Raw genomic sequence first — 1,153,433 nt, forward strand, 5'->3', positions numbered from 1 at the left:
GCAAGGCCTTCGTGTCAGGGAATGGCATAACAGACCAAATGTCACTAATAAAAGAATTGAAATATTTAATCTTAGATGCAACAAGCAGATCTCAGAATAGATAGTGTGGCTATAGGAATTACATCCATGAGCCAAGACACAGAAAACATCTGAAACTGGCATATAAATGCAGAATATAAAATATCTGTCCTGGAGGATGCAACTCCCACGCATACAGGCCAAATAAGTGAACTACACCTTGTTGGGACAAGGAAATAAACTTGGAGACCTAAAGGATAGGACACAAAGAAACAATGTAAGACTTCTGGGACTACTAGAGGGCATGGTATCAGACCTGTAGGAGACATTCTTGGAAACTTTCCTGCTAAAAATCTTTGTGGACTGGGTCGACATTCAAGTGAATGGCGCGCACAGGACCCCTACACAAAGGCCACCACAAAGAAGTTGCAGAGTATGATAATGATCTGCTTGCTGAGCTATAGAGATAAAATGAAGATATTGTCACACTAGCAAAAAGATATTTCCTACAATGGCAACAACTGGTGGCCATGATATTGCTTTCCAAATCTCCCTGTTGTTAAAGGTAGGTACAAGTTCAGAAATGTGAAAAATACATATTTATTTACTATTATATAAAATTGTGCTTCGTTATTTTCTTCCCTCTTTCCCTTAAATGAAAAGGGATGGGATGGACCACACAAAATTGTTGTGACCAATTTGGAGCTTGGGTTACAAAGACCCGTATAGGACAGGAATCGCAGAATGTTTGAGTAAGACAACAATACCACTCTATATCATCAAAATATATTCCTATAGGGCAACAGGTCAGAGGATGAAATTAAAGAGGATGCTTAAGTACATGTTTTATAGTTTTATAGAATGCACTTATATTGCAACTTGAAAGGATTAAAAGGGATCGACAAGAGATGCAGGATCTGCTGTTACATACGTGGAAAAACATGACACACAGGAAACATGTTAAGCTTGGCACCATTGGGGAGGTCAGTGCTGGCACTCCTCATTCGACCATATGATTTGTTCCCTAACTGAGAAGAGATGGCCCAAAGAGAACACACAGTATTCAATAATGCAGTATAGGGATTTATAGAGGTAGCAGGGTCACTATATGGGAAGAGGATACTATTTATGAACAGTAATGCTCTTGATAGTGACAATAAACACTTTCTCAGATTATCTGGACAGACAAATCGAACTGCATTCTCAACAGGACGCAGGATAGTTCTGTGGTAGTTGGTAGAATGCTGGAACAAGCAGGGCCTCCCTTCTAGAAATCATGGCTGAAACAAGTCTAACCGTATTGGGGCACACAGCTGATGGTACTATTAGGGGATACTTGTTCTTGCTCTCCCCACCTCAAAATGATTCTAATTCATGCATAGATAGATTTAAAATAATTTAGACAGATGCATGTCAGAGCACACTCTGTTGGGGATGACTTTGGCTCCTGAGCAAGAGATCGCCATTGGGTCCACTGTGGAGATTGCAGGATAAAGCACTATAGGAAATCCACCTTTTCCGCGTGGTCAATTGGATTTTTCACACTTTGCTGCACCCTATATGTTTGCTTGCTTTAGAACCCTGTGCGCTTTACCTCTGTTATTCCGTAAAAGTGCTCCCCCTTTTAATATGGTTGAACTGGTATTTGTAACTTGCCTATAAGTCTCTGGTATATGACACAAAATGTACCCAGGGTCTGAAAGTTAAATGCTACTAGAGGATTGTAGCACCTATTGCGTTTGCCATCCACTATTATAACAGCCTAAAATGATAGGCCTGAAGCCATACTTGCACTGACTGTAACAGTGCAAAACATGCACTGCAACCTGTCCAAATAAAACCCTTACAACAAGTAAAAGCCTTCCTCTTAAATATTAGTAAGTCCCCTCTAGGTAGACCATATAGCCCACAAGGCAGGGTGCATGGTATTTAAAAGTATGGCTTGTAGAATATTAAAGTTGGCATGTCCTCACTGTAGAAAGGCTACTTGGCCCATTGAGAAGCACTGGGATACAGTATTAAATAATAATAATAATGTATCTCAGGAAAAAGGAAAATAAACTAAAACCTTTTTTATTATTGTCATTTAAGATCGATTTCAATTTAGAAGTCAAATGTTTAATTAATAGAAGCAAAAGTTACTTTTAGAAATTTCCCATTTACCTGCCTGACCTGTCAAAAAGCGAATTAGCATAATCCGCTGCCAGCTCCCAGCCAGTGAATAGCCTTCAATAGGTGTGAAATGCCTCCTAGGAGTAGACAATAGGCTGACTTGAACGGACAGAGAGAACAACTCTGAGTTCCGCAGAATATGCAGGGTGGGGGTTGTGGCCCTCCCTTTTGACAACACAGTGTTAAATTCTGCTTGACAGGTCTGTTGATCCACATGTAACATTTGAGGCACACTTGAAATAGAACAGGATGCAAAGACAATTCTAGTGTATCCAGTGTCTGGGTGTTGCAGGACCCTCCTTTTGTCCTACCAGACTTCTGTCTATGCGTTTGTTGAGGGTTAGAGTTAGATGAGGTTAAACTCCAGGATTACCATATAACATTCTCCCAGTGTGGCTGAAGGTTTTCGCAATCTTGAAAATGCCCTGAAACTTCACTTTGGACGTTTGTACTTAGGTATGTCAACTCCCGGGAATGTTTACCCATTGGTAAAGGAGGGGCCAGGAGTCCACCCCCCTCCACTCTCCTCACCCCACTATCTTATTCTTGGAACCCACTTCAGAATACTTTCTGGACCTGTGGAAGATCAGAAGAAGACTGGACCTGGTGTCTGTGTCATGCGAGTTAGTTGACTGACCTCCTGGGTGGTGGCTACAGGGAGACAAGCTGCAGAAGCCTTTTCCTAGTTGTACCCAGCTAACCAGTAGCAACTGGACCCTGCTGTTGGCCTCTGCCTGAAACTCTGAATCTGTTTCTCCCCATTTGTCCTGAGAGGCTTTAGAAATGTACTTCTTTGCTGGACTGGGACTTAAAAGACTAAGGGGCTGATTATGAGTTTGGACCACCAAACCCACTGTGGCAGTGCGGCTACCACCACACCAGAGGTTCATACAAGGTGGGTGGTCGGACCGCCATGGGACCGCTGCTACTGCCAGGGATCCGAGATCCCAGGCAGTCTTGCAGCAGTCCGAGGCCCGCAATATGCTGGCAGTGCCGCTGCGGCACCACCAAGTATATTCTGAGTTTCCTCACTGCCACAGTTATCATGGTGATGAGCCCGCCATGAAAACTGTGGCAGTGAGGAAACACAGGGTGCCCTATAGGGCCACCGACTGCCTCAGGCCCATGGGGTGCATACAGGGGAGCACGTGTTGTGCGCCCCCCCATGTTCATGCACCCCAGTTCCTGCACGGCATGGACTGCACTAGTACATGCGGTGCAGGAACAGGCGTTGGCATTCCCATTGCGGTGCCTTTCTAAGGCTCACCGCCTGGGACCCCCAAAGCACTGCCCGCCAGAACACGAATGTACTCCTAATCTGGCGGACGAGCTCGGCAGTGTCTGAGTGAGGCGCTGGCGGGGCAGCGTGCTCCCACACCGCCAAGCTCTTAATCAGGCTCCAAGTCAGAAGGTAACATGTTTTTCCTGGATGAACCTGGTCGATGTATCTGACCCGCGCTCCATCGCCGTCATCCTCAAAGTGCACGCTGTGTGCTCTTTGATGCTATTTCTTTTTAAAACTATAAAGATTCATTTCTCCCATTCTCCTTATTGGATTTTTGTTATTTTGTTTAATAAATTCTACTCTATGTTTTAATTTGGTTTGGGATTGTTTAAAGTTTTGCATTTTGAATTAGTTTAGACTAATAATGATTCTGTAGACTGGGGAACTTTAAGGCGGCCATTAGAGGTAAATCTAACAGCATCACACATGGTGTGAGGAGAGATCTAGCCTCTTAAGACATAAGAAAAGGAGACAATAATAATGTGGAAAGGGGCTGAATGTGGAGGATGTGCGGGTCCACAAAATGGACCCAACATTTAAGGCCAAATACGTAGGATGAATGAAGGCATCCGGTTGTCTGGAGAAACTTGACTGTAAAGTGTACACAGCCATCCAGTATGAAGGGGTAGATGGAACGGAGGATGCATGCATGGGGAGTTCATAGAGAACGAGATCGACGCGGATGCTGAAATTATAACAGGTCAGCAGTTGATGAATGACAGGTTCACAGCGTAATATCAGGAACCATATAAAAGACACAAGGGCAGTGACTTAATCCAAATGATGCCTCTGCTGGATGTGGTGGACCTACGGATGATAGATCATATTCAATATGAGATGTTGTACTGACCTATTACAGTGGAAGATCTTCGATGTGTTTGGTCTGATCACTTTTTTATTCATTTTACAATCACTGTCGATACGAGCATGAAACAGTTATCTCAGACTGGTGGGAAAACTAGGAAATGGACGGGTATTGACACACCGGCTTTTCTTGACACCTTGGCCACCACCCTGCCCTCACTGACCAAAGATATTGATGTCATGGAGGAGACCTTTTCTCACTGGATCCAATTGGCAGCGGATATTCATGCACCTTGCGTGAACTTCTCTCGCTCACACCCCAATGATGCACATAAATGGTTCACTTCACAACTGAAGACTCTAAAACTCGAAGTCCGCCAAAAAGAAAGGAAGTGGAGGACTAGGTATCTACCACATGACAAAGCAATCTATTGCTTGGCCCGGAAGAGCTATCAAAAAAACATTTTAAAACATAAAGTTAATTACTTCTCAGAAAAATATTTAAATTCACAGAACAAATACAAAGATGTCTTCAATATAGTGAATGATCTTTGTAACAGTGACAGAACAAACCCATCGGTCACTCCTTCACAAGAGGTTTGTGATTCTTTAAATCTCTTCTTTACAGACAAAATTACTACTATAAAAAAGAGTATACTTAATCTTCCCGTCCCTGCTCCTTTGGATGACAGCTACCACAACACTACTATATTAGATACATTTCCTCTGATTGACACAAAATATTGTCCAATCTATTAGTACGTGTTAAATCCGGATCACCCGATGACATCTGTCCCCCACACATATTTAGAGAGGTAGGACTAGCCATTCCCCAAGTTGTACTCTCATTGTTGAATGAATCACTTGTACAAGGCAAGGTCCCTAGTAGTTTTAAGAACGCCCTGCTCATCCCACTGATAAAAAAACGGGAGCAGACCCACTTGATCCGATAAATTATAGGCCTATATCCCTTTTACCTTACGCATCTAAAATTCTGGAAGCCTGTGTCTCCTCCTGCCTGTCCAAGTTTATCGAAAAATGTGAATACTTGGAACCAAACCAGGCTGGTTTCCGTCCCTGTCATTCGACGGAGGCCGCGATTCTGGCTGTCCAAAATACTTTAATATCCAATGCTGATAGAGGCATACATCAGGCCCTTGTACTCCTTGACCTGTCGGCCGCATTCGACATGGTTGATTATACCATTCTTGTCAACTGTGTCGAACAGGCCGGCCTGAGGGGACCTGCCTTAAATTGGATCACCTCCTTTATAACAGGACGCTCGCAATCAGTGAGACTTGGCACTTTCACAGCTCCCAAAATTCCAGCCACATGTGGGGTCCCTCAAGGATCCTCTCTATCACCTTTATTATTTAATCTTTACCTCCGCCCATTACTTTACTCTTTAAGGAACTCCAAAGTTACCATCTATAACTATGCGGATGATCTCCAACTTGTCTTCCCTCTTAATACTGCTGACTCCGTGAACGAATTCCAGAACACTATGACACATATACAGAGGTGGATGAACCTTAACCATCTAAAACTTAACCCAGGCAAGACAGAGTTGATCTTGCCTGGGAAAAGTGAACTGAGCTGGGGCCCATGTTTTTGGCCAGCTGACATGGGAGCCCCACCCACAAAATCCCTCTCTGTTAAAAGCCTGGGGGTGACACTGAGTTCAGATCTCTCTCTGAAAGGACAAGTTGGAACAGTAGTCTCGGCTAGCTTTTTCCAACTTAAAAAAATAAAAAAAATAGCCCAGTTCCTGACACAATCTGCTCTTATTCAGGTAGTCATTGTCCTTATTCTTTCCCGACTGGATTTTTCCAACAGTCTCTATCTGGGACTCCCAGTAGGCCAGTTGAAAAGACTTCAGCTTGTTCAAAATCAAGCAGCCAGGCTGATTTGCAGACAATCTAAATGGCAGCCCATCAGACTTAATCAAGATTACATTGGCTACCTGTAAAACAAAGGGTTGAGTTCAAGACTGGATGTATTATTTTTAAAGCCTTGCAGGACACAGGCCCAAAATTCATCAGGAAACTTGTCTCTAGGTACAACCCTTCATTAAACCTTAGCTCTGCGCACAAAAGTTTTTTGGTTGTCCCTTCCTTTAAGAAAAAACGTCTGGGGGGCAACTGTTTCGATCATCTTGCAGCCACCTTTTGGAATTCTCTTCCCCTGCCTATAAGACAGAGCCCTGATTTTCTTACTTTTAGACACTTTCTCAAGACTTGGCTTTTTAAACAGGCTTACTGTTAGAGTATTAATTTGTGTTATGTTTCTCTCCGATAGCGCCATGAAGCCTACGGGCATACGTGCGCTTAATAAATGAATTTTAACATAACATAACACAGTTGAAATCAGTCAAGGCCTCAGTAGAATTCTTTAAAATATATGGTGAGCATCCGCTCAGGCTGCTGCTTGACATGTACACTTACACATAACATTCAATAAGCGTCACATACTATGATGGAAGCTGCTATAGAAATACTACCTAAACCAGGAAGAGACCACCCACCAACCCCCCGTGTGTGACTATGATTCCCTGTCGTAGAAAAATGTTGACAAAATTCTAGGAAAGATTTTTGTGTGGAGAAAATCATGCATACTCTAGTGGGAGAAGAAAAGGCTTTGTGGAAACAAAACATACGACTTGGAATGTTAGAAATACATACGCAAGATACACAGACTATGTGGTGTAGTTACCCCAGAAGTCTATAAGGCATTTGAGTGGGTGGAATGGTTGGTTCGAAGCATGTGTGCTGTAGATACACATGCTTTGCATACTCCTGCCATCTAGTTTTGGGTCTAGATGTGTGCAAGTTGTTTCCAACAGTGGCAATCTTGTGATTCCCAGAATCCGATTGGCAAAAATGGGAGGCCGCTCATTTGCATATCTAGGACCCAAGATGTGGAATGCTCTCCCGTTGGCGCTTAAAACAGAAACGAGTCTTCTGGCTTTCCGCAAAAAACTGAAGACTCTTCTGTTTTAAATGTTTCCGGTCTAGTGTCTCCCTTTCTGCAGTTGCTTGTTTTCTTCTCCAGTCTGTCCCTGGCGCCGGGAAACCCACTGCGGGTAGCTGTGCGCAATATAAGTTCAATAAAATAAAAAAATAAATTTTCTTTGAAGAAGTCTTTCCAGTCACGAGGTAAGGTGACTCCTCCTTTCGGTAATAGTACGCATGGGCATCGACTCCAACGGACGTGTATTGCTGCGCTCCGGTTCAAAAACAGTTCTCCGGGTTCCCTTCCGTGCGCAATCCACTCTACCCTCAAAGATATCGTTTCCATACACGTTTCCCTGTTCTCTAAGTATCGAATCACTGAACAAACTCTCCATTTTTGATTGAAAACCTAGTTGGCGGTTCTCTGGCCTAGCCACGTTGGTCCAGCCTTCTGCCGATGGAACTGACTCCATTCCATTTCTGCCCGGGGTGCCACGCCAAGTACACTCACAACAATCTACAACAAGTTTGTAACTTGTGTCTCTCTCCGGAGCACAAAGAGGAAGACTGCTACGCATGTAAGTCGTTTCCGTCCAAGAAGACTCTATGCGATCATCAGGCTCGATGACAAGAGATGCAGCAACAGAGCATCTAACACACTCCAGATATCTTTGCGGAAGAGGACCTCTCCATTTCAGAGTCCATTTCCGAGCTCGAGATTGATCTGGAGTCCGAAGATGTGCCTCCAGGACAGGGTGCCGTGAGTACTAAAGACCCCTAGCCCCCTAAATCCTCTTCCTAAACTTAGAAGGCTACTGGCAAAGGTCGGCACCGAGACAATGTTTTTGACGCCCGCCTCTCAGCTCGGCACCAAAACAAACCATCAAGCCTTCTGCCTCGGGATAAAGTCGGCTAAAATTACCTTCCGATCGGAAATCATCGGGCTTCAAGGACCAATCTGGTTCGGAGCCAAAACCATTCGCATTGAAACACAAACATTCTTCGGAGCCAATACCTTCAGCTCCGAAACGCAAATACGCTTCAGAGCCGAAACAGTCCACTACCAAATTCAAGTGGATTTCAATGCTGAAATCTAAGGACAGTGTTCCTGAGCCTCCAGAACCACTTTTAGATGTCTTTAGGGCCAAATTGGATCCCAAACAGAAAAAAACTTTATATTAATACTGATACTGGACATATTTTTGCTAAAACTCCAGCAACACACAAGTTTCCTACAGAGGATACTGCTGATAAAATTCCCTTTAAAAGGAAGAAGGACATGTCTACCAGCCCTGTCCCACAACCCTCTTCTCCACAGTTAATTGAAGACCCCTTCCATATAACATCTCGGGATCTCCACATACAGATCCAGATGTGGATCATGGTGATGATGATACTCTGCCTGCAGACCCATGGAATGATTACACCATTGACCTCCAGTTGACAATGAGCCAGACCTTTACGCTGGTTTGTATCCAGCCATCCGTCACGTCGGCCCTCGTCGCGATGTTCCCCTGACACCGAGAGTCATAGCCGGAAATGATTTTCCATTTAACGAACTATAACAAGATATCTAACCTTCGAACCATGACTCTCGGTGCATTGACAAGCGTTAAGCGCAGATCTGTATTCAAGGAATTATTCTCTTAACGGTTTCTGAAACAAAATTTCAGTATAACGCGAAGCTGTTTGGAATCAAATGAAATACGTTTCGAGCCTTTTCCAGCTGAGACGTTTTCAGAATCTCAGTATAGTTGCTGGGAAGGCTATCAGTGAAAGCTACTTCGGTCGTGTCTTCACGGCATTCAAAGAAACGAGAGCAGTATAAACAGTAAAACAGTAAAACATCGTGGCTTCATTAGTACCACGTTACGCATCAATTAATTTTATCGTCAAGAATCACGCAGTCATATTTAACAACCCCTTTCTATTCTGTGCTCACATGGTTTGGCTAACTTTGGTCCCAGCAATACACGGCCACCTGAGGAATGCTATATTGGCCGAAACGGGCGTTGTGAATTATCTTGCCGTATTGCCTACACCAACTGTCCGTTTTTCACTTAATGTTTGTCTGTAATCAATTTTAAAATCTTATGTTTATGAACGGTTAATCAGTCATATAATAAATGAATATATAAAATGCGAAAATATATATATATATACATATAACAAAAATGCTATAAAAAGATAAAATATTTATAACAATTCCAGAATAAACAAAAGAAACAATTTAATTCCATTGTCCTTTCGGGTGACTAATTTACTTATTACTGGATGCTACTATAAGGATTTATAGTGATTGTTACATATAGTTTTTATGGTTCTGTATATTTACTTGACTATAGACCGTTCTCAACCTGCTTTACCCAGCAAAGCCATCACCACCAGATGATAATATGGCTCATCAACAGCTCATTGCTAGAGCAGCAGAGTATCAAAGGGTGCAAATACATAAAGAAACATTAGAAGAGGACTTTTTATTTGAAACACGAGTCCACACACAGGTCAAGTCAAACACCTATGCTTAAAGGCATGATGAGGCATGCAGAGTATATCTTTAAAGACCCTGTCAGAGCACATATTGTAACTCCGAGGCAAGATATGAAATATCAACCCTCACCATAAGATCCTGTGTTTTTTAAGGGACCATTACCTTTTGACTCCCTATTAGTGTCCAATGCTCACAAAAGAGCTAACTCGCAAACATCTTTAGATGCACCTCCCCCAGACAAAGAATCCAAACTTATAGATGCCTCTGGAAAATGAGTGGCTGTTCAAGCCTCTAACCACGTGTGCATCACAAACATACAGGGCCTACTAGCTAGGTATGACAGGGCCCACTGGGATGAGATGGAGCAACTGCTCCAATATCTCCCAGACAAACACTTAAATTAGGCACAGCAGTTGGGTGCAGAGGGAAAACTCATCTCAAACTCCTCACTAAGATGTGCTTTAGATGCGGCTGACACTGCAGGTAGGGTAATCAATACCACCATTCTTTTAGAAGGCATGCATGGCTTAGGATCTCTGGGTTTAAGCCTGAGGTTCCACAGTCCATTTTAAACCCCCCTTAGATAAGGAACACCTGTTTAGTCCTGTAGTTGACTAATCCTTAGAAATAATTTGAACGAACACTGAAGTTGTAAAATCTATAGGAGGGCTCCAGTCCCCATTAAGTAGAGGCTCCTTCCGCTGCTCATTTCATAGAGCAGGGTCCAACATATCCTCCTCAGACCCAAATGCTTCCTCTTACAAAGGCAACAATCAATCCTTTCCCTCTAGAGGTTTCTGAAGAGGATATAGAAGAAACAATCCAAAGGCAGGGTAAAGGCGTCACACCACGTAACACCCCTTCCCCAGTATACCGTCACTTGCCCACACTCCCCCCCCACCCCCCTCCCCAATCACTCAACACCTGTCGGGGGAAGACTTCAACAGTTTTCCCCCAATTAGCAATCTATGACAACCAACAAATGGGTGCTAGACCTTACCCAACAGTGTTATTGCATGGACCTCACTTCCAATCCACCAAACATTCCACCACGTATCCACAAATTGTCGTCAGACCATATACAGTTACTCAAACAAGAGGTGGAATCTCTCTTACAAAGGGGAGCCATAGATCCAGTTCCGTTTCAGTACCGAGGTTCAGGAATTTACCCTCTTTATTTTCTGATTCCCAAAAACAACGGTTCCTTAAGATTAATGTTGAATCTCAGAGAGTTAAACCACTACATACTGTCAGAACAGTTCCATAATGTAACACTTCAACAGGTTCTTCCTCTTCTACAGCAAGGCAATTTTTTCTCCCACACTGGATTTAAGACGCATATTTTCACATTCTCATTCATCCAGCTCATCACAAATATTTCAGATTTGTGACAGCAGGCAAACCCCAACAGTTCAAAGTACTTCAATTCGGAGTAATTACTGCTCCCAGCGTGTAGGAAAGTAGTATCTGCTTCTTATGGTTACCCCCACTTTTTACTTGATGTTACACTGTTTTGACTAGTCTAACTGGGATGCTGCTAATCAGGACCCCAGTCTGTCTGCTTTCTCCCTAAACTGTTATGTACATTCCAGATTGGATACTGGGGTACGGTCCCGGGGTGAGTGGGGGCCTCGGGACTTGGCTAACCTCTTCTGCGATAGACTCGACCTGGGGACTATCCTCAATGGAAAGAGACCCAGAGTGCTTAAAGTAACTTTTTAAGGAAGGCTTTATTTTGGTATAAGTTTTTCTCCTCCTGATGGTTATTCTCTCTCTGGCAAACGCCGTTGGATCAAATGGTGTGGTACGGGTAGGATCCAGCTTTCCTCGGTGTCCCAGTCAGGTCGTCCTTGGGGTCAGGTGTCACCGTATGCAAGAAAAGAAACACAGGACGTATTAGGACTGGGTTTTGGTTTACCACGTTGCAGGGCCGGGGGTGAGGGAAACAGGTGCTCAGTGTATTTACAGGGTTGTAGACGTGGGGGGAAGTGCTCGTGAATTACGGGTCTCTAGGGATGACTTTTAGCGGTCTATACAAATTTACAAGGCTTTGCTAGGCGGAACTCTGGGTCCCAACCACTCTGCCCCGTACCTGTTGGAGCCACGCTCCTCTCGCAGGAACGTGGCAGGGCGGCTCGTAGTTTCGTTGGCCTCCTGGCTTCGCTGTATCTTCTCCGGTCTTCGGGTTGGCTTCCTTCTCCGCGCTTTCCACGCTCAGTCCGTCTTCTCTCCTTGCCTCCTGGGAAACGCCGTCCGCTGCTTCCTGGATCCGGGCTTCTTTTGACGCTGGCTCGTCCGTCCACAGGGGCGGGGCAACCACTGCAGGAACTGAACTTTTAAAGAGACAGGAGCCTTTTTCATCCGCGGTCGGCCACCAGTACGCGTGGTCTCCAGTCGGCCAGTCCTCGTCTCCGTCAAGGTCAGGCTGCTGCAGGGAGGGAACGGAGGTACGTGAAATATTGGGGTCGGACCACCAGTCCACAATCCGATCCCCCTTGAGGGGCCCCACCCCGTCACACACCTCCCCCTCTGGACTCTCCCGATCGGGTAGAGGGAATACCCGGGAAAGGAAGTCCGCATTCCCATTTTCCTTCCCTTTTTTGTGCATGACAGAAAAGGAGTACGGTTGTAGGGATAGAAACCACCGGAGAACACGGGGATTGGTGCTGCTTTGTTGATGCATCCAGCGCAATGGGGCATGGTCAGTATGGAGGATGAATGGCCGACCCTCCAAGTAATAATGTAACTTCTCTACCGCCCACTTAATGGCTAGACATTCACGCTCTATGGTGGAGTACCTGAGTAGTATAGGAATGATACCTTTCATCACCATTCATTCTTTGACAGGTGGGAACGCCCCCCGGAAGTGACGTAGGAGCCGGAAGTCCCGCCCCGGAAGTCCCTCCCCGGAAGTCCCTGGCCGGAACTCCAGGGCCGGAAGTCCCGGGTCTGAGGGCGCCCCCCAGAGGGGCAGTGGTGGAAGTGGGGCAGGTGTAGGGTGCGAGTGCCCTTCACACAGGAATTAATGGATGCGTGTCATGGGTGTAGAGTGATGGTGTGGGGTGCCTAGGGCTAGCGGCAAGGCAGCCAGTAGGGCCTACAGGGGTGTTTTAGGGTTGTGGGATGGATGACCAGAGACTTACCTGTGTGCGCCATGCAGGGACATGTCTGGGCATGTCCATTGGCTAGTAGACAAGTGGTTCTGTTGGGTATTGACAATAATCTCTTTAGGGTAGGCTGAAAACAGCTCCAAAACACACAACAAGCAAAACTCTCTGATAGGCAAAGTTTTTATAAATATTAAAAACAAGAGAAAAAGACAATATATTGGAATTACTTCATTCCACTACATTACTGACGAGTACCTATCAAATTCGTGAGCAGTGACTGTGGTGATTCAAGTGACAAGTGCAATGCATAAAGTGACACTTATATACAACAACATTTATTTACAATAAAATCACAGAGAAAGGGACCGGGGGAAGTAAGAACGATGTATTTTCTATCGTTTTGTGGCCAGTATTATACGAGTAAATGTTCTGAGGAAGACAAGTGGTTAGTGTCTATATTCCTGGAGTTAACTTGGCCAAATGTAGGAGCGTCGACGTTTCGACCCTGGTTGCGCCCCAGTTGGTGGTCGCGGCGGGTCTTTATCAAGACGGGGGGGAAGGGGATCGGTCAAGAGGTGATTTATTCCAGAGGGTAGCCCGTTGGTCAACCCTTGATGCAGTAACATCAGCGATGAAACTCCGCGATGTAGCAAAAAGTGATCTGGATATGAACGCCAAGCGAGCTGTCCGTGAGAAACGCTCGTGATACATCAGCACACTTACATTTTAGTTTTGCCGCTCTTATGAGTCTCTTGTTCGTCCCTCTCTTTCTGTGTTGCACCAGCATTTTTCCATCATGTTACATCTCCAGGATGGGTTTGCCGCCTTTTGTGGAATTTGCACCATCGAGCTCCTTCTGGGCTGCAGCAGCCTATTTTACCCTTTCAAAAATATGCCTATACATGTTGATGAACCCTGTGCATGTTTTACAAGAATGCCATGTTTATCAGTCATGCCCGGCACCCTCACATGTAAAGCAAAGCCTGTTGCATAACACGTCTTTACTTAGTGTCATTTACATCAGAGACTTTCAAATCGGCTGTACATAATGTTGCAACAGGGACTTACAGTCTAGGTTTGTGACAACACATTACAATGTTAAAGGACCCAACAGGGGTTTGTTAAACAGCCCCCAGCTGACCCCCATACTGTCCCATGTTTACCAGCCCTAACACATTACTCTCACTTAGAAAGAAGCCACAAATGCACACTTGTCTTTCTGTATGTGTTTATTTTATTTTCCTTTTCGTAACAGGCATCATTTTACATCAGAGCCTTTAAAATATTAATTTACCTTTCTTTCATAATTAATGGCACTTACATCAGAGACTTTCAACTTTGGCTGTCCATGATGTTGCACCAGCAATGTTACAGTCTAGGTCTGTGACAATACATTACCCTGTTAAAGAACAACGCACTGGTCTGTTACACAGCCCACAGTTGCATTATATCCTAGCCACCTGTTTATTGTCCCTAACACATTACGCGCTCATAGAGAGAAATGACAATTGAGCAACACTTGTCTTTATTTTTTATTCCATTTAATTTCCTTTTCATAACTGTCATCATTTTTATCAGAGACCTTAAAATATTTATTTATTTTTCTTTTCATAATTAGTGTCATTTTTACACCAGACACTTTAAAAGTTAGGCTGTGCAAAATATTGCACTGGCAACCTAGCAGTCTGGGGCTGATGCAGGCCCGTCCTCCATGTTACAGAACACTGCCTGGACATGTTGCCAGCCCCATGCTGCTGATTTACAAGATGGCCCTGTTTATCACTCCCATTACAGCACCCTCATGTAAAAAAAGAAACCGCTATTGTATAACACCTGTTTTCATTTATTTTTATTTTATTTTTTTCATAACTCTCCTTTTCCATCAGAGACTTTTTAAAATTAGGCGGCAAAATTACTGCTGCAGCAAACCAATGGTCTAGCTTCCCGCCTCTTTTAGGGCCAATGGCTTTCCTTCCCGCTGCTGACTGTGGCACGCCCCCCAGCCTCAGGCCACCACTCAGGAACTCCAACGGCAACAGGCACGCCTCCTGGGGGGTGGCCTATCGCCCAAAAAAAACCCTGCAACACTCTAGGGCTCCCATTCCACAGATGGACCTCGACGCTGCTCAAGCAACGTCAGCCTGCAGCCTCTACTAGCCAATAGACATGCCCAGACATGTCCCTGCATGCCCAGACACGGCCCTGCTGGCACAACATGGCGCACACAGGTAAGTCTCCGCTCATCCATCTCACAACCCTAAAACAACCCTGTAGGCCCTACTGGCTGCCTTGCCGCTAGCCCTAGGCACCCCACACCATCACTCTACACCCATGACACACATCCATTAATTCCTGTGTGAAGGGCACTCGCACCCTACACCTGCCCCACTTCCACCACTGCCCCTCTGGGGGGCGTCCTCAGACCCGGGACTTTCGGCCCTGGAGTTCCGGCCAGGGACTTCCGGGGAGGGACTTCAGGGGCGGGACTTCCGGGGCGGGACTTCCGGGGTGGGACTTCCGGCTCCTACGTCACTTCCAGGGGGCGTTACCACCTGTCAAAAAATGAATGGTGATGAAAGGTATCATTCCTATACTACTTACCTGGTCTCCCTGGGGAATAACTAATATACATTATCGGGTGCTCAAGTCCATCAGTACCTATCTGGGACAAGACAGCCCCCACCCCTACATTGGAAGCATCGGTGGCCAAGACAAAGGGTTTATTGAAGTGTGGCGAGATCAAAATGGGGGCAGAGGTCATGGAGTGTTTTAGACGTGAGAAGGCTGCCACCTCGTCTGGGGAGGGATGTTGTAGTTCGCGGGGTCTCACTTCCTTGAGCAACAGATCAGTAAGGGGGGAGGCTACTTCTGCGAAGTTGGGGATAAAACGCCTATAATAGCCTATGAGGCCTAGAAAAGCTCTCAACTCCCTTTTGGTGGACGGAAAGGTGACTTTGCTTATGGCCTTCACTTTCTCGGTCTGTGGGGCTATGTGGCCCTCCCCCAGAACGTACCCCAGGTATTTTACTTTGGAAAAAGCAGCTCGGGACTTTTTAGCATTGATATGAAGACCTGCCTGACGTAGGGCGGACATTATGGTTTGTATGTGCTGTAAGTGTTCCTCCCAACTTCGGCTGAAGATGACTATGTCATCCAGATACGCTGAACTGAAGGACAAATAGGGTTGCAGTACCTGATTCATGAGGCGCTGGAATGTAGCTGGCGCCCCATGGAGGCCGAAGGGTGGTACCGTGAACTCGTAGAGGCCCTCATCCGTGACAAACGCCGTTTTCTTGCGATCTTCCTCACGAAGGGGCACCTGCCAGTATCCCTTCGTGAGGTCTAGGGTGGTTATGTATACGGCGTCACCGATCATTTCTATTAACTCATCCACCCTGGGTATAGGGTATGTGTCAAATGTGGAGATCGCATTCAGAGCCCGAAAGTCCATACAGAATCGTTTGGACCCGTCGGTTTTTGGGATCATCATGATCGGGGAGGACCAGTTGCTACTCGAGGATCTGATTACACCTAAGTCCAACATCTCCCTGACCTCCTTTTTTACAGCTTCTCTTCGTGCGGCTGGGATCCTGTAGGGCTTTTGTTTTACGACCTTCCCGCCTGAGGTGTTTATTCGATGTTCCACTAGGTCGGTCTTTCCTGGAAGATCCGAGAAGATGGACGAGAAGGGGAGTAGGGCTCTCTGAAGAGCTTCCTCTTTCTGTGGGGACAATTCAGGGTTTACAACTAATTTCTCCAGTGTGGAGGGAGACATGGGGGAAGGGCTTGCCACGTGTACCTCTTTAGGAACTGGTCCTAACCACTCTTTTAAAAGGTTGATGTGATAGCACTGAGTTTTCCTAGCCGGCAGGCGCAACCTGTAGGTGGTGTCCCCTATTGTTTCTACGACCTGGTAGGGCCCCTGCCATTCATTCTTATTTTTCCCGCGTATGGATGGTAGCAATACTAGGGCCCATTTCCCACGGAAAGACGCCGCAACTTCTTCCCCTTGTCATAAGTCCTCTTTTGAAGTTCTTGTTTCTGTTCTAGACTGGAGGAAGCGAGACTCCTCAATTTACCGAGTTTTGTCTTCAAGTGCATTGTATATTCGAGGACAGACTTCTGTTCTTGTATCTCCTCTGACTCCCACAAATCTTTTGTTATTTCTAATAGGGACCGAGGGAGACGCCCATATAACAGCTCAAAGGAAGAACACCCTAGACTACTTTGTTTTTGGGCTCGAAGGACGTACAGGGCCAAAGGCAATAGCCGATCCCAGTCGGGTCCTTCGGACGTCAGCATCTTCTTGAGGATTGACTTCAGTGACTGGTTATACCTTTCTACCAGCCCGTCGGTCTGAGGGTGGTAGACAGAGGTTTTTAGATGTTGTATGTTTAGTGTCTTACATATTTCTTTCATCAGCTTGGATGTAAACGGCGTCCATTGATCGGTTAATACTTCTTTGGGAAACCCCACTCTAGAGAACAACTCCACGAACCGATCAGCAATGGCTGCTGTAGTGGGGGCCTTTAAGGGAAACGCCTCAACAAATCTAGTGGCGTAATCCACAAGCACCAAAGCATACACATGCCCTTTTGAGGACTTAGGCAGGGGACCTATCAAATCCATGCCCACCCGTTCAAACGGGACTCCAATGATGGGCAGTGGTTGTAACGGGGCAGCACTAGGGCGATGCGTATTCCGTCTCTCAAGTCAAGTCAAGTCAAGTCAGAATTTATATAGCGCACTACATACCGAGGGGGTCTCAAGGCGCTTGAGGAAGGGGGGGAGGTTTACTTATCGAATATCCAGGTTTTAAGCTGTTTTCTGAAGGCTAGGTGGTTCTGAGTAAGGCAGAGGTGGATGGGAAGGGAATTCCAGGTTTTGGCCGCTAAGTAGGAGAAGGATCTTCCCCCCATGGTGGCTTTGTGGATGCGCGGGACAGCGGCGAGGGCTTGGTTGGACGAACGCAGCTGGCGGGTGGGGGTGTAAAAGGAAAGGCGCGTGTTGAGACAGTCAGGTCCAAGTTCGTATAGGGCTTTGTGTGCGTGGGTGAGGAGGCGGAACGTTATCCTCTTGTTGACGGGGAGCCAGTGAAGGTCTTTCAGGTGAACGGAGATGTGGTCTGTGCGGGGGATGTCTAGTATGAGTCTGGCTGAAGCATTTTGGATGCGTTGGAGTTTTTTCTGCAGTTTTGCGGTGGTACCGGCGTAAAGGGTGTTTCCGTAGTTCAGACGGCTTGTAACCAGTGCGTGGGTGACCGTTTTTCTTGTTTCGGTGGGGATCCAGCGAAATGTTTTTTTTGAGCATGCGTAGGATGTTGAAGCATGATGATGAGACGGCGTTGACTTGTCTGGTCATCGAGAGTGAGGAGTCCAGGATGATGTCCAGGTTCCGTGCGTGGTCCGTCGGTATGGGAGCTTTTCCTAGGGCCGTTGGCCACCAAGAGTCGTCCCAGGCGGAAGGGGATGCACCTAAGATGAGGACTTCCGTTTTGTCAGAGTTCAGTTTCAGACGGCTGTGCTTCATCCACTTGGCTACTTCTTTCATCCCTTCATGTAGGTTGGTTTGGCGGTGATTGGGTCTTTGGTGAGTGAGAGGATCATCTGAGTGTCATCAGCGAAGGAGATGATGTTGAGGTTGTGTTGACGTGCGATGGCTGCGAGGGGGCTCATGTAGATGTTGAAGAGGGTGGGGCTGAGTGATGATCCTTGCGGGACGCCGCAGATGACTTCGGTGGCCTCTGACTTAAAAGGGGGGAGGCGGACTCTCTGAGTTCTTCCTGCGAGGAACGAGATGATCCATTCCAATGTTTTTCCTTGAATTCCGATGTTTCTGAGGCGTTGTATAAGGGTACTGTGACAGAATGTGTCGAAGGCTGCAGAGAGGTCAAGGAGGATGAGGGCGACTGTGTCTCCGTTGTCTAGAAGTGTTCGAATGTCGTCTGTTGCTGCGATGAGGGCGGTTTCGGTGCTGTGATTGGCTCGGAAGCCGGACTGTGAGCAGTCGAGGGATTTGTTGGTTTCGAGGAAGGCGGCGAGCTGATTGTTGACGGCTTTCTCAATGACTTTGGCCGGGAATGGGAGGAGCGAGATGGGGCGGTAGTTTTTGAGTTCGGTGGGGTCAGCTGTGGGTTTTTTCAGAAGGGCGCTGAGTTCGGCGTGTTTCCAGCTTTCTGGGAATGTGGCGGAGTTGAGGGAGCAGTTGATGAAGTCTCAAAGATGGGGTGCGATAATGGAGTCTGCTTTGTTGAAGATGAGATGGGGGCATGGGTCTGTAGGGGATCCTGAGTGGATGGAGTTCATCAGGCGAATGGTGTCTTCTGTGGAGATTGGGTTCCAGTCGAGAAGGTTATTCGGAGGAGGTGCAGGTTCGGAGGTGAGTGGGGTGGACTGGTTTACGGGTTGGTTGTCAAAGCTGTTATGAATGTCGGCGATTTTGTCATGGAAGAATGAGGCGAGGGAGTCGCAGAGGACTTGAGAGGGGGTGATGTCGTTGGAGCTGGCGGTGGGGTTGGTGAATTCTTTGATGATGTGAAAAGTTCCTTGCTGTTGTGGGCGTTGTTGTCTAGTCGGTCTTTGAGTGCTGATTTCTTGGCTGTTCAGATTAGTTGGTGGTGTTTGCGGTGGCGTTTTTGAAGGCGGCTTGGGTGATAGTGTTTGGGTCTTTTTTCCAAGTTTTCTCAAGGGAACGACAGAGCTTCTTGGATTTCTTAAGGTCATCGTTGAACCAGGGGGCGTTCTTGCTTCCTTGCTTGATTTGATGTTTTTTCAAGGGTGCTAGTTTGTCGGCGGTTTGGGTTAACCATTGTGTGAGGTTTGTGGCGGCTTGGTTAGGGTTCGATGAATAGGCAGGAGGTTTTTGAAGAAGCGATGTGGAGGTCTGGTCGATGGTGATTTTGTTCGAATTTCTTCGCAGAGATGGTTGAGGATCGTGGTCTTATTGTAAATGAAGTGGATGCAACTGTGGTCCATCCAGTGGAGGGGTGTGGTGTGAGTGAAGGAGATATGCTTGCTGGAGGTGAAGATAGGGTCGAGTGTGTGTCCTGCGTAGTGTGTGGGGGTGTTAACAAGTTGTTTGAGTCCGAGATTGGCGAGATTGTCCAGAAGGGTGGTAGTGTTACTGTCGTTGCTCTTTTCCAGATGGAAATTGAGGTCTCCCAGTAGAATGTATTCTTTCGAGGGGAGGGCGTGAGGGGTGATGAAGTCAGTGATGTCTTCGCTGAATTTTGTACGGGGTCCTGGTGGCCTGTAGAGGAGGGTGCCTCTGAGTGTGGTCTTGGGGTCAGTGTGGATCTGGAAGTGAAGGTGTTCGGCGATAGCGAGGTTGTGTTCTGAGCTGGTTGAGACGCGGATGGTGTTCTTGTGAACGATGGCGATGCCTCCTCCTGTTTGGTTGGTGCGGTCCTTACGGATGATCTTGTAGCCGTCCGGGATGGCTATGGTGATGTCTGGAGCTGATGAGGCATTCATCCAGGTTTCTGTTAGGAAGGCGATGTCCGGAGAAATGGTGTTGAGTAGATTCCAAAGGTCGATGGCGTGTTTGTGAACCGAGCGGGTGTTGAGAAGGATGCATTTCAGGTGGTTGATGTCGGATCTCTGTTTGGTGTTTGTGGATTTGGTGTGGGTCTTGATGCAGGTGAATTTGCAGGAGTGGCAGGTGAAGGGTCCATGGGTGTGTCCTGGTGCTGCTTGGGCGCAGTTAGGGAGTCGGCCGGGGTTAAGTGCTGAGAGGGTGGAGGCGTCGTAAGTGATGCGGGAGGCGATGGGTTTGCGAGGGCCAGGGGGTCTGGCGCTGGGCGCGGTCCAGGCGTGGACGGGCGTAGACGGGCTTACCTTTGGCGCACCTTCGGCGCGCATGGGGCGCGACCGCTGCGCGTGGGAGCATCTGTCATATATGGATGGTGGAGGGGGAGGGGCAGCTGGGAGGCGGTAGCGGGGGGGTGGGACGTGCTGGAGGCAACACAAAATGGCAGCAATCAAAACAACGCTACGAGATTGGGGGCACGAAGTAAAAAATGCTATGGGTACAATCAAGGTACAATAATAATACCAGGGGGCACAGGCGCAGATAGAATGCAGAGCGATGCGAGCAGAGGCAAAGGGAAGCACTGTGAGGTGAGCAGGCACACGTCACAACGAAGCGCTACAAAATCGGACCAAGCGCTAGTTAAATGTAGCACAAAGCAAATGCACAACGAAGCGCTACAAAAACGGATCAAGGCGCTAGTAGAATGAATCAAGTACAAAGCAAAGCACACAGTATTAGCAGCAGTGGGGAGTACGATACCAGGAGCCAAGGGGGGAGCGACCGCTTCAGCTGGAGCAAGGCTGGTCACAGTAAGAGGCCAGACGGGACGTTCCTGATATCAGTGGGAGGGAGGGGCAGCTGGGAGGCGGTAGCGGGGGGGGGGGAGGGACGTGCTGGAGGCAACACAAAATGGCAGCAATCAAAACAATGCTACGAGATTGGGGGCACGAAGTAAAAAATGCTATGGGCACAATCAAGGCACAATAATAATACCAGGGGGCACAGGCGCAGATAGAATACAGAGCGATGCGAGCAGAGGCAAAGAGAAGCGCTGTGAGGTGAGCAGGCACACGTCACAACGAAGCGCTACAAAATCGGACCAAGCGCTAGTTAAATGTAGCACAAAGCAAATGCACAACGAAGCGCTACAAAAACGGATCAAGGCGCTAGTAGAATGAATCAAGTACAAAGCAAAGCACACAGTATTAGCAGCAGTGGGGAGTACGATACCAGGAGCCAAGGGGGGAGCGACCGCTTCAGCTGGAGCAAGGCTGGTCCCCATTTGGCACAGTACTCTTGTACTTCCTTATAAATACCTGGCCAAAAGAAAAACCTCAAGATGTTATCAGTGTTTTTTTCTTTACCGGCGTGCCCCGCAGTGAGATGTGTATGAGCTTCCCTCCTGAGTTTGCTTGTACAGTAAACCGTTCTGGATGAGGAATCTAGGGTATATGGGGGTCTGTGTTCCCTGCTGGGCATGAGCACTCTCCCAGGTGTTAAACAGGGTTCGGTCTGCAGCTTGGGCATAGCGGAAGCTATGATCGGTTGACTATGGTTCAGGGGTGAGGTAGTTAGGTAGGGGAACACCGTCTTTTGGCTGGACGTGCTTGAGAGTGTTTTTAAACAGGGAAAGGAAGTCGGGATTGTCTACCCCTAAAATGACATCCTCAGGCAAAGAATCCACCACCCCTACCCTCACAGTACAGGGACTCTTGTCCTTGGGTGTTAGAGTGATGGAGGCCAGGGGGTAGGGCTTAACGTCCCCATGAACGCACCTGATAAGTACTACGGCCTTTGGTACATACTGGTTGGGTAGGACAAATCGCTCTTATACCACAGACTGTCAGCAACCAGAGTCTAAAAGGGCCCTCACGCTACAGCCATTCATCCTCATACTTACATAGAAAGGAGCCCCCATTTCAGCAGAGTATAAGACAGTCTTGGGTAGATACCCAACCTCCATTGGTTCCTCGGGAGGACCTTTTCGGGGACACATCCTTGCAATGTGGCCCCATTCCCCACACTCGAAACATTGGGGACCTCTTAACATTGGAGAGATCATTCCTGGGGGTCTGGGGCGCACTGGCTCCACGTTGTGCTTGCTTTTCTTATCAGTCTTTGGAGGTAACGGATGTTTGGAAGTTTTCTCATTCTCCCATGAGGGGTTCTTGGGTTGAGCTCGGGCGTAGTTCGCTGCCATTTCGATGGCCTGTTCGATTCCTAGTCCGGAATGTTGACGCAGCCATCTCTGGGAGGCATAAGGAAGGGCGTCCATAAACTGCTCCAAATAGACTTTGTTTAGGATTTCTTCCTTGGTACAGGTTTCAGGAGTTAACCATTTGTCTGCGGCCATTTTGAGGCGAAAGAAGAGGGTCTTGGGATTCTCTCCGGGAATGCCTCTCTCCTTCCTAAACCTAATGCGGTATGCTTCTTGGTCTAGCCCTAAGTGATCCAGGATCACTCCTTTGATTACAGTGTATGGCATGTTCCCTAAAGGATTTGCAGCCTGGTAGGCGGACTGTGCCTCTCCCGTGAGTAAAGGGGCAAGAAAGAAGGGCCATTTTTCTTCGGGCCATCCTAAGGCCCTTGCAGTCCTCTCAAAGTTCATTAGGAAGGCGTCTGGATCTTCCCCTGCGAGGTATTTTTGGAGCGCTATACCTGAGGGGTTCGGCGTGTGTACCGGCACTTCGCCCAGAGGGGTTATATGTGGAGGCGACACATTCTTCATGCTCTCGAGGTGAGCAGTAATGGTGGACTTAAACAACTCTCGGTCGGCCTGGGACGCTGACATCTGTCGCTCTACTGCCCACTGTAGGATTAGGGCGTCCATCTCGTTGTTACAGATGGTCTGGTCATGTGATCCCACTTCTGACACCAATTGTCCCGGGGTGAGTTGGGGCTTCGGGACTTGGCTAACCTCTTCTGCGATAGACTCGACCTGGGGACTATCCTCAATGGAAAGAGAGCCAGACTGCTTAAAGTAACTTTTTAAGGAAGGATTTATTTTGGTATAAGTTTTTCTCCTCCTGCTGTTTATTCGCTCTCTGGCAAACGCCGCTGGATCAAATGGTGTGGTACGGGTAGGATCCAGCTTGCCTCGGTGTCCCAGTCAGGTCGTCCTTGGGGTCAGATGTCACCGTATGCAAGAAAAGAAACACAGGACATATTAGGACTGGGTTTTGGTTTACCACGTTGCAGGGCCGGGGGTGAGGGAAACCGGTGCTCAGTGTATTTACAGGGTTGTAGACGTGGGGGGAAGTGCTCGTGAATTACGGGTCTCTAGGGATGACTTTTAGCGGTCTATACCAATTTACAAGGCTTTGCTAGGCGAAACTCGGGGTCCCAACCAACCCGCCACTCTGCCCCGTACCTGTTGGAGCCACGCTCCTCCCGCGGGAACGTGGCAGGGCGGCTCGTAGTTCCGTTGGCCTCCTGGCTTCGCTGTATCTTCTCCGGTCTTCGGGTTGGCTTCCTTCTGCGCGCTTTCCACGCTCAGTCGGTCTCCGTCTTCTCTCCTTGCCTCCTGGGAAACGCCGTCCGCTGCTTCTTTTGACGCTGGTGCGTCTGTCCACAGGGGAGGGACAACCATTGCAGGATCTAAACTTTTAAAGAGACAGGAGCCTTTTTCATCCGCGGTCGGCCACCAGTACGCAGGGTCTCCAGTCGGCCAGTCCTCGTCTCCGTCAAGGTCAGGCTGCTGCAGGGAGGGAACGAAGGTACGTGAAATATTGGGGTCGGACCACCAGTCCACAATCCGATCCCCCTTGAGGGGCCCCACCCCGTCACAGGTACCCTTGCCAGTCCCTACTACATGGTACACATGTACCCAGGGCATAGGTAACCCAGAGGCCTCCCATGGGCTGAAGCATGTCTTATGCCACCTATGAGAGGGCATGCAAAATGGTACTACAGGCCTGCCATTGCAGCCTCTGCATGATGGTGCAGGCACCACTTACTTTACATAAAGGTTTACTATATCTATAGGTCACTACACTCAAAACCTATAAGTCATCCCTCTAGCAGACCTTAACGATCCTGAAGGCAGGGTGCTGGGTTTTACGTGAGATGGTGCCCCTACATGAGCAGAGCACCCTTTCTGCCTTTGGAGACCATTCTCCCGGGTTGTTGGTGATGCAGCCAGACATAGAGGTTGAGGTCCATTATATGCTCGTGTAAAATGCTATCTTGAAAACGGCTGCAACAAACCATGTCATGTTTGGTATCAAACACCTTGGAATCATACCTCCACACTGGTAACTGGTATGGGAGGTATGATTCCATCCTTCAGAAGCAAGCTTTGTGGGGTCCCTGGTCTTCCCGGTACCAGCCTTCTCGACCCGGACAGCACACAATGGTTGCTGCCGACCAAAGACACATTTCTACCCTCCTGCTGCTGAGCCAAGCGCGATCAGGGGAAGGAGGCACAATAGGCATCCTGTCACAGGGAGGTGTGACCATCTCCCAGACAGGATTTAGTGTATTGGGGCTGGGTGGGTGCACTTCCAAAGTGCCTGGAAGTCTGCACAAGGGACACATTTGGTGTCCCTGTGCATAGTCCAGTTCAAGCCAGTCCTAGGAGCCATTGGCTCCTGCTCTGGGGCGAAACTGGACAAAGGACAGGGGAGTATCCTCCCCACTGTCCTGACCCTCCCCTGGGAAGGTCCCTGAACATGTCCAATCTTTTCCCGAGGGTACAAAAGGACTTACCTGGCTGTAAGACCCTAGATTCGACATGGGCAAGATTCTCAACAAGAAACCACTGACCATCGACCGTCTGGACACTATGGACTTGGCTGGACTTTGACTGGGCCCAACTTTGTCTCCCTCTCCGTCTAAAGCATTGTCTGTGCCTAAGCACCATACAGATTCCGTGCAGAACCCGTGGAGCATCAAGGACAACTGAAGTATCTACCTTTGGGTGAAGGAGTCACTCCCCTACATTTGCAGGCACCGTAATGCAACTGACCGGTCTGCTGATCCTGATCTCCTGCAGACTCCGAAGGCTCCAGCTACCCAGGGGGTGGGTTTCTACGTTCCTTGAGATCGAGCTGCCCTCTCACCAAGTTTGTTATGTTATGTTATGTTAAATGGCACTTTTTGAGCGCACTGACACCCAGAGGTTTCCTGGCGCTTGCTGACAGAGCATGTGTAGAGTGACAAGGAGAGATTACCCAGAGAGAGTGAACATAAAAGTTTTGAGAAGTTTCCTGAACTGAAAAAGGGAACCACTGGATTTGATGGCCTGGGGAAGGGGGTTCCAGAATTTAGGGGCAAGGAGAGAAAAACGACGGCCCCCAAATTTATTGATTTTGAATTTGGGAGTGACAAGTAGGTGATGGTGAACTGAACGGAGGGAACGTGCAGGCCGATACAGAGTGATCAGGGAGTTAAGAAAAGCGGGGCAGGGGCAGTGAAGAGATTTGAAAACCATGCAGCCCGTCTTAAAGGCTGCCCTCTCCTCAACTGGAAGCCAAGTTTGAGGCCAGTATTCCTCTTGGGGACCGCATAACCCGAACCCCTCTGCACTGTGTATTTTTGCAAGTGCATATACTTGTTGGTGTTCCCAAACTAAGTAAAGCTAGCTAGAGCCTCAACCTCTGCGCACATTTCGTACAAAGGATTTCTGCCTCCTCTCACTCTGTGTCCTGCAAGCTGTACTTTGTGAAACTGCTAGAGGTTCCCTTGCGACTCCTGTGCCTTCGGCCTGTGGGTCCATTTGAGGGGCAACACTGCTTTTCTTGGGCTCCCCTGGTTGCTCCAGAGTTGCCCTGACTTCCCTTGCTGTGGCGAGTCCCCTGGTCCTTGTTGGGCCAGACTGTAACCTTCTTTGACCTTCTTCTTGGGTTCCCGCTGCCAAGGCTAGTTGGTGCTCCTCCGGATATCGACCCCTCAGCACATGACATCCTTCGTGAGACAGCTCGTACCCGGATCCTGTTCACCCTTGAAGTCTCCTGGTCCCTGCAGCTGTAGAGTCAAGGTCTTCATCTTCACACCTGAAGCACCCAACATTGGTGGGCATTCATCTACCGAGCTCCTGGTCACTCCTGAGTGACCAAGACTCTGTCCCCTCTGCTTTCAGGTTCCTTCCATCATGAATCCACTTGTGGGTTCCACCTGGCACTTTTCTTCTTTCCAGCAGTGGCATTTCTTTTAAGACACCAATTGAGAACGACTGTGGTTTCCGATACCACTTCGACCCTATGCATCTGGCTTCCCTGGGATAGGTAACTCTGGTACTTTGGTATCCATGGGTGGGGTTGTTCTGCAACCTACTATGTCCTAAGGGTTTCTTCGTAATCCACTGGGACGGGTCCTTAAACTTTAAAACTGCAACCACAACTCTCCCATTGAATGTTACGTAGCACGCGGTTGTGTTCTCACACTGCACCGTCCTCCGTAAGGTCCCTACTTACTCACCTTGGATGGTTCCTTTGGGGCCCAGCGGTTCTACAACCTCTAGACACTGTCTTGACTCGAGTTGTGGTTCTTATACCACTATTTTAGTATATGGTTTGGTCTCCCACTGGAGCCCACTGTTTATTGGTGCTACTTACATTTGTTTCTGTGCTACAGTATTGTGTGCTTTGTGTTTATCTGTGTGTAGCAAATACTGTGAGGTATTTAATGTGTGTTATAATAATAAATAGATATTTTTATAACTACTGTGTGGTTCTCCTTTCATTTAACCAATACATTAAGGTTGCATTCTGGTAAAACAAGCTGATTAACATTCCTTCAAGACTAAGCCTGAAGGCTGCTCTCCACAGCTACTACTTGGATAGCTTTCTAAGGTTATCTTTGACCTAAATCATGAGAAGGGTTGTTTGGACTGGTGCAAGGTGCCCACTTTAATTAGTAGACATCATATACCAGGCTAACTTCTCATACAGGGTATTTACAACATGTCTAGCAGTGGTAGCAGCTCATCTCAGCAGACAACAAACTCATGTCTTCTCTTACGTAGACGGCTGGCTTATCAAAGCCAGATCACACCAAACGTGTCTACAAGACACTCAGACCAAGTTATACCTACTTCACCAACTGGGTTTCACGGTCAACAATCAAAAGTCTCACCTACAGTCTTCACAATCTTCTCTGGGAGCCACTCTCAACACTTACACAGCTCTAGCCTTCCCCAATGCAGCAGAATTTCCAGTATCCAAACTCTACTCCTGCAGTTCCAAACCAACCACACCTTGCCAGCCAGGACTTTGATGCACCTACAGCAAATGATAGTGTCATGCATTGCTATAGTACCTCAATCAAGACTACCCATTACAACAATGGTTAGCGCGGCAGTGGAATCAGTCACAAAATGAATTAACGGATCTAGTGTTGGTAGAAAGCTGCACCCATCGCTCTCTCCGGTGGTGGAACCCACAAAATGTATCATAATTGGAAGCCTTTCATCTACCCTGTTCCACAAATCTTGCTAGCAGCAGACGCATCTCTCACAGGTGGGGGGGCTCATCTCCGCCATTACACAATTCAGGGTATCTGGGATGAGAAACACAAGCATCTCCACATCAACTATCTAGATCTTCCAGCAGTATTTCTAGCGCTGAAACCTTTTCAGTCTCATCTCACAGGCAACGTTGTTCTATTCCACACAGACAACATGACAGCAATTTACTATATACAAAAACAAGGAGGGACACACTCTCTCCAAACTCTCACGACTGTCTCACACAATTTGGAAATGGGCAATCCATCACAAGATTCACCTTCTGGCAGAAGACCTCCCAGGAGTGAACAAACAAATTGCTGACCTGCTCAGCAGACTAAATTATATGAAATTGGTACCTTGGTTCTCGGTATATGTTCTGAATTGAAATAAGGAATAAAGAAAAAGTATTCCCTATTTAGTATTTATATTACTATGGTCACACTTTATCTATTTTTACCTTGTACAATCTCCTGTCTCGTCATGAACCACAACTACGCCTTGGAATATTACTAAATGATTTTTTATTTATTTTATCAAATAAAAAGTTTTTTGAATATTTTTTGTTTTCAATTTAAACACATTTGTATATACAAGTAGTTTTTACATATATACAATAACAGCCCTTCATTTCCAAACTAGGATGTCACAATGAAAAAATAAACCGGACATTCCTATTGAGATCAAACAGACTAATGTGAGGAAAACAAATAGGTACAAATTATTTAAACCAAATGTTTTTTCAATCCCTCAACAAATTATTTAAATTAATCAAAAATGTTTTTTATATATCTGTTGTCTCTTTACAGTCGACGCGTTTCAGCCAATCATTTCTGGCCTCTTCAGGACTAGGGCTATTCAAAATCCATCGGGTTGTAGAGTCATCTGGGGTTGGAAGTCATTTCCGAATTTTATCAGGAGCTCTCCTTTTCCCTGAGCTCGATATATGTCCAGTAAATGGAAATAGTTCGTGCACTGCCGGTGCTTGGATGAAAAATATGTCTCCCTTTTACTTTTTTAGCATTTCACTGACACGCAGAGCGGCTCTTCGTTTTACTCGCTCGCGATTGTATATCAAAAGCTGGTCAGGTTAGATGCTCTCTTCCCGGGGTGATTTCTATGCGTCTCTTCTTTTATAGTTGTTCGTCGCTCTGTTGGCTATGTTGGAGGCTCCCCGCCTCTATATTCAGGCAACATAAACTCAGCAGAAGGAGACCGCAAATACACAAGTTCTCCTTCCATATTTGCAACAATGGGGATATCCACAAATAGATCTGTTCGCCACAGTAGACAGCGCACAATGCCCAAACTTCGCCTCCAGGTTCCCCCACCCTCCAAAGGCAATTCCCCTATGTATGAACTTGTCGGGGATATTTGCATATGTTTTCCGACTCTCCCACTCCTTCTGTTTCTTGTTTGGAAACTCAGGCAAACATCACTCACGCTGATTTTGATAGCTTCCACATGGGCCCGTCAACCGTGGCACACCACCCTGTTCGAGCTCTCAGTAATTCCACATCAAAAGCTTCATCTCACCTCCGGTCTCCTCCCTCTAACCATGGAGAAATTAAACATCCAAATCTCAACAAGCACAACTTAGCGATTTAGCTCTGGAAGTCAGAGAGTTTCGATATTTAAATTCACCACCAGACTGTATGGCTATTATAAGAGAAGCAAAGCATTTTGCTTTGCAGTAAAATGGAAACGATGTTTTGTTTACTGTGATAACAACAAAATTCTACCTCTAGCCCCTTCCCTGCAGGGGTAATTCCCCCACAGTGCGAAGGGCGGGGGGAGGGGTGTGTTATGGCCGACTTTTCCGACCCTTTTTAGAAGGAGGATGATGGAAGATGACTCCAGCCTATTACCCTTGTAGTATAGGGATTAGGACTATAAGTAGGACCTAACCATGAGCCACAGTAGTGCATTTTCGTACCCTTTTCTTTAGATCAGGGCTTATAAACTTAAGCTAGGGGATAGATATATAAGTGTTAGTGATGATCCATCCTTTTGCAAGGGTGTTAGTATATCTTCCATGGAGTTATGCATATTTTGGGCCTTGCAGGCCTTAAACGGGACAGACTCCATCTTGCCCTCTGCCTGGTAGCTTGAGAGGCTTTCTAGGTCAAGTGTAATATTTTAGTTTTGAGGTGTTGTTCGCTTGGAGAGAACCGGTTCAGGCTGGCCCTTATCGAAAGACTGTATTTTTCTCCACTCCGAAGACAAAACTCCAGGCCGGCCGGCTGAGAACGTGTCCTTGGTACGGGGAGGTACAAGAATTTGGTGGGCGGCAGGTTACTGGCCGTAACTTTCCATGAAGGGACAGGTTTTGATATTAGCGAAAATGTTAGGCAATGAGTCAGTCAGTCTGTAGGCGGCAGCTAGCCGTTAGCATCTATGCCATTAATTATTTTCAAGGCAGACAATCGCCATTTTGAAGTCCGAGAAAGATTTTGAAACCGATACTCTCTGAGAAAGACTGAAGGAGAAGTAGCGCGGAGCGCACAGAGACAGAGAGAGAGAGAGAGACGGTAGCTAATAGCGAGCAAGGTTCCAGTGACTTGGAGGGAAGCAGAGGAGATCGAGCATAGCGGTGCAGACGTGTACCCGTGACTGCTGAGGTGTGATTCCGAGACGAGCCAAGACACAGAGACGAGAAGGGAACCTAGATGACTGCCGAACCCCGACTTCATATTAACCAGGTGATCTCTGCCCTTTCCTTGTTAAGCGCGCGTTCTAACCTTTACTTTTCTTTGCAGAATATACATTGTGTAGTATTGTGTTTATTTTTATTGTAATAAAACACCCCAGTTCTTAGTGAACCGACATGTGCCTTGTTTTCTTGTTCAATCGGGGTAACCTTGTCTTCTAGTCAAACATTATTTGCATGAACGGATGCGAATCCCGATCAGGTAAGAGATGATTGAGAAATGAGGGAGAAAGGGGACATTTGATGTCAGGAGCAGAAGGTACATATTGCAATTTGGAAAGCCATACCAATTTCTATTATCGTAGTTTTATCCCGAGTAGATAATAAAAGACTTCATCCCTAAGTGTTCATAGGAAAGTGATTGTCGTTGGTACACGGCGTTAATGAGAGCACCTAAGATAGATGGTGTGTAGGTCTGCCGGATTGCGGACCGTGTGTAAATGAGAGCACCGGAAGGATACGGTGTGTAGGTCTGCCGGATTGCAGACCGGGTGTAAATGAGAGCACTGGGACTGCAGGCCCATGTGTGTAGACACGCCGGATTGCGTGTCGAGTGAGCACTGAGGGAGATCAGTGTGTAAGAGTATATAATCAGACCTGCCCCAGGGTAGATTAGTTTGGGCCTAAGTGGCCGCGAGACTAGTTGGTGTGAATAGGATATTGTAGAAAACCTATGCATGTTTATTGCTATTTTCCCCATCCTTAGGTACGAGATGTACATACATATATCTATACCCAGTGTAAATACGTTCTAAGGAGGGAGGTGGTTACGTTCCGGCTGGGTTAGAGGGGCTCCTAGGAGCTGATCCCATCTGGTCCGAAAATCTGGTTGGTACATCTGGCGTCACGAACTGTTTACGAAGCCTGTGTGCGCTGTATTGTTTTCATCTTGTTGGTTTGCGCTCGGCTCGTACGTATTTTCTTTGTTTATAATTGTGTATATATATTTTTTTTGTGTGTGTCAAAATGTTTTCGCGTAAGTCAAAATCTACTTTTAAATTGCCTATTGATATTCCCGGCTGGGAATCAACGCCTTATGAGGCTTTGGCCCGTGAGTGGGCCGATTCTACTGGTTTGAGTGAGAATTGGACTTCTTGTTTGGAGCAGGCGGAGCCCGCTGATGTGGTTTCTTGCTTGCAAAAAGCGCCAGTAGTGAAGGGTGATGAGCTTCCTATTCTAGGACGCAGAGGTTGGATTGTGCTTACTGCATATAGAATTCTTCATGAAAAGTTTGTTAAGTTGCAAAAACGATTTGTAGATATGGAGGAGAAGTTTGTTGAAGTGCAGAATGCGCATACTCTTTTGCGATGTCAAAATAAATTGCTTGCCGACAAACTTGAAACTTATCAAACTATAGCCGAAAGGGCTGCAGTTCGCATTGCTAAATATAAATACAGACACCGTTGTGGTTGTGTGTCTTCGCGGAAGGTACGTCTGGTCGTGGCGAAAGCCGGACTGGATTGGAACCCCGATGAGTGGGATGGTAACATCTGGGATTCAAATGATTCTGGCTCCTCGGCTGAGGAGGGTGACAAGCGCGAGTCTTCTCGCTCCGGTCGTGATTGTAAATCTGCTTCTTGTGACAAAGACGACATTTCTGGCGGCCGTGGTCGCTCTACCCATTCTGATGACGTATTACGTTATGTTATGTTATGTTATGTTATTTATACTTTTGTATAGCGCAACGGTTACTCAAGAAGAGTGTCCCGGCGCTTTGGGTAAGGAGAACTAATTCACAATAACATAACACATTAAAAACAACAGAAAGCACATAAGACAGAAGAGGGGACTGCTAACAGGACTATTGAGAGAACAACCAGGTCTTAAGACCTCTCCTGAACTCAAGCAGACTTGAAGCCCCCCTAAGAGGGAGCGGGAGCGAATTCCACATCTGTGGGGCCAGCAGGCTGAAGGAGCGGCCTCCCAGGCGCGCTCTCTTAACACGAGGAACAGCCGCCAAGAGCAAGGATTCGGATCTCAGAGAACGAGCAGGATGATAAAAAGCCAGTCTCTTTTGAAGATACCTTGCTCCCACCGCATGGAGAGCCTTGTATGCCAGAGTCAAAGCCTTGAAGGCGATCCGTTTGCGGATGGGTAGCCAATGCAGGGTCGATAACAGGCCCGAGGCACTGGCACGTCTGTTAAGACCGAAAATGGCCCTGGCAGCTGCGTTCTGCGCAACTTGAAGACGCTGCAACAGGTACTCTGGTAGGCCCAGGTAAAGAATGTTGGCATAATCCAACCTGGAACCTATCAGGGCCTGTACAGTCAGCTGCCTGTGCTCCACCGACAGAAAAGGCAGAAACCTCCGCAACATCTTCAATAGGCCGAAGCAGGTGACGGTCACTCCAAGGATCTGGGCTTTCATCGTCAGCCCCTTGTCCATCTTAACCCCCAAGTTTTTAACCATAGGGGAAGAACGGGACGGAGGGAACATATCGATGGGCCACCAGGCCTGCCAGCTCGGCTCCGTATCGCATCCGAAAAAGAGTACCTCAGATTTATCGGAATTGCACTTGAGGCTGTTCAGGTGGAACCATGTGAACACCGCCCCAAGGCAATTCCGGATACTCTCCCCGTCAAAGTCAGCCCCTCTCTCACAGGAAAAGAGGAGCTGGGTGTCGTCGGCATACGACACGATCCGGGCGCCAAACGACTCCACCACCGCCGCCAAGGGGGTCATAAAGATGTTAAAAAGGGTAGGGCTCAATACAGAGCCCTGAGGGACCCCAACTCCCAAAGGCGGCATGGCGGCGGTGTCGGGCGGCGTCCAGATCGTTTGCCGGCGGCCGGCTAGGAAGGACGAAAACCAGCTGAGCACCGTCCCCCTAAGGCCAATCTCATAGAGTCTAGCGAGAAGGCCATCATGGGGGACGGTGTCGAAAGCCGCCGACAAGTCCAACAACACCAGCATGACTTTGCCCCCGGTATCCAACACCCCCTTGATAGTTTCAGAAACCTCAAGGAGCGCGGTCTCGGTGCTGCGATTTGAACGGAAGCCCGACTGGGAGTCATGCAAGATCTCATGGGTCTCCAAAAAATTGGAGAGCACCGACTGAACATGTTTCTCCAAGATCTTAACGAGGGCCGGCAACAAGGAGATCGGCCTATAGTTGGCAGGAACCTTCGGGTCGAGACCCGGTTTCTTAAGCAGCGGGATGACCATTGCCTGCTTCCAGACAGGCGGGACTACCCCCTGCCTCAACGAGCGATTCAGAAGAGGGTTCGCCAGTGGATTTATCACTTCCGCCAGCTTACCCAGAAGCTTGGCTGGGCAGGGGTCAAGTGGAGACCCAGATTTCAAGTTGCCCATAAGCGCTAGGGAAGCTGCGGCTGGTAAAGATGGAAACTCAGCTAATGTGACGCCCTGTGCGGCCGGATGGAACAAACTGGCCTCAGGTATCTCCGGCGAAACAGGTACCCCAGATGGAAAAGAGTCCTGTATGAGTTTTATCTTGCTGGTGAAAAAACTCGCAATGTCTGCCGCCCAAGAGTCTGAAGGCACCTCTTCCGATGACGTGGTCCGAGGAGATAAAAAATTCTCTGACTATGGTAAAAATCTCCCTGCTGGAATTTGAGGCTGCTTCAATTCTCCCCGCCAGATAGGCTTTTTTTTCAAGACGGATATCCCGGTGGTAGGCCTTAACCACAGCCTTGTAGGCCACCCTGTCCATGTTATCATAGTGTGCCCGCCAGGCCCTTTCGGCCACCTTGCACTGCTGCCGCTTAGCCCACAGTGCAGAGGAGAACCAAGGGGCGGAAACCCGCTTCGATGTCAGACGGGGGGGCAACACCGGGGCCAGGTCGTTGAGCCTATCAGAAAGCCATGCTTGCAGGGACTCCAAATCTACCTCCAGGTCACCAGAGAGGAGGCAGGGATGATCCAAAGCAGCCTGCGCCAGCATCTCAGGGGTCACTCTGTTGAATGCTCTGAACGCGCAACCCAGCTGCTGCGGGGCAGACGAGGCCGGTCTGGTGGTGCCAGTGATAACAAATTTGGCAAGCCAATGATCCGACCACAGAACCGGTAGGGTCTCTTTCACCACCAAAGGCGACGAAGAGAAGACCTGGTCAAGAGTATGTCCCTTGACGTGAGTCGGCCCCTGCAGATAAGGGATGAGACCCAGCGGGATCATGGCCTCAGAAAGCTTCATAGCAGCGGGGTCAGACGGATCATCCATCCGAACGTTGAAATCACCCGCGACTATACAGTGTTCTGCTCTCAGGGCCAGTCCCAGCAGCACTGATTGTTCTTCTAAATCTAAGGATCGGGCTTCCTCGGAGGCTCTTCCGGAGGTTTCTGCTCACCCTGTGTTTCGACGCAAATTACAACAGGCTCCTGGTATGCCGAATGGTATTCATTTGGATAGTATTGAAGATTTTACCCAACAGGAGGTTAGTGACATTTTACAACGATTTCGACAACGGCCCGGTGAAACTTTGCTTACCTGGATGGTACGCCTTTATGAACTAGGTGCTGCCGGTATCATGCTTGATGCTGGTGATTGTTTACGTTTTTGCTCTTTGAGTTCCGATTCTACTGTACAAGATCATTTTCGGAATTATAATGGTGCTGGCCAAATTAGTTTGCTCCAGCTTGCGAATGATGGCTGTAACCATAAATACCCTACTGAATCTGATTGGCCTGTCTATGACAAGCCTTGGTACACTTTGCGCGATGCGTCGCAACGTTTGAAAGAGGAAGTGATGAAAACTGCGATTTTTCTCAGTACTTCTGACCGATTGTTGGATGGTCTTTTAACATCTTCTGTGCGTAATCGCATTATCCGATCTTCGCCTGTTGCTTATAAGCAGGTTATAATGACTTTGTTGATCAATCAAACTGGCAATCCTTTGTCTATGGTGCTTGAATCTGTTCGTCAGCTTGGTGAGTTGGGTGAATGGTTTAAACCTGAGAGGCAATCTCGACCTGAGGGTCGTACCGCTGGGGATTATAAATTCTCTAGACGTGATATGTTTCTTGCACTTTTGGCTGATGGTATGAAAAGGGAGGACATTGACGGTGAACCTAATAATCGCTTATGGGAGTTGTTTCGTAAGCGTGGTTTAGATCGGAAGGAGGGTGCCCGTCGTGTACGAAAGAATGATTGTGATCGTGGGTCCGATGGCAGTGGTGATGAGAGGCGTCGTGTGGATACTGATCGCCGTGATGACCGGAGCTATGAACGTGATGTTTCTCCCCGCCGTGAAAGCATAAGGGTGAGAGAGGGAGAGAGAGACAGGGATAGAGATGATCGTGTCTCTAATAGACACAGAGATGAGAGAGGTTATTCCCCTGACTTCAGAAGAAGGGAGGATCGTCACAAGCTTTCTGATCGCAATTCTCAATTCTTTGAACATGACAATAATCCATTTCGTAATAGGGATGGATATGAGCAAGACATTTTGATCCCGAAGAAAGTTGAAAACATTTATCCTGACTTGTCTTGGTTGACTGACCACGGTAAAAATGATTAGGAAATAGGTCAAGCTCCGGTACGCAGGTGGGCTCACAAAGACAATAGACCCTATGTAGATATTGAAATTTTTTGGAAACATCGTAATATCCAAAGGGCCCGAGCATTGGTAGATACTCGGGCGGAGGCCACTTTAATTCATGGTAAATAGAAGAAATTTAAAGGACAGTTTTTTACAATTACTGGTTTAGGCGGTAAAGAAACCCCCGCAGTGCAAACTACACTCGAGATGAAAATTGGCAGGATTCTACGTAAAGAATATTCTGTGTTGGTTGTACCGCTTTTGGAATATATCATTGGCATTGATATTTTGAAAGGAATGACTTTGCATTTGGATGATGGTTGTTATCAATTTGGAACAAAGCATTACATTTCGTCCAGACCCGTACGGGTTGGTCGTTTGCGTATGCCCCCCATTAAAATTCCCCAAGCTACGAAAGTTGTTTCTCAGAAACAATACCGTATTCCAGGTGGTCATGAAGAAATTAGTGCCACAATTCAGGATTTGGTTGACTCAGGGGTTATAACTCCAATCACTTCTGCTTGGAATAATCCCGTGTGGCCTGTGCGCAAGAGTGATAATTCTTGTCGCATGACTGTTGATTATCGAGAATTGAACAAACACACACCACGTTTAGCTGTTGCAGTGCCAGACATGGTTACTTTGATTCAGAGAATTCAGAAGCATCCAGGTACATGGTATGCATCCATTGATATTGCTAATGCTTTCTTTTCGATTCCAATTGCCCCCGAGTGTCAGGAACAATTCAGTTTTAACCTGGCATGGACGTCAAATGACGTTTAGGAGTCTTCCTCAAGGTTATGTACATAGTCCTACGATCTGTCACCGGCTGGTGGCGGAACATTTATCTGAAGTGCCCGTACATCCCCAGATTCAGGTGTGTCACTATATTGATGACATTTTGATTCAAGGTGAGACGCAAGACCAGGTCCAATCCCATTTAGATCAGATTCTTGACTGTTTACGTGCTAAAGGTTGGGAAATTAATGCCGATAAATTGCAAGGCCCTTCCCAGAATGTAAAATTTTTGGGAATTAACTGGCATGAAGGTCACAGAGAAGTGATCCCGCAGGTGAGGCGAAAAAGTTTGGATTTTGCAGTTCCGAAGAACAGAAAAGAGGCTCAAAGTTTCATTGGCCTGTTTGGTTTTTGGCGTCAGCATATTCCCCATTTGAGTCAGATTTTGGCTCCATTGTATCGAGTCACTCGTAAAAAGAATGCGTTTGAATGGGGTGAACCACAACAAAATGCATTTAATTTGGCGAAAGAAGCAATTCAGTATGCTTTGGATTTATGGCCTGTGGGCGAGGGTGATGTGGATTTGAATGTTTCTGTGGATGGTCTGTATGCCAATTGGAGTTTATGGCAAAAGCAAGGCAGACAAAAAGTGCCATTAGGTTTTTGGACCAAAAAGTTACCTGAGGCTGGTGAGCGTTATACACCTTTTGAAAAACAACTACCTGCATGTTATTGGGCTCTGGTGGATACCGAGCAATTGACGTTGGGTCATACTGTGATTTTGAGACCTGAAATTCCTATCATGCAGTGGGTTTTGAGTTCGCCGAAATCCCATCGGATTGGACATGCTCAGGAGGCGAGTGTGATTAAATGGAAATGGTACATTCAGGACAGAGCGCGTGTGGGTCCGAAAGGTGTGGCTGTGTTGCATGAACGAGTGGCGCAGGCGCCATCGAATGAGACTGGAAATGATTGTTCTGTGCCTGTAGTCCAGGAATCTCCTGTCAGGTGGGGTAAGCCATTTGATGATTTGTCCGCGGAGGACAGAAAACATGTGTGGTTTACCGATGGTTCGGCGAAATTCATTGGTGAGAAACGGCATTGGAAAGCTGTGTCCTATAACCCAATCACGCAAAAATTATTGAGTACAACTGGTGATGGAAAAAGTAGTCAATATGCTGAATTATATGCAGTTTACCAAGTTTTGAAACAGGAATTACCTGGCACATGTCATATTTTCACTGATTCCTGGTCCACTGCTAATGGACTGGTGGTATGGTTACCAACTTGGCATTCTCATAATTGGGAATTGCATTCAAAAGAACTGTGGGGAAAGGAATTATGGCAAGAAATCTGGGAATTACTCCCACAGAGTACTGTTACAATCTTTCATGTGGATGCTCATACCCCGATTGACTCCCTTGACAAATTTTTTCATAACATTGCAGATGAAAAGTCTAAAATTTCTGAGGCAGTGGTGGACATGCAGGATTCTGATTTGGCGTGTTTGGCGAAATGGGCCCACCAAAAAGCGGGACATTTTGGAGAAAGAGCCACTAGCAGGTGGGCTTCCGATCGAGGAATCCATATTCCTTTGAATTTGATTAAAGATGTCATTCTGCATTGTCCTATCTGTCAGCATGCTAGAAAGAGAACAGTGTCTCATATTGTTAAAGGCCATATACATCGAGGAAAAATGCCCGCCCAAATTTGGCAGATTGATTATATTGGCCCGCTCCCTATGAGCAAAAATTGCCAGTATGTTTGCACAGCTGTTGATACCTATAGTGGCCTATTGGTCGCTTTCCCTTGCAAACAAGCTACCCAAGTAAATACCATTAAGACTCTGGAATTGCTTACTTTGTATTATGGTGTTCCATTCCAAATTCAATCTGATAATGCATCCCATTTTCGTGGAAGATTGGTGCAGGAATTCTGTGTGGAAAATAATTTGAATGGGTGTTTCACATTCCATATTATCCGCAGGCCTCGGGCCTCATTGAGAGGATGAATGGTTTGCTAAAAGAACAATTACGTAAGTTGACTGATGAACATTACAAAAACTGGAGAGATTTTTTGCTCCAGGCATTATTAATATTGAATAATCGCCCCTTGCTGCATGCTGAATCTCCTTTAATGCGTTTGTTTCCTCCAACTGTTGATGCAAAGCCCAACTCCATGTCCAATACTGTTATGTACTGGGAAATTACCCCCGGAGCTTTGGCTCCATGCAGAGCAACCCCAGGTTCCGCAGGCTTGGACTTGCATGCACTGAATGACACACTTCTGAAAGGTAGAGACCGAATCATTGTTGAAACTGGCATTGGTGTTTGTATACCGGCCGGTAGCTTTGGACTGATTGACCCTAGATCGGGCCTTGCCTTAAAAGGTATTCAAGTTCTCGGAGGAGTGATTGACAGTGATTATCAGGGAGAGATTAAGGTTCTCCTGCTTAATAGCAGTGAGATTGATTTATCAATTAAAAAATCTGACCGTGTTGCTCAGTTGCTAATTATGCCTGTTTTCAGTGGTTTGAGTTTGAGTTTAAAAATTCTTATATAGCGCTCTTACACCAGCGGTTTCATGGCGCTGTAACTGGCAAATCTCCACAATAGACAAGGAAGGGAGGTCGGGTAACAGAGGATTAAATGAAAATTTTGCTGAAGAAGTAGGCTTTAAGTTTCTTTCGAAACTGGGAATATGGGGTTAGGGATCTGAGATCAAGGGGTAATGAGTTCCAAAGGGTTGGGGCAAGGGTCGCAAATTTTGAGCCCCCCCACTTTTTCCGGCGAAACCGGGGAACTATCAGGAGGAATTGGGAAGAAGATCGGAGCTCCCTAGTTGGCAAGTAGGGGATAATCTCTGAAGAAATGAATGCAGGGGCCGTACCCAATCGAGCCTGGTAAGTGATAGATGCAAGCTTGAATTGGATACGTTCCCGAACCGGAAGCCAATGTAAAAGTTTCAGAAGGGGTGTGACATGTGAGGATTTAGGAAGGTTAAAGACCAGCCGAGCCGCCTGGTTTTGGATCATCTGCAACCGCCTGAGACTATATGCAGGTATACCTGCATATAGGGCGTTGCCATAATCCAGGCGGGAGATGACCATCGCAAGGACGATCAACTTCAAGGCCTCAAAGGTGAAAAATCGAGAGACCCTGCGGATGGTGCGAAGAGACAGAAAAGAGGAAGAAACCACAGAACTAACCTGGGAGTGAAGGGTGAGGTGAGAGTTGAGTTTAATACCAAGGGTTTTGACCGAAGTAGAGGGGACCGGAGCGGGACCAAGGGAAGGAGGCCAAAAAAGAGAAGACCAGGGACTGGAACAACCACCCGTCAACACCAACTCGGTCTTATCAGGGTTGAGTTTCAGGTGGTTGAAATCCATCCAGTCCCTGATGAAAATCATAGTGGACTGGAAATTAGAGATAGAGGCAGAAGAAGAGGACAGATTGAAGACAAGTTGGAGGTCATCCGCATAGTTGTATACGGAGACCTCCATTTGTTGTAAAGAAAAAATGAGGGGAGAAATGTAAAGATTAAACAGAAGAGGTGAAAGGGAGGAGCCTTGGGGGACCCCGCACAGAACCTTCCGAAAGTCCGCAGTGAAGTCACCCAGGCGAACTGCCTGGGTGCGGTCCCTCAGGAAGGAGGACAACCAAACCAGGGCCGTACCCCCGATCCCCGCCGCCGCGACACGGGAAAGTAAGATGGTATGATCCACCGTGTCGAAGGCGGCAGAGAGATCGAGGAGGACCAGTGCCTGGAATTGATTGGTGTCCCTCCCCTCCCTGAGGTTGTCAAGGACCGAAAGGACTACGGACTCCGTAGAGTGTGCGGGGCGAAAACCAGCCTGGCGGGAAGCCAGAACCCCATTTTCTTCCACAAAGGTGCTCAGAGACCTGGTGACATGGCGCTCGAGCACCTTAGCCAAAAATGGTAGGAGAGAAATGGGGCGAAAGTTGGCTGGGATCGAGGGGTCTGCGCCAGGTTTTTTTAAAATGAGTAAAATGATAGCTGATTTCAAGGGGTTGGGGACAACCCCCTGAGAGAGTGAACTGTTTAGTAAGTGAAGGGGAGGATCAGGGCAAGAAATGTAAATGTGACGAAGTATTTGAGCGGGACAGGTGTCAAGGGGAGAGCCAGATTTTACAAGGGGGATTAAGGATGTGAAGGATTCCTTGGTCAGAAGGGGGAGAGAGTTTAATTGTCCTTGGGAAGGAGGGCACTGAGGATCAACAAAAGACGGGGAAGGTGCAGGGATATTAGCTTTAATGGCAGCAATTTTATCAATGAAAAAGCTATTCAGAGAGTGACAAAGGGCAAGGGAAGGAGAGGGCTTAAGAGAGGTACGAACAATCGAGAAAATTTCCCTAGATTGGTTCTCGGCTGTGAGGATCTTGGAGGAGAAATAGGCCGTTTTAGCGGCCAAGATGGCATTCTTATATTGAGCTAATAGAGTGGTAAAATCAGCTCTTAAGATGGAACAATAGTTTCTCCTCCAGGCCCTCTCAGCACGGCGTACCGATAATTTGATGGTTTTCAGGTCATCGGTAAACCACAGGTTGGCATCTTTCTCCCGCTTGGAGGTCAGACGTTTCAAGGGGGCAATGGACTCACTGGCTGAGGAGAGCCATTGTTCAATGCTGTTAACCTGAGCCGAGGTGGAAAGCCCGTGTAAGACGGGATAGGAAGCACTTAAAAGAGCTGATAAGTTCGCCGGGTCAACTCTACTCCACGAGCGGACCCAGACATTTTTGGGAAGGGGGGCCCTAACTGGAGAACTGATAGGAAGAACAAAAGAAATCAAGTGATGATCAGACCAAGTGCAAGGAGAAATAAGAAGGGAGTCGACAGGGCAGTTCAAGGACCAAATCTGGTCCAAGATATGCCCCTTGACGTGAGTTGGGGAAGATACGTGAGAATCAAAAAATTAAGAGATGAAAGTGTGTCTGAAAACTCTCTAGAAGATGAACACTCTGCTGGGTCGGAGGGCCAAAAATTAAAATCACCCAGTAATAACACTGAAGAGTTATTGACCGAGAGGGTGGCTAACACCTCCTGGAAATCAGGGAGAAATCATAGAGGCGACTGGGGAGGTCGATAAATGAGAAGACAGGTGAGAGGGGGGGATGTGGACGTGGTTCGAATAGCAAGATACTCTGTGGTGGCAATATCGGGGAGAGAGAGCAGTTGAAATGGAAGATCAGAACGGGCAATGACCGCGACGCCACCCCCCGTTCTTCCGGATGAACGATCGGCCCGAAGTGCATAGTAGGGGGCGGGCAATGTAGCTAGCAAGGTGGGTAGGGAGTCATCACAGAACCATGTCTCGGTTAAAAGGAGAAGATCTGGTGCATGATGATCTAACAACACTGATAGTTCATGTGAATGAGCCACCGCCGATCTGGTATTCAGATAATACGCCTTAAGGGTCTTAACTGGGGCAGTATTGACGGCTACTGTGGAAGGGGGGACCGGAATAGGAGAAGTGAATGAACAGGAACAGTGAGAAGGAGGGGATAAATCTAGCTGGGATATCCGTGAGTGTGTAGAGGCAGATAGAACCCACGGACCCTGTAGCCTGTGAAGCTGGGAAGAAGTGTAAGAAATGATTTGGGCAGGATATTGTGCCCCTAGCCCCGGTCGGCCACGGACGGGCGCAGACGGGCTTAACTTAGGCGCAACTTCGGCGCGCCTTCGTCGCGCCCGCTGCGCCCGCCCGCTGCGCCGTCGGTGAGGGGTAGTGATTATATAGGGACACATGTGGGGGGAGTTTTGAGTGGGGCGTGGCAGGGGGTGGAGGAGCCAGAGTAGTGCACGCCCAGCCCAGACCCGCCCAAGGTGTACTGGCCTCCCGTCCCACTCCCCACGCGAGGCAAGGAGGGGGCGATCAGCGGAGGCGGTCTGGCTGTCTGGGTCGTGAAAGCAGGCGAAGGGGCAGCCAAGAATTTGCTGGCGCTGGTTCCTGAGCGCTGAGCGAAATGCGCAGGTAGGCACAAGTCAATTAAAACAAGACGTCAGGGAAGTAAAAGAAACACCGTTGCTCCCGGCGAAGCCTCGGGAGATCTGCAATCACTGCAGGTAGCCCACTGTCAGCCTTTTGAGCCGTTAGCCAGGGGGGGAGGAGCCAGAGTAGTGCACGCCCAGCCCAGACCCGCCCAAGGTGTACTGGCCGCCCGTCCCACTCCCCACGCGAGGCAAGGAGGGGGCGATCAGCGGAGGCGGTCTGGCTGTCTGGGTCGTGAAAGCAGGCGAAGGGGCAGCCAAGAAGTTGCTGGCGCTGGTTCCTGAGCGCTGAGCGAAATGCGCAGGTAGGCACAAGTCAATTAAAACAAGACGTCAGGGAAGTAAAAGAAACACCGTTGCTCCCGGCGAAGCCTCGGGAGATCTGCAGTCACTGCAGGTAGCCCACTGTCAGCCTTTTGAGCCGTTAGCCAGGGGGGGAGGAGCCAGAGTAGTGCACGCCCAGCCCAGACCCGCCCAAGGTGTACTGGCCGCCCGTCCCACTCCCCACGCGAGGCAAGGAGGGGGCGATCAGCGGAGGCGGTCTGGCTGTCTGGGTCGTGAAAGCAGGCGAAGGGGCAGCCAAGAAGTTGCTGGCGCTGGTTCCTGAGCGCTGAGCGAAATGCGCAGGTAGGCACAAGTCAATTAAAACAAGACGTCAGGGAAGTAAAAGAAACACCGTTGCTCCCGGCGAAGCCTCGGGAGATCTGCAATCACTGCAGGTAGCCCACTGTCAGCCTTTTGAGCCGTTAGCCAGGGGGGGAGGAGCCAGAGTAGTGCACGCCCAGCCCAGACCCGCCCAAGGTGTACTGGCCGCCCGTCCCACTCCCCACGCGAGGCAAGGAGGGGGCGATCAGCGGAGGCGTTCTGGCTGTCTGGGTCGTGAAAGCAGGCGAAGGGGCAGCCAAGAAGTTGCTGGCGCTGGTTCCTGAGCGCTGAGCGAAATGCGCAGGTAGGCACAAGTCAATTAAAACAAGACGTCAGGGAAGTAAAAGAAACACCGTTGCTCCCGGCGAAGCCTCGGGAGATCTGCAATCACTGCAGGTAGCCCACTGTCAGCCTTTTGAGCCGTTAGCCAGGGGGGGAGGAGCCAGAGTAGTGCACGCCCAGCCCAGACCCGCCCAAGGTGTACTGGCCGCCCGTCCCACTCCCCACGCGAGGCAAGGAGGGGGCGATCAGCGGAGGCGGTCTGGCTGTCTGGGTCGTGAAAGCAGGCGAAGGGGCAGCCAAGAAGTTGCTGGCGCTGGTTCCTGAGCGAAATGCGCAGGTAGGCACAAGTCAATTAAAACAAGACGTCAGGGAAGTAAAAGAAACACCGTTGCTCCCGGCGAAGCCTCGGGAGATCTGCAAGTGGTGAGATTAAGAAAGGCACTGCCCCGACTTTGCTAACAATACGAGGCCAAAAAGGCTTCGGATCCACTGACAACCCTGGTGCGAAAATATGGGTGCAATCGCCTGAACATCCCCCTTAACAGGCTGAAGTTATTGCGACCGGTCATGACAACACCATTTTGGTGATGAGACCAGGGAAAGAAAGCTGGGAAGCTGTCCCGGCTGACAAATGTTATTTACGAGAATGATTAAGGCCTGTGTTTGTATTCTTTCAGATCATTCTCTGGACTGCTGCTGCAGGATATGCCGGCGTTGGACTCCTTTTGGTCTGCTACGCCGGGAGAGGAGAGAACCCGCCGACTTCGGTTGATTGGAGAACCCGAGTTCCGCGTTCCTTCGCTGCGTGGGATTTCTCATCGAACTTTTGGATCACCCTTGCTAAACGGGTTACTAACTCTCCGCATTTCTGCCTCACTCCCATGAGGTCTGTGACTGATATCCTAGCGACCTGCTTGGTTGCTGTCCCTGCCTCCACTGAAACGTTGCGGCACATTTTCAATATTTCGAGTGCCCGACCCAATATTATTCTGGGCGATTTTGCGGCCCATGAATTTTGCCCTTTGTGTACTATCCTTTCTGACTCCATTCCACCGATTCATTCCCAAATTACTACTTACAATATCACGCAGGGTGATTTATGCTTCATTTTGACATGTGATCCCAAGGCCATTTCAGAATGTATAAAATTAAAGTTGCAGGCTGCCTCTTCTTTTTCAGCTCATCAACGATTGTTGTGTTTACAAAGACTTCCAAGTTCATGTATTTCCGTTAAGAACAATATGACATGTAAACGTATATTGGTTGCTCCTAGTTATTACCATGCAATGTTGCTGCCATCTGGATGGCGGTTCTCCTGTGGGAATTCCTCCTGGCCCTATATTCCCGCAAATATTTCTGGAGGTCCATGCGCTATCACTAGATTAAGCTTGTTAATGTTTTCCTCGCACCCTGGTTCCCATTCCCGTGTAGTACGCAACTCTATGACATTACATGAAGACTGTGATTCTTCCATTCATCTTTATTCTACATCTGAATATATCAGTTTAGCTGTTTCTATCATTGGTGTCCCGGCGTTAGCCGTTTACAATGCTAAAACAATTGGCAAGATGGCCTGCTGGATGGTTAAATCCATTAATCAGAATTCTACCGTATTATCTGACCTGTTATTAGATGCCCAGGGTGAACGCAGGGCAATTTTGCAAAATCGTGCAGCGATTGACTATCTCCTGTTAAAACATGGACATGATTGTTCTGACTTTGAGGGTCTTTGTTGTTTTAACCTCTCTGACCATTCTAAATCGATTCAGGCCCCTATTGACAAGCTTCACGACTTGACTGCAGAAGTTGGAAAACATATCGATCAGGGCTGGTTCGACTGGCTCTTTAATTGGTTGCCTGACTTACATTCTTTACGACAGATTTTAGGGGGTGCTATTATTTCTATTTGTATTTTAGTGGCCATTTGCTGCTTTATTCAGTGCATTCCCTCTCTACTCCAATTTTGTAGATTTGGTAAGAAGAGTAGATCAGTTAATTTTGTTTCTTATTACTCTTCCACTGATGTTAGTTCTATATAGGATATGGCTAATAGACTGGAGTCAAGGGTGAAGTGTTATGGCCGACTTTTCCGACCCTTTTTAGAAGGAGGATGATGGAAGATGACTCCAGCCTATTGTCCTTATAGTATAGGGATTAGGACTATGAGTAGGACCTATCCATGAGGCACAGTAGTGCATTTTCGTACCCTTTTCTTTAGATCAGGGCTTATGAACTTAAGCTAGGGGATAGATATATAAGTATTAGTGATGATCCATCCTTTTGCAAGAGTGTTAGTATATCTTCTGTGGAGTTATGCGTATTTTGGGCCTTGCAGGCCTTAAACGGGACAGACTCCATCTTGCCCTCTGCCTGGTAGCTTGAGAGGCTTTCTAGGTCAAGTGTAATGTTTTAGTTTTGAGGTGTTGTTCGCTTGGAGAGAACCGGTTGAGGCTGGCCCTTATCGAAAGACTGTATTTTTCTCCACTCCGAAGACACAACTCCAGGCCGGCCGGCTGGGAACGTGCCCTTGGTACGGGGAGGTACAAGAATTTGGTGGGCGGCAGGTTACTGGCCGTAACTTTCCATGAAGGGACAGGTTTTGATATTAGCGAAAGTGTTAGGCAATGAGTCAGTCAGTCTGTAGGCGGCAGCTAGCCGTTAGCATCTATGCCATTAATTATTTTCAAGGCAGACAATCGCCATTTTGAAGTCCGAGAAAGATTTTGAAACTGATACTCTCTGAGAAAGACTGAAGGAGAAGTAGCGCGGAGCGCACAGAGACAGAGAGAGAGAGAGGGACGGTAGCTAATAGCGAGCAAGGTTCCAGTGACTTGGAGGGAAGCAGAGGAGATCGAGCATAGCGGTGCAGACGTGTACCCGTGACTGCTGAGGTGTGATTCCGAGACGAGCCAAGACACAGAGACGAGAAGGGAACCTAGATGACTGCCGAACCCCGACTTCATATTAACCAGGTGATCTCTGCCCTTTCCTTGTTAAGCGCGTGTTCTAACCTTTACTTTTCTTTGCAGAATATACATTGTGTAGTATTGTGTTTATTTTTATTGTAATAAAACACCCCAGTTCATAGTGAACCGACATGTGCCTTGTATTCTTGTTCAATCGGGGTAACCTTGTCTTCTAGTCAAACATTATTTGCATGAACGGATGCGAATCCCGATCAGGTAAGAGATGATTGAGAAATGAGGGAGAAAGGGGACATTTGATGTCAGGAGCAGAAGGTACATATTGCAATTTGGAAAGCCATACCAATTTTAATTATCGTAGTTTTATCCCGAGTAGATAATAAAAGATTTCATCCCTAAGTGTTCATAGGAAAGTGATCGTCGTTGGTACACGGCGTTAATGAGAGCACCTAAGATAGATGGTGTGTAGGTCTGCCGGATTGCGACCGTGTGTGAATGAGAACACCGGAAGTATACGGTGTGGAGGTCTGCCGGATTGCGGACCGTGTGTAAATGAGAGCACCGGAAGGATACGGTGTGTAGGTCTGCCGGATTGCAGACCGGGTGTAAATGAGAGCACTGGGACTGCAGGCCCATGTGTGTAGACACGCCGGATTGCGTGTCGAGTGAGCACTGAGGGAGATCAGTGTGTAAGAGTATATAATCAGACCTGCCCCAGGGTAGATTAGTCTGGGCCTAAGTGGCCGCGAGACTAGTTGGTGTGAATAGGATATTGTAGAAAACCTATGCATGTTTATTGCTATTTTCCCTATCCTTAGGTACGAGATGTACATACATATATCTATACCCAGTGTAAATACGTTCTAAGGAGGGAGGTGGTTACGTTCCGGCTGGGTTAGAGGGGCTCCTAGGAGCTGATCCCATCTGGTCCGAAAATCTGGTCGGTACAGGGGGTGAGCGCGGCGCCACGGTTCGTGACGAGACCAGCTCATCATGAGTCACCGTGGAGCTGTGCTTATGACGAGCTGGTCTCGTCACGACCCCCCCCCACTGATTAATTCCCCTGCGTAGGCGGGGAATTGATCGCGCGTGGGCGAAGGGCAGCCGTTGTGGCGAGACCAGCTCGCCATGAGCACAGCTCCACCGTGACTCATGACGAACTGGTCTCGTCACGAGCACCGAAGATGCTAGGTGCTTCTGTTCAGAACATTGTTTGTTACCTTTTACAATTACAGCAATATAGTCTAGCTTACACATCTATTTATTTTATTTATTTATTTTGAAGGTTTTATAGAGCACAAACAAGTTCCTTGCGGATATCAGAGGGCTTTACACACACATGGGATAAACAGATAAAGAATTAAACAAATGTATAATGCAAAGATAAGGAAACAAGTTAAGCAAATGAAAACAAGGTGAGGTAGCAGCGGTGTATAGGTGGTCAACTGTACACAGATAAAGGAATAAAAATTAAACAAATCATGCAAAGATGAGCAAACAAGTTAAATAAATGTAAACAAGGTGAGATAGCAGCGGTGTATAGTTTTTGGAGGAGACATAATGGAACGAGAGTACATTAGTCTAAATTCATGTGAATTTAGCTAAGAGGAGAGATTTTACTTCTTTTTTGAAGGATGCCGTGGATGAGATAAGTCTGATTTCTGGAGGAACGGCATTCCAGATCCTGGGCACCATCCATGAGAAGGAGCGTTTATATGTCTTTTTCTTCTGGAATCTTTGGGGTTTCAAAAGAAGGTTTTCTGCGCTTCTTGAAGCTCTTGAGCCGCCCGAAATTGTCAGTTTCTGAGCGAGGTAGCTGGGTGAGGTGTGGTGTATAGCCTTGTGTGTCATGCATGCGATTTTCAGGTGTATTCTAGCTTTGTATGGAAGGCAGTTCAGGGATCTTAAGTCGGGAGAGATGTGTGACCATTTTTTTGAGCCTGTGATAAGTCTGGCTGCAGTATTTTATTTTTTAGGTTTTTTTATTTTTCCATCAACATCAGAATTACATATTCATAATACATTGCCAGAGAAACAGAAACAACAAAAAAAAGAAAAATATATATATATATATATTCTTGCAATTCGGAAAGCATTAACGTCAATTTTAAAACTAATTAAGCATTTTTTTCCAAATACACAAAGAGCTTTAAACACAATGGAAGACCATCATTAAGAGATATCACATATTCTTAATTGCGTCTGACTTTCCACCTATTTCATCTTAAGTCTCTCCCAGCCTTCTTTTCCATTCAATTATTGGGGCCCATATCCTCCGTCCAGCCTCTTTTTTTTCCCTACCTTTTTTTTCATATAGGGCCATTTCTAATATATATATGGCCAGTACACGAGAGATCCATTGTTGTAATGTTGGGGGGTTTGGGTCTTTCCAGAGTGTTGCTATACATAGTCTGCTGAGAGTCATAGCTAAGTACAGAAACTCATGGTGAAGAACGTCTACACCCGCCCTCACTACACCCAAAATCATGACTTCATCTGTCAGAGTTAAATGTATCCCCAGAGAGTCGGAGAAGAATTGTTCCAAAGATTTTTTATATATATCCAGAGAGGGGCATGATGCAAACATATGGATTGTATCTGCTTGTGTGGATTGGCATCTCGGACAGATGCCCCCGTTATTTTTCCCCCACTGCGCTATTTTTTGAGGGGTATAATAAAGTTCAAACATAGTCTTATATTGTTGAGATTGTAAATTTGCTACTCTTAAGACCGAATTTGACAGTTTTAATGACTTCTCTGCCTCATTTCCTGTTAGACCTAGTTTGACTCTCCACTTCACATACATTCTATCACAATCATCCTTTTTATATTTACAGATTTCCTCGTATAATTGCGAGATGGAGGATCCCCCTTCTTCCCTTACACATTCCAGTAGTTCGACCCTCTGGAAATTCATGTCTCCTCCCTGTTTCTTTACCAGAACTGACCTCACTTGTAAGTACTTAAAAAAATCTCTGCGTCCTAAGTTATATAAGCGTTGTGCTTGCTCAAACGAGATCAGACCGGTTGCCCCTATAAGGTCCCCGATGGTTTTAACCCCTAATGCATCCCATCCCCTCATAACTGAGTCGTGAAATACCCCCGGCAGTGATGGGTTCCCATACAGAGGGGTATAGTAATTCATTCTCCCTAGTTTTAATTTTCTCCTTATCCCAGACCAGACTGATCTTGCGGCCACCAAGGTCTTAAACCTTACTTTTTTGTGATAGCTCCTCTCCTCATAAGTGAGTAACCATTGACTAGAGTTTTTCACTATGAGTTCGTATACGTCTGGGATCCCATCTCTGCCTCTCCATCTGTCTATAACACTCCCCCCCAGCATGCCTCTGGTATATTGCAAGACCGTTGCCCAATAATATGCCTTAAAGTCTGGTAGCGCCAGCCCACCTCTCTCTCTTGGGAGTGACAGAAATTTTTGGCTGCGACGTGTTTTTCCCTTGGCCCAAATAAATCTGTTGTTACCTTTTCTAGCTCCCTGAACCAACTATTATTAAAAATTAATGGTATGGTCCTAAATAAATAAAGCACTTTTGGCATAAACACCATTTTGATAACATTGCAGCGACCAATTGTTGTTAGATGTAGGTTATTCAGTTTGTCAAAATCAATTTTGGCCTTATCTATAATGGGGCTTAAATTCTTCGATACCACTTTCGAGAGGTCTGAGGTTATGCGAACCCCCAAATATACTGCTGTCTCTACCACTCTAGGATCGACCCACTACTTGGGTCTTATTTACATTTAATTTATACCCAGACAGTCTTCCAAATGTAGCCGCTTCCTGTTCTATTTCTGTTAGGGCTGCCATTGGTTCGCTTGATGTTATGGCCAAGTCATCCGCATATCCTAGTAGTTTAGTTTCATACCCGTTCAATGCTATGGGCAAGATGTTTCTGTTCTGCTCTATTCTCCTAGTGAATGTATCTATGTATAGTGCGAAGAGTAGCGGGGAGCAGGGGCACCCTTGCCTAGTTCCTCGTCCAATAACTATTGTACCACTCAGCTCCCCCATGGTTCTAACTCTTATTCTTGGATTGTGGTATAAGGCTTTCAGAGCTCCCACATAGCCCTCCCCCAGATTCAGCTTCTCCAACGCAGCCCAGAGGAATCCCCACAAGACCCTATCAAAAGCCTTCTCAGCATCTAAAAGGATCAATGCCATAGGGTCTCATGAGGATGCCGTACCATCGAATAACGTGAGCACTCTTCTGACATGTTCCGCTGTTCCTCTCCCAGGGATAAATCCGTGCTGCCATGGGGAAACAATCTTGCCAATTACTGCACCTAGCCTATTTGCCAGCATCTTGGAGTAAATTTTAACATCGCTGTTCATTAGGCTTATCGGCCTATACGACCCAGGATTGGTTGCAGGTTTATCTTTTTTCAGAAAGACAATCATAGTTGCCTCTCCCCATGACTCCGGAGGTATCGCACCCTCTTGTATATTTACAGCCAACTCATATAGTTCTTCTTCTATCTCTGGCAAAAATGTTTTGTAAAACTCCAAGGGTATAGAGTCCGGGCCTACTGCTTTGCCAGATGGTAAGTCATGAATTGCCCTCTGTATTTCTACTTTATTAAATGCCGTCTCCAATGTCCCTCTGTCCTCGGTCATTAGTTTCTCTAATCTGACACTCCCAAGATAATTATATATATCTTCGCTAGATGCCATATAGTCAGCTTCATATAGCTTCTGATAGTAGTCTCGAAAGCTAGCACATATACTCTCGGGTGTTGTTGCGACACTGCCATTCTCAGATCTGATCTCAGATATATCCCCCTTTGTAGCAGCCTGCCTTGTTCGAACAGCTAGCGTTCGACCTATCTGCTCACTATACTCATATTGATCTTTCCTCCAAGCCAAATATTTCCCTGCTGCTTTAGACGCAAATAGTTCCCCAACCGCTGCCTTAGCCATAGCAAGCTCGTATGTTATTCTAACAATATCCTGATTCGCCCTAATTGCGCTACTGAGTTCATGTTCTAGTCTGGCAACTGTCCTTATTCTCGTTTCTACTTCCTCCCTCTCTACCTTATTCCGCCTAATCGAGTATCTGATTGTCTCCCCCCTTATACCTGCTTTTAGGGTGTCCCATACTACTGCAGGGGGGGGGCAGAGCCTTTGTTTAGTACCAAAAAGTTTCTTATCCATTCTCTCAAAAGTCCAATTTGTCATCTTGTTTTGTTGGACAGCGGTTGTTATATCTGAGATAAGCGGGTTATGGTCGGACATTACCCGGGGTAGTATGCTAATCTTTGCTGTGGATGCTACTGCTGGTGATACCAGAAAATAGTCTAGCCTTGCTAAGACCTTGTGAGGGGCAGAGTAATATGTACTACCGGTCCCTAAATTATTTTGCAGTTCCCATATATCTACTAAACCATTGTCACACATTAATTGAATCAATGCTCTGTGACTTCTCTTCTTCCGACCAGAGAATTTCCCCGGATCATTCTTCCACAGGCCATTCAATCCATTCACATTCAAGTCTCCACAGACTATTAATGGCAGAGGCCAGTTGGCTATTTCTAGGTTAACAGAGTCCATAGCTTCAGGGTCGTCTACGGTGGGAGCATACAATGAACATAGTGTGAAATTAAAGCTTTGTACCTGGCACTCCACCAAGACCCATCTACCATAGCGATCTGATTTTTGCCTATTTACTACCACACATCCATGCCTTGCTAAGATCGCTACCCCTCTTGTTCTTGTTCCTTGTGTCGTATATGATACTAATTGGTATCCCAGCTGTTCTAAGAGCCCCTTTTGAGAGGCCTCTATGTGTGTTTCTTGTAGACAGATCAGCTCAGCATGCAATGTTCTTAAATATTCCTTCATTGCTCTTCGTTTTTTTCCATCATTTAGTCCGCAGACATTCAACGAAACTATCCGCATAGGCATTTCTTTTTCATTTTCACTCTTCCCCAATCAGTGGCTGCAGTATTAGTAGAGGCTTTTAATGGTGCAGTAGTCGATAATGGGAGGCCACCGAGCGCAACACTTCCATAATCCACTCGAGGGATTACTAGGGCTTGGACTGCAGTTCTGAAGTCATTTGCAGGGAGGAAAGGTTTCAGCTTCCTCAATGTGTTGATTTGGAAATTAGCTCCTTTAGTAGCATTGCTGATATGGTGATGCATGTAGGAAGGTACCTCCTGACTATGGTTGCCCCCAACTTTTTGCCCTGTGTTTTAGCTGGTTTTTGACATAGTCGACCTGGGGCCCTGCCAATCAGGACCCCAGGCCTACTGCTCTCTCTTTAAAATGGATTCCATGTACCCTAGGTACATTTCCAATTGGTACTGGGCCACCCTATCAGACCCTGTAACTCAGGGCATGGGTGTACCCAGGGCTGCCAGGGGCTGCAGCATGTATTATGCCACCCCTGGCTGGCCTCCTAAATTTGACACAACTGGCTGCATGACAGCTGGGGCAAAGTCGTGTAATCACCCTTTGCTGTAGGTGTAGTATACCTATACCTAACCCTAAAATGGACACACAGATTCCTATCAGTCACTCCTATGGCAGGCCTTGACAATCCTGAAGGCAGAGTGCTTGGAATCGTGTGAGATGGTGCTCTGGCATGAGCTGAGCCTGTCTGCAGCTTGCGGAACCAAGTCCTAATAGCTGTTCCATGATATCGCATACCATATACTCTTAAGTGCATTATAATCCTCGCGGTTAAATGCTAACTTTGGTATTGCTTTATCAAAACATGTCGAGTAAGGTGTCATACGAATTGGAATACTAACCCCTCGCCAATTCTGGCGACGGGGTTAGCATTCCACCCTTCTAGAGGGACACAACGTGTATGTAACTGTGAACCCCGGTTAAAGTTAACTGAAGCCTCAGCTCCACAAAATGGATGCTGCCACCACAGACACGAGTCTGACCTCCTGCTGCTGGGAGTCCTTCCAGCGAGGAGCGCTTGGACAAAGGGTTTCCTGTCGAGGGCGGTGTTCGCACCGTCCCAGACAGGGTTTGTGTATTCTGGGTAGGTAGGGCTTTTGCGAGAAGGTGACTGCGGAGTGGCACCCCGGTGCTCACTACGCATCTGCCGGTCAGAACCAGTTCCAGGGGCGCCAGCCCTGGCCTGGGGAAAGTCCGGCAGGGGAGAGGGGTGTAACTACCCCCCTTCCTGGTCCCACCCTTAGGGCAGGACCTAGTCATGTACCCACCCCTTTCTTTAGGATAAAGACCGGAGCGGGGACCCTTCCAAATTAGATCATCTTTGAATCAAGAACTACTTTCTACGAAAGGACATTCAAGACTCTTCTCAAGATTTCTCCCTTGTGACTAAGGAGTAGTCACCCTGCATCAGCGGGCACCATCTAAGAACTCTGCGGTTTGCTGCAAGTCCTTCCTCAAGGATCCGACGGACCAGCTCGACGAGAACCGGCTTCCCTGGCACCTCTGACCTCTACCCACGTCATCAGCTCAGCTGTGATCGGTGGGTGCGACGAGACCTCGAGGGACCGGCCATCATCAAAACCTGCACGCTTTCTTAACCAGCACGACCATCGAAGTCATTCTCTGGTGAGTGCTCTGGGGTCCGAGAAGCCCCGGCCCTGAGCCTCTCCAGCACCGAAGTGCAGTCTCCCAGCATCTCCACGATCTGCGTGGGGCCCTTCTGCTCGCTGCTCAGCACGTTGTCTGGTCACTAGCCGCTGGCTTGTGCCCTTCTTTTGACGACAACCGACAAACAACGCTGCTGGTCTGGTTGCTCCAGACCGGCCCTTGCTCCCTTTTCCGAGAGGAGCACCCCGGACCCTCCTGGTCCACTCAAGACGCCATCTTAGGCCTACCACGTGGCCCTGAGATCTGCCAAGGCTTGTTGCCCCAATCCTGGGCCCAGCGACGCCGACCGCATCATCCTTCGTGGGACAGCTCGCACCTCCATCCTGGTCGCCGACAACGCCTCCGGGTCCGTGAGACTGCAGAGCCTAGCGTCGCCCACTCACCTGGTCGAGGTGACGGCCAACCGGTGCCCTCCTGGTACCCTCTGACTACTGGCTAGTAGTACGAACTTGGTCCCCTCTGCTTTCAGGTGTCATCGATCTCTGATCCAGGCTTGGATCTCTACGAACTATTCATCACTGGTCGCCGGCCAGCAACTCCTTTCTTCCGGCTCCTGGCTCGTCAGCGAAGACCCCGACGCCTGTAAGACTTGTGCAGCCGCAGCCCTCGTGGCTAGGTAACTCGGCATTTCGGTGCCTGCATAGCCTCTTTACTCTAGGGTCCCGAGTCCCTCGCTTCCGACTTGCCTTATCGGGTCCGCCCGAGACCTCTAAACTTTCCGTGTCCTCGGACACTTGTTTTAATTGTGCACTTGAAGTATTTTCCTAAGAGATTTGGTTTGTGCTTAGTACCCTGTCCTCATAAAGAGTACAGGGCTGTTGTGAATCTTGATTAATATCCTGTTTATTTTCATAACACTTGTGTGGTGTCCTTTCACTGGGTATTCAAGGGGTACATGTGTGGTAAACAGCTGGCTTAACACGCCCTCTCGAGTCTTTAGCCTTAGACTGCTCGTATCCACGCTACTAGGATAGCTGGTCTTTAGGTTGACTTACAACCAATCATCATAAGGGTCGTTTGGAACGATACATAGCGGTCGCTAGAATAGCGAACGCTGCACATCGGGCCAACTTCTCACATTGGTGAGCAGCGGTTGGGATTTGAGCTTGCTGTTGTTTTACCACACGTATCCTAAGAATATCTTGTTGAAAGATCACATAAGTACTGTTAGGGACATATAACTAAAGCTTAGAATACTCTGAGTTCTACTGAACCAGCTGTTGTAGCTCCTCAAGGCTTAGCACACCTTGGCTGCAACTCTTAGCAAGGGATCAGTAGGTAAACACATAGTGTAGGTAGGTGCATCACTTACACCACACTAGAATCAGCATGTCAGACAAAGGAGGAAACTCTGAGTATCCCCTTGTGTCAGTGGACCCTCCACAGGTCCTTACTTCAAAATATGCTGCTCTTAGCTTCCATGAGATGAGACAAGTGTGTACTCTCAGGAAACTAAAACAGGGGTCTAACCCCACCACTTCCTTTCTGATTGGTCTCTTAGAGGCTTATGATGCCAGTAGGGCTGGTAACCCAGACCCTTCTAATCCAGAAGGAAGTTTGCCCTCCTTACAGGGACCCTTTGATAGCCAGGACCATCCCCTCCAGGAAGCAGATGATGCTGAGGATGAGGATGAGGACCTGTTGTCAGGGGATGAGGCAGATAAGGGACAGGTAGAAGTCAATAGACTAACCAGGTCCAACTTAAGCAGACATGAGATTGGTACTGGGGGACCCCTGGGGCCACTCTCAGGTCAGCTTAACATTGGGAATGGACGAGTTAGGTCTCTATCAAGAGGCTCTAACAGATCCTTTCGAACCAATGGCTCTCTCAACTCTTCTCACAGAGGGATGTCTTCCCCTAAGAAGAGAGTGTATGAAGCTGAAGAAAGGGCAATCAAACTGAGGATTGAAAGGGAAGAACTTGCCCTGGCCAAAGAGAGACTTGCCCTTGCTAGAGAGCAAGAATTATGTGGGCTACAGCCCACTGGTGGCAGCAATATACCTAGCAATAGGGAAAGGAGTTTTGATACAAAGCACCTGAATAAGATAGTGCCCCCCTTTAAAGAAGGGGATGACATCCACAAATGGATTACTGCTTTGGAGAGAGCCTGCACTGTGCAGGGTGTTCCCCAAAGTCAGTGGGCAGCTATCTTGTGGCTCTCCTTTGATGGTAAAGGTAGAGATAAGCTCCTCACCACAAGGGTGGAGGATGCTAACAATTACAAAATCTTGAAGAATACACTGGTTGATGGGTTTGGTTTAACCACTGAACAATACAGGATGCTGTTCAGAGACACCCAGAAAACTCAGTCTCAAGATTGGACTGACTTTGTTGATTGTGCCACTAAGGCTTTTGAAGGCTGGCTACTGGGTAGTAAGGTTACTGATTTTAAAGGATTGTACAATCTAATTATGAGGGAGCAAATCTTAAATAATTGTCAGAACCAGTTATTACACCAGCACCTGGTAGACTCTGATCTGACCTCTCCACAGGAATTGGGTAAGAGGGCAGACAAATGGGTCAGAACCAGGGTTAGGCCTAAAAACCAGGGTAGTGACCAGAAAAAGGAATCAACCAAGCCTCAAGAGAAGGGTGGGGATAAATCCACAGAGAAGACTTCCCAAGGGCCCCAAAACTCCAACAAGGGTGGTGGGTCCCAGAACACTCCTTCAGAACAGAAGAAACCTTATTGCCATACCTGTAAACAGTTGGGCCATTACAAAAGTGATGCCAAGTGCCCTAAAAATAGCAATAAGGAAAACATACCCCCAAGTAACACTCCCAGACCTCCTGTTACCACTAGTGGTAATCCCCCAGGTGGTGGGAGTGCCCCCAAGAATGTGGTGGGCATTACTTTGGGCAATCAGGAGGACTATGGCCTAGCCAGGTTCCCTGACCACACTCTTGTCTGTGAGACTGGCATGGGGTTTGCCAACTTCACTACTGGACCCCACATTTTGGGAAAGTATAGACAAGAAGTTTTAGTGAATGGTCAGAAAGTTGAGGCATTCAGAGACACAGGGGCCAGCCTCACCATGGTGAGTGACCATCTGGTCCCCTCTGCTCAACTGACCCCTGGTTTTACTTATCAGGTGACAGACATTCATGGAGTGAAGAGAAGGCATCCCATGGCAGTAGTCAAGCTCAGCTGGGGTAATGTCACAGGGCCCATGAGAGTGGCAGTGACAGATAACCTACCTGTAGATTGCTTACTGGGGAATGACCTGGAACTCTCAGCATGGGCTGAGGTGGAGCAAGAAACTCACTCCAGAATGATAGGCCTATCCAGACAGGTTAGTGGGGCAGTAATAGCTACAGCCCCAGTCCAAGCACCAGTCCTCCCTGAAAAGGTTGGAAGGGCAGTGGTAGCCACTGCCCAGGCTCAGACAGACTTTCCAGAACAGGATAGGAGGGCTGTGACAGTCACAGCCCAAACACAGACTGAGTGCCCTCCTAAAAAGGTTGGCAAGGTTGAAATGGTCTCAGCCTCTACTCAAACCGATAGTGAGGTTGTGAAGCCTGAAACAATGGATCACTCCACTCAAACAGAGAGCATTGAGGAGGAAGAAGAGTCTTCCCCCTCCCAGACACTAGGTGAGAGCCAGCCTCCTCAGGGAACTGACTCTACCCCTGTTGAAGGAACTGCCCCAGAGGTAGTCAGGCCTAGCCTGGCAGTGCCCCTGATGGCAGGGGACCCTTCCCAGGTGGGACCCAGTCTGGAGCAGGTAACCTGCACCTCTCTACCCTGCCTCAGTCAGCCCAGGGCTGTGGAGGTCAGGGAGGCCAGTGGTGGACCCCAAAGGGCCCCCTGTCCAAAAGAACCACTTAATCAGCAGATTAGGGTCACTGAAGCTGGTAAACCTAGCCAAGTGAAAATAAGTCAGACTCCTGAGGGATCCCCCTTAAAAGTAGTTAGGGACCTCCCACAGCTGGACACTGTTGGGCACAGCCAAACATGGGGCCTAAAAACCCCAGACCTGACCTGTCCCTCCAGTAAGCCAAACAGAGGGACTCAGCCTCCAGCTTTAGGTAGCCAGAGGCTGACCCTGAGAGCTCAGTGCATCTCAGCTAAAGAAAGAAAGGCACACATGATGAATGGTGATTGGAGGAAGTTGAGCCCAAAGGTAGAGGAGCCTCACTTCAGTACTCCATCCCAGCATCAGCCTTCTTCTTTCCCAAGACACACCAAAGGCAGAGATTCCCTATGGTGGAGACCCTCAGATACCCTTAGGGTGAGGGGTTGCCTAGTGGACCATGACACAGGGGGAAACCAAGCCAGAGCTGGTCCTTCCTTATATGGCCACTTAGGTAATAGAGGCTTACCTGGACAAGGATAGCCTTATCTCCTTTCGTTTGGGGGGGGGGGGTTGTGTAGGAAGGTACCTCCTGACTATGGTTGCCCCCAACTTTTTGCCCTGTGTTTTAGCTGGTTTTTGACATAGTCGACCTTGGGCCCTGCCAATCAGGACCCCAGGCCTACTGCTCTCTCTTTAAAATGGATTCCATGTACCCTAGGTACATTTCCAATTGGTACTGGGCCACCCTATCAGACCCTGTAACTCAGGGCATGGGTGTACCCAGGGCTGCCAGGGGCTGCAGCATGTATTATGCCACCCCTGGCTGGCCTCCTAAATTTGACACAACTGGCTGCATGACAGCTGGGGCAAAGTCGTGTAATCACCCTTTGCTGTAGGTGTAGTATACCTATACCTAACCCTAAAATGGACACACAGATTCCTATCAGTCACTCCTATGGCAGGCCTTGACAATCCTGAAGGCAGAGTGCTTGGAATCGTGTGAGATGGTGCTCTGGCATGAGCTGAGCCTGTCTGCAGCTTGCGGAACCAAGTCCTAATAGCTGTTCCATGATATCGCATACCATATACTCTTAAGTGCATTATAATCCTCGCGGTTAAATGCTAACTTTGGTATTGCTTTATCAAAACATGTCGAGTAAGGTGTCATACGAATTGGAATACTAACCCCTCGCCAATTCTGGCGACGGGGTTAGCATTCCACCCTTCTAGAGGGACACGACATGTATGTAACTGTGAACCCCGGTTAAAGTTAACTGAAGCCTCAGCTCCACAAAATGGATGCTGCCACCACAGACACGAGTCTGACCTCCTGCTGCTGGGAGTCCTTCCAGCGAGGAGCGCTTGGACAAAGGGTTTCCTGTCGAGGGCGGTGTTCGCACCGTCCCAGACAGGGTTTGTGTATTCTGGGTAGGTAGGGCTTTTGCGAGAAGGTGACTGCGGAGTGGCACCCCGGTGCTCACTACGCATCTGCCGGTCAGAACCAGTTCCAGGGGCGCCAGCCCTGGCCTGGGGAAAGTCCGGCAGGGGAGAGGGGTGTAACTACCCCCCTTCCTGGTCCCACCCTTAGGGCAGGACCTAGTCATGTACCCACCCCTTTCTTTAGGATAAAGACCGGAGCGGGGACCCTTCCAAACTAGATCATCTTTGAATCAAGAACTACTTTCTACGAAAGGACATTCAAGACTCTTCTCAAGATTTCTCCCTTGTGACTAAGGAGTAGTCACCCTGCATCAGCGGGCACCATCTAAGAACTCTGCGGTTTGCTACAAGTCCTTCCTCAAGGATCCGACGGACCAGCTCGACGAGAACCGGCTTCCCTGGCACCTCTGACCTCTACCCACGTCATCAGCTCAGCTGTGATCGGTGGGTGCGACGAGACCTCGAGGGACCGGCCATCATCAAAACCTGCACGCTTCCTTAACCAGCACGACCATCGAAGTCATTCTCTGGTGAGTGCTCTGGGGTCCGAGAAGCCCCGACCCTGAGCCACTCCAGCACCGAAGTGCAGTCTCCCAACATCTCCACGATCTGCGTGGGGCCCTTCTGCTCGCTGCTCAGCACGTTGTCTGGTCACTAGCCGCTGGCTTGTGCCCTTCTTTTGACGACAACCGACAAACAACGCTGCTGGTCTGGTTGCTCCAGACCGGCCCTTACTCCCTTTTCCGAGAGGAGCACCCCGGACCCTCCTGGTCCACTCAAGACGCCATCTTAGGCCTACCACGTGGCCCTGAGATCTGCCAAGGCTTGTTGCCCCAATCCTGGGCCCAGTGACGCCGACAGCATCATCCTTCGTGGGACAGCTCGCACCTCCATCCTGGTCGCCGACAACGCCTCCGGGTCCGTGAGACTGCAGAGCCTAGCGTCGCCCACTCACCTGGTCGAGGTGACGGCCAACCGGTGCCCTCCTGGTACCCTCTGACTACTGGCTAGTAGTACGAACTTGGTCCCCTCTGCTTTCAGGTGTCATCGATCTCTGATCCAGGCTTGGATCTCTACGAACTATTCATCACTGGTCGCCGGCCAGCAACTCCTTTCTTCCGGCTCCTGGCTCGTCAGCGAAGACCCCGACGCCTGTAAGACTTGTGCAGCCGCAGCCCTCGTGGCTAGGTAACTCGGCATTTCGGTGCCTGCATAGCCTCTTTACTCTAGGGTCCCGAGTCCCTCGCTTCCGACTTGCCTTATCCGGTCCGCCCGAGACCTCTAAACTTTCCGTGTCCTCGGACACTTGTTTTAATTGTGCACTTGAAGTATTTTCCTAAGAGATTTGGTTTGTGCTTAGTACCCTGTCCTCATAAAGAGTACAGGGCTGTTGTGAATCTTAATAAATATCCTGTTTATTTTCATAACACTTGTGTGGTGTCCTTTCACTGGGTATTCAAGGGGTACATGTGTGGTAAACAGCTGGCTTAACACGCCCTCTCGAGTCTTTAGCCTTAGACTGCTCGTATCCACGCTACTAGGATAGCTGGTCTTTAGGTTGACTTACAACCAATCATCATAAGGGTCGTTTGGAACGATACATAGCGGTCGCTAGAATAGCGAACGCTGCATATCGGGCCAACTTCTCACAATGCATATTGAGATTGCAGTTGAGGGTTATGCCTAAAGATTTCGCTGAATCCACGATAGTAGGCTGAACGTTAAGTGCAGTGAGATGATTAAGCCAGGACTGAGTGATGGGGACTTTGGAAGGAGGAGCTATTAGGAGGAATTCCGCTTTTAGGGCATTAAGTTTGAGATGATTCTCTGCTAGCCAAGTCTGTGTATTCCTAAGCGTTGTGTTGAGAAGTTTGATGTCTTCAAGGGTGTGTATTTTAAAGTAGAGCTGGGTATCGTCTGCGTACATGTGAAATTGTACATTAGATGCTTGAAGCAGTGTGGTGAGTGGTTCCATGACTAGATTGAACAAAGTAGGGGATAGGGAGGATCCTTGTGGGACACCTAGTCTTACAGGAACTGGTGTAGACATAGTATTGTTAATCTTGAATTTCTGGGTCCGGTTATGCAGAAAGGAGGTGAACCATTTGAGTACTGTCCCTGATATACCCATTCTGAGATTCAGCATATCGAGTTAGTTCTCGTGTTTGACCGTATAAAAGGCTGATGAGAGGTCGAGAAGGATGAGGAGGCAAGTACCGTTCTGATCAAGAATTTGAAGTGTGTCATCAATTATGTGTGTCATAGCTGATTCCGTGCTGTGGCCTGCTCGGAAGCCTGATTGGTGTGAATTGAGGAGGTGAAAGTGCTCGATGCGTTTTGTCAGTTGGAGGTGTACACATTTTTCTAAGAGTTTGGCCAAAGTAGGGATATTGGTGATAGGACGATAGTTGATCAACTCGGTGGGGTCCGCTGTAGGTTTCTTTAGTATGGGCGATACCTGTCCTACTTTGAGGAAGTCAGGGATGCATCCTTGTTGCAGAGAGCTATTAATGAGCGGGAGAAGCAATGGGATAAAGTCCTTTACAGCATTAGCGGGTAGAGGATCAGTCAGGTGATTGGAGGGCTTCAGTGTACTTAGAATCTTGCCAATAGTGTCTTCTGAGTACGTTTCGAAAGATGCCCACGATGCATTGTTTTTTAGATCAAGGGGCGTTTTACTGTGGGGGTTAGAATAAAGTCTTAGATCAGAGAGGAGATCTTTCCTGATCGTGTCTGTCTTTAGATTAAAGAAAGAAGAGAATTCTTCACAGGACGGTAGTGTACTAGAGGTGTTTTGTAGTCTTTGAGGTCCATCCCTGGATTGAGTTTTGATTAACTCGAACAGCTTTTTAGGTTGGTTTCTTGCCTGGTCAAGTTGGTGGCTGAAGAAGAATGTCTTTGAACGTTTGATTTTTCTGAAGTATGCGTTTCTTTTTTTCTTTAGTGTTTTGGGGTGCATAGCTGAGGGGACTGATCTCCAGTTGCGTTCCGTCAGTCTCATGGCTCGTCTATCTTCATTATGCAGCCCATTGTACCATGGTTTAGAATTCTTAGAGGAAACTCTCTTTAACTGAAGAGGGGCAACTTCGTTGATAATAGAGGACATAAAGTTGAGGTAGTGGTCGGTGAGAACCTGTACGTCGGTAGCGCCAGTAGGGGGTAGGAGAAGATTGTAGCCGGGGGAGGGTAGTGAGTTAAATTGAGTTTCTTCAAGTCTCTCTTCCAGACCTTAGATCTGGTGGATTGAACCGGGTTAGATTTCACTTTTTCATGGATGACGAATGTGATAATGTGGTGGTCAGACCAGTCACAGGGTTGGATTGACTCGAGTTGGATGGAGTCGCCTTTGGAAATGATTAAATCCAGGATAGAGCCTTTATTGAGTGTAGGGCTGTTGCAAATTTGGGTGAGGTCAAGGGCGCTGAGGACATTTTTGAGACTGATGACCACAGAGTCATTGTGATTGTGAGAAGTTGGCCTGGTATATAATGCTTACTAATTCTTAGTGATCACTTTGTACCATGCCAAGCAACCCTTATGATGATGGTTGTAATTCAACCTTGTAGACCAGTTATCCTAGTGGTAACGTGGACAAAGCAGTCTTAGGCTAAACTCTGAAAGGCATGTGAAGCCAGCTGTTATACCATACACAACCCCCTTGAATACCAAATGAAAGGGACACCACACAGATATATATTGAAAATATATATTGATTTATTAACTATAAAATCCCCTGGACTCTTTATGAGCACAGAAGCACAAGCGTTAAATCACAAGACAGTTTAAAATACACAAAAGTTGCACAATATGGATGAGCCCTAGGGGCCACCTAAACCATATACTAAGAAAGTGGTATAAGAGATACCAGGAGGAAAGTGAAGAGGCCTAGGGCCTTGGGAATCGCTGGAGCTATTCGAGACTGGAGTTAACTAAGTCGGGAAAGGCCCACGGGACTCGGGTGCAGTGTTCAAAGTGCACACACTTCTCAATACAAAGTCTATGGTGCGTAAAAAGCACAAAGTTAGAAAGTTAGGAACCTTCCGAGTGACCTACGGAGCTGAAACTTAAAACACAGGCCCTTGGGATGTGTACCAGTGCAGGAGCACCGGCGGAGCTGAGTTACCTCACCCACAGGAAGCGGGTGCACAGGGTCGAAGTTGTGTCGGGTTTCGTCACGCTGGTCGATGGTGCTTGGAGCTGAAGATGCTGCAGGCGGCTCGATGAGAAGAGTTCCGGTGGATCCAAGGGTGGATCTGAAGATGTGAAGACCTGAAAGCAGAGGGGACAGTGTTCAAAGTCACTAGCCAGTGACTACCGTGGAACCAGATTGGAACCAGGCGATGTCGGGTGCAAACAGGCGTTGTCAGGTAGCTTCTTTCTGCAGCCACGTGGATACCCGGGGTCGAGGACGTCCAGGAGTCGGTCACGAGCTGTCCCACGTAGGCTTCTCGCTGTTGGCGGTGTCGGCGACCTGATCGGAGCAAACAGGCCTTGGCAAATGCAAGCCACGCAGAAGTTGAAAGATGCTGTTCACTCGGACCAGCAAGGTCAGAGCGGGTGCTCCTTTTCACAGGAGCTTGGGTAGGTCTGGAGCAACCAGACCTGCTGTTTAAATCTTCGGGTTCGTCGCCAAGATGGCCGCTGACCACGTGGCTAGTGGCCGGGATGGCGCGTCGAGTGGCACAATGCAAAAGGGCCCCACGCAGATCGTGGAGATGCTGGAGGGCTGATCTTCGGTGCAAGGGCTGCTCGGTGGTGGGGGTTCTCAATCCCCAAAGCACAACGTCGAGGATGCCTCAGAAGCTGCGCAGTCAGCTTTTCGAGTGTCTTTCAAGAGGTCCGGTCCCACGTCACTCGGTGCCTCCACGGGTCCCTTCTTCGCAGGGACTGTGGATCGGGCTCTGAGAGGTCTGGGAGTCTGGTTCTTGTCGGGCTCTGGGCTCGGTCTCCGGCGGGAGGCGGCGGCAAAGCAGACGTCGAGTTGCTGGTTGGTACCTGTGTTCACAGGGTGGCCACTCCTAGGCCACAAGGGAGATTCTCTTCAGTCTTCTGTGCAGCAGAATGTCGAAGTCCAGTCTTCTTCTTGTTTAAAGTTGATTTCGGGATGATCTGCTGTGCAATGGCACTGCTCCCTCCCTTATTCCAATCTGAGGGGTGGATCTCATGCTAGGTCCCTCCCCTATGGGTGTGACCAGGAAGGGGGGTGGTTACACCCCCTCTCCTTTGTCCAGCTCCTCGCCAGGACTGGGGCTGGAAAGCCCCAGAACCGGTTTGGGCTGGCTTATGCACAGGGACACCTTGTGTGCCCCAGGCATGTCTCAATCTATTCAGCCCTGTCCTACCCAATACACAAAACCCTGTCTGGGGTGGTGCTCGCACCTCCCCAGGCAGGAAACCCTTTGTCCAGGCCCTCCTCGCTGGAAGGACTCCCAGCAGCTGGAGGTCAGACATGTGTCTGTGGTGGCAGCATCCATTTTGTGATGCTGAGGCTCTGTTTAACTTTAACCGGGGTTAAGGCTACACACATGTCGTGTCCCTCTAGAAGGGTGGAATGCTATCCCCGTCGCCAGAACTGGCGAGGGGATAGTATTCCAATTCGTATGACACCTTACTCGACATGTTTTGATAAAGCCAAACCAAAGATAGCATTTAACCGCGAGGATTATAATGCACTTAAGAGTATATGGTATGGCAATATCCCGGAACAGCTTAGGGAGTGGTTCCCGACAGCTGCAGACAGGCTCAGCTCATGCTAGAGCACCATCTCACATATTTCCAAGCACTCTGCCTCCAGGATTGATGAGGCCTTCCATAGGAGTGGCTGATAGGAACATATGTGTCCAGTTTAGGGTTAGGCACAGGCATACTGTATCTAAGTAAGAGGTGATTACACCAACTTACCCCAGCTGAGTGATCAGCCAGTTGTGTCAAATATGGAGGCCAGGCCAGGGGTGGCACAATACATGCTGCAGCCCCTGGTAGGCCTTGGCTACACCTATGCCCTGGGTACCTATGGTACACTGTTACAGGGGCCTATAAGGTGAACCAATTCCAATTGTGTTATGCACCTAAGGTACATGGAGTCCATTTTAAGGAGAGAACAATCAGCCTGGGGCCCTGAATAGCAGGATCCCAGGCCAACTAAGTCAAAAACCAGCTAAACACCAGGCAAAAAGTTTGGGGGTAACCATAGTCAGATATCCACCTTCCTACAGTGATCATTCCAATGGAGGTTGAAGTCACCAAGGAATGTTTGTGTGTGTTCTCGTCCAGAGTTCGTTGTGACCAAGTCCATGAGGTGTTCGGTAAAGGTGAGGTTGTCTCTTGGAGGGTGGTAGATAATGTGTAGGGAGCATACAGGATTGCCTTCGCTGTTAATGTCAAGGCAAAAGTGTTCACAGGAGGAGAAAATAGGGGATATGGCGCTCATTACTGAGAGTTTGCTCGGGTAAATACATTCGATTCCACCCCCTATCTTGCCAATCCTATCGAATCTGATGACATGGTAGTTAGGGGGAACTAGAATGTCAAAGAGTGGCGAGGAAGATTCTGTTAACCAGGTTTCGGTGAGTACGGTAAAGTCTAGGTAATGTGCGATAATGAGGTCGGCAATGTCTGATGCGTGTCTAGGGGCTGATCTACAGTTCAAAAGTGAGCATTTAAGTCGGGGAGTGATAAGGCAGGAGGAGAGGTCAGGAGTGAGTGTGACTTTTTAAAGATTATTGGTAACGATAGCTCTATCATTCTGTGTGGAGGACCTATGGGGGTTGGGGAGGATAGTGGGGATGGGAAGGTGTTTGGGGACTATGTGGGCCGAGAGTGTGAGATCATAGGAGTGAAGAAGGGAGCGTATGTCGTACGCTGAAAGTGGGTTGAGGCTACGCAGAGGACGGGTGGGAGAGTTACGGGAGGGAATGGAGGTCCAGTAAGGAGGATTATGTTTGTATGAGAGTGGAGGGTGGGTGCTGGGCTTCTTGGATGAGAGGGTTCTGGGGGGTGTGGGGTGCCAGGGTTGTTTCGAGATAAACTCTTTGAGAGTATGAAGTTCATCTTTCATTTGAAGAAGGGTGGACATAATCTTGTCCAAAGTGTTGTTTGGGAGGGTAGTGGAAGTAGACAGGGGAATGAGTTGGGGAGGTTTGGCTCGGTTAGGTGTGAGGTCGGAAGTGGGCAAGGGGTGGAAGGGGGGGGATGAGTAGAGTGTTGGGCACTTCGTTGACATGGATGCTGGGGAAGTGGGAATGGATACTGGTGGGAGAAGAGGTGTGGTAGGAGTGTAGTAGTTTCTGGGATAGTAAATGGTGGACACGCAAGAGAGGGTGTAGCGTGTGCCGTTAGAGTGGTAGAAATTGCAACTAAAGGGGTGGAGGGTGCCATAGGTCGGAGAAGGCGGGGGTAGTGAAATGTAGTAAAGGCGAGTTAGAGGGGGTGGAACGATCAATGAGTGATCGATGGAGGAGGAGGCACTAAAGGTGGGGGGGCTGTGGGTGTTGCAGGGAATCTTAAAGATTGTTGAAGAGGTGAGTTAGTTGTTAAGGTCGGGCAAGTTGGAAGTATGTTTGGGTTAGATGAAGACGGGAGAAGTGTGCTGGCGGGTGTGGTAGAACGATTGTAGGAGGTGTGGGGCTCAGAGCTCCTTAATGGGAAGGGGATAGGGGGGTGGGTGGCAAAAAGGGTAGGAGTTGCGGTATCTGGGGTGCTAGGTGTGATGGTCATAAAGGGGGAAGTAGGTGGATTAGATACATGCTCTTTAATAATAGGGAAGAGGTTGTCAAATAGGTTAAGACTGCGGTCCGTGGAATGAATGAGAATAGTTCCGTTGTTGTAGATTGTAATGGTGGCTGTCGTTTGTGATGATCACCAGTTGTGATGGTGCAGTGTAGATCATTAGCCCACGTGCGGATTTCCTCGTGGAGGAAATCGCGAGTAAGGCTAAGAAGGCTTTCCTCCATTGAGCTCTACGTTTAGTGAAGAAAATGATGTCAGTGGTCATGATCCCATTATGTAGTGAGAAATATGGGTCAGCAAAGGGTGTTTCAGGGTGACATTTTCAAAAGTTGTGCTTAAAGCGTTTGGCAGATTTTTTAGTGAGTTTGGGAGGGTAAATGATTTTGAAGGTGTGATTGCACCTTGCAGCAGTAGCTGCATATTTGCAAAACAGGCGGCATTTGTCTTTGTTACTGTCATCAAAGCATTTATGGAGGGCTTAAGAAGAGTTATACCCCCAAGAATCCCACCAGCACCTGTGTGGAATCCTAATGTTGTACTTACAAGACTCATGGGTCCACCTTTTGAACCACTACACAAGTGTCCTTTACAATTTCTCTCTTGGAATGTTGCATTCCTTATTGCAATCACTTCATTAAGGAGAGTTGGTGAGCAACAAGCATTAACTTTAGAAAAAACATTCTTTCATCTCCATAAGGATAGGGTAGTTCTTTGCACAAATCCAAGCCAATGTAAGACAGGCAGTGCTAAAAACATTTTCCCAGACGACTGCAACACCTACTGGTTAGCCACCGCTTTGGGAGAATACTGCTGTATAGTCTATGCAAAGCGATACCAAAGGGGATGAGGGACGGAGCATTTGAGCAAATCAAACACTCACCCCCAGTCAACTGATCTGGGTTTTATCCATCACCATTTTTTAGCTCACTTCACCACCCCAGTTCAGACATGGCCATATTTAGTTGTTGTTGTAATACTTTATTTCAATAAAAATAAAATTTATCATAAAAGTACATACAGTTCATTATTAAAAGGAATGTAAAAAACTTTAACAGCAAATGGAGACAATATACAGTTAAAAGATAGATAAAATAAAGCCTCAAAACAGAGAACCAGTGATATTCTAGTGCGTTATAATACACAGTTTCCTACCCCGTTTTTGTTTTTTCAGTCTTGAACGTATCTGCCTGGCCTTTCCCAGAAACTTGGCAACTCCGCAAAGAACCATCATAGATGTTGTGTCCGTTACCAATATGCGGAGTGCCATCGCATGGTGCCTGACTCCCAGTTCTCTGCATACGGGCTTTAGCCACCTTCTCCTGCGTCCACTGTATGCTCTACAGGCAAATAAGAAGTGTGCTAGGGACTCAGTAGGGTTTACACACCCAGGGTAGCTACAATGGTTGGACAGAGAGGACTTCCAACGCCTGGTAAAAGTGTTCAATGGAAGTGTTCCATATTTAAATTTTAAAAACATGGTTCTGTCTCTAGGTGCTTTAATAACATCGAGAAAGGGTTCCAACTTCAAGACGGCTCAAGACCTGGCTGTTCGAGCAGTAACTTACCCCTCCCCCTGCGCCTTGAGACCCTCCTGGGTGAGTAGAGCGCTTTACAAATGCTGTGATTGATTGATTGATTGACTTCCTCACCAGCTTGTGCTCTAAGAACTGATCAGTTAAACCCCCCCAATTTGATTTTTCGAGCTCCCTGGCTTGGACCCATTCCCAGTATATTTTCTTAAAGGATTCTTTCGGGGGTGGTGATTGGGACAACCATGTTTCACTTAGCCCCAAGTTGGTGATCAAGTCCCTCAAGTTGTCCAACCATACAATCTTAGTCTTCCTGTTCAGGGTAATAAGTTCGTCCAGAACTGCAGCATAGTGTACCAACTCCGGTGTCCTTCTCAGTCGCACCCAATATAGTAGTGGTTGGAGGGTGACGATGTCTTTAATTGCACGACGGCCCACATGCAAGCCATATCTTCCCTGGACTGGAAACAAGAATCCTGGGACTGGTTTCGGATTCATAATCCTCATCAGCCAGGCTATCTTGAATCCAGTGGAGAGTGAGCAAGGGACTCACGTCTGAGCATACCCTGCCAACTCGGGGCGAACAAAGCGATACCAAAGGGGATGATGGACGGAGTGCTTCCCCAGTCAACTGATCAGGGTTTAATCCATCATCATTCTTTAGCTCACTCCACCACCTCAGTTCAGACATGGCCATATGCAAATCAGTCTGACCCTGTGCCTCCTAGGAAAAGTTCAGCCCGAACTGCCAAGCCATGTCTTCCCTGGACCGGAAACAAGCATCCTAGGACCGGTTTCGGATTCATAATCCTCATCAGCCAGGCTATCTTGAATCCAGTGGTAGAGTGAGCAAGGGACCCATGTCTGGGCATACCCTGCCAACTCGGGGCGAACAAAGCAATACCATTCCGTCCATCATCTTGTGTGTTTTGCTGTTCACCCTATGTGGGAAGGGTATGCCCAGACGTGGGCCCTGTGCTCACAACGCCACTGGAGTCAAGCTATCCTGGCTGAAGATGGCTGATAGCCAGAAACCGGTCCTAGGATGCTTGATTCTGGTCCAGGGAAGACATGGCTTGGCAGTTCGGTCTGGACTGTTCCCATGAGGCACAGGGTCAAGACTGATTTGCATATGGCCATGTCTGAACTAGGGTGGCATAGTGAGCAAAATAACGATGGATTAAACCCAGATCTGTGACTGGGGGTGAATATGTTGCAAATGTGCAACATTCCGTCCACCATCTTGTGTGTTTTGCTGTATAGTCTATGCAAAGCATGTGTATCTACAGCACACATGCCTCAAACGGATTATGTTACCCTGTAAGCATCTGTTCATTCGCATGTAGAGCTGTAGAATCACATGCTTTGCATACTCCTACCATCTAGTGTTCGGTCCAGATGTTTGGAAGTTGTTTTTCTTTGAAGAAGTCTTTCCAGTCACGAGGTAGGTGACTCCTTTCGGTGATAGTGCGCATGGACATGAACTCAGTTTACAGGTTTTAGACTTGGCGAGATGTTCATAAGATGGATCCTGCTGCCCTACAGTGGAGCTATAGCTATCCTGAGGATGATTCACACAACGTCAGACACCTAGCCTGTGCAACAGGGGACAGGAAAGGTTTGTCCGCTATCACCACTGATTGTTATCCTTACTCTGGACCCAGTACGAAGGATAGTTCACCTCTAACATGTGCAAATGGGGTTATAAGTAGGGTAAACAAGGTATGCGATTTCAGTGTATGCTGAATACGTATTGCTGTTTTGTAAAGATTCATGTAGTGTAGTTAGTACGTTCGTAGATGATATGGTTCACAACTTAAAGTTGTGGTTCCTCATGTATCGAAATTGGAGAGCTGAAAAGAATTAATGCACTCTACACCTGTAACAAGATCACAATTTTAACTCTACATGTATCTACAATTAGGCGAGTGTAGACCAAAGTCAGGCAAGCTGAGGGGCACTACAACATGTATATGTTTTAGATGAAACACAATGGTTTCATCCAGGCTTAAAGGGCTGATTTACTAAGATTTCATGCTAATCTACTTTCAGTGTGAAAGGGAGAGAGCAGAAATAACACCATCTTTACTAAGATATGGTGCAGTTCTGCTCTCTCTCTCTTAGTGCGGGCGCACTGTGTGCTGCCGAGCGACAACGCAAGTACCCCGGCACCATGCTGCAAGCGCCTTCTTGCACGAAACAATTCCTGAGGCGATTTCCTCAACTCCCTAGCTGTGGGATCACTGACGTGAGATCTCTAGCTGTGTGACCCATTGAAAGGAGATCCCTAGCTGTGTGAACCATTGACTGGAGATCCCTAGCTGTGTGATCCATTGACTGGAGATCCCTAGCTGTGTGACCCATTGAAATCAATCAATCAATCAAGCATTTATATAGCGCACTACTCACCCGGAGGGTCTCAAGGCGCTTGGGGAAGGGGGGTCTGCTACTGCTCAAACAGCCAGGTCTTGAGCTGCTTCCTGAAGGCTTGGTGGTCTTGGGTCAGGCGGAGGTAGGAGAAGGACCTTCCTCCTGTGGTGGCTCTTCGGATGCGGGGGACGGCGGCGAGGGCGTGGTTGGTCGATCGAAGCTGGCGTGTGGGAGTGTAGAAGTTGAGGCGGCTGTTGAGGTATCTTGGGCCTTGGTTGTGTAGGGCTTTGTGTGCGTGGGTGAGGAGACGGAAGGTGATTCTCTTGTTGACCGGGAGCCAGTGCAGGTCTCTCAGGTGTCCGGAGATGTGGTCGCGGCGGGGGATGTCCAGGATGAGACGTGCTGAGGCGTTCTGGATCCGCTGGAGTCTCCTCTGGAGTTTGGCGGTGGTTCCGGCATAGAGGGAGTGGCCGTAGTCCAGTCGGCTGGTGACGAGGGCCTGGGTGACCGTCTTCCTGGTCTCGGTGGGGATCCACCGGAAGATCTTCCGTAGCATGCGCAGGATGTTGAAGCACGACGAGGAGACGGCGTTGACTTGTCTGGTCATGGAGAGGGAGGAGTCCAGGATGAAGCCCAGGTTGCGTGCGTGGTCCGTGGGTTTGGGTGCGCTGCCCAAGGCGGTGGGCCACCAGGAGTCGGCCCAGGCGGAGGGTGAAGAGCCCAGGATGAGGACTTCCGTCTTGTCTGAGTTCAGTTTCAGGGGGCTGTTCATCATCCACTCGGCTACGTCTGTCATCCCTTCGTGTAGGTTGGCTCTGGCGGTGGCGGGGTCGTTGGTGAGGGAGAGGATCAGCTGGGTGTCGTCGGCGTAAGAGATGAGGCTGTGTTGGCGTGCGATGGCCGCGAGGGGGCTCATGTAGACGTTGAAGAGGGTGGGGCTGAGCGAGGAGCCTTGAGGAACGCCGCAGATGACTTCGGTGGCTTCTGATCTGAACGGGGGGAGACGGACTCTCTGTGTCCTTCCGGCGAGGAAGGAGATGATCCATTCAAGTGCCTTCTCTTGGATTCCAACGTTGCTGAGGCGCTGCACTAGGGTGCGGTGGCAGACAGTGTCGAATGCCACGGAGAGGTCCAGGAGGATGAGGGCCGCAGTTTCCCCGTTGTCAAGCAGGGCTCGGATGTCATCGGTGGCTGCGATGAGGGCGGTCTCGGTGCTGTGGTTGGCCCGGAAGCCGGACTGCGAGAGGTCGAGGGATCCGTTCGTCTCGAGGAAGGCCGCCAGCTGCTTGTTGACGGTTTTCTCGATGACTTTGGCCGGGAACGGGAGGAGCGAGATGGGGCGGTAGTTTTTGAGTTCAGTGGGGTCCGCTGAAGGTTTCTTCAGTAGAGCGCTGAGTTTGGCGTGCTTCCAGCTCTCTGGGAAGGTAGCGGTGTCGAAGGAGGTGTTGATGATGTCCCGCAGGTGGGGTGCGATGACAGCGTCGGCCTTGTTGAAGACGTGGTGAGGGCAGGGGTCGTTGGGGATCCGGAGTGGATGGAGTTCATCGTGCGGATGGTGTCTTCGGTGGTGATCGGGGTCCAGGCGCGAAATGAGATCCCTAGCTGTGTGACCCATTGAAAGGAGATCTCTAGCTGTGTGACCCATTGACTGGAGATCCCTAGCTGTGTGATCCATTGACTGGAGATCCCTAGCTGTGTGAACCATTGACCGGAGATCCCTAGCTGTGTGACCCATTGAAAGGAGATCTCTAGCTGTGTGACCCATTGACTGGAGATCCCTAGCTGTGTGATCCATTGAAATGAGATCCCTAGCTGTGTGACCCATTGAAAGGAGATCCCTAGCTGTGTGAACCATTGACTGGAGATCCCTAGCTGTGTGACCCATTGAAAGGAGATCCCTAGCTGTGTGAACCATTGACTGGAGATCCCTAGCTGTGTGATCCATTGACTGGAGATCCCTAGCTGTGTGATCCATTGACTGGAGATCCCTAGCTGTGTGACCCATTGAAAGGAGATCCCTAGCTGTGTGAACCATTGACTGGAGATCCCTAGCTGTGTGATCCATTGACTGGAGATCCCTAGCTGTGTGACCCATTGAAATGAGATCCCTAGCTGTGCGATCCATTGACTGGAGATCCCTAGCTGTGTGAACCATTGGAAGGAGATCCCTAGCTGTGTGATCCATTGACTGGAGATCCCTATCTGTGTGATCCATTGACTGGAGATCCCTAGCTGTGTGACCCATTGAAAGGAGATCCCTAGCTGTGTGATCACTGACATGAGATCTCTAGCTGTGTGACCCATTGACTGGAGATCCCTAGCTGTGTGGTCCATTGACTGGAGATCCCTAGCTGTGTGATCCATTGACTGGAAGTCCCTAGCTGTGTGATCCATTGACTGGAGATCCCTAGCTGTGTGACCCATTGAAAGGAGATCCCTAGCTGTGTGACCCATTGAAATGAGATCCCTAGCTGTGTGATCCATTGACTGGAGATCCCTAGCTGTGTGATCCATTGACTGGAGATCCCTAGCTGTGTGAACCATTGAAAGGAGATCCCTAGCTGTGTGAACCATTGATTGGAGATCCCTAGCTGTGTGATCCATTGACTGGAGATCCCTAGCTGTGTGATCCATTGACTAGAGATCCCAAGCTGTGTGACCCATTGAAATGAGATCCCTAGCTGTGTGATCCATTGACTGAAGATCCCTAGCTGTGTGTTCCATTGACTGGAGATCCCTAGCTGTGTGACCCATTGAAAGGAGATCCCTAGCTGTGTGATCCATTGACTGGAGATCCCTAGCTGTGTGAACCATTGAAAGGAGATCCCTAGCTGTGTGATCCATTGACTGGAGATCCCTAGCTGTGTGGTCCATTGACTGGAGATCCCTAGCTGTGTGACCCTTTTGAAAGGAGATCCCTAGCTGTGTTATCCATTGACTGGAGATCCCTAGCTGTGTGAACCATTGACATGAGATCCTTAGCTGTGTGACCCATTGAAAGGAGATCCCTAGCTGTGTGAACCATTGACTGGAGATCCCTAGCTGTGTGATCCATTGACTGGAGATCCCTAGCTGTGTGATCCATTGACTGGAGATCCCTAGCTGTGTGAACCATTGAAAGGAGATCCCTAGCTGTGTGACCCATTGATGTGAGATCCCTAGCTGTGATCCATTGAAAGGAGATCCCTAGCTGTGTGACCCATTGAAAGGAGATCCCTAGCTGTGTGAACCATTGACTGGAGATCCCTAGCTGTGTGATCCATTGACTGGAGATCCCTAGCTGTGTGACCCATTGAAATGAGATCCCTAGCTGTGTGACCCATTGAAATGAGATCCCTAGCTGTGCGATCCATTGACTGGAGATCCCTAGCTGTGTGAACCATTGGAAGGAGATCCCTAGCTGTGTGATCCATTGACTGGAGATCCCTATCTGTGTGATCCATTGACTGGAGATCCCTAGCTGTGTGACCCATTGAAAGGAGATCCCTAGCTGTGTGATCACTGACATGAGATCTCTAGCTGTGTGACCCATTGACTGGAGATCCCTAGCTGTGTGGTCCATTGACTGGAGATCCCTAGCTGTGTGATCCATTGACTGGAGATCCCTAGCTGTGTGATCCATTGACTGGAGATCCCTAGCTGTGTGACCCATTGAAAGGAGATCCCTAGCTGTGTGACCCATTGAAATGAGATCCCTAGCTGTGTGATCCATTGACTGGAGATCCCTAGCTGTGTGATCCATTGACTGGAGATCCCTAGCTGTGTGAACCATTGAAAGGAGATCCCTAGCTGTGTGAACCATTGATTGGAGATCCCTAGCTGTGTGATCCATTGACTGGAGATCCCTAGCTGTGTGATCCATTGACTAGAGATCCCAAGCTGTGTGACCCATTGAAATGAGATCCCTAGCTGTGTGATCCATTGACTGAAGATCCCTAGCTGTGTGTTCCATTGACTGGAGATCCCTAGCTGTGTGACCCATTGAAAGGAGATCCCTAGCTGTGTGATCCATTGACTGGAGATCCCTAGCTGTGTGAACCATTGAAAGGAGATCCCTAGCTGTGTGATCCATTGACTGGAGATCCCTAGCTGTGTGGTCCATTGACTGGAGATCCCTAGCTGTGTGACCCTTTTGAAAGGAGATCCCTAGCTGTGTTATCCATTGACTGGAGATCCCTAGCTGTGTGAACCATTGACATGAGATCCTTAGCTGTGTGACCCATTGAAAGGAGATCCCTAGCTGTGTGAACCATTGACTGGAGATCCCTAGCTGTGTGATCCATTGACTGGAGATCCCTAGCTGTGTGATCCATTGACTGGAGATCCCTAGCTGTGTGAACCATTGAAAGGAGATCCCTAGCTGTGTGACCCATTGATGTGAGATCCCTAGCTGTGATCCATTGAAAGGAGATCCCTAGCTGTGTGACCCATTGAAAGGAGATCCCTAGCTGTGTGATCCATTGGAAGGAGATCCCTAGCTGTGTGACCCATTGAAAGGAGATCTCTAGCTGTGTGACCCATTGACTGGAGATCCCTAGCTGTGTGACCCATTGAAAGGAGATCCCTAGCTGTGTGACCCATTGAAATGAGATCCCTAGCTGTGTGATCCATTGAAAGGGGATCCCTAGCTGTGTAACCCATTGAAAGGAGATCCCTAGCTGTGAGACCCATTGAAATGAGATCCCTAGCTGTGTGAACCATTGAAAGGAGATCCCTAGCTGTGTGACCCATTGATGTGAGATCCCTAGCTGTGATCCATTGAAAGGAGATCCCTAGCTGTGTGACCCATTGAAAGGAGATCCCTAGCTGTGTGATCCATTGGAAGGAGATCCCTAGCTGTGTGACCCATTGAAAGGAGATCTCTAGCTGTGTGACCCATTGAAAGGAGATCTCTAGCTGTGTGACCCATTGACTGGAGATCCCTAGCTGTGTGACCCATTGAAAGGAGATCCCTAGCTGTGTGACCCATTGAAATGAGATCCCTAGCTGTGTGATCCATTGAAAGGAGATCCCTAGCTGTGTAACCCATTGAAAGGAGATCCCTAGCTGTGAGACCCATTGAAATGAGATCCCTAGCTGTGTGACCCATTGAAATGAGATCCCTAGCTGTGTGGTCCATTGACTGGAGATCCCTAGCTGTGTGACCCATTGAAAGGAGATCCCTAGCTGTGTGACCCATTGAAATGAGATCCCTAGCTGTGCGATCCATTGAATGGAGATCCCTAGCTGTGTGATCCATTGACTGGAGATCCCTAGCTGTGTGAACCATTGAAAGCAGATCCCTAGCTGTGTGATCCATTGAAAGGAGATCCCTAGCTGTGTGAACCATTGAAAGGAGATCCCTAGCTGTGTGAACCATTGAAAGGAGATCCCTAGCTGTGATCCATTGAAAGGAGATCCCTAGCTGTGTGACCCATTGAAAGGAGATCCCTAGCTGTGTGGTCCATTGACTGGAGATCCCTAGGTGTGTGATCTATTGAAAGGGATCCCTAGCTGTGTGAGAAATTGACCAGAGATCCCTAGCTGTGTGATCCATTGACGTGAGATCATCAGCACACAGCACGCCTGGTCATTGCTAATGCAGGCACCGTGGGTTTGACTAAATTACGTTAGGAAATTAGAAAAAAATACGAGTGAAAATGTTAAACCGGTATGGGGCTGGATTACACACTTGCCTTACTTCAGAGTAGGCGCGGAGCTGTAATGTAATATGTGCCGGCATGGGGCCCGATTACACACTTGCCTTACACCAGAGTCGGCACGGAGCTGTGATGTAATATGTCACGGTATGGGGCCGGATTACACACTTGCCTTACTTCAGAGTAGGCACGGAGCTGTAATGTAGTTTGTACCGATATGGGGCCGGATTACACACTTGCCTTACCCTAGAGTAGGCACGGAGCTGTAATGTAATATGTACCGGTATGGGGTCGGATTACACACTTGCCTTACTTCAGAGTAGGCGTGGAGCTGTGATGTAATATGTACCGGCATGGGGCCGGATTACACACTTGCCTTACTTCAGAGTACGCACAGAGCTGTAATGTAATATGTACTGGTATGGGGCCGGATTACACACTTGCCTTACTTCAGAGTAGGCGCAGAGCTGTAATGTAATATGTACCGGCATGGGGCCGGATTACACACTTGCCTTACCCTAGAGTAGGCAGGTAGCTGTAATGTAATATGTACCAGCATGGGGCTGGATTGCACACTTGCCTTACCCCAGAGTCGGCGCGGAGCTGTGATGTAATATGTACCGGCATGGGGCCTGATTACACACTTGCCTTACCACAGAGTCAGCTTGGAGCTGTGATGAAATATGTACAGGTATAGGCCGGATTACACACTTGCCTTACCCCAGAGTAGGCACGAAGATGTGTTGTAATATGTACCGGAATGGGGCCCGATTACACACTTGCCTTGCACGTGAGTCGGCACGGAGCTGTGATCTAATATGTACCGGTATGGGGCCGGATTACACACTTGCCTTACCCTAGAGTAGGCACGGAGCTGTAATGTAATATGTACCGGCATGGGGCCGGATTACACACTTGCTTTACCCTAGAGTGGGCACAGAGCTGTAATGTAATATGTACCGGCATGGGGCCGGATTACACACTTACCTTACCCTAGAGTAGGCACGGAGCTGTAATGTAATATGTACTAGTATGGGGCCGGATTACACACTTACCTTACCCTAGAGTAGGCGTGGATCTGTGATGTATTATGTACCAGCTTGGGGCCGGATTGCACACTTGCCTTACCCCAGAGTCGGCGCGGAGTTGTGATATAATATGTACCGGCATGGGGCCTGATTACACACTTACCTTACCCTAGAGTAGGCACGGAGCTGTAATGTAATATGTACTGGCATGGGGCCGGATTACACACTTGCCTTACCCTAGAGTAGGCACGGAGCTGTAATGTAATATGTACCGGTATGGGGCCGGATTACACACTTGCTTTACCCTAGAGTAGGCACGGAGCTGTAATGTAATATGTACCGGCATTGGGCCGGATTACACACTTGCCTTACCCTAGAGTAGGCGCAGAGCTGTAATGTAATATGTACCGGTATGGGGCCGGATTACACACTTGCTTTACCCTAGAGTAGGCACGGAGCTGTAATGTAATATGTACCGGCATTGGGCCGGATTACACACTTGCCTTACCCCAGAGTAGGCATGAAGATGTGATGTAATATGTACCGGCATTGGGCCGGATTGCACACTTGCCTTACCCCAGAGTAGGCGTGGAGCTGTGATGTAATATGTACCGGCATGGGGCCGGATTACACACTTGCCTTACTTCAGAGTACGCACAGAGCTGTAATGTAATATGTACTGGTATGGGGCCGGATTACACACTTGCCTTACTTCAGAGTAGGCGCAGAGCTGTAATGTAATATGTACCGGCATGGGGCCGGATTACACACTTGCCTTACCCTAGAGTAGGCAGGTAGCTGTAATGTAATATGTACCAGCATGGGGCTGGATTGCACACTTGCCTTACCCCAGAGTCGGCGCGGAGCTGTGATGTAATATGTACCGGCATGGGGCCTGATTACACACTTGCCTTACCACAGAGTCAGCTTGGAGCTGTGATGAAATATGTACAGGTATAGGCCGGATTACACACTTGCCTTACCCCAGAGTAGGCACGAAGATGTGTTGTAATATGTACCGGAATGGGGCCCGATTACACACTTGCCTTGCACGTGAGTCGGCACGGAGCTGTAATGTAATATGTACTAGTATGGGGCCGGATTACACACTTACCTTACCCTAGAGTAGGCGTGGATCTGTGATGTATTATGTACCGGCATGGGGCCGGATTACACACTTACCTTACCCTAGAGTAGGCACGGAGCTGTAATGTAATATGTACTGGCATGGGGCCGGATTACACACTTGCCTTACCCTAGAGTAGGCACGGAGCTGTAATGTAATATGTACCGGTATGGGGCCGGATTACACACTTGCTTTACCCTAGAGTAGGCACGGAGCTGTAATGTAATATGTACCGGCATTGGGCCGGATTACACACTTGCCTTACCCTAGAGTAGGCGCAGAGCTGTAATGTAATATGTACCGGTATGGGGACGGATTACACACTTGCTTTACCCTAGAGTAGGCACGGAGCTGTAATGTAATATGTACCGGTATGGGGCCGGATTACACACTTGCTTTACCCTAGAGTAGGCACGGAGCTGTAATGTAATATGTACCGGTATGGGGCCGGATTACACACTTGCTTTACCCTAGAGTAGGCACGGAGCTGTAATGTAATATGTACCGGCATTGGGCCGGATTACACACTTGCCTTACCCCAGAGTAGGCATGAAGATGTGATGTAATATGTACCGGAATGGGGCCCGATTACACACTTGCCTTACACCAGAGTCGTCGCGGAGCTGTGATGTAATATGTACCGGTATGGGGCCGGATTATTATTATTATTATTATTATTATTTGCTGTTTTATAACGCGCTCCGTTACTACCAGAGTGTCCTGGCGCGATAAAGAAAAAAAACAAGCAAGTGGCCAGCTAAAGGAAAAAGAACACTAATAGGCTGTTCTAAAAAGATGGGTTTTTAGTGCTTTCTTAAAAGAAACAAAATTCTCAGTTGCTCTCAGGGAGAGGGGAAGGGCGTTCCACGTCTTAGCTGCGACCACAGCAAGCGAGTAGCCTCCTAGTCGTACTCGCTGAAAGCGTGGCACACTCAAGAGATAACAGCCGGCTGAACGTAGCGGCCATGTGGGGACATAGCGACTGAATCTTTTCCTTAGATAAGATGGTCCCATATCATGGACTGCCTTAAATGCTAAGGTGAGGATTTTAAAAGTTATCCTTTGAGCAATCGGCAGCCAATGAAGTTCTTTTAAGTGTGCTCGCATGCTTTCTCTGCTTGGAATGTTATACAGCAGCCGTGCTGTCGCATTTTGAATAATCTGCAGTCGGGCCACTAAGAAAGCTGGAGTGCCGCTAAAAAGAGAGTTGGCATAGTCGAGCCTAGATAAAATTAAAGCTCTAGCAACCGACTCTCTGGAAGATGATGGCAGATACGGGAAGAACTTTCTCATGGCTTTTAGGGAGCCGAAGCACACAGCAGTAAGTTTTTTTATGTGTGCCTCGAATCTCAGATCCTCTCCAAACCAGACTCCCAAATTCTTGGCAGCGATAGTAACTGAGCCTGGCTGGGGAAAATCCGACGGCCACAAGAGTTCTCTAAAGTTGGATGGGAATTGGCCATACAGCAAGATTTCTGTCTTATCTTCGTTGCACTTCAGCTGTGCAGCTGCTAACCAGTTAAACACAGCGGAAAGGCACGAACGGACAACCTCTGTGTTAGTTTCTGCATCCTTCCAGGTAAATAAAAGCTGCGTATCATCAGCATACGCTATGATTTTTGCTCCCATTTGTTCGGCCAGCACAATGAGGGGGGTAAGATAAACATTAAAAAGCAGGGGACTCAATGTGGATCCTTGGGGAACCCCGGTAGTGAGGGGCCTAACCGAGGATGAAAAAGGTGGGATCCAAACCTGCTGGGATCTGTCTGATAAAAAAGATTCTACCCATTTCAGTGCTGAGCCCACCACTCCAATCTCCGCTAGGCGAGTTAGAAGGAGTGAATGAGGGACAGTATCGAACGCGGCAGAGAGGTCTAATAAAATCAGAGCCGCTCTGCCGCCACTGTCCAAACACTCCCTAATGGCTTCAGCAATTTCCACCAGCGCCGACTCAGTGCTATAAGCTGCACGGAAGCCAGACTGGGCAGGGTGAAGGACCTCCGAGGTTTCTACAAAGGCATTAAGCTGGGCGAAAGCAAGTTTCTCCCCAATTTTTGCCATAGCTGGTAGTAAAGATATTGGTCTGTAATTACTAGGCACAGTAGTCAAGTCAAGTCAAGTCAATAAATTTATATAGCGCGCTACATACCCAGAGGGTCTCAAGGCGCTTGAAGAAGGGTGGGGAATTACTTGTCAAATATCCACGTTTTAAGTTGCTTTCTGAATGCTAGGTGGTTCTGAGTAAGGCGAAGGTGAGTGGGAAGTGAGTTCCAGGTTTTAGCTGCCAGGTAGGAGAAGGATCTACCTCCCATGGTGGTTTTGTTGATGCGAGGTACAGTGGCAAGGGCTTGGTTGGAGGATCGTAGCTGGCGGGAGGGGGTGTAGAAGGACAGTCGTGTGTTGAGGCATTCGGGTCCGATTTCGTAGAGTGCTTTGTGTGCGTGGGTTAGGAGCCGGAAAGTAATTCTCTTATTGACGGGGAGCCAGTGGAGGTTTTTCAGGTGACCAGAGATATGTTCTTTACGCGGGATGTCTAATATGAGCCTGGCTGAAGCGTTCTGGATGCGTTGGAGTTTTTTCTGGAGTTTTGCGGTGGTACCGGCGTAGAGGGTGTTTCCGTAGTCCAGTCGACTAGTGACCAGAGCGTGGGTGACCGTTTTTCTAGATTCGGTGGGGATCCAACGAAATGTTTTTTTGAGCATGCAAAGAATGTTCAAGCAAGATGAAGAAACGGCGTTGACTTGTCTGTTCATCGAGAGTGAGGAATCCAGGATGACGCCTAGGTTCCGTGCGTGGTCCGTCGGGATGGGTGCTTTTCCAAGGGCCTCTGGCCACCAAGAGTCATCCCAGGCGGAGGGGGAAGTGCCTAGGATGAGGACTTCTGTTTTGTTTGAGTTCAGTTTCAGACGGCTGTGCTTCATCCAGTCAGCTACTTCTTTCATTCCTTCATGCAGGTTGGTTTTGGCAGTGTTAGGGTCTCTGGTGAGAGATAGGATCAGTTGAGTGTCATCGGCGTAGGAGATGATGTTGAGGTTGTGTTGGCGTGCGATGACCGCGAGGGGGCTCATGTATACGTTGAAGAGGGTGGGGCTGAGTGAAGAACCTTGTGGTACGCCGCAGATGACTTCAGTGGCCTCAGACTTGAATGGTGGGAGGCGGACTCTCTGAGTTCTTCCGGTGAGGAACGAGGTGATCCATTCCAGTGCTTTTCCTTGGATTCCGACGTTTCTGATGCATTGTAAAAGGGTGCTATGACAGACCGTGTCGAAGGCTGCGGAGAGGTCGAGGAGGATGAGGGCGACTGTGTCTCCATTGTCCAGTAGAGTTCGAATGTCGTCTGTTGCTGCTATGAGGGCGGTTTCAGTGCTGTGCTTGGCTTGGAAGCCGGATTGTGAGGAGTCAAGGGATTTGTTGGTTTCGAGGAATGCGGCGAGCTGGTTGTTGACCGCTTTCTCTATGACTTTGGCCGGGAATGGAAGGAGTGAGATAGGGCGGTAGTTTTTGAGTTCGGTGGGGTCAGCTGTGGGTTTCTTCAGGAGGGCGCTGAGTTCTGCATGTTTCCAGCTTTCCGGGAAGGTTGCGGAGTTGAGGGAGCAGTTGATGACGTCTCGGAGGTGCGGTGCTATAATGGAGTCTGCTTTGTTGAAGATGTGGTGGGGGCATGGGTCTGTGGGGGATCCTGAGTGGATAGAGTTCATCAGACGGATGGTGTCCTCAGTGGAGATTGGCTTCCAGTCATTGAGGATGTTCAGGGGGGGTGGGGGTCCTGCAGGGGGTTGGGTGGGTTGGTCTTCGGGTCGGTTGTCGAAGCTGTTGTGGATGTCTGCAATTTTGTTGTGGAAGAATGAGGCTAGGGAGTCGCAGAGGGCTTGAGAGGGGGTGATGTCGTTGGAGTTGGCTGAGGGGTTGGTAAATTCCTTGACGATGTTGAATAGTTCCTTGCTGTTGTGGGCGTTGTTATCTAGTCGGTTCTTGAAAGCGGCTTTCTTGGCATTCCGGATCAGTTGGTGGTGTATGCGGGTGGCGTTTTTGAAGGCGTCCTTGGTGCTGGTGGTTGGGTCTTTTTTCCAGGCCTTCTCAAGAGAGCAACAGAGTTTCTTGGATTTCTTAAGATCATCGTTGAACCAGGAGGCCTTCTTGCTGCCTAGTTTGAATTGTCGTTTTTTCAGTGGTGCTAGGATGTCGGCGCTGTTGGATAACCGTTGGGTGAGGTTGGTGGCTGCTTGGTCGGGGTTTGAGGAGCGGGCTGGGGGGTTTAGAAGAAGCGATGAGGAGATCTGGTCGATGGTGATTTTGTTCCAGTTTCTTTGCAGAGTGGGTTGGGGGTGGTTGTTGGATGTGGGCTTGTTGTAGGTAAAGTGAACGCAGCTGTGGTCAGTCCAAAGGAGAGCTGTGGTGTGGCTGAAGGAGACATGTTTGCTGGAGGTGAAGATAGGGTCGAGTGTGTGACCTGCGATGTGGGTGGGGTAGTGACAAGTTGTTTAAGTCCTAGGTTGGCGAGGTTGTCTAGAAGGGTGGTGGTGTTGCGGTCGTTTTTCTTTTCAAGGTGAAAGTTGAGGTCTCCCAGAAGGATGTAATCCTTGGAGGGGAGCGCGTGTGGAGTGATGAAGTCCGTGATGTCTTCACTAAATTGTGCGCGGGGTCCTGGTGGCCTGTAAAGGAGGGTGCCTCTGAGTGTGGTCTTGGGGTCGATGTGGATCTGGAAGTGAAGATGTTCAGAGTTGGCGAGATTGACGTCTGAGCTGGTTGAGATACGGAGGGATTTTTTATGGACGATAGCGATGCCTCCTCCTGTGTGGCCTGTACGGTCGTTGCGAATGATCTTATAGTCTTCCGGAATTGCAATGGTGATGTCTGGGGCTGATGCGGCGTTCATCCATGTTTCTGTTAGGAAGGCGACGTCCGGAGAGATGGTGTCTAGTAGATTCCAGAGGTCAATTGCGTGCCTGTGGACCGAGCGGGTGTTGAGCAGGATGCATTGTAGGTGGTTGGGGTCGGATATCTGTTGTGTGTTCGTAGATGAGGAGTTGTTCTTGGTGCCGTCGAACTTGCAGGAGTTGCAGGAAAAGGGTCCATGGGTGTGTCCAGGAGTGGCTTGGATGCAGTTGGGGGAACGGCCGGGGTTAAGGGCTAGGAGGGTGGTGACATCGTAAGTAATGCGGGAGGGGATGGCATTACGAGGACCAGGGGGAATGGCGCTGGGCGCGGTCCAGGCGCGGACGGGCGTAGACGGGCTTACCTTTGGCGCACCTTCGGCGCGGCCGCAGCGCGTGGACGCTGCGCGTTGGAGCATCTGGCATTTAAAGGATAGTGGAGGGGGCGGAGCGTGGGAGGGGGAGCAGGGAGGCGTTGGCGTAGGGGGAGGGACGGGCTGCAGGCACAACAAAATGGTGTCCAAACAACAACAAGAAGGACAGCACTACGCTATGGGCGCAATCAGGCAATCAAGGGGCAGTGCGGGAAGAGCGGACTAGCGGTGGAATACAGGAAAAATAATAATACTTTAAATCACCACACAAAGTGATGCGGAGCACTACGCCACCGATCGGGAGAGGAGAGGAGCAGCGCTACGCACACAGCCACAATCTAGATGAAATATGCAAAGCAAGCAGGGCGGAGCGCTACGTTACAGCTCGAATGCTAAAGCAATTCAAATGAAAAATAATGCAATGAGAAGCAGCGTTACGATACCACAGCAGCGCTATGATGTCAGGATCTGCACCCACCTTTTTTAACAAAGGAAGCAGCTTAGCCTGTTTCCATTCGTTAGGAACCCTGGCTGAAGTAAAGGATAGACCCATTATTTGAGAAACCTCAGGAGCCACTGCTTCTGCCGCTTCAGCCAACACCCTGGCCGGGCAGGTATCTCCAGGGGCACCAGATTTTAACGATTTTATGGCCATTAAGGTGTCCTCCACCGAAGGTGGAACAAAGCTCTCCATGGTGTGTGTGGGTACAACATTAGATCCAACCCTGTCCTTAGTCAGGCTCCCCCCACCAATAGCTCTAAGACTTTGCTGAATTTTGGCAATTTTAGTCAAGAAAAAGGAGGAAAGGCTTTCGCACCATTCGGTAGAGGGCTTGATAGAAATTTGTTCTGCACATGGAGAAAGGAAACTTTTTACTATATTACTTTTTACTATATTACACACTTGCCTTACTTCAGAGTAGGCGTGGAGCTGTGCATGGGGCCGGATTACACACTTGTCTTACTTCAGAGTAGAAACGGAGCTGTGATGTAATACGTACCGGCATGGGGCCGGATTACACACTTACCTTACCCTAGAGTAGGCACGGAGCTGTAATGTAATATGTACTAGTATGGGCCAGATTACACGCTTGCCTTACCCTAGAGTAGGCACGGAGCTGTGATGTAATATGTACCGGTATGGGGCCGGATTACACACTTGCTTTACCCTAGAGTAGGCACGGAGCTGTAATGTAATATGTACCGGTATGGGGTCGGATTACACACTTGCCTTACCCTAGAATAGGCACGGAGCTGTAATGTAATATGTACGGCATGGGGCCAGATTACACACTTGCCTTACCCTAGAGTAGGCACAGAGCTGTAATGTAATATGTACCGGTATGGGGCCGGATTACACACTTGCTTTACCCTAGAGTAGGCACGGAGCTGTAATGTAATATGGTATGGGGCCGGATTACACACTTACCTTACCCTAGAGTAGGCACGGAGCTGTGATGTAATATGGTATGGGGCCGGATTACACACTTACTTTACCCTAGAGTAGGCACGGAGCTGTGATGTAATATGGTATGGGGCCGGATTACACACTTACTTTACCCTAGAGTAGGCACGGAGCTGTGATGTAATATGGTATGGGGCCGGATTACACACTTACCTTACCCTAGAGTAGGCACGGAGCTGTAATGTAATATGGTATGGGGCCGGATTACACACTTACTTTACCCTAGAGTAGGCACGGAGCTGTAATGTAATATGGTATGGGGCCGGATTACACACTTGCCTTACTCCAGAGTCGGCACGGAGCTGTGATGTCATATGTACCGGTATGGGGCCAGATTACATACTTGCCTTACCCCAGAGTAGGCGTGGAGCTGTGATCTAGTATGTACCGGTATGGGGCCGGATTACACACTTGCCGTACTCCAGAGCAGGCACGGAGCTGTGATGTAATATGTATGATATGGGTCCAGATTACACACTTGCCTTACTACCGAGTCGGCGTGGAGCTGTGATCTAGTATGTACCGGTATGGGGCCAGATTAGATTACACACTTGCCTTACTCCAGAGTAGGCGCGGAGCTGTGATGTAATATGTACAAAATGGGGCCAGATTACACACTTACTGGCAGATGCATCAAAGTAAATACCGGGAGCAAATGGGCAGATTCTCAGAATCTGCCCCTTTGCTCCCGGTATTTTTGCATTTGGGATGCATCATCCCAAATGCAAAAATTGCAATTTAAGGAATCTCTAAATTGAGATTCCTTAAATAGCGATTGCATTTAAGGAATCCCCAAATTGAGATTCCTTAAATGCAATGAATGAAAGTCAAAAAAATAGCAAATTCGCTAATAGGGGGAGCAAATTACCATGAAGTTGGACTTCATGGTAATTTGCTAAAACTTTGAAAAAAGCACTTTTGTGCATTTTTCAAAGTTGCATGTTGCTCACACACATGCCCTTAGGGCATGTGTGTGAAACATATGTGCATAGATCAATTTCAGGGGTGCAACAGGGTGCCATTTTGACACCGTTGCACCGTTGAAATTGCATGAGCAATTTGCGAGTACCTACTGGTGCTCGCAAATTGCTCATGCAATCTCCAATACATTCCTATGGGCCTGTGGGCCCATAGGAATGAATGGGACAGCATTCCTTAATTGCGAGTAGCAATTAAGGAATGTTAAGGAATCGCTATTTTAATAGCGATTCCTACATGCATAGGCTTTTGCTTTTCCTAAATAGCGATTCCTTAAAAATCGCTATTTAGGAATAGCAAAAGGCTACGTTGATGCATCTGCCAGTTATTTATTTAATTTTTTTATTTTAAAGGTTTTATATAGCGCTGGCTAGACCCGGAGGTATCAGAGCGCTTTACATGAGCATCAGATCGTAGTTACAGGTTACACAGTTATTAGAGCAGGCCTTACTCCAGAGTAGGCACGGAGCTGTGATGTAATATGTACTGGTATGGGGCAGATTACACCCTTACCTTACCCCAGAGTAGGTGCGTTGTTGTGATGTAATATATAGCGATATGTGGCCAGATTACACACTTGTCTTATTCCAATGTAATTCGTTTAATTTATTTATATTTTTACCTACCTCCGTTCGGCCATAGGCCGGAGTTTGCTACCCCCTACCCTGCCCCTCCCCCGCCTCGCAGTACTCCCTCGAGGAGCCGCTACTGCTTCACAGTACAAACTAGAGGCAACTGGAAGGAGTCAAGACCCCTGCTTTATGGTACGGTTAGGGGCACAGGGACTTAGTCAGATCCTTGCTTCCCAGTACAAAATACAGGCACCTGGGATTAGTCATACCTCCGCTTCAAGGTACAAATTACAGGCACCGGGCATTGGTCAGACCCATGCTTCATGGTATAAACTAGAGGCACCTAGGATTAGTCAGACCTCTGTTATACGGTACAACTTTGAAGTATTTAGGATTAGTCAGACCTCTGCTTCTTAGTGGAAAGTAGAGGCACCTGGGATTAGTCAGACCTCTGCTTCTTAGTGGAAAGTAGAGGCACCTGGGATTAGTCAGACCTCTGCTTCTTAGTGGAAAGTAGAGGCACCTGGGATTAGTCAGACCTCTGCTTCACAGTAGAAACTAGAGGCACCTGGGATTAGTCACACCTCTGCTTCTTAGTACAAAGTAGTGGGAGCTGGGATTAGTCAGCACTCTGCTTCACTGTACTAACTAGAGGCACCTGGGATTATTCAGACCTCTGTTTACGGTGCAAACGAGAGGCACCTGGTATTAGTCAGACCTCTGCTTCACGGTACAAACTAAAGGCAGTTTGATATACCTCTGAGCACACAACTACATATTAAATCCAGTATACTGAAAAAATATTCAATTGCTTCAAATTACTCAGCAGTCCACAAGATACAGTAATTTGCAAATGAAATTAAACAAAGTAAATGTCTCTTGATCCTCTTCAAAGGTTTATTCAAAGTTCCTTGTACATTCCAAATTTCAGATTGTCAGTCTTCAATACATCAGTTTCAGTGAGGATAATATTGTTGCCAACACGTGTTTCGTCGTGTGTAAATATCACACCCAGACTTCCTCAGGGCTGGAAAATAGTAATCCTCTCCTGTACGTTCCACCTCCTCTCTATGTTATCTTGGCAAATGTCTAAATAGAACATAAGTATGAATATATCTTCATTCCTGGTATACCTCTCTCTAAATCAGAAACGTCCCACAACATCCATATATCTCATTGATAAGGGGCGCCATATCTCATGTCAATATTTCAGTGTCCCCTTATGTTCTGTTCCGACTACTAAACTCCTTTATTTCGAGCTGTAGTCGATATAATATCTGAATACCTTCGGGTTGCTTGAATTCAAATAAGTCCAACCACGTGATATTCCTCCCGTATAACAGCGGCAAGTGTCCTCGCTGTCAATCGGCGTTATGTTCAGATATAGTACAGAGCATACATTATCCCTGATATATAGAGAGGAACGACCTGAGATTGTTAGTATCCAACTTTTTAAAACAAACTAAAGGCACCTCGGACTAATCAGACCTCTTCTTAGTGCAAACTAGAGGCACCTGGGATTAGTCAGACCTCTGCTTCACGGTACAAACGAAAGTCACCTGGGATTAGTCAGAACTAGGCTTCTTAGTACAAACTAGAGGTACCTGGGATTAGTCAGACTTCTGCTTTATGCTACAGTTAGGGGCACATGGGTTTAGTCAGATCTCTGCTTCCCGGTACAAACTACAGGCATCTGGGATTAGTCAGACCTCTGCTTCATGGTACTAAATTGAGGTAGCTGGGATTAGTCAGACCTCTGTTTACGGTTCAAACTAGAGGCACCTGGGATTAGTCAGACCTCTGCTTCACAGTACAAACTAGAACCACGTGGATTAGTCAGACCTCTTTTTTACAGTACAAACTAGAGGTGTGTGGAATCAGTCAGGCGTCTACTGTACAGTACAAACTAGAAGCACCCAGGATTAGTCAGACCTCTGCTTCACAGTAGAAACTGGAGGCACCTGGGATTAGTCAGACCTCTGCTTCTCAATACAAAAAAGAGGGAGCTGGGATTACTCAGAGCTCTGTTTACGGTACAAACTAGAGGCACCTGGAATTAGTCAGAGCCCTGCTTCATGGTACAAACTAGAGGTTAGTCAGACCTCTGCTTCACCGTACAAACAAAAGGCACCTGGGATTAGTCAGACCTCTGCTTCTCAATACAAAAAAGAGGGAGCTGGGATTACTCAGAGCTCTGTTTACGGTACAAACTAGAGGCACCTGGAATTAGTCAGAGCCCTGCTTCATGGTACAAACTAGAGGTTAGTCAGACCTCTGCTTCACGGTACAAACAAAAGGCACCTGGGATTAGTCAGACCTCTGCTTCACGGTACAAACTAGAGGCACCTGGGATTAGTCAGACCTCTGCTTTATAATACTAACTAAATTTACCTGGGATTATTCAGACCTCTGCTTCACTGTACAACCTAGAGGCACGTGGACTAGTCAGACCCCTGCTGTACAGTACCAACTAGAGGCACTTGAGATTAGTCAGACCTCAGCTTTACGGTACAAACCAGAGGAACCTCGGATTACTCAGACCTCAGCTTTACGGTACAAACTAGAGGTACGTGGAATCAGTGATACGCCTACTTTACAATACAAACTGGAAGCACCAGGGATTAGTCAGACCTCTACTTCACAGTAGAAGCTAGAGGCACCTGGGATTAGTCACACCTCTGCTTCTTAGTACAAAGTAGTGGGAGCTGGGATTATTCAGACCTCTATTTATGGCACAAACTAGAGGCACCTCGGATTAGTCAGACCTCTGTTTACGGTACAAACTAGAGGCACCTGGAATTAGCCAGACCTCTGTTTCATGGTAGAATCTAGAGGAACACTGGATTAGTCAGACCTCTGCTTTACAGTACAAACTAGAGCCATCTAGGATTAGTCAGACCTCTGCTTCATGGCACAAACTAGAGGGACCTGGGATTAGTCAGATCTTTTAAAATGTATCCAGCTGCTGCATAAAGAGAACTGACCAGTTTGAAAAAGGCAAATGTTGGTAAAAATGGCATGAGACAATGTTCACCTTTGTCGCTCCTCTTATTCTACTTAAGCCCGCCTCACTGGCAGCCATGAGGAGATTTTCTTCTAAAGCTGGAGCTCTATGGGTAAGGACACTGCTTTATGTGGGTGACGCACTCTGAGTCCCACCCTCTGATCCACCCTGTGTCCCACCCTCTGACCCCTCCACGAGGCGCTGTGGTTCAGCTGAAGAGCCAGGACTTGAGGTCCCTCCTGAATTGAGGCAGTGACAGCGATTGCCTGAGGTGCAGAGGCAGGGTGTTCCAGGTCTTTGCTGCGAGGTAGGAGGAGGATCTTCCTCCAGCTGTGGTCATGCAGATACGTGGGACAGTAGCCAGGGCTAGTTGGGCAGGGCGGAGGTCTCCTGTGGGCATATGGAATGCGAGGCGGCAGTTGAGGTACACAGGTCCCACATCATTTAGGACTTTGTAGGCGTGTGTGAGGAGCTTGAAGGTGATTCTTTTGCTGGCCGGGAACCAGTGGAGGTCTCTTGGGTGGCTAGTGATGTGGCTGCAGCGGAGGATGTTGAGGATGAGTCTGGCGGCTGCGTCCTGAATGTTCTGCAGTTTGAGAAGTTTCTGAGTGATGCCAACGTAGAGTGCGTTGCCGTAGTCGATTCTGCTGTTGACGAGTGTATGGGTGGTCTTCTTTCTGGATTCGGTGGGGATCCAGTTGAAGATATTTTGGAGCCGGCATAGCATGTGGAAGTAGAATGATGAGATGGAGTTGTTGTTCTAGCAGCTCATGGTGAGCGAGGAGTTCAGGATGATGCAGATGTTCTGTGCGTGGGTGTGGGCGAAGTTCCAAGTGCTGCGGGCCACCAGGAGTCGTCGCAGACAGAGGGGAAGGAGCCGATGAAGAGGATTTCGGTCTTCTCTGAGATGACCTTGAGGTAGCTGTATTTCATCCAGGCGGCAACAGCCTTCATCCCATCGTGAAAGTTATTCTTGGCGACTGCTTGTTCATTGGTGAGTGAGAGAATCAGCTGGGGCACTCCACAGCTGATCTCTGTGGGTTCCGAGAGGAACAGGGGTAGTTAGACTCTCTGTTTTCGGCCGGTGAGGAAGGACTGGATCCATTCCAGGGCTTTGTCACGGATGCTGGCAACGTGGAGTCTTATGCATAGGGTGGTGTAAGAGTCGGTATCGAAGGCGGCCGGGATGTGCAGGAGGATGAGGGCTGCAGTTTTGCCTCTGTCGAGGAGGGTGTGGACGTCGTCTGTGGTGGCAAGGAGGGGGATCTTGGTGCTGTGGTTGCTTCGGAAGTCGGATTGGGAGAGGTCTAGGATGTGGTTTGCGGTAATGAACTCGGAGACTTGGGCATTGATAGCCTGCTCGATGACCTTGGCCAGGATGCGGAGAAGCAAGATGGGTCTGAAGTTCTTGAGGTCCGTCGCGTGGACAGAGTGTTTTATCAGCATATTATCATGTTTCCAGTCTTCCGGGAAGGTGGCGGAGTTGATGGAGCAGGGAATCTGAATCATCAATGTATCAATGTAGAAAAAACAAAACATTTGAGTCAGTTATGTTCAGCTGGCTGAAGGGTAATGTCCAAATGGATCTGTGCATTAATACAAACATTTAAGGGTAATTTTCAGCTGCTCGCTTACATGGAAGCAGCAGTATATTGGCATGTACCACATGTCCACTGAAGTGTCTGGGCTCCCAAGTTTTATTGGCTATTTTCAGAAGCAGACATTTAGGTAAAATAGTTACTGTAGTTTCATAAGGTTGTGTTAGCGGCGCACGGTATGAAAGTGAAGAGAAACAAGGCTCCTGGAATGAGAGGGGGTCTGAGAGGCATCGTAGGCCAGAGCGAGGAAGAGGGTTGTGGCAGGGTTCAGGCCCCAGGAGACAAGTGTCCTTGAGTAGGAACCATTGGAAAACATCAAACCCTAGAGGCAGAAAGGACTGTGGCAGTGATGTCAGACTTGGCAAGTACCAGCCCTGGCAGAGTGTCTGGAATGTGACAAATCAGAACTGTAATTTCATAAGTTAAAAGATTATTTAGGGTATGGTACATGAGTTAATTCACTTACAAAATTACAACGATAGAAATTAGATTATTCACTTAAATCTTTATTGAAAAGTTCAGAAATCAGACTCCACAACAATGTTGTATAAAAAGCATAACCTGCACAAAAGCTAAATGAAATTGATTGGGCTTTTAATCAACGTCCCCTCTAATGGTGCAAGTTACAATACTAATATGCTGGCAGTACTCAAGAAGAGGAGGTACCTAAGGCACATTGGTCAGTCTAAGATGGCCCTGGGTATCCAGGGTGCTTCACATTAATATTGGTCAACCAACCACCTTCTGTTTCGAAGCAGACCTTCTCGCGATATACTAACTTTCAAATAGTCGGAGAAGGTCAATGTAGTGGCCATGTGAGTACAGCCCTTCCAGAAGCCAGAATTCAAGAGGGCAGAGCTGGCGACAAAATGTAATGAAGTGTGGAGGACGTGCCACAAAAACATGGCTACAATCGCCCGGTGGTCTGTGTCCACCCACCTGAAAGTGACTTCAGTGGGTCTACACCTCTGCTTGAGGTTGATGACTAAAGACAGGAGTGGAGCTAGTATTATAGAAGTTTAAGTCATAAAAAAAATGACTTCAAACTGTCCCAAGTAACATCAACACGTCCAGAATCAGAAATGAAAGTGCATCACTCATGCTATGCTTCAGGGGAGGACCTGGCCTTGTCCTCCATGCATCCGTCGATTCCAGTAGACCCACCAGTGATCAGATCCACCAGTGATCCTTTCCACCAGCACCTTTTTGGTCTCCTACTCAATCACACACGCTTGGTGGCTCCTTTCCAGCCACAGATGCCGGGCACTTCCTGTCCTGCTCCTGGGCACAGTAGGGGGATCCTCATGTGACGTCATCCCTCACTTATCCCAAGGTCCTTCGTTTGTGGTCCCCAGGACTTAGCCCTCTTGGAATACCATGGGCTGACATGGGCACATGATAGGTTCAGCACCAAGGTCATCACAGAGGACTAGTAGTGCCTGTGTTTGATAGCAAAGCATCTGTGTGTGATCTGGTTTGGGTTACTAGTGCATAGAAGGCCAGGCGTGCATGTACCGTCCAGCTCTCAGTGCCATGCTCAGGTTCTATTCCTTTGTGGTCAGACCGGTTGTGTGTTTTAAAAGGCATTCTAGTGTCTCTTGGCACCATCAACGTCCTGTGACTGTCGTTCGAGGCAGGGCATAGAGGGCTTGTTGTGAAGGTACTTTTTCTGATGTGGACGTGCCATCTCCTCTCAGTTGATCCCTATGACCACTTCATACTTGGTCCAAGTTCCATTGAGAATGGGGCGGTCGATGAAGAGAGCCCACGGGGTGGCTGGAGCACCCATCAGCTCCAGGAGGGTGATGTTATTGGGGCGACTGGCTGCCAAGAGGGTAGCGGGCACAAAGAGGGTCTGCTGGGGACCTTTGGCTGGCCAGTAACGCCCAAGGTTAAATCCGTTAATCCACACCTGGCCCTGTTAGAAAGAGAACCATGGGGAACAGATTAGGATACAGAGGTCAGAGGTCTTCAAAGCACAGCAATCAATACGAAGGGACACAACAACACCATCTTCAGAATAAACATAACTGAATTAAGTCAGAGGGCCTGCAAGAAGATATCCAATCAGTGAAACACACTGCATGACTAACAACCGAATGAAACCAGTGGGGACACGGGAAGGCAGCTGAACACTGACACACACTGTATGACTAACAACTGAATGAATATGCGGTTCGCCCAGGTACGAGTAGCTGTCATTGATGGAGGTGTACTGAGGCACAATTTACTTACCTTCGGTAATGATATATCTGTAAGAAAAGTAGTTAGTATTAGATTCCTTACCTTAGACTATCCCCAGGCTGGACCCCGAAAATTTTGCGTAGCTGTACCCCTGCTCGTCGGTAGGCGTCGTCTGCGGCTCCGCGTTAGTCATCGGCGGCGCCGGGATGATGTCGTCGGAGTACTTAGACGCCGCCCTCGCGCGCTGAAGTCAGTTCTTATACACAGCTTTTCCACGTCAGAAACGCAGAGCCATGATAAAAACCAACACTGGTGCCATAAAAACTAGGGCTCTGAAAGGGGATGACCTTAACCTTAGATATCGGTTCGCAGAAAGGGGAGGATGGGTGGGGCGGTAAGGAATCTAATACTAACTACTGTTTCTTACAGATATATCGTTACAGAAGGTAAGTAACTTGTGCATCTGAAAGAACAACAACAACAAAGGGGTTTATAAAGCGCTTGGTGACGCCATCACGGCGTGTCCCCGCGCTGTGGAAAAGAAGTCAGGTGCATAGAAGGGAGTTACAGGGAAAACAGGTGAGTTTTTAATCTTTTCCTAAAGGCAGTCTCCGAATCCGCTATTCTGATCTCCATAGGGAGAGCAACGAAACAGGTTAGTATTAGATTCCTTACCTTAGAATAGATACCCCAGCAATACCAACCCGGTGGTGGGTCTGCGAACCAATGATCACACCAGAAAGTCCTGGAGAACGGAACGGCCGAAAAAGCCATCTCTCCGAACTTGGCTGTCCAGGCAGTAGTGTTTTGCGAACGTGTGCCGCGAGGCCCACATAGCTGCCTGACAGATGTCCTGCAAGGGGACTCCCCGACCCAGGGCAGTAGTAGCCGCCGTGGCCCGAGTGGAATGGGCATGTAGCCCCACAGGAGGCTCCTTCTTAGCCAGAGAGTAACAAGCCTTGATGCACAAGACGACCCATTGAGAAATGGTCCATTTGTGCACGGCCCGTTCCTTCTTAGCGCCCACGTAACCAACAAAGAGTTGGTCATCCACCCGGAACTGGCGTGTGCGATCCAGATAATATGAGAGCACACGTTTTGGGTCCAGACGGTGGAGCCTCTCTTCCTCTTTCGAGGGATGCGGAGGCGGAAAGAAGGTGGGCAAGGTGATGGACTGCCCGATGTGGAAGGCTGTGACTACCTTGGGCAGGAAAGAGGGTCGCGTCCGCAACACAACTTTGTCCGGATGGACAGAAAGGAAGGGAGGTTGAGAAGAAAGAGCCTGGAATTCACTCACTCGCCTAGCAGAGGTGATGGCAATCAGGAATGCAGTCTTAAGAGTAAGGAGATGAAGAGGACAGTTATGAAGTGGCTCGAAGGGGAGTACATCAGATAAGTCAGAACAAGGTTCAAGTCCCACTGAAGCATCGTGAAAGGAACAGGAGGAAACAAAGTGATGCCCTTCAAAAACCTATTTAAAACCGGGGACTTGAAAGGAGAGGGCTGATCATGGAGCCTTAAAAAGGCGGAAATGGCAGAGAGGTACCCCTTTAGAGTGCCCAGAGCAGAGCCCTGCTGGGCAAGAGAAAGAAGAAAGAGGAGAACCTCTGAAAAGAGGGGCAGAAATGGGATTCACAGCTGTGCACCATGCCACACATTTTTTCAACCTGCAGGCGTATACCGATTTTGTGGAGGGACGCCTGGCTGCCAGAATCACATTACAGACTTCAGGAGGCAAGTCAAATGGCCTCAACTGCCGCCGCTGAATCTCCACGCATGTAAGTGGAGACTGGACAGGTTTGGGTGGAGGACCGTCTCCTGCTGCTGCGACAGAAGGTCCTCCTGAAGAGGCAGACGAATCGGGGGATCGACTGACATGCTGAGTAGCTCGGGATACCAGTATCTTCGTTCCCAGTTCGGAGCCACAAGCATGACTTGGGCCCGGTCGCGCCTGATCTTCTTCAGCACTCTGGACATAAGTGGTATAGGCGGAAAGGCGTACAACAGACCGCAACTCCACTCGCGACGAAAAGCGTCTCCGAGCGAGTGCCGCCTTGGATATTCCAACGCACAGAACTGATGACATTACGCGTTCTCTTATGTGGCGAATAGATCTAACCAAGGCTCTCCCCACTGCTGAAAGAGGCCTTGCGCCACGTCCGAGTTCAGACGCCATTCGTAATCCATCATGCAACGAAGGCCGAGTTTGTCCGCCCTGGCGTTCAGGGAACCTGCAAGGTGTTGAACCACCAGGGTCATGCCCTAATGTTCCAGCCACTGCCAGAGGTGCAGAGCCTCCTGGCAAAGGGTCCACGACCCCAACCCGCCCTGTTTGTTGCAGTACCACATGGTGGTGGTGTTGTCCGTGAACACCTGCACTACACTCCCCCAGACAGAGGGGAGGAATGCCTTCAGTGCAAGCCGGATCGCCCGCAGCTCCAGAAGGTTAATGTGGAGCCGGGACTCCCCTGGAGACCAGAGGCCTCTGATCTCCGTCTCTCCCATGTGGCCCCCCCAGCCCTGGAGGGATGCATCCATCACAACTACGTGCTCCGGTTGGGGTAGGGAGAGGGATCTGCCGCTGACCCAATCGTGGTCCGTGAGCCACCACTGCAACTGTCTTGCAGTGCCCTCCGAGATCAAGACATGGTCGGACAAGTTGCCCTGATGCTGGGCCCACTGAAACTTCAGGTCCCACTGCAGAGCCCGCATCCCCCACCTGGCGTGATGCACCAGAAGGATGCAAGAGGCCTTCAGCCTCAGAAGCCACAGCGTCAACCTGACCGAGACTCAGGATAAAGGCTGAAAGATCAGAATCAGAGCCTGAATATCTCAAACCCGCTGTTCGGGAGGATAAACCCGAAACTGCGCCAAGTTTAGAACCGCTCCGATGAAGAGGAGCTTCTGAGAGGGATACAGGTGCGACTTCGGCACATTGATGGAGAACCCCAGCAGGTGCAGGAGGTCGGCCGTAGTCTGGAGGTGGCTGGCGACTGTCTGGGGCAAGCCCGCCTTCAACAACCAGTCGTCGAGGTAGGGGAAGACTGAAACCCCTAACCTGCGGAGATAAGCTGCGACCACCGCCATCACTTTCGTGAACACCCGTGGGGCGCTGGTAAGGCCGAAGGGGAGCACGGTAAACTGAAAGTGCTTGTGGCCTACTGTGAACCGCAGATAACGCCGGTAGGCCGGCAGGACGGCCATGTGGAAATAGGCATCCTGCAAGTCCAACGCTACCATCCAGTATCCTGGGTCTAGGGCAGCTAAGACCTGAGCCAAAGTCAGCATCTTGAACTTCTCCTTCCGGAGGAAGCCGTTGATGTTCCGGAGGTCCAAGATGGGGCATAGGCCCCCTTTGCCCTTCTTGGGAACCAGAAAGTTGTGGGAGTAACAACCACACCCTACTTCTGGCCCAGGAACGCGCTCGATGGCCCCCTTGGCCAAGAGGGCCATAACTTCCTCTTGCAGAAGTTGCAAGTGATCCCCCGACACGCGGTGGTACTGCGGTGGCATGGCTGGAGGGGTCGCCTCGAAGGGGAGGGATTAGCCCCTTCGGACGATTTGCAGCACCCACCTGTCCGATGTGATGGAGTGCCAGTGGAGGAGGTGATGGCAAACCTTACCCCCCACTGGCGTCAAATGGGCCTGAAAGCTCGGACTAGGAAGGTTTTGAGGCGGATGCTGCGGGGATGGATGTGGACTGGTCGCTCCGTTGTCCCCTGTTACGGCGGCAATGGTAACCATGTCCGCCACCGCGCTGAATGTTAGTCTGCGGCCCGTGGCTGGCAGGACATGTGGGTGGACCCCTTCCGTGGCCACGAAAGGAGCGCTGGGCAGAAGATTGCTCAGCACGGGCCGACAGGCCCAAGGACTTGGCCGTAGCCCTGGAGTCCTTAAAGCGTTCCAGCGTATGATCTGCCTTGCCACCGAAGAGGTAGCTGCCATCGAACGGCATGTCCATAAGGGTGTTTTGGACATCGGCCGAAAAGTTGGCGCACCTCAGCCAGGTGTGGCGGCGAACCGCCACAGACGTGGAAATTGCTCTTCTTAGCGAGTACCGCACTGCATCTCTTCCCTCCGCAAGGGCTTGAGCGCGTTTCGCCTGGGCTCCCTCCGGGCACTCAGGCAGCACGGCCGCAACCGTATCCCACAGAGAGTGGGTGTAAAGGCCCAAGAGGCACGCAGTGTTGACTGACCGCAACCCCAAACTAAGGGAGGAGAACATCTTCTTTCCGAACTGTTCATACCTCTTGGATTCCCGATCTGGTGGTGCCGTCGGGAATGCGGATTGGGAGGTAGAGGCCAGGATAACCAGACTCTCGGGGGTGGGGTGGGTGGACAAGAAACTAGGGTCACCCGGAGCTGGGCGGTGGCGCCTAGCGACGTTCCTATCTACAGGAGGGCCTGTAGTGGGCCTGGACCAAGTGTCCCAACAGGAAGTCTGTGAGAGCCTCATTAAATGGCAGGAGCTTATCTGCGGTTTAAGGACCTCTGTGAGGATGTTGGACCTCACTGTTGCGACGGGGACCTCAAGAGCCAAGGCCTTGGCTGCCCTCATCAGCACCACAGTATAAGTTGCCTCCCCTCTGTAGCCACGGTAGGAGGAGAGACAAAACCAGTGTCTGGGAAGGTATCCAGGTCACTGGCTTCCCCTAGTTCCTGGGTCCAGTCTTCATATGACTGGCACTCACGTGCCAGGGGGTCCTCAAACGCCCCCCCAGTCTCCCACGTCGTCCATGTCCTCATATTCAGGAATAAAGGATGGACCCAGATCCTCGAAGAATTGCTCCTCGGCGGGCGTCGAATGCGGCGTCGAGCGACGCCGCTCTGACGCCAGATCTGGATCGACGTTTGGACCAGGGACGTGGTCGTCCGAGGACGGCGCCGGGGGTGACATCCTAGGGGTCGACGCCGGCAGGGTCGTAAGGTCGACCAGCGGCGACCCGAATCCGGAACCGGATCCAGTGGGGCCTTGTGGCGTCGGGACCGAAGTCGCCGACGGCGCTGGGGCCGAAGCACCCGACGGCCCCGGGGCTGAAGCACCCGGCCCACTTGGGCTCCCAGTCGGGTCCGCTGGGCCCGAAGGCACTTTGGAACCCGACAGAGGAGAGAGCGACCTCATGGCCATGAGGAAGGAGTCTATCTCCTCCAGCGACGCGTTCTGCCCAGGGACCGTTCCCACCTAGCCTTCGACGTCAAACCCCGGCAGTCGGGGCACGACTTGTCATCGTGGTCGGGCCCCAGGCAATGTAGGCACCGGCGGTGGGGGTCGGTAAACGACATCAGTTGCAGTCGGCACAGGGCTTGAACCTGGGCATCCCTACCGGCACCGATGGAGTCGTAGACTCGAAACAGATCCAAAAAGGATCGAAAAAGCTTAGTCAAAAAGTGACTGAAGGGTACCACTTTCTCCGGACCTGCGCTTGCTGGCGCGGAAAAAAGAAGAACTGACTTCAGCGTGCGAGGGCGGCGTCTAAGTACTTCGAATAAATCATCCCTCTGCCAACGACGCCGATGACGGACGTGGAGCCGCAGACGACGCCTACCGACGCGCAGGGGTACTGCTACGCAAAATTTTCCGGATCCAGTCTGACGCCTGGGGATATTCTAAGGTAAGGAATCGAATACTAACCTGTTTCTTTCAGATCCAAGGTTACTACAAGCCCCTCCACCCTGGCAGTCCATGAGGCATAGTGTTGCCAAAACGGAAATACTACGAGTCTGATTTCAACCGTATGCATTTAATTTTGGTGCTCACACATTAGGTGTGCGTCTGTTCTTTATTATATTATTTCTTTAGTATAGGATTGTTTTTCTCACTAAGTGGTATGCATGGGGCTGGTCCCCATGTGATCCTGAAGAAGAGGTTTAGGGGACACCTCGAAACATGACAACCACATACTAGGGATAGTATACACATAACAGTTACAATTCTAACCTACTATTAACCCCTTTTTATCCATACCAACTAGGAGCAGAAATAAATTAATCGCTCACCAGCTAGGCATTTTTAGCATCACCATCACCGCTCCCCCCAACAGTGTAATACACATTTTTTCACAAAGAATGCTCCTACGTAGTTCCGCATGTTGCAGCACGCCCCAGACACTAGCTGTCTGGGATGGCCCCAATGATGAAGCATGTCACCAAGGGGCAACCCTTGGTGAGTGAGGGGACTCAAGAAGAGAATGTTCTCTTCTTTGATTTGGCGCGTTTTGCACATTTAGCGGAAGCCCTTCCCTTTGGTTAGGTTCTCTGATCTGTCATTTACAGATTCGTAAATAGCAACTGAATGAAACCAGGAGGCCACAGGAAGGCACCTGAACAATGAAACACACTGTATAACTAACAACCAAATGAAACCAGAGAGCCAGGGGAAGACACATGAACACTGACTGACTTAACAACAGACTGAAACCAGGGGGACATAGGAAGGCACCTGAACAATGAAACACACTGCACGACTAACAACAATATGAAACCTGGGGGACACAGGAAGGCATATGAACACTGACACACACTGTATGACTAACAACCGGATTAAACCAGGGGGACACAGGAAGGCACCTGAACAAGGAAACACACTGGATAAATAACAACCACATGAAACCAGAGGGCCAGGGGAAGACACATGAACACTGACTGACTTAACAACAGACTAAAACCAGGGGGACATAGGAAGGCACCTGAACAATGAAACACACTGCATGACTAACAACAGTATGAAGCCAGGGGGACACAGGAAGGTGCACCAGTGAATATTAGAACATCATTCACAGCACAAACTATATTATTCACAGAAAGAATCCTACCACATCTGAACACCCACAGGCATTTAAACTAAACATGACAGCACTGATTATATCATCACCAAACATGTTAATTACAAGATGGCACCAACAGCCCAGAATGCACTCATCCTCCACATCACAGGCTAAAAAAACCTACAGCAAAATGAACCAAGAATTAAAAATAAATATAGGCAATACCAGTAGGTCTGGCTGATACCGGATACTGCAGACACTCTTGACTCATATATGCATTGTTTCACTCATCCTTGCACTCCTGCATCCATTCCTCCACCGACTGACTCGCTCTTGCATTCAACCATCCTGTTCACAATAAAACACACTCACTCACTCACACATCACACACTCTCCAGGATCATACAAGCTAAATTAAAAGAATAAAAGTATAAACTATGAAAAATGCTGCAGCTTAAATCTGAGGGGCAAATGCCTGCAATACAAAATTAGGACAAAATTAACATCGCAGCAGACGGTCATCTGTAAATGATATTTTTCATAGTGTTTCATTGCTGTACTGAACCAAGATTATTGCTATTACTTCTCATCTTAGTGGCCATCTTGGAATGATAAAACAGTGATACACTGAGGACAATACCATTCAAAGATGGCCACCTGATCTAGAAGCAGTGCCTGTGTGGGGGATGTGGTGCACTGCAGATGAATTGGCTAAAAGTGGGCTCCCAGGTAGCATTGCCTGGTGTGTAGACAGAAGTATAAAAAAAAGTAAATGAAAACAGAAGGATGTGCCTGAGATGAAGAGCACTCCATTTCAGGTGAGGCACATAGGTCATAAGGCGAAATTCTGTCACTCACAAAGCACAGAGTCAATCGCTGAAGTACACCCCTGAACAAGTGTCTAAACCCAGGGTTTATTTAGGGGCGGTAGGAGGGACCGACCCCACAACTTTTGCGAGGTATGGTGCTCTATGAGCATCCATGTAACAAAGTACCTGTACGCCGGCTTTAACGGTGTAAAAGCAATTCACCATGGAAAGCCAGTTGGTTTTAACATATGCTCTTCACGATAAAAAAGTAAGGCCTCTGCCTTTGTTGTAACTTTTAATAATAATCAACAAAGGCTTATGCCAAGTGAACAAACTTTACCCAAAGAACCAATCACGCCTATACTCCTGACAATCCTTTCTATAGGCTTGTCACTGTTCCCTACTCAGGCTTAGTGTTGCCAGTAAACATTCCCACAAGGCAGCCACAAGCTGCACAGCCATAAAACTATAAATATACACAAAAATATATTTGGCAAAAAATGTACCATCTCTCTCGAGAGGTGTTAACACAATTTATCACAGTACAAATCTATTCTGAGAGCTTGTCAGAGGGTAATCAGATAATCAGTGACATTCCCTTTCATGATAAAACCTCTTTAAAGGCATGAGCACTGTGATACCAATCCACTCTTGAAGGCCTATTGGCTTTATCATCTGCTCCTTAGAATCAATATTTCAGTTCTATTGCCATGTTTAGTTACTTTTCTTAACAGAGCAGATAATGTCATCTGACTTTACATTTCCTAATGAGCCAATCAGGCCTTGATCAATGGCCTGTCACCAACTCCGGGCAACTGTCCTGAGGATAAGCTTTCCCGAAGGGCAAACCAGGCCTTTTCAGAGGAAGCACACACCTTCCAGTTCAGCCAATCAAAATATTGTAAAGAGGTGAATCAACACGTGGGTGGAGCCAAAGCCCACCAGAGCTGGTTCCTAAAGCTCTTTTTCTGGTGATCACATACCGTCAGGTGACAGGTGTGCTGTTAAGCCAGACCTAACACCCTCTGCAGTTCATACCCAGCTCAGTCACATGCCCAGCTGAAGGAGTCTTGTGTGGTGTTTGGGGTTCAACACTCTTTGAAGCATAGAAATCAATGCAGTATTGCAACAGAAAGAGAACCCTACAAAGATCTGCACCAGCACAGAAGAAGGCCCTAACAACCTCTGAATCTGCCCCCCCCCCCCCAAAGCAGGGCAGGAGGAGGCCACATCACCCGGGCACCACAAACATGGCTGCATCCCAGACCTGGACCAGTAATATGCAAGAGACACAAAGTGACCCCAACATGCTTGCGATGCCCCAAAAGACATACGAACCAAAAACAAGCTCAGCTCAATGAAGCTACAAGACTGCCAGGCAATAAGTGACCCTGGTACCAAAGAGACACCGTGACAATCTCTGCACCCCCAATGCTGCCCTCTGGACCCCTGACACTATCGAAGGGCGAACAGCACTGAAGGCAAGTCCTAGTAATCTTTGTATTTGCTTTGCTCACCCTAAGTTGGCAGGGGATGCCCAGACTTGGTTCTCTTGCTCACTTTGCCACTGGATTAAAGCTAGCCTGGCTGATGAGGGGTGTTACCCTGAAACCGGTCCCAGGATGCTTGTTTCCAGTCCAGGGAAGACATGGCTTGGCAGTTCAGGCTGGACTGTTCCCATTGGGCACAAGGCCAAGACTGATCTGAACTGAAGTGGCGAAGTGAGCGAAAGAATGATGATGGATTCAACCCAGATCTGTGACTTGGGGTGAGTGTCTGAAAAGTCAGCACCCCGTCCATCATCTCCTTGTGTTTTCGTTCTTGCCCCATAGGCATGACTGGTGTACCCTCATGCTGCCTGCTTGTGGTATGATTGTTGCTGCCTTTGGTATGAGGAGGTGGGGTCTGGGAATGTGGACTTGGAGCCTGCTCTATACTGTTGTCTCTGAAAGGAGCCCCGAGGGAATGGGATCAAGAGGGGACCCGTGGCTTTTGCAGTGTTGGTGTGTGTGATTTTGTTTTTAACATAAGATTTTATTGAGGAGAAAAGCAGAGTCAAAAAATCAGTCACCAGTGTTACAGTATTTGTAGGACAAAACAGGGAGCAAGCAAAGCATAAATCAGCCCAAAATTTGACTTATGGGACCAGCACGGGACATAGCCAGTTCAGACGTAGGAGAATAACAGAGTTCGCCACGGTATCTATTCCAATGTCCCCACTTCGTGTCCCACTTCCTAGGGCAGCCTCTAGTTTTGTTTACAGTTTTCTCAGCAATCATGCAGCGGTCCATCTCAGCCACCCAGCCCACCACCAACGGCCCGCCCGGGGAGCCCCACTTCATTGCAATGGAACGTTTAGCCAACAGAAAACCCAGCGCCGCCCACTGAAGTTCTAGGTCTGTTCAAGTCAGTAGCCCCCCATATGCTGAGGACACATTCCCTAGGTGATGCTAGGAGAGGCTTACCCAGGGACCTACTCATCTTTCGGACTGCACCACTCCAGAACTGTTGCACCACCGGACAGTCCCATAGGATGTGATAGAAGGTGCCAGGCAGGCCACATCCCCGCAGGCACAGTGTATCAGGGTGTCTTCCAATTTTGGCCAAGGTAATAGCGGACATATAAGCCCTGTGTAAAACCTTCAATTGGATCAGTATGAACCTATGACAGATAGCCGATTCTCTAGGGGACATTAGGGCTGAGCGCCACTCCTCCTCCTCTAAGGGACCCAGGTCTACCTCCCACTTGGTCCGCAATGACTGAAATGGATCTTTCGATAGGTGTAGGAGATGGCTTTCTCAGGGAGGGGTTCGGATAGTAACCTATCTTCAAGGGGGGAGGTCGCAGGTATGGAAGTGAGGTCCGGGACGGTGGCCATAATGGCGTGTTTGATTTGCATATAACGGAAAGATTCTGTGAGTGCAAGGGAGTATTTGGCCTGGAGGTCACTAAATGTCAATAGTTTACCCTTATGAAGAAGGTCCACCACTTCCGAAATCCCTATAGTATCCCACTTGTCGAACCCCTGGAGGAAGCAAAGGGATCCCAGGCGCTGTGACGACCACAAGGGTGTTACCTTAGTGATCCTATCCGTCCATCCCAGACATTTGTTGGCCCTGTGCCATATTGCGACCGTGTGCGCTATGGGTCCGAGATACCTATTCTTATTCGGTTTGCTGTACAGGGCCCCCAGATACCCTTTCCGTCCAGTTTGACATTTATCGAGGAGGAAGGCCGGATTCAGGGGCGAACCATGAATCCAGCGGTTAACAGCCACCAATTGCGACGCCCAATAATAGAGGCGGAGGTTGGGTAAGGCTATGCCTCCATCATACCAACATTTTTTTTTTTTTTTTTTGAAGTTTTCAAGACAAGTTACAACCAATTCGAACAAACCTTCCAACCCCCCCACCCACCTCCCGCCAGTGGACTGTCAGTTTAGCGTGGTATCAAACACCCATCTGCGTTTTTTCCCAAGAGTTACACAGCCATTTAGCCAACAACCCTGTCAATAGGGCAGGCGGCGTTGTAAGACCACAGTTACATTTACCCGTTCTAATCTGAAATCGCAAGGAGGCTAACTTTTCCTGTTCCATGACCAGGCCCAAGACTCTGGAAAAAACACTTGACATCCCGCATGAATCAGGTATTACGCACTCTCCCCCTGGGACTCCTGTGGCTCTGTATCCATGTCTTTGTCTGCGTTAGCCGTCAAATAGGTTTGGTAAAGCCCCCAAAAGTTCTTAGGTCTGCTGGAGGGGGGTAAGAGTTCGCTATAGATCTCGGATTGTGTGCTGCAGTACATCATATCATGTGCCCATCTTTTAGGGGTTGGCTTCGGTCCCCTCATCCAACAGCATGCCACTACTCTGCTCGCGATCAGGAGCCCCATGTCAACTAGTCTGCGGACTGCTTTCGGCAACTTCTTGGTATACCCTATCAGGGCCATTGCCGGGTCAGGGGAAATTACAATCTTAGTGATATTACTCAGTTCTGCAAAGATTTTGACCCAAAAATCACTTATTCCTGGGCAAGTCCATGCCAGGTGTAGGAAATCAGCGTTAGGCGAATGACACCTCACACTCCGCAGTGGGTCTAAGGCCATATCTAAAGAGTCTGGCCGGAGTATAATATATCTAGTTGAGAAATTTGAAGTGGACCAGCCTGTGTCGTCCGTTTAGGGAGATTCTTCGGGTGTTAGAGCAGCAGTATGTCCAAGTGTCATCGTCCAGTGTCATTTGTAAATCTACTTGCCAGGCTAGTCTCGCCTTAGTGTATGTGTTTTCCCTATGTGATTGTGATAGAGTGTAAAGGTGAGTCAGTAATTTCTGTGAGGTTGTGGCCTTAATGACATACGTGAGTTCCTTTACCTTTGGCGGCTCTGCCAAGTCTCCCTCCAGTAGTTCTAAACTGGCATGACGTACTCTGAAATAGTGGAATCTCGTCAGCAGAGAAGGGTCTTCCCGGTCAGCTCGTGCCTGCTCCCAAGTTTTTACCACCCCGTCCTCAAACAGGTCTCCTGTGGTCTCGATACCAAGTGTCCGCATAGCTTCTAGCGTGCCCTTCTCGCGCAGTGGGGGGAGCCAACTCTCTGCAGGAGGTTACTCCACGCACGGTTCATAGCTGCAAGTGTATCTAGGACTCCCGTGCAGCAGTAATATCGGTGGTTTCAAATATCGTGAGTGGGAGGGCAAGCGGACCAGCGAACAAGGTCTCCATCTTTACATGTGGTATGTCTTTGTGTCCGTGCACCCAAGTATGGAGGTGCGCCGCCTGTGCCACCCTATAGTATAGTTCTAGGTCTGGACCTCCTAGGCCTCCCATGCTGTATGGTAGTGTAAGGAGCGACCATTTCGCCCTTGGTTGTCCGCCCGCCCATGCTAGCCTAGTCAGCTCTTGTTGTAGTCTTTGGAAGAATGTTTTGGGGAGCACCATCGGGATGGACGTGAATAGGAACAGGAATCTGGGGGGCACGACCATCTTCATAATGGCTATCCGCCCAATAAGGGAAAGCGGGAGTTTGCACCATGCAGTCACGTCGTCCTCCAGCTTGCCTCCATCATACCAACCCTGAAAAAGTCTACAAAGGGCAATACGGGCAGCCCCACCGTCCCACAACAAGAGACGTAGCTCACTCTCCACAGTGCGGAAGTAGGAGTCTGTTACTAGGAAGGGGCAGTTCTGCAAAACATATAGGAAGCGCAGGAGCACTAGCATTTTGAACAATGCCGCTCTGCCTGGGAGGGAGAGCGGGAGGGACCGCCAGTGGGAAACGTCACTGTTGAGTCTATGTAAAGGACCCAACAGGTTGCGATCATAGAATACTTTAGGGTCGGGCGTGATATGGACACCGAGGTATTGAAAGCCCTCAGTGGCCACTGCAATGGAAAACCCCCGGGGTTGGCGGGGCGGGGCCATGGAGCATGTATAGCGTGGATTTGGTCCAATTAATCGAATACCCCGAGTATTTCCCAAAATTGGTTAGAACATGGAATAAGCTGTTTACAGAGGATCAGGAGGTAGACACATATATCAGGATGCCGTCAGCATATAGAGAAATTTTGTCCGTTATGTCTTCAGTCCAGGAGAGGCCTCTGATGGAGATGTCAGTATGGACCCAGTGGGCTAGAGATTCAAGGGTGAGGGCGAACAACAGCAGAGACAAGGGGCATCCCTGTCTGGTTCCCCTGTGGAGGGGAAACCGCCGAGACGTGTGGTTGTTGACCCGCACTTGGCCCCAGAGGTCTGTATAGAGGAGTCGCACCCAACCAATGAAATGGGGTCCGAAACCAAAACGGATCAGGACCTCTAAGAGATAGGGCCATTCAATCGAGTTGAATGCCATTGTGGCATCGAGGGACAAGATGGCCGCGTCCTGTTGTATAATTGATTGACGACTCATTTTTTTTTTTTTTTTAAATATATTTTTATTGCAGGAATTAGTAAATCGTTACAATATCGACCAGCATTGTATCACGAGCAATATCAACATAGTATAACCCTCTGGCCCCCCACCGTAAGTTTCGTACACAGCCATCCGGCCCACAGCCCTGGGGTCGGGCGGCGAGATGCAATGGGGGCTCAGCAGGATGCTTGAGCTGGTCCGGATGATCCGCTGTCCGTCATCTGCTTTTCCAAACAAGCCTAGAAACCCAAAAGAAAACCCCCACCCTCAAAATACTACTAACCAAAAGAAACCCCACCCACCCCCGCCACCAGCGCCTGGGAGCTACCGCCACAGGATCTGCCATGGGACCCACGGGGAAAGCAATAGGACTAACAGTGCAAACGTTTACCGGGACTCAGGGCGAGTCGCTTCTTCATCTTCAGAGTCGCTGGGGGCACAATAATCCCTGAGGGCCTGCACTAACATTTCCCACTCCAACGCGGCCTCCTGCGCCTTCTCATTACGCTGCCTCCAAGCTAGTTGATATCTCAGCGCGCTCTCCCCCGCCGCCCACTTCAAAAGCTCACTGTGCCATCTGCTGCCTGTCGGACCAACTCGTGCCTTCCAGTTCCTGGTCACCTCTCGTTTAGCAAGGAGGAGCCCTAGGTCGATAAATTTACTAGAAATTTTATTCCTGGGGGTATGGGGGAACCAGTGCAGGAGCCCCACCGCCGCATCAAATGATAAGGATCTCCCCGTTACCTCCTCCAGGGTCTTCTCTACTTCCTGCCAGTAAGATGACAATCCCGGACAGGCCCATAGCATATGTAGGAGATCCGCCTCCTGAGCTGGGCACCTAGGGCATTCCGCCGAATTCGTGGCAAAATACCGCCTAATTTTCACTGGGGTCAGGTACGCTCTGTGGAGAACGTAATAGTGGACCAGCTGGAAACGGGCGTTACGTGTGCCCTTCCAGGCTCGTCTCACCAACTGGGCCCAGGTCGTCTCCGGGATCTCCCTGCCAATGTCCTCCTCCCAGCGGTTTCTCAGAGTGGTAAGGGGAGCCAACCCTTCGTTAATCAACCTGCCGTAAAGGCAAGTGACCGCCTTCACCGTGCCCGCAGCCATCATCACGTACTGGCACACCTGAGATAAGGGGGGTTCCTCCTGTCCGCTCTTCCAGTGTGCCTGGATTGCTCGGACAATGGCCGAGTGCAGCAGAAAATCACCACGGGGGATCTCGAATCGGTCGATAAGATCCTGGAAGGACAAGAGTGCTCCGTCCTCGTACAGATCCCCAACCAGCTGTAAGCCGGCATCCTCCCAGGCCGCCAAACGTGACCAATCCCCTCCATGGGGGAGGGCCGTCAGCATCCCCAACGGTATTTCAGGTGCATATGGTGTTCTCAGTTGGCCTCGGGCGTGAGCCCGATTCCAACACAGGCGGATAGTCCGCTCCTCCATCGACAAATCCCGCAGGGCCAAACGTTGTCGCAGCACTATAAAGGAGAGAACATGCCTGGCCATGCCCGTTCCCCTCCTGTCTTCCGGGCCCCGGAATTCCCTGGCGATCTCCTGGGTGAAGGTCTGGAGCTGCGCAGCCAGATAATACTTTTCAAAGTCCGGCACCGCGAGCCCCCCCTCGTCTTTCGGCCTCATCAGGGTTTTGAGGGCTACCCGCCGGCGGCCCGACCCCCAGAGGAATCCGACCACCATAGAGCGTAACAGTCGAAACGTGGCCGGTGGAACCCAGATCGGTAGAGTCCGAAAGTAATATAATAGCCGGGGAAGCGCCACCATTTTAAGCAGGGCGATCCGTCCCGCCACCGAAAGCGGCAGCGTGGCCCAAAAGTCCATGCAGCCTCGAAGTGCTCGAGTGCTGCGGGCAATGTTCCCATCCAGGAGGTCGGGTTGATCGTGATAGACGAACACCCCAAGGTACTTAAAGCAGTCAGGTTCCCATCGAATCTCCCTAGTTAGGGTAGGGGCGGGAGTACCTTTGCGTACCGGAAAGAGACAGGTCTTGGACCAGTTCACTCGGAGGCCCGAAACCTCCCCAAACTCTGTGAGCGCCACCGCCGCTCCACGTAAAGCGTCGAGCGGGTCCTCTAGGAAGAGCAACAGGTCGTCCGCATACAGCGAAACATAATGCGGGCCCGCAGGCGTCCACAAGCCCGTATAGTGGGCTCCCGACCGAAGGTGCAGCGCGAGTGGCTCCACCGCTAGCGCAAAGAGAAGTGGGGACAGTGAACACCCTTGCCGCGTGCCTCGTTCTACCGGATACTGTGAGGAAATCAGTGGGCCCGCCCGGACCCTGGCTGATGCAGAGGCATAGAGAACCGCGGTCCACCTGACAAAGCCCTCCCCGAGGCCGAATCTCCGCAGCACCGTACAGAGGTAGTCCCACTCCAGGCTATCAAAAGCCTTCTCTAGGTCTACCGACAAGACGACCGGGGACGGGGCATCCACAAATGGTTCCCCCAGCAAACGGAACAGCCTGCGAATATTCATAGTCGTGTTTCGCCGTGGGATGAAACCAGCTTGGTCTTCATGCACTAGGGAACTCATGTGTCCCAGCAGCCTCGAGGCCAAGATGCTGCTCAGTATTTTATAGTCCACCGTCAACATTGATAGGGGGCGGTAAGACCCCGGGTCGGACGAGTCTCGACCCGGTTTGAGGAGAGGAACCACCAGCGCCTCACACATCGAGCTCGGGAGTCGCCCCAGCCTCTTCGCCTCCCTGTAGACCACCAACAATCGAGGGGCTAGGAGATCAGCGTAAGCTGCATAAAACTCCACGGGTAGGCCGCCCAGGCCCGGGGTCTTGTTTCTCGCCATCCGTTTAATGGCCCCGCGGATCTCCCCCAATTCAATGTCGGACCCCAGGGCCTTCGCCACTTCTTGCTCCACTACGCGGAGCTCCAGTGGACGTAGATAATTATCGAGCCGGGCAGGGTCTCGTGCGGAGCGACTGCGGTACAAACGTTCATAATAATGCCGGAAGCAACTAAGAATCTCCGGTTGGGTGTGTACCTCGGTGCCGTCTGTCTCACGCATACTTGTCGTCAATTGGGACTGGCGCGTAGGGTTGGCCAACCATGCCAGCAGCGCGCTCGATCTGTCCCCCTCTGCGATGGATCGGACCGTATATGCTTTATAATCAAAACAGCGAAGCCGTTCGACCTCCGCCGCTACCTTTTCCCTCGCCTCCGACGTTCGTACCTGCAATTCCGGGTGTCCAGGGCGGCGAATTTCAAGCTCGCGGAGTTGCTGGTCCGCTGCATCTAAGTCAGCCAGGATAACACGCCTCATACCCACTTTCTTAGAAATACAGTAACCCCTCACCACTACCTTAAAAGCGTCCCATTCTAACGCTCGTGTACTCGCGGTGCCGCCGTTGGACACAAAATATTCCAATACCTTGTCTCCCAGGTCCGCTCTGAAAACACTGTCCTCAAGAATCTCGGGTCGCAGCTTCCAAGTGGGCACCGCCGGCGCCCCGGGGAACCAACGAAGGTCCAGCAGGAGTGGGTTATGATCCGAAATGGTTCTGGACAAGTACTCAGATCGGACCGCTGCCGAAACCAGTTCGGGCGACCCAAGAAGGGCATCCAGTCGGACATGCAACTCATGCAGGCCCGAGAAGTATGAATAATCCCTAGATGCGGGGTGATGCGCCCTCCAGATGTCCGTCAAACCCCATCGGGTCTGCCAATCCTGACGACCCTTAGCCGTGCGACGAACCGGAGAATCGGGAAGTGGTGGATGGGAGCGGTCAATATCCACGTCCACTACGGAGTTGAAGTCTCCCCCAAGCAGAAGGGGCCCGGATAAAAAGTGGGCCAACGAGCCCGATAACCTGGAGAGGAAGGCAGTCTGGTCCACATTAGGAGCGTACACACAATAAAAACATTCAAGTCCCTCCCTCCTAGAGTGCCCGAGATGGCCACGTAACGTCCCTCTGGATCTATCACTGTTCTCGTGACTTGGAAGGGGACCCCCGCTCTGATCCATATTAGCGCCCCTCTGGCATACGCGGAGTACGACGTGGAAAAGACCTGCCCCCTCCATCTACGCTGTAGCGCCACCCCTTCCGCCCTGGTCAGATGAGTTTCCTGCAACAGCGCCATTTGCACTCCCCTACGCACTAAATAAGCGTGGACTTTGTGGCGCCTGGACATAGTATGAAGCCCCCTTACGTTCCAAGTAACACATTTCAAGTTAGCAACATCAGCCATTGTCCCATATTGTTCTCGCACAGTTTCCCCGTCCGGGCTCCCGCAGAGAAAAGATATCATCCATCCCAGCACTGATGGCGGCCATTTTCCCCAACCAAAACCAAACAACCCAAGAACAAACCGAACTCTCATCCACCCACCCCAGAACAGGACCCAAACTGCACCATCCAGATCCCATCCAAACCTCGCCTTCCCTCAACCCAATAACCCCTACTACTCCTACGGTCGCCACCGTAGGAAGGCCTTAAGGGCCAGGTGCGGGCCGGGCGGAGGCAGTGGGCCCTCGACGCTCAGGCCACCAGGACTAACACAAGCCCTAAACAGTATCAAAAACCCCCTCGGGGCAGCAACAGGGGCACCCCACCCCTCCCACCCTCTTTGTCAGCAGCACTGGACGGCAACCGCCTCCCCCCTGCCGGGCCCCCACCCAAAATAAGGCAGCACACCCCGTTACCCTTGACCATCCAAAAGGTCCTCCACCGATTTCGGTGTGATCACCGGTGTATGGGCACTGTCAGTCACTGAGTCCTCCGATTCCGATGGTGCCTCCTCATCACCCGGGTTGTCTTCCTCCTCAATGGCTTTGTCCCGTGCACCAGACAACTCCGACAATACTTCCAACACTCCCCTCCGCTCCGACGAAGTCTCTGCAGTTGAGGGCCCACCCGTGCGGCCGCGGCGATTCCTGATCCTCCTGGACCGCCGTCTCTGTTCCGGCTCATCCGCCTGTTGGGACGAGGAGCCGAAGCCATCTTTCCCTGCCCTGTAAAGCTCGAGCCAGGCACAGACATCCTCCGGGGTGTCGAAGAACTGAGTTTTGTCATCGACAATGATGCGGAGCCTTGCAGGATAGAGGAGCGAGTACTGGATGCCCTCGCTCCTGGGCTCGCGCTTGACCGCCAGGAAGGAGAACCGCTTGCGTTGAGTCTCGTAGGTGTAATCCGGGAAGATGTTCACCTGACTGTTCGCCACCTTGAATGGACCATTATGCCTGGCGGCATTAAGGATTAAGTCCCTGTCCCGAAAGTGCAATAACCGCGCCACCACCGGTCTCGGGGCGCGTCCTTGTTGCGGTGGCCGCGCCGGGACTCTGTGGGCACGCTCCAGAGTGTAGAAGGAGGATAGCCCCTCCGGGGCCACCGTGTCACGGAGCCAGGTCTCCAAGTATGTCACCATGTCGCCATCCTCGATCTTTTCCGGGAGGCCCACTACACGGATGTTGTTACTTCTGTTGCGGCCTTCCGCATCCTCCGCCCTCTGCTCCAGGGTCGCAATTCGGGATAAGGCATCCTTCATCGTTGCAGCCAAGGTTCGCTGCGCCGGCTCCAAGGTTTTCACCGAGCTCTCCACTTCCTTGACCCGGTCTGACAATTTACCGTGGTCCGCTCTGAGGAGGCCTAGGCTCGTCGCCACCTGGGCAATGTCCTGTTGGAGGGCCGATCTCGTGGTCGCTATCGCCTCCAGGACGCGGTCGAACTGTTGTTGCATCGGTGCGCCATCAGAACTCTTTGGGTCCCCATGTTCCTCTTTGTCCTGGGCTTCCGAGTCCGAGGCAGTCGGGGTAGTCCCCTTGGTTCCTCTAGGTTTCCCCATGTCACCAGGGGCACTCCGTGAAGGTCCCGGAGTAGGCGTCTCCGGGTGCCGATGCCGACCACGACCCTCCCGGTTACTGGTCTTCAAATCAAGTACGGGAGACCTCCTTCTCCAGGGCCTGTGGAGACTTCTCCGCTTCGGCTCACGCCACCGCCACGGCGTCCGAGGGCACCGATGAGGGGGCGGAGACAACCGCCGCCGAGTCGGGCAGGCCCGCTCAGCCGCTAGAGACCCGGGGTGAGGGTCACCCACTCCACCGGACGACTTGTGGCGCCAAAGTGTCGCGCCTCCCATGGAAGTGGACTGGCCAGGAAAACGTAGCTAGGTGCGGTGCCGTGAGTTGGGCCACCGCCTGGATCACAGGGCGTCCGCTCCCGGGGTCCCCTATACCGTGGGCATCTGCCCAGTCACCCAGCCGAGTGCATACTCGTTGTAAAAAGTCCGATCCAATTGATATCTAGTGCACAGAGCAGCCGGGGATGGCAAAGCCGGGCGCAAGTCGCTGCTCGCGACGCTCCTCCGAGTCAATGGGTCCGACCAGGGGGACAAAGAAGTCCGGGCGCCATGTTGGGTCGCACTCCGCAACTCCGCAAACTTCGGTTTCACTCCGGATCAACTCTCGTCCGAGCCCCACCAGGGGCCCCGGCAGGTCTCCGTCGGTCCGCTCAGCAGAATGCGGGGTTTGGGGTGCCCCGCAGCCTCCGATTTACAGGATAATTCCGGGCTCAATCCCGGAGCCGAGCTCTCAGGCGACCATCGCCATCGGCGCCCAAGCCACGCCCCGCGCTGATTGACGACTCATGACATTATGAACTCTTCGTAGGTTCAACGCAGTGTTGCGACCCGGGAGAAAACTGGACTGGTCGTCATGTATTAGAGAGGGAAGCACCAACCGAAGGCGATTCGCCAATAGTTTAGCCAGGACTTTTGCCTCTGCGCTAATAAGGGAGATCGGCCTGTACGAGCTGCAGTCGGCGGGTGGCTTATTAGGCTTGAGAATGACCGCGATGGAGGCTAGTCTTTGATAAAGTGGGAGAATACCATTGTCAGGACTTTCCGTAAACATGCTCTGAAGATGGGGAACGATTACCGGGACCAAGCCCTTCAGAAATTCGATGGGGACCCCATCGGAGCCCATTGCCTTGCCGGAGTTAACAGCAAAGAGAGCCGCCGTGAGCTCATCTGCTGTGATGTCAGTGTCCAAGGCCTCTCTATCAACGTCCGAGACAACCGGAAGGCGCATCTCATCCAAAAGTTGTCTGGATTCCTCCGGCGTATAAACTGTGCCAGCAGTATAAACGCACTCCAGATGGTCCGCGAAAGCCTCCGCGATGTCTCGTGGATCTATAACCGAGGACCCATCTGGCCTAGTTATGGACGACACCCATCGGGACCCCTGTTCACGTCATTCCAGCCGCGCAAGCATTTTGCCCGTGCTTTCTCCAAACTCATACACCCGATGACGCGCCTGTGCCTTTTCCTGCGCTAGCGCTTTGTAGGCCAATTGTTGGGTATGAAGCCGGCGAGCAGTGTCGTCCGAGGGGGCTGCGTTATGGGTCGCCTCGAGGCGGATGAGGTTGGATTCAGCCTGAAGAATCTGCTCATCACGTTTCCGCAGGTATCCCATCTTAGGTGCTAGAGCTTCACCCTTCACCACCGCCAGGTACGCCTTCCAGAGCGTGACCGCTGATTTGACAGAGCCGACACTTTCAGCGAAATAAAATGCAGTACGTTCAATCAGGGCGTCCTTGATATATGAAATCTGCATAAGCCAGGGGTTAATGACTATGGGACCACGCATATATTGGCGATGCTAGGTTAAGTCCACACTAAGGGGTAAATGGTTGGATATGCCCCGCGGAAGACCTTTCGGACGGATGAAACATCCAATATCCGTGACAGGTCAAAATAAATAATCAATGCGGGACATACTGTTAAGTGCGTTTGAGTAGTGCGTGAAATACGGCGTGTCCGGATAGTGATGGCGCCAGATGTCCGCCAGTCCCATAGCGTGTGCAAAGTCAGATAAGTCCAAGCTCAGCCGGTGGGAACTGCGCCTGGGTTTACGGTCCAGGTCGTCACACATAGTGGCATTTAAGTCCCCTCCGATCAGGAGTGTCCCCGTGGGGAGGCCCAACAAAAGAGCGCCCAATTCTTTAAGAGAGTCCCGGACTAACGTCGGTGGAAGGTAAGCAGAAATTATGTTCAGGGGACGCCCTTCCCATGCTGCTTCCACCAAGGCAAATCTACCCAGAGGGTCAGCCCAGAGCTGTGAGTGAGTAAGTGCGAGGCTTTTCCTAACCAAAATTCCAGTGCCGCGAGACCCAGAGGTGAACCCCGCATGGACCAATAGTTTGTAACCCCCTCTCTGGAGAGCTTGACAGGTGTTACCCCCTGAGTGCATCTCCTGCAACAGAACTATGTAGGGGGAGTGGCGCCTTAGGAATTGAAGGACTATGCCTCTCTTGATCCTGTGCCCTAAGACATTAACATTCCATGACAGGACCGTGAGAGTTCTAGTGAGGGACTGTGTCATGGTGGTGGAAACAGGTGGAATATGAGGACGGAGAAGTGGGAGAAAGGCCGCCTGGGCCTCCGGGTCGTCGGGACCGCACAAGGCATAGGAGCAAGAGGTCTGTGGACAGCTAGGGGACCAAATAGCACCCAAGGTGGCCAACCCCCCATTAATGGACCCTGAATACGTAGGTAAGCGTGACTGGAAAGGACTCTGCAAAAAAGACAAAGAAACAATAAAACATCAACAAAACAAACCCAACCCTCCCCACCCCCCAATCCTTCCCCCCTCCCTGCTTCCCTGCCAGCGGATTCGAAACTATCCACACCCCAACTAGGCAGAGTGCCTGTCGCCCACCCAACCATGTTCAGGGGCACCTGGTGAGACGTTGGTACCACTCGCCCAATACTATAGGGGTTGTAACAACTGTGCAATTGTATACCTAAAACAAATCTCAGTGCAACATTCACATATTAGAAAAGTACTTGTCAGTCAGCCAGAGTGGTCCGGTTGGGGCCAGAAGGAGTGCCTCACAGGAGCGGAGACATATACAGGGCAGAAGTCCACCGCCCACAGCGGCAACAGCAACAGGAAGAAAAGCCAGCGAGACACTATCTAAACTCTGATTCTCAGCAATCCCCAAGTGTGAAAAGGACATCATTCTCCGACGCCGTTAAGTCCGGTGAACAGTTCCTGGCTGCCTGGCAGGTGGTCCTCCCGTGGGTGGTCGTCCGTGACATCTCGATTTCTTGGAGACCCTCCTACTCGACGCCAACCCTCCAGCCAGTCCCATACCTTGTCTGATGACAGGAAGAACCAGGCTTTCCCGTCCATTTCCACCCACAATTTCGCAGGAAAGAGCATTGAGTACTTGATGTGCTTCTCGCGCAGGGCTTTCTTGACCTCCAAGAAACTGCGCCGTCTAGCCTGGACCTTCATCGTAAAGTCCGGGAACATTGTGATATGGATGTTTCCAGGAGGAGGGGCGGCCCCGCACGAGCTGCCTGGAGGATAGCATTGCGGTCTCGAAAATTAAAGACCCTAGCAATGATAGCGCGGGGAGGGGCCCCCGGCTTTGGTCTCCCTCCTGGGACTCAATGCGCCCATTCCATTGAGAAGAAACTTGAGGTGTTTTGGCTAGAGGTGTTCTGTTACTAGGCTCTCAACAAATAAGTCCACCGCTGGCTCTTCCATCCGCTCCAGAACACCTAGAATACGAATGTTGTTCCGTCTTGCCCTCCCTTCGTAGTCGTCCAGGAGGTCGCTCATCTGCTTCTGTTTTGTTTGAAGTTGGGCGACCTGTTGCTGCAGGGTAGAGGTGTCATCTATGAGGGCCGCAGTTTTAAGCTCCACATCCTTGACCTTTGTGTCCATTTTGCGTAGGTCCGCCCGTAGGAGGATCACCTCTATGTTAACAGAGTCAATCCGAGTCTCTAGGGAGGACCGGACCCCAGCGATTGCCTGCATGACGTCCTCGAGGGTGAGAGATTTCGCTCTCGGCGAGGAGGACATGGGTTTCGGGTCTTCGGATGATCCAAGGGAGACCTTGCCGTCTCCCTTGGATCCCCAGGAGAGCTTATTAATTTGTCTCTGAGTTGAGGACTTGGGCCCTTTGTTGGACGCCATTTGGGGTTAGAGTACCAGCGCACCGGGACAAGAGACATGTTACGGGGCAGATTGTGCCAGGGAGGGCAGCCCCTGCGTACGGTGTACAACTTTGGCGGTAGTGCGAGTGATCCAGTCGCCGAGTCACCACTTGAGATCCCCGAGGAGGACCCACTGAATCCTAGGGTCCACCGTGCAGTTTCACCCACATCCAGGCCACCTGTCAACTCGGCGCCAAGCAGAGCTCTTGAAGTAGGCGCCTGCACCAGTGTGGGAAGCTGCCTTTAGTCAGGGGGAGTCCAGGGGCGCCAAATACCACTCAAGTAGTCCCAGTCCAGGGGACCGGCCGGTAGAGCATGAGCAAAACACCTGCTTCACAGAGAGAGGCAGACTAGTCTGGCCGATGGCAGGCTGGACCGGGAAGCGTAGCGTGGCGTGAGCGGGGTGCAGCTGGCCCACCACCACGAAGCCCTGAGTGCAGTCGTCAATGAGGAGCAGGTAATGGCACCAGTGAGCCCCCCCGTGTGTTGGAGGGCTGCCGGGGAGTTGGAGCGAAAGGGTCACAGCCAATGCCCGTAGCGGAGGAGTCCAAATCCGCGGCTCCCGAAAAAGTCCAGGCCCAGAAGCCGGGGCATTGCGTGGATGCCTCCCGGGACCACGGGCAGCAGCAGGCCGCCTCAAAGCGCGTCTCACCTGGGTCCTCCAACGAAACAGCGGGCCCCAGGCAGGCACGGAGGGTGTTGGAGTTGCTCCTATCGGTGACAGAGAGGCAGACAGTGTCTCTAGAGGACTAATCATCTCCCATGCCTCAGTGGGCAGAGTCCTCTAAAGCCGGAGCTCCGCAACGGGCGCCATCTTGTGCGCGATGGGGGTCGTCCTTCAGTCGATTCGCCTCCCCGCACGGCTTCTTCCGACTGAACAACAGCCAGTCCCTGGAGTGCACCACAGGGTCTACATGAGGACCTCTCGATTGTTGATGAGTCCTCAGCCGGATAACGGAGTTTTGAGCCGGATAGTCAGGCGAGGGCCTGGAGCCGCGTTAGCAAGCGACCATTCCCTCCGGCTGCTAGCCACACCACCGTTTGTGTGATTTTTGATTTTTTCTAACATCTGATCAATCTGCAAGACAAGTAGAAGTTCTCCATTGAAGGGCACGTTGCGCAGATGATGCTGGACCCTCGGCTTGAATCCTGGGATGCAGATCCACGCCTTTCGTGTGATAAGGACGCTGGTGTTGATCCCCCAGGATGCATCATATGGGCTAGCAAGGGCGCAGCGAAGGGGGAGGTTGGAGATAGTTTTCCCAGCTACAAACTATCTCCTCCTCCCACATTGTAAACGTGTATGGGAGATGGGTGACTAGCTCCTGCATCTCGTCTCACTGAGGCCTGTCGTGGTGGGAGTGGAGGCCGATCACAATGGCTATCCTCCAGGAGGGAGTAGCTTTACTGCTGCTTTTACCGTCAGCATCTAGCTTTTTGCTCTCCTTGTTGGGTGGGGAGTGTCACCCGTGGCCTGAGCAGCTCTGCGAGGACCATAAGGGAGTTTGGTGGGACATGACCTGTGATGCAGGCTGTATAATTGAGGGAAGGTTTCTACTTTTTTCTACCCCTGGTTTTACCACCCTCACCCGGGTAGGCTCCTTAAAAGTATTGGGAGCTGATTTTAGCACGCCCTTTAACATAGAGAACTCTACGCTGCCTCCCATTGACTGGGATAATGTCTGCACCAAGGAATAGTCTTCCTAACGGAGGACATGCATCTCCACTTTGAAGGCCGTCGTTGGCCCAGGGGAGAAGCCCTTACAGGATAAGGATCCGGATCTGGACCGCCTGGGGATCAACGTTGCAGTCATCCTATGGCTCGTCTGTGGGCACGCGGTCAGATTGCGCCTCATGAGGATAGGCGGAGTTGAAGGGGCAGTCTGCAGAGGAGGAGTGTGAGGATCCCTCTGGGGAGTGAGGGCAAAGGAGATGGAGAGGAGGAGGTGGGACATAGGGGAGAGGACTGATGCCTTTGTCTTTATGTTTTTTAGGCCTGGGAATTGGAAGTGGCTCTGAAGCTGTTCCTTTTAATGTTAGTTTCCTCTTCATAGCTAATGTCTCCAAAGGTTTTGCTGGAGGGAGCTTTGTTGAAATTTTTCCAGCTCGGGAGGGATGAAAATCTTTCTTGCCTTGTAGCCAACTTCTCCTGCGGTCTCTGTAAGAAGCATTGTTCTGAGTCCTCGGACCAGTCACCGATGGTCTTTGGTGTCAATGGTAGCTTAGGTACAGATGGGCACTTCAGAGTCGACGGCGGTTTCAGAGTCCAGGTTGGCCTTGGCAAAGGCATGGAAGGGACGTGCAGCTTCAGAGGACCTTGAGTATCTTAGGGTTCGACAGCTGAGGAAAATCGATGTCCAGCTCAGTAGCCTTTGATTGGTGCTGACCCAAGTCTGACAGTGGCGGATCCTCTAAAGGCCATGTATTGGTCGGAGGGCTTAATTCCTGATCCCCTCGGGGGAAGAGCTCTGCCTTTGCTTGAGACCTCCTGGGAGGCTCGGTGTGTGCATCAGTAGTGATCATACTCACAATTCCTGCATTGAATTCCTAGGTTAGTGGGTTTCAGGTCACTGCAGGTAAGAACCTTGACACCAGGGACCGTAATACAGAATGTGCTTCAGAGGCACAACAGGCGTTGGCACTGGCTTACACGCTCCTGCGCACGCTGGTATTATAGAAGGGGCCGCAGACACTTGTAACACTAGCACTTTCTTATATATATTTTTTTAACTTTATTTTTCAATTTTGCAAAATACAAAAGAAGGATCCCCCTAGGCATCGTTAAAACACATTTGTATACAGATCGACAGACTCATTATGGCACATCACGGATTAGGACAACATCTGAAAATACGGAAGTTCATGTGGTACAATAGCATAAAACAGTATATTACTGACATTGTGAGGGAAGACAGGCCAGGCCCCGCACCGCACACCTTGCAAGTAACCCCTCAGTGATCTTCAACCCTCTCCCCCTCAGACTCCGAATTGTGTGCTAGAAATAATTCGCCACTAGTCCCCTCTGAATCGCTGTGTGACGATTACCAGCACTTTCTTAAGCCCTATGGAGGAGGAAAAGGGGGTCCGATGGACCCCCTAGACATCCTCTAGCAGGCGGGTGCAGTCCCTCACTGCACCCGCTTGGAAAGGGGACTATCACCCCTCTTAAAAGTGCAGGCGGGTTGCCCCCTGCACTGTGAAACATGGAGCGGCTTCTTCAAAGCCAGTCCCTAGTTCACGTGAATGCGTTGCTCCTCGCGCAGCATGACTTTGCGGCTGCCAATGGGGCAGCGTATTCAATATAATACGGCACACAATCCTTGTTAGTGCTGAGCGCACCTTTTAAAGGTGCGCTAACAAGGAGGGTGCACTGTATTCTATAATACGGCCCCAGGAAAAAAGGTGGGGGCACCCAATATCCATTGCACGTCAGTAATGACCTCAGAATGTGAAGGACAATCTAAGAACCCCCCCCCCCCATACATATCAGAACTGTCTCCATACATTCCAACAGACCCTATTCAGACCGGAGACTCCAGATTTTTGCAGGAGCCTCCGTTACCTTTGTCCACTGAGGGACACCTTGCTGTTACCTTCGCCTACAGTGAGTCTCGCCTTTGTCCACTGTGGGAGCCCCTGCGTTACCTTTGTTCACTGAGGGAGCCCCTGTTGTTACCTTAATCCACTGCGGGAGCCCCTGTCGTTACCGTTGTCCACTTTGGAAGCTCCTTCCGTTACCTTTTTCCACTGCGGGAGCCCCAGCGTTACCTTTGTTTACCGTGGGAGCCCCAGTCGTTACCTATGTCCACTGTGGGAGCCCCTGTCGTTAACCTTGTCCACTGTGGGAGCCCCTGTTACCTTTGTTTACGGCGGGAGCCCCGGTCATTACCTTTGTCCACTGTGGGAGCCCCTGTCGTTACCCTTCTCCACTGCAGGAGCCCCTGTTGTTACCTTTGTTTACGGTGGGAGCCCCTGTCGTTACCTTTGTCCACTGTGGGAGCCCCTGTTGTTACCTTTGTTTACGGTGGGAGCCCCTGTTGTTACCTTTGTCCACTGTGGGAGCCCCTGTTGTTACCTTTGTTTACGGTGGGAGCCCCTGTCGTTACCTTTGTCCACTGTGGGAGCCCCTGTCGTTACTTTTGTTTACGGTGGGAGCCCCTGCCGTTACCTTTGTTCACTGCGGGTGCCCTTGTTGTTACCTTTGTCCACTGCGGGAGCCCCTGTTGTTACCTTTGTTTACGGTGGGAACCCCTGTTGTTACCTTTGTCCACTGCGGGAGCCCCTGTTGTTACCTTTGTTTACGGTGGGAGCCCCTGTTGTTACCTTTGTTTACGTGGGAGCCCCTGTCGTTACCTTTGTCCACTGCGGGAGCCCCTGCGTTACCTTTGTTTATGGTGGGAGCCTCTGTGGTTACCTTTGTCCAAGGTGGGAAACTCTGTTACCTTTGTCGACTGCGGGAGCCCTTGTTGTTACCTTTGTTTACGGTGGGAGCCCCTGTTGTTACCTTTGTTTATGGTGGGAGCCCCTGTCGTTACCTTTGTCCACTGCGGGAGCCCCTGTTGTTAACTTTGTTTACGGTGGGAGCCTCTGTGGTTACCTTTGTCCAAGGTGGGAAACTCTGTTACCTTTTTCCACTGCGGGAGCCCTTGCCATTAACTTAGCCCACAGTGAGTCTTACCTTTGTCCAGTGCGGGAGCTTCAGGAAAGTGTCATGGTTGGGCCCCGGAAGCTGGAAGCACGCAGAGTAAAATGCGGGCCCTGTGGTCTGCGGGACGCTGCGCTGCTTCGGCTCAGGACTAGAGCTGGACCAGTTCTCGATCAGGCCCATTCTGACGGCGTCATCGATACTCAGGGGGTACATTTCCCAGTCCTTCAGAATGGAGTTACCGAGGGAAATGTTCTGCACCAATCCCTGAAAGAGACACAAGGATACTTCAGACCCCAGAACACAAGCAGAGGTAGAGAGGTGAGTGTGTGAGTGAGGGTTGTTTATGTAAGACACCCATGAGGGTTACAACTGGCCTTACGATTCCAAGATTCCAAATGCACCTTAAGGAGCATTGGGTATTTAACAGTCATTCATAACCCAACGTTGTCCCTTAGCTCGAATCCAGCCACCTCAGTTTAGAAGTTTACGTTTTTTGATAATTCATATAATGTGGGACACAGTTAGTAGTTATTAAAGCAAACTCATTTCAGACTGATATGATATATTTAGCATTATTAATAATCAAATGTTGCTGTCCTCCACTTAATTCCTCATGCTGTGTGCTTATTACAGAAAATGAACCGTAAACAGTCAACACGTGTTTCGCCCATCAGTGGCGTGCAGGCCTGTGGCTTTTTCAAGGCTTAGTCAAAGGGCATGTTAAAGTCGGTCTTAAACATGATCTTCTGGTGACATTAATAGACCTGCTTTAGTATCGCTCAGTCTCAGAAAACCATTGGTGTGAGAGGAATCAGGGGAGAGAGTCTCCTGCTCTCTGGTTATAGCTGCGGGTCCTGCAGTAGTCCTTATTGAAGTTTACCACCAAACCCGCCCATCCTCATTCTACTACGACATGTTTCAGAACCCACCCATGCTCATTCCTCTAGGACCTGCTACCGAACCCACCCACATCCATTCTACTGGGCCCTGCTTCAAAACCCACCCACGCCCATTCTACTGGGACCTGCTCTCGAATCCACCCACGCCCATTCTACTGGGCCCTGCTCTCTAACCCACCCACTCACATTCTACTGGGGCCTGCTCTCTAACCCACCCACGCCCATTGTACTGGGACATGCTTCTGAACCCACCCACTCTCATTCTGCTGTGACCTGCTCTCGAACCCACCCACATTCTACTGGGACCTGCTCTCTAACCCACCCACTCACATTCTACTGGGGCCTGCTCTCTAACCCACCCACGCCCATTGTACTGGGACATGCTTCTGAACCCACCCACGCTCATTCTGCTGTGACCTGCTCTCTAACCCACCCACATTCTACTGGGACCTGCTCTCTAACCCACCCACGCCCATTGTACTGGGACATGCTTCTGAACCCACCCACGCTCATTCTGCTGTGACCTGCTCTCTAACCCACCCACATTCTACCGGGACCTGCTCTCTAACCCACCCACGCCCATTCTACTGGGACCTGCTCTCTAACCCACCCACGCCCATTCTACTGGGACCTGCTCTCTAACCCACCCACGCTTATTCCAATGGGACCTGCTTCTGAACCCACCCACGCCCATTCTACTGGGACCTGCTCTCTAACCCACCCACAGCCATTCTACTGGGACCTACTTCTGAACCCACCCACGCTTATTCCACTGGGACCTGCTCTCTAACCCACCCACTCTCATTCTACTGGGCCCTGCTCTCTAACCCACCCACGGTCATTCTACTGAGTGACCTGCTTTCAAACCCACCGAAGGCCATTCTACTGAGACCTGCTTCCGAACCCACCCACTCTCATTCTACTGGGCCCTGCTCTCTAACCCACCCACGCCCATTCTACTGGGACCTGCTCTCTAACCCACCCACGCCCATCCAACTGGGACATGCTTCCGAACCCACCCACTCTCATTCTACTGGGCCCTGCTCTCTAACCCACCCACGCCCATTCTACTGGGACATGCTTCCGAACCCACCCACTCTCATTCTACTGGGCCCTACTCTCTAACTCATCCACGCTCCTACTCTGGGACCTGCATCGGGACCCACCCACGGTTATTCTACTGAGACCTGCTTCCAAACCCACCCACAGTCATTCTATTGAGACCTGCTCTCTAACCCACCCACTCACATTCTACTGGGACCTGCTCTCTAACCCACCCACGCCCATTCTACTGGGACCTGCTCTCTAATCCACCCACAGCCATTCTACTGGGACCTGCTTCTGAACCCACCCACGCTTATTCCACTGGGACCTGCTCTCTAACCCACCCACTCTCATTCCACTGGGACCTGCTCTCTAACCCACCCAGGCCCATTCTACTGGGACCTGCTCTCTAATCCACCAACAGCCATTCTACTGGGACCTGCTTCTGAACCCACCCACGCTCATTTCACTGGGACCTGCTCTCTAACCCACCCACGCCCATTCTACTAGGACATGCTTCTGAACCTACCCACGCTCATTCCACTGGGACCTGCTCTCTAACCCACCCACGCCCATTCTACTGGGACCTGCTCTTTAACCCGCCAACGCCCATTCCACTGGGCCCTGCTTCCGAACCCATCCACGGTCATTCTACTGGGCCCTGCTCTCTAACCCACTCACGCCCATTCTACTGGGACCTGCTCTCTAACCCACCCACGCCTATTCTACTGGGCCATGCTCTCTAACCCACCCATGCCCATTCTACTGGGACCTGCTCTCTAACCCACCCACGCCCATTCTACTGGGACCTGCTTCCAAACCTACCCCCACCCATTCTACTGGGACCTACTCTATAACCCACCCACGCCCATTCTACTGGGACCTGCTCTCTAACCCACCCACGCCCATTCTACTCGGACCTGCTTCTGAATCCACCCACGGTCATTCTACTGAGACCTGCGTCCAAACCCACCCATACCTATTCTACTGGGATCTGCTCTCTAACCCACCCACGCCCATTCTACTGGGACCTGCTTCAGAACCCATCCACGCTCATTCCAATGGGACCAACTTCTGAACCCACCCACGCCCATTATACTGGGTCCTGCTTCTGAGCCCACCCATGTCCATTCTACTGGGACCTGCTCTCTAGCCCACCCACGCCCATTCTACTGGCCCCTGCTTCCGAACCCACCCAAGCCCATTCTACTGGGACATGCTTCTGATCCCACCCACGCCCATTGTACTGGGACCTGCTTCCGAACCCACCCATGCCCATTCTACTGGGACCTGCTTCCGAACGGACGAAACCTCATTCTATAGGGATCTGCTGCAGAACTCACTCATGCTCCTTCTACCGGGACATGCTTCGGGACCCACCCACGCTCATTCTACTTAGACCTGCTTACAAACCCATCAACACTCATTCTACTGGGCCCTGCTTCCAAACCCACCCACACCTATTCTACTGGGACCTGCTCTCTAACTCACCAACGCCCATTCTACTGCTTACAAACCGACCCACGGTCATTCTACTGTGAACCTGCTTCCAAACCCACCCACACCTATTCTACTGGGACCTGCTCTCTAACCCACCCATGCCCATTCTACTGGGACCTGCTCTCTAACCCATCTTCGCCCATTCTACTGGGACATGCTTCTGAACCCACCCACTCTCATTCTACTGGGCCCTGTTCTCTAACCCACACATGCCCATTTTACTGGGCCCTGGTCTCTAACCCACCCACAACCATTCTACTAGGACCTGCTTCCGAACCCACCCACTCTCATTCTACTGGGCCCTGCTCTTTAACCCACCCATGCCCATTCTACTGAGACCTGCTCTCTAACCCACTCACGCCCATTCTACTGGGACCAGCTTCCAAACCCACCCAAGGCCATTCTACTGAAACCTGCTTCTAAACCCACCCACTCTCATTCTACTGGGCCCTGCTCTCTAACCCACCCACGCTCCTTTTCCCGGGACCTGTTTTGGGACCCACACACGGTCATTCTACTGAGACCTGCTTCCAAACCCACCCACAGTCATTCTACTGGGACCTGCTCTCTAACCCACCCGCGCCCATGCTACTGGGACCTGCTCTCTAACCCACCCACTCTCATTCTACTGGGACCTGCTTCTGAACCCACCCACGCTCATTCCGCTGTGACCTGCTCTCTAACCCACCCACTCTCATTCTACTGGGACCTGCTCTCTAACCCACCCACGCCCATTCTACTGGGCTCTGCTCTCCAACCCACCCTCGCCCATTCTACTGGGCTCTGCTCTCCAACCCACCCTCGCCCATTCTACTGGGCTCTGCTCTCCAACCCACTAACGTCCATGCTACTGGGACCTGCTCTCTAACCCACCCACTCTCATTCTACTGGGACCTGCTCTCTAACCTACCCACGCCCATTCTACTGGGACCAGCTCTCTAACCCACCCACGCCCATTGTACTGGGCCCTGCTCTCTAACCCACCCACGTCCATTCTACTGGACCTGCTTCCAAACCCACCCACGCCCATTCTACTGGGACATGCTCTCTAATCCACCCACGTCCATTCTACTGGGACCTGCTCTCTAACCCACCCACGCCCATTCTACTGGGACCTGCTTCCAAACCCACCCACGCCCATTCTACTGGAAACTGCTTTCTGGACCCACCTACGGTCATTCTACTGAGACATGCTTCCATACCCACCCACTCTCATTCTACGGGGCCCTGCTTCCAAACTCACCAAGTTCAAGTTCAGGAATTTGTATAGCGCACTACTCACCCAGAGGGTCTCAAGGCGCTTGAGGGAGGGTGAGTGCATTACTTATGGAATAGCCAGGTTTTTAGCTGCTTTCTGAAGGAGAGGTGGTTCTGTGTAAGGCGGAGGTGAGTGGGGAGAGAATTCCAGGTTTTGGCCGCTAAGTGGGAGAAGGATCTTCCTCCCATGGTGGATCTGTGGATGCGCGGAATTGCGGCGAGGGCTTGATTGGATGGTCGTAATTGGCGGATGGGTGTGTAGAAGGTTAGACGTTTGTTGAGGCATTCGGGTCCTAGGTCGTAGAGGGCCTTGTGTGCGTGGGTGAGGAGACGGAATGTTATTCTCTTGTTGACGGGCAGCCAGTGGAGTTCCTTCAGGTGACCGGAAATGTGAGCTTGACGGGGGATGTCCAGTATGAGTCTGGCTGAAGCGTTTTGGATGCGTTGGAGATTTTTATGTAGTTTGGCTGTGGTTCCGGCGTAAAGGGTATTTCCATAATCCAGTCGGCTGGTGACCAGTGCGTGGGTGACTGTCTTTCTTGTTTCTGTGGGGATCCAACGGAAGATTTTTTTGAGCATGCGTAGGATGTTGAAGCATGACGATGAGACGGCATTGACTTGTCTGGTCATCGAGAGGGAGGAGTCTAGGATGAAGCCCAAGTTGCGTGCGTGATCTGTAGGTGTGGGTGCTGTACCCAGGGCCGGTGGCCACCATGAGTCGTCCCAGGCAGAGGGGGATGATCCTAAGATGAGGACTTCCGTTTTGTCCGAGTTTAGTTTTAAACGGCTGTTCTTCATCCATTCGGCTACTTCTTTCATTCCTTCGTGAAGATTGGTTTTGGCGGTGTTTGGGTCATTGGTGAGGGAGAGGATCAGCTGGGTGTAGTCTGCGTAGGAGATGATGTTGAGGTTGTGATGTCGCGCGATGGATGCGAGGGGACTCATGTAAACGTTGAAGAGGGTGGGACTAAGTGAAGATCCTTGAGGTACACCGCAGATGACTTAGGTGGCCTCTGATTTGAATGGGGGGAGGCGGACTCTCAGGGTTCTTCCGGCGAGGAACAAGATGATCCAGTCCAAAGCTTTTCCTTGTATTCCGACGTTGCTGAGGCATTGTATGAGGGTGCTGTGCCAGACTGTGTCGAAGGCGGCGGAGAGGTCAAGTAGGATGAGGGCAACTGTTTCTCCGTTGTCCAGTAGCGTTCGGATGTCGTCTGTGGCTGCGATGAGGGCGGTTTCGGTGCTGTGTTTGGCTCAGAAGCCGGACTGTGAGGGGTCGAGGGAATTGTTGGATTCGAGGAAGGCAGCGAGCTGATTATTGACGGCTTTCTCAATGACTTTGGCAGGGAATGCTCTTTCTACTGGGACCTGCTTATGAACCCACCCATGCTCTTTCTACTGGGATCCGCTCCAGCAGCTCTAACCAACTGTAATAATTGCTACTGCAGACTCACATGAGAGCGACTCTACAGCTCCATAGTCCACGCTATGGTCAATCTTTGTTCTTCGTCTTTATCTGGGTAGCACATTGTTTTGGTTCCTGTGGTACTGAAAATTCTGGACCCGTGTCATAAACATCGTTGTATCATGACGATTTTGGTATCAGCAGACCGGTAATGAATTGAATACTATGTACAGGCATTTCTGTCATGTTCGAGTAACGAAAACACCCTGAAATCGGAGTTTTCGTCTTAAACCCTCGGGTTCCATTTTGTGAACGGCAGCCATTTTGTGATTGCCCTCACATAGCCAAATGACTAAAGCCAAAACCGAGTCCGAAGGACACGTACACCTTTGCTGCCGCCTCTGTGACCTGGGCAAGCTGACTCCACTGCCCGAAGCCAAACCTGTCCGGCCAGTTCCTTTCCCAGTGGTCGAGCGAGATTAGCATCAAGGCACAACATATCATACACCTTTCATCGCACACAAACCATGCCTAATCTTACACGCACCTGTCCCTGTTTCTTGCTTTATGACTTGCTTTACGAGGAGGAGGTGCCCGATTTTATTGGGGGTCCGTCGATATCTGATGAAAATACTGGGCCTTGCCGGGTAATCAATTACGGGCTGGACGAACTGAAATGTGGACTTGTCATCATGACTCTGCTTTTTCTTTGTAGTGAAAATATGTGTATGGTCAACTGTAAAAATAAGGAATGTTTGCCTGAAGCATATTATTTTGTATAAAAGGAGAAGTCTGGCTTTGTAAGTTTGAGCAGTCTCCTGAGAACATACATGCTGTTGTACTTCTAGGATACCTGTTACTGACTGCAGCCAATAAATACGATCTTTGACTTCACCTAGAAGATTCTGTGTTTCTGTAGTCTGAAACAGGAAGGACTCAGAGTTTTCAGGTGTGTTCCCTGGCACCGCCGGGTTCTAAAATACCCGGTACTCCGGCAGCACAAACCAACCAGGCACGGTCTATGAAGATTCAACAGTCATGTCTGCCTTGTACAAATCTTTCAGATGTTCAAGGGTCATCTACTCTCCTCTTAGAGCATCCACCTCATTGTCTCTTATACTGGTCTTAGAACAAAAGAGTTGTAATGGATCCAGGGTTTATCCAAGACTGAGGGAGGATATAAACCATGAAAGAGTGTGTCCTGGGCAGTCACATGTCCACCTCTGATATGAAAGGTTTACTCAAAGCTCCGGTGATGCACCAATGTTCCCTTTAATTTTTTTTACCTGTGTGCGGCAGTGAATGGTCTCTGTGCACTGCATTCAAGGCCATGTAAGTCAAAGACATGTGACAATACACTAACCAAGCGAGTGCCCGACCAGAGTTGGTGATATTTGTCAGAGGTGAGATCATTCATTCCCTTTCACCCTGCGTAGCTTTTCATGGCCTTATAAATAAGGCCCCCTTTCACGCATTACTCTGTGTAAAAGGGGTGTTCTATGGGTGTTGTTGTGGGGGTTCCCACACAACATCCATGGAACCGGACAAGGGTTTGTAAACCGGAGAATGCTTCAAATTCCTCCGCCTCCCCAGAGGAGGCACAAGGAAGGCGCAACAAGGAGAAATACCTTCATTTCTCCTCGCATTTCCTTTTTTCTATGTGTGCTGCATTCTGCAGCACACATAGAAAGAGGAAAACTCCTCTTGTGATTGTTTGTGTGCAGGAAGGTGTCCCTTCCTGCACACAAACAATCAACACTACAACGCAGACACCCTTGCACCATGGCGCAAAGGAGAGCGCATTGGCGCATGGCAGCCCATTGTGCGCCATCGCAGGGGAAAAGGACAGTGCCGTGCCTTGTAGATGCGGCGCATTCCTGCCCTTTTCCTTTGACGCCGTGCAGTGCATCGGGAAGGCCTGCCTGCTGCGTTGCCGTGTGTACAAATATTGCAAATGAGTCCCATCGTTTTTAAACATGAACCTCAAGTGGACTAATAGGCAAGACAGTTGCAATGTAATCCCTGTAGGTGGCCCAGATGGTTATAAAGAAACATTATAGCCTATTAAATCACACACAATAGGTTTTTGTACAACTGGTATTCTGAAGTCACACATTTGAAAGGGATTTCATATGCAACAATGAAGAACAAGGAGTTTTGGTACAAATAAAGTATTTGTCTAAGATTGCACAAGTTTAGCAGTGAAGCTATGATTTTAGCAGGTTCAACTTTGTACAAATTAACCACTAAAAATGTGTCTATTTGTCTTTACTCTTTAATGCTAATGCTTTGATTTTACCCCATTGTGCATTTTTCTGCTGCTTTTAATTAGGGCAAGGCATTGTAACATTTTACATGAGCACCTGTTACATCGGTTTTGTAACCTGGGCAGATAAAGTGAGTTGCCCAGAATCACAGGATGTTGAGCGCGGCCAAGATTCGAACTTGGCACATCAACTCCAAAGTTAGCAGCAGCTCTGGCCATAGGGCCGCAGAAGCCACATGTAAACTTATTAACAAGAATTTTCAGTGCATTAGGTCTCGCATTTGCGCAAGTGTAAGCTATTGGCATTATAAATGACAATGCCTTTTGTTTATGCTTTAAAAACCAAAACATAAATAAAAGGCATTGTCATTTACAATGCCAATAGCGCAAGCTCGCGTAAATGCAAGACTTATTTCATTGCAAATGCTTTCACTCGCTAAGATTGCCCCTAAGCCCCGAGGGAGGGAGGGTCCCAATAGAGGGCCCCTAAGCCCCACCCCCTCATGTGAGGGAGGGAGGCTGCCATTAGAGGAGGCAAGTGTGGACAGGTTGAGGGGAGTGGGCAGCGAAGCATGTTGATAGCAGCTTGTTCAGCGTGGTGTCCCTGAAGTGGGACCGCGCTTATTATGATAGATTTTTAAAAAAAGAGAGCTCGGTGTCCCTGAAGCATACGGTGCGCTCAGTATTAAAGTTTAAAAACAAATTTAACAAAGCGATTTGTCCCTGAGGGGGGCGCCGCGCTGAGTATTAAAGTAAAAAAAAAAATAAACAGAGCGCAGTGTCCCTAAAGCGGGCGCTGCGTTCTGCATGCAATCACAAAAAAAGTAGCGGCCATTGTCCCCAGTGACAATAAACAGAATAGTGCTCACCCACTTATAACGCAGACCGTGTAACAAGCCAAGTAAAAGGTCCAGTCGTTATGGGCGGTAACAAATGCAGACAAGGCGGTACCAAGGAGGAACTAACAAGACTTCTTACAAATCAGAAGCCAACATTTAGGAAGGACAATGACACAAGCCAATGACAAATATGGGCGGATAGTGGGTGGGGCTTCCACTGCATACTCTATTACAGCATGCCTCGCAGAGCGAGCAGTGCATGTGCGCTGCCGCTAGGCTTGACCTAAAAATGACATTCACAACAATAACGGGCAAGCCAGGACAGAGGAAATACACTGTGCTGTGGAAAGGGGCCGCTCTGGTTAGGATGGACCAGCATAATGTGAGGGGGAGGGGTTGGAGCAGCAAAGGAAAGAAATGCACAGCTGAAATCAGGTAACTTAAGAAGGCAGATGCGGCCTTACTACAGTGATGCCCCACTCGTGCTTCCCACAGGCAGACAGGAAAGGAAAACCAATACATCTTGTCTATGTAACAATCCATGCCAAAGGGAAACAGCTTTTACAACGCTGTAAACACAACGCGGTTGTTACAATGACTGCGTTGCTACCACGCGTGCCATTACATCGCAAGTTGTAACGACTTGCTGTAGGGGGCGTGCAACACCAGGGAATGTGTTGGATTTTAAATCCAACACCTTCTCTGCTGTTGAACAAACTGGAGTAGGAATAGTAATTAATACTGTTCTTAAGTCCAGCGCACCCCAACAGCAAGTCGTTGTTGAGACTTGCAATGTAATGGCACGCGTGCTAACAACGTGGTTGTTGTAATGAACGCTTTGTAAACTACTACGTTATGAATACACGCATTGTAACGTGCTATATTCATACAAAATCCCTTTACTTCTAGTGTTCCAACTATAGATCTTTTTTTCTCCGACTTCTTTACTGTGTGCGCAGACCTTTTATTTTTTTATAACTGTTTGTTTTTGTTGCATGCAAAGCATGAATGGTTGTTGTTACAATAAGCGTGAGGTGCACAGTTTAACGACACTCAATGTGCCAACCTGGGAAGGATGAAAGTGGGTGGACTCAATGTGCTAACCTGATAAGGCTAAAAGGGGAAGCCACACGTCAACAATCCGCCATTTCACTGCCAAGTTTCCCGCCCATCTATCTCTGCAATGGGCGCTCAGTTCGAGGAGCAGTCTTACCATGGTAATATGGAAGCGGTGCTTCAGATGGAAACATTACACGTTTAGACAGGCGGTCACTATTCTGGCCGCACACCTGCCTTCAAGTTTGGTGGAGAACTTAGAGGAGCTGCACGTGAGTGGCTTAAAATAAGCGTCAACATAGTACAACGTGGGGTCATAGTTGACAAGCGGACATGGCTGAGTGAACAGGGACGATCACAAACAGGGGGCTGAAGGACCAGTCAATATTTCCTTCTTGTTTGAGTGGACATGTTTGAATAGACATCTTAACACATAGCTTACTAGCCAGCCTTTTATTAATGGTAGTAGTCCCAAGCCTGCAATTCCAAATACAGCTCTGAAACAACTTTGTCAATATCGGGCATCTCATCAAATATTTGTTAAATCAACCTATTAGTTAAGCCGTATTTACAAGTAATCTGGCTTCATTGTGTATTTCTGTTTGTTGAATTGTGCTTGGATCGCCGCGCAAAGCAAGCCACACAGACGAAAGCTTTAAAATGAATTCAACAAGAAAATAACAGCATTCAGTCCTCCAAACCTGGAGATGTTGAGCACTTTTATGGAGTAAACCTATATCTGGAATTCATTTATTTTGGACATTTATTTATCAGACTAGCATTCCCTTTGGAGCTTAGAAAACATATTTGTAAACTAATAATGCACTTTTATTCAAACTCCCGTCTCTTAAACTGCACGAGGACTCGGAGCCCCAGCCTTTGGATGTACTCAGGCAGGAGAAACACAGGTTCCTGCTTGGACGTAATAAAAAGAGGGCGGGCCAGGGGCGTGTTCAGAGTCTGATTTAATCTGCATGTTCAATATGAAGTTTGTTGTAGCGTGTAAACATCCAGTGCAGTCGCCTCGAGAACTGAGGGGAACTCGAGATGTTTCTACAGAAAGCTCGCACGCCTGGACAAAATGCTGGAAGCAATCAGAGCTGCTTCGTTGTAACTCATTTCTCTGTGGCGTGCCTTCCACCGAAGAGGATGTTTGTGGGATGTGTCAAATTTGATAGGACACCCCCAATTGCTAATATTAACCCAGGGCTCTGGCAACCTCCTTCAACACAAGTCTTTTCAATGCAATAGGTCTCGCTTTTGCGAGCCTTTAAGCGATTGGCATTGTAAATGACAATGCCTTTTATTTATGTGTTTTAAACCCAACACATATATAAAAGGCATTGTTATTTTTAATGCCCATAGCTCAAACTCTCACAAATGCAAGAGCACTTTAATGTTGGCCGGGCCCATTTACTTAGACCTTGCTCATGGTATCCAGGTTACAGTGAGCAGCGTCTAAACAAAGGGGTGCAGACCAGGCCCCTGCAGGCCCCGCGGTGCTGGGGGCCACAAGCTCCAGGAGGCCCCCCTCAGCATAGCACTCTGACTGCAGGGCGCCTGATTGAGCCCAGAGGGGGGACCCCAGGTGTCTTGCAGGGAGGCCCCCTCATAGTTTGTTACGCCAGTGGTGCGGACAATATTAAATTGAAAGCGAATATGGTGAGCTTTCACACAAAGTAAAAATAAAATAATTAAGAAACGTTCCGCGAAAGCGCTAAAGTGAAAGTGGCCCGCACTAGTAATTGATAAAATAAATAAGCATGGCCGATAATGTGAAAGTGGCCGCCTGTAAAATAAATAATTAAATAAGCGCAGCCGCTGAACTGAAAGCGGAACGCGCCGTATATTAAATAAGTGAATATGTGTGGCTGCAATAGTTATAGCAGACCACATAGTAATTTAAATAACAATAGTAGTAAGCGTGCGGAGTACTGTGATGTCGTGGGTGGAATAGGGGAAGAGCATTAAGGAAAATAGTGCTCACCAACGTATAAAGCAGAGCATGTAACAACACCAGTAAAAAGGTCCAGTCCTTATGGGCGGTAACAAAAGGAGACAAGGCGGTACCAAGGAGAGACTGACAAGCCTCATAATGAATCGGAAGCCAGCGTTTACAAAGCACAATGGCACAAGCCAATTAGAAATATGGGTGGAGAGTGGGCGGGGCGTCCAGTGCATACCCTAATACAGCATGCCTTGCAGAGCATGCAGCGCATGCGCGCTGCTGCTTAGGCTCGACCTAAAAAGGAATCCGCTTTGAAAGGGTGGTTCCCAAACCCACCTGTTCTACTGGACCCTGCTCCCGAACCCACCAACACCCATTCTTCTGTACCCTGGTCCTGAACCCACCCATGCCCATCCTACTGGACCCTGCTCCTGAGCACACACACACCGATTATAAGGTGACCTGTTCCTGAACCCACCCATTCCTGTTCTACTGCAACTTGTTCACAAATCCAGCCATTCTACTGGGACCTGCACCAGAACCCACCCGCGTCCATTCTACTGGACACCTGAACACATGCAGGATTCCAAGGTCTCTTTAGGGATCTGAATCTAGATTTAAATAATTATTATTATTTTTTATCCTGGAGAGGAAAGTAAAGATCCTTATGGACACGATGAGAACGAAGAAGACACTATTTCAAATGCACAAACCTGTCTCCACGCCTCCTTACCTTGTAGTCATTGAAGCTGGCTCCAAAATTGAGGCGCCCCATGTTCTCCACAAGAATGTCCAGCTGGTCCCCCATCCTGCCCATCACATTGATGACGGGGGATTCCTCTCTCTCAAACACCCCAACATACTCCTGGGCAGTGGAGGAAAAGGACAATGTGAAAGCAGGCTCTGCGGCACCCCACAGGTATCCGGTGGGAGGATATCCCAAAATATGCACCCAAGCATGGAGAAAAACAGGTGTGGTTAGTACAGACGCTCCATATAACAAACACACACGTACACCTGCACCCTAAACACACACACACAACAGTAAATGTGAGCTCTAAATACACATACACAGTAGTAAATCTAAAGTCTAAATCAATACCAGGTGAGTCAATATGCATAGAGAGAGCAAAACACACCGTACACCAGACAGTGCTGAATTAGAGTGAAGGCGGACATTTGGCACTGGTGGCACAGACCCTGGAAGAGCTGGGCAGGAGAGAAAACTGACAACTGAGTGCACAATTCCCACATGCCTCATGAGGACCAAAAATTGGCACTGGGAGTACCCAGTATCTTTAACATATAGAAAAAAAGTCCTGACAGTTTGGACTGGACTGTTCCCACTGGAGCAGGGTCAAGGCTGATTTGCATATAGATGGGTCCAATGTGAGGTGGCATGGTGGGCAAAATGACAGTGGACTGGGAGGAGGACCATATACTTACCAGTGGGTGAGATTAATGCAAGCATTCCAGCCATCACTTTTCTTGTGAGCTCTAGGTGTCTCTAGACAGTGCCTGTGTGTGCACTCCCAATCAATATATCACAGGAACGAGAGAGAGGAAGGGAGCGCAAAAGAGAAAGAGAGCACAAGAGAGCGCACAAGAGATAAAGTGCAAGATACTAAAATGCAGCGAGAGTGGGAAAAGTGAGATCCTTCATGGACTGTGCAGAGGTGTTGGGAAGACGTGGCGCCAGAACATACAAAGGAAAACAACAAATGGGGAAGGAGAGAGACAGAGACCACAGAAAGGAGGAAGGCTTGGAGACTCAAAAGATATCTGGTGGCACCAGGAGAAGTGAACCAACAGCATTTTCATTCTGCTAATAAATAGATCATTTTGAAGAGTCTGTGCCTGTACGACTTCGCCCATACCTAGACTCTGCGCTCCGCAATCAGCCCTCGGCTTGCCTACCGTAGTCCCCGTTTTCTCCGTACATGCACCATCTCACGGGTCTCGAGTTCCTCTTATTCCAGTTCACTGAGGACCTGGACCCGCAGTTTTGGCTGGGCTCTTCCCATTGGATTAGGGTGAACACTGATTTGAATATGGCTGGGTCCAAACTATGGCAGTACCTCCCTCACCAGTGCGGAAAGTAAAGAACCTGGGGATTCTCTTCAATAATAACCTGATCTTCAAACCTCAGTTTAACGCTTTAGCCTCATCCGTATTCTTCAACTTAAGAATAATTAGAAAGATCTGTCTTTTCATTCCCTCGAGCCTTCAAACGTTGGTGGTTACCACCCTAGTCTTAGCTAAACTGGAGTATTTATGGGCATCCGGAAAATAGCCCACTTTAAATTCCAGATGTTACAGAATGCCTCAGCTCGCTTCTCTAAGGAATACCCAAATATCAGTCACTTTCGAAGGCATTGATTAAATCGCACTGGTTTCCGGTGGCAAAAAGATAGAATTTGAAGCGCTTTGTTCAGCTTTCAAGGCGCTGCACGACATGGGTCCACAATCTTCTTGAGAGACTAGTCTGGTATATTCTGTCTAGGAAACGTACGTCCTCAGACTGCAGTCAAACGAGCATCATGGGGGGGTAGGAGTTTCGTTTTGAGGACCGCTAAACTATGGAACTCTTTTCCCACAAACTTAAGAAACTGCCCAGACCTTTTGTCCTTCTGAAAGTCCTTGAAGTCTTGGCTCTTCAGCCACTAGAGCAGTTTCTGTTTTTTATATTTACCTCTCTCGTTTATGCGAAAGCAGCAGCACCAAGACACCCCAGGGCATTCAAGCGCTATACAAAATTATAAATCAAAACAAAATCAAACTGAGGTGGCATGGTGGGTGAAAAATGATGGATTGGGATGCAGCTAGAGCGACCGCCAGTGGCTGAGATGAATTGAAGCGTTCCACCCATCACTTTGTTTTTTTGGGGCCCTGGGAGTTTGCAATTTGGCATCTCATGGTGACTGCTGTGACTATGTTGCTTGACATAGCTTGAAAAGTTTCATTTTCATTTTGTCCAGATTAAACAAGCATGCGGCGTGCCTCCAAATGACATTTAATATATAGAATATTATGACATATCACTGAAAATGGAAGTGATTCAAAAACACCTTCTGCAGCTAGGTATCCTGGTGCCAAAAAAGCCTTCAACAAAGTTCAAGTCCCTTTCAGCATTCAATTTCAGCCAAATAACTCATTAGCATATATCTGTACTTTAGTCCCTCTTCATACCACCCATGGCATGTGCCATGTGAAGGAGGTAACACCTTGGAATATTTTAGGTTGGTTTAGGACACGAGACAAGGCTGTCAATATTCCGGATCGCATGGAACCGCTCCCATGTGGATTGGGAAAAATGCATTCAAGATCCTATAATGGACTACAAGGGTGCTTCGGTACAAAGTAGATTTGAGTTGGGCGGCTTCTCAATACACATGAAGTGCGTATGTTCCAGAAGACTTGGGCTACTCCACTTTGTCTTGATGGGTACACCAATAACAGTATTGACACTTTGGTCCGAAGAAAAGGTCACCCTTCGCGCAGTCTTATTGATTAGGTCAAGAAATCATTAGATTATCATATTGTTACTACCGACTGTATGGCTTACAAAGGTAAATGTGTAAGTTACAAATGAAGTACAAAATGCCCTGTTTACATACATATAACTTGTTCTTGAACATTTCCAAGGAAACCCTTCTGCTCCCTCATGTCTTGGTTGGCTCCTCGGCCAGCACCAGGCCTGTGTGTCGACTCCGACAGTCACTGGAGATTACAAAGTTACTTTTGGAGCACAGGGACAGATATAGTGGCATACGGTTTGCAAAACGCAGTCATGATATGTGCACTAACGTTTTGAGAAACCCATGTACTAATAGGTTGGGCCGCAAAATAGTGAATTGCAGTGGGTCGCAATTCAGCCTACTTCATAAATATTAATGAGGCGGGTCGCAAGTTGCAGAGCCACTGCTTTTTGCTGTCATCACAGCGGACCACCGTGTCTGAGCTTGTTTTTAAATAAAGCATTTAGAAAAAAATGCAGCTTATTTTACTTAAAGGAAACCAATGACTTTAAATAAAAAGATTTTTTTTTAATCTATTACTTTTTTAGGACTCGCATGGACTACTGTGTACTCCCCCCAATGTTTTTGTTGACCATTCATAAAGGGCAGGGGGTCACTAGGGGTCCCCTTCTTATTCAGGAACAGAGTACCACTACCTTTCAGTAGTTGGTAAGATATTAATGTTTTGCGACCGGATTTCGGTTGTTAAAACATGAATACATACTATTAGAAGTCGCTATTTAGAAGAAACACCCTAAACATGCCCCTCCCTAACAGCGATTGCTAATGAATTCTTAAAACCCATTTAGCGATCTGGTAACACATTACTGAGTCAGTAAATGGGTTTAGTACATTTGAAAAACAATTTTTTTTGTCGCAAACCATTGAATTTACCGAATAACAGGACTAGCTACCAGAAAATACTTTTATACATTTGGCCCTGGTTCCCATTATTAATGCAATAGAAGAGGAAGGTAAAACGTGTGGTAATCCTGAACGGGTCTCAACCTTGCCCAAGAGACTACATACTACATACTCTCTTCTGAACTGCATGGCTTACTGTAGGGGACGGTCTCTGAACTTTAATGGTTGTGCCCCTCAGACAGCCCGTCTCGCTCCACATTTTAAGAATGGAAGTGGTTTAGTCATAGTAACTATAATCGGTTTCACCTAGTTGGCCTGATGCCAGAGGTTTGTGGTTATAGATAGGCCCAAAATGAACCCTTGCTCCTTAGCCGGACACTTAATTCCCTGCTCATGCGCACGCACAGCGGACGCGATCAGTACCCGGTGGCAGAGGGCTGACGCTAGTTGTTCGTGCGGATTCTCATGACTGTTTTTATGATTCTGAGTGTAAGGAATTGATATTTAAAAACCTTTCTCTTTGATTTGCACTCACCTGCTCTACCCCCTAGCCCCGGTCCGACACTGCTGTGTGCTGACTGTTCGGAGGGCTTCCGGGGAGTTCAGACTCACTTCCTGGTAGGTTGGCGCTCTAGCCTATGCGCATCCTGACCTACTTAATTCCCTGCTCATGTGCACGCGCAGCAGGCGCTTCGGCAGCCCGTCTGCGCCCGTCCACGGCCAGCCAGGGCTAGCGGCCAGGCACTATGCTTATTTTTTTATGTATGCTCCCCAAGAACTAGTCGCACTTCGGGGCAACTGGGCTCTCCCACACTATACTCTTTCACGCATCAAAGACATGGGTATTCTAAACCACAGCCCCACGACATCCCTTCCATTTCCCTTAGGCCAGCTGATTCACTCCCCGCCTTATGTTATGGCATCTGTGCCCTCCCAGCCTCCCCTTGCTCAGCCCCCTCCCACGACAGTGTCAGCCTACCTCCTCAACACTCGTTCGGTAGTTAAAGATCAGCTTGAACTTTTTACATTTTTGGATACTGTTAAACCGGACATGTTGTTTCTCACTGAAACATGGCTCTCATTTGATTCCTCTCGAGACATATTAGCGGCAATCCCTGACCCTTATTGTATTTTACGCTCTGACCGTCCGGATGGGAAGGCCGGAGGTGGCGTTGCAATAATTATTCACTTGAATTTTCAGTTTTTGCCTTTGCTTTTCCCTACTATTGCAGCGGTTGATTTTCTCGTCATTCGCTCCACCTCTACCACGGCTCCTTTAACTTGTGTCCTATTTTATCGCCCGCCGCAGTCAATGCCCCTTTTTCTTCAGGCAGTCGAAGAACTGTTGGCTACGCTAGTGGTAAATAACTCTTGTGTCCTGGTGTTGGGCGACTTCAATTTGCCCTCCGACTCTCGGGAGGACCCTCATTCTAAAGAATTCACTGACTTGCTTTGTAATCTGAATCTTTCCCAGCACCTACTCTCCCGACTCATATTCATGGTCACTGTTAGACCTGACATCATTGGCTTGAGTCTCTCCTCCATTTTTTTTCTGTTTGCCTCCTCTGTTTACGATGTTTTTGCTGGTATATGCTTTGGGCACTGTGCCACTGCTGATCAGTGCCACAGTGCAAGTGCTCCCTATGTTAAATTACTGTATTGATTGAATTCCATGTTTGGCTTATTTGGTTTACTGTCAGTCCCTAGTCTAGTGCACCAGGAGTGCCGGGGCTTGTAAATACAAATGCTGCTCGTGGGCTTGCAGCACATGTTGTGCCACCCACAAGAGCGGCCTAGTAAAAGTATGTCTAAAGGTCTGCCATTGCTAGACCTACGTGCAGTCTGGTACTGTCACGCTGACTGCGCAAGTACACCTACGTGCCAGTCCCTAAACCTTCCCTTAACTTCATGTTAGTCACCCCTATGGTAGGCCCGCGGGCAGGGTGCATTGTAAGTATAAGGTAGGACAAGCCTGACCAAGTTGGCATGTCCTAATAGTGAATTACAGCCATATTCGTTTTTCACTATTGCGAGGTAACCTGCTCTCCATTAGTTAGAATGGGCTGCCACGATTATTAATGCTATAATCCTAGCTGGCTCGGGGAGCATGGTGCAATGTCGAGTTTGGTATCCCTGAACTCGGGGTTTAATTACGCATCCGTTTGTGTGGATGGTTTTTGGACTCTGGGTTTGAAAATAGCACTTTTAGAAAGTGGATATTTTCTTGTCTAACTATTTCTGGTTTCTGCTGGTTTGGTGTGTGTGTGACAGGAGCTGGGTGGCTCCAGAGATCTGATGAGTCAGTGTGGGATGAGTGGGACATTTGCGTTGAGAGTAGAGGGAGAGTAGCTTCTGATAGCCTGCCCTGCCTGATACAATACTGGCTCCACCTCCTGCCAGGCGACTGATGGCTCTGTGCCTGCCATGGACGATCCTGGCCCCACCTCCTACCAGGAGGCCGATAGCTCTGCTCCTGCCAATGACAATGCTGGCTCCACCTCCTGCTGGGCGTCTGAGGACCCAGCCCTGCTCAGTGAATAGGCCAGGTGCCTCTGCCTGGCTACACCCACAACAGACCCAGGATGTTGGGAAATTCCCCTGCATGGACAAAGGGATCAAAGCCAGAAAGGGGTATAAGAGAAGGACCCCTGAACCAAGAATTTAGATCACTTCTGACAAGGAACCCTGAAACCAAGGACAAGAAGCCTGCTGATCCAAGGACTTGCCTACCCCTTCTGCCAGTGTGCTGTTTGCTGGGGGGAATCCTGCAGTGCTTCTTTATTTTTACCAAGGAACCAGGAGAGAGGAACTGTGTGTGTACTCTCAAACTTTGCTAAGAAAATCTCCAAGGGCTGGAAGAGTGCCAGTCTCCTGTTGAAGTCACAGGGCTAAAAGACTTCATCTGCTTAAAGTGGTAACTGCTGGAACTTGAGAATCCAGCACCTCTGAAAGAAACCAGCAATCTCGACACCGATGGACGTCGCCGAATCCAGCTCGACATCGTGAGTAACGGCTCCAGCGTCCCGCTTCCTCGACGCCGGACGCCGGGCCCGATCGACGCTAGCAGCAACGCCAGTGAGTAGGGAGTTCGGCTCCAGCTCCAAGTGACCTCGTGTCTGCACCGCTGCTGATCGCATCGACTTCGAGCCCTCTCGACGCCGTGAGCGCTGCTCACTCTTGCAACTTCATCATCGACATCGACGACAACGCCGTATCCTGCTTCACCTGGTGAGCGCTGCTCCTGCCTGACATCTGTCGACGCCGCTGCAGGTCGCCCAGACTCCGAGGCCGGATCGACGCCGGAGACACGACGCCGGACATCTCGACGGCGCTGATCATCGTGTGCTTCGCTTTTCCAATGTACTGTGTTGTGGGGGTCTGCTCGACTCCGGGCTCGACGTAGCGCTCCTCGCGGTCGACGCCGAACCTTTGGATTAACTTTGCCTCGACGTTGTGTGACTCCCGTGTGGGTTACATTGTTGCCAAGAACTGTGTTTTAAAGAAGAAGAGTTGCTTTTGATACTAAAGACTTTGTGCTAAGAAGAAACTACGCTTGAACTATTATTTTTCCTTCCAAGAGTATTTATTAAGACTGTGGTATATTTTTGTCGTTATTTGGTCTTGTGCTAAGCCTTATATAAAGATCCTTATTTTTATAATACTACTGTGTCGTGTCCATTTGTAGTGTATTCACTTTATTACTGTATGTGGTCATAAATGCTTAACGCACTGCCTCTGGGATAAGCCTGTCTGCTCTGCCAAGCTACCAAGGGGGTGAGCAGGGGTTATCAAAGGGTGTGATCCCCATGCCCTGACTAGAAAAGGTGTGTCCCTATTTGTCAGAAGTGCATACCTCTGCCAACTAGAGACAGCCGGTTCTAACAGTCACATCCTGGACCAGGTTCGGTCAATTAACTTGCACATTCCTACTCCCACCATCAGCCCATGTCCTTGGTCCGACCACTTCTTTATTTAATTTTCCTTCGACCTTGTGGAGGCTAGTAAACCTCTGCTTCCATCCAACACCTGGGCTCGAAATTAGGGACGAGTGGACATACCCCTCCTCTACTCTGCCCTCTCATCCTCACGCCCTAACCTACTTGACATTTCCCCTCACTCCTAGGCTATCGCAATTAACAGCTGGCTTTCTTCAGCCTGCGATCAGTTGGCCCCTCTAAAACACCTCAGGACTTGCCGCCTTCATGATTCCAATAGATGGTTCACCTCCGAGCTAAAATCTAAAAAGTTGGCTCTTAAGCAGGCTGAGCGACATTGCAGATTGAGGTACTACCCTACTTTAAAATCACTGTACCTCACTTTGCTACATGATTATAAGAAATCCATTCTTCAGGCTAAATTGGATTACTTCACTTCAAAAATCCTTCTTTCAGCTAATAAGCCTAAAGAAATTTTTTCTATTGTCCACGATCTGTCCACCTCTGTAAGAGTCACCCTCAAGCCCTCCTTTCTCGCAAGCCCTCTGTAATTCTCTTAACGAGTATTTCATTGACAAAATTACCACAATCAAAGCTAACATCCCTACTTCCTCACCTAACTTCTCTGAGCCTTCCTCTGATCGCCACCGTCTGGAACAGTTCCCCCAGATATCTGGGGAAACGTTTTCCACCTTACTCACCAAAGTCAAATCTGGGTCCTCTTCCCACAGTTGTCCTGTCCATTTACTAAAAGAGATCTTCTCTGTCTGTCCGGATCCCCCGCTATTACTTCTTAACAATTCCCTCTCACGGGGGGCGGTCCCTGACCTCTTCAAATGTGCTAAAATTATTCCCATCTTGAAGAAGGCAGGGGCCGATCTGTCCTCTCCTTGTAACTTTCCCCCTATTTCTCTGCTTCCTTTTTTGGGGAAAATCCTGGAGAGTCATGTTACAACTTGTCTCAGCTCCTTCATCGAGAATACGCATTTTTTAGACCCCCATCAGACAGGCTTTCGTGCTGCGCACTCCACATAGTCTGTCATCCTCTCTGTGTTGGATGAGCTTAGATGCAGAGCCTTGGTTCTCCTGGACCTGTCAGCTGCCTTTGACACGGTCGATCACACCATCTTGATCAATCGTGTCAAAGGCGCAGGTATTTGGGGATCCTCTTTGGCTTGGAACACCTCGTTCTTGGAGAATCGCCAGCAGGCCGTTCAGCTGGCCGGCTTCTCTGCTGCTCCTCGCCTTATTACCTGTGATGTCGCCCAAGGTTCGTCCCTTTCTCCTCTTCTTTTCAATCTCTATATCTTTCCTCTCATCTCTGCTCTTCAAAAATTGGATGTCTCTGTGTTTAATTACACCGATGACCTGCAACTTATCTTTAATATCTCTTCACTCTCTTCTTCTGTGCCCAACTTTCAATCAGTTACGACTTTTATCAGCGACTGGATGAATTCCAACCACCTTAAGCTCAACTCTGATAACTCTTTCTGGCCCTCTTCTCTTGGTCCCTCTCCCTCTCCCTCTATTTCTGTTAAAAGTCTTGGTATTAGAGTTAGCAGTGATCTCTCCATGCACTCTCAAATCAGTGCGGTGGTTTCATCTTGCTTTCTTAATTTACATATTATACGTAAAATCTCTCATTTATTTCCTACTGCGGCACTGAAACGAATCTCGCTAGCCATGGTCATATCCCGTCTGGATTACGGAAATGCTCTGTATGTCGGTATTCCTGCATACGAGCTCCGCCGTCTCCAATTAATCCAGAACCAGGCTGCCAGGTTAGTCTACAAATTCCCCAAACACTACCATGTTACCCCACTGTTGAAAACATTACATTGGTTACTGCTCTTTGAACGCTCCTTTTTCAAACTTGGATGTCTGATCTTTAAGCCCTTGCCCGCACAGTGCCTGCCTTCACAACTGCCAAACTTAAGGCTTACGTTCCCACCCGTGACCTTCGGTCTTCCTCTAAGCACCTTCTGTGCATTCCTCGTTACAGAAGGAAGAAACACAGTGACATGAGCTTCTCTTTCTTGGTCCCCTCCTTTTGGAACACTCTACCCCTTAGCATTAGGACTACTGCCTCTTACATGGACTTCCGTAGGGCTCTGAAAACCCAGCTCTTCTTGCAAACTTTTGCTGAATAGGCTGTACCCCCGCCCCCCACGTACTTCCGTCCTCAGCGCCAAGAAACCGTTTGGTCTACGAGCGCTTTATAAAACTTTTAACTTTAACTTTATGCACTGCGTCTTGGACCTGTGACACTGCGGCCTGCGAGGTGAACCACTGGGAAAGCCAACGTGGGAAGCGTGGATTAACTAGAGGACCCCAGAATGTCACGTCCAACTTTCCTTGATAGGTCATGAGATACTGCTGTGGGACACGTAGCACTGGGAGGCTTTGGAGGAGCCCGAAGAGGAGAGAAATATAGCAGGCCCAGACGATCGTGCTGGTGCGGAGTGATGATGGAGGGTGCGGGGTGTGGATTGTCGCTTTTTGTGGTTTGCACCACTACCTATCTTTACATCATGGGCAAACAAGACGCTAAGCAACCAAAACTTACTTTCGACAACAAATGGACAACGCGACATGCTGAGTCAAATCCAGATGCGCAATCGGACGGACAGCAGGAACTGCAAGTGGAAGATCAGGGCAAAGACCTGCACACCCTCATGTTGGAGATGCGTTCCAGTTCGAGAAATATAGATTTGTAGCTGGATACTCTAACTACGCAGTTGGACTCGGTTAAGACCCAGGTGGCAGTGCACGAGACCCGACTAGATTCCCTTGAAAATTGTCACACTGAATTCCATGAGTTCCAGGAGGAAACTAAGGAACAGCTGTTACATATGGACAAGCTCCTAGGCATTATCCATGCTAAGAACAACGATTTGGAGGCGAGGTTGCGTAGAAACAACCTAAGCATTACTGGTATCCCGGTAACTACTGCCATAACCAAGATGGCGACATTTGTAATGGACCTTCTTCATGAACTTTTTGATCCTCATTTGTCCCCTGTCTTTGTCGTGGAAAGAACACACATAACCTTAGGTCCGAAGCCCACAGTTGGTGCAATGCCTCGGCCAATCCTGACAAAACTGTTAAATTACCAAGACAGGGATCTTATTCTGCGGTTAGCTAGAGACAAAGGCCAAATAAAACATTAGGGGACTAATCAGTTTTACCCGGATTTCACCCCTGCCGTACAGGCGACACAACAAGAATTTCTACCAGCCAAACATATCCTCCTACAGGCTCAGACCCCGTACTCCTTGCTCTAGCTTGCCAAGCTGAAAGTTTCATATGATGGTATGGCCCACTTCTTCACAGATGCGAAGTCCGCTTTGAAGTTTTCCAAACATGTTGGTGGGAAGCGCAACACGGACTCCGGAGGCGCTGGGATGTCTGCAGATGGCTGACTCAGTGATAATGGCTGCTGTGTGTATTATATAGCTTACCGGCCTAGGTGATTGCAGTGATATGGTGTAGACCTGCGGGAGGTGCTCTATTGCTGAAGGTTTTGTATTATGTAATGATCAGTTGTTCTGTTTGCTTGGGGTATGTTGGTGTGGGCTTGTAACACTCTCCGCAGTATCCCGGCCACCCCGCGTGAACAGGGTAGGTTGTCGGTGCCGCTACGCCCCTATGGGAAGGTTCCCTGTGCCACTGCCGCCGCAACACTAAATTTACTTACGTGAAATGTAAGAGGTCTGAATGATAGCAGAAAAGCTAGACTCGTGCATGCTTATTTATCCAGACATAATATAGAAATACCTTTACTGCATTAGACACATTTAAGTGTCACACCGTCACAGAAACTGATGCATAATAGGTGGGGGAATGTGTACTCGTCTATTTATTCTAACTACGCCTGTGGAGTGGCTGTACTGAACAGAAAGGGGGTGGATTGGCGGGAAGGGGAGGTACATAATGACCCGGATGTGAGGTTTATCATCATACATAGAGTGTTGAGTGGGGTTTCCTTCGTCGTTGTGGCAGGCTACGGCCCAAATGTCGACTCCCTTAACTTTTATAAGGATCTGTGGACTAGAGTCAGAGCAGCTGGTTGTAGTACAATATTGTGAGGAGGGGATTTTAATGCTATCTTGGAGGATGACATGGACAGGAAAGGTGTGGCTCGTCCACTACACCCTGCTGCCAGCGCCGCTTTAAAAGCTATAATCTCAGATGGCGATTTATATGACATATGGCGCAGTAGACACCCTCTAGTAGACGAAGGCACATGTATTTCTGACCCCCACAGCGCTTGGTTCCGCCTGGACTATTGGTTGGTCTACCGGGATATTGCTACCTGTACCACTGACATTATGCACTTATCGCGCTCCTTATCAGACCATGCCCCATGCTTATTGAAGCTGTCACTCCCGGATGTGGTTCCCCGCACTTTCTCATTGCGTCTCCTGCCGCATGCTTTACTGGATGAAGCCTTTAAAGAGGAAATACGGAAGGGCATTACAGATTACTTTGCCTTGAACACGGGCTCAGTTGACACCGAAGCTTCACTTTGGGAGGCGTTTAATGTAGTAGTTAGGGGCCAGTGTATTGCTAGAAAAGCTGGCGTCTTAAAGGCTATCCGCGGCACACTTTCATCTTTGGAGACCCAGATAAAGGAGCTTGAGAAACAATTCTACTCTACAAATGAACCCCACCTCATGGCACTACTGAAATCTAAACTGTTAGACTTCGCCGAGGAGGTCCAACGCGAAGTAACGTTTTTGGGGAAATATGCTGAGTTGCGAAGATATGGGAAGGGTGATAGACTGGGTCGCACATTAGCTAGTATGATTAGACCCTCCCAATCGACTGCCTTCATCCACGAAATACGGTCCCCACAGGGTGTCACGGTAAGGGGTCAGGTGGGAATTTTAGAGTTTTCTGCATTTTATTCTCACTTGTACACTTCTACCCAGGCGACATGCCCTGAAGGGCTATAAAGTTTCCTCGATTCAATAGCATTAGTCTGGTTCAACAATAACCATAGAGAATATTTGGATCTACCGTTCACAGGGGAGGATGTGGCCCAGGTTCTGAAAGGTATACCGCTGGACAAAGCCCCCGTCCTTTTAAAAAACCTATGTAGAGGAACTAACACCTAGGCTGTTGGCAGTATATGAGGAGGCGCTGGAGGGTGGTGTGCTGCCACAGTCTATGAGGGAAGCTATCATCATCACGCTCCTGAAACCTGGGAAGCCGGAAAAGGAGTTAGATTCTTATTGTCCCCTATCAATGATAAATGTTGATGTTAAAACCCTAGCCAAATTGATTGCTAATAGGTTACAGCCCCTGCTTCCCATCATTGCACTTCCTGACCAATCGGGGTTCCTTCCCGGGAGGTCGACCTCACACAATTTGAGGAAAATATTCTCACCGTTGCACTATTTTCAATCAGACGTGCGAGCGCGGTTGTGTTTTTAGACACCACCAAAGCGTTGATATGCTCGAATGGCCTTACCTATTCACAATTTTAGGTTGAATGGGGTTTAGCCCGCTTTTTATTAATCGTATTTGGCTGTTGTACACTTTATCCGGGTGAATGGCCTACTTTCCGACCCATTTCTTATTTCGCGGGGTACCAGACAGGGGTGCCCATTATCATCTTTGCTTTTCGCTATTGTGATGAAAACTTTGGCTTCCTGCATCCGACAACACCACACAGCACAGGGAATAGGGTTCAGCTCCTGGAGCCTACTTATTTCTCTATACGCAGATGACGTGACCATCTACATTCTCAACCCGGAAGAGAACCTAGATCCAGTCTTGAAGGAGTTTATGCGTTTTGGCAGGCTAGCAGGCATCTTCATTAACTGGGCCAAGTCGTCGATGTTCCAGCTATCTGATGGCACTCCCCCAATGACGTTGGATTTCCACTTGAGGTGGGAGGCTGAGGCGGTTAAATATTTGGGGGTTTGGAGATTAAATTACAGCCGGGCTGTCACGTGGTTGGAGGAGAAGGTGAAGGTATGGTCCAGGATCCCACTGTCTCTAGCCGGGAAGATAGCGCTGGCTATAATGGTAATTTTACCAAAATTCTTATATCTGTTTGTTAATATACCAATTCCACTTACAAGGCACTTTTTTAACACCTTGAAGTCGCAGATGGTTTCATTGGCATGGGCAGGTGGACAGGCCAGAACTTAATGGGACTTGCTGACCCTCCCGTTGAAGCAGGGTGGCTAGGGGCCCCAGATATGCATCTATATGCATTATGTGCCCAAGCACAGTTTTTACATTATTGGGCCCATCCGACGCCCTTTCAGCCCCATGAGGCAGTCAAAACTGATGCGATGGCTCCTACCCCGCTTAAAGTGGCACTCTACCAGAGAGCGCACCGCCCACGCGGAGATGTGGACTCCTCTGGGACGCTGTGCTGGGCATGGGATGAGTTACGTAAAAGAGCGGACGTTCCGTTGTTATACGCCCCTTCTGTACCTCTGGCGCAGAATGCAATGCTGCCTTGCATCCAGGATAGTGTCAGTAAGACACTTGCACAAAAAGGAAAATGCTACTTACCAGTATGCATCTGTTCTTGGCAGGTAGTAAGCGCTATATAAATGCAATTACAATACAATACAATGTAGAGCTGCAGATTTCTACACTTTGCATTAGATCGCCACCTGGTGTTGGGCTCGGATGATTGCATGTTGTTGTCGTCTTGGAAGAAGTCTTTTGTAGTCACGAGATAGGCGACTCCTCCCTTGGACGATAGTGCGCATGGGCATCGGCTCCATCCTTAGATTGTTTTTCACCGTGATGGGAAATGATGGAGTTAGTAGAAATAAAGAAGGGATGTCCATGTGTATATCTAATTAAGATGAAACTGGAACAGATACAGTTCCCGGGAAGGCGGGAGGGCGTGTAGTAATCTGCAGCTCTACATGCAAAGAACAGATGCATACTGGTAAGTAGCATTTTCTGTTCGAGGCATATGACCTGCAGATTCTACACTTTGCATGGATTGTGCAGCAGTGTCTCCCCTAGTGGTGGTCACCTGTATCCGTTGCAGTAGTTTGAAAGAGAGTTTTGAGGACAGCCTGGCCTGCTGCAGCTTGCTGCTTGGCTTGCACATCAACACAGCAGTGTTTAGTGAAGGTGTGTGTTGTAGACCATGTTGCTGCCTTGCAGATGTCTTCTAAGGGAATGTTCCCTAAGAATGCCATGGAGGCTCCTAGTTTGCGTGTGGAGTGCACTCTAGGAGGAACTGGTAATGTACGTTTTGCTTATTGATAGCATATTTGTATACATTTTACAATCCACCTTCAATTCCAGCTTTAGAGATGGGGTTGCCCTTATGTGGTGTAGAGAAAACTACAAACAGTTGCTTTGTTTTGCGAAAGGATTTGGTCCTATCTATATAATAGAGAAGAGCTCTTTTAACGTCTAGGGTGTGTAGAGCTCTTTCTGCTACAGAGTCTGGGTTTTGGAAAAACACCGGTAACTCTGCAGATTGGTTTAAATGAAATGGAGTAATGACTTTTGGAAGGAATTTAGGATTTGTTCTGAGAACCACTTTATTACGGTGTAATTGTAAAAATGGTTCTTGTACAGTGAAAACTTGAATCTCACTAACTCTCCTAAGAGAGGAAATAGCTACTAGAAAAGCTGTTTTCCATGTGAGGAATTGCAGTTCACATGTGTGTAGAGGCTCAAAAGGGGGTCCCATGTGCCTTGTAAGAACAATGTTTAGGTTCCACACTGGAGAGGGTGGTAACCTGGGGGGAATGATTCTTTTTAATCCTCCATAAATGCTTTAATAGCAGGTACTCTAAAAAGAGACAGATGTTGTCTATTTTGTAAATATGCTGCAATTGCTGCCAGATGTAGGCTTATAGATGAATATACCAAGTTACATCTTTGTAAATGTAGAAGGTAGCAAATGATATTTTGGATAGACGCATCCAGGGGATCAATTTGGTTATTGTCGCATTAAATGGCAAACCTCTTCCATTTAGCAGCATAGCAAGCTCTAGTAGTAGGTCTCCTGGCCTCTTTAATGATGTTCATACAGTCTGGTGGTAGGTTAAGGTAACCAAACTCTAAGACCTCAGGAGCCAGATTGCCAGATTCAGTTGCCTTTGGTCTGGATGTCTGATGTCTCCGTGGTTCTGCGATAGCAGGGATGGTGTCAGATGTAGTTTTTGGTGTGGAACTAGAGAGAGTTCTTAGCAGTGTTGTATACCACGGTTGGTGTGCCCATGTGGGAGCTACTAAAATCAATTTGAGCGACTGTCGTCATCGACTTAACATATCTGCTATCGGATTGTGAACTCCTGGAAGGTGTTCTGCAAGCAGGTATATGTTTTGTGGAATGGCCCATCTCCAAATGTTCTGTGCAAGCTGGGACAGCTTTAGAGAGTGTGCCCCCCCCTTTTTTTGTATATAGTACATGGCTGTCATGTTGTCCGTCTAGATTAAGACAGCTTTGTTTTGTACTTGTACTACGAAAGTTTTGAGCGCTAAGAATATTGCTAGCAGCTCTAGGTGGTTGATATGGAACGATCTTTGTTGATTGGTCCATTGCGCTTTAGTTGTATGCGGCAGGAACTCTAAGTGAGATACACTGTTAAACAGCCTATTTCACTGTATGGCTGAAACGACAGTAACCACTATTCACACACTCCGAGATAGGAACGGCGCGAGGGATCGCGCATTACTTTGTAGTTCCATCCACACACACGGTGTAGAGTAGCTATTAATGGCAATCGCCCGATGTTTGGATTTACCTCGCTCTACTAAATGAGGAGTGCAGTACATACTAAGCGAGACTCCTGGGCTCTATCGCTATATTTTCAACATTTAACAAGTGTTTGACACGCAAGTTAACCAGGAGCGTATCTATTTGAGTAGTAAAAATGGGTTCTGTGCAAGATGACGAGTGTCGCTGACATTCAACAATGACAAATTTTGGGAGTAAACACTGCCCTTAATGTATTCTTACAAATATTAATTCTATCTGCTCAGATTTTGAGCTTCAATTCATCCAATACACCAGGGGTGTTTTGATTGGGCAGTGACTACAATATTATAAATAAGAAATGAAGGTTTTATCTAAACATTATTAGCCTAGTTAAGGCGATAAGTTTTGTTTTGCAGCAGCGAGGTGCTTCCTCTGATTTTTTTCATTTGTTTGGCTTGAATAGAGCGGTGCTTCGTGTTACCTGAGCTGTGGCCAGGTGAGGGGGGGCAACATTCTCCTGCAAATTGGGTGAGTGTGAGCTTATATGTTGACAATGTGCATATGATTATTAGATACGCTGTTGGTCTAGCTCTCATGTTACACCTATACAAGGTGACATGATGTTTTGCAATACGCTTATCTGACTGGACATAATTATTCAGCAGTTGTTTTTTGAAATGACATTTTCACTAACGATATGTACATTTCTTTCTCATCTATGTGTGTGTGTGTCTGTTCATTTGGTGTACTCCAACAATTTGAACACAGGAGATTCTCAGGTGATATTTACTTTGTTTGTCACACTGCTTTTGATTTTGTTTCACATCACCACACATAGCAGTAGCAAAATAGGTCCTGATGAAGCAGCAGCAAGGTGACCCATGGGCCCGTTAAAAGTCTGCAGAAACATGTCGACCATTTTTTCATCTGTGTAGTTATTTGTTAAGGCTACCATTTGCACTGTTTTTAATATTGAGAAAAAGGAGGTGTTCATTAAAAATATTTTCCTCCTTTCACTCAATTTTAGATATAGCACTTTATACACTTTTGGTTTACACAATTTAGCACTGCTTTTCAGCAACCTCCTGATACCTAATATAGATTACATCATAGACTGTTTGAGATTGATGTGATAGATTTGGTTGAGTCTGGCCAAATCGCGCACTGGGTACTCGATTCCCCATGTGCACTTTTAAGGTTCCCAAATGATGTAGGGCGGTACAGGGTGGAAGTCTGATGGGATCTCTTTGAGCACTTTGAGAGACCCAGCGATAGATTTCGCTATTCATTGATCATAGCACATATCATCCCTGGATAAGAAACACACCCACTCTTCTGACCCCTTGCTACTCTTAGGTTGGTATTCAAGTAATTGTTAGGGCTGTAGCATTGGTTGGTCGTAAAATATTCCCTCGGACCCTCTCTCTTTGTTATAAATATAACTTCAGTCCTCTATATGGTAATATATAATGTATTGTTATCTTATTGTTGCTATTTGTTGATCCGTACGATTATTGAAGAATATGATGAATATGCATTCTTGTACTGGTGAAGAGCTAACGGAGCGTGAAGTACTACTTCCAGGCTATTGTGAACTGTATGGACTATTCTTATTTCAACTTTTGTACTGATTTGATACAATGCTGACCTGTTGTACTGTACCACAATTTGGTTGTTTGAAAAATGTCAATAAATAAAATAAAAAATAAAAAAGGTAGTGTATAGTGTGTAGTAATAAATATAAAGTATTTTTCTACTCAACTGGTGTGGTTCTTTCTTGCGTGAAAAGCTTACTGACTGACTAAGGTGGTACATGCAATTGCTTAACACCCTCTGGATAAGCCTAAGCTGCTCTCCACCGCTACCCCTTGAGAGCTTCGGCTATCAGGGACCTGAACACTATTGCTAAGGGCTGCCTGGGCTGCGTGCACAGTACCTCACCATAGGCGGACACTATAGACGGAACCAGCCTCCTATAATAATATAATAATCCACATTTGTAAAGCGCACAATCACCCGTAAGGGTCTCTAGGCGTTGGGGGGCGTCGGGAAGATTAAGCAAGCTATTGCCCAGAGTCACATGGTGCTGGGATGACCTGCTGCCGGCGCTGGGGATCGAACCATGATCCCCAGATTCTAGAGTCAGTCGCCCTAGCCGCGGCGCCACACCTCTGAACTCTGGAAGCGGGCTACGTTTGCGCTGCTAATGATCTAGGTCTAGTGACCAAGGTTATTTACACTGTCTCTTTTTCTCTTGATGGTGTATTTAAAGCCATCTTCTCCCAGAAACTGGGCAAAGCACCAAGTCAGTGTAACATTCCAGTGGAACTCTTTAAAGCAGAGTGTAAGATGTTGGGCCGCTCTGTCCAGACAGTGTCATTGCAATAGTTTAAGAAGCAGCTTTCTTTGACACATGAGTGTGACCAAAAAGTACTACAATTCACGAAAAGAGTGGTCTCCCCGATCCTAGGAATTATAGACTTGTAAGACTTATAGAGAGTATGCAAAAGACATTATCAAAAATGATTTTGGCCATATTAAAAGACTGGATTAATGAAGCTCACATGCTCTCACATGTTGTCGAGCGGATTCCAGAGAGAAAGTGAACACCATCTATCAGGCCTTTAGATTCCTACTACTGCTCTGGCAAAAAGGGCCCTTAAAAAGTCTACCTGTGCGTGTAGCATTTGTGGACGTAATAGCGTAATTTCACACTGTTACACAACACGTTATGGAAACCGCTCACTGACCTGGGAATCCAGATAAATCTCCTAAGCGTGTCTATCTTCATCATAACTTTGCTAAGGTAGGACGTGGTTTTAGGTTTAAAGTATTTTATTCAGGTATAAAAAACATGGGGAAGGGAATAGGAGGTCAAGCGAACATACAGTACAAAAAGCGAGATGTTGCAGCGGTTCAGAAGGAAAGTAGGGAGACAGGAAGCCCCAGAGGGTAACAAGGCATAAGTCTTAAGGCAATAAGGCATCGCGAATGACCCCCCAGTAGACCCCCATTCCCTTAGCAAGGCCGAGCTGGAATAGCGTCCCGCAACACAGCAAAAAAACACACACCATCCCTCCAGCCCCCCAACCCCGGAAAATTAGGAGAAAGAGAAGCAAAGGAAGAAAGGAAGAAAACAATACCCCAACATCCCCGTCCGAAGGTCAGCATTAGAAGCATATAACCCCGCCCCCCACCCCCAGTCCCAAACCCCTGATCCCGCACATTCACTCCGCTGGAGCCGCCAGCGGCGTCAGCCTAAGAAGTCGCAGGTACCGTGGGCATGTGAGCTCGCGAAATTCCGTGGACAAGAGTGCCAAAAAGGGGTGCCAGAGTTCTTCAAACTGGTCAACATTCCCAGCTACCGTCAGCGAAATCTTCTCCATGCCCAGTACCTGCCAGAGCCTGTGTAACCAACCAGTGATAGAGGGGGCAGTGGGGGTACGCCAGAGTACAAGGATGTTTTGAACCGCGGAGCCCAGCGCAATCGCAATCTGCCTACCCCTGCGGGACTTCAGCGGGTACATCAGGTCGTTGGGGAGGCCTAGCAAGACATACGCAGGGAAGCGCGGGAGCTCAATCTCAAAATGCCTGTCCACCTCATCCAAGACCTCTGTCCAATAGGCCGACAGCACCGGGCACTCCCAGAGAATGTGCGTAAGGGTACCCTCCTGTCCGCAGCCGCGCCAGCAACCTTTATCGCCGACTTTGCGCATCTCGTAGAGCCGCTCCGGGGTGTAATACCAATAGGTGGACACCTTAGTAAAGGTCTCCGTCAGCCCAGTGTGGTACGCAGAGTGCCTCGCCCGATACGCAATCCTGTCCCACTCCTTGTGGCTCAGGGTTCTGCCCAATTCCCTGTGCCAGCGCTCCCTCCCTGGGTTATGGTAATGAAACGGCGGGGGTTGGAGAAACTTGTACAAGTCGGTGATAAGCTTGGCATCCGAGGTCCGGGATACCAGCCATCGCTCATAGGGCGTAATCGAACGGGCAGCGACGTCGCGCACTGGGGGTTGTAGAGCCCAGTGGCGGACTTGCATATAACGCAGTCTGTCCCCTTCCGTCAGGCCAAACTCCTGTCGGAGCTGCTGGAAGGGGAGTACGCCCTCCGGTCCGTAGATCTGGAAAAGCGCCCTGCAACCCGCGCTCACCCAGTGGGAGAAGGCTCCCGGTTCCAGGCCAGGAGTGAAGTCTGGATTGCCAGCAATGGGAGTGAACGGCGATGGAAAGGTGGTGAGCTCGCGAAGCTCGCACACCGCGTCCCACACTCTCAGCGGAACCCGGGTGATAAAAGAGGCGTAGAGATTAGGCGGGCGGTGAGTGCGCCGCAGGAACGGGACTTCCTGGAGTGTACGGCCCGCAACTGCCTGGTCTTGAAAGAGCCAGTGCTTGTCCGATTCCCACCGGCTCCACTCCACCAGGTACCGAAGTTGTGCCGCCTGGAAGTACTTCCGGAGGTCCGGGACCCCGAGACCCCCCGCCTCCGGGGCAAGCATGGAGAGGACCCGCTTCATCCGAGGCTTACGGCCCTGCCACACAAAGCGGGAGATGTCTGCCTGCGCCTGTTGTATCCAACCTACAGGGGGCTGGAGAGGTAAAGCGCGAAAAAGATACAGGATCTGAGGCAGTATCGTCATCTTCACCGCTGCGATACGGCCCAGCCACGAGAGCAGGCCCTTATTCCATCGTCCGAGTTCCTCCTTGATCTTTTTGCCCAGAGAGGAATAGTTAGCAGCGACCATTGCAGGCAGGGAAGGCGCAAGCAAAATCCCCAGGTAAGGCACCGTGGAGGAGGACCACTGCAGAGGAAAAAGACGCTGGAGGTCCCGCCTGGTGTCAACAGAGAGGGACACGTCCAGGGCGGCCGACTTAGACATATTCATTTTGAAGCCCGCCACGCGGGCAAAGGAATTCAGTTCCTGGATGCAGGCAGGGAGCGACCGCCTAGGGTCATCCAGGGTCAGCAAGACATCGTCCGCATACAGGCTGACAGTATGCGTGTACTGCCCCATCTTCACCCCGATAGCGTCCGGGTTATCACGAATCCTCTGGGCAAACGGCTCCATATAGAGGGCAAACAGGAGCGGTGAGAGGGGGCAACCCTGTCTCGTGCCACGCTCAATGGCAAAGCTGCCGGAGCTGTGTCCATTGACACACACCGATGCTGACGGTCTCTTATAGCAATTAAAGATCATAGTGCGGAACTTCTCGCCGATCCCCAGTTTCCCAAGAACCAGCTCGAGGTACGGCCAATGAACCCTATCAAAGGCCTTCTCCGTGTCTACCGATAGCAGCATCCGCTCCCCCGGGACGCGTGAGGCCTTTTCTAGCACGTGCGTCACCCTCTTGGTGTTGTCGACCGTCTGCCTGCCGGGTACAAAGCCGGCCTGGTCCGCCTCCACCAAACCTGGTAGATGTAGACCCAGTCTGGCCGCCAAGATCCCCGTGTAAAGCTTGAGGTCCACATTTAGAAGCGAGATGGGCCGATACGAGCCGCATAGAGTCCGGTCCTTTCCCGGTTTCGGGATAACCGACACGGTCGCCGAAAGAAGGTCCGGCGGGATGGCACCCGGTTCGGAGAAGGAGTTGAATAAGCGAGCCAGGAGAGGCGCGACAGTGGGACAGAAGGTCTTGTAAAACAAGGCCGTATAGCCATTCGGGCCCGGGGCCTTGCCGTGTTTCAGCCGTGCAATAGCGGAGATGACTTCCTCCATGTGAATATCCCTCTCCAGGTGGTCCGCCTGGGCGGGGTCCAAGGCCGGGAGGGTCACCGATTCCAGGTAGGCCTCGGCCTCTCCCGGTGGGGAGGGCTCTGCAGCGTACAGCGCCTCGTAAAAGGCACAGAAGGAATCCGCCACCTCCGCGTCACCGGAAACCACAGCGTACAGCGCCTCGTAAAAGGCACGGAAGGAATCCGCCACCTCCGGGTCACCGGAAACCGGGACTCCATCTGCTCCCACTAGCTCCTTCACGACGTTGGTTGCTGCGCAGCCCTGAGCCGGTGGGCCAGGAGCTTACCGCATCTATCTCCGCCGGTGTAAAAGGCATGTTTCAGGCGCAACGCCGCATACTCCGCCCTGTCCAGGTCCAACGCAGAGAGTAGTTTCCGCGCCGCCTTCAGCTGCCTCCAAACACGAGGCGCCCCCGTCCGGCGGTGAACCTGCTCGAGTTCCCTGACCTGCGCCGTTAGTTCCTCCCTCTTGCGTTGACGCTCCTTGTTCTCCGCCGAGGAGATGGAGATAAACTCCCCTCTGACGACCGCTTTCAAAGCCGCCCACTGCGTTGCCAGGGACGTATCGGGGTTGCTATTGTGGGTCAGGTACTCCTGGATGACCTCCTCCACTCGCTTCACCACCGATTTCTTATGGAGAAGCGTGTCCCGAAGCCGCCACATCCCTCTGGAGGGGGGGGCCGCCGGCCAAGCAAAAACTCCGGAAACCGGCGCATGGTCGGACAGGGACAGAACCCCGATGTCTGCCGCCGTGGCGGCTAAGCGGAGCGGTCCGCTCACCAAGAGGTAATCCAACCGCGAGTAAGTGCGGTGTGCGTGGGAGAAATATGAGTAGTCCCTATCGGCGGGGTGCATGGTACGCCAGAGGTCGTGCAGATCCATCTCTGCGATCTGGTCCTGTACCGTTCTAGAAAGCTCCCCCGTCTGCGGAAAGCGCTGGGCTGACCTATCCAAGGTGGAATCGAAGACCATATTCAGGTCTCCCCCCAAGATGACGTGGCGGTCGGGCGAGGCAGTAACGTCTACCAACACAGATTCCAGGAAGCGATCCTGGTGGTCATTTGGGCTGTATACGGAACCAACCGTAAAGGCAACACCCCCCAGACGCATGCGATACACTAGGAGCCTCCCCTTCTGCTCGGCATGTTTATACAGCACCTCACCTCGGAAGGAGCTGGCTAGAAGGATGGCTACCCCTGCAGTCTTAGTCGCAGCCGAGGAGAAAAGTTGCGTGGGGAACTTGGCAGAGCGCAGCCTATGGCAATCTTTAGAGAGTAAATGGGTTTCCTGCAGGAGGCAGATATCCGCCTGCGACCCTTCTAGCAGGGAAAGGATCGCCCTACGCTTCACAGGGTTGTTCAGACCCTTAACATTAAGGGTCACTACTTTAAGGGGCGGCATCACTCCCAGGGAAGCAAAGCGCTGTGCAGCAAGCGCGGGATCAGTGGAAGGGGCGCGCGGGGCAGGGGCGCGCGGGGCAGGGGCGCAGGGAAGGCCAGAATCGGCACCGCATGTGTTCGGACAGTATCGGACGGGACCCCCCCAACACCAAACCAACTTTGAAACCCCCCCAAAACCAACCCATGGCAACCAGCCAAAACCAAAAACAAGAAAAAACACCCCATAGTCTCAGTCTAGCCCAAGTGGGCGAGTCTGCAGAAAACCGTCAAGTGGACGTTCAGCCACACACCTCCAACTTCCCCCCCCCAACCCCCAGCCCCAACCCAGCATCGAAGAAGCTATGAGTCTCTCCCCCCGGAGTAAAGTTAGGCCGTCTGGGCCACGCCATTGGAGTCAGGCAAGTTCCTGGCCGCAGTCCTCAGGGCCTCCGCCATATCCGCCCTGATGGTAGGGGAGTCAGGGCGACTCGCCGTCGCTGACGATTGGCGCCTCCTCGATCTCCGTCGGCCCCGCCGCTCGGGGCGCCTCCATGCGGGTGTGGCCCCTTCTTCCTCCGTAGCTGTGAGTCCCAGCACCCCACAGACATCTTGTAAGGAGCGCAGCTGATGTAACACCCCATTCCATCGAAAAATAAGACGGAAGGGGTGACCCCAGGAATAGGCCGTCTCATGCTCTCGCAGGAAGTCCGTGGCGATGCGGAAAGACCTGCGCTTCTGCAGTGTGATGGCGGACAGGTCCTGATAGAGCGCCACGGGCCGTTCTCGAAAGGACAGCGGCTGTTTCCTGCGGGCCTCAGTCATAATGCGCTCCTTTAGGGGGAAATCCGGCAGGAATGCCAGGATATCAGGCGGGGGTGCCGATGATTGTCGTTGGCGGCCCACCCTGTGTGCTCTGTCTATGCGGATCGGGAAGTCCGCTCGTTCTCCCAAGATGTCGCAGGTCCTGCAGATAGGCCACTAGGTCCGCACCCTCATCCGCGGACGGAACGCCCCGCACCCGGATGTTATTCCGCCTGGATCTGTTCTCGAGGTCCTCCGAGTGGGCCTGGAGCTCGACACACTGCTCCCGTAGGCGGAGGACGTCCTGCTGGAGATGAACTATCTCCTCGTCGCGACGCTGGGCCGCCGTTTCCACGCACTTCGATTTCTCTACGCACTTCGCGGACCTCTCCCGCCACCTCGGTCTTGAGAGTCTGAAATTCCTCCTTGAGGGAGCTGAATAGGTCTTCCATGAAGGACCTCGTGACAGGCGGTTCGCCTACGGTGGCGTCCGTTGAGGCCCGGGAGGACCCCGGGGACGGCTGCGCCCTGTCGCGTAGTTGCTGGGCCCTGCCGAGCATGTCCAGCAAAGTGCGATCTCCCCGTGCAGCGCCTCGTCTTCCGGCCATCCTGGCCTCCGCGGTGGGTGAAGCTTAGAGCCGGCCGTTGTAGACGCGCCCAGCCGCCCGTGGGCACCAGATGTGAAGTCCTCGCCGAGGACAAGGGTAGTGCGTCACAGGCGACAAAATGGCGGCCCGGGTCAGGGCGAGACGACCATCGGGCCAAGCAAGGCGGTCAGCAATGTCCAAGTCGGAGGCTTTCAGCCGTGTGCCCCCAGGGAGGACAGCAGATGTGTAGGCACCAGGAGAAACCAAGGCGCCCGCATGACCAGGGCGCGGGCGAGGGTCACCAGTATTAGTTCCACAAAGACAAGATGGCGGGAGGGCGGAACCCAGGATGCCAGCCCAGGCCAGCCAGTCTATGGGCGACCCCCGAATGGCAACGGGTCGGGGAAATGCGAACCCAATGTCTTCCAGTACCATCGACCAATACGCCCGTCCCGGGCTCCGCTCAGACTCCACCGTTCCACTCTTCCAGGCTCGGGGTCCGCAAGGCGTCACACTCCGATACCCATGGCAGGGGGTAGATCGCCGTCGCAGGGTTAGGATCCGTCTCCCAGCGATGGTCCTGGCCACCAGGGCGCCGAACAGGAGGCCACCACACTCCGCGGAGTCCGTCTAGTCCATCCCCCGGGATCTCCAGCGTTCAGCACTCGACTCAGCCGAGGCGCGCGGACAGCGCCGCAATATGCTCCGCCTCCAGGCCCTTCTCCTCGGGGCGATCCAGGCTCCCCTCTTCGGGTCGATCGGTAAACAAACTTTTCGGGGATTTCCCCCGGGGCAACAGAAGTCAAAGTGGCATCAAAACGTGCCCCATGAACTCCGGCACAGTTCTCTCGCCCGCAGTGCAACCGCGGGGGAGAGAAGCGCAGGAATAGGGGCTCGAGCTGAGCCGGGCCGGAGGAGCTACGGGAGGAAGCGTCCGCTCACCCCGCCATCTTGGCCACGCCCATAGGACGTGGTTTTAGTTGCGAGACATCTGCACCCATTAATAGTAATAGGGAAGTCCACCTAGGGTGTGTATTGGCGCCCCCTGTGGTCACAGTTTTTACCAACAATGTGATTTACTCTTCTTATGAGCCATATTCCTAAGGCCCACTGATTTAGCTGTGGAAACAAATATGTTCACTGTTCTCTGTGGACAATACTCTGTTAATTAGAGTTTGCAGGCCATCTTCTTCACCTCCCCTCCTGCTCTGCGTTGGCGTTGCTTGCCTGTTGCCCTGTTTCCTGCCCTCTTATTGCTGCCCCATCTCCCGCCCTCATGCTGCGTTACTAGCACCGCCCCGCTCTGTGTTCTTGCTTTCCCCCAGCCCCACCCCCTCCCGAGTTCTTGCTTGTTCTACCCCCTCCCGCTGTGTTGCTTGCGCCTTCACCTCCCACCAGGAAAAGAAAGTGTTGACAAAGCCAATAGGCCTGCACTATGCAAGATCTGTTTTAGGCAGGTTGTGCATGCTGCGCAGTGGATGAGCTGCAGTACAACCTGGCAAAAAAACATTGATAAAGCTAAACAGAAAAGCTATTTGGCTTTTCAATTTTTTTTGTAACTTTGTGCAGCAGCGCGGCTGCTGTGCAGCATTGTTGAACGTAAAAAACCACACAAAAAGAAAATGCACAATGACGCGTCCAGACCTTTTTTCCTAAATTTCATCTGCGCTGCTGTGCAGCCGGGCTGAAAAAAGCATTGACAAAACCAATAGAACTCCCACAGGTGAGTCATATTGCCTTTGCCAATGCTTGTTAACTTTCAAACAAGTTGTATCTTTTTTTTTTTTAAAACAGATAATTCGACTACCTCGAGATTACTCAAGTATAATAGGAAATCTGGAATACCTTTGAACAAACAAACGGAGCAAATCACTTAATTTATTTCTTTTGTCGCCTTTTTGTTACTTCACAAAGTTGAAGATGGAAACAAAAAGAGAGTAAGAACAAAAGAGGAGATTAGAATCAAAATGGAGAGTGTGGGGAACTCATTTTTGATATTCTTCAATCAAACCTCCAACAATGAACTGAGTTCAACTGAAAGCATTTGGAAAGCCAGTCAGTCTTGCTTTGCCAGTGCTTCTTTGCTGTCACGATTGGCTCTTGTCATTGGTTAAAAAACTGCAGTAAAAGCATTGGTAAAGCCAATAGGATTGGACAGCCATCTGTGACTGTTATTCTGTATACTTGCAAGATGGCAGAACACTGCATGTAGACGAAACATGGTGGGAATCCCGAAACTACGGGTAAAAACTTCCAGGATTGCCAAAGGCGATCTTCTATGCTTCCAAGATGGCCATCAAGTTGCGCCTTGACCCAATTAGACACTTTACCATTCCTGATCCATTCGCAAAGGTTAATCAGATCACTGTGTTTGACCACATTTGCACTTCCGTACTCTGATGACCTTGCTATCACTCGTTCACAGTCCTTTTCCTCAGGTAGTGTAGTAGGTCCCTTTCACCGCGCCTTACCCCGGCTTACCGTGTTCCATACGCATTCACAGTACCTTCCAAAACGCACCCTGTCTTGTCCCCTTCATAATGCCACATCCCATTCAACATGACTAATGGTCATCACACCTTAGCTACTGAAGCATACTTTACCCCTTTCAACATGACGTAGCCAAAGTCGTGCACCGCGTCATGCGGAGCCATCAGCGGGGTGGGTTCAAGGACATCTACAGGCAACCTGGTTCTGTACAGGACGAACCCGAAATACTGTAAGAGAAAGGGAGGTGTGAGTCAGATAGAAGAGTCTGGCCATAGAGCACCTGCTAGAACTGCCCTGAAGCCACACAGATTAATTCAGAACCAACCCCACAACATCCGCTCGCAGCCGCACACGAGGTAGAGGGTCTGCATTGAGACTTGGCTAGCATCGGGGGCCACATGTGGTTCAAATTCTATGTCCCTGCCAGAATGCTCTCATAAGATCATAGCATCAGTCTGAAGTGTGTACTCACAGGTCACTCTTTCAGTGCTGTGATCTCAAGTGCCTCCTTCAATACAACGATGACTACATTGCAACAGCTGGATGAGCGTCTCTAGTGTCAAAGCAATGGCACAAGCTGCAAGAAAAAACCAACAGTCCTCCCCATACCACAAACACACACACACAATCAGGCCTTTCCCTTCAGACTTGCACATACAGCCTTCCCCTACACAATACAGCCTTTGCCTTCCTTCAAAATGCATCTCCTTCATGAATAATTCCTACACAATACATCCTTTGCCTACACAACACAACCCCTCCCTACAGAACACAGCCTTTAACTACTCAATAGAGCCCCTCTCCACAGAAAACTGTCTTTCTCTCACAATGCAGCCCCCCTACACATTACAGGCAGTCTCTGAAAGGTAAAGTCCCCCACAAATAATACAGACTTTCACTACATAAAGGAAGCATCACTACACAACACAGTGCCCTCCTGAGTAATACAACCTATCTCTGTACGGTCCAACCCATTCCTACAAATACAGCCCTTCCCTACCCAGTACAGTCCTCCCCTACACAACACATCGCCTCGCTAGACAATACAGCCTTGTCCTACACAGCACGCACACTCGCTAGACAAAGCAACCTATCCCTGCACAATACTACACATTCTTACAAGTACAGCCCTTCCCTACCCAATACAGTCCTCCCCTACACAACACATCGCCTCGCTAGACAATACAGCCCTGTCCTACACAACACGCCACCTCGCTACACAATGCAGCTTACAAATACAGCCCATGCCCTACACAATACAGCCCTATGCTACAAAACACATCCCTCGCTAGACAATACAGCCTTGTCCTACATAACACGCGGCCTCGCTACACAATGCAGCCCATCACTTACATCATATTAGCCCCTGGCGTACCTGGTTCACCTGCTCAAAGGTGAGGGGGAAGGTGGCCTGGACAGGCGGATACACTGAGATGACCTCCATCAGCTGGAGGAGGTCCCCGTTCTGTGGAGGAAACACATGATCAGTCTCAGACCCAGGAGGGAGGGTTAGTAATAAGATAGGATCTTTACTCCCTGTCGGCAGGACATGGAAAAAGATTTTAAAATGTTGACCTTAAGTCCCTGTTCTCTCATAAAAAGTGTAAACTTTGAGACAGCCCATTGTAGGCCCAGACTGGTATGGGACATAATCGCGGCATCATCCGCATATAAAAGGATGGGGACGGGGCGGCCCTGGATCAAGGGGTAATCATAATGAAAGCTACTGAGATGGTCGCCAATCGCATTTATGTAGAGGGAGAAGAGCAGGGGGGCTAAAATGCACCCCTGTCTCACTCCCCTCTTAACAGAAAAGCTTGGTGAGCACTCTCCTCTTTGGCCGAAGCGCACCCTCGCTCCTGCATTCTTATATATTTCCTTAATAAAATTAAGGATTGGGGGGTCCAGACCAAGAATCTTTAACGTGGCCCACAACTGATTGTCATCAACACAATCGAAGGCTGAACTCAAGTCAATAAAAGTAATAAAAAGGTTCCCTTTTTTGGCTTTGGTGTATTTTGAAATTAAAAAATATAAATTTAGGCTCTGCTCAACCGTCCCCATACCATGTCGAAAACCATATTGAAAGATCGAAAGGATATTAGCTTCCTTGATCCATTTTTGGACACGTTTTAAAATAATACGTCCAGCTACCTTCATTAAGGCGTCAATAAGAGAAATTGGTCGATAGCAGGATGGATCGTGCCTGTCCCCCTTTTTAAAGATGGGGACCACTATCGCTTCTGACCATGTTTGTATTAATCCGTGGGTATTGGCACAGTTCATCACTATAGTTAAAAGGGGGGCCCACAGATCGATTTTAGCTTTAAAGACATCTCCTCGTGCAAAGGGTGCGTTTACGGCCTTCCAAAAGGCAGTTGCATCTTTGTTTTTTGAGGAAGAAATTAGAGCTTCCCAGGCCTCTCGTTTCAGAGTTTTCTCCCTATTCTTAATTGCATCGCGATATTGGTGTCTGGCCTGTCTAATCGCCTTTGAGGATCTAGGGATGGCATGCAAAGCCTTTTTTAGGGATTTTAATGCAGAAGTGCAACTTTTATCAAACCAACCTCTGGCTTTATTAGGTCCTATTTTGAACTGACGGGACAATAGAAGTTTAAATGTCTCTTGTATCTTTGAAAAAGAATCCAACATTTTTAAAGGATCTTCTGAGCGAGATAGACAGGTGTTAATCTCTGGCTTTCTTTTAGAGAGTAAAGTTTCAAGAAACATCTCGGGAACCACCTTATCCCATTTAAGAGTGAAGCCGTTGGTACATCCTACGGAGATAGGTTGTTGGTAGATAATATTTTTTTCCCTAGTTGACTGCCTCTCTATATGCTTATTTATATTAAATACTATAGCATAGTGATCGCCATAGATATCATCCAAGGTTTTCCATGATGAGAGCAAGAAAGCATGTGATTTAGGGAACAGAGTGAAATCAATCACAGTGTTTGAACCTCTTCCATGGAAGGTTGGATGGAAAGGCACGACGGTGAGCATAAATCATTTACATAATCCAAATTAAAATAAAAAAAACTATTTAAAATATCCCCTGTTTTGGAATGAATAAAGTGGTTCAAGGTATCATCCATAGAAAAATCAAAACCACAAATTTCCCTTGGGCCATACTGGCAAATATTACAATTGAAGTCACCCAGCCAGGCGAGCATACACTCCCTGCCTGTAGATTCTTTTAATGTAACAGTTGTATGACTTAATTCGTTTAGAGTTTGTTTCAGAGCTTCTGGGGCGAGGTTGTTATAGAAGTTTACTAAAATAAGGTTAAGGGAACTTCCCCACCCAATCACAACTATCTGATAGAATTCTTTAGGTATGTGTTTCAGCACAGTTATTCCGCTAGCAATATTAATATATATGGATGATCCACCCTTATTTCTTCCCTGGATGCTCGCCGACGCCGCGACATGGAAGGTCTGATACCCTAATAAGTGCACTGGACTTAATGCCCAGGTTTCCTGGAAACATAAGATGGAGTAACTGTTCACTAACTCCAGCCATGATTGTGAAACGATTTTTGTTGCAAGACCAGCCACATTCCAATTGAGTATCAAATTTGGGGAATAGACGGGTATAGATGTAGAAAATTTGGGCACGACCCATTTTTCCCCCTGATGCTTAGAAGCACATTTTACAGGCAAAGATACCATATCATGACTATCATGGGTCCCAACATTTCCTCCCAAGTTAGCTTCCAGCTGTTTTACAGGAGGACTTACAGCATTTCCGGTGTCAAGATTAAAGGAGATAGACGACATAGAAATACTATTGTGTGACAAAATCCCCCCCCCCCGCAAAACAATAATTTTTTGCCTCTATGGGAGGTAAAGGAATCACCATGTCTAGCAGTTTCATTGGACTAAGGATAGCATTGCAGGTCACATTCAAGTCTATTTTTGCTACACAGTGCCCCCCCCCCCGTTTCTTGTAATGGATCAGGGAATTTACTCGTCGATATAGGAGTGACCGCAAAAAATTCATTTGATGTATTACAATCACTCATGCCTTCTCGAGTGGTTCCTACGTAAAAGTTTGGAAAATGTAGTCATTCCTTTGCGTCTAGGCCTGAGAGGGGTTCGAATAGATTGTGTAGCGGGATGTTGCAATACTCGTTTGGATTTATAGGCTGGTGGTTATTATTGAATGGAGGGAAATATCTATGTGGGCGTTGGGGTTGAAAAAAGGGGGGAAGGTTGTTAGTGTACTGTGTGGGAACAGTAAAATGTGGGATACGATGGGCCAAATTTGGGGTATTAACGTTGCGGCAGGTTGGTAAGTGATTGGGGGCATCATCAGAGCTTCAGGGTAAAAATAGCTCAGATTGCGAGATGATACACCACCCTCACTTCTCCCTGGAAACCAATCACTAATGTCTTTGGGTCGAGGACACACCCACTTGCACCGTCTTACAGATATTATGTCTCCATTTAGATGTAAAAGGAGGGGTCTGTTATTTCGCAGCCAATAAATAACTTTATTTTTAAGACTTGTGTTAGGTTCAATGTTTCCAACTGGCACGACCGGGACGCCAGTTAAAATGATAACATAATTAGATGATTCTGGGGGTAGGTCTACAACATTACTGAAGTTAGAGTTTACTCTGTAAATTAACTTTTAAGGGACCTGGTTTAGCCTTTTCTTTGTGTGTGTCTTGAGCAACCATCGGTTTGGCAGGATTAGTGTGAACTGGGATGTTTTTAGATGCAAGATTGTCATTTTCTGACCTAGATGGTTTCTGTATTTGATGTTTATTTATTGGACGGATTTCCTTAGGTTTAGCTGGTTTAGGGTTTTCGCTTAGATTGGAGGCTGCCAAGATGCAATCCATTTTTTCCCCAGCCTTTTGACTCTCTCTATAAGTGGGAGTAGGAGAGATTTTAGAAGATGTTCAATTGTCTCCATTGTCTCTTTAATCGGCAAGGCTTCTGAACCTAAAGTTATTTTTATTGGGGACCCTATTAATACATCATTCTCTGATTGGTTAGATGGCTTATTTGTTGGGTCTACTGGGGGAGGGAGAATACATGGAGTTTTTTCCCCTTTTCTAACCCCTCCCTTTCTCCTTCTTTTTTTTGGTGGTGAACGATGTGCTCCCCGGTGTTTCTTAGTGTGTGAGTTATCTTTAATTACACTGACTGCAGTCAGCAGTTGTCTCTCCGTAGGAGCTACCGCCTCAACTGGCGCATTAGAAACTGGAGAAGAAGCATTTATATTATGCTGAGAGGCAAGATCTAAGACTGTAGGGGAATTTAAATCTATTAAAGAGTTAGAAATAGCAGGCAACCCATTTGGAGTAAGATCATTGATTATTTCAATGACAGGTACTGGTGGTGTCTGATCTTGGAAGATTAGTGGGATGTTATCAGTGCTAAGCAGCTCTACATCTGAATCTGCTGGCCTATTATGTAGTTGTGTAAAGAGTGCTACCTTCTGGGGGGAGATTAGTGGTTTATTTTTAAAAAGTTCGATGGTGAAACGGCGCTCCGCGCGTTTTTTCCGCCAGCATAATCTCCTTATCAATTTCTTTGGTAGCCTTAGCAAAATATTTATCTATAGGCCCAAGTATAGAAACCCCAACAGTAGAGGGTAAGGAGTTCGATACACCTGTAGACATCCTAAGTCCTCAAACTGATAACAGTGTAGATGGTATTCACATATGGTCCGGACCAATGAATGCAGGTACAGAAAACGCCTAATGGCTATGAAATTAGCAGCGTATCAGTAAATAGAAACAAACATAAACACAGCTAAGTACCATGTACTTCCAACTGAAGGGTAGAGTCCAAAGCAAAACATTAGAGGAAGGGCCCGGCCCAGCCTCCTGCAGCCCCTGATAGCCACAGACGGCCCGCCCTTGTCCCGGGCTTCTCCCGGCGCACTCCCGCGCGCGTCCCGCAGGACGAGGTTCCGGTCAGCCCTTTAAGCGCCTCCAGGCACGACGCAATAATGGAGGCGGCGTCCTTGCCGCAGATGGGGCAGCTGGGATTAGAAGTTCGGTGGAAGGGGCTCGGCGGAGCCAAGCCAGGCCGAAAGGGAAGGCGGAGCGATGCCCGGCCCTCAGGTGCTGTAACAATGAAGGGGCTCGGCGGAGCCAAGCCCGTCCAAAAGGTGAGAGCGGAGCAAAGCCCGGCCCAGAAGATGCAAAGTCTGCCCAAACAAATGATTTGGATAGGATCAGTCTCAGACCTAGGCGCGAGGGTTAGTAATACGATAGGATCAGTCTCAGACCCAGGAGCGAGGGTTAGTAATAAGATAGGATCAGTCTCAGACCCAGGAGTGAGGGGCATTGGGGGGAGGGGAAGCCATTACATTTCCATTTGTCTTGTTGCTGGTTTTCCCTGCAAGAATGAAATCCACTCTTCCCCCTTTTCTGAGTTGTGGCCATGTCTCCTGGCTACAGCCCTCCAGATGGAGGGGCATATATAACACCTGGACCAGTACAAACTGGTATCAGTGTGGCAACCAAAGCTGGAAGCCTGCACATCTGGCCAGCAGCAGTGGGATAATGCCCCCCCAGGAGTGGAGGATCCTTGGGACAAGCCTCCCTGACAGGCTCTAGAAATGCACCTCTTGCCATTGGAGGAGGGAGGATAGGTATCATCTCGCTCAGCAAGTACTGGGGTCAGATCTGTTGACCCGGACACCAAGAAGGCCTGTCCACCTGTGCACGGAAGGAAGACAAGGACCCCTGGTGTAAACACAGGTAAAATAGGATACACTGATCCAGACAAAACCACAGCAGGTGCGGCATACGCGTGTTACTGTAACACTGAATTTCTCTAAATCAAGTCCAGTTTTTGCCAGTGATTTTCCTAAGGTGCATAAAATGTACCATTGCCACGAAGGAATTCACTCTACCATTGTCAAAAATGCTATATTCTTGGACTTCATTCTTACTCCAAAAGTTTACCCTAGATCTACAAATTAGAGGCACAGCTAGAAGAGTACACCTTCCGCTGCGTATCCCCAAAGATCTGAAATGCCTCAAAGACAAGAAATGCCTCAAAGACCTGAAATGCCTCAAAGACATGAAATGCCTCAAAGACAAGAAATGCCTCAAAGACCTGAAATGCCTCAAAGACATGAAATGCCTCAAAGACCTCGAATGCCTCAAAGACATGAAATGCCTCAAAGACATGAAATGCCTCAAAGACATGAAATGCCTCAAAGATCTGAAATGCCTCAAAGACCTCGAATGCCTCAAAGACATGAAATGCCTCAAAGACATGAAATGCCTCAAAGACATGAAATGCATCAAAGACAAGAAATGCCTCAAAGACCTCGAATGCCTCAAAGACATGAAATGCCTCAAAGACCTGAAATGCCTCAAAGACATGAAATGCCTCAAAGACATGAAATGCCTCAAAGACATGAAATGCCTCAAAGACCTCGAATGCCTCAAAGACATGAAATGCCTCAAAGACATGAAATGCCTCAAAGACAAGAAATGCCTCAAAGACCTGAAATGCCTCAAAGACATGAAATGCCTCAAAGACCTCGAATGCCTCAAAGACATGAAATGCCCCAAAGATCTGAAATGCCTCAAAGACAAGAAATGCCTCAAAGACCTGAAATGCCTCAAAGACATGAAATGCCTCAAAGACCTCGAATGCCTCAAAGACATGAAATGCCTCAAAGACATGAAATGCCTCAAAGACATGAAATGCCTCAAAGATCTGAAATGCCTCAAAGACAAGAAATGCCTCAAAGACCTCGAATGCCTCAAAGACATGAAATGCCTCAAAGACCTGAAATGCCTCAAAGACATGAAATGCCTCAAAGACATGAAATGCCTCAACGACATGAAATGCCTCAAAGATCTGAAATGCCTCAAAGACATGAAATGCCTCAAAGACCTGAAATGCCTCAAAGACATGAAATGCCTCAAAGACATGAAATGCCTCAAAGATCTGAAATGCCTCAAAGACATGAAATGCCTCAAAGACCTGAAATGCCTCAGACATGAAATGCCTCAAAGACATGAAATGCCTCAAAGACATGAAATGCCTCAAAGATCTGAAATGCCTCAAAGACAAGAAATGCCTCAAATACCTCGAATGCCTCAAAGACCTGAAATGCCTCAAAGACCTGAAATGCCTCAAAGACATGAAATGCCTCAAAGATCTGAAATGCCTCAAAGACATGAAATGCCTCAAAGACCTCGAATGCCTCAAAGACATGAAATGCCTCAAAGATCTGAAATGCCTCAAAGACATGAAATGCCTCAAAGACCTCGAATGCCTCAAAGACATGAAATGCCTCAAAGACCTGAAATGCCTCAAAGACATGAAATGCCTCAAAGACCTCGAATGCCTCAAAGACATGAAATGCCTCAAAGATCTGATATGCCTCAAAGACATGAAATGCCTCAAAGACCTCGAATGCCTCAAAGACATGAAATGCCTCAAAGACCTGAAATGCCTCAAAGACATGACATGCCTCCTTCAGTCCAGGATTTCAAAATGATCATCCAAGCACTGGTTTAATGCAAGTTCTTGGTATTTTTGTGCTCCCCGTTCTGCACCTTTTCAGTCTCACATACTTAAAGGGTGTCGCAAATGTTCTTGCAAGGTTACTTCAAGGCTGCTATTTGCAAAAACAACTGCAAGAGTAGCGTGGCCACTGGCCCGAAGCATAACAAGGCGTGGACTACACTTTGTCTGAAGAATTCCAATGAGAATGAAAAGTACATACAGAGGCTATTAAGACATTTCTGAGCAGTGCTTAGAGTGCAAAATTTAAAAATGTAGGATGGGTCAATGCTGGAGTGGCAAAGAGACCCCTCCTTCCAAGAACAGAACTGGACAGTGGAATGGTGATAGTCAGACTGCAGAGACCAGGAGGCCTAGAGAGTCCCACAGGAGCGGCTAGTGAAGGACAAGAGCTGGCGTGCGGACGCAATGTGCTGCCATAAACAAGTTGTGTTCTGCAAGACTCCGGTGGTCACTGATATGGCCACTTTCAGCCACTTTTACAATCTCTAAGCTCGATCCATGTTAAAAGCAGGTGTGTGTACAAAGCCACCTGCATAGTCTACAGGGGAGTCTCTCAACAGCCCCAAGAACGCTGCAGATATAATTAAAATCTAAGGCAGTTATGTTAAAAAATTTATATATCACACAAATATCCAACAGTTTCTTGGCGCTTGACTAGTGTGTGTGAACCTAATTTGAATGGGACCAAATAGGCATGAAAAGCTTGTTGAGAAAGCCACGTTTGAGGGAGCATCTACCGGGCTTCAAGAGACATGCTCCTGCGAAGCGCAGAGAAGAGAATTCCAGAGCACAGCGCCACAAAGAGAAAAGCTTCAGCCCCCTGTTCTGGATCTTAAGAATGTAGGTACAGCAGGCAGGTAGGCTGAGAAGAAATGGAGTACGGGCGAGTTGTACCTTACAACTCACTACGAGAAAAATGATGAGCTCATCCCTAGATCTCTTTAAAGGGTGATTCACAGTGCCCTGAACTGAATCCCTTGTTTGATGGGAAACCAGTGCAAAATCTTAACGAGATGCCCCGGGTGTAGCGTCTTCCTCAGTGCCAGAGCATGAAAATAGATTACGTCGCATGGGGGCTACGGTTAAGCATTACTTTATTCTCCATCATTCACTTGCACACTGCGCATTACATCATACCTCCCATAACCACATCTTTTTTTTTTTTTTTTTTTTTAATTGAGATGGTTCCGGGTATCAAAGTACATAAAACGACAGGATAAGATCAGAGATTGAAATTGATACATACATCTTACATTTGCAACAATAAAAGACCAGGTTAAAAAGACACAGAGGCAAGACCAGGTTAAAAAGACACAGAGGCCACACAATGCTGAATATAAACAGTTAGATCAATTAAAACCAATAGATCTTTCATGTCAATCTTACTTATCTAACTTCTCTCCACTTTTTGAGGGGAGCCCAGATCTTTTTGCCGAATTCCCTCGACCTCTTTCCTTTAAAATCATACAGACATTCCTCTATATTATGAGTTCCCGGGAGCCTCGTTATCCACATCTGAAACGTGGGGGCCACAGAGTCTTTCCATCCAGCCGATATTAAAATCCGAAAAACGGCCATGGACAGAAAAATAAAAGCTTCGACATCTCGTTCTCTCTTCAAGTTACCATCCCTGCCGATCAGAACAGTCGTTGGGGATAGAGTAATCTGTTGCTCTAGCAGCCCCGCTAAAAACCGTTCAATTTCTTTGAGGACTGGTGTAAGACTCTGGCAGTGGTAAAACATATGCAATAAGTCTGCAGGGCCTTGATCACACCTAGGACACCTGTCATTTTCTCTCTTACCCCACATGAACAACATGGCAGGAGTAAAGTACAAATTAAAAATAGTCTTGTAATGCTGGGCCTTCAGATTTGACGCTCTCAATATTTTCTTATTCAACACCAACGCATAATCGATGTCTACATCTGGATCCCCAATTCTTTGAGCCCAAGAAGATTCTGTTTTTTCAATGTCGTCTCCCAGACCCTGCTGAAGATAGCTATACCCAATTCTAATCTTCTTACCACCTTTCCTTACATAATCCACAATTGGGTTAATCTCCTGAATTGCAATCCTGGGTCTGATTGACTTGACTGTTTGTTCCAATTGTCTATATAATAGCCATTGGCAGGCTGGTATACCATAATTCTGCTGTAGTGTATCAAACCCCATTAACTCATCGCCAATCATAACGTCCCCCAGACATCTAACACCCAGCCCCTTCCATATCCTACGATTGCTATTCTGGCCCAGATGAACGAAAGGATCTGACCGCCACAGATCTAATGTGCTATTGATTTTCGGTATCTTCAAGAATCTCATTATTGACTTCCAAGTCCCCCAGGCACTAAGCATCACTTTGCTTCTAATCCTTTTGTAATATCTATAGCTGACTTCTCGAGTAAAGAGCCCCAGTGCTCTTTCACCTACTAACAACTCATATATGGTGGGGGTTCTGTACATACCAACCAACAAACCTATTTCTTCATATTTAAATAGGACATTCATCTGCATCATTAAACAAACCCAATGATACAGCCTCAAATTTGGTGCAGACAGTCCCCCTCCCTCCAGAGGTGCAGATAATCGGGCCAGTAACCTACGTATTTTACCATATTGCCACACGAATTGGGAGAAAACAGCTTCCATTTTCTTCAACAAGCCCTCATCAACGAATAAAGGGATAGCGCGGAATAAATACAGTAATTTAGGGAACATTGACATTTTCAGTACATTCACCCTACCGATCACGGATAAATGTAATACATCTATTCTTTTTAGTTCTTTTTCAATTGCCGCAATCAAGGGTACATAGTTCTCCTGTATATTTTTATCGACATTCGCATTAATCCTCACCCCAAGATATACTGCAGACTCCACAAACCTCTGATCAGCCTTATAGATATTGTTTGTACTGATTATTAATGTTTTTTCTTCATTCAACTTATACCCAGAACGGGTTCCATATGCTTTAGCCAGTTGACTCAATTCCACCATTGCTGTCTGCGGATTAGTGGTAACAATTGCCAGGTCATCTGCATTTGCCAATAATTTAGTAGTATGACCATTTACTATTACTGGGGAGATTTTGTCTGAGGCTAAAATGTCCCTAATCAGGGGATCTTTATAAAGTGAGAAGAGTATTGGGGAACAAGGGCATCCCTGACGGGTACCTCTCCAAATTACCACCTCCTCCGAACGCATACCCATAGCTGTAATCCTAGCAACCGGATCTAAGTACATTGCCTTGATTGCTTTCAGACACTTTTCCCCAAAGCCTCTTCTGACGAGGACATCCCATAAAAATTCCCATACCACGCGGTCGAAGGCTTTCTCCGCATCGAGGAGGATCATGGCCATTTCTCCCCCCGTGGCGGCCATAGCATCAAATAGCGAGATCGCACGCGAGGTGTGATCGGTGGTACCTCTACCTGGAACGAATCCATGCTGCCACGGGGAGATGCGCTGGCCAATGATCCCCCCCAATCTCTTTGCCCACACCTTAGAGTATAATTTTGTGTCAGCATTTATCAGCGATATTGGCCGATAGGAACCCGGGTTCTTCTCTGGTTTCCCCTTTTTATGAAATACCACTATGTTGGTCTCTTTCCAGGAATCAGGAATCTCCCCGGAGCAGATTATGCCATTAAATAAGTCAAGCAGTAGTGGAGCAATTTCCTCTTCTAAACTCTTCTAAACTTCCAGCAGGATCCCATCTGGGCCCGCCGCTTTCCCTGCTGCTAGATCCTGTATGTAATGTAAATTGATACTTGTATAGCGCACTACTCACCCGCAAGGGTCTCAAGGCGCTTGTACGAATACCGCTGTGGATCCCATCCTAGCTTTTCCTGTGAGGCGTCCACTCCTGGGAACCCCAAGGTGGAGGCCAGGCATCCTTAGCGTTGTGGGGGGGCCGTTGTGGAGATTAAGCAAGCTATTGCCCAGAGTTGCAGAGTGGGACTCCATGATTGGAATAGGCACCGAGGCGAGAATTATCAGGTCCGTGGAATTTTGAGCCCAAGACCCGCCGAGGCGGGGAATTGAACCCTGGTCCCGGGGACAGACCTCTGCATCAGGGTCTGCCGCTCTAACCATTGAGCCACACTTCTCCATTGTATTGCATTCCTTATCTCATCAATGGTTATATCCTTGTCCAGCTCCTCCCTACTTCTATCATCTAGAACCGGGCATGCAGGCCCAAGCCCCTGACATGAAGCTGATCCCCCCCGCCTCCTGGTCATATAATTTTTGATAAAATTTCTGGAACACTCCTACTATCTCTTTCGGGTCTGAATACTCTATCCCATTATCCTCTATTCTGGGGATGTTATTTTTATTATTTTCTTGCCTAATCCGCAGTGCTAGCGCTCTTCCAGCTTGTTCCCCTGTCTCGTAGCGCCTTGCCCTTGACGCCTGATACTCTCGGGTTTCCTTTTGTGTAACCACCCTCTGAATATGTCCCTTGATCACAGCCATAGTTCTCGCCATTACCCTACCATCCTGGCCTAACCCTATTTCCTCAACATGCCGTTTCTCTGACATCGCCAACTCCAAAATGAGCTTCTCTACTATATTTCTATCCTCCTTCCTTAACCTGGCAGAACAGCTTATCCTTTCCCCCCTTAAGGAGGCCTTGAAGGCTTCCAACACCCCATTACGGGATGAGCTATATCTGTTGGCGTCAAAGAACTCTTTCGCCCACTGTTTGAGGTGTCTTACAAACCTATCATCATTTAACAGTTTCCTTTCGAATGTCCACCTTGTTGCTTTCCTCGAGATATTGTCCACATGGTATAGTAATATCAGAGGATTGTGGTCAGATACTGTTCTGGGAAGCTTGGCAATTTTAACATTACATAGCTCCCCTACCGAGACGAAAAAGTAATCCAACTTAGAATATTTCTGGCAAGGGTGCGAGAAATAAGTAAAACCTGGATCAGCGGGCTTTTTTTCCCCCCCCAGACATCCGCTAGCCCATGCGACTTCAGTAAGGAACCTACTGCCCGAAATACCTTGGGTTTACGTCCCGTATATTTAACTCCCTGCCTCCAATCGACCGAGATATTTATATCTCCACAAAAAACAATGGGGGTTCCCCAATCTGCCAACTCCTCCTCCAGAACATCAAATACAGTTGGATCATCCTCATTCGAGCCATAAACCACACATAATGTAATACCTACATTCAGTTCTACTAGAACCCATCTGCCAGTCCCATCAGACTTGGTGCGTCTCACACCCCCCACATTCCATTTTCCCATGATGGCAACCCCCCTTGTCATTGACGATTGCGACGAACAACCTAATAGGGCATAACCATTCATGTTCAGCTTCATCTTGAATGTTGCAGATGTTGGGCTTCATCATGAATGCTGCAGATGTGGAGCTTCATCATAAATGCTGCAGATGTGGAACTTTAGAACACTGAAAAATGTAATGTGTTTTGTGTGGCAGGAAAAACATGAGAGAATCTAGCAGAATGTACTCATGGTATTTAAGGAAAGGGAACATCTGGGATCAACAGACATCAGATCTTACAAAGAATCCGAAGTGACTGGTCAACCATCGCTGGGTACGTATGGAGAGAGGGGCGGCGGGCTGATCAACAGGAATTAGGCTGCAGGTGTTGTACTTCAGCCAAATATCCAGTGCTACGCTACACACCTGGGACTCCATAGCACAGGCTAAGGGCTTCCAGTCCTTCACTCCCTGTGGACATCGATCCATAACCATATAGACATCACAGCTGCTTATGTGCTAACAAACTAGAAATACTGGCAAGACGGCAACTGTAGAGCACTAGCAGATCAATAGGAAGGGAGACAACTTTGATCCTTCGAGAATTGGAATAAGGTTTTCAAAGTGACCGACCAAGAAAGACTTCAATACTATTAACTTACATGGGGCGTCAAACCCAGTAATTAGAAATTCAGGGCTCAGTACACCTACATTCACCTTTAGAACAATTGGTGAAGTCTTGTCAAATGGACACTCTCAAAGGTAAATAAGATATTGTCCAATCACAATACCAAGAGGAGATTGGGTTATATATGCTGATGCAAAATGATACTGGGTGAAGCTGTCGCCAATATGGTGGAAAATACTATGGAGGAAAACACAGAGGAAAAATCTGTGTTCCTTTTACAATTCTCCATTACAATTTTGATGGGTTGGTACCCGGCCCAAGACAGATTCAGTAAAATGTTCCTCGGCACTACCAACCAGGGACTGGGGAAGAAAGGCTGCACAATCCATTTATAACAGGGGTGACTGAAAATATCCTTTATTTTTCAAGAAAGTTCTGGCAGCCATTAAAAGAAATAATGAGGTTCTCAATTCATGAGGATTTGAAATTATTGATGCAAGGATTTAAACCAGAAACGTGAGAGTCAATGCAGAATATTATGTGGTCTCTTATCTTCCAACTCTTACAAAAACTAAGCTGGCTCGGAACTGGAAACAGCAGTGAGGTGCCATAGGAAAATCTGGGAATGGTGCAAAGAACAAATCTTGTGAAGACAGAGGCATAGTTAATTTTGGTGAATGGATAATACGGTAGGATACTGCATTTTTGAAAGATTAAATGTCTTTAATTCTCCAATTATTAAGTCATCACTAGATGTCTTAAATTGACAATAAAAAGTGCATTCTAAAGAAATGCTTTTACTAAAAATAAGTGTATGCTCCAGAATTTGTAAAAGAGTCTCCCAGACACCAGCCCCCAGTGTATTTGTCTCCCCCAAAAATGATGAAGAATCCAGAACGAGCAGGGGGACAGGATGTGCCATCTGCAAACCCCCTGCGCAAGGTCGGTATGCTCAAAAAGTGTCTTGGAAATATGCAAGAGCCCTTGTAAAGTCAGTTTTACCCGAGTATCATTCTGATAAAATCAACAGGTTTCAGCTTTAAGACAACAAGAACAGACTGACCTTCTTCAGGGGAACGTATCCATAGCCTTGTTTGATGGTGGGCGGAGGCATCGGGCCCTGTGGGATTTCCATGAACTGAGGATACAAAAAGAAGGTTATCAGGAAAGGAGAGGCAGTGACTGTCACAAGAAAGAGAAGACCAGCCTACACAGAGGCTAAAAGCGAGAGACCGAGAGAACATCAGGGACATAGCCCAGCAGAGGCCACTGGAGCACTTGGGCAAATACAACCTACTCCAAACGGCAGCAGGACAGTTTTGAGACACAAGCGAGGGTGCAATGTATAGGTATAAAGAATGTCTAGAGTATAGGGGTGAAATATGAGGGAGGGGTAGATTACACGTGAGGAATGAGAAAGTGTGCAGTACACAAATGTGAGGCATATTGGAGGGTGCAAAGCACAGGAGTGCCTTTGATGGAACCTGCAGAGTACTTGTGTGAGGTGGGAGTGTCGGTGTGAGGCCTGAGGGAGGGTGCAGACTACATTTGTGAGGTGAGGGTAAGGTGCAGAGTGCATGTGTGAGGCCTGAGGGATGGTGCAGAGTACATGTGTAAGGTGGGGGCAAGGTGCAGGTGTGAGGCCTGAGGGAGGGTGCAGAGTACATGTGTAAGGTGGGGGCAAGGTGCAGGTGTGAGGCCTGAGGGACGGTGCAGAGTACAGGTGTGAGGTGGTGGCAAAGTGTAGAGTACAGGTGTGAGGTGGGGGTAGGGTATAGAGTACAGGTGTGAGGTGGGGGTAGGGTGTAGAGCAGGGGTCTCCAAACCGGTCCTCGAGGGCCGGATCCATGCCAGATTTTTTGGATATCCCCATTGAGATACATGTAGTAATTTTAAAAATCTGGCATGGATCCAGCCCTCCAGGACCGGTTTGGAGACCCCTGGTGTAGAGTACAGGTGGGAGGTGTGAGTAGAGTGTAGAGTACAGGTGTGAGCTGGGGGGTAGGGTATAGCGTACAGGTGTGAAATTGGGGTAGGGTGAAGAGTACAGGTGTGAGCTGGGGGAGGGTATAGGGTACAGGTGTGATATTGGGATACGGTGGGGGTAGGGTGTAGAGTACAGGCGTGAGGTGGTGGTAAGGTGGTGGTAAGGTGTAGAGTACAGGTGTGATATGGGGGTAGGAAATAGAGTACAGGTGTGATATGGGGGTAGGGTGAAGAGTACAGGTATGAGGTGGGGGTAGAGTGTAGAGTACAGGTGTGAGGTGGTGGTAAGTTGTAGAGTACCGGTGTGATATGGGGTAGGGTGAAGAGTACAGGTGTGAGCTGGGGGGAGGGTATAGGGTACAGGTGTGACATTGGGATACGGTGAAGAGTACATGTATGAGGTGGGGGTAGGGTGTAGAGTACAGGCGTGAGGTGGTGGTAAGGTGTAGAGTACAGGTGTGATATGGGGGTAGTGTGAAGAGTACAGGTGTGAGCTGGGGGTAGGGTATAGAGTACAGGTGTGAGGTGGGGGTAGGGTGTAGAGTACAGGCGTGAGGTGGTGGTAAGGTGTAGAGTACAGGTGTGATATGGGGGTAGTGTGAAGAGTACAGGTGTGAGCTGGGGGTAGGAAATAGAGTACAGGTGTGATATGGGGGTAGGGTGAAGAGTACAGGTATGAGGTGGGGGTAGAGTGTAGAGTACAGGTGTGAAGTGGTGGTAAGTTGTAGAGTACAGGTGTGAGGTGGGGGTAGGGTGTAGAGTACAGGTGTGAGGTGGTGATAAGGTGTAGAGTGCAGGTGTGAGGTGGTGGTAAGTTGTATAGTACAGGTGTGAGGTGGTGATAAGGTGTAGAGTATAGGTGTGAGGTAGTGGTAAGGTGTAGAGTGCAGGTGTGAGGTGGGGGTAGGGTGTAGAGTATAGGTGCGAGGTGGTGATAAGGTGTAGAGTGCAGGTGTGAGGTGGTGGTAAGTTGTATAGTACAGGTGTGAGGTGGTGATAAGGTGTAGAGTATAGGTGTGAGGTAGTGGAAAGGTGTAGAGTGTAGGTGTGAGGTCGGGGTAGGGTGTAGAGTACAGGTATGAGGTGGTGGTAAAGTGTAGAGTACAGGTGTGAGGTGGCGGTAGGGTGTATAGTACATGTGTGAGGTGGGGGAATGTTGCAGAGTGCAGGTGTGAGGGCTGAGGGAGAGTGAAGAGTACAGGTGTGAGGTGGGGGTAGGGTGAAGAGTACAGGTGTGAGGTCAGCCTGGCATCCCTCAAACAGAAGTGGGAGGTAGATCTGGGGCACCAATTGCGGGACAAAGAATGGGACCGAATACTGCCGACTCTAATATGCATACCCAGGAACATGAGGTTTCGACAAATACAATTATTCATTGTACACAGGGCATACCTCACGCCCAACCTAATTAATAGATACTTCCATCGGGAGGACGTAAGCTGCCCTAGATGTGTCGAGCAGGGGGTGGGGCTAGTACACATGCTCTGGGACTGCTGTAGACTCCACGCCTACTGGCATGACGTCGGCGTGCAGCTACGTAATTGTACAGGCCGTGACATACCATTCGACTGGGCCACATATATTTTACACCATTTCCACAGAACCCCAGTCACGAAGGTGACGTCTAGATTCCTGGACCTGGGGATAGTGGTGGCCAAGCGACTCCTCACTAAGCACTGGAAAGCTCGGGACCCACCACATGCGCAGGCGTGGAGGCGATCGCTCCTTGCATGGGCCAAAGCGGAGGGAATTACCATTCAACGGGAGGAAACACTAGGCCTGCGGAAAGAGCCCATAGCAGCCCACTGGGAGGGACTACTCCTAACCCTACAACAATTAGAGGGTGGTATTCTGATTGGACAGCGCGCATGTGAGGCAAGTACACCTGAAGAAACCAGTGCGAACCAGGAGGGGGAGGCCCGGGATGTTCCATATACACAAGCCATTAGAAACTGACATGGCCGTCAGGCGCGTAAGCTTGCGGGGGGGGGGGGGGGGGGGTTCAACAGAGTTGGGTAGGTGTTTTGTTATGGGGGAGGAACGGCACCCCCATTACGCAGGAACTGATATATCATCACCGGTCAAACGTTACTGTTAGGGGGGGATTTTCCCCCTTTTTTGGTTTGGTTGAACCTAAAGTTTAATACCTGTGTAAACGTGCAGATGACAGTCCAGAAAGGAACTCTACCCACGTGACTGCGGACAAGGGATAATTACAGCACTGGAGTCATGCTATTCTGCGAATGGTACATTCATGTAGGAGATACATACTGTAAATGAGTGTATATTGTCCAATTGTCTTGTGTAACTTGGCTTCAGAAAATGTTGGAAAATGAATAAACAGATTTAAACAAAAAAAAGAGTTGGGTTGGGTGTAGAGTACAGGAGTGAGGCCTAAGGGAGGGTGCAGTGCAGAGGGTATTGTGTGTCAGTGTGAGACATTAAGGAGCACGTGTGAGACGTGATGGAAGGAGAAGAAGAAAGGACTGGGTAATGGTGCAGTGCACTGGTGTGATACGCGGAGGAGGTGCAGTGTGCCAGTGTGAGACATAAGTGAAAGTTCAGTATAATCGTTTAGGACTTAAAGGCGGGTGAATATTTAGACATGTGTCATGTGTCACGAGGGAGGGCACAAATTACAGGTGTGTGATATGAGGGGTTTGCAGTGCATCTACCTTGCTGATGACACTCCTTATCGCATACAGTTTCTCTGTGGGGTCGCCCGCCTCCGACAAGGGGGCATCATAGTCGTAGCTGGTTGTGACTGGCTTAAACATCTTCTTATAGTCCGCACCTACATAGGAGAGAACGGGGAGAGAGTCACGGAGATACTGTGTTAACATCACGCGGAATTAAGTGTTTGGGCTGAACACAGCAAAGAGACAATTTGGTTCTTATTCTAAGCAGCACACTCTACTCCTAAATGCAGAACTATTTGCTGTTGAATGTCTTTGGGTGACTATTGTGCAGCTCAAGTGGGGTTTTCCTTTGTGCTCTCTTACGGCTAGAACTGTCTGCTCGTATGCTGGAGCCTGTCTCATCTGACCAGTGTTCTGGCCGTCCACTGCTGGGTACGGACATCTGAACATACTTAACGTCTGGCCTGAAAGGGCGTCTAGGCTGTGCTGAGTGTCTGAGCCGAGAAGAGGCAGGAAGGCCTCTCGGCAGCTTGCGTTTTATAAGACACCCAGAACAGAACAGAGTAGAATAGAACATGTGGGCTGTCAAGTCTTAATAACTACATTAATCATGAACCAGTATAAACATACATACTGTAAAACTATAATGATCAAACATCTTTAACATTAACATTTGTATCTATATGAAGTTGTCCGTTTGTGTCTGTCATGAGTCCAAATCGTGTATCTGGCTACGTGCAATCAGGTATATGTATTCATGATAATATGTCTGGTGGCGCTAAGAGGGCCCCTTTTTCCATCACTCTGCAAACACGTCTCCTGGTGCATGAGTCCTCTTGGACGCTGTGGACCTTGGGGTCCAAGAAAACACACAGCATTATTCCTGAGAGCTGGTTGGAGGCCCGCCACCTTTTGCTACCACTCTGCAAATGCGACTACTATGTAAAAAAAAATAGAAATTCACTGAAAAAAATAAAGGTTACAAGGACGTTATAGTTAGGAGTTATCATATAAAAAACCTAAGAAATTCAGGTAAAAAACAAAGGTTACAGGGAAGTTCTAGTCAAGTTTCACTCTACAAAATCAGTAAAAATCAGCTGTTATAGTTAGTGAGCTAACTATCTCGTGCTCCTTCAATACACTGCTTATGACCTCACATATTACATCACTCATGACAGTCAGTGACACCACTGATGACATCACTGATAACATCTCAAATTACATCACTGATGATATCATCCACAGAATCTCTGACGCACCCACTCACACCCCATATAACCTTTCATACACCCACTCCAACTTCCACACTACTTTTCTCAAACCCATTACACACCCATACCAGTACTTACACAGCCACTCAATGATTCATAGATCAACAAACACATCCGCTCACTCATCCATACAGCCACTGACATATCTACTCATACACCCATACGGCTCCTCACACACTGACTCAGTAACCCATAGAGCTACTCACACACCTCACTCACTCATACAGCCAATTACACAGCCACTTACCCATATAGTTATACACACCCACTCACTTACTCATATATATATTCTAACACATACTCACTCACCTATACAGTCACTGACACAAGCACACCCTCACCCATACAGCCACTCTCACATTCACACACTCACCCATAGTTACTCACATACCCCATTGCTCACCTATACTGCTTTCCACTTACCCAGTTACTCACCCATATACAACTGACACATGCACTCACTCACCTGCACAGCCATATACACACTCACTCACCCATACAGCTCCTCACATACATACTCACTAACCCATACAGCCACTGACTCACCCACTCACTCATCCATACAGGCAGTCACCCACCCACACAGACACTCATAGAGGTACTCAGACAACCAATCACTCATCCATACAGAAACTCACGTACCCACTCACACACCCAGACAGTCATTTAGACACCAACTGACAGACTGATACAGACATTCACACAACCAGTCACTCACCCACTGAATCATCCAAACAGGCACTCATACATCCACTGATTCACCAATACACCGTGCTATATATATTGAACACTCAAACCTTTTTAAAACACTCAGTCACTGGATGAAGTCATCGGTGATGTCATTTGAGATATCATGAGTGATGTCACTGACCATGTCATGAGTGATGTAATATGTGGGGTCATAAGCTGTGCATTGCAAGTTATAGTTAGCTCACTAACTATAAAAGCTGAATTTCATTGGTTTTGTACAAGTGAAAACGGTGCCTAATTATAACTTCCCTGTAACCTTTGTATTTTTACTGTGAATATATAATACATTGGCACTCGCCAATAGTTAGGTCGGAGTTTCGATAGGAAATGCCTTTTTTGCTTTACTAATAACTTTGCCACCATTTGACGAATCTTTACAAAACTTTCAAAAAAGTGCTATTTTTTGCATAATTTAGTGCATGGAAAGTATCGGTGTGATCCATCAAGCAGGGGCCAAGAAAAAGGTGGGGGGTCTCAAAACACAAAATAACCAAGCATTACCATAGATATTTTTAAGAAATATTTCAAAAACTGAACGGAATTACACCAGATTTGTCAGGAAGCTAGATATTGGTCCGTAGATTGTGCTTTTTGTGATCTGGTGTAAATCCATTTAGTAGTTTTTGAGAAATTAAGGTTCAAAATGTATAGATATCTAGACAGTTGTTGTCCAGATATGCTCTGATTGGAAAATTTAAAGGGGACAACCTCATCCTGAATGGTTGTTTTCGACCAGAACAATATGCTTTGGCGGCCATTACAAGACTCAGTGCCTTGGGGCCAGACTTGTAAATTAATTAATACAAATATGTTAGGGCGAAGAGTGAACACATGTTGCCTGGGTCGCAATATGACCCTCCCTTTATTGGCTGACCACAACATGGACAATATGCTGTAGCCGCCGTTACAGGACTCGGGGACATGGTCCCCACTGATATGCATTGTAGTGAATGGCTGGTTTTGACAAAAAGGGCGACAAAAAGAGAACGTATAAAGGGTGATAACAGTTTTTAGTTACAATATAAATCATTTGTTGATGGTACCATACTAATTTTAGAAATTGCGGTGTGCTCTACGATGATTATACCCTGTGAAAAAGGCGGACTTTCTGCTGGGATTTCATGAATCATGTTAGAAAGAAAACGGTTTTCTCGTGATTTTCTCACAGTGGTTATGAAAGGTGCTCCAAGAGCTAAAATGAGAGCGTATTTTCTATAAATTCACACTATCCTTTTCCGCCATGTAAGATTAAAGTCCAACATTCTCAGCATGTATGAAGCCATCCCCAATCAATCAAACTGGTAAAACTTAAAACATTTTATTTAGAAAGGAACAGAATGAGAGGGTTCAATTTGTCATAGAAATTATGGTTAGTGCTGTAGAAAGCACAATTAGGACACATTTTAAATGAGTTCTCAGCTATCTCCCTCATCTATTTCATTAAAAGACTGACATGCAGGCTGAAATATGCACTTTCAACACCAGCAGCAGATTCTAAGTCAGGACCCGAGGTTCCGATTATGCTTCTCTAGCTCTATTGCATTTGACAGCAGCCATTTATAAACAAGAAAAGTCCAAAACTACATTTCCCATGAACAGACACTTACCAACAGTCACATGCTCCAATCATAATGCAGCTAGCTCTACATTAACTGCAATTCGCCATCTTAGGCCCATTTTCTTTGCTGCTGCTCAGTCAGTTAAGTATTTTTTATTCCCTATCTGTTATTGATGATATTATTACAGATTGCTTATTGGGAAATAATTACTATTCTGTTTGTTACAAGGGCTGAAGTGTATGATATTCTTAATTTCTGTCAGCGCTCATGTTTATCACTTAATCTCATCTTTTTGCCTTTTACAGAGGGAGTGCTCTTTGCCTCCCAACTCAGCGGCTGTGCTATCTTATATTGTGGTGTGGAGGCAGGAAGCAGGACACGCTGGTCTCTCTGACCAGCATAGTCCCTTTTCTATGTCTACAGGCAATTGCAAGTACACATGCCAGTGAGTTTGCCGCCTCTTGCAAGCAAGGCTTGAATTGTATGCATTGACGGCGTGTTGCTCTCTCCGCCTGTAGCTCTTTGCTCCATGAGTGACCCAGTAACGCCCTGTACTGCACTTTCACCCAGAGTTCTAAATCATAATCAAGCTTCAGGATAAGAGTGTTTTCAGGCAGCTCATTACCACTCTTTATTTGTTGATGGTGCCGGACGAATATGCTACTTACCAGTATGCATCTGTTCTTGGCATGTAGGGCTGCTGACATTCATATCTGTGCATAGATCGCCGCCTAGTGTTGGGTCCGGATGATTGCACATTGTTGTCCTGGAAGAGTCTTCGAAGTATCACGAGATAGGTGGCTCCTTCCCTGGACTACAGTGCGCATGGGCATCCTCTCCATCCTCAGGTTGTTTTTCGCCATTGTGGCAGAGATGGAGTGTAATACAGTAAGTGATGACCATGCCTGAGAAGGATTCTGAGTGCTACAGCTGCGACAGGCACCGGGGAGGAGGGCGGGCGATATGAATGTCAGCAGCCCTACATGCCAAGAACAGATGCATACTGGTAAGTAGCATATTCCGTTCGAGGCATGTGGGCTGCTGAATTCATATCTGTGCGTAGAATACATAGCAGTCCCTCCATTAACGGCGGTCGCCCGTGCCAGCTGCAGCAGTTTGAAAAAGTGTTTTTAGAACAGCCTGCCCTACAGCTGCCTGCTGTTTGGAGTGCACATCTACGCAGTAGTGTTTTGTAAATGTGTGTGTGGTAGACCATGTGGCTGCTCTACATATGTCTTCTAAAGGAATATTTCCAAGGAAAGCCATGGAGGCCTCCAACTTTCGCGTGAAGTGGGCCCTTGGGGGAACCGTTAATGTGCGCTTGGCTTTTTGATAGCAAATCTGAATGCACTTAACGATCCACCTGGCTATACCTGCCTTGGAAATGGGGTTGCCCTTGTGTTGTGGCAAAAAGGCAACAAACAGTTGTTTCATTTTCCTAAAATCTTGTGTCCTATCTATGTAGTACATTAGAGCTCTTTTGACGTCTAGTGTGTGGAGCTTTCTCTCCGTCACTGACTCAGGATTTTAGAAGAACACAGGCAGGTCTATAGTCTGATTGATATGGAACTGTGAAACCACTTTAGGCAGAAACTTAGGGTTAGTGCGGAGTACCACCCTATTGGAGTGAATCTGTATGAATGGCTCCTGGATAGTTAGTGCTTGAAGTTCACTAACTTGTCGCAGTGATGTTGCTATTAGGAAAGCCACTTTCCATGTCAAGAATTGTATCTCGCATGAGTGTAGAGGCTCAAAAGGTGGACCCATCAGTCTGGTGAGGACCACATTTAGGCTCCATACAGGTGCTGGTGGATGTCGTGGAGGAATAACTCGTTTGAGTCCCTCTAGAAAAAGCTTTGATGGCTTTGTCGATAAGGCCTCTGGCGTCGATCGGGCCTTCAGTGCCAAGAGCCACGAGGCTCCTCTGGATGTCTGGCTCGGGAACTGAACTGGAACAGAACGGGGCACCGATCGCAAGACAATACCGACGATATACTAAAGGCCTTTTGGCCAAAAAGAAAGCTTTCTATCGATTCCGAACTTGAGTTAACAAATATGCATCCGAACCAAATGGCGGAAAAAAACAATCTGAGGATGGAGTCGATGCCCATGTCCACTGTAGTCCAGGGGAGGAGCCACCTATCTCGTGATACTTCGAAGACTCTTAGAGGACAACAATGTGCAATCATCCGGACCCAACACTAGGCGGCGATCTATGCACAGATATGAATTCAGCAGCCCACATGCCTCGAACATGGGGTTTTTACATTTCCCCTGTATTAATATGGGGTGCAGTGAATTTCTAATTCCTTTGGTAGAGTTGCATCTTGTAGTCAGAGTAATTGTCAAAATGGCCTTTTACGATCCCTTTGAAGTGGATTTGGAGCACTATCAGGAAGAACGCTTTCAACAAGACCTAGTGGAAGCTTTGACCTTCAGTGTTCAACATACCATGAATAAAGCCCATGCTAGGGGTTTGGGACCCATTAATCGGCACCGGAGTGGTTACGCCCACCAACAGAGATGGACCCCGAGCCTCCCTCTAATAGAAGGCAACGTCTTGCCTACGTGTAGACAGGGTGAAACTAAATCCAAATCCGTGAGGGGCCCTCACACAGCGGCCTTTGAAAAGCTGCCCGACACTCTTTTAGGGGATCATGGCTATAGTGCTCCTCCGCTGGACTTTTCCCCATCATCTGGATACCAATCCAAGATAAGAGTATTTGGGGACTCAGATAGCTCGGATTCCAGTGAGATCGACCAAAAGCATGATCCAGACCCCAGTCGAAGAAACGCACGAATCCCCTCAATGATTCATTTGTCTTTCGCTTCCCAACCTTTGAAGGATCTGGACTTCAGTTCCAGTGACATCATCCACCCCAGTTCAACAACCTGGTCTCCCCCCCTTCTCTACCCCCCCTCAAGAGGTGGCAGACTATGTACAAACCCACATCAGTTTTGACAAGGAGGTGAGAGCCCGGCTGAGATCTGAATGTCTCAGGCCGGACCTTCCCGGCAAGGTGACCGAGACCCAGAAGTAGATCTCACTATGGTTGAGTTTGGGAAAAAATTCTCTAAGGGCCACAAGAAGGGTCTGAATAGGGCTTGGCACAACTGCCAAGAAAAATTGTCAGATGTCGCCAGCCCTCTTACAAATTCTGGAGCTGGTCTTTAAGGCCAAGGTTTAAACGACCTCCATTGATCCCAGTGTACTGGTAGGCTGGGCCCACCAGACCGAGTGTCAGCTAGGAAATGTAACTTTGCAATTTCTGCAGCGCACAGATGAGGAATCCTTATGAGGATTGATCCAAAGCTAAACAAATTAGCGTCTCCTGAAGCTGGCCCTACAGACCAGGGTATTTTCTTTGGTAGTCCTTTCGTCAAACTTCTGACCAAATTTGTTTTGACATATAGCACCCTAGATAAGGCTCTTCTCTTCCTTAGAAAAGTTATTTGACAATCCCTTTTTGGCAAAGCCAGCTGATTCAGAGGGCAATTGTCTGGCAGTGGTTTCTAACAAGGCCCACAATGTGACTACCTGCACGAGAGGATAGCAAGTCTCCAATTACGGCCCCCCCCCTTCTATCCCTCAAAATCCCGCAGCAGGAGGCGGCTTCTAGCGGAATTTGCCCAAGGCTTTTGTCACTCCTGCCTACAACACCGAATTTTGGTCGAGGCGGAATGCCTCCCAGGCCAACACAATACAATTGCGGTTTGGCACTCTCGGGAACCTCAGAGATTATAGCAATTGGAGACTTCACCCGAGGTTCTTCAACGCTGTCAATCGCCTTTGTATTCGAAGTCTCAAGCAACAGATGCTTTTTTCCAAGACTGGTCTCCTTTCTTGAGTTATGTGTTTCCCCATTCATGATGATCCCGAGGGTTCTTTCCTAGATCAGACGTCAGAAAGCAGAGATAGTTCTGTTGACTCCGTTTTGGAACACGCAACCCTGGTTCCTTGTATTGCTCAAGTTGAGCTGTGCTCTTCCGATTCCTCCTCCGTTCCACTTAGAATCTGTTGCTGGGCCCAGTGGGACAGCGTTATCTATTAATTCTCTCGGGACACCTCTTGCTGTTGGCATGGAGGGTTTTCCGGGAGAGATGGAGTTTGTCAGGCATGTTGGAGAAAGCTGCAGCCTACATCAAACAAACATGGTCCGGCAGTACCCATAAGGGCAGTGGTTCCCAAACTTTTTTGACCCGTGGCTCCCTTGACCTAATTGGCAGTTGGCCGTGGTTCCCCACCATTTTTTTACCGGCGCACCGTGGCGCACACTTTGGGAACCACTGGTCTACATGGAGAATCAAGCTTAGACGTGATGAAGGATTCAGAGTAGCCATCACCATTTAAAACTTTATTTGCAATCACAAAGATCTTATTAAGTACATCGCAATGCATACAACACCATCATAGAGTAGCTGAGGGGCTGGCAGGTAGCTGTGCGCCAACCAGGGCAGACGGGACTGATTTAGGGAATTAATGAATTGGGAGAGTATAATACACTACATCAGCGCACCCTCGGTGCCCGCTGTGAGTTATGTGACTGTGTGTGCCTCAGCTGAGGCTTGCCCAATTAATGTCCAGTGCCTGTCAGTGTTCGCGAGTCAGCTGACTTTATTGATTTAGTATTACCTTTCCTATTTAACTGCATGTCTGCAAATGTGCACAGGACTATAATAAAATACTTCCTCGAAAAGACTTGTTTAATATCATGAGTGCACATTTATATCACAGTACGATCTTACAAGGGCATTAGTTTAGTGCGCCTCCATTTCTGGTTCTTCAGAGCAGTTTAAAGATCATCTTGTAGTTTCTTATTGCTCAGACGGCTGTAATTTCTGATATTTATATGTTTGCCTAGTTTTCTTCATGGTTTGATTTTGATTGGGTGAAAGTGTCACTCATAGTCGTTCAAATTCACTCAATAATTACAATGAAATCATGAAAATGTCACACATAACAATCTGAAACCTTGGCAGCTATGTAAAATGCACACCTGACATTAGCTGTTATCACAGAGCCCCCGTCCTGGCTGGCCTTATCTGCACAGTCAATGGAGTCCAGTAATTAGCAGCTCGTTAATGAGGCGGCAGAAGCAGGCAAGGCGCTGGGGCTGATGAGCACAGCCCTGGAGCCATTCATATGCAGAGGGCGAGGGCTGGGATCAATTGACCTGGCAGCACAAAGGAGGGGGAGGACTTGTGGCTGCAGTTTTCACGACCCACATCCTGCACGGCGTCACGGCGAACCAGGGCACCGCGGCGCACACTTTGGGAACCACGGTATAAGGGCAATGCCTCTGCCTGGTGGCGTTGGTGTGGTGAATGTGGTGCAGATCCAATTGGGGCAGATTGTTGTTTAGTTATCATTTTTATCCTCATTGGAGTATTCCAGTATGGCTTACAGATCAGTTTATTTCAGATATGCAATTTCGGCAGGTCATCTGCCTGTGGATGATAAACTGGTAGGTGAAGACCCTGTGGTATCTAAGCTTATGAGGGATATCAGGATGCCCAATCCCCCATCCTAGATATTCCTTGTTTTGAGACGTGAATATTGTTCTTAAATTCCTAGAGGATTGGCCTGATAATAAGTATTTGTTCTGCAAACAGCTATCAGCTAAGCTGACAAAGTTATGTTTGATTTCTTGTAAAAGAGTCGTACGAGCCCTTGATTTCTCAGGTAGAGGGTTCTATCCAGAAGGGATTGCAAACCGGAGGTTCCCCATTACAAACAACAGGGCACCAGCCGTCGACACAGCACCCTGCCCCCGCCATCCTAGTGCCGCTGAAGGTGCACCTTTGGTGCTACTTTGTTTCCCCATTTGTCCTGATCTAAAGTCCAGGAGTTTTGTCCCCACAACCAAGTGGCCTGCTCGTCATCAGCCACCAACCGGAGCCCCCCTATCCCCGATTGGATAACATTGGGCCTCAGCACTCTGCACCCGGCCGCCCTAGTGCAGCGGAGGTCGTAACTAGAGTGCATCACTGACCTTGGGGGACCCCCGAGTCTACTCCAGAACCTCAACTCCCACTACCAAATACTTACCCCTAAACTGTTAACACTATTTTCCTCCATAGGATGACATTGACTGTTTTTCTTGGAAAAGTTTCTTAGTTTGGAGTTTGAAAACCTAAAGAAATTCTTTCAAATTGTACTATTTTTCCAAAACGATTTTATTTCCCTGTTTACAGGAACTGTCCCAGAGTAGTATCCAGGTATACTACTCGGAGTAAGAAAAGTAATCTAAAAAGTAACTTACTTGATATTTTACTGAAAAGCCCATTCAAGTCTATGTACTGTATTTACAAAGTATTACATTTCTCTGCAACTATACTGTAAGTAAAATAAAACTGCCTATACAATTACAATTCAAACTGATTACAAACTGCATTACAACTGTAAAGTATTTATTGCTTACCTGTGCCAGGCTAGCTTGGTTCTAGCAAATAAAATAACTAAAAGAATAATTTTATACAAAAACAATTGGTCTGAAGTTCAGTCTTTGAATGTGTGAATTCATTTGCTGTAAAACAAATGCTTAACACTGTCCTCTGATACTGCCTTACTGCTCGACCACACTACCACAAATAAAGAGTGAGGTGCGGTCTACTTTACCTCTGCCTACCTTTGGGGTTCCACTAGACTCTTTGCACAATATACCTCACTTTGGTATAGTATATACAGAGCCAGCCTCCTACATTCGGATGCACTGTGGCTGTTTGCTGTTCATTTGTGAATCAACCTGCCCCTCCCTGCTCACCAGATGATCAAGCTGCCTGCCTGCAAATAAAATGCATCCTAAACTAAAGACTGCATCCCCATAACAACGTGATTTAGATGTCGGCCGGAGGCAACTTATTGCTGTTGGCAGGCAGGGTCAGCGCTGAGACCAGCATTTCATTCATTAAGTGGCAAAGGGCCATGCTCGGCTGCAGCTTTTGAAGTGCGTCATGGTGCTTACATTGTTTTTGGGGTGCTCGGTATGCGTGACTGATGCATTATGGTACAGTGATTCGGACACCAGCACTGAATGTATTAGTCTAACTTTTAACGCCTTGCGTGCTTCTGTCCGCCAACGGCCGTCGTGCTCACTACATTTGTAGTGCTGTGCACGTCCGATGGCCGACGCGGCCCTGCCCACTGCGCTAAAACGCCGCACCACGGTGGAATTGCTGCCGCGGTTAATGTGTGGAACTTGGCAGGGCTGTTTATATAGCGCGGATATGAATCAAAGGTATTATATGCTTTCCATGAGTATCAGTTACATTACAATATGACACATTTATTTTAGTTTTAGGCACAGGGGGAGTAAGTGATTTGCCCAGGATCACAGGATGATGAGCCATGGCTGAAACTCGAGCCTGGTTCCCCACTTCCACAGTCGGGAGCTCTGGCGAAAATGCCACAGTCTTTCTTTTAAGTGCAACAAATAATTAAGTGATCAACTGGATAATAGAAACATAAATCTAGCAGATAACTCAAAAATGCTTGGACGCTATTTGAGAACTCAAAAAATGGTGTCTTCATTTTTCTTTTAGAGCACTAACCATAACTTCCATAGGAATAAGACCCCCTCATTTTTAACATTTCTAAAGGAAATGCTTTAGATATTACAGTTTTGATTACATCAAGATGACTTCAGGCGAGCCACACTTTTGTAATAAATATAGAATGTTAGCAATCTAGTAGTTCATTAGAACACCGTGGGATGCAGAGGTCAAAGGCACAGACTAGGACAATTAAGGGCAGGGAGGAGGGAAGAGGGAGGAAGCTGACCATGCTAGGCAGGTGGGAGGGGCAGTGACAGCACAACAGACCATGGAGGGCAGAGGAGACAAACCAACCATGCAGGACAGGCTAGAGAGGCTATGACAATACAACAGAGCATTGAGCACAGAAGCAAGAGGCAGAGGGAGTACAACCATTGATGCCATCGGATCGGATTTAGGCAGGAGACTCCTGATTTTTTTAAGCTTAAAGGGGATTTAATTAAGCTGCTTCCCACCTAAGCTCTCCTCTTTTTCAATGGAAGTCAATGGGAAAAATCAATTCCCCAGATTTTTCCCCCCAAAATATTACTCTTACCAAGTTCACAATGCTGGCATGTATGGCGCATGGATCATGGGAGGACAGGAGGAATGGGGTAGAGAGCTAGACAGTAAAGGGCAGGAGAAGCTGGCAGGGGCACCAAACTCACCTTACAGGGCAGACACCAGGGGCTGTGGCAGCTCAACACACAGCACCGGGAAAGTGGGAGGGCAGTACAGAACAAAGGACCATGGAAAGCAATAGGGAGGGGATAAGGCCATGTACACAGACAGCAGAGAGCAGGGAGAACGAGGCAAGGTCAGCAAGCCGACCATGCAGGTCAGGCAGCAGGGGCCATTACAACACAACGGACCATGAAGGGCAGGAGAGAGGGGAAAGGGGCTCGCACATGGACATCAGGGAGCAGGGGCAAAGGGGCAGGGGCAGCAAATTAACTTGTCAGGATGGGCCCTGGAAGATCAACACACCATGAAGAGCAACAGGGAGGCTATAAGGGCATACACATGGACAACGGAGGGAAGACACACGGACATTGGAGGGAAGGTAGGAGGGGGTCAGGGGCAGCAGGTTGACCATACAGGGCTGGTGAGAAGGAGGTGGCAGCAAAAAAGACCATACATGGCACACAGGAGGGTTAGTGACAGCACAATGGCCATGGTGGGCAGCAGGTAGGGGCTTGACAGAGACAACAGAAGGCATAGGACGGGGACAGGGGCTTCACAACAGACCAGGGAGGGCAAACAGGTGTAGCAACTGATGCACAACAGAGCATGGAGGGCAGAAGAGAGTTGCAGCAATATGGACCATGGAGGGCAGGAGGGAGGGTAAAGGGGCATGAAACTCGGACAACGGAAGACGGGGTAGAGGGGGCAGGGGCATGTGGATCTGACCAGGATGCTGAGCAGGTGGGAGGGACAGTAGCAGCTCAACAGAAGACTCAGAGTGGACAGGAGGGGCAGTGGCAGCTACATGGAACATGGTGGGCAAAAGGGAGACAGCAGAGGCATGCCCGCAGACATCAGAGGGCATGGGGAAGCAGGATAGGGGAAGCAAACTAAGCACAGAGACTAAGCAGGAGAGTAGTGACAGGGGCCTAAGCTCGGGGAATGGAGGGCAGGAGGAGTGGGCACATACGAGAAGCTAACTGGAGGGCAGTGGCAGGACATTGAACCATGCAGGGTTGGAAGGAGGGAGGGGGCAGGTGCATGGACTTGGACAGCAGAGGGCAAGGAGGAGGTGGGTGGGCAGCAAGCTAACCGTACAGGGGAGGCAGGAAGGGCAGAGGCAGAATGTTAGACCTGTCAGCCCTAGGGTGGTCTTTCCCTGTTTTTTTTCGCCCTTGCCTTATTTTTTCCACCCTCTTTTTGTTGACTTTAGGTGTTTGAGCACCTTCCCATTGCTAATCAATGCTAAGGTGCAGGTGCTCTCTTCCCCCAACATGGCTGCCACTGACCCCTGCTACCGCAGTGTGGTCTTGTTAGACGCACTCTAGTAGCCAGGAGCTGGCTGGAACCCCTAAACATTGTAGCAATGCCAGCATGCCTGCCTGCCCATAGCTAGAGTGAGGGAGCTCCTGGAACCTTCCAGAATAGGGGAGTGGTCACCAACTGCCAACTGCCACTATAAAAGAAAAGGGAGGGAAACTTTCTAGTCAGTTGGGGCATCACTGACCTGGGGGACATTACGCAGGAGACTTAGGCGGTAGGGCCTAGTCAGGAACCTATACCACTGGGAGTGACAGGGTTTAGGTGCTGCCCACCAAGCTGAGTAAGGAACACTGATCTAGCCCACTGATCTGGCCCGGCAGGAGGGGAACCCAGGGACCACCTGAAGTGACCTGCTGAGGAAAGCCTTCAACTCAACCCCTCCTCAAGAAACCAAGGGACTGTAACCTATCAAGGGCACAGAAACCACCAAGCGCCAAGAACAAATCCAACTGCCAGGACTACTGGGGATCAAACAAGTACTGCACTGTGTCCCTTCTGAGCCCCTCATCTGGGCCTGCACTGACCTGCCTAACCCCTTTTACTGTCTTACATCATCTCCCATGTGGTGCTGCTTGCCCTGCCTACCCAGCGCCCCGCCACTGTGCCCCTTTGAAAGCGCTGTGATCTGCCTCCAAGTGCTAGGGTGTTCAAGAACGGCTGTGCCAGAAAAGCGCTGGGCTGCGTTGGACTTGCCTGCTTCCCCCCGAGCGCTGTGATCCTTGAAGCGCTACTGTCCCTCAAGCGCTGTGCTGCCCTGTGCCCCGGTGCCGTGCCTCCTCAGCGTTGTGACTCTGTCGCACGGCATCCCCGGACTAACCGCTGCAGCCCGGGCTCCCCTGAGGGTCCTTCGAAGAGCCGCCTTTTTTTTTCCCCGAGCGCTGTGCTGGAGCGCTTGCAGCCTGATTGTGAAGGGATCACGCGGCGGCCTCCGGAGCTTGAGGAAGGCCGCCGCGTATTTCAGTCAGGCCTCGCTAGGCCTGAAGCTTCTGTCAACCTGCCTCACGTGACGGGGGAGTCGGAAGAGACTCCGCCCCTGCGAGCTTCTATTGGATGCTGACGACGCGCCCCTGCAGGCCGCACTGCTATTGGTGGCTGCGGGCGCACCTCCTCCCTGCCGCAGCCTGATTGGTCCTGGGCCCAAGGAAGCCTCTGGAGGCCCGTGACCGGGAGAGGAGCCGTCACGAACACTCCGGAGGAGCCCGAGAGCTCCCACCTGCCAGTTCAGGCCCCCGGAGGGCCTGGAATCCACCGGAAGGCCCACCGGAGGGCAGGAGGGCCCTCCCTTCCTGCCAGATTCAACGCAAGGGCTCCTGTGGGAGCCGAAGAGACCAGGTAACCCCTGGGGAGGCAGGCGTAAGGCCAAAGGAAGCCCAGAGTTCGCCCCTCCCCTGGGGCACATTGTTGTTGGGCCCCGTTGGCCCTTGTTAGCCCAAAGAGGGCCCCTGAACTGGGCCAAGACTCTGGTAGGCCCCTGAATCCGGGGCTAGTTAAGTTAACCCCTGCCTGGGGTAAAGTTGAACACCGGACCGTGTGGCTTTATGAGTGGTCTATTCTGGAGATCTGATCGGCTCCTTTTAGGCCGGATACGTGGTTTACTCATGCCTGATGTGATGGTTATTCCTGCCTAATGCATGGCCTGCGCACCTACTGAAATGGTTATTCTGGCCTACTACAATGTTTCATGAATGCCCACAGTTATCTCCTAGGCTGCTCCTGTGATGAAATGATTATGTTATGTTATGTTATGTTATAATGCGTTTATATAGCGCACGGCTACTCAAAAAGAGTGTCCCGGCGCTTTCCACATGCAGCTCAAAGTAGAATAACACAACAGGGCATAAACAAACACCAGAAAAGAAGAGGAAAACAGAAAAGGCCTAAAGATTAAAAAGCCAGGTCTTCAGGCTCTTCCTGAAGTGAAGCAGATTGGCGGTGCTGCGTAGCGTCAGCGGAAGCGAATTCCACAGCTGGGGAGCCTTACAGCTGAAAGAGCGCCCCCCCGCGCGGGCCTTCCTCACACGCGGAACCACAGCAATAAAGAGGGATTCAGACCGCAGGGAGCGGGCTGGACGGTAGAAGGCCAATCTCCGCTGCAGATATCCGGCACCTGAGCCAAACAATGCTTTGTGCATCAGCGTCAGGGATTTGAACATGATCCGCTTCCGGATAAGCAGCCAATGGAGCGTCTGTAGCAACCCGGAAGCTCGAGCTCACCTGTGCAGGCCGAAAATTGCCCGGGCGGCAGAGTTCTGCGCCACCTGCAGGCGCTGGACCAGATAATCAGGAAGGCCAAGGAAGAGGGAATTGGCGTAATCCAGCCTTGATCCAATGAGAGCCTGCACAGTAATCCGCCTATGCTCCACAGACAGCAGTGGTAGGAACTTGCGGAGCATTTTCAAAATTCCATAGCAGGTGCCAGCCAGACCGAGAACATGCGTTCTCAACGAAAGCTGATTGTCGAGCTTGACTCCCAGGTTTTTGACAACCAATGATGACTGTACAGGAGGACACATATCAGACGGCCACCATTCCCGCCACTCAGGATCGGTGGCACAGCCGAAGAATAAGACCTCCGACTTACTCGAATTGGCCTTCAAACTGTTCCGCTGGAACCAGTCGAAGACCATTCCCAGGCAGCCCCGAATACTCTCTCCATCAAACACCTGGTCTTTACCGCATGTGAAGAGTAGTTGCGTATCGTCGGCGTAGGACACGATCTGGGCCCCATGAGCCTCCACCGCGGCCGCCAAAGGGGACATGAAGATGTTAAACAGCGTGGGGCTCAGCACAGAGCCCTGTGGAACCCCGACTCCCAGTGGCGGCATCTCGGCAGAGCTCTGGGAAACCCAGATCGTCTGGCAGCGGCCCTCAAGAAACGATGTGAACCATTTGAGCACCGTCCCCCTAAGGCCGATGTTATAAAGCCTGGCAAGAAGCTCCTCGTGGGGGACGGTGTCGAAAGCCGCCGACAGGTCTAACATGACCAACATGGCCTTGCCGCCAACATCCAAGGTCTCCCTGATGATCTCAGAGACCTCCAACAAAGCCGTTTCCGTACTTAGGTTAGGACGGAATCCGGATTGGAATGGATGGAGCATATTGTTAGCTTCCAAAAAGCTCGACAGGACACCATGGACATGTTTTTCTGTGATCTTGGCTAGAGCCGGGAGGAGTGAAATTGGCCTATAATTGGCCAGAACCTCGGCGTCAAGACCCGGCTTTTTCAGGAGGGGGATCACCATCGCCCTTTTCCAGGTGCGAGGGACACTCCCCTCCCTCAGGAAGGCATTGAAGATGGGGTTGACCAAGGGGTTCACCACTGCCTCCATCCCGGCCAAGAATTTGGCAGGGCAGGGGTCTAGTGGCGAGCCTGATTTAAGGTTGGCCAGCAGCACCCTGGACGCATCGCTGGAGACAGCTGGAAAGTCTGACAGCACAGCAACAGGCGTGCACGGTGGACCGCGTCCCGCCCCGGGGCCGCGGCATCCCTCCTCCGACCTCTCCACGAAGGAGGCCTGAATCGCCTTGATCTTGTCGGTAAAAAAGCTAGCGAGATCCCATGCCCACGCATCAGATGATACTAGCGGGGGCGAGTGGGAGCTGGGGGTCGTGAACTCCTTCACAATGGTGAAGATCTCCTTGCAGGAGTTCGCAGACGCCTCAATCCTCCTAGCCAGATAATCCTTCTTAGCTCCCAAGATGTCCCGTTGATAGGCCTTCACAGCCGCCCTATAGGCAAGTTTGGCCTCCCCGTCGTACTTAAGGCGCCAGGCCCGCTCGGCCACCTTACATTGGCTGCGAGCCACACGCAGCGCCTCCGTGAACCACGGCGCAGATTGCCGTGGACCGGGGGGCTGCCCTTGGGGCAAGATCGTCGAAACCTTTCGGTCAGCCACAGCTGCAGAGCCTCAGTGTCTCTTTCCAGATCACCCGAAAAGTGGCATGGATGGTCCACAAGCGCCTGCTCCAACATGTCGGGCGTCACTCTATGCAACGCTCTCGAGGCTGGTCTCGGCAGCATGGGGGCGCTATTGTCCAACCGCCCGCTCTCCAGCACGGAAAATCTAATCAGCCTATGATCCGTCCAGAGCACCGGCAAGGTTTCGACATCCGCAATCGGGACTGACGAGAACACCTGATCCAGGGTATGCCCTTTCTCATGTGTTGGACCTGACACAAACGGTGCGAGGCCCAGCGGGGATATAATGTCCAACAGTTTAATAGCGTCCGGGTCGTCCGTCACGTCGAGGTGAAAATTAAAGTCACCTGCCACCACGCAATGCTGTGTAGACAGCGCCAACTCAGAAATAACTATCTGCAGGTCCTCCAAGAAGGAACCCACAGGGCCTGGTGGCCTGTATACCAGCAGCCCCTTCAGAGCTTGGCGCGGGGACAGTCTAAGCGTGAAAGCAAGAGACTCTGAGCTCCCGATGGAGTTCAGGGGAAGCACTGAGCAGGAAACGCTCTTCTTCACCACTACCGCAACTCCTCCGCCCCTACCCTTCGCTCTATCCTGTCGAAAAATGTTATACGCCGGTGGGATGGCTGAGAAAATGTCCGGGTTAGACGCCTCTCCCAACCAAGTTTCAGTCAATAGAAGACAAAGGGGATTTTCCCTGACAAGGAGATCGTATATATGCAGGGCATGGCTGCCTACAGACCTCGTGATGAGCAACAGGCACAGATGTTTCACGCAAGCCATAACTGGCCGCAGGACGTTGACAGGTGTCCAAGTAGGCGACCAGCCGCAACCCGGGCAGTGCCGTTTACCCTTGAAACGCCCCGGGAAAACAGAGCGGCAAGAGCAGGAATGGCTCTGCATAGCTCGCAGCATCGCCGAGGTGTAGCAGATCATCCTGGCCAGAATCTGACAGGACCGCCGTCCCCCGCCGCCCCGACGCTGACGGGCACAGACGGGCAGGACTCCGGCAAGACTCAGGCTAAGCGAAGGCGTCCACCTGCGCGTCCCGCTGCGCGCGAGGGAGCGACTTTAAATAGGCGCTCCAGTCAGCCCTTAGCACGCGAGTCCGCTCCAGTAAAAAAACGTTCTTTGAATGTCTCTATAAGGAATTCTCTATAAGGAATTCCCTGCAGGTGCTGACTGGGAGCAAGGCTATTTAATATTTATCTATTTATGTATTTATGGCTGAGCAATGCAAAATATGCGCTTTTAAGAAAAGGTAATGAGGTATCACTACTGTGGTTTTTGATTGCCCTGATCTTGCTCTTAGATAAAACTTATTTATTTGAATCAAACATACTGGTGTGGTCTCAGTCTTTGTGTGCATTTGTTGTCTCAGTGGATGCGTGTGCTGGGCAGTCACTTAACACCTAAGCTTCGGGTGCCCACCCGCTCGAACCAGGCTACCCTCGTAGAGCTGGTGAACCCAGTTCCTACACAGAACAATGGCCACACAGGGCTGGAATGAGGGTACAGGGGTATGGACTTGGACTATAGATGGCAAGGAGAAGAGGGGCGCAGGAGCAAGGTTGAGTGGCAGCAGCCCCTTGGACAATGCTGGGCCAGACCCTGGGTTTAACCACTCCCCCACCAAGCATTGTGATGGACATCTTTCATTACAATAAAAAAAACTAGAAATTTATCTAAAAATCAGAGGTTAAAGTGACGCTATAGCTAGGATTTGTAAGAATATTGAACTTTACCTTAAAAAAAGTAGATATTCACTGCAAAAAAGGTTAAAGGGATGTTATATTTAGGTGAAAATGCTGTGTGTAACATACCATTTGAAACTAACAAAACCACTGAAATTCACTACTTATAGTTATATCAAAGAACTAGAACCTGTGTCTTAAAATAATTGTTGTTTGCACTCTCATTTACCCTTGCATATCAAGTCACTCATGGCATTCATTGACCACATTGATATCATTTCAAATCACATCAGAAATGCCATCATTGTTGACAATACTGTGCATGGTGAGGGTGAGAGCTATGGTTGCTTTAGGGTATGAGTCATATTTACCTGAGATAACTATAACTGGTCACTTTCAATTGGTTTTGAATTTTCCAATGGTATATTTTACAAGACATGTTCACCTAACTAGAGCATCCCTCAACCTTTGTTTTTTCAGTGCACTTCCAGGGTTTTCTTCAGGTAAAGTAAGCGATTTTTACAATTCCTAACTATAACATCGCTTAAAGCTTTGTTTTTTCAGTGAAAAAATAAATAAAATATATACACACACACATATATATAAACACACACACACATATCTATATATACCGTACTGTGCGCGTACCTTTTTGAGAAAGCTGCATGCTCATTGGCTGTTAACACTCCAAACCAGGAAGTGTTGGCAGCCATCTTGTGCTCAGTAGACCGAGGCACAAGAAAGCAGAAAAACAAACGTGTAGAACACAAAAAGGGGGCAGGGTAGAAACACCCTGACCCCCCTAGGCCTGCCCAGGCGGTCCAACAAGGACCCCCCAAGGCCCAATTTTATTTTTTAAAACCTGGTATGTTTTTTTTCAAATTACCCCCCGGGGGGACCAAATCGCGGGGGCATAGTGATAAAGAAGTGTGGGGGGTGCCCAATCCCCCCCCACACTGCCACGGGGACCACCGACCCCAGGGCAAAGTAACGCAGACTCCTGGCGCATACTGGAGGCTCCTGGTGGGCTAGTTGGCCCCCAGTGACCCACAGTATGCAAGGGGAATTAGTTCCCCCTCTGCAAACATGCCAGGGGGCTGTGCTGCAGAGAGGTGTAAAAAGAGGCATAGCCTCATTACACCTCTCTGCAATGCAGCCCCCTGGTGCATACTGGAGGTTCCAGGTAGGCTTGTTGGCCCCCAGGGACCCCCAGTATGCAAGGGGAATTAGTTCCCCCTCTGCAAACATGCCCGGGGCTGCGTTGCAGAGAGGTGTAAAAAAGGGTGTGGCCTCATTACACCTCCCTGCAATGCAGCCCCCGGGCTCATACTGGAGGTTCCAGGTGGGTTAGTTAGGCCCCAGGGACCGAGGCTATGGATGGCAGAGGACACAGAACAGGACTTGGGTAGGCCTAGGAGTGTTCTGACTGCTGCATTTTGTGTCCTTTGCAGCCTCTGAACGTCTGCTTATTTAGACCCTAAGTAGAGGGAACAGGCATAGTCAAGTCTGGACAAAACCATCACTTGGATGATGATCTGACGTGTAGAGGCATCAAAGAAGCCCATCAGTTGTCTGAGCCCCCGTAAAAGTCCAAAGCAGATCCCTTTTGTTTTTTTGGTTTGGGCTCAATAGTTTAGAGATGAGTCCAACCAAACCCCTAAGTTCTTTACCGCTTGTTTGGGGGAAGGGGGCATGCCCAGACTGGCTGGCCACCAGAGATCACTCCACAGACCATGGTCTCTGCCTACCAACAGTACCTCCGACTTGTTGGTATTCAGTTGGAGGCAGTTAGTAGTCATCCACTTGGCCACTGCCGCAAGGTTGCCCTGAAACTTGAGGGCGCCTTGCTCGGTGTTATTAGAGAGTGCCACCACTAACTGAGTGTCGTCCGCATATGAGACTATGGTCAGGCCCCTGCTCCTGGCTACAGCAGGCAAAGGTTGGACATAGATATTGAAAAGTAGAGAACTAAGGGAGGAGCCCTGTGGCACACCTTGTTTGATACAATTTTCACTGGACACAAACGGGGTGGCGGGCAGATACCGAGAATGACCTCTCGTGAAGAAATGAGGCAAGCCACTCAAATGCCAGGCCCGTGATTCTTACCACCGCCAGGTGTCTCACCAGAATGTCATGCGACACCGTGTCAAACGCGGCGCTCAAATTCAACAGGATCAGCGCCAATGTTTGCCCCTCATCAATGGGTGACCAGAGATGTTCTGTCACAGCCAGGAGGGCTGACTCCGTGCTGTGATCTGGCCTAAAGCCATTTTGGGAGGTATCCAGTATGTTATTAAGAGTGAGAAAATCCAAAAGGAGGGAGTTCACATATGCCTCTGTGATCTCAGCTGCCCAAGGAAGCAAAGAAATAGGGCGATAACTTTCTGCTATTGTTGGATCAAGAGCAGGCTTTTTAAGCAACAGAATTACTTTAGCCTGTTACCAGGCCCTAGGCACCGTAGCAGTACTAAGAGATTTATTGTTCACCTGAGTCAGAGAGGGTAAGATGGTCGGCAATACCTTCTTAATTTGGTCAGGTTTGAGAGAGTCGGCAGGAGAACCCGACTTGATCCTTCTACACAGTACTCGCAGCTGATCTGCCGAGATCGGGGAAAAAGAATGAAAGATATTTAGCCGTTGACAACAGGGTGCCGCTGGCAGATTACTGTGTACAGTCGGGAAGGAGCTATAGATATTGTCCACCTTTTTAACGAAAAAGGTGGCCAGCTCCTCGCACTGCTTATTGGACTTGATGGTAGACCCGACGCCAGTTTGCTGGGATTGCAAACTGGCAAGTATAGAAAACATGCTCTTAGCGGGATTGGCACTTAATTGATTAGAAAGAAAAGCCGCTCGTGCCTGGTAAATGGCTTTATGGTATTTTTCAATTGCTGCCCAATAGATGTCCTTGGCTACCATGCAGAAATCCCTTCTCCATATCCGTTTCAGTTTCTTGGATCCCTTGCGCATGTCAGCGAGTTCAGTCTTATACCAGGGCCTTGTTTTGGTTTCACGACTACCTGACCATTTCATGGGGATTACGCTGTCTAGTTGAGGCCTAATCCATTCTGAGAACAGCCTATGTGCCTCATTGATGTTCTCTGGCAAATCAGGCCAAGTGGCCAGGAGACCAGCGTCATATTGATCGCAATCCAATTTGTGCCAGGGTCGTTTCAGCGACGTCAACCGGCCCTTGGACTGGGCGGGAATGACTCCTTGAAGGAACATTGAGACCAAAAATAGTCCGTCCAACCCATCCTGACAGGTGCACACATTGGGATATAGGGTATATTGGTAAAGACAGGATCTAATAAATGGCCCGCACTATGCGTAGAGCCTACGACCAACTACAGCAGTTGACACGCTGCAAGGTCAGATACAAAACTCGCTATATCAGTGTACTCGGTGTTGTCCAGATGGAGATTCAAGTCCCCCAACACCGTGAAATTGGCGGTATTGACTGCCAGTGTGTTAACCGTATCTACAAGGGCCTCCCTAAAACCTGGGGAAGGTCACAGAGGTCAGTACACAAGGAGCCCAGACATAGTATAGTTTGGGCTCAAGGTAACCTTAAAATGGGCACTCTCATAGCCAATAATCGACTGTTTCATGAAGGAGCAAGGATAGCAAGATTTAAAAATTATCGCTATGCCCCCCCCCAGATGCTCTATTCAATGAAAGAATACTATAGCCCTCAGGGAGCGCCAGGCCGGGTTCAGCTGTCGTGGCATTAGAGAGCCATGTCTCAGTGAGAAAGAGAGTATCTGGGGAAGCCTCCTCCAAGAGGTCAAGAATATCTGCATGATGTTTGACTAATGAGCGGCAGTTAAGGCTAAGAATGCTCGCATGCATCCTAGGCTTAGACGGACGGTGACACAATACTAAAGAACAGAAAGGGCCCTCAACAGTGAACCCACAAGCCTGCTTACACCCACTTACAGAGGTCCTCAGCTCTAACAGGTCCTCCCGCGTATAGGTGGCAATATCCCTTCTGGAAGAAGCAGCATGTCTGGCGTCGTACTAGTGCGGACGGGTGCAGACGGGCTTGCCTGTGGCGCGCCGCCGGGCGTCTGAATTGCATGTCCACTGCGCGGCAGCGCCATGGCTCTCTTTCTATAGAATGCAGCAGAGAGAGAGAAAAAGACTGGACCCCCCTCCAAGATGGCCAACAAACTCGTGCCACCGGAAGTGAGGGGAACGGGCAGCTAGGTCGCCGAAGGCTCCCCCCACACAAACAGCACGGGCTGCGGTGGACCGGGGAGAAGACCGACACCAAAACAATTAAAAATATGGTGAGAGAATTTATTTAAGCAGATAAAATAACACGACACTGTGAGCCCAATAGCCCCAGGCCCCGTGAAGCTAAAATACAACAGGTGCAGTACACAGCCCCACTCATGCGCTGCTGGCACTTAGCAAGTGACAGCTTTCTTCGTGGCAGCGCCATGGCTCTCTTTTTATAGAATGCAGCTGAGAGAGAGACAAAGACTGGACCGCCCCTCCAAAATGGCCGACAAACTCGTGCCACCGGAAGTGAGGGGAACGGGCAGCTAGATCCGATTTGGGTGGTTCAATGTCCATGCTTGGATCCAATTGCGGTACAGGCAGCTGTGTAATTTTCGGCACCAAAGCTTTCAGTGCTGAGCTGGAATGTGCTTTCGATGCCGAAGATTTCGGCTCAGAGGAATGTTTCCTTGGTTTTAGTGTTGGAGTATTAGATTTGGGGTCTCTAGTTGGCACAGGTAGGTACTTGTGACAAATAGGGATCCTCTCCTCTAGTCAGGGAAAGGGAATTACACACCTAAAATAACACCTGCTCACCCTCTAGGTTGCGTGGCACGAGCAGTCAAGGCTTATTTCAGAGGCGTTGTCAGTTAAGCAGTTGTGACCACATACAGTAACCCAGTGACAACACTACAAATGGACACCACACAGGTTTTATATAAAAAAATAAGTAGACTTTATATAGAGTAACCACAATACTATAAACGACAAAAATACAAACTATGATTACTTTAAGATGGTAGTTTAAGCTTAGTTCAGTTCAGTTCTTAGATGCAACACTCTGCGTCAATGGATCTTAAGTTGCGTTGCGCTTCCACGACAAGCAATGTCGCAGCGATGGGAAATGCGGCAAAGTCAGGTTCAAAGAAATAAAGACGTGAAGATCTTCCAGATGCGGCACGCTTCTCGGGGATGCGAGAAGTTCTCGGTATGATGCGTGGACTACAGCGGCGACATCCAAGATGCGACGGCAGCAGCTCCAGCGGCGACGCTCTTCTCCCATGATGCGTGAAGCTTCCGCTCGATGCGACAACTACAGCGGCGACATCCAAGATGCGACGGCAGCAGCTCCGACGGCGGCGCGCTTCTCGGGGATGCGACGTGCTCTTGATCGATGCGGTGCAGTGCAGTTCCAGCGGTGAGACCCTCCTTCTCCGGAGTTGCGACGGCAGGCACAGCGACGGCGATACACTCCGACCTTGTTGCGAGATTCTTCTGATGCGGTGCAGTGCGACAGCTCCAGCGGCGACACCCTCCTTCTTTGGAGTTGCAATGGCAGCAGCAGCGACCGTGACAACCTTCCTCTTCGTTGCGGCATGCTTCTCTCCGATGCGGTGCAGTGAGACAGCTCTAGCGGCGACATCCTCCTTCTTCGGAGTTGCGATGGCAGCGGCAGCAACTGCGACACGCTTCTTCTCGTTGAGTTGCGCTTCCAGCTCCTTGCGACACGCAGTTCCTCAGATGGCCCAAGACAGCAGTAGGCACTTCCAAAAGAACTCTGGGGAGCTGGGGGCGCTAAGTCTGTTGTCCCTGGAGGCGCTAGGGGGCGCACAGCGTAATGGCTGCCTGAGCTGCAGCTCCGCCGGGCGATCGGCAAGTATGTGATCTCTTGCCGTTACCGCCCCCGATACCCGCTCTCCAGGCACATCGGCAGGTGTGGGAAGATGAGCGGCAACGTTTGAGAGGTACAGCACGCTCCAACAATCGAATTTTGCGGAGTTCTCTCTTCGAACAGTGATCGGGCGCGTTGCCTGCCTGACAAGATGGCCGCCGCCGGAGGACAAACGAGAGATACGTGAGGGGCCGCCAGCACAAAACCACCTTCCTGCACCAGCGGTACCACCTCGAGGGTAGGGACCTGTTCCCTATCCCTTCTACTGTCTGCATCTCGCCTCTTTTGACCGCAGAGGGCCAGGTGCTGCTGAAACTACGCCGGACTGGTTGCCTGACAAGATGGCGGCGGCGGTTACCGGAGTGGGGGACAATCGCCTTCTCACCAGTGGACGATCAACCGTCCCAAGATTGCGGTACTATCAACATAGCCACTACACTGTTGGGGTCCTGTAGCGCTGCCGACCTAGCAGCGATCGGAGTACCTGCGGCTCGGATCGTGCTGTGGCGACCGATCGGCACGAGGAGGTGAGGACACGCGCCGAATGCCCATGACCTCTGGGGCAGTGAGGCCTGGACCTTATCCGGCTCACCAGCACTCTGCAGCATATCGCCACAATTGCTGATGCGCACTACAGGGTCTCCTACCTCACAGCCCTGCGCAGCCGCATGTAAGAACTGCAGGCGATCTCCCCAATACCCACGTGGATAGGTGGCTGGAAGGGGGGCCCCCTTCTCATCCTAGAGGGAGTACCGAGTGCGACTTCAGTGCGCTCTGTCCGATACACCACCGCGACCACAACCAGAGTCACAAGGGCATCTGGGCCCGCAAACAAGAAGACAGCATCTCCAATCGGCACCATGGGCAAGCCAGACAAGCAACAGCCGAAAATCTCCTTTGAGAACAGAAAACTGGCGAAACCCACGGAAGAGGTGGTGGAAGATAGCGACAATGCCGGACCTGCGACCAACAACAACATAGAGAAGATCCTGCTAGCGATACAGTCCAACTTGCAGGATATCAATGGCAAACTGGACAATCTAACTTGCAGAATGGACGGCATGGCGGCGCGGCAGGAGAAACACGGCGAGCGTCTGGATGAGGCCGAAACCAGAATATCTGCGGTTGAGGACGAAGCACGAGCCTCTACCTCCAAGCGCGCAGGTATGGAACGTCTCCTGGAGGTGATCAAAGCGAAGGAGGAGGACTTGGAAGCGCGCTCGAGGCGCAATAACATACGCATTACGGGCCTGCCGGAGACTACCAACACGGGGCGAATGGAGAACTACGTTGAAAACCTGTGCAAAGATCTATTTGGTGCGGAGGCCTTATCGCCACTTTTCATCGTGGAGCGGGCACATAGATCACTGGCCCCGAAACCACCGCCAGGCGCCACTCCGAGACCAATTGTGGCGCGGATTCTTAATTACCGCGACAGAGACACGATCCTTCGACTTGCGAGGGAAAAAGGAAAATCCAACACCAAGGTAACTCCCTGGAGTTCTATCCCGACCACACGGTTGCGGTCCAACAGGCCCGGAAAGAATACACTACAGTGAAGGCCAAACTACGAGACCTGAACATTGTGTACTCAATGCTGTATCCAGCACGACTCCGAGTGGTGTGGCAGGAGTAAGCGATTGTATTTGCGACACCGAAGGCGGCACAAGATTTTATTAAAAAGGTGCAGCGAGAGATGAAAGACAGATCGCAAAATGAACAACGCCCAGACTCGGACTGAAGCCACTGGATTGTTTCCGTGCCGACCAGTGGTGAGTTGGGTTGTGCTGATCGATTATGACAGTTAGTATTGGGCCGCTAGTGCCAGCACTGGTTGGCAAACATGGCGCCGACCTCATGCGTACAATGTTGTGGAGAGAGAACTGCGCAGACTGGATGACTGGGTGGTAGGCATGTGATGAGGCGGCCGAGACTGAGGCTTATCAGTTTGGTGTTAATATGGACTATGGCTTGTGGCTGCCCCACACTCTCATGCCCCCCCACCTCGCACTAAGCTGGTTGATGGTGACGGGTCATTCTGGCGCCAACCTCCCTGGCGCGTAACGAGCAGACCGGTTCCCATCCTCCACATTTGACTGCTGTTGCTTACTCTTGTAAGTGTTGAAATGGGGTGGCCGTGTGGCCTCGATGCACTAGGGGTTGCTGGTACTGGTGGGGAGTGTGATGAAGACTATGCACCAGCTCAGGCACACCTCAAAACCTACTACGACTGCGGTTTGCCTGTTTGCTGTATGAGGCGCTCGAAATACTGGGCATGATTGTATTGATTGCTAGCATGCGTTATAGCATGGCCGCAGTTGCTGCGCTGGTGGAACTAACATGGCACTGATTGCCTGGAATAAGAACCGTGATACCGGTGCAGCAGTGACTCCCTGTTTGGTTGGAGGTGACCTGCTGGGGCAATATGACTGCTTTCGGCTATGCAGGGTTCACCTTGCTTATGTATTGTGACCGCCCCGTACTGTCATCCCCTCCTTCCTGCACTGCTAACTAATAGTGGCGGACAGCACTGTCGCCTGTTGACGGTTTGTTCTGTTAGGGCGAGCTCACTTTGGGTGCGCTGATGAACCATGTGAGATATTAGCTGCCTAATGTGCACCCGCTTCTACACGCCTCATCCAAACGACACCCTTAATGTTTCGGATATGCTGTGGGAGGCGGACAGCACTCTGGGAGGGCAGGGGGATATGCTATTTGCTGTTTGAATAATGGAGTTCCGGGGAGATAGTACTGCACTAGGCATGTTATGATTTTTTAAAACGCTGTTGATGTGTTATTGGGGGGCGGTGGGGGTGGCGGTGGATGATCACTTAAATTGCGTATCATACAGTTTGTCTAGCATCGCCTGCACCCATCTACCGGGTGGAGAGTTGTGCTCCTGGCGGACCTCCGTGAGGGTATAACCCACTAAGAGTTCGATTTGGGCACTGTAGTTATGGTTCTGTGTTCGAGGGAATGGTGCACTGACGGGGTAAGGCTTCGGCAGGTTGGGGTTGCTGGAGTGGGTGGGATAAGGGGTGGGGGGTTACTTGAGTGTATGCATAGACCGAAAGAGTACGATATACCTCTCCTTTTTTGTTCCCCGTTGGTTCTGACTGCTGATGTGCCGGCTGGGCTTCCTGCTGGGGAGCAGCTGGCAATGCCTGCACTGTTGCCATGGGTGACTTTTTCATGCTTTGTATTAACCGATTTGGATGGGTTCGAGGGATGCGGGTAGGAGAAGCTTGAACATACTCACCTGGAACATTAGAGGGTTCTCACAACCTCGTAAGATCAGGCAGGTATTCGCTAGCCTGGCGAGATGGAATGTGGACATAGCGTTCCTGCAGGAATCACACCTAGCACCACACACACACGCTCACTTGGGGTCGAGGTGGGCGGAGGCAGTCTACAGGGCCTCATATTCTTCCTACTCTAGAGGGGTGGTCATATTGGTAAAGCGGGGGGTGCGATTTGAGCCCCAACATGTTACACAGGACCCATCTGGCAGGTTTGTGTTGGTTTCGGGCACACTGAGGGGCCAACGAGTGACATTGCTGAATGTATACGGTCCCAACACGGACGCCCCGGAATTCTTTCGAGAAGTCTGGGACCACTTGCAAAAACATAATGGCACACACATATTATGTGGAGGTGACTGGAACATGACCCTGCGTGACGGCTTGGACCGCTCATCTAATTCCCTGGAACAGCACAGGCAGTCGCGCCTAATGGTGGGTCACATGATGAAAGACCTGGGGTTGGCGGACCTTTGGAGGCTGAAACACACTGACACACCTGGGGCCACACACATAACAGCTTCACACAACAGCTGGTCCAGACTGGACTACTGGTTAGGCACTAAGGACCTGGCGCTGTGGGCTCGTCACCTACAGGTGCTGCCCTGCACACTTTCAGATCACAACCCCGTCCTACTGCAGTTGGAAATCCCACGATACACACACCCTCCTTTTCAATGGCGCTTTAATTCGCGTGCCCTCACTGACACGGTGTATGCAGACACCATTAAAAAAGCGATAAAGAACTATTTTGAAATCAATGCTCCAACGACAGAAGACCCATGCCTCTTATGGGAGGCATTCAAAGCCACGATCAGGGGGGTCTGCATTAGCACAACCATAGGGGTCCTTAAGGATATCAGAGGCCAAATACACAGATGCGAACGGCAGATGAGGGACCTAGAGTCCATGTACGAAGCCACTCAAGATGTCTCCCTTCTGTCTAAACTGCGCGAAGTACACACTGAACACGCGGACTTTCTTGAAGCAGAAATGAAGTACCTGAATCGCACACATGTGGCTAGAGCCTTTGGAGAGGGAGGTAGACCTGGGGCTGTATTGGCTCGGAAAATCTGTGAGGGCCGTGGCCCGACAGCAATACTCAGGGTGAAGTCCAAGGAGGGTGTGCCACAAACACATGCCGCGGACATATTGAAATGCTTTGTGGATTCCTTTGGGTCACTCTATCAGTCAAAACCCACTGCCCCAGCGGCCGACACATATGACTATTTACACGATGTGGCAATTGGCTGGCTGTCAGATGCGCACAGGGAATACCTGGCCAGACCAATCACGGCGGAAGAGGTGACTGAGGTGATCAGTTCATTGCCGAATGGTAAGGCGCCTGGCCCTGATGGGTATACCTCGGAATTTTACAAACAATATGCAGACATTGTCACACCGCACTTGGTGGACATGTACGGCGCCTCATTTGAAAAGGCGTTGCTCCCCCCCACGTTGCGCGAAGCCATGATCATCGCACTCCTCAAACCGTCTAAGGATCCAGAGGAGTGTGACTCGTACAGACCTCTGTCACTAATAAACGTGGACTCAAAAATCCTTGCGAAACTTATAGCGAAGCGGCTGTCTCCTCTGATGACCAGTCTGGTCCTACCGGACCAATCCGGCTTCGTGCCCTCTAGATCAACCACGCATAATACTAGATCCCTGTTTGCGCTCTCACACTACCTGCAACCCTCGGTCAAAGCGGTGGCGGTCATGCTCGACGCGGCAAAAGCGTTTGACTCCATTGAGTGGCGTTATATGATCACCGTCCTGAATAGAATGGGGTTTCCCAAGCGGTTTGTGCAGTGGGTCACCTTGCTTTATACGAAACCGCGCGCCAGGGTTAGAATCAATGGCTACGTTTCAGAACACTTTGCTATTGAGCGAGGGACGAGGCAGGGCTGCCCGCTCTCACCTCTATTATTCGCACCAGCGCTGGAGCCTCTGGCCTGTCTGGTACGGCAGAACTACAAGGACTCGGCGTTAAACTTTATAGCAAGGCCGCTTCACATATCGTTATATGCGGACGACATGTTACTCTATGTCCGTGACCCCGAGACTCATCTAAACTCACTGCTCAGGGAGTACATCAGATTCGGAGGACACTCAGGGCTGGCTATAAATTGGGCCAAATCCTCTATAATACCCCTCACTGACACCACCTCCCCCTTTGCTGTGGATTTCCCGCTGGAGTGGCAGCAAGACCCGATCAGATATTTGGGGGTTATGTACCATAGAGATCCAGAGGAGGTGTTACGAGCGAACTACGGTGTGGTACTCTCGAAGCTGGAGGACAGCATCCAGCGCTGGATACATTTGCCCGTGTGGTTAGCCGACAGGATAGCTATTGTTAAAATGAACGTACTGCCCAAATTACTATACCTGTTTAACAACATCCCAATCACACCGCCACAGGCTATATTCCGTCGCATTAACTCCCTGGTGAGGACCTTGATATGGGCTGGCAAGCAGGCCCGTGTGGAATTACAGACTCTTACACTCCCGTTCGCATAGGGTGGTTTCAGTGTGCCTGATTTCCTCCTATACTACCTCTGCGCGCAGCCGCAATTCGTGGCGTACTGGTACCATGCGGTCCCATACCTCACACATGCTGCTATAGAGGAGAGTGATGCGCATCCTGTTCCCCTCTCGGCAATAATTTCACATACGCGACCCCCACTACATGCTAGGGATATTAATACGGTGGATACAACGGTAAAAGCTTGGCATAGGCTGGGGCAGTTAGCTCATAAAACCCCGCTGTATGCACCGGCCATGTCCTTACATCATCATCAGGAGCTGTCAGTCACCAGGGAGAATGTCGGGATGTCCCTACTGAGTAGAGCTGGTATTGACAAGATGGGGGATGTGTTTCAAGGAAGCACGTTCATAGGCATAGACCAGTTGAGCTACATCCAGAACCAGACTCCCATGTTTCACTTTACATATTACAGACTCACCAGAGCTTTGAGAGAGCACTACCCGACGTTCCCATCGGAACCGGAATGCCTTGCTCCGCTACAATTATTGATCACAACTAACGATTTATCCCACCTAGTGTCCAGACTTTATTCAGCTGCACAATCAGAATTAGCGGGACGCGCGTTGAAGGCCAAGGGGAGGTGGGATACACTATTAGACACACCATTGACAGACGAAGAATGGACTAGCACCTGTGCCCTGACACAAATACTGACACCCAACGGCAATTTGAGAATTATTCATTTTAAATTCCTTCACCAAATTTATTACACGCCGACAAAACTGCTTAGATTCGGGTTGCAGGAGGAAGACAGGTGCAAAAGGTGTAATGGGGAGGGAGCAGGCTTTGCACACCTGGCATGGGACTGTGCCAAGATAGCAAGTTACTGGGAGGAGGTCACAGCCACCTTGTCTGTCATTTTGGAGGAAGAGGTGCAATGTACGCCCAAAGTCTGCCTGCTGGGTATAGTGCCACAATTCAGTGCGGTGAAACGCAAGTTCTGTGCCATAGCCTTATTGTTGGCAAAGAGACAAGTGGCGCAATGTTGGCACAGTCGAAAGGTGCCGAAGGTGAAAACATGGTTGCATGACATGTCCACATGCCGTGACAGACTACAAACTTATGAGGAGCAGTTGCCGGCGAAATCCAGGCCCAAAAATATCTGGGGTTATTTAGAGGAATACCTCGCTTCTATACAGGATGATGTAGAGAACCTACCCTTGGATTGAATCGATAGTAAACATGTGCAGGTAACCACACAAGCATGAGCCAGGCGACGGCAGGACCTTGAAGGGAACCGGAACTATCATAACAGCTGAAGAGTAACAAATAAGATTGCACTGTACGGTCTAAGTTGGGGGAATGTTGTTCTATTGTTCTTCGTTATAAAATGTGAAAATGTAAGACTCAGTTCGAATGCCAGCTAAGTAACCATGCGTGAGGCATGCGGACAGACTCCGCCTCACAATGCAGAGATGTATCTGTGTAATGACCGTGTCTAATGATGGTTACTGATATAAACGTAGCGAGCCGGCCCCAGGGTTGTAGGCTCATGCTGTGTCAAATGCTTTGTGTTAATAAAGGTCTTACGCAAAAAAAAAAACAAAAAAAAAAAGTCTGTTGTCCCTGAGACTTCAGCATCAGGCAAGCTCTTTTCCAAGCCCTTGGAGATCCTTCACATGTTGAAAGCAAAGTTACAAAGTTCCTTTCTTCCTCCTTTGGCAGTAAGGCAACCACTGCAGGCCAATCCCCCAAGCAGCACTTCAGCTTGGGAATAGTCTTTTGTCAGTTTCTTCAGGTTCCTCTCCTCAGTAAAGGTTTCTTCTTGTAGTCCAAAAGTGATCTAATTTCATGGGATCAGGGTCCCAATATTTATACCCAGAAATCCTTTGTTCTCTGAGGGGAGAGGGGCCTTTGCCCAGTCCAAACCAGTTCTGAAGCACTCTGTTTACCAGACTTCTCCTTTCCTTTCACAGTGCAGGGCAGGCACATCAGAAACCCCACAGGAGGTGGAGCCAGCATTGTGGAAGGCAAGTCAAGAAAGTGCTCCAGGACTCCTTCTCTTCTTTCAGTGTGCAGGGCAGAGACATCAGCCGTTCCCCCGGGGGTGGAGCCAGCATTGTGGAAGGCAGGCACAGCCCTATTCAGAGTTCAGGTGCACTCCTCCCTCCCATCACGATGCAGATCTCTCTATTTACCACTGGGTGACTCAGCATGTCTCCTGGAATTCCCCAGCCCTGTCACTCACAGAAACCAGACATAGGAATACACAAACTAGCAGAGGCAGGTTTGAATGGTTAGACAAGCAAATACCTACTTTCTAAAAGTGGTATTTGCTTACACAGAATATTAAAATAAACTTTACTAAAAGATGAATTTCTACCATGTTCGCTGGGCCCGATAGGATTATAAAATGTAACAATTCTAACAGCCCATTCTGGCCTATGTAGAACAGGTAGCTTTGCAATAATGAAAAACTAAAATGGCTGTAATTCACTATTAGGACATGACACACACATCAGGGCTTGTCCTACCTTATACTTACAATGCACCCTGCCCTTGGGCCTACCATAGGGGTCACTAATATGAAGAAAAGGGAAGGTTTAGGGACTGGCAAGTGGGTGCACTTGCCCAGTCAGCACGACAGTACCAGACTGCACGCAGGCTTTGCAATGGCAGACCTTAGACACATTTTACAAAGGCTGCTTCTGTGGGTGGCACAACCAGTGCTGCAGGCCCACCATCAGCCTTTGGATTACACGCCCTGGCACAATCAGTGCACTAGACTAGGGTCTGACAAGTAAACCAAAGCAGCCACACGTGGAATCACTAATCCATACATCAATTTACAATAGGGAGCACCTGCACTGTGGCACTGGATAGCAGTGGCACAGTGCCCAAAGCATCTAACACCAGCAAAAACACATGAGGCAACAGCAAAAATGGAAGGGAGACCCATGCCAATGGTGCCAGGTCTAACATGGAGGTTTCGGCTCTGAGCCTATTTTATGTTTAGAGTCCAATGGTTTTGGCTTGGAAGTGGGTTTTGGCCGACTGGGTCCTGAGCCGGAAGACTTCTCAGAGTGTTTTGGTGCCTAGCCGGAAGGCGGAGGGTTAGAAACCTCTTGTCAGTGCTGACCTTGGCCCGAAGGCAGAGGTGATGCCAAAGCCTTAGATTTTCTAGGGATGGTGGCAGGTGGGGAGGGGGGGGGGCTTCCTTACTTACGCCCCCTTGTCACTAGGGCACATTGTCATCTTCGAAGACAATCTGCAACTCTGCTTCAGAGTCCGATGCCGCTGAAGCATGTCCTTCTTCAGCCGCTGAGACTTCCTCTTGTTCAGAATCTTCACCAAAGAGATCCGGTGTGTCGTCCAACTGCTGCCGCTCATCTCTTGACATCAAGCCCAACGATCACGAAGAGTATTCTTCAATCTGAAGGATCGACAGGCGTCACAGTCTTGTTCTTTGCGCTTGGGAGACATACACAAGTTACACACCTCATGTAGGTCCGTATGTGGATACTACGCATTGCACAGGGGGCAGAATTTGAACGGAGTCCATTCCATAGACCAGGTGCCAGACCGACGCAGACAAGCCGCAAGGCCGTCTGCGAAAACCGCAATCGAAATTGGAGATTTCTTAATGTCGAGTTGAACCACGGAGAAAAGGGAACCCGTTCGAAAACATTACTGTCGAGGGTAGAGTGGATTGCGCACCGATGGGAATCTGAGGACCGATTCTGAAACGGAGAGCAGCAATACACATCCAAACTCAATGGCGAAAATAAAAATCTAACAATGGAGTCAATGCCCATGCGCACTATCAGCCAAAGGAGGAGACCCCTTACCTCGTGACTGGAAAGACTTCTTCGGAGAAAAACAACTTGCAAACATGCAGACCCAACACTAGATGGCAGGAGTATGCAAAGCATGTGATCTACAGCTCACATGCCTCAAACAAACCTTTACTTTAACACAAATGTAAATAAATTCCATAGTATAAAACATATATCCAGATGAACAGAGTGCAATATGTTATTTCTTAGTGTTGTTGAGGAAGGGGTGGGTTGAGGCTTTGTCATTTGTGAATTATGGCCCCACCCCAACCTCAACAATGGTAATAAATAGCATATAACACTCTATCTGCCTGCAGATATAATAATATATTACATATTTGGGTGCTTTTTTTTGCACAAAACGCAGTGGTATAGAAACTTAAATTTCACAGGCAACCCTGAAACATGGAAACTACTGTGTGCAGCATCTAGATGAAACAATATGGAGATCAAGCTGAGAACTCACCGCTCCAATAGCCAAAGTTGGTGCCACCTTCAAACATGTACCTGAAAGAAAGAAGATTCATCAGCTTAGTCACAGAAATGCCAAAGACCTAAAGGTTCACAGGAGTGTAAGCATGGCTATAGTAGGCACGACTTCATCACCACAGGGGCAGTGGTGTGACCACAGAGGCCCGGCAAATGATCATGTCTAGTTCACGTCTAGGTGTCAACAGAAGGAGGAGGGAGATCTTAGTGTAAGGGTTGAAATGCCAGAATATCTGAGGTATTGATCCTTGAAGAGGTAAGATTGCAGTTCCTTCCTGAATTGTAGCACACAATCGTAACTCCCTGTCAGGCTCAAGGAAATAATCACAAGTATTAGCAGGCACATTCAGGAGTTCAGGGGCAATGTGATGTTTCCAGAGACCCAGGAAAGCTAGGTTTCTAAGAAACGTTTACCCTCAAATTCAGTGGTTCCTAGGGCAATGCATGATCTACACAGGAAGGTGCCTAGGGCAACTAATTTCACATAATTTTAAAATGATTTGAACTTGACTAGCCGATAGACCAAACTACAAGGATTGAACTAATTTATGACTGGTACCAACCCTACTTACTCCAAAGCTCCAGTAAATCCATTTATATTGGTATTTTGTTATAAACCTTTGAATGACAGAAGATTCACAGAATACCAATTGTGTTTAAAAACACAGAAACTGGATGTATATGTGCAACAACCCAATGCAAACTGTGATTTTGTGGTAAAGCACCACCTTTCACTAATATCAATTAGACATATTTACGTAAATAACATTGCATATTAAACTAATAGCACTCTCAGATAAGGAGAGGGCAATTATGTTATGATGTTTGACTACCGTTTCAACCCCCTCGCTCTTTTAGGAGGTCTTCTTCAGCTCAACAATTTACAAATGCACTATTGCAATTGGCTTTACTATAAATCCACCAGCATTCAGAGAGTAATCAATAGATTCTAAAAGGTAGAAGAATCAACAGCCAGCTCAAATGCTTGGTGGGTGAGGAAGTGTGCTCACAGCATTATTGCAGCGTGTGTTGAAGACAGTCATTAATTAATTACTGCGTGCACTGATTGTGGCGTGTAAGTGGATTCGCTTTGTATGAATGGACTGGTGGGCGCTGGAGTCGACTGGAGGGCAGAAGAAGGGGACAGGCAGCAGTTAGTGGGGCTTTGTATTCTGCTAGACACACCAGTCTGTGGGTATTCTCCTGATCACCTTCCTTTAAAATTCAAATAAGCTTCCTGGGTTTAGGAGGTGGCCAGCTGAATCCCTTAGATGTGTCAGAATGTGCCCTGCCAAAGTGAAAGCGACTCATCCTACTTTCTTGCCCTTGAATGTCATCCCCTCAAGAACTGGCCATCCAGTCTGGAGCCATTTAACATATGCCTGGGCTAGTTTAAGCTGGTCCCAAAAGTGACAAGAGGGCAACAGGTCCATGCCACTGGGAACAAGCACCTCCAGAATCAGAGGGGGCCCCACACATTCAAAAGGTGCTCTCCCCGATTTACCAAGCTGTGTGCTCCGAGTGGTATTGCTGTTGTGCATCCGCCCTGCACTGCTGACTATTCCTAGATTTGCAGAATCCTTCTTCTCCACTCTGCGCAGTACAGAGCAGCCTAAAGCATCAATACTTGCTGAGCTTACACGGTCTAGCTGTCTTACCTTTGGCGTTCCTGATCCTGCCATGCCAGTACAGTCCAGCGTGTGAGCATGTACGTGCATATGTAGTTAGGTACACACGCATGTACGTAAACACACATGCATTCACGCCATTATTCTACCGCACCAGTGCCGCATTATCTCCCTGCCCCTGTCCAAGGATGCATGCCACAGGCCCTTGAGTCACCCAACCGTAGGCTGGCTGCAGATACTCACATGTTGACGCTGGCTCCGATCTCCAGCATGGCCTCCAGGGTTGCCGTCACCTTCGTGGCTTCACTAGTAGAATGGTTTCCTCCCCAGTAATCCAGCCAGCCTGTGTAATACTCTGAATTAACCTGTGCAACGAGAGTAAGGAAGAGTGCCGGGGCAGGATAAACAGAGGGATGATATAAAGGGAGAGGAAGAGACGCGATAAAAGCAGAGGTGACATACAGAATAAAGAATGGGGCGAGATACAAGATAACGACAAGGGTAAGATGTTATGTTATGATAAAAATTGCTTATAGAGCACATGTACACCCAGAGGTTTCATGGCGCTAAGTCTAGAGAATGCCAAGATGCCAAGGCCAGTATAGTTTAAGAGTGGGCCTGAGTGAAAAGCCATGTTTTGAGCAATCTTCTAAAGCTTAGGGGATTGTTGCAGGACCGGATTTCCAGTGGGAGGGAGTTCCAAAGTTTGGGGGCCAGATTCGTGAACCTGCGTCCTCCCTGGCGTTGAAGCTTGAAGGCGGGGATGGCCAAGAGATGGAGGATGGCGGAGCGAAGATTGCGAGAGGGAGTGTACCTAGGCAGAAGATGACTAATACATTTAGGGCTGCTGTCATGGAGGGATTTGAAGATCATACAGGCCGTCTTGAAGGCAATACGTTGGGGGATTGGAAGCCAGTGGAGTCTTTTTAGCAAAGATCTGGCAGATTGCCAGCGCTGTTGCTGATGGATCAGTCTGGCCGCCTAGTTTTGGAATAGTTGAAGACGTTTGCTAAGGAAGAGTGGGAGGCTGTGACGATTCAGACTCTGTGGATGCCCCCTCGGGGCACTTTTCCCCTCATTGCTCTCCCATTCTGTGTTTTCAGAACGTCAACGACAATGATGACTGCGGCCCCTTTAAATCCTATGCCTGGGCCACTCCGATGGGGGAGTCACGTGGTTTCAGCGCTCTAAATAAGGAAGACGCCGAGGAAGAAGGTCGTCGTACATCGGGACCACGGATCGGACGCCAGGAGGAAACACCGGTGAGGACCTTCTTTGTTTCACCGTCGGAGAACGGAAGGACGGAGCCTGAGACCGGGAAGAGGACAACAATAGCCGAAGCTGCCTGCGCCGCCGAGGAGCCGAGCGCCGGAACAGAAGGGCAGCCAGACCCTACCTGGCAACGCGAGTACGCCAGCCACGGCCACCGGGGGTCGTGGCTGCACAAGGTACGAGACAAACTTCAACTCTCTTGGGGTCGGGGACTGGAGGACGGGAAAGGAGGGGGGAAACCGGGTGGAACCGAATAACTGGTGTTAACACTGTGCATAGAGGACGGGGCACAAAAACGTCCGTTTAAAGAACTGCGCGCACACTGGTGAAGGTTCTGGTGAAGAGCTTCCCCCCACTTCCCTTGCTTCCTGCGTAGCTTTAACGCATGAAACCCCACATCTGACAGGAGTTCTTGTTCTTTTTGTTTTGTTTCACGGTATCCGAGGAGGTCTGTCAAGCCTGAAGACCGGGGAACTCCGTTTGGGTGAAAACCTGAAGAGGAGAACAGAGTGTGACCAAGTTGTATTCCTACCTCCATCTTTTGCTTTGGACCCGAACTACATCTCCCAGAACTCCTCTCTTTAGCCTGGATTTGAACTAGTTCTCCCTGACTTACCTTGATTATTTGGAAAACATATATGCCTTTGACTCTTAATAAATCCTGACATTATAAGGCATTTAATTTGTCTTGGTCTGCTTCTACACTGCTCTACACGTGGTGTCAGAAGTGGGATCCTGTCGCCTTATCATGGAAAACCTTATACAACAGTTAATACGAGGGCAGGAGAAGCTAGAATGGGCAGTAGAAAAGCAGATGACTTCTGCTCAAGCAGACCGAGAACTCATGAGAGATAGTCTGGCCAACCATGCAGACCAAATGCAAAAAGTAGCAGACGATAGAAGGGAGTTAACAACACAACTTCAGATAAGGGCAGGAAATGGACCAAATGTGTCTCTCCAGAAATATGCCACCGGAGAGGACCCCGATGCCTTCCTTCTTAACTTCGAAAGGGCGGCAAGGGCATCTGGGTGGCCTGAAGCTAAGTGGCCTTTCTTCCTAGCCCCACTTCTTACCGGAGAGGCCCAAGCTGCTTACCAAGTAGCTAACCCGAATGGTAATACGTCCTATACAGAAATAAAAACTTTGATACTGGATCATATGGGCCTAGATGCAGAGGCGTATAGGGTACGGTTCAGGAAAGAACGCGGCACCCCAGCTGATAATCCCAAAACCCTATATTTTAAGCTAAAGGCAGCAGCAGACAAATGGCTAAGACCGCAGTCCCAAACAAAAGATGAAATCATGGACATGATTTATTTAGAACAATTCTTAGAGGCCTTGCCATACCCCATTCAAAGATGGTTGAAACAACACAAACATCTGAGTCCTGAACAGGCGGTAGAAATGGCCACCACGTTTTATAGGGCGCAACCTAGGGCGTTACCTTGGGATTCTGAAAGGCCCTCAAAACCAGGGAGTGGTCCTGTACGACCCGAAAAGAAACCACTAAAACCCCCACTAGAAACGGTAAAACCAAGAACACCCCGATTAGAGCCACCTCCCCTACGCAACCCCCAGTGTTTTGAATGTGGAGAGTGGGGGCACATAGCACGTAACTGTCCCAGGAAGAAACCTCCTGAAGAACCGATGGACATCGGATGTATACCCCGTGCCATCCTATATTCTGCAGAACTCGGACCCAGTTTTCACGTAAGTATCCAGGTTAAGGGTGTGCAGGTGAAGGCATTACTAGATTCGGGGTGCAAACAGTCAGTCATCCTACAGTCCGTTGTATTACCACTCTCTGAAGAGGTGGAAGATTCTGTACCGATTAGGTGTGTTCATGGGGATGTAAAGGTTTATCCTGTTATCACTGTCCCTGTAGTCCTTCCCCAAGGTCAGACCCTAAAGGTTAGGCTCGGGGTTGTTCCTAGTCTACCGGAGGAAATGATAATAGGGCAAGACAATCTCTCATTTCTTAACATGCTACGAAACGAGTTACAGAACGTCTCTCCCAACCCCAGAACACAACCTACTCTTCTAACCCAAGCTCCGTGGGTCACCGACCGGAGTTTCAGGTATGCTCAGAAACATGACCCAACCTTGCAAGCAGCAGGGTCTCAAGTGCAACAAACACCCGATAGCTTTCCCTCTTTTCACGTAAAAAACGAATTGTTATATCGCATAGGGAAACAAGGGGACACCCCTCAGTTGTTAGTGCCTCAAGCATTTCGGGAACAAGTTCTTTTTTTTGCTCATTCACATCTGCTCGCAGGACACAGAGGAGCCCAAAAGACGATGCAGATGTTGTTACAACATTTTTATTGGCCTGGTATATTTTCCCAAGTCACTAAATTCTGCCAAGAGTGCGAGGTCTGCCAAAAAAAGAATCCTTACAAACCACCAGCTGTCCCGTTACAACCGTTACCAATTGTGGGTAATCCATTTGAAAGAATTGGAATGGATCTCATTGGTCCATTACCCCGAACCAAGAAGGGACACCTCTACGCTTTGGTTGTGGTTGACTATGCCACAAGATACCCCGAAGCCTTTCCTTTGCGTACTCCCACAACCCGAAATATCTCTGAAAAACTCCTGGAGCTCTTCTCAAGAGTTGGTTTCCCTCGGGAGATATTAACTGACCAGGGCACTCCCTTTGTTTCTAAGTTGATGGGACAAATTTGTAAATCGTTAGACATTTCTCACATCAAAACATCAGTATATCACCCACAGACTGATGGACTCTGTGAGCGTTACAACGCCACTTTGAAATTGACATTGAAGAAGCTCTTAACTGTTGAGGGCAAAGAATGGGACCAGCTACTTCCACTAGCTTTATATGTCATCCGAAGCCAGGTACAAGCTAGTCTGGGGTGCTCCCCATTTCAGCTCCTCTATGGAAGAGAGCCAAGGAGTCTTTTAGAGATTACAAAGGAAGTATGGGAACAAGAGAAAGAGGAAGATACTAAAACTTTTCTTGAGTATACCCAGAGTCTCCACTCCAGACTCCACAAGTTAAGGGAATTTGCTTATTCCAACCTAGAGAAAGCACAGAGACAACAACAAACCCTCTATGATAAGGGAAAGAAGTGGCGCCACCTCAACGTAGGAGACTGGGTATTGGTCTTGTTACCATCCAACCTAGGGAAACCACGATCTGGGTGGCAGGGCCCGTATAAAATCACAGAGAAAGTAGGTTTAACTTCCTATAAAGTACAGATCAAGCCCAGAAAGACTCAACTATATCACATTAATCTCCTAAAAAAATGGTTGGGTCCCCCCCCTCGAAATGTACAACATATAGGAACCCTGTCACAAGGTGAAAGTACCCTGAAGGAGTTAGTGGTCAATCCTGATTTAACGGCAGAACAAGACAGAACCCTTCAGGAGACCCTACAACCCTTTTCTCATCTTTTTTCTAACCTGCCTGGAAAAACTAGGTTAGCTGAACACACCATAAACACACAGGTTGGGAAAATAGTAAAACAAAAACCCTATCGCATTCCAGCTGCCAGGAGACCGGCCATTGAGGAAGAGGTTAAGAGCATGCTAGACCTAGGAGTCATAAAGCCCTCCAAAAGTGATTGGTCCTCTCCTATAGTTCTAGTGCCAAAGCCGGATGGGTCAGTGCGTTTTTGTATTGATTTCCGCGCGGTCAACTCTATTTCCAAGTGTGACTCATATCCAATCCCTAGAGTCGACGAGTTGATTGAACGATTAGGGGAAGCTCAGTACATTACAACCCTTGACCTCACAAAAGGCTATTGGCAGGTTCCCCTCAAGCTAGAAGATCAGGAAAAGACTGCCTTTGTTACACCAACAGGCCTGTATGAGTTTACTGTCTTACCCTTTGGGTTGCACGGGGCACCTGCAACATTCCAACGCCTTATGAACAAGGTGTTACAACAACATCAGGAGTATTCCTCTGCCTACCTTGATGACATTGTCATTTTTAGCCCTGACTGGGACTCACATCTGGAGCATTGTACTCAGGTTCTAAAGTCCCTACATGCAGCAGGATTACACATAAACGCAAAAAAATCCCGAGCAGGCTTTAGGAAAGGGAAATACCTTGGGTTCCTTCTGGGAAACGGTGTTATCGAACCACAGTCTGAAAAAGTGAAGGCAATAACTGAGGCCCCTTTTCCTTCGACCAAGAATGAGGTTAGGGCTTTTCTGGGGCTCTTGGGTTATTATAGGCGTTTCATTCCACAATATTCTGAACTGGCTACTCCCCTGACTGACCTACTACAGAAAAACATTAAAACCAAAGACTTCCAAAACCCCAGTGAAGACACCATAGCTGCATTTGTGAATCTGAAAAAGGCCATATCCTCTGCCCCCATTTTGAGGTCTCCTAATTTCTCAAAACCTTTCCTGTTACATACTGACGCTTCTGAACATGGATTAGGTGCAGTATTGTCCCAAATGTCGTCTGATGGTACTGAGCATCCCGTTCTTTTCATCAGCAGAAAACTCTTTCCTCGGGAGCAGAAATATCCAATCATAGAGAAAGAGTGCCTGGCCATTAAGTGGGCAATTGAGAAATTGCGTTACTATCTGGAGGGGGCCCATTTCGTCCTTTACACCGATCATGCCCCCTTGCAGTGGATGAGCCGCAACAAAGGTAACAATCCGCGAATCCTGAGGTGGTTCCTCTCCCTCCAACCTTATTCTTTTGAGGTAGTGCACCGGAAGGGAGTTGACAATGGAAACGCTGACTTTCTTTCACGCCTTCCTTTGTTCCCCGAACGTGAACAAACTGGGGTAGGGGTGTGTGACGATTCAGACTCTGTGGATGCCCCCTCGGGGCACTTTTCCCCTCATTGCTCTCCCATTCTGTGTTTTCAGAACGTCAACGACAATGATGACTGCGGCCCCTTTAAATCCTATGCCTGGGCCACTCCGATGGGGGAGTCACATGGTTTCAGCGCTCTAAATAAGGAAGACGCCGAGGAAGAAGGTCGTCGTACATCGGGACCACGGATCGGACGCCAGGAGGAAACACCGGTGAGGACCTTCTTTGTTTCACCGTCGGAGAACGGAAGGACGGAGCCTGAGACCGGGAAGAGGACAACAATAGCCGAAGCTGCCTGCGCCGCCGAGGAGCCGAGCGCCGGAACAGAAGGGCAGCCAGACCCTACCTGGCAACGCGAGTACGCCAGCCACCGGGGGTCGTGGCTGCACAAGGTACGAGACAAACTTCAACTCTCTTGGGGTCGGGGACTGGAGGACGGGAAAGGAGGGGGGAAACCGGGTGGAACCGAATAACTGGTGTTAACACTGTGCATAGAGGACGGGGCACAAAAACGTCCGTTTAAAGAACTGCGCGCACACTGGTGAAGGTTCTGGTGAAGAGCTTCCCCCCACTTCCCTTGCTTCCTGCGTAGCTTTAACGCGTGAAACCCCACATCTGACAGGAGTTCTTGTTCTTTTTGTTTTGTTTCACGGTATCCGAGGAGGTCTGTCAAGCCTGAAGACCGGGGAACTCCGTTTGGGTGAAAACCTGAAGAGGAGAACAGAGTGTGACCAAGTTGTATTCCTACCTCCATCTTTTGCTTTGGACCCGAACTACATCTCCCAGAACTCCTCTCTTTAGCCTGGATTTGAACTAGTTCTCCCTGACTTACCTTGATTATTTGGAAAACATATATGCCTTTGACTCTTAATAAATCCTGACATTATAAGGCATCTAATTTGTCTTGGTCTGCTTCTACACTGCTCTACAGAGGCCTAAATAGATGAAATTGGCGTAGTCCAAGTGTGATAATGCCAAGGCAATCACAACCTGGATCAGGGCCTATTGGGTAAGCATCCGCTGATCTTCCGGATCTTACTAAGCTGGAAGAAGCAGGAGGACACAAGCGTGCCTATTTGGGTTTTTAGGGAGAGATCCTTATCAGTGGTCACCCCTAGGCTTTTTACCGAGGGGAATGGGATGGGTGGAGGACCAAGTTCTGGGGACCAAAAATGTGGGCCCCATAGGGTTTGACTGTTACCGTTCAAAACTAGCTCGGTTTTCCCAGGGTTTAGCTTCAGATGGTTAAGATTCTTCCATTGGCGAATATGAAGCATAGTACCCTGGAACTCCCGGATAGAATCAGGGGAGTTATCAATTGTGAAAATCAATTGAAGAGCGTCGGCATAGTTGAAGATACAGGATAAAGAAATGAATGAGATTTGAGGTAAAAAGAGGTGAAAAAAATGGGAAGGAGGTCAAGGCAGTGTAATAATAGGATGAAGAGTAGGGGTAAGATACAGAATAATAGCATGGACCAGATGTTCAATAAAGAGGCGAGTTATAAAGAAGGGTGTGAGAATCAGAGGGATATGAGTGTGAGTGATAGGAGTGAATGAGACACAGGATAGTAAGAGGGGTGAGATAGAATAAGATGGGTGGATGAGACAGGATAGTAAGAGGGATGAGCTATAGGATACTATGAGTGCATGTGATACACAATAATATGAGGGGTTTTTTGTATTGTTTTATATAGTGCGAACTAGGCCCGAAAGTATCAGAGAGCTTTACATGAGCACCAGTTGCGTTACAGATGGACACATTCATTTTTTTGTTGGTAGGCAAAGGGAAATACGTTTTTTGCCCAAAATCACAGGATGTTGAGCATCCCTGCCGAGACTCAAACCCAGTTCCCCATCTTCAAGGTCGACCGCTCTGGTCGTTAGGCTGTTAACCGTTTGCCCCCTCCTCTCCTCTGAGTGAATGAGACACACAATAATATGAGTGAAAGAGGCACAGCATAGTAAGAGGGGCGAGTCACACAATAATATGAGTGAAAGAGGCACAGGATAGTAAGGGGCGAGTCACACAATAATATGAGTGAAAGAGGCACAGCATAGTAAGAGGGGCGAGTCACACAATAATATGAGTGAAAGAGGCACAGCATAGTAAGAGGGGCGAGTCACACAATAATATGAGTGAAAGAGGCACAGCATAGTAAGAGGGGCGAGTCATACGATAATATGAATGGATGTGATACACAATAATATGAGTGAAAGAGGCACAGCATAGTAAGAGGGGCGAGTCACACAATAATATGAGTGAAAGAGGCACAGCATAGTAAGAGGGGCGAGTCACACAATAATATGAGTGAAAGAGGCACAGGATAGTAAGAGGGGCGAGTCACACAATAATATGAGTGAAAGAGGCACAGCATAGTAAGAGGGGCGAGTCACACAATAATATGAGTGAAAGAGGCACAGCATAGTAAGAGGGGCGAGTCACACAATAATATGAGTGAAAGAGGCACAGGATAGTAAGAGGGGCGAGTAATACGATAATATGAATGGATGTGATACACAATAATATGAGTGAAAGAGGCACAGCATAGTAAGAGGGGCGAGTCACACAATAATATGAGTGAAAGAGGCACAGGATAGTAAGAGGGGCGAGTCACACAATAATATGAGTGAAAGAGGCACAGCATAGTAAGAGGGGCGAGTCACACAATAATATGAGTGAAAGAGGCACAGCATAGTAAGAGGGGCGAGTCACACAATAATATGAGTGAAAGAGGCACAGGATAGTAAGGGGCGAGTCACACAATAATATGAGTGAAAGAGGCACAGCATAGTAAGAGGGGCGAGTCACACAATAATATGAGTGAAAGAGGCACAGCATAGTAAGAGGGGCGAGTCACACAATAATATGAGTGAAAGAGGCACAGCATAGTAAGAGGGGCGAGTCACACAATAATATGAGTGAAAGAGGCACAGCATAGTAAGAGGGGCGAGTCATACGATAATATGAATGGATGTGATACACAATAATATGAGTGAAAGAGGCACAGCATAGTAAGAGGGGCGAGTCACACAATAATATGAGTGAAAGAGGCACAGGATAGTAAGAGGGGCGAGTCACACAATAATATGAGTGAAAGAGGCACAGCATAGTAAGAGGGGCGAGTCACACAATAATATGAGTGAAAGAGGCACAGGATAGTAAGAGGGGCGAGTAATACGATAATATGAATGGATGTGATACACAATAATATGAGTGAAAGAGGCACAGCATAGTAAGAGGAGCGAGTCATACGATAATTTGAGTGAAAGAGGCACAGCATAGTAAGAGGGGCGAGTCACACAATAATATGAGTGAAAGAGGCACAGCATAGTAAGAGGAGCGAGTCATACGATAATATGAGTGAAAGAGGCACAGCATAGTAAGAGGGGCGAGTAATACGATAATATGAATGGATGTGATACACAATAATATGAGTGAAAGAGGCACAGCATAGTAAGAGGAGCGAGTCATACGATAATATGAGTGAAAGAGGCACAGCATAGTAAGAGGGGCGAGTCACACAATAATATGAGTGAAAGAGGCACAGCATAGTAAGAGGAGCGAGTCATACGATAATATGAGTGAAAGAGGCACAGCATAGTAAGAGGGGCGAGTCACACAATAATATGAGTGAAAGAGGCACAGCATAGTAAGAGGGGCGAGTCACACAATAATATGAGTGAAAGAGGCACAGGATAGTAAGAGGGGCGAGTAATACGATAATATGAATGGATGTGATACACAATAATATGAGTGAAAGAGGCACAGCATAGTAAGAGGGGCGAGTCACACAATAATATGAGTGAAAGAGGCACAGGATAGTAAGAGGGGCGAGTAATACGATAATATGAATGGATGTGATACACAATAATATGAGTGAAAGAGGCACAGGATAGTAAGGGGCGAGTCACACAATAATATGAGTGAAAGAGGCACAGCATAGTAAGAGGGGCGAGTCACACAATAATATGAGTGAAAGAGGCACAGCATAGTAAGAGGGGCGAGTCACACAATAATATGAGTGAAAGAGGCACAGCATAGTAAGAGGGGCGAGTCATACGATAATATGAATGGATGTGATACACAATAATATGAGTGAAAGAGGCACCGCATAGTAAGAGGGGCGAGTCACACAATAATATGAGTGAAAGAGGCACAGCATAGTAAGAGGGGCGAGTCACACAATAATATGAGTGAAAGAGGCACAAGATAGTAAGAGGGGCGAGTCATACGATAATATGAATGGATGTGATACACAATAATATGAGTGAAAGAGGCACCGCATAGTAAGAGGGGCGAGTCACACAATAATATGAGTGAAAGAGGCACATCATAGTAAGAGGGGCGAGTCATACGATAATATGAATGGATGTGATACACAATAATATGAGTGAAAGAGGCACAGGATTGTAGGAGGAGTGAGGTACAGGATAACATGAGTGGATGAGACGAAGGACTGTAAGAAAGGTGACACAGAGGACAGAAGAGAGACCACATAATAAGGCGGGATACAATAAATACTAAGAAACTGCATGATAAGAAGGGGCAATATCAAGAACAATATTAGAGGATGATAGAGTAGTATGAGAGAGAGGTGGGTGTACAGGATCCTAAAGGGCAGTGTTATACAGGATAATATGACTGAACGGGATACCGGATGATACAAGAGGATGGTATACAGGATAAGAAGTGAAGACAATGTACAGGATAAGAACAGTGAGTAAGATACAAGGGAATAAGAGTGGTGAGGTACAGGACAGTAAGGGGGGTAAGAGACAGGACAGGAAAGAGAGAGCAAAATAAGATGAGATGAAATACATAATAAGAATGTAAGAAACTGGATAATATGAAGGAGGGACATCAAGGACAATATTCATAGGATCACAAAAAGGAGTGAGATACAGGATGACGCTGTCCCAGAAGCCTCACCAGGGGTCCTCTCGGTTCAACATGACGCTGTGCTTGAAAATCTTTGGTGATGTTGGGACCTGCAATCAGTAACAAAAAGTTATCAGCCTAGTGTGGTGTACTGGTGCTCATTCAGCAGGCCTGTTCTACACTCGCCTGTCCTTCAGCAGGTGGTGAAGTGTAGCCCTCCACCACTAATTCGGGTGTACCCTCCGTTCTATCCCTTGGCTCAGTCATACCTCGCATGGTTAGCTGGATGTGGTTGGGGGGGGGGGCAACTAACACATGGCATATCCCAGACTGCACTGGACATGCTAATGTACCTGCTGCCACGTCTCCTGAAACTGTGCATTCACAAAGTACCCTGAACTCTTATTTCCTCACAGACAAACTTAGGTATATTTAAAGCAGTTAAAACCTTTTGTGCTTAGCCCCCATCTTTGAGAGATAAAAAGTCTTCCATAATAACACACTTTCTTAAACACAAATGTGAGAAAGTGCCCTCTTTCTTGCATGGTATGCCCCCACTTTTTGCTGATGTTCTTTGACTGAGTGTCCCCTGGGCCTGTGTTCATTCCCTAAAACTGCATTGAAGCCTAAACCCAATGGGCATCTCTGGCCACATGTCAGCCCCTGGTAAAAGGTACCACAGGTACCCAAGGCACTGTGTGAAGCTATCAACGAAATGAATCTTGGAATCCAATAAAAGATAAAAGTCATGCTTAGCCACACCTCCAGCACCGTATCTCCCTGGAGATTGCAAACAAATCACGGGCGATATTAAGTATAGGGAGGAGCAGGCCGTTGACCATTCCGAGGGGGGCACACCCACTGAGCATATAAAAGACGAAGATGGTACCACCAACACATGCCTAGCTGGTCATACCAACAAGAATAAAGCCCCTCTTGAGGTGCTCAACGCAACCTGCTCACTGGTACCAGAGGTTTTGTCCTTTTCTAACTACAGCCAGTCCAAGATAAGCAGGCGTCCATTGTCTTTCAATTATACCGAGGAGCGGGGGCACCGAGTACACTCTCGATACTTTCTTGGAATGTGGCCGGGTTGGCTAATAAATTGGATTCCGCAGAGTGGGTGGAATTCATTGAGGAATATGATATTTGTCTGTTCCAGGAAACGTGGGCTGGAGAACAACACTCCCGTACAGGGTACGCAACCTTTGAGACAATGGCAAAATGGGGTGGGAAGGGACGACCGTCTGGTGGTCTGTCGATCTGGGTAGGTTCCCCTCTTGGATGCAGGGCAAGAAACCTCGAAACCAACTCACCGGATTTGCAGTGTGTTGTCCTAGAGTGGGCATCCGGTGTGAAAGTAGCATTAATAAATGTATACTCCAGACCAGTTGGCATTACGGGCACTTCGGGAACTATCGAGGACTTCTCTGCGTTTATCGATTGCACTACCCTCTGCCCATCACTCGTAATTGGGGGGGACTTTAACATTCAGTATGAGCCCCTCCCGGATCATATGGGAGGGGTAACTAATGAAGAGGATGATCTCTGGGAGATACCCACTTTGTTGGGCCCACCTGTAAAATCATGGTCACCTTTAGTCACTCAAATACTATCTTTTACCTTATCCCACTCGTTGAGGGCTTGCAATGGGCGGGTTAAGGGAGACATCCCACCCCAGCCCACCTTCAATAGACCAGGGCACGAATCGCGGATAGATTATATCCTGGTGTCGATAAAGGATTGGGCTAAAGTGAGGGACTTTACAATACTCAGTAGGACCGACAGTGACCGACAGTGACCATAATGCATTGTCAATGAGATTTGTTGTCCAGGGTGTTCCAATAGCAAACACAGATAAAAATTCAGCATTCCCTGAGGGTCTAGTTGCAACCAGCAACAGACGCAGAATCAGGTGGCCAACATTAGTGCAGAACCCACAAAACATCCAGAGGCTCTATGAGGCAGTGGTCCCTGCCCTTGAAAAGGTTAGGGATCTCTTTCCTCAGTCACCCACTCCCGATAGGTTCAGTGCGCTTGGGGATATTCATTCCGAGCTCTGTACCAATCTAGCAGAAGTATTGAACCCGGAGGCCAGAACGAAAAAGGTCAAGAGGAGAAGAGCCTCGTGGTTCAATGCTGCTTGCAGAAGAGCAAAGGCTGCCCTCTTGGAGTCTCTTAAAATACGGGAAACTCCTAGTAAGATCAGGGTTAAACAGATGGCCTATAATTCCATCATTTGCAATGCCAAAATAGAATGGGACCAGGACAACTGGTCGGAAATGACGGCTGCCCTAGCAGTCCATGATGCCCTAAATTCTGGCAGATCGTCAAGCACGGTTCAGCTGAACCAATAGTGGCAGTAAATGCAAATATTTCTGCCACTGTGTGGGAGGACCACTTTAAATCCTTGTATAGTGCGCCCGACCAGAGCCAATTAGGGAATCCACCTGAACCTGTAATGGATCGAACCCCTGAAAGCCTACCCCAGATGGATGAGTTTACCCTGGGAGAGCTTAATACGGCTATTTTGGGTCTCACGGCCTGGACAAGCTCCCAGGTGATCTTTATAGGCACGAAGTTAAGATCTGGGCCCCGTACCTGAGGGTGCTGTTCAACAATCTTGAACGGCATGATGATCCCCCCAACTTGGCTGGGGGCAGAGATAGTGCCTATATTTAAGAAGGGGGTCGCCTCTGCTCCCAGCCAACTATAGGCCAATAAGCCTGATAGATGTTTCTCAGAAACTCTTCACCAGGCTACTTCTGGATCGTCTGTCGGAATGGATGATGGATCACGATATTCTGAGCCCACTCCAGGCGGGATTCAGAAGGAAGATCTCCACCACAGACCAGGTCTTTCCGGCTCACCCTCATTTTTTGGAAAAAGGTACAGCTGGAGGGTGGCAGCCTCTACACTGTATTCGTGGACCTGAGGGCGGCCTTCGACCTGGTCCCCCGCAGAAAACTCTGGGAGGTGCTGGCCAATCTGGGGGTCCCGAGGGGCTTGTTGGAGATGATTATTCGTCTCCATACTGCCAACTTTGCTCAGGTGAGGTGCGGTAAGGATGGGGCGTTGTCAAATCGATTCCCCGTTGACAGGGGGGTAAGGCAGGGTTGTGTGCTTGCACCGACCCTGTTCTGCCTCTACGTCAACGGGGTAATCGCCCACCTCAATGGGGTTGCCAACTCAGACGCTCCTAAGCTGGCAGGCAGCAGGGTGCCAGCGATCATGTTCGCCGATGACACCCTGCTGCTCTCGAAGTCCCCAATGGGGATACAGCGTGTCCTAAATGAGTTTGCGGATTGTTGTGGGGAACACCGCTTAGAAATCAATACCTTAAAGACAAAATTTATGGTCTTTAATTCCCCACCTAAATTACGTTTTACACCTACCATTGGCCAGAGCAGACTTGAAAGGGTACACACCTTTGAGTATCTTGGGGTCGTGTTAAATGAGAAAATGACTTGGTGCACACACCAACAGAAAGCACTACTTAAATTGACCCAGTACTCGGGAGGGGTTTTGAGGCTAATAGGAAATAACAGGTCATCTATCAAACCCGTCGGCCCGCCACTCCAGATTTACAAGGCACAGGCAAGGGGGGCCGCAATGTATGGTTGTGAGTTATGGGGTCACGTAGCTTCCCCAGACCTGGTGAAAGAGGAGAACAAGTTCATTAGGCAGGTGGCCCGACTTCCGCCCAGTACGCCCCTTGTCCCACTAAGGTTAGATCTAGGGCTGCGACCTCTAAGCGAAGAACTGGCACTGCGTCCCTTGGTTTATTGGCGGAGGCTGTCGGCAGTCCCGGAACTGATCAGCTACAGGCAGGGTCTACAAGAGGTCCTAGCCATGCCTAACGCTGGGAAAATTAAATGGCTAAAATTCATCAAAACTGAGCTAGAGGGCCTAGGCCTATCTACACTCTGGTCTGATCCCTCGACTGCATGTCCATTAATTTCCAGAAAAAGGCTGGCAAAGGTCTATCGCTTCAGCAAACTAGCGGCACTTTGTCGCCAGGCAACTCTGGGGACACTTACGGATTCATTTTTATGTATTAAGGATTATTACAGTTTTGAACCAGCCCTGGAAAAAATGTATCCCGTTTTACTCAGAAAACTCTACTTGCAATGGAGGCATGGGACCCTTCCACTACGAGCTCTAACTAGTAAGTGGAGTGATCCAACAATCAGTTTATGCTCGGCTTGTAGAGTGGCCAATGAATCAGAACTCCACATGATCTTTTTCTGCCCGGCCTATAAAGCTCCCCGCAAGAAATGGATTGTCCCTATATGTAGGAGCCTGGGGTTTGCGGAGTGCTTGGCCTCGTTCAGAGTACCTAAAACAGACATGACTGATCACATTGTCTTTGCTGTAGCCAAATATTTAGGCGCAATGTGGTCCCTGAGGATACAGTGCCTTAAGGCTGGTCACTGACTGTAACATAAAAGCTGAAACTTTGTATATGTAAAATTTCTATGCATCCGGATGAATTGTGTTGTTTTTAAATGTTTTATCGTTTTTACAATTATGAATTGTATCTTGTGCATCTTTTATGGTGATAAAATTACAGAAATAAAGATTTATGAAATGAAATGAAAAAGTCTGGTTTAATATATGGGGCACAGTACTGCTGTTGCCAAGACCAAGGTAAGAATGTCCAAGCAACAGTTACCTGTGCTGCAATCACAACTGCATGGTATGAGCCATAATCAAAAGTACACAATGTCATTAAAAGGGTAATGTACAATTAAATGGGAAATACCAAAAGGAAAATACAGAGAATGTAACACATCTCCTTCCTTAGAAACATTAAGAATGAATCATAGAACATTTAGAAACACGTCTCACATTCCAGACTTGTCCATCTTGAGTGACCACACTATTATGATTCACTCTGACAATTTTCATGGGTCTGCGAAACTTAGTATCATTTTTAAGAAGAGTTCCATGTTTTCGTATTCTAACAAATTCACCAACTGCAAATTTAGGTATCTTAACCTTCATGCAAATATCATAAGCATTCTTACTCTTGTGTTGCTTTACCTCAACTCTACGAGCAATGTCTTCTTCATCTAGCTCAGAAGACTGAACTTTGACAATTTTTTTAAACCACCAAGGGCACAACTTAGAAACTGGATCTCTACCCTTGAGCAAACGGAAAGGTGACACTTCAGTTGTTTAATGGGGAGGTATGCGGTATACCATAATTTCCCCCTTAATTTGTCTTTCCAATCGGCACCAAAATTCCGTGCCCAAAGTATGTTTTGCTTGAGAACCCTATTGAACCTCTCAACATGGCCGTTCCCTTGAGGTTCATAAAGTGGTGTAGTGATATGTTGAATATTATGTAATTTTAAAAACTCCATCATCTCAACAGATTTCAACTGTACACCATTGTCTGAAATAATCACTGCAGGTGTGCCCTCCCTGGCAAAAACTTCATTCAAAAATTGAACAACACTACTGGTGGTAACACGTGGAACTAACTTTACCTCAGGCCACCTAGAGTGATAATCCACCATCACAGTAGCAAACCTGCAATCTTGTGGTAGAAAGTTAAAAGGGCCAGCAATGTCTAAACCAACCTTCTCAAAAATATCAAAAAAGGGAGTGAAGAGGTGGTGCAACAAGGCACCGCGGTGGGCTAATCCTCCTCTTATGAACGCTTAAATAATCAACAGAGACCACCTGACACAAATATACAATACATATTCCGGTGTTGTTGGAATACACTCAGTGTGTTAAAATACCCCTCACACACCAAAAGGGCCCTTGGTGTCATGCTTCATCATCGGGGTCTTCCCGCCCCCGCTGCGGGACGGGGCAGTGCTGCGACAAGCGGCTACGCCGGAGCACCTTTTAATTGTGAGTACTATGTGAGTGATGATGGAGTGAGTGTCAGTGAGGTCAGGAGTGATAGACAGTGAAATTAAAAGATACCTGGCCTGGTGTTTAGAAAAAATTATTTAATAGGCACTGGCTGGTATCGTTAAAAGGGTGAGGCGGAGGGCAAGATCGGGTTACTAGTCTTGCTCTCCTGTGTGGGTCAACATGTTTCGGGGCGGCATGCCCCTTCGTCAGGACCGGGTAGTATAGATCCCCCTGTCACTCACTAATGCGCTCCCACAGATAGAGAGTGTTGTGTTTGATCAATGTGTATAAATAATTTAAATACACGTGAAAAAAGCTCGATCAGTAATACTGATGATGTAAGCCTGCAAGGATAAGAACACAGGATTTTAGAAAGAGCGCGGATCCCAATGCGCTTTACTAGTGAATACCTGTAAGGGATGAAAATACACATAGGGGAAGGAAACACACTTTAGGCTGTTACATGTCACGCCAAAGATTTTTTGGGAGGACCAGGTTTGCCGAATATGGAAAGACAAAATATATAGAACTGTGGAGAAAAGCATTCATGGGCTTATTGCCTGGCAGGCCAAGGATTTCCTGGAAGGGCCAGGTGACTACACAGGGTGAAAATGGGAAGGGATACACACACATAAAAATATATATACACACACACAACAATATAAAGCATCAAAAACTAGCAGTGAGATGCTTGTTCAATTTTGATACATACTTATTGAATGAGGAGACAATGCCCCATGAGCCAAGCTGGGCGAAGGGTATAGAGGGTCCAACTGTGGGGAGAAATGGAGAAATAATGCCAGGACCTAGATTAGCTATTTACACTGAATGGATTAGGGTAGTGTATTCCAGGTCAGGACTGTCGGCTATGCCGTACTTACTCAACCCCCACACCTCAGTGCTTCCTCCTTCGTCAGTGGCTTCCGTGGTAATGGTAAGCCAGGGCGGGGCGGGTCTTATATAGCATGGCAGAGGCTTGTTAACATAGCCTTAATTGATTAACTCGAAACCGATGTGCGCGTTCGGTCGAGTAGTTGGGACGTGTGACCAGAGCAGCCATTGTTAAATGTCCGAGGTCGGCTGGGCTGGGGTAGATTTTAGCAAGGATCTGTTGCATTTCTCTTACGGTAGGTAGTAGTAGATGAAGGGTGTTGATAAAATGGTAGGGTACACCCTAAGTCCGCTCTGATGCTTGTATCGGCGTGTGCGTCGCCAAACGCGCCTGAGCGGTGAAGTGTATTCACTCCGCGCATGCGCAGTGGTGCTGCTTTGTGAGTATCTTGCCGCGCATGCGCGGGAGAGAGGTGTTCCTCCGTGCTGCTCGTATGGAGCCAGGGGAGATGCTTGGTATTGAACACACGGAGGGACGCATAAGAAGCCAGGCATGAATTATTGTTAGAGTGGAACATGTGTAATTATCATCTGTCTATGCAGGCAAGTCAAAACACATGTTCTCAAATCGTGTTCCTCTTATTAATAGGTGGGAAAATGAAGGGGCTCTTATTAGGTTGCAGCTGTTCAGAGGGAATAACTCTTATTTTTTGCACACAGTTTAAGAAAAAATAAAATAAAAATTAGAGATTATCATACATATTTACACGTCATGTCGGCCAGCACCACCTTGCAGGTTACTGTGATTGCTGGTCGGACACGATGGTGTTAGGTTTTACATTGTTACTGTATTCAAGTCCCGAACTGTGAACAGGCATTGGTTTAATCATGCCTTAAATTGCGACCAAGGAATATCATCGTTTAATCCTGTGAGATGCGTGCCCAAGCGATAGACCCAACGTTGCTCTTTCGCAAGAAGGTCCTTATCACTCCCGTAGGCTTCTATAACTGTCCATTGCAGGTCATCTACACTGTGACCCATTGTGGCATAGTGGGTGGCCATTCTTGTGGTAGTTTTTTTGCAACGTACGTTGCTGCGATGTTCGCCCATTCGTATCTTGACCGGTCGTGTGGTCATGCCAATGTACTCTTTCTTACACGGGCAAGTGATCAAATAGACCAAGTTCCGGCTGTTGCAGTTCGTAAAAGAACGTTGTTCCCATGTGGATTTGTTGGAAAAAGTTATATTACGACTTTTTCTTGTGTATTGACAAGATGTGCACGAGCCACATGGGTGGTGCCCTCCAATGGTTGAAATAGCAGAGGGTCTCTCGTTGGTGAGTAGTTTGGGTCTCGTGTGGACCAGCAGATCCTTCAGGTTTTTGCCACGCCTGTGTGCAAACATTGGTTTTGGGAAATCTAGTTTCCCGCAATTTAAAACTTTCCAGTGTCTGTTCACAATTTTTGTGATCTGGTTCGAGTTGGTGTTGTACGTTGTGACACAAATCGGGCGTTGGTCTTGTTCTTTTTCTGCTGTAGTTTCCAATAGGGCATCTCGGTTGTTGTTCCGTGCTCTCTTAAAACCCTTGTTGACTACCTTGCTAGGATAGTTCCTGTTACTAAGCTTAGTTTTCAAATCAGCTGATTGGGTTTTAAAGTCTTGGATAGCGCTACAATTACGCCTAAGGCGAAGGAACTGGCCGTAGGGTAAATTGTCGCGTAGATGTCGTGGATGGAAGCTACTATATAGCAACAGACTGTTTTTAGCCGTGGGCTTGAAATGAGTACAAGTCTCTAGTTTGCCATTAGAGGGGTAGATATTCAAATCAAGAAAAACTAAGTTTTCATTAGAGGCTGTGTGGGTGAACTTGAGGAACCGATCTTGTTGGTTCAGCCAAGTCATGAATTGAACCACAGAGTCTTGATCACCCCTCCAGATGACTAACACGTCATCTATGTATCTTTTCCATGTGACCACATGGTTCTTGTAGGGGTTCTGGTCGTTCAGGATTCTGGTGGCTTCGAGGTGGTGCACATAGAGCCCTGCTAGGCTCGGCGCACAGGTGCTGCCCATACTCGTGCCGTGTTTTTGTAGGTAGTATGTGTTTTCATACATGAAGAAATTCTTTTTTAGGGTCATGGAGATGCATTCTAGGACCACTTGCCTCGGGGTGTGGTACGCCCATGGGGTTGAGAACAGGACTTCCTCTATAATTTCTAGAGTCTCTTGGTGGGGGAGGCTCGTGTACAGACTCTCTACATCTAGTCCCAAAAGGAGGTCGTGTTCGGGGTCAAAAGGTATCTCTTTTACCAACTGTAGGACTGCTTTCGTGTCTTTTAGATAGGTACTTGTCTTCTGTACTATTGGTCTAAGGAAAGCATCCGCAAATTTTGATAAGGGTTCAAGGATTGATTGGATTCCCGATACTATGGGGCGCCCAGGTGGGTATGGGGCGTCCTTATGAATCTTGGGGATGGTGTAGAAATAAGGAGTTTTTGGATTCTTTTGAATCAGAAAATCGCTCTCTTGTTTTGTGAGCCAGTCGTGTGCCATTGCTTCCTCAATCATTATGAGGATACAGATCCTGACTTCTTCAGTCGGGTCTTCCCTCAGTATTTGATAATTGCGTCTGTCCTCAAGTAGTTTTCTACACTCCCTATCATAGTTGGTATATGTTTGTATCACCGTCGCTCCGCCCTTGTCGGCAGGCTTAATTACAATAGTTTCATCATTTGCCAGTTCATGCAGGGCCGTTCTCTCAGCTGTGGAGGTGTTGTTAAAGACATCCCCACCGTCAGTGGTTAGCTTCTCCAGATCTGCCATAACTGCCTTTTCGAAGGTTAACAGTTCAACCGGTAACATAGAGTCTAGAGGTGTGAAAGAGGATTTGTTTTTCAGGCCTGTATCTGTTTGGACATTCGTTTCATTGTTAGAGTCCTGAAAGAAAGCTTTTAGCTTAAGTTTTCGCGTAAACTCTTTCATCTCTTGACAGAGTTTGAATTTATCCATTTTATGGGTAGGGACGAAGCCCAAGCCCTTACTTAGGACATTCTCCTGAGCTTCCGTTAGTAGGTGGTCAGACAAGTTTACTACTAAGTTCCTCGACTGGTTGACGCTGTTTGACTCCGGGTTGATACCCCTAGGGGTTGGGCTGGCTGTTGATTCCAGTGTACCTGTGTACCTTTCCGGTTGCGGCCCTTTCTTGTTCCTTGGCGCTGGCCTAAAAAAGGCGGTTGGCCATAGTGGTTAAAAGGGGGCATTTGTTGGTCCCACGGTGGGAATTGATTCCCCATGAAGACAGGCCCTGGTGGGTATTGCATGAAACCGGGAGGTCCTTGCATGAAGGGAGGTGGTCCTTGATATGGGCCCCAACCTCTCCCACCTCGTGGGTAGCCTCTGCCAGAGAATTGTGTTCCTCCTCGTGTGCTCTGGTTGCTGTTCCTACTGGAGTTTGATCCGTTGGAACTAGTATCCGACATGTCAGTGTCCTGGTCATTGTTCTGATTTTTGGATACATGATCTTTTTTAATGTACGGGTAAATACGTTCATGCGTAAAGTTCTCTGTATCTTTTTTGTGTTTTTTATACTTATTCTTTTTGAGGGTGCACTCAAATTCTGTCATTTCTTGATTTAGTTCCTCCAGTCTTTTTTTCAGAGCGGCTGGGGATAGGTAACTTTTTATCTTCACTTCTAACTGGGTTATCTCAATCTTGAGTTCTTGTGTTAGTTTGGTTGCAGTTTTTACTATAAGGACTAGCCAGTCCCTAGTGCACTTCCAGCTTATAAGAGACCAATCCCTCTTAAATTCTAGATCATGCGTGAAGATAAATGGTTCATTTTTCACTATTAGGCCGGGAGGGGCCGTTTTTGATTTCAAATATTCGGACATGAGAAGGCCGTGCAGGGCTGTCTTTATTTGTGTTCTCCTCAGGGCTGCCAACTCGTCCCAGTCACCTTCGTTGATGCCCGGTTCAGTGTTGCTCAGCCCTTCGAATGGGCGTAGGTTTGCTAGGATCCTATCAACCTCCTCATCGTCAAATGCGAGGCCTCCAGCTTCCTCCATCGAGGCTGGTAAGAAGTATGTATGTGTGTGTGTGTAGAAGGTTGAGACTATGTGTGTAGGGAAGGGGTGAAAAGGAAAGAAAAAGTAGAAAGAACCGAGTTGGCTGTTCTACTAAAGGCCAGAAGTTCTGGTAGGCTCTAAATGGAGCGGTAAAACTCCCACAGCTGCGCGCTGTCTCAAAACTCAAAAATATCAAAAAAGGGAGTGAAGAGGTGGTGCAACAAGGCACCGCGGTGGGCTAATCCTCCTCTTATGAACGCTTAAATAATCAACAGAGACCACCTGAAACAAATATACAATACATATTCCGGTGTTGTTGGAATACACTCAGTGTGTTAAAATACCCCTCACACACCAAAAGGCCCCTTGGTGTCATGCTTCATCATCGGGGTCTTCCCGCCCCCGCTGCGGGACGGGGCAGTGCTGCGACAAGCGGCTACGCCGGAGCACCTTTTAATTGTGAGTACTATGTGAGTGATGATGGAGTGAGTGTCAGTGAGGTCAGGAGTGATAGACAGTGAAATTAAAAGATACCTGGCCTGGTGTTTAGAAAAAATTATTTAATAGGCACTGGCTGGTATCGTTAAAAGGGTGAGGCGGAGGGCAAGATCGGGTTACTAGTCTTGCTCAACAACCGAGATGCCCTATTGGAAACTACAGCAGAAAAAGAACAAGACCAACGCCCGATTTGTGTCACAACGTACAACACCAACTCGAACCAGATCACAAAAATTGTGAACAGACACTGGAAAGTTTTAAATTGCGGGAAACTAGATTTCCCAAAACCAATGTTTGCACACAGGCGTGGCAAAAACCTGAAGGATCTGCTGGTCCACACGAGACCCAAACTACTCACCAACGAGAGACCCTCTGCTATTTCAACCATTGGAGGGCACCACCCATGTGGCTCGTGCACATCTTGTCAATACACAAGAAAAAGTCGTAATATAACTTTTTCCAACAAATCCACATGGGAACAACGTTCTTTTACGAACTGCAACAGCCGGAACTTGGTCTATTTGATCACTTGCCCGTGTAAGAAAGAGTACATTGGCATGACCACACGACCGGTCAAGATACGAATGGGCGAACATCGCAGCAACGTACGTTGCAAAAAAACTACCACAAGAATGGCCACCCACTATGCCACAATGGGTCACAGTGTAGATGACCTGCAATGGACAGTTATAGAAGCCTACGGGAGTGATAAGGACCTTCTTGCGAAAGAGCAACGTTGGGTCTATCGCTTGGGCACGCATCTCACAGGATTAAACGATGATATTCCTTGGTCGCAATTTAAGGCATGATTAAACCAATGCCTGTTCACAGTTCGGGACTTGAATACAGTAACAATGTAAAACCTAACACCATCGTGTCCGACCAGCAATCACAGTAACCTGCAAGGTGGTGCTGGCCGACATGACGTGTAAATATGTATGATAATCTCTAATTTTTATTTTATTTTTTCTTAAACTGTGTGCAAAAAATAAGAGTTATTCCCTCTGAACAGCTGCAACCTAATAAGAGCCCCTTCATTTTCCCACCTATTAATAAGAGGAACACGATTTGAGAACATGTGTTTTGACTTGCCTGCATAGACAGATGATAATTACACATGTTCCACTCTAACAATAATTCATGCCTGGCTTCTTATGCGTCCCTCCGTGTGTTCAATACCAAGCATCTCCCCTGGCTCCATACGAGCAGCACGGAGGAACACCTCTCTCCCGCGCATGCGCGGCAAGATACTCACAAAGCAGCACCACTGCGCATGCGCGGAGTGAATACACTTCACCGCTCAGGCGCGTTTGGCGACGCACACGCCGATACAAGCATCAGAGCGGACTTAGGGTGTACCCTACCATTTTATCAACACCCTTCATCTACTACTACCTACCGTAAGAGAAATGCAACAGATCCTTGCTAAAATCTACCCCAGCCCAGCCGACCTCGGACATTTAACAATGGCCGCTCTGGTCACACGTCCCAACTACTCGACCGAACGCGCACATCGGTTTCGAGTTAATCAATTAAGGCTATGTTAACAAGCCTCTGCCATGCTATATAAGACCCGCCCCGCCCTGGCTTACCATTACCACGGAAGCCACTGACGAAGGAGGAAGCACTGAGGTGTGGGGGTTGAGTAAGTACGGCATAGCCGACAGTCCTGACCTGGAATACACTACCCTAATCCATTCAGTGTAAATAGCTAATCTAGGTCCTGGCATTATTTCTCCATTTCTCCCCACAGTTGGACCCTCTATACCCTTCGCCCAGCTTGGCTCATGGGGCATTGTCTCCTCATTCAATAAGTATGTATCAAAATTGAACAAGCATCTCACTGCTAGTTTTTGATGCTTTATATTGTTGTGTGTGTGTATATATATTTTTATGTGTGTGTATCCCTTCCCATTTTCACCCTGTGTAGTCACCTGGCCCTTCCAGGAAATCCTTGGCCTGCCAGGCAATAAGCCCATGAATGCTTTTCTCCACAGTTCTATATATTTTGTTTTTCCATATTCGGCAAACCTGGTCCTCCCAAAAAATCTTTGGCGTGACATGTAACAGCCTAAAGTGTGTTTCCTTCCCCTATGTGTATTTTCATCCCTTACAGGTATTCACTAGTAAAGCGCATTGGGATCCGCGCTCTTTCTAAAATCCTGTGTTCTTATCCTTGCAGGCTTACATCATCAGTATTACTGATCGAGCTTTTTTCACGTGTATTTAAATTATTTATACACATTGATCAAACACAACACTCTCTATCTGTGGGAGCGCATTAGTGAGTGACAGGGGGATCTATACTACCCGGTCCTGACGAAGGGGCATGCCGCCCCGAAACATGTTGACCCACACAGGAGAGCAAGACTAGTAACCCGATCTTGCCCTCCGCCTCACCCTTTTAACGATACCAGCCAGTGCCTATTAAATAATTTTTTCTAAACACCAGGCCAGGTATCTTTTAATTTCACTGTCTATCACTCCTGACCTCACTGACACTCACTCCATCATCACTCACATAGTACTCACAATTAAAAGGTGCTCCGGCGTAGCCGCTTGTCGCAGCACTGCCCCGTCCCGCAGCGGGGGCGGGAAGACCCCGATGATGAAGCATGACACCAAGGGCCCTTTTGGTGTGTGAGGGGTATTTTAACACACTGAGTGTATTCCAACAACACCGGAATATGTATTGTATATTTGTTTCAGGTGGTCTCTGTTGATTATTTAAACCAACCTTCTGCCATGAATAATCAGCCCATTTGACAGGAATGAGCGGAGCAGGATTACATTTAAGAGATTTTTCACTGCGCACACATTCAGGACAATCTCTTACTATCCTATCATCATATCTGATTAATCCAGGCCACCAAAAGAATGACCTGATAAGCTTCTTCATGGATGACATCCCTAAATGACTTTCATGACTTAGGGTTAAAATAGTGTCACGTAAAGATACAGGTGGAATGCACTTTCCTTGTTTGTAAATAAAATCTCCTTCTACAAGAATCTCATCAGAAACTTTCCAAAATGGAAATCCCACTAAATCTATCTGATAACACTTCAGAAAAACGTGCAACAATTTCCTCTTTACATGAAATGTTGTCACCATCACAGGGAAGACAAGATAAACAATCCGCTGTGACATTCACCTTATATTCAACAGAAAATGTATATTCTTGTAAACGTGACATCAATCAAGCTATTCTTGCCGTGGCATTAAGACCACCACCTGGAGCTAAGATGGTAATCAAAGGTTTATGATCGGTTTTAAGAATAAATCATGCACCCCACATGTAATTGCTAAAATGTTCCACACCCCAAACGCATGCTAGCAACTCTCTTTCAATAACAGCATAAATAACAGCATAACGTCTCTCGGTAAAGTTCGGTAAAGTTCAATGTGCGTTAAGCGAAAGCCACATTCCATTCATCCTTTCCTGAACACTGCGACAACACACATCCAGGTCCATACAGACTGGCATCTACGGTAAGTATGCATATTTTCCCAACACAAAATGGTTACAGCGATGGAGCAGCAATCATTTCTGCCTTAATGTTAACAAATGCTTTTTGTTGGCTTTCTCCCCGTACAAATTCAATGTTTTTCCATGTTAGTTCACTCAATGGCTCCATTTTTTAAGCAAAATCTTTCATGAATTTGCAATGATATTTGCAAAGTCCTGAAAAGGAAAGAAGTTTTTCTTTAGAATCTGGTGAAGATGCTCTAAGAATAGCATCAACAAGAGACCTTTTTGGGACAACACCCTCCTTGGAAAGAGTATGTCCTAGATATTCAACAGACTCTTGAAAAAAATTACATTTGTTCTTCTTAAGAGTGAGTCCATAATCCTTGAGAATCCTACATACTTTCCTAAGGTGTTCCGAATGAGTTGCTACATCTGTTGAAAAGATTAAAATGTAATCTTGAAAACACTTCACATACGACTCCATTTGTTTGAAAAGATGGCACATAGATCTCTGAAATACAGACGCCGCAGATGCTAGTCCGAAAGGCATTCTTTTAAATTGATACAGCCCTTGTGGTGTGATAAAAGAAGTCAAGTGGCGACATTCTCCGGCTAATTCAATTTGATGATAAGCCGACCAAAGGTCCAAGGTGGAAAAAACAGTGGCCCCTCCCAACATGCCCACAACCTCATTAATGTTTGGCAATGGATGGCAATCAATCAAAATATTAGTATTTAGTGCTCGAAGATCAACACACAGTCTTAATGAATTATCAGATTTGCGTGCCAAAACGATCGTAGAAACCCATTCTGATGATTCCACCTCTTCAATTACTCCTTCATCCAGCATACCACTCAAAAGATTTCCCAATTCGTCTCTCACATTAATGGGCATATTCCTATGTTTTTGTTTCACCGGAGAAGCTCCTTTTTTTAATTTAATTTCATGAGTTTCCCTAACTTATCTGAAAACACTTCAGGAAACATCTTTTCAACCAGCTCTGAATCAACACCTTTACCCATGACTCCTACGATATCACTCTCTTCAATAACCATTACAGGTTCTTTACTATGTGGATTTAAAATGATTCCTAGCCTCCACTGATCCCGCCATCCTAACACATTCACACCTTTCCTATCAACATACATTTTAATAAAGGCAGACCTTCCTTTAAGTTCAATATCTGAAGCAACATATCCTGCCAGGTCAATGGTAGACCCGTCAAAACTTTGGGCCACAATATATGGACTAGACAAATCCTTAACAGACAACACTTTGCCAAACTTTTCTACAAAGTAATCTTCAGTTATAATAGTCCACGGCGAACCAGAATCTGCCATAAGATCTAAATTCTCATCAAAAATCTAACATTACACTTAGGTGAACTTAAATTTTCCTCTAAAGAACACACATCAACAATAGATACAACCATGCCTTTTTCACCTACAAGGTCTTTCACCAGAATAGTTAACACTTCTCACAACAGAGACATCATTACTTTTGGATCCTATGAGCATCAACAGTCCTTCTACGATCATCCTTGCACTTATGTGCCTAGGCGAGCATTGAGATCTGCCGACCTTGCGCTTGTCTGTACTCCTCGAGTTCGGAGAGCAAGGGCAGGGGGCCGTTCCTTCCGCTTTTTAGAGGCAAAACTTTGGAATTCGCTACCAGCACGCACTAGAGCTATTCCCAATCTTCTGGCGTTTCACAAATCTATCAAAACCTGGCTGTTACCACTCTTTGATGTCTAGCTATTTAGGCTGAGATCTCTCGCTTTGTCTCTTGGATTTCTGGTTGCGCTAGAACGCCTCGTTGTTGAGGCAGCCATGCGCATTACAAATCTTAAATAAATAAATTTGCTGCTTTCAGCAACTGGTCTCCAATGGTTCTATCTTTGGGTGGGAGAGCCGGCGGGAAAAATAAGTGAGGAAGAGTGGAGTGCCCACCTCTGCCAACTCCACCCCTTAGGTGGGGGAGGCAAGGTGAAGCAGCACAACCTCGAGTCCCCACCCTCTTGAGGATGGAGGGACCCAGACAACCAGGGACAGGGTCCTGCCCCCCTCCCACTGGAGAGTGGCAGAATATGGGGTGTACCCACCCCAAGGAAGGGTCCCATTGGTCCCTGCCCTTTACCTACCTGTAATTCCCCTATATTTAGTATTTAGGGGCACCCTGAACATTCCTTCCTCCGATCCAGCAACAACAAGAAAAAAAAATAAGAAGGACGAAGAGCTGTGCAGAGCTAACAAGAGGATGACGTCCACAAACTTGGCACCTGCCCTACCGGCCTGTCTCCCCTCGAACCTGCTCCTGTGAAATCCCAGCGTGTCCAGCAGCCAGCAACCTCACAAACCCCAGAGGACCTGCCTGCCTTCACTTTCCAGACTGTTTCTCCCGTGAACACTGGACGTGTTTAAACTACAGCTTCTGGTGCCAGCCAGAAACCGCAAATCCAGCCCACTCTGCACCTGCCGTACCTGGCCGGAGCTCGAGTGGAAAAATACCACGAGGAGGTCCCCCCGGCAATCCTGACCCAAGATCCGGTGACCCCTGACCTGTCTCAAGCCTCCAGACGACGCCTGCAGCCTCAATCCAGCGGCCCCCCCTACCTCGACCAGAGGGGTAAGAAAATCCAACGTCCAAAGGCACCCATGCATCCGACGATCCACGGCCTTGTGTGCCCCAACCAATGGTGCCTAACCAAACTTCAACATCCTAACTTACCCCTCTAAGTGGTGGTCACACCTGGAAGATCCTCGTCCCCGAGCCTGCAGTGTTTCTTTGTCCCGGAGGTTCTCCAATGGAAACAACAGGGCACCCGACCTCAAATAGCACCCTGCACCCGCCTGCCCTAGCGCAGCTCAGGGTGCACCTTTGGTTCTAACTTGGTCCCCAATTTGCCCTGAGCTAAACCCTAGGAGCTTTGCTCCCACAGCCCCATGGCCTGCTTGCCAGCAGCCACCAACCGGAGCCCCCCTATCCTCCATAGGATAACATTGGGCCTCAACACTCTGCACCCGGCCGCCCTAGAGCCGCTGAGGGTGCAACAACAGTGCATCACTGACCCTGGGAGACGCCTCAGTCTAACCTCACCTTAACTCCCACAGTTGATTACTTACCTGTTAACCGTTAACCTGTTTTCCTTCCATAGGATAACATTGACACTTTTTCTCCAAAAAGTTTCTAAGTGTGGAGTTTTGAAACCTAAAAATATTCTTTAGAAATCGCACAAATAACCAAAACGTGTTTACTTACCTGTTTGCAGGAAATGTCCCAGTAACTTAACTGCAATTTATTGTAGAAGCCCATTTATTTCAATGTACTCCCCCCAAAAAGTTTTTAAGTGTGGAGTTTTGTAAACTGAAAATATTCTTTTAAAATCATGCGAATAACCAAAACGTAATTACTTACCTGCTTCTAGGAAATGTCCCAGTGCTGAATCCAGGTATCCAGCACTGAGTTAGAAAAGTAACGAAAAAAGTAACTTACCTGCAATTTACTGAAAAAGCCTATTCATTTCAATGTACTGTATTTGCTACGTGTTGCAACCGGCTGCCTCCCCTGTAAATCAAACAAAGTACAATTTCTATTGCATTTTCAAATTGTTCTATATCCAGTAACTTATTACTGAAATGTATTTAATGATTACCTGTGCCAGGCTTGCTTGATTCTAAAAATAAACAGTATATTTTTTTACACAAAAAAAAATTGGCCTAGAGTTCATTTCTTGAGTGTGTGAATTTTTTTTGCTGACTGAGTGTGTACATCAAATGCTTAACATTGTCCTCGGATACTGCCTTACTGCTCGACCAAGCTACCACAAATAGAGAGTAAGGTTCTATCTAACTTTAACCTCTGCCAAACCTTTGGAGACCCTTGGTCTCCATACACACTGTACCTCATTTTGGGGCAGTATATATAGAGCCAGTTTCTTACAACAAATTAACACAAAAGCACTAACGTAATGTGATTCCGCAGTTGCAATGTCTTAGGCAAACACTAGAAACTGAATTATGGAATCTGACTACATATATTTCCGAATCTGGACTAAATATACCGGTGCTCTAGAGATATGTGTATCGGTCTATCATATAGGTGATCTAGACATATTTGTATCTGTCTATCATATAGGTGATCTAGACATATTTGTATCTGTCTGTCATATAGGTGATCTAGACATATTTGTATCAGTCATGTAGGTGATCTAGACATATTTGCATCTATCATGTAAGTGATCCAGACTGATGTGCATCTGTCTATATCATGTAGGTGCTATAGACAGATTTGTATACGGATATGATTTGCATCTGTCTATCGTATAGGTGATCTAGACACATTTGTATCTTATCTTTCTTTATCATAAAGGAGATCCAGACTGATTTGCATCTGTGTATATCATATAGGTGAGCTGGACAGATTTGTTTCTCTCCATCATGCATATTTGGATGGAAAACAGCCTTTACCACAAAGTTTTCACTTCGTATAAAATTTTACGCACATTTTTTACATAGTAAAGACTGTTGCCATGCAAGTCTTTACAGCGCAAGACAAAACCACGCATTTGAGGGAAATGAAAAAGAGGGGAGGGGTTCTCCCCCAAAACAATAAAATGTTCAAATAGTACCAAACCTGTAAACAACAAAGGCACTTAATTAAATATATTAATATTTAATTTTTTAACAGTAGGTGGCAGTGTTAGACTGTGACAGGACTTACGTGTGGTAGTGGAATGCGTGGTGAAGGTGTTTGTAATGTGAATGAATGTAAATGGTTGGTAGTGATGTGCATTGTAAAATCGACGATGTAATGATGTGTGTGGAGAAGATAGGCATTGTAATGTCATACATCCATTTGTATCTGTCTGTATATTATAGGTGATCTAGACAGATTTCAATCAATCTTTAATGATATAGGTGATCTAGACAGATCTGTAGCTGTCTATATAATAACAGTGCTCTAGACAGATTTGTTATGGTCTAAATCATATAGATGATCTGGATAGATTTTATATCTGTCTATATCATATAGGTGATCTAGACAGATTTGTATCTGTCTATCATATAGATAGATTTGTATCTGTCTATATCATATAGGTGATCTGGACAGATTAGTATAATTTAAATTGGATAGGCGATCTGGATAAATTTGAATCGGTCTATATCATTTAGGTGATCTAGACAGATTTGCATTATTTATATCATATAGGCGATCTGGATAGATTGTATATCTGTCTATATCATATAGGTGATCTAGACAGATTTGTATCTGTCTATCATATAGATAGATTTGTATCTGTCTATATCATATAGGTGATCTAGACAGATTTGTATCTGTCTATCATATAAATAGATTTGTATCTGCCTATATTATATAGGTGATCTGGACAGATTAGTATAATTTAAATTGCATAGGCGATCTGGATAAATTTGAATCGGTCTATATCATTTAGGTGATCTAGACAGATTTGCATTATTTATATCATATAGGCGATCTGGATAGATTGTATATCTGTCTCTATATCTATATCTGTAATATTCTAGACAGATTTGTATCTGTCTATATTATATAGGTGATCTAGACAGATTTGCATCATTTATATCATATAGGCGATCTGGATAGATTTGAATCTGTCTATACCATATAGGTGATCTGGACATATTTGTATAATTTAAATCATATAGGTGCTCTGGACATATTTGTATAATTTAAATCATGTAGGTGATCTGGACAGATTTGTATGTGTCTATCATATAGGTTATCCATACAGATTTGTATCTGTCTAGATCATACAGTTAATCTAGACAGATTTGTATCTGCAGGACATACAATGGTCCGCTGTCTGTAAACAGAGCATCTATCCTTCTTAGGTCATACTCCACCACTAACCGCATTCACAACTGCCGCCAGAAGTGAGATATTACCATATTCAGCTTTGAAATAAATACAAGTAAAATAATGGAAAGCTCCACCACAAAGGGTTTCGTTTCACAGGAGATGTGCGATGCTGAACAAAGATGCCCAGGAAACAATGCCACTCCTGCAAGCAGAGGAGGACAGGAGCCCTCCCTGAGCAGGAGAGGGTTTGGCATAAAGGCCAGAGCTGCAGACTTTTGAACTGCAGAACCGTGTTCATATCTTGGCTCAACATCCTGTGATTCTGGGCACATCAATTCGGGCCAGATGTACGACCCTTTTATTGCACTCGCAAGCGGGAGATCGGCCCGTTTGCGACCACAAAAAATGGGTTATGCATGTTCAAATGCTGTTTTGTGAGTCATTGACTCAGAAAATAGCGTTTTTGACTCTCGCTATTAGGAAGGGGCGTCCCTTCCTCATAGCAAGTCTCAATGCCATGAGTGGCCGCAAAACACTCGCAGTTTACCATCTACTTCAAGTAGGTGGTAAACCACTCGCAAAACCACTCCCCTTTGTGAGTGTGTGCAAAAATATTTTTTAGGAGCAGCCATTTGTCCCAGGGAGCACTGCCTGCTCTTAAATGAAACTGAAAAGTTGCATTTTTCTTTTTTTAAATGCTTCCCATTTTCCTTTAAGGAAACCGGGCTGCATTTTAAAGAAAAAACTGCTTTCTTGAAAAAGCAGTCACAGATATGGTGGTCTGTTGACCCCAGCAGGCCACCATCCCTGGGAGTGCCAGCAATTCCCAATGGTGTTACCTGCCCACTGCTGGGAGGCCTGTTGGATCGGCAGCTGCACTACATAACTATTCCTGTTCGCACCATATAGTGCAGTGTCTGATCTGGAGTCCCCTCCAACCACCATCACCCCCGAGACGACTAAGTCGAAGCAGGCGGGCCCAACTGGGGCCTCACCAAAAACATTTCTGCTATCCTGGGATACAGCATGCGTCAGAGGAAAGGTTCCTGTGAGGTCCCTATTGCATTGCCCTGGAAGATGGTGGAATGGTCATAGAGACCAGCGATGCCTGGTAAACACTGTAGAGGAATGCTGCCCGGTGAATGACCCATAGTCTAGAGGTTCAGTGCAAATGGGAATGGGGTCTCCCTCCTGGTCAATTTAGGATTGCAGTGCCATGAGACGCTTGGCAGTGGGATGTTTGGGCAGAATTCTACATCAATTGATGGTGGTACCTGTGACGTGACCGGGAGGCTGGATAAGTAGTTTGGCCATCTATTTGCTGCCTGCGTTGGGGGGTTCCTGGAGCTGGCAGTGGCACCCTTGCTTGCTTCTGGTCCTCATCAAGTGCTTAACTCTAATTTCTTCACATTCGTTGGGTGGCCACAGTGCCTGTTTAACCATCATAAATGTATCTGTGGTCTACCACGCGATGTCTGCGGTTTCCGTGCTGGCTCTCTGGAGTGTTGGAGCAGCCCAGGTCATATGATGGTTCATGACAAAACACACCTGTGCATACCAGCAGACCACAATGGATCAGAATAGGGTTTCCAGAGAGGCAGGACCCCTCCACCCCCCTATGTGACAGATTATGTGCTGCAGACCCTCAGGGTCCCACTTGGGCCCAGATCCTGGCAGCCTTCAACACTTCTAGCACAGCAACAAAAAGTCTTTTATGCGATGGCCCATGATATGAATCTTCTTTGTGCAGATGTTCGAAAAGTGATGGAGAGTTCTATTGGCACTGAACAAAACTTCTCCACACTGCAAGCAGAAATGAAGGCAGTGAAAGTGACTGTACTAACCCTGGAAGCTCAAATGCGGAAGTTGAAATTGCGAGCCGAAGATGCAGAGGGTGGATCCCACCACTGTAATCTAAGCTTTGTGGGGTTTCCTGAAAAGGTGGAGAGATCTAGTCCTCAATTGTTCCTAGAAAAGTGGATCTGAGAACAGCTCCCAGATATCAGATTGTCCATCAGTTTTGTTGTGGAGCATGACTACAGATCGCTGGCATCCCCTCTCTCCTCCTCCATCAAAAGAGAGAGGGAACAAAGTATGTGTACAGCAAGGGGAGGTAACAGAGCCTGTATGCTTTTGACAGAGGAGAGAGACAGAGAGAGAGAGGAAGAGAGAGAGAGAGCGAGAGAGAGTGCGCGAGCGGGGGCGGGGGGGACAGAGAATGCTTCCTTTCAGATAGAGCGAACAGAGCATGCACAGGTCCAGATAGAGAGGACAGAGCAAGCACAGGTCCAGATTGAGAGGACAGAGCATGCACAGGTCCAGATAGAGAGGACAGAGCAAGCACAGGTCCAGATAGAGCGGACAGAGCATGCACAGGTCCAGATAGAGAGGACAGAGCAAGCACAGGTCCAGATTGAGAGGACAGAGCATGCACAGGTCCAGATAGAGAGGACAGAGCAAGCACAGGTCCAGATAGAGAGGACAGAGCATGCATAGGTCAATATAGAGAGGACAGAGCATGTACAGGTCAATATAGAGAGGACAGAGCATGCACGGGTCCATATAGAGAGGACAGAGCACGCACAGGTCCAGATAGAGAGGACAGAGCATGCATAGGTCAATATAGAGAGGACAGAGCATGTACAGGTCAATATAGAGAGGACAGAGCATGCACGGGTCCATATAGAGAGGACAGAGCACGCACAGGTCCAGATAGAGAAAATAGAGCATGTACAGATACAAAAAGAGAGGACAGAGCATGCACAGGTCCAGATAGAGAGGACAGAGCATGCACGGGTCCAGATAGGGAGGACAGAGCATGCACAGGTCCATATAGAGAGGACAGAGCATGCACAGGTCAATATAGAGAGGACAGAGCATGTACAGGTCCAGATAGAGAGGACAGAGCATGCATAGGTCAATATAGAGAGGACAGAGCATGTACAGGTCCAGATAGAGAGGACAGAGCATGCACAGGTCCAGATAGAGAGGACAGAGCATGCACAGGTCCAGATAGAGCGAACAGAGCATACACAGGTCCATATAGAGAGGACAGAGCATGTACAGGTCCAGAAAGAGAGATCAGAGCATGCACTGGTCCATATAGAGAGGACAGAGCATGAACGGGTCCATATAGAGAGGACAGAGCATGCACAGGTCCAGATAGAGAAGACAGAGCATGAACAAGTCAATATAGAGAGGACAGAGCATGTACAGGTCAATATAGAGAGGACAGAGCATGCACAGGTCCAGATAGAGAGGACAGAGCATGCACAGGTCCAGAAAGAGAGATCAGAGCATGCACTGGTCCATATAGAGAGGACAGAGCATGCACGGGTCCATATAGAGAGGACAGAGCATGCACAGGTCCAGATAGAGAAGACAGAGCATGAACAAGTCAATATAGAGAGGACAGAGCATGTACAGGTCAATATAGAGAGGACAGAGCATGCACAGGTCCAGATAGAGAGGACAGAGCATGCACAGGTCCAGATAGAGAGGACAGAGCATGCACAGGTCCAGATAGAGAGGACAGAGCATGCACAGGTCCAGATAGAGAGGACAGAGCATGCACAGGTCCAGATAGAGAGGACAGAGCATGCACAGGTCCAGAAAGAGAGAACAGAGCATGCACAGGTCCAGATAGAGAGGACAGAGCATGCACAGGTCCAGATAGAGAGGACAGAGCATGCACAGGTCCAAATAGAGAGGACAGAGCATGCACAGGTCCCTATAGAGCGAACAGAGCATGCACAGGTCCATATAGTGAGGACAGAGCATGTACAGGTCCAGATAGAGAGGACAGAGCATGTACAGGTACAGATAGTGAGGACAGAGCATGCACGGATCCATATAGAGAGGACAGAGCATGTACAGGTTCAGATAGAGCGAACAGAGCATGCACAGGTCCAGATAGAGAGGACAGAGCATGCACAGGTCCAGATAGAGAGGACAGAGCATGCACTGGTCCAGATAGAGAGGACAGAGCATCCACAGGTCAATATAGAGAGGACAGAGCATGCACAGGCCCAGATAGAGAGGACAGAGCATGCACAGGTCCAGATAGAGCGAACAGAGCATGCACAGGTCCAGATAGAGAGGACAGAGCATGCACTGGTCCAGATAGAGAGGACAGAGCATGCACAGGTCCATATAGAGAGGACAGAGCATGTACAGGTCCAGATAGAGAGGACAGAGCATGTACAGGTTCAGATAGAGCGTACAGAGCATGCACAGGTCCAGATAGAGAGGACAGAGCATGCACAGGTCCAGATAGAGCGAACAGAGCATGCATAGGTCCAGATAGAGAGGACAGAGCATGCACAGGTCCAGATAGAGAGGACAGAGCATGCACAGGTCCAGATAGAGCGAACAGAGCATGCATAGGTCCAGATAGAGAGGACAGAGCATGCACAGGTCCAGATAGAGCGAACAGAGCATGCACAGGTCCAGATAGAGCGGACAGAGCATGCACAGGTCCATATAGAGAGGACAGAGCATGTACAGGTCCAGATAGAGAGGACAGAGCATGCACAGGTCCATATAGAGAGGACAGAGCATGCACAGGTCCATATAGAGAGGACAGAGCATGCACAGGTCCAGATAGAGAGGACAGAGCATGCACAGGTCCAGATAGAGAGGACAGAGCATGCACAGGTCCATATAGAGAGGACAGAGCATGCACAGGTCCAGATAGAGAGGACAGAGCATGCACAGGTCCAGATAGAGCGGACAGAGCATGCACAGGTCCAGATAGAGCGGACAGAGCATGCACAGGTCCATATAGAGAGGACAGAGCATGCACAGGTCCAGATAGAGCGGACAGAGCATGCACAGGTCCAGATAGAGAGGACAGAGCATTCACAGGTCCAGATAGAGAGATCAGAGCATGCACAGGTCCAGATAGAGAGGACAGAGCATGCACAGGTCCAGATAGAGCAAACAGAGCATGCACATGTCCAGATAGAGAGGACAGAGCATGCACAGGTCCAGATAGAGAGGACAGAGCATTCACAGGTCCAGATAGAGAGGACAGAGCATGCACAGGTCCAGATAGAGAGGACAGAGCATTCACAGGTCCAGATAGAGAGGACAGAGCATGCACAGGTCCAGATAGAGAGGATAGAGAATGACCAGGTCAAGATAGAGAGGACAGAGCATGCACAGGTACAGATAGTGAGGACAGAGCATGTACAGGTCCAGATAGAGAGGACAGAGCATGTACAGGTACAGATAGAGAGGACAGAGCATGTACAGGTCCAGATAGAGAGAACAGAGCATGCACAGTTCCAGATAGAGAGGACAGAGCATGCACAAGTCCAGATAGAGAGAACAGAGCATGCACAGGTACAGATAGAGCGAACAGAGCATGCATAGGTCCAGATAGAGAGGACAGAGCATGCACAGGTCCAGATAGAGCGAACAGAGCATGCACAGGTCCAGATAGAGCGGACAGAGCATGCACAGGTCCATATAGAGAGGACAGAGCATGCACAGGTCCAGATAGAGAGGACAGAGCATGCACAGGTCCATATAGAGAGGACAGAGCATGCACAGGTCCATATAGAGAGGACAGAGCATGCACAGGTCCAGATAGAGAGGACAGAGCATGCACAGGTCCAGATAGAGAGGACAGAGCATGCACAGGTCCAGATAGAGAGGACAGAGCATGCACAGGTCCATATAGAGAGGACAGAGCATGCACAGGTCCAGATAGAGAGGACAGAGCATGCACAGGTCCAGATAGAGAGGACCGAGCATGCACAGGTCCAGATAGAGAGGACAGAGCATGTACAGGTCAATATAGAGAGGACAGAGCATGGACAGGTCCATATAGAGAGGACAGAGCATGCACAGGTCCAGATAGAGAGGACAGAGCATGCACAGGTCCAGATAGAGAGGACAGAGCATGCACAGGTCCAGATAGAGCGGACAGAGCATGCACAGGTCCATATAGAGAGGACAGAGCATGCACAGGTCCAGATAGAGCGGACAGAGCATGCACAGGTCCAGATAGAGAGGACAGAGCATTCACACGTCCAGATAGAGAGGACAGAGCATGCACAGGTCCAGATAGAGAGGACAGAGCATGCACAGGTCCAGATAGAGAGGACAGAGCATGCACAGGTCCATATAGAGAGGACAGAGCATGCACAGGTCCAGATAGAGAGGCCAGAGCATGCACAGGTCCAGATAGAGCGGACAGAGCATGCACAGGTCCATATAGAGAGGACAGAGCATGCACAGGTCCAGATAGAGCGGACAGAGCATGCACAGGTCCAGATAGAGAGGACAGAGCATTCACAGGTCCAGATAGAGAGGACAGAGCATTCACAGGTCCAGATAGAGAGATCAGAGCATGCACAGGTCCAGATAGAGAGGACAGAGCATGAACAGGTCCAGATAGAGAGGACAGAGCATTCACAGGTCCAGATAGAGAGGACAGAGCATGCACAGGTCCAGATAGAGAGGACAGAGCATTCACAGGTCCAGATAGAGAGGACAGAGCATGCACAGGTCCAGATAGAGAGGATAGAGAATGACCAGGTCAAGATAGAGAGGACAGAGCATGTACAGGTACAGATAGAGAGGACAGAGCATGTACAGGTCCAGATAGAGAGAACAGAGTATGCACAGTTCCAGATAGAGAGGACAGAGCATGTACAGGTTCTGATAGAGCGAACAGAGCATGCACAGGTCCATATAGAGAGGTCCGAGCATGCACAGGCCCAGATAGAGAGGACAGAGCATGCACAGGTCAATATAGAGAGGACAGAGCAAGCACAGGTCCAGATAGAGAGGACAGAGCATGTACAGGTTCAGATAGAGAGGACAGAGCATGCACAGGTCCAGATAGAGAGGGCAGAGCATGTACAGGTACAGATAGAGAGGACAGAACATGAACAGGTCCCTATAGAGGGGACAGAGCATGCACAGGTCCAGATAGAGAGGACAGAGCATGCACAGGTCCAGATAGAGAAGACAGAGCATGCACAGGTCAATATAGAGAGGGCAGAGAATGTACAGGTACAGATAGAGAGGACAGAGCATGAACAGGTCCCTATAGAGAGGACAGAGCATGCACAGGTCCAGATAGAGAGGACAGAGCATGCACAGGTCCAGATAGAGAGGACAGAGCATGCACAGATCAATATAGAGAGGACAGAGCATGCACAGGTCCAGATAGAGAGGACAGAGCATGCACAGGTCAATATAGAGAGGACAGAACATGCACAGGTCAATATAGAGAGGACAGAGCATGCACACGTCCAGATAGAGAGGACAGAGCATGCACACGTCCAGATAGAGAGGACAGAGCATGCACAGGTCAATATAGAGAGGGCAGAGCATGTACAGGTACAGATAGAGAGGACAGAGCATGAACAGGTCCCTATAGAGAGGACAGAGCGTGCACAGGTCCAGATAGAGAGGACAGAGCATGTACAGGTACAGATAGTGAGGACAGAGCATGCACAGGTCCAGATAGAGAGGACAGAGCACGCACAGGTCCAGATAGAGAGGACAGAGCATGCACAGGTCAATATAGAGAGGACAGAGCATGTACAGGTCCAGACAGAGAGGACTGAGCATGCACAGGTCCAGTTAGAGAGAACAGAGCATGAGCCTAAGTAAAGAAAGTGTACAGATTGATTTACTTGGTCCGAAGTCCACGGTGGCGTACAAGCCCTGCAAGGTTCCGCACCTCAGCTCTTTCTCCGAGTTGCCATCAGTGGTGAAGAGTAGAATGTTGCCCCCTAGGAGAGACTCAAACTTCGTCTTCAGGTACCGTAGATAGTTATAATCGCAAACATAGTAGCTTCCGTATTCATTTTCCACCTGCAGGAGAAGTGCATTGAAGCAATTAAGTACTCTGGCAATATGATGACCCACATCCTCCTCCTCATCTAGGGCCTTGACCCCTACACTGCTCTGACTATGCACTTGAATCTTACAGCATCACTTCTGTACGCCAGGATGATAACGTGTGTATTGTTTTGCACATCATACCCAACAAGCAAAGCTCTCTTCATCGAGAAAAAAACTCAGATACATACTTCAACGCTAATCGATATTTCCTCCCGGCTATGCAAGAACTGAGATCCACGCAGGGTTTGAGATTGTATTGAGGGTTATATGACGTTACCACGAATTCCGTTGCAACGCATGCCTTTTCCACGCATGCGTTACCACGGAATTCGTTTTCCCCTCATCATCTTTACCATGTCGCTCTTACGTCGTAAAGAGGAAGCGGAAGTTTATTCCGCTTCCTCTCTTACTACGCTGTTTTCTTCGGCACGTCGGGATCGTTTTTTTATGGGGGGGGAGACCCCCCCACCCCCCTTTTTAATCCTACGTTTTTTTTTGTTCGTGGTAGAGACATCGTTGAAGGCGTACGCGTTGGAAAGACGTTTACGTGGTAAGTGCCTCGTTGTAAACGTTACGCGTAGTACTGCCTTCGTTGTTAATGATGTTTCCCGTATTGAGCAACAGCCCTACTATTTCAGTGCTGGGTTGCACGTAAATGCTACAGCTTCGACCTGTACACTACTTCTTCAGCGCAGATTGCCCAGCAAAGACAGACGAGAGCAGAGAAACGTGGCCAGACTACCACCAACGGACACTGTGTCAGCCACTGCAGTGAATGTCCAGCTTAAGAACAACAGAGACAACCAGTAGGGCTCCTGTAGAGCCATGCTGCTCTGGGAGGATGTCTAGGCACAGATTGACTCCATCATGAAACCCCACAAAGGGATGTTGGGTCTTGGTGCGGCAGCGGCAGCAGCTGCTCTACAGGGCTTTAAGGAAAGATCTGCTTCCGGGTCTGGCTGCAGCAGCCGCAGGGCCTTGGAGCACACCTCCCGACTATGGCAAACAACCCCCCTTGCATGCTGTTGCCTATTGTCCTACTGTGATATCTGGCCCCGACTCACACAAAGCTCTGTCAATGGGCACCGATCCTGACAAGCAGCTGCCCTGCCCTGTCAGTGTCACTCCTCCCTCACGTTTGGCGTCTAAGCGCGTGCATGTAGTCCACCATCCTTGCTGTACTCATTCACAACATACCTGGACGCTGATGATGTTTCCACCATTTTGGTAAAGTTTGGGCCTCATTTTGGGAAGGAGAACATTCAGCCAGGTTTCCACAGCCATCAGGTAATCTACAATCACAAAGACATACAGCAGACAACAGATCACTTGAAAGGGAATCCACTCTTGTTGAATCAATAACACACAGAATGCAAAGTAAGCGAGTAATAATCCTGGTTCTCGTTAGGATGTCTCTCGGTTTAAATCCATCAGCACCTTGAACATAAGTTATAACCACACATATCCTTTCCCACTAACACTGTACATCTGTCTGATGCCATTTTAAAACAATACAAATACACGTGTCCACCTACCCTTGCAGGCCAGGTTGGCATTATTTAAACTGGTCGCTCTCCCTCGTTTTCTCGATGTCCCCGTGTGCTGCTGCCCATATTCTTTACAGAGCTACTGGCCAGAATCAACACCTTCCTCTGAGCAGGGAAAACGCCACGGGTCTCCTTTGAAAAATGTTTCTTAACGCCCAATGAGGCACGGTCGTTCTGGGCCTATGTCTAACTCTTCTATTGCAAAAAGAACAACTGATGGACAGAATGCAGAACAATGTCATACATTCTCCCCAGTGCAGAGAGCTGGGCCTAAATCCATCGTTTATTTTGCTCACCATGCCATTCCAGTTTGGACCCAGCCATATGCAAATCAGTCTTGACCCTGCGCCCAATGGGTACAGTCCAGCCCGAACTGCGAGGCCAGGTCCTCCCTGGACTGGAACAAGCATCCAAGGACCGGTTTTGGGCTTTAAGACCTCATCAGCCAGGATAGCTTGACTCCAGTGGCATGGAGAGCACGAGACTCACGTCTGAGCATACCCATCCCACTCGGGATGACAAGTGCAAAAAGAGCTGCTCCCATGAGGCACAGGGTCAAGACTGATTTGCATATAGCTGAGTCTGAACTGGGGTGGTGAGCTGAGCTAAAGAATGATGATGGAATCAACCCAGATCTGTGACTGGGGGTGAGAGTCTGAAAAGTTTCAGCACTCCATTCAGGGAGAGTAGTTGGCCTAACGGCTATGGGGGGGTCGACCTCGAATCTGGGGAACCAGGTTCGAGTCTCGGCAAGGAAGCTGAACATCCTGTGATTCTGGGCAAATCACTTAATCTCCCTGTGCCTATCAAAAATGAATGTGTCCACATGTCCACAACCAGCAAAGCCAGATGGGGCGACAGAGCCTTCAGCTCCTGCGCTCCAAAAATTTGGAATACTCTTCCAGCTGAGATCAAAGAACTTACCTCCCACCTCCTCTTCCGAAAGGCTCTGAAGACCTGGCTTTTCAGGCAGGCCTACAACTGATCCTCCCTCCCGTCTTCTACCACACAGCTCCTTATTCCATCTCTAGCGCCTTGACGCCCTCGGGCAAAGTAGAGCTCTATAAATTACCTCTCAACTCAACTCAACTCATGTAACGCAACTGGTGCTATGTAAAGCGCTCTGATACCGAATCCTTGCAAATGTAAAGGGAGATGCGGTTAACTTTCAAGTGTCTAATGCTTTGCGTCTTGTCCCACATGCAGCAAAACCCTGTGAGTTACCGAAAATTATTGCAGAAGCTTATAAGACCATTGGTCGCAATAGTTTGGATTTTAAGCCTATTGCTAAATCAGCAGCACAACTGCAAACTCAGATGGCGCAGTCTAATAAAGATGACCGTCCAGTTTTTCCTGAAAAGAATTGGAAGAATAAAAAACAGGGAAAGCAACAACATAAACAATGGTCGCGCGCTGCGTCACCGATACCACAGTCTACTGATTTGACTGACCACGCGAGAATTAGGTACCCTGATAGATTTCAGGTCCCTGATCAACTTTCTCCTCGTTCTTCACAGGAAACATCAGGCTCACAAGCTGGTGGAGGTGAACGCGGCAGAGGTCGAGATGCCCCGCAAGGACGCGAGCAGCCTCGTCCGACTGATGGTAAAGGCAAGCAGGATGATTTTCCTCGTCAGCGCCCCGCATTTCAGAAAAAGAAAGTTGCTGCATTAACAGCAAGGTATGCCGCAGATGGTGAGAAACCAACTTCGGCACCTAACATGGGCAGTAACGCTGCTATACAGGGCAGCGGAGGTTACAATAGTGCGGCATGCATTGCGTCCATTTCTGAAGGCGACAGCAACTGACATTTTAATCACAGTTGAAACTGCTGATGATGGAGCAAGGATTCGCACATTTAGCGACTTGCTTGTATTTATTAACCTCGAGTAACCTTAACTTTGTAATCAATCTGTTTGTCTTACTAATATTGCACATTTTACACTACACGGGGTGTCCCAGAGACGCTTGCCTATGTGTTTTCTAAAACGTAATACGCTTGCCTCTAAAATGGCCGCTGCTTTGCGGGAATTTAGTCTGTGCATGCGTCTGTCATACCCATGTGATGTGACGCACTTGCAGTTCTGGTGGGAATTTGTTGCTCATGCGCAATACAGCTAAAGATGGCTGCTTTATGTTCTCACATGCTCCGAAGCTTGCATTGCCGCTTTTGCAAAGCTGTTTGTTCTGCACTTACCCTAATGCAACTGTTATTATAAAGTAAGGGATATAGTATAGCCATTTCATGGTATACAGTGTAATCTTTTATTCTGTGTTTCTAAATTGTTTTCGCTTGCTTTTCATGTATCGTATTCTTTGGGCCTGGGAGGCGCTTGTTACTCCATTTTGGAAGCCCGTATGGTACAAGTCACGCGATGGGGGGGAAAAGAAAGCCATGCAGCAGTGGAAGCCAGCCAGCTGGCAGCCTCGCCCAAGATGCTCCTGGGAACTGACCTGTAACCCAGCAGGACGAAGCTGAACTGTACCTCAGATCGCTACATTTGTATTGAACTGCTGTATACCCCATTGTCCTCTGTAAAACATATGCCATGGGAAACTAGAATGTAAGGGGTGGGTTCAAAAATGAATATTAAGTCTGAGAACGTCTAAAAATTAGGTGGTGTGATGACTTAACCTCCTCCTTTGTCCAATCAGAACTTGGGGATTCTTTCACTTGCAACATTGGGGGGTGGTACTCTGACCCGAAAAACAGTACAACTAGCCTAGGTTTAGCTAGAGAAATTGTCCGACTTGTCGGAATAGCTGACCTGTCACTGACCCAACGTACTCTATAGGTGACTGATACAGAGAGCTGCGGAGCACTCTGTCCGTATTTTCCACAGACCCAGTCGGGGTTTTGGAAACCTTAAGTGCTGGCGAAGCACTTTGCTGGGAGATTCGTGAACCCAATCGGGGTTATTGGCAGATTCCTTACAGAGAGGGAGTAGCGCAGGCGTTGCAACCGAAGCTGCAGGTGTTGATCGTCCTGATCCAAATCCTGGGGTTATCCTGTCCTGACTGTCCATGAGCTGAACCTGCTCGCCTACTGGCAACCTAAGTCCTTGAGGGTTCTTTCCCGTCTTTCCAAACTGACCAGTGGCCAGGGTTAGTTTTCAATCTATCCTAGGTAAATATAAATCGGTGTGGGTGTTTGTTTATCTATACTTCCTTTCTAACGTCTCGAATAAAGCATAATTGCATACATTCCTTTTCTCCTCTGTTTTTCTATAAATGAGATTTTCATGCATTATAGTCTATTAGCATGTTCCACTTTTCTTCCTACCTTTAGTCAAATACTAAATCGTTTGCATATATAGTTTGTTCCATTCTTACCCTCCCTATAGGGAATAAGTACATTTGGATAAATCAAATTGCATACATTTCGTTTCCTTTGAACCGTTAGTGAATTTCGAAAGTCTACTTTGATTAGTATGTTCCTTTTCTTTACCCGCCTTTAGTAAAGTTGTGAAAGTCTGTTAATCTAAAATAGCGTGTTCCTTATTTCTCCTTCCCTTTAATTTTCGATTTCTAAATGATTCTTTGCCTCATTCATAGCTATACGATATTTCTAATTCTAGTTATAGACAGTTTGATCTGTGTCAATCTTTTGCTCATGGCATATGAGGATGATGATTAGATAAAGGTTTTGAAAACTTCTTGAGTCTGTGGTCATTATAAAGAGTACAAACATTATTCAATTGTATATTGTATGTGTGTTGTCTACTTACTCCACAGCTAGCTCCTTGATCCATTGTGATCTTAGGTACCTGTGATGAGGATTGGTAAGTTGGGTACACGGGAATAAACAGAAAGGAACTGAATTGCTGATAGTAGTGTGTAGGTTACTTGATTAAAGTATAGTGAAAATATTTTTATGGGCCCAAGTGTGCTTATCTGGTTAGTCGGGTGACCTGCGCGATCTATCAGTAATTTTCTGGTAGCAGAGGATGGTTAAGGACTAGTTAAGATAGGTGGATAGGTTACTTGTTGATAACTGTGCCAAATAAAATTGCTGCTACAATTAATTGCTGCTAAAAGTATCGATCGATCCAATGTAAAAATTGCTTTGAAATGTTATGAAATGTTTTTGAAATATTTTTGATGAAATGCTGTTATATTGATACATGTATTAACACAACTCGTTAGCGATTGTTATATCTTGTCTGGAATCCCCGGGGGGAGAATAGCGGGTGGTGAGGAGAATCCACCTTGTGGTGAGGTCAGTGGCTCGAGGAAAATTAGTGCATGGTTAGGCAGAACGGGAAGCGCTAATTAGGGTTTTCTGTATGAATAGTTGAATAAATGATAGCAACGAGTTCGCTAACGAAACTTCAATTGTGATATAACCTAGTAATGGTCACACGGAAGGAGTAGTAGGTTTATCGGAGCTTGAGTGATAGCAAAAGAGTTCACTAGTGAAACTTTAGACTTAGTATATATCCGGTAAAGAGTGAATGAGTCAAAGAAGTAGCCGGTTCTCTAATGCTTGTGTGAAGGGTAGGCAGAAGGGATCTATCCGCAGTATATAAAAAGTAGACAGAAGAAGTTTACTTGCAGTGAAACAAATCTTTCCTTTCTAGACACTCGAGTACAGTGGCGAATGTTATACGTTGTAAATTAAATAAAGCACTTGCACTTTAAGAAAGAAAGTGAGTTTCCGTTACCTTGTGAAGGAGGGAGTCAGTTGCGGAGCTGCTCTGACGTCTCTCTGTGCTGCGCTGGTATTGGTCGAAACAGCGGGTGTGTAACGGAGCTGGTATTGTAAAGGAGGGGTGAGTGCAGGAGCGTGAGAACGCGTCTCACGAAAAGGCCGCACACCCATTGGTCGAAATTAGTTGCAACCCCAGAATTGATTGGGTGTTGAAATTTAAAAGACAAGTTCAAGTTCAGGAATTTGTATAGCGCACTACTCACCCAGAGGGTCTCAAGGCGCTTGAGGGAGGGTGTGTGCATTACTTATCGAATAGCCAGGTTTTTAGCTGTTTTCTGAAGGAGAGATGGTTCTGTGTAAGGCGGAGGTGAGAGGGGAGAGAATTCCAGGTTTTGGCCGCTAAGTAGGAGAAGGATCTTCCTCCCATGGTGGATCTATGGATGCGCGGAATTGCGGCGAGGGCTTGATTGGATGATCGTAGTTGGCGGGTGGGTGTGTAAAAGGACAGTCGTGTGTTGAGGCATTCGGGTCCTAGGTCGTAGAGAGCCTTGTGTGCGTGGGTGAGGAGACGGAACGTTATTCTCTTGTTGACTGGGAGCCAGTGGAGGTCTTTCAGGTGACCGGAAATGTGAGCTTGACGGGGGATGTCCAATATGAGTCTGGCTGAGGCGTTTTGGATGCGTTGGAGTTTTTTCTGTAGCTTGGCTGTGGTTCCGGCGTAGAGGGTGTTTCCATAATCCAGTCGGCTAGTGACCAGTGCGTGGGTGACTGTCTTTCTTGTTTCGGTGGGGATCCAACGGAAGATTTTTTTGAGCATGCGAAGGACGTTGAAGCATGAAGATGAGACGGCGTTGACTTGTCTGGTCATCGAGAGGGAGGAGTCTAGGATGAAGCCCAGGTTACGTGCGTGATCTGTGGGTATGGGTGCTGTACCCAGGGCTGGTGGCCACCATGAGTCGTCCCAGGCAGAGGGGGATGATCCTAAGATGAGGACTTCCGTTTTGTCGGAGTTTAGTTTTAAACGGCTGTTCTTGATCCATTCGGCTACTTCTTTCATTTCTTTGTGTAGATTGGTTTTGGCGGTGTTTGGGTCTTTGGTGAGGGAGAGGATCAGCTGGGTGTCGTCTGCGTAGGAGATGATGTTGAGGTTGTGTTGTCGCGCGATGGATACGAGGGGACTCATGTAAACGTTGAAGAGGGTGGGACTGAGTGATGATCCTTGTGGTACGCCGCAAATGACTTCGGTGGCCTCTGATTTGAATGGGGGGAGGCGGACTCTTTGGGTTCTCCCGGCGAGGAATGAGATGATCCAGTCCAAAGCTTTTCCTTGTATACCGACGTTGCTGAGGCGTTGTATGAGGGTGCTATGACAGACTGTGTCGAAGGTGGCGGAGAGGTCAAGTAGGATGAGGGCAACTGTTTCTCCGTTGTCCAGTAGCGTTCGGATGTCGTCTGTAGCTGCAATGAGGGCGGTTTCTGTGCTGTGTTTGGCTCGGAAGCCGGACTGTGAGGGGTCGAGGGAATTGTTGGATTCAAGGAAGGCAGCGAGCTGACTATTGACGGCTTTCTCAATGACTTTGGCAGGGAATGGGAGGAGTGAGATGGGGCGGTAGTTCTTAAGTTCAGAGGGGTCTGCTGTGGGTTTCTTCAGAAGGGCGCTGAGTTCGGCATGTTTCCAGCTTTCTGGGAAGGTAGCGGAGTTGAAGGATCAATTGATGACATCACGGAGATGGGGTGCGATGATGGAGTCTGCTTTGTTGAAAATGTGGTGGGGACATGGGTCGGTTGGCGATCCTGAGTGGATGGAGTTCATCAGGCGGATGGTGTCTTCAGTAGTGATTGGGTTCCAGGCGCAAAGGTTGTGAGGGTGCTGTTTTGGTTCGGAGGTGGGTGGAGTGGACTGTTCTTCGGGCTGGTTTTCAAAGCTGTTATGTATGTCGGCGATTTTGTTGTGGAAGAAAGAGGATAAAGAGTTGCAGAGGTCTTGGGAGGGAGTGATGTCGTTTGTGCCGGCGGTTGGGTTGGTAAATTCTTTGACGATGTTGAATAGTTCCTTGCTGTTGTGGGCGTTGTTGTCGAGTCTGTCCTTGAATGCTAATTTCTTGGTGGATCGGATCAATTGGTGGTGTTTGCGGGTGGCGTCCTTGAAGGTGGTCAGGTTGTCAGTGGTTGGGTTTTTTCTCCAGGTTTTCTCGAGAGTACGACATAACTTCTTGGATTTCTTAAGGTCATCGTTGAACCAGGGGGCCTTTTCGCTACCTTGTTTGATCTGGTGGTTTTTCAAGGGTGCTAATTCGTCAGCGCTGTGGATGATCCATTGTGTGAGTTTGGTGGCAGATTGGTTTGGGTCCGATGATATGGCAGGAGGGTTTTGGTTAAGCGATGTGAAGAGTTGGTCGGTGGTGATTTTGTTCCAGTTTCTTCGAAGAATAGGTTGTCGGGGGTTGTGGGTCGAGGTCCTTTTGTAGCTGAAGTCAACGCAGCTGTGGTCCGTCCAATGGAGAGCTGTGGTGTGATAGAATGAGATGTGTTTGCTGGAGGTGAAGATAGGGTCGAGCGTGTGTCCGGCGAGGTGGGTGGGGGTGTCAACAAGTTGTTTGAGTTCGAGATTGGCCAGGTTGTCCAGAAGGGTGGTGGTGTTGCTGTCGTTTTTATTTTCCAGGTGGCAGTTGAGGTCTCCCAGTAGAATGTAGTTCTCAGAGGTGAGGGCATGTGGGCTGATGAAGTCAGTGATGTCTTCGTTGAATTGTGTGCGGGTTCCTGGTGGTCTGTAGATGAGGGTGCCTCTAAGTGTGGTCCTGGGGTCGGTGTGGATCTGGAAGTGAAGGTGTTCGGCGGTAGCGAGGTTATCATCAGAGCTGGTCGTGATTCGGATGGTGTTCTTATGGACGATGGCGATGCCTCCTCCTGTTTGGTTGGTGCGGTCTTTTCGGATGATCTTGTAAGCGTCCGGGGTGGCTATGGCGATGTCGGGCGCTGATGAGGCGTTCATCCATGTTTCTGTAAGGAAGGCGACGTCCGGCGATGCAGTGTCGAGTAGGTCCCAGAGTTCAGTGGCGTGTCTTTGGACCGAGCGGGTGTTCAGCAGGATGCACTTCAGGTGGTTAGAGTCGGAGCGGTGTTTGGAGTTAGTGGAAGTGGTGTGGGTCCTGATGCAGGCGAATTTGCAGGAGTGGCAGGTGAAGGGTCCATGGGTGTGTCCTGGGGCAGCTTCGCAGCATTGTGGTGTGCGTCCGGGGTTAAGGGCAAAGAGGGTAGCGGCGTCATACATTATACGGGTGGAGAGGGTTTTGCGAGGACCAGGGGGAATGGCGCTGGGCGCGGTCCAGGCGCGGACGGGCGTAGACGGGCTTACCTTTGGCGTGAATGTGGCACGACCGCTGCGCGTGAATGCTGCGCGCAAAAGCATCTGTCATTTATTTATTATTAAAAACATTTATAGAGCGCGAACGAAGGCCCTTGGGCATCTCGGCGCTAAGAATCTCTGCAGTGTTTAACCAACAAGGGGAGCTAGAGTTTACTGATTAAAAAGCCAGGTCTTGAGTTGCTTGCGAAAAGACCAGAGTGAGGTACTTGTTTTGATCGAGTATGGCAAGGTGTTCCAGAGTTTAGGTGCGGCTACAAGGAATCTTCTGTCTCCCCATGAGACAGATTTGGTACGGGGTACCACCAATTCGTGTGAGCTGGATGAGCGTAATGTTCTGGAGGGACTGTAAGAAATGAGATTTTGAGCAAAAAATGCAGGTCCGACATTGTGAAGAGCCTTATACACTATGCAGAGGGACTTGAACTTGATTCTATTTCTTACAGGAAGCCAGTGCAAGTGTCTTATAGTTTCTGACGCAGATTGGTGTTTGGGGATTCGTCCAAGGAGCCTGGCGGCTGCATTTTGAATGATTTGCATTTTGTGTAGCACTCTTTCTTGGGCACTTAGAAACAGAGCATTACAGTAGTCTAATGTAGACAATACCAGGGAGCTTACCAGTGTTTTTCCGGCTTTCTCGGGTGAAAATGGCAAGATTTTTTTAATAAGCCGTAGTTTATGGAAGGCCGAAGAGGAGATCTGGTTTGCGTGAGGTAGGAAATTAAGGCGATTGTCAAACATGACTCCCAGATTCCTCACCTTGCTAACCGGAGCCGGGGGATGGCCCAGAGATAGCGGCCACCAAAGGGAGGACCATTCCGGGGTCAAGTTGCCAAAAATGACCACTTCCGATTTGTCGGAGTTTAATTTCAGGCAATTGGAGGCCATCCAATTCCCTATTGCCAGCATGCCCTGATTAAAATTGTTGGCTATTTTGTGCTCATCATTCCTGACGGCGAGGACCAGCTGGGTGTCATCTGCGTAGGATGTAAGGCTCATCCCCATGTGCCTGAATGACTTTGGCAAGGTCCGACACATAAATGTAAATAGTGTCGGACTGAGGGATGAGCCTTGAGGAACTCCACATGGCAGTGACAAGGAGGGTGATTGAAAGGATCCAATGGGGACCACCTGGGACCTATCCGCCAGAAAAGAAGCAAGAAGTTTCTTGGCGTTATGTAGGATGCCCATGCTTTCGACACGGTCGACCAAAGTAGCATGGTCGACCGTGTCGAAGGCCGCAGATAGGTCAAGCAGTATCAGGACTGCTGTTCCTCCAACATCACGGATGGATCTTAGGTCGTCCGCCGCTTTAACCAAGGCAGTCTCTGTTCCGTGATATTGGCGGAAGCCGAACTGAGATTCATCCAGTAGCTTATGTTCCTCGATAAAGGTTGATAGTTGGAGATTCATAACTTTTTCAACTATTTTCGCCAAGACTGGGAGACTAGCGATTGGACGATAACTTTTTAGTTCTTCACAATGTGGATAGTGGGAGGGGGAGGGGCGAGGGAGGAGCAGCTGGGAGGCGGTAGCGGGGTGGAGGTCCGGGCAGGGAGGCGAAACAACAACAACAAAATGGCTGCAGGCCAAAAGCAAAACTGGATTGGGGCAGCAGCTAAATTAAACGCAATGCACAAATCACTATTCAATATACTGTAAACGCTATGCTCAAAGGAGATTAATTAACTATAAGGCAGACAGTCACAAAACAATGTAGATGGAAGCGCGCTTTTGAAATATAGCGCTACGAACAATGTTTAGACAGAGAGCAGCAGGCAGGCACAAATGCGCGTTTGACAAATAAAGCGCTATGCTGCAATGATTAATGGCAAGCAGGTCTAAGGCAGTCTGGCAGTGCAAAGCTCTACGATACCGCTATAGTGCTGGCAGCTGCGTGGGGAGCGACCGCTTCTGAAGCTTTCAGGACGGTCACCTAGCATTGGAAGACTATAGTAAACAGGAGTACGTAATTCACGCACAAACTAGGTTTACGAAGTATATGTGGTATCCAGAATTTTTACCTGATCCGAAATACTTAGGTTTTGCTAAAGAACATATGTTAAAAGGCAGACCTTATAATATGTACGGAAGCAAGAGAAAGATGACTTTTGTAGACAAAGTAAAGAATTATTTCAAGAAGGATAAACCATTCAAAACTAGAGCGGGTATAATCATTCCACCACCTAATACTCCCGCATCATTTATGTTATTTGACAAAGAGTATCATACCTGTGTATGGTTGGAAAATTGGGTGGAATATTCCAAAGATGACGGAATTTTAGCATTTCCTTTAGAAGGTACCTTTAATGGTAGAATTTTGTTTAATTTGAGGACTCGAATGAATGATTTACATCCCAGACCCAGATTGACGCAATATGAGGCTTTAGAAGATTGGGAGATTGAGGCCTTTGAGTGAGATAGACCTAGAATTGACAAAGGAATAAGCAAATGGTATCCGAAAATGCATGGAGAAGCAAAAGAGAAAAAAATGAAGCAGTGGAGACAGAACATGATGATAGAAGGACTGTTCCCAGTATTAACAGTAGTGGACCCGTAGGAGGAAAAAGGACAGAAAAAAACAGACAATTAATGATTGCTGGTGATTCTGAGGATGAATACCTGGAGGATTTATTAATGACAAATCCACCACCATATAATGAGGAGTCTAGGTCCCCGAGTAGGCCTCCCTGTAATAGAGGGTCAAGTACATCCGATCCGACTGGTCCGGGTTATAGGCCTAGCGGTAATGAGGGGTCGAGCACGTCCAAGCTGACTGTTCCATATTATATGCCATCCTGTGGTGAGGGACCAAGTATGACAAATCCGACTGCACCGAATCTTTACCCTCCATTGATTCCACAAGTAGTACATGAAACCACCATGGAAAAGGTCTTACAGGATCGAGAAAGAGAAGCTCTAGTTAAACAGAGAACTGAACCTATCCAGAAAATATCCCAGTTGAATACAAGTCCTGAGGCTTTGACAATTCCAGTAACTATTGGCCCAGTTGTTCCTCTTTACGGGGATAAACAGGTTGGTCCAAAGACTCCCGTTATTACTCCAGCTGTGGTGCAGCCAAGAAGAGAGCCCTTAATAGTTGATGACCAGGCAAGTAAATGTGAGTCTGTAATTTCCCTAATGGATTTGGCCTTAAGGGAACCAGAAGGCAATTGACAGAGAAAGAACACTCAGATTGGTGCAATAGAAGTCCAGATAGAGTCATCTTCAGGTACTAGAAGTGCCACAGTTGTGACTCCGGAAGAAATAGATTGATGGACCCGAGAATTAGAGAAAATAAATCCTCAGCCAAAACCATTAGATATTTACAAATTAAGAATAGAATTGGAAGAACTTATGGCTGGGAACGTGGGACTAGACAGGCTGAACACTCTTAGTGAGGAAGAGTTACTATTCATTTGCAAAAGTATTACCAGAAACACCAGAGTGTTCCATGAGAAACTAATGGACACAGCAGCTAATATGGGAATAGACGTCAGCAGATCCAAAGTATTACAAAAGCCCTACAGAGCAGAATTTTCTGACAAAGATTTAGAAAACATGAACGTGTCAGGGAAAAAGGTTCAGATAAGAGAATTATTGAATCGGTTACAGAAATGGGGAGACCTAGAAAAATGGAAAGCCAGGTGGGCAAAGAAAAAGGAAGACAGTAGATCTAGACAAGTTACTTCTGAATATGTTCTAAAAGAAGCTGAAAAGGCAGAAACATTGTATCTTATGAGAGAAGTGCCAGGTGGAGGATATGTACATGTCCCATGGTCCAGACAAGATATTGTGTCATTCACAAATGATTTCCCAAAATTACGAGAGAAACCTGTAGAATGGTACAGACAGGTCGAGAGATTTGTTAAAGTTCAAAAATGCCTCCGGAAAGATTTAGATGGGTTCTTTGACATTGTAGTACCCGTAGATTTGTGGACAGAATGTAAAATTGCTGTTGATTGGCCAAGTGAAGAATATGCCAGAGACCCAAAGACAGGAGCTGCTTCAGGGGAGGTGATGAGGAAGTATGACCAGGTAATATTGTACCTGAAAGGAAAGGTGCCTACAAAAGAAACTGATTGGACCCGCATAGATAGAACTACTCAAAATCGTGATGAAACTGTACATTCATACTATGAACGACTGTTACAGGTGTTCAAAACGTACAGCGGGCTAGATAACATTGAGATGAAGGACATGACCCACTTCATTTATCGACTCGTGTTAGGGTTAAGACCTGAGATTTCTCAGTGGATAAAAGACAATAAAATCTGTTGGCAAGCTAAACCTATTGATGAAGTCCTGAAGTACGCCAAATATTGTGAAGATGAGCTGGAAAATAAACGAAAAGAATTAAAAGAAAAAGTTATGTGGGCACAAGTAAAATTAGCAGAGCACCAAGAACAACAGTTAAGTAAAATTAATAATACCCGAATCAAGGCCCTGGGGGTGGAGGAAAGCCCAGAGTAAAAATGAGCCGAGAAGAGGCACGGAAAAAGTTTCCCTGTCAGGGGTACGGAAAAATAGGGCACTGGAGGGACGAGTGTAAGGCTGTGCAGAACGATAATGTCCAAATGAATGATTTAAATCCGCAGGTGCAGAATGAGGGACCACGAAAGACACAGCTACAGGTAAAACCGAATCAGTTGCCTCGTGCACCTAGGCCAAACTATAGGAGCAAAGCACAACAGAGTGAGGAAGCAGAGGTTTGGGAAGGAAGGGAGGATAAAAATGCAGCAACTTCGCAATTTTTGTTGAATGATACATTCCTCTATGACTAGCCTTTCTGACGGTGCCTGAGGGGGAAGTACGAGGAGTGCGTGCTTGGCGCCTCCTTGCCGGTGGACCAGTCAGGGCCATACATTGAAGGAAAGGTTGAAGGAAATGATGTCACCTTTCTGTTGGACACTGGTGCTACCCTTTCTACTGTGAGAACAGCAGACGTTCCAAACCTACCCCTCTCGGGAGAAGCGATCCAAGTAGTGGGCGTTTCTAATCAATTAATTAGTACCCCAGTTACAGAACCCATGGAGATTAAAATAGGGAATTTCAAAGAAATGCAAAGATTCGTTGTCTGTGACTCAAGTCCTGTGAACTTACTAGGACGAGATTTGCTGTGCAAAATGAACTGTACCATCTTTTGCACACCAAAAGGCGTTAAAATACAAACCCCAGATGAAGACGGAATATACAAATTAATGTTAATAAGACCTGACACAGAAATTAAAAGACTGACAATACAAGACTTACCTGAAGAACTCCAACAGACAGTGAAACCAGAGGTATGGGATTTTATTGGAAAAGATGTAGGACTAATGGCAAATGTTGACCCAATTAAAATCTCCATAAAAGAAGATGCAGTTTACCCGAATACTAAACAGTATAAAATGAGTGCAGAAGTAAAAGCAGGGGTTGCCATTGAAATAAAAAGATTTTTAGAAGCAAACAGTGTACAAGAAGTGATGAGCAGTCCTTGTAATTCGCCCATAATTGGAATAAAGAAACCGAGTGGTAAGTACAGGGTAGTGCAGGACCTGCGCAAGATAAATAAAATTGTCATTCCTTGCTGTCCTATTGTTCCAAACCCTGCATTGATTTTGTACCACATTCCATGGATTGCTGGATGGTTTACCGTCATTGACCTATGCCACGCATTCTTTTCAATTCCATTACATCCAGACAGCAAATTTCTTTTCTCATTTGAAGTCGACAGTCATGTTTACGTCTGGAATCATGCCCCTCAGGGGTACACGGAAAGTCCTTCGATTTTCAATCAAATTGTGAAAAAATGCCTTGAATATTTGGTTTTACCTAGAGAATCAGTCCTAGTTCAATACATAGACGAACTCTTGGGGGCGTCTAAAAGTCAGAAAGACTGTGTTGTTGACACCATTGCCTTACTGAACCATTTAGGTGAAGGAGGACATAAAGTATCGCCAGACAAATTACAGTTCTGCACCTCCTCAGTGAAATATCTGGGACACCAGATAGAGAGAGGTATCAGGAAAGTTACCACAGAAAGGATTAGAATAATTCAAAATATGGAAATACCAAATACTCAGAAGGAAATGAGAATGTTTCTTGGAGTTGTAGGATACTGTAGGCAGTGGATTGTGGGATTTGCAGTCCTAGCAAGACCGTTAATAAAAATGACAGAGAAAGGAGCAAAAGACCCAGTGGAGTGGGATGATGAAAGCATGTCAGCTTTTACAAAGTTACGAGAATGTCTGTGTACAGCTCCCGCATTAGGAATGCCTGATTACTCGAAAGAGTTTGCACTGTTTTGTGACACACGAGACAATTGTGCACTTTCAGTCCTAACTCAAATGCATGGTTTGACTAGACGTTCAGTGACATATTTTTCCGCTACTTTGGATCCAGTGGCTGCTGGATTACCTGGATGCCTGAAAGCAGTAGCTGCAACTTGCATGAGTCTTGAACAGAGTGAATCCATCATTATGGGACATCCTGTAACATGCAGTTGTAATCTTACTGACCAGAACTAAAACCCAGTATCTCACACCTAGTCGGCTGACTAAGTATGAGAGAATTCTAGTAGGTGCAGCAAATGTAACCATTTCCCGATGTAATATTTTGAATCCAGATACCCTATTACCAAATTCACTCATGGCAGAAGTAAAGGGAGAGGTCGAGCATGATTGCCTCGACTCGACTGAGTTTAGTACAAAACCGCGCCCAGACATCAAGGAAATGCCCCTGACTGTTGAAGATTTCGAGCTGTTTGTAGATGGCTCATGTCTGAGACATGCGGATGGAGGCCTAAGCGCTGCCTATGCCGTGTGTACATTAGGAGGTCCAGTAGAAGCATCCTATTTGTATGGAGTAAAGTCTGCACAAGTAGCCGAATTGGTTGCATTGGCAAAAGCCTGTAAATTTGGGAAAAACATGAAAATAACCATATACACTGATAGCCGGTATGATTATGGGGTTGTGCATGACTTTGGCCAATTGTGGCTGCAAAGAGAGTTCCTGACTTCTTCAGGTACTCCTATCAGAAATGGAAATTGTGTGCAAGAATTACTGGAAGCAATCCAGTTACCTAAAGAATTGGCAGTGGTCAAGTGTGCTGCTCACAAATCTGGCGATAACAATGTGACAGCAGGTAATCGATATGCTGACCAACTGGCCCAACATTGTGCAAAACATAAAATATCGATCAATACCAAATTGGGGGTAAGCGGAAACAGCTGCCAACTTATGGTGTTTGAAGATGTACAAACATGGGAAGAACTGAGAGATTTGCAGAATGCAGAAGGACCAAAAGAAAAGAGAAGGTGGAGAAAATGTGGTTGTCAGCGAAGGAATGAAGATGGTGTCATTGTTTAGATTGATGATATGCCTGTGTTGCCAGACAGCTTGCTTACTCCTATGGCTAGATTGATACACGGAGATACCCATATAGAAAGAGATGCAATGATACCTGTTTTTAGACAGACATGGTTCAATTCGAAATTCAGAAACATAGCAGAGGCACTCTGCCAGAGGTGTTTGATATGTCAACAATTCAATCCTAGAAAGAAAACAGTAGTTTTACCAGGTAAAATTGGAAAAGCAGAAGGTCCTTTTATAAGATTACAAATTGACTTTATTCAGTTACCCCCCTGTCGAGGAATGAAGTATGTCCTCGTCATTGTTTGCCTATTTTCAAAATGGGTAGAAGCTTATCTTGCACGAAAAAACCGATAGCATCACTGTAGCTAAATTGTTACTGAGGGAACTGATACCTAGGTACGGTTTTCCAGTCACAATTGAATCAGACAGAGGTGGGCATTTTCAGAATGAGATAATAGGCCAAATCTGTGAAGCATTCAAAATTACACAAAAACTACACTGTGCATATCGCCCAGAGGCTTCTGGAGTGGTAGAACAACTGAATGGCACTATCAAGTCAAGATTGGGAAAATGTTGTGAATCTACTGGAATGCAATGGATAGGCGCTTTAACCCTTGTCTTGATGGGACTCAGAAGTATTCCGGATCGGAAGACAGGCCTGAGCCCCCACGAGATTCTGAGGGGAAGAGTAATGAGGCAAGCATGGGTACCAGGACACAAACTGATAAACATTTCTGATGATTTGGTGCTAGAGTACTGCAAGAAACTGGGTGACCAAGTGCGTTCTATCTCTCACCAGATTGGGGAAGACGCCGTCGCCAGGCCAGCAACTCCAGCCCATGATTTGAACCCTGGTGATTGGGTTGTAATTAAGAAACACACTCGGAAGAGTTGCCTTGCACCGAAGTGGGGAAGGAAAAGACAAGTGATTCTTGTTACCACAACAGCGGTGAAGTGTGCGTGTGTGTCACGGTGGATCCATGCCAGCCATATGAAAAAGGTGACAGAAGACGAAGAAACTGAGGCTGAAGGTTGTGCAGCTGAGGGGTCTCCAGACGTTGGTCCTGAAGTAGCTGAAGAAAAACAATCGAGCACCAGTCAAGATGATTGGGTCCCAGTAATCGACTTGACACTCGACCCAATAAGAACCAGAAGATAAACCTACTTAGATAGAGAGTGGGATAGTGAGGACGAGACAGGAATAGAAGAAGATAATCAGATCATCGAAATCCAAATCAAATCTGATGAAGAGGAAGGTCATATAGGGACAGAACAGGTAATGGACACACCTCCAAAAACTCCTGAGCCTGAAAAGGGACAGATAGAAAATAGGGCGGACGTTCAAGCGTAAAAAGACCAAAAGTTTGAAGTGCTTGAACAGAATCAGATAGAGCTAGACGAATGCGTTCAGGAAATAGAAGTTGAAACAACCAAAAGTCAAAATCAACATACACCTGAACAAGGCCAGTTTAGTAACCAAGCAGAAGAAACCGAAATAGGACCTGGAACTAGTCAGTCAGAAAGGGAAGAAGAAGACCATGAAGTAGATGTGCCACAACTAAATGAAAATAAAAGAGCCTTTGAAGAGGGCCAAAGCACAGTATCAGTTAGAAGATGCAAGAAAAAAGACAAGGTACCTATATATGTAAAAAGACAAGATTAAGACTGAAAACCAACGAAGAACTTGAGCAAGAAAACCAAGACACCAGTAAAACTGATCAATCTGGAACAAACCCTAAAAGAAGAAGTGCCCGAATAAAAAGACTGAACAATAAGTTTCAGAGTCCTGAATGGACTTATCTGGTGTTGGAGGAATTTGAAAATCTTGATATAAGTGATGAAAGTGATGAAGAACTGATTGCTGACCAGACAAAAAAAAAAGGAATCAACCTGAACGTTGCCCTGTGTTAGCAACCGGTGCAAAGTTACAAAGAGGGGTTGAAAAACTTCTTTTAAGAAAAAATGTCTGATTCCACTGTGAATGGAAGACCTAGACGCAATTGTGGTAAAACATGCTGCCAAGTACGTGTATATAGTATAGCTTTGGTACTTATATTATGGATAGGACTAACAATTACTATTCCTTACATGATGAGTAAAGATACTAATTTGTACCCTACTAAGATAGTGACAAAAGACACAGAAGAGCTGCAAACGAAAGAGACACCACAAAGTGTAGAAAGACCTGAGAAAACACTTAGCCTTAGACAAAATGGAATGGATTTAGATGCATCAGATGAGGAAGGACTATATTATCACAGAATAAAGAACAGAACTCATTTAAATGTATTTGCAAACCTGTTAGTACACTACGTAGAAGCAATGGAAATAGAAGACTGTTACGTCTGTATAAAGCTACCTACTTCAGTAGCTGAGGGTATGACCTATCATCATTTACCACTAACATATGGAATTTCCTGTAGTATTGTAGCTAGTTTGTTCTATAAAAGAGGACCGTTACAGTACTATTACTCTAACTCAGAAGTAATATTTTCTGAACTTCCTATACGTGGAAACCTGAATCCTGTACATACCAAAAGTGATGTAACACGTTATATGGGAGAATACTTTCTAACCATAGGTACAATAGATTTAGGTAAAGCACATAGAGATAACTTAACATGTTCATTACATGAACAAGAGAAAATGATTCTAAATATGGCATAGAAAAGAAGAGAAAGTTTCCAAAGAAAAGTGAATGATAAAAGACAGAAAAGTGGGCTAAAAACATGGGGAGCACCTCAAATGGTGGAGCAAATGATGCGTTGTTACTGGATTTCGAAAAGAAAGGGAAACTTTGTCTTCACAGAGAAAAGACTAGTTATTATAATAACATATTCATTGGTTCCAGTGAATTGCGAACACAATTACAAGGTAATTTAAGGTTGGGGTTTCAAAAATGGTTCAGAACCTGTGTTTCCCGGAATTTATTACATATGTGGAAACAAAGCTTATTTCAAATTGACGGATCACTGGTATGGAAGCTGTTATTTTGGAACTGTCTTCCCAAAGATATACCATGTGAATGAAGTCGCTGGAAGCAATGAAAATACTAATGGATTAGTGCGTAGTAAAAGAGAAAGTGTAGGAGAAATTCTAGGTGATATATTTAGTGCATTGATACCTGCAATGGGAGTGACTCTGAATACACACAGAATCTGCAAATTATCTACAGTAGTAGATCGGTTATCAACTGCAGGTTTCCTGATGGTCAATACCGAAATGGTTGCGATCAGATCTATGGTTTTACAGAATAGACTTGCTCTTGACACTCTATTGACAAAAGAGGGCGGAGTCTGTAGAATGTTGAAAGCGCAACATTGTTGCACTTACATTCCTGACAAAAGTGTTGAAATTAAGAAATATGTGAGAAACATAACTAATTTGGAAAAAGAGCTCAAACCACTGGAGGTTGACAGTGCCTGGAAGAGACTAACTGATGGTCTCTCCTCTATAGGTAATTGGTTTTCTAACCTAGGTAAAAGTCTTGTGAGTAAAATACTGATGCCGATAGCGGGAATAGGCTTATTCGTGCTCATCATAATAATTTGCTGCAAATGTCGAAAACACAAAAAGAAGTATGCTGTGAATAAGAGAGGAATGAAACAGAATGTTGATGAACTTGAATTAGAAGAGCTGAATAGTCAGATTTATAAGAAAATGAAAAATTATCATCCAAATAAGGATGCAGAAAAAAGGCTGAACAAAAAGTTTGAAGAAATTAAATTGGGTGAAATGTGAAAAGTTGGCATCTGGTTCCATTAATAGTGATGATAGTAAATATCATCGAAGAGGGGATTGATGGAGCAAGGATTCGCACATTTAGCGACTTGCTTGTATTCATGAACCTCGAGTAACCTTAACTTTGTAATCAATCTGTTTGTCTTACTAATATTGCACATTTTACACTACACGGGGTGTCCCAGAGACGCTTGCCTATGTGTTTTCTAAAACGTAATACGCTTGACTCTAAAATGGCGGCTGCTTTGCGGGAATTTAGTCTGCGCATGCGTCGGTCATACCCATGTGAAGTGACGCACTTGCAGTTCTGGTGGGAATTTGTTACTCATGTGCAATACAGCTAAAGATGGCTGCTTTATGTTCTCACATGCTCCGAGCTTGCATTGCCGCTTTTGCAAAGCTGTTTGTTCTGCACTTACCCTAATGCAACTGTTATTATAAAGTAAGGGATATAGTATAGCCATTTCATGGTATACAGTGTAATCTTTTACTCTGTGTTTCTAAATTGTTTTCGCTTGATTTTCATGTATCGTATTCTTTGGGCCTGTGAGGCGCTTGTTACTCCATTTTGGAAGCCCGTATGGTACCAGTCACGTGATGGTGGAAAAGAAAGCCATGCAACAGTGGAACCCAGCCAGCTGGCAGCCTCGCCCAAGATGCTCTTGGGAACTGACCTGTAACCCAGCAGGACGAAGCTGAACTGTACCTCAGATCGCTATATTTGTATTAAACTGCTGTATACCCCATTGTCCTCTGTAAAACATATGCCATGGGAAACTAGAATGTAAGGGGTGGGTACAAAAATGAATATTAAGCATGAGAAAGTCTAAAAATTAGGTGGTGTGATGACTTAACCTCCTCCTTTGTCCAATCAGAACTTGGTGATTCTTTCACTTGCAACATTGGGGGGTGGTACTCTGACCCGAAAAACAGTATAACTAGCCTAGGTTTAGCTAGAGAAATTGTCCGAATAGCTGACCTGTCACTGACCCAACGTACTCTATAGGTGACTGATACAGAGAGCTGCGAAGCACTTTGTCCGTATTTTCCACAGACCCAGTCGGGGTTTGGGAAACCTTAAGTGCTGGCGAAGCACTTTGCTGGGAGATTCGAGTACCCAATCGGGGTTATTGGCAGATTCCTTGCAGAGAGGGAGTAGCGCAGGCGTTGCAACCGAAGCTGCAGGTGTTGGTCGTACCCTTTGGTGAACCCGGTCCTGATACAAATCCTGGGGTTATCCTTTCCTGACTGTCCATGAGCTGAACCTGCTCGCCTACTGGCAACCTAAGACCGTCTTTCCAAACTGACCCGTGGCCAGGGTTAGTCTTCAATCTATCCTAGGTAAATATAAATCGGTGTGGGTGTTTGTTTATCTATACTTCCTTTCTAAAGCCTCGAATAAAGTATAATTTCATACGTTCCTTTTCTCCTCTTTTTTTCTATAAATGAGATTTTCATGCATTATTGTCTATTAGCATGTTCCACTTTTCTTCCTACCTCAAATACTAAATCGTTTGCATATATAGTTTGTTCCATTCTTACCCTCCTTATAGAGAATAAGTACATTTGGATAAATCAAATTGCATAAATTTCGTTTCCTTTGAACTGTTAGTGAATTTCGAAAGTCTACTTTGATTAGTATGTTCCATTTCTTTACCCGCCTTTAGTAAAGTTGTGAAAGTCTGTTAATCTAAAATAACGTGTTCCTTATTTATCCTTCCCTTTAATTTTTGATTTCTAAATGATTCTTTGCCTCATTCATAGCTATACGATATTTCTAATTCTAGTTATAGACAGTTTGATCTGTGTCAATCTTTGGCTCATGGCATATGATGATGATGATGATTAGATAAAGGTTTTGAATACTTCTTGAGCCTGTGGTCATTATAAAGAGTACAAACATTATTCAATTGTATATGGTATTTGTGTTGTCTACTTACTCCACAGCTAGCTCCTTGATCCATTGTGATCTTAGGTACCTGTGACGAGGATTGGTAAATCGGGTACACGGGAATAAACAGAAAGGAACTGAATTGCTGGTAGTAGTGTGTAGGTTACCTGATTAAAGTATAGTGAAAATATTTTTATGGGCCCAAGTGTGCTTATCTGGTTAGTCGGGTGACCTGCGCGCTCTATCACTGACACCCGAGTGGCTCTCCCTGACAGACTATATGACATGTTTTTCAAATTGAAGGTGACATACAACGTGTAGTTAAAGGGATTTTTGGTGGAAAATCTGACTTCTTCATATGACATCTTGTTTTCAGAGGCAGATTGGACCCCGCCTTTTGCTTTAGCCGCTCCGTAAGGGGAGGAGGTAATGCATCCTAGTTTAGCACATACAGTGCCCAAGGAGCGAGCACAAACTTTAGCAGAAGAGTGGGCTCAGGTGCTTGCACCGGCTTTGTACCAAACTCATGTAGGGTAGGATAAGGTTTCGCCACCTCAAGAGATACCATTGCGGTCTATGCCACAGCCACAACCCCAATATCCCCTCAGGCGAGAGGCAAAGGCTCCCGTTGCTGAAATCCTTGAACAATTGGAATATCAAGGTGTGATTGAGACATGTGTGTCACTGATGAATAACCCACTTTTTACTGTAACCAAACCTGATAGTTTTGCATTATTGACATTTGAACGCCCATTGTCGAACCTGTGCGGTTCAGAATACCCATAGTTCAGCCCTCGTGGATAGTCTTGTAAGAAAAAGATTTAAAACCACTCTTGACATTTTAAATGGCTTTTTTAGTCATAACCTGTTCTCTATAAGTAGTCAATGGACAGCGTGTTCTTCCGGCGGCAAACAAAAACAATTTAAAAGATTAGCCATGGGCTATAAGAACAGCCCAGGCGTATTTGTCGCACATGTCATCTCTTTGTTCGACGAAATAGACCTTGATGCATACTCGTACGTTGATATTTATCTCACGGGCAACGAATTATGGTCGCATCTCAGTCGCGTTGATCGCATCATAGTATGGTTTGCGGACTTCGGATACAAATGTAACTTTGCAAAATCACTAATTGTAGAGTACACATTGTTGTTCCTGGGCTATGAGCTCAACAATGAAGGTAGAAGTCTGGCACCTCACTTCCTGGAGAAATGCGCACGTTTGCGTGCTCCTACAACTCTGAAAAAATTACAATCTTTGCTGGGTTTTTAAAATTTCGGTCGAACTTACATTACCGAATATGCCCAGCGTATCAAGCCAATGTATGCTTTGATACAACCTACCTATGCCAAAGCTTGCTGGCTTCCGGAACATTCAGCTATTCTGCAGTCTTTGCAGTCAGACCTCCTTGAATCTAAATACTTGTTAACACGTAACAACCACACAAACCTGGTAATAAGAATTCTGCCGGGAGCAGTGGGTTTCACATACTTGACATTTAATGAAGGGGACACCATACCCATTGCTTACAATTCACATTTATACACTTCGGCTGGAATGCGCTTTTCATCTGTTGAGAAAGTTTTGACAGCAGTCCAGATGGCGATCCCGAAGGAACGGGCACTGTCACAAGGAAAACGCATGTTGGCTGCAACACCATATCCTGCTCTTGAAGCAGTGACAAAAGCCAGTGTGCCAAATTCTAAAGCTTTACATCCTCGTTGGATATAATAGGCTACTTCATTGACATCTCCTGATGTCAGGTTTATCTTTCACTCCTCCATGCAAACACAAGATTTCTTAGTATGAATTTGTTCATCTGCTCCTCTGTCTATGCGCCCTCTCGAAGAGTACAATTGTATCATTTACATCAACAGTTCTGCGCAACCGGCAACTGGTTCTAAGCATTCTTATTAAGCAGCCTGCGCAATAGTGGCCGGTGCCCTAGTGAACGGAGAGTTCAGGTCCAATGTAGTAAACACGCAGGCACTTGGGGATTGTACCACCCAATTGGCAAAACTGCGTGCTCTGGTGCTTGCACTAGAGTTTGCTGATCCTTGTGTCACAACTGTGATTGTAAGTGACTCTTACTACTGTGTTCAGTCCTTCAACAACAATTTATTTTTTTGGACTCAGAATGACTATCGTGAGGTAGCACAATAAGGCTTAAAATGCTATGGGTTTGAGTTGCAGAGCTTAAAGAACGTCTGCCTCTCACACAAGTAATTCACACTTTTGGTCAACAGCGCGTAGGAGTACACGCTGTTGGCAACAGTTTAGCTGACGAAGCAGCGAAAACAGCTGTAGCCACATTCTTAGTAGCAGAAGTTACAAGGTCTTAAAGCAAGATTGATAATGACATCTTGGCAGCTATCACTGCTACACAGAAGGGTGATAATTACCCAAAGGGGTTCCTTTCTAATTATTCTTATCAATTAAGTCCTGATAATGTTCTCTATGTGAGAATTAATGACGTTGGTAACAGGTTGATTCCCAAAGCAGACAGCAGACTTTCCTTGATAACAGCTGCACATGAAGGCATGGCCTTGGCTCATGCAGGCGTTTCTGCGACTGTTACTATCTTACAGCAACGTTACTGGTGACGTGGATTGTATAAACAAACTTGTGATTATGTCCTTTCTTGGGACATTTGTCAGCAGATTAAACCTTTGACTGCTGCACGACCACCACAAACACAGTTGTACATTTCTAATAAATCACTGCAGTCCATTTTCATCTGATACTGCGTATACATTTATAATAGTTGCAGTGGATTAGTGCATACGTTTTCTATGGGTTTGGTCACAATGCAGTGCTGATGCACAAACTGTCATTAGGGATTTGCGTGTCTTTGTGGGAATTTTTGCATGTGGCACCTTCCATTCTGACCAGGGTCCATCGTTCGCTTCTAAGGCGTGCAAGGCAGCCATGAGGTCATTGGGGGTACAAGTCAAACTTTCGTCACCCTACAGGCCCGAGGCAACTCAGTTGTGGAGCGAATGAACCGTGACTTAAAGCAATCCTTGACAGCTAGAGTTATAGGTACTGGCAGGAACTGGTTCTCCCATTTATATGCCGTACAACGTGCACTTAATAATCTCCCTAGAAGATCTCTGGGTAGGCGGTCCCCATACAAAATGCTCTTTGGCATAAAAATATTGGTCCCGGACCTTGATGGTCTAGACATGGTGGCGACAGTCGCAGCCTTGGACGTAGATAATCATTCTGCTGTATTACAAACCTACAAGAGACTTGTGACAGTCTTGCAAAGGAACATTTGCTGTCAGCATCTGAAGCTGCACTACAGAGTCCGGTAGCTGGCTGGCAACCTCGAGTCGGTGACCTGGTTCGTGAGAAGGTGGAGAACAAGAAGGAGTTTGGCCCCTCTTATCGTGCACCGGTTCCAGTGCTTGGCGTGAAAGGTACTAGAACAGTCATTTCACCACCACTTCCTGGTCGCAAGGATAACAGGTACATCTCTATTGACAAATTCAAACTACAACGAGTGGCCGATTCTTCTTAGTATGACTCCAGTAGTTTCATGTTCAGCAATGCTAAGGAATTCTGTCTTGGCCTCAGCAAACAACAGCAGGCCTGACATTGACATTGAGATGCCCAATGTTACTAATCCGTTATTGAATCCTCCGGCTTGCTGTCCACATGAGCATGCGTATCCTTCTGATGTGTCATTGCCTGGTGTGCAAACAAATGCAGTCAACCAGTCATTAGGTTGAGCCTTCGCAGCGCGCATGCGCTGCAAAGGAAAACGACCTCTTCAGAGCGCTTCAGCTTTTCAGCCAAGCACATGTACGCGTTCCATTGCCTTCAATGGCAACGCGTGCACGCCAGGAGATCCACTCGCGGGAGCGCGTGGCCCATCTGGTCGCAATTATCGCTCCCGCGAGTAAATCACGCCCGCCCACTCCACTCCCCCCCGCCCTCGAGCGAGGCGCCAACAAATGTTCGCGTGGGTGCGCTGCAGCATATGTAACTGACGCCAAAGGATTCACTTCCACCAGAGGACTCAGCAATGGTAATACTGTGTGTCCAAATGCTCTGGTCTACGAAACCGCACAGCTATATCAAACTGCACTGCTAGTGCACACCGCACTGGCTTGACACGGCGATGGTACACAGCATTGCTCAGCTAGCTCACACCGTCTGTACGCATGGCCAGTAGTACTACGAGTGTAATCAGGTCCGGTCTTTAGCACGTACAAGCCGGACCCACGCTCAGGGCGCCCACCCCCAAAGGGGATCTGGAGCACCCTGCAGCAGTCTCCCAAAAGACCTAGGTACAAAGAAACATGTGGGTTAACACTTTTTTGGAGGGTTGTTGGCACCCTTGTCTTCTTCGTTTTCATGGCCCTCCTTAACTATCCACTTCCTCCTCTCATCCCAAATTCTCAGTGCATAAAAAATGTGATTTCCCCCAGGGCGCTCTCTCATTAAAGGCCAGCAGCTCTGAATGTAATCGATGAGGATAAATTGTTACTTGCACTTATATTAGAGATGTTACACTTCGGAATAACACTGCTCTGTCAGATTACTGCCTATAAGTGAAGGATGACACTTATGTGTGATGCTGCGTTGATGCAGGACACTGCTGATTCGGATTCATCATTGGCAAGTCGCACGGCACTGGCACAGTTCAGTTAAATTGCACTGATCGTTACTATTGCACTGACAGGACACATTGTTTTTTTTGCAGATTTATATAGCGCCAACTCGACCCGAAGGCGTTGGAGCGCTTTATATAAGCACCAGTTTACCTTAGACAAGGACACATTCATTATTTGGTAGGCGGGGGGAGTTTAAGTGATTTTTGCCCAGAATCACAGGATGTTGAGCCCACTCAGAGGCTCAAACCTTGTTCCCCAGCTCCAAAATCAGCAGGCTACATCCTCCTTTGTTGTCAAGGTTTTTACGTGGGATAAAAATACATGGGTAGGGGGGGGTCTCGTAAATAAGGGCGTAGCTTAAACACATGTAAGCTAAAAATCTGTACTTAGCATAGTGTGCTGCCTGACTTGTATTTTGCTGTTTCTTTCATTGCTTCCAGATATATGATAGAACAAGTAAAATCATAGCTACAGGTAGTCAGGACTATTGGCTTTGTCAATGGTTGTTAGTTGCATAAACTAAATAAGCAGCAACTAGGACTTTTATATCATATTGAAAAGGCTTCCACTTAAAGCCCTGGTAACACCTTGACAATGTTGTTGCTCCTGAGTTTCAAAGAGAAAAGGGAAATCCAGAGAGAAAATGACTCTCTTTAAAGGATTTCCCTTCCCCTACAACGCTCACCTGCCATGACGTCATGCGATAACTTCTCCACTAGTGAGAAGTGAGCAGTGTGAGCACGTGCACATCGATGTGCCTGCTGTCACTGCAGTACTGAAAAAAACGGACCGCTTGTGCCAAGGCACAAAACAGTGCCCGATAGAGACCCGTTTCGAGACCCCCTTTAAACAAGTATTGGCATATCCAATAGGTCTCGGTTTTGGAACCTTATAAGTATTTAGTTATGCAGCACAATATCCTTGGGGCAACAACATCAACTATTGCATGGCTAAACACATAAGGTCCCAAAGGCGAGACCAATTGGCTATGCCAATGCTTGTTTCATTTGACACTAACTCCACAACATCGTGTTCCCCAGCAAAATTTTCTATTATTGTCACCTGGTTTAAACACAAATTTTTAATTCCACCTTGGACTTACATCTGGTTGGCTCTCATCGCCATTTTTTTATTCATGTTGATTTGATTAGAGACATTCTTTTTCCGTCTAACCAACGGTCACTACCTTACTGAACGCTCTGCTGTAAAGGTAATTGATGGAAATTTTGCACCACACTCTTCTTCACACATCATGAAATGAGACAAGACTTTTGTCAACATCTCTGCCTGGCCAGTGTTGGATGGGATTGTATGGGATGCTGTAAGGTTCCAAATTCATGGCACAGCCGTGGTGGTTAATGTCCCAAATGTACTTCGTGTTTCAATGGGGAATGTAGTGAAACAAAACATACACTCTGATGATTGGGATGTTCAAGCAGTACAGACTTTATTTTCTGATTTGAAATATTATGCTGCATTTGATGCTGAAGATTTGTATTTGAATTCTGCAAATTATGCTGATTTATTTTGTGACCAGCATTATGGCCACCATTTCCTGCACAAAGGTAATAAATTTAGAAATGTGGTTAATTATGCACAATGGGAACATTGGCCAGCTCCCATTGAAGGCAGTTCAAAAACCCTTTTGAAAAAATGTACATACTTCACTAATTTTAATAAATCCAATCCTAATTCTATTTAAATTTAAAATGAATTTTACGTCCAATTCTAAAGTCAGGCTCACCCACACTAAGTTACTATATTCAAAATCCTTTATTGATCAGTTAGCTATAGGTGGCTATGAGCTATGGAAAGATACTGTCGATCTTAAATCTGTATGGGGTTCTAAATCCTGGCAGGCACAAGGCACAGAGGCTTTACATGGTGCGTGCCTTCTCCCAAACCACATGCTGTTTCTAAACAGCTCTATTTATCAAACGACCTGTTTATTTAGATTGGCAACTTTAAAACAAATGAATTCCTTGAAAATTCCTAATCATACAGATATGATCAACTGCGGTCATTAGTTGCAGATGCTTCATTTAATATTTCTAGTATGGACAACCTGGGTAATTTGGTATGGCAAACCAATTCTGATTCATGTCATCATCGTATTCTAGGTAAGGCCCCTGGGTACACACAGGATAGACCTGACCCCCATTTCGGTTGCAACCTATTCGATAGGTAAATTATGTAAAAATTGGTTACCACATTCCACCCTGACGTCATTAAATACCATTTGTCTATTTTAACAGACAACATTGATTTGACAGATTTTATAACAAGCATTTGCAATGCAATAGGTCTCGCATTATTTAAGTTTGAGCTATTAGCATTGTAAATGGCAATTGTTTTTTGCTTTATGCTATAGTTTTTTTTTTACATAAAAAGCTTCATATAAAATATGTTTTATTAAAGTTATTTATGCAGTATCTAAATTTTGTTTGCATAAAACAGTATAATAATATCTTAGTAAAAAAGTCAAATATTTTAATGGAAATTCACCAAATGTTCATTTATGTGTTGGTTTTGAAAATAGCTAAATTAATAGCTTTGTCATTTACAATGCCAATAGTTATAACTTTCGCAAATGTGACACCTATAGCATTTGTAATGCAACATTTGTATTTACGTGACTTAGATGTATTGATATTACAAATAACAATGGCTTTTAATTTTTTTTAATACTTAATAAAAGTGATTGTAATTTATAATGGCAATAGCTTAAACTTTTGTAAATAACTTTTGTGAAGATTATGTTCAGTGTATTTTATTGTAACAAAATCCAAGAACAGAAATGAAATATTAACATCTTTTTGTGACATTTGTAATAAAGCTTGAAACATTGAGAGAACATATTTGTGCTGTGGTGGTGCTGAGTGATGCTGTGGTGGTGCTGAATGGGGCTGTGGTGATGCTGAGTGATGCAGTGGTGGTGCTGAGTGGTGCTATGGTGGTGCTGTGGTGGTGCTGAGTGATGCCGAGTGATGCTGTGGTGGTGCTGAGTGGTGCTGTGGTGGTTCTGAGTGATGCTGTGGTGGTTCTGACTGATAATGTGGTGGTGCTGAGTGACTGTACTCACTGTCACTCTGCACTCACTGTCACTCTGCACTCACTGTCACTCTGCACTCACTGTCACTCTGCACTCACTGTCACTCTGCACTCACTGTCACTCTGCACTCACTGTCACTCTGCACGCACTCTGCACTCTGCATGCACTCTGCACTCACTGTCACTCTGCACTCACTGTCACTCTGCACTCACTGTCACTCTGCACTCACTGTCACTCTGCACTCACTGTCACTCTGCACTCACTGTCACTCTGCGTCACTCTGCACTCACTGTCACTCTGCACGCACTGTCACTCTGCACTCACTGTCACTCTGCACTCACTGTCACTCTGCACGCACTGTCACTCTGCACGCACTGTCACTCTGCACGCACTCTGCACTCACTGTCACTCTGCACTCACTGTCACTCTGCACTCACTGTCACTCTGCACTCACTGTCACTCTGCACGCACTCTGCACTCACTGTCACTCTGCACTCACTGTCACTCTGCACGCACTGTCACTCTGCACGCACTGTCACTCTGCACGCACTCTGCACTCACTGTCACTCTGCACTCACTGTCACTCTGCACTCACTGTCACTCTGCACTCACTGTCACTCTGCACTCACTGTCACTCTGCACGCACTGTCACTCTGCACGCACTGTCACTCTGCACGCACTGTCACTCTGCACGCACTGTCACTCTGCACGCACTCTGCACTCACTGTCACTCTGCACGCACTCTGCACTCACTGTCACTCTGCACGCACTCTGCACTCACTGTCACTCTGCACGCACTCTGCACTCACTGTCACTCTGCACGCACTCTGCACTCACTGTCACTCTGCACGCACTGTCACTCTGCACGCACTGTCACTCTGCACGCACTCTGCACTCACTGTCACTCTGCACGCACTCTGCACTCACTGTCACTCTGCACGCACTCTGCACTCACTGTCACTCTGCACGCACTCTGCACTCACTGTCACTCTGCACGCACTCTGCACTCACTGTCACTCTGCACTCACTGTCACTCTGCACTCACTGTCACTCTGCACTCACTGTCACTCTGCACTCACTGTCACTCTGCACTCACTGTCACTCTGCACTCACTGTCACTCTGCACTCACTGTCACTCTGCACGCACTCTGCACTCACTGTTTCTGCACGCACTCTGCACTCACTGTCACTCCGCACTCACTGTCACTCTGCACTCACTGTCACTCTGCACTCACTGTCACTCTGCACTCACTGTCACTCTGCACTCACTGTCACTCTGCACTCACTGTCACTCCGCACTCACTGTCACTCCGCACTCACTGTGAATTTAAAATAGGATTGTCTTTATTGCCAAGGGGGAATACATCATTTTTACTTTTAGTATATTTAATAACTCAAGGGCTGTTGCTAATCTCATGAATTGTTACTTATAAATTACACTTTTTAAGTGGTCTAGAAGGGTTAAGTGTTGTAAATTCGTTTGCGAGATCACAAAAAATCAAGTCTTGTGTCCCACTTTGTATAAAATCTTCTCTCTACATGCATGTAGAAGAGTGGACTATCGGGGAACTAAGACCAGGCTGGTATTTTGAGCAGTTGCTGGCTTGAACAGTTCTGAACCAGTTTTAATAATTCACATGGAGCAATCCGAGTTATTTGTTCCAATGTGATGACAGCTGCTGTCTGCTGGAGGGGACGCGCGCATTTTTTATGCAGCGTTTATTTCTCTATTTCTAACTCTTCCACTTCCTTCTTTCTTTCTCATTGGTGAGACCTTCATATGTTTTGAGTACTTACTACCTAAGGCTTTTGAGAGTAACGGCCAAGCCATACCTGCCTCCAGTCCCCCCATCTCTCTGCTCCTTGTCTCTCTTTCTTAACGTTATTTATTTCAACTATTTAAAAACTGTGCTTTCAGCTTTGGCTGCCTGAAAGTGCTGTAAAGAAATTGGTGACAAAAAGGTTGTACTGATAAAGTACGTGTTTCCGCTTGAAAATAACTTGCTGCTATGAAATGATCGCCTTTAAGAGCTAAACTCTCAAGGAATGTAAAGGCCTCCTTTCCTATCTTTTGTTAGTAATATTAACAGGATGAAAACAAACACAAATCAATCAATTAGCATTTGTGTAGCGCAGCATTGCATCACTAGGGGTATCTGGGCGCTGTGTGTTGTTGAAAAAGCCAGGTCTTCTTTATTTAATTTTTATTGATTTTGTCAATCATAACCCTTACAAAAGTACATCACATTGCTCTTACTGTACTCAGGGCGGTTACACAACATATTGTTTCTTATACAGCATAGAATATTCATGAGAGGGTCAGGAACTGGCCGAAAGATCAAATGTTGGGTAAGCCATCAGGTGAATTTTCGCATTGATTTGCCAGCAAATATGCACTAAAGGGGGCCCAAATGTCCTTCGGTCTGGACGGTCCTGGTTCACTGATCCCTACACCATGTGATATCCACTAACGAGTGCTGCAATTTGGGGACACCTCTGCCCTCGCAGTTTAGACCACTTTCCTCTTTGCTAGCAAAAGTGCACCTGCCAGTCCTGTGGTTTTAAGTGTTCAATAAGTCTCAACTCACACAATAGCAGGCGCCACCCACCGCTTCCAGGATCGTGCCCAAAACTCTTTCACAATACCAGGCCAGGTGTGTGAGCATCGCCTACAGCGGCCAACTCTCTCAAACCAGATCTGTGCAGATGCTTGGTCAGCTGTATATATTTAATATGGATAATACGTAAATTACAATTAGCTGTTAAAGCGCAGCAGTGTTCCCAGTTCTCTCCTGCTCTTAAGGGCCGTGTCTGCCTACATTGCGTTAAATCATTGTGTTTGAGTTTTTCTTTTTAAGTCTGCTTCCTGCGAAAGGGTGACTCCGGTGTGTGGATCTTGAAACTGAAAGTGCAATCACGAGCATGCGCACTAAACCGGCAGAAGAGTGGGGAGCTTAAAAATACATGCGGCCAAGACATGGACCATAGTGCGGCTGCGCAGACTTATGCGCATGCGTGGAAATGCGGGGGGTGTAAAGATAGATGGGGTGGGTCTATTGATAGTACACCGGCCTGCGACCAGGAAGTCAGGCAGGCCGGGCGGGACAACCGGAAGTAGGAGGGCGGGAGCCTACCCCGCCTCCCACGGAAGAGCCGCGATTGTTTGGCACGCCGGAGCAGGCAGGAGCCTACCCTGCGCCCCGGTGCCGAAGAAGGGAAGAAGAGTCTTGCTGCCGGTGGGAGCCGCTGCACTGAGGATGCCGGTGAGTGGGGCGTCGCCTTGTTGGGGGGGGTGGGGGCATCTGTGCGCGCGCGCGCGGCGGCGGACTGTGTATGTGTGTGAGCGTGCATGTGTGTGTGTATGTGCATGTGTCCTGGAGTCTGTGTGTATGCGTGTGTGTGACGGGGGGGGGGTTGCCTGTCTGGGTGCCTGCGTGTCTGTGTAAGTGTAAATGCGTGTGCGTGTGTGTGGAGCCGAGAGGAGAGGGGCTGGTGTGTGTGGAGGGGTCTCTGTGTATGCGTGTAGGTGACGGGGGTGTGCCTGTGTATGCGTGTGTATGTGCGCATGCGTGAGTGCTGTGTATGCGTGTGGCTGTGATGTGCGCATGCGTGAATGTTGACGCGCGTGCACGCAGCTCAATCCAGCCAGGATAAGCTCGTCACAGTTTCTTGTCCCTCATTCCCCGGCATCCGACAGCTATAAGTCTCCGCCCTGGACGCATCCTTCGGATGCGAATTCCAGGGCGAGACCTAAAAAGGGCCCGCAGCTCCAAGGCAAAAACAATTTATTTATGAAACATATAATGAAATCTTGAAGTAATCCCAAATTGAAGCTGCTTCAAGTCTAAGGGCAAAAGACCATGCTAATTTCGAAAAAGTTCTTGCTGTTGTTGATAATAGCATTAATACTCTATCCTCTCAAATGTACACATTAGATAATATTGTTTCATCTGTTGTGGGCATTGTACATGATGAAGTATCTGTTTTGTACCATGGTCAAAATCAATTGTGTTCCATCATGCAGTTTGCTTGGACTTTGGAAACATTGAAGGCTGGGAAAGTTCCTTGGGACTACATGAACACTTCATCTTTATTTTTGCCTTTTAATTTAATTTCACAGAAAGACAACAGTTTAGGTCCATGAAGGATGCAACATACTCAATTCAATTCAATTCAATTCAATTCAATTCAATAATCTTTATTTCGTTGCTTTTGCAACATAAAAGATATACAATAAAAAGTACTTTGTACAATGCCAAAAATCACTAATCAATACTAAACATCATCGTTTTGGGACACATTGTTATGGTTAGAATTGTCACAAAATATTGAATAAATATATATAAAAAAGATTAAAATACATTATTACAGATTTAAAAAGTCATTAAATTTAAATTTATAACAGCCAAGGCATAGAAGTTTAAATTTAGCAAAAACAGATAAAAAGAAAAAAAGAAAAACATAGTTGGTGGTTTGAACAGATCCACAGGGTATGCAGTTTAAAAAGGAAGAGACATTTTCAATCTAATGAAGTTTACTGCCAGAAGAAATCTACTAATTCCAAACACAATTAATTGGCTGGTATCCGTATTTAAAATTCTGCCAGCTTCCTTATGGGAAATAGAACCAATATTATGACATAGTGGCACTATCCATTTTTTCCTTGCTTTTCCATAACTAGGACAAAAAAACAATATATGTAAAACATCTTCCCTTATATTGTTTGTACATAGGTGCAGTAATCACTGTTTGTCTTCCCCCAGCTTTTCTCAGTGGCCTTAGTTCTCAATGTTCCATATCTATATTTCCAAGTACAGGGTGTTGGCCAATCGTGGCTGAACCTCATCGAGAAACGTTTCAAAATGGGCCACATTTTTAACCATTAAAAAATTTTCAGTTAAAGGGCCGTGCGCTCTTATGTACGCAGAATCATGGCTCACGTAGGACCAAAAGGACAATTTAACAATTTTCTTAGAGGCCATGCTTAAAGACTCTGGTTCACTCCAAAAATGGGTTAGTCCTAGTTTGGTCAACCAGGCTCTTACGTGCTTGAACCAATAAATTTTACTGCCACTATCTAGGTCCAATACTTCTTTCAACCCATTTTTGTATTCAATCAGTTCGGGGGTTGTCCATAGTCTAACCCATAATAATAATGGTCTCAACATTGCATGGTGGTCAGTGTGCTTAATGTTTAAATCTAGAAATAGTGGTATTAATGGAGTGTTATTGGGTACTTTTAATAATCCCCTAATGAACTTGTTCTCCTGTATTTCAAAGGTCTTCTTACATACTGGTCCCCATAATTCTGCCCCATACAGAACAGCTGACTGGACCTTATACCTAAAAAATCTCCATTGCTGGGGTTACTGTCTTATTCACACATTTATTGTGTCTTTTTAGTATTGGAAGACAGTTTTGTTTAAACACTATTTTTGATTTTTCTAGCTGTGGTCTCCATCCCAGTGACGAATCTAGTAATACCCCTAAATATGTGAAACTCTGTTCATAATCAAGTTTGTGACCATTTAACATTAGGTTTCTTTTAAAGCTTTTGTGCGGGTTTAGTGCCATATATTTTGTTTTTTTTTTATGTTAATTTCTAGCCATTTTAAAGTACCGTATTGCTGGAACCTATCTAGTAGGTTCTGAAGGCCCGAGGAGTTTGTGAAATGAGGATCGTATCGTCCGCGAAGAGGAGGGACAGTACTCGTTTCCCCCCCAATCGGGGCGAATCATTATCACAATTCTCCATATAAGCTGCAATATCATTAACAAAAAGGGAGAAAAGTGTGGGAGCCAGTACGCATCCCTGGCGTACTCCCCTTTTTATGGGGATTGGTTCTGTGAGTTCCCCATTTGGGCCCCACCTAACCTTAGCATAGCTCTCCTGGTGCAGGCCCTTCACCAAATTTAATAGTTCTCCAGGAAGTCCCTGCTTTTCCAGTAATTTCCAAAGTAGGTCGCGAGAAATAAGTTGAAATGCTGATCCTAGGTCTACAAAGGTCACATACAAGTGGCCCTTGCGAATGATGACGTATTTACAGTAATTACTATTATGAACAATACTGACACATGAATGTGGGGACAGTTGAACTTTGCTACTCGAACAGTTTGCTTTCTTTTGAAATGTTTTTTTATGCTCACCAGTGATGTTTATGTTCACATATTTTCCACAAGCTTTTTAAGTTCAGGATGATTTCATGAGGAGGTTTTGTTTTACTTAGTTTTTGTGAGCTCACCTTCTTAGATCGATGTAGGGTACTATGGGAGATTTAGTTTTTCTCCATACGGCACGTACAAACTACAAGTAGGGGTGGAGACTTGTAGCCATATCGCTCACAGGTGTGAGTCTTTTCTCGTTTAAAACGTAATGAGCGGAAGGGGAATACTTCTAGAATGCCTGCCACATAGGGAGTGAAATGAGGTCATGCAGCTGGGTGCGGCGCTGAAAAGGTAAATGCGAGAAGGGTGGTTTTTAATGGGAACTGTTTAGCAGGGTGTGAGCTAAGCCGTACTACACGCATTGCGCTAAATACCGATTGTCAACTCGGGAGAGGGGAGGGTTTTGAGCACGGAGGGAGAGCCTTGGGATGTTAATCACTCGAAGGTTTGATCTGAGAAGGGTTGAGGGTTGATTTTTAGTTATTAGTTTGAGTTACACAGAATTCTCGAGCAGCCAGCTTATCTGTTTCTTTTACTTCATTTTCAGTTAATCCCCTGACGAAGAGTTTTTAATTCGAAATGCATTGGGAGAATGTTGACGTCATTTAAGCAGTATTGAAATATGTTTGTCCTCACATGCCCTCGTAGAAGCCTATGGCAACGTTCGGTATTTGAAAATGATGAATAAACAATTCAATGCAACAACATCATGTCTCCGCTGTGATGTAATTAAATAAGATATGTGGAAAAAAAATTGGATTAAGTAAGATAACCAGAAAAGATTGACCATTCAAGTAAAGTCACATACAGGAATTATTTCCCCAATGGCAGTGCGACAGACGGGCACAGGAGTGATGTGCCCCATCAGACGTATTTCCAGTACAAGCAGCATAACCTTAATACCTGATCTATGGTCCCTGTTTTTTCCCTAAACCCCGCCTGATATTTTGATAAAACTGATTCTTCATCCAACCAAGTGTTAATACGATTTAATATGTGCCTGGCATATATCTTTTGAGTTATGTCTAAAAGACTAATGGGGCGGTAATTAGCTGGATCGCCTCTGTCCCCCTTTTTAAAAATTGTAATAATTTCTGCACCATCCCATGTGTCCGGGATTTGGTCACCAGCCGCAATAACATTAAATAAATGATTTAAGTAGGGTGCCCAAACATCAATATTATGCTTGTAAAGATCGCCTGGAATTTTATCAAGTCCAGGCGCCTTCCCTTGTTTAACTGAAGCAATTGCTATCTCAGTTTCCTGCAGGTCAAAGACTACCAGTGGGTGTGCTTTCTCTGGCTGGATAGAAATGTGTTCTTCCCGAGGAGTTTCCTCGGAGGTTTGGGCTGCGTACAACATTGTAAAGTGTTTTACCCACGGTGCCTCATCTAGGAAAACCTCTCTAGAGCCTTTCTCACGTTTGTTTCCCTTAGCTACTAATTCCCAGAATTGCCTCTGGTCCTTGGTTTTGGCTGCTGATAGCATGCTGGACCATAGTTCCTCATCCCAAGAAGATTTTGCTTTCACCATTATCTTGTTATATGATTTCCTTTTATCTTTAATTTCTATAGACCCTTTTCTTTTGAGTGCATCGATCAAAATGGTTTTAGCAACACGACATTCCTTATTGTACCATGGTTTACCTACTGGTTTTGCATTTACTGTGCCAGTCCCTTTTTTTGGTCTTTTTGTAAGAAGGTCTAACAATGTATTAAAAAGGGATTTATGTAATTTAATGAATTCTCCAGATTCACATCTAAATGGACAATATGATTCAAATGTGTTTACAAAAGTACAGTAAATATTAGCCAATAAGTCCTCTCTTTCCAGTATATATGCCCATTTGACAGCCCTTCGATTATTACTGAGAATGATATTATCTATTGTTGGTAGCTGTGCTTGACTGTGACCTCCCTCAATGTCTCCTGGCCCCTTTAATAAGCTTTGCAGAAAGCTAGTTTTAAGTGGGTAGTGGTCACTGTCAAATCTTTCCTTGACCTTTAAATCATTTGTGTATGGCCATAGGTCAAAAGAGACAATAACATAAACTTATTTACTTTCGCAATCTGGCCTCTTGAAAGTAGGTGCTTTCGGGCTATCAGATGGCATGCGCCCATTAGTATGCCCTCAAGCCATGACTTGTGAGTAACCTTGTGATCTGAAGGGCTAGTGTGGTTCCAGCAACTGTTCCATTATTAGTCAATACAGGTATCCCATTAGCAACATCCTCATCTTCATACAATTTAACCATGCCCATAATCGGTTCAAAATTGCAGTTCATGTCCCCACATAAGATTACGCTTGCATCTGGTTCTAAAGTGTCCATAAAAATCTCCAGTTTTTCAATGTATAGCGACTTCTTATAGGATGGATGAGGACTGTTATACACATTTATGAGGTTGATCACCCTTTTATCCTCTGTGGTTATTTCCAGACCAAGTATGTCTAGGGAATCAATGTTTAAGATTTTTATGCCAATGTTAATAGATACACTGATCCATATTAATAAACCTCCTGAGGCTTGTCCTCTTGATGAAGGCACAGCCTCTATTTGGTATGTTTTATATCCAACTCTGTGAACCTGATCCGTAGCCCAAGTTTCCTGCAACACACAGATATCAAAGGTATTCATATAAATATTCTAGTCAGGGTCACATATTTTTGCACGCATTCCCGCTACGTTCCATGAGATTAGTGTAATCAAAGAGGGCCCCTCATTTGACCCGCAGTTGCTTGATAGTGTAGATAAGGACAGGCTACTATTAACCCCAGTGCGGGTTGCAGTAATAGTACTTTCTACCCTCGGGGATCTATTCCCTTCTGCCTCCTTAGCTTCGTCTGAACTAAAGATGTTTGCACCACCACTGTCTTCCTCCCTGTACATTAATCTTCAATCACATTCATCCAGACCACTAAATACATCAAACCTATTCGATAGCTCCAATGGCGTGAATGGCATAAGATGAGCCATTCTTCTGTGTTCACATGTATTGTGTCTGGGGGTACGGTGTTCCACCCAGATGTAACAGGGGCTGGTGCTGGTTGGTACATATAAACAGGGTTCCTAACAAGCTCCCTATTAGAGAAATGGTTATCAAAGAAGGCATTACTGGGTACCGATTGGGGTGGAAATACTACAGATCTTGGATAAAAGTAGGTTAAGGGGCGTGGCGTGATACAGTTATTCGCATTACCATGTGGACAATTTAGAATGTATTGTACTGCATTTTTATCCCTAAAGTTTACCACAACCACATCTCCCCCTATGTCCTTTGGTCTTCCACCTAGCCAAGGCAAACGTCGGACATGGACTATTTCGCCGTTAATATTACTGGCTATTGGTCTATGTGAGGTCAACCAGTGCATTATTTTATTCTTTAGTTGGAAGAAACCTTCCCGCTTATTTCCAGACAACTCTGGTACCCCGGTGAGTACCACCACGTAAGGTACAGCTTCCGGCGGGAGTTCAGTGGGTGGTCTCCTGAACTCCTGAACCCCTCTTGTATATCTAGCTTCTTCCTCCTCCAGTCTTGGTAACCCATTTGATGAATTACCCATTTCCCTTGCTAAATTATTAGCTGGAATATCAGGAATGCGATTCAATGTTGTGATCGGTCTTGTCGTTGGTATTTTTGGCTGGTTTGTGTTAGGATTGAGGGGATGTTTAGGTGCAGATGTTGTACTCATAGACAAATGATTGGTAGCAGCCGATATAACTGGTTTCAAGTTGTTATGTGAGGTGATGGTAGAAGGTACTGCTACAACTGTGTTTGATGGGGTAGTATGTGCCGATGCAGAGGCTTGAGAGGGATTAATGCTGTTGTTGGCCCTTTATTATCTGAAGTCCTGGTAGGATTTCCATGTATTACCAGATCTGCCTCTATTTTCCCTAATCTTACCTCCACTCCTTTTAGTCTTTCAACTATAGCTAATGTATAGCTTCTCACGATGAGTTCTATACTATCTGCAACATACTCACTTTTACACATTGAAAATTAGAACCGTTGCCATTTTCTGCAGCCCAAACGAATTCTGCAGTATGGCTCATCCATGGGGTAATAACTCTGCCATTCACCTTATTTAAATTTAGTTTGTGTATGAAACATTATGCAGTAGGAAGGTATGAACCCCTGGGTAGAGCTTTTATTCAGGAAGTATTGTCTTTGCCATTCACATACAGATGCCTGAAAGATGACAAGGAGGTTTACTTAACAGGAGAAGATTATAATTCCACACCTGATCACTCACTCGTGTGTAAGAATATACAATTGCACGGCACTTGTAATCTACAGGCACCAAATCTGGCTTGTATTTTAAAGGGTAATCCAGTGCCAGCTATCACACCTATTTTCCCACTGCTTGCTAATGGTAGCTATTTACTTTTAAATAATGAAGCTTGCTGCAGCATGCTGGCTAGCATCCCTTACATTGTGACTGTCTCACAACGAGTGGTTTGCTATAAAAATGTGCTTTTTCTGCCCCCACATGGGAGGTTTGACATCTCGATTTGGCCTTCCATTCCGACCTTGAAAGCAGAGTTCAACAAGTTGAGCAGAATAATAGCACTATTGTCCCAAAAAGAAGTAGCTCTTACTTCTTACAGTGAAACATTTGTCCTTCACGTTGCTAACACCCGTACAGAGATGCAGGCGCTTTTAAATACCGATCTCCCACTTCGTTTTGGCGCCTTGATCTACACTATTTTCAATGCCTCTACTATAACAAGCTTGGCCCATTTCTAAAACTTGCGGGATCCGGCCTAGTGACATCATCCCAAACTATATTTGGTGTGATACTGGCATTTTTTCATTATTTTTTTCCAGTATCTTTGGCGGTTTCCCCCTAATTCTTGCCTTGGCTGCCGGTGTACTGCTGTTGATTTGTTTGCTCCGGAATGGCGGCACTGTTTGTGTCACAAAACAGAGACCGGCTGATACCGCTTCGTAGGGGTATGCTTGAATACTACGGAACTCTGCCCCTGGCCACTCTGAGCGTGGCATATGGATTGTCTTTCCGATTCTCATATTTCACTTGCATGCAACCTATCTTCAATTGCCTGGAATTCCCCTTCCAATGGGCACAAGATCTCTGCCTCTCCAATACGGTGTCTTCTGCCCCGGATTATGATCTCCTAATGAGTCCCCTAGTGGCCCATGAGCTGGAATGTTCGGGTGTTGGGATTATGGCCTGCGCTGCTGCGCTTGGAGTGCTGGCTCAGTGGGATACATGTGCAGCTGCACATGACTTCCTCGAACAAAGTTTTCTTGAAGAACACGCAAGTTGTCCTCTGATGGTGCTAGAGGCTCCTGTAATCAAAGAACATTTTCTTTGCTTGATTGGATGGCGAGTCTCTTTTCTGACAAGAACAATTACTTCCTCTTGGAGGCTGTTGAAACATATTGTGCATATACACTGATGGATTAACTTGGCAGCCTTCCATCGTCAGTCAAGTACTTTTACAGAGTTTTTTTTTTAGGCTGGCCGACGCCCCTATTTTTTATTTTATTTCCTTTCCTTTTCCCTTTCTTTTTTCCCTTTCATTTTACCCGTTTGTCATGGATGAACTTATTTCTTGCTCATTCGAACTTGAACTCTGCGGTCTATAGTATATTGCCCGCAGATATTGCTATGTTAGCTTAAGTGAACTATATGCTTAGACACCATTTTGCCGCATTTGCACACATCACTACATGGTTCTGTTCTCATAAATAAAACTGCTTGCTTTTCTTCACATGAGAACTGTCGGTTTTTCACATATCTAGGCTTACACTGCGACCTCAGTCTGCACAGAGTGTTCACGGTCGAATAACAATGTATGCTGTTAATTCATGTTGATCAGTCCCACGTACTTAGACATAACAGAAACGCAGCTGCAAATAACTGAAACTCGAGTGCTTCCAATATTGCACTGCATGCAGGAGGAGGAACTTGGAGAAAACCTTTCCATCTACAGAGAGCTGTGCAGGTCCTGGGATGTGATTCACTTCATCTGATCTAGGAGATATGGGGTTTCCCGTCAAAGCCTAGAGGTCTTCTATTATACAAGCTAGCTCCTAGCAAGGGGGGTGGAGGATGGTACAAGGCGCTATAGTCCTGTCTCCACTGTCATTATAATATGATTTCCCCCTTTGTGTTTTGTAACGGTATACAGACAAAATATCGACTCCAAAATATCGACTGGACATAATATCGAGTTTTAAATATAGACTGGACAAAATATCGACTGGACATAATATCGAGTTTTAAATATAGACTGGACAAAATATCGACTGGACATAATAACGACTACAAAAATATTGTTTTTCAGGTAAGTGAAGTAATATCGACTGTATAAAATATAGATAGCAAAAATATCGAATTTTTAATAATATATAATATTTTATAGTGTATTTTTATGTAATAATATGTGTGAAAAGTGTGTATTAATGTTATAAAATGAATTTTGTTTTTATAATAATTGCGTAATGTAATTCTGTAGCGGGTTGTGGGTTTATAGGGGAATAGGGTGGGAAGTAATTTAATAATAATGAATTAATTAATATATGTTTGTTAATATTTTTAATTAATAATTAATTGATAATTAATTAATATTAATTAGTTAATTAATTAATATAATTTTGAACATATTTTGTATTAGTAATTAATTGGTAATTAATTAATTGTAATTAGTTAATTACATTAATTAGAGTAAATTTTTAATATATATAATTTTGTGTTATTTTTAAGTAATTAATTGGGAAAAAATAATATTAATTATTAAAATAATTACAGCTAATGTGCTAATATATTTACTTTATTGTTATTGTTAATTAATAATTAATTGGTAATTAAATAATATTGATACATTTTGGGTAAAGGAGCATTTTTAGGGTTCAGGGTCAGTTTTCAGTTTTAGGGTAAAGGGGTATTTTTGGGGTTCAGGGTCAGTTTTCAGTTTTAGGGTAAAGGGGTATTTTTAGGGTTCAGGGTCAGTTTTCAGTTCATGGGTAAAGGGGTATTTTTAGGGTTCAGGGTCAGTTTTCAGTTCATGGGTAAAGGGGTATTTTTAGGGTTCAGGGTCAGTTTTCAGTTTTAGGGTAAAGGGGTATTTTTAGGGTTCAGGGTCAGTTTTCAGTTCATGGGTAAAGGGGTATTTTTAGGGTTCAGGGTCAACAAATAAGATTGTAAAAAATTATTTTTATTATTTTCATTTATTGTTTAATTATTATAATTTAATTTAAGTATTTTTAAGTATATTTTAGTAATTAAAATTTAATATTAATTTAATTTAACACTGTTTTTAATAAAGTCGATATTTTTTACATCTATATTATTGTTAACGATATTTTGTACTCGATATTTTTGTACTTACCTGTTTGTAGATACAAACTCGATATTTTGACTGTCGATATTTTGTCCACGATATTTTGGCAAGTCGATATTTTGTCCCTCGATATTATTTCAGTGATCCTTTTGTAACCATGCTGATTGTATTATTATTATGCATCTTTTCATTAGTATTGGCGAAAGTACTGCATCTTAGAGCACGTAGTTAAAATAAACATTTTACACTATATCGTGTCTCTGATTACTCATGTTGTGGACTAGTATGAGTGTTAAACCGAAAGAGTGTTCTTGATTCCCACTATTCCTGAGAGTTTACTAAGTCGCTTGTTCTGGGTTGTCTAATCATTGTTAGCTTCGCTGTAGCATGGAGAACGAATGAGACACTAATGCTAGTCGGATCGGGGTACTGGCCACTGAGGTGGGTTTTTGGTACACCACAATACACCGAGGTCCTGCGTTCCTGCGCATAGTTCTGTGCATGAGCAGAGTCCCTGCAACAATGTGTGGCACACTACTAGAGCAGACTTTTCAAGCACACTTCGGGTTGGAAAAGTCTTGGATGCTCTTTAGACCTGGTGGATGGTAAACAAAGAAGGGAACGGTACAAAATTGTGCTCCATGGTATTCCACTCTGTTAATAAACATAGCCTAATCTCTGGAAAGCAGCAGAACACCCTGGCAGGCACACCATGCGCTCAGGAATAAAAATAGTTCCTGCTTTATGGAGTGACGTCTCTTACCCTGCAGGTTAGAGACCTGCCTGAGGGTCTTAGCCTTAGCTGTGGGTTGTCTCATCATCCGGCGAGATCTCTCGAATCCATCCACCACCTGGGTATAAGCATACGGTGGGTACACAGAGCACAAGAAAGGATGAGCCAACGTGCGTCTAGCTGATATTATAGCCAAAGGAATTGAATAACGTTAGTATGGTTTGGTAGTTCAGTCAGATCTACGTGCCTACCTTCAGGGTCTGCGATTGTGTGATAGTTATGAGCTGGCAGTGATGGCATAAGCCATACTCTTCTCCCCAAGAACAAGAGAGAGAGAGAGGATAAGTAGGAATGTTTGCTTCTAAAGTGCTTTCAGCCTCCACCATGACAAGTGTGTTTCTTGCAAGAATGAAATGTGGATTTCCAATCTGTATAAAAGGAAGCCCCCCCCCCCCACGTCTCTTTCTGTAGTTCTTCAGCCCATTCGACATTCCAAATCATCCGCCTTTAACTACTCCTTATCCCATAATACTCATGACATGATGGTCATACCTTTTGGGTTACGCTCTCATTTCAATATTATACTCTCACTTATGTATCTGTTACATCTTCTGTCAACTGTTGATGTGGTCCGTCCTCAGCACACTATGCCCAGCGTTCCATCCTCCAGCACCTGAGATTCTATTGGGCATGTTCAAGACAGATTCTTCTCTCGCTGATGCTAATGATAGGCTGGAATGGGTTTGTTAAGCTACAGAGACACTACTATGAAAATAGGATCCTTCCGACCCCTGACTATGTCAACTCCTGCTCTACGTCTAGTACCAAACTGCTCAGGTGTACTGAAGCAAACAGACCTACCACCATCCACCCCTCTGAGTTTATTCTGGAACAGCACCCTTGACTTCCAGTGGCCTGAGTTTTTTTCTTCAGTGAGTCCAATCTGCATCTCTGCTTCTGCACTGCCCTGGTGTAGTCAGTAAACAACTTGAGATCTACACCCTCGCATACAATCAGTCCGATCTCTCTTGCAGCCTGCACAACATCATCCCCATCCCTGTATTTCAAGAGATGGCAATTACAGTGGGGCCCGGGAGATGGGGGATGAAGCAGCCTCTTTTACAATAAAGGCCAATAATAAGCAGACGGTGAATGGCTTTTTGATTTATAGGCCCCCAGGGGCGGCTTCAGGCTTAAGTGAGAGCCTTTTTGAACGACTAATCCAACCAGCACTTCACTACAGTAACCTGATAGTTTTAGGAGACCTAAACCTACATTTTGATAGCAAAATGTGTGGGGAAGCCCAAGCCCTATGCCAGGAGCTTGCTGGGCTCCAATTAGAACTCAAATCAACACATGCAACACACCAACTAGGACATCTATTAGACCCCATTTTTTCAAACTGCCAAGAGCTGACAGTTAAACGCCCAATGCGGTCCTGTGGTCGGACCACTATTCAGTGGCCTTTTCCATTCTCCAATCAAAACCACCCTCAACAAGGGACCCGCAATCCAACCACATGCATAGGAAATGGAAGAAGTTCAAGGAGAGCAGTTTCACACAGGCACTGCTGGCAAATCACCCCTCCCTAAACAAGGATGTTAATGAGGCGAGTCAAACACTAGGCAAATGGATCACAGGCGGATGGAATGTGGTTGCCCCATAGACCACTAGCACAGACGCACCAAGAGCGAGCCATGGTTTAACGAGGCACAACGAATGCTAGAAAGACATGTAAGCGGCTGGAACGGAAATGGAGAGTAGCCTTCCTAGAAACAGATAAAGCAGCTTACAAACTTAAGCTAAGACACTATCACTCACTAATTAAGAAAACATGGGCTGGTTATTATATGGAGAGAATTGAGACAGCAGAAAACTCATCTAGAGAATTATTTGAGATCTTTAAGGAGCTCTCTTCAATAGAGAGAAGAGTAGCACCAGCCTCAGGTTCGGAAGAGTTATGTAATCAAATTGCAGACTTCTTCGCTGAAAAAGTATCCAAAATCTATGACACCGTCCCAGCCGATTCTCGAAATGGCTGTATATGCAAAAATGAAAAAACGTGGGAGTGGGGGTAAAACAGTATCTCACAATTTCTTCCTCCGTCTCTAGAAGAGTTGAAAAAGGTAGCGCTAAGCATAAGATCAGTTTCCACAAAAGACCCATTTACACCTCGCGTGATCTGCACAAGACTAGAGGTTATACTACCCTGAATCCGACAGCTGTTAGAATCCTCCTTTCGGGAAGGGCTGGTACCTGACATGTGGAAGCGAGCAATTGTTCGCCCACTGAAAAAAATACCTGCAGATGATGGGAATTCATTGGAGAACTTGCGACCGGTCTTATTGCTCCCATACTTCGCAAAAATAGCTGGAAAAGTAGTTAATTTACAGCTGGGGGCACACATCTTTAAATACAACTTACTGCATCCTACACAATCAGGTTTCAGGTCAACCTACTCGACTGAGACGGCATTACTCTATGCTACTGAGATAGCGCGCAGGATAGTGGATGAAGGTCTGACGACTGCGCTGTTCCTTCTGGACCTCAGTGCTGCCTTTGACACTATGTCACATGAGCTGTTAGTGCACTGACTCAGAAGGGGGGTTTAGATGGTGCTGCCCTGGACTGGATGGTCTCTGCATGGCTGTAGCTTTCCAGTGGTCCAATCTGCGTATACTTCCAAACCCATTACATTAGCGCAGGGGCTGCTGCAGAGCTCAATCCTGAGCCCTACTCTCTTTAACCTATGCGCCACCCCCTTAGCTGGAATTGTAGAAAAACACGGTGCCACAATAGTGTCATACGCAGATGACACACAGCTAGTGGTCACCCTGGCTCTGAATTCGGTAGCAGCAGCCAGCAGCTTTGCAGACTGTTTAACAGATCTGGCCGGGTGGATGACAGACAATTGCCTGAGATTAAATGGCATCAAGACAGAAATTCTGATAGTAGGGAACACTCCATCCATCTGGTCTTTGGCCCAGTCCCCACCTCTAAGACTGAGGTGAAGAACTTGGGAGTATGGATAGACTCCAAACTTTCCTTTGAAACATAGATCAAGAGAGTTTCAGGCAGGTGTTTCGGGATCCTTAAGACTCTAAGGAAAATCCTAGACATTTTACCTATGTCGACTAGGAAAACCTTGATCCATGCTCTTGTCACAGCAAGGCTAGACTACAGAAATGTGATGTATCTGGGTGCAACTAAAAAGGGACTCCGGAAGTTGCAATGCGTACAGAATGCAGCAGCTCGCTATGTTCTGAATCTGCAGAGACGAACATCCTCTAAGAAAGCATTGGATGCATTGCACTGGCTATCCATTCAGAAACAAATTACATTCAAGGCACTATGTGTTTGCCACCGCATAATGCAGGGCAAAGGCCCAACATATCTGTGGGATCTTATGACCCCATACAGCACAAAACGTCATCTTAAATCCACTGGGACCCACTGAGACCCATCTGGCGAAAGTCCCAACGATAAAGAAAACAGGAATGGGGGCACGCTCCTTTGGCTACTTGGCGGCAAGAAGCTGGAATGCCCTACCTTTGTCCCTCTGTGAGGATCCATCAGAGAGTCTCTTCCGCAAAATATTAAAAACATGGCTCTTTAAACTATAGGCTGTGAGCATCCCTTGTCTTTCAGATGTACTGATTCCCGGAGCTGGCAGTTGGAAGATATAGCGCAGACACACCAGTAGGTGTAACCAGGCGCTCTATAAATGCAGAAATAATAATAATAATAATAATAATAATAATAATAATAATAATGATCGGTGCACTGAGAGCCCTGGCTAAATCTAATAGTTGTAACAAAGCCCAGGGCATCAGAACATTCATTGTCAAATCCTCTATATAGAATTTCATATTATTTCCCTCTGATTGTTCAGGCAGACCTAACTGCCATACATTATTTCATCCTCATCTACCCTCTACATCCTCTGCTCATTGGTCCAGTCATGTTGCTTTTTTTTTAAAACAGTTTTTATTGATAACAAGTAGATTCGGTTCAAGGCAGTGTACATTCATCTTTGGTAAGGCAAAGCAAAATCAAGACAGTGCTTCGCAACTCATTCAGGATCAAGGATACCAGTCATGTTGCTTGTTAATACGGGTCGCCAGTTCTTATTTGAGTGGTGATATAACATTCCACATTACAATAGACTTTTACTCACTTCCTTGACTTGTTTGGTGAACTTTCAAAGGTCATCTCCTACCAGGCTGCTGGTCCAACATCACACTGTCTACTTTTGATTCCAGTGACTACTACATGTCTGGAACCAATGAACTTAGACTACATTATCTATTTTGAGCACAACAGCTCTAAGATGACCAGTTTCAGGTGAAATTATCCTTCTCATCTTGGCAGCTCTCCAGTCACACATAGCACAGGCTGTGAGCTGGAGCAAGATGGTGTTGCTTTTTGCCCTTTCTTTGAGTAGGTGTAACTCTAGCCAGGTTACAACCTGACCTACTGGTACTGCTGTGAACAAAATGTTTTTCCTACTTTCTGGATGGACACTGAAGCCAGACAGTTATACATAATTTGACTGTACCTGGGAATAACTGCACTAGTCTGAGAAATGACCATATAGGCCTTGTGGGGAAAGTTCAAGAGTGGTCCAAGTCATTGGTGGGGAAGTGCTCACAAGTAATTAAAGTAGAAGACGCATTCTCTCCCAGGGAGCTCCTCAAGGGTCTGTTCTGGCTCCTGTGCTGTTCAACATTTACCTGAACCTGTGAGTGACCTCTTCAGGAACTCGGACATCTGCTACCAATTTACAGATTACACCATATTTTACTTGAGGGGATTCTGAAATGGGCCAAGGCTCACCTGGATCAACTTTAGCAGGATTAAGGGCCATATGTATCATCATGACCATTTGCGATTTCTAAATAGCGATTTTTATGGAATCGCTATTTAGAAATCGCAAAATGGTATGTATGAAGGAAATCGCTTCTTTTTAGGGATCCTTACCATTCCTAAATTGCGATTAGCAAATTGCTAATCGCAAATTTTCCCATTCATTTCTATGGGCCAGGAGGCCCGAAGGGGAAATTTGCGATTAGCAATTTGCTAATCGCAATTTAGGAATATTTTCAAGGGTGCAGGGGTGTCACAAGAACACCCTGCAGCACCCCTGAAAATGACATGTGTGGGCATAGGGCGCACATACATGCCCTAAGGGCATGTATGAGCGTCATATGGCACCTTTGGATTTTAAATAAATTGCTTTTTTAAAAGAATTCGCAACTTACCACCAACTAGAAGTTGGTGGTAATTTGCGAATCCTTGTGGGCATTTTTTAATTAATTTTCCTTTGATACATTGCATTTAATGAATCGCACAATTTGCGATTCCTTAAGTGCAATCGCAAAATAAGGAATAGCAAATTTTGCGATTCCTTATTTTGCTGCCAAAATGTTTCATACATACCATTTAGCAAATTAGCATTCGCAATTTCGCCTTTGCGAATGCTAATTTGCTTGATACATATGGCCCTAAGTCACAATAGGCTTGTATTTAATAGGATCAAAAGCGTGCTGCTTAATACATGTTATTATAAAATGCCCACAGTTCATGGGACTCGCCCTGCCAGAGACTATGTGCTCATATACACAAATCTGCGCACACTGCGCCCTCTCTTCCACTGTACTGTGCACAAGTGATCTTGTGTTGCAGCCTTATATAAAGCGCGCTGATGCTGCAGTGCACTATGTACAAACATTCATTAAATAAATCTAGCAGCACCTGAGAACTGGAACAAGCTCTGAAAGAAAGTAAGCTCAGGTCAACAGTTAAACCAGCACCCTGAAGTTTGTGTAACACATCATTTAAGATTTTGTCGTGGATATTTTTATTTTCCACCCACACAAGTACATCGTCTTGAAAAACCAACATGTTAGGTATTCCCTCAAGAACCCTACTCATAACTCTCTGAAAAACAGCTGATGCAGAGGACAACCCAAACGGATTCTTAGAAACTGAAAGGCTCCCTCAGGAGTAATAACAGATGTTAAATGGCGAGACTCAGGATGTAATTTTATCTGATGATAAGCATTAGACAAGTCAATTGACAAAAAATATTTAGCATCTCTAACAGATGCCACCATCTCATTGATTTTGGGTAAAGGATAGCGATCTACCCAAATGTTCTTTTTTAAATCTCTCAGAACATATCGAAGGATCAGAACCACGATTCTACCACAGAATAAACCCATCATAGGTTGGCGTCCGCAAATCAGCTCATCAGAGCCCGAGAATAAACCCTCTTTCATAAAGAATTAAATAACTCTTAAAATGGCAGAGAATTAAAACATATTACCATAAATAATACCCTTAAATCTGTCAAACGTAAACCCAACTGTGCCACTGAAGAAATCCACCCCTACTTCAGAAGAGGGTCAGATTTGTCAGAGATGAGACAGCGCCTTACCTGGATCGGAGGATCTCAGCGTGATGTTGGGAGTCTGCAGCAGCCAGGCTGGGAGGCCCCCCTGAGAAGGGATATTGTTGGGGGAGAGGGACATGGAAGAAAGAAAGCAACAGGTCACAAATGATGATCGTTCTACAGGGCAGCACAATATCTTAAATAGCGTAGATCCCCCACCCATCTCTCTTCAGGGAGACCAGGCCTTTCATCTCCCTAGTCAAAGCTGTTGGGAAGTACCCCTAACACCGTATCACACCCCTCTATGGGTCTTCCAAACAGGGTAGAGGCTCCGCTAGATTTCTTCCAGATAGGACAGCGGCAATACTTCTTTGTTTCTCCATTTCATGATCTCTTCTGTTCATGTCACCGCATGCTCCATCCTCTCCTTCTGGCCCTCACATCTGAAACCCTCCTATGGCCCTCATGCCTGTACCCGGGTCATTAGCCCTTCACCTGCCATGTGAAGGTCACCCATAAAGTGAGAGGAGGGTAGTGTCAGGAGAGGTGGAGAGTGAAAGGAAAGGTGGACAGTGGCTGGTGGTGGACAGTGTCAGGAGAGGTGGAGAGTGAAAGGAAAGGTGGACAGTGGCTGGTGGTGGACAGTGTCAGAAGGGGTGGCGAGTGAAAGGAAAGGTGGACAGTGGCTGGTGGTGGACAGTGTCAGGAGAGGTGGAGAGTGAAAGGAAAGGTGGACAGTGGCTGGTGGTGGACAGTGTCAGGCGAGGTGGAGAGTGAAAGGAAAGGTGGACAGTGGCTGGTGGTGGACAGTGTCAGGAGACGTGGAGAGTGAAAGGAAAGGTGGACAGTGGCTGGTGGTGGATGGTGACAGGAGAGGTGGGCAGGACAGGAGCAGTGGCTTGAGATCTGGGTAGTGACAGGCCAGAAGGCCATGAGTGGCACTAACAGGGAGACAAAGGCCAAAAAGACGAGAATAGAATAAAGACAGAGGAAGAGCAGAGTGTAAGAGAGGAAACCTCAATACAATATCCACTGGGCCAATGACTGAAAACTTTTCCTCCCCCTCAACATCATCCAAACCGTCACCTCTGACAAAGTTTCAGGGGGCTCGACTGGAATTATAATGGGATTCGGCAGGCACCCACAAACACACTGGAAGCCGGCAGCAACCATTTCCAGCCACCTGGTTGGATGTCGAACCTCAGGAAATCTTGCTGCCCCTGGTTTAGTGAGGTGTACCACAAGGTACCTTCCTTCCCTGAAGGCGACCAAGCTTCGGACAAGGATGTGAACCCTCTAAAAAGGATGATACTACAGTGGTGGATACAGATGCCGCATATGGGTTTCTGATGTTTATAATTCATCAGATGAGGAAGCATTTGTAACCCCGGGTTCACCATGCCCTGCTTTCCTAACCTGTTGACACAGGAGCCCAATGCTGGGCTCTCCGAAGGAGAGGTCTACTGGTGGCAGCTTAGCTATCCCTGTGCGCATTTGGATCTCTGGATTTGTTATGGGATTGGTGCATCATGGTAGTGTGACCTTTTTATACTGCACTCTAGGAGAGAAATTTAAACAAGTATTGTCGAAGCCATTCGGTCTGGCATTGGCTTCCAGCCTTTTGGCTTTGTCAAGGAGAGCTTTTGTCATTTTTTTAAACTTTATTGGGGGCGGGGCTGGGCCCTCGCCAATATACAAAAAATGGTTAAAAGAAGCAATATTTTTGGTCTCAATTAATAATATTGCCATAGCAGCCCTCCACACTGAAGGGAAGTACATTGAGTGCTGTGCTCATGAAAGAGCTGAATGCCGTCACTCACAATGAAGTTAGCGAAAAGCCGAATTGGGCGGAGCCACTGCCCCATGCTGTATACTGTAGTCAGCGGAAGAAGAGTGTGACCGATACAACAACAGATCAATGGATGAAGACAGCTGGCTGAAAGCCCTAATGTAAGTATATTATACATATATTTTAGTAAAATCAAAAAGCATTGACCAGAACTATAAACACATACATTCTATTTCTATTCATTTAATTTTTAGCAATAGAGGTGCCCATTTCCAGGGGGAAGGGTCACTGTCAGACCAATGACAGCGACATAAATGGCACGTCCAAGCCATTCACTTTACTACTATCATGTTGTCAGATATGTGGCCTTACCATGTCCCACTCGGCACAGATGTAGGGTCCAGGCCGCAGTATCACCAGAAGCCCAACCTGCTGCGCCAGCTCCAGAAAGTGCTCTACATCGCGGTCATTCTTGAAGTTGTAGACGCCAGGCGTCTCTTCGTGGAAGTTCCAGGGAATGTAACTAGACATGGGAATAAGAAATAAAATCATAAACAGGACTCTTGATGTTATGGCATTTATTGTTTTGACTTTTCCGTCTTTATTTATCCATATTTATTGTTTGCAATTTTTATCTATATTTATTGTTTGTAAGTTTTATCTGTATTTATCAATATTTATTTGGGGGTTTGTGAAAAAATGAAGCTGAAACCAGTATATTTTCACATGTATTTAACCAATAAATTTGCACTTATCTTTGAGTGCCTGAGAGATTTCAATGATATGAAAATCCACAGATGATAAATCAATCCACTTATGTGAAAAGATACACATGTCAGTATCAACCTTGTTCCTATCTATTGCTGTTTAAGCATCTTTACTAAAATTCCTTTATTTTTCTAACCCCCATGCCTGTCAATCCACACAGCTATTCGCTTGGCAGCCATGACTGACAGAATTTAGAATCACTCAACAAAAAACCCAATTTCCGTTTTTATCCACATTTAAAAATTAGTACAGACAGGAATATAAATGGGTTTCTGTATGTATTTATCTGTAAAAATTAGTTAAAACGGGAAACAGCCCCTTGGTCATCTGGTGTTGGGAGGCGATTTTAACTCAGTGGTGGACGATGTGATTAATCAAGCCCCCCGCGAGTGCTGCCGCAGGCGCAGAGATGGTTGTCTGACTTTATGAGTACGTTGGGACTGATTGATTGCTGGCGCATCCGTAATCCTAGCACGACCCATTACACTCATGTTTCAGCTGCACACTGCACTCTCTCACGCTTGGACTACATCCTCCTCCCAGCGGCGCTGGTATTGTATGTGTCGGAGGTCAGACATCTAGGGAGGGGTGTCTCTGATCACTCTCCACTCTGGTTGTGCCTTGCACTGGAGCTTCCGGCTATGGGCAGGATAGCTCCCATAGGAGCATGGCGGCTGAAAGACCCGGTCATTGCTAAGGAGGTGCGCCAAATGTCTGATCGGTATTTCTCTGAGAATTTTGGCTCGGTTGATTCCTCCAGTTCGCTATGGGAAGCATTTAAGACGGTGGCCAGAGGGGAGGTGTTAGACGGGGACCCGGAGGGTCGGCCAAGAACAGGGGGAGAGGCCTCCAGTGAGGGCCGTCTCCAGCGATCGTACAGACGAGTAACTTCCCCTCCACAGATGGACACCACACAAGGCTGAGGTCAACACTCTTTATATGTGATTCTTGAAGCAAGGTTATCAGCGATACAGTGAGGTCTGGACACGAGGGTCCTCTCAATTCTAGTCTCTGTAGGGAAAAGGGTAGCGGGACAGTCTTGGTAACGGTCCGGTACAGGTGTGGCAGGAGGGAAGCTCACAGTCCTTGAGCTTAGGGGTCTGCAAGGTCTGGCCGCGGCAGCTCCGGCAGGCTTGGATGATAGTTCCCGAAGGAGGGCCGCGGCAGCGCCAGCAGGCTTGGATGATAGTTCTCGAAGGAGGGCCGCGGCAGCGCCAGCAGGCTTGGATGACAGTTCTCGAAGGAGGGCCGCGGCAGCGCCAGCAGGCTTGGACGATGGTTTCTCGAGGGAGGGCCGCGGCAGCGCCAGCAGGCTTGGACGATGGTTTCTCGAAGGAGGGCCGCGGCAGCGCCAGCAGGCTTGGACGATGGTTTCTCGAAGGAGGGCCGCGGCAGCGCCAGCAGGCTTGGACGATGGTTCACGATGTAGAGGGCCGCGGCAGCGCCAGCAGGCTTCGGAGATGTTCACAAGGCAGGGCTGCGGCAGCGCCAGCAGTCCGTCAGGGATGAGTTCTTCAAGGTGTCTCTCAACTCCAGGATACAACTGCCTTCCTGCTCTGGAGCTGCCCCAGTTATAGGTCTGGCCTCCTTTGATGTCCGGACCCTCGCGCTTGAAGGTCGGGAGGTCCGGGATGATGGAGTCCAGACACCCAGCAGGGGGGTTGAAGCCAGCGCCCGGGGAGACCGGGGGCGATCGGCACCTGGCGGGGGAGAGCCATCGACACTCCTCTCTCCCATTGACCTGCCAAGTGGTCTCTTCACCTCCTGGGTGGATGGTGGTGCCTCGATGTCGGGCCTGGCCAGGCCCAGGGTTGGGGTCGAGCTGAGGCCACGCGGCCTCGTGGTGTAGTGTCCAAGATGGCGGCTGGGCCGGGGCAATGGTGCTGACGGGGGCCCGGGACAGCCGATGCTGGGATGTTCGGGAGCAGGCGTCCCGTTGGGGACGGGTTGCGGGTTGCTTCGGTGGGTTGCCGGGGTGGTTCTTCTGGGGACACCGGGAGAGCCGGCGTTCGGGCCTTATTATGCGGGGAGGGAGCGGCCCCTTCACGAGGCCTGTCCAACATGCGTCCCCCCCAGCTGAAGGCAAGGAGAGTCACCCATCCTCTTGGGTACTCTCCTCGCCGAGGCGGAAAAAGCGTGACAGGCCGTCCGCGTTGGCGTGGTCCTGGCCAGGGCGATGCTCCACAGTGAAGTCCATCCCCTGCAAGGAGATGGACCATCGCAACAGTTTTGGGTTCTCCCCCCGCATCTGCATCAGCCATTGCAGGGGTCTGTGGTCGGTCTGTACCCTGAAATGGGTACCGAAGAGGTAGGGCCGGAGTTTCTTGAGGGCCCATACCACTGCAAAGGCCTCCCGCTCGATGGTGCTCCAGCGCTGTTCTCGGGCCAGCAGGCGTCGGCTGATGAAGGCCACTGGTTGATCGACTCCCTCGGCGTTGAGTTGAGAGAGTACTGCCCCAACGCCATGATCTGAGGCGTCCGTCTGGACGATGAATTCCCGGCTGTAGTCGGGGGCCTGGAGCACGGGGGCGGTGCACATGGCGGCCTTCAACTTCTCGAAGGCCGCTTGACAGTCCGGAGTCCAGTTGACGGTTTTGGGGTTTTTCTTGGATGTGAGTTCTGTGAGGGGCCCCACAATGCTGCCATAGTCCTTTACAAACAGCCGGTAGTATCCGGTGAGCCCTAGGAAGGCCCGGACCTCGGTTTGGGTGACAGGAGGTTGCCAGGACTGGATGGCAGCGATCTTGAGCTGAAGGGGGGCCACCAGACCGCTCCCCACTTGGTGTCCGATTTAGGTCACGGACCCCTGGCCAATCTGACATTTGCTGGCTTTGATGGTGAGGCCGGCCTGCTGGAGGGCGTGCAGGACTTCTCGGAGGTGGTGAAGGTGGTCTGCCCAGTGACGACTGTACACAGCGATATCGTCCAGGTAGGCGGCGCTGAATTCTTCGAGGCCCGCCAGTACCTGGTTCACGAGTCGTTGGAAAGTAGCTGGAGCGTTTTTCATGCCGAATGGCATCACTTTGAAGTGGTAGTGGCCATCCAGGGTAGAGAAGGCGGATCGTTCTTGGGCCCTGGGGGTGAGGCCGATTTGCCAGTAGCCCGCTGTTAGATCGAAGATGCTCAGGTAGCGGGCAGCCCCCATGCGGTCAACCAGCTCATCCGCCCGGGGGATGGGGTGAGCGTCGGTTCGGGTAACAGCGTTCAGGCCCCGATAGTCTACATAGAACCGGAGCTCGGGGCAACGCCCGGGGCGGCAGCCTTGGGGACCAGTACGACTGGGCTGGCCCAGGGGCTGTTGGATGGCTCGATCACTCCTAGGGCCAGCATTTTGGAGACTTCGTCCTGGATGCATGTGCGCACCCGATCTGGCACTCGTTACGCCCTGTGTCAAATAGGTGGACTATTCCCAGTGTCCACGTCGTGAAGGCACCAGGGGGTGACCCCTGGGGTGAGGGAGAACAGGTTCGCAAATTGTAGCAGGAGAGCCCGACAGTCTTGGCGTTGTTCCGGGGACAAGGCATCGGAGAGTCTGACCCCTTCCACTGAGCCATCTTTTTCACGGGTCCTCAGTAGGTCAGGGAGGGGCTCGGAGTCTTCTTCCGTCCCACTATCTGTTGCCATCAGTAGGCTGAGTTCCGAGCGTACGAAGTGGGGTTTGAGTCTGTTGGCGTGGAGGACTCGCAGGGGGTTCCGGGAGGACTCCATGTCTATTAGGTAGGTGACAGGGCCCTTGCGCTCTATCACCTTGAAGGGTCCTGTCCATTTGTCCTGCAGGGCACAGGGTTCGACTGGAGACATCACCCAGACTTGCTGGCCTGGTTCGAACTCGATGGAGGAGGCATGCTGATCGTACCATTTCTTCATGTCCTCCTGACTGGCCTCAATGTTGGCTTTGGCGAGTTCCCTGAATCGCCGGGTCTGGTTGCGGAGGGTCAGGAGATACTTATATACGTCCGGAGGGGTCTTCTGGGGGGCCATCTCCCATCCTTCCTTGACCAGGCTGAGGGGGCCCCGGACGGGGTGTCCGTACAGGAGCTCGAAGGGACTGAAGCCGAGGGATTTCTGGGGAACTTCTCGATAGGCGAAGAGGAAGCACGGGAGCAGCACGTCCCATTGGCGACGTAGGGGTTCTTCCAGGCCCATGATCATTCCCTTGAGAGTGCGGTTAAACCGCTCGACCAGTCCGTTTCCTTGCGGGTGATAAGGGGTCGTGAACCGGTAGGTGACCCCGCACTGTTGCCAGAGAGACCTCATGTACTTTGAGATAAAGTTCGTGCCCCTGTCGCTGACGATTTCCCGGGGGAAGCCCACTCGAGAGAAGATCCCCATTAGGGCTCGGCCTATCACGGGTGCTGTCACGGTCCGAAGAGGAATGGCCTCGGGATAGCGGGTGGCGGGGTCCACCAGGACTAGGATGAACCGGTGCCCCTGGGCCGTTCGGGGGTCTAGGGGCCCCACAATGTCTATTCCCACCCGTTCCAACGGGGTGGTGACGACGGGAAAGGGTTGCAAGGGTGCTTTGATCTTTCGGCCGCTCTTCCCGCTGGCCTGGCAGGTGGGGCAGGCCCGGCAGTGGTTGGAGACATCATTTCGCATTTTGGGCCAGTAGAAGTGGGTTACCAGGCGGTTGTATGTTTTGTCTTGCCCCAAGTGCCCAGCAAGGGGGACATCGTGTGCCAAGTTCAAAAGGAAGTCTCTGAAGCGGAGGGGCACCACCAGCACCCGACTGGCCCCCAGCTCAGCAATTCTTTGCTCACTGTAGAGCAGGTCATTGTCCCAATAAATCCAGTGGGCCCCTGCGCTGTCTCCTGCTCTCTGGGCGAGGGCTTGCTGCCGGAGTCCCTCGAGGGAGGGACAGGTCTTCTGCTCTTGTCGGAATTGTTCCTGGGTGGGACCACCCTCTTGACGCCACTGGGCCAGTTCGGGAAGGTCCTGGAGTTGAACGGGCCCTTCTTCGTTTTGCTCTGGGGGATTGGCGCTTAGGGCGTCTCCCTCCGGGACGATCGGGGGAGGAGGTTCTGGCCATTCGGGTTCTTCGGGACTGGAGATGGCGCGGGCGGCCATGGACCGGGTCGTTATGCAGGCCCATTCATGGAGGCCCAACATCCCCAGGTGCTCTCTTCTTTCGACGGCTGCCCAGGGGGAACTTTCGAGGTCGTTCCCCAGGAGGCAGTCCACTGGGGCATCATCGCGGACAGTCACCTTCAGCATTCCGGACACTCCTCCCCACTCGAAGGGGACGCAGGCCATCCGACACAGGCTTTCTGAGTTGTCGGCTGACCGGACGGGGCAAAGGACGTTCGGCAAGATCTGCTCCGGGGTTACCAGATGACAGCGGACTGCCGTCACACTGGCCCCGGTGTCGCGTAGGGCTTCAGCCTGGCGCCCATTAATGTTGACCCACTGCCTGTATTTCCGCATATTGGCGGGTAGGGGAGCCCGCGGAATCATGTCTCTTTCCCCTAGGCAGACCAGGGACATGGCGGCTGGTTCCCACTCGGGCTGGTCGGCCCCGTACTCTTCATAATCTTCTGGGGTTTGCTCTTCTCCCAGGGCGGCGGCAGCGACCTGGCGGGGCGTAGGGTTCTGGTTCTTCGGGCAATTAGGGTCGTTAGCGTAGTGGCCGGGTCGCTGGCATTGGTGGCAAGTAACGTTGGCTCGGAACCCTGGACGCATCGGGGGGTTTCCCCTGCCGGCCGGGGGCGGGGCGTTGCTGGCGGGAGCCACCGGGACGGCGTCTCTGCCCCGACCCTGGCCTCCTCCTCCCCCTCGGGGGCGATGGGGTCCTTGGTTGGTTCTGTTTGGTTCGCTGGGCCCGTTTCGGGCAACTCGGGTGCTTTCCCATCGGTCAGCCTCGGCGGCGAGTTGCCGAGGTTCAGTCAGTTTCTGCCTGAGCTCGATAAAGCAATTGTTGGAGAGGTGCTCCCACACAATAAGGTCAAAGAGTTGCTCGTAAGTGGTCACCTTGCTGCCCTTGATCCACCCCTCGAATGCTCTGCTGAAAAAGTTCACGTACTCCACCCAAGTTGTACCCGGGATCCGTTTGCAGTCGCGGAACCGCTGGTGGTACATCTCGGGCGTGAGTCTATATCGAGTGAGGAGGGCGGCTTTCATGTGGTCGTAGGAGGTCATCTGATGGTCCGGGAGTTGCAGCAGGGCGTCTCGCCCTTCGTTGACAAACCTCCCCCATAACCCGGCTCCCCAGTCGCTTCGGGGAATCCGGTGGGAGGTCATGGCTACCTCATAGGCTTTGAACCATTGCTGGATATCGTCGTTCCGGTAATATTCTCTGACGACATCCTTGGGGATGTGGACTTTAGGGTCTGTAGTGGCAGGAGTGTTCGGGCGCTCGGGCACCCCTAGATCTTTATTCTGTTTCCGAAGCTCTATTTCTTTTAGGTTGCGCTCATGTTCGTAGGCTAGCTTTTTCTCTTCTAACTCCCTCTGTCTTTGTTTCTCTTCCCGCTCCTCTCGGAGCCGCAAGTGTTCCAATGTTATTTTTTGTTCCGCCAATTTCAGTTCTCCGTCCAACCGAAGTCGAGCCAGCTCCAATTCATGGAGCCTGCTTTTTTCTCGTTCTCGGATCTCCTCCGGGGAGAGACCCTATCTTCTTTCTTCTGTCGGAGTGGTGTTCGTTTCCGGTGCCTCGAGGCTTTGGTTTTGGGGTACGGCCGTACCCGTCTCTGCCCAAGATTCCAGGGCCTTTTTGAAGTCTTCTTTCGTGCTCAGTCCTGTGGTAGCAATGCCTAGTTCTATGCAAAATTGTTTTAGTTCTCTGTGGTTGTACTCTTCTAGTTTCTCCATCTGGAAGTTTTCTGTGGTTCCGCTCTCTTTTGTTGACATTGTGGTTGAGTCGTGGGGTGAGTTACTCTCTGTACGATTACGCGTTGGTTCGGATCGCGCCGCTGGCCACCAATGTTAGACGGGGACCCGGAGGGTCGGCCGAGGACAGGGGGAGAGGCCTCCAGTGAGGGCCGTCTCCAGCGATCGTACAGGCGAGTAACTCCCCCCCCACAGATGGACACCACACAAGGCTGAGGTCAACACTCTTTATATGTGATTCTTGAAACAAGGTTATCAGCGATACAGTGAGGTCTGGACACGAGGGTCCTCTCAATTCTAGTCTCTGTAGGGGAAAGGGTAGCGGGACAGTCTTGGTACCGGTCCGGTACAGGTGTGGCAGGAGGGAAGCTCACAATCCTCGAGCTTAGGGGTCTGCAAGGTCGGGCCGCGGCAGCGCCGGCAGGCTTGGATGATAGTTCCCGAAGGAGGGCCGCGGCAGCGCCAGCAGGCTTGGATGAAAGTTCTCGAAGGAGGGCCGCGGCAGCGCCAGCAGGCTTGGATGACAGTTCTCGAAGGAGGGCCGCGGCAGCGCCAGCAGGCTTGGACGATAGTTTCTCGAAGGAGGGCCGCGGCAGCGCCAGCAGGCTGGGACGATGGTTTCTCGAAGGAGGGCCGCGGCAGCGCCAGCAGGCTTGGACGATGGTTTCTCGAAGGAGGGCCGCGGCAGCGCCAGCAGGCTTGGACGATGGTTCACGATGTAGAGGGCCGCGGCAGCGCCAGCAGGCTTCGGAGATGTTCACAAGGCAGGGCTGCGGCAGCGCCAGCAGTCCGTCAGGGATGAGTTCTTCAAGGTGTCTCTCGACTCCAGGATACAACTGCCTTCCTGCTCTGCAGCTGCCCCAGTTATAGGTCTGGCCTCCATTGATGTCCGGACCCTCGCGCTTGGAGGTCGGGAGGTCCGGGATGAGGGAGTCCAGACACCCAGCAGGGGGGTGGAGCCAGCGCCCGGGGAGACCGGGGGCGATCGGCACCTGGCGGGGGAGAGCCATCGACACTCCTCTCTCCCATTGACCTGCCAAGTGGTCTCTTCACCTCCTGGGTGGATGGTGGTGCCTCGATGTCGGGGCCTGGCCAGGCCCAGGTTTGGGGTCGAGCTGAGGCCACGTGGCCAAGTGGTGTAGTGTCCAAGATGGCGGCTGGGCCGGGGCAATGGTGCTGACGGGGGCCCGGGACAGCCGATGCTGGGATGTTCGGGAGCAGGCGTCCCGTTGGGGACGGGTTGCGGGTTGCTTCGGTGGGTTGCCGGGGTGGTTCTTCTGGGGACACCGGGAGAGCCGGCGTTCGGGCCTTATTATGCGGGGAGGGAGCGGCCCCTTCACGAGGCCTGTCCAACAGGAGGTGTTATCGATTGTCTCCAAGAAGAAGAAAGAAGGGTTGGCTGTGCTGCTCGGGAAGGAGGAGGAGGTCCTGTCCCAGGAGAGGCGGATGGCTGAGTCTCAGTCAGAGGCCGGCCTCCACCTCTTGAGGCTCCGTGAGGAAGAATATAGGAATCTTGCCAGGGAAGGAGCCTTAGCGCATCATAATGCAACACAGAGTCGTGTGTATGAGCATGGAGACAAAGCAGGCAAGCTTATTGCCTGGCTCGTGCGGGGAGAACGTCGGTCCCGACTAGTGCCTGAATTGGAGAGTCGGTCCTCGGGTAGACTTACGAACCCACAGACTGTGGCTGATGAATTTGCGAAATACATTCAGCGGGAGACAGGTTTACAGAAGTCGATAATGAGGAAATGATTAGAGATATAATTATGCTGAGTTTATCCGAAGAGGACCGTGATTTCCTCGATTCAGCGTTCACAGATGACGAAGTCGCACAGGCTATCCATCAGGTAAAGTCCGGCAAAGCCACTGGTCCGAACGGCATTCCAGTCGAACTATACAAACTCAGTGCTAACAAACTTGCTTCCTATCTGAGGGCTATGTTCACCGACAGTAGAGACAGAGGTGTACTCCCATACGACCAACGGGTGGCCAATATCGTGATTATTCACAAGCCTGGCAAACCTGCGGAATTATGCTCTTCCTACAAACCCATTTCTCTCCTGAATGCCGAACCCAAGATCCTGACCAAATTATTGGCCACTAGTCTGGTGAAAGTGATCTCCTCACTGGTACACCCGGATCAGTCAGGGTTCATGCCGCGGCACAACACCGCGCTAAATCTGCGCAGACTCCATAGCATATTGGGATCAGCCGGTCATCTGCAGGAACAGGCGATCATGGTCTCTCTGGACGCCTCCATGGCTTTCGACAGAGTGGAGTGGCCCTACCTATTTGCGGTGTTGGCAAAGATGGGATTTGGCGTGAACTTCATAGCTTGGGTGCGGCTTCTTTATACATCCCCCCTGGCTAGAGTGGTGGTCAACAACTGCAAGTCAGAGGACTTCGCCCTGGGTAGGGGCACCAGACAGAGGTGTCCATTGTCCCCCCTGCTTTTCACACTAGCTATGGAGCCACTGGCGGCTTGGGTGAGATGGGACCCCTCGATACGGGGCATAAGGTGGACACCTGAGTGGGAAGACAAAATCTCCCTCTACGTGGATGATGTCCTGCTCTACCTCACGAGACCTAAGACCTCTCTCCGATATTATTCTTGAGGTCTCTGGGAGGTACTCGGGACTTATGATTAACTGGGACAAGTCAGTGATATATTCCTTAGCCGGTGGCCCCCCCAGAACTTCCACGGTCCTGTCCCATTAGAGTAGAGGCAGAGGGCTTCAAATATCTAGGGTTATTTGTCACACTTGATCCGAAGCTACGCTTCGATCGTAATCTGGCTGTACCGCTGGCGCGGTGTAAGGTAGACGTGGAACGCTGGTGCGCCCTCCCATTATCCTTGGTCGGTAGGGCCGCTCTTCAAGATGATGGCCTTGCCGAGATTCCTTTACGCCCTACAAAACTCGATGGACCCGGTGCCCCCTTCCTATTTCAAGGGAATAGAGTCATTGCAGAGACACCTCCTGTGGGACGGTGGAGCTCGCATAGCCTTTAACAAACTGACCTTGGCGTGGTACGATAGGGGCATCGGTCTCCCCGATCTGCGCAAATATTATTGGGCCTCACATCTGGCCGCCATCAACCATATTGTGTATGGCGTGCCGGGTGATCCCGGTTACGCCATGGATCGGAACCTTTCCCCCGGTCGGGAGATCGGAAGGGCACTGTATGCGAGGATGGTCAAGTATCCATTGATTGGCCCGACTGCTCATGCGGTGAGGGTTTGGCATGTGGCCACTAGGAGTCTCGGATGAGCTGGGAGGCTCATGCTTTCCAGCCCTTTGTTTAATTCGGAGAAGCTGGGGAGCTTGTGGAAGTTGAAGGGGTTCGATAAATGGGACCTTCTTGGCATCTCCCAGATTAAAGACGTCTGGGGGAAAGACTCTATTTTGCCGTTCGAGACCTTGGTGGCCCGGTATAGTCTGCATCAACACGAGTACTTCCGGTCCCTGCTGGTGAGACATGCCTTTGTCAGGCATGTCCCGAAGGGTGCTGAACTCCCTGAGGCTTCCTCCCTTGAGGACCGGGTTCTAGACGGCCACCTGCCTGAGAAGACCACATCCCTCATCTACCGGAAGCTGATTAATAATATCGGGGACCCACTTGTGAAGCTTAGGGCGCAGTGGACTGCAGACGGGTTGGAACTTTATGATGAGGACTGGACTGAGGCTGTGTCATCTTCCAAAGTCGTGGCGATATAAATGAGATTACGCCTGGTTCAGCTGAAAATCCTGCATAGGACTTATGTGACGGGCCCACGCTTGGTGCGAATGGGACGGGCTGAGAGTGGAGAGTGCAGGAGAGAGTGCGGCGAGGAGGGTACCCTGATTCACATCATTTGGAACTGCTCTTATGCGCAATTATACTGGAGGGCTGTACACGAGGAAATGAGGGCGGTACTGGGACAGGAGGTGGGCCTCGAGGCACGGAGATGTTTGCTGAATGTGTGGGAGCCGACGGACCTCAATGAATATCAGAAGCAGTGGGTTACGCTGGTGTGTATGGTAGCCAAGCGCAACATTGCGCAGTTGTGGGGGGCGCGTCAGCCGCCCCAGATTGGGAAGTGGGCGGACGATCTTGACTGGTGCATGTTTAGAGAGCGCGCGGTGTACCTGGCTAGGGGCTGCCCGCGTAAATGGGGGAAGATATGGGGTGCGTGGAATGCTCATCGCGGGGATATCTGCGAGGCACCTACACCGAGTCTGGATTTGGACGCTCCGGGATCCCCTTGATCCCTAACAGTTATTGTAATGTTAATACTCCTGTACCAAATGGACCTAACATATGTAACTATTGCTGGCTTCCACCTGAGTGTTATCTCTGTTTGTTGTTTGGTTAACTAATAAAAAGAGTTTTTTTTTTAAAAAAACGGGAAACAGGGAGTCTTAATCATACATTAGCGGTGCAACGAGCATTAGTGTGAACGTAGAGTACGCAGGCTCCAATCGCGAGACTTCAGAGAGCCCAAAGTGAGCACCTGTCAGCCGGGCAGGGGCTCCAGGGACCCAGCTGGGGGGACTGGAGGCATTTGCCTCTACCGGCCCAGGACTCGGCTTACTGTGCGAACAGAACCAAGCACAACCCCTTCAGCGCTTACTCTCAAGGGGGCTAGCGCGGGTCGACAGGCTCCGCACTCAACACCACCCAATGATATCACTGCCCAGCCCAGTGCTTCTACAATACATGTAGCCGAAGTGTCTCAAGATGAGGGTGGTTCAATTTCACACGTCGCCTCCAGACTGCTCTCCAGACACAGCCTTTGTGTAAAGTGATGCTTGTCAAAGCACGGGCCAATAGGGCTGGTTCTGCCTTATGTGGTCAATCCAGGACATGGGCACTGGTCCTCTCTCCGCCACCAGAGGCCACGCGCGGTGCGCTCCCTCCAATCGTGGGACCTAGCTTTGACGGGCCTAGGCCTCTGCCTTGGATTAGAGTAACTCCAGGGCAGCAGTAGAAGTCAGGATGCCAGTTGTGCATGCAGTCGGGCACTCCGGGCAGGGGAACACACTCGTGTACCTAGCACGAGTGGTGCCATCGCTCACAGAGGAAGACGCCATGCACCTCCCTCAGGGCCCCCTATTCCCACTTTGATTCCTGCTCTGAACGTAGGCTGCCACGGATGCAGGCCTAGGATGTAGGATATGTCGCCCCAACCCTATCTGCCGAACCACTGAGCTGCTAGTGCGTGCCAGTGGATAGAACAGGATTACAACGCCTGCTGCAGGCACGAGGACTTGTGACTTTCAGACCAAATGCAATCAGTGGGATAAGAGATACTGAAGGGAGCGGCACACTTGAAACCGTGGGGGTCATGGTGAAGTAGTCTGCATCTGTGCCTAATTCATGCCTCTGCCCACAGGGCACTGAAGGCTATAGTTACTAGGGTCACAGGTGAGGGAGTAATGGAAAGAGAGTGGTCTTCTGCTTACTGGAGAGCATAACCAGGGGTAAAAATCTGCATTTGCTAAACCAATTAAATGGTGTAGTATTTACCCTTGCTCTGTGATTGAAGTACTTCATTTTGCATAAAGGAGAAGCACTGGGCTGGACATTGGAGTTCTTGTGTCTACTGGTTGGTTGTTGAGTTCTTAGGTCGTGACACTGAGAAGCCTGTGACTGCTCGCTACCTTGAGAGACAAGTGCAGAAAGGGTTGTATGTGGCCCAGTTTGCAGAGCCACATCGGAGTGGACCCCCGAACACCAGTGGCACATGCCCTCAACAACCAGGGTTGGACTCGCGGTGATCACACAGGGAGAGACGCCACCAGACTCCACCCCGCATGATGATAGGGTCCTAGATGGGAATCTTCCGGAAAAAGCCATATCGTTAATATATAGAAAACTCGTTAATAACATGACAGACCCTCTAGTTCGACTAAGGGCCAAATGGGATTACAATGTCGCCAGCCTGAAGGATGATGAATGGCTTGAAGCCCTGGCCTCTCCTAAAGAAATTGCTAAATCTTCCAGGCTACGTCTCGTGCAGCTGAAAATACTCCATCGAATATACCTAGCGGGGCCCATGTTAGTGAAGATGGGTTATAGTGAGGTCGCAGGGTGCGTGAGGGAATGTGGACTGGAGGGTACTTTTATACATACACTCTCGGAATGTACAATAATTCAGAGACACCGGTCGTCCTTGAAGAAATGCATGGAAAGCGTAATGGGCTGCCCAATCCACTGCAACATTAAACTATGTCTCCTAAATATTTGGGGCCCCACTGATCTACGCACCAAAGACAGGACATGCGTGACACTGGGGATGGCAATTGCCAAGAGAAATGTCGCTAGACGGTGGAGGGCGAAGGAACCACCAATGCTGGTTGACTGGCCAAAGACATGGATTGGTGTATGATAACAGAGAAAGCTGTATATGAATCCAGGGGATGCCCCACTAAATGGACACAGATTTGGGGAAAATGGAATGATTACAGGGGAGGGATATGTGATCCCCCCGACCATGGGCGGGTGTTGTTATGGGAATGCCTGACATTGGCAGCCCCAATGTAAATGGTTTGAAATGATTATGGGACTTCGGATGTATAGCGAAGCCCCTGCTAGTATACATTCAGACATATGTACACTCAAAATTGATCACTGTGTAGGCTCCTCGTCTCAAATAAAAGGTTCTATAAAAATAAACACCCAGGATTGGGCCCCAGTAGCCCCTGTCTCCCCTGTGTTCGAACCTGCTCCACCATCATAGCTTCATATGCAATCCAGAGAGGTGAGGCGCTATCCCGTCACCATTCCTTCAGCATCCCTACTCCACCATCAGACATCAGTACAGAGAAGATGTCCATCCTTCCCCCACTCCGTCATCAGATCTCCATATCCAACTCATGAGTCTGAAAACCACACCTTCCCCCACTCCCCGCCACAGCGGCTTCACCATCACACTCCATATCAAGTCTAGAGGAGGCGCACGTTCAGAGGGTACACAGGCTGCACCAGTGTACAAGGGGTGGGCTAGAGGGAAAGGGTGCATGCTGTGTGTGTGTGTCTGACTTGTGTCAATCATTCTGGTGTGTGTCTAAAGCCACGCATGCAGGAGTGAGCGAAGGTATTTATTTCTTGTCTGCTCTTTGAGTGCTGATGTGAACTGCTGTAACATCTGTCTGTGGATGGCATGAGCACCTCTACTATCTTAGTACTGGTGTTACTTGTCTTTGCACTTGCTCAGTTTCTGTAACTTCTCCTCTCCCCACTTTACACCCTGGTAAACTACAATCCTAGGCAGTAACTTCTGCCCCTACTGCCCTCAGCACTTAAGACTCTTGTGTTTCAACATTCTGTCCTTTCCGCCCTACACATGCTACTAAAGTCTTCTACCCTCTCCTGTGCTCCAAGCTCCACAGCTTTACTACAACCTTTAGCAGTAGCTTTTATCCCCGCCTACCCTCTCCACTCTAAACCCTTGCCATCACAATCTTAAAATATAACTTCTACCCCTACCTGTCCTCTTCACTGTACACCCTCACTAGAATACTAAGCAGTAGGTTCTGCTCTCTATTACCTTCTCCATTCTTCACTCTTACTACTACAGTACAAAGTACTACCTTCCACCCCTCTTACCCTGTGAACTCCCTTGTTACTAGTCTTCAACAGTAACTTCTACCCCCTCCTGCCTTCTTTACTTTGCACAATTCTTACCACAATCATAAACAATGACTTCTAACCAATCCTGTCCTCTCCACTCTTACTGCTCTTATTAATACAATCCCATGCAGTAACTTTGAATGAATGAATGACTACGCACTTATATAGCGCATGGCTACAGGGAGACATCCCAGGCATCCCTTCTACCCCTCTTACCCTGTGAACTCCCTTGCTACTGGTCTTTACAGTAACTTCTACCCCCTCCTGCCTTCTCCTCTTTAACACCATTCTTACCACAACCATAAGCAGTAATTTCTACACAATCCTGTCATGTCCACTCTTACTACCCTAATTACTACAATCCCACGCAGTAATATGTACCTCTTTTTGCCAGCTCCAGTTGAACCCTTGTTACTACAATCCTAATGTGTAACTTCTACCCCCTGTACCCTCTCCTCCCTTCTTACTCCCCAAGCAGCAGCTTTCGCCGCCTCAGAGATGCCACTTACATCTGGATGGCGTTGAGCCCGGCCATGTACATCTTCAGGAGACGGTCCTTCCAGTACTCTGGCGGGATGCGGAAGTAGTGGATGCTTCCGGAGACGTACTGGAACTTGAGCCCATCCTTCAGGAAGCAGTCATTCTCGTAGTCAATGTTGAATGTGGGGCCGGAGGAGGCCTAAGACAGAAACCATAGGGAGGTTAAAATCTCAAGATCCCTTTCAGTGCTGGTGCGGGCCCTCCCATACACTGGTTGAGCAGAGCCCTCCCTTACTCTGCTGCTCTGGTGTCCTTCTTTACAGTTCTGGTGCTGGCCCTTCCCAAGAGAGCTGGTCCGGGGCCCTTCCCTAAAGAGCTGGTGCGGGGCCCTCCCCTAGAGAGCTGGTGCGGGCCCTCCCCTAGAGAGCTGGTGCGGGGCCCTCCCCTTGAGAGCTGGTGCGGGCCCTCCCCTAGAGAGCTGGTGCGGGGCCCTCCCCTAGAGAGCTGGTGCGGGCCCTCCCCTAGAGAGCTGGTGCGGGGCCCTCCCCTAGAGAGCTGGTGCGGGCCCTCCCCTTGAGAGCTGGTGCGGGCCCTCCCCTTGAGAGCTGGTGCGGGCCCTACCCTAGAGAGCTGGTGCGGGGCCCTCCCCTAGAGAGCTGGTGCGGACCCTCCCCTAGAGAGCTGGTGCGGGGCCCTCCCCCAGAGAGCTGGTGCGGGCCCTACCCTAGAGAGCTGGTGCGGGGCCCTCCCCTAGAGAGCTGGTGCGGACCCTCCCCTAGAGAGCTGGTGCGGGGCCCTCCCCCAGAGAGCTGGTGCGGGCCCTACCCTAGAGAGCTGGTGCGGGGCCCTCCCCTAGAGAGCTGGTGCGGACCCTCCCCTAGAGAGCTGGTGCGGGGCCCTCCCCCAGAGAGCTGGTGCTGTGCACTCCCCTAGAGAGCTGGTGCGGACCCTCCCCTAGAGAGCTGGTGCGGGCCCTCCCCTTGAGAGCTGGTGCGGGCCCTCCCCTAGAGAGCTGGTGCGGGCCCTCCCCTAGAGAGCTGGTGCGGGGCCCTCCCCTAGAGAGCTGGTGCGGGCCCTCCCCTAGAGAGCTGGTGCGGGCCCTCCCCTAGAGAGCTGGTGCGGGGCCCTCCCCTAGAGAGCTGGTGCGGGCCCTCCCCTTGAGAGCTGGTGCGGGCCCTCCCCTTGAGAGCTGGTGCGGGCCCTACCCTAGAGAGCTGGTGCGGGGCCCTCCCCTAGAGAGCTGGTGCGGACCCTCCCCTATAGAGCTGGTGCGGGGCCCTCCCCCAGAGAGCTGGTGCGGGCCCTTCCCTAGAGAGCTGGTGCGGGGCCCTCCCCTAGAGAGCTGGTGCGGGGCCCTCCCCTAGAGAGCTGGTGCGGGCCCTCCCCCAGAGAGCTGGTGCGGGCCCTTCCCTAGAGAGCTGGTCCGTGGCCCAGGAGTTCGCTCATGTTACAGCCCTGTGGGGCCCCCACCCCTTTAGAAGGGTGTTCCATCTGTCTGCATGATTGTACTCTAATTATTCTGCATTTTCTGTATGATGGAGAGCTGACACTCTGTAGTGTCTTGAATGTTTTTGTTTAGCAGGACCCTTCTGGTCCCAGAGTGACTCTGTACAGATGAAGTAAGTGGTGGGTGTGGCTGGGTGTGTTTAAATAAAGTTGATGACGCAATGTGATTGGAGTTAAAAGTTGCACTCTGAAGAAGAAAGGCCATGCAGTACAGAGATGTGTGAGGCATATTCTTGTGCATGCTACCAGGCTGGGAGGACGCAGGGGATCTGCACCCGAAGGTCCGAGAGGGCTCTCCCAGAAGGTTTGTTGAAGATTCAGTAAACTGCTCGTGCGTGCTACATGTGCTTTCGTCGAGGTGTTAATCGACGGCTGGTGTATGTGAAGTTCAAGGTATATATAAAATGTATATGTATTTATTTTTATTTCTAACACAACCCCTCTGCACTCTTTATGAGGTCAGAGATCGAGATACAGTACAAGTTACTCAATAAGCATACAATAAGTTGCACAAATACAATTCTGCCCCAGGGGCCTCACGAACCATATACTAAGTTAGTGGTATAAGAACCACTTCAGGAATAGTGAATAGGCCTAGGGCCTAAGAAAATGCTGGGGCTACACAGAACAACCAAAGGTTAGGAAGTAGGAGGCCCACGGGAGACGCGTGCAGTATCTAAACACACACGCGAGTTACCATAGAGTTATAATGGGAACCTAAAAGTTACAAAGTAGTCGATTCAGGACACTTCCGGATGGACTAAGGTAGAACCCTTTTAAACTAGGACACTTGGATAGTTAACACCCAAGGGAGCACCGGAGTACTCGAGTCACCTCACCCAGGGAAGCCGGGTGAATAGGTGCCTTTTCGTGTCGAGTTTCGTCGCTGTTTCCTACGGAGAGCTGCAAGAAAGTGCTGCAGGCGACCAGGAGAAAAGTGTCCGGGTGGATCCAAGGGTGGATTGGAGTAGTGAAGAACCTGAAAGCAGAAGGGACAGAGTCTGGGTCACGAGCCAGTGACCAGGAAGGAACCAGGAAGGAACCAGGCGATGTTGAGATGCAATCAGGTGAAGAGGCGAAGCTTGTCTCTGCAGCCACGAGAAACAGGAGGCGTCGACGATGAGTAGGAGCTGGATTCGAGCTGTCCCACGAAGGATCATGTTGAGTGCAGCGTCGGTATCCTGATTGGACCCAACAAACATTGGCAAACGCAATCCACGCAGGATGGGAAGATTGGCTTCAGGTCAGACCAGCAAGGTCTGGGGAGCTTCTCCTTCGCAGGGAAGCTGGAGCCAGCCCGGAGCAACCAGGCAAGTGGTGTAGTTTCAGAAGGAAGTCTTCGGAGGACTAACTAGCCAACGGGCTAGCAACCGGGAAGACGCGTTGAGCGGAAATGCAGGCGCAGGTCTCACGCGGCACTCGTGGAGTATGGAGGGCTGAGCTTTGGTGCAAATGATGCTCGGGTCTAGGGCTTTTCAAACCTCAATGCACAACTTCGAGGATACCTCAGAAGCTGCACGGTTAGCAAAGAGCAGGTAGTCCATGGTGTCCGGTCCCACGTCTCTCGTGTCCGCCACGGGTCTCAGCTTTGCTGTGGATGTGGATCGGAGTTGGAGAAGACTGGAAGTCCAGGTCCTGAGTCGCTGAGTCTTCGGGTTCCGGCGGGAGCGTCGACAAAGCAAACCGGCAAATTACTGGTGGTGCTTTTTGCAGAGGGTGGTCACTCCTTGACCACAAGGGAGATGTCTTCAGTCTTCTAGTCAGAATAGAACGTCGAAGGTCCTAGAGTTTTGTTTCAGAGTTTCAGTCCAGGATAATCTAATGTCTCTAGACACAGCTCCTTTCTTTATACTAATCTAAGGGGCTGGATTACCTGCCAGGTCCCTCCTATGGGTGGAACCTGGGAAGGGGGTGGTTACACCCCTTTCCCTTTGTCCAGTTTCACGCCAGAGCTGGGGCTGGAGTGCACCAGCAACTGGTTTGAACCGGGCTATGCATGGAGCACCTTGTGTGCCCCAGGCAGTGTCTGAAAAAGCATCTTTCCATTGAACCCACCCTTCCCCAATTCACTACAGGCAGTCTGGGGTGGTGCTAGCACCTCCCTCGACAGGAAACTTATTGTCCAGGCCTCCCTTGCAGGAGTTTCATCCAGCTGCAGGAGGTCAGACTCGTGTCTGTGGCACCAGCATCCATTGTGTGATGCTGAGGCTCTGTTTAACTTTAACCGGGTAAAGCAGTAACTACATGTCTTCTCCCTCTAGAAGGGTGGAATGCTACCCCCGTTGCCAGAACTGGCGGGCGTATGACACCTTACACAACATGTTTTGATAAAGCCAAACCAAAGTTAGCATTAACCGTGAGGATTATAATGCACTTACGAGTATATGGTCTGGCTATATCATAGAACAGCTATAAGGAGATGGCTCCGAAAGCTGCAGACAGGCTCAGCTCATGCTAGAGCCCCCACTCACATAAAACCACGCACTCTGCCTTCAGGATTGTCAAGGCCTGCCATAGGAGTGACTTATAGGTATATATGTGTCTATATATAAGGTTAGATATAGGTATACTATATCTAAGTAAGGGGTTATTACACCACCTTACCAAAGCTGAGTGATCAACCTGTGGTGTCAGTTTGGATGGCCAGCAAGGGGTGGCATAATACATGCTGCAGCCCCTGGTAGGCCTTGGATGCACCTATGCCCTGGGTACCTAGGGTACACTATACAGAGGCTCACAAGGGTGACCCAATTCCCAATTAAACAATGGTCCGAGACCTGTATATTTCTAGACGAACAATGAATCAAAACTTATTCAGTTAAAGGGCATATGTTATTTAAACAGCCCTCCTCAATTAATGATGAACATAAAAGAATGGCAACAGCAACAAACTCCAAATATATATGCAATATTTTTAATCTATTGTCATATTCAAGATTTGAAAACCAATTCACAGTTTATACACATTGCCCCGTATTAGAGCGTGCAGTATAGCAAAGGGTGTCAAAAGAACGTGAAGGTGATAAGGTGAAAAGAAAATAAATCACACAAGATTATAAATAAGATAATTTCAATAATTTCAAAAACAACCAGCCAGTGAATGCCGGAACAGTACAACCTGGCCACTTCAATTAGTCCAAATAAACTCCCTAGTATTATTCTGAGACATAGGATGTGATAAATGTCTGCACTATATCACAGAGAGAGATATAGTTAGTGGTCCAGGTTTTTGATAAGTGTCGACGTTTCGACTCGTCTTGCGGCCTTACGGTTGATTATGCCTGGGCCATGCGAGTCTTCTTCAGGACATATTAGACGGGGCAACACAGGGATCTCTTTGGTGACCCCTTCTCGGGGTGTAGTGGTCGTAATTCCCACTCCAACTGGGATCAGTCCATATGAATCCAAAAAATCCTATTATACACACTGCTCAATTGACCAGGTTTCTCTTCAATAATTTTGGGTTTCCTATCCTAGATAGATGTATATTTTCCATTCGATGTCTTGACAACAGGAGGCTTGTGTCAAAATCCAATCTTGAATATTGTACTATTTCACTATACGGTTTTAATTGGGCAATTCCTCACGCTGTAAAACCTGGATTGGTAAATTCTGTTAACTATATCCAAACCCAAAGATGGTCGAATGCCGGTATTTTAATAAACTCTCAGGCAGCGTTAAGAAAGCGGAGTTCCATGTTATGACACGCGTCTTCGTGTTTCCCCTGTGAGCAGTTGCCTCAGGTTTTTCGAAGGGAAGTGGAAGACAAATTGAAAACTCCAACTTTCAAGGTATCAACTCTCATTTAGCGGAGAAAACCTGGGCAGCCCACCTCTCATCACTTCAACTTAAAAGAGGAAAGCCCCTCTACGGGACAGTTGGGGCCTTGTCAGTCCACCAGTGCAACACAAACAAGCCTCCTTCAATCCAGGATGTTTCAGATCGAGAACCGGATAGCCAAAGGCAAGCCGGAGGGCGCACCGGCCCCCAACTGGATCCCCCCAATGTTATTCAAAACTGACCCAGACTATTGGGCTGCCATGCTATTACTAATGTTTGAACAAATGGGAGGCGGGGCATCATACCAGACTCCTTGAAAGGCTCCATGACATCCCCAATTTAAAGAAGGGAGATAAGAACAAAGCAAACAGCTACCGGCTCATAACCTTAATTGGCATTGAGGCGGAATATTATGCTGGACTCCTTCTGGACGACCTGACAGCTTGGCCAAATGAAAAATCACGTATTCCCATCAATCAGACAGGCTTCTGTAAAGGTACGGGAACCATCACAAACCTAGTTGCCCTGACGCTACTGATCAATGGCATTAAAGCAGCAAAACCCCCCCTCTTTCTTTGTTTAATCAATTTCTCCGCAGCTTTTCACAGCATTGACAGGAACAAACTATGGGCCAAACTAGAGAAGATGAAAATCCCATACCAACATGTGGGTCCAAGTTAAGTTAGGAACCGGCGAGTTCCTGTCTAGGAAATTACCAACAACAAGGGGACTGAAACAGGGGTGTGTGCTAGCTCTGACACTTTTTTATCTGTTCATGGCAGACCTTTCATCAAAATTAAACATCAGCAACTCACACCCTCCTAGATTGGGGGTTGTCCCTCTCCAATCTACTGTACGCTTACGATGTTGTACTGATCAGCCAAACTCCAATTAGTCTTCAGCACCTGCTAGACACAACCAGTCATGCAGCATCTAACGGCCTAACGATGTACCTAGACAAGTCGAAGGTCATGCGCCTTAACCAGAAAAAGATCACATCTAGTTATCACAGGTATCTGGCAGGAGCACCCATGAAAGTCGTGGACGAATACAAGTATCTAGGGGTGACAAATCGACAACAAGGGCACTTTCAAATTACAAAAAGAAGCCATAAAGCGGAGAGGTAACTCAAGAGTGGTAGCTTTAAAATCTCTCACACTTAAAACTGCAGTCTCAAGCTTCAGTATACTACTACAGGTCTTACAAGCAAAGCTAATCCCAGCCGTCACCTAGGGGAGCGAGTGCCTTAGGGGAAGAGACGCGGATATTTTGGACCATATCATGTCAAGATCAGCAAGAATTTTTTTAAATTTTGTTTTATTTAAAGAGTTTTATATAGCGCGAACGTGACCTTTGGGTATCAGAGCGCTTCACAGTTACATGAGGTAGGTTAGATATACAGCTTGTATAGCAGTATTAGCATACATATATATACAGTGACATGAGGTAGGTTTGAGATACAGCTTGAATATCAGTATTAACAAATATATATATATATATATATATATACATATATATATCCACTCATGAAAAAAAATATAATCCAGCACTCCGCTTGTTAGAAGTTAGATTTATTCAGCACACTGTGAAAGCCTACGCGTTTCGAACCTGATGGTTCCTTCTCACGGCAGTCTAGCACCAACTTGCAAAGCGCTCCCTCTGCGGCAGGACGGTTCGTGATATATATATATATATATATATATATATATATATATATATATATATATATATATATATATTCCTGTACATGTCTATCTTCATGGTTACAATAATTATATATATTTTTTTAACTGAGTAGTGTAGAAGGTGTAAGAGTATTCCTATACAAATAGTTCCGGTGTGTCTTTTTCCGTGCATTCTACATCACCACGAGTCTCGAGTAGTACAGTAGCGTAAAAGATTATTCACAGCATAACTGGTGACTTTATCTTTACATACATTGTTGTTCTGTTTTGGAAACACCTATATCACAGTGCTAGTGATGAACAGTCTAGCCTACAAAAGGAACTTGCTCATTAGGAAGATCTTCGCTTCCCTCTTGAATGTTCCTAATGTTTGGAGTGAGTGAGTTCCAGATTCTGGGGGCTGCTCCGGAGAAAGCTCTGTCATACGTTTTCTTCTTCCTGAAGATGGGTGGTTTCAGCAGCAGCTCCCTGGCACTCTTGGCTGGTCTGCTTCCCCCTGATCGCTCAATTTTCTGGGCTACGTACCCTGGTGTTTTGTAGTGGAGCGCTTTGTGGGTAATTCATGCCAGTTTAAGTTGAATTCTGGCTTCGTATAGTAACCAGTTTAACGAGTGGGAAGATATGGTTGAATTTCCTAGATACGGTGATGAGTCTTACGGCCGCATTGAGACATGCTTTTAGTGGTGCTGTGGAAATGTTTTATAGAGCTGCTAAAGTTGTGCATCCATATTCAATCCTTGAGAGAACTAAGGACTGGACTACCAATTTGAGGTATGCCGTAGAAATGAATGGTTTCACTTTTCTAATATAGTTCAAGTGAAATTGGGCACTTTTTGCCATTGATTTGATGTGTGCTTTCATGTTATGTTATGTTATTTTATTTGCACTTGTATAGCCCTTGGGTGTCCTGGCGCTAAGTACTGGTCTTCCTGGAAAGCTGAAAGAATGCTACTGCGAAAAGAGCCATGTTTTCAGGCTCTTCCGGAACGGGAGAAGATTTGGGGCAGTTTTGAGGGAAAAGGGAAGCTTGTTGCAAGCTCTCGAGGCACAGTGAGTAAAACTCCTGCCTCCCCAGTTTACTCTTTTTGGCATGGAGACTTGCATTTGTTTAGCACTGGTAGATCGTAACATTCTCCCAGGAATGTACCAGTGAAACTTTTGCCTAAGGAACTCGGGCCGATTACGTTAATAGCTTTAAAAACTATACAGAGAGCCTTAAAGCGAGTTCTTTGTTTCATTGGGAGCCAGTGTAGCTTCTTAAGCTCACCTTTAACGGAGGCAACTCTAGGTGTTCCAGACGGCAGTCTGGCAGCTGCGTTTTGGACTAATTGGAGCCTGTTCACATGTTGTTTTTGTATGTTCAAATATAGGCTATTACAATAGTCCAAACGTGATGTTATAAGGGCCATGAGCACTGTCTTGAGATTGCTCTCGGTCAGGAAGAACCTAATTTTCCTTATGATTCTAAGAATCATAAAGCAGGCTGGGGTTACCAAGCTTACTTGATCCCCCATGGTGAGTTTGTTATCCACCAATACCCCCAGGTTTTTGGCCTTCTCAGCTGGCATAGGGCAAAGGCCCAGATCTTCTGGCCACCATTCCGGTGTCCACACCAAAGGATTATTCCCGAACTTTAAGACCTCAGTCTTATTAGAGTTAAGCTTTAGACAGTTGGAGGACATCCAGCTGGATATGGCACTCATACACTCATTGAAACAATCCCCAGTCTCTTTCTCGCCTCCATAAGTCAGTGACAACACAATTTGTGTCTCGTCAGCATAGGAGGTGAGCTGGAAGCTAAAAGATCTAATAACATCCGCTAGAAGTGCCACATATATGTTAAAAAGTGTTGGGCTAAGAGAAGAGCCCTGTGGCACCCCGCCCCGAATGGTTTAGATGAATTGTCATCCAGATCCAGAGTTTGGGACCTGTCAGTAAGAAACGACTGTAGGAGTTTCCATGCTAGGCCTTCCACACCAATCACAGCCAACCGGTCCATCAATAACTTATGATGGACCATGTCTAGGTTCTTATCCAGCGTGATTCCTAGCCATTTCGCGGAATCCACTAGATTAGGGGTGCAGTTTAGTGCTGTGATCAGTTTGGTCCGCTCCTTCACTTCTGTGGGGTTCTTTGGTGGTGAAATTAATAGGAATTCAGTTTTTTGTGCTTTCAGATGATTGCTAGTTAACCAGTGTAATGATACTTTTAAGGCCTCATTCATTAACTTGATGTCTTCCAGAGACGCGATCTTGATGTAGATCTGAGTGCGTCCGCGTACATGTGATAGGATATATTTGCGTCTCGGAAAATTTCTGCGAGGGGTTCGACATACAGGTTGAAAAGTGATAGAGAGGGACTCAAATTGAATTTGGGCATGATGGTGATAGTGTCTGGTTGACCAGGAATCTTTGCGTTCTATTCTGAAGGAAGGATTCAAACCATGTCAGCACATTTCCAGATACACCCATCCTGTCATGAAGCCTGGCTAGTCATTTTTCATGATTTACCGTGTCGAACGCAGACGACAGGTCGAGAAGGACTAGTAGACATGTTCGATTGCGATCTAGGGCCTGCATCGCATCATCCACTATATGTAGGATCGCTGTTTCCGTGCTGTGGCCTGTTCTGAATCCCGATTGGCAGTCGTCCAGCAGCTTGAAATTGGTGATGTGATGGCTCAGTTGATTTTGCACACATTTCTCAATTAGTTTGGCAAGAAATGGAATATTGGTTCCTGGCCGAATGTTGTTTGGTTCTGCCAGGTCCGCTGTAGGTGTTTTTGATGATGGTAATGACTTGACCTGTTTTTAAGTATTCTGGAAGGATCCCTTGAGATAGTGAGGCATTTATTATTTTTGTCCATATTGGTATGACGATATGGCCGATTTTTTTATGCATTTAGAGAGGAGGGGGTCATTGTAGTGGTTATTAGGTTTGATATCCGAGAGAGTTTTGGCAATGGTATTCTGGTCCTATAGCTTGAAGGTAGCCCATTGTTCCTTGTTTTTCGCCCTATCTTGATCGATTGTCGTGGTTGCATTGTTCAGTGTGGGTGGTTGACTGGGAAGGTTGTCGGCTGCCATCCTGAGCTCTCTTTCAAGCGTGTTGGCCTTGTCAGTGAAGAATCTTGAGAATTCTTCAAAACTCAGTTGAGTTTTAGTAGTTTCTTGGGCAGACTTGGCCAACTTATTGGATTGTTGCTTAAAGATCTCGAATCGTTTCCGTGGTCTGTTTTTTGCGTTGTCAGTTCCTATCTAAAGAATTCCTTTTTGGAGTTAAGGACCTTTTTGTTGTACTCGTTTCTAATTTTTTAGAGAGATTTCAGGAGGGGAGATGAAGGGTGCTGTCTCCATTTTCTTTCTGCAAGTCCCAGTTTCCGCCTATCTTCATTCAGTGTCCCATTAAAAGATGGGATTTTATCCTTCTCTTGGACTCTTTTCAGTTTTAGTGGCATGGTGAAGTAGATTATATTTGTTACTGACGTGGTGTAGTGATCTATTAGATCATTCACATTCCGCAAGTTGTTAGGCGGATTTAGGTCCTTCTCACATCTTTCTACTATTAGGGTCTTTGGTGTCCAGAGTCCACTTTTTGAGTTTGATAGGCTGCGTGGTCTTGTTCTTTTTCAAGGTGGGTATCAGGAAGGTTATGGCATGGTTATCAGACCAGTCGCACCAAACAATTGAGTGGATTGTAGTATCCTTGTTTCTCGATATTATTCAGTCTAACGTTGCCCCTTTCGAGTGTGTTGGCTGTGTGCAGGCTTGGGTAAGGTTTAGCCCAGTTAAAAAGTCTTTAAGCGCGTTGACCTGTTTGTCATTATTGTAGTCCCAGTGTACATTAAAATCGCCTAGGAATATGTTATTAGAGTGAGTGTTAGAATTAGCCGTGAAGATCTCCATTAACTGATCGATGAAAGTAGCATTATTTCATGGTGGGTATGTGAAATGCTGGCATAGGATTAGAAGGTCTGAGAAAAGTTCTCTGAACTTCCACCTATGGAATGAGATAAACACAAGCAAGGTTTGCACAGTGAGGGACTATCTGACAGCACCCTAAACCGCCTAGGCCTGAAGGACCTCTGGGCGGCCTCAGGAACGCACAATAGCTTCAAGTTACTGGTAAACAAGACAGCGAAAAGGCTGTCAGTAGTAGAGGAAAAAGTAACGCTCAGGAAAAGGGGCCTACGGATGGTTCGTGCTGCTCAAGACACCACTCGCACAATGATTAAGGCGCCGGCTTTAATAGGATAACAAAGGATGTGTTTTGCCCATAGTGGTGGTGACAAAAAAGGACATTGGAATTGCTGTACACATCTGTATTGACAAGCGCCAAGCTAACAAGGCAATCTAGAGAGAATGACATCCAGGACTACACATTGCATATATGATTACACAGCTGAATGACAGCAAAGTATTTTTCCACCTTGATCTGAACAAAAGGTATCATCAACTCGAACTGGAAGAAAATTGCAAGTACATTACGACCTTTTCGACCCATGTTGGTTTGTTCAGATATAGAAAAATCTGACTTTGGGGTGTGGTCAGCTGCCGAACTCTTTCAGGGTGTCATTCGAAGCATAAAACAGCCTGTCACACATGTCTTAACGACCGTGATGATATTATATTGGTGTTTGGGGCCACTCGAAAAGTACATGACAAAGCCCTGACACAAGTCTGTCGTTTGCTTGCCGATGCAGGTCTTACATTGAAAGCAGAAAAGTGTGACTTTCACAAAACAAAACTCAAATTCTTTGGACGTGTTTTCACTGAAGGGGGAATTACACCAGACCCGGCTAAGGTACAAGCATTGTAGTCCACTAGTCTCTTACAGGATGTGACCATGCTGTGATCCTTCCTTAGTATGACCAGATACTATTTCTGGTACATTTGTGATTGTAGCACCGGTCAGTGCACCATTGAGAAACTTGACAAAAAGAAACACTATATTCAAGTGGTCACAGGAATGTGACTAAAACATGCCATAGAAAATGCTACTGAAATGGCCTATTTTGATCCAAAACGGCATACTTAGTTTGTGGTTGACACAAGCCCGTGGGGTTGGGTGCAATCCAGGCTCAGCACAATGGTTGTGAAAATGCAGAGAGACACAATGTGGCTTCTGCTAGCCAGAGTCTGTCGCAGACCAAACATTCCCAACCTGTGGTGTGGGCTTGTGAACACTTCCATGTATTTCTACATGGGAGACATTTCACCCTGGTCACTGAGCACCAAGCTTTGCTCACCATTTTTGTGAATTCAATAGCCAAGATGACCCTTTAAATTGAGAGGTGGGCGTTGAGACTGCAAGAGAATCATTATGCTATTGTACACCAGCCAGAGAAAAAGCTAAATCCAGCTGACTACTTTTCACAAGTGCCATTACAATGTCATGATACCACGTCTAAAAATGGCTGAGGCCTATGACAACTTCGTATCAAATCCAGTGTGCCCGCTGCTCTATCTGTACAACAAATTCTGTCTGCAAGAAACACAGATCGAGATATGATTGTTCTCAAAGATATTATTTCACAGCAATACTGGAGGAAGTATATTAGGCCTTTGATGGATGTGTTTGAATATCAAAAGTTTAAGAATGTCAGAGAAGAGCTTTCTGTTACCCAAGAATGCGTTATCTTGTGAGGCACAAGGATTGTCATTCCCGAGAGCCGGAGGCAACAAGTTACTGAACGAACAGGCAAGGATCATTGTGGCATTCTGACCACTAAGAGAGCTCTCTGAAACCGAGTGTGGTTTTATCACATTAATGAAAATAGTTGAAAGACAATTAAAGGCCTGTCATTTGTGTAACTGTCTGTCTCACAAAACAATGCAGCACCCACTCACCATGTCTGAACTGCCAAAGCAAGCGTGGGAGATGATTGCCGTTGAATTCTTTTGTCCCCTCAACAATTACCATCATCTCATGATAATTGTTGAAGGAAGTCATCAATGCTGCATGATAGATGTAAGAGAGTAGGGTCTGCTTCCTATGGTTACCTCCACTTTTTGCTGTGTTTCACTGGTTTTTCGACTTTAGTCTGGCTGTGACCCTGCTAATCAGACCCACAGCCCAGCTGTTCTCTCATTAAATTGAGTCCATGTACTTTAGGTACATACCAGATTGGTTACTGAGTTACCTTGTGAGCCCCTAGTATATGGTACCTTAGGTACCCAGGGCATAGGTACTCCAGAAGCCTATCAGGAGCTGAAGCAGGCCACCCCTGGACAGCCTTCCAAATTGGCACCACAGGTCTGCACTTGCAGCGTGGGTAAGGTGGTGTAAGCAAGTTTGGCTTTATCAAAACCTGTCGTGTTTGGTGTCAAACACTTTGGAATACTACCCCTCCCCCTGCCAGTTCTGGCGGTGGGGGTAGCATTCCACCCTTCTAGAGGGAGAAGACATGTACACACTGATACACCCGGTAATAGTTTTAAAGAGCCTCAGAATCACAAAATGGATGCTGCTGCCACAGACACGAGTCTGACCTCCTGCTGCTGGACGAAACTCCGGCAGGGGAGGCCTGGACAATAGGTTTCCTGTCCAGGGAGGTGCCAGCACCTCCTCAGACAGGCTTTAGTGTATTGGGACAGGGAGGGCTGCATTCAGTGAATGCTTTTGAGACACTGCCTGGGGCACACAAGGTGCTCCATGCATTTCCCAGTTCAAACCGGTTGCTGGGGTACTCAGCCCCAGCTCTGGTGTGAAACTGGACAAAGGGAAAGGGGTGCAAAGCTGAGACCCGCAGCCGACACGAGAGACGTGGGATCGGAACTCCTGGACATCCTGCAATTTTGCAACTGCACCTACTTCCCGAAGTTTTCTGAAATTGTGCATTGGGCTATTTGTTGCCCTTGCCCTGAGCACCTTTTGCCCCGAAGCTGAGAGTCCTGCACTCCACAAGTGTTCCGTGGGCCCGCTTTCTTCACCGCAGCTCGAGGCTCCTTCGTGATCCCTAGTCTGTTGGCTAGTGGGTGCCCACGGACAATCCTTTATTTCTTGAGCTTTCCTGGTTGCTCCAGAAGTGCCCCGACTCCCCTCTAAAGGGTGAGCCCCTCAGACCTTGCTGGTCTGCACCGAAGCCAATTTTGTCATATTGCGTGGGTTGCTGTTGCCGAGGCTTGTTGGGTCCAATTCGGATACAGACACTGCAGCACTCGACATCCTTTGTGGGACAGCTCGAATCCAGCTCCTGGTCGTCATTGACACCTCCTGGTCCTCGTGGCTTAAGAGTCAAGCTTCACCTACTTCACCTTAAAGCACCCGACATCGGCTGGCATCTTCTTGTCGCCATCCTAGTCACTGGCTAGTGACCCAGACTCTGTCCCCTCTGCTTTCAGGTTCTTCTGATCTTCGATCCACCCTTGGATCCATCTGGACACTTTGCTCCTGGACGCCTGCAGCACTTCTTTGCTGCTCTCCATAGGAATCGACAACGAGACCCGACCACACCCGGCTTCCCTGGGTGAGGTAACACAAGTACTTCGGTGCTCCCCTGGGTCTTGCCTCTCGAAGTGTCCAGTACTGAAGGGGTTCCCTCGCATTCCACTTCTAAGTGTTCTAAATCTTTAACTTTGTAACTTAAACTTTCCTCATAGAAGTCTATGGTGATTCGCGGCTGTGTTTAGACACTGCATGCGTCCCCCGTGGGTCTCCTGCGTCCCTAACTTGGCTGGTTCCACTTGCCCCAGCGGTTCTACAGGCCCTAGGCCTCACTTCTATCCCTCACGTGGTTCTTATACCACTATTTTAGTATATGGTTTGTGAGGCCCCTAGGACAAAACGTATATTGTGCTATTTACTGTGTGCTATTTAAAGTTATTGTATTGTACTTTGGCATCTAGCCTCATAAAGAGACTACAGGGGTTGTGTTTAGAATAAATACATATATATTTCATATATATATACCTTGTGTGGTTCTCCTTTAATTTGGTCATTCATGAGATTATAGACTGGTGAAACAAGCTGCTTTACATTCCTTCGAGACTTAGCCTGAAGGCTGCTCTCCACAGATACCACTAGGATAGCTTTGTATAAAGGTCGTCTTTGACCTAATCATCAATAAGGATCGTTTGGACTGGTGCAAGGTGCCCACTAGAATAGTGGACAGCATATGCCAGGCCAACTTCTCATAATAAAGTCATTGGTATCCTCAATTATGTTTTTGCGACACAGGGTGTTCCATCAGTTCTTAAGTCGGACAACGCCCCACCGTTCAACAGATGAGAATTTAAAGATTTTCTTGCAAAAATTAATGTTAAAACATCAGAAAAGCACCCGGCTTTGGTCCAGGGCAAACTGGGGTGTTGAACGATTTGTGGATTCACTAAAGAGAGTGGTTCAGCGTGCGATGTTAGGGGGAAGTGACCTCTGATTTGTTTTCTGTTTGGCAGTTCGTGCCTACGGGTCCACTCCCATTCCACAACAGGTGAAAGCCCTGCCACCCTGTTGTTTGGGAAAGCCATGGGCACAAAACTGCCCCAGAGACCACAAGAGAATAATTGGTGCGGATGAGATCCGTGAAACAGATGAGGCACTACGCACACTGTCTTCAAGGAGGAAGAGAGGGTGCTGGTTAAGCAAAAAAAATGGAAACATAAAGCCTGATACTCCGTTTGAGGCTGACCCACTGCAGGTCCAGTGCCGCTGTTCACGGAGAAGTGTAAATGAATAAATGAAATTATTTTTCGTATGGTCAGGCTGAGGCGGGGCTTGGCTCCCCTCACGTAGGAGAGGAGGAATGGCTGTGCACTCTGTAAAGTGCGCAAGAATGTTTGACTAGCCCTCTCAGGCTGGATTACAGTCTGCAGGGAGAACATGCCCAGGCCTCCATTCCCTGGCTGAGCGAGCGTCGCCCCACGCTGCTTTGCAGAGTTTGAATTGGCTCTGGGGAGCCTGGGTGCTTGCCGGTCCCTGGAAGAGACTTACTTGATGTGAGAGATGCAGCGATGGAGAGACGCGCAGTCCGGGCTGGCCGTAGCGGGCACTGGGTGTTTCCCCGGTGGGCCGCCAGGGGGGCTGTTTTTGTTAAAGGGGATCGGCAATATCGGTCCCATTTAACAAAATCGTCCGAAACCGGCCCCCGTTGCGTGACAGGGAGGGAGCAGGAGAGTGATATACCTTCAGAGATATGAGGCTGCGCCCCGTTGCGTGACAGGGAGGGAGCAGGAGAGTGATATACCTTCAGAGATATGAGGCTGCGCCCCGTTGCGTGACAGGGAGGGAGCAGGAGAGTGATATACCTTCAGAGATATGAGGCTGCGCCCCGTTGCGTGACAGGGAGGGAGCAGGAGAGTGATATACCTTCAGAAATACGAGGCTGCGCCCCTGTTGCGTGACAGGGAGGGAGCAGGAGAGTGACATACCTTCAGAGATACGAGGCTGCGCCCCGTTGCCTGACAGGGAGGGAGCAGGAGAGTGATATACCTTCAGAGATATGAGGCTGCGCCCCGTTGCGTGACAGGGAGGGAGCAGGAGAGTGATATACCTTCAGAGATATGAGGCTGCGCCCGTTGCGTGACAGGGAGGGAGCAGGAGAGTGATATACCTTCAGAGATACGAGGCTGCGCCCCTGTTGCGTGACAGGGAGGGAGCAGGAGAGTGACATTCCTTCAGAGATACGAGGCTGCGCCCCGTTGCCTGACAGGGAGGGAGCAGGAGAGTGATATACCTTCAGAGATATGAGGCTGCGCCCCGTTGCGTGACAGGGAGGGAGCAGGAGAGTGATATACCTTCAGAGATATGAGGCTGCGCCCCGTTGCCTGACAGGGAGGGAGCAGGAGAGTGATATACCTTCAGAGATATGAGGCTGCGCCCCGTTGCGTGACAGGGAGGGAGCAGGAGAGTGATATACCTTCAGAGATACGAGGCTGTGCCCCGTTGCGTGACAGGGAAGGAGCAGGAGAGTGATATAACTTCAGAGATACGAGGCTGCGCCCCGTTGCGTGACAGGGAGGGAGCAGGAGAGTGATATACCTTCAGAGATATGGCTCTCTCTTCCCCTTTCCCTAGTGCCAGGGCTGATTTCAGCTGCTGTGCGCCACGCACACACCTCAGCACCATTGCGCTTGGGTGTGTGCGTGATTCAAGCACATGTTTTGTACAGGAACAGTATAATTCATGTAGAAAATACTATGCATCGACAAGTTCAAACACTTTTCCCACTTGCACAATGCAGCACACACGCAAAGTAGGAAAAGAAAGGAGAAATAAACCAATTTACCTCCTAAGGCCCCTTTCAGATGGCGTTAACTTTTGGTGCTAATCCCGGTCTACTATTGTTTGTAGATCGGGTTTTGCATCAAAATGGTGCTTGTTTGGGAACGGCCATGCACCACCAATGTAACGCCCCCTTGGCGCTAAGTAGCGCAAAACAATGCTTTGCGCTACTTGTAGGGTACTTCCCTATACAAAACAAGTTTTGCGCTAGGAAGAAAATTGGCAAAAAAAACAGTTTGTGCAGATTTAACCCAGCGCAAAAAGTGAATATCTGCCCCGTAGTGTCTTGTATATATCTGCACAGCGGGACCCTCCTGGTCCCAGAAGGGCTCAGTCGACATTACAAACGTTTTGGGTGTGTCTAGGTGTGTTTACATAAAGCTGATGACGCGAGGCGAGTTGAGTTAAAGGTTGGTTGCACTCTGATGAATAAAGACGTGCAGTACAGAGCTCCGTGTGTGGGTATTCATGCGCATGCTCCCGGGCTGGGAACGACACTAGGAATCGCAATTCCTTATGCATGTGGGAATGGCTGAATGAATTGTGATTTCTACACATTCCCTATTAGCGAATCGTAAATAGGGAATGCCTTCCCATGAGGTGCATATCAATGAACGGAAAAACATTTGCAATTTGCGATTACCAAATGAGTACTCGCAAATTGTGCATGCAATATCAAAGGTTCTATGGGGCTGAAAGCCACCCTGATGCACCTCCAAAATTGACATGTGTGTGGAGCACACACATGTGCCACATGGCACAGAAAAAAATGCAATTTTGTGCATTTTTCAAAGGAAGTGCAAATTAGCATCAACTTGAAGTTGACTCCAATTTGCGATTCCTAATGCAGTTGCATTCTGAGAATGGTTCTTGCATTGCATTTAGGAAATCATAAATTGCGATTCCCTAACTGCATTCGCAAAATAGGTCATCAAAAATTTTGCGATTATCTATTTTGCGAATGGCTTTGATGCACCCCAAAAGGCGAATTACCGGTGGCAAAGGGGCCGATTCTGCGTAAAGGCCCGTTTGCGACCGGTGATATATAAGGGCTCTCTGTCAGTCTGTTGGTGATACCAAGGCACCTGCTTCCGGAACCCTAACTCATGCATCTGTGCTTTCAACGCCCTTCTATTCCACGATTCGGGGTACACTGCGCCTACTCGTGTACGCACGCTGCTCTCTGGTGAAGGCGCTACATACACTCAGTACAGAAATAAATACCTCCACTTACCATCAGAACCATGCACCCCAGGAGGGGCAGGAGGCCGGCCCGGAGGGTGTCCATGGATGCGGTCCTCGTGGCCTGGGGTTCCTTTGACCTCTGACCTTTCTTCACTCACTCCTGAGCTGGATGATAAAATGTGAAAAGACCTTGTGATGTTTACGTAGTGGCTATTGCTGCAGTAACAGATATTATATCACAGTTTCATAGGATTAATAAAAAGTAAACTCGTAGCTTCGGTGGCCTCGTGAGCGCCACCCATCACAGTCCTGGTTTTAGACAAGAGCCCTTTGCATGCTGGGATTTGAAGTTTCGATTTTTCCATTACACACAAGGCCTTAGATGCTCCATTATGGTAAGTAAGGCAGGGCTGCCCGGAAATGCTGCATAAGACCTATGTGACTGGGACAATTTGTTATCAGCCGTAGGCGTTAATTAAACAAACGTGTGCATTCTGGGAGATGTAGTTCAGGTTCAAGCCAGCCAATTGAACAATTACTGCATGTACAAGGAAGGAAAGGGCACGGAGTCACCCGACCACCTATGAAAGCTTCTCACGGGACAAGGGCCGCTTGGGATGGATCTTTGTACCCGCCCCATCCCAAGGATGAAACGCTGCACATGCCCCACCCAGAGTGATCCAGTGACACCCATCTCTGCCGCAGGCTCACTCACCCCCTGAGCACTCTGACCGGCTCTGCGCCGATCCTCTCCCACGGCCCATGACGGGCTGCTCCGGTCACTGCGGGGGATGCATCCGACCTCCGCCTCCCGGCCTGTCCTGGTCCTGCCACGGGGCTCTCCCCCCAGGGAATACTTACCCTCCGGTTACCGCCTGTCCTAGTCTGGTCCCGGGGACTGAGCCCTCTCCCCAGGCCTGCTTCGGTCACTGCGGGCCCTCACTGAGGTCCCAGCTGCATGCGAAGTCTCCTGTGACCCTCGGCACCTCTCACTGAGGTCCCAGCTGCAGACGAGCTCTCCTGTGACCCTCGGCACCTCTCACCGAGGTCCCAGCTGCATGCGAAGTCTCCTGTGACCCTCGGCACCTCTCACTAAGGTCCCAGCTGCAGACGAGCTCTTCTGTGACCCTGTGACCCTCGGTACCTCTCACTGAGGTCCCAGCTGCATGCGAGTTCTCCTGTGACCCTCGGCACCTCTCTCAGTTCCTCACTCCCTCGGTCACTGCGGCCCTCACTGAGGTCCCTGGCTCAGGTGAGGTCCCCTGTGAACTCCATCCTTTTCCATCCGTCCCAGGAATGAACCCTCTCCCTCGGCCCGGCTACCTCCAGTCACTTCAAGACCAAGTACTGAACCCTCACTCCCCGGTCACTGCCAGCCCTCACTGAGGTCTCCTGTGACCCTCGGCACCTCTCCGCCCCGGTACTGAACCCTCACTCCCTCGGTCACTGCCAGCGCTCACTGAGGTCCCAGCTGCAGGCGAGCTCTCCTGTGACCCGCGGCACCTCTCTCAGCTCTGCTACTGGACCCTCACTCCCCCGGTCTCTGCCCAGATGTTGTGCCCTCTCTCTCTCGGTCACTTCAGCCCTTACAGAGCCCTCCGTGCCCTCCACCCTCCCGTGACACTGGCTGCACAGGATGCACAAAAGAGACATGAAAGTCAACTTTCAGAGGCATGTGATTCCAGGGCGGCCGCAGCGCAGGGTCCTAGAGGGAGGAGGGTTGAGGGGACGGGGCAGGGCACAAGGAAGAGAGGCCAGGGCAGAGAGCGGAGCAGGCCAAGGGGCAGTGGAGAGAAGCCAGGGCAGAGAGCAGGGGACAGGGGAGAGAGGCCAAGGTAGAGAGCAGAGAGGGGCCAGGGTAGAGAGAAAGGATGGGGAGAGAAAGCAGGGCACAGAGCAGAGGAGATATGCCACGGTAGTGAGCCTGGGACAGGATAGAGAGGCCAGGGTAGAGTGCAGGGCAGGGGGCAGTGGAGAGAGGACTGGGTAGAGAGCAGGGCAGGGGACAGTGGAGAGAGGACTGGGTAGAGAGCAGGGCAGGGGACAGTGGAGAGAGGACTGGGTAGAGAGCAGGGGACAGTGGAGAGGACTGGGTAGAGGGCTGGGGACAGTGGAGAGAGGACTGGGTAGAGAGCAGGGCAGGGGACAGTGGAGAGGACTGGGTAGAGGGCAGGGGACAGTGGAGAGAGGACTGGGTAGAGAGCAGGGCAGGGGACAGTGGAGAGAGGACTGGGTAGAGGGCAGGGGACAGTGGAGAGAGGACTGGGTAGAGAGCAGGGCAGGGGACAGTGGAGAGGACTGGGTAGAGGGCAGGGGACAGTGGAGAGAGGACTGGGTAGAGAGCAGGGCAGGGGACAGTGGAGAGAGGACTGGGTAGAGAGCAGGGCAGGGGACAGTGGAGAGAGGACTGGGTAGAGGGCAGGGGACAGTGGAGAGAGGACTGGGTAGAGAGCAGGGCAGGGGACAGTGGAGAGAGGACTGGGTAGAGAGCAGGACAGGGCCGGGGGGGGGGCCGAGGCGTACCTTTCAATCAAGGTGAAGCAGGCGCAGTAGCACCGGGGCCCAATGCACTTCTTTAACTTACAGACCGTAAAAGAGGCCCAATTACTCAACCCGGAAGTGCCCCCGCCCCCTCAGCATGAGCTCCTTCCAACAGCTTTACAAAATGAGCTTCCTCAGGCAGTGTGAGCTCCCTTTACCAACTGGGTATGGGCTCCCAACAGTAAGGCCAAGCCACTGACCTAACAATAAACAAAACAATTGCCAATACTGTTGTCCCAAATTCCTCTTCTTCGTCACAGCATGTTGGATTGAAACCAACCGGAGTTACAAGACTAGTGGTTCAGTCTGAGTAAATCATTATTTATTTTATTCACTTTTATTCACTCCCCACATACTTGGAGTTCGAAACGCGTAGACCGTTTGTTTATACGCCATAAAGACTTCAGAATATCTGTATTTTTTTGTTCCAAAAAGTGTTGCTTATGGTGTTTTGCATATGAATTGTTTTGAATGTTTAATGGAAATAGTCAATCTTCTTCTTGGGTGTGAGAGTGATTGGTTGAATGTGGAACGTGGGACAGAGTGGGAGTATTGAATGTTTCGGAATGTGTATAGTTCTATTTATTTTTCATTGTACATATTGTTTTTTTTGTATCGTAGGGATATAACATTTGTATAGACCTATGCCTGGCAGTGCTGCTACAGGACTTCAGCAGTGTGAGTTCCCCCAGCAGTGGGAGCCCACTCTAAAAACCCGTGCCTGTCAGTGCTTCTAAACGACTGCAGCAGTGTGAGCTTCCCCGGCAGTGTGAGCTCCCTTTAACAACCCACGCCTGTCAGTGCTACTACAGGACTTCAGCAGTGTGAGCTCCCTCTACCAACCAGTGCCTGTCAGTGCTGCTACAGGACTTTAGCAGTGTGAGCTCCTTCTACCAACTAGTGCCTGTCAGTGCTACTACAGGACTTCAGCAGTGTGAGCTCCCCCAGCAGTGTGAGCTCCCTCTACCAACCAGTGCCTGTCAGTGCTGCTACAGGACTTCAGCAGTGTCAACTCCCCCAGCAGTGTGAGCTCCCTCTAACAACCTGTGCCTGTCAGTGCTGCTACAGGACTTCAGCAGTGTGAGTTCCCCCAGCAGTGGGAGCTCCCTCTAACAACCCGTGCCTGTCAGTGCTTCTAAAGGACTGCAGCAGTGTGAGCTTCCCCGGCAGTGTGAGCTCCCTTTAACAACCCACGCCTGTCAGTGCTACTACAGGACTTCAGCAGTGTGAGCTCCCTCTACCAACCAGTGCCTGTCAGTGCTGCTACAGGACTTTAGCAGTGTGAGCTCCCTCTACCAACTAGTGCCTGTCAGTGCTACTATAGGACTTCAGCAGTGTGAACTCCCCCAGCAGTGTGAGCTCCCTCTAACAACCCGTGCCTGTCAGTGCTGCTACAGGACTTCAGCAGTGTGAGTTCCCCCAGCAGTGGGAGCTCCCTCTAACAACCCGTGCCTGTCAGTGCTTCTACAGGACTTCAGCAGTTTGAGCTCTTTCTAGCAACCAGTGCCTTGCAGTGCTGCTACAGGACTTCAGTGGTGTGAGCTCCCCAGCAGTGTGAGGTCCCTCTACCAACCCATGAATGTCAGTGCTGCGACAGGACTTCAGCAGTTTGAGCTCCCTCTAACAACCAATGGGCTTTAGTGCTGCTACAGGACTTCAGCAGTGTGAGCTCCCCCAGCACTGTGAGCTCCCTCTACCAACCCGTGAATGTCAGTGCTGCGACAGGACTTCAGCAGTTTGAGCTCCCGCTAACAACTAGTGCCTGGAAGTGCTGCTACAGAACTTCAGCAGTGTGAGTTCCCCCAACAGTGTGAGCTCCCTCTAACAACCAATGGGCTTCAGTGCTGGTACATGACTTCAAGAGTCTGAGCTCCCTCTATCCGTGCCTGTCAAGGCTGCTACAGGACTTCAGCAGTGTGTGACTCCACCCACCAGAAGTGTGAGCTCCATCTACCAACCAGGACCTGGCAGTGCCACTGGAGGGCTTCAGCAGTGTGAGCTCCCTCTAACAACCAATGGGCTTCAGTGCTGCTATAAGACTTCAGCAGTGTGGGCTTCTCCAGCAATTTGAGCTCCCGTTAACAACCAGTGCCTGTCATTGCTGCTACAGGATGTCAGCAGCGTGAGCTCCCCCAACACCGTGAGCTCCCTCTAATAACCATTGGGCTTCAGTGCTCCTACAGGACTTCAAAAGTGTGAGATCCCTCTATCTACCCGTGTCTGTCAGCAGTGTGTGACCCTACCACTCCCCCCAGCAGTATGAGCTCCATCTACCAACCAGTACCTGTCAGTACCACTACAGGACTTCAGCAGTGTGAGCTCCTGCTATCAACCTATGCCAGTCAGTGCTGACAGGACTTCAGCAGTGTGAGTTCCCTCAGCAGGATGAACTCCCTCTATCAACCTATACCTGTCAGTGCTGCTACAAGACTGTTCAGCAGTGTGAGCTCCTTCAGCATTGTGAGCACCATCTACCAACCCGTGCCTGTCAGGTCTGCCACAAGACTTCAGCAGTGTGAGCTCCCCCTGCACTGTGAGCTCTCTCCCACCAACCTGTGCCTGTTAGTGCTGCTACAGGACTTCAGCAGTGTGAGCTCCCTCTAACAACCAGTGCCTGGCAGTGCTGCTACATGACCTCAGCAGTGTGAGCTCCCGCTAACAACCAGTGCCTGTCAGTGCTGCTGCAGGACTTCAGCAGTGTGAGCTCCCTCTAACAACCAATGGGCTTTAGTGCTGCTACAGGACTTCAGCAGTGTGACCTCCTTCAGCATTGTGAGCACTCTTACCAACTTGTGCCTGTTAGTGCTGCCACAAGACTTCAGCAGTGTGATCTCCATCTACCAACCTGTGCCTGTCCGTGCTGCTACAGGACTTCAGCAGTGTAGCACTCTCTACCAACCCATGCCTATCGCACAAGTTACTACTTGTGTAACGATATATCTGTAAGAGACATTAGTTAGTGATAGATTCCTTACCTTAGAATATCCCCAGGCATCAGACTGAATCCGGAAATTTTTGCGTAGCAATACCCCTGCGCGTTGGTAGGCGTCGTCTGCGGCTCCGCGTCCGTCGTCGGCGTCGTTAGCGCCGGAATGACGTCGTCGGAGTACTTAGACGCCGCCCATGCGCGCTGACGTCAGTTCTAATACACAGCTTTTCCGCACCAGATCCGCAGAGCCATGATAGAACCAACACTGGTGCCATGAAACTAGGGCCCTGAAAGGGGGTGACCTTAACCCTAGATATCGCTTCGCAGATCGGGGAGGATGGGGGGCCGGTAAGGAATCTATCACCAACTAATGTCTCTTACAGATATATCGTTACACAAGTAGTAACTTGTGCATCTGAAAGAGACACGTTAGTGATAGATTCCTTACCTTAGAATAGATTCCCCAGCAATACCAACCCCGTGGTGGTGGGTCTGCGAACCAATAATCACACCAGAAAGTCCTGGAGGACGGAACGGCCACAGAAGCCATCCCTCCGGACTTGACTGTCCAGGCAGTAGTGTCTTGCGAACGTGTGCAGCGAGGCCCACGTAGCTGCCTGGCAAATGTCCTGTAAGGGGACTCCTCGGCCCAGGGCAGTAGTTGTTGCCGTGGCTCGAGTGGAATGAGCCCGCAATCCAGCAAAAGGCTCCTTTTTGGCCATGGAGTAACATGCCTGAATACACAAGATGATCCACCGCAAAATGGTCCTCTTGTGTACCGCCTTTCCCTTCTTCGCGCCCACATAACCAACAAAGAGTTGGTCATCCACCCGGAACTGGCGTGTGCGATCTAGGTAATAAGAGAGCGCACGTTTTGGGTCAAGATGGTGGAGCCTCTCTTCCTCTTTCGAGGGATGCGGAGGCGGAAAGAAGGTGGGCAAGGTGATGGACTGCCCGATGTGGAAGGCTGTGACTACCTTGGGCAGAAAGGAAGGTCTTGTCCGCAAAACAACCTTGTCCGGATAACCATAGAGGAAAGGTGGAGTAGAAGAAAGAGCCTGGAGCTCACTCACTCTCCTGGCAGAGGTGATGGCAACCAGCAAAGCAGTCTTCAGGGTAAGAAGACGGAGAGGACAGTTATGGAGTGGCTCAAAGGGAGCACACATTAGATAAGTGAGTACAAGATTCAAGTCCAACTGGGGCATCATGAAGGGAACAGGAGGGAATATGTGTGTGATGCCCTTCAGAAATCTATTTACAATGGGGGACTTGAATAAGGAAGGCTGATCAGGTAGCCGTAAGAAGGCCGAAAGAGCAGAAAGGTACCCCTTAAGAGTGCCCAGAGCAGAGTCCTGCTGGGCAAGAGAAAGAAGAAAGAGTAGAACTTCAGAAAGGGGTGCAGAGAGAGGATCCACAGCCTTTGCTGTGCACCATGCCACAAATCTGTTCCACCTGCAGGCGTATACCGACTTTGTGGAGGGATGCCTGGCTGCCAGAATGATATCACAGACTTCGGGAGGCAACTCAAATGGCCTCAACTGCCGCCGCACAATCTCCAAGCTTGTAGGTGGAGACTGGACAGGTTCGGGTGCAGGACCGTCCCCTGCTGCTGCGACAGAAGGTCCTCCCGAAGAGGCAGACGAATCGGGGGATCGACTGACATGCTGAGTAGCTCAGGATACCAGTATCTTCGTGCCCAGTCCGGAGCCACAAGGATAACCTGGGCCCGGTCGCGCCTGATCTTCTTCAGCACTCTGGGCAGAAGTGGTATAGGCGGAAAGGCGTACAATAGGCCGCAACTCCACTCACGACGAAAAGCGTCTCCGAGCGAGTGCCGCCTTGGAAATTCCAACACGCAGAACTGATGACATTGCGCGTTCTCTTCTGTGGCGAATAGATCTAACCAAGGCTCTCCCCATTGCTGAAAGAGGCCTTGCGCCACGTCCGAGTTCAGACGCCATTCGTAATCCATCATGCACCGACGGCTGAGTTCGTCCGCCCTGGCATTCAGAGAGCCTGCCAGGTGTTGAACCACCAGGGTCACGCCCTGATGTTCCAGCCACTGTCAGAGGCGCAGAGCCTCCTGGCATAGGGTCCACGACCCCACCCGCCCTGTTTGTTGCAGTACCACATGGCAGTGGTGTTGTCCGTGAACACCTGCACTACACTCCCTCGGACAGAGGGGAGGAATGCCTTCAGTGCTAGACGAATCGCCCGCAGCTCCAAAAGGTTGATATGGAGCTGGGACTCCGCCGAAGACCAGAGGCCTCGGATCTCCACCTCTCCCATGTGGCCTCCCCAGCCCTGGAGGGACGCGTCCGTCACAACTACGTGCTCCAGGTGGGGTAGGGAGAGGGATCTGCCACTGACCCAATCGCGGTCCGTGAGCCACCACTGCAGTTGTCTCGCAGTGCCCTCCGAGTTCAAGACATGATCGGACAAGTTGCCCTGATGCTGGGCCCACTGAAACTTCAGGTCCCACTGCAGAGCCCGCATCCGACACCTGGTGTGATGCACCAGAAGGATGCAGGAAGCCATCAGCCCCAAAAGCCGCAGCGTCAACCTGACCGAGACTCGGGATAACGGCTGAAAGATGGGAATCAGAGCCTGTATATCCAGAACCCGCTGTTTGGGAGGGTAAACCCGAAACTGCGCCGAGTCGAGAACCGCTCCGATGAAGAGGAGCTTTTTAGAGGGACACATGTGTGACTTCGGCACATTGATAGAGAACCCCAGCAAATGCAGGAGGTCGGCCGTAGTCTGGAGGTGGCTGACGACTGTCTGGGGCGAGCCCGCCTTCTACAACCAGTCGTCTAGGTAGGGGAATACTGACACCCCTAACCTGGGCAGATGAGCTGCGACCACTGCCATCAACTTCGTGAACACCCATGGGGCGCTGGTAAGGTGGAAGGGGAGCTCGGTAAACTGAAAGTGCTCTTGGCCTACCTTGAACCGCAGGTAACGCCGGTGGGCCGGCAGGACGGGGATGTGGAAATACGCGTCCTGCAAGTCCAACGCTACCAGCCAGTCTTCTGGGTCCAGGGCAGCTAGGACCTGAGCCAAAGTCAGCATCTTGAACTTCTCCTTCCGGAGGAAGCCGTTGACGTTCCGCAGGTCCAAGATAGGGCATAGGCCCCCTTTGCCCTTCTTGGGTACCAGAAAGTAGTGGGAATAACATCCACACCCTACTTCTGGCCCAGGAACATGCTTGAAGGCCCCCATGGCCAAGAGGGCCGTGACTTCCTCTTGCAGAAGTTGCAAGTGATCCCCCGACACGCGGTGGCATTGCGGTGCCATGGATGGAGGGGTCGCCTTGAAGGGGAGGGAGTAGCCCCTTCGGACGATCTGTAGCACCCACCTGTCCGATGTGATAGTGCGCCAGTGGGAGAGGTGATGGCGAACCCTGCCTCCCACAGGCGTCACATGGGCCTGAAAACTCGGACTAGGAAGGTTTCGAGGCGGGTGCTGTGGAGGGAGGTGCGGACTGGCCTCACAGTTGTCCCCGACCGCCGCCACGGCGGTTTCCACGGCCGCCACCGCGCTGTTGAACATTTTGTATTTATTTTATCTAAAAGGGGGGTTGTACCCAAACAATCCACATGGGACCTGGGTGCTATATGGTGTAGTAAAGAAGGGTCCCAGTGGAGCTCAATACATTTTGGTTGAATTTATTGTAGAGCAATGAAATACCAAACAATGTCACTTAATCACAATGAATGAACCATATTATTTGGTAAATGACAGTGCCCCAGAAAGGAAAGGGGAGTGGGATAGCGTGATGCTGTGAGGGAAGAGGAAAGTGAGGAAATAAAGTTGGTGACAACTTGTGTATTGCGAAATTAATTCAAATTACAATACAGTTGCATGGCTTCAGATCTCTGAGCCGAAGAAAGGAGGGATCATAACATATCCCGACAGTTAGGTCAATTTCTGTTGACACAGAATTATTCAAATTAGTGCGGGAGTGCCAACTGAACAAAGGATGGAGGTAGCCGTCGACGTTTCGACCCCACGCTACATGTGTAGGCGTATCTAGTGCCTTACATCGGGGTCTTCATCAGGACAGGGTGAGTAACAGGGGAGCACTAGAGTATCTAGAAATATAGAAACAACAATACGGTATAAATTGGAGGGCTAACAATCAATGTAAAGTTACCGTAGTGAGCGGTAAACACATTACTACTAGTATTACCATGGTTATGTTGGGACAAACATTGTTTTGCAACTTATTCAAATATTACATTAAGTATACATTTTCTAAAAAGACGAGATAAATCACAAATTTAATACAATTAGAACATTTCTAATATTCTGTATGACCAATAAATGGTAACTATTCAAAAAAACGTATAGGTAAACATACACAGACACAAGCGTCCTGACTGGGCCAGGGGAAACCAATGGTCCTATGGGGGTATTTTATCTGGCTCAACCTGTGTAAGATGCATGGTTTACGATGACATTAGAGCATCTTTTAGATCGGCTAGAATAGCATGCGATGAATAAAACAATCTGAATGAACTGTGGAAAAAACTAGAGGGCTCAAGTCACTAACAGAAGTGGAATCAGAGAACGTACCTGCTCGAGTCGAGCTGGTCGCATGGCTATGTTCACCTAAGTCTCATTGGTTCCACATGTAGTATCTGTTGGCGAGGGGATGGGTATTAATGTACTGACTGTGATTACAAAAGGAAATAGCCAACATCCTGTGGGGAGTGGGGCTTACCTTAACAGCCCGCGAAGGTAGGAAGTATCCTATGTCGTTCGTGGTCATCGGCGTTGCGTCCGGGCGGATCGCATCAAGTTTGCCGCATCTGTAAGTTAGTAAAACGGGTGGACCGGTAGTGAGATAACGCCTCCTCGATAGTGTGTGGGGGCGTCTAGGTAAAGGGGATGATCTCACCTTCTTTGTAAATTAAACGGAGCTCTGCATCGTAGCCTTCCCGCGGTTGCAGACTGCAAGCTAGTGGGCGGGGCCAATTGGGTGGATTATGAAGAGAGAGAACGGACGAAAGTCCGGAGCGTTGCTAGGAGCAACCTAACGCTTAAGGAGCTACTTCGGATTGGGTCGTGGAGACAAAGAAGGGACACCCGGAGTGTTGCTAGTAGCAACCTAAAACTTCGAGGGTAATAAGGAGTAACTGGCGGCATTAGTTGCAATGTTGGACTGGCGGCCACAATGCTTGAACTGATCACCGTGTAATACGTGAAAAATGTATACCGTATTGTTGTTTCTATATTTCTAGATACTCTAGTGCTCCCCTGTTACTCACCCTGTCCTGATGAAGACCCTGATGTAAGGCACTAGATACGCCTACACATGTAGCGTGGGGTCGAAACGTCGACGGCTACCTCCATCCTTTGTTCAGTTGGCACTCCCGCACTAATTTGAATAATTCTGTGTCAACAGAAATTGACCTAACTGTCGGGATATGTTATGATCCCTCCTTTCTTTGGCTCAGAGATCTGAAGCCATGCAACTGTATTGTAATTTGAATTAATTTCGCAATACACAAGTTGTCACCAACTTTATTTCCTCACTTTCCTCTTCCCTCACAGCATCACGCTATCCCACTCCCCTTTCCTTTCTGGGGCACTGTCATTTACCAAATAATATGGTTCATTCATTGTGATTAAGTGACATTGTTTGGTATTTCATTGCTCTACAATAAATTCAACCAAAATGTATTGAGCTCCACTGGGACCCTTCTTTACTACACCATATAGCACCCAGGTCCCATGCGGATTGTTTGGGTACAACCCCCCTTTTAGATAATTTATCTGAGCAGGTGCATACCTGCGAGGTTCTCCTAGGTTTTTCCACACTAAAACCTTAGAATTCACTTCTTGAGACCATGGTAGAAAGTGAACTACTTTCGTATACGGAAGACTACATCAACACACTCCTGCAAGACCAGAACAACCAATTTCTGTCCAATACTAGCTTGCAAGTCGATGTAACTTTGAATGACAAAATCACCAGATTGGAGAGACTAGAAAAAAAGCTCATCAGGACGAGACTTCACGGTTATTTGTTTACAAAATATTTGCAAGAGAACATCATTCCTGTAGGTCTCCAAATTAAAATAGAGCCAGCTATTTTTGTCGACGTACCTAAATTCAAAGAGGGATTTAGTTACGTCGCCAATACCTGCTCCCGACACTGGATGGTGTTGGGAGTCGAGACCGCTGCCGAACAAGTACAGACCCTCACCAAAGAGATCGCGGCTCTAAGAACTGAGATACTAGGGGACAGCACTTTAACCAATGCCAAATCTGCTTTGGAGTCCCTAGATGCCACACTAAAAGAGTTTGATGTTACCACCCAAACCAAGAAATTAGAAAAACTAGCCAAGGATCTTAGAGCTTTTGACAAAAAAAGTGTCTACCCATATCTTCAACCCGACTACTACAAACAAGACAATCAGGGCCGCTTTGCCAATCGAGGACGCGGTGGATTTAGAGGCAGGAGAGCCTACACTACATTCTCAGACTCTTCTTACAGTTCCGGGAGCGAATCTGAACCCGCAACACCTGGCCCCTCCTACAATTATTCTTACTCGGATTTCAATTATCCACCATATCCACCCCCGCCGCCTCATTTTTTAGGCAGAGGTCAGATGCAATGGAGACCCCCCCGAGGTCGAGGCAATTGGTCTGGAGGACCACAACGCGGACAGCAAGCCAATACGGGCAATCGGAATACAGGTCGGGGGACCACCCAGAAACAAGTCACCTTCCGCCCAGAGAACCATGGCGAAATATCCACCAGGAGAAACACCTACCGGTGGTGACAAGCAGACCTGTACACTCCACCAACCCTATAGTGAACATCTCCAAATACAACCTATCCGATGAAGAAGAAAAAGTATTGAGTAAAGGTCTCTCTTACGTCCCAACCACACTTCCAAATAGATTTCAATTGAAAACAGAACTATACAATTTCTTCAGAAAGATCCGTCTCAGATATTTCTTTAGACATGCGACAGCTCCACTGAGATCATCTGTAACTGGATTGAGGGAACCATCAACCTTCTTTCCCCCCTCCTATGCAATCAGTAACAAAATCCTGGCATTTGAGGATTTGGTCACCCAAGAAGTGGAAAACACAGTTCAAAAGCCTAAATACATCAGATTCAACCTTAGTGCTAACCAAAAACTGGCACTCAAAAGTTTGAAAGACAATGTTGATATAGTCATCAAGCCCGCCGACAAAGGCGGGGCGATTGTGATTCAGGACACTACTACTTATAAAAAAGAAATCTATAGGCAACTTAATGACGGGGTCAGCTATAAACGCATTCCCAGTGACCCTTCGAAAGATTTAGCCATTTTGATACTCCAGATCACCCAAAAAGGCCTGGATGAAGGCTTTCTATCGCAACAAGAATTCATATTTCTGAATCAAAGTCACCCACGGCTAGCAACTATATATACCTTGCCAAAAGGTGCACAAAGGCCTCGACAATCCTCCAGGACACCCAATAGTGTCCGGATGCGGATCAATGCTGGAACCACTCAATCAGTATATTGACTTTTTCCTGAAGCCTTTAGCCATTAGAACTAAGACATACCTCCGGGATAAAACCCAGGTTATTAACTTGAATGATCAAAGACCATTCGACCCAGATACTCAATTGTTAGTAACCTGTGACATAGTGTCATTATACACAAGTATTCCTCAGCTTGACGCCATCGCTGTTATGGAAAAGGTACTCGATACCAGGACTGCTCCAGTTCCAGTACCCACATATTTCATTATCGAACTCCTGAAAATAGCCATGATGAAAAAAAAATTTATGTTCCAACAAGAGTTCTTTTTACAAACCAAGGGAGTAGCGATGGGGGCTACTTTTGCCCCAAATTTGGCTATATTATACATGAACGACTACGAGAGCCGGGTCATCTTCAGTGACATGAACCCTTTCGGACACCACATGGACATGTGGGTCCGATACATAGATGATGTGCTCTGTCTATGGAATGGCACCAAAGAAGATCTTATGTCACAGAGCGCAGATATACAATTCACCCTTGAGGCCAATCAGGCAAAGATCGCGTTTCTGGACATAACCATCTTTGTTAATCCTGAGACCAGACTACTTGAAACTACTCTGTTTCGCAAACCCACGGAGCGGAACTCATTACTTGAGTATAACAGCCACCACCCCAGGGGACTACGGGATAATCTCCCTGTGGGACAGTTCCTCAGAATCCGACTAAATTGTTCCTCAAAAGAGAACTATATGGTAGAATCACAAAACCTTACAGATCGATTGACAGCACGGGGGTATCCTACACGTTTAGTAAAACGGGCACGAAAAAGAGCCTGGTATAGCCCCCGGGAGCACCTATTGAATTGCGAAAGCAAGGAAGAGTCAGCTAATGAACGTGTCATCTGTGTTACCACGTTTTCCACCCGCAGCAATGACATTAAGAAAATTATCAATAAACACTGGCCGTTGGTAAAAGATGACATTGGACAACAATCACCACCATTACACTCTTTCAAAAGAGCACGTAATATCAGGGACCAGGTTGTACAATCATTCCTTCCAACACCTCCAAATCCTACAATCCAAACACTATGGCACCTTCCACCGATCGTGGGACACTCCAGGTGTGGATCATGTACGGCGTGCGCAACCACAATTCAAACCAAAGATTTGACGTACAGAGGCAAAACTTACGCATTGAAATCACATACTAACTGTAACTCCTCAAATGTAATATACTGGATCAAGTGCCCTTGTGATTTAGCATATGTGGGCCAGACCCAACAAAAGGTCAAAGCCCGTATTTTACAACACGGAAGCAGAATCAGATGTAGAGTACAGGGTGCCCCTCTAGTAGATCATTGCACTCTGAAAGGCCACACTCCAGAGACTCTACAATGGCTGGTATTAGAGAAGATCAACCTGGGCCCCAGGGGAGGGAACATGGCACGAGTTTTGACTTTGAGAGAATCCAAATGGATGACCATTTTGGATACCATCCGAAATGGCTTAAACGAGTCAGAGAGTAGCCATGCCCAGTTAGCAAGTTTTGGTCGTTAACCTTAGATAGAGACTGCCAAATCCCCCAAACAGTACTTGAGGAGACTGCCGTAATTGATCGCTTTTGACCCTCCTGTGTGAGAGGTCCTGAGCACAATTTCATTACATGATGTACGTGTTTTAATGTAGTACTTGATACTTCAGAGTGATACATGTGTCGACCACCTCTACTGACAAATACATGATAATTGTGAACATCTTATAATTTAGACAATGCATTCCAGTGTCAGTTGTTTAAAAAGATATCTTCACCCTCATGCCTGAGAGGTGCATCCTTTTATTAACATATAATTTGCATAATTTGCACTGAGTCAATTGACATCTGTATGTCCATTTATTATATAGTGATCAATACTATGAATCCACACATGTAAATGAGACCGATTTCAAAATCCAGATATTCTCTTACTAGATACCTAAACGAAAGAGATCTTTACCCTCGTGTCTGCAAGGTGTTTCCCCTTTCCCTTTACGAACTCGGAATTTGCACCGATTTAATGATATCTGATTTTTATAGTATAGTGACCACTTCTGATATTCCATTTATGTTACATTGTCTCTAGAATTGGCCTCGGACAAATGTATAGCCGTTGTATCCGTGATTTTTCACGTATTACACGGTGATCAGTTCAAGCATTGTGGCCGCCAGTCCAACATTGCAACTAATGCCGCCAGTTACTCCTTATTACCCTCGAAGTTTTAGGTTGCTACTAGCAACACTCCGGGTGTCCCTTCTTTGTCTCCACGACCCAATCCGAAGTAGCTCCTTAAGCGTTAGGTTGCTCTTAGCAACGCTCCGGACTTTCGTCCATTCTCTCTCTTCATAATCCACCCAATTGGCCCCGCCCACTAGCTTGCAGTCTGCAACCGCGGGAAGGCTACGATGCAGAGCTCCGTTTAATTTACAAAGAAGGTGAGATCATCCCCTTTACCTAGACGCCCCCACCCACTATCGAGGAGGCGTTATCTCACTACCGGTCCACCCGTTTTACTAACTTACAGATGCGGCAAACTTGATGCGATCCGCCGGGACGCAACGCCGATGACCACGAACGACATAGGATACTTCCTACCTTCGCGGGCTGTTAAGGTAAGCCCCACTCCCCACAGGATGTTGGCTATTTCCTTTTGTAATCACAGTCAGTACATTAATACCCATCCCCTCGCCAACAGATACTACATGTGGAACCAATGAGACTTAGTTGAACATAGCCATGCGACCAGCTCGACTCGAGCAGGTACGTTCTCTGATTCCACTTCTGTTAGTGACTTGAGCCCTCTAGTTTTTTCCACAGTTCATTCAGATTGTTTTATTCATCGCATGCTATTCTAGCCGATCTAAAAGATGCTCTAATGTCATCGTAAACCATGCATCTTACACAGGTTAAGCCAGATAAAATACCCCCATAGGACCATTGGTTTCCCCTGGCCCAGTCAGGACGCTTGTGTCTGTGTATGTTTACCTATACGTTTTTTTGAATAGTTACCATTTATTGGTCATACAGAATATTAGAAATGTTCTAATTGTATTAAATTTGTGATTTATCTCATCTTTTTAGAAAATGTGTACTTAATGTAATATTTGAATAAGTTGCAAAACAATGTTTGTCCCAACATAACCATGGTAATACTAGTAGTAATGTGTTTACCGCTCACTACGGTAACTTTACATTGATTGTTAGCCCTCCAATTTATACCGCATTGTTGTTTCTATATTTCTAGATACTCTAGTGCTCCCCTGTTACTCACCCTGTCCTGATGAAGACCCCGATGTAAGGCACTAGATACGCCTACACATGTAGCGTGGGGTCGAAACGTCGACGGCTACCTCCATCCTTTGTTCAGTTGGCACTCCCGCACTAATTTGAATAATTCTGTGTCAACAGAAATTGACCTAACTGTCGGGATATGTTATGATCCCTCCTTTCTTCGGCTCAGAGATCTGAAGCCATGCAACTGTATTGTAATTTGAATTAATTTCGCAATACACAAGTTGTCACCAACTTTATTTCCTCACTTTCCTATTCCCTCACAGCATCACGCTATCCCACTCCCCTTTCCTTTCTGGGGCACTGTCATTTACCAAATAATATGGTTCATTCATTGTGATTAAGTGACATTGTTTGGTATTTCATTGCTCTACAATAAATTCAACCAAAATGTATTGAGCTCCACTGGGACCCTTCTGTTGAACATTTTGTGGCGCGTGGCTGGCAGCACGTGTGGGGGCACCCCTTCCGTGGCCATGAAAGGAGCGAAAGGCACCCGATTGCTGGTGTGGGGCCGTGAGGCCCAAGGACTTGGCCGTAGCCCTGGAGTCCTTAAAACGTTCCAGCGAATGATCTGCCTTGTCGCCGAAGAGGCGACGGCCATCAAACGGCATGTCCAGGAGTGTGGCCTGGACATCGGCCGAGAAGTTGGCGGACCTCAGCCAGGCGTGGCGTCGAACCACCACCGTCGTTGCCATTGCCCTGCCCAGTGAGTCCGTTGTATCCAGTCCACACCGGATAGAATAACGTGCTGCATCTGGGGCCCTCCGCAAGGGTTTGGGCGAGTTTAGCCCGGACCTCCTCCGGGCATTGTGGCAGCACCTCTGCAACCGTGTCCCACAGAGTGTGGGTGTAGCGGCCCAAGAGACAGGCATTATTGACAGACCGCAGCCCTAGGCTAACAGACGAGAACACCTTCTTCCCGAACTGTTCGTATCTCTTGGATTCCCGGTCGGGCGGAGCAGACGGGAATGCGGTCTGGGAGTTGGAGGCCTGGATGACTAGGCTCTCGGGGGTGGGACCTGTGGCGGGCTTGGACCAAGTGCTCACCAGAACGTCACATAAGGCCTCATTGAACGGCAGCAGAGGCTCGCTGGAGCTTGACTGCAGTTTGAGGATCTCAGTGAGGAGGTTAGTCCTCACGGCTGCGACGGGGAGCTCAAGGTGTAAGGCCTTGGCTGCCTTCGTCAACACTACACTATATGTAGACCCATCCTCCAAAGCCACAGTCGGAGGGGAGGCAAATCCAGTGTCTGGCGATGTGTCAAGACCTCTGGCCTCCCGAAGCTCATATGTCCAGTCCAATTGAGACTGGCACTCCAGTGCCAGAGGGTCCTCAGACCCCTCCCAATCCTCCTCGTCACCCGTAACCTGTAAAACAGGGTCAGAAGATGGGGCCTCCTCGTGGAAATAAAAATCTCCAAAGGCCGTCGGAAGCGGCGCCCAGCGGCGCCGTTCCGGCGCCAGAGTCGGACCGTAGGGGACATTGGGGACGGCGTCCACAGTGGGCGCCGGGGGCGACACCCGTGGGGCCGGCGCCGGTGAGGTCATAAGGTCGACCGGCGACGACCCGGATCCGGAAGTGGATCTGCGGCGCCGGGACCGAAGCAGCCGGCGGCGTCGGAGCCGAAGCACCCGACCCGCTTGGGCCTCCGGTCGGGACCGTTGGGCCCGAAGGCGCCATGGAACCCAACTGAGGAGGGAGGGACCTCATGGCCATGAGGTACCGCTCGATTTCCTCTGGCGTCGCGCCGTGCCCACGGACCCGAAGGTGTGGGGCAGGTGGCGACGCTTGCGACTCCCTTGAGCCGCGTGGGCGGTGTCGCCCGAGCCCCCGGCCGCATCGTGCGATCGTCGGGGTGGGTCGGAGGAACGATGACGTCGCTCCGACCGCTCATGCCTCTTACCTGAGGACTTGGAGCCTGACGACCGGTGTCAACTCCCGGAGCTTCGATGACTCAGACCTCACGACCTGTCCCTCGACCTCCCGTGGGACCGGGACCGGGACCTGGAGTGGCGCGGGGCCGACTGCCGCAGCTCGAGCCGCTTGCGGGACCGCTCCCGCCTAGCCTTCGACGCCAGGGCCCGGCAGTCGGGGCAGGTTCGATCATCATGGTCGAGGCCTTGGCACTTCAGGCACCGGCGATGGGGGTCCGTGACCGACATCAGTCGGTCGCACTTCGAGCAGGGCTTGAACCCGGGCATCCCTACCGGCACCGATAGAGTCGAAGACTCAAAGAACAAGAGTGGTCAAAAAGATCAAAAGTTTAGTCAAAAAATGACTAGGGGTAGAGCTTCTCCAGATCTGCGCTAGCTGGCGCGGAAAAAAAAAGAACTGACGTCAGCGCGCATGGGCGGCGTCTAAGTACTCCGACGACGTCATTCCGGCGCTAACGACGCCGACGACGGACGCGGAGCCGCAGACAACGCCTACCGACGAGCAGGGGTATTGCTATGCAAAAATTTCCGGATTCAGTCTGACGCCTGGGGATATTCTAAGGTAAGGAATCTATCACTAACGTGTCTCTTTCAGATAGTGCTGTCACAGGACATTCGCAGTGTGAGCCCCAGCTATCAACCAGTGCCTGGCAGTGCTGCTACAGGACTTCAGCAGTGTAAGCTCCCTCTACCAACACGTGCCTCTCAGTGCTGCTACAGGACTTCAGCAGTGCGAGCTCCCTCTACCAACCAGTGCCTTGCTGTGCTTCTACAAGACTTCAGAAGTGTGAGCTTCCCCAGCAGTGTGAGCTCCCGCTAACAACTAATGGGCATCAGTGCTACTACAGGACTGCAGCAGTGTGAACTCCTTCTATCAACCCGTGCCTGTCAGGGAAGCTACAGGACTTCAGCAGTATGCGCTCCCTCTTACAACCAGTGCCTGGCAGTGCTGCTACAGGACTTCAGTAGTGTGAGCTCCCCCAGAAGTGTGAGCTCCATTTACCAGCCTGTGCCTGTTAGTCCTGCCACAGGACTTCAGCAGTGTGAGCCCCCTCTACCAACCCATGCCTGTCAGTGCTACTACAGGAATTCAGCAGTGTGAACTCCTTCAGTGGTGTGAGCACCCTCTATAAACCGGTGCCTGTTAGTGCTACTACAGAACTTCAGCAGTGTGAGCTCCCTCTTACAACCAGTGCCTGTCACGTCTGCTATCGGACTTCAGCAGTGTGAGCTCCCTCAAACAACCAATGGGCTTCAGTGCTGCTACAGGACTGCAGCAGTGTGAGCTCCTTCTATCAACCCGTGCCTGTCAGTGCTGCCACAATACTTCAGCAGTGTGAGCTCCCCCAGCACTGCGAGCTCTCTCCCACCAACCTGTGCCTGTCAGTGCTGCTACAGGACTGTTCAACAGTGTGAGCTCCTTCAGCATTGTGAGCACCCACTACCAACCCGTGCCTGTCAGTGCTGCCACAAGACTTCAGCAGTGTGAGTTCCCCCAGCACTGCAAGCTCTCTCCCACCAACCTGTGCCTGTCAGTGCTGCTACAAGACTTCAGCATTGAGCCTCTTATGGTTATTGGAGGATTTTCTGGGACAGGGATTCAACCAAGGTCCATGGACTGCAATGCTCTAGTCAATTGATTTTGAGCTAACGCTGCAGTCACTTCACGCGGGTTATCCTTCCTGGAGAATACAGACAGAAATCTCTAGACACATCTCTCTGCCCGGGAGGTTGTGATTGATTTTTTAAATACTACCCTCAGGGAGTATCACAACGATACTGACCATCCTGTTGCAGTCCATGGACCTTCTTTGGACTCTTCCCCACATAATCTTCCAAAAGCCATAGGAGGCTTTAGTTAAATCTTCTAGATTTCAAGACCTGTGATTTGTGGATCTATTCCCGAATGTAGAGTTTGTCATTTGTTGCATGAATACTACTTACTGGGTGTTTCCCATTCCTCGTCCTGATGATGAGCCTGTACATATAAGCTCAAGGGGACGACGCATTGACTCTGTAATACTGTACTGCAGGGCTTTAAGTGGAGAAAAAAACCTGGGGGTGCGGCAAATTTCTTAAAGGGGTGTGGCCTGAGTAGGGGTGTGGTCTAAATCAAGATAACTAGCATTGTGTGCTTAAGAAAATCATGAAGTCGCATCCAGCAAAGGATAATAAAATAGGCAAAAAAGTATATTTATTAAGTATAAGCCATAAAATACCAAACACTTTAAAAAAAACATGTAAACATTATTTACATTACTTAGAAATCTATTGCAGGATTCTCCAAAACCCTTGAAGATATTCACGGTGTCTATTTTGCTGGGGTTTCTCACAACAATTTTCTTCAGCAGACCTTCTACCTTTTGCCAGCCAACTCTTTACATACCGCTTTGCGTCAAATGTTTCAACTGGAGGACCATTGAATTTTACCCATGAGCATGAAGAAATGGTCTCTACAAGAAGAGAGGCCCTTGTTGGACTAGCAATTAAGTTTATTACGCTGAAACTTCTCTCGCAATCCGCATTACTGGCTAGGCTTTGTGACAATGCTAAGGACGACGTTTTGCATCTGCTGTGTAGTTGCAAAGCTCTAGATAGTATCCGAAAGAGCTTACTAACACAGCCTTGGAATCAGAGACGTGTGCGAACCCGTAGACAAGCTCTGTTGATGAGCTTTAAGGGAGAAAACATCCAACTAGCATGCAGGCTAGTGCGCTTTATGAAATTAGTCAACACGGCCCTAAACTCAGCAGTTAGTAATTAATTTGTCGTACCGTGAATGGCTTCTCCTCTCAAGACTATTTTCCTTTGATAATCAAAGTCACAATCGATCGTGAAAGTCCTTTTTTCCTAATGTATAGTACTGTACTTCCCGCAGGGTTTTTCTCTCACTTTTTAACTTTTCGAAATGTTTTTATTTTTATTTTTATTCATGTACTTTGCTTTTTCTTGTTTTCACTGCCGAATTGCAAAGATTTTAATTAATCATGCAATAAAGATTATTATTATTATTAACATGCATTACTGGCTGGCAGGGTTTCCATGCAAACTACTAACTTTTTTAATGCTTCAGGGGTTTTCTTTCCACCGAAATCTTTGAAAAGTCTAAAAGCTTGGATAGTATCTCTTGCTGGAAGCTGAAACTCTGAACACAGTTTCTGGATCTCTGTTTCACCATAAAGAATGCATTCATCACCAGAAGCCAAGTTGCCTGCATCTAGCACACTGAAGCTGGCTATAAGTTCTTTCTCAGAATCCAAGGCACATCGTTTATGATATTTACAGACAGACTTTGGTAAAACTGATTTGGATTAAGGGCAACAGAGTTACTTTTACCATGGAAAAGAGGAACATTCTTGAATTTGTCCTTGTCAACTGCTCTCTGAGCCGCAGAAGGAAAGTCCTTCATTGCTCTAAATACATGCACTTGACTAACCAAAAAGTCTGTGGGCATTAACCCCTTAAGTGCTGCCTCAGTGCATTGGCCGACGGCAGCACTACCTCCACAGTGCTGCGCACGACCATTGGACGTCCATTCAGCACTAGTTCCAATGGACAGCGCAGCACTGGGGAGGAAAGTTTAATAGCATCTATGAGGTTAACAATTGTAATGTATCTCCTCTGTAAGGAGAGTGATAAGTCTTTGAGCTCTTGAAGTGCATCACACATTACCCCCAAATCTCTGATGAAAGAATAGGATGTAAGCTTCTTCAAGAGACCTTCATACTTACTCCGGTCTCTTATGGGTCTGGATGGGTCTTCAGAAGCATTCTCAAAATGTTTGCACAAGGCAAGGAAGCAGTTCCAAACAGCTTTCACAGATCTGTAACTGGATGCATCCCATCTAGTATCAAGCATTTTCCCTATCTTCTGAAGCTGTACACATAGCTCGCTGGCGGCCAAATTTAACTGTCTCTGTATTTTTTGGTGACATGCTGTATGTGGCATACAATGAGTCCATGAAAATCTTGAAGTGATTGACCCCGGCAACCTCAACAACTGTATCTGCCACAGCAAGTTCTAGTCTGTGAGCCAAACAGTGCCATGTCAGTACAAGATTTGGAAATTCTGATTTCAGCAATGCTACTACTCTTCCTTTTTTACCAAACATTACTGCTGCTCTATCTGAACATACTGCAATCAAGATATCATGTAGTAGACTTTTTGTGAGTTGTCACGGGGCGGGACATCACCCTGACACCCACAGTGATGAACTCGATATAGACTGGTGGTCAGCTTTTCCATTTTCGCCCCTTTCTGTTTCTAATAAGCAGCCGAACTCTCCCTGGCCGGAGGAGTGGACTTGCGCAGCCTCAGAGGACGGGTGGGGACACGAAGGCGAGAAGGAACACGGCCCCTTTAACTCCGCCGTCGAGAGAAACGAGACTCCACCCCCCTGGGACATCACGGAGTCAAAAGGAGGTGGAACCCGGAATACTGCGGACGGCGTTTCCCGAGGAGAAGAAGGAGAAGAAGGAGTGAGAAGCTGGAGAGTGAGAGCGGAACCGGAGTGCGGCGAAGAAGAATCCCTGACGAGCCCAGCTGTGTACTGCAAGCCAGGAGGCCAACGATCCGGCGATTCGCCCCGCCACGCTCCCGCGGGAGGAGCGTGGCTCTCAAAGGTATGGGGCACAGTGGCGGGCTGGGTTACTCGTAGTACTCCTCCAAACGAGTGAACGTCTTGTGTAAATACATGTATAGTCTCCTTAACCCTTACCCTCACGAGCACTTGAGGCACAGGATCGAACGCATAGGAATACATTTATTCACGTGTTCACTTGGTGTCCCTCACTTCCCCGGTCCCTAAACGTTCTACGAGGAACGTCAGAGTGACTCCTTGTTTCTCTTTTGCACGCAGTACCTGAGTTGAGGACCTCGGCCCCGACGACCACTTCTGAACTTCAGGTCTGGAGGGCTCTCACCCACTACGCGGTAGAAGTTCCCTGGAACTACCAACCTTCCCCAAAGGTGTAAGGATGGGCCGGACGAGTTAGCTCGAATAAGACTGACCAGTAGTAGACTACTAAAAATAAAACCTTCTTTAAAATCTCTACTTAAAGTGTCAGACTCGCTCCCTCCCACCTCTCCTGTTACCTATCCCGTACATGAGTCCAACTTTTTCGAAGTAGCTTAGGAGAGCTGTCTTTACGCCAAGGGCATTTGTTTCTGCCAGCTCCAGCAGGTCGAAATAGATGGTCACTGGGGAATGTCACGGAGGTGGATGATTGGATAATGTTCTCTTAAAAATGCTCACTTGGATAATGTTCCCTTAAACATGGTGAATAATGAAATTGACTGAGCCCTTCGGCTAGGAGGACTCCTGCTCCTAGCGCGTGGAACGTTATTTCAAAACTAATGTGACTGAGATGTTTTTCAAAAATGCCCCAGCTGCACTTGTGGAGTCACAGAATCACCCAACGTAGCGTTTTCCCATATATCACAAATGTAAAACACTTTCTTATTACACTACAATGGATTAGTTGGGGTAACTAATGTGTAATTAGAGATGGGGTCAGAAGAACGCACTTAGGTCTCATCAGAGAGGTATAGCTTGGTTCCTATGACAATTGAGCGTGGTACCCACAACTGGGCATAGCCGCTGCATTTAGGGAGTCAGCCACAACCACCAACAAGGTGATGGGAATAATTTTAACATGAATTGCTGTCAAGTTTCGGACTCATGAATCTACTGAAAGCCTGTGGCATCCCTCATTCTCTGCACTCATGCACAGGATGGAAAGTGCCAACAGGCCCAGAAATCAGGTGAGAAAGAGAATCCCTCTGTCTTAGAGAACCAGGGAATGGGAGCAAAAGAGCAATGGCGAACTGGAGCCCACCTCCTTTGCACAGGTCTGTTTCAAAAGACAGAATCCCCTGTCTTGGTGTTACAAGCGGAGGGAAGCTGACTGGCTGTAGTACTGAGGGCATGTGCTGTACAGATAATACTGGGCATATAATAAGGAATAGATTCCTTATGAAACAAGCAGTACTGGTTTCAGCAGTGAGTGGTACAACAGTGACCCTGGGGCGAGCCAAGAATTTGACTGAAGGACCCGGCGCACTACTGCAAACACACATGTAAGACCCACCAAACAAAGTAGGCAAGAAGCAGCACTACGAAGGGGCATGGCAGGAGAGGCGCTAACGGTGACCCAAGAAATAGAGAGGGCGACAACCAGATGTGAACTGAATTATAAACTGGAAAGTGACGGCAGCTATTGGGCTAAAGTCCAAAAGAAGTCTTGAATATGGATGTTCCCCCAGTGGTGTAACATAAGCGGGGACACGCCGGGAGGCGTCACCAGGCGCTTTATAAACTCCTATAATAATAATAATAATAAGCCCCCCGCAGCCCCCATGATGCTGGGCTCCCCAAGCTCCTAAGTGTGGTTAGAGGGGGCCCCATCCAGGTACTTTGCATTGGGGCCCCCTCAAGTTTCGTTACGCCACTGACACGTAAGTAGCAACAGGGCGACCTGTAAAGAGAAGACAGGCCCGCCGGTAGCGCGTGTGATCATAATCTCCTCCCCTGTGCAAACTCCGGTTACTTTAGGATGTAAAGGGGGTTCTGCGGTCCGGGCTGATCTCCGGTGAAGCCGCTTTCGCCGCTTTCGCCGGTGGGACGCGCCTCGGCCTCAGGTTCAGGCAGCTCCTTTCCTCGATGACGAGCGCGACGGAACCCCGGTTGCTAGGGGACGCCTCGCACCTCTCCAGACGCAACGTAGCTCCGCCTGACGAACCTCCGCGTTGGTTGGGAAAATCCTCGTTGCTGTGACCAATCCAAGCGTGGCTCGGAAATTATGATCCTGGGCCGGTGGTGGTGAATACTGGCAGGGTGTTTTCAAGACTCCTTCTCAGAGCGGCGAACCCGGCCTGGGGCACACAACACAGCTCATGGAGCGGCGGTGGAGTCAATGCGCACACAGAGCTCGCAGTCAAAGCAGGGGCTCCAAAGTTCCTCAGCGGTGCCTTAATCCGCACACACAGAGACCGAGAGACTCGTTTGAGGCAGAGCAGGCCTCACGACCTTACGCCCCAGGTGGGTGCTGGAGAACTTTTGTATCCCTGAGTTCCCAGCTCTTCTTAGGCCCTTGGAGACATGCAGGCTCCAGAGGGGCAAAGCACACAGCACACCTCCTCTTCAAGTTAGGGGGACACAGCACACAGCAGACAGTCCTTTTTGCAGCAATCACAGCAACTGTAGGTCAGCTCCCAGACACTCAGCACAGATTCCTTCTTGATCACAAAGTTTCCTGATCTATTTTTACTGGGGCTCCAGTCCCACTTTTATACCCCAAAAGTCTTTGTTATTCTTGTGTGAGGGGTCAATACACAACCAGGCAGAGGCACACAGAAAGGTTGAACAGGAAAATTGCCACTTTCTAAAAGTGCTATTTCCAAACTTAGAATTTAAAAACCATCTTCACTAAAGGATGTGTTATTAAATTCTGAGTTCAGGGATACCAGATTCCATATGTCTATCTTGCAGTTATGGGAAGATATGCAGGTAAACATGTCACACAGCATTCCCCATGTTAACCTATGGGCAAGATAGCCGTTCAATAGTGAAAAACGAAAATGGCACTATTTCACTATCAAGACATGTTACCCACACTAGTAACACCAAAGAAAAACCGGGACGTCTGGTCACCCTACCTTTGACCTTTGAGGCCCGAAAATAGAGCCCCCTAGAGGCCCCTTTCGAGGCCCCCCAAAAAACTGGGGGGGCTCAGCCCCCACAGCCCCCCACCCCCACTTAAAGTCCTGGTGTACTGTACTGTTTGTGAAATTCAGGCGCCTGCAACTCTATGTCAGAGTATAGATCAAACAACTGAGCATCCTTCACAGTCGCTATTTATGTATATATTGTATAGCACAAGCACACGTCTTACTCACTTCACTTTCACTGCTCCCTTGGAATCGTTTGGGAACACCTCTCTAATTTCGACAGTATTTGTTAGGAATTAAATGATTTAGTCTTCATAAGATTCCAAATGTTGAGTAATCAAATACAATATACTCATTCTAGTAAGACCAATCTATAGATGGTTATTCACTGGAAGTATTTCTTCCTAGGTTCCATCTCTAATGTACTCCTGCTGCAGCCATTGGTAGCTGTACTCTTGTAAAGCACTCTGGTGCATCGGTGCATAACATAATCACAAAATTAAATAATATAAAAACAAGTGAAGAAACCACAAGGGCACAGATGTGCAGACACTCAGGTAAGAAGAGACAGACCCTGCAGCTTTACAGGTCCTTGTCATGTTCTGCAACCCTATCGGACGGGACTAGCGGCAGGAGACCGGTCGCGGCGCATTGCCGTACACAAAGAACTACAATGACTCATCGGCCGCCGAGAGAATTTAGAATTTGAATTTGAATTTAAAAACATTTATTGAGCGGGCTTTTACCACGCGGTTTCATGGCGCTTTTCAGATTGCGAACAACAACAGTGGCGGGGGGAGTTAGGCAGCGAAAGCTCGAGAAAAAAGCAAGGTTTTTAGACTTTTCCGGAAATCTGTGTAGGAGGGTGAAGTGCGGAGTTCCACGGGGAGGGAGTTCCAAAAAGCTGGGGCGAGGACCGCAAATTTTGTACCACCCGCTTTCTTCTTTTTGAATCGAGGGGTGGTCAGGAGTGCCATATGGGTGGAGCGGAGCTCTCTACCCGGCATGTAAGGCTTGATGGCAGAGCATATAAACTCCGGAGCGGTGCCCATTTTGGCCTGGAAAGTGAGGCAGCCAAGTTTGAATAAGGCTCGCTCTTTCACAGGCAACCAGTGTAGCGCCTGCAATAAAGGGGAGGCACAATGAAATTTGGGCAGGCCATGAATCAGACGAGCAGCCTGGTTCTGCACTAGTTGCAGACGGTGAATAGCATAGGCCGGTGCGCCGTTATAGATTATGTTGCCATAATCAAGGCGTGAGAGCACCATTGCCATCACAATGATTTTTAGAGCCGGAAGGGAAAAGAAGCGAGAAATCTTCCTGATTGTCCTGAGGGAGAAGAAGCAGGAAGACACAACAGAACTAACCTGGGAGTGAACCGAAAGTTGGGGATTAAGAAAGATACCAAGAGTTTTGACTTTGGGAACTGGGAGTGGGGGAACACCAAGTGAAGGGGGCCAGTGGGACGGAGACCAGGGACTGCAACCACCTCCGGTCAAGACCAATTCCGTCTTGTCCGGATTGAGTTTGAGGTGGTTGCAGTTCATCCAGTCCTGAATGAACAACATGACCGTTTGGACATTCTGGGCGGATGAAGGGGAGTGGGAAAGGTTGAAGATTAGCTGGAGGTCATCGGCGTAATTAAACACAGTGACCTCGAGCTGCTGTAACATAAAAATGAGGGGGTAGATGTATAAATTAAACAAAAGAGGGGAAGGTCAGTGCGAGCTATCAAGGCCACTCCGCCGCCTCTTCTGCCCTCCGGTCGGTCCGCTCGAATGGCAGAGTATGAGGGGGTCAGTGCAGCTAGAACGTTAGGCAGGGAGTCGGCCTTGAACCAGGTCTCCGTTAAAAACAGGAGATCCGGTTCGTGTGTATCGATGTAATCAAATAGCTCGTACTGATGATTGACCGCCGACCTGGTGTTTAGAAGCGTGGCCGCGGTGTTAAATACCGGAGTGTAAGGGGTAGGAGGGGGGGAAGGAATGGGGCAGGGGAGTGGTGGGCAAGGAGGTCAGACGTGATATAATAACGGGGGGGGTGCAGGGTGGGAAGGAGAGTAGACCAAGATGAGTCAAGAGGTCAGTGACAGGTGGTTCAAGAGATCCGGGAATCCAATATGAGAGGAGATGGGAAGGGGAATATGTGAGCAAGGGGACATAAGGAGGTGCCCCTTGCCCCGGCCGGCCGCGGACGGGCGCAGACGGGCTCGACTCTGGCGTGACTCCGGCGCGCCTACGGCGCGCCCGCTGCGCTCGTCCGCTGCGCTGACACATGTGGGCCGTTTAAATGGAGGAGTAGCGTGGGGGGAGTGGCGTGGGTGGGGTTGGGCGATCCAGCCCAAGGCAAGATGGCGGCCGCGGCCGCTGTAAGCCCGCGATGTAATCAGCTGACAGACAGCCCCGCACAGCCGCTAGGATCCAAGTTAAGGATTAGTGACCTGTTGATTTTCAGAACAGGTTAGTGCACAAATAAAAGAATAACAATTCCAGCATAAGTAGAAGCGTGTCACCGCTCGCAATCAGCGTAACAGGCGCGCTCATTTAAAATAAAGAACACAACTATCCAGCTCCTGCCGGCAAGCCCACTGCCACCGGGCTGCCCGCAATTGTAGAGAGAACTACAAGTCCCATGAGTCTGTGCGCTGGGCATGCGCGACCAGCCGTGACGGATAAAGCAGTGGCGGCGCCGAGGGAACACATCGGATATTGACGAGACTGAAGGAAGACGCCGGGAAGGTAAGGGACTCGCGTTCCCTATTCTCTGTTCTACATCCGATAAGCGGACGCGTTTAAGCCTTCTTGTTCTGAGTCTTTTATTGCTTGCATGCCACGCCCCGGAGAGGACAAGAAACAGACTTTGCGTGTTTCACGCACCTTTTGCCCCGGTTAGGGTAGGACTTTGGAAAGTACCGCGCAGTCACGCTTTTGGACCCACCAAGCCCGGGTGAGGGCTAAACTTAGTAGCTCACTACTCCTTCACCCTTACGGGACAACAAGCCCCAGGGAGGGCAAGACTGAGTTGAGCAGATGCTCATATGCGTTCACACGCACAACAAGCTCTGATAAAGGCAAGACACAAACTATACTTACTCTTGGCTTAAGACTATTATTAATGCCAGTATCACAGCGGTCTTTGGTGCATACATAACCAGGACTTACTGTACCCCACGTTGGAAGGTGCTGGGACCGGCATCACTGCGGGGAACGGTTTCAGAACAGCCGGCTAGTTGTTCGAGGGTCGAGTGGCATTGTCGGCCACTGCTTAGCACTGTGCCCTCCGTTGGGGAGTGTCTGGACGACACTCATGCGGAGGACGGTTTAGACTACAACCATCATATACATGAGTGGTGTAACTCATAGATATACCCTGTATGATCACTCTTTGAGAGTATAAAGCCTGACCCAAATTCTCCTAGTCTGCGACTGCTTTCTTCCTGCTACAGCGCTATTAGGGTTGCGTCATCATACAATCCTGTGGGCAGTCAGGGTTTACAAAATATCCGATCTTATACCATAAACAGCCTCCCGGTTGGATTGTGACTCCTGGCCGACATGGACGACGTGCTGGCAGTACAGAACGAACTAGCGGCGTCCAGGCTGGAAACCGCAGACATAAGAGCCAAAATGGAACACCTACAAAGGAATCCATTCGACGCCGGATCACCCCCGGTAACGCAACAAACCGCTGTAACGGTGGAGTTGCCGGTGTCCATTCCGCTTGCCACGCCGGAAAGATACAGCGGAGATCCAAGCACCGTTCAGGTGTTCTTGACACAAGTAGCCCTGCACTGTTCATGCAAACCCTGCTCCTTCCCCACCAACCAGGCGAGAGTCGCCTTTCTGATATCCTATCTACCAATGGTACGGCCCAGTGGGCCGTAGCATTGGTAAGTAGAGACGACCCGCTTATTCATGATTGGGATACCTTCCAAGAAGAATTCATAAAGGTGATTGACAGGAGGGCTGATTCTTACACAGCAGACAGAGAATTGCTAGAGCTACGTCAAGGCATCTCTGGACTGGTTCACTACATGAACGCCTTCCAACGACTGGTGTCGGAAACAAAGGGGCCTACCGAAAAGAGAGCCGCTCTCTTCCATCATGGCCTCAGCGAAGAATTAAAGGATGTGGTAGCACAGATCGACCCTCAACCTGCCACGTGTGAAGACCTCATCAGCTTGGTCCTTCGCTTAGACCATAGATTGGGAGAACGCAAGGGAGACCATTAGAAAAAGGACAAACCCCTACCGGTACAAGGACCGTCTGGGACCTCAGATACACCGACGAGTCCACGCACCAAGCCCATGGATGTAGGAGCTATCCGAGCCAGTCTAACCACCGCAGAAAAGGAATCACGACGCAAACCAGGTCTTTGCCTTTATTGCGGTAAGAAAGGACACTTCGTGAGGGAATGCCCGGCCAAACCGAAAACAAACCGTTTTCGGTCTTCACGGTTAACAACCGCTATCGTCGAAGGAGGGGCGGAAAACTAAAGGACTCCAGGAAGAAAGAAGGGGATTCTGAGAGTCGTTGTTTTGTCCCTTCCATGCACCTGAGGATGCACCCAAACCAGAAACATTTGATCACACCCATCCGCCTCAAAGTGAGGGAAGCTTGGGTCCCGGTGGATGCTATGGTGGACTCAGGAGCCACGGGGCTCTTCATGGACATCGAGAAGGCCAGGGATCTGTGCATCGTCCTCACACAGAAGGAGACTCCAGAGGACGTTTACGCTGTGGATGGGCGCAGGTTGGCCTCGGGGCCCATAAGCTAACACACCGGTGGGGTGCAGGAAAGGTACCGAAAAGAACACATGGAAACCATTGACTTCAACATTATACAAGCCCCCCAGTATGGAGTGATCCTAGGGCTACCTTGGCTACATAAACACAACCCATTCATAGATTGGGAAACACAGGAGGTCAACATGTGTTCCGCCTGTTGTATTGATCATTGCGGGGTGTCAATCAGGCAACCTGGAACTCCGAGGGGCGGACAGTATGCGGTAGCCACAGCGGCGGAAAAAGACGTGATACTTCCTGAAGCCTACCAGTCCTATGCCGATGTGTTCGATGACACACAGGCCGAGGTATTGCCCCCACATCGGGTGTACGACTGTCAGATCGACCTGGTCCCGGGTGCGAGCGTGCCGAGTGGACGACTATACGCATTATCGGAACCCGAGAACCTGCATTTGTGCTCATACCTGGACAACATGCTGAGTCTGGGTTTCATCCGCCCATCCAAATCCCCAGCAGATTCTCCCCTGTTTTTCATCTCCAAGGCCAATGGGGAACTCCGCGCTTGTGTGGACTTCAGAGCCCTCAACGCCATCACCGTAAAGAACCGATATCCGCTCCTCCTAATCAACGTATTGTTGGAGCAGGTGAAAACAGCCAAGATCATCTCTTTTGGGACTCACTCTGTCCCTGAGGCCTGGAAGCAAGCGGTAGTCCTTCCGCTACAAAAAAAGCCCAATATTAGCTATGACAGGCTGGACAACCTTCGCCCTATTTCTCTTTTGCCATACATGGCGAAGGTTGCTGAGAAAATCGCTAACCTTCAGCTAATGAGCTTTGTAGAGGAAGCCTCCCTGCTTCATGACTCGCAGTTTGGATTCCGTCCGCGGCATTCAACCGAGTCAGCACTGCTGATGGCAGTTGAATCTCTACGGCAAGGAGTGGATGAGGGCCAGACTATGGCTCTGATCCTCTTGGACCTAAGCGCAGCATTCGACACTGTAGCTCATTCCATCTTGCTACAGTGTCTGAATGATGGAGGAGTATCAGGGGCTGCGCTTGGGTGGATCCAATCTTTCCTGACAGGCAGATGCTTCCAGGTCCGCCAGGGAGAGTGTTACTCTAGGGAGATTGGGTTGGGACAGGGTGTGCCGCAAGGCTCGTCCCTGAGCCCGACCCTGTTCAATCTGTATGTCTCCCCTCTGGCGGCCATAGTGGAAAGCTATGGACTTCGTCTAGTGTCCTACGCCGACAACACGCAGCTGGTCATCTCCCTTTCGCGCGCGCCCGGTTTGGTGGCGGACAATTTCAGAGCTTGCATGCAAGAACTGGCAGCCTGGATGTCCGCCAACTGCCTGAAACTTAATGGCAGCAAAGCCGAGGTGCTCGTGGTGGGGGGATGTCTATCTGTGTGGACGTCGGCGTGGTGGCCATCTTGCCTTGGAGAGACACCGGTTCCTTGCCAGGAAGCCAGGAATCTTGGGATGTGGTTGGACACCAACCTTGCCTTCGAATCCCAGATTGGTCGTGTGGTGGGGACATGCTTTGGAGTCCTAAGAACTCTGAGAAAGGTCTTGGATTTCCTGCCCACTTCCGCTCGTCGGACGTTGGTGCATGCCTTAGTCACCTCACGCCTAGATTACGGCAATTTGCTGTATCTGGGGGCCACGGGAAAGGCTCTCAACCGCCTACAGGTGCTGCAAAATGCCGCCGCTCGCCTTATTTTGAGGCTTCCTAGAAGATCTTCCTCCAGGACAGCACTTCAGGCTCTGCACTGGCTGCCTGTGAGGAGCAGGGTGGAATTCAAAGCCCTTGCTACGTGTCACCGGATTCTGGGTGGCAAAGCCCCTGCCCCGCTACAGAGCCTGGTGACCAGGTATGAGCCCACTAGGACTCTGCGCTCCTCCTGTACAGGCCTCCTGAAAATTCCTAAAATCAGGAAAGCGCGTATGGGGGGGAAGGTCGTTCAGATTTAAGGCACCGAAGCATTGGAATGACCTTCCGTCTGAGATACGCCTGGAGGCATCAGAACCTCTGTTTAGAACTAAACTTAAGACCTACCTTTTCAGACGGTAGTCGGTTGCGCTAGCTGTCTAACTGCTTACCCCACTTTTATAGCGCGGGGACACGCCTGTAGGCGTACACCAGGCGCTCTACAAATGCCCCTAATAATAATAATAATATGCATCAAGCTTGACCTAAAAGGAGCTTACCACTTGGTGCGCATGAGGTCGGGGGACGAGTGGAAGACTGCGTTTAAGACGCGATTCGGGTTATACGAATATATGGTGATGCCCTTCGGGCTCTGTAACGCCCCTGCGGCGTTTCAGTTCTTCTTGAATGACGTGTTGCACGAGCTCCTGTACGTCTTTGTCGTGGTCTACATAGACAACATCCTGTTGTATTCAGACAGTGAGACAGAACAAGTACGCCATGTGTCCACCGTGTTACGTATTCTCAGAGAGAACATGCTGTTCTGCAAGCTCAGCAAGTGTGACTTCCATGTCATATCAGTGGAGTTTTTGGGAGTCATGATGGCCAGACGATTGCAGACAGAAAAGTCAAAGCAATAAAGGATTGGCAGCCCCCTCGGAACATCAAGGAAGTGCAGAGCTTCATTGGCTTTGCCAATTTCTATCGGCGGTTTATCTATGGGTTTTCAGGACTGGTGGCCCCTATCACACATCTGTTGCGGAAATCACAGTTTTTTGTATGGACCCAAGAGGCAGGGGACGCCTTTTCAGCCCTGAAAAGAGCTTTCGGAACCGCTCCTGTGTTGGCTCACCCGAATCCAGACTTGCCATTCATTGTCGAACAGACGCATCGGACATGGCAATAGGGGCCATTCTGTCTCAGAGACACGCGGGCACGGGAGTGCTTCATCCGGTTGCATTCATGTCCAGGAAGCTGACGGAGGCGGAGAGGAATTACCACATCGCCGAAAAAGAACTGCTGGCGATCAAGGATGCTTTCTCGGAATGGAGGCACCTCCTGATGGGGGCTAAGCACGTGGTATCTGTGTTCACGGATCACCGGAACCTCCAGTTCATGACTGCTGCAAGACACCTCTCACCGAGGCAAATGAGGTGGATGCTGTTCTTTTCGGGTTTTGATTTTGTCATAACCTATAGACCCGGAGCCGAAAACTGCAAAGCGCATGCTCTCTCTAGACAGACCTCCGGCACCACAGCGCTTCCTGCGCCGGTGGCCTCTATCATTCACCCTGAGAAGGTGATCGGGGCTATACAGCCTGTCAGCTTCATGAAGCGGGTACAGAAGGGAATACTCACCCGTGAATGGAAAACCTGGCTTCATCACCACCCGGAGTGGCGTGTAAGGGGGGCATTCCTACAAAAGGGAATGCCATGTTGTTGCCTACTCTGCTATTAAGGAAGCAAGCGTTCCGGTGGTGTCATGAATCGCCCAGTGCGGGTCATCTGGGGACGGAAAAGACTGGGGAATATGTCTCGAGGCAGTTCTGGTGGCCGAGTATGCGAAGAGACGTGGCGGGATGGGTCGCTTCCTGCGACGTGTGCGCTACCATGAAATCGGATCATCGCAAACCACAGGGGATGCGGCAACCCCTTCCAACGCCTTCACGGCTGTGGGAACACATCTCCCTGGATTTCGTAGCTGTGTTGCCATCGGACCAGGGGAACACAGTGATTTTGGTGGTAGTCAACTACCTCACCAAGATGGGACATTTCATAGCCTGTAAAGGGCTACCATCGGCAGGGAGAATGGCTTCGGTGTTACTAATGGAGATTTTGCGCATACATGGCCTACCCAACGTGATCGGGTCCGACAGGGGTTCGCAGTTCACCGCTCACTTCTGGAAAATCTGGTGCTCTTCCTTGCACGTCAAGTCAGCCCTGTCCACTAGCTACCACCCACAAACGAATGGCCAAACCGAGAGGCTCAACCAAACCCTCAAGCAATACTTACGTTGTTTCATCGACCAGGGTAAGAAGGAATGGGTGGGGCACCTCTGACTTGCAGAGATCACATACAACAATGCCTCACACAGTTCAACCAAGGTGTCGCCGTTCTACGCCAACTACGGGCACCATCCAAGGTTTTTGCCTTTGGCGCACCCAGCTGGTATACGGAGCGTGCCTGAAACAACAAGGAGAACAGCTCACATTAAGGATCTGCTAGTGCGTATGCAAAGGTGCCTGGATGGTGGCGAAGGCCAAGTACAAGTCCCAAGTGGATAAACACAGGAGACCAGGGCCGTGTCGCATCGTGAAATGCATCAGCCCGGTAACCATGAGGCTCTCTTTACCCTCGGCAAGGCGGCTCCATCCTGTGTTCCACATATCACTGCTGAAACCCTCTGTCTCCCGGACACCCTCTTCCCGTGTTGATGTGCGGATAGAGGCAGAACGCGATTACGAAATAGAGGGCATTCGCGATTCCAAATGGAAAAGGGATAAGCTATGGTATCTGGTAGCATGGAAGGGGTATGGCCCCGAGGAACAGACATGGGAGCCAGTGGCAGGCATATCGGCTTCAAGGATGCTAGCGGCTTTCCACAGAAAATATCCCGCTAATCCCGGCCCTTCTGGGGGACCAGTGTGAAGGGGGATCTGCTGTCATGTTCTGCACCCCTATCGGACGGGACTAGCGGCAGGAGACTGGTCGCGGCGCATTGCCGTACACAAAGAACTACAATGACTCATCGGCCGCCGAGAGAACTACAAGTCCCGCGAGTCTGTGCGCCGTGCATGCGCGACCAGCCGTGACGGATAAAGCAGTGGCAGCGCCGAGGGAACACATCGGATATTGACGAGACCGAAGGAAGACGCCGGGAAGTTAAGGGACTCGCGTTCCCTATTCTCTGTTCTTCATCCGATAAGCGGACCCGTTTAAGCCTTCTTGATCGGAGTTTTTTATTGCTTGCATGCCACGCCCCGGAGGACTTTGGAAAGTACCGCGCAGTCTCGCTTTTGGACCCACCAAGCCCGGGTGAGGGCTAGACTTAGTAGCTCACTACTCCTTCACCCTTACGGGACAACAAGCCCCAGGGAGGGCAAGACTGAGTTTAGCAGATGCTCATATGCGTCCACAACCACAACAAGCTCTGATAAAGGCAAGACACGAACTATACTTACTCTTGGCTTAAGACTATTATTAATGCCAGTATCACAGCGGTCTTTGGTGCATACATAACCAGGACTTACTGTACCCCACGTTGGAAGGAGCTGGGACCAGCATCACTGCGGGGGACGGTTTCAGAACAGCCGGCTAGTTGTTCGAGGGCGAGTGGCATTGTCGGCCACTGCTTAGCACTGTGCCCTCCGTTAGGGAGTGTCTGGACGACACTCATGCGGAGGACGGTTTAGACTACAACCATCATATACATGAGTGGTGTAACTCATAGATATACCCTGTATGATCACTCTTTGAGAGTATAAAGCCTGACCCAAATTCTCCTAGTCTGCGACTGCTTTCTTCCTGCTACAGCACTAAGTATTAGGGTTGCGTCATCATCCAATCCTGTGGGCAGTCAGGGTTTACAGTCCTCTGGGGAGCTGTGAAACCAGGAATTTCACCCACTGTAGGTATTCTGCCTTTTATGCCTGGTCACCCCAGATTTTTCACCTTTGGTGGACCCTATAATTTTGCTGGCTTAAGGCCTGCAGTTTACACCTGCTAACCAGTTGGAAAGTGCTTGTGCTCCCCCTTTTAAAAAGTTTGAATTGGCATACTCCTTGGTGTATATATAACCTACCTGTAAGTCAAGAGTATATGGTACAATTGGGATATATAACGTTCATGTAAGTCAACAGTATATGGTACAATTGGCATATATAGCGTACATATAAGTCAATAGTTTATGGTACAATTGGTATATATAACTCACATGTAAGTTAGTTAGTAATTGCCCGGGTCTTGCAGTGTGTAGGCCCGTGCCTGTCCCATGGTCTGACCACTACTCAATCCCCTTTACATGGACCATATTCAATCCTCAGCCAGCTCATCACACCACTCTACCCTTACAGAGGAAGTGGTCCAAACTTCCTGTACAGGAATGGCAATCCGCTCTAGACAAAACCAGACCTTCCGGGAACACAGACCCCACTTTAGCAAACGAGGACCTTAACATCTGGATTACTAGGACCCTCGACAAGGTACTCCCCCTACAGAGGACAGAGGCAAAACGGAGCACTAAAACTGCCCCCTGGTACTCGCCTGAACTGAGGATACTTAAGAGCAAATGTAGACGTCTGGAAAGAAAGTGGAGACTTGACTTTTCTCCAGCTAGCAAAACCATCTATAGAGAATCAATCAAGTCCTACAAAAGGGAGATAAAAACCGCCCAAGCATCCTTTTTTGCAGAGGAAATCAATCTGGCCGCCTCTAAACCTAAAGAGATCTACAGGATCGCTAAGACCCTTTTAAAAAGACGAGAAGTGGCCCTCAACCCCCAGACTGCACAATCCCGATGTAACGATCTGGCCAACTATTTCGCAGGAAAAATTTAATTAATATATTCTTCCTTCCAGACCCACCCTGCTCCTCCACAGGGAGGGATTCCACTTAATCCCAAGACCCACCCCACCCACTTTAATTGCCAGATTAACATGGCAACTCTCAGCCCCATTGCCCCACTGGTAAAATCAGGCTCTCCTAAGGACCCGGCTCCACCTCGAACCATAGACATGGTGAAGGATAACATCTTCCCTACCTTATTGAATGAACTTAACGCCTCTATAGTCACTGGCTTGGTGCCTCTTCCCTGGTAACAGGCGATGGTCAAGGCGCTTTTAAAAAAACCTAGCCTTGACCACACCGACCCCAAGAACTATCGCCCAATTTCACTTCTCCCCTGGGCAAGTAAGGTGTTAGAAAAACATGTTAATTCAGTCCTCGTGGAGTACATTGAAGCTAATAACCTGCTCGATGACTCACAGACAGGTTTCCGGCCCAAGCATGGGACCGAAACCGCCTTGCTGGCAGTTACAGAGGAGGCACGGATGATCATGGACAGGGGGGGTTCAACGGCTTTAATCCTCTTTGACCTAAGTGCCGCATTCAACACTGTCCACCATAATACACTACTAACACGACTATCAAACATCGGAGTATCGGGCAAGGCCAAATCCTGATTAGAATCCTTCCTCTCTGGCCGCTCCTTCCAAGTATTCGAGGGCGACTATACCTCACCAACTATACCTCTGGTCTGCGGTGTGTCTCAGGGCTCCGCATTAAGCCCAAAACTGTTTAATGTTTATATGGAACCACTAGCGGGTGTCTTCCGTCCATTTGGAGTACGAATTGTTACTTATGCCGACGACACCCAGCTGGTGGTGTCCCTCAGCCAGTTGAAGTCCAACCCCGGGAACTTGATATCATGCCTAGAGGAGGTATCCAACTGGATGAATATGTCATATCTGAAACTAAACAGTGATAAAACCGAGTTAATGCTCCTGGGCACCCTTCTCCTTTAGCCCTCAAAGGTCTCTGGCCCCCCTCCTTAGGCCCACCCCGACGCACAAAGACGAAATTAAAAGCCTGGGGGTCTGGCTTGATAAAGCACTCAACTTTAACACCCAAGCCTCAAAATGGTCAGCAATCTGCTTTGGCTTGCTACGGGCCCTACGGAAGATCTTCCCTGTGCTTCCATTTGAGGCCAGAAAGATCATGATCCAGGGTCTTATCCTGTCTAGGCTAGAATTTGGAAATGCTTTGTATCTGGGCTCCCCCCAGTCGACCCTGAATACACTGCAGATTGTACAGAACTGTGCAGCCCGGACTCTGCTCCAAATCCCCTGTCGAACATTAGCTAGAGATGGGCTGAGGAGCCTTAACTGGCTGCCAGTCTGACGAAGAATTGAATTCAAATCTCTGTGCACCATGCACCGGGCAATCTGGGAAACTGGCCCTCCTATTAATCGTCCTCTGGCATCCCCATACTTCCCTGCCAGGCATCTCAGATCATCGACCGCATCTTTACTGAGGGTCCCTAGGATCAGGAAAGCCAGATGCGGAGGCCGTGCGTTCTCGTACTATGCATCCAGGTTGTGGAACTCCCTTCCCCTCCATTTACGTGCAGAACCTAATCTGCCGGCCTTTCGGAAAACACTAAAGACATTGCTCTTTTCAATCCCCATCTAGGCCTGGCCCACTCCGCCTGCCCAGCTGGTCTGTCAGCGCTAGGACGCCTTAGGGTAACTATTGCGCTATATAAATAGCCTTTCTATTCTCTATTCAATAGTATATGATACACTTGTATATATAACACCGGTAAGTCCATAGAATATGGTACAATTAGTATATATAATGTACATGTAAGTCGATAGTAAATGGAATAATTGTTATATAACGTACATGTAAGTCAATAGTATATGGTACATTTGGTATATATAACGTACATGTAAGTCAATAGTATATGGTACAATTATTATATATAACTTACCTGTAAGTCCATAGTATATGGTACAATTGGTGAATATATAAAGTATCTGTAAGTTCATAGTATATGGTACAATTTATATATATCAACTAGTCAGAAAATATCTAAAACATCAGCTGTACGTCTCATTGACCATTGATGTAAAATCTGAAAATTACTTGTGAGTACCACCTATCTATGGTCAACCTATTGAATACCCAGTATATAACATCCTTTGAAAAATGAAGTAGAGATGAACTATGATTAACTATCGACTATTATGTGGGTTTACCAATAAAAATGTTTTTCTAAGACAAAGAATCATCTATGACAAATATAAATCCTTTTTATCCTAATATACAAAAATGATCATTATATAGCTATAAATCTGAATTATGCTGGTTATATCAAAAATGGAACAGGAACAATATGAATCATCACAATTAGGTGTCCTCTGATAATAAAGTTGATTGGTTAAAATACTAATAATATCCAAGTGACTTTCCAGTTTTAAACTCTTTTTATCAGTTAGTATTGTGAAAGTACTACCCTCTGCAAATATTTCAATGTCCATATACTAATTCATCTTGGAACATATCATTAGTCAACTCTATTTGGTACTGCTCATAATAAAGATCTGTGTCTGACTGGACTCATGAAATACAATAGGAAATGAAAAGATATAAATTAAATTATCCACATATAAGACTTATTGGCTACAATGTTAAGATATAAACTGTTATGTGTTTTTATACATATTGCTTCAAGGATGTATTACTAATGCAATGTTTTTTTAAAAAATATTTTGTTTTAGAGCTTTGTGTGGCTACTCCAGAAGAAGGCGCTGGTTCGCCGAAACGCGCGTAGAGATCCTATCGGCCACTTTCTATGTTCTCTTTTTTAACTCAATTTTCGTGTATTTTGTTACCAGTCTATAAACTTGTTTAATTTTCACTTATGTGATATTAAATTTTTATTCATGTCCATTGTCAATTGTATTATATGTTATGCTTTTTTTAAAATATAACTTGAGAATAAAACAACATATATTTTCTTAACCTTTTGTAGCCATTTGTCTGTGAATACATTGTATAGGTTGCCTAGGTTGTTTTTTGTCAATTGGTTCTTTTTCCCTGGCCTAGGAACTTTTCTGTATCCGAATCCTCAGGGGGTCCTTGTTAAATACTCAACAATTTATATATATAACTTACATGTAAGTCAATAGAATCCTATGCTTGTATATATAACTTACATGTAAGTCCAAAGTATATGGTACATTTAATATATATTGCCTACCTGTAAGTCCATAGTATATGGTAGAAATTGAACCCAGGGCCTGTAAGTTAAGTTCCATTATTGGACTGCAGCAACTAGTTTCCCCACCCTGCAGTGACGGAGTGAAACATGGCTTTAGGCAGACCATTTGTAGCCTGGCTGTAGCAGTATAAACATAAATCTTTTTTCACAGTTCAAACCCTTTTTTTTTTTACATATGAATAAGTCATCTCTGTAGGCATTATAGCCAATAAAGCAGGTTGCATAGTATTTAAAATTAGGTCATGTAAAGATTCAATGTTAAAGATGTCCTTACAGTGACTAGCCCCCAAAAGCAGTTTTCACTGCAGCATGTCTGGCTGTTCCATTGAGACTAGGATGCATGATTACATTCATAGCACTATCTTCTGCTAGGAAACAGGTAGAAGAATAATTGGACAACTATTTTGATTGATATTAAAAATCCAATTTGACGGTGAAGTCAAATATTTTATAAATATTAAGAAAGGGTAGCTTTTAAAAATCCATATTTTCTCTGCTGAAGCTCCTAGAGGCCAATTAGCATTTTCTCTCTTTTAGAAATTGGGTTAGTGGTTGGGTAAAAGGGGTGAAACCTTACTCAAGGAGCAGCTACAATCTCAGCCAGGGCGCAGTCACAACCAACACCAAAATAACCTGTGCTTAACCCTCGGCACAAAAGCAGTCAGGCTTAACTTAGAGGCAATGTGTAAAGTTTGTATGCAGCACATCAAAAAGCAATAAAGTGAAAACACAAAACAAGAAAAATCCCACACCAATTTAGAAAAATAGATTCAAATGTAATAAATTGACATGAAAATAACAAAAACCCAAACAGTAGAACCGGAGATATGCCATTTAAAGGTTTAAGTGAAAATAGTGCCTAGAAGTACAACCAACTGTGGTACTATGGTCTCACTAGACCGGGACAAAGTCACAAGTTCAGGCCAACCGCAATAGAGCACGGGCCAACTACAGGGGCCACGTTAGACCTGCTGAACAAAAGTACCTTAAATCCTGGTTGTGAAGTGAATAGAAGTCCCTCGTCGAGGATGCGTCGCACAGCAGAGGCGATGCTTGAAGATGCGTCCCGGAGCAGCGATTCAGGGGGAGCCACAGTGGCGATGTAAGGTCCATGTGGGGAGATGCGATGAGCAACGGTGGTTCGAAGAGGCTGTGGTGGCGATATCCATGCAGGAGGTGTGGTGTTGACGGTGCAAAATCCTGCGGTGCGGATGAGTCACACAGCTGTTCCGATGAGTAGTCTTGCGAGGTGATGCGTCGTGTTGCGTTGGTTCTGTCAGGATCACAGATGGGCTGGCAGAGCACCCTCAGGCCCACTTCCAAGGGTCCAGGACTGGGGTGGCACTGCTTGGGAGGACAAGACTCACAGCTGGGAGGGTCAAGGTGCTGGGTTCAAGGTTGTTGGAGCCTGTTCTGTTCCTGAGGCTCTGATCAGGAGTCCAGCCAACTGGACTTTGAAGTCACTCTTGCGGTCCTGGGTTCAAGATGAAGGACCAGTCCTTCATTAGGGCAGCAGGGCAACAGTGTATCAGTCCTCCTGAAGTAGCAGCACAGCAGTCCTTCCGAGTCTTCTAGAGGTGTATGTAAGACTTGTGTCTGAGTGTCCATTATGCCTGATACACACCCATGAGATTAGAAGAAGGTTCTGGAGTTTTCTACCCCAAGAGGTGCTTGGAATTTCCTGCCTCCCTGCCCCGACCTCAGCTTGTCTGAAGTCACAATAGACTAGTGACAAACATTTTGTGAGTGTGCTCTGGCAGAGCCTTTGTGATGTGCAAGTGTGGTGGTGACAGCTCCTCCCCCTCATCAAGTCAGAGACAGCCCATTCTGCCAACAACGATGGCCCTATGTTTCACTGTCTGGGAGAAATAGACAAAGACCAGGTGCCAGCTACACCTAGTCATGTGACTGAGGATACAGGCCTCAGGCACTAAATGGTTAGGACCAAAACATGCCAACTTTCTAAAAGTGATTAGATAACGCAGCAGCGTGTGCACTCGGTAGTCTATTTTAACTAGTATCAACAAGTGGACTCACTATGTGTAAAATTTATACTAGCGTGCAGGAGGTAAAAAGGTTCTGCTAGACCTTTAGGCTTAAAGCTGAGGGGGCGTCCGGGAAATTACTCAGGAACCTCGTGCACTGCGTCTATCACTCAAATGAGTGTAAACATTATTTGTTCAAACAATAAAATGAAAGTGGTTGAAAAATCAATAACTTTAAACAACCGTAAACATACAGTACATCATTCAATGTGATTTAGATGAAAATTGACATCATGAAATTGTTGCTCAATAACTTTTTAATATTGAGTGTGCTTCTTCTGAAATTGTTGAGAATTCACAAGTTCAGTTGTGGAGGGAACATATTCAATCAAACATCCCAATGCATTTCGGGCTGACCAAGCTGCCCTTCGTCAGGGGAATCTGTGAGGTAATAATGATGCACTTTACTACACTTGTTAGGCATTATTTTTACGGCTAAACAGTCAAAGAGTACAGGTATTATTGCTATTACATTATCCACAAATGAACACAATTGCTTGTAAAATTGACCAAACTCGGTGAAACAGAGCAAAAGGGTGAACCAGATTCAGTGAAAAAACGCTAAAGAGTGAACCAGATTCAGTGAAAAAACGCTAAAGGTCCAATTACCAAGCGCCCATATAGTGTGGTAAACAGGCGACAAAGATGAAGTGGCTACAAGTGAACCACGCAGTCATGCTGTCAATTACAAGTGCATGTGCGGAAAAAAAGGGGGGGGAATGGGAGAGGAAACTGGTCGGGTTGTGGCCCATGGGGATAGTACTCCAATTACTCTGTCAGCGACTGTGAAATTGGGAAATCTGCAAAGTGGCATGAGGTGAGTGGGTTACAAATTGTGCGTGCCTAACATGCCCGCTAGCCTAGTGCTGCAAAAGGGAAGAGACTCACCCGGTGTGTATCGAGTCTAAGTGCCACGCAGCGTTGAAGAGGTCGTCCCTGAAAAGTAAAGCGGGTAGGGATTGTTAGAGTCGGAATCACGGGCTCACACTAGCGTGTGTTAAGCTGTGTGACAAAGCGCCGCTCACCTTAATTGCAAGCTAATCCGTGGTGAGTTTCCGACAGGATGCTACACGCATTGCGCAAGCTTGTGGGGCTTCCTGTGTTATGCTAAAGGAATAGAAAGCGGACTGCCTCGCCGGTCGCCATGTTGGATGAGGGAATAGAAACTGAAGAAAGTAGAACAGCTCAGAGAGTTCACCGAGAGTGATGTGGTTCAATGTAACAGTGTTGTAAACTATAATTGAATAAAACAAAACACTTCAGGTTATGTCCAGTCTATGCTAAAATAAATCTGGGAAAAGCATGAGAATACAATACAACATCATGTAAGGCAACAAAACGAAATGAGAAGCTGCCACTGCCGTGTGCACAATCTTCATGTTGATAGTGAACTAGTGGCCATTGTGATCATTTCAGAACATTCTATTTGCAAATAATGAAATTACAAGTAGCATGCTAGTTCGAATTTATCATTTAACCCAGTCGGAGTTAAGGTTTGCATAAACCATATCCAGTGAGATGCTCGCTGTGAGAGTGTCAATGCTCTGTCACGTTCAGGGTTGGGTTCAATGACCTCCAGAATGCCAAATTTTAGTTGGGCAATGTTATGTCTACACTTGAGTTAGTGTTGTGCTATTGGAGAATTTTCATTCTGTGTACGGATCCGGCTCTTGTGTTCGGTGATGCGAATGCGCAAGCTGCGTTCGGTCTTCCCTACATAATAGAGGTCGCAAGGACATTTGATATAGTATACCACAAAGTTGCTATTGCAGGTCGCTGTGTACTTGAGGGCAATGGGTTTGCCTGACCTGGGATGATTGATAGTTTTTCCTGTAATGGCGTTGTTGCAATTGGAGCAGTTTAAACATTTTTGCAAACCTTTGTGTTGTTGGTTAGATTTGGGAAGGTTGGTTTTGAGCAGTTCTTTCAGGTTGCGCGCTCGTTTGTAAGCAAACAGAGGTGGGGAGCTGAATTGGCCCCCAAAGTCTGGTTCAGACTGTAGTATCGACCAGCGATTAAGGATAATGGTTTTGACTGCTTTAGATTGTGTAGAAAAAGTGGATACAAACAGTTCTCTGTTGGTCTTTCTGGGTATGGTGTTTTTCTTTAGGAGGGATTCTCGGGCAACGTTAGAAGCTCGGGATGCTGCTTGTTCAAGAATAGTATCAGGATAGCCTCTCTGTTTGTATCTGTCCTTGAAGACCTCAATGGTCTGCATGCCAATGGTTTGGTTTGAATTGATGTGTTTAATACGCAAAAATTGGGAATAGGGAAGATGCCTTTTCAATGACCACGGATGGAAGCTCTGGTACGCAAGTGCATTGTTCCTGTCAGTAGGTTTCGAGAAGATCGAAGTCTCGATCCTCCCCTGGGTTATGGTGATGAGGACATCCAGGAACGGTATTTGGGATGCAGCTATGTGATGTGTGAACTGGATTCTGGGATTTATGGAGTTGAGCTGTGTTATGTTTCTTTCCAGATCTCGTGAGGAGCCTCGCCATATGATGAAAATGTCATCGATATCGCTTGAAAGCGAGCAAATGGTCCCTCCATTGTGGTGTTGTGACTATGTGTTCCTGTTCAAACTTCATCATAAAGATGTTGGCGTAGCTGGGGGCCCCTGAAAAGCCCATGGAAGTTCCATTAAGCTGTTGGAAGTATCGTCCTTGCCAGTTAAAGTAGCTGTGGAACAGGCAGAAATGTAAAATCTCCATTAGGAAGATTTGATTTGCTCGTAAAGAGTCAGTCCTCAAGAGAGCCCATTCAATGGCCTCCATTCCTTCTAGATGGGGGATGGAAGTGTATAGTGCAACGACATCGACAGTACACAACCAGATCTGTTCATCATTAGAAATTGTAATTTCTTGCAATAAGTTAAGTAAGTGGGTGGTGTCTTGTATATACGTTTCGCTGGACTGTACAATTGGTTGAAGGAATGTGTCTAAGTAGCGTCCCAGAGTGTCGTGTATACACCCACAGCCTGAGACTATCGGTCTCAGGGGGGGATCGGTCAATGATTTGTGAATCTTGGGTACCATGTACAACCTCGGTCTACGAGGGAATTTGGTGTATAAGTATTCCTTGGTCTTTGTGTTGATCCATTTCATTTCTAAAGCGTTGGTCAAGATGGTGTCTACGTACCACCTGAAAGTCATTAGTGGGGTCGTTGGGTAGAGGTGAGTATGTATTAGTATCTTGCAACATACTCTCAACCTTGTTTTCATAATGTGACTTGTCCATGATTACCAATGGCCACTAGTTCACTATCAACATGAAGATTGTGCACACGGCAGTGGCAGCTTCTCATTTCGTTTTGTTGCCTTACATGATGTTGTATTGTATTCTCATGCTTTTCCCAGATTTATTTTAGCATAGACTGGACATAACCTGAAGTGTTTTGTTTTATTCAATTATAGTTTACAACACTGTTACATTGAACCACATCACTCTCGGTGAACTCTCTGAGCTGTTCTACTTTCTTCAGTTTCTATTCCCTCATCCAACATGGCGACCGGCGAGGCAGTCCGCTTTCTATTCCTTTAGCATAACACAGGAAGCCCCACAAGCTTGCGCAATGCGTGTAGCATCCTGTCGGAAACTCACCACGGATTAGCTTGCAATTAAGGTGAGCGGCGCTTTGTCACACAGCTTAACACACGCTAGTGTGAGCCCGTGATTCCGACTCTAACAATCCCTACCCGCTTTACTTTTCAGGGACGACCTCTTCAACGCTGCGTGGCACTTAGACTCGATACACACCGGGTGAGTCTCTTCCCTTTTGCAGCACTAGGCTAGCGGGCATGTTAGGCACGCACAATTTGTAACCCACTCACCTCATGCCACTTTGCAGATTTCCCAATTTCACAGTCGCTGACAGAGTAATTGGAGTACTATCCCCATGGGCCACAGCGCGTCCCGTAGTGTCAAAATCAGGAAGTAAACGACCCGACCAGTTTCCTCTCCCATTCCCCCCCTTTTTTTCCGCACATGCACTTGTAATTGACAGCATGACTGCGTGGTTCACTTGTAGCCACTTCATCTTTGTCGCCTGTTTACCACACTATATGGGCGCTTGGTAATTGGACCTTTAGCGTTTTTTCACTGAATCTGGTTCTCCCTTTTGCTCTGTTTCACCGAGTTTGGTCAATTTTACAAGCAATTGTGTTCATTTGTGGATAATGTAATAGCAATAATACCTGTACTCTTTGACTGTTTAGCCGTAAAAATAATGCCTAACAAGTGTAGTAAAGTGCATCATTATTACCTCACAGATTCCCCTGACGAAGGGCAGCTTGGTCAGCCCGAAATGCATTGGGATGTTTGATTGAATATGTTCCCTCCACAACTGAACTTGTGAATTCTCAACAATTTCAGAAGAAGCACACTCAATATTAAAAAGTTATTGAGCAACAATTTCATGATGTCAATTTTCATCTAAATCACATTGAATGATGTACTGTATGTTTACGGTTGTTTAAAGTTGTTGATTTTTCTACCACTTTCATTTTATTGTTTGAACAAATAATGTTTACACTCATTTGAGTGATAGACGCAGTGCACGAGGTTCCTGGGTATTTTCCCGGACGCCCCCTCAACTTTCTAAAAGTAGCATTTTCAGAATTGTGACTAAAAGGGCAATTTTATCATTAAAGAAGGCTTTAAATGAAAAAATATTTAGACACCAAACCCCACATTCCCATCTTTTCCCAATTGAAAGTTATCACTATTAATTGGGAACAGCAGACCATGGCCACTTGGCAAGGATCTCTAAGGTCCTTGCATAAGAATAGGTGGAAGGACTCTTTCCTATCTTGGATGGGTGGCCTGGAATAAACTCTCTTTGGAGCTACGGTCAGTAGTACCTCTGAATGACATGGTTCTTTCAAGTATAGTTGATGTAGTTGCATTTCGCGGTCAACTGAAAGTGAAGCGCCGGGACAATCCAGGGATTAGCTGTGCGCTTTACAATCTCATTTCAGTCATTCATCACTTATTAAATTTAATACATTAGGACTGTGTTGTCCTAGGGGTGATGTAGGCCTTGCTGTAGTGAAAAACTACATTAAGGGTTTTTCATTACTAGGACATGTAAAAGTTAAGACTACATGTCACACTTTTTAAATACACCACACCCTGCCCTCTGGACTGTTAAAGACAGGTTGAAATGGCAGGTTAACCAGCACACACAGGCTGTAGTGGCAGGCCCGAGACATGTTTAGAGGTCTACTTAAGTAGGTGGCACAATGGGTGTTGCAGACCCATTAGTAGCATTTAAGTTCCAGGCCCTGGGTACATGTAGTACCATGTTACTAAGGACCTACAAGTAAACTAAATGTGCCAGTTGGGTGTACGCTAATGTTACCATGTTCAAAGGAGAGAGCACAAGCACATTAGCATTGGGGAGCAGTGGTAAGGTGTGCAGGGTCCTAAGGCCAGCACAGGAAGTCAGCAGACACAGGAGGCTGGAAGGTACACAGTTGGGGGAAAACCACACCAAGGATGTCAGGTCAATCTCTTCCCAACTTCTTCTAGCCAGGGACTAGCATTTGCATGTGTGTGAAATGCCTCCCAGGAGCAACACAACAGGTGACTTTGATGGTCAGGTTGACCTGAATGTGCAGGGGTACCTGCTTCGAGTTCAGTAGAAGGGTGCTTTTTGAGAATACAATATTAAATCCTGCTCAAGTGTCAGATCCTGCTTGATAGATCTGCTGGGTTTAAATATAACACTCAGGGCCCACTTGAAAGGAAGGAAACAGAACCCTGCTTTTTGCCTACCAGATGTCTGTCTCTGGGTTTATTAGGGGTACAGTGGCTCCTTCAAACTGGATTGGTGTTGTATGTGGGAAGACAGTAGGATTACCATAGTACACTCCCCCTCCCCCTCACACCTCCTTCCCCACATCGTCGGAGTCCGAATTGTGTGTGGCCAAAGACTTTCCCCATCTTGAAAATGCCCAAAGTCGGTAGGGTTGGCCTGGGGAGCCTTTACCGCACTGGTTAGGGCATTCCCACCCACTAGCTCGTGGCAGGCATACATCTAGCATCTTCAGAAACTCACTTCACACCTGAGGAAGAACGGAAGAGGACTGGACCTGATGTTTGGGAGCTGAGAGGAGCCCTGAAGGACTGGACCTGTTTCATCTTGTACCCAGGAGAAAGAGGACTTCGATGGGCTGACTTCCTGTTCAAGCTACAGAGATACAACAAGCTACAAGAGGCCTCTCCGACAACTGCCCAGCTGAACATTTGTACTGGGTGTGGACTGGACCCTGCTATGGGACTCTGCCTGACAACCTGTGATTTTCAAAGTGCCTCCCATGAGGTCGGTGGGGCTTTAGAAGTCAACCCCTGAGATACTGAGAATTAAAGGACTATGTCAGAAGGTAAAATCTTTGACCAGTGCCAACCTGGCTGGTGCATCCAACCTTTGCTCCCCTACAGCCACCCACAGATTGCATCTAGGTCCAGGTCTACCACAACCATTGACTATCAATGGCACTTTGTGCTTCTTGGCACTATTCAGATTTCAAATTTTATAAAATCATATCTATAGTTCCCCTTATTAGATTTGTGTCATTTTGGTATCATCTTGTTAATTAAACTTTACTCTGTTTTTCGAATTCTGGATTTCTAGTGTTTTGTATTTTGATTTTATTTCCATTTTGGTACCACATAAACACTATACAAATTAGCCTAATTTAAGCCAGTCGATTCTGTGCCATAACTACAAGGGGGTAGAGCTAAGGGTAATTTACTGACTTTGTAAGTTCATCATGACAAAGGTAGCGATTATTCCTTAAGGTGACTAGTCCCCCAAGCAAAATAATAATAACATTTCTTACACCCACACTTTTGTAGGAGAACAAGGCAAAGGGCTGAGAAGGTGAACAGAGGACATGTGGTTAAGCATCTAATACAGATGGTTCTCAAGCAGCAGATTCTTTAACAGAGATCAAAAGATGGAGCAAACTCCAGGCTCTGGGAGCACTGCCAGTGAATAACCTTCAAAGCATGGTTCTTAAAAAGTGACTGTGGAGAGACTTTTGTCTTTTCAATACAGGGTGCCGTATCATCAGCTACGAAGACATTTTTTTTATCATTTCAAAACTTAGATGCAGATTTTATAAGGAAATGTCTCTTTTTGTATGGTCACCCCAAATTTTTTGACTGATGCTGCTGATTATTAATAACCCGGTATTTGTAAAGGGCGAACTAATCACCCCTAAGGGTCTGAAGGCGCTGGGGACCGTTGGGAAGATTAAGTGAGCTACTGCCCAATCACCCCTAAGGGTCTGAAGGCGCTGGGGACCGTTGGGAAGATTAAGTGAGCTACTGCCCAGTCACATGGTGCTGGGCTGAGCTGCCGCCGGAGCCTGGGATCTGCCCTGGTCGCTGCGCCACACCTCTTCCCCTCTGAAAGTGCACTGAGACCTGCTAACCAGACCTCAGTGCAAGCGCCCTGCCTCCACAACGTGTATGCTACATTAGATATACGCAAGTGGCATACGTATCTGTAAGTCCCTAATATACTGCATGAGGGGGGCAAGTATGAGGGATGTCATTGATTGGATGAGCAGGAAGTGCCTGAAGTTACATTTGACCAAAACATGGGTCAGGCTCTTTGGTCTCCCATCCGGTGGCCACACGAGTTAGGGGATCTACCCAAGCCGAAAAGTAAGGTGAGAAATTTAGGTGAGATGATAGCTGACAAATTACTCTTCAAAGAACAAGTTCATTCTGTGGTCTCAACCTCCTTTTATATTTGTTTTAAAAACAATCAAGAAGCTTGCTCATCTGCTCTCCTTTGACCTGTTAAAAATGGTGGTGACAGCGTTAGTACTGGCACGATTGGATTATTGTAATGGTCTCCTGCAAGGCCTCCAAAAACGTATCTTGAAAAAACTGCAGACACTGCACAACGCAGCAGCAAGGATGCTTTTCAACACCCATATGTTAGAATCAGCGTCTCCAGCCATAAAGAAACTCCATTGGGTTCCTATAGAAAAGCGTATTACTTTTAAAGCCCTGTCTTGCGCATAGAACTCTATATGGAACCGGCCCAGACTATCTAAAAAAGGAATCTAGTTTGGTACGCGCCAACTAGATCCTTATGCTCTAGCTCTCATGAGAACCTGGTTGTTCCCCCCTACAAGCGGATGTCATGGGGTGTTCGGAACTTTGCTAGAAACACCGACACCAAATGGAATGGACTCCCCCATTCAATAAAATCCACAACTGAGCTCTTAGCTTTTAGAAAGATGTTAAAAACCTGGCTTTTCACCAACTGAACCACTTACCACTTGGATCATAGCTAGCGCCAAGATGCCTCTTGGTATATGTTGCGCTTTATAAATACATTCAATATCAATCAATGGTATCAAGGGTACCCAGGGTATGTACGTTAGAGAGCCGCGCCAGGGATTGCAGCCCTGGTTGTGCCACCCTGGGTGAGACACAGGTACAACGATTTTCCCAGTTCACCACTGCAGGCTGGGAGAGCAATTTTAAACTGCTAGCCGGCTTTGCCATTTAAACCAAAGGCAAAACCAAACCTCCCTCTACAATAGGAGTAAATCACCCCCATCGCAGGTCTACCGAGCTCTAAGGAAGGGTGCAGCATATTCCACAGGCAGAACATGTAGTGAACATGTTCTGGCAGTAAATGTGTAAAGCTGTTGTTTTTTCCTGTGGAGAGACTTGGCCGCCAGCGTTGACGAGTAAAGACTTAGACATTGACCCCTCAGCTGTGCTAACTCCTCAACAGTGCGACAAAAGTTGATACTCCAAGGTATTAAACAACTAGTTTTCATTAAGCCCAACATGATTCTCAAGTCAATAAGAATGTAACAAGTAACAGTGTGCAACGTTTTAAAAGCTGCCACTTTGTTCTCTTCAATCTCCGGTGCCCTTAACGGTCACACAAGGAGCTTGAGCCCGAGACAGCTTTATGCCCTCCTTGGGAGATGTGCTAACAACTCCCAGGAAAGAAGACACCAGTGGCCTGCACTGGAGAGAGGTGTCACCTCCCTCATGCATGAGACCACATGGGTGTTGCCCAAAAGGCGAGCTTCAAAGCCGAAGCCACCTTTGAAAAGCAAATGGGGGACATTTAGGAGGGAGGCAGCCCCATTATTTATACAGACTAGTTGGTGCCTGGGAATAAGAGGGAAAACCTGTAGTCAAACTAGTTATTCATGGGTGAGTAGCCCCCTCGGTAGCCACTAGGGTCGGGCTAGAGCGCTCTGGATGCAAAAAGAGGGGTTCTGTTTGGAGTGGGCAGAATGGTGCATCGTGGGATAGCCAGATGCCACACTTTCAGAGAAATGGTCACCAGGAGGGAAGGAAGCTGGTAGCCCATTGGCTACCAACCACATCCTTCCCTGAGGGCATTCCCTAAGCATAAATAGGACACCCCTTGCACCCAGAACTTAGATCTTGAAAGGACCGATGAAAGACTGCCCTGCTGCAATGTGGAACCGGCAAAGAGGGGCTGCACCGGCTGAACCGTGTGGCTAGCAAAGAAGAGGCACTGTGCCAGCTGCATTGTGCTCATGGAGAAGTGGTGTCCGGACCCCAGCCAAAGCAAAGAGACTCCAAGGGTCAGTTGGCTAACCTCCTGTTCATAGTTCAGCGCCACAACAGTTGAGAAGCCTCTTGGGGTACGTTGGTAGCCCAAAACCTTCAGAACAAAGCAAACCGTTGCCGTGCAGCACCAGAGACAAGGACTCAACATTCAAAGTTGCACCTAAGTTCGCTGAGACCGGGACAGTCGTCATCGTGCACTGTGTCCCAGTGGTTGCTGGACTTCCACCAGTACTGATAGAACTTTAAAGAATGTTGACTCTATGACCATGGACCACCACACCCCCTTCGTGGACCAAGGAGTAGCCGCAGGAAGACCTCCATTGACCATATTGCATCCACAGCATCCTAGATCTTCTTCAGCATCCTTCATCCCTCGCAGCAGGACCACTTCCAAAGGAATCCATTGCAAAAGGGATAAAGTGATTGCAACTGCCTGGTGAGTGCTACATCTGTGGAGGTAACTGATTCTGAGGACCTCGCTAGTTCCCCTGACTGACTCCCTGAAGGAGTTTTCACCTAAAGTGACTAAGTGACTGAAATACAAGCGTTTTGGTAAAAAAAAGTTTCTAAGTGTCAACTTTATTGAATTTGTCAATGCTTGTTCATATTTGAGTGTAATGCTTTGATTTACTATACCTTGTAGGTTCTATATCTCTGGAATCCCACAGTGGATCTTTTTCATTGTTGTGTCTAAAAATACAGCCTATTTTTATAAATTGGTGTCGAATTTCTTAAGTGTCATCGATTTCTTCTTCAATTGTTTTGGTGCTGATTAAATGCTGTACACTGTTTCCTTTGTGTACTCCTTGCTGCTCAGAGCCACAACTGTTCAGGGTTGAGCTGAAGGTGGGACAAACGAAACCTACTGATTCAAAAGGGGTTGGTAAGTGCATTCTACGGTGAGTTAGCACAACCTCACCATATAATACATTCCATGTTCTCACAGGTACCAGATGTTTTAAGACAAAACATGCCACATATACACTTGCAAGTATGCTCAATTGAAAGCCATTTCTTTGACACATATTAGTTCACTTGGCATTAAAGAAAGTGAGATATGATAACCACAAGAAAACATGGGGTTACTTATGAATTGTTGAAATATTAGATATTCCATAGTTCATCCCTGAGCCTACGTACAAGCTGATGATTATTTGGAAAGACTCATTAGTTGTTCAGCCAACACATGTTTTGCCCTGGGTATGGCGTGCAGGCCAGGGTTTTTTTCAAGGCACAGTAGAAATGTTGTCCCCTTGAGGAGGGTTGTAGTACACAGTGGTTACTTTCATTCACAGCGAGGCCCAAAATGTACTATTATGGATCCTTGGTCATTGTATTTAACCTTAGATCCTAATTAGATCAATTTTCTAATGTCTAAACAGACTGCAGGAGTCCGAAGCTCTGTCCTTCATACCACTGTGACAAGAACGACTCAAGACGCAGAACCGCCATTTGCCCAGGTACGCCACCTTCGACCTCCAGTTGACGGGATAAGAATCAAACGCTAGACTTTATAAGAACAATATTAACAACCCAAACTGGGACTTGTAGGCTCCGGTTCTCTGCACTAACTAGGCTTGAAGAGGATTGGATCCGATATCAGACCCTTTGGGAGTGCTCAAGGGATAAGGGCCGGTCAGAGTCATCAATTTTCATTAAATGAGAGCGCTCTCGTGGATAGGAGTGAATCCGTTTCAGAATGTTAGCCCAGACCTAGCCTGTTTTGGAGAACATCTCAGAGTATTTGATGGTCATTGGTAAATCCAAATGTTTTAGAAAGCGGGGGGTCTTCATCGGAGGTGCATTAACGTCATAGATTCCTTTTTGTCGTCTGCCCTGAAATCAGGCCGCAGCATTCCCAGAGATCATTTTCCTGGATTCAGTTCATTAGTTGGGAGGTGCCACATTTCTCAGTGATCTTGGAGATGAAAGCGAGACCAGAAATAAGGTAATAGTTCTCACCATTAGAGATAATGGTTAGCTTACTAAGGAGGGGATCAACCTGAGCCGCTTTCAGGTCGTTTGGTAGAACACAAACATGGAAGGAGGAAGCCCTGACGCCCATCCGATGAGGGAGAAAGGCTTGAATGAGGTGGCAGCCTTAGGAGGATCCGGTCATTGGATGACCTTGAGGGACAGCGGAGGGAAGGATTGCTTCTCAGAAGGGAGGGAAGGAACGCCAATGGGGAATCAACTTAGTGCGAGGGTAAGACGCACAAACCAGAGCAGGGTCTTCAGAGGGGTCTGCTCTGAAGGATGGCAGGTTATTTGAGGCATCAAGCTCTTGTGTGATATTGTTAATTTTGTCGAAGACAAACACATTTGTTGTATCTGGATGTCTCAGGACCAGAAGAGGAGGTGGTACTGCTTTGACATTAGTTAATATCTTTCAGGAACAGTGACAGATGTGAAAGGTTAGACGGAGAAGGCCCTCACCAGCTCCCCTCGCTACAGCTGGTGCCGCTGCCGCCTCCTGCACTGCTGCTAACGCTGTTCCAGTTCAGTGCGGGTCAGCTCCAGGCAGCCTTCCAGTCAGTGAGCTTTGCAAATTTTTTTCCCCACATTTCTCCAGCTGGGGCTCCCCATAGTGCCGTTTTGCCTTGCGTTTTTTTCCCGCCACCCGCCTTGGACCGCACCCAGAGCCTGGACACCTGGTCATCCCGCCACCCACTGCTACACTGCTGAGGTGCTCCTGGCCCTGACTCCGCCCACCGAAACAACATCTGCTGCACTTTATTCCTGTGTTCAACAGGAGCACCCTTCACCAGCAGCCATTACCGTTTCCGCAACACAGAACCGCCAGTCCACACTGGATCCCACACCACTTCCACCTAGAAGATGACGAACACACCGAACAGCTCCACTGCATCCTGCTCAACGTCCGATCCCTCTGCAAACACACCACAGAAATCAGGGGCACCATCACCATCCTTTCCTCCCCAACGTTGTCTTAATCACCGAAACATGGCTCAGCCCCTCCTCAAACACTGACATCGCCACCTCAACTCCCTGCGGCTACAAGATGATACACAGAGACCGTACCAACAAACACGGCGGGGGCATCACCATCATCTTCAAGGAAACCATCCAAGGCACCCTTGTATATAGACCCCCGGTGCCCCAACCGGCTTTCGGCGACACCATCCTTCAATCTCATAGCCCCCCTAGCTATCAACTCCTACCACTACGTCCCACTTGGCGACCTCAATTTCTGATTTGACAACCCCAACAACGCCAACTCTACCACCCTTATAGATAGCCTGAACAACATCAGCCTCACCCAACTGGTCACTGAACCCACTCACAAAGCCAGACACTCAACCCCATTTTCACCTCCAGCAACAGAAAACAATTCCACATCACAGAACTTACCTGGACCAACCAAGCCATCTTCCACTTCACAATCTCAGACACTCAGCCCACCATCACCAAGCATCACAACTCCTCCCAGCACAGCTTGAGCAAGGTAACGGAGACACAGTGGATACAGGCCCCTCACCATTACCCAACTTAAAGCTTCATTAGACTTTGCCCAGGCAGTCCGGAACGTCCCTGCATGAGTCACCAAACCTCAGAACAACTACTACCTGCTAATTAAGGAAGCCAAGAAAGCAGCCATCACAGCCTGCATCGATACAGCAGCCAACCACCTACAAAATAGTCAAGGAATTTTCCAACCCGGCAGCCACAGAGAACACAATCTCCCCTCTCCCAATATCTCTGTGACACTCTCCTGGACTACTTTCACCCAAGACCACAACCCACCGCTCTCAACCTCAAGCCTCTAACAACCTGTGTCCACCAACCGAATGATTACCACCTGGTCTCTGCTCACCACTCCGACCACCATGGCCATCATGTCATCCATCCACTTTAGGGGACTATCCAACCCCTACCTCCACTGTCTCGTCAACCTCCGATCCAGCCCAATCAGCACAGAACTCCCCAGCATCTTCAACACCTCATCACCACAAAAGATCTGACCACTCCTAAAGAAACCCTTGGTGAACTCAGCAAACTCAAAAATTATGGACCGATCTCCTTGCACCACTACCCGGCCAAAGTATTCGAGAAGCCCATCAACCTACAAACCTGGCTTTTTGACTGAGACCTCGTGCCCACAGCGCCCAGATACCCCTAAGGGCGACAGTGCTGCGATATACAAATGCGGATTGATTGATTGATGGATGGATGAGCAATTCCTGGACAGACAAATTTTAAATAGTATCCAGAGCAGCCAAGAATTTTCACTTCCCGAATGCCTCATTCTTGGTCATAGCAGTTAATAGAAGCATAGTCACACAAGGATTATGGTGCTTGCACATGTCTGTGTTGTGTTCTTAGCTGTTGCAAGGGGACTGGAGCCAAATGAGATCATAAGGAGTGATGAGGTACTGGTATTGATGCGAGTGCTGGCTGAGAGAGGGACTAGAGCCAAAGCAGTGGCCAGTAGTGTGAATTACTCAAGCCGGATGGAGATCTTGGCATGGCCTGAGCAAAATGAGATTACTGGAAGCTGAGTCGACAAGATTCAGATGAGCAAGTTCCAGATAGAAAGAGACAAAATGAAGATACAGGAATCTGGCAAAACTCATGCAAAGGTGGCTGGATGAGAAACGGCAGAGAAATGTTCTCTAGCTGATAAATGGACATGGGCCCAGAACTGGACTTGATAAAAACTGTAACAACAGGTAAGTTACAGAGCATCAGACCGTGAGGATACACAGTTGGGAATCATCTGTTTTAGGCAGTACACATAGAGTATGAAAGTGGAGTATATGCAATTTAAAGGTGGAATGAAGATGCGTATGTCTAAGACATTGTTCAGTTGTCGTGTCATTTAACAGAACATTTTTGAGACAGAGACTGGATGGAAACCACTTAAAGGCTTCAGTGCTGTTCAGATGTCTCCTGGAAAGAGGGATGAGGTAATTAATGGTGGCTTTGGTGGCTTTGGCAGAGGGACTGTTGTTTTCAATGACATAATTGGCTTGGCTGGACACAGGTCGTTGAATGGAAGAGATATCTCAGATATCGTTGACATTGCTAAGTTAGCATGAGCTTTGCTGCCATGATGCTACTTTTGCGCACGTTACTACATAACTTTATTTTTGCAAGACTCTGTTCATGCCTTTCACATGAGAACTGTCTCAGCTGGACTCTTGGAGTTTAGTCTGAACACGTTGTACAAGGACGATAAACAATGTTCCTTGTTATTCTGTTCTGGTCAGTCCCTAGCACCTCGACATAACATGAAAAACACAGCTGCAATGCTGCAGACTCGTGCTTTGATATTACGGGGATGCATGTTGTTTTAAAAGATACGTGGAGAAAGCCGTTCCATGGAGAAGAGCTCCACTGTTCCTATGATGTAAACCTTACATCCAGGCTTTAAAGTATGAAGTCTGCTGTCAAAGCCCAGAGGTCTTCCTTTATATAAATAAACTTCTTCCAGTCAAGGGGAGGGTGGTTAGGACTTACAGTCCTTTTCCTACAGTCTTTATAAAAATTACTTTCCTCTTTGTATTCTATGGAATTGTAACAATGCTAATTGTTCTGAGTTTATGCATTTTGCTGCTGGTAGTGGCTCGTATATTGTAGAGCACGGTAGTTAAAATAATCATTTTGAATTATACACTGACTCTGCCAATTCTTATTATGGACAAGTATGAGTGAGCGAGCGAAAGGATATGTCTTGCTACAGTGATTCCTGAGAGTCAGGAGTGTTGTGTTCTGGGAGTGTTGCGTTCTGGGTTGTCTAATCATTTGTAGCTTCGTGTTTTTTGGAGGAGAATGAATGTGACACTATAGCTTGTCGGTTTTGGTATTTTGGGTATAAGGTGATAGGTTGGTACACCCCTATACACTGAGGTCCTGTTCTCCAGTGCATGTTTCTTTGTAGGTGCAGAGTCCCCACAACAGAGTAGGAGAGTTCAGATTACCTCGTTTTCGGAGCTAAAAGCCATGATCCCCATACACTCACGAGGCCCGATGTCTGACAGCAGTGGTTTTATGGGTAGAAAGGAAGGAATCAGCTCACAATAAGAATAGTCTACGGTGGGGGAGGAGCTATGCGGGCAACCAAGATGACCGCGTGAGCTCGGAGCTCCGAAGACCCTCCGATCCTCCGAATTAATCCTGTCATTTATCCTGCCCCACAGTAGTGGGAACATGCTGTTGAACTGCTGCTGACGCTGGACTCGTTCTCCGATCGAAGATCCGAGTCTTCTAGGTGAAGTTACACCGTGTTGAAAGTTGGGGAAGACGACGCCATCACAGCCCGGAATTACGTGGGCGACTGCAGCGCTGCTACGAGGTGGCAGTCTGGGGAGAAGAAGGCCGCCCCGTTCTGAGGCATTGGCCAGGTCATCCTGTGGATTGAAGTGTTGGATGAGCGGTGGGGGCGGATGCCAACGCCTACCAACTTGGGGCCTCAACGACGACCGGGGAGTCTTTCTGATTAAGAGACCCTCTCGCCCAACATGGCGGGCAGAGGAGACCCAGACAAGGGAAAACCTAGAGTTAGCAGGAAAACTTCCCTTTCTCAACCCACTATCTCCGATCGCTACGCCCTCCCAAAGGGATCGCCCGGAGTCACAGGACGGCCTAAAGACATGCAGCGAGATGTGTCGCCGGATGACTCCGATCCAACCCTCCGGGACGTCATGGGAGCCATTGCGGGCATCAAGGCTGAGATGCATAAGCAACATGAGGTGTTAACAAACAAGGTCGACACGCTGGCCATCGAGATCAATTTGATCAGGGCCGATCTCGGCAAGACTAACGACAGAGTCAAGTCGCTCGACATAAAATCGTCAAGTTTAACCTCTGACGTGACGGACTTACAATCGGAGATCCGTGACCTAAAAGCTGCGAACATGTTGTTTGCCCGCAGGCTTGATGACTTTGAAGGACGGGCCAGGCGCCAGAACGTCCGTATCATTGGTGTTCCGGACGGTGCGGAGGAGGATGCTACTGATCTCTTTGTCGAGAACTTGGTTCAGAACCATCTAGCACCCGGTGGACTCAGCAAGTTCTTCTCGGTTGAGCGAGCGCATAGACTACCTGGAGGCCGACCGAAACTGGGGGCCTCTCCGCGCCCAATCATCGCTAGGGTCTTCAATTTTAGGGACCGGGACGCTATCCTGCAGGCCTCGAGGAGAGGTGGGCCGCTAAAGTTTCAGAACGCTGACATCAACTTTTTCCCGGACTTCACCCAAGCGATGGAGAAGCGTAGGCAAAGTTTCATGGGCGTGAAGCGTAGGCTGAGAGAGTTGGGGATGAAGTACTCAATGCTATTCCCAGCGAAACTGCGCATCGAACATGATGGCCGAGCATTGTTCTTCGACATGCCAGAAGCGGCTGGATACTGGCTGGACACTTTGCCCCAAAGCCGGAGCGCGCCCGAGGAACAGTCGGAAGGGGCGTCGGGCGGCCCCGATCTTCAGGAGTGAGAGGTCCCTTCGGACTGTCTTCGGACGATGAGTCTGCTCAGGCAGTTAGTCACGGACTATTGTGTTTTGCAGACATTCTTTCTCAGGGAACGGGGGATGCGGGGGGGATAGGCTGACTCCTTACTCCTCTAGGGGCTTTTCGTAGATTCGTTTTTTGGGGCGACAGGCACACTGCTAGTTGGGGGGGCTTTTTAGTCTAATGCAGGGGTGCAGGGTGGGGGGTGGTTGGGATAACTGTTTCTTGTGTGTTTTCTTTCTCTTTTCTTTCCCATGGCAAGGTGATTATTCTTCTGTTGAATATGCTATAGCGGCTGTTCCCTGGGGGGGTGGCGGGGGCCCGTACATCGACGATGGGGGGTAAGAAGCTAAATATTCTGAGTTGGAATGTTAATGGGCTGGGTGATTGCATTAAGCAAGGGGTTGTGTTGCAAATGTTTAAAAGATGCATGCCCGATGTCATTTTGTTACAAGAAACTCATCTCATTGGCAATACATGCCACGCACTCAACAGAAAAGGCTTTAAAATGGTGGCACACTCGGGGTTCTCTTCGGGGTCCCGAGGGGCGGGGATCATGGTGCGCATGTCTCTCCCGTTTGAGGTGGAGACTAGTGTGGTCGACGAGAGAGGACGCTACGTCGCCGTCACGGGCAGGTGGGAGGGACGTACCCTGGTTTTGGTTTCTGTTTATGTCCCCCCTGGCTTACAAACGACGACTTTTCAAGATCTTGGGGGCGCCATTTTGGGCTTGCCGGAGGGCTTGCTTATAGTTGGTGGGGACTTCAATGCAGTTGGGTCTGGGACCTTAGACCGTTTTCCATCCAGAGATCTTCGAAGCTCGCAGTCCTGGCTTCCCGATTTTTTGAACACCATGGGGCTTGTCGATTGCTGGAGACTTCTCCATCACGCTCAGCGGCAACACTCCTTTCACTCGGGAGCGCACGGCAGCCTCTCCAGGATTGACTACGTACTGGCTTTGGCTGCCCATGCGTCAGTCGTCTCTGAGGCCCGCTTGATAGCCAGGGGCATATCGGACCATTACCCGGTCTGGGTGTCCTTTGATTTTGACATCGTAGTGGCCTCTAGAGTAGCACCGGTCAATCCGTGGTATTTCCGTAACCCCAAGACTCGAGACCTCCTGGCTAAAGCCATTGACCTGTATTTTTCCGAAAATACGGGCTCTGTGACGTCGGCCTCGTCTCTATGGGAGGCCTTTAAAACTGTCCTGAGAGGAGAGGCCTTTTCCTTAATAGCCGAGGTGCGCAGACGCAGTGATGAGGATGTGGTGCGGCTGGAATCAGAGATTGAGGATCTTGATTCCCAGTTGGAGACTGATCCGACGCCTGCCCTGTTACATGCTCTCTCGCTCAAGCAGGCGGAGTACCGAGCCACTGTTACTGACGCAGCCAAGGTGATGGGCAGAGAACAGCAGGGGAGGATCTATGATGTAGGGGATAAGGCAGGCAAGCTTATTGCGTGGCTTGACAAGAAGGAGATGGCTTCCCGCGTGGTTCCCGAGGTGAAGGGTGAAGACGGACTGGTTGTCACTGACCCCAGTGCTATAGTTACGGTCTTTGCCGACTACTTTGAGTCTGTAGACACATCGGCCTCTGATATGACTGAGGCGGACTCTGCCTCTTTTCTTGCGGGGATTGAACTTCCTTGCTTGTCTGACACTGAACGTGATGACACAGACAGAGGTATTACAGTGGACGAGGTGGCGCTTGCGATACGCTCCTTAAGATCTGGCAAAGCTCCCGGCCCCAACGGACTTCCGGTACAACTTTACAAAATAAAGGCTGACGCCATTGCTTTGCCTTTGCGGAACATGTTCCTGGAGGCGCGCGAGGCGGGTGAGCTCCCTCCGGACCAGCGACTGGCCACTATTGTGGTCATTCATAAAGATGGGAAGCCTAGAGACCTTTGCCGGTCATATCGCCCGATCTCCCTGTTGAATGCCGAGCCTAAAATCCTGGCTAAGTTATTGGCCAACCAGTTGGTGGGTGTGATTGTCGACCTGGTTCACCCTGACCAATCGGGTTTTATACCTCATCATAACACTGCCCTCAACCTCAGGAGACTCCACGCGGTCATGGCAAGGGTCAACACACTCCGGGAGCCGTCCGTCTTGGCTTCTTTGGATGCGACAATGGCATTTGATTCCCTTGAGTGGAATTACCTGTGGGCAGTACTGATGAAGTTCGGGTTTGGCCCTGAATTTATCAGATGGGTAACCCAATGGCCAACGTCACGGTCAACGGGCGAGTGTCAGCTTCTTTTGCTTTGCGAAGAGGCACCAGACAGGGATGTCCTTTGTCGCCGCTGCTTTTTGCATTGGCGCTTGAACCTCTTGCCGCTTGGTTGCGGACCCACCCAGATATTTGTGGGATGAGGTGGTCTCCCGGTTTTGAGGACCGCGTGTCATTATACGCGGACGACATTCTGCTCTACCTCACCTCCCCTTGTAAATCCTTGATTGTGGCCTGTGAAGTTCTGTATACTTTCGGTAGATATTCGGGCCTGGTTATAAACTGGTCTAAATCTTACCTTTATGTACTGAACGGGGAGACTCCGCGTCTTCCCAGGGGTTGCGCTATACAGATCGCGAGGCAGGGGTTCAAGTACCTGGGCATTTATATCTCAGCCGATGCCCGGACGCGATACTCCAATAATTTGCTTCCCCCTCTTGAGTGCCTTCGGCGCGATGTGGAGGGGTGGTGCAAGTTGCCGCTGTCCTTGCTCGGGCGTGCGGCATTGTTTAAGATGATGTCCCTGCCCAGATTCTTGTACGCGCTCCAGAACACACAGGACCCTGTTCCCTCCGGGTACTTTAGGGAGATTGAAGGGTTGCAGCGGACCCTCCTTTGGGAGGGGAGGCCGCAGATTGCCATCACCAAATTAACGCTCCCTTGGTACGACGGCGGTATAGCTTTGCCGGATATCCGGCGGTACTACTGGGCCTCCCAGTTAGCCGCCCTTAACCACGGTTTCTACGGATCGGCTGATAATTCGGGGTACGCCATGGATCGGTGGCTCCTCGACGACGGGAAGTACTACAGAGCGCTATATTCGAGATCTCTGGATGGAGGCATGACAGGTCCCACTAAGACAGCTGTCCATATTTGGAGGGCCGTCACGAAGGCGCAGGGGTGGCAGGGCAGGCTTACATTGGCTACTCCGCTTTATGACTCTGACTTGCTGGGCAAACTGTGGCACACAAAGGGGTTTGATCGGTGGGACCTCATTGGTATTTCTAAAGTGGATGACATGATGGCCAGGGGCGAGATAAAGTCTTTTGCCGCTTTACAAACAGAGTTTCAACTGGGGGAGACGGAATACTTTAGATATGCCCAACTGCGACACGCTCTTATGGCGGTGATGCCGGTGGGAGAGAAGGTCCCTGAATCGTCCCCGCTGGAGGACAGGGTACTGGACGGCCATATGCCGGACAGTGCCATTTCATTGATTTACAAAAAACTGATCAATGTTCGCGCGGACCTCCTGTCGGGAGTGAGGGAACAATGGGTGCGTGATGGTGTGGAACTGGATGATGAGGACTGGCAGTGTGCGGTGTCTTCTCCTAAGGAAGTGGCTATTCCAGCTAGATTACGTCTGGTCCAACTGAAAATTCTCCATAGAGTCTACGTGACTGGCCCCAGACTGATCCATATGGGACTTTCAGTGGATGGTCTTTGTAGGCGTGGATGTGGAGAACTAGCCACATTCATGCACATCATCTGGGAGTGCCACGCCATAGCCTCTTACTGGAGGCGAGTTCATGCGGTGATGCGTGCGGTGACTGGTGTGGCTCTGCCAGCGGAGGCCCGGCGTTGCCTGTTGAATGTGTGGGGCCCCACGGATTACAATAATGCTCAAACCCAATGGGTTACCCTGGGGAATATGGTGGTGAAGCGGGACATAGCAGAAGTGGGGGGGCCCTTCGCCCCCCTCTGTGGAACTATGGAAGACCAATATGGATTGGTGCATGGTCCGTGAGAAGACGGTGTATGTGGCATGGGGTAAGCCTAGGAGGTGGAGAACGGTTTGGGGGGCATGGAATGAATAGAGAGGTGATATATGCCTACCTCCCGATGCTGACCCACTGGAAGCTCGACTTTCCCCCTAGCCCTCACTTCCAACCTACTTGTTGTTCCACTGACATCCTGACTCTTTTCCCCCGTTGTCGTTTAATTTACATAGTTCAGTTGCACTTTATGGGCTTACGACCCTGCCCGCCCCCTGGACCTGGGTATTGTCGCTTTCGTACTTTTCCTTACCTCTTTACCCTTTCTTAGTGTTTCTTTAGGTTGTTATCTTATAGGTATATTGTTACCATATTATAAAATTAAACCTGATACGATTTTTCAACCTGTACTGTGTACACCATATATCCGTCTCTTATAATGCTGCCTAGCCTCTGGGATGTAAGGCTGAATAGCTGGGTGCCTTGACTTTCAAATAAAGGTTTTCCAAAAAAAAAAAAAAAAAGAATGGTCTACGGTAATGGGGTTGACAATTTAGCCATGATCCTCTTTGGCAACAGTGAGGTCCAGGATCAAACCTTTGCCATGGGTAGAGTTGCACCGATGTTGGAGTAGGTTGGCAGAGCAAAAAGATGCTAGTTAAGAAGCAGGGGTGATAATGGTTGCCTACCAGGACTCAGGAAGTGAGGCCCTAAAATGAAGAGTGTTTGTTAAGTATGTGATGTCAGCTGCAAGGGATGGGAGAACTTTGAATGCAGCTGTGCAGTGTTTGACTGTGACGCTAAGGCTTTGGACGGATGCATTACTTACTCTTCCCACATAGACGACTGGATAGCCAGGGGAGGGATAAGAGAATGGCCATGTGATCTCCCTCTATTGCTAATGAAGGATTCAAAGATACTATCCTTTTTATTGTTAACCCTCCAGTGGTCAACAAACACATGTCAGATATTATAACAAGACTTGCAACCCTAGAAGGGTCGTAGCAAGACACCCAGAACAGTCAGAACACTAAATATTAATTTAATAAGTAACTTATTTTAATTAGCACTTTCGTCTCCACAAATACACTGTACTATCATTACAAAGAGCCGGGTGCTTTTCAGCAATTAAATACAGTTAAAACTAAAATGGACATGAAAAACAAGTCAGTTAACATAAACAGTATGCAACTGCTGCATGGGGGGCTGGCTATGCTACACCAAACCCCAGCCAGTGTTAGTGGACGCATGACAGGCATGCTAGAGTTTCACAGACCAGTCATGCCAGTGCAAAGTAAAGCCATTACACAGCCCACTATATTTAGAGCGAATGATCTGATGTATTTTTTTTCTATCCGCCACCCCCAGGAAAAACTTGTGGGTGAAGGACAGACAAACAAATAATGACCACCCACATCCTGGGGGAGAATTCCCCGGGTGTGGGGATCATTAGTATTTTGTTTTTCAAAGCATAAATGTTAAACGTTTAATGGCTGGCCATCAAAACCAACAGCAGCCGTTCACCAAACTATCTGCACATTGAATAGAACCACCATGAAGACGGTTCTTTTCAATCGTAATCAGACATGACTGCAGTGCTGGCGGCCATCTTTAAAGAAGACACACCACTCTCAAGATGGTGGATGTTAAGTCATACACCAACCTGACGTATTGTACTCCGTCCTCCAACGGCTAAATCAGACCTAATGTTTTAAACAAATCAGCCAGATCGTGACAATGTTGTTGGAAGATGCTGAGAGGAGTATTCACCCCTTCAGAATTTGACATCTCCTGAAAGATGTTAACCCCTGCTGTGCTCATGACGGAATGGTTCCGTCATGAGCACCAATGCTCGTGTGCTCTTGACAGAACCATTCCGTCATGTGCACATGAGCACTAAATCCCTGTGCTGCCAACAGCCGAGGGATTTCCTTTAGTTTTTAGGCTCTGGCGGTGGGGAAGAGCTTCCCCAACCTCCCCATGCTGTTTTTATTTCCCATTTAATGAAGACCACGTGCTTGGCGCGCTGATGTAATTATATTGAAACTCAAACTGAAACATGGTTTCAGTGTCACTGTTTTGGTGCTTGTGGGGCTATCTCAGACCCCTGAGCACCGAAACACACAAGAGAGGTATCGTTGGAAAGGGGAGAATCTCCCCTTTCCAAGGCTACCCCTCCCTTATGGATCCTTGCTTGGGGATCGCCCCAGGAGGGCAATGCCCAAGCAGGTATCAACTCACTGGGTACCAGGGCAGGGGGAGTGGGCCCTTGGGTAACAGACTTTGGTCACCCCATTGAAAATGGAAACATACAGTCTTTCTGGGGCAGAAAGCACCCTGACACCAGGGATTTCTTTTATAGGTTAGGGGTGGAGACTGCCCAGAATGGGCATACCAATGCCCCTACCCCCCCCCCCCAAAAAAAATGTAAATGTCTTTCTGCCCCCCAGGGAAGCAGATGGAGCAATAGTCCCTTATCTGAACCCCCGGGGCAGAAAACCCACTAGGCACCAGGGATTTCTTTTCTTCAAAGTTCAGGAGTGGTGGCCACCCAGAATGGGCATGCCAATGCCCCCACACTCCCCAAACATGCCACGGTCTTCGTGCCCCCCCAGGAGGCAGATGGTGGCAATTGCCCATGAGCTGTTCGGGGGGGGGGGGACCGAAAGCTCACTAGGCACCAGGGATTTTTTTTTTTTAATACGTAGCAAGCACTAGGCCTATCTACACGAGTGAGGTACCATTTTTATACGGAGACTTGGGGGAATGCTGGGTGGGTGGAAGTTTGTGGATCCCTACAGTTTCCAGAGCTTTCCATCACAAAAATGTGAGGAAAATGTATTTTTTGTTGTTTTTTTCTTTTTTTGTTACAAATGTTGTGGTTTGCAAGGGATTGGGCTAACAGAACCTGATGAGAACCACAGAAGTCCCTTCATCCTGGATTCCCATGGATGTCTACTTTAAAGCCATTGGCCCACCCACACACTTGGGTTATCATTTTCTATCAGGAGACCAAGGGGAACGCTGTGTGGTAGAACATTTGTGCGAGCACAGTGATCCCACACGGAACTGTAAGGAAAATGTTATTTTTTTAGATACATTTGAGGTTTGTAGGGGAGTCTGGGTCGGAAAACGTTGGGGGATCTACGCAATCCATACCTCCCTGGACTACCCAGGGTGTTTAGTTTTCAGAAATGTGTGGGTTTGGCAGGTTTCCCTAGGTGCCCACTGAGGCCAAGACAAAAAACGCAGGTGTCCCCACAATATGTTTTGGACCCTTCCCTGCCGCCGGTACTTGGCCCACCCTCACAAGTAGGCATCATTTTTATTAGGAGACCTGGGGGAACGCTGGGTGGTAGGAAATAAGTGTCACCCCGGTGATCCCACATCTTTCTCACAGAAAAATGTGAGAAAAAGTAGATTTTTTTCAGCTAAATTTAGTTTGATGGGGATTCTGGGTAGGAAAACGTTGGGGGATTCACGCAAGCCACATCTACCTGGAACCCCCCTTCCCTAGTTTCTAGGTTTCAGGAATGTGTGGGTTTGGTAGGTTTCCTTAGATGGCCGCCGAGCCCGGGACCAAAAACACAGGAGTCCCCCTTGCAAAAACAGGTTGTCTTGTGATAGATAATTTTGATGTCTCCACAATATGTTGCGGGCCCTACACTGCCATGGGTACTTGGCCCATGCACACAAGTGAGGTACCATTTTTATCGGGAGACCTGGGTAAACGCTGGATGGTAGGAAATAAGTGCCAGCCCTGTGATCCCACAACTTTCCCACACAGAAATGTGAGAAATTCTTTTTATTTTCAGCTAAATTTGAGGTTTGCAGGGGATTCTGGGTAGGGAAGCGTTGAGGGATCCACACAAGTCACACCTCCCTGGACTCCTCCGTGTGTCTAGTTTTCAGAAATGTCTGGGATTGATAGGTTTCCTTAGATGGCCGTCGAGCCCGGGATCAAAAACGCAGGTGACTCCCTCGCAAAACAAGGTCTTTTTGTAGTCGATAATTTTGAAGTCTCCACAGTACATTTTGGGTCGTTTCCTGTTGCAGGCACTAGGCCTAACCACACAAGTTAGGTAACATTCTTATCGGGAGAGCTAGGGGAAGGCTGGGTGGGTGCAAGTTTGAGGCTCCCTGCAGATTCCAGAACTTTCCATCACCGAAATGCGAGGAATTGTTTTTTAGGGACAAAGTTTGAGGTTTGCAAGGAATTCTGGGTAACAGAACGTGGTGAGAGCCACAGAAGTCACCACATCCTGGTTTCCCCTGGATGTCTAATTTACAAAAATGTATAGGTTTGAAAGGTTTCCTTAGGTGCCGGCAGACCTAGGGTCCAAAATCCACAGCTTGGAACATTGTGAGAAAAAAAGATTACGTTTTCAATGAACAAATGTGATGTGTCCACATGGCGTTTTGGGCGTTTCCGGTCGCGAGTACTAGACCTACCTACACAATTTAAGTACCATATTTATTGGGAGACTTAGATTAACACAGAATAGTGGGAAAAGTGTTATTACCTATTGATTTTCTTTACATTTCTGCCTTCCAAATGTAAGAGAATGTGTAAAAAAGAAGTCATTTTGAAAGATGTCCTCTTATCCACACCCTTGCATGACCCACAATTTTGGAGATGTGCAAATAACCACTGCTTCTAAACTCTATATTTAGTTCCAATTTCGGAAATATATAGATTTCCTTGGTACGTATTCTTCACTCTTTATATTTTATGAAATGAACTGCTATATACCCAGTACACAATGACAAACCATTGCAAGACGCAGCTCAGTTATTGGCTCTGGTACCTTGGGTGAATAAATAGAAAATAAGCAGGCATAAAAATAGAATAAAACAATCACATATTCACCATGTGTAGAATCATAAGAAGAAAATAAACATAGGTTGTGATACCTGTCTTTGCATCTATATACAGATCCAAAAAAAACATCTAGTCAAGTAATGTTTCATAAGCATGTTCTAAAAACTGTACCATCCTTCTGAGCCTAAAACAATAACGTATAGCCTCTATAGATGTTCGTATTTTGGCATTATTAAACATGGGGCATAAATATAACCTTCATGTGGGCCAAAGTCTTGGGCAAATGCATATTAAATGTTCAAGAGTTTCCTTGCCGACATCCTTGAGTATCTTTAAGAGCCTTATTCCAAGTCCCTTCAAACTCCCTTATCGGAATTTAGAGTTGTCTGAACCTTGCTTTTTTCCATTTAGTGTAGCTGGTCAAATTCCATCCCAAGTATTCTTGTGCCTGCAAGGTATATGTGTCAATTATTAAGTCTGAGTGTTTATATTTCCCAGCTTGTAGTCGGTCTAAATTCCACTGTGTTAGCTTTAATGTTTTACCTATTCGTTTTTTCCGCACATCCCTGGTCATTCGTCCCATCTCCTGAGTATCAGGCAGTTCATAAGAGTCTATTTCTATCATTATAGTAGAAAGTTGCAGATCTCTTCTTTTTTACTCCAGCGTTCCTCCATTATTAGATGTTTCAATGTACATGAATCGGTTTTAGCACAATCGATAATGTAGTTAACACAACTAATCTTATGCAGCGTTTCCATAGATTTTAGGCCAAATTCCAACCGTATCATACAATGTGGAGTAGCCTGTCGTAAACAGAGAATAGTGCGTACGCATTTCATGAAACATTTTTCAAAATCAAAAATGACTTTCTTGTTCATGGCAGGAGCTGCTTACAATAGAAACGGAATCATTTTCATCTGTAAAGCTATTAGAGATGGGATAACTGTATTCCCTCCGCACAGTTTCATAAATCTCACAATTGATTTTGTACTAGTTTTAGATATTTATTAGATTTTACACTTTTACAGACCGTATGGTTTAACCATGATAACTTTTTGTCGAATTTTATGCCGAGGTAGTTATACTGATCCACTACCTCGATTGGATTATCTCCTAGAGTCCAAATTTTTGATTGAGTAGACCGTCCGAACGTTAACAATTCTTGGGACAAAGTTTGAGGTTTGAAAGGAATTCTGGGTAACAGAACATGGTGAGAGCCACAGAAGTCAACCCATCCTGATTTCCCCTGGATGTTTAGTTTACAAAAATGTATAGGTTTGAAAGGTTTCCTTAGGTGCCGTTAGAGCTGGGGTCCAAAATCCACAGCTTGAAGAAAAAAGTCAGTTTGCACTGGACAAATGTGATGTGTCCACATGGCGTTTTGGGCAGTTTCCTGTCGCGAGTACTAGGCCTACCTAAACAATTGAAGTACCATATTTATTGAGAGACTTAGATTAACACAGAATAGTGGATAAAGTGTTATTACCTATTGATTTTCTTTACATTTCTGCCTTCCAAATGTAAGACAATGTGTAAAAAAAGTCATTTTGAAAAATGTCCTCTAATTCACATGCTTGTATGGGTACCCACAATTTCGGAGATGTGCAAATAACCACTGCTTCTAAACTCTATATTTTGTTCCCATTTCGGAAGTATATAGGTTTCCTTTATACATATTCTTCACTCTTTATATTTTATGAAATGAATTGCTATATACCCAGTGCACAATGACAAACTATTGCAAGGCACAGCTCAGTTATTGGCTCTGGTACCTTGGGTTCTTGGTTAACCTACAAGTCCTATATATTCCCGCAACCAGAAGCGTTGAGCATACTTAGAATAAGTTATAGGGGAAAACGTTGGCACAAATGGCCGTTTTTTCCAACTCAATCTCAGTATTTTTTTTTATTTCAACTGTTAGCTTCTATAGGAGAACTTTGAAGGATCTACACAAAATACCCCTTGCTGAATTCTGAATTCTGTCTACTTTTCAGAAATGTATAGTTCTCCGGGATCCATTATTGGTTTTATACGCATTTCAACACTAATTGGAAGGAGGTTGAAAGCACAAAAAATTGGCTATGTCCCAGTAAAATGCCAAAACTTTGTAGAAAATAATTTGGGTTTTCTGACAAAAGTCTGCTTGTTCCTGAAAGCTGGGAAGATGGTGATTTTAGCACCACAAACCCTTCGTTGATACCTTGCAGGTAAAAAATAAATGCTTTCTTCTGAAGCACTTTATTCCCATTATTCCTAAAAATAAAATTAAAAAAAAGTTGGAAAAAAAGGATACCTTACTGCCCTCACTGTTCCATATAGGGTCAAACTACTGCCCTCTCTGCTCCATACAGGGCCCAACTACTAACCTCGCCGCTCTGTACAGGGTCAAGCTACTGCCCTCTCCGCTCCATACAAGTTAAAATTACTGCTCTCAGCGCTTCATACGTGGTCAAACTACTGCCTGCACCGCTCCACAGGGGCAAACTACAGCCCTCACCGTCAAGTACAGGGTCAAACTACCGCCCGCACTGCTCCACAGGGGCAAACTACTGCCCTCACCGTCAAGTACAGGGTCAAACTACCGCCCGCACTGCTCCACAGGGGCAAACTACTGCCCTCACCGTCAAGTACAGGGTCAAAACTACTGCCTTCACCTCTCCACAGCGACCACCTACTGCCCTCACCGTCCAGTACAGGGTCAAAACTACTGCCTTCACCGTTCAATAAAGAGTTAAACTACTGCCCTCTCTGCTCCATACAGGGTCCAACTACTAACCTGGCCGCTCCTTACAAGGTCAAACTACTGCCCTCAGCGCTCCACAGGGGCAAACTACAGCCCTCACCGTCAAGTACAGGGTCAAACTACCGCCCGCACTGCTCCACAGGGGCAAACTACTGCCCTCACCGTCAAGTACAGGGTCAAACTACCGCCCGCACTGCTCCACAGGGGCAAACTACAGCCCTCACCGTCAAGTACAGGGTCAAACTACCGCCCGCACTGCTCCACAGGGGCAAACTACTGCCCTCACCGTCAAGTACAGGGTCAAACTACTGCCTTCACCTCTCCACAGTGACCACCTACTGCCCTCACCGTCCAGTACAGGGTCAAAACTACTGCCTTCACCGTTCAATAAAGAGTTAAACTACTGCCCTCTCTGCTCCATACAGGGTCCAACTACTAACCTGGCCGCTCCTTACAAGGTCAAACTACTGCCCTCAGTGCTCCACAGGGTCAAACTACTACCCTCGCCGCTCTGTACAGGGTGAAACTACTGCCCTCTCTGCTCCACAGGGTCAAACTACTGCCCTCTCTGCTCCACACAGGGTCAAACTACTGCCCGCACCGCTCCATACAGGGTCAAACTACTGCCCGCACCGCTCCATACAGGGTCAAACTACTGCCCGCATTGCTCCATACAGGGTCAAACTACTGCCCGCACCGCTCTGTACAGGGTCAAACTACTGCCCTCTCTGCTCCACACAGGGTCAAACTACTGCCCTCACTGCTCCATACAGAGTCAAACTACTGCCCGCACCGCTCCATACAGAGTCAAACTACTGCCCGCACCGCTCCATACAGGGTCAAACTACTGCCCGCACTGCTCCACAGGGGCAAACTACAGCCCTCACCGTCCAGTACAGGGTCAAACTACTGCCTTCACCGTTCAATAAAGAGTCAACCTACTGCCCTCTCTGCTCCACACAGGGTGAAACCACTCGGTATTTGTCACGGCTAATGCGTGAAGTGTGCCATTAGACTACTTGTGAACCCTTCAAACTTCATATGTTGGGCGTCACGTGCAGTGTTTAATTATTAATGCTATGCTGTCACTTATAGTGCCATGCATTTATAGAACGGTGCGTCCCTGATGTTACAATGCCATATATGGACTATGGAGCTGACTACTTCAGACTGTCACACACTCCAAATGTCTGTCTGTCAGTACGCTACCAATATCAGTCTGCCCCACAGATAAATAAAAATAACATCTCCCCCTGCTAATGAGCCTGCGTCTGTCTCCGGCCTGTGAGAATGGAGTCTACTATGTGTCATGTTCCTCAGCCCCAGGAAACACGCAGGACTCAATCAGTATGTTCAAAGCTTCTTTATTTCTTCATCTTTGCAGCACAGATGTTCCCCAACCTCCTACCTCGAGGTCCTGCTCTAGAGTGTCCCCGTCCCCTCCCCTGACCGGATGTGGTGTCCGGTGTCCCTTGGCTTCTGTCCTGTGTCCCAGGGTCCTAGTGCCCTTGTCCTGGGCACGACATCTCCCCCCCTGTTGCAAAACAAACATTTTGAATGCAGCCTGTCGGAGAGAGAGAGAGAGAGAGAGAGAGAGAAAGAGAGAGAGAGAGAGAGAGAGAGAGAGAGAGAGAGAGAGAGAGAGAGAGAGAGATGAATGAAAATTGTCCCCAGGGCTCCATCTTCTTACATCTCCTCAACTAGTCTCCTTGTCCTCTTGCCTTTTCTTCTTGGTTGCTCTTTTCTGATATCTGCTTGTGCTTCTTCTTTTTCTGTCTCTTCCCAGTGATGTGACACTGGCCAGCTGACGCCATTCTTATTGGTCCATTCACTTCTGTAATCATCAAATTGTCTCTGGACAACTCGTTGACGTGTTTCTTCACTTGTCTTTGTTTTGCTAATGTGGTGTCTTCTTCTTTTATTTTTCTGTTTGTCGCATATCTTCTCTTGTCGTCATGGGCCTTTATTTTTCCTTTCGCTTCTTGTTCTCTTGCAACAATGTCCTCTTGCTCCACTCTTTCCACCTTTTTCATTTCTGTCAATCTTGTTCTTCTTGAGCGCCCCACCATCAGTTCCACATGGCATCTTCCTGTGGAGCTATGAGTGTTGTTCCCATTGTTTCTCTGCACCTGACATAGTGCGTTCCTAATCCAGATCTTAGTTCGCTTTGCTCTCTGTATTTCCTTTTTGATGCTTCCCATAAACTGTTCTGTTGTTCCGTTCTCGCTTTCTGGTGTTTTCTCACTTATTTTGTTAAACGCCAATAACTCTTCTTTTTGTATTCCGTCGTCCCAGCTGTTGTTGTTCTGTATGTGCCTCAACCGTTGCTGCTTGGTCACCCTCACTATCGTCTGTATCGTTAGGTCCTGTCTTGTTTCATGTTTTAGCTCTGACGTTGTTGCTGATATCGGTGCGTTGTTCTCTGGGATATAGTTTAGGTGATCTTCCGCCCTTATTCTTGCGTCTTTGTTGTATGGCCGTGGATGTCTGGACATGTAGTCCGCTAGATTTTGTTCTCTTTCATGCTTGTTAATTATTTTCAATTCGTAGTCCATCAACCTTCTTCCCCACCTTTCTGTCCTTGGTGGTATATTTTCTTTTCGGTTGCCATAAATCATTCTTAGTGCTTGGTGGTCCGTCACTATTGGTGATCTTGGTGATTCTTTTTCTACTTTGTGTTGGACCATTGTCACGCCCAATCCTACTGGGCCGGCATCTGCGGTGATCTTCGTGCCTAGTGTTGGATCCAAGTACTCAAGGTGATCTACCATTGGTGTTACCCAGGCTGTCTGTCCGTCGGCCTGCTCGATGATTTCTTGACTCAGTAGTGATTTTCTCCCTTTCATCTTTCCTAGTCCTCTTATTTGTTTCTGATATTCTCTTGAGATGTTTGTGGCGCCGCTGTCGAGCATGAGCCTCTCTTTGTGGTGTCCCACCTCTATGGTCACGGACTCTGTTTTTTGATTGTCTTTTCGTCTGCGGTATTGTGTACTTGGTCTCGTTTCACCCATGTTACTTTCCTCTTCTCCTTTCCTTTTATGTTCTTCTTTTCTATTTCTAGCACTTGTTCACTGACTCTTCGTGCTTTCTGTCATTTATCTTTGTCCTTTTTCCTCTTCTCCTTTCCTTTTATGTTCTTCTTTTCTATTTCTAGCACTTGTTCACTGACTCGTCGTGCTTTCTGTCATTTATCTTTGCCCTTTTTTTTTTTTCCACTTCTTTTCCTTCCTTTGTTTTATTTTTTTTTCGCCTCTTCTGGGCTTTCTTAGTCCTTTCTCCTTATATTCTCCTTTTTTTTTTTTTTCTTTGAGATCTTTTGTCCCTTTTCCTTCCTTTGTTTTACTTTATCTGGCCTCTTCTGGGCTTTCTTGGTCCTTTTTCCTTTTGTTTTTTTTTTTTTTTTTTGTTGCCTTGTTCTCTTATTTGCTGTTCTTTGTCTTTTCTTTTTCTCTATTAGTGCTTAACTCTGCACTTTCTATACTTTTCTTCACTTTAAATATCTTTTAACTCCTTTTCTTTACTTTATTAACTTCCTTTTAATCTTTATTTGTCCTTATTCGTGCATTCAGACCCTTTTTGGCTTCGACCGGCACTTTTTCTTATTAATTTCGTCTACTCCTGACTTTAAAATGGCCGCCGCGCTGTTCCTCGTTCCTATTGGTCTATTTGCCTGACCTCAAAATGGCCGCCGTTAATCTCGCGTGACTTCTGATCCAATCGGTGCTCTGCCTGACTTAAAATGGCTGTCCGCTTTTCCTTCGCCGTTATTGGCTCTCGCGCCTGACTCTAAAATGGCCGCCGAGGCTCTTGCGAGAGCTCGCGCCTATTTTCTTTTTCTTTGCACTTTTCACACGGCGCTTACCGGAGCTGGACAGTCTTCTTTCGCAGCGGTCGGGGTGGGCTCCCACGTCGTTGCACTCCTCATGGGCACTTTTCTTCTTCTTTTCTTGCACAATGCTATTCAGGGTGGGCTCATGGCTCAAAACAGCGATGATGCTTCCGATGGTTATACACACGTCGGATTCGCCACCTTCGTCGCCAGATGTCATGTTCCTCAGCCCCAGGAAACACGCAGGACTCAATCAGTATGTTCAAAGCTTCTTTATTTCTTCATCTTTGCAGCACAGATGTTCCCCGACCTCCTACCTCGAGGTCCTGCTCTAGAGTGTCCCCGTCCCCTCCCCTGACCGGATGTGGTGTCCGGTGTCCCTTGGCTTCTGTCCTGTGTCCCAGGGTCCTAGTGCCCTTGTCCTGGGCACGACACTATGTAGCGCACAAAACTAATTCTGTTGTCTCCAAGGTCTCCAGCGCTGCACAGAGGTGCATTTCATTTAATGCCAAAGACAAGGTTAGATGGAACAAGGGAGTGAAAACCAATGCGAAGTAAAACCAAAATGTAACTGTCACCAGGAAACAGGAAGCGTCTGTGCCATGCACAGTTAATTGACCCTGAAGGACAGCTCTGTTTTCAGTGACCCGAAGCTGACCTCCAGAGGATGTGTTATTGGATGCAAGGTCGCTGGACAGGTGAACCTGTCCTCAGATTTAAGAGAGCAGAGCCAATGCGAAGCACGCGTGGAGGAAGGGGCCTTCCTTTGGGGAGAGGTGTGGCGCAGCGGCCAGAGCGGCTGGCTGACTCAGGAGCACGGTCCGAGACCCGGTACCAGCCGCAGCTCAGCTCCGCACCACGTGACTCTGGGCAATAGCTCATTTAGTTTCCCTGATTGCCCCCAAGCGCCTTGAAACCATAAGGGTGATATGCTTGCGCTTTAACAATATGAATGATTCCTTGCAGATGTATAAAATGACATTTCTTTATTCTAAAAGGTAGAACATATTCACCCACTCTGACTGGCCTCCTGGCTGATGTCTGTACAGCTGCCGAACACGACAGAGGTCGCCTCACAGTCACACATCACAGTCACACATCACAGTCACACATCACAGTCACTACATCACAGTCACACATCACAGTCACTACATCACAGTCACACATCACAGTCACTACTCACTACATCACAGTCACTACTTCACAGTCACTAAATCACAGTCACTACATCACAGTCACTACATCACAGTCACTACATCACAGTCACTACATCACAGTCACACATCACAGTCACACATCACAGTCACACATCACAGTCACCACATCACAGTCACCACATCACAGTCACTACATCACAGTCACACATCACAGTCACTACATCACAGTCACACATCACAGTCACACATCACAGTCACTACATCACAGTCACACATCACAGTCACTACTCACTACATCACAGTCACTACTTCACAGTCACTAAATCACAGTCACTAAATCACAGTCACTACATCACAGTCACTACATCACAGTCACTACATCACAGTCACACATCACAGTCACACATCACAGTCACCACATCACAGTCACACATCACAGTCACTACTCACTACATCACAGTCACTACTTCACAGTCACTAAATCACAGTCACTAAATCACAGTCACTACATCACAGTCACTACATCACAGTCACACATCACAGTCACACATCACAGTCACCACATCACAGTCACTACATCACAGTCACACATCACAGTCACACATCACAGTCACTACATCACAGTCACACATCACAGTCACACATCACAGTCACACATCACAGTCACTACATCACAGTCACACATCAGTCACACATCACAGTCACTACATCACAGTCACACATCACAGTCACACATCACAGTCACACATCACAGTCACACATCACAGTCACTACATCACAGTCACACATCACAGTCACACATCACAGTCACACATCACAGTCACACATCACAGTCCCTACATCACAGTCACTACATCACAGTCACACATCACAGTCACTACATCACAGTCACTACATCACAGTCACTACATCACAGTCACACATCACAGTCACACATCACAGTCCCTACATCACATTCACACATCACAGTCACTAAATCACAGTCACACATCACAGTCACACATCACAGTCACTACATCACAGTCACACATCACAGTCACACATCACAGTCACACATCATAGTCACTACATCACAGTCACACATCACAGTCACACATCACAGTCACACATCACAGTCACACATCACAGTCACACATCACAGTCCCTACATCACAGTCACTACATCACAGTCACTACTTCACAGTCACTAAATCACAGTCACTACATCACAGTCACTACATCACAGTCACTACATCACAGTCACACATCACAGTCACACATCACAGTCACACATCACAGTCACTACATCACAGTCACACATCACAGTCACACATCACAGTCACTACATCACAGTCACACATCACAGTCACACATCACAGTCACACATCACAGTCACTACATCACAGTCACACATCACAGTCACTACTCACTACATCACAGTCACTACTTCACAGTCACTAAATCACAGTCACTACATCACAGTCACACATCACAGTCACACATCACAGTCACACATCACAGTCACCACATCACAGTCACACATCACAGTCACTACTCACTACATCACAGTCACTACTTCACAGTCACTAAATCACAGTCACTAAATCACAGTCACTACATCACAGTCACTACATCACAGTCACTACATCACAGTCACACATCACAGTCACACATCACAGTCACCACATCACAGTCACTACATCACAGTCACACATCAGTCACACATCACAGTCACTACATCACAGTCACACATCACAGTCACACATCACAGTCACTACATCACAGTCACTACATCACAGTCACTACATCACAGTCACTACATCACAGTCACTACATCACAGTCACACATCACAGTCACACATCACAGTCACCACATCACAGTCACTACATCACAGTCACACATCAGTCACACATCACAGTCACTACATCACAGTCACACATCACAGTCACACATCACAGTCACTACATCACAGTCACTACATCACAGTCACTACATCACAGTCACACATCAGTCACACATCACAGTCACTACATCACAGTCACACATCACAGTCACACATCACAGTCACTACATCACAGTCACACATCACAGTCACACATCACAGTCACACATCACAGTCACACATCACAGTCACTACATCACAGTCACTACATCACAGTCACACATCACAGTCACTACATCACAGTCACTACATCACAGTCACTACATCACAGTCACACATCACAGTCACACATCACAGTCCCTACATCACAGTCACACATCACAGTCACTACATCACAGTCCCTACATCACAGTCACTACATCACAGTCACACATCACAGTCACACATCACAGTCACACATCACAGTCCCTACATCACAGTCACACATCACAGTCACTACATCACAGTCACACATCACAGTCACACATCACAGTCACACATCACAGTCCCTACATCACAGTCACACATCACAGTCACTACATCACAGTCACACATCACAGTCACACATCACAGTCCCTACATCACAGTCACACATCACAGTCACACATCACAGTCACACATCACAGTCCCTACATCACAGTCACACATCACAGTCACTACATCACAGTCACACATCACAGTCACACATCACAGTCCCTACATCACAGTCACACATCACAGTCACTACATCACAGTCACACATCACAGTCACACATCACAGTCACTACATCACAGTCACTACATCACAGTCACTACATCACAGTCACACATCACAGTCCCTACATCACAGTCACACATCACAGTCACTACATCACAGTCACTACATCACAGTCACACATCACAGTCCCTACATCACAGTCACTACATCACAGTCCCTACATCACAGTCACACATCACAGTCAAACATCACAGTCACACATCACAGTCACACATCACAGTCACACATCACAGTCACACATCACAGTCAAACATCACAGTCCCTACATCACAGTCAAACATCACAGTCAAACATCACAGTCACACATCACAGTCACACATCACAGTCACACATCACAGTCAAACATCACAGTCCCTACATCACAGTCACTACATCACAGTCACACATCACAGTCACTACATCACAGTCACTACATCACAGTCACTACATCACAGTCCCTACATCACAGTCACACATCACAGTCACACATCACAGTCACTACTCACTACATCACAGTCACTACTTCACAGTCACTAAATCACAGTCACTAAATCACAGTCACTACATCACAGTCACACATCACAGTCACACATCACAGTCACACATCACAGTCACCACATCACAGTCACACATCACAGTCACTACTCACTACATCACAGTCACTACTTCACAGTCACTAAATCACAGTCACTAAATCACAGTCACTACATCACAGTCACTACATCACAGTCACTACATCACAGTCACACATCACAGTCACACATCACAGTCACCACATCACAGTCACTACATCACAGTCACACATCAGTCACACATCACAGTCACTACATCACAGTCACACATCACAGTCACACATCACAGTCACTACATCACAGTCACACATCACAGTCACTACATCACAGTCACACATCAGTCACACATCACAGTCACTACATCACAGTCACACATCACAGTCACACATCACAGTCACACATCACAGTCACACATCACAGTCACACATCACAGTCACTACATCACAGTCACTACATCACAGTCACACATCACAGTCACTACATCACAGTCACTACATCACAGTCACACATCACAGTCACACATCACAGTCACACATCACAGTCCCTACATCACAGTCACACATCACAGTCACTACATCACAGTCACTACATCACAGTCACTACATCACAGTCACACATCACAGTCACACATCACAGTCACACATCACAGTCCCTACATCACAGTCACACATCACAGTCACTACATCACAGTCACACATCACAGTCACACATCACAGTCACACATCACAGTCCCTACATCACAGTCACACATCACAGTCACTACATCACAGTCACACATCACAGTCACACATCACAGTCACACATCACAGTCCCTACATCACAGTCACACATCACAGTCACACATCACAGTCACACATCACAGTCCCTACATCACAGTCACACATCACAGTCACTACATCACAGTCACACATCACAGTCACACATCACAGTCCCTACATCACAGTCACACATCACAGTCACTACATCACAGTCACACATCACAGTCACACATCACAGTCACTACATCACAGTCACTACATCACAGTCACACATCACAGTCCCTACATCACAGTCACACATCACAGTCACTACATCACAGTCACACATCACAGTCCCTACATCACAGTCACTACATCACAGTCACTACATCACAGTCCCTACATCACAGTCACACATCACAGTCACACATCACAGTCACACATCACAGTCACACATCACAGTCACACATCACAGTCACACATCACAGTCCCTACATCACAGTCAAACATCACAGTCAAACATCACAGTCAAACATCACAGTCACACATCACAGTCACACATCACAGTCACACATCACAGTCAAACATCACAGTCCCTACATCACAGTCACTACATCACAGTCCCTACATCACAGTCACACATCACAGTCACTACATCACAGTCACACATCACAGTCACTACATCACAGTCACTACATCACAGTCACTACATCACAGTCCCTACATCACAGTCACACATCACAGTCAAACATCACAGTCCCTACATCACAGTCACACATCACAGTCACACATCACAGTCACACATCACAGTCACTACATCACAGTCCCTACATCACAGTCACACATCACAGTCAAACATCACAGTCCCTACATCAGTCACACATCACAGTCACACATCAGTCAAACATCACAGTCCCTACATCACAGTCACTACATCACAGTCCCTACATCACAGTCACACATCACAGTCACACATCACAGTCAAACATCACAGTCACACATCACAGTCCCTACATCACAGTCCCTACATCACAGTCCCTACATCACAGTCCCTACATCACAGTCACTACATCACAGTCCCTACATCACAGTCACACATCACAGTCACTACATCACAGTCACACATCACAGTCACACATCACAGTCAAACATCACAGTCAAACATCACAGTCCCTACATCACAGTCACACATCACAGTCACACATCACAGTCACTACATCACAGTCACTACATCACAGTCACACATCACAGTCACTACATCACAGTCACTACATCACAGTCACTACATCACAGTCACACATCACAGTCCCTACATCACAGTCACACATCACAGTCACACATCACAGTCCCTACATCACAGTCACTATATCACAGTCCCTACATCACAGTCCCTACATCACAGTCACACATCACAGTCACACATCACAGTCACTATATCACAGTCCCTACATCACAGTCCCTACATCACAGTCACACATCACAGTCACACATCACAGTCACTATGTCAGAGTCCCTACATCACAGTCCCTGCATCACAGTCCCTACATCACAGTCACACATCACAGTCACACATCACAGTCACACATCACAGTCACTATATCACAGTCCCTACATCACAGTCCCTACATCACAGTCCCTACATCACAGTCACACATCACAGTCACACATCACAGTCACACATCACAGTCACACATCACAGTCACACATCACCTACACCTCACCGTCAGGTGCAGCTGCTTGTTTTGTCTTCCGAGGGATAAGGTTTGTTTTACCCTCGCACCCTCATGTTTTACAGCGTTTCTAAGCAGTTGCAGAGGGATGTGTATTCGTTGTATTCACCACCACTCAGCCAGAAGGGAGGAAAGAGAAGAAACCCTCCTCTGATGCTGAAATGCTGGGTTTGTAGGCCCAGTCGGTAGCATTTCTTTGGTACCATTTTTCATTTATCAGCACATGTGGCACTTAAAACATCTCTTCCACCTTGAACAAGCATTTGCAATGCAATCGGTCTCGCATTTACGCGAGTTTGAGCTGTTGACATTGCAAATACCATTTTATATTTGTTTTCGTTTTTAAAACATAAATAGAAGGCTTTGTCATTTACAATGCCAGTAGCTTTAACTCGGCGAACTGCGAGACCTATTGCATTGCACATGCTTGTTAAGGGAGGTGGTAGCCCTGGTGAGGGGGCGCTGCTCCCACAGAGGGCAGGGTCCGGCGTGGACGCGGCCCCGAGGGGCCTCTGTCTCCACCTCCAGCCCCGAGGTGCCTCTCTCCACCTCCAGCCCCGAGGGGCCTCTGTCTCCACCTCAAGCCCCGAGGGGCCTCTCTCCACCTCCAGCCCCGAGGGGCCTCTCTCCACCTCCAGCCCCGCTGCGGTCCCACAGACCCCACTCCCTCCCCCTGCTCTTGGGCACTGCCCCCGCCACCCTTCGGCTCTGCCCTCTGAGGCCAGGCTCCTGCCCGCACAGCGAGCGCCATGAAGCGCCTGCAACCTTTATGAGCGTCTCGAAGTGCTTACCCGGGGTCTCTCTTTCGCGGCCTCTCCAAAGATCTGCAGCAAACTCGCCCTCCGGGCAGTCCCGTGTTCGGGGGTCCCAGGGGCAGGAGGCGTGGGGGGTCCCAGGGGCAGGGGGCGTGGGGGCAGGCACACAGGGCAGCGGGGGTCGCCTGTGCCAGGGACGCCGATAGGACACAGGCCCGGAGCCGGCGCGGGTCCAGGGTTCTACTGTCTCCGGGGCGCTGACACCGCACGGCGGGTCACAAAGGGATGGGGGGGGGGGGGCTGGCCACGACCCCCCAGGAACAGGGCAGAGACAGAGGGCAGTGACAGAGGGCAGAGACACAGGACAGTGACAGAGGGCAGAGACACAGGACACAGGACAGTGATGGGGGAAGAGACACAGGACAGTGATGGTGGGCAGAGACACAGGACAGTGACAGAGGGCAGAGACACAGGACAGTGATGGAGGGCAGAGACACAAGACAGTGATGGAGGGCAGAGACACAGGACAGTGATAGAGGGCAGAGACACAGGACAGTGACATAGGGCAGATACACAGGACAGTGACAGAGGGCAGAGACACAGCACAGTTATAGAGGGCACAGACACAGGACAACGAACAGGACAGTGATGGAGGGCAGAGACACAGGACAGTGAAAGAGGGCAGAGACACAGGACAGTGATGGAGGGCAGAGACACAGGACAGTGATAAAGGGCAGAGACACAGGACAGTGAAAGAGGGCAGAGACACAGGACAGTGATGGAGGGCAGAGACACAGGACAGTGATAAAGGGCAGAGACACAGGACAGTGATAAAGGACAGAGACCCAGGACAGTAATAGAGGGCAGAGACACAGGACAGTGATGGAGGGCAGAGACACAGGACAGTGATAGAGGGCAGAGACACAGGACAGTGACATACGGCAGGGACACAGGACAGTGACAGAGGGCAGAGACACAGGACAGTTATAGAGGGCAGAGACACAGGACAGTGAGAGGGCAGAGACACAGGACAGTGAGAGAGGGCAGAAACACAGGACAGTGCACAGGACAGTAAGAGTGCAGAGACACAGGACAGTGATAGAGGGCAGAGACACAGGACAATGATGGAGGGCAGAGACACAGGACACAGACACAGGACAGTGATAAAGGTTAGAGACACAGGACAGTGACAGAGGGCAGAGACAGAGGACACAGACACAGGACAGAGTTAGAGGGCAGAGACACAGGACACAGACCCTCGCATAGGGCAGTAACAGAGGGCACAGACACAGGTCTGTGACACAGTAATGACACTCAGGAGGATCACACAGGGCAGGGACACCTACGGTGACACAGGACAGTGATAGAGGACAGAGACACAGACAGAGGACAGTGATTGAGGGCAGAGACACAGACAGAGGACAGTGATAGAGGGCAGAGACACAGGACAGTGATAGAGGGCAGAGACACAGACACAGGACAGTGATAGAGGGCAGAGACACAGACACAGGACAGTGATAGAGGGCAGAGACACAAGACACAGACACAGAACAGTGATAGAGGGTAGAGACACAGGGCAGTGATGGAGGGCAGAGACACAGGACAGTGAGAGGGCAGAGACACAGGACAGTGAGAGGGCAGAGACACAGGACCGTGATAGAGGGTAGAGACACAGGACAGTGATAGGCGGCGGAGACACAGGACAGTGATGGAGGGCAGAGACACAGGACAGCGAGAGGGCAGAGACACAGGAGAGTGATAAAGGGTAGAGACACAGGACAGTGAAAGACGGCGGAGACACAGGACAGTGATGGAGGGCAGAGACACAGGACAGCGAGAGGGCAGAGACACAGGACAGTGATAGAGGGCAGAGACACAAGACACTGGACAGTGATACAGGGCAGAGACACAGGACAGTGATAGAGGGCAGAAACACAGGACACAGGCACAGGACAGTGATAGAGGGCAGAGACACAGGACAGTGATAGAGGGCAGAGACACAGGACAATGATAGAGGGCAGAGACACAGGACACAGACGCAGGACAGTGATAGCGGGCAGAGACACAGGACACAGGACAGTGATAGAGGGCAGAGACACAGGACACAGAACAGGGATAGAGGGAAGAGACACAGGACAGTGATAGAGGGCAGAGATACAGGACACAGACACAGGACAGCGATAGAGGGAAGAGACACAGGACACACATACAGGACAGTGATAGAGGGCAGAGACACAGGACACAGGACAGTGATAGAGGGTAGAGACACAGGACACAAACACAGGACAGTGATAGACGGCAGAGACACAGGACAGTTATGGAGGGCAGAGACACAGGACACAGACACAGGACAGTGATGGAGGGCAGAGACATAGGACAGTGATAGAGGGCAGAAACACAGGACACAGGACAGTGATAGAGTGCAGAGACACAGGACAGTGATAGAGGGCAGAGACACAGGACAGTGATAGAGGGCAGAGATACAGGACACAGAACAGGGATAGAGGGCAGAGACACATGACAGTGATAGAGGGCAGAGACACAGGACAGTGATAGAGGGCAGAGATACAGGACACAGACACAGGACACCATAGAGGGCAGAGACACAGGACACAGACACAGGACAGCGATAGAGGGCAGAGACACAGGACAGTGATAGAGGGAAGAGACACAGGACACAGAACAGGGATAGAGGGCAGAGACACAGACAGAGGACAGTGATAGAGGGCAGAGACACAGACACAGGACAGTGATAGAGGGCAGAGACACAAGACGCAGACACAGAACAGTGATAGAGGGTAGAGACACAGGGCAGTGATGGAGGGCAGAGACACAGGACAGTGAGTGCAGAGACACAGGACCGTGATAGAGGGTAGAGACACAGGACAGTGATAGACGGCGGAGACACAGGACAGTGATGGAGGGCAGAGACACAGGACAGCGAGAGGGCAGAGACACAGGACAGTGATAAAGGGTAGAGACACAGGACAGTGAAAGATGGCGGAGACACAGGACAGTGATGGAGGGCAGAGACACAGGACAGTGATAGAGGGCAGAGACACAGGACACATGACAGTGATAGAGGGCAGAGACACAAGACACTGGACAGTGATACAGGGCAGAGACACAGGACAGTGATAGAGGGCAGAAACACAGGACACAGGCACAGGACAGTGATAGAGGGCAGAGACACAGGACAGTGATAGAGGGCAGAGACACAGGACAATGATAGAGGGCAGAGACACAGGACACAGACGCAGGACAGTGATAGAGGGCAGAGACACAGGACACAGGACAGTGATAGAGGGCAGAGACACAGGACACAGAACAGGGATAGAGGGAAGAGACACAGGACAGTGATAGAGGGCAGAGATACAGGACACAGACACAGGACAGCGATAGAGGGAAGAGACACAGGACACACATACAGGACAGTGATAGAGGGCAGAGACACAGGACACAGGACAGTGATAGAGGGTAGAGACACAGGACACAAACACAGGACAGTGATAGACGGCAGAGACACAGGACAGTTATGGAGGGCAGAGACACAGGACACAGACACAGGACAGTGATGGAGGGCAGAGACATAGGACAGTGATAGAGGGCAGAAACACAGGACACAGACACAGGACAGTGATAGAGTGCAGAGACACAGGACAGTGATAGAGGGCAGAGACACAGGACAGTGATAGAGGGCAGAGATACAGGACACAGAACAGGGATAGAGGGCAGAGACACATGACAGTGATAGAGGGCAGAGACACAGGACAGTGATAGGGGGCAGAGATACAGGACACAGACACAGGACACCATAGAGGGCAGAGACACAGGACACAGACACAGGACAGCGATAGAGGGCAGAGACACAGGACAGTGATAGAGGGAAGAGACACAGGACACAGAACAGGGATAGAGGGCAGAGACACAGACAGAGGACAGTGATAGAGGGCAGAGACACAGACACAGGACAGTGATAGAGGGCAGAGACACAAGACACAGACACAGAACAGTGATAGAGGGTAGAGACACAGGGCAGTGATGGAGGGCAGAGACACAGGACAGTGAGTGCAGAGACACAGGACCGTGATAGAGGGTAGAGACACAGGACAGTGATAGACGGCGGAGACACAGGACAGTGATGGAGGGCAGAGACACAGGACAGCGAGAGGGCAGAGACACAGGACAGTGATAAAGGGTAGAGACACAGGACAGTGAAAGATGGCGGAGACACAGGACAGTGATGGAGGGCAGAGACACAGGACAGTGATAGAGGGCAGAGACACAGGACACATGACAGTGATAGAGGGCAGAGACACAAGACACTGGACAGTGATACAGGGCAGAGACACAGTGATAGAGGGCAGAAACACAGGACACAGGCACAGGACAGTGATAGAGGGCAGAGACACAGGACAGTGATAGAGGGCAGAGACACAGGACAATGATAGAGGGCAGAGACACAGGACACAGATGCAGGACAGTGATAGAGGGCAGAGACACAGGACAGTGATAGAGGGCAGAGACACGGGACACAGAACAGGGATAGGGGGAAGAGACACAGGACAGTGATAGAGGGCAGAGATACAGGACACAGACACAGGACAGCGATAGAGGGCAGAGACACAGGACACACATACAGGACAGTGATAGAGGGCAGAGACACAGGACAGTTATGGAGGGCAGAGACACAGGACACAGCACAGGACATTGATGGAGGACACAGACACAGGACAGCGATAAAGGGCAGAGACACAGGACAGTGATAGAGGGCAGAGACACAGACACAGGACAGTGATAGAGGGCAGAGACACAGGACACAGGACAGTGATAGAGGGCAGAGAAACAGGACAGTGATAGAGGGCATAAACACAGAACACAGGCACAGGACAGTGATAGAGGGTAGAGACACAGGACACAGACACAGGACAGTGATAGACGGCAGAGACACAGGACAGTTATGGAGGGCAGAGACACAGGACACAGACACAGGACAGTGATGGAGGGCTGAGACATAGGACAGTGATAGAGGGCAGAAACACAGGACACAGACACAGGACAGTGATAGAGTGCAGAGACACAGGACAGTGATAGAGGGCAGAGACACAGGACAGTGATAGATGGCAGAGACACAGGACACAGAACAGGGATAGAGGGCAGAGACACATGACAGTGATAGAGGGCAGAGACACATGACAGTGATAGAGGGCAGAGATAAAGGACACAGACACAGGACACCATAGAGGGCAGAGACACAGGACAGTGATAGAGGGCAGAGACACAGGACACAGAACAGGGATAGAGGGCAGAGACACAGACACAGGACAGTGATAGAGGGCAGAGACACAGACACAGGACAGTGATAGAGGGCAGAGACACAAGACACAGACACAGAACAGTGATAGAGGGTAGAGACACAGGGCAGTGATGGAGGGCTTAGACACAGGACAGTGAGAGGGCAGAGACACAGGACACACATACAGGACAGTGATAGAGGGCAGAGACACAGGACAGTGATAATGGGTAGAGACACAGGACAGTGAAAGACGGCGGAGACACAGGACAGTGATGGAGGGCAGAGACACAGGACAGTGAGAGGACACAGACACAGAACAGTGATGGGGCAGAGACACAGAGACAGTACAGTGATAGAGGGTAGAGACACAAGCCAGTGATGGAGGGCAGAGTACAGGACAGTGGGAGGGCAGAGACACAGGACAGTGAGAGGGCAGAGACACAGGACCGTGATAGAGGGTAGAGACACAGGACAGTGATAGGCGGCGGAGACACAGGACAGTGATGGAGGGCAGAGACACAGGACAGCGAGAGGGCAGAGACACAGGAGAGTGATAAAGGGTAGAGACACAGGACAGTGAAAGACAGCGGAGACACAGGACAGTGATGGAGGGCAGAGACACAGGACAGTGATAGAGGGCAGAGACACAGGACACATGACAGTGATAGAGGGCAGAGACACAAGACACTGGACAGTGATACAGGGCAGAGACACAGGACAGTGATAGAGGGCAGAAACACAGGACACAGGCACAGGACAGTGATAGAGGGCAGAGACACAGGACAGTGATAGAGGGCAGAGACACAGGACAATGATAGAGGGCAGAGACACAGGACACAGACGCAGGACAGTGATAGAGGGCAGAGACACAGGACACAGGACAGTGATAGAGGGCAGAGACACAGGACACAGAACAGGGATAGAGGGAAGAGACACAGGACAGTGATAGAGGGCAGAGATACAGGACACAGACACAGGACAGCGATAGAGGGAAGAGACACAGGACACACATACAGGACAGTGATAGAGGGCAGAGACACAGGACACAGGACAGTGATAGAGGGTAGAGACACAGGACACAAACACAGGACAGTGATAGACGGCAAAGACACAGGACAGTTATGGAGGGCAGAGACACAGGACACAGACACAGGACAGTGATGGAGGGCAGAGACATAGGACAGTGATAGAGGGCAGAAACACAGGACACAGACACAGGACAGTGATAGAGTGCAGAGACACAGGACAGTGATAGAGGGCAGAGACACAGGACAGTGATAGAGGGCAGAGATACAGGACACAGACACAGGACAGTGATAGAGTGCAGAGACACAGGACAGTGATAGAGGGCAGAGACACAGGACAGTGATAGAGGGCAGAGACACGGGACACAGAACAGGGATAGAGGGCAGAGACACATGACAGTGATAGAGGGCAGAGACACAGGACAGTGATAGAGGGCAGAGATACAGGACACAGACACAGGACAGTGATAGAGGGCAGAGACACAGGACAGTGATAGAGGGCAGAGACATAGGACAGTGATAGAGGGCAGAAACACAGGACACAGACACAGGACAGTGATAGAGTGCAGAGACACAGGACAGTGATAGAGGGCAGAGACACAGGACAGTGATAGAGGGCAGAGATACAGGACACAGAACAGGGATAGAGGGCAGAGACACATGACAGTGATAGAGGGCAGAGACACAGGACAGTCATAGAGGGCAGAGATACAGGACACAGACACAGGACACCATAGAGGGCAGAGACACAGGACACAGACACAGGACAGCGATAGAGGGCAGAGACACAGGACAGTGATAGAGGGCAGAGACACAGGACAGTGATAGAGGGCAGAAACACAGGACACAGACACAGGACAGTGATAGAGTGCAGAGACACAGGACAGTGATAGAGGGCAGAGACACAGGACAGTGATAGAGGGCAGAGATACAGGACACAGAACAGGGATAGAGGGCAGAGACACAGACAGAGGACAGTGATAGAGGTCAGAGACACAGACACAGGACAGTGATAGAGGGCAGAGACACAAGACACAGACACAGAACAGTGATAGAGGGTAGAGACACAGGGCAGTGATGGAGGGCAGAGACACAGGACAGTGAGTGCAGAGACACAGGACCGTGATAGAGGGTAGAGACACAGGACAGTGATAGACGGCGGAGACACAGGACAGTGATGGAGGGCAGAGACACAGGGCAGCGAGAGGGCAGAGACACAGGACAGTGATAAAGGGTAGAGACACAGGACAGTGAAAGATGGCGGAGACACAGGACAGTGATGGAGGGCAGAGACACAGGACAGTGATAGAGGGCAGAGACACAGGACACATGACAGTGATAGAGGGCAGAGACACAAGACACTGGACAGTGATACAGGGCAGAGACACAGGACAGTGATAGAGGGCAGAAACACAGGACACAGGCACAGGACAGTGATAGAGGGCAGAGACACAGGACAGTGATAGAGGGCAGAGACACAGGACAATGATAGAGGGCAGAGACACAGGACACAGACGCAGGACAGTGATAGAGGGCAGAGACACAGGACACAGGACAGTGATAGAGGGCAGAGACACAGGACACAGAACAGGGATAGAGGGAAGAGACACAGGACAGTGATAGAGGGCAGAGATACAGGACACAGACACAGGACAGCGATAGAGGGAAGAGACACAGGACACACATACAGGACAGTGATAGAGGGCAGAGACACAGGACACAGGACAGTGATAGAGGGTAGAGACACAGGACACAAACACAGGACAGTGATAGACAGCAGAGACACAGGACAGTTATGGAGGGCAGAGACACAGGACACAGACACAGGACAGTGATGGAGGGCAGAGACATAGGACAGTGATAGAGGGCAGAAACACAGGACACAGACACAGGACAGTGATAGAGTGCAGAGACACAGGACAGTGATAGAGGGCAGAGACACAGGACAGTGATAGAGGGCAGAGATACAGGACACAGAACAGGGATAGAGGGCAGAGACACATGACAGTGATAGAGGGCAGAGACACAGGACAGTGATAGAGGGCAGAGATACAGGACACAGACACAGGACACCATAGAGGGCAGAGACACAGGACACAGACACAGGACAGCGATAGAGGGCAGAGACACAGGACAGTGATAGAGGGAAGAGACACAGGACACAGAACAGGGATAGAGGGCAGAGACACAGACAGAGGACAGTGATAGAGGGCAGAGACACAGACACAGGACAGTGATAGAGGGCAGAGACACAAGACACAGACACAGAACAGTGATAGAGGGTAGAGACACAGGGCAGTGATGGAGGGCAGAGACACAGGACAGTGAGTGCAGAGACACAGGACCGTGATAGAGGGTAGAGACACAGGACAGTGATAGACGGCGGAGACACAGGACAGTGATGGAGGGCAGAGACACAGGACAGCGAGAGGGCAGAGACACAGGACAGTGATAAAGGGTAGAGACACAGGACAGTGAAAGATGGCGGAGACACAGGACAGTGATGGAGGGCAGAGACACAGGACAGTGATAGAGGGCAGAGACACAGGACACATGACAGTGATAGAGGGCAGAGACACAAGACACTGGACAGTGATACAGGGCAGAGACACAGTGATAGAGGGCAGAAACACAGGACACAGGCACAGGACAGTGATAGAGGGCAGAGACACAGGACAGTGATAGAGGGCAGAGACACAGGACAATGATAGAGGGCAGAGACACAGGACACAGATGCAGGACAGTGATAGAGGGCAGAGACACAGGACAGTGATAGAGGGCAGAGACACGGGACACAGAACAGGGATAGGGGGAAGAGACACAGGACAGTGATAGAGGGCAGAGATACAGGACACAGACACAGGACAGCGATAGAGGGCAGAGACACAGGACACACATACAGGACAGTGATAGAGGGCAGAGACACAGGACAGTTATGGAGGGCAGAGACACAGGACACAGCACAGGACATTGATGGAGGACACAGACACAGGACAGCGATAAAGGGCAGAGACACAGGACAGTGATAGAGGGCAGAGACACAGACACAGGACAGTGATAGAGGGCAGAGACACAGGACACAGGACAGTGATAGAGGGCAGAGAAACAGGACAGTGATAGAGGGCATAAACACAGAACACAGGCACAGGACAGTGATAGAGGGTAGAGACACAGGACACAGACACAGGACAGTGATAGACGGCAGAGACACAGGACAGTTATGGAGGGCAGAGACACAGGACACAGACACAGGACAGTGATGGAGGGCTGAGACATAGGACAGTGATAGAGGGCAGAAACACAGGACACAGACACAGGACAGTGATAGAGTGCAGAGACACAGGACAGTGATAGAGGGCAGAGACACAGGACAGTGATAGATGGCAGAGACACAGGACACAGAACAGGGATAGAGGGCAGAGACACATGACAGTGATAGAGGGCAGAGACACATGACAGTGATAGAGGGCAGAGATACAGGACACAGACACAGGACACCATAGAGGGCAGAGACACAGGACAGTGATAGAGGGCAGAGACACAGGACACAGAACAGGGATAGAGGGCAGAGACACAGACACAGGACAGTGATAGAGGGCAGAGACACAGACACAGGACAGTGATAGAGGGCAGAGACACAAGACACAGACACAGAACAGTGATAGAGGGTAGAGACACAGGGCAGTGATGGAGGGCTTAGACACAGGACAGTGAGAGGGCAGAGACACAGGACACACATACAGGACAGTGATAGAGGGCAGAGACACAGGACAGTGATAATGGGTAGAGACACAGGACAGTGAAAGACGGCGGAGACACAGGACAGTGATGGAGGGCAGAGACACAGGACAGTGAGAGGACACAGACACAGAACAGTGATGGGGGCAGAGACACAGAGACAGTACAGTGATAGAGGGTAGAGACACAAGCCAGTGATGGAGGGCAGAGTACAGGACAGTGGGAGGGCAGAGACACAGGAGAGTGATAAAGGGTAGAGACACAGGACAGTGAAAGACGGCGGAGACACAGGACAGTGATGGAGGGCAGAGACACAGGACAGTGATAGAGGGCAGAGACACAGGACACATGACAGTGATAGAGGGCAGAGACACAAGACACTGGACAGTGATACAGGGCAGAGACACAGGACAGTGATAGAGGGCAGAGACACAGGACAATGATAGAGGGCAGAGACACAGGACACAGACGCAGGACAGTGATAGAGGGCAGAGACACAGGACACAGGACAGTGATAGAGGGCAGAGACACAGGACACAGAACAGGGATAGAGGGAAGAGACACAGGACAGTGATAGAGGGCAGAGATACAGGACACAGACACAGGACAGCGATAGAGGGAAGAGACACAGGACACACATACAGGACAGTGATAGAGGGCAGAGACACAGGACACAGGACAGTGATAGAGGGTAGAGACACAGGACACAAACACAGGACAGTGATAGACGGCAGAGACACAGGACAGTTATGGAGGGCAGAGACACAGGACACAGACACAGGACAGTGATGGAGGGCAGAGACATAGGACAGTGATAGAGGGCAGAAACACAGGACACAGACACAGGACAGTGATAGAGTGCAGAGACACAGGACAGTGATAGAGGGCAGAGACACAGGACAGTGATAGAGGGCAGAGACACGGGACACAGAACAGGGATAGAGGGCAGAGACACATGACAGTGATAGAGGGCAGAGACACAGGACAGTGATAGAGGGCAGAGATACAGGACACAGACACAGGACACCATAGAGGGCAGAGACACAGGACACAGACACAGGACAGCGATAGAGGGCAGAGACACAGGACAGTGATAGAGGGAAGATACACAGGACACAGAACAGGGATAGAGGGCAGAGACACAGACACAGGACAGTGATAGAGGGCAGAGACACAGACACAGGACAGTGATAGAGGGCAGAGACACAAGACACAGACACAGAACAGTGATAGAGGGTAGAGACACAGGGCAGTGATGGAGGGCAGGGACACAGGACAGTGAGTGCAGAGACACAGGACCGTGATAGAGGGTAGAGACACAGGACAGTGATAGACGGCGGAGACACAGGACAGTGATGGAGGGCAGAGACACAGGACAGGCAGAGGGCAGAGACACAGGACAGTGATAAAGGGTAGAGACACAGGACAGTGAAAGATGGCGGAGACACAGGACAGTGATGGAGGGCAGAGACACAGGACAGTGATAGAGGGCAGAGACACAGGACACATGACAGTGATAGAGGGCAGAGACACAAGACACTGGACAGTGATACAGGGCAGAGACACAGTGATAGAGGGCAGAAACACAGGACACAGGCACAGGACAGTGATAGAGGGCAGAGACACAGGACAGTGATAGAGGGCAGAGACACAGGACAATGATAGAGGGCAGAGACACAGGACACAGATGCAGGACAGTGATAGAGGGCAGAGACACAGGACACAGGACAGTGATAGAGGGCAGAGACACGGGACACAGAACAGGGATAGGGGGAAGAGACACAGGACAGTGATAGAGGGCAGAGATACAGGACACAGACACAGGACAGCGATAGAGGGCAGAGACACAGGACACACATACAGGACAGTGATAGAGGGCAGAGACACAGGACAGTTATGGAGGGCAGAGACACAGGACACAGCACAGGACATTGATGGAGGACACAGACACAGGACAGCGATAAAGGGCAGAGACACAGGACAGTGATAGAGGGCAGAGACACAGACACAGGACAGTGATAGAGGGCAGAGACACAGGACACAGGACAGTGATAGAGGGCAGAGAAACAGGACAGTGATAGAGGGCATAAACACAGAACACAGGCACAGGACAGTGATAGATGGCAGAGACACAGGACACAGGACAGTGATAGAGGGTAGAGACACAGGACACAGACACAGGACAGTGATAGACGGCAGAGACACAGGACAGTTATGGAGAGCAGAGACACAGGACACAGACACAGGACAGTGATGGAGGGCTGAGACATAGGACAGTGATAGAGGGCAGAAACACAGGACACAGACACAGGACAGTGATAGAGTGCAGAGACACAGGACAGTGATAGAGGGCAGAGACACAGGACAGTGATAGATGGCAGAGACACAGGACACAGAACAGGAATAGAGGGCAGAGACACATGACAGTGATAGAGGGCAGAGACACATGACAGTGATAGAGGGCAGAGATACAGGACACAGACACAGGACACCATAGAGGGCAGAGACACAGGACAGTGATAGAGGGCAGAGACACAGGACACAGAACAGGGATAGAGGGCAGAGACACAGACACAGGACAGTGATAGAGGGCAGAGACACAGACACAGGACAGTGATAGAGGGCAGAGACACAAGACACAGACACAGAACAGTGATAGAGGGTAGAGACACAGGGCAGTGATGGAGGGCTTAGACACAGGACAGTGAGAGGGCAGAGACACAGGACACACATACAGGACAGTGATAGAGGGCAGAGACACAGGACAGTGATAATGGGTAGAGACACAGGACAGTGAAAGACGGCGGAGACACAGGACAGTGATGGAGGGCAGAGACACAGGACAGTGAGAGGACACAGACACAGAACAGTGATGGGGGCAGAGACACAGAGACAGTGATAGAGGGCAGAGACACAGGACAATGATAGAGGGCAGAGACACAGGACACAGATGCAGGACAGTGATAGAGGGCAGAGACACAGGACAGTGATAGAGGGCAGAGACACGGGACACAGAACAGGGATAGGGGGAAGAGACACAGGACAGTGATAGAGGGCAGAGATACAGGACACAGACACAGGACAGCGATAGAGGGCAGAGACACAGGACACACATACAGGACAGTGATAGAGGGCAGAGACACAGGACAGTTATGGAGAGCAGAGACACAGGACACAGCACAGGACATTGATGGAGGACACAGACACAGGACAGCGATAAAGGGCAGAGACACAGGACAGTGATAGAGGGCAGAGACACAGACACAGGACAGTGATAGAGGGCAGAGACACAGGACACAGGACAGTGATAGAGGGCAGAGAAACAGGACAGTGATAGAGGGCATAAACACAGAACACAGGCACAGGACAGTGATAGATGGCAGAGACACAGGACACAGGACAGTGATAGAGGGTAGAGACACAGGACACAGACACAGGACAGTGATAGACGGCAGAGACACAGGACAGTTATGGAGGGCAGAGACACAGGACACAGACACAGGACAGTGATGGAGGGCTGAGACATAGGACAGTGATAGAGGGCAGAAACACAGGACACAGACACAGGACAGTGATAGAGTGCAGAGACACAGGACAGTGATAGAGGGCAGAGACACAGGACAGTGATAGATGGCAGAGACACAGGACACAGAACAGGGATAGAGGGCAGAGACACATGACAGTGATAGAGGGCAGAGACACATGACAGTGATAGAGGGCAGAGATACAGGACACAGACACAGGACACCATAGAGGGCAGAGACACAGGACAGTGATAGAGGGCAGAGACACAGGACACAGAACAGGGATAGAGGGCAGAGACACAGACACAGGACAGTGATAGAGGGCAGAGACACAGACACAGGACAGTGATAGAGGGCAGAGACACAAGACACAGACACAGAACAGTGATAGAGGGTAGAGACACAGGGCAGTGATGGAGGGCTTAGACACAGGACAGTGAGAGGGCAGAGACACAGGACACACATACAGGACAGTGATAGAGGGCAGAGACACAGGACAGTGATAATGGGTAGAGACACAGGACAGTGAAAGACGGCGGAGACACAGGACAGTGATGGAGGGCAGAGACACAGGACAGTGAGAGGACACAGACACAGAACAGTGATGGGGGCAGAGACACAGAGACAGTACAGTGATAGAGGGTAGAGACACAAGCCAGTGATGGAGGGCAGAGTACAGGACAGTGGGAGGGCAGAGACACAGGACAGTGAGAGGGCAGAGACACAGGACCGTGATAGAGGGTAGAGACACAGGACAGTGATAGGCGGCGGAGACACAGGACAGTGATGGAGGGCAGAGACACAGGACAGCGAGAGGGCAGAGACACAGGAGAGTGATAAAGGGTAGAGACACAGGACAGTGAAAGACGGCGGAGACACAGGACAGTGATGGAGGGCAGAGACACAGGACAGTGATAGAGGGCAGAGACACAGGACACATGACAGTGATAGAGGGCAGAGACACAAGACACTGGACAGTGATACAGGGCAGAGACACAGGACAGTGATAGAGGGCAGAAACACAGGCACAGGACAGTGATAGAGGGCAGAGACACAGGACAGTGATAGAGGGCAGAGACACAGGACAATGATAGAGGGCAGAGACACAGACGCAGGACAGTGATAGAGGGCAGAGACACAGGACACAGGACAGTGATAGAGGGCAGAGACACAGGACACAGAACAGGGATAGAGGGAAGAGACACAGGACAGTGATAGAGGGCAGAGATACAGGACACAGACACAGGACAGCGATAGAGGGAAGAGACACAGGACACACATACAGGACAGTGATAGAGGGCAGAGACACAGGACACAGGACAGTGATAGAGGGTAGAGACACAGGACACAAACACAGGACAGTGATAGACGGCAGAGACACAGGACAGTTATGGAGGGCAGAGACACAGGACACAGACACAGGACAGTGATGGAGGGCAGAGACATAGGACAGTGATAGAGGGCAGAAACACAGGACACAGACACAGGACAGTGATAGAGTGCAGAGACACAGGACAGTGATAGAGGGCAGAGACACAGGACAGTGATAGAGGGCAGAGACACGGGACACAGAACAGGGATAGAGGGCAGAGACACATGACAGTGATAGAGGGCAGAGACACAGGACAGTGATAGAGGGCAGAGATACAGGACACAGACACAGGACACCATAGAGGGCAGAGACACAGAACACAGACACAGGACAGCGATAGAGGGCAGAGACACAGGACAGTGATAGAGGGAAGATACACAGGACACAGAACAGGGATAGAGGGCAGAGACACAGACACAGGACAGTGATAGAGGGCAGAGACACAGACACAGGACAGTGATAGAGGGCAGAGACACAAGACACAGACACAGAACAGTGATAGAGGGTAGAGACACAGGGCAGTGATGGAGGGCAGGGACACAGGACAGTGAGTGCAGAGACACAGGACCGTGATAGAGGGTAGAGACACAGGACAGTGATAGACGGCGGAGACACAGGGCAGTGATGGAGGGCAGAGACACAGGACAGGCAGAGGGCAGAGACACAGGACAGTGATAAAGGGTAGAGACACAGGACAGTGAAAGATGGCGGAGACACAGGACAGTGATGGAGGGCAGAGACACAGGACAGTGATAGAGGGCAGAGACACAGGACACATGACAGTGATAGAGGGCAGAGACACAAGACACTGGACAGTGATACAGGGCAGAGACACAGTGATAGAGGGCAGAAACACAGGACACAGGCACAGGACAGTGATAGAGGGCAGAGACACAGGACAGTGATAGAGGGCAGAGACACAGGACAATGATAGAGGGCAGAGACACAGGACACAGATGCAGGACAGTGATAGAGGGCAGAGACACAGGACACAGGACAGTGATAGAGGGCAGAGACACGGGACACAGAACAGGGATAGGGGGAAGAGACACAGGACAGTGATAGAGGGCAGAGATACAGGACACAGACACAGGACAGCGATAGAGGGCAGAGACACAGGACACACATAAAGGACAGTGATAGAGGGCAGAGACACAGGACAGTTATGGAGGGCAGAGACACAGGACACAGCACAGGACATTGATGGAGGACACAGACACAGGACAGCGATAAAGGGCAGAGACACAGGACAGTGATAGAGGGCAGAGACACAGACACAGGACAGTGATAGAGGGCAGAGACACAGGACACAGGACAGTGATAGAGGGCAGAGAAACAGGACAGTGATAGAGGGCATAAACACAGAACACAGGCACAGGACAGTGATAGATGGCAGAGACACAGGACACAGGACAGTGATAGAGGGTAGAGACACAGGACACAGACACAGGACAGTGATAGACGGCAGAGACACAGGACAGTTATGGAGAGCAGAGACACAGGACACAGACACAGGACAGTGATGGAGGGCTGAGACATAGGACAGTGATAGAGGGCAGAAACACAGGACACAGACACAGGACAGTGATAGAGTGCATAGACACAGGACAGTGATAGAGGGCAGAGACACAGGACAGTGATAGATGGCAGAGACACAGGACACAGAACAGGAATAGAGGGCAGAGACACATGACAGTGATAGAGGGCAGAGACACATGACAGTGATAGAGGGCAGAGATACAGGACACAGACACAGGACACCATAGAGGGCAGAGACACAGGACACAGAACAGGGATAGAGGGCAGAGACACAGACACAGGACAGTGATAGAGGGCAGAGACACAGACACAGGACAGTGATAGAGGGCAGAGACACAAGACACAGACACAGAACAGTGATAGAGGGTAGAGACACAGGGCAGTGATGGAGGGCTTAGACACAGGACAGTGAGAGGGCAGAGACACAGGACACACATACAGGACAGTGATAGAGGGCAGAGACACAGGACAGTGATAATGGGTAGAGACACAGGACAGTGAAAGACGGCGGAGACACAGGACAGTGATGGAGGGCAGAGACACAGGACAGTGAGAGGACACAGACACAGAACAGTGATGGGGGCAGAGACACAGAGACAGTACAGTGATAGAGGGTAGAGACACAAGCCAGTGATGGAGGGCAGAGTACAGGACAGTGGGAGGGCAGAGACACAGGACAGTGAGAGGGCAGAGACACAGGACCGTGATAGAGGGTAGAGACACAGGACAGTGATAGGCGGCGGAGACACAGGACAGGGATGGAGGGCAGAGACACAGGACAGCGAGAGGGCAGAGACACAGGAGAGTGATAAAGGGTAGAGACACAGGACAGTGAAAGACGGCGGAGACACAGGACAGTGATGGAGGGCAGAGACACAGGACAGTGATAGAGGGCAGAGACACAGGACACATGACAGTGATAGAGGGCAGAGACACAAGACACTGGACAGTGATACAGGGCAGAGACACAGGACAGTGATAGAGGGCAGAAACACAGGCACAGGACAGTGATAGAGGGCAGAGACACAGGACAGTGATAGAGGGCAGAGACACAGGACAATGATAGAGGGCAGAGACACAGACGCAGGACAGTGATAGAGGGCAGAGACACAGGACACAGGACAGTGATAGAGGGCAGAGACACAGGACACAGAACAGGGATAGAGGGAAGAGACACAGGACAGTGATAGAGGGCAGAGATACAGGACACAGACACAGGACAGCGATAGAGGGAAGAGACACAGGACACACATACAGGACAGTGATAGAGGGCAGAGACACAGGACACAGGACAGTGATAGAGGGTAGAGACACAGGACACAAACACAGGACAGTGATAGACGGCAGAGACACAGGACAGTTATGGAGGGCAGAGACACAGGACACAGACACAGGACAGTGATGGAGGGCAGAGACATAGGACAGTGATAGAGGGCAGAAACACAGGACACAGACACAGGACAGTGATAGAGTGCAGAGACACAGGACAGTGATAGAGGGCAGAGACACAGGACAGTGATAGAGGGCAGAGACACGGGACACAGAACAGGGATAGAGGGCAGAGACACATGACAGTGATAGAGGGCAGAGACACAGGACAGTGATAGAGGGCAGAGATACAGGACACAGACACAGGACACCATAGAGGGCAGAGACACAGGACACAGACACAGGACAGCGATAGAGGGCAGAGACACAGGACAGTGATAGAGGGAAGATACACAGGACACAGAACAGGGATAGAGGGCAGAGACACAGACACAGGACAGTGATAGAGGGCAGAGACACAGACACAGGACAGTGATAGAGGGCAGAGACACAAGACACAGACACAGAACAGTGATAGAGGGTAGAGACACAGGGCAGTGATGGAGGGCAGGGACACAGGACAGTGAGTGCAGAGACACAGGACCGTGATAGAGGGTAGAGACACAGGACAGTGATAGACGGCGGAGACACAGGGCAGTGATGGAGGGCAGAGACACAGGACAGGCAGAGGGCAGAGACACAGGACAGTGATAAAGGGTAGAGACACAGGACAGTGAAAGATGGCGGAGACACAGGACAGTGATGGAGGGCAGAGACACAGGACAGTGATAGAGGGCAGAGACACAGGACACATGACAGTGATAGAGGGCAGAGACACAAGACACTGGACAGTGATACAGGGCAGAGACACAGTGATAGAGGGCAGAAACACAGGACACAGGCACAGGACAGTGATAGAGGGCAGAGACACAGGACAGTGATAGAGGGCAGAGACACAGGACAATGATAGAGGGCAGAGACACAGGACACAGACACAGGACAGCGATAGAGGGCAGAGACACAGGACACACATAAAGGACAGTGATAGAGGGCAGAGACACAGGACAGTTATGGAGGGCAGAGACACAGGACACAGCACAGGACATTGATGGAGGACACAGACACAGGACAGCGATAAAGGGCAGAGACACAGGACAGTGATAGAGGGCAGAGACACAGACACAGGACAGTGATAGAGGGCAGAGACACAGGACACAGGACAGTGATAGAGGGCAGAGAAACAGGACAGTGATAGAGGGCATAAACACAGAACACAGGCACAGGACAGTGATAGATGGCAGAGACACAGGACACAGGACAGTGATAGAGGGTAGAGACACAGGACACAGACACAGGACAGTGATAGACGGCAGAGACACAGGACAGTTATGGAGAGCAGAGACACAGGACACAGACACAGGACAGTGATGGAGGGCTGAGACATAGGACAGTGATAGAGGGCAGAAACACAGGACACAGACACAGGACAGTGATAGAGTGCATAGACACAGGACAGTGATAGAGGGCAGAGACACAGGACAGTGATAGATGGCAGAGACACAGGACACAGAACAGGAATAGAGGGCAGAGACACATGACAGTGATAGAGGGCAGAGACACATGACAGTGATAGAGGGCAGAGATACAGGACACAGACACAGGACACCATAGAGGGCAGAGACACAGGACAGTGATAGAGGGCAGAGACACAGGACACAGAACAGGGATAGAGGGCAGAGACACAGACACAGGACAGTGATAGAGGGCAGAGACACAGACACAGGACAGTGATAGAGGGCAGAGACACAAGACACAGACACAGAACAGTGATAGAGGGTAGAGACACAGGGCAGTGATGGAGGGCTTAGACACAGGACAGTGAGAGGGCAGAGACACAGGACACACATACAGGACAGTGATAGAGGGCAGAGACACAGGACAGTGATAATGGGTAGAGACACAGGACAGTGAAAGACGGCGGAGACACAGGACAGTGATGGAGGGCAGAGACACAGGACAGTGAGAGGACACAGACACAGAACAGTGATGGGGGCAGAGACACAGAGACAGTACAGTGATAGAGGGTAGAGACACAAGCCAGTGATGGAGGGCAGAGTACAGGACAGTGGGAGGGCAGAGACACAGGACAGTGATAGAGGGTAGAGGCACAGGACAGTGATAGACGGCAGAGACACAGGACAGTGATGGAGGGCAGAGACACAGGACAGTGATAGAGGGCAGAAACACAGGACACATGACAGTGATAAAGGGCAGAGACACAAGACACTGGACAGTGATAGAGGGCAGAGACACAGGACATTGATAGAGGGCAGAAACACAGGACACAGGCACAGGACAGTGATAGAGGGCAGAGACACAGGACAGTTGTAGAGGGCAGAGACACAGGACACAGATAGAAGGCCGTGACACAGGACACAGACTCAGGGCAGTGATAGAGGGCAGAGACACAAGACAAAGGACAGTTATAGAGGGCAGAGACACAGGACAATGATAGAGGGCAGAGAAACAGGACACAGACGCAGGACAGTGATGGAGGGCAGAGACACAGGACAGTGAGAGGACACAGACACAGAACAGTGATGGGGCAGAGACACAGGACACAGAACAAGGATAGAGGGTAGAGACACAGGACAGTGATAGAGGGCAGAGACACAGGAAAATGATAGAGGGCAGAGACACAGGACACACATACAGGACAGTGATGGATGGCAGAGACACAGGACAGTTATGGAGGGCAGAGACACAGGACACAGACACAGGACATTGATGGAGGACACAGACACAGAACAGCGATAGAGGGCAGAGACACAGGACAGTGATAGAGGGCAGAGATACAGGACATAGACACAGAACAGCGATAGAGGGCAGAGACACAGGACAGAGGCACAGGACAGGGATAGAGGGCAGAGACACAGACACAGGACAGTGATAGAGGGTAGAGACACAGGACAGTGATAAGAGGGCAGAGACACAGGACAGTGATTGAGGGCAGAGAAACAGGACACAGGACAGTGATAGAGGGCAGAGAGACACAGGACACGGGACAGTGATAGAGGGCATAGACACAGGACAGTGATAGAGGGCATAGACACAGGACAGTGATAGAGGGCAGAGACACAGGCACAGGACAGTGAAAGACAGCAGAGACACAGGACAGTTAAGGAGGGCAGAGACACTGGACACAGACACAGGACAGTGATGGAGGGTAGAGACATAGGACAGTGATAGAGGGCAGAAACACAGGACACAGACACAGGACAGTGATAGAGTGCAGAGACACAGGACAGTGATAGAGGGCCGAGACACAGGACAGTGATAGAGGGCAGAGACACAGGACACAGAACAGGGATAGAGGACAGAGACACATGACAGTGATAGAGGGCAGAGACACAGGACAGTGATAGAGGGCAGAGACACAAGACACAGAACAGGGATAGAGGGCAGAGACACAGGACAGTGATAGAGGGCAGAAACACAGGACACAGACACAGGACAGTGAAAGAGGGCAGAGACACAGGACAGTGATAGAGGGCAGAGATACAGGACACAGACACAGACCAGCGATAGAGGGCAGAGGCACAGGACAGTGATAAAGGGCAGAGACACAGGACAGTGATGGAGGGCAGAGACACAGGACACAGACAAAGGACAGTGATAAAGGTTAGAGACACAGGACAGTGACAGAGGGCAGAGACACAGGACACAGACACAGGACAGAGTTACAGGGCAGAGACACAGGACACAGACCCTCGCATAGGGCAGTAACAGAGGGCACGGACAGAGGTCTGTGACACAGGAATGATGATCACACAGGGCAGGGACACCTACGGTGACACAGGACAGTGATAGAGGACAGAGACACAGACAGAGGACAGTGATAGAGGGCAGAGACACAGACATAGGACAGTGATAGAGGGCAGAGACACAGGACAGTGATAGAGGGCAGAGACACAGACACAGGACAGTGATAGAGGGCAGAGACACAGACACAGGACAGTGATAGAGGGCAGAGACACAGGACAGTGATAGAGGGCAGAGACACAGGACAATGATAGAGGGCAGAGACACAGGACACAGATGCAGGACAGTGATAGAGGGCAGAGCCACAGGACACAGAACAGGGATAGAGGGAAGAGACACAGGACGGTGATAGAGGGCAGAGATACAGGACACAGACACAGGACAGCGATAGAGGGCAGAGACACAGGACACACACACAGGACAGTGATAGAGGGCAGAGACACAGGACAGTTATGGAGGGCAGAGACACAGGACACAGCACAGGACATTGATGGAGGACACAGACACAGGACAGCGATAGAGGGAAGAGACACAGGACAGTGATAGAGGGCACAGACACAGGACAGTGATAGAGGGCAGAGACACAGGACACAGGACAGTGATAGAGGGCAGAGACACAGGACAGTGATAGAGGGCATAAACACAGAGCACAGGCACAGGACAGTGATAGATGGCAGAGACACAGGACACAGGACAGTGATAGAGGGTAGAGACACAGGACACAGACACAGGACAGTGAGAGACGGCAGAGAAACAGGACAGTTATGGAGTGCAGAGACACAGGGCACAGACACAGGACAGTGATGGAGGGCAGAGACATAGGACAGTGTTAGAGGGCAGAAACACAGGACACAGGACAGTGATAGAGGGCAGAGACACAGGACAGTGGTAGAGGGCAGAGACACAGGACACAGCACAGGGATAGAGGACAGAGACACATGACAGTGATAGAGGGCATAGACACAGGACAGTGATAGAGGGCAGAGATACAGGACATAGACACAGGAAACCATAGAGGGCAGAGACACAGGACACAGACACAGGACAGCGATAGAGGGCAGAGACACAGGACAGTGATAGAGGGCAGAGACACAGGACACAGAACAGGGATAGAGGGCAGAGACACAGACACAGGACAGTGATAGAGGGCAGAGACACAGGACACAGAACAGGGATAGAGGGCAGAGACACAGACACAGGACAGTGATAGAGGGCAGAGACACAGACACAGGACAGTGATAGAGGGCAGAGACACAAGACACAGACACAGAACAGTGATAGAGGGTAGGGATACAGGGCAGTGATGGAGGGCAGAGACACAGGACAGTGAGAGGGCAGAGACACAGGACCGTGATAGAGGGTAGAGACACAGGACAGTGATGGAGGGCAGAGAAACAGGACAGTGAGAGGGCAGAGACACAGGACAGTGATAAAGGGTAGAGACACAGGACAGTGAAAGACCGCGGAGACACAGGACAGTGATGAAGGGCAGAGACACAGGACAGTGAGAGGACACAGACACAGAACAGTGATGGGGGCAGAGACACAGACACAGGACAGTGATAGAGGGTAGAGACAAAAGCCAGTGATGGAGGGCAGAGTACAGGACAGTGGGAGGGCAGAGACACAGGACAGTGATAGAGGGTAGAGGCACAGGACAGTGATAGACGGCAGAGACACAGGACAGTGATGGAGGGCAGAGACACAGGACAGTGATAGAGGGCAGAAACACAGGACACATGACTGTGATAGAGGGCAGAGACACAAGACACTGGACAGTGATGGAGGGCAGAGACACAGGACAGTGATAGAGGGCAGAAACACAGGAAACAGGCACAGGACAGTGATAGAGGGCAGAGACACAGGACAGTTATAGAGGGCAGAGACACAAGACACAGATAGAAGGCAGAGACACAGGACACAGACTCAGGGCAGTGATAGAGGGCAGAGACACAGGACACAGGACAGTTATAGAGGGCAGAGACACAGGACAATGATAGAGGGCAGAGACACAGGACACAGACGCAGGACAGTGATAGAGGGCAGAGACACGGGACACAGGACAGTGATAGAGGGCAGAGACACAGGACACAGAACAAGGATAGAGGGTAGAGACACAAAACAGTGATAGAGGGCAGAGACACAGGACAATGATAGAGGGCGGAGACACAGGACACACATACAGGACAGTGATGGAGGGCAGAGACACAGGACAGTTATGGAGGGTAGAGACACAGGACACAGACACAGGACGTTGATTGAGGTCTCAGACACAGAACAGCGATAGTGGGCAGAGACACAGGACAGTGATAGAGGGCAGAGATACAGGACATAGACACAGAACAGCGATAGAGGGCAGAGACACAGGACAGAGGCACAGGTCAGTGATAGAGGGCAGAGACACAGACACAGGACAGTGATAGAGGGTAGAGACACAGGACAGTGATAAGAGGGCAGAGACACAGGACAGTGATAGAGGGCAGAGAAACTGGACACAGGACAGTGATAGAGGGCAGAGACACAGGACAGTGATAGAGGGCAGAGATACAGGACACAGACACAGACCAGCGATAGAGGGCAGAGGCACAGGACAGTGATGGAGGGCAGAGACACAGGACACAGACAAAGGACAGTGATAAAGGTTAGAGACACAGGACAGTGACAGAGGGCAGAGACACAGGACACAGACACAGGACAGAGTTACAGGGCAGAGACACAGGACACAGACCCTCGCATAGGGCAGTAACAGAGGGCACAGACAGAGGTCTGTGACACAGGAATGACGATCACACAGGGCAGGGACACCTACGGTGACACAGGACAGTGATAGAGGACAGAGACACAGACAGAGGACAGTGATAGAGGGCAGAGACACAGACATAGGACAGTGATAGAGGGCAGAGACACAGGACAGTGAAAGAGGGCAGAGACACAGACACAGGACAGTGATAGAGGGCAGAGACACAGACACAGGACAGTGATAGAGGGCAGAGACACAGGACAGTGATAGAGGGCAGAGACACAGGACAATGATAGAGGGCAGAGACACAGGACACAGATGCAGGACAGTGATAGAGGGCAGAGCCACAGGACACAGAACAGGGATAGAGGGAAGAGACACAGGACGGTGATAGAGGGCAGAGATACAGGACACAGACACAGGACAGCGATAGAGGGCAGAGACACAGGACACACACACAGGACAGTGATAGAGGGCAGAGACACAGGACAGTTATGGAGGGCAGAGCCACAGGACACAGAACAGGGATAGAGGGGAGAGACACAGGACGGTGATAGAGGGCAGAGATACAGGACACACACACAGGACAGTGATAGAGGGCAGAGACACAGGACAGTTATGGAGGGCAGAGACACAGGACACAGCACAGGACATTGATGGAGGACACAGACATAGGACAGTGATAGAGGGCAGAGACACAGGACAGTGATAGAGGGCAGAGACACAGACACAGGACAGTGATAGAGGGCAGAGACACAGACACAGGACAGTGATAGAGGGCAGAGACACAGGACAGTGATAGAGGGCAGAGACACAGGACAATGATAGAGGGCAGAGACACAGGACACAGATGCAGGACAGTGATAGAGGGCAGAGCCACAGGACACAGAACAGGGATAGAGGGAAGAGACACAGGACAGCGATAGAGGGCAGAGACACAGGACACACACACAGGACAGTGATAGAGGGCAGAGACACAGGACAGTTATGGAGGGCAGAGACACAGGACACAGCACAGGACATTGATGGAGGACACAGACACAGGACAGCGATAGAGGGAAGAGACACAGGACAGTGATAGAGGGCACAGACACAGGACAGTGATAGAGGGCAGAGACACAGGACACAGGACAGTGATAGAGGGCAGAGACACAGGACAGTGATAGAGGGCATAAACACAGAGCACAGGCACAGGACAGTGATAGATGGCAGAGACACAGGACACAGGACAGTGATAGAGGGTAGAGACACAGGACACAGACACAGGACAGTGAGAGACGGCAGAGAAACAGGACAGTTATGGAGTGCAGAGACACAGGGCACAGACACAGGACAGTGATGGAGGGCAGAGACATAGGACAGTGTTAGAGGGCAGAAACACAGGACACAGGACAGTGATAGAGGGCAGAGACACAGGACAGTGGTAGAGGGCAGAGACACAGGACACAGCACAGGGATAGAGGACAGAGACACATGACAGTGATAGAGGGCATAGACACAGGACAGTGATAGAGGGCAGAGATACAGGACATAGACACAGGAAACCATAGAGGGCAGAGACACAGGACACAGACACAGGACAGCGATAGAGGGCAGAGACACAGGACAGTGATAGAGGGCAGAGACACAGGACACAGAACAGGGATAGAGGGCAGAGACACAGACACAGGACAGTGATAGAGGGCAGAGACACAGGACACAGAACAGGGATAGAGGGCAGAGACACAGACACAGGACAGTGATAGAGGGCAGAGACACAGACACAGGACAGTGATAGAGGGCAGAGACACAAGACACAGACACAGAACAGTGATAGAGGGTAGGGATACAGGGCAGTGATGGAGGGCAGAGACACAGGACAGTGAGAGGGCAGAGACACAGGACCGTGATAGAGGGTAGAGACACAGGACAGTGATGGAGGGCAGAGAAACAGGACAGTGAGAGGGCAGAGACACAGGACAGTGATAAAGGGTAGAGACACAGGACAGTGAAAGACCGCGGAGACACAGGACAGTGATGAAGGGCAGAGACACAGGACAGTGAGAGGACACAGACACAGAACAGTGATGGGGCAGAGACACAGACACAGGACAGTGATAGAGGGTAGAGACAAAAGCCAGTGATGGAGGGCAGAGTACAGGACAGTGGGAGGGCAGAGACACAGGACAGTGATAGAGGGTAGAGGCACAGGACAGTGATAGACGGCAGAGACACAGGACAGTGATGGAGGGCAGAGACACAGGACAGTGATAGAGGGCAGAAACACAGGACACATGACTGTGATAGAGGGCAGAGACACAAGACACTGGACAGTGATGGAGGGCAGAGACACAGGACAGTGATAGAGGACAGAAACACAGGAAACAGGCACAGGACAGTGATAGAGGGCAGAGACACAGGACAGTTATAGAGGGCAGAGACACAAGACACAGATAGAAGGCAGAGACACAGGACACAGACTCAGGGCAGTGATAGAGGGCAGAGACACAGGACACAGGACAGTTATAGAGGGCAGAGACACAGGACAATGATAGAGGGCAGAGACACAGGACACAGACGCAGGACAGTGATAGAGGGCAGAGACACGGGACACAGGACAGTGATAGAGGGCAGAGACACAGGACACAGAACAAGGATAGAGGGTAGAGACACAAAACAGTGATAGAGGGCAGAGACACAGGACAATGATAGAGGGCGGAGACACAGGACACACATACAGGACAGTGATGGAGGGCAGAGACACAGGACAGTTATGGAGGGTAGAGACACAGGACACAGACACAGGACGTTGATTGAGGTCTCAGACACAGAACAGCGATAGTGGGCAGAGACACAGGACAGTGATAGAGGGCAGAGATACAGGACATAGACACAGAACAGCGATAGAGGGCAGAGACACAGGACAGAGGCACAGGTCAGTGATAGAGGGCAGAGACACAGACACAGGACAGTGATAGAGGGTAGAGACACAGGACAGTGATAAGAGGGCAGAGACACAGGACAGTGATAGAGGGCAGAGAAACTGGACACAGGACAGTGATAGAGGGCAGAGACACAGGACACAGGACAGTGATAGAGGGCATAGACACAGGACAGTGATAGAGGGCAGAGACACAGGCACAGGACAGTGATAGACGGCAGAGACACAGGACAGTTATGGAGGGCAGAGACACAGAACACAGACACAGGACAGTGATGGAGGGCAGAGACATAGGACAGTGATAGAGGGCAGAAACACAGGACACAGACACAGGACAGTGATAGAGTGCAGAGACACAGGACAGTGATAGAGGGCAGAGACACAGGACACAGAACAGGGATAGAGGGCAGAGACACAGGACAGTGATAGAGGGCAGAAACACAGGACACAGACACAGGACAGTGAAAGAGGGCAGAGACACAGGACAGTGATAGAGGGCAGAGATACAGGACACAGACACAGACCAGCGATAGAGCGCAGAGGCACAGGAAAGTGATAAAGGGCAGAGACACAGGACAGTGATGGAGGGCAGAGACACAGGACACAGACACAGGACAGTGATAAAGGTTAGAGACACAGGACAGTGACAGAGGGCAGAGACACAGGACACAGACACAGGACAGAGTTAGAGGGCAGAGACACAGGACACAGACCCTCGCATAGGGCAGTAACAGAGGGCACAGACACAGGTCTGTGACACAGGAATGACACTCAAGACGATCACACAGGGCAGGGACACCTACGGTGACACAGGACAGTGATAGAGGACAGAGACACAGACAGAGGACAGTGATAGAGGGCAGAGGCACAGACATAGGACAGTGATAGAGGGCAGAGACACAGGACAGTGATAGAGGGCAGAGACACAGGACAGTGATAGAGGGCAGAGACACAGACACAGGACAGTGATAGAGGGCAGAGACACAGACACAGGACAGTGATAGAGGGCAGAGACACAAGACACAGACCAGTGATAGAGGGTAGATACACAGGGCAGTGATGGAGGGCAAAGACACAGGACAGTGAGAGGGCAGAGACACAGGACCGTGATAGAGGGTAGAGACACAGGACAGTGATAGACGGCGGAGACACAGGACAGTGATGGAGGGCAGAGACACAGGACAGTGAGAGGGCAGAGACACAGGACAGTGATAAAGGGTAGAGACACAGGACAGTGAAAGACGGCGGAGGCACAGGACAGTGATGGAGGGCAGAGACACAGGACAGTGATAGAGGGCAGAGACACAAGACACAGGACAGTGATACAGGGCAGAGACACAGGACAGTGATAGAGGGCAGAAACACAGGACAGTGATAGAGGGCAGAGACACAGGACAATGATAAAGGGCAGAGACACAGGACACAGACGCAGGACAGTGATAGAGGGCAGAGACACAGGACAAAGGACAGTGATAAAGGGCAGAGACACAGGACACAGAACAGGGATAGAGGGAAGAGACACAGGACAGTGATAGAGGGCAGAGATACAGGACACAGACACAGGACAGCGATAGAGGGCAGAGACACAGGACACACACACAGGACAGTGATAGAGGGCAGAGACACAGGACAGTTATGGAGGGCAGAGACACAGGACACAGCACAGGACATTGATGGAGGACACAGACACAGGACGGCGATAGAGGGCAGAGACACAGGACAGTGATAGAGGGCAGAGACACAGACACAGGACAGTGATAGAGGGCAGAGACACAGGACACAGGACAGTGATAGAGGGCAGAGACACAGGACAGTGATAGAGGGCATAAACACAGAACACAGGCACAGGACAGTGATAGATGGCAGAGACACAGGACACAGGACAGTGATAGAGGGTAGAGACACAGGACACAGACACAGGACAGTGAGAGACGGCAGAGACACAGGACAGTTATGGAGGGCAGAGACACAGGGCACAGACACAGGACAGTGATAGAGGGCAGAGACACAGGACACAGAACAGGGATAGAGGACAGAGACACATGACAGTGATAGAGGGCATAGACACAGGACAGTGATAGAGGGCAGAGATACAGGACACAGACACAGGACACCATAGAGGGCAGAGACACAGGACACAGACACAGGACAGCGATAGAGGGCAGAGACACAGGACAGTGATAGAGGGCAGAGACACAGGACACAGAACAGGGATAGAGGGCAGAGACACAGACACAGGACAGTGATAGAGGGCAGAGACACAGACACAGGACAGTGATAGAGGGCAGAGACACAAGACACAGACACAGAACAGTGATAGAGGGTAGAGATACAGGGCAGTGATGGAGGGCAGAGACACAGGACAGTGAGAGGGCAGAGACACAGGACCATGATAGAGGGTAGAGACACAGGACAGTGATAGACGGCGGAGACACAGGACAGTGATGGAGGGCAGAGACACAGGACAGTGAGAGGGCAGAGACACAGGACAATGATAAAGGGTAGAGACACAGGACAGTGAAAGACCGCGGAGACACAGGACAGTGATGGAGGGCAGAGACACAGGACAGTGATGGAGGGCAGAGACACAGAACAGTGATGGGGGCAGAGACACAGACACAGGACAGTGATAGAGGGTAGAGACACAAGCCAGTGATGGAGGGCAGAGTACAGGACAGTGGGAGGGCAGAGACACAGGACAGTGATAGAGGGTAGAGGCACAGGACAGTGATAGACGGCAGAGACACAGGACAGTGATGGAGGGCGGAGACACAGGACAGTGATAGAGGGCAGAAACACAGGACACGTGACAGTGATAGAGGGCAGAGACACAGGACACAGACACAGGACAGAGTTACAGGGCAGAGACACAGGACACAGACCCTCGCATAGGGCAGTAACAGAGGGCACAGACAGAGGTCTGTGACACAGGAATGACGATCACACAGGGCAGGGACACCTACGGTGACACAGGACAGTGATAGAGGACAGAGACACAGACAGAGGACAGTGATAGAGGGCAGAGACACAGACATAGGACAGTGATAGAGGGCAGAGACACAGGACAGTGAAAGAGGGCAGAGACACAGACACAGGACAGTGATAGAGGGCAGAGACACAGACACAGGACAGTGATAGAGGGCAGAGACACAGGACAGTGATAGAGGGCAGAGACACAGGACAATGATAGAGGGCAGAGACACAGGACACAGATGCAGGACAGTGATAGAGGGCAGAGCCACAGGACACAGAACAGGGATAGAGGGAAGAGACACAGGACGGTGATAGAGGGCAGAGATACAGGACACAGACACAGGACAGCGATAGAGGGCAGAGACACAGGACACACACACAGGACAGTGATAGAGGGCAGAGACACAGGACAGTTATGGAGGGCAGAGCCACAGGACACAGAACAGGGATAGAGGGGAGAGACACAGGACGGTGATAGAGGGCAGAGATACAGGACACACACACAGGACAGTGATAGAGGGCAGAGACACAGGACAGTTATGGAGGGCAGAGACACAGGACACAGCACAGGACATTGATGGAGGACACAGACATAGGACAGTGATAGAGGGCAGAGACACAGGACAGTGATAGAGGGCAGAGACACAGACACAGGACAGTGATAGAGGGCAGAGACACAGACACAGGACAGTGATAGAGGGCAGAGACACAGGACAGTGATAGAGGGCAGAGACACAGGACAATGATAGAGGGCAGAGACACAGGACACAGATGCAGGACAGTGATAGAGGGCAGAGCCACAGGACACAGAACAGGGATAGAGGGAAGAGACACAGGACAGCGATAGAGGGCAGAGACACAGGACACACACACAGGACAGTGATAGAGGGCAGAGACACAGGACAGTTATGGAGGGCAGAGACACAGGACACAGCACAGGACATTGATGGAGGACACAGACACAGGACAGCGATAGAGGGAAGAGACACAGGACAGTGATAGAGGGCACAGACACAGGACAGTGATAGAGGGCAGAGACACAGGACACAGGACAGTGATAGAGGGCAGAGACACAGGACAGTGATAGAGGGCATAAACACAGAGCACAGGCACAGGACAGTGATAGATGGCAGAGACACAGGACACAGGACAGTGATAGAGGGTAGAGACACAGGACACAGACACAGGACAGTGAGAGACGGCAGAGAAACAGGACAGTTATGGAGTGCAGAGACACAGGGCACAGACACAGGACAGTGATGGAGGGCAGAGACATAGGACAGTGTTAGAGGGCAGAAACACAGGACACAGGACAGTGATAGAGGGCAGAGACACAGGACAGTGGTAGAGGGCAGAGACACAGGACACAGCACAGGGATAGAGGACAGAGACACATGACAGTGATAGAGGGCATAGACACAGGACAGTGATAGAGGGCAGAGATACAGGACATAGACACAGGAAACCATAGAGGGCAGAGACACAGGACACAGACACAGGACAGCGATAGAGGGCAGAGACACAGGACAGTGATAGAGGGCAGAGACACAGGACACAGAACAGGGATAGAGGGCAGAGACACAGACACAGGACAGTGATAGAGGGCAGAGACACAGGACACAGAACAGGGATAGAGGGCAGAGACACAGACACAGGACAGTGATAGAGGGCAGAGACACAGACACAGGACAGTGATAGAGGGCAGAGACACAAGACACAGACACAGAACAGTGATAGAGGGTAGGGATACAGGGCAGTGATGGAGGGCAGAGACACAGGACAGTGAGAGGGCAGAGACACAGGACCGTGATAGAGGGTAGAGACACAGGACAGTGATGGAGGGCAGAGAAACAGGACAGTGAGAGGGCAGAGACACAGGACAGTGATAAAGGGTAGAGACACAGGACAGTGAAAGACCGCGGAGACACAGGACAGTGATGAAGGGCAGAGACACAGGACAGTGAGAGGACACAGACACAGAACAGTGATGGGGCAGAGACACAGACACAGGACAGTGATAGAGGGTAGAGACAAAAGCCAGTGATGGAGGGCAGAGTACAGGACAGTGGGAGGGCAGAGACACAGGACAGTGATAGAGGGTAGAGGCACAGGACAGTGATAGACGGCAGAGACACAGGACAGTGATGGAGGGCAGAGACACAGGACAGTGATAGAGGGCAGAAACACAGGACACATGACTGTGATAGAGGGCAGAGACACAAGACACTGGACAGTGATGGAGGGCAGAGACACAGGACAGTGATAGAGGACAGAAACACAGGAAACAGGCACAGGACAGTGATAGAGGGCAGAGACACAGGACAGTTATAGAGGGCAGAGACACAAGACACAGATAGAAGGCAGAGACACAGGACACAGACTCAGGGCAGTGATAGAGGGCAGAGACACAGGACACAGGACAGTTATAGAGGGCAGAGACACAGGACAATGATAGAGGGCAGAGACACAGGACACAGACGCAGGACAGTGATAGAGGGCAGAGACACGGGACACAGGACAGTGATAGAGGGCAGAGACACAGGACACAGAACAAGGATAGAGGGTAGAGACACAAAACAGTGATAGAGGGCAGAGACACAGGACAATGATAGAGGGCGGAGACACAGGACACACATACAGGACAGTGATGGAGGGCAGAGACACAGGACAGTTATGGAGGGTAGAGACACAGGACACAGACACAGGACGTTGATTGAGGTCTCAGACACAGAACAGCGATAGTGGGCAGAGACACAGGACAGTGATAGAGGGCAGAGATACAGGACATAGACACAGAACAGCGATAGAGGGCAGAGACACACGACAGAGGCACAGGTCAGTGATAGAGGGCAGAGACACAGACACAGGACAGTGATAGAGGGTAGAGACACAGGACAGTGATAAGAGGGCAGAGACACAGGACAGTGATAGAGGGCAGAGAAACTGGACACAGGACAGTGATAGAGGGCAGAGACACAGGACACAGGACAGTGATAGAGGGCATAGACACAGGACAGTGATAGAGGGCAGAGACACAGGCACAGGACAGTGATAGACGGCAGAGACACAGGACAGTTATGGAGGGCAGAGACACAGAACACAGACACAGGACAGTGATGGAGGGCAGAGACATAGGACAGTGATAGAGGGCAGAAACACAGGACACAGACACAGGACAGTGATAGAGTGCAGAGACACAGGACAGTGATAGAGGGCAGAGACACAGGACACAGAACAGGGATAGAGGGCAGAGACACAGGACAGTGATAGAGGGCAGAAACACAGGACACAGACACAGGACAGTGAAAGAGGGCAGAGACACAGGACAGTGATAGAGGGCAGAGATACAGGACACAGACACAGACCAGCGATAGAGCGCAGAGGCACAGGAAAGTGATAAAGGGCAGAGACACAGGACAGTGATGGAGGGCAGAGACACAGGACACAGACACAGGACAGTGATAAAGGTTAGAGACACAGGACAGTGACAGAGGGCAGAGACACAGGACACAGACACAGGACAGAGTTAGAGGGCAGAGACACAGGACACAGACCCTCGCATAGGGCAGTAACAGAGGGCACAGACACAGGTCTGTGACACAGGAATGACACTCAAGACGATCACACAGGGCAGGGACACCTACGGTGACACAGGACAGTGATAGAGGACAGAGACACAGACAGAGGACAGTGATAGAGGGCAGAGGCACAGACATAGGACAGTGATAGAGGGCAGAGACACAGGACAGTGATAGAGGGCAGAGACACAGGACAGTGATAGAGGGCAGAGACACAGACACAGGACAGTGATAGAGGGCAGAGACACAGACACAGGACAGTGATAGAGACAGAGACACAAGACACAGACCAGTGATAGAGGGTAGATACACAGGGCAGTGATGGAGGGCAAAGACACAGGACAGTGAGAGGGCAGAGACACAGGACCGTGATAGAGGGTAGAGACACAGGACAGTGATAGACGGCGGAGACACAGGACAGTGATGGAGGGCAGAGACACAGGACAGTGAGAGGGCAGAGACACAGGACAGTGATAAAGGGTAGAGACACAGGACAGTGAAAGACGGCGGAGGCACAGGACAGTGATGGAGGGCAGAGACACAGGACAGTGATAGAGGGCAGAGACACAAGACACAGGACAGTGATACAGGGCAGAGACACAGGACAGTGATAGAGGGCAGAAACACAGGACAGTGATAGAGGGCAGAGACACAGGACAATGATAAAGGGCAGAGACACAGGACACAGACGCAGGACAGTGATAGAGGGCAGAGACACAGGACAAAGGACAGTGATAAAGGGCAGAGACACAGGACACAGAACAGGGATAGAGGGAAGAGACACAGGACAGTGATAGAGGGCAGAGATACAGGACACAGACACAGGACAGCGATAGAGGGCAGAGACACAGGACACACACACTGGACAGTGATAGAGGGCAGAGACACAGGACAGTTATGGAGGGCAGAGACACAGGACACAGCACAGGACATTGATGGAGGACACAGACACAGGACGGCGATAGAGGGCAGAGACACAGGACAGTGATAGAGGGCAGAGACACAGACACAGGACAGTGATAGAGGGCAGAGACACAGGACACAGGACAGTGATAGAGGGCAGAGACACAGGACAGTGATAGAGGGCATAAACACAGAACACAGGCACAGGACAGTGATAGATGGCAGAGACACAGGACACAGGACAGTGATAGAGGGTAGAGACACAGGACACAGACACAGGACAGTGAGAGACGGCAGAGACACAGGACAGTTATGGAGGGCAGAGACACAGGGCACAGACACAGGACAGTGATAGAGGGCAGAGACACAGGACACAGAACAGGGATAGAGGACAGAGACACATGACAGTGATAGAGGGCATAGACACAGGACAGTGATAGAGGGCAGAGATACAGGACACAGACACAGGACACCATAGAGGGCAGAGACACAGGACACAGACACAGGACAGCGATAGAGGGCAGAGACACAGGACAGTGATAGAGGGCAGAGACACAGGACACAGAACAGGGATAGAGGGCAGAGACACAGACACAGGACAGTGATAGAGGGCAGAGACACAGACACAGGACAGTGATAGAGGGCAGAGACACAAGACACAGACACAGAACAGTGATAGAGGGTAGAGATACAGGGCAGTGATGGAGGGCAGAGACACAGGACAGTGAGAGGGCAGAGACACAGGACCATGATAGAGGGTAGAGACACAGGACAGTGATAGACGGCGGAGACACAGGACAGTGATGGAGGGCAGAGACACAGGACAGTGAGAGGGCAGAGACACAGGACAATGATAAAGGGTAGAGACACAGGACAGTGAAAGACCGCGGAGACACAGGACAGTGATGGAGGGCAGAGACACAGGACAGTGATGGAGGGCAGAGACACAGAACAGTGATGGGGGCAGAGACACAGACACAGGACAGTGATAGAGGGTAGAGACACAAGCCAGTGATGGAGGGCAGAGTACAGGACAGTGGGAGGGCAGAGACACAGGACAGTGATAGAGGGTAGAGGCACAGGACAGTGATAGACGGCAGAGACACAGGACAGTGATGGAGGGCGGAGACACAGGACAGTGATAGAGGGCAGAAACACAGGACACGTGACAGTGATAGAGGGCAGAGACACAAGACACTGGACAGTGATGGAGGGCAGAGACACAGGACAGTGATAGAGGGCAGAAACACAGGACACAGGCACAGGACAGTGATAGAGGGCAGAGACACAGGACAGTTATAGAGGGCAGAGACACAAGACACAGAAAGAAGTCAGAGACACAGGACACAGACTCAGGGCAGTGATAGAGGGCAGAGACACAGGACACAGGACAGTTATAGAGGGCAGAGACACAGGACAATGATAGAGGGCAGAGACACAGGACACAGATGCAGGACAGTGATAGAGGGCAGAGACACGGGACACAGGACAGTGATAGAGGGCAGAGACACTGGACACAGAACAAGGATAGAGGGTAGAGACACAGGACAGTGATAGAGGGCAGAGACACAGGACAATGATAGAGGGCGGAGACACAGGACACACATACAGGACAGTGATGGAGGGCAGAGACACAGGACAGTTATGGAGGGTAGAGACACAGGACATTGATGGAGGACACAGACACAGAACAGCGATAGAGGGCAGAGATACAGGACATAGACACAGAACAGCGATAGGGGGCAGAGACACAGACACAGGACAGTGATAGAGGGTAGAGACACGGGACAGTGATAAGAGGGCAGAGACACAGGACAGTGATAGAGGGCAGAGAAACAGGACACAGCACAGTGATAGAGGGCAGAGACACAGGACACAGGACAGTGATAGAGGGCATAGTCACAGGACAGTGATAGAGGGCAGAGACACAGGACACAGGACAGTGATAGAGGGCATAGACACAGGACAGTGATAGAGGGCAGAGACACAGGCACAGGACAGTGATAGACGGCAGAGACACAGGACAGTTATGGAGGGCAGAGACACAGGACACAGGACAGTGATGGAGGGCAGAGACATAGGACAGTGATAGAGGGCAGAAACACAGGACACAGACACAGGACAGTGATAGAGTGCAGAGACACAGGACAGTGATAGAGGGCAGAGACACAGGACACAGGGCAGTGATAGAGGGCAGAGACACAGGACACAGAACAGGGATAGAGGGCAGAGACACATGACAGTGATAGAGGGCAGAGACACAGGACAGTGATAGAGGGCAGAGACACAGGACACAGAACAGGGATAGAGGGCAGAGATACAGGCCAGTGATAGAGGGCAGAAACACAGGACACAGACACAGGACAGTGAAAGAGGGCAGAGACACAAGACAGTGATAGAGGGCAGAGATACAGGACACAGACACAGACCAGCGATAGAGGGCAGAGGCACAGGACAGTGATAAAGGGCAGAGACACAGGACAGTGATGGAGGGCAGAGACACAGGACACAGACACAGGACAGTGATAAAGGTTAGAGACACAGGATAGTGACAGAGGGCAGAGACACAGGACACAGACACAGGACAGAGTTAGAGGGCAGAGACACAGGACACAGACCCTCGCATAGGGCAGTAACAGAGGGCACAGACACAGGTCTGTGACACAGGAATGACACTCAGGACGATCACACAGGGCAGGGACACCTACGGTGACACAGGACAGTGATAGAGGACAGAGACACAGACAGAGGACAGTGATAGAGGGCAGAGACACAGACATAGGACAGTGATAGAGGGCAGAGACACAGGACAGTGATAGAGGGCAGAGACACAGACACAGGACAGTGATAGAGGGCAGAGACACAGACACAGGACAGTGATAGAGGGCACAGACACAAGACACAGACACAGAACAGTGATAGAGGGTAGATACACAGGGCAGTGATGGAGGGCAGAGACACAGGACAGTGAGAGGGCAGAGACACAGGACACACATACAGGACGGTGATGGAGGGCAGAGACACAGGACACAGGACAGTGATAGAGGGCAGAGACACAGACACAGGACAGTGATAAAGGGCAGAGACACAGACACAGGACAGTGATAGAGGGCAGAGACACAGAGAACAGACACCGGACAGTGATAGAGGGCAGAGACACGGGACACAGACACAGGACAGTGATAGAGTCCAGAGACGCCGGACAGTGATAGAGGGTGCAGGTCGTAGCTTTGACCTGCTAACCCTGCTGCTGGGCCATTGATTTACTTGTTTTTTTCAGACTGCTGCACTAACTGGAGCCTAAGGATCAAGGAGCACTTACACACCGGGATATCACCGCCGCTGACGGGGCCGGGACTGCGAGACCCAGAGTGCACAGCGCTTCACCACCATAGCGCACCTGGTGTCTCTTCCCGCCCTCAACTCCCGTTTATCAACACTCTTCCCCCTGCGCACGCGGGACGCGCGCGGGACTCAGCCCTGGCAAAGGGCGGGCCATTTGAGGCCGTTTGAGGACGGTCAGGACCAGGACCGGGCTACCCACCTACAGGCGTCTCCCCGGCATACACTGATTCCAACTTTGATTGACGAGGACTACGATGGCGACAAGGAGTAAAAGCCCGCTGGTAACAACCGGAGTTGCTAAAGGCACTCTGGATAATTATTTTGTAACAGCTGGGTCATTACTAATCGATGAAATTACAATCCTGGAGAGGCGTATTTCCCAAGAAATTGACTGGGTGAGAAGATCCTCTATGGGCCCTTTGGCACAGGCCAAGAGCCCAATCAATAGACCCATTTGTAACGAGCACACTGAGTCTAGTAATGGGGCAATTAGTGTTAGCGAGCACTGAGTGAATTTAGATCTGACTTGTAGGAGGGTGGATACCTGACTATGGTTACCCCCAACTTTTTGCCTGGTGTTTTGCTGGTTTTCCGACTTAGTTGACCTGGGACCCTGCTATACAGGGCCCCAGGCCTACTGCTCTCTCTGTAAAATGGATTCCATGTGCCTTAGGTACATATCTAATTGGATACTGAGTCACCTTATCAGTCCCTGTACAGTGAACTTTAGGTACCCAGGGCATAAGTGCACCCCGGGCCTACCAGGGCTGCAGCATGTATTATGCCACCCCTGGCTGGCCATCTAAATCTGACACAACTGGTTGCACGACAGCTGGGGCAAGGTGGTGTAATCACCCTTTGCTTTAGATATAGTATGCCTATATCTAACCCTAAAATAGACACATGTATTCCTATCAGTCACTCCTATGGTAGGCCTTAACAATCCTGAAGGCAGAGTGCTTGGAATTATGTGAGATGGTGCTCTGGCATGAGCTGAGCCCGTCTGCAGCTTGCGGAACCAAGTCCTAATAGCTTTTCTATGATAACGCGTACCATATACTCTTAAGTGCATTATAATCCTCGCGGTTATTTGCTATCTTTGGTATCGCTTTATCAAAACATGTCGAGTAAGGTGTCATACGAATTGGAATACTAACCCCTCGCCAATTCTGGCAACGGGGTTAGCATTCCACCCTTCTATAGGGACACAACATGTACGTAACTGTGAACCCCGGTTAAAGTTAACTCGAGCCTCAGCATCACAAAATGGATGCTGCCACCACAGACACAAGTCTGACCTCCTGCTGCTGGGAGTCCTTCCAGCAAGGAGAACTTGGACAAAGGGTTTCCTGTCGGGGCGGTGCTAGCACCATCCCAGACAGGGTTTTGTGTATCCTAGGTAGGCAGGGCTGAATAGGAAGGTGACTGCAAGTGGCACCCCGGTGCTTACTATGCATCTGCAGGCTTGAACCAGTTCCAGGGGCACACCAGCCCCTGAGCTGGGGAAAGTCCGGACAGGGGAGAGGAGTGTAACCACCCCCCTTCCTGGTCCCACCCATGGGCAGGACCTAGTAGCGTGCCAGCCCCTTTTTTTAGAATAAAGGTGGGAGCGGGGACCCTTCCAAATTAGATCATCTTTGAATCCTGAAACTACTTTCTACGAAAGGAACTCAAGACTTCTTCTCAGGATTTCTCCCTTGTGACTAAGGAGTAGTCACCCTGCAGCAGCAGGCACCAACTAAGTATCTTGCGGTTTGCTGCACGTCCTTCCTCCGGAACCAGACCGACCAGCACGACGAGACCCGGACTCCCTGCCCTCTCTGACCTCTACCTGCCTCTACAGCACAGCTGAGAACCGTGGGTGCGACGAGACCAGAGGAACCGGTGACCATCAGAACCAGCACGACACTGATCCAGCACGACCGCCGAGGGACCCTCGAGTGGGTGCACTGGGGTAAGAGAAGCCCCAACCCCAAGCAGCACGAGCACCGAAGTCCAGCCCCCCAGCATCCACCAGATCTGCGTGGGGCCCTTTTGCTTCTGCGTTGCTTGCCACGTTGTCCGGTCACTTGCCCGTTGGCTAGTGACCCTCCAGATGACGTCCTACTTTTGTTTCACTGCTGGTCTAGCTCCTCTAGACTAGCCCTCGCTCCCCTCCAACAGAGGAGCACCCCGGACCCTCCTGGTCCACTCCAGACGCCATTTTGAGTCCACCGCGTGGGCTTGCATTTGCCAAGAGTTGTTGCCCCAATCCTGGGTCCAGCATCGCCGACAGCAGATACCTTCGTGGGACAGCTCGCATCTCCATCCTGGTCGCCGACAACGCCTCCTGGTCCGAGAGACTGCAGAGCCCAGCGTCGCCCATTCACCTGGTCGAGGTGACCTTGTCCGGTGCCATCCTGGTGCCCACCTAATCACTGGCTAGTGATTCAGAACTCGGTCCCCTCTGCTTACAGGTACTCTTCTTCACTGATCCGTCCCTGGATCAGCCCGGAATATCTTCACTGGTCGCCTGCCAGCAACTTCCACTTCAGGCTCCTGGTTCGTCAACGAGGATTCCCGACGTCACTTGAACCCTATGCAGCCGCAGCCCCTGGGCTAGGTAAACCGAGTACCCCGGTGCTCCAGCATAGATCCACTTTCGTTTTTGACCTACCTAGTCGGGTTCGCCCGAGAACACTAACTTTGCATTTTCTAGCATCCATAGACTTTGTCCCGCATTACGAGTGAGAGTTTCCACTCTGCACCCGGCGCCCCTAGACTTCCTGCTTCTAATCTAAGGGTTCAGCATTGTAGGCCTAGCGATTCTAAAGTCTCTGCGAACTGTTACTTACCTGCTAGTATTTCGCATTCCACTTTTAGAGTATATGGTTTTTCGTGCCCCTCGGGCATTTGTGTAAATTGTGCAACTTAAAGTATTTTCTTAAGAGTTTTGTTGTGTGCTTAGCTCCCTGACTCATAAAGAGATCAGGGTAGACTTGTTATAAATAAATATCCTTTTATTTTCATAACAACTTGTGTGGTGTCCTTTCACTTGGTGTTTAAGGGGTATATGTGATGGTAAAACAGCTGGCTTAACACGCCCTCTAGAGTTTATCCTAAAGACTGCTCTTGTCCATGCTACTAGGATAGCTGGTCTATAAGGTTGACTTACAACCAATCATCAATAAGGGTTGTTTGGAATGATACACAGTGATCACTAGAATAGTGAGCACTACATATCAGGCCAACTTCTCACATGACTAATCTCAGCTCGCACACTTACGCGAATGATCAAAGTGATTTTGTTGATCTGAGCCTGCTAAATCTCCCATTGGTCCAACCCCACCCTTCCCTATTCCCCAATCCTGATCATACTTCAGTAATGGCCACTACTAATGAGAGAGATACATCACAGGGGACAAGGGAAGGTGCAGTCCCCAAAGTGAAAAATGGGGCACATAAAAGAGGCGGGAGGAAGGCAAAAACCCCAAAGTCCAATCCTACTTCGAAGGTCAACAGTTATGGATTGAGTTCACAGGGGAATTTGTCTACTGACGTAGTTGAGTCTATACCAACTGAGATTCAGCCTGTATTGACATCGGAACACCCCAGCAACAACCCCCTTGAGACTTCTGATGAAGACATTACCCTAGCCGATATAGGATCACTTTTCAGAACCCTATTAAGCCCTTTAGAAGCACGGTTAATTACGATGGAAGCCAGGCTAGTGAACATAGAGAAATCCACGGTCCAACTAGTCGATAACCTCAAAATAGAGAGTAAAATAGATAATAAGGGTGGTAGAGGGGGGGCAGAGATAAAGAATAAGAGGGGCGCTCCAACTAACACCAAGGCGGGCAAACCAACCACCTCTCAAGTTATGCCCACGCAGCCCAGGACTAATACGCCTATCCCCAATAAGCCACAAGTTATCGCTCCCCAAACTATGCCCAAACAGTCCAAGGCTAATACTCCTGTTCTTAATCAGCCTCCAAAAGTAGTAGCACCTATAGATGAGACTCTAGGAAATACTGAAAAACCAAGAGTAGTGAACTTGCTGCCCGAGGCAAGTCCGTATACAGTAATCCTAGCGGGGGTACCGGAGCTAAAAACCACTCTCATTGAATCCACCGCCTCTCTTAAGAACAAGGTGATGGATTGGTTATCAACGTATAGACCTCTACCGCACGGCATAAAAAGCGAAGTTCTTATGGTAAGAAGGGTCTTGTGGGTGGGCAGTTCAAGAAAAACAATCAAGGGTGACTGTGTCCTGATTAGTTTTAGAGACCCCATGACCGTCTCCCATATTTGTGGATGGTTGCATGATGACCAGGGGACTAGCATCCAGTCCCTACCCCTCTATTTCTTCTATCCCCGGCTGACATTCATATAATGAGGAGGGTTGGGGCAGCCTCCCTGAGAGGGCAAGAGGGAGTGGAGACTTTCACTACCCAAGCCGTCATCAACCAGTGTATGTTACACCTAACACTGATGAGGAAGGCTGGGAAATCTGTCACAGGAGGGGCGGCGGCTGGAGGGGCAGAGAAATAGGTGATTATCGCCGCCCCAGACCTCAACTCCCTATATATATTCCCTTGTCCAATAGGTATAGTCATTTGGACATGGTAGATTGACAGTCCAGGTACATTACTCCTTTCCCAGGGAGGGTGTGGAGGTAGATATTATATCCCCTGACCCACAATGGATCCAATGGTACTGTCCGGGCAGCTTGACGCTCCACTACAAAGCAAAGAGGAAACTCAATCCACTGTGGATTTGCCCCTTATAAACAAGGAGCCAGGCGAAATATCAGGATATTTGACCCCAGAGTTAAAGTCTCTGGATAACGTAATTGACATCGTTCCCTCCCCAATAGCGGCCTCGAATCCAAAGCCACCATCCCTAAAGATTATTTCATGGAACGTGGCTGGCTTGGGTAACAAGCTGGATTTACAGGAATGGACTGCCTTTGTCGATTCCGGGGATGTATGCCTGTTTCAAGAAACCTGGGCAAGGGACGAATACTCTCGCCGGGGTTTCCAGGCATTTTCCGTCCCCACGAAATGGGGGGTAGGGGCCGTCCTTCTGGAGGCCTCTCAACATGAGTGGTGACACATTTGGGTTGCCAAGCGGTACGTCTCCCCTCGGCTTCTGAGGACATATTAGCGGTATTGCTTGAATGGCCAAATTCCTGCAGACTCGCTCTGATGAATGTATATTCAAGGCCGGTAAATATAACACGAGAATCACCTACCATCGAGGAATTATCAGCTTTCCTCAGTGAAATTCCCACGGGCACCCCATTTCTGGTAGGTGGGGACCTGAACTCACACTTTGAGCCCCTAGCAGGCCTCTTGGATGGTTCCTCCCTGGAAGAGGATGCAAGGTGGTCAGTTCCCTCTACAGTGGCCCCTCCACCCAGAGCTTGGACACCACTTGCCCTACAGATTACCGCCCCAACTCTCAAACATGGTGTGAGAGCATGTAATGGTCGTATTAAATCTGACATACCCAGCACATACAATTATAATAGAGCGGGCAGGGTGTCGCGACTGGACTATGTCCTTGTACAACTTTCCTCGTGGTCGCATATCATCGAATTTAGAGCGATAGAAAGAGTAGATAGCGACCACAATGCCCTAGAACAGGACTATGCTTTCCCTGGCAAAGAGGACAGGGATCACAAAATGGTGGGGGCAAATCGTGGGCTCCTCCTCGAAAACAACAGAAGAAGGATTAGGTGGGAAAAATTTGCCACAAGTAGAGAGAAGCTCCCCAAGCTTTATGCTGGAATGATTCCAATTTTGGAAAAAGTGGGTGCTCTAAGTGAGGAAATCTGCAGCCAGGAAACACATAAATCACTCTATCTGGCTCACGAGGATCTTATTAGGACCATGGCGGCAGACCTGTTTACCGAGGGTCAAAGCAGTGGCGGCGTGGTTCGCCGCAAAACATGGTATAACGCTGCATGCCGCAAGGCGAAGGGAGTTCTCCTCTCATGCATTAAGGAGGGTAAAAGCAGATTGGAGATACAGGCCAGAAGACGTGAATACAAGAAATTGATCACCCAGGCAAAGGTTGAATGGGAGCAGGATAAGTGGGAGGAACTTTCTAGCTCTCTAGCCACCAGGGGTTACCGCAAGTTTTGGCAAATCGTCAATGCGGGATCCGATTATTTAGTATCGGCAATTGAACCGAATATTGCACCAGGGATATGGGAGGAGCACTTTCAGTCCCTCTACACACTGGAAGTTGGGGCCTCATGCAATCCATCCCCAACCATAGCTAGCCATTCTAAGGGCGACCTGTTTACAGAAAAGGAGGTGCGGGCCGCTATCGCGGGACTGTCATCAGGCAAGGAGCCTGGGTTGGATAGCCTCCCAGGTGACCTGTTCAAACAAGAGCCTGATGTATGGGTTCCCTATCTTCTGACAATATTTAATGCCGTCTTGGTGGGCATGGAGGTCTCCAGTACTTTGTTAGGGGGCAGAGGTAGTTCCTATATTCAAGAAGGGCTCGCCTCTGCTCCCAGCCAACTACAGGCCTATTAGACGTGTCCCAGAAGCTTTTTGGTAGGCTTATATTAGACCGCCTCCAGATCTGGTTAGCGGAAACAGCTACTCTGAGCCCATACCAGGCGGGATTTAGAAGGGGGGTGTCCACAACCAATCAGATTTTCCGCCTAAATCTCATCTATTGGAGGACCGCACTAATCGAAGGGGGTAGCTTGCACACGGTCTTCGTGGACTTGCGAGCCACCTTCGATTTGGTGCCAAGATCCAGATTATGGGGTATGCTCGATGAGATAGGGGTTCCAGCTGAAATTTTTGCTATTCTAATGAGATTGCACCGGAATAATTTTGCACGTGTCAGGTGTGGCAGAAATGGTAAATTAACGGAAAGATTCCCCGTTGACAGAGGGGTGAGACACGGTTGTTTGCTTGCACCGACCCTGTTCTCCCTCTTTGTCAACAGGGTAATCGCCCACCTGAACAGGATTGATGATACCGATGCACCTAAATTGAATGACAGCAGGGTGCCCGCCATTATGCTTGCGGACGACACCCAGCTGCTGTCTAAAACCCCCATGGGAATTCAGCGGATACTCGACGTTTTTTTAATATTCTGCACGGAGAGAGGCTTAGAGATCAACGCCCTTAAAACAAAATACATGATCCTAAACCCCACCCCTTCGACACGTCCTAATCCCTTGCTGGGTTCATCGCGATTAGAGAGGGTCTCCACATTTGAATACTTAGGAGTAACCCTAAATGAGAACATGACATGGGGGACACATCAGACTAGGGCAAACATGAAATTGGTGCAGATAGTGGGTGGCATATCAAGGATGATGAACAAATCAACCTATCGCCCAATTGGCCCTGTCATCCAAATTTATAAATCCCAGGCACGCGGGGCTGTCATCTATGGGGCTGAATTGTGGGGTCACACTTCTGCTCAAAACATGATGACAACGGAAAACAAATTTATCAGACAGTTGGTTGCTCTTCCATCAAGTACGCCGTTACTCCCTCTGAGACGAGATTTGGGAGTTGGACCAATCGTAGAAGAATTGGGTCTTAAACCTTTAACTTTTTGGCGAAGATTATGGAGCAGCCAAGAACTTATTGTCTATAGGACTGAGCTCGAGGAGTTTTTAACCCTACCAAAAGCCACCCACATCCCATGGCTAAACTACATAAAAAGGTCATGTGAGAGTTTTGGCCTCTCAGAACTGTGGACTGACCCAGCAAATGCATCTACCAGGATACCACGCAAAGCTCTGTCAAAAGCTTATTACGATCTAAAGCTTACTATTGCTCTGGACAGCAAGCGTGAGGGTTCCTTGACGAACCTATTCATTCAAAGTAAAGACTTCTATTTCCTGGAACGTGTACTGGATGATATGACCCCGGTGCTTACTAGGAAGTTATTTCTTCAGTGGAGATACGGCACATTACCTTTTAGGTCTTTCACCAGCTCTTGGTCTTTGCCACCAACTACGGAGCAATGCCCGGCATGTGCATATCCCCAAAAAAATGACATGTGGTTCTATTCTGCAAAGCCTATCAAAGCATCAGAAAATATTGGCAGACAGTTCCTCCCTGTGTACAGAATCTTAAAGACTGACTTGTCACCTCCAATTGTTTTTGCGCTGGCAAAATATCTCACAGCAATGTGGTTCATTCGCAACCGCATCTTGAAGGCGGAAGCGGCCTCATAATAATTTTACCTTACTAAAGATTTTTAGCTTCTTGTTGATGAATTGTTTTAAACACTGCCAGTCGAACCTTTTAATTAATGTTCTATTTGTATAAAGTACAATCAATGACTGTCATCATTTGTATATCTTTGATGATCTAACTGATCGAAATAAAGATTGAAATTGAATTGATAGAGGGCAGAGACACAGGACACAGACACAGGACAGTGATAGAGAGTAGAGACACAGGACACAGGACAGTGATAGAAGGCAGAGACACAGGACACAGAACAGGGATAGAGGGCAGAGACACAGGCCAGTGATAGAGGGCAGAGAAACAGGACAGTGATAGAGGGCAGAGATACAGGACACAGACACAGGACAGCGATAGAGGGCAGAGACACAGGACACAAACACAGGACAGCGATAGAGGGCAGAGACACAGGACACAGACACTGGACAGTGATAAGGGGCAGAGACACAGGACAGTGATAGAGGGCAGAGATACAGGACACAGACATAGGACAGCGATAGAGGGTAGAGACACAGGACACAGACATAGGACAGCGATAGAGGGTAGAGACACAGGACACAGACATAGGACAGTGATAAACGGCAGACACACAGGACAGTGATAGAGGGCAGAGATACAGGACACAGACACAGGACAGCGATAGAGGGCAGAGACACATACACAGGACAGTTATAAGGAGCAGAGACACAGGACAGTGATAGAGGGCAGAGATACAGGACACAGACACAGGACAGCGATAGAGGGTAGAGACACAGGACACAGACACAGGACAGTGATAAAGGGCAGAGACACAGGACAGTGATAGAGGGCAGAGATACAGGACACAGACACAGGATAGCGATAGAGGGCAGAGACACAGGACACAGACACAGGACAGCAATAGAGGGCAGAGACACAAGACACAGACACAGGACAGTTATAAGGAGCAGAGACACAGGACAGTGATAGAGGGCAGAGATACAGGACACAGACACAGGACAGCTATAGAGGGTAGAGACACAGGACACAGACACAGGACAGTGATAAAGGGCAGAGACACAGGACAGTGATAGAGGGCAGAGATACAGGACACAGACACAGGACAGCGATAGAGGGCAGAGACACAGACACAGGGACAGTGATAGAGGGCAGAGACACAGGACAGTGATAGAGGGAAAAGATACAGAACACAGGACAGTGATAGAGGGCAGAGACACAGGACAGTGATAGAGGGCAGAGACACAGAGCACAGACACAGGACAGTGATAGAGGGCAGAGACACAGGACAGTGATAGAGGGCAGAGACACAGAGCACAGACACAGGACAGTGATAGAGGGCAGAGACACAGGACAGTGATAGAGGGAAGAGATACAGAACATAGGACAGTGATAGAGGGCAGAGACACAGTACATTGATAGAGGGCAGAGACACAGAGCACAGACACAGGACAGTGATAGAGGGCAGAGACACAGGACAGTGATAGAGGGCAGAGACACAGAGCACAGACACAGGACAGTGATGGAGGGCAGAGACACAGGACACAGACACAGGACAGTGATAGAGGGCAAAGACACAGGACAGTGATAGAGGGCAGAGACACAGAACACACACACAGGGCAGTGATAGAGGGCAGAGACACAGACACAGGACAGTGATAGAGAACAGAGACACAGACACAGGACAGTGATAGAGGACAGAGACACAGACACAGGACAGTGATAGAGGACAGAGACGCAGGCCCTCACACAGGGCAGTGATACCTACGGTGACACAGGGCACAGACACAGGTCAGTGACACAGGATGGTGATACAGGACAGTAACAGAGGGCAGTAAAACAGGACAGAGACACAGACCCGCACACAGGGCAGTAACACCTACGGTGACACAGAACAGTGATAGAGAGCAGAGACACAGGACACAGGACACAGGACAGTGATAGAGGGCAGAGATACAGGACACAGACACAGGACAGTGATAGAGGGCAGAGATACAGACACAGGACAGTGATAGAGGGCAGAGACACAGGACACAGATAAAAGACAGTGATAGATGGCAGAGATACAGACACAGGACAGTGATATAGGGCAGAGACATAGGTCTGTGACACAGGACGGCAATACAGGCAGTGACACAGGACAGTAACAGAGAGCAGTGACACAGGACAGAGACACAGGAATTAAACGCAGTACTATCACACAGGGCAGGGACACAGGACACAGACCCGCACATAGGGCAGTAACACAGACGGTGACACAGGACAGCGATAGAGGGCAGTGACACAGGACACAGCCCTTCACACAGGGCAGTGACAGAGAGCACAGACACAGGTCTGTGACACAGGACAGTAACAGAGGGCAGTAACACAGGACAGAGACACAGGAGTTAAACTAAGGACGATCACACAGGACAGAGCAGAGACACAGGCCTGCATACAGAGCAGTAACACCTACAGACGGCAATACAGGCAGTGACACAGGACAGAGACACAGGAATTAAACTCAGTACGATCACACAGGGCAGGGACACAGGACACAGACCCGCACATAGGGCAGTAACACCGACGGTGACACAGGACAGTGATAGAGGGCAGTGACACAGGCCGACACACAGGGCAGCGACACAGGTTTGTGGCACAGGGCGGCGACACCTATGGTGACGCAGGACAGTGATAGAGGGCAGTGACACAGGACACAGCCCCTCACACAGGGCAGTGACAGAGAGCACAGACACAGGTCTGTGACACAGGACAGTAACAGAGGTCAGTGACACAGGACAGAGACACAGGGATTAAACTAAGGACGATCACACAGGACAGAGCAGAGACACAGGCCTGCATACAGAGCAGTAACACCTACAGACGGCAATACAGGCAGTGACACAGGACAGAGACACAGGAATTAAACTCAGTACGATCACACAGGGCAGGGACACAAGACACAGACCCGCACATAGGGCAGTAACACCGACGGTGACACAGGACAGTGATAGAGGGCAGTGACACAGGCCGACACACAGGGCAGCGACACAGGTTTGTGGCACAGGACACCTACGGTGACGCAGGACAGTGATAGAGGGCAGTGACACAGGACACAGCCCCTCACACAGGGCAGTGCCAGAGAGCACAGACACAGGTCTGTGACACAGGACAGTAACAGAGGTCAGTGACACAGGACAGAGACACAGGGATTAAACTAAGGACAATCACACAGGACAGAGCAGAGACACAGGCCTGCATACAGAGCAGTAACACCTACATTGATAGAGAGCAGTGACACAGGCTACAGGCCCACACACAGGGCATCAACACAGGGTTGTGACACAGGATGGTGATACAGGGCAGTGACACGGAAACTGACACAGGACAGTAACAGAGGGCAGTGCCACAGGACAGTGACACATGGCCACACACAGGACAGTGACGCAGGACACAGAATCATGCACTTACACAGGGCAGTGACAAACGACGATGACAAAAGTGCAGTGACACAGGGAAGTGACAGGACGGTGACACAGGCCAGTGACAGAGCAGTGACATAGGACAGAGACAGGATGGTGACACAGGGCAGAGACACATGACAGAGACAGGATGGTGACACAGGGCAGTGACACAGGCCCTCATACTGGGTGGAGGCACGGGGAAGTAACACAGGACAGTCTCACAGGCTCTCACACAAGACAGTGACACAGTAGAATGACACAGCAAAGTCCCTCACACAGGAAAGTGACACAGGCCCAACCGCAAGACAGTGACACAGGCTCTCACGCAGGACAGTGACACGACACAGGCTTCCACATAGGACAGTGACACAGGACAGACACAGGACAGTCTCATAGGTCCTCACACAGCACAGTGACACAGAACAGTCACACACCCTCACACAGGACAGTGACACGGGACAATGACACATCACAGGCCCTCACACATGACAGTGACACAGACCCTCATGCAGGCACTCATGCAGGGCAGTGACTGCGGCAGACACATAGGACATTCACACAGGACAGAGGGGCACAGGGCACTAGTCCCTGGAGGCGCCTGCTGAGAGCAGCAGCATGAACTGAGCTTATGGGCTGACACGTCCAGGCGAGTGGCTTCCTGGTCAAGCACTTTGATTTAATCTGAAGGTGGGGTGGGAGGGGAACTGCATCAAGGACACCCTAAGGTACCCGGTACCCGATGATCACAAACAGTTGTGTCTCTACACACCAGAGTGAAGTGGCGCCACCCTCTGCTATGGCTGTTTTGTCAAATGTAATGGTTTGTAGTGATGAAAACTCGTGCTCGAGCTAACTTAAGGCAAACTAGGTTGTACCACCTCAATAAAAATGTATTCTCATGTCTCACAAGAAGAAAAAAGGTCACGGTGAAGTCACAAGCAAACTCCAAATGAACCTGTGCTCAATCTCCTGGTAGCTTAGCACAGAGCCGAAAGGCTTAACTTAGAGGCAATGTGCAAAGTGTTTGTGCAACACTTCAAACAGGAACACACCAAATTAGAAAAACAGAACAGTCTTTGATAAATAAAACAAGACCAAAATGAAAAATAATTCAATCAGTAGAACAAGAAATATACTTATAGATTTCAGTGAAAATAGCGCAAAAAAGCACACACACTATGCCAACTGTGGATATCTGGTTGCGCCGGACTGGGGCAAAGTCACAAGTTCAAGCTGTTTGCAATGGAGCGTTAGGCCAGCAACAGGGACCCAGTTAGGCCCGTTGAACAAGAGTACCTTGAATCCTGGTTGTGGAGCATAGTGAGGTCCCATGTGGAGGATGTGTTGCCCAGCCAAGGCGATGCATCTGTTCCAAGGAGGTGCGAAGCTGCGATGCAATGTCCTGAGTGATCATCGAGAATCACGTCAACGTGGGCTTGCGATGTGAAGTGCGATGTCGAGGATGCGTTGCACAGTTGAGGCAGTGCATTGGTGCTGGGGGGCTGTGAGGCTGCGATGCAAGAACCTGCGTCATCATATAGGCTGCCCTCGACATGAGATTTGCAATGCGAGGGCATGCATGGGGAAGCTTCACACAGCATCTGTTCCGATGCGGGTTGTGAGGTCGATGCACAGTCCTTGCACTGACAGAAATCTCGTAGCAGAGATGATGTGTCGGTTCTGCTTGGGATTGCGCCGCTCAGCAGAGGAGAGGCTTCTATTCTGTTTTGTCCACAGATGGGAAGGCTCACTTCCAAGGGTTCAGGACTGGGGTGGCACCGCTTGATAGGATAGAACTAAAAGATGCAGGTCCAGTCCTCACACAAGCAAGAGGGCGGCCGGCAGCAGGTCAGCACAGCAGGGCAATAGTCCTTCAGAGCAGCAGTTCAGCAGGGTGGCAGTCCTTTCTTCAGCACAGCAGTCCTTTTCCCAGGCAGGTCTAGAAGTGTACCGAAGGATTGGTTTCTGATGTCTAATATTTATACTGGGCCTTTCTTTGAAGTGTGAGCAGCTTTTAGAGGTTGGCTTTGAAACCCACAGCCTTCCTCCCACCCTCTCTGCCTACCATCATTTTTGGTATTTCTGTAATATTAATTTACATCGTATGATCAATATGGTTATGACAAAAAAATTGTTTACCAGGGTATATCAGTTTGTTATTTTAGCTCACAAGGCCAATCAACAAGAATAAATTAATAATGTACTTTGACGCTGGGAACTAAGCTTTTTATTTGGTAAAGGGAAATATGAATAAAGACTCGGATTGTATTTTGTGATTATTCTGAAGATAAGAAATGTGACTATATTTATACTCAAATCAAATTATCTTCACCTACCTCCTATCTTACTGGATTGTACTTAGTCTGTTCAAGGGGTTCTTCCATGATTTATGTGATGGACATATGTGTTTAAGTTCCTAACATGAAAAATTAGATACATTATATTTGCTTGGGATGAGTCTTTCTGAAAAGAATTTTCTTAATTTTTTTTTTAGCATATGATGCATAACATCTACATTGCATTAAGTATTGTTACGTTTTTATATCGTTTCAGCCTTGAGAAAGTGACTGGAGCAGTAAAACACGTGTAGGCTGGCGTTTTGAGCTATATAATGAATGTCAGGAAATTAAGTGTATTAAATGGTGTGGTAGTGCAACCTCATCTTGTAATAATAACCAACCCTTTTTAGGTCGAGGACTCCGTCGCACTGCGTAAGCAGTGGGCAGAGCTCCCAGATTTTATGTTTCTTAGTGTAGGGGGCTTGAACCCGCCCCTCTTCTCCATTGGCTAGCCTCATAAATGCTGGCCAGCCATTGGAGGAGAGGGGAGTCACTCCCTTTAAGCCCCGTCTTTTTCGGATTCGGGGGCGTGTTTTTTAGGTTCTTTCTATCTGGGACGTCATCCGTCACTCACCCAAAAACACGCCCCCGATTCCGAAAATTTCCGAGCTTTGCGGCAGCCTGCTATTTATGCGCCTTCACCGGTGCCCACCCCGTTTCTACATTTATTTTATACTTCGAGGGTGCCCACCCCTCATTCGGCCCCCATTAAAATCATCCCCGCAGCACTGAGCTGCCTGTTGGAAAGTTGCCGGGCCGCTGCCTGCTGCGACCCGGAAGTGGTGAAGGTGGGCGGGGCTTGGCGACCTTTTAGTTCCGCTTCCTCCTGCCTGGGGGAAGCCATTCGACTGCGTTACTGGTCTCCCATGTGGAAAGGGAGACCGGAGATGCTGCCGCAGCCAGCCTGAGGAAGGGAGAGCCCCGCAGCCTGGGAGTCACCGTGGAGCGAAGCTGAGGAGCCCAGCGAGGACGTCGCCTCCCAGCCAACGGTGAGTGCGGGCATCTCGTTGGCGCTGTTACAGTACCTACATAGCAAAAACAGTACCGAGTGGGTCTTTGTGTGTACTGTATGCCCATTTCCCCCTCGGAAGCCAGCACAATGGTACAAGCCAAGGCGCGCGCTGGCGGTTCGGTGCCTCCAGGGGGTGGGGCGCTTCAGTCTGTGGCGCGGAAAGAACACGCTGGGCCTGGCTGTTTGGGTCCTGGAAGTAGCATCTGCTGATGCAGGGGTAGGGAGACGATATTGCGGGCTGAGGCCATAGAGGAGCTGAAGGTCCCCAAGGACATGTTTAAGGATGTCAAGTTCTACCCAGTTGGAGATATGGATCCTCAGGTACTTGAGACGGAAGGTCTTGGAAGTAGGACCCAGGCTCCTAGGGAAGGAGAGTTATCTGGCCAGTGCTTTCTGACCTGGGTCTACACCGGCAAGAAAAGACGCACCCGGGCATTGCAAGTATGTGTCTTCGTCCTGCTCTTAGTGCATTAACACCAGAGGCCCATGTTTTGAGCTGCTCCAGGTGCAAACTTGTCCACCGGTTGTTGGCCTGAGGCCGTGCTACGCTTCTCCCAGATTGTATACTGCAGAGTTCAATTTCGGATGTATGGCCCTCCAGGGCACCGTCTATCACAGAGTTCTTCAAACTGTGGGGATAGAAGCAGAGATGTCAGGAAGTGTCGCAAAATGTGCGTGCATAGAGATCCTGCAGTCTAGTCCGTGCTGTCTTTCCTTCCTTGTTTACAGTCGCCTCACTGTGAAGGAGTGTGTGGAAATCTGCATCAACAGTTAGGAGGGCCATTTAGTGCTGCCCAGTTTTCGGGGGGGGGGGAGAGAGGAGGGAGTGGGGAGGCGTCGGGCGGGGGTTCAGCGGTATCAGAGGATTGGAGGGGGAAGGGAGGGGAATCGATGTGGCACGACGTGCCCATGCTTTTTTGTCATTGCAAGAGCTAACAGGGTTAATTGGTGAATTGCTACAGCTGAAATGCTGTTACTTTTCCCTCGCGTGGCACAGACATACCGATACATACACCCCACAGCTTCACATAAAACCACGTGTGCATCGGAACTGATGAAGTGCTACGGAAATGTGGCAATGGAAGTCTGGGTGGGATGTTTCCCCATTAATCATATTTACGTTACGGGTGGGAACTCACTCCTCACCCACCTGACACCGGGGCTACTGCATGCCACACACTCCCTGCCACCATGGCAACAGCAAACAAGAAACAGCTCACAGAAGCAGGCCTGCGCACCCTAACACGGTGAGCCAGCAAGGTATATGATGTTTCCGGAGAGCATGAATTATTCACCCGACCTGTCCAGGTCATGCAGCCTTGGAGCGGTGTGTGCAGCAATCCATGACCTCACCAGGGGCCGACAACGGCATCTCCAGTACCGGCGCTGCTCGAAGAGCAGGGCAAACACACCTGCTGCAGTTTTTCAGCTTGTGTTGTGTGGGATAGGTTAAATAAGATTTGCACCAGGTCAGGCATGGCACAGATTGATTCTGCTTTATTTTTGCAGTGCTAACATATTAACTGCATGAAATATATGTCTCCTAGTTTTCAAAATATAGAGATGGGAACTCTTTGACTGAGGGAAGTCAGTATGCTCCATGTGTGGGTGCAAGTAGTAGAATCATTGCTTTCTCAGATTGCGCAATATTTATTAATTCCTTCTCTACGATTTCTTTGATGGGAACTATGGTACTCCTAAATGACAAAGTGCTAAAACTGAAAGCGAAGAGACTGCTGTTCCATGACATTCGGTTTCAGAGCAGGGGAGACTCCCTTGCCTCCCACTGCAGCCGAAATTACTTTGTTCATTGCTTTCAGTTCCAGCAGAGGAGTTTGCCTCCCACCTCAGCTGAAGCATTTCAGCTCTAGGAATTTAACCCCGTCCTGGGAGGGTTAGCTCTTCCCAGAAAGGAGAAAGTTTCTGTTAAAATTACACAGGCAGGCACGCAGAAGTGCTAAAAGGGCTTCAAATTACCCAAAAAAATGCCAGCCATGTGTTGTTTAAACAGCCTGCAAAGACCTGGTCTTGACACTAAATGCGGGTTATAAATAAAGAAGTATGTATTTATTTGTAATGTGACTTTTCTGTCTTTGTTCCATTTAATTGTCAGTCCTGGATCATTCAGGCAGCCCTAGAACACAATTAAAGAGCTTTCCATTGATTTTTGCTGTTGGAAGTATGTACAGATAAGTGCTGAAAATACAGCTTTAGTGACTGCTTATTTTTGTACCACCTGGAACATCAAAATAATGAACTAGCAACCCTAATCATAAAACTAGAGGTTTGTTGCAAGATCAGCACATTTTTTATTTCCTCCACCCTCGATCCCCGGTTAATGCCATAATAGCAATAGTTTAGCTTGTATCTGAAACTCTGTGCCACTGTGAATAACATGCTGAGTTACTTCAAGTGTCTGGGAATGCACCCTGCATTCAGACAACTCGCTCCTCATTCTCGCCCTTCACTTTCACGCTCACCCTGCATTTACTGCAATCACAATGCCCTCACACTGATCCCCATGCACTCACACCATTCACCCGCTCACTCTGTACTCACAGTGATCACTCTGCACTTACAATGCACTTGCACTGTTCACCCTGTACCTCAGCCTGCAGTCTCACGGGAACACTACTCAGCCTTCGCTCATGTGACAATTCACTCACTTACCTGTCCCCCCTCACTGCTCAATCTGCAATCTCACTCAAATAAGCCAGTCATTTAACTACACCCACTCACAAACCTGCAGTTTACTAAACACTCTTATTGTGTTGAATATCATTTGCAGGATATGGCCTGGGATGTACGGGTGGCGGTTGATTATATAGTGTACCAGATTCCAGAAATTTCTGTCAGGTGGGGGAGGGGGGCCGACATCGAAAAAAAATCAGCTGGGGGGGCTCAACCTACAAAAGTTTGAAGACCTCTGGTCTATCACTATAGTGAGATTGCAGGGTGCTGTGCGAGAACTGTTCTCAGAGCTACAGGTGGGAGAATTCGGGAATCGACAGGGCCAAGAAGGCTAGGATAGTCCTGACTCTGCAGCCAGGATGCTTCTTGTTGCTTCGTTTTCACTCCATATGCCTGCGCCTAACACTAAGGTTGCATAGACTTATACATTAGTTCCCCTACTTCCCTGTCTTTGGGAAAACACCCCCATCCGAAGGCAGAATAATGTATATGTTTATTTGTAAGTCCGTCTTATCAAGCCACTGCATTCAAAAACGTCAAACAAATGTGTAAAGTATTAGGGGGAATGGTATGCCATGCAGGTACTAAAAGAGATCATTTGTGAACGTAGAGACCACATGTAGGAATCTTTCATATCATTAAGGAACTGTATGTAGTTTCCGACGTGGCGGTACGTTTACATCCGCAAGTGCATCCCCTTGTCGAAGTCACACTTTGAGAGCTTGAAAGTTAGCAGTTGGAGTTCTGATGCATGTGCGTTTCTTGCTTGGTGGACAATGTCTTGTACGTTTCACCTGGAAGTGTTTTGTGTGCACACTTTTCCTCGTAAGATGTCTGAAGGTAATCAGTAAACACGCAGATGGTAATGGGGGAATGCTTACGATAAGTCTAACCGCTGACAATCTCCTGGGGGGGAGCGTTCCAACCCATAGCTCTTTTGCTCACCATCTCACTTTGACTGACTGACTGACTGACTGACTGAAGTACTTATAAAGCGCTTGAATGCCGAGGCGTCTTGGCGCTATTGTGGCAGGGAAAGCGGTGAGGTAGATCTTAATGTGAAGAGAAAAGCCAGGTTTTCAGTGCCTTTCTAAAACATTGTTTAGATTTTTGTGAGCACAGATCTGAGGCCATAGAGTTCCATAGTCTGGAGACTTGGTATGAAAAGGACCTGCCGCCCCATCGCATTCTTCTTATTTTTGGTTGACATATCAGATCATGATTTGCTGACCTTAACGCGCGTGATGGTACATATCAGGGGAGTAGTTTGGATAGGTCGTCTGGTCCCGTGCCATACAGGGATTTGTGTGCCAGACAGAGGGCCTTGAACTGTATTCTTGCTCTGACTGGGAGCCAGTGAAGTTTCCTGATGGCTTTGGACGTGGGATGGCGGTAGGGTAGATTTAACAGAGCCCTAGCTGCGGCATTTTGGATTGCTTGAAGTTTATTTAGTTGTTTTTCTCCTGTGCCCAAGTAAAGTGAGTTGCAATAGTCCACTCGGGACGTTACCAGTACACCCATTACAGTTTTTTGTAAAGTTGGAGGGATGTAGGGTAGAACTTTCCTAAGAATTTTTATGGTGTAGAAGCAGGTGGAGGTAACCTGGTAACCTGTGCTTTACAGGAGAGATCCTTATCCATCAAGAAACCAAGATTTCTCACCTTGTCTGCTGGGCTGGGACAGGCGCCTGCCTCTGAGGGCCACCAAAGGTTGTTCCAGACGGATTGTTTCTGACCGAATTCGATTATCTCGGTTTTGTCTGTATTTAATTTTAGAAACTTGCAGCTCATCCAGTTTTTTACATCGAGAAGGCAGTTTTTAAAACACTCTGCCGTCGCTTTGATAGACTGGGATACTAACACTATAATTTGAGTGTCATCGGCGTAGGACACTAATTGTAGGCCATGAGATTGAATTAAGTCCGCTAAGGGGGTAACGTATAGGTTGAACAGGGTGGGCAATAACGCCGAGCCCTGAGGTACCCCGCCGGGTAGGGAGAATTCATCGGATTGCAAGCCTTCCCAGTGTACTTGCTGGATTCGAGAGTCCAGAAAGGATGTTAGAAGTGTAAGCGCAGTGCCAGTAAATCCTAGAGATTTTAGTCTGTTTAATAGGATCGAGTGATTCACGGTATCGAACACCGCTGTAAGATCGAGTCAAATTAGGGCCGTTCTGCCGCCCTCGTCCATTTTCCTTCGAATGTTTTCAGTTGCCATAATTAGAGCAGACTCTGTGGAATGGAAGGGCCAAAAGCCATGCTGGGAGGGGTGTAGGAGTTTGTTATGGTCAACATATCGCATCATTTCTTGATTTATGGCTTTTACTAGAATCTTAGCTGGCAGGGGTAGGCAGGATATTGGGCGGTAGTGCTTGAGTACCGTAGGATCTAACGAGCCCTTTTTGAGGATCGGTCGAATGCAAGCTTTTTTCCAGCTGCTGGGGAAGTCACCAGACGTGATAACATTGTTTATCAGGGGGGTCAAGACGGCAGCCATCGTCTATGTGTAGTATGCGTGGCGGACAAGGGTCTGATGGGGATCCTGACTTCATCTGCGTAATTAAGTCTATCACCTGTGTCTCCTCTAATAGGGGAAAACAGGGGTAGCTGGACCTTGCCAGGGGGGCAGTGACATTGTTGTCGTTGAGCATGGGTAGTGCAGATGAACTAAGATCATCGTACACCGTCTGAACCTTTTGCTGGAAAAAAGTTGCAATATTGGTCACGAGGTTCTGGTCAGGGCTGAAGACAGTGTCGCGGGGGCTTTTAGTCAGGTGAGTAACAGTTTTAAATAGTTCTCTAGTAGTATTTGAGGCTGCCTGGATTTTATTTGTGAAATATGCTGATTTGGCCTGAACTATTGCTGTCTTGTATTCCTTTAGGGCATCGGTGTATGCTGATTTATTTTGAGCACTATAATCTGAACGCCACGACCGCTCAAGTCGTCGTCGACATTTCAATTTTATGTGCTTCACCTCAGCGGAATACCACAGTGCAGTTACGGATCGCCTTCTAGCTTTTTTTATTTCAACAGGCGCCAATTGATCGACTGCCAGACTGATCCAGTTTTGAAATTTGATCGCTCCCATGTTTGTGTTGCCAGTGCCGAGAGCAGGAGGGTTGTTTGCTAGTAGGTCAGCCAGAGGGACAGATTCAAGTTTGCTCCAGGGGCGTGTCTTTTCAGGAAGCGTGAGGCCTCTACGGTGATTTAGCAGGCTATTTTGAGGCAGGTTAAAAAAGATAGCACTATGATCAGACCATGGGACTGCTTGGATCGAGGTGGCATTAATATGGCTATTACTGGTAAAAATGCCATCACGGGTATGACCCGCCGTATGGGTGGGGCCTTGAATAAGCTGAGTCATACCGAAACTAAGGAAGTTATCCATTAGAGTGGCCGAGTCAGGGTCTTTGTTTGCTTCTAGGTGAAAGTCGCCTCTCTTAAGCCTGGGGGGCGATACACAAGCAGGCCTGTGAAAATTAGGCAGTTGTTATTTTTGATTTTAAAGCTCATGGCTTCTGCCTGGAGATCCATCGGAGAGAAGCGTGCCGCATGAAGAGGAGGTGTGTCGCTGTCGCTGCTGCTGTCGCAACTTCGAAGGAGGGTGTCGCCGCTGTAGTTGTCGCACTGCACCACATCAGGAGAAGAATCTCGCAACAAGGTCAGAGTGTGTCGCCGTCGCTGTGCCTGCCCTTGCAACTCCAAAGGAAAGTGTCGCCGCTGGAACTGTTGTATTGCACCGCATCGACCAAGAGCACCTCGCATCCTCGAGAAGCGCACCGCCGTCTGAGCTGCTGCCGTCGCATCTTGGATGTTGCCGCTGTAGTTGTCGCATCGAGTGGAAGCTTCACGCATCGTGGGAGAAGAGCATCGTCGCTGGAACTGCTGCCGTCGCATCTTGGATGTCGCCGCTGTAGTCCACGCATCAAACCGAGAACTTCTCACATCCCCGAGAAGCGTGCCACATCTGGAAGATCTGCACGTCTTTATTTCTTTGTATCTGAACTTTGCCGCATTCCCATCGCTGTGACATTGCTTGTCGTGGAAGCGGAATGCAACCTAAGGTACACTGACGCAAAGTGTCGCATCTAAGATCTGAACTGAACTAAGCTTAAATCTACCATCTTAAAGTAATCATTGTGTGTATTTTTGTCGTTTAAGGTCTTGTGGTAACTCTATATAAAGTCTACTTATTTTTTATATAAAAACCTGTGTGGTGTCCATTTGTAGTGTTGTCACTGGGTTACTGTATTTTTTATTTTATTTTATTTATTTAATTTGTATAGCGCTACAGCTACCCACCAAGGGGTTTCCCGGCGCTAGTAGTTCAGAAATGCGTATTTTGCCAGTCAATATCAGATGTTAAAAAGCCACGTTTTTAATGCTTTCCTAAACTTCACATGGCTGACTTCCGAACGTAAGGAATGAGGCATCTTGTTCCAGAGGGATGGGCCTAAGAAGGCAAAGGATCTGCCCCCCCATCCGTGATAATTTGATTTTGGGAATAATGAAATTGTTAGCGGTTGCTGATCTAAGGACTCTCGAAGGTAAGTAAGGATGCACAAGGTTCCGCAGATATTTAGGAGCAGTTCCAGTTGAAATTTTGTGCATAAAGCATAAGGATTTGAACCTAATCCTATTTTCAATTTTCAACCAATGGAGGTCACGGATGTATTTAGTAGTGGGGCAGGACATAGGGATTTTGAAAAGAAGTCTCGCCGCTGCATTTTGTACTAATTGCAGCCTTCTGATTGTATGTGGTCACAACTGCTTAACTTACAACGCCTCTGAAGTGAAGCCCTTCTGCTCGTGCCAAGCTACCAAGGGGGTCAGCAGGGGCTATTTTAGGAGTGTAATCGCCCTTATCCTGACTAGAGGAGAGGGTCCCTATTTGTCACAAGTACCTACCTGTGCCAACTAGAGACCCCCAAATCTAACAGTCACTATCTGGGGGCATGTCCAGACCATGTGGGAAAATGTGGCCTCTGGGCCCTGGCACCTGGGGCATATGTAGCTGGACGTAGCGTACATTTGCACCAGCCTCGGCTGAGTTAGATATGTGTGATGGAGATAATTAAATTGTGTATATTCTATGCTGGCGTTTGTGGATATCACTTTGGGGACCCCTATACATTGTGGCCATTGTTTTTCTGCGATCGTGATGGACAGTGTCGAATCCCAGTACTCTTGCAGCGGTGCAAGCAGGAGCAACGCGTCTGGCCTTAGGGGGTCTATAACATGGTTATCACCTTCCTGCCCGTGCCGTTTGTCAGCAATACCTGTAGCGTGTTGGATATTGCTGGTTTGGTTTGCAAGCTCCCAGACGTCTGTGTCAGTTGTGGCGTAAGTGTCGCATACAACAAGTAGGTCCCAGGGGACACCCATCCCATATTCCTCCGACATTGTTTTAAAGTCACCCAGATTTGTGTACAGATGGCCTCAAGTATTGAGGCCAACGGCTGCCCATTCTGCCATTTCCGGTCTCTTAAGACAGGACTATGAGTTGGGAAGTATCTCAAGAAGGAGATACGGCGCATATGGTGGGGATTTATGCATGCCTAGTACATATCTTGACCAACTTCTGCAGGCCGCTGACATCAAGATACACCCTTGCGTCTTCAGTGCCGATGTTTTGGAGCCAAACAGCCATTCCAACATTTTGGGTTGCCGAAGGCCCAGGGCCCAATTCAAAAAGGTTACAGCGAGTGCATGGGCCACTGGAGCTGTGCCATCGCATAATAGTGTTCATAGGTGGGCACCCCTAGGACTTCCTCTGAAATAGAAAGGTGGAGCTTCGAGAGGGCAACTCTGGCCTTGGATTTGCCCCAGATTGATGATGTAAGAAGTGTCCTCAGATCTCTGAAAATTTTGCTAGGGAGCTGAAAGGGTAGGGCTGCACAGAAATGCAGGAGTCTGGGGAGTAAGATCATTTTAGATATTGCGATGCAGCCCAAGAGGATAAGGGTAGCTCGGTCCAGAATGGGAGTGTAGCACGGCATTGGCAATCACCCAGGCCAAATTCCCTTCCATTAGGTTCTCCTGTGAGCGGGACACCTGCATGCTCAGGTACTTGAACAAGTCATAGGACCAGGTAAGTGGGGCGTTGAGACGTTGGGTCCAATTCACCTTCAAGCCGGATATGCACCCATGATTATCAAGCAATCAATCAATCAGGGAATTGTAAGTGGGCTACCTCACCCGTGAGGGTCTCAAGGCACTGGGGGAGGGGGGGGAGGGGTCTGCAGTTCCGTTCAGCCAGTCAGGTCTTCAGAGCTTTCCTGAAGGTGTTCAGGGAGGGGGTGCATCAGATCTCGATCGGGAGCTCGTTCCAGGTCTTGGCTGCGATGTAGAAGGATCTTCCCCCCTGCTTTGGCTCTGTGGATGCGTGGGGTTTCGGCGAGGACGAGGTTGGCGGATCGGAGGTTTATTTTGGGTACGTGGAGGGCAATTCTATCAATGAGGTATTGGTGTCCGGTGTTGTGTAGGCATTTGTAGGCCTGGGTCAGTATCTTGAAGGTAACTCTCTTCTAAATGGGGAGCCAGTGGAGCTTCCGTAGGTGTTGGCTGATGTGCTTGTGTCGAGGGATACCGAGGACGAGTCTGGCGGCTGTGTTCTGTATCATCTGGAGCTTGCGTAGTAGAGACTTGTTTATGCCGGCGTAGAGGGCGTTTCCGCAGTCCAACCTGCTGGTGATGAGTGCATGGGTGACTCTCTTCCTTGATTTGGGGGGCTGGGGGATCCATTTGAAAGTCTTACGAAGGATGCAGAGGGTGTTGAAACAGCTGAGATGACAGTTGACGGCTCACCAAGCCTTGCAATATTGCCAATTGGCCTCGGAGATAGTCCAGCTCATCGTCTGCATATAATGAGACAATGTGCCATTGATTGTATGCCCTGATGCCCCAGTCAATAACACATCTGTCAAGCGCACACGCCAGAGGCTCAATGGCCAGGGCAAAAATAATTTGTGATAGGCGGCAGCCTGTCTGGTGCCCCGCTCTATCCCAAAGGATTCAGAGATGATCTGGCCTGTCTTCACCCGTGCATGCGGTGTGATGCACAACAACTTCACCTAGCACAGAAACTGGGGACCTATGCCGTATCCCACCAATAAAGCATGTAAAAATTCCCACCCCAGGGTATCGAATGCTTTTTTGATGTCCAGGGAGGTTAACCACATTGGGTCTGCCTCCGTGCAACGCCCAATCCAGCAGTTTGAAGAGATGATGGAGATTTAGGCCTGTGTTACAGCAAGGGATGAAGCAGTTCCGATCAGAGTGCACTAGAAACTGGACCACTTCGAGAAGTCTGCTAGCCAGCACTCTCCCCAATACTTTATAGTCCGAATTCAGGAGAGATAGTGGGTGCTACAAGCTCATCTGCAGTGGATCTTTACCGGGTTTGAGCAGTACAACCAGCGCTGCCTCATTGAGGGATTGCGGTAACACACTGCGGTCAAATGCCTCCTGACAGAGGCGGTGTAGGCGTGGTGTCAGTTGCATGCTAAAAGTTGCGTAGAGCTCTAATGGCCATCCAACCAACCCCGGGCTTTTACCTCTCACCAGCTGCTGAATCACTTCAGTGATTTCATCTAGGGATATGGGGGTGTCAAGGGCATCATAGTGTGTCTGTGGGATTTTAGGGAGGGTAATAAGTCTTAGGAATTGTAGAGGTTCCTGCTTAGCCTGGTGAGCAGGAACTTTATATAACGCTGCATAATATTTATGGAAGGATCTATTGATCCCTTCTTGCATGTTTACCAGCTGACCATTGAGGTTGTAGATGATGTGATAGGAGTTTGAGACGCCCTGAGGGGCCCATGCCCATTTCGCCACATTTTACGATAGAGTCCCTGGGTGGGACAGAAGGCACAGTGAGTGCCCGGCCTTTATTTTTATTCACAGCTGCCCAGCATTTAGTGCCAGCTGCAACGTTTAGGCCATTCTTTCTTTGGGGGCACTCGTAGGGAGACAGAAGTGAGATGCACTCCTTTGCCTCTGTACTTTCACAGCTGTACAGCACTTGGTGACAGCTGCTACGTTTAGGCCTGCAAAATTGTGCACAGGGATTCTGCTGCAGTGGCAGCCACCCTGACACTTTGGACATAGGGCACTTGAGCCCCTTTGAGAAGGCCAGTTGGCCAGGGGGACTGTAAGGTCTGTAGGGTGGCAGGCCCTAATGTGATTTATGCCTCTACGATGGTTTTTATTAGGAGGGTATGAGCTAATGTGATTTATCTGGTGCTAGAAAATGTGATTTATCTGCTAGAATTTAAGCACCCTGTTTTATGCCTCTAAATGTGGTTTTGCACACTGTGTTTGTCGGAGTTATTCTCTACTGTGGTTTATGCTAGTGAGATTATTTCCTAAGGTGAGTTATGCTTCGGAGATTATGGTCTAATATGTTTAGACTTGTCAGGTTGGCGCAGGATATATTTCACGCCTAATGTGACACTGGGCATAATATGATTTGTGTTACAGGATGATGCTGAGTCCAGTGTTTGCCAGTAAACACTAGTGGTGTTCTTCGTTTATTCTATGTTCTACATTTACCATTTTTACTAAGTGATGGTTCTGACAGTGGTCCACGTGGCCCTGTCGTGTGTATATATTCCCCTGTAAATATTGTCCAATGCCAGTTGGCACAGTGTATATTGTGTGATTACTATTCTAATGTGTTTTATGATTATTCTAAAGCTATTTTTGATATAACCTTGTGTGGAGTTCCTTTTGTGGTGTGCCTAGTATGAGGTTACTGTGTGAGTTGCGCAAACGCTTTACACATTGCCTCCGGGATAAGCCTGACTGCTCGTGCCAAGCTACCAAGGGGTGAGCAGGTGTTATCTTTGGCGAGTAACTCCCTTGCCCTGACTAGAGTGGTGGTCTCTGTCTGGCTTTGGCGCACGCCTTAGCCAACCAGAGATACCATTTCTAACATCAACGAATTGGACACTCTGTTTTTAAAGAAAACTTAGGTAAGTGTCACTGGTGTCAGTTAGAAGTAGTTAGGGCGACCAACTCCTGTAGCAGGCTAGTCAGGGGGACCAGAAAGGTCCTCAAAAACAGTCACCATCACAGGGGAAGCAGTCTTTTAGCAGTTCTAGACCCTTGTTTCTGGTTGCAATGGATTTCTAGTGAGTGGTGCTGATGCAAGTGATGAAATATGCTGTGGATGCAACGAAGTTGATGGGGGTCCTTCTGCTAGGATTCCTCAGTTAACGCAGATCGTGAAGGGGACCTGTTTACAGGGTTGAAATCCCACAAAGTCTGATGTGGTCTGGCAGTCCCCACTGGACTACCAGTTGCTCGTTGCTGCGGACACAGGCCAATTCTTGAGTAGATAACTTACGTTCTGAGGATCCCAACAATTCTCATGGAGCACTCCCCGGTTCAGCGAACTCGGTTACAAACGTATGAGCCACTTCTTGCCCCAGCAGGCTCCTTCAGCTGATGTGCCCCTGTGCTGCGAAAAGGATGCAGTTGGCTGGCCCTTGGAGTCTTTTGGCTTTCCTGGGCTCTGAAGACAACTCTTCTGTGAGCAAGGAACAGCTGGCACAGTCCCTCTGTATGTTAGCCACCAGATGTGTTTGGTGGGCTATTGGACTAATGCCTCTACTGTAGGGGGCCTGTGTTCGACCTCATGGCCACAGGTTCAAATCCCAGCACGACAACTCAGCCTTTCATCCTTCCGAAGTCGATCAAATGAGCACTATTGAGGTGGGTAACAGAAACATCTGTCATTCAGTGCCTAGATACCCTTTACAAATACACGTTATGTTAAGTGCTGCAGGTGCAGGCTTCAGAGGAGCAGCATCTATTTGCTGGTCCCTCGGTGCAGCAGGGAAGTCCTTTGCGAGTCCTTCTTCCAAGTCGGTCAAGATCTGAGATCTGGGTGCCAGGGGATACTGCCGTCGGGGCAGGATGCGATTGGTAGCTAATGGGCGACCAGGTTCCTTCCTACTTTCTCTGGAATGTGGAGTCTGGCTATCCCAGGGTGCCCCATTCTGCCCACATTCTCTTGGTGTTCGGATCTCCCTAGCCCACCCCTTGGGGTGTGGGTACTTCAGGGCTACAGACCTTGGGGAAACTAGTTTGGCAATTCAAAAACCCGGTTTGAGGAAGAGCAGGTCTAAAGTTGTGTGTTGTCTGCGTACATGTGATAGTGGACATTCAAGGAGTGAAGAAGATCGGTGAGTGGTTCCATAAACAGGTTAAAAGGTGTAGGGGAGAGGGATGATCCCTGTGGTACTCCTAAAGTGGCTGGGATGGGCTTAGATAAGGATTGATTGACCTTGAAGCGTTGAGTTCTATTTCGAGGAAAGGAGGTGAATCAGTTAGGGACCGAACCGGACAGTTCCATTCTGTATTTCAAGAGGTCTAGTAAGATGTCGTGTTTGACGGTGTTGAAGGCAGATGATAGGTCAAGCAGGATTAGTAAACAGGCTTTGTTTTGGGCCAGGATTTTTAATGCGTCATCTATTATGTGGGTCGTGGCTGATTCAGTACTGTGCTCGGCACGAAAACCTGATTGGAATTGATTTAGCAGGTCGAAGTGGTCTATGTGGTTACTAAGCTGTGTGTGAACACATTTTTCTAGCAATTTGGCCAGGGTGGGGATGTTGGTTATTGGGCAATAGTTATTCTGGTCTGATGGGTCCGCCGATGGTTTCTTCAAGATGGGGGATACTTGACCTGCTTTAAGGATGCCTAGGATGGTTCCTTGCAGGAGAGATGTGTTTATAATCCTTGTCCATAGAGGCACAAGCATTGGGATGGAGTCTTTTAGGTGGTTTGTCTAAGAAGTGATTGGAGGTATTCAGGCCCGTAAGCGTTTTTAGGATCGTTTTTTTGCTGTAGGTGTTGAAGGAGGCCCAGGATGCGTTGTTTTTGAGGTCAAACTTTGCAGCACCACTAAGAGGGGCCACAGGCGAGGTCCGTGAGGAGATCATATGAGGGTCGGTATGGGATAACAGATCGTTAAGCAGGTCGCTCTTTATATTTTCTGTCTTTGTTGTGAAACAGGAGGCAAATTCCTCGCAGTTCAGCAGTGTGTCTGGGTTAACTTGTGGCACACAGGAAAGACCCTTAGTTGTTTACTGAAGAAGTCTGCTTTTGATCGTTTTATCTTTCTGTAGTAGGCGTTTCTTGTGCTTCCTAGTAACTTGAGGTGGTCAGAGGATGGTGCCGATCTCCATTGTCATTCATTTACTCTTAGTGATCTTCTGTCTTCGTTTAGCCTACCACTGTACCAGGGTTTTGAGTCTTTTGTGGAGACTCTTCAGTTGTACGGGGTCTAGATTGTCTAATACCATGCTCATAGAGTGGAAGTAGTGATTAGTCAGATCATTTATCTCGTTTAACCCTTCTGCTGGAAGCATGAAGTTGGGACTAAAAGTTGAGAGTAAGTCAGGACCAACGTTTTTTAGGTTCCTCTTCCAGATTTTCATTCTTGTGGGTTGGACAGAGAGTGGTTTAATTGATTGGTTGATATTGAAAGTAATGATGTGATGGTCAGCCCAATCATTGGGGAGGATCAATTCAAGCTGGGTGGAGTTAGAAATTTCTAGATCAAGGGTTGAGCCTTTTTCATGGGTGGGGCTGTCACAGATTTAGGACTGGTTAAGGTCGGATAGGAAACCTTTGAGGATATTGATTTCTGGGTCCTACGGGTCATTCCAGTGGAGGTTAAAGTTCCCTAGGAATATTTGAATGTTTTGTTGTCCGACATTTGTGGCTAAGATATCCATTAAGTGTTCGATGAAGGTGAGGTTATTCCCTGGAGGGTGGTAAAATGAGTGTAGTGAACATATTGGTTTGTTAATATTAGTGATGTCTAAACATAAGTATTCACAGGGAGAACGAGCTGGCGAGTTGGAGCGGTTCACAGAGAGGTAGTTCCAATGTATGCAGGCAATACCACCCCCTCGCCTATCAATTCTATCTAGTCTTGTGATGTGATAGTTTGGGGGAACAAGCATGTGAAGGATGGGCGTGGATGATTCATTTAGCCATGTTTTGGGTAAAATTAGAAGGCAGGTTCAGTAATAAGTTAGAGGTTAGCTATATCGCCAGCATGTCTTGCGGCCGACCTACAGTTTACCAAAATACATTTTAGCTGGGCTTTGGTAGGAGCAGTGCTGTGTTCGTATAGGCTGGGTACTCGCAAGAGGTCGTTTCCAACTATTCCTCTAGAGATGTTTCTTGATGCTCTAGAGGCATTGGAAGGGATGGATTGGATCGGGGCCAAGGTCTGTGTTTTATCCGTGTGCGCAATGTTAAGGGGTGGAGCTGGGTGCTGGTAGGAATGGAGTAGGGAAGTTAGCTCTGTCGATGGTGGAGGGTTTTTCATTCTGACCGGGCAGGATGGGGTTGGGATAAGGAAATGTACTTTGTCCGGTTATCAATCAATCAGAAATTATAAAGCACGACGAATCACTGTGAGGGTGGAAAGGCGCTGGCGTCTCTAGCTCCTGCGCAGTGCTTTGTCCAACCAGCCAGGTCTTGAGTCCTTTCCTGAATCCCTGGAGCCATGAGGCGGTCCTGAGGTGTAGGGGATGAACAGCCAGGTCTTGAGTCCTTTCCTGAATTCCTGGAGCCATGAGGCGGTCCTGAAGTGTAGGGGACGAACAGCCAGGTCTTGAGTCCTTTCCTGAATTCCTGGAGCCATGAGGCGGTCCTGAGGTGTAGGGGACGAACAGCCAGGTCTTGAGTCCTTTCCTGAATTCCTGGAGCCATGAGGCGGTCCTGAGGTGTAGGGGACGAACAGCCAGGTCTTGAATCCTTTCCTGAATTCCTGGAGCCATGAGGCGGTCCTGAGGTGTAGGGGACGAACAGCCAGGTCTTGAGTCCTTTCCTGAATTCCTGGAGCCATGAGGCGGTCCTGAAGTGTAGGGGACGAACAGCCAGGTCTTGAGTCCTTTCCTGAATTCCTGGAGCCATGAGGCGGTCCTGAAGTGTAGGGGACGAACAGCCAGGTCTAGAGTCCTTTCCTGAATCCCTGGAGCGATGAGGCGGTCCGGAGGTGTAGGGGATGAACAGCCAGGTCTAGAGTCCTTTCCTGAATCCCTGGAGCGATGAGGCGGTCCTGAGGTGTAGGGGATGATCAGCCAGGTCTAGAGTCCTTTCCTGAATTCCTGGAGCGAGGAGGCGGTCCTGAGGTGTAGGGAAGACTGTTCCACTCTGTGGCTGCTAGGTGAGAGCAGGAGCGTCCTCCCCTGCTATTTCGGCATATCTGACGGTTGTCTGCAAGGAAGAGGGAGGAAGACTGTAGGTGTCTGGTAGGTTGGTGGATGGTCATGCATTTGTAGATGTATGTTGGTCCTTCATTGTGTAGGGCTTTGTTTTTATAGGTCATTCTCTTGTACTATCGTTTTTCTGGATTGGGAGCCAGTGTAGCTTTTTGAGGTGCGGTTTGATGTGGGTCCAACTGGGGAGTCAGAGGGTGAGTCTTGTAGCAGAGTTTTGTATTGTCTGTGGTCTGGTGATTCCTACATAGAGTGTGGTGATGAGGGCCTGCATGATGGTTCTTCTGGTGTTGACTGAAGATCTTGTGGAGCATGTGTTGGGTGTGGAAGCATGCAGATTTGACTGCGATTACATGCTTCTTCATAGATAGCTTGCTGTTAAAGATGATGCTGAGGTTGCGTGCGTGGTCTAGCCTGGGCAGAGTTCAGCTGGCCACCATGCATCATTCCATGTCGAGATGTTGTCCCAAAAGATAAGGACTCCCCTCTTGTCCTATCTGACCTTGATATAGTTGGTCGGCAACGTTCATCATACATCTATGGAAGTTGATTCTGGTGATGTAGGGGTCTTCTGACAGTGAGAGTATGAACTGGGTGTCATCAGCATAGGAGATGATGTTGAGTCCGTGTTATCTGGCTGTATTGGCTGCGGGGGTCAGGCTTAGACCTCTTGAAATGTCAGATTTTTGGAATGCATTAATGCCTTATTCTACTGTATAAATGAATCATTTTTGATTTGTTCTTAGATTTCTGCTTCATGCTTTTTTGTCGATGAGAATGGGTGATAAGGAGGCAGTCTCAAGCCTTGACAATGTTGATAAATAGATGCATGTTTGGGTTGCATCTCATCCCATAAAGTGATATGGTTTTCTAGATTTGTAATTCACTATTTTAACTACCCTACATTTCTCTATGGTACAGAAATGTCTATAATTTTCAAAAAGAATAACTCTGCCTGTAATCTTAGAACTGAACTTTAAACTGTGACAATGGTTACTATTTCAGAAAGGAAAGTGTGCCCTTTAGAATCCATGTTAGCGTCTGCCTCAATGAGAGATTGTCCCAAACCAAAAGTGGTCATTAGAAATCTTGCAGGGATGGTAGACGATGAATTAACAGCAACAAAAGATACTGGTGTCCTCAAAGCCATGTTTTTTAAAAATCTTTTTTAGGATTTTATGTAGATTTGTTTTCTTACTTTCCAGGCAAGAATAATAGCTACTAATGCCTTTGTCCATACAAGACTAGCATTTAGTAACTTCTCATCTAAATCTGCTTCCTGAAAAGTCTCTTATTCGGCTTTAGGGAATTTGACTAAGTGTCTCATAAAATTTGCTAGGTACAATGATATCCTATTCACAAGAGAATCTTATTTAAAAGCAGCTTGTATTATGAATTGGATCCTCAATGGTTTTGCCCAGTTTTCTCATAGAATATCTTTAGCAGATATAATCCTTTGAGAGCCCTATGTTCTGCTTCTCAGAATCTCATGGCTATTCCTAAAGTTCAATATATAAAAGATGGGACGGATTGGCTTTTAGAGTTCATAGAGCTCTGTTTTTGGAATAACCTTTGGTCTTAATAACATTTATGACACATACTCTGTTTTGAAAACACCTTAATAGTTGGCAACAATTTGATTCCCTGGGTCAGATGTACAAGAGGATTTTGCATGCGGAAACAGGTTTGTGACCCGTTTGCGCATGCAAAATCCCAGTGGGCCATGTACTAACACTATTTTGCTAGTCGCAAAATAGTGTTTAGCGACTCACAATTAGGAAGTGGTGTTCCAAGGGTGTCCCTTACTAATTGTGACTCACAGCCCTATGTATGAATGTTTTGCGACCGCAATTGCGGTCGCAAAACTTTCCATTTACAGCCCTCTTTAAGAGAGTGGTAATGCAGTGGCAAATGGGAAAGGGTCCCCAAGAGACCCCGTCCCCTTTTCAAATGCAGGGGGAAATACGTTTTAGGGGCAGGCAGTGGTTCCAGGTACCACTACCTGCCCGTAACAAATGAAATGAAAACTTTTTTTTTATGCCTTCCGTTTTCCTTCAAGGAAAACGGGCTGCATTTTTTTTTAAAACTGCTTTATTTAAAAGCAGTCCCAGACATGGAGGTCTGCTGAACCCAGCAGGCCACCATACCTGAGAGGGCCTGCTATTCTCAATGGGGTCGCAAATTGCGAGTGCCTCATTATTATTCATGAGGCATGCAATTTGCGACCCCTTTGAGAATAGCAAACAGTGTCTCAGACACTGTTGTACATTGGAAATTGCTTTTCGCAATCGAGCGCAAATTGCGAGTAGCAATTTCCAATGGTCACACATCTGGCCCCCTATTTTTCAATATGTCTGATGACCGCATCAATGCTCAAATTTGTATGTAGTGTAGCACCAAGAGACCTTTTCTGGGGGTGTATGCTACACTTTATAAATAGCCTTATAGAACAGAATACAACAGTATTGATATTTAAAGCTACACCACCTATAAAGAAAGCCTAACTTAACCCTTTCGCTGCGGCGGCTATTCCGCCGCAGCGCTAACAGGGCGGGGCGGCCGCATGCTGGTGACAGAACCGCTCCGTCACCAGCCACGGTTGAGCTGTGCTCGTGACGGAGCGGTTCCATCATGGCCCGCCCCGCTCAATAGAACGCGTCGCGCAGGAACGAAATCAGCGCCGTGCAGGCGCGGCGGCCGGGCCATGACGGAACTGCTCCGTCATCAGCACAGCGCACTTGCCTCATTCCAAATACATCCTGTTGAATACTAGACGAGCCCTGCTAAGGCTTGACCAATCCCATAAAACTAATTCCGTTATCAAGAAAACCACCTTTGTGTCACTGTGGAGAAACCCTATGTTCAAGATAGATGGCAAAACCCTTTCTTGGGACCTGTGGGCTGAAAAGGGCATTAACATGGTTAAGGACCTCTACGATGGTACACAACCCATTCCCTTCTCGAAATTGCAGATGACTTATAACCTGCCCCCCATAGATTTCTATCAGTTCCTGAAATTGAAATCCACCATCTCTAAATGTAACCTTATTACTGAATCTCCTTGGCTTGTGACGCGTCTGCCACTTCTGACTCATGCTGGCCATTTAGTGTCTATAGTCTATAAGCTACTCCCACCTTTGCCCAAGAAATCCCATAGGCTGGTAGAAGGCAAATGGGAATCGGAATCTAACTCAACGGGAATAGTGATAGACTGGGATGTAATATATAACAACGCCTTGTCCAATAAGGTATCCCCAATTCTTTCCAGACAAAATACATGTTGCTGAATAGAACATTCTGGACTCCTCATAGGCTGTATAAATGCCATCTGAAAGACACACCCAATTGCTGGAATTGCCAGACGGCGACCGGGGATCTTGCCCATATGCTTTTCTACTGCCCTATATTGCAGACATTCTGGGAGAAAATCTTTGCTTATATCCACCAGATCTTTGGAATTGACCCTGTAAAGGACTTTATCTACGTTATACTAGGTGCACTAGACACACAGTTGCCAGACATCCATGACCGCCAACTTTTAGATCTAATGTTAACACTGGCATGCAAGGTCATCCTTTGCAAATGGAAAAGCTCTGCGGAGGTCAACTTTAAAATCTGGCTGGAGTGGCTCTCCTTTTTGAGAGGAGCAGATAACCCAGCGCTGCAATCGGCTACATGGAAGCCTTCCAGCAAAAAATTATGGAACTCTCTAGATGCATCGTCCTCTCACTATGAACCCCCGTGATGTAGACTTGCAAATGTATGTGACCCATGTGTGTTCCACTGATTGTATAATCTACATCTGAATGCACTGTGAATATCATGCTCTCCGATAGCTTGGATGCGATATACCTGACCTACTTGTCTTTATTTTTCCTTTGGCTTTGTGTAGGTGTCACTTAACAGCATGTTTGAATCCATCTATGTAATGGAAGATTTATTGTATTGTTTTTTCTTTCTTTTCTCCAAAATTCTCAATAAAAACGATTTGAAATAAAAAAAATAACTTTTGCAAATGTGACACTTATAGCATTTGTAATGCAATGTGTTGTATTTTCGTGACTTACACGTATTGATATAACAAATAACATTGGCTTTTATTTTTTTATAATTAATACTTAAATTACATTTATTGCAATTTATAATGGCAATAGCTTAAACTTTTGTAAATAACTTATGAAGATTATGTTCAGTGTTTTTTATTGTGACGAAAATCCAAGAACAGAAGTGAAATATTAACATCTTTTTGTGACATTTGTAATAAAGCTTCAAACATTGAGAGAACATATCTGAACCAGTTGTTGTTGAATGGTTGCACAGATTGATGCTGTGGTGGCGCAGAGTGATGTTGTGGTGGTGACGAATGATGCTGTGGCGTTTAGTGATGCTGTGGTGGTGAATTTGTGACCCGCTTGAGGGGCATATTATAATTGTAGTGTGAGTTCTGCAGATTTATGCTGTATTAGTAATGCCTAATGCAGTGCTGGTGATCAAAGATGGTGTAGTGGTGGTGAATGATGCTGTGTTGATGCTGTTTAACCCCTTCCATGCTGGTGACGAACCCCAGCCGTCATGCACTAAAGTGCTCGTGTGCTGATGACGGCTGGGGTTCGTCGTGGCCCGCCCCTGTTCGTTTGTTTACCGCACAGGGGCGGAAACGTGCCAGCATGGAAGGTGTTAATGATTTGGTGTGCTGAGTGATGCTCTAGTGGTGTTGACTAATGCCGAAATGGTATAAATGATGCTGTGTTAGTGCTCATTGACAATTGTGTGTACCTTGAGGAGAGATGGGAGAGAAGGGAGAGTGAGGAAAGAGGGGAGAAAGGGAGGAGAGTGGGGGGAGAGAGGAGAGAGGGTAGAGGAGAGAGGAGAGAAGGGAGAGTGTGGAGAGAGATGGGAGATGGTGGAGGGGAGAGTAAGGAGAGAGAGAGGAGAGAGGAGAGTGGTGAGAGAGGAGAGTGGTGAGAGGGGAGAGTAGTGAGAGGGTGGAGAGTGGTGAGAGGGAGGAGAGTGGTGAGAGGGAGGGTAGAGTGGGGATAGAGGGGGAGGGGAAAGTGATGGGAAAGTGAGGAGAGAGGGGAAAAAGAGAGGGGAGGGGAGAGTGATGGTGAGAGGGGGGAGTGGTGAGTGCATACTGATGAGGTATGATGAGAGAAGACAGTTGTTATAGGGGAGAGTGGTGAGAGGGGAGAGTGGTGAGGGGAGAGTGGTGAGAGGGGTGAGAGGGCAGAGTGGGGAGAGGGCAGTGGGGTGAGAAGAGGGGAGAGTGGAGCGGGGAGTGTGGTGAGGAGAGGGGAGAGTGGTGGTGAGAGGGGAGAGTGGTGGTGAGAGGGGAGAGTGGTGGTGAGAGTGGTGGTGAGAGGGGAGAGTGGTGGTGAGAGGGGAAAGTGGTGGTGAGAGGGGAAAGTGGTGGTGAGAGGGGAGTGGTGGTGAGGAGAGGGGAGAGTGGTGAGGAGAGTGGTGTTGAGAGGGGAGAGTGGTGGGGAGAGGGGAGAGTGGTGAGGAGAGAGTCAGGCCTGGAGAGAGTGAGGAGAGGAGAGAGTGAGGAGAGGGGTGAGTGAGGAGAGGCGAGAGAGGGGTGAGTGAGGAGAGAGAGAGGGATTGGAGAGGAAGTGTAGTGGTGAGAGGGGAGATGGGGAGAGGGGCGAGTGAGGACAGGGGAGAAAGGAGCGAGTGAGGAGAGAGTGGGATTTGAGGGGGGTGAGAGTGGGGAGAGAGGAGAGGCGAGGGGAGAAAGAGGAGAGAATGAGATGAGGGGTGAGTGAGAAGAGAGGGTGGAGGGGAGGTTGAGGAGAGAGGGAAGATGGGAGGGGGGAAGAGTTATTTTTCACTTTTCAAAAAGCCTTTTAAAAAAATCTCTCAACCTTTTTTTATTTGCACCTTTCTAACCAGTCCTTGGTTCGAGGGCAGCTAAGGTATGAACTTCCTGAAGACAAGCATATAATTTATGAGGTATTTGTGCTGGACTTGATAGCCATGTTATTGCGTCTTATATCAGTTGCTGGAAACTTCCCTGTTATGGAGCCCCCATGTTTGTCCGGCATGAAAGTGAGTTTTACCATCTTCCCAGCCCCTTGCCAAAGCCTTCCCGGTGTAAGCTCCACATAGGCAGCGTTGCATTTTCTTTGTGCCTACATATTTAATGCCCGTGCAACAAAAAACTTGCGCTGCAGACAGACTGAGTGTTTCTTATACCTACATGTTTGATGCCTGGGGGAAATACACCCCCACTGGGCTGAATATTGTTAAAGAGATCTCTAAAACTCTTATTAGCTAAAAACCATCACAGGCATATTCTCTAGTCAATGTTAAAGATTGTGAAGGCTAGCGCGCATCTTTGGACAAAGCCTTTAGTGATGTTTGAAAACTAAACAAGAAGAACTGTACAGCATGTATCACGAACTCGCACATATCAAAATGGCAGCATTACCGTTGCTTCTTTCTGCTTCCGCCGCCTCCTCCGGTCCCTGCAGCAGCCGTGCAGCACAAATAAGTAATAATTACAGCCACAGCGGCCTGGAAAAGCTGCCTCCTTCAGCCAGGGTCACAAAGCTCTCTGGCCACTTCCCGCGGAAAGCTGAAAATGGCGCTCATAGCTGTGGAGCAAGTCCCGGCGTTAACCTTGCTAAAGAAAGACGAAAGCGGGCGCCGTGTAAATAAAATATATAGCGTGGTGCCATTGCCTAATAAAGTTTTGCGCATGGCAGCCCTTGAAGATCCATGCTGATAAAGAAAAAAATCTTAAGCAAGGAAATAAAAAACACAAGAAGACTAAAGTTGTCGCCGTGCTACAACATATAGCGCGGCGCCCGTGGTTCTTAAAGTTATGCTCATGGCAGGTCAGGAAAGGGCACCATGCCGATAAAAAAACACAACAATGGACAAAAACGGGCTTGCTAAAACATACAGCGCGACGCCCGTGTCAAGGCAGGAAACATCAATGAAAAAAAAAAAACAAGGAGGAGTGGCGGTGTGTGATACTGATGGTGGGTGGCTGTAGGGGTGATGAAGGTGGGGGCATGACACAGACGTGCATTGATATTCAGCGTAACATTAAAACCTAGTTAATTATACACAACAAGAAGTGTACAACATGTATCTCGAACTCGCACATATCACGTGGAAGGAGGGAACAGGGAGAACAGGGGAATGAAGAGGATCTTACATAATGGCTGGAGTGGGAGACCGATGCGGGGAAACCGGGTTCGAGCCAGCACTGATACCTTTGGAGTGCGGGTACAAAAGTAAAAAAATTAAAAGTTAAAACAAGCAGTGCATAAATCATGAAAGGAGCAGGCGATTACTGAATACTACAAAACAAGCTCTTGGCAATGCTGTGGGGAGGGGGGGGGGGGAGAAATGCGAGACACGGCCTGGCGGCCGTGAAAAGTGAGAAGCAGGAGAGGGTGGTGGGGGGAGAAATGCGAGACACGGCCTGGCGGCCATTAAAAGTGTGAAGCAGGGGGCGGGGGAGCAGATGACTCTGAAGTGAAGCTCTCGGAGGCAGGCGGCTGGGGGAGCAAATGGTAAAAAGCATGTGCATGTGCACATGCACTCAACGTAATCCGCGATGGTTTCAGAGCTTGGATGAGCCTCTATACTCTCGTCCCATTATCGCTTGCGCGATTAATAGGAAGAGACCTAAAAAGGATCGATCTGAATAAACTGTGTACAGTAGAGAGAAACCTAAGGGTTAACAACAAATATTTCAGCATCCGCAGAAGGCTTAATCAAAACAGGGATGGGTTTCATGCATATTCCATTCTATATAGAGATTCAGGAAGAACTGAAGCATCTCTCTTTGAATGGACGCAGTAGGTGCAATTGTAAAAAAAAAAAGCAACACGGTTTGCACTTTTCCTCTGCTCACCTTTTCAAAATGCATCATACTTTATTGCTGTATCCAGTTGTTGGTAGGCCAATTATGGTAGCACCATTTTTAAAACAGAAAAAAAAACCTTCTGGTAAGAGTAAGCTAAAAACCATGCTCAGAAAGGCAGAATTTTACACATAATTTATGTTAAATACTAAAGACATTTGAGTGTCGTTCAGGGCTCAAAAAATCATTGACCTGCTAGCATTTGCGAATCAGATTTAATTTGGACATACTATTTTTATGTCCTACTTACCCTTTCTGCAAATAGAAAGACAAACTGCCTTTTGTTCTCTACCTCTGAAAGCAGAGCAAATGTGACAAGATAGCAAGATTCCAAGGCATCTTTATTGCTCACGAAGGGAATGAGCAATAAAAGGCCTTTAAATCTTGTTAACTTGTCACATGTGCTTGGCTTTCAGAGACAGAGGGCAAGTGCATTACATTTAGGTTGAGTAGATATTTCAAGTTACTAGACCTGCGGGTCTAGTGAAATGTTTATGATTTTTCGAGCCCTGGTTCTAATTTCATAAGATAGCCCTTTCCCAACTCATAACACTGCAATGTAAGTGCCATCAGAACATTTCTGGTATTATTTATGTCTCTTGGTTAGTCATTCTAATACCTTCAAAACGTAAAGAATGCCAAGGTTATCAATTGTAACAAATAACTGGAAGGTGGGAGAGACATGAATTGTCTTTGGACTTGTTCCTTGTGTATAGAAGGTCTGCAGTGATTCACCTGTTCTGACATTCCACCACTTGAGATTACCTCCGGTGGACACGAGCACTGTGCTATCAGAAGAGAAGTGAAGGTCTGTGACCCAGCCCAAGTGTACTATGTCTTCTTCATTGACAGTCATGTGGGAACAACAGCGAAGTAGGGTCCCGTTTGATACACTCCAGATCCTTATTTCTCCATTGTCGTCCCCAGTTGCTAAGAGTTTGCTGTCTACTGAAAAATGACAGCATCGCACACATCCTTGGTGCCCCAGGAGTGTATAAAGCGGAGAAGAACTATCAAAGCTCCAGATCTTAGATCTTGTATCTGCTGAAGCTGAGGCAAACTTGGTAGCATCATGTGAAACATCACAAGACAGAACAGCACCATGATGGCAAAGAAAGTCTTTCTCTAGTACCCCAGTGTTTCTATTCCACAATTTCACAGTCCCATCAAAGGACCAAGACAACAGGCCAGAATTGCCTACAAGCCTAAAGTTTTTCACAGCTTCCTTGTGACCTTGCAGCACTGTGTGGTGTCCTGTCTGCCAGTCCCAAATCTGAATTGTGGCATCATCAGAACTTGAAATAAGGGTCTTACTATCAATGGTAAACTGGCAATGCTGTACGCATTGTGAGTGCCCTCTTATAGAGCTCACGGTTTTTGCACTGGGCAATTCTAATACATGAACAGCTCCATCTTCATCTCCAAATGCAGCAAAGAGAAGATCACAACTTAGGCAACAGCAAGTGATGCTGGCGTCATGTGTTCCAGTCTGACAGATGATGTCTCCCACTCTTCCATTAATTAGTTGCAAACGTCGTCTTCTGTCAGGAGCGAGTATCACTGGGTTATCATCCTTGAACACCACATCAAATTCCCGCTTTAAAATCATAGCTGTGGTATTGCACATTTTCCCAGTTTCCCAAAGCCGTATTGTCTGGTCTTCGGAGGAAGAAAGAAGTGAAGATCCATCAGGTGAAAAGTTCACACAGTGAACCCAACTCAAGTGTCCACGACATTCTGCAACCTTTAGAGATGATTCGGCATTCCAAAGCTCAACAAAATTATGGGCCAGGGCAAGTGCCACCAATTGACTGCTAGGGCAGAAGTCACAATATTGGATGGTTGTGTTGTGATTAGCCTGAAACTCAGCTAGTAAATCGCTGGATTCAACATCAAAAATAAGCAGTGTGTTCTTTGCAGCCACCATAACTCTAGAGCAGTCACTGGACCAGGAGCAGCACTTAACAAACACATCAAAATCTTCTTCTTGGTCATCTTGACTTTCCAAGAACTTTTTTATGCTAATAGATTTAAGCTCATTGGCCGATGGTACATCCCAGAGCTTCACTGTTCCATCTGCAGAGCAGCTGGCCAAATACTGATCATCAGGTGAGAATCTACAGTGACTGACAGGCTTCATGTGACCAAACATTGTATTACGACACTGACTCTGGCTCAAAGTCCATACTTTGACTAAGCAGTCATTAGAACAGGTTGCTAGGAGAGGCTGAGAATCTGTGTTGGTGAACTGACAGAAGTTAACTTGCTCTGTGTGCTCTTCATAGATGCTTAACAGTACACCTGTAACAGAATCCCAGATCTTAACTTTGGTATCAGCTGAACAGGTGGCTATAAATGTATCATTGAAAGAGAAGGCACAGCACAACACTTCATGGTCATGAGCATTCACTTTCAAGAGATTCTCTCCTGTTTCAGATTGAAATACTTGCAATGTCTTATCAGCACCACAAGAAGCTATTCTATCCCCGCTGTGGGAAAAACATGCGTGGTAAACTGCATCAGTATGTGGGCGAACAACTAAGCAGGACATATTCTCAATACTGTTCTGATTTATCCATTCTAGGTACATAGCTCCTCCACCAAGTTCCTTTTTGGCTTGTAATCTGGCTTGTTTGTAGACTGCTGAAGTCTCAGGCTGACAAAGGCCCAACTGAATGATATTTGGAAATGGACTGCGGCCAAGAAGGTGTCCGTTTAAGGACAAAAACTCTTGAAAATGTTCACGGTCTGAATTGTCCTCATTATCAAGTATGTCTCTATATTCTATAAATTCATGAATCAGGTGAGCTGGCCCAAGAACTTCTGTTTTTGCTTTAATCCAATCCAATGAAAACAGAAGTGAGCAGAGTTCTTGGTGCATGTTGGCACTGGCCATATGATATGCTAGGAAATTATACCAGTACCTACAGTATCCTCGAATGGATGTAGACATATTTTTGCCATGATGTTTGTGATACTGATGAACAACACTGGTATGAAGCTCTTGCAACTGGCTGCGATATTTCTCGGTGAGAAAATCTAGTTGAAGGTCATGTAAGTAATACAAAAAGGAAGTTCCATTTCTGTCACAAAACAATAGGGATTTGTTCACAAACTCTTGTAGTATGTCTTCAACTTCTTCTGTCTCCAGGTCCCAAATTATACTCAGGACTTGTGCAGGCACTTTGACACCCTTTTTCAGAACTGCGAGATCTCTATAATAATCTTTGAGATCATCTTGCAGTGTTTCCACGCTGATGGACATGGCTTCATCAAGAGCATCATAGTCATATGATGAGGACTTCCTTATTCTTCTGAACTGCTTAATCTGAAGCTGTCGAAGGTAGTAATCCCAACGATTTGGGAAGTCTCTTAACAATGCACCAATTAAAGAGACCACAAGCGGTGAACCTTTACATTCCTTTACGATTTCGTGAGCTTGCTCTGGTAAATCCCCGATTTTTAAGTCAACAAAGAGGGATAATACCTCCAAAGCCTTGTTATGAGGAAGTCCACTCTCCACAGGGACCAAGAAAGTATTTCCAGACACGGTGTCAAGCACACTTCTGTCTCTACTTGTGATAAGAACTCTGCACTGAATATCGAAGGCCTTCAAGACCCAGGAATCCCAAACGTCATCTAGGATAAGGAGGCATCGTGGGTGCTGGTGCATGATCAACAGGCGCAGATGGTCTTTTGCCTCTTCAATGTTGAATGCTGGCCTTTGTGAAAACTGCCAGGCCTGCTCCAGTCTGGTGATGAGGTTCTGAACCTTCATTAGGAGCCCAGTCTTGTCCTGTTTGCCAACAGACACCCAGTGGACACCTCCGGGAAAACAGTCTTGCAGGACACTTTGATCTCTCACAGCCTCTGCAGCCAAGACTGACTTTCCAGAACCTGCCATTCCATGCACCAAGACCCAACCAGCGTCGTTCTGAAGGTGGTAGAGGTTCTTACGAATGGCACACACCAGTTCTGGCCTAGTCACAAACACCACTGGTCGCTGAGGTACTCCCCCTTCAAGGAGAGCAGCCTTGACAAAGGGGACGGTCTGGTCCACTGAGGGGTGGTCTCGTGGAGCAGCCCGGATGGGAAGCCCATCCTGTAGCATGGAAGCCAGATGCACGTAGCCCTCTTGCAGCAGAGCGTTGTAGAGCGAGACGTAGGCGCGCCCATCTTTATTCAGCAGCATGTCCAGGAGCAGGGCAGCCCGGGCTGTCTGCGTGGGCTGAGCTCTCACTTGCTCCTCCTCTTCCAGGCTCAGCACCTCGTCAGTCACCAGGTGGTCCATTATGTAGGGGGTTTTGAGGTCCCTTTGTAGGGCCCCCCTGTGCTGGAGCAGGAAGCTCTTGGCCCTCTCATCCATGGCACGTGCTCCAGGCGGCGGGTGCAGCCCCGTACAGACCAATGAGAGGGCAGGGCGTGGTGGCTCCTCCCACCACTGTGTGCTCTCGCGCACCGGGCGCGGGCGGCTCGCAGGTAGGGTCCCTGCTCACAGTGAGGAGGGGCGTCTGGGCTGGAGCGGAGTAAACAAAGGGCCAGCGAAAAAATGAATCGGACGACCATCTTGGAGTGGACGGATTACCAGGCAAACCCGCACACGTACCAAGATAAATAGCCTGAAACAATCTCTTAAGACCAAAACATTACAAAAAAGTTATATATTATTTCAAAATTATTAACAAGCTTCATAATAAGTTTTAGGAAATGTCAATATGTACAAAACAAACATATTCCAAAAAACATAAATCGTGTTTTCTTTAATTAACTGAGTACTCCATTAAAAGTCCTTGTTCAAAAACTGCCAGGAGTTGGCTTTCGTATTCTGTTACCTGCTGTAAAGTATCACCATAACGTCCATTCGGCCATGGTCGCCTCGTAGTCTCGGCTGCCCCTGCCGCCTCTTCAGGCCAATGACGTCAACTGATGTGCTCCGAATCTACTGCGCATGCGCAAAGTTGGTACATGCTTTAGGATGCAAAATACAATTTTACTTAATCTGGAAGTTTTTGTATTCGAACTCTTTGTCCACTGGTTAGAGCGACACTTCGCATTTAATTGGATGTAAAATGATTTACTAGAGTACGAGAGTAAAGTAATCTAAGAAGCTGCCGGCCAGCAGAGTCACTGTTATGGCAGACTGACGTTTAGTCCTCTGTTTGTTTCTTCTCTTGTGGCAGTGCGGCGCTCAGCGATGACGCTCAGGTGCACCACCCTCCCTCTCTCATGGCTGCCACTAACTGGAGCGGGCCTGACCAGGCATTATTGCTGACTGACGTTTAAGTCCTCTTTCTGTCTTTTCCCTTTACGGAGCTGCGGCGCCCAGTGATGATGCACTGACTTAGTTCCTTCCTTTTCTCTGCTGCCAGACACTGAGTGGAGAAAGACCTGAGAGGGTAAGTCCCCATGGTTAAGAGTCAGTAGGGGGCGTTAGGGACGAGGAGGAGTAGACCGGGGGCATCGAGAGGACCACCTGCCCTGCTGCTGGTGGTTGCCTCACGGGGTGAGCTGGACTGTCGAATCGCTCCTCTGTGTAACCGGTACATGGCGGCCATCTTGGGTCGGGAGGGAGCACATTGGGTGTTATTGTGAGCAGCCGCGTTAGAGTGGGAGGACTCCTGTTGGATGTGTTAGGGCCATTCTTGAGTGGGGGTGTTTGTTATACATGTTGTTTGCCCATCTTAGGGTGGGAGATAATGGGGTGGTAGGTTGAAAGTTGCCATCTTTGGAGACTAGCTGCTGTCACTGGAGGGGCAGCCATCTGCAGTCTAGTGGTCTCCAGGCAACTAGCAGGCATCTGACAGCTGCAGTCTTGTGGTCTCCAGGCAACGGGCAGGCATCCGACAGCTGCAGTCTTGTGGTCTCCAGGCAACGGGCAGGCATCCGACAGCTGCAGTCTTGTGGTCTCCAGGCAACGGGCAGGCATCTGAGAGCTTCAGTCTTGTGATCTTCCAGATCTCGTTGCATGAGATTGAGGATACATAGGAGAAGCAGCAGCCACCAGTGACTCAGACACAGGTGCAGTCTTTGGGCTCTCCTGACTCCCAGATAGATGGGTCTTCAGCAGGGCCGTTTCTAGGTGTTTTGCCGCCCTAGGCGAGAATTGAAAAATGCCGCCCCCTCTCTTTTACTACCATCACTCTCTGCCCCTGTCATCCTGGCTAGTTAATTTCATTTAAGTTAATTTATTCTTCACCCCTATTCTCTTGGTTACCAAGTACTAGGGAGTGAATGCAACAAGTTAACATTTTCTAACCAGCGGCCTCGTCTGCAAAAAAGCTAACACTTGGGCGTTCAGTTCAGTAAATCTTTATTTCGACGATTAAAAACCATCATAAAAATGCATTATACAATCAAAATTTCATTAAATTACATTTCTGAACTCATGACAAATTAAAACTACAGGGAGTAGAGGGTACAATTCATAAAAAGAGATAGTTATTATGTACAAACGTTGGTTAATTCCTTGTGTTTCTCAGTCTTACTGTTAGTTTAAAAAAACTTACAATAGAGCATAAGGTATGCATATCATTAGCTCTCTGTAAAAAGAGCAGTGCAGCTCTTGCATGACGAAATTTCTGCTTCCTGAGGATGTCAACCAAAAATCTACGCCTAGGGTTTCGATAAAATGAACATAAAAGTACAAAATGAAGGGTGTCCTGCGGAGACCTATTGTCGCAGCCGCAGGCACCCTTCTGCTCAATCGTTACAGTAAAACCAGAGGGATAAGCTAAGATATTAGGTAACAGATTGAGCCTAAAACGACACATTAAAAATCTATCATGCTGGTTATACATCAGGAACAGATAGGGTTCCATGGCCTCCCCATTATTGACTAGACCGTGAGCTGCTATTGATCTCTTTAAGGGTCCAGAACCAAGTCTAACAGTTTCAAATTTTTCTATAAGGAACTTTTTGACTCTTGATTTACAGCTGATAGAAGTTGAGAAAGGGTCGCTAAAAAGGAGATGCTGGTCTATATTCTTTAAAGTGCTTTTGACGTATTTTAGCCAGGGAATTTGTAACCCCTTATCCCTTTGCAGACATTCTGTGACAATTTCCCTGCTCAATGCTGCCTCTAGGTTAGTCCATATTCTGATCCATGCTATAATTGACCTCATCTTGACATGGTCTAAAATGTATGGAATCCCAAGTTCTGTATGAGCAATTTCGGCAGAGGTGGAGTGTGGGATTTTCAGGATTCTGCGGAGAAATTTATCTTCCTCTAATTGTAGTTGCTTGGAGTCCCTGAAGCCCCACACCTCAGCACCGTACAGGGCCTTTGCCATACTAATTGAGCCATATAGAGTCATTATTTGTTCGGGGCACCATCGTCCCAGCCTGCGAGCAAAGCTTAATATTGCACCATTTGAAGAGACCAGCTTTGTACAGTGTTCCTCAACAAATGGGTTAAATTGAATTTCACCATCAAACAAAAGGCCCAGATAGGGAAAGGTATTTACTGTATCCAAGGTGTGTGTCCCTATTTTAAACACAAACTTTTTAGAAGGTTTTTTGTGGGCCACCATAACAAATGATTTCTTCAGATTTACAGACAGGTCTAAATTGGCCATGAACTTAACAAATCCGTCCACCAGTTGTTGTTAGCTCCTTGGTGTTCGGGCAAGCAGAACCGCGTCATCTGCGTACAGGAGTACTGGGATTTGACGCGATCCTACTTTGGGGCAGTCCACATTCAGGGAGATAAGGGTGCTCTTTAAACCGTTAATATAAAGAGGAAAGGGGCGAGAATGCACCCTTGCCTTACTCCTCCCGAGCACGGAAATGGGTCTGTACGCCCCCCCTCTGGACTAAAGCGGACCCTAGCAGTGGTATTCCAGTGCAACTCTTAAGATGTTTATCAGCCCCACATCTATGCCCATCTTGTACATCACGGCCCACAGTTTATTCCTGTTCACATTGTCAAAGGCCGCAGCCAAGTCCATAAAACCCATGTAAACCGTGCCGTTACTTGTTTTGGTGTATTTGGCGATTAACAAGTACAGATTTAAGCACTGATCACTGGTTGATTTACCGGCTCTAAACCCGTACTGTATGTCAACTACAGTGCGGTGCTCCTCTGTCCACTCCATAAGCCGATTCAGAATCACTCGACCTAAAATTTTGGCCGAGACATCAATTAATGAGATCGGCCTATAACATTTTGGATCGTCCCTACTCCCTTTCTTAAAAATAGGTACAATCAGGCAAAGGGCAGGCATCTGACAGCTGCAGTCTTGTGGTCATCAGGCAATGGGCAGGCAACAGACAGCTGCAGTCCTGTGGTTATCAGGCAACGGGCAGGCATCTGACAGCTGCAGTCTACTGGTCTCCAGGCAACGGGCAGGCATCTGACAGCTACAGTCCTGTGGTCATCAGGCAAAGGGCAGGCATCTGACAGCTGCAGTCCTGTGGTCTCCAGACAACGGGCAGGAATCTGACAGCTGCAGTCCCTTGGTCTCCAGGCAACGGGCAGGCATCTAAAATCTGCAGTCTAGTGGTGTCCAGGCAACAGGCAGGCATCTGACAGCTGCATGCTTGTGGTCTCCAGATAAAGGGCAGGCATCTGACAACTGCAGTCCTGTGGTCTCCAGGCAACGGGGAGGGCATCTGACAGTTGGAGCCTTGTGGTCCCCAGGTACCTATGCTGGCATTTGACATCGGCAGTCATGTGGTCTCTAGGCAGTGGGGCGGTGAGCGGAGCGTGCAGCTTTTTTATTTAAATTTTGCATCATTGGACTTCATTGTGCGATTGAAAGTAGAAGAGATGCAAAAGGGATGCTCCTATTAAACGTGTTAAGCTGTTAAATTATATTTAGAATAATACTTAATTAAATATGATACTGCTGTTGCACTGCTTCAGAGTATGTAGTTGCTGTGTGTTACCCCAACAGGTGTGATTTTCTTTCTAAAGTGCTCCTAACCATGCCCTATAGTGACTGATGTAGCAAGCTTTCCAGCCTGAGGGATGATCGCACCACACACGGAGCTCAGTATTACACGTCTTTATTCTTCAGAGTGTAGCCGTTGACTGATTATTCTACGTCATGAAATTTCTTAACCACGCCCAATCACTTGCATCACAATACTTTGGAGTCCATCAGGGACCAGAGTATTTCTGCTATATCTTACACACATGACACTACATCTCCATCCTTGTTAAATAAAAAGTTCAAAGGAAAATACATATGTGTGGGGATATATATACACACACACTAACTCCTCAATGAGTAGTCTACATGCTTGAATCAATCTTCCAGATCTCGTTGCATGAGATTGAGGATACATAGGAGAAGCAGCAGCCACCAGTGACTCAGACACAGGTGCAGTCTTTGGGCTCTCCTGACTCCCAGATAGAAGGGTCTTCAGCAGGGCCGTTTCTAGGTGTTTTGCCGCCCTAGGCGAGAATTGAAAAATGCCGCCCCCTCCCTTTTACTACCATCACTCTCTGCCCCTGTCATCCTGGCTATTTAATTTAATTTAAATTAATTTATTCTTCACCCCACCTCTCTTGGTTACCAAGTACTAGGGAGTGAATGCAACGAGTTAACATTTTCTAACCAGCAGCCGAGTCTGCAAAAATATCTAACACTTGGACGTGATTCAATAATAATTCATCTCCAAATACCCTCGCAAAACTGACTGGTGAAGACTGAAGGATGAACTTAAAGCACACCCCAAAAATGAAATAGAAATAAAAGTGTCCAGTTAGGAGAAAGCAACTGTACTAGAAAGTTGTGTCAGTCCTGAAGAAGGCTTGCTTTTTACGAGGCTACCAGGAGCCTAACGCCCCCGCCCTGTAGGAGTGCTACGACTTTTATGGCGGCCGTGCTGGACATCCCTGCTTTAAAGCTCTCTTTCAGAGCGCTTTACAACCATTCCCATTTGTCATTACAAATGGTCACCGACAGCTAGTTGGCGGAGGCAGTCTACACAGACTCTCTCCTTCTACATTTATAGGAGCCACGCGTGTGGAGGCAGGGAATTGTGGGCATTTTAAACCTGAATGCAGTAGCTTTATTATGAAAAGAAATTAAACTATTTATAGAAATGTCTTCTGCTATTGGCTAGGCTGTGTTTGCTAATCTGATTAATGCAGGTGGAGGCAAGGGGGGAGATAAAGCATGATACTTCCCCATCTCTCCTAGAGCTCACTTGCTACCTACCCTGCCCCCTAGCCCACGGCCACTTACCGACGCCAGCAATTGTGCACAAACTTGCAGTATCTTAGAATCCCTGTCACCGAGGATTATAGAGAACACAAGTGAGGTGCCAGTTCTCCTCACCACTGAAATGTAAATCGGTCGAAAATTCAGAAGATTTGATTATAAAAAAAAACAATCTTTCAAGAATAACGGGACCTGGCGAGAGGGTTAATGAAGATCCTGGCTGAAGTGCAATGCATTGAACCTCGGCGGACTGCAAAACTTGCCAAGTAGTCAAACAAGCACCAAGGAGCCTGGATACGTGTGTGATCTGCTGCAAACCTCCCATATTTACCATTTTAAGTGGGAGAGTGCTTCATTAGAGTCAGTGGTTTCCTGTAAAAGTCAAAATACATCAAATGGAGCATTGAAAATGCAATAGGTCTCGCCTTTGATTAAGTTAAAGCCATTTGCTTTGCTAATGGTATTGTATAGCAAAGCAAATGGCTTTAACTCAATGAAAGGCGAGATCTATTGCATTGTTTATTTTAAGAGGGAGAGTACAAGCACTTCTCAAGAGTGATGTACAGGTACTCTGGTACAGAGTACCTGCCCTTCTATTTTCTCATTTCAAGCACTGCTCACAAGCCAAAGAAATTGCAACCTCAATTCCATACCTTGAATGGAAATGGTATTCAGGCCTAACACGGACCAAGCATTTACGAAACCAATGCTCAAGCCGGACATCCGCCATGCAACACAACTTGGTGTTATTCCGCATTACCTCGGCTGCTATGCCTCCAGGTACAGGCCAATGCTGTAATTGTTCTCAAAATGTACTTCCAGCGAAGCCAGCCGACATGGCGAGTCAGCGTTCTAGCCTCTTGTGGTGCCCCTTATCTTTTAGGAACATTGTATTTTGTTGGCGATGTTTCAATTACATAAAATCGATCAATTTTGAGAGAACAGTTACCATAAGATAGTCCTACCAGTTCTTAAACACACGTCACTGTGTAAGCAAAAACAGTTTGTCCCGAGACATTAAAGGAAAGGGATGAAAGACGGATAGCGCTGTGACACATGCTTTAAAAAGACTCCACCGTGGTGGGTTTGAAGTTTAAAGAAATACAGCAAGCCATCAAGCAAAACTCCACCCTACTTGCGGAGTGGGGCATCGAAGTTCAGATACTATCGCCCCCAAAATATCCATTCGTCCTGGTCCCAGACAGCCGGAGAAAGGCCACCCAATCTGTCCTAAAAGGGACAACCAGTTTGGGTCCCCCAAACAGAAGCCAGACGGGCCATCGGGCACCCACAGGAATCAGAATCCTATGCGAAAATGACCAACGAGTCATACACAACATCTCTCCCACCCCTGAGCAAAAGGGACTCGGAAGCAGGAGGACACAGTACTCCTAGCCGCAACAAAAGTCTGCCCCCCTGCCGGGGACGTCAGGCTCGGTACCACTGCAAAGTCCCATCTAACAGTAATCTCCTGGAATATAGCAGGGATTAGCAAAATCCGCAACAATGAAAACCTGAAGCAGTTCCTGGAATGTGGAGACCTAATTTGTCTCCAAGAAACCTGGGCCTTGACCCACACCCCTCTGGCCGGATATTACGAATTCCAAGTACCAGCAATAAAAAAGGAACATCTTTGGTCGTCCAGCAGGCGGACTATCAATTTTCATAAAACATGATTATGCCCTCGATGCTACTACCATCAACAGTGAACACGCTCGGTCTACAAGCGCTACAGATAAGGGGTCCGAGTTTCATCAAAGATCCAATCCATCTGCTAGTATTAAACTGCTACATTAACCCTGCACAGACAGTAATGAAAGACCATCTGGAGGCACTGGCATTAAATCTGGAGGACTTGCTAAATAAATATAAAACACACCAGGTCATCTTAGCAGGGGACTTCAACCTAAAAAATCTAGACAATTTGGAAACCCTTCCCCGAGGATCAGGAAGGGCGGCTCCCCTGCGCGACCTTTTCCTCAGCCACAATCTGGCATCAACTCATGCACAGAAAACATCTCGCTCAAGTGCCTGGCAGCCTCAGCCCACTTTTCGGAACGTGTCCAGAATCGATTACATCTTGATAAGTGGTGCACTGGCGGATAGAATGACTGATTTTGAAGTTGTGAACCGGCAGGATAGCGACCATAGGCCATTAAGAGCATCATTCCAGCTGGTCATACCGGCCGCTACCCTCTACCAACCCATTGGTGAGTCAAGTGGGGAGGAGACACACACCGTCCTGCGGAGAATCAAGTGGACAGACAAGACAGAGGGGAAACTTCAATCATGGCTGGGTCAGATACAGCAAGAGAGTCTGCCTGCATTTGATCCCCCCCGAACAGGATGGGTGCAAATCATTGCGGATTTACAAAACAAACTCGGAAATCCCAAACCACAAAACACAATGATAATAGTGCCTCTCAAGAACCGGAACACCTGCCCTCAGGAAATACGGGAACTTAAACGACTCCTGCGCAAGGCTCGCGCAACAAAGAAAAGAGGGTGCTACCAAACAGTCGGGCCTTCAACATCTGTACTGAGGGCCTCACTAAGGAAGAAGCTATGGGAACTTAAAAAAACAGACATGGAAAACAAATGGCTAAAAGTTTTCTTCCTTCTCAAACAAAAGAACCTGGCACGACTCTGGAGATTCATCAATCAGCTGAGCAACCGAGGGCCAACGAGAGAAAACTGGGTAGCTGAAAAAGATTGGATCCAACACGTGAAACAGCTTTACGAAACAGCCCCCAGTCATGAACCTTCGACAACGGACAAGGCGGAGCTAACTGAGGATGTCCTACAGTCCCGCTTCCAGCCAGAAGCAGTCACCTCAAGCCCAGGCAACAACACAAGGGGTAGTACCTCCCAGACCGACGTTGGTGTTACTACTCCTACCTGGACAAACACCAGACAGGTCATCAATACCATCAAGCGGATGAGGATTGATGGTGCGCCGGGGCCCAATGGGATTCCAGTGCCAGTCTTTAAACAGGCATCACTCTTAACTCCGCTCTTTAATTACACCTACCTGACCGCTACAATCCCCAACACTTGGTGGGGCTCTATACTGTTTCCCATCTTTAAAAAAGGTGACCGCTCAGAGCCTTCGAACTACAGGCTCATCGCCCTGCTCGACTTGGAGGCCAAGGCATATGCACACCTATTACTCAGCGACCTAGAAAAATGGGCTGAAGAGGAAAATATAATACCAACGTATCAGACTGGTTTTAGGGCCAAGGCCTCTACAATGGACAACGTCCTGGCGTTAGCACATCTCTCAGCCAAGGCAACCTCGAAGAACCATCCCCCACTATTCTGCTGCTTTGTGGACTACAGCACAGCATTCGACAAAGTGGACAGAAAACGCCTATGGTGGAAATTAGAAAAATGGGGGATATCACCGAAACTTTTAAAGGCTATTAGGTCACTATATGAGGCCACATGGGTGCAGGTTAAAACAAGCACCCACACTATCACTCGCAAAATAGCCACAGTAAACGGGCTGAAGCAAGGGTGCGTGCTGGCCCCCATCCTATTTAATCTATACACCGCGGATTTGGGTGAGGCCCTAAAAGGTGCCAGTCTAGTAGCCCCCAGACTAGGAAGGGTGAGGCTACCAGTTTTACAGTACGCCGATGACACAGTCATAATGGATCACACGAGGATAGGCCTACAAAGAGCTTTAACAGCCCTAAACAGCTTCAACATCGCCAATAGCCTGACAGTCAACTAAGGGAAAACTAAGGTCATCATCTTCGGATCCTACCATCAGAAACGGCAAGCAGAGTGGCAGCTGGGAAATGCTCAAATACATTCTGTGGCCTCTTACAACTACCTGGGGGTCTGGTTTTCGGAACGGGGAAAAGCAAATGTTCACCTTAATCAGCTGACTTCGAAAGCCAACAAGGTAACACATTTGCTAAGACAACTAAGCCAGAATCTGATCAGCCCTTCCGCCAGCCCAATTCTGATAGCCCTAAGAGCAAAGCTTCTTCCTGCAATCTCCTACGGACATCTGGCATTTCCTGGGAAGCTGGACGCACTTCTCAACTCTGCCCAAGTTAAGGCTTACAAGTCGGTGTTACATATACCTAGGTCTGCAAGAAGAACCAGGCTGAGACTGGAGTTTGGCCTAGCAAGGCCTGACGTGATCGGCCAGGGGGACCTTATCAAGTTGTACCTAAGGATATTAAAGGCCCGGCTAACTCCCTAAAACACCATTTGAGATACATCTTTGAAGACCCAGCATCGACATGGCACACTAGGCTGGGAATTGCAACTAAAGCTCTTAAGATAGTGGAAGAAAATCTCGTGAGGCAGGACATCCCGCTGAACGTTTGGAAGAGAGCCATTAACAAACAAGTGAACGAAATCTCCTTTGAACTTGACTATAAATCCCTTCGTCGTAACCCCAATTTGGAACCCCTAAACAACTCTTACACTGTGGGCAAAGCACAATCATATCTAAGCGAGGCCATCACAACACAGGCCCGAAGCAAAATTCTATCCATGAGGCTGATCACGCTCGAGATAGCAGATTTCAACCCCGCTTGGGCCCAAAGAGGGGACTCCATATCCTGCAGGCTATGTACGTACAAAAGGGAATCCTGGCTGCACCTTCTCTGTTGCTGTCCTTACTTCAAGAATGAACGCCGGCGACTGTTGCGCCCGATTTGCCTCAATCGGAGCATAACAACATGCTCGGAAGCATCAGCCCTGTGTTTGTCCACCACCAACACTATGTTCCTAGCGAGATTAGCGAAATTCGTTCACCAAATTAGTTTAGCACTAAAAACCCATAATGAGATTATTTCATCATTCAGGAGGCTCACCTCAAAAGCAACTGATCAGAGTTGAAGTGCAATCGTCACGCAGTTTCATTGACAATGCCACTTGCATGCCCCCATATGGAAGAAAGTAAGGACTTGTCCCAACGCATACAATCCCGGGAAACGCCAATCAATGGGACTAAGACTGTGGGAGCTGTATCCTTCTTTCTCATTTTGTTTTTTTTATACCATTCTTTTAATTACCACAGGGTACACTTTTTTTTTTAAACAAGCAAAGAAGTCTTTTTTTTTTTTTTTTTTTAGAATTACTGTTCTCTGTACCTTCTCTTTTTACTGTAAAGATTTTAATTAATTGTACAGTTAATAAAAACCTGAAACATGCACCAAATACTTTAAGATGCTTTTAAGTAAGACCCTTCCTCAATTCCTTCAGCCCTTGTAGAGGTGTCTTTATATCACAGTCTCGTTCTGTCCATTGTCTCTGCTGCTTTGCATACACATAAAAAAAAATATTTGGCTAAGGCTCCTTGCACTGCAGGTCAAATCACCTTTAAAATGTGTATCACTTTCTAACCTGGATAAAGTAGTCGTTAAACCTGATCAGTTATGACCCATGCAACTAGCTTGTTGGGCTTTACAAAGGAAGATATTCATACGCACTTTGAGACATTTCCGCGTAAAGTGAAGTGCTAGAGAAAGTACCATTTGTTACAGTTTAAAACAGGGAAAACTGGGGGGGGGGGAGACCTTCTCATCTTTCCCTTGGCGCCTCGAAATTCCGTGACCCGGGGATAGTGCTTAAAGCATTAAGCAGCTATCACGCACATTTTGGTCTGTTGTCGCCCACTGTTGCACCGTACTTTAACCCAGCCTCTCATGGTGGCTTGCCCCTGAACACTGACCGAGCAAGAGACGCTGTCGGCGCTCGAAAAACAAAAACACACACGCCTGGTTGCTCGCTAGCGAGGGCTTTAAATAAACCAATTTATCTGGCCTTCCACTTTACCCCACCACATCCATTCGCCTGTGTCTTACATAATGTATAGTCTTGTTAAATATTACTTTTATAGGAAGCCTCTTATCGTGAATTTCCTGATCGAAATCTAGCTATTCACTGCAGTGATGGTGCAACAGGAGTTACTAAAGTGATTAGCCGCTGTGGTGGCGTCACCCAGGGCAAGGCTGGCCTCCTTTGGTCTCCACAGACCTGGGCATGGCAGCCGGCAGTCTCACCAGAGGCGGGGGGCATGCGTGGCTCTGTCTGCATCGACCCCCCTCCTTTCCCACCCGAGCAGGCCTCTGCAGCCCCATGCTGAGGAGAGATAAAGCTGCGCTGATGGCGACTCGCGCTGAGCTGCTTCCAACGTGAGCGCGCCGCTGTGGGCTGGCACGGGCACAGATTGGGTACCCGTCTACTCTCCAGTGTTGTCCGCTGCGTAGGAAACAAGGAGACGAAGAGGTGCATGCAGTCCCCAGTGATGTAGGCTGCGCACCATCCAATACGAGCAGACCTGTTGGCGCCTTAGGGGATCTCCTCACCAGTAGTCTGGGTGTCCTGTGAGTCGTTGCCTTGGGGGATGAGTGGTGCAGGCAACCAAGAGGAGAGCACAGAGGTACTACGAGACGTCACACCACCTCACGTCACGTTGAATATTAGAAGGGGCTGGGCCGTTTCTATCATTAGGCAAGACTTTCCTGGCAGTCACCGAGGAAACCAGAAAGATCCTGGATCAAGGGGGATCAGTGGCAGTGATCCTCCTTGATCTAAGCGCGGCATTCGACACGGTCAGCCATGACGCCTTGCTGAGCCGTCTCTCGAAGGTCGGAATAGCAGGCGGAGTATGGCTATGGCTCAAATCATTTCTGAGCAATAGGTCCTTCCAAATTTTTGAAGGAGATACGGTATCCATGAGTAGGCCACTGAGGTGTGGAGTCCCACAGGGCTCCTCCTTAAGCCCTGCGCTTTTTAACATCTACATGAGACCACTGGCTGAGGTGGTCCGTCCGTTTGGTATTAAAATCATCTCTTACGCGGATGACACTCAGCTAGTGGTTTCCTTGGCGCAGGAGGATGGTCTTTCAGCCTCAGGTGGGCTGACGAAATGCTTGGAGGAGGTAAAGGGATAGATGACTTCTTCCTCCCTTAAACTTAATGGGGACAAAACAGAGCTGTTGCTCCTGGGTCCCACGAACCCCACTTCTTTTAATTCCCTGTGGCCCCCATGCCTTGGCACCCCCCAACCCCCAAGGACAATATAAAGAACCTTGGGGTCTGGCTGGACAAAGCTCTATCTTTTAATACCCAGGCTACAAAACTCTCGGCTACCTGCTTTGGTCTCCTTAGGATGTTGAAGAAAGTTCTTCCTCTCCTGCCTATGGAGGCAAAGCAGGTGGTCATTCAGGGTCTGATTCAGTCCCGTTTGGACTTTAGCAATGTCCTCTATCTCGGTGTCCCTGAATACACACTGCGTAAGTTACAGATAGTGCAAAATTGCGCGGCCCGCACATTGCTCCAGCTGCCGCGCAGACTGTCAGCCAAACCTGGACTGAGCAGTCTGCATTGGCTTCCAGTGCGACAAAGAATTGCCTTCAAGGCTATGTGTATATCCCACCAAGCCTTTTGGGACACAGGACCGGCTATCATCCGGGATCTAATTACACAGTATCATCCTAGCAGAAATCTTCGTCCTAGCCAGGCGTTTATGGCTATTGTCCCTAGAATAAAAAAGGCAAGAGCTGGCGGCAGGATGTTCACTCATAATGCCGCCAAGCTATGGAACTCACTTCCCTTGCAACTTAGGTCCAACCCTAACCTTTCCTCCTTTCGAAAACAGCTGAAGCCTTTTCTCTTTAAGGTTCCTCATTAATTCTTCAGCGTTTTGCTTCCGTTTTCCTTCTGTTAAGCAAATCATACTTGCCGCTAGCGCTTGGACGCCTCAAGACAGCAATCGCTCTCTACAAATATACATTTAATTTCATTTCATTTCATTAGCAGCCGTTCACTCAAGCAGGGGATTTCCAAATTCATGGTTTTTGCCGCCCTCCCTCTTTTGCCGCCCTAGGCAGCCGCCTAGTCTTTCCTAATGGTAGAAACAGCCCTGGTTCAGGGCTCAATTTGTTATTAGACCTGCAGGTCTAGTAACTTAAAAAATCTACTCGACCTAACTGTAATGCACTTGACCTCTGTCTCTGAAAGCCGAGCAAATGTGACAAGATAACAAGATTTAAAGGCATTTTTATTGCTCATTCACTTTGTAAGCAATAAAGATGCCTTTAAATCTTTCTATCTTGTCATATTTGGTCTGCTTTTCAAAGACATAGGTCAAAAGTCAGTTTGTCTTCCAACTCGCTTGAAAGGGTGAGTAGGACCTAAAAATAGCTTGTCCTAATTAAATCTGGCTCGCAAATGCGAGTGTATTTTTCGAGCCCTGGGCTCACTCTGGATGTCTAGAGTCAACTAACCTTGAGGCAGGTGTTTGAAATTAGAAGAAGAATCACTTGTGATGAACTTTCTAGGACAATGAGCAGTCACAATGTGTCCTTTACTAGTCACAACCCTCAGTGGGTCAGTATCAAAAGGAGCATCAGACTTATGTTTCAGTTTCTGCCTTACAATGACTTGGTCTCCTCTTTGAGCACAGCAACTTTTATCCACATAGGTCATCATTTTGGATTTGTGAGACTAATCAGTAGTGCGAAGTTTATCAATACTGTGGTAGTTTGGTTCCCATGGCTCTTCCAAACATTAAGGTGGTAGTTTTCACCGGTGAAAAAATGGAAAGTAGACCTGTATGCATGAAAAACTGATTTGAGTTCAAGCCTTTCCAGCGCAGCACGCTGAACGGTTCTCTTGAGGGTACTCATAAATTGCTTGACACCACCATTCAGCTGGGGCCAAAGAGGTGTTCTTTTCTGATGCTTGACATTTTGGTGAGTGATAAAATCTTTAAGTTCTTTACTGTGAAAGGCTGGCCATTGTCAGAATTCAAAATCGAAGGAACACTCCATGTTGCAAAAATACTTATCTAATCTCTCAATGACGCTGTCATGGGTAGTTGGCGACAGTTCTTCCACAAAGGGAATGAATATACGAGTAATCATCAGCAATTACTAGTAAATGATGTCCATTGTCAAGGGGTCCAAAGAAATCAATTGCAGTCTTCTCCAATGCATGCTTTGGAAGATCAGACATATTTAACACCTTCAATGCTAAAGGTATTTTCCCACGGTGCTGCATGGCCCTTTTTCCCATTGTTCATGACGAGCTCAGCTCGTCATGAGCACAAGAGCACTGTACTGCATGACGAGCTGAGCTCGTCATGAGCATGGAAGGGGTTAATACATGCAGGGTTGTTTTGGGTGACAAGCAGTTGCACTTTAATTCCTTCCCAACTCTTTCATCAAATCGAGGGAACCACATAAGCCGAAAAGGTAGTAATGTGCCTACAGTTTTCTTTCAGTTTGAGTTGGTGATACAATTTGTTCAAATCAAGGCGGGAAAAGACTTTAGCTCCGTTCAGCTGCATAATCATATCAGCAATGTGCAGACACGGATGTGTTCTCTTTCAATAGCCTTGTTAGCCTGGCGCATATCAACGCAGGTGCGAGCGACTCTGCCACTATCCTTCGACACTACCACTATGAGTGATACCCATGGAGTCGGAAAAGTGGATCGCCTAATGATGCCAAGGCTTTAATAGTGTCTCAAGTTCCTTCTCAACAGTCTCTTGTAAATGAAATGCAGTTTGATGTTGTTAAGCAACAGGACGGATGTCCTCATTTATGTGAAGTCAAACTTTCATTGTCTTAAGTCTGTATAGTCCATGAAACAAGGATGGGAACTGGTTCACTATGTTTGACAAAGGAGGGACAAGGGGCTAGTTTACCGAGGCCCAGCGTACATGCCCCAGCAGGCTGTGTACAATTATGGTACGGAGTTCCTCTGTGCAAAAGTGGTACAAAGTACTTATGTGAACATGTACTTATCTAGAAGGGTTGGAGCCTAAATTCCACAATACACAACCCAAAAATTGGAGCACTTACTCTTAAATTCTTTGATGTGAAAGTAGAAAATAAATTTGAAAGTTTCATGGACGAAATTTTACCAAACATAGCAAAATCATTGTATCTAAAGTTTCGTTATGGCATTCTTCTAATTAAAGCCAACACATCAAAATGGGCATGTAATAAGGGTCTCACAGGGAATGTCTTTTTAGAGAGTTGCAAACTGTGTGATATTAGCGCAAGGGAGGATGAGGCTCATGTTCTATTCTTATGCTTAGTGTGGCAGGGTATGTGGGGTGTGAGTGTTTGATTGATTCAGATGCTCCGTCCATCACCACCCCCTTTTGTACCGCTTTTGGCTGCCATAAGTGTGGCAGGGTATGCTCAGACGTGAGTCCCTTGCTCACTTTGCCACTGGATTCAAGCAAGCCGGGCTGAAGACGGCTGGAATGCCAGAAACCGGTCCTCGGAAGTTTGTTTCCGGTCCAGGGAAGACATGGCTTGGCAGTTCGGGCTGGACTGTTCCCATGAGGCACAGGGTCAGACTGATTTGCATATAGCCATGTCTGAACTGGGGTGGCAGAGTGGGCTAAAGAACGGTGATGGATTAAACCCAGATCTTTTTACTGGGTGTGAGTGTTTGATTGATTCAGATGCTCCGTCCATCATCGCCCCCTTTTGTACCGCTTTTGGCCGCCATAAGTGTGGCAGGGTATACTCGGACGTGAGTCCCTTGCTCACTTTGCCACTGAATTCAAGCAAGCCGGGCTGAAGACGGCTGGAATGCCAGAAACCGGTCCTCGGAAGCTTGTTTCCAATCCAGGCAAGACATGGCTTGGCAGTTCGGGCTGGACTGTTCCCTTGAGGCACAGGGTCAGACTGATTTGCATATAGCCATGTCTGAACTGGGGTGGTAGAGTGGGCTAAAGAATGGTGATGGATTAAACCCAGATCTTTTTACTGGGTGTGAGTGTTTGATTGATTCAGATGCTCCGTCTATCACCACCCCCTTTTGTACCGCTATTCTTATGCCCGGCATATCATCATATTAGGAAAAAGTGGCTAAAGCCTATTTGCCGCCTCTTAGGTTTCAGACATATTAAGGCAGCAGAAAGAGTGTTTAAAGGTGATACAACGCAGACCATCATATTCAGCTTAAGCCGATTTCTTCTTGCAGTGGCAATAGTACGAAGAAGGCGAGGTCTAAAACTGTAATTGTATTCAATCGCCCAGTAAGGACATGATATTAGTCACATTTTGTTGAAAAAAGGTTATGTGTTGAGTGGCAGGCTCAATATCGAAGAATCACTGATATATTCTAGCTCGTTATATGTAATGGATGTAATACCCTCTAAAATTGTACATGATTTTATCGTTTGTAATTTTTTTTTGCGATATTAATTATTAATAGTACCTGGTACTTATTATTACTAATATTTATTACTATTTATTGTCCAAAACCTTTTTAATATTGCATTATTGCTGGCACTATATAAATTAGGATGGATCAACTGTAATTGTGCACTTGTAACTGAAAATGTCTGGTACCATCCTCTCCTTTAAGAGAAGTTATTGTATTGATGTCCATGGCTTTCCTATGGTCTGTTTTTATTTGGAAATTGATACTGTCTGAGCTTGATGGTTGTTTTTTAAGATATTGCATTGTTTTTATGCTTATGATTCTCTTATGGTTAGTTTTAACCGAAATAAAGATTTTGATGATGATAATTCAAACCAGGCAGTCCATTGGTCACCAATATTTTGCTTTTTGACGGTTTTGAAGGGAGGCAGTGATTTTAAGAAGGCAGCGTTCTATTTGGTGCTCTTTTCCGCAGCCATTGAAAGAGCTTTACTATTCCAGCTGCCGCCCACAGCCTTTCAATCGGTCTGACGGGATTCACCAGCCTTGTAAGAAACCCTGTGCTTCTGCTTGGGTTTCAGCATCTGGTGCTGAGGTCGGATGGCTGTCTGTACTCCGGTTCAGATAAGCATAATTGTATTCTCTATATAGCTGGTTATTGCTTCATCCTAATGTTTCTCTGCTTCTACTCGCAGCGCTTCTTTCGCCCGACTGTCGCCATTCGTTGCACTTTCCATACTTGGTTGACACTGCCTTTAGTGTTTCTTTGTATCAAAAATGATTCCGCTTTTAACACTTCCTTGCACTTGGCGATCACTGTTTTTGGTGCTTCTCTGTACCTGGTTGTCGCTGCCTTTAGCGTTGTCATACAGTATGAATGGCAGCTCTGCATTAGGCTGTGGTGCAGGATCGCTTGTCTCGACTTTACCAGCAAATTTCTAGCTGCCAGCAAACAAACTCTCTGTATGGCCTTCACTTTCTTAAGAGGCCTTGCACTGGCTGGAGTGGTGCTTAAACTCCACATACACCAACCGCCCGACTTCGACTCAGGCATATGTGGCACGCACAAGCAGTTTACGGGACCATGGCAAACTCTCTGGGAGAGCACTCAGTTCTTCGGATTGCGGGGTTGATGTAATGCCCTATCTCGTTGCTAGCTGTAGCATCCTTCCCAGCCTGAAAACATGCAAATGATCACGCCTCACACGGAGCCAGTCATTGCATGTCTTTATTCTTCAGAGTGTAAACTTTAACTGAAACTACTACGTCACGAAGTTTCTTTTTATTTTTTGAAAATATGGCACAAATGCCAACTCATATACTGTTACACAAGTTATTACCACATCATCAAATATATGTACCATCACATTAGTCAATAGCCTTACATCATGTATATTTCACGTTTCTCGCTCTCTATCCCTGTTCCTTCGTATTTCTAATTCTACCCCTGGAGATACGCATAATTCTCCTCTGTACATATTCCATTTGGCCCATTTCCTATCCCATTTCTTCGTACACCCACGAGCGATAAACACTTCCTTTTCAGCAATCATGCATTTATCCAGTTCCCTCATCCAAATTGCTACTCCTGGCGGACTGACCCCTCCCCATCCGATAGCTATTTCTCTTTTAAAGAGGGTGAAGCCCAGCGTTGCAAACTGCTGCTCCATCTCCGTAAGGTCCGTAGCGTCCCATATGTTCAGCAGGCCAAGTCGTGGCGTCAATGTAATTGACTTATTTAGGGCAAATGGCAGATGTGTCACTATCCCCTCCCATCGGTTCTGTACCATCGGACATTCCCAGATCATATGATAGAAGCCAGCCGACTGTTTGCACCCCTTGAAACACAGATTGTCTGACTTTGATCCAATTTTCGCCAAAGTAATCCCAGTCAAGTATGAACGATGTAGGATACGGAGTTGTATATGTCGATAACTAAGTGTAATGGCAGCCTCTCTAGGAGACATCAGCGCTTGTCTCCAGTCCTCCTCTTCTATTTCCCCTAAGTCCCTTTCCCATTTCTCCTTAAGCTGTCTGAAAGAGTCTGGCATATGGTTGCTAAGCTTCCTATATGTGAGGGAGATCGCCTTATTCTGTAGATGTCCATCTAGTAGACGGTCCTCTAGGGGAGAGTAGTCTGGTATATCTGCACAGTCAGGAAACGCCACCATCAACGCATGTCTGATTTGCAAATACCGAAAGGTTTCACTAGGTGCCAGTTGATACGTTTTCTGTAGCTCTTCAAACTGCAAAATCCTACCTTTCTTAATCCGATCCCCTACCACCGAGATACCAATCATGTCCCATTTGTCAAACCCGGGATAGTGACAGAGCATACCCAGTTTTTGTGTAGTCCATAGTGGCGTCATAATAGTAAGTCTATTTGTCCAACCTAATCAGGAGTTAGCTAACCTCCATATCTGCAGGGTATGTTGGGCAGGGCCCACAAACCGCTTTCTTCGAGTCGTCGAGTACAACGCCCCGAGATAGCCTGCTCTGTCCATCTGGTATCTATCTAGGGCACAAGCCGGATCATCAGGCCGGGTATACTTCCATCTATTCACCGTGATCAACTGCGAGGCCCAATAATATAGTTGAATATCTGGCAGGGCTATACCCCCATCATACCATCCCTTAGTTCATTTCTGGAGCGCTATTCTGGGGGCTCTCCCATCCCATAGTAATGTACGCACCTCCCCCTCCACTGCACTAAAGAAGGCATCAGGAACTTTAGTCGGACAGTTCTGTAGAACATAGAGGAAACGCAGGAGAGCAAGCATTATAAAGAGGGCAGCCCGGCCAACCAAGGAAAGTGGCAGGGATCTCCAATGCTGGACATCCGCTCTCAGTAGAGCAAGCAACGGTGTCAGATTGCTCTTGTAGAAAAGTACCGGATCCGGTGTAACAAAGACCCCTAGGTACTTAAAGCCATCTGCCGCTACCATTAGTGCGCAGTCTTTTGGAAGAGGTGGAGTCTGTCCATGAAGCATGTACAATATCGATTTGCCCCAGTTAATAGAATATCCAGAATGCTTCCCATAGTTAGTAAAGATGTCTAGGACCACCCGAATGGATCTATATGGATATGTCAGGTATAACACTATATCATCTGCATAGAGTGATATTCTATCTTCGTATTCAGAGGACCTTCTCAGGCCTCTAGTCATCACGTCATTCCTTATCCACGTTGCTAGGGGCTCCAGCATTAATGCAAATAATAACGGTGACAGGGGACAACCCTGCCTTGTACCTCTACGAAATGAAAACTGTCTGGACGTGTAATTATTCACTCTAACCTGTCCGGATATGTCGGTGTACAACAATCGAACCCATCGTATGAATTTTGGGCCTAGTCTTGCTCTTACTAATACTTCAAACTTATAGGACCATTCTATTGAATCAAAGGCCATAGAGGCGTCTAAGGATAATATAGCAGCGTCCTCTTCTAAATATTCCTGCCGGACCAGCACGTTGTGTAGACGACGGATATTACGGGCCTTAATTCTTCCTGGCATAAAGCTGGACTGATTCGGGTGTACCAGGGAGGTTATAACTGTCCCCAATTGCGTGGCTAGAACCTTCGCCAAGATTTTCGCCTCCACATTAATTAATGAGATCGGTCTATAGGAGCGACAGTCTTCCACTGGTTTGCCTGTTTTATAGATGACCACAATACTTGCCAATCGCTGGTCTGGGGGCAGAGCACCTTTTTCCCAGCTTTCCTGATACATGGCCCGTAGATGTGGGACCACGTGGGTGGCCGTAGCTTTAAGAAATTCCACCGGGGTACCGTTGGGTCCCATAGCCTTCCCTGATTTTATTCGGCCGATAGCCGTTCGGATTTCCTCATCGGAGAGATCAGCCTCCAGGGAATCCCTATCGTCAGCGGACAGGGCAGGCAACACACACTCCAAAAGCTGACGTGATTCCTCAGCTGTATATATGGCTAACGGTGAGTACACTCCCTCAAAGTGGTCAGCAAATGCCTCAGCTATATCTCCAGGGCAGGACACTATGTCTCCGTTGGTCGCCCGTATCCTAGGTACCCACCTCGCACCCTGCTCTTTCCTTTCCAACCAAGCGAGTGTCTTACCCGCCCTGTCCCCTAATTCGTATAGTCTGTGATGAGTAGCCGTCTGTGTCGCAATCATATGTTCTTGGGCCTTCAAGTTGTATTCACTCCTTTTGAGTGTCATAGCATGTACCAACTCCTCCGAATGGTGGAGTGCACATCTTGTCTCTATATCCCTGAGCTCGTCTTCAAGCTGTGTCAGTATCTCCTGCCGTTTTGCTACATACTGCGTTTTCAACGAGAGAGCGTACCCTTTCAGAACTACTTTATAAGCTTCCCAGATCGTTTGTGCTGGGTCCACGGACCCCACATTTTGATAAAAAAAAGTAGCCAGTCTGTACATTCAGCTCCTCCCTTGTATCGGGGATCTTAAATAGTCATGGATTAATGACAATAGTTCGGCTTTGTTGTCTAGCCCTGTGTGTGAAGTCTAGTCCTACAGGGGAGTGATCTGATAACCCTCTGAGATATGTCTTGGGTCTCCTAAAATTACCCACTGAGACTGCATATGTTAAGAAGTAGTCAATCCGGGAGAGGCTGCCATGTACACTGGAGAAATAGGTATAGTCTATGGGGTTGTCCCGCAATTCTCGTCCCACATCTATAAGTCCCAAAGCCGTAGTGAAGTCCGACATAAGGTGATTTGGCCGCACATTTTGACTTACAGGACGTCTATCTGTTAGGTCATTCATCGTTATGTTATAGTCTCCCCCCATTATTAAGGTCCCATCAGGCAGATCCGTGAGTACCCGGCCTAATTCAGTTAAGGCCGCCCTGCCAAACGCCGGCGGTAAATAGACTGATGTAATGTTTAGGGCTCTTCCCTCCCATTGGGCCTCAACCACTGCAATCCTACCAGCGGCATCAGTCCTTGTATTAAGAACAATTAGGGGAACATTTTTCCTAACCAGGATACACGTGCCTCTAGACCCCGTAGTGTAATCTGCATGCACTAGAAGCCTATATCCCCACCTATTAAGGGCCTTACACTTATTGCCAACCAGGTGAGTTTCTTGCAAAAGAACTAAGTCTGGGGATTGTCTTTTCAGATATTGTTGAACTATTCCCCTCTTAATTTTATCTCCTATCCCATTAACATTCCAAGTTAGGACAGACAGCACTGATTCACGGTCAACTACCATTAGTTTCAATTACCAACATCGCGTTGTAGGTCGGAAATAAGGCCCACAGTATCATTGGCTTGATATAGCTTTCAAAATCAACACCAACTAGTACTTTATCATCCAAGCATGAGCGTAAAGCCAAAGAACAATATATCTTTTTGTGGTCACAGTAATGTCTATCTTCTCTTTTCGTGGCATAAAACCAAACAGTTTGAGCAATATTATGGCAACAACAACAGCACTCGTCCCAACCCTCTACCACCCCCCTAGTGCCTTTTAACTACCCCCCATCCTGCTACCCTGCCTGTGGATTTAGAACTACCCACCCCAAACGCGGCAGAGTGCCTCTCACCCCATTGAACATGCTAGAAATGCAGGAGGAACCACTCTTCCCCCCCCCCCCTCCCCCAGCCCTGGCTATGTTAGACTTATCATTTATGACTACCACCGACTTTGCTCTAAGTAAATTCGTACAACATCATATCACATCAGTCTATACAGTAGATACTTCACATCATCCATCCCAAGTTACGCATTAAGCAATTACATCACTAAGTTCACAGATCACCACCCACCGACCTTTTACTTGTTCATCGTGCACCAAGGAGGCTGTCTCAGTTCAGCATATGGGCAAGTTAGTCCTGTTCCTCTAGCCTGCTAGATTCCATGGCCGCCTCTGTGAGTGTTTTAGTCGAGCACTCGTCATTTTGTCCTCCTGGTTGACCAGGCCGATTCCTTCTCCGAAGTTCCACCGTGGTCCAACCCTCCATCCAGTCCCAGACTGCCTCTGGTGAATCGAAGAACCACGATTTCCCCTTTGATTCCACTCTTAGCCTCACTGGAAAGAACATTGAATATTTCACTTCTCGGTCTCTCAGTTCTCGATTTACTGCTTGGAAACTCCGTCTCTGCGCCTGGACTTTAGCTGTGAAATCCGGAAAGAAAGTCACTGGGTAGTTGTCGATCTTCAATGGCGGAGCAGATCTGGATGCTTGCAATATGATATCTCTGTCCCGATAGTTGAATACTCTGGCGATCAACGGTCTCAGGGGAGCTCCTACTTTAGGCCGACCCCCTGGCACTCTGTGAACTCGCTCAATAGAAAAGTAGCTGGACAGCGTCTTTGGTTTCAGATGTTTTGTGATTAATTCCTCCACGTATAGGTCCGCAGCCGGCTCCTCCATCTGCTCTGGAACACCTAGTATTCGAATATTGTTGCGGCAGGCCCTGCCTTCATAATCGTCCAGCTGCTGCGCCATCCTGTCTTGCTTTTTTTGCATTTCAAGCATCTGGCTTTGTAATTCAGAGGTGTCTGTCTGTAAAGCAGTCGTCACAATCTTCAATTCCTTCACCTTCTCATCCATTTTTCTAAAATCGGCTCTGAGTAGTGAGACCTCAACTGTGACTGAGTCCACTGATGTGCGTACTCACCCAATTGCCGCCATAACATCATGTAGAGTCGGCTCTGTTGCTTTCGAGTCTCCCGCTCCCTGACTCTCCTTATCCGATCCTGGCGACTCTACTTTTTCCCCTCCTTTAGCCCAAGCAAATTTGGCTAACTTATTTTGGGCATTGGTCCATGTCCCGTTGCCCCCGGTTGCCATTGCTGGAGGGGCCCCAAACCCACTCAGGCAACAAGGTCGTCTGCGGAGGGGTACGTGTTCACTTTTGTCTATCCTTCCACGTGTAGTACGAGCGTCTTGCCTTCTTATTTCAACACTCTCCGCCTATCAATCTGGGTTGCGGCAGCTTGGGACTCCGAATTATCCACAGGCCACCCACCCAGCACAGTGACGCCTTTTCGATGCACCCTGTCTCTTCACTGGGCGTCATGAAGTTTCTTAACCGCACCCAATCACTTATATCACTGTTCTGCGGAGTCCATCGGGGATCAGAGGGGTCCCGTTATCTCTAACACACACAACACTTCAACTGAAAGCACTTTAAGTTGTGGACATCAAGTAAGAAGCATTGTGAGCTGCAGTTTGGCATGTTTGTAAGAACGTGAATGAGGTGAGGCAATTGTTTATCCAGCTAGAATGGGAGGTACATTGTGGTTACTGCATTGAATAGGTTCCCAACACAGTGACGAAGCTTTGAGATGAGAAAGAATCCTGAGGACTTGGGTGAAAAAGAGTATTTGGCATCTCGCTGTACAGGGCTTGGGGTTCTAGATGAAGAAGGTTGTCACAAAATGATTTGCCTAACGCTAGGGTAGAGAGGGTTTCTTTATGAATCCTGAATTTGAAGAAGACATTTGTCACTATCACCTAAAGAGGAAGGGAAGTTCGCAATGAGGAGAACTGATTGAGGATGATCAGCCACCATATTTCTTGTAGCAAAAAGGATTAGTTGATAGCTACTGGTTTGTGAATCTGTGGTGTGTTTAATGAAGCACGAAGAGCCTTGTAAGTGGAGCGCCTTGTGGAGCGGCTAATATGTTTTAATTATCACTCAGATTTTTTTCTCTGAGTCATTGGACTATTTTGGTGTTGATGTGTCCTTTTCATTGCGTGAAGCTGCACAGGTTTTGAACTCTCTCGAATTTTGAGGGAGCCAAGTTGGAGACTCCAGTTTAAAAGCGGTTGCAGTAATCCAAGCATAACATTGTGACCATGGTGAAAATAAAGGTCATTTTTTTGATTGAAGTGCAGCAGCAGTAGAACCTGTTGAGTTGAGGAAGGCAATGCTGCTCGGAGGGGTGGGGGGGTGCACATTTGGCTGGGCAGTTAATGATAATTCACTGTTAAACAACACTCCGAATTTGTTTTCTTGGTCTTCAGGGGTTCGAGGAGATTCTAGTTCATTATCAAAGGTACAGCGCAGGGCTACTGTTGCAGGGTCCAGGAGTAGAATTTCAGTTTTCTTAGTGTTGAGGGAAGTTTAATTATTCTGCATCCATTGGTGAGCCTGTGAAACCAGTGAGACAAGCTTAGAAGTTTGTAAGTTCATCTTTAAGCTTGAGGTGTAATTGTGTGTCTGCAAACATGTGATATCCGACCTTGTAGAAGTCAAGCTAGGTTATCCAAACAAATGTTCAATGCCGTTGGGGATCGGACGGAGCAGGGAAGTACACTGGGTGACTTTACGGGCACAATGTTCCATGGAGGGAATGATAGCAATGCTTTACCACAGATACAGGCCTACATAAACACTCTTTCTATAAGTATCATCATTCGATAAGTTCACAGGTATTGCCTTGGCCCTGGAAATTGACTAGCTCTTTCCAGACATTTAGTAAAGTGGTCAGTGCCTTGGTGGGGTTGGTGGTCAGTGCCTTGGTGGGGTTGGAATCCTAGGTGAAAGCCACTTCAGAGCTATTTGACTCAACTTACGGAAGTTGGCCAACAAAAATAATTTCAAGCACCTTAATAGCACAAGGAAGACCAGCAGTGAGTCTGCAGTTAAATTGTCAGGGTGTGTAAAGGATTTCTTTAGTCAAGGAGAGAGGATTGTTGGAGGGCCTGAGGTGTGTTTTTAGGGAGATGATTAGTTGGCTGTTGATGATAGATAGGTGTGAGGTCAAGGCTCATGGCTTGGCCGATACTGATGTTGCAAGGAGGAGAGGATTTTGTGAAGGATGTTCATATATTACTTATGTCAAATTGGGAGATGGGTGCAACCCAGCAGAGAGGGCTAGCAATAGATAGGAGGGCACATCTCCCTGGTGAATGGAGTGTTATGGGCCCTTCAATGGTAAAAGATGATAGTGTTGCAAAGTCTGATAAGAGCATTGCCGTGCTAAATAATATTCGGGCCACCCTATCCTTATAGATAAGGAACAGTTCTTTGGTTGAACTGCTGATTCAAAAAGGTGGGCATTATGGGGTTCTTTCTCTGCTCTGATACATGTATATCATCGGGAGTCGGCAAAGATCAGTGTCAGATGGGATACTAGGAATGTTTTTCGCTAGCTTGACTTTTCAATTAGAGGAGCTGTCAGGATATCTTATTTTGTTCTTCTAGGGGAACAGTTTCCCCGTGAATTTGGGAACTGACATATTTAGAGCCGTGGGAAGTGTGAATTCCAGGCAAGAGGAGTTTCTAGAAGATCTTGAATTTCAAGGTGCATTAGGGTCAGTGCTTCAGACTGTATTTTCTTCAGTTAATATGGTCATTCTATGACAATAATATTCTTATGTCTTCTGTCTTGCTCATAATCGCTGTTGAATTTGGTTAGGTGGAGGTCATCCCAGCATACGTGTTGGAACTCTAGGAGCTGGAGCTCGGGTTTCAAGGAGAGCAGTATGCCAAGAATCATGCCATCCTCATGAATTGGTCCCAGAAGTCCTCTTGCGAACATTTGGGTACATTTGTTCATATAGAAACAAAATATAAGCTTTGTCAGAAATGGTTAGATTGTGTTGAGCAAGATCAGTGAGACTGCATAGGACTGTGCTTCCCCTTTTGCACAGATAACATAAGAGAGTGAGATTTTGACTGCCTAGATTGAAAGGCCGTCAGTGAGTTGTAGGATAAGCTTTGATGTGCTTTAAAAGAGAGTACATTGAGATGGACAGAGCAATCGAGTTTCCTCTCCTATGAACTCTGCTTTTCTTCAGAAGTTCTAGTTTGTAAGATGGAGGTTAACTTTGCTGCAGTGCTATACAATAGCAAGCGCTGAAGATGTTGAGCCAAGCAAGTCTTGGTGGGGTAACTAAGGAGGGGGGGGGGCATTGTTTAGGATGAGGTCATGAATGTCCTGGTAGATTTTGCATTGAGGAACATGTCCAGGAGGGAGAAAAGTATTGAGTCATCAGGAGAGGGGAAGAATCCATGAAACCTGGAGCATAAGGTTGGAATTGGGTGGGCGTGAGAACGTTCTCAGTTTACAGGGGCAGATGCTGGTGAGACAAAGAATGTATCCAAGCTGGAATGTTGACTGATTATGGTTATGAGCTTCTTGGCTCTGGTTTAAGCCCCAAAGATTGTCCGTGTTCCTGACTCTTATCTTTCAGTTACTGTAGATGCTGATCAAGGAATCTTGTGCATTACAGGAGATTGCAATCTTCAGACCAGCAAGTACTGCTGATCTTGAGGGAGTCAAATAGTCGTGAGTGAACACCCTTTCCCCAGCTGATGTATCCAAAGTGTACAGCAGGAGGTTGCTGTTGCAGTCTACTGGCTTGAGGTAGGTGTCGTTAGTTATTCTCATGAGCGTAATTGACTGAAGTTTGTTTGCTCTGTTTTGAAATAGCAATATGGGATATGTACCATTTTGTCTCACATGAAACTGCCAAAAATGTATTCTTGCTAGGCATTAATTTGGAAATGTGTGCAATTGGGGGTCATTTATGTTGTGCACATCAGCTATTGTGTGGCCCCATACCATTTTTGGAATCTTGGCTTTCTTTATAATTTCGGTAATCTCACAGACCAGCGCAAATGTGTTGTGAACAATGTATTAGTTGATATTGGTTTTCAACAAGAGAATATCCCCTACTCTACAAGATCTAATTCTAATCACTACTGTTAAGCAACTCTTGTAGACACTCATTCACTGACTATTCTCAACACACTGAACTTGTATATTTGCAAAAATAGTTCAAAGTTTATTATGTTGATTCCCAATGTATGTACAAAAAATACTTAAAAACAGTAAAAAAGGATAATTGCTATACCATCAATGCATATATTCTCATCTTGTCACTTTCTTTTACATTACAATGCTGGTTCAATATGACATGAGAAACAATAAACCAGGTCTTCTTCGTTATAATAAGATCTTTGGTTTTCACAAAGTGCAGGTAAGCATGAAGAGAAGGACACAGTTGCATCCAGTTATTACAGATACTGTCAAAGGAGTCAGACAAGGACCGTCATTGCCCCCACATTGTTCCTGCTGTCTATAAATGCTGCATCGATTACCTCTTGGGTTGTGATAACGACTCTCCGGTTCTAGGGGGAATTAAAATACCCTCCCTATTATTCACAGAGGGATACTTTATTAGTATCAGAAACCCCCAAAGGCTTAGAGACCCTTTTGAGTAAGTTTAACATATTCCGCCTAGTAGATCATGGACTGCCAGTTAACGTGAGGAAGACAACAATTTACGACCGTCCACCCTATAGAGGCTTTAGAGGATCAATAATGTTGGAAGGGGAGGAGCTGGGGAAAGTGCTAGATTTTGATTATCTTGGCAATCCCCTCTCTAGTGCAAATACCTGAGGTTATCCGGTTATCAAAAGTCCTCGTATACTAAAGTACAAGGCAGCAGCAATTTTACAATTCGCAATCAAGTGCTCATTGCATCCAGTTTCCCCTCATCCTGAGGCCTTGAGGGCCAAAGCTCAATTCTCCACATCATATGGAGCCAGGCTCTGGGGATATGTTCATTTAAAAGCATGAGGTGGTTGAGTATAACATTTTAAGAGAAGCCCTTAAATTGACCCAAAGCATGCCATTGATTTTAAAGCATAATTTAGGTTGTCAGTCTATTGAACCCCTAGTGCACCTGAAACCTATTCTGTTTTGGGTACACCCAGCTCTTATTTTGAAAACAATATGAATATTATCGACCCTCTTCACAAAAGCCCTTTATATAAAGTTCAGGTTAAATTCATTATCGCTTGCTTCCTTTACCACTAAATAAAATAGTCAACAAGATGGAAACAAAATGTGTCCTGTCTGCAGAAGTGCAGAAGAAGCCGATGATCACCTCCTCGTTTTCTGGCCAAGGTTTTAAGCAGCGTAGGCGTTGGATTGCACCTTTGTGCCGCCTTTTAGGTGTTGTACAGTACAGGGGAGAGATAAGGATATGCAGAGCAGACACATCCCTGGTCATTGTTTTCACCATCGCTAACATGTTGGAGAGTATGTGGCCAATTCGCAAAAACTTCTCTTTCTAACCCTTTCCTTGCCCTCTGCCTAATGCATATCCCCCTCCTTTTTGTGTTTCATTGTTTTACTGATTTTAGAAGTTGTTTTTAATTATAATGTAAGCTGAAGCACTTGCATTGATATCCTGAACCAGCAAACATGTTGAGTTTGATCAACATTAACACGAGGAGCATGCTGTCATATGAACCATAGTCCCTACTGAGTGTTTCCTCATGAATGCTCCATACCTTGGTAGGCTTTAGATTTCACTAATGAAAGGATTCAAGCAGATTTTTGGAACTTAATCTTCCCTTGGAGCAGGGCCGTTTTCTCCTTGTAGTAAGTTAAATCTCAGCTGGTGCGGCCTCTGTGCTATGAAGCACTTTTCCCAGGATGAAGGCAGTGAGAGTAGCCACTGCCTCAGACCTGGCAAGCACTTGAAGGGGCTCTGTACTGATGTCTGTTCTTCGGATCATGTGACTCTGATGTGGAGGAAGTTGATGTTAACTATTTCCCTGCAGTATCCTCGTGTATAAACTTCCCCAACAAGCTTCTTTGTAATTCCTGTGTTCACTTCTTTCCAGAGACTGAAGAATGTTCCAGGGACCATGGGGCAATCACTGTGTATCTGCTCTCGAGCGACTGTGACCATTGAAAATAAGCGGTATCGCTTCATTGAGAAACTTGGTGAAGGGTGAGTAACTAGAGATATGGAAGCTAATGGGGCAGCGGGGTATGCACAGGGCCACAAGCATGAAAAGGGCACAGAGAATCATAGAAGGAAGGGGTATTCCAGATCCTGATAGTGAACTACACTCGTAAGTCAACGCAAAACAGCCACCTAGAGTCCCAGTCCCAGAGTTTCAATCCACTGGAAGGGCCCTCCGATCCCAGATGAGAGGGCATCCAGTAACCGGAGGGCAACATGCACTCCGTAGAAGGATTAAACTGATCCCAACAGGGTATTCAGAGGAGGCGTATTTGGGAATGCATCACAGGAGATGAAGCAGGAAGGTAACGGAATTTATTGCAGGTGGCAAACGAGCCGAAAAAATGAAATCCTGAGTGCCTCTCCCCATGGACTCCCAATGCCACCCCCCCCCCCCCAGGTACAGCCCCAATGGGAGTGGCTCTCAGGAAGTCCATGTAGAGGTGCAGCTACAAGCATAACAGGAGGTCATACCTGGAGCGCATGTGGGAAGTCATATGGGGAGGCGTGTTTTGAAGCCAAAAAAGGTGGGACACGAGCAAAAGCTTGTTGAGGTGGCGTACCCGAAGGCCCAGAGCAAAAGTCAACCTGTAACTTTGAGTGAAGGGCGTGTTCAGGAATCCAAGGGGGAGGAGTATGCCGGAGTGTAAGAAGGGCCATATGGTATAGTGTAGCCATGGTCTCATGGGTAGGCATTCTCTCGAGCTAAAGTTGACTCGTATGTAAGAAGTCGTTCCAGTGGTGTACTCAGAGGCACCTTTGGGAGGTGTACCAAGTCCAAAAGACAGGACAATCCAGCAGCCCTGGGGCCGCTGCCTGGGGTTATTAGGATCAATTAATGGAATTATATCTGCAATGGATGAGCAGTTGAAAGGTGAAAGCCAAGTAGTTTAGAGTACAAACATCCTATGCAAGAGCCTAAGGTGCATACTTAGAGGCCATTTGCAATCCCACGGAAGGATGGTGGCCTTCGGAATTGTCCGGCCTTGTGTATACTGAAATCCAGAGAAGAGGCCTTATCAGGCCCTTGGTGGAAATGTTAATATTAACTTTTTTTTATAAGCAATTTTATCCAAGTGCTTAACATGTAGCAGAAGGTATTGGCATAAAAAGAATGGAGACGGCCTCCTCAAGAGAAGGTAATAAATGAGGGTGTGGAGTTATTGAGTATTTGGTGAAAAGGAGAACAATGATTGCGAGGAAAAGAGTTTGTGAATGAAGGACTAGAGCGGCGAAAGATCAAAGTCAGTGAGTGGAAAATAGAAGGGACCGAATCACCATGAGTGAGAAACTATCGAAGGGAAGGATGTTTTTTTAAGACAGAATGACATACGGTAGGGAGAAAGACTAGGTACAGAGACATTTGAGAAGAAACTATCTACCTAGAAAGAGATGACCTTAAAAGGATACAAATAGACTCACTAGACAGGTGCTCTTGCTAGCTCGAGCGGTAGGTCAACACTTGGCAATGATGCAACATGATTTAGAGACTCCCTGCTGCTCAGTGGTGGCAGGCAGGCCACAAATGTAAATCCCCTTTAATCCAACTCAGCCATCTACTCTCCAGCAGTTCAGTAAATTGAGTGCCATTAAATTTGGTCATAGTAACAACTGCAATTTACACCTCTAGTAGTTTACAAAAAAATGGGGAAAAAAAGGTCAGCATTATTAAAAGATTTCCAGATGTAGGAGACCACAAGGACATGCTGCCGTTTGTGAAGTAGTCGTGCTAGGCTACGCCCTGCGTCTTCCCCGTGCCTCTTACTTGTGCATGTTGTGATTTTACCCATCTCTAGCTCTACTTCTGCAGATACATTCATTGAGCACCGGTACGTTTGTGGGGCCTTGTGCTGCAGTGTTTGTACGTCCGCAATCATGAGTACAGGCTACACAGACAAACAAAAACGACGCCTTATTACATTTTAGTACGTGTGCATTGACAAACGTCAACAGGTAACTAGACCACTTCTTTTCTGCATCGCTGTTTATTTTGTTCGCAGTAAGTAACAGAGGTTCACATGTTAATTGATTTTACTTGCAGTTTTTGTTTGCCCCTATAATTAAAAATAAAATGGTCACACCCATCTTAATGGTCATGTCTACTGCATCCACCCCACTTCCTTACCAAACCTCACAGCTCCCAGGCCTCCCATGACCCTTCTTCCAAGGGCTGCACTGCCATAGCTGCAGACGGAGAGCCTCTTAAGAAAGACCCTGTATGAAAGCCTTGGGCCTGGCTCTTGAACCAGTCACTGCACTGCCACAGCTGCTGTTACAGAGACACTTAAGAAAAGCCCTTTATGAAATCCTTGTGCTTGGCTCTAGATTCAAGAGCTGCACTGCCATGGCTGCTGAGCGAGAGCCGGTTAGGAAACGCTCTGTATGAAATCCTTGTGCTTGGCTCTAGATTCAAGAGCTGCACTGCCATGGCTGCTGAGCGGGAGCCGGTTAGGAAACGCCTTGTATGAAATCCTTGTGCTTGGCTCTAGATTCAAGAGCTGCAGTGCCATGGCTGCTGAGCGGGAGCCGGTTAGGAAACACCCTGGATGAAAGTCCAGAGCCTTGGATCTTGAGCCAGTAGCTGCAGAAACAGTCTCTTAGGAAGGACCCTGCATGAAAGCCTGGTTGCTGGCTTTTCATCCAAGAGCTGCACTTCTGTAACTGTTGATGGCGCACCAGTAAACGTAGCTCCAGGCCTTAGAGGTTTGGTTTCTGTTTCAAGGGCTGCACCACGCTAGCAACGGATGGAAAGCTATTAAATGAAGTCCAGGCATTGAAGCCTGGGTTTTAGCTCATGGTCTAAGGATGACACTGACACTCGGTGTCCCAGTCTGGATGCAAGGACCTCACTGCTCTAACCCTTGATAGAGAGCCAATAAACACTGTCCTGATCTCCAGACCATGCGCCTCAGTACCGATGCGAGGGCTGCGCTCCTCTACCTCTTGGTAGAGAGCCAATAAACACTGTCCCACTCGCAAGGCCTGCTGCCTAAGTCCAGATTGAAGGCTTGCAGTGATTTCTGATTTTGATCTTTGTCTTTGATCAACTAGGCATGCAGTGGTAACCCCTAAAGAAGGGCTTCTGGGGATAGAAGCCTGAAGTGCATTGGGATTGGGGAGTTCAGTTGTTGAAAGCACCATATGAACGGTTTGACCTTTAGAGGCAGCACGCTTTGGTTTTTACTGCATCGATCAGGAATAACATTTCCAAAAATGACGCAATAAATTTATGTAAGAAAAGCAACAAAAAGTGAAAACTTTGTGTGAAAAATAGAGGCGAGTGTGGCCTGGAGACGGAGTGCGACCAGAACAAACACAAATCCCCAGCAGGTGTTTGTGTGCTCCAGTATAGCGAGGACACAGTGATCAGAGGGGACACCCATGTTTGCACACAAAAGCATTGACGCATGGATTACATTCATATTGAAAGTGTAAGCTAGGAGTCCTGAGGTCCACCATTCTCTGTGCGTCTGGTAACATGTCACTCTATAATGTCTAGTGGTCTGCTGTGCACATCTATGTAATGTATTTAGGTCATTTTGTCACACTAGCATCAGCACTCCTTAAAGGGCAGGACCCCCGATGACAGTGTGCCGAACAATGACTATGTTGGGTGGTAAATGGGGATCTTCAATTTGTTATCCTAAGTAGCACAGGTGTGCTGAGGGTTACTGTTTCCCTAGTCGTGTGCCTGCTCGAGGACCTGTGATCTACTCTATTCTATTCATCAGCTTTGTAAAGCGAATAGCTACCCGGCACCGGGCTTCCCAGCACTGTCAGTTCCAGCTGAAGTGAGGGTAATAAACCAAGATCAGGGGAGAAGATACGTTTCTAGCTTCTTTCTGAAACTCATGAACTTGTATTCCATTCTCAGGCTGATGGGCAAAGAGTTCCAGAGTTTAGGTGCAAGATATGTGAAGGGGCCAGCCTCCCCTCCAGCTCTGTTGACTCTGGGGACAAGCAGAAGATCAGGACTGTTGGAACTGAGAGCTCCCTTGGTCCGATGGGAGGCGACCAGTTGATCGAGGGTACCTGGGCCCTATTTGTGTTTTGTGTCATACACCTCGATGTGAAGTGAGGGCTTCGGATGGAGAGCCAGGGCTGCTATCAGAGCGTAAATACTATCACTCTCTGGGAAGCACCCGGAACGCCTTTGCAAGTACTTTGTGTTAAGAGTGCCAGTGTGTTCTTGACCGGAAGCTGCGTGCAGACGTCACCTTCATCAAGGATGGTCCAGCCTCTGTTCCTCACGCGGAGGATCTTGATACAGTCTCATCCGAGTAGCCTTGGAGATCGAGAGACCTGCTGGATGACCAGGGATGGGGCAGAGCTCAAACTCTCTGGCCCCCTGGGCTCCCTGTCCCATACAGGGAATAGGACTTGGCTCCATGGTGCAGCCGTGTTTCGAGGGTAAGTGCATGTTCCCTGGGTAGCCTTGAGCTCCCGAGGTCCTTCTCTGGCACTTTGAGAAAGGACCCCCAGCTTCCTGTTGTTGGGACTCAGGGTGAAGACTGATTTGGTTTTCGAGAACACTTTTTCTGCAATGGTTTTTGCTCTTCAGGTCTGTATATCGTTTTGTAACCAAATAAATGTGTCGCTCCCCTGTCTCTGGAGCTGCAAGCAGCTGAGGACGTAGCAGCTGCAAGAAGCACTGGGAATAAATAGCTAGGAGCTAGAAAGTGCTTGGGCACGCCACATGCGGACATGTTCTATTCTGTTTATTTTCTATACTGCTCAGTGCTGCTGGGTGTCTTTTTCTGGGCATGTTTGAGATAGGAGCTGTTCTGGAAACGCAGAGAGGGCCCAGACCTGCAGAAGGTAGCGCTTAGACAAGGCAGGCGTGATGATGTGAGGCAGAGGCAGAGGGGCAGGCCTTCGGCATCTGTTGCAGTGTCAGACCTTTGGATTGTTTGTAATTCATATATGGCATTGCAACAGTCTACCGGCTGCCTTTGGCATTCCATCAGAGCACGTTTTTGGTCGGTCAGGGATGGCTTCCCATAGCCACTTCAAACATTTCCAGTACAATATCATGCAGTTAATTGTTTGGAATATGTGTGTTGAGCAGTGTTGTGTCTTAATGTGTACAGTAATAGGATAGTGCTGGTTTGCCTAGGTGCTGTACTGAGTGTGGTAGTACCACTTATCTGGGCTGTGTTGAGTGTGTGTGTGTTGTTATGCATGATGTGTACTGTTAGAAGTTACAAGTGTGATGCCTGATAAATAAATTGCGTAGCGTTTTGCAATTAGTGACACATCGCTACATGCTGCATCTGAGCTGTGTTGGTTGTGTGTGTAGTGTTCGGTCTAATGTTTAATCTTTGCGTTACTTGTATGATACCAAAGCTTGTTTTGCAGTTCTAACAAGAGTTGAGGTTGAGCTAGGTGATGCCTTACTAGCCCGTTGCTGAAGAAAGGGCAATGGGCACACATTGATCTGCAGCAGGTGCACCGCCCAGAGAGCTAGTTTAAAAGGGTGCTGCACATACCCCCTTTACCCAGGGTTTTCTGCTGGAGGCTGGCGTCTGGCTGCCGCTTGGGCATTAGGCTCAGCCCCTCCTGGTACTCCTTAAACTAGAGCGCTCCTTCCACAGGGTGCCTTCATGCTGAGAGTTGTCGGGTGGTTGGCGAGTGGGTGGATCACAAGGGACCCAGCACCTTCTCTTGGCAGGAAGAGAAGCCACCCATCACCCGTTACTGTGGGAGGCAGGGGTGGCGTCCCACGCCTTCTTCCTAGTAAATAGGCAGGGTAGTAGTACATTAGTAGATGTGATGAGGGAAGAGTATTCTGCAAACTTGAACTGCTCCAGACATTTTGCTGGTGTCTTGCAGTGGCTTCAGCTATGTGGACCTGGTGGAGGGAATCCACGATGGACGTTTCTACGCTTTGAAGAAAATTCTCTGCCATGACCGAGATGGCCGGAAGGAGGCTCTGCAGGAGGTGGAGATGCACCAGCTCTTCGATCACCCCAACATTCTGCGCTTGGTGGCACATAGCGTGGTGGAGAAAGGGGCCAAGTGGGAGGCCTTGCTCCTACTCCCCTTTGTAAAGGTAAGAGACAGAGCGGCGCTGATCCTGGTGGACGAGGGTGGAGGCTTCACTGGCAAAGGATGGCCTGTAATGGGGTGGGGGCTCTGAAAGGATTGATTGCCATTAGCTACAATGGGCCTCCTGCAGAGGTTCATAGGGGCAGCATGGAGTGGCTGGAGGCGAGTGAGAAGGGGCAGACGAGAGCTGAGGGGCAGCATGGATTGGCTGGAGGCGAGTGAGAAGGGGCAGACGAGAGCTGAGGGGCATCATGGAGTGGCTGGAGGAGAGTGAGAAGGGGCAGAAGAGAGCTGAGGGGCATCATGGAGTGGCTGGAGGCGAGTGAGAAGGGGCAGACGAGAGCTATGGGGCAGCATGTAGTGGCTGGAGGCAAGTGAGAAGGGGCAGACGAGAGCTGAGGGGCATCATGGAGTGGCTGGAGGCGAGTGAGAAGGTGCAGACGAGAGCTGAGGGGCAGCATGTAGTGGCTGGAGGCGAGTGAGAAGGGTCAGAAGAGAGCCGAGGGGCGTCATGGAGTGGCTGCAGGCGAGTGAGAAGGGGCAGAAGCAAGCCGAGGGGCAGCATGGAGTGGCTGGAGGCGAGTGAGAAGGGGCAGACTAGAGCTGAGGGGCAGCATGTAGTGGCTAGAGGCGAGTGAGAAGGGTCAGAAGAGAGCCGAGGGGCGTCATGGAGTGGCTGGAGGCGATTGAGAAGGGGCAGAAGAGAGCCGAGGGGCAGCATGGAGTGGCTGGAGGCGAGTGAGAAGGGGCAGAAGAGAGCCAAGGGGCAGCATGTAGCGGCTGGAGGCGAGTGAGAAGGGGCAGAAGAGAGCCGAGGGGCGTCATGGAGTGGCTGGAGGCGAGTGAGAAGGGGTAGAAGAGAGCCGAGGGGGCAGCATGGAGTGGCTGAAGGCGAGTGAGAAGGGGCAGATGAGAGCTGAGGGGCATTATGGAGTGGCTGGAGGCGAGTGAGAAGGGGCAGAAGAGAGCTGAGGGGCAGCATGTAGTGGCTGGAGGCGCGTGAGAAGGGGCAGAAGAGAGCTGAGGGGCAGCATGTAGTAGCTGGCGGCGAGTGAGAAGGGATAGAAGAGAGCCGAGGGGCGGCATCGAGTGGCTGGGGGCGAGTGAGAAGGGGCAGACGCGAGCTGCGGGGCAGGATGGAGTGGCTGGAGGCGAGGGAGAAGGAGAAGAGAGCCCAGGGGCAGCATCGAGTGGCTGGAGGCGAGTGAGAAGGGGCTGACGAGAGCTGAGGGGCAGCATGGAGTGGCTGGAGGCGAGTGAGAAGGGGCCGACGAGAGCTGAGGGGCAGCATGTAGTGGCTGGAGGCGAGTTAGAAGGAGCAGAAGAGAGCCGAGGGGCATCATGGAGTGGCTGGAGGCGAGTGAGAAGGAGTAGAAGAGAGCCGAGGGGCGTCATGGAGTGGCTGGAGGAGAGTGAGAAGGGGCAGACGAGAGCTGAGGGGCAGCATGGAGTGGCTGAAGGCGAGTGAGAAGGGGCAGAAGAGAGCCCAGGGGCAGCATCGAGTGGCTGGGGGCGAGTGAGAAAGGGCAGACGAGAGCTGAGGGGCAGCATGGAGTGGCTGGAGGCGAGTGAGAAGGGGCAGAAGAGAGCTGAGGGGCATCATGGAGTGGCTGGAGGCGAGTGAGAAGGGGCAGAAGAGAGCTGAGGGGCAGCACGAAGTGGCTGGGGGCGAGTGAGAAGGGGCAGACGAGAGCTGAGGGGCAGCACGAAGTGGCTGGGGGCGAGTGAGAAGGAGTAGAAGAGAGCCGAGGGGCGTCATGGAGTGGCTGGAGGAGAGTGAGAAGGGGCAGACGAGAGTGGCTGGAGGCGAGTGAGAAGGGGCAGAAGAGAGCCCAGGGGCAGCATGGAGTGGCTGGGGGCGAGTGGAAAGGGGCAGACGAGAGCTGAGGGGCAGCATGGAGTGGCTGGAGGCGAGCGAGAAGGGGCACAAGAGAGCCCAGGGGCAGCATGGAGTGGCTGGGGGCGAGTGAGAAGGGGCAGAAGAGAGCAGAGGGGCATCATGGAGTGTCTGGGGGCGAGTGAGAAGGGGCAGAAGAGAGCAGAGGGGCATCATGGAGTGTCTGGGGGCGAGTGAGAAGGGGCTGAGGGGCAGCATGGAGTGGCTGGAGGCGAGTGAGAAGGGGCAGAAGAGAGCCCACGGGCAGCATGGAGTGGCTGGGGGCGAGTGAGAAGGGGCAGACGAGAGCTGAGGAGCAGCATGGAGTGGCTGGAGGCGAGTGAGAAGGGGCAGACGAGAGTTGAGGGGCTGCATGTAGTGGCTGGAGGCGAGTTAGAAGGAGCAGAAGAGAGCTGAGGGGCGTCATGGAGTGGCTGGAGGCGAGTGAGAAGGGGCAGACGAGAGCTGAGGGGCAGCATGGAGTGGCTGGAGGCGAGTGAGAAGGGGCAGACGAGAGTTGAGGGGCAGCATGTAGTGGCTGGAGGCGAGTGAGAAGAGGCAGAAGAGAGCCGAGGGGCAGCATCGAGTGGCTTGGGGCGAGTGAGAAGGGGCAGACGAGAGCTGAGGGGCAGCATGGAGTGGCTGGAGGCGAGTGAGAAGGGGCAGAAGAGAGCTGAGGGGCATCATGGAGTGGCTAGAGGCGAGTGAGAAGGGGCAGACGAGAGCTGAGGGGCATCATGGAGTGGCTGGGGGCGAGTGAAAAGGGGCAGAAGAGAGCCCACGGGCAGCATGGAGTGGCTGGAGGCGAGTGAGAAGGGGCAGACGAGAGCTGAGGGGCAGCATGGAGCGGCTGGAGGCGAGTGAGAAGGGGCAGAAGAGAGCCCACGGGCAGCATGGAGTGGCTGGGGGCGAGTGAGAAGGGGCAGACGAGAGCTGAGGGGCAGGATGGAGTGGCTGGAGGCGAGTGAGAAGGGGCAGACGAGAGCTGAGGGGCAGCATGGAGTGGCTGGAGGCGAGTGAGAAGGGGCAGACGAGAGTTGAGGGGCAGCATGGAGTGGCTGGAGGCGAGTGAGAAGGGGCAGACGAGAGCTGAGGGGCAGCATGGAGCGGCTGGAGGCGAGTGAGAAGGGGCAGAAGAGAGCCCACGGGCAGCATGGAGTGGCTGGGGGCGAGTGAGAAGGGGCAGACGAGAGCTGAGGGGCAGCATGGAGTGGCTGGGGGCGAGTGAGAAGGGGCAGAAGAGAGCCCACGGGCAGCATGGAGTGGCTGGGGGCGAGTGAGAAGGGGCAGACGATAGCTGAGGGGCAGCATGGAGTGGCTGGGGGCGAGTGAGAAGGGGCAGACGAGAGCTGAGGGGCAGGATGGAGTGGCTGGAGGCGAGTGAGAAGGGGCAGACGAGAGCTGAGGGGCAGCATGGAGTGGCTGGAGGCGAGTGAGAAGGGGCAGACGAGAGTTGAGGGGCAGTATGTAGTGGCTGGAGGCGAGTGAGAAGGGGCAGACGAGAGCTGAGGGGCAGCATCGAGTGGCTGGGGGCGAGTGAGAAGTGGCAGACGAGAGCTGAGGGGCAGCATCGAGTGGCTGGGGGCGAGTGAGAAGGGGCAGACGAGAGCTGAGGGGCAGTAGAGATGAGGCTGAAACTGTAGGAGCAGAATAGGGTTCCTGGCCCAGCAAGGCTCAGCTGTGGAGGAGCAGTGTTGGGCAGTTGGGACAGAGATTGAAGAGGGCTCCAACAGAGATCGCTGGGAACCAATGGCTACAGAGGAAAGTCTAACGCCTGTGAAGAGATGCAGCGGTGTGGGTGGAGAGCTGTACAGTTTACAGTATACACGGGTAGGGTGTCCTGGGACTCAAGAGGCACATAATCGCGTTTATGAAGGGCTGTTGAGGTGGATACAGGGTTCAGGATGTCAAAGGTCAGACCACGGGCTGAGGTTAAGAGCTGAAGAATAGATTGTCTCAAGACTGGTGGAAGGATAAGGCTAGCACTGGTCGTCAGTGACCAGGGGTGGGTTGGGCAGCGGATGTTAAAGGTAAATAAATGCTGATATTACTGCTCTTCTACAAGATGTAATGTGGGGACATTAAACTGGAAAAAATGCAAGTTAAGATTTCTACCAAAATTGATAAATGAGAAGATGTAAAATGTTGACCCCAAGCTGGAAAAGGCGAACTTGCACGCTATGTGAGTACTGTATATTGGCATTACTGTACTGTGCATTGGCATTACTGTACTGTGCATTGGCATTACTGTACTGTGCATTGGCATTACTGTGCTGTATATTGGCATTACTGTACTGTGCATTGGCATTACTGTGCTGTATATTGGCATTACTGTACTGTGCATTGGCATTACTGTGCTGTATATTGGCATTACTGTACTGTGCATTGGCATTACTGTACTGTCCATTGGCATTACTGTACTGTGCATTGGCATTACTGTGCTGTATATTGGCATTACTGTGCTGTACATTGGCATTACTGTACTGTACATTGGCATTACTGTGCTGTACATTGGCATTACTGTGCTGTATATTGGCATTACTGTACTGTGCATTGGCATTACTGTACTGTGCATTGGCATTACTGTGCTGTATATTGGCATTACTGTGCTGTACATTGGCATTACTGTGCTGTCCATTGGCATTACTGTGCTGTATATTGGCATTACTGTACTGTGCATTGGCATTACTGTACTGTGCATTTGCATTACTGTGCTGTATATTGGCATTACTGTACTGTGCATTGGCATTACTGTACTGTGCATTGCCATTACTGTGCTGTATATTGGCATTACTGTGCTGTACATTGGCATTACTGTACTGTACATTGGCATTACCGTGCTGTACATTGGCATTACTGTGCTGTATATTGGCATTACTGTACTGTGCATTGGCATTACTGTGCTGTATATTGGCATTACTGTACTGTGCATTGGCATTACTGTACTGTGCATTGGCATTACTGTACTGTCCATTGGCATTACTGTGCTGTATATTGGCATTACTGTACTGTGCATTGGCATTACTGTACTGTGCATTGGCATTACTGTACTGTCCATTGGCATTACTGTACTGTGCATTGGCATTACTGTACTGTCCATTGGCGTTACTGTACTGTGCATTGGCATTACTGTGCTGTCCATTGGCATTACTGTACTGTACATTGGCATTACTGTACTGTCCATTGGCATTACTGTACTGTGCATTGGCATTACTGTACTGTGCATTGGCATTACTGTACTGTCCTTTGGCATTACTGTACTGTGCATTGGCATTGCTGTGCTGTCCATTGGCATTACTGTGCTGTCCATTGGCATTACTGCACTGTGCATTGGCATTACTGTACTGTGCATTGGCATTAGTGTACTGTGCATTGGCATTACTGTGCATTGGCATTACTGTACTGTGCATTGGCATTACTGTGCATTGGCATTACTGTACTGTGCATTGGCATTACTGTACTGTCCATTGGCATTACTGTGCATTGGCATTACTGTGCTGTGCATTGGCATTACTGTGCTGTACATTGGCATTACTGTACTGTACATTGGCATTACTGTACTGTGCATTGGCATTACTGTGCTGTACATTGGCATTACTGTGCTGTACATTGGCATTACTGTGCTGTCCATTGGCATTACTGTACTGTCCATTGGCATTACTGTGCTGTCCATTGACATTACTGTGCTGTCCACTGGCATTACTGTGCTGTACATTGGCATTACTGTGCTGTCCATTGGCATTACTGTGCTGTACATTGGCATTACTGTGCTGTACATTGGCATTACTGTACTGTGCATTGGCATTACTGTGCTGTACATTGGCATTACTGTGCTGTACATTGGCATTACTGTACTGTCCATTGGCATTACTGTGCTGTCCATTGGCATTACTGTGCTGTCCACTGGCATTACTGTACTGTACATTGGCATTACTGTGCTGTCCATTGGCATTACTGTACTGTCCATTGGCATTACTGTGCTGTCCATTGGCATTACTGTGCTGTACAATGGCATTACTGTACTGTCCATTGGCATTACTGTGCTGTCCATTGGCATTACTGTGCTGTCCATTGGCATTACTGTACTGTCCATTGGCATTACTGTACTGTCCATTGGCATTACTGTACTGTCCATTGGCATTACTGTACTGTGCATTGGCATTGCTGTGCTGTCCATTGGCATTGCTGTACTGTGCATTGGCATTAGTGTACTGTGCATTGGCATTAGTGTACTGTGCATTGGCATTAGTGTACTGTGCATTGGCATTACTGTGCATTGGCATTACTGTACTGTGCATTGGCATTACTGTGCATTGGCATTACTGTACTGTGCATTGGCCTTAGTGTACTGTCCATTGTACTGTGCATTGGCATTACTGTACTATACATTGGCATTACTGTACTGTGCATTGGCAAACTGTACTGTGCATTGGCATTACTGTACTGTCCATTGGCCTTACTGTACTGCACATTGGCATTACTGTACTGTCCATTGGCATTACTGTGCATTGGCATTACTGTGCTGTCCATTGGCATTACTGTGCTGTCCATTGGCTTTACTGTACTGTCCATTGGCTTTACTGTGCTGTCCATTGGCATTACTGTGCTGTCCATTGGCATTACTGTACCGTGCATTGGCATTACTGTGCTGTCCATTGGCATTACTGTACCGTGCATTGGCATTACTGTGCTGTGCATTGGCATTACTGTACTGTGCATTGGCATTACTGTACTGTACATTGGCATTACTGTACTGTGCATTGGCAAACTGTACTGTGCATTGGCATTAGTGTACTGTCCATTGTACTGTGCATTGGCATTACTGTACTATACATTGGCATTACTGTACTGTGCATTGGCATTACTGTACTGTCCATTGGCATTACTGTACTGCACATTGGCATTACTGTACTGTCCATTGGCATTACTGTGCATTGGCATTACTGTACTGTGCATTAGCATTACTGTACTGTCCATTGGCATTACTGTACTGTGCATTGGCATTACGGTACTGTCCATTGGCATTACTGTCCATTGGCATTACTGTACTGTGCATTGGCATTACTGTACTGTGCATTGGCATTACTGTGCTGTCCATTGGCATTACTGTACTGTGCATTGGCATTACTGTACATTGGCATTACTGTGCTGTCCATTGGCATTACTGTACTGTGCATTGGCATTACTGTACATTGGCATTACTGTGCTGTCCATTGGCATTACTGTACATTGGCATTACTGTGCTGTCCATTGGCATTACTGTACTGTGCATTGGCATTACTGTACATTGGCATTACTGTGCTGTCCATTGGCATTACTGTCCATTGGCATTACTGTGCTGTGCATTGGCATTACTGTGCTGTCCATTGGCATTACTGTGCTGTCCATTGGCATTACTGTGCTGTCCATTGGCATTACTGTGCTGTGCATTGGCATTACTGTGCTGTGCATTGGCATTACTGTGCTGTCAATTGGCATTACTGTGCTGTGCATTGGCATTACTGTACTGTCCATTGGCATTACTGTACATTGGCATTACTGTGCTGTGCATTGGCATTACTGTACACTGGCATTACTGTGCTGTCCATTGGCATTACTGTACTGTGCATTGGCATTACTGTACATTGGCATTACTGTGCTGTCCATTGGCATTACTGTACTGTGCATTGGCATTACTGTACATTGGCATTACTGTGCTGTCCATTGGCATTACTGTACTGTGCATTGGCATTACTGTACATTGGCATTACTGTACTGTACATTGGCATTACTGTGCTGTCCATTGGCATTACTGTACATTGGCATTACTGTGCTGTCCATTGGCATTACTGTACTGTGCATTGGCATTACTGTACATTGGCATTACTGTGCTGTCCATTGGCATTACTGTACTGTGCATTGGCATTACTGTACATTGGCATTACTGTGCTGTCCATTGGCATTACTGTCCATTGGCATTACTGTGCTGTCCATTGGCATTACTGTGCTGTGCATTGGCATTACTGTCCATTGGCATTACTGTACATTGGCATTACTGTGCTGTCCATTGGCATTACTGTGCTGTCCATTGGCATTACTGTCCATTGGCATTACTGTACATTGGCATTACTGTGCTGTCCATTGGCATTACTGTGCTGTCCATTGGCATTACTGTACATTGGCATTACTGTGCTGTCCATTGGCATTACTGTACTGTGCATTGGCATTACTGTGCTGTGCATTGGCATTACTGTACATTGGCATTACTGTGCTGTCCATTGGCATTACTGTGCTGTCCATTGGCATTACTGTACATTGGCATTACTGTGCTGTCCATTGGCATTACTGTACTGTGCATTGGCATTACTGTGCATTGGCATTACTGTGCTGTGCATTGGCATTACTGTACTGTGCATTGGCATTACTGTACATTGGCATTACTGTGCTGTCCATTGGCATTACTGTACTGTGCATTGGCATTACTGTACATTGGCATTACTGTGCTGTCCATTGGCATTACTGTGCTGTCCATTGGCATTACTGTACTGTGCATTGGCATTACGGTACTGTCCATTGGCATTACTGTCCATTGGCATTACTGTACTGTGCATTGGCATTACTGTACTGTGCATTGGCATTACTGTGCTGTCCATTGGCATTTCTGTACTGTGCATTGGCATTACTGTACATTGGCATTACTGTGCTGTCCATTGGCATTACTGTACATTGGCATTACTGTGCTGTCCATTGGCATTACTGTACTGTGCATTGGCATTACTGTACATTGGCATTACTGTGCTGTCCATTGGCATTACTGTCCATTGGCATTACTGTGCTGTCCATTGGCATTACTGTGCTGTGCATTGGCATTACTGTGCTGTCCATTGGCATTACTGTACTGTGCATTGGCATTACTGTGCTGTGCATTGGCATTACTGTGCTGTCAATTGGCATTACTGTGCATTGGCATTACTGTACTGTGCATTGGCATTACTGTACTGTCCATTGGCATTACTGTACTGTGCATTGGCATTACTGTGCTGTGCATTGGCATTACTGTGCTGTGCATTGGCATTACTGTGCTGTGCATTGGCATTACTGTGCATTGGCATTACTGTACTGTGCATTGGCATTACTGTGCTGTGCATTGGCATTACTGTGCTGTCAATTGGCATTACTGTCCATTGGCATTACTGTGCTGTGCATTGGCATTACTGTGCTGTCCATTGGCATTACTGTACTGTGCATTGGCATTACTGTGCTGTGCATTGGCATTACTGTGCTGTCCATTGGCATTACTGTCCATTGGCATTACTGTGCTGTACATTGGCATTACTGTGCTGTACATTGGCATTACTGTGCTGTACATTGGCATTACTGTACTGTGCATTGGCATTACTGTGCTGTACATTGGCATTACTGTGCTGTACATTGGCATTACTGTGCTGTCCATTGGCATTACTGTACTGTCCATTGGCATTACTGTGCTGTCCATTGGCATTACTGTGCTGTCCACTGGCATTACTGTACTGTACATTGGCATTACTGTGCTGTCCATTGGCATTACTGTACTGTCCATTGGCATTACTGTGCTGTCCATTGGCATTACTGTGCTGTACAATGGCATTACTGTACTGTCCATTGGCATTACTGTGCTGTCCATTGGCATTACTGTGCTGTCCATTGGCATTACTGTACTGTCCATTGGCATTACTGTACTGTCCATTGGCATTACTGTACTGTGCATTGGCATTGCTGTGCTGTCCATTGGCATTGCTGTACTGTGCATTGGCATTAGTGTACTGTGCATTGGCATTAGTGTACTGTGCATTGGCATTACTGTGCATTGGCATTACTGTACTGTGCATTGGCATTACTGTGCATTGGCATTACTGTACTGTGCATTGGCCTTAGTGTACTGTCCATTGTACTGTGCATTGGCATTACTGTACTATACATTGGCATTACTGTACTGTGCATTGGCAAACTGTACTGTGCATTGGCATTACTGTACTGTCCATTGGCCTTACTGTACTGCACATTGGCATTACTGTACTGTCCATTGGCATTACTGTGCATTGGCATTACTGTGCTGTCCATTGGCATTACTGTGCTGTCCATTGGCTTTACTGTACTGTCCATTGGCTTTACTGTGCTGTCCATTGGCATTACTGTGCTGTCCATTGGCATTACTGTACCGTGCATTGGCATTACTGTGCTGTCCATTGGCATTACTGTACCGTGCATTGGCATTACTGTGCTGTGCATTGGCATTACTGTACTGTGCATTGGCATTACTGTACTGTACATTGGCATTACTGTACTGTGCATTGGCAAACTGTACTGTGCATTGGCATTAGTGTACTGTCCATTGTACTGTGCATTGGCATTACTGTACTATACATTGGCATTACTGTACTGTGCATTGGCATTACTGTACTGTCCATTGGCATTACTGTACTGCACATTGGCATTACTGTACTGTCCATTGGCATTACTGTGCATTGGCATTACTGTACTGTGCATTAGCATTACTGTACTGTCCATTGGCATTACTGTACTGTGCATTGGCATTACGGTACTGTCCATTGGCATTACTGTCCATTGGCATTACTGTACTGTGCATTGGCATTACTGTACTGTGCATTGGCATTACTGTGCTGTCCATTGGCATTACTGTACTGTGCATTGGCATTACTGTACATTGGCATTACTGTGCTGTCCATTGGCATTACTGTACTGTGCATTGGCATTACTGTACATTGGCATTACTGTGCTGTCCATTGGCATTACTGTACATTGGCATTACTGTGCTGTCCATTGGCATTACTGTACTGTGCATTGGCATTACTGTACATTGGCATTACTGTGCTGTCCATTGGCATTACTGTCCATTGGCATTACTGTGCTGTCCATTGGCATTACTGTGCTGTGCATTGGCATTACTGTGCTGTCCATTGGCATTACTGTACATTGGCATTACTGTGCTGTCCATTGGCATTACTGTGCTGTGCATTGGCATTACTGTGCTGTGCATTGGCATTACTGTGCTGTCAATTGGCATTACTGTGCTGTGCATTGGCATTACTGTACTGTCCATTGGCATTACTGTACATTGGCATTACTGTGCTGTGCATTGGCATTACTGTACACTGGCATTACTGTGCTGTCCATTGGCATTACTGTACTGTGCATTGGCATTACTGTACATTGGCATTACTGTGCTGTCCATTGGCATTACTGTACTGTGCATTGGCATTACTGTACATTGGCATTACTGTGCTGTCCATTGGCATTACTGTACTGTGCATTGGCATTACTGTACATTGGCATTACTGTACTGTACATTGGCATTACTGTGCTGTCCATTGGCATTACTGTACATTGGCATTACTGTGCTGTCCATTGGCATTACTGTACTGTGCATTGGCATTACTGTACATTGGCATTACTGTGCTGTCCATTGGCATTACTGTACTGTGCATTGGCATTACTGTACATTGGCATTACTGTGCTGTCCATTGGCATTACTGTCCATTGGCATTACTGTGCTGTCCATTGGCATTACTGTGCTGTGCATTGGCATTACTGTCCATTGGCATTACTGTACATTGGCATTACTGTGCTGTCCATTGGCATTACTGTGCTGTCCATTGGCATTACTGTCCATTGGCATTACTGTACATTGGCATTACTGTGCTGTCCATTGGCATTACTGTGCTGTCCATTGGCATTACTGTGCTGTCCATTGGCATTACTGTACATTGGCATTACTGTGCTGTCCATTGGCATTACTGTACTGTGCATTGGCATTACTGTGCTGTGCATTGGCATTACTGTACATTGGCATTACTGTGCTGTCCATTGGCATTACTGTGCTGTCCATTGGCATTACTGTACATTGGCATTACTGTGCTGTCCATTGGCATTACTGTACTGCGCATTGGCATTACTGTGCATTGGCATTACTGTGCTGTGCATTGGCATTACTGTACTGTGCATTGGCATTACTGTACATTGGCATTACTGTGCTGTCCATTGGCATTACTGTACTGTGCATTGGCATTACTGTACATTGGCATTACTGTGCTGTCCATTGGCATTACTGTACTGTGCATTGGCATTACGGTACTGTCCATTGGCATTACTGTCCATTGGCATTACTGTACTGTGCATTGGCATTACTGTACTGTGCATTGGCATTACTGTGCTGTCCATTGGCATTTCTGTACTGTGCATTGGCATTACTGTACATTGGCATTACTGTGCTGTCCATTGGCATTACTGTACATTGGCATTACTGTGCTGTCCATTGGCATTACTGTACTGTGCATTGGCATTACTGTACATTGGCATTACTGTGCTGTCCATTGGCATTACTGTCCATTGGCATTACTGTGCTGTCCATTGGCATTACTGTGCTGTGCATTGGCATTACTGTGCTGTCCATTGGCATTACTGTACTGTGCATTGGCATTACTGTGCTGTGCATTGGCATTACTGTGCTGTCAATTGGCATTACTGTGCATTGGCATTACTGTACTGTGCATTGGCATTACTGTACTGTCCATTGGCATTACTGTACTGTGCATTGGCATTACTGTGCTGTGCATTGGCATTACTGTGCTGTGCATTGGCATTACTGTGCTGTCAATTGGCATTACTGTGCATTGGCATTACTGTACTGTGCATTGGCATTACTGTGCTGTGCATTGGCATTACTGTGCTGCCAATTGGCATTACTGTCCATTGGCATTACTGTGCTGTGCATTGGCATTACTGTGCTGTCCATTGGCATTACTGTACTGTGCATTGGCATTACTGTGCTGTGCATTGGCATTACTGTGCTGTGCATTGGCATTACTGTGCTGTGCATTGGCATGACTGTGCTGTCAATTGGCATTACTGTGCATTGGCATTACTGTGCTGTGCATTGGCATTACTGTGCTGTCAATTGGCATTACTGTGCATTGGGATTACTGTGCTGTGCATTGGCATTACTGTACTGTCCATTGGCATTACTGTACATTGGCATTACTGTGCTGTCCATTGGCATTACTGTACTGTGCATTGGCATTACTGTACATTGGCATTACTGTGCTGTCCATTGGCATTACTGTACTGTCCATTGGCATTACTGTACATTGGCATTACTGTGCTGTCCATTGGCATTACTGTACTGTGCATTGGCATTACTGTGCATTGGCATTACTGTGCTGTGCATTGGCATTACTGTACTGTGCATTGGCATTACTGTACATTGGCATTACTGTGCTGTCCATTGGCATTACTGTACTGTGCATTGGCATTACTGTACATTGGCATTACTGTGCTGTCCATTGGCATTACTGTACATTGGCATTACTGTGCTGTCCATTGGCATTACTGTACTGTGCATTGGCATTACTGTACATTGGCATTACTGTGCTGTCCATTGGCATTACTGTACTGTGCATTGGCATTACTGTACATTGGCATTACTGTGCTGTCCATTGGCATTACTGTGCTGTCCATTGGCATTACTGTACTGTGCATTGGCATTACGGTACTGTCCATTGGCATTACTGTCCATTGGCATTACTGTACTGTGCATTGGCATTACCGTGCTGTACATTGGCATTACTGTGCTGTATATTGGCATTACTGTACTGTGCATTGGCATTACTGTGCTGTATATTGGCATTACTGTACTGTGCATTGGCATTACTGTACTGTGCATTGGCATTACTGTACTGTCCATTGGCATTACTGTGCTGTATATTGGCATTACTGTACTGTGCATTGGCATTACTGTACTGTCCATTGGCATTACTGTACTGTGCATTGGCATTACTGTACTGTCCATTGGCATTACTGTACTGTGCATTGGCATTACTGTACTGTCCATTGGCGTTACTGTACTGTGCATTGGCATTACTGTGCTGTCCATTGGCATTACTGTACTGTACATTGGCATTACTGTACTGTCCATTGGCATTACTGTACTGTGCATTGGCATTACTGTACTGTGCATTGGCATTACTGTACTGTCCTTTGGCATTACTGTACTGTGCATTGGCATTGCTGTGCTGTCCATTGGCATTACTGTGCTGTCCATTGGCATTACTGCACTGTGCATTGGCATTACTGTACTGTGCATTGGCATTAGTGTACTGTGCATTGGCATTACTGTGCATTGGCATTACTGTACTGTGCATTGGCATTACTGTGCATTGGCATTACTGTACTGTGCATTGGCATTACTGTACTGTCCATTGGCATTACTGTGCATTGGCATTACTGTGCTGTGCATTGGCATTACTGTGCTGTACATTGGCATTACTGTACTGTACATTGGCATTACTGTACTGTGCATTGGCATTACTGTGCTGTACATTGGCATTACTGTGCTGTACATTGGCATTACTGTGCTGTCCATTGGCATTACTGTACTGTCCATTGGCATTACTGTGCTGTCCATTGACATTACTGTGCTGTCCACTGGCATTACTGTACTGTACATTGGCATTACTGTGCTGTCCATTGGCATTACTGTGCTGTACATTGGCATTACTGTGCTGTACATTGGCATTACTGTACTGTACATTGGCATTACTGTACTGTGCATTGGCATTACTGTGCTGTACATTGGCATTACTGTGCTGTCCATTGGCATTACTGTACTGTCCATTGGCATTACTGTGCTGTCCATTGGCATTACTGTGCTGTCCACTGGCATTACTGTACTGTACCTTGGCATTACTGTGCTGTCCATTGGCATTACTGTGCTGTCCATTGGCATTACTGTGCTGTCCATTGGCATTACTGTACTGTCCATTGGCATTACTGTGCTGTCCATTGGCATTACTGTGCTGTACAATGGCATTACTGTACTGTCCATTGGCATTACTGTGCTGTCCATTGGCATTACTGTGCTGTCCATTGGCATTACTGTACTGTCCATTGGCATTACTGTACTGTCCATTGGCATTACTGTACTGTGCATTGGCATTGCTGTACTGTGCATTGGCATTAGTGTACTGTGCATTGGCATTAGTGTACTGTGCATTGGCATTAGTGTACTGTGCATTGGCATTACTGTGCATTGGCATTACTGTACTGTGCATTGGCATTACTGTGCATTGGCATTACTGTACTGTGCATTGGCCTTAGTGTACTGTCCATTGTACTGTGCATTGGCATTACTGTACTATACATTGGCATTACTGTACTGTGCATTGGCAAACTGTACTGTGCATTGGCATTACTGTACTGTCCATTGGCCTTACTGTACTGCACATTGGCATTACTGTACTGTCCATTGGCATTACTGTGCATTGGCATTACTGTGCTGTCCATTGGCATTACTGTGCTGTCCATTGGCTTTACTGTACTGTCCATTGGCTTTACTGTGCTGTCCATTGGCATTACTGTGCTGTCCATTGGCATTACTGTACCGTGCATTGGCATTACTGTGCTGTCCATTGGCATTACTGTGCTGTCCATTGGCATTACTGTACCGTGCATTGGCATTACTGTGCTGTCCATTGGCATTACTGTACTGTGCATTGGCATTACTGTACTGTACATTGGCATTACTGTACTGTGCATTGGCAAACTGTACTGTGCATTGGCATTAGTGTACTGTCCATTGTACTGTGCATTGGCATTACTGTACTATACATTGGCATTACTGTACTGTGCATTGGCATTACTGTACTGTCCATTGGCATTACTGTACTGCACATTGGCATTACTGTACTGTCCATTGGCATTACTGTGCATTGGCATTACTGTACTGTGCATTAGCATTACTGTACTGTCCATTGGCATTACTGTACTGTGCATTGGCATTACGGTACTGTCCATTGGCATTACTGTCCATTGGCATTACTGTACTGTGCATTGGCATTACTGTACTGTGCATTGGCATTACTGTGCTGTCCATTGGCATTACTGTACTGTGCATTGGCATTACTGTACATTGGCATTACTGTGCTGTCCATTGGCATTACTGTACTGTGCATTGGCATTACTGTACATTGGCATTACTGTGCTGTCCATTGGCATTACTGTACATTGGCATTACTGTGCTGTCCATTGGCATTACTGAACTGTGCATTGGCATTACTGTACATTGGCATTACTGTGCTGTCCATTGGCATTACTGTCCATTGGCATTACTGTGCTGTCCATTGGCATTACTGTGCTGTGCATTGGCATTACTGTGCTGTCCATTGGCATTACTGTACATTGGCATTACTGTGCTGTCCATTGGCATTACTGTGCTGTGCATTGGCATTACTGTGCTGTGCATTGGCATTACTGTGCTGTCAATTGGCATTACTGTGCTGTGCATTGGCATTACTGTACTGTCCATTGGCATTACTGTACATTGGCATTACTGTGCTGTGCATTGGCATTACTGTACACTGGCATTACTGTGCTGTCCATTGGCATTACTGTACTGTGCATTGGCATTACTGTACATTGGCATTACTGTGCTGTCCATTGGCATTACTGTACTGTGCATTGGCATTACTGTACATTGGCATTACTGTGCTGTCCATTGGCATTACTGTACTGTGCATTGGCATTACTGTACATTGGCATTACTGTACATTGGCATTACTGTACTGTCCATTGGCATTACTGTACTGTGAATTGGCATTACTGTGCTGTCCATTGGCATTACTGTACTGTCCATTGGCATTACTGTACTGTGAATTGGCATTACTGTACTGTACATTGGCATTACTGTGCTGTCCATTGGCATTACTGTACTGTCCATTGGCATTACTGTACTGTGCATTGGCATTACTGTGCTGTACATTGGCATTACTGTGCATTGGCATTACTGTACATTGGCATTACTGTGCATTGGCATTATTGTACATTGGCATTACTGTACTGTACATTGGCATTACTGTACATTGGCATTACTGTACTGTCCATTGGCATTACTGTACTGTGCATTGGCATTACTGTACTGTCCATTGGCATTACTGTACTGTACATTGGCATTACTGTCCTTTGGCATTACTGTACTGTACATTGGCATTACTGTGCTGTCCATTGGCATTACTGTGCATTTGCATTACTGTACATTGGCATTACTGTACTGTGCATTGGCATTACTGTACATTGGCATTACTGTGCATTGGCATTACTGTACTGTACATTGGCATTACTGTACTGTACATTGGCATTACTGTACATTGGCATTACTGTACTGTACATTGGCATTACTGTACATTGGCATTACTGTGCTGTACATTGGCATTACTGTGCATTGGCATTACTGTACATTGGCATTACTGTGCATTGGCATTACTGTACTGTCCATTGGCATTACTGTACATTGGCATTACTGTGCTGTCCATTGGCATTGGCATTACTGTGCATTGGCATTACTGTGCATTGGCATTACTGTGCATTGGCATTACTGTACATTGGCATTACTGTACTGTGCATTGGCATTACTGTACATTGGCATTACTGTACATTGGCATTACTGTACTGTCCATTGGCATTACTGTACATTGGCATTACTGTGCTGTCCATTGGCATTACTGTACTGTGCATTGGCATTACTGTACATTGGCATTACTGTACATTGGCATTACTGTACTGTGCATTGGCATTACTGTACTGTACATTGGCATTACTGTACATTGGCATTACTGTGCTGTCCATTGGCATTACTGTGCATTGGCATTACTGAGCATTGGCATTACTGTGCATTGGCATTACTGTACTGTCCATTGGCATTACTGTACTGTACATTGGCATTACTGTACATTGACATTACTGTGCTGTCCATTGGCATTACTGTACTGTCCATTGGCATTACTGTGCATTGGCATTACTGTACTGTACATTGGCATTACTGTACTGTACATTGGCATTACTGTACATTGGCATTACTGTACTGTACATTAGCATTACTGTACTGTCCATTGGCATTACTGTACTGTGAATTGGCATTACTGTACTGTACATTGGCATTACTGTGCTGTCCATTGGCATTACTGTACTGTCCATTGGCATTACTGTACTGTGCATTGGCATTACTGTGCTGTACATTGGCATTACTGTGCATTGGCATTACTGTGCATTGGCATTACTGTACATTGGCATTACTGTACTGTACATTGGCATTACTGTACATTGGCATTACTGTACTGTCCATTGGCATTACTGTACTGTGCATTGGCATTACTGTACTGTGCATTGGCATTACTGTACTGTACATTGGCATTACTGTGCTGTCCATTGGCATTACTGTACTGTCCATTGGCATTACTGTGCATTGGCATTACTGTACTGTACATTGGCATTACTGTACTGTACATTGGCATTACTGTACATTGGCATTACTGTACTGTACATTGGCATTACTGTACTGTCCATTGGCATTACTGTACTGTGAATTGGCATTACTGTACTGTACATTGGCATTACTGTACTGTCCATTGGCATTACTGTACTGTGAATTGGCATTACTGTACTGTACATTGGCATTACTGTGCTGTCCATTGGCATTACTGTACTGTCCATTGGCATTACTGTACTGTCCATTGGCATTACTGTACTGTGCATTGGCATTACTGTGCTGTACATTGGCATTACTGTGCATTGGCATTACTGTGCATTGGCATTACTGTACTGTACATTGGCATTACTGTCCATTGGCATTACTGTACTGTGCATTGGCATTACTGTGCTGTACATTGGCATTACTGTACATTGGCATTACTGTACATTGGCATTACTGTACTGTACATTGGCATTACTGTACATTGGCATTACTGTACATTGGCATTACTGTGCTGTCCATTGGCATTACTGTACTGTCCATTGGCATTACTGTGCATTGGCATTACTGTACTGTACATTGGCATTACTGTACATTGGCATTACTGTACTGTACATTGGCATTACTGTACTGTCCATTGGCATTACTGTACTGTGAATTGGCATTACTGTACTGTACATTGGCATTACTGTGCTGTCCATTGGCATTACTGTACTGTCCATTGGCATTACTGTGCTGTACATTGGCATTACTGTGCATTGGCATTACTGTGGATTGGCATTACTGTACATTGGCATTACTGTGCTGTACATTGGCATTACTGTACATTGGCATTACTGTGCATTGGCATTACTGTACATTGGCATTACTGTACTGTCCATTGGCATTACTGTACATTGGCATTACTGTGCTGTCCATTGGCATTACTGTACTGTGCATTGGCATTACTGTACATTGGCATTACTGTGCTGTCCATTGGCATTACTGTACATTGGCATTACTGTGCATTGGCATTACTGTACATTGGCATTACTGTACTGTGCATTGGCATTACTGTGCATTGGCATTACTGTGCTGTCCATTGGCATTACTGTGCATTGGCATTACTGTACTGTACATTGGCATTACTGTACTGTCCATTGGCATTACTGTGCATTGGCATTACTGTACTGTACATTGGCATTACTGTACTGTACATTGGCATTACTGTACTGTCCATTGGCATTACTGTACTGTGAATTGGCATTACTGTACTGTGCATTGGCATTACTGTGCTGTACATTGGCATTACTGTACTGTACATTGGCATTACTGTGCATTGGCATTACTGTACTGTGAATTGGCATTACTGTGCTGTGCATTGGCATTACTGTACTGTCCATTGGCATTACTGTGCATTGGCATTGCTGTGCTGTCCATTGGCATTACTGTGCATTGGCATTACTGTGCATTGGCATTACTGTACTGTGAATTGGCATTACTGTGCTGTGCATTGGCATTACTGTACTGTCCATTGGCATTACTGTCCATTGGCATTACTGTGCTGTCCATTGGCATTACTGTACATTGGCATTACTGTGCTGTCCATTGGCATTACTGTACTGTCCTTTGGCATTACTGTACATTGGCATTACTGTGCTGTCCATTGGCATTACTGTACTGTGCATTGGCATTACTGTACATTGGCATTACTGTGCTGTCCATTGGCATTACTGTGCTGTCCATTGGCATTACTGTCCATTGGCATTACTGTGCATTGGCATTACTGTGCATTGGCATTACTGTGCTGTCCATTGGCATTACTGTACTGTCCATTGGCATTACTGTACTGTCCATTGGCATTACTGTACTATGCATTGGCATGTGTTCCAGGACCACCAATACTGCACTCCCATTTCTTAACCAAGGTGCACCCTTTAGGCGCGGGAGCAAATGTGGGCAGTCTGAGGCCTTAAGTAGGTGGTAAAGGTTAGAAATTCAACTACAGTAAAAAGGGAAACTATATACCATGCTATACGTTTAATTAATCCTCTAATGTCTGTTGAGGAAGGATATTGAAAAAATAGTCTCTCCACCTTTTTCCAACTATTTGTGGAGTTCCTTATAATCCATAATATATTTTAGCCACAGTTGTTAGCTTTCTGTCCGCCTGCCTCTCCTTAGAAGCTTTACCTTTCCACCTAGATCTGGGCTCCTGGCCTCCAGCTGCTGCTCTCCTCTTTACTCAAAGCCGAATCGAGAAATAACCGCTGCCCACTCACTCCTGCAGAACCCCCTCAGGCTAGATCTCCCTTCAACTCCGGCTTCATGAGTCCATTATCCTATGGAAGGCTCCTTCCATGTCCAGCGCCATCACCCCTCACACAGATCCTGCATGCCATGGGTACAGCCCTGATGGAATTCTGTTATTGGTCTGCAAACCCTGATTAGTTTACCTGTTCAACCAGAGAAAGGAATATTCTGGAGCATCTAGACTGGATGGTAGTTTGAAGGGCTAGATGGTACTCAAGACAAAATCTGCAGGTATTCCTCTTCTAACTCCAACCAACTACAGATTCCCTGATTTTAAAAAACAAAAGAGGGTCAGACTGGCACATCATGGACATCTCTCTGGAATGCTCTCCAGGACAACCCTTTGTTCTTTAAAAAAAATACTGTAGTCAACTTTTCCACAGAGCATCTCTCTAGCAATTGAGCATTCTCTCTTCCTGTTTTCTATTCTGCAGTCTGCCAGTCTCACTCCAGGTGTGGCTGCTATTATGCTAACTTTGGAACATGTAATGCAGTACATATTTTCTTGTGCATTCATACAAACACTTGGCCGGCAGTTTGTTCTTCTGTTTATTTTTTAAGGAACGTATACGGTGTATTTAATCTTTACTGAAGTGCCTCTTTTCTGTTTGGTAAGGTTTGTTGTGTATTAAAAGGTTTTGCTGAAAAAGTTACTGCACTTCAGTAACCATCTTTCAGGTGAATCCTCTCCCTGCAGATTCCTCACATTTTGAATATTCCAGGCGTCAGGCTGGATCTTGAAACTTTCCAGGAGTTCTCTGCATCAGTAGGTGGCCCTGGCTCTATCTCTGTGTCGGTAACTACACCAGTGTAATGTCACTGGAGCCTCAAAGCATCCCTACTGGGGTCCTGGCGCCAGTTTCTCATCAAACTTTTCTGCTTCTTTGAGGCAAACAGGATGAGATGGACATATCAGTAAGGTGCAGAGCAAAATCTAAACTTGGAACCTCATTCAGATCATTCTGTTAGGAAACCAGTCTTCAAGAAAGGTAGTGGGTGGGACCTTTAAGGAATCTGCAGTGAGATAGTGTATCCACCAGAAAGCCTGTTACCAAAGGCAGGTAACGTTTTCTTCTGATGGATACTTCTACCTGCAGAGTCCTGGCCTTTCTAATAGATTCCTGAAGCAATGTCCAACTGAGAGGTCAGGATTAGATGGCTGAACACACTGAGTGTCCTTTCCTCAGTACCTCTGAATCTAATCATTAATGTGCTGCAATGGTGTGAATAGAAGCTCAGTTGGCCACTTTGCAGATCGCTACCATGAGGACTCTCCTGACCAGAGCTGAGGTTGAAGCCCTCACCCTGGTGGAATGAGTTCTGATCCTCTGTGGAGGTTCTTTGCAGGTCGGGGCATACCACATCTTGATCAAGGCATAACACATCTTGATCTAGGCATAACACATCTTGATCAAGGCATACCACATCTTGATCAAGGCTTAACACATCTTGATCTAGGCATAACACATCTTGATATAGGCAAAACACATCTTGATCTAGGCATAACACATCTTGATCTAGGCATAACACATCTTGATCAAGGCATAACACATCTTGATCAAGGCATAACACATCTTGATCAAGGCATAACACATCTTGATCAAGGCATAACACATCTTGATCTAGGCATAACACATCTTGATCAAGGCTTAACACATCTTGATCAAGGCTTAACACATCTTGATCAAGGCTTAACACATCTTGATCAAGGCTTAACACATCTTGATATAGGCATAACACATCTTGATCAAGGCATAACACATCTTGATCAAGGCATAACACATCTTGATCAAGGCTTAACACATCTTGATATAGGCATAACACATCTTGATATAGGCAAAACACATCTTGATCAAGGCATAACATATCTACATCTAGGCATAACACATCTTTAAAGCAAGATGATCAATCTGGACAACATCCTCTTTTGTACAGCTTTTCCGTTTATCTTGCTTGTGTAGCAGATGAAAAGTAGGTCATCAAGCCGTAAGTCTTTGGTACACTCAATATAAAAACGGACTGCCTTGTCGGAGACCACTCTGTGGAGCCTCTCCTTCTCCCTCCAGGATATGGAGGTGGCCAGTTAAGGTGATGACTGGCCCTATTGGAACGGCAGTAAAGCAGCTCTTGTTCTAAGACCAGTCTGTTGGGAAATAAATACGTAGAGGGAAGCTTGATGCTCAACGCTTGGAACTCAATGACATGTCCAGCTGACATAATGGCAATCAGAAAAACAGTTTTTAAAAGTAAGCAACTGCAACTGACAGCTATGTAAGGATTTAAAGGGTGCACACACTTAAAATGTAAGTACCCTACTAAGATTCTATTAAGGCATAACAAATGATAAGGGGAAATATGTTAGTGAGACCCTTCAGAAATTTCAGAACTGTAGAAGAGTTGAGCAGGAAGGCTGGTCTGGCTGCCCTTCACTGCAACCACTGTACAACCCTCCAGAACCACTGAGAGGGTGAAATGTTTAAGATATCCGATAAGTGGACCTTGAGTGGGTCTATAGAATTGTCTGCGCACCAACTGACCATTCTACTCAATCTCCCAGAGTACACCATTTTGCTGGAATGTCTGCAGGCACTTGAAATAACACCCACCACTTTAGAAGGTAGATTAAAAGCATTGAGCCGTCCCCGCCCTGTCTACAGGCATGAAGGCAAATGGATGGCAAAAAGACCTTGAGCGCCAGCCAGATCGTCTGAAACTCCAGCAGACTAACATGTAACATATTCTTCTCCTCTGAAGACCAAAGGCCTCTGATTCTGATCTCCAGTTCTTCCAGATGTGCCTCCCACCCTAGTGTGGAAACATCGGTGACCGCAAAGGAAGCTGCTGATTGGTGCTGAAATGACATCTCTGGAACTAGGTTCTCCTTCACACCTGACCTCATCAAATCCGCTGCTGTGTCCCCTGAGATCACTATGGAGTGTCAGGGATATCCCCCATGTTGGAACCTCTGCCTGCAAAGGCAACACTGGAGAGCCACCATGTGCCAGCGTTCATGAGCGACCAGGAGAATGCAGGCCCAGCAGGCGTAAGGCGAAAAGCCCAAGTCTTAAAGTAGTGATGCTGTCGACTGCAGGTGGCGCAACACCATCGCCAGAGACTTGGCCTTGACGAACCAATCGTCCAAGTACAGAAACACTGCAATTCTTGATCTTGTGAGATGGGCGGCAACTACTGCCATCGCCTTTGTAAAGACTCTTAGAGCAGAAGATAAGCTGAAAGGGAGGACCGCAAACTGGTAATGCTTTTCCCACAGTAAAGCGTAGGTACTTCCTGTGTGCCTACAGAATCTGTGTGCGAAAGTACACATCCTTCAGATCATCAGGCGCCATCCAGTGTTCTGCTATCAACACTAGCATCACCTGAGCCAGGGGCAGCATCTTTAATTTTTTCTTTGCGCAGGAACCAGTTCAAGACTCTGCGGATTAGGATCAGACTAAGACCATTCTTCTTTTTCTGGAACATGAATTACTGAGAATAGCACACTTGACATTGTTCCGGCTCTGGCCCCAATTACACCGCCTTTTCGTGGAGTAAAATATTTATAGACTCTGCTGACGGATGCATATGTTGTCTGCAGAAGCGAGGGAAGACGAGGGGGAATGAGATGAGGGGCCTATAGGAAGGAGAGAGCATACCCCTGTTTTCATAACCTGGAAGACCCTATGTTTCGAACTTAAGGACTTCCATGCTTTTGGAAAAGAGGATACCTGTCCTCCAACAGGCGCTTTGTGCTCTGTCAAGAGGAACTGGCTCTACTAACCTGATGTGCCTGTAGGGGAGCAGCAGGAGGAGGGGGAAGAGAAAGAGAAGGAGGAGGAAGAGGAAGGCAGAGAGGTAAGGATCAGCCTCTGCCCATGCTATGACCCCAGCACTGCTTAAAGAAGAGTTTCTGTTGCTGCTGCTGCTGTGCTTTGCTGTCTGCAATGAAAGGAGAAACCTTGATAAACCTTGAACATTATGAAATTGTTTAGTCTGACTGCTGGGTGTGAAGCTCTATAGATATAGTAGCTGCTGGGTGTGAAGCTCTATAGATCTAGGAGCTGCTGGGTGTGAATCTCTATAGATCTAGTAGCTGCTGGGTGTGAAGCTCTATAGATCTAGTAGCTGCTAGGTGTGAAGCTCTATAGATCTAGTAGCTGCTAGGTGTGAAGCTCTATAGATCTAGTAGCTGCTGGGTGTGAAGCTCTATAGATCTAGCAGCTGCTGGGTGTGAAGCTCTATAGATCTAGTAGCTGCTGGGTGTGAAGTTCTATAGATCTAGTAGCTGCTGGGTGTGAAGCTCTATAGATATAGTAGCTGCTGGGTGTGAATCTCTATAGATCTTGTAGCTGCTGGGTGTGAATCTCTATAGATCTAGTAGCTGCTGGGTGTGAAGCTCTATAGATCTAGTAGCTGCTAGGTGTGAAGCTCTATAGATCTAGTAGCTGCTGGGTGTGAAGCTCTATAGATCTAGCAGCTGCTGGGTGTGAAGCTCTATAGATATAGTAGCTGCTGGGTGTGAAGCCTTATAGATCTAGTAGCTGCTGGGTGTGAAGCTCTATAGATCTAGCAGCTGCTAGGTGTGAAGCTCTATAGATCTAGTAGCTGCTGGGTGTGAAGCTCTATAGATCTAGCAGCTGCTGGGTGTGAAGCTCTATAGATATAGTAGCTGCTGGGTGTGAAGCCTTATAGATCTAGTAGCTGCTGGGTGTGAAGCTCTATAGATCTAGCAGCTGCTAGGTGTGAAGCTCTATAGATCTAGTAGCTGCTGGGTGTGAAGCTCTATAGATCTAGTAGCTGCTGGGTGTGAAGCTCTATAGATCTAGCAGCTGCTAGGTGTGAAGCTCTATAGATCTAGTAGCTGCTGGGTGTGAAGTTCTATAGATCTTGTAGCTGCTGGGTGTGAAGCTCTATAGATCTAGCAGCTGCTGGGTGTGAAGCTCTATAGATCTAGTAGCTGCTGGGTGTGAAGTTCTATAGATCTAGTAGCTGCTGGGTGTGAAGCTCTATAGATCTAGCAGCTGCTGGGTGTGAAGCTCTATAGATCTAGTAGCTGCTGGGTGTGAAGTTCTATAGATCTAGTAGCTGCTGGGTGTGAAGCTCTATAGATATAGTAGCTGCTGGGTGTGAATCTCTATAGATCTTGTAGCTGCTGGGTGTGAATCTCTATAGATCTAGTAGCTGCTGGGTGTGAAGCTCTATAGATCTAGTAGCTGCTAGGTGTGAAGCTCTATAGATCTAGTAGCTGCTGGGTGTGAAGCTCTATAGATCTAGCAGCTGCTGGGTGTGAAGCTCTATAGATCTAGTAGCTGCTGGGTGTGAAGCTCTATAGATCTAGTATCTGCTGGGTGTGAAGCCTTATAGATCTAGTAGCTGCTGGGTGTGAAACTCTATAGATCTAGTATCTGCTGGGTGTGAAGCTCTATAGATCTAGTAGCTGCTGGATGTGAAGTTCTATAGATCTAGTAGCTGCTGGGTGTGAAGCTCTATAGATCTAGTAGCTGCTGGGTGTGAAGCTCTATAGATCTAGTAACTGCTGGGTGTGAAGCTCTATAGATCTAGTAGCTGCTGGGTGTGAAGCTCTATAGATCTAGTAGCTGCTGGGTGTGAAGTTCTATAGATCTAGTAGCTGCTGGGTGTGAAGCTCTATAGATCTAGTAGCTGCTGGGTGTGAATCTCTATAGATCTTGTAGCTGCTGGGTGTGAAGCTCTATAGATCTAGTAGCTGCTGGGTGTGAAGCTCTATAGATCTAGTAGCTGCTGGGTGTGAAGTTCTATAGATCTAGTAGCTGCTGGGTGGGAAGTTCTATATATCTAGTAGCTGCTGGGTGTGAAGCTCTATAGATCTAGTAGCTGCTGGGTGTGAAGCTCTATAGATCTAGTAGCTGCTGGGTGTGAAGCTCTATAGATCTAGTAGCTGCTGGGTGTGAAGTTCTATAGATCTAGTAACTGCTGGGTGTGAAGCTCTATAGATCTAGTAGCTGCTGGGTGTGAAGCTCTATAGATCTAGTAGCTGCTGGGTGTGAAGCCTTATAGATCTAGTAGCTGCTGGGTGTGAAGCCTTACAGATATAGTAGCTGCTGGCGGTGAAGCTCTATAGATCTAGTAGCTGCTGGGTGTGAAGCTCTATAGATCTAGTAGCTGCTAGGTGTGAAGCTCTATAGATCTAGTAGCTGCTGGGTGTGAATCTCTATAGATCTTGTAGCTGCTGGGTGTGAAGCTCTATAGATCTAGTAGCTGCTGGGTGTGAAGCTCTATAGATCTAGTAGTTGCTGGGTGTGAAGCTCTATAGATCTTGTAGCTGCTGGGTGTGAAGCTCTATAGATCTAGTAGCTGCTGGGTGTGAAGCTCTATAGATCTAGTAGCTGCTGGGTGGGAAGCTCTATAGATCTAGTAGCTGCTGGGTGTGAAGCTCTATAGATCTAGTAGCTGCTGGGTGTGAAGCTCTAGATCTAGTAGCTGCTGGGTGTGAAGCTCTATAGATCTAGTAACCGCTGGGTGTGAAGCTCTATAGATCTAGTAGCTGTTGGGTGTGACGTTCTATAGATCTAGTAGCTGCTGGGTGTGAAGCTCTATAGATCTTGTAACTGTTGGGTGTGAAGCCTTATAGATCTAGTAGCTGCTGGGTGTGAAGCCTTATAGATCTAGTAGCTGCTTGGTGTGAAGTTCTATAGATCTAGTAGCTGCTGGTGTGAAGCTCTATAGATCTAGTAGCTGCTGGATGTGAAGCCTTATAGATCTAGTAGCTGCTGGGTGTGAAGCCTTATAGATCTAGTAGCTGCTTGGTGTGAAGTTCTATAAATCTAGAAGCTGCTGGGTAGGAAGTTCTATAGATCTAGTAGCTGCTGGGTGTGAAGCTCAATAGATCTAGTAGCTGCTGGGTGTGAAGCTCAATAGATCTAGTAGCTGCTGGGTGTGAAGCTCTATAGATCTAGTAGCTGCTGGGTGTGAAGCTCTATAGATCTAGTAGCTGCGGGGTGTGAAGCTCTATAGATCTAGTAGCTGCTGGGTGTGAAGCTCTATAGATCTAGTAGCTGCGGGGTGAGAAGTTTTATAGATCATGTAGCTGCTGGGTGTGAAGCTCTATAGATCTAGTAGCTGCTGGGTGTGAAGCTCTATAGATCTAGTAGCTGCGGGGTGTGAAGCTCTATAGATCTAGTAGCTGCTGGGTGTGAAGCTCTATAGATCTAGTAGCTGCGGGGTGTGAAGCTCTATAGATCTAGTAGCTGCGGGGTGTGAAGCTCTATAGATCTAGTAGCTGCGGGGTGTGAAGTTCTATAGATCTTGTAGCTGCTGGGTGTGAAGCTCTATAGATCTTGTAGCTGCTGGGTGTGAAGCTCTATAGATCTAGTAGCTGCTGGGTGGGAAGTTCTATATATCTAGTAGCTGCTGGGTGTGAAGCTCTATAGATCTAGTAGCTGCTGGGTGTGAAGCTCTATAGATCTAGTAGCTGCGGGGTGTGAAGTTCTATAGATCTAGTAGCTGCTGGGTGTGAAGCTCTATAGATCTTGTAGCTGCTGGGTGTGAAGCTCTATAGATCTAGTAACTGCTGCGTGTGAAGCTCTATAGATCTAGTAACTGCTGGGTGTGAAGCTCTATAGATCTAGTAGCTGCTGGGTGTGAAGCTCTATAGATCTAGTAGCTGCTGGGTGTGAAGCTCTATAGATCTAGTAGCTGCTGGGTGTGAAGCTCTATAGATCTAGTAACTGCTGGGTGTGAAGCTCTATAGATCTAGTATCTGCTGGATGTGAAGCCTTATAGATCTAGTAGCTGCTGGGTGTGAAGCCTTATAGATCTAGTAGCTGCTGGGTGTGAAGCTCTATAGATCTAGTAGCTGCTGGGTGTGAAGCCTTATAGATCTAGTAGCTGCTGGGTGTGAAGTTCTATAGATCTAGTAGCTGCTGGGTGGGAAGTTCTATATATCTAGTAGCTGCTGGGTGTGAAGCTCTATAGATCTAGTAGCTGCTGGGTGTGAAGCCTTACAGATATAGTAGCTGCTGGGTGTGAAGCTCTATAGATCTAGTAGCTGCTGGGTGTGAAGTTCTATAGATCTAGTAGCTGCTGGGTGTGAAGCTCTATAGATCTAGTAGCTGCTGGGTGTGAAGCTCTATAGATCTAGTAGCTGCTGGGTGTGAAGCTCTATAGATCTAGTAACTGCTGGGTGTGAAGCTCTATAGATCTAGTAGCTGCTGGGTGTGAATCTCTATAGATCTTGTAGCTGCTGGGTGTGAAGCTCTATAGATCTAGTAGCTGCTGGGTGTGAAGCTCTATAGATCTAGTAGCTGCTGGGTGTGAAGCTCTATAGATCTAGTAGCTGCTGGGTGTGAAGCTCTATAGATCTAGTAACTGCTGGGTGTGAAGCTCTATAGATCTAGTAGCTGTTGGGTGTGAAGCTCTATAGATCTAGTAGCTGTTGGGTGTGAAGCTCTATAGATCTAGTAGCTGCTGGGTTTGAAGCTCTATAGATCTAGTAACTGCTGGGTGTGAAGCTCTATAGATCTAGTAGCTGCTGGGTGTGAAGCTCTATAGATCTAGTAACTGCTGGGTGTGAAGCTCTATAGATCTAGGAGCTGCTGGGTGTGAATCTCTATATATCTAGTAGCTGCTGGGTGTGAAGTTCTATAGATCTAGTAGCTGTTGGGTGTGAAGCTCTATAGATCTAGTAGCTGCTGGGTGTGAAGCTCTATAGATCTAGTAACTGCTGGGTGTGAAGCTCTATAGATCTAGTAGCTGCTGGGTGTGAAGCTCTATAGATCTAGTAACTGCTGGGTGTGAAGCTCTATAGATCTAGTAGCTGTTGGGTGTGAAGCTCTATAGATCTAGTAGCTGCTGGGTGTGAAGCTCTATAGATCTAGTAGCTGCTGGGTGTGAAGTTCTATAGATCTAGTAGCTGCTGGGTGTGAAGCTCTATAGATCTAGTAACTGCTGCGTGTGAAGCTCTATAGATCTAGTAACTGCTGGGTGTGAAGCTCTATAGATCTAGTAGCTGCTGGGTGTGAAGTTCTATAGATCTAGTAGCTGCTGGGTGGGAAGTTCTATATATCTAGTAGCTGCTGGGTGTGAAGCTCTATAGATCTAGTAGCTGCTGGGTGTGAAGCTCTATAGATCTAGTAGCTGCTGGGTGTGAAGCTCTATAGATCTAGTAGCTGCTGGGTGTGAAGTTCTATAGATCTAGTAGCTGCTGGGTGTGAAGCTCTATAGATCTAGTAGCTGCTGGCGGTGAAGCTCTATAGATCTAGTAGCTGCTGGGTGTGAAGCCTTACAGATATAGTAGCTGCTGGGTGTGAAGCTCTATAGATCTAGTAGCTGCTAGGTGTGAAGCTCTATAGATCTAGTAGCTGCTGGGTGTGAATCTCTATAGATCTTGTAGCTGCTGGGTGTGAAGCTCTATAGATCTAGTAGCTGCTGGGTGTGAAGCTCTATAGATCTAGTAGCTGCGGGGTGTGAAGTTCTATAGATCTAGTAGCTGCTGGGTGTGAAGCTCTATAGATCTTGTAGCTGCTGGGTGGGAAGCTCTATAGATCTAGTAACTGCTGCGTGTGAAGCTCTATAGATCTAGTAACTGCTGGGTGTGAAGCTCTATAGATCTAGTAGCTGCTGGGTGTGAAGCTCTATAGATCTAGTAGCTGCTGGGTGTGAAGCTCTATAGATCTAGTAGCTGCTGGGTGTGAAGCTCTATAGATCTAGTAACTGCTGGGTGTGAAGCTCTATAGATCTAGTAGCTGTTGGGTGTGAAGTTCTATAGATCTAGTAGCTGCTGGGTGTGAAGCTCTATAGATCTAGTATCTGCTGGATGTGAAGCCTTATAGATCTAGTAGCTGCTGGGTGTGAAGCCTTATAGATCTAGTAGCTGCTGGGTGTGAAGCTCTATAGATCTAGTAGCTGCTGGGTGTGAAGCTCTACAGATATAGTAGCTGCTGGGTGTGAAGCTCTATAGATCTAGTAGCTGCTAGGTGTGAAGCTCTATAGATCTAGTAGCTGCTGGGTGTGAAGCTCTATAGATCTAGTAGCTGCTGGGTGTGAAGCTCTATAGATCTAGTAGCTGCTGGGTGTGAAGCTCTATAGATCTAGTAGCTGCTGGGTGTGAAGCTCTATAGATCTTGTAGCTGCTGGGTGTGAAGCTCTATAGATCTAGTAGCTGCTGGGTGTGAAGCTCTATAGATCTAGTAGCTGCTGGGTGGGAAGCTCTATAGATCTAGTAGCTGCTGGGTGTGAAGCTCTATAGATCTAGTAGCTGCTGGGTGTGAAGCTCTATAGATATAGTAGCTGCTGGGTGTGAAGCTCCATAGATCTAGTAACCGCTGGGTGTGAAGCTCTATAGATCTAGTAGCTGTTGGGTGTGACGTTCTATAGATCTAGTAGCTGCTGGGTGTGAAGCTCTATAGATCTAGTATCTGCTGGGTGTGAAGCCTTATAGTTCTAGTAGCTGCTGGTGTGAAGCTCTATAGATCTAGTAGCTGCTGGATGTGAAGCCTTATAGATCTAGAAGCTGCTGGATGTGAAGCCTTATAGATCTAGTAGCTGCTGGGTGTGAAGCCTTATAGATCTAGTAGCTGCTGGGTGTGAAGTTCTATAGATCTAGAAGCTGCTGGGTAGGAAGTTCTATAGATCTAGTAGCTGCTGGGTGTGAAGCTCAATAGATCTAGTAGCTGCTAGGTGTGAAGCTCAATAGATCTAGTAGCTGCTGGGTGTGAAGCTCTATAGATCTAGTAGCTGCTGGGTGTGAAGCTCTATAGATCTAGTAGCTGCTGGGTGTGAAGCTCTATAGATCTTGTAGCTGCTGGTGTGAAGCCTTATAGATCTAGTAGCTGCTGGGTGTGAAGCCTTATAGATCTAGAAGCTGCTGGATGTGAAGCCTTATAGATCTAGTAGCTGCTGGGTGTGAAGCCTTATAGATCTAGTAGCTGCTGGGTGTGAAGTTCTATAGATCTAGAAGCTGCTGGGTAGGAAGTTCTATAGATCTAGTAGCTGCTGGGTGTGAAGCTCAATAGATCTAGTAGCTGCTAGGTGTGACGCTCAATAGATCTAGTAGCTGCTGGGTGTGAAGCTCTATAGATCTAGTAGCTGCTGGGTGTGAAGCTCTATAGATCTAGTAGCTGCTGGGTGTGAAGCTCTATAGATCTTGTAGCTGCTGGGTGTGAAGCTCTATAGATCTAGTAGCTGCTGGGTGTGAAGTTCAAAAGATCTAGTAGCTGCTGGGTGTGAAGCTCTATAGATCTTGTAGCTGCTGGGTGTGAAGCTCTATAGATCTAGTAACTGCTGCGTGTGAAGCTCTATAGATCTAGTAACTGCTGGGTGTGAAGCTCTATAGATCTAGTAGCTGCTGGGTGTGAAGCTCTATAGATCTAGTAGCTGCTGGGTGTGAAGCTCTATAGATCTTTTTATAAAAAATATTTTTATTGGGAATATAAGTGCAGTTACAGTTGATTAAAAAAAAAGCGTTATTCATAAAATCCGGAGATAAAAGCAGCAATTCTTACAAAAGGACACTAACAAACAAATTGCGACTAGACAGTACAATGAATAAATTATGTGGCAATAAATATATGCTCAAGTTATCCAATACGGCTGAAAACAATTTCATAATGATTACATCCTGTTGCTATTTCATAATAATCTATCTTCAACGATTAATCAAAAGCTAATAACAGACTATCTATCTAGTAGCTGCTGGGTGTGAAGCCTTATAGATCTAGTAGCTGCTGGGTGTGAAGCTCTATAGATCTAGTAGCTGCTGGGTGTGAAGTTCTATAGATCTAGTAGCTGCTGGGTGTGAAGCTCTATAGATCTAGTAGCTGCTGGGTGTGAAGTTCTATAGATCTTGTAGCTGCTGGGTGTGAAGCTCTATAGATCTAGTAGCTGCTGGGTGTGAAGCTCTATAGATCTAGTAGCTGCTGGGTGTGAAGCTCTATAGATCTAGTAGCTGCTGGGTGTGAAGGTCTACAGATCTAGTAGCTGCTGGGTGTGAATCTCTATAGATCTAGTAGCTGCTGGGTGTGAATCTCTATAGATCTAGTAGCTGCTGGGTGTGAAGCTCTATAGATCTAGTAGCTGCTGGGTGTGAAGCTCTATAGATCTAGTAGCTGCTGGGTGTGAAGCTCTATAGATCTAGTAGCTGCTGGGTGTGAAGTTCTATAGATCTAGTAGCTGCTGGGTGTGAAGCTCTATAGATCTAGTAGCTGCTGGGTGTGAAGCCTTATAGATCTAGTAGCTGCTGGGTGTGAAGCTCTATAGATCTTGTAGCTGCTGGGTGTGAAGTTCTATAGATCTAGTAGCTGCTGGGTGTGAAGCTCTATAGATCTTGTAGCTGCTGGGTGTGAAGCTCTATAGATCTTGTAGCTGCTGGGTGTGAAGCTCTATAGATCTAGTAGCTGCTGGGTGTGAAGTTCTATAGATCTAGTAGCTGCTGGGTGTGAAGCTCTATAGATCTAGTAGCTGCTGGGTGTGAAGCTCTATAGATCCAGTAGCTGCTGGGTGTGAAGCTCTATAGATCTAGTAGCTGCTGGGTGTGAAGTTCTATAGATCTAGTAGCTGCTGGGTGTGAAGCTCTATAGATCTAGTAGCTGCTGGGTGTGAAGCCTTATAGATCTAGTAGCTGCTGGGTGTGAAGCTCTATAGATCTTGTAGCTGCTGGGTGTGAAGTTCTATAGATCTAGTAGCTGCTGGGTGTGAAGCCCTATAGATCTTGTAGCTGCTGGGTGTGAAGTTCTATAGATCTAGTAGCTGCTGGGTGTGAAGCTCTATAGATCTTGTAGCTGCTGGGTGTGAAGCTCTATAGATCTAGTAGCTGCTGGGTGTGAAGTTCTATAGATCTAGTAGCTGCTGGGTGTGAAGCTCTATAGATCTAGTAGCTGCTGGGTGTGAAGCTCTATAGATCTAGTAGCTGCTGGGTGTGAAGCTCTATAGATCTAGTAGCTGCTGGGTGTGAAGTTCTATAGATCTAGTAGCTGCTGGGTGTGAAGCTCTATAGATCTAGTAGCTGCTGGGTGTGAAGCCTTATAGATCTAGTAGCTGCTGGGTGTGAAGCTCTATAGATCTTGTAGCTGCTGGGTGTGAAGTTCTATAGATCTAGTAGCTGCTGGGTGTGAAGTTCTATAGATCTTGTAGCTGCTGGGTGTGAAGCTCTATAGATCTAGTAGCTGCTGGGTGTGAAGCTCTATAGATCTAGTAGCTGCTGTTTGTGAAGCTCTATAGATCTAGTAGCTGCTGGGTGTGAAGTTCTATAGATCTAGTAGCTGCTGGGTGTGACGCTCTATAGATCTAGTAGCTGCTGGGTGTGAAGCCATATAGATCTAGTAGCTGCTGGGTGTGAAGCTCTATAGATCTTGTAGCTGCTGGGTGTGAAGTTCTATAGATCTAGTAGCTGCTGGGTGTGAAGCTCTATAGATCTTGTAGCTGCTGGGTGTGAAGCTCTATAGATCTTGTAACTGCTGGGTGTGAAGCTCTATAGATCTAGTAGCTGCTGGGTGTGAAGTTCTATAGATCTAGTAGCTGCTGGGTGTGAAGTTCTATAGATCTAGTAGCTGCTGGGTGTGAAGCTCTATGGATCTAGTAGCTGCTGGGTGTGAAGCTCTATAGATCTAGTAGCTGCTGGGTGTGAAGCTCTATAGATCTAGTAGCTGCTGGGTGTGAAGCTCTATAGATCTAGTAGCTGCTGGGTGTGAAGCTCTATTGCTGGGTGTGAAGCTCTATGGATCACGTAGTGGTTCTGCTGCCCTTAAATCTCTGAAGGGCCAAATCTGCTGCTTCTCTGAAGAACGGTTAACCATCAAAGAGGAGTTCTATCTGGGTTACTTGTACATTGTTGGAGAAACCTGAGTTCCAAAGCAGCCGTGACTCTTTAATGCCACAGAAACGTCCATCCCACTTGCTGCGGAATAAGCTGTAACCGAGCCTGATTGAATCACCTGCCTGTCTGCGTCTGACTATGCCACACACGGTCTGAAAAATGTCCCTGTAGGTGGCCGAGTAGATTTGGAAAACCAATTTGGAACATGTCCCAGAGGACGTGGGAGTAATGAACGATTAAATACGTGTCATTAAGGGACCTAAAAGTCATCCTTCAAGCTGAGCAAGACTGCTTTGCAAAGTGCTCTACTTTCTTAACCTCACTGTCTGGAGGAATGATGGCAAAACCCCTAGGAGATAACTTTGAGGGAGAGGATGCTTGTACCACTAACCTCTCCATGGAGGGATGAGCGGATAGGAAGGCCAGATCGCATGGGGCTGGTCTATGTCACCTGGCCACTAGTCAAGCTACAGCAGGGGCTGAGGTTGGCTTTTCACACATCGCCACAACTGGCTTGGTAATGGAATCGTTGAAGAGCAGCAGCTCTGATGCATGAAAAGTGAGTTGTAGAACGTCTGTCATGAGGTTCGATTTTATGTCCACGTCTGGCAGGGGCAATTTCAAAACCTCTGCCACTTTGCTTACCATGGTGTGGTATGACGTGGCCTTTGGTGGAGGGAGGCCTATTGTGGAATGCAAGTTCCATTTAGGGGATGTTTCTAAACCACTGACATGTCCTAATGGCAAGAAATCAGGGTTCATGGGCACAGTGGCCATCTCCATCATCTTTGTCCTGCCTTGTGTTTTTTAGAGGATTTAAAATCTCCTCCCAAAGCAAACGTTTGTTTCCACAAACCTGTGTTCATTCCTCCTGGATCCAATATTGTCAGAGGGGCTGGAGTTGGCATCTGCATCGATAGAACTGGTTTCGCTGTTGGCGCCGACGAAGGTTCAGCTGGGACGAGTGAACACTGGAGGACTCAAGACCCAGTCGGAAAGATTAAGGTCTGAGATGGCAACTGATGATGTAGCCAGAGGCAAGGGAATGGGGAGTTATTTTAGGAAGGAGCAAAAGGAGATGAGGTAAGAGCCATTGGTGGCATCGCAAATGGTCCACCCATAGGACGCCTGGGGCCAGAGGCAGTCCACTCACATAGCATTGAAGAACAGCACAGGGTCTGTCTCTGGAGTAGGAACCGCTGGGAAGGACTGACAGGGCTGAGGTCCGTGTGTGCTAAAGGCCGATGATGGCCCTGGGGCGAAGTCAGATTTGGAGAAATCATATACATCTCCTCCTCTTGAGCTACAATGAGCAGTTCTGGCTCTGAAGAGGTGTCCTAAGGAGTTGGGGAGCACCTCAATGGTTTACCATTGGAAGCTTGGCGCCGGTCGTTCATGATCATGTTGTTGCTTCTTCATGTGCATCCATTGAGAGAACTTTGATGATGTTGCCTCCAGTGACTTTGTCCTTGGGCAAGACGTCCTCCTGGCCCCTCGATCGTCCCTGACGGGAGGCATACAAACTTGGCCTCCCTCTCTGATGCGCCGGGGTGCCTGCTTCTGAATGTCCTTGTGTTGAGCTCCGATCCCAGGCTTGAAAGGTCTATATCATGTGGATCCGTGGTGGACATTTGTCGATCACCATCTCTGCAAGGTTTGAAGTCTGATCTTCTTTTGCGGTGGGTAGGCGCGGGAGACATCCCTATACTGCACCAAGATGTTAACAGAATCTGATGAAAAATCATCTAAAAATCTGACTGGATGTCTCAGGAGAGCACGCTCTAGAGCCGCTTCCAAGCAGCAGACATCAGCACCCTAGTGAGAGTGCTTTAGGACTCATGTGATTTCACAGTAGGGCTGTTTCCAGTGCCAAGATGGAGCCAGCGCCCCCTACTGGTGCAAAGACAAGCTGAATTCACTCTGACTCCAGGATATTTAAAAGATGATGCTCTGCAGGTAGAAGTATCCATCAGAAACAAAGACCAGTACTTTGCTACAGATGCGCTTGCGTAAGGGAGTGTCTGGGAAGAAATACTCCGCACAAGAGGTGTTGCAAGTCTTCATAAATGAGCCTATTATTGGTACTATTATGAGATATGAGCTATAATACTATGTCTGCTTTTGTTTTCCAGAATGGTTCACTGTGGAATCTGGTTGAAGGTTTAAGGGACAAGAATCGTTTCTTACCAGAAGAAAAAATACTGCAAATTTTGCAGGGTATCTGTAAAGGGCTGAAAGCGATTCATAGTCGTGGCTACGCACACAGGTAATGCCAGCTCCTACTTCTCGCGCTCTCTGCCTTTTTGCGTGCTCTCTCTGTCTCTCTCCTACACTGACACTGTAAGGTATGTACACATTCAACAGTGTGAGGGGGTGTTCTCCCAGACACTGGCACAATCCGTTACTGGGCAGTGTTTACCATTGGGTCACTGGACTACCAGAACATGTGCTTTGTAGTTAGATCACCCGGTGACTCCCTTGCAGCCTTTGACTGTCCACGGGTAGCAATGTCGAGCCGTGAAGGCTTATTCTAGTACGTAGCATGGGCTAGAAACTCGGCTAGCGCACAGCACAGTAACTACCACTCAATAAACTCCGTGTCCAGCCAGTGCTGTGGTTCCGAATAACAAACGCCTTTGTTTGCAGAGATGAAGATTATATTAGGAAGATTTGATACACAAAGATGAAACTTGGTTGTACCTTCCAGCAGGAAACTCAATTTAGAGTCTGTGCCCAACTATGGCTTTGAATCGATCCATCTCTAAAATTGAATGGTCTGGAGAGATGGTTGAAATGGTTCTGGGGTTAGTGTGGTCGGCTTAACTCTGTGGGGAATAACCAAAGACCCATAGAGACGAGGAGACCTGGGCTGGGTGGAGGTGGGTATGGGAGTTGTGTGGATGGTTAGCAAACTGCAGTGTGCCAGTCTATCGCTATTGTTATCTACTGGGAAGCAGCTCAGCGTCCACTCTCGGTTTCGGGGACCTTTAGGTGCTCTTCATAGTTGTGGCCTCTTCGGCTGCAGATTCCTGGTGACTCTAGGGCCAGTCACCCCCTTGAGACACCCTCCTTGCAGAGCTTTGCTCAGCTGGGTCTTATGCTGTTTTCCTCTTACTTTGGGCAGCTATGTTCTTTGCTGGGCAGTAGAATCCCTCCTCTGGGGCTTGTCACAGCAGAATCCAAGGCTTCTTCCAGGCCCTCAGTCGTGTCAGCCACCAGCAAGGCCCTGTCTCTAGCCAATGTCTCGCCTGTACTGGGGCAGAGTCACTTCGCAGCCCAGATGAAGTACCGGTCATAAAGGTCAGCCTTATACACTCTATACATTCCAAAATCTTCTTCAATCAAGAGAAAGTACATCCACAGTCTTTGTCCTCTTCTTCCTGGGCTTAGCCAGAGGAAGGGAGAGGGCATGGAAGTGAAGGGTTGACATACTTTCCATAACCAGACTTGAACCGCTTTCTGTGTGATGTGTGGTGATAACAAGCATCGGAAGCTGCGAAAGTGGGGTTCTTTAAAAAGGACAAGAAATTGGTTTTGACAAGTGTGTGCTGATTATTTCTCCCCAGAACTCCACATGAGAGCTGCATTTTCAATCGGGTCACAGGCAAGAAAGGATCTGTCCTTTCTGCCTCTAGCAGAGAATGAAGGGAGTTTACATGGAGACCAGTTTACTGTGCACACTTTAGAGCTGCACTTGGGGGACAGGCCTGAAATGAACATTGGCAGACAAGGAGGAGTTGAAGTAGGCACCTGCCTATGAATGTAGGGCGCCTTCATCAGGTCGAAAGACCCGCCTCACTGCCACAGGCTATAGCCAGTCACCCACAGCCTGCTACGACAGGCAGTAGCTACCCATGGCTAATGCGGAGGGTACTTCTAATGTGCACCCTCTTCTAGTTGGGGCCACGTTCTACTGTAGCACAAAATCAGTTGTGGGATAACTATAAGGTAGGCCTCAAAAACGCACTGCTTTTTCAGACCGTTATCAAGACTTCTGTCCCAGCCCCATGTGTTTCTTTCGCTCGCGATCTCGCCGTCTTTGGTTTCCTTCCTCTCTTCCTCTCTTTCTAAATCCTGAGGTTCCCTAGCAGATCTTATTGCTACAATTTTGCAAGTGATTACTAACCTATGAGTTCAAAAGGTCTTTATCAGAATGCGTTTTTGGCAGTTTTAGCAAATGATCTTGCCTCAGACCATGTATTCACCGTCTGCTGTAAGACATTGCGAGCTTACTGCGGTCTTACAGGCCACCCTTTGCCTTCATTATCACTCTCATTTGCTTGCTTTGTATTTGACTTCTTTCTTCCGATGGTATTTGTGCCTCCCCCGCCCCAGGTACTCATGCATTGTGTCCTCCCCCTGCTTCCTTTGCAGGTGCTCGCATGTGCCTCCTCTCACCCATGGGCCTCCTGTCACCCATGGGCCTCCTCTCACCCATGTGCCTCCTCTCACCCATGTGCCTCCTCTCACCCATGTGCCTCCTCTCACCCATGGGCCTCCTCTCACCCATGGGCCTCCTGTCACCCATGGGCCTCCTCTCACCCATGTGCCTCCTCTCACCCATGTGCCTCCTCTCACCCATGTGCCTCCTCTCACCCATGGGCCTCCTCTCACCCATGGGCCTCCTGTCACCCATGGGCCTCCTCTCACCCATGGGCCTCCTCTCACCCATGGGCCTCCTCTCACCCATGTGCCTCCTCTCGCCCATGTGCCTCCTCTCGCCCATGGGCCTCCTCTCGCCCATGTGCCTCCTCTCACCCATGTGCCTCCTCTCACCCATGTGCCTCCTCTCACCCATGGGCCTCCTCTCACCCATGGGCCTCCTCTCACCCATGGGCCTCCTCTCGCCCATGGGCCTCCTCTCGCCCATGGGCCTCCTCTCGCCCATGGGCCTCCTCTCGCCCATGTGCCTCCTCTCGCCCATGTGCCTCCTCTCGCCCATGTGCCTCCTCTCGCCCATGTGCCTCCTCTCGCCCATGTGCCTCCTCTCGCCCATGTGCCTCCTCTCGCCCATGTGCCTCCTCTCGCCCATGTGCCTCCTCTCGCCCATGTGCCTCCTCTCGCCCATGTGCCTCCTCTCACCCATGTGCCTCCTCTCGCCCATGTGCCTCCTCTCGCCCATGTGCCTCCTCTCGCCCATGTGCCTCCTCTCGCCCATGTGCCTCCTCTCACCCATGTGCCTCCTCTCGCCCATGTGCCTCCTCTCGCCCATGTGCCTCCTCTCGCCCATGTGCCTCCTCTCACCCATGTGCCTCCTCTCGCCCATGTGCCTCCTCTCGCCCATGTGCCTCCTCTCACCCATGTGCCTCCTCTCGCCCATGTGCTTCTCCCTTTGCCTGCCCAGCCTCCGTTTCTGTTCTTGTTGCCCTCTGCTCTCCATTGTCTGTCTGCCTCTCCATGTCAGTCCGTCCGTCCTTTGTTGTACGTTTGCTTTTGCATCTGCCCTCACTTCGTTGTCTGTTTGATGACTTATCCCTGTGCACTCTGTGTGGTTTGCCTGCTTCTAGAACCCTGCCAACCCTCAGTTGTCCCTTTAGTTCCCCAACCCCACCCTCTCTCTTTGTGCTTTCCCATCCTCGCCCGCCCTCCTTCCATTGCTAGTGTGCTTCCCTTTTGTTGTCTCTCACTTGCCTTCTCTTCCCTCCCCCCATCCTTCTCTCCTGCCCCCCCTTCATGTTGCCTCATCCCGTCCGCTCCCTCTAACCCACTCCTCGTGTTTTTTAAAGTGCGTTGGCGCTATATAAAAATGTATTTCGTGCAACAATGTATTCACTAATCCATCTCCGATTGATCAATAATAGAAATAAATGCTCACCTCAGTTAGTAGTGGATGCATTTGTGTTAATGCGCCCACAAGACGATGCGGCAGGCTGTCACTTTATTTCCAGCCATGCTGCACAGCAGCCACAGTTTAAAATTTTTTTAAAAAAAATTACTGCCAAAGTCAATAGGTCACAATAGGACGCGACCTATTGGGTTTGCCAATGCTTGTTAACTGTTTGACAATTGAAGTTTAGTGTGGCATCGTTTTTTTGTATTGTGTGTCTTTTATGAGTCATGTTACAGTGCCGACATGAGGGTGTGCTTAGTAAGTGATGGAAACCTGAGAAGCTGCCGCCGTGTTGAATGCCTGCAAGGCAGATAAGTCCAGGGCATTTAGAGACGATTTCAAACGCCATTAAAAACAAGCATTGGAAATGCAATAGGTCTCGCATTAGAAAAGTTGGAGCTATTGGTTTTGTAAATGACAAATATTTTATTTATTTGTTGGTTTTTAAAATGGCTAAATTGATAGCTTTGTCATTTACAACGCCAATAGTTATAACTTTTGCGAATGTGACACCTATAGCATTTGGAATGCAACATGTTTTGTATTTACGTGACTTATATGGCAGCTCTCGTCGTTATGCTACATCTCTAGAGAGGAGGAGAGTGCAGCAGGGGAGAGAAGCACAGCAATGCAATATGTCTCGTATTAGGAAAGTTTGAGCTTTTGGTATTGTAAAGGACACATTTTTTTATGTATGTGCTTGTTTTTAAAATAGCGAAATAATAGCTTTGTTATTTACAATGCCAATCGTTTTAACTTTCGCAAATGTGACACCTATTGTAACACAATATGTGTTGTGAGGGTGAGTGAGGGTGAGGTGTTGAGGGTGAGGGGTTGAGGGTGAGGCGTTGAGGGTGAGTGGGGTTGAGGGTGAGTGAGGGTGAGGGGGTGAGGGGTTGGGGGTGAGTGAGGGTGAGGGTGAGTGAGGGTGAGGTGTTGAGGGTGAGTGAGGGTGAGGGTGAGTGAGGGTGAGGTGTTGAGGGTGAGTGAGGGTGAGGCGTTGAGGGTGAGTGAGGGTGAGTGAGAGTGAGGGTGAGTGAGGGGTTGAGGGTGAAGGGTTGAGGGTGAGTGAGGGTGAGGGTGAGGGGTTGAGGGTGAGTGAGGGGTTGAGGGTGAGTGAGGGTGAGTGTGGGTGATGGTGAGTGTGGGTGATGGTGAGTGTGGGTGAGGGTGAGTGAGGGTGAGTGAGGGTGATGGTGAGTGAGGGTGAAGTGTTGAGGGTGAGTGAGGGTGAGGGTGAGTGAGTGTGAGGGGTTGAGGGTGAGTGAGGGTGAGGGTGAGTGAGGGTGAGGGTGAGGCTGAGGTGTTGAGGGTGAGTGAGGGTGAGTGAGAGTGAGGGTGAGTGAGGGGTTGAGGGTGAAGGGTTGAGGGTGTGAGGGTGAGGGGTTGAGGGTTAGTGAGGGTGAGGTGTTGTGAGTGAGGGGGAGGGGGAGGGGTTGAGGGTGAGTTAGGGTGAGTGAGAGTGAGGGTGAGTGAGGGGTTGAGGGTGAAGGGTTGAGGGTGAGGGTGAGGGGTTGAGGGTGAGTGAGGGTGAGGGGTTGAGGGTGAGGGGTTGAGGGTGAGGGGTTGAGGGTGAGTGAGGGTGAGTGTGGGTGAGGGTGAGTGAGGGTGAGGGTGAGTGAGGGTGAGGGGTTGAGGGTGAGTGAGGGTGAGGGTGAGTGAGTGTGAGGGGTTGAGGGTGAGTGAGGGTGAGGGTGAGGGTGAGTGAGGGTGAGGCTGAGGTGTTGAGGGTGAGTGAGGGTGAGTGAGGGGTTGAGGGTTGAGGGGGTGAGGGTGAGGGTGAGGGGTTGAGGGTGAGTGAGGGTGCGGGGTTGAGGGTGAGTGAGGGTGAGGCGTTGAAGGTGAGTGAGGGTGAGGGTGAGGGTGAGTGAGGGTGAGGGGTTGAGGGTGAGGGGTTGAGGGTGAGTGAGGGTGAGGCGTTGAGGGTGAGTGAGGGTGAGGTGTTGAGGGTGAGTGAGGGTGAGGGTGAGTGAGGGTGAGGGGTTGAGGGTGAGTGAGGGTGAGGGTAGGTGAGGGGTTGAGGGTGATGCTGAGGGGTTGAGGGTGAGTGAGGGTGAGTGAGAGTGAGGGTGAGTGAGGGGTTGAGGGTAAGTGAGGGTGTGGGTAAATGAGGGTGAGGGTGAGGGGTTGAGGGTGAGGGGTTGAGGGTGAGTGAGGGTGAGGGGTTGAGGGTGAGGGGTTGAGGGTGAGTGAGGTTGAGGGTGAGAGAGGGTGAGGGGGGTTGAGGGTGAGGGGTTGAGGGTGAGTGAGGGTGAGGGGTTAAGGGTGAGTGAGGGTGAGGGGTTGAGGGTGAGGGGTTGAGGGTGGACCATCCATGATGTCTTCGTTGATCTACATGCACAGAGTTTTGATGATGCTCAGCCTTGCTCCATTGTGTAAAGGTGCGACTGTCATGTATAGTCGGGAATTCGTCCTCAAGGTAAACCCTACACGAGAAACTCTGAAGTACAGACACCCACCGTAGGGTAAGGCCTGTAAGATGAGTGATGTCATAAATCACACTTCAGCTATAGGTATAGGAAGCGAAATACAGCTTCCACCCTTGTTTTCGCCTGGTTTCACGTGGCAGAAGGATTTGAAGCAAAGCCAGGTCATGCTATATTATTTGATTTGGCTTTGCGTCAAATCCAAGAGCGCTTGGCACCAGCCAGGCCACCCTCCAGAGAATACATTAATGAGAAATGGAGCGAACTGATTTTGATGCTGCTTGTCGATTTCAGCGGTAAAAACCTTTAAAGCAGGAAACTGGAAAGTCGATTTCTTCTGTCGTTTTAGCACCTGTACATCACTCAAATTAATACCCGTGGAAACCTTAGTTAATCTGAAGACAGGGTGCGAATCATGTTTTTTTTCCTTTTTTTACATTTTTAAATGCCTCACTGAGCTGTGGGAACTGCGTTTCCGGTACACGGGAGCTGCAGACGAGTCTAAAGAAGACGGAGGGAAGAGAGAGAAGAGGAGGGGGGAGGAGAAATGCGACACGGCGGGCAGGGGAGGGGGCGGAGCGGGGAGAGGGAACATACGGAGGGAAGGCAGATAAGGGGAGGGGGGAGGAGAAATGCGAAGTGCGGCTGACGGAACTGATGTGCACGCGCTTTTAAGCTCAATGCGCATGCGCATTGAGCTTAAAAGTCACGGGCACTGCAAGGAATCGCCACGATTCCTTGTAAGTTGGATAAAGAGTGGATAAGCCCCCATAGTCTCGCTTGCTCGATGCGCATGCGCATCGACAGGCGAGACCTAAAAAAAGATGGAAGAACGCCCTAGGACATAGAAGGTGCCTGAGATACTCTGGACTTCACACTTTTTAGTCTATTATTTTATATTATGAAAAAAAACACCCCGTGAAAATGACACATCAACTTCTATGTGGCAGAATTTTACAAACAGTGGCCTGCTTTCGACGTTGGCGGATGGAGTTTACTCCGTCGGGATGGTGGAGGAAAGTACCTCCGCCATCCCGGTGGACCTCCACTCACCAGATATAGAGGTGCAGTTTGATTTAGCGCGAACTCTACCCGAAGGTATTGAGCGCTTTGCATACTGAGTTGTCAGCAGCCCCTGCGAATAGCTCTCTACGTTGACAGGCACCACCATCAGAGCAGGATCTGAATGCGCGAACAGTTTGATAAACAATCATGTCCCACTGGTAGATACTCCTGTCAGACCTATATCATTTTACTCGAGGCCTACAACCGGCTCAACAACAGGGCGTTCCACAATAATCATTCTTTCCATACAAAATTGTACAAAAATCATTACATTTTATTAAAAGATTTCCCCCTTCCCATTTTGTATATAGTCATCATTTTCTATTTTTTTATAAATATATATTTTTTCAAGTTCTCAATCAGTGAAAACATGAACGTTTCTGTTTTCAAATCTCAATGTGTAGAACAATCAAGTTGACAGTAGAAATATAATTTTTTACATATGCAACATATATTATTTACACACCTGTAAATAATATATGTTGTATATGTAAAAAACGATATGTCTACTATCAACTTCATTGTTCCTGGACACATTGAGATTTGAAAACAGAAACGTTCATGTTTTCACTGATTGAGAACTTGAAAAAAAATATTTTTTCATAGAAAATGATGAATATATATACAAAACGGGGGGAATTAAAAAAAATAAAATGTAATGATTTTTATACAATTTTGTATGGAAAGAAGGATTATTGTGGAACGCCCTGTTGTTGAGCCTGTTGTAAGCCTCCCGTAAAATGATATAGGTCTGACAGGAGTATCGACTTGTGTGATTTTGCTTCTTTTTCTCCCTCACTCTTGAACCTAAAAGTATTTATAGGGGGTACTTTTTAGTGATATTCTGAGCAATCATGTCATCCATGCCAAACATTTTGAAAGATTTTTGTTTTTCAAAAACAAACTCCCACAGTAGGAGTTTGTATTTGAAAAACAAAAACCTCAATCACCGCAACACTCTGGGAGTTTTCTGTCCCAGACAGGAAAAAAAGACTTTACATCATCCACCCTAAATATGTGATCATTATTGCATCCAGTGAATTTTTATTGGATGCAATAAATAAATGTAGCATCCAGCAGGGCCTACTCTCATTTAGTCTTTTTGAGTGTGGTTTCTGTGTTTTTCTGAGGCAGATTGTTTTATCATACGACTTCGGGGTGGGGGGTTATTCAGGTGGGTAGGGCGCATGCTTTTAATTTTGGCCATGCCTCTAGATATGTTCCTAGTGGAGGGAGAGGCACTAGCACCACAGATTGAAGATTTACATTGTAGATAGAGGTAGGCTGAAAATGTTGGCTTAAATTGCACAGTTCTCACGGCTCTGAGCTCGGCTGGAGACTGAGTGCCTAAGAAGATGTTCCGGTGAATAATGTTCTTCCAGTAAAGGCTGAAATCCACAGAATGATGTTTTTGTGGATTGTGTGAATAAAGTGCAGTTCCTGAAGAATGGGGAACAGTTGTCCTGTAGGTGATAGATGTGGATTGATGCATTTAGAGGGAGATATGTAGAGGAGGATGGATTTAGGTTCTATAGCAGGGTCATATTCAGAAGGAAGGAGAGTATGCAAGGGCCAAATTTAGATTTCGGGCGACAGGTTACTGCGTCACAAGGTGACTGATATACATCCTGCCCAAATATAAATCCCATAATATCCTATGGTATTTATATCTCTGTCACGGTTACGACGGAGTAACACGTCCACTCAGGACCTAAGAGATTGAATGCAATAGTTGGCGTCTGCCTCAGGTGTTGGATGCCAGAGGTCACTCTTGGCAGCCTGTTGTCCAACGTGGTGTGCAAGTGAACGCGATCTGGGTTTGGTGGGGAATAGTGAAGCTGTGGAACACCAGACAAACCCTAGGCAGAAGGCCAAGACCTTCGAGCAGAGGCTGCTTCTGTTCCTGAATGCTTCTCTTTGGAGGATCAGTGCTGCATGTGTACGCGAAGTGATGACTGAAGCAATGAAATCAATAACATGGAACTGGATATTCCATTTAAAGAAGCCCTGAAAACATGGCTGCTCAGCAAAGTATTTATGAAGCTTCACTACATTGGTTTCTTCTCCTAAGATAATGGGGAGTGAGGACAATAAAACAAACCAAATCCTGTATTTATTCATGAAGTCCAGGATTTTTGTGTAATGGGCGTTACAGACAGAGGGGCACAGAGTCTGTGTGCTGGGTAGGAATGTACCATTCAAACCTTGACACAAAGGTGAATCCAGACAAGGCACTGGTAACGCCCTGTTGGTGATTGACGTACTCAAGTTAAGCTATGGCCAGATCTAAAATTCAGAGTCATAGTTTCATGTTCCCTATGAAGACTCAAATACTCGGCAAGTACCTTGAGAGGGACAGCTTTTGATTGGCTGAAGTCAACAGAAGGAGGAACTGGATTAATGTAAATGTAAATGTATTGGCATTTATATAGCGCACTACTTACCCGTAGGGTCCCAAGGCGCTTCGACCGCTGCAAAACCCTTCCTGGCTTCCCTGAGAGATGGTCCCTTAATGGGTATCTCCAGGGTGAGACCAGGCATCCCCGGCGGTCTGGTGGGGCGTTAGTGAAGATGAGGCAAGCTAATGCCCAGAGTTGCCGAGTGTGACCGCTGATCAGAGTGGGCACCGAGGCGAGAGAATTATCGAGTCCGCTGACCCTGGTCCAGAAACCTGCCGCGCCGGGAATCGAACCCTGGTCCCGGGCCGTCCTCTGCTCTCGGGTCTGCCGCCTCTAACCAGTGAGCCACACTACTTCACTAATGGATACTAATGGATACTAAGGAATGAATGTATGTGCATGGCTGATGCCTCCTCAGTAATTTCCTGTTCATGTTCTTTTTTCAGGGACCTAAAGCCCACCAACGTGTTACTAGAAGACGATGACCGTCCAGTGCTGATGGACCTGGGCTCAATGAATAAGGCACGCATCGAGGTGGTGAACTCTCGGGAAGCTATGGCACTGCAGGTACCTCAAACTACCCCATAATATTACCCTTCCCTCAACCCTAAATAACCCTTACTACTGCGTAATACTAATGTACCCTGAATCCTAAAAACTCATCACTTCCATATATTGTCCATATATTGCTAACCTTCCATAACCCCCCAAAAAATTACTATCCTTTATCACTACCCTTCCCTGCACCTTAAAAGCCCCTAACTACCCACTTAACACTATCATTCCCTGAACCCTACTAACCCCTTACTTCCACCCTTCACGGAATCCTAAAAGCCCCTAACTACCCGCTGAACGCGGCCAGTCCCTGAACCCTACCAACTCTCTTATTACCACCTTTGACTGAGTCCTAAAAGCCCCTTACTCGTCCCTGCCTGTTGCCCACCTCTCTGTAAATCCTCTCTACTCCAGCAGGAGGGTGCCCGTTGCCCCTGCTACCTTTGCCTTATAAGGCACAACATATTTTGCTTTCCTTTTTCCACAATTTTTTTTCAATTCAGTTTTTTCAGTAGACATTTGTCGACGCAGCCCTTTTACAGTCTACTTTTTTCTCCACAATATTATTTATTGCAGAGTGCTATCTCCTCACTGTACCCCATCAATGTAATTTTTGAATGGCAGATCGGGCAGTGCTTGCACTACCAAAGAGCCTGTCCCCTTTCCATGCACCATCGTGCAGCACTGTCTCTGTGGGTGTTGTGCTGTTGAGCCTGAGCCCTTCCTGTGCCCAGTGTACAGCACTGTCGCTTTGGGTGTTGTGCTGTTGAGCCTGAGCCCTCCCGATGACCCATCGTACAGCACTGTCTCTGTGGGTGTTGTGCTGTTGAGCCCTCCCGTGCCCATCGTACAGCACTGTCGCTTTGGGTGTTGTGCTGTTGAGCCTCAGCCCTCCCTGTGCCCAGTGTACAGCACTGTCGCTGTCTGTGCTGTGCTGGTGAGCCTCAGCCCTTCCTGTGCCCAGTGTACAGCACTGTCGCTGTGGGTGTTATACTGTTGAGCTTCAGCCCTCCCGATGCCCCATCGTTCAGCACTGTTGCTGTGGGTGTTGTGCTGTTGAGCTTGAGCCCTCCTGATGCCCAGTGTACAGCACTGTCACTGTGGGTGTTGTGCTGTTGAGCTTGAGCCCTCCCGTGCCCAGTGTACAGCACTGTGCTGTGGGTGTTGTGCTGTTGAGCCTGAGGCCTCCCTTTGTCCAGTGTACAGCACTGTTGAGCTTCAGCCCTCCTGATGCCCCATCGTTCAGCACTGTTGCTGTGGGTGTTGTGCTGTTGAGCTTGAGCCCTCCTGATGCCCAGTGTACAGCACTGTTGCTGTGGGTGTTGTGCTGTTGAGCTGGAGCCCTCCCGATGCCCCATCGTTCAGCACTGTCGCTGTGGGTGTTATACTGTTGAGCTTGAGCCCTCCCTGTGCCCAGTGTACAGCACTGTCTCTGTGGGTGTTGTGCTGTTGAGCTGGAACCCTCCCGTGCCCAGTGTACAGCACTGTCGCTGTGGGTGTTGTAGTGTTGAGCCTCAGCCCTCCCTGTGCCCACTGTACAGCACTGTCTCTGTGGGTGTTGTAGTGTTGAGCCCCCACCCAAGGCTTCATGTGCGACTTGTATGTAGTATGCTGTATCTTCGCACCACGTGACTCCGTTGTCATGGGGATATACCTTAACCCGGAACGAAGCATCGCCATTGCGATCTATGCTCGTTGCGGGACAGGACTAACTCCAACCCGGTAAGCGCCCCGTTCAGATTCTAGATAACTGCGTAATGAAGTACACCGCGAGAGGCGGTTCTGTTATATTATCTCCTTTACTGTCATTGCAGTTGATGCCACGAAGCAGTTTCCGACTGATCCGGACCTAGTTACGCGACCCCCAGCACGCAAGATCGATTCCCGATCGTTGCTACCTGGTGAGTCCCGCCGTCCGTTTCAGTTTAATCGTATGGGCACTGCATAAACCACTCGCCCTTTTACTGAGACTCTGGTCTTTTAAACCTTTTTCAGAATTACTTACGTAGCACTTTTGTGCACCAGCCCGACCCCGCCACGATCGCCACAGGACCGTGTTCCTTTGGTGAGTTCTACTTGTTGGACATTGTTTTCAATACGTGGTGGTACCATTAGCATCTCTCCACCTGCTAACTTCGGGGTCCTTTGTATTTACATTTCTCAGCCTCGACTCTATCCATTGGGTCAGCAGAACACGCACTATTTGGGGTCGTTACCCTATTAATTTGTGGTAAGCCCCTTTGTTACTCTATTATCCGAGTATAGTATACGTTAATCCCAGTATAATATTCGTCAATTTATTGTACATGGGCAAGTGTTTAGTGATTTGCCGTTTTTTTGACTATCAACAGCTCTTTCACTATAACGACGATCTAATTGGACATGGCACTACGATCTGATTTTATGCCTCTTTATGGTGAGTCTTCCATACTGCTACGGACTAATTGTTAGTCGAACTCTTGAATCCTTGGTTTTTGCTGTCCGGTTGCTGCGGTTTCGGACTGGCAACACTCCGTCTTTCCTCCATAGTACTTCTAGATAGTACTTCTAGTCAGTGCATATTTACTCATTTGTATAATATGAATCTAATACGTATTGAGTTAAGTGAAGTCACGGACATCTATATATGTGGCTTATGAATTCTATGTCGCAAGAATTGCTTTCTTCCCTACACCTCATGTGATTACTGATGTGCTTTCCCTCCTTTTTTTGAAACTAATTTGGGATTCAATTCCGTATTTTAATTCATATATTCTACATTGAATAGGTGTGTCCCCCTTTCCCCCGTCCTGATGAAGACCCTACAGCAAGGATAAACCTACCTGCGCAATAGAGGGTCGAAACGTCGACAACCACCCTTATCACCAACTCCACGCCCTGACCTTTCATTTATTGAACTTGTTGGAGTATGCTGTTCTTTTGAAATAATAATCTGAACTTTGCGGTCCTCATTCCTACACGTATTGTGTAATATGGACGAGTAATGCCAATTGTTTGATTTAATTGTCACGAGAAAATTTTCCTTCTTCCTCCCTCCACTATTTCCTCACAAGAACACTTCCCCATCCCTTGCTCTTCTATTTCTTTGGGGCACTTCATGAATTATTTTTCAAATGTCAATATACGTTATATACTTGTTATAACCATTCACATTGTGATTAAAACAGTGTGAATAGACTTCTTTTGTGATTTGTTTATTATAGTTTCTGTATTGTATATTGTCCTTTGATTACTGGGACTCTTCCTTCTTAACGCATTGATCACCCAGGTCCCAGTGACATTAGTTGGGTACAACCCCCTACTTATATCCCGTATCTTCAGTACAGTCTGTTCCTTCCCACTGCAATATGGCACCTTGTCCTACCACAAAGGCCTTACCTCCCATGTGCCCCCTTTTTCTCAACTGTGACATTGGAGCCATCTTATCACAGGGTGTGGCTACCTCTCTGAGACATCTCACAGCTGACAGGGCGGGTATAATACTATACCTCATATACCCATCCAAAGCACCTGTCATTAGGCGTTGGCATTGCAGATATCATACTGGAGTGAGTCCTCACTCTTGGGCTGACCCGACATCACTGGCACTGTAGGTATCCTGTAGGCCGACCCCTCCCTGTGCCCCGTCATACAGCACCGCACTGCAGAGTTACACTCTCCTTGTTCCCATACCTTACAGCATGTGTCCCTGTTCCCCTACAGCACAGCGATGGCACGTGGCACTCGGCCTCATACAGCGCTAGCTTTGCAGGTGTTGCTCCATAGACCCTGCACTGGCTCTGTTGAACTGCGGTGGGAGACCTGTTCCCTCATTTTGCCCCATCAGACGGTCCTGTCACAGCAGATGTAATACTGTACTGCGCTTTTGTTACAAGGGGCTGATTTTACAGCACTGCTGCAAAACCGGCCCCAGCAACAACGACCCCACTGGTAAAACCAGCTCCCACACTTCTGGCCCACCAGGGAAACACCTGGTGCCCGCTACGGCCAGTCCAGCACTGCGCTGCCCCAGGGGTGTTAAAACTGGGGAGTCCATCGCCCACTTCTTACGGAGCTGACTTTCCATGTATCACCCCTTTGGCCCTGTCTGCTCCCCATTCCTCTTTAGTAAAACACTGATAATGAAGGTATCACAGCCTAGGGCTTCTTCCTCGTCACCCCTCTCTGCCCATTTGAACAGCACTGGCTCAGCAGATACCTCAGAGGATAGCCTGCCTCCTCCTTGTGGCCCCATCTCAGGAGGCTTTTGTAACGCTGAGCTCATCTCCCAGGAGAGCTGGTGTCTGACAGAGCTTGTCCTGCATGGATCACGCCATTGAGGTTTTCTTCTCCTCAGGCCTGCATCTTACAGAGCTGCTATTGGACCTACAGATATCGTATCACAGAGCTTGTCCTGCATGGATCACGACATTGAGGTTTTCTTCTCTTCAGGCCTGCATCTTACAGTGCTGCCATTGCAGGTGTCAGACCTTTGGCTGGACCTACAGATATCGTATCACAGAGCGGGGCCAGTTCCTTTGCCCTTTGTATGGCACTAGCAATGCCGGTACAACAGAGTCTGTCCCTTCACTGTGCCCTAGAGTATAGTGCTGGCTCTTGTGGCATTGGTTCTGTAGCTATCAAACGATCACTTAATGAAATGATGAAATGAAATGAATGAATGAAACTGAAATGAATGAAACTTATATAGCGCACGACTTACCCTGGGGCATCTCAGCGCTTGCTTAGGGAACCCGTCCTGGTATTCCCCTGTGAGATACCCTGGCAGGGTATCCACAAGGTGAAAGCCAGGCATCCCACCGCGAGGGGCCATTGTGGAGATTAAGCAAGCTATTGCCCAGAGTCGCAGAGTGTGAACCCGTGAGTCGAGAAGGCACCGGAGCGAGAATTAACGAGTCCGTGGAATTTTTGAGCCCAAGACCCGCCGAGGCGGGGAATTGAACCCTGGTCCCGGGCCGAACTCAAGCTCCAGGTCTGCCGCCTCTAACCCCTGAGCCACACTTCTCCACCCTCCTTGTGCCTACATTGAACAGCTCTGCTGCAGCAACTTTCATACCATTCAGCCCGTCCCCTGTCTGTGCCTGTATATTACAGTGCTGACACCACGTGTATCACACTGTGGCACTTGTCCTATCCCTATGCCACTTAAAGATGTGTCCTTTATTATTGACGGGATTGCTGACATTGCTGCATAGATTCTGTCCCCTCACTGCGTCCCTGTCGCACAGTGATAGCGCCGTAGATTTTCTACCACATGGCCTTTCCCCTCCATGTGCCCATTCGCACAGCGAATGCATTGCAGCTATCACACTGGACCGGAAACAAGCATCCTGGGACCGGTTTCGGGCCAACAGCCCTCATCAGCCAGGCTAGCTTGAATCCAGTGGCATGAAGAGCACGGGACCCATGTCTGGGCATACCATGCCAACATAGGGCGAACAAAGCAAACACAAGGAGATGATGGATGGAGTGTTGAACATTGCAAGCACTCACCCCCAGTCAACTGATCTGGGTTGAATCCATCATCATTCCTTAGCCCACTCCGCCACCCCAGTTCAGACCCAGCCATATGCAAATCAGTCTGAACCTGTGCCTCATGGGAACAGTCCAGCCCGAACTACCAAGCTGTGTCTTCCCTGGACTGGAAATAAGCATCCTGGGACCGGTTTGGGGGTGACACCCCTCATCAGCCAGGCTAGCTTGAATCCACTGGCAAAGTGAGCAAGGGACCCAGGCAAACACAAGGAGATGATGAACAGAGAATGATGGATTAAACCCAGATCCTTCTGACTGGGGGTGAATGTTTGCATTTTCCAGCATTCTGTCCATGAATTGTTTCTTTTGCATATGTCACCCTAAGTGGGAAGGGTGTGTCAAGACGTGGGTCATGTGCTCACTACACCACTGGATTCAAGCTAGTCTGGCTGATGTAGGGTGATGCCCTGAAACTGGTCCCAGTATGCTTGTTTCCGATCCAGGGAGGAACTGGCTTGGCAGTTCGGGCTCGACTTTTCCCACAAGGAACAGGGTCAAGACTGATACTTGCATATGGCTGGGTCCAAACTGGGGAGGTGTGGTGCGCAAAAGAACAATGGATTAAACCCAGATCCTTGTGACTAGGGGTGAATGTTTGCATTGTCCAGCATTCCGGTCATCAATTGTTTCTTTTGCATATTACTAGTACTCCAGTCGTACATCGCTGGCATTGCAGCCATCGGTCTGAAGAGCCTGTGCTCTCATGTGCCCCTGACGTACTTTGCTGCCACGCAGGTATCACCCATAGAGCTGGTGCCTTCCTAGGGTCCAGTCATACAGCGCTGGCATTGCAGCTATTGTACTGTAGAGCCTATGCCCTCATGTGCCCCTGACGTACATTACTGCCACACAGGTATCACCCCGGTGAGGTGGTTCCTTCCTAGTGTCCAGTCATACAGCGCTGGCATTGCATCTATCGTACTGTAGAGCCTGTGCCCTCACATGCCCCTGACGTACATCACTTCAACGCAGGTGTCACCCCATAGAAGTGGCACCTTCCTAGGGCTCAAGTCTTACAGCGCTGGCATTGCAGCTATTGTACTGTAGAGCCTATGCCCTCATGTGCCCCTGACGTACATCACTGCCACACAGGTATCACCCCGGTGAGGTGGTTCCTTCCTAGTGTCCAGTCATACAGCTCTGGCATTGCAGCTATCGTACTGTAGAGCCAGTGCCCTCTGTGTGCCCCTGATGTACATCGTTGCCACACAGATATTACCCCATAGAGGTAGTGCCTTTCCTAGGCTCCACTCACACAGCGCTGACAGTGGTTCTGAAGGTTTTGATGAGAGATGTTCTTCCCTCCATGTCCCATGTGTTTGTACTTGTGTTGAGGCTCAGGGCTGTGGCCTTTCTGCTCCATGTGTGAGCAATAAGCTTGTTTCTCTTATTTGCAGGATTGGGCCTCCCAGCGCTGTACCATTTCCTACCGGGCGCCAGAGCTCTTTAATGTAGAAAGTCAGTGTGTAATCGATGAGCGGACAGACATTTGGGTAAGGAAAGTGGACACTGCTACTTACTGTACCTCAGTTTGTACTTGTAATGATGCTACTTAACCATGAACTTCACATCCTAAGTAATCATTAAAGTAATACTGTTAATAAGTTATCAAACATTCCCTCTCCCCTGGTATACATACTAAGAAACATTTTTGCTGAGCACAAGCATTTAGCAGTCGGCTTACCCTTTAAGATATCAGCAGCTATGTCTTGTGATATAGGGTTAGTCTTTGTTTCAGATCGCAGGCTTCATGGTTTGTATCTTGATATTTATTCAACCGAACGTATGCATCTCAGACCTGATGCTGTTTGCAGATTATTTTTACATTTGGTCTGATATATTATTGCAAAGTTATCCTTGTGCCCTGTGCACCACCGTTTTTTTCTGACTGATACTGGTGGCTCGGTCCAGGCCCAGTACCAGTGCTGTGTTGAAACACAGTGAAAACAAACACATACATTAGGGTACACTATGTGTTAGTGTACCCCTATGATTGGCGTGTCCTACCCTATAAGTCCCTAGTGCATAATAGGGCAGGGAGATTAAAACTACCTATAAGTCTCTAGTATATAATAGGGCACAGTAGTTTAGAGGTCAGCTGCCCGTTCTGTGCTTGCATGTGTGCACTACTGAGGCCTGGGGTCAGTTTAAAAGCAGCCCTGTGTTGCATCACTTCTTCTAAACGTAATTTGTGCCTAAACTCGACTTTGGTAGTATGGGCACTTAAAAAGTTATAATCTACAATAGTCTGGCATAGTAGGTACCCCCATGGTCTCACCTAAGTATCCCAGGGGCGGGGAGTAATGTACTTATAGAGAAGGCCCTTATAAAATAAGTTTTATATGCCCTGGGGATCGAGAAATTGTGCACATATCACTTCCCCAATGTAGTAAAGTGCTTCCCAAAATAGACTCAGCAGCACTGCGGAGTGATGATCTAGATTATGTTTGCACATTCAGGACCCCTAAAGTCTAACCCGAGGTGTCCAGGGATGGAGGTCCTGTAGCTATAAGCAGGGCCCTTATAAAAGATGTTATATATGCCCTGGTGTTGGAGAGATAGCACATTTCAATTTTCCCTTTGTAGATCCCCAGCCACATAGAATAAAATTGCAATAGTTTATTAATGCATAACCATCACTAGGAATTTAAGAACATATTATTCAAGGGCTTAGGACAATGGTAGTGATAATATGCCATTGTTGAATGTATCTTAAAGTATACAGAAAAGAAGTTATAAGACTTTTTTGGCTGTAAGAAAGAATTCCGCCTTCTTGTGGTCTTCCCTGATTGGTCACAGTTAACAGGATTAGCCAGGCTGCTTTGATGAAGTGATAAGTGGCTAACTGTGGGGTGGTGCAGAAGCAGATCAGGACTCGATTACCTCTAGTTTAGTGTTTTTATTCTTAACAAGGAGTTTCTACTAGAAAGCAAGTCGCTTATAATCTCTTTACAAGAACAGTCTCTTGAAATAAGGAACACAGCACTCTTCCGGTGCAAAGCCTTCTGGTATTTGTAGTCGGTTTGGCCTCTTCGGTTAGACTCCGAACGGTATGGTTTCTTGGGTCAGGATTGATGTTGGCCGTAGATCACCGTTACCCAGAAGAAAAAGGAAACAAAAAGAATTCTGTAAGGGGACTATTCCGGAGCGTATTTGGACGCGGGAGCAGGGAAAGTGTGGGGAGCTGTCACCTCGACTATCTCCAGTGAACATGCATGTGCTATAACCTTACGCCGGCAACTGGCCCCTTTACTCTGAAGCTTCCCCTCCCTTCACCCTCTCCAATGCGCGGCCCAAGACAGAGGAAATACGCCCCCGTACCTAGTGGAGCCACGTCCCTCCAGGGCCGTGGCTCGAGTTGACGCGTTGCCAGGTAGGGTCTGGCTGCCCGTCTGTTCCGCCTTTGGGTTCTTCGTCTCGACGAGTCTTCTCCTTCGTGGCGTCGGCTTCTGTCCGCAGGTCTTCAGCGCTATCCTCTGGAAACACCGAGTAGGTTCGAGCAAGCGTTCTCCCGTGGCGTTCTGCAGCCGTTGGTCCTGGCGAACGATGACTTTCTTCGGCGGCATCCCATTTCAAGGACTCCGCCCCACGTGACATGCACGTCTCCTCCGGGAAGCCTGACGCCTTAACCACATGGCTGCTGGGCGTTTTCCCCCCCTGTGCTGGAAAATGCCATTTTAGTGGCACTATGACGAGCTGAGCTCGTCATCGGCACACGACACCCGTGGGTGATGACAAGCTCAGCTCGTCATCAGCATCGAAAGGGTTAAAGGGCCAGTGATCCCCGGTCCAGCTCTGCAGAAACATGAGAGAAGACAGGGATAGGTAAGGGGGAAACTGTTCTCAGAACCTTTACGGTGGATAACTTCAAATGAGAAGGGTTGCAACGAGAGGAACCACCTGAGGATGCGCGGATTGTTTCCCTTATTGCGACTCATCCATTGTAAAGGGGCATGGTCCTTGAAAAGTAGGAAATGGGCACCCTCCAGATAATAACGGAGTTTCTCAATGGCCCACTTAATAGCTAGGCACTCTTTCTCAATTATAGGATATCTTTGCTCCCTAGGAAACAGTTTCCGGCTGATGAAAATGACAGGATGTTCAATGCCATCTGGCGCAGTTTGTGACAACACGGCACCTAGACCATGTTCGGAGAAAGTGTGTAGTAGGAAGGGTTGTGAAAAATCAGGTGAGCGGAGAACAGGGGCAGAAGTCATGGCTTTCTTTAAGTCCTGAAAGGCTTTCCTAGCAGCAGGTGTGGGTTGTTGTAGGTCCTTGTTTTTGATATGCTTTTGTAGTAAATCCGTTAAAGGTGTTGCTAGCTCTGAATATTGGGGAATGAAACACCTGTAATATCCAAGGAGCCCCAGAAACGCCCTAACTTCTTTTTTTGTAGATGGAAAAGGGGCCTCTACTATAGCTTTCACCTTTTCTGACTGGGGTTCTATGACTCCGTTACCCAAAAGATAGCTTAGGTATTTCACCTTCCTAAATCCGGCATTTGATTTTTTTGCGTTCACATGTAAGCCAGCGGCTTGAAGAGCGGCAAACACTTGGGTACAGTGTTGGAGATGAGTCTCCCAATCAGGACTAAAGATGACTATGTCATCTAGGTAAGCTGAGGAATATTGCTGGTGGTTTTGCAATACCTGGTTCATTAATCGTTGGAAAGTAGCAGGCGCCCCATGCAACCCAAAGGGAAGGACCGTAAACTCGTAAAGGCCGTTGGGAGTAGCGAAAGCGGTCTTTTCTTGCTCCTCCTCTTTAAGTGGCACCTGCCAATAACCTTTAGTAAGGTCAAGCGTGGTAATGAACTGGGCTTCTCCTAGTTTCTCTATCAGCTCGTCCACCCTAGGGATGGGATAGGAATCACACTTTGAAATGGAATTCACAGCGCGAAAATCAATGCAAAAGCGGACAGGCCCATCCGGTTTTGGCACTAATGCAATAGGGGAAGACCAGTTGCTGGTTGAGGGTTTGATAACACCCAAGTCTAGCATGTTTTCTACTTCTTTCTCAATCGCCATCCTTCTAGCAGCTGGTATTCTATACGGTTTTTGTTTTATGATTTTTCCTGGCTGAGTGGTGATGGTATGTTCTGCTAGGGAGGTTCTTCCTGGTAAATCAGAGAAGATGTGTGCAAAAGGGGCTAAGGCATTCTGCAGGGTGTTCTCCTGATCCTTGGTTAGTTCTGGATCAATGACCAGCTGGTTGAGTGTAGAGGTGGAAGAAGAGAGATATTCGACGTGTTGTACGTCTTGAGGAGGAGGACCTAGCCATTTCTTAAGAAGATTTATGTGGTAAAGTTGGCACTTTCTGGGAGTGATTTGTATCTTATAGGACGTAAGTCCGACCTTTTCTGTCACCTTATAGGGACCTTGCCAACCAGATCTGGGTTTTCCTATGGCAGAAGGCAACATAACCAAGACCCAGTCACCCACAGATAACTGTCTCCACTTCTTCCCTTTATTGCAGAGTATTTGCTGTTTAGTTTGGGCTTTTTCCAAATTGGAATCAGCAAACTCTCTTAGTTTGTGTAATTTGGAACGTAGACCCCTGGTATAGTCAAGAAACGATTTTGTTTCTTCCTCCTTTTCTTGTTCCCAAACCTCTTTAGTTATTTCTAGGAGACTTCTGGGTTCTCTTCCATATAACAGTTGGAAGGGAGAGCATCCTAAACTAGATTGTACTTGACACCGTATCACGTACAAAGCAAGAGGAAGTAACATGTCCCACTCTCTCCCCTCTACAGATAAGAGTTTTTTTAGGGTTAGCTTTAAAGTGGCGTTGTAACGTTCACTCAAACCATCCGTTTGGGGATGATATACGGATGTTTTGATGTGGGAGATGTCTAACGTTTTACATATTTGTTTCATCAATTTTGAAACAAAAGGGGTTCCTTGATCAGTGAGGATTTCCCTAGGGAACCCAACGCGAGAAAACCGTTCCATCAATTTTTCTGAAATGTTCTGGATGGTAGGGGTTCTTAATGGAAAGGCTTCCGGATATCTGGTCGCATAGTCCACTACTACCAGAGCATATACAAGGCCTTTTTTGTGCGTGGAAGGGGCCCGAAAAGGTCCATTCCAACCCTTTCAAAAGGGTTGCCTATAACTGGAAGAGGTTGCAAGGGAACTGCTGGGGGTGTATATGGGTTCTTTCTCTGACAGACCTAACACTCTTGACAGAACTTTGTGACATGTGAGAATATCCCTGGCCAGTAAAAATGTTGTAACAACATTTGTGTGGTCTTTTGCGCTCCTCTATGCCCTGCCAAGAGATGAGAGTGTGCGAAAAAAAGAACTCGTTCCCTAAATGCTTGAGGTACTAACAACTGAGGAGTATCTCCCTGTTTCCCTACCCTATACAACAATTCGTTCTGTAGTACAAAAGAAGGGTAGGAGGAAGAGGGTCGCCCTGCCTGCTCCCAAGCTGGTCGAAGGGTTGGGTAATTTTTCTGGGCATATCTAAAACTTGTATCTAGAAGCCAAGGGTCATGAGTAAGGAGTTTGGAACGTTGTGGCAACGGGTGTTTTTGTAGTCTTTCCTGCAAGAGGAACAGGAAGGACAGGTTATCTGACCTATTATCATCTGTTCTGGGAGGGTAGGGACAACCCCAAGCCTAACATCCAAGGTCTGCCCCGTAGGAAGGAGCACTGGAATTTCTATCAAAGGATAGGCCCTTACATCCCCATGGACGCACCTGATAGGTACTGTTCCGCTCACTACACCCTTGGAAGGAGGAACCAATGACTCGAAGATGACGGACTGTTTACACCCGGAATCAAGGAGAGCTTTTATTGTTGTCCCTTCCACTTGTACACTTACGTGAAAACTAGGACCCAGTTCTGATGAATACAAAATGGAACGTGGTATGCATCCAATGTCCATAGGTTCTTCCTGCGGTCTCTTCCTGGGACAGTTCCTAGCAGTATGGCTCCATTCTCCACATTCAAAGCATTGTGGGTTACGTAATGGAGGAGGGTCTAACTTAAAAGGTCTAGGCTTCACAGGCTCCAGGTTTGGCTTCAGAGGTTTCTTTTCTGGTTTACCCTGACCAGCTGTGATTTTTGGGGGGTTTTCTGTGTCCCAAGGTAAGGCTCTAGGTTGTGCTCTGTAAAATGTTGTGGCCATCTCTACAGCTTGTTCTGGGCTAAGGTGATGGTGTTGTTTAAGCCACCTATGAATAGGATACGGGAGAGCCTCTAGATACTGCTCCAAATATATCATCGCCATGATCTCGTCTTTGGCATGTTTATGAGGCTGCAACCACTTATCAGCAGCTCCCTTTAACTTGAAATACAATGTTTTTGGGTTGTCGGATGACGTACCCCTCTCTTTTCTGAATTTTACCCTATAGGCCTCACCATCCATACCCGTGTGGTCTAGGATAAGGTCTTTAATTTCCTTATAGGAGGCATTGCCATTAGGGTTAGCCACTTGGTAAGCAGCTTGGGCTTCTCCGGTTAGAAAAGGAGCAAGGAAGAAAGGCCACTTAGCTCCGGGCCACCCAGAGGCTCGTGCCGCCCTTTCAAAATTGAGAAGGAAGGCATCGGGGTCCTCTCCAGCTGTGTACTTTTGGAGTGAAACATTAGGACCAGTACCTGCTCGTATTTGTAGTTGGGTGGTTAGCTCTCTCCGGTCGTCAGCCACTTTTAACATTTGGTCAGCATGATTTGCCAGTCCGTCTTTTATAAGTTCCCGGTCAGCGTTGGCAGAGGACGTTTGTTTTTCCACTACCCATTCTAGTTTTTCCTGTCCCCAAATTAACTGTTGAATGAGGTTTTCAATGTTGGAGGCGCCTAAAATCCCACTTCTGACACCAGGTGTGGGGTGGTGCAGAAGCAGACCAGGACTCGATAACCTCTAGTTTAGTGTTTTTATTCTTAACAAGGAGTTTCTACTAGAAAGCAAGTCGCTTATAATCTCTTTACAAGAACAGTCTCTTGAAATAAGGAACACAGCACTCTTCCGGTGCAAAGCCTTCTGGTATTTGTAGTCGGTTTGGCCTCTTCGATTAGACTCCTAACGGTATGGTTTCTTGGGTCAAGATTGATGTTGGCCGTAGATCACCGTTACCCAGAAGAAAAAGGAAACAAAAAGAATTCTGTAAGGGGACTATTCCGGAGCGTATTTGGACGCGGGAGCAGGGAAAGTGTGGGGAGCTGTCACCTCGACCATCACCAGTGAACATGCGTGTGCTATAACCTTACGCCGGCAACTGGCCCCTTTACTCTGAAGCTTCCCCTCCCTTGACCCCCTCCAATGCGCGGCCCCAGACAGAGGAAATACGCCCCCGTACCTTGTGGAGCCACGTCCCTCCAGGGCCGGGCTCGAGTTGACGCGTTGCCAGGTAGGGTCTGGCTGCCCGTCTGTTCCGCCTTCGGGTTCTTCGTCTCAACGAGTCTTCTCCTTCGTGGCGTCGGCTTCTGTCCGCAGGTCTTCAGCGCTATCCTCTGGAAACACCGAGTTGGTTCCAGCAAGCGTTCTCCCGTGGCGTTCTGCAGCCGTTGGTCCTGGCGAACGACGACTTTCCTCGGCGGCATCCCATTTCAAGGACTCCGCCCCCCGTGACATGCACGTCTCCTCCGGGAAGCCTGACGCCTTAAAGGGCCAGTGATCCCCGGTCCAGCTCTGCAGAAACATGAGAGAAGACGGGGATAGGTAAGGGGGAAACTGTTCCGCGGCGTCCAACGCAAGCGTTTCTGATTGTACGTCCGGTTCTTCCTCACACTAACCCAGTGAGAGGCCATCTGGTAGAGAGAGCTCTGCTATACAGGAACGCCAGAGCAGGGGGAGGGGTCATAAAGCACTGAGCTTCAAAGGGGAAATAGGACAGGCAAGGAATGCCAGGTCCATCTACCCCCATCCCCTCTGACCCAGCCAGGTGGCAGGCTTAAGGCAGGAAACAGGTTCTCTCAAACAAAAAGCATTCCAACATGGCATCCTGTCCATGCATACGTGTCATCATGTGTCCAGCAATTATTATTTTTTTAACTTTATTAATGCTTTATAAATTTAGTTAGGCAGTCCTATTTTTTGAGGGTGGGTACTTTTGGCCTTGCCAATCATCGTTCTCATCTTATTCCTTGTTTGTACACAAAGGCATAATAAACAGCTACTATAGCAGCAGGTTCCGGCTGATGACTGGGATATTGAACATTTGAATATAGTGTGTTATGATTCCAGGATGAAATCTGTAGAGTGTGTGCTTCTGCTTGACTGAGCTGTTCACATGCTCAGACCCTACAATGTTTTCATTCCACATTATAGAAGACCAGCATTATTCCATTATATTGTCTGCTGGATCATACTTCACTGAGTTCGTTTTTTACTCGATCATAGCTCAACCAAGAGCTGATTTTCAGTTCAAAGCATCTATCGTTGTAGTGAGATGCCACAACCCATGATGATTTCATGGACGCCTCGGGATCAATATACAGACCGTGAGCGGTACGTATAACCACAATCGGATTGTGCCCGATTATCAAAAGGATTCAGAGAAGGGGGTGGTGATGAACAGTGTCTGAATTAAGCAGACCACTCTTACCCAGTCCAAAGATCAGGGCTTGATCCATCACCGTTTTTTTGCTCACTGCACCATCCCAGCTCAGAACCCGGCTACATGCAAATTAGTCTGTTCCTGTCCCAGTGCATGATGGGAACAGGGCAAACCAAACTACCAAGCCAATTCTTATACTGGGAAGGAAACAAGCTTCCGGGGACCGGTTTCTGGCATTTCAGCCGTCGTCGGCCCGGCTTGCTTGAATCCTGATGGTGCAGTGAGCAAGGGACTCATGTCTGAGTATACCCTGCCACACCTATAGTGGCCAAAAACGATTCAGAAAAGGGGTTGGTGATGAACAACACCATCAGGATTCAAGCAAGCCGGGCCGAAGACTGCTGAAATGCCAGAAACCGGTCCCCGGAAGCTTGTTTCCTTTCCAGTATAAGAATTGGCTTGGTAGTTTGGTCTGCCCTGTCCCCATGATGCACTGAGCCAGGGACAGACTAATTTGCATGTAGCCAGGTCCTGAGCTGGGATGGTGCAGTGAGCTAAAAAACGGTGATGGATCAAGCCCTGATCTTTGGACTGAGTAGGAGTGTTCTGCTTAATTCAGATACTCTGTCCACCACCACCCCCTTTTCTGAATCGATTATCAAAAGGACGTTCACTTAACCATGCTTTACTACAGCTTACACTACTTGATTGGGGAGTAGAAGCGTCATTCGGGTACCATTTACCTAATAAGGAGTAAATATGAGCCTTCCCCATGGTTCACGACATTTGGGATCTGGAGATTATGCTATCTGTCTTAAAATATTCTTATTGGTGCTTGATCAGACTTTCGTCACAAAATGTTAAATATTTTTGGTGATCAATCGATGGGCACATGGGAACTATGAAGACTGGAACTGACCGAAGGCTCATGGGGCAGGGCGGATATAATGAGGCATTATATACAAACCTATACTAACAATCCGAGAAAGAGGGGTCAAAGGGATCCAAAGTTTAAAGACCCTATCCTGGTTCTCATCCCCAGCTACACTATATAGAAAAACCAAACCGAACACAGGGAGTCTATGAGCACAACACGAACGGCTCAGCTGCTACACCCCTATCAGTGAGTATTAGGGATGCCCTCCTCCTGCAGCTATCGCAAATCTCAAAGAGCACTTCAAGTATAAAAAAACACATCAAAAAACTAAATTAAAATAGAATTGGTCGACAAGATTCATAACCATCTGAACGTGGATAACCATCAAACAGACTCAGTGATCAGTCCTATCATCTGGCTGTTCCACTTGTGCATCGGCAGGTCCCTTGATCATCGAGACCTCATGCCGCACATTAATGGTACCAGATCTGGTCCACACAAAACTATGAACCGCCTTATGATGGCTGATTTCTGATGGTTAGAAACTAAATTGGAAAAACAGTGCAACATAAACAAAACCTAGTGACTTAAAATAGAATGCTGTGTCCTCAAAAACTCCTATTTTAATGCCTTTCGGGGCACACCCCCTAATTAAAAACTAGAACAGTGCAAGTGACAGTGTGCCCAAATAACTGTCAAACAAATGGGCCAATATGTTTCTGCCTAGTGGGCAAACCATCCCCGGCTTTCACCGGCTTTCATCAGGGCCTCTGCTCATACAAAGTTGCTACTGTTATTAACGTGAACAAATAAACAATATTAATTAAATAATAAATGTTGGTAACGATACACCTGTACCAACCGTGATTACCTAGTCCTCCTTGTCAGTAGATGTAAGACCATCTGTGAGGAAAACATACATTTAATTAAAATGTGTATATCAAACTCCAGCGCTCTCTGAAACAATTTATGTAGGATATCAAATACTTTCCTCATCTAATTTGACAGGGGAAAAGACCTCACCTCGCCTGGACAAAGCTCAGGACAAGGAGGCCCGCACTGTGGAGACAGGTGCAAACAGATAAAAGAAAGACATTCCATGTAACTCCTTATTCAGCAAGTATCCATGTCAACCTATATTGACTGTTTTTTGTCACCCAACTTCCACTCCAACACAGTGAATCAATCGGTGATCTGTCCCAGTGAAAGACCAAAGTCACATAATTCACAAAATATATTTCTCTATGGCAATCTTACATATTATTATCCAGGGGGTTCGTATATTCTTATTCCCAAAATACGATTTTACTTCCTAGCTGTTAGTTAGTACACTGCCCAAATGAGCAAGTTTGTAAGAAATATTATTGTGTCAGAAATCCATCGCTACTTTAGCAGTACGTTTGGGCAGGTAGTGCCATTAAAAAGAGGTATAATTGAAAAAAGCAGCTGCTCACCTTTCCGTCGGTACCTCTATGTCTCTCCTGAGACTAAGGGGAGGCACCGAGGTTCGAGATGCAGGATGTTTTATCCACCGCGATTCTTCTGCGGCACTATTTTTCCTTTGTGTGCGTGTCAACTCCTGGGGCGTATGTGCACTGCTGATAAGTATGTTGTTTACTATGAAAGACTCCGATTGAGAAGAGAGTCTAACAACTTTCGTCCACCTTTCCTGTAATTTATATTTATTGTGTTCATATGCCGATACTGTGGAACTACAAAATGACGTAATTCCGTCTTCAATTGTAGTTCCGAAGACTGCCTAAGCTGTCAGCGCTATTTATGACGTTCCCTACAAAATAATCTCTAGCTGAAATCCAGAGTTATACTGGAACACATGTAATTAATAGTTTAATCCAGCTGCTTAGTAGTCTGCTTGACCTTTGTGTCAGATTAAAAGACAGGACTACAAGGTAACGTCATCCTGTTCCCTGCTGTAGTTCTGATCTGTGTGTGTGCATGCCCAGGTCCTTATTGTAATGTAATGGACATTTCTACCGCGCTACTTCCACTCCAAGGAGTATCTTGGCGCATTACACAACTCAGATGGAGAGTTGGAAAGGAAAAAGATGTCTTAATCTCTTCACACACATTACACCAGGGTCCGGCACACGGCATCAGGCAGAGAGAAGATCCAGGTTTTCAATGCCTTCCTGAAGGAGGCTTCTTGAGAAAAAGACCGCAGGGAGAGGGGCAGTTTATTCCAGGCCTTAGTTCCCAAAACGAAGATGGATTTGCCACCTTTAGTGGTCAGTTTGAAATGGGGTGTAGAAAGTAGGTTCTGGTTTGTGGATCTCAAGCAACGCGCTGGGTGGTATCTTTTGAACCCCTTCTGTAGGTAGGTTGGTCCACGTTGGTGGTAGGCCCTGAAAGTAATTAGGAGAAGTTTGAATAAAATTCTCTTCCCAATTGGCAGCCAATGCAAAGTATTCAGGGCTGTTGAGGCTGACGATCTACGGGGCAGACGCAGTACAAGACGGGCTGCCGTATTTTGGACCATCTGCAATTTGTGGAGAACGATCTTATTTGCTCCAGCATAGAGTCCATTGCAGTAGTCTAGCCTAGAGTTAATTAAGGCCACTGCAACTGTTTTCCTGGCCGAGAGGGGTAGAAGGTCAAAGAACTTCCTGAGTGCTTTAATAATTTGAAAGCACATGCCTGCTACTGCTATAGCCTGGGGTTTAAAGGATAATTTGTTATCAAATTTTATGCCCAGGTTCCGGGCGGATACAATTGTATTAGGTGGCACTTCAGCATCTGATGGCCAGCATGCTATAGGGGAAAAAGGGTTGTTTGTCCCTATAGGTAAAATTTCCGTTTTACCGGCGTTGCACTTTAAATGGTTGTTGTTCATCCATTTAAAAGTTGCTGCAAGACAGTCCCTAAGGTCTTCCTCGGCACCTGGCCGTTCTTTGTCCAGCACCAAAATCAGTTGGGTGTCGTCAGCGTATGAAATAGAACTGATCCTAAATGACTCGATCAAGTTCATCAGGGGTGTCATATATAGATTGAATAAGACAGGGCTCAGACTGGAGCCCTGTGGCACCCCTGAGCTGACGTTTTTAGCCTCAGATTGATATGGGCCTAACACTGTTATTTGGCGTCTGTCAGTGAGGAAATTCCTACACCAGGCCAACACCTGTCCTCCTATCCCTGCGGCAGCCAACCGGTCCAATAGGATGTTGTGGGACACGGTATCAAAGGCTGCCGACAGGTCAAGTAGGATCAGGACAGCCTGTTTTCCTTGGTCCATAGCTGCTCTTAAAGTTTCAGCAGTATATAATAGAGCTGATTCGGTAGAGTGTTCTGACCGAAAGCCTGACTGATTGGGATGGAGAACGTTATTCTTCTCCAAAAAGTTAGTCAGTTGATTATTGACAAACTTTTCAGTCAGCTTAGATAGGAAGGGCAACAAGGAAATAGGACGTAGGTTAGAGAGGGTGGTGGGATCTGCAAGGGCCTTTTTTTGGAGTGGCTTAACAGCTGCCAGTTTCCAGTCATTGGGGATATTTGCAGTTGCTAGAGAGGAATTGATAATTTTGTTGACAGTAGGATTGACCATCTCTATTAAGTAATGCAACACTGGAGGGGGACAGGGGTCAAAGGGGGAACCCGATTTACTGGCCAAAATAGCTTTGGCAGTTTCTTCTAGAGACACTGGGATAAACTCATCAAGACGGAAGGGGGAAGTTGTCTTCACTATCTCTTGATCATCCATTATCGTAGTGTTTTCCAAAGGAAATGTCTTGGTGATAGTCAGGATTTTATTGTCGAAGTAATCAGATATCGCGTTACAGAGTTCTTGGGATGGAGGGATCTCTTGCGATAGAGCTGAAGGATTCATAAAATTCTTAACAATCCCAAAGATTGCTTTTTGTTCTTGACCTGCTAAGGAAATGGCTTGTAGATAGTGAGATTTTTTTGCTAGTTTTATTTCTGCGTGGTACTTCCGTCTTGCTGCAATGTAGACGTGGCGAGCAGCGATGTCGTAGTTACGGCGCCACCTTCGTTCTAGTGTCTTTACTTCACCTAGTTCAGACTTAAGAGCTGGTGAGAACCAGGGGGCATTTTTCTTAATTCTAGGTTTAGAGTTCTCCTTATTAGATGGTTTAAGCAACATGCCCACATCAGCAATCCAATCACAAAAGATCTGATAGTCTGAAGAGGTGCAGTCTTCAGTCTTCGGAGAGGTACAGTCAACAGGGATAGGAAGCCTATCTTTAAGTATTTCGGCAATATCAGCTCTCGTGGCTAACGATTTCCAGTCCGGGGTGGATTTCGTGTGGGATTTATCCTTCCAATTTGAGGAATTTATTGTGGGTTTCCGGATCCCAGCTATAGAAAAGGGAATAAAAAAGTGATCTGACCAAACCTGAGGACAAGGAGATGTAGTTATCAGCGTAGGAAGATTAGAGCAGATACAGTCCAATAGATGTCCTGCCTGGTGGGTGGGTTCACAATTCACAAGCCTAAGGCCCAACACTTCAAGTGTGTCCAAGAAACAACTAACTCCAGGATCATTTAGAGTTTCGAGGTGCAGGTTGAGATCACCTAACACCGTAAAGTTAGAGGACCTGAGAGCTAAATCACTGAGCACGTCACCGACAGAGTCCAGAAATTTAGAAGCAGGGCCGGGAGGACGATAGATAAGAGCTCCAGAGAGTACAAGGGAATCATGGATTGCTAAAGAGAAAGCCAATGCTTCTGAATCTTTGATGTCAGTCAATTCTTCTATAGAGCATTTAAAAGTGTTTCGATAAATGATTGCGAGTCCCCCTCCTCGTTGTTCATGTCTGTCCAGACGTTGGATGTGGAAGTCAGTAGGTAGTGCTACAGCTAAGGAGGGGTTGCACCACGACTTCAACCAAGTTTCTGTAATGAAAAGACAGTCCAGTTGAGATTCAGTAATTAGATCATAGACGTTCTGGGCGTTTTTTACTAAGGAGCGTGCATTAATTAGCCCGCCTCGAAGTAAAGTAGAATTTGTAGGTGTCACAATGGGTAGGTCGTGCATTAGGGTCTGATGACAGTGGGCACAGCGAAACGGACCATGCCAGGAGTGTAAGGCCAAGGAGTGATGACAGGGGGCTTGGGGACCGCGAAATGATAGTAGGAACTCACGTGACATACCTGACACAAGGGGATTTGGGGGACGGCCGGGGAAATGAACTGAAACTCCCACCTCTCGCGCCTCCTTAGCGCTGACGGGCGCAGACGGGCAGACTCTGGCTTGACTCAGGCGAGAGTCAGGCGCTCCCGCTGCGCGTCTCCGCTGCGCGGGGGGGGTGTGAGCATTAAATACAGGCTCACCTGGTGATCAAAGCTGAGCACTAGAGCGCTCAGAGTAGTGGCACAATTGACTAGTGAGACTGCCCCAAGATGGCGGCCGGCGTCTCGAGTAGCAACTACAAACCCAGAGTAGTCCGCTCTACAAGCGGTGAAGGCACAGTTAGAGGTGCAAGTGTGTGGGCGTTAGGATGAATTTAAAAAACAGAGTATCAGAAGTACGAAAACACAATTTACAACATTCGGCGATTTTTAAAATTATTTCTTGCGCAGCGCGTCTACACACACGCTGGTTCGGAATGCGCGTTTAAAAATGAGACACACCTTTCCACAACCTTAAATTGCAGTTCAACTAATAGCATGAAACTCCATTACTTGCAGCGATCTAGTTATTATCAGTCCTTCTACGCTTAACTTGTTCAGTAGTAATAAGTACTATTGCGATGGATAACGCCTGCCCCACGTCGTTCCGGCAATGTGGCAGCTCACATTATGCCTCCCATTTTACTTTTGCTGCCATATCTTTTCATTCATAATGACCGGTATATGTAACTATATGAATGAAACTGATCATTTGCTTTCTCTCTCTTCCACTTATGTGCCCTACATAGATTAGTATATGGGTACATGTGAAAGTGTTCTTACCAGCATGTACTACAACACAAAACATGCCCGTTTCCCAAACTATCTACCCACATGTAAAGTGTGCAGACCACTGGGGATAAATCCTCCAAGACCAGAACAGAGGTATCCCTTGGAGTGTTATCTCACAACCAAGCAGTATCTTTCTCAAAACCATTATGGTCTAATGGAGTACCCAATTGTTGACCATCGATCAAATTTCGGACCTTATAGTGTACTCCACGGTATGTTATTGTTTAATCCGTGTTTGTCAGTCTGGAGCCTATATATCCATTTCTGTTCTTTAACGAACAAAAACCTGGAGATATTGGTCATGTGTGCCGGTATGAAAGATTTCTCTAGGACAGTCCACGAGAAATCAGCCTCCTCATGGTTTTGCTCCAGAAAATGTTTGATAAGACTGGTCAGAGCTTTTTTACAACGAAAATAACTTTTGTGTTCTGACATTCGGATGCGAACCATGCATGTGGTCATGCCCACATACTGGATTGAACAAGGACATGTGAGTAAGTAAATTAACTTGTTGGTGTTACAGTTTGTGAATTGAATCTGTAACCATGGCTGTCAGTCCCTATATCAACCTCGGTAGTATGTTTAGTCTGGGGACAGACTGAGCAGTTCCCGCATGGATGATGCCCGATGACAGGGGGCAAATCCCAAAGGGTGCCTACTGTTCTCTTAGGAATCTCTTTGGGACGAGTATGAACTAGGCGGTCTCGAATGCTACTCGATCTTTTAAAGGCAAACAGGGGCAATTGAATCTTATCCTTGCTGTGATTCAATATCCGCCAATTCTTCCGAACTACTTTCTGGATCTGATTGCTTCTGGTACTGAGAGTGCTGACAAAGGTCAATCTCTCTGTGGGGCTTTTATGAACTGGGGGTTCTAAGAGAGCTTCCCGATTGTTATTACTTGTTCGTTTCTGGGACTGTTTAATGAGCGAGCGTGGGTAGTGTCTGTCTAATAGTTGTTTTCTCAGATTATTAGCATGGCTTCTAAAATCCTCAGTATTTGAACAGTTCCTTCGAACCCGAAGAAACTGTCCAGAGGGTAGATTGTCCCATAGGGACTTGGGATGATGGCTCTCATATAAAAGCAAAGAATTTCTGGCCATGGGCTTCCTATAAAGTTCGCTCTGCAAGCCTGCAGAAGTTACATAGATGGAGAGGCCCAAAAAAGCCAATCTTTCCTTATGTGCTTCGACAGTAAATTTCAAAAATCAATCCCTCCCATTTAGTCAAACGTGGAACTCCTTGATGGATTCTTCAGTACCCCTCCACACCACCAAAATATCATCTATATACCGCTTCCACCACCTTATGGAAGCATGGAATGGATTGGTGGGTGTGAGGACGTGCTGCTGTTCAAATTGATGCACATATAGGTTCGCTAGGCTTAGCGCAAAGACGCTGCCCTTGCTCGTCCCAGAGGTTTGAAGATCGATAGTGTCCTCAAACTGGAAGACATTTTCTTTCATGGCCAGCTTGGCCAAAGCCATAATGAAAGGTACCGGTGTGATGGTGTCTCTCACATGTTCCCCCAGGATGGATGTAACGACTTCTAGAGTTTCATCCTGGGGGATAGAAGTGTACAGAGACTCCACATCAAACGAAACCAGAAAATTTTTATCTGGATTGAATTCAATGTCTGGAAGGACTCTAAGGACGTCCTTCGTGTCCTGGAGGTAAGTGGGCATTGTTCGAACAATGGGCCTTAGGAAAAAGTCCACGGAGGTGGATAACGGTTCCAAAACCGAACCTAACCCGGAGATAATAGGTCTCCCGGGTGGTAGTCTCTGAGACTTGTGCACCTTCGGAAGAATGTAAAAATACGGCATGACTGAGTACTCAGTGGTTAGAAAGGGGGCCTCATTCGGAGTGATCCAACCTTCTGCTGACACTTCCTCTACCAGGGTCCTGATCTGTTTCATTAAATCTGCAGTCGGATCTTGGTTTAATGGTAACTAAGCCTGTCTGTCCCCCAGTTGACGTAGACATTCTGATCTGTAATCTGTGGTGTTCAAGATAACGATAGAGCCACCCTTGTCTGCAGGATTTATCGTTATTGATGGATCCTCAGATATAGAGTTCAGGCCTACTGTTCTGTTCCCGATAGATAGATTTTTGAAGGATCTCTGTTGTGTATTCCAAAGTCTCGTGATGTCATCTTTTACAGCTTCCTCGAACGCCAGGACCTTTGGAGGAATAGTATGTACGGGAGGTTGAAATTTTGACCTAGTTTTCAATCCTGTATTCGCATTCATGGCTGTATCTTGATCTCCAATGTTGTCCATAAAAAAGTAGTGGAGCCTCAGTTTTCTAGAAAATTGACTCAGTTCACATTGGAATGTAAAAGGATCTCCAATGTTTGTCATCACGAAGCCCAAGCCTTTGTTCAACACTTGTTCTTCAGTCTCACTCAAAACCTTTGTTGACAAATTCACAACTAGGTTGGATTCCATGAGGGTCCCGCTTGCTGGAGGTTCTTGGCTGTTTGGCTCAGAGTCCCTGCATAGGGACCTGTCTGGTCTTGCAAGTGAACCCCTGTATGTTGTATGGGGCATCTCCTTCCCCGCGTTCTGCGTTGGCCAAACCCTAAAAAAGACTGGGTGTTGTATGTATTAGGAAATCCTTGAAAATGACCTGGTGGTGGTGGGTAGGCCTGATGGTGTGGAGGATATCCCCATGGTGTCGGAGGCCACCAGTGTTGAAATTGACTTGGGGAGTGGTTGCCATAAAAACTCCTGCCATAAAAACTCCTGTTCCCTCTCCTCCTCCTTCTCTGTTGGATGGGAGAAGTATTACCTCCATCGTCCTCATCCGAACTTGATCCTGAGTAATTAGAACCATAACGTTTACCATTATTCTTAAACTCTGGTTGTTTATAGCTCAGTCGTATACGGGTAAACCCGCTCATGTTTAAACTTGGACAAGTCCTTCTTGAACTTATCGAGTTTAGTTTGTAAAATGGAGTCCTTGAATTCATTTGAGTTTTTATTAGATTTTTCCTGTTGTTTTTTCAACAGAACGGGCGTAATGGTAGCTCTAATAGCGGACTCCAAAATCTGAATTTGAACTAGGATATCATCGGCTAACCGCTTGGCTGTGCTGATAATTAATCTAAGCCAGTCTCTAGTGCACCTCCAGGTTATCAGCGACCAATCTTTCAAGAACGCCTTATCTTGTAGGATTAGGCGTGGTGCATTAGAGACCATTAAGCCTGGAGGTGCACAACTGGCCCTCAAATATTCCGCCATTGCTATCCCGTGTACCATTGTTCGTGAGTGTGACTTTTTAAGAATCAAAACTTTAGCCCACTCGTCTCCCGGGCCACTACTCATTGTTGGGGCTATATTAAGAACACTGGGCATGCTGTCTAGTACGGATTGATACATGGTATCATCGTACGCGATACCACTAATTTCTGCCATGATGTAGAGCAATTAAATCTATAACTGTGAATGTGACTAAGGTACACCAAGCACTGGACCACCAATCCACTTCAACCGTGTCTTCTAATGCTTTCTGCAAGTTCTAGTCTAAGTAACTATGCAAAACTACCTCTTCAGTATAGTCACACAATATAAAATGACCCGCAGCCATACAGCTGGAGTTTTTGAGGACACAGCACTCTATTTTAAGTCACTAGGTTTTTCCAAGTCACTGTTTTTCCAATTTAGTTTCTAACCATCAGAAATCAGCCATCATAGGGCGGTTCATAGTTTTGTGTGGACCAGATCTGGTACCATTAATGTGCGGCATGAGGTCTCGATGATCAAGGGACCTGCCGATGCACAAGTGGAACAGCCAGATGATAGGACTGATCACTGAGTCTGTTTGATGGTTATCCACGTTCAGATGGTTATGGATCTTGTCGACCAATTCTATTTTAATTTAGTTTTTTGATGTGTTTTTTTATACTTGAAGTGCTCTTTGAGATTTGCGATAGCTGCAGGAGGAGGGCATCCCTAATACTCACAGATAGGGGTGTTAGCAGCTGAGCCGTTCGTGTTGTGCTCATAGACTCCCTGTGTTCGGTTTGGTTTTTCTTCATTATATACAAACCCCCAAAAGTTAAATCTCTCTGGACCTGCTGCTCGCACTATCGAAACTTGGCATAGGGTTAATAAACAAATGGGTTGGCACAATTGAATTACTCGTGCTACACCATTATGGGAACCCAAGTTCTTTCAACGCCTCAGTGCCTCCCCAGGGTTTGACAAATGGGACCTGATCGGCATCTTGATTGTTGGGGATATGTGGAACTCTGGGTGACTATCCACTTTCGCAGACCTCCAGAAGAAGTACGAGCTCGCACAGACCGAGACATTCCAATACTTACACATTAGTCACCCACTCAATACAGTGCTGCCAAAGGGTAAGCCACTTCCTGATGCCTCTCCACTGGAGGATAGGCTATTGTTAGAGCCCATGAACAAACAAGCCATATCCCTCACGTACAAAAAACTGATTAATAACCGCCCGCACCCTCTGCGACAACATTGGGAGGTGGACCTGGGTGTTATCGAGAAAGAGGATTGGTGTGATGGTTTGGCCTTCCCTAGAGAGGTGGCCATCCCCATGAGACTGCAACTGGGCCAGCTGAAGATCCTCCATCGAGTATATTTAGATGCGGGCATCCTAGTCAAAATGTGCAGATGGATAGATCCCCTTTGTCTCTGAAAATGCCGCCAGGAAGAGACGATTGTCCTTTTTCCTCCAGAAAGTAAGAGACATCCTCCTGGAGATTGAAAACACCCCCATCACCATGAGCTCCTTGGAGCTCACTACACCCTTACCATTCTCTTGTCATCTTCTCACTAGCTTCCCTCAACTAGACCCAAGGTCTTTGATGCTCCTGATGAATGGCACTAAATCAGGCTCCCCTGCCGACCCCTGCCCGCTGAGGACCTTGAGGATGGCACTTCCTGTCCTGGAAAGCCAGATTGTCGCCCTCCTGAATAACTGCTTGGGGACTGGCCAGGGCCCCTCAAACTTGAAGGGCGCTAGAGTTACTCCTCTATTAAAGAAACCGGGAGCAGATAGGGCCGAGCTAAACAATTATAGGCCTATCTTCCAGCTCCCTTTCCTGGCGAAGGTGGAGCAACATGTCTTGAAGACAATCTCAGCGTTACTGGAGGAACACGAGCTACTCCAATCTCATCAGGCAGGTTTCAGAGCCCACCATAGTATGGAGCTGGTCATGCTATCAGTACTGGATGAACTTAGGATCAAGGCAGACAACAAAGAATCAAGCGCCCTGATCTTATTAGATCTTTCAGCAGCGTTCGATACGGTCAGCCACACAAAACTACTGTCCCGGCTGGCGGACCTGGGCATTCGGGGCAGGCCTACAAATGTTTAGAATCCTTTCTATCAGGACGGTCGCAGAGAAACCAACTGGGCGAGCAGGTATCGGAAAAGGGCAACATCTCTTGCGGGGTCCCACAGAGCTCCGACTATCCCCTCTCCTCTTTAATGTATAACTACATCTCTGGTGGCCGCGCTAGCCAAAATGGACTACCGAGTATTCAACTACGCGGATGACACCCAACTCATCCTGAGGATCGATAATTCGGGCCATGCCCAAAAATCAGCCAGAACATCCTCAGGTTCACAGTAAACTGGGTGACTGCCAACTCCCTAAAAACAACCCAGACAAAACTGAAGTCCTAGCCATCTCAACAAAAAACAACCCCTGGAGTGATTGTTTCTGGCCCCAAGAGTTGGGGGCCACTCCCAGCCTAGCACCCGTTGCAAAAAGCTTGGGCATTAAGATTGACTCTGAGCTCTCTATGACCAATCCAGTCAATTCTGTGGTCGAAACATGCACAGGTCTTCTAAGACAGCTGAGGAAACTGGTTCCTTGTCTCTCAGTCTCGTCATTGAAAACTATTGTATCCGCAACTATCGTCTTGAGACTTGACTACGGCAACGCGCTTTATGTCGGGCTCCCCCAGAAACTCACTAACAAATTGCAGGTGGTACTGAACGACGCAGCCAGGCTGATTTTCAGGCTGCCCAGAAGAACTCACGCCACTTCCTTGCTGCACAAGTTGCACTGGCTGCCTATCAAGCAAAGAGCGAAGTTTAAGGGACTGTGCATTACCCAGAAAGCTATACTCGGACACGCCACATGGTACATAATAGAACTCCTACTCAAATATGTGACAGGGCGTGCGCTGCGCTCAGCAGAAGCCGGCCGGCTGACCTGCCCACGATGCAGCCCCTCATCCAAAGGGGGATGAGCGTTCTCGGTCCTTCTGTCACAACTTTGAAACCAGTTGCCCGTTACTCTCCGTAAAGAACCCGTCTTCTTCCCTTTCGGAAACCGCTAAAAACTATTCTTTTTATGGAAGCATTAGATACAGTCTAAGACCTTTCAGTACCATGGAGACAATCCCGCCTTGACTGTGTTTTACTTCTTACAAAGCGCTAAGAGACCTGTCGGTGTACACGCGCTATACAAGAGCAAATTAACATAACATAACATTGTTCACATCATATGGGACTGCCCAGTGGCTAGAGCATATTGGGAGGCCATCACTAAACAAATGGGAAGGGCCGGAGATAAGACACTGATGCCCACTCCAAAACTCTGCTTACTCAATGTATGGCACGCCACTGACCTTACACAGACCGAGAAAACATGGGCCTCGTTGGGATGGGCCATCGCGAAGCGCAACATCGCACAGAACTGGGGGCTGTGGGTTTGATGCCTACTATTCTGTGGGAGTGATGCCTACTGTTCGTGACTGGGCGGTTGACGTGGATAGAGCCATGATAGCCGAAAAATATGTCTTTAAACACAGGGGATGCCCTAGGAAGTGGGACCGCAAGTGGGGTATGTGGAACAAATACTGAGGTGGTGTATGTGCGTCTCCAACAGTTGAAATGCGACGTGATAACTTGAAATTTGACAATGGTCTTTCTGTTAAAGGACCACCTCTGAGCGGGGGATCGTGATGTAATCGCTGTTAATGTCCTCAATGTAATATTGATACATGTATAAAGCTCATGTACATTTTCATCGAATGCATGCCGTATTGTCAATGCATTGCTGTGCTGTTGTCCATGTTTTCATTAATAAAACAGTTTATAATTTTTTTTTGTTGCTATTTTAAGTACTAAAATGTTTACGCTTCATAATGCATGTAGTATCGTGCCCACGCCGTTATGACGTTTATCGATTTTGGTAGATGTTGTGTATTGACAAGTCCACCTATTTAGACTTCAAGTGGCTTGTGTTGTGACCCGTTCCTTTGTCATCTCCGGATTCCCCAGTTTCACTTGCAACATTGGTTTTCGTATATCGACCATCTTATTTGTTCTGATGTCATTCACTAATGTTGGTTGATTTCGAAGAATGAGTCGGACAGGTTGTCCACGCAGAGTCTTTATTATAATACTACCATGAAGACTGTCTCCATTGTCCCCCCATCTTTTTGCGACAGATAATTTAGCAGTTATCTAAAAACAATCTGCCAGAATTCAGTTGTGCCATAATGGAAATAAAACCGAGCAGCCAGCCTTGCTCAAGCAGCCGAGCGCTTTCTGTAATCCCCTCATCCTGCCATAAACCGTACTTAAATTAAGCCATTCTAATTTTTCCATAAAGGAATACAACAGTTCCCTAGCAGAACAAAACTTTGTCATCCAATCATGAAATCTTTGGAAGTGGGCCAACAGTGAGCCGCATCTGACATCTTTCTGACTTATTAAAACTTGGGGCAAAGCCAAAAGGAGCCATATTCTATGATGATTTCCCTATTAACTGAAATACTACATTGTTAGAAAGACTAAATATGTCAGCACAATAGAGGTTACTGCCAAAGAGTTTGCGTCTCCTCTGGCAATGTCCGGCTGCCATGCTACAGCTTGTCACAGTTTTTAAGTGAGCACCCCCGACAGATGTCCAGAGCCGGATGAAGAAAGCTATGAAACAATTGATTTGAGGAACAAAAGCGTGGTAGGGCTAAAATTAGAAGAGACATTGGTGTAGACTATTCATATTAACTTTATCTGTGTACACTGCGAGGGGCAGAGCCTGGAGGGGTTACCAAGTCTTCAAAGCTTTCTGTTACGCATGCACCTACATATAAGACTTGGGCGTAGGGGCTGGCAGTTCAGCCTGCAAATCTGCCTCCTCATTACACAAAATGACCTCTATTGACCTTCGTAACACGGCAGCCAAATATTGGGATGTTTCCTGGCTCAACAGAAAGTCTTTGTAATGTTTCTAATCTCAGGAGAAAGAAAGAAAGAGACCAGCATTTCATGTTTAAAGCCTTATTTTAGTGGCTCCAGAGAAAAAAAGCACTTGCCAGATTGGCAAATGATTTGGGCTGTGCTTTAGCTGTAGGACGGGCACCCCCTGAAGCAGTGCACGCAAAGCCTCCTTATAAATTCTTATTTGTGACAAACCAATACTGTTCATGTATTGTCGGTTGGAATGTGGGCCTGCGTGCTGTGGTCCTGTCATGTGTGGATTATGGGTGGAATGATTCCAGTAAAATGAGTTAAGTTCAATAAACTGAAATCCCTCCTGTGTGGGATATGGCTTTGCTGAGCCATTGTAGTGAGAGGTTTGGTCTAGCCATAACCACTCCTGATCTTGCCTTGTTCGTTCTTCAATGGGGACTTGATTTTGGTCTAATGACCAGCAGACAGTCTTGGCTTTCCATTACACATCAACCGCCACAGCCAACAAGCGTTTCGTTCCCTCCGGCTCGTAGAGCTGGTGATTTTTCAAGACGGGAACATCAAGGAAAGTATGTTCCAGTGAACATGGGACTATCTGTAGCCTTCGTTTGTATGCTGTCCTAAAAAAAAGGTGTGCGCTAAGCATATTAGATCAGTGGCTCACAATCCACCGAGTAGATGCATGACTGGGAGAAGAAAAGCACAGCCTCTGGGTGGGTAATGGTCACTCGTGACTTGAAGTCTAAAACCGGTCTGGTGCGGTCTGTCACCTGCGTTTGCTGTTGCTGTGTAATACATCTCCTGGTTTTTCACATGATTTGATTCAAATCACGGATGTAATTGGTCAGGTTGCGATTGAGGAGTTAGCCATCATACGGCCTTCTGAGTTGTCTGTCAAAAGCATATAGAAAGGAAAACGCTCAAGAGGAATGATAGATAGACAGTCAAAGAAACCTTTCAAGGCTCTTTGACAAAACCCCGATAAGGCCTCAGCAGCTCTGGGTACTGCTTGCACCAGACCCCTAGGTATTCTAGTCTGATGTATATCTTTGCCACAAGGTTGTCCAGGTGTTGTGTGCGTTATACCAAAATAGAACTGCCAACTTGTGGAATTTGTTGTTGATTTTTTTACCCCCTGAGGTGGTTTCTCACGTGCCCTCTCAAGGGAAGCACCAGTCATCTGGCATGGTCTTCTAGCACAGGATACAGCGATCTATCTGTCAGGAGTGAAGAATGCAAAAAGATGAGCAGTTGGGCGGGCAGAACAATTATTAAACAAGTGTGCCTTCAGTGAAGATATTCTATTGCAGGTCTTTGTCACTTGCTGGGACTCCACGAATATATATTTTCTGTAGCAGAGATGTCTAGGACATCAAAGAGCAAGCAATGAATGGACTGCTTGAATTAATCTCAGTGACTGGAGTCGTTCTAAATAAAGGTTGTAAGTTGGATTTCACCTTCCATACTTCACCCTTCTAAGATCAGTCAATCGAGTACCGTAAATTGGATAGTAATAACTTCTCCTATTTACAGCACTAAAAAAATAGATTTGTGTAAAATGAATTACTTTATTAAAAGTAAGTTATGTTTAGAAATATGATGAGTTGCCACAGCAGGGTGTTTGGGGTTTGTGCTCTTTGTCATGTGATCAGTCTGATCTGTTTCAAGGCCTTTTTATCTTCTTATCGCTTTGAATCTGTTTTCTAGTCCTCAGTAGTGTACTGTGATATTGACTTTAATCTTCATGTCATGTTTGTCTGGCTGTGCCTGACCTTTTGTTGTTTCCGTTTGAATCTTTCTGTTTGGGCCACAGTCTCTAGGTTGCGTCCTGTTCGCAATGATGTTCGGCGAGGGCCCTTACGATATGATCTTCCAGAAGGGGGACAGCGTGGCACTGGCTGTACAGAACAACGTTTCCATACCCCAGACATCCAGGTAAGAGATTGTACCTGTATCTACCAGGAGCCACACACGTGTAGGGAGCAGATCAATGAGTGGTTTGGGGAGAAGCAGATGCAATAAACACTGAAATAAATGAGATGGGAAGGTGCAGAGTAAAGAGACTGCATTGCATGGGGGGTGCTTAAGAGAGTGTGGATTGCTGTAAGAAAGAAGCCGTGGACACCAGAGGTTCCCCTTGGAGACTGACGTGGAGATGGTGGAGTGCTGTCAACAGCAGAGTGCAACGGATAGGACGGAGCAAGGCTGGGGATCTGCAGCATCAGAAGACGACGCTATGGAAAAGAGACGAGCCTGGTGCAGTTAATGGAAAAAAAGTGCAGAATGCAGTGGAGGGCTCAGTGTGCAGGGGAAGTGGCAGAGAGTAACAGGGGGTGCAGTGGTTGGGCAGGGTGACTGGCTCTGGAGGTTACATTTGCAGAGCAGAAACGTTGGGTACAAAAGGGTACCAGTGGCAGGGGCAGATGCATGGGCAATGGAGGCTGGACATAGGGTACAGTGGAAGGGGTGGCGTAGAAGATATTGGGGAATGAGGCAGACAAGGAAGGAGGCATTGGGTGGAAATGTGTGAAATGCATAGATGAGAGAGCATTCACCTGGAAGGCTCCAGTGTGCACTAGAGGGTGAAGTGAGCTGTGGATAGCCATATAAATAAACCGTGGGTGAGGGACGGTGCTATAGATGGTTAGGAGGACATTGGAGAGGTTCAGTAGATGGTGAATGTTTCAGTGAACGATGAAGTGCATTGTGGAGGTTTTTCTGTGGGGCGGGCAGGAGAGTGAAGGCTGTGAAGATGCTGTCCGTGCTTCTGACCGGCAGATGCTAGAGACAGTGGTTACTTGAGGCAGCAAACGAGAGTGGATAACGCACTAGACAGAGTGTTGCAGTGGGTTTACTTTGCTTCTGCATCTTGGTCCTTCCTCGCGCACCCACACACCACGGTGTGGACAGCGGAAGCGGGGGCTATAAGTAGAGCATCGGGTAGAGCAGGCGTAGTATGTGGCAAGTGGGGTGGATGTTGCAGTGGTCAGGGCTCCGGGTGATCCTTTTGGATCTTTCTCTTTGTATTCATTCATTTCTGGGCTTTTATTTTGTTTATATCACTCTTGTGTTTCTATATTTTCTGTGCTTTATCAATTATCTTTATGCTTTCTCCAGAAACTGATGTCTTCATTAAATGTAGCCTCTTGCCCCCTGTATGGCCCCACCCCACCTCCATTCTGACCTCGGAGTCTTGCTCAGCTTGGGCTGCTGGAGTTCAGACAGTGGTAGATCAAGATTTACAATGCGTGTTTATCGCCCTCTATTTTACTTTCATTTAAAACGGCTGAAAAATCCTTTGGATCAATGTTATCAAAGTAAATAAGTAATTTACCTTCACCAGTGAGTCTGACCTGTGGTCTGCGAACGTCTGGGGGTTTCTGATACCTACTGAGAAAGTTACCAAAATTAAATAATATTACCAGATAAAAAGAGTAAATATACATAAAAAAGCAACATTGAAAACTGAAAGTTTTAAAACGTTGTGTAAAGGTGTGAAGCAATTTGAAACTGGAAGATAAAAATATAGTTAGTATCCTTATATCCTTATCTTGATTTGTGGGGTACAGTATCAATGCAGCAAAGTATATTTAGGTCAGACGACTGGTAGCTTCCATTGAAGAAGCACTGGTGTGTGCCATAGAAAAGAGAGCGTACTCTACGAGCAAAGAAGACAAAGTGATGGGCTAGAGCCTGGCTAGAGTCTAGCTTATTGCTTTGTCTTTTAAAAATTAAACTTAATTTTGAAAAGCTTCTCATGCCCATTAAAAAAATTAAATTAAAATTTCGATTTTCACAAATTTTCTGTTTGTGAATAAATTAGCATTCTTTGCAATTTATGTATTTGTTTGAGGTATACAGTGTCTGTATTTTTCAGTATTATTTTGAGGTTCAAATAGTAGAAATTGTTTAGATGGGGTCCCCGGCTTCCAGTAGTGAATTGTTCGGGGTCTACAGAAGTCGAAAGGTTAAGAGCTGATGTCTTACACCATTTACAACGGGAAAATATCCTTCCTCTGGCACACTAGACAGGAATGTGGATGTTTGAGCGGGAAGGGGAGGAGGCAGTGACCAGGGTAAGCTCAGCGGGGATAGGAGAGGGTAGAGTAAATGATCAGAGTGCATAGCACATACCGCTTTGTTTACCGTGATTCTGCATCGCTGTAACTTCAGCCTTTGATCTCAAGGAACATTTTGAAAATATATATTCATAATTAAAAAGAAAAGGCATTTCCAGCATTTTGTTCTTTCTGAAAGCTCTAATCCAGGTGCTGCCTCTTGGATGCCACAGACCTTCTGCATTTACTTACGTGCACTTGTATGTATTTGTTTTGTATATTCTACTTTTCTTCTACAGTTGTGCCTGACCTTGGGTTCTCCCTCCATATTCAGAGCTCTGTTGCTTTCTGACAAGGGCCACGTTATACAAATACCAATACATAGATCTGCTTGGGTCTGTTTTGCATTTGACTGAAGATCCCTGAAGACTTGCAACGCTTCGCTGCATTTATAAGTTTTCTGATAATCTGCCTCCCCTGTACTTTTCCTCCTTCTGTCCCTGCCCTTTAAACCTACTAAATCTCCAAGTTTGCAGGTAAGAAGTCTATGGTACTGAGTGAAATGTGGGTGTGTTATCCCCCAAAGGTTTATCTGGTACCCTGGGTTTTCTGTCTATCCAAAAAAAAAAAATCTCTTTCTTGGCTTTCCCCAGTTCCAACTTTGGCGCAAAGTGTGTTGAAACAAGACAGTGCAGCTATGATAAGCAGTGAATACTCAGCCTGTCCACAAAAGCTTCTGTTGTTCCTGGATTTTTACTATTTCTTGTCTAGAATTTTGTTGAATCCTGATATGTCAGGGCATCTGCTTCATTTCCCCTGCAGTTCAGGAACGGAAGTTGAAGGACTGATTGGCATGGCCATTCATTTTGCTTTGAAGCCTTCCCCTACCATAATTACATAACCTGGATTTTAAGTCTGATTTGGAAAATCATCCCCTTGATGAGATGAACAATAGAGGGCATGCCTCCTTGTCCAGCAGTGGTTCTACCCTCTTCGTCTCTGGAGATCCAGTGAAGACCGGCCTTCAAACTATTCGCCAGTTCTAGATCCGGACATATTTAGAAAGTCCTAAAAGTTCTACTTCACCCAGTCAAACTCTTCTCAGCGTCAATCCTTGTCAGCTCTGCTGACTCTCCCCGTGGCTTCTATTGACAATAATGTTCATTTTGCTATTGAGCGTCTGTCTGCTCTGCATGAGTTCAACCCGATCATTCTCTATGAAGAGGCAGCACCTCTGCCACTATTGAAGCAGGGACTTGTCACAAGTTTGTTAATCACCACAAGATGTCTGTAGAATAACACAGTGCTGTATTCTTTCCAGGCTTCAGGATAAGGAACAATATTATCTCTTTAATGGTGGAAGGAGTCAGTATAACTGACATCACTGAAATTTGACATCTCTGAATGCTAAAAGGCTGTTATAGCGGGCGTTTCACTAAACGATACACACAAATAGCCTTCTGGGTCTATTGCTTGTGCTTAGTGCTTTATTAAGTGCACAGGAAGTACTGACCCAACTTCCTTTGCCTCTAGATGAGGCCCCCATAAATGCCCCTAGCACCTCCGGTACCCGAAGTGAAGCCAGTATTTAACTGCCTGGCTTTTATCAAAGAAGTCAGACGTGTTTAGCTTGTGGTAGAAAAACTGTCAAGCCCTTATTTTTGGTTTTTCTTCAAATAATTGGCTGCTTTCTTTAGTCTAACCTTCTGTTTTTAACTCCAAGTGGCCTCTGTCTTAATTTTCAGTGCAAAAAGCCTATTGAAGTTAGTTGATCGCTTGCCGGGGGCGTGGCCAGCAACAGAATATGGTGGACGCAAGCTAGGCGAGCTCCGTTGGCCGCACCACTCTTGTCCCATAATCCTGCAAGTATCCGTATCTCATCAGAGAAAAAATCTGTCCCTGCATGGTGCCCCTAACTTTATCATCCAGGCGGAGGATGTCACAGTGACAAGCCGCGGCCTCGGATGCCTGGAGTGCGTCCGCCTTGGTATGGGAGCTATCTGGGGGTGGCTTTGGCGTCGTCGAAGCCAGGACCGTACGAGCAGCCCTGAGATGCGTCCTCGCCTCGGAGGGAGCACCGTCAGCAGGGTGGGCCGCCATCTCCTGTAGAACAGCGGGCATGATAGGCCCGGAGATCCATCCACACCGCCGGCTGGGAAGCTGCGTGTCGTGCCCGGCCTACGGAGCCACTGATTGTGCACCTGACCTGAGAGGCTGTGAAGGTGAACTGGTCCTAGGGCGGCTCCGCACTAAAGGAAAGAGGGGAAGAAATTGGAGGGAACTACGGATTCCCTTTATCCCGAATATACCCGCAAAAAACAGCTGCGAAGGAGCTTCATGGAAGTCAAACATGAGCTGCAGAGGCGTGAAATCAAGTACATGATGCTCTCCCCAGCTAAACTCAGAGTAATACCAGAGGGGATGACATGGTTCTTGGACTCCTTCAAACTGGCTATGGAGTGGCGCGAGGGCTAGCGCATAGCGGGGGACAGGAACAGACAGCAGATTCCATGCCCAAAGTACAATGATGGAGGGGTGGATTTACCAGTGATCGCTCACCATGAGGTGATACAGAAAATATCGTTGACAAAGTGAGGCGACCTGATGAAGCTCTAGTTTGGCCGGGCCCCTGAATCGGGCCGGGAAATAGATATGAACCTCTACTGATCAAAATTACTGGGGTCTATGCATAATAGGCAAATGTGATGGTCTATGAGGTGCGAGGGGGCGATGTTGGTGTTCACAATAAGGGGTGGGGGAATTGGCATGTAGGCAGATGAACGGATAAGATAACACTGTAACAGCCGTGGACATAACTTATCAACTCCATAAACTTGGGAAAGACTAATTCCTCCCAATACTAGGCCCTTCACAGCGGCAGGGAGCTGTCCTGGTCACTTACTTCCCCCCCCAGTTGTTAATTGACTAACATGTTTCTTTTTTCTAGTGGCGACAGGCACCTTGCCAGTTGGGGTTGGGTGGGTAGTTCAGTTTCCACCAGGCAGGGTAGCAGGTTGCAGGGTCCCCTTAGTTGTGATAGGTTATTTAAAGCGGCGGTTACAAGCAGCAACAAAGAATGGTTCGATGCTGCTTTCCTGGGCCCCTCCTACTTCGAGAAGGCCAACGCCTCTTCTCTCATCACACATCATGTCATTCCCACCTAATACCAGATCTCGATTTTCGATCCTGTCATGGAATGTGAACGGTCTCGGCAAGAAGATCAAGCAGAGTATGGTCCACCAATTTATTTGTAAACACTCCCGAAGTTGTATTATTGCAAGAAACACACTTATTAGGTAACAGATGCAAAGCAATGACATGGGGAGGTTATATGATGGTGGCACTGATTCACGAGGGGTGGGTATCCTGATCAGGAATTCTGCCCCCTTCATTTTGTATAAGGTTTGGGTTGAACCCCAAGGAAATTACATGGCGCAAATGGACACCTGGGAAGGGATTCTGATGAATCTGTGCTCTGTCTATGTTCCTCCACAGCTTCATCGCCTTACTCTCCCGGGGTTGAACGAGGTGCTGCTCCAGCCACCAAAAGGAGGTCCTATTCCTTGGTGGGGATTTTAATCCGCTACTCTCACCTGCCCTAGACAAGCAATCTCAAGCCCACTCGACCCACTCAGACCCCAAGCTATTTAACTGTGTCACTGCCCTCGGACTAGCCGACACCTGGCATACACGACACCAGACAGACCGCCAATACACCTTTCTGTCAGGGGTTCATCACAGTCTTTCCAGATTAGACTATTATCTTTACTCAAGTGATCCTCCTGGCTAAGGTGGCCCAGGTGAGACACCTGGCCAGAAGAATCTCAGATCACTCCCCTGTGTGGTTAGAACGATGGGGACATGCCAACACAACATGCAGCACACCACCTAATAACGACTGGCACCTCCAAGACCCCAAATTCACCAGGAATTTGACTCTGGCCACGGCTGCCTATTTCGAAATCAATGAGAAATCAGTCACCTCCTACCTGACACTCTGGAGGCCGAAAAGAAAACAAGTTACTTACCTGTAAATTTGGTTCTCCAGTATTGGAAAGTTTCGTAGATTCCCATGCTTGTATCATTCCCAGTCGTCGGAATGGGATTCCCCGGTATATATAAAAAAGCAATAGAAACCATCACTAAAACAAAACCCAGGCCTAGGTCCAAACTTGTTTTGCATCCTATAAACCTCTTTTTGTAAAAGAGACCAAAGAAAATGAACAACCGATCAGATTGGCCTCACCCCTTGGAAACCTCCTGAGAGAAGCTCAGAACCTCAGATTTTTCGTAGCCGTTGTCTAACCACAACACTGAATATGGAAGAGGCTGAGCTTTCCCCGGGGAGGTGGGTGGGTCGCATGGGAATCTATGAACGTTTCCAATACTGGAGAACCAAATGTGCAGGTAAGTAACTTGTTTTCTTACTCCAGTATTGGAACTTTCATAGATTCCCATGCTTTGTATCAGAGCAGCTGGCATTTACCAGCACATTTTTGGAACCATGACCATTATAAAACCAAGAACAAATCAACAGCATGTTCCCCATGAAGACATTTCCAATAGTGAAAAATATACTTGGAAAACTTAAGAAAACGTAACATATGACGTTCAAAAATGTGCAAGAGCTGATAACACAGTAAGATGGAAGGAGGGAGGAAAGGGAAAGCTCACCACTACTGAAAAAGATTCCTCAGGACTGCTTGGCCGACCGCTGCGTCACTGCATCCAGGCAGTAATGTCTTGTAAACGTATGTGTACTGCTCCAAGTCGCTGCACCTCAGATCTCTTGGAGAGGAACTCCAGCAATGAGGTCTGTAGAAGAGGAAATCGCCCTCGTGGAATGAGCACAGACTCGACCTCCCAGGGGTTTGCCCGCTGCCTTGTGACAATATTGGATAGCATTGGTAATCCAATGTGCGATACCCTGTTTGGATAGGGGAAAACCCTTACGAGGGTCGCTGAAAGATACAATAATTTGAGAAGACTTTCTGAAGTCTTTAGTCCTTTGAAGATAGAATTTTAAGCATCTTTGTATGTCCAGAGAGTGAAGTGCTTTCTCTGCCGGAGTAGCCGGTTGAGGGAAAAAAGTCTTGAGAAATACCGGCTCATTGAAATGAAAGTCCGAAGGAATTTTAGTCCTTAAAATCACTGTTCTTTTTTGAACTAGAGAAAAGGTTCTTGAATAGTGAGAGCCTGCAATTCACCCACATGCCTAGCTGAAGTCCAAGCTAGAAGAAGTGCCACCTTCCAGGAGAGGAATTTCAGCTCTGCCTTGTGAATAGGTTCAAAAGGAGGCTTCATAAGCCGGGCCAGAACCAAGTCCAGATGCCACAGGGGAGGAGGAGTCTTGACCGGAGGGAAGACTCTGAAAAGTCCCTTGAGAAACTGTTTAATGATCCTTGCTGACCAGAGTGAGGGACCTGCAGACGTTCGTCTGAAGCGAGACATCGCGACCAGGTGAACCGTGATAGAAGAATGAGCCAGACCCGCTTTTGCTAATGATAGAATGTATGGAAGAACTTCATGCAGCTCTGAATTAAAAGGATGGAGTCCATTGTGCTGGCACCAAATACAGAAACGCTTCCATTTCAATTTGTAAGGAATTTGAAGAAAAACTGTTGAAAAAAGCTGTAGAAATCAAGTTCCACGAACAAAACTCAGCAGAGCTCAGTGGAGACTCCCTAGAACAACGTGCGGGAGAAGAAACTGTGGTTCTGAGCTTCTCTTAGGAGGGTTCCAAGGGGTGATGCCAATCTGATTGGTTGTTCATTGTTTTTTGGTCTCTCTTACAAAAAGAGGTAGATAGGATGCAAAACAAGAATGGACCTAGGCCTGGGTTCTGTTTTACTGATGGTTTCTATTGCTTTTTAGGTCGAGCAGACCTACCCTCAATGCGTGAGCATTGAAGGTGTCTGCTTCAGACCTATTGTGGCCCGTTATTAGGAATGTGGACACCAATCTGACACGAGCGTCTTCCTTCGCAGTTTTCACCGCGGGAGCGCGCGTCTGACCCGCGCATGCGCAGAGTTCCCGCGCATGCGCAGAGTAACTCACAGCCCTTGCTCACACAGACGCAGGCAGGCAGCCCCCACCCCTCTGCATGCACGCACGCACACACAGGCGAGCGCATGCACACACATACAGGCACACAGACACTCGCTCACACACACACACCTCCCCCACAGTCACACGCACGCACACATACATACAAAGCCCGCCCGCCCCCGCCCGCACTCGCGCGCGCACATCCCCCCCCACCCCCCCGGCACTCGCGCGCGCACATGCTCCCCACCCCCCCCCCCGCCCCCACCCGCAACCCACTCACCGGCTTCCTTCGTGTGGCGGCTCTTCTCAGCTGCAGGGCCCGGCAGCATGACTCTTCTTCCCTCCTTCGGCACCGGGGCGCAGGGTAGGCTCCTGCCTGCTCCGGTTCTCCAAACACGGCCCCGTCTAATCGCGGCTCTTCCGTGGGAGGCGGGGTAGGCTCCCGCCCTCCTACTTCCTGTTTCCTGTTGTCGCGCCGGCCTGCCTGACTTCCTGGTCGCAGGCCGGCAGAGTGACGGCGGTGATTTGCGGTATTTATTTATTTAGTTATTTATGCATTTTTCTCTTCTGGGTGCATTAGTTGTCTGTGTTTTACGTCGCACTACTTGCTGTTTTTGAATAAGTATAAGTGCGCTAGGTTGCAAAGATGTTTTTGAAGTTACTATGAATGGAAAAGGAATTGCATTTGTTGACATTTTATTTTGGGTAGTCTTTCAGAATAGGAGGATCCCATTTTTTTTCTGGCTGAGGGACACACGTGTCGCAGGCCCCACATTTTGAAGGCGTTATCGCCTGTCCTGTTGGCTGGTATGTGAAGCGACGTTCTTCTCCGAGACTGCCATGGGGAGAGGCTGCCTTACGGCCAGAGCTGCCGACTTCGAAGCTGTTGAACCAGGTTTGAGCTCGGCGTCTACTCAGCTTCTCCCCGAATGTGTCCCTGTGTAACTGGTGCTCATGTAGGCTCTCCGATAACTCCGGGTCGAGTTCCCGCTGTATAAATCTAGAAAAAAACAAAGCTGCCACCAGCAAAAAAGAAAGGGCGGGGTGGAAGTCAGCATCTCCGAGGGGAGTTCAATCTCTAAAGAAACTTTTCTCTCCGATTTAACTTCCTTTGCGTCAAAAACGTGTCATTACTGTCGATATCGCCGGCAGCAACAGCGGCTCTTATCTTTCCACTGCAGCTGCTAAAACATTGACTTTTCCATACGTGGGTCAGTGTTCCTTGACGTCAAATGCTCGTTTCCAAAGGTAAGGTAAACCCCATTTCGAAACAGCTCTCCATATCGACGTCACAGATGACCTTAGAGTACACGTCACGCCGATGAAGTCGATGCTCCCGCCCCGCACATCAGAAGTCTACCTACACATGAAGATGTAGATGACGAGCCCTCCAGGGGGCCTAAGGAGTGTCGATGTCATTAGCCGACTAGAGCGGGGAACCCTGCGGAGCTAAGTCACACTTTGGGGAGGACAGGCTTCCCCTGACGCGGTGTCCAGTGTGGGGATATTATAGAGAGAGCTGTGGCACCAGTTTATATTCCCTCAGATAATGAGGCCGCTTGAAAGGCCCCTTGCCCTGAAAGAAGCCAGCCGCCTTAACTGCTCTACGCTCAGGACTCAGTGACGTTTTCTGGACTCTGCTGCCCTGTGACCTAAACTGAACATAGAGTCCTGTCGAGCTGTGACTTTGTCCAAATTACGGTTTTGCTCATTGCAGCACTGCGGGCATTTAGCCCCACTCTCTCGCCTCCGTGTACGAGTGCGAATGTTGTGCTAGGCAGGGCAGTGTCACTGGGCACAGGCACCGTAGCATCTCTTACTGCCCGTACGGCCTCGCGCTAGTCACCAAGGTTGCGGGCTGGCAGACACGGGGACAGAAGGTCTGATCTTAAGTAGTGCCTGCAAAGAGAGCATCCTTCTTCAAGGCACCAGCGCAGCACTGTGTCTGAGGCGCCATGGAGACAGACAGCTTCTGAACCCATCCCTCCTAGTCTGCCATGGATCACGACCGGAAGTCCTGGGAATAACACGGAGCACGGGTGGTAACATTCCGTACCTTGGAATCTCCCCGTGCGGATTCATCACACTTAAAATGTACATATGTTTAAGAGAACCTGTAAAACGCACACTGTGCACAGCACTGTTATTAGAACACTGACTCGTAGGGTAATCACATGCCTGTGCCACACCTGTTTTTCACCCCAGCAGTTGTGTAACAGTGTGTTTACTTACTGTAATGATAACTGATTCATTAGAATCGCTGAAAGATTAGTATCTCTAACGCTGAACCATCCGCTGCCAACAGGTTGGGTCACCTGAGCCTCTGTTGACCAGCCCCTCCTGCTCTATGACAAGCGTAGAGATCTTTATATTTTCATGTGCTGTGAAGACTAAACTAAGACTGAAACACTGTTATTTCTGATATTTTGCTTTGAGAAAGACCTGGGTGTGCCAGCCACTTTGGGCGAAACATGTGTCGGCTGCATTTCCTGTTACATCAGGCTTGAACCATGATCCTCATAATAAAAACCAACCAAAATCATAGAGAACTATTTTCTGGGCATTTATGCCTTGAAAAAAACGAGACACTCCACTGTTTCTTGAACTGCTCAATGACAATGTCTGACCACATTGAAAAAATGTAGGAAACATCTTTAGACCGGCGTCGTTCAGCAATGCAACTTGGCATCTTCTTGGTCACAGTTGTGTATTTAGTTGGGTATATCTTGAACGGTAGCACTCACACTCCGGTCGCTCCCCTGTAGATGATTATCTTGCTGTGGCTGGTTCGCATTCATGTCTTCATATAGCTTCACAACATGTAAGTGATGGGTTTCACTCTTGCAGTATGTTTGCAGGACAGCGTGGGCTCATAGTGAATGAGACAAAAGGCAGTCTGCATCCATATCAAAGCGTAAAGATTTTTAGAGCCACATAATTGCTTTAGAAGCACATGTGAGTTTGACCCACCCACACCCACACTGCACACACTGTACCCACACACACACACCGCACCCACACACCGCACCCACACACCACACCCACACCACGCACCCACACACACCACGCACCCACACACACCGCACCCACACACGCACCCACACACACCGCACCCACACACACCGCACCCACACACACCGCACCCACACACACCGCACCCACACACACTCTGCGCCCTCACACACTCTGCGCCCTCACACACTCTGCGCCCTCACACACTATGCACCCTCACACACACTGCACCCTCACACACAGCTTATTTGTTATTTTTTTCATTCATTGGAAAGTTTGCTCCCTTTAAGATCTGAGCACAGCTGCCGGGTCCTGTTTATGGCTGATAGATCATGTCTATAGCCACACTGCACCCTCACACACACTGCACCCTCACACCACACCCTCACACACACCACACCCTCACACACACCCTCACACACACTGCACCCTCACACAGCCTCACACACACTGCACCCTCACACACTGCACCCTCACACACTGCACCCTCACACACTGCACCCTCACACACTGCACCCCCCACACACACCGCACCCTCACACACACCGCACCCTCACACACACCGCACCCTCACACACCGCACCCACACACACACCGCACCCTCACACAACGCACCCATACACACACTGCACCCTCACACACACTGCACCCTCACACACACTACCCCCTCACATGCCACACCCTCACACCCCACACACACCGCACCCTCACACCCCGCACCCTCACACCCCGCACCCTCACACCCGCACCCTCACACCCCGCACCCTCACACACACACTGCACCCGAACACACACACTGCACCCGAACACACACACTGCACCCGAACACACACACTGCACCCGCACACACACTGCACCCTCACACACACTGCACCCTCACACACACTGCACCCTCACACGCCGCACCCTCACACGCCGCACTCTCACACGCCGCACCCTCACACGCCGCACCCTCACACGCCGCACCCTCACACGCCGCACCCGCACACACACTGCACCCGCACACACTCTGCACCCTCACACACTCTGCACCCTCACACACTCTGCACCCTCACGCACTCTGCACCCTCACGCACTCTGCACCCTCACGCACTTTGCACCCTCACACACTCTGCACCCTCACACACTCTGCACCCTCACACACTCTGTAATGGAACATACACTCCAAATACCACTCAGTGCCACATAATTATATGCAACATAATTGCACACCTCATACTTACACTCTACTCAATGCAACATAAATTCACTTTATCTGTCTATCTATCTATCGCCCTCCCTCTATCTATCCATCGCACTTACTCTATCTATCGCACTCACTCTATCTAGCTAGCGCATCACTACAGCATCACTCAGGGCCACCACAGCATCACTCAGGGCCACCACAACATCACTATGCGCTACCACAGCATCACTGAATGCCACAGCATCACTCGTCACCACCACAACATCACTGAGCGCCACCACAGCATCAATATGTGCAACCATTCAACAACAACTGGTTCAAATATGTTCTCTCAATGTTTCAAGCTTTATTACAAATGTCACAAAAGATGTTAATATTTCACTTCTGTTCTTGGATTTCCGTCACAATAAAATACAATGAACATAATCGTTAAATATTTACAAAAGCTATTGCCATTATAAATTACAATAACTTTTATTTAAGTATTAATTCTTAAAAAAATTAAGCCATTTTTATTTGTAATATCAATACATGTAGGTCACGTAAATACAACACATATTGCATTACAAATGCTATAGGTGTCACATTTGCGAAAGTTAAAACTATTGGCATTGTAAATGACAAAGCTATTAATTTCGCTATTTTCAAAACCAACACATAAATAAAAAATTTGTCATTTACAGTACCAATAGCTCAAACTTTCCTAATGCGAGACCTATTGCATTGCAAATGCTTCTTTATGTATACCGGGGACTTCCATTCCGACGACTGGGAATGATACAACCATGGGAATCTATAAACGTAAGGTAGTCATACAGGGCAGTGCATATTCACTATTAGTAGGGCGACAAAGAGAGAAGGCAAAATCACTCCTCGCTCTGGAGAGCGAAATGAGAACCTTGAAGAGGGAGGGAGGTACTGGCTCAAACGAAGACTGCCTTCACACTCTCTGCCTCCAGCAGAAAGAGTATAGAAACTTAATGGAGGTAGAGGGCGAGTAGCTCCTATACCCTGTCTCAGCTATGCCTATATGAAGTGTGCCAACAAAATGGGGAAACTACTCGTATGGCTCGAAAAGAGGGATCGAGCGAGGGGGTGAGTGCCACATGTCACTACGGACCTGGGCAAAACTATTTCCAACCCAGAGGGTATAGCGGACACATTTGCGCAATACTATGAACACCTGTATTCCACCAAAACACATTGGTGGTCACCCACAGACATTCACAATTTTTTGAGAGACATCAAACTTCCTACTCTTTCAGAGAAACACCGCATATTCTTAGAGGCATATATTGAACCGCACGAAGTGGAAATGGCAATACGGGCATTGAACTCCGGCAAGGCAATGGGACCCAAAATTGAACTTTACAAACGCCTCGCCTCCAAACTAGCTCTGCAGATACTTATGTGGAGGGAAGCACGGACGAACACATACTTCCAGCCGACCAGCTTTTGGCGACTATAGTTGTCATCCATAAGGCAGAAAAGCCCCCGGAGAGATCCAGCTCGTATTGACCCATCGCCCTCCTCAATGTTGAAATTAAAGTCTTAGCCAAGCTACTTGCTTGCAGGCTGCGCCAGGTAATAACTACTTTGGTCCATCCCGACCAATCCTGCTTTATGCCAACCAGAGGGACTTGTCTTCACCTGCACATGTTGTACGTAGTGATGGCCGGCTATGAAGTGATGATGTATCCATTGTGGTCCTATCAATGGATGCCTCAATGGCCTTCGACACCCTGGAATGCACTTGCATGTTTGGAATGCTCAAAAGCATGGGCTTCAGGCCCGATTTTCTGGGTTGGATGCACTTATTATAAAAAGACCCAACGGCCCATGTCAAGGTGAATGGCATTGTGTCCTGTAGTTTCACCCTAAGCAGAGGAACCAGACAGGAATGCCCCGCTCCTTGTGGATATTCTTCCTTGCCTTCAAGCCTTTGGCGACATGGGTCGGACAACACCCGATCGTTAGAGGCATCACCTAGGGGAAAAAGGGAAGAATGCATCTCTTTATATGCGAATGATAGCCTCTTCTATGTAACCAGCCCCCCTGTGACAATCACCTGGCTCACTCACATCCTGTGAATCTTTGGCCAATACTCCGAATACACTGTACATTGGGAGAAATCCCTCATGAACCTAATAACAGGTGCCATGCCACATTGCCTGCAAGTATTTGCCTTCCCCTGACCGCAGGACATTTCAAATGTCTAGGCATGCATGTCACCATGGACTCCATCTTATTTTGTTGTCTAAACTTAGCTCCTCTTTTTGATCACTTTGCATCAGATGTACAACACTGAAAGACTCTCCCGCTCTCCCTTTTGGGGCAAGCAGTGATGTTTAAAATGATGACTTTACCCCTAATGCTCTACATATTACAAAGTAGCCCCCATCAAATACAGGATAAATTCTTCCAGACTACCGGATCCCTCCTCAGTTCGCTTTTGTAGAACGCAACCCCACCACGGATTGCTCCTCCAAGTTGCTGCCTCGAGTGTACGATGGAGACATTGGTCTCCCTGACATTAAAAGATACTATTAGGCATTGCAGTTAGCAATAGCAAACAATTGGGTATTTGCTCCCTGGGGTGATCCTGCCTTCAGGCTGGAAAGGTTCTTGATGGGACCTAAAGGTTATCAGGGTATACTCTAATTCCATCAAGGCCAAAAATGTATTCCCCAGACGCATATAGTAGCTCGGATTTGGAGATCAGCCACATCATTTCTGGGTTGGCGGGAGAGGCTCACTGACATGACCGCCCTGTGGAATAGTGATGCACTTTCCAAAGTGCGCAGTCTTCAGGGTTTCAAAGCGTGGAACCTTCTAGGGATATCCTCATTGGGGGATGCGTGGAGAGAGGGCAACATACATACTTGGGCGAAGCTACAGACCCATTACGAATTGGCCACCACTGAAGCCTACAGATACCTCCAGCTCCAACATGCCCTCAGGACACACATCTCCAGTGGGAACCCCATTTTAGATTCTTCCCCCGAGAAGATAGAGTCCTAACTGAACCACTGCCCAAATAAACGGTTTCCCTGAACTACAAAAAGCTATGAATAATTTACCCAACACTCTCACAGCACTTAGGACCAAATGGGAGGAACACATTGGAGATTGTGATGACGGACAATGGGAAGAGACACTAGGGACCTTCCCCAAAGCAGCCATACATGCAGGGTTCCGGTTGATCTTTTTACATATATTACACCGTTCTTACTTTTCACGCACAGCACTTAGGGCCATGGACCTCGCTCCCAACAGATCTCTGCCTTCAGGGCTGTGGTGCTAGCGGTACCTTCTTCCACATCATATGGTCATGCCTAATGATCCAAACCCTCTGGATAGAATTACAAAGAATCATGGGGAGGTTACGGTGGAGCCCCCCCCCCTCCCCCCCCCCCCAAATAGCGGAAACATTTATTTTACATATCTGGGGAGAGGCCCCATCACCAAAATATGCCAAGATATAACTGACATTAGGCCTTATAGTAGCTAACCGGAACATTGCATGGCTTTGTGGGGTGGCTGGGACCCCAATAGTGAGGGAGTGGGAGCGTGACATGGATTGGTGCATGACAAACGAGAAACCGATATATCAACGGAGAGGTTGCCCGCGTAAGTGGGAGAAGGTCTGGGATGCTCAATGCGCCCCTCTCATTTGAAGAAGTCGGGGAGGCGATTCAGTCCATGGAATCCCGGAAGACCCCAGGGCCGGACGGCTTGCCCGCTGAATACTATAAAGCATATTGGGAAACCCTGAGCCATTAATCCATAAGTTATACACTGTAGCGGTGGAGGACGGATCACTGCCCCCCTCTATGCTGGAGGCGTTCTTGGTTTCCCTGCCTAAACCAGACAGGGACCCCATGGCCCTGGGCTCATATAGGCCTCTGGCGATGCTTAACGTGGACTATAAGGTCTTTGCAAAGGTGCTAGCGGAAAGGTTGACGCCGGTGGTCCCTCACTTAATCCACACTGATCAGAACGGGTTTGTCCCTGCGAGATCTACGTCACTGAACCTCAGGAGGTACTTCAGGGTGGCAGCTGAGGCCACACGGGAGTGGCCCAGGGCAGGGTGCCTAATTCTGGATCTAGAGAAGGCGTTTGATTGCCTAGAATGGGGCTATTTATCCGCGGTGTTGTTACGCTACGGGTTAGACATGGGGTTCCTCCACATGATCGACCTATTATACAGGAACCCCATAGTCCGGGTGCGATTGGGCCTTACATCTCAGAGGCGGTGGCGGTGGGCCGAGGCACTCGGCAGGGGTGCCCTCTGTCCCCGCTACTGTTCGCGCTAGCGATCGAGCCCATAGCCGTAGCTATACGAACGACTCTCGGCGATGGTATTCCGATGGGAGACACAGTCTATCAGGTATCGCTCTATGCTGATGGCCTGCTGGTATTCGTGAGGGACGTGGGACGCATACCCGAACAGCTTGCCCAGCTGCTGCACACCTTTGCTGCCATCTCGGGGCTCCGAGTGAATGCGGGTAAATCCTGCCTTTATGCTTTCAGTGAAGGGACCGAGGACCCAGGACTCCGCCTCGGGGGTACACAAGTCCAGTGGAAAGAGGGCACCTTCAGGTACATGGGGATACAGATATATCGTCGCCCAGCTGACCTGTTCGATGGGAATCTTGGGAGGGCAGTTGCAGCGCTCAGGTCGCAGATACGCTTCTGGAACACGCTCCCACTGACAACTAGGGGCAGAGTGGTGCTTGCTAAAATGGTCATGCTTACCCGCCTCCTGTACTACTTTGTAAACTTACCGTTATTTATCCCGGCTTCCTTTTTATACTATGCTCAATAAGATGCTGCAGGACTTTATCTGGGGCACCTCTAGACATAGACTGATGCTGGCGAAGCTATACCTGCCAACGGACCTGGGGGGCCTGACTGCTCCTTGTTTTGAACACTACTACCTAGCCGCGCAGTTACAATGGGTCGCTCGCTGGTTGGCGGTTAGGGGTAGAGACAATACAGCCACAGTAATGCCGCCTTACTCACTAGTTATAGAACAGGGGTTGACCCAATGTAGTCCAAGGACCTGGGTATTCAGCAGTATAGACAACAACTGGTCCTCGACATAATTTTGCCAATAAGAATAATCATAACCTTCGATCCAGTTAATTAACTCCACATCCAGACTAAATCTGTAGTCTTAATGGCATAGAGGATACTAGCCCACACCCTCAGAAAAATAATATTACAGTAAGTGCCAAAGAACCAATGAAACCAAAGAAAGTCCAATTGGGACGATTAATTTAATATACCATATAGCAATGTTTGAAAATCAATGTATCTATGTACATGTATTTACACAAATCATAAAGCAAAATACACTTTTTTTCTTTTAAAAAGAGAGAACGTGCACAGAGAAAGATAAAGTAAGTGCTCAAGTGAATGATCAAGAAGATCAGAAAACAGTGTGGATGATTTATATACAAAGGAATAATGAGCCTGTCCTAGGTAATGCTTGTAAAAAATACTTCTTTTTTACTAGCTAAATGCTATATACAATTCCTTAGTCCTTCAATTGCACCATTGGCAATGAAGAGAGGGGTAGAGGGTGGACAAGGGACAGGGATTAGTAGGTACAGGCTCCCAAGGGGGAATGTCGTCGACGTTTCGACCCAACCATGTAGTGGGTGGTTCAAGTCCTCAATAACGGGTCTTCATCAGGACGGAGTAATAGGGGAATGTCTCTCTCAGAGTGCACGTCAATTAAAACAATCATTGGGCACCCTTCCGTAGTGCCTTGTCAAGACAAAGTGCGTCGATTAGTCCGCACCCACAATGTGAAAGTATCCAAAGTTATACTACAGCGTTGGTTCACCGCTGTTATTCAAAACTGTATATCAGGCCAATCTGACACCGATTGTTAATGCGTTCGTTCACCGGTATTGTTATATCTCAAGCGATACAGACACCCAGTGCCCGTGTCTTCTATATGGGCGAGAGGTATATGGGCGAGAGGTTTTGGAATGCGGAAGCCGGATCCGGCTTCCGCATTCCAAAACGCGAATTCGTGTGGGAAGCTGTGCGCGACTAAAGCGGAGCTACAGAGAGAAGAGAGACACAATACCTCTCGCCCATATAGAAGACACGGGCACTGGGTGTCTGTATCGCTTGAGATATAACAATACCGGTGAACGAACGCATTAACAATCGGTGTCAGATTGGCCTGATATACAGTTTTGAATAACAGCGGTGAACCAACGCTGTAGTATAACTTTGGATACTTTCACATTGTGGGTGCGGACTAATCGACGCACCTTGTCTTGACAAGGCACTACGGAAGGGTGCCCAATGATTGTTTTTAATTGACGTGCACTCTGAGAGAGACATTCCCCTATTACTCCGTCCTGATGAAGACCCGTTATTGAGGACTTGACCCACCCACTACATGGTTGGGTCGAAACGTCGACGACATTCCCCCTTGGGAGCCTGTACCTACTAATCCCTGTCCCTTGTCCACCCCCTACCCCCTCTCTTCATTGCCAATGGTGCAATTGAAGGACTAAGGAATTGTATATAGCATTTAGCTAGTAAAAAAGAAGTATTTTTTACAAGCATTACCTAGGACAGGCTCATTATTCCTTTGTATATAAATCATCCACACTGTTTTCTGATCTTCTTGATCATTCACTTGAGTACTTACTTTATCTTTCTCTGTGCACGTTCTCTCTTTTTTTTTAAAAAAAAGTGTATTTTGCTTTATGATTTGTGTAAATACATGTACATAGATACATTGATTTTCAAACATTGCTATATGGTATATTAAATTAATCGTCCCAATTGGACTTTCTTTGGTTTCATTGGTTCTTTGGCACTTACTGTAATATTATTTTTCTGAGGGTGTGGGCTAGTATCCTCTATGCCATTAAGACTACAGATTTAGTCTGGATGTGGAGTTAATTAACTGGATCGAAGGTTATGATTATTCTTATTGGCAAAATTATGTCGAGGACCAGTTGTTGTCTTTACTGCCTTACTCACTAGAGCGTATGTCCCGAGGGGGTCGGAACGTTGGGATTTGAACTGGGTACTGTCGGTTCTACAGTTGGAGCTGATGAAAAGAGGAACACAGGTGCCTTCAGTAGCGGTTTTAACGAAGGCTTTATTGGGACGTAAGTTTTTTTCATGAAACACAGTCCTGGAAAATTAAGCAAAGAAAATGTGTTTTTCTCTTGCGTCGATTCTTTGGCTTCGGGACTTCAGGTGGCCGTATTCCACACCGGGCATCGTCTTTTTGGTTCCACTCCGGTAACGGCAAAGAAAAGGAAACGAGGGTCAGGACAAAGAAATGGACTGATACTTCTCAAGGGACCGGTAGTGAGGGAAGAACCGCCGTGAGCTTGTGCACTAATTAAATCTACCCCTAAAAGGTGGGGAAAGGAAGTGCTCGTGCAGGGGCAGAGGGTTTAGGGCTTTTCTACAGGAAAAATCACTACTGCTTCCTCCACCCGACCCAACCCGCTACCCGGCCCCGTACCTCTTGGAGCCACGCTCCTCCCGTGGGAATGTGGCGGGCGAAACGTGGAACCGTTGGCCTCCAGGCGTGTCGTTCTCCTTCTGGTCCGAGTCCTGGTAACTCCCGTCGTCTTCCACGTGTACCTCCACTCCTGGGGAAACGCCGTCCGTTGAGGTTTCTGTCCTTCCGGCTTTTGACGCCGTTACGCTCTCAGGGGGTAGAGACTCGTTTCCTTGGTCCGAAGTGTTAAAGGGACCGTCTGAATTACTGATCGGGATCCAGACTGACTCGTCCTCTTCGGTCCATGACGCAGGAGTATTCTGTGGGGACAAGGGGCACGGTAAAAGAGGTGTGGCTGTCCTCCATTCTGCAGTAGTCTGAGGTTCTGACACCCGTGCCCCGTCACATTCCTCCCCCCCTGGCTTCTCCCGTTTGGGGAGAGGGAATACCCTCGAAAGAAAGTCTGCGTTACCATTGTCTTTTCCTTTACGGTGTTGTATGGTAAAGGAATACGGTTGTAGGGACAGGAACCACCTCAAGACTCTAGGGTTATGGCTACTGTTTTGATGTATCCACTTCAGGGGCGCGTGGTCTGTATGAAGGATGAATGGTTTTCCCTCCAAGTAATATCTAAGCTTTTCTACAGCCCACTTTATGGCCAGGGCCTCCCTTTCAATAGTGGAATACCTGCATTCTCTCGGAAACAGCTTCCTACTTACGTACAAAACCGGGTGCTCTATGCCATCTTTGCTGACTTGGGACAGTACAGCACCGATGCCCACGTTGGAGGCATCTGTAGCTAAAATATAAGGTTTAGAATGGTCAGGAGAGGTCAATATTGGTGCCGTAGTCATGGTGGTTTTTAAGAACTGAAAGGCTTTTAAGGACTCTGGTGAGGGTTGCTTAAATTCACTGGGTTTTGTGTCTTTTCTGAGGAGGTCAGTCAAAGGGGCTGCTATCTCGGCAAAGTGAGGTATGAACCTACGGTAGTACCCTACCAGTCCTAGAAAAGCTCGTAGATCTCTTTTGTTAGATGGAAAAGGGACGGCTGCTATCGCTCGTACTTTCTCACTTTGGGGAGCTATGGACCCTTCTCCCAAGACATAACCCAGGTAGTTTACAGTGTGAAAGGCGGCTCTTGATTTTTTAGCATTAATGTGAAGTCCCGCTTTCCTTAATGCAGAGAGGATGGTTGTCAGATGCAATAGATGTTCTTTCCAATCTCGGCTGTAAATAACTATATCGTCCAAATAGGCCGAGCTGAATGCAGTGTAGGGCTGTAACACTAGGTTCATTAAGCGCTGAAAAGTCGCTGGGGCCCCATGTAACCCAAAGGGCAGAACCGTAAATTCGTAAGCCCCATCATCTGTCACAAAGGCCGTTTTTTCCGATCTTCTTCCCGAAGGGGCACTTGCCAATACCCCTTTGTGAGGTCGATAGTTGTTATATAACGGGCATCACCTATCTTCTCTATCAAATCATCAACCCTTGGGATAGGGTAGGTATCGAAATGCGACACCGCGTTTAAAGCACGGAAGTCCATACAAAACCGTTTGGACCCATCCGGTTTGGGGATCATCACTATGGGTGACGACCAATGGCTCTGGGATGGCCGTATGACCCCTAGTTGTAGCATATCTTGGAATTCCTTTCGGACCGCATCTTTTCGGGCAGCCTGATAGGCTGACTGGGCTTCGCCGGTGAGAAGAGGTGCTAGAAAGAACGGCCATTTCTCTTCTGGCCAACTCAGTGCGCGGGCCGCCCTTTCAAAGTTTATAAGGAATGCGTCCGGATCTTCACCTGAAACGTATTTCTGTAGGGCCACACCTGGGGGATGGGGGGTATGTACTCTAACCTCCCCTTGGACGACCTGTGGCGAAGGTGTTATACTCTTCAGTCTTTCCAGTTGAGTGGTTATCGTTGTTGTGAACATATCCCGGTCTGCCTGTGCGGACGACATTTTATTTTCCATCGCTTTTTCCAATTTCTCCTGTCCTTTAATGATATGGTCAATTAGGGCCTCCATCTTTTCTTTACAGACGGATGGTGATCCCACTTCTGACACCAGTTGTCCCGAGGGGGTCGGAACGTTGGGATTTGAACTGGGTACTGTCGGTTCTACAGTTGGAGCTGATGAAAAGAGGAACACAGGTGCCTTCAGTAGCGGTTTTAACGAAGGCTTTATTGGGACGTAAGTTTTTTTCATGAAACACAGTCCTGGAAAATTAAGCAAAGAAAATGTGTTTTTCTCTTGGGTCGATTCGGGACTTCAGGTGGCCGTATTCCACACCGGGCGTCGTCTTTTTGGTTCCACTCCGGTACCGGCAAAGAAAAGGAAACGAGGGTCAGGACAAAGAAATGGACTGATACTTCTCAAGGGACCGGGAGTGAGGGAAGAACCGCCGTGAGCTCGTGCACTAATTAAATCTACCCCTAAAAGGTGGGGAAAGGAAGTGCTCGTGCAGGGGCAGAGGGTTTAGGGCTTTTCTACAGGAAAAATCACTACTGCTTCCTCCGCCCGACCCAACCCGCTACCCGGCCCCGTACCTCTTGGAGCAACGCTCCTCCCGTGGGAACATGGCGGGGCGAAGCGTGGAACCGTTGGCCTCCAGGCGTGTCGTTCTCCTTCTGGTCCGAGTCCTGGTAACTCCCGTCGTCTTCCACGTGTACCTCCACTCCTGGGGAAACGCTGTCCGTTGAGGTTTCTGTCCTTCCGGCTTTTGACGCGGTTACGCTCTCAGGGGGTGGAGACTCGTTTCCTTGGTCCGAAGTGTTAAAGGGACCGTCTGAATTACTGATCGGGATCCAGACTGACTCGTCCTCTTCGGTCCATGACGCAGGAGTATTCTGTGGGGACAAGGGGCACGGTAAAAGAGGTGTGGCTGTCCACCATTCTGCAGTAGTCTGAGGTTCCGACACCCTTGCCCCGTCACAGCGTATAACCAAACTTTTCCACCCCATAGCTGTGACTGAGCACCCAACGCCGCTCCTCCTGGCGGTGGCATACAAGTGCTAGAGGAGGGCTTTATACCTTACCCACAGTACGGTTCCTTATGCACCGGCTATACCCCTGGAGGGCTCGCCTAGTGATGGAGGGTTGCTCACGGCCTCTATGCTCATGGAATGGCGGGAGGCCAACATTCATACACAGGGCTCGACAAATCCACTCGCCCGCTCGCATTTGCGAGGGAGAATGGATGAGGACGAGCTATTTTTAGCTCCTACTCGCCCTTTCTGGCGAGTAGGAAACAAACTAACTTTTGTCCTCTGCCTTTGAATACGGAGCAAAAGTGACAAGATAACAAGATTTAAAGGCATTTTTATTGCTCACAAAGGAACTAAGCAATAAAGATGCCTTTAAATCTTGTTAACTTTTCACTTTTGCTCTGTTTTCAAAGACAGAGGTCAAGTAGGTTGCAGTTGGGTCGAGGGGATTTTCCAAGTTACTAGACCTGCAGGACTAGTACAATTTTTCAGATTTGTCGAGCCCTGATACACTCGGAGACCTATAAAGGGAAGGGGAGCTAACGACATATGAGGCTTCCTCCCGGGGGGTTCTTAATGCACCGCTCATTGATAGCGAAGTTGACCGCCAGATGGGGAGAAGTAACTACGGAACCTAGGCAGCATTTAACCATGCAGTATCTACACATCATGGGGAGGGGCAGGCACCTGCTTCGCTGGTTTGTGGCATCATTAAGGGAGCACGTGGCAGTTAATTTAGACCCCCTTAGAGGCAAATGGGAGCTAGACTTCAGGCGGCCACTAGCAGACAAGGAATGGGAAAGGGTGCTTAAAAGTCCGGTACGAATCCCCAGAAACATGTGATTTTGCAAGATTCAGCTTTTTATTGTCCACAGGGCTTACCTCACGCCCAAGTTGATTAACAAGTACTTCTGTCGTGACGATGCGCTCTGCCCCAGGTGTAATGAGCTAGGGGCAGGATTCCTGCATATGCTGTGGAGCTGTCCTTGGCTGGGCACTTACTGGCGAGCAATTAGCGAGCTGCTGCAGAGTTTCACAGGTCAAATCCTACCCTTCGTCAGGCCCGAGTACATCCTACACCATTTCAAGAGATTCCCCCAAAGGTAAGGTGACATCCCGTTTCCTGGACCTAGGGCTGGTGGTAGCAAAGCGCCTCCTCACGAGGAGGTGGAAAGCATATGACCCGCCATATGCACGGGCATTGAATTCCTCATTTCAGGAGTGGGCCAGGGGCAGAGTGGACCACCATACGCAGGGAGGAAACGCTGGGATCCGGAAGTAACCCATAGAGGCACACTGGGAGAGAATGCTTGGTGCATTACAGCAGACGGACAGGGAAGGGGGCACAAATGGTACAGAGGGGATGGAAGGTGCGCGTGTGAGTGGTGCATGCCACAGGCCGTTCTCCTGCGGGGATAGTCTGATATGGTCTGATATGGTTTACTCCTGTTCCACTAGGACACAGACAACCACTCCAGCGCTGCCACAGATGAGGAGCGCCCACACTAGTCGGGAGGGGGCAAAGGGTCGGGCCGGGGGGTTTGGGGGTTAGACAGGGACTTGAATACACATGAGGTTTCTGCTGCCACAGTTATTGTTTCTCGTTTCATACATATACTATCTGTTTACAAGCCCAAGATGGAGGGTCAGCCCTGAACTACACGGACCATTGAGAAGTTCGCACTCCGGTTCTCATGGATAGCCTCGGGGTCTGCATCCGGACTATCGAAATATAGTTCAGTCAACTCTGGGGGAGTATCTTTTGTTCTATTCATTACAAAGCTTGAATACTTGTAACATAATCTGACAATGCGCTAATGCATTTATGAATGACATGCCTATGGCTGTGAGCTTTTATAAGCGATGCTTGTACTGTAAAGTGTAACTTTAAAATAATAAAAACAGATTTGACAAAAAAAAAAAGTGGTAGAAGGTCTGGGCAGGATGGCGCTCATATAGGGGTCTGGATGTGAGACCCACCCCACCACATGAAGCTCAGGAGCAGGACATGCTTGCATCATAGAAATACCGACACAACGGGTCAATCCCTACCGCAACTTAGCCTGTCATTCTACCCCCCTTGTATTACCAGGCTTACTCCCATTCAGAGTGACAGGGTCAATTGTATTATGACTTCTTTTTGCTGCTTAATGTTGTTTATTTCATGTTTCTTTCTTTTATTTAAAAACAATAAAAAGATTTTTTTTTTTTCAAAAGTTGATCCCTTGCCACAGTCTGTGGTAGACCTTTCTGAAGACTCGAGCCTTCTAATCGGTCATCAGCTCAAAGAGTTCCTTCCAGCCTCGCATGCTAAATGTCTCTGTTCTCTGGTTTGTTCATCATTTACTCAGTTTTCCAAGATGGAGATACTTGTTAATACTTTTCCTGCTCTATTCTGCTTCCTATTTGGCACAAAATATAAGTTGACTTTTATCATGAAGTCAAGCTTCTTTGTTAAGCTGTGTGAAGGTTGAGTCTTCTGGAGACCTGCCACTTTTGCATTTCATCATTAGGGAATCTAGAACACCTTAGCACGCTTTCCCGAGAATATTAGTCCTTGCATATTCAATATTTTTTAAATGTCTTTTGAACATACTTGTTACTGACCTACTTTTTTAAAACCAGTAGTGGTATCTATCCTTGTGCTTGATGCCCCGTGCTCCCATCTCCCTATTGCGGACCAGCCTCCATCGGAGAGGAGTCGACCAGGAGAGTAAACAGAAAAGATGGCTGTGAAGTGACAGTCAATAGAGGAGTTGGCGGTGAGATATGTAGTATACCAGCCATTTACAAGTCCTGTCTCAGCATCTCAGGCAGCCACCTTCCAACAAGGACTTCACTGAAAAAATCCAAAACCTCATCACCTCTACCTATAGTCAGCACACTAATTTCCCTTTCTTGGGGAGTTTAACTTCCCCAGAGATTCAAGCATCATGAAAATGACAGGTGAATTCAGCACACTCCTCAGCAACCTGGGCATTAAGCAGCCCATCCTTGAACCCACCCAGTTCACAAGCAGCACTCGTCACACCATCATCATTATATCACTATTAAAAATGTTAGCCCTGGCTGGCATCTGCCGTCCCCTCATCCATCACAAACAACCAACATACCGCTTCAACCAAAAAAATAGAATGAACATATCGCTCTTTTAATGACTTCTCCCTGGACTTGTCCCCAAAAAGGACTTGTGATAATCATGAACTCCCATCAACCCCATTCATACACCAGAACACGCTTCAAAGTATACAACACGTACCTAAACATTCTGGTGGACTCCAAACACGTTCCTTCAAACCTTTAGCACAATGGAACTGCCAAGAGTGTTACGCGAACAAGCTCCCCGTATGCAGACAAGAAAGGAACTAGAGACTGACCAAAGCGCTCTCATGTCTCACCCAACTCCAACCACTCTGCGCCGCATGCAGATTCCACATCACCACTGCCAAGGCATCCTCCTACAGATGATCATCAACATAGTGACTAGTTGTAATATATCACCTTTCAAGCAGTTGAGCAATGCATCCACTTCCTCCTAGATCTACCAATCCCACCATCGATCATTGAGAAAGCACTTTACAAACATACTCCTCTAGAGCCCAACTAATCCAGCTTCATGCCACTCTACAGCACAGAGACTGCCACCCTCCTAATCACACACAAGAATGCCCCTTTCATGCTGTCCTTCCTCGACCTCTTTGCAGTCTTTGACACTTTACCACCAGACACTGATCATACCTAGAAATACACATTGGCTGCTTTGACAAGGTCCTGCAATGGTTCACATCCTACCTTGCCCATCACCAGCACCTTGCCCATTGGGAATCTTCAGGACCGCAGAAACTTCTTGTCACCTATGGAGTATCTCAGGGCTCCATTCTGAGATAAGTTTTGTGTTTTCTGCTTATGTACATCCATTGCATTTCATATATAAAATATATTCATTTATTTGAGCACACATTTCTTATTTATATACACATACTAAATTTAGTAATGTTTGCACATATTTAATTTAGAACATTTGTTTTAATATAGTTTGGGCATTATATATATATACTCGCATAGTTTGTAATGCCTTCCTTTGGTTTTTAGGTGTTGTCCTATGTATACGACACCCAAATAATTTTCTCTGTAGCTGATAATATGTAATTGGTGGCAGACCAGTTACATTTTTGTATGACAAAAATGTGCATCTGGATAAAGGAGAACTGGCTGAAACGTTGCTTTGAAAAGCCTGAGATCTTGGTCTTTGGGTTGCAAAACTCAGTATGGTTTGAGCATTGCTAGCCTGAGACGTGCGGCCCTCGCATGCAGGCCAAAAAAGGGAGACTCTACTTAGCATTTGTTGACCTTCCAGCCACATTTGACTGTTGTACACAGCAAACTCTGGGACATTGTAAATGATTTGGGGGTGAATCCCCCGCTTGTCCTATTCCTGAGGCAGTTGTATAGTGGAGCAACAGCCAGGGTCTGCTATGGAACCGGGGAGAATGCACTGCACCATTTACCGTGGGAAGGGGGTTAGACAGGGCTGCGTCCTGGCACAGTTTTTATTTACACTATATACAAACGCTCTGGAACAAGTAAATGTGGAAATGGTCCAGGCTACACCACAAATCAATAAACGCCCCAAAGCCACGCTTCTGTATGCGGACGATGCAGTGCTGATGACCCGTACACAACTGGGCACTCTCCACCTACACTGCGTACATGGGTAGTCTTCGCTTGAAACTAAACGCTACAAAAACTTATATAATGAAGTGCGGGAAGGGAAGCTCAAAATGTAGGAGCATGTCCATAGTCGGTAGAAGGGTGGAATCAACCAAGACATTCTCTTATTTAAGCATCTTATTTGATTCTAATGGGTCTCAGATTCAGGCCGGTAAAAGTAGGAGTCTCATTTTTATGAAATCGATGGCAGCAGTGGCCAACTTTACAAAAAAAACTGGGAGAAGGCCACCAGCCCTGCTCCTGCAGATCTATCAAGCTAAATGTGGGAGCATAGCTACCAATGGGGCGGGTGAGTGGGGATTTCTAGATTCCCAACTTATTCAGAAAGTTGAAAATGCCTTTTTAAAGTTCCTTTTGGCGGTTCCAGCTAGTACCTCTGTTTATTATTGCCACAGTGAACTAGATGTTCCATATATTTCTGACATTATTAAAGCACAGCCCGCTCTTTTACGGCATAGGATCTGGTCTTCAACCAGAACTGGTCTTAACCATGATATAATTAGAGATAGCATGAAGCTGGATCAGGCTACTAAGACCTCCTGGTTAAAATATATAAAAAATGTCATGCATAACCTTAGTCACCCAGATTTCTACAATTCCCCCGAAACCATAAACTCTGTTTCCAGGAAGGAATTCAAAAGAATTTGTATGACTCATCTGGAGGCAAATAGATTTATTCTAGAGGCAAATAAACCATCAGTACAACGGCACCAACTGATTTTAACTACCTACACTATACAGCCGTATATACTGTATAATTTAAGTGGGTATGATAGATATTTTCTGACCCATTTTAGATTTGGGAATTTTTATTGTTTGATAAGTTTCCCCAAAATAAACAATTGGTCGAATGAGCTATGCTGTTGTCCATGTAATAATCAATTCCAGCAGTCATCAATGCACATGTTTTTTGTGTGCAAATTTTATAAAATGCAAAGAAGGCGGTGGATTTAACCTATTTTACGAATAGGGGGTGGTCTCAATGTAGACCAGCATTTTTTTCTTTGCAATTTTTAGACCATGAATGTTTTACTAATGCAATTGCCTGTTTTTTAAAAGGTAAGTTGAAAATTAGAAAGACTATCTCGATTTAAATGTTATACAGGCATGTGTTTTTGATATGCTGTGATGAACTCAAATTCGTGAGGCATTGATCCAATCAAGTTTTTTTTCAATTTTAATTGCATTTGCTGATTGATTACAATTAAGATTTTTATGTAAGATGTTGTGCTTTTTAGGGCTGTGTCTGCTTTTGTGATTTTACATGCATGAAATCGAATAAAGCTTGTTCTGATCTTTTATGATCTGCGTAGGACACCCAAATAATTTTCTCTGTAGCTGATATGTAATTGGTGGCAGACCAGTTCAATTCTTGTTTGACGAAAATGTTCATCTGGATGAAAGAGAACTGGCTGAAACTTAGCTTTGAAAAGACTAAGATTTTGGTCTTTGGGTTGCAAAACTCAGTATGGTTTGAGCATTGCCAGCATGCCATGGAGACCTTCCTGCCTTTAATAGTCCTAGAACCATTAACACGTGATTACACCATCTCCATCACTACTTCCCATGCATCCAGTCCACCAGCAATTACTAACTGGACTCCCCATTTGTCGGTCTTGCGTGGGTGTGGCAGCGAAGCTGCCGTGCCCCCCCCAAGAGATATTGTTAAAAAAATAATTCTAAAGGGTACTCTAAGCCCCGCCCCTCCTTTCCATTAGGTGGCGTCAGTGTTTATTGTAAACGCTGGCTTCCCAATGGAAAGGAGTGTTTTCAGGTGCCACCCTGTCCGCTTTTAAGACGGCCCCTACGGACACCATGGCCTGCTTTGCGGCTGTGGTAACTAACTTTCTTATCAGTGGAGGCTTGTTTTATTACTCTGTTTACTGCTCCGGCCAGGCACAGAGCTCGCATGCGCAGGGGTTCATGGGGAGGACAGAGGGATCCCGGCAGACTCTGTATTCTTAAGAGAAGCGGAATTCCCTCCCTCCCCTTGCTACTCTACCTCCACCCCACTCTCTGCTGTTTCTCCCCTTCCCTCAAGTGCTCTGTGCAGCCCACCCCTCGCTCGGACTTGTTTTCCATTTAATGCACTGATGGACGTGCATTGAATAAACACATTTTGGGATGCAGTATGACAGCATGCGTGAGCCAGTGGATAGGTAGACATCAAGTTTGGCTCGACAAATTTTCAGAATACTGTATTCATTGTAGCCAAGGGCGCGTTAATAGAGTTAGCTGAAATTGAGATGTTCACAATGACCTTCTAACAACACCGAGGCCACGAGGTGGTATCTGATCACCCCCACCGGACACATTCGCTGGGTTACGCCACAGCGCACAAATAACAACAGCATTGTGTTGAGGAAAAGGGACGTGGGTATCTGCAGCGGCGATGCGTCCGTTGGGGCGTTGCCCCATTAATGCCACGGCTCCATTTAGATTTAATCATTCTACTTCTGACGCTAATTGCAGTAATCAGGAATCCTGATTGGAATTAGCATCAGAAGTAGAACACGCCACGGATGCTGAAGGGGGTGGGGCTGTGGCAGCGTTATCAGGGTTGAGTGACAGCGGGCAGCGCAATAGTGCGCATGTTCGTTTTTGGGCTGATCATTTTTGCCATCAGCCCGAACATGCGTATTAGCCTTCCCCTTAAGAGACCGAAGGTTGCTTCATGTGCAGCCCCTGGTCTCCTAACGGGCAGGGAGTATCGCTGCCCTCAGCCAATCCTGGTGCTACTGGAGCAGTGGAGCAGCATCTGGAATGGCCGAGAGCCAGGGTTCCCAGCGACTGACGAAAGACGTTGAGAAGGCGCCATTCCAATGCACGGGACCCCGGCCCAGGAGCAGACAGCAGAGGTGGCGCGGACCCGCCTGGCCAGGTACGTTTTTCTTTTAAACTTTATTTTTTTTAAAAACCCCGGCCCCATCCCCGCGCGACCCCCCGCGAGTATTGCAAGAGGCGAGGTACGTTTTAAAATTATTATTAATCCCCTCCCCCGCTCACTCGTCCCCCATGCTCTCTCCATCGTTTTTTACTGGCGGGCGCCACTGAAACACCATTTTCTTAGATAGAATGTGGGGGTGTTACATCTGGTGCCTAGCAGTTCGACTTCATTGTTGTAGTACTTTCCACCCGTCGTGAGGCCATGCCGCGCTGTGAATACGAGATGCACACTACATGCTGGCAGAGTACTCGGTTGGAAGGGTTTAGTGGGAGCCAATGTCATGTGGGAACAGGGAACTTGGAAGCATTTTGGTTATTGAACGTACGAGACCACCAGAGTCTTACCGCGTCTTGAGACGACCTCGTGAGTGAGTGACCGCTCTTTGTGTAACTTGTTAGGAACAATTTTCATGATTACTTTATCAACTGACTAGTCAGTACAGCACTCTCCTGACAGACCGCGTTGCTGCCGTCCTGGGTAATCGCCTATGTCTCGGTTTGAGGGCCTGAGTTTGGAATGAAAAGAAAACTAATTTCACGCTTTGAGCCCTGTCCATTTTATCTGTTTTTTTTAGATGTTTACTCGTTCCTGCGAGGCTTTATGAGCGGGGTTTAAAAGCTTAAATGATTATGTGTGAAATATCCTAGTACCATAGGACAGACCTGGTGGTATTGCTACGAGGAAGCCTATTTTAACATGACTGCTGCTCTTACGCTGAAACATGATGTGTAATACGAGTGAGGAAGTTGCACGGATTGGCTCCATATTTAAATAAAAACAGGAAATGAGGGGCAAGCGGTATTCAAGTTTAAAGATGGATTTGGGCTGAGTTGCTTTCCTCCAGGGACGTGTCTCCAGCTTCTCAAAGAATCGGTGCTTCGCCTACAGCTAAGTTTTGTGCTTGTGTGGTTGATTTTCACTGCAATATGTGTCATGTTGTCCTGAGTAAGTAGTGTCTGTCCCTCTGTCTGAATTCTTGCAGGACAGAAATCAATTAATTGAACATCCCCAGTATTATTAACGGCAATGTACCTGCTTAGCAGTGACCAATAACGGCTTTGTCATTCTGTAATACCCCACGCACTGCTGTCTCCCTGCCATAGTTACGTTCTGTACCCAAGAGTATTGCCGATGATTCGTTGAGATTTGAACAGGCACCTTTCAATGGTTGTCTTCCTGGTTCAGTTCTCAGCATTGCTTCTTGATTAAACTACCTTCTAAACCCATTGTTACTTTAGCTAGGACAGTTTCTCAATGAAAGGTAGGAATCACATTTAGATTAAAAATAGTGACTGTTAGTCGGAACATTACAGTGTTTTGTTATGTCAGCATGTTATGTCAGCATCATGTCTAGGTACAAAGCATACAAAATATGAATGTCACAATTAAATTTGTTCTTCGTCAGTGGCAGTGAGTGATTGGTAGTAGTGTGGCTAGGTTTAGGTGAGTGGGTGACTCTATAAAAGTCATAACTATATGAGTTGAGTGAAAGTGGCAGTGTGGAGGTCATGGTGTCATGAGAAAGCATAGCGTGGCGTCTGTAATAGTGAAAGTGGGCCTCGGTAAGAGGCGGTGTTAGTGGTTTAGTGCCAATGAGTCTCTAAGTGTGTCAATTATAATTGTCAGTAGATGACTATTGTAAAGGGTGATTGTTTACTAATGATGATGCAGGCCATCAGGGAAATAGTTGTAAACATGTTTATGATGGCTGAAGGTGTTTACTTTGAACCTGTTGATGGGGCTGGGCAGAGTTGAGATACTGGGTAGGTGCATACCATTTCAAGACTATACGTTCCCACTGCTTTATAAGCCTGGCTTTATCATGAAATGCATTTGCTTTAAAATGCACCATTTGCCAATCTTTTTCCAATTTTCTCTTGGGAGGAAGGCCCAACCTGTACCCCACTTTTTGCTTGCAGCTTAAAAGTCATGCCCAACTTTTACGCCCCACTGCTTTCAAATGTCACCAACCGCCACTGATTGTGGTATGTGTATTTTGTAAATTCTTTTTAAAAATTGGAATGAGACATTGTATCATTTATAGGGTAATTTGATGTTCCCCATGACAAAGTAAGGTGATAGATAATTGTTCCTCCATACCAACTTTTTGCACAATGTGTAGTTTATTAGCCCAGGTACAGGAGGGTGATATAAACCCCGTTAATTTTGTATCATAATAAACGAAACACAGCATGTAAATCGTAAATAGGTTCACACTGCACAAAGAAAAACATATTTATCTGTAACTATAGTGTTGCAGCTTAAGACTATTCTAGATTCACAGCACACCTGCTGGCTTCCCTAGTAAACCGGGGTGGTGCACACATTAATGGTTAAGCATATTTATACATTTTACCTTCACATCTGGCTACAAAACTAATTTAGAGATGGTAACCGTGTTGTGAGCTTATGGTTGATGCTATTATAACTTGTAAAGGCTCCACCTATGGGTCAATGTCCATAAAAGGTTTACGTTGATGCTTTTCCCCTCTCAGCCACTATATGGTGGAGTAATTCATTGTCCAACGCTGCAAGACTATTGATACAGGCGAGTAAACCTTTTTTTAGGTTTTGCCTAGCCAATGCGTACGAAGTACGCATGCGTTAGAAAAAACCTAATGAGTATAGTATAGGGGTTGGAATCCGCCCCCGTCTTCCATTGGCTAGCTCCATAAATTGAGGCTAGCCATTGGAAGACATGTTTGTCCGTCAATGCAGGACCAGATTCGGGGGCGTTCCCGAGAATTTTTGGCTTTTGGCGACGTCAGCCGAAAGCCTGTTCTCGGGAACGCCCCCGAATCTGGGTCTGCATTGAGCCGAAACCCGCCTTCCTGCCGAAGGAAGCAGCCGTCCGTCTACAGCCAGGGCCGCGCTGGGATTGGCCCAGCCGGCCGAGCCTCCGCCGTGTCATCTGGAGGAGGAGGAGTGGAGGGCAGGAAGCAGCCTGCGTCGTCTGTCCCGAGGCTCCAGAGCGAAGGAGGAGCCCCGGGGAAAGAGCAAGTCCCGCCTCGGCCCCGGAACGAAGTCCAGGTGAGGGCTTTGTTTACCCTCCGTGCTGGGGCTAGGAGAGGCTCCCTCCCGCTACCCGTGTGTCCGTTCCCGCCCCCGCACCCCCCCCTCTCCGTGTGTCCGTTCCCGCCCCGCCCCCCCCTCGCCCCCCCTGGGTTTGGGCCACACAAACCACTCCTTCCCTGAGTGTCTGAGGCTCTGTCCCCTTCTGTCCTGCTTCTCTGCATACTTCTAATGGAGGCCCTGCCAACTGTTCCATATAGGTCTGGTAGAACTCCATGGGAATCCAGCACTTCTCGGCGTCTTGCTCTTGTTCAGTGCCTTAATTGCTTCTTTTACTTCCTCTAAAGTAAGATCCGCTTTGATTTCTTCGCTGACCTGTTGTTCCAGTCTGGGAAGTCCCGCCCCCTCTAGATATTCCTCAAGTTGCCCGTCCGTCAGATCTGCCCCCCAAGTAGACTTCTTGAAAATGTTCCTTTAGTGCGTCGTTTCAGTCTCTGTGTAGTGGCTATTGATCTGTCCTGCCTCCGCAGCATTACTATAGGGTCCCTGGACGATTCTCTTGAGCAGCCAATCAAGCATGCTGCTAGGCTTATCACCTTCAACCTGCAGTTGTTGCTTGTATTCTCCAAGTTCTATTTCCCTGTCCTGCTGCTCCTCCCTCCTACTCCATCAATAGCGCAGTGTGATCCGATAAGTACCTACCCAAATATCCTACTGTGTTTCTGCCTGCATGTGTTCCGTACCGAGCGGTCTGTCCAATCTACTATGTGTTGTGGTTGCAGAGTAACCTGAATATGCCCGTTGGGTCGGATATCGTTCCCTCCATAGGTCCTTACAGCCTAGGTTGTGCGTTGCATCTTTGAGTGCGTTTACCCTACCTGGCTTACTCCTAGCTCTTGGGGGTGTTCTATCCATACTGGCATCCAGTACACAATTGAAGTCCCCCACCCAGATCAGCCTTTCTATTGTTGTCTGTGATCAAGTTTTGCAGTCTAGGAAAAAACTCCCTGTCGTCCACATTGGGCACGTACACATAGAGTATATTCAGAACTGTGCTGTCTCCCTGCACGAATATATATCTTCCTTGTGTATCTGCCTCGGAGTACACCAGGCAAAACGGGATACCAGGAGGAGAACATGTTAGGTGTACATTTTTTTGGGCAATATTTTTGTGCAAAAGTGTTTTCTTCATAAATGGACTGGAGGACTAATTTCTTGCTAAAATATTGCGCAAAATGACTGATCTCCATTGTTTTTTATTACATGCGATTTCGTGTCATTTTGCCAAAATTATGGAAACCCAAATTACGAGTTTCACACGTCGAAAATTGCTGTCTATGGTTCTACTCTTGTTCATTCTCAACTGGTTATAAATTCTTCTTATGAAGGCAAAGCTGCGAAAGGGACCAAGGGCCCGAGCGTTCAGTCTCTTGCACGTATGACCAATCCCTATTCAACAATAAAAAAAATTTGTATTTTATTTTTTTTAGTCTTAAAGAAAATGAAGTGGAACAACCTTCTCTGTGAATGTTCCAAACAATCTCTGGATATAGTTGTACCAATCAACTGTATTGGAGGACTTGTCTTGGTGATGGTTGAACATCGTAGTAGATGGTAGCTGCCAGAGTTCTACCATTTGTCACAACTGGTGTTTTGCATTCATGTGGGAGGCGTTTTAAGAGGTAATTCCTGGCTGTGTACCACTCCTGCTTACAGAAATGCTGGTCTTGGAGGGGAAACAGTATAGAAGCAGAGGACCTGATCGTGACACATGGTTGAGCACTATCTCTGCAATCGCTCCGTCCTTTGTTTGCGCTGGGTCCGCCCTGATACCCTCGGAAGCGGATGCTCCCCACGACCCCTGGTCCCACCTGGGTATCGTATCTTTACTGCACTCTGCTGCCGATTTACCCTGCATATTACAATTTTTACAGGTGCCTGCGCTGCACGCTGCACTCTGCTGCCGATTTATCCTGCATACTATAATTTTTCCTGGAGCCTGCGCTGCCCGCATTTCCTCCTCAGCTGCATCCGCCATAATTTAGTAGATTCTCAGCTGTTGTGGTGTGGTGCTCGCTTTGTCTGCCCTCATTGACTCGCATTGCCTCCGCATTTATTAGTAACGTGCACAGCCTGTCCCGGTTTCGATTCGCCAGCCATTTTTAGGTTTTGCCTGGCGAAAGGTGCGCTCTGCGCAGCTTTTTCGCGCAGGCGAAAACCTAATGATTATAGTAGGGGAGACAGGAACGGCCCCCGTCTTCCATTGGCTAGCTCCATAAATGGAGGCTAGCCATTGGAAGACGGGCCTGTCCGTCAATGCCGGACCAGATTCGGGGGCGTTCCCGAGAATTTTTGGCTTTTGGCTACGTCAGCCGAAAGCCTGTTCTTGGGAACCCCCCCGAATCTGGGTCTGCATTGAGCCGACACCCGCCTTCCTGCCGAAGGGAAGCAGCCGTCCGTCATACAGCCAGGGCCGCGCTGGGATTGGCCCAGCCGGCCCAGCCTCTGCCGTGTCATCGGAAGGAGGAGGAGTGGAGAGCAGGAAACAGCCTGCGTCGTCTGTCCCGAGGCTCCCGAGCGAAGGAGGAGCCCCGGGGAAAGAGCAAGTCCCGCCTCGGCCCCGGAACGAAGTCCAGGTGAGTGCTTTGTTTACCCTCCGTGCTGGGGCTAGGGGAGGCTCCCTCCCGCTACCTGTGTGTCCGTTCCCGCCCCCGCAACCCCCCCTCTCCGTGTGTCCGTTCCCGCCCCCGCCCCCCCTCTCCGTGTGTCCGTTCCCGCCCCCGCACCCCCCCTTACGCTCTCCGTGAGCGACCCTGCCTAGCTGCCCCCCCACAAAATTAAAATTGTTTCATTTCTACGACTGGAATGAGAAGAAACGAAATCCCCAGTCACAAAAAGTAATGTTAGCGATCAAGTCTCGCATTACCGTTATCGTACCGGGCGGCGTAGTGATAGTGGAAGCGATCGTGCATTACAGGAGATATTAATTCAGAGACCCTAAATCTCCAGTTCGGCTTTCTCAGACTCGTAGAGAGGAGCATGGGGGCGATTCATTCCTCCCGCCCCATGTTCATTAAGCCAAATGACAACAGAATGTCACAGTAGTGAAAAGAAATGTAAGATCTTGGAATGTTTTTTTTCAGGTGGTTCATATTGTCTGAGCGCTTAGTCCAAAGAGCACCAACTCCCGCCGAAGCCCGCTCCTCGGGATGACTTCAGTAATCCGATTTAATTTGCAACCACATGTGGAGAATTGTTTCCCTTAATTACCATAAACGGAGACTAAAGGTTACTGTGGTCACGAAGAAACTCTTAATGGATTCTCAAGCAAAACTCTTAGGCACATTCAGGGAACGATGTTCCAAAACGTTGCTGGAGGTTTGTGGAGCAAGGAGTGCACGTGCCACATGACTGCCACCCAGGTCGAATCACCCCTGACCCCCACAACCCCGCAGAGTAACATTATAAACACACACTTATGCTAGGGGCGCACCGAACTTGCATACATGTGGGGCCAACCCCTATGCGCCGCTCTGTAGAGCCTGACCCCCTTTATGAAGAGTGCCGGTCAAACCTGCTTTGGAAGCCGGGACTACACCCAGTGCCCCGCAGACCCGTCTGTCACGCCCAGCACGTACCCCGATTGTTATTAACCCCTCCCGCTGTCCGTGTCTTTCCCGCCCCCCCTCCCGCTTCCGTTTCAAACCGATGAATATTCCACCCCTCAACCCCCAAAAATATACTACGGCTTCAGTCCCCACAGAAAAGATATCTTACGGCAGGAAGTGCATGAGTTTTCTTTTCCATTTAACTTGCAGTGAAGAGACGGATACTTTTCGCGAGAGGAAGTAAAACTAGGGGATATGCAAACGTTTTTGTCAAAGGCAAGAGAGAATTATATCTAAATGGCAACTCTATATGTGTACTCTCGTTTTGTCCCCGCCGCCACGCTTAACCCGATCGCTCTTAAATGCTCTCAACCCGTTTCAGCAGTCAAAACCCCACCCATCCTTCAGCAGCCTCCTTTCTTAAGGAATGCCTCAACCCCTGCGCCAGCCCATTCTGAAACTCCTCTGGTGTTACTCCATACATACACTTTTTCTGTGCATTGAAAAATATTGAATAATCACAGCTGCTTGTACTGACAATTTGTTTTCTAATAAAACTGCAGTTCCCAACTACAGTATTGGACCAAATGTAAGCGATAATATTTTCCAACTTCCGGAGACCCGTCTGTCACGCCCAGCACGTACCCCGATTGTTATTAACGTATTTCACAAGATCTTTGCTATATTTTTTGTAAGTTGTCACAGTATTCCACAGGTCGTTTATAGCTGAACAGCTTGGAGTTTTTTTTTCTTGTTCTAGAACTAACTGTACTTGTGTCTTCATTTAGTTTGGTTTGAAAACACATTTCCACAGGTATAAATTATATTTTAAATCCAACTCCCCGCTTTTGTTTAATTTATTGGCATAGCAATGCGTATCCAACTTTAAGTGTTTTACTTGTAATAATAATTCAGTGTGCCCACAAGTTCTTAAACTGTTCCAGTAATTACTATTGTTGCTAGCGAGTGAAACTGACGTGTTCATTTATGCAAGCTCTGAAAACATTTATTAAATCGTGGAATGTGCCCGGCTAGTTTCATGTTGTGCGAAATGGTGTTATTGTACTCCAGAACAAAAAAATGTACACTTTAATGTATTTGAAACATCTGGTGCTAGCGTTTGGATGATGACCGAACCACCACCAAAGAAAACCATGGACAGTGCCAAATATATATTTGTGAATTTGTATCTTATCTCGTCCAAGGCGCACAGGGCTTATACTGTATAAGCTGCTGGGCAGTCTCCACACAGCTCGTATTAAGTTTACAGGTTTCTTTCGCATTCAGAGCATGTACAGTAGAGCAGACAGGGCAAGGTACCTTTGCACAACCGATGTACAGCAGAAATTGAAGCTACTCTCACACAGAGTAAACTGCTGCATGTGAAGTTGTCATGCAGGACGGATAAAGAACAGTTGCTATCTGGGCAGTAACCATGCAAATTGCATCAGGTTACAGAAGTGATTACTCTGATTGTTCTACTATTTATTGCGTTGACTGATATTTAGATTTCTTTGCATTGCCTTACATTACACAATGTAATTACTGTGATCTGCATTAGACCTACAATGAGATGGCACTGGTCACCTTTTCCTTCGTAATATAAATTAAGATTTTCCTATTGTGTTTTATTACATGGATGATTACTTCATGTTTACACTTAACTACATTACTATGTTTTTTTTACTGAGCATTTGATTAAATATTGCCCTAAGTACCTTCATCTTCAATAGATTGCATACACAGGTTATGTTGACATAACTGTATAGAGTATAGACTCTGTGGGTCTGTGTGTGGCATTTGCGAGAGATAAAGCTAGTGGCATTGCAAATGACAATGCCATTTATTTATGTTAAAAAAAAAACATATATAAAAATAATGAAAAGAGCATTGCCAATAGCTCAAACTTTAGCAAAGGCAAAACCATTGCATTGTAAATGCTTGTCTTGTCAAATAGAATCAGAAGACCCAGATTAACAATGACGTTGACTTTCAAGACACTTAACAGACGCTGGTGCACATCTTATATATTGGATGAAAAGCACTTTGCTCCCTAAATAAATAACAAGAAGGCGGCTGCAAAGTAGAACCCTGATATTCATCAGTATTTTCTGTTTATTTTATCTCGACAGATACTCTCAGGAGCTCAAGGTTCTGCTCTCCTCCACGATGACTGTGGATCCCCAGGCCAGACCTCAAATTTCTTGGGTGCTAAATCAGGTAGACTCACTTCTTCCTCTCACCACTGGACAGGCAACTACCAGAATATGATATGAGGTTGCTCTGGCACGATAAAACATCACCGGTGACCTACAAGAAACAACAGCTCAGTGTATGGTCAACGGGCGCTTTGGCAGGATATTGCAACAGATGACGCTTGCACTATAAGACATTCCATTGGATCCAGCCCCGATGGGACTTCGCAGGATGACCCGATAAGTAATATCTCATTGTACCCTGGCAGACTACGAGGAAGAATATTACGTCTGAAGGTATTTTGGCAACAACTATGCTCTGACAGGAAATTACATTCCAAAGTGCACTAGCAGGATATGACAACACAAGCTGAGCTGCCAAGAAGCAACATCTCCAACTATGAAACTGCAGGGGTTCTTGCTATTTTGATATCCCAGGATATCCATGCAGGATGTCGCATAGCAGGTTGCCTTGGCAGAATTATTTACGCGCAGTGTGCCCAATGAAAGTTAGATATATAAAACAACGTAAGCATCTCAAACAGACTTTCTTAGCGTTTGGCAGGATGTGACCCAACATGAAGCCATGACCAAGGAGTTCCAGAGGAATATCACAGAAAATGATTCAGAAAGTGAGAAACCTGGATGGTTGTGACATTAAAAGAAATATATTTTCAACTGAGAGGCCTAGCAAGCATTTTCGGTACTATTCTTTCCAACTCACAGAATGTCTTCTGTGTCATTTTATTCACTAATAATAGATTTTTAAATTTTAGTTTTAAAGTGTGTTTCTTGAAGGAGTCATTAGACTTGTTCTCATTGCATCTACTTATTTCCCAGTGTCCCAGTTCTCTTACCTCATCCAGTGGCCTACATATCCCACTGCTTGGGGATGTAAGTACACCCGTTTCATCCCCTCCTACTTTCCTTACTTTGAGTTTTTGCAAGATATGTAAGTTCACCCCTCCTTAAAATTCCCCATGCCCTTTACCTCTGGGATAGGTGCTAGCCTGTCACCTCCTGTCTCACTACCTCTTCTTTGAAGTAGGTGTGGACATGTTATAGGTTTTGTTTTCTAGGTACTACATATGTTACTCTGCATGCTGTACTCAAATGCCTATGTGTGAAGTCTTTGTTGACATGTTCTGTGCATTCCATTTAGAGGCCTAAATAATGTGAAGTTTCACAGACCATCTCTGCTTGATGATCACTTTGAAATGTTCTTTTTTTTTTTTTTAAATGAAGGAGTTGTCTGTCGCCATTTCTATGTTTTGAAGCTTGTATCCCTCACCGTTCTTGGGGGTCATAACTACATCCGCATTCATTGAGGTTATCGTTCCCTCTCTGGTACTAAAGGTTCCTGTGCTCTTAACATTGTGGAAGTTATGTCCTCCACCTTTGTGAAGGTTATCATTCCCTCTCTGTTGGTGGAGGTTCCTGTGCTCCTAACATTGTGGAGGTTATGTCCTCGACCTTCGTGGAGGTTATCATTCCCTCTCTGTTGGTGGAGGTTCCTGTGCTCTTAACATTGTGGAGGTTATGTCCTCAGCCTTCGTGGAGGTTATCATTCCCTCTCTTTTGGTTGAGGTTCCTGTGCTCTTAACATTGTTGAGGTTATGTCCTCAACCTTCGTGGAGGTTATCATTCCCTCTCTGTTGGTGGAGGTTCCTGTGCTCTTAACATTGTTGAGGTTATGTCCTCAGCCTTCGTGGAGGTTATCATTCCCTCTCTTTTGGTTGAGGTTCCTGTGCTCTTAACATTGTTGAGGTTATGTCCTCAACCTTCGTGGAGGTTATCATTCCCTCTCTGTTGGTGGAGGTTCCTGTGCTCTTAACATTGTGGACGTTGTGTACTCGACCCTGGTGGATGTTTTCCTCCCCTTTGTTGGTGGAGGTTCCTGTGCTCTTAAGATTGTGGAGGTTATGTCCCCGCCCCTGGTTACATTGTGGAGGTTATGTCCTCTCCCTTGGTGGAGGTTATCATTCCCTCTCTGTTAGTGCAGGTTCCAGTGCTCTTAACATTGTGGAGGTTATGTCCTCGCCCTTCGTGGCAGTTATCATCCCCTCTGTTGGTGGAAGTTCCTGTGCTATAAACATTGTGGAGGTTATGTCCTCCACTTCAGTGAAGGCTATCAGTAAGGCTCCCAGTTTTAAATTGTTACAGATATTTACAGATAAACCGATAAATACTTCCCTGTCTGTATTTACTTTTAAATGTGGATAAATACATAAAATAAGTCATCACGGCTAGGCCAATAGGATAGATTGAACAGTCGGGGAGTTAAAATAATAGTGTGGGTGGGGGAGTTTTGTTAATAACTCTTAAACGGTTGAAGATGTGTACTTCTTCGCTCATGTTTTTATGTGTGTATTATATATGGGTGCTTACAGCATTAAAACCCACCAGGCATTCCAGTACTGAAATGTCAGAACAATAAAAACCATGAACCTGGAAGCCCTAGTTATAAGTGTCTCATTCTTGCTGGCTGTTCTACCCTTCTTTGGAGGTTTTATCCCCTCTCCATTGGTGATTGCCTTCATGCCCTCTTCATTGGTGGAGGCTGATTGGTGGTACTCCTTTTATGTGCTTAGTGTAGTTAACAAAAAAACTATAGGAAAGCTTCATCTGCTTGTTTCCTTATGTGTCTTTCGTCAACAATTTAAAATATTACCTGTCTACTCTTTATTACCCCAACGACGCCCATGGTTCTCTTGACTTTTTCTGTTATGTTATGGTGACTTGTAGAGCGCCCGGCTGCCCCAGCAAAAGGGTGTCCCGACGCTGAAAACAGAAAACTGCAAAGCTGGTAGCAGAGCAAGAGAGCTTATAACGGAACAAAGAGGAATGTTTTCACAGCTTTACGGAAAGGCAGGTAGGACTTTATACTGCGGATAGAAATGGGGAGCGCATTCCAGAGCTTTGAGGCCAACACACGGAAGGAGCGCCCTCCAGCACGAGCCTCCTCGCCCTTGGGACAGCCACAAGATTCCATACCATGGAACAGATTTGGCGGGAGGGAGCATCAAAGGTATGAAGATTAGTCCGGAGACATGGAGAGGAAAAAGAAAGGATTTTCAAAGTACTGCAGAGGGCCTTGAACTCTAAACGCTTGGCCACGGGCAGCCAATGGAGGTGACGGATGGCATTCGAAGTAGAACACCTCCTCGCCAGGCCAAGGAGAGCTCGAGCCGCTGCATTCTGAACCCTTTGTAGTCTGACAATCTCAGACTGGTTAACCCCAGATAAAGGGACCTGGCATAGTCCAGTCTTGACAGGATCAAGGCCTGGACAATAACCTACCTAATATGGGGATCAAAATAACCCAGCGAGGTCTGAGCCCCTGCAGTAACCCAAAACAAGTCCCTGCCACCTTCTTGGTTTGGGTTCAAAAGCAACGGGCGGTGTCTATCCAGACCCCTAGGTTTTTTACCACCTGTTTTGGACAGGTGCTGGCCCCCTTGTAGCAGGCCACCAGTGCTCTCTGCACAGCTCCACATCTATCCCCACCAGCAGTACCTCAGCTTTGCTGGCGTTGGCAGTCATCCACTCCAAAATAGACTCAAGATCGCTATGAAACTTACAAGCGTCCCGGGTAATGTCATCAGAGAGTGTGACTACTGAGTGTCCTCTGCATACAACACTACTGTAAACCTTCTGTTCTTGGCCACTTTTGCCAGCGGTTGAATGTACACATTGAAAGGGTAGGGCTCAGAGCAGAGCCCTGCAGTATAATCTGATTTGTGGCAAAATCTGTGGAGGTAAAGGGAAGAGCGGCAACCTGGAAGGTCCTTCTGGAAAGAAAGAAGGCAAACCACTCCAGGGCGGAAACGGTTATACTCACCTCTTCCAGACGCCTTAACAGGATCTGATGGGAGACCGTGTTGAACGTGGCACTGAGATCAAGCAGAATCAGTGCCGACGTACGACCCTCATCTAAGGCCCATCTCAGATATTCGGTAACAGAAAGAATGGCAGATTCCGTGCTGTGGCCCGCACAGAAACCATTCTGGGAGGGGTCCAGTATGTTATTGTCCTCCAGGTACCCCGTTAAGATGGTATTGACGTAGACCTCAGAGTTTAGAGACCCAGGGCAGGAGGGAGATGGGGCGGAAAATGTCCGGTTTAGCAGCATCCATGTTAGTTTTTTTTAGGAACCACCCTAGCATGTTTCCATGTACTCAGTGTGATAGCTGTAGAGAGAAATGGGTTGATCACATGGCTCAGTGGAGGAATGAGCACCGGTAAAATTTTCATTGCATAGGCCGGCTTAAGAGGTTCGGATGGGTAGCCAGACTTGACTTTGCTGCTTAACACAGACAATATCTCCTGGGAGATGTCAGGAAAAGTAGTCGGAGTGTAAGGAGTAGGGGAACGACCCGCAAGGTCTGAATTAGGCACAACCTGAGAGAAGGAATTATACATCTTCTCCACCTTCTCCACAAAGGAGGCCAGAGCATCACATTGCTCATCAGATGCAATCAGAGTGGCAATCAGGGCTGTGGATGTTTTCAGCTCTTTCAGTATCGAAAAGATACTTTTGGATGGATTAGCACTGCTCTTGATCTTCTCTGCATAAGAAGAGGCCCGTACTGACTGAATAGATCTATGATATTGCTTGATAGCTGTATTATATGGCTTCTTTAAGCAGAGAGAAGGGGGCATTTTCTTTATTCCTCTGTGTTCATCCTGCATTGCCATCTGCCCACAGGGAATTTGGTGTAGATCTATCTTGGGTTTTATTTGCCCCCTTCTCTCTGCTTAGATGAGGGCCTGTGCTCCTTCCCATGGTCATTCTCAGTTGTGCAGTCTGTGCCTCCATAACCCCTCTTTACAGAATTGGAAATTCTGCCCTCCTCATACTGCATCCTCTTCTTGTGCAGGTAACTGTATCTTGTCTACCCCACCTGTTCTTTGCTCAACTACTTCCATCTACCCCCCTCTGTGTTGTGTGGGATTCCTATTTTTTTCTTGCCCATCCCCTCTGTCTTGTGTTCCATTTGCCTGTTCTCTTCATTGTGTGAGCCTTTCCATATTGGCATGCCTGATGCTCTCCAATTAGTAGGCTTTTTTTCTGTCTTGTTCCATATGTTCCACTGTTAGGCACTTTGTATTTCCTTTCCCCTTTCTTTTCAATGTTCAGGTATTTTTGGTGTTACCCCCACCTTTTCCATTGTATTGTATTGTAAATGTATGTGACAAGAGTTCTTATCTTCTTCCTTCTCCAATCAACTCTTCAAGCCGTCCCATTACCCGGGTGTCCGCATCAAAGGGCTGATACAGACAAGGACATTGCCTGTTAAAGAGGATACAGATGAGGACATTGCCTGTAGGGGAGGACGCAGACACGGGCATTGCCTGTCAGGTAGGATACAGACAAGGGCATTGCCTGTTAGGGAAAACGCAGACAAGGACATTGCCTGTTAGGGAGAACACAGACAGGTACATTGCCTGTTGTGGAGGACACAGACATTGCCTGTTAGAGTGGACACAGACAAGGATGTGCTTGTTATGGAGGATACATCAAAGGACATCGGCTGTTAGGAAGGACAGAGAGAAGGACATTGCCTGTTAGAGAGAACACAGACCAGGACATTGCTTATTAGGGAGGATGCAGACACAGACATTGCCTGTTAGGGAGGATGCAGACAAGGACATTGCCTGTAAGGGAGGCTGCACATATGGACATTGCCTGTTAGGGAGGATGAAGGCAAGGACATTGCCTGTAAGGGTGGGTGCACACATGGACATTGCCTGGTCGGGCGGACATAGACAAGGACATAGCCTGTTAGGGAGGACACAGACATGGACATTGCCTGTTAGGGAGTTCGCAAACTAGGACATTGCCTGTTAGACAGGACACAGACTAAGATATTGCCTGTTAGGGAGGACGCAGACTAGGACATTGCCTGTTGGGGAGGATGCAAACTAGGACATTGCCTTTTAGGGAGGACACAGACAAGGACATTGTCTGGTATGGAGGTCACAGACAAGGATGTTGCCTGTTAGTGAGGACACAGTCAAGCATGTTGCCTGTTAGGGAGAACACAGACAAGGACGTTGCCTGTTAGGGAGGACACAAACAAGGATGTTGCTTGGTATGGAGGACAAAAACAAGGATGTTGCCTGTTAGTGAGGACACAGACAAGCATGTTGCCTGTTAGGGAGGACACAGACAAGGACGTTGCCTGTTAGGGAGGACACAGACAAAGATGTTGCCTGTTAGGGAGGACACAGACAAAGATGTTGCCTGATACTGAGAACACAGATAAGGACGTTGCCTTTTAGGGAGGAGACAGACTAGGACATTGCCTGTTAGCGAAAACACAGATAAGGACGTTGCTTGTTAGGAAGGAGACAGACTAGGACATTGCCGGTTAGGGAAGACATAGATTAGGGCATTGCCTGTTTGGGCAGACACAGACTAGGACATTGCCTGTTAGGGAGGACGCAGACTAGGACATTGCCTGGTAGGGAGGACATAGACTAGGACATTGCTTGTTAGGGAGGACACAGACATTGCTTGTTAGGGAGGACACAGACATTGCATGTTAGGGAGAACACAGACATTGCCTGCTAGGGAAGACTCAGACATGGACATTGCCTGTTAGCGAGGACACAGGCTAGGTCATTGCTGCCTGTTATGGAGGAGACAGACAAGGACATCGCCTGTTAGGAAAGTCAGACACCCGGACATCGCCTGTTAGGAAGGACACAGACAAGGACATCGGCTGTAAGGAAGGCCACAGACTAGGATGTTGCATTTTGGGGAGGACAGACAAGGACGTTGCCTATTAGCGAGCAGTCAGACAAGGACATTGCCGGTTAGGGAGGAGACAGACTAGGACAGTGCCAATTAGGGAGGAGAGACAGACTAAGACAATGCCTGTTAGGGAGGACACAGACACGAACATTGACTGTTAGGGAGGACACAGACTAGGGCATCGCTTGATTGTGCCTGTTCACTAGAGCGTATAAGGTAATATATGATCATGTGCCTCATCCAGCACCCCATACATACCATGCTTAGAACACATAAATAAAAAATAAATTCAGTACTTGTATAGCGCATGAATCACCCCCGAAGGGGTATCTCGGCACTGGGGGCCGTTGGGAAGATTAAGCGAGCTATTGCCCAGAGTCGAATGGTGCTGTGCAGACGCCTGCCTTTGGAGCCGGGGATTGAACCATGATCTCCAGCGTCCAGCGTCAGTCGCCATGGCCGCGGCGCCACACCTCTCCTGCATAGTACACATCCTAATAAAAAATACCCTGAAAGTAAGAACACACATTCCAGATCATTAACACTCGCTGTGCAGTACTCCACACACCAGGGGCATATTACCGAAAGTGCCCCGGGAGCGCAAGGAGCGCTTGCCCCCTCTTTGCGTGCCCCGGTGCTCTTTGGTATTACAGAAGGGGCTGCAGACGATTGTAGGCACCCTTCTGAAATACCGAAAGCGCTGAGGCACTTAAAGCTCGAGCACAATTTTCATGGCATGTTTCATCATTACCGAGGGGGTGTGCCCCATGCAAATGAGGGATTCCATTTACCTCTGCCCCCACGCCATATTACAGACACGGGTGTAGAGACACTCTCAGGAGGCGCATTGTCAGTGTGCCCCCAGAGAGAAGCCTTCTGGTTGGTGGAAAGGGGGTCCTGTGGACCCACTCAGACATCCCCTTGCAGTTGGGTGCAGTCACTGATTGCACATGCCTGCAAGGGGCTCTCTAGTCCCCCTTTAAAGTGCGTTCGGGTTGCCACCTGCACAGTGAAACACGGAGCGGCTGCTTCAAAGCTGCTCTGTATTTCACATTAGTGCGCTGCCCCCAGAGCAGCACGAGTTTGTGACTGCCCTGGGGGCAGCGCATTCTATGTTATAGGGCGTACCTTCTCTGTTTGTGCCCGGCGCACCTGTTTTAAAGTGCGCCCTATGCATAGTAGGGCCCCAGACATCTCAGACCTCCTCACCTATCACAGTTATGATGCCTTCCTCATCACAGAAACATGGTTCACCCCACATCCCTCAGTCTTCCCACAGTCTATGGCATTCATAGTAGCTGAGCACATAAGGGAGGAGGTCTCGGCATCCAAAAGTCCTCTTGATCCTGTACAGTTGGCAAACAACACTCCACTAAATGGAGCTGTTGACATATATTTCCCATTCACTGCAATTCAGGTTATCACCAGGCACGGGCGGAGAACTCCCCTCCACCCGCGGTGTGTGTGGAGATTTGTCTACTTCGCAGAGAACGCGGAGTATAGGGCAAACCTCGGACTCCGGAGCGGAGTTGGTCAGCCCCCGCCTCCACCCCCCTATTAAAATGTAATTATACATTAATAAAAAACAATAAGATAAACACTTACCTGTACTGCGGCGTCCCTGGGCTGCCCTCCTCTTCCTTGACATCTCTCTCCTTCTTGCAAAAACTGCATGTGCGCATGTGCATTTCTCGCAAGAAATGTGCGCAGTTTTCGCAAGATTATTGACCCAAGTAGCAGAGAGATGGAGAGGAAGGGGAGGAGGGCAGCCCAGAGACGCCGCAGTACAGGTACGTGTTTATTTCGTTGTTTTTATTAATGTATAATTCCCTTTTAATAGGGGGTGTGGAGGCGGGTGGCAGAGCGGATTGAAGTTCCATGGAGTTCGTCCCAACTCAGTTTACCTTCTCGTAGTCCCGCTCCGCCCGGGGGTAGTTATCACCTTTCATTTTATTTACAGGTGTGCTGGGCAGAACATGGACTTATTTGATGAATTCTCAGATGTCCTCAACACGTTGTTCATCCGACTTGCTCAAACCTCTCTCTTGGATGACTTCATCCTCCCAGAGTACCTATGCTCCTAAATAAAAATAGACACCATCGACCCCCTCAATGTGGTACTGAATGTCACACAACCGTCACACTCCAAAGATAATTTCCTCGATCTTGTCTTCTCAACATCACCAACAATCCAGTGTACAACACAGTTAACCCTCGACGGACCGCCCACTTCGCCTTCCCTAACTCCCTGCTCAGCAACAAACCAAGATCAACCCAAAAGAGATGACCAGACCTTCAGATCTTTCGAAGACCTCGCCATAGTCAACCTGTGTTGTCATTCTGTGGATATATTATTTCTTTCGATCCATCCTCCGTAAAGTGGGCATTCTATGTAGCTTTTGACATGCACTTGCTATTATATGGGCACCCCTACATTCAGATGGTGACCTACAAGAAACAGATGTTACCGTTGACTGGGACGGCTCCCAAACACTGCAAGGGGATCCTGCTTACTATAAGGCTTTATATAATGTCCACATTTAAAGAGGAGAGGGCAAAATAAATAGTCACAAATTAGCAAACTCTTAGCACTCAGGCTTTAGACTGCTACAAAAATCCACAGTATGGGGGGGTGTGGCTTGCAGCCAAGAGAGATGGCCGCTGCCTGAACGTGCTCCTGCCCTTCCGCGGTGTTTTTCATGACCTACTGCCGTCCAAAACCGAGTGCGGAGCTGCTGAGGCCGGGGGCTTGACACCTGTCCCCGTGTGGCCTTCTGGACTCCCTGGAGTGAAGCCTGCCAGCTGTGGCCGCCCGAGTTCGAGATAGGCGTGGAGGCAAACTGGCGGTCCCAGGCTGCGATTGATAGTGGACATTGGCCCGGTGATGTGCCTGCGCTCCCCCAAACGAGAACTGAGCCCAGCGGTATGTGGCGTTGCTGAAAAGCGGCTGCGGAGGACCCGTGAAGGTGGCTCCGAGACGCCCCTGGATTAGTGGTGAGGGCGCGTGAACGGCGCTAGGGGCTGCCCGGAACTTGAGGCCCCGGAATTGCGGCCTGTGCCATGGGGGGAGCTGTGCGGCGATCGGAGGGAGTGGCTGTGGACTGGCGGAGGCCTAGACGACATTGCAAGGAGGGGGTGAGCTGCGGGCAGAGGGCACTGCTGGCTGCCTCGCATTGATTGCGCACTGGGAGCTGGGACACCCAGAAGGAGGGCTAATGGTACCCCGGTGGAGTTTCTCAAGGTAGTGGATTCCCAAATGGACCGCACCTGCGGGAAATGTATCAAGAAATCTGGAAGAAAGGGATTCTACCACTGGACCAGCGGCTGGCAAGTATTGTGGTAATTCACAAGGCTGGCAAACCGGTGGATGATTGTCGTTCCTACAGGCCGATCTCCTTGATCAATGTCGAGGCGAAGGTTTTAGCGAAGGTACTCTCCACGAGGCGGGGAACAGTGATATCCTCCCTTGTGCACCCGGACCAATCCGGCTTTATGCTAGGGAGAAACACGGCTCTTAATATCCGCCTGCTCCATAATGTGTTGGCGCGTCGGCAATATCTAGAGGGGGATGCAGTCATACTGTTACTTGATGCCTCTATGGCGTTCGACTCGATCGAATGGCCCTACATGTTCGAAGTTCTGGCGAGAACAGGCTTGGGCCCTAAATTTATACGATGGGTACGGCGACTCTACACCGACATCTTAGTGCAGGTCAGAGTGAACAACTATACATCCAGGCAGTTCCCCTTATGGAGAGGCACCAGACAGGGCTGCCCTCTGTCGCCGTTGCTGTTCTCGCTCATGCTAGAGCCCTTGGCAGCCTGGATACAGCGTGACATAATGACAAAGGGTATGCGATGGTCACACAAGTGCGAAGACAAAAATCCCTTTATGCGGACGATATATGTTATGTTATGTTATAGTGATTTGTATAGCGCGCGGCTGCCCCAGCCAAGGGGCATCCCGGCGCTGCGAGAAGACTAAATGCAGAAAGTTAGAAGCACAGAGAGAAGAAGAGGCATTACTGAAAAAGGTGAGTTTTGATGGCCTTTCTGAAAGCCAAAAGGTCCTGCATGCCACGGATTGTTTCCGGTAGACTGTTCCATAGCTTGGCAGCTAGGAGGCTAAAGGATCGACCGCCTATTCTGGCCAGTTTGGTACGAGGGATGATCACAAGATGTTGTCTCTCTGAGCGAAGCGACCTCCTAGGAGTATACTCCGACAGGAGGGGGCACAGCATTGGGGGAGAGGCGGTTTTAAGAATTTTAAAGGCTAAACAAAGTGCCTTGAACTGGATCCTTTTGCCCACCGGGAGCCAGTGCAGTTTTTTCAAGGCTCCGGCCACCGAAGAGTGGCGGGGGAGGCCTACCAGCGCCCTGGCAGCCGCATTCTGGACTCTCTGTAATCTGGTGGTTTCGGCAAGGTTAGCCCCCAATAAAAGAGAGCTAGCATAGTCCAGTCTTGAAAGGATGGTTGCCTGGACAATTAACTGGTGGGTGCGGCAATCGAAGAACCTCAAAATAGGTCTGAGGTTACGTAAGATGCCGAAGCAGGTGGCAGTTACCTTTTTAGTGTGGTGAGGAAACTTCAATGCCGAGTCCACCCAGACTCCCAGATTTTTAACGCATTCCTTTGGCTTAGGAGGTTGGCCCAAGGTGTCAGGCCACCAGCTATCTCCCCAGGACGCGGTGTTTTCCCCCAGGAGCAGTATCTCGGTTTTCCCCGCGTTAAGTTGGAGGAAATTCGCCGTCATCCAGTTGGTGATGTCAGTAAGTGTCTGTTTGAAGTGATGAGCCTCCAAACCACTGTTGTCATTAAGAGCCACCACCAGCTGGGTGTCGTCAGCGTAGGACACCAATGCCAGTCCGCTCCTTCTAGCCACCTCTGCAAGAGGACGGACATAGACATTGAACAGGGTGGGGCTCAGGGATGAACCCTGCGGCACTCCCTGTCCGATGTTATGCTCCTTAGAGATGTTAGGGGGGGGTGGAGACTTTGAAGGACCTGTTGGAAAGAAAGTCTCTAAACCATCCTAGGGCTGTCCCCGTGATTCCAATTTCCTCCAGTCTCATCAGAAGAACCTTGTGCGACACCGTGTCGAAGGCAGCACTGAGGTCCAACAGGACCAGTGCTGCCGTTCCGCCGGTGTCAAGAATGGTACGGAGGTCTTCTGTTACACTGAGCAAGGCTGTCTCAGTGCTGTGACCAGCTCTAAACCCGTGTTGAGAGTTATCCAGGATGTTGTTGGTTAGGAGGAAATTGGTAAGAATGGTGTTAACATGTGCCTCGATTATTTTGGCTGGCCAGGGAAGAAGGGAGATGGGCCTAAAATTTTCAGGAAGCGTGGGGTCTAGTGTGGGTTTTTTTAAGATGGGAGATACCCATGCCTGCTTCCATTTAGAGGGAATTCTGGCGGTAGAGAGAGACAGGTTAATGATGTCTCGTATAGGTTCTGTGACAAGTTCGTGGGCTTCACAGAAAGTCTCAGGTTTTAAGGGATCAGCCGGGGAACCAGATTTGATTTTTTTACAAATTTTTTTAAAACTCTCTCGCTCAAGTATAGGGAGGGAGGAGAGAGAAGGTCTGGTGGGGTCCAGAGTGACAGAAAGCTGGGGAGAGTTTGGGAAGGTGTCATAAATTTTCCTAATCTTATTGGTAAAAAAATTAGCCATATTGTTACAAAGGTCAGGGGAGGTAGTGGCAGTGATAGCAGTTTTTTTCGCGGTAAGGTCTTTCAAGATTTTAAAGACAGTTTTAGAGGCGTTGGGGCTGCTGTTGATTTAATCGGCATAGTATGCCGCTCTTGTTCTGCAAACCTTTCGGTGATAGGTTTTCTGGAGTAGAACATATTTCTGTTTGAGATTTGCATCATAATTTTTTCTCCAACCTCTCTCCGCCTTTTTGCATTCCTTTTTCAGAATGACTAGTTCTGAATTATACCAGGGACTAGCCGTATGGACGCGAGCCTTGATCCATCTGGCAGGGATCAGGGTGTCTAGTGCCTGGGTAATCGAGCGGCAAAACTGGTCATACCCTACGTCAAGGTCCTCACTTGAGGGAGGGGGATTTAACACCAAGAGGTTATGCAGGTCCTCTAGGCGGAGTTTTCTCCATGGACGTTTTTGAACTTGCGGGGTGGGCACCAAAGCAGGGACAGAGTTGCAAGAAATTGACATTATTACCAGATGATGGTCTGTCCAGGTCATAGGAATAGGCGAGCATGCGGATCCCCTCGTAATGTTAGAGAAGATGGGATCAAGGAGGTGTCCCGCTCTATGGGTGGGACCAATTACGAGTAGATTAAGCTGAAAGGCGGCGAGATCCGCGAGAAAGGTGGCAATTTTGGGCTCGGTGTCTCTGTCTAGATGTAAGTTGAGGTCACCCATGATCGTGAGATTAGCGGTTTTAGTGATGTTAGTGCCCAGATACTGTGTAGGAGCGAATTGATGAAGGGGGCGTCGGCGCCAGGAGGTCTGTAGATCAAGAGGCCAGTCGCGCAGAACTGTGAGTTGGCTTTGATAGAAAAGCGAGCGCTTTCGCTGCCCTTAATGTCCACTTTAGTTAGTTGGCAGGCAAGGTGCGATTTGACTATGAGCTCTAGACCGCCCCCTCTTGAGTTCCTATTCACGGTGTATGTAGTATATCCCGTGGGAGTAGCTAAATTACTAACCGAGTCCATGTCGTCGTGGAGCCACGTCTCGGTCATGAACAGGGCATCAAGGGAGTAATCTGCTAAAAGGTCATGGATTTCTAAATAATGTTTTTGCATAGATCTAACGTTGAGGTGTCCTAACCTGAGGACCTGGGGCGGTTTAGGTTTAGATTTAGTAACAGTGCAAAGTTTGGAGGGGTGTAACAGGTGATGATTCAAAATATGGGCTGGGTTCCGCCTGGTACATGAACAGGTGTGATGCTGAAGACTCAGCAACTCTATCTTGGAGTAGCACATCTTACCGCAAGAGTTGCAGCTAGAGGGAAGCAAGATGGCAGGCGCCTGGCGCTGCCTTGGCGCGGACGGGCAGCTCTTTGGCGGGTCTTCGGCGGGGCTGCGCGCTCGTGGGACTGCTAACCGCTCTTCGTGCAGGCCGACCGGAAGTGCCTGCTGGCCCCCACGAGGTGTAACAGGGAGGCGGCTCCGGCAGTCAAGGCAAGTCAGTGATGGCGTGTGGTGCAGGGGAGTTTTGTAAATTTTAGCAGAAAGCACACGTTTTTTAAAAGTACACAGTAACACAGATAAAATGTAAAATAGCAGTTTTAAACAAAGCGCTATCCGAACTCTTACTGCCCAGGCCTATCTCGCCAAGCGGGTCGGGGACACTGCCACTGTCTCCTTCCCGCAGCGAGCTACAGTTCCTGCTCAGCCTAAATAGCCCAGAGGAAGTAATGCACTAGAGCGCTAACCGATCTTCGTGCAGGCCGACCGGAAGTGCCTGCTGGCCCCCACGAAGTGTAACAGGGAGGCGGCTTCGGCAGTCAAGGCAAGTCAGTGATGGCGTGTGGTGCAGGGGAGTTTTGTCAATTTTAGCAGTAAGCACATATTTTTTAAAAGTACACAGTAACGCAGATAAAATGTAAAATAGCAGTTTTAAACAAAGCGCTATCCGAACTCTTACTGCCCAGGCCTATCTCGCCAAGCGGGTCGAGGACACTGCCACTGTCTCCTTCCTATATTGTTATACCTTGCATACCCATACAGGTCCATCCATATAGTCCTCAATATTTTTACAAATTTCGGAAGTATTCTGGGTATGCTATTAATTGGGGCAAGTTGGTGTTATATGTGCTCCATGGACAGACCCCCGCCTCCCAAGAGATTGTGCATTGGTGATCTCGGAGGATGGATTTAGGTTTCTGGGAATTTTCGTCACGCTGGATCCGGCTCTCTTTTTTAGTCACAATTTTGCGCCCCCGCTGGCAAGGCTGCGGGCCGATGTCAAGCATTGGAGGTCACTGCCATTGTCACTGGTGGGTCGCGCTGCTCTTTTTAAGATGCTAGCCCTTCCACGATTTTTATATACTCTCCAGAATTCCCCGCATAGGGTTCCGGATACTTACTTTGCTGCAGTAGAAGGGGAGGTACGTAGACTACTCTGGGATGGTAAGGCCCGAAGATTGCGCTTCAGAAATTAATGAAAGGATGGCATGATGGGGGCATCGTGTTGCCTGATATACCGCTGTATTATTGGGCCTCGCAATTGGTGACTGTAAATAGGTGGCGATACACCCCGCCGGATGACCCGGCATGTGCCCTGGATAGGTATCATATGGATCGATCAGGTTATCTTCCGACTCTTTATTCCCATACTAGGAGGCAACATTATATATGTCCCACTCAACACACAGTGCAGATCTGGAAGTTAGCTAATTCCCGTTTAGGCTAGACAGGCGTGCTTACTAAAGCGACGCCATTATGGTACTCGCAGAAACTCGGTATGCTTTGCCATCACCCGGGTTTGGACAGGTGGGATATGATTGGTATTTCAACAGTTCATGACCTGATCAAAAAGGGTACGATTCTCGGGTTTGAAGAGCTACAGAAGACCTACCGGTTGGCGCCGAGTGAGGTCTTTCGATATCTACAAATCCGCCATGCTTTGCAGACGGCGTTCCCTAGCTGTGAGGATATACCTGAATCGTCCCCTCTCGAAGATAGTCTGCTGGATGGGCAGTTGCTCTCCAAGGCGATCTCCCTCACTTATAAGAAACTCATTAATAATATGCCTGATTCCTTCGGGAAGCTTAAGGAGCGTTGGGAGGGGGACCTTGGGTCGATGGATGAGGAGGATTGGAGACAGGCGCTAATGTCATCTAGAGAGGCTGCCATCACACTTAGATTTCGACTTATTCAACTTAGTATCTTACACCGCTCATATTTGACAGGGGTAACTCTTGCGAAAATTGGGTCCCGACCAGTTGATCTGTGTCTGAAGGACTGCCGACAGTCGTCCACTTTTTATCATATGATATGGGATTGCCCGCTGGTGCGAAGACAATGGGACAGAATCACGACACATATGCAATCCGCACTAGGGAAAACACTTACTTTGACGCCGCGATTGGGTCTGCTCAATATATGGGAAGGTACTGACCTTACCGAGATGGAGCAGCAGTTTGTGACGTTAGGGTTCACATTACTTAAGAGGGAAATTGTGAGGGGCTGGGGCAGAGCGATGCCTCCTGTAGTGGCGGTCTGGCAGAAAGAGCTTGATAGATGCATGATAGCTGAGAAAGAAGTGTTTGTTGCTAGGGGCTGCCCGAAGAAGTGGGACAGGAAATGGTCCCGGTGGAATTTATATAGGAGGGAGATTTGCGTATCGCCTGTGATAGAATTTGAATTATGAAGGGAAAGGGATAGGGAAAACAGTGTTTAAGGTGTATGTTAATTCGGCTTTGGTCCTCAGTACGATGCTAAATGTAACCTGCAATGTGTATTGAATAAAAAACAGCGGTGTTGTCTGTCATGCAATTTTTCAATAAAAAAATATATTTTTTTTTAATCCAGAGAATGGCCCGGTGGTGGGCGGCTCTGTGATCTGCCCTAGCTGTGTCCCACTCTCCATGTGTAGTAATGCTGCTACTTAGTGCTGGGGTTGGACACGGCATCTATAGTTTTACTGAAGCCCTACTTGCTTGTTGCAACACTCCTGCACCATGTTCGGTCATGCCCCACTCTCTATGGGAGTTGCACACGCTCTCCAGTTCACTTGTCCCTGTCAGTGTGGACCATAAGATACTTCTGTCAAACTGAAAGGTTCTTTTCAAAATCATTGCTCTTTTGAGGTCTGCCTTGGGAGCACAGATTTCTGTAATAAGTATTGGTACCAATTCTGTAACATATATAGAAAGTGGGTGTTGGCTGCCCTCAGAGGAGTAGATCTCTTCACCTCACACCATTGATGATTGGTGCATCATTCTATCTCCTCTGGACAACTTGCATTCAATGCATGAGGGACTAGTTTACATTCAAAAATATCACTCTCACACCTGCAATTCTTCCTTATACATGCATAGTATGAGGAACGTAAAGCGTTTTTGTATTTTCTTGTTACATTACTTTAAAAAATGTTTTGTCAATACTAAAGTGTGCGCTGTTACCACCACCTCCTGTACCTTGACCAGTGCCACTACTACCACCCGAAGCGCCGCCACTACCATCTCTACCACAATTCCTACTGCCACCTCAAGCACCGCCACTAAACTCCTACCACCATTCCTACTACCACCTCAAGCGCCGCCACTACCATTACTACCACCACTCCTACTACCACCTCAAGCGCCGCCACTACCATTACTACCACCACTCCTACTACCACCTCAAGCGCCGCCACTACCATTACTACCACCATTCTTACTACCACCTCAAGTGCCGCCACTACCATTGCTACCGCCATTCCTACTACCACCTCAAGCGCTGCCACTACCATCGCTACCACCATTCACCCTACTACTACCTAAAGCGCCACCACTAGCATTACTACCACCATTCCCACTACCACCTCAAGTGCCTCCACTACCATTGCTACCACCATCCACCCTACTACCACAAGTGCTGCCACTACCATTACTACTATCATTGCCACTACCACCTCAAGCGCCGCCACTACCTTTACTACCACCATTCCCACTACCACCTCAAGCGCCGCCACTACCATTGCTACCACCATTCCTACTACCACCTCAAGTGCGACCACTACCATCGCTACCACCATTCCTACTACCACCTCCTCAAGTGCCGCCACTACCATTACTACCACCATTCCTACTACCACCTCAAGTGCCGCCACTACCATCACTACCACCATTCCTACTAACACCTCAGGTGCCACCACTACCATTACTACCACCATTCCTGCCGCCACCTCAAGTATACCCACTATCATTGCTACCACCATCCACTCTACTACCACCTCAAGTGCCACCACTACCATCACTACCACCATTCCTACTACCACCTCAAGTGCCACCACTACCATTACTACCACCATTCCTACTACCACCTCGAGTGCCGCCACTACCATTTCTACCACCATTCCTACTACCACCTCAAATGCCACCACTACCATTACTACCACCATTCCTACTAACACCTCAAGTACCACTAATACCATTGCTACCACCATCCACCCTACTACCACCTCAAGTGCCACCACTACCATTACTACCACCATTCCTACTACCACCTCAAGTGCCGCCACTACCATCGCTACCACCATTACAACTACCACCTCAAGTGCCACCACTACCATTACTACCACCATTCCTACTACCACCTCGAGTGCTGCCACTACCATTTCTACCACCATTCCTACTACCACCTCGAGTGCTGCCACTACCATTTCTACCACCATTCCTACTACCACCTCAAATGCCACCACTACCATTACTTCCACCATTCCTACTACCACCTCAAGTTCTGCCATTTCCATTAATACCACCATTCCTACCACCACCTCAAGTTCTGCCATTTCCATTAATACCACCATTCCTACCACCACCTCAAGTGCCGCCACTACCATCGCTAACACCATTCCTACTACCACCTCAAGTGCTGCCACTACCATTACTACCACCATTCCTACTACCACCTCAAGTACCACCAATACCATTGCTACCACCATCCACCCTACTACCACCTCAAGTGCCACCACTACCATTACTACCACCATTCCTACTACCACCTCAAGTGCCGCCACTACCATTACTACCACACATTCCTACTATCACCTCAAGTTCTGGCACTACCACCGCTACCAATGTAACAATCAAGGACCCCCTGTTTAGAAAAATAATCCGTAATACAGGGAAATAATCAATGCGAAAAAATGACCTGGTGTCAACACACAGGGAGTAAGGGAAAATGTATGAAAAGCACACAACTAAGGTAATTAAAAAGTGGAATTATATTTATTGTAAATGTACACTCATTCATATTAAAAACAATGAATAAAAATGATTCATAATGCACAAACAATTCTATGAATAACTTAATAACACAATAATCGTATACATATATCACAGTTACAAAAAGCAATTTTAAAATTAAAAAACAGACAAAATTAGACAGTGAATCATAATTATTAGGAAAATTTCATAAAAAAATATATATGGTGGCAAACAATGTGAGTCTCGACGCGCGTTTCGGCGTTGTAGAAAACGCCTTCATCAGGAGCCACAGAACAAGCTGAAAAACATATTTAAAGACAGAATTAAAAACCAAATGGTTACATTCCTAAGTTTAAATTTAACAGTGAGAGAAATATCAAAACTGTTCTCAATTGTGCTTTCATAACAGTAAACCCTACTTGTGTAGTTAAAACATACACCTACACAAGGTACAAACTAATAATTTAATATTTGAGCAGTGGTTAAAGGGCAAAGTGCCCTAAAGTCGCAACAGGAATTACAACAAAATGGGAATTGGGGTTCATACAGTCAACTCCAAATGATGATACAATCATATGTGTAGAGAACTATAACTTAGTCAGTCGCCTGTAGGGGTTAAGGCGTCTGAGAACGGCCTCCATAGTCAGCTAGAGTACAAATTGTGGGTCTCACTTTGAAAATCAATGTCCATCTACATGAGTGGGTCTCACTTTGGAGGTCAAAGTCCATTTAGATAAAGGGTTAATGGGATTGAAAAAATCCTAAAAGATACTGTTCTACATACCATATATATTTTCAAATCACTAGTATACAGTTATAATACGCTGTATTTTAATAATCCGTTTAATAATGGGAATTCCAGGTATGTGTTATAGTCTGAAATTAAAAATAGATCTGATACAGGGATAGAATCCTTGAGAGCAATAACTAAAGCCCTTCACTTTATTGACCTTACTTGAATGCAGGATTTAATAAAGGTCCCGCATTTCCAAATGAATTCATAATAACCAGGCTCAGAAAAGTAATGAAGGTGTTCTAGGCTAGACTAAAGTGCTCTGAAAAGTCCTTACCTAAAAATTCTGGTGGTATAAGCAAAGGTATTTTCAAACGGCTGCAAAGAAAGCGAGTTTCTGGTAATATATGAAACACGCAATGCGTCTGTAATGAGGAAAGAAGCATGGAAGCAGTTGTGAAATTACACAGTAAATAGATGGAAACTAGCCATCTAGATATGGTCAAACGGGCTTCAGGTGCCAAGTGGGCCCGTATCTTACCGTTATTTTAAAATCACAGGCGGGTGCATCAACCTATGGGATCAGTATCAACAGTATTATCTGACTTCCCGTAGCAGTTGGTAAAATGAAATTTTGCAGCCTTTAACTCGGATTAGGTTTCTAAAATGCAAGAAATGATGAAGCTATAGTTACTTTGCTGGTCTAGGTATTCTAAATATACAGCCCGCTGGTAATAGCGAGGTAGAACAGCGGCGTCGATCTTACCGTGGATATAAGAATGTTTCCGTCTACTTCAACCTGTGTGAACCGCTGAACACGTCTGCTTAAATACACACAGCCGTTGGAAGAAGAAAATGCCACGATGTGATCAGGTTTCCCGTATCAATAAATAAAGTGAAGTGTCAGATCGGTTTGGAATGCTAAAAATGCAGAAAGTGAGGAGGCTATAATTAATTTAATGGCCTAAATAATCTAGATAGCATGTGCGCTTACAATGACCAAATACATTAACGAGAACGGTCTTACCGTAGATGTCAGGATATAGATGTCTACATCAACCTGTGGGTCCCGCTAGGAAAATCTGCTAGTGACCCACAGCTGTTGGAAGAAGGAAATGCCACGAAAAAACGGGAGTGCCTTTCTAATATAACCCGCACTGCATGGCAAAAACACCGCTACGTTTCGGACCTTGTTTCTACAGGAAAGGGAAAATAGAAAAAAAGCGGCGGGTTTTAAAGGCTAATAAATATTGCGAATTATGGGGAGGTATACAGTGGGTATTACGGGAACGGCTTGCACAGAATTCTTACCGTGGATAAAGGATCACTGGCGTGTGCATCAACCTGCGGGGGCCGCGGAAAGGATTTCTGCTGGCGTCCCGCAGCCGTTGGGATAGGAAGTGAACTCGGCATGTAGGCGAACCCTTCCTTAAATTTGAATGACCCGGGTGTCTACGGTCACGCATTGGAAGGGTGGTTTTTCCAATTAAAGGGAAAGCGTCAAAATAGAAACTTGAACAGGTAACATCAATTGGACGGTCTCCCGGGGTCGATGTGGGGTAAGAACTAGATACTATGCCGTCAATCGATGTTAAAGATAATATGTGGCAAGGAGGATGTGCCCATGATATTAACCGCCTTTTGGAATAGTAACGAAAAAAGCGGGGGGAGTTGACTGTATGAACCCCAATTCCCATTTTGTTGTAATTCCTGTTGCGACTTTAGGGCACTTTGCCCTTTAACCACTGCTCAAATATTAAATTATTAGTTTGTACCTTGTGTAGGTGTATGTTTTAACTACACGAGTAGGGTTTACTGTTATGAAAGCACAATTGAGAACAGTTTTGATATTTCTCTCACTGTTAAATTTAAACTTAGGAATGTAACCATTTGGTTTTTAATTCTGTCTTTAAATATGTTTTTCAGCTTGTTCTGTGGCTCCTGATGAAGGCGTTTTCTACAACGCCGAAACGCGCGTCGAGACTCACATTGTTTGCCACCATATATATTTTTTTATGAAATTTTCCCAATAATTATGATTCACTGTCTAATTTTGTCTGTTTTTTAATTTTAAAATTGCTTTTTGTAACTGTGATGTATGTATACGATTATTGTGTTAAGTTATTCATAGAATTGTTTGTGCATTATGAATCATTTTTATTCATTGTTTTTAATATGAATGAGTGTACATTTACAATAAATATAATTCCACTTTTTAATTACCTTAGTTGTGTGCTTTTCATACATTTTCCCTTACTCCCTGTGTGTTGACACCAGGTCATTTTTTCGCATTGACTACCATCGCTACCACCATTGCTACTAACACCTCAGTGCCGCTACCACCATTCCTACTACCACCTCAAGTGCCACCACTACCATTATTACCACCATCCCTACTACCACCTCAAGTACCGCCTCTACCATTGCTACCACCATTCCTACTATCACCTCAAGTTCTGCCACTACCATTACTGCCACCATTACTAATTTCCTTGTCCACCGTTCCCACCACCCCACCATTCGTGCATGCCTCTGTTTGCATGTTTTACCATAAGAAAACCAGATCTGTTGCCTTTACCAGTCCTTGCTACCTACTAACCCTGGGTGTCCTGTGAGAGTTATGTCTAGGTGTTTTGTAGGAGCTGTGTTAGATTTCCTGTTGAGTTGTGTCTTGGTGTACTCTGGGAGCTGTGTCTGTTGATCCTGCGAGAGCTATGTCTAGGTTTCCAGTCGGAGCTATGTCTGGGTATCCAGTGGGTGCTATGTCTGGGTGTCCAGTGAGAGCTGTGTCTGGGTGTCCAGTGGGAGCTATGTCTGGGTGTACAGTGGGAGCCGTGCTTGGGTGTCCAGTGGGAGCTATGTCTGGGTGTTCAGTGGGAGCTGTGTCTTCGTGTCCATTGAAAGCCTTGTTTGGATGTCCAGTGGGAGCTGTGTCTGAGTGTACAGTGGGAGCCGTGCTTGGGTGTCCAGTGGGAGCTATGTCTGGGTGTTCAGTGGGAGCTGTGTCTGAGTGTCCCATAGGAGCTGTTTCTGGGTGTTCATGGGAGCTGTGGCTGGTTGTCCCATGGGAGCTATGTCTGGGTGTCCCTTAGGAGCTGTGTCTGGTTTCACTGTGGGAGCAGTGTCTGGGTGTCTATGTCTGGGTGTTCATTGGGAGTTATGTCTGGGTGTTCCATACGAGTTGTGTCTGGTAATCCTGTAGGAGCTGTGTCTGAGAGCCCTGTGTGAGCTGTGTATGGATGTCCCATGGAGCTGTGTATGGGTGTCATGCCGATACCACACACATGGGAGGCAGGCCTCCTAGGCCTATACCAGCGGACCAAACAAAATAAAGTACCTTCTCGTTTCTGGGACCTCGGCCTCCTTACAGCCAAAAGGCTGATCACGAAACACTGGAAGCGGGCCACTCCACCCCTGACAGACCACTGGAGCACCTCCCTAGACAACTGGGCGAAAGCGGAAAGCAACACCCTACACAGTGAGGAAACGGCGGGACTGAGACAGTTCCCGATCGCGACGCTGTGGGATGCGACGCTAAGCTCCTTTCACAAGGAATGCCAACTAGTGAGGAACCCCCAAAATGATTCCCCATCTAGGAGAGACCAAGAGGCACGGGAGGAGAGGAGGACACATAGGCCATAACCTTGACACCACCGACAGAACCGTACACGATCACCCCGATGACACAGTCGATGTATTGGCTGCCGGCATCCCATACTGACCGCCTAGGTGATATCCCGCCCAACGCTTTCCACACGCCGGACACCCACCCCCGCTGACCCATTACCCTCCCTAACACAGGACCCACACCCGCAACTGTGATTTGATAACATCCACGAGCCCCCTATGCATCGATGCACCCTCCACGCGACACACGCACCACATTCTCGAAATCAGTGACCATAACCCCCCTTTTCCTTAAATCCCCTAGTTCTTTATCCCCTTCACTGTTTAACTTGTTATGCCTTCTCCTTTGTTGCGCCAACATGGCTGGGACATCTGTAACGAACCACTAACGTGATGTATGAAGCAGTGCAATGCTATGTAATGTAATGTGCCCCGCAACCATGACAGACATCCCTGAGATGTGGAAATGAGTAAGATGTATCTTACAAGTGTTCTTTTCTCATGTGTATTCAATAAAGGATATTTTAAAAAAATGGAGCTGTGTATGGGTGTCATGTTGGAGCTGTGTCTGCATGTCTAGTGGGAGCTGTGCCTGGGTGTCCTGTGAGAGCTGTGCCTGGGTGTCCTCTGGAAGGTGTGTCTGGGTGTCCTGTGGGAGCTGTGACTTTGTGTCCAGTGGGAACTGTATATGGGTGTCCTGTGGGAGCTGTGTCTAGGTGTTCTCTGGGAGCTGTGTCTGGGTGTTCTCTGGGAGCTGTGTCTGGGTGTTCTCTGGGAACTGTACCTGGGTGTCCTCTGGAAGGTGCGTCTGGGTGTCCGGGGGGACTGTGGCTGGGTGTCCTGTGGAACTGTATATGGGTGTCCTGTGGGAGCTGTAGCTGGGTGCCAAGTGGAAACCGTGTCTAGGTGTCCTATGGGAGCTGTGTATGGGTGTCCTGTGGGAGCTGTAGCTGGGTGCCAAGTGGGAACTGTCTCTAGGTGTCCTATGGGAGCGGTGTATGGGTGTCCTGTGGGAGCTGTAGCTGGGTGTCCTTTGGGAGCGGTATCTGGGTGCTTTGTGAAAGTGGTATCTGGGTGTCAAATAGGAGCTGTGTCTGGGTGTTTTCTGGGAGTTCTGTTCAGATGTCCAGTGTGAGCTGTGTCTGTGTGTCTCATAGGAGCTTTGTCTGGGTGTCTTGTGGAGTGGTGTCTGGGTAACCTGTGGGAGCTATGTCTGGATGTTACGTGGGAGCAATGTCTGAGTGTCTCGTAGGAGTTGTGTCAGGTAGCCCTGTGGAAGCTGTGTCCTGTGGAAGCTTTCTTTTTGTGTCCTGTGGGAGCTGTGTCTTTGTGTTCCTTAGGAGCTATGTCTTGGGAAATATGTCTGAGTGTCCCATGGGAACCGTGTCTGGGTGTCCCATGGGTGCGTGTCCAGGTGTCCTGTGGGAGCCGTGTCTGGGTGTCCTGTGATAGCCTTGTCTGGGTGTCCTGTGGGATCTGTGTCTAGTGAAAACTGTGTCTGGGTGTTCCCAGGGAGCTCTGTCTGGGTGTTCCCTGGGAGCTCTGTCTGGGTGTTTTCTGGGAGCTGTGTCTGGGTGTCCTGTAAGAGCCGTGTTCGGGTGCTGTGTCTACGTGCCTCATAGGAGCTATGTGTGACTGTCCGGATGTTACGTGGGAGCAATGTCTGAGTGTCTCGTAAGAGTTGTCAGGTAGCCCTGTGGAAGCTGTGTCCTGTGGAAGCTTTCTTTTTGTGTCCTGTGGGAGCTGTGTCTTTGTGTTCCTTAGGAGCTATGTCTTGGGAAATATGTCTGAGTGTCCCATGGGAACCGTGTCTGGGTGTCCCATGGGAGCGTGTCCAGGTGTCCCATGGGAGCCGTGTCTGGGTGTCCTGTGATAGCCTTGTCTGGGTGTCCTGTGGGATCTGTGTCTAGTGAAAACTGTGTCTGGGTGTTCCCAGGGAGCTCTGTCTGGGTGTTTCCTGGGAGCTCTGTCTGGGTGTTCCCTGGGAGCTCTGTCTGGGTGTTTTCTGGGAGCTGTGTCCGGGTGTCCTGTCAGAGCTGTGTTCGGGTGCTGTGTCTGTGTGCCCCATAGGAGCTATGTCTGACTGTCCTGTGGTGTCATAAGGTTCCTACGAATCAAGGACTATGTATCCAGATAACTTAAATGTCAGAATAAAGGGACTGAGTCCATCCATGGCGGTAAAGTATGTTGTCCTAATTCCTAGCTAGCTCACAGTGCCCAATTCAAACCCCTAACCATAATAGGGTACCAGATGGTATCTGCAACCTCAGAACATTACCACTCTAATTCCCCAAGAAGCTATATCTGGATGTTACATGGGAGCTATGCCTGGGTGTCCCATAGGAGTTTTGTCAGGTAGCCCTGTGGGAGTTGTGTCCAGTGGGAGCTTTGTCTTTCTGTCCGTAGGATAAGACACTCGGGTTAGATTTTTACGCTTCTTCCTAGTTTGCCATACGCCAAATGCAGGGACTAAGGATCAGGTGTAGTCTCTTACTGTAGGAAGATGCCCCTTTTTGCATGGTTGCCCCCACTATTTTGCCTGATGTTGATGCTCTTTGAATAAGTGTGCCCTGGGCTCGTGGAAACCAAGTAGCCAGGGGCTAAGTTCTTTCCCTAAAACTGTACTGTTGCACACGCAGTTGACAACTCTCTGGCCACATGTAAGTCACTTGTAAAAGGTACCATAAAAGTACCAAGGGGACTGTGACCAGGGAAGGCCTATAAGGACTACAGCACATATTTTGCCACCCTTAGAGGCCCTGTACCTCAACACACACAAACACTGGCATTGCAGGCTGCGTGTTTTGGTGCAGAACAAAGTGAAGAATCGCCAGGGCACACATACCTGTTTGCCATGCCTACAATCACTGCTTATGGCATAGGTAAGCCACCACTCTAGCTGGGGGCACTATACCACTGGTGAAGGTACAGGTGCATGAGACCTGTACCCCTACAATGTCTAAGTACATTCTTAGACATTGTAAGTGCTGTAAAGCCATAAATGGTATATTGTCAGGGAGTTTGTCATTACAAACTCCACAGCACCATAATGGCTTTGATGAAATGTGGGATGTTTACTATCACACTTCTAAGCACATTAAACCCACACTGATGCAAGTGTGGGATTTAATGGCAAATGCACTCAGAGGGCATCTTAGAGATGCCCCCTGAAAAACGACCTAACTCTAGTGTCCTGGCTGGCTGGCTGCTAGTCAGCTGCCACCCCCAGACATGTTTCTGGACCCCTGGGTTGAGAGCCTCCTGCTCTCGGGGTCCTGAAACAAAGCACATCCTGGGCAGGGGTCCAAGATTCCTCCCCCAGGATGGGTAGGGCCCACAAATGGGAAGCATCAAAGGGTTGCTGACTTTGTGAGCTGACCAAGCCGTTTACTGCTACCAGCCACTGGCCCCCGCCGGTTCTGCTCCCCAGTTTGGGCGGGACATTCGGTGGAGAAAACTAAGATAGGAGGAGAGGTGTGCCCACCTTTGTCATTCCCACCCCTTAGGTGGGGGAGGTGACGCGAAGCACAACTCTCAGTCCCCGCCACCTTGAAGATGGGGGACCCAGCCAACCGGAGTGAGGCTTATGCCCCCCCTCCCACTGGAGGGGGCATAATTGTGGGTGTGCCCACCCTAAGGAAACACACGTCCCATGTTTGAGTGGCCCAACACCACAAGAAGATCTCCCCAGAGATCCTGACCTTGGATCCGGTGTTCCCCGACCTACCTCAAGCTTCCAGCTGACGCCTGCAGCCTCAATCTGGAGGGTCCCCTGACGGCAACCGGAACTAGTAAGAAAATCTGATGCCTAAAGACATCACCGCACCGGGTTGTCTCAGTGGCCTTCGTGTGCTAACTCGTATTCCCCTTTGCCCTGAGCTAACCCCCTGGTGCCTCTGAGGGTATTCTTGGAGTGCATCCTTGACCTTGGGGTAACCCTTGTTCTAACCCCAGGAACTCAATTTCCAAGACTGATTACTCACCTTTAAAACAATAACCTTATTTTTTACTGCATAGACTGTTTTCATGTGAAAGAAAAGTTCTAAGTGTGGAGTTGAAATTTGTATGAAAATCGAAACCAGTGTGTTTTGATGACAAATTGAATCACTTACCTCTGTCTAGGAAATGTCCCAGTTTGGAATCTAAGCATACCACATAGAATAGAAAAATAAAAGTAATCCGAAAAGTAATTACAAAGTAGCTGCAGAGTAATTTCAACTGTTTCTGTACATGTAACATACCTGTAACAAATTCAACTGCATTCTCCTGCATTATTCTTGAAAAGTACTATTTTACTTACCTGTACCAAGTCCCGCTTGGTTTTAAAAATACAACTAAGAAATATTTTTATACAAAAGAGTTGGTCAGAGTTCAGTCTATGAGAGTGTGAAATAATTTCTTTCCTGAGTGTGTACAATGCATGCTTAACACTACCTCAAATAAAGCCTTACTGCTCACCCACACTACCACAAATGGAGAGTAAGGTATTATCTACTTTTACCTCTGTAAGCCTTTGGGAGATACACTGTACTCTGGGAACACTATACCTTACTTTAGTGTAGTATATGCAGAGCCAGCTTCCTACATTGGTGGATCAGCGGTGGGCTCTACAACGTTGCATTTGTTGGACTGACTTGGTCAACACCTGATCACACGACAGAACTCCTAAATTGTCTAGAATTCTGAATTTTTTTAATTGACAATTTTTTTGAAATTCCTAAAAGTCTTGTTAGGACCTTGGTTAAGTCCCTTTAGAATGTTTTTAGAAAAATAAAAAAACTCACCTTAGTTAGGGGTAAGAGGGTTTGATTATTTTTTAAATGTCTTAACAAGACCCTAGGAATTAGGAAAAAAACGTGCCAAATGACAACGAGAACATGATTGAGGAGCTCCACCACACCCCCTACTTCCATCCGGAATTTAGGGAGTTAAGGTCTCTACCCAAACCTAAAAACATTGTCATCGGGTCCCATCCCTCCAAAAAAAGCTCCAGAAACTGTTGGCAAGGTATGCTAAGGATACCCCTCTGAGCAAGGTGAGGACCTTTCAGATGGGTAAGAATGAGGAGGGGGTGAGATTAACTTCCAACCCCCCTCACTTTAGGGAGGACAGGGTCCCTGTGCCCCGGACTCCAAGAATAAATCTCGCAGCACCTAGATCCCACACAGGTGGGTTAGGTACTTCTGAGACTATTGAGGACAGCCTCAATGAAGAGACCCACCTCTTAGTGAGATTGGCCAAAAGATTAGACCTAGAGACCAGACTCCTGGCTCTAGAAAAAGAAAGAGCAGAGGTGAGCCTAGGTCCCATCAATGGTGGCAGCAACTTACTAAATAGGGACAAATAGCAATCTTATGATTCCAATATCCCCAAAGGGATTGTCCCCATATGAGAGGAAGATGATAACATCATCAAATGGTTCGCAGGTTTTAAGAGGGCTTGTGAAATGAGAAAAGCGAAGAAGTCACACTGGGGGGCTCCCTTTTGGGAACGATTGACTGGTAACTATAGGGACAGACTCCTGACCCTTACAGGGGCAGATGTTGAGTCTTATGACCTCATGAGGAACTCTCTGATTGAGGGCTTGAGGCTCACAACTGAGGAATATAGGATTAGATTCAAGAGGGCTCACAAAATTCAAAATCAGTCCTGTATTGACTTCACATACTGAGGTAAGACACTAGATGGGTGGTTAACTGGAACTATTGGGCACGATTTCAATGGACTTTACAATCTTTTTATGGCAGAACGTACTTTAAGTAATTGCACTAATGAAAAGTTGCATCAACATCTGGTAGAACTAGTGCTAATTTCTTTAGGAAAGAAGGCAGACCACTGGATAAAAACGAAGGTAACAAAAACAGCCACTGGGGGTGACCAAAAGAAAGGGGTTACCATACCTTCCCAAGGGAAAGGGAGTGTTAGACCCCCAAAGATGAAAAAATAAAAGGCTTATAAAGAGCCCCATAAACCTGCTCAGGGGAGTGGTTCCCAGAGCTCTTCCAGACCAATGGTAGCTACAAAGGGAAAACCGGTGGTCGCCTCCAGAATGTGTTCGTGCCCGAGCCTGTAGTGTTTGTTGTAAATGGACAATCCCTATTGAAACCAACAGGGTACCAACCCCTAATTTAGCGCCCTGCACCTGGCTGCCCCTGTGCCTATGTGGGTGCCCCTTGTATTCTAACTCGGATCCCCCTTTGCCCTGAGCTAAACCCTAGTGGTGTGCCTGTGAGCAGCCACCAACTGGAGGCCCCCTATCCGCATTGAATAACATCAGGCCTCAACACTCTGCACCTGGCCTCCCTAGTGCTGCTAAGGGTGCTGTTTGAGTGCATCCTTGACCATGAGAGAACCCTTGTTCTAACCCCAGAAACTCAACTCCCAAGACCAATTACTTACCCTTGAAACAATAACCTAATTTTCTCCCATAGGACTGCATTGACTACTTTCCTGTGAAAAAACATTCTGTGTAGAGTCTAAACTAGTGTGTTTTGGTGACAAATTGAATTACTTACCTTTGTCTAGAAAATGTCTCAGTGTGGTATCTAACATACCACACTGAGTAGAAAAAGTAATCTGAAAAGTAATCTAAAAAGTAATCACAAAGTAACTGCACAGTAATTTCAACTGTTTCTGAACATTTGACCTACCTGTAACAATGTCAACTGCATTATTCTTGGAAGTACCATTTTACTAACCTGTACCAAGTCCTGCTTGGTTCTAAAATAAAATATGACAAATAAATATTTTTATACAAAACAGTTGGTCAGAGTTTAGTCTTCGAGTGTGTGAAATCATTTCTTGTGTGTACAATACATGCTTTACACTACCCTCTGATAATGCCTTACTGCTCCCCCGCACTGCCACACATAGAGAGTGAGGTAGTATCTACTTTTACCTCTGTAAGCCTTTGGGGATCCACTGGACTCTGTGCACACTATACTTTACTTTGGATAGTATATACAGAGCCAGCTTTCTACACTTACCCACTGACAGCGGCTACAGAACGGACCTCCACCCCGCGGATTCAGCACAAATTCCAATTAATTGCAGCATTATTCCTTTGGTAACAGAAATAAATTTGGCCTAGTCATGGGGTCATAAACTGGTCATTTGATGAGAAGCGCAGGTGGGTCTCGACCCTGCGTGGAAACATTGTAGGACCAGTGGGTACGTGTCCAGATGTCCGGCGTGTGAGCACTTCATGTAGTGTGTATGCTGTTTTCTGATTGGCGGAGTGTACCTAACTTAGTATGGCATCTGTCTTTATGGTTTTCTGAGAACGCGTGACCTTCCAGCCAGTCTTTATGGTTTCTTGAGAACGCGTGCCCTTTTAGTGGGGCCAATCTCTTAAGACCATTGTGGTGTCACTGCCTATCTATGGGATTGATCTGGGTTTTCCTGTTTGCACGCTTGTCTGAGAGTTATGTGTTACCAACCTGTGATCTGTCAACCAGTTGCTTCAGTCCTAGGTCGTAGGGCCTGCCTAACCACGTATTTTTGACTCCGGGTTGATGGGGAGGTCATATTGGGTGCATCAGACAACCGTGATGCAAGTTCGTTGTTATCCATACATATATCATGACGTTCATGAACACTGTATTTATCAATATTAACACTAGTGCTTTGGGTTGGGGTGCCACGATGGGACAATTGTCAATCCAGGCTTAATGGGGTCAGTCAGAGGCCATGCTGTCCTCCAATTGGAAAGAACGTTCAGCAGTAGAGAGATTACTCTGATATTTCAAGTCTCACTTGATAGGTTGCAATGTCCTGAGGCGCTCAGACAACCCGGTGACAGTGGTATAAAGCAACCATCCGGCAGCACACACAGCCAGTCTCTCAATCCGGCTGCTTGTTCGATAGCACGTTGGGCAGAAATCCCTCTCCAATTCATCTCTGCTCAACATATCAGGGGCATGAAGAATCTAGTAGCGAATGCCTTAGCGAGTTTCCATCATCTCAGGATGTGAGACTCTCCACCGGTATGTTCCGACGAATCTGCAGAAAGTTCAGATGTCCACAGATGTATCTGTTTGCTCCCAGGGTGAATGCGCTCCTAACAACCTTCTGTTGTAGGACCTCGGAGGTGAGGACTTGGGGAGTGGATGCTCTGTCAATTCTGTGGCCTCCAAAATTACTGTATGCCTTTCCTCCCTTTCCTCTCAGTTAGTCATTGATGATAAAGATCCAACGGGAACAAGCAGAAGTGGAGGCAGTGGTTCCAATTTTGCCACAGAGGTCATTGGTTCCTGTTGTTGAAGAGCATGGTCATGTCTCCTACATGGATCCTTCCTCGGATCCTGTCTCCTCTGAAATCTACCAGATCTCAGCTGCTTGTACCTCTCACACTAGGTTTGCCTGCTCGTATTATTTCTGTTGTCCAAGGTTCACAAAGGGAGTCTACACTGTCTTCTCATTTGAAACACGGGCTAACTTGGACACCTGGTGTTCTTTTCATAATCTTTCTCCTACTTCTTGTGCAATTGCTTCCATTTTCCAATTCTTTTTAGATGGCTTTGACAAGGGGTATGTACTACCAACTTTAAAGGGTCAATGGGCGGCTATCAGAACCTTCAGAGACTTTCTTTCTTTTCTACAAGTCTAGTATCCAGGTTGTTTCTTAGTTTTTCTCTAACTTCACCTGCTGTGAAACCTTCTGTCCTTTCTTGGGATTTGTCTTTGGTTCTTCATGCTCTCCAGTCTCCTGCTTTTGAACTTTTAGCCTCAGCTGATTTAAAGTTTATTTCCTTTAATGTGGCATCACGTCAGCCAGACGTTTGAGGGAACTATCTGCTTTACGGTGTTCCCCTCCATTTTTAAGATTCATGGAAGATGCAGTAGTTTTGAAATTAGATTCTGGTTTCATTCCAAAAATCCATTCTAAATTTCATTCTTCACAAAAACTGATTGTACCCTGTCTCTGTCCTTCTTCCGCAGAAGAACAAATGTTACACACTCTGGATGTTAAACGTGCAATAACTGTGTTGACGGTTCTTTTGCCTTTCGGACTCCTGATAGCCTCTTTGTGACTTTTGGTCTTGCAGGACGTGGGAAGCAGCTTCTAAGGTGACAGTAATTGGATTGAGGACACCATCTCCTTGGCATATAGGGGATTTGATGTGCCTTGTCCTGCTCATATCCAGGTGAGCTACACTAGAGGGGTTTCAGCAGCGTGGACTACCTTTAAAGATGTACCTTTGGATGAGATCTGTCGGGCTGGAACTTGGACCTCTGAGCGCGTTTATTAGACTTTGCTCAATCCACTCACTTGAATTTTGTCGAGGGTGTGTTACATGTCTTGGGAACTTCTGCTCCTGTGTAATTGTTCATTAGTTTAGATATGGCTTTAAAATCACTTGTGTGAGCGTTAAATCCTTTCTGGGTTCTTTTTTGGCATTTGGGCCCTTCCAATATCAGGCCATTGTGATGCTTAGTATTTCAGGAAGTGCTGAGGTAAGGCTAGAAAATGATAGCCCTTAGCTGGAGGATGGGTGGAAATAGCAAGCATTTCCTGTTTTGTTTCCTGTCTCTGATTGGATACTACTCATTAGTAATACCTGGATCGAGGATACGTGGGACCAAGAGTAATGAACATTACTATTAAGTAATTAGGGACTCTCCAGGCATGTGTGTGGAACAATACAGAGCAGCTACATGATCTGCACCATGCGCATTCTGGAGGCCTTATACATTTAAGGCTTTCGAACAGATTTTGTTTGAAGATGTGGAAAAACCTCGTGCTCTCTGTTATGGGATGGGCGGCTCTTTTTAAGATGCTGATGCTACCGTGGCTCCTCTATGTATTACAGAATACTCCTTTCCAGATCCCGCCGACCATCTTCAAGCGCATATCGCAGGAAGTGCGGACTCTGCTGTTGGCGGGAGGCTCGTCGAGAATTGCACTACATAAGCTGCATCGAGGAGTGTTCGATGGAGGGATTGCGGTCCCGGATGTTAGGTTGTACTACTGGGCCTCCCAGATGCAGATTATCAATGACTGGGGATGTGTGGGGGTGGGAGAGCCAGCCTACAGAGTGGATAGGGCAATAATGACAAAGGGGAATTGTGAATCCCTCCTGTACTCCCGACGGTCGCAACCGGACTGGCCGGAGCACAGCAAAGTGGTGGTCCAGTGTTGGAGGGACGCCAATGGTGGTCCAGTGTTGGAGAGATGCCAACAAACTATTGGGCTGGGTCGGGAGGCTGACGGGCAGAACCCCCACTGTGGGCAGGTGATCCTCTAAAGGAAGTGGCTACACTGTCGGGTTTCAAAGGCTGGCAATTGATAGGAATTGAATACTTAGGAGACATGTGGAAGGGGGACTCTCCCCGCACGTTTGAATACCTGCAAAAAGAGTATGATATGCACAATTTGCAGCGATACCCACACCTGAGGCTCTTGCATGCTCTATGCACACATATCCAGCAAGGGGTTTCCAAACTAGACTACTCCCCGCTAGAGGACCGGCTACTGCTGGACCCCATCCAGGGGAAACCCACGTCCACTATCTATCGCAAATTGATTAACAACCTCCCGGATCCCCTGCCGCTCTTAGGGGGGCCTGGGTCAACGATATAGGGGCTATGGATCAAGAGGAAAGGCAGGAGGCGCTCCAGAGCCCTAGAGAAGTGGCTGTGTGTGTCAGATTTCGATTAGTACAGCTCAAAATCCTCCATCACAATCAATCAATCAATCAAAGACATTTATAGAGCGCACTACCTACCCGTAGGGTCTCGAGGCGCTTGGGGGGGGGGGTGCCGCTACTGCTCGAACAGCCAGGTCTTGAGCTTCTTCCTGAAGGAGAGGTGGTCTTGGGTCAGGCGCAGGTCGGCCGGGAGGGAGTTCCAGGTCTTGGCGGCCAGGTAGGAGAAGGACCTTCCTCCTGCAGTGGCTCTACGGATGCGTGGGACGGCGGCGAGGGCGTGGCTGGCAGATCGGAGGTGGCGTTTGGGAGCGTAGAAGTTGATGCGGTTGTTGAGGTAGCTCGGGCCTTGATCGTGGAGAGCTTTGTGTGCGTGGGTAAGGAGGCGGAAGGTGATTCTCTTGTTGACCGGGAGCCAGTGCAGGTCTCTTAGGTGTCCGGAGATGTGGCAGTGTCGTGGGATGTCGAGGATGAGTCTGGCTGAGGCGTTCTGGATGCGCTGGAGTCTCTTCTGGATCTTGGCGGTGGTTCCGGCGTAGAGTGCGTTGCCGTAGTCCAGTCGGCTGGTGACGAGGGCCTGGGTGACGGTCTTCCTGGTCTCCGTGGGGATCCACCAGAAGATCTTCCAAAGCATGCGCAGGATGTTGAAGCACGACGAGGAGACGGCGTTGACTTGCCTGGTCATGGAGAGGGAGGAGTCCAGGATGAAGCCCAGGTTGCGTGCGTGGTTCGTCGGTTTGGGTGCGGTGCCCAGGGCGGGGGGCCACCAGGAGTCGTCCCAGGCGGATGGCGAGGAGCCCAGGATGAGGACCTCCGTCTTATCTGAGTTCAGTTTCAGGCGGCTCGTCGTCATCCACTCGGCTACCTCTTTCATCCCTTCGTGCAGGTTGGCTCTGGCGGCGGCGGGGTCGTTGGTCAGGGAGAGGATCAGCTGGGTGTCGTCGACGTAGGAGATTATGTTGAGGTTGTGTTGGCGTGCGATGGCCGCGAGGGGGCTCATGTAGACGTTGAAGAGAGTAGGGCTCAGCGAGGATCCTTGAGGGACGCCGCAGATGACTTCGGTGGCCTCTGACTTGTACGGTGGTAGGCGGACTCTCTGTGTTCTTCCGTCGAGGAAGGAGACGATCCAATCCAGTGCCTTCTCCTGGATTCCGACGTTGCTGAGGCGCTGCACTAGGGTGCGGTGGCAGACCGTGTCGAAAGCTGCGGAGAGGTCTAGGAGGATGAGGGCCGCTGTTTCTCCGTTGTCCATCAGGGCTCGGATGTCGTCAGTGGCGGCGATGAGGGCGGTCTCGGTGCTGTGGTTGGCCCGGAATCCGGACTGCGATGGGTCGAGGGATCCATTCGTCTCGAGGAAGGCGGCCAGCTGTTTGTTGACGGTCTTCTCGATGACTTTGGCTGGGAACGGGAGTAGAGAGATGGGGCGGTAATTCTTGAGTTCGGTGGGGTCTGCTGTAGGTTTCTTGAGTAGTATCTCGCACTCACCTACACTCCTGGGGTGGGGCCCTGTCTGCGCTGTGTGTCAGGGGATGCGGGGAGGAAGGGACCTTCATACACATACAGTGGGAATGTCCAGAGGTGTCCACATTCTGGTGAAAAGTCACGGAAGTCATGTCAGAGGTTGTGGGAGAGCTTGTTCTATTAGAACCAAAATGGCTTTTATTAATGATTTGTGGCGATGCAGACTGGTCCAGATCCGTGGGTCTATGGCTGGCCTTGTCGGCAGGGGTGGCAAAGCGCAATATTGCCAGAAGATGGGGGGCACCTGCACCCCCGCAGGTGGAGGAGTGGAAATGAGATCTTGATTGGTGCCAGAGGGCTGAGGAGACTGTGTACAAAAGTAGGGGGTGTGTAAAAAAAATGGGGAAAAGTGTGGATGCTGTGGAGAAGGTATAGAGGGCGTGCTTGCTCTATCCATGAATATAATGTCACTGATTCTCTGTATATGACAACCGATGTACTAATTACACTGTTTTTGAATGATATGGTCTCTCGAGCTTTGTTAATAAAAAGATTTTCACAAATAAAAAAAAAAGATGTGGAAAAAGCATGTGTGCGGAGGCTTAAATATCTCCATGCTGCCTGCACTGTGTCCCCCGCAACTTTCATCTGCTGTGGAATGTCCCCAGAGGCTGCGGAGAGCATTCAAGCGAGTCCAGTGAGCTGCTTATATTTACTGATATTCCTTTGTTTTTTGTTCAGAGTACATTTATATCTATATCTTTATATATATATATATATATATATCCATTTTGTACCTGAAGGCTGTAGCACGAAGACACCGGCTGGTTGCGAGTTTTTCCGCTCGCATAGAAGGCAAGGAGTTCGAGGGCTCAAGACCAACAGGTACTGTGTCAATCGGTATTGCGGGGTGGAGGAGTGTGCGAGGCTGGTTTAAGAAACGCGGGCAACAGAACAGCACAAACCCGCTTCTCAGGATTACAGCCATACTTAATCAAACAATCCCAAGATGTCGAGCGACATTGTGAAGCAACGGGGATGTTTAAAGATGTCCCTTCAGTGAGCTCCACTTCAAAACCAAATGAGGCTGTTACGACGCCTAAACCCGACTCTGTGGCATACAAAATGAAAATATTGGAAAAGAAAAGGAAAATGGAAATGTCTAAGTGGTGGGAATCAAGGTCCCTACAAAGTTATATTGAGGTGGGTAGAATCCCACGGGGGCTTCGGATTTTAACCGCACCCACCTACGAAGAACCACACCCTGAATTAATGCGTGAGTGGGCAGAAGTTAATTTAGACTCATCACGAAGACTGACCTTATTGTTAATCAAGTATGCTGATATAGATAGGGCTCGCCTATTAACAGAAATAGATGCCCTTAATGAAGAGTTGGCTTCCATGGGTCAAGATGATGAAATTGCCAAATTACGGAGAGAAATGACAAACCGGCTAAAGAAAGAAGAAGAGAAAATAAAGGATAGAAAGACTCACAAGTTTCAACGCGACAAAGTTAATTATGAAGTAGGACAGATTTTCACCTTTGCTCGCAAATATGATGCAGTACGTAAAACACATCAAAAACAAGGCCAAGGAAATGCAAACAAATCTGGCAGTCGACAAAGGAGAACAGATGAAGACGCTGCTACAACATCTAGCGATCAGTTTACATCAAACAGCGAAGACGATTCTGAGCTGAGGAATACCCCGAGCTGCCCAGCTGGGTCCAGACCATCGCCAGGGGAAGAAATGAAGATTTTAGCCACCCAAAGAATGGCAACTTTGAAGCCAATGACCCGCTCACAAACGCACGGAAGCGGGCAAACAACAAGCGTAAACAGAGACGCAACGCAGCAAAACGCAAATCAAAATCAACCAAGACGGAAACGAAATTACTGGAGAAAGAAGTAATGCAGACTGTAATTAATTTATCCAACCTTAAATTAACCACCAAAGAAGAGAATACTTAAGTCTTGGGTTATCATACTGTCCACCAAACAACTTTGACTACCCTAATATCCGGATGGATATATATAAAGGAGTAAGAAAATGAAAACTCAAGAAATTATACGCAATGAAACAGAAACAACTCACAAGTGAAGACTTAGATGACCCTCTCTTGGCAGCAACACCAACAGGATCCAACACAGAACTTGAGCTAGAGGAACTTTGGAATCAAGACAATGTTCCAGCTGGAATTGAAAACCCTTTGACTACCAACACTTCAAATAAAGGGGCAGGTCTGACATATTTTAAACCCAAATCAAAATATTGGCCTATCATGCTACATGATGCCATAGACACTTTTCACGAAGTCATTAGTAAAAAAATCAAAAATTTGAACAAAAAAATAGGAACAAACACAAGCATTCAAAAACACCGTAATCAGGATCACAAGTATTTCCAATTGATGAAAAAATAAATAACAACAAAGAAGTCTTAACACCTTAGATGCGGCGCAAATATCCCTCCCCAGTGCTGCGTTGTCCATTGGAACTAGTGCTGAATGGACGTCCAATGGTCGTGCGCAGCACTGGGGCGGTAGTGCTGCCGTCGGCCAACGCCCCGACGCAGCACTTAAGAGGTTAATCCGAAATAGTGACAAGGGAGGAAATATAGTCATTTGGGCACATGATGAATATATGAAGGAGGCCATGAGCCAACTAAACGATAGACAATGTTATACACGTACTGACGGTGAGTAAATTGAAAGAAATGTATCAAGCTTATTACAAACAATTATCAGGCTGGCGCAACAAGCAGCTAATAAGTGAGAATGAGTACCAATATTTAAAAAACGATAACCCAACTGTACCCACGATATATTTCATACCCAAAATACATAAGGACAATAAAAAAACCTCCAGGACGTCCTATAATCAGTGCTAGGAACAGCATCCTAGAAAAAACATCAGTGTACGTGGACTTTTTCCTCCAGGACTACGTAAAATCATTACCATCCTACGTAAGGGATACAAGCGACTTCCTAAACAAAATAAAGAACTTTGAATGGAACTCTGACTATACTATGATGGTGTAAACGAGGAGAACCTACCCTTCGGGAATGGTGGAGCCCGCGCCCTTCTGACTGTTCATTTCCGACTTCTCCACAGACTCACGAGTGGGAGCACGGAAACGAGACAGAAAGTGAGTACGTGGAGAGCGGCCCCTTTAAGTGGGCGTCAACATCCACGGAGGAAGCCCCGGCTTTACCAGACATCACGGAGACCGCATTGGTGAAAAAGGAGGAAATCCTGTATGCGGGGTGTGGAAACACCGCGGAGGAGAAGGCGGGAGCTGGAGAGACGAAAAGCGGACGCCGAGTTGAAGAAGGAGACCGAGGGAACCGAACTGAGGACTTCGGAGAAGCAGACGGAGGGACCGAGTCCAGAGGCGAGCCAGGAGGCCAACGACCCTGCGAACCGCCGGGCCACACTCTCGAGGGAGGAGTGTGGCTGTCACAGGTACGGAGGCGTTGGGCAGCCTGGGTGGGAAGACGAAGCGCTAGTGAATAGTGTGTAAATATCCCTGTTTACCCGTCCCCTTTAACCATTCCTACCCTTCCACTTCCCTTCTCCCTCCCTCTTTCCCTTCTCATTCCCACCCTTCTTACACGGAGCACTGATACTGATAGCTTGAGTCACTGGGTTTACACCTCGCACTCCCTGGGTCCCTTGGTGCAACCCTAATAGAGGACTGTGACCTAACGGCCTTCCATCTTGTTGGTCTTTCTTTTGCATGTGGCGAGCCCATCGGTACCTGGAGTGAAGACCCCTATTTGAGTGAAAGAAAACCGGTAGAAGACCACCGCCACGGACCAGTACCTTTGCCCGGGAAAGACTGACATTTAGGACCAGAAAGACGTTCATTACAAAACCCTTAAGAACCTTAAAAATAAAACCCTCTTTAAACCCAATACCTGGTGTCACGGTCGTCCCTTCACCCACGTCCACAGATGGCTATAGATGTATCTTCGTTATACACAAGTATAGTACATGATGATGGCATTCAAGGTGTGGAATACTTCCTAAAAGACAGAGAGCCAATCTACAAACTACATAATGAAATGCTGTTGTTGTCGCTCCTCTCTCACGAGCCGAGTGGTCGCTCCCAGTGCCCCTGCTGAGACCAGGTATCGTAGCGCTGCATTGCCTCATAAGCTGCTTTTCACCTGCCTGCCTGTGCCTAGCTAGCGCTAAATATCTTTCACGCTGTATTCTATAAGACTGTGCTGTGTTTAACGTGATTTGCGCATTAGCCTCCAGCGCTCCGCTCATTGCCTGCAAAGTTGCTTTTTGTCTTGCCTGCTTGTGCCCAGTTGCCATTGGACTCATTGGCGCTGTGTTGTGATCGTTTCTGCTGTTTTATCGTGGTTTGCGCGTTGTCCTCCAGCGCTCCGCTCTGTTCCCCCCCTCCACCTCCATTTTGTTTGTTGTGGTCGTCGTCCTCGTGTGCCCGCCCCGCCTCCCAGCTGAGACGCCCTCCCACTGACTAGAAGTAGCGCTCCTAACCCTTCGCTCACCGTGACTCGCTCCTCTCTCACGAGCCGAGTGGTCGCTCCCAGTGCCCCTGCTGAGACCAGGTATCGTAGCGCTGCATTGCCTCATAAGCTGCTTTTCACCTGCCTGCCTGTGCCTAGCTAGCGCTAAATATCTTTCACGCTGTATTCTATAAGACTGTGCTGTGTTTAACGTGATTTGCGCATTAGCCTCCAGCGCTCCGCTCATTGCCTGCAAAGTTGCTTTTTGTCTTGCCTGCTTGTGCCCAGTTGCCATTGGACTCATTGGCGCTGTGTTGTGATCGTTTCTGCTGTTTTATTGTGGTTTGCGCGTTGTCCTCCAGCGCTCCGCTCTGTTCCCCCCCTCCGCCTCCATTTTGTTTGTTGTGGTCGTCGTCCTCGTGTGCCCGCCCCGCCTCCCAGCTGAGACGCCCTCCCACTGACTAGAAGTAGCGCTCCTAACCCTTCGCTCACCGTGACTCGCTCCTCTCTCACGAGCCGAGTGGTCGCTCCCAGTGCCCCTGCTGAGACCAGGTATCGTAGCGCTGCATTGCCTCATAAGCTGCTTTTCACCTGCCTGCCTGTGCCTAGCTAGCGCTAAATATCTTTCACGCTGTATTCTATAAGACTGTGCTGTGTTTAACGTGATTTGCGCATTAGCCTCCAGCGCTCCGCTCATTGCCTGCAAAGTTGCTTTTTGTCTTGCCTGCTTGTGCCCAGTTGCCATTGGACTCATTGGCGCTGTGTTGTGATAGTTTCTGCTGTTTTATCGTGGTTTGCGCGTTGTCCTCCAGCGCTCCGCTCTGTTCCCCCCCTCCGCCTCCATTTTGTTTGTTGTGGTCGTCGTCCTCGTGTGCCCGCCCCGCCTCCCAGCTGAGACGCCCTCGCCCCTCCCCCTCCATTATCCATATATGACAGTAGTTCCCGCGCGCAGCGTTCACGCGCAGCGACCGCGCCCAATCCGCGCCGAAGGTGCGCCAAAGGTAAGCCCGTCTACGCCCGTCCGCGCCTGGACCGCGCCCAGCGCCAGACCCCCTGTCCCCCGTCCCTCCCAGCCCCCCCGCATTACCTACGATGCCGCAACCCTCCTAGCCCTTAACCCCGGTCGCGCTCCCAACTGCGTCCAAGCCGCCCCTGGACAAACCCATGGACCTTTCTCCTGCCTCTCCTGCAAATTCAGCGGCACCGACAACATCTCCGCCACGACCACACCACAGATTCCCGACCCCAACCACCTACAATGCATCCTTCTCAACACCCGATCAGTCCACAGGCACGCCATTGACCTATGGAATCTACTAGACACCATTTCTCCGGACATCGCCTTCCTAACAGAAACATGGATGAACGCTTCCTCAGCCCCAGACATCACCATTGCCATCCCGGAAGGCTATAAGATCACTCGCAAGGACCGTACCGGCCACACAGGAGGAGGAATCGCTATCGTCCATAAGAATTCCATCCGAATCTCAACCAGCTCTGACGCCAACCTCGCCAACTCCGAACACCTTCACTTCCAGATCCACATCGACCCCAAGACCACACTCAGAGGCACCCTCCTCTACAGACCACCAGGACCCCGCCCAAAATTTAGTGAAGACATCACGGACTTCATCACTCCTCACGCGCTCCCCTCCAAAGACTACATCCTTCTGGGAGACCTCAACTTTCACCTCGAAAAGATCATCGACCACAACACCGCCACCCTCGTGGACAACCTCGCCAACCTCGGACTTAAACAACTAGTCACTTCCCCCACCCACATCGCAGGTCACACACTCGACCCCATCTTCACATCCAGCAACCATGTCTCCTTCAGCCACACTACGGACCTCCTCTGGACCGACCACAGCTGCGTTCACTTCACCTACAACAAGCCGAAACCCATCAACCACCCCCAACCTACCCTGCAAAGAAACTGGAACAAAATCACCACGGACCAAATCTCCGCATCGCTCCTTCGAAACTCCCCAGCCCTCTCTTCTAACGCCAACGAAGCCGCCGCCAACCTCACCCTATGGTTATCCAACACCGCCGACACCTTAGCACCACTGAAAAAACGTCAAAGAAAACCTGGCAGCAAGAAAGCCTCATGGTTCAACGATGATCTCAAGAAGTCCAAGAAACTCTGCCGCTCCCTTGAAAAGGCCTGGAAAAAAGACCCAACCACCAGCACCAAGGACGCCTTCAAAAGCGCCACCCGCACTCACCACCAACTGATCCGAAAAGCCAAGAAAACAGCATTCAAGGATCGACTTGACAACAACGCCCACAACAGCAAGGAACTTTTCAACATCGTCAAGGAATTCTCCAATCCCTCGGCCAACTCCAACGACATCACCCCCTCTCAAACCCTCTGTGACTCCCTAGCCTCTTTTTTCCACAACAAGATTGCAGACATCCACAACAGCTTTGACAACCAACCCGGAAACCAACCCACCCTACCATCTGCTGACCATCTTCCCCCCGTGAACACCCTTAACGCCTGGAACCCAATCTCCACTGAGGACACCATCCGCCTGATGAATTCCATCCACTCAGGATCCCCCACAGACCCATGCCCTCACCACATCTTCAACAAAGCAGACTCCGTCATAGCACCGCACCTCCGAGACGTCATCAACTGCTCCTTCAACTCCGCTACCTTCCCAGAAAACTGGAAACACGCTGAACTCACCGCCCTTCTGAAAAAACCAACAGCGGACCCCACCGAACTCAAAAATTACCGCCCCATCTCGCTTCTTCCATTCCCGGCCAAAGTCATCGAGAAAGCCGTCAACAACCAGCTCGCCGCCTTCCTCGAAGCCAACAAATCCCTCGACCCCTCACAATCTGGATTCCGAGCAAAACACAGCACTGAGACCGCCCTCATCGCAGCAACAGACGACATTCGAACTCTACTGGACAATGGAGACACAGTCGCCCTCATCCTCCTCGACCTCTCTGCAGCATTCGATACAGTCTGCCACAGCACCCTTCTACAGCGCCTCAGAAACATCGGAATACAAGGAAAAGCACTTGAATGGATCACCTCCTTCCTCTCCGGAAGAACACAGAGAGTCCGCCTCCCACCATTCAAGTCCGAGGCCACTGAAGTCATCTGTGGCGTACCACAAGGATCCTCACTCAGTCCCACCCTCTTCAACGTATACATGAGCCCCCTCGCGGCCATCGCACGCCAACACAACCTCAACATCATCTCCTACGCGGATGACACCCAACTGATCCTATCACTCACCAAAGACCCCAACACCGCCAAAACTAACCTACACGAAGGAATGAAAGAAGTTGCCGAATGGATGAAACAAAGCTGTCTGAAACTGAACTCAGACAAAACAGAAGTCCTCATCTTAGGTACATCCCCCTCTGCTTGGGACGACTCCTGGTGGCCGGAAGCCCTCGGAAAAGCACCCATCCCGACAGACCACGCACGGAACCTTGGCGTCATCCTGGATTCTTCACTCTCAATGAACAGACAAGTCAACGCCGTATCCTCTTCCTGCTTCAACATTCTCCGCATGCTCAGAAAAACATTTTGCTGGATCCCCTCCGAAACAAGGAAAACAGTCACCCACGCTCTGGTCACGAGCCGACGACTACGGAAACACCCTCTACGCAGGTACCACCGCTAAACTCCAGAAGAAACTCCAACGAATCCAAAACGCCTCAGCCAGGCTCATACTAGACATCCCACGCAACGAACACATCTCTGGTCACCTTAAAGACCTCCACTGGCTACCCGTCAATAAGAGGATCACCTTCCGACTGCTTACCCACGCACACAAATCACTCTACGACATCGGACCAGATTGCCTCAACTCTCGACTGTCCTTCTACACCCCCTCCCGCCAACTACGTTCTTCCAGCCAAGCCCTCGCCACTGTACCTCGCATCAACAAGACCACCATGGGAGGCAGATCCTTTTCATACCTGGCTGCTAAAACATGGAACTCACTCCCCGCTTACCTTCGCCTCACCCAGAACCACCTAGCGTTCAGAAAGCAGCTTAAAACGTGGATATTTGACAAATAATCCTCCTCCCCTTCCTAAGCGCCTTGAAACCCTCTGGGTATGTAGTGCGCTATACAAATTTTATGACTTGACTTGACTTGAATGATATAATTTTGTCTTCATGACAACATATTCATGTTTAATCACCTTTTATATTGTCAAACACAAGGAGTAGCCATGGGGGCCAACTTCTCCCCGAGTTATGCTTGCCTGCATATGGGCAAATGGGAGAAGCTGGTCCTCTGTGGAACACATGGAGATATAATGTCCACCAAAATCAAGCTGTGGCTCAGGTTTATTGATGACCTGTTTGTAATTTGGCATGGAACTAGAGAAGAAGCAGAAAGGTTTTTGGTCAAACTTAATAACAATGATCTCAATTTAAGATTCACTGCTGATATTAGTAACACCTGTGTTAGTTTCCTTGATACTAAAGTGTATATTGACAACAACACTTTACAAACGACCCTATATCGCAAAAAAACTGCAGGAAATTCGGTGTTGCATGCATCTAGTTCACACCCCCGCCATTTAGTGAACAGCATTCCTTATGGAGAAATGCTTAGGATAAAAAGGGTTTGCAGCACACAAGCAGAATTACAAAAGGCCCAAGCACTGAGCAAACAACGATTTATAGCCAGAGGCTACTCCAAACAAACGGTTGACAATGCCATTGCCAAAACGGCTACTGTAACTAGGGATACTTTACTGGTTAGTAAAAAAGACCGGGATCAGTATAAAACTCAAGCAAGTGATGAGGACAAAAACTTTCGCCTCATATTAGGATACAGTAAGCAACATAAGGCAATTGAAAAAATCATTCAGGGAGAATGGCCTCTACTGCTTAGCGATCCCGTAATAGGACCCCTGCTACCGCAGAGGGTGTCCATTAGATACAGCAGGGCTCCCTCAATGAGAGACTGCTTGGTGGTATCTGACCCTGAAATTATAAACAAACCAGTTTGGTATCAAAGTTTGAAAGGCTTTAGGAAATGTACAACATGCAAAGCCTGTACACATGGGACCAATACTAAAACATACCTCAGTCCTTTCAAGACAAAACCTTACACAATAAATAAAATGTTGAATTGTAAAACTGAATACTCAGTATATGTGCTAACTTGCCCATGTGGATTAATCTACGTAGGCTCTACCAAACTACAAGCACATGTGAGAATACTCCAGCATCTCCAGGCCATAACGAATACAGACAACACCTATCCGGTGGCCCGACATTTTAAGGCATGCCACGGATCGAATAACAAAGGGTTGACATATTATCTTATTGATGCCATCCCTCCCAATAGACGAGGAGGTAATAGGGAGAATAAACTAAGAAAGCTGGAGACTAGATACATTTTATTGTTAGATTCAAAACATCCGAATGGATTGAACCTAACAGAAGATCTTTATACTTGTCTAAAACACTGATTACTGAGAATATTGGTCCTTGCTCACAAACAAAATAACCAGTATATAATCAAATAAATATGTACTATTCAGAACTTTTCGCAAAACATAAATGAAATAGATGGATATTTTTTTTTAATTTGTTTATTTAGGTAAACACCCTATTTATATTATGTGTAGGCATTTATATAGCGCACTGCTACCCGTAGGCGTCCTAGCGCTTTGACCACTGCGAAACCCTTCCTGGCTTCCCTGAGAGATGGTCCCTTACTGGGTATCTCCAGGGTGAGACCAGGCATCCCCGGCGGTCTGGTGGGGCCGTTAGTGAAGATGAGGCAAGCTAATGCCCAGAGTTGCCGAGTGTGATCGCTGATCAGAGTGGGCACCGAGGCGAGAGAATTATCGAGTCCGCTGACCCTGGTCCAGAAACCTGCCGCGCCGGGAATCGAACCCTGGTCCCGGGCCGTCCTCTGCTCTCGGGTCTGCCGCCTCTAACCAGTGAGCCACACTACTTCATATCTATATTAAGATTTTTTATACTCATGATTTTAAATATTTGTAAATATCTTAGGATGTTTTTAAATATTTTTTATATATGTGGATTAAATTAAGTATAATGTTTTGTGGAAAAGGGAGAAAAATCTAATAATATTAAGTGTTATAAGTTATCAATGTGCATATGATGGCAAGCAGGAAATACTGGTATCTTCAAAATGAACATGAATTTGTTGAAATTTCATTCATAGATGTGATACAGGTAGATGGTTGAATTTACGATGTTGTGATTTAATGATGCTACAAATGATTGAAGAAATGAAACAAGATGTAAGAATTAACAGTAATGAACTGTGAAAATATAAGTTGGACTATATATATATATAATGACAACAGTAGCGAGCTAAGATCCATTTGGTTTATGAGAGAACAAGAAAAGCATAATGAGATCCACTGTAATGATTTTATAATCACTTGCAAACATGAACACTACATACAAGTATTTACTAGAACAAAAGACAGAACATCTATATTACTATATATGCAATTGTTCATGGGCTAACGTATTTTACACTGATTTTTTCTATCGGATAATGATTATTTATTGATTGCAAAAATGGTTGATTCATATACAAAAATGTATTTTACTTATATTTGTTTATCAACTAAAAGCCTAATTTGCACAAAGCATTGTTATGAAATACAGAGAGAGTGTTTTGTCTATGTCTAAAGTGAGATGAACACATGTGATTCACTAATTCATGCACTGTCACTTTAAAAATGTTTCCTGAGTAGTAACAAACTGTCGAGTGAACAAGTGGCGTTCGCGCTGCGAAACGCGTCTCAGACACTTGGGTAATAAAAATCTATTGAGCACGAAATCTGGGTCCGTGTCCTACTTTGCCGGCATCGCGTGAATCAAGACGTGGCGGTTGTGCAGGATTTGAAAATATATATATATCATTAAAGAGGATCGAGCATTCCAGACAGCTTCGGCATTTCTTCGACTCACGGTAGTGAACAGCTCTTTCCCACCACACCCGACCTCGTTACCTGGCCGTTGCCCAGTAGGATGTGACTTCACATGGGGATCTTTGCCACTTGGATGGAATTTCCCGGGCCACTTCTAGGAGCGGAGATGTGTGGTTGAGGCGTCACGGGGACATGGGAGGATAACTTTGTTTTAAATGCCCGGATTGCAGCAGACCCACACAGCGCTTCTGCATTAACCTGATCAACACGGAGCACACCGTTGTCGGACGCTGCACCTACTCAGCATGCGGTGGCAGTGCATGCTGGGATATGTGGTTCACCACACGAACTACAGATCTGCAGGTGACGCTGATCGACCAATCAGAAGGACAATAAGAGTTGAAGCGACTGGTGGTACTCGTATGGACTGCTTGCGGTTAGGGGGTGAGAGTCAGCATTTGATAAAGGCAATCAGCCGAAACGCGTCATGCTTGTGCTCGCAGAAATAAAGCCTCCCTCCCACAGTACCCCTTTGTGTCTCTCCGTTCTTTTCTACCATGAGAGGAACCTTCATGGATATATATATATATATATATATATATATATATTTATATATATATACACACACACACATATATATGTGTGTAATGCTCTAAGGGCATCGGACATACTATAGTATCGGTCATTATTCCAGTATATGATTATTATTTTGTTTTTGGGTTATTATTCCTATACGTGATTATTGTATTTACTCCCGGTAAGTCATTATGTTACATCGTCTTGCCCATTCTTCATTCACCCAGGTGTATAAATGAGCTATTAAATGTTCACCACTTGATTCAATGCCTATTAGACGCCCCATTCGACTCATGTTTGGTATTGGTTATTATTCCTGTATATGATTATTTCACTTATTGCCCTGATATCGCTATGCTCCATCATATAGCCCACTCCTCGTTCACTCAGGATTTATAAATGAGCTGTTATGTGTGCACTATTTGATTCAATGCCTAATATATTCCCCATGTTATACTCATGTTTGGATTGTTACCTTTCCCTATAATTGTAAAGAGCTCTGATATCCTTCAGGATCAAGTTTGCGCTACATAAAACTTTATAAATAACATAAATATATATATATTTATTTTAAGATTTAAAAAAATATATGTTTATGGCTTCTTATGTTATTGTAGTTGGTATTTCTATATTTTGTTTTCAATAACCCTTCTTTTTTCAGTCAGTGTATTTATAGGGTTTCTTGCAGTAATATAAGATTTTATTACCATACCTAGCTATATCATAAATTTAACCTTTTCTTTTTTGGTGAATATAGACACACACCAGACAATAGCGCTGCATTGCCTGGTAAAGAAAACTCTGCGTGGGTTGACTACACATGGTAAAGGTTGATGTGTTGTAATGCAGTGGAGTAAAGGCCTTTAATAAGTGAATCCTGTTGGTTCATGTTCACGTGCATCAGAATGACTTTGTGCGCGCTCTTCCTCTCGTGCATGTTTACTTGTATAATGCATGTTGCTTCTTTGTTCTGGCATGCGCTCCCATTCTTTGCATGCACATGTTTCACAGTTGTATTACAATAACATGTTTATAGACAATCTTGCATCTGCGTGCATACTGACCCAATTCGAGGAACGACCTGCTTCAACAGCCATTGCCTGTTCGTACTTCGAGGAGTCAGGATGCACTCAAGTAGTGTTAGCTTTCAACTGAAATAAAGCTACTTCACCTTCTAATCAAGACGCCTCTTCTTCCTCATTTCTTCAAGAAAGACACGCACTTTTCATCTGGCGACGAGGGAGAAGCTTTCACCACAATAGTTTGTGCTCCTTTTCGACTTTCTCCTCTTTGCCACTTCGCCACTTCGACGGACTTTGCATTCTATGACCCGCCCAGGAAGTGCATACTTCTATGAACCCGCCCACATTCTCGGCTTCCCTCAAGTAAGGAATCTGATTTGCTATGGGCCGTTCACACCCACAATCTTCATACTATCCAGAGCCTCTCTCCGAAAACGAGCGCCTCCCACCACGTCATCACGGAGATTGACGTATCGCAGGCATTATGGTTTGGGGCAGATCGGATCAATTTCAAAACACGCTTCTGATGCGCGTGCAACGATATTGTGAGTGCTCTTCATTACTTCTTCTTTCAAACACGCTAGCCACGCGTGTTGATTTTATTTATTGAAATTACTGCCTCAAAGATTCAACTGCCTTTCTACACTTCGTTTTCAAGATTCGTCAAAGGAAAAAAGGTACTGTTTTATTTACTTGTTTTTAATTTCATTTATAAGTGATTTAACTCAAGTAATGGCTTCATCTCAGCAACTTTTTCAGTTAGATCACTTTTTATCTAAACCTGGCAAGCCAAAAGAAACATGGAAACTATGGTTTCGTTCGTTTGAAAAGTATTTGGTAGCAACTGACGCTGAAAATTATTCACCTAAGCATAAATTAGCTATTCTCTACAATTTTCTGGGCAGCTCAGGAGGTGAAACTTTTGATAATCTCCCAGTTTCTGTAACTCCACCTGGAGAAGGAGATGGCTGGAATGTTTATACAGACGCTGTTCAAAGACTAAACAAGAAATTTCTTGAACAACCAAGTGTCATGTTAGAAAGGTTTAATTTTATGAAAAGGAAGCAAAATTCAGATGAGTCAATTGAAGACTTCATTTCAGCTTTAAGAAACTTGGCCGCAAACTGCAATTTTGGCGCAACATTATCATGGATTATCAGATAAGAGACCAGTTTGTATACAGTTGTTTTCACAAGAAAATTCAAGAGCGCATACTCAGCTGCAGGGATCCCACTTTGGCTGAGGTCATTGACATTGCAAAGGGCATTGAAAGATCAGTAGTCACCTAAAAAGGCATTGCTAAGGAAAATGTCACTTCTGTAAATGTCATTCAACCTGATTCGACTGTTAATACTGTCTCTTACAGACCTAAGTATGTTAAGCCTTTTCAAAACAAACAAAATAGACCTAATTCATTTTGTTTCAGGTGTGGATCCAGATCTCATCTTGGAGATAGTGAAGAACCGGGCCTTTGGGCCTGGCGGCGCAGGGTACGCCTGAAATCTTCGAGTTCACCTGCCTTGTTGCACAGAGACACGGAATACTCTGTTGGCGTAGAAAGACCAAGTTTATTAGCTGCAGCTAGGCACAGTTGTCCAAGAAGTACACCAAGTAGGTTCTCAGGAGACTGCCACTTTACTTCATGGCTCACAAACTTTTATATCCAAAATACATCTGTACAAACATACACCCAATGCACAAAGTTTTAACCAATCAGAAGAGTTTGAAAACAAGGTGTTGTGCAACCAGAATGCTCTATGCTTACATGTTTGTGTGTTATCCAGCCCCCAGAGTTAATCAATACTGGTACCCATAGTTCAGTGTTGCAATGGCAGGACATGTCTGTATGCTCCAAAAGAAAGGTATAAAATAGGAAAACACACGGAGAGAATGGCGAAGGCCAAAAGATAAGAGACGGCAAGAGAAGAATACTAAAGGCTAACAGATAGTTGATGTAGAGATTAGGTGGTCCAGACAAGGATTAGTTAGGCCAGCTGGTGTCTGAGATGGGTTTCAAGACAAGGACGGAGGGGGTTTTTGACACGTTGCAGTCCAAGGGGCAGAAACACTTCGTGAATCGAGCAGCCTGTGTAAAGGCAACACAAAATGGCGGCAAATGTAAAATGGAGTCGAAATTACAGAACCTCAATAGTCCTGTTTGTACTGCTCTAGTCAAAAAATTTACCAATTGCAACAAATTAAGTCATTTTCATACGGTTTGCAGAAGTAGGAAAGTGATTAGAGTTAGCAGTCTTCAAACCACTGATTGCTCAAATATTCCCACTTCTGACTCCAATTTACAATTTTCTAATGATGTTGAAAGACTCATGCTGTCTATTGACTCTCAATATTTAACACCTTTAACTCGTTTTAAAGATTTAAAGATCCCCTTTGTGAAGTTACTGTGGGTGAACATGTTTTTAATATGATGGCAGATTCTGGAGCAACTGTCACTATTGTGTCAGACATCATATTTAAAGAACATTGGTCTTCTCACAAGTCATTATAACCATTAGACATCATTCCTAAGGCCTATGGTGGTCATATCATTGATAGGTCATGTTTCTTCCTTGAACACATAACGTGTCTTGGTTGCAAAATTTATACTAAAGTGTATGTTGCTTACAAAGGGAAGAACATCGTTGGATGGCAGGACTTAGCCAGAGTGGGGCTAAAGTTAGTTCCAGGCTCTGATAATCCAGTTCAAATTAATGATGATGTTTGTGTTTCGTCGATTTAGAGAATTACCCTGACTGTTCTGATGTCTCTTCCAAAATTGTCTCTGAATTTCCTGATATATTCACTTCAAAAAGAGGAAAAATCACAAAGGTTGAACATGTTATCAAGCTAAAAGCTAATGCTATTCCTGTCATTCACAAAGCCAGGCCTATTCCTTTGAGTGTTAAGAAATGATCTTAAGGTGTTGTTAGACAAGTTGGTCACTGAAGATATCATCACACTCACTGCTTCTACTGAATGGGTCAGTCCCATTGCAATTGTTAGGAAGAAAGATCAATCGATTTGTTTATGTGCAGACTTGCACTCCCGTAACAAAAATATCTTGGTTGATTGTCCCCCAATACCTAAGATACAAGATCTTTTATCCAACATTGCAAGTTCCACTTGTTTTTCAATTTTAGATTTGCGATCTGCGTATCATCAAATTCCACTATCTAATGCATCATCTGATCTTACCACTTTTATTCCACCATTTGGAGCCTATAAGTATTTAAGATTACCTTTTGGTTTGGCATCTGCAGTCAGCGTTTTCCAAATATTTATGGATTTTATGTTGTCAGGATTGGTTCAGTTCAAGCATATCAAGATGATGCACTTATATACTCAAAAAACAAGTCAGAAAATTTAATCACATTAAGGAAAGTTCTTAAGAGAACTTCAGAGACTTTGGAGTCACTTTGGGCACTGAGAAATGTAAATTTATGGTCAACCCTCTGGACTATTTAGGTCACACAATGTCAAGTTCTGGTATCGCCCCAAAGTTTTCACTTACACAAGCAATTTCTTAGGTGTCCACACCCAAAAATAAGGATTTACTCAGATCCTTCTTAGGCATGACTGAGTACTATTCTAGGTTTATTTCCGGTTATGCACATGTTGTTAAACCTCTACGGGCACTACTCAAGAAAAATGCACATTTTGTTTGGAATCAAGATGCCCAAGAAGCTTTTGAGTTAATTAAAAAAAACTCATTCTTGAGGCTCCAGCTCTTACTGCCTTTTCACCTGGTCATAAATGAACCATCTCTGTAGATGCCAGCCTGCATGGTCTTGGAGCAGTCCTTTCTCAATGGACCAATGGCAAAGAAAACACTATTGGTTTTTCTTCCAGGCCACTGTCTACTGCCAAGAGTAACTATAGTACCTTCGAAAGAGACGCACTAGCCTGCTCTTGGGCTGTAGAGAAATTTAGAACATTTATTTGGGGCACACATTTTGAGATTTGCTCAGACCATAAACCTGTAATCCATTTACTCAATGGGAATGGCACGGGCAAGGCTTCTGCCAGACTTGTCCATATTCTTTCTCATTTACATGAACCCAACTTTCTCATAAAGTACATTCCTGGTGGACGCAATGTCAGGGCAGATTGCCTTTCTAGACTTCCTTTAAGTGATAATTCAACTTCCTCCAGGTTCGATGATGTTGAGTGCGTTGTAGCATCTATTGAAGACTTTATTGAAAATATTTCATGTATTTCACAAGAAGATTGGCTTAAGGCATCAGAGGAAGACTCAATTCCTTTGACTGTCAAGAACATGATTGTTTCTGGATGGCCAAAGGAGCACTCTCTCCCCGCGCCTTTAAAATCATTTGCCCAGGTGAATGAGGAGCTCTCTATTGTTGAGGGTTTAGTTATGCGTGGTGATCTTACTGTTCCTCCTGTTTCTCTTCGCGCAAACATTTTTTATGTAGCACATGAAGGTGGAGTAGGTGCCACATCAAGGAGACTGAAAGAAAATTTTTGGTGGCCTGGTTTAGAAAGAGATGTCTCAAATTGGATCAACTTGTGCCAAACCTGTCTTCTGTCTGATAAGTTCCTTTACATAATGTACCTGTGCCAGAAGGAGCTTGGTCCAAGTTAGCTTTGTACTTCGCAGGACCATTTGAAGTTTTGTCCAGTGATATGAAATACATCATTGTATTAATTGAAGATTACTCAAAGTGGGTAGAGTTCGAATTTTGTTCTTCTCCCAATACCTCATCTGTATTCAGTTTTCTGACAACAGTTTTTCTTTCAGAAGGTTTTCCTAAGGAACTGGTCACAGTTAATGGTTCTCACTTCACTTCAATTTCAATGGACAGTTTTCTTTCTGCTCATGACATCAAACATTTGAGAGTGGCATTATATTACCCTTCATCAAATGGTCTAGTGGAGCGGATGAATAGATTCATTAAGGAGGGTATTCAATCTGCGTTAGCTTCTAATTCACCTGTAGACATTTTTCTCAAGAAAAAGCTGTGGTTGTATCTCACTACACCTCACTCTTCTACAGGTATTTCTCCCTTTAGACTCCTTAAGAAGAGAGCTCCAAATGGTACCCTCTCCCCTGCTTGGTTGAAAGTATTGAAAAAGGAGGATGATTCATGTCAGGTTTGAAAAGATAAAAAAATATGCTGCTCCACACTTGGCACAAGAGAAAAGGTTTGACACAAAGAGTTGTAATACTTACCATGAATTTCAGGTTGGTGATTGGGTTATGGTGAAATCTCCCAATAGGGTTTAAAAAGGGACTCTCCAAATAATCCTTACCTGTACAAATTCTCAAGCTTGCAAAAGGATCTTTGTTTTTGGACTTAAAAGGTTGATGGAATAAAAGATTGCTAGTCAAATTAAATCCTCATCAAGCTCATCCATTTTTATCTAACAAGAATTCACCATTACATGATGATCCACATTTTTCACATGTTTCTAATGATTCTTCAAGTGATGAAACTGTTTCTACCAACGGAGTTGATTCACACTCCTCCATCCCCATGACATCAGCAATGTCTCCTACTACAGCTTCTTCCTTCCAAACTGACTTAGTTGCCACACCAACCATACTTACCTCAAGACCTTCTCGCAATAGTCCTCCTCCCATGAAATATAAAGATTTCTATGTGACCTAAATCACCAACCTCATCTTTTATTTAACAAGTTTATATTGTTTTCTTCAATAGGGGGAGGGTGGTGTAATAAGTGAATCCTGTTGGTTCACGTGCATCAGAATTGATGTGTGCGCGCTCTTCCTCGAGTGCATGTTTACTTGTATAATGCATGTTGCTTCTTCCTTCTGGCATGCGCTCCCATTCTTTGCATGCGCATGTTTCACAGTTGTTTTACAATAGCATGTTTATAGACAACCTTGCATCCGCGTGCATACTGACACTCTTCGAGGAACGACCGGCTTCAACAGCCATTGCCTGTTCGTACTTGGAGGAGTCGGGATGTACTCCAGTGGTGTTAGCTTTCAACTGAAATAAAGCTACTTCACCTTCTAATCAAGACGCCTCTTCTTCATCACTTCTTCAAGAAAGACACGCACTTTTCAAGGCCCGCGGGTAAAGCCCTGTGTTGTACCCTCTCTGACACTCAACCCAGTAGTCTGACTCCTACCCACTATCCAGAACTGCTTAAGGACGGACATTGCCGAGGACCTTTTTTGGACCGGAACCACTTTATCCGGACAAACCCACATGATTATCTAGCAATGAAATAAAATTTCTAAGCGTACCTGCACGCTTCTACGCCGTGAGGGCAACGGCCATCCAGCTGTCCAGATCCCGCCGCGAGGGCAACGGCACGGGCGAAGTGTGGGACTCTGCTGCACACGCTGGACCCACCGCAGCTGAGGGAGAACTACAGCTCCCAGCTGCCCCGGCGCAACAGGGTGACGCAGACGCGCCCGGAGGCGCTAGAAAACACTGCAGCGCCGAGCGCGCATTGGGGAACAATTTCTAAGCGTACCTGCACGCTTCTACGCCGTGAGGGCAACGGCCATCCAGCTGTCCAGATCCCGCCATGAGGGCAACGGCACGGGCGGAGTGTGGGACTCTGCTGCACACGCCGGACCCACCGCAGCTGAGGGAGAACTACAGCTCCCAGCTGCCCCGGCACAACAGGGTGACGCAGACGAGCCCGGAGGCGCTAGAAAACACCAGAGCGCCGAGCTCGCATTGGAGAACAATTTCTAAGCGTACCTGCACGCTTCTATGCCGTGAGGGCAATGGCCATCCAGCTGTCCAGATCCCGCCGTGAGGGCAATGGGGCACGGGCGGAGTGTGGGACTCTGCTGCACACGCCGGACCACCGCAGCTGAGGGAGAACTACAGCTGCCCCGGCGCAACAGGGTGACGCAGACGCGCCCGGAGGCGCTAGAAAACACCGGAACGCCCCACGAATCGGGCGCGGGAGCGTCCGGGAGAAGCCCGGGACAAGGGCAGGACAGTCATAGACAGGAAGAGACAGGGCAGGGCCATAGACTCTGTCTAAATTGTGTTGGGTCCTCTGGAGACTTAGGACAGTGATATTAGGTAAAGTGTTCATACAGTAGAGTGGATTGACAACCTAATTATTTTGTCTTTATTTCTTCGCTGTACTGTTTAGGACACATACCCTGCTTTATTTCTTCCAAGTAGAACTAATCTAGGAATTAGACGCTGAGAGTTGGTCCCGGGGAGGCGAGGGCAGGGCAGCGGCCATATTGGGTCGGGCTGCGCCGTGACGCGCTCCAGATTGCTTTAAAAAGGGGTGGGCCTCTCCGTGTAGCGGACGCGTTGCGGATGCGCCGGATGCCCGCCGGAGTCACGCCAGAGTCCAGCCCGTCTGCGCCCGTCCGCGCTAGGCCGGGCTCTGGGCTCTGGCATACTCTTCTTTTGGTGAGTAAAGCCACTATTTCCATCATGGTTCTCGCATACTCCTTTGAAGAGCTATTTGCACTACGTGGTACTCCCAATAATAACTGTTCCATCTACCCTTTCCCCCCTTCTAAGTTTCGCTGTCCTTACTGTAACTTCTCATTAAAAACCCCTACCATGTGTAGATCCCTGCGCTACCAAGGTAGACGAAATAGACAGGTTTGCCCCAGGATAGTCTCCCCTCGACCCCCGCTAAGTTTCTGGAGTATAAACTGTAGATCCCTGCCACAACATAGATACAATATCCATGATTTTCTTGTTGAACATCAACCTGATGCGATATTCCTGACCGAGACTTGGCTCAGGGACTGCTCAGGTCTGGATATTGCAGATGCCATTCCCTCCAATTACGCTATTCTTCACCAGGATAGAATTTCTGGCAGGGGGGGGTGGAATTGCAATCATCTACAAGATCATATATACTTGTAAATTGGTAGATGCCACCCAAAAAGACTGCGAATCAGCTCTATTTCAACTGTTCATAACTCCTCAATTTACGCTGTCAGGTCTATTGGTATACCGTCCCCCTGGGACAGCTAGTACATGGATAACTTAATTACCGGACCTCTTAGCCCCGGTTATGCTCAAAGCGTCTAATTTTACTATTTTAGGGGACTTAAATATACATTTAGATGATAACGAATGCCCTTACAGGAATCAGGTCCTCTCTACCCTGGAAGCTTTTAACCTCCAACTACACAACACAGGTCCTACACATTGCGCTGGACATTTACTTGACCCAATTTTATCCAATTTGCCCCTAGACTGTTCCTGTGAAGCTCTACAAATTGCCTGGTCCGATCACTCAGCTGTCCCTTTTTCCTTAGACATGGCTGAAACAGCAACAAGATCTGCGACAGAAAAACTGAGGCCATCTAAGAATTGGGGGAAGGTTAGCATTCCAGAACTCAATAAATTACTGATTAAAACACTCCCGTCTATTGACGCACCGGTTACTGCTCTCAACAGTGCTACTGAACTCTGGCTAACCAATGCTGTAAATCGGGCGCTACCAATGATGTCAAAGCCCGCAGTTTCACATCATCCTCCAGCCCCATGGTACTCGGAACAACTTAAGAGTATTCGCTCACAATGTAAGACCTTGGAGCGTAAATGGAGAAAAGGCTACTCTCCTTCACGTAAAATCATATATAAAGAAGCCTTAAAAAAGTACCACAAAACTGCAAAAGCAAACTACACTACAAAAACAGTGACTGATGCACAAAACTGTCCTAAGGTGTTATTCTCCGTTGTGAAGAAACTGACCGGTGTAAATTCCACTCCCCCTCCTCCGGCTCTTGATGCCGTCCAGTGTCAGTCCTTAGCGGATTATTTTATAAACAAAGTGGATCTTATTTACGATCATTTTTCTCCACCTCCAGAGACCACTTTCACCGCCCCTATTACGGTCCAGGAATTGGTGAATACCACCACTGATGCAGCAATTACTACCTGGCAGCCTCTAGACGCCACTTCTTTTGTGTCCTGTTTAAACAGTGTGCGATCAGGTTCCCCACTGGATGTTCTCCCGGCCAAAATATTAAAACAACTGGATCCCCTTACTCACCCCATCCTTATTAAATTACTAAACACCTCTTTGAGCGAGGCCCAGGTCCCCCAACCTTGGAAACACGCCATGGTGGTACCTTTACTAAAAAAATCGGGTGCTGACTCTTCCAACCCTGCCAACTTTCGCCCGATATCTCTGTTGCCAATCTTTTCGAAGATATTGGAGAGACATATAAATTCCCAGCTTTCTAAACTGGTCGAAAACACCGCCTTTCTCCATCCTTCTCAGTCGGGTTTCCGGCCTAGGCACTTAACTGAGACAGCGCTCCTGGGGGTAACAGAGAGTCTGAGGCACGGTGTCGACCAAGGTAACACCATGGCGCTCACCCAGTTGGATTTGAGCGCAGCGTTCGACACCGTGTCACATTCCATCCTCATTGACTCTCTAAAGTCTCTAGGTGTGGCTGGCCAGGCCTTGGCCTGGCTGGTGTCTTTCCTCAATGACCGAAGTTTTCAAGTGTTCTCTCCTAAAGCAGCTTCCACCATCTGTCCATCTACCCGTGGCGTTCCCCAAGGCTCAATCCTTAGTCCTTTATTATTTAATATTTATGTTAAACCCTTGGCATCTATTGTTGAACAGGCTGGGCTAACCCTGTTTTCCTACGCAGATGACACCCAGATTGTCTTCTCCCTATCAGGGAGAGACGAGAACAACATCTCCGCACTCAAGTCAGGCCTCACTCTTGTGGCCGACTGGATGCGGAGAAACTGTCTCAAACTGAATGGGGAGAAGACTGAGGTGGTCATCCTGGGTCGGAATAAACATCTCTGGGGTCCCCGCCATTGGCCCATCGAACTGGGTAATGCGCCAATACCATCCACCGCAGTTCGTCACCTGGGTGTCATTATAGACGACAGGTTAACTATGAGACAACAGGCCACTAAGGTTGCGGCCATCTGCTTTTCAACGCTGCGGTGGCTTCATAAGATCCTGTGGATGCTTCCACTCTCCTCCCGCAGAACCGTAGTCCAGGCGCTTGTAACATCACGCCTGGACTATGGTTACATTCTTTATTTGGGCGCAGATAAAGCCACCTTACAGGTGTTGCAGGTAGTGCAAAATGCGGCTGCGCGCCTGTTAAAAAACATCCCCAGACGCACTTCAGCCAAGGCCGCCTTACGTGACCTTCATTGGTTGAGCATCCCTGAACGTATTAAATTTAAGGCACTCTGCTATATGTTCAAGGTCAAGCAGGGTAGTGCCCCAGCCTACCTCCAAGGGTTGATAACACCCTATAGACCCCTACGTCCACTAAGGTCATCGGACATGGGAAACTTCACTATGCCAAGATGGAAGCTGACAAAAATGGGAGGTCGTTCCTTTTCTACTCTGGGCCCCAAATATTGGAACTCCCTCCCACTGTCTCTAAAACTAGAGACCAATTTGCTTCGCTTCCGTAAGGCTTTGAAGACATTGCTTTTTACTCAACGTGCCCAATAGTCTGCTGTGGCTCAAGCTAGGTGAAACTGCCTCCTTTCTTCTACAGTCTATCCCTAGCGCCGGGAAACCCATTGTGGGTAGCTGTGCGCGATATAAGTTTAAATAAATAAATAAAATAAATAAATTAGGAAAAACTATGCCACGAATGAGAAATTTACTTCGGGGGTAGGCCCAATTGATAACTACCTGGTAAAGATGGTAAATAAAATTAATAATGATAGGAGGGTCTCCCTAGGTAGAGGAAGCCCACCTGACCCCGCTCAAGATTCCCTGACCACTTTGGAGGATCCGCCAGAGGTTGCCACCCCTGAAATGGTCCCGTTGTGGCCACCACAGTGGTAGCCCAGGTTCACTCTGAGCCCCATTTAGAAGTTTTAAATATATCAAGTGTTGACAATGAGGAGGCTCTGCCAATCACTAGACCAGTTAGAACCTGCAGGAAACAACAAAGCAAAAGGGGGGAAGCATACAAAAAGAAGGGTAGATACCTCCTTACCAGCCAAACACACCACTGATGAGTCTACTATATTACAGGAAGAAAGTAATGTGGCTAATATTAACCTAAGCCCAGGCCAATTTGCCCAATTACTTCGCTCCCTGGAAGCCAAGTTTGAAGCAAAACTAGAAGAGTATGTCCAACCCCTAGTGCGCAAACTCGACAGTGTTACTGTCGAAGTAAAGAGGCTAGGAGGGCTGATAGCCAAACAACTAGCTTTGGCTGACAGTGCAAAACCTGCTGGGAAGGGCACAGGTGGGGTAGAGCAGGAAGTTAGGGCTGATAATCAGCAGCATTCCTCTCAGCACATAATTAGAACTGACTAAGTTACCCCGGTCCCTACTACAGTAGTGAGCGTAGTTACACGACCGACTTTAGGGCCTGATGGTACATCTAGTAACAATCCTGTTAGGAGAAGTAAATTTATAAACCTTTCGCCGGATTGCGCCCCCTACGTAGTTGTTTTAACCAATGTCCCGCCCCCTGATTTGCACTTGGCCCAGTCACCTGAGGAATCGCATGATTCCCTCAAAAATAAAACTGTGTCGTGGTTGAATATGAGGTGTGGTTTCCCCATAAAATTTGCTTCTGAAATTATATCAACTAGAAGGGCGAACTGGATTGGCCCCTCTAGAAAGACGTGTAGCGGGGACTGCATAATTGTAAATTTCAGACACCCACAACATGTTGTTACAGTTTTGTTAAGGGCAGCCTCTATGACGTACGATGCCAATAGTATTTAGGTGCGCCCTCTTGGGTTCTTCTATAATCACCTAACTAGAGCCCCCCACATAGTGCGAGACTGAGACCATATACACTTGTCGACTCTCGGACGCCAGGCTTATTGCAGGGATCCGGTGGAGATAATTATTTTAAATACGGGCCTAATATTGCCACACACAACAGATTTGATGCACTCTCTGGCTTAGAGATGTGCGATTGACGAGAGGTCTGTGAGGGTCCGAGAGACAAGACCCCCCTGGATTTGGTTCCCTTGGTACCTGAACATACTACATTGATTTCTCACAATACATACTGTAACCCCGTAACTATGTGTAATGCCGAGGGGGAAACGGTTAAGATGATAAGTTGGAACGTCGCTGGCCTGCGTTCCAAGAGAGATGATATCAACTGGTTAAACTTTGTTAAACAACATGACATTGTGGCTTTCCAAGAGACATGGGACAAGGACTGAGATTTTTGGATGGATGGCTTCACATCGCATTTTGTCCTGCATTGAGATCGTCAGCAGGGAGAGATAGAGGGGGCCTCGTGCTATTGGTCTCTGTGAATGTAAGGGGGAGAGTTAAAAGGGTAGATTATCCCTCCCATAATTTTCTTATTCTGGAATTAAGTCTGGCTAATAATACCAAATTAATTCTAGTGAACTGCTATAATTCGCAGCAAGGGGATTTCCCAAATGAGCATTTAGTTTGGTTGACAGATTTTTTAAATACCTATAAGGTAAAGCAAACCACTTTTTGCCAATATATCTTGTTGGGCGATTTTAATGTGCATTTATGTAGTCAGAACTGTCAATTAAATGATAATGATGGACCAGATTTCACATCCCCGCAGCATTTCGAGCATAATCACAAGGGGGAAGCACTGGAGAAACTCCTGTCTAATAATGATTTGTTTGAAGCAGGGTTTTTTGATAAAAGTACCCGTGTTGCCACGTATATAGGTAGGGATTGTGAAACAATAATTGACTACATATTTCTCTCGTCAGGACTTTTAAAATACGTAATCTCTTATAATGCTATACCTTCTTCTTTTAGTAACCACAATCCTGTGGTGATTGAGTTAGTAAATGTTTTTTTTCTATTAAATAAAACTGTTCCGCCACAGGCTGTAGTTGAGGTTAAAGCCAAAGATCAGGGGAGGAGGGTAAACTGGAGTAAGGTTGTGCCAGAGGATTTTTTCCATACTATTACTGCTAAGGCTGCCCAGGAACTAAACATCTGTGGAGATCCTCTCTCTAACGTCGAGGATGTAATAACCTCATATGAAGTTATTTGCTCCCAAGGAGCAAAAGAACTTACGTCCAATTGTCGAGCAGCAAAAAATAAAATAATGGGCTGGTTCGACTATAAATGTACTAAAGCCCATAACCTTCTTAAAAAGGCTCTTCACGATCAACATAGGAATAAAGTTCTGGTTGCCCAGCTTAGGAGAGAGTACTCAAGAGTAGTTCAGGCACGGAAAAACGAAATTAAACACGATGCATGGGCTGAGCTTATGGATAAAGCAACCCTAAAAGATAGTGCCAAGTTTTGGTCTATTATTAATACCCCCTTGTTTTCCTGTAATCAAAATACTGTCTTAGAACTAAATATTGCAGAGGAGGACTGGTTGAGCCACTTTGAAAAAATCTATGGAAGTCATCTAGAGCTGGAAACTTTTGTGGCCCCAGCCTCTGAACCTCCTGTTATACCAGTACGGTTTAACATAGCTGAAGTTGTCAAAGCAATTGAGGGCACAGCAGGACGAAAGGCACCAGGCCCGGATGGGGGTACCCTCAGATATGTACAATGCAAACCCTACGTACTGGGCAAATATTCTGACCAATGTCTTCAATACCTCGGCCAGTGTAGGATTCCCTAAGTCATGGTCTCGTTCGATAATAATTCCCGTGTTTAAGAAGGGTCAAAGGGGAGACCCCAGATGCTACAGGCCTATATCTTTACTAGACTCCTCCATTAAAATCTTAGGGAAGGTCATTCTAGCAAAGATAACAGGTTGGGCTTCGGATAACAACATACTGTCCGACGCCCAGTATGGCTTTAGAGCTGGGAGGAGCACAGAGGACCAATGTCTGAACTTACACCTAATTATAGCTAAATACACGAAGGCGGCAAGGGGCTCTATTTTCCTGGGCTTTATGGACCTGTCCACGGCCTTTGATCTAGTTAATAGGTCAAGGCTGTGGACAATGCTCCTGGAGATGGGCCTTGATCGGTCCCTTGTGTATTTTTTGGCTGAGTTGCATAAAGACTTAAATGCCTCAATTAGGATGACGAATGAGGGGAAATGCACGTCAAGTTTTAAGTCTGGTAGAGGGGTGCGTCAGGGATGTATCTTGGCCCCCATGTTGTTTACGCTGTATGTGAACTCGTTGGAGGCAAATTTGTTAACAGCCACCCTTGACATCCCGCGCATGGGAGGAACACCGATCCCGGTGCTCCTCTATGCCGACGATGCTGCCTTATTAGCAAGGACCCCGCTGGGCCTACAAAGATTGTTGGACTCTTTTGGGGATTTTATGAAAAGCCTGGATCTGGTGGTAAATAATGGTAAATCGCATGTCATGTCGTTAGGTGCCTCAAAAAACAAAGTTAAGACCTTTTACTGTGGCAGTGAAGAAATCACCAGAGTGAAAGCATTTGCCTATATGGGAGTCATTTTTGATGATAGGGGAACATGGTCCCCACAGCTTTCAATAAAGGTAAACGCAGTGAGAAGTTCTTCTGCTGCAGTGTTAGGATTCGCTAAAAGATTGGGGGGGAAACCCTATGAGGCGATCCTGGCAATTTATAAAGCCAAGACCATATCAATCGCAAGGTATGGGGCAGCAATATGGCAGTTTACCAAACCTGACCCCATTCAAACAGAAGAAAACACATTTTTACGGTCCCTTCTAGGCCTTCCACAATCCACAGCTACCCACTCTGTCCATCTTGAGTTGGGGATAGGATATATATCAGATATAATTAAAATAGCCCCTATCCTGTTACGGATCAAAATTTGGTTGAATTCAAACCTTTCCCTAAACCACAAGATTCTAAAGGACTGTATCAATTTAGATAACATGAAGGAAATCCAGTGGTTGTCCTATATAAAAACGTCAGCTGTGAATATGGGGAGCCCTGAGATTTTTTCCAATCCAGAATCTTTATGTAAGGCTGATTTAGCGTGGGTAAAAACTAATTTTACTAAGCTAAGTGAGGCAGAGCGGGAAGCAGTAGAATTATATAAACCATCGGTCAGGGGCCACCTCCTGGTTATTTTGTCATTAGCGATGCCTCCTTATTTGTCTATTGTGACTAACTCTTTTCATAGATGGCTATTGACAAAATTCCGGTTCACCCAAATATATATGGTATTATGGGATTTGCAGGGCTGGAGTAGGCTCGAGGACGCTGCTCCGAGCAAATGTGAGGATTTTTCTCCCCAAGACACCTTGCATTTTATGTTTTTTTGTCCTTTGTACTACGAGGCTAGGAAAAGGTTTATTTTTCCATTACTGAAAAAGATCAATTTTATTCAGTCTAAACCTGCTTTACTGTTATTACAACTGTTGGAATCCCCCGAAATCATGTTTAGTGTTGCCAGCTTCCTTGCTGCGTCTGTTAGAAGCAGGAGGGTTAGACAGGAAGCTGCACAAGAAAGTTAATCCTCTTAATATAAGTCTATTTATACTGATTATTGGCTTTAAAAATGGAATTGATTGTTAACAATTTTTAATGTCCTTTGTACTGTGTTTTACATCGTATAACATATTTTTTAAAATATTTTTAATGTCCCATACCACATCCACTAACCCCAAACACAGCTCCGACCCTAACCACCTGAAATGCATCCTGCTGAACGCCCGCTCAGTCCACAGACACGCCACCGAAATCTGGGATCTACTCGACACTACATCACCGGACGTCGCCTTCCTCACTGAAACATGGATGAACGCATCATCAGCACCCGACATCGCCATAGCCTTCCCGGACAATTACAAGATTATCCGAAAAGACCGCACCATCCAAACAGGAGGAGGCATCGCCATCGTCCATAAGAACACCATCAAAATCACGACCAGCTCCGACGTACACCTCACAACCGCCGAACACCTCCATTTCCAGATCCACTCCGACCCTAGGACCACACTTAGAGGCACCCTCATCTACAGACCACCAGGAACCCGCACACAATTTAACGAAGACATCACCGACTTTATCAGCCCACATGCCCTCACCTCCGAAAACTATATTCTACTAGGAGACCTCAACTTCCACCTGGAAAAGAAAAACGACTGCAACACCACCACCCTTCTGGACAACCTAGCCAATCTTGGTCTCAAACAACTTGTTGACACCCTCACCCATATAGCCGGACACACGCTCGACCCTATCTTCACCTCCAGTAAGCACATATCCTTCGATCACACCACAGCTCTCCACTGGACGGACCACAGTTGCGTTCACTTCAGCTACAAAACCACCTCAACCCACAACCCCCCACAACCTATTCGCCGAAGAAAATGGAATAAAATAACCACCGAACAACTCCTCACATCGCTCAACCTTAACCCACTCGCCCCCTCATCGGTCCCAAACCAAGCTGCCATCAAATTCAAACAATGGATCACGCTCAGCGCTGACGAATTAGCACCCTTGAAAAACCATCACACCACACAAGACAGCAAAAGGCCCCTTGGTTCAACGATGACCTTAAGAAATCCAAGAAGCTATGCCGCACTATCGAGAAAACATGGAGAAAAAACCCAACCACCGACAATATGACCACCTTCAGATTAAGGTAACATGAGCATGGCTAGTCAGAGTCAGATGTTAGAATATGGACTTTTTTGTAACCCATGTTGGTAATAAATTGGAGAAGTAATTATAAATATCTTTTCACTAAAGGATTCTATACTGGAACTCATTAATACCAGATGTCCGTCCAAGTCGAATTGAGTCCGACTAATATATTCCTCGAAACTGAGAAAAAAAGAGGATATAGATAAAGTAACACACAGGTAGGCTACAGGATTTTTATCCTTTGAAGCTACCCTAATGAGGACTACATGTCTTCATGTTGAGGTAATATAAATTTCATGATCGATTGTGTCCCCTATCTCAGACCCCAACGACTCCATGTACTAGCTTGAAGTGCATGTAACTTCCCTCCTGTGCTAGCTATGAAGACGCAAATACATTTGCGTCCAACGTTAACATGTTCCCTTTCCGATCTGCTATGAACGGATTGGATATTCAGTTCCTAAATATGCTATGCCAACGTCTTTTTGTGGTATACCTTACACGTTTTTCAGCTCTGGCGAAGTAGGCCTGAATTCTGCCATCGAGCCTTTTTCTTGCCTTCTGACTCCGAAAACCTCAGCCCAGGCTGCCTCTGTGCCAGTGACCCTTGCCTTACTTCTGGCGCGGCTAACGGTGCTCGGCTCAGCCCGTTGCCTGCCAAGACTGCATTCAACCTTCGAATTATCTGCTCCACTCCTCGAAAATACATTCCTGTCTAGTAGATTCACGTCAACATCCTTCCAGCTGCAGGGCAGAGGGTTAGGCCTCACTGTCTCTATGCAAGTAATTCATGGCCCCGTTTCCATGGTAGGCCCATGCCCTCCCCTTGCTCCCCTCGCGTCTCATGTAGACACGCAGACGCTCATACACGCACTCATAACCAGTATAGAAACAGCCTCTTGTCCGAGAGACCTTTTCCCCTCCAGATAATGCCGTTCCTTAAACATGAGATATTAGATACGATTTGGGATTAGGTTGATCTGACATCCAGACATCCGTCTACACTTGTAGGGCTAAATGTCAAGTCCCCCTTCACCCCTCAAGTTACACGTACATTACACGTCATCCCGCTGCGCGCGCATCTCTGCCATGTAATTTTGCTGACACTGCCGGATTCATTCATGGATCCACCTATTTGTGACATCATGTTCAATGACGTTCTTGTCCACGCCTTCATGCACGCCTATTGTAACGCCTTTTGTATTACGTACACGTATTCTTATCTCTCTTCTCAGCTGTTACGCCTCCTACATATGCCTTTACTGTAATGCATTGACTATATATATGAATGTCTGTCAATTATGTATTGTCGCATACTTGCATATTCGCATATTACCATTGACTCTGTCAGTCTGTCCCTTCCCGAACCTATGTGGTGACGGAATGGTATGCCACCTTGGCTCGAGCCAATATGCTAATCACCCAATTCCTTTCATAGGAATAAAACCCTTTTGAGAAACCTCAAATATCACGGATTTTGCCTCTTATTTATTATGAGTTATTCTTATTGATTATAGAAATTAAGCACCGGTAAATTAATTATTTACGACAATTTGGCGCCCGAACAGGGACCCCTCCCCCATCTCACGCGCCGGTGGTGCGTTGCAGGCCTGGCCCCCTGCCACAGCCAGACGGACAACTACGCGTACCCGCAGGATTTCCTGTATCTCCCTCAGGCCAGCGGAGGTGACTGAGGCTGCGAGCGACACCCAGACGAGGCGGTGAGAAGTGCGGAGGATCCCGACCAGAGCCTAGCTGAGAGAGCAAGATCCGAGGTATACGGAGGCCCACCAGGTTCCGACGTTCCGAAGTATCAGCGTCACGAGTCGAGTCCGAATCCAGTCCGAATCCAGTCCAGGGTTTCCGAGGCCTTCTGTTTCCGTGCTTCCCGGTGAGTACCGTTGCTGGGGACGCATATAGACGTGCGCATTAGTGTGTGCCGGTCAAGACAGGTGTGGGTACACAGACCTGGTCTGCACTGTTTTAGACAGTGTATCTGTACTGTTTAGCAGTATATCCAGTCTGCACTGTTGAGCAGTGTATCTAGTATTATGCAGTTAGCAAGTTACCTTCTAATTGTCATCATTCATGTTAAAATGTTTTAATGTGTCTCAAAATGTCGTGGTATGAGTGATTGTTCGATCGTAATTATTGTGATTATTGTGTTCAGTGTGTTCATATCTGAGTAAGAACCAAGTAGCCAGATTTCAAGATGCCGTTGTTCTCCAAATTGAGACAGATAAAAACTAGAAAAGGGGTATTAGAAGAAGCTGTTCCCATTCCACCTAGGGACACTCCAGGGTACTTTATGTACCACAAACATGGCCTAGATGCCGTTTTATTCCTCGACTTATGGGTGGACTACACTAAAGAATTATCCGAGAATCAGAGATGGCCTGCTGCTGGGACATGGGATGCAGATTGCATCATGAGGGTAGAGGAAGCATTGTGGAAAAAGAAAGCCAGACAGTCACAGAAGGATGCCATTGAATTATGGCGTAAAGAATCACATAGGCGTACAGAAAAAGCACTTAGAAAAGAAGAGAAAAGGAGGGAGGATCCAGAGAAAGCCCAGGAAAACGTATTAATTGAGGAAGGTACCCGAGTAAAATTAGAACAGGTAGACAGGCAGCGAAACACACTCATGAACGACATGTACCCCCTCTTGATTGAGGGTTTGCCTAAAGCCACCCCGGAGGTACCAAAAGAACCACCACCCCCACTGCTCCCGACTAAAATACACCAGAAAACAGCAAAGGACATTTTCCTTTCGTCCTATCTAGATGATGTGGCTCCCGCATATGTAAATACCGCACCGCCACGCACACCTCCTCCTGCCGACCAAGATGGTCAGCTCCTTCCTCCCCGACAAGCCACTCCTCCTCCTGTTCCTCCTGGTCTTCCAGCTGTCCTTCCACCTATTCCTGGGCCTGCTCCCTCCGCTTTTCACTCAACGAACCCCTTCGGAGCTGGCGCCTCAGGAGGCGCATCCGGAGGAGCGACAGGTTACCAGACCCCGCCATCGGCCCATCGGCTGACCTATAGAGACCTAGCACAACAACGTACACCTAGAACAGGCGATATTACACTACATGGAGATCGTCTTGCAGACTGTAGACATGATCCAGTGCCTGGTAAAAAGAATGACGAAGGAATGTTGCTCGCATCAGTACGTTTACGACGAGTTACGAACTTCTTATTAACCCTACCTGGAATGGTAGATCATCTAGATCGGATATATCAGTTCGTACAGACAGGAATAGGGCCTGAAAGTATTAAGGAGGCCATGGCCTATCAGAAAGTGGATACGAAAGCCAAGATATTACGGTTTCTTATAAACTGTTTCATAAGGGAAGTGGATAGGCCGGGTATGAACCCGGACGACGTGAAAGCACTCCACCGGTGGGGCCAGAATATCGCAGATGGGAATCACGATAAAGAGGCCTGTGTAGAAAATATGTACCGAAGAATAAGAAATGCAATAAAAAAGATGCATGAGAAAAGACAGCCACCACCGGAAATAGATTCAGACAAAGTTGAATCCTCAGAGGAGGAGGATGAGCATGAGCAGACCCCAGAGCAGACACAATTACCAGTCAGAGAAACGATAGCATATGTAGGTAAGGGAAGACCTTTCAATAATTCAATACGGCCAGTACGTCCAGAAAGTAAAAGAATATTCCAAGAAGCCATGTGCAATCCAAGAACTCCTGAACATTTATTCCAAGCTACTGATAACAGACTTCGAGAACGAATGGGGTACCATGTACTCGATTCTATGGATGAACAAGAATTAGCCAGGTCAGCTGTGCAATGGGCTGACAATTCTGAGAAATATGGTGATGATGCGTTAGCACATACGTTCTTGAACCTGACACCGAGTGAACAGCGTTTAGCTGGTACATACATGATACAACACCTGCTCTTATTGTATAGAAGCCAACATTCTGACCCAGGCCCCTTGCCTGATATATTAATAGAACTACTCATGAACAAATGGAGAGGTCTAGGTACCGATCTAATTAAAATAATTCTAGAACACCGACACAGATATAGCGCCGAATCCTAACCACTAGACCACCAGGCGCCTTCCTATGTCCACAGACCAACTCAGCACATGTCATGGAAAGAAAAATGTATTACATGGACGGCCAGAATCCGTTGCGAGAAGTACACCCAGTACAGAACGCAGACAATACGTTTAGACGTGTGTTTGTGTACACCCCCATAACTAAAATAGAACTATTGGAAATGAAAAAATTAGTACCTAGTCATGACAAAGATCCCGCAGGTTTCCACCGTGAAATAAAAGACATGATACTAATGGGTGACTATACTTATCCCGATATTATGAAAATATTGAAAGTGTTACTGCCTCCCGGTATATACGAGAAACTCAAAGAAAAAGAGTGGGAGGTGGGAGACACAAAGATTGATTGGGCTGCATTAGAAAACGAAGAAAGTACTAGGATTCCGGGCCAAGGGCTCGGGGATAAAGTTAAAGCATTACCAGGATTGTTAGTACAAGTGTTGCCACGTTTATTAAGTACTAAAAAGGAAGATTGGGGTGCCATCTCGGCTTGTAAACAGAAACCTGATGAAGATACCAGTGATTTCTATACCAGATTTGAAAAATGTTTTGGCATTAATAGCGGTCTGAAAGCAAGTAGCGAGTCATATCCACATCTTTTTGTAACGAAATTAGTCGAGAATTCACTGCCCCAGGTTAAGAATAGAGTATTGAAAGTCGAAAGTACTTGGCAAGCTAACACCCCTTCACAAATGTTACAAATGTTACAATACCACCAGAATAGAATTAGAGAAGAACAAGAACATGAACAAAGACGCATGAAAGACACGAAAATGAAAATGTTAGTTGCCCAGTCAGTTCCCGCCGAAGGACATAAAAAGGGTGGGACCCAGCCTAGTAATACGACAGCTCCTGTTAAAGGGACATGTAACTACTGCAAACAGCCAGGTCATTATGTAAACGATTGTGCCGTTCTGAAACACAATATCTCCACGGGTAAGACCAAGGAGAGACCGCGCGTACCTAGACAAGATCAGATCCCGCAACAAGTACCACAGAATATACAACATATTCCGCCTATGCCAGCTTCATCACAAACTGTGGCAGTCCCACAGCAACAGCCTATAACTGCAACACAGAACACAACACAACAGATGTACCAATACGCACAGAACGACTACCCTGATTATCAACGATACACATGAAACAGCCTAGAGAGGGAATTTGGCTTGCCCCTTATTGAAGTTCCCGTAGATCAAGAGGGTCCTTATGTACACAGTCAGGTGCTAGGAAAAGACAGAAAGTTTTTGATTGATACAGGGGCAAGCAGGACCACAATCAGTCACAATGAGGTTCCAGGGGCACCCCTCTCAGGCTCACAGAATGTTTCCCTTGGATTTTCAGGAAAACCCATTATTAATGAAGTATCACAGCCACTCCCCCTTGCAGTTGGTCCTCTGACACGGACTACAGATTTATTACTTACAAAATCATGCCCAGAAAACTTATTAGGAATAAAGACACTAAAAGCTCTAGGAGCTATAATATGCTGTTCTCCGGAAGGAGTACGCTTATTTTTGCGAGATTTTAAAGGTCATTATGTATTAAGAGATATGGATCCCCGGTTACAGAAGGTACCTGCACACTTGTGGGCACAAGGCCCCACTGATGTAGGGTGTATGCACATTACACCATATCGAGTCACACTCAAAGCAGGAGTGGTACTACCACGAATTCGACAATATAGGTTACCTCCAGATGCTGTAGTGGCTTTACTGAGAATTATTGACGAGCTCATTGCACAAGGAGTGGTTGTGGAAACCGACTCCAATGTATGTAATTCTCCTATCATACCAGTTCTTAAACGTACTGATCCAAATGCACCACCTGTTTATCGATTAGTTATTGATTTACGCGAATTGAATAAATGCATTGTACCACAGTATCCTGTGGTCCCAGATATCTCTTCATTACTGACAGCTATTGATTCAGAAGCGACGTTCTTTACTGTAATTGACCTCAAGAACGCCTTCTTCAGTGTCCCAATTGATCCAGAGAGCCAATACTTGTTCGGATTCAGTTTAAATGGACGATCTTTCAAATTTGCACGCGCACCTCAAGGATTCACAGAAAGCCCCAGCATCTATAGTCAAGCACTGAAAAGGCAACTCGACAGTATTCACATGCCAGCTAACACTGCCCTACTCCAGTATGTCGATGATCTGCTGATCACCGCACGGAGCGAACCCGAATGTGAAAATGCATCACTGACAGTTCTGAATTTCCTGGCCGACAAGGGGCACAAGGTGTCCCCTTCGAAGCTGCAATTCTGTGTTCAGCAAGTTGTGTACCTGGGTCACTTGCAGTCCAAAGTGGGGAGACAGCTCACTCCCGATCGCATTCAGTTAATTGTAAACATGTCACCACCAAAGACACAAAAGGAGGTGCGGGCTTTTATAGGCCTCACCTCGTACTGTAGACAATGGATTCCCCAATATGCATTTCTAGCAAAGCCACTCATCCAGTTGACAACCCAGGAGGCAGCGACATCGACTGTCCTCCCTTGGACTCAGGAACATACACAAGCTTTTGACAACTTAAAGAAAGCCTTATGCCAAGCACCTGTTTTAGCAACACCATGTTACAGTAAACCTTTTACGCTTTTTGTCACAGAACGTGAAGGTACTGCCTTGTCAGTCCTCACCTAGGAACAAGCAGGTTCACACAAACCGTGTGCTTACTTTTCTAGCACATTAGATCCGGTGGCTCAGGCTTTACCTGCGTGTTTGAAATCAGTTGCAGCGACAGCTTTAGCAATCAGACAGAGCGATGCCATAGTATTAGGGCATCAATTGACAGTACAAGTTCCACATTCCGTGGAAGTTCTTTTAAATCGCACACAGACCCAACACTTGACCATAGCAAGACTGACAGGTTATGAATTGACATTGTTTCAACCACACATAGAAATCAGACGCTGTAGCACATTAAATCCCGCCACATTGTTACCATTAAACGGAGTAGATCCATTGGCACATGATTGCATTGAAGTCATTACTATTACAACAAAACCCAGACAGGATTTGACAGATGTCCCATTACCAGATCCGGACCTGACACTTTATGTGGATGGTTCATGTATGAGAACAGGTACAGGAGAATTAGTGGCAGCCTACGCAGTCACTACAGATACCGAAGTTATAGAAACAAATTGTATTGACACCCTGTCAGCTCAAGCCGCAGAGCTCATCGCTCTGACACAAGCATGTATTCAAGCCAAGAATAAGAGAGTCAACATATACACTGATTCACGTTATGCATTCGGAGTCGTTCACGATTTTGGAGTCCTCTGGCGAGAGAGAGGTTACTTAACTTCTCACGGTGCCAACATCCAACACGGTCCTCTCATTCAAGGTTTATTAGATGCAATACATCTACCTACTGCAATCTCTATCATGAAGTGTAAAGCACATACAAAGGTTACCGACACGATCTCCCAGGGTAACGACCTGGCAGACCGAACAGCTAAGCAAACGGCTCAGAATCGAATGCATGCAACTGACTCGACAAAGACAATAGTTCCGACACCATCACACTGCATGACAGTCAGGGATCCCGCCCATGATGTAATTGACATACAGACCCATGCCACATCAGACGAAATCCAGAAGTGGACTGAACTAGGAGGGATCCAAACAGATCAGGGATGGATGACGAAGGGAAAATCTACATGGTTTCTCCCTGACTCTATGGTTCAGGTCATCATTAACACGATACATAGTCCAGCACACCTAGGAGAAAAGGCAATGCTAGATAGCATCCAACACATATGGTACAACAAGAACTTACGAGCAGCAGCCAAACAGAAAGTGCGTACTTGCATGATTTGTTGTCAGTTTAATCCAGGTAAAAGCATCCCTGTAGAGCAAGGTGGATTTCAGCCTCCCGATCACCCTTTTGAAGTCCTCCAGATGGATTACATCCAGATGGACCGCTGCCGAGGTTTCAAGTATGTCCTCGTAGTTGTATGTGCACTTTCCCGATGGACAGAAGCATACCCAGTCTCAGATTATACTGCTCCAACCACAGCCAAGCAACTGGTTCGCGAGTTCTTCCCGCGGTACGGTTTGCCCCGTATCGTGTACTCAGATAACGGTCAGCCATTCTCATCCGAGCTTGTGAAACACATTACACTCTTGTTAGGCTATCAGTGGAAGTTCCACTGTGTCCGGCATCCCGAGGCAGCAGGTCTCGTGGAGCGTCATAATCAGACCCTAAAAATCCGACTTTCCAAAATCTGTAGAGAGAAGGGCGTTGACTGGATAGTTGCTTTGCCGGTAGCCCTCTTCTATATGAGGATGGTTGCCCATTCTCGAACTGGGCTATCCCCGTATGAGGTGGTCTTTGGTAGGCCTCCGAATATGTGGGGGACGCCTATTCCGCGAAAAATTACAGATGTTGACTGTATTATGCTGACAGATTACCTTGCCTCCTTGATGTCTGCACTACAATCTTGTCGTTCACAGGTAGCTGCAGCCTTTCCCGACAATGCCGATGTGAAGCCCCACGAGGTGGTCCCGGGGGATTATGTCTTCGTCCGCAACTTTGATCGGAGAAGTCCGTTGGAGCCCCGCTGGCAAACCCCGAAATTGGTTCTTCTAACAACGAGGACAGCCGTCAAAGTAGAGGGCAGGAAGGGGTGGCTGCATTCCAGCCACGTGAAAAAGTTCCACGGATTCCCTTCGGACTTGGACTCTAAGCCCTGCCCTCCTACACAAACTGACTCAAAGCTCCCTTTGGTTGAGAAAACAGCCTCTGAAAAATATAGACTAAAATTACGATCTAGCAAGTCAGACAGTTTAATTGTTTAAGTCCTCCCCTAGGTGAATCGGTTAAATTAGTTTCTGACATGTATCCCCTAGATCGAGACAGAGAGAGAGATAGACAGAGAATACTGAAGAAACGTGCATATTGTAAATCACTTCGTAGTCACTGTATAGTGACATTGTTAATCATGTTTTTTCTAAATCTTCTGATTATTGCTGCTAGTATCTTGCTGCACATTTACTACCCTATTTTCAAGCATGTACAATCTGCTTATAACGTCACTGCCGAACATTCTTTTAGCGAATTACCTCCTCACGAGCTTTCTTACAGACTTGCGCTGCGCAACAACACATTCATTAGTATGTTACATCACTCTCATCAGACTAACAATGCTACAAACTGTTGGATATGTGGCCGCCTCCCTCCCTACCAGAAATACAAGGGAGTTCTGCCTCTTTTTCCGTACCCATTCACTCACAATGGCTCCTGTGGGGCATGGTTTAGATTGATTAATTCCTTAGATTCTGACATTGCTGTCTACGATGGGAATTGGGTTTGGGGAAACCTGAACTCAGTTCTACTTAAAGTCTGTTACCCTGACAAGAAAGGACTTCCCACTAAAACAGGAACTGATCTAGAAAATGAAGTATATGGATTAGGAAATTACACAATCAACCTCATGATTCTTACTGTTGAATCCGAAGCTGCACCAGTATTGCCTGCCATGTCAGTGTTACCAGTCAAAGGTGAATTATGTATCAGGAAAAATGGTTCCATACACTTAGGGCATAGTAAATGTACTACTGTAATCGAATTCAGTGATCAAGGCAAGTCCACGTTTAGAGCTACACGTCATTCCTACTTTGTTTGCGGTCATATTGCATACATACGTTTGCCTCCAGATTGGGATGGTACCTGTTACATTGCATTCCTTCTGCCACCTGTTTTCCTAGCCCCTCCTGACTATCACAGAAACACCAATCTAGTAAACAATAGACTCCGAAGAGACCTCCCGATTGTCGACTACACTGAAACGGCATGGGAGCAATACACCGACTTCAATAAAGGTTTCTTCCCCTACTTAGGTGCTGTTTTTAACAGTAAACTGATACGCAAATTAACTAGAACCCTTGAAGCAGTAGTGAACGAAACTACCTCAGCTTTAGGTAACTTAACAGAGGAGCAGTCCGCTATGCGGGTTGTTGTTCTTCAAAATCGTCTCGTTATTGACGTCATCCTAGCTGATAGGGGTGGAGCTTGTAAGGTCATCGGGTCAAGTTGCTGTGTTTTCATTCCAGAAAACGCGCCAACGGTATATAAAGCTATAACACGTCTCCATAAAATTGCAAGTCTGATACATCAGAATCCAGGCACCTGGACTTGGTCCGGTTGGTTCTGGACAACGTTAACCGCTTGGGGATGGAAGATCCTATCCTTCCTAGGTATTGGCCTTCTCGTAGTATTCAGTTGCTGCCTGTGTTTACAATGTGGGCCGGCGATTTGCGGCTTGTGCGCCACATCATGTATTCCGCATTCAAATTCCCATTCAAAACGTCAAAAGAAGAAAGAAGAGCAAATGATGTTACATGAACAGATTGATCGATTCATGCAGATCGATATATCATGAAGGGTCCGTAGGGGACAAGGAGGGAATGAGGTAATATAAATTTCATGATCGATTGTGTCCCCTATCTCAGACCCCAACGACTCCATGTACTAGCTTGAAGTGCATGTAACTTCCCTCCTGTGCTAGCTATGAAGACGCAAATACATTTGCGTCCAACGTTAACATGTTCCCTTTCCGATCTGCTATGAACGGATTGGATATTCAGTTCCTAAATATGCTATGCCAACGTCTTTTTGTGGTATACCTTACACGTTTTTCAGCTCTGGCGAAGTAGGCCTGAATTCTGCCATCGAGCCTTTTTCTTGCCTTCTGACTCCGAAAACCTCAGCCCAGGCTGCCTCTGTGCCAGTGACCCTTGCCTTACTTCTGGCGCGGCTAACGGTGCTCGGCTCAGCCCGTTGCCTGCCAAGACTGCATTCAACCTTCGAATTATCTGCTCCACTCCTCGAAAATACATTCCTGTCTAGTAGATTCACGTCAACATCCTTCCAGCTGCAGGGCAGAGGGTTAGGCCTCACTGTCTCTATGCAAGTAATTCATGGCCCCGTTTCCATGGTAGGCCCATGACCTCCCCTCGCTCCCCTCGCGTCTCATGTAGACACGCAGACGCTCATACACGCACTCATAACCAGTATAGAAACAGCCTCTTGTCCGAGAGACCTTTTCCCCTCCAGATAATGCCGTTCCTTAAACATGAGATATTAGATACGATTTGGGATTAGGTTGATCTGACATCCAGACATCCGTCTACACTTGTAGGGCTAAATGTCAAGTCCCCCTTCACCCCTCAAGTTACACGTACATTACACGTCATCCCGCTGCGCGCGCATCTCTGCCATGTAATTTTGCTGACACTGCCGGATTCATTCATGGATCCACCTATTTGTGACATCATGTTCAATGACGTTCTTGTCCACGCCTTCATGCACGCCTATTGTAACGCCTTTTGTATTACGTACACGTATTCTTATCTCTCTTCTCAGCTGTTACGCCTCCTACATATGCCTTTACTGTAATGCATTGACTATATATATGAATGTCTGTCAATTATGTATTGTCGCATACTTGCATATTCGCATATTACCATTGACTCTGTCAGTCTGTCCCTTCCCGAACCTATGTGGTGACGGAATGGTATGCCACCTTGGCTCGAGCCAATATGCTAATCACCCAATTCCTTTCATAGGAATAAAACCCTTTTGAGAAACCTCAAATATCACGGATTTTGCCTCTTATTTATTATGAGTTATTCTTATTGATTATAGAAATTAAGCACCGGTAAATTAATTATTTACGACAATGTTGTAAGACCCAAGTGCATAGTCATATATACAAAATGCCTTTCCAAATGTACCACATAAAGTCCAACTGTGAAAAATGTTTTCTTTTTTTTAAAAAACATTTCTTAGTGTGTATAAATTGTGCCCAAAAATATCAAAAAAACTTTCTAGCTGTAAAGAGATTGAAGATGCAGATCCCTGCAATTACTGGCATGTTTTCAATTGTAATGCTGGTACGAAAGGCTGCTGAGGCTCCGTGTGTTACCTGTGATTTTAAAACTTTTAATGCACTATGTCTTGTTGAAGTGAGCGCCTCTCAGCGCTTCGCTTTGTGTTCACTGTGTTGATTTTAATAACGCATTTACCGGATCGCCGCTTCTGGCGCAACGTATGTAACTGACCGCCACCTATTGGCGCTACGCCCTCATTGTACTAGCATCCGCATTTGCTATCTCTCTTCGCTCCTGGCACCGATCCGCCACGGCTTGTGCCGCTTGCAGCGGCGGTAGCCACACGAGCGCACTCTAACTTCCGACCTCATCCTCACTTCCGCCCTGCTCAACAACTGGCAGGTTAGCGGTGTAGTGGTTATCTCTCCTGGTGTATTTAATGCCACAATGGCGGAAGCGCAGCGGACGAGCGCAACGGGAGCGCCGACTTCGCGCCGAAGTCGTGCCTAAGTCCTGCCCGTCTGCACCCGTCCGCGCCAGCACGGGCCCAGGGCCCAGCCCCTCTGCACATATTCCTTTCTCTTACTCACGTTCCGCCCCACTGCTGCTGCGGGGACCACTGTGCCCCTCGCATACCGTTCTGAACTGTCAAAATGCTCCCATATCTTGTTCCCACTGCTCCCTGGCCTTGGACTCCCTCGAGTCAAGCACCGACAGCATGTCATCCTCGTTCTGGAACTTCCCCTCCCCTGTGCGCACTCTACCTCCCACTTTACACAATTCCTCACCAGATCTGAGCTTCATTAGCATTAACTGTAGGTCGCTCTCAAAACACAAGAGAGATATTTTCGACCTTCTGGAGACAGATAGTCCTGCTGCCATGTTTGTTACCGAAACCTGGCTCAATGACAGCTCTGGCCCTGATATCGCCATGGCTCTCCCCAATGATTATACCTATGTGGGGCGAAATCGAGCGCTTAAAGACGGTGGGGGAATTGCTGTCATCTTCAAGAGAGAATTCTCTTGTAAATGGGAAGACCTTGACTTTCCAAACTGTGAAGCGGGCTTGTTTAAATTAACTCTCGCTCCTCAGTTTACCCTAACCGGTACCCTGATTTACCGCCCGCCAGGGTCAGCTAGCTGCTGGGCTGCTTCACTTCCTGAACTCATCGCCCCTTTTCTAGCACAATCTACCAACTTCACTATTGTTGGGGATTTAAATATTCATTTCAATTCTGTCTCTTGTGCCACTGCTAAACGCCTTATACAGGATCTTGAAGCTCTTGACTTGCATCTCCTTAATTCCGACCCTACTCATAAGGCCGGTAATCTTTTAGATCCCATCATTTCCAACCTGACGAGCATCTCCTATCAATATTCTACCCCTGTTCTCTGGTCAGATCATTTTGTTGTTAATTTCTCTATTAAAACATGTGTAGGTGAGACCTTCAGGCCAGTCCCTCCTCATAAAGCTAGCAGGAACTGGAAACGTCTAGATCTAGTTAAATTAAATTCTCTCCTTGCCAACTCTACACCTTCGGTTTCCAATATAACTATCAAAGAGCTACCCGCTGTTAGATCATGGCTAACTACAGCTTTGGACTCCTGCCTCCCTACCCAAAAAAACAAATCTCAAGTTCATCACCCCCGGCACCCTGGTTTAATGACTCCCTACGCCTTGAAAAATCCAACTGCAAAAAATTGGAACGGATTTGGCGTTCAAATTATAACCCTGAGCATAAAGCTAAATACAGGTCCGCTCTTAAAACCTATCATGCGGCATGTGACACCGCTAGAGCTAACTTTGCCAACAGCACCATTCTTACGGCTCAAAACAGACCCAAGGCCCTGTTCAAAATAGTCAAGGAGCTCTCAGGTGCTTCCTCTGTTCCTAAAGATCCCTGTCTAGACACTGCCCAGTGTAACGCTCTAGCCAACTTCTTTCTTGAAAAGATTGACAAAATCTATGCCATTTTTAATTCCACTCCTGCCGCCTCTACTCACGCTGCTCAAGATCCCTGTAACTCTCCCCTGGCCACTACTCCCTGTTCCTTGCCTACCACCACCCAATTGCACTCTTGGGATCCTATCTCCCCCGCGCTTCTAAAAAAGTACCTCGAGGACATCAAATCTGGCTCTCCCCTCGACCCTCTGCCCCCTCAAGTTCTGTGCTCCCTCGACCCAGCCCCACTCCACATTATTTTGGATGTCCTGAACGCTTCCCTAGCAGAAGCGATTGTCCCTAATGAATGGAAGCACGCAATGGTGGTACCATTACTAAAAAAGGCCAACGCAGACCCCAACAATCCTTCCAACTTTCGCCCTATTTCGTTGCTTTCTTGCTTTTCCAAGATTTTGGAGAAACATGTTAATTCTTTACTTAACTCCTTTGTTGAATCCACCAATTTTCTTCATGGTTCTCAATCCGGGTTCAGGGCTGGCTTCTCCACGGAAACTACTCTTCTTGGCGTGTCAGAAACCATCAGACGCCAAGTGGATAATGGTGAGACGGTGGCACTCATCTTGCTTGACTTGAGTGCCGCTTTTGACACCGTCTCCCATTCCATCTTATTGTCCACCCTGGAGGCAGTTGGTGTCGGTGGTACCGCCCTGGCCTGGATTGCAAACTTTTTGTCTGATCGCACGTTTCAAGTTTTTTCTTCCACATCTGTTTCATCTACTCTCCCTTCCTCTCACGGTGTTCCCCAGGGGTCTATCCTCAGTCCCCTTTTTTTTAACCTGTACGTGATGCCTCTTGCGTTCCTGGCGGAACAGGCTGGCCTCACAATTTACTCCTACGCTGATGACACTCAAGTCATCTACTCACTGTCCACTAATAAAAACCTCCCCTCTTCCTCTCTCCAAGTTGGGCTGAAGCAGATATCGGACTGGATGCTGAAGCACAAACTAAAACTAAACGGGGACAAAACAGAGCTGCTCCTGTTTGGCCCAGACACCTCTCTCTGGGGCCCACACCATTGGCCTCCGGAGATGGGTCCTCTACCCACTCCATCAGTGTCTGCTCGCAATCTCGGTGTGATCTTCGACAACCAACTTACTTTCAAACAACACGCTGTGAAAGTCGCAGCCACCTGTACTACCATCATCAGGTGGCTGAGAAAGATCACATGGATGCTGCCTACGGACACCTTGAGGACCGTCGTCCAGGCTCTTGTCATCTCACGCCTGGACTATGGGAACATCCTTCTCCTAGGTGCCGCCAAAGAGGTAACCAGGAAGTACTAGGTGGTACAGAATATGGCAGTCCGCCTGATTTGTCACCTTCCTGCCAGATCCTCGGTTACGCACCATATGCGGAACCTGAATTGGTTGCGTATTGAAAGCAGAGTCCACTTCAAAGCACTTTGCTACATGCACAAAATCATGACTGGTAGAGCCCCTCGCTATCTCTCTGCTCTGGTGCAGCAATATATCCCTCCCCGTACACTCAGGTCCTCGTCGCAGAACAAATTTAAGATTCCGCGCATCAACAGAGCCAAAATGGGAGGCCGCTCGTTCTCCCTGCTGGCCCCATCCTTATGGAATTCTCTTCCTCAATCTCTGCGCACGGAATTGTGCTTTCTGAAATTTCATAAGGGAATAAAAACTTGGCTCTTCAACAACTAATGTTCCTCCCTCCCTTTCACCGTTCAGTTTGCCCTAGCGCCGGGAAACCTCCGGGTAGCTGCGCGCTCAATAAATGTAATTATAAATAAATAAATAAATAAATGTTCTCTTGTAGAATTGTTTGTCCTGAAGAAGGTGTTATCTCTGATTCACCGAAACGCTGCGTCGACTACAACAACAACTGTGACATCTACGAAAATTTGTTTTTAATATATTGTGATTTTTATTGTTTTTAACCAGCCATTATGCCTTTGGGCACATTTATTGTGTAAATTGTTTGATTTTTATCTTCTATTGTAATAAATTGTATACTTTTTTAACACACATATTTTTCATGGTTCATGATTTGCTTAACATTTGTCTATGGTAATATGGTACAACTTTCATAGTAAACTTGGCATTTTACGGAATATGTGATCTATACTTGGGCTTGCACAAGTCGATTGGCTTTTTTGGAACCTTTCTTGTTCCTCACACTCAGACTCCTTGTCCCCTATTTCACAATAGAGGAGGCCTCCCTTCTTCTTTTTACTCACCTTCAAGGCAGCCACCCGCAAACACCACCAGCTGATTCGATCCACCAAGAAATCAGCACTCAAGAATCGACTCGACAACAATGCCCACAACAGCAAGGAACTATTTAACATCATCAAAGAATTCACCAACCCCACCGCAGCCTCAAACGACATCACTCCCTCCCAAGACCTCTGCAATTCATTATCCTCCTTCTTCTACAACAAAATTGCCGACATACATAACAGCTTCGGAAAAAGTCCCAAGGAACAATCCTCTCCACCCCCCTCAGAACCTAAACCGCCCTCCAACAACCTCAACGCCTGGAACCCAATCACCACTGAAGACACCATCCGTCTAATGAATTCCATCCACTCTGGCTCGCCAACCGACCCATGTCCCCACGACATCTTCAACAAAGCAGACTCCATCATCGCACCCCATCTCCGTGATGTCATCAACTGCTCCTTCAACTCTGCTACCTTCCCAGAAAGCTGGAAACATGCCGAAGTCAGCGCCCTCCTGAAGAAACCCACAGCAGACCCCTCTGAACTTAAAAACTACCGCCCCATCTCCCTCCTCCCATTCCCGGCCAAAGTCATTGAGAAAGCCGTCAACAGCCAACTCGCCGCCTTCCTTGAATCTAACAACTCCCTCGATCCCTCACAGTCCGGCTTTCGAGCCAAACACAGCACCGAAACCGCCCTCATCGCAGCAACAGACGGCATCCGAGCACTACTGGACAACGGAGAAACAGTGGCCCTCATACTACTCGACCTCTCTGCCGCCTTCGACACCGTCTGTCACAGCACCCTCATACAACGCCTCAACAACATCGGCATAAAAGGAAAAGCCCTGGACTGGATCATCTCGTTCCTTACTGGAAGAACCCAGAGAGTCCGACTTCCCCCATTCAAATCAGAGGCCACCGAAGACATCTGCGGAGTACCACAAGGATCATCACTCAGTCCCACCCTCTTCAACGTTTACATGAGTCCACTCGCTTCCATCGCGCGTCAACACAACCTTAACATCATCTCCTACGCTGACGACACTCAGCTGATCCTTTCCCTCACCAAAGACCCCAACACCGCCAAAACCAACCTTCACGAAGGCATGAAAGAAGTAGCCACATGGATGAAAAACAGCTGCCTAAAACCTAACTCCGAGAAAACGGAAGTGCTCATCCTAGGATCATACCCCTCTGCCTGGGACGACTCATGGTGGCCTTCGGATCTGGGCTCTGCACCCATACCCACAGACCACGCTCGTAACTTAGGCTTTATCCTAGACTCCTCCCTCTCGATGACAAAACAAGTCAACGCCGTCTCATCCTCCTGCTTCAACGTACTTCGTATGCTCAAAAAAATCTTCCGTTGGATCCCCACCGAGACAAGAAAGACCGTCACCCACGCACTGGTTACGAGTCGACTAGACTACGGAAACACCCTCTACGCCGGAATCACAGCCTAATTACAGAAAAAACTCCAATGCATCCAGAACGCATCGGCGAGACTCATTTTGGATATCCCTCGCCAAGATCACATTACCAGCCACCTGAAAGAGCTCCACTGGCTCCCCGTCAACAAGAGAATAACATTCCGTCTCCTCACCCACGCGCACAAGGCCCTCTACGAACTCGGGCCCGAATGCCTCAACACTCGACTTTCCTTCTACACACCCTCCCGCCAACTAAAATCCTCCAATCAAGGCCACGCTACAGTTCCGCGTATCCAAAGATCCACCATGGGAGGTAGATCCTTCTCCTACTTGGCGGCAAAAACCTGGAACGCACTCCCCACTCACCTCCGCCTTACACAGAACCACATCTCCTTCAGAAAAGAACTCAAAACCTGGCTATTTGATAAATAATGAACACCCTCCCCAAGCGCCTTGAGACCTTCTGGGTGAGTAGTGCGCTATATAAATCCTTGAACTTGAACTTGTTTTGTATATATATAGCATACTTTTATGATTTTAATTAATCGAATAAAGTGGTTTGACTTGACTTGACTCCTACCCAGCTCAGTCAATGCATCCTACCAGAAGCATCCCTCATTACCCCAGAGCCAGGGACCACACACCGGTCGACTTACACCCGAAGCCCCGAACAGCTCAAGGGAACCTCCGTCTGCACGATCGCACTCTGCCTCCTGCTGTGACCGTCCAAACATGTATCAAGCCCACGGCACTTCCATACAAGGAGTATGACAGCAGCGGTCATGGATTGAGACACGTGTGCTCCCATCAGTGTCCCACCTGTGCTCTATGAAGGTGTGTGCGCCCCCTGGCGGGCTGCGCAACAGGAGGCGCCAGGTTCAGCGTGTACAGCAGCTGGATAGGGCCAGACACACCCCCCACCCACACACCCCGCCTTCAGCCGTTCACCAGCTGGACAAGTCCAGCCACACATCACAATTTTTACTACCTCATGTATTTTTGTTTGCTCACAATTATCACTTTACCGTATGTAACGTAACGTTTGTTTTTGCAATCTGTTGTTCGTGTAATGTTCTCAGTTTGTATCATTTCTGTTCCTATTGTGAAGCGCTCTGACACCTTCGGGTAAAGGCCGCGCTATATAAAAACGCATGAATAAATAATAAATAAATAAAATAAACACCCCACCCACCTCCTCCCACCCACACACACCCCCAGCCACACCCCGCCTTCAGCAGGAGGCGTGAGTCAGCCTCCAGGAGGGCGGCGGCCGCAGAGGGTTGAGTGGAGCGGCCGGGCCGGTTTGCTGGGTGCGGGGCCTGTGGGGAGGGTGTGGTGGGCGGGAGCGGAGGAGGCCTGTAGATGCACAGGGCTCACCCGGCAGCGCGCTGCGTGTCCCTGGGATGGGCACAAGCCATTAACAGGAAGAGGAAAGGACTCGGTTTATTTGCGTCCTCATCAATAAAACATCACCATGCGTCACTCACAGCCGCACACCCAGGGGCGCGTGGGCCAATCTGTGCCATGTTCAGATCACGCCATGCCCTGCAGGGCAGACTGGGTACAGGCGGCGAGGGGCGAGCTGGGCCCGGGCCCAGGGCGCTGGCACAAAGAGGGGCTCATGGAGCGGGCTGCACACAGGGCAGACAAGTGTCTCTGGGTGAAGAGTGGGGCGACCTTTAGCATGAGCGAGCGGGGCCCGGGCCCAGGGCGCTGGCACAAAGAGGGGCTCATGGAGCGGGCTGCACACAGGGCAGACAACAGTCTCTGAGTGAAGAGCGGGGAGACCTTTAGCATGAGCGAGCTGGGACTGGGCTCATGATGCTGACTGCACACAGGTCATGCAAGCGTCTCTGGGTGAAGAGTGGGCGGCCTTTAGCATGAGCGAGCTTCCACAAACCTCTGAGATTTCCGTTTACTCTGCCGTCCGATCACCCACCCCTTGTCTCACCCACTCATCCACCAATCATCTCACCGACTCATCTGTTCACTCACATATCTTCTCCCATCCTTTCACCCACTCACCTTTTACCAGCCCACCCATTCATCCTTAAACCCACTCATCCTTTCACCTACCAGCCATTATAATGCCCACCCGTCCTTTCACCCACTCATCCATCCTTCCTTTAACCCACTCGTTCATCTTTCCTTTCATCCATTCATACTTTCCCTCACTCATGCTTCCACGCATCCATCCCTTATTCATTAGCATTAACAGCTCCGAGGTGTTTTTTCACCTGTAATGTATGTCTTTTTGCAGCTGGGCTACCTGGAAAGCAGAGTCCAAATGATATTAAAAGACAGTGCTGGTCTTTGGCTGCAAAGCCAGACCCCATGATTGCCACTTTGCCTGTACTTTACGAGCATGGACAGTATGTTCATGTCAAAACCAGAAGAAACACTGGATACATTATTTTCCTATAGGAAGGCCACCGCTGATTTCAATGTGGTTGGTTCTCGTCTGTAGCACACCAGGCAAAACAACAACAGCCTGGAATGCTAACTGCAGTCATTACAAGGACCGAAATTAGCCGTCACCTCTTTCTTCAGAGAGAAACTCCCTATGTACATTTGGGATGCTCAGGTGTGGGTTCTATAGGGCACCGGGCCAATGTAATGCACCCTGCAGGCCACTGAGGCCAATGTAATGCACCCTGCAGGTCACTGAGTGGGCCCTGAAAGCCGGGGTTGCTTGAGTCTCTGTTGAAAGGGGACAGGGCATCTGTTCCTGTCTGAGCAGGACCATGAGTAACTTGCATGAGGTTGTCCATGTCCATAGTAACGCTGAATACAGACACGGCCTGCAATGCCACCGGAGTATCGAGCCAGGTCTGGATCCATTCAAGCCTTCCTTTCATCACTTCTTGTTTTTCTCAGCAGAGTAAAATTAGAGCAAAAAATGTTAACAAAACAAACTTCTAGAGATGTCTTCTAACTATAAGGAACCACAAGTCCTAGGTTGGCCAGCAAAGTAAACTCTCTCAAAGTGGGCAAAGTATAACACCAATGGGGTGGAGATTATGGGATAAATAAAGGAATATCGGCACGTTTGCCCGTTCTACATATAAAGTAAGGAAGCCGCGAAAAGCGACTTCTCTGGCCGTAACTCCCAAGCTTTGACCCTCTTCAAAGAACGACTCCACATTTTATCAGAAATCCTATCTCCTTCCGCTTTCTCAGCTACTGAATTTTGAGACCGGAGAGGACCAAATTATGTGGCAGCGTTCACTAAATTATGCAGCGAGAGAAGAATTATGTGGGACATTTTGGAACGGTATTATTGTTCTATTTTGTATTTTTTACACGTCAACACTGTCTCAGTAAAGCTTCCACCTCATTAGTCACAGTTAAACACTCAAATGCAATAACAGGCAATTTAAAAGTGACCAATCGACTTCCTCTGTGTGGCAACGTGTCGCCGAGTTGACTTGTGATCCATTTGGTTAAACCCTTTGGTAAAATCTGTAATTATGTGGCAAATGCGAAAAATCCATAATTATGCAGAAAACATGGCAGTTGCAGAATCGAATTGTTCCAGGGGCCCTGTTTACAACACACCAAGCAACTATGTAAACGCGCTCAATGCTTCTTCTACTAGATTAAACTAATACATGACAAGGCCTGGCAGAAAAAACATTCTACAGCGAAAAAAACCTTCTATGATCACTCACAACGCCCAAACTGATTACTTAAAACCCTTCCACATTGATCTTGACGTCACTGTAACAAGCTTTTGCCTTAGTGGCTTCTGCCAAGCAAAATTCAGGAAACTTCTTCCCACTTTTCTCAAAACTGAACGACTGGACTTGTTTAACTGTTCTTTAGGACAAGGGATTTTTCCTCATCATATGGAAAAAAGTACAACTGTGAAATCCATTAAAAAATACTCAACTTATAGGATCTCAACAACTTTTCGACAATTTCCCTTTTGGAACTATTGGAAAAAAAGTGTTAAAACAGCTCTAGCAATTTGTTGAAGACAATAATCTTTTGGATAACTTCCAAGCTGGATTTTGGGCAGGACACAATACTACTGATTTTGAAGGATCTTAGACACCGAATTTATTATGCAGTTATAGGGGCACTTGAACATTTAAACCTGCCAACAGTGTTATCTCAAATCACTCCTTCTTGAAAAAAACCCTGGATGAAGTGGGTCTAGGCTGCCATAATATCAAACACATTACATACTGAATGATGCCACAGAAAGGGTTCAAAAGTTGGAAAGAAAATACTTACTAGTCTCTCAATCTAAAAGCGAAGAACAAAGATCAGTGTTTGTTTCCAAATTTTCCACCAGAAGTTACAGAATTAAGAAATCCATTTTAAAGCATTGGCCACTACTTGCACTTGAAGAAGACTTTAGAGGTATTTTTACAAACAATCCAAGATTTACATATGCACGCACGAGCAATCTCAAAGAGTTGTTAAAAGAAAAGGACAAAGCAACAGAAACAAGACATTGAGGCAACAAGACATTGGGGAACACAGCATACTTGCCGCCATCGCCGAGGGATATTTACAGCTACCATAGAAAAGCACTTTTGGGCGAGAAATCCAGCCTGTGGAGAACATCAGCGCCGCCACCGCCGAGAGTCTAATTAAGGCTTTGGACTCCGCGCCGCCGCTCCGGGGGACTACAGCTCCCGGCAGGCCTCGCGGCGGCGCGTGGAGGTGACGCAACACGCGCCAGTGAGCGCGACCAGGCGCCATAAAGGGCGGAGGAGCCCGGCAGAGCGGGGGAACACAGCATACTTGCCGCCATCGCCGAGGGATATTTACAGCTACCATAGAAAAGCACTTTTGGGCGAGAAATCCAGCCTGTGGAGAACATCAGCGCCGCCACCGCCGAGAGTCTAATTAAGGCTTTGGACTCCGCGCCGCCGCTCCGGGGGACTACAGCTCCCGGCAGGCCTCGCGGCGGCGCGTGGAGGTGACGCAACACGCGCCAGTGAGCGTGACCAGGCGCCATAAAGGGCGGAGGAGCCCGGCAGAGCGGGGGAACACAGCATACTTGCCGCCATCGCCGAGGGATATTTACAGCTACCATAGAAAAGCACTTTTGGGCGAGAAATCCAGCCTGTGGAGAACATCAGCGCCGCCACCGCCGAGAGTCTAATTAAGGCTTTGGACTCCGCGCCGCCGCTCCGGGGGACTACAGCTCCCGGCAGGCCTCACGGCGGCGCGTGGCGGTGACGCAACACGCGCCAGTGAGCGCGACCAGGCGCCATAAAGGGCGGAGGAGCCCGGCAGAGCGGGGGAACACAGCATACTTGCCGCCATCGCCGAGGGATATTTACAGCTACCATAGAAAAGCACTCTTGGGCGAGAAATCCAGCCTGTGGAGAACATCAGCGCCGCCACCGCCGAGAGTCTAATTAAGGCTTTGGACTCCGCGCCGCCACTCCGGGGGACTACAGCTCCCGGCAGGCCTCGCGGCGGCGCGTGGAGGTGACGCAACACGCGCCAGTGAGCGCGACCAGGCGCCATAAAGGGCGGAGGAGCCCCGCGTCGCGGGACGCGAGCGGGACGCCCGGGGCGAAGCCCGGACAAAGGGCGGGCCCTCTTAGGCCCTCAGAGGCCCGAGGAGCCTGGCCTGGGCCAGACACCCTGCCCGTTTGCAAGTAGCCAAAGGACATCGAGACTGCAAAACTGTAAGTTGGCTAAAAACTTGCTGCCATATATTAGTGTGAGTCCCTGAGAGCCTGTTGTACTGAAATAGGTACTGGTCTTTGGCCATAAGTTTTTCCTGCTGTATAGTGGGTTATTTGTTGGGCTTGCCATGAATCACCCAGAGACCAGAAGCATGGCAGCCGCTGGGGCAAAGAAATTAACAGGTACCTTAGATGATTTTATAGTACGCACACACGCCCTCATTGATGAAGGGATCATACTGATGGACAGAAGGGTGTCCCAAGACTTAGCCATGGCAAAACGTTCCTCTCTGGGCCATATTGCTCAAGCTTGCACACCTAATAATGTATCCGCTCCAAAAACACTTGTAATGGTACATAAGGATCAGGGTTCTGATTTACCAGCCTCGCAGGAAGACCTGGAGGCAACCCCAAATCTCTCCTTGTTGCTGGAAAACGGCCCAGCGGCAATTGAAAATGAAACTTCAGCTAGTACCCTAATTGAAAGGGGGAGGAAGGAGGGGGCAATCCCTAAACAAAAGAGTATTAAACAAAAGTCCATTAAAACGACCACTCGAAAAGGGAAAAAACCCCAGACTAGCAAAATCCATGACCCAATTCAGCTGGATCCAATACAGTCGAACGTGAGCACCAACTTAGATGCTCACTCCAATATTAATGACACCGCAGGGGGGCCCCGGGTAAGCGTGGGCATAACACTAAGCCTGCCAGATGAAACCATCTTGGATAGTAGCTTGGAGGGAATTTTGGAACTAAGTGGGGTAGTTGACAACCAAGCGGGAGGGGGAGAGGACAGTAGTAGCCTAAGCATGGTTAATAATAACATCTTTGCAATGCTAAACATTCTTTTAGAACCTATTGAGGTTAGGCTACGATGTCTGGAAACAAAATTGACTAACATCCATAAAGATATTAGTGCCCCTAGCTTCAATGTGAACAATAAAGTTCCACAAAAAAAAACAACTATGAATAGACCACCCACAGTTGCAAAAAATGATGTCACTATCAATCCACCATCAAAACCTACCACCAATCCACCTCCAAATCCCACCAATAATCCACTTCCAAAACCTACACCAATACCTAAAAATTCAACCACAACTGATAAAGTAGCACCACCCACGCAAACTCCCAAGGATAAAGCTAATGTTGAAAAAAGGGAGTCACGTAGAAACATACATCTACCACCAGAAGCCTCTCCATACGTGGTGGTCCTTACTGGAGTCCCACAACCTGATAATAAATCATATGAAAATAATGGGGGACTTATAAATAAAACAATACATTGGCTAAACGATAATTACCCTTTGCCACCAGCCTTTAAAAGCAATATCCTCATGGTCGAAAGGGCTCCTTGGGTGGGGTATAATAATAATAATAAAAAAAGGACACACGGTGACTGCGTGGTGATAACATTTGAGAATCCCCGCACCGCAGAATTTATTACATCGAGGCCCCCAAGAAATTATGGTTTGTCTATTGTGGCTAGGCCTTTATCCTACTTTTACCCTGAGGGTGAACAACCAGATAATAGGTGGAGCTGGACTAGGGACAAACGATACCATGGTGGTAATACTGGTCAGGCTTTTGATAATAATTACCACAACACACAGTGGAATGGGAGGCATGAAGATGGTTGGAACACTGTGAAACACAAAGGGAGGCCCCCTTACTCTTATCCTCAAGGCTATGACCTAGGGTACACAGGCATCCCGCAGTTCCCTCCGTTTTTCCCGTGTTACAACCGGTATGATTGCCTGGAAGGTGTGGATTGACTCCCCGAGACCAAGGAAGATGACCTGCTGTCTAACAACTCTTTGGGCTTGGGTTCTATAAGCTGTCCAGGGTCTGAGGAAACCTTAGAAATACAGGTGGGGGATCAGTCTATACAAGGGAGCCTGGTCAGCAGACTAGGGGACAGTATAGATATTTCACCTGCAGAAAAAGATTACTGTAAGGTGCTTTTTTGGAATGTGGCTGGGCTAAAACAAAAGATTACCAATCCAACCTGGGATGAGGCCATTGCTGATGTGGGAATACTAGCCCTCCAAGAAACTTGGGCCACCACCCCGATACATCTTAATGGCTACAAAACATACTTTACCCCGGCGGTGGGTGGAATACATGGGAGACCTAAGGGGGGGTTGATTGTATACATATCTAACCTCCTAGTATACGATAACATTTCTTTCTCCCCTGGATCCAGCTACTATCAAAAAATAGTAATTTACATAAGGAAGGGTCCAAAGATGGTTCTTTTTAATTTTTACAATAATTGTCCAGATAGCATGATTAAGGATGTACTTGACACATTAACTACAGAAATGCAAAACGAACTTGATAAGAGCAAGAGGGCTGAAGTTATGTTATTATGGGGGGGTGATTTTAATTGTACTCTCTGCAAAAAGGGCCAAAAGGGTATTTGTGGTTTAATGCTGGAACAAGATGTCAATTTGACGCATTTTGAACATACCCTACTAGGCGACTCACTAAATGAGATGATTTTTAACTTTAATTTTGGGTTTTCAAATGAGTTAGCACATTATACAACGCCATTTGCACCAACATTTGTTGGTCGGGGTGCCTCATCTACCATTGATTTTAATTTATGTACACTCAGCTCTGCGAGCAGATTGATCAAAGCAAATATCATGGACTTACCATTGAGTGATCACCTGCCACAGGTATTAAAAATGGAGAACCTATTTGCTGTAGCTGATACCAGAGAAGGTCCGGACCAAATGGTCCAGGACGTGAGGTTGGGTGCTCAAAATGGTTACAACCTTAAATGGAGCAGACTGGTCCCGGATGATTTTCTGTATAAAATATTGAGTAAATGTATGAATAGTTTCTCGATCTGTTTAGATGATTACGCAGAGCATTGTGATATAATAACCCATTTTAATATCATCTCTAGTACAATTAAGGAAGCTTTGTGGGTTGAAAGGAAAAACTTTTTAAAGTCCAATAGGAAATGGTTCGATAGGAACTGCACTAGAGCCTTAACAAAGCTTAGACTTGCAATTCATAAAAGACCACGGGATGCAATCCTAATTAGAATTGCTAGGAAGGACTACAATTTAGCACTGAAGGACAGGAAGGCCTCGATAAAAAGGGAGGCTTGGGACAATCTATGTGCTGCCTCAAAATCAAAGGATCCGGCTGCTTTTTGGAGGGTTATTAATACCCCCCTTTTACATGAACAAAAAGTACGCTTGGAAATTGCTATCCCAGAAGATGAGTGGGTGGCTCATTTTTCCTCCCTTTATAAGGCTGTGGAACTAACCCCTGACACAGGCCAGGATGTGGGGTTGTTAAATTTAGACACTACCAGAACTTTGATTGTAACCCTTCCAGAAGTTATAGCAAGTTTGAAGGCGACTAAGGGGGGCAAGGCAGCAGGGCCAGATGGCATACCAGCTGACCTCTATAAAGCTAACATCGAATTATGGGGGCCACTGCTAGTTCAGCTTTTTAATGCCGCCCTGGTAAATAGCCCAATTCCTACCTGGTTTACATCGGTAATAGTCCCAATCTTCAAGAAAGGTGACAGGCTAAGCTGTACTTGCTATAGGCCAATTTCATTATTGGACTCTTCTATAAAAAATTTGGGGAGAGTGATTTTGGCAAAACTGCAGAGCTGGGCTGAGGATAATGGGGTGCTAAGTGATTTCCAATTTGGGTTTCAAAAGGGCTTGGGGACCATAGAGCAAGGTTTGAATCTTTTCACCTTGCAACAGAAATATATAAAGGTTAAAAAACAACGTCTATACCTCACTTTTGTTGATTTAACATCAGCTTTTGACTGTGTGTCACACACTAAATTATGGTCAATTATGGCCGAATTGGGGGTAGACAATGCCATTATATGCTTTCTGAGAGAGCTTTATTCTGGGGCCACTGCTAGTGTCAGATACGGGAATAATGGTGAATGCAGTAGACAATTTGGGATTGGTCGGGGTGTGCGCCAAGGGTGCGTTTTAGCCCCCTTTTTATTTTTGTTATATATAAATGGAATGGAGAAGCATCTCGTGCAGGAGGGCAGAGACATGCCTATGGTGAGAGGTAGGTCTGTCCCTGCACTGATGTACGCTGACGATGCCGTTCTGATGGCACGCACACCAATGGCTTTACAAACTTTGGTTACAGCCTTTAACACCTTTATGCTTGGTTTAGATTTGAAAATCAATTGTTCTAAAACTTTATCTATGTTCTGTGGGCCCAGAACAAGCAAGCATTTGAAGCCAATCTTCATAAATACCAATCCCTTAGAAAGGACCCCTACCTTCCCGTATCTGGGGATATTGTTCCATGAAAGTGGCTCATGGACTACAGCAATTCATGCGAGATCTCTGTTATTTTCTAAGACCATTATGGCCCTAAAATGCTTTATGAAAAAATTAGGTAAAAAACCCATAAAGGAGATTTTAACTGTTTATAATGTGACCTGTATATCTGTAGCCACCTATGGTGCCGGATTATGGGGGTATTCAAATGTTAGTGCGATTCAAATCATGGAAAACAAGTTCTTATGTCACATTCTGTCCGTACCCCAAAGTACTGCAACGATGATATGCCATGCTGAACTGGGTACACCCTATATTACAGATACTATTAAAATTCAGCCAGTCCTTCTTTGGCATAGGGTTTGGACAAACGATGAATGTACTGTCAATCGGGTTATCTTAAAGGACATCATGGCATTGGACAATATCAGTGACTTTAAATGGATAGGCTTCGTCAAAAACTTTCTTGAAAAAATAAATTGCCCCCAATACTTTGAGGACCCACAATCCATGGAATATATATCTAGAAGGGATTTGAAAAATCTATGTATGGTGTACCTCAAGGAAATGAGACATATAGAAGAGGCGAGAAAAAAGACTGTTTCTGCCCACCAGGACATTCTATGTGGAGAGAAATTGCAGCCATATCTTTCACTGTATATGTCCAACCATGAACGTTACCTTTTGACCCGTTTTAGACTGAACATTGTTTTTAGGACATTATCGTTCCCCTTGATGAATTGTTGGTCGAAGGATTTATGTCTTTGTCCATGTGATGAAGTATCCCATCAATCCGATATACACATATTATTCTTTTGTAAATTTTACACCCTTCCTCGAAAGAATCTTATCATCCCTATCCTCAAGGATCTAAATGTACATAGATGCCGCCTAGCGTTTACAGAGTGCCAGAAAATGGAAACTGTTTTTATGGTTGCCTCAATTGCAGAATTTTTAAAATTGGTTTTTAAGTGCCGTAAATCAATTCAAACGGACTGATCGCTTTTATTGTATATATGAATTCAATTTTGATGCTTTCTTTTCCTTTTGTGTTTTTAAAATAAGTGTACTCCACCTCTTGTAAACTGTATTTGTCATGCTACTTTCATGGTTATCTTGCTTTTTAACCGAATAAAGTATTTTTGAATCTTGAAAAAAAAACAAAAAACATTGAGGCACCCTTCCATGCCACAACTGCGGCAATTGTAATGCCATAATTAAGGGAAAGGAAATATCGCACCCCACAAGGGGAACTCCAGTCAAACTTAATGTCACAGGAACTTGTGATAGTAGTAACTTAATATACACGTTAAAATGTCCCTGTGGACTCGCTTACATTGGCAAAACTCGAAGAAAACAAAAACGCGAGAGATTGAACATAAAAGCAACATAAGACTCAAAAACATTAAATCTACGGTCGCTGTACATTTCAACCAGTTCAACCACAATCCCAGTCAGTTGCGTTTTTGTATTCTAGAAAATGTGCCACTATTACCTGGAAGAGATAACTCTCAATACTTACTGAGAAGAGAAACTTTTTGGATAAATTGCCTTTCCACATTACAACCAAAAGGCTTGAATGAATGTTTAGAACTGAGTTGCTTCCTATAGATGTTACGCCACCTCATGTGTATTACAGTGAGCTATATGAACATTCTTGTTCTATCACACCATTGTAGAGAAATGTTTATTTATTTGTTTTGCATATTGGTTTTGTTATTGCTATTTTTTTTTCATCTGGTTAGGTGTTTTAGGAAAGTTTCTGGATCCACTATAGATAAAACTAGCGTTTGATAATTGTATTCTCAGTTATACGGATCTTGAAAATTATTGTTTCAGTGTGTTGTTAAAGCACCCTTAATATGTTTAAAACCTGGGCACTCAGATTTTTTATAAACATTTTTTTTAAACACATCTTTTTGTGCATATCGGGCACTTTGAACACTGGTTTCCACCGTAGTCTTTTTTCAACGTACCGCGGGCAGCAGGCGCAATACTTCACAGTGTTTCTTCACTGTTTAAGATCACATGATCAGAACTTTTGGATATTTTTCACATCTCGCGCGATACTCACAGTAAAAGCACGGATACCAACGTTCGCGTTTAACGAACAGCCGACGGTAAGCGATCACACGGCTATCCGCTCTGGCAGCACATACAGCGCAACTGGTAACACAGTAATGACCCTCACGCCTTTGAATTTATAGGTGAACTCGTCAGTTCCTGACCCTGCACTTCACTACAGTGAAGTACTTAACTTCACATAAACCCCAGGCTTTTCGAAAGGTTAGACCATCACCAACTTGCATGTTTCTACCGAAGGCGTCATAATCTTGCACTTCTTGAGCACTCTTTGCACACAATTACGGGCTGCTAGCACATCGTCGTTAGCACTGCATGAAGCAGCCGACTTGGTATTCTCTGCAAGTTTCACCCGCTTGTTCCCTCTCTGACACTAATCGGCACCAGTATATATTCACGTATGCATGAGCCTCGGCGCACGTCGGAATTTTATAAACGCATGAAAACTATTCCATCACAGAGCACAAGTAATTCAGCTATTATCGTTTTGGCTTCACCCGGATTTTTCGTTAGTTCACACTTTTCTTCTTCTTGTTATGGTAAATACTATGGGCCCGATTCACAGAACTAACTTAAGACAAAATCCTAAACTTACTACTTTTGGTATTCACAGAAGTTGAATCGGGCCCTTGATGTTTTTCCTGTGCCTCATGGTAAAGCTTATCATCTTTAATACTTTCAGAATCAAAGTCCCCTGACGAAGGGCTTCCGCCCTAAATGCATTGGGCAGAATAATGTGGAACGAAATAAGTTTTCACAAACGTACTATGAATGGAATAGTAAGAAATTCAAACAAGAATAAAATTAACCTATTGACAACCATCAATAAGACTTTCATGAAACTTCATTGAAATTTCTATCAAGGTGTGCCCTTTTGGGGACGTTACTCCCACGGGAGATAGCGCTTGTTGTCATGTTGTCACTTACCCTTACGCCCAGAAGGGTTCACCAATACGGCACCCATTACCAGGAGCAATATTGATTAAGCTACACTCACCCGGAGTGCGACAGTCCACATCCCAATTTGATTCTAGATCAAACATATTACATCATCGATATCTGAGCATCAGCACATCACTAAATTGCCACACTGTCATTCCACACCTAGCAACTAGACTATGGTGTCCCACAGGGGTCAATTCTATCCCGCTGCTATAGTTTCTGTGTAAATTGCAAAAACAACAAGTGATGGACTGAATGTGGATCAATGTCACACACTCCCCCAGTCAAAAGATCTGGGCCCAAATCCATAGTTTTTTTGCACTCCACACCACCCTGGGTCAGACAATGGCGATATGCAAATCAGCTCTGACCCTGTTGCCCCATGGGAACAGTCCAGTCCGAACTACAAAAGCCATGTCCTTCCCAGAACGGAATCAAGCATCCGAGGACCGGACCGGTTTCGAGGTAACACCTCTCATCAGCCCGGCTAGCTTGACTCCAAGTGGTGTGGAGTGCCTGGGACCCACGTCTGGGCATCCCCAGCGCACTTAGGGCGGCAATTGCAAAAACAACAAGTGATGGACTGAATGTGGATCAATGTCACACACTCCCCCAGTCAAAAGATCTGGGCCCAAATCCATAGTTTTTTTGCACTCCACACCACCCTGGGTCAGACAATGGCGATATGCAAATCAGCTCTGACCCTGTTGCCCCATGGGAACAGTCCAGTCCGAACTACAAAAGCCATGTCCTTCCCAGAACGGAATCAAGCATCCGAGGACCGGACCGGTTTCGAGGTAACACCTCTCATCAGCCCGGCTAGCTTGACTCCAAGTGGTGTGGAGTGCCTGGGACCCACGTCTGGGCATCCCCAGCGCACTTAGGGCGGCAATTGCAAAAACAACAAGTGATGGACTGAATGTGGATCAATGTCACACACTCCCCCAGTCAAAAGATCTGGGCCCAAATCCATAGTTTTTTTGCACTCCACACCACCCTGGGTCAGACAATGGCGATATGCAAATCAGCTCTGACCCTGTTGCCCCATGGGAACAGTCCAGTCCGAACTACAAAAGCCATGTCCTTCCCAGACGTGGGTCCCAGGCACTCCACACCACTAGAGTCAAGCTAGCCGGGCTGATGAGAGGTGTTACCTCGAAACCGGTCCGGTCCTCGGATGCTTGATTCCGTTCTGGGAAGGACATGGCTTTTGTAGTTTGGACTGGACTGTTCCCATGGGGCACAGGGTCAGAGCTGATTTGCATATCGCCATTGTCTAACCCAGGGTGGTGTGGAGTGCAAAATAACGATGGATTTGGGCCCAGATCTTTGGACTGGGTTGAGTGTGTGACATTGATCCACATTCGGTCCATCACCTGTTGTGTTTGCATATTCCGCCCTAAGTGCGCTGGGGATGCCCAGACGTGGGTCCCAGGCACTCCACACCACTAGAGTCAAGCTAGCCGGGCTGATGAGAGGTGTTACCTCGAAACCGGTCCGGTCCTCGGATGCTTGATTCCGTTCTGGGAAGGACATGGCTTTTGTAGTTCGGACTGGACTGTTCCCATGGGGCACAGGGTCAGAGCTGATTTGCATATCGCCATTGTCTAACCCAGGGTGGTGTGGAGTGCAAAATAACGATGGATTTGGGCCCAGATCTTTGGACTGGGTTGAGTGTGTGACATTGATCCACATTCGGTCCATCACCTGTTGTGTTTGCATAGTTTCTGTGTATGCACAACATTGGATTTAGCCTGTCTAACATTAGTGAATGTGTGAACCTTGTACAAGATGGAAATACTTTGACCAACTGCCATGCACACACTAGCAGGTGCCATCTAACTTCCTGAAGATGAACCCCACCAAAACCGATGCGCTGCTCACGGCCCAAGCAACTCCTTCCTGGCGAGCGTCCTGCTGAAATGAATTTATAAGGACATATGTAATCTGGGCATTCATCCCACCACCACTACCAATGTATCACTCAAAACACAAGTGACAAAAGGGCCCGGTATGTGCAATGGACAACTCAAGATCTTGAAGACAAGTTTACCGTACATCCTCAACAACCGAAACATGACCACAGTCAAGGTCCCAATTCAATCTAGGTTAGATTATACAAAGGCCATTTATTTAGCAATCTCTGAAAAACTCCTTCAGCAACTTCAACTCATGCACAATCGCGATACATGACAGAATATTACCATTCTTAATAACCCTGCAATGGCTACAACTCAATCCAGAATTGACATCAAAGTCTATGATCGAACATAAAATCTTGCATCACTATATATATGGTCAGGGATGGGTAGAGTTAAAGACAGAAAATGGTATACAGGGTTCAGGAATGGGTGGAGTTTAAGAGGGTTGAGGTGGCGTCAGGGAGGAGTGGGGTTTATGAGCAGAGAGGGGTTGATAGGAGTCAGGGATTTGGTGGCGTTAAGAGGTAGTGGGGTTGATTTCAGGAGTAATAGTTGAGTGGCGTTAGGGGACGGTGAGGTCTTTTTGCAATTCATGGATGCATGGGGTTTAGGGTAGGTGAAGGGTAAAAGATTGATCAGGACAGATTTGTGGGCGAGAGTGCTCAGTAAAGGAATTAACAGAGTCGGCTGCGTGATGAGTGCGCAGTAAAAGAATGATCAAGGTGGATGTGTGGTGACAGTGCGCAGTAAAGGAATGATCAGGGTAGATGTGTGGCGACAGTGCGCAGTAAAGGAATGATCAGGGTGGATGTGTGTGACAGTGCACAGTAAAGGAATGATAAGGGTGGATGTGAGTGGCGACAGTGTGCACAGTAAATGTATGATCAGTGTTGGTTGTGTGGCAACAGTGCGCAGTAAAGGAATGATCAGGGTGAATGTGTGGCGACAGTGTGCAGTAAAGGCATGATCAGGGAGGATGTGTGTGGCGTGAGTGTGCAGTAAAGGAATGATCAGGGAGGATGTGTGTGGCGCGAGTGTGCAGTACAGGAATGATCAGGGTGGATGTGTGTGGCGACAGTGTGCAGTAAAGGAATGATCAGGGTGGATGTGTGTGGCGCGAGTGTGCAGTAAAGGAATGATCAGGGTGGATGTGTGTGGCGACAGTGTGCAGTAAAGGAATGATCAGGGTGGATGTGTGTGGCGAGAGTGCGCAGTAAAGGAATGATCAGGGTGGATGTGCGGTGACAGTGCGCAGTAAAGGAATGATCACAGGTGGATGTGAGTGGCGACAGTGTGCAGTAAAGGAATGATCAGGGTGGATGTGTGTGGCACGAGTGCACAGTAAACTTATGATCAGCGTTGGTTGTGTGGCAACAGTGCGCAGTAAAGGAATGATCAGGGTGGATGTGAGTGGCGACAGTGTGCACAGTAAATGTATGATCAGTGTTGGTTGTGTGGCAACAGTGTGCATTAAAGGAATGATCAGGGAGGATGTGTGTGGAGCGAGTGCTCAGTTAAGGAATGATCAGGGTGGATGTGTGGCATGAGTGCGCAGTAAAGGAATGATCAGAGTGGAAATGTGATGACAGTGCGCAGTACCGGAATGATCAGGGTGAATGTGTGCGGCGCGAGTGTGCAGTAAACGAAAGATCAGGATGGATGTGTGTGGCGTGAGTGTGCAGTAAAGGAATGATCAAGGTGGATGTGTGGCACAAGTGCGCAGAAAAGGAATGATCAGGGTGGATGTGTGGCACGAGTGCACAGTAAAGGAATCATCAAGGGTTTCGCCTTCAGTACCTCGGCCAAGGGCCACTAGACTAGGATCCTTCTAATTGGGAGGGTGGAGCAGCTGCCAGAACGAAGCTTGGTCTTGTATGTGAGGGGCCCCGATCTGCCTGACAAGACACCACACTGGCCCCTGCAACCTTGTTATGGGTGAGGGGGCCCTTTTCGCGTGGTCCCTGTTCGGGCACCAACTGAAGGGCGTAGACCTCTAAGGGCCAGCGGGTTATTTCCACAACCACCTGTTATGCCTTCTCAAATAAAGAGTCGGTCAGACAGTAGAGAATACACACTTACTGTATTAGTAGTTCTCTGCAGAGAGAGCCCCGGTCAGACCAGCACCCTAAGATGGACGCTGAGGGGACTGCTTCCCCAAGGCGCGCTAATACATGATAAACCTTTCTGGATACCTCAGCCACACCTCTTGTGGAAAAGAACTGACTTGAGACGGGCATGAACAAAGGAGGTACAGAGAGATGTGCTAACACCTGCCAGATGGACGCCCTATCAGTAATCCAAGGTCACTGCGCCGGGTCTCATTGTCTCCTAATGTGGGAGCTGAGATACATACACAGAAAGGAATGCAAGGAAAGAGCATCTATTCATTAGCGAGTCAGGTTCCAACTTTGAACAGGAGGAGAAATAATAATGATGTGCAATTTAGCTGAAGCAAGCAAGAATAAACATGAGGCCTAGTGCATATACAATCCAAGCAGTCTTCGAGTGATTGTGAAACACAAAGTGGAGGCATATAGGCCAATGGAACATACATGTTGCTGGGATAACTCAGCGGATTGCACAATACGAATACAAATGGCGTCTATTTAGCCACATATGCTAACCTACATAACATGTATAAATGCACGACAGGTAGGGAAATTTTCAAACCCTACACACTCGCGCCACACACAGTAACGCAGAAGGCTGTGGCTTATGAGAGGGGAAGAGTTGAGAAAGGTATAGAATGTGCAAATAGAAAGTTTTGCTTGCAGACTGATAAATGTTATGTTACTAGAGAAGAAGGTTATGAATTAGTTGAGGAGTTATTGGATTCTCCAAAAGGTTCCGACCATTGGGACACAGCACCCTATGAGGGAGGTCCATCCCATCTATCATCCTGAAGTACCAGAACTGCGAGACTCGATGAATAGAATTATTTGTCCGCGGGTTGATGCTCGTTTTCAAGAGCAGTGGATCTATACTCCCTGGAAAAGGAGTGAGGTCCTACCCTAAAGAGCCAGCCGCCGGACCCTCGGAAAAACCCTACCGCCTACTACAATGAACTGACAGAGGTGGCCTCCTCCACAGTGATGACTTTAGCTGATATAGAATTATTTTTCGGCTTGCTGGTGCTGATAGATATATGGAGACAGGTTCATACGTAGGATCATGCGCTGGAATTGGAAGGCACGAGGGATGACATCAGGGCATGGGATAGGGAGCACAAACCTGGTGACAAGCCAAAGGCGTAGTTCCTAGCTTTGCTGGGTCGTATTATAACTTACATGCACTCCCTTATTCCTCCAAAGAAAGTGGATTGGGATAAGTTGACAGCATGTCGTCAGAAGAAAGATGAAAGTGTGTCAGATTTCTTTACTAGATTCGAAGGGGTATTTTGGGACTTAAGTGGTCAGGATTTGTCGCAGGAGGGTGGCATTAGGCTGTTTGTGAATGGATTTGATACTAACTTGCTTCCCGAGATTGCAGCTAGGGTGCAAGAATCGGAGAGTACTTGGACTATGTCCTCCCCATCAGTATGGCACAGTGTTAGATTTGGAGGTCTCGAGTTGGCACAGGTAGGTACTTGTGACAAATAGGGACCCTTGCCTCTAGTCAGGGTAAGAGGGTACACTCCTAAAATAACCCCTACTCACCCCTTGGTAGCTTGACACGAGCAGACAGGCTTATCTCAGAGGTAGTGTGTAAGCATTTGTGAACACATGCAGTAATCCCCTGACAACATTACAGATGGACACCACACCAGGTTTTATATATATAAAAAAAGCATTCTTTATATATGTTTACCACAAGACCATAAACGACAAAAATCCACAATACTGTACTTTAAAAATGGTAGTTTTAGCTTAGTTCAGTTCAGTTCAGTTCGTAAGATGCAACACATCAATGTACCTTACGATGCGTTGCGCTTCCACAACAAACAGTGTTGCAGCGATGGAAATGAGGCAAAGTTCTGGTGCAAAGAAATAAAGACGTGAAGATTTTCCAGATGCCGCACGCTTCTCCGATGATGCGAGAAGTCTCGGTTCGATGCGTCAACTACAGCGGCGACACCCTTGTTCAGTGATGCAACGGCAACAACCTCGGCTGCGGCACTCTTCTCCGACGTTAACGAGAGGCTTCCGCACAATGCGACAACTACAGCGGCGACATCCAAGATGCGACGGCAGCAGCTCCAACGGCGGCATGCTTTTCCGTGGATGCGAGGCGCTTTTCTCGATGTGCTGCAATACGACAGCTACAGCGCCAATAATCAAGATGAGACGGCAGCAGCAGCGATGGCAACACGATTTTTCCTTGTTGTGAGACACTTCTCTCGATGCGGTGCAATACAACAGCTACAGCGCCGACATTCACGAAGCGACGGCAGCAGCAGCGATGGAGACACGCTTCTTCTTCGTTACGAGACGCTTCTCTCGATGCAGTGCAATACGACAGCTACAGTGCCAACATTCAAGATGCAAAGGCAGCAGTAGCGACACGCTTCCTCTTCGTTGCGAGACGCTTCTCTCGATGCGGTGCAATACGACAGCTACAACGCCGACATTCAAGATGCAACGGCAGCAGCAGCAGCGACAGTAACGCGCTTCTTCCTCGTTGAGTAGCGCTTCCAACTCCTTGCGAAACGCAGTCCTTCAGAAGTCCCAAAACAGCAGCAGGCACTTACAAAGAACTCTGGGGAGCTGGGGATTGAAATCTGTTGTCCCTGAGACTTCAGCAGGGGGCAAGCTCTTTTCCAAGCCCATGGAGATCCTTCACAAGTTGAAAATTAAGCACACAAAGTTCTTTCTCCTTTCTTTGACAGTCAGGCAACCACTGCAGGCCAATCCCCCAAGCAGCACTTCAGCTTAGGGATAGTCTCTCCTCAGTCTCTTCAGGTTCCTCTCCCCAGCAAAGGTTTCTTCTTGTAGTCCAAAAGTGATCAAATTTCTTGGGATCAGGGTCCCAATATTTATACCCCAAAATCCTTTGTCCTCTGAGGGCAGAGGGGCCTTTGCCCAGTCCAAACCAGTCTGTTTACATGACTCCTTCTTTCCATTCACAGTGCAGGGCAGAAACATCAGACACCCCACAGGAGGTGGAGCCGGCATTGAGAATACAGCAACAGCCACGACGGAAGCACTTTCATAAGAGTTCTTCCTGCGCTACAGATTGCCACGCGTGATCTGGAGTAACAATGTGAGCCATTTCAATGCCAAGCTCATTGAATTGGTGTGAGGGCTTGCAGATTACGCAAAAATTCCATGCAGCAAACCACCCCCAATCAGCAGGCCTTGTTGAGAAGTACAATGGTACTCCCAAGCTGAAGCTTGCAAAATACACGAGAGTACAGGATTGAAATGGCCAGATGCACTTCCCCTAGCATTATTGTCTACGAGAGTAACAGCACATTCTAGGACAGGATATTTTCCCCTTATTGACTGGTCTTCGGGCGCCCTGCGAATGTTTGGGGTGTCCCTAGGCCCAAATGTTTTTCCGAAATAGAGTACCCTCTTTTGATTGACTATCTGTACCAGCTGTTTAGAGATCTTCGTTTTATTCATCAACAGATTCACGACACACTGCAACCACTGCCAGAGGGGGCATAGACATCAACTGCAGCCTGGTGATTTTGTACCGATCTGGCACTTCCAACGGAAGAGTTGCCTGAAGCAGCTGTGGAAGGGGCCTACCCAGGTGCTGTTAGCCACCCGAACCGCCATAAAGGTGGAAGGCCGGAAGCACTGGGTCCATGCTTTGCACGTCAAACAGGTGCCTCTACCACTGCCATATGACGCCTGAGTTCGGGATGGGATTGCTGGCCAAGAAGGTGAGCTGGTGCAACACTTTGTTTCCTTCTCTGATGCGTGACTAAGAGGTGTCCAGCTGAACGAGGAAAGCGATCAGTCTCTGTTTGAGGCGATCCCTCCGGGGCAAGAGCTGCCCCGGGTACTTCAGCTCTTGGTGCATCTACATCAGAGTCCCCAAGCTGACCTGAAAGTGAATTTCTTCATCTGTTTGTTGACAAGGAAGTGCCTGGACATAGGAAGGTGCACCGGCAGGGCAAGACGGGAATTAGGGAAGGACTTACTTTAAGGTATAGGTGCTGTGCCTCTGGTGCCTATTTTAGATTAGAGTGAAAGAGTGCTGGTGCACTGCCCTGGACAGGATGGTATTTGCACAGGAGGGAGGTTGCCCTACCCTGAAAGAAAACAAACTTGCTTTTAATAAGGGTCGCAGATTGCTTTTCAGCAAGACCTGTGATTGTGCAGCTCCACCGCGGGAGTATTTGATGAACAATATGAGCCTGACTGTGAGGCTCGAAAAGGACACAGGAAAGAAGAATACTCATCTGGTTGGTTGTACTAGTGGTCGCAGTTCCTAAAAGTACTCTTTATGTATCCATTTGGTCATTTAAACATGAGAGAGGAGCGCCCTTTAGTGACTCCTCCGATGCAACAGAATGGTCCTGCATGGTCAAGTTGGTTCATTGGGTACAGGGTGAGGGTAGTGGTGTTTATTCTCATGGTGATGATTACATTGTTTGCGGTAGTCTGGTACTTGGAACAACACCCTGTGCATGTTTTAGTGAGGACTACTCCTGTGCCAGCTGAGCATTCCTTCATCACGTTGGCCCCGCTTAAGGAAAGGCACAAACGTACTCAGAACGCTTTTATCCAAATGCTTCATCAGATGCACAGTACTACTAATGCCACAAAATGCTGGGTGTGCGGGCTACTCCCCTCGGTAATGCACAAAAACAATTTACTTATCTTGATGCCTGTCCTATTTATGTAGTTGTGAGGCCTGGTTCCAATTGTTATCTATGGTCTATATGCATTACTATGCGGATGCAATGAAAATGACAAGCCGATTAGGAAGCAGTTCTAGACTATATAGTGATGCACCAGGGATATACACCTGGGGAAGATGGAAAGGAGGGTACCCTGCACCCTGATGCTTGTATGAATATTTTCACAGCTCATGAAAATGTTACTTAGCTAAAAAATGAAGTCCTAGACTTTCATGGATTCAATGTCCCTGAATACTTTAAGTGTTTTCAAGAATGTAATTATACCTATTTTCTGAATACGACTAGTAGTCCCCCCTTACTGACACCTCCGAATGTGTATTTTATTTGTGGGGAGCTCGCTTATACGTGGCTCCCTAGGGGGTGGTTTGGCCAATGTTACCTCTCTTTCCTCCTGCCTCTTGTTTATATTGCCCTGTCCACATACCATAGGTTGTATCGATGGGACCTTTCCACTTACAGAGTTAAGAGTGGTCAATGTAATGATATTGATCAAACAGATACTTTTCTGCAGAAATTCAGATATAATGAAGGGTAATGTGCCATGCTGGGGTCCCATGTTTAATAGTCGCAACATATGTCCCCTTGCCAGGGTAGTTAAAGGAGTCATTAACACTACTGCGGGTATACTCACTAATATCACAGTCGAGCTCCAAGCTACGATACTTGTTTCACTTCAAAATTGGATGATTTTAGACGTCATACTAGCTGATTAGGATGGAGCATGTCCTGTCATCGGCGGCAGCTGGTGTGGGTGGGGGTGTGTGTGTGTGTGTGTGTGTGTGTGTGTGTGTGTGTGTGTGTGTGTGTGTGTGTGTGTGTGTGTGTGTGTGTGTGTGTGTGTGTGTGTGTGTGTGTGTGTGTGTGTGTGTGTGTGTGTGTGTGTGTGTGTGTGTGTGTGTGTGTGTGTGTGTGTGTGTGTGTGTGTGTGTGTGTGTGTGTGTGTGTGTGTGTGTGTGTGTGTGTGTGTGTGTGTGTGTGTGTGTGTGTGTGTGTGTGTGTGTGTGTGTGTGTGTGTGTGTGTGTGTGTGTGTGTGTGTGTGTGTGTGTGTGTGTGTGTGTGTGTGTGTGTGTGTGTGTGTGTGTGTGTGTGTGTGTGTGTGTGTGTGTGTGTGTGTGTGTGTGTGTGTGTGTGTGTGTGTGTGTGTGTGTGTGTGTGTGTGTGTGTGTGTGTGTGTGTGTGTGTGTGTGTGTGTGTGTGTGTGTGTGTGTGTGTGTGTGTGTGTGTGTGTGTGTGTGTGTGTATGTATATATGTATATATGTATATATGTATATATGTATATATGTATATATGTATATATGTATATATGTATATATGTATATATGTATATATGTATATATGTATATATGTATATATGTATATGTATATATGTATATATATATATACACACCTGACAGCGTTCAGACTCTATATTCTACCATGTAAAATTCACACAGATTGGCCTGAGATCCACGAAGAAAATGATTCATGGTTCCTCACAGGGTGGCTCTGAAGCCTAATGACATCTTGGGGTTGGAAGATATTCCTTGTCCTGATAGCTATTGCAGGGGATGTTCTCACTTGCTGTGTATGCATTAATTGCCTCCCAGCTTGCTGCACGTATTGTGCAAGTAGACTCACCCCATTGCTGTACTGCCCAAGTCTGATAATAAATACTCCCCTTTGATGGTTCAAGAATATCACTCCATTATATTGATCGATGAAGGAATTTTTGATGATTAAAGAACAATAGTTTCTGAATTTCCCATTTATATGCTTTATATGTGTTTTGCAATATGAATTATTCAGCAACAGCAATAAATCTTCTTTTAGCCACCTATGCTAAAAGGTGGATCTGTAGGGTTTGAAAATTCCCCATTTATACATGTTATGTAGGTTAGCATATGTGGCTAAATAGATGCGGTTTGTATTTGTATTGTGCAATCCGCTAAGTTATCCCAGCAATGTGTGCCTTCATTTGTATTTCACAATCAAGCGAAGACTGCTTGGATTGTACGCGCACTAGGCCTCTTGTTTATTCTTGATTGCTTGCTTCAGCTAAATTGTACGTTTATTATTTCTCCTCCTGTTCAGGGTTGGATCCTGACTCATGAATGAATCAATCAATCAAAGCATTTGTATAGCGCGCTACTCACCCGGAGGGTCTCAAGGCGCTTGGGGGAGGGGGGTCCTCTACTGTTCAGACATCCAGGTCTTCAGTTACTTCCTGAAGGAGAGGTGGTCTTGGGTCAGGCGGAGGTGGATGGGGAGGGAGTTCGGAGAAGGATCTTCCTCCCGTTGTGGCTCTTCGGATGCGGGGAATGGCGGCAAGGGCGTGCTTGGTCGATCGTAGCTGGCGGGTGGGAGTGTAGAAGGTCAGGCGGTCGTTGAGGTATACAGGGCCTTGGTTGTGGAGAGCTTTGTGAGCGTGGGTGAGGAGTTGGAACGTGATTCTCTTGCTGACGGGGAGCCAGTGCAGGTCTCTCAGGTGTCCGGCGATGTGGCTGTGTCGGGGGATGTGCAGGATGAGTCGTGCTGAGGGGTTCTGAATGCGCTGGAGTCTTTTCTGAAGTTTGGCTGTGGTTCCGGCGTAGAGGGAGTTGCCGTAGTCCAGTCAGCTGGTGACAAGGGCCTTGGTGACCGTCTTCCTGGTTTCGGAGGGGATCCACCGGAAGATCTTGCGTAGCATGCGTAGGATGTTGAAGTATGACGAGGAGATGGCGTTGACTTGTCTGGTCATCGAGAGGGAGGAGTCCAGGGTGAAGCCCAGGTTGCGTGCGTGGTCCGTTGGTTTGGGTGCGCTGCCCAGAGCAGGGGGCCACCAGGAGTTGTCCCAGGCGGAGGGTGATGGTCCCAGGATGAGGACTTCCATCTTATCTGAGTTCAGTTTCAGGCGGCTGTTCATCATCCACTCGGCTAAGTCTTTCATCCCTTCGTGTAGGTTGGTTCTGGCGGCTGCGGGGGTCGTTGGTGAGGGAGAGGATCAGCTGGGTGTCGTCGGCGTAGGTGATGTTGAGGTTGAGGTTGTGTTGGCGTGCGATGGCCGCGAGGGGGCTCATGCAGCTGTTGAACAACGTGGGGCTGAGTGATGATCCTTGGGGTACGCCGCAAATGACTTCGGTGGCCTCTGATCTGAACGGGGGGAGGCGGACTCTCTGGGTTCTTCCGGCGAGGAAGGAGATGATCCACTCCTGTGCCTTCTCCTGGATTCTGACGTTGTTCAGGCGCTGCACTAGGGTGCGGGGGCAGACCGTGTCGAACGCTGCGGAGAGGTCCAGGAGGATGAGGGCCGCTGTTTCCCCGTTGTCGAGCAGGGCTCGGATGTCGTCGGTGGCTGCGATGAGTGCGGTCTCGGTGCTGTGGTTGGCCCGGAAGCCGGACTGCGAGTGGTCGAGGGATCCATTCGTCTTGAGGAAGGCGGTCAGCTGTCTGTTGACGGTCTTTTCAATGACTTTGGCAGGAAAAGGAAGGAGCGAGATAGGGCGGTAGTTTTTGAGGTCGGCGGGGTCCGCTGATTGTTTCTTCAGTAGGGCGCTGAGTTCGGCGTGCTTCCAGCTCTCCGGGAAGGTGGCGGTGTCGAAGGAGGTGTTGATGTCCCGGAGGTGGGGTGCGCTGACGGAGTCGGCCTTGTTGAAGATGTGGTGAGGGCAGGGGTCGGTAGGTGATCAGAGTGGATGGAGTTCATCGTGTGGATGGTATCTTCGGTGTTGACCGGGGTCCAGGCGCGGAGGGTGGTGGTGGGGGCGTTGGTACGGTCGCAGGGTGCGTCGGCTGTGTGCTGAAACTGTTGTGTATGTCTGCGATCTTGCTGTAGAAGAACGAGGCGAGCGAGTTGCAGAGGTATTGTGAGGGAGTGAGGTCGTTGTTTCTGGCGCTGGGGTTCGAGAGATCTTTGACTATGTTGAAGAGTTCCTTGCTGTTGTGGGCGTTGTTGTCCAGTCGTTCCTTGAATGCGGTTGAAGATGTGGTGAGGGCAGAGGTCGGTTGGTGATCCGGAGTGGATGGAGTTCATCGTGCAGATGGTGTCTTCGGTGTTGACCAGGGTCCAGGCGCAGAGGGTGGTGGGGGGCGTTGGTACGGTCATAGGGTGCGTCGGCTGTGTGCTGAAACTGTTGTGTATGTCTGCGATCTTGCTGTAGAAGAACGAGGCGAGCGAGTTGCAGAGGTCTTGCGAGGGAGTGATGTCGTCGTTTCCGGCGCTGGGGTTCGACAGCTTTTTGACTATGTTGAAGAGTTCCTTGCTGTTGTGGGCGTTGTTGTCCAGTCGTTCCTTGAATGCGGTTTTCTTGGTGGTGTGGATCAGCTGGTGGTGTTTTCGGGTGGCATGCTTGAGGGTGGTCATGTTATCTGTAGTCGGGTCTCTGCGCCAGGCTTTCGAGGGCCCGGCAGTTCTTCTTGGAGCTCTTGAGTTCTTCGGTGAACCAGGATGCTTTCTTGCTGCTGGGTCTGATGAGGGGGGGTCTTCAGTGGAGCGAGGTAGTCTGCGCAGTTGGTGATCCACCATGTGAGGTTGTTGGCGGCTTGGTTGGGGTTCGTTGAGCTGGTGGGAGGGTTCTGGCTCAGGGATGTGGTGAGTTGGTCAGTGGTGATCTTGTTCCAGCTTCTGCGGGGAACCTGGTGCGGGTGGTGGTCCTACTGAAGCTGAAGTGGACGCAGCTGTGGTCTGTCCGGTGGAGTCAGGTGGTGTGGCTGAAGGAGATGTCCTTGCTGGAGAAGACGGGGTCAAGCGTGCGGTCGGCGTAGTGGGTGGGGGTGGTCACCAGTTGCTTGAGTCCGAGGTTGGCGAGGTTGTCCGGCAGGGTGGTGGTGTTGCAGTCGTTGTTGTTCTCTAGGTGGAATTTGAGGTCCCCAAGGAGTATGTAGTCAGCGGAGGGGAGGGCGTGCGGGCTTATGAAGTCTGTGATGCCTTCGCTGAATTGTGTGCGTGGTCCCGGGGGTCTGTAGATGAGGGTGCCGCCGAGGGTGGTCTTGGGGTCGGTGTGTATCTGGAAGTGCAGGTATTCGGCGGTTGTGAGGGTGTCGTCGGAGTTGGTCGTGATGCGGATGGTGTTCTTGTGGGCGATGCCTCCTCCGGTCTGGTTGACGCGGTCCCTTCGGGTGATCTTGTATCCGTCCGGGATGGCGATGTCGGGCGCTGAGGAGGCGTTCATCCATGTTTCTGTGAGGAAGGCGACGTCTGGTGATGTGGGGTCGAGGAGGTTCCAGAGTACGACGGTGTGTCTGGACAGAGCGGGTGTTGAGCAGGATGCACTTCAGTTGGTTGCTGCTGGTGCTTGGCTTGGCGGGTGCGGTGCAGGTCCGGATGCAGGAGAACGTGCAGGATTGGCAGGTGAAGGGTCCGTGGGTGCGTCCTGGGGTGGCATGGTGGCAGTCGGGGATTCGGCCGGTGTTGAGTGCGTTGAGGGTGGCGGTGTCGTAAGTCCGGCGGGTGGGCTGGGAGCTGCAGGGACCAGGGGGTCTGATGCTGGGCGCGGTCCAGGCACAGACGGGCTTACCTTTGGCACGCCCTCGGCGCACAATCGGCACACCCGCTGCGCGTCAACGCTGCGCGTACGCATGCACTCTGCCATAAATGGAGAGTTGGGGGGGGGGGGCAGGGCGAGGCGAGGGAGGAGCAGCTGGGAGGCGGGAGCGGGGTGGCAAGTTGGGGGGTGAGCGGTGCAGTGATGCTGGAGGGAGTGTGGGTGGGGCCGCGGGGGAGCAGCGGCAGGGAGCGGGGTGGGGCAGGGAACTAGCAGTGACAACGGGACAATAAAAGTGAAATGCGCTAAAAATGACAAAACAAACAAATACAAGTACAATAACGAGGCAATTTACGGCGATACAATTTACCAAACAACGAAGCAGGCACAGAGGGCAGGCAGGGTCAGAACTCTCTAGGCAGCAGGAGGAGGCCGGGCACACTCGGGTGGGCCACGCAGTGGGAGGAGCGACCGGGTCTGACCAGGTCAGGTCACAGCTCCTCGCCCGTGAGCCTCGCCTTATGAACCTTTGTGGGAGGAAGGAGCAGCTGGGAGGCGGGAGCGGAGTGGCGAGTGGGGGGGGGGGGGGTGAGCGGGCGGTGATGCTGGAGGGAGCGTGGGTGGGGCCGTGGGGGAGCAGCGGCAGGGAGCGGGGTGGGGCAGGGAACAAGCAGTGACAACGGGACAATAAAAGTGAAATGCGCTAAAAATGACAAAACAAACAAATACAAGTACAATAACGAGGCAATTTACGGCGATACAATTTACCAAACAACGAAGCAGGCTCGGAGGGCATGCAGGGTCAGGGGGCCAAACCAGCAGGGGCAGAACTCTCTAGGCAGCAGGAGGAGGCCGGGCACACACTGGGTGGGCCACGCGGCGGGAGGAGAGACCGGGTCTGCCCTTTCATTGCATTCCTTTCTGTGTATGTATCTCAGCTCCCACATTAGGCGACAATAAGACCCGGCGCAGTGACCTTGGAGTACTGATAGGGCGTCTATCTGGCAGGTGTTAGCTCATCTCTCTGTACCTCCTTTGTTCATAGCTGGCTCAAGTCAGTACTTTTCCACAAGAGGCGTAAAGGAATTAACAGGGTAAAAATGTGGTGACAGTGCGCAGTACAGGAATGATTAGGGTGAATGTGTGCGGTGCGCAGTAAAGGAATGATCAGGGTGGATGTGTGGCACGAGTGCACAGTGAAGTGCTTCATTACAGGTACTAGAAAAATCAGATACCACGCCCAAACTCGCCTAGATTTAAAACCTTCTGGAGAATGCTGCACTCAAATACCCTGGCAAAGTCTTGAGGGCTGTTTTTCATGTATAAAATGTCGCTTCCAATCATCTGCAGTAAGGATGAGCACAAATGAAAACGTTCCCAAGATAGCACCCCCGGAGGGACTGAAGTGTTTTCCTTTAAATGTTCGGTCTCTCCCAAAGCATCAGCACGAGGTATGGGATCTTGTTTACACCACACAGCCAGATATCTGTTCTCTAACCGAAACATGGATGAAACCTCATACGGTTACAGCAATAACACTAGGGGTTCCATCGGGCTACAAGATTCTACACTTTGACCGAATCAACAAAACAGGTGGTGGCCTAGCCATCATATACAGGGACATACTCATAGTAACAATACTAGAACAAAGGTCCTGTCCACAACTGGAAATAATGATTTTGAAAATCGCCTCAGCGGGCCACATCTCCTGGAAAGGTGCTGTAGCTTACCGCCCACCAGGATCCAACCCGGATTTTGCTCTCTCCCTTCTAGAGTTATTAGCCCCCCACTTCAAATCCAAGGAGGATTTTATCCTCCTAGGAGATTTTAATGTGCACATGGACAACCTGACACACCCCGAAACAATCGAATTAACTACAGATCTGTCTAGCCTGGGGTTAAAAGCTATGAATAGCAGTGCTACCCACATAGGTGGTCATACTTTAGACTCACTATTCTCTAACTGCACTAAAATAAGATGCTCACCTGCTAAAGAAATCCAATGGTCAGACCATTTTCTGATAGAGTTCCTATTAATGGCCCAATTAAATCATTGCACAAAACGCCACTCCCGCCTATCTGGCGTCGACAGAGGCACAAAATATCGGTGGAAAAGTTGCAGGAAAGCTGGATACAACCAATTTACACAGATAAGGACTCAGCCGATACTGCATTAGCAAAATTTAATGACTCACTTAAGCTAGCCATCGACACTCTGGCCCCTCCAAAGCTTCATAAGCAATATCCCTCTAACAAGCAAGAAACCTGGTATACACAAGAACTGAGAACAGAAGCAGAAATGTAGGCGATTGGAAAAAGCATGGAGGAAACCGAAAACTGAGGAGAAAAGGAAAATGTATCAAGAGGCACAGGCAACCTACTATAAAAACATAAAGCAAGCTAGGAAAAACAGTCTCACCCAACAACTAACAGAGGCGGGTAATAGTCCAAGGGAGCTGTTTAAAATACTGCAGAGCTTTGTTAAACCCACAGCCTGTGAGAGCCCGATGAATTCTCCCAAACTCTGTGATGAGATCTCGGTGTTCTTTGAGGATAAAATTAATCTCATCTACAACAAAATTATGGTCGCTAGCAGCGTAGGAAATACGATCTTCCCCCCCATACAAAACAAAAACGTATTACTATCCTTCCCGCAAATCGGTGACATAGATCTCCCCCCTCTCATTAGCCACATAAAATCTGGGCCCCCCAATGACTTCCTCCCTGCTAAAATGGTCGCCCCTCTGATCACCCTCTTAGGACCCTCCATTCAGTCAGTGATGAACATCTCACTGACAGTAGGACATGTCCCAATGGAATGGAAGAAAGCAGTGGTGAACCCAATAAGGAAAAAAGCGGCATCCCCATGGACAGACCTTTCAAACCTCCGGCCCATCTCCCTCTTGCCACACATCAGTAAGATGACTGAGAAGCACGTGAACACCCACTTATCCAAACATATCGATGCAACGGAGGGCCTGGATCAATCACAATCTGGGTTCAGGCCCAACCACAGCACCGTATCGGCCCTCCTGGCAGTGACCAATAACATCAGGATGACGCTGGATGGGGGGGGGGGGGGGGGTGGGGGTCGATGATTCTGGTGCTGTTGGATCTATCCGCTGCCTTTGATACGGTGTCACATGAAGTGCTTCTCGGTCGTCTGAGGAATGTGGGACTGGGGGGTGTGGCTCTGTCCTGGATGGAGAGTTTTCTCTCAGGCCACTCTCAAGAAGTCAGGTTGGGCTCCCATAAGTCCATCTCTAGGGAGCTCACCAAGGGAGTGCCACAGGGCTCATGCCTAAGCCCCACATTATTCAATGTATACGTGGCCCCCCTGGCTGACTTAGTGAGATCCTTTGGGTTCACCCCGGTGTCATATGCGGACGACATCCAACTTCTGTTCCCTTTTAAAACCTTTACACCTGCACTAAAAAAATCCTTTGCAGATGGAATGAGGGCAGTGTCAGAGTGGATGGCCAAGAACTGCCTACAGTGTAATGTAGGTAAAATGGAAGTACTGTTGATTGGGGAGGCAGTGACACTATGGTCCCCCGAATGGTGGCCCTTGGAACTGGGACCTGTTTCCAGTCCCAAACAGACCGTTAAAAACGTGGGAGTGCTATTAGACCAAGCACTAACATTAAAAGATCATGTGAACCAAGTTGCCAGCACTTGCTTCAGGGCCATTGGACTGCTGAGATGGGTTTTTCCATATCTACCTGACAGACATAGGAAGACCTTGGTCCAGGCTTTAGTCATTAGCAGATTGGACTATTGCAATGGTCTTCTCTTATCAACTAATGAAGAACAACTTAAACTGCAAATAGTCTAAAACACTGCGGCAAGACTAGTCCTCAACGCTCCACCTAGGACTCCCTCCCGCCCCCTATTGGCTAAACTACACTGGCTCCCAGTGCGGCAACGCATTACGTTTAAAATCCTATGTACCATTCATAAATGTCTGACCAGTACGGGGCCCAAGTACCTCACAAAAGCCTTCTCACCCTACGTCCCAGGGCGCTCCTTACACTCCAGTAACCTCCGGCTACTACAGGTACCCAGAATAAAAAAAATCTAGGCAGGGATGTCGTGCCCTTGCTCACACTGGACCTATCCTCTGGAACTCTTTGCCCCAGACATTGAAACAATTTACCAACCACCTAACCTTCCGAAAAACCCTTAAAACCCATCTTTTCATAAACATTTAAAAACCACTTATTCAATCCAATCAGTCACTTCTTGAACATGGACCAGCACAATCTGAATTCCTCCTACTGGCAAAGCGCGGAGATACCCCTCCGGGGGTCGAATCAGGCGCTCTACAAGAACATAAATAAATAAATGATCTGAGTGGATGTGTGTGGTGCGAGTGTGTAGAGTTTGATAATCTAGGATGGCACAGCAAGTGAACATTCATACCAGAAAACGACTTGGTACATGGGAGCTCTCCTGGACATGAGGATCACAATAATATATCCTTTTGAAGTCAGACTAGCATCTATACTGCTGATCTCGTCTGAACTCAGCGTCTTCTTGCATCACCACTGCACCTAAAGAGGAGCTGCACATGAGATTTCTAACAGAATATATGGAGAACAAGCTAGGTTAGACATCTGAAGACAAGAAAAGATGCAATTCACACCAGCACAACATTCTCTTCCCTGGTGGCAAAAGAAAAAAAACATGAATAAAGCACCTTTCCAGAAAAATGCTTTCCCTACAGTCACGTATATGTAATGCTTACTCTTAAAGGTGATGAGAGTATGTGGAACCCCCAGACATCTTACAGTACCTGGTCAGAGAGAAAGCAGTCATACAACACCCACATGCTGGCACAGAGGGAGGCCCACCCAACATACTTGCCATTTCTTCACTCATTCACATTGGAGAGTCTTGGTGCAGTCAGGCATCATATCAGAGAAGAACATCCTACACCTAAAGAAAGATTGAAGGACCTCTCAAAAGACCACCTGTTGGTCACCAAGAACAAAATTCTGGCAGAAATCTTGGTGCAGTGGAGAACACACAGATAGGTGTCTGTGTCAGAGGAAGCAATGCTGAGATTTTGCATCTGGGTATTGGGAACTTAAGTTCAAAAAATCATTGTTGATTAACTACTCCGCCATCTTACTCTACCTTTCCCCAATGTCTCTTCTTCATAAGGTAAAAGGATAAACTGCATGGCCACCTGAGTGAAAACCTTGTCAATTAAGTCTTACAAGTGGTTGTCCTTTGCAATCATCTACAAGGGAGAGCACTGCTGTAAGAGAGTAGGATCTGCATCCTATGGTTACCCCCACTTTTTGCTGTGCTTCACTGTTTTTTTACTTTAGTCTGGCAGTTGTCCTGCTAATCAGGCCCACAGCCTAGCTGTTCTCTCTAAATTGATACCATGTACTTTTGGTACATACCAAATTGGTTACTGGGTTACCCATGTGACCCCCTTAATATGGTACCTACGGTACCCAGGGCATAGGTACCCCAGAGGCCTACCAGGGGCTGAAGCAGGTATTATACCAGCCCTGGACCGCCTTCCAAAATGGCACCACAGGTCTGCACTTGCAGCCTGCGTAAGGTGGTGTAAGCACCCCTTACTGCAGGGGTCTTCAAACTGTGGGGTGCAACACCCAGGGGGGCCGTGGAGTGATAGGAAGGGGGTCGCGCATTCCCTTCACACTTCTGCCCAGGCCCATAGCTTCAGCCCCCTCCTTCCCCGTAGTGTCTCAGCCCGGGCTGCTGCAGTGCTGGGGGCTCGGCTGGGAGGTGTCTGGAGTCTTATCTTCGGCCGCCTGAGCTTTTCACAGGTCTTTAAAGACCATTTGCATATTTATATGCCTTTGTAAACTGGTTTCCTAGGCTTCGTTTTTTAATGGTTCCAGTACCCTCTGGGCCCCCACTCCGCCTATTCGTTACATTTGTATTTTACACTTACTGCTGTAGTGTGAGAATGCATTTAATGAAAAGAAATATAAAGTTGGGTAGCTAAAAGAAAAATGCCTGCCGTGTGTTGTTTAAAGAGCCTGCAGAGACCTGCTCTTGACACTGAATAGAGTTATAAATAAAAAAGTATGTAATAATTAGCTGTGACTTTTCTGTCTTTGTTCTCTTTAATTATCAGTTATGGATCATTGAGGCAGCCCTAGAACACAATTAAAAGTGCTGTCTATTTATATTTGCTGTTCTATGTATTCACAGATACTTGCTAAAAATACAGCTTTAGGTGGCTTATTTCTGGGCCATCAAAATAATGAGCTGTATTAGCACATTATTTATTTCCTCCACCCTTAATCCTTGATTAATGCCATTATAGCAATAGTTTAACTTCTATCTGAAACCCTACGCTTCAAGTTTCTGGGAATGCACCCTGCATTCAGACAACTCACTCCTCATTCGCCTTCACTTTCGGGCTCGCCCTGCACTCACACTGATCACCATGCACTAATAGTGATCACAAGGCTCTCACACTGATCACAAGGCAATCACCATGCACTCACAGCAATCACCATGCACTCACAGCAATCACCATGCACTCACAGCAATCACCATGCACTCACAGCAATCACCATGCACTCACAGCAATCAACATGCACTCACAGCAATCACTCGCTTACCCTGCACTCACACTGATCACCATGCACTCACACCAATCACCCGCTCAGCCTGCACTCAGTGATCACAATGCACTCCTACTGATCACCATGGACTCGCACCATTCACCCGCTCACCCTGCACTCACAGTGATCACTCTGCAATAACAATGCACTTGCGTTGTTCACCCTGCAGTCACATGAGCACACTAGTCACCCTGCACTCATCTGTCCCCTCCCCCCTCACTGCTCAATCTGTAGCTCACTCAAACAAGGCCATCACTAACCATGCATTAATTCGCCTCACTCTGCACTTACAGCCGAACCCAAATTCATATGGTCACCTCACTCACCCTGCAGTCACTCCTTTTACCCTACTCTCACACTGTTGCATCGCTCACTGTGCAGTCACTTGAGTACTCGTCATCCACACAGGGTTTAGAAATTTGTCAGGAGGGGGTCCTTACGCCTGAAAATGTTGACGGGGGGGGGGGGGTCTCTGCATCCAAAAGTTTAAAGACCTCTGCCTTACTGGGATGTAGTATACCTATACCCATATATACATATAGACACATATTAACCTAGAAGTCACACTTATGGCAGGCCTTGACAATCCTGAAAGCAGAGTGCTTGGTTTTGTGTGAGAGAGTTTCCTAGCATGAGCTGAGCTCCGCTCCTCCGCAGCTTTCAGAACCATCTCATAGCTGTTCTAGGATATAGCCATAGCATACACACTTAAGTGCATTATAATCCTCACGGTTAATGCCAACTTTGGTTTGGCTTTAACAAAACATGTTGTGCAATGTGTCAAACACTTTGGAATACTACCCCCTCCCCCCGCCAGTTCTGGCGGCTGGGGGGAGCATTCCACCCTTCTAGAGGGAGAAGACGTGTACACACTGGTATACCTGGTTGAAGTTTAAAAGAGCCTCAGCACCACAAAATGGATGCTGCTGCCACAGACCCGAGTCTGACCTCCTGCTGCTGCCTCCGGCAGTGGAGGCTTGGACAATAGGTTTCCTGTCCAGGGAGGTGCTAGCAACTCCCCAGACAGACTTTAGTGTATTGGGGCTGGGTGGGTTGCATTCAGTGAATGCTTTTGAGACACACAAGGTGCTCCATGCATTTCCCAGTTCAAACCGGTTGCTGGGGCACTCTGCCCCAGCACCAAACTGGACAAAGGGGTGTAACCACCCCAACCCTGGCCCTCCCATAGGTGGGGCCATAAAGGTAGTCCAACCTCTAAACTTGGTATAAGTATAGGAACCCAGTCCCTAGGACTTTAGATTACCCTGGACGAAACTTTGAAACAAATCTTGGACCTTCGACATTCCATATTGACTGGAAGACGGAAGATTCTCCCTTGAGGTCAAGGAGTGACCACCCTGTTTAAACAGGCAACAAGAAGCATCTTTGCCGGTCTGCATTTGCAAGGCTCCGGCCAGATCCCACAGAATCTGCAACACAGGACATGGCAGCAATATCTTTAGTGGTAGGGATAGGTCTTCGGACCATAAAATCCAAAGCAAGATTGTACCTCCCTATCAGCCTGGGGATGACATCCACAAATGGATAACTGCTCTGGATAGGGCCTGCAAAGTACAGCAGGTAGCCCCTAAACAGGGGGCAGCAATCTAGTGGCTCTCCTTTGCAGACAAGCTCCTCACTGTCAGAGAAGAGAATGCTGAGAATTACAAGGTCCCGAAGAGTGCTCTAATAGATGGGTTTGGCCTAACCACTGAACAGTATTGGTTGCAGTTCAGACACCCAGAAGAGACAGGCTCAGGACTGGACTGACTTTGTAGATTGTGCTCCTAAGGCTCTGGAGGGCTGGTTACTGGACAGTAAAGTGTGTGACTATACAGGATTGTATAATCTAATCATGAGAGAACAGATTCTTAACGGTCAGAACCAGTTGTTGCATCAGCACCTGATTGACTCTGATGCGACATCTCCCCAAGAATTGGGAAAGAAGGCAGACAAATTGGTCAGTACCAGGGTGAAGCAGAAAGTACAAAACCAAGGTGGTGACAGGAAGAAGCAAGATCAAAAGGGTGGGCAGAAAGCTAAAGACCAGATGTCTTCACAAGGTCCCCAAAAAGCTTCTACTGATGGGTGTTTCCAATCTAAAAAGAAAGAAGGCACAAAGAAACCAGGGTGCAAGATTCATACGGTTAATACTCACTTAACCAGTGATTGCACCAAAAGGAGATAGCTCCAGCCAGCATTGACCCCCAAGGCAACTGTTCCGCCTAGTTCAGCTACAAGTGGTGGTTCTCAACAGAAGGGTGTAGTATGGTTAACCCTGGGAAATGGGATGGACTCTGGCCTAGTCAGAGTACCAACTCCTATTGAGATGAAGGGCCCATGATATTCCCTTTGCAGGACATATTGGCCAGAACAAGACTTGGGACAGAATTGTCCCTCACTTTCACTGGCCTCACATGTCAGAAGACATAGGAGTTGTCGCTCCTGTGACCTGCCAAGCCAGTGGCAAAGCAGGTGGCACTACAAATGCCCCCCTTATACCACTACCTACGGTGGGGGTTGCCTTTGAACGTGTAGGGATTGACATTGTTGGACCAATAGATCCCCAAACAGCATCTGGGCACAGGTTTATGCTGGTGGTAGTGGATCTTGCCACCAGGTAGCCAGAAGCTATACCACTTAGGACCACTACAGCACCTGTTGTGGCAAGAGCCCTCTGAGGTTGTTTCAGACAGATGTGCAAACTTTATGTCTAGTTACCTAACTGCAGTGTGGAAGGAGTGTGGAGTGAACTACAAGTTCAACACGCCCTATCACCCACAATGCAATGGTCTAGTTGAAAGGTTCAACAAGACCTTAAAGGGTATGATTAAGGGTCTCCCAGAAAAGCTCAGGTGGAGATGGGATATCCTGCTACCCTGCCTTTTGTTTGCATACAGGGAGGTTCCTCAGAAGGGGGTTGGCTGCAGCCCATTTGAACTTCCGTTTGGGCACCCTGTCAGATGCCCACTGTGTCTAGTGAAGGAGGGATGGGAGTTCCTCTCAAATCCCCTAAACAGGATATTGTGGACTATGTACTTTGTCTCCGCTCCAGGACGACTACCACTAGGATAGCTTTCTATAAAGGTTGACCATCAATGATTGTTTGGGCTGGTTCAAGGACTACACTGTTATGTGCTTTACTTGGCCTCGTACAGCTTACAACTTCCTATACAAGGTTCACACAACTGCCATTACAGCTTGAATATCCAAATATAGCATTGCACTGGTGCAGTCTCACCCTTAAGGTTGGCTGTGTCAGTGTATTGGAATGGGGTGTACATTCAAAGCTAAAAACATGGTAGGGGAGCCAGCGGAGCAGGTTACGGCTAGGGCTGACTGGCATAAGTCATTGGCAGTGGGACACAGGCTCTTTCATCTGTCATCTCTACAGCTGGGTGGCCTCAAGGTTTGAATATATTGGTGAAAGGCCTCACACTTAAGGCTTTAGTCTGGAGGTTGGCCAAGTATGAATGTATTTTCTTTGATTAATCAATTGTCTAGATAAAGGAAGACATGAATGTTCCGAGCAGATGTGCTGCCACAATTGCCAAGCACTTCGTTAATTCTCATGGTGCTGTGATTCCAAAGGAAAGCACTTTCAACTGGTAATGATTTCCTTGAAATAGAAGTCTGAGGTATTTTCTGTGTGCAAGAAGAATTGGTATACGAAATAGGCACCCTCTAGAACCAAGGTTGCAGTGAAGTCTCCTTGTAATAAAGGGATGATATTGAAGAGTTACCATATGGAAATGTTCTATTATGCAATGATTTAGTGGTCAGAGTTCTAGAATGGGCCCAAGAGATTCAACCTTTTTAGGGATAAGGAAAAAGTGAATTCACGCCAGTCCCATGAAATCGAGATGAAACTGTACTATTGCTCCTTTCTGGAAAAGAGCAGTTTGTTGCAGAAGGATTTGGTGTGGCGTAGTTTGTTTGAGGTGAAATATTTGGAGTTATGAGTTCCAGAAATAACCATGTTGGATAATGTCCAAGACCCATTGGCCTCTTAATCGACTTCCAGTATCAGTGTGGGTTTATTGTGCCATGGGGTTTGCTACCCGACATCCCAGGTAGTAAGAAAGCCATTATGGAGCTCTGGAGTTGGTAATGACCTACTCCAAGACCATACGCTCTCCATGGCTTTACTACACTTATGTTAAAGAATGGACTGACCAGTTCCCCTAGAGTCTCCGTACCCACCTGTGGGTAGTGCACCCTGCAAGAATGTGAATTATCTAGGACCCACAGTGAGTTGCAGGCATGGCACACTTGGATGTGTGCCAGGTCAACTCTTCTCTGCACCAAAACCCGCAGTGTGTGGGTGTTATGGTATAGGACCCCCAAGGGAGGCACGTTAGGTGCTGCAGCCCTTCCCCGGTCAGTGTCCTTGGTACCTTTTACAAGAGGCTTACATGTGGCCAGAGGTGTCAATTGTGGGTACAAAGATGCAGTTTTGAGAAAGAACAGGCCATGGGAGCCTGAATGGCAGGGACCCAGTGCTAGGTTGCATCAGATGTTGGTCAAACAAAGGTGAGGTAACCATTGACAAAGGGGCACTGTCCTACAGTTCTCCTAGGATTGGCATGACCTACCATAAGTCCCTAGTGCATAATAGGGCAGGGTGATTAAAACTACATTTGCGCCCAGTATACAATAGGGCATGGCAGTTGAGGCCAGCAGCCCTTTCTGCACTTGCATGTGTGCACTGCTGAGCCACAGAGGTCATTTTAAAAAGAGCCCTGTTGCAGGACTGCTTTTAAATGCAAAGTAGTAGGGGCATTTAAATAGGAAAACTACAATATTCTGTAATGTTAAGTACCCTGGGTTCTCCCCAGGTGTGCCAGGGTGGGGGGATGTCATTTACATAAGGACCAACATACAAACTGTTTTATATGCCCAGGTTAAAGAAATTGCACATCTTAATTACCCCAACCCCAAATCAACTTTAGTGCTAGGAGCACTGAAGCGAGGATCCACATTACTTTTGAATATTTAGGACACAAAGTCACCCCTACATGTCAATTGATGCCTTGAGATAGAACATGGATTAGATCAAGCAATTATGGTCAGGCTGTAGCTATGGCATGGTATAACTAGTTATCCTACATAGTTGGTCAGAACCTTGTGATTACCAGCGGCTTCCAGTGAATTTCTCCGGATTAGGTACATGCATCTCAAAATACAGTATTCAATATTAACCACAGCTTGAATTTGTAATGTAGTGACAAACGTTAAAAGGTGACTAGGAAAGTAGTTATGATTATGTATCATACCACTGCTGAGAAGAATCAATTACTGCAGGAATAATATATTTGAGGAATATGGTCAAGCTCCAAAACAAGGTACGAATCTGCCCATGCTCTGGCCTTGACAAGAGAACAAGTGTTAATGCTGTGCTGAGTCCCAGGCAAGGACCATTTGTACATGCTCCTGGTGGTGAGGCCAAGTTTCTACAGCCTCAAGTTTATTGAAATAAATAAAAAACGAGCCTTTCGAAGCAATATTTACCTATTGGTGATATACTCTGGAGTTTGAACCTTCAATATTTGGCTTTCTATTTTGGTTGTCTATATAGAGGACATTGCACATGAAGAATGTTAATAATCCTGAACACCCCTTTGCAAACGAGAAGCAGGCAGCTTCACTGGCCAGACCAGCCAAGCCAAACCGATGCCACCTGGGCAGCAATCAGCAGCACAATGGACGTGATCAGTCCTGGTACTTCCACACCCGGCAGCTTCACCATGCACCATGTTTAGCAGGGATCCTTGCCAGCACACAATGGTCATCCCAGATTTTTCACCTTTATCCCATTATGGTGGCTTGAGGACTGCACTTTAGCCACACAGGACAGATAAACTGTTGACCCAGTCAGGTAGGAGAATGCCCAAAAAGCGTAAGACTAGTCTGGAGGCAAAATTGGGTCCTGTCATGTTTAAACTATGGATCTGGGGTAATTTAAAATAAAGAAGTACAAAAGGTGGTGGTGCTGAACCAAAAAAAATTATTCGAATGGCAGATCCTCAAATCATTGGCTACTACACAGGATACAACTCTCACCAACAAGAAAATATTTCACTACAGAATTGGCCACAATGCAACACTGCAAGGGTCACTGTAGATAACAGTGTAATACTAGCTATCTACACTAACCTGCCCACTCCACAAAGCCCAATGTGCATCCACATAAAATCTACCAAGTTCAAGGCAGTACAAACCTACAAATGATCACTTCCAGCCAAACCACATCATTCAAGCCTAAACACCCCACCATTCAAAAACCACACTGCACACCCTCACACAAACAAACCATTCAGAACCTACACACAATACACCAAGATTCTAATCACTAGCTTGCAGCCTCTAGAAGTGTGCTTTCCAGGCAATCCCAGTTCACCCCTACCCCCAACCACAATACAACACAGAAGATAATCCCACCAATTGCACCACCTAAACACCAAACTATAGCTACCGACCTCAGACATACTACATGATAAAGTACCAACAAACCTGGCTCTAATCTAGCCAGAGGCATATATACTTCGAGCAGAGGCCAATTATTGTAGTAATGCAACCAGTTTCAACATTCAAGCTTTGCTAACTGCTGCCTGTAAGTTCTAGGATCCCAGGTTATGAAGGCTGAAGAGCAAAGTGCAGTGAGGATCTTGCTGTTGGAAATAGATTGCTGCAGGCAGTTGCCATGACCCTTTCAGAACCCGGAACTGCAATTTTGGAAGTTTGCTCTCCAATCACAAGTAGAAGAAATTACAAAATCACGAGTTACATTGGAAAAAAAAGACTTTAATTTCATGATGAAAGGACTGCAAAGTAAAGTGTCCATCTACCACACAATAAAATCACTTTCGCTTAATACTCTTCACCTTCATCTTCTTCGCCCTCATAAGAGTCTAATCCCACCTCTTCATAATCCTTCTCCAGGGCAGCCATGTCCTCCCGGGCCTCCGAGAACTCACCTTCCTCCATCCCCTCACCCACATACCAGTGGACAAAGGCACGCTTCGCATACATCAGGTCAAACTTGTGGTCCAAGCGAGCCCATGCCTCGGCGATGGCTGTGGTGTTGCTCAACATGCACACAGCACGCTGCACCTTGGCCAGATCCCCACCAGGGACCACAGTGGGAGGCTGGTAGTTAATACCAACTTTAAAGCCAGTTGGGCACCAGTCCACAAACTGAATACTGCGCTTGGTCTTTATTGCTGCAATCGCAGCGTTGACATCTTTGGGCACCACGTCACCACGGTATAACAGGCAGCAAGCCATGTACTTACCGTGGCGTGGGTCACATTTCACCATCTGGTTTGCTGGCTCAAAGCAAGCATTGGTGATCTCAGCAACTGAAAGCTGCTCATGGTATGCTTTTTCTGCAGAGATGACTGGGGCATAGGTGGCCAGGGGGAAGTGGATACGGGGATAGGGCACCAAGTTGGTCTGGAACTCTGTGAGGTCAACATTGAGCGCACCATCAAACCGAAGGGAAGCTGTGATGGATGACACAATCTGACTTATCAAGCGGTTGAGGTTGGTATATGTTGGACGCTCAATGTCCAGGTTCCTGCGGCAGATATCATAGATGGCTTCGTTGTCCACCATGAAGGCACAGTCCGAATGCTCCAGGGTGGTATGAGTGGTCAGGATGGAGTTGTAGGGTTCGACCACAGCAGTTGACACTTGGGGAGCTGGGTAGATAGCAAATTCAAGCTTTGACTTCTTGCCATAATCTACAGAAAGCCGCTCCATCAGCAGGGATGTGAAGCCAGAGCCAGTACCTCCTCCAAAGCTATGAAAGACCAGGAATCCTTGAAGGCCAGTACACTGATCAGCCTGTGGAGATTAGAGCATAGATTAGTCTCAAGAGAACACTACAACACCCTCAATACAACACAGAAGAGAATCCCACCAATTGCACCACCTAAACACCAAACTATAGCTACGGACCTCAGACCTACTACATGATAAAGTACCAACAAACCTGAAAAGTGACAGTTGTCCGAAAGAAAATTAGTGGGCATAATGCCAACTGGAACAGGTCCTCAAAGTTACCACGCTCACTCAAAGCACAGAAGCCACCCAACTCACCAGTTTTCGCATTCTGTCCAGCACTTGATCAATGATCTCCTTGCCGATAGTGTAATGTCCACGGGCATAATTATTGGCAGCATCTTCCTTACCACTTATAAGCTGCTCTGGGTGGAAGAGCTGGCGGTAAGTCCCGGTCCGAACTTCATCTAAAGGATTGCAGAAAAAATGTGTTAAAATGGGGCTGTGCTGTTTTAACTCCTAACCAAGCCTAATGCTAGAATAAATGACATTGCTTAAGTGCAATTCCCCACTTCTGCCACACCTAAGAAAAAACCAAACCTGGCAAGAGGGGATTTAGAAAGTGTGGTAGTGAAATGGGTGGTGGAATGCATGGAAGAGGGAAGTTGAATACTTAAAAGTGCATTCAATGCCACAGTACAAATAAAGCAGGCCACCATGTGCTCCAACTCCTAGGCATTAGCTGGCCAGCAAGACTTCCAGGAGCACCTGCTTCTGCAGAGTTCGTATTACCAAGACAAGTTTATAACTAATGAAGGAAAAAAAATGGGGAAGTGTTTGCACCAGGACTAAATACCACTTCAGTGAAGTGAGTGTGGGGGAAAGGAAACTGAATCTTTCTACGCAACCCACTCAATCTAGTAGTGGCATGCTTCTTCATTGGGTTCACCCTGACCACTAGAGGTCCAGTTGGGCTCAACTGCTCAAGGGAGATCTTTGTATATTAGTATTCACAGGATACATGCAAATAAAAACTCCTTTAATAGTGTGGATGGGAAAAGATGAAAATAACCTTTAGACTGGGCACAATGGTCCCATGACCACAGTGCCAACATGTTTCTGCCCTACACTGATGGCCATACAAGGTTCACAGCATTTTTCAGAGTAGGTCTGTTTTACTAATACTACCCTGGTGAAGTAGGTTTAATATGCCATGCACAATAAAAAACAAAGCACTGAGAAGCCAGGTACACGTTAACAAGCTTGAATATTCGTGCCAATTACTTGGATTCAACAGTCACTGAATAACTAACATCGGTGCAGCTGGCATCTAATTTTAGCATGTGATAATCAGTTTGTGGAGAAGCGTGGCTCAATGGTTAGAGCGGCAGACCCTGATGCAGAGGTCTGGCCCGGACCAGGGTTCAATTCATGCCTTGGCGGGTTCTTGGGCTTAATTTCCCCAGACCTGATAATTCTGGCCTCGGTGCCTAGTCTAATCATGGGTCCCACTCTGCAACTCTGGGCAATAGCTTGCTTCATCTCCACAACGGCCCCAACAGCACTAGGATGTCTGGCTTCACCTTGGGGATGCCCAGGAGTGGGCAATTCACAGGGAAAGGCCAGGAAGGGTTCTACAGATGCATGTGTACAGCGCTTTGAGACCCTTTCGGGGGTGATACGTGCACTATATAAGCACTACATTTACATTTTGTGTTGTCCTGCTAAAAGTGAAGTGTTGCTAACAAATGACGCAAGGCTGGAATTCACATGTCTGGATCTTGCAGAAAGGATTAAAGAGCAATCACATTCAGCTCAGGCCTGGATGTAATTGCTCCATGAAAAAGCCATTTGTGCTACCCAGAGCCACTGCTTGCAGACCCGTCTCAGAGTGCACCTATCCTTGCCCCTGAATGCGAGCTCTAAACCAGAGCAGTCACTCAGCTGTGGCTTACGTGGAGACTTCTCAGGTAGTACTTACAAGACAGGCGCTGCTCCTGGTGAGCTCCTTCCGTATTGCTGCACACCTGAGCAGAAGACTAGTTTTCTCCAAAGGGAGCCTCCAAGCTGCTGGTCTTACTCTCCCGTCACCGCTCCTCCCCTCAACTCTGCCGAAGAGCTGCAATGTCCTGTTTAACCCAACCATGACCCTGTCAGTTCAGGTTCTATTGTGTGCGCTTAAGCTTCCTCATTTCGGGACTCAGCATTCTTGGCATTTCAGGTCTCATTTTTTTTAATTAAAAAGTCATTAAAGTAAACCCATCAAACTGGGGGGTTTGAGCTCCACATTACTACTGAATAGCCAACATGCAAGTACCCCACATACGACGGCAGAGATTTAAGCAGCCTGTCAACTCTGGAACCACCCCCCCGCCAACACCCTGCAGATGGTACGGCAGTGTTAAAGACAGATCCGCAAGTGCTCTCAATTTTCACAACACACCACAGGCCCCAATGACTTGGATGCATGTCTAACTTGTGAGGCAACAGGGAATGAAGACCCTCTGGGCACATTCACGGTCGAGCAGTAAATAGTGTGGTGCTGTGGTGTGAAGGAATCCAGCATTTACTACAATGTAAAGGTCAGTGTGCCCCAAGCAATACTAAGATGGAGCTGGAAGCAGTAACATGGGAGTGCTTTAGGACACTTCTGACACAGCCACCACAGCTCGGAGTCAAAGTGTGGTCCCAGGTATCTGGAAAAGTTGATGGTACGGCTCCTACTCTGCAAGTTGTCCAGTTTGGATGAACATCTCTAGGTTCCACTTCCGAGGTACCTCGTAAAGTTAGGGCACTGAATCCAAGGATAGACTGCTCATCTCACCCAATGCATGCAGACAAGGCAACCCAGTGGGCATGCAGAACACCTGAACTGAACCCCCCCGCCCCCACCACAATGCCCTCTACTCACCTATGACACTGGGCTCCAGGTCAACAAAGACGGCCCGGGGCACATGCTTCCCGGCCCCCGTCTCGCTGAAGAAGGTGTTGAAGGAGTCGTCGCCGCCCCCGATGGTCTTGTCGCTGGGCATCTGTCCGTCCGGCTGGATGCCATGCTCCAGGCAGTACAGCTCCCAGCAGGCATTGCCCATTTGGACCCCAGCCTGGCCGACATGGACTGAAATACATTCCCTCTGAAAGACAAGGGAGAAGTGTCAGGGGCGTTCTACATGGTACCTGATGGCAAAGTTAACAGCAGTGTTTCAAAAGGGGGTTCTGTTGAGACTGGTGTCATGTGGTAGGGCAGACATTGATCCTTAAAATAAGTGATTGCATCATGCACCGGAAGCGAGACCATCACATGCGATAGCATGTGCAGGGATAGCACGGATAAAACATGGACAGGCAGTTCACGTGTCGGCATGTCTAGTGATAGCAGTGAAACCACAGATGGGCAGACGGTCATGTGTCTGCATGTCTAGGGATAGCCGTGATAAACTAGATGGGCAGATCGTCACGTGTCTAGGGATAGCAGTAATATCCAACCGGTGGGCAGACCATCACGTGTCGGAAATTCTAGTGATTACAGCAACAAACCACAAACAAGAACAGTCGCGTGTCGGATAGTACTGGTAAACCATAGATGAGCAGACGCCCTTCTCGCGTCAGTGAACAGCAGCGAGTACTCATGGGAGTTGGAGAACCACTAACTCTTCCACCGGAAGTACACAGAATCTCAACAACAGCGTTCAAATTGGAAGGCAAAATATTCTTGATGAATAAATCCTTACCCCAGCTGGGCTAGGCTCATGTTTCCTACATCCATTGTTTGATACTACTCCTCGTTAATGCAGTCTGTGACCCCCGTCATACCTGCTTCATTGCATTACACTCCATGGTGCAACTAGCCTGAATCTGCAATTAATCGTTTTTTTGCCTTTAACCCCTACTTTATGACATTTGAGTGTTTATGCCCCTTCTTCCTTCCATTTTATTGTAAAGTGCTCAAATATCCCTTGGGATCTTGTTCGCGCTATATTAAGCTATAAAAAGTAATTAAAGTCATATTAGAAGAACAACAGCTAAAGAATGTCTCAGTGGGGCGTATTTGTATACCGGTAGGAGGCGGCCGTGACCGCGTGCCTGCAGAAGGCAGCCGCGAGCGCTCATGGCAGGAGGGGCGCCGGGATCCGTACTGCGGCAGGCATGACCCAGACACAAGCCCCACCCGAGGGACCACCGACACCACAAGAAGGGCAGCCCACTCCCCGCCCTGGAGACCGTGAGGAGGCGGCGGCTCTTGGGAGGGCTCATACCGCTTCCTCTCAAAGAAGGGCGGGATCCGACATGGGCCGAGCCCGCATGACGGCCATTGGAAGGGCGGACCCAGGGGCGCCCCACCCGCCAGCACCGCCGCCCACACGGACCATAAATAGCACCACCCCCCCCCCCCCCCTGCGCCAGGGCGGGGCCCGGGTGACCTACATCGGAGAATCCCGCCGGAGGCGCACGTGCCACGAAGGATCACGGGGCAGGAGACGGAGAAACACCGGGGGGGGGGGTGAGAACCCAAAGGCGCTACACCACGAGGACACCGATGAGTCAGCAGCAGGCGCTACATGTCCGACAGTACACCCGAAGGGGCTACACTACAGACTGGGGGGCTTAGAGCAAGGGACGGAGGGCAGCGTACACCCGCGGGAGACCCACCCGCAGGGGGCACGTGGCACCGCCGGGAACCCGCACGAGCCGCTAATGACGGAAGGAGAACGGCGGCGGGGAGGCACCCGGGGGCAGCCTCTCTAGGGCTGCGAGACGACGACATTAATAAGACAGCACCCCACTAAGCAGGACAGCACCCCACTAAGCAGGCGACCTCGCTCGGAGACGCTCCGACCTTCCCTCCCCGTTGACACTCAGAAGCTCCCACCCCGACTCATAATCAATACTAAGTCACCGCCCCTCCTTCCGGGCCCCCTCACCATGATTGCGCTGGTCCGGTCGGTTCTGGTCTCACTTCGAGAAGCGTGACGAGTCTCTGTGAGAGGAATGAGCGCCAAAACACGCAGCTCGGCTGTTTATATACGAGGGGCGTGGCTTCCGCGTCCCGACAGCCAGGTACGCAACCGCGTCCTCGTACGGGCGGAGTACAGCTGACGTAAGGACGCTTCGTCACAAGGGCGGCCATGCTAGGGTGAGGCAAGCGTGCCCTGCAGTACAGTTGAACAGCATATTGGAGTGGGCGGGATCATCTCAACCAGCCATTTTAGAGCCAGGCACTACGCAGATGATTTTATATTTTGCGGCCCCGCCTCTGGCGCAGTGACTGAGCCAGTAGAGCTCCCTTTACAAGGCGTTAGTCACGTGCCACCGCCCTGCACCATCTGGCTTCCGCCTACGCAAACTACCGTTTGAAGATTATTTTAGGCGCGAACCACGCCCCCTGGAATTACCACGACGCAGGGCGGGACTAACGCGGATTTCACTATCCGTACTGTGACGTGGGATCGCTGGGGGCGCTGTTGTGGATTCTCGACTGGACCTATTTCCTAAAGCAAATATACGTAGTCTGTGGCGCAGTTACCACAGGCAGGGCGAGCTCAGGCCCTGGAGCTCTACGCATGCGCAGTCATTGACGCAGTGACCGCAGGCAGGACGATCGAAGGCCTGGAGGTGTACGCGTGCGCAGTCGGTGACGCAGGGACCGCAAACAGGAAGGAGGCTATGGCCTGGAAGTGTACGCATGCGCAGTCGGTGGCAGCAGCGACCTAAGGCAGAACGAGCCTACATTCTTAAGCTTTACGCATGCGCAGTCTGTGGCCGTAATGATCGCGAGCAGGACGAGCCTAAATTATTGAGCTCTGCACATGCGCAGTCTATGCAGCGATGACTGGGACAGGGAAACTGTGCTACACAGAACAGCAACGTACAACAAGCCTTTGCAATGCAATAGGTCTCGCATTTGTTAAAGTTAGAGCTGTTGGTTTTGAAAATGACAATGCTTTTAACTTTAGTTTTTTTGCAGTTGAGTAATGATAAAAGTAAAAAACATTGTGTTAACACCAACAGCTCTAACTTTAACAAATGTTAACACCAACAGCTCTAACTTTAACAAATGAGAGACCTATTGCATTGCAAATGAGCACTGATTGTTGGCTATGATTGTGGGCAGGCCGGGGCATGCTGGCCGTGGGATGGACGGTTGGAAACCAATGCATTGTGCTAGCATGTGTCTTTAAGTACGAAAGTAATAGTTACTTAGGCAGTGGGTGTATGATGAACATCAGTTCTTGGTTGCAGGATTACAAGTGGAGGGGTGGCCTTAGCGGAGATTAGGCAGACCCGGAGGCTCGAAGAAGATGTCCAGGATGTTGTTCTCATCGGCTTACTGGAGGGGCCCCTCAAGTTTTGTTACACCAGTGGTTTATGCCATTACAGTCACTTGTGATGGGGACAGAAAAGGGCAACTGGAGGGATTGGCGGTCAAGACACCATATTTTCAAAGCATGTGCCAACGGAAGTGAAGGAGAAGACATGGAAAGGTGATTTCGTCATGGATTGAGAGACAAAGGAGAAGGATGGAGAAGATTCTTTTTCAGACAAGAAGCCCAGGGTGGAGGCATCCTTTACCAATGGGTTACTTGGCAATGTCCATGATATTTTATTCATATAAGATGATCACAGCCCCTCATGCATATGGGGGCACCACAAGGCTTGATTATAACTTTGACTTTAGGGGGGAGGGTTGAGGATCCCGACATTAGGTGGGATCAGACCAAAGTCAACATATGGTTAGAAAATGACAATAATAAAACCCTCTAAAGCAACCTTTTTGTTACTACCAGGACAAAAAAAAGGATCCTGCTGGGATATCAAGAAAAACGTGCACGCCGCCAGCCTGATCGTGTAAATTCAAGCATTTCTGTTCCTTTTGCGGCCACCTATCCAATTCTGAGTTTAAATGCATCAGAAAATCTCAAGAAAAAGACGAAAGACACCACTAAGCCCTCACACTAGCCATGCCCTACCCACTCCGGTACTGATTGGCAAGTTGCCTCCCAAGCTTCATTTGTACCAAAACAGGATGGCAGTGCGGATGTTGTACTTTGGTTTCTCTATTGGTTTTAGAATCCCTGCTCAAGGGGTAATCCCCATCCATCTCTGCACACATCTGATTTTGACTGGAATGCACCACGTAGTGGTCGCAAAAAAGTTAGCAAAGGAGAGCTTATTAGCAGTGGTGGCTGCTACTTAACGGCGGTGGGGACGTGGTCGCGGGGAATTACATTTTTTTTAATCATTTACCTGCCTGCCAGTCGCAGCCTCTAGGTCCTCTTCACCTGCTTCCAAGACTCCAAGGGCAGGAAGCAGGAACAGGAAGCACCAAGGCTTCCAGACTCCCCTAGCCAATCACAATGCTGCTGATAGCAGCATTGTGATTGGTCTGAGTGCTGTGTTTTCGGCGCTCAGATGTGGCCTGGGAGCCTGGGCATGTTCTTCACCCGGGCTGGGCATTACAGCCCGGTGGAGAATATGCCAAGTGAGCATGACTTTTGGGCTAGCCCAAGACGGCTGGCCAAACCGTAATGCACACTTAAGAGAATGCTCACCACTCCTCTCCCTGCTCGTCTGTGACAGTAGAGCCCTGCCCCATACCAGCTGAGCAACTATAGAAAGATAAAATGATAATAACAATGCGTTATCATTTAATTTATTTCCTTTGTGACCTGCTCGCAAAGCAGTGGGACGTCATTCCTCCCTGGAGGAGCCACTCCTGCTCATTAGGTTGAATTATAGTTCCATTCATGCCTATTCCCTCCCACCCCCCCAAGGTTTTGTTAGCTCTCTGTTGGGAGCAGTTCCTACAAAAGAACCTGGGCAGTTCAGTTTGATCCATAATGTCTCTTCCCCGAAGGGGGCATAGGTCAGTGTTCAGTGAATTATTCATCGGTGGACCTGGCAGTATTATCCTTCGTAGGGTATGCTTCAATCCATTTTCTGAATGCACAAACCACAACCAGGACATATTTTAGATTATTACAGCGTTCCAGCTGAATATAATCCATTTGCAATACTTCAAAAGGTGCAGTAGGTGTTGCAAATCCTCCTGCTGGAGTCCGTGTCTCTTTTCCTGGATTATACTTAAGACAAATCATGCAGGTATGTACTATTCTCTTAGCCGTGCGAGCAATCTCTGGATGCTCCCAAACTTGTGTGAGCAATTTTCACAATTGCCGAAGCTCCAACATGTGCTAGCCCATGTGCCATCTGAACCATAGTTTGTACAAAGGCCGTGGGTAACTTCCACCTATCCATCTGCTTATTCCTCCAACAACCTTCATCATCCAATTCTCCATCCTTGGCCCATTGCTCTCGTTCTTTGTCGGAAGCGGTCTTTTGTATATCTAGCACCTCTTCCCTAGCATCATGCTACCGCTCAGCTTGTGACTTCACAGCATACATTGGAGTGGAGCCAGGCTGCATCGCAGTTTCGCGTGCTACTCGATCTACGAAAGCATTTCCTTGTCCCACTTTATCTGTCACTTTCTTGTGTGCGCTACATTTCACTATAGCTATCTTCTTTGGATAGGTCAACACAGTCAAGAGATTATGTACTAATTCTCCATACATTATCTGTGCTCCATGTGATGTCAGAAAACCCCTTTCCTTCCAGAGCAGGCCAAAATCGTGCGCTACTCCGAAAGCATAGCAGCTGTCCGTATAGACATTCACACATAACCCTGCACTAAGCTCACATGCTCGTGTCAACGCTATCAGTTCTGCTGCTTGTGCTGATTTCTGCGGTATGCGTGCTGTCTCCACTATTGTGTGTAGCGTAGTAATTGCATATGCTGCTGAGGTAGTCCCATCTGGTAACTTTAAACAAGACCCATCCACCCACAGCTCTCCATCCACATCTGTAAAGGGCGTATCTTGCAGGTAGTGGAGTTATCTGCCACAGAGCCGTTGACTTCTGCATATCGAGCTATTACGCTCCCGATCCAGACGACTCTCCTCGCTGGACAAGGCAATACCGATTCCGCCATTGTTCGCGGTATCCGCTGATCCGATGCATTGCCTGTTGTAATACGCAATTGCGTTAAAAGGCAGTGTAATATTTAAAGACAACAACGACTATAATCTTGTCCTAATGATGATGCCCCTCATTTAACTTAAGGCATCGAAACGTCGTCGACCAAAAAACCCCCTTATGCAATATGACATTTAAAATATTGTGAAATGCAATGGTGTGGTTATAACAATCTTTGTCTGTAACACTGACTACAAGTACACAGACATATTTTTGCTTTGCTCCTTTTACCATTCTGTTCGTTGTTTTGTCTGAATGTTGTGGTGTCGCAGGGTTTCCGTTCTCTCACAGAACTGTGCTCAGAGACCTAGAACCTGGGTGAGTCAGGGTGACCCAAAACTCACCTATGTTTCAGAAATCCCCTTACCAGGCTAGCTACAGTATCTCATCGGCAGTAAATACTTCCCGATGTCTTAGACAATCCAGAACATGAACTTAGAATACCTCAGGTATCGTGGAACACATGAACACTCTTTCGTTATATTATCATTCCAAACCGAAACTGGGAGGCAATGAGAACACGTGCAAGTTTGAAATGTTTATTTTTTCAATGCAACATTCTCAAACGCAGTATCTTGTATAATATCAACATACATATTATAAAAATCAGAGTCAGCAGCATAGTCACTAATCCATAGTAAGCAAACTGTGATAACATATTATGATGCAAAATCTATAGAATTCTGTATCACCTATATTTCGCGCACCCTAATTAGCATATTATATTATATCTAAGAAGGTCTCATTTGGGCTTTAGCTGGGCGAACCCATACCTCAAATTCTCAGTAGTAGGAGATCACATCAACAGCTACCAGCTCTCAGCATGTCCAGCATCAAGTGTGTTTTTCAATTCCCTGTAACTGTATCTTGAACTCACGTAAAGCCCAAAGTTGGCACAAACATTATTTGTGTTATGACTAACGTAGTGCGAGGATCAGGCCTACAATAACCTTGTGTTAGAGTGTGCAGCTCTCAGTGTGCAGACAGTTGTACCAAGTGTTCCAGGCACGACTGATACCAGTACAATAATATATTATTCTGCAGTAAATCACATCTTTCTTCTAGGTTAAAAGCTGTAATAACAATTAGGTGTCGTGTGCAAACTGAAGCAGAAAGAAAAGATGGCGTTTAAACTTTTAACAAGCACATGCTAACTTAACACAACCTATGGAAACGTAATAACCATATGACACCCCCCCAATGGTCCGAGGACGGTCAAGAGACAAATCTATAAGCCAATACTCTATGAGAGGCAAGACTTGAAAGCAGAGTTCAATGATATTGAGCCAAGCTAAATGAATGTAATGTATGTAAAATTTAAAAAATACAAAAACTATGTATGAATGCCTATAGTGGCCACACAAAATATAAAAAGTCGAACTTGAGGCCTAAATATAATAAACAGGCCTTGAACATATGAAAAAATCGAATGTTCGTATCGAAATTGGCACCATTCAGAATTACTAAAAAGTCACGTGCCATATAGATGGAAGTATTCAGAGTCATTCCTCGTTGAATGAATAGGCAAAATATGTAGCAACAGCTTCCAACATGAAATCACTGTCATCATCCGAAAACAGTTCAGCCATCCAATTAAGCAATGGGAAAGAACATACGTGCTCCTCCAGTACTGAATCCTCTAGCATCATCAGAGGACAACTCAGTGGGTTCTCGAGAACGCTTTGTGCCAGAAAGTCATGCGCTGCTGCGAATACGTCCCACTGACCCATTAGTCCATGCATCGCTGCCACAGCCATAACCCTTTCGCCAGAACAGACCAACTCATGAGCCACTACGGGGGACATCAGCTGATCAAAGTCGACGTCAGGAGAAGTCGGTAAACAGAGACACAAATCAATGGCCCAGTCGAAATCACAGCTCAGGCAATGAAACACAGGCTGGACACAGGTGAAATAGGAAAATCTGAAAGATAATCCAAAAGCCGTGCTTAAAGTCGCAAGCGGCAGGGATCCATAATAATCAAGCATCCGGTTGCGAAACTGCATCAGTAGGTGCTGTGCGTTTCCTTGCGCAGGATGGGCATCCATGTTTTATGAAATAAAATATCACCAGAACGCCTGCAGCCAAAGCCAGCAAAACAGGAAATCCGCCAAACAGACTAGCGAATATAGAATGAAAGAACGCAGGGATAATACCAAATACTTTTTCAAATGTAGTCACAAGACCACTGCTAACCATTTTAAAAAAATGAGCGAGGTTGGATGTGGAGGAGGCATTAAAGATTTGATGAACCAGCTCGCAAAAATGAAACGGCAAATCAGTACTTAAAAGAGCTTGCACTTCTGTGCGTGTGTTTGCTATGTGAAGGACATAAGTTTCACGGGCAGAGCTCAGGGCCACCTGTTTTTGAGACAAAAGGGCTCTTATACGGCCTAAACCATTGAATTCAGCTCTCAAGGTTGGTATTCTCGGCCAAATTAAAACTTCTGAATTCCCATGCGTGGGTGGATACAACACATTCTTGCAGCAAACGACCCTTTCAGACACGGTAACCACATATCCGATTCCAGCCTCTAACCCACAACAAAACTCGTTATTTAAAAGTAAATAACTACCGTTGGACAACAACGTGAACGTGGGAACTATTGCAGGAACTGGGGTCCCTTTCAAAACACAGGCCAAATTCGGTTTGTCCTGATTACAAGAACCATGCAACTGGATGTGTCTGCAAATAAGTGAGCGGTCAGGGGACTGTGTACATTCTTCACCATTCAGATTCACTTCATTCCCATCCTTAAGGCATCTGTAAGTGTATGGTAAAGACCATGTCTCATGGAGGAAAGCGCTGCCTAATGGTTCATATCGCCCAATGGCAATATATTTCATACAATTTGTAAATTTATACAAAGCAAAAGGTAACGTTATAACACCATGAATAAGCCATGTTGCTGCAGTTACTTCAGCCACCGAAAATGGCAGGGATTCTAATTTTTCAATATGTAACATAGAAAATGTAGCATCTCTCATCGACAACATGCGCTGTTTTTCAGTCAAATTAAACGGGGCAAATAATGATGATATGTTCAAAAAAGTCCATGGCACTCGACCAGACTTAAGAGTCTGTAGTGTCCATGCAAACTGCATCACAGAACGCAATTGATTTTGACCATGATACAACACGAATACTTCATCATGTATTATGTCGACAACAGAAGACACAATATTATTTAAAGTGTAAATTCGGGAAGAAAGCGTGTTAATGCTGTTATCAACCACTGCAAGCACTTTTTCCAAATTAGCTTGATCAATAGCCCGTAGGCGTTTAGCAGCCTCAACCTGGTTAACTTTCCAAATTTCATTGTAAATTGCATACAGGAAACGTTTAGATCTACCTTTAGCAGGGCCTTTTATAAAATCGTTTAAATCCACATTATCATGTAATTGAGACAAATGTAGTTTAACTGCAGCTAAAGTAGAATGCTGTAACCAATTTTGACATAGCTTCCCCACAGAATAAGTCGTGACAGAATAGTCACCCTCAAAACGTGGATCGGGCCTGAGTTTTGTGAATCCCTCAGCCAAACCCATAAAACGGCGCTGGCAAGAATCAGCACTTTTTTGCCATACCAGCCAACCCTTGGAATCCAAACTGGAAATGTTAAAGGACGAATTGTGTAAAAGAGTTTGCAACCCTTGAATGGAGGAATCAGTGAAATTACCCCAACCTGTATATTCATTTAAATCTGGGATGGTCGGTGTATTTAATTTTTTAGAAGTAGCCAATCCAAAGCATGTTGTCTGGAAAATGGTTGAATTTAAAAACAACATGTGATTCGGGATGAGACATGCACGGTGCAAAGCCTCAGTGCCTTGTACCTGCCAATCTTTGGTACCCCAAATCGATTTAAGGTCAATTGTTCCCTTCCAGAACTCGTAGCCATCTACAGCCAACCTGTCTAAAAAGGACTTCGAATACAGCAATTTTGTATCGGTAAGTCTAACTTTGGAAATGGGCTTTTGTGTCATTTTAAAATAAAATGACTCGGGATTAGACTGATCAAAGTCTGTAAAATATGTATATTTTTTCAGAAATGTATTGGAACTGCCACTGAATGGAGCAGGGCAATGTTCCCATTGTGTATAATTTACAGCAACCCTCCTGGAATTCGTCTTATGCAAAAAATGATTACCATAATGTTGAAAACAAAACAAATCACCATAATTAATAGAATCTGTATACAGATCCTCAGCATCGAAGGCAGCATAATACTTCAAATCCGAGAATAATGCTTCTACGGCCTGAATATCCCACATCACATCTCCCATGTTTACTCTAAGCACATTTGGAACATTAATCACTTCAGTAGGCCCATGTATCTGAAACTTAACCGCATCCCACACAATCCCATCAAGGACAGGCCATGCTGTAATGTTAACTGCCTTTAAGTTTCGTTTCTGTCTGTGCGCAGAATGTGAAGAGGAGAGAGGGTTCAATGTTCCATTAAGGTACCGAATTCCTGTTCTTTCTTTAACGTAGTGACCATCAATCAGGCGGAAAAAATAAAACACAAAACCAATTGACATAAATAGATAGAATGAAAATAGGATCAACCAAATGTATGTCCAAGGCGGAATTAAAAAATGTTTTTTGAACAACGTGGCATATCTTGCAATGTTTGTGGGTTTCTTTGATGTTTCCGAAACAGAGTCAAAAGAGAATCTGGACTGGCCTGCCAAACGGGTCTGCAAATCAGGCATCGATAAATCAGCAGGATAAGTGTAGTTTAGCTCATCAATGTTAGTATCAGGAATAGTATTTAATAAAGGACTGGATATGGCAGGCATCTCGAGGGACACCTCCTGTTCTGCACCAGATGTAATAGCCAGTACAGAGTGCCTCACCATGGAAGGACAGGATACAGCCGGTGTCATGCTATGAAGAATCGGCCACCCTGTGTGTCTTGACATTGTCAATAGAAATAAATCTGTTTTCCTTACGACCTGGAAGTGGTGGTAAAATGACTGTTCTTGTGCCCTTCACTCCAAGGACTCGGACCGGTGCTCGATATGAGGGACCAAACTCTTTCTTGTTATCGATCTTCTCTCGAACCAGTTCTCCAACTTGGGGTAGCCAGCCAACTACCGGGATCTGCAACGCATCATCCGATGTGGAGGGCAAATGTTCCTTTGCAAGACTGTCTCTGGTCTTTTGTAGACTCTGTAAAACATTGCAATGTTCATCTACGTCAAAGGCCCCGGCCTGGGCCTCGTAGTCCGGCCCATCAAGGTCAGGTACATACATCTTGATACCAAAGAGCATTTCGTATGGGGTCCGCCCACCCAGAGACCTTCTAGGGAGATTATTAAGCGCACGCTGCACGCCTATGAGGTGGGCTAGCCAGTTTCTACCAGTGCCTATAACTCGGGCTGTCAAAGATTGCTTTAAGTCGCGGTTCATTCGTTCTACTACACTATTACCCTCAGGTCTGTAGGGACTTGAAAATTTGACTTGGACTCCCAACGAAACCATAGCAGCCTTGTATGCCTTAGAGGCGAAAGCCGGACCCTGGTCCGAATGGAAAGTACCACAGGCAAAAATTCCCACAAAGACACGCAAATCCTTAATGACAGTCCGTGAATCAGCGCTTCGATGCGGCCATACCCATACAAAGCGTGTGCATGAATCAACTGCTACTAAGATGTATTTAAACGCAGTATCAGAAGAACAAGCATTTGCAATGCAATAGGTCTCGCATCAGGAAAGTCTAAGCTATTGGTATTGTAAATGACATTTTTTACGTATGTGTTGGTTTTGAACATAGCGAAATTAATAGCTTTGTCATTTACAATGCCAATAGTTTTATCTTTCGCAAATGTGACACCTATAGCATTTGTACTGCAATATGTGTTGTATTTACTTGACTTCGATGTATTGATACTACAAATAACAATGGCTTTTAATTTTTTTAATAATTAATACTTAAATAAAAGGTATTGTAATTTATAATGGCAATAGCTTAATAGCTTAAACTTTTGTAAATAACTTTTGTGAAGATTATGTTCAGTGTATTTTATTGTGACAAAATCCAAGAACAGAAGTCAAATATCAACATCTTTTTGTGACATTCGTAATAAAGCTTGAAACATTGAGAGAACATATTTGAATCAGTTGTTTTTGAATGGTTGCACAGATTGATAATGTGGTGGTTCTGAATGATGTTGTGGCGGCGACGAGTGATGCTGTGGCGTTCAGTGATCCTGTGGTAGCGCATAGTGATGTTGTGGTACCCCTGAGTGATGATGTGGTGGTGCCGAGTGATGCTGTGGTGATGCAATAGATAGTGAGGGCGAAAGATAGATAGAGGGAGGGCGAAAGATAGATAGAGGAAGGGCGAAAGATAGAGGAAGGGCGAAAGATAGAGGTAGGGCGAGACATAGATAGAGGGGGAGAGAGAGATAGAGGGAGGGCGTGGGATAGAGGGAGGGCGAGGGATAGAGGGAGGGCGAGGGATAGAGGGAGGGCGAGGGATAGAGGGAGGGCGAGGGATAGAGGGAGGGCGAGGGATGGAGTGTGGGGCGGGGGAGGGATGGAGTGTGGGGCGGGGGAGGGATGGAGTGTGGGGCAGGGGAGGAATGGAGTGTTGGGCGGGGGAGGGATGGAGTGTGGGGCGGGGGAGGGATGGAGTGTGGGGCGGGGGAGGGATGGAGTGTGGTGCAGGGGAGGGATGGAGTGTGGGGCGTGGGAGGGATGGAGTGTGGGGCAGGGAGGGATGGAGTGTGGGGTGTGGGAGGGATGTAGTGTGGGAGGGATGTAGTGTGGGGCAGGGCGGGGGAGGGATGGAGTGTGGGGGGGAGGGATGGAGTGTGGGGTGGGGGAGGGATGGAGTGTGGGGCGGAGGAGGGATGGAGTGCGGGGCAGGGGAGGGATGGAGTGTGGGGCGGGGGAGGGATGGATGGATGGAGTCAGGGGAATGGATGGATGGATGGATGGATGGAGTTGGGGGATGGATGGATGGCGTGGGGGGGATGGATGGATGAGTGGGGGGATGGATGGATGGATTGAGTGGGGGATGGATGGATGGATGAGTGGGGGAATGATGGATGGAGTGGGGGAATGATGAACGGAGTGGGGGGATGGATGGAAGGAGTGGGGGATGGATGGATGGAAGGAGTGGGGGATGGATGGATGGAAGGAGTGGGGGATGGATGGATGGAAGGAGTGGGGGATGGATGGATGGAGTGGGGGGCTGGATGGATGTATTGGGGGATGGATGGATGGAGTGGGGGGATGGATGGATGGAGTGGTAGCTGGATGGAGTGGTAGCTGGATGGAGTGGGATGGATGGAGTGGGGGGCATAAATGGATGGATGGAGTGGGGGAGTGGATGAAGTGGGATGGATGGAGTGGGGGGGTGGAGTGGGGAGATGGAGTGTGGGAATGGAGTGGGGGGAATGGAGTGGGGGGAATGGATGGATGAGTGGGGGGATGGATGGATGGAGTGGGGGGTGGATGGATGGATGGAGTGGGGGGGTGGTAAGATGGAGTGGGGGGATGGTTGGATGGAGTGGGGGGATGGTTGGATGGAGTGGGGGGATGGATGAGTGGGGGGAATGGGTGGATGGATGGATGGATGGAGTGGGATGGATGGAGTGGGGGGATGGATGGATGGATGGAGTGGGGGGTGGAGTGGGGGGGATGGATGGCTGGATGGAGTGGATGTACTGCATGTACCCTTGAAGGCGTTTACTGTTCACAGATAGTGTTGGGTGCCGTGCAGTGTTGGGTGCCGTGCAGGGGTGTAACGCAAAACCCTGCAGCCCCTACGTCGCAGGAGACCCCAAGCTTTCAGGGGGGCCCAACCGTCAGAGGGGCCCTATTCACCCCGAGGCCAATGAACATCTGCCTGTGAGATGCAGTAGACTAGGGGGTTTCCCCTCACCTTCTGCACGGGCTCACGCGTGCGTCACGCCGCTGCTTGGTGTTTGCATCTTAACTAGTGCTACTATATCGACCGTTTACAGGTGTGTAACCTAATATAAATATAATTGCATCCACTGAGATACCCCAAATATACCTGCGAATAGTATGTGGTGAGTACCTCTACATTGCACATAATAAGAGCTGCGTGGATCATTCTAGACGGAGTAGCGTGCCTGTTCCTAGTAAAGAGTGCTTGTTGCAAGATTTAATAGCGCCATTTTTATGGAGTGATATACCTGAAGTACCACGCACAGATCAGTGTAGAGGTTATGTAAACTGCAGAGATAGTGCCGCGTGCAATTGTCTTCCGGGGCTACCACGTACCCTGAGCTAACGGAGCTGGCACATAAAGGATATACCCACGCCACGGGTGCAAGCGGTATCCAGCTGCATGGGTGCGCAGAGACAGAGTAGGCAAGGGCAGGCACTCTGCACAGCTGGTGTCTGCCTCCCCCTCCTTGCCCACCTCCAGAGATTGACAGCCAAGGAGCTGGCAGAGGACACACTCCCTGATTGACATCTCAGCGGTGACGCCAACGCTGACTGTGGTCGCCATGGCTTGGCAGTGAACTGTGAAAGTCTGCTCTTCCCGGTGCCCTGACGTCAATTGACGTCACCGAGGGGCGGTGCCGGGTGCAGGCCCCCCCTCCCCCCTGGCCGAGGCTGAGCTCTGCCACCGGACCGGAGTCAGAGCTGCTCGCGCCGCTTCCCCGGGCACCCGCACGCCGGTGCCGCCTCCGCTGCTCCTCGGCCCCAGCATGGTCATGGCCGAGCACCCGGGGCACACCCAGCACGGCCCGGTGCGGGTGGGCTTCTACAACATCGAGCGCACGCTGGGAGAAGGGCAACTTCGCCGTTGTGAAGCTAGCAAGGCACCGCATCACCAAGAGCGAGGTGAGTGCCTGTGAGGACCTAGAGAGGGATTCCTATAGATGATGCACATTCATCCGTAGACACAGATACATGCAAGCCTGGCCCCTGGATCACCGAGAGGGAGGTGAGTACACGTGGTAAGCGAAACAAACAAAAACAAGAATGGAGGTAGAGCAGAGAGAGGGAACAAAAGCGCAGACGTTGGGGGAAATTAAGAAACATGTGTGAAAGTTGCAGGAGGTGTGTGTGTGTGTGTGTGTGTGTGTTTGTGTGTGTGCGCGTGCATGTGTGTGCGTGCGTGTGTGTCTGTCTGTCTGTGTGCATGCACGCGCGATAGGCTGACTTGCTGGGAATGTGGACAGGAGATGTGCACGGCGCCGGGCTGGACATGCGCGCCCACGAGGTGAAATCGCCGAGGGCTTGTGCGTGCACATCCCCTGTCCCACATTCCCGACACGCCGACAACAATAGGTCTTTCGCTGGACAGCGAGACCTAAAAAGGAGGAATAGGTACAAGGAAGAAGAATGAGTATGCTTTTTTTTAAAAACCACTGGGCTGTTCATTGCGTTTTGATTGAAACATTTCACTTAAATACAGAGATATCCCCCTACAGTTTCCACAGAACAAAGGAATGTGACTTATTGGTCCAATTCACCTTCGGTTTGCTCTTAGTAGATTATGCAGCCAAAAAAACCTTAATAATGAGCCACTTTCATGTTACGATATATATGGGGACCTCAAGAAAAACGAGACATGCTTTTAAATATTACATACAACATACAGTATGAAAGTTAAAAAGAATCAAGAATGTTAATCGGGAGATTAAACTGAAGAATTAATAAGACGACAGGAGATAAAGAAGTTATGAAACAAAAAAACAGGTGGTAAAGTAATTAATAAAAAAACAGGTTACAAGCATAAAACAACCACAAAATTACCAAAGTTAATCACGATCGTTGCTGGTACAGAATTAACTAATATTCTGTTTGTGGGTGGGGTGAGGAGGATGAGAGGGAAATACATAACCAACAGAACATTTCTGGTGTCCACACCGAGATAAGGCAGCCAAGGTGTAGATGGACAGGAATAACAGTATGGCACTAGGCAAATCGTGTTTACTGCATTCAGTTAATGGAGAAAATGTAATAGCTGGAATTAAAATTAAGAAAGGGAAAAAGATAGAGAAAACAGTCTACTGTGTGCAAGATTTCAAAGAAAACGGCAGCACTACAATTGCTAACAAAATGGATTAAAGGAAACCGCACTACTATATACCTTGCTCTTTCTATAGCTTCTGTTCTGTGAACATTAGAAAGCTGTCCGAGACAAAATCGGTCACCACCTGAAGGATCGACATAGCCATCCACAGTCACAATGGGGCAGTTTGAAGGAACCTTAAATGTCTCCCCAACTTGCACGTCCATTTCGAAGTAAGCGATGGAGCACCAGTACTCGGGAGCTAGAGAAACAAGACGTCATCGTTTAGTTGCGTCGGCCGCGAAATGGATCCAAAAAAACCAAGCTGGAGGCAGCTCGGGCGCAGCACGTCTTCCGGAGATGTGCGCGTTCACAGAGCACAATCGGCTCGGGCACAGGCCAATAGCCGCTCGTGCACAGCTCTGTACTCCCTTGGCTGTGAGCACGGTGACTATAATACTCGCTGCGGCAGCGCTTCGCGCTGCTAACGGCAGCGAGCCCTAAAAACATGCGCTCACCCCGTCATGATACACGCCTCGTGGTATGTAGACAGTGACCTCCTCAGCTTAAGTGCGGAGCTGAACTACGTCGCCGGTATCCGAGCTGAGAGGAGCACTGTCTAGATATAATGTCGGAATGTCTGAAACGTATTTGCTTTAAAGTAAGTGTGGAGTGACACACGAAAACCTAAACAAGTGAGTTAAAGCAAATGTGTTCAACCTCCCTTCGAGTTCTGTGCATTTGTGTGCCTCATTCATCTGGTGGGCTTTAGAACGGTGTCAATCTGTAACCCCTAAGCTACTAAAATGTGACTAACTTCATAAATTTACAGCCATAACCGTGGTAATAAAAGGAAATAATCATAATTATCTCCTGTTGTCCGGAACAAGGGCGTGATTGCGTCAGCGCATCTGGCAAACTTGTGGAGCGCAACTTCGAAAAAACACGTGTTTTATGAAAAGTACCCCGAAGCCGAGACGTGATTAACAGCCCAAACACAGCCCATGATTGCACGCAGCTGCTGCTAATGTGCGAAAAGAAAAAGTACAGGAAATTATGCAGAAAGTGATGCATGAAAGGAATGGCGGAACTCCAAACCGCCCAGCCGGCGGCATTTCGTGAATATCACTCCCTGCCAGGTTAACGTCTACAATGTTTGTTTATGCGTAGTAATACTTTAATTAATTTTCTACTTATAAACAGCAGCGTTTACATATTCAAGTTATTATGTCAAGTTTATACAGCACAACCAGTCCAAATTCCCGTCATTTAAGCGCACAGTCTTAACGTTGTATCATGTATTTCAACAACTATAAACATTTCAAACAGGTGTAATCTACACTTCGCCCATGAACCCTTGCATCCCCCCCCCCTGCCCCACTCGGGAGCTTAAACAACAGTTCCACCACTTCTAAAATTCTTCCTCGACAGCTAAAAGAACAAGCATTGGCTGCGCAGCAGTAAAGCTGCACGGCCGTGAAAGGATCATTTGCACATTAAAAAAAAGCCGCGAGCGTGCACTCTCCCGAACTTCCGGTCTCGGGATGTGCACGCTCACGGCAGTCGTGGGGCGGGACTTCCGACTTTGAGAGAAGCCCGCGCCCTCAGAGTGGAAGGCAGCAGAAGTCAGGAGAGGCGGCTGAGGAGGTAAGTGGGGCTTGGCACCTGTGTGTGAGGTGTGTATGGTGTGTGCGTATGGTGTGTGGTGTGTGCGTGTGTGTGTGTGTGTGTGCGTGCGCGCGCGCGATTGAAAGGCTGACTGGCTGTGCAAAGTTGGAGCAAGAGATGTGCACGGCTGGGGGCGGGGCCAGAGGGGGCGCGTCCACGAGGTGTAATCGGCGCTCGTGGCCAGATCTAGGTCGCTTCACAAGGAACTCGGTAACAATAGGTCTAGCGAGACCTAAAAAGGCATGCAGCAACAATGGTCAAGTGATGCAGAGCGGTGCCAATTCAAAATGTAAGACAGTACACCGTTGGTTATGTTAGTGCAATTTCAAACACGTTGGAAGCTTAGAAAAGATAAAACAACGTTCACACTAAAAGCACATTGAATTAATGTATCGGTTGCTGAGGCATGTATGCAACATTCGGGTGACATTGTTTCAATCTCTGGCCAGGGCAAAACTCTCATGATATTCTGCTGCCATATCAACAAAATAAATCCCATTTAGTTGGGTGAGGCAACACATAGTTTCTTGAGCACACTTAGTTCCTAAACGTGTGTTACATTTAACAAACAATTACAACCATAGGCTTTTATCTAATTGGCTGAACTGAGTGAACTAAGACTACGGCTCCCAGAATGCAAGTGGTTAGATGAAAACCCGGAAGAGGAAACAAGCCACCGCTTGCGACATTAAACAAGTTATTACTCTACTACTACTAGACCCCATTGCTTGCCCAGATAGTGCACGATTATCACGTTAGCATTTTATATATAAACACCTGCGTGGCTGTTGCCTAGCTCCGCCCCCCTCCCCCGGGTGTGTGTTCAGAGATTTCCTGTCACTTGAACCTCCGTCTCCCTTTCTTTATGGTTTCGATCATGGACAAAGAATCTTGTGGGGGAGCTTACCTCCTCGGCACTCGAAGTGATACAGCAGTCACAGCATGAGAAACAGAACATGTTAGCTTAGGGTCGAGTAATTCAAGAGGAGCCCGGAGCTGGCGCAATGAGGTAGAGAGACGCGTAATGCCCTCTTGATGTTTTCACAAAGTTTGCTTTGTTCTCAAGTCCGGTCATAAGACTTTTGAAAACACGTAATCCTTTTCCGGATTCGAGCTGTGCTTTCGCTATCTATCATCGCATCATGTGTGCAGCACCGAAAAGCTGCTCTCATTGGCAAACTAAATTTTATCTCGAAACTCTATCTGAACTCGAACAATAAGCCACTTCCTTCTTTGGCAGGCGGGTGTCGCCGGAATGTGCCATTCCTTTGCTGCCTGGGGAGAATGAAAACAAAGGTGGCGTGTACCATGGAAGCAACTATTCAACCGTGCCTTTACAGCTCCAAAGGCAAACTAAATAGCATGATTTCGCTTATCATGAAATCTGATCAAATCTGAATATTTCCTTTGCATAGGGATGATTGCTTTTAACCACGGTGGGGAATTTTTTCAGCCCCTAGAGATAATTATTTTGTTTTCTTCAATCATACACTATATATCACTTTTCATATCCATTTTCTTACATGTTTAAATATCTTTTGAAGGACACGAGTGAAAAGTGTAAAACAGTCATCTTCTCTTTCCTTTTACAATTGATGTCCGTGTCATGGAAACATTTACAAAGACAATGTAGAACGAGTGTTTTGATTGAAAGGAACGACATGTCTACTACATTTGCTTTCACTTTTCTTTAGGTAGAAATTAAGCGTTAAATGTGCTAGAGCACAGGCTGCTGTCTCTGTATCAATTGGAAACTTGAACAAGCATTGGCTGCGCAGCAGTAAAGCTGCACGGCCGTAAAAGGATCATTTGCACATTAAAAAAAAGCCGCGAGCGTGCACTCTCCCGAACTTCCGGTCTCGGGATGTGCACGCTCACGGCAGTCGTGGGGCGGGACTTCCGACTTTGAGAGAAGCCCGCGCCCTCAGAGTGGAAGGCAGCAGAAGTCAGGAGAGGCGGCTGAGGAGGTAAGTGGGGCTTGGCACCTGTGTGTGAGGTGTGTATGGTGTGTGCGTATGGTGTGTGCGTGTGTGTGTGTGTGTGTGCGCGCGCGCGCGCGATTGAAAGGCTGACTGGCTGTGCAAAGTTGGAGCAAGAGATGTGCACGGCTGGGGGGGCGGGGCCAGAGGGGGCGCGTCCACGAGGTGTAATCGGCGCTCGTGGCCAGATCTAGGTCGCTTCACAAGGAACTCGGTAACAATAGGTCTAGCGAGACCTAAAAAGGACCGCAGTGATCCAAATAAACGCAACCAAGCGGTTTATTAGAGATGTACAACTGTGTCTGAGGCGGACGCGCAGCAGTAGAAGGCTTAATCTGCTGGCAAACGTTACATTGAAGAACATATTCACGCGTCTGTTTGTACAGACCCCGCCACCAGAATCTCTGTTGTAGCTGAGTTACAGTGGCCGAGACGCCCGCATGCGCAGACGCCACACCTTCATGTGCCGCTGTAATCAAAGCAGCTCTGCGATCCGAGTTGGGAACTAAACGCTCGCCAACGTCAGGGATTTTCACATAAGGAACCTTATCGGGACTTAAGTGGTATGTGTATTTAGAAGGGAATCCCGCAGGATATTTACTTCCCTTCTCTGTTGCAGCTACAGCTGCCAAGATGTCATCATCGATTTTGCTTTTGGACCTCGTGACTGCTGCAACTAAGTATTTTGATACCGCTGACTTCGCTGCTTCATCAGCAAGCGAGTTGCCAACAGCGTGGACCCCCACGCGCTGATGACCGAGAGTATGAATCACAAACACGAGTGGCAGCTTCTCCTTAAGTTCCGCCACTCGGACCCAGATAGTTTTATGTTTTATTGTGCTACCTTTGGAGTCACGAAAATCATTCTGAATCCAAAAGAACAAGTTTTCATTGTAAGACTGGACACAGTAGTAAGAATCGCTTACGATTAAAGTCGTCACACTAGGATCTGCGTACTCCAATGCAAGCATCCGAGCACGAAGCTCTGCCAATTGTGCGGTGCAGTCTCCAAGCGTCTGCGTGTGCACGACACTGGACTTGAACTCATCGTTCACCATGGCACCGACCACAATGGCGCAAGCGGAAACGTAGGCATGTTTAGAGCCATGCGCAACCTGCGCCGAACCATCAGTGTAAATGATGCAATGGAAATCCTCCAACGGCCGCATTGCTAATGGAGCAGGATGAACAAACTCATACTGTAAATACTCCTGGGACCGTAAGGTGGCGTCAAAAATAAACGTGACATCCTGGGACGTCAAGGACGCAGCCCATTGAATCCACCGAGGGTGCAAAGCTTTGGAATTAGGTACACTGGCTTTCGTAACCGCCTCTAAGGCAGGGCACGGGGTAACAACCAACATGCGCTTTCCTTGTGACAGGGCACGTTCCTTAAGAATTGCCATCTGCACAGCCGTTAAAACTTTCTCCACAGTGGAAAAACGCAATTCAGCCGAAGTGTACAAGTGTGACTTGTAAGCAATAGGTACTGTATCTCCTTCATTAAAAGTCAGGTACGTGAAACCCACCGCCCCAGGGATAATTCTTATCACCAGGTTGGTCTGGTTATCACGAGTCTGTAAGTATTCAGAAGCGAGCAAATCAGCCTGCAAAGACTGCAGAATGGCTGAATGCTCAGGCAGCCAGCATGATTTGGAAAAAGATGGTTGTATCAAAGCATACAAAGGCTTGATACGCTGGGCATATTCCGGAATGTAAGTCCTCCCGAAATTCAGAAAACCCAGAAGAGATTGTAATTTTTTCAGTGTTGTCGGAGAGCACAACTGTGCACATTTCTCCAGGAAATGGGGTGCTAAACCCTTCCCTTCATGGTTAAGCTCGTAACCTAGAAACAACACTGTGTACTCTGCAATGTGCGACTTTGCAAAGTTAAACTTGTAACCTACGTCAGCAAAGTTACAAATTATGCTATTTACTCGACACAGATGCTCCCAAAGATCGTCGTCTGTGAGATAAATGTCATCCACATACGAACAAGCAACTGGGTCGAAGCTCTCCAAAAGAGAGACTATGCGCGCGGAAAAAACTCCCGGACTGTTCTTGTAGCCCATTGGGAGTCGTTTAAAAATTTTTTGCACTCCGGCGCACGTAAAACTGGTCCATTGGGAACTTAGACCATCTAATCTATGTGCATAAAAACCATTGGAAATGTCAAGCGTGGTTTTGAACCGTTTACGCTCAAGACTATTCACTAACGCAGAGCCGTGCGTATTTTGCACTGCACAGTTACGGCAATGCGAGTTCAAATGCCTATAATCCAAAACCAAACGATATGATCCGTCCGGTTTGTTCACAGTAAAAAGTGGGTTATTCATCGGTGACACACACGTTTCAATTACACCTTGATATTCCAATTGTTCAAGGATAGCTGCGACTGAAGCTTTCGCTTCACGCCGTATGGGATATTGGGGTTGAGGCTGTGGCTGTGACCGTAAAGGAATCTCATGGCTTGGTGACAATTTATCCCAGCCACACTGATTGCGGTACACAGCCGGAGCAAGCGCCAGAGCCCACTCTTCTGCAAAATGCAGCGCCTCCACCCTCGGCACAGTGTGCGCGAAGCTGGGCAGGATTACCTCCTCCCCTCGCGGAGCTGCGAGAACAAAAGGTGGGGGCCAGTCAGCCTCCGAAAGCAAAATGTCATACGTAGACGAGAGATTTTCCCAAAATACCCCTTTTACAGTTCGCTGCATGTCACCTTCAATTAACAGGACAATTTCAAAAAGTCTTTCAGGGGGAGCAACATGCGTATCTGCAGTTTCAATCACAACAAAAATTTCAGTCGCTGTCACCTTCAACAGTGGACGGAGGGCCTCTCTCACTATGGTAATCTCTGCAGCGCTGTCCAGCAAGGTCAGAGCCCACGTCAGATTCCGAAGCCGCGTTCTCACTATCTGGGGCATAACGATGCGCGGTCAGGGTAGCGACTTTCTTCGTGGCAAACTGAGGCCTCTTGGGCGTAGAGCCTTCCTGCTGATCTCCACTGGAACGCGGGCGGGGCTGACCACGTCCTTGCTGGCCACCCCGGCCCTTGCCGCCCCCTCCACCACCGGTTGACGGAGCCGATGAGTCCTGAAAGGAACGAGGAGAGCGTTGTTCAGAAGCCTGAAACCTCTCAGGCGATTTAATCATCGCGCGGTCGCGCAAATCATAAACACGATCCGACTGCGCAGGCAATGGAGACGCAGGAGTAGAAACCTGTGTTTGTTGTTGTTGTTGCTTACCCTGATTCTGTTTTTTAGGCCAATTTTGTTTCTTGGACTTTTGTTGACCACCAGTTTCCGATGTCTGACTCTGGGGCTGTTTCTTCTCTTTATCAGGAAAAGTTTTAACCCCTTTGGAATTGCGGCCCACCATCGCGTAAGCATGCACAATAATCTTTGCTAACTGTCGGGGTCGATCGGGCTCGGGAACCAACGCTAACGCGTTAGCAACTTGAAAGTTCACTGCATCCCCCTTGACATTCGCAAGGATCACACCGCAAACCACTTCAAAGGAGCCACACAGGCGCATGCCCAATTCAACAGCCGCCTCCGGTCCATGTTCATCCTGAACACGTTTAAGGACCCCACCTAGGTTGGTCACAGACGGGGAGCCATAGCACCTCGAATAAACCGCTGCAAAAGTTTTTCCCCAGGTTTCACAGTCAGCAAGGTCAGGAGCCAGATCCTTCGGTAAACTCAGTGTAAGAATCCGGTGCTTATCACCCGGACTCGTATTAGGAAACACAGCCTCCAGCTGGCCGAATTTCTCAGCAAGCCAGAACGGAAAATCGTCCTTTTCTAAGGGCTTTTTACCCATCACGGGATTAACCATGACCGGGTTGATTTTCAGACCAGCATGTTCTGCTCGAAGCTGTGCGCCTCTAGGGGCCGCTTCTTGAACATTACGTCCAATGTAATGAACAAGCGCTCTAATCACTCCCACCGCGACTTCATGAAGCAGCCGCAGTTCACCTACGTTACATGCGTTACGTCTAGGGTGAGGAGTAAATCCACCCAAAGCAGGCCAACTAGTGCCTGCAATGGACAAAGGACCTAACCTCGGAGCGGTCATAGCGTGCGGTAGGGCGCCACCAAACCAAACTCCATGCTGCCAAGCGTCAATAGGAACCTCCAGTGCTCTGTACGGAGCGTACGCTGCCGGTACAACCGAAGCAGTGTATGTGTGGAACACACCAGAATTAGCGTCCACCGCCGGAAATGTCACCCACGAATAAAACAGTTCGTACGGGTAAGCATGTTCCGCGCTCACCACCAGAACCACAGCCAAGCCATCCAAAGGAACATCATACATCCGCAAATGGTCACGCACCGCAATGCGACTATGCTGCGGGATGTCCACAGGCTGAGCCATGTTAGCACAGGAAATAGAAAAAACAAATTATACTTTGTAGCACAACTGGGTAGTAATTCAAAGAAACAGTTTTAGATAGATTCAAGCTTGAAAATGACCTATTTCAAAAATAGGTAGGTTTTCCCGACACTGCCGTTTTCCGGAAACGGGAATGTAGGCGTTAAGGTTTGAATGATATACTACTCGAGTGTCATGTTATAGGGCCAGCCCCACGTTGGGCGCCATGTCCCAGGGTTTCCGTTCTCTCACAGAACTGTGCTCAGAGACCTAGAACCTGGGTGAGTCAGGGTGACCCAAAACTCACCTATGTTTCAGAAATCCCCTTACCAGGCTAGCTACAGTATCTCATCGGCAGTAAATACTTCCCGATGTCTTAGACAATCCAGAACATGAACTTAGAATACCTCAGGTATCGTGGAACACATGAACACTCTTTCGTTATATTATCATTCCAAACCGAAACTGGGAGGCAATGAGAACACGTGCAAGTTTGAAATGTTTATTTTTTCAATGCAACATTCTCAAACGCAGTATCTTGTATAATATCAACATACATATTATAAAAATCAGAGTCAGCAGCATAGTCACTAATCCATAGTAAGCAAACTGTGATAACATATTATGATGCAAAATCTATAGAATTCTGTATCACCTATATTTCGCGCACCCTAATTAGCATATTATATTATATCTAAGAAGGTCTCATTTGGGCTTTAGCTGGGCGAACCCATACCTCAAATTCTCAGTAGTAGGAGATCACATCAACAGCTACCAGCTCTCAGCATGTCCAGCATCAAGTGTGTTTTTCAATTCCCTGTAACTGTATCTTGAACTCACGTAAAGCCCAAAGTTGGCACAAACATTATTTGTGTTATGACTAACGTAGTGCGAGGATCAGGCCTACAATAACCTTGTGTTAGAGTGTGCAGCTCTCAGTGTGCAGACAGTTGTACCAAGTGTTCCAGGCACGACTGATACCAGTACAATAATATATTATTCTGAAGTAAATCACATCTTTCTTCTAGGTTAAAAGCTGTAATAACAATTAGGTGTCGTGTGCAATCTGAAGCAGAAAGAAAAGATGGCGTTTAAACTTTTAACAAGCACATGCTAACTTAACACAACCTATGGAAACGTAATAACCATATGACAGTGGGTCACGGCTGTGCCCACTTGTTATTAATGTACTCATTCTGTTTTATTAAGATAATTGTTAAATAAATTCCTTGTCCGGCTGGACAAAAGACATAAAACTTATCAGGTGTGTGATTATCAGTTTAGTATACCATTGTGTCCAAGAGTAGGGACCACTGTTTTTTGAAACATGCAACTGAGCGAAGACAACCCGGCAGTGCTCGAGCAACAGGATCAAGCATTGCCGAGAAGTATGCACAAGGGCGCTGTTTATCACCATGCATCTGCACTAACACTGATAATGCGCATCCATCTCTCTCATGTACGTACAATGTAAAAGGCTTCGTGTAATCAGGGGTACCTAACACTGGTGCTGAGCAAAGAGCCTGTCGTAATTGTTGGAAAGCATTCTCACACTCATCTGTCCAGGGAAGGGGAACTGGAGTATCCTTCGTCAAAAGTGCTAACAGTGGTTTAACTATGTATGAAAACCCTAATATCCACTGTCTACAAAAGGAGGTGAGACCCAGGAAGGCTCGAACATCTTTCTGCGTGGAGGGTGCTGGTGTATCTAAAATGGCTTGAATGCAATCTGGTGTAAGTGCACGCCCCTCCTTAGACAAAAGGTGACCTAAGTAGGTTACCTTTGGTCTACAATATTGCAATTTCTTTTTCGATACTTTGTGATTGTGCGATGCCAAGAAAGTAAGCAAAGACAATGTACACTCCTCACTTTGTTCGGGGGTGTCGGCTGCCACACCTTCAGGTAGAATGAAAGAATCCAATTGTCGTTTCAACGCTTGACTATAAATGCTGGGACTCTCAGTATAGCCTTGAGGAACTCTACAAAATCTGTACGATCTATTATTCAAAGTGAATCCGAAAAGATATCGGCTGTCAGGATGAATAGGGATCGAAAAAAAGCATTCTTAAAGTCTATAACCGAGAACGTTGTTGCAGTTGGTGGGACCAGAGTAAGAAGTGTCGTAATGTCAGAAATCACTGGGTATTGAGGTATCACTACCTTATTAACCTCCCTCAAATCGATAATAAATCGATAGATCCTAGTGTCAGTGTCTTTCTTCAAAATCGGTAATATAGGACTGTTACACACATTGAATGGTACTTCTTCAACAACCCTTACTTCAATCAGATCCTGCACTATCTGTGTTAGGGCCTCCTCCCCCTCCTGTGAAATTCGATACTGAGGCAGGCGTGGCAGCATAGCTCCCTCCTTTACACTAATGTGTACCAGGGGGATAATCATCTGTCCCACATCAGTATCCGAAGTAGCCCACAGAGTATGAGGTAAAGAGGCCAATGCAGCATCTTCTTTAATCGTACACACCCTCTCCATTGTCGGATAGTTGTCATTCAAGATGACACGTACTCCTTCAGGGGAGCATCGTATCGCAGCTCGGAAATGCTTGAGCATATCCAGGCCCACAATGTTATCAGGTGTGTTCGGGGAGAGCAAAAATGGACATGGTGCAGCAAACTTATCTACATGAAGTGCAAGAGGTTGTGATAGTGGGCTAAGAGAAGGCGTTCCATCGAACCCTATGGAAGTTATTGTTAAGCCAGACAGGGGAGCCCTCGGAACCAATTCTTTACACAAAGCGCTACGAGTAGCTCCTGTATCAACCAGGAACCGATCAGTAGAACCCAAAACATGTGCTGCAATATAAGGACCCCTCTGATCTACTGGCACTTCGACTGATTCCTTACCCCATCCTACGCAATCCTATGCACACTGTGAATAGTGCCGTTCAGGAGGTGCACACTCATACATTTGATATTGATTCCGTTGATCAAAAACATTAGACCCATCTTGCGGTCGCATACCAGAATCAAACCTAGCACGATCATTCGTGTTGCCCCTAGGGCCTGAAGAACCTCCCCTACTCCTCATCAGTCCCTGCCCACGCTCTTGCCGCTGTGCGCGCAACAATCGACACTCATTCGCCCAATGGCCTCTCTGCCTACAATATGCACATTGGTCCCGGGCCAGATCAGTGCGGCCCAAGGGGGAACCAGGAAAATTTCGACCACCCCTTTCAGTACCTCTACGAGGCGGTCCATACACTTGTGCCAACATAACCTTCGTTTTTAAATCCTTAGATTTTTTTTCCTCGGTACCCTTCGCTTCTAGTTCCTGATGCTCATAATACTGAGCCATCGTCAGGAGGGATGCCGGTGATGAAGTCGTCCAAGAGCTTTCACTCGCTTTCAATCGGGCTGCTACTCCTGGCAATAAATTCGAAACGTACTTATCAACGAAAAGATGTCAACCTGTGTCGTCCGTAAGCGACTGGCCGCTAAAATCATGAAAAGTTTCCTCAAATCGTGTAAAGAAATCTGAGACCGATTCATCTACTTTCTGTTTACATGATGCTAACATAGTCCAATCAATCTTTTATGGGGGAATAATTGTTTTTAATTTAGTCGAAATGGCAGCAGGAAGATCTAAAATCACCTGGGGCGGCTTTTGCGCAGGCTTCCTGCCTCTATCCTCATCCTCAAGATCCACCCATCTTGCTTTAAAAGTTTGGAGATCATCCACTTTCCGCACAGATCTCCACATATCTGGGGGTAATATAAGACCGAAAAATAAATCAATATCAGCCAGGGTCATAGTATAGGAATTTAGAGCCCCCTCAACTTCCTCGTAAAAGGACGCAGGATTCTTTCGGGGATCAGGTAATGCAGCTTTTAATGCCATAATATCAGTTCTGTTCCAAGGAGTATAGACCCAATTATAAATAAAATACCCTTTAGCATCAGCGGACCCTCTATCTGAGCTAGTACCCGCTCCTTTAGGAGGAACGTACAGAGGCGCTGCCTCTCGCATTGGTTTAACATGCACTGCATCAATCTTATCTGAATAAAAGATGGATGACTGCTTCCCGTCGCCATTCGGATTCGTTTCCTCCACATTCGCTTTCCTTTTCCGCGCTTCATCCCGTAGCTGAAACATCTCATCCTGCAACGCAAACAGCCGTCGAACCGCATCAGGCACCTGGGAAGGAAGAAGAGAACCTTTACGCATATATTTGGAATCAGCTACCACATCATCAGGTTCAAGAACATCAGAATATTTCCGAAAAGCAGTCACTACTTCATTAGAAAGAAACTCAGTAAACTTCTCCCTATCCTGCCATACTTCAAGATCTTTCAATAACTCTGCAAAAGAAATGGTATCCTTGTTAACCCGATAGGCAACATTTTGAAGTTCAGCCATACGTTCGGTCGATAACATGGACCGCGTATCCACCTTCGGTGCGGGCGGTCCAGAATCCTGATCTCCTCCTCTCGGAGCAGACGGGCCAGCGTACGGGGGTGGAGAGCGATCTAATAACGAAAAATCATCATCAGATTTATTAAGGACAGGATAAATAGGCTGTCGAACAGGATATTGGCCAGATACTTGCAACCAACGTTCTTTCTCCTGTTTCTCTTCTAATTCCTTTGCTTTGCGCTTTTTCGACTCTTGCGCTCTTTCACGCTCACTCTTACGTTGCTCTTTCTCAATCAGTGCCTGCTCACGCTTCTCACGCTCTCGCACCTCTTTCACCCACATACGTATACACTCAAACATGTCTTGCCTCACTCGTCGTTTACACATACACTGCTCCACATACTCAATTTTCTGTAAATCAAATGATCCATACATAGGCCATCGTAACTCAGGATCCTTTTTGGTATATTTCCTCCATAACGTGCTGTACATTATGGGGGAAAACCAAACTTGACATACATATCCCTATTTGGCGTCCCTTCCGGGGGAGCCGGCTGTGATTCTTCAAGTATCAACCGGTCATTTCCAAAACAGCAGCACCACTTACGGAGTGCGCTAAAAACAGGCATGTCATAAATAGTGCAGAATATGCAATATTATAAGAAAAATGGCACTTAAAACGTTGCGCCGCTCAAATCCAAAGTTCAGGAGAAATATCTCCACATTGCCTGCCTATATGTGTTGCAACGCATATATATACAAATTCAAACCAAACAATATGACTAGTCACCTCTAACAAACAAATTAGTCACGGCAAGCGTATCCTAAAACTGCCTTGCCAATCAAGACTACCAAAGGCTCACGGCAAGTACCGTACAGCGATTCTTACCAAGCAAGAGCGTCCAGATTCCAACTGCCAAGTTCCAAATTCGCCCAAACGGCCACCTGGACTTGTCAGCCGCCTTCGACACGGTCTGCCATCGCACTCTGAAGACACGCCTCCTAGAAGCCGGAATCCAAGAAAAGGCCCTTGACTGGACCACGTCATTCCTCTCTGGCAGAACCCAGAGCGTATGCCTCCCGCCCTTCCGATCCGAGGCCATCGACATCATCTGCGGTGTCCCCAGGGGCTCATCCCTCAGCCCGACGCTGTTCAATGCCTACATGGCCCCCCTTGCACAAGTGGCCCGCCAACACAACCTAAACAACATCTCCTATGCCGGCGACACCCAGCTCATCCTCTTGATGAGTCATCTGGAGACAGTGGACACGAATGAATACATTCAGGTTGAAACTGCCGACGCCAGACTTAGCGAGCCCCATAAAATATACAAAATAACATTACGTATGGAGGGTGATAAGCCTAGGAAAATTAAGGGTCTATTTTGGGATAAGCTCTCAAAAGGCTATGATATTCTGTTAGCTGAAAAAGATTGGCCCCCGGAGTTTGTCAGGGAGTGCCCTCGTGGCGAAGAAGTAATTATGCCTGCCTTCTCGAATCACATTCCGATTCATAAAAAATACACATATGCAAGGAAATGGGCAGTAGCCCAGGCACCTGCATTATATAAAAATCATGTAGGATGGGATGAGGATTCTCCGCCTCACAAAATCCAGCTAAAAAGTGAACCAACTGCCCAACGGCAGTATCCCATAAAGCAAGAAGCTAAAAAACAGGTCAGGGAGATCTTAGATCAACTTGAGTACCAGGGGGTGATTGAAACATGCACCTCTCAAATGAACAATCCTTTGTTTCCTGTCTCCAAGCCAGACAATTCATATCGTCTAGTTTTGGACTACAGACATCTTAATACGTGTTGCAAAACTTTTGCAGTACAAAACTCGCATAGTGCAGCCCTAATGAATAACATAGTTAGGAAAAAATATAAAACGACATTAGACATTTCTAATGGTTTCTTTTGTCAAAACATTGCACCAGAAAGCAGATATTTGACCGCTTTCTCCGCATTTGGGTCGCAGAAAAAATTCTGTCGACTCCCACAGGGGTTCAAGAACAGCCCAGGACTATTCTCAGCTAGGGTAACAGAGTTACTACAAATCTATGATGATGAAGCATTGTCTTACGTAGATGATATTTATCTCACAGACGACGACTTGGATACTCACTTGAAGAGAGTGAACACCATTATACTTGGGTTCGCAGCAGAGGGTTACAAATTCAACTTTAAAAAGTCCCGAATTGCCCATCTGACAGTACTATTTTTAGGGTACGAATTATCAAGTGAAGGGAAAAGCCTAGCGGACAACTTCTTAGAGAAGTGCGCTGTACTCCAAGCTCCAAAAACGCTGAAGAATCTACAATCAATACTAGGTTTTCTGAATTTCGGAAGAACTTACATTCTAAATTACGCAGAGAGGGTTAAACCTCTCTACGAACTAATTAAACCTGATTTAAAACAAATCAATTGGACTCAAAAACACACAGAAATTTTGAGATCACTGCAAACAGACATGTTAGCGAAGACAAAATTAGACACACGTGACAACACACGTGATCTTGTAATCCGAGTCATCCCAGGAAGATGCGGATTCACATACCTAACCTCTAATGAGGGAGAAAAGGTACCAATTTCAATTAAATCTCACTTGTACACACAAGCAGAAAAAGCATTCAGTCACACAGAAAGAACTGTGAACGCAGTGCAAATCGCACTAGCAAATGAACGAGAACTAGCACACGGCAAAAGGATTAACATCCTCACAGCGGAATCCGCCTTCGAAGCGCTATTCAGCCCAGTAAACCTGCCTACAGTGTCACTGGATCCAAAATGGATACAGTGCATAGATTCTCTAGGAGCGGAAGACGTGAAATACTATTTCGCCCCGCAATACGAAGAACTGAATGATTTAGAATATGAAGAAGAATATCCTCTGCCAATCGAAATTCTGCCTCTCCCACTATATGCCTGTATAATCTATACAGATAGCTCTGTACAGCATTTCAACGTAGAGAGAAAATCCTACGATGCAGCATGTGCGATCATTAAATGTCGTTGGCTGTGCGGTAAAATCAAACCGAAAATAACAAAAACTGAATCAGTTAAGTACTGTTCGGCTCAAAGAACTGAAATCAGATGTTTAAAGATGGCGCTCGAAAATGCAGAACGCGAATTCCCCACACTTATAGTGTGCGATTCTCATTTTTGCGTCAATTCTTTCAATAACAAACTGCAGAGTTGGATCGAAAACGACTACAAAGATGACACAGGTGCCACAATAAAGCATAAAAAGCTCTGGAACGAGGTAGCTCTTTTACACAAAGAACTACAAAAGACTCACGTGATTCACGCACAGAGTCTTCAACGTGATGGCGTTCACGTTGCAGGGAATTCATTGGCTAAAACAGCCACCGCGGAAGCAACTAACCCGGCTTCCGTAGCCACAAAAAAGCGTACAGATAAATACATAGACGGGGAAACCATGCTGGCACTACCCGTAAACTATCCACTCAATTATGCATACATAATCGATGCAAACTCCGTTCCGTTTGCTCGAATCCCTGGAGTGGGGGATAGAGTAATTCCAAACACGAACAGGAGAATATTTTTAATAGCAGACGCACATATGGGTTTGGGTCTGAGACACCAAACAATTAAGGTTTCTCTGACTGAATTACAATCAGTATACTGGTGGCCAGGAATGAGTGTAGAACACCAAATATATGCAAACAACTGTGAAAACTGCAATAGTGATCGCAGTAGTGAACCTTGCTACCGGCTACCAGTCAGAAAGAGCGTAACGCTGCCTGCACCCCAACCTGCGTCCTATTAAATAGTTAAGACGAAAAGCACTTTTTAAAAAATGAGTCCTCCAGCACTCGGCTGACGCTAGAACGGTTATAAAAGATTTGCGAGTCTTTATCGGCACATACGCAATTACCACGTTCCATTCTGACCAGGGTCCTGCTTTCAGCTCTCGAGCTTATAAGGAGGCCATGGCCAGCATGGGAATTGGGTTGCGGTATTCTTGTCCGTCGCATCCCGAAGGGAATAGTGTGGTAGAAAGAAAAAAACGTGACATAAAGCAATCTATAACAGCGAAGGTATTAGGTTCAGGCGCTGGGTGGGTCAAACATTTAATAAGTGTCCAGACTAGTCTTAACAACATGCCAAGAAATTCTCTGAAAGTTTTCAGCCCATACGAACTATTGTTCGGAATTAGAATGAACGTTCAGGACCTCGATAGTCAAATGTCAGTGGTACAAGAAGAAACAAAGCACTTTGATGTAAAGGATCGTTTGGCTGTTTTACAGGAACTGAATGAAACAAGAAAATCATTAGGCAACATAAAGTTAAAGCAACAGCCAAGTACCACTGACGAGGCACCACCCGCAACAGCCCCAGCAAGGCCTGTCTGGATTCCAAAGATTGGGGATCTAGTCAGAGAAAAGATCGCGGTTAAGAAGGAATTTGGGCCTTCTTACAGAAAAGCAGTACCTGTCTTAGCAGTCACCGGAACAAGATCAGTTGTGCTACCGCCCCTTGCTGGTAAAAAGGAGAACAGAGTCGTATCCATCGATCTGGTAAAACCACAAGCATGTGGCCTATAATCAACAGTAGGCCCAGTGGACTCCCAAGAAACAACAGAATACCCAAACTTGCAACAATCCAAGAGGTTCAAACTGAAAGACTCATCACATTCGATCAGCCTGCAGTGCACAATGAAGGCCTATGCAATAATGCCATGGAACTCGTGCCTCTTGAAACACAGATTGAAACAGTTCGTCAAGAAACATCACCAGTCTACAATGATGTAGCATCAGAAAGTGCTACCGAGAGACAGATTGAAAAAACAATCCCATCAATTGACAGAACTGCCTCTGGTTATTTCATCAACTTCGACAACTTCTCTGAAGATCTAAACGACCCGGAAGTGATGCCAGAAACAAAAAAGTCTTTTAAAGAAAAAGCAACGGAACTCTTTCATCAACTGAAGAAAATCTACCTTGTTTCCCCTTGGCTAGAGTTCTGGTTCGGTCTAGGTGTATTTTTCCTCCTGCTTTGGCTCATCATGGTACTGTGTTTGGGAAAATTCATTGAAGGGAAATATATTACAATGGACACAGCAAGTCAGAACATCAACCTAGTCCTGAAACCACACAGATCATCCCACGTGAAGAAAAGAGAACTGTCAGCAGTAAATGTCACAGCAATTCCAATACCTGGTGGGGTAGTATGGGAGAAAACAGACTATGAGATCTATGGTCCGGTCGAAATCCTGAAGTATCCTCATCAACTAAAGGTTTCCTTAAGTGACTTTGTAACACCTAGTACATTCTCTGATGATTGGGACTTTAACAGTATTAATGACATGATGTCTGATTTAGTAATGTCAGCTAGATTCACAGATCATGATTATTTACAAGGTTCATCTAGTTATGAGCAGTTATTCTGTTACACCCACTATGGGGATCATTACTTGCATAAATCTGCACAGCCTAGAAATGTTTTTATGTATAATCAATGGGAACATTGTTCTACACCACCTAAAAGCAGTTCTAAAGCATTTTTTGAGAAATTCAAATATTTTTCAGGGTTTAACACAAGTGATGCAGTAACGTTTTATTATAAACTGTTAGAGAAAACAGGAATGAAAACAATGCTGACAAATTCTAAATTGATATATTCAGAAGCATTGTATGACAAAATGATGACATTTAGTTTTGATTATTGGAAAAATAATATTGAAACGAAAACAATTTGGGGTACAAAAGATTGGCAGGTGCAAGGCATTGAAGCACTATTTAGAACCTGCATGATACCAGAACAAATGTTATTTTTAAATGACACAGTACACCAAACATCTTGTCTTGGCCTAGCTAAGATCAAAGACCTTAAAACACCGTCTATACCAAAGCCAATAGCTGAGAATACAACCACAGATATTGAATTAGACGTGACAAAAATTTTACATTTCAACAGAACACATCCTGATTGGAAAAAATGGTTAATCTGGCCTACAGACACAAATAGCTGTCAAGATAGGTTCCTGAATAAAACACAGGGTTTAAAAATGACCAGATTAGACCCAAGATATTCCCAGAGACAACATCCAGGGATTATAACAACATACAGTGTAGGGAAACTCTGCCTCGAATGGCTTACAACATCCACACTGGCTGAAATTAAGCAACACTTGTCTTTATTAAAAGATGGTGCTGATTTGCGCGATTTCATTCTTGGACCACGCAAACAGCGTCAAAAGCGTTTCATAGCGACCAGCATCTATGCTGCTTACAACGAGGCTTGGAAAGTAAAGCAAATTGAAACTGCTGAGAAAATACGAGAAATTGATCGTATTAATTTGGAGAAATCACTTTCTGAGGTAGACAATGGGTTAACGACTCTGTCTTCCAGAATATATTCTTTGGACAATATTGTATCCTCTGCCTTTGATGTGATAGACAGAGATTTGCTAATGTTACAACATGGCCAATCTCAATTACGCTCTATTATAGAATTAGGCTGGACGCTGCAAAACCTTCGTTCAGGCTATGTGCCTTGGCGTTTAATCAACACAACGTCATTATTTTCCAGTTTTAACCTTACTGATAAACAGATCAGTTTGGCACAGAAAGGAGCAGACTATACAATCCTGAGCATTGAAAGACTCGAGAGATTACCATTGACAATGTCAGAGAGTCCTGTCATTGAATGGATAATACACGGAATTATCACAATTCCGATAACAACTTTCCGATTTAAAAAGTGCCTTGAATACATACCTGCTGGCCAATATGAACAATTGGGTAAAGGATATGTAAAATCCATATGGAAGTTACCATACACTCATTCTTGCTATAGTGACAGCGACAAAAATGTATTTCTTAGTGGTGACAACTGTAAACATTCGCTAAGCGGTATACTTTTGTGTCAGGGTATTAATTTACACGGAGCATGTGATGGAAATTCAAACAACCTTTCATGCCACCAGCTAGTCACACCTGCAACTCAGATAGAGCCCTTCTTTATGCAACTTTCGAACGGGAGTTACATTCTTAGAACGGATCACAGGTGCTGTGGCCTCGCGCCCGGAAAAAGTTATCTAGTACAAGTAACGTCCATGGTCAAATGCTGTATGCAAGCATTGTTCCCGAGCGGGCCTCCAGACATAGTGACTCCCCTCTGGCCTCGTCTGAATCTCTATTCTATACGAATTGATACATTAAGCAAAATGAAATCTGTGCTTTTACAGACAACAGTGCCTATAACGTCATCTAAAGAGACGTATGATCTTCTAGTCGCAAGGACGGCTACTGAGGTCCATGACCTTTTATCAACAAATTGCCCCGTGCATTTCGTAGAAATGTTGAGCCAACTCCTTAACATGTCTAGTGCAACAAGCATCCCAGGCATATTTAAGACAGTCTTTACGGGACTGCTAACACCCTTCCAGGCAATTTTGGGAATCTTTCCTAATTTTATGCACTCCATTTTTGGTGGTATTCCACTATTTTTGGGACTCATCGCAGGGATTCTATTTTTGACCATCCTGCTACGTTATGGCAAACCTCGGCTCAGACATAGCTCCCATGGGAATGGAAGAGACAATCCTAGCAATGCGCTACAGGGACAGGATAACTAACGTCCTCGGATTGGCCAGGCTGAGAGATCTAAACATGACCTGGTTCCTTTCATTCAGACCGATATGGCAAAATTGCATTTTACCTGTGCTACGGTGTATGCTTTGCGGCGATGAATGCGTGTTGGACATCTGTCTTTCACTTCCATCAGCAGTACCAATGGACGTCGATACTTTGCTCAGTCCAATAACGGCTCACGCATTGTGTTGTCCCCAGCGGCTACCAATCCTGATGACGGCATTTGTGGAGACTCCTGTACTACAGCCAAGTGGTAACAGTGGAGCGAGTGACAAAAGCAACATCACCCAGGTACAACGTGCTGTGAGCATTGCTGGTCCTGCCTTCGATGACAGCAATCATTCTCACACCTGCCAAGTTACAGCGCTATCTAATTTGGTTGAACTATCACCTGATTTTGTAGACCAATTCTTTGCGAGCCTGTCTGATACGATGTTCTCACCCATAGAGAAACAATAACTTTTAGAAGCTTTCCGACACACAGCGTTCCCATGAACTCTGAATTCGGCCTTCAGTTTTGATCAACAAAAACTGCCAGGAGCTTTGGAAATCTATTTTCTTTGAATTGGACAATTTTTCTAATATTGACCTTTTTTGGCACGAACAATTCTTTGCTTAACGTAAAAACTATTCTTAGAGAACAGAAGCTTCACACTTCTATTTCTAAACACATCTAGAGACATAACAACATAACACCAGCCTCTAGCACACATGTTATTACAATGCATTTTTATGTGATGATTTATCTCGCATTTCTTCTGTCAGAGATACTTCATGTGTAATTCCTTTTTGCATAATCGTTCATTAATTTCATATGCAATACCTTTTGAATGATTACTTTGCTTTAAAAAACGTACAGTACCTAAATTCCATGTATTACAAGTCCGCCTATTTCGAATGCATTTATGTATTTTGGGGTGGGCAATGTTACACATGCATCTAATTGCTTAGTTTTAGTAATTTTGATGGACATTAACTAGTGGAGTGGGTGTTGCGTGCTTATCTAGGTTCCTGATCGATACTGTGACCTTATGCCCCTATTCGGCTATAAAGCCATTTATTCCCTATATTGGCATAACCGTTCAAGTGCGATTTTCTGTAAAGTCATCTCTGGCCTCACACGAACAGAGCCACATTCCAGCATGACTCTCTGCTACTTCCTTTGCGACCAATTAGTGCAATGACAGAGCAGCAGTCACTATCTGATATTCCTAGATAACACTCCGAGTTCTTCAACAAGATAAAAACTTAGCAAACCTGGAAATCCCCGCTTGCTATGTTTTGATTAGTAATGGAACTCTAATGAGCAACTGATAACTATCACTTCCTAGTGACATCTTTAATTGACGTCTTATGTCCAGCAAACTTGCGTCAAACCCGGCACCTGTCAGGTATAAATATTACCAACGTTGCCATAAGCAATGTTCGTTGCCTGTTGCTGATGCCAGCTGCCTGCATGACCCCGTGTTGGTAAAAACTAGCACTCTGTCGCTGCAGCCTGCTATCCTGTGGTGGTGAAGCTACTGATTACCATTATCGCCGCTAAAGCGCGACCTATGGTGCAGTACGCTTGAGGAGCCGTGCAGCCGTCCTCTGCGAAGACATCCAGCCCAGCTGCCCGCGGACGCTGTCACCCCTCCTTCCTCGACGCGCTGAAGAGACCGCTGCCTTTCTCGTGCAGAGAAATCCAGTCCCGGCGCTTCCGGTTTACCCTCGCAGGTGACTGGGATATCGAGAGAGACCCCTGAAGGAGATACCAATCCTCCATCATTCTATTCAGAGGTATGGTGTTGACTAAACCCTTAGACGAGAATTCTTGAAACAAACCTTGGCAAAACCAACTTAACTTAAGCTACTTACTTACTCCCCTTCTCACGTGTTAGGCTTAGGTCAGGCACACTGGGGTAGGCTTAGTTAGAAGCACCAGTTGAGTATGTTAGCCTAATGTATATATGACTGTATATATGTTTTATTACTTTTAAACCATTGTATGGCTAAGAAACCATACTAATGCTTTTACAGTTCTATTTCGCAATACTTATCTTACTGTACGTACTTTTTATAATAACAGTTATTGCAATTGTGGCAATACATTTCTCTTGTACGAGAAGAAAGACTGTTCAATAAATGTTAACCTTTATTGATACACGCCCGTCTCTCTATTCTCTACATCTCGTGAAAGTAAACTGCACTAGACTGACTGAGTGAAATCTATGTCTATTGTTTCACACGACCCTACAGATCGACTCTTGATCTGAGGAGCAAAGTTGTCATGTTGCACGGTTGTTGGAAAACTGAATCCCTTCTTGTCTGTGCCAAGGAAGCTGATCACTTCCTATGCAGAGAATAAAGTTTCCAGTGACCTCTGAGCTAGTTGGTAACACAACCTAATTAAGTTTAGCATAGTCAGTGGAGGCCTGGAATATAAGCAGTTCCACGTCGATACTACTGTTTATGTTATTCCAATGCGCAGGGCCTAGTGGGAAACTAGGAACTACACTACAGGAGGTGCGGTGCAATAATGGAGTCTGCTTTGTTAAAGATGTGGTGAGGGCAAGGGTCTGTGGGGGATCCTGAGTGGATAGAGTTCATCAGGCGGATGGTGTCCTCGGTGGAGATTGGCTTCCAGTCATTGAGGATTTTCAGGGGGGGTGGGGGTCCTGCAGGGGCTTGGGTGGGTTGGTCTCCGGGTTGGTTGTCGAAGCTGTTGTGGATGTCTGCAATTTTGTTGTGGAAGAATGAGGCTAGGGAGTCGCAGAGGGCTTGAGAGGGGGTGATGTCGTTGGAGTTGGCTGAGGGGTTGGTAAATTCCTTGACGATGTTGAATAATTCCTTGCTGTTGTGGGCGTTGTTATCTAGACGGTCCTTGAAGGCTGCTTTCTTGGCATTTCGGATTAGCTGTGCTATCTCCGGCCCTCTTCCTACTGGCAATAGAACCCTTACTCAACATGATACGATCAAACACCAACATCAGAGGGATACCTGTAGAGGGAGAATCTTTTAAACTGGCAGCATACGCGGACGATGTCCTAATTGTAACAGAAGATCCAGAAAGATCTATAAACGCTCTAATGGACACTAGAGACCAGTATGCCCGGGTGTCGGGGTACAAACTTAATAGAGAGAAATCAGAATGTAAGCCACTGAACATCCACACCAATAAGACAACTCTGGGATCCTCGGGTCTGACCTGGCAGAGGAAAGCCATTAAATACCTGGGCCTCCTTTTCGAAAGAGACTTGCGAACAACACTAGACCAGAACAAGCAAGCAATCTTAGACAAAATCAAGGAGAAACTAGAGGGGTGGTCACCCAAATTCACTATGTGGTGGGGAAGGATAGAGACCATTATCTGCGATTCCGCAAACTTTTAAAGACTCACTTGTTCCCTGCTTAATGCTTTTTTCTGTTATGGCATGCTTCTGGATGAGCGCTGGGATGCCCAAGGGTATATAAAACTCTATAAAAACTATATAAAAAAAAAAAATGATCACCCCCATGGTCAACTACATGCTTAACATGCTGCCACTAACCAACACATCCGATTTCTATAAAAAGTTAGACAAACTACTAAACACCATCCTATGGATAGGAAAGAAACCCAGAATCAGCCTTCAGAAGCTAAGACTCCCCAAGGAACTAGGAGGCCTTAACATAACAAATTTCAAGACCTTCCAAACAGCCTGTATTGCAAAACAGGGCCTGTACTGGCTATGCCCAAAGAGTGACTACACCCCGGCCTGGCTCTCTTTAGAGCGCAACCTGCTAGGGGGGATGGAACCAGTAGCACTACTCACAGCGTTGAAACACCCCGCAATCAAACAAAACGCAATACTAAGGAACACAAGAATGGCCCTACTTAAAATAGATAAAATACTAGACACAAGCGTCAGACAAACTCAGCTAGAATCCCTCTGGTACAACCCTAGGCTAAAATACAAGAACAACATACTGAACATGCACACATGGTACCGTCATGGCATAACAACGGTAAGCCAACTACAGAGCAAAGGGAATCAAATAGCCTTTGACACACTCAAAGAACGATACAAGTTTGATTGCACAGAGCTCTATAACTTCCTCAAGATAAGGGTAGCAATCGCCAAAGCAGGCTTAAACAATCTCACCCCATCAATAATACAATATGCCACCGGCCTGAACATCATAGGACACCAAGTAGCGCACATATATAGAGCCCTGAGGCCCAAAGCGTCTAAACTAAATAACAAAACTATAGCCGACTGGGAGGCAGTGGCAGGGAAAGTGCTCAGTGAGGAGGAGAGAGCAGACCTCTGGTCTTCATCATCAAGAAGGAAGGTGACAACGACGCTAGACCAGACAAAATTCTGGCTGTTACACAAAGCCTTCTGGACCCCAGCACGCCTGGCCTCCATGGGAATCAGAGAGAATGATTACTGCTGGAACTGCAACAATCAGAAGGGGGACCTGGCACACCTACTCTTCCACTGCACTAAGACCAGGAAATTTTGGGACGCAATAAACACTCTAATCAATGACGTAACAGGCGCCACACTAACACTGGACTTTCACTATCTAGTACTGGGGTACACGGACCCATCCGTAACATCTGGGAATGACAGGGACCTGATTGACCTCCTGCTCACAGCGGCGGTCAAGATGGTGCTGACCAACTGGAAAGACACAGCAAAGGCAACTTTCAAAGCCAGGTTCAACTGGGTCACTTTCCTACGGGCAGCCGACACCATAACAACCAACAGTCTACCGAACTCAGGAAAAAAAAGCGAGATGTGGATGTCGCTAGACAACTACCTGTCCTCCCATAAGCCTCCCTGAATGTCCAGACTAGGCAACACTGCACAATCCACATGCTTCACCTACTCAGCGACACAATTGCTCTCTGCACTCTCTATATCTCGACACCTCTCCTTTCTCCTTTCTCTCCGCGCCCACAGGGGGGTAGGAAGATAATCAGACAGCGCACAAGGGATGTGGGGGAAGCCTAAAGGATTATGAGAAGAAGATGAAGCCAGCGTGAGAACATGGACTATGCTATGAACTTACAGGCACAGGCCAATAGAGACAATGTTTGCATGGCTTCCCCCCGTCCCCCCCCCCTCCCCAGGGCGTTTTTTCCTATCTTTATCTCTTTATCTTTCCCATCCCCCATGTGTTTTACTCTGTATCTTGTATATATGTCTTATTTTCAATAAAAAATTACTGAACTAAAAAAAATAAAAAAATAAAATAAAAATCCAGTGGGCAATTTTGCTGTGGAACTAGGCCACCTTGCAGCCTGGATTAGTTTTCTGCCCTTAGTCCGACCCTCAGCGAAGGCCAGGCAGGACGAATGTGATAAATAACCTGTTTCTTCCTCAGGCTCAGTGAAAGCAGTTCCTCCTTCTTCCCTCATTATATTTCGAGTCACAAGACACTTTTGTCCGTTTCAGAAAAGCTTCCTTTGAACTCAGGATAAAGATTTTGGAGCTCATTCTGAGCTGTTTGATATGGTTATTTCTGCTTTATTTGTGTTAATTACTGCTGCACAATTAGCATCTTTACTGATTGTGGAGTTCAAAACAATCAAACAAAGTGTGTTTCTGCTCACATTTCCACTTGGGAAATATAAACAGAGAAATACCTGCAATTCATGGATTGCACGCTGTTAAATCAGCCCAGACTGGGCCACCTATGTTTTATATCTGAGAAGAGGAGTGTGGCAGAGTGATGACAGAAATGCAGAAATAAAAGTGACACCAAGACTTTCAGTCTGAGAAAACAATGGCAAACAGCAGGTGGAAGAAGGAATACACAGGGGTAAAACAATATGTGAAAGAATCAAAGGGGAAGAGAAGGAAAGCAGGACATAAAGGCAGAGAGAGGGGCGAAATACAATGTATGAAGAGGAAAGGCAGCAACAAGAGGTGGAGAAAAGAAAAGGATGAAGTAATAGAAGACGCTTTAGCTTTTTCATAATTGAAAGTTTAACAAAGCGTCATTAATTGACCATATACAGATACAGCAAGGTTTGCAACAATGCAAGCTTCCTTTAATGCAAAGAACAGGCACGCCTATTGCTGCTTTTTGGCTCTATTTTAGTGTTTAGTAGTGCATTCTAGGGCTTGTAGTTTGTCTTTGTTACAATATGAGTATCATCTCACAACTCATGGCAAGCAAGAGTTAATAGGTGACTCTGAGTCTGAGAGTATTAGGGTGGGCAGCGGGCAGTGCATGTGCAGGGAGGCCAGGAAGTGCCAAAAATCCAAGTGTTGCAGCCCACATTTTAATTTATGTGCCATTATAGAGGAAGCAGCACTGATAATTAGGTGGCTGCTTGGCTCTGACAGCTCTGAGTTTCAGAGCTTTAAAATTGGGCTGCAAAACTTGGCTTTGGCAATCGCTGGCCTCGCTGGACATGCCCAGGGTTTGCTTCTTCACTGGCAGCAGCACTTTGCATGGCAGTGCTTACTTCAGTTATTACTGAGGTGGCATGGTGGTCAAAAAAACGATGGATTGGGATGCGGCCTGAGTAATTGCCAGTGGTTGAGATTTAATCAAGCATTCCAACCATCACCTTGTTCTTTGTACTTCACTTATTTGGAATACTCACCACCTTCATCCCAATTAATTTCAGGGAGAAAACTGGAAGTACTTCTGAGGTCGGGCTTACATCCCCCCACCGGTTAAAAAAAGTGACATGATGTGGGGCCAACTGCCAATTTGGTCAAGGGAGCCACAGGTCGAAAAAGTTTGGGAACCACTGCCCTAATGACCAAACTAAAACCGCCTTTGTTATGTCCTATCTTAGGGGTAATGCAGCAACTTGGTCCTTTCCTCTCATTGAAAGAGATGACCCTGCCTTGCGTAATTTCAACACCTTCTTCGAGGAAATGTGCAAGCTATTTGATAGGAAGGCATATTTACTTTCCTTAGACAGAGAATTAATCACCCTCAAACAAGGTAATCAGGACTTATTGTCTGACATCACTTTTAATAGACTAATTTCTGAAACGGATTGGCCTATGGAGAAACAAACTTCTTTGTATTATCAGGGATTGCGAAGTGAGTTAAAGGATGTTCTGGGACAGGTAGTACACATGCCCAACATCTGTGATGAGCTCATGGATCTCACAGTGCAATTAGACCATAGATTGCAGGAAAGAAGAGGAGATAAACACCACTTTGAAGCCAGATAAGTAAACCCTTGTGTTAGAGCGGTAAACGATGGACCCTCTCCCGCAGCAGATGGGACTGAACCCATGCAAATTAGTGGCATTAAAGGACCATTAAATCAAGAGGAAAGAGAGCGAAGGAGGAAACAGAGGCTATGCATGTATTGTGGAAAACTAGGGCACTTTATTAAGGATTGCAAGGCCAAAACCAGAACAACGTATAGAGAATTCAAAGGGGTTCAGAAGGCGTCAGCAGTGAATTCCATTCCTGAGTATTCAAAAAACTAGAATGCCCAAATAAGTCCCAGTGGCACATACGAATATATGCATTACATTGGATATACCTGGAGCTGGATTAGTGCTGGTACATGCTCTTTTGACTCCGGGGCTACAGGCAACTTTATTGACCAAAGCTATGCACAAGAAATAGGTATGCCTTGTGTAAAGAAGAAAATCCCGGAACTGGTAAAAGCTGTAGATGGCACGGAATTAACGTCAGGTACAGTACGATATCATACCCAGCAAATTCAAATGCAGGTGGGCCAAAATCATTATGAGTTCATCCAATTTGATTTGTTAGACGCACCTCATTTTACACTCATTTTGGGCATGCCATGGCTTATGCTACACGATCCCTGTGTGTAACGGCCAACACGAACTGTTACACTGAATTCCATGTATTGCAAGGAACACTGTACTCATGACAGAGTACAAGAACATCCTAAACAAGAGAATCCTGCGGTCTTACTAGCAAGCAGTTGTGGTACTCAAAGTGCGGGATGTATCACCACACTACCCCCAGAATACCAAAGATACCACACAGTATTCAGTGAACAAGAAGCAAGTAAACTTCCACCACACAAAGCATATGACTGCGTTATTGAACTGGAACCAGGAGCTAGTATTCCATGTAGCAGAATCTACGCCCTCACAGAAGCCAAAACCATGTATTTACAACAATACTTGGAAAAACTCCTGGCTAATGGCTTCATTCGTCCATCATCTTCACCAGCATCATCGCCTCTTTTTTTAATCCGAAGTGCGAGGGAGGCCTGAGAGCTTGTATTGATTATAGGGCAATCAATCGTGTCAGTAAGAAAAACAGATATCCCTTACCTTTGATACCGGTTCTGTTGAACCAGCTGAAGGTAGCTACAGTCTTTACCAAACTAGACCTCCGCGGGGCATATCATCTGGTGAGAGTGCGGCGGGGGATGAGTGAAAGACGGCCCTTAGAACTAAGTTTGGACTCTACGAGTATCAAGTGATGCCTTTCGGGCTATGTAATGCCCCCGCCGCCTTCCAATACTTCATGGATGATGTAGTAAGAGGATTACTGGACGTATCATGTATCATTTACATAGACAATATTCTGGTGTACTCTGCTTCCATGGAAGAACACATCCCTCACATGCCAGCAGTGTTGGAAATACTACAGCAGTATTCCCTATACGCTAAACTTGAAAAATGCTTTTTTCACATCCAAGAAGTGGAGCTCTTGGGGTATGTCATCGGCCCCAATGGATTATGCATGGATCAAAAGAAAACACAGACTATCTTGAAGTGGGAATCCCTTTCCACTGTGAAGGCACTACAGAGCTTCCTGGGGTTAGCAAATTTATATTGAAGATTCATAAAGAACTTCTCCAGTATTATTCAGCCTTTGACTCTACTATTACGGAAGGGAGCTACTTTCAAGTGGACTACAGCAACTGAGGAAGCCTTTCAAACCTTAAAGAGACATTGAGACATTGAACGCTGAACTGCGCTTGGCGCTGGTACTATCGCTGCGCTTGCGCTTGTACTATCGCGCCACTATTTTTAACGCTCCTTTTAGATATCTTAGTTACATTGTGTTGTTTCTCCCCTGTTTTTATCTGGCTAGTATCTTTGGCACCACACCTCCGAGATGTCATCAACTGCTCCCTCAACTCCGCCACCTTCCCGGAAAGCTGGAAACACGCAGAACTCAGCGCCCTCCTGAAAAAACCCACAGCTGACCCCACCGAACTCAAAAACTACCGCCCCATCTCGCTTCTTCCATTCCCGGCCAAAGTCATTGAGAAAGCTGTCAACAACCAGCTTGCCGCCTTCCTCGAAGCCAACAAATCCCTCGACTCCTCACAGTCTGGCTTCGGAGCCAAACACAGCACTGAAACCGCCCTCATCGCAGCAACAGACGACATTCGAACTCTACTGGACAATGGAGACACAGTCGCCCTCATCCTCCTCGACCTCTCCGCTGCCTTTGACACAGTCTGTCATAGCACCCTTCTACAGCGCCTCAGAGACGTAGGAATCCAAGGAAAAGCACTGGAATGGATCACCTCGTTCCTCACCGGAAGAACACAGAGAGTCCGCCTCCCACCATTCAAGTCAGAGGCCTCTGAAGTCATCTGCGGCGTGCCACAAGGATCGTCACTCAGCCCCACCCTCTTCAACGTATACATGAGCCCCCTTGCGGCCATCGCTCGCCAACACAATCTAAACATCATCTCCTACGCGGATGACACTCAACTGATCCTATCACTCACCAAAGACCCTACCACCGCCAAAACCAACTTACACGAAGGAATGAAAGAAGTAGCCGAGTGGATGAAGCACAACCGTCTGAAACTGAACTCAGACAAAACAGAAGTCCTCATCTTAGGCACCTCCCCCTCCGCCTGGGATGACTCTTGGTGGCTAGAAGCCCTTGGAAAAGCACCCATCCCGACAGACCACGCACGGAACCTGGGCGTCATCCTGGACTCCTCACTCTCGATGACCAGACAAGTCAACGCCGTTTCATCATCTTGCTTCAACATTCTTCGCATGCTCAAAAAAACATTTCGCTGGATCCCCACCGAAACTAGAAAAACGGTCACCCATGCACTGGTCACGAGCCGCCTGGACTACGGAAACACTCTATACGCCGGTACCACCGCAAAACTCCAGAAAAAACTCCAACGCATCCAGAACGCTTCAGCCAGGCTTATACTAGACATCCTGCGTAAAGAACACATCTCTGATCACCTGAAAAACCTCCACTGGCTCCCCGTAAATAAGAGGATTACTTTCCGCCTCCTAACCCACGCACACAAAGCACTTTACGAACTTGGACCCGAATGCCTCAACACACGATTGTCCTTCTACACCCCCTCCCGTCAGCTGCGATCCTCCAACCAAGCCCTTGCCACTGTACCTCGCATCAACAAAACCACCATGGGAGGTAGATCCTTCTCCTACCTGGCAGCTAAAACATGGAACTCACTTCCCACTCACCTTCGCCTTACTCAGAACCACCTGGCATTCAGAAAGCAACTTAAAACTTGGATATTCGACAAGTAATTCCCCACCCTTCCCCTAGCGCCTTGAGACCCTATGGGTATGTAGCGCGCTATATAAATCTCTTGACTTGACTTGACTAATCGGCAAAGCACCGCTTCTTTGGCAGGTCCGGTTCCGGGTGGTAGGGTGACTTTGGGCGCCATTTTGGAGTGGTGTGGTGTGGACTCTGAGGGAACACCAGCAGTGAGCGGTCTAGCGCTCCTGACGACCAGAGGGATACCTACTTAAGGCGACCTATTAGGGGAAAGCCTTTGATGAGACATTGAACGCTGCACTGCGCTTGGCGCTGGTATTATCGCTGCGCTTGGCGCTTGTACTATCGCGCCGCTATTTTTAAAGCTCCTTTTAGATATCTTAGTTACATTGTGTTGTTTCTCCACTGTTTTTATCTGGCTAGTATCTTTGGCCCCCTTACCTGCACTCTAATCGGCAAAGCACCGCTTCTTTGGCGGGTCCGGTTCCGGGTGGTGGGGTGACTTTGGGCGCCATTTTGGAGTGGTGTGGTGTGGACTCTGAGGGAACACCAGCAGTGAGCGGTCTAGCGCTCCTGACGACCAGAGGGATACCTACTTAAGGCGACCTATTAGGGGAAAGCCTTTGATGAGACATTGAACGCTGCACTGCGCTTGGCGCTGGTACTAACGCTGCGCTTGGAGCTTGTACTATCGCGCCGCTATTTTTAACACTCCTTTTAGCTATCTTAGTTACATTGTGTTGTTTCTCCCCTGTTTTTATCTGGCTAGTATCTTTGGCCCCCTTACCTGCACTCTAATCGGCAAAGCACCGCTTCTTTGGCGGGTCCGGTTCCGGGTGGTGGGGTGACTTTGGGCGCCATTTACTTTGGGCGCCATTTTGGAGTGGTGTGGTGTGGACTCTGAGGGAACACCAGCAGTGAGCGATCTAGCGCTCCTGACGACCAGAGGGATACCTACTTAAAGCTCCCTCTCCCGCGCAGCGGGCGTGCCTTCGCTGTGCCTGAGTCGTGCCAGAGTCCTGCCCGTCTGCGCCGGTCAGCGCTAAGGAAGCGCGGGTCGCGGGAGGACTCTAGACCAGGACATCATGACTATTATTACCTATCACCGGGCTGATCTGCTGGCTATCCGTGATCAGATTTTTCGGTGTGATCTTCCGCCCGTGGACCCTCTATGTGGTCAGTATCGCTGCACTTGCGGTGCTTGGTCGCTATATGCCCCTTCCCCCATTCGATCGTTGGATTGTTCTTCTTCTCACAAACGCACGGTAGGATCACAGGAACTCAGTATTTGTAGTCTTAATGTCAGGTCATTGACAAAGCACTATCAGGAGATATACGATCTTCTCAAAGATGACTCTCCTGATGAGCTTTTCCTTACCGAAACCTGGTTGCAGGATTCAGACGTTTCTATACTTAATCTGGCTATTCCATCGGACTATTCTATATTTACCCTTAATAGGGTCACTAGGGGAGGAGGAATTGCCATGGTCATCAAGAGCTGTTACCCGTGTGAGTGGAAGGCTATCAAACTTCCAGGGTGTGAAAGTGCTCGTTTTAAAATCTCGTTCAGCCACCATTTTACCTTATCGGGCTTGTTAATCTACAAACCTCCTGGCTGCGATTCGGCCTTTAGGGCTGCTCTCCCAGACCTTATTAGCATAGAGGCACTGGGATGTGCCAATTTTAATGTGATAGGGGATCTTAATCTTCACTTGGACTGCCCGACTTTGCCCGCTATTAAGAGCTTTCTGGCCGACCTAGAGGCCTTGCAGCTCTCTCAGCTGATTGATTCTCCTACGCACAGAGACGGCCATATACTTGACCCTTTCTTTACGAACCTTGAGGGAGTTAGGGCTCACTGTCCTACCCAACTGATTTGGACAGACCATATGTTAGTGAAATTGACATGTCCCATGTCGGAATCTCCTTTCATAGCCCATGACAGACTTGTTCTTAAACGACAGTGGAACAAACTTAGTCTGGAGGACTTCTACCGTGTGCTCGAGGTGGCACCGCTAGGCCCTTTCACTGAGGTGGGTCATGGGTATGACTCCTTTTGCGAGTGGATCTCGGGTGCCCTCGATTCTTTGTTCCCCATGAGGTGGGCTAAGTGTCGTAGAAATGAGCCTAGTCCTTGGTATGACAGCGCCTTGGCGTTACTCAAAAGAGCTTGTAGACAGGCTGAGAGATCATGGAGGAAAGCATACCACCCTGATTTGAAGGTCTGCTATTTGGCCAAAATTAAAGCATACCACAGGGCGGTGTGTAGAGCAGGAGCAGCCTTCTATGCTCGTGAGTTCCAGAACAACCCGAATCCCTCAAAATTGATTTTTAAGGTGTTAAAAGATCTGATGACGAAGAGGACAGTGGGGGCGGAAATTTGTTCAGATTCCCACTGTGAAGGCCTAGCCTCTTTTTTTCGGGCGAAAGTACAGGCCATCTATCGTTCTTTCCCTACAGGATCTCCAACACCAGAGCGAGTTAGCTGTACTCTGAGAGACAGCGAGTGTCTCTCGACTCTGCCTCCCCTGTCTACGGAGGCCTTTGATTCTCTTAGCCTTAAAATCAAATCAGGATCTCCGGCAGATCCATTGAAACCGGCCCAGCTGATGAAGCTATCACCGTCATGCCGCACTCCGGTGCTTTCTTTGATCAATCTATTGCTTACCTCTGGATGAGTCCTTGCCAGATGGAAGCAGGCTGTAGTCACGCCTATTCTAAAAAAGCCAACTTTGGACCTTCTCAACCCTGAGAACTACCGTCCTATCTCGTTGCTTCCTTGGACCACGAAAGTCGCGATGGCCCATGTGAACACCATTCTGGTAGACTATCCAGCAAGGGCTAACATTCTTGACCCTACCCAGAATGGGTTCCGCGCTGGCCACAGCACGGAGACGGCCCTACTCTCCATTGTCGAACACCTGCGTTCTGTGCTTGATGCGGGTCGAACGGCGGCACTGTTGCTATTAGATCTTAGTGCCGCGTTCGACACAGTCTCGAACAGGATTTTGCTTCAACGACTTGAGGAGGTGGGGGTTACAGGCTCCGCCCTGTGCTGGTTTCGATCTTTCCTTGTTGACAGGTCATTCCAGGTCGCGATCCCGCCCGGTAAGTCGAAAATCCATCCGCTAGACCTGGGGGTCCCACAGGGATCATCGCTGAGTCCCACTCTATTTAACCTTTATGTGAGGCCGCTGGCAGCTGTCGTCAAGCAGTGGGGCCTGACGATGGTCTCTTATGCTGACGACACGCTGCTGGCGGTCACGCTGAGTGGGGACTCAGACACGGAGGCCCTCAGGTTCTGTGATGGCTTACGGGCAGTGGCCAACTGGATGAATACCAACTGTTTCCAGTTGAATACCAAGAAGACCGAGATCATGGTGGTCGGCAAGCAGGCGGCCCTGTGAGGTGACAAGTGGTGGCCTGCTGAATTGGGTGTGATTCCATCTCCAGTATCGGAGATAAAGAATTTGGGGGTATGGCTTGATCCGTCCCTCAGTTTCATCTGCCATACCAAGAAGGTGGCAGCTTCCTGTTATGGCATTATTAGAGGACTCAGGCCAATCCTTAAGTTCTCCAATGCTCCCACCAGGCAGTTGGTGGTCCAAGCATCAGTGCTGTCTCGGCTGGATTATGCCAACTCACTTCTGGCCGGGATCAACCAATCCGAACTCTCTCGACTGCAGCGAGTCCAGAATGCTGCAGCCAGAGTAGTGATGGGTCTACCTAGGCGTAGTTCGGTCGCTAAGTCCTTACACTTGCTTCATTGGCTTCCTGTACACCAAAGGATCAAATTCAAGGTGTTATGCCTGGCGTTTAAAATTCTTAAGGGTATATCTCCCCAAATCTTGGAGAACTTGATGACTCCGTATATCCCCTCGCGAGCCCTCAGATCCTTAGGTCAAAACTTGGCTGTGGCACCGCGTTTTAGACTTAGTAGAGCGGGTGGCCGCTCCTTCCGAGTCCTAGCGGCAAATTGGTGGAACTCTCTCCCGGCACATGTTCGGGCTATGGACAATCTTCTTCAGTTCAGACGGGCCATCAAAACCATTTTATTTGTTTAGCTCCCTTGCTGTGTTCTTTGGTCCCTCTGGTATTTTGTGGTGTTGTGTTGTGTTGACCTTGTCAAAGCGCCAGGACGCCCCTTTGCTGGGGCAGCTGTGTGCGATACAAATAAAAATAACGTAACATAACATAACATAACATAACAAAGCTTCAATTTACCATCGCACCAATCTTGAGACATCCTGATGCATCCCAACCATTCATACTAGAAACAGATGCCTCATACTATGCTTTAGGGGGATCCTTTCCCAGCGACATCCTGACACTGGCCAACTACATCCGGTCGCATTCTTTTCAAAGAAATTATCCAGCTGTGAGGTCAATTACAGCATCACTGATAAAGAACTATTGGCCATCAAACGCGCATGTGAGGAATGGAGACACCATCTGTTTGGGCCAGACACACCGTAGAAATATATACGGACCATCGGAACCTACTGTTTCTGAAAAGTGCTAGAGCTTAAACACCATGACAATTACGATGGTCGTTATTTTTTGCTGACGATTTTGTCATTAAATACAGACCAGGGCCACAAAACGGAAAAGCGAATGCACTTTCTTGACCTCGGCCTACAGTTATAGAAAACCTCGACATGGTAGAAGAACCTCCCATAATTCTGCAAAAAGCTTCCTTTCCTACAGAGACGGTAGCACAAATCACCACCCAAGACTTCCTGAAAGAAGTAACGAAACAAACCACAGGCCTAGATAAAAAAATGCGTGGATAATGAAGGAAGCCCTCCATCGCAGTGTGAAAGAGGAGTTGATGTTTCATGATAACAGACTATATGTGTCTGAAGGTCCTCTTCAGCAACAGGTATTGTATTGGATCCATGATACTACTCTGGGTGGACACATAGGTATCAAAAAGACTCAACAAACTCTGTCTCGATATTCCTGGTGGGAAACTCTCAATAAAGACATGGCCAAATACATATCAGAATGCTCCGTTTGCACCCAAGCCAAGGCACAACATCAAAGCCCCAGCGGTCTACTCAGACCTATACCTACACCACCTGCACCCTGGCACACGGTATCTATGGATTTCATAGTGGAGATGCCCCTTAGCTCTGGTTGTGACACTTTCCTGGTGGTTATTGACCATTTGACCAAAATGGGTCATTTTATCGCTCTTAGCAAACTGCCCACTTCTGCAGAACTGGCCGCTGTTTTTCTACAACAAGTCATCAGGTTACATGGAATCCCTTCACCCCTAAACTTTTTGCTTTGTGTTTGTGACCCAGTGGTAGTGATTTCTGGTCTTTGCGCACTTTAGCACTGTGGCGCAGTGTAAAGTGCGTGCGCACTCTGAGTGCATGTGGTGAGATAGGCCTGCCCTCCCATAGGAATGCATGTGGAATGTATGTGTCCCTGGTAGTTTCTGATGCATGGGGTGTACGGGCTCGAGTCTGGTATGTGCGGACTCGTGTGATTGAATGCTTCGCAACGATGTATGTGGCATGATTATGTCTTGTGTAGAAGTGCCACTTCTAGGAGTTGGCATATTAGTGTAAAATATGCCTGGCGTGTGATTGGCTGGAGCTGGCTGGTGAGCCTGGCACCAGGAAGGCTGGATGGGTCTGCCCGGTGGTGAGTGTGAGATTAGCATGCTGATGGCTGGGTAGGAGTGCACCTGTGTCCTGGATGGGGCTGGGCTTTCCCCACACAATGCTTGCTCCGCCCCCTGTGGTGCGTCTAATGACCCTAGCCCTGCCAGTGAATGAAAAGGGTGGTTGAGCACATCAAGGGTGCTCCAAAACCAGCTGCGACTGGTTTCTCCCACCCTGCACCTACAGACAAAAGATTTAGTAGTATTAGAAGGGGCTGTGTCCCCTTACAATTTGTTCTTCCTGATCCTTTTGAGGGGGGCTGCTGGGCACCAGGAGAGACCGCCACTTGGGACTGCCTTCCTGCCTGGAGGGCCCAGTGAGCTGGCCCCTGGCCCAGCCTTGCCCCCCCCCTGCCTCCCTAAAAGTACTTTTGGCTGGACCTTTATTTTGATGTTATAGCGCTTGGGAGCGCTTGACACTGCCTAAGCGCTTGGGAGCGCTTTATCTTTCACTAGCGCTGGGAGCGCTTTACTTTTACTTGGACTCTGCCTGTAAAAGCGCCAGGGGGCGCTTTGTTATTGTCCCATAGCGCCTGGGGGCGCTTTGTGTTGCCAGGAGGCGCTTGGTGGCGTTTTCTTGTTGCCCAGGCAGCTGCCCACATCGCCCTGTGCCGCCGTACGCCTGAAGCGTACACCCTTGCATGGCCCCCGTATGCCGTGAACGTACGCTAGAAGCGTACAAAATCGCAGCCCAGAAGCGTACACCGGAGTACGCCACGTATGCCAGAAGCGTACACCCATACGCAGCTCCAGTGCGCCTCACACAACGCCGGTGAGGCCCCTGAGGAGGAGACCAGCTTCAGCGCGACGTCGAACCCCCGCCTCAGAGCCGGTGAGTGGAGTCGCGGGGCTGCGCTGAGGAGAGGAGGGGGACGTCGGGCGGTTGCCGGAGGGCCGCTCCCCTGTTGCGGTGCCACATCTGTTCTTCGAGCCTGGGAGGCTCAAGCCGCCACATTTGTTCTTCGAGCCTGAGAGGCTCCAATGGTGCATTTTGGGTGAGAGAGTGGTCCGGCAGGCAGCGGGCTGCTCCCCCCACACCGGGCACAATTCCTCGAGCCTAAGAGAGGCTCCAAAAGGTGGCAGTTCGTACTAAGAGCCCCCGAGGCTCCCAGGATCTGACGTGTGGGGTCACAGCTGTTTTAGAGCCTACAAGGCTCCCCCCATCATTTTGCCGTTATCTTTCGTTAGAGCCCAGCGAGGCTCAAGGGGGCATATTTGTTTTACGAGCCCTGTGAGGCTCGGGAGGGCCATTCTGTTTGTTTAGAGCCACAAGGCTCCTGGAGGACACAAGTGATTGGTGCAGAGCCTGGAAGGCTCCAACGTTGTCCCCACCATTGTTTTCACCAGTTGCCCAGCACTTTGTGGGCAACTGCTACGTTTAGGCCCCTGACACTGGGAGAGAGGGCGTCCTAGCCCCAGCAAGGCCAGTTGGCCCAGGGACAGTCACAGGTGGTGACTAATGTGAGTTTTGCGCAACTTGTGATTTACTTGCTAAGGTGATTTTTGCGCAAAAGTGTTCTTTGCTGCACCTCTGAATGTGTTTTTATGGGGAACGTCGTTTACGACGCAACTTTTAGCACGCAGTGCTATTACAACGCGGTTTTTAAATCGCATTCTATTACAACGCATGACTCTGGGGTGCGCTCAAGGATAGGGAATACTTTTAATTTACTTTCCAACACCTTCCCTAGTATCAACGGGGACTGGTGTTGGAATAGTAAATTAAAATATTCACTATCCAAAACCCCTTTCTGTTATGCGTTGAAAAAGAATGCGTTAAAAAAGAATGCGTTATAAAAACCGCGTTGATATAGCATGTGTGCTAAAAGCATGCGTTGTAACAACGTACATCCGGTTTTTATACGTCATGTGCCTTGTTCTTACACCTCTGAATGTGTTGTTGATGCATCATGTGTCTTCCTTCCTTACACCGCTGAATGTATGTTTATGCATCATGTGTTATGTTCCTATGCTTATACCCCTACAAGTACTGTGATACTTAGGTGGTTGTTCTTGCTAGTACAGGTGTTGCTAGTGAGGTCCTGGTTCCCTGCGTTACCTGTTCCTAAGGTGGTTAGGATTGCGTAGGTGGTACTTACCGGTTACCAGTGGTTACTGGTTGTGTGCTTTATGTTCTATTTTTTGCTACAGTGATTTATATTCTATGTTCTAAGTGCTAATTCTACCAAGTACTAAGTTCTAAAAGTGCTGATCCCTGACAGTGGTCCATGTGGCCCTGTCTTGTACATATCCCCTGTATATTCTGCCCGCGCCTGTTGGCACATTGTAAAGTGTGTGTTTTATCTAATGTGTTTTGGTATAATACAAAGGCTATTTTTATATGTAACCTTGTGTGGAGTTTCCTTTGTGGTGGGCCTTGGGTGTTGTTGCTGGGTGCGTGCGCAAATACTTAACTCACATTGCCTCCAAGTTTAGCCTTGCTGCTCGCGCTGCGTTACCTAGAGGGTGAGCAGGGGTTATCTTGGCGTGCAACTCCCTTGCCCTGACTTAGTAGTGGTGGTCTCTGACTGACTTTGGCGCAAGCCCTGGCCAGCCAGGGATCCCATTTCTAACATTCACTTTGTTACAGGAAGAAGAATGGAGCAAGCTTTTGTGGACAGCGGAGTTCGCCTACAACAATGCTGAGCACATGTCCTTGGGTTGCTCTCCCTTCTACTGTCTCCAGGGCTTTCATCCCAATATGCTACTGTTAGATCTGGGGGTCTCTAATTGGCAGAGGTAAGTACCTTAGACCAAGTAGGGACCCTTGCTTCTAGTCAGGGTGAAGGAGTACACACAGTAGATAACCCCTGCTCCTCCTCTAGGTAGCTTGGCGCGAGCAGGCAGGCTTATCCCCAAGGCAATGTGTGTAATAAATGCACTTAACACAACAATAATCCCCAATCCACCACAAACTGAGACCACACAGGTAAGTATATTTATAAAAATATCTTTATCTATTTGCAGCAGTTAAAATCAACAATATACGATAATTACTTTCTTAGGAAAATGTTGCACTTAATCTTAATGGTTGCTCGTAATTAGGAAGTTCTTATCATTAAAGAAAAATAGTCTCAAGTCTCTAGCAGCAGTAATAATGCTAATGCCCTTAATATGCACTGTTCAAATAATGCCTGTGTGTGATTTACTCCTGAAATCCCACCTTCACTTCTATTGTGCCCACACAATGCAAGCGCGCCTCACCAGGGGCTTCGGGCGCACCGTGCCGATGAGAACAGACTTGCTTCAGCCCCAGGCACTCTCAGCGCACCTCACTGGTGATCTTCGCGCCTTCGCACCAGCAATGTAGACTTTCTCTCTGCCCCGGCCGGTCCCAGCAGCCTCCCGCCCACTCTCAGGTCCTGGGGAGCGGCGGGGAGCTGACTCGGCGCTCCAGCGCAGGGACCCAGGCCAGGGGCAGAGATCACACACGGGAACCCTCGGCGAGGTCGGATCAGTCTTTCCCCGGCTTCGGCGCTGAACACACGGCTCTCCCAGAGGTCCCGATGACGGGGACTAATCCTGTTGCGGCGTTCGTGGCAAGCCTCCTCACACACTCGGGAGTCAGCCAATGGCAGTGCGGCTCCCGGGGCAGACCTACGATGACGCGTCCTGGGCAATCCAATAACTGCACTGCCTCGGCGATAAGGCTACGGCGCACAGGCCAATCCCGTCGCGGCATCAGTGAGGGGGCTCGACTCGTGGGACCAATGGGAGCGCGGCGGCTTCGATCTCCACTACCGCAGCTCCTGGTCACAAAGGCAACTTGCAGAGGGTGTTTCTGGCCCCGGGCCGCGTCGGTGATTTGGCGGCAAGAGATTTTCGGGGCCGCAGATCGCGGTCAGCCTGTTTCCTCACCAGCAGACCGACAGGGGGGATCCTGGACACAGGAAAACACCACAGGCCTCTCCTCACCCCTGAATCTGTGCTGATGAGCACAGTGATCGTTCCACACAGCTGGCAGTTAGACAACACACGTTTGGGCAGACCACCACACGATCTCCTCAGCAGTTTTTAGCAAAGCTTAGGAACCTTTTAACCCTGGGTTCCAAACAGGAGGCCAGCTCTTCTCAGGCCCTTGGAGATTTAATTTAGGAGACACAGCACACAGCAAAGTCTCTTGGAGTTCAAGTAAGCAGGGTCACAGCACACAGCAAAGTCCCTCTTCTCCTCAGCTTCAGTTGGTCAGCAGAACAGGTCAGCCCTTAGAGCACACAGCAAGGCAATCTTCCTTCAGTTCTTCAGCAGTTCTTCTTCCAGCAGAGGTTCCTCTTGATTGTAGAATCTGATTTTCTGTTGTCAGGGGTCCTTCCCTTATACCCCAAAAAGTATTTGAAGTTCTTTGAAGTCTTTGTGCAAGTGGGCCCTGAGCCAGGTCTAAACCAGTTCTGGGTATTGCTGGGGCACTGGGGGTTTCCTGGCTTCCTTCTTTCTTTCAGTATCAGGGACAGAGGTGACAGTCGCCCAGCGGGAGGTGGAGCCAGCATTGTGGTCAGGCAGGCACAGCCCTAGTCGCTCCCAGGTGCTATCTCCTCCCACTTCCTTGGCAGCAGATGCAGCCTTTCATCCACGGGCTGACTCAGACAACCTCCTGGGGGCTCTGCAGCCCCTGTCACCCTCAAACCAGACAGTCAATCCACAAACAGTCCCAGGCACACAGAAAGGTTAGACAAGAGAACAGCCACTTTCTAAAAGTACTGTTCTCAAACACAGAATTTAAAAACAACATTTCCTAAAAGATGTGTTATTAAATTCTGAGTTCAGGGATATCAATCACTCATGTCCCATCTTGTTCCTATGGGAAGATAGGCTGGTATCCATTGGGACCAGCCTCCCCCATGTTAATCTATGGAGCAAGATACCCTTGCAGCAGTGAGCACACAAAATGGCTGCTGCTCACTACCAGAGCATGTTACCTGCACTAGTACATGCTCTACCTTACCCATATACTGCACCCTGCCCAGGGGGGTACCTTGAGCCTTCCATAGGGGGGACTGATGTGCACAGACAGGGAAGGGTTAGAACCCCAAGCCAGTGGGGACACTGGCTAGGCGGACAGGGCAGTCCACTGACTGCACACAGGCACTGCGCTGGCAGGCCTGAGACACCATTTTAGGGCTACCTATGTGGGTGACACAATCTGCGCTGCAGGCCCACTAGTAGCATCTGTCATCACCAGCCCTGGCACACACAGTGCACTTTACTAGGGACTTCATGGTGATACAATTATGCCAATCAGGTACGCCCAATCAATATGACAATTTACATAGGGAGCACTTACACTCTGGCACTGATCAGCAGTGGCAGAGTGTCCAAAGCATCTGAACCAGCAAAAACGAAATCCAGCACAGCATCAAAAATACAGGAGGCAGAGGCAAAAAGATGGGGGGAAAACCACGCCAAGGGTGTCAGGTCTAACACGTGATTGCACTCCATCTCTGTTCCCTGGGGAGTAGCCTCCTACTAATGAAAGCCACTGGTTGGTCTCCACCCTCATCGTTGATCTGTGAGAGTACTGCTCCCACGCCTTGCTCTGAAGCGTCAGTTTGCACAATGAACTCACTGGAAAAGTCAGGTGCCTTAAGCACCGGTGCTGTGCACATGGCAGTTTTGAGGGCATCAAAAGCAGTTTGACAGGCCTCAGTCCAATTCATTTTCCTGGGCTGATTTCTAGATGTCAGCTCTGTCAAAGGGGCTACAATGGTGCCATAACCTTTGACAAAACGTCTGTAATACCCGGTGAGACCTAGAAAGGCTCTCACCTCAGTCTGGGTCTTGGGGGGTTCCCAAGCCAGAATGGTATCCATGTTCGCCTGTAGGGGCGCCACCTGGCCGCTCCCCACCTGGTGTCCCAAGTACACCACAGATCCCTGCCCTATCTGGCACTTACTGGCCTTGATAGTGAGGCCTGCCTTCTGCAGAGCCTTCAACACTGCGCAGAGGTGTTGCAAGTGTTCCTCCCAAGTGGAGCTGAACACAGCAATGTCATCCAGGTATGCTGCGCTGAATTCCTCCAGCCCTGCTAATACCTGGTTGACCATTCTCTGGAATGTGGCAGGGGCATTTTTCAACCCAAAGGGAATGACACGAAACTGGAAGTGCCCCTCTGGCGTTGAAAATGCTGATCTTTCCTTGGCCCCCTCAGTTAAGGCAATCTGCCAGTACCCTGAAGTCAAATCAAAAGTGCTCAGTGTCCACAGCATCTAAACCAGCAAAATCGAAATCCAGCACAGCATCAAAAATACAGGAGGCAGAGGCAAAAAGATGGGGGAAAAACCACTCCAAGGGTGTCAGGTCTAACAGCTACCTTTTGAGTATCCAGTGTCCTCTAAACTACCCTCTATTCAAGAACATCATGCACACCTCAAATTAGTCTTAGACACTGTCAAAACACACCTAGAAGAGGCACAAACACAGGACAAACTACAGGCAGACAAGAGAGAACACCTGAACCCTCTTATAAAGTAGGAGACAGAGTGTGGCTTAACGCCAAACCCCTAAAGTTCAGGGGAAACAATAGTTTGCAGCCTAAATTCATAGGACCATATCTCATAGAAAATGTTATAAATCCTGTTGCCATGAAACGCACACTGCCTGTTGCCTGGCGAATCCATCCAGTATTCCATGTATCGCTCTTGAAACCCTGCCTCCATGGCACACGTCTACCAGCAAGACCACCTGCTGTAGACATAGATGGCGATGAGGAGTATGAGGTAAAAAACATACTGGACTCCAAATACGTCAGAGGGCGGGTACACTATCTAGTGGACTGGAAGGGATATGGCCCAGAGGACCGTTCATGGGAACCTGTGGCCAATTTGCACTGCCCTGGTCTTTTGAAACGTTTCCATAATCGTTTCCCCTCAAAACCCGGGGGTCCGCCAAGACGGCGGTCGATGAGAGGGGGTACTGTCATGACCAGGCGGAGATAGATGCACAGAAGCATCGTGCAAGACCGCGTGCACATGAAATATAGCCTGTAGGTGCTCAAAAACATACCTAGTCAATGCCTTTCAGTAAAAGAGTACAGTTGGTCAGCAGTGAGCCAAATGTCTAACGGCGCTGCCTGCTCAACGCGGGTATACAGGTTACTAATTCTGAAATAGCAAAGACGTGAGATGAACAAAGTTATATTGTGTGCTTCTTAAAAAAGCCAGAATGGCGTGTCGCTATCTACAACGTTAGAGCTAATTTTACCTTAACGGTGTCCATGTGAGTCTTTCCAGTAGAGAACTGGAATGCCGCCATGTGTGTTCGTATTCAATTAGCACAGACTTATGGGAAAGTGCAATGGACAATAAAGAAGGACTGTCAAACTGGGTCAACAGTGTGAGTGAATGCGGCGTCGCCATATTGAAACGGATAGAAAGGAGCGTGGAAAAGCCAGACAATAAAAACGATGTGAAAAAGTGTGTAAGAATCGTGGACCCGCGGGTTGAAAGAAGTGAAAAAGTAAATTAGACAGGTTCCCCTTGGAACAAAAAAATGATTATTGAAGTTCAACCAGACAAATAGTATCCTGTGTACCAAGTTATACATTGAGAATAGCAGTTCATGGTGACAATGAAAACTACATCCTAAGACAAGTGATCAAATTCTAGAACTAAACTAAGTTAGTTGCTGTATGAGCATGAGTATTTACAAGAAACAGCTGCATTCCAATCCATCATTAAGACCCTTCGGATGACAAGAGTTACATTTTTTAATCCAGATCAGTTAATGCTGCAACAAACGTTTCCTGTTGTCAACTCCTTCTGGTATAGGCACTAGTTCCAATACCAAGAATCTCAATTGGCTGATGTTGTGTACTGTTTATGATTGGTAAAGTGCACTGCTATGAGCAGCCTTTCTGAATAAGTTCTGATATTACTTTTGTGTGCAGTCAAGTGTACTTTTATTTTCCTTTCAGTTTTGCAGACGTATGTCAGGCCACATGGGCATTTAAGCAGGTAAATTACATTTTTAGAATCGCATGTGGCTGTTGTTCGCAATTGGATCAAGGTACCCTTGGTAGGATGATTAATGGTTGTTCCCTTTATAATATTGTTGCAGTGTCCAGGTTGACATTGAAAGCCCTAAAAAGTCACATTGCGTCAGCTTCATGTCTTAGTTGGCCAACTCAATTTCGCCCTGAGGATTATTCCCATGGCACGCCTTTGTTCTATATCTATCACTGGATCAATAACCGGTCGCACCCAGAAGTATCACCACGCTAGACTTTCGGCCGAAGTGAAAAAAGATTTAAGATTTAAAGCTGGCACACTTTTTACAACATATCACTGGTTTAGTGGTATGGCGCACCCCACCGATATCCAATCAGACACTAGGGCTTTTTACAACAAATCACTGGTTCAGTAGTATGGCGTACGTCACCGATATCCAATCAGACACGAGGTCTTTTTACAACAAATCACTGGTTCAGTAGTATGGCGTACGCCACCGATATCCAATCAGACACTAGGTCATTTTACTGACGCAGCTGCAGGGTTGGCTCTAGAGCCACACTGGGTGCCTATTGGTATTGGGTAGACTGGCCCTGGCCCTGTACCTGGCATGAAAGTGGAGTCACAAGGGATGTTGCCTTCTTGGAACTGTTCCATATTGTGGCATCGGTAACCACATGGCCGGATGTGTTGAGTAACAAGAATGTTATCTTTTGGTCTGACATGCTGGAGGTTGAGGTTATTAATAGGCGGGGCTTCATGCGGGTTGGTTCTGAGGATGTTGAAGCATCTAGTCCGGCTGGGCTTGAAACTGAATGTTTTATTCAAAGCTAAACATGTGCCAGGGATTAATATTGACACTGTGAGACTTTTCTCCCACGGGCAGCCGAGAAGATGCTCTTGTTCCTGGTGTATCTGTGGAGGACTGAAGTACTGCCTTACTGGGTTCAGTAAGGGCTACCGCGCAAAACGCACATTGGTGGCTTATGATGAATATTTTCTCAACTAATGGTCCTTTTTATGGGGTAAAGAAATTCTGATATGTTTAAAGTTACTGCCATTTGTCTCTTTCTTTGGGCTTTAAGGGAACAACTTAGGCCGTTTCCTATACCAGGGAGTACCTTGCAGCCTTTGGCTTCTCTGCCAAGCGCAGGGGTGCGCGGTGTGAGGACATGTGTTTCTTGGTAAGGAATGCGTTAGCAGGATGGACATTGTTAACGATGGGAGGAGACCGCTTCATGCGCAAAAGCGAGGTGTCCTTTGCAGATCACCGTATGAGACAACATTGTCTGCAGCTGCATTTGTGGTAGCCTTCTACGGGTCTCCAGAGTTGGAGATTTGTGGCTGCCCGCGGCCCACGCAGGGGGCCCCATAAGAGGGCAACCGCCTTAGTGCTACATGAGGGCACTCAGAAACATTCCAGTGTTGTGGTTACCCCCTTGGGGTCATACCTTTAACTTTGGCTAAAGAACATTCACATAAGCTTGGGGCATGGGCTCATGGTTCACCAGTATGAGGAGTGGGGATGAAGCACCTGGTCACACTTCTTGTTGCTCCTGAGACAACTTGGTGTTGGAGGGGAGGGACCTTGAGACGTGGACAAGGGCACGGAGAGTTGGACCGCCCATCAGGGATAGCCACTCCTGAGACAGCCTAGTCTTCTAGCGGCGGGACCCTGGGACGTAGAAAAGGGCATGGAGAGTTGGACCGCCCATACGGGATACAGGGAGTTTCACATGTGTTTTTCAAGTTGGACGATGGGTTGCCAAGTCTTTGCTGATGGATGTGCTCAAGGAGGGTCTCATTGTAAATAATTGGGGATTTTGGGTTCAACGTATGCATCGCCATGACTTATCATACTTTCTTAATTGGGTTGGATTGTATAATACTGTTTGATATCATCACATGTGGTGTTTTAATTCGTATGTTTCTCTCTACACTTTATTATATTTGTGTTATATTGTGTTTTACTTACACGGTAATAAACACGACCTGTTACACATAACAAGCCTATGGGTAATGACTTCCCATTGATCCATTTGGGTTTGGGGTATCTAGAATGGGGGTCTCTGGGCCCTATATGTTTAGCATTGTATACCTCTGTATATGAGGCAGTGTAGGTTTGTAGGTATCTATGTGGGCAGCGTAAATTATGACTGTGTGCCTTTGAATGTCTGCTGTTAATATGTCAGCACCAGGGCAGTGCATGTGTCTGGCAGTGTTTATCTCCATGGAGCAGACAGACTTACATACATACTTACATACAACATAGATACCTTTCTAATAGAAGAGGCAAATTGCCTCTTCTATTATAAAGGTATGTTCCTTCTTTTGGAGAATCTAGTCAAAAACTAGTTTTGATTTCCCTGTAAGTTAATTTGGGGATTAAATAGTCTAATGATTGAAAATCAGTAGAACTGAACCTATCTGTTATTGTATGTTTTGTTTTGAATAAAGATGGAAAGTCTTTTTTGGGATAGAAAGTCCTGCTATGGATAAGCCACAGCAAACATAATGTTAAAAAATCGTTTTGTTTTATAGTGATTAATATTAAATCTATCAAAACTGTCCTGAAGAAGGTGATGAGTTTCCGAATGTTTCACCAAAATGCAGCATCAACACTTGTTTTATTGGTTTTTGTCACCTTTTTAAAATATAAATACTATGAGCAATTTATGAATTTGTACTATGTCTTACTAAAATGTTTTGATATTTGATGTCTGCTTCGAATTGACAAATTGTAATCTGTGTAGTACTTGCAAATGCTCATGTACTTTTAAGAGTTTTAATTGCTTTTAAAATGAGAATAAAAAGAAGAACATAACTAATAAAAGTTCAATTAAAAAACATTACAGATGGCAAAAGGACTGTTCTATCCTAGTCTCAGTGAAATAAAATAGGCTTATGCCTATTTTTTTACTTCATCAATTATAATTGTTGTGTAATGATTACATGATTTTTATGCTTTTTGAGGATCATATACAAAGCTTAATTTCTACTGATTGAGTAATCAATAATTAAGGTCTGCTCCAGAGAGGGGAATGTCTGTTGTTACTAGTACATATACATCCCGTCCCTTTCTCTTTGCATTGGGTGTGACTCCTTTATGAGTTTTGGTCATTGTCTACCATACCTTTCGCACAGTCGGTCAGACCCTTCTTTCTTCACCTCAAGCAGGGCAAGTCAAGGGTACACCGAGGTAGATGGCGTATACCAACTATTTCCCCAGGGTGGACGCTGTCAACCCTGCCAGGAAGTTACAACCCACACAAATATGCTGAACTTGTCCTGGTGTCATTTTCAGACGCTGTGTTTTAAGTTTCTTCCTAAAGGTGTTCTTCATGGGCTCGTGCCTCAGGTGGAGAGGTAGAGTGTTCCGCAGCTTTGATGCCCGAGAGCCAAAGGAAGAACCACCCATCATCATTTATAAATCATACAAGTGTGTATATCAGAGTACAGGATGTGCTACACAAGAGAGCGAGGGTTACAAGGTGTAGGAGCCACGTCCTTTATAGCTCACACTCTCCTGTATTAGAGGGATTACAATTTGTGAACTGCAAGTAACATTAGGATCTCTTTGTTAAAAGCAGCACCCCACTTACCTAGCAACATAAGATAAAAATGTGTCATCTGCATGTTACATGATATTCTTTACAGGAGACACATTAACCCTCTATGCTACTTTGAATCAAAACTGGGACTAGACAAAACCAATCAATCAATCAACCACAGCATTTATATAGCGCGCTACTCACCCGGAGGGTCTCAAGGCCCTTGGGGAGGGGGGGTCCGCTACTGCTTGAACAGCCATGTCTTGAGCTGCTTCCTGAAGGCGAGGTGGTCTTGGGTCAGGCGGAGGTAGGTCGGGAGGGAGTTCCACGTCTTGGCAGCCAGGTAGGAGAAGGATCTTCCTCCTGTGGTGGCTCTTCGGATGCGGGGGACGGCGGCGAGGGCGTGGTTTGTTGATCGAAGCTGGCGTTTGGGAGCGTAGAAGTTGATGCGGTTGTTGAGGTAGCTCGGGCCTTGATCGTGTAGGGCTTTGTGTGCATGGGTGAGGAGTCGGAACGTGATTCTCTTGTTGACCGGGAGCCAGTGCAGGTCTCTCAGGTGTCCGGAGATGTGGCTGTGTCGGGGGATGTCCAGGATGAGTCTTGCTGAGGCGTTCTGGATTCGCTGGAGTCTCTTCTGGAGTCTGGCAGTGGTTCCGGCGTAGAGGGAGTTGCCGTAGTCCAGTTGGCTGGTGACGAGGGCCTGGGTGACCGTCTTCCTGGTCTCGGTGGGGATCCACCGGAAGATCTTACGTAGCATGCGCAGGATGTTGAAGCATGACGAGGAGACAGCGTTGACTTGTCTGGTCATGGAGAGGGAGGAGTCCAGGATGAAGCCCAGGTTGCGTGCGTGGTCTGTTGGATTGGGTGCGCTGCCCAGGGCGGGGGGCCACCAGGAGTCGTCCCAGGCGGAGGGTGAAGATCCCAGGATGAGGACTTCCGTCTTGTCTGAGTTCAGTTTCAGGCGGCTGTTCTTCATCCACTAGGCTACGTCTTTCATCCCCTCCTGTAGGCTGGCTCTGGCGGTGGCGGGGTCGTTGGTGAGGGAGAGGATGAGCTGGGTGTCGTCGGCGTAAGAGATGATGTAGAGGTTGTGTTGGCGTGCGATGGCCGCAAGGGGGCTCATGTAGACATTGAAGAGGGTGGGGCTGAGCGAGGAGCCTTGAGGAACGCCGCAGATGACTTTGGTGGCTTCTGATCTGAAGGGGGGGAGGCAGACTCTCTGAGTCCTTCCGGCGAGGAAGGAGATGATCCAATCTAGTGCCTTCTTTTGGATTCCGACGTTTCTGAGGCGCTGCTCTAGGGTGCGGTGGCAGACAGTGTCGAAGGCCGCGGACAGGTCCAGGAGGATGAGGGCCGCTGTTTCCCTGTTGTCGAGCAGGGCTCGGATGTCATCAGTGGCAGCGATGAGGGCGGTCTCGGTGCTGTGGTTGGCTCGGAAGCCGGACTGCGAGTGGTCGAGGGATCCATTCGTCTCGAGGAAGGCGGGCAGCTGCTTGTTGACGGTCTTCTCGATGACTTTGGCCGGGAACGGGAGAAGCGAGATGGGGAGGTAGTTTTTGAGTTCGGTGGGGTCCGCTGATGGTTTCTTCAGTAGAGCGCTGAGTTCGGTATGCTTCCAGCTCTCCGGGAAGGTCGCTGTGTCGAAGGAGGTGTTGATGATGTCCCGCAGGTGGGGTGCGATGACGGAGTCGGCCTTGTTGAAGACGTGGTGAGGGCAGGGGTCGGTTGGGGATCCGGAGTGGATGGAATTCATCGTGCGTAGGGTTTCCTCGGTGTTGATCGGGGTCCAGGCGCGGAGGGTGGTGGTGGGGGGTGCATGTGCTGTCGTGGGGTGCGTCGGCTCTGTGCTGAAGCTGTTGTGTATGTCCGCAATCTTGTTGTGGAAGTAGGCGGCGAGGGAGTTGCAGAGGTCTTGTGATGGGGTGATGTCGTTGTTTCCGGTGCTGGGGTTGGAGAGCTCTTTGACTATGTTGAAGAGTTCCTTGCTGTTGTGGGCGTTGTTGTCCAGTCGTTCCTTGAATGCGGTTTTCTTGGTGGTGTGGATCAGTTGGTGGTGTTTTCGAGTGGCGAGCTTGAGGGTGGTAAAAACACAGATCTCTCCAGCATTAACCTACAGAGTTTACTTTCCATTATTATTATTCCCTGAGATTTACTGGGCACAGAAAGATCTCTGCAGCAGGTGCCTTAATCCCTAAAGATAGTTTAAAATGTAGACTTTGCAAACAATTGAGCAGAATAATTGTACTGCCACATGTTTCCTTCTTTGCCAATTTCATTGGCGCAGAGTTAAAAATAATCAATGTATTAGTTGAGGCCCAGATTTTGCGTAGGGTTTACATGACTTTTTTGGCACAACCCAGAAGCAAAATCTCATTAGTTAAATCTTGTAATGTGTTCAAATGTACTCATGATAGATCTGCTAAACATATCTGTGTGATCTTACGATCTGATGTCACTTCTTGTGATGTCACTTCCTGTGAGGTCATGGGTTGTGATTATATCCACACAAGGGATCTATTAGGATAGGCTTGACCAGAAGCGCACTAATCTTCAATCATCATGAAACTCACAACTTGTACGTCTGGTTATCAAATGAAACTGGACAGGACGATCTCATACATCCAAGTTGTGTCCTGTATATTCAGTATGTAGCTAGAGCTGCCAGGGAAGAGATTATTTTAGAAAAAGAACCCTCACTCTCCCGAAGGTGACATGCTTCATCATTGGGTTCCTCACACCCGGACTACAAGATCCATGGTGGGGGCTACAACTCCCCAATAGGGAGGAGCTGAAGTGTTTTTCAAAGATGAACAGTGAAATGGGGTCAAGTGAGGGACAGAGTGCACAGAAGTGCAAAAATGGTGATGAATAAACATACCTCCAGGGGGCCTGGTAAACTTTATTCAGTGGACCACTGGGATAGAATTAAAAATAGACTAGAGTTTAAACAAATATACCCCTAACAATGCTCAACATGTTTCGACCCATACATGGTACCCAAAGGGGGTTAAGGGTATTCATCAGGACCTAAAGAAATATATAGTCACTCTGCATAAGGCTGTGATAACAAAGGAAAATATACTGGTCAGCAAGGATTCAAAGCGCCAGGATAACAATGATCTGTGTATATTCTGGGACCACCCTTGTAGGAGAGTAGGGTCTGCTTCCTATGGTTACCCCCACTTTTTGCTGTGTTTCACTGGTTTTTCGACTTTAGTATGGCTGTGGCCCTGCTAATGGATTCGATTCGAGTAATCTTTATTTCGATCACAAGATCATAAAAGATGCATTACATTTCATACAAAATTTAAAAACGTATTAAACAACAGTAGTGATCCAATGATAAAAACAATGATAAAATAAAATAAAGTGCAGCGATTTCAGTCTATCTCAAGTCGACGAATCTTTTTATACAAGCCTTTTTACCCATCGGCTTCGAGCATACCACATAGAAGTTAAAAATTTAGACAGGGCAAAGACTACAATAGGGGATAAGTCTGTCTTTAAAACTCTATAGGCGGTTTGGAAAGATCTAAATCCAAAATTCCTAAGTAAGGGGACTAGCCAGTATTTCCTGCTCCTCTCATAGCCCTTGCAGAAGAAGACTACATGAACATCGTTCTCCTTTGGATGTGCGCATACCGGACAAGTTTCTATGGAGGAGCAGCATGACCAGGATGCAGTGAATGATGCTAAGGGAAGAGTTCCATATCTCCATTGGAAAAATAATTTCCTAGTTAGTACAGGAGACATGGCATCTAAAACACTTTCTAGACGATAGGAGTCTTTAGCTTTTATGAACAGGTAGGTAAAAGATCCTTCTCGTGTACCATTGATGGCTCTGGTGAGCTTCAGTTCTTGATAAGCTCTCACAAGTACCTTTTTTGGGATCTTTGAACAGGTGTTTAGAGGGTCCAACCATAGTTCCGGGAAACCAATTTCCTCCAGCATTCCCTTAATGTAGGTCATCCACGGGATTCTCCTGGCGTTGTGTAACTGCAGGAATTCCTGTAGCTCCGCTCTATAGTTTAAAAGATCTGGGCTACACCATAGACGCCTCCAGAATGTCAGAGGTTTGAGACCCAGCTCCTCCATTATTAGTCGGATGCCCAAGTCCAATCTAAGAGGAAGTAGTGGAGTGCTCTGAGGGAGGGCAACAATCTGTCTCAGGAATTTATTTTCAGTTGATTGTAATTTAGACAATTGAATATGACCCCACAGCTCGCCCCCATATGTGACACCCGCTCGGGCTTGAGTTTTGTAAATCTGAATAATGGGGGTAAGTGGCCGGTAGGGAGATTTGTTCGCCAGTCTCATAGTGCCACCCGCCAACTGAGCCAGTTTGATGGTCACTTTTGTCTGGTGAGTCGACCACGTTAAATGTTCATTAAGAGTGATCCCCAAATATTCAATAGTATGCACTCGTTCTAATTGGACTGTGCCTAGCCTAGGTGGAGCACGATTATGGGGGTTAGGATTAAGAATCATGTATTTAGTTTTCTGTGGGTTGATTTCAAGTCCCCGGTCTGAGCAGAACTACAAAAATCCGTCCAGGACACGTTGAATGCCCATAGGGGATTTGGACAGCAGCAGGGTGTCATCTGCAAACATAATTGCAGGCACCCTGCTGCCAGTCAGTTTTGGGGCGTCGGTGTTGGCAATCCTGTTTAGGTGGGCAACGACCCCGTTCACAAAGAGGCAAAACAGGGTCGGTGCGAGCACACAACCCTGTCTTACCCCTCTGCGAACGGGGAACCTTTCGGTTAATTTGCCACCTCTGCCACACCTCACGCGGGCATAGTTGTTATGATGTGATCTCATCAGGATTGCCAAGATGTCTCCAGGGACATTCAACTCCTCCATGACTCTCCACAATTTCGCTCTAGGTACCAAATCAAAGGCGGCACGTAAGTCTACGAAGACAGTATACAAAGTGCCGCCCTCAATTACAGCTGTTCTCCAATAAAGGAGATTCAGCCTAAAAATTTGGTCTATTGTCGATACACCCTGTCTAAAGCCCGCCTGGTAGGGGGACAAAATACCCATCTCGTCTATCCAGGCCTGTAGCCGGTCCAAAATCAGTCTTCCAAAAAGCTTTTGGGATATATCGATAAGACTGATTGGACGATAGTTGGCTGGGAGCAGAGAGGACCCCTTTTTGTAAATTGGGACCACCTCTGCTCCCATCCAAGTATCCGGAACCTCCATTCCCCCCAAGATGGCGTTGAATATCAATGTGAGATATGGAGCTGTAAAAAGGGGTTCAAAGACAACCAGTAACCAAAGACCCTTTTATGTTGCCCGGCGGTGTCGCCTCTATGACCCACCAATATTAATCAACGAAGAAGCAGGCGCTGGAGACTGGAAGGCAGGAAACGAGGATTTTATTCTCTCCGGAGGAGAACACATCAATTCAGACAGCAAGTATCATCACGAGGTGCTCTAACCACATTTCTGAGGCCTGGCCTCTTATACTAGGGTTTATGACCTTTATTGCACGTAACACATTCTCGCAACACTTTGATATTTTGAAAGAACATCCTCGGAATCTCCCCTACAGGCCCGTTCCCACATACATTTACAGTTGAATTCCCCACCCCGGTCACAACAGGTGATGATTGTCACGCAGCAGGGCATTCCGCCGATTCACGGAATGCATGGGGTTGATCGGATCTCATAGGGTGGGGGCTTTGATCGGCTCGAGGGTCTTTTGATGGGGAGGGGAAGCTTCCTACTGTACGGGGTAATAAACAGTATCCGCAGGGCCAGGTGGCGGCCTGGGAATAAGGAAGACAAACGGGGACACAGGAAAAGGGGGTTTGCATCAAAAGGATCTGAGACCATGAAAGGAATGAAGGGAGGTGTCGCGCTGGGAACAGGATGGGATTCTGTGGCGGAGCTGCGCTGAAGAGGGGTTTATGACCCAAGGCATGAGAGAGCGGGGGTTGTCAGCGTGCGGGGGATGCTTGCGAGGTTAGGAGAGAGAGAGAGAGAGAGAGGCGCCGGCTATCAGCGAGGGGCAGGGAGGCCATGGTGTTTAAAATGGCTGCTGCTTACGCGCAAGGCATGTGAGAGTGGGAATGACCGGTGCGTGGGGGTCTTTCGTGAGGGTGATTCTGATCGTAACGGCTAAAATATGGCGGATGTGCATGACGAAAAGTGTGGCATCGGAAAAAGGCAAGATGGCGTAGATAATGTTCACTAAACTATATTAATTTTCCACAGTCCTCCCTTTAACATTTCCAAGACATCTTGCTGGCCTATTTCCTATCTATACCTATTGCAGCGGTCATAAGTAAAGGAGAGGGGACTTAGGCAAAAGAACTGTACATAAACATCACATTATAAACATCACATTGAAAAATCTCATCATCTAGTAGGCGGGTTCATCGTTAAGTTGGTTGCAGAAAAAGTCATAGTATTGCAATATCAGACTAGAATTATGTAGCGAGGGCGTTGGGTACAGATCATAGATACTTATAGTCATTTGGGATAGGAACTGGTAAGTTATCATATAAGTAAGTTCTTTTTGTACTCGGCGGGAGCATAGTCAGTCCAATGGTGGTTGGGAGAGAAATGAGATATAATAAAAATAAAAATCAGAGTTCACAGTGTCTTTGTCGTCTTCTGTTGGCACTGTTAAGCACCCGGATTACAATTCGTTCTGTCAACAGGAATGTTCATGTGGATTGAGCCGTTGGAGGTCTGCGGGCAGGGGTACATTTTGTTTTGTTTCGCCAGACCTCATAGGAGAAATGCGTTACGGTTTAGGAGCAGGTGCATTTTCTTCTGTGACCCAGAGCATAGTTATTAGGAGGCAGAGGAAGGATTGTGATGAAAAGTGCAATTGTCTTTGAGTAGTGGGGTCTGTTTGTTTCTTGAGTCTCTGTGGTGGGTATTTCCTGTTGCTTCCATCATCATCGAGGCGTTCAGCAGCGGGTAGAACCACATACTTCGTTCATCTTCTCTTTAGGGACGACCCTTGGTGGAGTTCTAGGTCACCGTTCTGAGATTAACATAGTTCGTGGTCTACTTAGTCGGAGCTCCCTCCCTTTTGACGCAGGGAATACCCTTCTCTGGATAGCTCAGTAGGATTTGGTGGAACTTGGAAGTTCAGGTGGAAAGGTGTGTGTGTGAACAGTCCTTATGGTAGGTCGGAGGAGGAGGGGATGGAGCAGGGCCAAGTTGGGAACAGATCAGGGGGACGGAGAATTTGAGACAGGCGGGTCCATAACCAGGTTCAGAGAGCGGGGACTTTTTGGCACACGTCGATCATAGAGCAGGGGCTTCAGGTCAGCCCTTTCCTTAGCTTTGTCTGAAACAGTGCCTCATCCTGCGACTCCTTACTGCTGTGGTCTCGCCTTGGCCTCCGTCGCTGAGGTTCCACGATCCGCAGTCAAGCCGCGTGCTCCCACATCCGGTCTCTTTCTCCTCCGACAGTGGTACCCTTAAATGAGTTCGAAAAGACAGTCTTTAGAGATTTTGCAGAAGAAGGTAATTACGTAAACCTATTTCTCTCCCAACACCAAGCAACTGGGGTAAACATCCGCTACATTGAGATTTGCAGCCAACGTATAAACAATTGATGATGGGTTTGCTGGATTTTCTACAACTTCCCTTTGTGGCTAATTCTTTGGCGTTTTGTTGGTTATTACATTCATTTGTCGTGGTACGAGGTCTGGTACCCATTCATTGCATTCGTCTATTACAGTAGATGTCAGTTCTTCTGGTAGAGACCCATTTCCCTAGTACGAGTCTTGCAAGGCTAGGCCGGTCTTCAGGGCTTTGTATCTTACGGAAAAATGCAACGTGCTATTCACCATAGTCTGATAGGCATCCTTCTGAGGGATGAACATAGGCTAAACGACTCTCCATTACATAAATGCGTCCTATCTTTTAGCTAAACATCCTATTTTCAACAAGGTTTACTGCAACAAGTTCTTTCAGTTTTCGATCTAATTTTAACTTTGCACACATCTTTCTAACTTTCTATATAGATTCTCGCAACCTGGTCACTACAAAAAACTCGGGGGGGGGTTTGCGATAATTATTAAACTTAATCTTTGGGGTGGGTGGGATCTTATGGAAAATAACCAGGAACACAGCGAATTGGAGCAAGGGGCGTTTTTCAGATTCTCGTTCAGGGCAGCTGATACCAAACTGGGGGCAATTTGGGAAGACGGGGGTGTCTCGATTATTTCTTACTGCTTGGGGTATGGAGACAATTTGGAATGGGGAAGGTCGCATTACCACAGACATTTTTTTTTATCATGGAAGCCACTGACAAATAGTTCCCTGACTGTGGGTCAAATTTAGGGAACCTTAGTCGTCTTACCTGTCCCTTTCCTCTTGGCCAATTTAATATTCATCCATATTTAGCAGAAAAGGAGAGGTAGTAACGTGGTATCGATACAATTTTATTTAGGACGAATTTGTGCAAATACTTGTGGTATTTGGGGCCAATCAGGAGGTGCACCAGGTTCGCCAATTAGGTGCCGGTCGCTAGGAAGAGGGAAAGTGTGGAGGGGTGAAAGAGAGGGAGAGAGAGAGAGAGAGAGAGAGAGAGAGAGAGAGAGAGAGAGAGAGAGAGTAACAATAGGCCAAATAGTACACGTGTTGACACGGAGAATGACCGTGTATTGTTTGGGCTATTCAGTGCGTTACCCAACGTTAGACGTTTCGGGTCTGTGTTAGGACGTAGAAAGCATGCAGTTTTGGGACGGAAGAGCATTAGGTCAGGTACAAAAAGGTCGCGCATTGAGTAGGGTGTCTTGTTGTGTTGTCTTGCAGCGTTAGTTCGTATTCATGCATCGGGCGTGACGTGGCTCCAGATCCTTTACGATACCCTAATCGGGACTCCAATGTAACCTGCAGAGGGAAAAAGGAGGAGAAGGGAGGGGGAACAACATTCGAGCACATCAAATGTACGGGCACGAAAGTCCTTTACTTACCACATACTCGTACTTATCTCCTCGGGATATAATCCCTAGGGTCTTGGTTTCTGAAGTCAAGGGGGCGGGCAGTGTGATAGGTGGTTCATGGGGGGTTCGAAGGTGGCATTATGGATCGTGTGTAGGGGAACGCTAAAAAAGGAATCAGAGGTGCCTATCGTGAGGTACCTGGTTTTGTAGATGTATCTGGCCATCGGGATCCTTAAATCATTCCCAAAGCTGTGATGTTCTAAGGCATATCAGTTCTTCGGTCAATCCTGTCCCTTAGTACCTTCGACCACCATACCTTTATAACATTCTATCAATCACACCGCTATACTTTACCCATTCTCAGAAGTCGAGGTCCTTCTTCATACGTTAGTTCCTGAACTCAGTCGCATATTTTGGAGGCAGCGTATCATACCTTTGATTCGATCATCAATCCAGGGCCGAACAACCATTTTTCAGATAACCTTAAAAAAAGAGCAGAACGGTTGCGCACAGAGAAAACCCTCCCACCAATTCCCACATTTACAAAAGTATGTGATGCCTATTCATAGTTTGGAAAACCTTTATTTGCATAATCGTTCAGTACGTAAAATGTGAGAGTGCAATCATATTTTTGGCCGGACATGTCGACGATGGAAGCACATACAGTAGGGGGGTTATTTTGCGGCACAAGAACATGTTAAAAAAGGCCTAATTAATTATTTGCAAGTAACTAAAAACGTTTCATTGCGTGATGAGGGATCAGGGGCATTTCAGTCCATAAATGGAAACACAGTCAAGCTCATTGTAATCACATTTCCTAGATGTATACCATGGGTGTGCATCATAAGCGACGTTATGTACCAGTTAAAATAAATATCAAAATAAATCGTTCATTGAAATCAACATTTTTACGGGACCCCTTTCAAATGTTCGTCAAGTGAACCCTCCTCCCTTTTTCATCAAGTGCGCAAAGGTTCGTATATAAATCTTAGTACATCAAGTTTCATTAGCTAAGGAACACCACGAGGCTTCCGTTAGTTCCTATTGATACCGGCGCCATTTTGGGCGAGGCCGGTTTAGTCCGGAAGTAGCATCAGGGGCAGAAAATGTCTCCGACGATTGGCGGTTGGACCAGGGTCCCTTTCGGCAGTTCAAAAAAACTGTGCTAACAGAGGGGCTGGTGGTGTGGGCCGTCAATCAAGAGAGGGAGGGGGGTAGAGTCTTTCTTACCGGGTCATGTTGATGTTCAGCCGGAACTTACTCGAGTTCGTTAGCCCATAATGTTCCTGGGTGGTTCAGACGGAAGCTGATGCAGACACGAGAGCACCGCCATCTTGTTGCTGTGCCGCGGTTATTTCATTAGTGATCAATGCAGCTGTTCCCCACCGGAAGCCTGAAGGGGCTGAGGGCTCTTGGGACTTTGGTAGAATCTTCAAAGGCGAGGGGATGTTTGTCGATGGTGGGGGCTTGCGCCCAGGTGGGCAAATGCCCGAGTTGCAATTTCGGACAAAGTTACTCCAGAGGCCTAGACCCGCCTTCCGAGGGCCCAGACGCCATTTTGAGACCCTGCGGCAGCCGCCCTCCGTCGTATCTTTCAGGAGTGGAAGAAACTTCTTGTGGCGAAAATGACAGAACATCATGCTGTTGGAGCAGGACATTTTGGTTCGGGGCGCCAGGGTGCAGCAGTGGAGCCTTCATCAGGGGAGGTGAGGGAGGCTCGTCCGTGCCGCCTCCCTCTCCCGGCGCATCCTACGCCGTCCCTTCGAATCAGGGGTGCACATGATGACCACCCTACACCCCTGATTCCGACTCTTGGGGGACCATTGTACGTCCGGTGCTATTCAGGTATGCCCGTCGGACATTGTATGTCCTGTGCTGCGAAAATATACCAACCGGACATTGTAAGTTCTGTGCAGCGCAGGTATATGGCCGTCGCCCGGCTGGAGGACATCGGCGCCGGACCAGGGCAGGGAGGCCTCCTACCTGCGGAGGCGGGAGAGGGCTCGTCCGTGTCGCCTCTCCCTCCCCGCCCACCCTGCATCCGTTCGATGGAGGAATTCGTGATGGCCGGACCAGGAGATACGAGGGAGGGGGTCATTTGCATCCGCCCCCTCCCTACTCGCGGCCCGGGGGACGCCATCCCTGGAAGGGTAGTATGGGAAGACCATTTCATCGCCTGCTTTGTGGAGCCTCCGGTACCTTCTCGCCGGTGATCTCTTTTGGTCCATGGCTGCTGGCAGGCCCCGCCCCACACGTGCTATGTGTTTCAGGTGGGCGGGACCATCGAACTGTTACATTTCGAGGACTTCCGGAGTGAGCATAATATGTTTTGTATTTCTCCTATTAGTACAGTTTGTTTTAGAGAGAGTTCTACTAGTTATTCTATTTACCGTTGGTTGTGTGTTTTCTTTACCGTAATTAAATCCTAAGTTATATAATAGACGTTTTTGGCTTCCTTGAGTCCTTTCTCTAACGGGGGGTTGTTTACACTGGCCTGTAATTGTGTTTGTTTTTCAGAGTGGGGGGGAGCAACAGAGAGCAATCAGTCCCAGAACTCTAACATGTCGTTAAAATTGGTCTGACGAAACCTATGCCATCGAGCATAATCAAACGGGGTGGTTCTATCTGTTCCGTCTGCACTAGTCTGATTGGTTTTTATCTCGCGCCTTTTCCCTTTCTGCCGGCCTGTTCTTTCTGTCGACCCTTCGTTCTTACCTATGCTCTGCAGAGTCGGGCATTGGGCTTTCCAGTGCCCGAGACGTCTACAGAAAGCACATTGGTTTTGTTTTAAATCTGTTCGTCCTGTGCATAGTGTCGGGGGATTACTTTCGGGTCGTCGCGTCCCGGGGTTGTCCTGTCGACACATCCCTTTATACCGTTCCCTTTTCATGTCTACTCCTCGGAGCTGTGCCATCGCTGGCCCTTCCCTTTGCCTACTAGACGTTTGGAGGGTTGTCCGCCGTGTCCCTTCACCTTTTCTGAATTCGTCGCTTTCCCTTCGTCGTGTGGCTTCTTTGCGCCACATACCGAGACTATCGAGCATAATAGGTGTTGTTTCATTCCTACGAAGGGCTATTTCTACCGTTTCTATTTTGTCAAGATCGAAGGATCCTCTCAGTGGCCACTGACTTTCTTGATCCCTTTTCGTATAATTATGCCACAGCTCACTATAGGCTATAGCGATCAATCCATGCTTCATGAACATGTCCTTATTAGGGGTGCCTTCCAGCGGAGCCGGATGGTTCATCTCTAATAAGCGGTCCGGGCTAAACAGGCTACTAACCAGGGGGGAGAAGACAGGCATGACGGATCACAATGGGATAATAGTCAGCACTACCTATCTTATCACTGCTTGCAAAGACTAGACAGAATATTTCTATTCTACGTTGTTTGCAGGTAGTGAATACCTCATGAACCAATCTTGAGCAATCAATGTTAGGTCAAAAATAAAAAATCAATATGGTCAATGGGGAGAATAAGTAGGCTCGCAAAGGTCCGCGTCACCTACCCTTTCACTATCTGCAAAGAGGGGACCTATTCTTCCCTGTTTGCAGACAGAGAATCTCCAGAAAAAAATCTATAACAGTTAATCAATGGGGGAGGGGCAATTGTTCAGTGGGGGAGAAAGATAGGTCCGACGGATGCGTACCTATCCTTCGCTGTTTATAAAGGGAGAGCCTGTTGTTTCTTCGTTTGCAGACAGCGAATCTCCAAATAAATTAACAAAAAGTAATACTAGTATTTTCTCATCAATTATCAATCACTTTCAATTATCAATCACTTTCGCAATTCGTCGTGTTTACACAACCTTACCCGGACCGCATGGACAGTTTCTTGTCTTCCGAATCCAGCGCCCGATCGTCCTCTTCTCTTCGTAATCCACGTGGCACTCCTGATGGTTCCCAGTCAGGACCGCAGATCACTCGAGAGAGGTCTGTTCGGAACCAGTGAAGTTCGGATGATCGGCTGTCAGACGAGGGTCTATCGGACAGGGTACCTTCCGATCGTTGCAGTCGTTCACTCTGTCGTCAGGACCTCTCCCACTGGATCCACGAGTCGCTGATGGGCCCCACGTTTGGGACGCCAATTGTAAAAAGGGGTTCAAAGACAACCAGTAACCAAAGACCCTTTTATGTTGCCCGGCGGTGTCGCCTCTATGACCCACCAATATTAATCAACGAAGAAGCAGGCGCTGGAGACTGGAAGGCAGGAAACGAGGATTTTATTCTCTCCGGAGGAGAACACATCAATTCAGACAGCAAGTATCATCACGAGGTGCTCTAACCACATTTCTGAGGCCTGGCCTCTTATACTAGGGTTTATGACCTTTATTGCACGTAACACATTCTCGCAACACTTTGATATTTTGAAAGAACATCCTCGGAATCTCCCCTACAGGCCCGTTCCCACATACATTTACAGTTGAATTCCCCACCCCGGTCACAACAGGTGATGATTGTCACGCAGCAGGGCATTCCGCCGATTCACGGAATGCATGGGGTTGATCGGATCTCATAGGGTGGGGGCTTTGATCGGCTCGAGGGTCTTTTGATGGGGAGGGGAAGCTTCCTACTGTACGGGGTAATAAACAGTATCCGCAGGGCCAGGTGGCGGCCTGGGAATAAGGAAGACAAACGGGGACACAGGAAAAGGGGGTTTGCATCAAAAGGATCTGAGACCATGAAAGGAATGAAGGGAGGTGTCGCGCTGGGAACAGGATGGGATTCTGTGGCGGAGCTGCGCTGAAGAGGGGTTTATGACCCAAGGCATGAGAGAGCGGGGGTTGTCAGCGTGCGGGGGATGCTTGCGAGGTTAGGAGAGAGAGAGAGAGAGAGAGGCGCCGGCTATCAGCGAGGGGCAGGGAGGCCATGGTGTTTAAAATGGCTGCTGCTTACGCGCAAGGCATGTGAGAGTGGGAATGACCGGTGCGTGGGGGTCTTTCGTGAGGGTGATTCTGATCGTAACGGCTAAAATATGGCGGATGTGCATGACGAAAAGTGTGGCATCGGAAAAAGGCAAGATGGCGTAGATAATGTTCACTAAACTATATTAATTTTCCACAGAGCCCATATCCCTGGTTCCTGCTTAAACAGGTCCCCAGGCACCCCATCGAGGCCAGGGGCTTTCCCTGCGGCTAGACCAGTAATGGCCTCCCTCACCTCTTTTTCAGTAAAAGGAACCCCAGTTGGATCAAGAGCCATTGTACTGCCTGCTATATTGGGAAACCCTTCTTCTTCTTCAGAATACAGCACCTGAAAATGACTCTGCCATCTCATTGGGGCTATGTTGGGCTCGATTGCTGAAGATAAGTCCTCTGTGCCATTAGAGACTATGCGCCAAAATGTGCGCGAGTCTCTGTTGGTTAGTGATCTAGCGAGGTTTTCCCAATAATCTTGGTCCCATTCCGCCCTTGCGTTTTTGTAAGATCTTCTCCTGGCTTGAATTTCTTCCTTACTATGGCGTCCTTTTATTGCAAGTAGCAATTTGGCCTTGGATTCCCTGCAGGTGGCGTTATACCAGGTCGTCTTAACCGGGAGGTCTTGTCTTTTCCCTGTCGATGAGAACAAATCCAGCTCTAAGGTACTAATTATATCTGCATGTGTTTGTGCAAGCTTTTCTCTGTTATCAGCACCTTGCACCTCCTTCCCTATCTGAAAGGCCCTCTCCAGAAGCGGGATAGTCCTTGCGTATAGCTGTGGTATTCTGTCTACGCTATTGGCCAATTTCTCCCACTTGACTTTTCTCCGATTGTTTTCAAGTAATAGTCCCGTCTTGTCTTTGTCCGTTCCATAGGATGTGGCCTCATGCCCCAGTATGGAATAGGACAATTCCAAGGCGTTGTGGTCACTGTCCATTCTTTTGGTGACTTTAAAGTCGACTATTTGTGGCCACATAAACAATTTAACGAGGATATAATCCAGTCTCGATTCACTACCTATTTTGTTACAGGTACAAGTGCTAGGAATGTCCGATTTACAGCGGCCATTGCAGGCCCTTAGGCCTTGGTTTAAAGTGAGGGCAGTTATCTGCAAGGCCAGGGGGGTCCAGGCCTTGGGGCAAGGGGCCACCGTCTCTGGGACAAGCCAGCATGAATCTTCCTCGAAAGAGGGGCCATCGCGTAGGCCAGGTAGTGGTTCGTACTGTGAATTTAAATCGCCTCCCACCAGGCATGCAAGTTCCCATGGAATACCTTCTAGGAACGCAGAAAGTTCATCTATGGTACTGGATTCTTTTGACATGGATACCGGCCTTGAATATATGTTAACAACTGCCAACTTCGAGGAGTTTGGTCACTCTAATAGGACAGCCAATATGTCGTCTGAGGCGGTCTCTAGACAGGTAGCGTGGCAGCCTAGGTCCGTTGCTACCCAAGTCGCAAGTCCTCCCAATGGCCTGCCCATTCCCCCCCACTTAGCGGGTTTGGAAAAGGCTGCGTAACCCTGGAATGATAATTCCTCATGCGCCCAGGTCTCTTGGAAAAGTAGTATGTTTTTGGAGCTGATGTAAAAGCCCCACTCTGTGGAGTCAATTTTATTAGCTAGGCCTGCCACGTTCCATGAAATCACGGTTATAGGGTGCAGTTTGGTAGTGGCTGGTCCTATAGTGGAGGAATTGTCAACGTTATGCTCCATGGACGCCAATTGACTTATGGGGGAATGACTCATATCGGATATTATATTAATAGGGGTCACAATAGGATCCTCCATGCTAGGTTCTGGAGCTAGATATGGTTCCACTATATTGTTTGCCCATGTTTGTATAACGGGTGGTGGGAGTACACTAATCTCAGTCCTAGGAGATACTGGGAATTCTCCCCCCTCTTCGTCCGATTGTCAGTCTACCATTTCCAAACTACTATATCTGTTGTAAGTAGGTAACTAGGCTGGATAATGTATTCTGTGGGGCCCCGGAATTCCTCTCATGTATCCTCCACCGCCACCCCTCCTCCTTGTGACAGTTTCCCAGCCGGCCTCCTCCCCATACGGTAAGAAATGGTCTGTAGATCGTCCCCTATGGTGAGGAAGAACATTTCTCTCCCTATGACAACTTTCCCAATCCTCCAGCAGCTCTTGGTGGTGCCCCCATCTCTGGTCCTCTAAGTTGTAAAGGCTTGATGGATAGAAAAATGAGAGAGGAAGTGATTGAATGTTACTGCCAAAATCATCAGAAGCCCAGGCGCAAATATATGCAGCTGTGTTCTGCTCTCTAAAGGTAACCAGAATACAGTCTCTCCTTATAGATTTTCTGGTATAACCCACCCACGTGGCCCGCCTGACCATGGAGATATTGCTGGTTATTCCTCTCGGGAGTGGTCTATATATGGAGAGCCAGCTAATAACTTTATTCCTAAGTGAAGTTGTTGATTCAAATGTCAAGGGTTTTAATTCTGGAACCCCCGCCAGGACTAAGGTGTAAGGGGCTGCTTCTGGGGGGAGGTTAACAGATTTTTGTTTACGGGTGGGGTTAGATTTCTCTCCCGTAGATGGTGGATCGCCCTTACTATCAATCCGAGTCAGAGCAGTATCTTTGGGGGGGGGGGGATTGTTTTTGGAGTGGCAGTTACTGTGTGCTGAATTGTAGTTGGGGCATTATTGGCGTTCGGGGGTTGCAGTGTTTTGTTTGCAATCGCTTGTGGAGTTTTGAGGTTTGTGGGGGGTAGCTTGTTTTTTGTAGCTATGGGAGGTCCGTTGCCCTTATTGGACTTTGGTTCCGGTCCCCCTTTTGCTGCTTTAGCTCCACTGATGTCGAGTTTCCTCGAATCAGCGAGTTGCACAGTAGATTTCTCAATGGTGACTAATCTAGCTGCAATCTTAATCAATCTAGCTTCGAGGGGGCTCAATAGGGACCTAAGAAGTGTGCCTATGTCCTTCAGTGTGATTTCATCGGAGGAGTTATCCACTAGAGCGATGTTAGTAGGCGGTGGTAATGGCGTTGTATTGTGGATTCTAGGGGGAGTTGTTATTCCCGACTTCTCTAGGGTAGTAACAGTGATAGCTCCTTTCCCCCCTTTACCTCTCGGCTGTTTGAGTTTTGGCAACTTTATCCTATTATCTTCTTTATTTTGTACCCCCCTCTTCTTTTTTTGTATTGCCCCTTCCCTCACCCCCCTATCTCTATCTAAGCTAGACTCTTTATCGTTAGCTGCCTCTGTATTGTTAACTGGTATTGTTTGGGGGATTACTGCTGGTGTTTGAGGGATTTGGGTATTAGGTAGGGCCATTAGGCTCATGTCCTCAAATTCACTCGGAACTTCGATAGTAAACTCAGGGTCAGTTGTTGTGATGCATGGGAGTGGGCGCGGTACTAGGTCAGTCCTTTCGCTGTTTGACACTTCGGATCTGCCTTCTGGAGTTCTGGCTTGAGCCATTGGGCCCATTGAGGATCTCCTGACCCAGTCTATTTCCTGAGAGATTCTTCTCTCCAGCACCTCGATTTCCTCAATCAGAAGGGATCCAGCTTTGGCAAAATAAGTGTCAATGGGACCCTTTACTGCTCCAGCCGCAGCTAAAGAAGTTTTGCTTCTAGTTTCTCTAGTGCTCATTGCTCTGAAAGGTAGAAGTCCTGAATATAGCAATGAAAAGGGGGGGGCCCGGACCGGACTCTGCCGTACTCGAACGGCCTCAAACGGCCCGCTCTTTGCCCGGTCTTCGCCCACGCCTCTGTCCGCGCGCGTCCCGCGTTCGCGTAGGGAGGCTGGGCTAAGTAGGAGGAGGGGGGCGGGAAGAGGCACCAGGTGCGTGGAATGATGTTGCTGCAAGCGCTCCTGGTCCTCGCAGTCCCGCTCCCGGTCACTGGACGCAGTTTCCTTGTTTCAGAAGGTGACTGAGCACACGGGCTCCCAAGTCACAGGCAAGTCACTGTTAGGCAAGCTTCAGGGCAAGAAAGGATCCTCAACAGTTCGACTGCGAGGCCCACAGCCTAGCTGTTCTCTAAATTGATTGCATGTACTTTAGGTACATCCCAGATTAGTTACTGGGTTATCCTTGTGAGTCCCTGTATATGGTAACTTAGGTGCCCAGGGCATAGGTACCCCAGATGCCTACCAGGGGCTGAAGCATGTAATATGCCACTCCGGTTTGACTTCCAAAATGTCACCACAGGACTGCACTTGCAGCCTGGGTAAGGTGGTGTAAGCACCCCTTACTTAGATATAGGCTACCTATATCTACCTTTACATATAGACACATATTAACCTATAAGTCACTCCTATGGCAGGCCTTGACAATCCTGAAGGCAGAGTGCTTGGTTTTTTGTGAGAGGTTGCCCATGCATGAGCAGGACCCCTCTGCAGCTTTCGGAATCATCTCCTTATAGCTGTTCTATGATATAGCCATACCATATACTCTTAAGTGTATTATAATCCTCGCGGTTAATGCTAACTTTGGTTTGGCTTTATCAAAACATGTTGTGTAAGGTGTCAAACACTTTGGAATACTACCCCCCCCCCCCCCTGCCAGTTCTGGCGACGGGGGTAGCATTCCACCCTTCTAGAGGGAAAAGACATGTACACACTGGTACACCCGGTTAAAGTTAAACAGAGCCCCAGCATCACAAAATGGATGCTGCTGCCACAGACATGAGTCTGACCTACCGCTGCTGGACGAAACTCAGGCAGTGGAGGCCTGGACAATAGGTTTCCTGCCCAGGGAGGTGCTAGCACCACCCCAGACAGGCTTTAGTGTACTGGGGCAGGGTGGGTTGCATTCAGTGAATGCTTTTCAGACACTGCCTGGGGCACACAAGGTGCTCCATGCATTTCCCAGTTCAAACCGGTTGCTGGGGCACTCTGCCCCAGCTCTGGTACAAAACTGGATAAAGGGGAAGGGGTGTAACCACCCCCTCCCAAAGGTGGGACCCTAGAGTTAGTCCAATCCCTAAACTTACTATAAGAATAGGAGCCCAGTCCCTAGGTCTTTATATTACCCTGGACAAATTTCTGCAATATATCTCTTGACCTTTGACATTCCATATTGACTGGAAGACGGCAGAAATCTCCCTTGTGGTCAAGGAGTGACCATCCTGTGCAAACAGGCACCAACAGCATCTTTACCAGTCTGCATTTTCGAGGCTCCCGCCGGATCCCGAAGAATCTGCGACTCAGGACATAGACTTCCAGACATCTCTTAGACTGACCCGAGATCCCAGCAAAGCTGAGACCCGTAGCTGACACGAGAGCCGTGGGACTGGAACTCCTGGACATCCTGCATTTTTGCTACTGCACCTACTTCCCGAGGTACCCCAAAGTTGTGCATTAGGGTATTTGAAGCCCCTGCCCCAAGCACATTTTGCACTGAAGCTCAGAGGCCTACACTCCACGAGTGTTCCGTGAGCCCGCTTTGTGCATTTCAGCTCGAGGCACCTTCGCGGTTCCTAGTCCGTTGGCTAGTGAGCCCCCACAAAGGCCAAACCTTGATTTCCTGAGCTTTCTTGGTTGCTCTAGACGTGCTCTGACTCCCTTCCAAAGGAGGAGTCCTCCAGACCTTGCTGGTCTAAACCAAAGCCAATCTTGTCATCTTGCATGGGTTGATGTTGCTGTGAGAAGGTGGCCTGATATGCAGTGCTCACTATTCTAGTGAACACTATGTATCAGTCCAGCAACCCTTATTGATGATTGGTTGTAAGTCAACCTTATAGACCAGCTATCCTAGTAGCGTGGATACGAGCAGTCTAAGGCTAAAGACTCGAGAGGGCGTGTTAAGCCAGCTGTTTACCACACATATACCCCTTGAACACCAAGTGAAAGGACACCACACAAGTGTTATGAAAATAAACAGTTATTTATTAAGTATCACAACAGCCCTGTACTCTTTATGAGGACAGGGTACTAAGCACAAACCAAAACTCTTACAAAAATACTTAAGTTAGCACAGTATATACAAATGCCCGAGGGGCACGGAAAACCATATACTTGAAAAGTGGAATGCGAAATTACTAGCAGGTAAGTACAGTACTAATAGGCTTTGGAATCGCTAGATCTTGACTATAGAATCGTTAGATTACTTCTAGGAGACCCAGGGGACTCGGGTGCAGTGTGTGCACTCTCACGCGAGATGCGGGACAAAGTCTATGGTAGCTAGAAATTGCAAAGTTAGTGTTCTCGGGCGAACCCGACCTGGTAGGAGGAAAACGAACGTAGATTCTGACCCTTGGATAGTGAGGCTATGCTGGGGCACCGAAATGCCGAAGTTACCTAGCCCAGGGGCTGCAGCTGCATAGGACTCAAAAGACGTCGGGAATCCTCGTTGACGGACCAGGAGCCTGGAAGAAAGAAGTTGCTGGCAGGCGACCAGTGAAGAAAGTTCGGTGGATCCAAGCCTGGATCGATGGAAGATGACACCTGAAAGCAGAGGGGACCAAGTTCGAGACTACTAGCCAGTAGTCAGTGGGCACCAGGAGGGCACCGGATGGTAGCCACCTCAACTAGGTGGGTGGGTGACGCTGTGCTCGAAGATCTCACGGACCAGGAGGCGTTGTCGGCGACCAGGATGGAGGATCGAGCTGTCCCACGAAGATAGAAGCTGTCGGCGTCGCTGGACCCAGGATTGGGCAACAAAGCCTTGGCAAATTCAAGCCCACGCGGTGGACCTAAAATGGCGTCTGGAGTGGACCAGGAGGGTCCGGGGTGCCTCTCTTGAAGAAGGAAGCAAGGGCCAGTCTGGAGCAACCAGACCAGCAGCAGTGATGTCATCGGGCGTCGTTCAGAAGGCCACAAGCCAGCCGGCTAGTAGCCAAACAACGCGGTGCACAGCAAACAGCAGAAGGGCCCCACGCAGATCGTGGAGATGCAGGGAGGCTGACCTTGGGTGCTGGAGCTGCGCAGGGTCGGGGCTTCTCGGACCCCAAAGCACTCACCCGTGGAGGACACGGTGGGCTTGCAGTAAAGATGTCGTGCAGTCTTGGCGATCGTCGGTCCCTCGAGGTCTCGTCGCACTCACGGTTCTCAGCTTTGCTGTAGAGGTGAGTAGAGGTCAGAGGTGCCAGGGAAGCCGGGTCTCGTCGAGCTGGGTCGTCGGATTCGTGATGAAGGACTTGCAGCAGACCGCAGGGTTTCTTTAGGATGGTGCCTGCGGATGCAGGGTGACTACTCCTTAGCCACAAGGGAGAATCTTGATGAAGAAATCTTGATGTCCTTTCGAAGAAAGTCGTGTCTTGATTCCAAAGATGATCTAATTTGAACAGGGGGCCCGCTCCTATCTTTATACTAAAAAAGGGGGCTGACCCGGTGACTAGGTCCTGCCTATGGGTGGGACCAGGAGGGGGGTGGTTACACCCCTCTCTCCTGCCAGACTTCCCCAGGCCAGGGGCTGGTGTGCCCCTGGAACTGGTTCTGACTGGCCTATGCGTAGTGAGCACCGGGGTGCCACTCAGCAGTCACCTTCCTGAAAAGCCCTGCCTACCCAGGATACACAAAACCATGTCTGGGACGGTGCTAGCACCGCCCCGGACAGGAAACCCTTTGTCCAGGCCTCCCTCGCTGGAAGGACTCCCAGCAGCAGGAGGTCAGACTTGTGTCTGTGGTGGCAGCATCCATTTTGTGGAGCTGAGGCTTCAGTTAACTTTAACCGGGGTTCACAGTTACATACATGTCGTGTCCCTCTAGAAGGGTGGAATGCTAACCCCGTCGCCAGAATTGGCGAGGGGTTAGTATTCCAATTCGTATGACACCTTACTCGACATGTTTTGATAAAGCAATACCAAAGATAGCATTTAACCGCAAGGATTATAATGCACTTAAGAGTATATGGTATGCGATATCATGGAACAGCTATTAGGACTTGGTTCCGCAAGCTGCAGACAGGCTCAGCTCATGCCAGAGCACCATCTCACACGATTCCAAGCACTCTGCCTTCAGGATTGTCAAGGCCTGCCATAGGAGTGACTGATAGGAATCTGTGTGTCCATTTTAGGTTAGGTATAGGTATACTACACCTACAGCAAAGGGTGATTACACGACTTTGCCCCAGCTGTCATGCAGCCAGTTGTGTCAAATTTAGGAGGCCAGCCAGGGGTGGCATAATACATGCTGCAGCCCCTGGCAGCCCTGGGTACACCCATGCCCTGAGTTACAGGGTCTGATAGGGTGGCCCAGTACCAATTGGAAATGTACCTAGGGTACATGGAATCCATTTTAAAGAGAGAGCAGTAGGCTTGGGGTCCTGATTGGCAGGGTCCCAGGTCGACTATGTCCAAAACCAGCTAAAACACAGGGCAAAAAGTTGGGGGCAACCATAGTCAGGAGGTACCTTCCTACAGTTGCCAAGGCTTGTTGGGTCGAATCCAAATTCCGACGCTGCAGCACTCGACATCCTTTGTGGGACAGCTCGAATCCAGCTCCTGGTCATCGTCGGCACCTCCTGGTCCTTGTGGCTGAAGAGTCAAGCTTCACCTCTTTCACCTGAAATCACCCGACATCGGCTGGCATCTTTTTCCCACCATTCTGGTCACTGACTAGTGACCCAGACTCTGTCCCCTCTGCTTTCAGGTTCTTCACATCCTAGATCCACCCTTGGATCCACCCAGACACTTTTCCTCTGGTCGCCTGCAGTATTTCTTCGCAGCTCTCCATTGGAATCGATGAGGAATCCCGACACCAAAAGACACCTATGCACCCGGCTTCCCTGGGTGAGGTAACACGAGTACTCCAGTGCTCCCGTGGGTCTTGACTCTCGAAGTCTCCTAGTCTAAAAGGGTTCCATCTAGTTCACCTCTAAGTGCCCTTATTCTTTAAAATTGTAACTTGTTCGTTTTCCATAGAAATTCAATGGTGATCCACAGCTGTATTTAGACAATGCATGCGTCCCCTGTCGGCCTCCTGCGTCCCTACCTTGGGTGGTTCCCGGTTGTTCCAGTGGTTCTACGAGCCCTAGGCCTGCTTTCTATCCCTCAGGTGGTTCTTATACCACTATTTTAGTATATGGTTTGTGAGGCCCCTAGGGCAAAACGTATACTGTGCAACTTATCATTTGCTAATTAAGTTCCTTGTATTGCACTTTTACCTCTGACCTCATAAAGAGTGCAGAGGGATTGTGTTTAGAATAAATACATATATATTTGATATATATCTTGTGTGGTGGGCTTTCATTTGGTGTTCAAGAGATCACAAATGGTAAAACAACTTGCTTAACTCGCCTCTAAGTCTTAGCCTGAAGGCTGCTCTCCACAGCTACAGCTTGGGTAGCTTTCCATAAGGTTGACTTTACAACCACCATCAATAAGGGTCGATTGGACTGGTGCAAGGTGCCCACTAGAATAGTGGACATCATATGCTAGGCTAACTTCTCAGAACCATCTTTCTGAAATTAATATTGAAAAGCAATTGGTGATAGGATGAAAACAAGAGACAGATTTCATCACAACGATGGAGGATTTCAGATGGCAGCTCAATCTCGTCAATGCATGGTGTCTAATCAAGCTCTTGAACAGTATTGGTAGCCTGGTAAGTGTCACAACTTCAGTTTCTATCATATAAATTGTCTAACCTAATGATAAGAGAAGTGGGGTCCACTCTCGAACCACTCGGTACGTCTTTCAATGCCCATCTTAAAATCCAAAAGTGCGGCATATAGAACTATTAAGAATCAAACACTAATAGAGGTATAACATGTGAGTCTAGCAAAATGCATGTGTTATCCTTGGCATATGTTATATTGACAAAGTCATTAATAATGCCATTAATAGTGACTTGTGAGGCATGATTAAAAGTGTTAGAATCAGGTGGACCAATAAAAAAAAAAAAAAATATATATATATATATATATATATATATATATATATATATTTGTTCAAGGCAAAACCAAACTGTTCATTAATAAGGTTTCACAGTGTCTCGGCGCGGGGGCAGACAACAATATTACTTTTAATTATGACCGGTGCTTAATTTGAGCCAATGGTTTCCGGTGCTCTAATGGGCACTTCATTGGTTTCTGGTGTTCGGTACCGGCACTTTATTGCCGACACCGCCCTTCTGGCAGCCTATCACATGGTGGCGCTGTTCATCTAATTTAGAGATGAGCAGAACAACGGTTGTTTATGAATACACTATACATAAAAAAATTTACTAATACCTGCCTCCCCAGCCATTCCTTTAGCTTTGGGGACCTCGAAAATCTGAACTGTCGCATTTGCAGGCGAGAGAGAGGGGTAGCAGAGGCAGCCAGGAGCAGCCCGCGCAGCTAAGAGTGGTGAGGCAAGGAATGAATTGGGGGAAGGGAGGGGGTGGGGGGGGGGGGGGTTCGACAGATGCCCACGAGGGAAAATCAAATAAATAATGAATGTTCCCTGATCGTCGTCTCACGAAATCTCCCGCCCCCAACCCCCCCTCTTGCTGCTCGGGCCGCTGCTGGGGCCGATGGGTGATGCCAGCTGCAGTGGCCTCCTGGTCAGGACCCTGCACTTATTATTTCACAAATTAAGCACTGATTAAGACCCTTTCATCGCATGGCCGGACCGCTTTGTCATGGGTTGTGATGCCACTTCCTGTGATGACCTCATACTCTGTGATGTCATGCACGTTACGTCATTTGGATACTGCCTGCGTTGGGTACTCCACCCACTTCTTTTTTTGGGGGGACTCGTGCCCTGACCTCTGCTTTCGACCCTCGCTCTCAAGTTACTCACTTGACCCTCATTTCAGGCTCCGCCCGCATCCTCCCTTTTTGCTGAAATCCCCATTTCTCCCGTTGTTCTCCAGTATATCGAAGTATTCCACGAAATCAGTCACCCTGAGAGCACCTCCAGCTTCCCTCTCCGGCCCCCACCCTGCCCTCCTGGTCACCGAACCCCACCCCCCTCACCGGCTTCTCCCTCGTTTCCTCCCGCCTCGGCCTTCACTGCCCCTCTCTCTCCTCCTCTTCTTTCCCTCCCACACCGCTGCCTCCAGTCTCACCCCTCTGTCCTTCCCGCCTCCTGTCCCTCCTGCCCGTCTTCCACCCTTCACCCCTCTGCCCTTCCCGCCTCCTGTCCCTCCTGCCCGTCTTCCACCCGTCACCCCTCTGCCCTTCCCGCCTCCTGTCCCTCCTGCCCGTCTGTAGTATGGTGAGACGCAGTCTAGTGGTTGAGGGGTGGAGACAGAGGGAGGAGCAGGAACGGGAGGAGCCGGGGAAGAGGAACCACGGGGACAGTTAGAGTAGGGACGGGGACTCGTGTAATGGCACCAATAAAGAGCTCAAGGAAAATACCAGTCGTGTCCGTGTGTTAATGGTGGGGACACGACAGCTGGCGACGAGGGTGGGATCAGGCAGACCCCACCTCAAGAGTGCCCCGTCCTGCAGCGTGGAGCGAGCTCCGCTGCAACCGAGACCCTGCGGCGTCGATAGCGAGCCCCCCTCAGGAGCAGCCGGTCTCCCCTCGGCAGTGAAGAGGGTCGAGAAAAGAAAGCGGCAAAGTGTGCAAGCGCCGAAGCGCCACTGGAAGGAGCGCTGAGTGTGGGCGCTGAAGAGCAGAGGAAGAAAGCGCCAGAAGGTGAAGCGCCGAGTGAAAGCGCCAGAACACCAGCAGAGAAAGAGCCGGTTGCGCTGGACGCGAGTGTCCCATGGGCGCGAAGATGCAACAAGGACGTAAGTGAAGGTCGGGAGCCCACCCCGACATTGCCCAATCACCCCTGAAGCTCCGTAGTTGTAGAGTGTGGCGCACTGCGAGTAAACGCAGTGAAAAGGGCAGCCAGCGCTGCAGGAGCAGAAGCCAGGAGCCTACCCTGACTCTGCCAGACCCCAAGAGAGAAGAGAAAGTGCCCTCGCGTGGAGGACGGCGCCCCACGGAGACCGCCTGCCAAGCGGTGCTGACCGAGCGCTGTTCGCGCCAAAACGGAAGAAAACCTCACCCCCGATGCGTGAGACATCGCCTACCTGACGCGCGGTAAACAGGGAGCTCGCCTGGATCGCGTCTGATTGCTCCAGTGCCTGAGGAGCGTCTGAAGAGGTGCGGAGGGCGAGCTGCATGAAGAGGCTGGCTGCCGGTGAGTGCTCCGTGAGACCGAGTGAGCTGAAGAATGCATGGAACCCAAATCTCGTGGTGAATGAGAGTTCCAGTGGGGCGGCCATCTTAGAGTCAGGCAGCTGGAAGGACTTCCCTGTGAAATTTAGCGGCGGCCATCTTTAAGTCAGGCGAACAGTGGGAATAAGCATTGGTAAAGGACAAACATTGGCAAAGACCAAACAATCATTGGCAAAGGCAACAGACATCCAAACAAGCATTGGTACATGCAAATCAACAAGCATTGGTACATGCAAGACAAGTGAATCAACAAGCATTGGTACATGCAAATAAACAAACATTGATACATGCAAATCAGCGAGCATTGGTACATGCGAAGACCAGTACAAGCAGTGGTACATGCAAATAAACAAGCATTGGTACATGCAAAGACAAGTGAATCAACGAGCATTGGTACACGCAAGTAAACAAACATTGATACATGCAAATCAATGAGCATTGGTGCATGCAAAGACAAGTGAAGCAACAAGCATTGGTACATGCAAATAAGCAAACATTGATACATGCAAATAAGTAAATAAGTGAGCAGTGACGCATGCAACTAGACAAACGCTGATACGTGCAAATCAACAAGCACTGATCCACGCAAAGAGACACAAGCATTGAGACACGCAGATCAACAAGCATTGGACAAATCGCAGCAAAGAAAGAAAACAAGTGTTGCTGAAAACCAAACGAGCACTGGCGAACATAACAGAATCAAGCATTAGCAAAGACCAAGCGAGCATTGGCGAAGGCCAAACAAGCATTGCTAACGTCCCAGCACATGACCAGACCGCAGGTTTCGACTAAGCACAGATCAACTACGAAGACGAGAAGACAAATGAAGAGCCCGTGCTCTGTGAACATGATCCATCAAAATCCTCCTCTTATGGCGGGAGAAGAAATCTCACGACAGTTCAATCCCTGCTTTGACGCACCACCCCCAGGGATGCAGACGGATACCTGGAGTTTGTGTCTCAAACGGAACCAATGGCTGGCCACATTGAGTGATTTCCTGGATGCCAATGGAGAGCAAAGAGAGAGGAAATGCCTAATGCTGCTCCTCCATTTGGTAGGTCCAGAGGGCCGAAGCCCAATCGAAACATTTTCCAACGAAGACACAGACATCTATAAAAGACTCCAAGAGAAGCTATGTGCCCGTCTCTCCGCACAAACGGAAGTGGATCGAGAGCGCATCGCTTTCAACACAGCTCGGCAGGAACCCGGTGAACCACTGCCAACCTTCATCACTCGGTTAACAAACCTGGTACAAGGCTGCCACTTCAACACCTTCACGAATGAGGATGCAGTCCGACTCCGGATAATAGAAGGCTGCACAAACCCCGACACGAAACTCAAGATCTTGCGAGGAAAGTGGTCACTGGAAGAAATCATCAGGAAGGCTGAAATTGGACTGCACGTCAATGTAAGAGACAAATCAAAGGCCCCGAATCTGAAAGCAAATTATCAAGACGCCCGGACAGATAACCCTCAGAAAACAAACGGAACTGAAAGGAGAGAGAGGGAAGACAGACCAGCAAAAAGACAACGGGAAAGACGCAGTGACAAAGAAAATACAACGGATCACTCAGAGTCGGACTACTCAGCATCCGACTACTCAAGGTCAACCAAGGACTGCTCGGAGTCAGATGACCCAGAGTCACCCATCCAAAAGACAATTCCAAAAAGTTATTCACCCCCCAGGAGTTCCTCAAAGAGTCATTCAAAGGAGGAGGAAAGAGCATCAAGTGGGACAGATCGCACTCCTGGACAGGAAGGCATCCCACACAGCAAGTGGGAGAGAAAGACTAACCCTAGAAGAAAGGGTCGCACTGGTCAACACCGAAGGTCGGCGCAGGGACATCAGTCGACAAGCAGTGAAGACGAGTCCAAGGAAACATCTGGCCGGAGAACACATAAACCCCAAGTCAGAGGTGTTGGAACATCAAGCAAGTGGGAAGGAGAACCAGCAAGAAAAGATCCATGCTTTCATGGGCCCCGAAGCATCCATAGGCCCCGCGAAAACGACGAAACAGAGCGTAGATGGGTAACATCAGACGAGAAGGACGAAGAGGCGAAAGCTTGGGATCAAGCACAAGGAACAAGCACGGAATCTTCAAACAATCTCCCAAATGAGGCAGCATTGAAGATATTCCAACAAAGACACATGGAGAAGCCTTTCAAACACAATTCCGAAGGGGAAAGCAGCTCGTCACGGACCACCCGGTTCCGAAGACCACCTAGAAGGACAATCCCAAATGAACACTCACAGAGGGAACTGATGGAACACCCCCCTGATTCAGAAAGCACGTCGGCCCGATCTTTTGAGTCGGCAGAGTCATGGTCCCGACAACGACCACGTGCAACATTCTTAAAGAAACATTCCCAGAGGGAAGTGAGGGAAAATTCCTTTGATTCAGACAACATGTCGGTCCGATCGTTTGAGTCGGCCGAGTCATGGTCCCGACAACGACCACGTACAACATTCTTAAAGAAACATTCTCAGAGGGAAGTGAGGGAGAACTCCTCTGATTCGGACAGCATTTCGGTCCGATCCTTTGAGTCGACAGAGTCGTGGTCCCGACACTGGCCATGGCGCCAAGCACCTGAACACATCAGCAAACCAAGAGACACTCCTCACGTCGAGAGCCACGTGTCCCACACCAATGTCAATACACAATCGATCCCTCCACCAGACAACCTGTCGCATCGAGCACAGGTGCATCGTGACACCAGTACCACACCGTCACCCCGGGTAGGGGCAGCAAGGTTGACTCGAAGGCCCTGGTCCTGGTCCTATAAAGCGGAGGTCAGCAACGTGGCCAATAGCACCCAAATAAAAATGGACCAACCAGTCAATCCGCAAAAGAAGCCAGACACGGCGGGAGAACTAAGTCCTCATCGGAGGAGAACAAGACACACCAACATTCAGCCGACCCCAGGGTCTGCCTGTTCCAGGCGTGTGCAGGCGTGGGAGAAACAACCCGAGACAGCAAATCAATCTCCAAGTCATAAACTGACCTCCACCGTTCATACCTCACCGGCCGGCATCCCAGACTCGAAACAGGAAGACAGTATTGTTTGTGACCTGACGAAGCAAAAGGCAGTAAAGATAAAGGCGGTGAATGAATTACTGAACCAAGCCAAGACAGTCTCATCGGATAGCACCATACTGTCTGGCATACATGATCCTGAACTGGAGGACAGTGTTGCCTTCAACCGGACAAGACAAACGGAAGCAGAAGTGGATACGGGCGCTCGGAAGAGGACCAGAACACTATCCACCCATGAAAGAGATCGAGCACCTACACCACCAGTAGTTACACCACGGGAAAGAGACATGACGACTGCAGAATGTGAGAGCAGACAGTTCACACGCAACGTGATCAAGAATGCCCTGATTAAGACAACCGAAAAATTGACCAAAGTCAAGCCCACCTCGGATTCGACATTACTGAGGTTCGAAGAGCAGGCTGTTCGCCAACCTGCGTGGCGGATTGAAGAACTGCGAACACTAAGGACATTAAGCTCATTTTGTTAAGAAAGGGGGAGATGTAGTATGGTGAGACGCAGTCTAGTGGTTGAGGGGTGGAGACAGAGGGAGGAGCAGGAACGGGAGGAGCCGGGGAAGAGGAACCACGGGGACAGTTAGAGTAGGGACGGGGACTCGTGTAATGGCACCAATAAAGAGCTCAAGGAAAATACCAGTCGTGTCCGTGTGTTAATGGTGGGGACACGACACCGTCTTCCACCCTTCACCGCTCTGTCCTTCCCGCCTCCTGTCCCTCCTGCCCGTCTTCCACCCTTCACCCCTCTGCCCTTCCCGCCTCCTGTCCCTCCTGCCCGTCTTCCACCCTTCATCCCTCTGTCCTTCCCGCCTCCTGTCCCTCCTGCCCGTCTTCCACCCTTCATCCCTCTGTCCTTCCCGCCTCCTGTCCCTCCTGCCCGTCTTCCACCCTTCATCCCTCTGTCCTTCCCGCCTCCTGCCCGTCTTCCACCCTTCATCCCTCTGTCCTTCCCGCCTCCTGTCCCTCCTGCCCGTCTTCCACCCTTCACCCCTCTGCCCTTCCCGCCTCCTTTCCCTCCTGCCCGTCTTCCACCCTTCACCCCTCTGCCCTTCCCGCCTCCTGCCAGCCAAGCCCTTCACCCCGCTGCCCTGGCCCTCTCTCGCCTCCTGCTGTGCATCCTGATGGGATATGTGTGTGTGTGTGTGTGTGGGGGGGGGTGTGGCTGCAGAGCTTGGCCTCTCTGGGTCTCCCTGTCACTCTGGCTGCAGACCCTTGCCTCTCTGGGTCTCCCTGTCACTCTGGCTACAGGGTTTCTCCATGGCTTCTATAGGGGGTTTCTAGTGCGTTGTTTCTCTGGTGCGCCTGATTTCCGCAGTGAAAGGTTTCTGTGGGTTTCTCTGTGGCTTCTGTATACATGGTTTGTAGTGCGTGGTTTCTCTGGGCGCCTGATTTCCGCAGTGAAAGGTTTCTGTGGGTTTCTCTGTGGCTTCTGTATACATGATTTGTAGTGCGCGGTTTCTCTGGGCACCTGATTTCCGCAATGAAAGGTTTCTGTGGGTCCGTGGGTTTGTCCATGGCTTCTATAGGGGGTTTCTAGTGCGTGGTTTCTCTGGGTGTCGGATTTCCGCAGTGAAGGTTTCTGTGGGTTTCTCTGTGGCTTCTGTATACATGGTTTGTAGTGCATGATTTCTCTGGGCGCCTGATTTCCGCAGTGAAAGGTTTCTGTGGGTTTCTCCGTGGCTTCTGCATACATGGTTTGTAGTGCATGGTTTCTCTGGGCGCCTGATTTCCGCAGTGAAAGGTTTCTGTCGGTTTCTCTGTGGCTTCTGTATACATGGTTTGTAGTGCATGGTTTCTCTGGGCGCCTGATTTCCGCAGTGAAAATTTTCTGTGGGTTTCTCCGTGGCTTCGGTATACATGGTTTGTAGCGCGTGGTTTCTCTGGGTGTCGGATTTCCGCAGTGAAGGTTTCTGTGGGTTTCTCTGTGGCTTCTGTATACATGGTTTGTAGTGCATGATTTCTCTGGGCGCCTGATTTCCGCAGTGAAAGGTTTCTGTGGGTTTCTCCGTGGCTTCTGCATACATGGTTTGTAGTGCATGGTTTCTCTGGGCGCCTGATTTCCGCAGTGAAAGGTTTCTGTCGGTTTCTCTGTGGCTTCTGTATACATGGTTTGTAGTGCATGGTTTCTCTGGGCGCCTGATTTCCGCAGTGAAAATTTTCTGTGGGTTTCTCCGTGGCTTCGGTATACATGGTTTGTAGCGCGTGGTTTCTCTGGGCACCTGATTTCCGCAGTGAAAGGTTTCTGTGGGTCCGTGGGTTTCTCTATGGCATCTATTGGGGGTTTCTAGTGTGTGGTTTCTCTGGGCGCCTGATTTTGCAGTGAAAGGTTTCTGTGGGTCCGTAGGTTTCTCCATGGCTTCTATAGGGGGTTTCTAGTGCGTGGTTTCTCTGGGCGCCTGATTTCCGCAGTGAAAGGTTTCTGTGGGATTCTCTGTGGCTTCTGTATACAAGTTTCTAGTGCGTGGTTTCTCTGGGCGCCTGATTTCCGCAGTGAAAGGATTGGGTGGTTTGTGGGTTTCTCCGTGGCTTCTATATATATGGTTTCTAGTGCATGGTTTCTCTGGGCCCCTGATTTCCACAGTGAAAGGTTTCTGTGGGTTTCTCTGTGGCTTCTGTATACATGGTTTGTAGTGAGTGGTTTCTCTGGGCACCTGATTTCCAGAGTGAAAGGTTTCTGTGGGTCCGTGGGTTTCTCCGTGGCTTCTATAGGGGGTTTCTAGTGCGTGGTTTCTCTGGGCACCTGATTTCCGCAGTGAAAGGTTTCTGTGGGCCTGTGGGTTTCTCCATGGCTTCTATAGGGGGTTTCTAGTGCATGGTTTCTCTGGGCTCCTGATTTTTGCAGTGAAAGGTTTCTGTGGGTTTCTCCGTGGCTTCTGTATACATGGTTTGTAGTGCGTGGTTTCTCTGGGCACCTGATTTCCGGAGTGAAAGGTTTCTGTGGGTCCGTGGGTTTCTCCGTGGCTTCTATAGGGGGTTTCTAGTGTGTGGTTTCTCTGGGCACCTGATTTCCGCAGTGAAAGGTTTCTGTGGGTCCGTGGGTTTCTCCATGGCTTCTATAGGGGGTTTCTAGTGCATGGTTTCTCTGGGCGCCTGATTTCCGCAGTGAAAGGTTTCTGTGGGTTTCTCCGTGGATTCTGTATACATTGTTTGTAGTGCGTGGTTTCTCTGGGCACCTGATTTCCGGAGTGAAAGGTTTCTGTGGGTCCGTGGGTTTCTCCATGGCTTCTATAGGGGGTTTCTAGTGCATGGTTTCTCTGGGCTCCTGATTTCTGCAGTGAAAGGTTTCTGTGGATTTCTCCGTGGCTTCTGTATACATGGTTTGTAGTGCGTGGTTTCTCTGGGCACCTGATTTCCGGAGTGAAAGGTTTCTGTGGGTCCGTGGGTTTCTCCATGGCTTCTATAGGGGGTTTCTAATGTGTGGTTTCTCTGGGCACCTGATTTCCGCAATGAAAGGTTTCTGTGGGTCCGTGGGTTTCTCCATGGCTTCGATAGGGGGTTTCTAGTGCATGGTTTCTCTGGGTGCCTGATTTCCGCAGTGAAAGGTTTCTGTGGGTTTCTCCGTGGCTTCTGTATACATGGTTTGTAGTGCGTGGTTTCTCTGGGCACCTGATTTCCGGAGTGAAAGGTTTCTGTGGGTCCGTGGGTTTCTCCATGGCTTCTATAGGGGGTTTCTAGTGCGTGGTTTCTCTGGGCGACTGATTTCCGCAGTGAAAGGTTTCTGTGGGATTCTCTGTGGCTTCTGTATACAAGTTTCTAGTGCGTGGTTTCTCTGGGCGCCTGATTTCCGCAGTGAAAGGATTGGGTGGTTTGTGGGTTTCTCCGTGGCTTCTATATATATGGTTTCTAGTGCATGGTTTCTCTGGGCACCTGATTTCCGCAGTGAAAGGTTTCTGTGGGTTTCTCCGTGGCTTCTGTATACATGGTTTGTAGTGCGTGGTTTCTCTGGGCACCTGATTTCCGGAGTGAAAGGTTTCTGTGGGTCCGTGGGTTTCTCTGTGGCTTCTATAGGGGGTTTCTAGTGCGTGGTTTCTCTGGGCACCTGATTTCCGCAGTGAAAGGTTTCTGTGGGCCCGTGGGTTTCTCCATGGCTTCTATAGGGGGTTTCTAGTGCATGGTTTCTCCGGGCTCCTGATTTCTGCAGTGAAAGGTTTCTGTGGGTTTCTCTGTGGCTTCTGTATACATGGTTTGTAGTGCGTGGTTTCTCTGGGCACCTGATTTCCGGAGTGAAAGGTTTCTGTGGGTCCGTGGGTTTCTCCGTGGCTTCTATAGGGGGTTTCTAGTGTGTGGTTTCTCTGGGCACCTGATTTCCGCAGTGAAAGGTTTCTGTGGGTCCGTGGGTTTCTCCATGGCTTCTATAGGGGGTTTCTAGTGCATGGTTTCTCTGGGCGCCTGATTTCCGCAGTGAAAGGTTTCTGTGGGTTTCTCCGCGGCTTCTGTATACCTGGTTTGTAGTGCGTGGTTTCTCTGGGCACCTGATTTCCGGAGTGAAAGGTTTCTGTGGGTCTGTGGGTTTCTCCATGGCTTCTATAGGGGGTTTCTAGTGCGTGGTTTCTCTGGGCGCCTGATTTCCGCAGTGAAAGGTTTCTGTGGGATTCTCTGTGGCTTCTGTATACAAGTTTCTAGTGTGTGGTTTCTCTGGGCACCTAATTTCCGCAGTGAAAGGTTTCTGTGGGTCCGTGGGTTTCTCCGTGGCTTTTATATATATGGTTTCTAGTGCATGGTTTCTCTGGGCACCTGATTTCCACATTGAAAGGTTTCTGTGGGTTTCTCTGTGGCTTCTGTATACATGGTTTGTAGTGCGTGGTTTCTCTGGGCGCCTGATTTCCACAGTAAAAAGGTTTCTGTGGGTCTGTGGGTTTCTCCATGGCTTCTATAGGGGGTTTCTGGTGCGTGGTTTCTCTGGGCACCTGATGTCCGCAGTGAAAGGTTTCTGTGGGGTTCTCCATGATTTCTGTATACATGGTTTGTAGTGCGTGGTTTCTCTGGGTGCCTGATTTCCGCAGTGAAAGGTTTGGGTGGTTCGTGGGTTTCTCTGTGGCTTCTATAGGGGGTTTCTGGTGCATGGTTTCTCTGGGTGCCTGATTTCCGCAGTGAAAGGTTTCTGTGGGTCTGTGGGTTTCCCTGTGGCTTCTATAGGGGGTTACTGGTGCGTGGTTTCTCTGGGCACCTGATTTCCGCAGTGAAAATTTTCTGTGGGTTTCTCTGTGGCTTCTGTATACATGGTTTGTAGTGCGTGGTTTCTCTGGGCGCCTGATTTCAGCAATGAAAGGTTTCTGTGGGTCCATGGGTTTGTCAATGGCTTCTATAGGGGGTTTCTAGTGCGTGGTTTCTCTGGGTGCCGGATTTCCGCAGTGAAGGTTTCTGTGGGTTTCTCTGTGGCTTCTGTATACATGGTTTGTAGTGCATGGTTTCTCTGGGCGCCTGATTTCCGCAGTGAAAGGTTTCTGTGGGTTTCTCTGTGGCTTCTGTATACATGGTTTGTAGTGCATGGTTTCTCTGGGCGCCTGATTTCCGCAGTGAAAGGTTTCTGTGGGTTTCTCTGTGGCTTCTGTATACATGGTTTGTAGTGCATGGTTTCTCCGGGCGCCTGATTTCCGCAGTGAAAATTTTCGGTGGGTTTCTCCGTGGCTTCGGTATACATGGTTTGTAGCGCGTGGTTTCTCTGGGCACCTGATTTCCGCAGTGAAAGGTTTCTGTGGGTCCGTGGGTTTCTCCGTGGCTTCTTTAGGGGGTTTCTAGTGCGTGGTTTCTCTGGGCACCTGATTTCCGCAGTGAAAGGTTTCTGTGGGTCCGTGGGTTTCTCCATGGCTTCTATAGGGGTTTTCTTTTTTTTTTTTTTCGTTTTAATAGTATTTATTATTGTTCAATTTGCTTTTATTGTGATAATAATCCGAATATATGACATACATTGGATAAGCAGATGCTAAACACTTATTGTTACAAAAACCCAGGTGTGTGTATATTGATTTATGGAGTCCAGCTCCCCATTTAAACCCCACAAGATATCTCTAGCAACAGTGTTTTCCTTTTCTATACAGAGGCCAAACCTAGGATTGTGCTTCTGGGGCCTCAGGAAATCTACATGAGAGTACCCCAAAAAGGGGAGATACACAACAGAACATCCACCTGCAAATACAAACAACTTCCTAAGCATACTAGTAGGAAATGCTTACTTGGCATTGCAAAAGGTGTGGATTTACCAGCAGAGGACAATGCTAGGCGTCCCTCAGATGTGCCACAGTGTGAAGTGTACGCTAGGTGTCCCTCAGATGTGCAACAGTGTGAAGTGTACGCTAGGTGTCCCTCAGATGTGCCACAGTGTGAAGTGTACACTAGGTGTCCCTCAGATGTGCCACAGTGTGAAGTGTACGCTAGGTGTCCCTCAGATGTGCCACAGTGTGAAGTGTACGCTAGGTGTCCCTCAGATGTGCCACAGTGTGAAGTGTACACTAGGTGTCCCTCAGATGTGCCACAGTGTGAAGTGTACGCTAGGTGTCCCTCAGATGTGCCACAGTGTGAAGTGTACACTAGGTGTTAAACTGGTGTGCCACAGTGTGAAGTGTATGCTAGGTGTCCCTCAGATGTGCCACAGTGTGTGTGTGTGTGTGTGGGTTTCTCCGTGGCTTCTATATACATGGTTTGTAGTGCGTGGTTTCTCTGGGCACCTGATTTCCGGAGTGAAAGGTTTCTGTGGGTCCGTCGGTTTCTCCGTGGCTTCTATAGGGGGTTTCTAGTGTGTGGTTTCTCTGGGCACCTGATTTCTGCAGTGAAAGGTTTCTGTGGGTCCGTGGGTTTCTCCATGGCTTCTATAGGGGTTTTCTAGTGCATGGTTTCTCTGGGTGCCTGATTTTCGCAGTAAAAGGTTTCTGTGGGTTTCTCCGTGGCTTCTATATACATGGTTTGTAGTGCGTGGTTTCTCTGGGCACCTGATTTCCGGAGTGAAAGGTTTCTGTGGGTCCGTGGGTTTCTCTGTGGCTTCTATAGGGGGTTTCTAGTGCATGGTTTCTCTGGGCACCTGATTTCCGTAGTGAAAGGTTTCTGTGGGTCCGTGGGCTTCTCCATGGCTTCTATAGGGGGTTTCTAGTGCATGGCTTCTCTGGGCGCCTGATTTCTGCAGTGAAAGGTTTCTGTGGGTTTCTCCGTTGGCTTCTGTATACATGGTTTGTAGTGCGTGGTTTCTCTGGGCACCTGATTTCCGGAGTGAAAGGTTTCTGTGGGTCCGTGGGCTTCTCCATGGCTTCTATAGGGGGTTTCTAGTGCATGGCTTCTCTGGGCGCCTGATTTCTGCAGTGAAAGGTTTCTGTGGGTTTCTCCGTTGGCTTCTGTATACATGGTTTGTAGTGCGTGGTTTCTCTGGGCACCTGATTTCCGGAGTGAAAGGTTTCTGTGGGTCCGTGGGTTTCTCCATGGCTTCTATAGGGGGGTTCTAGTGGGTGGTTTCTCTGGGCACCTGATTTCCGCAGTGAAAGGTTTCTGTGGGTCCGTGGGTTTCTCCATGGCTTCTATAGGGGGTTTCTAGTGCGTAGTTTCTCTGGGCGCCTGATTTCCGCAATGAAAGGTTTCCGTGGGTTTCTCTGTGGCTTCTGTATACATGGTTTGTAGTGCGTTGTTTCTCTGGGCGCCTGATTTGCGCAGTGAAAGGTTTCTGTGGGTTTCTCTGTGGCTTCTGTATACATGGTTTGTAGTGCGTTGTTTCTCTATGCGCCTGATTTCCGCAGTGAAAGGTTTGCGTGGGTTTCTCTGTGGCTTCTGTATACATGGTTTGTAGTGCGTTGTTTCTCTATGCGCCTGATTTCCGCAGTGAAAGGTTTGCGTGGGTTTCTCTGTGGCTTCTGTATACATGGTTTGTAGTGCGTCAGGGGCGGCTTTAGGCATGTGCAAGCTGTGCACCTGCACAGGGCCACCAAACCCCAGGGGCCACCACACCAATATATATCCTTAATATAATAATCCTCTGAGGATCAATACATATTTGCGTGGCGGCCCCTGGTAGGGATTTGGCAGCCTCCGGTCTGTTCCATTTCCAAACACCCTGAACCCCCACTTTTCACTGGCCTCCGCGCTCCGCCCCGCCCGGACCCCCTCTTCCGGGGCCCCATACCTACGCTCCCTGCCCAGGGCCACCTTGATCCTAGAGCCGCCCCTGAGTGCGTTGTTTCTCTGGGCACCTGATTTCCGCAGTGAAAGGTTTCTGTGGGTTTCTCTGTGGCTTCTGTATACATGGTTTGTAGTGCGTTGTTTCTCTGGGCGCCTGATTTGCGCAGTGAAAGGTTTCTGTGGGTTTCTCTGTGGCTTCTGTATACATGGTTTGTAGTGCGTTGTTTCTCTATGCGCCTGATTTCCGCAGTGAAAGGTTTGCGTGGGTTTCTCTGTGGCTTCTGTATACATGGTTTGTAGTGCGTCAGGGGCGGCTTTAGGCATGTGCAAGCTGTGCACCTGCACAGGGCCACCAAACCCCAGGGGCCACCACACCAATATATATCCTTAATATAATAATCCTCTGAGGATCAATACATATTTGCGTGGCGGCCCCTGGTAGGGATTTGGCGGCATCCGGTCTGTTCCATTTCCAAACACCCTGAACCCCCACTTTTCACTGGCCTCTGCGCTCCGCCCCGCCCGGACCCCCTCTTCCGGGGCCCCATACCTACGCTCCCTGCCCAGGGCCACCTTGATCCTAGAGCCGCCCCTGAGTGCGTTGTTTCTCTGGGCACCTGATTTCCGCAGTGAAAGGTTTGGGTGGTCCGTGGGTTTCTCATTGGCTTCTATAGGGGGTTTCTAGTATGTGGTTTTTCTGGGCACCTGATTTCCGCAGTAACAAGGTTTCTGTGGGTTCTATTTTTGTAGAGCTTCCCCCCCCCCACCCCCTTGCTCCCGCCGCCTGCCTGTCCCCCCCCCCCTCCTCCCTGTGTTTGCCCCCCCTCCTCCCGCTGCCTGTGTTTGCGGTCTCCAGGCCTCCCTGCGGGACTCCCCCGTTGCCTGGCGTCGTCTCCGCGCCCGCGGTTACCAACAACAGACGGGCCCCGGGTATAAGAGCCCGGGCAGCGGGCACGGGGGCCACCTTCGTCCTCCGAGTCATAGCAGTCGGATCGAAGACCTCAGGAGCCCGGCAAGATGGTAAGTCCGGCACCAGCCTCCCTGCGCCAAGCCGTGCCTCTCTGTCCCTGTCTGTGCCTCTCTGTCCCTGTCTGTGCCTCTCTGTCCCTGTCTGTGCCTCTCTGTGCCTGGTGCTGCATGCACCTCTCTGTACCTGCTGATGTCTGTGCCTCTCTGTATCTGCTGATGTCTGTACCTCTCTGTACCTGCTGATGTCTGTACCTCTCTGTACCTCTCTGTACCTGCTGATGTCTGTGCCTCTCTGTCCCTGTCTGTGCCTGTCTGTGCCTCTCTGAACCTGTCTGTGCCTCTCTGTGCCTGCTGATGTCAGTACCTTTCTGTATCTGCTGATGCCTGTACCACTCTGTACCGGCTGATGTCTGTACCTCTCTGTACCTCTCTGTACCTGCTGATGTCTGTGCCTCTCTGTACCTGTCTGTGCCTCTTTGTATCTGCTGATGTCTGTACCTCTCTGTACCTGCTGATGCCTGTACCTCTCTGTGCCTGGTGCTGCCTGTACCTCTCTGTACCTGCTGATGTCTGTACCTCTCTGTACCTGCTGATGCCTGTACCTCTCTGTATCTGCTGATGTCTGTACCTCTCTGTGCCTGCTGATGTATGTACCTCTCTGTATCTGCTGATGTCTGTACCTCTCTGTACCTGCTGATGTCTGTACCTCTCTGTACCTGCGGATGCCTGTACATCTCTGTACCTCTCTGTACCTGCTGATGCCTGTACATCTCTGTACCTGCTGATGTCTGTACCTCTCTGTATCTGCTGATGTCTGTACCTCTCTGTACCTGCTGATGTCTGTACCTCTCTGTACCTGCTGATGTCTATACCTCTCTGTATCTGCTGATGTCTGTACCTCTCTGTACATCTCTGTACCTGCTGATGTCTGTACCTCTCTGTACCTGCTGATGTCTGTACCTCTCTGTACCTGCTGATGTCTGTACCTCTCTGTACTTGCTGATGTCTGTACCTCTCTGTACCTGCTGATGCCTGTACATCTCTGTACCTGCGGATGTCTGTACCTCTCTGTACCTGCTGATGTCTGTACCTCTCTGTACCTGCTGATGTCTGTACCTCTCTGTACCTGCTGATGTATGTACCTCTCTGTACCTGCTGATGTCTGTACCTCTCTGTACCTGCTGATGTCTGTACCTCTCTGTACCTGCTGATGCCTGTACCTCTCTGTACCTGCTGATGTCTGTACCTCTCTGTACCTGCTGATGTCTGTACCTCTCTGTACCTGCTGGTTTCTGTACCTCTCTGTACCTGCTGATTTCTGTACCTCTCTGTACCTGCTGATGCCTGTACCTCTCTGTACCTGCTGATTCCCCTGCCTCTTGCGCCTGCTGCTGTGTGTCCCTATCTGTACAAAGGTACCCGTGACTCCGTGGGTGCCCCTGGGGGCGGGCCCGTTGAGGGGAGGACGGGGGCTAGGGGGGGGGGGGGGGTGGCAGGCGGGACGTAAAGCATGGACGCAACCAGGGGACCCGGGTGTGGCGGCGGTGACGGCAAGGGGAGGCAGGCAGTGTGTGTGTGTGTGGGAGGGGGGGGGGAAGTAGGGGGGGCCAGAAGGGAGATAAGTGGAAGACACAGAGGCAGGCAGCGTGTGGGGGCCGGCGAGTGAGTGGAAAGCACGTGGTAGGGGGTGTGCACAGGGAGGGGGGAGGGGGGCAGCAGAGTTCCTGGGGTCTGGACAGGGCACTCCCGGTGACGGGGAGGTCCAGGAGCCGTCTCCATGGCGACAGACGAGCGTCCCAGACTCCCAGTGGAGACCAATGCCGCCCAGTTTACAGCAGTCACTGGGGCCACCTGCACCCGGGGCACCTTGAACATTTCAACCTTTCATGAGGGAAGCCCAGTCAGTGGTGAACATCAGTGCAGGGCCCCCTAAGGGTGGGGGAGGGGCCAGCCTCAGACCCCAGGCACCACCACCCATGACCCCAGGCACCACCACTCATGACAGGGGGGAGGGGCCAGCCTCAGACCCCAGGCACCACCACTCATGACAGGGGGGAGGGGCCAACTACAGACCCCAGTCACAACCACTCATAACAGGGGGAGGGGCCAACCACAGACCCCAGTCACAACCACTCATGACAGGGGGAGGGGCCAGCCTCAGACCCCCAGTGACCACCACTCATGACAGGGGGGAGGGGCTAGCCTCAGACCCCAGTCACCACCACTCATGACAGGGGGAGGGGCCAGCCTCAGACCCCAGTCACCACCACTCATAACAGGGGGAGGGGCCAGCCTCAGACCCCAGTCACCACCACTCATGACAGGGGGGGGGGGGGGGCTAGCCTCAGACCCCAAGCACCACCACTCATGACAGGAGGAGGGTCCAGCCTCAGACCCCAGTCACCACCACTCATGACAGGGGGAGGGGCCAGCCTCAGACCCCCAGTGACCACCACTCATGACAGGGGGGAGGGGCTAGCCTCAGACCCCAGGCAACACCACTCATGACAGGGGGAGGGGCCAGCCTCAGACCCCAGGCACCACCACTCATGACAGGGGGAGGGGCTAGCCTCAGACCCCAGTCACCACCACTCATGACAGGGGGAGGGGCTAGCCTCAGACCCCAGTCACCACCACTCATGACAGGGGGGGGGGGGCTAGCCTCAGACCCCAAGCACCACCACTCATGACAGGAGGAGGGTCCAGCCTCAGACCCCGGTCACCACCACTCATGACAGGGGGAGGGGCCAGCCTCAGACCCCCAGTGACCACCACTCATGACAGGGGGGAGGGGCTAGTCTCAGACCCCAGGCAACACCACTCATGACAGGGGGAGGGGCCAGCCTCAGACCCCAGTCACCACCACTCATGACAGGGGGGAGGGGCTTGCCTCAGACCCCAGGCACCACCACTCATGACAGGGGGAGGGGCTAGCCTCAGACCCTAGGCACCACCACTCATGACAGGGGGAGGGGCTAGCCTCAGACCCCAGTCACCACCACTCATGACAGGGGGGAGGGGCCAGCCTCAGACCCCAGGCACCACCACTCATGACATATTTTTCAATACATTATTCTGTTTTCATCTCATTTATTCGATTTGTTTTATTCATATTCACTGTTCATTGTTACTTTCCAAAAACTTCAAAGGCGCAGGTAGCATTCCACTTTTCATGATTTATTTAAAAACAACCCACTGCATTTCGGGAATATTTTCCCTTCGTCAGGGGCATCATGACAATCGGTCTCTTTACTGTACTCCTCTTTTTTTTATTCGGAGCGTTACCTCTCCTTATTATCATTCAGCGTGCCGAGACCTGCGTGTCATATATAAACCTGAACTGATTCTGTTGGAGCAATCCAACTTTTGAACTTTCCCGCTCTCTTCAACCAGCCCCAGGTGAAGCTGACTACCTATGTCAGAGTGGAAAACAAAACTAAACAACAGACTCGAAGCTCTATACCCTTCCCCCTTTCAACTACACATCCCACAATGCACTATGCTTCGTTACTTCACGAGGTGGTATTTTCATTCCTACGTGGCACCAAACCAGTGTTACTGTTAATAAAACTCAATAACACCTTTTACAGACCTCTCCTATAATTTCATGCTGAATTATAACAAGTCATCATAACCGTCACAGTAGTTCAAATGAATCATTTTCCTCATTTTAACAAGCAGCTTAAATTCATTCTAATTGACATGACTGTGGCCCTACTACTCCTGTGCAGATCGTCCAAAGTTATATAATAGTCATTGTTTGCCTATTCACTATATATAAATACACAACACAACTTTTGTTTCGGAAAATTATTGCTGCAGGTTTATTCCATTCAAAAGTATGCAATATGGTGGGTTGTCTTACGGGCGGTCCAAGGGCAGGCAGCGGTAACGGACCTATGCTGCCACGACCCGCCTGATGAGCCAAGCACTGGGGAGAACCCAATCAGTGCTACGCCATATGGGGTGATCCTCTTTCCGGATCATGTGACACATTGGTCCCTTATTACTCACACCCCTTTCAGAGCGAAGCATATCAAGGCAAGCCCCCGGTTGTTCAGGCCCACAACTGCATGAAGGACTAGCGGGTGCTGACGGACTTCTTCCAGGAACCTGCCATGAGGAATCCAGGGATTTGGCTCTGGCACAGGGCCGGACTGGGAACCAAAACCGGCCCTGGCAAAGTGCTTGGCTGAACCCCGGGGGTTGGCGGTGAGGCCTAGCTGTTTGCCACGGACGGTTTCAGCCGATTTCGTTACAGATGCAGAAATTGCAGCTATGCTGCAAAAACATCCCTGTACCAAAATCGGCCCTCAGGGGCTCAAAACCGGCCCCCAACCCCGGCGGCCCACCGGGGAAATGCCCAGTGCCTGCTACGGCCATTCCAGCCCTGCTCTGGCACCCCTATTATGGTCTTTGCAGAGGTACCCTTCTGTACCCATATTCTTCCAGATCGCCCTGTAACTCCGCCACAGCTCTGGAGGTGGCCCGATGCCCAAAAAGCCCCCCCAACTATACAGCTAATTTCTCACCTGCAACCTGCTATTTCCCAGGCCTCCTTCATTTCCAGTAGGAACAGGTCTGTTTCCACCTGTGACAAGTGCACCCCCAACTTTCCACAATCACCTCTGGTGTTCATCTGGATTAGCCCATGCCTGATGAAGCAAAGCCCCATGGCTCTGCAAACTTGCGCTAGCGCTGTTCATCCTTCTCCGGGACTGTTCGACTGCCTCACATGACTTGTAGGAATGTGATGACCACCCAAGAGGGAGCTCTACTCTTAGCCATAGCTATGTTACTCTTCAAGCTAATGTAGGCTCCAACCTCCTGCAACCTGTGGTTGCTATCCCTTTAGCCCTTTTGTGCCTAACACCTGTTTCCCTAATTTATGGAACAGCAGCACACTTGTTTAGATGACTGCTTCCACAACTAGCCTGTCTACTCTGGCTAGGAGTGCGGGGAATTTTATGCATAACTGAAGCAACCTGTAACCTGCCCAGGGAGCAGCTTGCACATAGTTAGTTGAAGTTGACCGGACATTTTTACAGGCATTTTCGATTGCTCAACCATGGCGACCAAGAAAGCTCGTATTGCGCAGTTTAGTGTAGCCACAGCTTTCCCGTTTACCAGGCTTGCTTAGCTAACGTTCGATCACGTGTCCCTTGGAGCTCAATCCAGCTCTAGACCTAGTTCACTTTGTTATCCCTGGAATGATTGCCCTCCCTTAAATCAAAGCCGCATTCGGCTTATCTTTTGGTCACCTTAAAATTCAGGGCGGGACATACATACCCCGCATGGCCAGGGAGTCGTGCGTATATTAACAATGATACTGTTAGAATCTAATATTCCCAGTTGCAAGCATTGCCACAGCCTCATTTTGCGGGCTTTGTTTTTTGAATATGTAGGTGAGCAACCCAATATACCCTTGCGGGCTCGGGCAAGGTTGATTATAAAAGAATTGGCCAGCAAGGGGTTTTGTTGATTGTCTATTTTACAGCACCATTAGGACCTGTATTGAATCATCAGGGTACCTGAGTCTGAGATTAATCAGTGGCTGTCTTGGATTTATTTATTTCTTAGAAAAGAAGTCCAGTAAAATCAGAACAAACAGTGTTACCACACTAACACGTTATATACAATCAATGAAAGAAATGAGAAAAATGAGAAAAGCCAGGATTTTGTATTATCTGAAAGTTATTATTCAAATCGAATAGGGTACATACATGGATATTATTTAGATATTCAAGGTACTAGTTGTATCTTCCTTTGACATATCTAAACATTAAGTCCAGACTGCTCAAACATACAAACAGATGATTTCAACTCAATAATCAGAAGAAAATCAAAGTAAAGCCTTTACCGGACTCGTTGGAAGCCTTCTCTGATGCGGTCACATCTAAAACTCTAAAAATATACAAGTGTATTGGAAACCGACCGAAGCTGGATTCCCTGTCGTAAATCATAGACAGCATCCCTATGTAGAACAAGAGACTTCCATTTTCCTTCATTTAATACAGTGATATTTTGGCATAAAAGAATCATTCTTGGCCCCCAACCAACGCCATGATTTAAAGTGTTGCGGTCGTCTCAAATCTAAATAGACGTACATTCAAGAAATATAAAGGGTCATCAATTGTATATAGAACTTTTCTGTCCTGATGATGGTCTTGTGAAAATCTCCAAAAAGACCGAAACGTCGACTACTTTAGTCCATCTCTGCATATTTTGAGTTCTTGCCATACTTTGATTTTCTTCTGATTATTGAGTTGAAATCATCTGTTTGTATGTTTGAGCAGTCTGGACTTAATGTTTAGATATGTCAAAGGAAGATACAACTAGTACCTTGAATATCTAATTAATATCCATGTATGTACCCTATTCGATTTGAATAATAACTTTCAGATAATACAAAATCCTGGCTTTTCTCATTTTTCTCATTTCTTTCATTGATTGTATATAACGTGTTAGTGTGGTAACACTGTTTGTTCTGATTTTACTGGACTTCTTTTCTAAGAAATAAATAAATCCAAGACAGCCACTGATTAATCTCAGACTCAGGTACCCTGATGATTCAATACAGGTCCTAATGGTGCTGTAAAATAGACAATCAACAAAACCCCTTGCTGGCCAATTCTTTTATAATCATTTTGCGGGCAGCTGGGACCACACTGCCTCACTGCACGTTACCTCCTCCCTCATGCAACTCCAGTATGCCATTGAGTGTCCCTGAAAAGCACCTGGCAGGCTACTGCCTGATGGACCAGAGTAAGTGACAATAGGAAGGAGTGTCCCCTTGTACTTGCCATGAATCCCTTATTTCTTACAGAAATTGCACCTGTTCGGTGGGAAAGGGAGGTATAACCTTAACCACGGCTACATTACCCTTCAGGCTAATGTAGGCTCCAACCATCTGCAACCTGTAGTTGCCATCCTTCTGGCACTGTATGTGCCTTAACACCTGTGACCCCAATCTATGGGACAGCCGTCCTCTTGTTAGGTGACCACTCCCACAACCCGCCTGTATAGTTTGGCTATCACGTCGAGAAGTTTTATGCTTAACTGAAGCAACCCGTAACCTGCCCATGGAGCAGAGTGCACATATTTTGTTGAGGTTGACCCAACATTTGCACAGTCCTTTTTGATTGTTAAATCATGGTGCCCAGGAAGGTTCATAACTAGAAGTATGTGACAATGAGCAAGTGTGTCCCATGCACTTGCCATGTAACCCTTAGTCCTTAGGGGAATGTCGCCTGCTCAGTTCCTTCGGTGGTGAAACCCCCTAGGCTTTCCAGGTTTGTGATTCTGTTTGATTTAATCCAATGTGCATTGTCTGCATTATAGTGCCTAACATTTCGGATTGGCCAACCCCTTGTTTACCCTCGTACTAGATTATTCCTAAATCTGGGGGTTCACACTGCCCACCCTGTGCGGCCCCAGCAGTGGAAAATTACCTGCTCCGTTAAATTTAAATTTTCTTGAATACTGGACGTGCCAAATGTTCTTTTTACATAGTAGCCTTTTGTGCTTGACACCTTGTTTCCCCAGTTATTGGGACAGCAGCACACTATGTTGGCTGACCGCGTCCCCACCCTGGCTAATATAGCGGAGAAGTGTGGCTCACTGGTTAGAGCAGGCAGACCCTGAAGCAGAGGTCAGACCCGGGACCAGGGTTCAATTCCCGACGCGGCAGGGTCTGGAGCTCAAATGTCCACGGACTCGATAATTCTCGCCTCGGTTCCTACTCGAATCATGGGTTCACACTCTGCAACTCTGGGCATTAAGCTTGCTTAATCTCCACAACGGCCCCCCGCGGCGGGATGCCTGGCTTTCACCTTGGGGATGCCCTGTAGGGGCTATCTCACAGGGAAAAGCCAGGACGGGTTCCCAAGGCAAGCGCTTAGAGACCCCTGGGTGATAAGCGCTATATAAATCCAATATGCAATACAATACAATACAATATAGCGAGCCAGGCAGGGCATTTGAGCTTACCTGAAGCAACATGTCATCTACCCTTGGTTCTAGAGTGTACTTACTTCGCCCCGTTGATCAGACAATTGTATTTGTATTTGTATTGGATATTTTTAGAGCGCAACTATCGCTCCGGAAGGAGCATCCTGGCGCTAATAGAACAGAGTGCAAACAATTGTGGGTTAGAGTTAAATGGCTGTCCATACGTACTCCTCTGGAAGATTGAAGATCCAGGTTTTCAGATGTTTCCTGAACTGTTTTTCCTGAGTGAGTCGTCTAAGATGTTTGGGCATTGCATTCCAGGCCTTGGAGGATAGGAAGGTTAGGGTTTTACCCCCCTTGGTTTTGAGGTTGAATTTGGTCAATTTAATGAGGTTTTCTCCTGCTGATCATAATGTCCTGGTTGGAATGTAATGGGGGAAACGCTTAATAAGATACTTCGGGCCGGTACCGTGAAAAGCTCGAAAGGCAACAATCAGGATTTTAAATAGAATCCTCTTGTGGAGGGGTAGCCAATGTAAAGTTTTTAGGGCAGCTGACGCTGAGGATTTTCTTGGCAATTTAAGGACCAGTCTGGCTGCCGCGTGTTGTACACTTTGGAGTTTTTTTAGAGTTGTTTTCTTAGTGCCAGCCATCAGGCCATTGCAGTAGTCCAGGCGTGCGAGAATTAGGGCTACAGTGACGGCTTTCGGTGAGTCGATGGGCAGGAAGTCAAAGAATTTCTTTAAGGATTTGATGATGCTAAAGCAGTTTCCTGCAACATTTCTCACGTGTTGGTCAAATGAAAGTTCGGTGTCAAATAAGACCCCTAAGTTTCTTGCTGATGTCACCGTTTGTGGGGGAGCAGGAGAGTCTTCAGGCCACCACTTACTGGGACAGAAATGTTGTGATTTTCCCATAGGAAGAATCTCTGTTTTACTGACATTGCATTTAAGATGGTTTTTGTCCATCCAGAGAAACACATCCTTCAAACAGTTCTTAAGGTTTTGCTCGGCAGTGGTAGAGTTCTTCTCCAGGGGAACAATGAGCTGAGTATCATCGGCATACGATGTTACAAGTATGCCGTATGATTCGATGAGGGAGATGAGAGGGATCATGTAAATATTGAACAGGACCGGGCTCAAAATAGAGCCCTGGGGAACTCCTGACGAGATCTTTTTTTCCTTGGATAGGAAGGGGCCTAAAGCGATAGTTTGAGATCTCTCCGTCAGAAAAGAAATAATCCAGGACAATACTACCCCTGAGATTCCGATATCTCTAAGTCTCCCTATCAGTATTGTGTGGGAGATGGTGTCGAACGCCGCTGTGAGGTCTAATAGGATTAGAACGGCGTTCTTTCCTTGGTCCTGCAAGATTTTTAAGGAGTCGGAGAGCTCGATCAAGGCTGTTTCTGTGGAATGGCTAGATCTAAAACCCGATTTTTGAGGGTGCAAGATATTGTTGGTCTCCACGTACCTTTTTAGTTCTTTATGCACCATCTGTTCTGTAATCTTGCACAGAACTGGGAGAAGTGATATTGGGTGTAAGTTGGCCAGCTCTGTGGTGGGTTTGTTGGGTTTCTTCATCAGTGGTTTTACGACTGCCTGTTTCCATTGGCGAGGGACTATGCCTGTATTAAGAGAGGTATTAACAATCTTGTTTATCAAAGGATTGACCATTTCGATTGCCTGGTGGAGAATTTTTGGGGGGCATGAATCGGAGGGGGCACCTGATTTGCAGGCAAGAATTACTTCCCTGGTGAGGTCAAGCGATACTGGTGTGAAGGTGTTAAGATTGTTAGTTGCATTTGCTCCTTGGTGAAGGGGGGTTGAGGGCTGGTCGACTTTAGGAATTGGGAAGTCTTTTTGTATAAGGTCAATCTTTTCCACAAAGAAGTCCAATTGCACAGACCTCTTATATTGCTAAACCCCGGTGAACACATTAATGGTGTTGAATCTGGTTTAAAAGAATATATGTAGTGTGCCCACTATTGGAGACACCTCGGCCTTTCGTGGAGTGACAACTTACGCAGCTTGCCAGGCTTGCTTAACTGCCGTCCGATCACAGATGCAGGGTACCTGTTATCCAGCTGTGACCCTAGATCAGGGGTCTCCAAACCGGTCCTGGAGGGCCGGATCCATGCCAGATTTTGGGATATCCCCATTGAGATACATGTAGTTATTTTAAAAATCTGGCATGGATCCGGCCCTCCAGGACCGGTTTGGAGACCCCTGCCCTAAATGCTTACACCAGCAAGAGTGTCGGAATCTAAAGTTCCCAGTTTCATGTTCAGCTGCAGCGCACCTTCAGTGGATCCGCTGGGACCCCTCGGCATCCCTGCAAAGGACCTCATTACTTAATACCGCCCCTTAATGCCCTTGCCTGTCACTCAATGGCACCTGGCAACAAAATGCCTGGCATCTTCGAGAAGAGGATTTTTGAGCCCAACGTACCCCAATCTGTGTTTCCAGCATTTATCCTTTACAGGGGCTCCAGTTCGTGTGAAGTGTGTGTCACTGTCCTGGCAAGGCATACCCAATAGCCTGTCCCACCTCGCACACAATTTTTACCTGGGCGTACCTCTAAATGAGAATGGCTCTACACAGATGTAAGGCCAGAGACACACATATATTAAACCCATTTACAGATTATTGCCACTTGGCACCTTCTGGTTGGTGACACGGAACATCCTAACCAGCATAAGCTGACAGTCTAGCGTTGCCGTCACACCACCCGTGCGCCTTGACTCGCCCTCCATCCTCCTGTGCAATAGTCATACTGCTAAGTGGGCAATCAATTCAACCTCCCTCCTTTCCTGCCGAACTGTAGCGGGTTCAGTTTAATCTGTGGTTCCTGCACCCAGACTTCCCAGGCAGCTTCATTGCTGACAATGTGGGCAGTTGCTGACATTGAGGGACTCTCGCGCTTGTAGCGTGCAACTTCAGCGATTATTTAAATTAAAATGATACTGTGTATCTGAATGAACTATGCACAGGTAATTGAAACGCCCACATGTGCAGTTGATGTGAACAACAAGGTGGATGGCCAAGATATTTTGGTAGGGCAAGTTAGCATAGCTAAATTATTCCTTGATGTCCTGTAGGGGTCCAACCCAACACTTGAAGAAATGCATGCTGTGTAGGTGATGCAGCCTGCACACATGATCCCCTGGCTGCCTGTCTGGCCTTCCTTTCTGCCCAGGGATACCTAAGGCAACGCTTCAATTCTGAAATGAAGGGACTATGCAAGAACTGCCATAAGTCTTTGCCTACATAAGTCTGACTGACCTTGTGGTCTGGTGCCAGATTTGGAAACGCATTTCCCATGTTCTGTCAACTCCTGTGCTGTTCTGTACACACTCTTCCCAGGCCATATAAGTTGCACAACTTAAAACTGCACAGGTTGGCTTTTCCATCACCCAACCTTTGACCCTTTTTAAAACACCATTTGACCTTCTTGCGCAAGTGGTCATTTGGATGAAAGCCCAGTAGGACCTCGCCGTGGCTATGAATTGGGAGTTACCTCACTGTGAGGGCCTGCTTCCGGAGAGGTTAGAACACGCGGCGTTCCGCCAGGAGGGCTTCTTCGCTAAATAATCGGACCATTCTTCCATAAAGGGATTCCCCATGTGCAGTTAGAACTGTATAGTTCCGCCCACAATGCCAGAGTCCCATTACATTGATATCAAGATGCCCAGTGTCATGTCATAATGCAGCCCACCAGTTTGTGGGTCCTGCCGGGACCCTTCTGCCTCCTGTCCGTTACCCTGGTATGTGAGACATCTCACTTAACGAACGCGCCTGTCACTCAAAAAGACACCTAGCCACAACCTAAACGCAATGCCTCCAACTCCTCAATGCGCCACTCAGTGTCACCGGCAGGAAGTCACAGGGGATGACCGGAGACCACTGAAGGGGGAGGATCTGGACAAAGACCTTACAGACTAGAAATACAACTATGTACCTGCGCCCCAACCACTGGGCAGGACGTTGGACCGCCCCGACAATCCACACTGTGCTTATTAGCACCCGCCGCTTGATGCGGGAAACCGAAAAGCTACACAATTGATTAATTTTGGGGGGTGGGTAATTCTTCCAGCAATAGGCAGATTGGAGATGCGGGGGCTCTAAGGAGGGGTGAAAAAAACCTTGTCAACAAGTAAATGGTCTTTTAAAGACCTGTCAAATACTCGGGTGCGACTGCGATAAGATGGACGCAAGCCCACAGCAGCTCAAGAACTGTTTGTGTGTGTGCCCAGGAAGCTATCTCAGCCCGGGCTGACACACGACAAGAGGAAGGGTGTGTGCAGGTGGGGGCTGAAGTCCTTTGGGCACTATGGGCGTTGCGCACCTGAGTCCCACAACCACTAACCATAAGTATAGGGCCACTCTATCAACCCGAAGTACAGGAACACGCCACCAACACTGACTGGAAGTGCATGCTTACCCCACCGACCACTGACTGGAAGCATAGGGCCACTCCACCGGACGGAAGCACAGAGTTACTACTCCATCAAGCACTCGCTAGAGGTACAGGGTTGGCTGGACCATCAAGCACTCGCTAGAAGTAATGGGTCACCCCAGCAAGCACTCGCTGGAAGTATAGGGTTACTCCATCAATCACTCACTAGAAGTACATGCTTGGCCCATCAGGCACTCGCTAGAGGTGCAGGGCCCTTCCAGGACCACTCTGCTACTGGAGACGGTTCCCCCTAGCACTGTGCAGATGGCAAGGACTGCTGCTCTCCTGTAAGAACTGTCAGTCTCCGTCCTTTTCACCACGCTGTTCTCTTGTGGTCGTCTCATAACCTCTGTGCCCTCTTGCTCAACCTGTTCCACGTGTGAGCTCCATTCACCTGCTAGTAGCCAGGTGAGTGCAGGCCGCAGACAGACCTTCTCTTCTCACCCAGGGAGTGTCTGTCCTCTGCCCCAGCTTCTTCCTTCGCATGACCTCATCTTCTCAATGGAGTGTCCCTCAATCCTCTCACTCAGCCTGTTCTCCCACAAGGCATCTATTTCCCCCTATGAAGTGTTCCTCAGACTTCTCACTCAGCATGCTCCTTTGCAGGGCACCCGCTTCCCTCCATGGAGTGCCCCTCAAGCCTCTCCCTCAACATGTTCTTCGGCCGGGCACCCTCTTCCCTTCATGGAATGTCCCTCAAGCCTCTCCCTCCCCATGTTCCTCCGCACCCCCCGCAGAGCCGCATCTTCCCTCAATGGAATGTCCCTCAATCATCACCTTGCATGACCTTGTCTTCTCCTTGGAGTGTCCCTCTCCAAGGTCCCTCTCCAAGAGTGTCCCTCTTCTTCCCTCCATGGAATGTCCCTCATTCATCACCTTGCATGACCTTGTCTTCTCTTTGGAGTGTCCCTCTCCAAGGTCCCTCTCCAAGAGTGTCCCTCTTCTTCCCTACATGGAATGTCCCGCAAGCCTCTTCCTCCCCATGTTCCTCCGCACCCCCCGCAGAGCCGCATCTTCCCTCCAAGGAATGTCCCTCAATCATCACCTTGCATGGCCTTGTCTTCTCCTTGGAGTGTCCTTCTGCATGCCCCCCGCAGGGCCTCTTCTTCTCTACATGAATGTCCTGGAAGCCTCTTCCTCCCCATGGTCATCCGCACCCCCCGCAGAGCCTCTTCTTCCCTCCATTGTCCCTGAGTCCTCTTCCTTAGCATCATCCTCACTTGGCTACTCTTCCCCTACCTGTTGCGTGTGCCTGTACCCCCCAGCACCCTCTCCCAGGGTCCCATTACTTGCCACCTAGAACACCTTGGACACGCGTTTCTCCTCCACCCTCATCCTTCTCCATAACATGGCCTCTCTTCCTCCTCCACAGCGTGAGTGTATTTCAGTCCACGTTGGTCAGGCCGGAGTCCAGATTGGCAATGCCTGCTGGGAGCTGTACTGCCTGGAGCATGGCATCCAGCCGGACGGACAGATGCCCAGCGACAAGACCATCGGGGGCGGGGACGACTCCTTCAACACCTTCTTCAGCGAGACAGGGGCCGGGAAGCACGTGCCCCGGGCCGTCTTTGTAGACCTGGAGCCCACGGTCATCGGTGAGTCACGGGGTGTGGCAGACGTTAGCTCACTGTGTTCGGGGTGTCCATGGGTGAGGTATGGACGCCACGGTCATCGGTGAGTCACGGGGCGTGGCAGCGAAGCACCGGTAGGGTCTTCCAGGTGCCTAGAACTGGGGCCAACGATGACCAGCCATGGCTGCTGCAGGTAAGAGGGGTAGGACAGTGGGGCCGGGTGAGGGGGGATCTCGAGAGACAACCACAAGGGAAAATTAAATCAATATTTAATGACAACAGTTTGAACATTTCACAGGAGGCTATTCACCTCTACGAGGGCGCCTTTTGCTCTCATTTCTCTGTTAATCACCGGGGATCTCTTTTTTTGCCATAGGTTTTCTGATCCATGTAACAAGTTTTGAGGGACGTGAAGCGCCACCCTTGCTTTCTTTTCTTTGGGTCCCCTCCTTACAATCATTGACTTTCTGTCACCTGTCCCTTTCAGCTATTGACTGGAGAGTTTGTGATTCCCATCTTGGCTCAACATATTGGATTATTTATCTCTCACCAAATTCTATTGGTCGTTTGGCTGTGTTCCGCCTCCAGTCCAGGCTTGCATTGAACTGTACAATGGACTACTTTACCACTGTTGCCCTATATCTGCTACTGCTGTGCCCCCCTTGAGTGCCTCCCTCTACTGTACTAGCGCTGAAGGCATTATCACATTGAACCTGAAGCCTTCTTGCAGCCTCTGTAGATGCCTTGAAGAGCAGGCCTGCTGGGCAATGCCTCACCAAACAATAGTCTAATCGGCTCATCCGTTGGCCGGGGCTGGACCATGGCTCATCTTCTGCTCCCTTGCAGTTGTGGCTTCTGCTTCACAAAGAGTCTGGTACCACCTCACATGGATGGATTGAGTAGAAATGCTCCCTGCCTCTTGGGTCTCCACTCCATGGCACAGTCTAGGGTGCCAATGCTGGCAGGTTGGGGTTGCAGTGGGTAAGGAAGAGTTGTGCACCCCCAGTTGAACACTATTAGCAGAAACCCAGAGCAGGCTGTGCTTTGACCACTTTCTGTTTTCAACCATTTCCTTTCAGATGAGGTTCGCACGGGCACGTACCGCCAGCTCTTCCACCCTGAGCAGCTCATCACCGGAAAGGAAGACGCTGCCAACAACTATGCCCGTGGGCACTACACCATCGGCAAGGAGATCATCGACTTGGTGCTGGACCGGATTCGGAAACTGGTGCGTGCCCTGATAGATGTTTCATGGATTACTCTGGTCCACTGGTCTTACTGCTTTTGGTAATGAAGGTGCTGTTCTCCTCCTCGAATTGTGCAGATTCCGTAAACAAATTTTGTTGCGCGCACTGCATTGCATTTGGTGATGCAATGCACGCAACAAAATTCATTTTATTTATTTATATGTTTACTTACCTGTTAAACTCCGTAATCCATACATTCCTACCCCCCACACTGCCCCTCCCCCTCCACACATCAACGCCCGGCCGGTACTCCCACTACCGGCCTGGGCTGCATCTTGTACAATATTCAATCAGGTAGCCATCTTGTACAATATTGAACCAGGTAGCCATTTTGTGCAATATTCAATGAGGTGGCCATCTTGTACAATATTCAATCAGGTAGCCATTTTGTGCAATATAATCAATCAGGTGGCCATCTTGTACAATATTCAGACAGGTAGCCATCTTGTACAATATTCAGACAGTTAGCCATCTTGTGCAATATTGTGGCAGGCGGCCTCAGAAATGTTAATGAAGCCATTTTACGCAATATTTACATAGACATTTTATGTAAGATTCAGGTAGAAAGGAACCATTTTGTGCATTATTCGGGTACTGTCAATGCACTTTAGTTCAACTTTCATGCAGTTGTGCACTGGCTCTCAGAACCTGGCTACAGTATTCAGGGTCTGTTCAGTGCTGCTGCCCTCTCCTACCTTGCACTCAGCACCCCCTGTAGGGGTTTAGGGATCCAGCAGGTTCCACGCGCCGACCATGTGGAAGCTCCACAGTAGATGTGCTGGACCTCCTGTGCACCCGCAAAGAGCCCTGGAGGGAAAGGAGGCAGCTTCTTAAAGCTCACTTTAACCACAGAGGGGTTCGGACCAGGAGGCAAGCCGCGCTGGCTGCTTCGTACCACAGGACCCACAGCTGAACTGCCGTTTAGTACAATTTTTGACACTGGTGGTTAAAAAGATGCAGCAGGCTGAGGCTGGGACTATTGGCCTTAAACAGCTCACAGTTGACTCAATAAACTCTTGCAGACATGCCTTAAAAATTCCTGCATTGACCTTTTTTATCTTCACAGCTTTACAATATTTAAATATCAAACCATTGCCTGATGGGAGAGTTCACTTTCTCAAGGGCTGCGCCTTCAAGGATGCATCATTTTAGATTGAGACACACTCAAGAACTTAACTCGTAATCCACAATGGTCTCCCATTTGTCTCTATAATATCTTATCATTTTTATGAGATTTATATGGTGATCTTTTATGCAATGGTTTTAGGTAACTATGCTAATAAACTTGACTCGACTTGTGACTCGACTCTTACCTGCTGAGCCTACCTGAGGTACACAGGGACATCATGGGTCGCTTCCTGTACCCACAGGTCCCAGCAGGTGTATTTCAGTCGCCTTCTCGGCTGAGAGTCAAACTATGGCTTGCTCTTCGGTATCCTAGGAGTCCATGCGGCCTTCAAAGGAGGCTCGCGGAAACTAGAGTAGAGGCCCCCCACCCTAGGCAGCGCACCCAAACCAACAGACCACGCACGCAACCTGGGCTTCATCCTGGACTCCTCCCTCTCCATGACCAGACAAGTCAACGCCGTCTCCTCGTCATGCTTCAACATCCTGCGCATGCTACGTAAGATCTTCCGGTGGATCCCCACCGAGACCAGGAAGACGGTCACCCAGGCCCTCGTCACCAGCTGACTGGACTACGGCAACACCCTCTACGCCGGAACCACCGCCAAACTCCAGAAGAGACTCCAGCGGATCCAGAACGCCTCAGCACGACTCATCCTGGACATCCCCCGTCGCAGCCACATCTCCGGACACCTGAGAGATCTGCACTGGCTTCCGGTCAACAAGAGAATCACCTTCCGTCTCCTCACCCACGCACACAAAGCCCTACACAGCCAAGGCCCAGGATACCTCAACAGCCGCCTCAACTTCTACGCTCCCAAACGCCAGCTTCGATCGACCAGCCACGCCCTCGCTGCCATCCCCCGCATCCGTAGAGCCACCACAGGGGGACGGTCCTTCTCCTACCTCGCCGCCAAGACATGGAACTCCCTCCCCACCCACCTCCGCCTGACTCAGGACCACCTCGCCTTCAGGAAGCAACTCAAGACCTGGTTGTTCGAGCAGTAGCAGAGCCCCCTCCCCCAGCGCCTTGAGACCCTCTGGGTAAGTAGTGCGCTATATAAATGCGATGATTGATTGATTGATTGATTGATTGAACACAGAAGTTCTAAAAGGCCCTTCATTAATGCTTAGTGTGGAGGAAATAAGTAGGAATGGCTAGTATCTTTTTATGTTGTAGTCTAAAACAGGAATACATCTTTCAGGTTAAGTGTGCATACACAAACCCTAACAGAGGCCGGGGAGCACTGTACAGGTCCAAGGGCAAGGAGCAAATCTGGGGCTGGGGACTTAGGAGAAGAGAAGGAGACGTTCTAATGCACCAGGTTAGGAAAACAACCCAAACCTCAGGTGTGTGAAATATTGGAATACCTCATGTCAGTTGGTGGGTCCCTCACAACTACAAGACTGTAGGCAGAACCCTGATAAAGTATTATCAACATTGGGAGCACAGGGGCTTGTGCATTCCAGCTAGGGGTCTTAGTAACACAGTAGGGACATTGGGTCTCTCCCAACACCCCAGTAACATGATCCTATGCTGTGATAGTCCTTGTTCTATGCTCTCTTACCTTTATACTAACTTCTTCCTCTTCTCACTCCCACAGGCTGACCAGTGCACTGGGCTCCAGGGTTTCCTCATCTTCCACAGCTTCGGCGGGGGCACTGGCTCCGGCTTCACCTCCCTGCTGATGGAACGTCTGTCTGTTGACTACGGCAAGAAGTCCAAGCTTGAATTTGCCATCTACCCAGCGCCACAGATCGCCACTGCTGTGGTTGAGCCGTACAACTCCATCCTGACCACTCACACCACCCTGGAGCACTCAGACTGTGCCTTCATGGTCGACAACGAAGCCATCTATGACATCTGTCGCAGGAACCTGGACATTGAGCGTCCAACCTACACCAACCTCAACCGCTTGATAGGCCAGATCGTGTCCTCCATCACAGCCTCCCTTCGGTTCGATGGTGCGCTCAATGTTGACCTCACTGAGTTCCAGACCAACTTGGTGCCCTATCCCCGTATCCACTTCCCCCTGGCCACCTACGCCCCAGTCATCTCGGCAGAAAAAGCCTACCACGAGCAGCTTTCAGTGTCCGAGATCACCAATGCTTGCTTTGAACCGGCAAACCAGATGGTGAAATGTGACCCGCGCCACGGTAAGTACATGGCTTGCTGCCTGTTATACCGTGGCGACGTGGTGCCCAAAGATGTCAACGCTGCCATCGCAACCATCAAGACCAAGCGTACCATCCAGTTTGTGGACTGGTGCCCGACTGGCTTTAAAGTTGGTATTAACTACCAGCCTCCCACTGTGGTCCCTGGTGGGGATCTGGCCAAGGTGCAGCGTGCCGTGTGCATGTTGAGCAACACCACAGCCATCGCCGAGGCATGGGCTCGCTTGGACCACAAGTTTGACCTGATGTATGCAAAGCGTGCCTTTGTCCACTGGTATGTGGGTGAGGGGATGGAGGAAGGTGAGTTCTCGGAGGCCCGGGAGGACATGGCCGCCCTGGAGAAGGATTACGAAGAGGTGGGAACGGACAGCGTGGAAGGAGAAGGAGAGGAAGAAGAGGGTGAGGAGTATTAGAAATGTCATCATTGTTCTTCTTGCACTGAGAATCTGTTTTCAACAAACAGCAGAGATATATTTTGAATAAAAAGATTTATTATGTGTGTGTTCAGCGTTGTATTTTTCGAAAATTGAGTGTCAGAACCCAGCCAGTTGCACAATGTCCCAAGGTCCATTCTGCAAAGGTGAAGCAGGTTCTCTTGCAGGGATCTTCAGCTTACCTTTGGTAGAAGGGCGCGTACAACAGTGATATTCTCTAGAGGAAAGTACACGTCACTGTCTGCACAACGTACTCTGAAAAGAAATTAAGAATTTGAGGTCCAAACAAAGGAGTAGCCAGAAAATTAAAATATCCCCCACTTACAACCAAAGCTCTTATGATACCAATGAAAGGAAGCAGGTCATCGCGACCCTTCCCTGGAGAGCTTACTTGCTTCTTCCATCAAGCATCTGTCCATTCTTCCGTTGACCCACTGATCGCTGATATCTCCCATTTCACCTTTATATTCCGCCATTAATTCAATCTTTATCCACCATTCAGTCTGTCATAATTGCATCCATCCATCTGCCATTCAATATCCAAATCTATCCCTCCATCTTCAAACCTATCTATTAAACTTATCCATCCATCTATCCATCCATCCATCCATCCATCCTTTTACTCAGGCATCCTTCCTTTCACTTATTCATCCCCCGTTTCATCTATTCATTTATCTAGCCACCCTTTGCTCATCCATCCACTCTCTCACTCCATCTGTCCTCCTTTCACTCATCCTTTCACCCTTTTGCTGTCATCTACCCTTCGACCCACACATGCACCCACCCATCTATCCATCCATCCATACATACATCCACTAATCCACCCACTCATCCATCTACCAAATCACAATTTCACTCATCCAACCGTACACCCTTTCATCCAGCCATCCATCTATCCCCATTTCACTTATCCATCCGGTCTTATACTTATCCACCCTTACATCCATTCATCATTTTATTCATCCATAAATCCACCCTTTCACTTCATCCATCCATTTACCTTTTCTGTTATCCATCCTTTCACTCACTCACTCATCCATCTATTATTTCCCTCATCATCCATCCACCCTTTCACTCATCCACCCATCTGCCCTCCCTTTTATTCATCCATCCATCATTTCCCTCATCATCAATCCATCCAGCCTTTCACTCCATCCATCCATCCATCCATTTACGTTTCTACTCATCCATCCTTTTATTAACTCATCCATCCATCATTTATCTCATGATCCACCTTTTTATTCATCCATCCAATCACCATTACACTCATCATCCATCCATCCTCCCTCCTTTCACTCATCCATCTGTACATAAATCCTTTCACTCATTAATTCATGCGTCTACCCATCCATCCTTTCGATCACTCACTCTCCCATCCTTTCACGTTGATCATGAACCTTTGTCTGTCGAGCTGCAGACAGGAGACGCCCATCAAGAGCCGCACCCGCTGCAGCAGCTAAAGCGGGGTTGACGACGCCCCTCGGGCCAAACCTAGGGTCTCATTTATGAGGAGTTGGCGTAGGGTAGCCCCGCAAGTCTTCTTGCACCACTGCCCTACACTAATATGAAAGTGCAGGCATGAATCATATGTCTAGGTGCATTCCTGTCTTGCCCCTTCACTGGTGCACAATCTGCTGCCCGCGTTAACGTAGGCACCCGGGCGCCTCACTTGGAGTCATTACTGCTTTTGTGCAGGAATGAATCTTCCTGCACAAAAACAATCTCAAGAGGCACTCTCCTCTTTTGATGTGCGCTGCAGAAGACAGCACACAAAGAAAGGGGAAAAAACAAAGAGAAATAAAGATATTTCTCCTCGTTACGCCTCACCTGGGGAGATGTAAGGTTGTGGCACTGCTCCAGGTTTACGAGATGTTGTAAATTTGGGGCAGCATCAAAATCCATGGTTGTTGCGTGGGAACGCACACCGCATTGACCCTGGAACGCCTCCTTGAGGCAGAGTAAGGCAGCGCAGCGCTGTGACCTGCCTTGTCTTACTCCACATCTATGAAGCCAGGCAGGGTGGCGTTGCGTCCCTCATCTATGGAGCCAGGCAGGGCGGCGTTGCGTCCCTCATCTATGAAGCCAGGCAGGGTGGCGTTGCGTCCCTCATCTATGGAGCATGCAGGGTGGCGTTGCGTCCCTCATCTATGAAGCCAGGCAGGGCGGCGTTGCGTCCCTCATGTATGAAGCCACGCAGGGTGGCGTTGCGTCCCTCATCTATGGAGCCACGCAGGGTGGCGTTGCGTCCCTCATTTATGAAGCCAGGCAGGGTGGCGTCGCGTCCCTCATCTATGAAGCCAGGCAGGGTGGCGTTGCGTCCCTCATCTATGGAGCATGCAGGGTGGCGTTGCGTCCCTCATCTATGAAGCCAGGCAGGGCGGCGTTGCGTCCCTCATGTATGAAGCCACGCAGGGTGGCGTTGCGTCCCTCATCTATGAAGCCAGGCAGGGTGGTGTTGCGTCCCTCATCTATGGAGCCAGGCAGGTTGGCGTTGCATCCCTCATCTATGAAGCCAGGCAGGGTGGCGTTGCGTCCCTCATGTATGAAGCCAGGCAGAGTGGCGTTGCGTCCCTCATCTATGGAGCCAGGCAGGGTGGAGTTGCGTCCCTCATGTATGAAACCAGGCAGGGTGGCGTTGCGTCCCTCATCTATGGAGCCACGCAGGGTGGCGTTGCGTCCCTCATCTATGGAGCCACGCAGGGTGGCGTTGCGTCCCTCATTTATGAAGCCAGGCAGGGTGGCGTTGCGTCCCTCATCTATGGAGCCACGCAGGGTGGCGTTGCGTCCCTCATCTATGGAGCCAGGCAGGGCGGCGTTGCGTCCCTCATCTATGAAGCCAGGCAGGGTGGCGTTGCGTCCCTCATCTATGGAGCATGCAGGGTGGCGTTGCGTCCCTCATCTATGAAGCCAGGCAGGGCGGCGTTGCGTCCCTCATGTATGAAGCCAAGCAGGGTGGCGTTGCGTCCCTCATCTATGGAGCCACGCAGGGTGGCGTTGCGTCCCTCATTTATGAAGCCAGGCAGGGTGGCGTCGCGTCCCTCATCTATGAAGCCAGGCAGGGTGGCGTTGCGTCCCTCATCTATGGAGCATGCAGGGTGGCGTTGCGTCCCTCATCTATGAAGCCAGGCAGGGCGGCGTTGCGTCCCTCATGTATGAAGCCACGCAGGGTGGCGTTGCGTCCCTCATCTATGAAGCCAGGCAGGGTGGTGTTGCGTCCCTCATCTATGGAGCCAGGCAGGTTGGCGTTGCATCCCTCATCTATGAAGCCAGGCAGGGTGGCGTTGCGTCCCTCATGTATGAAGCCAGGCAGAGTGGCGTTGCGTCCCTCATCTATGGAGCCAGGCAGGGTGGAGTTGCGTCCCTCATGTATGAAACCAGGCAGGGTGGCGTTGCGTCCCTCATCTATGGAGCCACGCAGGGTGGCGTTGCGTCCCTCATCTATGGAGCCACGCAGGGTGGCGTTGCGTCCCTCATTTATGAAGCCAGGCAGGGTGGCGTTGCGTCCCTCATCTATGGAGCCACGCAGGGTGGCGTTGCGTCCCTCATCTATGGAGCCAGGCAGGGCGGCGTTGCGTCCCTCATCTATGAAGCCAGGCAGGGTGGCGTTGCGTCCCTCATCTATGGAGCACGCAGGGCGGCGTTGCGTCCCTCATCTATGAAGCCAGGCAGGGTGGCGTTGCGTCCCTCATCTATGGAGCCACGCAGGGTGGCGTTGCATCAATCATCTATGAAGCCAGGCAGGGTGGCGTTGCGTCCCTCATGTATGAAGCCAGGCAGGGCGGCGTTGCGTCCCTCATCTATGGAGCCACGCAGGGTGGCGTTGCGTCCCTCATTTATGAAGCCAGGCAGGGTGGCGTTGCGTCCCTCATCTATGGAGCCACGCAGGGTGGCGTTGCGTCCCTCATCTATGGAGCCAGGCAGGGCGGCGTTGCGTCCCTCATCTATGAAGCCAGGCAGGGTGGCGTTGCGTCCCTCATCTATGGAGCACGCAGGGCGGCGTTGCGTCCCTCATCTATGAAGCCAGGCAGGGCAGCGTTGCGTCCCTCATGTATGAAGCCACGCAGGGTGGCGTTGCGTCCCTCATCTATGAAGCCAGGCAGGGTGGCGTTGCGTCCCTCATCTATGGAGCACGCAGGGCGGCGTTGCGTCCCTCATCTATGAAGCCAGGCAGAACGGCGTTGCGTCCCTCATGTATGAAGCCACGCAGGGTGGCGTTGCGTCCCTCATCTATGGAGACAGGCAGGTTGGCGTTGCATCCCTCATCTATGAAGCCAGGCAGGGTGGCGTTGCGTCCCTCATCTATGGAGCCAGGCAGGGTGGCGTTGCGTCCCTCATTTATGAAGCCAGGCAGGGTGGCGTTGCGACCCTCATCTATGAAGCCACGCAGGGTGGCGTTGCGTCCCTCATCTTTGAAGCCACGCAGGGTGGCGTTGCGTCCCTCATTTATGAAGCCAGGCAGGGTGGCGTTGCGTCCCTCATCTATGAAGCCACGCAGGGTGGCGTTGCGTCCCTCATCTATGGAGCCACGCAGGGTGGCGTTGCGTCCCTCATCTATGGAGCCACGCAGGGTGGCGTTGCGTCCCTCATTTATGAAGCCAGGCAGGGTGGCGTTGCGTCCCTCATCTATGGAGCCACGCAGGGTGGCGTTGCGTTCCTCATCTATGAAGCCAGGCAGGGCGGCGTTGCGTCCCTCATCTATGAAGCCACGCAGGGCGGCATTGCGTCCCTCATCTATGAAGCCATGCAGGGCGGCGTTGCGTCCCTCATCTATGAAGCCACGCAGGGTGGCGTTGCGTCCCTCATCTATGAAGCCACGCAGGGTGGCGTTGCGTCCCTCATCTATGAAGCCAGGCAGGGCGGCATTTCGTCTCTCATCTATGAAGCCACGCAGGGTGGCGTTGCGTCCCTCATCTATGAAGCCACGCAGGGTGGCGTTGCGTCCCTCATCTAAGGAGCCACGCAGGGCGGTGTTGCGTCCCTCATCTATGAAGCCACGCAGGGCGGCATTTCGTCCCTCATCTATGAAGCCATGCAGGGTGGCGTTGCGTCCCTCATCTATGAAGCCACGCAGGGTGGTGTTGCGTCCCTCATCTATGAAGCCACGCAGGGCGGCGTTGCGTACCTTATCTATGAAGCCATGCAGGGTGGCGTTACGTCCCTCATCTATGAAGGCACGCAGGGTGGCGTTGCGTCCCTCATCTATGGAGCCACGCAGGGTGGCGTTGCGTACCTTATCTATGAAGCCATGCAGGGTGGCGTTGCGTCCCTCATCTATGAAGCCACGCACGGTGGCGTTGCGTCCCTCATCTATGGAGCCACGCAGGGTGGCGTTGCGTTCCTCATTTATGGAGCCACGCAGGGTGGCGTTGCATCCCTCATCTAGGGAGCCACACAGGGTGGTGTTGCGTCCCTCATCTATGGAGCCACGCAGGGTGGCGTTGCGTCCCTCATTTATGGAGCCACGCAGGGTGGGGTTGCGTCCCTCATCTATGGAGCCATGCAGGGTGGCGTTGCGTCCCTCATCTATGAAGCCACGCAGGGTGGCGTTGCGTCCCTCATCTATGGAGCCACACAGGGTGGCGTTGCGTCCCTCATTTATGGAGCCACGCAGGGTGGCGTTGCATCCCTCATCTAGGGAGCCACACAGGGTGGCGTTGCGTCCCTCATCTATGGAGCCACGCAGGGTGGCGTTGCGTCCCTCATCTATGAAGCCACGCAGGGTGATGTTGCGTCCCTCATCTATGGAGCCACGCAGGGTGGCGTTGCGTCCCTCATTTATGGAGCCACGCAGGGTGGCGTTGCATCCCTCATCTAGGGAGCCACACAGGGTGGCGTTGCGTCCCTCATCTATGGAGCCACGCAGGGTGGCGTTGCGTCCCTCATCTATGGAGCACGCAGGGCGGCGTTGCGTCCCTCATCTATGAAGCCAGGCAGGGCGGCGTTGCGTCCCTCATGTATGAAGCCAGGCAGGGTGGCGTTGCGTCCCTCATCTATGGAGCACGCAGGGCGGCGTTGCGTCCCTCATCTATGAAGCCAGGCAGGGCGGCGTTGCGTCCCTCATGAATGAAGCCACGCAGGGTGGCGTTGCATCCCTCATCTATGAAGCCAGGCATGGTGGCGTTGCGTCCCTCATGTATGAAGCCAGGCAGGGCGGCGTTGCGTCCCTCATCTATGGAGCCACGCAGGGTGGCGTTGCGTCCCTCATTTATGAAGCCAGGCAGGGTGGCGTTGCGTCCCTCATCTATGGAGCCACGCAGGGTGGCGTTGCGTCCCTCATCTATGGAGCCAGGCAGGGCGGCGTTGCGTCCCTCATCTATGAAGCCAGGCAGGGTGGCGTTGCGTCCCTCATCTATGGAGCACACAGGGCGGCGTTGCGTCCCTCATCTATGAAGCCAGGCAGGGCAGCGTTGCGTCCCTCATGTATGAAGCCACGCAGGGTGGCGTTGCGTCCCTCATCTATGAAGCCAGGCAGGGTGGCGTTGCGTCCCTCATCTATGGAGCACGCAGGGCGGCGTTGCGTCCCTCATCTATGAAGCCAGGCAGGGCGGCGTTGCGTCCCTCATGTATGAAGCCACGCAGGGTGGCGTTGCGTCCCTCATCTATGGAGACAGGCAGGTTGGCGTTGCATCCCTCATCTATGAAGCCAGGCAGGGTGGCGTTGCGTCCCTCATCTATGGAGCCAGGCAGGGTGGCGTTGCGTCCCTCATTTATGAAGCCAGGCAGGGTGGCGTTGCGACCCTCATCTATGAAGCCACGCAGGGTGGCGTTGCGTCCCTCATCTTTGAAGCCACGCAGGGTGGCGTTGCGTCCCTCATCTATGAAGCCACGCAGGGTGGCGTTGCGTCCCTCATCTATGGAGCCACGCAGGGTGGCGTTGCGTCCCTCATCTATGGAGCCACGCAGGGTGGTGTTGCGTCCCTCATTTATGAAGCCAGGCAGGGTGGCGTTGCGTCCCTCATCTATGAAGCCACGCAGGGCGGCATTGCGTCCCTCATCTATGAAGCCAGGCAGGGCGGCGTTGCGTCCCTCATCTATGAAGCCACGCAGGGCGGCATTGCGTCCCTCATCTATGAAGCCATGCAGGGCGGCGTTGCGTCCCTCATCTATGAAGCCACGCAGGGTGGCGTTGCGTCCCTCATCTATGAAGCCACGCAGGGCGGCATTTCGTCTCTCATCTATGAAGCCACGCAGGGTGGCGTTGCGTCCCTCATCTATGAAGCCACGCAGGGTGGCGTTGCGTCCCTCATCTAAGGAGCCACGCAGGGCGGTGTTGCGTCCCTCATCTATGAAGCCACGCAGGGCGGCATTTCGTCCCTCATCTATGAAGCCATGCAGGGTGGCGTTGCGTCCCTCATCTATGAAGCCACGCAGGGCGGCATTTCGTCCCTCATCTATGAAGCCATGCAGGGTGGCGTTGCGTCCCTCATCTATGAAGCCACGCAGGGTGGCGTTGCGTCCCTCATCTATGAAGCCACGCAGGGCGGCGTTGCGTACCTTATCTATGAAGCCATGCAGGGTGGCGTTACGTCCCTCATCTATGAAGCCACGCAGGGTGGCGTTGCGTCCCTCATCTATGGAGCCACGCAGGGTGGCGTTGCGTACCTTATCTATGAAGCCATGCAGGGTGGCGTTGCGTCCCTCATCTATGAAGCCACGCACGGTGGCGTTGCGTCCCTCATCTATGGAGCCACGCAGGGTGGCGTTGCGTTCCTCATTTATGGAGCCACGCAGGGTGGCGTTGCATCCCTCATCTAGGGAGCCACACAGGGTGGGGTTGCGTCCCTCATCTATGGAGCCACGCAGGGTGGCGTTGCGTCCCTCATTTATGGAGCCACGCAGGGTGGGGTTGCGTCCCTCATCTATGGAGCCATGCAGGGTGGCGTTGCGTCCCTCATCTATGAAGCCACGCAGGGTGGCGTTGCGTCCCTCATCTATGGAGCCACACAGGGTGGCGTTGCGTCCCTCATTTATGGAGCCACGCAGGGTGGCGTTGCATCCCTCATCTAGGGAGCCACACAGGGTGGCGTTGCGTCCCTCATCTATGGAGCCACGCAGGGTGGCGTTGCGTCCCTCATCTATGAAGCCACGCAGGGTGATGTTGTGTCCCTCATCTATGGAGCCACGCAGGGTGGCGTGGCGTCCCTCATTTATGGAGCCACGCAGGGTGGCGTTGCATCCCTCATCTAGGGAGCCACACAGGGTGGCGTTGCGTCCCTCATCTATGGAGCCACGCAGGGTGGCGTTGCGTCCCTCATTTATGGAGCCACGCAGGGTGGCGTTGCATCCCTCATCTAGGGAGCCACACAGGGTGGGGTTGCGTTCCTCATCTATGAAGCCACGCAGGGTGGCGTTGCGTCCCTCATCTATGAAGCCAGGCAGGGCGGCGTTGCGTCCCTCATCTATGAAGCCACGCAGGGTGGCGTTGCGTCCCTCATCTATGGAGCCACGCAGCGTGGCGTTGCGTCCCTCATTTATGGAGCCACGCAGGGTGGCGTTTCATCCCTCATCTAGGGAGCCACACAGGGTGGCGTTGCGTCCCTCATCTATGGAGCCACGCAGGATGGCGGTGTGTCCCTCATTTATGGAGCCACGCAGGGTGGCGTTGCATCCCTCATCTAGGGAGCCACGCAGGGTGGCGTTGCGTCCCTCATCTATGGAGCCACGCAGGGTGGCGTTGCGTCCCTCATTTATGGAGCCACGCAGGGTGGCGTTGCATCTCTCATCTAGGGAGCCACACAGGGTGGCGTTGCGTCCCTCATCTATGGAGCCACGCAGGGTGGCGTTGCTTACCTTATCTATGAAGCCATGCAGGGTGGCGTTGCGTCCCTCATCTATGAAGCCACGCACGGTGGCGTTGCGTCCCTCATCTATGGAGCCACGCAGGGTGGCGTTGCGTTCCTCATTTATGGAGCCACGCAGGGTGGCGTTGCATCCCTCATCTAGGGAGCCACACAGGGTGGGGTTGCGCCCCTCATTTATGGAGCCACGCAGGGTGGCGTTGCGTCCCTCATTTATGGAGCCACGCAGGGTGGGGTTGCGTCCCTCATCTATGGAGCCATGCAGGGTGGCGTTGCGTCCCTCATCTATGAAGCCACGCAGGGTGGCGTTGCGTTCCTCATCTATGGAGCCACACAGGGTGGCATTGCGTCCCTCATTTATGGAGCCACGCAGGGTGGCGTTGCATCCCTCATCTAGGGAGCCACACAGGGTGGCGTTGCGTCCCTCAACTATGGAGCCACGCAGGGTGGCGTTGCGTCCCTCATTTATGGAGCCACGCAGGGTGGCGTTGCATCCCTCATCTAGGGAGCCACGCAGGGTGGCGTTGCGTCCCTCATCTATGGAGCCACGCAGTGTGGCGTTGCGTCCCTCATTTATGGAGCCACGCAGGGTGGCGTTGCATCCCTCATCTAGGGAGCCACACAGGGTGGCGTTGCGTCCCTCATCTATGGAGCCACGCAGGGTGGCGTTGCATCCCTCATCTAGGGAGCCACACAGGGTGGGGTTGCGTCCCTCATCTATGGAGCCACGCAGGGTGGCGTTGCGTCCCTCATGTATGAAGCCAGGCAGGGTGGCGTTGCGTCCCTCATCTATGGAGCCACTCAGGGTGGCGTTGCGTCCCTCATCTATGGAGCCACGCAGGGTGGCGTTGCGGCCCTCACTTATGAAGCCAGGCAGGGTGGCGTTGCGTCCCTCATCTATGGAGCCACGCAGGGTGGCGTTGCGTCCCTCATCTATGGAGCCAGGCAGGGCGGCGTTGCGTCCCTCATCTATGATGCCAGGCAGGGTGGCGTTGCATCCCTCATCTATGAAGCCAGGCAGGGTGGCGTTGCGTCCCTCATCTATGAAGCCAGGCAGGGCGGCGTTGCGTCCCTCATCTATGGAGCCACGCAGGGTGGCGTTGCGTCCCTCATCTATGAAGCCAGGCAGGGTGGCGTTGCGTCCCTCATCTATGGAGCCAGGCAGGTTGGCGTTGCATCCCTCATCTATGAAGCCAGGCAGGGTGGCGTTGCGTCCCTCATCTATGGAGCCACGCAGGGTGGCGTTGCGTCCCTCATCCATGGAGCACGCAGGGCGGCGTTGCGTCCCTCATCTATGAAGCCAGGCAGGGCGGGGTTGCGTCCCTCATGTATGAAGCCACGCAGGGTGGCGTTGCGTCCCTCATCTATGAAGCCAGGCAGTTTGGCGTTGCGTCCCTCATCTATGGAGCACGCAGGGCGGCGTTGCATCCCTCATCTATGAAGCCAGGCAGGGCGGCGTTGCGTCGTTCATGTATGAAGCCACGCAGGGTGGCGTTGCGTCCCTCATCTATGAAGCCAGGCAGGGTGGCGTTGCGTCCCTCATGTATGAAGCCACACAGGGTGGCGTTGCGTCCCTCATCTATGGAGCCAGGCAGGTTGGCGTTGCATCCCTCATCTATGAAGCCAGGCAGGGTGGCTTTGCGTCCCTCATCTATGGAGCCACGCAGGGTGGCATTGCGTCCCTCATTTATGAAGCCAGGCAGGGTGGCGTCGCGTCCCTCATCTATGAAGCCACGCAGGGTGGCGTTGCGTCCCTCATCTTTGAAGCCACGCAGGGTGGCGTTGCGTCCCTCATTTATGAAGCCAGGCAGGGTGGCGGTGCGTCCCTCATCTATGAAGCCACGCAGGGTGGCGTTGCGTCCCTCATCTATGGAGCCACGCAGGGTGGCGTTGCGTCCCTCATCTATGGAGCCACGCAGGGTGGCGTTGCGTCCCTCATTTATGAAGCCAGGCAGGGTGGCGTTGCGTCCCTCATCTATGGAGCCACGCAGGGTGGCTTTGCGTCCCTCATCTATGGAGCCACGCAGCGTGGCGTTGCGTCCCTCATCTATGAAGCCACGCAGGGCGGCATTGCGTCCCTCCTCTATGAAGCCATGCAGGGAGGCGTTGCGTCCCTCATCTATGAAGCCACGCAGGGTGGCGTTGCGTCCCTCATCTATGAAGCCACGCAGGGTGGCGTTGCGTCCTTCATCTACGAAGCCAGGCAGGGCGGCGTTGCGTCCCTCATCTATGAAGCCACGCAGGGTGGCGTTGCGTCCCTCATCTTTGAAGCCACGCAGGGTGGCGTTGCGTCCCTCATCTATGGAGCCACGCAGGGTGGCGTTGCGTCCCTCATCTATGAAGCCAGGCAGGGCGGCATTTCGTCCCTCATCTATGAAGCCACGCAGGGTGGCGTTGCGTCCCTCATCTATGAAGCCACGCAGGGTGGCGTTGCGTCCCTCGTCTATGGAGCCACGCAGGGCGGCGTTGCGTCCCTCATCTATGAAGCCACGCAGGGCGGCATTTCGTCCCTCATCTATGAAGCCATGCAGGGTGGCGTTGCGTCCCTCATCTATGAAGCCACGCAGGGTGGTGTTGCGTCCCTCATCTATGAAGCCATGCAGGGCGGTGTTGCGTACCTTATCTATGAAGCCATGCAGGGTGGCGTTGCGTCCCTCATCTATGAAGCCACGCAGGGTGGCGTTGTGTCCCTCATCTATGGAGCCACGCAGGGTGGCGTTGCGTACCTTATCTATGAAGCCATGCAGGGTGGCGTTGCGTCCCTCATCTATGAAGCCACGCAGGATGGCGTTGCGTCCCTCATCTATGGAGCCACGCAGGGTGGCGTTGCGTCCCTCATTTATGGAGCCACGCAGGGTGGCGTTGCATCCCTCATCTAGGGAGCCACACAGGGTGGGTTGCGTCCCTCATCTATGGAGCCACGCAGGGTGGCGTTGCGTCCCTCATTTATGGAGCCACGCAGGGTGTGGTTGCGTCCCTCATCTATGGAGCCATGCAGGGTGGCGTTGTGTCCCTCATCTATGAAGCCACGCAGGGTGGCGTTGCGTCCCTCCTCTATGGAGCCACGCAGGGTGGCGTTGCGTCCCTCATTTATGGAGCCACGCAGGGTGGCGTTGCATCCCTCATCTAGGGAGCCACACAGGGTGGCGTTGCGTCCCTCATCTATGGAGCCACGCAGGGTGGGGTTGCGTCCCTCATCTATGGAGCCATGCAGGGTGGCGTTGCGTCCCTCATCTATGAAGCCACGCAGGGTGGCGTTGCGTCCCTCATCTATAAAGCCAGGCAGGGCGGCGTTGCGTCCCTCATCTATGAAGCCACGCAGGGTGGCGTTGCGTCCCTCATCTATGGAGCCACGCAGGGTGGCGTTGCGTCCCTCATCTATGGAGCCACGCAGGGTGGCGTTGCATCCCTCATCTAGGGAGCCACACAGGGTGGCGTTGCGTCCCTCATCTATGGAGCCACGCAGGGTGGCGTTGGGTCCCTCATTTATGGAGCCAAGCAGGGTGGCGTTGCATCCCTCATCTAGGGAGCCACGCAGGGTGGCGTTGCGTCCCTCATCTATGGAGCCACGCAGGGTGGCGTTGCGTCCCTCATTTATGGAGCCACGCAGGGTGGCGTTGCGTCCCTCATTTATGGAGCCACGCAGGGTGGCGTTGCGTCCCTCATCTATGAAGCCACGCAGGGTGGCGTTGCGTCCCTCATCTATGGAGCCACGCAGGGTGGCGTTGCGTCTCTCATCAATGAAGCCAGGCAGGGCGGCGTTGCGTCCCTCATCTATGGAGCCACGCAGGGCGCGTTGCGTCCCTCATCTATGGAGCCAGGCAGGGCGGCGTTGCGTCCCCTCATAGATATGATTGAGACGCTTGTGCTGCCGGAGCAGAAAAACAACGTAACGCTCCGGCGGTGCGAGCGTCTTATAAATAAGCTCTCAAGTTTAGAGAAAACAGGAAGTCTGTTTACTTGAAATTATGAAACAAAAATGATGAAAATATTCGAAGAGGATACCTAGCTCAAGCGCACCGAGCAGAGTGACCTTGAATGGGTGTCAGAGTCATGTTGGCATTAGTGGAAGTCCCCAGTGGGCTGCTTTTGAGGGGGCGCTGGGAGCTGCTCCTCCGGTTATGAAAGAGGTGCCATGCTGATGCCAGGAGGCAGAATAAGTCAGAGAAGCTGTTTATCTGCAATACTCTGGTTCCATGTATTAGAAAAGGTTCAAAAGTGTTTTCGGCTGTTGCAAATCTCTTTCAGAGGGTCTGCTCCTGTGATGAGCGGCTACAGAGGCTCTCCAAGCACCGGAGGGCAGGAGCTGTGCCAGAGAACCCAGGTCCATCCAGAGGTTGAGAGGGAAGCCTTGGGCTGAGTCCAGTGTAAACATGGTAGTGGCTGATTCCAGGCAGCAAACACCTCAAGCAGCTCCCACCACCTCCAGGAGGCTAGACACCTCAAGCATCTCCCACCTCTTCTAGGAGGCTGCAGACACCTCAAGCAAGTCTCACCTCTTCCAGGAGGCTGCAGACACCTCAAGGAAGTCTCACCTCTTCCAAGAGGCTGCAGACACCTCAAGGAAGTCTCACCTCTTCCAAGAGGCTGCAGACACCTCAAGCAGCTCTCACTACCTCCAGGAGGCTGCAAACACCTCAAGCAGCTCCCACCTCTTCCAGGAGGCTGCAAACACCTCAATCAGCTCCCACCGCATCCAGGAGGCTGCAAACATCTCAAGCAGCTCTCACCTCTTCCAGGAGGCTGCAAACACCTCAAGCAGCTCCCACCTCCCCGAGGAGGCTGCAGACACCTCAAGCAGCTCCCACCTCCCCGAGGAGGCTGCAGACACCTCAAGCAGCTCCCACCTCTTCCAGGAGGCTGGAGACACCTCAAGCAGCTCCCACCTCCCCGAGGAGGCTGCAGACACCTCAAGCAGCTCCCACCTCTTCCAGGAGGCTGGAGATACCTCAAACTGGTCCCTCCTCTTTCAGAAGCTACAGACACCTCAAGCAGCTCCCTCCTCTTCTAGGAGGCTGCAGACACCTCAAGCAGCTCCCACCTCTTCCAGGAGGCTTCAGATACCTCAAGCAGTTACCAATTCCTCCAGCAGGCTGCAGACATATCAAGCAGCTCCCACCGCCTCCAGGAGGCTACAGACACCTCAAGCATCTCCTTCCACTTTGAGGAGCTGCAGATACCTCAAGCAGCTCCCACCGCCTCCAGGAGGCTGCAGACATATCAAGCAGCTCCCACCGCCTCCAGGAGGCTACAGACACCTCAAGCATCTCCTTCCACTTTGAGGAGCTGCAGATACCTCAAGCAGCTCCCACCGCCTCCAGGAGGCTGCAGACATATCAAGCAGCTTCCACCGCCTCCAGGAGGCTGAAGACACCTCAAGCAGCTCTACCACTTCCAGGAGGCTGCAAACACCTCAAGCAGCTCACTCCTCTCCCAGGAGGCTACAGACACCTCAAGCATCTCCTTCCACTTTGAGGAGCTGCAGATACCTCAAGCAGCTCCCACCGCCTCCAGGAGGCTGCAGCCACCTCAACCGGGCCCCAGTGCCTCCAGGAGGCTGCAGACACCTCAAGCAGCTCCCTCCTCTTCTAGGAGGATGCAGGCACCTCAAGCCGCTCATACTACCTCCAGGAGGCTGCAGATACCTCAAGCAGCTCCCACTGCCTCCAGGAGGCTACAGACACCTCAAGCATCTCCTTCCACTTTGAGGAGCTGCAGATACCTCAAGCAGCTCCCACTGCCTCCAGGAGGCTGCATACATATCAAGCAGCTCCCACCGCCTCCAGGAGGCTGCAGACACCTCAAGCAGCTCATACTACCTCCAGAAGGCTGCAGATACCTCAAGCAGCTCCTACCTCTTCCAGGAGGCTGCAGACACCTCAAACAGGTTCAACTGCCTCCAGCAGGCTGCAGACATATCAATCAGCTCCAACCCCCTCCATGAGGCTGCAGACACCTCATGCAAGTCCCAACTCTTCCAAGAGGCTGCAGACACCTCAAGCAGCTCCCACATCTTCCAGGAGGCTGCAGAAACCTTAAAGCAGGTCTCACCTCTTCTAGGAGGCTGCTGTCACCTCAAGAGGCTCCCACCTCATCCAGGAGGCTTCAGACACCTCAAGCAGCTCCAACCTCTTCCAGGAGGCTACAGACACCTCAAGCAGGTCCCACCTTTTCCAAGGAGGCTGCAGACACCTCAAGCAGCTCCAACCCCTTCCAGGAGGCTACAGACACCTCAAGCAGGTCCCACCTTTTCCAAGGAGGCTGCAGACACCTCAAGAAAGTCTCACCTCTTCCAAGAGGCTGCAGACACCTCAAGCAGGCTGCAGACATATCAATTAGCTCTCACCGCCTCCAGGAGGCTGAAGACACCTCAAGCAGCTCCTGCCGCTTCCAGGAGGCTGCCGACACCTCAAGCATCTCCTTCTTCTTTGGGGAGCTGCAGACACCTCAAACAGCTCCCTCCACTTTCAGGAGGCTGTAGATACCTCAAGCAGCTCCCACTGCCTCCAGGAGGCTGCAGACACCTCAAGCACCTCTTGTCACTTCTAGGCCACAGACACCTCAAGCAGCTCCCTCCTCTTCTAGGAGGATGCAGACACCTCAAGCTGCTCATACTACCTCCAGAAGGCTACAGATACCTCAAGCAGCTCCCACCTCTTCCAGGAGGCTGCAGACACCTCAAACAGGTTCAACTGCCTCCAGCTGGCTGCAGACATATCAATCAGCTCCGACCCCCTCCATGAGGCTGCATACACCTCAAGCAGGTCCCAACTCTTCCAGGATGCTGCAGACACCACAAACAGCTCCCACCTGTTCCAGGCAGATGCAGACACCTCAAGCAGCTCCCACATCTTCCCGGAGGCTGCAGAAACCTTAAGCAAGTCTCACCTCTTCTCGGAGGCTGCAGACACCTCAAGCAAGTCTCACCTCTTCTAGGAGGCTGCAGACACCTCAAGAGGCTCCCACCTCATCCAGGAGGCTTCAGACACCTCAAGCAGCTCCAACCTCTTCCAGGAGGCTACAGACACCTCAAGCAGGTCCCACCTCTTCCAGGAGGCTGCTGACACCTCAAGCAGGTCCCACCTCTTCCAGGAGGCTGCTGACACCTCAAGCAGGTCCCAACTCTTCCAAGAGGCTGCAGACACCTTAAGCAAGTCTCACCTCTTCCAAGAGGCTGCAGACACCTCAAGCAGGGTGCAGACATATCAATTAGCTCTCACCGCCTCCAGGAGGCTGAAGATACCTCAAGTAGCTTCTTCCGCTTCCAGGAGGCTGCATACAGCTCAAGCATCTCCCGTCACTTCCAGGGGGCTGCCGACATCTCAAGCAGCTCCCTCCTCTCTGAGGAGGCTACAGACACCTCAAGCAGCTCCCACCTCTTCCAAGAAGCTGCAGACACCTCGAGCTGGTCCCACCTCTTCCAGGGGCTGCAGACACCTACAGCAGGTCCTACCTCTTTCAGGATGTTGAAGACATCTCAATCCGCTCTTACCGCTTCCAGGAGGCTGCAGACAACTCAATCAGGCCACACTTCTTCCTGGAGGTTGCAGACACCTCAAGGAGCTCCCATTTCTTTCAGGAGGCAGCACACACCTCAAGCAGCTACCACCTCTTCCAGGCGGATGCAGACACCTCAACCAGGTCCCATTGTCCCCAGCAGGCTACAGACATATCAAGCAACTCTCACCGCATCCAGGAGGCTGCAGACACCTCAAGCAAGTCTCACATCTTCCAAGGAGGTTGCAGACACGTCAAGCAAGGCTCACCTCTTCTAGGAGGCTGCAGACACTTCAAGCAGCTCCTACCACCTTCAGGAGGCTGCAGACACTTCAAGCAGCTCCCACCTCCTCCAGGAGGCTGCAGACACCTCAAGCAGCTCCTACCACCTTCAGGAGGATGCAGACATCTCAAGCAGCTACCACTGCCTCCTGCAGGCTGCAGACACCGCAGGCAGCTCCCACCTCTTCCAGGAGGCTGCAGACACCTAAAGCAGGTCCCACCTCTTCCAAGAGGCTGCAGACACCACAAGCAGCTCCCACCTCTTCCAGGACGCTGCAGACACCTCAAGCAGCTCCCACCTCTTCCAGGACGCTGCAGACACCTCAAGCAGCTCCCACCTCTTCCAGGAGGCTGCAGACACCTCAATCAGCTTCCTCCTCTTCAAGGAGGTTACCGATACCTCTAGCAGGTTCCAATTCCTCCATCAGGCTGCGGATATATCAAGTAGCTTCCACCACCTCCAGGAGTCTGAAGACACCTCAAGCAGCTCACTCCTCTCCCAGGAGGCTACAGACACCTCTAGCAGCTCCTTCCTCTTTGAGAAGCTGCAGACACCTAAAACAGCTCCCACCCCTTCCATGAGGCTGCGGATACCGCAAGCAGCTCCCACCGCCTTCAGGAGGCTGCAGTCATATCAAGCAGCTCCCCCCTGCCTCCAGGAGGCTGCAGACACCTCAAGCAGCTCCCACCTCTTCCAAGAGGCTGCAGACACCTCAAGCAGGTCCCACATTTCTCAGGAGGTTGCAGATACCTCAAGCAGCTCCCACCTCTTCCAGGAGGCTGCAGAAACCTCAAGCAGGTCCTACCTCTTTCAGGAGGTTTCAGATACGTCAAGCTGCTCCTACCGCTTCCAGGAGGCTGCAGACAACTCAAGCAGGCCACACCTCTTCTAGGAGGTTGCAGACACCTCAAGTAGTTACCACCTCTTCTAGAAGGCTACAGACACCTCAAAGAACCCCCTCCTCTTTCAGGAGGCTGCAGACACCTCAAGCAGATTCCACCTCTTCTAGGAGGCTGCAGACACCTCAACCAGCTCTCTCCTTTTCAAGGAGGCTAAAGATGCCTCAAGCAGCTCCAGCCACTTCCAGGAGGCTACCGACACTTGAAGCAGCTCCCACCACCTCCAGGAGGCTGCAGATATGTCAAGTAGCTCTCGCCGCTTCCAGGAGGCTGCAGGCGCCTGTGTTCCTGGGAGCCAGTCTCCACATGGCTGCCTACAATCCGCAGACTTGTTGGTGTAGATTGTCTTCTCTCTGTTCCAATTCTAAGGTAGTTCTGATCAACACCCACCCTGCTCAGGGTGTTTCCAAGATGTACCAGTGCTTGAAAGCTAAATTCCAGTCACCACAACATTCCAATACTACAACATCCTCTTGCAAGGTAGCGTGATACTCTGTCTCATTTTGGGGTGCTCCTCTCAGGATGATTTGTGCTTTGAGGAATCCAGTATGGTAGGGGGTCTCCTTCTATGCCTCAAACCTGTGCACTATTTGCTCATCCCAGACCCCTAAAGAGAATCATCAGACTCACCTGCCAGCACCCATGCTATGCGTTTATACCCCCAAGTCTAGTACAAAGAGCTCTAATGTTTATATAATTAACACAAGACTCTCTGGCCTTTTTCTCTCTCCCTCGTAGCTTGCTAACTTTGATGGACTTTCCTGGCCCCAGCCAAGTGCCTCACTTCAGTATTTAGTACATATTATATTATATATATTATAATAATGTTCCTTTTCTGCAGAAACCAAAGTGAATTCTCTTGACTCCAACTGGTTAAAATACTAAGGTGACTCCTGTTGCCCTCATTGCTCTTTGTTGGAAATAGTTATTAGAAATTCGACTACACATCTGGACTCCATTGTAGACTTGCACCTCTGGGTGGAGACTGAATTCCAACAACCCTATGAACATAGAAGGATGGATTCATTGTAATTACTACATGCTACACGTATGAAGTGGTGGCTGCACTACAGGCTGTTAACCTTGTCACAACGAAGCCTGGGTGTGTGCATTTCTCCATGGAGGAAACAGTATGTCTCACTTCTTGTATCATAACCGATACACTACTAACCAGAAGGAAACAAGTCATCTCACTTCTGGTGTCATAACCCATACACTACTAACCAGGAGGAAACAAGTCATCTCACTTCTGGTGTCATAACCCATACACTACTAACCAGAAGGAAACAAGTCATCTTACTTCTGGTGTCATAACCCATACACTACTAACTAGGAGGAAACAAGTCATCTTACTTCTGGTGTCATAACCCATACACTACTAACTAGGAGGAAACAAGTCATCTTACTTCCGGTGTCATAACCCATACACTACTAACCAGAAGGAAACAAGTCATCTTACTTACGGTGTCATAACCCATACACTACTAACCAGGAGGAAACAAGTCATCTCACTTCTGGTGTCATAACCCATACACTACTAACCAGAAGGAAACAAGTCATCTTACTTCTGGTGTCATTACCCATACACTACTAACTAGGAGGAAACAAGTCATCTTACTTCTGGTGTCAAAACCCATGCACTACTAACCAGGAGGAAAGAACTCATCTTACTTCTGGTGTCATAACCCATACACTACTAACCAGGAGGAAACAAGTCATCTTACTTCTGGTGTCATAACTCATACACTACTAACTAGGAGGAAACAAGTCATTTCACTTCTGGTGTCATAACCCATACACTACTAACCAGGAGGAAACAACTCATCTTACTTCTGGTGTCATAACCCACACACTACTAACCAGGAGGAAACAAGTCATCTTACTTCTGGAGTCATAACCCATACACTACTAACTAGGAGGAAACAAGTCATCTTACTTCTGGTGTCAAAACCCATGCACTACTAACCAGGAGGAAACAACTCATCTTACTTCTGGTGTCATAACCCACACACTACTAACCAGGAGGAAACAAGTCATCTTACTTCTGGTGTCATAACCCATACACTACTAACTAGGAGGAAACAAGTCATCTTACTTCTGGTGTCATAACCCATACACTACTAACCAGGAGGAAACAAGTCATCTTACTTCTGGTGTCATAACCCATACACTACTAACCAGAAGGAAACAAGTCATCTTACTTCTGGTGTCATTACCCATACACTACTAACTAGGAGGAAACAAGTCAACTTACTTCTGGTGTCATAACCCATACACTACTAACTAGGAGGAAACAAGTCATTTCACTTCTGGTGTCATAACCCATACACTACTAACTAGGAGGAAACAAGTCATTTCACTTCTGGTGTCATAACCCATACACTACTAACTAGGAGGAAACAAGTCATCTTACTTACGGTGTCATAACCCATACACTACTAACCAGAAAGAAACAAGTCATTTCACTTCTGGTGTCATAACCCATACACTACTAACTAGGAGGAAACAAGTCATCTTACTTCTGGTGTCATAACCCATACACTACTAACTAGGAGGAAACAAGTCATCTTACTTCTGGTGTCATAACCCATACACTACTAACTAGGAGGAAACAAGTCATTTCACTTCTGGTGTCATAACCCCTACACTACTAACTAGGAGGAAACAAGTCATTTCACTTCTGGTGTCATAACCCATACACTACTAACTAGGAGGAAACAAGTCATCTTGCTTACGGTGTCATAACCCATACACTACTAACCAGAAAGAAACAAGTCATTTCACTTCTGGTGTCATAACCCATACACTACTAACTAGGAGGAAACAAGTCATCTTACTTCTGGTGTCATAACCCATACACTACTAACTAGGAGGAAACAAGTCATTTCACTTCTGGTGTCATAACCCCTACACTACTAACTAGGAGGAAACAGGTCATTTCACTTCTGGTGTCATAACCCATACACTACTAACTAGGAGGAAACAAGTCATCTTGCTTACGGTGTCATAACCCATACACTACTAACCAGAAAGAAACAAGTCATTTCACTTCTGGTGTCATAACCCATACACTACTAACTAGGAGGAAACAAGTCATCTTACTTCTGGTGTCATAACCCATACACTACTAACTAGGAGGAAACAAGTCATTTCACTTCTGGTGTCATAACCCATACACTACTAACTAGGAGGAAACAAGTCATTTCACTTCTGGTGTCATAACCCATACACTACTAACTAGGAGGAAACAAGTCATCTTACTTCTGGTGTCATAACCCATACACTACTAACTAGGAGGAAACAAGTCATTTCACTTCTGGTGTCATAACCCATACACTACTAACTAGGAGGAAACAAGTCATCTTACTTCTGATGTTAAAACCCATACACTACTAACCAGGAGGAAACAACTCATCTTACTTCTGGTGTCATAACCCATACACTACTAACCAGGAGGAAACAAGTCATCTTACTTCTGGTGTCATAACTCATACACTACTAACTAGGAGGAAACAAGTCATTTCACTTCTGGTGTCATAACCCATACACTACTAACCAGGAGGAAACAACTCATCTTACTTCTGGTGTCATAACCCATACACTACTAACTAGGAGGAAACAAGTCATCTTACTTCTGGTGTCAAAACCCATGCACTACTAACCAGGAGGAAACAACTCGTCTTACTTCTGGTGTCATAACCCATACACTACTAACCAGGAGGAAACAAGTCATCTTACTTCTGGTGTCATAACCCATACACTACTAACCAGAAGGAAACAAGTCATCTTACTTCCGGTGTCATTACCCATACACTACTAACTAGGAGGAAACAAGTCAACTTACTTCTGGTGTCATAACCCATACACTACTAACTAGGAGGAAACAAGTCATTTCACTTCTGGTGTCATAACCCATACACTACTAACTAGGAGGAAACAAGTCATTTCACTTCTGGTGTCATAACCCATACACTACTAACTAGGAGGAAACAAGTCATCTTACTTACGGTGTCATAACCCATACACTACTAACCAGAAAGAAACAAGTCATTTCACTTCTGGTGTCATAACCCATACACTACTAACTAGGAGGAAACAAGTCATCTTACTTCTGGTGTCATAACCCATACACTACTAACTAGGAGGAAACAAGTCATCTTACTTCTGGTGTCATAACCCATACACTACTAACTAGGAGGAAACAAGTCATTTCACTTCTGGTGTCATAACCCCTACACTACTAACTAGGAGGAAACAAGTCATTTCACTTCTGGTGTCATAACCCATACACTACTAACTAGGAGGAAACAAGTCATCTTGCTTACGGTGTCATAACCCATACACTACTAACCAGAAAGAAACAAGTCATTTCACTTCTGGTGTCATAACCCATACACTACTAACTAGGAGGAAACAAGTCATCTTACTTCTGGTGTCATAACCCATACACTACTAACTAGGAGGAAACAAGTCATTTCACTTCTGGTGTCATAACCCATACACTACTAACTAGGAGGAAACAAGTCATTTCACTTCTGGTGTCATAACCCATACACTACTAACTAGGAGGAAACAAGTCATTTCACTTCTGGTGTCATAACCCATACACTACTAACTAGGAGGAAACAAGTCATCTTACTTCTGGTGTCATAACCCATACACTACTAACTAGGAGGAAACAAGTCATTTCACTTCTGGTGTCATAACCCATACACTACTAACTAGGAGGAAACAAGTCATCTTACTTCTGATGTTAAAACCCATACACTACTAACCAGGAGGAAACAACTCATCTTACTTCTGGTGTCATAACCCATACACTACTAACCAGAAGGAAACAAGTCATTTTACTTCTGGTGTCATAACCCATACACTACTAACTAGGAGGAAACAAGTCATTTCACTTCTGGTGTCATAACCCATACACTACTAACCAGGAGGAAACAACTCATCTTACTTCTGGTGTCATAACCCATACACTACTAACCAGGAGGAAACAAGTCATCTTACTTCTGGTGTCATAACTCATACACTACTAACTAGGAGGAAACAAGTCATTTCACTTCTGGTGTCATAACCCATACACTACTAACCAGGAGGAAACAACTCATCTTACTTCTGGTGTCATAACCCACACACTACTAACCAGGAGGAAACAAGTCATCTTACTTCTGGTGTCATAACCCATACACTACTAACTAGGAGGAAACAAGTCATCTTACTTCTGGTGTCAAAACCCATGCACTACTAACCAGGAGGAAACAACTCGTCTTACTTCTGGTGTCATAACCCATACACTACTAACCAGGAGGAAACAAGTCATCTTACTTCTGGTGTCATAACCCATACACTACTAACCAGAAGGAAACAAGTCATCTTACTTCCGGTGTCATTACCCATACACTACTAACTAGGAGGAAACAAGTCAACTTACTTCTGGTGTCATAACCCATACACTACTAACTAGGAGGAAACAAGTCATTTCACTTCTGGTGTCATAACCCATACACTACTAACTAGGAGGAAACAAGTCATTTCACTTCTGGTGTCATAACCCATACACTACTAACTAGGAGGAAACAAGTCATCTTACTTACGGTGTCATAACCCATACACTACTAACCAGAAAGAAACAAGTCATTTCACTTCTGGTGTCATAACCCATACACTACTAACTAGGAGGAAACAAGTCATCTTACTTCTGGTGTCATAACCCATACACTACTAACTAGGAGGAAACAAGTCATCTTACTTCTGGTGTCATAACCCATACACTACTAACTAGGAGGAAACAAGTCATTTCACTTCTGGTGTCATAACCCCTACACTACTAACTAGGAGGAAACAAGTCATTTCACTTCTGGTGTCATAACCCATACACTACTTACTAGGAGGAAACAAGTCATCTTGCTTACGGTGTCATAACCCATACACTACTAACCAGAAAGAAACAAGTCATTTCACTTCTGGTGTCATAACCCATACACTACTAACTAGGAGGAAACAAGTCATCTTACTTCTGGTGTCATAACCCATACACTACTAACTAGGAGGAAACAAGTCATTTCACTTCTGGTGTCATAACCCATACACTACTAACTAGGAGGAAACAAGTCATTTCACTTCTGGTGTCATAACCCATACACTACTAACTAGGAGGAAACAAGTCATTTCACTTCTGGTGTCATAACCCGTACACTACTAACTAGGAGGAAACAAGTCATCTTACTTCTGGTGTCATAACCCATACACTACTAACTAGGAGGAAACAAGTCATTTCACTTCTGGTGTCATAACCCATACACTACTAACTAGGAGGAAACAAGTCATCTTACTTCTGATGTTAAAACCCATACACTACTAACCAGGAGGAAACAACTCATCTTACTTCTGGTGTCATAACCCATACACTACTAACCAGAAGGAAACAAGTCATTTTACTTCTGGTGTCATAACCCATACACTACTAACTAGGAGGAAACAAGTCATTTCACTTCTGGTGTCATAACCCATACACTACTAACCAGGAGGAAACAACTCATCTTACTTCTGGTGTCATAACCCATACACTACTAACCAGGAGGAAACAAGTCATCTTACTTCTGGTGTCATAACTCATACACTACTAACTAGGAGGAAACAAGTCATTTCACTTCTGGTGTCATAACCCATACACTACTAACCAGGAGGAAACAACTCATCTTACTTCTGGTGTTATAACCCACACACTACTAACCAGGAGGAAACAAGTCATCTTACTTCTGGTGTCATAACCCATACACTACTAACTAGGAGGAAACAAGTCATCTTACTTCTGGTGTCAAAACCCATGCACTACTAACCAGGAGGAAACAACTCGTCTTACTTCTGGTGTCATAACCCATACACTACTAACCAGGAGGAAACAAGTCATTTCACTTCTGGTGTTATAACCCCTACACTACTAACTAGGAGGAAACAAGTCATCTTACTTCTGGTGTCATAACCCATACACTACTAACCAGGAGGAAACAAGTCATTTCACTTCTGGTGTCATAACCCCTACACTACTAACTAGGAGGAAACAAGTCATTTCACTTCTGGTGTCATAACCCATACACTACTAACCAGGAGGAAACAACTCATCTTACTTCTGGTGTCATAACCCATACACTACTAACCAGGAGGAAACAAGTCATTTCACTTCTGGTGTCATAACCCCTACACTACTAACTAGGAGGAAACAAGTCATCTTACTTCTGGTGTCATAACCCATACACTACTAACTAGGAGGAAACAAGTCATTTCACTTCTGGTGTCATAACCCATACACTACTAACCAGGAGGAAACAACTCATCTTACTTCTGGTGTCATAACCCACACACTACTAACCAGGAGGAAACAAGTCATCTTACTTCTGGTGTCATAACCCATACACTACTAACTAGGAGGAAACAAGTCATCTTACTTCTGGTGTCAAAACCCATGCACTACTAACCAGGAGGAAACAACTCATCTTACTTCTGGTGTCATAACTCATACACTACTAACCAGGAGGAAACAAGTCATTTCACTTCTGGTGTCATAACCCCTACACTACTAACTAGGAGGAAACAAGTCATCTTACTTCTGGTGTCATAACCCATACACTACTAACCAGGAGGAAACAAGTCATTTCACTTCTGGTGTCATAACCCCTACACTACTAACTAGGAGGAAACAAGTCATCTTACTTCTGGTGTCATAACCCATACACTACTAACTAGGAGGAAACAAGTCATTTCACTTCTGGTGTCATAACCCATACACTACTAACCAGGAGGAAACAAGTCATTTCACTTCTGGTGTCATAACCCATACACTACTAACCAGGAGGAAACAACTCATCTTACTTCTGGTGTCATAACCCATACACTACTAACCAGGAGGAAACAAGTCATTTCACTTCTGGTGTCATAACCCCTACACTACTAACTAGGAGGAAACAAGTCATCTTACTTCTGGTGTCATAACCCATACACTACTAACTAGGAGGAAACAAGTCATTTCACTTCTGGTGTCATAACCCATACACTACTAACCAGGAGGAAACAACTCATCTTACTTATGGTGTCATAACCCATACACTACTAACCAGGAGGAAACAAGTCATCTTACTTCTGGTGTCATAACCCATACACTACTAACCAGAAGGAAACAAGTCATCTTACTTCCGGTGTCATTACCCATACACTACTAACCAGGAGGAAACAAGTCATCTTACTTCTGGTGTCATAACCCATACACTACTAACTAGGAGGAAACAAGTCATTTCACTTCTGGTGTCATAGCCCATACACTACTAACTAGGAGGAAACAAGTCATTTCACTTCTGGTGTCATAACCCATACACTACTAACTAGGAGGAAACAAGTCATTTCACTTCTGGTGTCATAACCCATACACTACTAACCAGGAGGAAACAACTCATCTTACTTATGGTGTCATAACCCATACACTACTAACCAGGAGGAAACAAGTCATCTAACTTCTGGTGTCATAACCGATACACTACTAACTAGGAGGAAACAAGCCATTTCACTTCTGGTGTCATAACCCATACACTACTAACTAGGAGGAAACAAGTCATCTCACTTCTTGTGTCATAACTGATACACTACTAACCAGGAGGAAACAACTCATCTCACTTCTGGTGTCATAACCCATACACTACTAACTAGGAGGATACAAGTCATCTCACTTCTGGTGTCATAACCCATACACTACTAACCAGGAGGAAACAAGTCATCTTACTTCTGGTGTCATAACCCATACACTACTAACCAGGAGGAAACAAGTCATCTTACTTCTGGTGTCATAGCCCATACACTACTACCCAGGAGGAAACAACTCATCTTACTTATGGTGTCATAACCCATACACTACTAACTAGGAGGAAACAAGCCATTTCACTTCTGGTGTCATAACCCATACACTACTAACTAGGAGGAAACAAGTCATCTCACTTCTTGTGTCATAACTGATACACTACTAACCAGGAGGAAACAACTCATCTTACTCTGGTGTCATAACCCATACACTACTAACCAGGAGGAAACAAGTCATCTTACTTCTGGTGTCATAACCCATACACTACTAACTAGGAGGAAACAAGTCATTTCACTTCTGGTGTCATAACCCATACACTACTAACCAGGAGGAAACAACTCATCTTACTTATGGTGTCATAACCCATACACTACTAACCAGGAGGAAACAAGTCATCTTACTTCTGGTGTCATAACCCATACACTACTAACTAGGAGGAAACAAGTCATTTCACTTCTGGTGTCATAACCCATACACTACTAACTAGGAGGAAACAAGTCATTTCACTTCTGGTGTCATAACCCATACACTACTAACTAGGAGGAAACAAGTCATTTCACTTCTGGTGTCATAACCCATACACTACTAACCAGGAGGAAACAACTCATCTTACTTATGGTGTCATAACCCATACACTACTAACCAGGAGGAAACAAGTCATCTAACTTCTGGTGTCATAACCCATACACTACTAACCAGGAGGAAACAACTCATCTTACTTATGGTGTCATAACCCATACACTACTAACCAGGAGGAAACAAGTCATCTTACTTCTGGTGTCATAACCCATACACTACTAACTAGGAGGATACAAGTCATCTCACTTCTGGTGTCATAACCCATACACTACTAACTAGGAGGATACAAGTCATCTCACTTCTGGTGTCATAACCCATACACTACTAACTAGGAGGAAACAAGTCATTTCACTTCTGGTGTCATAACCCATACACTACTAACCAGGAGGAAACAAGTCATCTTACTTCTGGTGTCATAACCCATACACTACTAACCAGGAGGAAACAAGTCATCTTACTTCTGGTGTCATAACCCATACACTACTAACTAGGAGGAAACAAGTCATCTTACTTCTGGTGTCATAACCCATACACTACTAACCAGGAGGAAACAACTCATCTTACTCTGGTGTCATAACCCATACACTACTAACTAGGAGGAAACAAGTCATTTCACTTCTGGTGTCATAACCCATACACTACTACCCAGGAGGAAACAACTCATCTTACTTATGGTGTCATAACCCATACACTACTAACTAGGAGGAAACAAGCCATTTCACTTCTGGTGTCATAACCCATACACTACTAACCAGGAGGAAACAAGTCATCTTACTTCTGGTGTCATAACCCATACACTACTACCCAGGAGGAAACAACTCATCTTACTTATGGTGTCATAACCCATACACTACTAACTAGGAGGAAACAAGTCATCTCACTTCTTGTGTCATAACTGATACACTACTAACCAGGAGGAAACAACTCATCTTACTCTGGTGTCATAACCCATACACTACTAACCAGGAGGAAACAACTCATCTTACTTCCGGTGTCATTAGCCATACACTACTAACTAGGAGGAAACAAGTCATCTCACTTCTGGTGTCATAACCCATACACTACTACCCAGGAGGAAACAACTCATCTTACTTATGGTGTCATAACCCATACACTACTAACTAGGAGGAAACAAGTCATCTCACTTCTTGTGTCATAACTGATACACTACTAACCAGGAGGAAACAAGTCATCTCACTTCTGGTGTCATAACCCATACACTACTACCCAGGAGGAAACAACTTCTCTTACATCTCATGTCTTTACCAATACAGTACTAACCAGTTACTTGTACAACTAACTTAAAAGTGTAAACCTGTGGTTATGATTGTTCAGCAAATAGCAACCTAACTTATTAACCTTGTTTGGTTAACGTTTTTGAGCTGGCATCTTGAGGTTTTTTTAAAACATGTGTTTATCATCTCTAAGCATTAGGAAAAACACATAGTCAGTTATTGTATTGACTATAAATCTATATATAGGATCCATGAATCATGTTATAAAACACAAATGTGGATGAAAAATCAAAGAAAATGCAATCAACCAGTCAATGATTGTGGTCTATTACAGACCATGCTATTCAATTGAACTACCGCTAAGATAAACACAGTTCTACGTGCACCAACCTGCTATACACTTTGCCAAAAAAAAACAAGCCACCAAGTACTAGATGACGACAGAGTCACTCTTTATTTACGACTCCAACCTCTGAACCCATCCCTGTTCTACAGGTTGGGCCCAGATATCACTTGGTTGGGAAGAAGTTGGAATAAGTGTAGTGTGCGTTTTTGTCACATCATTGCTGGCAGCCAAGGCGTGACTCGAAATGTCAACGTATCATTTCAGGTAGCCATGTCATGAGTCGACCCCTCAACGTATCATTACAGGTAGCCATGTCATGAGTTGAAACCTCAACGTATCATTACAGGTAACCATGTCATGAGTCGAAACCTCAACGTATCATTGCAGCTAGCTGTGTCATGAGTTAAGCTCTCAACGTATCATTTCAGGTAGCTGTGTCATGAGTCGCACCCTCAACGTATCATTGCAGGTTGCCATGTCATGAGTCGCACCCCCAACGTATCATTGCAGGTAGCCATGTCATGAGTCGCACCCTCAACGTCTCAGTACAGGTAGCCATGTCATGAGTCGAACCCTTAACATATCATGACAGGGAACCATGTATTGAATTTGAATTTGAATTTAAAATATTTATAGAGCGCTGTGTTCACCATACGGTTTCTTGGCGCTATGGAGGCAAAATTAGCAGTGGAGAGGCAAGAGAAACTGATACAGTGAGCGGGACCAAATGAGGATGATTTACAGCGGGAAGGCCTGCTTGAATAAGAAGGTTTTGAGGCCTTTACGGAAGAGAGAATAGTGCTTGGCCGACCGAAGGTGGTCGGGAAGGGAATTCCAAAATGTGGGTGCCAAGAATGCGAAGTTGGCTCCTCCCCACTTTTTGCGCTTGTAGCGGGGTACCTGCAGAAGAGATTGAGAGGATGAGCAAAGCTCTCTGGTAGGGACATACTCCCTTATCAAAGGTCGAACCCTTAACATATTATCACAGATAGCCATGTCATGAGTCGCACTCTCAACATATTATCACAGGTAGCCATGTCATGAGTCGCACTTTCAACATATTATCACAGGTAGCCATGTCATGAGTCGCACTCTCAACATATTATCACAGTTAGCCATGTCATAAGTTGCACTCTTAACATATCATTACAGATAGCCATGTCATGAGTCGCACTCTCAACATATTATCACAGGTAGCCATGTCATAAGTTGCACTCTCAACATATCATTACAGATAGCCATGTCATGAGTTGCTATCTCAACATATTATCACAGGTAACCATGTCATGAGTCGCCCTCTCAAATATTATCACAGATAGCCATGTCATGAGTCGCTCTCTCAACATATTATCACAGGTAGTCATGTCACGAGTCGCACTTTCAACATATTATCACAGGTAGCCATGTCATGAGTCGCACTCTCAACATATTATCACAGGTAGCCATGTCATAAGTTGCACTCTCAACATATCATTACAGATGGCCATGTCATGAGACGCACTCTCAACATATTATCACAGGTAGCCATGTCATAAGTTCCACTCTCAACATATCATTACAGATAGCCATGTCATGAGTCGCTCTCTCAACATATTATCACAGGTAGCCATGTCATGAGTCGCACTTTCAACATATTATCACAGGTAGCCATGTCATGAGTCGCACTTTCAACATATTATCACAGGTAGCCATGTCATGAGTCGCACTCTCAACGTATCATTACAGATAGCCATGCCATGAGTCGAACCCTTAACATATCATTACAGAACGCCATGTCATGAGTCAAACCCTTAACATATCATTACAGATAGCCATGTCATGAGTCGAACCCTTGACATATCATTACAGATAGCCATGTCATGAGTCGAACCCTTAACATATCATTACAGATAGCCATGTCATGAGTCGAACCCTTAACATATCATTGCAGATAGCCACGTCAAGAGTCAAACCCTCAATCGATCGTTACAGAAAACTATATATAAATCAAAACCTCAAAATATTACTACAAGTAGCCATGTCGTGAGTCGAACCCTCAATGTATTTTTACAGGTAGCCGTGAAGTGAATCAAACAGAGAGAGCTGGACCATGTTCTCTGTAGGAGCAGAATCCCTGCAACATGGCGCCCAACGTTGGGGCCTTGTTTTGAGACTCTCGAGTAGTGCTTATTTCAGTCCATGACCCCCTCACTATTGTTTCCGGTTGACAGTGGTGTGGGATAAACATACCTATAGTTACATAGGTCTTTTCAAGCTTGATACTTAAAAATGGTTTCTATTGGATTACTACCCAGCTGTGCTATATTTCTTTGCATTGATCTTCATTCTTTCCGTGTCATAATGGCAGCCGTTGACATCCCGCAGCATAGTAGGAAGGTGGTACGCAATCATTTACAGGCTTTTAACATCGCCTTGGAAGGCATGGCAGTGGTTTTTATTGTGAGTGTTGACGCGGCTTACCCGTTTGAGATTTATACTCATACATTTCCTGCGGTCAATGCAGATGCCACTTTCTGCATAGCCAAGAGGAGAGCTAGGGTCACTGGCCCCCTTCATGTATTAAGGACACATATCCACTGTCTCTCTGCTTGTGGCATCTTCATATCTATATTCACCCTCTGAAAAGGGAGCCATAAACTGCTTCCCAAGACATCCCTACATCAGAATAGAACCAGGCCATGCAGATGAAGCCTAGGAGAGTGGGTGTGTAGTACAAAGTGACTTAGAAATATAGAAGCAGTTTCTCCCCCCGCTGATCACTTATATATAGAGTTTATTTATGTTACTGATTATGTGGGTCAGCAAACTATACTTGGTGGGCAGCAGGCGAAGTGGTAGGTTACACCAGGAACATAACGTAAACTACCCACATTTAATTTAATTTAATTGTGGGTTTATATAGCGCTAGAATCGACTCCCGGAGGAGTATCTCCGCGCTTCAACCGCTGGGGAACCCTTCCTGGCTCCCCCTGAGAGATGGTCCCTAATGGGTATCTCTAAGGTGCGACCAAGCATCCCCGGCGGTCTGCGGGGGCCGTTGTGAAGATGAGGCAAGCTAATGCCCAGAGTTGCCGAGTGTGGTCCCTGACTGGAGTAGGCACCGAGGCGAGAATTATCGAGCCCGCTGACCCTGGTCCACGACCCTGCCGCGTCGGGAATCGAACCCTGGTCCCGGCCCGTCCTCTGCTTACGGGTCTGCCGCCTCTAACCAGTGAGCCACACCACTCCACATTGAGCACAATTATCTAAATTATAAGGATATATTTTTCAGAGATTGGACTCCCACTGTTCTGAATTTACCAGGAGAAATAGATATCCCCAGCTATCACCTACATACTGCAATCCTAGCTGAGCGGGTACTTCTTTTACCTCAAGCGAGTTTCCAGTCACCTCCTAACTAGGTTTTTAGGTAAAGTCATCATCAACATTGCTTTTGTGATCTGACCATTCCCAATAATCATGTGAGGGGAGTATAGTGGTGGTGATAATTCAACCTACACAAGGACGTGGTGGAGCATGATTTTTCTAAATAAAATCTGCTCCATGAAATCCACCCGAAAGAGTGAATTAACATAAAATTGATAAAGATCGATTAATATTAACACATGAAAACTTAGTGCACAAAGTGATTATGAGTTAGGGAAAACTCGATAAATGATTCCCTAAGTAATAAAAATAACATAATGAAAAACGTATGTGAGAAGAACTTATTGAATAGTGAGAGTTATCCTGCCTGTCTAATTGCCAAATTCTGTGCCATAATAATAATGGGGCGATCTTTATGATATCCTCTAGGTATGGTCCTCCAAGTTCTACATGGCAGACGTATGTGGAGACACTTTTCGGTACTCCTAGAAGATATTTCATAAAGCAATTTTCTATCGTCTGTAAAGATGTTACATTTGCATAGCCCCATAAACCTGCGCCATATGTCACAATTGCCACGCAAGTGGCTTTATACACAGTCAACATTTCTCCAATGGGTTTTCTCCCTATTTTTTGCCTAAAATTTTTCAAAGCCATAATGGTTTTACAGTACAAGAGTTTTCTGGTGTTGATTGTGTATTCCATAGGCCCGTCTAATCAAACAAAACTCCTAAATAGGAAAAAGTTGCAGTAAAATCGACTGGGAAGAGCCAATAACTATCACCTTTTTCTTTCTATGCGCACCCGAGCCACAGGTCATGGTGAAAGTCTTTGTACAGTTTATCCTCAAATCCAGCCCAGTCATAAAATCTGCAAAGGACGTAACTAGCGTCCGCAACGCCATAGGAGTTCTAGCCATCAAGACGTTATCATTGGCGTACAACAATGTTGGAATCGGTCTTACCCCCACCATCGGCACGTCCCTACATTCCTTCAGAAGAGTGTTCCCACATCATTGATATAGAGTGAAAAGAGGAACGGGGCCAAAACGCAGCCTTGGCATACTCCCCTGACAATGCCAAAGGAGTCAGTACACTCGCCATTTTTCCCGTGCCTGACTCTGGCGGTTGCAGCAGAGTAGAGTTCACGAAGAAAGTTAATGATTGAGGACTCTACCCCCAATTTCGTCTTCACCAGCCAAAGTTTACTATGCGACACACAGTCGAATGCAGTACTTAAATCTCAAAAAATTTAAAACATCCGACCAGCCTTGGCTTTTGTGTATTTTTCTGTTAAAATATACAAATTTAAACATTGTTTGATTGTGCCGAGCCCTTTTCTAAAACCATAATGTAAATCGCTGATAATCTTATTTTCGTCTGCCCAACATTGCAATCTGTTTAAAACCACCCGCCCGAGAATTTTAATAGTAGAGTCCAGGAGTGATATAGGATGATAACATTGACAGTTTGTCCTGTCTCCTTTTTAGGTCTTGTGGCGATTTACAGCGCGAAGCGCTGTCTCACCAGAGACCTATTATTAGCGACTCAGCTTTCCAGGAGACAGGATCTGGCCGCGCGCATCTCCTCTGCCAGAAGGCGATTTGAGCGGGCCACGCGCACGAGAACGCGCTCGCTGTGTCCAGCTCCTGTCTCCTGGAAAGCCGTAACACACAGCCACACCTCCCCCTGCACGCATGCGCACACACAAAGACACACACACGAGTGCACCTACACACACGCACACACACATAGACCCCCGCCCCCCCGCCGCACACACACAGAGACACACACACGAGCGCACCTACACACACGCACGCACACACACATAGAGACCTGCCGCCGTCACCGCACACATACACACAGGCGCGCGCACATACACAACCGCACCCCCTCTCCCCCCTACAACTAAGTACCTGTACCAGTTCTGAGGCTACAGCCCCCGGCCCAGGCTGTCGTTGCCTCCTCTCTGACGGCCACCTCCTGCAGTAAGGGGTTCAGTTCAGTCCCACACACCGTCTTCAGCCCTCCCTGCAGGCGCCCTCTCTTCGCCAGGGCCCGGGAGCCGCCAGGGCCCCCCGCCGCTTCTCGTTCACTCTGTCAAGGCTTCCCTTGCTGTGGTCACAACCGACGCTCAAGAGGAATATACGACCCTTACTTTTATTCTCAACTCATCTACCCAAGGTCTCCACTACCTCCACATGCTGTAGGATACTTTCACTTTCCTTCCTGTGTACAATGTGTTGACTCTGTAACAGCGCCTCTTTCCTCTCCAATTGGCTACATGGCGCGAGCTCCTCCCCCTCTCGTCATCACTGGTGCCCTTGTCTGATTTGTTGAGTACTTTAAGGCCGCCCACTTCCTCTATCGCTCATTGGCTGGTCGTGTCCTTCCCCTTTGATATTCCTGCCCTTTTATTGACTCCCTGTGAAGTCTCAGTCTCCTCCCTGACAGGTGGGTTTAGGGGTAAAATAGTTGCCGTGTATGCCTGCTGAAACAGGTATCCCGTTCTAGCTCTTGCTCTCACGGCAGCACTGCTGTCAATGCTAAATTTGCCACTGAGGAGGCGTCAGACAAGGTAACGAGGCAATTGGAGCGTGGCTGTGCCAAACTCTAGCTCACTATTGACACTCACACTTACCTGGCTACCATGTGGTGTTTTGGACTCCATGGGACTAAGCAACGCGGTGTTTGATGAGCCATCCCACAGTATTGTGACTGATCCGACCTGTTTTGTTGTTGTTGTTTGTGTTGGGCCTCTTTTTTGTGTTTTTCGAAGACTGTTAACATTATCTTATGATAATGTTATTGTTTGAGCAGTGCTGGACATGTATTCAAGAGTTTTGACTTGGCCAACAATCCTCTGCCAGGCACCCGCCCGAATGAGATGGAAAAGAACTGGCAATGCTGCCACTATCTATAGTATTTTTCCAAGGGGGGCTACAATTTAGGTGTCTATTGTGTCCAATGATGCTCTGGTTACTTACTGCTAATCTCCATTACCCTTTGTCAATTTCGTACTCAATCATAGTCATTGCTACATGCATGTCAACATTGGGAAAGCATAAAGAGGGATATTTAAACAAAAATATTGGGGGTGGGGTGGATTTATTTTCCGCATGCCCCATGCGTGAGGTGCATCATCAGAGCTGTGTGAATAATAACAGCTGTGAGCCGGTGCGTGAGGTGCATCATCAGAGCTGTGTGAATAATAACCTGCTGTGAGCCCATGCCTGAGATGCATCATCAGAGCTGTGTAAATAATAACTGCGTCAGCCCTGTGTGTGAGGTGCATCATCAGAGCTGTGTAAATAATAACTGCGTCAGCCCTGTGTGTGAGGTGCATCATCAGAGCTGTGTGAATAACAACTGTGAGCCCGTGCGTGAGGTGCATCATCAGAGCTGTGTGAATAATAACTGGGTCAGCCCCGTGCGTGAGGTGCATCATTAGAGCTGTGTGAATAATAACAGCTGTGAGTCTGTGGCTGAGGTGCATCATCAGAACTGTGTGAATAATAACTGGGTCAGCCCCGTGCGTGAGGTGCATCATTAGAACTTTGTGAATAATAACTGCGTCAGTCCCATGCATGAGGTGCATCATCAGAGCTGTGTAAATAATAACAGCTGTGAACCCCATGCCTAAGGTGCATCATCAGAGCTATGTGAATAATAACAGCTGTGAGCCCGTGTCTGAGGTGCATCATCAGAGCTGTGTGAATAATAACTGCATCAGCCCGTGCCTGAGGTGCATCATCAGAGCTGTGTGAATAATAACAGCTGTGAGCCTGTGCCTAAGGTGCATCATCAGAGCTGTGTGAATAATAACTGCGTCAGCCCCATGCGTGAGGTGCATCATCAGAGCTGTGTGAATAAGAACTGCGTCAGCCCGTGCCTAAGGTGCATCATCAGAGCTGTGTGAATAATAACTGCGTCAGCCCCGTGCGTGAGGTGCATCATCAGAGCTGTGTGAATAATAACTGCGTCAGCCCCGTGCGTGAGGTGCATCATCAGAGCTGTGTGAATAATAACTGCGTCAGCCCCGTGCCTGAAGTGCATCATCAGAGCTGTGTGAATAAAGACAGCTGTGAGCCCGTGCGTGAGGTGCATCATCAGACTGTGTGAATAATAACTGCGTCAGCCCCGTGCCTGAAGTGCATCATCAGAGCTGTGTGAATAAAGACAGCTGTGAGCCCGTGCGTGAGGTGCATCATCAGAGTTGTGTGAATAATAACAGCTGTGAGCAACAGCATACTCTTGCACACACTCTCACTGCTCACCAGTTCAAAGTTTTCTAAAACATTTATGCACCGCATTGTCATACACAATGCCAATAACTCAAACTTTAATGCTGCGAGACCTATTGCATTGTAAATGCTTGTTTGTATGTGGGGACTATCAATGGTTTGTACCAGGAGGGCAGTAAGCCATGTTTAAGTGTGGCATTAAAAAGTTGTGTCAAAATCGGCGCCCAAAGGCCTGTGTTATTTTTGAATAGGTCTACAGGGACCCCATCCGGCCCCGGTGCCTGACCCCCCAAACTTGCATTGATGCTGGCAGTTACTTCTATGACAGAAATATCAAGGGCTGAGTTACTCTTTGAATATAAAGAGTGCCCTGCTAAATCTATCTCTGCAGCATAGTCCTCTTGCAACTCAGCAGAATATAATTGTGAAAAATTATTTACCCACTCCCTCCCCGGTATCGCTATTTCAATTTTTGCTGTGGTGTTATGTTGCAGGAACGGGGCATTAGCAACTTTCCAAAATGCTAAAGAATCTCTAGTCAAAGAAGCTTCACACAATGAATCCCATGCTTCCTTTTTTAAGGCCTCTTGTCTTCTTTTCTGCGCCTGCTTATAAGAATTTCTGCAGGCTCGGATTAAGGAACAATCCTTTACTGAAGCGTGTAGGGCACGTTTCAATTGTGAGTAGGCCTTAGTACAGGCCTTGTCAAACCATCCCTGTTTTACTTTTTTGACGCCTTTAAGTTCAACCCATAACAAGTTCTCAATGTGCTTAGTAATTATTAAGAATTTTTTAATAATGTCAGGGTCGGTGGTATTCATATCTGTACAGGCATAAAATTGAGGGATAGTACTCTTAATAAGTTTGTATAGGAAATCATCAGGGACGATTTTTGTCCATTTTAAAGAGTATCCATTTTTCCTGGCCATAGAAATGTTTTCAACACGCGTTTCGGGTATGGCTTTTCTATGTGTAGCTTTTACTCTGCCTTTTAAGACTAGACTAAGGGGAAAATGGTCACTCAGTGAATTATCAAGTGTGTTATATTTCTGGATCATTTCCCCGTGTCTTGCAGTCATGATTATAAAGTCGATCGTTGTATTTGCCCCTCTACCATTAAAATTGGGGAGAAATGGGATCTCTTGACCAATCAGCCTGTTAACAAAGCCCATATCACATCCAAAAATAACTTCATTTAAGTATTCCCCACATTTGTTGTGCTCAAAGTGACTAAAGCTAATATCCTTGTCCAACATCACTCCGCAAGTTCCTCTCTCTCCTTTTATAGATAGAGGACAATAAAAGTCCCCTGCCCATATAACACAGACTTCTCTTTTATGTTCTTCCAGTATGGATTTAATGTTGCTTCCCAAAGATTTAAAAACATTGTCTATATCTTCATCTGAAACATTATTATAAAAATTCACCAAAACTAAAGAAAAGTCACTATCAATTGTAAACCTTATAATCTGATAATAAATATTTTTACGAACCATTTCTACTTTAGCGCAATCCCACATATTTGAGACATAGGTGCACAAACCTCCTTTAGCCCTACCACGAGCAGAGCTAATGGCTGGCGTACAATAAGTCCTAAAGCCATTTAAGTGGACAGGGACTGTGGTCCAAGTTTCTTGAAAACTGAAAACATCATACTTATTTACAAGGTTTACCCAGTTTTCATTTTCCAATTTGGAACTTATCCCTGCAATGTTCCAACTTAAAAGGGACCATGATTCCTTATTTTGTATTTTATCCGAGACGTTTGTACTAATAGTAGGTTCCGCAAGAGACCCAATGGGTGATCTCTCGTGTGGGGAACTTACATTCTTGGGACCCTGTACTATGCGCTTATAGGCCATTACACCAACCTTACCCTTATCATTGTCATTGATCATGGGTATACCATGGTCGTCAAGTGCGGCCTTTTGGCCAGGGTTTTTTTTACTCGTTTGGGATGCAATATCCCTTAAATCGCTGGCAAGTCAGTCGATATCCTCTAGGCCCTGCAGTATACAATAACGATTGGAAATAGGTAAATTGTACTCAAATTTATTTTGTGGCCCAAATTCCCATTGTTGCCATGATTTGGATATGTCGCTGTGAGATTCATAGTTGGATAGAAATAGGTCAGGTCCATGGTTTGGATTTCTCCGTTCCTTCTCTCGTTATTCCAACCAAGAATGAATCTCACAGCGCGCCTATCTCTGAAATTAATGATTATGGAATCCCCAGGGAGATTTTTGTATCTATGCTCTATCCAGCCTACCCTGCGGACATATATAATTTCAGCCTGTACATACCCAGGGAGTGGCCTGTTGGCATTTAGCCAAAAGACTACCTTATTCTTTAGCTCAGAGTGGGACTACTCCCTTTCATTTTTTTAACTCTGGCACCCCTGTTAATACCACAGTATAGGGCAGGGACTGAGGTGGAAGATCAATACGCAGATAGCTTGTCCTCCCAAAATTGCTTTTATTCTTTTCTAAATCACTGTTGCTGGGGCCCCTAATCTGCTCACTACCTAACCGTACCTTTTCAGGCTCCCTCGTGGATCCCATTCTTTTGGTATTATTTTGAGCCTGTGCTCTGTTAGCCCCGAATAGTTAGCTTCCTTTGTCTCTGATACAGTTGTTTTAACGTTTGGCTTTAAGACACTGCTAGTAGCACTTGAGGGCGAGCTAGGATTGTGCGTGATTACACTTTTTCCATGCAAGTCGAATTGTTTCAGTACCTCAGAGTTAGCTATAATCATGTTTTCTAAGCTGCCTAGTTTAGCAGTAAGGGTCTTAATTCTTTTTAGCACTGGTAGGATGAGAGATTTCATTAATTGCTTCATATGTGTCATAAGGCCCTCATAATTTGTACATATTTTTTCTGACTGGGCTCTATTTCTCTCTTCATTTTGTAAAGTATTAGCCTCTATTGGTTGGTCTGAAGTCATAAAACCCTCTTGCCTAGCTGAGGTTTGAACCTTTCTTCTTCGACTACCTTTACTTTTCCCCCTTACTCCAGAGGCAGGCTGCTTGCCTCTGCTGCATGCTTGTCTCCGTTTAGTTTTATGCCCTCTAGTTTTTTTGGGGGGACTCTCATTTTCCCCTTTACTAGTTGATTCAGCATCAGTGTTAGGATTAGCCTGGGAATCCAACCCCTCCACAGTATCTGAAACATTGATAATGGGCGGGGGGTCCTCATTTGGCGATAGCGGTTGCAAATTTGGTGTCAGTGATAGCCTGGTAGCTGGGAGTGAATGTTCAGTGGTAGCCTTTTGCTGTAACCCCACGTCACACCCTCTGTCTATCCCTGGAAAATCAGCATATGAGTCCATAAGCATGGAGTCATATGCTGTAGTTATGGATGTATTTATTTGTTGAGTGGCAAGGCACATATTTGGTGGCAATGAGAGATGTCTCAGTGTTCTCAATTGCTGTCACAGCGTTCTATCTATTGCGGTCAGGGTGGGGAGTGGTGTAGTAGTTTGTGCTTTCTGCCTCGATTTAGACCGGGTATGCATTGGTGTACTTTTACCCATATTTCAATTAATAACTACTGACCATACCAGACCTACGGTTTCGTTTCTATCAGGAATGCCAATACCCAATAAGGACTATGCACCTAATACTCGGATAGGAGGGGTAACCCGTCCCGTCCTACCCCGTACAGTAATGGGTGGTGAGAGTTGGAACAGTAATGTCTTACTTCATGTATCCCACGAGTGCAATATCAGATGTCAGGGGGGTGGCCCTGCCCTGCCTCCTCCTGTCCCGGACGGCCACAGACGGCCCGTCCTTTGCCCGGGCTTGGCCCCGCGCCGCCCGCGCGCGTCCCACGATGGGGAGGAAGCCTTGTTGTATTTAGCCCATCCGGGCGCGGAAGTGGGCGTGTGTGGGGGGCGGGAAACAAGCCGGGGATTCTGGGGGTTGGGGTCCCCCCGCTCGGCTGCTGCTCGATGGACTGACAGCGGCGGCGGGGGGAGCAACAACCCAGGCTGCAGGCGCTCACAGCGCAACTCCAGATGGCAAGGTAGCAAATAATATATAGTATTCCATATACTAGGGACTCACAAGGGTGCCGCAGTATCCAATCTGGAGTGTACCTAAAGTACATGCAATCAGTATAGAGTGAAAGCAGATAGGCTGGGGTCCTAATTAGCAGAATCCCAGCCAAACTAAGTCGAAAACCAGCAAAACACCAGGAAAAAAGAGGGAGCAACCATGCAGTCGGATTCCACCTTCCTACACTACCCGTTCCACTGTGAGAACTGTGCAAATTCCAAGCCTGCCCCTCTTGGGAGAAAGCATCCGAGGTGTAGGAGTTTCAAACAAATTGATTAAAATGCCAGTAACAAAACAAATGAAGGCTCACATTGGAAATTTCTAAGAACTACACAAACCGTCGCTCTGGCACTGCCCGCCTCGTATCTACAACCCAGCGCCCTACTCAGATGGGCAAGACTCCTAAGGAACCCTGGCACTGCCCACCCATCTACAACCCTGAGCCCTACTCAGATAGGCAAGTCTCCTCCAGGAGTGATGGACACCGTCCCCCTGGCACTGCCCACCCATCTACAACCCTGAGCCCTACTCAGATAGGCAAGTCTCCTCCAGGAGCGATGGACACCGTCCCCCTGGCACTGCCCACCCATCTACAACCCTGAGCCCTACTCAGATAGGTAAGTCTCCTAACGAACCCTGGACACTGTCCCCCTGGCACTGCCCACCCATCTACAACCCTGAGCCCTACTCAAATAGGTAAGTCTCCTCCAGGGGCGGTGGACACCGTCCCCCTGGCACTGCCCACCCATCTACAACCCTGAGCTCTACTCAGATAGGTAAGTCTCGTAAGGAACCCTGGACACTGTCCCCCTGGCACTGCCCACCCATCTCAACCCTGAGCCCTACTCAGATAGGTAAGTCTCCTCCAGGGGCGGTGGACACCGTCCCCCTGGCACTGCCCACCCATCTACAACCCTGAGCTCTACTCAGATAGGTAAGTCTCGTAAGGAACCCTGGACACTGTCCCCCTGGCACTGCCCACCCATCTACAACCCTGAGTCTCTCCTAGAGAGGCAAACTGTTTGGAGTTCGGCTGGACGCCATCAGCGCTGGCACTGCCCACATCATACCCACGCCCTGCACTCCATCAGGCCTTTTAAACTTTTAGAAGTGTGCTGTAAAGGCTCCAGAGGCCTTGGCACTGGTCACTTCACCCCTACAGCCCTGCGCCTCAGTGAGACAGGCAAAGCTCTTTCAGGCGTCTGGAGCGACACTGCATGTCCTGGCAGTGCCCAGCTCACACACACAGCCCTGTGTCTCTCGTAGAGAGGCTCTTTCAGGCAGTCTGAACTGACACTTTAGGCAGTGCCCACCTCAGACCTACTGCCATGTCTCTCAGAGAAGCAAAGCCCTCTCAGCAGTCTGGAGAGACACCCCAGGCCCTGGCAGTGCCCACCTCAGACCTACTGCCATGTCTCTCAGAGAAGCAAAGCCCTCTCAGCAGGCTGGAGAGACACCCCAGGCCCTGGCAGTGCCCACCTCACACCTACAGCCATGTCTCTCAGAGAAGAAAAGCCCTCTCAGCAGTCTGGAGAGACACCCCAGGCCCTGGCAGTGCCCACCTCAGACCTACTGCCATGTCTCTCAGAGATGCAAAGCTCTTTAGGCAGCCTGGGAGACCCTGCAGCCCCCTAGCAGTGCCCACCTCACACCTACAGCCATGTCTCTCAGAGAAGCAAAGCCCTCTCAGCAGTCTGGAGAGACACCCCGGGCCCTGGCAGTGCCCACCTCACACCTACAGCCATGTCTCTCAGAGAAGCAAAGCCCTCTCAGCAGTCTGGAGAGACACCCCAGGCCCTGGCAGTGCCCACCTCACACCTACAGCCATGTCTCTCAGAGAAGCAAAGCCCTCTCAGCAGGCTGGAGAGACACCCCAGGCCCTGGCAGTGCCCACCTCACACCTACAGCCATGTCTCTCAGAGAAGCAAAGCCCTCTCAGCAGGCTGGAGAGACACCCCAGGCCCTGGCAGTGCCCACCTCACACCTACTGCCATGTCTCTCAGAGAAGCAAAGCCCTCTCAGCAGGCTGGAGAGACACCCCAGGCCCTGGCAGTGCCCACCTCACACCTACAGCCATGTCTCTCAGAGAAGCAAAGCCCTCTCAGCAGGCTGGAGAGACACCCCAGGCCCTGGCAGTGCCCACCTCAGACCTACAGCCATGTCTCTCAGAGATGCAAAGCCCTCTCAGCAGGCTGGAGAGACACCCCAGGCCCTGGCAGTGCCCACCTCAGACCTACAGCCATGTCTCTCAGAGAAGCAAAGCCCTCTCAGCAGGCTGGAGAGAAACCCCAGGCCCTGGCAGTGCCCACCTCACACCTACTGCCATGTCCCCCAGAGATGCAAAGCCCTCTCAGCAGGCTGGAGAGACACCCCAGGCCCTGGCAGTGCCCACCTCACACCTACAGCCATGTCTCTCAGAGAAGCAAAGCCCTCTCAGCAGGCTGGAGAGACACCCCAGGCCGTGGCAGTGCCCACCTCACACCTACAGCCATGTCTCTCAGAGAAGCAAAGCCCTCTCAGCAGGCTGGAGAGACACCCCAGGCCCTGGCAGTGCCCACCTCACACCTACAACCATGTCTCTCAGAGAAGCAAAGCCCTCTCAGCAGGCTGGAGAGACACCCCAGGCCCTGGCAGTGCCCACCTCACACCTACAGCCATGTCTCTCAGATAAGCAAAGCCCTCTCAGCAGGCTGGAGAGACACCCCAGGCCCTGGCAGTGCCCACCTCACACCTACAGCCATGTCTCTCAGAGAAGCAACGCCCTCTCAGCAGGCTGGAGAGACACCCCAGGCCCTGGCAGTGCCCACCTCACACCTACTGCCATGTCTCTCAGAGATGCAAAGCCCTCTCAGCAGGCTGGAGAGACACCCCAGGCCCTGGCAGTGCCCACCTCACACCTACAGCCATGTCTCTCAGAGATGCAAAGCCCTCTCAGCAGGCTGGAGAGACACCCCAGGCCCTGGCAGTGCCCACCTCACACCTACTGCCATGTCTCTCAGAGAAGCAAAGCCCTCTCAGCAGGCTGGAGAGACACCCCAGGCCCTGGCAGTGCCCACCTCACACCTACAGCCATGTCTCTCAGAGAAGCAAAGCCCTCTCAGCAGGCTGGAGAGACACCCCAGGCCCTGGCAGTGCCCACCTCACACCTACAGCCATGTCTCTCAGAGAAGCAACGCCCTCTCAGCAGGCTGGAGAGACACCCCAGGCCCTGGCAGTGCCCACCTCACACCTACTGCCATGTCTCTCAGAGATGCAAAGCCCTCTCAGCAGGCTGGAGAGACACCCCAGGCCCTGGCAGTGCCCACCTCACACCTACAGCCATGTCTCTCAGAGAAGCAAAGCCCTCTCAGCAGGCTGGAGAGACAACCCAGGCCCTGGCAGTGCCCACCTCACACCTACAGCCATGTCTCTCAGAGAAGCAAAGCCCTCTCAGCAGGCTGGAGAGACACCCCAGGCCCTGGCAGTGCCCACCTCACACCTACAGCCATGTCTCTCAGAGAAGCAAAGCCCTCTCAGCAGGCTGGAGAGACACCCCAGGCCCTGGCAGTGCCCACCTCACACCTACAGCCATGTCTCTCAGAGAAGCAAAGCCCTCTCAGCAGGCTGGAGAGACACCCCAGGCCCTGGCAGTGCCCACCTCACACCTACAGCCATGTCTCTCAGAGAAGCAAAGCCCTCTCAGCAGGCTGGAGAGACACCCCAGGCCCTGGCAGTGCCCACCTCACACCTACAGCCATGTCTCTCAGAGAAGCAAAGCCCTCTCAGCAGGCTGGAGAGACCCCAGGCCCTGGCAATGCCCACCTCAGACCTACTGCCATGTCTCTCAGAGATGCAAAGCCCTCTCAGCAGGCTGGAGAGACACCCCAGGCCCTGGCAGTGCCCACCTCACACCTACAGCCATGTCTCTCAGAGAAGCAAAGCCCTCTCAGCAGGCTGGAGAGACACCCCAGGCCCTGGCAGTGCCCACCTCACACCTACTGCCATGTCTCTCGGAGAAGCAAAGCCCTCTCAGCAGGCTGGAGAGACACCCCAGGCCCTGGCAGTGCCCACCTCACACCTACTGCCATGTCGCTCGGAGAAGCAAAGCCCTCTCAGCAGGCTGGAGAGACACCCCAGGCCCTGGCAGTGCCCACCTCACACCTACAGCCATGTCTCTCGGAGAAGCAAAGCCCTCTCTGCAGGCTGGAGAGACACCCCAGGCCCTGGCAGTGCCCACCTCAGACCTACTGCCATGTCTCTCAGAGAAGCAAAGCCCTCTCAGCAGGCTGGAGAGACACCCCAGGCCCTGGCAGTGCCCACCTCACACCTACAGCCATGTCTCTCAGAGAAGCAAAGCCCTCTCAGCAGGCTGGAGAGACACCCCAGGCCCTGGCAGTGCCCACCTCAGACCTACTGCCATGTCTCTCAGAGAAGCAAAGCCCTCTCAGCAGGCTGGAGAGACACCCCAGGCCCTGGCAGCGCCCACCTCACACCTACAGCCATGTCTCTCAGAGAAGCAAAGCCCTCTCAGCAGGCTGGAGAGACACCCCAGGCCCTGGCAGTGCCCACCTCACACCTACAGCCATGTCTCTCAGAGAAGCAAAGCCCTCTCAGCAGGCTGGAGAGACACCCCAGGCCCTGGCAGTGCCCACCTCACACCTACTGCCATGTCGCTCGGAGAAGCAAAGCCCTCTCAGCAGGCTGGAGAGACACCCCAGGCCCTGGCAGTGCCCACCTCACACCTACAGCCATGTCTCTCGGAGAAGCAAAGCCCTCTCAGCAGGCTGGAGAGACACCCCAGGCCCTGGTAGTGCCCACCTCACACCTACAGCCATGTCTCTCGGAGAAGCAAAGCCCTCTCAGCAGGCTGGAGAGACACCCCAGGCCCTGGCAGTGCCCACCTCACACCTACAGCCATGTCTCTCAGAGAAGCAAAGCCCTCTCAGCAGGCTGGAGAGACACCCCAGGCCCTGGCAGTGCCCACCTCAGACCTACTGCCATGTCTCTCAGAGAAGCAAAGCCCTCTCAGCAGGCTGGAGAGACACCCCAGGCCCTGGCAGTGCCCACCTCAGACCTACTGCCATGTCTCTCAGAGGAGCTGGAGGACCCTGCAGCCCCCTGGCAGTGCCCACCTCCCCCCTGCAGCCCCGGGCCTCTCTTTCAGGAAGTCGAGAGACAGGAAGACCGTCGCGGGTCGCCGAGCCCTGCTTCGGTGACCCCACCCATCCTTAGAATGTTTGTCCTAATGTCGGTCCGGGTGGAGGGGAGGGGGGGGGGGGGGGCACGCGCTCATCCTTCCCATTAGCGGCAGATGGGGTGGTAATCTCTGCTCTCGGTCGATAGAGTCGATGCCGCGCCCCCCCGGCCCTGCTGTCACTGGAGCTGGGGTATCATCTCACCCCACGTCACCGAGGTGCGGGCCGGGGCATTCTGGGACATTCTTAGGACTGGGCGAAATGTAACTACGCACACCACGAAATTCAAGTATTTCGCGTTGAACGCAAATTCACGATTTTTTTTCTATTCGCGTTTCATGAAGCCAATAGGTCTCGGATAGGAGGCGAGCTTTGTCAGCAGGACACCGCCCTCGCCCCTCATGCCCTTCCCCTGTTCCAACCTTTCCCCCTGCTGAACCCTCCCTGGGCACGTCACACCCCCTGTGGGACCCCTGCAGCAGAGACCCCCCCCCCCTCCCAGCAATCAGCACACTCTGCAGGTGCACCCCCCCCCCCCCCCCCACACCTGCACCCTCTCCCCCCTCCCCAGGGGTTTCCTAACACCCCCACCCTCCGGTTGCCCGCGGAAAGCTGCCCCTCTTGACGCCTCCAAAATGTTGAAAGGCGTGAAATGCCCCATCCGCGGAAGAGGAGTTTCCGAGTTTACTGAAACAACCCCCGGGGGGCCCGGAGGGCTCGAAGACACCTCGATCTGGGGAGGATTTGGGTACACAAAGACCATAGACACCCCCCCCTCACAACCACCCCGTACATACAGTGAGTGCGCCATCACACACATACCCCCGACATTTCTAGCGCTACGAGAACCCCCACGGCTGCGGGCCTAGGCGCTGGACTGCAAGATGAGCAACATGTTTTAACACACGCGTTTCATGTCTCCTTCCGAGTGGATCTTTCACGCTGAGCATCAAAACATCTCGAATTTCTTCTGTCCCTCTCATCCGGCAGCCTTCGGGTTTCGACATTCCGGCCTTCTGCGACTGTCCACCTTTCTGGAATATTCCAGCCTCCTTTGACAGCCCACCTTTCTGGAACATTCCTGCCTCCTTCGACAGCCCACCTTTCTGGAACATTCCTGCCTCCTTCGACAGCCCACCTTTCTAAGACATTCCAGCCTCCTTTGACAGTCCACCTTTCTGGAATATTAAAGCCTCCTTCGACATCCCACCTTTCTAAGACATTCCAGCCTCTTTTGACAGTCCACCTTTCTGGAACGTTCCAGCCTCCTTCAACAGTCCACCTTTCTGGAATATTCCAGCCTCCTTTGACAGTCCACCTTTCTGGAACATTCCAGCCTCCTTCGACAGTCCACCTTTCTAAGACATTCCAGCCTCCTTCGACATCCCACCTTTCTAAGACATTCCAGCCTCCTTTGACAGCCCATCTTTCTGGAACATTCCTGCCTCCTTCGACATCCCACCTTTCTGGAATATTACAGCCTCCTTCGACAGCCCACCTTTCTAAGACATTCCAGCCTCCTTCGACAGTCCACCTTTCTAAGACATTCCAGCCTTCTTCGACAGTCCACCTTTTGTGGAACATTCCAGCCTCCTTCGACAGTCCACCTTTCTGGAACATTCCAGCCTCCTTCGACAGCCCACCTTTCTAAGACATTCCAGCCTCCTTTGACAGTCCACCTTTCTGGAACATTCCTGCCTCCTTCGACAGCCCACCTTTCTAAGACATACCAGCCTCCTTCGACAGTCCACCTTTCTAAGACATTCCAGCCTTCTTCGACAGTCCACCTTTCTGGAACATTCCAGCCTCCTTCGACAGTCCACCTTTCTGGAACATTCCAGCCTCCTTCGACAGTCCACCTTTCTGGAACATTCCAGCCTCCTTCGACATCCCACCTTTCTAAGACTTTCCAGCCTCCTTCGACATCCCACCTTTCTAAGACATTCCAGCCTCCTTCGACAGTCCACCTTTCTGGAACATTCCAACCTCCTTCGACAGTCCACCTTTATAAGACATTCCAGCCTCCTTCGACAGTCCACCTTTCTAAGTCATTCCAGCCTCCTTCGACAGTCCACCTTTCTAAGACATTCCAGCCTCCTTCGCCAGTCCACCTTTCTAAGACATTCCAGCCTTCTTCGACAGTCCACCTTTCTGGAACATTCCAGCCTCCTTCGACAGTCCACCTTTCTGGAACATTCCAGCCTCCTTCGACATCCCACCTTTCTAAGACATTCCAGCCTCCTTCGACATCCCACCTTTCTAAGACATTCCAGCCTCCTTCGACATCCCACCTTTCTGGAACATTCCAGCCTCCTTCGACAGTCCACCTTTCTGGAACATTCCAACCTCCTTCGACAGTCCACCTTTCTAAGACATTCCAGCCTCCTTCGACAGTCCACCTTTCTGGAACATTCCAACCTCCTTCGACAGTCCACCTTTCTAAGACATTCCAGCCTCCTTCGACAGTCCACCTTACTGGGAGATTCCGGCCTCCTTCTACATCCCACCTTTCTGGGAGATTCCGGCCTCCTTCGACATCCCACCTTTCTGGGAGATTCCGGCCTCCTTCGACATTACGACTTCCTCCATAGTCGGACTTTCTTCGCCATTCCGTCATTCCTGGGGAACAATTCGGCATTCTTTGACATCTCAGCCTTAATTTGTATTTTAACCATATTTGATTTCTGGAATTCTTTAACATTCCGGCCTCCTTCGACAGTCCACCTTTCTGGGACATTCCAGCCTTCTTCGACCGTCCACCTTTCTGGGACATTCCAGCCTCCTTCGACAGTCCACCTTTCTGGGAGATTGTGGCCTCCTTCGACATTACGACTTCCTCCATAGTCGGACCTTCTTCGCCAGTCCGTCATTCCTGGGGAACAAGACGGCATTCTTTGACATCTTAGCCTTAATTTGTATTTTAGCCATATTTGATATTCCAGCCTTCTTCAATCTTCCCCACTTCTTCAACATTGCATCCTTCTTTAACATTCCACTTTTCCTTGACATTCCTACTTTAACGCACCATCCTTCTTGATTATTTCTGGAATTCTATTACATTCCACTCTTGTTTGATGTTCCTGGATTTCTTCGACATTCGGGTCCTATTTAACATTCTATCATTCTTCGATGTTGCTCCATTAATTTGGTATTCCGGCTTTTTTTGCTATCCCAGCAATCTTTGGCATTCCAACCTTGCTTAATATTCAAGCTTTAGTCAACATTCCAGCTGTTTTTTTTAAAAAAAATCAGTCCTTTTTCGATATTCGTTTTCTCTGCATTCAGCCGTCTTTGCCATTCTGGCCTTCCTTCTAGAGTGTTCCAGCCTTCTGGAATAGTCCAGCTCTGCCCATTGACACAAATCTTCTGCTGTTAGACAGTAACTTTAAAGAAGAGTTTAAACCCCCCTCTTCAGCCAAGGCCCGAACAATCACCTGAAGGAAGTGGTTTCCTTGCTGGGGGGCCAGGGGGGGCCGGTGCTGACGTCATTTAAAGTGCAGGTGTAGGAGGCTGGCTCTTTATGTGGCTTATCAACTCGAGACAAACTGGGCCAGGAGTCCAGGTGTCCCTTCCTGGTGGACCTGGGCCTGCTCCAGCAATCCCAGGGTTCTCCTCTAGGGGGTGCTGTGCTCGAGCAGCCTGAGGCTTATCAGAGAGGAGCGTGAGCCCTCTGCAAATACACACAATAGGCAATAAATGATGCACACAACTCAAGAAGGAGACCCACGCCAATTTGCACAAATAACACGTATTTTTATAAATGTTTAGGCACCAGAATCAGTACGACCAGCTAAGCACGTTTTTCACGAGAAATACTTTCTCATTTAAACAGTCGGTATTTCGTGCATTTGGCAGAGGCTGCAATGTGATCCCATGGAAGGAAACACAATGACGTCATATGAGTCCTCAGCAGCGACTTACGAGACCAGTCTTAGTTTGATGACGTGGGGGAGCGCTGCCAAGGCTCACGCGCCACGGGACGTGACCCAATTCTTCGTGTGGCTCGAACCTATCGAGTGGTTTCACCCACGGACCACCGAATGTAAGGCAACGTTTGCAAGGTATGGCTGGTTTGTGCTTTAGGTATTTATATGGATTTCAGGGAAAATGCATCCCAAAGTCTAATGCTGTGTTAAAGTATCATTTTTTGTTTTTATTTATTGTCATAAATACAAGAGAGCAATTGAAGAGTCAACACGTGTTTCGCCCCTGTGGTTGGCAGGCCAAGGGCTTTCTCAAGGCTGATTCAATTATAAGTGAAAGAACATGATATTTATATAGAACAGATCACATAGAGTTGGACAACTGTGAGATATGATATAGGGAAATTCTGTGTAGGGTGAGGTAAAGGCAGTGTAGCCCTGAAGTCAGTGGGGCAGGGAGAGCAGGAGCGTTCCGTCCTGACAGAAGAGAAAGCAAGGTCCCCATGTTAAAGCATGAATGATAGGATGAAGGTTCAAGAGAGTCATGTGTCACAGACCAAGTTGGTAGCACCATAGTGAGGCAGGAAGGGTCAACGGTAAAGGGAGAGGGAAGTGGGGGGATGGAGGAATGCAAGTTGTAGTTGTAGCCGTAGTAGTCAGAGATGAAAGAAATGAAACTAAAAAACAGGCAACTGGGAGAAGGTAAGTCAGCATGAAATCTAATTACATACATATTTTCAAATTTGAGCCTTACGTAGGAAGAATTATACAGAAACAATAACATATTGGGCTACAATATGTGATATAGTCATCAGAGCGTGTAACCATTGACTGTGACCTTCGAGACCAGCCTCCAGGATCTGAGTTGTGTATTGGGCAATGTCCGAGGCAGCACCAGCATGCCATCTCTGGCGGCACGAGAGCGGCCGGGCGCAATGGCGACAAACAGCGACGGGTGCCCAGTGCTAGTGAATGGGGTTCGGTCGTTGCCAACAGATGCTGTAGTATCAGACTGGAAGGCCAGTCAGGCTGACCAGCACAAAGGTTTAAGTCTTGCGATGCTAGGGGACACCAATGGTGCTCTTCTCCTCGGACCGGGTCAGCGAGTGCCAGGGGGTCTTTGAGGTGTTGGATTTTTCTCGCCCGGGAGCACTCTCAGTTGGGGGGGGGGCTGCAACGCTGAGCCTGCAGGTGGCTTTGGAAAGTTCATGAGGGGTGAAACCAGGGTGGACTCTGGAGGCTGGGGACCACTGTGACATCGTTTAGAAAAGGGGTAAGTGTGTTCTCCACATGGAGTTACATTAGTTTTCCAGGATTAATATCCATTCTTCCCAGGTCATAAAATGGTGGACAGAGACATTTTTTTGTTTTGTAGTGCAGATCCTTTATTTTTATTTTCATTCAAAGAACAAGGACAGCCGACACGTGTTTCGCCCCCTCTTGGCGATTTGCGCCGGGGCTTTCTCAAGGCTGTTGAAGGATATGAGACAAAGGGTTATAATTGTGTAGTCGAAAAAGCAGTTGACCCCAAGAGAGAAAAAAGAAAAACACCTAGAGTGAGAGACGATTAATTTGTTTTTGTGATGCCGTAGTGGGCAAACTTATCTTCATGCTCAAAGGAAGATGTGGTGATTCTAAAGTCAGAGGTGGTGAGTTTTAGAAGACACAGAAACCCACAGAGGAAGTTACAGAAAAAAACCCTAAGCGTGTTTTTAAAGTTTAAAATGGAGGACGGCAAGATTCTGTAAGCATCAAGAAAAAGTGTCATAGTATACAACTGGATCAATCCACAATAACACTTTTTCTTGATGCTTACAGAATCTTGCCGTCCTCCATTTTAAACTTTAAAAACACGCTTAGGGTTTTTTTCTGTAACTTCCTCTGTGGGTTTCTGTGTCTTCTAAAACTCACCACCTCTGACTTTAGAATCACCACATCTTCCTTTGAGCATGAAGATAAGTTTGCCCACTACGGCATCACAAAAACAAATTAATCGTCTCTCACTCTAGGTGTTTTTAGGTTTTGCCTCGCCGAAGATGCGCTCTGCGCATCTTTTCGGCGCAGGCGAAATCCTGTTGAGTTGCATAGTGTGGCTTTGGCTCGGCCCTCGTCGTTGATTGGCTGGCTCCGTAAACGGAGCCTTGCCATTGGACGAGAGGGCCTGTCCGTCAATGCCGGACCAGACACGGGGGCGTTCCCGACATTCTTTGGCTTTTGCCGACGTCACGCGACGCCGGGAACGCCCCCGTGTCTGGTCCGGCATTGCCGGCACTTCCCCCCCCCCCCCACTGCCTTTCCTGCTGGGTTTGAGACGTTTGTGTAGGTCTCATGCCTTTCCTTCGCTTGTGTGCCCTTACGACGGCCCCCCCCCCCCCCCCCCCCCAGTTGGAGTTTTGTTTTTGTTTTATCTGTTGGGGCCGCGCTGGGATTGGCCCAGCCGGCCGAGCCCCCTTCTGCGTCATCGCAGGAGGAGGAGAGAGCCGGAAGGAGGAAGCAGCCTTCACCGACCGTCCCGAGGCTCCCGAGCACAGGAGGAGCCCCGGGGAAAGAACGTGACTTGGGTATGACTGGTCTCACTACAGCTAAGCCTTTTACACTGCCTTTCCTGCTGGGTTTGAGGCGTTTGTGTAGGTCTCGTGACTTTCCTTCGCTTGTGTGCCCATACGACGGCCGCCCCCCAAGTTGGAGTTTTGTTTTCGTTTTATCTGTTGGTCTCTGGTGTGTTCTGTTGTGACTAAGCAACATCTCTGCCTCCCACCGCTATATCGGGTAGTTCGGGCGAAAGTGTTGCTCATTAGCGCCTTTACCTTTATGAACACTGAAAAGCTCTGCCTTCTCTTGATCTATGTGGTGTGATCGCCTGTTATGCCTGCGTTTACCTTCCCAAGATGGCCACTATTATCTTTCCAAACGCTGATAGTTCTGCCTTCTCTTGGTCTGCGCAGACGTATTTGAGCACATTACTCTGTGCACATCTGAAATCGAACTGGGACGTTATTTATGTGTACCGCACCGCATACATTACACTGCCATGGCTGAGTACTGTGCACGAGTCCGCCTGGCACTGGGAGCGCCATGTTACACTGGGCACCGCGGGCCTCGCGCAGCTCGGCACGTGGAAGTGTCTGCTGCAGTCTCCTCTGCGTCATAGGGTACCTGTGACAGCACCGTCTGTGCGCGTGTGAATGTGACACGGTAGGTGCTCTCCCGAGTGTCTCTCTCTTCTCGAGAGCTCGTGAGAGCTTAGGGAGAGAAGGAAGATGGGGGAAAGGAAGCGGGAATTTACTGTGCTCTCCCCTTAATCACAAGATGTCCATCCCCACCTTAGACCATAAGGTACCTGTGACAGCACCGTCTGTGCGCGTGTGAATGTGACACGGTAGGTGCTCTCCCGAGTGTCTCTCTCTTCTCGAGAGCTCGTGAGAGCTTAGGGAGAGAAGGAAGATGGGGGAAAGGAAGCGGGAATTTACTGTGCTCTCCCCTTAATCACAAGATGTCCATCCCCACCTTAGACCATAAGGTACCTGTGACAGCACCGTCTGTGCGCGTGTGAATGTGACACGGTAGGTGCTCTCCCGAGTGTCTCTCTCTTCTCGAGAGCTCGTGAGAGCTTAGGGAGAGAAGGAAGATGGGGGAAAGGAAGCGGGAATTTACTGTGCTCTCCCCTTAATCACAAGATGTCCATCCCCACCTTAGACCATAAGGTACCTGTGACAGCACCGTCTGTGCGCGTGTGAATGTGACACGGTAGGTGCTCTCCCGAGTGTCTCTCTCTTCTCGAGAGCTCGTGAGAGCTTAGGGAGAGAAGGAAGATGGGGGAAAGGAAGCGGGAATTTACTGTGCTCTCCCCTTAATCACAAGATGTCCATCCCCACCTTAGACCATAAAACACTTGTCACCCGTTATGTATTTCATGATTGTTTTGCCACACTAGGTATGGAATACTTGGCCCCTTTTTTTAAAACGGAACATGTTTTTGAAAACAGAAATGCAAATACTGCACCTGCTGTTCGGCTGTCCGTTCTCTGTGGTACAAGAACAGGGCATGTTCGAGTTTGCTCTTGAGAAGAGGGAGATTTTATGAATGCACAATGAGCACAATTGTATGCAGAAGTGAAGGGTTGCCTCGCAGATTCCTGCAGTGTTCGGCTTGCAGTGGTCCGTGGTTTCAATGGAAATGTCCCCGTTTTGTGTACATTTCTTGCAGGGGAGGCTGATTGCATCAATACTAGTGGTGAATCCGGGTATCATGTTTGGATGTGTTCGTTGTATTCGGATATTTTCTGTCAACTCGAGTAATCAGCTTGTGACCAGGAAAAAGGAAATCAATGAGATACATAAATTATTCTTCGGGAGCGGGAGTTCTGTGTGTGTGTAAACACACACACATATATATAATAAACACGCAGGTATATAATTTGTCTTTTATTTCCATTGTAAAACAGGCCATGACCCCCCTCCCTAAACTCAACTGTGGTACTAAATCTCATGTTATATATTGTGCACCTGCATATATGGTTTGTGCTGGAGAATTTTATTCTGTTTCTTTTCTTTATTTATTTTTGTAACCATATTTCACTGAAATCAGGATGCAGAGGCTATTGCAATTTGTTCAGCACTGTACAACCACACCGAAGGGATATCTGTGACTATTAGGGGAGTTGTTTCCCTGTGTAGAGTAATAGTTGAATGCAATCTGTGAAGCAACATAGGTGTTTTTCTCCTGCTTCTTTTGCTGAATTGCGATAATAACATCTAATTTGATCTTTGCACCGAAGTAGTAACGTGTGAATGTGCGCTTATTAGTACGGTTAATCTAAATAACATGTTATGTGTTAATGGGCCACATTTATTTTCAAAGCCATGGCATAAACATGGGTGTAACTATGCAAATGATTAACCAAGGGAGCAACTAAACTGGCACTGGCAGCAACTTGAGAGCAGCAATGCATCAGCAAAGCTTTAACCAATAGTGTAGCAAACTGTGAAGGGTGTTAGCAAGCAGAGGAGGGAAGCCTGGCCTCGAGGCGCTTTACTTGTAAATTGTAATCTAAACTGGATGTGGTGAGAAGTGGACGAAAAAGAGGGGCTTCCGGTGGCTGTAGGCAACAGATGTGGTGAGGAGGGCAGGTGCAAAGAGTCGCGTAATCACTAGAGCTGCTTCCTCCGCTCTGACGCGGACACGGGCAGTCAGGTAAGTTTTCTTATTTTAAAAAAATGTACTTTTTAACCCCCGCGTGAGTCCCCCTCCCTCCCCCCCCCCCTTCCCCCCACACGAGTCGTAAGGATCGGAATGACTTAGGATGTATTCGTCTTCCAAAATGGTTTGCAAGAGTAAAATAGTGGCTGAAGATCACAATTCCATACCGGGGAGCACACAGAAAGATGCCCAGATCGTGTCCTCCTCCCAGATGTGGCCCTTGATGCCAGCAGCTGCCCCGGTCTCCTCGTCCTTTGTCGCCGCTGAAGAGGAGGATGCCAGGACCAAGGACCGGGTTTACATTCGGGAATTTCAGCCCTCGGACCATGAGGTGGCACGGCGCATCTACGAGGGGATTCTGGAACGGATCCCCAGCACTGCCTTTAGGGGGCTGAAACACGAGCCCCTCATTCAGATCCTATATGCCCTGCTCATAGGTAAGCGCACACCCATCCGAGAACGTCAGTACTTTCGTTGCATGGACGAGACACAAGGACAAGAACCGGTGTTACCCAATATATCAGATGCCAGGCTGTCTCCCTCGGCCTTAGTATGCATGGTTGTGTCAACGTTTTATGTGTCCATGTTTTCAAATGAAGGTCCGTAAAATGCATAATGTACTCCTGTGAATGTGATCATATCTCATATATGTTAAATTGGAGTGCGTTAAATACAATTAATTAAGCACATTACTTCAGCCCTTGTGTGTGTTTCCAGTATCGGTTTCTCCGATACTTTAGGTGCAAATGTCCCTTTTTGACCCGCTAGTTTATTAGCAAGGAGCATAGCTTGACAACCATCGCCTTCTGTTAAAAAGAGGCCAGTGAAGGGGTGTGAAGTGTCACAAAGGTGTGAAGCGCCTGCCCCGGAGGAGGGCTGGCACCATGTGAGCTTGGGGCTCGGAGCCAAACCATGGTGGACCTGGTCGGCTGCCCCAGGAGACACCTCTGCGAGCCCCTACCGCCCCCCGCCCTGCTCTGCTGGGCCCTGCTGCTGCTCTGCGCCCCGGAGAGCTCCGCGCTGGCAGACTTCTCAGTTAAGACCCTCTCTGCTTCCCAGCCTGTCGTCACCCAGCCTGCCCTCTCCCAGCCTGCCCTCTCCCAGCCTGCCCTCTCCCAGCCTGCCCTCTCCCAGCCTGCCCTCTCGCAGCCTGTCCTCTCGCAGCCTGTCCTCTCGCAGCCTGTCCTCTCGCAGCCTGTCCTCTCGCAGCCTGTCCTCTCGCAGCCTGCCCACTCCCAGCCTGTCCACTCCCAGCCTGTCCACTCCCAGCCTGCCCTCTCCCTGCCCTTTCCCAGCCTGTCCTCTTCCAGCCTGTCCACTTCCAGCCTGCCCTCTCCCAGCCTGTCCCCTCCATGACCTTTCCCAGCCTGTCCCCTCCATGACCTTTCCCAGCCTGTCCTCTCCCAGCTTGTCCACTTCCAGCCTGTCCCCTCCCTGCCTGTCCTCTCGCAGCCTGTCCTCTCGCAGCCTGTCCTCTCGCAGCCTGCCCACTCCCAGCCTGCCCACTCCCAGCCTGTCCCCTCCCTGCCCTTTCCCAGTCTGTCCTCTTCCAGCCTGTCCACTTCCAGCCTGCCCTCTCCCAGCCTGTCCCCTCCATGACCTTTCCCAGCCTGTCCTCTCCCAGCTTGTCCACTTCCAGCCTGCCCTCTCCCAACCTGCCCTCTCCCAGCCTGTCCCCTCCCTGCCCACTCCCAGCCTGTCCTCTCCCTGCCTGTTGTCGTGTCCCGGCGGCAGCAGGCAGCAGGCAAGAGCGTGCACTGCGTCCCCGAAGTAACAGCCCTAAAGAAAGCAAGAAGTACACCCCCCTCCCACCAATCCCTGTTAGGTAGTGGAAACTGTCCAAACTGGGGTGCAGACAGCCCCTCTCACCTTTCAGCCTGGTACCACTGCACCAGCCGCACTACTTCCCTACTGACCGTTCTCCACTTCAGCCCCGTCTAAATTACAATTCCTGCTTGTGACCCTTTTGCCTGCTTGTGCATGTTTTCGTGACCCTGTTGCCTGCTTGTGCCTCTGTGTGCCCCTATTGCCTGCTTGTGCCTCTGTGTGCCCCTATTGCCTGCTTGTGCCTCCGTGTGCCCCTGTTGCCTGCTTGTGCCTCCGTTTTCGTGCCCCTGTTGCCTGCTTGTGCTGTGTGGGTGTGTGTGGAAGGCTCTGTGTGGGTGTGTGGAGGGCTCTGTGTGGGGAGCTTTGTGTGGCTGTGTGTGTGGGGGGCTCTGTGTGGGTGTGTGTGGGGGGGCTCTGTGTGTGTTTGTGTGTGTCATTTGCGAGAGATAAAGCTAGTGGCATTGTAAATGACAATGCCATTTATTTATGTTAAAAAAAAACATATAAAAATAATGTCAAGAGCAATGTCAATAGCTCTAACTTTAACAAAGGCAAAACCATTGCATTGTAAATGCTTGTTCTTTTTTCTCTCTTGGGGTCAACTGCTTTTTCGACTACACAATTATAACCCTTTGTCTCATATCCTTCAACAGCCTTGAGAAAGCCCCGGCGCAAATCGCCAAGAGGGGGCGAAACACGTGTCGGCTGTCCTTGTTCTTTGAATGAAAATAAAAATAAAGGATCTGCACTACAAAACAAAAAAATGTCTCTGTCCACCATTTTATGACCTGGGAAGAATGGATATTAATCCTGGAAAACTAATGTAACTCCATGTGGAGAACACACTTACCCCTTTTCTAAACTGTTTCCTCATTTGAAGTTCGAGAGGTCCAGAGCTTCTAGTGTGTCTCCACCCACCAATCAACATTACTTATTTAAGTGTTGTTCAGGCCTCAAAATCCCTGGACCTTTGCTACCCTACTCACACCACTGTGACATCGGCCTACGTGGCTCGGGTGCAGTAGTGCTTACCAGTGTCGGGTTTTCGTGGTCCTGGAGCCGCACATCTCAGTCTTTGGTACCTGCAAGTTGCATGGAAACAGCTCCATGGTTCCACGGGAGTTCCTGTGTCTTTGGAGAAGCACTGGCAGTCCTCCCAGGCTTTGGAGGGTCAGCAGCTTGCCAGGGCGAGACGAATTTGGTCCAACTGTTGAGAGAACAGGCCGGCAGGGCTGGTGCCAAGTCAGTTGCTTCTTCTACAGTTCTTGCTTTCACAACTCTTTGGTCATTCTTCTTCTTTTGGTCGCAATATCTGATCCTGAGTTTACAGGCACTCCCATAATTCTTCATTTTGGGGTGTTAGGGCAGTGTAGGACAGCAGCCAATGTGCCACCTACCCTTGGAGTCACTATGACCCCTATATGACCGCTTCCTGGGGGAGGTGTTCATAGCCCTGTCCCGGAATTCCTGATTTTGTCATCACCAAGATGGCTAACTTTGAACAGTCAACTCCACTTACAGTAGCCCACCTGAGGGGTGGCAATAGCTTGAGGGTGGACATGCCTGTCATACTAACTCATTTTCCTGCCTGTCCAGGTGCCAACTGGCTCTGGGCAAAGGGTGTCGGCTTCTGCTCCGGGGAGAGAAACCAGACTTGCATATCAAAGGTGGTAGGTCCTTTGAAGCTACACTGCCTTGCAATGCTAATCAGCAGGTTATCCCGTTGGAGGACGTGCACCATACCGCAGTTATGCGCTCACATCTAGAATAGTGCAACCTGCCTTAGGGCAGTAGGGGTGACTTACTTATACTGCCTGCAGTGTTGGCAGGAATGGCACACAAGTGGTGTGCCACGTTGTGTGTTCACCTTTGTCTGCACAACGTCACTCGGCCTGCATTGGCAGTAGGCGTGAGCTTGTATGGGGTCATTAGAGTGGCAAAAGTTGTGCTGCCGCCCGTTGGGACCCTCAGCCCCTCTGTACCAGCGGTACCACTTATTAGGGACTTTTAGAAGATACAAACGGTATTGCCTATTGGGGGAAACAATTGTACAGTTTTGGGAAAGAGATCTGGCACTGGGGGCCTGGTTAGCAGGAATCAAGAACACTTCCACTCGAAAACACATCAAATACAAGGCACAAAGTGGGGGTAACCAAGTCGGAAAGGGCATTTTTCTACTGCAAGTCTTTTTAGAAGTACCGTCTGGTCAATGTTTTTCAACCACACCATAGTATTGTCCTTCTCCTAACACCCTCTAAATGTAACACAATCACCCACACTGTAGCATTGCTCCTCTTTACTATCACCCTCTTACTGTAAGATGATCATCCCCACAGTAGTATTGTTTCTCTTGTACCACCCCCCTACTGAAAGACAAAGTCCCACACTGTAGTATTGTTCCTCACTTATGACCCTCTTACTGTAACACAATCACCCACATTGAAGAATTGTTCCTTTTTACCACCATCTCACTGTAAGACAACTTCCCACATGGTCGTATTGTTTCTCTCTTACCACCTTCTCACTGTAAGACAACCACACACATGGTAGTATTGTTTCTCTCTTACCTCCTTCTCACTGTAAGGCAAACACTCACATGGTAGTATTGTTTCTCTTTTACCACCTTCTCACTGTAAGGCAACCACCAACATGGTAGTATTGTTGCTCTCTTACCACCATCTCACTGTAAGAAAACCACCCACACTTTAGTATTTTTTAGGGCTCGCCTGCTGTGCGCATGCCCATAGCTGGCGAAGCTCTATAGGGGCTTAAACAGACTTTACCCAACTTGGCGATTTGGTGCTGTGCCCGTGGCTTTTAGGTCAATGCGCTTGCGCATTGACCTAAAATGCGCGTGCACATCACCAAATTGCCGTCTGTTCCCTCAGCCGCACTCCTCCCACACCTTTGAAGTGAAGCTTAGCTTCACTTCAAAGGCCCCTGCTGCTTAACACCCTCTCCCCGCTCCGCCCCATCCCTTGCCCGCCATGTCGCATTTCTCCACCCCCTCCCCACAGCAATGCCCTCCGTCTGAGCCTGAAATGCTTCCCGTGTGCTTTGAGGAAGGTTTGGTGATTTGCTGCATTTATATAGCGCCTTCTACCAGATGGTCTGAACGTATGTAATCCTCGGTTGGAGAATGGTGTGCCTCCCAGGTGATATTATTTTCTTAATTCTACATGGAGATGCATGTAAAAAAGGCGACGACCAGCCACATTTACCCACGTCAATTACATACTATTGTCTGTCGATAGATCGACCCTTTGTCTGTCGTTGCAGTGAAATACATTTTGTTCCATAATACACATTTTTAGAAACAGCAGAACTTAAAACTCACTACCTTCACACATTTATGACTACAGTGTCAAAGTTCATTTTTTTACAACGGTACAGCAGAATTGACATGGGAAAAATAGTTTTCTGTCTCAGATTGCACATTGCAAGGACTGTTACACAAGGAAACGTGTCTCTAAAAGTCACATGGCCTCTGTAATGTGATTGTGCCGTTATGCACATTTAACACATTGCACCCTGGTCTTGGTTTAATCGTTTAAAAAAAAATAAAACATATATTAATGAAAAATTCAATGGGATGAACCATACATGCAGGTAGAGCAGACTAGAACGTGCTATTTATCACCATTCGCAGCAACATGTTGACCTACATGATGGGAGGTATAGCGCTTCTAGGCACACATCCACCATGACATCCACCGCCACATCCACCACCGATTCCACCACCACATCCACCGCATCCACCACCACATCCACCATCCCCACCACATCCACCATCACATCCACCACCACCACATCCACCATCACATCCACCATCACCTCCACCATCGCCTCCACCATCACCTCCACATCCACCACCTCCACCATCACCTCCACATCCACCACCACCACATCCACCACCACCACCACATCCACCACATCCATCACCACCGCATCCACCACCACCACCACACCCACCACCACTACATCCACCACCACATCCACTACAACCACCACCCCATCCACCACTACCACCACCACCGCATCCACCACCACCACCGCATCCACCATCACCACATACACTGCATCCACCACCACCACATCCACCACCACATCCACCACCACCACCACATCCACCACCACCTCCACCATGACATCCACCGCCACATCCACCACCACATCCACCACACCCACCACCGCCACATCCACCACCACATCCACCACCACCACCAGATCCACCACCACCACCACATCCACCACCACCACCACATCCACCACCACTTCCACCACCACCGCATCCACCACCACATCCACCATCACATTCACCGCATCCACCACCACCACCATATCCACCACCACCTCATCCACCACCACCACCACATCCACCACCACCACATCCACCACCACCACCACATCCACCACTGCATCCACCACCACCACATCCACCACCGCATGCACCACCGCATCCACCACCACATCCACCACCGCATCCGCCACCACATCCACCACACCCACCACCATCACTTCCACCTCCACATCCACCACCACATCCACCACCACTTTCACCACAACCACCACATCCACCACCCCCACATCCACCACCCCCACATCCACCACATCACCACCACATCCACCACCTCCACATCCACCACCACATCCACCCTCATCCACCACCATCACCACCACATCCACCATCAACACCACTACCACATCCACCACCACCATATCCCCCAGATCCACCACTACCACATCTATATGTGTGTGTGTGGCTCTGTGTGTGTGTGTAGGTGCACCCACCACCACCACCTCCACCACACCCACCACCACTACATCCACATCCACCACAACCACCACCCCATCCACCACCACCACCGCATCCACCATCACCACATCCACCGCAACCACCGCATCCACCACCACCACATCCACCATCACCACCACATCCACCATCACATCCACCACCACCACATCCACCATCACATCCACCTTCACCTCCACATCCACCATGACATCCACCACCACATCCACCACCACATCCACCACCACCGCATCCACCACCACCACACCCACCACCACTACATCCACCACCACTACATCCACCACAACCACCACCCCATCCACCACGACCACCGCATCCACCGCCACCACCGCATCCACCATCACCACATCCACCGCATCCACCACCACCGCATCCACCACCACATCCACGATCACCACCACATCCACCATCACCACCGCATCCACCATCACCTCCACATCCACCATGACATCCACCACCACATCCACCACCACCACTTCCACCACCAACGCATCCACCACCAGCGCATCCACCACCACCGCATCCACCACCACCACCACACCCACCACCACTACATCCACCACCACATCCACTACAACCACCACTACCACCACCACCGCATCCACCATCACCACATCCACCGCATCCACCACCACCACATCCACCACCACCACATCCACCACCACCACATCCACCACCACCACATCCACCACCACATCCACCACCACCACATCCACCACCACATCCACCACCACATCCACCACAACTACCACCCCATCAACCACCACCACCGCATCCACCACCACCACATCCACCGCATCCACCACCACTGCATCCACCACCACATCCACCATCACCACCACATCCACCATCACATCCACCGCCACATCCACCACCACATCCACCACCACCGCATCCACCACCACCGCATCCACCACCACCACCACACCCACCACCACTACATCCACTACAACCACCACCCCATCCACCACTACCACCACCCCATCCACCACCAACACCGCATCCACCATCATCACATCCACCGAATCCACCACCACTGCATCCACCGCGTCCACCACCACATCCACCATCACCACCACATCCACCATCGCATCCACCACCACCACCACATCCACCACCACATCCACCATCATCACCACATCCACCACAACCACCACCCCATCCACCACCGCATCCACCACCCCCACCGCATCCACCACCACATCCACCGCATCCACCACCACTGCATCCACAGCATCCACCACCACATCCACCATCACCACCACATCCACCATCACATCCACCACCACCACCACATCCACCATCACATCCACCGCCACATCCACCACCACATCCACCACAACCACATACACCACATACACCACCACCGCATCCACCACCACCGCATCCACCACCACCACCACACCCACCACCACTACATCCACCACCACATCCACTACAACCACCACCCCATCCACCACCACCACCACATCCACCACCGCATCCACCATCATCACATCCACCACCACCACCACCACCGCATCCACCATCATCACATCCACCACCACCACATCGACTGCATCCACCATCACCACCACATCCACCACCACATCCACCACCACATCCACCATCACCTCCACATCCACCATCACCTCCACATCCACCATGACATCCACTGCCACATCCACCACCACCACCACATCCACCACCGCCACACCCACCACCACATCCACCATCACCACTACATCCACCATCACCACCACATCCACCATCACATCCACCACCACCACCACCACATCCACGACCACATCCACCATCACCTCCACATCCACCATGATATCCACCACAACCACCACCCCATCCACCACCACCACCACAACCACTGCATCCACCACCAAATCCACCATCACCACCACATCCACCATCACATCCACCACCTCATCCACCACCTCATCCACCACCGCATCCACCACCACATCCACCACACCCACCACCATCACTTCCACCACCACATCCACAACCACCACATCCACCACCACCACATCCACCACATCACCACCACATCCACCACCTCCACATCCACCACCACCACCACATCCACCACCACATCTACCCCCTCATCCACCACCATCACCACCACATCCACCATCAACACCACTACCACATCCACCACCACCATATCCCCTGATCCACCATTACCACATCTATATATGTGTGTGTGTGTGGCTTTGTGTGTGTGTAGGTGCACCCACCATCACCACATCCACCACACTCACCACCACTACATCCACCACCACAACCACCACCCCATCCACACCACCACCGCATCCACCACCACCACCACCGCATCCACCATCACCACCGCATCCACCATCACCACCATCACATCCACCACCACCACATCCACCATCACATCCACCATCACCTCCACATCCACCACCACATCCACCACCACATCCACCATCACCTCCACATCCACCACCACCGCATCCACCACCACCGCATCCACCACCACCACCACATCCACCAGCACCACCACATCCACCACCACATCCACCACTGCATCCACCACCGCATCCACCACCACCACATCCACCACCACATCCACCACTACCACCACCCCATCCACCACCACCACCGCATCCACCACCACCGCATCCACCACCACCACCACACCCACCACCACTACATCCACCACCACATCCACTACAACCACCACTACCACCACCACCGCATCCACCATCACCACATCCACCACATCCACCACCACCACATCCACCACCACCGCATCCACCACCACATCCACCACCACATCCACCACACCCACCACCATCACTTCCACCACCACACCCACCACCATCACTTCCACCACCACATCCACCACCACATCCAACACCCCACATCCACCACATCACCACCACATCCACCACCTCCACATCCACCACCACATCCACCCCCTCATCCACCACCATCACCACCACATCCACCATCAACACCACTACCACATCTACCACCACAACCACCACCACCATATCCCCCAGATCCACCACTACCACATCTATATGTGTGTGTGTGTGGCTCTGTGTGTGTGTAGGTGCACCCACCACCACCACATCCACCACACCCACCACCACTACATCCACCACCACATCCACCACAACCACCACCCCATCCACCACCACCACCGCATCCACCATCACCACATCCACCGCATCCACCACCACCACATCCACCATCACCATCACATCCACCATCACATCCACCACCACCACATCCACCATCACATCCACCATCACCTCCACATCCACCATGACATCCACCGCCACATCCACCACCACATCCACCACCACCGTATCCACCACCACCACACCCACCACCACTACATCCACCACCACTACATCCACCACAACCACCACCCCATCCACCACGACCACCGCATCCACAGCCACCACCGCATCCACCATCACCACATCCATTGCATCCACCACCACCGCATCCACCACCACATCCACCATCACCACCACATCCACCATCACCACCACATCCACCATCACCTCCACATCCACCATGACATCCACCACCACCACATCCACCACCACTGCATCCACCACCACTGCATCCACCACCACCACCACACCCACCACCACTACATCCACCACCACATCCACCACTACCACCACCCCATCCACCACCACCACCGCATCCACCACCACCGCATCCACCACCACCACCACACCTACCACCACTACATCCACCACCACATCCACCACTACCACCACCCCATCCACCACCACCACCGCATCCACCACCACCGCATCCACCACCACCACCACACCCACCACCACTATATCCACCACCACATCCACTACAACCACCACTACCACCACCACCGCATCCACCATCACCACATCCACCACATCCACCACCACCACATCCACCACCACCACATCCACCACCACCACATCCACCATCACATCCACCACCACCACATCCACCATCACATCCACCTTCACCTCCACCTCCACCATGACATCCACCACCACAACCACCACCCCATCCACCACGACCACCGCATCCACCGCCACCACCGCATCCACCATCACCACATCCACCGCATCCACCACCACCGCATCCACCACCACATCCACCATCACCACCACATCCACCATCACCACCACATCCACCATCACCTCCACATCCACCATGACATCCACCACCACATCCACCACCACCACATCCATCACCACCGCATCCACCACCACCGCATCCACCACCACCGCATCCACCACCACCACCACACCCACCACCACTACATCCACCACCACATCCACTACAACCACCACTACCACCACCACCGCATCCACCATCACCACATCCACCGCATCCACCACCACCACATCTACCACCACCACATCCACCACCACCACATCCACCACCACATCCACCACCACCACATCCACCACCACATCCACCACAACCACCACCCCATCAACCACCACCACCGCATCCACCACCACCACATCCACTGCATCCACCACCACTGCATCCACCACCACATCCACCATCACCACCACATCCACCATCACATCCACCGCCACATCCACCACCACATCCACCACCATCGCATCCACCACCACCACCACCACACCCACAACCACTACATCCACTACAACCACCACCCCATCCACCACTACCACCACCCCATCCACCACCAACACCGCATCCACCATCATCACATCCACCGAATCCACCACCACTGCATCCACCGCATCCACCACCACATCCACCATCACCACCACATCCACCATCGCATCCACCACCACCACCACATCCACCACCACATCCACCATCACCACCACATCCACCACAACCACCACCCCATCCACCACCGCATCCACCACCCCCACCGCATCCACCACCACATCCACCGCATCCACCACCACTGCATCCACCGCATCCACCACCACATCCACCATCACCACCATATCCACCATCACATCCACCACCACCACCACATCCACCATCACATCCACCACCACATCCACCACCACATCCACCACCACCATATCCCCCAGATCCACCACTACCACATCTATATGTGTGTGTGTGTGGCTCTGTGTGTGTGTGTAGGTGCACCCACCACCACCACATCCACCACACCCACCACCACTACATCCACCACCACATCCACCACAACCACCACCCCATCCACCACCACCACCGCATCCACCATCACCACATCCACCGCATCCACCACCACCACATCCACCATCACCACCACATCCACCATCACATCCACCACCACCACATCCACCATCACATCCACCATCACCTCCACATCCACCATCACCACCGCATTCACAGCCACCACCGCATCCACCATCACCACATCCATTGCATCCACCACCACCGCATCCACCACCACATCCACCATCACCACCACATCCACCATCACCTCCACATCCACCATGACATCCACCACCACCACTGCATCCACCACCACTGCATCCACCACCACCACCACACCCACCACCACTACATCCACCACCACATCCACCACTACCACCACCCCATCCACCACCACCACCGCATCCACCACCACCGCATCCACCACCACCACCACACCTACCACCACTACATCCACCACCACATCCACCACTACCACCACCCTATCCACCACCACCACCGCATCCACCACCACCGCATCCACCACCACCACCACACCCACCACCACTACATCCACCACCACATCCACTACAACCACCACTACCACCACCACCGCATCCACCATCACCACATCCACCACATCCACCACCACCACATCCACCACCACCACATCCACCATCACATCCACCACCACCACATCCACCATCACATCCACCTTCACCTCCACCTCCACCATGACATCCACCACCACAACCACCACCCCATCCACCACGACCACCGCATCCACCGCCACCACCGCATCCACCATCACCACATCCACCGCATCCACCACCACTGCATCCACCACCACATCCACCATCACCACCACATCCACCATCACCACCACATCCACCATCACCTCCACATCCACCATGACATCCACCACCACATCCACCACCACCACATCCATCACCACCGCATCCACCACCACCGCATCCACCACCACCGCATCCACCACCACCACCACACCCACCACCACTACATCCACCACCACATCCACTACAACCACCACTACCACCACCACCGCATCCACCATCACCACATCCACCGCATCCACCACCACCAGATCCACCACCACCACATCCACCACCACCACATCCACCACCACATCCACCACCACCACATCCACCACCACATCCACCACCACATCCACCACAACCACCACCCCATCAACCACCACCACCGCATCCACCACCACCACATCCACTGCATCCACCACCACTGCATCCACCACCACATCCACCATCACCACCACATCCACCATCACATCCACCGCCACATCCACCACCACATCCACCACCACCGCATCCACCACCACCGCATCCACCACCACCACCACACCCACAACCACTACATCCACTACAACCACCACCCCATCCACCACTACCACCACCCCATCCACCACCAACACCGCATCCACCATCATCACATCCACCGAATCCACCACCACTGCATCCACCGCATCCACCACCACATCCACCATCACCACCACATCCACCATCGCATCCACCACCACCACCACATCCACCACCACATCCACCATCACCACCACATCCACCACAACCACCACCCCATCCACCACCGCATCCACCACCCCCACCGCATCCACCACCACATCCACCGCATCCACCACCACTGCATCCACCGCATCCACCACCACATCCACCATCCCCACCACATCCACCATCACATCCACCACCACCACCACATCCACCATCACATCCACCGCCACATCCACCACCACATCCACCACCACCACATACACCTCCACCACATACACCACCACCGCATCCACCACCACCGCATCCACCACCACCACCACACCCACCACCACTACATCCACCACCACATCCACTACAACCACCACCCCATCCACCACCACCACCACCACATCCACCACCGCATCCACCATCATCACATCCACCACCACCACCACCACCACCGCATCCACCATCGTCACATCCACCACCACCACATCAACTGCATCCACCATCACCACCACATCCACCACCACATCCACCACCACATCCACCACCACATCCACCATCACCTCCACATCCACCATCACCTCCACATCCACCATGACATCCACCGCCACATCCACCACCACCACCACTTCCACCACCGCCACATCCACCACCACATCCACCATCACCCCTACATCCACCATCACCACCAAATCCACCATCACATCCACCACCACCACATCCACGACCACATCCACCATCACCTCCACATCCACCATGATATCCACCACAACCACCACCCCATCCACCACCACCACCACATCCACCGCATCCACCACCACATCCACCATCACCACCACATCCACCATCACATCCACCACCTCATCCACCACCTCATCCACCACCGCATCCACCACCACATCCACCACACCCACCACCATCACTTCCACCACCACAACCACTACCACCACATCCACCACCACCACATCCACCACCACCACATCCACCACATCACCACCACATCCACCACCTCCACATCCACCACCACCACCACATCCACCACCACATCTACCCCCTCATCCACCACCATCACCACCACATCCACCATCAACACCACTACCACATCCACCACCACCATATCCCCCAGATCCACCATTACCACATCTATATGTGTGTGTGTGTGTGGCTTTGTGTGTGTGTAGGTGCACCCACCATCACCACATCCACCACACTCACCACCACTACATCCACAACCACCACCGCATCCACCACCACCACCGCATCCACCATCACCACCGCATCCACCATCACCACCAAATCCACCATCACATCCACCACCACCACATCCACCATCACATCCACCACCACATCCACCATCACCTCCACATCCACCACCACCGCATCCACCACCACCGCATCCACCACCACCACCACATCCACCACCACCACCACATCCACCACCACATCCACCACTGCATCCACCACCGCATCCACCACCACCACATCCACCACCACATCCACCACCGCATCCACCACTGCATCCACCACCGCATCCACCACCACATCCACCACACCCACCACCATCACTTCCACCACCACACCCACCACCATCACTTCCACCACCACATCCACCTCCACATCCACCACCACATACACCACCACATACACCATCACCTCCACATCCACCACCACCGCATCCACCACCACCGCATCCACCACCACCACCACATCCACCACCACCACCACATCCACCACCACATCCACCACCGCATCCACCACTGCATCCACCACCACCACATCCACCACCACATCCACCACTGCATCCACCACCGCATCCACCACCGTGTCCACCACCACATCCACCACACCCACCACCATCACTTCCACCACCACACCCACCACCATCACTTCCACCACCACATCCACCACCACATCCACCACCACTTTCACCACAACCACCACATCCACCACCCCCACATCCACCACCCCCACATCCACCACATCACCACCACATCCACCACCTCCACATCCACCACCACATCCACCCCCTCATCCACCACCATCACCACCACATCCACCATCAACACCACTACCACATCTACCACCACATCCACCACCACCATATCCCCCAGATCCACCACTACCACATCTATATGTGTGTGTGTGTGTGTGTATGTGGCTCTGTGTGTGTGTAGGTGCACCCACCACCACCACATCCACCACACCCACCACCACTACATCCAACACCACATCCACCACAACCACCACCCCATCCACCACCACCACCGCATCCACCATCACCACATCCACCGCATCCACCACCACCACATCCACCATCACCACCACATCCACCATCACATCCACCATCACCTCCACATCCACCATGACATCCACCGCCACATCCACCACCACATCCACCACCACCGTATCCACCACCACCACACCCACCACCACTACATCCACCACCACTATATCCACCACAACCACCACTGCATCCACAGCCACCACCGCATCCACAGCCACCACCGCATCCACCATCACCACATCCATTGCATCCACCACCACCGCATCCACCATCACCACCACATCCACCATCACCACCACATACACCATCACCTCCACATCCACCATGACATCCACCACCACACCCACCACCACTACATCCACCACCACATCCACTACAACCACCACCCCATCCACCACCACCACCACCACATCCACCACCGCATCCACCATCATCACATCCACCACCACCACCACCACCACCGCATCCACCATCATCACATCCACCACCACTACATCAACTGCACCCACCATCACCACCACATCCACCACCACATCCACCACCACATCCACCACCACATCCACCATCACCTCCACATCCACCATCACCTCCACATCCACCATGACATCCACCGCCACATCCACCACCACCACCACTTCCACCACCGTCACATCCACCACCACATCCACCATCACCACTACATCCACCATCACCACCACATCCACGACCACATCCACCATCACCTCCACATCCACCATGATATCCACCACAACCACCACTCCATCCACCACCACCACCACATCCACCGCATCCACCACCACATCCACCATCACCACCACATCCACCATCACATCCACCACCTCATCCACCACCTCATCCACCACCGCATCGACCACCACATCCACCACACCCACCACCATCACTTCCACCACCACATCCACAACCACCACATCCACCACCACCACATCCACCACCACCACACCCACCACATCACCACCACATCCACCACCTCCAAATCCACCACCACCACCACATCCACCACCACATCTACCCCCTCATCCACCACCATCACCACCACATCCATGATCAACACCACTACCACATCCACCACCACCATATCCCCCAGATCCACCATTACCACATCTATATGTGTGTGTGTGTGTGGCTTTGTGTGTGTGTAGGTGCACCCACCATCACCACATCCACCACACTCACCACCACTACATCCACCACCACAACCACCACCCCATCCACCACCACCACGGCATCCACCACCACCACGGCATCCACCATCACCACCGCATCAACCATCACCACCAAATCCACCATCACATCCACCACCACCACATCCACCATCACATCCACCACCACATCCACCATCACCTCCACATCCACCACCACCGCATCCACCACCACCACCACATCCACCACCACCACCACATCCACCACCACCACCACACCCACCACCACATCCACCACTGCATCCACCACCGCATCCACCACCACCACATCCACCACCACATCCACCACCGCATCCACCACCGCATCCACCACCGCATCCACCACCACATCCACCACACCCACCACCATCACTTCCACCACCACACCCACCACCATCACTTCCACCACCACATCCACCTCCACATCCACCACCACATACACCATCACCTCCACATCCACCACCACCACCACCCCATCCACCACCACCACCGCATCCACCATCACCACATCCACCGCATCCACCACCACCACATCCACCATCACCACCACATCCACCACCACCACCACATCCACCATCACATCCACCATCACCTCCACATCCACCATGACATCCACCGCCACATCCACCACCACATCCACCACCACCGTATCCACCACCACCACACCCACCACCACTACATCCACCACAACCACCACCCCATCCACCACCACCACCGCATCCACAGCCACCACCGCATCCACCATCACCACATCCACCGCATCCACCACCACCGCATCCACCACCACATCCACCATCACCACCACATCCACCATCACCACCACATCCACCATGACATCCACCACCACATCCACCACCACTGCATCCACCACCACTGCATCCACCACCACCACCACACCCACCACCACTACATCCACCACCACATCCACCACTACCACCACCCCATCCACCATCACCACCGCATCCACCACCACCGCATCCACCATCACCACCACACCCACCACCACTACATCCACCACCACATCCACTACAACCACCACTACCACCACCACCGCATCCACCATCACCACATCCACCGCATCCACCACCACCACATCCACCACCACCACATCCACCACCAACACATCCACCACCATATCCACCACCACCACATCCACCACCACATCCACCACCATCACATCCACCACCACATCCACCACCACATCCATCATCGCCACCACATCCACCACAATCACCACCCCAGCCACCACCACCACCACATCCACCACCACCACATCCACCGCATCCACCACCACTGCATCCACCACCACATCCACCATCACCACCACATCCACCATCACATCCACCGCCACATCCACCACCACTGCATCCACCACCACCGCATCCACCACCACCACCACACCCACCACCACTACATCCACTACAACCACCACCCCATCCACCACTACCACCACCCCATCAACCACCAACACCGCATCCACCATCATCACATCCACCGCATCAACCACCACCACATCCACCACCACATCCACCATCACCACCACATCCACCACAACCACCACCCCATCCACCACCGCATCCACCACCCCCACCGCATCCACCACCACATCCACCGCATCCACCACCACTGCATCCACCATCACCACCACATCCACCACCATATCCACCACCACATCCACCATCACCTCCACATCCACCATCACCTCCACATCCACCACCACCACCACATCCACCAACGCCACATCCACCACCGCCACATCCACCACCACATCCACCATCACCACCACATCCACCATCACCACAACATCCACCATCACATCCACCACCACCACATCCACCACCACATCCACCATCACCTCCACATCCACCATGATATCCACCACAACCACCACCCCCACTATATCCACCACCACCACATCTACCGCATTCACCACCACATCCACCATAAACACCACATCCACCATCACATCCACCACCACCACCATATCCACCACCTCATCCACCACCTCATCCACCACCGCATCCACCACCACATCCACCACTCCCACCACCATCACTCCCACCACCACATCCACAACCACCACATCCACCACCACACCATCCACCACCACCACATCCACCACATCACCACCACATCCACCACCTCCACATCCACCACCACCACCACATCCACCACCACATCCACCCCCTTATCCACCACCATCACCACCACATCCATCATCAACACCACTACCACATCCACCACCACCATATCCCCCAGATCCACCACTACCACATCTATGTGTGTGTGTGTGTGTGTGGCTCTGTGTGTGTGTAGGTGCACCCACCACCACCACATCCACCACACCCACCACCACTACATCCACCACCACAACCACCACCCCATCCACCACCACCACCGCATCCACCACCACCACCGCATCCACCATCACCACCGCATCCACCATCACCACCAAATCCACCATCACATCCACCACCACCACATCCACCATCACATCCACCATCACCTCCACATCCACCTCCGCATCCACCACCACATCCACCACCACATCCACTATCACCTCCACATCCACCACCACATCCACCACCACCGCATCCACCACCACCGCATCCACCACCACCACACCCACCACCACTACATCCACCACCACATCCACCACAACCACCACCCCATCCACCATGACCACCGCATCCACCGCCACCACCGCATCCACCGCATCCACCACCACCGCATCCAGCACCACATCCAGCACCACATCCACCATCACCACCACATCCACCACCACCACCACATCCACCATCACCTCCACATCCACCATGACATCCACCGCCACATCCACCACCACATCCACCACCATCACATCCACCACCACCGCATCCACCACCACCGCATCCACCACCACCACCGTCGTATCCACCACCACCACCACCACACCCACCACCACTACATCCACCACCACATCCACTACAACCACCACTACCACTATCGCTTCCACCATCACCACATCCACCGCATCCACCACCTCCACATCCGCCGCATCCACCACCACAACCACCACCACATCCACCACCACCACATCCACTGCATCCACCACCACCGCATCCACCGCATCCACCACCACATCCACCATCACCACCACAGCCACCATCACATCCACCACCACCACCACATCCACCATGACATCCACCGCCACATCCACCACCACATCCACCATGACATCCACCGCCACATCCACCACCACATCCACCACCACCACATCCACCACATACACCACCACCGCATCCACCACCACCGCATCCACCACCACCGCATCCACCACCACCACCACACCCACCACTACATCCACCACCACATCCACTACAACCACCACCCCATCCACCACTACCACCACCACCGCACCCACCACCACCACCACCGCATCCACCATCATCACATCCACCGCATCCACCACCACCACATCCACCACCACATCCACCATCACCACCACATCCACCATCACCACCACATCCACCACCACCACATCCACCACTACATCCACCATCACCTCCACATCCACCATCACCTCCACATCCACCATCACCTCCACATCCACCATCACCTCCACATCCACCATCACCTCCACATCCACCATCACCTCCTCATCCACCATCACCTCCACCACCGCCACATACATCACCAGCACATCCATCACCACCACATCCATCACCACCAAATCCACCATCACATCCACCACCACATCCACCACCACATCCACCATCACCTCCACATCCACCATGACATCCACCACAACCACCACCCCATCCACCACCACCACGGCATCCACCACCACCACGGCATCCACCACCACCACATCCACAGCATCCACCACCACCGCATCCACCACATCCACCATCACCATCACATCCACCACCACATCCACCACCACCACCACATCCACCACTTCCACCACCACCACACCCACCACCACCACCACCACATCCACCACCACATCCACCACCACATCCACCACCACCTCATCCACCACCACCACCACATCCACCACCGCATCCACCACCACATCCACCACCTCATCCACCACCGCATCCACCACCACCACATCCACCACACCCACCACCATCACTTCCACCACCACATCCACCACCACTTTCACCACATCCACAACCACTACATCCACAACCACCACATCCACCACAACACCACCACATCCACCACCACCACCACATCCACCACCACATCCACCCCCTCATCCACGACCATCACCACCAGATCTCACCACCACATCCACCACCACCATATCCCCCAGATCCACCACTACCACATCTATATGTGTGTGTGTGTGTGTGTGTGGCTCTGTGTGTGTGTAGGTGCAAATGCAATGTTCTTGGATTTTCGTCACAATAAAATACACTGAACATAATCTTCACAAAAGTTATTTACAAACGTTTAAGCTATTGCCATTATAAATTACAATAACTTAAATTAAAAGCCATTGTTATTTGTAATATCAAGACATCTAAGTCACGTAAATACAACACACATTGCATTACAAATGCTATAGGTGTCACATTTGCAAAAGTTAACACTATTGACATTGTAACTGACAAAGCTATTAATTTTGCTACTTTCAAAACCAACACATAAATAGAAAAAGTGTCATTTACAATACCAATAGCTCAAACTTTCCGAATGCGAGACCTATTGCATTTCCAATGCTTGTTTTCTCTGACCACCTTCTCACTGTAGGACAACCGCCCACATGGTAGTATTGTTCCTCTCTTACCACCCTCTTAATGTTAGACAATCACCCACAGTAAAGTACTGTTCCTCTTTACTATCACCCTCTTACACAAAAAGACTATCACCTACATTGTAATATTGTTCGTCTCTTACCACCCTCTTACTTTAAGACAACCACCCACACTATAGTATTCTTCCTCTTTACCACCCTCTTAATGTAACACAATAACCCACACTGTAGTATTCTTCATGTCTTAAAACCCCATTACTGTAAGACAATCACCATGCTGCTGCCCCGATAATATATTGGTAGTGATGATTAAGACGAATAGTGTTTGGTGGGCTGCCGTTTATTCCTCTTTGTTTAGTTGGATTGCCACGTCCGGCTTTTACCCTTCTTCTTGGAAGGGGTGTATATTAAAACCCATTTTAAAGAAATGGAGTGGTACATACGCAAACACAAAAGTTGATGGGCAGAATGCAGAACAATGTCATACATTCACCCCGGTAAAGAGATCTGGGCCTAAATCCATCGTTTTTTTTGCACTCCACACCACCCCAGTTCAGACATGGCCATATGCAAATCAGTCTTGACCCTGTGCCTCATGGGAACAGTCCAGCCCGAACTGCCAAGCCAAGTCTTTCCTGGACCGGAATCAAGCATCCTAGGACCGGTTTCTGGCTATCAGCCATCTTCAGCCAGGATAGCTTGACTCCAGTGGTGTGGAGAGCATGGGACTCACGTCTGAGCATACCCATCCCACTTGGGGTGACAAATGCAAAAACAACAAATGATGGACAGAATGCAGAACAATGTCATACATTCACCCCAGTACAGAGATCTGGGCCTAAATCCATAGTTTTTTGCACTCCACACCACCCCAGTTCAGACACGGCCATATGCAAATCATTAAACATTAAAGGCTTATTAGGCTCCTGGATATCTCACTAAAGATCTTCTCTAAGATTATGTTATCCAAACTAGAAGACTGGGCCCTTGAATCCAAGAGAACAGCAATAGACCAGGGGGTTTCCCCGCAGCGGCCACTCCACTATAGATCACTGTTATGCATTATGGGCCATCATCCAGAAGTCATTGGAGGTACATCCTAGGCTGTGCTGTTTTTTGTAGAGTTCAGGACAACTTTTGACTCTGTGGATAGCGATATCCTTTAGGGAAACTTGTTGCCTGGGAGCTTCGGTCAAACCTCTTGAGTGCACTCCAATCCTTGCAATCTGATAATTGGGCTCAGGTGGAGCTAGACATGTCAGGTTGGGTATCCCAAAGAATCTCAATCGAGAATGGCCTTCGGCAAGGGTGCGTCTTAGCTCCCCTAGTTTCTAGTTTCTTTTTAGTTGACCTTCCCGCCTTTATCTCCCAATCCAAGTCCTTTTCCCCCAAAGTTGGTAAACAATATATTGACTGCTTGCTATACGCAGACGATTTGGTATTACTGGACTGTACTCCAATTGGTCTTCAGAGGAAATTAGATTCTTTAGCAACTTATAATAATCAGAACCAGCTTTACATCAACTTGGAAAAGACGTAAATTTTGGTTTTTGGGAAAAAAGTAAAGAAATCCAGTTGGCACTTAGATACACAGGAGGTGGATCAAGTTGACCAATATAAATATCTGGGTCTGACTTTTAGGAGGAACCTGAATGGGACTTGCATCAGGATAATTTTAAGCAGACAGCCCTAGTTCAAGCCAGTTGGCTAACAAGATTTAATAGTACTTTTTGGGGGGCTTTCTCATATTCCGCTAATAAAGGCTTATGCAGGGATGATTCCCCCGTTGGCTCGTATGGGGGAGAGGTTGTTCCTATTGATCCAATATATGAATGGGATAGATTAGAAGGGGCAGCACTTAGAAGGCTTTTATCACTCCCCGAGGGCACTCTGACACAAGCCGTAAGGAGAGACTGTAAGTTGGCTTCCTGGAACCGTATGGCCTTTACGCGGCCCTAAGATATTTTAACACACTCTCTGATGATGATGAAGTGTTCAAAGTTCTCAAGCTGTGCTGGGTAGAGATCCAAGGTAGCGAAAGAAGGCGGGCAAAGGATGTAAGAACCAGATTGAGTGCCCTTAGGAACCTCCACACAAATAGCGGTACAAGTACATCCTGGTACCCCTTACGAGCTAAGTAGGTATCAAAGAGTCTGTTGCCTTGATGTCTGAATCTGAAGACTTTTTTACTTGAGAAAGAAACAATCTATCAGCTTTTCACTTCCTACTCTGGGTCAGGATACTGTCTTTCCCTATTTGTTGCAGCTCCAGACCCAGGGTTGCGAAACGAAATATCAAGGGCCAGGGTGGAACGTAACACAATTTACTCATCCCGCCCAAAATGGGCCTAGATACAGGACAGTAGTGGCCTCCGTCCCTGCCCTTGTTGCCGCATATATTAATGGACTGTGTTTTTTATTCTGCAAATCGAATTACGTTTTTAAGAGCTTTATATTTTAAATATGGTGCTCTCTATAGGGGGAAAGCTGTGGAGAATTGCTCGTTTTTTATGGTCAGTTAAATAGAATTTTAGGATGAATTATAATATGAGGGTTTTTAGGTTAGTAAGATGGGACGTTTTATTGATTTTAATTATTAACTGTGTTTTGGAATGTTTTATGGACAGTTGTATAAATAAACTTATTTTCTACCTCAACCACCCACATTGTAGTATTCTTCCTCTCTTACCACCCTCTTACTGTAAGAAAAACACCTACATTGTAGTATTGTACCTCTTTACTATCACCCTCTTACTAGGGTGACCAACTGGCATGGGTGCAAATTCAGGACAGTGAGTGCAAAAATTCAGGACAAAACTTCAGGACAAAAGGTAAGCATTACAGACACGTCAGAAGAGGTCGAGCAATAATATATAAGTAAGTAAATAGACAACCACTTAAGTACAAGTTAAAATAAGTTTATAGTAGGTTGAGACAATCGTGCTCTTCACGTTTTTTCAGTATGGCTGCAGCTTGCTACCTTAGACGATTCAATTCTCGCATCTCGCTCCAGCAGGTACATTAGTCACCAGACAGTGGTGAACCACACCTGAATATAAATGAGGCCACTTTTATTGTTGATTGAAAACTACTGGATATATAAGGAACTTTGCAGTGCCAGCCCCCTGTAACAAAACTCCCCCCTTTCCAGCCTCCCATGGAAACACCTGATGCCAGGTCCGGCCAGTCTGGCCTTGCTACCAACCTCCAATGGTGCCCCTCATCTTCACAAAGGCCATCTCTCATGTGTATTTAATTTCTCTTATAGTGTTACTCATCCCAAGTATGTAGGGCAGGGTGTCTGAGTGCGTTACATCACACACATTATATAGAGACAATGACTCATATTAACGTGAAAGTCAATGTATAGGAAATGTTACTTAAGATAATGGGTGCTACAAGGTGTAATCATTCTTTCATCCATCGTTCAGTCTTTCACCATTCATTCTGTCCTTCCATCTGTGTGCCCATCTATATTCAAACATATTCAACCATTTGCAAACCTATCCATCATGTATCCTTCCATCCATCATTTCACTCATCCATCCCTCCATCCACCCTTTCACTCATCCATTTACTCGCCCATTATTTACCCTTTCACTCATCCATCCATCCTTTTACACCCCCATCCACCCTTTTACCCATCCATCTACCCTTCCACCCATACATCCATCTATTTACCTTTTCTCTCATCCATACTTCCACTAATTTACTCAACCAACCATCCTTTCTTTCATTATCTATCCATTCACCCTTCCATTCATCCATTCATCCTTTCACTAATCCATCCAGCCATTCACACATTCCTTCACTTATTTACTCACCCACCTTTTCACTTTTGGAGTTGAGCCTTTGTTGGCAGAGTTGCAGACAGAAGAGGCCCATCAAGAACTTCACCTCACTGTAGTTCCTAAAGCAAGGGGTGCAGTGGTTGAGGGTTTACTATGCCCCTGCATATAGGCAATCTTAAAACGTAGAAGTCGTGAGTCATGCATGATGCACAGTGCCAGGACGTGAGGTGACTTTGACATGGTGTTGTTTCCAGGGCTTTAAGTGGTGTTAAAAAATTGGGGGGGTCTCTTCAAAGGGGGTGTTCTATGTAATTAAGAGCGTGGTTTAAAACACCTAGGCTAAAAATCTGTGCTTAGCATAGTGTTCCGCCCGACTGGTATTATGTTGTTTTTTGTCATAGCATCCAGATATATAATACTGCAAGTATTATTACACCAACAACAAGCCAGGACTATTGGCTTTGTCAATGGTTGTTAGTTGCGTAAAATAAAATACCAGCAACCATGGCTTTGTTGAATATAATATTTAAACTACTTCAGTTCTAAAATGATGAGACGTGAAATAACGATAACCCGTTCTTTTGAACTTGTTTTACAGGCTTCTTTAACTGTTTCGTAACTTTGCAGCATGGGCGTTTTACCTTCCATCTAACAGAATGCCTGCAGTACGCTGAGGCTGGAGGAGGCTGCCACATGCTGTCACACCCCAGACGGCCCCATTGTCATTCTGTATGTGGCAATCATCAGCCCCATACAAAATGACAATGGGCGGGAGGGGCTGCTCTTGTGCCCGAGGAGGAGCGCGAGGCGCCCCATCAAGGGGCGGGTGAGGCCTCTCACAGGGGAGCAGCGCTGCTCCCTGTGATGGCCAAAATTACGGACAAAAGGCGTCTGTAAAAGGTTTCCTCACGGACAACGGACGTGAGGTCCCAATTACGGACGGTCCGTGAAATGTACGGACGGTTGGTCACCCTACCTCTTACAATAAGACTACCACCCACACTGTAATATTGTTTGTCTCTTACCATCCTCTTACTTTAAGACTACCACCCACACTGTAGTATTGTTTCTCTTTACCACCCTCTTTTAAAAAAAAAAAAAATCTTTTTATTACCAATCATCGACATACAAACACTAATAGCAATTATTCAAGTTCGATTCAGGCGTGACAAAAAAACAGTAGTGATCATTCACAGTGTACACAGTTGAGACAAATCATAAAGAGGGCAAGTCATCCAAGACAAGTTGCTGAGGTGGAGTCCCCCCGTTACGAATTCCAGGTCCCCCATATTCGGGACCACTTTTTGGGGCAGCCACGAGCAATATATATTGTCTTTTCACGGAACATGCACCAATCCATACTTGTCTTCCATGCACCCAGAGTGGGCGATGCTGCCGCTCCCCAGGCCAGGCGATGTTCCTTTTCGCTAGCATAAACCCCAGGGTGGCCCGATGTGTCCGGGGTGTGTGCAGGTCAATCGGGTCCCATATATTTAATAAACATCTACGTGCTTCTGGGCGAATAGGGACTCAAAGGACCTCCTCCATTACTCATGTATCTCCCTCCAGGAGGTCATGATGTGCATACATTTGATTTTGATTGATTTGATTTTGTGATTTGTAGAGCGCATGAATGCCAGAGGGCCTCTTGGCGCTGTCACTGAATTGAGTTGCCTGACAGTGAAATTGGTACCCCCTGGGCTAAGCTGAAAAAAGCCAGGTTTTTAGGTTCTTTCGGAAGGACCACAGAGAGGGGCTGTTTTTCAGTTCGACCGTAAGTTTGTTCCCCCCCCCACCCCAATTGTTTGAATTTTGGGGTTATGAGGAGCTTGGCACTACTAGATCTTAGTGTCCTGATTGGTTCATACGATTTTAGTTTGTTATTTAATAAACGTGACACAGAAGCATGTAGTGTCTTGTAGGCTAGGCAAGCTGATTTGAACTGAATTCTTTTTTCTACCGTAAGCCAATGTAGTCCTCTGATCTTTTGGGCTACAGGGTCGAATTTGGGGATGTTGATAATCAACCTGGCTGCCGCGTTCTGTAGCCTCTGTAGTTTTAGTAGCAACTGTTTTCTTAGCCCTACATATAACGCATTGCCATAATCTAGTTTAGATAATGCTAGCAAGGTGACCAGGGTTTTAGTGGTGTCTGGTGGGATGTATGGTAACAATTTCCTGATGAGCTTTAGTGTATACCAAACAGTTGAGGAGAGGTTGTTTATTTGTGTTTCAAAGGTAAGTTTGGAGTCAAATATGACACCCAAATTCCTCACATTGTCCACAGGCGAAGGACAATTCCAGAGGCTGTCTGGCCGCCAAAGGTTGGACCAGATGTCCGGCTCAGCCCCTATCAGCATAACCTCCGATTTGTCACCATTTAGTTTTAAACAGTTGTCCTGCATCCATTGACTGACCTGGACCATGCAGAGCCTGAATCTATCTGCGGTCTCTAAGGTGTCATTTGAGATTGGCACCACTATTTGGGTATCATCCGCATAGGATAGTGGGATGAACCCGCAGTTCAGATGATGGCGGCCAAGGGGGCAACATATAAATTGAAAAGGGATGGGCTCAGACTAGAGCCCTGGGGGACCCCCCAGGGCAGGCTGAAGGACCTTGAGACAAATTCCCCAAGTTGGACTGAGAACGTTCTATTTCCCAGGAAGGAGGCTATCAGGTTGGTAGCAGATGCACAAAGGCCTAAATCCTTCAGCCTGTTAATAAGGATATCATGGTTTACAGTGTTGAAGGCCGCCGACAAGTGTAGCAAAATGAGGGCGGCCTTCCCTCCTGTATCCAGTATACCCCTTATTTCCTCCGCTAAATGTGCCTGTGTGCCCGCATCGCCTATGACAGTCCCCGGTGTCTGCTCTCCCCATATGTACGAGTGTAGGTCCTGTCAAGTATATCCTGTGGAGGACTTTAAGTTGCATTAATCGTAGTCTTGCTGGAATCGCGACCTCCCTGGGGGAGGACACAGCCTCCTGTCAGTCCTCATCGTCCAACTCAATTCCATCCGCTACCCATTTGTGTCGTAGTAGGGAGAGAGGGTGCTCCATATTGTGAATTAGCTTATTATAAATCACGGGTACTCATAGTACGGCCCGGCAAGCCTTCCATGGCAGCCCGCGGACCTTGCAGACATTGTATCTGTGGTTTTTGTTGTTTTTTTAAAGAGTGTCGGCAAACACAGCTGCAGCAGCGCGGACTCCAAGAGATTCTGCTCTATGGGGGTCGGGCGATTCCAGTGATAGGCAGAGCGGAGCTGCAGAGGAGTAAGAAGAGGTGAACTACAACAAAGCCTCATTAACAAATAAATGGTCTTTTAAAGACCTGTGAAGTACTGGGGTGTGGCTGTGTGTGTGCACCGAGGGAGCTGTTTCAGCCCAGGCTGACACACAGGGTGAGGTGACAAAGGGTGACAGAGAGAGTGAGAGGGTGGGAGACAGAGGGAGGGAGAGGGAGGGAGACAGAGAGAGAGGGAGATAAAGAGAAGGTGGGAAAGGAATGAGGGAGGGATAGGGTGTAGAGGGAGGGAGTATTGGAGTAGAGCTCCAAAAAACTTAAAACTTAAAGCTCTACTTTGATTACCACGTTTCGTGCACAAATTGCTTTTAGTGAATCAAGAGTCTCCAGAGCTTTTAGTAAGTCTTTTTGAAATTACACATGTTTTTTTTATGATTGTTTAACTTAAGGACCTCGTTTTATTCTATGGTTACTGATCCAATACTTTTCACTTTATTTGACCACTTGCATAGATCCTGAAATGAGGTTCTCCTACTACATGTCGACGTCCATTTTTCTTTCTACGTTGATTGGTTAATCTAGTGATAGGTGAGTGTTGTATTTCTGTTGGTAGTAAGTATTTCATCTACACTTCTTCCTTTTTTCCTTTCTCTAACGACTATTCATTAGAACGATTGGTATTGACGACAGTGACATGATGGCGTTCTACATCAGGTTGTTTGCTTTGACTTTTAGTTTATAACTTGTCTGTTCATCACTATTCTTATCGGTGATTGGTGGTGGAAAATCTTAATTGTACTGCTTTTTTTCATCATTCTTATCACCCTTCTTGTCTCGTGTCTTTGACATAGGAGAGTGATCATGCATCTCCTGTATTTGATGGTGCTTGACTTACATCTCCTGATCTTTGGAACTGCACTTCACTTTTCTTGAGTTTTCAGCCAGTCTCACATGAGGTTGATTTCTATGTTTTCTTTCTTTGAAGTTTGACTTACAGGGGTATGATTGACACACTTATCCGTCATATTGATAATGTATTCCATGACCAAATTATGATTACTCCTGATTTTGTGTATCATGATATTCTAGCCCTGAAGAAGTCTGTGGTCTATACCACCAAAGACGAAACACATGTTGGCGGCTAGATTCTCTTTGAAGAACATCTTCTGAATAAACTGAAGAGACAAAGATCATCTTCCCTGTGACTCATTTGAAGAACTCTTTTTTTGATTGCTGTGATTAGCTCAGGATATAATATTTTTTGTGTAGTATATAGGTTATTGAGTTTTCATTACCCTATTTGGTTGTTGCTGGATGGCCATTTCCATATCCTTTGAGCTTGTTCTGTATTGTGATTTCAGACTTTGTCACAATCCTGCGCAATTATCACTCAGCCATCCTTCGCTTTTTGTACACCCTTAAGGTAGGCCCAAGGTACCCCTGTGGGCAGGGTGCAGTGTATGTTAAAAGGTAGGACATTCCCTGGTGTGTGTGGCATGTCCTGATAGTGAATTACGGCCAATTTCGTATTTCACTATTGCACAGCTACCTGTTCCCCATAGAACAGAATGGGGAGTTTTTTTATAACATATTATAAACATAACTGGCCCTGGGAATTAGGTAGGAAAACAAAGGTTAGTATGCCTGAACTCAGAATCTAAAGATGTATCTTTTAGTGAAGGTAATTTTTACATTCTGTATTTGAAAATACCACTTTTAGAAGGTAGGTATTTTCTTGCTCAGTCATACTGCGTGCTTCTGCTGGTATGTGGATTGCCTTTCTCGGTTTTGGATGACAGAAGGCTGGGGAGCAGACTCCAGATAGTCTAGGTGGGCCATGAAAGTGCTGAATAGACCTGGGCTGCAATTGGGGAAGGGGCAGGAGATTTCCTTGCACCTCAAAGGGCCTGGTCTACCTCTGACAAAGGTTAAAGAACACAAAGGGAAAGAAACACGTTCAGTCTTTGGTTTTCCGGCAAGGGGTTATGGGAGATGTAGTTTGCTTTCCGCTTCTTTGTCCACCCCGGGTCGATATTCCCCCTTCTGAAGTTGGTTCGGGATGATAGGCGTCTCAGCGTTGCAAAGGACCGGAAAGAAAACAAACACACAGAAAACGATAAGGAAGGGTTTCTCCCTCCTATGATTGTCGCGGGTAGCTCGGGGAGTGTAGGGGATAAAGAATCACCACCTTCACCAGTGTTCGCAAGCGCTCCCAGCTGCTCGTATAAGGAACTAGATGCTGTCCCTATTGGTGCTCTCCCTTTCCTCCTCCACCCTTAGGTTTGGCACTGTTAAGTCCCACCCACCCAAGGCGTCCCCTTACCTTGTCCAGCCACGTCCCTCCTGGGCCGTGGCGGGCTTCTACGCATTGCCAGCTGGGGTCTGGCTGCCCGTCTGTTCTTCCTCCGGACTCCACTCCGTGGGACGATCCTTCGGCGTAGGACGATTCCTACACTGCAAGTGCGGGTCCTGCGTCGACCCACGGTGGAACCGAAAAGGTTTCCACGAGTGCCTCTTCTTCCTCCTTGACTCCACAAGACGGTCCTAACGAACGCCTTCCAGGTCGGGCGTCTTCCGTCTTGAAGGGGCGTACGTCATGTGACTCCCTCACGTGAGCGGCCAAGTCGAGAGATTTAAAGGGATAGCAGTCCTCGGGTTGAAACCACAGAAGGGAAGACGAGGGGGTAAAAGGAGGTAAACAATGTTCCGTCGTAGAGTCCACTGACTGCACGTCCTCACAAACCTCTACCCCAGTTTGTTCACGTTCGAGGAACAAGGGGAGTCGGGAGAGAAAGTGTCAGGATTTGCCAAGGCAGAGACATTTGATGCGCCTGCCGAGTATTGTGAAGCCGTCCGACGAACGGACTACGTGATCCTGAATCCACGGGAGACGTGGAGCCGATGAATATGGGACGTGCGCACTTCCATTTGTGCGTAATTCTATCCTTGGACTGAGAACAGCGTTGGAGAACGCCGTAACAATTTGCTTTGCGGAACGATTACAAGGGAGCGCGGAGGGGAGAGGATTCACCCGCCAAGTGCCGCGTGGTAATCGCTGAGTCTGGACAGCCATGACTAGAGGCTCGAGAGGACTGTTGGTGGGAGAGGATTCACCCGCGACGTCCATAAGCCTGTAGCGGTGCCGAAGCCATGTAGGGAGAGAGGAGTTGGGCTCAGCTCCTTCTCTCAAAACTACATCCTTTAAGTTGATACTTTGTGATTCTAATTCCGGGTAGGGACACCGTGACGTAACGGGTTGTCCCATAGCCCGATGGATTTCTTTTGCTGGCATACTCGCTTTGAAAGTTCTTCTTAGTGTTTTTAGTTGCTCAGCGTGTTGATCCCCCGGTGAGGAGCAGCGCTGTGGGAGCTTGCTAGGTTGCATTACATTTGGAATTGCAGACAGCATGTTGATCCCCAGGTGAGGAGGAGCGCTGCAACGTGTATAATTAAGGCGACGGTTGTTACACCGTGGAAGCCAGACTTGGAATAACTGAAAATATAGGCTTGTTAGCTTTTGTCAGGGTTTTGCGAGTTGCTACCACCTCTGTCTATAAACCAGCAATTAGGGCAAAGACCATTTCAAGACCCCATTTGGTGAATGTGTGGCACCCTTGCCCTTAGGAGAGGGTAACTGTTAAATTGTAAATAGTTTCATTATCGTAATCAGAGTCCCTCCCTAAGATGGCCGCCGCGGTGGTCGCTAAAGATTATCTAAAGGCAGCGTCAGGTCTAGTTAATGTGCCTCGCGCACAGTTTTGTATCTGCGCACTTTAACTGCTTCGTTGCCTGAGGTGACCGCTAATTTCCTCGCTCCGTGTCAGTATTTGTGACAGGAGTTTTGAGGGTGTTTAGCGGTCTTCTAGTAGAGTAGTTCTTAGATAAAAGAAGTTATTTAGAAGTAGAAGTTCCAAGACATTTCATGGAGTTAGAAGTTCCACGTTTCTTGAGTTTCGAAGCGGAACTTCCCTGGCGGCAGAACCTGAGTGTGGAGACTGTTATCTACCAAGCTTGACTTCCTTGCATTCATATGCTGAGGAGACGGCAGAGCTCCAGAGAATAGAGAAGCACGAGGGAGAGCGGCACGACGAAGAAGTAGTAAGCTTATTTCATTGACTTGCTCAAGCCCCCGTTTCTGCGAACTAAGACTCAGCAGTCCCTCATTGCGCTTCCCCTAACTTTCCCTTCCCCCTTTCTTCCTTCCTGGTTCCGTTTTGCGCGCTCTGGATTTATGAACAGTCAGCAGCCAAGCCAAGGTTCAAGCACCTGCAGTTTCCAGCAGAATCCCTATTAAAGCATTCAAAGGATACTGTCAGGTGTCAGTAGCGCCAACAATACTTAGCCACTAACCTTCAGGACGGCCAGCAGGAACGATGTCATGAAGAGTAGTTCCCAATGTCCCCGAAACACTCCACCCACCACAGTGTAGTAGCGCACTATGGGTAGCGAAGTATTCCAAGGAAAAGGGGAAGGGACAAAATAATAAAGTAGCCTGTTCCGTCACAGGAATGTGAACCTTTTCTAATCTCCCTCAGGAATCCCTGCATATAGAAGACAACAAGAACAGTACTGAGTAATTCTGCAATCACTCCCCCTCTTAGCTATGCAAAGCACACTTGAACAGGTCAAGGATCTCTCGTCCAAGAAGGCTTTTAGGGAAGCAGGGAGCTTTGTGAGGAAGGTTCCGTGGAGCGCTGGTCCCTGCGTGAGGCAAGCAAGAAGCATGGAATGCGCGGGCTCCGCCTCTCCAGTTGCACTCCTCTAGCCGGAGCTCAGTCACCAGACATGGGGCTCGCTATGTCCTTCGGGTTCACAGGCCACCCCGACTTGAAATGTCAAAAATAATAATAATCCCACGAAACAAGGTGCAAGAAGGTCCTTCGGTTCGGTTCCAGAACCAGGACGTAGGAAGGAGGTGCTTCCGTGGAAACACAGTTCTGCTTGAAGGGAGGTTTAACTTCACTCTCCCAACAAGCGCGAAGACATAGGCGTCCCCTGTTCCGCTCCTGGGAACAGAGACGCGTCTCTCTCTCTTTTCCGCGGAGTTCCGCGAGCAAAGCAGACAAGCTTGGAAAGCGCTTGTGCGCTTCAGGTTAAAAGTCCTCCTGATCCAGACAGAAACGCAAGAGGAAACACTCCGGAAAAGGCAGCAATCCGAAACGGCAATCTCTAAGTAGCTCCGTAGGCAGTTTGTCAAGCGCCGTCTCTAATGGAGGCGGGGCTTAAATAGGAGTATGCTCCATCCTGTCGGCTTGCACTGTGCCCCTTGGCCTTATGGGAGTTGTAGTCCCTACCACATTCGTACGTGTCAGTCGCCACCGAGAAAGGTGAGGGTTGGGGGCTGTATGCTGACCCGTTATCATGACAGATACTCTCAGGTAAAGAAAGTTCCATTAGAGGGTAGGAGGAAAGAATTAATAGAACAACCTGTAATGTTGGCTCCTGTTCTTCCAGATAAGAGTATCCAGCAGTCTACCCTTTCACTGCAAGAAGAGTGGCAATAACTTGGGAATTCCTGGTAGGACAAGTTCAGTTATTAAAATAGAGAGAGTACAGTCATTGAGGTGGGTTGTTGCTTATGTTCTCTCCCTAATCTGTGTATTAGGCACCCGTGAAGTACAGACAGCAGAAGTCCTACGCTCAGCGGTCTGAAAGGGGTGTCAGAAGATCTCAAGTTGTCTCTTTTCTATCCACTCCCCCTTTTCCCTTCTGCTGGTGTCTTTGCCTTCTAGGCGAAGTCACTGGTGGAGGGGCGATTGGGTACAGCAACAGGACTGCCCCTGCGAGAGAATTCAGGCCTTCGTGACAGATTTGGAGTATTCTACAGTCATTTACTTTTGAGGAAAGGGGCAGTACATTTTCTTTGGCTTAGCTGCATCATTCAGGGAGGAAGCCTGATTTGCTGGTTCAGATGCTAAGGAGGCTGGTTAGTCTTCGTGTTTAGTTATTGGTTGCAGGATCTGATTATACAAGGTAATTGAACAACTAGCGAGAATTATTGAGAGTATAACATGGGAAGGTTGTGTTTACTTATATGTTTCTTTATGTATTCCAGATCCTTTGTCCCTGCTGTCCCTTCCGTCCTTTGTCCCCTGCCTGATCTGACCAGAACTCAGTGTTTTACGAATTGAGTTTCGGAACGATCTGGAAGTGGAATCATTATATCTTCATACCGACCCTGAGGAGCTGAAACACAACAGAATTCGCACCCAAGAATTGGTGCTCCTCCCGGTTGGGTGTGTGGTTATAATGACGACAATAGACAATGTGATGCAGGTTTTAGAGGCCTTGCATCAAGAGCTTGCGTCCTCCAGACTTGAAACTGCAGCTCTCAGAGAAAGAGTAGACAGAACAGCACGTAACCCTTTTGACGTCAATGCAGCAGCAGTACCCCCGATACAGGTCACGGTAGCCCCTCCCATACCTTTGGCCACCCCTGAGAGATATGCGGGGGATCCACACAAGGTCCAAGTGTTTCTTACACAGTTGTTGCTACATTTCTCCTGTCGGCTGTCTTCTTTTCCCACCAATCACTCCAGGGTGGCGTTTGCCATCTCCTACCTTAGCGGGGATGCTGCCAATTGGGCAGTGCCGTTAGTGCGCAAGAACAACGCTATCCTGTCTGATTGGGATGCCTTTAGGAGTGTGTTCGAAGGAGTTTTCGACAGAAGAACTACTTCATTTAGTGCAGACAAGGAGCTGTTGTCTTTGAGGCAGGGGCGGGGGGATTTGGTTACATACCTCACCAACTTCAACAGGTTGGTAGCGGAGGCAGCTTGGCCAGAAGAAAAGCGCATGTCTTTGTTTTATCGAGGTTTATGCGGGGAGCTCAAAGATGTAATCGCCAGGATCGACCCCAACCACGTACCTGTGCAGATTTGGTTAGTCTATCTTTGCGTCTTGTTGGACGCATACACGACCGGGGAACTGACAGGGGACCAAAAAAGGAAACGTCTCCCGGTGAAGCAGGAAGCGAGCCTATGGAGCTCGGAGCAGTGAGAGCTCCATTATCCCGCACTGAAAGGGAGAATCGTCACACTCAAGGCCTGTGTATGTACTGCGGAAAAAGGGGCCACTACGTGCGGGAATGTCCTTCCAAACCCAAGGCACAGACGCCTCCTTTTCGGCCGAAAAGAGCAGCGGTCTCTTCTGTAGGGGTGGATATTGGGGCTCCTGAGACCTCTCGACCACCAGAAAGACCGGGAATGAAGATACCCTCACTCTCATCCGATCTCACATCCAACACAGAAGCACATATCATTCTACAAGGTACCCTGGTTGTGGGAACACAGGTACATGAGGTGTTGGCTATGCTGGATTCAGGGGCCACCGGGAACTTCATAGACAGTGGGTTGGTAGGACTGTTGGCTTTAGGGACAGTAGACAGAGAGGTACCCGAAGAGGTAGTGGCGGTGGATGGAACACCCCTGAAGTCGGGTATGATCACTTCACAAACGGAGCTGTTGAGGTTGACACTGTCAGGGGAAGGGCAAATACACAATGAAGATATAGTCCTAAACATCGTAGATGCACCCCAATACGAATTGATCCTGGGAATACCGTAGTTCTGTAAGCATATCCCCGGGGATCAACTGGAAGGATAGGGTGGTGAGTTTCTCCTCTGAGCAATGTAGAGGGCATTGTCTTGAGATTATTGAGAACAGCTTGATAGCTGCAGCATTGACGTCAGCATGGTGTGTTGCTACTGTGGTGGAGAAAGAGGTTGTCTTGCCCGCAGAATACCAGAGATATGCAGAGGTTTTCAACAAAACAAAGGCAGAGGCCCCCCCCCACATAGAAGGTACGGCTGTCGGATAGATCTGATAGACGATAGCGTTCTCCCTTCATGTAGAGTGTATGTGTTGTCAGAGCCCGAAACGTTACACCTTAGAGCACATTTGGACGAGTATATCAAGTTGGGGTTCATACGTCCTTCTAGGTCTCCTGCGGCCTCTCCACTGTTTTTCATCTCGAAAGCCAATAGAGATCTGAGAGCATGCTGCGATTACAGAATGCTGAATAAAAACACCATACGAAACAGGTACCCGCTTCCCCTCATCAATGTCCTGTTAGATCAGGTACGAGAGGCCGTTATTTACACCAGATTGGACTTGTGTGGTGCATACCATTTGGTGAGGGTGAAGCAGGGAGACGAGTGGAAGACAGCCTTCAAAACAAGGTATGGGCTGTACGAGTAAATGGTAATGCCGTTCGGGCTGTGTAACTCCCCTGCAGCATTTCAGTACTTTCTGAATGAGGTGTTGTCTGAGCTGTTTGATATATCAGTCATAGTGTATTTGGATGACATCCTCATTTACTCTGGCCAGACACAGGACCATTTCCAACATGTATGTGAGGTTCTAGACAGACTACATAAACATGCTCTTTACTGCAAATTGAGTAAATGTGAGTTCAGTGCTACAGAGGTAGAGCTCCTGGGGTGAATTTGAGCCCAGCAGGGCTGTGTATGTCCGAGCGCAAGGTCAAGGCGGTGCTGGAATGGTCATCGCTCATCTTTGGTTTTCCGGCAAGGGGTTATGGGAGATGTAGTTCGCTTTCCGCTTCTTTGTCCACCCTGGGTCGATATTCCCCCTTCTGAAGTTGGTTCGGGATGATAGGCGTCTCAGCGTTGCAAAGGACCGGAAAGAAAGCAAACACACAGAAAACGATAAGGAAGGGTTTATCCCTCCTATGATTGTCGCGGGTAGCTCGGGGAGTGTAGGGGATAAGGAATCACCACCTTCACCAGTGTTCGCAAGCGCTCCCAGCTGCTCGTACAAGGAACTAGATGCTGTCCCTATTGGTGCTCTCCCTTTCCTCCTCCACCCTCAGGTCTGGCACTATTAAGTCTCACCCACCCAAGGCGTCCCCTTACCTTGTCCAGCCACGTCCCTCCTGGGCCGTGGCGGGCTTCTACGCGTTGCCAGCTGGGGTCTGGCTGCCAGTCTGTTCTTCCTCCGGACTCCGCTCCGTGGGACGATCCTTCGCCGTAGGACGATTCCTACACTGCAAGTGCTGGTCCTGCGTCGACCCACGGTGGAACCGAAAAGGTTTCCACGAGTGCCTCTACTTCCTCCTTGACTCCACAAGACGGTCCTAACGAACGCCTTCCAGGTCCGGCGTCTTCCGTCTTGAAGGGGCGTACGTCATGTGACTCCCTCAAGTGAGCGGCCAAGTCGAGAGATTTAAAGGGATAGCAGTCCTCGGGTTGAAACCACAGAAGGGAAGACGAGGGGGTAAAAGGAGGTAAACAATGTTCCGTCGTAGAGTCCACTTGTGGTAAATATTTTACCGTACAATTTTTGAGTACATTAAATAAAGGATAGCTCAATCAAATGAGAGGCAGAGTCCGTGGTATCTGAGTCATACGGGCTTTAATGAAATGCTTCGAAGCATGGGACATCGGGTTCCATCACCACTAAGGTTCAGGAAGGGACATTCAACATTTTATTAACATCACACATTATATATAGTAAAACAGTATACTTGAAGTGAATACAGTAGGCGTAACAGGTGAAAAGAGAGAGATAAGAACACATGTGCGTAACAGGAGGCGTGTAAGAAGGCGTACACATGGGCGTGCACTAGACATGTCAGAGAATCGTCACAAGAAACGTCACATGTGGGTGGATGCTTCAGGGTAGATTTGCAGAATCAGCAGAAATTTGTTATTACAGATGCGCACGCAACTGAGCATGACTGGGGGAGCCTGGGGCTTTGACTTTAGCACTAGTAGAGGAGACTAATGTCTGGGATGTCAGAACGACCTGCACATAAAACCTATCTGATATCTTATGTTTGGAGGATGTAGTGTCTGAAGTAAAAGGTCTCTCGGGCAGGGGCCGTTCATCACTGAATGCTAGTGCGTGCATATGGATCTTCATGTGAAGTGCGGGGGCCATGGGCCTACCATGGTAACGGGAGCAGTAAATTACTTGCATGGGGACAGGAAGGCAGGGCCCTTTGCTCTGCAGCCGGGAATATGTTTACCTATTTCACTAGACTGGAATGTGTTTTCGAGGAGGCTGAGCAGATAACATGTAGGTAAAACATCGTCTTGGCAAGCAGACCAGGCCGAGCCGGGCACCGCTCGTCTGAGCAGGAAGTAAGGTAGAGGTCAAGGATGCATACCTAAACTGCAGCTTTCAGAGGCAGAAAAGAACTCGGAGCCTCGATTAAGGGTCTGGCTCGACTGGGCCAGAAAACATGGAGAAAACGTGTGCTTTACTCAAAAGTGTACCATGTAAAGACGTTGGCACCATAGGCCTAAAAGCCTAATTAACATGATTTTCTTGGAGAACTGTATAACTGACATGTTAACGTTAGGCGCAAATGCATTTGCGTCTTTCTAGCAGGCACGGAAGAGGAATTACATGACATACAGGGGACACGTGTGTTTGGATAGGGTGCGAGTGGGGGACACATTTATTATCTAAAAATTTCTATTTCCTCATTCCCTCCTTGGCCCCTACTACACCCATTAGGATATATCTATTTTCATGAGACCATCTATCTGTTCATAAAACATCATTTGTTCATCTTTTATCATTCGGGAACGGGAACTTGGACCTGGAATACAAGCTGTGGCGCACAAGCCGCAAATCGCTGGCCCACATTGCAGACAGAGACAACAACTGAATAGGATAAGCAGTATTATTCCTAGGAATGATAGCAATTTCCATCCCCAGGCAGCCATTACACTCCAGAGCCAACCGGACATAGGTCCAGGTGCCTGGATTCTGGTGTATCAGGTGAGCAATTTCGTGAAGCCGTGTTATGGCCTTATACACGGACGGCGCGTTATTAGGAATAAACACGCAACAACTGGATCCGATCACTCTACAAGCCCCGCCCCTATCGGCCAGGATGACGTCAAGGACAAGGCGATTTTGAAGAACAACAATTCTCATAGCAGATTGTTCTTCGGTTAGGTTACCTAAAGCAGACGTAGTTTCATTCACTACCGCATCCAGTGTTCTGGTTAATTTAGCGTATCAATTTACTGTTTTGGACAGGACCTACAAAGAAAAAGAATCCTTTATTGAAATCTGTATATTGTTCCCATGTTGTCTCAGTCTGATCGACTATTGGGGACTTGATCTCCCTTCTATGTCTTACATGCACAAGGCGTGAATTTCGATGATAATCAGGTGGGGCTAGGAAAACAGGTGGTAATAGGAACGCAATGTAACACGTCCCATCCCAATCAGGGGGCAGATGTACATAAGTGGTGTGACCACAAATGAAATAAGAATGGCGAGAGGCTTTGAAAGTAGACTTTACTTTGTCACTGAATTCGACCACAGTATTACAATCACTGTGTCCTAGATGTACTGAACCATTCTTTCTAACACATAGTTCGCCTTTCACTGGCAAAACTGTTATAAACGGCAAGTTCGAATTAGTCTCGGACTGGACGTTCAGGATCATGAGATTGAGGGAAAAGTTACCTAATTCATTCACTTCATTTTCTAGATCGGTCCCTCTCCTTTGGGGAAGACCGTCTGCGTCTGGGAAACATGCTTTATTCATGACTGTATTCAGGTTCCCCCATATCCAATTGCCTTGGGAAACTTTGGACTTACTGTCTAAGGAAGACATTAAAGCAAACCATGCTCCACATGAACCATTATGTGTAAACGGGTAGGGAAAAAGGGGCAGAGCTCCCTTGTATTTCTGATAAGGTGGGAGTCGGCCACATACCCAGCAATTGGTGGCATTGCTGGCCTGGTGAGTGTGGTGTAACATACGAATGAATGTATTGTTGCGCATTGCTAGTCGATAGGATAATTCATGAGGGGGCAGGTCACTGAAAGTGTGCTCTACAGAGTCATTAGAGGAATTATGTGCGCTTGAACCAAAAGAAGGAAAGAAATCATGTAACATGAAGCTTATACAGATAATCGAAATGCTCAGAATAAACATGAAAATTAACGCTGTGCAAGTTTTTGTAATATTGTTCTCTCTTCTTGATACGCCTATCTCTCTGACTACTTGGGTCTATCTTATTCATGTCAGAAACCTGTCTAACCGCTTCACCCGAGGGGGACTTAAACAATTAAACGCTGTCTGACTTGCTAGACCTCAACTTTGCTCGGTATTCCTGTTGGGGAGTTTTCTCTAACAGGGGGAGTTTAGAGTCAGTGTCCGAAAGGGGGCAGTCTTTGATTTCAGTTCCTGGACACAGTCCGTAACACCGTTTAACGTGGCTCGAGTGTAACCACCCCTTGCGACCTTCTAGCTTCACTGCGGTCCTCGTCGTCATCAACACCAACTTTGGCTGCTTCCACCTCGGCTCCAGAGGGCTTGTGCGGTCAAAATTGCGTACGTAGACAAGATTCCCAGGAACGATTTCATGCGGTTTTACTTGGGTGTTGTCCGGGAAGGCAGCCGCGACCTGTGAACGACAAGATAGTAGTGCAGACATCAAGGAAGCTAGGTAATCTGTCAGCATATTACTGTCGACATCGGTAATTCTACGAGGCATAGGCGTTCCCCACATATTGGGAGGTCGGCCGAAGACTACCTCATAAGGAGATAGTCCGGTTCTAGAATGAGCAACCATGCGCATATAGAAGAGGGCAACTGGCAAGGCTACTATCCAATCTACACCTTTTTCTGCACAGACCTTGGCTAATCATGTTTTCAGAGTTTGGTTGTGGCGCTCAACAAGACCTGCTGCTTCGGGGTGTCGTACACAGTGAAATTTCCACTGGTAACCTAACAGGAGTGATACCTGTTTCATAAGCTCGGACGAGAATGGCTGTCCATTATCTGAGTACACAACACGGGGCAAACCGTATCGCAGGAAGAATTCACGAACCAACTGCTTGGCAGTGGTCGCGGCAGTGTAATCTGGGACTGGATACGCTTCTGTCCATCTGGAAAGGGCACATACAACTACGAGGACATATTTAAAACCTCTACATCGGTCCATCTGGATATAATCCATCTGGAGGACTTCAAAAGGATGGTCAAGAGGATGGAATCCACCTTGTTCCACGGGTATGCCTTTGCCTGGGTTGAACTGACAACAGATCATACGGGTACGCACTTTCTGTTTTGCTGCTGCACGCAAATGCTTGTTGAACCAGAGGTTTTGAATGCTGTCTAACATGGCTTTTTCTCCTAAATGTGCTGGACTATGTGCTGTATTAATGATAATTTGAACCATAGAGTCGGGGAGGAACCATGTGGTCTTCCCTTCGTCATCCATCCCTGATCTGTCTGGATCCCTCCTTGTTCAGTCCATTTCTTGATTTCGTCTGGAGTGGCATGTGTCTGTATGTCGAGTACATCTAGAGTGGGATCCTTTACTGTCATACAATGTGTCTGTGATGATACTTCAGTCTTTGTCATGTCCGTTGGAATGTCTATTTGAGTCTGAGTTGTGAGTTTAGCTGTTCGATCTGCCAGGTCGTTACCCTGGGAAATGGTATCTGTGACTTTCGTATGTGCTTTGCACTTCATGATAGCAATGGATGCAGGTAAGTGTATTGCTTCTAACAGAGCTTGAATGAGGGGACCATGCTGTATCTTGGTGCCATGAGAAGTTAAAAAACCTCTTTCTTGCCAGAGGATACCGAAGTCGTGAACAACTCCGAATGCATACTGTGAATCTGTATATATGTTTACTTTCAGGTTCTTGGCTCGGATGCAGGCTTGAGTCAGAGCAATGAGTTCTGCTGCTTGAGCAGACAATGTGTCAATACGATGTGTTTCTATGACTTCAGTTTCAGTGGTCACTGCATAGGCGGCCACTAACTCTCCTGTGCTTGTTCTCATGCATGAACCATCCACATAAAGTGTCAGGTCTGGGTCGGGTAATGCAATGTCTGTCAAGTCTTGTCTGGGTTTCGTTACAGTATTGATGACTTCTACGCAGTCATGTGGTGTGGGGTCAGTAGTGCTCGATGGTAACAATGTGGCAGGGTTTAATGTATTGCAACGTCTGATCTCTATGTGTGATTGAAACAATGTCAATTCATATCCTGTCAGTCTTGCTATAGTCAAGTGCTGTGTCTGGGTACGGTTCAGAAGAACTTCCACTGAGTGTGGAACTTGTACTGTCAGGGGATATCCTAACACTATTGAGTCGCTTTGTCTGATTGCTAAAGCTGTTGCTGCAACTGATTTGAGGCACGCAGGCAGAGCCTGGGCCACTGGATCCAATGTACTAGAAAAATAAGCACAAGGCTTATGGTGTCCTGCTTGATCTTGTGTGAGCACAGATAATGCTGTGCCATCGCGTTCTGTGACAAAAAGTGTAAATGGTTTGCTGTAACATGGAGTCGCTAAAACTGGTGCTTGACATAAAGCTTTCTTTAATTCGTCAAAAGCTTGTGTGTGTTCCTGAGTCCAAGGAAGGACAGTCGAAGTCGCTGCCTCCTGTGTTGTCAACTGTATGAGTGGCTTGGCTAGATATGCATACTGGGGAATCCATTGTCTGCAGTAAGAAGTGAGGCCAATGAAGGCCCGTACCTCCTTTTGTGTCTTGGGTTGTGGTAGATGTGCAATTAACTGGATGTGTTCTGGTGTCAACTGTCTCCCCCACTTGGACAGCAAGTGCCCAAGGTATACCACTTGCTGGGCACAAAATTGTAGCTTCGAAGGGGACACTTTATGCCCCTTTTCGGCCAAGAAATACAAGACAGTCAGTGATGCGCGCTCGCAGTCACGTTCGGTCCGTGCAGTTATCAACAAGTCATCAACGTATTGCAGCAGAGCAGTGTCAGTAGGCATGTAGATACTGTCTAGTTGTCGTTTCAGGGCCTGACTGTAAATACTAGGACTTTCCGTGAACCCTTGAGGTGCACGTGCAAATTTGAAGCTACGGCCATTTAAAGAGAATCCGAAAAGATATTGACTTTCCGGATGAATGGGGACACTAAAGAAAGCGTTCTTGAGGTCAATTACAGTAAAGAACGCTGCTTCAGAATCAATGGCAGTCAATAAGGAAGAGATGTCTGGCACTACTGGGTACTGAGGAATGATGCATTTATTCAGTTCTCGAAGGTCAATCACCAATCGGTAGACTGGTGGTGCATTTGGGTCAGTTCGTTTAAGAATTGGAATGATTGGAGAATTACATACATTGGAATCAGTTTCTATAACTACTCCTTGGGCAATCAGTTTGTCAATAATTTTCAATAAGGCTGCTACAGCCTCAGGGGGCAATTTGTATTGTCGGATTCTGGGTAGTACAACTCCTTGCTTGAGTGTAACACGATAAGGTGTAATGTGCATACAACCTACATCAGTTGGACCTTGTGCCCATAAATGCTGTGGTACATTCTGCAATCTTGGATCAAAAGCTCTCAACACATAATGACCTTTGAAATCACGTAAAAATAATCTCACTCCTTCCGGAGAACAACATATTACTGCTCCTAGAGCTTTCAACGTTTTAATACCAAGCAGATTTTCAGGACATGCTTTCGTAAGTAACAAGTCTGTAGTACGGGACAGTGGACCAACTTCTAGGGAAACTGGCTTTGACACTTCGTTAACAATAGGCTTTCCTGAAAAACCCAGGGAAACATTCTGTGAGCCTGAGAGGGGTACCCCTGGAACCTCGTCATGACTGATGGTAGTTCTGCTCGCCCCTGTGTCAATCAAAAATGTTCTGTCTTTCCCTAATACCTGACTATGTACATAGCGACCCTCTTGATCTACAGGAACCTCGATAAGAGGCAAGCCAACCTCCCTCTCTAGGCTGTTTCATGAGTACTGTTGATAATCAGGATAATCTGACTGTGCATACTGGTACATTTGCTGTGTGACATGTTGCGTGGCAGCAATAGGTTGGGGTTGGGGCACAGCTACTGTCGGTTGTGTGTTCTGTGGAGGTTGCGTATTCTGTGGAATATTCTGTAGAACATATTCTTGTCTGGGAGGACGCGGTCTTTCTTTCGTCCTGCCTGTAGCAATATTATATTTCAGAACGGTACATTCGTTGATATAGTGACCTGGCTGTTTACAATAGTTGCAATTCCCTTTAACGGGAGCTGCAGAATGACCTGGCGGTGCTGTACCCTTTTTCTGACCGTCAGCTGGAACAGACTGAGCAACTAGTACTTTCATTTTCGTGTCTTTCATACGTCTCTGTTCGTGATCATGTTCCTCTCTAATTCGGTTCTGGTGGTACTGTAGCATTTGTAACATTTGAGAAGGGGTATTTGCTTGCCATGTGCTCTCGACTTTCAGAACTCTATTTTTAACTTGTGGTAAGGAATTCTCGACTAATTTGGTCACAAAAAGATGTGGATATGATTCACTACTTGTTTTCAAGCCGCTATTAATAATAAAACATCTCTCAAATCTGGAATAAAAATCACTAGTGTCTTCGTCTTGTTTCTGTTTGCAGGCTGAGATTGCATCCCAGTCTTCCTTTTTAATTGCCAATAACCTCGGCAAGACCTGTACTAATAATCCTGGTAATGCCTTAGCTTTGTCCCCAAGACCCGTACCTGGGGTTTGTGTATTTTCTTCGTCTTCTAATTCAGTCCAATTAATCTTTTTATCTCCCACCTCCCATTCCTTTTCTTTAAGCTTTTCGTAAATACCGGCGGGCAACAATACTTTTAACATTTTAAGATTATCAGAATATGTATAATCCCCCATGAGTAACATGTCTTTTAATTCACGGTGAAACCCTGCTGGATCTTTATCATGACACGGCACTATTTTCTTCATTTCCAATAGTTCCATTTTGCTTAAGGGTGTGTATACGAATACTCGTTGAAGCACACCCCCTGGGGCCTGGACGGGGTGAACTTCTCGTAAGGGATTCTGTCTGTCTATGTAAAAGGGTTGTCTTACTGGAGGTGGAACAGGAACAAAATTAATGGAGTCAGAAAAGTTCTGTATCTGTGTCGTTGTTCTAGAATGGTATTAATTAAATCGGTACCTAGGCCTCTCCATCTTTTTAGGAGTAATTCTTCTAATATATTATATAGGGGGCCTGGATCAGAATGCTGACTCTCATATAGTGTAATGAGATGCTGGATCATGTACATACCAGCTAGTCGCTGTTCGTCTGGGGAAAGAGTCAAAAATGTTTGCGCTACTGAATCATCTTTATATACACAGTTATTTCCAGCCCATTGTACTGCTGATCTGGCTAATTCTTGTTCACGCATAGTACTAAGTTCACTGTAACCTATTCGTTGTTTCAGTACTTTATCAGTGTCTTGGAATAAATGTTCAAGAGAACATTGTTCTGGTATGGGAGAAAGAAAACGTTTCTTGCTTTCTAGGCAAATGGGTCTGTCAAAAGGTCTTGCTCTACCTACATACGCTATTGTTCCTGGGGTTTCCCCTGTATCCAATAAATCGTCCTCTTCCTCTGTGGTGTCATCTCTCTCAGCTTCCCTAGCTGCGTTTTCCCTTTCGTGTATCATTACAATTTCTTTACGTATTTTTCTGTACATGGCTTCTATACAACCTTGTGTATTATGTTTACCGTCAGCTATATTGTTACTCCACTTAATCAGGGTATCCATTACATCTCTCAGGGAAGCCAGGAAGGGTTTCGCAGCGGTCGAAGCGCCTTGGGACCCTACGGGTAAGTAGTGCGCTATATAAATGCCAATACATACATACATACATACATACATACATTCTTTGCTATTACCTGGCCGATCTTGTTCCCTTATCAAACAATTTATCAAAAACTGTAAAATCATGCTTTGTGTCTCAACCTTATTGTGTGCCATGGCCTCTTGAATGCATTCTGGTCTCTCCCCTGTTCTAATGAAATTATATATGTTATCTAGATGTGTTTTCATATGTGGCAGAAGAACCAAATAATTTGCGACTCGCCGTAAACGTAGTGAGTATAGTACCATCCCGTCTTCGCCTGGTACTGGGTCATATCTGCAGTCTGTAACATACTCTTTAAGGGCTGCGTATGTCGCTGCCCTGGGTGTACGTTGTAATGCTAGGTCTCTAAGCGTCGTTCGTTTTACTTGAGGCGGGGTGACAGGGAGACCTCCTGTTGCGCCTCCTGAAGCGGAAGCAAAAGCATGAACTGGCTGTGTCATAGGTGGAAATGTTGGAACTGGTCGGTAGGTGAAGTAGTAATAGGAGCAGGCAATGTTTGTGGCAACGCAAGGTGGCCAAAAGGATTTCTAGGACCAGTGGCAGGAGGAACAGTAGCAAGTGGAACAGTGGGAGGGTTCGTGTCATCCTGAACAGACTGTTGAGGAACATTATTAGTAGGAGCATTATTAGCAGGTGCAGGTGGTACACGTACATTGGTGTATTCTGGAGCTATATCATCTAAATAAGAGGAAAGGAAAATGTCTGCTGCGGTCTGTTTATGACGTAATTTAGTCGGGACCAATGGTGGTGGCAAGTTACGGGGTACTTCCGGGGTCGCCTTGGGCAGGCCCTCGGCGAGAACAGGATACATGCCTGTAATAAGGGCATTTCTTTGTCTGTCTTGTTGTTCTATTCTAACTCGTTCTCCTTCTTCTAGTAACTCTTTTTCCCTAGCTCTTTCGGATTCTTCTCCACTTCTCTCTGCTTTCCTGAGTTCTTTCTCTGTTCTTCTATGCGCTTCTTTACGCCATAATTCTATGGCATCTTTCTGGGATTGCCTGGCTTTCTTTTTCCATAATGCTTCTTCTACTCTCATGATGCAATCAGCATCCCATGTCCCTGAGACAGGCCATCTATACTTCTCTTCCAGGTCTTTTGTATAGTCCACCCACAAATCTAGATACAGTATGGCATCTAAGCCATGTTTGTGGTACATAAAATGTCCAGGAGTGTCCCTAGGCGGAACAGGAACTGCTTCTTCGAGTATCCCTTTCCTAGTTCCTAACTGACGTAATTTCGAGAACAGTGGCATTTTCGGATTGCTTTAAACGTGAACACAATAACCACAGTAATGAATAGCAAAACAGTCATTCATACCACGACATTAAACCACATTAAAACATTTCAGACGGATATTACCTGGTACATAGAAGACACATGAATACTGAAATCTCGAGATACAATACTAGAATACGGAATCACTGAATCACTGAATTTCTAGATGCACTGCTAAAACAGTACAGACAATACCGGTCCCATAAAGAGACACGTCATACCGTGTCCACCTAAATGAAACACGTCTGGACCAGGTCTGTGTACCCAGACCTGTCTTGACCGGGCACAAATTAATGAACCCGTCTAGATGCGTTCCCAACAACGGTACTCACTGGGAAGCAAAAACTGAAGGCCTCTGAAACTGGACTGGACTGGACTGGTCTGCTACGACATCTGGCTGCTACTACGCATGCGCCTCGGAACAGGTGGGCCTCCGGATACCTCTGACCTTGCTCTCTCGAAAAGGGGCTCTGGTCGGGATCCTCCGCATTCCTCACCGCCTCGTCTGGATGCCGGGTCGCAGTCTCCGTCTCCTCCGTGGGCCTGAGGGAGATAGCAGGAAAACCCGCAGGAGTGCACTGGTTCCGTCAGGGGTCCGTAGGGGTCAAGGCCTGCGGTACATCACCGGCGAGTGGGGAAGGGGGGAGTCCCTATTCGGGCGCCAAATTATGTGGTAAATATTTTACCGTACAATTTTTGAGTACATTAAATAAAGGATAGCTCAATCAAATGAGAGGCAGAGTCCGTGGTATCTGAGTCATACGGGCTTTAATGAAATGCTTCGAAGCATGGGACATCGGGTTCCATCACCACTAAGGTTCAGGAAGGGACATTCAACATTTTATTAACATCACACATTATATATAGTAAAACAGTATACTTGAAGTGAATACAGTAGGCGTAACAGGTGAAAAGAGAGAGATAAGAACACATGTGCGTAACAGGAGGCGTGTAAGAAGGCGTACACATGGGCGTGCACTAGACATGTCAGAGAATCGTCACAAGAAACGTCACATGTGGGTGGATGCCTCAGGGTAGATTTGCAGAATCAGCAGAAATTTGTTATTACAGATGCGCGCGCAACTGAGCATGACTGGGGGAGCTGGGGGCTTTGACTTTAGCACTAGTAGAGGAGACTAATGTCTGGGATGTCAGAACGACCTGCACATAAAACATATCTGATATCTTATGTTTGGAGGATGTAGTGTCTGAAGTAAAAGGTCTCTCGGGCAGAGGCCGTTCATCACTGAATGCATATGGATCTTCATGTGAAGTGCGGGGGCCATGGGCCTACCATGGTAACGGGAGCAGTAAATTACTTGCATGGGGACAGGAAGGCAGGGCCCTTTGCTCTGCAGCCGGGAATATGTTTACCTATTTCACTAGACTGGAATGTGTTTTCGAGGAGGCTGAGCAGATAACATGTAGGTAAAACATCGTCTTGGCAAGCAGACCAGGCCGAGCCGGGCACCGCTCGTCTGAGCAGGAAGTAAGGTAGAGGTCAAGGATGCATACCTAAACTGCAGCTTTCAGAGGCAGAAAAGAACTCAGAGCCTCGATTAAGGGTCTGGCTCGACTGGGCCAGAAAACATGGAGAAAGCGTGTGCTTTACTCAAAAGTGTACCATGTAAAGACGTTGGCACCATAGGCCTAAAAGCCTAATTAACATGATTTTCTTGGAGAACTGTATAACTGACATGTTAACGTTAGACGCAAATGCATTTGCGTCTTTCTAGCAGGCACGGAAAAGGAATTACATGACATACAGGGGACACGTGTGTTTGGATAGGGTGCGAGTGGGGGACACATTTATTATCTAAAAATTTCTATTTCCTCACACTGACTGCACGTCCCCACACACCTCTACCCCAGTTTGTTCATGTTCGAGGAACAAGGGGAGTCGGGAGAGAAAGTGTCAGGATTTGCCAAGGCAGAGACATTTGATGCGCCTGCCGAGTATTGTGAAGCCGTCCGACGAACGGACTACGTGTTCCAGAATCCCCGGGAGACGTGGAGCAGATGAATATGGGACGTGCGCACTTCCGTTTGTGCGTAATTCTATCCTTGGACTGAGAACAGTGTTGGAGAACGCCGTAACAATTTTGCTTTGCGGAACGATTACAAGGGAGCGCGGAGGGGAGAGGATTTACCCGCCGAGTGCCGCGTGGTAATCGCCGAGTTTGGACAGCCGTGACTGGAGGCTCGAGAGGACTGTTGGTGGGAGAGGATTCACCGCGACGTCCATAAGCCTGTAGCGGTGCCGAAGTCAGGTAGGGAGAGTGGAGTTGGGCTCAGCTCCTTCTCTCAAAACTACATCCTTTAAGTTGATACTTTGTGATTCTAATTCCGGGTAGGGACACCGTGACGTAACGGGTTGTCCCATAGCCCGATGGATTTCTTTTGCTGGCATACTCGCTTTGAAAGTTCTTCTCCGTGTTTTTAGTTGCTCAGTGTGTTGATCCCCCGGTGAGGAGCAGCGCTGTGGGAGCTTGCTAGGTTGCATTACATTTGGAACTGCAGACAGCGTGTTGATCCCCAGGTGAGGAGGAGCGCTGCAACGTGTATAATTAAGGCGACGGTTGTTACACCGTGGAAGCCAGAGTTGGAATAACTGAAAATATAGGCTTGTTAGCTTTGGAGTATTCTACAGTCATTTACTTTTGAGGAACGGGGCAGTGCATTTTCTTTGGCTTAGCTGCATCATTCAGGGAGGAAGCCTGATTTGCTGGTTCAGATGTTAAGGAGGCTGGTTAGTCTTCGTGTTTAGTTAATGGTTGCAGGATCTGATTATACAAGGTAATTGAACAACTAGCGAGAATTATTGAGAGTAGAACATGGGAAGGTTGTGTTTACTTATATGTTTCTTTATGTATTCCAGATCCTTTGTCCCTGCTGTCCCTTCCGTCGTTTGTCCCCTGCCTGATCTGACCAGAACTCAGTGTTTTACGAATTGAGTTTCGGAACGATCTGGAAGTGGAATCATTATATCTTCATACCGACCCTGAGGAGCTGAAACACAACAGAATTCGCACCCAAGAATTGGTGCTCCTCCCATTTGGGTGTGTGGTTATAATAGCGACAATAGACGATGTGATGCAGGTTTTAGAGGCCTTGCAGCAAGAGATTGCGTCCTCCAGACTTGAAACTGCAGCTCTCAGAGAAAGAGTAGACAGAACAGCACGTAACCCTTTTGACGTCAATGCAGCAGCAGTACCCCCGATACAGGTCACGGTAGCCCCTCCCATACCTTTGGCCACCCCTGAGAGATATGCGGGGGATCCACACAAGGTCCAAGTATTTCTTACACAGTTGTTGCTACATTTCTCCTGTCGGCTGTCTTCTTTTCCCACCAATCACTCCAGGGTGGCGTTTGCGATCTCCTACCTTAGCGGGGATGCTGCCAATTGGGCAGTGCCGTTAGTGCGCAAGAACAACGCTATCCTGTCTGATTGGGACGCCTTTAGGAGTGCGTTCGAAGGAGTTTTCGACAGAAGAACTACTTCATTTAGTGCAGACAAGGAGCTGTTGTCTTTGAGGCAGGGGCGGGAGGATTTGGTTACATACCTCACCAACTTCAACAGGGTGGTAGCGGAGGCAGCTTGGCCAGAAGAAAAGTGCATGTTTTTGTTTTATCAAGGTTTATGCGGGGAGCTCAAAGATGTAATCGCCAGGATCGACCCCCAACCACGTACCTGTGCAGATTTGGTTAGTCTATCTTTGCGTCTGGATGGACGCATACACGACCGGGGAACTGACAGGGGACCAAAAAAAGGAAACGTCTCCCGGTGAAGCAGGAAGCGAGCCTATGGAGCTCGGAGCAGTGAGAGCTCCATTATCCCGCACTGAAAGGGAGAATCGTCACACTCAAGGCCTGTGTATGTACTGCGGAAAAAGGGGCCACTATGTGCGGGAATGTCCTTCCAAACCCAAGGCACAGACGCCTCCTTTTCCGCCGAAAAAGAGCAGCGGTCTCTTCCGTAGGGGTGGATATTGGGGCTCCTGAGACCTCTCGACCACCAGAAAGACCGGGAATGAAGATACCCTCACTCTCATCTGATCTCACGTCCAACACAGAAGCACATATCGTTCTACAAGGCACCCTGGTTGTGGTAACACAGGTATATGAGGTGTTGGCTATGCTGGATTCAGGGGCCACCGGGAACTTCATAGACAGTGGGTCGGTAGGACTGTTGGCTTTAGGGACAGTAGACAGAGAGGTACCCGAAGAGGTAGTGGCGGTGGATGGAACACATCTGAAGTCGGGTATGATCACTTCACAAACGGAGCTGTTGAGGTTGACACTGTCAGGGGAAGGGCAAATACACAACGAAGATATAGTCCTAAACATCGTAGATGCACCCCAATACGAATTGATCCTGGGAATACTGTGGTTCTGTAAGTATATCCCCGGGGATCAACTGGAAGGATAGGGTGGTGAGTTTCTCCTCTGAGCAATGTAGAGGGCATTGTCTTAAGGAGATTATTGAGAACAGCTCGATAGCTGCAGCATTGACGTCGGCATGGTGTGTTGCTACTGTGGTGGAGAAAGAGGTTGTCTTGCCCACAGAATACCAGAGATATGCAGAGGTTTTCAACAAAACAAAGGCAGAGGTCCTCCTCACACATAGAAGGTACGACTGTCGGATAGATCTGATAGACGATAGCGTTCTCCCTTCATGTAGAGTGTATGCATTGTCAGAGCCCGAAACGTTACACCTTAGAGCATATTTGGACGAGTATATCAAGTTGGGGTTCATACGTCCTTCTAGGTCTCCTGCTGCCTCTCCACTGTTTTTCATCTCGAAAGCCAATGGAGATCTGAGAGCATGCTGCGATTACAGAATGCTGAATAAAATCACCATACGAAACAGGTACCCGCTTCCCCTCATCAATGTCCTGTTAGATCAGGTACGAGAGGCCGTTATTTACACCAGATTGGACTTGCGTGGTGCATACCATTTGGTGAGGGTGAAGCAGGGAGACGAGTGGAAGACAGCCTTCAAAACAAGGTATGGGCTGTACGAGTAAATGGTAATGCCGTTCGGGCTGTGTAACGCCCCTGCGGCATTTCAGTACTTTCTGAATGAGGTGTTGTCTGAGCTGTTGGATATATCAGTCATAGTGTATTTGGATGACATCCTCATTTACTCTGGCCAGACACAGGACCATTACCAACATGCATGTGAGGTTCTAGACAGACTACATAAACATGCTCTTTACTGCAAATTGAGTAAATGTGAGTTCAGTGTTACAGAGGTAGAGTTCCTGGTGGTGAATTTGAGCCCAGCAGGGCTGTGTATGTCCGAGCGCAAGGTCAAGGCGGTGCTGGAATGGCCATCGCCCATCAACGTCAGGGAAGTGCAAAGCTTCCTGGGGTTCGCAAACTTTTATAGACGCTTTATCTGCGAATTCTTCAAGAAGGTGGTGCCCATCACAAGACTTTTGAAAAAAGGTACCTCTTTTGTCTGGGATGCCGTGGCAGAGAGAGCTTTCTGTGGGCTAAAAACAGCATTCACTACCGCTCCTGTCCTTAGACATCCACACTTAGACGCTCCTTTCATAGTGGAGGCTGATGCCTCCGACGTGGCCATAGGAGCTGTTCTTTCACAGAGGGATAAGGATACTGGAAGACTGCACCCAGTGGCGTACCTATCCAAGAAACTGGTTTCCGCTGAATGTAACTATACGATAGCGGAGAAGGATCTCCTGTCCATAATAAGAGCATTCCAAGAATGGAGGCAGTGTCTGTTAGGAGCACATCATCAGGTGACAATGTATTCGGATCACCGTAACCTGCAGTACATGCAATCAGCTAGACATCTCACCCAGAGACAGATGAGGTGGACTCTCTTCTTTGCAGAATACGACTTCCACATCACTTACAGACCCGGAGTAGATAATCGTAAGGCAGATGCGTTGTCAAGGCAGGAAAGTACGGACGACCAGGAAAGACATGCGCCTATGGCTATCACCCCCAAAGAGAAAGTAATCTGCATCATGACCGCAGAAGATTTCCTTAAAGAGGTATGCAGGAACAGAACGCAGGAACAGTGGAAGAACTGGGCCAGATGTTCTGAGGGGAGAAAAGTTAGAGACGGACTTCCATTTGTCAGAGATAAACTGTTTTTGCCTACTCAATTGCTACAACGGAAAGCGTTTAGTTGGTGTCACCGGACTCCTTTGGCAGGACATCCAGGGATAAGGAAGACCTCAGAGCTTTTGCAGCTCTACTTCTGGTGGGGGTCTATGACAGCCCAGGTCAAGAAGTGGGTATCGGAGTGCGAGGTATGTGCCAGAAGCAAGTCGGACCATATCAAAGCTAGAGGGAAGCTTATGCCTGTGCTCACACCACCTTATCCATGGCATACCACCAGTCTGGACTTCAACATAATCTTGGCTGCCCAGACAGCCTCTTTCCCCGCCACATTCCTTGCCAACTTAACGGTGGGAGGGCTCTTGATTTATCTCCATGTTGAGAAATTCTTTGGATAACGACTGCTCAAATATACTCCTACCATGATTATAATGTGTTCTGACATTTGCTTATATTATTGTAGTAAAGAGGGAATTAGTGCTTTTCAAGGAACTTGTCAGGCAATGTTTTAACATACTTTGATTCAAATGTGATAGAAAAATTAAATTCAAAAAAAAAAAATTGTCATTATATGTTATTGATTACATGTATATGTTGTTTTTTATACATCTCTACAGACATACTTGTGGCTCCTGAAGAAGGCGTCTTTGCAATGCCGAAACGCGCGTCGGAAATATACTGTTTGCCACTTTTTGTTCCTTTTTAATTTTGTGATCAATTTTATAAATTCTGTGAAATTTATGTACATTTATGTATATGTTATTGATCGTTATGTCATGTCGATAATGTAATACATGTTGTTTTTAAGATGAATATCTATTAAATATAACTAAGTTTTTTATATTGGATTGTACTAGTGATTCCTTTTCAGCACCACCCTCCCTCTTACTTATGAATTTGTTGCCAAAATATACACATTGGACTTCAACACAGACCTGCCCCTGGAGTCAGGTAACTCGGCGGTGTTGGTTGTGGTTGACAGCCTGACAAAAATGGGACACTTCTTACCTTGTAGGAACCTACCCACAGCAGGACAGACAGCTCAGCTGCTGTTGAAAGAAATTGTTTGACTCCATGGCCTACCAGCAGTGATAGTATCAGACGGAGGCCCTCAGTTTGTGGCTAGCTTCTGGAAGACCTGGTGCAAGGCACTAAAGATCGAAGCAGCGGTGTCCACTTCGTTTCACCCGCAAACGGACGGACAAACCGAGAGGCTCAATCAGTCGTTGAAAGAATACCTGCGGTGCTATTCAAAAGACGCCCACGAATCATGGATCTCAATGCTGTGGTTGGCCGAACTCTCGTATAATAACGCTGAACATTGCTCCATCGGGGTTTCACCTTTCATGGCGAATTACGGATACGCTGCCAAGATTCTTCCTGTGGCCATTTCTGCGGAGACAAAGGAGCAGCCTACGGTCCTCACACGCATGAAAGCTTTGCTGAGGATGCACCACCAGCTCTCTGGACACCTACACAAGGCCAAGATGGTATACAAGAATTCGGCGAATTGGCGCAGAGTAGAAGGACCTGAATACAAGGTGGGCGAGCGGGTGTGGCTGTCCAAGAAAAACATCAGGTTTAAGCTTAGGAGTGTCTTTCATCCTAGGTTTATCGGTCCTTATGAGGTGATAAAGAAGATCAACCCTGTGGCATACAATCTCCGTCTACCTGGTAGCCTGAGGATTCACCCGGTGTTCCACTGTAGTCTGTTGAAACCTGCGGGGCCTGCAAGAAGAAGAGCTCTTCCTCCGATCATAACAGATAACGGAGTTGAGTACGAGGTACGAAGAATCCTGGATTCGCAGATTCGCAGGGAACGCTTGTGGTTCTTGGTGTCATGGAAAGGTTATTCTGAGGAGGAGGATTCCTGGGAGCTGAGCAGCGCAGTGAATGCTCCGGTGGCGGTTCGGTCCTTCTACAGAAGGTTCCCGGGGAAGCCGGGCTCTAAAAGGCGCTGGGGAGGGGGACCTACTGTCAGGATTTGCCAAGGCAGAAACATTTGATGCGCCTGCCGAGTATTGTGAAGCCGTCCGACGAAAGGACTACGTGTCCCAGAATCCCCGGGAGAGGTGGTGCCGATAAATATGGGACGTGCGCACTTCCGTTTGTGCGTAATTCTATCCTTGGACTGAGAACAGCGTTGGAGAACGCCGTAACAATTTTGTTTTGCGGAACGATTACAAGGGAGCGTGGAGGGGAGAGGATTCTCCCGCCGAGTGCCGCGTGGTAATCGCCGAGTCTGGACAGCCGTGACTGGAGGCTCGAGAGGACTGTTGGTGGGAGAGGATTTACCCGCGACGTCCATAAGCCTGTAGCGGTGCCGAAGCCAGGTAGGGAGAGTGGAGTTGGGCTCAGCTCCTTCTCTCAAAACTACATCCTTTAAGTTGATACTTCGTGATTCTAATTCCGGGTAGGGACACCGTGACGTAACGGGTTGTCCCATAGCCCAATGGATTTCTTTTGCTGGCATACTCGCTTTGAAAGTTCTTCTCAGTGTTTTAGTGTTTTTAGTTGCACAGCGTGTTGATCCCCGGGTGAGGAGGAGCGCTGTGGGAGCTTGCTAGGTTGCATTACATTTGGAACTGCAGACAGCGTGTTGATCCCCAGGTGAGGAGGAGCGCTGAAACGTGTATAATTAAGGGGACGGTTGTTACACCGTGGAAGCCAGACTTGGAATAACTGAAAATATAGGCTTGTTAGCTTTGGAGTATTCTACAGTCATTTACTTTTGAGGAAAGGGGCAGTACATTTTCATTGGCTTAGCTGCATCATTCAGGGAGGAAGCCTGATTTGCTGGTTCAGATGTTAAGGAGGCTAGTTAGTCTTCGTGTTTAGTTATTGGTTGAAGGATCTGATTATACAAGGTAATTGAACAACTAGCGAGAATTATTGAGAGTAGAACATGGGAAGGTTGTGTTTACTTTCTTTATGTATTCCAGATCCTTTGTCCCTGCTGTCCCTTCCGTCCTTTGTCCCTTGCCTGATCTGACCAGAACTCAGTGTTTTACGAATTGAGTTCGGAACGGTCTGGAAGTGGAATCATTATATCTTCATACCGACCCTGAGGAGCTGAAACACAACAGAATTCGCACCCAAGAATTGGTGCTCCTCCCGGTTTCGGTGTGTGGTTATAATGACGACAATAGACAATGTGATGCAGGTTTTAGAGGCCTTGCAGCAAGAGCTTGCGTCCTCCAGACTTGAAACTGCAGCTCTCAGAGAAAGAGTAGTCAGAACAGCACGTAACCCTTTTGACGTCAATGCAGCAGCAGTACCCCCGATACAGGTCACGGTAGCCCCTCCCATACCTTTGGCCACCCCTGAGAGATATGCGGGGATCCACACAAGGTCAAGTGTTTCTTACACAGGTGTTGCTACATTTCTCCTGTCGCCTGTCTTCTTTCCCCACCAATCACTGTAGGGGTGGCGTTTGCCATCTCCTACCTTAGCGGGGATGCTGCCAATTGGGCAGTGCCGTTAGTGCGTAACAACTACGCTATCCTGTCTGATTGGGACGCCTTTAGGAGTGCGTTCGAAGGAGTTTTCGACAGAAGAACTACTTCATTTAGTGCAGACAAGGAGCTGTTGTCTTTGATGCAGGGGCGGGGGGATTTGGTTACATACCTCACCAACTTCAACAGGTTGGTAGCGGAGGCAGCTTGGCCAGAAGAAAAGCGCATGTCTTTGTTTTATCAAGGTTTATGCGGGGAGCTCAAAGATGTAATCACCAGGATCGACCCCCGACCACGTACCTGTGCAGATTTGGTTAGTCTATCTTTGCATCTGGATGGACACATACACGACCGGGGAACTGACAGGGGACCAAAAAAGGAAACGTCTCCCGGTGAAGCAGGAAGCGAGCCTATGGAGCTCGGAGCAGTGAGAGCTCCGTTATCCCGCACTGAAAGGGAGAATCGTCACACTCAAGGCCTGTGTATGTACTGCAGAAAAAGGGGCCACTACGCGCGGGAATGTCCTTCCAAACTCATTATATCTTCATACCGACCCTGAGGAGCTGAAACACAACAGAAAGTCCGCGATTCCATTATCCGATCCTTTCCCGTGGACTATCTCAAAGGAAAAAGGTTGGAGGAAAGGAACCATCTTAACACTCTTGGATTGTTTCCCTTGTTGTGACTCATCCAAAGTAGTGGGGCATGATCTGTGTAAAGGAGAAAGTGGGTTCCCTCTAGGTAGTACCTGAGTTTGTCTATCGTCCACCTGATGGCTAGGCACTCTTTCTCTATTATGCGATATCTTAGCTCACGTGGAAAAATCTTCCTACTGATAAAAAGGATAGGATGGCTGAGATAACACCGCCCCTAATCCATGTTCGGATGCATCTGTATGTAACAAAAATGGTTTCGAAAAATCGGGAGAGTGCAAAACAGGGGCAGTGGTTATGGCGATTTTTAGGTTTTTAAAGGCTGTCCTGGCATTGTGGCTGGGTTGTTGGAGATCCTTGGCTTTAACGTTCTTCTGTAACAAATCCGTTAGTGGTGCAGCCAGTTCTGAATATTGGGGTATGAACCTCCTTTAGTAACCAAGGAGCCCCAAGAACGCCCTGACTTATTTTTTTGTTGAGGGAAACGGGGTCTCTGTTATGGCTTTTACTTTTTCAGACTGGGGTTCAATGATCCCGTTGCCCAAAAGGAAACCTAGGTATTTTACCTTCCGGAAACCTACCCTGGATTTTTTTGCATTGACATGGAGTCCTGCCTCTTTAAGGGCGGAAAGGACACGGGTGCAATGCTTAAGATGGGTTTCCCAGTCAGGACTGAGGATGACGATGTCATCAAGGTACGCTGAGGAGTACTCCTGATGGTGCTGTAGTACCTTGTTCATAAGACGTTAAAATGTGGCAGGGGCCCCATGCAACCCAAAGGGTAGGACAGTGAACTCCTATAGGCCTGATGGTGTAACAAAAGCGTTTTTCTTCTGATCTTCTTTTCTAAGGGGGACCTGCCAGTAGCCTTTTGTCAAATCGAGTGTTGTAATGAACTGTGCCTCCCCTAATTTCTCTATTAATTCATCAACCCTGGGGATGGGATACACGTCACACTTTGAGATGGAGTTGACTGCCCGAAAATCAATACAAAGCGGACTGACCCATCCGGTTTTGGTACGAGAACAATAGGAGATGACCAGTCACTTTAGACGGTTTTATGACACCTAAGTTGAGCATGTTTTCTACTTCTGTATCTATGTCTTGTCTTCTTGCTGCTGGTATGCGGTAGGGCTTCTGTTTGAGTATTTTCCCTGTCTGTGTCTCTATGGCATTCTCAGCAAGTGCTGTTGTCCATGGACTGTTGGAAAAAAGCTGTTTAAAGGGAAGTAGGGTATCATGAAGGGTCGTAGCCTGCTCCTGGGTCAAATCTGTATTAACCACGAGTTCCTCCAGAGTGGACACGTTCTGTGAAACATCTATCACCTGGTGCACGTCTTGGAGCGGTGGACCAAGCCATTTTTTTAGGAGATTTATATGGAACAGCTGGGTCTTTTTTTTTACTGATCTGTATCCTGTAAGAGGTTACCCCTACCTTTTCTGTGATTTGGTATGGTCCTTGCCAGCCTGCCTTGTTTTTTGCTAAGCTAGAAGGTAACAGAATCAACACCCAATCTCCCACTTTGAGATGGCGCCATTTTTTTCCCTTGTCATAAAGTAACTGTTGTTTCCTCTGTGCTTTCTCTAGATTGGAGTCCGCAAACTCCCTTAATTTGCACAGTCTTAAACGGCGGCTCTGTGTATATTCAAGGAAAGACTTCGAGTCTTCCTCTTTTTCCTGCTCCCATACCTCCTTTGTTATTTCTAGCAGACTCTGGGTTCTCTTCCATAGAGGAGTTGGAACGGGGAGCATCCTAAGCTATCCTGAACCTGGCTTCAGATCACATACAACGCTAAAGGAAGTAGCATGTCCCATTCTTTTCCCTCTATGATTAACAGTTTCTTTAATGTCAACTTCAAGGGGGCGTTGTAACGCTCACAAAGCCTGTCCATCTGGGGGTGATAAACAGACGTTTTGATGTGTGAAATATCCAGAGACTTACAGACTTGTCCCATTAACTTGGAAACAAAATGGGTCCCCTGATCTGTAAGTATCTCACGGGGAAAACCTACCCGGGAGAAAAGTTCAAGCAATTTCTCCGCTATGTTCCGGTTTGTGGGGGTTCGTAAGGGAAAGGCTTCAGGATATCTTGTAGCGTAATCCACTATGACCAAGGCATAGATATGACCCTTCTTGGTACGCGGAAGGGGTCCGATAAGATCCATACCCACCCTTTTGAACGGTTTACCCACAACCGGTAGTGGTTGCAAGGGAACAGCTGGGGTTTTATAAGGGTTCTTTCTCTGGCACACCTCGCACTCTTGGCAGAACCGGGTGACCTGGGAAAATATACCGGGCCAATAGAAATGTTGTAATATCACCTGGATGGTATTTTGGGCTCCCCTATGTCCCGCCAACAGATGGGAGTGTGCGAAAAAAAGAACCTGTTCGCGGATAGTTTGTGGTACCAACAACTGGGGATTATCACCTTGCTTCCCAATGCGGTATAAATGGTCTCTTTTTATTTGAAAAGAAGGAAAACCAAGCTGTGTTTGTTGGGCTTGAAGCCAAGCTGACTGGAGAGTTGGATCGTTTTTTTGGGCGAATCTGACGCTTCGGTCGGCTAACCAGGGGGCCTGAGTTATTAGAGTAGGTTGCGAAGAAGAGGCTATGCCTACCCCCTGAAGCCTATCTTTTAACAGGGGGAGAAACGAGGGATTATCCTGTCCTATTATCATTTGTTCAGGCAGAGTAGGTACAACCCCAAGTCTGACTTCTACAACCTGTCCCTGGGGAAGCGTCACCGGGACCTGGACGAGTTGACGTCCCCGTGTACGCATCTTATGGGGACAGAGTCTTTAACGGGTTCCTGCAATGGGGATACTATTGATTGAAGAACTACGGATTGTTTGCACCCAGAGTCCAGTAATGCTTTGACGGGTGCCCCCTTTATCTGGACACTTACGTAGAAGCTGGGTCCGAGTTCAGCAGAATACAAGATAGAACGGGGAACACATCCGATGTCCATAGGTTCCTCTTGGAGTTTCTTCCTGGGACAATTGCAACAATATGCGGCAATATGTCCCCACTCACCACACTCGAAACATTGTGGATTGCGCAGGGGGGGTGGTTCGAGACGGGGTGGTCTGGGTTTCATTGTCTCATAGGAGGGTTTTGCGGGTTTTTTCTCGGGTTTCCTCACTGTACCCATTGGTTTTGCGCTCTTCCCTGAGTCCCAAGGTAATGCTCTTGGTTGTGCCCTATAAAATGTAGTGGCCATTTCAACTGCTTGTTCAGGGCTTAAGTGTTTATGTTGTTGTTCTGAATAGGCTAGGGAAGGGCCTCTATAAATTGTTCCAAATAGATCATAGCCATGATCTCATCTTTTGTTTGGGACTGTGGTTTTAACCATTTGTCTGCTGCTGCCTTTAGTTTGAAGTATAGTGTTTTGGAGTTATCTGCCGGGGTGCCCCGCTCTTTTCTAAACTTTACCCTATATGCTTCAGCGTCCATCCTCATATGGTCCAGGATCAGTTCTTTTATCTCTGTGTAGGGAGTGTTGCCATTAGGGTTAGCCACTTAGTAAGTGGCTTGTGCTTCTCCGGTGAGCAGGGGGGCTAAAAAGAAAGGCCACTTGGCTTCAGGCCAACCTGACGCTCTTGCTGCCCTTTCGAAATTGAGTAGAAAGGCGTCGGGATCTTCTCCTGCCGCATATGTCTGTAGGGAGACGTTTGGGCTGGTACCTGCACGTATCTGCAGTTGTCATTAATTCCCTACGATCATCAGCTACTTTTAGCATTTGATCCGCATGATTAGCCATACAGTCCCTCAAAAGTTCCGGGTCTGCTTGGGCGGAGGTCATCTGTTTTTCTACCGCCCACTCCAGTTTCTCCTGCCCTCTTTTTAACTGTTGGATCAGATTTTCCATGGTGAGGCGGAAATATGAATCCCACTTCTGACACCACGTGTGGAGTGGCGGAGAAGCAGAATCAGACACAGGAGTGTTGACAGCTGAGTGGAGGCTTTATTCAGAAGTCTGACTTAAACTGTATTAGTCCAGGTCTAAGTTTTGTAAGGTTAAAGAACACAAAGGGAAAGAAACACGTTCAGTCTTTGGTTTTCCGGCAAGGGGTTATGGGAGATGTAGTCCGCTTTCCGCTTCTTTGTCCACCCCCGGGTCGATATTCCCCCTTTTGAAGTTGGTTCGGGATGATAGGCATCTCAGCGTTGCAAAGGACCGGAAAGAAAACAAACACACAATATGAGTGTCGCGGGTAGCTCGGGGAGTGTAGGGGATAAGGAATCACCACCTTCACCAGTGTTCGCAAGCGCTCCCAGCTGCTCGTATAAGGAACTAGATGCTGTCCCTATTGGTGCTCTCCCTTTCCTCCTCCACCCTTAGGTCTGGCACTGTTAAGTCCCTCCCACCCGAGGCATCCCCGTGCCTTGTCCAGCCAAGTCCCTCCTGGGCCGTGGCGGGCTTCTACGCACTGCCAGCTGGGGTCTGGCTGCCCGTCTGTTCCTCCTCCGGACTCCGCTCCCTGGGACGATCCTTCGGTGTAGGACGATTCCTTCACTGCAAGTGCTGGTCCTGCGTCGTCCCACGGTAGAACCGAAAAGGTTTCCATGAGTGCCTCTTCCTCCTCCTTGACTCCACGAGACGGTCCTAACGAATAAGCATGGGCGAATTTTGCGAATTCGCAATTCGCAAATTTGCGAATTCGCGATCCACAAAATCCGCAAATTTGTGGATTCGCGGATTTTGCGGATTGTGTGGGTAATGGCCGGGCGGGAAAATGGTGCACATCGCTAGTGTGAGGGGCAGGGCCAAACGGGCGAGGCTTATATGCGAGTTGACATGCCTCTTGTGTGCATAAAAGGACAGGCACGGATCAGAGAAGCTCGTGGTCACAGGAACTGCACAGGGATTGTGCTCGTGAAAGTCAATTATGCAAAGGCCTCCATCAAGCATCATAGCTAATTTTCGACGATAGATATGGGGAGAACGCACACCTACCCAGCCTCGACAAAGCACACATTTTTGGGGGGGCTGATTAACTTTGCCATCACTCCAAAGAGCGCCGGGGTCCCTCGAGTGAGCTGTTCATCAAGTGGGTAAAGGGCGCGAAGACGGTGCACACACCACTAGTGTGTGGGGAGGAGCCAAACGGACGGGGCTTATATGCGAGTTCACATGCCTCTTGTGTGTATAAAAGGACAGGCACGGATCAGAGAAGCTCGTGGTCACAGGAACTGCACAGGGATGGAGCTCGTGGAAGTCGATTATGCAAAGGCCTCCATCAAGCATCATAGCTAATTTTCGACGATAGATATGGGGAGAGCGCATACCTACCCAGCCTCGACAAAACACACATTTTTGGGGGGGCTGATTAACTTTGCCATCACACCAAAGAGCGCCGGGGTCCCTCGAGTGAGCTGTCCATCAAGTGGGTAAAGGGCGCGAAGACGGTGCACACACCACTAGTGTGTGGGGAGGAGCCAAACGGACGGGTCTTATATGCGAGTTCACATGCCTCTTGTGTGTATAAAAGGACAGGCACGGATCAGAGAAGCTCGTGGTCACAGGAACTGCACAGGGATTGAGCTCGTGAAAGTCAATTATGCAAAGGCCTCCATCAAGCATCATAGCTAATTTTCAACGATAGATATGGGGAGAACCCACACCTAGCCAGCCGCGACAAAACACACATCATCCTGTAACTGTTTTAGGATGGCGCCGGCAAGCTGCCAGCGCCATCCTAAAATAGTTACTAAATTAGCTTCATCAGGAAGCACTAATAGATAAAATAAAGCAGGTGCTCGAGCACCTGCTTTATTTTATCTATTAGTGCTTTCTGTTGAAGCTAACTTAGTAACTATTTTAGGATGGCGCTGGCAGCTTGCTGGCGCCATCCTAAAATAGTTAAAAGTTCAACAGGCTTGAAATTTTGCCCCCCAAATCCGCCGCTCGCGGATCTCGCAGATTTTCAGTAAATTCACTGGAGTTCGCGGATCGCGGATTTACCAAATATCCGCGAAATCCGTGAGCGGAACGGATTTTCCGCTCACCCTTACTAACGAACGCCTTCCAGGTCCGGTGTCTTCCGTCTTGAAGGGGCGTACGTCAGGTGACTCCCTCACGTGAGCGGCCAAGTCGAGAGATTTAAAGGGATAGCAGTCCTCGGGCTGAAACCACAGAAGGGAAGAAGAGGGAGTAAAAGGAGGTAAACAATGTTCCGTCGTAGAGTCCACTGACTGCACGTCCTCACACAGAGGTAGACTAACTGGGGTGGGAAGAGCTTTTTTAGGGCCATAGCAGTGCCCTGGAACAGCCTTCCACTGACACTAAAAGCTTCTATCTCCCTAATTACTTTCAGAAAAGCCTGTAAGACCTGGCTGTTCCCGTAGGAGTAGAAGACACCTTCCATTGGTTAGACTCACGTCTGACATCTGCTGTACCTATTTCTCTTTACCTATAGCGCTGAGACGCCCAGGGGCATTAGTAGCGCTTTATAAATTATTCATTCATTCATTGTAGTATTGTTCTTCTCTTACCATCACCCTATTACCATAAGGTTATCATTCACACTGTAGTATTGTTCCTCTCTTACAACCCTCTTACAGTAAAACTAGCAGCTGCATTGTATCATTGTTCCTCTCTTATCACCCTCAAACTGTCAGACTATCACCCACATTGTAGTATTTCCTCTCTTACCATTTTCTTACTGTAAGACCATCAGTCACATTGCAGTATTGTTCCTCACTTAATACCCTCTTCCTGTAAGGCAATCACCCACACCGTTGTATTGTCCCTGTCTTACCACCCATTTACTGTAAGATAATCACCCACATTGAAGTATTGTTCCTCTCTTACAATCACCATCTTACTGTATGACTATCGCCCCCACTGTAATATTGTTTGTCTCTGTCCACCATCTTACTCTAAGACAACTACCCACACTATAGTGTAATTCTTCTGTTACCACTCTCTTAAAGTATCACAATCACCTCACTGTAGTATTTTTCCCCTTTACCACCCTCTTAATGTGAGACAATCACCTACAATGTAGTATTGTTTTTCTTTACTATCCCTCTCTTACTATAAGATTGTCACCCACATTATAGTATTGTCCCCCTCTGACCACCACCTTACTGTGAGACAACCATCTACATTGTAGTATTGTTCGTCTTCGCATCCACTTTCTGTAAGATAATCACCCACATTGTAGTAATGTTCCTATCTTACTATCACCCGCTTACTGTAAGACTATCACCCACTTTGTAGTATTGTCACTGTCTCAACACCCTCTTACTATTAGGCAGTCACCCACATTGTTTGTCTCTTACCACTCTTACCACTCTTTTACTATAAGACAACCACCCTCACTGTAGTATTGTTCCTCTCTTACCGCCCTGTTATTGTAAGACAACCACTCACACTGTAGTATTGTTCCTCTTTTCCCACCCTCCTACTGTAAGAAAATGTCTGACACTGTAGTATTGTTCTAAATTGTACCACCCACATACTGTAACATAATCACCCATATTATAACATTGTTCCTCCTTAATACCCTCTTATTGTAAGGCAATCACCCACATTTTAGTATCGTTCCTCTCTTTCCTCTTTCTTCCGGTAAAGCAACCACCCACATTGTAGTATCGTTTCTCTCTTTCCTCTCTCTTACTGTAAGACAACCACCCACATTGCAGTATCGTTCCTCTCTTTCCTCTCCCTTACTGTAAGACAACCACACACATTGTAGTATTGTTCCTCTCTTGTTACCCTCTTACTGTAAGACAATCATTCACACTGTAGTATTGTTTGTCTCTTACCACCCTCTCATTATACAATAATCTCCCACAATATAGTATTGTTCCTGTCTTACCACCCTTTTACAGTAAGACAAGCACCCAAAGTGTAGTATTGTTCCTATCTTACTATCACCCTCTTACTGTGAGACTATCACCAACATTGCAGTATTGTTCCTCTCTTACAACCCACTTACTGTAAGACAATCGCCCACATTGAAGTATTGTTCTTCTCTTACAATCACCCTCTTACTGTATGACTATCGCCCACACTGTAATATTGTTTGTCTCTTTCCACCATCTTACTCTAAGACAACTACCCACACTATAGTGTCATTCCACCCACACCCACATACTGTAACCTATTCACCCATATTATAACATTGTTCCTCTTTAATACCCTCTTATTGTAAGGCAACCCCCCACATTGTAATATCGTTCCTCTCTCTTACTGTAAGACAACCACCGACATTGTAGAATCGTTCCTCTCTTTCCTCTCACTTAATGTAAGATAACTGTCAAAGCCCAGCTCACCTGAGTTTCTGTTCAGTTCTGATGGAGGTTGATGACAGTCCGACCCCACCCTGAAACTGCTTGTTCCAGCACACTAGTTTTAAAACAGTGCACTAACAACCAGAAGCTCAAGGGAAGGGGGGAAGTGGATAAAATAAAAAAAGAGAGACAACACCGTTCTTGCGTTTCCACTGTAGAAGAGCTGCTAAAATCTGCGGCCCTCTCTGACTTCTGTAGAAACTGGTGCCTAATGAAACATAAACAAAGAACAGATAAGTGCAACCTTTCCCTAAATGCGTTCCTGACTAATCCTTAATCTTATTAGAAATTCTCTTCTAAAAGTACCTCTTGGATCCTGGTCTCAAGCTTCCAGGTTTGGAATGTGTTACTGTTCTGGGATGTGCTTTCTATTACTGTAAAACTTCTGTAAAATCAAACGAATATCATTATCAGAATTACCAACGTCTAACATTCACCTTAATATAACTAAAACCTAAATTCTTAATAGTAAACTCACTTTTCACACATTTCCAGACTTTTTATAAAACAAATACTGTACTTTTACATCAAAATACAGAAGGTAATTTGTGCAAGTCCTTGATTTACTGTTTGCCTGGCTGTCAATGGTTTCCTCTGTTCGATTCTTAAAAAAGTTCCATGTAAAACAATGTTTATTTCACAAAGTTCCACAAAGTATTCTTGTAGCAAAGGGTTTGAACCACAAAGTTCGTGGGAGATATCTTGTTTAAAATTGTCTTTACATGAATCCAGAAATCGTCGATAAAGTTCTTTCAGGTAATAAAAGGTTTTGCATTTACTTGTTGCTGAAAAGGGATACTGATCAGTCTAACCTTGACCTCTTTCTCTTTTGCAGGTCGATTGCAGTGGACAGAAGAGGGGCTGAGGCAAGAAGTAGCCGGAAACCAGAAGAAGGAAGAGCCAGAAGCCGCGCCCGTTGAAGTCAATGAAGGTCTGGAGAGAGCAGGAGTGCCAGCGCCGAAGGATCTGTTCTCAGGTAAGTGGGAGGTAGACGAGCACAAGCACTGGGTGAGGCTCAGGGGCTGCCTTTTATAGACAGGGCTGGGTGTGGTTCGAAGAGCTGGGTGTGGTTCTAAGAACTGGGTGTGGTTCTCACAAGCAGGTGTGCAGAGCTTCAGTTATTATGCTAATGAGTTGAAGTAACACATGGCCTAGGGAGGAGTGTTCTAAATAAGCCTTGGTAAAAGCAAGGTCCAATGTTTTCTAAATAAGCCTTGGTAAAAGCAAGGTCCAATGTGCAAACAAAACAGCAATGTCCAAACTTGTGAATACATTGAGCAACATACACAGAAGTCTTAGGGAGGGGCTGAGTTAACAAGAAAGGTTTTCAGTAGTATGTTTAAAGAGAGCTATTACGGAAACCACTAGTGCAATGAGAAGGGACATGCTCTTTGCTGTGCACACACCCTAACAGATAACCACCCACATTGTAGTGTATCATTCCTCTCTTTCCTCTCTCTTACTGTAAGACAACCACCCACATCGTAGTATTGTTTGTCTCCTACCACCCTCTTATTATACAATAATCCCACACAATATAGTATTGTTCCTGTCTTACCACCCTTTTACTGTAAGACAAGCACCCAAAGTGTAGTATTGTTCCTATCTTACTATCACCCTCTTACTGTAAGACTATCACCAACATTGTATTATTGTTCCTCTCTTATAACCCACTTACTGTAAGACAATCGCCCACATTGAAGTATTGTTCCTCTCTTACAATCACCCTCTTACTGTAAGACTATCGCCCACACTGTAATATTGTTTGTCTCTTTCTACCATCTTACTCTAAGACAACTACCCACACTATAGTGTCATTCTTCTCTTACCACTCTCTTAAAGTATCACAATCACCTCACTGTAGTATTGTTCCCCTTTACCACCCTCTTAATGTGGAACAATCACCCACAATGTAGTATTGTTTTTCTTTACAATCCCTCTCTTACTGTAAGATTGTTACCCACATTTTAATAGTGTTCCTCTCTGACCACCACCTTACTGTAAGACAACCACCTACATTGTAGTATTGTTCCTGTCTTAGAACCCACTCACTGTAAGACTGTAACCCACAATGTAGTGTTATTTTTTTACTATCACCCTTTTACTATAAGATTGTCACCCACTTTGTAGTATTGTCACTGTCTCACCACCCTCTTACTGTTAGGCAGTCACCCACATTGTTTGTCTCTTACAGCTCTTTTACTATAAGACAACCACCCTCACTGTAGTATTGTTCCTCTCTTACCACCCTCCTACTGTAAGACAATGTCTGACACTGTAGTATTGTTCCTATTTTACCACCCGCATACTGTAACATAATCACCCATATTATAACATTGTTCCTCTTTGTGAGAAGAGGGCCTGGTATATGCTACCCACTAATTAAAGTGGGCACCTTGTACCAGTCCAAACAACTCTTATTGATGACTATGATAAAGACAACCATTATTGAAAGCTATCCTAGTGGTAGCTGTGGAGAGCAACCGTCAGGCTAAGTCTCGAGGGAATGTAAAGCAGTTTTACCAGTCTATAACCTCCTGAATAACCAAATGAAAGTAGAACCACACAAGGTTTATATAAAATATATGTATTTATTACTAAACACTCTCTCCTATCCTCTTTATGAGAGTAGAGAACAAAGCACACAATATTACAGTACTAGAACAACAGTAAATAGCACAATACACAGTGGGCCCCAGGGGGAGACCAAACCATATACTAAGAAAGGGGTATATCAACCAAAACTTGATTAGACACAGTGCCTAGAGCATGTAGAATCGCTGGTACCCCAAGGAACCACCCAAGGTAGTGACACAGGGGACCCACGGGGGACGCGTGCAGTGTGAGAACATAGGTGCGAGCTCCGTACAACTCTATGGGAACGTCACGTTGGAATTTTAAAGTTTAAGGACAGTTAGGAGAGGACTTTGAGCAAACCCTTTCAAACTTAGAAGGTTCTAAACTCTTTGGCCCGAAAACCCTACCACACTATTTGTCATCATCCATGAAACCATGAGTGAAACATCATCTAATAAGATTACGTTTTGACCGAAACCCGTTGAGGGCGTATAAGTATGGCCGGAGATTCAAGGAAGATGTGCCCACACAGTGCCGTTTCTGTAAAAGCGGGGAAGAAAACTTAATCCACGTCCTGTGCATCTGCAGAACCTTACTCCCTTTGCAAACTTTTTTGCTTCTTCCAATTTGGAGGATCCTGAACGTCCGGACATGCCAAGAAGATCTAGAGGAGTGTATGAGGGGCGACTCAGCTCAGATGGTGCCCGTTTTGTAAAATTCATGTCTGAGATTAATTCCCTGTTAACAGAAGACGATCACCAAGAATCTTTGTCCTACCAGCTATGAACCACTTTGCTCTCACGAATACCTTTTTTCAAAAACAGAATATGGACAGTGTTTTTAACCTTGTTCTGTATGAATTACAATGATTCTAATTAATTGTGCAAATAAAATACTTTGTACTTTGTTGTTAGAATGCACCCATGTGAGCACCGGAGTACTCATGTTACCTAACCTAGGGAAGCCGGGTGCATAGGTGTCAAATGGTGTCGGAAATCTTCGTTGTTTTCAATGGCAGGTTGCTGCAAAGTGCTGCTGCCGTGAATAGGAAATGTGTCCGGTGTGATCCAAGTCTGGATTGAAGCTGAGAAGAACCTGAAAGCAGAGGGTCAGAGTCTGGGTCACTTGCCAGTGACCAGGGGCTCGGTATACGAATGTCCACCGATGTCGGGTGTTTCACGGGGACCAGGAGATGTCGAGGATGACCAAAGTCCACAGGCGAGCTGTCCCTCGAAGGATGTTGAGTGCTGGGGGGGGGGGTCAGTGCTTCGGTGAGGACCAGCAAGGTCCTGGAGACTCCCCAAGCAATGAAGAGTCAGGGCACATCTGGAGCAACCAGGTAATCCCACTGAAAGTTAAAGTTCCCTTCTCAGGGACCCTCAGGGACCAGGGATCACGAAGGGACCTCAAGAAGAATCACAAAATACCCGGCCATGGAACACTCGTGGAGTGTAGGCTGGTAATCTGTGGTGGAATCACTGCTCGGAGTCTGGACTACAAATAGCTCAAAGCACAGCTTCAGGGATCGCCGGAAAGCAGAGGTTCCTGCAAATGGACACGGTGCCTAGGGGTTCGGGTTGCACGGTACCCACGAGGGATACAGGTCTCAGGTTTGCTGAGCACACTAGTCAACCTCGGGTACACTTGGAAACCCACCTCCTGTGTTGCAAAAGTCTTCAGAGTCCTCAGGAGCTTCAGAGTTGCAAACCGGTCAGATGCGTCTTTGGTGCCTGCTTAGCAGGGGGGTAACTCCTTTACTCCAAGGGAGATTCTTCAGTCATCCAACGCAGTGTAGATAGTCGAAGTACTTGGTTTCTGTAGCAGAGTTTCATCCAGGTAAATCTAAAGTCCTGTAGCCAGGGGTTCCTACTTTATACCCAAGGAAGGGGTAGGACAAACTCTGGGGACCCACATATGGGAGGGTCAGGACAGAGGGGTGGCTATACCCAAATCGTTTGTCCAGTTTCACGCCAGACCAGGGGCTGATAGCCTCTGCAACTGGTTTGAGCTGGACTATGCACTGGGACACCAAATGTGCCACCAGTGCAGACATCAAAGCACTGTTAGAGTGCACCCACCCAGCCCCAATACACTAAAGCCTGTCTGGGAGGTGGTTACACCTTCCTGTGACAGGAAACCTATTGTCCAGCCTTCCCCCTGCTAGAGTTTCGTCCAGCAGCAGGAGGGCAGACTCGTGTCTGTGGCTGCAGCATCCATCTTGTAATGACAGGGTCGAGAGACGCTGGTACCGGGTGTACCGGTGTAGTCATATCTCTCCTTCTAGGAGGGTGGAATCAAACCTTCCACACCAGTTACTGGTGTGAAGGTATGGTTCCAAGGTATTTGATACCAAACACAACAGTTTTCTGTGCAGCTGTTTTAAAGTTAGCATTTACTGCAAGGTTATAATGCACCTAATAGTATACGGTTTGTCTGCATCACAGAACAACCCTGGAGAATAGATTCCGAAGGCTGTAGAGGGGCCCTGCTCATGCATGGGCACCCTTTCACATAAAACCCAGCACTCTGCCTTCAGGATTGATAAGGCCTGCCATAGGGGTGGATGATAGGTTTAAATGAGCAGTGATAAGGTAGATATAGTGAACCTATATCTAAGTGAGGGGTGCATGCACCACCTTACACAGGTTGCAGTAGCAGACCTGTGGTGTCAATTTTAGTGGCCTCTCAGGGGTGGCATAATACATGCTGCAGCCCCTGGGAGGCCTCTGGGGTACCTATGCCCTGGGTTTATAGTATACCATATACTAGGGACTTATAAGGGTACCCCAGAATCCAACCTGGAGTGTACCTAAAGTACATGCAATCAGTTTATAAGAGAAAGCAGCGAGGCTGGGGACCTGGGTAGCAGGATCCCAGGCAGACTCGAAAACAGTCAAACATCAGCAAAACGTTGGGGGTAACTATAAGAAGCAGATCCTACTCTCCTACACTCTTTACTCCCCTTTTATTGTAAGACAACCACTCACACTGTAGTATTGTTTGTCTCTTACCACCCTCTTATTGTACAATAATCACCCACAATATAGTATTGTTCCTGGCGTACCAGTCTTTTACTGTTAAGACAAGCACCCACATTGTAGTATTGTTCCTCTCTTACATCCCTCTTACTGTAAGAAAATCACCTACATTGAAGTATTGTTACTCTCTTGCCATCACCCTCTTACTGTAAGACTATCACCCACACTGCAGTATTGTTCATCTCTTACCAACCTTACTGTAAGATACCCACCCATACTGTACTATTGTTCCTCTTTAGCACCCTTTCACTGTAACACAGTCACCCACATGGTAGCATTGTTCCTCTCTTACCACCCTCTTCCTGTAAGACAATCACTAACACTATAGTATTGTACCTCTCTTACCACTCTCATTATGAGGCAATCAAGTAGTCTGTAGTATCCTTCCTGTCTCACAATCCTTTTGTTGTGAGACAGTAACACAGTCTGTAGTACTGTCCCACTTTTATCGGGATGAGGTCACCCAGTCAATCGTATTTTTCCTCTTTTACAACCTTCTTTTTTTAAGGTGATCACCCAGCCTGCAGTATTGTTCTCTCTTAAAACCCTAACGCCTACCAGTACTTTAAATATAAATGTAAATTGATACTTGTATAGAGCACTACTCACCCGCAAGGGTCTCAAGGCACTTGTACGAATACCGCTGTGGAACCCATCCTGGCTTTCCCTGTGAGGCGTCCACTCCTGGTCACCCCCCAGGTGTAGCCAGGCATCCTTAGCGTTGTGGGGGCCGTTGTGCAGATTAAGCAAGCTATTGCCCAGAGTTGCAGAGTGGGACTCCATGATTGGAATAGGCACCGAGGCGAGAATTTTCAGGTCCGTGGAATTTTGAGCCCAAGACCAGCCGAGGCGGGGAATTGAACCCTGGTTCCGGGCTAGACATCTGCATCAGGGTCTGACGCTCTAACCATTGAGCCACACTTCTCCACACTTTCACCGGCTTACTGATCTACCACCCTCCAGAAGCCTTAAAACAATTCATTCCCAAGCTCATTGATCTAGTCGCAAACTCAGCTTTGGCTTCTGCGAACTTCACAGTGTTGGGGGATTTTAATGTAGATTTAGATGATCAGTCCAATCCTATAGCTAGCGGACCTCTATCAAGCCTTCAGGCGATTGATCTTAATCAAAAAGGCTCCCTCCCGACACATGACAAAGGACACCTCTTGGAAGTCTTTAGCAATCTAGAAAACTTGAGAACAGGGATCCCCATCCAACTCTCCTGGAAGGACCACCATTTAATCCCTCTAATCTGGGCAACGACTACTACCTTGTCAGTCCAGAAACAAACCGCATCTTGGGTTAGGAAGAGGTCTAGACTTCCCGTGGCGGAATGGAAGACAACTCTTGAGGCCTCAAAACCTTTAAAGAGAGTCACCATTAATGAGGCGAACAATAACTTTAATAGTTGGATCCAGGATTCCCTTGATGTAATTCTCCCTAACGGGCACATGCATCAACGTTTCAAATAGCAATTCCTTATTTGCGTTTTTTAAGGAATCGCAAATAAGGAATCCCAATTTGGAATGCATGATTTTTTTCGCAATTTTTTAGTGATTCGGTAAAAATCGCAATTTTTACCGAATCGCATGATTTGTACTAATTCTTATTTGCGAATTTGCATTTTGCGAATTCGCATATTGCGAAAATGCACACATGCTGAATCACAATGATATTACAACCAGGAAGGCAGGAGAGTAATTGCACGCAGCTGCTTCCAGGTTTGAAGTGGAGGTTTGGCAGTTGGAAGTTGGAGCTCAGCCTGGAGGACCTGCAGCAGTGTGTGTGTCTGCAGCTTCTGGAGAAATGGCAAATGAAAATGCTGAAGCAGAAATCCAAGCCAGGAAAAGAAAAATTAAAGTCAGTGACCAGAAGCTGGAAATACTTATTGAGGAGGTCACTGTGAGGCAGGACCAACTTTTTGGTAAACAATCTTGGAAGGTGCCTGAAGCAGTGAAAAGGAATCTCTGGCTTGCTATCCAAGCGAAGGTGAATGCTGTGGGTGTTGCACATTGTGATGTAAACAACTTACAGAAACGCTGGTACGACCTGCGCAGTCGTGCCAAGGAAAGAATAGCAACCAGGATGAAGGCTGCCAAATGGACTGATGGAGGAACCCCCAGGGATAGGCCCAATACCCCCCTTGAAGACATGGTGGAAGGAACACTTTTAACTGAAGCTGCTGTTGGAGTAATTGACATCGATACCTCAGAGCTTGTTGGACCTTCTGAAGGTAAGATTTTTTTTTAATGTTTTTTAAAATGTACAAAGTGATTGAAAGAGGCCTTAAAATGATCTTGTTGCAGCTTAATTTGCATTGCTCTCATCTAGTAGTTCTTTTACATTTTCAAAATCTGTAAATTAACCATTATAAGTCATAAAGCAGTGCATCATGGGTGTTGTAGTCTTTTTTAAAATTCTTTATGCAAGTGATAGGCAAAGTTAAAAAAAATGAATGATAGTATTTTAGGAGATCAAAGTAGCCATGCAGCAAGTGATTTTTATTTGAAAAGCAAATTTGAAGAAAGTATCAAAAAGTGCAAATTTGAAAGTAACACACTGTTTGCACTATTTCAATCATAGATGCACAACAAGAAATTATTGAAAATGAATTGACAGAGTTTAATACTCAAGATGGACAAGACACAGATGAGTCAAATGCTGCAACTTCATCAACCTTAATTTTGGAAAGAAGGCAAAGACACAGAGTGCGCCAATTGCAGCAGTCCGATAGTGATGAAACTCCAAATGTTAATGTCCCAGAACTGCAGACTGTTGAAACACCAGCAACCTCTAACCCAATGCAGAGCAGGCGTAATAGACTCCAACAGTTTTATAGGCGCCGGTCACATGCTTCACAAAGAGGAAGAGTTGTAGAGGAGCGCAGCACCGGTAGTGTTGTTGAGGATAAAATTCCTAAAGTTCAGCGCCTACAAGGCAAAGATATTAGAGTCATGAAGGGAAAACGTGGTCACATTGACAAAGAGAGTGGTGCAATTCACAACAGTATTAAACACATAACAAATGTAATTGATAAAGGGCATAGAACAACATCAGATAAGCTAGACCGCATTGCAACATCTTTGGAGACACTGTGCGCAGTAATACAGCCACAGCAAGGGGGAAGTGCTAAGAGGCATCTTAGAGCAATGGCCTGCATGCAGGGTCACACCAGGGGCATGTCTCGGCTTTCAAGCACTACTGCTCAACTCTGCAAGCAGACAGTTGCCATGCAACTGGAAATGAAACAAATTAGTGGAGAGATTGCCAGGGGAATGGGGACACTCCATAATGTTGTAGAAAGAATACAAAGTGATGCTGCACCTGCAAACCAGCCACAAATTGGGGGTAGTGATGTTGGCAGAAATGTCAGTGGCATACTTGACCCAGTGTTACCTGCGGCACGCCGTAGCAACAGGAAAAAATACATTTCAAGCGACATGCCCATGGGCAATATGATGATTACAGGCAGAGCATTATGGGTGCGTGGACGTAAAAAATAGTATGGTACCTTTGAAGTTACATTTTTGTCAAAAAGATGACCATCTGATTTAAAAAGCATTGCTTTCTGCTTTAAAGTAAAGGCGAAGAAACTTACTATTTGATCTAAAAGCATTAACATTTTAAGAGAAACTGCATCTACTTTAATTTCTGTGCAATAAACAGTTTACAGTCAAGCACCAACAAGCAGCAACTATTTGACAGCAAATTTCAGGACGATATTGTGAAGCTCCACCAGTCTTATGGAGTATGCGGAACCTCGATTTCAGCACACCAAAGGTTCTCTCAATCACATTGCGGGCTGCTACGTGAGCATGGTTGTACTGCTGCTCTTTCCTGGTTGCTGGATTGAGATAGGGTGTTAATATGTATGACCTCACTGCGTAGGCACTGTCACCTAAGAAGTAATAACAGATACAACGCATGAGTAACATGAGTCTAGAAGGCACAGGGATATGTACAAATTAGGAAATGTATAATTACCAAGCAAATATCCATCTCCAAAATCGCCAGCAAGCAGTCGTGTGTGGATGGCACTGTGTCTAAAAATATAGGAGTCATGGGCACTTCCAGGGTAACTTGCCACTAAGTCTGTGATGATAGTTTTAGAATTGCAAATTGCTTGTATGTTGAGATAATGGTAACTTTTCCTGTTGCGGGAAATGTACTCATTTTCAGAAGGTGGGCAAATGGGAACATGTGTGCCATTTACATGTGGAAAATGTGCCATGTTATAGAAATCTAACTTGGTTTTTAGCAATTCCTGTTTTGTACTTGGAAATTTAATGTAAATGTGAATGTAAATGTAGTTTTCAATTTTTCAATTTCAAAGCTTTATTCGACATTAGTCATAAAAGCATTTCCACCCTAACACTATACAATAAATACTAAGTCTACAATACACAAGATTAAGACAATTATTAAACAAATATCCGTCGAATACAATAAGCTAATAAAACATTAATAAGAACAGCATTGACCTTTACTTACAAGTAAAAACTTTAAAAATATGGTAGTCAAATTACATCACGGCATTTTTCCTAGTAGAGTACGTGTTCGAATTGCCCAGGCCCAGGACAAGAACTTTGTGACAGCAATTACGAACAATGGAGAACAATCTGTCTCCAGAATTCTAAGTGCTGTTGCTTGGTTACGCGTCCCCATATTGAGGCAAACAGGTCTTATCCATTTGTGCTGTGGGTTTGCATATAGAGGGCAACAAAACAATACATGGGAGACATGCTCAACTTGGTCTTTGCAGTGGTAGCAATGCTCATCCCAAGATGTAGACCATTTCTTTTTAAACGCATTTACTGGGAGAGATCCAACTCTAAATTGGAAATACAACTTCCTGTTGTACGGCTTCTCAATCAGGTCCCAGTACGCTTCACACAAGGGAGACATTTTTAAGTCCAGGAAGCGTCTCGACAGCGAAGAGTTAGTCCCATTGGCAAAAGTTCTAAAATTCACCATCTCCCAGTACATTTGTTTTAGCTTGGTCTTTGAGGGGAAGCAAGACACATCGGTATTACCCCAAAGGTGGTCTAGTTTTAACTGTGACAGTACCCCTCGTAATTCTTTCAACCAGGCAATTTTATGGAAGCGGTCAAGTGAAACAATGTCAGTCAATGCTGAAGCATAGTGAGCTAGCTCCGAGGTCTCCATTAACCGTCTCCAATATAACAATGGGCGCAACCTTGCTAAGTCAGCAATATTTTTCCTACCGAGATCTAATTTCAAAGGAACGGTAGGCGTACTTTGCGGCACCCCTACCAGTCCCCGAAGAAACTTGTTTTCTGCTCTAGTCAGGTTTGCTAGGTTACAGAATCCCCATAGCTCTGAACCGTATAAACTAGCACTAATAGCTTTCATTTGATAGATCTCAAGAACACAGTTTACTGGTTTAGTTAGAGAAGCTCTATGTTTTAATAATAATGCTCCTGCTATTTGACTAAACTTTAATACTGCAGTATCTATATGTGTGTTCCATTTCAAGTTCCCCTGAAGTGTTATTCCAAGGTAGGTGAAAGCTTCTACCTGCTCAAGGGGAGTACCTTTAAAGGTGATTACCCCTTTAAACAATGCACATGAACTTTGTCTTGCTGGTATTCAGTTCTAAACCTCGTGAGTCACAGAACTCGCCAAATGCATTGACCGCCTTTTGGAGACCGCTTGGTGTACGTGATAATATAAGCGAGTCGTCCGCAAACATTAGGACGGGAACATGTGAACTACCTATTATAGGGGCATCGGAGGGGGACCTCTTCAGGAATTCTACTATACCATTTATATATATCGAGAACAATGTTGGCGTTAGAACGCAACCTTGCCTCACCCCGCGCTCTACCGGGAAGGGCTCGGTTACTTCTCCCTGCGACCCCCATCTGATTTTGGCATAGTTGTTTTCATGCAATCGTACAATGAGGGTAAGAAGTTCTTGGCTTATCCCTGCATCAACTAGGACTTTCCAGAGCTTGTCCCTGGGGACCAAGTCAAAAGCTGACTTTAGGTCCACAAAGACAGCATATAGAGGGCCATTATTTAAGGTGACGTTCCTCCAGTACAGGGCAATGAAGTAAAAGACCTGGTCGATGGAACTTGTCAAGGGACGGAACCCTGCTTGATATGGCGACCAGATGTTGTTTTTCTCTATCCATACTTGGAGCTTGTTCTGCACCATACGCCTAAGCATGGGCGGAAAATCCGTTACGCTCGCGGATTTTGCGGATTTTCGGTAAATTCGCAATCCGCGAGATTCGCGAATTTCCCGCAAAATCCGCAAATCCGCGAGCAGCGGATTTTACGGCTTGCTCGCACTGTTCGCGTCAGTTCGCGGCTTCCCAGTTCAACTTCGCGCCCCGCGAATAAGCGCTAAATTGCAGAAATACGATCTTAGCAAAACTGAAACTACTTACCAGGTTCAAAAGTTCAAGCTCATCATTAGTAGCCATTTCCAGTAGTGCTTCCTGAGGGGCCCCTCCACAGTTCAGTTGCCTACTTGCAACTATTATGTGACCCTGCTCTGACCCTCAGAATAGTTACACAAAGGTCCTGAATTACAGCTAAGGCAGACAAGCAGGAGCCAGGCTGGAAGTTCAAATCCAGTGACACATTAATCAGCCCCTAATTCATTATTGTCAGTTGGGGCAGGGCAGGTGTTGTAACTAATTTTGCAACAATGAAAGCACTTAGCAAGTGCAAAAGATCACTAATCAGGAAGCACTAAGGAAGCAGGTGCCAGCTAAAAAAATATTCTGTGACACATTAATCAGCCCCAAATTAATTCAGGTCACTTGAGGCAGGGAAGGTGTGCTTTGCTTTGCCACAATAATGTACACTGGACAACCAGAGGGTGCTGTGATGAAACAGAGGGTGGCATGGGTGGGCCAGAGGGTGGCATGAGTAGTCAGAGAGTGGCAGTGGTGACAGAGAGTGGCAGTGATGAAGAAGAGTGTCCCAAACAGGCTGGACACGTAGAAACAACAAGTTCGCAAAACTTGCGACCCGACAGGTAAGTTCGCGTTTGCGAAATTGTACAAAACCCTCGCGAACTGGCAGAAACCCGCGCGAACACACACAAAAAAAAATCTGCAAATTCGCGAGAATTCGCGGATTTTGCGGATTGCGAGTTCGCAAATCCGCAAAATTCGCGAACGCGAGATTCGCAAAATTCGCCCATCCATCAGTTTCTGGGCTGAATCTATGAGACTGATGGGTCTATAGTTGCAGGGAAGGGATTTGTCACCTTTTTTAAACACAGGGATGATTTCTTCTCCTTTCCAGGACAAAGGAACTTCACCACCCATTGCCACTGCATTGGCAAGCCAAGCAAAGTATATACACCATGTGTTCCGATCACTTAAATAAACATCTGCTGGTATACCGTCCATGCCTGGCGCTCTTCCCCCCGATACACAGTCAAGGGCAAGACTTACATCCTTTTCGTTAAATACATTACACTTATAATAAACAGTTGGTGGCAGAGTAGCACAAGCTTGCGGATGATTGCGAGCATATTGCGGTTTGAAGAATTATATCCAATGATTGACGGCAACATGGTTTTGAGGGGGGGCAGCCAACCCTCCCCTGCCCCACTTTACCTTGGACCAGAATAACTTCGAATCTTTGGCCGCGCATGCAGTTTTAAGCTCACCCCATAGTTCCTCGTCCCACAGCCTCTTCGCCTGCTTTTGTGTGCGTCTATAAATGTCCCTTGCTTCTCTGACTGCATCAGCATTCCCCAATTGAAGAGCTCTACTAAGATTTTGACGTGCCTGTCTACAACTTTTGCCATACCACCCCTGACTACTTTGGTGTTTTTTGCCCTTGTTATTGGCTGCTGGTTTTAGAAAGAATGTTTGCAGTCTACAAAAGAGTTTATTGTGGGCCTCCATCACAATATCTCGAAAGTTCCTGTTACTTATGAGTAGTTTTATGTAGTTTACTTCCTCTTCTACTACTCTCTTAAGTTCGTCAAGCTTCCCCTCATCCTCTATTAGCTTCCCCCATTTTAAATGCCGCTGATTATTTGAACATACTAGGTCCAGGGTCACCCTCTCCTCCTCTGGGCTTACCCCCCTTTCCTCTAAATAGGGCTTGAAGACCATGCACAGTGGGTTATGATCGCTTTCCATTCTTTTTACTACGGACATATCAACCAGTTTACTCCAGACCCTAGTATCTACCAGAAAGTAGTCAATTCTACTGGATGCCCGACCATTGTCAAACGTGTTGTTTCCAACTAAGGGTGGGCGTAAAATCCTTTTCGCTGGCGAATCAGCGGGGACGAATTTTCAGCCAAGCAAAGGTTACAGCAGCAGGTGCAAAAGTTGAACCTAATTTCTTTGTAACCTTTTACAAAAGGGTTACAAACAAATTAACTTCAACTTGGACACCTGCTGCTAATTGCTTCCTGGCGCCTCGTTGCCTACTTGCAACTATTCTCTGACCCTGCTCTGACCCTTGAAGCAGGGTCAGAGAATAGTTACAAGTAGGCAACGAGGCACCTGTCCAAGGAATTAAACCTCATCAGGAAGCACTTACAGATATCAAAAACAGGAAGAAGGGAGAGGATGGCAAATACACCCATTTTGAGTTGTCAGGAGGGGTTAAACTAAAAGAGACCTTTACAGCACAATTTTCATATGCATTTTGCTAAAAATAAAAAGCTGTATGTTCTGTAGGGGGAACTCAGGAATCTGGCCCTTCAGAGATCCGGCCTCTCTTTCTTTCTCTCGTTCTCTCTCTCCCTCCCTCTTTCCTTCTCTTTCTATCTATCTATCTATCTATCTATCTATCTATCTATCTATCTATCTATCTATCTCTCTCTCCCTCTCCCATAAACGACTACATGGGTAACTTCGCTATGCAAGCAGCTCGCGAAGACGCATAAATCCCCGCGAACACGCAAAAAACACCGCGAACACGCAAAAAACCCCGCAAACACGCAAAAAAACAAAAATCCGCAAATTCGCACAAATTCGCGAATTTTGCGAATCGCGAATTCGCAAATCCACAAATTCGCGGATCGCAAATTCGAAAAATTCGCCCATGCTTATTTCCAACACGATCAGAGGTTGTGCGACCATTTGCGGCTCTAAGGCCTCTGGCTAAACAGAGGCAATTCACTTGGATGGCCACCGTACTCCATCTTTTAACTGCAGCCAACTCAAGCTGGGGGATTCCCCATTTACTGACCTCTTCCTCGGCTAGAAATTTATCCTCTTGACCCAGAGGTTCAAAAGTAGTATTTATATCCCCCCCAATGATAATAAATTGTTCTAGGGGCAATGATTGTAGCTCATGTTCGAGGACCGTTATTACATCTGAGGTCTTTCCCCCTCTGACCCCCCTAGCATATATATATTAAAAAGGGCTAAACCTTCACCATTGTTCCATCTAATATTAACTGATAGTATATCCCCGGTAGGAAGGGATCTTTGCATGATTATACAGTTCAGTGATTGACGTATCCAAATCAGCATAACTCCTGAAGGCCGGCCTTTACCATTTATCACTGCAGGGATAAAGAAGTTGAGGTACCCCACCCGATATACAGGGCTTGATGACCATGTTTCTTGGAATAATATAATATCGTGCAAGTCAATGAAAGCACACCATTCAGGGGATGTTACTTTATTCGCTATCCCAGCGAGGTTCCAAGAAATAAAGGTCAACGATGGTTTAGCTATGGTGGGCCCTGATTGGCCAGATCTTAAGAGATTGCTTATGTTTGTATTCTGCTGTGTGGTTTTTGTTACTGAAGTTTTTGAAGGGCTGACAAAGGCATTGACTAGGCGAAGTTCAGGTGATGGATCACTGCCATTACACCGGGCTAAACTACTATGCCCTTCCAAGTTAACTAGCCTCCCCTCTCTTTTATTGCTATTGGGAGCTAACATGCGATTGTCTGCCTGGGTCAGGGCTAATGAGCCCTCATTGTTAACACTACCACTATCTGTTTTCTCAAGGTGGGAGTATCCTATCATACTATATTGATATGCGAGTCAATCGCACTCGTTTAGGTTTGATAGTGCTGTGAATCTGTTTTCTAAGCTTATACCCCAGTCACAACTTTGGGCACCCCCACCCCCACCCCTTCTATTGGCCACTTTAGTCCATTTGGTCCTCAAAACACTGGGTTTAGCAATAAAACCTCTTCTACTATAGAAGAAGTCAAGTGTGAGGGGGATAATTTCTGCTGTTCTACGTTGAGGGGGCAGAAGATTAGGTAAGATTTCAGGCAGCACTTCCGGTCCTTTAAAGTTAAGTACCACGCAGTCGTCTACAAATCTTTTGGGGCTACTGCCTATCCATTTCACTCTTCTGGCAGTTACTAATTCCTCTGAGAGTTTTTGTTTGCTCCAGTGGGAAATATGCATATTATTAATCAGCCAGTATAGGGCTTTACTTAAGAGTGATTGGGGAGACTCTGTCTGGCCAAACTTCAAGGTTGGTACATTAGCTAGGACCCGGATCAGTGGGGATGCTTCTACAATTAGTTCCATTGGGCCTGGTTCTAGGAGAGGATCTTCCCTGGCCCCGTTGCTTGACAACGGATCTGTTGAGTGGTGGATATTCGCTGCTAAGCGTGGGGTGGGGATAAGTGGATGAGTCAGGACCAAAGGATCCCTACTTTCTCCAGTTCCACCTTCCCTATGTTTTGTTTGCTCAATTTTTTCCACCACCTTATTTAGTTGATCCCCAATGTTTTCATTAGTGTTCAACAGGAGACCCTCAAGCTTGTTAACTTTGTCAGTAAGATGATCAATCTTAGATAACGGTGGCTTGATTATACCCCTCATTTTTTGATCGAACATTCCCATGAGTTTCTTAATATTGGCCTCATCCCATAACATTCTACCCTCATCCTCTACCCCTACATCCTCTGTACTATTTTTCCTAGGTGGAGTTGCTGGTCTATTCTTGCTAGAGCGTAGCCCGCCACGCTTAGGTTGACCCTTTGTGGTCCCTCTGGTCACCCTAGGCGCAGGAACAGGCACAGGATTAGAGGGGCTATCTTCCACTATTTCTAGGTCCAGGTCTGCGGCATCTTGAACAACCTCATCTACTTTACTCAATGTAGCCGGTGAGGATGCATTATCAGCGGGGCTCTCTGTGCTAATCTGAGAGAGCACCCCTGCATCACAGGTGTTTTCTAGTTCCTGTAAGTTAACTCGGGGTAGTTCGGTTGAGATGTTGCTAGGTGTTGGGCTCAACCCCAGGGAAGACCTTCTTTCATTGTTTATCTTGGCGACCACTTGGAATAGATAGTTATCCATAGTGTTTGTAGGAGCAGTACCTTGCTTTTGCTTAGACATACCAAGATATACAACAAACCTATTACTCAGCAGCCACTGCTATCAAAATCTTTAAGACCTCCCCTTATAACCTTCAGTAAGTGCTAAGATGCCTCGTAGTTATCACAAAAAATAGTAATCGCTCACGGAAATTTATGAACAGCGTTCCTGGCCCAGTCCAGTCTCTGCCAGTCGCGGACTGTCCCGCCCTTGTCCCGGGCTTCTACCGGTCGCTCCCGCGCAGCGGGGCTTGTCAGGACAATTTGTAGTTCTACGAGTAAAGGGGATGGGCAGGCGGGGAGAGCAGCCCAGGTGCTGTTGATCCGGGCGGCCGGCGCTTCTGGGAAAGGTAGTCCCTGGCCGGCGCTCGCCCTCTGCACTCTGCTCGCAGCCCTGCTTGACCCACAGTAAACCTACCGAGCAGCAGGCAAAAGTCCGTGGCAATCAGCTGGCAACCCAGCGAAGCGGGACCCGCGCAGCGGGTTCCGCGAGAAGTAGGTTGGATTCACAGTGCCACACAGCCCACCATGCACCAATAGTCCTCAGCAAAGCGACCACAGCAAGGCGTCCCAAAAATAATTGAAGCGCTGCGGCTTTTGAAACAGATGGGGCGGGGCAGGCGGGGAGAGCAGCCCAGGTGCTGTTGATCCGGGCGGCCGGCGCTTCTGGGAAAGGTAGTCTCTAGCCGGCGCTCGCCCTCTGCACTCTGCTCGCAGCCCTGCTTGACCCTCAGTAAACCTCCTGAGCAGCAGGCAAAAGTCCGTGGCAATCAGCTGGCAACCCAGCGAAGCGGGACCCGCGCAGTGGGTTCCGCGAGAAGTAGGTTGGATTGACAGTGCCACACAGCCCACCATGCACCAATAGTCCTCAGTAAATGTAATTTGGATTTGTATAGCGCCTATCACCCAGGGGTCTCTAAGCGCTGTATGAATGCCGCCGTGGAACCCTTCCTGGCCTGTTCCTGTTAGGTGTCCACTCCTGGGCACCCCCAAGGTGAAGCCAGGCATCCTAGCGTTGTGGGGGCCGTTGTGGAGATTAAGCAAGCTATTGCCCAGAGTTGCAGAGTGGAACCCATGATTAGAGTAGGCACCGAGGCGAGAATTATTGGGTCCGAGGACATTGAGCCCAAGACCCTGCCACGACGGGGATTGAACCCTGGTCCGGACCAGACCTCTGCCTCAGGGTCTGCCGCTCTAATCGGTGAGCCACACTTCTCCACTGTGGATGATAATGATAATGTGATGCCTTATCCTTTGCAAGATGGCATTCAGAAAAGCATTAAAAAATCTTGAAAGGGAACTCTGGGAAACACCACCAGCAATGGCTATTACACCCGGGAATGACCCAGAGGCAAGGAGGTGCAGTGAACATAATACCTGAACATGGGTTGGTATGGCTTGTGTCCTGCGTGTTTGGCTCTGCAAGATTGGGTCCAATTCAGCAATTAAATCTAAAATTAAATGAGCATTCAGCCTATACTTATCATAGATGTCTGCTTCTGTCTGCCCTAGTAAGGTAATGCGCACTCTGAAAATTCTCTCTCCTTCTCCTCCATCCTGCTGCAGCTCTCAACCTCTGCCTACGTGCCAACAAGAAAAGTGCTGCCATTGTGGGAAAAGGTTTGATGCTTTCTGGGGCACCTTATATGCACTCTTGATAGATTTCACCTGCATTGTGCAATCTTGAGGAAATTACCACCAGGTTTGACTTCTTCTTATTTTAAGAATTCTTATTTGCGATTTCTTAAGAAATCGCAAATAACGAATTTTCATGCATTCAATTTTTTCACAAAAAAATGCGATTCGCACAAATTGCGATTTTTTTTAAGGAATCGCAAAGCATTTTGCGATTCCTAAAATAGCGAAAATACACTTCAAAGATGATGTATCCCAAAGCAATAAATTGCATTCGCAAACGGCCGATTTATGCGATTCGCACTGTTTGCAAATGTAATTCACTTTGATGCATGTGGGCATTTAACTCTTATTCTAACTAAAAACAGGAAAAACATCGCCCCACGGTTCTCTCCTGAACTAAGGGATTTAAAACAATCCTGCCGAAGATTTAAGAGGAGCTGGAGACAAAATTCCTCACAACACAGGAAGGATGATTACAGGAAAGCAATTAGGCTGTATAAAGCAGAGATTAAAACAGCACAAGCTCACTTTTATGAGACCAAGATTAGCACAGCTGCTAATTCACCCAAAGAGATTTTCCAGATAGCGAAATCACTCGTTTCCCCTCCTCAAACATCTATACCGAGGGAAGGAGCATTGACACACTGTAATAACTTAGCGGTCTTCTTTCACCAAACAACCCAAACTATTTATACAGCTTTCCCCCTCACACCACCCGACTCAGCGGAAACTGAGACAGGTGGCTCTGTCTTTCCACCCAACTGTGTGTTGGAACAATTTTGTCTTTTAGATGCGGACACATTAGGGGGGTCATTAGGATCGCGGACGGACTTGCGTCCGTCCGCGACCCCGGAGCAGGAGGGAACCTGCAATTAGGATGTGACCGCAAGGGTTGCGGACACATCCTCTATTTTTAACATTGCGGAGGGTGGAGCTTCAAGCTGCACCCGCAGCAATGCTAAAAAAACGCACGCATTGCATTTGTATGTAGAAAGTGGCAGGCACCGCGTGGTGCCTGCCGCTTACTGCATACAAATGCAGGGGGGTACCATAGGTACCCCCCATGTGCACCCCCCAGACCCCCTTCACCTAGGGGGCCCACAACGGGCCCCCGCAGTGAAGTTACACATGCTTTTCCACGTCGGAAAAGCCGCCACGGAAAAGCATGTTTCCATGCACATCCTAATCTGGCTGATGGTGTCTGAGAGACACCGTCACCATATTAGTGCTTTTCCGCCGCGGTTGTAAGCCAACCGCGGAGGAAAAGCTGCGGACGGAAACCAGGACCCACCAGCCATCCTAATGTGGCGGTGGGTCTTGGTGGGTCTGCAGAGGATTTTCCGCATCCTCCAGGCCGGCGGTGGCTTCCGCCGGCCCGGAGGATGCAGAAAATCCTCCATTCTAATGAGGCCCATAATCTGGTAATTTCCAAGGTGACCTCAGGCTCCCCACTGGACCCTACCCCACCACAACACCTTAGTGCGATTATCGAATCCATCCGCCCAACGGTCCTTGATGTTTTAAATTGCTCAATCATCTCTGGCACAGTTCCCTCCTCCTGGAAATGTGCGATGGTCAGGGCTCTTTTGAAGAAGCGAAGTCTGGATCAATCTAATCTATCCAACTATCGCCCAATTTCTCTCCTGCCTTGGTTGCGCAAACTACTGGAAAAACATATTAACAACATTCTGGGTACCCATCTAGAATCCAATAACCTGTTGGATTTCTCACAAACAGGTTTTCGCCCTCAATATGGGACGGAAACAGCATTGTTGATGGTGACAGAAGAGGCAAGGAAGCTGGTGGATGAGGGAGGAGTGGCTGCCATCATCCTCAGGGACCTCGGTGCAGCATTCGACATGGTTAATCATACCATCTTGACCCACCGACTCAAGAGTATCGGAGTGTCCGGCGCTGCACTGGCATGGTTTTCATTCTTCCTTAGCGACCGCTGCTTTCAGGTTTTCCAGGGGGATGTGGTGTCCTCTAGACTACCTCTGAGCTGTGGGGTCCCGCAGGGCTCTGCCTTGAGCTCGACGCTCTTTAATATCTACATGAGGCCTCTGGCAGGGGTCGTCCATCCGTTTGGCATTAAGATCATCAGCTATGCAGACGACACCCAGCTAGTGGTGTCTTTACACCACGCTGAGGGGTCGTCTAGCATCCTGGGCCCTTGCCTAGAGGCAGTGCCCGGGTGGATGGAGCTCTCTTACCTTAGACTCAACGGAGACAAAACAGAGATCATGCTGTTGGGTAATTCATCACCCACTGTCTCTGTCCCCCTGTGGCAGGCATGCTTGGGCCCGCACCCCCCCGAAACCACAGATAAAGAGCCTTGGAATGTGGCTTGACAGCTCCCTTAATTTCGCGCATCAGGCAACCGCAATTTCGGCAATCTGTTACAGATTGATGAGAATGTTTCGCACAATTATTCCCCTCCTTCCCTTCCAGGCAAGAAGGATAATGGTTCAAGTACTTATACTGTCTCGCCTGGACTACGGGAATGTTTTGTACCTTGGAGCTCCTCAAGTCACAATAAATAAACTGCAAGTGACCCAGAATTGTGCTGCACGGATGCGTCTTCAGATCCCACGATGGCAATCGGCAAGACCAGCACTGAGACAGCTACACTGGCTTCCGATCCCAGCCAGGATACAGTTTAAAGCTATGTGTCTGGCACACAAGGCCATATGGAAAACTGGTCCACCGATCAAGCATTCACCAATAACCCCATATCTCCCTCATAGAACACTACGCTCTAGCTCTCTACCCCTGGCTACCACCACATCTTTCTCATTCACTGCTGCAAAGATGTGGAACTCCCTTCCCTAGGCCTTGCGGGGAACAATAATCTGTTGGTCTTCCGTAAAAACCCATTTGTTTGGAATGCTTGTATAGCTCAGCGGATTGGCCGTACTCTGTTCTTTCTTCAGCACTACGAGGCCTCCGGGTAAATAGACGCTATAGAAATACATTTTCATTCATTCATTCATTCTTTTAAAACCCTTTTGTTTTAAGGTGATCACCCAGCCTGCAGCATTGTTCTCTCTTACAACCCTCTTGTATTAAGGTTATTACCCAGCCCGTAGTATTGTTCTCTCTTAAAACCCTCTTGTTTCAAGGTGTTTACCCAGCCTGTAGTATTGTTCTCTCCTACAACCCTCTTGTATTAAGGTGATCGCCCAGCCTGTAGTATTGTTCTCTCTTACAACCCTCTTGTTTTAAGGTGATCACCTTGCCCGTAGTATTGTTCTCTCTTACAACCCTCTTGTTTCAAGGTGCTTACCCAGCCTGTAGTATTGTTCTCTCCTACAACCCTCTTGTATTAAAATGATCACCCAGCCTGTAGTATTGGTCTCTCTCAAAAAACCCTCTTGTTTTATGGTGATCACCAAGCCTGTAGTATTGTCCGTCTCTTCCAACCCTCTTGTTTTAAGGTGATCACCCAGCCTGTAGTATTGTTCCTCTCTCACAACCCTCTTGTGTTAAGGTGATCACCCAGCCTGTCGTATTGTTCTCTCTTACAACCCTCTTGTAGTAAGGTGATCACCCAGCCTGTCGTATTGTTCTTTCTTACAACCCTCTTCTTTTAAGGTGATCACCCAGTCTGTTGTATTCTTGTCTCTTAAAACCCTCTTGTTTTTAGGTGATCACGCAATCTGTACTATTGTTCCTCTCTCACAACCCTCTTGTTTTAAGGTGATCACCAAGTCTGCAGAATTGTTCTCTCTTAAAACCCTCTTGTTTTAAGGTGATCACCAAGCCTGTCGTATTGTTCCTGTCTCACAACCCTCTTGTGTTAAGGTGATCACCCAGCCTGCAGTATTGTTCCTGTCTCACAACCCTCTTGTGTTAAGGTGATCACCCAGCCTGCAGAATTGTTCTCTCTTAAAACCCGCTTGTTTTAAGGAGATCACCCAGCCTGTCGTATTGTTCTCTCATACAACTCTCTTGTTTTAGGGTGATCACCCAGCATGTAGTATTGCTCTCTCTTGCAAACCTCTTCTTTTAAGGTGATCGCCCAGCCTGTAGTATTCTTCTTTTTTAAAACCCTCTTGTTTTAAGGTCATCACCCACTCTGTCGTATTGTTCTCTCTTACAACCCTCTTCTTTTAAGGTGATCACTCAGCCTGTAGTATCGTTGTCTCTTAAAATCCTCTTGTGTTAAGGTGATCACCCAGTCTGTATAATTGTTTCTCTCTTACAACCCTCCTGTTTTAAGGTGATCACCCACCCTGTAGTACTGTTCTCTCTTACAACCCTTTTGTTTTAAGGTGATAACCCAGCCTGTAATATTGTTCCTCTCTTACAACCCTTTTCTTTTGAGGTTATCACCCAGCCTGTAGTATTGTTCCTCTCTTACAACCCTCTTGTTTTAAGGTGATCACACAGCCTGCAGTATTGTTCCTCTCTTACAACCCTTTTCTTTTTAGGTGATCACCCAGCCTGTAGTATTGTTCCTCTCTTGCAACCCTCTTGTTTTAAGGTGATCACCCAGCCTGTCGTATTGTTCTCTCTTACAACCCTCTTGTTTTAAGGTGATCACCCAGCCTGTAATATTGTTCCTCTCTTACAACCCTTTTCTTTTTAGGTGATCACCCAGCCTGTCGTATTGCTCTCTCATACAACCATCTTCTTTTAAGGTGATCACCCAGCCTGTAGTATTGTTCTCTCTTACAACCCTCTTCTTTTTAGGTGATCACCCAGCCTGTCGTATTGTTCTCTCTTACAACCCTCTTCTTTTTAGTTGATCACCCAGCCTGTAGTATTGTTCCTCTCTTACAACCCTCTTCTTTTAAGGTGATCACCCAGCCTGAAGTATGTTTCCTCTCTACACCCCTCTTGTATTAATGAAACCACCCAGCCTTTAGTATTGTTCTCTCATACAACTCTTTTGTTTTAGGGTGATCACCCAGCCTGTAGTATTACTCTCTCTTACAACCCTCTTCTTTTAAGGTGATCACCCAGCCGGTAGTATTGTTCTTTCTTAAAACCCTCTTGTTTTAAGGTGATCGCCCAGCCCGTAGTTTTGTTCCTCTCTCAAAACCCTCTTATTTTAAGGTGATCACCCAGCCTGTAGTATTGTTCCTCTCTTACAACCCTCTTGTTTCAAGTTGAGGCACAACCTTTTGGGCTGCAGTAAAAAATATGCGCAACATGGGCTCACAAACGTCAGTAATAAGCTGTTCTATTTCAAGTTGCCAATGGGAGGATCCCTTTTCTAAAGTGTATGCATCACCCCCAAATGTCAGCAATAACTTCGCACCAGGCGATCTGCGCCCCTTAGAGATTAGCTTAGGAGAGGTTATCGCGGGCATTAAACAAAGTCTTGGTAACAAAGCCCCAGGGCCTGATGGCCTTCCAATAGATATCATCAAATGGAACCCTGAACTTTGGGCACCCATTCTGAAAAATGTTTTTAACAGTCTACCTTTAGTGCCAATACCAGATACATGCTCTACAAGCATAATCGTGCCCATATATAAAAAAGGAGAAAGAACAGACCCAATAAACTACAGACCCATCTCGCTCCTGGATAATACTCTTAAAATCTTGGGGCGAGTATTATATAACAGAATAAATGAGTGGGTAGATGATACGGGGATCTTAGAATCCTGCCAAATGGGGTTCAGAAGTGGGGTTGGAACAACCGAGCAGTGTCTAAATCTAAACTTAGTAATCGGTAAATATACCATTGCTCGGTCGGCACCAATCTACCTAGCGTTTATGGATTATTCATCCCCATTCGACCTAGTAAATAGGTCTAAACTGTGGCTAATCCTCCTAGAATATGGGTTAGACGAATCGCTTGTACACTTTCTTGCATATTTGCACACTGACACAAGGGCACAAGTAAGGATTGGGATGTGGGGGGAAGTGTCAGAACCCATCAAAGTAGAAAGAGGAGTCAGGCAGGGGTGCGTTTTAGCACCCCTGTTATTTATTATCTATATAAATGGATTAAACAAATCTTTAAAACTGGCAACTAGTGACGTCCCAAAAATAAGGGGGGGACTGCTACCGACTTTGCTTTACGCAGATGATGCGGTGCTCATGGGTCTTACTTCGAATGCCTTACGTAGCCTGGTAAAAGATTTAGCTCAATACATGGGAAAACTTGATCTTAAAGTAAATTAAAAAAAATCTTTTACTATGTCCTGTGGCCTGGGGAAGAGACAACTAAGTGTTATTTCGGTGGGATCTGACAAACTTTATTCCACTAACACTTTTCCCTACCTAGGAATGGTTTTTGCTGTGGGCGGCTCGTGGAGTGGACATTTGGTCCACGCCACGAGCAAGTTCTCAAAATCCATTCATTCTATTCTTAGCCTCCCACTGCCTAAGAAAGTAGGTGCCACGAAAGCAATTTTAATTTTTTTAAAATCACAATGTGTGCCAGTAGCTACTTACGGGGCAGAAATCTGGGGTCTGGGAAAAACACTGAGCATTCAGACTGAGGAAAACCGCTTCTGCAGAAAAATTCTCGGAGCACCCATTTCCTCCTCAGAATACATTTGCCACTGCGAACTGAATCTGCACTATATATCAGATTTTATTGCCTCTAGACCGGCAATGTTCTGGCTCGCTATTTGGAAGAATAACATGGCTGGCCTAACATAGGACATTATAAGAGACTGCCTTTACTGCAAAAAAGGGATGTTAATCCCCTGGCTTTCTGGAGTTTTTAAAAAACTGAGCAGCGTAGGCAAAGGACATCTTTTCCTTGACCCTAGCAAAATTGAGCCCAAAGATAAAAATATTCTAAAATCTGCACTGTATGCACTTTATAGCGAAGAAAGATTGGCAAAGGAATTAACCAAACCAACAATCCAGGTTTATGTGGAAAAAGATCTGTATACACAACCAATCCCATTGTATCTTACGCTGCCAATGACAAATTGGGAGAGATCTTTACTTTTTCGCCTAAGGGCTGGCACTGTCAGATTTTTATTATGTTTCTCATTAGGCTACTCTCTCTTAAAATCTGGAAATAATTTGTGCCCATGTGATGACATGAGCTCGCAAACTGACTTACACTTCTTTTTCTTTTGTTAAGTTTATCAAAAATATATTTAATGGTTTTTAGCACCGTATTTTAAAAAACATAGACCACTCTCCCTGGTGGAATCAAATCTGAAGTTGCTAACTTTGAATAATGAAGAACTGATATTTCGTACTCGTAGCTTTCTAAGAGTTATTACTCATGTTCGGAAAACAATGGAACACCCTTAATAAATGTTTGTACTTTATTGCTATTTTATCTGTAACTAATATTGTACTGCTTTTAAACATACTTGTAATTATGGTCATCTGTCTTGGGATTGTATTTGTATTGCTTTTATGAATTTGCAAAAATTCGAATAAAGATTTTGAATTGAATTGAAGTTGATCACCCAGCCTGTAGTATTGTACTCTCCAAAAACTCTCTTGTTTTAAGGTCATCGCCCAGCCTGTAGTATTGTTCCTCTCTCACAACCCTCTTGTTTTAAGGTGATCACCCAGCCTGTAGTATTGTTCTCTCCAAAAACCCTCTTGTTTTAAGGTCATCACCCAGTCTGAAGTATTGTTCCTCTGTCAGAACCGTCTTTTTTTAAGGTGATCACCCACCCTGTCGTATTGTTCTCTCTTACACCCCTCTTCTTTTAAGGTGATCACCCAGCCTGTAGTATTGTTCTCTCCTACAACCCTCGTGTATAAAGGTGATCACCCAGTCTGTGGTTTTGTTGTCTCTTAAAATTCTCTTGTTTTAAGGTGATCACCCAGTCTGTAGTATTGTTCCTCTCTTACAGCCCTCTTGTAACAAGGTAATCAGCCAGCCTGTAGTATTGTTCTTTTTTTACAATTCTCTTGTTTTAAGTTGATCACCCAGCCTGTAGTATTGCCCTCTCCTACAACCCTCTTCTTTTAAGGTAATCATCCAGCCTGTAGTATTGTTCTCTCTTAAACCCTTCTTGTTTTAAGGTGATCGCCCAGCCTGCAGTATTGTTCTCTCTTAAAACCCTCTTGTTTTAAGGTGATCGCCCAGCCTGTAGTATTGTTCTCTCTTAAACCCTTCTTGTTTTAAGGTGATCACCCAGCCTGTAGTATTGTTCCCTCTTAAAACCCTCTTGTTTTAAGGTGATCGCCCAGCCTGTAGTATTGTTCTCTCTTAAAACCTTCTTGTTTTAAGGTGATCGCCCAGCCTGTAGTATTGTTCTCTCTTACAACCCTCTTGTTTTAAGGTGATCGCCCAGCCTGTAGTATTGTTCTCTCTTAAAACCCTCTTGTTTTAAGGTGATCGCCCAGCCTGTAGTATTGTTCTCTCTTACAACCTTCTTGTTTTAAGGTGATCGCCCAGCCTGTAGTATTGCTCTATCTTAAACCCTTCTTGTTTTAAGGTGATCGCCCAGCCTGCAGTATTGTTCTCTCTTAAAACCCTCTTGTTTTAAGGTGATCGCCCAGCCTGTAGTATTGTTCTCTCTTAAACCCTTCTTGTTTTAAGGTGATCACCCAGCCTGTAGTATTGTTCCCTCTTAAAACCCTCTTGTTTTAAGGTGATCGCCCAGCCTGTAGTATTGTTCTCTCTTAAAACCTTCTTGTTTTAAGGTGATCGCCCAGCCTGTAGTATTGTTCTCTCTTACAACCCTCTTGTTTTAAGGTGATCGCCCAGCCTGTAGTATTGTTCTCTCTTAAAACCCTCTTGTTTTAAGGTGATCGCCCAGCCTGTAGTATTGTTCTCTCTTACAACCTTCTTGTTTTAAGGTGATCGCCCAGCCTGTAGTATTGTTCTCTCTTAAACCCTTCTTGTTTTAAGGTGATCACCCATTCTGTAGTAGTGTTCCTCTCTTACAACCCCCTTGTTGTAAGGTGATCACCCAGCCTGTAGTATTGTTCTCTCTTAAAACCCTCTTGTTTTAAGGTGATCGCCCAGCCTGTAGTATTGTTCTCTCTTAAACCCTTCTTGTTTTAAGGTGATCGCCCAGCCTGTAGTATTTTTCTCTCTTAAAACCCTCTAGTTTTAAGGTGATCACCCAGCCTGCAGCATTGTTCTCTCTTACAACCCTCTTGTTTTAAGGTGATCACCTTGCCTGTAGTACAGTTCTCTCTTACAACCCTATTGTATTAAGGTGAGCACCCAGTCTGCATAGTTGTTCCTCTCTTACAACCCTCTTGTATTTTGGTGATTGCCCAGCCTGTATAAGTGTTCCTCTCTTACAACCCACTTGTATTAAGGTGATCACCCAGAACGCTTCAGCCAAGCTCATACTAGACATCCCGCGTAAAGAACACATCTCTGGTCACCTGAAAAACCTCCACTGGCTCCCCGTAAATAAGAGGATTACTTTCCGCCTCCTAGCCCACGCACACAAAGCACTTTACGAACTTGGGCCCGAATGCCTCAACACACGATTGTCCTTCTACACCCCCTCCCGTCAGCTGCGATCCTCCAACCAAGCCCTTGCCACGGTACCTCGCATAAACAAAACCACCATGGGAGGTAGATCCTTCTCCTACCTAGCAGCTAAAACCTGGAACTCACTTCCCACTCACCTCCGCCTTACTCAGAACCACCTAGCATTCAGAAAGCAACTTAAAACTTGGATATTCGACAAGTAATTCCCCCCCTCCCTCGAGCGCCTTGAGACCCTATGGGTATGTAGCGCGCTATATAAATCTCTTGACTTGACTTGACTTGACTTGACTTACAGCCCTCTTGTAATAAGGTAATTAGCCAGCCTGTAGTATTGTTCTTTTTTTACAATTCTCTTGTTTTAAGTTGATCACCCAGCCTGTAGTATTGCCCTCTCCTACAACCCTCTTCTTTTAAGGTAATCATCCAGCCTGTAGTATTGTTCTCTCTTAAACCCTTCTTGTTTTAAGGTGATCGCCCAGCCTGCAGTATTGTTCTCTCTTAAAACCCTCTTGTTTTAAGGTGATCGCCCAGCCTGTAGTATTGTTCTCTCTTAAACCCTTCTTGTTTTAAGGTGATCACCCAGCCTGTAGTATTGTTCCCTCTTAAAACCCTCTTGTTTTAAGGTGATCGCCCAGCCTGTAGTATTGTTCTCTCTTAAAACCTTCTTGTTTTAAGGTGATCGCCCAGCCTGTAGTATTGTTCTCTCTTACAACCCTCTTGTTTTAAGGTGATCGCCCAGCCTGTAGTATTGTTCTCTCTTAAAACCCTCTTGTTTTAAGGTGATCGCCCAGCCTGTAGTATTGTTCTCTCTTACAACCTTCTTGTTTTAAGGTGATCGCCCAGCCTGTAGTATTGCTCTATCTTAAACCCTTCTTGTTTTAAGGTGATCGCCCAGCCTGCAGTATTGTTCTCTCTTAAAACCCTCTTGTTTTAAGGTGATCGCCCAGCCTGTAGTATTGTTCTCTCTTAAACCCTTCTTGTTTTAAGGTGATCACCCAGCCTGTAGTATTGTTCCCTCTTAAAACCCTCTTGTTTTAAGGTGATCGCCCAGCCTGTAGTATTGTTCTCTCTTAAAACCTTCTTGTTTTAAGGTGATCGCCCAGCCTGTAGTATTGTTCTCTCTTACAACCCTCTTGTTTTAAGGTGATCGCCCAGCCTGTAGTATTGTTCTCTCTTAAAACCCTCTTGTTTTAAGGTGATCGCCCAGCCTGTAGTATTGTTCTCTCTTACAACCTTCTTGTTTTAAGGTGATCGCCCAGCCTGTAGTATTGTTCTCTCTTAAACCCTTCTTGTTTTAAGGTGATCACCCATTCTGTAGTAGTGTTCCTCTCTTACAACCCCCTTGTTGTAAGGTGATCACCCAGCCTGTAGTATTGTTCTCTCTTAAAACCCTCTTGTTTTAAGGTGATCGCCCAGCCTGTAGTATTGTTCTCTCTTAAACCCTTCTTGTTTTAAGGTGATCGCCCAGCCTGTAGTATTTTTCTCTCTTAAAACCCTCTAGTTTTAAGGTGATCACCCAGCCTGCAGCATTGTTCTCTCTTACAACCCTCTTGTTTTAAGGTGATCACCTTGCCTGTAGTACAGTTCTCTCTTACAACCCTATTGTATTAAGGTGAGCACCCAGTCTGCATAGTTGTTCCTCTCTTACAACCCTCTTGTATTTTGGTGATTGCCCAGCCTGTATAAGTGTTCCTCTCTTACAACCCACTTGTATTAAGGTGATCACCCAGAACGCTTCAGCCAAGCTCATACTAGACATCCCGCGTAAAGAACACATCTCTGGTCACCTGAAAAACCTCCACTGGCTCCCCGTAAATAAGAGGATTACTTTCCGCCTCCTAGCCCACGCACACAAAGCACTTTACGAACTTGGGCCCGAATGCCTCAACACACGATTGTCCTTCTACACCCCCTCCCGTCAGCTGCGATCCTCCAACCAAGCCCTTGCCACGGTACCTCGCATCAACAAAACCACCATGGGAGGTAGATCCTTCTCCTACCTAGCAGCTAAAACCTGGAACTCACTTCCCACTCACCTCCGCCTTACTCAGAACCACCTAGCATTCAGAAAGCAACTTAAAACTTGGATATTCGACAAGTAATTCCCCCCCTCCCTCGAGCGCCTTGAGACCCTATGGGTATGTAGCGCGCTATATAAATCTCTTGACTTGACTTGACTTGACTTGACTTACAGCCCTCTTGTAATAAGGTAATTAGCCAGCCTGTAGTATTGTTCTTTTTTTACAATTCTCTTGTTTTAAGTTGATCACCCAGCCTGTAGTATTGCCCTCTCCTACAACCCTCTTCTTTTAAGGTAATCACCCAGCCTGTAGTATTGTTCTCTCTTAAACCCTTCTTGTTTTAAGGTAATCACCCAGCCTGTAGTATTGCCCTCTCCTACAACCCTCGTGTATAAAGGTGATCGCCCAGCCTGTAGTATTGTTCTCTCTTAAACCCTTCTTGTTTTAAGGTGATCACCCAGCCTGTAGTATTGTTCCCTCTTAAAACCCTCTTGTTTTAAGGTGATCGCCCAGCCTGTAGTATTGTTCTCTCTTAAAACCTTCTTGTTTTAAGGTGATCGCCCAGCCTGTAGTATTGTTCTCTCTTACAACCCTCTTGTTTTAAAGTGATCGCCCAGCCTGTAGTATTGTTCTCTCTTAAAACCCTCTTGTTTTAAGGTGATCGCCCAGCCTGTAGTATTGTTCTCTCTTACAACCTTCTTGTTTTAAGGTGATCGCCCAGCCTGTAGTATTGCTCTATCTTAAACCCTTCTTGTTTTAAGGTGATCGCCCAGCCTGCAGTATTGTTCTCTCTTAAAACCCTCTTGTTTTAAGGTGATCGCCCAGCCTGTAGTATTGTTCTCTCTTAAACCCTTCTTGTTTTAAGGTGATCACCCAGCCTGTAGTATTGTTCCCTCTTAAAACCCTCTTGTTTTAAGGTGATCGCCCAGCCTGTAGTATTGTTCTCTCTTAAAACCTTCTTGTTTTAAGGTGATCGCCCAGCCTGTAGTATTGTTCTCTCTTACAACCCTCTTGTTTTAAGGTGATCGCCCAGCCTGTAGTATTGTTCTCTCTTAAAACCCTCTTGTTTTAAGGTGATCGCCCAGCCTGTAGTATTGTTCTCTCTTACAACCTTCTTGTTTTAAGGTGATCGCCCAGCCTGTAGTATTGTTCTCTCTTAAACCCTTCTTGTTTTAAGGTGATCACCCATTCTGTAGTAGTGTTCCTCTCTTACAACCCCCTTGTTGTAAGGTGATCACCCAGCCTGTAGTATTGTTCTCTCTTAAAACCCTCTTGTTTTAAGGTGATCGCCCAGCCTGTAGTATTGTTCTCTCTTAAACCCTTCTTGTTTTAAGGTGATCGCCCAGCCTGTAGTATTTTTCTCTCTTAAAACCCTCTAGTTTTAAGGTGATCACCCAGCCTGCAGCATTGTTCTCTCTTACAACCCTCTTGTTTTAAGGTGATCACCTTGCCTGTAGTACAGTTCTCTCTTACAACCCTATTGTATTAAGGTGAGCACCCAGTCTGCATAGTTGTTCCTCTCTTACAACCCTCTTGTATTTTGGTGATTGCCCAGCCTGTATAAGTGTTCCTCTCTTACAACCCACTTGTATTAAGGTGATCACCCAGAACGCTTCAGCCAAGCTCATACTAGACATCCCGCGTAAAGAACACATCTCTGGTCACCTGAAAAACCTCCACTGGCTCCCCGTAAATAAGAGGATTACTTTCCGCCTCCTAGCCCACGCACACAAAGCACTTTACGAACTTGGGCCCGAATGCCTCAACACACGATTGTCCTTCTACACCCCCTCCCGTCAGCTGCGATCCTCCAACCAAGCCCTTGCCACGGTACCTCGCATCAACAAAACCACCATGGGAGGTAGATCCTTCTCCTACCTAGCAGCTAAAACCTGGAACTCACTTCCCACTCACCTCCGCCTTACTCAGAACCACCTAGCATTCAGAAAGCAACTTAAAACTTGGATATTCGACAAGTAATTCCCCCCCTCCCTCGAGCGCCTTGAGACCCTATGGGTATGTAGCGCGCTATATAAATCTCTTGACTTGACTTGACTTGACTTACAGCCCTCTTGTAATAAGGTAATTAGCCAGTCTGTAGTATTGTTCTTTTTTTACAATTCTCTTGTTTTAAGTTGATCACCCAGCCTGTAGTATTGCCCTCTCCTACAACCCTCTTCTTTTAAGGTAATCACCCAGCCTGCAGTATTGTTCTCTCTTAAAACCCTCTTGTTTTAAGGTGATCGCCCAGCCTGTAGTATTGTTCTCTCTTAAACCCTTCTTGTTTTAAGGTAATCACCCAGCCTGTAGTATTGCCCTCTCCCCCCGGGCACCGATGTGTGCTGAATCAGCTCTCAGTTTATCTTTTGTTCATTCACAAAAAACGTTTAAAGTGTGCTTCAAGATAACACAATTATTCCATTGTTTCTGCACATTTCATTTATTTCTCATGAAATTATTTCTTTTTTTCAAAGCATTATTTCCGTTATTTCACGTAATACATCCAATGCATTTCGGCAGTATGATCTGCCTTCATCAGGGAAATAATTGATCTACAAATGAAAAATACGCATTTTCAATTTAACATGCTATGATATATTTTGCATACTTCTGCAACTTAACTCTATACATTACAATCAAGTATTATCTTGGTTTCACTAACGGACCCTTGTGAACCTCTATTCTCAGGTTTATCAAGTGTGTTAAACTACATGTTCTCTCCTCTTTTTCGGTTTCTGCCATGCGTTACGCCCTTTTCCTGCTCTTGGTTGACTGCTATTTATGTGACGGGGTTCACTTTTAAGGTTGCATACCTCGCGTTACGCGCTGGTGGTACCGCAATTCAAAGACGTTAGCGCGTCTATCTTTCATGTAACACTCGTGGCTGTTACGCTGGCGCGGATTAATGCTCTTATATAACGCTCTCGGTTTAAGTTACAAGCAATGCGGCTTACCACAGCGTTTCAGTCTTCCACGCCATTCCTCTGCGGACTGATTCTGTTTCCTTTCGGTTTACGCCCCTAGCGCATGCGCATGCTTAAGTTCTCGCGGACCCGTTTTTTTATGTGATTTCACTAACTTTACTGTTCTATGTTAGGGGATCTGAACCAGGGCTCGTACTACTATGTGTATTTGCTGCTGATACGCTAGCATAATGTTTATAAAGAATACTGTGGTGATATGCAATAATGTAGTTACAATAAATGCTGAACTAACAAAATTATAAGTAACAAAGAAATTCAGTCCTTTCATTAAGTCCCCCAGGCTTTAAACTTCCCAACTTGTAAATCCAATAGTTTTCTTGTTTTAACAGTTTGTTTTTGTTTGTGTTACTTTCAGTTCTGGGTAACATTTCCAATACACAGACTCGTAGTTGGCCAACGTTATGTTGCTTCTCAGTAAAATGTTCTGCCACACTCGTTTTGTTGGATTTAAGTCTAATGGTACTTTTGTGTTCGTTTATGCGGACTTTTAGTTTCCGTTCAGTATGGCCTACATAAACGTCTCCACAAGGGCATTTAATCATATAGATTAGGTTACTTGAGTCGCACGTTGCATTTACTTTTAGAGGTATGGGAAAACCCTTTTGTGGGTGTGTTATACTTGATCCTTTGATAATGTTGTTACACGTGTTGCAATTATAGCACGGAGTAGTACCTCTAAATTTGGTGACAGTGTGGCTTTCTTCCTGTGGTTTTAAAAAGTCTGCTAAATTTTTTGCCCTTGTGGAGACGTTTATGTAGGCCATACTGAACGGAAACTAAAAGTCCGCATAAACGAACACAAAAGTACCATTAGACTTAAATCCAACAAAACGAGTGTGGCAGAACATTTTACTGAGAAGCAACATAACGTTGGCCAACTACGAGTCTGTGTATTGGAAATGTTACCCAGAACTGAAAGTAACACAAACAAAAACAAACTGTTAAAACAAGAAAACTATTGGATTTACAAGTTGGGAAGTTTAAAGCCTGGGGGACTTAATGAAAGGACTGAATTTCTTTGTTACTTATAATTTTGTTAGTTCAGCATTTATTGTAACTACATTATTGCATATCACCACAGTATTCTTTATAAACATTATGCTAGCGTATCAGCAGCAAATACACATAGTAGTACGAGCCCTGGTTCAGATCCCCTAACATAGAACAGTAAAGTTAGTGAAATCACATAAAAAAACGGGTCCGCGAGAACTTAAGCATGCGCATGCGCTAGGGGCGTAAACCGAAAGGAAACAGAATCAGTCCGCAGAGGAATGGCGTGGAAGACTGAAACGCTGTGGTAAGCCGCATTGCTTGTAACTTAAACCGAGAGCGTTATATAAGAGCATTAATCCGCGCCAGCGTAACAGCCACGAGTGTTACATGAAAGATAGACGCGCTAACGTCTTTGAATTGCGGTACCACCAGCGCGTAACGCGAGGTATGCAACCTTAAAAGTGAACCCCGTCACATAAATAGCAGTCAACCAAGAGCAGGAAAAGGGCGTAACGCATGACAGAAACCGAAAAAGAGGAGAGAACATGTAGTTTAACACACTTGATAAACCTGAGAATAGAGGTTCACAAGGGTCCGTTAGTGAAACCAAGATAATACTTGATTGTAATGTATAGAGTTAAGTTGCAGAAGTATGCAAAAAATATCATAGCATGTTAAATTGAAAATGCGTATTTTTCATTTGTAGATCAATTATTTCCCTGATGAAGGCAGATCATACTGCCGAAATGCATTGGATGTATTACGTGAAATAACGGAAATAATGCTTTGAAAAAAAGAAATAATTTCATGAGAAATAAATGAAATGTGCAGAAACAATGGAATAATTGTGTTATCTTGAAGCACACTTTAAACGTTTTTTGTGAATGAACAAAAGATAAACTGAGAGCTGATTCAGCACACATCGGTGCCCGGGGGGACAGCTATACCCAGCCAGGTACAGCTGCTATCGCAGGTTGAAATAATATCTCTCCAGACGGGGAGAGAGCCCCGGAGGCACGTAAACACAGAATAATTTCCGGTAGAAATAGCGGTGCTCCACCCTACACTCCCAGTATTGCCCTCTCCTACAACCCTCTTCTTTTAAGGTAATCACCCAGCCTGTAGTATTGTTCTCTCTTAAAACCCTCTTGTTTTAAGGTGATCACCCAGCCTGCAGCATTGTTCTCTCTTACAACCCTCTTGTTTCAAGGTGATCACTTTGCCTGTAGTACAGTTCTCTCTTACAACCCTATTGTATTAAGGTGAGCACCCAGTCTGCATAGTTGTTCCTCTCTTACAACCCTCTTCTTTTAAGGTAATCACCCAGCCCGTAGTATTTTTCTCTCTTAAAACCCTCTAGTTTTAAGGTGATCACTTTGCCTGTAGTGCTGTTCTCTCTTAAAACCCTCTAGTTTTAAGGTGATCACTTTGCCTGTATAATTGTTCCTCTCTTACAACCCTCTTGTTTTAAGGTGATCACCCAGACTGTGGTATTGTTCCTCTCTTACAACCCTCTTGTTTCAAGGTGTTTACCCAGCCTGTAGGATTGTTCTCTCCTACAACCCTCTTGTTTTAAGGTGAGCACCCAGCCTGTAGTATTGTTCCTCTCTTACAACCCTCTTGTTTTAAGGTGAGCACCCAGCCTGTAGGATTGTTTCTCTCTTACAACCCTCTTGTTTTAAGGTGAGCACCCAGCCTGTAGGATTGTTTCTCTCTTACAACCCTCTTGTTGTAAGGTGATCACCCAGCCTGTAGGATTGTTTCTCTCTTAAAACCCTCTAGTTTTAAGGTGATCACCCAGCCTGTAGTACAGTTCCCTCTTACAACCCGCTTGTAATAAGGTAATCACCTAGCCTGTAGTATTGTTCTTTTTTTAAAACCTCTAGTTTTAAGGTGATCACCCAGCCTGTAGTACAGTTCTCTCTTACAACCCTCTTGTATTAAGGTGAGCACCCAGTCTGCATAGTTGTTCCTCTCTTACAACCCTCTTGTTTCAAGGTGTTTACCCAGCCTGTAGGATTGTTCTCTCCTACAACCCTCTTGTTTTAAGGTGAGCACCCAGCCTGTAGTATTGTTCCTCTCTTACAACCCTCTTGTTTTAAGGTGAGCACCCAGCCTGTAGGATTGTTTCTCTCTTACAACCCTCTTGTTTTAAGGTGAGCACCCAGCCTGTAGGATTGTTTCTCTCTTACAACCCTCTTGTTGTAAGGTGATCACCCAGCCTGTAGGATTGTTTCTCTCTTAAAACCCTCTAGTTTTAAGGTGATCACCCAGCCTGTAGTACAGTTCCCTCTTACAACCCGCTTGTAATAAGGTAATCACCTAGCCTGTAGTATTGTTCTTTTTTTAAAACCTCTAGTTTTAAGGTGATCACCCAGCCTGTAGTACAGTTCTCTCTTACAACCCTCTTGTATTAAGGTGAGCACCCAGTCTGCATAGTTGTTCCTCTCTTACAACCCTCTTGTTTCAAGGTGTTTACCCAGCCTGTAGGATTGTTCTCTCCTACAACCCTCTTGTTTTAAGGTGAGCACCCAGCCTGTAGTATTGTTCCTCTCTTACAACCCTCTTGTTTTAAGGTGAGCACCCAGCCTGTAGGATTGTTTCTCTCTTACAACCCTCTTGTTTTAAGGTGAGCACCCAGCCTGTAGGATTGTTTCTCTCTTACAACCCTCTTGTTGTAAGGTGATCACCCAGCCTGTAGGATTGTTTCTCTCTTTAAACCCTCTAGTTTTAAGGTGATCACCCAGCCTGTAGTACAGTTCCCTCTTACAACCCGCTTGTAATAAGGTAATCACCTAGCCTGTAGTATTGTTCTTTTTTTAAAACCTCTAGTTTTAAGGTGATCACCCAGCCTGTAGTACAGTTCTCTCTTACAACCCTCTTGTATTAAGGTGATCACCCAGCCTGAAGTATGTTTCCTCTCTACACCCCTCTTGTATTAATGAAACCACCCAGCCTTTAGTATTGTTCTCTCATACAACTCTTTTGTTTTAGGGTGATCACCCAGCCTGTAGTATTGTTCTCTCTTAAAAACCTCTTGTTTTAAGGTGATCACTCAGCCTGTAGTATTGTTGTCTCTTACAACCCTCTTGTTTCAAGGTGTTTACCCAGTCTGTAGTATTGTTCCTCTGTCAGAACTCTCTTCTTTTAAGGTGATCGCCCAGTCGGTAGTATTGTTCCTCTCTTACAACCCTCTTGTTGTAAGGTGATCGCCCAGCCTGTAGTATTGTTCCTCTCTTACAACCCTCTTGTTGTAAGGTGATCACCCAGCCTGTAGTATTGTTCCTCTCACAATCTTCTTGCTTTATAGTGATCACCTTAAGACAAGAGGGTTGTGAGCGAGGCTGGGTGATGTACCCTGCAGATCACAGAACTGAGTGTGAGTGAACTCTCTGAGGAGCCGTGGAGAGAAGAGGTTTAGTGCTGGAGAGTGATAGTGAGGGAGGTTTCGGTGGAGAACGGCCCTAAAGACTGTCGTAACGTCCGTCTTCAACCCCCCCCTCCCCCACCCCCTCCACCACCCCCACCCTAGTTGCCCCCTGCCATCAGGTGTTCCAGTAAACTGTAGACAACACAATGCACAGTTCGACATGTTGGAGTTATTCGGGTGTGAGTGACAGAGGGGGGGGGGGGGGGGGGAGGTTAGTAAGACTCCGCGTGGCCCCTGCTGCGCACAGGGTTCATCTGCGCAGAGCTGTCCCTTGGCACTGCTTGTAGGAGGCCGTGGGGGGGAGTCGTCCGTAGCCCCCCTTTCTTTATCATTACTCACTATTCCTGCCCCAGTGCCTCAAAATAATGCTACTGAGATGCAAACCGAAAGTAAAGCCCCACTTATGTTTAGACGAACATTGTTGTTACTACCCAGTTCAGTGGCACCGTTTTTATCGACCTCGGAAGAATGAAGGGCTGAGTAGGCCCTGGTTTTGGACGGAGCAGCAGTCTACTATAACACATCGCCAAGGTCCTGGCTCCGGGCAACTACTGCTCAAGACTGTGAGGGCGCCCAGACTGCCAAAGCGCTTCGAGGCCGTTCGAGTTGTAGAAAGTGCTATATACAAAAGCTGATGACAAAACGTCAAACAACGCTGTAGATACCGGGGACCCTCGAAGGGCCCCGAATACAGCGCTGCGCGGCGACAACGCGTACAGGAGTGTCTGTCCAGGACAGCGCTGCAAGTAGAGCGATTGCAAAGGGCGTTTCTCTGTTCGTCGCTTCTGATGGGACCTCTGAGGTCCAAGGGGGTGAAAGCGGGGGTCCCCATCTGCCGTGGCACGCTACAGGGATCCGGGGCCCCCACCTCATGGGATGAAGGCGGGGGTCCGCGTCTACTGTAGCACGTTAAAGGGGTCCGGGGCCCCCACCTCATTTATGGTGGGACGTGGATTGTGTGAATAGTAGGGTCGGCGCCGGGTCAGAGCCACAGCCCCTGGTTGCACGCACTCTACAGCAGGTGCATTGACCTATAGCCCTATAGCGCTGCAAGGCCCCGGGTGTCATGGCACCTGCAGACGCGGCTCCTTCATTCCTGCCCTACCAGTTGGTCGAGCGCGTCCCTGCCCGGGGCGTGGGCGGTTTGTTGGGGCCCCTGCCCGTCGCTGGGGCCCTCGGCTGGCGTGTTTGGGGTTTCCATGGCCCAGGGACGCCGCCATGATGCTTTCCTCCTCCCCCTCCTTTGTTCCTGGCTGCGCCTCCCCCAGCCCAGCCCTCTCTGCGCTGTTGGAAGCCCTCCATCTCCATGACGACAGCCGCGGGAGGGGCCCCGTATCCACTGACCCCCGTATCCAACAACACAGCACCTGACCTCTGGGCGCTATAAAAGAGGAGGCGGCAGAGCAGGCTCAGACACGCAGCCCTCGCCGAGCATCACCCATCGGACAGAAGGCGCCCCCAGACCGGAGACAGGATGGTGAGTACAGGGACCCCAGCACCCCTCACGATAGGAGCCCCCACCCCCAAAGGCAGCCCGCACCCCTCTAGAGCGAGCTGCCGCCCTCTCTATAGGAGCCCCCACCCATCGGACAGAAGGCGCCCCCGGACCGCAGACAGGATGGTGAGTACGGGGACCCCCAGCACCCCTCCCCATAGGAGCCCCCACCCCCAAAGACAGCCCGCACCCCTCTACAGCGAGCTGCCACCCTCACCCACAAACAGGGGGTTCACCGGGGGACAGAGACAGGATGGTGAGTAAAAGGGGGGGCCCCACCCCTCATCCCTAGAGCGAGCTGCCGCCCTCTACCCTCTCTTTAGGAGCCCCCACCCCTAAAGACAGCCCCCCGCACCCCCTAGAGCGAGCTGCAGCCCCCTGCCCTCTCTAGAGGAGCCCCACCCCAAATACAGCCCTCAGCACCCCTCTATAGAGAGCTGCCGCCCTCTCCCAAAGACAGGGGGTTCGCCGGGACCCCCCCTCACCCCTCTATCGCGACCAGTCGCTCTCTCTAGGAGCCCGCACCCCCAAAGACGGGGGCACAGCGGCTCCCCTCCCCCGCACCCCTTCCCGCCCTGAGCACAAAGAGAGAGGCTTCACCCGGGAAGAGGCGACAAGATGGCGGGGGAGGGAGGGGTGGGGGCTGGGATCCCCTCTATAGTAAGCCGCTCCCTGCACTTCTCTGTATGAGCCCCCACCCAAAGACAGGCCCCCCCGAACCCCTCTAGAGCGAGCCCCCCCCCCTTTGAGCCCAAAGAGAGACGCCTCACCGGGCCCCGGAGACAGGTTGGGGGTCCTGAGGCAGAGACACCCCCCCCCCCCCCACCGTGCACCTCCCTATATGAACCCTCACACAAAGAGAAGGTTGGGGCTCTGGGGGATAGATGCTCGGCCCCCCACCCTGCCCCCCTCCCCTCGGCGCCCCTCTATCGCAGTCTGTGGTATGGGTGTCTCTTTAAATCCGCTTGTTTTAAGGTTCTCACCCAGTCTGTATAATTGTTTCTCTCTTACAACCCTCTTGTTACCCCTCTCTATGTGCCCCCCCCTCACCCAAGAACAGGGGGCTTCACGGGGGTAAGCGAGGTGCCGCAGACCAGGGCGGGGCAATCCTGCACCCCCCCCCAGGCCTCTTTCATCCACCACCAGCGCCCCCCGTGACTTCGCTCCTGCAGGGTATTATTCTACCCGCCTGCCCCGGACCCCCCCCCCCCCCCCCCCCCCCCCCCGCCGCCCGCCCATTCTCTCTGGATCAGAGCCGCGGCGTTGAGCTGAAATAAGCGCCGGTCCCAAAAATGAGAACTAAACTGGCACCGCCTGTCCCCCCCCCCACCCCGAGCGCCCCCGGACTCATCCTCGCGGCTCCACCTCGCCCCCCCCCGCCCCTCCCCAGCCCATCGATCAGCCCCTGTACATCATTCCTGCGCAGCATCAGGACCACTCTCAGACCGCTGACGTCACCTCTCCGCACATCCGAGCTCATCGCCCCTCCTCTGCACTCATCACCCCTCCCCGTACCTCGCCCATCACCGCTCACCATCACCCCTCCCCGTACCTCGCCCATCACCCCTCCCCGTACCTCGCCCATCACCCCTCCCGTACCTCGCCCATCACCAAACCTCAACACCATCCTCATATCCCCGCCGTCATCACCTCTCCTGCACCTCGAACATCACCCTCTGCACCTTCGAGCCTGCTGTACTGTGCCGAGCACCCCCTGCGCCCCTTAACTCATCCTCGCTCCTGCACCCTCCTGTAAATCAGTCCTACGCAGCCTCAGCACCACTCTGACGTCACCTCTCCCGTACATCCGAGCTCATCACCTCTGAACCCATCGCTCCCCCTCCTGCACCTCTGAGCCCATCCCTCCCCCTCCTGCACCTCTGAGCCCATCCCTCCCCCTCCTGCACCTCTGAGCCCATCCCTCCCCCTCCTGCACCTCTGAGCCCATCGCTCCCCTCCTGCACCTCTGAGCCCATCGCTCCCCCCTCCTGCACCTCTGAGCCCATCGCTTCCCCTCCTGCACCTCTGAGCCCATCGCTTCCCTTCCTGCACTCTGAGCCCATCGCACCCCCTCCTGCACCTCTGAGCCCATCGCCCCCCCTCCTGCACCTCTGAGCCCATCGCTTCCCCTCCTGCACCTCTGAGCCCATCGCTTCCCCTCCTGCACCTCTGAGCCCATCGCTCCCCCCTCCTGCACCTCTGAGCCCATTGCTCCCCCTGCTGCACCACTGAGCCCATCACTTGAGCTCATCGCTCCCCCTGCTGCACCTCTGAGCCCATCGCTCCCCCCTCCTGCACCTCTGAGCCCATCATTCCCCTCCTGCACCTCTGAGCCCATCGCTTCCCCTCCTGCACCTCTGAGCCAATCGCTTCCCCTCCTGCACCTCTGAGCCCATCGCTTCCCCTCCTCCACCTCTGAGCCCATCGCTCCCCCCTCCTGCACCTCTGAGCCCATCGCTCCCCCCTCCTGCACCTCTGAGCCCATCGCCACCCCACCTGCACCTCTGAGCCCATCGCCACCCCACCTGCACCTCTGAGCCCACCGCTCCCCCCTCCTGCACCTCTGAGCCCATCGCTTCCTCTCATGCACCTCTGAGCCCATCGCTCTCCCTCCTGCACCTCTGAGCCCATCGCTCCACTCTCCTGCACTTCTGAGCCCATCGCTCCCCCCTCCTGCACCTCTGAGCCCATCGCCACCCCACCTGCACCTCTGAGCCCATCGCCCCCCTCCTGCACCTCTGAGCCCATCGCTCTCCATCCTGCACCTCTGAGCCCATCGCTCTTCCACCTGCGCCTCTGAGCCCCACGCCCCCCTCCTGCACCTCTGAACCCATCGCTCCCCCTGCTGCACCTCTGAGCCCATCACTTGAGCCCATCGCTCCCCCTGCTGCACCTCTGAGCCCATCACTTGAGCCCATCGCTCCCCCCTCCTGCACCTCTGAGCCCATCGCTCCCCTCCTGCACCTCTGAGCCCATCGCTCCCCTCCTGCACCTCTGAGCCCATCGCTCCCCTCCTGCACCTCTGAGCCCATCGCTCCCCTCCTGCACCTCTGAGCCCATCGCTCCCCTCCTGCACCTCTGAGCCCATCGCTTCCCCTCCTGCACCTCTGAGCCCATCGCTTCCCCTCCTGCACCTCTGAGCCCATCGCTTCCCCTCCTGCACCTCTGAGCCCATCGCTTCCCCTCCTGCATCTCTGAGCCCATCGCTCCACCCTCCTGCATCTCTGTGCCCATCGCCTCCCCTCCTGCACCTCTGTGCCCATCGCCACCCCACCTGCACCTTTGAGCCCATCGCCCCCTCCTGCACCTTTGAGCCCATCGCTCTCCCTCCTGCACCTCTGAGCCCATCGCTCTTCCACCTGCGCCTCTGAGCCCATTGCTCCCCCTGCTGCACCACTGAGCCCATCACTTGAGCTCATCGCTCCCCCTGCTGCACCTCTGAGCCCATCGCTCCCCCCTCCTGCACCTCTGAGCCCATCGCTTCCCCTCCTGCACCTCTGAGCCCATCGCTCCCTCCTGCACCTCTGAGCCCATCGCTCCCCCCTCCTGCACCTCTGAGCCCATCGCTCCCCCCTCCTGCACCTCTGAGCCCATCGCCACCCCACCTGCACCTCTGAGCCCATCGCTCCCCCTCCTGCACCTCTGAGCCCACCGCTCCCCCCTCCTGCACCTCTGAGCCCACCGCTCCCCCCTCCTGCACCTCTGAGCCCATTGCTTCCTCTCATGCACCTCTGAGCCCATCGCTCCACCCTCCTGCACTTCTGAGCCCATCGCTCCCCCCTCCTGCACCTCTGAGCCCATCACCCCCTCCTGCACCTCTGAGCCCATCGCCCCCTCGTGCACCTCTGAGCCCATCGCCCACTCCTGCACCTCCGAGCCCATCGCTGCACCTCTGAGCCCATCGCCCCCCCTCCTGCACCTCCGAGCCCATCGCCCCACCCTCCTGCACTTCTGAGCCCATCGCTCCCCCCTCCTGCACCTCTGAGCCCATCACCCCCTCCAAGCCCATCGCTGCACCTCTGAGCCAATCGCCCCCCTCCTGCACCTCCGAGCCCATCGCTTCCCCTCCTGCACCTCCGAGCCCATCGCTTCCCCTCCTGCACCTCCGAGCCCATCGCCCCCCCTCCTGCACCTCTGAGCCCATCGCTCCCCCTCCTGCACCTCTGAGCCCATCGCTCTTCCTCCTGCACCTCTGAGCCCATCGCCCCCCCCTCCTGCACCTCTGAGCCCATCGCCCCTCCTCCTGCCCCTCTGAGCCCATCGCTTCCCCTCCTGCCCCTCTGAGCCCATCGCTTCCCCTCCTGCACCTCTGAGCCCATCGCCCCCTCCTGCACCTCTGAGCCCATCGCCCCCCTCCTGCACCTCTGAGCCCATCGCCCCCCCTCCTGCACCTCTGAGCCCATCGCCCCCCCTCCTGCACCTCTGAGCCCATCGCCCCCCCTCCTGCACCTCTGAGCCCATCGCCCCCCCCCCTCTGTTCCTCCGAGGTAGCCTCCTTCGTGGTCCCCCAATGTCAACATTGTCTTGGCTTTACGACAGGGAGCAGGGTATGGGGAGGGGGGCTGACCCTCCCCACACCCTGGTCAGTTAAGGGTACCTTGTCAAGCAGCAGTTGTTTATAAATACCCCCCCTGTCGAGCTTGTACCATGAGGGGGCACAGTGTCTCCCATACTCGGAGGAACCCCTTTCCCGCCGGTAGCAGAATTATTTTCAAAAAATTTGTATAGCACGAACAAGACCCCAAAGGGTATCAAAGCGCTTCACAGTACAGGTGAGGGAGGAACACAGTAAAGGGGATGCTGCAGAGGGAGTAAGAGAGGATGACAGAATGAACTAATAAGAATGTACAAGGATGAGAACAAACATTACTTAGTAGGGTGAGGCAGACAATCCTGGGCAACAAAGAGGAAAAAAAGAAGTGAAATCAAAGGACATTTCGAAAACAGATGAGCCATGGCCCTTTAAGGCAGGAGCTTGTTCATTAGGATTGTTTTTACTTCATTTTTGAAAGCAGCCGTGTAGGGGTTTCTGCGGATTTCCGGTGGGAGAGAGTTCCAGATCTTCGGTGCTGAGCCAGAGGAGGCTCTGCGCCTCGTTCTCTTTTTGAGAAAAGTCTAAGGTTTCAGTAGTAGAGAATTTGCACCTCCTGGTGGTCTGCCCCTCTTGGTGGTCTGCCCCTCCTGGTGGTCTGCCCCTCCTGGTGGTCTGCCCTTCCTGGTGGTCTGCCCCTCCTGGTGGTCTGCCCCTCCTGGTGGTCTGCCCCTCCTGGTGGTCTGCTCCTTCTGGTGGTCTGCCCCTCCTGGTGGTCTGCCCTTCCTGGTGGTCTGCCCCTCTTGGTGGTCTGCCCCTCCTGGTGGTCTGCCCTTCCTGGTGGTCTGCCCTTCCTGGTGGTCTGCCCTTCCTGGTGGTCTGCCCCTCCTGGTGGTCTGCCCTTCCTGGTGGTCTGCCCTTCCTGGTGGTCTGCCCCTCCTGGTGGTCTGCCCTTCCTGGTGGTCTGCCCCTCTTGGTGGTCTGCCCCTCCTGGTGGTCTGCCCTTCCTGGTGGTCTGCCCTTCCTGGTGGTCTGCCCTTCCTGGTGGTCTGCCCCTCCTGGTGGTCTGCCCTTCCTGGTGGTCTGCCCTTCCTGGTGGTCTGCCCCTCCTGGTGGTCTGCCCTTCCTGGTGGTCTGCCCCTCCTGGTGGTCTGCCCCTCCTGGTGGTCTGCCCTTCCTGGTGGTCTGCCCCTCTTGGTGGTCTGCCCCTCCTGGTGGTCTGCCCCTCTTGGTGGTCTGCCCCTCCTGGTGGTCTGCCCCTCCTGGTGGTCTGCCCCTCCTGGTGGTCTGCCCCTCCTGGTGGTCTGCCCCTCCTGGTGGTCTGCCCCTTCTGGTGGTCTGCCCCTCCTGGTGGTCTGCCCCTCCTGGTGGTCTGCCCCTTCTGGTGGTCTGCCCCTCCTGGTGGTCTGCCCCTCCTGGTGGTCTGCCCCTCCTGGTAGTTCTAGTCTTTGGGCCAGGTACCCAGGGGTTTGAAGTGGAGGGCTTTGTGTGCCAAACAAGCAATCTCTAGTTGTATTTTTGCTTCGTAGGGTAACCACTTTAGAGATCTTAGGGCTGGGGATATGTGTTAAGTTCTTTTTGAATCAGTGATCAGCCTGGCATCGGCATTCAATGAAGCCCTGAGCGGGGCCAAGGTATATTTGCGGAGGCCACAGAGCGTCGCGCTACCGTAGTCTAGCCTCGGTAGGACAAGCGCTTGAACCACCTGCTTGAAGTCCTCTTGAGGGAGGAATGGTTTTAGGTTTCTAAGCATCCTCATTTGGTGGTTAGCACCCATACGCAGCTTACTGATATTAGTCTTCATGTTCCAGTGTGAGTCTAGGGTGATTCCAAGAGATTTAGCTGAGTCGATGATAAGAGGGGAGCAGTTGAAGGTCGAACGGTGCTTCATCCAGAGGTCAATCTTGGGGGTGTGCTTAGAAGGGGGGATGAGAAGGAATTCGATTTTGGCGGTGATGAGCAGGGGGTGTTTTTCAGTTAGCCAGTTTTGGGTGATTGTCAAGGAGGAATTGAGTGAAATGAAGTTTGCAGAGGAATTGTTTTTCAGATAAAGTTGCGTGTCATCCGCATACATATGAAAAAGAATGTTCATGGGTTTTAGAGCGTTCACTAGTGGTTCCAGGAAAATGTTAAAGAGTCTGGGAGAAAGTGAGGAACCTTGCGGGACCCCCGTGGAGACTGTAGATTGTTGAGATAGGGTATGATCCACCTTAACTCTGGACAAGTTCATCACACATCTCTGGCTGCTCGAGGCATCGATTTCGTTGGGGTTTCCAGGGGCTCTGGGAACGAACAAAAACAGAAATAGGCAGTAAGGGAAAAACAAGTTGCACCACCTTGCTATACACAATTTATAGATGTATTTCTCAGTTAAAGTTGCCCACCTCACTGGTCCACTGCCACAAGACCACACAAATATAATATACCCAAAAAGCACACAGAGAGGCAACATACATTTTACAATAATGCTTAAATGCACAGTAGGTAACACAATCCAGTTTCTTCAATGATTTGAGATATAATCTTTTCAATGGATTCTTGAATCATTCATGGCGTGAGATGGTCGAAAAAAAACGGCCACAATACAGCCACCGCGTTTCGCCCCAATGGGGCTTCTTCAGGGCACTGAACCCAATCCACCAATCTTATAGTGATCTCTGATGTAACATGTTACTATATTTTGGACTTTGCGCTGATAAGTGATCTCTCATCCGTACCAGTAGTTATCCCGGATAGCCCCCAGTTAATCACATACTTTAAGCTGATAGTCCACAGTTGCTTAGGACACTTAAAATCCCCAGACTGTAACGTACTTCCAATTCAGTTCTTTGGGGTTCACTTTAATAGGTGACTCTCCATATACTGAGAAAGTAACTTCTTCAGTGGCTCTAGTAGGATGCAGCGCCTCTCGACCGGCCACAAGCCTTCGACAAATACAGACCATCTCACGCCACGAATGATTCAAGAATCCATTAAAAAGATTATATCTCACATAATTAAAGAAACTGGATTGTTACCTACTGTGCATTTAAGCATTTTTGTAAAATTTATGTTGCCTCTCTGTGTGCTTTTTCCGAGTCGAAGGCGGCGTTTGGTAACTTTCCATCAACACCCTAGAGCCCTTGTTGTGTGCTTCTGCACCACATGGAGGGGTCACGGTTGCCACCGATTCATGAGTTCAGACTGGTGTTCAGGTGTGTTTGGTGCTGGGGGGGGGTCTTACAGAGTGGTGTTAAGGTGTGTGCAGAGCTGAGGTGTGGCACAGAGTGGTGTTCAGGTGTGTGCGGTGCTGAGGGGTAACAGCATGGTGCTCAGGTGTGTGCAGTGCAGTGGGGCTGGCACAGAGGTGTGTTCAGGTGTGTGCAGAGCTGAGGGGTAACACAGCATGGTGTTCAGGTGTGTGCAGTGGGGCTGGCACAGAGTGGTGTTCAGGTGTGCGGTGCTGTGGGGATGGCACAGAGTGGTGTTCAGGTGTGTGCAGAGCTGAGGGGCATCACAGCATGGTGTTCAGGTGTGTGCAGTGCAGTGGGGCTGGCACAGAGTGGTGTTCAGGTGTGTGCGGTGCTGAGGGGTGGCACAGAGTGGTGTTCAGGTGTGCGGTGCTGTGGGGATGGCACCGAGTGGTGTTGAGGTGTGTGCGGTGCGGAGGGTGGCACAGCATGGTGTTCAGGTGTGTGCGGTGCTGTGGGGTTGGCACAGAGTGGGGTGCCACTGGTTCTAGAGTTGTTCAGGTGCTTACAGTCCTGTAGGGGTGGCACAGAGTGGGGTGCAATGATTCTTGAGTGCTGTGCAGGTGTTACAGAGTGGAGTGCCCATTATTGAGGTTACAGAGTGGGGTGCCCTGATTCTTGACTTGTTCAGGTGTGTACGGTGCTTTGGGGGTACACATAGTGGTGTATCCCTGATTCTTCAGTTGTTGACTGATTCTGGGGTTCAGGGGTGTGTGGAATTAGCATGGAGTGTTGCTCAGGTGTGTGGTGCTGTTGGGGTGATACAGAGTGGGGTGCCAGCGATTCTTGGGTGGCGTGGAGGTGGCACAGACGGAGTGGGGTGCCAGCGATTCTTGGGTGGTGTGGAGGTGGCACAGACGGAGTGGGTTGCCAGCGATTCTTGGGTGGTGTGGAGGTGGCACAGAGTGGTGTATCCCCTTTTCTTCAGCTGTCCGGTCTGGTGCTGGCACGGTGGTACATAGTAGAGTGCCATGATTCTTGCGTTGTTCAGCTGTGTGCAGTGGTATCGACGTGCCACAGCTGCACTAGGGTAGAAATCAGGGGCAGAGCAGTCTCACCTTGGGGGTGCAGGGGAGGGGCACTACTGTACCAGGGAGGACATGAGGGGCACAGCAGCCCTACATAGGAGTGCAGGGGAGGGGCAGTGTAGCTATACCAGGGTATGATGGGTGGAAACTGGTCATGTTCTTGCTATATAAAACTTTATAAATAATTATATTTGCTGCATAACATGTGAGATGGGGACCAGCAGCTTGCAAGGGTGGTGGCGAGACCGAGCAGGTTAGGGATCCCAGCTTTGCCCAAGAGAGGCGTAAGGCAGCCTGTGGTGCCCATGAACTAGCAGTAGGCACACGCAGGTGGAGTGCAGGCTTATCTAGCTGACGAATAAGGGTGTGTTCACCCCGTGAGCCTCTGTCTTCAAGTTTCTACCATGGCCTCTTTTTTTCCTCCACAGCGTGAGTGTATTTCAGTCCATGTTGGCCAGGCCGGAGTCCAGATTGGCAATGCCTGCTGGGAGCTGTACTGCCTGGAGCATGGCATCCAACCGGACGGACAGATGCCCAGCGACAAGACCATCGGGGGCGGGGACGACTCCTTCAACACCTTCTTCAGCGAGACCGGGGCCGGGAAGCACGTGCCACGAGCTGTCTTTGTAGACCTGGAGCCCACAGTCATCGGTGAGTCACGGGGTGTGGCAGTGGTCATCTCACTGTGTTCGGGGTGTCCATGGGTGAGGTATGGAGGCCACAGTCATCGGTGAGTCACGGGGTATGGCAGTGGTCATCTCACTGTGCTCAGGGTGTCCATGGGTGAGGTATGGGGCCCACAGTGATCAGTGAGTCACGGGGTGTGGCAGTGGTCATCTCACTGTGCTCAGGGTGTCCATGGGTGAGGTATGGGGCCCACAGTGATCAGTGAGTAACAACGTTATGGGCATGATCAGCGTCTCCAGCATTCGTTCCCTTACCTCCATCCCTAGGCAGGGGTCTGTGAACAGGGCGCGGCTTCTTCTGGCCCCCCACTCATGTCTCAACTGAAGGTCTGAGATATGTGGAGGGCTTGTCCTCTCCTGATGTACACCCAGCTCAGGTCTGTGTAATGACAACACTTCTTCCTGCTCCTGGGTCAGTGGGCAGAATGTGTCTCTTTGGCACCCTGCTCGTGTCTGACCTGTCCACGGCTTCTCCTGGTCTGAACCTCCTGCTCAGGTCTGTGGAGGACATATCTTCTGATGTACACCCACCTCCGGTCTGGCGCTGGCCATGCCTTCTCCTGGCCACGACCACCGGCTCATGGGTCACTGGACATAATGTGTCTCTTCTTGGCACCCTGCTCGTGTCTGACCTGACTACGGCTTCTCTAGGTCTGAACCCCCTGCTCAGATGTCTGTGGAGGACATATCTTCTGATGTACACACAGCTCAGGTCTGTGCGCTGGCCATGCCTTCTCCTGGCCACGACCACCGGCTCATGGGTCACTGGACATAATGTGTCTCTTCTTGGCACCCTGCTCGTGTCTGACCTGTCCACGGCTTCTCCTGGTCTGAACCCCCTGCTCAGATGTCTGTGGAGGACATATCTTCTGATGTACACACAGCTCAGGTCTGTGCGCTGGCCATGCCTTCTCCTGGCCACGACCACCGGCTCATGGGTCACTGGACATAATGTGTCTCTTCTTGGCACCCTGCTCGTGTCTGACCTGTCCACGGCTTCTCCTGGTCTGAACCCCCTGCTCAGATGTCTGTGGAGGACATATCTTCTGATGTACACACAGCTCAGGGCTGTGCGCTGGCCCTGCCTTCTCCTTGTTTCCACCATCTGCTCATGGCTCAGTGTGCAGAAGGTTTTCTTCTGACCCCCTGCTCATGCCTGGCCATGAGTCCCCATGGTTTGAAACCCCTGCTCAGAGGTCTGTGGAGGCCAAGTCTTCTGATCTCCACCCTGCTGAGGTGGGTTGACTGGCCATGCTTTCTCCTGCAGCGCCACCCCTTGGTCAGTCAGCAGGGCATGGCGTCTCCTGACACCCTGCTCCCATCTAACCAGGCCATGTCGTCTCCTGATCTCCACCCTGCTGAGGTGGGTTGACTGGTCGCGCTGTCTCCAGGTCCCCATGACTTAGCGTTGAGTAGTCCGCATCCTCTGCTCGGAGGTTGATGAATCTCATTGGGAGATGGTCAGGATCTGGGTTTGAGCAAGAGTTCTTAGTGGCTCAGCAGAACCGGCCAAACAATATTGTGGTATGTTCCTGTCTTTAGGGCTTATGTGAACCAGATTACATTGCTGTCCAACTCACGCTGGTGAAGGGCCATCCTTGCATTCTAAACACCTGCCCAGATACCATGCCCATGGCATCATCTGCGTAAGACCAGAGCTGCTTCCCAACCAACCACCCAGGTCCCTTGCACTGTCCAGTGCTAACTCACACTGCTGGTCTGCTGGTTCCCTCTTTGGCTGGGAATCCTTACTCATAAATTTCAATCTCCCTCAGAACCAAGTAACATTACCTGATCCTTGCGTTTTCTTCTCTATCACTGCTCCCTTGACAGTGATGTTGTTGCAGCCCCCGAGTCTCTGGTCCCTACTCCTGGGTTATGTTACGTGTCGCCATTGGTTTACAATTACCGTACTCTATGGATCCTATAAGGGGTTGCATAGACTTCTTAGCTCAGGGTCTACTCTAAGCTCAAACAAATCTGAACATTATTTTTGCAGATGAGGTCCGGACGGGCACCTACCGCCAGCTCTTCCACCCCGAGCAGCTCATCACCGGCAAGGAAGACGCGGCCAACAACTACGCCCGTGGGCACTACACCATCGGCAAGGAGGTCATCGACTTGGTGCTGGACCGAATTCGGAAACTGGTACGTACCCTTTATCACTTTGTTTGTATCGAAGAAATGCGACTGACCAGTCATGTATCTCCTGACACTGACCCAATGGAGATATCAGGCTCTTGAGAGGAGGCCCTGGTCCTGACAGGTCTGCTAGATCCATAGCCCCGGCTAGGGTGAGAGGAGAAGTGACTCCGCCATTACAAGGTCAGCGTACTCGCTCTTTTTGCATGCAGGGGAATAAAATCCCATGCTAGCGCGACCGTGCAGCGCGTAACGAGCCGTACTTGTAAATAGACTGAAGTAGCTTTAATCTCTGCCATAGCGAGTGTTTTTTAACTGCACCGCTGCACCCCCCATGTCTACTCCGGGGAACAGTTACATGCACTCAACAACGGTAAGTGCTGTGACTCCCCCTCCTATTGGACATTTCAGCAGCGTTTGATACTGTTAACCATCTGGTACTAACGTGGAGGCCAAGGGCAGTCGGAATTAAGGCGACAGCTCGAACAGAGGTTCCACAGGGCTCGGCACTGTCACCAACCCAGTTCAACATGTACGTTACTCCTCTGGTTAAGCTGATCAAAGCCCACAGCTTCTCATTGGTTACTTACGCCGACCACACTCAGATAATAAGATCTATATCCTCGAGTGCAGAAATAGTGGCTAGGTTTTTTTACAACTGTCTGAAGCACATCATTGGTGGATGAATCTGAATTATCTTACATTGAACACATATAAAACAGGGTGGAGTTCGGAAAGGGACCATCACTCTGGAAACACTTGCCAGCAGAGGCAGGACGGTGTCCTGACCCCTTGAAAAGGGCAGACACTTAGGAGTCCTGCTTGCAGATCAGCTTCATCTCCTGACTTCCTCGTGCTTCTTCCTCCTAAAGATCCTGTGCTAAATTCTTCTGTTCATTCCCCAAGAACTCAGAAAAACTGCAGTAGTCGCTTTCGTTCTTTCTTGAATTGATTACTGCAGCGCTCTTTTTCTTGGCATTGACAAACGCCAACTATTAAAACTTCAGTCTTTGCAGAACACCGCAGCACAGGTGCCGTTAACACCCCGAAATTGTATCCTATCCTCAATAGTGTCGAGAACTTTCATTGGCTTCCAGTCCAGCAAAGAATTGAATTCAAGGCTCTGTCTGGTGCTTAAAGCACTACATGGGACAGGGGGGAGGGAAGGGCGGGGGACCTCTGGACTTATAGAAACTTTTCTCATGGCACGACCTAAGATCAACCAACAAAGGACTGGGTCAGGTCCCACAAATTTGAAAGGCTAGATGGGGGTATCTGGGAGGGAGGGGAGGGAGAGAAGTCGCTTCATTGGACAGCCAAGCTGTCCAATGGTACAGCTTGTTACAACCAAATAGACTCCTGTTCAGGAAAATGGTCAAGACTTGGCTATTCCTGTTCAAGTGAAAATGCAATACTTCCCTCTCTGGAGAAGTTACTCGTTACAAGTCATATTTTAGCACCAAGACACCTCGGCATTCGCGTGCTCTATAGATGCTTTACTTATTCCAAGAGTAGGCGGGGCAAATAGAACTTCTGCTTGTGAATGGTCGGAAGGGCAGTGACCCGTCTCAGCTGCGACTGGCCGTCTCAGCGTCATTGACCAGTTTCAATGCCGACCAGGCCACCGCTGGAGTAAGCTTCTTGAAGACATTCCTTATTTTATGTTCTGAGAATCCCCACCCAATTCTTCATGCAGACCGTCGGCCGGTGCACACATGAGGGGATTCACCCTTTTGTGAGTCAGTGGCCAGAGGAAGGCGTGTGAGGGTGGCCTGTGACCAATGTCTGTTGTCATGACGTCTGCAACTCCAGGTTTTAGCTTAGATTTGGAATCCACATCTCACAGATATTTGGGGCGTACAATGGTCTTCAGGAGGGCCTTAGCTTAAAGGGGATACCTGAATGTGAATATGGTGTCACAAAGTAAACTATTAGGAACAGTGAGACTTCTCCAGCCTTCCTGGATCCAAAAGAAGTCTTTATACAGAGTAAATTCTGCCATGTGTCTCACGAGGCCAGTGACGGGTGCCAACCACATGGTCAAAGTTTGGACACTGAAAGCCTTTCTCCATCCATGGCGCGTAGGAAGAGAATCCTGCTTGATATTTTTAAAATCCATCAGTTTGACATGTGTGTTATCTACGGCAGTGTTCTTTAGAAAGCTCTGGCCTCATGGGTGGCTTCTGAGCAAACTAGTCCAGTCCCCTGATGGCTAACTAGATTTTCCTCCATTTGTACATATCTAGTCCATGATGACATAATTGGCTGCTCTACAGCTGAAGCCGAACCAGTGCCTCAATACCTGGAACTGTTCTGACACACTTCCTCCCTCCACATATAAAAGCCATATATCGGCAGGCAGCTGGCTTTAGGATGACCGGTATTGTGGTACATTAATTTATTCTTGGTATAGGATACAACTTACTCCTGAAGGAGTATCTCGGCGATTGCGCTCCAGACAAGGGCAGGAGTGTTTTGAACATCCATGTTTTTAACATCATCTTAAAGTCCTGGTAATCGGAGCAGGCACAAATATGATAGGGCAGTTTGTTGCAATAATAAAAGGCCAATTATTAAAAGGACCTGGATAAAGGACAGGTAGGGATTTATAAAATGCCTTGTGCGTTGGACGGCACAGCTTGAAGACTATGCGTTTCCTGATAGGTATAAAGACAACAGGGAAAAGTGGGGTCCTAGGGGATGTTTAACGACCATGCATTGCTATCACCCCTACCATACCAGTTACACCAACAAAGAGGAGCAAAGGGTCAAAGGAAAAAATGGCTAACTAAGTATCTGCAAAGGAGAAGACCGAATAATAACAACTAATAAAGTGTACCAGTGAAAACACTCATAGGGTATTCCTTCTTTGTGAAAAAAATTCCCATCAGTTATCGACCGAAACCACCCTATTCATCATCTGGGATCCTTCACTCCTGAAGGTAAGATAGTATACCCACAGCAGACAGACAGATGTATTCGCCTAACCTGACCTGTGAGACCCAGTGAATTCTATGGTGTATAAAGGTGAGGGGTGACAACTGTAGAGCAGTGCAAAACTGTGGAAAACTTAAGAAGTGAAAGTGTGTGTGTATCAATAGATGAAATTGGATAGTGAAGGGGTAAAGAACCTTTAATATGCACCTCTTCACTCCCAAATCAATAAGTGCAATGATAGTAGTATAAACAAATAACTACTATACTTCATTGTAGTTATTTGTTTATACTACTATCATCGCACTCTTGTATTGATTTGCTATACTTCATAGTAGTTATTTGTTTATACTACTATCATCGCACTCTTGTATTGATTTGCTATACTTCATAGTAGTTATTTGTTTATACTACTATCATCGCACTCTTGTATTGATTTGCTATACTTCATAGTAGTTATTTGTTTATACTACTATCATCGCACTCTTGTATTGATTCGCTATACTTCATAGTAGTTATTTGTTTATACTACTATCATCGCTCTCTTTTATTGATTTGCTATACTTCATAGTAGTTATTTGTTTATACTACTATCATCGCTCTTTTTTATTGATTTGCTATACTTCATAGTAGTTATTTGTTTATACTACTATCATCGCTCTCTTTTATTGATTTGCTATACTTCATAGTAGTTATTTGTTTATACTACTATCATCGCTCTCTTTTATTGATTTGCTATACTTCATAGTAGTTATTTGTTTATACTACTATCATCGCTCTCTTGTATTGATTTGCTATACTTCATAGTAGTTATTTGTTTATACTACTATCATCGCACTCTTGTATTGATTCGCTATACTTCATAGTAGTTATTTGTTTATACTACTATCATCGCTCTCTTTTATTGATTTGCTATACTTCATAGTAGTTATTTGTTTATACTACTATCATCGCACTCTTGTATTGATTCGCTATACTTCATAGTAGTTATTTGTTTATACTACTATCATCGCTCTCTTTTATTGATTTGCTATACTTCATAGTAGTTATTTGTTTATACTACTATCATCGCTCTTTTTTATTGATTTGCTATACTTCATAGTAGTTATTTGTTTATACTACTATCATCGCTCTCTTTTATTGATTTGCTATACTTCATAGTAGTTATTTGTTTATACTACTATCATCGCTCTCTTTTATTGATTTGCTATACTTCATAGTAGTTATTTGTTTATACTACTATCATCGCTCTCTTTTATTGATTTGCTATACTTCATAGTAGTTATTTGTTTATACTACTATCATCGCACTCTTGTATTGATTCGCTATACTTCATAGTAGTTATTTGTTTATACTACTATCATCGCACTCTTTTATTGATTTGCTATACTTCATAGTAGTTATTTGTTTATACTACTATTATCGCACTCTTGTATTGATTCGCTATACTTCATAGTAGTTATTTGTTTATACTACTATCATCGCACTCTTGTATTGATTCGCTATACTTCATAGTAGTTATTTGTTTATACTACTATCATCGCACTCTTGTATTGATTCGCTATACTTCATAGTAGTTATTTGTTTATACTACTATCATCGCTCTCTTTTATTGATTTTTATTTACTGCTCTACAGTTGTCACCCCACACCTTTATACACCATAGAATTCACTGGGTCTCGCAGGTCAGATTAGGCGAATACATCTGTCTGTCTGCTGTGGGTATACTATCTTACCTTCAGGAGTGAAGGATCCCAGGATGATGAATAGGGTGGTTTCGGTCGATAACTGATGGGAATTCTTTTCACAAAGAAGGAATACCCTATGCGCGTTTTCACTGGTACACTTTATTAGTTGCTATTATTCTGTCTTCTCCTTTGCAGATACTTAGTTAGCCATTTTTTCCTGATAGGTAGCCAATGCCATTTCTTCAATATGGGGCAGAGGGAGACCATGCCGGAAGGTTGAAGATTAACCATGCAGCTGTATTCTGCACAAATTACAGCTTGGCCAGCAAGGGGTCATTTGCAGAAACCAGTAAAGCATTCCTGTAGTCCAGGTGACTGACTACGGGACCCTAGCCAAGGGTTTTCCTGGCAGTGAAGGAAGACAGGGAAAAGCTTTCCTTAAGAGCCTCTGCGCATAGAGCACTTTTACAAAAAAGCATTTGTTTGTCAACTTGACAAAAAGGTGCTTTTTTTGTGGAAGCACCCCATACAGCGGCATGGGGTGCTTCAACAAAAATTGCATTTGCAATGCAAAAGGTCTCACATTTGCGAGAGTTTAAGCTATTGGCATTGTCATTTACAATGCCAGTAGCTCAAACTCTCGTAAATGCGAGACCTATTGCATTGCAAATGCTTGTTTTCTCAGCCCCCTTCTGATGACCTCATGACAGTGTTCAGGAACACTCCGTTTTCGAAGGCTCTGTTTTTCACGCTGCCTGCAGCCCTCCGGGCTCGCACTCGTTCATGCAGGGACCCTACAGCATCCGCAGCCTTACACTGCCTTTTTCGATTGCAAATTATTTTCTTTGAGCCTTGGATTATCAAGGAACTCCTAGTGTTTTATCTGTGAGCATGCCTGGTAGTGAGAAAATCTTCAGCTTCCCAGGTATCAAACAATATAAATATCACAAGAATCCTGTTGCATCAACCCGCTCCTTCCAGGGGGTTTGGCTTCTATTGGTTTTGTTCTCTGAGAACCATTCTGGTCTGCTGATCTGTGGAGAAGCGTTTGTAGCATTATAAGTAGTGGTAATTTGCCATGATATTAACTCCTTCCTCTTCTCACTCCCACAGGCTGACCAGTGCACTGGGCTCCAGGGTTTCCTCATCTTCCACAGCTTCGGCGGCGGCACTGGCTCCGGCTTCACCTCCTTGCTGATGGAACGTCTGTCTGTTGACTACGGCAAGAAGTCCAAGCTTGAATTTGCCATCTACCCAGCTCCCCAAGTCTCCACTGCTGTGGTTGAGCCCTACAATGCCATCCTGACCACTCACACCACCCTGGAGCATTCCGACTGTGCCTTCATGGTGGACAACGAAGCCATCTATGACATCTGCCGCAGGAACCTGGACATTGAGCGTCCAACCTACACCAACCTCAACCGCTTGATAGGCCAGATCGTGTCCTCCATCACAGCCTCCCTGCGGTTCGATGGTGCGCTCAATGTTGACCTTACTGAGTTCCAGACCAACTTGGTGCCCTATCCCCGTATCCACTTCCCCCTGGCCACCTATGCCCCAGTCATCTCGGCAGAAAAAGCCTACCACGAGCAGCTTTCAGTGTCCGAGATCACCAATGCTTGCTTTGAGCCGGCAAACCAGATGGTGAAATGTGACCCGCGCCACGGTAAGTACATGGCTTGCTGCCTGTTATACCGTGGCGACGTGGTGCCCAAAGATGTCAACGCTGCCATCGCAACCATCAAGACCAAGCGTACCATCCAGTTTGTGGACTGGTGTCCAACTGGCTTTAAAGTTGGTATTAACTACCAGCCTCCCACCGTGGTGCCTGGCGGAGATCTGGCCAAGGTGCAGCGTGCTGTGTGCATGTTGAGCAACACCACAGCCATCGCCGAGGCATGGGCTCGCTTGGACCACAAGTTTGACCTGATGTATGCGAAGCGTGCCTTTGTCCACTGGTATGTGGGCGAGGGGATGGAGGAAGGCGAGTTCTCGGAGGCCCGGGAGGACATGGCCGCCCTGGAGAAGGATTACGAAGAGGTGGGAACGGACAGCGTGGAAGGAGAAGGAGAGGAAGAAGAGGGTGAGGAGTATTAAGCTAACATGAACTGTTCTCACAGATAAATTTGCACTGAACAGAAATGTTTTATTAACTTAAATAGAGCTATTTTGTCGAATAAAATAACTCATTAAAGTTTTTGAGTCAAGTGTTCTCATTGTAAATCTTGTCCGTTAAGACCACAGAATTGAAATCACGATTGACTGCTACTTTAAAATTGTATAATACTTTTTTACAAATTACATTTGAAGTTTGCCTTTTGAACCACGATTGTCTCCAAATGAAAATGCAGTGGAGCAGGTGTCGTCCTGCGCAGATACAACGAGTGCGATCAATCTGGAAGATCTTTTTCAACAGTGACTAACCTTTAAGAGCATCTTCTAGGATATATCCCCTCCAAGCTGTAGAAATAAAAACCTTCTAAGGGGGTCACTGATGCACCTGATCCTTAAACCAACAAAGAAGAGAGTGGCACAGAAGCTGTAATATCAAAAGAAGTATTTATTATTTCTCATGAGTGGAACTGCGTCTATACAGAGCCCTCAGGCAATGTAGGAGGCAGCACAGAGTACAGAAATCATGGGTCTTTCGTACCCCATTTACCGCTGAGTATGCAGGAAGACTACAAATACATATATGGATATATAAGCGCTTAGAGACCCCAGGGTATAACGCGCTATATAAATCAAATAAAATAAACAAATAAATAAATAAATAAAATACATAAGATTGACCTACTGCTTACATCAGTAGTAGCCTGACAGTCACATACTAGGACAGGGGTATTGGCAGCTACAGGTCTATCTGAGCATGTGCAAGGCTCTGGCTCAGTGAGGAAGGAGTTAACTATATCACATGACACAAGCAGACTACAAGGGCAGTCAACAGTGAAGAGGGAGAAAGCACATGGCGAGCACCTGGCTATCTAAAATGGCTGCCACAAAACAAAATGGCTTCAGCTGATGCGAACAGCCATGGCAGCTAGTTTTCCACAAAGCCACCAGTAAACATGAACCTCCCTTCTGTTCTTCTCCTGGTGCAGGACGTGGGCACCTAACGTGTGGTGTCTCCAGTGGATACTGTTCTGGGACCCCATCCTGGTGTTGGTGACCTCAGTACAAAGAAAAGAGGGGCCTCTGGAAAGTTGGGCACTATTTGGGACTCTGCGTAGCAAAGCACCAAATTGGGAGGCAGCTGAGCAGGATGTGGGGGTCATGGTGCAGCTAGGTTGCTATGGGTCCTAGTGCAAGCAAAGTATCTAGACCCCCTCACTTGGGTGACTTCTCGGTCTGTCAGCTGACCGACCCTTCTCACCGCCAGTCTGCCATATCAAAACTAATTTCTATTCCTACACTTCCTGCACTGAATCTCTGCAAGTCAGAGCCGTAACCCTAAAAAGTATTACCAATGCACACAAAGACATAACATGCAGGGACCTCACACTGCTGCTCTCACATAGGCCCGTCCCTCAGGCTGCACTGAAATCGACCTATGCCTCATGATGCACTCGCACAGGCACAACTTTCAACCTGTAAAGCACGTACAGGATTAATATTTTCTTTTGTGCAATCACTAAAGAACATGTTAATCCTGTTTTCACACTGGATAATCCCTCACAGTGCACTCACCAAACATGGTGGCCGTCCTGCACTCGTACCAGCTCGCTGCTCACACACGGGCACACCGCTCACTAGGACGGAGCAGAGTTTGGATAGATGGTTGCATAGGTGCGACATTTAAAACGCTTGTGTGCAAACTTGAAACACGGAGAGCGCAGACGTGCAGAGGTTCTTGGTTCGCACTCATAAGACACAGCACTGACCAAGAGCATCACATCTTTTTCTGAAAGACATAGAGCAAGTGTGGCACTGCAGTGCAGGCCAGGGCGGGCTTGCTTCAAAGACACGGATGAAGTGTGGCACTGGAAGGTCAGTGCAAGCTTCCTTCAAAGACATAGAACAAGTGAGGTACTGCAGGATGAGTGCAAGCTTCCTTCGAAGCGAAGGCCTGGAACAAGTGTGATCCTACAGAGCCAGTGCAAGCTTCCTTCGAAGGCCTGGAACAAGTGAGGTACTGCAGGTTCAGTGCAAGCTTCCTTCGAAGCGAAGGCCTGGAACAAGTGAGATACTGCAGGTTCAGTGCAAGCTTCCTTCGAAGCGAAGGCCTGGAACAAGTGAGGTACTGCAGGTTCAGTGCAAGCTTCCTTCGAAGGCCTGAAACAAGTGAGGTACTGCAGGATCAGTGCAAGCTTCCTTCGAAGGCCTGGAACAAGTGAGGTACTGCAGGTTCAGTGCAAGCTTCCTTCGAAGCAAAGGCCTGGAACAAGTGAGGTACTGCAGGATCAGTGCAAGCTTCCTTCGAAGGCCTGGAACAAGTGAGGTACTGCAGGATGAGTGCAAGCTTCCTTCAAAGACATAGAACAAGTGAGGTACTGCAGGATCAGTGCAAGCTTCCTTCGAAGGCCTGGAACAAGTGAGGTACTGCAGGTTCAGTGCAAGCTTCCTTCGAAGGCCTGGAACAAGTGAGGTACTGCAGGATCAGTGCAAGCTTCCTTCGAAGGCCTGGAACAAGTGAGGTACTGCAGGTTCAGTGCAAGCTTCCTTCGAAGCGAAGGCCTGGAACAAGTGAGGTACTGCAGGATCAGTGCAAGCTTCCTTCGAAGCGAAGGCCTGGAACAAGTGAGGTACTGCAGGATCAGTGCAAGCTTCCTTCGAAGCAAAGGCCTGGAACAAGTGAGGTACTGCAGGATCAGTGCAAGCTTCCTTCGAAGGCCTGGAACAAGTGAGGTACTGCAGGATCAGTGCAAGCTTCCTTCGAAGGCCTGGAACAAGTGAGGTACTGCAGGTTCAGTGCAAGCTTCCTTCGAAGCGAAGGCCTGGAACAAGTGAGGTACTGCAGGTTCAGTGCAAGCTTCCTTCGAAGGCCTGGAACAAGTGAGGTACTGCAGGTTCAGTGCAAGCTTCCTTCGAAGCGAAGGCCTGGAACAAGTGAGGTACTGCAGGATGAGTGCAGGCTTCCTTCAAAGACATAGAACAAGAGAGGTACTGCAGGATCAGTGCAAGCTTCCTTCGAAGGCCTGGAACAAGTGAGGTACTGCAGGATCAGTGCAAGCTTCCTTCGAAGCGAAGGCCTGGAACAAGTGAGGTACTGCAGGTTCAGTGCAAGCTTCCTTCGAAGCGAAGGCCTGGAACAAGTGAGGTACTGCAGGATCAGTGCAAGCTTCCTTCGAAGGCCTGGAACAAGTGAGGTACTGCAGGTTCAGTGCAAGCTTCCTTCGAAGCGAAGGCCTGGAACAAGTGAGGTACTGCAGGATGAGTGCAAGCTTCCTTCAAAGACATAGAACAAGTGAGGTACTGCAGGATCAGTGCAAGCTTCCTTCGAAGGCCTGGAACAAGTGAGGTACTGCAGGATCAGTGCAAGCTTCCTTCGAAGCGAAGGCCTGGAACAAGTGAGGTACTGCAGGATCAGTGCAAGCTTCCTTCGAAGGCCTGGAACAAGTGAGGTACTGCAGGATGAGTGCAAGCTTCCTTCAAAGACATAGAACAAGTGAGGTACTGCAGGATCAGTGCAAGCTTCCTTCGAAGGCCTGGAACAAGTGAGGTACTGCAGGATCAGTGCAAGCTTCCTTCGAAGGCCTGGAACAAGTGAGGTACTGCAGGATGAGTGCAAGCTTCCTTCAAAGACATAGAACAAGTGAGGTACTGCAGGATCAGTGCAAGCTTCCTTCGAAGGCCTGGAACAAGTGAGGTACTGCAGGATCAGTGCAAGCTTCCTTCGAAGGCCTGGAACAAGTGAGGTACTGCAGGATCAGTGCAAGCTTCCTTCGAAGGCCTGGAACAAGTGAGGTACTGCAGGATCAGTGCAAACTTCCTTCGAAGGCCTGGAACAAGTGAGGTACTGCAGGATGAGTGCAAGATTCCTTCGAAGGCCTGGAAAAAGTGTGATCTGCAGGGCCAGTGCAAGCTTCAGTCATAGCCCTCGAACTAGTGTGGCACTGGAGGGTCAGCACAAGCTTCCTTCAAAGACATGGAACAAGTGCGGCACTGGACAGCGAGCGCAGGCTTCCTTTAAAGACACAACAAGTGTTGCACTGGAGTGGCAGGATTTAATACCTCCCTTAGATACAACGAAGAAACAGTATTTCAGAGTGAGTACCAGTGCAAGGAACAGCTCTGGGGAGAATGAGTGTAAGCTTAATTCTGACGCAAATCAAGATTTACACGCACAAAAGAGGTGGAGCTTCCATGATATGTAAGGACTTAAGTGGATGCGTGAGCCATCGATTGTGCAGCTTCCACGATAGGTTTGAGGCCTCGGGTGGCGTGAGGTCATCTGACCCGCTTCCATGATGGGTGTAAGCCAGCTGGGGATCCAGGTTTGTTGTGTGACATTAGCCATAGAATTTTATCTGACATGGGGGGCTTCTGGTTGCGTGAGCTGGTGTGCTCGAGTGGGACTCTACGTTGTTTCTAGCCACCTGCCTATGTAATGGACTTTGAAGTGGTCATGAAGGCTGACAGTGTACAGCGCCGCATGTGAGTCTCTTTTTATGACGTTCTGGCAACGCATAGAGCAGACCCATATCTATAATGCCACGCAAAGCCACTTTGTGTGGCTTTTCATGACATCGTAGATATGGTGTAGGGCAACTCAGAGCAAGTTGCTGCTCTGCCTTACACTGTGTCAGGGAGGTGTTCCACAGGTGTTGTGGGTGTTCCACAGGTGTTGTGGGTGTTCCACTGGTGTTGTGGGTGTTCCACAGGTGTTGTGGGTGTTCCACGGGTGTTGTGGGTGTTCCACTGGTGTTGTGAGTGTTCCACAGGTGTTGTGGGTGTTCCACTAGTGTTGTGGGTGTTCCACTGGTGTTGTGGGTGTTCCACGGGTGTTGTGGGTATTCCACGGGTGTTGTGGGTGTTCCACAGGTGTTGTGGGTGTTCCACAGGTGTTGTGGGTGTTCCACAGGTGTTGTGGGTGCTCCACAGGTGTTGTGGGTGTTCCTTAGGTGTTGTGGGTGTTCCACAGGTGTTGTGGGTGTTCCACAGGTGTTGTGGGTGTTCCACAGGTTTTGTGGGTGTTCCACAGGTGTTGTGGGTGTTCATCGGGTGTTGTGGGTGCTCCACAGGTGTTGTGGGTGTTCCTCAGGTGTTGTGGGTGTTCCTCAGGTGTTGTGGGTGTTCCACGGGTGTTGTGGGTGTTCCACGGGTGTTGTGGGTGTTGTGGGTGTTCCAAAGGTGTTGTGGGTGTTCCACAGGTGTTGTGGGAGTTTCCATGCAACACCCATGGGTTTTGCTGCATTCCCAGATTTACAAGGATCTGTAAACCTGAGACTGTGTCAACAATGTGCACCTCTTCAGGGCAGGCGTAATGAGGAGAAATATGTTCATCTCCTCTTCTTTTCCATTTTCTGTGTTTGGGTTTTCTGGCAGCTTGGGTCAGTCCATCCAGAGTTCCAGATGGCCGTCAACCCTCGAAGCCTACTCTAGACATTGGGGTATTTATCACAGATGGTGTTCCCGGCATAAGCTCTTGGCTTCTTCCTGTCCCTTTTCTACAGTCTTGCAATTTTTGGTGAAAGGCTATCAACTTCATCTCTCTCTCTCTCTACTCTTAAGTCTCACTGGTTCTCTAGCAACGCTTTGACTGAGTTTTCTGAACCTCAAACTGATTCTTTAAGAGCTTCTCTATTTTGAGGCCTATCTAAGTTCTCTCCTACTTGGGATCTGCCCACTGTTTTCAGGTCTTCACAAAAGCTATCCTTACCAACCTTTAGAGAAGGTTGGTTTGAAATTTCTCTCCTAAAAAGTTCTTTTTCTGGTCGCTATCACCTCTGCACAAAGGATTGGGGAACTTTCTGCTTTACTCTGTTGGTAGCTTTAGAGGGTGGGTTTTTTCTCAGTCTGGGTCCTTCTTCGCTACCTAAGATCAACACTTCCTTCCTCATTTCCCAAGAGGTGATTCTCTCTTTCCTCGAAGGAGGAAAAGGCTCTTTACTCGTTGGATGTTAAACATGCCCTCTCCATTCATCTAAACAGTTCTCAAGCATTCAGGAAGACAGATCAACTTTTTGAGACTTTCGGACAAGAAGGTCAAGGCAGGAATGCAACTAGAACTTCTAAAACAGCTGATTCCATCCTTTGATAGTGAGACGCAGTGTGTTACATCCTGCTTCCACAAGAGATGATTCCATCCATTGGTGGTGAGACGCGGTGTGTTACACGCTGCTTCCACAAGAGATGATTCCATCCTTTGGTGGTGAGATGCAGTGTGTTACACCCTGCTTCCACAAGAGCTGAGTCCATCCATTGGTGGTGAGATGCAGTGTGTTACAACTTGCTTCACAAGAGCTGATCCCATCCATTGGTGGAGAGATGCATTGTGTTACACCCTGCTTCCACAAGAGCTGATTCCATCCTTTGATAGTGAGACGCAGTGTGTTACACCCTGCTTCCACAAGAGCTGATTCCATCTATAGGTGGTGAGATGCTGTGTGTTACATCCTGCTTCCACAAGAGCCGATTCCATCCATTGGTGGTGAGATGCAGTGTGTTACACCTTGCTTCCACAAGAGCTGATTCCATCTATAGGTGGTGAGATGCGGTGTGTTACACCTTGCTTCCACAAGAGCTGATTCCATCTATAGGTGGTGAGATGCGGTGTGTTACACCTTGCTTCCACAAGAGCTGATCCCATCCATTGGTATTGAGATGCAGTGTGTTACATCCTGCTTCCACAGGAGCTGATTCCATCCTTTGATAGTGAGACGCAGTGTGTTACACCCTGCTTCCACAAGAGCTGATTCCATCTATAGGTGGTGAGATGCTGTGTGTTACATCCTGCTTCCACAAGAGCCGATTCCATCCATTGGTGGTGAGATGCAGTGTGTTACACCTTGCTTCCACAAGAGCTGATTCCATCTATAGGTGGTGAGATGCGGTGTGTTACACCTTGCTTCCACAAGAGCTGATTCCATCTATAGGTGGTGAGATGCGGTGTGTTACACCTTGCTTCCACAAGAGCTGATCCCATCCATTGGTATTGAGATGCAGTGTGTTACATCCTGCTTCCACAGGAGCTGATTCCATCCATTGGTGGTGAGATGTAGTGTGCTACCCTGCTTCCACAAGAGAGGGTTACAGTCTTCAGTGGTGAGACGCGGTGTGTTACACCTTGCTTCCACAAGAGCTGATTCTATCCATTGGTGGTGAGATGCAGTTTGTACCACCTGCTTCTACAAGAGCTGATTCCATCCATTGGTGGTGAGATGCAGTGTGTGCCACCTGCTTCCACAAGAGCTGATTCCATCCATTGGTGGTGAGATGCAGTGTTTTACACCCTGCTTCCACAAGAGCTGATCCCATCCATTGTTGGGGAGATGCAGTGTGTTACACCCTGCCTCCACAAGAGCTGATCCCATCCATTGGTCGTGAGATGCAGTGTGTTACACCTTGCTTCCACAAGAGCTGATTCTATCCATTGGTGGTGAGATGCAGTGTGTTCCACCCTGCTTCCACAAGAGCTGATCCCATCCATTGGTCGTGAGATGCAGTGTGTTACACCTTGCTTCCACAAGAGCCGATTCCATCCATTGGTGGTGAGATGCAGTGTGTTACCCTGCTTCCTCAAGAGAGGGTTCCAGTCTTCAGCGGTGAGACGCGGTGTGTTGCACCTTGCTTCCACATGAGCTGATTCCATCCATTGGTGGTGATGCAGTGTGTACCACCTGCTTCCACAGGAGCTGATTCCATCCATTGGTGGTGAGATGCAGTGTGTTATACCCTGCTTCCACCAGAGCTGATTCCATCCATTGGTGGTGAGATGCAGTGTGTTACACCCTGCCTCCACAAGAGCTGATCCCATCCATTGGTGGTGAGATGCAGTGTGTTACACCTTGCTTCCACAAGAGCCGATTCCATCCATTGGTGGTGAGATGCAGTGTGTTACACCCTGCTTCCACAAGAGCTGATCCCATCCAATGGTGGTGAGATGCAGTGTGTTACACCCGGTTTCCACAAGAGCTGATTCAATCATTTGATAGTGAGAAGCAGTGTGTTACACCCTGCTTCCACAAGAGCTGATCCCATCCATTGGTGGTGAGAAGCAGTGTGTTACACCTTGTTTCCACAAGAGCCGATTCCATCCATTGGTGGTGAGATGCAGTGTGTTACATCCTGCTTCCACAAGAGCCAATTCCATCCATTGGTGGTGACATGCAGTGTGTTACACCTTGCTTCCACAAGAACTGATGCAATCTATAGGTGGTGAGATGCGGTGTGTTACACCTTGCTACCACAAGAGCTGATTCCATCCATAGGTGGTGAAATGCAGCGTGTTACACCCTGCTTCCACAAGAGCTGATTCCATCTATAGGTGGTGAGATGCAGTGTGTTACACCCTGCTACCACAAGAGCTGATTCCATCCATAGGTGGTGAGATGCAGTGTGTTACACCCTGCTTCCACAAGAGCTGAAACCATCCATTGGTGGTGAGATGCAGTGTGTTACAACTTGCTTCCACAAGAGCTGATCCCATCCATTGGTGGAGGGATGCATTGTGTTACACCCTGCTTCCACAAGAGCTGATTCCATCCTTTGATAGTGAGACGCAGTGTGTTACACCCTGCTTCCACAAGAGCTGATTCCATCTATAGGTGGTGAGATGCTGTGTGTTACACCCTGCTACCACAAGAGCTGATTCCATCCATAGGTGTTGAGATGCAGTGTGTTACACCCTGCTTCCACAAGAGCTGATTCCATCCATTGGTGGTGAGATGCAGTGTGTTACATCCTGCTTCCACAAGAGCAGATTCCATCCATTGGTGGTGAGATGCAGTGTGTTACACCTTGCTTTCACAAGAGCTGATTCCATCTATAGGTGGTGAGATGCGGTGTGTTACACCTTGCTTCCACAAGAGCTGATTCCATCCATTGGTAGTGAGATGCAGTGTGTTGCCCTGCTTCCACAGGAGCTGATTCCATCCATTGGTGGTGAGATGTAGTGTGCTACCCTGCTTCCACAAGAGAGGGTTACAGTCTTCAGTGGTGAGACGCGGTGTGTTACACCTTGCTTCCACAAGAGCTGATTCTATCCATTGGTGGTGAGATGCAGTTTGTACCACCTGCTTCTACAAGAGCTGATTCCATCTATTGGGGGTGAGATGCAGTGTGTGCCACCTGCTTCCACAAGAGCTGATTCCATCCATTGGTGGTGAGATGCAGTGTTTTACACCCTGCTTCCACAAGAGCTGATCCCATCCATTGTTGGGGAGATGCAGTGTGTTACACCTTGCTTCCACAAGAGCTGATCCCATCCATTGGTCGTGAGATGCAGTGTGTTACACCTTGCTTCCACAAGAGCTGATTCTATCCATTGGTGGTGAGATGCAGTGTGTTACACCCTGCTTCCGCAAGAGCTGATCCCATCCATTGGTCGTGGGATGCAGTGTGTTACACCTTGCTTCCACAAGAGCCGATTCCATCCATTGGTGGTGAGATGCAGTGTGTTACCCTGCTTCCTCAAGAGAGGGTTCCAGTCTTCAGTGGTGAGACGCGGTGTGTTGCACCTTGCTTCCACATGAGCTGATTCCATCCATTGGTGGTGAGATGCAGTGTGTACCACCTGCTTCCACAGGAGCTGATTCCATCCATTGGTGGTGAGATGCAGTGTGTTATACCCTGCTTCCACCAGAGCTGATTCCATCCATTGGTGGTGAGATGCAGTGTGTTACACCCTGCCTCCACAAGAGCTGATCCCATCCATTGGTGGTGAGATGCAGTGTGTTACACCTTGCTTCCACAAGAGCCGATTCCATCCATTGGTGGTGAGTTGCAGTGTGTTACACCCTGCTTCCACAAGAGCTGATCCCATCCAATGGTGGTGAGATGCAGTGTGTTACACCCTGTTTCCACAAGAGCTGATTCAATCATTTGATAGTGAGAAGCAGTGTGTTACATCCTGCTTCCACAAGAGCTGATCCCATCCATTGGTGGTGAGATGCAGTGTGTTACACCTTGCTTCCACAAGAGCTGATTCCATCTATAGGTGGTGAGATGCGGTGTGTTACACCTTGCTTCCACAAGAGCTGATTCCATCCATTGGTAGTGAGATGCAGTGTGTTACATCCTGCTTCCACAGGAGCTGATTCCATCCATTGGTGGTGAGATGTAGTGTGCTACCCTGCTTCCACAAGAGAGGTTTACAGTCTTCAGTGGTGAGACGCGGTGTGTTACACCTTGCTTCCACAAGAGCTGATTCTATCCATTGGTGGTGAGATGCAGTTTGTACCACCTGCTTCTACAATAGCTGATTCCATCCATTGGTGGTGAGATGCAGTGTGTTACATCCTGCTTCCACAAGAGCAGATTCCATCCATTGGTGGTGAGATGCAGTGTGTTACACCTTGCTTTCACAAGAGCTGATTCCATCTATAGGTGGTGAGATGCGGTGTGTTACACCTTGCTTCCACAAGAGCTGATTCCATCTATAGGTGGTGAGATGCGGTGTGTTACACCTTGCTTCCACAAGAGCTGATTCCATCCATTGGTAGTGAGATGCAGTGTGTTGCCCTGCTTCCACAGGAGCTGATTCCATCCATTGGTGGTGAGATGTAGTGTGCTACCCTGCTTCCACAAGAGAGGGTTACAGTCTTCAGTGGTGAGACGCGGTGTGTTACACCTTGCTTCCACAAGAGCTGATTCTATCCATTGGTGGTGAGATGCAGTTTGTACCACCTGCTTCTACAAGAGCTGATTCCATCCATTGGTGGTGAGATGCAGTGTGTGCCACCTGCTTCCACAAGAGCTGATTCCATCCATTGGTGGTGAGATGCAGTGTTTTACACCCTGCTTCCACAAGAGCTGATCCCATCCATTGTTGGGGAGATGCAGTGTGTTACACCTTGCTTCCACAAGAGCTGATCCCATCCATTGGTCGTGAGATGCAGTGTGTTACACCTTGCTTCCACAAGAGCTGATTCTATCCATTGGTGGTGAGATGCAGTGTGTTACACCCTGCTTCCGCAAGAGCTGATCCCATCCATTGGTCGTGGGATGCAGTGTGTTACACCTTGCTTCCACAAGAGCCGATTCCATCCATTGGTGGTGAGATGCAGTGTGTTACCCTGCTTCCTCAAGAGAGGGTTCCAGTCTTCAGTGGTGAGACGCGGTGTGTTGCACCTTGCTTCCACATGAGCTGATTCCATCCATTGGTGGTGAGATGCAGTGTGTACCACCTGCTTCCACAGGAGCTGATTCCATCCATTGGTGGTGAGATGCAGTGTGTTATACCCTGCTTCCACCAGAGCTGATTCCATCCATTGGTGGTGAGATGCAGTGTGTTACACCCTGCCTCCACAAGAGCTGATCCCATCCATTGGTGGTGAGATGCAGTGTGTTACACCTTGCTTCCACAAGAGCCGATTCCATCCATTGGTGGTGAGTTGCAGTGTGTTACACCCTGCTTCCACAAGAGCTGATCCCATCCAATGGTGGTGAGATGCAGTGTGTTACACCCTGTTTCCACAAGAGCTGATTCAATCATTTGATAGTGAGAAGCAGTGTGTTACATCCTGCTTCCACAAGAGCTGATCCCATCCATTGGTGGTGAGATGCAGTGTGTTACACCTTGCTTCCACAAGAGCTGATTCCATCTATAGGTGGTGAGATGCGGTGTGTTACACCTTGCTTCCACAAGAGCTGATTCCATCCATTGGTAGTGAGATGCAGTGTGTTACATCCTGCTTCCACAGGAGCTGATTCCATCCATTGGTGGTGAGATGTAGTGTGCTACCCTGCTTCCACAAGAGAGGTTTACAGTCTTCAGTGGTGAGACGCGGTGTGTTACACCTTGCTTCCACAAGAGCTGATTCTATCCATTGGTGGTGAGATGCAGTTTGTACCACCTGCTTCTACAATAGCTGATTCCATCCATTGGTGGTGAGATGCAGTGTGTGCCACCTGCTTCCACAAGAGCTGATTCCATCCATTGGTGGTGAGATGCAGTGTTTTACACCCTGCTTCCACAAGAGCTGATCCCATCCATTGTTGGGGAGATGCAGTGTGTTACACCTTGCTTCCACAAGAGCTGATCCCATCCATTGGTCGTGAGATGCAGTGTGTTACACCTTGCTTCCACAAGAGCTGATTCTATCCATTGGTGGTGAGATGCAGTGTGTTACACCCTGCTTCCACAAGAGCTGATCCCATCCATTGGTCGTGAGATGCAGTGTGTTACACCTTGCTTCCACAAGAGTCGATTCCATCCATTGGTGGTGAGATGCAGTGTGTTACCCTGCTTCCTCAAGAGAGTGTTCCAGTCTTCAGTGGTGAGACGCGGTGTGTTGCACCTTGCTTCCACATGAGCTGATTCCATCCATTGGTGGTGAGATGCAGTGTGTACCACCTGCTTCCACAGGAGCTGATTCCATCCATTGGTGGTGAGATGCAGTGTGTTATACCCTGCTTCCACCAGAGCTGATTCCATCCATTGGTGGCGAGATGCAGTGTGTTACACCCTGCCTCCACAAGAGCTGATCCCATCCATTGGTGGTGAGATGCAGTGTGTTACACCTTGCTTCCACAAGAGCCGATTCCATCCATTGGTGGTGAGTTGCAGTGTGTTACACCCTGCTTCCACAAGAGCTGATCCCATCCAATGGTGGTGAGATGCAGTGTGTTACACCCTGCTTCCATAAGACCTGATCCCATGCATTGGTGGTGAGATGCAGTGTTTTACACCCTGCCTCCACAAGAGCTGGATCCAGCCTTTGGTGGTGAGACGCAGTGTGTTAAACCCTGTTTCCACAAGAGCTGATCCCATCCATTGGTGGTGAGATGCAGCGTGTTACACCTTGCTTCCACAAGAGCCGATTCCATCCATTGGTGGTGAGATGCAGTGTTTTACACCCTGCTTCCACAAGAGCTGATCCCATCCATTGTTGGGGAGATGCAGTGTGTTACACCTTGCTTCCACAAGAGCTGATCCCATCCATTGGTCGTGAGATGCAGTGTGTTACACCTTGCTTCCACAAGAGCTGATTCTATCCATTGGTGGTGAGATGCAGTGTGTTACACCCTGCTTCCACAAGAGCTGATCCCATCCATTGGTCGTGAGATGCAGTGTGTTACACCTTGCTTCCACAAGAGTCGATTCCATCCATTGGTGGTGAGATGCAGTGTGTTACCCTGCTTCCTCAAGAGAGTGTTCCAGTCTTCAGTGGTGAGACGCGGTGTGTTGCACCTTGCTTCCACATGAGCTGATTCCATCCATTGGTGGTGAGATGCAGTGTGTACCACCTGCTTCCACAGGAGCTGATTCCATCCATTGGTGGTGAGATGCAGTGTGTTATACCCTGCTTCCACCAGAGCTGATTCCATCCATTGGTGGTGAGATGCAGTGTGTTACACCCTGCCTCCACAAGAGCTGATCCCATCCATTGGTGGTGAGATGCAGTGTGTTACACCTTGCTTCCACAAGAGCCGATTCCATCCATTGGTGGTGAGTTGCAGTGTGTTACACCCTGCTTCCACAAGAGCTGATCCCATCCAATGGTGGTGAGATGCAGTGTGTTACACCCTGTTTCCACAAGAGCTGATTCAATCATTTGATAGTGAGAAGCAGTGTGTTACACCCTGCTTCCACAAGAGCTGATCCCATCTATTGGTGGTGAGATGCAGTGTGTTACACCTTGCTTCCACAAGAGCCGATTCCATCCATTGGTGGTGAGATGCAGTGTGTTACATCCTGCTTCCACAAGAGCCAATTCCATCCATTGGTGGTGACATGCAGTGTGTTACACCTTGCTTCCACAAGAACTGATGCAATCTATAGGTGGTGAGATGCGGTGTGTTACACCTTGCTACCACAAGAGCTGATTCCATCCATAGGTGGTGAGATGCAGCGTGTGACACCCTGCTTCCACAAGAGCTGATTCCATCTATAGGTGGTGAGATGCAGTGTGTTACACCCTGTTACCACAAGAGCTGATTCCATCCATAGGTGGTGAGATGCAGTGTGTTACACCCTGCTTCCACAAGAGCTGAGTCCATCCATTGGTAGTGAGATGCAGTGTGTTACATCCTGCTTCCACAGGAGCTGATTCCATCCATTGGTGGTGAGATGTAGTGTGCTACCCTGCTTCCACAAGAGAGGGTTACAGTCTTCAGTGGTGAGACGCGGTGTGTTACACCTTGCTTCCGCAAGAGCTGATTCTATCCATTGGTGGTGAGATGAAGTTTGTACCACCTGCTTCTACAAGAGCTGTTTCCATCCATTGGTGGTGAGATGCAGTGTGTTACACCCTGCTTCCATAAGACCTGATCCCATCCATTGGTGGTGAGATGCAGTGTTTTACACCCTGCCTCCACAAGAGCTGGATCCAGCCTTTGGTGGTGAGATGCAGTGTGTTAAACCCTGTTTCCACAAGAGCTGATCCCATCCATTGGTGGTGAGATGCAGTGTGTTACACCCTGTTTCCACAAGAGCTGATTCAATCATTTGATAGTGAGAAGCAGTGTGTTACATCCTGCTTCCACAAGAGCTGATCCCATCCATTGGTGGTGAGATGCAGTGTGTTACACCTTGCTTCCACAAGAGCTGATTCCATCTATAGGCGGTGAGATGCGGTGTGTTACACCTTGCTTCCACAAGAGCTGATTCCATCCATTGGTAGTGAGATGCAGTGTGTTACATCCTGCTTCCACAGGAGCTGATTCCATCCATTGGTGGTGAGATGTAGTGTGCTACCCTGCTTCCACAAGAGAGGGTTACAGTCTTCAGTGGTGAGACGCGGTGTGTTACACCTTGCTTCCACAAGAGCTGATTCTATCCATTGGTGGTGAGATGCAGTTTGTACCACCTGCTTCTACAAGAGCTGATTCCATCCATTGGTGGTGAGATGCAGTGTGTGCCACCTGCTTCCACAAGAGCTGATTCCATCCATTGGTGGTGAGATGCAGTGTTTTACACCCTGCTTCCACAAGAGCTGATCCCATCCATTGTTGGGGAGATGCAGTGTGTTACACCTTGCTTCCACAAGAGCTGATCCCATCCATTGGTCGTGAGATGCAGTGTGTTCCACCTTGCTTCCACAAGAGCTGATTCTATCCATTGGTGGTGAGATGCAGTGTGTTACACCCTGCTTCCACAAGAGCTGATCCCATCCATTGGTCGTGAGATGCAGTGTGTTACACCTTGCTTCCACAAGAGCCGATTTCATCCATTGGTGGTGAGATGCAGTGTGTTACCCTGCTTCCTCAAGAGAGGGTTCCAGTCTTCAGTGGTGAGACGCGGTGTGTTGCACCTTGCTTCCACATGAGCTGATTTCATCCATTGGTGGTGAGATGCAGTGTGTACCACCTGCTTCCACGGGAGCTGATTCCATCCATTGGTGGTGAGATGCAGTGTGTTATACCCTGCTTCCACCAGAGCTGATTCCATCCATTGGTGGTGAGATGCAGTGTGTTACACCCTGCCTCCACAAGAGCTGATCCCATCCATTGGTGGTGAGATGCAGTGTGTTACACCTTGCTTCCACAAGAGCCGATTCCATCCATTGGTGGTGAGTTGCAGTGTGTTACACCCTGCTTCCACAAGAGCTGATCCCATCCAATGGTGGTGAGATGCAGTGTGGTACACCCTGTTTCCACAAGAGCTGATTCAATCATTTGATAGTGAGAAGCAGTGTGTTACATCCTGCTTCCACAAGAGCTGATCCCATCCATTGGTGGTGAGATGCAGTGTGTTACACCTTGCTTCCACAAGAGCTGATTCCATCTATAGGTGGTGAGATGCGGTGTGTTACACCTTGCTTCCACAAGAGCTGATTCCATCCATTGGTAGTGAGATGCAGTGTGTTACATCCTGCTTCCACAGGAGCTGATTCCATCCATTGGTGGTGAGATGTAGTGTGCTACCCTGCTTCCACAAGAGAGGGTTACAGTCTTCAGTTGTGAGACGCGGTGTGTTACACCTTGCTTCCACAAGAGCTGATTCTATCCATTGGTGGTGAGATGCAGTTTGTACCACCTGCTTCTACAAGAGCTGATTCCATCCATTGGTGGTGAGATGCAGTGTGTGCCACCTGCTTCCACAAGAGCTGATTCCATCCATTGGTGGTGAGATGCAGTGTTTTACACCCTGCTTCCACAAGAGCTGATCCCATCCATTGTTGGGGAGATGCAGTGTGTTACACCTTGCTTCCACAAGAGCTGATCCCATCTATTGGTCATGAGATGCAGTGTGTTACACCTTGCTTCCACAAGAGCTGATTCTATCCATTGGTGGTGAGATGCAGTGTGTTACACCCTGCTTCCACAAGAGCTGATCCCATCCATTGGTCGCGAGATGCAGTGTGTTACACCTTGCTTCCACAAGAGTCGATTCCATCCATTGGTGGTGAGATGCAGTGTGTTACCCTGCTTCCTCAAGAGAGGGTTCCAGTCTTCAGTGGTGAGACGCGGTGTGTTGCACCTTGCTTCCACATGAGCTGATTCCATCCATTGGTGGTGAGATGCAGTGTGTACCACCTGCTTCCACAGGAGCTGATTCCATCCATTGGTGGTGAGATGCAGTGTGTTATACCCTGCTTCCACCAGAGCTGATTCCATCCATTGGTGGTGAGATGCAGTGTGTTACACCCTGCCTCCACAAGAGCTGATCCCATCCATTGGTGGTGAGGTGCAGTGTGTTACACCTTGCTTCCACAAGAGCCGATTCCATCCATTGGTGGTGAGTTGCAGTGTGTTACACCCTGCTTCCACAAGAGCTGATCCCATCCAATGGTGGTGAGATGCAGTGTGTTACACCCTGTTTCCACAAGAGCTGATTCAATCATTTGATAGTGAGAAGCAGTGTGTTACACCCTGCTTCCACAAGAGCTGATCCCATCCATTGGTGGTGAGATGCAGTGTGTTACACCTTGCTTCCACAAGAGCCGATTCCATCCATTGGTGGTGAGATGCAGTGTGTTACATCCTGCTTCCGCAAGAGCCAATTCCATCCATTGGTGGTGACATGCAGTGTGTTACACCTTGCTTCCACAAGAACTGATGCAATCTATAGGTGGTGAGATGCGGTGTGTTACACCTTGCTACCACAAGAGCTGATTCCATCCATAGGTGGTGAGATGCAGCGTGTTACACCCTGCTTCCACAAGAGCTGATTCCATCTATAGGTGGTGAGATGCAGTGTGTTACACCCTGCTACCACAAGAGCTGATTCCATCCATAGGTGGTGAGATGCAGTGTGTTACACCCTGCTTCCACAAGTGCTGAGTCCATTCATTGGTAGTGAGATGCAGTGTGTTACATCCTGCTTCCACAGGAGCTGATTCCATCCATTGGTGGTGAGATGTAGTGTGCTACCCTGCTTCCACAAGAGAGGGTTACAGTCTTCAGTGGTGAGACGCGGTGTGTTACACCTTGCTTCCGCAAGAGCTGATTCTATCCATTGGTGGTGAGATGAAGTTTGTACCACCTGCTTCTACAAGAGCTGTTTCCATCCATTGGTGGTGAGATGCAGTGTGTTACACCCTGCTTCCATAAGACCTGATCCCATCCATTGGTGGTGAGATGCAGTGTTTTACACCCTGCCTCCACAAGAGCTGGATCCAGCCTTTGGTGGTGAGACGCAGTGTGTTAAACCCTGTTTCCACAAGAGCTGTATCCAGCCTTTGGTTGTGAGTTGGAGTGTGTTACACCCTGCTTCCACAAGAGCTAGGTCAAGTCTTCGCTGGTGAGAAGAAGAACTGCAAGAACTGGTTTTATCCATTGGCAGTGAGATGCAGTGTGTTACACCCGGCTTCCACAGGAGATGATTCCATCCATTGGTAGTGAGATGCAGTGTGTTGAACCCTGCTTCCACAGGAGATGATTCCATCCATTGGTGGTGAGATGCAGTGTGTTGCACCTTGCTTCCACAGGAGATGATTCCATCCTTTGGTGGTGGGATGCAGTGTTTTACACCCTACTTCCACAAGAGCTGATTCCATCTATAGGTGGTGAGATGCGGAGTGTTACACCCTGCTTCCATAGAGGTGATTCCTGTCTTTGGTGGTGAGACGCAGTGTGTTACACCCTCTTCCATAAGAGCTGGTTTCAGTCATTGGTGGTGAGACGCGGTGTGTTACACCAGGCACGGCTGGCGCAGGTAAGAGCGGTCGCGTAGGGTGGGGCTGATTCCAGATGTTGTTCAGGGAAGTCTCCAGGTCATCTGAAGGAAGTGGGTCTTATATCCAGATGTGTTCCTGAAGCGAGACAGGTCCACAAACGACAGAGCATGGTTCATATCCTCAATCTTTTTTGTAGTGCAAAGAAGTCTTTCCTCAGCTATACAGTTTCCTTAGCCAATCATGTAAGATACAGATGTTGGAGCCATCGCAGAGGACATGCTGTTTTTCCTTCATGGAATTTGGAATCTTAACAAGGAGAAAGATGAGCACACCTGGATATTTTGTGCCTTTCGGTTTTTGGGATGGAACATGATAGACCCTTTAAAATCTCAAGAGAATCAAATGATCAAAGTCTTTGGGGTGCTCAGCCTCAGAAAATTCCACACAAGCGTTTGCAACCTCCTCAGACCCCTCCAGTAGGACAAACATGCATAGGTTCCCCTTCCGATGTCGGTTTTCTAAGTCGGCATCTTCTCTTTGTGGGTCGTGGGATGATCATTTTAATTGACATTCAAATAAGCTTCAAGGCTTTTAGGATTTGTCTGACAAAGCCCTTCTTAACGTAACAGCGCGGGCACAGATGTGGGATTAACTGAGCAAACAGTATGTTTCACTCCAGGTATAGAGGATTTAGGCCACGCATCCACCTGTAGTTCAGGAAAAGAAAACATAAAACAAAGTCCAAAAGGTCTACAAGAGTGGAATCAGGTTTCTCTGAAGTACATACAGGATCATTGCTTATCTAGTGATGCTGCGTGCCTTGCCCGTGTCTGATATGACCCTTTGTGATGAACTAACCCTCAAGGCGCAGTTGCCCTAGCTTGAGCTTATCTGGGATGTAAAATCAAGTTTAGCGTGCCTAATAGCTCCCACATTTTGAGCTTGAGCCGACTAGACAGTTAATGCTTTCTTTTGCAAGTGTGGATAACCGTGTCAAAGGCTTTTGCATTATTTTTACTTTACGCCATGTTGCACAGCTTTGCAGATGCTAGGCTTGTGAAACTGTAGGGTTGGGACTAGGGCTAGGGTTTGGATTTCTATTGGAAGTGGGGACTCGGGCTTCATGTGTTATTGGTTGTTGGAACTTGGTGGGACTAGGGCTAGGGTTAGGCCTTTAATTGGAAGCAGTGATTAGGGCTTCTGGTGTGATTGGTTGCTGGACTAGGTGTGGGACTAAGAGTAGGGTTACGCTTTCTATTGGAAGTAGGGACTAGGGCTTACTGTGCCATTTGTTGCCTGGATTTGGGTTGGGACTACTGGTAGGGCTAGGGTCTCTATTGGACATAGAGCTCACGTTTTTTTTAACTGACTGATTGCTCGGACTAAAGCTAAGATTGTCTGTGAGGTCCTGGTCTCCTACTGGTTCCAGATTTTAGTGTTAGTGTTGTGATTGTATAGTGTTAGTGCTAGGGTTTCCATTGGCTCAAGGGTCACCTGATACCTAGGGCTACAAAAGGCCAGGGTTAGGGTGTCTCAGCTAAGGGCGGAGAGGACATGGGCAGTTGCCTGTTTGAGCCTGTTCGAGACTGGTCCGGACCAAGGCCAGAAATGCTGCCTATATTCCCATTCAGTAATACCAACCCACAATTTATTTTCACTATAGATTAAGGGTGGGTGTATTTGGCGGAGTACCACTACACGGAATTCTGCGGAATTTTATCAAAAACTTTGTGAATTGCGCTCCACAACTCCATCTCACCACAATTGTGAAAACAGAATCCTCACATTGGCTTGGTGAAACAACAAGTAACATTATCACATGCTAAAATGCATATAATCATCTCATAAAAGTGAAAACTAAAATACAGCAAGCAGTGAGAGATGTGATGATTTTGATGTCTCACTAACCTAGGGAGAGAGCCAAGCAGATGCCTTGAACACAAAGAACACATCCTGCTTAACGATTCAGTGGTGGTCCGATCCTCCTAGGCCCACCCCAAGCACAGTTATGGGTATAAAATACAATCCCAACCAAAGGCCCTGTAAAGCATTATGGGGCGAGATTCTAGAGTGTAGTGAATATTATAGTATCCAATATCAAAACATTCCTCAAGGGGCAGGCTCTCGGGCTCAGCTGAGAGCTAATACTATAATATTAATTGCACTCTAGAATCTCGCCCCAAAATGCTTTGCAGGGCCTTTGGTTGGCATTGTATTTTGTTGCCCATAACTTTGCTTGGGGTGGTCCTAGGAGGATAGGACCACCTCAATCATTGAGCATGATATGCTCTTTGTGTTCAAGGCACATGCTAGGTCCTCCCCCTAGGTTAGGGGGGACCCCAAAATCATCACCTCTCTCATTGACTGATATTTTTCAAAGCTCACTTTTGTGAATTGGTTACATGCTTTGTAGCATATAATGATAACATTGTTTTATCAAAGGAATGTGGTTGCAGTAGTCTATTCCAGAGTTTTTGTATGAACTCCATTTTTGTGTATTAATAAAAGTTTTAAACAGAAATCTCACATACCTTTAGTAAAAAAAAAAAAAATTCTCTTTGTGTGCTAAAATTCATACAGCCATCTCACAAAAATGAAAATATAGCAAGCAGTGCTTTTAATTAAACAATAAATAATTCTATCTTTACATGCTAAAATGCATATAGTCATCTCACAAAAGTAAAAATGAAAAATAGCTAGCAGTGAAAGACGTGATGATTTTGGGGTCCTCCCAAACTAGGGAGCGAACCAAGCAGATGCCTTGAACACAAAGAGCACATCATGCTGAAATGATTCAGTGGCGGTCCCATCCTCCTAGGCCCACCCCAAGCACAGCAAAGGGCAACAATATAATCCCAACCAAAGGCCCTGCAAAGCATTATGGGACGAGATTCTAGAGCACAGTGAGTATTATAGTATCTAATATAAAAACAATCCTCAAGGGGAATCTCGCCCCATAATGCTTTGCTGGGCCTTTGGTTGGCATTGTAATTTTGCCCATAACTGTGCTTGGGGTGGTCCTAGGAGGATTCTATGCTCTTTGTGTTCAATGCATCTGCGTCCCCTCCCCCTAGGTTAGGGGGTGACCCCAAAATCATCATCTCTCTCATTGCCTGATGTTTTTCAAAGTTTACTTTTGTGAATTTATTATATGCTTTTTGTTTTGCATTTAAAGGTAAAGTTGATTTACCAAAGGGTTGTGAGTGCAGCAGGTAACACCATTGTGTTCATTGCCCAGGGTTACAATAGATATGTACCTATCTGTGTGTATTGCTTGGTCTAAACATGTAGAATAATTGTGTAGTTAAAAAAAATCATCTTTGGTCTACATGTACTTGCTTCCATTGTGCATCTATGTACCTCCATGTACTTGGATCTGTGTGCCTGTTACTTTTCTCCTGAAAAAGCATATCCAATGCACTACCCTATTTATCATCCTGTACCTCTATCAATATATTTAATCTACATATACTTACCTCCTATTGCATCTATATACTTTCAATGTACTTATGGATCTATATATTTATCACTTTCTTCTAATTTGGCATTTCCAATGCACTACCCTATTCCTCCGCCTATACTTCTCTCAATATATCTTCTAGCCCAACTTTCTTTCTCATCTCAAACTACTTTCTATTACTCTTTCTAATGCACTACCCTATCTCTCACCCTATACATCTATCAATATATCCTCTGCATCCACTCTCATTTATCCCAAACCCCATACCACTACTATGATCCCCAAAATAACCCTTTCTTGACTCTCTCCTACTCTACCCCTCCTTGCATCATCTGACACTTCTTTTACTATACCGATCCCCCAAAACAAACCTCTCTAAACTCTCCCCTCTGACTCTTTGCCTCCAAAAACCCTTTTTACTCATCCAAAAGCCTCCTCCAACTCCTATGACCTAAAACGAAAACAGTACTTCACTCTTCTCTTCCTCCATTAGCCTTTCAATCAAAATAACAGACTAACATGTTCACTTCCCAAATTCCATAATCCACTATACTAACTCAACACTAATCCTTTATGGGTTCCAGAGTAGCGCGCTACTCGTCAATAAAGCGTTTCAACGCCCATCAGGGTTACAAGTGCTAAATAAATGCAAACCTTTTTTCCCTTTTCTAACCCTCCCCAACCCTTCTCAATCCAAATAACTGACTAACATATCCACCACTCAAATTAAATTCATGTTTCACCATACTACTTCAACACTAATCCTTATGGGTTCCAGAGTAGCGTGCTACTTGCCAATAAAGCGCTTCATAACCCCATCAGGGGTAGCAAGCGCTATATAAATAGAAACCTCTTTCCCTCATCTATCCCGCCACCTACCCTTCTCTATCCAAATAACTGAACAACATATCCACCACTCAAATTACTTCATATTTCACTACACTAATTTATAACACTAATCCTTTATGGGTTCCGCAGTGGCGTGCTACTCGCCAGAAAAGCACTTCAACACCCATCAGGGATAACAGGTGCTATATGAATGCAACCCTTTCTTCCCCTTCTATCCATCCTCTATCCTTCTCACTCCAAATAACGGACTAATATCCACAGCTCAAATTACTTTCATATTTCACCATACTAATTCACCACTCATCCTTTATGGGCTTCCGGAGTAGTGTGCTTCAACACCCCATCAGGGGTAACAAGCGCTATATAAATATAAACCTTTTTTCCTCCTCTATCCTTCTGTTATCCTTCTGCATCCAAATAACTGACTAACCTATCCACCACTTAAAATTTACTTGCATGTTTCACTATACTAATTCAAGACTAATCCTCTATGGGTCCAGGAGTAGCGTGCTACCCGCCGAAAAAAGTGCTTCGAGTCGACACCTCGTATGGGGTAGTAAGCGCTATACAAATGCAATTACAATACAAAATTACAATACTGTGGTTTAGGAAATAGATATCCCTTTTATCATCATGACCTCATGACGTCAGGGCTCTGAACGCTCCTGTATCCTCATCTGGGTTCCCGTCACTTCCTGCAGCGCCGGCAGATCTCATATCCCATTCCAGCTCTTTTTCCTTCCCATCCTGGCTTCCTGTTTTCCCTAAGGCAGCATGCCTCAGGGACCTCTGTTGGTGATGCGTCATAAGCAATGGATCCCGAAAGACAGCTTCCTCCTCAGATGGCCGGCTCCCAAACAGTGGGCGAGGGACGCGAGAAGCTGGTGAGGGCATCGGACCGCTGGTCGGGTCACTCGGGATCTGTCCTCCAGCCCAGTGGGAGATGAGGTTCAGCAACTGCTGGTTTCTTGTCCCTGCAATGACTTTATCACAAAAGAAGCCTATTGAAGATCCACTGGTTGCTTTGACCTTCACCCAAACACAGATAAAGCACAATATTCTGTATCTGGCAGGGGACAAAATGATGGACGACTCTGCCAAGGGGTCACTGGCTGCACTCAGCAACTTTCAGAAATTGACCATCAAGGACCAATGTGCCTCAAAGTCATTGTTAGCTGTTACTCCACTGAGTTCAGACACAAACTGCTGCAAGAGTCAATGTCTGAAACACAGACACAGACCGTGGTCAGATCGAAAGCCCGGGTCAACTCCCACACTGCCAGCTTGGAAGCAAGAACAGAAGATCCCAAGAGAGACAGACAGCACGCGCATAGCCCAAGGAGAAGATACTGCGACCATGAACATGCATCACACAAGGCAGATACAACCTGCCACAGGTTTGGCTGTTCTTCCTCATACTCAACCATGGGGCAGACATGCTGCTAACCATTTCACTAAAGTCTGTAGGCATTGGGAAAGTCCTCCAGGTCTGCAAACGTGCCCGTCAACCATGACAACAAACAGAAGTTGGATCATGTTCATGCTGTGAAGCACAAGCTGGAAGAGGAAATCTGACCAACTTTTACCCTCTGTGATGATGACCGGGCTCCTCTCTACATGACAAAGCATCATGCCACAATTTGAGAGTGAAACTGGACACATCTCTACCAGTTCCTGAAGAAGAGCATCATGAAAATCGACAGGGCTAATTCGGAAATCGACACTCACATGGCCAACTGTAGGAAAGTAGGATCTACTTTTACGGTTACCCTCACTTTTTGCTTCATGCTACACTTTTTTTTTTGACTAGTCTGACTGGGATTCTTTTAATCAGGACCCCAGTAACTGTGCTTCCTCTCTAAATTGGTTATGGTGAGTACCTCAGTACATTCCTATTTGGCAACTGGGCCACCCTTGCAAGTCCCTTACAAGTGTCCTAAGGTAACTAGGGCAGTGGCGGCTGTGGCGGGGAGGCGGGGTGGGGAGGGGCAAGGTGGTGGGTAGTAAACTCCAGTTTACGGCCGAACGGAGTTAAGTGGATACATAAATAAATAAAACGAATCACATTGCGAGCGATGCAACGCCAATGAGCGTTTAGTGTATTAGGCCAGAGTAGGGCCCTTGCCAGTGCCACATAGTCAGCTAGAGGGGCACATTTGGTGTCCCCTTGCATACTCCAGTTCAAACCAGCTCAGGGAGCCATTGGCTCACGTTCTGGAGTGAAACTGGACAAGGGACATGGGAGTATCCTCCCTCTGTCCAGCCTCTCCGCTGGGAGGGACTCCTGAATCATCCCAACTCTCTTCTGAGGGTACTTAAAGCTTACCTGTGGGTAGGTCCATAGATATGTCGTGGGATTAGATCCATCTTCAACTCCACTTTATCTTTCACCATCTGGACATCCTGGCCGAGTCGTGCTGACCGAGCCGAACTGATCCTATAGTCCATTGCTCTGGGACCGAGATTTCAACTAAGAAGACTACATCAGCTCCTGACCTCATCGTCCTGCAAATCCGCTGCACCATCAGTGTCCGTGCTCCATACAGGTTCCATCCTGGGCCTGTGTACATCTAAAGACATCAAAAGGAATCTCCCTTGGAGTGAAGGAGTCACTCCCCTGCATCCGCAGGCACCGCAACACGATCGACCGGTCTGCCGACCTTGGGCTCCATCGGACTCCAAAAGGCTCCGCAATACAAGTGTTGGGTCTGCATTCCCTCGAGGCCTGAGTTGTCTTCTTGTCAAGTTGAGGCCAGCATCCCTTGTTGAACACCCCCCCCCCCAACCAAACCCCTGTGCACCTTGTTGCTGCATTGCTTCATCACATGGTAATCGGTTACCATGACCGACTCGTATCAACGGAGTCGGACGCATCGAAATGTTCTGTCTAACTAGTCTGTCCCGACCCGTGCTGGCGCAGTTGGTTAGACTGACGGACTGATTCGGTGTACCTGTACTTGAAGCCTCTTTATTGACTGACTTGCTTCATTTGAACTCGAGGGGCCTTTGTCTTCCGTGCCTCCTCGTTGACCCGGAGTGACATAGACTCTGACCTCTCTGTTTTCAGGTACGTTTGGACACAAACCCACGCCCATGTTCCAACAGACTCTTTCATCCTTCTGCAACAGCAGTCTCGTCCTGTAGGCCTCGATTGTGCTTGACAGTGGTTGTAGGTATCCTGATTCTGAGGGTATCCACGGGTGTGGTGGCTCCTCAAACCTTCTGTCTTTCATGGGGTGTCTTCAGGGTCCATTGGGAAGGGTCTGTCCTCTACAAGACTGCAACTGCAACGTACTCTGAGTAGTATTGATGACGCGGTCATGTATCTTCTTGGCTGGCGAACATTGTGGGGTACCTAGACTCTCACCTAAGGTGGTATCTTGGCTCCGCGACTCTCTACACCCTATGGGTCCAATCTCATCCACTATTGTGGTTCGCGTTCCACTATTTTGATATATGGTTTGGTCCCTCCCTAGGGACCACTGTGTATTGGTGCTTCTTACTGTTCTATTTTGTAGTAGTGTGCATTGACAGTATATCTCCGGGGAGGAGACATTGTATAATATTATTGAGTGAACCTAACTAGGGCAGCAGGCCCAGATAATCTACCAGCCCTGAAACTAAATTCAAATCAGACTTGGTGGGCGGAATTCTACGCAAAAATGCTTACTTTAATTTTAGAACAAGGGATTATGCCCCCAAATTGGAAGGGAGCTATAATAAGACCGCTACACAAGAAAGGGGATGCATATGCCCCAAAGAATTATAGGCTAATCAACCTATTAGATATAGGAGACATTTTTTTCTCTAAAATAGTCCTTAGTAAGTTAAAAGCTTGGGCGGAACATAGATCTATCATCCCGGTTGAGCAAGGGGGCTTCAAAGAAGGTCACTCTACGATAGATCATTGTTTTGCATTGTGGGCCCTGGCTAGGAAATCGATGGAACAAAATGGCAAATTATTTTGCTGTTTCGTCGATTTCCGAGTGGCGTTTGACACAGTAGACCGAAATAGCCTTTGGGAGGTACTGGAAAACTATGGAATGCCACAGGGCTTATTGAACATCTTGAAAGAACTACATAGTGGTAATTGGGCACAGGTTATTAGAGATATAAAGGGTTCCCTAACCCAAAAAATTCCAGTAAAAAATGGCTTGAGACAAGGGTGCGTTTTGGCACCCTTGCTTTTCTCAATCTTTTTGGCAGACCTCCCAGCGACTTTGGAAATTGAAAAAAGTGCGAGCCCTCGTATGAATAATAATAAAGTGTCATGTCTCTTGTACGCCGATGATCTTGTGATTTTTGATCAAACAGAAATGGGCCTACAAAGGAAGTTAAATGGGTTCAATAAGTACTGTGATAAAAAGCACTTAACAGAGAATATTGAAAAAACTAAGATCCTATGTTTTGGAAAGAGGGTAAACAATTTTAATTGGTTTTTAGGACAGGATAAATTAGACATAGTAAATGAATATAAATATTTAGGCCTCTGGTTTAATGGCGCATTAAAGTGGAATACCCACTTGGAGGCACAGAAGGCAAAGGCCTATTCGTCTGTTAGTGGGCTGAAAAAATTTAACAAAGATTATGGCGATATGTCACACAGACCGCTTTTGAAGGCTTTTGAAGCTATGATCCCCCCACAAGTGCTTTATGGAGCTGAGGTGCTTTTTCTGAGTGGTAAAAATGGGTGGGACCGGGAAGAAGGAAAAATTGTGAAGATGCTGTTGTCCTTACCAAATAGCTCCATGATTCAAGCAATTAGAATGGAGGTGGGTTTAACATCATGGGAGGTAAAGTCCCAATTGTCTCTAATAAGATTTTGGAACCGACTGGAGCCTGGTGGTGATGAGAAGGTTTCAATTTGGTGTAGAGAGGAAATTCGAGTAAGCAGCTTACGCTGGGCGCGAGATGTGAAGAAAACCATCCAGACGGTAGCTGCGAACTTGAAATTGAGCCTTTCCCAACCACTGTTAAATATAGTGTGTACGAAAAAGATGCTTAGAGACTAGGGGCTTGAATACTCTAGATCAAAAGATATGGACTATCTAAGGCTAAAAAATCAGTGAATTGGGTAAAAAATGAGTGGGAAAAGAAGGTTCGGTTCCCATACCTGGATTTACTGCCTAGTAGATGGCTAAGATATGAAATTTTGAAGATTCGGGTGGGACTAAATCCATGGAAGATTGAAAGAAAAATAAGTGTGGTCTTGATCCATCCGGATGGAATTTGCAAATGTGGTCTAGGTGTAAGTAATAATATTTTACATATTTTGTGTGATTCTACGTGTATTTTAGCAATTCGGAAAACATTTTCACGGCCAATTTTTTAAAAAAATGAGGTGTCCTCACGGGCTGAGGCTATTGACCTCCTCACAGAAATGTCATCTTTGAATACTACAATTGCGTTGGGGAAATTTCTGAAAGCAACACGAGAATATGTAACGGAGGCAACAAAGGAGAATGGGAGAGTTTGAAATTATAGAGTATCCCAATTTTATGTATATGGCTCTCATAAGTGTTGTAATTGTATAAAATGAACTGTGGTTTTAAATATTGTATGCTTATGGTTTTACAAGTGCTGTAAATATGTAAAATGAATTGTGGTTTTAAATGTCTTATCACGATACGCGATCCATTGTTCTATGTATGGTTTATAGACTATGGTCTAAATAAACTTTATGTGTTAACAGTAACAGTAGTGAGTGACTGTAATAAATGTCTATTTTTATAAGTACACTTTGTGGTTCTTTTTTACTTTTTCACTTAGCCTACATAAAGGATTGGATACTGGTGAACAGAGCTGCTTTACACCTCTCCTACGCTAAACCCAAAGGCTGCTCTCCACAGCTACTACCTAGAGAGCCTTTCTAATGTTGTCTAAACCACTAAAATCACCATAAGGGCCGTCTGGATTAGTGACACTAACATACTCTACAAAGTTGGTGTGAGAGGCTAGATGAGTATATGTGGCTCACCTGTGTAAGTTTAGCACAGCAGGGTACTACACTTACATAAGTGGGCATCATATACTAAGCCAGCCTCTCACACCAACTTTGTAGGTGACGTAAGTGTCACAGTCAACATTAGGTGTGCTTCGCAGTAGGACAAAATGCAGCTCGTGCCCAGGCTGTTTACTTCTTCGATTGATGTATTCCAGCAAAGCACCAAATCCCTTATTTATAGGATCTGGAAAATAAATTAAATTATCAAACACAAATCCCTAGTATTAATACAAGATATTCATGTCCACATGGGCAACAGCTCCATGCAATGTCACAGCTCAACGCCTGGGTCGCCACATGAGCGCTCATCAAGACCAGTTTCCCAACTTATTCAAAGATCTGGAGAACCTGAGCAGACATGTGGTGATGCTTCCCAGCATGGGAGCAACAGAGCTGGGGGCTCCCCACTGACACCTCACACGCTTACACCTAGGATCAAGTCTCAAGCTAGATGAAGACTCTTCCTCACACCATTGCCAAGCACCCAAGCACCACCCACAGTAGCTGCAGGAAATGAAGACACCATTGGACACAGCAACAGTGACAGTGATAGCAATGGATCCACCATAGGCAAGACGTACGCGCCCCACACATCTGATGGACATGTGAGTGTGTGGGTGCAGTCAACTACGCGCAAGTGTACCGGACTGATATGTTGTCTAATGGGGCAGCAAGGCATCTAGAGTCATGGCGTGGTCATTCGCAGATCCCACATGAATGCACGCATTTTCCGAAAGAGGCGAGGACACCAACAAGAGTGTTACTATGCGAAGGAGCAACAAGAGTGTTACTATGCGAAGGAGCGACAAGAGTGTTACTATGCGAAGGAGAAACAAGAGTGTAACTATGCGAAGGAGCGACAAGAGTGTTACTATGCGAAGGAGCAACAAGAGTGTTACTATGCGAAGGAGCGACAAGAGTGTTACTATGCGAAGGAGCAACAAGAGTGTTACTATGCGAAGGAGCGGAGACTCGCAGTCTGGTGTCTAAGGAGACGGCTCTTATCAGAACACAACAAGGAAACACAACCTCACTATTGTACTCAACATAAACTGCCTGAACTGCCGTGACGACGCCCAGACAAACACGAGAAAGCTCTTTACTCAGGCAGCCAGTAATGCGAGCCTTCAGATACATTATATATACAATGGCGGGGCCAGCACAGACTGGAGGCTTGGCTGGGTGTCAAAAGACCGGTTGGGTCATCCTTTGAAGCCACGCATACGCCCGGATTAAAGAGGTGTCACCCAAGGTAACCGTCCTCGTGTTGACCAATTCTTTAAGGGAAGTAAAACAAATACAGTTATGGAAAGTGGAAGAACTATTTATTCCAGTCCACAATGATAAAGGCGGGGCTTCCATCACACCAAGGTGACGCCATGTTATGGCAACACACAGCTACCTCAGGTGTGTTGGAATAACATGAACTAGTGAACTAGAAGCAGCAGCTGTTGTCTGTTCTGCTTCATTTTACAACCACAGCAAGACACATGTATAATATTAATGCTTATGGCAGCCTTTGAAAAAAGAAAGTGTCTATTTACCCAGCGGCCGGCAAAATAGTACAAAATCTCTTCAGTTTAGTTGGCCATAGACCAAAAAGTAGAGATGATGTACAATTTGACCTACGCCCAGATAGACAGTGTGAAGGAGGACTTTTTTTTTGGTTGGGGGTTATATAGCACAAACTAGACCCTAAGGTATCAGAGCGTTTTACTTGAGCACCAGTTGCATGACAGATGGACACATTCATTGTTGTTGGTAGGCACAGGGAGATTAAGTGATTTGCCTAGAATCACAGGATGTTGAGTGTCCCTGCCGAGACTCAGACCCAGTTTCGCAGCTACGAGGCCAACCGATCTAGCCATTAGGCCCCATTCTCACCCCAGTTAGCCGGTCATAAAGAAAAAAGAGACTCCAGGTAATAGCAGTGTGGCGGCCATCTTGTAATGGGGATGCAACATGTGTGAAGCATTTGAAAGTAAGTGCATATGCAAATGTAAAATAGTTTGTAAAAAGGTAAGTGCTTGAAGTAAGGTAAGCTGTATACATGGGAAAAAATGGAAAATCAATTTTAAATAAAAACATTTACCCGAATATTCAAATAAGACATGTAGAAATCAAACAGAAGCTTCAGGATATGACACAGATATGTTGAGCTTTGGTCAGGGAGTATTTGTTGTCAGCAAAGAATACTCCGTACGGTTTTAAAGCAAGTTACATAAATGTTTTATTCACTCATGACAATAATATTTCTTTTCAATGTTCATGATGTTTCCTTTGATGCCTTTTGATGGTTGGGCTCTTTTTGGGCGTCTTATGGAAGACCCTGTGCTAGCTTTAGGCTTCTTTCTAAGGGGGATTGTGCTTGTTTAGTATTTCAGGTCTGGAAACACATCAGCAGTCGCGAAGCAGCAGGAAACCGATGGAGGGACACGTACAGTAGGTAGGTGGTGTTTCAGGGCGCATTGCTTTGGCGCACTTGCAGGAGGTACGTTGAGTGAGACACAGTAATGGGGCTTCTGTAGAATGGGGAAGTGAAAGCAGGAGGCAGATTCTTAATGCATTTGGGTAATTCACAGGAGGAGTTCACGCTGCTGCCTGTTAATAAACACAAATTTTCACACTATTCACCCTGCAGAGTAGGTTTAGGGCATGGATGCTTATTGGTCCCATGGTATGAGTGCCCCTTCAGCCACACTGACATTTTAGTCATCTGCACAATGCTTCTTGGGGATAGTAGTTATGATTTTTAACATGTTAAACAGTGTTTTAAGTGGGCAAGGGTCTGTCTGTACTGGGCCATTATTTCGGTACTTGACAGTGCTGTCTCAGCAAAAGAAATCTGAAAGCAAAAATAAATGAATCTGGGTGACTGGATTGGAGACTGTATCTGACTAAAGTCATTGTGGGGGGGGGGCGCTGGGGAAGGAAGCAGAAGGAGGAGGAGGAGGAGGATGAAACGTAGGAGAATAAGGGCTAAGAAGTGAACCATTTACAAGGGGTGATAGGATGACCAGAGCCACGAGAACCAGGAAAAGAAGAATTAAGACCAGGGAGACCTATTTCTGAGGAGCAGAGTTACCAATGCCAGAGGGAACCAGGAACAAATAGACGATGAGGAACAGGACACACAGCACTAGGCGCACCAGGACCAGGCTGAGAAGGATCAGGAGGGCCAGGAGGGTCTGGATCAGGGGGATCTAGACCCAGTGGACGAGTGTCTGATGGAACAGAAGAACCAGAGGTAGATGAATCAAAAGGCTCTGGACTATGAGGGTCTGTGAACACTGACCAGGACCAGAGATGATGAGGACCACCAGGGCTATCAGAAGCAGACCCAAGCAGACAGACCAAAGAGGAGCAGAATCCGGAGACCAATGGAGAGACGGACCAGTGACAGGAGGGCCGAGACCACAGACATCCGATCAAGGAGGACCAACGGGCCAGAAGCAAAAGTGCCCGGACCAGGAAGACCACAAACAGAAAGGACTATGGCTAGCATGCCCTGCAGACCCTAGATTAGCATTGCCAGGGTGTTATAAAGGGCGGGAAATTCTAGGTTCAGCAGGACAGGGACCAGATGGTCCATGACTGTCAAACTCAGGGGAACCTAAGGCAGGGTGACAAGAACTACATGAACCCGGGTGACCCACAACATGGAACTAGGAGGACCAGTGCCAGAGGGATGAGGAAGACCAGAGTTAATAGGACTATTACTAGGAGGACCATGACAAAGGGACCGATGGGAAGATGGACAAGAACAAGGTAGAATAGGCAAAGCAGGAGGACTAGCAGAAGTAGGATGGGGCAGGAGGACCAGGGACTAGGAGGGCCTGGTCAGTGAAACCAACATCAGAAGATCCGATACATGAGGACCAGGCAGAGGAGCACCAAGACTAAGACCAGGATTACAAGGACCAAGGTGACCAGGATCAGAAGGAATAGGTACAGGCAAATGAGGAGACTAGATAAACCACGGGAGCCGGACCAGGAGGACTGATGGACGAGGATTAGGGTGAGGCGGATGACACAGACCAGACCAGGAGCCTGTGAAACAGGAGACCCAAGATCCAAATGACTAGGGTCAGTGCACATGGGAATGACGACAACAAATCAGGACCAGGAAGTACAAGGCCAGTTAGTACAGGGCCAGGAAGTACAGGGCCAGGATGTTCTCAGACTAGGATGAACTCAAGGTAAGAAAAACATCAGAACTAGCTATTGCAGATTAGGTTATGTGAGAGCATGTGTTCCTTCGTTTTAGATAGATGATTATTCAGCAAGGTTAAATCTTTATTGTCTGGGTGCTTTGCTGACAGAAACTGATATTCCAAATTTTATCGATTCACCACTCTTGTTTTTAGTTGTAAGTTTTTATTGAACAGAACAAAGACAGCCGACACGTGTTTCACCCTATGTGGCTAATAACGTCAGGGCTTTCTCAAGGCTGTAACAGAGTAAAAATACTTTTTTAAGCAGGATCCTGTCTCTGCTTCCCTTAAAAACGCCTTAATAAAAATTAGATTTCATATTTTTAACAATTTTTGCCTCAACTCACTTTATTTTTCTGCACTCTTCTTCACTCTTTGGGGTCATTCTTTACTGTTGTATACAGTACCCATTGTACTTTCACATCGTATTTTTACTCTGTTACAGCCTTGAGAAAGCCCTGTCCTTGTTTCTGTCAGCAAAACACCCAGACAATAAAGATTTAACCTTGCTGAATAATCATCTATCTAAAAGGAAGGAACACATGCTCTCACATAACCTCATTTGTCTTTGCGAAGCTATCATGGTCCGGAGCTTCGAGCACAGTTTCTTCAACACTTGACATTTTTTAGGAATTATTATCTAGACCCAGGATCCTTGGACCTGTTACTTTTGTTGGAACTAGCTATTGCAGAGCCTTGCAGGCAAGGAGCAGGAGGACGAGGGCCAGGAGGACGATGGTCAAGAGAACAAGGGCTAGATTGAAGAGGACTAAGAAGATCAGGACCTAAAGGGCAATGGGCAGTATGTCCAGCATGGATAAGCAGGTGAGGGATTAGGAAGGCCATGGGGAATGGTAACAAGGGCACTCAGGAAACCATCACAAAAGGAGTAGGTGAACTACAAGAATCATGATCAGGAGGACCAAAAACAGGGCTAAGAGGATCATGAATATCAGGACAAGGGGGACCAGGCCTCGGATTACCAAGTGAAGCAGAGAAGTCATTACAAGTAGCAGCACTGGGGTGAGGAGGATCTGAGGTCAGAAGGCCAACCAGCATCTGGAAGACCAAGTGGAATGAACAGTGGTGGGCAGGAGGACCAGAATGGCCAGGCTCAGGAAGACCCAACAAGAAGCTGGATCAACAGGACCTGCATCAATTGCTGCAGTACCAGTAGGGCTAAATGAACAAGGAAAAGATCCAGAAGAACAAGGACAACCCAAACCAGGAGTACAAAGCATGAGAGCCAGTACACAAGAAGCAACATGGACCAGAACCTTTGGTACAAGGGCTACAAGGTTGATGGTGAGGAGAACCAGGACAATGTGACTAGTACCAAGAGGACCACAATGGAACATGGACAGATGGGCCAAGACTGGGAGAACCAGGAACAGCCATGAATGCCAAAAGGCAAAATATATGAACACAAGTGCCTTAGGACAAGAAGACCAGGGCCAAGGAGACCAGTACCAAGGAGATCAAGACTAAGTGAGCAAGTGGGTCAGGTCCAGGAGAAATAGGACCAGGAGAACCCAAACTAAGAGGGACAGGACCAAGAGGATCCGGCCAATGGGCATAGAACCTCAAGGTATGACCTTGGCCAGAAGTGCCAGGTAGCTGAGACCAGGGACACAGGAGGCCGGAGCCAGAAGGGACAGTTCTAAGAAGACTAGAAAACATTGGACTAAGGGGACCAGGAAGTTCAGCGCAATGATGATCAGGACCTTGAGTACCAAGACCAGGAGGACCAGGGTGAGGAAGAAAAGGAAGATCAGGACCAGGATGAGCACAGCCTGGAGGTCCAGGCCACAGGGCTGGGAACAGGTTGGGCATGAAGATGAGCAACAGGATGGCCAGGTCTAGGAGGGCCAGATAAAGCAAGACCATGAAGAATTTGTGTCGCAGCATGAGGATAGTCAGCAAGTTGAACCAGGGCCAAGAGAATTAGGACCTGATCCAGGAACACAAGATTCAGGCCAACAGGACCGGGGTCCAGAATAAGCAAGGAAGACAAGGGACTCAGTACCAAGAATACGAGGAGGACCGGAGCCAGGAGGACCAGAGCAAGGATGATTAGCCGTATCAGCACAAATAGGACCAGGAACAGTCCTAGGAGTGCCAGGGGGACAATTACCATTGGACCAGGGCCAAGAGCACCAAGTGGAGCAGAAAGACCCCTGCCTGGGGGTAGCAGGACCAGGTTGTGGAAGAGGAGGAGAAATAGAACAGCCAGAACCAGGAAGACGAAAGGGACTGGACCTCGATGATTAGAAGGAGCAAGACCAAAATGACAAGGCTTAGAAGAACCCAACAACAAAAAACAGGAACAAGAGGGCTCATACCATTGGGTGCAGTGCCAGAAAGACAATAAGGACAAGGCACCGGGCCAGGAGGACAAGGATGATCCAAACTTGGAAGACAAGAGCTAAGAGGGCAAGGCCTAACAGGGCCAGGACACAAGAGCCCAGGTAGACCAAGGAGACCCGCAGGACCAGAAACTGATGTACTGGAAATCGGATGAAGAGGGTGAGAAGGATCAAATGGACCAGATTAAATGGACACAAGTCAGGAGGATCAGGAAAGAAAAGACAGAGCCAGGAGAATGAGGTCTGAAAGACCAGGATGGCCAGAAGGACCGCAAACAAGAGGGTTAGGCATGCAAAGACCCAACCAAGGAGAACAAGAAACAAAAGGATGCAGTCTAGTGGGTACAAAACCAGGAAGAGGACACGACTGTGAGGACCAAGAATAGGAGAACTATTGCCAGGCAAACCAGACTAAGAGTGAGGATGACAAGGAGAACACGACCTGGAGAATAAAGAGGATGTGGACAGGCAACCAGAGCCAACAGGACAAGAGCTAAGAGGACCAGAGCAATGAGGACCAGTGGCACCACAACCAAGGGGAAAAGAAGCTCAATTCACAGAGGTCCAGAGTATCAGGACCTGGCATACAAGTAAAATCAGGAAAAGGAGGAGGAAGAAAAGGTGGACCATTACAAGGAAGGCCAAGACGACAGGAACCATGATGATCAACCTGGGTATCTAAGAAGAGCTAAGACCAGGATGTCCTGAATAAGAAGGATACGAATAAAATGCACAAGTAAGTGCAAGATGACACCGAGCGGGAGGACCAGGGCCAAGACTATCATGCAATGCTGGAGGAGGACTTGGAGAACTAATCAGGCCAGGAGTAGGTGGACTAGGGCAATTAAGAACAGGGACCAGATGGTGGAGGATTAGTAGGACTCTAAGGATCTGAGTAAGCAGGACCAGGAACTGGCTAGGAAGACCAGAGTGGTCAGAGCTGAGGGAGCAGGGCCTGAATTTCCAAGTGGATCAGGAGAACTAGGTACAGGGGTATTAGAACCAGGTTGTTGAGGATCAGGGGAACCCGGACAACCAGAGCCACAATGACCAATGGGACCAGACCAGGACCAAAATGACCAGGGCCAGTCCAAGAGGACCTTATAAGCAGGACCACGCAGTGGAGGCAGTACCAGGACGAGGGCAAGGAGAATCAGGATGACCCAAACCGGGAAGAATAGGAGTGCCACCCGTAGGAGAATCAGGACAACAGGGCTATGTAGGTGGATAAGGACCCAGCAGAATGAGGATTAGTAGTAACGGGGTCAGAAGGCCCAGGAAGGGCTAAAACAAAGATTAGCTAAGAGCAGTGCAAGGAAGATCAGGGTCAGGAAGGACTACAACCAGGACAACCAGATCCAGGAAACCAGTACCAGGGTGACCAGAACTAGTTAGATTGGGACCAGGATGAGGATCATGAGAACCAGAACAACCCAGAAAAGGAGGACTTGGAACAAGACTAGGAGAAGAGCTAACACATAAAGGCATAACATGACCTGGAAGTGAAAGAAGAAGACCAGGAGCACGAGGACACCAATGTGAGTCTAGGCCACATGTATTAGGAAACCCACAACCGCACAGTAGTCAGAGGGTGAATCTGAGGACTGAAAGGTGGCAGAGGTGTTTAAAGGTGGATGGGTGAAAATGAGTGTGGTCAGTGAAGGATGGCAGGAAGGGTATGAGAAACTCAGATGGCTTAAGTCAGGAAAAATGGTTACTGGCTAACAAAGGCTATGGCACTCAACAAAGAGAAGCTCAAGATCAAAAGAAGGCTATGAAGAGCAGGCAAGGGGGTGATGAGGCTACAGATAGATCTTCTCAAATGGCCAAAAGAGGGACTCTCTGTGATCCCTAGATCTTTTTGCTGACATTCTATGTGTGTGAATGTTAGGCCAGTATGTAGCAAGAAGCATATTTACTAAGCCACGCAACACAAGGTGCAAGACAGCTTTCTGTGCTGCATTTTATAACAGTGAGAGAGCATAAATGCTCCATCTCTACTAAGACATGATGTAGTTTCCTGCCCTCTCCCTTCGCTGGTGCGATGTGTGCTGCCGAGCGTTAACACTGGCCATCCGCTGTGGTCCAAGGGCGCCTGCATTGCGATTAGGGTTGTTTTTGTGCATGCAAGGTGGCTCTGCTTAGCTTAGTAAATCCCAATTAAGGGCGTGTGTTGCCTTGTGTCGCATTGCTTGACACAAGGGCACAACAGGCCCTTAGTAAATCTGCCTTTAAGTGCGTAGTTCTATGACTCCTTGTGTGATGAAAAGTCTTAGTACATGCACTAATGGGATGTATTGTGCATGGCATGATGGATAGAATCTTGCCTACGTAGTTGGTTTGTAATGACTACATCACTGTGGATAGAGGATGGAGACCCAGAACTGAATTGAGGAAGAATGAGGAAAAGGCGACCCAAAAATCTGTGAGGTTCTGTTTGTCAAAGGGCTGCTTAGTTCTTCCTGAGTGATGACATTGGGTAGATGATAGAAGTGAAGGGTAGGTCATAGATTTCTCTTGTTGAAGGTATCAAAGTTTGTAAGCAGGGCTGACCTTTCGTCTGTGTCTGGTGACTGCTCAAGGAGGCTGAGGACATCCAGGTGCTGAGGTCTCGCGCTTCATTGAGTCCTTGTTTTGAAGCCAGCACTATTGCTGCCGCTGTGAGAGTCGTCCCCTCACACAAAGGCCTTATCTGATTGACAGCCAGAAAATGATAATTGATATCACCCCAAATCCGTTCTGAAACCTCAATAGTGGATCCGCGTGCCCTGTCTAGAAAATCAGTATTTAAGTGGACCAGTGAAAACGATCGATCAGTCGGTCACATGAAAGAAGGTAACAAAATGTCTCTGTTAATTGAGTGAGTTATTTCTTACAATATTTGCAATAAAGTCAATGAATAACAATCTCTGTGAGTTTCTTTTCTTCTGTGTCTTTGATGGCTAAATGTCTTTCTCTGATTTAATGGGAAAATTAGTCAATTTTCCAAAGACCTTCGGTTCAGTTCATTATGGTCTCTTTCCTTTGCTTGTGGCTTCTTAACAGAATACTTCCTCTGATGGTCCAGCAAAGTGAGGTGAAGGACTTTATACCATCTCCCCCATTTACAGTAAAACCTAGCTGTAAGAGACAGGAAAAAATAATGATCCTGTTACCCTGGGAGAAAACTCCCAGTGTGCACGAGCCTTAAAAAAATAAACTCCTGCTTTGGGAGTATGTTTTTGAAAAACAATTAATTTTTTTACGTTTGATAGCTCGCCATCATGTCTGACTGTGGTCTTGTAACGAGGTGGGGGCGCCTACCTCGCGTGACTGGTGGAACCCTCACCCTGCTGACCATCCACCGACTCCTTCTTTTCAGTCAGGACGATGGGACGAAGAACGACGCGATCCGGAAGACGACAACAACAGCGGCTCCTTTAACTGGGCGTTCTCAGCAGATGAGGAGGACACTCCCCCGAAGGACGTCAGAGCGACTGGATTGGTGAAAAGCCGGGAAGTGCTGTTCGTTGGGTGTGCGAGCACCCCGGAGGAGGAGAGACAGGCGGAAGCAAGCGGAACGGAGGATGGAGGCGAAACGGAAGAGAGCGCGGAGAAAGCCAGCCCGGAGGAACATCACGGAGGAGACGGAAGTCGGAGGGAAGCCAGGAGGCCAACGACCCTGCGGACCGCCGTGCCACGCTCCCGAGGGAGGAGTGTGGCTGTCACAGGTATGGCGGCGTTGGGCAGCTTGGCTGGTGAGGCGAAGCGAAAGCGTGTAAATAGTGCAAATAGACCCTGTTCGTTCCTACCCTGTGTTGTTCTCCCGTCCCCTCCGCTCTCCCATTCCCATCCTTTTTCCTACCTTTTCTTCCCCACCTCACTTGCACACCAAGCACTGTGAATATACGGAGGCACGATACACTGGGTTTCCCTCACTTACCCCGGATCCCCTGGTGCAACCCCATTGAGGACTGGACACTAACGGCTCCCTTTCTGTTGGTTTCTTACATGCACCCGAGCCTGAGGCAGCGGAGAGAACACCTTATACAGGAGACACCTGGGAGACCAACCATTCTACACCCGTTTAAAGGAAAGAAAAGACCACCGCCATGGACCCCAGCGTGTTCGCCCGAGAGAGACTGACACTCAGAAACAGAAAGACGTTGATGTCTAAACCTGCTGGAGCCATAAAAATAAAACCCTCTTTAACCCCACTACTTGGTGTCACGGTCGTCCCTTCTCCCACGCCCACACTGGTGTCAGAAGTGGGATCTACCTCCTCAGAAACGACCATGGCCATGGAACAAGTAATCCAGACCCTCATAGACGGGCAACATAAGTTAGAATGGGCAATCAGCCAGCAGATCAACACTGCAGATGCCGACAGAGAACTATTCAGGACCTCCATGACACAGCAGATGGATAATCTCCACAAAGTTGTGCAGGCCCCATGTGCAACAATTCCGAGACTAGGCGGACCACATCCCTCGGGAGTGGCCCTGCAGAAATACGTGACAGGGGAAGATCCAGACGCATTTCTGTTGAACTTTGAACGGGCAGCGAGGGCTTGTGGGTGGCCTGAGGACAAATTGCCATTCTTCCTTGCTCCCTTATTAACAGGAGAAGCCCAGACTGCCTATCAGGTGGCCAACCATTCTGGTACATCCTCATATGTCGACATCAAAGCGGTGATACTAGACCATCTGGGAATGGATGCGGAGGCATACAGACTTCGTTTCCGAAAGGAGAAAGGTATTACTGGTGAGAACCCCAAGACCATGTACCTAAGAGTCAAGATGGCCGCCGAGAAATGGCTAAGACGGCAGCCCAAGCCATTGAGATGGCCTCTAATTACAACAGGGCAGCTCCCAGGACTTTCACATGGGATACAGACAAGAGCGGCAAGCCAATCCCGACGCCTTCCAAACAGGATAAAAAGAAATCGGTCCCGAGCCACACAAACCCCGACCATATCGACCAGAAGGACCCCCCATTATGAAGGGGCCCCAATGCCATGAGTGTGGAGAGTGGGGACATATAGCCAGAACGTGCCCCCATCGAAGAACCACCGAGGAACCCATGGAGGTTGGCTACATCCCTAAAGCCGTGATGTACACCGCGAAATGGGACCTTCATTCTATGTAAGGGTACGGGCAAATTGCAAACCAGTAAAAGCCCTCCTAGATTCCGGGTGTAGGCAATCTGTCATACAGGGGAAACTGTTGCACCCCGACCAGATAGGCCATAAAGGCACCGTGCACATCAGATGCGTTCACGGTGACGTTAAAACATACCCTCTAGCACGCATAACCATACACCCGATAGGCAGAGAGCCATGTTTGGTGAAAGTGGGGGTGGTGGAGTCCTTACCAGAAGAACTTATACTAGGAGTATATAACCCTGATTTCCTGTCCCTTTTTAAAAGGGAACTTAAAGACCTCCCGGCAGGAGCATACCTGTCGGTCGAACCATGGGTATTAGATAGAGGATTTAACTTCGCCCAATCCAATGACCCTTCTCTACTTAATGCTTGGGAAGCGGCTCACATCGCGCAAAACACACCTACCCAGGGGTACCCCAGATTCAGGATAGTGAACGAGCTGTTGTATAGAGAAGGGAAAGCAGGAGATCCATCCCAGCTAGTGGTACCAAAAGATTTCAGGGAGCAGATCCTTTTCTACGCCCACACCCACCTAACTGCAGGACACAGTGGGGCAGAGAAAACGACACAGAATATAGTATGGCTATTCTTTTGGCCTGGTATTTATAAGGAGGCAGAGATGTACTGCAGACAATGCGAAGTGTGTCAAAAAAAGAACCTGACACGACCCCCTGCAGTTCCCCTACAACCTCTGCCAATCATAGGCAACCCATGGGAGAGGGTGGGGATGGATCTCATCGGTCCACTACCACGGACCTCCAGAGGACATACATACGCCCTCGTGGTGGTTGATTACAACACAAGGTTCCCGGAAGCCTTCGCCCTCAGCGCCCCGACTACCAAGAATGTAGCGGAAAAGCTGGTGGAGCTGTTTTCCAGGGTGGGGTTTCCTCGAGAGATCCTAACGGATCAGGGGACCCCCTTTGTTTCTAGGATGATGGTAGAGGTGTGTAAGTTGCTGGACCTCCGCCACATCAGAACGTCCGCCTACCATCCCCAAACGGACGGCCTCGTAGAGAGGTTCAATCGGACGTTAAAGGCCACCTTAAAAAAATAGTTGAGCGCAGAAAATAAGGATTGGGATAGGATGTTGCCCCTAGCCCTATATGTAGTGAGAGCCCAAGTACAGAGCAGTTTAGGGTTTTCACCGTTTGAGCTCCTATACGGACGGCAGCCAAGATCTCTCCTTGAAATCACAAGAGAAGCCTGGGAGAGGGAGGAGGCAGCGGAGCAAAGAAGTCTACTAGAATACACCCAACAGCTGAAGTCTAGACTGGGGAAGCTCAGGGACTTGGCATACTCGAACCTAGAAAAAACACAACGAATCCAAAAACAATACTATGATAAAGGCAAGAAGTGGAGGACCCTAGAAGTAGGGGATTGGGTCCTTGTACTCCTTCCATCTTCATCACAAAAGTTCAAGAGTGAGTGGAAGGGGCCCTATAGAGTTCTAGACTCCTTTGGGAGAACAACCTACCGGCTACAAAAGTCTCCTACACGGAGGCAGACCTTCCACATTAATCTCCTCAAACGGTGGTTAGGACAACCTCCTCGATCCGCACACCTGGTGTTGCCATCCAGCATCACTACCTCCACCTTGGTGGATCTTCCAGTGAATACTGAGCTGACTGAATCAGCAAGAAAGGAGTTGTTCAAAACCCTGAACCCTTTCTCCGCGATATTTTCGGACACCCCGGGGTGTACACATTTGGCAGAGCACCAGATCAAAACTAAGGAAGGTCAGGTGGTAAAACAGATGGCATACCGTATTCCAGCAGCAAAAAGGGCCGATGTGAGGAAGGAGGTACATGACATGTTAAAATTGGGGGTGATAAGACCTTCCAGGAGCAACTGGGCCTCGCCCATAGTCATGGTCCCGAAGCCCGACGGGTCTACCCGTTTTTGTATGGACTTCCGCGCCTTGAATGCTATTTCATCCTTCGACGCGTTCCCCATACCCAGGGTGGACGAATTGATTGAACAGATTGGGGAGGCTCGTTACATCACTACCCTTGACCTCACCAAGGGTTATTGGCAGGTCCCACTTAGGGAGGAGGACCGGCACAAAACCGCCTTTGCCACAGAGGATGGACTCTTTGAGTTTAATGTACTCCCTTTTGGACTCCACGGAGCCCCGGCCACATTTCAAAGACTAATGAACAAGGTGCTAGCCCCCCATATCCGATATAGTTCGGTATATCTAGACGATATAGTCATTTTCAGTACCACCTGGGAGGACCACATGGGACATCTGGCCAATGTCTTGAAGGCTCTACAGGAAGCAGGATTGCATGTGAACGCCAAGAAATCAAGAGCTGCGTTCCCAAAAGTGAAGTACCTGGGGTTCATGCTTGGGGAGGGAGTGATTGCCCCGCAAGAGGAGAAAATCAAAGCTATCACGCTGACCCCCTTTCCCTCGACAAAAAGGGAACTGAGAGCGTTTCTAGGCCTAATCGGTTATTACAGACGCTTCGTTAAGGATTTTGCTGACCTGTCCAGTCCCCTTACCGACCTACTCCAGAAAAATGTCAAAAACACCCTTCCGATGCCTCCCTCTGAAAAGGCCCAAGTCGCCTTTCAGGCACTAAAGACTGCAATTACAACGAGTCCGGTCCTCATACCTCCAAACTTTGAAAAGACATTTTCCCTGGCCACAGATGCCTCAGATAGTGGTATTGGTGCGGTGTTGTCCCAGGAAGTAGAGGATGGTGTTGAACATCCTATACTGTACGTGAGTAGGAAACTCCACCCGAGGGAACGTAAATACCCCACGGTGGAGAAAGAGTGCCTAGCCATTCGCTGGGCAGTAGACAAACTGCGATACTACTTGGAGGGTAAAGCCTTCGTACTCTTCTCGGATCATGCCCCACTGCACTGGATGCAGAAAAACAGGTCCCAAAATGCGAGAATCCAAAGGTGGTTTCTATTTCTGCAGCCGTTTTCCTTCACAGTGGTACACAGGAAGGGAAGGGACAATGGGAACGCAGACTTCCTTTCCAGGATGCCAATTCACCCTGAACGGGCGAATCCAGGGGGGGAGGAGTGTAACGAGGTGGGGGCGCCTACCTCGCGTGACTGGTGGAACCCTCACCCTGCTGACCATCCACTGACTCCTTCTTTTCAGTCAGGACGATGGGACGAAGAACGACGCGATCCGGAAGACGACAACAACAGCGGCTCCTTTAACTGGGCGTTCTCAGCAGATGAGGAGGACACTCCCCCGAATGACGTCAGAGCGACTGGATTGGTGAAAAGCCGGGAAGTGCTGTTCGTTGGGTGTGCGAGCACCCCGGAGGAGGAGAGACAGGCGGAAGCAAGAGGAACGGAGGACGGAGACGAAACGGAAGAGAGCGCGGAGAAAGTCAGCCCGGAGGAACATCACGGAGGAGACGGAGAGACGGAAGTCGGAGGGAAGCCAGGAGGCCAACGACCCTGCGGACCGCGGTGCCACGCTCCCGAGGGAGGAGTGTGGCTGTCACAGGTACGGCGGCGTTGGGCAGCTTGGCTGGGGAGGCGAAGCGAAAGCGTGTAAATAGTGCAAATAGACCCTGTTCGTTCCTACCCTGTGTTGTTCTCCCGTCCCCTCCGCTCTCCCATTCCCATCCTTTTTCCTACCTTTTCTTCCCCACCTCACTTGCACACCAAGCACTGTGAATATACGGAGGCACGATACACTGGGTTTCCCTCACTTACCCCGGACCCCCTGGTGCAACCCCATTGAGGACTGGACACTAACGGCTCCCTTTCTGTTGGTTTCTTACATGCACCCGAGCCTGAGGCAGCGGAGAGAACACCTTATACAGGAGACACCTGGGAGACCAACCATTCTACACCCGTTTAAAGGAAAGAAAAGACCACCGCCACGGACCCCAGCGTGTTCGCCCGAGAGAGACTGACACTCAGAAACAGAAAGACGTTGATGTCTAAACCTGCTAGAGCCATAAAAATAAAACCCTCTTTAACCCCACTACTTGGTGTCACGGTCGTCCCTACTCCCACGCCCACACTGGTGTCAGAAGTGGGATCTACCTCCTCAGAAACGACCATGGCCATGGAACAAGTAATCCAGACCCTCATAGATGGGCAACAAATGTTTGAATGGGCAATCAGCCAGCAGATCAACACTGCAGATGCCGACAGAGAACTATTCAGGACCTCCATGACACAGCAGATGGATAATCTCCACAAAGTCGTGCAGGCCCCAAGTGCAACAATTCCGAGACTAGGCGGACCACATCCCTCGGGAGTGGCCCTGCAGAAATACGTGACAGGGGAAGATCCAGACGCATTTCTGTTGAACTTTGAACGGGCAGCGAGGGCTTGTGGGTGGCCTGAGGACAAATGGCCATTCTTCCTTGCTCCCTTATTAACAGGAGAAGCCCAGGCTGCCTATCAGGTGGCCAACCATTCTGGTACATCCTCATATGTCGACATCAAAGCGGTGATACTAGACCATCTGGGAATGGATGCGGAGGCATACAGACTTCGTTTCCGAAAGGAGAAAGGTATTACTGGTGAGAACCCCAAGACCATGTACCTAAGAGTCAAGATGGCCGCCGAGAAATGGCTAAGACCTGACATACTTACCAAGGAGGACATCATGTCCAGCATTATCCTGGAACAGTTCATGGATGTCTTGCCCTATGGCACTCAAAGATGGTTGAGACAACATCTAGGACTGACGGCAGCCCAAGCCATTGAGATGGCCTCTAATTACAACAGGGCAGCTCCCAGGACTTTCACATGGGATACAGACAAGAGCGGCAAGCCAATCCCGACGCCTTCCAAACAGGATAAAAAGAAACCGGTCCCCGAGCCACACAAACCCCGACCATATCGACCAGAAGGACCCCCCATTATGAAGGGGCCCCAATGCTATGAGTGTGGAGAGTGGGGACATATAGCCAGAACGTGCCCCCATCGAAGAACCACCGAGGAACCCATGGAGGTTGGCTACATCCCTAAAGCCGTGATGTACACCGTTGAAATGGGACCTTCATTCTATGTAAGGGTACGGGTAAATTGCAAACCAGTAAAAGCCCTCCTAGATTCCAGGTGTAGGCAATCTGTCATACAGGGGAAACTGTTGCACCCCGACCAGATAGGCCATGATGGCACCGTGCACATCAGATGCGTTCACGGTGACGTTAAAACATACCCTCTAGCACGCATAACCATACACCCGATAGCTTGGAAACATTAAAACATTTTTGATCTATAGACCAATAGGTTAATGCCCTTATCTAAGCTCGTTTTCGCACTTAAGGCCTCATGTCGTAAAATCACAATGTTTGTGACCGCAGAAGTACTTGTCATTGCGTACAAAACTCTTTTTAGGAGTTTGACATTTCTTTAGACTATCAAAAGGGCTTTTGGAATTGTTTCTGCATTCCAAAAAGGAGAGTTGATGAAAAGGTTTCCTCACTCCCTTTTTCAATTCGGAAAGTAATTTATTCATAAATTGTGACTGCACTTGCTGTTGCAAACCATTGTGGTGGGCATTTACTTCACTGAGCTGGCTTACATCTGAGCATCTTGTTTTGCATCTGAGCATCTTGTCTTGCACCTGAGCATCTTGTCTTGCACCTGGGCATCTTGTCTTGCACCTGAGCATCTTGTCTTGCACCTGGGCATCTTGTTCTGCATCTGAGCATCTTGTTTTTCATCTGGCTTTGCATCTGAGCATCTTGTTTTGCATCTGAGCATCTTGTCTTGCATCTGAGCATCGTGTCTTGCATCTGAGCATCTTGTCTTGCACCTGAGCATCGTGTCTTGTATCTGAGCATCGTGTCTTGCATCTGAGCATCTTGTTCTGCATCTGAGCATCTTGTCTTGCATCTGAGCATCTTGTTCTGCATCTGAGCTTCTTGTGTTGCATCTGAGCATCTTGTCTTGCATCTGAGCATCTTGTTCTGCATCTGAGCATCTTGTCTTGCATCTGAGCATCTTGTTCTGCATCTGAGCTTCTTGTGTTGCATCTGAGCATCGTGTCTTGCATCTGAGCATCTTGTTCTACATCTGAGCATCTTGTCTTGCACCTGAGCATCTTGTTCTGCATCTGAGCATCTTGTGTTGCATCTGAGCATCTTGTTTTGCATCTGAGCATCTTGTTCTGCATCTGAGCATCTTGTGTTGCATCTGAGCATCTTGTTTTGCATCTGAGCATCTTGTTCTGCATCTGAGCATCTTGTGTTGCATCTGAGCATCTTGTCTTGCATCTGAGCATCTTGTTTTGCATCTGAGCATCTTGTTCTGCATCTGAGCATCTTGTGTTGCATCTGAGCATCTTGTTTTGCATCTGAGAATCTTGTTCTGCATCTGAGCATCTTGTCTTGCACCTGAGCATCTTGTTCTGCATCTGAGCATCTTGTCTTGCACCTGAGCATCTTGTTTTGCATCTGAGCATCTTGTTTTGCACCTGAGCATCTTGTTCTGCATCAGAGCATCTTGTTCTGCATCAGAGCATCTTGTTCTGAATCAGAGCATCTTGTTTTGCATCTGAGCATCTTGTCTTGCATCTGAGCATCTCGTCTTGTACCTGAGCATCTTGTCGTGCATCTGAGCATCTTGTCTTGCATCTGAGCATCTTGTCTTGCATCTGAGCATCTTGTTTTGCATCTGAGCATCTTGTTTTGCACCTGAGCATCTTGTTCTGCATCAGAGCATCTTGTCTTGCATCTGAGCATCTTGTTTTGCACCTGAGCATCTTGTTCTGCATCAGAGCATCTTGTCTTGCATCTGAGCATCTGGCTTTGCATCGGAGCATCGTGTCTTGCATCTGAGCATCTTGTCTTACATCTGAGCATCGTGTCTTGCATCTGAGCATCTGGCTTTGCATCCGAGCATCTGGCCTTGCATCTGAGCATCGTGTCTTGCATCTGAGCATCTTGTCTTGCATCTGAGCATCGTGTTTTGCATCTGAGCATCTTGACTTGCAGCTGAGCATTGTGTCTTACACCTGGGCATCATGTCTTGCATCTGAGCATCTTGCCTTGCCTTTGAGCATCTTGGTTTCCATCTGAGCATCTTGTTTTGCATCTGAGCATCTTGGTTTCCATCTGAGCATCTTGTTCTGCATCTGAGCATCTTGTCTTGCATCTGAGCATTGGGCCTTGCATCTGAGCATCTTGTCCTGCATCTGAGCATTGTGTCTTGCATCTGAGCATCTTGTTTTGCATCTGAGCATTGTGTCTTACACCTGGGCATCATGTCTTGCATCTGAGCATCTTGTCTTGCCTTTGAGCATCTTGGTTTCCATCTGAGCATCTTGTCTTGCATCTGAGCATTGTGTCTTGCATCTGAGCATCTTGTTCTGCATCTGAACATCTTGTCTTGCATCTGAGCATCTTGTTTTGCATCTGAGCATCTTGTGTTGCATCTGAGCATCGTGTCTTGCATCTGAGAATCTTGTTTTGCATCTGAGCATTGTGTCTTGCATCTGAGCATCTTGTGTTGCATCTGAGAATCGTGTCTTGCATCTGAGCATCTTGTCGTGCATCAGAGCATCGTGTCTTGCATCTGAGCATCTTGTTTTGCATCTGAGAATCTTGTTCTGCATCTGAGCATCTTGCCTTGCATCTGAGCATCTTGTTTTGCATCTGAGAATCTTGTTTTGTACCTGAGTAACTTTTCTTGCATCTGAGCATCTTGTTCTGCATCTGAGAATCTTGTTTTGCATCTGAGCATCTTGTTTTGCATCTGAGCATCTTGTTCTGCATCTGAGCATCTTGTCCTGCATCAGAGCATCTTGTCTTGCATCTTAACATTGTGTCTTGCACCTGGGCATCGTGTCCTGCATCTGAGCATCTTGTCTTGCATCTTAACATTGTGTCTTGCACCTGGGCATCGTGTCCTGCATCTGAGCATCTTGTCTTGCATCTTAACATTGTGTCTTGCACCTGGGCATCGTGTCCTGCATCTGAGCATCTTGTCTTGCCTTTGAGCATCTTGTTCTGCATCTGAGCATTGTCTTTTGCATCTGAGCATAGTGTCTTGCAGCTGAGTAACTTTTCTTGCATCTGAGCATCTTGTTCTGCATCTGAGAATCTTGTTTTGCATCTGAGCATCTTGTTCTGCATCTGAGCATCTTGTTCTGCATCAGAGCATCTTGTCCTGCATCAGAGCATCTTGTCTTGCATCTTAACATTGTGTCTTGCACCTGGGCATCGTGTTTTGCATCTGAGCATCTTGTCTTGCCTTTGAGCATCTTGTTCTGCATCTGAGCATCGTGTTTTGCATCTGAGTATCTTGCTTGCATCTGAGCATAGTGTCTTGCACCTGGGCATCTTGCTTTGCACCTGGGCATCTTGTCTTGCCTTTGAGCGTCTTGTCTTGCAGCTGAGTATCTTATCTTGCATCTGAGCATCATGTCTTGTACCTGAGTATCTTGTTCTGCATCTGAGCGTCTTGTCTTGCACCTGAACATCTTGTCTTGCATCTGAGCATCGTGTCTTGCATCTGAGCATCTTGTTCTGCATCTGAGCATCGTGTCTTGCATCTGAGCATCTTGTCTTGCAGTCTTGCATCAGAGCATCTTGCTTCTAGTTTTTAGTAGAAGATAGTAAGGGAGGTTGTGTTACCAGATCTAACATAAATGTTTCAAAAGGCCACTGTGACGTCAGTGAGCGACCCAGATGTTGGCTTTCTGGTCTTTAATTTAACTTTTTGTAGACTGAATATGTTTCGGAACACTGTAGAACATCTAGAAAAGTGAGAATGGGCCTCTTGAAGCACAGTCTATGTGCCAGGTTCCTGATATCTCACCCTTTTTCATCGCAGCACACTTGCCCGCCAGCATAGCAGCGCCTGAATGACTATTGCCACCATTTCCGACAATCTTCTTAGGCGGTGGGTTATTCCCCAAAACTCGTTAGCACATGAGAGGCTTAAAGAATGCTTCACCTAAAGTGAACAGTAATCATTCACTGGCACGTTTACCATCATATGTAAAACTAATGACGTCAGCAAAGTGCTGTCAGAAATATTCCACTGAAAATGTAACATTGACATCTAAACTGAATCAAGTATTGGCAAACCTTTAAGTTTTCTCATGAATGGAATCATCTTTTTGTCATCTTTGTGTTTAGGAACTCAATAAATTAGTCAGTATACCTACTCTTCTCACTCATGCATCCATTCACTCACTACTGGTTCAACCCTCCATTCATCCCCCCACACTCTACTCTTCACCTCACTCTTTGAAAAAACTGCAATAAAACACACATAAACTCAACAACATATGCAAGATAAATACACATGTGATCAAAACATGGCAAGAGAGTCAGTGACGGTGTGGATTGAACTTTACCCCGTGTAGTCATGGATGGAAGCTGGGTCTAACTGACACTCCGACCGACCAATGGCACGACAGAGCTGCCCCATAGGCCCTCCGTGTATCTCAGTGGGTATATATTTATATATATGGATACATGTTTTATTTAAAGATTTTTTAGTTACAAAATTCTACCAGACAGCTACTAACAGACTCTAACAAGAATTACTACAGCGCAGTTCTCCTCCTGGGGTTTCTCACAGGCGTTAACCAATGCCAACACCCTTCTCTACAGAGGTAACCTTTGGCATTTCATGTAACTAAGTACCTCTCTGTAGGCTTCAATACAGAGAAATAGCAATTTATCATTAAAGGCCTATTGACTTTAAGATATGCTTTTCACATTCAATATATCAGCCCTACTGCCTTTATCGTAACTTTTCATAATAGATTAGACCCATGATATCATATTTTCTCAGTGACCCAACCTGGCCTCTAGCTAATACCATTGGCTTGTCGTCCTAGCCAATGGAGGCTTCCTGTACCGCGTTCAAGCTTTCCCATAAGGCAACCATCAGGCACACAGTCATAAAACTAAACGGTATACAAAGCACAGTTGGAAAGGTAAAACACTATCTCTCCTAAGAGGACCCAACAAGGATTCGGAACGCAAATCTTCAATGCCCCTGATTTGTCTCAGGGGGTAACCAGCACCAACGCCTTGCGTCCTATATACATCTGGGAGAGTCCATGTAACAAAATACCTGGCTGTAGGCTTTAATATAAAGCAATATCAACCGACCCTTAGATACCTATCGACTTTAAGATGTGCTTTTCATAATAAATATACCAGGCCCACTGCCTTTTTTTGTTTAAATCTTTTTTATTAACATTTTGCACATTTTAAGCATATAGATAGAACAGTGTTTATACAGCCAAAAGAGAACGGTGGTTGCCAACTGTAAGGTGCCCGCTACCTAATGATGCAAAAGGGGACAGATGGGTATATCACAGTGGCCGGATGAGCTGCCGTGCAGTGTCCATGGACAAGAGATATCAATGTCGAAGTGTTTCAGCATAGATGTAGTGCAAATTGAACCAAACTGGGGACATAGGGCACAATAAAAGGAGGACAACACAAAGCACAGAAGGGTGGGGGGAGTCGCTTGAGACATGCTGCCGGGTCTAGTGCAGTCGGGGAGGCCAGCGGGAGCAGATAAAGAAGGAGTCTTAACTTTTCACTGGAAACAATCAGGTCTGGAGCCTGCATCATTGGCTCGTCACTATAACCCACTCTGACCTACTGTGTGGGCATAATCCTTTCCAGAAGCCAACCATCAGGTCTACGGTCATAAAATTACAAATATGTACAAAATGAAGCTGTCAAAACAACATACAATCCCTACTCATAGAGACTAATATGGAGTACCACAGAGCAAATTGCAGATCCCCAAGGTTTGTTCAGGTGGGTCACTGTGAGGAACATATACCTTTTAGCACAGCGAGAACCCTACAGGGGTGGCCCACGACATCACCGTTGCAGACATCTGGAAAGGAAAAAGAAAGCAAAAGCATTAGAAAAGGAAGACAGACCAAACTAACCAAACAGTAACATAGAACAGGACAGGAGGCAAGCTGGACACAAAGGAAGAAACGCACAACAGTCACAGGCAGCAGGTCCTCGTGCCAGCTCCCTTTTGACTGTCCTCTTGTCTAGCTTGCCTGTAGTCTGCTACCCTTTGGTGCCTTCAGTTTGTGGCTCCTCTGCTCATTTCTGGTAATTTTTCTTCCTCTTCTTTCCTTGCTCCTGCCTTCTATTTTGTCGCTTTCTGCTAGTTTCTGACCTTTATTTTGCCTCTTTCTGCACATTTTTGACATTGATTCGGTCTCTTCTCTGCTCGTTTTCAATCTTTATTTTGGCTCGTTCTGGTCCTTTCTGACCTGAATTTTTCCACTCTCTGCTCGTTTTTGACCTTTATTTTGCCTCTTTCTGCTTGTTTTTATCCTTTATTCTGCATCTTCACTGCTCCTTTACTACCTTCATTTTGCCCCTTTCGGCTCGCTTCTGACCTTTATTTTGACTCTTTATTCTGCTTCTTTCTGCTTGTTCCTGAAATTTATTTTGCCTCTTTCTGCTCGTTTCTGACCTTTATTCTGATGTCGCATCCACAGCGCCCAGACACTCCTAAGGGTGACAGCGCTGCACTCTACAAATGCTGATTGAATGATTGACACACAGGAAGCTGAAACAAGGGGTGAGGGCTGAATGGAGAAGAGGGTAGAGAGAGGGAGAAATTGGAAGACAGAGACACCAGCAAGTACGCTGGAACCGTGGCCAGAAACGGCTGAACTTGGATGGACAAGCACAGACTGAGGAAGCCAGTGACAAACCAGCCCTCCCAAGATGAAGACACAGGCAAAGCTGGCCCACCTTCGAAACTCGGACCTGCTGCCACCCAGGGGAGGGTCCTGGCTTTCCATGTGTGTGATGAGGTGGTAACGGCCCAAATTACTTTAACTCCATATTTTTTTCCTTTTTGTCCATGCAATGCTATTTTAAGGGTGGGAAGTGACCCAAAAGCAAGGCGGAGAGCAGCAAAATTGGAAGAAAGCGGCCTTTAAAGACCTGGGATGTACCCCTGAAACCGCCAACATTTAAAAGAGTGGTGAAAGCTCTAAATTGTACTAAGTGGTACCCTAGCTTTATGTATAAGCAGTAAAAGGCTATATGAGAAGAAAAGAAAAGCAAAAGAAATGCTCTAAGACCCGGAAAACTAGGCATAAAGGATTAGGAGAGACAGTTCAGCCACTGACATGGATGAAAAGAAAGCTAGGAGAATAAAAGAAAGCAAAGACACAGGAATCGAGAAAACCTGAAGAGAAATATAGACTACCAAAGAGAACTCGTTTTTATCTTTATTTTTTTAAATTATTTTTTAACATTTCTCTAGCGCTAATACCAACCATCTGTTCCATTGAGGGGCCACAAAAAGTGGTTTTGCTAAGGTCCAGAGACAAGGAACTTGAAAATGGACAGAGAAATAGTCAAAACTTTTGGGCATGAAGAAACCTGTATACAGGAGAAACACTGCATGTTAAAGATGTAGAACCAGGAATGTCTTAAGCATATTTCTACAATTCACCTCTTCCTATAATTTAGAAAGTAAATAATCACGACCCTCATCTCACAGTCACCAACAGCCGAAGATTGCCTACTATGGTAGCATGTAACAAAATGGACAGGCTTTGGCACCGGGTAAAATTAATCCATCTTTAGAAGCATATTGTGTTTAACACATGATTTTTACAATAAGTACGTGAGGCCTACTTGTTACTTTCATTATAAACAGATCACACCTAAGCATTTTGACAGAATCTTTCTCAGTGAACCTTTGTTCCTCAATCGACTGCTCTGGCTGTAGCGCCACATCTTTCTTCCCTCTTCCCCCCTACTCCTCAACTCAAATTGGGCATAAAGAGCAGAGGCTTTCACTGTGACATTTGCAACAGCCCGCTCTGTTGCTCGGACTGGCACGATTACAGGTATTTGCGCTCTTTAATTTATATTGGTTTGTTTTGGTGCGTTTTTTTAGGTCTAGCCTAGGCAGCGCGCATGCACTGTCTGGAAGACTTGCTATATTCGATAGAGGACTTTTCTTCTGCCTGCTCCCTTCCCATTGGTTCAGTGCAGTATCACGCTTTTCTGCTGCCTCCTAATTGGTTAATGGAGTGAAACCTCACTTCAGTTTTTCTGCAGAAGAGCACCACTGAATTACTACGTCTATCCGCTTCCATTCTTTATGTGTTCTGGGGAGAACTATTTTTCTAATGGCTGTACTGCTGGCCTTCAGTGGGAGCCCATCAGCCTCCTGCCCGTGTCCGCTCCCAGGATCGGCTCCCTGGGTGACTATGAGCATGCGGTCCTCGAGATCCTTTCTGCCTCGTATGCACCCACCTCTTCCAAATAACCCCTCTGGCACCTCTCCTGCTCCTCCTCCTTCCTTCTGCCCTGCGCCGCCAGCAGCATGGATCCTTTGTGGATTCCAATCTCAGCAGCAAGCTGTACACCAGCAGCACCAAGGTTTAGAACGGCAAGGTGGCTGCCGCCCTGACCTTGTTTATGTTATTACTTCTGGGACTAGTGTATGTGTCCTCAATGCATCAAGTTCAGGCAGCACTGTCTGGGTCAGTAAGGTTAGGACAAACTTTCAAGGATCTTGCTTCAAATATTGATAATATATTTCCATCACTTGGTCCAATGAGACAACAGCCACTCACTTCTACCAATGCCTCAGGGAAGACTTCCAAGATGAGATTTCTTACTTTAAATTGATTACAACAAAGTCAATCCAACAGAATGAAACTGGTCACCAGAATGTGCATTATTCCAGAGGCCCTTATACACGGCTGTTTCCCTCAATGCCATTATTCCATTGTTGCATTGATTTGATTGTACGGTGTTGTAAATAACCTTGCATGCTTTAGACACCTGGTGGCAGGATGGGGCCGCTGATGTGCACCCTGGCCAACATCCCTGTGTAGCAGCTGGCCAAGTCTTTGCGTGTCTGCCAGGGACTATCCCTAGTTAGACAAAGTTCTGATGTTGCCCGAGACCCCCCAAGTTCACTCCTTTGAGGAATGAGGTTAATTGTTCAGAAAAGAACACCTGTGCCAACTTCACGTGGCACCTTCTTTGTAGCCCAAAGGGTATGCTTGCAGTTCTACTGCTTCCAAGCGTTCACCCACCATTAACCCCGGACACCTCTCTTCCTCTGTCTTTTATGGCGTGGACGGTGTCCCCCTAACTCCACTCTCACACTAAATTGGAATCCTGTCTTCTTTGCGTGTGTTTTTTAAACTCAAGTTGGTGTCCCCTATCTAGGGTGACCAGGCGTCCTGGATTTGCCAGGACGGTCCCCGTTTTTCACCAGCTGTCCGGGCAGATTTCGAGAAATTTAGCTCATGTCCCAGTTTTTGGAGAGGGTCGACTAAAAACAGGGTAGGTGTTTTTTATGTTTTACAAAGTGGGGATAGTTAGTAGTTGTTCCAAGAAAGCAATTTAATTCACGGGCAACATACTGGGTTAAAAAATAGCATATTATGTATGTTCTTACTGCCTGTCTTGTAATTTTTTGCTGAGGGGCGCTGTCAATCTGTACGCTCGCTTGACGTAAAATTATAGTCCTTCTTCTATTTTTGTGAAATGTCCCTGTTTTTTGCTTTAAAATTCTGGTCACCCTACCCCTATCCCGGGTCCATTTAAATTAGATGTATGTTGTTTGTATGCTGGACACGAGCTAATCCTGCTTATAAAATGAGAATCGCCGCTTTCAAGCGCACCTGAGCGGTAAACATCCTTTACCACGAAGTTTTTACCACGCGGTACCTTTACCACGCGGCCGTTACAACGCAAGTCGTTACCACGAATTGCGCTGGAGGGCGCTAAAGGATTAAAAATAGTACATTTACTATCCCAACACCTTCCCTAGGGTCCACGGGTACTGGTGTTAGAATAGTAAATTATACTATTCGAAATCCGCGCCCCCAACGCAAGTCGTGGTAACGACTTGCGTTGTAAGGGATGCGGTGTAAAGGGATGCGTTGTGACGGTACACGTTGTACCGTCATACATCCACCTGAGCTGTAGAGAAAGCCCCCCAATGGCAGCCCCCAAGGGTAGGGGCGCATGAAAGCCCTTTTATGCTTTTAGGGCGGGCTCCAGGGTGTGTACTTTGTTTAGCCCCTGAACTCACTATAATTTCACATTATTCAGCTTTCTATGAACACGACAGTGTTCATTTTACAGCATGCAGGCCGTGTTGTGAAGAATGCCAGTGATCCCCTGTTCTGTTTCCCCAGACAGGACCCGTCTCAGTGATAAGCGCCCCCCCGCCTTACCGCCCCCAGGGCAGCTGCGCCAATTGCCCTTTTGAAAATATACTTGGACCTTCTTTCTGAGCCGCATTCACATAGATGCCGAAGTCATTCACCACTACGCGCACAAACTACGCATCCCTCTCTATCTTGCTTTCTCTCTATTCTATGCAGCTCTCACCCCTATCTACTCACTCTGCGTAGTACTGGCTGCGGGCAGAGTGGTGCGGCGGGGGAGAGGGGGATGACGGGAGGTAAGGAGGAGGGAGGGGTAACAGACAACAAATAAACATAAAAAAGAAAAAAAAGAACGCATCTTCTGTCTGCCACCCGATGCTCTTCTCTGTGCCCTCACTGCAGGGCAGGCTCTGGCTGCGGTCTCTTTCATCCTGCTGGCCCTTTCCTAGGCGTTGTCTTGGGCAGTGCAGCTCCAGGATTGGTCGGAGCAGTTAACCCAGCGCTCATTTTGAGGCTGAGGCCTGCAGCTGCAATCCCTCAGCTGCTTCTCAGCCTTGGGATTGCAGGCTCGGAAATGCGCAGGTCCGATTGGCCGGCCGTAAGAGCCAGCCAATCTGACATGCGCACTGGCAGGGGGCTGCATTAATGGTGTAATTGCACTAATCAGCCCCACCCCATGCCATCGAGCTGTAACAGAGCAAGCCCGGGACATGTTAATAAAATGATATTTTTTACCATTTTATCAGTGTGTGCCTACTGCACACGCAGCACACGGCGTGGCAACGCTGCTCCGCCATAATGGAGGAGCCACTGCTGACAAAGCCACATGATTCCACTACACAATTCCACCCCATACAATTGCACAACTAACATTTCCAATACAACCCACATAATTCCACTCCACACACATCCAGTACACTCCAAACAAAACACATAAATAAAAGACATTTTCATTTGCAACGCTAATAAGTCTGACTCTGAGAGACCCATTGCATTGCAAACGCTTGTGCCCTTTGCGCTGGACTTTAGCTTTCCCCGCCCGCCTCCTTTTTGTGCTTCAATCTCTCCCATGGCAATTTCACTCACGGTTCCCTCTTCTCTTCCACAATCCACACAGCGTGCTTTGAAGCCTAGCCCACCCTTCACGAGCCCCTCAGCCCCAGCCCTACAGACTCTGACGCCCGCACCAATCGTTCGCACAAAACCAGCTGCCAAAGCTCAGCCAATTTGCACAAATAAACTGTAAACAGTGCTTTAAATGGGCCAATACTCACCAGTACTGAGTACCAACACTTCTTATTTTAATCCCTTCAAGTACCGCCACTTCTCCCCCCGCCAAGGAGAGTACTGGTACTATAGTCTGATGCATTGCTCATTGCTAATTCTGCAGCGGCAGGGGGGGCGCCTGCCTCTGATATTCCGACAGCCAAAGTGCTCCTGTAGCCCTGTGCTGAGCTGTTGCGGAACCAAAATCGTTCATCAGCAGCTCAGTTGCAAGTCTCTGACTTGTAGGTGTCGATAATTTCACCTTCACGCTAAGCTTGACAGAGCAGTGATGTTCATACCATTCAGACACTGCTCTGTCAATCACATTTACACTTTGACGTGCATTGTGCGCAACCTGGAATCCAGGTGACCCACTGAGAGCGGCAATTAAGGAAGCCACAGGAGGTAAGGAAGTAAAAGTATCCTTTATCCTGTGAGCCTTTTGTGCGAGTGTGTGACTGTTTATGAGTGTTTAACGGCTTGTGTGTGCCTTTAGGTTTAAGGGAAAGAGGAAGATATAGAATTTGGGTAGTCCAAGAAGGTGTTTTAAAGAATGTGTGCGGACTGCTTTGTACATGTATGTGTGCTTGGGCCTGTGTGAGTGTGTGCTCAGGCCTGTGTGAGTGTGTGCTCAGGCCTGTGTGAGTGTGTGCTCGGGCCTGTGTGAGTGTGTGCTCGGGCCTGTGTGAGTGTGTGCTCAGGCCTGTGTGAGTGTGTGCTCAAGCCTATGTGAGTGTGTGCTCGGGCCTGTGTGAGTGTGTGCTCGGGTCTATGTGAGTGTGTGCTCGGGCCTGTGTGAGTGTGTGCTCGGGCCTGTGTGAGTGTGTGCTCAGGCCTGTGTGAGTGTGTGCTCGGGCCTGTGTGAGTGTGTGCTCAAGCCTATGTGAGTGTGTGCTCGGGCCTGTGTGAGTGTGTGCTCGGGCCTGTGTGAGTGTCTGCTCGGGTCTATGTGAGTGTGTGCTCGGGCCTGTGTGAGTGTGTGCTCAGGCCTGTGTGAGTGTGTGCTCAAGCCTATGTGAGTGTGTGCTCAGGCCTGTGTGAGTGTGTGCTCAGGCCTGTGTGAGTGTGTGCTCAAGCCTATGTGAGTGTGTGCTCGGGCCTGTGTGAGTGTGTGCTCGGGTCTATGTGAGTGTGTGCTCGGGCCTGTGTGAGTGTGTACTCGGGCCTGTGTGAGTGTGTGCTCAAGCCTGTGTGAGTGTGTGCTCGGGCCTTAGTGAGTGTGTGCTCAAGCCTATGTGAGTGTGTGCTCGGGCCTGTGTGAGTGTGTGCTCAGGCCTGTGTGAGTGTGTGCTCGGGCCTGTGTGAGTGTGTGCTCGGGCCTGTGTGAGTGTGTGCTCAGGCCTGTGTGAGTGTGTGCTCAGGCCTGTGTGAGTGTGTGCTCGGGCCTGTGTGAGTGTGTGCTCGGGCCTGTGTGAGTGTGTGCTCGGGCCTGTGTGAGTGTGGGCTCGGGCCTGTGTGAGTGTGTGCTCGGGCCGTGTGAGTGTGTGCTCGGGCCTGTGTGAGTGTGTGCTCAGGCCGTGTGAGTGTGTGCTCAGGCCTGTGTGAGTGTGTGCTCGGGCCGTAGGAGTGTGTGCTCAGGCCTGTGTGAGTGTGTGCTCAAGCCTGTGTGAGTGTGTGCTCGGGCCGTAGGAGTGTGTGCTCGGGCCTGTGTGAGTGTGTGCTCGGGCCTGGGGGAGTGTGTGCTCGGGCCTGTGTGAGTGTGTGCTCAGGCCTGTGTGAGTGTGTGCTCGGGCCTGTGTGAGTGTGTGCTCGGGCCGTGTGAGTGTGTGCTCAGGCCTGTGTGAGTGTGTGCTCGGGTCTATGTGAGTGTGTGCTCGGGCCTGTGTGAGTGTGTGCTCGGGCCTGTGTGAGTGTGTGCTCGGGCCTGTGTGAGTGTGTGCTTGGGCCTGTGTGAGTGTGTGCTCGGGCCTGTGTGAGTGTGTGCTCGGGCCTGTGTGAGTGTGTGCTCAGGCCTGTGTGAGTGTGTGCTCAGGCCTGTGTGAGTGTGTGCTCAGGCCTGTGTGAGTGTGTGCTCGGGCCGTGTGAGTGTGTGCTCAGGCCTGTGTGAGTGTGTGCTCAGGCCTGTGTGAGTGTGTGCTTGGGCCTGTGTGAGTGTGTGCTCGGGCCTGTGTGAGCGTGTGCTCGGGCCTGTGTGAGCGTGTGCTCGGGCCTGTGTGAGTGTGTGCTCGGGCCTGTGTGAGTGTGTGCTCAGGCCTGTGTGAGTGTGTGCTCAGGCCTGTGTGAGTGTGTGCTCGGGCCTGTGTGAGTGTGTGCTCGGGCCTGTGTGAGTGTGTGCTCGGGCCTGTGTGAGTGTGTGCTCGGGCCTGTGTGAGTGTGTGCTCAGGCCTGTGTGAGTGTGTGCTCGGGCCTGTGTGAGTGTGTGCTCAGGCCTGTGTGAGTGTGTGCTCAGGCCTGTGTGAGTGTGTGCTTGGGCCTGTGTGAGTGTGTGCTCGGGCCTGTGTGAGTGTGTGCTCAGGCTTGTGTGAGTGTGTCTGCACACGAAAATTTTAGTACTGAGCACAATGCAAATAAATAATGATAATCAGAGCTACTGTAATTATGCATCAGGGTTGATTCATTTATGCAGCAAGAAAAGGCAACTAATGCTGCGTAATGCAGAATAGTTCCCGATTGCATTTCGTCATTATTGTGTAATTTGTATACTTGTTAACACTGTCTGGGCATAGGTTGCACTTTAGTTTAAACATTGCAATAAGCAACAGGAAGGTAAGAAGTCAACTTTGGAAAGGGCCTTCCACTGCGCAGAAGCAATTGTGGGAACGATTTTACTAACTTTTGAACTGTTAGTGGTAGATGATGTGGCAAATGCAGAAGATCCATAATTTATGTGAAAAGGAATTGCATAATCCCACTTTCCTGACAATAATAGTGTGGCATCAAGAAGCTGCACTAGATAAACAAGTATTGGCAAAGCCATTAGCTGTGGTCTTGGTAACAATTGTTGCAATTGTTAAGTCAAAAAAGATTGTTGCTCTAATATGACACAAAAAAAGAAAACATGCCTCCTATATGTGGTGAGCTTAAGCATCCAAAAATATATTTACATTTAAAATGATTTACCATTGCATATGATTTAACAGTATCAGTGCGCCCTATCAGGCATGTGACTTAGAATTGTTTTTGGATTGCGGCAGGGAGTTTTATACAAGGCAAACTAGGCTCCAAGGTATTAGAGCACTTTACATGAGCACCAGTTGCGCTACAGACGGACACATTAATTCTTCTGCAAGGCACAGGGAGAGTCAGTGATTTGCCCAGAATCACAGGATGTTGAGCATCCTTGTCGATACTTGAACCCGGTTCTTCAGCTTCAAGGTCAACTGCTCTAGTGTTTCGGCAACATCCTCTCCTCAACTGGTTTAGAACCCTTTTTAGTTTTAATACACATCACATGGAAGTATGATTCTTATTGGTGCAAGGAAAAGCTACATTGGCCCTTAATTACTGTGACTTGGAGACCTATTTTAAACAAACACAATGACTAAAAATTGATAAAAACGGGAAAGAAAAAAGAATTGCCAAACTAAAGTCCTGGCCCACCAGCCTGGCAGTGAAGTGCACTTTTTAAGGCAAATTTGCCCATGTGCACTCACAGTGCAAGGTGGTTAGTCGCCTTCATGGGCTTGCCTCTGTACCCCATGCTATTTGCTGAGGTGAGGGGAAGCAGAATGTGAATGATAGCTGAACAAACCCAGGGATGAAGACGACTGAGTGAAATTCCTCTCTACATGTGTATTTTTTATTTATGGAAATTAATTTCATAAGGCTGAGGAGAGTCTCTGACCAAACCTTAAAATGAAAAGGGGGTTAGCTCGGCTTCATTTTCCTGCAGGATCTGAAAGAGGACAGATCTGTGATGTTCTTGTGCTGCATTTATTGTTTTCTATTGTCCCGAGTTAAGATGAGAGGACTAGGGGCGTGTGTGTGTGCATGTGTGTGCGGGATGGTGGGTAGGGGACAGCAATTAATAGAATCTGGCATGGCTGCAAAAAGGCATTAAAAGGATTCAGTAGGTTGGAAGAGAAGGACCCTCTGCTCTATATTATCATTGTACCAATCTTTAAGATGGGGAAAGGATGAATTGGGTATAATTCAAAGACATGTCCAGCAAGCAGAGAGACTTGCAGAATCCGTCCGTTGTCCTTAGTGAGTTCTTTTAGGCTGTCCTTTCACTGTAGGCAACACACCCTTTTAAATCACCGTTCTGAAAAGGAAATGTGGGCTATGAGCTGAGATTCCCTCTGATCCAGAAGACACCGCAAGCCAGTCAGTCTTAATTATCTGCGGCCTCAAACATACTTCCATGTGTTACGTAGGATAGGTTGAATGAGGGGCCTAGAAGTTCCTAGATGCTCGCTGTCTTCAAGCCGAGGGTGGCAGATGCTAAGTATTCTAAAGTGTGGTGGCTGAAATGCATGAATAGTAATACTGTTCAAAGAATGTAATGCCATCTTTAGGGATAACTGAGCTAAAATAATGAGATGTGCATAGTGTTACAATGAATCTGCCCTAGAATATTTATCTACTTACCTTCTGATACCAACTAAGGACGATGTAAGAAGAACATGTGTGAGGGATGGGAAACATCACTTACAACGCATTTATTACAACGCACTACCATTACAACGCAACCATTACAACGCAAACCATTACAACGCATTGCGCTGGGGGGCGCTCTAGGATAGGGAATATATTTAATTTACTATCCAACACCTTCCCTACTATCCACGGGGACTGGAGTTGGAATAGTAAATTAAATAAATCACTATCCAGCGCTTAAAAGCACTATGCGTTGTAGTGGTATGCGATGTAAAAACCGCGTTGTAACAGCAGGCATTGTAATAGCCTGCGTTGTAACGACACCAATCCGTGAGGGATACACGATTGCCATCTGCCTTCATGCTTGGCGGTGTCACGCCTGGGCTGGGGGATTCAGGACTCATAAAGAGGGATGGTTGAGATGTTTGACATCCCCCTTCCAGACGCTAACAATGTTTGTCATCGATTTGTTTCCATAGCGCTTAAGTATGTAAGTAGTAAGACCCAGTATGACAGTGCCCAAATTAACGTACTGAAGTAACAACACCCAGTACCCCACAGCTGAGATCTCATTGCATGTAAGAGGAGATGAGGATGAGCCCTATAAAGGAGGAACTCTCAAACGTTGGTGCTAAAGGAGGGACAATGGCCAGGACTGTACAAATACGGTTTGCAGTTACCTGGTTTAAAAGAAAAAAATGGCAAAGGGGTAGTCTAGGAGTGGCATATTGATGCTGCTGTGCCAGGGTTTCCCCTGCAATCTCCTGTCATGTAGTAAAGACAAGTGGAAGGACCATGACCACTTACATTACAGACCCCCAATGCATACATATCAACATATTGGGAATGACTAATAGTTGTTAGAGAGATACATTTCAATTTTATTTTCTGTTAGCTTTCTTGAGAATGAAAGAAAAAGGATGAGAAAGTTAAATTATAATTTAAAGCTAAAAGTCTCCCGTTTCACAGGTTTTTGCATGCATGCCATTATGAACTAAGTGCTATTTTTTGTCAGCTCATCCTGATCTTTTCGTGGTCTATGTTCCCTGTGAGGAACAAGGCACCGAGCAAAGATCTGAAAGATCAGAGGCAAGGTCTAATAGGGCTGAACCAGGACCCCACATCACGGGCCCAAGATAGTACAGTGGTGGCCCAACATCACTCAGTGCTGGCCTAAATCCCAGCAATGGCTCATCATCAGACAAGGAAGGTTTAAAAATCACAGTGTGAAAACATTTGTGGCCAAAGACCACACAGAATATGTGAAGAACACTTTAAGTGCAATGGGCTGCATACTTATTTTAGTGGGTCATAACAGCAAAATGGCTATTAATTACTAAGCATGTATTATGTCACATGTGCAGAAGGAATCTGTACATATGGGGAAGTTAAGATTACTAACAACGATGCAAGTACAAAATGACTACACATCAGATGGAAGAAGTGCCAAGGTATCATATTCCATCCCTAGCCCCGCCCCTAGCCACACCCCTAACTCAAAGTGATGAGTACCTGCACTGATTTTTTTCCATTTAAAACACTGACTGTAAATGGAACAATTTAACAACACAAAGCCAGGGCGGAAGCAGCACATTAATCAATATGGTTTCATTTCGGTTCACTGCAATAATGAATCATAATATATTCATTTGTAAAAAGATAGCACGAATGACTACATATGTTATCACTTTACAAGTGATGCCGTCGTATATCAGAGTTGGTTTTGTGGCATCGATAAATCAAACATAAATTCGAATGATTGCAATGGAAAAATGGAACAGGAAGCCTTTACTGGAGGCCTGTACATTTGTCATTCACAGACAAGCCTCTAGTGCCATCTGCTGGGAAGTAATGGGTAGAGCAGGGCTGCAACTTCAGTTCTATTTCCACATTTCAGATAGGAATACATAGAGACAAAAGCTGTCATATTTAACCCACACTTTAGCACTCCTTTGGCCTAGGGCTTGAATATAGAATTTTTAAAGCGTTGCTAATGGGGCTTTTAGTCCTGTAAAATTCATGTGTAAAATACCTACGAAAGGAGCAACAAGATAAATAAAACGCAAAGGAGAACGAGGCGATTGTATTTTGGACATGCATGCCCTCCTCTTGCAAGGATGAGAATCATTTCAGTTGTATTTGTAACAGTGGACTGTGGGGGTCCTATCCACCACCCCTTTCTGCCTGTGTTTATTTTGGTTGCAGTGTGTGTCTACAGTGCGATATGTAACCACAACGCCAGCCATTGGAGATGTAATGTGACGGTTTATGTGTTGTACCGGTAGTATTGCAAATGCTTGTTTTTTTTTACTGGAGTGACAATCAGCAAGCATGTCCATGTGGGAACTCAGGACGGTAGGATGTTTCTGGCTCCCCACAGATTCCAGAACTTCACAGAAATGTGAGGAAAACATTTGTTATTTTACTGACATTTGCCAGGGCTTCAAGGTAAAACTCTCCAGTGAGAGCCACACAAGCCACGCAGTCCTGGACTCCCTTAGTTGTCTAGTTTTTGAAAATGTGCAGGTTTGATAGGTTTCCCAAGATGCCAGGGCGCAAAATCTACAACTTTGAGTGGAAAAATGTGATGTATCCATGTAGTGTTTTGGGCTATTTCCTGTCACGGGCACTAGGTCTACCCACGCAAGTGAGGTCCCATTGTTATCAGAAGATTTGGTGGAAGGGTGAGTGCAAGTAAGTTTGTGGCTCTCTGCAAATTCCAGAATGTTCCATAACAGAAATTTGAGGAAAATGTGTTTTTTAGTCGATGTTTGAGGTTTGCAAGGGATTCTGGGCAATATAAAAACTAGTGAGAGCCAGACGAGTCACTTCACCCTGGATTTCCCCAGGTGTCTAGCTTTTACAAATGTGCAAGTTTGCTATATTGCCATTGGTGCTGGCTGAGCAGGGGCCCAAAATCCATAGATACTGACTTTGGAAAAAAGGGCCAGTTTTGGGTTTTGAAGTTAGGAAGCATCCATGTTGCATTTTGGGCCATTTCTTGTCACGGGTACAAGGCCTACCCACACAAGTGATGTTTGATTAAGAAACTTGGGAGAATGCTGGGTGGAAACAAATGTGTGGCTTTGTCCAGATTTCAGAACCTTTCTTCACAGAAATATGAAGGAAATTAGATTTTTAGTCAAAGTTTGAGGTTTGCAGTGGATTCTGGGTAAACAAACCTTGTGAGAGCCATGCAACTTTGGGTTTCCCCAGGTGTCTAGTTTTCAAAAATGCCTAGGTTTGCTAGGTTTCCCTATGTGCCAGCTGAGCTAGGGCCTAAAATTCACAGCTACTCACCTACCTGGTGACCCTGTCACCAGGTAGGTCACCCCCCTAGCCACCGAGTGGTCCTCCCCGTGCTGTGCTTCTACGCTCCTCCGCCTTTCTGCAAGCTGGTACCTGTATCTTGCTGCTTCTCTTCGTTTTTTCCCTTTTGCCTTCTGTAACTTGTGCCTTTTTGTAACTTGTGCTTGTTTTTCTGTCGTTGGGCCCCTCGTTCCTCTTTTTGCCTTATGTAACTTCGTTCCCCTTTTTGCCTTCTGTTACTTGTGCTTATCTTTCCGTCGTTGCGCCCCTCGTTCCCCTTTTTGCCAATTTAGAACTTGTGCCTGTTTATTAAACATTTACCCCCGTTCCCCCTTGCCTTCTGTGCCCCCGATTCCCGCCTCACCCTCTGCTTCTCGCCGCTGCTCCCTGCGGCCCTGCCCCCCCCCGCCGTTCCCATCCGCCACCCCGCTCCCGCCTCCCAGCTGCTCCTCCCTCCTTCAGCCCCTCATATGGAGGCCGCACGGCGGACGATAAAGGGTCACGCGCAGCAGATGCGCCGATTGTGCGCCGAAGGCGTGCCAAAGGCAAGCCCGTCTGCGCCTGTCCGTGCCTGGACCGCGCCCAGCGCCAGGACCCCTGCCCCCCGATGATGCCAGCCCACACGACGGACCTATGATGCTGCACCCTCAACGCACTCAAACCCGACCGGAACCCCGCCTGCTACCGAGCCACCCCGAAACGCAACCGCGGACCCTTCAGCTGCCAAGCCTGCAAGTTCACCTGCCTCCGGACCTGCACCGCACCCAAAAGACCAGGCACCAGCAACAACCACCTCAAGTGCAGCCTGCTCAACACCTGCTCCGTCCACAGACACGCCGTCGAACTCTGGAACCTGCTCGACACAACATCACCAGACATCGCCTTCCTCACAGAAACCTGGAAGAACGCCTCCTCAGGACCCGACATCGCCATAGCCATCCCGGACGGATACAAGATCACCCGGAGGGACCGCGTCAACCAGACCGGAGGAGGCATCGCCATCGTCCACAGGAACACCATCCGCATCACAACCAACTCCGACAACACCTTCACCGCCGCCGAACACCTCCACTTCCAGATACACACTGACCCCAAGACCACCCTCAGAGGCACCCTCATCTACAGACCCCCGGGCCCACGCACCCAATTCAGCGAAGACATTGCAGACTTCATCAGCCCGCACGCCCTCCCCTCCACTGACTACATCCTCCTCGGGGACCTCAACTTCCACCTGGAGAAAAACAACGACACCAACACCACCACCCTGCTGGACAACCTCGCCAACCTCGGACTCAAGCAACTGGTGAACACCCCCACCCACTACGCCGGCCACTCGCTTGACCCCGTCTTCTCCTCCAGCAAACACATCTCCTTCAGCCACTCCACCGGACTCCATTGGACTGACCACAGCTGCATCCACTTCAGCTTCAGAAGAACCACGACCCACCACCACCCGCATTAGGTTCCCCGCCGGAGCTGGAGCAAGATCACCGCCGACCAGCTCACCACCTCCCTCAGCCTGAACCCTCCCGCCAGAGCAACGGACCCCAACGAAGCAGCCCGCACCTTCACACAGTGGTACACCAACTGCGCCTTCGACCTCATATCACTGAAGAACCCTCCCAGCAGACCCAGCAGCAAGAAAGCCTCCTGGTTCACCGATGAACTCAAAACTTCCAAGAAAAACTGCTGCACCCTCAAAAAAGCCTGGCGCCACGACTCGACCACAGAAAACATGACTGCCCTCAAGAACGCCACCCGCAAACACCACCAGCTGATCCGCACCACCAAAAGGATAACATTCAAAGAACGACTGGACAACAACACCCACAACAGCAAGGAACTTTTCAGCATTGTCAAAGAGTTCTCCAACCCCAACGCCGGAAACAACGACATCACACCGTCGCAAGACCTCTGCGACTCACTCGCCACCTTCTTCCACCGCAAGATCGCCGACATACACAACAGCTTTGGCGCACAGACCACGCACCCAACCACCAAACCAACGCCCCCGACCATCACCTTCTGCAACTGGACCCCGGTCAGCACTGGAGACACCACCCGCACGATGAACACCATCCACTCCGGATCCCCAACCGACCCATGCCCCCACTACATATTCAACAAGGCCGACTCCATCATCGCACCCCAACTCCGGAACATCATCAACATCTCCTTCAACACCGCCACCTTCCCGGGGTGCTGGAAGCACGCCAAGCTCAGCGCCCTCCTGAAGAAACCAACAGCAGACCCCTCTGACCTCAAGAACTTCTGCCCCATCTCGCTCCTCCCTTTTCCGGCCAAAGTCATCGAGAAGGCCGTCAACAGACAGCTCGCCGCCTTCCTTGAGACAAACGGATCCCTCGACCCTTCGCAGTCCGGCTTCCGAGCCAACCACAGCACCGAGACCACCCTCATCGCAGCCACCGACGACCTCAGATTCCTGCTCGACAACGAGGAAACAGCGGCCCTCATCCTCCTGGACCTATCTGCCAGCTGTCAACACTGTCTGCCACCGCACCCTAGTACAGCGCCTCAACAACATCGGAATCCAAGGGACAGCTCTGGTGTGGATCATCTCGTTCCTCGCCGGAAGAACCCAGAGAGTCCGCCTCCCCCCGTTCAGATCCAAGGCCACCGAAGTCATCTGCGGCGTACCACAAGGATCCTCACTCAGCCCCACCCTCTTCAACGTCTACATGAGCCCCCTCGCAGCCATCGCACACCAACACAACCTCAACATCATCTCCTACGCCGACGACACCCAGCTGATCCTCTCCCTCACCAACGACCCCGCCACCGCCAGAGCCAACCTACACGAAGGGATGAAGGACGTCGCTGAGTGGATGAAGAACAGCCGCCTGAAACTGAACTCAGACAAGACGGAAGTCCTTATCCTGGGATCATCACCCTCCGCCTGGGACGACTCCTGGTGGCCCCCTGCCCTGGGCACCACCCCCAAGCCAACGGACCACGCACGAAACCTGGGTTTCATCCTGGACTCCTCCCTCTCGATGACACGACAAGTCAACGCTGTATCATCATCATGCTTTAACACCCTGCCAGGGCCGTTTCTACCACTAGGCAAGACTAGGTGGCTGCCTAGGGGGGCAAAAGGAGGAGGGCGGCAAAAAACATGAGTTAGGGAATCGAAATGGCCTTTGACCTCAAAAGCGCATTGGGTAGCGACTTGAGCCTTTTACAACTCGACGTGACGTGCCGTCACGTTCGGAGCCACAGGTGGGGGCCATGTGCGCATGACCTGCGGAGGCAGAGAGCTCCCGCCTGAGGCCCAGCAGGTATTGGGGTAGGCCGGGGTGGGATCCGGGTCACCCAAGAGCCTG

At 48.1% G+C, this 1,153,433-nt stretch overlaps 8 protein-coding genes across 14 annotated transcripts; 5 read left to right on the forward strand and 3 right to left on the reverse strand.

Moving 5' to 3' along the window:
* Positions 1-92,231: 92,231 nt before the first annotated feature.
* GLB1L (galactosidase beta 1 like) lies at positions 92,232-507,912 on the reverse strand. 3 transcript variants are annotated; one of them, XM_086954375.1, is made up of 17 exons: positions 507,791-507,912; positions 343,734-343,849; positions 325,337-325,506; positions 309,993-310,143; positions 307,877-307,937; positions 258,206-258,300; positions 256,798-256,978; positions 228,617-228,675; positions 217,857-217,978; positions 215,963-216,003; positions 181,281-181,399; positions 177,683-177,757; positions 163,613-163,702; positions 162,351-162,464; positions 134,968-135,099; positions 122,051-122,284; positions 92,232-93,653 (listed from the first exon to the last, which is right to left on the reverse strand). In XM_086954375.1, the coding sequence occupies exons 2-17, from the start codon at positions 343,785-343,787 to the stop codon at positions 93,429-93,431; spliced, it is 1,923 nt and encodes a 640-aa protein (XP_086810501.1). In that variant the 5' UTR covers positions 343,788-343,849; positions 507,791-507,912; the 3' UTR covers positions 92,232-93,428. The 3 variants fall into 3 exon arrangements, with proteins under 3 accessions (XP_086810501.1, XP_086810500.1, XP_086810503.1); XM_086954374.1 differs by lacking the exon at positions 507,791-507,912 and adding an exon at positions 344,400-345,361; XM_086954377.1 differs by lacking the exon at positions 507,791-507,912 and adding an exon at positions 344,546-344,681.
* STK16 (serine/threonine kinase 16) lies at positions 372,221-663,331 on the forward strand. Of its 3 annotated transcripts, none has more exons than XM_086954379.1 (9): positions 372,221-372,323; positions 534,478-534,611; positions 536,885-536,994; positions 542,842-543,061; positions 579,420-579,553; positions 589,454-589,574; positions 596,495-596,590; positions 621,417-621,538; positions 660,815-663,331. In XM_086954379.1, exons 3-9 carry the CDS (start codon positions 536,909-536,911, stop codon positions 660,951-660,953), a joined length of 918 nt encoding a protein of 305 aa, XP_086810505.1. In that variant the 5' UTR covers positions 372,221-372,323; positions 534,478-534,611; positions 536,885-536,908; the 3' UTR covers positions 660,954-663,331. The 3 variants fall into 3 exon arrangements, with proteins under 3 accessions (XP_086810505.1, XP_086810504.1, XP_086810506.1); XM_086954378.1 differs by lacking the exon at positions 372,221-372,323 and adding an exon at positions 508,266-508,354; XM_086954380.1 differs by lacking the exons at positions 372,221-372,323; positions 534,478-534,611 and adding an exon at positions 508,266-508,354.
* APAF1 (apoptotic peptidase activating factor 1) lies at positions 502,560-507,438 on the reverse strand. Its single transcript, XM_086954370.1, has one exon. It carries the CDS (start codon positions 507,322-507,324, stop codon positions 503,566-503,568), a length of 3,759 nt encoding a protein of 1,252 aa, XP_086810496.1. The 5' UTR covers positions 507,325-507,438; the 3' UTR covers positions 502,560-503,565.
* A 14,761-nt stretch (positions 663,332-678,092) lies between the features above and the next one.
* LOC147729504 (uncharacterized) lies at positions 678,093-687,211 on the forward strand (the record flags this gene model as incomplete). The annotated part of the gene is made up of 3 exons (XM_086954005.1): positions 678,093-679,392; positions 686,901-686,952; positions 687,070-687,211. Coding segments are annotated over 3 exons (1,494 nt in total), but the record flags the coding sequence as incomplete, so codon positions are not given.
* Positions 687,212-783,483: 96,272 nt separating this feature from the next.
* Positions 783,484-789,476, reverse strand: LOC147729505 (tubulin alpha chain). Of its 2 annotated transcripts, none has more exons than XM_086954381.1 (4): positions 789,408-789,476; positions 787,397-787,619; positions 784,804-784,952; positions 783,484-784,548 (listed from the first exon to the last, which is right to left on the reverse strand). In XM_086954381.1, exons 1-4 carry the CDS (start codon positions 789,408-789,410, stop codon positions 783,571-783,573), a joined length of 1,353 nt encoding a protein of 450 aa, XP_086810507.1. In that variant the 5' UTR covers positions 789,411-789,476; the 3' UTR covers positions 783,484-783,570. The 2 variants fall into 2 exon arrangements, with proteins under 2 accessions (XP_086810507.1, XP_086810508.1); XM_086954382.1 differs by having other exon boundaries at positions 787,397-787,701; positions 788,562-789,476.
* Positions 789,477-889,167: 99,691 nt separating this feature from the next.
* Positions 889,168-908,225, forward strand: LOC147729506 (tubulin alpha-1D chain). Its single transcript, XM_086954383.1, has 4 exons — positions 889,168-889,249; positions 902,979-903,201; positions 904,257-904,405; positions 907,154-908,225. Exons 1-4 carry the CDS (start codon positions 889,247-889,249, stop codon positions 908,135-908,137), a joined length of 1,359 nt encoding a protein of 452 aa, XP_086810509.1. The 5' UTR covers positions 889,168-889,246; the 3' UTR covers positions 908,138-908,225.
* A 127,762-nt stretch (positions 908,226-1,035,987) lies between these two features.
* Positions 1,035,988-1,037,684, forward strand: LOC147729507 (uncharacterized). The gene is made up of 2 exons (XM_086954006.1): positions 1,035,988-1,036,414; positions 1,036,753-1,037,684. Exons 1-2 carry the CDS (start codon positions 1,035,988-1,035,990, stop codon positions 1,037,682-1,037,684), a joined length of 1,359 nt encoding a protein of 452 aa, XP_086810132.1.
* Positions 1,037,685-1,066,989: 29,305 nt separating this feature from the next.
* On the forward strand, positions 1,066,990-1,085,868 carry LOC147729508 (tubulin alpha-1D chain). Of its 2 annotated transcripts, none has more exons than XM_086954384.1 (4): positions 1,066,990-1,067,417; positions 1,076,653-1,076,875; positions 1,078,910-1,079,058; positions 1,084,788-1,085,868. In XM_086954384.1, the coding sequence occupies exons 1-4, from the start codon at positions 1,067,415-1,067,417 to the stop codon at positions 1,085,769-1,085,771; spliced, it is 1,359 nt and encodes a 452-aa protein (XP_086810510.1). In that variant the 5' UTR covers positions 1,066,990-1,067,414; the 3' UTR covers positions 1,085,772-1,085,868. The 2 variants fall into 2 exon arrangements, with proteins under 2 accessions (XP_086810510.1, XP_086810511.1); XM_086954385.1 differs by lacking the exon at positions 1,066,990-1,067,417 and adding an exon at positions 1,067,451-1,067,561.
* Positions 1,085,869-1,153,433: the final 67,565 nt, after the last annotated feature.

The sequence above is a fragment of the Lissotriton vulgaris genome, chromosome 2_1 (assembly GCF_964263255.1).
Source record: "Lissotriton vulgaris chromosome 2_1, aLisVul1.2, whole genome shotgun sequence".
Taxonomy (NCBI): domain Eukaryota; kingdom Metazoa; phylum Chordata; class Amphibia; order Caudata; family Salamandridae; genus Lissotriton; species Lissotriton vulgaris.

Bases quoted from the DNA above. Each gene is read 5' to 3' on its own strand.
- GLB1L (XM_086954375.1), bottom strand. From the start codon at position 343,787: ATGGACACCCTCCGGGCCGGCCTCCTGCCCCTCCTGGGGTGCATGGTT. The intron at 325,507-343,733 runs GTAAGTGGAGGT...TTTCTGTCTTAG, and splicing joins TGGGGTGCATGGTTCTGATG to GCCTCCTCCGGCCCCACATT. The intron at 310,144-325,336 runs GTAAGTGGCATC...TCCCATGTCTAG, and splicing joins GGGCTCAACGCCATCCAGAT to TTACATTCCCTGGAACTTCC.
- APAF1 (XM_086954370.1), bottom strand. From the start codon at position 507,324: ATGGATGAGAGGGCCAAGAGCTTCCTGCTCCAGCACAGGGGGGCCCTA.
- STK16 (XM_086954379.1), top strand. From the start codon at position 536,909: ATGGGGCAATCACTGTGTATCTGCTCTCGAGCGACTGTGACCATTGAA. The intron at 543,062-579,419 runs GTAAGAGACAGA...TTTGTTTTCCAG, and splicing joins TCCTACTCCCCTTTGTAAAG to AATGGTTCACTGTGGAATCT. The intron at 621,539-660,814 runs GTAAGAGATTGT...TTATCTCGACAG, and splicing joins TCCATACCCCAGACATCCAG to ATACTCTCAGGAGCTCAAGG.
- LOC147729505 (XM_086954381.1), bottom strand. The intron at 784,953-787,396 runs GTGAGTAGAGGG...GCAATCCTTTAG, and splicing joins CCTGGAGCCCAGTGTCATAG to ATGAAGTTCGGACCGGGACT. The intron at 784,549-784,803 runs GTGAGTTGGGTG...TAATCTCCACAG, and splicing joins TGGACAGAATGCGAAAACTG to GCTGATCAGTGTACTGGCCT.
- LOC147729506 (XM_086954383.1), top strand. The intron at 903,202-904,256 runs GTGAGTCACGGG...ATTTCCTTTCAG, and splicing joins CCTGGAGCCCACGGTCATCG to ATGAGGTTCGCACGGGCACG. The intron at 904,406-907,153 runs GTGCGTGCCCTG...TCACTCCCACAG, and splicing joins TGGACCGGATTCGGAAACTG to GCTGACCAGTGCACTGGGCT.
- LOC147729507 (XM_086954006.1), top strand. From the start codon at position 1,035,988: ATGGCAAATGAAAATGCTGAAGCAGAAATCCAAGCCAGGAAAAGAAAA. The intron at 1,036,415-1,036,752 runs GTAAGATTTTTT...CTGTTTGCACTA, and splicing joins GCTTGTTGGACCTTCTGAAG to TTTCAATCATAGATGCACAA.
- LOC147729508 (XM_086954384.1), top strand. The intron at 1,076,876-1,078,909 runs GTGAGTCACGGG...TTATTTTTGCAG, and splicing joins CCTGGAGCCCACAGTCATCG to ATGAGGTCCGGACGGGCACC. The intron at 1,079,059-1,084,787 runs GTACGTACCCTT...TCACTCCCACAG, and splicing joins TGGACCGAATTCGGAAACTG to GCTGACCAGTGCACTGGGCT.